This window comes from Anabrus simplex, chromosome 13, assembly GCF_040414725.1.
Source record: "Anabrus simplex isolate iqAnaSimp1 chromosome 13, ASM4041472v1, whole genome shotgun sequence".
Lineage (NCBI taxonomy): Eukaryota > Metazoa > Arthropoda > Insecta > Orthoptera > Tettigoniidae > Anabrus > Anabrus simplex.
In genome coordinates, this window is record NC_090277.1 from 53,450,058 (window position 1) to 54,603,490 (window position 1,153,433).

The window sequence follows — 1,153,433 nt, forward strand, 5'->3', positions numbered from 1 at the left end:
TCAGTCTCCAAGTGTTCTCGTTTATTTCACGACATTATTCATCACTCTGGTGAACTAAATGCAATGGCTTTCGCTGTTACATTATGATCTGAGGAGAAACTGAGGAACGGATACAGGTGAGACTCAATGAATGGAAGATGAAGTTCCAGGAATTCAATCTCTAGATAAGCGAACTCAAAACAGTAAACAGAGAGGGAGATATACGATCATCAGCAAATTCATCGTCTTGACAAATACGGCAATGCGGTTGTGATGCTGACTCAGTCATCATGCTCCTTACATTAATTAATGTTCCTGAAGTGATAATGGAAGGCACCTTTCCCCGCCAGCAAAGCTTTTCTAGTGCAACTCTTCACAGACTTTCGAATTTTATTTACAACAGATACAAGAGAGTTACATGTTAGCAACCTTTACTGTCCTTCACTGCAGTCACCAGCGTTGTGTATAACCCGTTGCCAGCGATGTGGAAGTCGTAGTATATCTTTAGCAAAGCCTGTTCTGTTGATTGTGCGAATGGAGCGGTCTACTGCCTGTCGAATCTCTGCAACAGTTCTGAGCTCACGAATCGTCTGGTTTCGATCACTGTTCAGTAACGCGGCAAGAGCATGCACTTCTTCACTCGTAGGACGACCTGCCCGATGAATGTCCGCCACAGTTTGCCGACCATCGTTGAGGGCTTTTACCCAACGTGCCACTGTTCTGTAAGGCAATGCAGATTCCCCGCAAGCCTCTTGAAGACCTTGATGACACTGTCGTGCTGTACGACCTCTGGCACATTCAATCCTGATCCAACTCCGTTGTTCCTGTTTCGCTAGCTCATAAGTGACTTTGTTTCTCTCGCTTGTGCGCACGCAGGTGATGTGGGAAGGGCTAGTCCATTTGCTCTGAGGTAATGTAGGTATGTAACCAACGTGTGCTAACAGCGACAATATTAGATTCCGTTGCATAGCTTTTCCACAGCAGTGTTGCCACTATTTAAGTTCAAACCCTCGTATTTATTTCCTTGATGAAACGTGGGTTAACGCAGGGCACACTATTACGAAAATTTGGAAAGGTGAAACTATAAAGTGTAGTAAGGCTGGATTTATTAGGCGATTATCGAGTGGATTGAAATCTCCCTTCGGCAAGGGTAAAAGGCTTATTGTTCTCCACGTAGGAAATGAAAACGGTTTGCTTAGGCGAAACCGTCTAGGGAACGAAAAAGAAATGTTATGGAACAGGTAGTGCTTTAGAATACACGTGCTTGCGATTGCTTTCTTTGACTCTCAAACATGGTGAGACAGACTGTAGTTAAGGAATGACATGGTTAGGAAGGAAGCTAGGGCTGAGACATCATTGTTAGATCAGGTCAGCATGTCCAGACTGAGGTGATTTTGGCATCTAATGAGGATGGAGCCAACAAGGACAGCTTATGTTATCTTGGAGAGACATGTAGTAGAAAAATGGACAGTGGGAAGACCAAGAACCCACCAGATAGACATCTTATAGTTGGACATTGCAGATCGGAGAAGGACACTGGAGGAAGTCATTAACAACAGAATGAATCTCAATAAGACAGAGTGGAAGAGTCTCGCCAACAGTACCCGGAAAACTGGAGCTGTAAAATGATGATGTTTCATCTTCTATTGTGCTTTTATATGATTGGCACATTTAAACAACGTCTTTAGTAACGTTTATAGTGCCCTTACAGGTGAGTTTAAATTGTAAGTGATGTAAAATAAACATGGTGTACTTAATTGCTGACATTGCTAGGTGTATTCTAAGTGTATTGATTTCCAATTATGTTAATCAAGACATCGTTTAAAGTGTGAAGATCAAAAGAGGTATTAGTCGTTGCCTCTAAAACAATGTTGTTTGGTGATACAGGTTTCCCAAAGGTAAGGAAAAATGCTGTTGATGTCAATGGAAATTTGTATAAGGGACGAGAAAGTTAGACAGTTCAGGAGGGTAACAAATAATTCTGATGTTTATTAAAGGATACCAGTAAAAAAAATCGAGAATTGTTATACCGGTTGATTTTTTTTTTTTGTAGTGGCAACTATTTGTTTTCTAGATACCGGTATTAAACATTTATATAAGGTTCTAGCTTTTACAGGCCTTCAATGTTGCCAACAGCGTTGCTTACAACGTGTTGACATCGTCACAGAAGCCTTCGGATACCGTTGGCACTTCCTAATTTCTGTATGGTGCGAAGAGAGCGATCGATTGCCTGCAGAACGTCTTCAACTGTTCGGAAGCGAATACCACGCAGTGGTTCCTTCATCATTCAGAGAATATAGGACGGGGCGTAGAGCACTTCCCAACCCCAGCAGTAGTATAAGTCAGGGATTCGGCCGCCTCCACCTCCACAGGCCCTTCGCAGAGACCTCCTCCACCACCTCCTCCACACGCTCTCGGGAGAGGTCTCCTCCTCACGCTGGCTAAAGCGCGACCCTAACCTCACATCCACCATCTTGGAGGAGCTTAACCTAACTTTTTATGCGTAAGAGTGCTAGCCTAACCTCATGGAAGGGCCTAACCTCAGTTTTACAGCCGGATGCCCTTCCTGACGCCTAAGAGCGCTACCCGAACCTCACATGCGCTGTTTTGGAGGGGCTTAACCTAACATTTTATGTGTAAGAGAGCTAGCCTAACCTCATGGAAGTGCCTAACCTCAGTTTTACGGCCGGGTGCCCTTCCTGACGCCTAAGAGAGTGAGCTTAACCTTACATCTGCTATCTTGGAGTGGCTTAACCTAACTTTTAACGCATAAGACAGCAAGCGTAACCTCATGGAAGGGCCTAACCTCAGTTTTACGGCCGGATGCCCTTCCCTACACCAATTACACAAGATGGCGGTTATACATGACTCCTTATGAGACGCCTTAAGGGTGCTTGCACAAGAACTTTTGACACGCAAGACAACAAGCCTAACCTCATAGAAGGACCTATCTCAGTTTTACGACCGGATGCCCTTCCCGACGCCAATTCACAAGATGGTTGCTATACATGACTCCTTATGAGACTCCTTAAGGGTGCTTACGCAAGATGATGGCTGCAAGATGGCTGCTATACATAGGCTCTTATGAGACTCCCTTGGTATGCTTGCGCAAGATGGCGGCTATCCATGGCTCCTTATGAGACGCCTTAAGGGTGTTTGCGCAAGATGGCGGCTGCTCTTTTGAGATGGCTTAAGGGTGCCTGCACAAGATGGCTGCTGCACTTATGAGACTCCCTTCGGATGCTTGCGCAAGATGCCGGCTACAAGATTGCGGCTATCCATGGCTCCTTATGAGACGCCTTAAGGGTGCTTGCACAAGATGGCGGCTGCTGTTATGACGCGGCTTAAGGCTGCCTGCACAAGATGGCTGCTGTTCTTATGAGACACCCTAAGGATGCTTGCGCAAGATGGCGGACACAAGATGGCGGCTATACACGGCTCCTTATGAGACTCCTTAAGGGTGCTTGCGCAAATGGCTGCTGCTCTTATCAAGAAAGCTAGATTAGAGGCTGAAGTGCCGTGCTGGTTCGATTCATTAAATTTGGGGCTTAAATGCAAAATGTTAAATATCTCGAAAACGGTGCGTCGTAGAGCAAAACAGACAAAAGTTTTCTGCCTAATACCGAAGTTCGCAGTATAAGGAACATGATAGCATAGGAAAAAATTAGTCTAAAATGAGATCAACGGTTTGGTTCCTACTTAGGCCCTTTGGCATTTAGTCAGTTTTAGCTTGTATTGAAGCAAGTTTTCGTAACTTGATTAGGTCTTGCTATGGTAGAGAGTATAACATGCCGTGCTGGTTCGATTCATTAAATTTGGGGCTTAAATGAAAAATGTTAAATATCTCGAAAACGGTGCGTCGTAGAGCAAAACGGACAAAATTTTTCTGCCTACTACCGAGGTTCACAGTATCAGGAACATGATAGCATAAGAAAAAGTAGTCTAATGATTAGATCAACGGTTCGGTTCATACTTAGGACCTTTGGCATTGGCAGCTATCTAATTCTACAAATGGCGGCTATACATAGCTTCTTAGCTTCTATAAAGCAGATACTGATTTCTGTTAGAAAAACGCAACTCATTGCTACTAATAGGTCGGGGATTTCATAAGGTAATTGTAATAAGACGTGACCCCTGGGTTCCATTCCCTGTTATGTGTGGCAAGAATTTCTTCGGTTCTGAACGTAAAACCATTTACCAGTAAAGAATAATTTGCTACACTTAACACAGTAGATGCGTTCTTGCTAATAACAATCGATGCGTGTGTTGCTGCTGTTAAAAATGTACCCACTTCAGCTAACTCCTTCTAGGAGGAGGAGGAGGGCGTAGTGAGGTAGTGGAGGAGCCCATTAGCCCTATAGCCCATTAGCCCTTTAGCCCATTAGCCCTTAGGCCCTACAAGGAATGTGCGGTAAGGAGGAGGAAGAGTCCCTTCATCCTTTTGCCCTTCTGATAAGATGTAACTCCTGGGTTCCATTCCCTATCATGTGTGTAGCACGATTATTTTTTCGGTTCAACATTTTACATAGTAACCCTCGCCTGCACAAGCTACATGCTTGTAACCCATGCCAACAGATTGTAATAATATGTTTCCGATCCGATATTTTATGTGGTAACTTGTTCAACTGCTAGGGACTTAAAGATAAGCACTAAGCGTTCTGTTTAATTTTACTTTCCGCATGAGCTACATGCTTGTAATCCATGCCAGCAGATTGAAACAATAGGTTTCCGAACCGATATTTCATGTTACACGTTTATGCGATAACTTGTTCGACTGCTTTTCGCACAAGACAAATGATATAAGCCAAATCATTTGAAGTTGTACTTTTGTTGTATTCATATTATCGTTTACCGAGCGAGTTGGCTACGCAGTATGTGCACTGCCTTATGCATAAGATCGCGTTGTATGTTCGATAGAGATATGCCTTAACCGAGCGGGAAGAGGAGGAGGACGTTATAAAAGCTGCTATCTTGGACAAGCTGTTCAGAATTCTAGTCTTATTTTTTTTCTGTTCGAATCTACCTTCTTCGAACAAAGGTATCCCCTAACATGTTCTGAACACATGTTGTATCGAGTACAGTGTTCGATTCTAGTTTTGATCACTTATTTAGTAATCTGAACGCATCAAACATTGTTCTGAACACATGTTGTATCGAGTACAGCGTTTGATTCTAGTCTTGTTATGTTTCAATCACTTCTTTTGTCATCTGGAAGTCTAAACATGCATAATGAATGATGTTATCGTTGCACACTCTTGCCTTCGCGAGGCAGTTTTAAACTTGTTCGATAGAGATATAAAGCTATGCCTTCACATAAGAGGAAGCCTTAACAGCTTATGTATAGCCGCTATTGTTTAAAAATGGCTGCTGTCAAAAAAGCACGTAGAATTTTTCAAATTACCCGCCACCACATTTCAAAGGTATGAGGTTTAGTGCTGTAAAGATACCAGCACGATGCTCTGTCGTTTAAAGATGAGAGCTGTCAAAAAAGCACGTGGAATTTTACAAAAAAGGGCACGTGGAATTTCAAATTGCCCTCCACCTCATGTATAACAGCAGCCGCCATCTTGCGCAGTAGCCTCTAAGCTAGCTTTTTTCATAAGAGCAGCCAATATCTTGTGCGAGCACCCCTAGGCCGTCTCATAAGGAGCTGTGTATAGTCACCATATTGTCGCTGCTATCTTACGCAAGCACCCCTAGGGTGTGTCATAAGAGCCTATGTATAGCAGCCATCTTGTACAAGCGCTCTTAAGCCGTCTCATAAGGAGCTATGTATAGCCACCATTTTGTGTCCGCCATCTTTCGCAAGCATCCCTAGGGTGTCTCATAAGGAGCCGTGTATAGCCGCCATGTTGTGTGCGCCATCTTGCGTAAGCATCCTTAGGGCGTCTCATAAGAACAGCAGCCATCTTGTGCAGGCACCCTTAAGCCGTCTCATAAGAGCAGCCGCCATCTTGCGCAAGCATCCCAAGGGCGTCTCATAAGAGCAGCCGCCATCTTGCGCAAGCACCCTCAAGGTGTTTCATAAGGAGCCATGGATAGCCGCCATCTTGCGCAAGCATCCCAAGGGAGTCTCATAAGAGCCTATGTATAGCAGCCATCTTGCAGCGCCATCTTGCGTAAGCACCCTTAAAGGGCCTCATAGTCATGTATATCCGCCATATTGTGCGATTGGCATCGAGAAGGGCATCCGGTTGTAAAACTGAGGTTAGGTCCTTCTATGAGGTTAGTCTTGTTGTCTTGTGTGTCAAAAGTTCTTGCGCAAGCACTCTTATGGCGTCTCATAAGGAGTCATGTATAGCAGCCATCTTGTGCAGTTGACGTCGGGAAGGGCATCCGGCCGTAAAACTGAGGTTAGGCCCTTCCATGAGGTTAGACTTGCCGTCTTGTGCGTTAAAAGTTAGGTTAATCCCCTCTAAGATAGCGGATGTGAGGTGAGTGGGTGTCTCATAAGGAGCCATGTATAGCCGCCATCTTGTGCAATTGGCATCGGGAAGGGCATCCGGCCGTAAAACTGAGGCTAGGCCCTCCCATGAGGTTAGGCTTGCTGTCTTGTCCGTCAAAAGTGAGGTTAAGCCCCTCCAAGTTAGCAGGTGTAAGGTTAAGCTCACTCTCTTAGGCGTCAGGAAATGCATCCGGCCGTAAAACTGAGGTTAGGCCCTTCCATGAGGTTAGGCTAGCTCTCTTACACATAAAAAGGTTAAGTCCCTCCAAGATAGCGCATGTGAGATTAGGGTCGCGCTCTTAGGCGTCAGGAAGGGCATCTGCTGTAAAACTGAGGTTAGGCTAGCTCTTTTACGCATAAAAGTTAGGTTAAGCCCCTCCAAGATGGCGGATGTGAGGTTAGGGTCGCGTTCTTAGCCAGCATGAGGAGGAGGCCACTCCCGAGAGCGTGTGGAGGAGGCCTCTGCGGAGAGCCTGTGGAGGCGGAGGCGGCCGAACCCCTGACTTATACTACTGCTGAATACGGTCTTGCATTATCGTGCAGAATGTTGGGTGTGTTGGGTGCAGCGAGCGTTTTGAAGACTTTGTGCGCGCTCTAGCGCCGTTGATTTAATACATTCAGCTGAATCACGGCCGACTTCATGCGTCGCTCTAGCGATAGATCCAGTTGGCCGTGGCTGAATTTACGCGGCGATTGCATCACTGGTAGGTATTCCTGTATTAGATATCACGAAGTATCTTTGAAATTCAATAATATACACGTAAAAGGACGTATAGAGTAAGTAGACTGTTGGAATAAGAACAATAATTTATTTTTATATAATGTTAGCTAACTTCCTCACCTAACGTCGCGCTCGCTAATGTGTTTTGTCCACTGCCAGCTCGATACGCATCCGATGACTGCTTATAAACAGTCATTTTAGGTGCAGATCGAGCAGGCAGTGGTTTCGTCACAGTCGGCAAAAACCGCTCTGTGTATCAATCACAGGCGGCGGCCGACGCGGCTGCCGACTCGGCAAAAAACGCTCCGTGTGTCATCAGCCTTAAAGTGTCCCTGCCTACGCTACAACCATGTTATACCTTTCTGCAAGACATAACCCTCTACGACTGGATCTACTTACATCACATTACTAATATACTGCCTATTTTTATTACTCGACAGTAGCAATATATGAAACAGATACAACATAGGTTACTTATTACGGTATCATGAACATGTGTGTGTAAAATGTTAATTACGTAATATCACTGTTCCTCGTTCACTTTATTTATTTAGCACAGGCTACAACAGAGCATTGATCCAATTACAGTAGACTAATTGAAAAAATACATTGAGTGAAAATTACAAAGAGACAAAATAAGAACATAAAAACGTAAATAAGAACATAATTCTAGAGACTGTCATATACACCAAATATATCATACAGTCATGTATAATGTTATAGTGACAAGTACAATCATTTATAGAGAACTATTAATTTAATATTCGTTAAGCAACATCTATATTGTCTTTAAAGCAATAGCCATATTGGTAACAAAGAACAACAATGGAAATATCTCTCTTAGAGAAAAGTTAATAAATGAAATGAATCTACAAATTGTGATATTCACACAGATGGGTGTGCGAATATTATTAGGTGTGCCGGCATATTGTTTATTTAACCATCAATCTTTATTACCTGAAAGTAGTCAAGTATCAGATAAGAAACCTACAAATGTTTCTTTGCTGTTGATGCTTTCACGGCCCCTACTTACAGACACGATATAGGCTTTTTGGGTTTATGCCGTGTCAAGAAAATAAGGTGAAAATTCTTTACGTTTTCCAGAGAACTTTGCTCTGCGTCTTCAGAAGGAAATCTCGACTGTTCATAAGGAAGACTTTGATGTTGCTTTATACATTACAATAGAAGTGGAAGTGGTACGTTCATTCGTCACCAGATGGCTCGCTGGGCGCGGTATACAGCGCTAGCGTTCGAAGCGGAAGCTGAAGGAACCATCAGAATCAGTCTGAGAGGGAATCACATAACATAATAGGTGTACACACATATGAAAGTATGGCATTTACACAAGTCTGGAATGAAACATCTGGTGATGAGGAACGTACGAATTTGGAAAACACCAAAACAAAATAACAACAGTGAAGGGAACTACCCACGTAAATCCTAATGAATGGCAACCACGTATTACTTAGTTGATGGTCAGTGTCCCTGTTGAAATTGTTAGGATTTCTACGTGTTTCCACAGTTTTCCGTATAATCCTGGACCTGTAATGTCTAGTGTGGGTAAGAGCTCGAGCATCTTGGAACACGACGATAGAGCGTGCTCAGCTATTGCTGATGTGTCTGGCTGGTTGAGACGAATATTTCGTTCATGTTTTTTGATGCGAGTACCAATGTATACCTTGCCGCAAGTACAGGGAATTACGTATACCCCAGGATGTAAAAGTGGGGGCAATTTGTCTTTGGTTTTACCCAGACTGTGAGCAATTTTAATGACGGTGCCAAAAACTGTTTTTATATTGTGTTTGCGGAGGACGTTGGCAGTTCGATCTGTGGTTTTGTGAATGTAAGGCAGGTAGGCAGTTCCATTCACTTCTTCCCTCTGTGAGCTTTACTTGGTCGTTTCTCTGGGATACAGGACTCTATGAATCTGCATATCCCTGTAACCATTACGCTTGAACCTGACTTCCAATGTGTCCATCTCCACCTGAATGTTTGATGGCTCACAAATTCGTCTCTTCCTCTTGGTGAGTATCGTGAGAATGCATTTTTTTTGGTGCTGGATGGTGGAAATTATGCAAATCTTACTTGGGATGTCGAAAATAAATACCAAAATTTCAAACAAGGTACAGAAAACGCATCCAGAAAATAACACCAGAAAACTAATAACACCAAGAACAAACCAAAATAAATCAAGAGAATGGAGAGTTTTGAAAGTTATCCAAGCACGATAATGGACATTCGTAATACATGACACGTCAGAAGCAAGAACGTCCAACTAGAAATTGAGATGTAAGATAAAACCACACAACACACACGAATGAAAATATAACTATAATACACAAAAAATAAAATAAGCTTAAGGCACACATAAGAGGCATACTTACAATTAATCCAAATGTACTTGGATAAACTCACCCGTGTTTGAGGCCTAATACTATAACGCTCACCCGAAAGAATCCAAATAAACTTACATACTTATATTATAGTAAAAACGCTACATTTTAAAAGGTATAATATACTTTATCGCACTTTGGCGAGGAATACACTTCCTCGTTATCCGATGCCGACGACCTCAGTCATTATTTTATGAGCCGGAAAGCCGTTAGACATGGCTACCAAACACCAGCGTCTACACATGGCGCGACACAGTCTAACCCTGCCACACGCTCTGGCGGAGACCGCCAAAACCCACACAGAAGTTGCTATCTACACACATAGATGGCGTAGAAGTCCATGTAGCTGTCCACCATACAATGATACCCTGTAGAGGCACTACCAAACAGAAAACTATGTAACGAAAGGTTCACTTCTCCTCTTTGGTATAGACAGAGTAGATGCCCAGTAGGCCAAGAGTTCAAGGTGCTAAGGCAGAATTTATCAGAGTCCACGAGATACGAAGTTTTTATTAATTCAACACTTCAAATATACACTGACTGACAGAGCAAATGCAACACCAAGAAGGAGTGGTTCGAAAGGGATGAAAGTTGGGGAAAAAACAGAGACGGCACGGACGAATAATTGATGTTTATTTCAAACCGATATGCAGGTTACACAATGCGCACGGCATCGACTCAGTAGGATGTAGGACCACCGCGAGCGGCGATGCACGCAGAAACACGTCGAGGTACAGAGTCAATAAGAGTGCGGATGGTGTCCTGAGGGATGGTTCTCCATTCTCTGTCAACCATTTGCCACAGTTGGTCGTCCGTACGAGGCTGGGGCAGAGTTTGCAAACGGCGTCCAATGAGATCCCACACGTGTTCGATTGGTGAGAGATCCGGAGAGTACGCTGGCCACGGAAGCATCTGTACACCTCGTAGAGCCTGTTGGGAGATGCGAGCAGTGTGTGGGCGGGCATTATCCTGCTGAAACAGAGCATTGGGCAGCCCCTGAAGGTACCGGTACGGGAGTGCCACCGGCCGCAGCACATGCTGCACGTAGCGGTGGGCATTTAACGTGCCTTGAATACGCACTAGAGGTGACGTGGAATCATACGCAATAGCGCCCCAAACCATGATGCCGCGTTGTCTAGCGGTAGGGCGCTCCACAGTTACTGCCGGATTTGACCTTTCTCCACGCCGACGCCACACTCGTCTGCGGTGACTATCACTGACAGAACAGAAGCGTGACTCATCGGAGAACACGACGTTCCGCCATTCCCTCATCCAAGTCGCTCTAGCCCGGCACCATGCCAGGCGTGCACGTCTATGCTGTGGAGTCAATGGTAGTCTTCTGAGCGGACGCCGGGAGTGCAGGCCTCCTTCAACCAATCGACGGGAAATTGTTCTGGTCGATATTGGAACAGCCAGGGTGTCTTGCACATGCTGAAGAATGGCGGTTGACGTGGCGTGCGTGGCTGCCACCGCTTGGCGGCGGATGCGCCGATCCTCGCGTGCTGACGTCACTCGGGCTGCGCCTGGACCCCTCGCACGTGCCACATGTCCCTGCGCCAACCATCTTCGCCACAGGCGCTGCACCGTGGACACATCCCTATGGGTATCGGCTGCGATTTGACGAAGCGACCAACCTGCCCTTCTCAGCCCGATCACCATACCCCTCGTAAAGTCGTCTGTCTGCTGGAAATGCCTCCGTTGACGGCGGCCTGGCATTCTTAGCTATACACGTGTCCTGTGGCACACGACAACACGTTCTACAATGACTGTCGGCTGAGAAATCACGGTACGAAGTGGGCCATTCGCCAACGCCGTGTCCCATTTATCGTTCGCTACGTGCGCAGCATAGCGGCGCATTTCACATCATGAGCATACCTCAGTGACGTCAGTCTACCCTGCAATTGGCATAAAGTTCTGACCACTCCTTCTTGGTGTTGCATTTGCTCTGTCAGTCAGTGTAGTAGAATTCCAGTCTCATATAATCGTGGTATATCACAGCTCCGTACAATAACTAGGCCGTGAACACAAGGTCCATAGTGGAATGAAATAATTCACCAAAATTACAAGTGCCGATGAGGGGGACAATTTAAATATATGTCGCATAGGCAGCTGATTGTCAAAGTATATGACATAACTAGCGTATTTTGTTAAATAACGCTTCAGTCACTAGCCGGACCTTAGCTACCCAGACCAGTGGTTTGGTCGCTAGCCTGACCTAACCCACCCAGACCAGTGGTTTGGTCGCTAGCCGGGCCTAACCTACCCAGACCAATTGTTAGTCGCTAGCCGGACCTAACCAATCCAGACGAATGGTTTGGTCTCTAACCGGACCTAATCAAGTTTTGTCGTTAGCCGGACCTAATGAACCCAGACCAATGGTTTGGTCTCTAACCGGACCTAATCAAATTTTGTCGTTAGCCTGACCTAATGAATCCAAACCAGTGGTTTGGTCACTAACCGGACCTAACCAATCCACACCAATGGTTTTTGTCGCTAGCCGAGCCTAACCTACCCAGACCAATGTGTTTGTCGCTAGCCGGACCTAACCAATGCAGACCAATGGTTTGGTCTCTGACCGGACCTAAATAAGTTTTGTCGTTAGCCGGACCTAATGCCACAAACCTGCTACGCTGGCGGAGCAGGGAGAGAGGTGATACTCCCACGTGGCGCGTCCCAGGTGGCGGATAGGGGGGTCCTAACCGGCTTGCCGGCGCACTTGAGGGAAATAAAATACCTCTCGCGGACCAAACACATACCCCCTGTGGGTGGGGGAGGCTGACGAAGAATTCACCGACGGTATCCCCTGCCTGTCGTAAGAGGCGACTAAAAGGGGCGACGAAGGGATGATCCAATTAGAACCATGAAACTACTTGTAATTAGTACCATCACGCAGGGAATACCATGGGTTGCATTTACTTGCGCGTAGTACCACTATGGTAGGTACGCAATAGGTTTGTGATTAGTAGCGACATTGTGTGAATCAGGATCTGGGTCCTACAGTACCTGTGATTCGTACACCTATATGAGCGACACCATGGGATTAGCGACGCCTAGGTTCTGGCTTACCTATGCTCAGTTCCCACTATATGAGGAATTCCACGGGTTAGTAGGAGTCCGTGTGGTTAGTCCACTTATGTGAGGAACGTTATAGGTTTGCATTGCCTTTATAGGTTTGCGTTGCCTGCAAATAGCGCCGCAATGTGCGAAACACTATAGGTCTGCATTACATGTGCGCATTGCACTACCTGTGAATGGTACCATAATGTGTGGAATACCGCGAGTCTCCGCTACTTTTGATTAGTACCGCAACATTTCACATAGCATGGTTCTACTTTCCTAGCGATAAATACCATTATGAGGGGCTGATGACCTGGATTTTGGACCCGTTTCGACTATACGCATAATCGATTCAGCATCGTGCTAAGAAGCAGTCCCTTGGTCAGTAATACTATTATTTTGTGTCAGCTTCTGTACATGTGAGGCACTGTGGGTCGGATCCACTGATCGTTTTAAATTCATATCTGTCCATCCATTCATTCTTCCTCATGCTTTGAATTCTGGTTAGTTGAGGATTTTGGAATTTTAAGTTGTCATTTCATTTCGTCTCATTTCGTACCATTAGGGGCCGATGACCTCGATGTTAGGCCTCTTTAAACAACAAACATCATCATCATCATCATCATTGGACCTAATGAATCCAGACCAACGGTTTGGTCACTAGCCGGTCCTAACCAATCCAGACCAATGGTTTTTAGCCAGTTAGTTCTAATCAATCCAGACCAATGGTTTTTAGCTAGCCGGACCTAACCAATCCAGACCAATGTTTTGGTTTCTAATCGGACCTAATCAAGTTATGTCGTTAGAGGACCTAATGAATCCAGACCAACGGTTTGGTCACTAGCCGGACCTAACCAATCCAGACCAATGGTTTGGTTTCTAATCGGACCTAATCAAGTTTTGTCGTTAGCGGACCTAATGAATCCAGACCAATGGTTTGGTCACTAGCCGGACCTAACCAATCCAGACCAATGGTTTTGTCGCTAGCCGGCCCTAACCAATCCAGACCAATGGTGTGGTCGCTAGCTAGTCCTAACCAATCCAGACCAATGGTTTTATCACTAGTCCGAATGATACGAAATAAAGTTGTAATTCATCCTTTTTTAGTGATGTTCTTAGTTCCTAACTAGACAGGTTGGTCTTCTTGTCGACCGCCAGACCACGTCCTTCGCGAGAAGGCGGTGCGTAAATGTTAGCGATGCAAGTGGTGACTCGTGGCACTAATGTTGGAGAACACGGGATATATTATATTACAACAGGTAGGGGATACCATGGATGTTATTCTATCACTCTCAACCACAATGGATTATCTGATGGACATACAGGGGGGGGGGCGGGCGCGCTATATTTAAGACTGAGAAGCTTATATTCCTTTGTAACTATATTTTCATTTATTCTCTTTTCCTGGCTACATCTTGTTCATCTGCGATTATTAGCTTTACTTCGACATTGCGCTGCCACCAGAAGAACCAAATTTGAATGTGGTACGTTACAGCGGTGTACAACCAATAATAGAAACTCCAGAGTATAGTTGTGGCCATGAGGAATAGTGACAGCGAAATCATACGGGATGGTAGGAAGTCAGAATACTCTGCGCTCGAATATTCGTCTCCCGTCGTCACACAAAGATATACAATCAAAAGACTAGCAACTCCGAGCATTATCAACATGATGATATCCGCTCGTAATCGTCGTATGTAAAAGTTTTCTAACCCTTGTCGCGTCGTAGGTGTTAGGAACCAAAGGCAGAGGCTGTCCATTAGACTATATGTGAGAGTCTTCTTCAGCGTGTATGGGTGACCGCAGAGTTCACAAGAATTTCGGCCGGACTCAGATAACCAACGCTCAAGGCAGGCAACGTGTACCAAGCCAATTGTTCCCTGGGAAACAAAAAAGACACATCAATTCAAAATGTTGTTGTTTGTGGCTTCAACCCATGTACTGTTTTGATTCAGTTCTCCGTGCCTACCTATCGTGTGCTAACCTTTTCATTTCTACTTAAGTACTACATCCTACAGTATATAAAATAAGAGTTTAGGGTTACGTGAACGATGGTGATCCACGAAATATCACTGTAATATTTGTCACAAACGAAAGGTAATCATTGATTAACTCAAATAAAGTCTCAAATCCCAGGTTGATTAAGAAATACCGTCGTTACTAGCAAGAAACATGTATACGTATTTACTGGCTGTAAATAACCGTCTTACTAATAAACGGTGTATAACTTTTATACAAGGTTTATACGCCGTTTATGTGAAATTCGTTACTAATAAACCGTGTATAAGCCTCCTGTGTATACATCTGTTATAGTTATTCATTGGATTGCTTATACAGACTAGGACCTTTGTATAAGCGTTGTATAGCAGCGAGTTTATTATACATTATCTGCCCCTACAAAGATCTTTCTCAAATTTGAGTACCTATAAAATGGGACATATTCCTCGAGATAAAAAATGGCATAACTTGAAAACCATAAGTAATATGATTTCCATACCTTGTAGTTGAATACCCTGAAATATGATGTATAAATGCCTAATATAAACTTTTTTGATCAAACCTTTCTTTTAAGCGCAAAACTGTTTTTCCTTTCTCCTAAGAAGTAAGGATTTTGGAATGTGTAACCTTTTCAACTCGCCGATTCAATTACAATTGCTTACGTTTTCCGTACTACCCCACGTAACCAGAGTTTAGTCTGTACATCGCTCAGAATTTAAAAAGGATGGTATTTCTATATTGGTCATGTCCATATTAATAAGGAAATGCACTTTTTAATTTTCCGAAATTTCTGTCTGTCTGTCTGTCTGTCTGTCTGTCTGTCTGTCTGTCTGTCTGTCTGTATATAAGCGCAACACGGGAAAACGGCAGAAGAGAATTTAATAAAACTTGGTATGTTAAGTCGGGGAGTAAGTGGCAACAATCTAGGAAATAAATAATTTATTCACGCTGAGTTATATGGTAGTTTAGGGGAAGGACTGAAATTTAATTCTCAAATATTTATGTTATTAGTGGTCCTATCGAAAAGTAGGCCTACTACATAAGTAAAGTTATATAGTATAAGATTTACGATCATTTATGTTTTATACATTTTTACTGTACCGGCTATGATAAGAGAGATATTGATGAATTTCTTGCTAAATGTATATCAGCGTCGAGTCATGAGAAAATGGGTAAACAGAATTTAATGATATTCGGTATGTAAGGACGGGGAATAAGGGACTACAGTCTACGCTATAAATAATTTTATAAGATGCCCTAATATCAGAGAGTCGGAAGAAAATTCAATGTGAAGGCCTACAATATCGAAAGCTCATAAAATTGATCAACAATAACATTACATTGACCATTGTTTGTTGTAATGTGTTTTGTGTCTTCTGCTGCCACTCATCTCCGATGTATGGGATTACTGCTGCGTACCGAGTATAACAGACTGCTTGTATATTGGTGAGAATTAGCTGGGTAGTTAGATCTCTCTCCACCGGGTGAGTTGGCCGTACGGTCAGGAGCGCGCGGCTGTGAGCTTGCATCCGGGAGGTAGTGTGACAGGAAAGGACTATGAGTAGGAAGGAAGCAGCTGTGGCCTTAATTGAGTTACAGCCCCAGCTTTTTCCTGGTGTAAAAATGGGAAACCACGGAAACCATCTTCAGGTCTGCCGACAGTGGGGTTCGAACCCACTATCTCCCAAATACTGGATATTGGCCGCACTTAAGCGACTGCAGATATCGCGCTCGGTTGGGAGACATTCAGTTAGGTGAAATGTATTAACACATGGAATGCCAAGGTCTGGGTCGTAAAACTTTCCCCGGGGCCAAATATATATTTTTAAGTGATTTGTATTATTTTGCGCATATGGATTGTTACCTTCAATTTTACTGTATTTTCATCTGCAACAGTTATACGGTTTTAGTTTCATGATTTTCACTGTCATGCACATATGAATGACGTGGCCTTGTGTTAATTTGGAGGCATTCTTTTACCAAATACAGTAGAGACAATACGCGACACTTACGGATTTCGCCTTGCTAAAATGGGAGACAATTCGACGATGGCGCTCCTAGTGACTTGACCTGAACAAATCGCGCTAAATTCAAATATCAATGGAAATGTATATACGAAAATGGATAAATAAATTACGTCTAGAAAGAAAGTGGTATTGAGATATTAACTTCGAAGTTGCTAAAGCAATTCTGGATAAATGAATGAAAAATTATTTAAAAGGTTATTATTCAAAGACTGAAATTAGACACATAAACAAGATATGAAATGGGCTGCTGTGAAATGGCTTGATCTTTCATTTATGGATTACTTTTCTAGCTTTAGCATCCCTGCCTTAGATTTTATGGTTGGATTTGTCTTTTTTCTCATTTAAAAAACATTGTATGATCACATTAAGACACTTGTCAATAAAAATATCGGCACATTCCTTACACACATGATGCAATGAATTAACATTTAAAAGCTGGACAATTTTCCTCTTAACATGAAGCCTGCTAACAGAAAGAAAATCTATAAAATTCCGGCTTTAATCTGAGAAGAGGGATTAAAGAAAGAAAAGTATGAAAATGTTGTCGATAGTGATGCTTTGAGGAATATTTACGTACAATTAGAGTAAAAATGTAACATACCCTTGGCTGTATAGTCGAGGAATTTTAAAGTCGCTGGTCTGGAAATTATCTGAACAGATCTTATAATTCTTATATAAGCGTAACGTCCCTTCTTTCTTGTACACCTTATCCAAATCACTTCTGTGACATTTCAAAACCCACATATCACACCTAAAACAACACATCAGTACCGGTATTGAAGGTTAACTGCTGCACTGTACAATAAAATATGCGTATTACATTTTAAGCCAGTTAAAATATGGGTCGAGCAGGTCAGAAGATTATGAAGTACTATAAAAATCTCTGTCACTGGAAGAATATATATGCAAACACAATATTACTTACATGTTCTTGTCACGAGGGAACCTGAAGAACGACCGCGCATTTTTCTGTACTTCGTAATTACTGCAGCCAAACACAGCACATAGGTACCTTTCCCCTCGTGTTGAGAGAATATATCAAGGAATGACACACGCTACTATTCAATTATGTCAACTCACTGAAAATGCAAAAATAACACCAAAAACTTCACACAAAAATACACGTGCTCTTATGAGAGAATCAGTACTGTTCAGGTCTATCCGCTAGAGTGAGCTCCAATAGCTGTCCCTCGATATCTCGCTCAGTGTCGCGTATTGTCTCTGCTGTATTTGCTTTTACATATGGTGGTCATGTCATTCATATATGCATTTCACTTTTTAATGTTCTTTTCTTTTTATCTTTTCAGAATTGATTAAAATTAGTTCAAAATGAGTAAGAGATGTTGCACAAAAAGGCTCTCTGAGGTAGGATTGAGGCGAGAACATTTGCAAAGATGGTTTTCACCTATTGCAAGACATATCCTGGCATGCCTCAACTGTGTCCAGACTGTTTCAATTTTTTGCACGAGTGATTTCTGTACTGCAAACTTTTTATTCAGGTTGTTTTAGATAACTAGACTTTTTTTAATTTTTGAGCAAGGCACAGGGCAAATTCAAATACTACAAACATGAAAATGAACCATTACCAGAGACAGTTCTAACTCAGCCTCCGTGCCCCCCAGTTTGAATAATATTTTTTTAAATTGTAACATTTGTAAATCTAGAGCCGACAAATTATAGGATATTTAGAACACGTTTAAAATACGAGGACAAGTGTGTTTGATAAAATATTTAGAATATCTAGAATAAATAACATATTTATTTGTGCATATTATGTTTAAATTCAGCATGGTATACCCAATTCCATTACAGGTACGGCCAAACCAAGCACACCAAACAGTAAACCCTGGGCCACACCTTAAGGCTACCATTTGATTTTACCGTAATGTTCGTATGCGAATTTCTAAGCCTGATACAGCTCATCTGCACGTCATTCATATATGGATGACACTGCAGTAGCGGGAATTGTCATTCATATATGGATGACGTGGCATTCAGTGTGTTAAGTAGTCTGGCTTATGTTGACTACTTGGTCTCAGTGGTTGATTGTGCCGAAAGCCTGCATATGGTATAAAAATTAACCTGTCCAAAACTGAATTGATTTCAGTAGGTAAGAAATCCAAGACAATTGAATGTGAGATTGGTAATACAAAGCTGGAACAGGTAGATAATTTCAAGTATTTAGGATATTTGTTCTCCAAGTAGTAAGTGAGATTGAATCAAGGGTTACGTGCCAGATGCGACCCGGCCATTATCGTACCAATAGCGACCGAGCGGAAAAGCATCGTGCCACATGCGACCCATCAATCACTTAAAATTGATCTGCATTAAGGGCTGTCACCAAGTGGCAGATTGCTTTTAAGTAGCTAACTTGGTCTTTTCTAAAATAAAGGTCTGACACCGTTGTTAGCAGGTTCGAGTGCCGTTGGTCGAAAGAAAAATATAACAATGTTGCTGGCTTTACGTCCTAGTAACTACTTTTATGGTTTAAGGAGACGCCGAGGTGCCGGAATTTAGTCCCGCATGTCTTATTTTACGTGCCTGTGAATCCACCGACACAAAGCTGACGTAGTTGAGCACGTTCACATACCACCGGACTGAGCCAGGATCGAACCTGCCAAGTTGGAGTCGGAAGACCAGAATCTCAACCGTCTGAGCCGACTGAGCCACTTAGCCTGGATGAAAAAAAAAATCACCTTCAGAATGTTGGCCGGCAGGGTAGGAAAGTTTGTCGTAGACAGTTTCTAATCACTAGATTGCATGCCAAAAGCCGGTGTTCAAATCCAAAACTTTTAGCAGTGTTCAAATGGAGTGAGGGGATATGATGCTGTTGATGGTGATTCGGCCGTCGGATGGCGACGTAAAGCATTGAGCAGACCCCTTGGTATTATTCGAGAGGAGTAGGCTACGTGCCGAAACCGGGTTTCATCTCTCCCTAGTTCATTATCATAATCCCACATCCAGACGCGCAGGCCGCCCAAGGGAGTCAGGTAGAAAGACCTGCACCAGGCAAGCCGAACACGTCCTCGGACACTCGTGGTACTAATAGGACACGATAAGTAAGTAGGCCTAAGTCGTAAATGATTTCAGAGAATTAGGATCTTTTTTTATTGCTAGTGGCATTACGTCGCGCCGACACAGACAGGTCTTAAGGCGACGATGGGATAGGAAAGGGCTAGGAATGGGAAGGAAGCGGCCCTGGTCTTAAAGTACAGCCCCAGCATTTGCCTGGTGTGAAAATGGGAAACCACGGAAAGCCATCTTAAGGGCTGCCAACAGTGGGATTCGAACCCACTATCTGCCGGATGCAAGCTCAGGGCCGCGCGCCTTCCGTCCCTTAACTAGGGTGGACGTAATAATTTCCCCTAGTCATAATGGCTAGACGGAGTGTCTCTCCAAACACAGCCATCTTGGGGACAATCAGAAGCCAAATCCGTGTTCACAGAGTAGGAGCACAAGTCAACGCACGTTGACAATTGACTCTATGCCCCGCGGAATCAAGGAATAAAAGCTGTAGAAATGACTCCACGTCGTTCAATTAAGGTATTAGATGTACCACAATTAACAAATCGCAGCCAATTGCTGTATAGCAGATCATGGGGCATTGTTAAATGATACATATCAAATTCCACACATACTAACAGTTATAGATGGCAGTAGTTACACCAGCCCCCTTTAAATTTTACCGCCATAATTTGTTTTGGGTTAAAGAAGAACTATATAGTGCATGTGTAAAATTTGAGCGGGCGTCATAAAAACGTGTACTGTCTTGCTTAGTTCTATTCTCAACTCTACAATGTGTTCTTTTGGAAAGTTCATGTCGACACTGCCTTCGTGATGTACAGGCCGTACTGTACCTCCGATGACGTCACACAAAGAGGCGAACTGTTTTCTCCGTCCGACCCGTTTAATGCAAGGACATGATGCGTCTGTACCTTTTGTAATTATGAAATATTTACAAATGTTGTATTAATATTACAGGTGAGATCACTAAAAACTGTAATCGCATCATAACTCGTAAGTCAGATCTATGTAATTTTAGGAGAAGTAAGTTTGAAATGCGATCTACGCGGTCAAAGATTCAGTGTTTAACTTGTCAATGTACCCAACAAATAATTATTATGCATTAATACAAATATGGAGACAACAAACGTGCAATAATAAACTTTACTTCCATACCTCTAGATGGCCATAAATACAGTAACTTTCTTGGCTTTCTTTGTTGTTGTTGTTGTTGTTGTTGTTGTTGTTGTTGACACTTCTGGCACTATCCTTCGAAGACTTTCTTGAGACTCTTTCTTCTATACAAACATTTGAATCATTTTTTGTTTAGCAATAGCCCATGTTTTCCCAAATATTAATGCATGTTACTGATCAGCCAGATCTATTAATTACTTTCAACATTCACGAAAACTGTCGAGGAATGTTTTTTCCTCGCATTAATTTTGGGGAGAAAAAACAGCGCGTACTCAACATTACGAACCCAAGAAATAACCATATGTAGGTTCCGTTGGTTACTGTCCACATTTAAACTTGTTCTGTATCAACAATAAAACGCTCTGCTGTAAATCTGCGCAACAAGAAAGTCAAAATAGAACTCATCATCAGCTCTGGAAAATGAGTGAAACATACACCTTTACTCTTCGTAACAGGCATTTTCTCGGTTGGGATTTTCGTTTCTCATAAAGGTAACCTACCCCCATACGAAGAAAATGAAAATATTAATGTCTGTTTACATGTATAGTTGTATTTTCGCCGTGGTACGCACAAGTTCTTAGCATTGTGGCAAATGCGAACTTTCACACACTGTATTTCAATTTGTAGCACATTATATTTTCACAAAAACGTGTTACACGATAACAATTAAATAAATTACACGAGAAGTATTATGTCCCTTGAATTTACATTACTTACCACGTGAAGACACCATGCCTAACCTAAACTATGAGGTCTCATTATCTTAATAACAGTTGTTTACGTAAATCATGATGTGATGAATTAAAAAAAACATTGCAATATAGTTAAATATAAATTGTCTCTCAGCGTCACAATTATCCTAAGAATGCCCCCAGTTCTTATGGATTACATTCACAAGTACAATTTGTAACATTCGTTTAGCTCGCCTCAATTGATCACCTGATTGGCTTGGCGCGCTTTCTACAGTACAGCCTGTATATTACGAAGGCAGTGATGTCCATCATTCTATCGATTAAATTCAGACTTCAGTTACGTTTAGTGGGCAGTACTATCTGCACCGTTGAAGCTCCTTCCTTGTCCTTCACCCCCGTAAAAGGCAGTGTCACTGAAAGTTGCGCGGATAGTAAGTAGGTACAGTTCATACAGAATGTACGGAAATATAATTTTCATGTCAAATTTTCGCATTTTAAAATGGAAATGCGCTATTTTCTTTGGCACGATTGTAAGATACCCCCAAAATTTAATTTAATTATGATCTTACAATTGTAGCAGTAGTGTCAATGGGTGATTGTCTTGAGACGAGATAAAACTTAGCAGCCCTTCTGCAGTGCTATCATCTAGTGTAGATGAGTGACAACAGAAGAGAAAGAACACACACCGTCTGTCAATATCATGTTACTGTTGACCAGTTGTAGAGGCTTAGGGCATTGTAGGCCATCTGCAGTAATTTTGTTTTCTTGTGGGTCGACGACATTAGATCAATCAAGACGTCGGGAGGCTTTCAGACCCCGAACCATCTATGATTCTTCCTTCCCCTCATTCTTCTATTTAACTCGTTTTGATCAGAGCTGTCCAAACAGCGCTCCGAATGGAAATGAAATGTGAACTGAATAGATAATATGATCGATCGATACGAATTTTCTAAACCTTTATTTTCTTAAACCAATAATTGTGTCACACACACATTATATAACATTTGTCGATGCGAATCTTGTTCCTAGATGGTTCCTAGCATGAATTGTTGCTGTGTAAACAACAACAGTACTAGTACGTAAAGTGTACGCCAGATGTCTCACGGCGATGCATAAGCGATTCATAGTTTGTGTTTCAAAGGTTGGCAATACGACTCTCGAAGATAACCGAGGTCTATCGATTCAGCACTAGGGAGCTCAGGTATCAAGAAAAGATTCGCGTACTGTAAGTCACCTTGGTAGTTATGAAGCAGGCTGGATTGAAATGAGTGGCAGAGTATTTTGGGGAACGTTATGAAAAATAAAGCCCTTGCTTTAGTCTTGTGCTAACCTTTGAAAGTGACATTAATAATTCAAGAGATGTGTGGTAGTGTGATGTCCTTCGACAACAATTATAAAGGAGTTAGTAAAAAATGATGGCCAATATTTTTATCAACAATTATACGATCTGAAATGAAAAGAAAATATCAAAAGAAATTGAAAAGAACTTCAAAAGCAGGGAACCAAGAGGAATTGTTGGATGTGTGAAGTGCTAGTTATAGTCAACCAGTATTTTGGTGAATGATGCATAATAGTATCCCATCATTTAACGTCACACTAACACATCAAATGATTTCGGCATGGAACGATGGGAAAGGGGTATGATTTGGAAGGAAGCGGTCCTGGCTTAATTAAGGTACAGACCTAGTAATTGACTGGTGTAAAAATGGATGGTAGTGGTGATTTTTGTTTTAAGAGGAAGTACAGCTAGGTAATCATCCTCTCTGAACAAATTAAGTGAAAAAAGAAATTTAAAATAAAGAAAATTATTTATTCATTCAACGAAGGAATTTGGATAGGAAGTACAAAATAAAACAAAACATTATTGAATTAAGCCGAAAATTACTAACTAATCAAAAGGGAACGTGCGTTCCCTGAGTTACAGTATACTTGTAATTTACATACCCTTGAATAATCCACTGTCGCACATAAAGCGGATGACGAGATCAGCAGTAGTCGCGTCATCGGCTAGTATATGGGTTCGAGTGTTTCCTGCAGGCCAGAGAGATCGACGCAGTCTGTGAGGATGTGGTGGTGGTGATTATTGTTTTAAGAGGAAGTACAAGTAGGCAACCATCCTCTATTTAACACTAATCAGAGAGAAAATGGAAGGGGTCCGACACTTCGAAAGATGAAGATATCGGCCAAAGAAAGACAAGGGCCACGAAGGGCGTGAAAATGAAAGACTCCCTAGCCCTCGCAACCCTAATAGCGTCGGGGTCGGAAAAAACAAGAGTTGACCAAGAGAGGTCGGATAGGATAGATGAAAGTGAGGAGCCTGACACAAGTGGAAGCAATGCCAGGACTCAGCTAAGGGCCCCGTGGTTGCCAACCCACGCTCCAAAGTTCAGAGCCCCTGGGGCCCTTTTAGTCGTCTCTTACGACAGGCAGGGGATACCGTGGGTGTTATTCTACCGCCCCCACCCACAGGGGGATGAGGATGTGGGCCACAGTGAAGTTGGCACCACAAGAACTCACTTGGGGTGAAGAGTGCGTAGGTCGTCCATGACCTATGCTCAGCGTACACAATGCTATGGCCTCTCTCCGTGAAGGCCGGAAAGCAGACCGCCACACGGTGGTTGTCTTCTTTATTGCTCTCAGCTTGTTGGGAGTTCGGATAGCTAGCCACTCCGATTCCCGGCACGCCACGATGGTTCGACGGGCAGGTACATTCATAAGTCTTGGAGGTAAACGTATCGCTTCCTTTGCAGCTTCATCTGCAAGTTCATTTCCTGCAATCCCAACGTGGCTTGAAAGCCACGCAAAAGTGATTCTGGTGCCAGCATCACTTTACCTGGCTAGAAGGTCATGAATCTGCTGCACCAGTGGGTGTTGCGAGAAACAGGTTTCAGGGAAACCACAGGAAACCATCTTCAATCTTTAGGGCTGCTGATGGTGGGATTCGAACCCCTTTCATCTTCCGAATGCAAGCTCACAGCTACCCAACTCTGACCGCGCGGCCTGCCCACTCGGTGTAATGCTTTTAAAATCCACGGCTGCTACCTTCCCAGTCCTAACCCTTTCCCACCCTTCCGTCGCCGAAAACCTTTGATGTTGTTAGTGCGACGTTAAATAAGAAGAAAATAGAGATCAAAACTAAAAATAAAAAATAAAACATAAAAAAAGAAAAATCTCCTGGATAAAGAGCACGTGAAAGTACTATTTTCCCAAGTGCTAAGTTTTTGAACACCTTCGAAAAACATTTTCACACTACAACATTCTCACGGCCTTTATTAGGTTATTCCTCGCCATGTCATCTTCGGCCCAGTACGGCAGCCATGTTTTTTCTGTATTGTTGTCTGAGTATTGTAGCTGGTCTTGTTCAAACCAAGTAGTAGTAGTAGTAGTAGTAGTAGTAGTAGTAGTAGTAGTAGTAGTAGTAGTAGTAGTAGTAGTAGTAGATAGCAACCGGTCTATTACTGTAGCCCAAACAATATGGCGTCAATGCGTGCCCATTTACTTCATTTTTCAAGTACTGTAATTGTTGATATAATATTACATTCTTGTACCATAAACAGTTATTAAAACTTTAAAGATGTTCATACTGTCGAAACACTAATTTATTATATCACATAAAGGTGCGTCCACACCAAGATGTTTTCGTTAACTTTGTTAATAAACGTTCTTAATGGGCAATGTTCATGAAAATTTCTGTCTGTTAATAAACAAAATAGCGTGTTCATTAACTTTTCGAGCATGTTGATAAACAAAATTTCTTCAACTTTTTGTGAATGAAACTTTTCATTAACATTTCGTGTTTTCGTTAACATTTCGGTTCGCACATGCGCAAAGACGCAATTAGAACACGCAAATTCGTAACGCGGAATACAATACTTTTATTTATTTTTCGAAATCGACCGTCGAATCGCAAGCAACTCATATACACCATACAAATACATAAGTGAAGTGTAGGAGTATTTCTCTTACACTCTTACATGATCATTGGTAGGAGTCACCAGTCGCTAGGAATCTTCAAGTTATACTTAGTCTAACATTAATGCAGATGACATTCCGATAAATTTGTATCATTTATTGCAATTTCAGACTCAATTACTGTCAACAAGAACTGAAAGTCTTGTGGGGACATTCTCAGAAAGTTTTGAAAGCCTGCTGCGTCATGAATTGGAAGTTCTGACATAGGCCTAAGTGTCCTCTCCAAACTTAATTCTAAACGCTTTTCCAATATTTTTCTTCGCCACACTTTGCGTCTGCATTTTTCTCTAATTGCACTCATTAAAATAATGAAAGCTGCAGCTGTATTTTCTTCTTCCTGACCCTATCCATTATAACCTCACAAACAGATATTTTGGTGTGGACACAATGTTAAAGAGGGTTGTTAACAAAAGTTTATTAACATCTTGAGAAATGTTTTCCTTAACATTGTTTATTAACTTTGGTGTGGACTATCCATAATACTAGGATATAACTGTAAAAAACACTAATAACAAAGAATTATTTTACAGATATGTTTTAGATCTATGATAGCTAACGCTTTGAGGGGACAATGTTATAATGTCTATGAAGAAGTACACAGTCTCTGTAAGAGAAGAAACAACCGACGCATTGACATTATTGCTTTTAAGCCATCATGTTTCATCATTGATCCAACAATTATTAGATTTGAGACAAACGAAAACCAGCCAGAAGAGTTCGATGCATAAAAAAGAAAAATTTATGAAGAAACGGTGGACTTCTATAAGCAAAAGTATTAGCTCTCATCCTTCTCTGTAATCGGATTGATGTTAGGTGCTCGAGGAACCATACCTACATTTTTTGTCGACTTCTGGAATATCTTTGGGCTGAATAGAGATTTCATCTATAACATGCCCATTACCACACTCAAGAAGACCATCATGATCTTCAAGAACCATGCTTGTGGACCTCACATAAATGTTTGATGAGCGTCACTCTTTTGCCTGCACTTAACCTCATACGATCTCATTATATACTGTATCTATATCCATTATTTGCCTGCTGCCACTTCTTGATGGATACAGTACTTTTGTATCCATCTCTTGGCACAGGCCAGAGTAAAGTGTAGCTTCCACCGAAGTCCCAGTCTCATCCATGGCTGTGACAATATGGAAGCTGCTGGGGTATGGGTGGTGCTGAGTAATGACATTCAGAGCACGACTAGTGCATCTGAGTGTTATGAAAGGTATTGCTCATAGGGTCAGTCGTGCTGCAATAGCACTTTCTGACCCAGTCAGGAAAGCAATGGCAAACTACCTAACTCCTCGTCTTGCCTAGTACGCCTCATTTTGGTGCTGCCATTGTTTTTTGTGGTTTCCTTATAACCGCAGAACCTTTGGTGGTGCTATTTGAGGATCCAACCAGCCTCTGGGCTGATGACCTAACAGACAGACATATCCATCATTGTTGTAAAGGTACACTTCGTCTTTGGACAACCTGCAGCTGTTGCCGGAAGATAGTATAATAATAAATGCGTTATAATATTAGGGTTCGATGGACTGAGAAGGTTAAAAAATTGTATTGAATGAGTCGATACTGAAAAATATGGCTTCCTTCTTACCAGCCAACGGCCGTAGCCGTGTTGAAACACCGGATCCCGTGAGATCTCCGAAGTTAAGCAACATTGGGCGTGGTCAAGATTTGGTTGGGTCGCCACGCGCTGTTGGCGGGAGTAAGGGAATGGAGGAGCGGAAAGGAACTGGACACTCTACCGTACGTAAACTCCGGCTCAGGCACACCTCTGCGGAGGTTCGGACCTGCCTTCGGGCAGAATACACCCTTACCCTTACCCTTCTTAACAAATGATGTGTAAAATTGCATAACCTCGAAACTCTGCGAGTTCATCTTTGGGGATATTAATGCACATGATATGTTGTGCGTGGAGCCTGTGGGAAACTGCTAGTAACCTCTTATTTTCAGTCGCGGCTTCCTTGATTAGTATGTTAACTGTTTCCAGCGAGGGTTAATATGGCGATAGCTATCGCTCTGCCGAAATAGCTTAGTGAAAACGCGTGACTTGCAAAAACGATTTAAAAACGTAGCCCGAAGTTATCAAACCAAGGATTTGTGAACTGCCCGAAACGTCAGGGGATAAATAAGTTAAATGAAATCAGAAATCCCAACGGTGTACTACCCAGTGTTCTGGGAAAGTCTGACATTATAAATAATGGGCACATTGGGCAAGACGCTTTATTTTAGATTGAGTAGCCTACACTATGTATCACCTATCCTAACCGCCACCTCCCCCCGCAACCCCCTTCCCCGCCTCAGACCAACCAAATTACACAAACAGACGGGACAGAGGCTGAACTATTCTCGAAATCAGCCCCTAACCCAGAACCCAGAACCCAAGCACACAGACTAGGAGTAGGCGTAAAAACCTTCCCCCAAGTCACAAACACGCCCAACTTAAAATACTAGTACAGTGACTCGACCCCGAACCCTAGCACGTCCCACCCTCGTCACACAAAGTTTCAATTGCCTGAAACTATATCACTCTGCAGCTAATTGCTCAGAACCCACCCGCTGCAGCAGATGCGTTGGTGCTCACCACCACTCGGTTTGTAAGGTACCTCGGGACTAGGTGATGTGTGCCAACTGTTAAGGCAGACATGAAGCTTCGTTCCCTGGCTACCCATATTTAAAACCGGCAAAAAAAGAGACATTACAGGCAACAACGACACCTCAAAATTTCGCCCCCTCGAACCCAGTCCCCCCTCCCAATCACACCCATCCTCAAACGCAAGATCCATACAGTTTGCTACAATTACTACTACTGAACCTCCTCACGGCCCAGAACAGATCACCCCCAACCACTACTGTATATTAATAAGACCGAAACAGATTCCCCCCCCCCCACCGTCCCATACCACCACCAAACATACCCACCAAGCTTACATAAAAGTTCTCACTTCCTAATAAAACCTGACCCTTCTAAAAGCACTAGAACTTCGGATACAGCCGAGGCGGAGTGCCACAAGCTGCAATTCACACAAATGCTGTTTTTTTCTAAATTGTAATAACCCCATACTCACATAAAATTGTAATTCTTAATTACAAATATGCGAGTCACTGCGCAATACCACCGGTTCAGTCCTGTTGCAACCCCAAAATGCAACATTGGGCGTGGTCAGTACCTTGATGACCGAGCTCGATAGCTGCAGTCGCTTAAGTGCGGCCAGTATCCAGTATTTGGGAGATAGTAGGTTCGAACCCCACTGCCGGCAGCCCTGAAAATGGTTTTCCGTGGTTTTCCATTTTTACACCAGGCAAATGCTGGGGCTGTACCTTGATTAAGGCCACGGCCGCTTCCTCCCCACTCCCAGCCCTTCCCTGTCCCATCGTCACCATAAGACCTATCTGTGTCGGCGCGACGTAAAGCAACTAGCAAAAAAAAAAAAAAAAAACCAACACATAGGTAATTACTGTGTCAAACAACCTAGCGCTCTTGAACCCTGGCCACATTCACACAAGCAGAACACAAATTCTTAATATACAGTACTACACAAAAATAAATCCCCACTCAACGGAAATTAATTCTTTTCATAATTCTCACAAATAAATTTCATAAAATTATTACAGACGGACAGAGGAGTGCGATAAGATGCACCGGTATCGGTACTTCACAAACCATTTGCCTCCCCGGAGATAGGTGGAACATAGAGATACCTCAGAGCTTTACATGCTGTATATGTATGTATCTCTGTATCATACAGAAGAGGAGCTAAATCCACTGGCCACATCTTGCGACATAATACCTTTCTTACCAATCTGCTGGAAGGGAAAATCACGGGGAAGAAATGCCGCGGACAACCGAGGAAAATATTCCTTCAAGACTTGGCATAGAGTTTTCATTATGGTTCCTATTATTAAATTAAACGAGGAGCTGAGGACAGAGAATATTGGTTGCATAGACAAGGCATTGTCTTTAGACATTGATGAGCCTGTATTATTTTATAACTATATTTTCATTTATTCTCTTTTACTGACTTTACATCTTGTTCATCTGGGAGTATTAACTTTACTTTGATATTGTGCTGCCACCAGAAGAACCAAACTCGAAAGTGGTACCTTACAGTGGTGTAGACCCAATAGTAGAAACTCCAAAGTACAATGATCGCCATGAAGAGTAGAGACATCGCAGTCATACGCGACGGTAGGAAGTTCCAATACTCGGGCGTCGAATATGCGTCTCCCGCCGTGACACAAAGGTATGTAATCATGAAACTAGAAGATCCGAACATTATCATCAGGATTATATCCGTTCGTAGTCGTCGTATGTAATAGTTCTCAAGACCTTGTCGCGTCTCCGGTGTTAGGAACCAAAGGCAGAGGCTGTACCTTAGACTATATGTGAGCGTCTTCTTCAGGGTGTATGGGTGACCGCAGAGTTCACAAGAATTTCGGCCGGACTCAGATAACCAACGCTCAAGGCAGGAAACGTGTACCAAGCCAACTGTTCCCTGGGAATCAAAGAAGAAACATCATTTCAAAATGTTGTTGTTTAGGTCAACAGTCCATAGACTGATTTGATGCATCTATCCTTGTCATCCTGATTTCATTTCTACGTAACTACTATATCGTGCATTTCACTCTAATCTGTTTTTCATATTCATGCCTTGGTCTGCCCCTAACTTTCTTACCTCCTACACACTCCTCAAGAACTAACTGGATAAGTACTGAGAGTAAGATGTGGCCTGTTATCTTCTGGTCTAATTTGGACAAATCGCTCTCCTCATACAAATTCGATTCGATATATCTTCATTCGTGATTCGATCTACCCATTTCACCTTCAGAATTATTCTGTAACATCACATTTCCAAAACTGTTACTCTCCTTCTTTTTATGAGCAAGTTAGTGTCCATGTTTCACTTCCATTCAGTTTCACGCTCCAGACGAAGGTCTTCAAGAACATCTTCCTAATTCCTAAGCGAATTTCTTTCCTTAAGAAAGGCCTTCTTTGCCTGTGCTACATCATCCATTTCACGCCAATATGTTTGTCATATTCATGCCTTGGTCTACCCCTAACGTTCTTACCTCCTACAAATCACTCCAAAACTAACTGAACAAGTGTTGGGAGTAAGATTGTTGCCTATCGTCGTCTTCTGGTCAAATTTCTACAAATTGCTCTCCTCTTATCAATTCGATTCTCTTCATTCGTGAGTCTGTCAACCCATCTCGCCTTCAACATTCACCTGTATCGCCATGTTTCCAAAACTGTTATCTTGTTTTATGAGCAAGTTTTTACCCATCTTTCACTTCCATTCAATGTCACGCTCCAGAAGTAAGTCTTCAAAAACATCTTCCTAACTCCTGTATCAGTGTTCGAAGTAAGCGAATTTATTTCCTTAAGAAAGACCTTCCTTGCCTGTACTAGTCTGCATTTTATGTTCTTAATTCTGGCATAGGATTTGGAAGGTGATAAGGAAGATAGCGAAGCCAAAATTTGCTACTGCTGTTGTACCACAACCGTATGTTACTAAGACAGCAATTGCTCATCCAGGCCTGCATTTGTAAGTTCGTAGGAACACTCGTAACATACTCAATTTAAGCGTAAGTATGATTAATGAGTGTGTACTTATTGTACTGCAATCTGATTATTTATTTATCGCATGTCTTTCATTGCTGGGAGTGTCCCAGGACACATAACGCTTCTTCCATGATTTCGTAAGTGTCTCTGGCTTTACTTCGTCCGATGATTCTGCTAACCAAGACTCTACGTCCCTCATAGTTAACTGTTTGAGGAACTTCGTGATGTTTTCCTTACGTTCTGTTGCTTCCGGGAGTTAATGTAGCAGGCGGTGCTGATACCTTTATTTTAGACATTCAAAAAACGCCTTGATCCATAGGTTGTATCAAACTCATTACGTTAGGGGGGAAAAATAAAGCATGAATTCCATCACATACTAGTTCCTGTTCATCTGGATGTGACTCTGCATTGTTTGGCAATAAAACTGCTTTAATTGGCAGGCCCTTATTTCTCAAAGACGTTTTAGTTTCAGGGCCTATAACAAACACGCGCGTGATCTCAGTAGAGGGTGGTGGTGTTAGTGATTTTTCTTTTAAAAGGAAGTACAACTAGGTAATCATCCTCTTCGAACAAATGAAGTGGAAAATAAATTGAAAATAAAACAAAATTAGTTATTCAACGAAAGAATTTAGAAACTAAATACAAAATAACACAAAAGAGTACTGTATTAAGCCGAAAAGTTCACTAAGGAAGCAACCAATATTCTCTCCGATTTTAGAACCATCCGTAAATATATGTCTCGCGACCGGATACTGGTGAACGAAGTCCTGGAAATACCTCCGATAAACGGATGAATCCATGTTCACCTTGGGTCCACGGAGCAGATCTAGGCGTATATCCGGCCGCGGAACTAGCCACGGAGGTACCTATCTATATTTAATCTATATTTATCTCTATTTAATTCACGACACACGCTATCAATTCGAAGCCCCACCGGCCGTGTGGTATGGGGTACTAAAGATGCATTGATAGCTTGGATGTAGCGGCATTTCATGAATTTTGGCAGCGTACGTGAGGAGTAACTGCTGCCTCCTTATTCGTAAAGATGGAATTCCCGCTTCAAAGAGTAGGCTGGGAATGGGGCTAGTACGGAAAGCTCCAGTTGCCAGCCTAACTCCACTATATTGAACAGTCTAGAGGGCTCAGCGTAGATTTTGATGCTGAACTATAAGGCGGACTACCATAGTCCATTCGGCAGAGGACCGTTGCCGTGTAGAAACGTAGCAGCACTGCACGATCAGCCCCCACGAATTGCCGCTGAGAAACTTAAGCATGTTAAGTCTGTTCATGCAGGCAACCTTTAACTCACGGATGTGGGGCTCCCACGTTAGTTTCTTATCAAAATGGAGACACCTTCAAGTGTATACTACTGGTAAGTCACTGTTTCGCAAGCGGAGCTGTGGTTCAGGATGCACAAGCCGACGTCGACAGAAGTGTACAACTGAGCTTTTCGCCGCTGAAAATCCAAAACCATGTTGTAGGGCCCATCTGTCGACTCGGTTAATAGCTTGCTGGGAGGCACAGCACGATAACATGGCCGGAATAAGCAGGGAATGAAATGCTGTAGAAAATTCATTTTAAATTTCCAGGTCATCACTAGCAAGCCAAGTAAATTAAACAATGGACTTCCTCAAGAATCAGTGCTTGCTCCACACTTGTTCAGCCTGTATATATCATTTTTACGCTCCGCAAAATTCAGGAAGATTGGATGCGCTGATGAACAAAAGAACAAAACAAATGCTGAAAAATGATCTCTCTGTTCTGGGAGACTACTTCCGAAAATGGAGACTTTAACCAAGTGCAACTAAGACCGAAGTTGCTTGTTTCCACCTGAACAATAAAATGGCAACAAGGGAACTTGCAGTTTACTTTAATAACGCCCTTTCATAACACCTTCCTTCGCCACAACAGACATCCCAAATATTTGGGTGTAACACTGGATGTAACACTCTCATTCAAATAACATCTACGAACGACTGCTGCCAAAGATGAAGACAAGAAACAACATCCTGCGAATATGCGGTACCACTTGGGGTGCCAGTGCAACTACTCTCCGTTGTTCAGCTTCGGGTTTAGTTTATTCTATCGCTGAGTATTGTGCTCCGGTGTGTATAAACAGATTAATAGATGTACAACTAAATAACACCATGCGCATGATAACAGGAACATTCATGTCAGCTCCCACACAATGGCTCCCTATTCTCAGTCACATCCCTCTACCTCTTTTGCGGCGATACAACATTCTGATAAGAGAATTTCAAAAGATCCAGACCAACAAAAAACTACCTATTCATGGTGATGTTGCCGATATACATGTGAAACGATTACGTTCAAGACATCCACTTATCTGCACAGCGGAGAACCTTGTAGCTAACGAATTCAATCTGGCTGAGAGATGGTCTCATGATTGGAAATTGTTTGCCCCTCCAGAGAGTTCAGAAATGCCCTGCATTACTGAGAAGGTACTAGGGTTCATTTCACCTAGAAAGATATGGTCGAAATTAAATAGAATCCGGACAAATCACGGTGTATGTCGGGATCTCCTGTACAAGTGAAGGAAAAGACTTCACCATGTTGTGATTGTGGCGCTATAAGACAGACTGTTAGGCACTTAGTTCAAGAACGCCCACAAACATCTTACAGTGGTGAATTAAGAGACTTCTTCCTAGGGACTCCACATGCACCTCAACACATTTGTAATCTTGATGTAGAATTATAAATAATTTTCATGTGTGCCATACGATAAATGAATAAATAAATCCCACCATCAGTCTGTAGGCGGGATCTTCGATACCTGAAGCTTACGGTCTTCGCTGAGATCTCTCCATCAAGTTGAATTGAGCCGTTGGTTGGGGTGGTTTCCACGTATTCGGTATTCTTTTCTTTCAGTCTAAGACCGTATTGTGAGAGACGGCTGTTCCAATCTTCAGCTTGACGCTGCAATCCACTTCTGGTGGTATCGGCAAGTGCGACATCATTTGCATGTAAGAGACTCCGAGGGACACATTCCTCTGCAGGTTCTGTGTGACAGTGTCCACTAGCCATAATCTTCATTATCTAAACTATATAATTACGTAATTTGTATGTTTCTCATCCTAAAGGAGATTGTGTACCGACGTATCATTTTATTAAAACACAGTGCACCATACTGTAGACACTTTCTATGCACATCCACATCACGTTGATGCTGCGGTGACTGAATCACAGTTTTCTAATATTGTTCTTAACGAAGACAATGGAATTTTCAACGAATCAGTGACCCGCTTCTGGTTTAAGATTAGTATTTCCGCAAGATTTACAATGTAACCGATAAGGAAAGCACTTTCCTTTTTTCCTCACTCCTAATTGCAGACAAGCTTCAACACACAGAACAGAATTAAAAGGCAGTCTTAGAACTGTATAGGTAAACCAGTAAGAGATGTTTCGTTATGGAAGCCATATTTTCCACTGTCAACTTAGTTAACGTACTTTACGTCTTTTCAGTCTGTTGAAAATACTATTTATAAGATTCCTGTAAAAAGAATCCTGTAAAAAATTCCCCCTTCTTCGTCATACATAATTAACATCTGGACAGCATTTACCATCCTTGCATTTAGCGCATAATGAATACCACAGAAGGAAATCTCTGACTTAAAAAATGTATCGAATGTGGGTTAGGGTACTCTTATCTGTAGTTCACTCAATGAGGCGATTTTTAAAGTTATTATTTATTACTAAAAATAATGGGTTACAAGATACCCTCTAATTCAGTTCCGTACTTGATTTAATCAAAATCATTAACTTGCATTTACGCCCTAATACGTAAAAAGACATAAGATGAAGAAGAAGCATAATTAACTATAAAGTTGATGACTCAAATATGTTGCAGTCAGTCACTTTCTATGCACAACAGAGACTAAGTCGTCCTAGAAATATCTTCTTTCTTTCAAAGGTTCATAAGAATTCTCCGATGAACAGAGCAATGAGACTTTACAATAATATTCATCTTTACGTTGTTACTTTTAATATGACAGAAGCTTCATTTATTTCGTCATGTAACACTGTACTTCTGAATATAACTTAATAGATTATGAGGACATAAAAAAATAGAAACTTAGTATAAATATTGTAAACCATATTATTATATTTATCAGATCCCAAGTGAAATACCCTGTACTAATAATTGTTTTAAGTATTACACTAAATCTTAATTAGTATTAATTATAACTGTATTGTAAAATTAACTGTATTGTAATATTAACTAATATTAGTAATATTATCCTTTGTTTTTCTTAATGTGACTTGTGATTCATTGGAATTAATCTCAAAATTATTCTAGCTATTTTTAAACAATTTTTAACATCTAAGTAACAATTGTCGTGAACGTTGTAATTGGAACTCATGACCTTTTGTGTTAACAATAAATAAATAAATAAATAAATAAATAAATAAATAAATAAATAAATAAATAAATAAATAAATAAATAAATAAATAAATAAATAAATAAATAAATAAATAAATAAATAAATAAATAAATAAATAAATAAATAAATAAATAAATAAATAAATAAATAAATAAATAAATAAATAAATAAATAAATAAATAAATAAATAAATAAATAAATAAATAAATAAATAAATAAATAAATAAATAAATAAATAAATAAATAAATAAATAAATAAATAAATAAATAAATAAATAAATAAATAAATAAATAAATAAATAAATAAATAAATAAATAAATAAATAAATAAATAAATAAATAAATAAATAAATAAATAAATAAATAAATAAATAAATAAATAAATAAATAAATAAATAAATAAATAAATAAATAAATAAATAAATAAATAAATAAATAAATAAATAAATAAATAAATAAATAAATAAATAAATAAATAAATCCCCACCTTTCCAATGGACAGAAGCATTGTCCACAACGCTCCCCGCACTCCTATACTTCCCCTCCCCCTCCGTGGGACAGACTTCAATGCCCACATAAATTTTGCACTGACCCCTCTCTGCTTGGCAACCACATGACCATAGTAAGGAAGGCAGCTTAGATAAGTACAGAAATATTTCTGTTAGTTAATAAGGTGGCGGTTGATTACTGATGCAATCATTATTTGTTATTACTTGTTCATAATATCACCAATTATCAATCATTGACAACTTTACGCAACGTAAACATTATGAATATGAGGGGTGATCAAAAATTTTCCGTTCGACGGCCGTACAGTCCTGAATCGGGGTGCCAATCAGACAAAATCGCCGTGAGCATTGAGGTAGTCATTCCACCAAAGCACCAGGTTGAAGATCCGCGTGTGGTAAAGCACCTTGTCCTGCTGCGTGAAGTCCGTAACTGCCCGCTGCACATCCTCGCCCGACAGGAAGCGTCGACACTCCAAGACCTTTTTGAGGGGAGCCGAGAGGGGAGAGGCCAGGACTACAGGGTGGGTGCACGAGTGTCTATCGATTTAGTTGGCGTACCTTCTGCGTGATGACCTTAAGGGTATGGGGACGGGCATTATCATGAAGCAGCAGGACACCTCGACGCAGTTTTCCCGGACGTTTCGCCTTAACTACCCACCGTAATTTCTTCAGTGTTGCGTAGTACCGTTCCCCAGTGATGGAGACACCAGGTTCCTTGAAATCAATCAGCAATGGGCCCCGGTAATCAAAGAACAGGGCGAGCGTCACCTTTTCCGACGACGGTTGGCTCTTGAACTTCTTGGGACGAGGGGACGATGGATGACGCCACTACATCATCGACGCTTTCGATTGCGGTTCCCAGTCGCCTGCAACAATGCGCTCCAGGATTGAAACGCATCAGATGCTGCAGGCAAAAAGCCATTCGGTGTACCTTTGTTCGGCATTCAACGCCCGGTAACCTAATTGCTGTCGGATAATGTGCTGCACGCTACCGAAGCTAATGTCGAGATTCATTGCTAGCGCAGGAATGGTTATACGCTGGTCCGTCCAAATCGCCTCATCCACCGCCCGCTTCTTGTCCGTAATGGATGAGGCTTGCTTCTCAGTTCGACCGGCGTGTTATGTCAAAACACGATCCGTACGGAACTTGGTGCACCATTTTACAACGGTGGTTTTCGATAGGCATTCTGCCCATACACAGTCATCATTCTCCGATTGATGTCCATCGGTGTTTGTCCTTCGGCAGCCAAGAACAGAATAACAGTACGTTGGTCCTGTTTGGACGCATTTGGTAATGAGGTCGCCATAGTTCACTTGCCGCATTTAACGCACACATCTCGGCACGACACCACTGCCACACTAATCCCTTTGTCTACATGTCCGTGGTTATATACCCGCATCGGAGTTGCGCTACGTTGCATGTCCGCTCCAGATACGCCCTCAAACGGAAACTTTGATCACGACTAATACATACGCATTATTTAAAGTGATTAGATAGAATCCGAGGATGTTCCTATAGAACGAAACATGCCATTCCTTGTTTAATAGTGTTTGTTCTTTTACAGGTACGTTACAGTGTTATATGTGTTATCATTCGTACTTCCGGTATATTAAAAACTTGAAGTTACGTTATGGGATGATACGAAAATGTTTCTTCTCTTATTTCCTTGTCTATGATTTCTGCAGTGGTATGTAACAACTTGTTTTCTAGAAATCCTATACTGGCTCCTCCTCGGCTCTACAATAATACTCCATCTGAAAACTCTGCAGACTCCTTTGGCGAGATTATGATAACCTGATTGCGAGGTGTAAATGTCAACGTACTCCACCTCACCTTTAGGTACAGGCAAAGTTTACGGTTTTCTTCGATACAACTGCGACGAGGGAGAATATTGTTTCCAATGCTTCTGAATCTTATTTCTAAAAATTTACCGTAGTATACTCCAAAGCGTCCTAAACGGGAAAGAAGAGAAATTCAGTAACTGCTGTCTAAGTTTCATAGCATTCTAATGGAGTTGATGAATACAAATCTTACGTGGAATACCTTGTAGCAGAGCGACGTGTTCACTGCGACCGCCAACCCCCAGAAATATATTTACTTTTATAACCTAATTTAATGTAGCACGCGCAATTCTTCATTGCTGAAGCACGCACTAGCATTTCAGTTGGCTGTGATATAATCGGAAGTGACGTCATTTCCAGCAAACAAGAAAAAATACCTTCCGCTACCAACCCGCACACAATAAATTCGCAACTAAATGTCACCCTGTAATCGCCATACGGTATGCTAGAGGCCCTAACCTGGGGGCTTACCAGACCCCCTTTAGTTGATCACAGTCCAATGGTTTTGTCGCTAACCAGACCTAACCACTCTGGACCCATGCTTTTGTCACTAGCTGGACCTAATTTATCGAGACCAATGGTTTATCTTTAACCGGACCTAACTTATCCAGACCAATGGTTTTGTCAGTAACTGGACCTAATCCATCGAGACCAATGGTTTTGCCACTAACTGGACCCAACCAATCCAGGCCAATGGTTTTGTCACCAGCCGGACCTAATCTATCCAGGCCAATAATGGTGTCAATAACTGGAACTAAACAATCCGGATCAATAGTTTTGTCACTAGCTGAACCTAACCATACCAGACCAATGGTTTTGTCACTAGCCCGACCTAACCAATCTGGACCAGTGGTTTTGTCACTAGCCCGACCTAACCAATCTTGACCAGTGGTTTTGCCACTAACCTGACCTAACCAGTCCAGACCAGTGCTTTTGTCACTAGTTTGACCTAACCAATCCAGACCAGTGCTTTTGTCACTAACTAGACCTAACCAGTCCAGACCAATTGTTTTGTAACTAGCCGGACCTAACCATACCAGACCAGTAGTTTTATCACTAGCCGGACCTTACCAATCGAGACCAGTGGTTTTGTCGCTAGCTGGACGTAACCAGTCCAGACCAATGGTTTGGTCACTAGCCTGACCTAACCAATTCAGACCAGTGTTTTTATCACTAACCGGCCTAACCAATCCAGACAAATGGTTTTGTCACTAGCCGGACCTAACCAATTCAGACCAGTGGTTTTATCACCAACCGGGCCTAACTAATCCAGACCAGTGGTTTTGTCACTAGCTGGACCGGAACAGTCCGGACCAATTGTTTTGTCACTAGCTCGACCTAACCAATCTTGACCAGTGGTTTTGCCACTATCCTGACTTAACCAGTCCAGACCAATGGTATTGTCACTAGCCGGACCTAACCTATCCAGACCAATGGTTTTGTCACTAGCCGGAACTGACCAATCCAGACCAATGGTTTTGTCACTTCCCGGACCAAACCTATCCAGACCAATGGTTTTGTAACTAGCCGGACCTAACCATACCAGACCAGTGGTTTTATCACTAGCCGGACCTAACCCACCTAGACAAGTGTTTTTGTCGCTAGCTTGACCTAACCAGTCCAGACCAGTGGTTTTGTCACTAGCTGGACCTGACCAGTCCAGACCAATGGTTTTGTCACTGGCCGGACCTAACCAACCCACGCCAGTTATTTCGTCACTAGCCCGACCTAACCAATCCAGGTCAATGGTTTTGTCACTTGCCGGACCTAACCAATCCAGACCAGTGGTTTTGTCACTAGCTGGACCTAACCAGTCCAGACCAATGGTTTTGTCACTTGCCGGACCTAACCAATCCAGACCAATGGTTTTGTCACCAGCTCGACCTAACCAATCCAGATTAATGGTTTTGTCACTAGCCGGACCTAACCAATCCAGACCAGTGGTTTTGTCACTAGGCCGACATAACCAATCCAGACCAGTGGATTTGTCACGAGCTTGACCTAACCAGTCCAGACAAATGGTTTTGTCACTAGCAGGATCTAACCTATCCAGACCAGTAGTTTTGTCATTAGCCGGACCTAACCAATCCACACCGATGGCTAGCACTGGCCGGTATGCTTTTAACTAGCAATGCACGACTAGTTCGTAAGTTCAAAATTTGGCAGCCTTGTGCAGCGCACGATCACATCGACCGCGAGAAAGAATCAAACGACAAGGAAAGCACGCCTAGATGGCTGCGCTGAAAGAGGCACGTACTGAACTTTCGCCTGACATCCTGTGGGAAATGTCCGGAGACTGTGCAGGAAGCGTGTGTAGCCCGGGACAGCGTAATGAACGGGAGCGTCTTATCGAGGTTTTATTGTAATTCTGAAATCCACTGTATTTCTGACTGGCTATCAGATAAAAAGCATTCCCGTGAGAAAAACCAATAAATTGGCAACACTGATTGTTTTTAGTTTCATTAAGCTCCGTCTCTACCACTGTCACTCATCTCTGTTAGATGGCAATACTGCTACAATTGTACATACACTCGCCCGTCAGTAACAGATAGTTAACGCATAGTTACCTTGCAATTACATGGATTTTTCAACGGTTCTTCGGCGTCGTTCTCTTGACAAATACGACACATGATTTCAGTAGAAGGAGATAACTCAGGTTCCCTAACAGGATCTTCTTGATCCATGATAGTTAAATTAAATTACTTTTTACAATGCTGAATACGATTAATTATTTTTTAAATCTAGTTTGTTTCTTGTCGATCAAATCTCATCTGAGAGTCGTTTTCATGACTTCAGCTTAGGAATATCCATGGCAATTACACAAATGTTTCAATTGTTCTTCTAAACATTTGTTATCCCGTGGCATGATGGCTTCACAATAATGTGACGAGTTATTATCTAGGGTGATAGTGGTGGTGATTATTGTTTTGAGAGGACTTACAACTAGGAAACCATCCTGTGTACTATAGGTTCTTTCCAACACAGTCCTTGTACCAGTACATGGTCCCTTTGTTCATGCACAATACGAAAAATCCTTTCCAACACAATCAAATTTGCGTTCCATGTATTCGTCCGTATACTACAGGCAAGCTTTCCAACTAACGCTTCGCATCGATCTCTAAAGTTATGTCTGCCCTCATACCTTTTCATATGGGCCTAGCGCATGCTTCATAGCGCATGGCCAAGACCAACTACAATACCTTAGACCTTAACCGACCTATCATAAAGGCGCGCAATAGCGGCAATTGGAGTGCTAGCACCTGTTTGTTTCGATTTGTGTAAGTCGTGTTGTTAACAAATATTTTCGGAGTTTTGAATGTTATTAATCGAAAAGTATACCTATTTTTAACATTAAAAAAGCTGTAGAACCTCTTTCACTGCCGGGACTATCCTTTTGTTGTTGAAAAGTGCACATATTCGAACAATTCCTGTGGTGATTAGGTGATTCTGTTCATGTTTTTCTCAGAACCGATTTTCTTTACATTTTCACTTATCTGTGCAGATTGTTTGTAGTTTTAACCAGATGGGTCATATGTGCTGTGTGCCTGGATGTAATTCCATTTAGCCTGTAGGGGCAGAGCAAAAGCTTCAGTGTTCATATTTCCGAAAGACCTAGTATTAAGGTAAATTGGTTAGGTTAATTCATAGGACAAAGTTCGAACAAAGTGACACTAGTGTTGTGTGAATTAATCATTTTTATATCAAATTTATTGTTAAGGAAGATATTATAGCCATAATAGGTGTTGATTCAATTCGGGTGCCACGCAAACTTCTGAAGTTATCTGATGATGCCTATCTTAGAATTTTCCCCAATTAGCCTACGTACCTAACTACAAAATTAAATCAGTCGCAGAAAGATCCGAAGAGTCGTAACTCAGTTGATGAGGATGATGTAACTGAATCATTTTCAGTGTTTTACAATGGATGCACGTAAATTAAATCTTCCCTATTTCTTCTGAGTTAAAATTTTATATAAATTACAAGAGATGATTTGCCATCAATTCCGATGAGTTTTAAGGTGACTAGTGCTTTAGATGTTCAAGAGTACCATACAAATATTATTCTACCTACTTATCAATTTAAGTGGGTTGTGGAGAGTTGAAATTTTGATCAAGAATGTATTTGCTGTTTTACTAAATGGGCTGTGGTTAATGATGTTACATGGCATTTCATGTAAGGTTAATAAAGTTATTCGTTGACATCTATTTATATAAGTTGCTGTCCGGAGTTTCATACGTGAAATATTTTATATCGTGTGTGTGTGTCTGTCTGAATCTGACGTTGATAAAATAATTCTAGCTTCGTTATTTTCCCACTGAAATTACAATTACGCGATAACGTAGCTTTTGGTGCATAATTATTCATATTTTGAGTTAATGAGTTGCATTTCACGACGTTTGACTTGTGATGCTTTCATTACGTGACTCGGAATGAACGTAGATAATCTTCCTGTATCCTCTCATGTCGCCCACCGATGTCCGGCATGTTATTTCTCTGTTACGGTCTGATGTAGTTTCTCGTGGCATAAGGCAAGTAACGCATGCGTTATTGCATCCGCTATTCGAGTTGAAAGTTGAAGAATTCTGTAGCGCACGTAGTACTGAACCAGTTCCAAAGCAGTTAGGGATTTTTTTGAGCAACTCGTGCGTCTCTTTTGCTATTTTCATTTTTTGTTCTTGATTGGTTAAATACGTCATCATGTCCTGTGAGAAAACTACTGAGAGCGAGAAAGCTACTTCGAGGTTTATTGGGGATTATAGAGAGAACTCTGCGTTGTTAACTCGAAGTTGTACACTAACAAGTCAGTCAGAATGGATGCGTTAAAGGAATTGGGAGAAAAATACAAGTTGTATATCACTGGGGTCAAGAATAAAATTAAAAGTTTGCGATCATATTTTTCGAAGGAATTTAACAAAGTCACCAAAAAGTCTGGTTCAGGAGCTGGTGATATTTACGTATCATAGTGGTTTGCATACTAGACTTTACTTTTCATTGTGGATTCAATAACACCTCGTGAATGCAAAGAAATCGAGGAAGACATCATGGAAACATGTATCGGCCTTGGTAATTTTGAGTCCAATTAGTCTCAATAATGACCGAGCTCGATAGCTGCAGTCGCTTAAGTGCGGCCAGTATCCAGTATTCGGGAGATAGTGGGTTCGAATACCACTGTCGGCAGCCCTGGAGATGGTTTTTCGTGGTTTCCCATTTTCACACCAGGCAAATGCTGGGGCTGTACCTTAATTAAGGCCACGGCCGCTTCCTTCCCAGTCCTAGCCCTTTCCTGTCCCATCGTCGCCATAAGACATATCTGTGTCGGTGCGACGTAAAGCCAATAGCAAAAAAAAAAGTCTCAATAATGTATCAAAGTTTACTTAAGACAGTCGGGTGAAGTTTTTAAACACGCCTTCATCTAAACGTAGTCTCTTTTCTTAAATAAATATTTAATCCATATTGATCCTTTTTCTTTTTTTCAATTTTTTAACAACAAAATAGCTGCACTGATAGTACGGAGCGAATACGCATCAATCCGATCCATTACGGGAACTGCCGATTAAGTGTGGACACAAAATGACTCTCCTTTAAGGTATGCATTAAGGCATGCAATTGAATGCACGTTGAAGTGAAAGAGGAAACGCAAGTTAAAAAGAGAGTCGAACGTGAAAGGGCACAAATGTAGACATAGCTTATCGGTCGGAAGTAGTCCGCGGTCGAAAGCATGTACTGAGCAGTACATTTCTGTGAATTACGCAGAAACACTGAATCATTGCCTTCTGATGTACGCTTATTTGTTCCTTGCGATACCTTATTGAAATGTTAGGTTATTGAGGTTATGTCGTAACTGACAACTTTTTATATCTTAGTCCTGTGAATATAAATAAAACCTGCTATTTTTCGTAAAAAGAAATGAAAATTATTTAGGTACCGGTAATTAATGTCTTATCTTTCTTTAGGCTAGGTCCAAAATCTACCACGTTAAACACTATATAATGCAATTGAAATATGATGCATTTTTCACAATAAATTCTCGTTCATTATGATGAAAATGGCATTTTCCAGCATTTCCACATTAGCCGCAAAATTGTTCAAGATATTGCGAATCGATTTTAAATAATTGAATTGAATTGAATTGAATTGAATTTATTGATCATAATTTACATGCCACTGAGGCTGAAAAGCCCCCTTATAATACAAAACAGGTTTATGAACAAAGTAACTACATTTTTATAATATTAAAGTATTAAACTAAACATGAAACTTAAAAAAAATGAAAATACAGATACCAAATCCAGTAAGATTAAGACATACATTATATAATAAGTGAGCAAGTAAATCATTAAGCCCTTCTGTTATTTTGGACTACATGGATCTAAAGAATATAAAGCTAAAGCAGAGAAACAATTTTCTTCGTAATATACATATTTCTTATTGTTAGACACAAGAATGCCTGATCTCAGCCTCTTGCGTACTCCTCCAGAAAGATAGATGTTAAGAACTGCTTTAGTTGGGTACAGTTAGTGTTATTTGCGAAACAGTGAAGATTAAAGACGTTAAAGATACGTGATGCAGTGCAAACAAAGGATTTGTTAAATTTAGTGGTACGATGAAGGGCAACTTAGGGGTAACTTAAAGAAAACTTGAAATATGAGGAATTCGGACAATTCTGAAACATATAGAGATGAAGTATTATACGGAACCTTTTCTTGAACCCGATTTTTACGGAGTGTGGAGTAAGGAGGGAGCGCTGCCGATTCCGGTTATACTCTCAACTGGAAGGAAATGAAATCTGAATTGAATCGATAATAATATGATCGATCGATATCAATTTTCTAAACATTTATTATCTTACGCCAACAACTGTGTCACACATACATTATTTAACATTATATAACATTTCTCGATGCGAATCTTGTTACTAGTATGAATTCTATAGTTTGGCTTTGCTGTGTAAACAACAACAGTACTAGTTCGTAAAGTGTACGCCAGATGTCGCACAGCGATGCATAAGCGATTCATAGTTTGTGTTTCAAAGGTTGCCAATATGGATGTCGAAGATAACCGAGGTCTACCGATTCAACACTAGGGAGCTCAGGGCTCAAGAAAAGGTTCGCGTATAGTATAGGTTAAATCGCTGAAAACGACAAAAGTTATAGGTCTCAATATCTACTTCGCGCTAATAGGTTCTACATTACAAAACTACATCTGTATAATTATAGACATTTTGCGTTGGTTAATATTTTAAAATGTAGTGTGTTCTTACCGGGGTATAATATCAAGGAAACTTTGTATACTTCTTTCTCCTCTCGTTCATATTTCAGCTTTCTTTGGACTGTTACGCCAATTCCATGGAGAAAGAAGGTATTCCTCCATGTCAGTTCATAACACGAACGAGAATTCATTGCAACACAATCCAATCGTGTATTACGAAGTCAGCGCTTGTATAAAGAGCGATACGTGAATGCGTCCATGTACCGTACTGGCAGCAAACTGCGTCTTATATAACGCTAATCAGAGAAAAAATGGAAGGGATCCGACACTTCGAAAAATGAAGGTATCAGCTAAGGAAATACAAGGATCACCAAGGGCGTGAAAATGAAAGACTCTCTAGGCCTACACACGTAATACCGTCGGGGTCGGAAAAGAACAAGAGTTGCCAAAAGGAGCTCGTATATGATAGATAAAAGTAAGGAGCCTGGTACAAGTAAGTGGAATCAGTTCCAGACTCAGAGAGAGGGTCGTGAACCCTTGCTCCAGAGTTCAGAACCCCTAACTGATCCCGGTATTCTGGTATCCTACCCGACTTCCCTTGGTCAATTCTTGTTCTTTTCCGACCTCGATGGTATTAGGTTTCGGGAGGGCTAGGCAGACTTTCATTTTCACGCCCTTCGTTTACCTTGTCTTTCTTTGGCCGATATCTTCATGTTCCGAAGTGCTAAATAGTCTGCGTACAGTGATGGAACAACTGCGGGCCTATGCCGCTGATCGCGATTGCGAACAGCTTGACACTCAGTACAGATCCTTCCCATTTTCGTGTACGTAATGCATTCCCTACACGGACTGGAAAGGGCCGGATAGGCGTGAAATTCTCAATAAACGCTCTTCATTTTCTCCAGAATCCTCACCGGTGTAGGGTAGAAATACTGTCAAAACCGTTTAATGCGACATCGCTTTTAACGACGTATCGGATATAACGGCGAAATCTAACGGTCTTATTTAAATCCTATTTAAACGCTATATTTAAAAATCGCTTAGTACGACATCGCTTTTAACGACGTATCGGATATAACGGCGAAATCTAACGGTCCTATATAAATCCTATTTAAACGCTATATTAAAAATCGCTTAGTACGGCATCGCTTTTAACGACGTATCGGATATAACGGCGAAATCTAACGGTCCTATATAAATCCTATTTAAACGCTATATTTAAAAATCGCTTAGTACGACATCGCTCTTAACGACGTATCGGATATAACGGCGAAATCTAACGGTCCTATATAAATCCTATTAAACGCTATATTTAAAAATCGCTTAGTACGACATCGCTTTTAACGACGTATCGTCTCCGAAGACCTCAAAAAGTAGTTAGTGGGACGTAAAACAAATAACATTATTATTAACGACGTATCGGATATAACGGCGAAATCTAACGGTCCTATATAAATCCTATTTAAACGGTATATTTAAAAATCGCTTAGTACGGCATCGCTTAATACGACATATCGTATAAAACAGCGTAATTTTGATCACATTTTCGGCGAAATGTATGGACTATAACGTGCAATGTTGATGTTTGTTACGCGTTTGGGGATTGCAGATAACAATATCGTATTAAGCGATGTCGTTGACCTAGACACGCCATTTGGTTAGCCAGGGCTCGAGGGTTCGCAGTGCTATTTGTAGTCTCTTTCGGGTGCATGCTAGCTGAGGGTGTTGTACTGTTATGACAGTGTCGTCCGCGTAGAGGTGCGTCGTAGTGAGTTCCGCTGTCGGCATGTCATTCGTAAATAGGATGAACAGGATTGGGCCTATTAGTGACCCCTGGGCTACGCCCGCCCTGACCGGTCGCGTGCTTGACAGTGTGTTGTGAACATCTACTTGGAACTCTCGGCCTTCCTGGTATGATTTAATTAATCTTATGTACCCTGGATGGAATTCGAGGTCTAATAATTTCGCTAGTAGCCCTTCGTGCCAGACGTTATCGAATGTCTTCTGGATATCAAGGAAAAACCGTGCCTGTGTCCTTCCGCTTATTTAATCCGATGGTCGCTTGTTCTATGACCCGGGTAAGCAGTTGCGGGGCGGAGTGGCATACAAACCTGATGTCTAGTTACTACAGAGTTGCCAGCTCTGTGTATGTTTAAGTTGAATAACACACCCCCTGTGAGTGGGGGACACAGACGAAGAATACACCCACGGTATCCCCTGCCTGTCGTAAAAGGTCACTAAAAGGGTGACCAAGGGATGATTGAATTAGAGCCATGAAAGTACTTGTTATTAGTACCATCACGCCACGGGTCGCCTTTACTTGCGAGTAATACCACTATGTTAGGTACACAATAGGTTTGTGATTGGTAGCAGCAGACAGTGGTTCACTGTGGGTTTACAGTGCCCGTGATTAGTACCACGATATGCGCAACACCACGGGCTTACGTTGCCTGGGATTAGTACCATTATGTGAGAAACACCATAGGTCTGCGTTACCTGTGCTACGTACATTACTAGTAAGTAGTACCATAATGTGTGGAACACCGTGAGTATACGTTACTTTTGATTAGTACCGCAACACGAGAAGTTTCATGTTTCTACTTTACTAGCGATAAGTACCATTATGAGGGGCCGTTGATCTGGATTTTGGACCCCTTTAGACAAGCATCATCGATTCCGGATTGTACTTTGGAAGCAGAGCTTGGTCAGTATATACTATTTTTAAGTTAGTTTCTGGAAATGTGGGGCAACGCGGGTCGGATCCACTGAGAGTTTTAAGTTCGTAACCATTGTTCTTTGTCGTCTTTATGAATTCTAGTCAGTGGATCGATTTTGGAATTATTTTTAACTTTCAGTATTGTGAGTTGGATCCGCTGATTATTTTAAATTCATATTGATCCACTCATTCTTCATCATCACGCTTTGAACTCTGGTCAGTGAATGGATTTGGGATTTATAAATTGTCATTACATTTTGTCTCATTTCGTACCATTAGGGGCCGATGACCTAGATGTTGATGATGATGCTTGTTGTTTAAAGGGGCCTAACATCGAGGTCATCGGCCCCTAATGGTACGAAATGAAATAACAAAATATTAAAATTCATCCACTGACCAAAATAAAATAAAAAATGTCATGAAGAATGAATGGATGGACATGAACCCTACAAAAAAACAAAAACAAACAAACAAACACAGTGGATCAGACTCAAAAAGAAGGTAATTAATTAGAGTATTACTGACCAAGGGACCATTTATAAAGCACAATGATGCTTGATGTCTGAAGGGGTGCTAAATTCACGTCTAAGACCCCACAGAATGGTACATGTCGCGAGTAAAGTAGAACCATGGTATTTGTCATTTTGGGGTACTGATCAAAAGTAGTGAAGACTCACGGTGGTCCACACAAGATGGTACTACTCACAAGTATTGCAATTCGTACAGGGAACGCAGACCTATTGTGTTGCTCACACAATGGCGCCACTCATAGCCAACGCAAACCGGTAAGGTTCCTCACCTAGGTGTACTAGTCACGGGCGCCGGTATTCCCGTGGTGTTCCTCACATAGTGGGTACCAATCACAGGCAACGCTGACCCACGGTGCCGCTCATATAGCGGTACAACTCACAGGCTACGCCCAGACCCGCGGTGTTGCCCACATGGGTACAACGCACGGGTACTGGAATCCACCAGGCCAGGCTTTTTACTGCAACTAATCAAACCTATTTCGTACCAATTTAGTGATACTACTCGCAAGTACATGCAACCCATTGTGTTCCCCGTATGATGGTACGAATCAAGAGTAGTTTCATGGTTCTAATTCAATCATCCCTTGGTCGCCCCTTGAAGTCGCCTCTTACGACAGGCAGAGGATACCGCGGGTGTATTCTACATGTGCGTCCCCCACCCGCAGGGGGTAGTGTGATTGGTCCGCGAGAGGTATTTTATTTCCCTCAAGTCCGCCGGCAAGCCGGTTAGGACCCCCCTATCCGCCACCTGGGACGCGCCACGTGGGAGTATCACCTCTCCCCTTGCTACGCCTGCGTAGTAGGTTCGTGGGACCTAGATGTTAGGCCCCTTTAAACAACAAGCATCATCATCATCATCAACATCATCATCAATGAATAACCCTTACACATTTCTACCCAAATGAATCCCTCCGTACTATTTATACCTTTCAGCAATGTTCTAACAGGACTGTATTTTGGAAAACACTATAGGGTATATTTTGGTAAAAACAGTTGATATATGTAGAAGTTAATGTTTCAAAGAAAGAATTTTTTTAAATATCTATGACAGAAACATAGAATTGTAAACATTATTGCGAATAATCGTCTTCCTCATCTCGTCGGTTGAAGAAAGCTTCTAGATCTTCGCTATCAATGCTATATCTACTCCTTGATGACCCAATGTTCCGCGTATTCTCTTGTGAATCAGCCGACCAGTCAATGTCTGTGAAGACGTTGATCAGGCTTTCCTCTCGAGTAGCGAAGGACTCGTTCACATCAAGGTAGAAGTCGTGCTCGTGAGATCGTGAACGACTTCTCATTTGATGAAGCGCAGTTTGAATGTGTTGTTTGTTTCCTATATTTCGTCCAGTATCATACTTCTTCGGCAACCCGCCCGGTGGTAGAATTCGAACAGTAACATTGTGCTGCCACCAATAATACCAGAGGGAACAGTGATAGGTAATAATACTTTTCGTCCAGTTGTATGAGGAATATACCAGTATACAGAGAGTAAAAATACCTACCACGGTGCCTATATGAATTGGAGTGAATTTTTTGTACTGGTCTTTGGTGTATAAGTCCATCATAACAGTGCAGATATAAAGGACACAGAAAATGAACGTGTTATATATAGAGATGATGATTAAGTCTTTGAAAATGCTCCTGTTTTGTATGAGTAGCATTCCTCGACGGGTGTTTGGGGTGAAAATCCAAATGGCAAGACCTTCCAAGACGCCGTAGAGGAGGGTCCTCTCCAGGTTGTACTGCTCACCACACAGCTCACAAGTGTCTCGCCCTGATTCGGCCAACCAGTCTTCAAGGCACTTCATGTGTACTCGAGCCAGGGTGCCCTGCAAACAGATTTTTAAAAGCTAATGAAACAGACGATATACCAACCCCTTATTATGCAGGGTGGAAGAGAACTTTACCGACAAACTTTTAGAGGTTTTGCAGAGATTTGAGCATTTTGATTGTGGGGACAGGGATTACAGGGCGGTCCATGGATCCTCCCGTTTGAAAGAAACTTTCGACCAAAAAATTATTACTAATATTCGATATTAATCACTAGCGTTCGGAAATTTCTGACATAAAGTACAAAATATACCTTAAAAAGTTAAAATGTGACTTACATTTTATTAAACACAATGTGTACATAGCTTGGGTTTGGCTTTCACCAGTGTTTTGTCACCATAAAAGATTGAGTTCTGTTTCCATATTTCTCCAAATGGTACTTGGGGCATAGTTTGCAGACGGAGTCCTTTCTGGATTCGTGGTATGATTCATTCTGGCATATTTTACCGTGGAAACCGTGGGCAGCGAATCCTCTGTAGAGGTGGCGGAGCTCGAAATTAGGTCCCTTCCAGGTTTCTGGTTTCATGACGTATGTGTCCATTATTTCTCTCTGTATCTCGCTGGCTTTGTTATGTCTCTCCTCGATGAAGGTTTTGTATGCTTTTTTTTCTGGTAGCCCGAAGCAACTTCTTATGCCTTCGATAATGTAGGATTCCTGCGCTATTATGTGCGTATAACTGTTCCTTGTGAACAGCTCTTTTTAGGAATCTTGCTTTAACGTTCTCTTTTTTCCTAAGGTTGTTCACCGTCAGGTAGGGCCATATTAGTTGGATTCCATACGTGGCGGTCGGCATAACTTTTAGCTTGAATAGCGCTACAGCGGGTGGCAGTGAAAGTTTTTGGAGTTTAGGGATGCCATATGCTGCTTTCGTTGTGGCCGTTGCTCTCTCTCTTGTATGGGCAGGGAGAAGGCGGTTCCGGTTATTTGACTTAAATATTTTAGGGATGCCTGTTTGTTAGGTCATCAGCCCAGAGGCTGGTTGGATCCTCAAAGCTTATGCGGTTATAACGAAACCACAAAACCAATGGTAGTACCAAAATGAGGCGTACTAGGCAAGACGAGGAGTGAGGTAGTTTGCCATTGCTTTCCTCACTTGGTCAGAAAGTGCTATTGCAGCACGACTGACCCTATGAGCAACACCTTTCATAACACTCAGATGCACTAGTCGTGCTCTGAATGTCATTACTCAGCACCACCCATCCCCCAGCAGCTTCCATATTGTCACAGCCATGGATGTTGACTGGGACTTCGGTGGAAGCTACACTTTGCTCTGGCCTGTGCAAAGAGATGGATACAAAAGTACTGCATCCATCAAGAAATGGCAGCAGGAAAATTTTAGGGATAAGAAGAAAGTATTACAGCATTACTAACATTAAACGTTCAAAAAAGGGAAAAGCAATAATGCATACATACATACATACATACATACATACATACATACATACATACATACATACATACATACATACATCGTTATAGATCGTTCTGCCTTTCAGCGTTCAGCCTGCAAGCCTCTGTAAATTTACTAAACGTCGCCAAAATCTTCTATTTGCAACTAGTGCTGTGGCCTCATATACTTCTATACTTCTTATCTTTAAATCGTTAGAAACTGAGTCTAACCACCCTCGTCTTGGTCTCCCCCTACTTCTCTTACCCTCCATAACAGAGTCAATTATTCTCCTAGGAACATATATTCCTCCATTCGCCTCACATGACCCCACCACTGAAACCGGTTTATGCGTACAACTTCATCCATCGAGTTCATTCTTTACTTAGCCTTTATCTCCTCACTCCGAGTACCCTCCTGCCCTTGTTCCCACCTGTTTGTACCAGTAATCATTCTCTCTACTTCCATGTATGTTACTTCTAACTTATGTATAAGATATCCTGAATCTTCCCTGCTTTTGCTCCCGTAAAACAAAGTTGGTCTGAAAACAGACCGATGTAAAGATATTTTCGTGTGGGATCTGACTTCCTTCTTACAGAATGCTGTTGATCGCAACTGTGAGCTCACTGCATTAGCTTTACTGCACCTTGATTCATTCTCACTTACTATATTACCATCCTGGGAGAACACACATCCTAAGTACTCAAAATTATCTACCTGTTCTAGTTTTGTATCGCCAACATTACATTCAGTTCTGTTGAATTTTTTACCTAATGACATCAGTTTAGACTTCGACAGACTAATTTTTATACCATACTCATTGCACCTATTTTCAGTTTACAAGACAGACTGCAGGCTTTCGGCGCAATCTGCCATTAAGAGCAAGTCGTCAGAATAGGCCAGACTGCTTACTATATTTCCACCTAACTGAATCCCTCCTTACCACTTTATACCTTTCAGCAGATGATCCATGTAAACTACGAACAACAAACGTGAAAGATTACAGACTTGTCTAAACCCTGTAAGTACCCTGAACCAAGAACTCATTATAACATCAATTGTAACTGCAGCCCAATTGTCAACATACACGCCTATGATTGATTTTAATAATCTACCCTTAATCCCATAGTCCCCCAGTATGGTGAACATCTTTTCCTTCAGTACCCTATCATATGCTATCTCTAGATCTACGAAACTGTGTATTCCTTTCGTAGCATTTTTCAATTACCTGGCGCATACTGAAAATCTGATCCTGACAGCCCCTCTGTGATCTGAAACTACTCTAGTTTTCATTCAACTTCCTCTCAATGACTGATCGCACTCTCCCTTCCAAGATTCCAGTGAATACCTTGCCTGGTATACTAATCAATGAGATACCTCAATAGATGTTGGAATCCTTCTTGTTCGCCTGCTTATATGTAGGCGCGATTTCGTCCAATCTGAAGGTATCTTACCAAAACCCCATGCTAATCATACTACTCTCTGAATCCATTTTATCCCTGCCTTCCCACTATACTTCACCATTTCAGGTCTCATTTCATCTATTCCTGCTGCTTTACGAAAATGGAGTTTATTTACCATTCTTTCCACTTCTTCAAACGTAATTTCACCAACATCATTTTCCTCCTCGCCATGAGCTCCGTTGTTCGCGACACCACCATTAAGATTTCCTTTTATGTTGAGAAGATTGTCAAAGTAGTCCCTCCACCTGTCCAGTGATTCCCTGGGATCTATTGTGAGTTCACCTGAATTACCCAAAACACTGTTCATTTCCTTTCTCCCTCCCTTCCGAAGATTTGTTATTACTGTCCAGAAAGATTTCCCTGCTGCTTGATCTAGCCTTTCCAGGTTATTACCAAAATCTTCCCACAACTTCTTTTTGGAATCAAGAATTATTTGTTTCACTGTTTCTTTCATCTATGCACAATTCCCTGTCGGCGTCAGCCCTTGTTTGGAGCAATTTCTGATAAGCCCTATTTTTAAGTTTACAAGCTGCTCTCACTTCATTGTTCCACCAAGATATTCGCTTTCCCCCCATTTTTACACACAGTTGTTCCTAGGCATTCCCTTGCTGTTTCCACCACAGCTTCCCTCTATGCCATCCATTCTCTTTGTAAGTTATATCCTGAACCTGCTTACTGTCCACTGCTCGGAACTTCTCACTAATCATATCCACGTACTTCTGTCTAATTCCCTCGTTCAGGAGATTTTCTACCCGTATTCGTTTGCAGACAGATTTCACTTTATCTATCCTAGGCCTAGAAATACTTAGTTCACTACAGATCAGATAGTGGTCTGTATCATCGGAAAATCCTCGAAAAACCTTCACATTCCTAACAGATTTCCTGAATTCGAAGTCGGTTAAAATATAGTCTATCATGGATCTGGTACCCCTACTCTCCTTGGAAACTACTTGGCGAACGAAATGGAATTCGATGGGGAGCAATCAGTATTAATGGGCCTTTTGGGAGAAACAAAGTAGAACTGGCTGAGAATCCAGTAGTCAGCGAAGATGCGATAACAAAGACAGCCTCTTTATCTAAACTCTCAATACTGAAGTTTTGACCCTGTTTATAACTCTCGGCAGTCAGTGTAGCCAAGTAGGCCTACAACGAACGGTTGAGTTGTAAATAGTAGTAAATTATTTGGTCCTAGGAACGAGATTATTTCTTAATATTGTGACGGTCAGCGTGTTTTGGTTACTATAATTGGAATATGAATTTCTTGTGTGTGTGTTCGTACCACATCAGTGTATTATTTCAATTCCTTCGGATTTGAAAACTAAATTATGTAATTATTATTATCTTCATTGCGTCGTTGTTCCTTATACCGGGCGAGTTGGCCGTGCGCGTAGAGGCGCGCGGTTGTGAGCTTGCATCCGGGAGATAGTAGGTTCGAATCCCACTATCGGCAGCCCTGAAAATGGTTTTCCGTGGTTTTCCATTTTCACACCAGGCAAATGCTGGGGCTGTACCTTAATTAAGGCCACGGCCGCTTCCTTCTAACTCCTAAGCCTTTCCTCTCCCATCGTCGCCATAAGACCTATCTGTGTCGGTGAGACGTAAAGCCCCTAGTTAAAAAATAAGTTGTTCTTTGTAATAATATACAACCCTGTACTACGAAATAAACGTGTAATTTTCCTTATCAGGAAATGAAGGGCCCATTTTCAATTATTGAGGGTAGGGGGTGGGGAGAGCTTCTTAACACCACTACTGTGGGTTGGTTTGCTCTCAGTCGCTTTTGTGATATTATTCGGAGTGGTGCTGTGTTAGCTGTGTTAGTTGTTGCTGGTTTATGTTTCCTAAATATTATTTTCGTTGTTAGTTTATTTATTTGCAAGTTAATTCGTGGCTAGTTGTACAGTTCTATTCTCTATTTTACATGTGCATTTGTTGAGCTTATTGTCAGTTTAGTGATCAGGAAATCTCATATTTATTGGCAATGACGTGTTCTGTCTTAAACGCTGGAATTATTAGCACGAGCTTAAAAACGGGTCAAAGTTGATTGAATTGGATTAGGACTACATAGTTGATTAAATATTCAGCCTGTTTGAAAGGGTGATGTTTCTCAGATTGAGGTCAGTATGACAAGGCAGAAACAGGTTCAAAGAAGGACATTCCAGGAATCATTAATGTACAAGGGGAGTGTGTATGCGAGGATCTTCAAAAGGCAGTCAGCAGTATGTAAAGATTGTTCGTTACAAGGATAATGTCCAGATATGGGAGGTGAATAATACTAAAGAAGTATTTAAATTTACCTATGATAACAATGACATTTACTGTAAGATACAAAAGTTGAAAACTAGAAAAGCGGCTAGAATTGATAAGATTACTGAGGATATACTAAAGGCAATGGGTTGGGATATAGTACCATATCTGAAATACTTATTTGATTAATGTTTGGTTGAAGGAGCTTTACCAAATGAATGGAGAGTCGCTATAGAACCCTCTGTGTATAAAGGAAAGGGGATAGACATAAATCTGAAAATTACAGGCCAGTCAGTTTGACATGTATTGCATGTAAGCTTTGGGTAAGCATTCTTTCTGATTATATTAGATATGTTTGCGAAATTAATAACTGCTTTGACAGAAGGCAGTTTGGGTTTAGGAAAGGTTATTCCACTGAAGCTCACCTTGTAGGATTTCAGCAAAATATAGCAGATATCCTGGATTCAGGAGGCCAATTGGACTGTATTGCGATTGACCTATCTAAGGCATTTGATAGGGTAGATCATGGAAGACTACTGGCAAAAATGAGTGCTATTGGACTAGAAAAATGAGTGACTGAATGGATGGCTATATTTCTAGAAAATAGAACTCAGAGAATTAGAGTAGGCGAAGCTTTATCTGACCCTTTAATAATAAAGAGGGGAATTCCTGAAGGCAATATTATTGGACCTTTATATTTTCTTATATATATCAATGATATGTGTAAAGAAGTGGTATCAGAGATAAGGCTGTTTGCATATGATGTTATTCTGTACAGAGTAATAAATAAGTTACAAGATTGTGAGCGGCTGCAGGGTGACCTCGATAGTGTTGTGAGATGGACGGTGGGCATTGGTATGATGATAAACGCAGTTAAGTCAGGTTGTGAGTTTCACACATAGGAAAAGTCCTCTCAGTTTTAATTACTGCGTTGATGGGGTGAAAGTTCCTTTTGGGGCTCATTTTAAGTACCTAGGTGTTAATATAAGAAAAGACCTTCATTGGGGTAATCACATAAATATGATTCTTAATAAAGGGTACAGATCTCTGCACATGGTTATGAGGGTATTAAGGGGTTGTAGTTAGGATGTAAAGGAGAGGGCATATACTGTATGTCTCTGGTAAGACCCCCAACTAGAGTATGGTTCCAGTGTATGGAACCTTCACCAGAATTACATGATTCAAGAACCGGAAAAAATCCAAAGAAAAGCAGCTCGATTTGTTCTGGGTGATTTCCGACAAAAGAGTAGCGTTACAAAAATGTTGCAAAGTTTGGACTGGGAAGAACTGGGAGAAAGGAGACGAGCTGCTCGACTAAGTGGTATGTTCCGAGCTGTTAGTGGAGAGATGGCGTGGAATGACATTAGTAGACGAATAAGTTTGAGTGGCGTATTTAAAAGTAAGAAAGATCACAGTATGAAGATCAAGTTGGATTTCAAGACGACAAATTGGGAAAAATATTCATTTATAGGAAGGGGAGTTAGGGATTGGAATAACTTACCAAGGGAAATGTTCAATAATTTTCCAATTTCTTTGCGATCATTTAAGAAAAGTCTAGGAAAACAACAGATAGGAATACTGCCACCTGGGTGACTGCCCTAAATGCAGATCAGTATTGATTGATTGATTGATTGATTGATTGATTGATTGATAATGCGTATATCAAAATAAAAGCAGACAAATGTAACATTAAATTGAGTGAGAACGAGAGAGTGTTTACTTTTTTAATTCCTCATTGTTGCATCTGGGAGATAGTGGGCTCGAATACCACCGTCGGCAGCTCTGAAGATGATTGTCCGTAGTTTCCCATTTTCGCAATATTAAACTGGGTGAGGGTGTTTACTTCCTTAATTGAGCCGATGACCTAGCTGTTAGGTCCATTTAATCAACAAACAAACAAACAAACAAACAAACAAACAAACAAACAAACAAACAAACAAACAAACAAACAAACAAAAACTTCCTTTATTCTTCATTGTTGCATCCGGGAGATTGTAGGTTTGAACCCCACTCTCGGTAGCCCTGAAGATGGTTTTCCGTAGTTTCCCATCTTCACACCAGGCCTTAATCAAGGCCGTGGCCGCTTCCTTCCCACTCGTAAGCCTTTCCTAATCCATCGTCGCCATAAGACCTATCTGTGTCGGCGCGACGTAAAGTAATTTGTAAAAATAAAAATCCTTATTGAGCTTGAAAACCGGCTTAACCTTCATCGGATTACGTGGCCTTACGTCACGTTCGCACGGGAATTTGACCGCCCATTATTTTCGATCATTTTCATTGATTTTTCTCCAATTCATCCTCATCATTGCAAAATAATCAGGACTGCAACTGCGACAATACTTCATAAGCACATTTTAAACCAAAAACCAGAATTCTTCAAAATTAAAAAAAAATCAATTCTCCTTATCTTATGATTACTAAAATGGTTACCATTTTTAGTCCTTCATTTTTATTTCACCCAAAAAGAAATAAATATTTATAGAAAAAGTAAAAAAGAGGTTAACATCACCATATTTGACTCTTTTTAATTTTTTCCAAGGAAATATAGTACTAATGTGTATGATACAAAATAACAGAATAACCTAACTTGGCAACTGTTATTTCTCCTTCTTCCTTCCCCATTTCTTAGAATTATTCGTAACATCAATCAGTCATTACTGATCTGCATTTAGGGCAGTCGCCCAGGTGGCAGATTCCCTATCTGTTGCTTTCCTAGCCTTTTCCTAAATGATTTCAAAGAAATTGGAAATTTATTGAACATCTCCCTTGGTAAGTTATTCCAATCCCTAACTCCCCTTCCTATAAATGAATATTTGCCCCAGTTTGTCCTCTTGAATTCCAACTTTATCTTCATACTGTGATCTTTCCTACTTTTATAAACGCCATTCAAACTTATTCGTCTACTAATGTCATTCCACGCCATCTCTCCCCTGACAGCTCGGAACATACCACTTAGTCGAGCAGCTCTTCTGCTTTCTCTCAATTCTTCCCAACCCAAACATTGCAACATTTTTGCAACGCTACTCTTTTGTCGGAAATCACCCAGAACAAATCGATGTCTTGAGGATCGCTTTATTGTTAGGGGAAGACCGGGCAAAGTGAAGAGCCCGGGCAAAGCGTATAAGTAAAATTTACGGAAAATTACGCTAGGTGTCGCTGAGTTGCTTCTACAGGAAGTTCTACTATCTGCTGGAGACATAAGAATCATTGGCACAAAGACTGCAGTGGTGAACAGAGTGAGACTGGAAGTGTTAGAAGATTTTTGCAACATTTCTTAAAATTTTATCAAGGTAAGAAACACACTGTTATTCATAGATATGTATAACTATTTTAAAAGTGATTACATTGTATTTTAGTGTTATTCCCAACCACTTATGGACACACTTTGCTTGCTTTTTGCTACATTACATTTGAACGTTTAGTCACGATTTCCTTAATGGAGCACAGCTGGGCAAAGTGAAGAGGGCAAAGCGGATATTTATTCACTTTGCCCGGGCAGGTTAATGTTGTTGAATACTTTGTCCATAATTACTTTAGAGTGAGTAATAGTTTATCTTTATAGAAATATCAAACTATTAATTTATTTATTTATTTATTTATTTATTTTATTTATTTTTATTTTTTATTTATTTTTTTATTTATTTTACCACGCAGACCAGTGTAAACTGATAGATCCAGGAGGATTGTAGCCTGTTCAAAACAGATTAATTTTAACCATTACTAAATAACATGAAAAAGTAACATATCAAGTGTATCAATAATAAACTAAATATTGTATTTTTGTTTGCAGATGGTTTACAATTACAAACGAACCAGTGATCAGGGCAGCTGATCCGAAGAGACAATGAAGAAAGCTCTGGAGGAATGTAGTACAAATCCTATTAACTCCGTTGCTACAAAATACGGTCTGCCCTTTTCTACGCAGTACCGGCACTGAAAATCCGGCTCTAGCAAGAAGCAGTTAGGCAGATTTAGGATAGTTTCCAGTGAGGAACAAGAACTCGAACTGGTTGACTGTTTGAGAAAAATGGACAGTCTTTTCTACGGACTTACAAGAAGGGAATTTATGAAATTGGCATATGATTTTGCCAATAGAAATAAAGTCCCTTGTCCTTCAAGATGGAAAAAAATGTTAGTGCTGGAGCTGACTGGCTGAAGGGGTTTCAAAGTCGACATCGCGATATTGAATTAGTTATTGTATTGTATTAGTTGGAAGGTTTTGCTGGTTTAATCGTCCTCAAGTAAATCGATTCTACAGTATTCTATCGGAACAAATAAACAAAATCAATATAACGGCAAGTACTCTGTTCAGTATGGACATTGTGATATAAAGTTTGGATTTCACTTAATGGAACGGAATAAGAATTATTAATTTTCAGTGTATTGAATGTGTCCTTATTTTCTCCCTTTTTTATCCTTAAATTAGCTATAACATGTAAACTGTGAACGCTATAAAAACTATTGAAAACAAATTTCTGAATTCTTTTTGTATGCAAATATCAAACATATCGGTTCTTAGTAATAACATTCTCACTTTTAAACAATTCATTTCGTTATCCACTTTGCCCGCATGTGAATATTCACTTTGCCCGGTTATGTGGGCAAAGTGAATAATTTGATATAATTACTTAATACCGAATTTTAACTATGAATAGTTTAACAATTGATTCTGGTTTTTATATCAATTAAATGGAAAGATAACAAGGAACAATTACAGTGAAGATCATGTCATTGTCGTTCGTAATTACAGAAATAAACTGTTATAAAGTTAGTTTATTCACTTTGCCCGGACTTCCCCTATGCCCTGAACGAAAGAGTTGTAACTGACCGTTGTAATTTTCTAGCAAAAGAAAAGAAAGTAATGTTTGAAAGAAAAAAAATTAACCCCGAAAATCCTGGGAGATATGGGTCGGCTGAAATCGAACGCCAACTAGCGACGAAATGACTAACTAAGGAATACTTCCTCCTCTCAGGTCTCTCTGAACTCTTTGACAGAATACAAGAATACGGCCAATCTGCCGTCCGCGCGAGCATGAAGGTCAATTATGTTCATTTACTGGCGTAAGGGAACCTCCAGTATTGTTGCTTACATTGAGGTTAGTTTGTTGATGGTTATATCTCGTGATTTCGATATGTAACTAGTCAAGTTGGCAGCAGTGATGAGCCTTCAAAGAAAAATAGAATATGGCGGCGATATTTGCTTTGTTAAGGCGTATAGCCTTAGTGTGACAAGTACTATTAACTGTGTAAATGTCTCAAAATGAGTGGTGTCGCAGAATAGTCATTGGTAACTGGGTTAACTTATTTTAAAAATACTATTACCATACTTTACCTTACATCTACAAGGAGAGATGATTAAGCCGCCATTTTCTTCTTGACAAATGCGGCAAACAAATTCGTCTCCTGACAACTCAGGTTTGTAGACTGTTTTTGTATAACGGGACACCGACCTGAGTGGTGATAGGCTAAAACCGAGGTAAGCAGCACTTTGAAAGGACATTATTTCTACTGTGGTACTGGCAGTGGAGAAAACTGTTGACTACGTATGTATAAAATTTTGAAAATGTGAAATCTGACATTGGATGACTGCAAGTTACGTTAAGATTTCGTCATGATAGACAGTCGGTGTAGTGATGTTTCTATGTAAACGGAAACTGTTGGTAACTTGACAATGAAAGGAAATACACGTAACTTATTCCCGGTTTTTTCAACTCTGTGTTAAATTTTACTTAACAAATGTTAACTAACAATTGTTATTAATTTAGCACTTAGGTTAAAAGTCCCTTATTTCACGAGGTTATTTCCAGTATTTGTTATGAAGACAAATTAACATATTTGCATTAGATTTCTGAAGGCGTCTGATACTGGTAAAAGTTTACCCCGAGCCATGCAAGCTACAGTATAAGGAAGTAAAAATGATGCATTTTTTTTCTATTTGCTTTACGTCGCACTGACACAGATAGGTCTTATGGCGACGATGGGATAGGAAAGGCCTAGGAGTTGGAAGGAAGCGGCCGTGGCCTTAATTATGGTACAGCCCCGGCATTTGCCTGGTGTGAAAATAGGAAACCACGGAAAACATCTTCAAGGCTGCTGACAGTGGGACTCGAACCCACTATCTCCCGATTACTGGATACTGGACGCACTTAAGCGACTGCAGCTATCGAGCTCGGTGATGCAAATCTTAAAACCGAACAAGTGGCTGTGCGGTTTGGTTCAAGTAGTTATCAGCTTGCATTCGGAAGATAATGGATTCGAATTCCACTGTCGGCAGCCATGAGTATGGTTTTCCGTGGTTTCCGCTTCCTTCCCACTCCCAGGCCTTTCCTATCCCATCGTCGTCGTAAGACCTGTGTGTGCCGGTGCGACGTAAAAACAAACTCTAAAAATACAAACAAACAAAAAGTAAAAATAAAAACAACTACTCTATAACACGTTAAATACGCCACAATTCATTTCTTGTATATTTATATATAGGAGTTAATTTCAGGCACGACCGAGCTCGATAGCTGCAGTCGCTTAAGTGCGGCCAGTATCCAGTATTCGGGAGATAGTAGGTTCGAACCCCACTGTCGGCAGCCCTGAAAATAGTTTTCCGTGGTTTTCCATTTTCACACAGGGAAATGCTGGGGCTGTACCTTAATTAAGGCCACGGCCGCTTCCTTCCCACTCCTAGCCCTTTCCTGTCCCATCGTCGCCGTAAGACCTATGTGTGTCGGTGCGACGTAAAACAACTAGCAAAAAAAAAAAAAAAATCAGGCACATTTATTTTCAATTGGATTCTAGATTGCGTGCCAGAAGTCTGGATTAAATTCCAAATCTCTCCGCAGTGCTCATGTGGAATGAGATTATATGACGCTATTGATGGTGATCCATTCGTCGGATGGGGACGCTAAACGTTGAGCAGACTCCTTGACAACTGTGTGTGCTCTCTGTGTGAGAAAACGTGAGACCGATATCACATCGTGAGGAATGTAATCAGGAATCACTCCCTGATATTATTGTAACAATTTTTCTCAAACCAATATTTAACATTCATGCACTAAATATTATAAATTACACTGGATTCATGAAGAATTTCCTAACAAAGTCTGTAAGTCGCGAAGTGCTAAAATTGTGATTCCCAAAATTTAGTATTTAACGTTTATTACTAAAACCATTATTTATCAAAATATGAAGTCAAAGATTTTGTCCCATAAGTGAGCTGTATCTGTTAATTCAGTTCAAATGTGATTAATTATGCATCCGCACCTAATAAAACCATACCGTTTAATAAGTCTTAACAATGCGATCTCCCCGTGTATTTTTTTTAAAAAAAACTTCTCCCTTGCGAAAATCAAATGATCATAAATACGAGGGGCGTATTATATTTATTTTTTGTACGTCCGATTATGGTTGACATTTCACTTTTGAAGGTGGTGACGTGTAACTTGTGTCTTGTTCCACCGTTTGGTAGCAGTACACGTACAGTGACCAACGAATGCACACGTCATAGCAATTTCATAACACCACTGTCGGCGTAGGAGCAGACAACATGGAAAGCAACAATCAGGGACAATGCCATACGACTTGCTTTTTTGTGGAAAGAAGGCGTGACCACTGCAGAAATTCATCGGCGCTTGGTGGCAGTTTGTGGAGAACATGCGCCGTCACGGAAAAAAGTTTATAAATGGGTGGAAGGTCGGAAAACGGGGCTCACATCGGTGGACAAGCGAACCAGTTCTGGAAGGAATGTGACAGTGTCAACACCAGCCAACATTGCACGGGTCGAACAGGCCATCCAAGGAAACAAATGCATCACATTTACGGAAATAGAGGCAGCCACGGAAATTAGCCGAAACACCCTGCAGTGGATCGTGCACGGCCAATTACAGTTGGGGAAGGTGTCATCCACGTGGGTACCTAAGACTCTTGTCTGCAGACAAAAAGTAGAGGCGTGTGGGCGTGTAAAGAGAACTTTTGCAACGCCATGATCAAGATCCAGCCGACTTCATGGCTAGGCTTGTGACTGGTGATGAGACATGGCTCCATTACCATGAGCCACAATCGAAACAACAGTCGACGCAATGGAAGTATAGGAGCAGTCCACCACCAAAGAAATGTCGAACAGTGCCATCAATTGGCAAGCGAATGGCGACAATGTTCTGGGACACATGAAGAAACCTCTGCGTGGTCGCCGTTTTGCGGATTTTGCAGAACTGGACACAGCTCTCAAGGTATGGGTATGCAGCACTCCGAAAGAATGGTTTCAGGAAGGTCTGGAGAAACTGACACATCGATGGCAATAGTGCATACAGTTACAAGGAGATTATGTTGAGAAGGTAGACGTAACAAGTGATGTGTAATGTACTGTACTTCATTTGGGTAGATCAGACCATCAGGCCATCCACAAATGGCTGATAATTTCAGATAATCACCAACCATAAGAGGCAGTCTGCACGGTTGCTAGGTAACATCGTCTATCCATTCCTTAGGGCCGTATTCACCAACGCGTGTGAAAGCTTTTATCTTGGTTTAAAGCTAAAAAGACCGAGAAAACAGTTACATTTGTATTCACCAACAACATTATCTCGGATAACGCGTGACGTGGAACGGATATTATGTCAGTTTAAAATTTCACCGGAGAAAGGTTGGCCGGTAAAATAGGAAATCTAAGATAATAATAGCCTTTCAAAATGTCAGCTCGTAGACGATTGGAATATTTAACTAAAATAGAAAATCACAAGGACGGTGAATATGACCAAGAATATGCAATAAAAATGTCCTACATGGATAAAATAATCCACTACATACTTTGAGGACTAGGATTACACTGTAAGACTTATCCATGATTGAACATTACCTGGAATTCCGAAAACAAAGATAGACCTAATAATTATGATTTCTCGATTATGGCTTATATCTTGTACAGTATACGATTTTGTATGATTTTTTAAACGAACAACTAAGGAATATTCCCTTCTTTGTTGAATGAAATATACAATCTTTAATCTATAATTTGTTTTCTCATTGTCTACTATATTATGTTAATGCTTTCTACCACCAAATTCAGTAAGTGCTCCAAAAGTGGGAATTCCGTAAAGAAATTCTACCTGGAGGAGTAGTGGTGGTGGTGGTGGTGGTGGTGGTGGTGGTGGTGGTGGTGGTGGTGGTGGTGGTGGTGGTGGTGGTGATTTTTGTTTTAAGATGAAGTACAAAGAGGTAATCATCCTCTCTGAGCAAATTAAGTGGAAAAGAAATTTAAAACAAAACAAAATTATTTATTCAACGAAGGGACAATGAGGACCATGTACGGTGACATAAAAAGAAGTACAAAATTCAAGTACCTAGGAGAGATTTTGACTCCAAACATGAATGAAAATGCAGCAATTCAGGAACGTGCAAGAAAGACTGAATCTGCATTTAGATTATGTCAAAACACCTATAAATCTGTCACTCTCCTACCAGGCCAAATTCAAGCACTACAGCACAATAGTCAAATCTGAATGCTTATATGCAACTGAGACAATAGCCTCGAAGGGACTCTCAGATTTGGAAAAAAAGAAAGGAGGTTCCTTAGAAAGATTCTTGGAGCCAGAAAATCATCAGACAAGTTTACGTTTCGCATGAAACCAAACCAAGAACTATACCAACAATTTGAAAACATCACAGCACAATGAAAAAGAGGAGATTGACGTTCTACGGATATATTAAAAGGATGGGATCAGAGAGACTCGCCAGCAGGATCCTCACCTTCCAGGAGAGCAGGAAGACACAAGCCCCATGGGTAAAAGAAGTCCACCGAGGTTTAGAAAAATGTGGGATCGCGGCAGAAGATACAACAAACAGAAAAATCTTCAGGCAGAGAGTTCCGGAGGTGAAGGACCTAGCTGATGAGAAAACGAGGAGGAATAGAGTATTCTCGGCAGAAGAACGAGCACGAGCAAGCAAACGGATGAAGGAATACTGGCGAAAGGGGAAGGAGAAAGAACTTGAGAAAGCAATGGAAGTTGCGTAAACGCAGCCCAACGATGCCTGAAATGAAAATAAGAAGAAGAAGGGATTTTGAAACGAGGTACAAAATAAAAAAGTTATTGAATTTAGCCGAAAAATACTAACGAACGGAAAGGTAACGTGAGTTGCCTGAGTAAGAGAACACTTGCAATTTACATACCCTTGCTTAATCCACTGTCGCACATGACGCGGATGAAGTTCGAGTGTTTTTTGCAGGCCAGAGATATCGGCACACTCTGGTGAGGATGTGGGCCACGGTGATGTCGGCCCCACGAGAACACACTGAGGGCGCGGGGGTTCTTCCCTCTTTAGTAGATAAGAGTGCGTAGATCTTCCGTGACCTATCCTCATACTACACAACACTATAGCCTCTCTCCGTGAAGACCGGAAAGAAGACCGCCACACGGTGGTTGTCTTCTTAATTGTTCTCAGCTTGTTGGGAGTTCGGATAACTAGCCACTCTGATTCCCAGGACGCCAAGATGGTTCGACGTAGCCAAGAACAAATATCGTTAGCAAGTACATTCTTAGATTTTGGATGTAAAGGTACCGCTTCCTTTGCAGCTTCATCCACAAGTTCATTTCACGCAATCCCAACATGGCTCCTGGCTAGAAGGTCATGAATCTGCTGCCCCAGTGGGTGTTGCGAGAAACAGGTTTCATAGACTGCAAAGAAATTAACGAGTCGGTACACATAACAAAATTATTTTATTCGATTATTTACAATAGCCTAATAGGACTATATGGCCATATGGCTGCATTACAGTTATCATATTAGGTTTCTTTCCTCCTTTCTGTTCAATAGCGGACATTGTCCATGGTAAATGATTTGAAAGCACCGAGTGTAATTTAAAACTTTTTTACGTTTCGATAATGGCGGCAGCATGCGGCCATTTGCTCCCGTGCGTCAGTGTGAAAAATGTAAGGTTCAAATTCAGATTGAAACACTTAGTTATGGTAAACCGAGATAATGAATTCTGTCGTGAATACATAAGTGAGCGTTATATGAGATAATAACATTATCAACGTTTTGGAAATCTAACACAACAGCAAAAGTAACTGACGTTGGAGAATACGCGCTTTACATCACTGCCTGCACGGTTGCTATGGTTACGCTTCCGTCACGCATTATGTCGCGTTACGTTACACAGATTTTTGGAAGAACCCCCAGCCATTAAGGCCCGGTTTAATCAACGTGGGTTAAATATACTCTAACCCTGGATTTGTTAACTTAGGGTTATTATTTTAACTCCTTCTTACGAGTCACGCGTTTCATCAAGCTGGGGTTAACTAACGCCGTATTAAACCTCGCCGGAAACAGCTGCCGTACCGATCAAGGAGGCAGTGACTAAACATCAGAGATTTTGAACACACTTCTTGCGTGGTATTTTGTTTTCTTCCTCATTTCCGTGGTAGATATTATTCTTCCCTGATCGTGATAGTCAGTGATCGAAAAATGGAAGAAGTTCAGAAGGAAAATAGGGGCACGAACTTTTCTGCTTTAGAAAAAAATTGCTTATTGAACTAGCCAACAAGTACCAAACCATTATAGAACGCAAGAAGACTGATGGTGTAAAGTTAAAAGAAAAGGAGGACACTTAACCTATCCACACAGACGCACACGAGATGTTGTCGGTTGGTACAATTAATTTTATTCACATATATTCACTAATTAACACACACAAAACCTTAATCACAGTATCAAAACACTTTACTTCGAGAATATCAACAAAGCCGCCTTTATTAAAAACAACTGCCAACACTTCAATATGGAGGTTACAACTTTGAAATACAGTTGAAAACAGTTGACTGCGTATTTCAATATGGACACTGCAAATATTGCATGTCAGCCCGGGATATATAGTTGCTACACCATAACTCTATTAAACAACGACTAATTTTTACCGACAAGATCGTCCCCTTATATATGTGCCTGGTCAGGCTTCTAGAAAGCTACATTACAAAAAAACTACCTTCGTAAAAATTCTGGAGTGCTTAATCTATAGATTGTAATGTACGGAATATTCTCCGTCGTTCTCGTCACCTATTACCATTCTGGAAGTTACAGAGTGTTTCACAATTATGGATTACAATTTATATACAGGTAAGAATAAATTATAATATTAATTTACAGGTATTTATATTAACGGAACTGATATCAATATCCATGTACAACACATGTTTCATGACATAACCTCACACACAATACGATCATTCGACTACGTAAATAATACTACTACTAATACTTTCATGACATAACCTCACACACAATACTATCATTCAACTACGTAACTAATAATAATACCAGTACTAAATGGATGTACATCACATCATAACTATACATACAAACAATAATAATAATAATATAATAATAATAATAATAATAATAATAATAATAATAATAATAATAATTAGAGCTCGATATCTGCATTAGGTACCCATGGGTGAGAGAATATTGTTTTCAAGTTATACCTATTCATCGCACTTGCGTCAACACATATCGGAGGTTAGAATCACTGATTACTTGAAAATTGACAGAAAGATAACCCTTGTTATCTCCGACCATTATGTGAAACTACTCTGGTATAAAACCTTAATGCAATCAATACTTGCAGTATAGGAGAGAGAGAGGGGCCTGTTTCGGTCAATTGTGTATTCTAACCTTTCGCAAATTTCATCGATGACAACTGACGACGGGTTTTTTTCAGAAATTGTTCCGCAGAAGGATTTTGAAAGTAGTTCCTTTTTATTATAGACCTATTTCTGTTAGGAACACCATTTAACAAATCTAAATAAAGCAACTCTGCATGATTTACGGCGGCCATTTTGCTTTAAACCTCGAGTTAACAGTTTAATCCAAAGGTTAACATAACTCCGGTTTTAACCTACAGTTAAAATTAACCCTCCTTGATGAAACAGAATAAATAGTCAAATTCAGAGTTAAAACTGAATAACTCAGGGTTAAGGTTTAATCCACGTTGATGAAACCGGCCTTAAGACATATTTATGTCAACAACGCCGAGCTGATTTTCAGAACAGCTTTTTCACAGCCTTGAGTACAACGTATGCTATTAATTGATTCAGCTTACACAACAATGAGTACCAGGGGGCCGTAAGTAGATTGGCGAGCTTAACTTCCATTCCAATGAGGGGTCTTTTATTCGCTTAGAATCTGTAATTCCTGAACTGTACTGTCTATTTATTAATCACATTTCCTTATACAATGGTTCAAGATACACACATTACTTTTAAATACTTCACCTTGAAACTGAAGCGTCTCTTGACTCTTATTACGACATTTCATACCAGAACACATTCAAATCACTGTAAGATTTGCTTCACTTTCTACTCTACGTGGTGTTGATATCGAAGTCTGGATATATAGTGTCTGTCGATGAACTTCTTATGCAGCGTGTATCTTCTTCTCGTCGGCGCAGCCATTCCTGTTGAACAAATCGGTCTCCCATGACATTTGGAAGTGTTCTTCTGCGAACCGTAGGAGCGACAACGTTCACATTTACTTGCGAAGACGTGGGCATTTCGACAATGCAGTTAAGTTCTTGCAAAGGACGGGCTGTCATGAATCTATCCCCAGCATACAATCCACGGTGATTTGGTCGTCTGCTGTTCATCGGGCGTGAAGCATTCAAACACTCCCAGTAAGACAATGGGATGTTCCGAATTGCGTGTTCTCTCCTAGTTCGTTCATTAGTTCGAGGTGTTCTTGTTGAAGATGCTTTACAGAACTTAAGTACTGAAGCACAGGCTCGCTTTATGAAACTACAGCGCTCATTCCCATGGATATTGTATTTTTGTCCACAAATTTCACACGAATCGCGTCCAGATTCAGCTAGCCAACGCTCCAGACAGGTCGCATGTACGCACCCCATGGAACCCTGAAAACAGAACGTAACTCACAGTATAAATGTTGAATTAAGGACAAGAAACAGAAAAAACTTAAAAGCAGCATTAATGAGTTAAAATATGTGAAATAAGAACGCAATCCTTAGGCTCAAAAGGTAAATGCACGGGAATTGAAATGCCAACACTATATATACCAGGTGTATGCATAAGATTTTGCCGGTTTTTGAGGTAAAGAAAATTTTCAAGGGAAATTCATTTTTTTGTTTATTCAAAATATTGACCATAACCCCATCTTTCAAGTAAGTTATGAATACCATGCCAGAAAAACTGCTTGTCTTTTACGACAAACCGTTCGCTGAGCCATTTTCCAACTTCTTCAAAATTGCTGAAGTGTTGCTCTGCGAGCGCGTGCCCCATTGATGCGAAGAGGTGACAGTCAGATGGCGCCAGGTCGGGGCAGTACGGCGGGTGCGGAAGGATGTCCCATCCAAGCGATTTTAAGGTGTCTTTCACTGGTTTTGCTGTGTGAGACGGCGGATTGTCGTGTTAAAAAAATCACTTTGCCATGTCTTCTGGCCTATTCTGGTCGTCTTTCGATCAATGCGTGATTTAAATTAATAAACATTGGCGACAGCGATGAGCATTAACGTTTTCGCCAGGCAATTGCTCGTCTTAGCTCTTTTGTGGTCTACCAGAGCGCGCTGTCTTTCACATTGATATCACCACGTTTAAATTGTCGAAACCATGTCTCACATGTTCTAATCGATGTAGCTTGTTCACCAATTGTTTCTGCTAGCAAACGATGACTTTCCTCAACTTTCTTCTTTTGATTAAACAAGAAAAGGAATGCTTGCCGCAAATGTTCTTTTTCAGGCACAAACGTCGACATGATCACTGAACGATAAAACACAGGCGCTAACGTTTGGCGGACTCAACTTGTGTGCTGGTAGGTTAATGTCGGACGAACAAACTGACGTATGTGTCAAATTCATAAGCTGCGTACTGTTCGCTGGCGCCATCTCTTAGTGAAACTGGAAAAGACTTATGCATACACCTGGCACTTTTCAAAAGACATCAGTTCATAAAACAGTGAATGGCCACAAGGGTCCTCAATTTTTAAAATTTAGGCGATGATAATCGAAATTATTAAAATTATTGTACAGAGAAGAAACACTAAATGATTTATCATTTAGAAGTAATATAAGTGATAATTAAAAATTGTCACCGAATCTTTTAAAATGTCCACTATAATTTTTTCCAAAGTCGTGTGGTGGATTCCAAGCTTTTTCAATATTACCCAAGATTACCCACGTAGAGGATCGAATTAAGAAGGACAAGCCCACGTACATGGCGTTCGTAGATCAAGAAAAGGCATTCGATAATGTTTGATTGGAGCAAGCTATTTAAGATTCTGAAGGTAATTGGAATTTGATACCGAGAACGAAGAATTATCTACAGTCTGTATAAAAATCAGTCTGCAGTGATAACAATAGACGGCTATGAAAAGGAAGCAGCAATCCAGAAAGGAGTGAGGCAAGGCTGCAGTCTATCTCCCCTCCTTTTCAATGTGTACATAGAACAGGCATTATAGGAAATCAAAGAGGAATTTGGAAATGGAATCACAATCCAAGGAGAGGAAAACAAAACATTGAGATTTGCCGATGATATTCTTATTTTACCTGAGACTGCAGAAGATCTCGAGAAGTTGCTCAATGGTATGGACGAAGTCTTCGGTAAGGAGTACAAGATGAAAATAAATAAGTCCAAAACAAAGGTAATGGAGTGGAGTTGATCGAAGGCAGGTGATGCAGGACATACTAGATTAGGAAATTAAGTCTTAAAGGAAGTAGATGAATATTGTTACTTGGGTAGTAAAATAATTAACGGTGGCAGAAGTCCCAGTGTCATCCATGGCTGTGACAATATGGAAGCTGCTGGGGTATGGGTGGTGCTGAGGAATGACATTCGCAGCCTGGGCGAGGTACTGGTCATCCTCTTCAGTTGTATCCAATGTCTCACGCTCCAGGACACTGCCCTTGAGGCGGTAGAGGTGGGATCCCTCGCTGAGTCCGAGGGAAAAACCAGCCCTGGAGGGTAAGCAGATTAAGAAAGATTGACAAGAAAACCGTCTCTCAAAAGTAAATTTAAAAAATGTGTTGGCGGAATTTTTGAGTGTGTTTTGCCGAACGGGAACGAGCCCAAAATCCACCCGTTATTTAATAATATTCTTTTGTGTAACATATTCCTTAAAATAAAATGCAGTATTTCCGTTTTAGTCTGCCTGTGTGGTGGTGTGGTTAGTGTGATTAGCTGCTACCCCCGGAGGCTCGGGTTCGATTCCCAGCTCTGCCACGAAATTTGAAAAGTGGTACGAGGGCTGGAACGGGGTCCACTCAGCCTCGGGAGGTCAGCTGAGTAGAGGTGGGTTCGATTCCCACCTCAGCCATCCTGGAAGTGGTTTTCCGTGGTTTTCCACTTCTCCTCCAGGCAAATGCCGGGATGGTACCTAACTTCAGGCCACGGCCGCTTCCTTCCCTCTTCCTTGTCTATACCTTCCAATCTTTCCATCCCCCCGCAAGGTCCCTGTCCAGCATAGCAGGTTAGGCCGCCTGGGCGAGGTACTGGTCATCCTCTCCAGTTGTATCTCCCGACCCAATGTCTCACGCTCCAGGACACTGCCCTTGAGGCGGTAGAGGTGGGATCCCTTGCTGAGTCCGAGGGAAAAACCAACCCTGGAGGGTAAGCAGATTAAGAAAGAAAGATTTCCGTTTTAGTAGAGAGGAAGGGAGAGAAACCATTAGCCAATGGAGACACAGAAGCTAGAAAATCCGATCAATAGAAAAACAGGCGAAGCAGATGTACCATTACGTAGCTGTATGTACACGCCCTGGGAGAGGGAATTATCACGTTCTATTAAAATTCCGGATAACTCAATTATATTTATAGAAAATATATCTCAGAGAATTAGAGTAGACGAAGCTTTATCTGACCCTGTAATAATTAAGAGGTGAATTCCTCAAGGCAGTATTATTGGAATTTATAGCCCGCCTGGTGGCCATGATCGTTAAGGCGCTGAAGTCTAAAAACGGTCTAACACCGAGGTTAGCCGGTTCGAGTCCCGTTGGTCGAAAAAATTTTCACCATCAGAATGTTGGCCGGCAGGGTAGGGGAGGTGGTGGTATACAATTTCTAATCACTAGATTGCGTGCCAAAAGCCTGGATTAAATTCCAAACCTCTCCGCAGTGCTCATATGGAGTGAGGGCATATGACGCTGTTGATGGTGATTCGTCCGTCGGATGGGGACGTTAAGCCTTGAGCAGACCCCTTGGTGCTATTCGACAGGAGTAGGCTATGTGCCGGCACCGGGTTTCACCCTCTCCCTACTATCATATATGACGTCATTCATTTCATCTCTCATTAACTCCTCTGATGAGGTTGACGTCAGGAAGGGCATCCGGTCATAAAAAAACCGCCACGACAAATTCATCTCACCTCATACCCGACCCCGTAGGGAAACGGGACAAGGGTTGGACAAACAAGTATTATTGGAATTTATGTTTCCTTATACAGCGTGATTCAACCGCCCCCCTCCAATGCAGTTTTATGTAACCCACAATATTCATTCCGTCCTGAAAACATCTGCCCTGCCGGTATTCTCAGACAACACAACCAGATAAACACAAAATTGTTGAAAGTGTAAGACGAAAGACATACGTGTGTCACTGTGAGCGTAACACCAAATGTACTTGTAAAGTGGTAAAGTACGCATACATAATATACTCCAAAAATGAAATATTTCTTAATTTGCCAGAGATTTTTCGCTTGATATGTGTAAAAGCAATTATTATGTTCCATTCGTGACAAATTTTATTGTGATATCTGGGTGATACCAATGCGCATCGTACCCGTGTACCCCATTCCAGCCTTCGTACCACTTTTCAAATTTCGTGGCAGAGCCGGGAATCGAATCCGAGCCTCCGGGGGTGGCAGCTAATCACACTAACCACTACGCCATAGAGGCGGACTATATGCATTTATACGTAATACAAATGACACCCATCAGTGGGACAATGGTTATTGGAATATTATTAGTGTTGTTAATATAGTAATATTACGGTGAACAACACAGTTTTTTATGGAATGAACCACAAATGATTTTCATCCTACCAATTTGTATATAACTCCTCAGCGCTGTCTCCGACATATTTTACCCTTGTTTTGTCTTTTAAACATGACAATCGAGTACACCAGTATCGATATACTCGTTTCGAACAATATATATATCTCTAGAACTCCATGTCTTTGACCTGTTACGCTGATTTCCATGGAAATGCAGTAGATCTGAAAGTGACGTCACAGTTTTGTTTGTTCTGGTGAACATGCGTAAACATATTGATATCACAATAATGATGTAAATGAAAACTAATCAGGATAATTAATCACTTTACCTTACATTTACATGGTGTAATGGTAGCTTCATTGATGTCATCTTGACAAATGCGACATGAATTTTCATCGTCACTCTTCCGCGATTTGCCCTTAGAAGTTGAAGGTTTGTTCCTTGAGTGTTTCTGTCCAGATTTCCCAGATGACATTTCTTTACTCTTACCAGCTATAGAAATGCCACAGGAATTTTAAAGGTTTTAGAGAACATATTTCCCACGTCATGTTGAAGTTTTGTAGTGTGTATTATGCATATTGGTTGCCAAGAGAGTTACAGTGTTGTTGTAACCATGCATACGAGGTATTCTTTCTTCTGACAATGGAAGCGTTTTTTCATGATTGATTGGTGTTTTTTCATTTTATACAGACTCATGTGCGGATGATTCAGGTAGTTTGACTGGACAGATGAAAGAACTGGATCTGGCAGAGGAAAGTGGAAGCACAGTGCGAGATAACGACGCATGAAGACCAAATTCAGAAGGACACAACCGGACGAAATGGTCGTGCGATTAGGGGCGCGCAGCTGAGAGCTTGCATCCAGAAGATAGTGTGCTCAAACCCCACTGTCGGCAGCTCTGAAGATGGTTTCTGTGGTTTTCCATTTTCGCACCAGACAAATGCTGAGGCTGTACCTTAATTAAGGCCACGGTCGCTTCCTTCCAACTCCTAGCCCTTTCCTATCCCATCGTCGCCATAAGACCTATCTGTGTCGGTGCGACGTACAGCAACTTGCAAAAAAAAAAAAACAAAAAAAATAGAATGGAAAAAAGGACAAGCCCACCCTATATAGACTTCGTAGATCTATAAAAGGCATTCGATAATATTGATTGGACCAAGCTATTTGAAATTCTGAAGGTGGTCAGAATCAGATACCTAGAACGCAAAAGATATCTACAGTCTGTATAATCAGTCTATGGTGGTGGTGATTATTGTTTTAAGAAGAAGTACAACTTGGCAACCGTCCTCTATATAACACTAATTATAGAGGAAAAATGGAAGGGGTTCGACACTTCGAAAAATGAAAGTATCGGCCAAAGGAAGACAAGGGCCACGAAGGGCATGAAAATGAGACTCCCTAGGCCTCCATACGTAATACCGTCGGGGTGTGAAAAGAACAAGAGTTGACCAAGGGAGGTCGGATAGGATAGATGAAATTGAGGAGCCTGGCACAAGTAAGTGGAAGCAATGCCAGGACTCAGCTGAGGGCCCCGTGGCCGCCAACCCACACTCCAAAGTTCAGTGCCCCTGAGGCCAATCAGTCTATGGGTCGGAATTTTGGCCTACAACTAAGAAGCATGAGCAGGTTCTACATGGTATGGAGATGAAAATGTTACGTTGGTTTTTGGGGTCTTACAGGACTGGACCAGATCAGAAATGAAGATATCTGCAGGCGATTGGGAGTGGCACCTATCCCAGAGAAGATGCGAGAAGCACGACTTAGATAGTATGGTCATGTCGTTCGAAGACCTGCAGACTCAATGATACATACAGCCCTCCAATTTTATCCTGGCGATTCCCAATCCCGAGGTCGTCCCAAGAAACGGACTCGACTGCATCAGTGAAAATAAGCGTCTTCTGGGCATCACTGAAGCTAACGCCCTTGATCGCAGGAATGGAGGATTGGATGTTTAAAAGCGGACCCTGCACCGATGCGGGACTAAACGCTAGGAAAGAAGAAGTGATAAGAATAGAGGGCTTTGAAAAGAAAGCAGCAATCCAGCAAGGAGTGAGGCAGTACTGAAGTTTGTCCTCCCTCCTTTTCAGTGTTTATATAGAAGAGGTGATAAAGAAAATCAAAGGGGAATTTTGAAACGGAATCAAGTTCAAAGAGAGGAAATCAAAACCCTGAGATTTGCCGAAGATATTGTTATTTTATCTGAGACTGCAGCAAAAGATCTGGAGAAATTGCTGAATGCTATGGACAGAATCTGTTGAAGGAGCACAAGATGAAAATGAGTCCAAAACAAAAGTAATGGAGTGCGATCGAAAGAAGTCAGGCGATGAAGGAAATATTAGATTAGGAACTTAAGTTTTAATGGGAGTAGATGAATATTGTTACTTGGGTAGTAAAATAATTAACAATGGCAGAAGTAAGGAGGACATAAAATGCAGACTAGCACAAGCAAGGAAGACCTTTCTTAAGGAAAGAAATTTGCTGATTTCGAACATTGATATAGGAACTAGAAATATGTTTTTGAAGACTTTCGCTTGGAGCGTGGCGCTGTATGGAAGTGAAACATGGACGATAACTAGCTCAGAAAGGAAGAGAGTAGAAGCTTTTCAAAATTGGTGTTGCAGAATGCTGAAAGTGAGATGAATGAAGAGATACTGAAACGAATTGGGGAGAGGAGATCGATTTGGATAAATTTGACGAGAGGAAGATATCGAATGATAGGACACATCTTAGGACTTGTTCAGTTTGTTTATGAGGAAAGTGTAAATGGTAAAAAAAAAAAAAAAAAAAAAAAAAAAAACGGTAGGGGTGGACGAAGGTATGAATATGACAAGCAGATATAAACATTTGTAGGATGTAGTAGTTACGTCGATTAGCACAGGATAGTGTGGCATGGAAGGCTGGATCATACCTGTCTATGGACAAATTATTCAAACAACAACGAAATTGACTGCTACATTACAGTTCTAAGTTCTAACAAAGTCTGTTCTCTAGAAGGTGCGTCTAAAATGTTCGATGAATGATACCATAACACAAGGAAAACAGAAGTTACAAACAAAATATCTTTGATCGCCTTCAAAGTACTTTTCCTTGGCCACCGTACACTTTTGGCAACGTACAGCTGCTGGAATCGATCGAAGCAATGATGCCACACGTCTTGGATGTGCTGTATGTCAGCATAATGCGTGCCTTTCAGGATTCCTCCCCCTGTGGGTGGGGGAGGTAGAATAACACCCACGGCATCCCTGCCTGTCGTATGAGACGACTAAAAGGGGCCCCAAGGGCTCTGAAGTTTGAAGCGTGGATTGGCGACCGCGGGACTCTTGGCTGAGTCCTGGCATTGTTTCCACTTACTTGTGCCAGGCTTCTCACTTTCAGCTATACTATCCGATTTCCCTTGTTCAACTCTTGTTCTTTTCCGACCCCGACGCTATTAGATTTCCTAGGGCTAGGGAGTCTTTCATTTTCATGCCCTTCGTGGCCCTTGTCTTTCTTTGGCCGATACCTTCATTTTTCGAAGTATCGGATCCCTTCCATTTTTTCTCTCTGATTGGTGTTATATAGAGGATGGTCCTAGTTGTAATTCCTCTTAAAACAGTATTCACCACCACCACTTTCGGTAATCCCTTGTCTGCCTCCGTAGCGTAACGGTTAGTGTTATTAGCTACCGTCCTCGAGGGCCCAGGTTCGATTCCCGGTACTGCCAGAAATTTAAAACTGGCAGGAGGGCTGGTATGTGGTAAAAATGAAATGGCGTATGGCTTTTAGTGCCGGGAGTGTCCGAGGACATGTTCGGCTCGCCAGGTGCAGGTCTTTTGATTTGACTCCCGTAGGCGACCTGCGCGTCGTGATGAGGATGAAATGATGATGAAGACAGCACATACACCCAGCCCCCGTGCCAGCGAAATTAACCAAGGATGGTTAAAATTCCCGACCCTGCCGGGAATCGAACCCGGGACCCTCTGAACCGAAGGCCAGTACGCTGACCATTCAGCCAACGAGTCGGACTGGTATGTGGTTGAAATGGCACATGCAGCTCACCTCAATTGGGGGTTTGCCTGTAAAGAGCTGCACCACCTCGGGATGAGGACACGAGTTTACTTACGACGCACAGGTCGCCTACGGGAGTCAAATCTACAGACCTGCACCAGGCCTCTCCGGAGGCCACATTATTACGATTTCCATGAGGTGGGGAAACAAAAAAGAAAGAAGAGTATAGGTGCCAGATCCGGAGAGTACGGTGGATGTTCACGACGTGGCGCTTCATCTAGAGTTCCTCGTCCATCTAGAAAGCGTTTTAACCATTCGTAAACACATTTTTCTGCGTACGGCTTCTGTTTCGTAAACTTGCACCAACATCGCAAGATTCTCCGTCCCAGTTTTCCCAGTTTGTAACAAAACTTGATGTTTATGCGTTGCTCCAGTGCACTATGGCACGAGTCTTCACACGCACTACTTTTAACTGGACGGGGCAGACTAACTTGCATATTGGGGTGTATACCATGAAGTTACGAGGGTTGTAAATGAAGTAGTTACCGAGCTCGATAGCTGCAGTCGCTTAAGTGCGGCCAGTACCCAGTATTCGGAAGATAGTGGGTTCAAACCCCACTGTCGGCAGCCCTGAGGATGGTTTTCCGTGGTTTCCCATTTTCTCACCAGGCAAATGCTGGGGCTGTACCTTAATTAAGGCCACGGACGCTTCCTTCCCACTCCTAGCCCTCTCCTGTCCCATCGTCGCCATAGGACCTATCTGTGTCGGTGCGACGTAAAGCAACTAGCAAAAAAAAAAAAAAAAAAAAAAAAAAAAAAATCAGGAAATCGGCGGCCTCGGAGGGGTTCCTTCAACTTCGGAAACAGGTCGAAGTCACAAGGACTCATGTCTGGTGAGTACGGAGGCTGTTCCAAGACCTCCCAGTACCACTATTGCAATAAGAGCGTGGCATTTATTGTTTGCCACATGACAACGTGTGTTGTCATGCCACACGATAGGGCGATCGTCTCTCAATAAAAGTGGACGTTTGTGGCGCATAGACGGACGCAGATGTCGCTCCAGAAATCGGCAGTAACAGTCACTGTTGACGATTTGTCCCTCAGGCACAGTATGCGTAGTCGTATGCCACAATCAGCATAAGCTTCACCCGACTGGGTTCCTGTCAACATTTCTGAAGACGTGGCGAACCTGGGCGACGCCATTCATTCGATTGACGCTTCTATTCAGGCTCACCGGGCAAGTTGGCCGTGCGGTTAGCGGCGCTCAGCTGTGAGCTTGCATCCGGGAGATAGTGGGTTCAAACCCCACTGTCACCGGCCCTGAAGATGGTTTTCCGTGGTTTCCCATTTTCACACCAGGCAAATGCTGGGGCTGTACCTTAATGAAGGCCACGACCGCTTCCTTGCCACTCCTATCCCTTTCCTATCCCATCGTCGCCATAAAACCTGTCTGTGTCGGTGCGACGTAAAACCACTCGTGTCCACGTCTCATCAACTGGGACAATACGCTGCAGAAATGCTTCTCCTTCGTTGCGGTTAGGGGCTCTGGGTTGGTGACCATGGGGCCCTTAGCTGAGTCCTGGCATTGCTTCCACTTACTTGTGCCAGGCTCCTCACTTTCATCTACCCTATCCGACCTCCCTTAATCAATCCGACCACCACCACCACCACCACCACCACTTAATTGGGGTAATCACATTAACGACGTTGTAAAGAAAGGTTTCAGATCTCTTCTCATAGCTAGGAGGGTATTTAGAGTTGTAGTAATGGTATAAAAGAGAGGGTGTATAAGTCTCTGGTAAGACCCCAATTGAATCGATTATTTCAGAAAGCAGTCAAGTGCCAAAATATGAAAAAATGAGTTAATTGCTAAATATGTTACTAGGAGGGTATACGCACATTTTGGTGCTGAAACCAGTCCAGAAACGTCCTTCTATAATGGTCAGGCATTACGTTGAATTTCGTACTTAGTTCAGAAACCAGTTAAGTGACACCACTTGGCTGGTTTCTGCAGTAAATGCTGGCACATTTTGTGATGTGCTGCACCTTGCCGGTTGGCGCTGCTGCTCTGAATCCAGAACAGCCAGCTATTCAGCTGTTTATATTGTCATTATTGTGTTTCTTGAATGGCATACTCGTAGTTTTCTGAACAACTGATTGAAAAAGTGTTTATTTTGTTTAGTGCAGTGTTTTTATAATAGTAGTGATATGTCTGAATGTTCAGAAGACGAACCTGTATCAAAAAGGAAACGAGGAGTGGTAGACACACAAACACAACGCGTAATATTATTCGAAATGCCAGGATAAAAGGAGAAGGTTATCTTTCTTACTCAGGCAAGGAAGTACCTGGTCTGAGCCCTACATTATTCTTTGTTATTGTTTGTTTTATGTGGCCATCAGTATCAAGAAGATATGTGACCTAAATGCCTTAAAACCTTACATGATAGGATATGAACAGTTCTAGGACAGCATTTTACAATGATCTACTACAGGGACAGAATATGGTGTGGAGTTTGTTTAGGAGAATTAATTACCTCCTGTCATAATAAGCAGGCATTGCTGATTTCATCTTCTTAGTAATTATATTTGTAGTCTAAACCTATTCAAATATTTTCTGTTTCCACAAATATGGATTTTATGACAAAATCCTTTCAAAATTCAAGAATTATCCCACAAAAATATGTTTGCAACACTCGTTTATTTCAGAAACCAGTTAAGTGGAAAATGTTTCGGATTTTTTTACAGCAAAGTTAATAAGCACAAAATAGTTTTCCTTAGATAGAAAGTATTCAGTGGTATAATACTTTCAAGCTAAAATATTAAAACCCCTACCATAACATTTTGTCTGTTGCTAAACAGTTTTTTTCATTTTCCCAAAAATGACAGACTTGGCGCTTGACTGGTTTCTGAAATAATCGATTCAATTACAGTATGGTTCCAGTGTATGGGACCCTCGGCAGGATTACTTGATACGAAATTGGAAAATATCCAAAGGAAAGCAGCATAATTTGTTCTTGATGATTTCAGACAAAAGAGTAGCGTTAAGAAAATGTTGAACACCTTGGGTTGGAAAGAATCAACATCAAATTGATGAATGCCACTCCAATTTTCACACTATTTATCTTAGGATAAAATAAGATTACATATTTTTTTAAATCTTAAAATTTCCCTATTGCACAGCTATCCTAGATCAAGAAAACATTTTTTCTTTGCATACACTGAATAAATTGTAATTTACCATTGACAGTGAATTACGTGAAACATCTAAAGAAATATATTTTAAAAACGAAACAGGAATACCAAAACAAAGGAAGAAAGCAACTGAAAATTTTATGACAGATCCTCGCGCACGGAAAATCAATCCAGTCACCTCCCAGCAACTGGCGGGTATGTGATACTTTTCTTCAAAGACAGGGTTCGTAGTGTCTCTTCTCTTCAGAATCAACTTCTTTGGCTTGCGAGCTTAGACATTATTGTTCGATCAATAACAAGGCCGAAGTTTCTCTTCCTGTCAATCGCGACAATGTCTGCACGTTTATTGGATCCATCGCTAGAGATATTAAAGAATGATGAATGATGAACTTTTTACATGTATTGTTACACATACTTTAACGTAATCCTACAATTACAACATCCATTGAATGACTCCAACGAATGAATTAATTAGTTACTTAAATTAATAATTAATAAAACAAATAAGAATAATCCTCTCTCCCAGTCACAGATAGCCACCAACTTGGGAGAGAGTTTCATTTATGACTTGATGAATGAATGAATGAATGAATGAATTAATGAATGAATTAGTTAGTTAATTTAATTAATCAATTAATCAATAAAACAATTAAGAACAAATCCCTTCTCCCAGTCACGGATAACCACCAACTTGGGAGAGAGTTTCATGAATGACTTCAATTGATTAATTAATTAATAAAGCAATTAAGAATAAATCATCTCTCCCAGTTACGGATAACCACCAACTTGCGAGAGAGTTTCATGAATAACTTGAATGATGAATGAATGAATGAATGAATGAATGAATCAATTAGTTACTTAATTTAATTAATCAGTTAATAAAACAACTAAAATTTCTCTCTCCCAGTCGCGGATAACCACCAACTTGGGAGTTTCATGAATGGCTTGAATGAAAGAATGAATGAATGAATGAATTAGTATTAATCAATGAAACAATTAAGAATAAATCCCCTCTCCCAGTCGCGGATAACCACCAACTTGGGAGTTTCATGAATGGCTTGAATGAATAAATGAATGAATGAATGAATGAATGAATTAGTATTAATCAATGAAACAATTAAGAATAAATCCCCTCTCCCAGTCGCGGATAACCACCAACTTGGGAGTTTCTAGAATGAATGAATGAATGAATGAATTAATTAATTAATTAGTATTAATCAATAAAACAATTAAGTATAAATCCTCTCTCCCAGTCACGGATAACCACCAACTTGAGAGTTTCTAGAATGAATGAATGAATGGATGAATGTGCTAGAGATATTGCAGATACGGTAGTTTCGAAACGGAACGGAACGGTTGGGACCACGCAGGTGGTCTGCGATTACTAAGCAGAGTCTTGGAGGGACGTGCCAATGAAACTGATGAGCCCAAATGGCACCTCTGGCTGAAAATTTTCAAACGCACACAGCCTAACCAGCCAAAAGCTGGTTCTATTCCTATGATTTTTAGATCTGCAGCCGTGAAAGCCATTTTTGGAACACACAGCCATGTTTGAAATACTAGGTTGTCACCGCTGTTAATCGCCTCTTATGACGGGCAGAATATATAATGGATATATTCTTTGCCCTCACCCTGAAGGATGATTTGGCAACACTACCAACGACACACCGGTCAGCTTGGGCTGGTAACAACGTATTCACACGGATCGTGAGAAGGTTCCTCCGTACATCAGTGAATACAAGATGCTTGTATCTATACGAAGAAACATTTTCAATTCTTCTGAAAGCAATAACAGTGAATCGCCAAGCTGTCCCCAGCGTGGTACCGATATATAATCAAAGCCTACTTACCTAGGGGAAGAACAAGATGAGATATGTGTTGATCAGGTAAGGAGTTGCTATTAATGACAAGAGACCATTATCTAACTAGTAATTTGACATGGTAAATTAATAACTACCTGTGCTCTGTTATTGATTCTAGAAAATTCATTACACCAACAGTTCAAATAGTAAAACCTAATAATTAACTAAACAGACCTTGTAGTAATTTCCGGTTTATAATTATAGTGGACAAGCGGGAGGTTGCGGTATTTAAACAATAAACAATCAATCGCGAAACACTTGCAGTTTTCAGGATCACTCACACAAAATTTGGCGGTCGCGAAAGATGAATTATCTTGTTTAAAATGGGATTAACATATTCCACAGGTGATGGATTCCAAGTATCACGTCTCATCATCATCATCATCATCATCATCATCTTCTTCTTCTTCTTCTTCTTCTAGCGCCTTTTCCATTACTGGACGTTAGCCACAATCACAGCGAAATCCACGCGATGTTCGGCTGTCTTCATTAGTCTTTTGGAATCACCGGGCGAGTTGGCCGTGCGTGTAGAGGCGCGCGGCTGTGAGCTTGCATCCGGGAGATAGTAGGTTCGAATCCCACTATCGGCAGCCCTGAAAATGGTTTTCCGTGGTTTCCCATTTTCACACCGGGAAAATGCTGGGGCTGTACCTTAATTAAGGCCACGGCCGCTTCCTTCCAACTCCTAGGCCTTTCCTATCCCATCGTCACCATAAGACCTATATGTGTCGGTGCGACGTAAAGCCCCTAGCAAAAAAAAAAAAATATCTTTTGGAATCTAGTCCCGTCCATCGTGTAAGTTCCTCAGCCAAGAATGTTTTCTTTAACCACCACCTCGAAGTCCATCCACAGTTTACGAATATCTTCGTGTTTCGAGAATGTATACAATTAAATATTTCCTTGCCTTTAAATTTGTATGCGGTTGAGGTTATTCCAAATTTTGCTATCAGATTTTCCCCGGCTCCATGGCTAAATGGTTAGCGTGCTGACCTTTTGTCCAGAGGGCCCCTGGTTCGATTCCCGGCCGGGTCGGGGATTTTAACCTTAATTGGTTCTAAAACGGTATCATTAGATAGTCTAAAGTCGTGTTTTAGGTATTTTTTAACTTCAAGTCCACCTCTGTAGCGTAGGCCTAGTGGTTAGTGTGATTAGCTGCCACTCCCGAAGGCCCGGGTTCGATTCTCAGCTCTACCACGAAATTTCAAAGTGTGGTGCGAGGATTGGAACAAGATTAATGGAGTAGGGTTCGATTCCCACCCTCGTAGTGGTTTCCCTCTTTTCCTGATACTTAGCTTAAGGCCATGGTCACTTCCTTCCCTCTTCCTTCCAATCTTCCTATACCCCAGAAGGCCCCTGTTCAGCGTAGCAGGTGTGGCCGCCTAGGCGAGGAACTCGTCTTCCTCCCCACTTATATCATGGACCAAATTTATCACGTTTCAGAACACTGCCTTTGGAGGGGTAAGAGTGGGATCCCTCCCTCAGTCCGGGAGGAAATTTACAGTTCTAGCCCTTCAGGCAAACAACTCACTGTTGAAAACATCCTAGGGATATGAGCTGCGAATTATAGGTAATAAAATATAATAAAGTATGAGAATATGTTGTTTATATTTATTCCTAAATTTACAATCGTTTTCTTAATCATCGTTATCTGGTCGATGAGATTAGCAGTTTGCCTCTTTCTACCACTACGAGCGCTAATGTGTGTCAGTGCATCGTTTCACTTAAGCACCACTACGAGCGCTCATGTGACTCAATGCAGAGTTTCACTTAAGCACCACTACGAGCGCTCATGTGACTCAATGCAGAGTTTCACTTAAGCACCACTACGAGCGCTAATGCGAGTCAGGGCATCGTTTCACTTAAGCACCACTATGAGCGCTCATGTGACTCAATGCAGAGTTTCACTTAAGCATTTATAAGTAGTCTACATTCGGTATAGGCATTTTTCAAAAAATCAAAAACCACCTGAGGGTATTGAACCAAGGAACACATTACAGTAATGATTAGGATTTGAATAAAACAGAAAACAAGCAAAGAAACAAGCGATTTTAGGCTGTTTTTTCGGAACTGCATTTAGGCCGGAAGTGATTTTCGAATAGTTTCTTGTTTGATAGAGCTATCCAAGACTTACAATTTGAAACCTTTTGGGACCCTTTAGCCCTTCAACTTTCGGCACAATTCAGAAAATTGCTTAATTTTACGTTTTTCGTAGTATGGAGACCCCTATTTTGTCTGCTAAGAAATGTTTTCAAACTTGAAACCAATCCTGGACGATAAATGGAATAATTTTTGTTTGGGAGGGGGGATATGCTAGCCCCCCCCCCCGACCGGTCTGTCCACCTACCTCTTCGGATAGCCAGTACGCCCCTAGTTTCAACTGTAAATCTTCATTGGGGTAATCACATAAATATGACTGTAAATAAAGGGTAAAGATCTCTGCACATGGTTATGAGGGTGTTTAGGGGTTGTAGTAAGGATGTAAAGGAGAGGGCATATAAGTCTCTGGTAAGACCCCAACTAGAGTATGGTTCCAGTGTATGGGACCCTCACCAGGATTACCTGATTCAAGAACTGGAAAACATCCAAAGAAAAGCAGCTCGATTTGTTCTGGGTGATTTCCGACAAAAGAGTAGCGTTATAATAATGTTGCGAAGTTTGGGTTGGGAAGAATTGAGAGAAAGAAGAAGAGCTGATCGACTAAGTGGTATGTTCCGAGTTGTCAGGGGAGAGATGGCGTGGAATGTAATTAGTAGACGAATAAGTTTGAATGGCGCTTATAAAAGTAGGAAAGATCACAATATGAAGATACAGTTGGAATTCAAGAGGACAAACTGGGACAAATATTAATTTATAGGAAGGGGAGTTAGGGATTGGAATAACTTACCAAGGAAGATGTTCAATAAATTTCCAATGTCTTTGAAATCATTTAGGAAAAGGCTAGGAAAACAACAGATAGGGACTCTGCCACCTGGGCGACTGCCCTAAATGCAGATCAGTATTGATTGATTTAAAATTAAATTCGATTCTCCTCCATTAAACGTGAAATATAAAACGTCCATTTCGTATGTTCCATTCGAAACCACTTATGTAGGTGTACCTAATTTACTTCGAAGCATTTCTGGCTTCATGCCATTTTGTTTAAGTGCAATGAGGAGAGGAGTGTTGCATGTTCAGTCTACATTACAATAATACGAACTAATGAGGACATTACTGCATGTAGCCTTTCTGCTCCCGTGACTTTCATTTTAAATGCAGTGGGCCATGGAACCGCTTCATCTAACAATAAGTTAGCATCTATTTAAAAAAGTCAAGGCTGACCAGGCGAGAGTGGGTATGGCTACAAATATAACGGGATCAGGAAGGTGAGGCAAATTGTAATTGATAGGGCGACACTTAGTGCGGGAACATGTCAGAACACTGACATTGACAAATGTGGACAGCTAAAATAAACTTCAAGTATTGTACCTGCTTGTGTGCTTGTGAAACTTCATAACATATTACCTGCTCATAGTTTACGCCTCACCGGGCGAGTTGGCCGTGCGCGTAGAGGCGCGCGGCTGTGAGCTTGCATCCGGGAGATAGTAGGTTCGAATCCCACTATCGGCAGCCCTGAAGATGTTTTTCCGTGCTTTCCCATTTTCACACCAGGCAAATGCTGGGGCTGTACCTTAATTAAGGCCACGGCCGCTTCCTTCCAACTCCTAGGCTTTTCCTATCCCATCGTCGCCATAAGACCTATCTGTGTCGGTGCGACGTAAAGCCCCTAGCAAAAAAATAAATAAATAATAATCACCACCACCACTTCACCCCGAAGTCTTCCCAGCTTCCAAGTGGAAGCACTGACAGACATAGGGCCCCAGTGGTCAACCACCAACAGAGTTCAGGGGTTTCCCTGCTTGTCGTAGGAGGCGACTGGAAAGAGAGCCAGGGGCTCTCAAATTGGGAACGTGGGTTGGTGACCACGGTCCCCCTAGCTGAGTTTGGAATTGCTTCTAGTTGCTTGTGTCAGGCTCCCTCGCATTCGCCATTCCTATCCGACCTCTCATGGCCAACGTTAGTTCTTTCCCGACTGCAACGGTATTACGTTTCGAGGCTTAGGGAGTCTTTCATTTTCACGCCCTTCGTGGCCCATATTTTTCTTTGGCTGATACCTTCATTTTTCGAAACGTCGGGCCTCTTCCACATTTCGTTCTTTCTTTCGTAATCTGTTTACCCTCCAGGGTTGATTTTTTCCTCAGATTCAGCGAGAAATCCCGCCTCTACCGCCTCAAGGGCAGTGTCCTGGAGTGTGAGATATTGGGTCGTGGATACAACTTGGGAGGAGAACCAGTACCTCACCCAGGCGACCTCACCTACTATGATGAACAGGGCCCTTGTCGGGGGGATGGGAAGATTGGAAGGGACAGACAAAGAAGAGCGAAGGAAGCGGCCGTGATCTTAAGTTAGTTACCATCCCGGCATTTATCTTGAGATGTGAGAAACCAAGGAAAGCCACTTCGAGGATGGCTGAGATGGGAATCGAACCCCCCTCTACTCAGTTGATCTTACGAGGCTGAGTGGGCCCCGTTACAGTTCTCGTACCACTTTTCAAATTTCGTGGCAGAGCCAGGAATCGAACCCGGGCCTCCGGGGGTGGCAGATTATCACACTAACCACTACACCACAGAGGCGGGCCTCTTCCTCTGATTAGTGCTTATAGAGGATGGTTGCGCAGTTGTACTTTCTCTTAAAACAATTATCATCACCGACTGACACAGGAGCTCCGTGGTCAACAACCCTTGTGGTTTCAGCTTTCAGTCGTCTTTTACTCTCAGCATACCATGGATATATTCTACCGCCCTCATCCACAGGGCCGAGCAAGTTGGCCGTGCGGTTAGGGTCGCATAGCTGGGAGCTTGTATTCGAGAGATAGTGGGTTCGAATCCCACCATTGTACCTTGATTAAGGCGATGGCTGTCACCTTCCCAATCCTTTCATTTTCACGCCCTTCGTGGCCCTTGTCTTTCCTGGGCCGATATCTTAATTTTTCGAAGTGTCGGATCTCTTCCATATTTTTTCTCTCTTATTAATGTTATTAGAGGATGGTTGTCCAGTTGTATTTCGTCTTAGAACAATAATGAGCACCAGCACCACATATGAAAAGAAGAGCTCACCACTGACCAACCAATCAGCCAAGGAGACAATTATTATTATTATTATTATTATTATTATTATTATTATTATTATTATTATTATTATTATTATTATTATTATTATTATTATTATTACCGAGATCGACAGCTGCAGTCGCTTAAGTGCGACCAGTATCCAGTGTTCGGGAGATAGTAGGTTCGAACCCCACTATCGGCAGCCCTGAAGATGGTTTTCCGTGGTTTCCCATTTTCACACCAGGCAAATGCTGGGGCTGTACCTTACTTAAGGCCACGGCCGCTTCCTTGCAACTCCTAGGCCTTTCCTATCCCATCGTCGCCATAAGACCTATCTGTGTCGGTGCGACGTAAAGCCCCTAGCAAAAAATCCCAGAGCCGGCCAGGAATCGAACCCGGGACCCTCTGAACCGAAGGCCTCAATGCTGAGCATTCAGTCAGGGAGTCGGGAGTTAGTGAGACGTTAACAAGTAGAGAAAACAAGAACAAACGAAACATTGGCAACACTGACAAGGGGTCAGTAAGGTTTGAGTTTTATCTTTCAAGCAATGAGGACTTCGAGAACATTGTCTTCGCTTCGTAAGCACTTCTCAGAATTTGATACTCGTTCATATAAATATCCTGTTCAGAAAGTGCTGGTGACTAATTTTAAGATGCTAAGATCGGTAAGGTCAAGCAGTGTGGTGAACATGTTTTTTATTGCGAGGGAAGCTGATTCGTCAGGTCTCTGTATGTGAAAGGCCACGGTTCATTCCGTTGTTACATAGAAAACCTACGGACAACATTCTCTGTCCGTAACTTTTGAGGTCATCAAAAATTTAGTTTCTACCTCTATAGAAGGGTAGGCTCCAGCATGTACTATCTCTCCTCAGGGATTATAGTGCGTCAAGCGGGGCCCTAACTAACAGGAAATAGTTATTTAGCCACAGCCACGGTAAGTTATCTTTTACGCTACGAGTGAGATCTTTATGGAATTTCCAAACGAGTAACGTAAACTTATCACTTTACTGGATGTTGCGTACAATTTTGTATTTATTTATTTATTTATTTATTTATTTATTTATTTATTTATTTATTTATTTATTTATTCCTGACTTACATTTGTGGTGAAGTTAGGGCTCACGGCCCTCTCTTACACTTAACCAGTTTAAACAATAAAATTCAAAAATGTAAACATAAAAGTAAGACATAGTAATTCTACAAAGAAATAATACTACGGACAGATATACTAAGTTACAAATCAGTACGGCAATTAATGTGACAATACTAATAATAATACTATAAAGAGGAAATGTAGTAATAATAAGAATAATGACTGAAGTGCATAATAGATGAAGAAAATCCATTCACACAACATACACACAATGACTCACATAACTCAATTATATGATCCCAGGAAAAACTTTTCGTAAGTCAGATTTGAATTTATGAGAGGAAGTAACGTGTCGAATGTCCATTAGGAGTGAATTCCAGAGTCTCGATGCAGTAACTAAAAAGGAATGATTGCAGGAATTCGTTCGATTTAGTGGAATTTCAAGTAGGGAACCAGAAACGGGTACTAATTTCATGGAATGAGGAAAGGAAACGAAAACTAGAAGATAGGTAAGTCGGAATGTTCATCGAGAGCACTTGGTAAACAAGTGTCATTAGGTGAAAATTCCTTCGTTCATTTATGCGGTGGCGGGGATTATTCGCGTAAATACGGCAAATTCCATATTGTGTACTGCTCAGTCACAATGGGCAGAATAACTGAGTAAAGATCACTGCTATACTTGGAGAATTTGGTCTGTGGTGGGACATATGAATTATGCACAGTAGAGTTTTCCACCTATTCAACACTAAGTTGTATTTACAATATTTACATTACATGGGACTAGTTTCAACCCTATCCGGGGTCATCATCAGCCATATTAAAACATACACAATATTTCCCGAAATCCTAAAACATGTTTTCTAGCAGTAATAATCTTATGAATACATAAATTTACAATATGAAGTGTGGTTGAAATGTTGCAAATGAAAATGAAATATTACGTGTGATGCAGGTGATTAATAATTAATACAAGTACGTTATACATACTGAGAAGTCTGGAATAAAAATACAAATAAGGTGCTCTGTGTTGTTAAAATTTATAGACTCATGGGATTCAGTAGGTCCTGGTAACGGTTGTGGACCGAGTGCTATGGCAATACGAATGAACACAATGTAAAATGACACATATACAACAAAAAAATATACAAGTATGTACAATGTCTGAGTAACAAAATGTGTATTTGCATTGTTGATTGTTGGAGTTGTGCAGGATGTGAACAGCCCATCAATACGGCTTGGTTACTTAATACACCAATTGCCAAATTCACTCGGACAGTCTTCGCGCAAGGATGTGGAGGCGTCAGGGATCTCGTGCCAGGGTGCAGAATGTCCAAGAAGTGCATGCGTTTCGCGGAAGGTCGGTCATGCTTTGGGCCGGGATCATGCTGGGACGGCGGACGTGGCTCGTCCCTATCAACGGTACAATGACTGAAAAGCGTTACATTTGTGAGGTGCTGCGTCCATTCCGTGAAGAAATTGGCGATGAATTCATTCTTGCGGACGACAATGCAAGACCACATCGAGCGGAGGCAGTACAAAACTTCCTCCAGGAGTCCGCCATTTCACGAATGGAATGGCCTCCGATGTCACCGGACATGACCTTTGTCGAACATGCCTGGGATATGCCGAAGCCTGCTATTGCTCAGCGTCCACGCCCTCCCATAACCCGACAAGAGATAATGGATGCTGCCGTCGAAGAGTGCGATCACCTGCCTCACGAGGATCTAGACAACTTGATCTGTGGTATGCCATAACGAGTGAGAGCTCTGCTGGACGTCGTGGTGGCCATGTTCCTTACTGAAATGTCACAGGATGGCACATGAGGACAAATGTCTTTCTGTACGTAGTTCGTAACTTTCTTTTCACACATGAATAAAGTCTGCAGGATATTTGTCAGAATGCAGCCTCTTTTGTAATAAGCTAGCCCACAGTCTCACATAAGCTCTGCATTATGGCAAACTAGTGTTACGTAAAACATTTTGTGATAAGTGTACCGGGCGGTACACCTCCACGCCGCTAATTCAAACTTTGCGCCAGTTGAAACTCCTCTGCTGGAGGAAGTCTGAACTTTATCTACTGTATTAATTTTCAAGTTTCTCAGAAGATGTCACTACTTGGAAATTTTGAAGTTTCTGAACTGGGTCGTTGTCGACGTATTTTTGTTTTGCCGGTAGTAAGAAGTGTGAACTTTCTCTTCTAGAGGACACTACTGAAGAACTACAATGGTGCACCCTAGTGCGAAGTGAAAGAACTGTTTTTTGGAGAAAATTTGAATTCATAAGTTTGTTGTTAAATTTCATGGTTTAAGTTGGCAATATTAACCCTTTCTTTCCTCTTGTTTTGAATTTAGCCAATCCCGAATTTCTTTAGTTAATTTATGACCAATCAGGTGTATCTTCCCCAAAGGGGATATATTGCTTAACCCTAGCCAATAAAGTTTTTGTGGGAGGGTGTTCTCATTCCTGAAACGCCTCGAACTTTCTGCGAGAGTATATAAACTGCTGATTTTCGGGTCTCCGGGCCACTTCAGTAACATCTTTCAGTGTGTAAAGTACGTAGCAGGGGGCGGGAAGCGCCTCTTTCTTCGGGCAGCAGTTCAACAACAAGGTAATGGCCGTTTAATAACTTCTTTTCTTGCTAGCTCAGCAGTTTAACTCTCGGGGCAGGTCCGATGCTTTTCCACCATGTAACCTTTCCTTAAAATGTAAAGACTCTTAGTATCTATTCTCTCTTAAGCTACATATTGGGATAGAGAGTGCTTAACCCTCTCGAGCTCCCACTCATATTGCATTGAGGTGAACTTACTTTTCACAACCGGTTCTTCCTTAACGTAATGTAAATTGTTTCATTCTAAAGTCACCTCTTTAGTATGGGATTAGCCCTTGCAGTAACGGCCTAGTGCCAAGTAGGTTTTAAACAAAATGTATTAGGAGTGCAGATCGCCTCCTCTCAAATTGGTATTTTAGAGGCCATGTAATTAACCTTTTCTCACTTAATAGGCCTCAGTAGGTTGGGTATTTTACCCCTGTATTTAGGTCCTTCGAGGACAGCTTGGAGGTGGAATTTGGTGTGGCCTTTGACAGGCTTAAATTTTGAGAGCGAGTTGCTCTTTCTTGAAAATTTGGTTTTCTGCGCGCCTCAAGGAGGCTTTACTGTGTAATTTGGAGCAAGTGCTCCTGGGCATGAATGGGGTTTTCTGCCCCTCTGTTGAAACTTGTTTTGGGGTAAAGCTGAGCTAATTGCTCAAGAATTGTGAGTTCGGGGCTCGAAGCCCAAACCCTGTAAATACTGTAATTGTACTTTTGTTGCCTTGCTACTCTGTACCTGCCATGCTTGTTATTTCTTGATATTGAAAAGAAAATATAACCTTGTTAAATTTTTAATTAACTTTAATTTCGTATTTTGAGGCCCGTTTACCCCCGCACCTTCTTTCACCTCTGCTGTTCCACAGATACCTCGGAACAATAAGTATATTAGGTCTTAACATTGAAAACTAGTTAAAGAAAACGAAACAGAAAATACAGGAAAATGTCCATGAAATTGTTCTGAACAGCTGTCCTCTAAATTGGCTGTTCTTCACATAAACTGGATTTGTTACATATTTTCTCATATCAGGAGCCGAAATCAGTTGTTCATAATCTGCAACCAATTGTGTATTTCTATCAGTGAGCATTTAACATTACGACGTCCAAGACGTCAGTTGTGCTATTGACACCAAATCTGTTTTGTCTTTATCCCACATCGCTATATCCCCCATTTCCCCTTCCCCTGAGGCTGTGAGAAAGCAGTGCAGAGCGCAGTGACGTCACACGTCCGAACTCGTCTTTATTGGGAGCATATACAGCTGATTGCTGTGACGTCACACCGGTGCTTCCTGTCCTCCACTGCTGTGGACGATTCATCGCGCTGATCACGCGTCACTTCCTAATTTGCAGGTCATCGGGAAGAGCAGCTGGCGGTTGGTAGGCCAAGGAACAACATGAATTCAGCGTCGAGGGATGGTAGGGGTGGGGTTGTTATTGTTATAATGGGAAGTACAACTGCACAACCATCCGCTCCTAAACACAAATCGCCGAGCAAGTTAGTCACGTAGCTGTTAGCTTGCATTCGGCAAGCGGTGGGCACGAAACCTACCGTCAGCAGCCCTGAAGATCTTCTTCCGTGGTTTCTCGTTTTTACACCAGGCAAATGCTGGGGTTCTACTTTAATTAAGGCCATGGTCGCTTCCTTCCCACTCCCAGTCCTTTCCTATCACATTGTCGCCGTAACACCTATCTGTGTTGGTGTGACGTAAAACAAATACGAAATAACTAACATAAATCAGTCATATCCTTCGAACTGGAATCCAAGTTAAGGTTTTTTTTGCGGATGATATAATAATATTTAATATTAAACACAAAGTGTACATACGATTTACAATAGGGAAATTCACTGTCAATACAAGGTTTCACCTTTGTGTGAAGTCGAACGCGTGGTACAGTAAGCACAAATACAGTCGCTGGATACCTGATGAAAAACCTTTCTTATCAGAAATACGGTGATGAAAGCCGTGAATTGCTCCTCTCGTATATAGGTGACGTAGCTCAAAGTTGGCTGATTTCCATTCAACTTTATTCATGGCGGGAGTATTAGAGAATTCTGGGTCTGTTTCTGAACATTTTAAAGTTTACAACAAATATTATAAAACAGGTGGAAATCTTTAGCTTTTGTTTCACATTATATTGTTCTTCAATACGGAATAATATGAAATTAATTCCTAAGATTATAAGTTGTCATCAAGTCTTCTATGAAAGAAGATTCCTGCTAGCTGGGGTACAAGTCGATTAGGTGAAGATGTTGAGATTCAGAGTGCTCTTTTTATGTATCTAGCTTTAGTTTTTTTTTCAAAGTTTTCAAATTTCTGTATGATAGGTATGCTATTTCAATTGCATACGATGCTACCGGCGCAACTTTCAGCTTGAAGAATGGCATTGCTGTTCTTAGTGAAAGGGATTCAAGATTGCGAATCTCCATTCCAGCCACTGTTCTATCTTCAATGTGCATTGTGAAAGCGAATCCAGTGACTTGTGGATGATGTTATAGAGTTATAAGTAAGTTACAAGATCATGAGCGACTATATCACGTCTTTGACGATGTTGTGAGATAGAAAGCAGACAGGGGTGAAAAGTCAGCAATGGTTAAGCAGTCCTCAAGTGTTCATTAGTAATTTTGGATCTGCCATCTGCAGCTGTAATTGAAGACCTTCGCGTAATAAGAATGTGACCTACAAATCACTAATTTTTCAGGAGAGAGCAACATTAATTTTGGGGATTAGCTCGTGGTATACGCCATCTGAACCAATTACATATACAAATGTACAAATGGGTTCATCTATTAAAAACAAATTTTATTGTTATAATAATAATCGTATGGCCTCAGATACCGTGTGCAGACATTTCAGTTTGACGCCATCTGGCTGTCTGCTCGTCAATTTCGACGTTCTGTTTTACTCTAGGTCTACTAGATGGCAGACCGAGTAAACCAAAACTCTTTTGGGCTTCTATGGCTGAGATTTAATGAATTTTGTCGGGCAAACACCAGATGTGTTACCAGAGATCTTTTACATGCCAACATCGTACGACATGGAGTGTCGAATGGACTTTTGCCGCCCTTCAAAAATCCAAATACTTCTACCAGTTGGGATCCGGAGGCCGACAATCTACCACTGATCCACAGAGGCAGCTTTTATTGTTTTAATTTAAGGTTTAAAAATATATGAATTGTAAGCGATACAATGGAAAATAATCTGCAAACATGTCTTACATTTGTATATAACAGAAGAGAAATCCTCTACTTGCACTTGGAACACAAATGATAGCCAATAATATTATTGTAGTGTAATAAAAAAAAACTAGGGAACCCGTGCGAGAAATCTCGCATGTTCATAAAATATGCGGTGGAGTAGCCCCCTAGTGAACTCAGGAATACAAAAATCAAATATTAGACAATCTTACTTACCACATTTATGGTATCCACTTGAACGGAGGCAAATGCAAGTGCATTATTATACTGACGAATGTTCCGGAAGTAATTTATGGTTTCACTATCATTCTTTTCTTAGCTGATAATTACAGCATATTATAGTGACATAAAACAGGCGTCCCAGAGGATAAAATGTGAAGTGGACAGCAATGATGGCGCGTATTTTCCTACAGCAACAGTATTTGCAAATCGCACACTTCGTACAGTTTTTTAAAACTCATTTTTTAAAGACATTATCGATATTTATGAAATGAGAGTGCATTTAGTCACTGATAATGTCCATTGTCTTTCTTTTGAATGCTCATTTGTCACGATCGGTTACTTGTGAGTGCAGCAAAAGGGATCCATACTACTGAAATAATATATAATTATGACAAAAGCCATAACAATAAAAATGGACGAAGTTCTGCCGCCTGTAAACCAGCTTGAAGTTCAAGTGTAAGACATAAGGTGACACCACAGCTTAGAGGCAAGATGATACACCCTATTGCCACTGAAATCTTGCTTTTCAAAAATTTGTTGATTGCATCCGGGGAGGTTTCAACTCTACCGCATCCAAGCTCCAAGTTCCTTTGGTACATCATTCTCTTCCAGAATGGAATGAAAATGATTTTTCCACAGTCCGAAAAAGTCGTCCAGTTTATTGAAATGCATGTATCGTTCATCAAATTCTCTCCTGAGTTAGTGCAAAAAATCTGAAAATTTTCGCAACAAACCTTCATTACAAGATAGCCCAAGGAAGTTTGGGTAAGTTAATTATTTCCTCCTGTAAGTTTTCAATAAAGAGATTTAAGTTATCTGTTGCTTGCTCCGCACACGAATTCAAAAATAACGCTAACTACTAACTGAAACAGGGGCTGAAAACCAGAGAAAAACCAAGTAAACACTCTCTGCCATATTTGGAGCAAATAGAAAACCTATTCACTGCCATATCTTCATAATACGGTACTGCCATCTTGGGAGTAGAAGACGTATAAATCATCCATAACTGGCTAAAATATTTTGATTGGTTTAATCGTAATCTGTTTTCCTTCTTTCTTCCTTATTCTTGACATCGTATAAACCGCGCAGTTCCGGGAAAAACGGCTTCGGGGTCCGGATCCGGGCTGGAGTCCGCCATTTGAAGACCCCTGACCTGTTGGATAAATTTGCTGCATGCATGCACCTTCATTATAGACTCTTATTGAATATCTTTGAGCATTCGGTCTGCCTCTGTGAATTTACTTACCGCCACCACAATCGTCTTCTTGTGACTAGTTCTTTGGCCTCCTTTATTTCTATATTTGTTATTTTTAAATCTTTAGAAACTGAGTCTAACCATCGTCGTCTTGGTCTCCCTCTTCTTCTCTTACCCTCCATAATAGAGTGCATTATTCTCCTAGGTAAACTATACGTCTCAATTCCCTCAGATGACCCCACCACCGAAGCCAGTCTATATGTACAGCTTCATCAGTAGTATAATGGGAGAGTTCGGCGGCCACCGCCACCTCCGGCTCCCAGTGGCCACCTCCACCTCCACCTCAGCCAGAGGCCTCCCAGTGGCCACCTCCACCTCAGCCAGAGGCCTCTTCCAGTGCTGCCAACTTAACCTAACTAGCGCGAAATTTGAATTTGTAAACAAAGCCACGTGCTTTTTGACAGCTGACATCGACAACAACGCATCGCTAACCTCAGTACTGCCATCTTGACGGGCCTAAACCTCAGTAGTGCCAACTTAACCTAACTAGCTCGAGATAAACAAAGCCACGTGTTTTTTGACAACCACGTGCTTTTTGACAGATTTGTAAACAAAGCCACGTGCTTTTTGACAGACAACAACGCATCGCTAACCTCAGTACTGCCATCTTGACGGGCCTAAACCTCAGTAGTGCCAACTTAACCTAACTAGCATGACGTAAACAAAGCCACGTGTTTTTTGACAGCCACGTGCTTTTTGACAGATTTGTAAACAAAGCCACGTGCTTTTTGACAGACAACAACGCATCGCTAACCTCAGTACTGCCATCTTGACGGGAATAAACCTCGGTGGTACCAACTTAACCTAACTAGCGAGAGGTAAACAAAGCCACGTGCTTTTTGACAGCTACATGCTTTTTGACAGCTGCCATCCGCCATCTTTGAGCACCGTGCTGCCCTCTTTCGTCACCTGTCATCGGCAGTGCTGCCATCTTGACGGGTCTAAACCTTAGTGCTACCAACTTAACCTAACTAGCGCGAGGTAAACAAAGCCACGTGTTTTTTGACAGCCGTCATCCGCCATCTTTAATCTATAGAGCACAGTGCTGCCCTCTTTAGCTACTTACCTTTGAAATGTGGTGGCGGATAATTTGAAAAATGCTTTTTGACAGCAGCCATATTGCATCGCAAACCTCAGTGCTGCCCTCTTTAGCTAGATACCTGTGGTAGCAGACAATTCCACGTGACAGCAGCCATCTTTAATCAAGAGAGCACCGTGCTGCCCTCTATGTGGTGGCGGCAAATTGAAAAATTCCACGTGCTCTTGTTTGGAAACAAACTCACGTGCTTTTTTGACAGCTACCATCCACCATCTTTAATCAACAGAGCACAGTGCTGTACTCTTTAGCTAGATACCTTTGAAATGTGGTGGCGGCAATTTGAAAAATTCTATGTGCTCTTGTTGGGGAACAAAGCTACGTGCTTTTTTTGACAGCTGTCATCCGCCATCTTTAATCAATAGAGCACTGTGCTGCTATCATGCGGGCAATTTCGTTAGCTGTCATCCGCCATCTTTAATCCAGAGAGAACAGTGCTGCCCTCTATGTGGTGGCGGCAAATTGAAAAATTCCACGTGCTCTTGTTTGAAAACATACTCACGTGCTTTTTTGACAGCTGTCATCCGCCATCTTTAATCCAGAGAGAACAGTGCTGCCCTCTATGTGGTGGCGGCAAATTGAAAAATTCCACGTGCTCTTGTTTGAAAACATACTCACGTGCTTTTTTGACAGCTGTCATCCGCCATCTTTAATCCAGAGAGAACAGTGCTGCACTCTATGTGGTGGCGGTAAATTCCATGTGCTTTACAAACCTATGTGCTTTTCTGACAGCTGTCATCCGCCATCTTTAATCTAGAGAGAACAGTGCTGCACTCTATGTGGTGGCGGTTAATTCGAACAAGTTTAATCACGCATCGGGTAAGCTAGAGTAAGCACGTGCTGCAGTGATGACGTTATCATGCATGTTTAAACCCGTTCGTTGACTAAAAGCTTTAGTCTTCGGGAAACAGTGATAGAGTGTGGAGTGCAAACATGACGAAAACATTAATAGTTGATGTGCAAGGCTTTAAAGTAAACGGAAACAAGTTTGTGTTTAAAGAGGTGGCTGTGTTAGATTGCTGTGTGTTGTGGGCACCAAAACTTGTTAGTTTAGTATTTAGTCCACCGTTCCCTTACTGTTTGCAAACAGATGAAGATAAAAAGCAGACTCAGTGGATTGAAAACAATTTAGGTTTGAAGTGGGAAGAAAAAGGAATACCTTATCGTTTTCTACCTTTAATGATGAATGCACATTTGTCAAGAGCAGATCTTGTTCTTTTAAAGGGTTGTGAAAAGAAAGAATGGTTGCGTGATTTTCTACCATCATCATGTGAAGTTATCGACATGCATGAATTGGGGTGCCCATCATTTAAAACTCTTCCGAAAGAGCATAGTAGAGAAACAACTAAACAGTCTTTACAACATGTATGCATGCTCTTTGATTGGTTTTGTCGCAGTGCATGTCGGGAAGTGAACAACATATGTAAAGTGCAGTGTCGAAATAACCGTAGTGTAAAAGAAACATTTGTAGAGTAAAGACATCATGTCATTTCTAACAGATACTAAGTGTAACGCAGTTGAAAAGGCGATCGTAAAGTTTTATGCATGCAAAAAGAAACTAAACACTTTTACTGAAGAAGAGTTAAATGCATTACCAAAGGCATTTTTGGTCAATGTAGCTGCGAATGCTGTAAAGAAGATTTGGGATAAGGTACCTCGTGAGTGGACTCAAGATCCTGTTTTGTCAGAGCTTCAAACGTGTAGTTTACATCATGAACACGTGAGTTTAGCTAGAAGACCTTCTGTGAGACAGTGCCGTACATGTCAACTAATTAAACTGTATCACGGACCTAAAACTAACGAGTTGTCTTCGCTTATAAACACTTATCATGGCTGTGGAGAGAGTAAACAAGGAAAAGGTGAAGAAACGTGCTGGGAGAAAGATGAGGAAGCATGTTGGGCGTGGACTCATCAATAGAGTGATTGATCTTCTTTTCTTCGTGCTTCATCTCCCCTGCGGCCCTAGAACACGTTCGCCTGATACGTAGTTACATGCTGCCTGCATAGAGTGTAGCTGTTAAAATCTGCTTCGTAAAGTTATGCTGTGTGTGTGTGTGTATGTGTTATTACCTAGTGCTTTAGCTGCTCAGAAGAATATAGCAGCACTTGTCGTTGTTGGTGCAATAAAACGAAAAACTGAGTGACAAAGACCGTAACATGAACAAAGGATAAAAATGTATGTATATAGTCTAAAATAAATATGAATTGTCAAAACATATTACAGGTGTTGTTTAATCCTACAGCATGTCCTAGTGACTTAGAAGAAAGGAAACGTAGAGGATTAAAAGAAAACACACATAAGATTTAAAGTACATCCTCTTTATTAATCCATGAATTAAAGCTGTTATTAAAACCAAGCCATTTAACATACAGTTTATTACCACGACGTCGAATAACACGTTCAACTAAATAGTGATCAGGATATTTTGTTTTCTGCAGTTCTTCGATGTAGAATCCTCCTTCAATAGGCTGTCCTCTGAGATCGCGAAGTAAATACGTAACTGGATTAGTAAGCTTGACACTTCTGATTTGAAAAATTTCAGTGCTCCAGTTAGGTGTGTATCCTTTTGCAAAGATAGACTTGTGTTTGCTGATGCGAACGAAATCACCTTCTTTAAAGCGATAGCGACGTGGATCAGCTGTTTTGATTACAAGATGAATAGCATCTAGACGAGGTGTATTCTTTGTAACAAGACGTGGCTTTGTTCCGATAGTGCGATGAGGTGTATCGTTGTAGGTAGATAAAAGTCTAGGTAGCAGATCAATCCAACGATATGAACCTTGCGCTGTAAATTCTCGCCACATCATTGTTTTGAGTGTACGATTAAAGCGTTCTACAACACTTGCCTTGAGATTACTGAACGTAGAGTAGTGTTGAATGCCAAGTAACTTGAGGTAAGAAGAAAAATCCTTGTTGTAAAACTCTTTACCTTGATCAGTTTGAAGAAGCCTTGGGCAGCGTTTCGATTCTTCAACAATATGTTTAAATGCTTCTTTAACTTGAGCTGCTGTTTTAGAACGCACGGGTTGTGCAAAAGCAAACTTTGAGTACACATCGATAACAGTAAGTAGATACTTATAGCCCTTATTACTAGAAGCATATGGAATCATTTCTACTAAGTCTGCTTGCCAGAGATCATCTTTTCCTCGTGTAATAACGCGTCTGCGACAGTAGGTGCGACGTGCTGGTTTATGTAACTCATGTGCGATGTTTACCTTTACAGGTGAGATCTTGTCTTGACGAGCCATTATAAAATAATACCGGCATAACGTAGTTCTCTTTCTATTTCTAGAATTTCTGATCCGTGACCAGTGTGACCAGCCTCTTGCGATGCTCTTAAAAGTTGTAATCGTTCAACGAGTAAGTTTGGGTCATTCCAGTATCTTACATCCACATACGGCAACAAAGGCTTGTAGATAACGTCTAGACTACGTGCAGTCGGAAACAGCTTAGAAATAAACTCACGATACTTGTAACTCTTATTCGCATTTACAGCTTCTGTTCTCTTGTAATTACGTCGTGTTGCATCGGTAGCAAAAAGTATTGCTTTATACTTTTTAAGATCATCTTGTAAAATTATATCCTTGTCAGGTATTCGTGAGAAAAGAAGTTCTAAGAGTCCTTTCGTAGGTTTATAGGTAACACCTTTTACAATGAGTTTGTTGCTATTAATCTTAACATTTGAATTTCCTATCCGGAAACAGTCATCTTCGTAGCGAATACCATAGGTAGTGTCAGTTTGTCCTGTAAAAAGTTTTTCTATATAAGGTGCAAAGAGAGATCCATAGGTATCTTGAATAAAAGTTCTAAACTGATTGCGATATTCTGGTGTAATCATAACCTCAGACAAAGATGGTAGATTTTGCGTCGATGTAGTAGGTGTTTCTGCAATAACATCTGTAGTTAAAAACTCAACACGCTTAGATGGTGATGCATCATTAAGTTCTTCTTCTTCTTCCTTATCTTCCTCTTCTTGATCTACATCCTGCTTCTTCTCTTCCGTATCTTCTTCATGCTTTTCTTCTTCATGCTTCTCTTTATGATATGATGTTTGCATAGAAGCAAAACTTGAAGTAGACTGCGGTAATGAAGTAGAATTAAAAATTTCTTTGAGTGGTGTACTTAGTTGTGTTTTTAAAAATAAATCCGTGTCTGCTTGAATACGTTTAAGCTCTTTAAATTTCCGTCGAATATTGTTTCGAGCTTGGATGATATGTTTTGTGATCTCCTTGCTAGATGTTAACATGATGGTGGTTTTTAATCAAGTAGTTACTGTAATTCTGTGTTAATGCATATAAAATGATCGAAACCCATGCGATATCGTCCATGCTGTACATCACTTTCTTTATCAATAACTAAAAAGCTGTAATGGTGTAATGACCAACATTTAGCACACATACGTTTAAAGTCATCGAATGTCATATCAGTGTTAACATGATCGTTATACACATGTCGCATGTTGCGCTCATCTTGCCGAAAAAGCACAATAACATTTGCGTTGTCGCGTATCAACTGCTTGGGCACACGAGAATAGGTTTGGCACAAATAGATGCAATCAACATATTTATGTCGACCCATACTAAAGAATGCACGAATAACGTTTTGCTGTTCTGTTGCGACATCATCAAAGATCATTAGAGAATTAGGAAGCACATCGTCTGGTGATGGTACTTGCTCATGTGAATTAAATTTAAAATATCTTATTCCATCTTTAACTAGATCGTGCATTACAGTTTGTAGAATAGTATATAGCGGCTGATAGAGTGACTTTGCGAAAACGTAAATATTCTCGAAGCGTATACCATTTACAGAAGTAATAAGTGTGAGTAAAAGATTTGTTTTACCGCATCCCGACGGACCTGATATAATACATCGCACAGTAAAAGGAAACAACGTTCCATGACGTTTTCTTGTAGTTGTACTAGAACTAGGTAAGAGATGTGGTACAATGTCGGTAACAGGTAGCGTGTCTTGCTGCTTTATAATCTTCATGATAACTGAATCATAAAGTACGTAATAGTAATATATATATATTAAACGAAACAAGAGGCAACGGTTAGTTTATGATTTGCTCTTGACTAGTAAAGTCGTGTCCAGCATGGTGAAACAACGATATCCAAACGACATGAAGAAGAAGAAGAAAGTAAAAACTGTTGGATGGAAAGATGTTATAAAGGCTGCGCAAAAAGCTATTCGAGGGGAATACAATCCTCGTGTAGCTATTACTAAGGCGTTACGCGCAGCAAGAGCGAGAATTTCTCCAAAGTGCAGAGCAATATTTAGTAAACGTGCGCGAATTATTCCTGTACCAAAACGAGGAGGATTTCTTCCTGCGCTGTTTGCTGGCTTAGCAGCTTTAGGGTCATTGCTAGGTGGTGCTAGTGCTGTAGCGAGAACTGTCAAAGCTGTAGAAGAAGCGAAACAACAGTTGAAAGAGAGTGAACGTCATAACAAGACGATGGAGGCAATTGCGTTACGAGGCAAAGGTGTGAACATGAAGCTAGCGCCATACAAGAAAGGGCTTGGTATCTACATTTCTCCAAAAAACGTCTACTGAATGCACTGCCATATCGAGCTCTAACGCATGATGAAGTTTTTACGTTTGCTAAACAACTAGGAATTCATTATTTTCGAGGAGTGTATATGCGTGATCAACTACCAGCACGTCCACGTGAACGTGAAAGTGCCGTAATTAACTTGGACGACAGTCGTGGACCTGGAACTCATTACGTTGCTTATGTAAAACGTAAATCTAAAGTATGGTATTTTGATAGCTATGGAGATTTACCTCCTCCTTTTGAGCTCATACGTTATTTCGGAAGCAGTGCAGACATTGTTTACAATAAAAACCGTGTGCAAAACTTTAATACACGCATGTGCGGACGATTATGTCTTATGTTCTTATATCAAACCCAGACAGTAGAGAAAGTGCATTAGTGTATGCGTGATGACGAACAGTGAAAGAACGTTTGCTGTACGTGGAGAAGGACCTGAAACAACCGTCTATTTTAATCCACCAATCGAACTTGGTTATCAGCCGCATAGTCTTGGACTAGTATCGTTTGAAAGCTACAATAAAATCTATAATGTGCGTGATGGTTTAAACAAGTTCTATTACGATGAGTATGTGCTAACACTACCCTCAGGTAGTTATACAGTAGATGATATTCACGACTATATTGAAAGTACGTTAATTGATCAGTTTGGGGAAGATAGTTTTAGTAATCATAATTACAAGTTCTCAATCACTATAAGCAACATTACGCACAAATGTGTTATTGAATCATCATTTAAGATTGACTTCAAATCACAACCTGATTCGATTGGACCACTGCTTGGATTTTCATCGAGGGAGCTCCTACCGAACGTACGTTACGAGTCTGATCAACCTATAAAACTCTTCGATGATTATAATGTGAACATTACTTGTAATATTATTACAGACTTGAATAGTAATCTACAACCTTCGCACGTCCTGCACGACTTTATTGTTACAGAGGAACGTGGATATACTATTTGTGAGAAACCAGCAGTAGTTCTTTATCATCCTGTGTCTGTAAAACACATTAGCAACATTACTCTTAGACTTGTAAATAAACATAATCAGCTTATTCATTTAGATCAGCACGCGTACGTAGCTTACAAACTACATCTTAAACCAGTATGAAAACCATCTATAAAACACGGTGTACATTCCGAAGGCATACTACATGTGTGCAGAGACTCATCGAGTTAACAGATACCCATAAGCAGATACTCCAAGATTTAGGATATACACTACTACAACAGAATGGGAGAAATGCTAGACATTACGAATACAGTAGAAAGTCGTGAAGGTGTAGTACGAAGTGAGCTTCATTCTTATCAACCTTTTACGTTTGGATTAAATAACAATGATGAAATTCATTTTATTATTAATCAACAAGATGTTTACACCTTACCACACGAAAGCTACCTCTATATTGAAGGATGATTAGAAAAGTCTGATGGAAGTGGACCAAGCACTTCACAACTAAACAACCATGCTCTAGCTTTTCTCTTTTCTGAAGCGCGATATGAAGTAAATAATGTTGAAATAGATCGAACGAAGAATGTTGGTATTACAAGCGCAATGAAACTCTACCCTTCTTTCTGTGATGAAGAAAGTAATCTTTTGCGGATGGCTGGATGGTGTCCAAAATCTACTAACAACTGGATGATTAATGAGGATGGAACTTTTACGGGTATGTTATCACTGAAACATATTTTTGGATTCGCAGAAGACTTTACACGTATTATAATCAACGTAAAACAAGAGCTTATTCTAATCCGTGATCGAAGTGATTACAATTCTCTTAAAGCAGTAGAAACACCTGTAGAATCGAAAATAACACTGCATCGTATACTGTGGCGGATCCCACATGTAACCTTATCTGATCGTGAAAAACTTCGATTGCTCAAGATTGTAGAAAATGATACACCATTACCTATACGTTTTAGAAGTTGGGAGCTGCATGAATATCCTGTGTTACCACCTACAAACAAGCATAGCTGGGCAGTTAAAACATCACGTTTTACTGAGAAGCCCTTGTACATTATTTTTGGATTTCAAACTAATCGTAAATTCAATCACGAAAAAGATAGCTCACTGTTTGATCACTGCAAATTAAGACACGTTAGACTATATCTCAATGGAATTACGTATCCCTACGAAAACATCGACATTAACTTTGAGAAAAATAAGTTTGGGATGCTCTATGACATGTTTTGTAAATTTCAATCATCGTATTATCAGAAAGAAGATCGTCCGCTATTTACACCTCAAGAATTTAAAAATAAAGCACCGATTGTAGTTATAGACTGCTCTTATCATGAAGAATCTATAAAAGAATCTCCAGTTGATATTCGTTTAGAATTTGAAACATCTGAAAACATTCCTGCTAACACAGCAGCCTATTGTCTTATTATTCATATGAGTGATGTTACTTACCATCCGCTAACGAATATTGTTACGAGACTATAAATAAGAATAGATCTTTATCATTTTCATTAGTGTGTGCTTCGACATCGTACGCTATGGAACAAAACTGTAAATGTGCATGCTGTTTGCATGCTCATACGCAACAACTTATTTATGTTTCACGAGTGAGTGAGGCTATTAAGATGTTCTATAAACGTAGATCATCGATGCCGAAACATCTTATTCAATACTTACCACCAGGATTTTTATATACGTACGCTGCCTCTTACGTACATAATTTTTGGGACATCCTTCCTCTACACAGTAAGATGTCAATCGAAGTAGCTTTATGCAGAACTTGTGAGCGACATTACAAGCATCGAGGAGAAAATGGTGATGATGATTGGGATGGACCAAATCCGAGGATTGAACACTGTACACAGTGTATGAATGAACTTTCTCTAGTACTTCATGATGATGATGATGATTCCGAAAAGGAATAACAGCAAGGTAAGAAGTACATGATCTTCTCTGTAAAGCATAACATACTTAGTATAATATATTTCTAAATGCTTTGTTTAATTTGAATGTTGCAGGAGGCATTTCGGAAGCATACGTTGTTAAGAAGCACACCAACCTTGTCAGCAGCAAAAACGAACACTGTTGTAGTACATTTGTAAATAAATATTTGATCGCATTCAAAAAATGTTGTACTTATTGCATTGCTTTACACCGACTTACTCTTAAGAAAAACGATCAGGTCTAAACATGCACAATGACGTCATCACAACAGCACTTGCTTACTCTAGCTTTCCCGATGCATGTTTAAACTCGTTCGAATTTACCGCTACCACATTCCTTTACATCGACTTACTCTTAAGAAAACGGACAAGTCTAAACATGTATGATGATGTCATCACAACAGCACGTGCTTACTCTAGCTTACCCGATGCGTGATTAAACTTGTTCGAATTAACCGCCATCACATAGAGTGCAGCAGCGAGGTAAGCGATGTAAGATGGTGGTAGCTAAAGATGGCAGCACGGTGCTCTGTTGATTAAAGATGGCTGCTTGTCAAAAAGATTTTTTCAAGTTATCCGCCACCACATAGAGTGCAGCACTGAGGTTTGCGATGCAATATGGCGGGTGACAGCTTGTCAAAGGTAAGTAGCTAAAGAGGGCAGCACTAAGGTTAGCAATGCAAGATGGTGGATGACAGCTGTGACGTAAAATATTACCCGCAAGATAGCACCACGATGCCCTTTTCATTAAAGATGGCAGCTAGAATTTTTCAAATTAACCGCCTCAAAGGTAAGTAGCTAAAGAGGGCAGCACTGTTCTCTCTGGATTAAAGATGGCAGCTTGTCGAAAAGAATTTTTCAAATTAACCGCCTCAAAGGTAAGTAGCTAAAGAGGGCAGCACTGTTCTCTCTGGATTAAAGATGGCTGCTTGTCGAAAAGAATTTTTTCAAATTATCCGCCACCACAAAGAGGGCAGCACGGGGCTCTCTTGATTAAAGATGGTAGATGACAGCTGAAGAGCGAGTAGAATTTGTTTCCAAATAAGAGCACGTAGAATTTGCCGCCACCACATAGAGTGCAGCACTGTTCTCTCTAGATTAAAGATGGTGGATGACAGAAAAGCGCATAGGTTTGTAAAGCACGTAGAATTTACCGCCACCGCATAGAGTGCAGCACTGTTCTCTCTAGATTAAAGACGGTGGATGACAGAAAAGCGCATAGGTTTGTAAAGCACGTGGAATTTGCCGCCACCACATAGAGTGCAGCACTGTTCTCTCTAGATTAAAGATGGCGGATGACAGCTGTCAGAAAAGCACATAGGTTTGTAAAGCACATGGAATTTACCGCCACCACATAGAGTGCAGCACTGTTCTCTCTGGATTAAAGATGGCGGATGACAGCTGTCAAAAAAGCACGTGAGTATGTTTTCAAACAAGAGCACGTGGAATTTTTCAATTTGCCGCCACCACATAGAGGGCAGCACTGTTCTCTCTGGATTAAAGATGGCGGATGACAGCTGTCAAAAAAGCACGTGAGTATGTTTTCAAACAAGAGCACGTGGAATTTTTCAATTTGCCGCCACCACATAGAGGGCAGCACTGTTCTCTCTGGATTAAAGATGGCGGATGACAGCTGTCAAAAAAGCACGTGAGTATGTTTTCAAACAAGAGCACGTGGAATTTTTCAATTTGCCGCCACCACATAGAGGGCAGCACTGTTCTCTCTGGATTAAAGATGGCGGATGACAGCTAACGAAATTGCCCGCATGATAGCAGCACAGTGCTCTATTGATTAAAGATGGCGGATGACAGCTGTCAAAAAAAGCACGTAGCTTTGTTCCCCAACAAGAGCACATAGAATTTTTCAAATTGCCGCCACCACATTTCAAAGGTATCTAGCTAAAGAGTACAGCACTGTGCTCTGTTGATTAAAGATGGTGGATGGTAGCTGTCAAAAAAAGCACGTGAGTTTGTTTCCAAACAAGAGCACGTGGAATTTTTCAATTTGCCGCCACCACATAGAGGGCAGCACGGTGCTCTCTTGATTAAAGATGGCTGCTGTCACGTGGAATTGTCTGCTACCACAGGTATCTAGCTAAAGAGGGCAGCACTGAGGTTTGCGATGCAATATGGCTGCTGTCAAAAAGCATTTTTCAAATTATCCGCCACCACATTTCAAAGGTAAGTAGCTAAAGAGGGCAGCACTGTGCTCTATAGATTAAAGATGGCGGATGACGGCTGTCAAAAAACACGTGGCTTTGTTTACCTCGCGCTAGTTAGGTTAAGTTGGTAGCACTAAGGTTTAGACCCGTCAAGATGGCAGCACTGCCGATGACAGGTGACGAAAGAGGGCAGCACGGTGCTCAAAGATGGCGGATGGCAGCTGTCAAAAAGCATGTAGCTGTCAAAAAGCACGTGGCTTTGTTTACCTCTCGCTAGTTAGGTTAAGTTGGTACCACCGAGGTTTATTCCCGTCAAGATGGCAGTACTGAGGTTAGCGATGCGTTGTTGTCTGTCAAAAAGCACGTGGCTTTGTTTACAAATCTGTCAAAAAGCACGTGGCTGTCAAAAAACACGTGGCTTTGTTTACGTCATGCTAGTTAGGTTAAGTTGGCACTACTGAGGTTTAGGCCCGTCAAGATGGCAGTACTGAGGTTAGCGATGCGTTGTTGTCTGTCAAAAAGCACGTGGCTTTGTTTACAAATCTGTCAAAAAGCACGTGGTTGTCAAAAAACACGTGGCTTTGTTTATCTCGAGCTAGTTAGGTTAAGTTGGCACTACTGAGGTTTAGGCCCGTCAAGATGGCAGTACTGAGGTTAGCGATGCGTTGTTGTCGATGTCAGCTGTCAAAAAGCACGTGGCTTTGTTTACAAATTCAAATTTCGCGCTAGTTAGGTTAAGTTGGCAGCACTGGAAGAGGCCTCTGGCTGAGGTGGAGGTGGCCACTGGGAGCCGGAGGTGGAGGTGGCCGCAGAATCCCTGTATTATACTACTTTCATCCATCGAGTTCATTCCTAACTTAGCCTTTATCTCCACACTCCGAGTACCCTGCGAACATTGTTCCCACCTATTTGTACCAGCAATCTTTCTCGCTACTTTCATGTCTAACTTATGAATAAGATATTCTGAGTCCACCCAGCTTTCACTCCCGTAAAGCAATGTTGGTCTGAAAACAGACCGATGTAAAGAAAGTTTCGTCTGGGAGCTGACTTCCTTCTTACAGAATACTGTTGATCGCAAATGCGAGCTCACTACATTAGCTTTGCTGTAACCCGATTCAATCTCACTTACTATACTACAATCCTGGGAGAACACACACCCTAAACACTTGAAATTATCTACCTGTTCCAGCTATCTATCCCCAGTCTGACATTCAGTTCTCATGGATCTCTTACATATTGACATCAATTTAGTCTTGCAAAGGTTAACTTTCATATCATACTCATTGCATCTGTTTTCAAGTTCCAAGATATTAGACCGCAGGCTTTCGGCACAATCTGACATTAAGACCCAGTCGTCAGTATAGGTCAGACTGCTTATTAAATGTGCACCTAACTGAATCCCTCCCAGCCACTTAATACCTTTCAACAGATGATCCATGTAAACTACGAACAACAAAGGTGAAATATTACAGCCTTGTCTAACCCCAGTAAGTACCGGTACCTTGAACCAAGAGCTCATTCTACCATCAACTCTCACTGCAGCCCAATTGTCAACATAAATGCCTTGGATTGATTTTAACAATCTACCCTTAATCCCAAAGTCCCCCAGTATGGCGAACATTTTTTCCCTCCGTACATAGTCATATGTCTTCTCTAGATCTTTTTCTGTCTTTCTTATTCCGTTTACCCTCCAGGGTTGTTTTCTCCCTCGGACTCTGCAAGGGATCCCACCTCTACCGTCTCAAGGGCGGTGTCTTGGAGAGTAAGACTTTGGGTTAGTGATACAACCTGGTAGGAGGACCAGTACTTCTCCCAGGTGGCTTCGCCTGCTATGCTGAAAAGGAGCCTTGTGGGAGATGGGAAGATTGGAAGGGATAAGCAAGGAAGAGTGAAGGAAGCGTCCGTTACGATAAGTTGGGTTTCATCCCGACATTAGCCTGGAAAAGAAGTGGGAAACCCCGGAAAACCACTTCCAGGAAGACTGAGGTGGCATTCGAACACCCTCTACTCAAGATGATCTCTCGAAGCTGAGTGGACCCCGTTCCAGCCCTCGTACTACCTTTTAAATTTCGTGACAGGGCCGCGAATCGAACACGGGCCCCCGGGGGTGGCAGCTCATCACACTCACCACTACTCCACAGAGGCCCGCCTTCTCTAGATCTACGAAATATGAACATAACTGTCTATTCCTCTTGTAGCATTTTTGAATTACGTGACGTATACTGAAGATCTCATCCTGACAGCCCCTCTCTTGTCTGAAACCACACTGGTTTTCATCCAATTTACTCTCATCCACTGATCGCACTCTCCCTTTCCAAATCCCAGCGTACAACTTGCCTTTGCAAATTCTCTGAAATAAAGCCTTTTCTTAAATAATAAACAGCTGATGGGGAATGTGCCACCTTGGCGACTGCCCTAAATGCAGATCAAGGGCGATTGATTAATAAACTATTTATATCTACAATACCGTCACATGGTATGTAATTTGCGTCAAATCTTGTGGTCATGGTGGCATCGATTTCTGATTTTGTTTAAAACGGGAGTTTGGTCATGGCAACATTAAGAATTTATTTGAGATCCTTTTGATACCGCCGCACATAGAAAACACGCTTAACATGACTTATTTAGTGAAGTTACATGTAAATTATGAGTGCCGCAAGCGAGGTCATTCTGGGGATAAACGCCCATTGGCCACGGTACGCCCATTGTACTTTTTTTTGTTAATAGCAGAGCCCGGCTGTAATTGGACACTGAATTGTTAACGCGGATGGCTGTAATTTGAGTAAAATGTCTTCATTTGTGAGTTCTACGCTAAGTGAAGACTTATTTACAGGATTAGTTACGGGCCCACACCATAAGAGCATTCCTGGACGCAACGTGAGGTAATGTTTTTGTTCATCAGTCTATACACTTGTTTGTTGGAGGTCTCCCTCTTCTGTTTTAATATTTCTACGTAACTACTACATATACTCTAATAGGTTTGTCTTATTCATAATTTGGTCTACCCCTGCCGTTCTTACCGCCTACATTTCCCTCAAAAACCAAATGAACAAGTCCTGGACGTCTTAAAATCCGTAATATAATTCTATCCCTGCTTCTGATCAAATTTCGCAAAGTCCGTCATCTCTCGCCAATTCGATTCAGTAGCTGTTCATTCGTGCTTCGATCTACCCATCTAACCTTCTGTAAGATCTAATTTCAAAAGATTCCATTATATTCCTTTCTAAGCTAGTTATGGTTCATGTTTCACTTTCACACAATGCCACGGTCTAGACGGAAGTCTTCAAAAACATCTTTCTAATCCCTATACCAATGTACGAAGTGAACAAATTTCTTAAGAAAGATCTTCCTTGCTTGTGCCAGTCTGCATTTTATGTCCTCCTTACTTCTGTCATCGTTACTTGTTCTGCTTCCCAAATAACAATACTGATCTACTTTCTTTAAAACTTCTTTTCATAATCTAATATTTCCTGAATCACCTGACTTCGTTCGACTGCACTTAAATATTTTTCTTTCTGATTTCTTGATTTTAATTTGTAGTCCTTCTACAGCCTGCGTCCATACAATTCAGCAATTTCTCCAGATCTTCTGCAGACTGAGATAAAATAACAATATCATTGGAAAACCTCACTCCTTGGATTGTGATCCCTGTTTTAAATTCCTCTTACCGCCTGTTATATATAAGCATTGAAGGTGAGTTAATACGGAAAATAAACGAGGTACTAGAGCAAAGAGAGTGAAGCTGATGTGGTAACGTTTCCTTTAAGGTTATTTATTTATTTATTTATTTATTTATTTATTTATTTATTTATTTATTTATTTATTTAACGGAATCAAGTGGTCACACTTGGGCTTACAGCTCTGGAATGGTTGAGATTCAGTTTGACTGGAAATGTGAGGTTGGCCTACAAGAAGATATGTGACACTCGATGGGTTTCAATTGAATAGACAGGGTGAAGGGGGCTTCAAAATTATGATATTGAAATATGTTATTATTTCGCCGTTTACGCTCCTTTTCCTTCACAACACCCCAAAGCGCATTGTCCGGTGTAGTGTGTGAGGTGCGGGCTTCCTGGGGTCCATGACAGTGGGACTAGAAGGCCTTCTGTTCCACGTCCGATCCAGCGGCTTGGAAGCAGTTCCTTCAGACGTTGAGGATACTCATAGCAACAGAAGTCTCGGCGCTAGGGCTTTGTTTCCAACTCAGGGTTGCCAGTATTTTTTGGCGCCAAATTCGAATTAGAGACCAATTTTTTGACTGACTTTTCAATCTTTTTTGCATAGTTATAGCAACGTTGCGTAGATGAATAAATTCTCACAAATAAAGATAAAAGTGCTCTATGTCACGGAGTTTTTTCCAGACTTTTGGGAGTGGTGGTAGATACCGAAAAAAATGTCAAATTTTCCTTTGGGGAAATCAGATGATCGTAAATATGCATTTCAATAAATCGAACTCAAATTGAGAACGATTAATTTATTTTCATCTAACGAATAGTTTTCGAGAAAGATTTATAAGGAATGGGGAGTGGACAAGCGTAGGATTCAGAACATCGAAAGGACCTATCAAACTACCACGAATGAAATAATCGGTTCTATAGAGAATAATGAGACGAAGCCTCTTCGATAAAAGAGCCTTCTCAGTCATGGCCATCCATCAGTCCTTCAGGCCTAACAGTTAGGTCATCGGCCTATATATTACACTTCACTGCTAAGGTAACATTGCGTCACACATCTCCTATCGCTAATTTCATGACCTAAATATTCAGACATATATAGGTAATGCCAAAATTTAAAAACACCGGGCGAGTTGGCCGTGCGTTTAGGAACGCGCAGCTGTGAGCTTGCATCCGGGAGATAGTGGGTTCGAACCCCACTGTCGGCAGCCCTGAAGATGGTTTTCCGTGGTTTCCCATTTTCACACTGTACCTTAATTAAGGCCACGACTGCTTCCTTCCAAAAGCTGACGTACCCGTGCTTCGCAACGGGATTCTCAGAAAGACTACCTTTGTGATTTTCCCAACTGAAGTCAACATGACGTCAGTAGGAATGTAGCGATTAAAAGCAATGCTATCATATGAAATATTCAATCAAATACAAAAACGCACATTTTCTCACTTTTAACGAACAATACTACGCTGCCGATCTAACAGTCAAAAGTTCTAGTGCTGCAATGCCCAGGCCACCGTGAACACTCCTCTGTCATTATTCCGTTAAATATGCACACTGCTCATTCCAATCAGTGCTGCAGAGTAGGGATTGAATAGCTCCAATGCTATGCTGAACCAGTGTGTTACGTACCAGTAGTATCAGAAAATGTATGAACCAGAGGAATGGCATGCTAAAGAGAAATTTATCTAACTCCCCAGATACTTCCCGCCAATATTCAGGCAGCCTGATTGGTATGGAGAGAGTCTCGTGTAAGGTAAGGTAAGGTAAGGTAAGGGTGTATTCTGCCCGAAGGCAGGTCCGAACCTCCGCAGAGGTGTTCCTGAGCCGGAGTTTACGTGCGGTAGCGTGGCCAGTTTATTTCCGCTCCTCCATTCCCTTACCCCCACCAACAGCGCGTGGCAACCCATCCAACTGCTGACCACGCCCAATGTTGCTTAACTTCGGAGATCGCTGATTGGTATGGAGAGAGTCTTGGGTAAGGTAAGGTAAGGGTGTATTCTGCCCGAAGGCAGGTCCGAACCTCCGCAGAGGTGTTCCTGAGCCGGAGTTTACGTGCGGTAGCGTGGCCAGTTCCTTTCCGCTCCTCCATTCCCTTACCCCCACCAACAGCGCGTGGCAACCCATCCAACTCCTGACCACGCCCAATGTTGCTTAACTTCGGAGATCTCACGGGATCCAGTGTTTCAACACGGCTACGGCCGTTTTGGGTAAGGAGTACAAGATAAAAATAAATAAGTCCAAAACAAAAGTAATGGAATGCATTCGAACGAAGTCAGGTGATGCAGGAAATATTAAATTAGGAAATGAAATCTTAAACGAAGTAGGGTTCAAATCCCAATCACTCCATTTGAGACAAACCGGAAGAGGGGCAGGATTTTCTACAGGTAGATGAATATTGTTACTTGGGTAGTGAAATGACTAACGATGGCAGAAGTAAGGAGTTCATAAAATGCAGACTAGTACAAGCAAAGAAGGCCTTTCGTAAGAAAAGACATTTGCTCACTTCGAACATTGCTATAGGAATTAGAAAGATGTTTTGAATACTTTCGTCTGGAGCGTGGGGTTGTATGGAAGTGAAACATGGACGATAACAAGCTCAGAAAGAAAGAGGATAGAAGCTTTTCAAATGTGGTGTTACAGAAGAATGCTGAAAGTGAGATGAATAGATCGAATCACGAATGAAGAGATACTGAGTCGAATTGGTGAGAAGAGATCGAGGTAGCTAAATTTGACGAAAAGAAGAGATGAAATGATGGGACACATCATAAGACACCCAGGACTTGTGCAGTTGGCTTTTGAAGGAAGTGTAGGCGGTAAGAACGGTAGGGGTAGACCAAGGTATGAATATGACAAGCAGATTAGAGCAGATGTAGGAAGCAGTAGTTACGTAGAAATGAAAAAGTTTACCACAGGATAGGGTGGCATGGAGGGCTGCATCAAACCATTCTATGCCCTGATGACGCAAACAACAACGACAACAATGTTAAACACTTCTACATCGTTAAAGTCGCATGTTTCAAAGCCGGTGGGTGATAGTGACAAATGGTTTGCATATTTTAAGTAAACATGTTTCAGTTGACTTAGAAGGCGTGTTGAATACCAAGATATCCTCCGAAAGTCACTTTTTGTAGATCAGTGTTACCTTAAAAATGTATACATAGTGTGTGTAAAATTTATTCACGTACTTTGTTTCGTCAAAATATTTCTGTTTCTTTTAATTGACACAAAATATTTAAAGACTTAAGACTCGGATTTTATCTTTATTTCTACAATATCTCTAATTTAAGCGTTGTATGTTTTATTATTGTTGTGCATAGACTAATATAATGCAATATTTTATTTATAATTACTTAATACAATAGTATTCTGTAAGAAGGAAGTCAGTCCGGACGAAACTGCCTTTACCATCAGTCTATTTTCAGACCAACTTTGCTTCAAGGGAGAGAAAGCTGGGTGGACTCAGGATATCTTATTCATAATTTAGAAGAAGCAGACATGAAAGTAGCAAACAGGATTGCTGGTACAGACAGGTGGGAACAATGGCAAGAGGGTAATCGGAATAAGGAGATAAAGGCTAAGTTAGGAATGAACTCGATGGATGAAGTTGTTCGAATAAACCGGCTTCAGTGGTGGGGTTATGTGAGGGGAATGGAGGAGAATAGGTTACCTAGGAGAATAATGGACTCCGTTATGGAGGGTAAGAGAAGTAGAGGGCGACCAAGACGACGATGGTTAGACTCAGTTTCTAACGATTTAAAGAACTAAATGAGGCCACAACACTAATTGCAAATAGAGGACTGTGGCGACGTTTAGTAAATTCACAGAGGCTTGCAGACTGAACGCTGAAAGGCATAACGGTGTATAATGATGTATGCGTGTATGTTACTTTTCTAGTTTTTAACGAGTGATCAGGCTCAGCTAGGGAACCCGTGGTTATCAACCACTCTCCCAAGTTGATCTCCTAGGGTAATTTTTAGTTCACTCGTGAGATAGGCAGGGGATACCGGAGATGTATTCTACCGCTTCCACCCACAGGACTGCTGGGAGACTGGTCAGGACACATAGAAGAAGATGACACCTCATCCCCATGAATCCATCATTGCCGAGGGTCCACCATATTCACTCAGTGCTACACGGTGTATTTCATCCTTGGCCAAGGACTCACGTGGACCAGGAAACAATGCCGCTCACGTCCCATAATCAGATAGTGGAACAGCCATATATGTTAATAATGTATGTACCGTGTCTAATGTGGGGAAAATCCCAACGCGTTCCGTTTTCTTTCAGTCTGAAGACCGAGTCAAGGATTTGCATTATCATAATAAAACAGAATGGTGTGAAAACTTAAGGAATATTAAAGACTAACACATGGTCTAGGGTTCCATTCCCACAATGTTAACCATCACAGAAACATGCGGTAGCGAATACATCCCTCCACACTGAGTGGAAGTTTCCACGTCAGAAAAAATTGGTATCGATAGAGGTGTACCACAAGGTTCTGTTCTGTCCCCACTTATTTTCAGTATATACTCAAAACTGACATCAAAGAAATTATCAATAACACCATTTATGCTGATGATACAGACCTTCTAGATTCAGACCTAGGACTACAGCTTATCGTTACCCTACTTAACGCAGCCAATACGGAATATGCTATGAGTACTTAAAAAAAACTAAAATTACATTTTTCAGGAAGAGTCATATGTTTTATTACCGACACAAACAAACAGTGAAATAATGAAGAGAGTAAACAAATTCAAGCACCTTGTTGCTGGATTTACCATCAACTAAATTTGCATATAGAAATTAAGACAAGGATTGATTTATGGGGAAGCAAGAAGGATCAAAGGGAGAGCTGATTCACAGCATTAAAATAAGTAAAACAGCATATCTTAGGCATGAAAGCTCATCATGGAAGCAAAGTAGAGGAAAAGGCGAGTGAAGGACTTCCTCGATAACGCAATACACTACAGTGGGCAGGTGTGAATATACAGTACAACAGATTATTAGAACAGTTCAGGACAAAAATGCATGTGCTAAACGACCACCAACCTCAGCTGAGGAGACAGCACTACAAGAATAAGAATTAAAAAACTTGGTACGTTAAGAATAAGGGGAGAAAGATGTATTGAAAGAGAGAGGTAAGTAGATATTATCATACAGTGAATTTATGGCCGAGTGCACCAATATCGATCAGGAAACCAGGTGATCGAGAATACCGTGAACACGGTAAAAAGAGCACACGTAAAGATGCAAACATGATAATAGAGCTATGAATATGTAAATTATCTTGATAATCTCTGATGAATGGGACGTGTCCAATTGCCAAGTGCGCTTCACTTTGCTCCAACAGTCTGTTTTCATGTATTATCATAACCTCTATTTCATGATCATTAAGACTACATAAATGGTAAGAAAAAATCCTGTAATTTTTTCAAGCACAAAGTTAGTGTTCTAGAATTGGTGGATTCTTCTTCCTCTTCCTCTTCCTCTTATAGAGAGTCGATCCTTAATGGACTGCGTAATAACAATCAAATTTATTTCACCGTCTACATCTTGTTCTTCTCCCGGCTTTGACATCCTTCCAGTTTATCTTGAACCCATCAGCCAGCGTTTCCTTATGCTCTTCGGGCAGAGGTCCTCTCCGTATTTCGGGTTTGGTTCCATCTTAAAAGCCTCGGTACCTCTTTACCTTCTGCCTGAATTTGACCCTGTCATTATTTTAACGTAGGTACTGGGATAGCGATCTATTTCAGATTATCCATCCATCCATCCATCCATCCATCCATCCATCCATCCATCCATCCATCCATCCATCCATCCATCCATCCATCCATCCATCCATCCATCCATCCATCCATCCATCCATCCATCCATCCATCCATCCATCCATCCATCCATCCATCCATCCATCCATCCATCCATCCATCCATCCATCCATCCATCCATCCATCCATCCATCCATCCATCCATCCATCCATCCATCCATCCATCCATCCATCCATCCATCCATCCATCCATCCATCCATCCATCCATCCATCCATCCATCCATCCATCCATCCATCCATCCATCCATCCATCCATCCATCCATCCATCCATCCATCCATCCATCCATCCATCCATCCATCCATCCATCCATCCATCCATCCATCCATCCATCCATCCATCCATCCATCCATCCATCCATCCATCCATCCATCCATCCATCCATCCATCCATCCATCCATCCATCCATCCATCCATCCATCCATCCATCCATCCATCCATCCATCCATCCATCCATCCATCCATCCATCCATCCATCCATCCATCCATCCATCCATCCATCCATCCATCCATCCATCCATCCATCCATCCATCCATCCATCCATCCATCCATCCATCCATCCATCCATCCATCCATCCATCCATCCATCCATCCATCCATCCATCCATCCATCCATCCATCCATCCATCCATCCATCCATCCATCCATCCATCCATCCATCCATCCATCCATCCATCCATCCATCCATCCATCCATCCATCCATCCATCCATCCATCCATCCATCCATCCATCCATCCATCCATCCATCCATCCATCCATCCATCCATCCATCCATCCATCCATCCATCCATCCATCCATCCATCCATCCATCCATCCATCCATCCATCCATCCATCCATCCATCCATCCATCCATCCATCCATCCATCCATCCATCCATCCATCCATCCATCCATCCATCCATCCATCCATCCATCCATCCATCCATCCATCCATCCATCCATCCATCCATCCATCCATCCATCCATCCATCCATCCATCCATCCATCCATCCATCCATCCATCCATCCATCCATCCATCCATCCATCCATCCATCCATCCATCCATCCATCCATCCATCCATCCATCCATCCATCCATCCATCCATCCATCCATCCATCCATCCATCCATCCATCCATCCATCCATCCATCCATCCATCCATCCATCCATCCATCCATCCATCCATCCATCCATCCATCCATCCATCCATCCATCCATCCATCCATCCATCCATCCATCCATCCATCCATCCATCCATCCATCCATCCATCCATCCATCCATCCATCCATCCATCCATCCATCCATCCATCCATCCATCCATCCATCCATCCATCCATCCATCCATCCATCCATCCATCCATCCATCCATCCATCCATCCATCCATCCATCCATCCATCCATCCATCCATCCATCCATCCATCCATCCATCCATCCATCCATCCATCCATCCATCCATCCATCCATCCATCCATCCATCCATCCATCCATCCATCCATCCATCCATCCATCCATCCATCCATCCATCCATCCATCCATCCATCCATCCATCCATCCATCCATCCATCCATCCATCCATCCATCCATCCATCCATCCATCCATCCATCCATCCATCCATCCATCCATCCATCCATCCATCCATCCATCCATCCATCCATCCATCCATCCATCCATCCATCCATCCATCCATCCATCCATCCATCCATCCATCCATCCATCCATCCATCCATCCATCCATCCATCCATCCATCCATCCATCCATCCATCCATCCATCCATCCATCCATCCATCCATCCATCCATCCATCCATCCATCCATCCATCCATCCATCCATCCATCCATCCATCCATCCATCCATCCATCCATCCATCCATCCATCCATCCATCCATCCATCCATCCATCCATCCATCCATCCATCCATCCATCCATCCATCCATCCATCCATCCATCCATCCATCCATCCATCCATCCATCCATCCATCCATCCATCCATCCATCCATCCATCCATCCATCCATCCATCCATCCATCCATCCATCCATCCATCCATCCATCCATCCATCCATCCATCCATCCATCCATCCATCCATCCATCCATCCATCCATCCATCCATCCATCCATCCATCCATCCATCCATCCATCCATCCATCCATCCATCCATCCATCCATCCATCCATCCATCCATCCATCCATCCATCCATCCATCCATCCATCCATCCATCAGACGCTGGCTTTCTGATCCCAACTTGGCATTGTTCGATCCTGGCTCAGTCCGCTGGTATTTGAAGATGCTCAAATACGTCATCCTTGTGTGGGTAGATTTACTGACACGTAAAAGAACTGATGCGGGACAAAATTCTGGCACCTCGGCGTCTCCGGAAGCCGTCAAACGAAGTTAGTAGGACGTAAAGCAAGTAACATATTATTATTATTATTATTATTATTATTATTATTATTATTACTTTTTCAAATAATTGCAAGGAATTTGGAAATATATTGAACAACTCCCTGGGTAAATTATTCCAATCCCTAACTCCTCTTCCTATAAACGAACTTTTGCCCCAATTTGTGCTCTTAAATTCGAGCTTTATCTTCATATTGCGATCTTTCCTACTTTTAAAAACACAACTCAGACTTATTCGTCTACTAATGTCATTATACGCCATTTCTCCAATGACAGCTCGGAACACACGATGTAGTCGAGCAGCTCGTCTCCTTTGTCCCAAGTTTTCCCAGCCCAAACTTTGCAACATTTTCGTAACGCTACTCTTTTGTCGGACATCACCCAGGACAAATCGAGCTGCTTTTCTTTGGATTTTTTCCAGTTCTCGAATCAAGTAATCCTGGTGAGGGTCCCATACGCTGGAACCATACACTAGTTGGGGTCTTACCAGAGACTTATACGCAGTCTCCTTTACATTCTTACTACAGCCCCAAAATACTCTCATAACCATGTGCATTTACAATCCTGTTAACGTGATTACTCCAATGAAGGTTTTCCTTATATTCACACCTAGTTAGTTACAGTGACCCCTTTCGCATTCCTGGAACTACCTCGGCCTTTTGACTTTGGTTTGATGAAGTTTCATATTCTTTTTCTTAATCGGTATCTGACATTCTGAATTTTTCTTCCGTAGAATAGCAGTCTTTTCTTGTTAAACGATGCTGTGATTGCTGTAAATTTCTTCATTAGATCTCTATCTAGTCTGCCCATCGACCCATCTGTTACCTAGATTCTTCCTTAATATCCTGCGTTCCTTTTTTTCCCCGTTAACTAACTTATCCCTGTCTATTTCATAGTTAAGTTTTCTATTGCATATAAGCCCTCCTCTTTAATAACTGTACTGTAGTGGTTGAACTTGGTTTGTATGCTCATTGCCCTTTGGTTATACGTGTTCTTACCGGGCGAGATGGCCGTGCGCGTAGAGGCGCGCGGCTTTGAGCTTGCATCCGGGAGATAGTAGGTTCGAATTCCACTATCGGCAGCCCTGAAAATGGTTTTCCGTGGTTTCCCATTTTCACACCAGGCAAATGCTGGGGCTGTACCTTAATTAAGGCCACGGCCGCTTCCTTCCAACTCCTAGGTCTTTCCTATCCCATCGTCGCCATAAGACCTATCTGTGTCAGCGCGACGTAAAGCCCCTAGCAAAAAAATACGTGTTCTTCGTGTATTATTATTATTATTATTATTATTATTATTATTATTATTATTATTATTATTATTATTATTGAAGCCTCCGTGGTTCGGGCGGCAGTGCGCCGATCTCTCACCGCTCGGTTCCGTGGATCAAATCCCGGTCATTCCATGTGAGATTTGTGCTGGACAAAGCGAACGAATTTGCAAGGAATTTTGTTTCACCCTCAGTAATCCTCCTGTGTGTTGGCGGAAGAATACATTCTCGGTCTCCATTACTTCTCATCTTTCATGTACCTCTCTTACTGTATTTACTTCGGTCGGTGGATCGAGACTCAGCTTCGGCGACGGTGGCACGGCCACAACTCTGTATTCGGGAGACAAGCAGGAGCTGATCCCCACCACCGTGGTTTTCCATTCTCCTGCACTAAGACGAATGCCGAGACAGTTCGTACTTTACAACACCACCGCATCCACCCTACCTTCTTCGCAAATTACATCATATATACAAATCTCCTTGGCCTGAGAGACGGCCTCTCCGTTTAACAAGCCCACCATACATGGAATGCCAACTTTAACCCCGCCCCCACCTTATGCAAACGTCTTTATTTTTATCAATCAATCAGTCAGTCAATACTGATCTGCATTTAGGGCAGTCGCCCAGGTGGCAGATTCCCTATCTGTTGTTTTCCTAGCATTTTCTTAAATGATTTCAAAGAAATTGGAAATTTATTGAACATCTCCCTTGGTAAGTTATTCCAATCCCTAACTCCCCTTCCTATAAACGAATATTTGCCCAATTTGTCCTCTTGAATTTCAACTTTTATCTTCATACTGTGATCTTTCCTACTTTTAAAGACACCACTCAAACTTATTCGTCTACTAATATCATTCCATGCCATCTCTCCACTGACAGCTCGGAACATACCACTTAATAATACCAATATAGTTGGTCCGTTACTGGATACTACAAATCTTCCAGCGCCTCACCCCAGTGCGCCAAGCTGGGCCCATCAGTTGACAAACAGCGCACCCACCAAGACGCATGGCTATGCATACCGTGGAGACCACCGCGCAGGCCACACGGAGCCACCGGTAGCGCCAACGGACCACGAGAGAGCCAGTCTTATTTTCAAAAATTGATTCCTGCTTGGCCATCAGATGATACGATGTTCATTCCCATAGGAAACTTGAAATCAATCAATTTTTGAAAATAAGACGAAGTCTCTCACAGTGCACCGGCACCGCTGGCGGCTCCAAGTAGCCCACTCAGTGCCCCCACGGCATGCACCAGCCATGCGTCCTGGTAGGTGTGCCATCCACCAACTGACGAGTCCAACCCAGCACATCGGAGCGAAACGCTTTTACCTGGATCTGAGGGCTGGTTCGAGGTTCACTCACCCTACGTGATTAGATTTGAGGAGCTATCTGACGGTGAGATAGCGGCCCCGGTCTAGAAAGCCAAGAATACATTTTTTCTTCTGTTTCTTTCTATACCGTACAGAGTAATAAATAAGTTACAAGATTGAGAGCAACTGCAAAATGACCTCAATAATGTTGTGATATGGACAGCAGCCAATGGTATGATGATATACGGGGTTAAAATTCAGATTGTGAGTTTCAATAACAGGAAAAGTCCTCTCGGTTTTAATTACTGCATTGATGGGGTGGAAGTTCTTTATGGAGGTCACTGTAGGTATCTAGGTCTTCATCTTCACCGCGGTAAAGGGTTATGAGATTATGAGGTTATGAGGGTATTTAGGGGTTGTAGTAAGGATGTGCCGGCCCCATGGTGTAGGGATAGCGTGCCTGCCTCTTACCCGGAGGCCCCTGGTTGTATTCCCGGCCAGGGCAGGGATTTTACCTGGATCTGAGGGCTGGTTCGTGGTCCACTCAGCCTACGTGATTAGAGTTGTGGAGCTATCTGACGGTGAGATAATGGCCCCGGTGTAGAAAGCCAAGAATAACGGCCGAAAGGATTCGTTGAGCTGACCACACGACACCTCCTAATCTGCAGGCCTTCGGGATGAGCAGCGGTCGCTTAGTAGGTCAAGGCATTTCAGGGCTGTTGTGCCGTGGGGTTAGGTTAGGTTACTAAGGATGTAAAGAAGAGAACATATAAGTCTCTGATAAGACTCCAACTAGAGTATCACCGAGCTCGATAGCTGCAGTCGCTTAAGTGCGGCCAGTATCCAGTAATCGGGAGATAGTGGGTTCGAGCCCCACTGTCGGCAGCCCTGAAGATGGTTTTCCGTGGTTTCCCATTTTCGCACCAGACAAATGTCGGGGCTATACCTTAATTAAGGCCACGGCCACTTCCTTCCACTTCCTAGGCCTTTCCTATCCCATCGTCGCCATAAGACCTATCTGTATCGGTACGACGTAAAACAAATAGCAGAAACAAAACCAACTAGAGTATGGTTCCAGTGTATGGGACCCTCACCAGGTTTGCTTGATTCGAAAACGGCGAAAAAATCCAAAGAAAAGCAGCTCGATTTGTTCTGGGTGGTTTCCGACAAAAGAGTAGCGTTACAAAAGTTTTGCAAAGTTTGGACTGGGAAGACTTGGGAGAAAGGAAACGAGCTGCTCAACTAAGTGGTATGTTCCGAGCTATCATGGAGAGAAGGCGTGAAATGACATACATAGACGAATAAGTTTGAGTGATGCTTTTAAAAGTAGGAAAGATCGGAATATGAAGATAATGTTGAAATTCAAGAGGACATATTGGGGCAAATATTAATTTATAGAAAGGGGAGTTAGGGATTGGAGTAATTTACCAAGGGAGATGTTCAATATATTTCCAAATTCTTTGAAATTAATTAATTAATTAATAATTATTAATTATTAATAATTAATAATTAATCTGCCAATTGAGAGACTGCCCTACATACAGATCGGTGGTGATCGATGAAATTTTGCAGGGTTGCATTGGAAACTTACACCTCCTAAACAAACTTAATATTCATTGCTTTCTCTTCGCCTTCAGTTCAAGCTCTTCCTTTTAAAAATGATTGCTTATAAGAGATGTTTAATTCATGGTTCCCACATCGGGAATCCTTGCCCTCCACAAGACTGGGAATTCCACTCTTCTTGTTGGAGGACACCCAAAGTAAACATGTGACCGCACCACTGAGCTGGCAGACCAGTAAAACTCCCTTGAGAACGTACAAATTCTAACATAGCTGAGTCACGTACGTTTTGTTCACATCACGCGTTATTTTTATGATTACTTTTGTTGCTCGTCGAGGTATTTCCGGTCTCTGGTCTTCACAGGCGTGGTGCTGGTCGAACTGCTGACTTTATACCGCTCTTAAGGGTGTAGTCATTCTACAGATGTGGGGGGCTTTGAAAACAGCCATGAATCATACCTTGGTATTGCGGCTAGTGTGTTAATGTTATTCCCTCTTAGTCACCAGATCATCTCCCTTTGTCCATTACTGGTGGAATGTTGGCCTCCAGATTAAAAGACTGTGGGTTCATACCAGAGGTAGCAGAATTTTTCAAGGTCAGAAACCTTCCCTTCTGCACATCATGGCGCACAAGGTAGGTACGTAGGTAGGTAGGTAGGTAGGTAGGTAGGTAGGTAGGTAGGTAGATAGATTTATCATCAACAGGTTATTTTCCCAATTAAATATGATTGTATAAAACATAATATACAACAAGTACCCCTTATAACACTAATTTCCTAAAATAATAACCAACTTCAATCTAAATCTAGAGAGCTTTATATATATACATATTTACAACAACTTAAATAAATAAATAAATAAATAAATAAATAAATAAATATCCTTAAATAATTGACATTATTAAACTACATCTAATAACATTTACACATTTACGAGTACATATTTTACAGATAGGGCCTTACATTCATGAGGCCATTAGGGGGGTGAGTGAGAAAAGTCCACTGATTCACCCACCTCATTCAATGATGTTAGTGCCCTCACAAGCCATGAGTTAGCCCGAGCCACAGTTCTCACTTTAGGCAGATGAAAAATATACCTCTCTGGTAATATTTGTGCCGTAGACCGCTCTTAATAATATAATCGATTTTAATGAATATTGAATTTTTACGACCGCATTATAATCGAAATAAATTTTCAACCTATTATGTCATGTTCCGTGCCAGTGGCATATACTGAGGGCTACCAAGGCTAACGGTGAAGCTCAAACGAGAACGATGGAAATTTAAAGCACAATATAATATAAGCATTTGACACATTGTTCCATTTATAAAACTTGAATGCAATGAGATAAAACGTCGCTCGTATTTCTGAGTGCAAGGCATCGGAGAAAAATATTGCATCCCAAGCACGGCGTCCCTCTCCCCTTGTCTCTCCTCGCACGGCTTGCTGCTGAATGTCCGGCGGGTGCGGGGACCGGGGGGATAAGTGTGCTAGGCTTCGGTCCGTCAGATCGCCACTGCAAACAAAGGAAAGATACAGTAGCTCAAAGACTCAAACTTATCCGGAAGTTTCCGAATTGACACATGCGTTCTTCATACTTCTGACTCAATTATACAGATAACAGAGTGCTGGTATTTCACTCCCTTTTGCTTCTACATCCTTGTAGGCTACTGTTATAAGAATAATATATTTTTCTTTTTATAGGTTGATCTGCTAAAATGAAATGCAGTCTTTCAGGTTTAGTGTACTCTTTGGTTGGTTGGAATCGAACCTGTGATCATGGGTCGGACACCACCACTGATCTCCCGAGAAAGCTAATAAATTAGTGAACGATGGGTACGACTGCTGGTAATTCTGTAAATTCAAAATTTAAATGTAATAATAATAATAATAATAATAATAATAATAATAATAATAATAATAATAATAATAATAATAATAATAATAATAATAATAATATACCACTGACCCAACCTGGACGATGAGGACCAAGTACGGTGATATCAAAAGAGCTACAAAATTCAAGTACCTAGGAGAGATATTGACTCCAAACATGAATGAAAAAGCAACAATTCAAGAACGTGCAAGAAAGATGGAAAATGCATTTAGATTTTGTCAGAACACCTATAAATCTAAGTCACTCTCCTACCAGGCCAAATTCAAGCACTACAGCAAGATAGTCAAACCTGAATGTTTATACGCAGCTGAGACAATAGCCACGAAGGGACTCTCAGATTTGGAAAAGAAAGTAGGTTCCTGAGAAAGATTCTTGGACCCAGAAAATCATCAGACAAGTTTACGTTTCGCATGAGACCAAACCAAGAACTATACCAACAATTTGAAAACATCACCACCACAATGTATAAAGAGGAGATTGATGTTCTGCGGACATATTAAAAGGATGGGATCAGAGAAACTCGCCGACAGGATCCTCACCTTCCAGGAGAACAGGAAGACAAAAGTCCCATGGGTAAAAGAAGTCCACCGAGATTTAGAAACATATGAGATCACGGCAGAAAATATAAGAAACAGAAAAATCTTCAGGCAGAGAGTTGCGGAGGTGAAGGACGTAGCTGATGAGAAAACGAGGGAGAATAGAGTATTCTCAGCAGAAGAATGAGCACGAGCAAGCCAACGGATGAAGGAATACTGGCGAAAGAGGAAGGAGAAAGAACTTGAGAAAGCAATGGAAGTTGCGTAATCGCAGCCAATAGATGGCTGAAACGAAAATAATAAAAATATAATGGTGCATGGCGTCTGTATAGGCTTGGTGGTGATCTAATGAGGATGAAATGAATGGCGAAGACGTGTTAAACACCCAGTCCCCAAGCCAGGAGAATTAAGAGAGTACGAGGGGTTGATTTTGAGAATTGAACTGGAGTCGTCGAACCAAATGTAAGCATTCTTTCCATTTCTCCACAAAGCCAGACTTTAATTTGCGAAACCCTAGGCTATTATCTCCACTGATCAGGTGCTGATTAATGACAGCAGCAGAGGTCAGGGCACTAGCTTGTGGAACAGCAATGACAATACAGCAGTCTGCTCCGTTGGCTATTGGCTTGACATTCACTAAACAAACTATCGAAAAGCGGTAACCTAAGTCTGGTGGTAGCCCACGTCTTGTTCCCTGCATACGCCACTGTTCCGTACATATAGTACGTGTTGAAGAGATGTTAAAAGAAACAACCGGACACCAGTGGGATCCAAACTCTCAAGATCCCGATTTCGTGGCGGTTGCTGTGGCAGTTGAGCTGTGGTGGCCTAGGTCATTTTTGTTTTTGTTGGAAAGGATCTAAGCCACAGATCTGGCACTACAACCATCACACTATACACACTTGGACCACAACGGGCGACTTGCACGCACTCTACATTAGTAGTAGTAGTGCCAAATCTGTAGTTCACATCCATTCCAACAACCAGGCACCCCTGGACACGCCCAAATGAGGACACGGTCTAAGTCACAACAGAATCTTGCTTCTCAAGACGATATGGCTCAGGACCAGCCAACCCTCGCCGATGTCCTCGCCGCTATTCAACAAATCCAGCAGCGCCAAGAGGAACTTCAAAGAGAAGTCACCCAACGTCGGCAGCCCGAAGATAATGTCTAGTCCAATCCCTCTGAAGACCAGCTCCAACCTCAACCTCCGATGGTCTACAATTGGCGCTCCTTGGCACCTGCGTCCTATGGTAAGTCCCTGCCCATGCCGGAGTTTCCCAACGTTGTTCGCTTCGCGGAGGTACTCAAAGCTCTGGTACCAGCGACGCCCGTGGATAGTGATCAACATGTGGCCCAGGCCATCCTGTGGGCCCTTAGTTTATGGCCTCACGGGAATCGCGCCCAGCGCGAGTTCTTCGTAACAAGGGCCTCGCTCTTACACTGCGCCTTAACCAAAGGCTGGGCTTATGCACAGCAGCTGGATTCGGTGGTTGGGGATGACGTCCTGCTCCTGCCGCCCGGATTCCAGTTCCTGCTAGTAAGATTAACGGCTGATGGTTATTGCTTTAAGATTGCTTTGGTAATCATCTTCTATTAACACTAATCAAAAGGACAATGGAAGAGGTCTGACAGTTTGTAAAATGAAAATATCGGCAAAAGGAAGGAAAAGACCTCGAAGAACGTGAAAATGAAAAACTTTCTAGGCCTCGAATGCTCTAATACCGTCGGGTCGGAAAAGAATAGGAGTTGACTAAGATTTCGGGTATGAAAGATAAGAGCGAGGAACCTGACACAAGTAAGTGGGCACAACGTCAGACTCAGCTGGCGGAACCGTGGTTGCCAATCCACACTCCCAAGTTGAGAGGCCCTGGTCTCCCTTCTAGTTACGAGAGGCAGGGGATAGCGTTGATGTTATTATATCATCCCCACTCACAGGAGGACGTAAGATTAAGTAGTAAAATGTGATGACGTAGTTTACATTGAACCATCTTTATTATTTTAGTGCCCATTTTTGTCATTAATAGCAACTCCTCAGACATATTTTCTACTACTGCTGGAGTGCGAAAAGGTTGCATTCTCTCCTCACTCCTATTTAATGTATACAGTGAGTACACTATGAGGGAGATTCTCGAGGATTAGAGTGACGGCATCACAGTTGGTGGCAGAAAAATTAATAATCTCAGATATGTGGATGACACTGTCATAATTTGCAACATATGATCATGAACTAGAAACCATCATGCGGAGGTTAGACGAGCAAAGCAGGGAATATGGTCTTGAAATCAACAATAAAAAGACCAAAGTGATGATTGTATATCTTTTTAATAACAACAGACCTGCCATAACAAGAATAGCTGATTGTGAGGTTGTCAAGTCGTTACGAGTATCTGGGATCGATTGCCACAAATACCGGAGACTGTGAACCTGAGATCCGGAAGCGCATTGCAATTGCGAGAAATTCAACAACAAAACTTACCCGCGTCTGGAAGGACACTTCCATCACATCCAAGGCAAAGCTCATCCTCATTCGAATTCTCATCTTCTCTATCTCGAACTATGCAGCAGAAACTTGGACGATGAAGATCGCGGATCGCCGCAGGATTGATGCTCTAGAAATGTGGTGCTATAGGAGATTACTGTGAATACCATGGACAGCACACCGTACTAATGAATCGATCCTGCAACAGCTCGGCATCAGAACAAGACTGTCGACCCTTATCAACCAAAAACAACTCAGATATTTCGTTCATATTGCCAGGAGACAGGAGGCAATGGAAATACATTTCATAGAGGGAAAAGTCGACGGCCAAAGACCTGGAGGACGTGCACCGTTACGATGGATGGACCAGATCAAGAGCTTCACCAGGATGAATTTACAGCAAGCAAGTCACCATGCCCAAAGAAGAGAATTCTGGAGGCAGATCACTAAAAGGATTGTCGCGTGATGCCACTACACCCTTCCGAATGGTTGGAAATGCCTATTTTAATTATTTTACTGCTTATTTCCTAAATTTTAAGTGCTTATTTGCCTGCCTATTTTAGTCAAAATAAATGCTTGAAGTTCCGGGCTCTACTTGTAATATTCCTTAATCATGAGGAATTTTGGGTGTCTAAGAGGGGGTGTGTTCACTCCTTGTAGGTCCTTAAGAGCAATACTTTTTTCTTTAACATGGAATGATCTATATTCTGGATGCCTGGTTCAGCGTTCAGTCCCAGAAATTCTGGAATGCTTCTCTCTGTAAACCCACATCTCGAGGCTCTCTATGTTCCTCTTATCCCTCTGATTGTCCAGGTCTCAGCTACGTAAGTGGCAAGGAGAGTCCGCCGAGTATCTAGCAATCGTAAGACAATTTTGTATAAAATACGCATATATTTTATGTTCTTCATTTTCTTTTCTAGCCAATTTCAATCCACTGCTGGATGTAGGCCTCTGCCATATACTTCCATAGTCTTCGGTCTTGAGCCACTTGGAACCAGCGTGTTCCAGCTAACAGCTTTGTCATCGAGCCTTCTCTTCTGGGGTTTTCCAATGCCTCTCTTGTGTTTTCATGGTCTCCAGTGAACAATCCTAGAGGCCCACGTGTTGTTGTCTTGTCGAACTATGTGTCCTATGTTTAGTGAACAGTAAATAATTTTTAAAACCAAACCAAACCCCTTGGTACAACAGCCCGGCAGGGCCATGGCCTACCAAGCGAAAGACTTGCAGATTACGATGTGTCGTGTGGTCAGCACGACGAATCCTCTCACCCGTTATTCTTGGCTTTCTAGACCGCTACCGCCAACTCGCCGTCAGATAACTCCTCAATTGTAATCGCTAAAGCCCGGATTTTCATACCGTAACAGGTTAGATTGCAAACTAAATTTGGTTCGTAGGAAGTGTCGGCAACCCACTCTTCCATAATGTAGCAAGAGTAACATAAATTATAGGAATTCTGATGGGCCGCACCCCTAATGTTTATGCAAACAACAAAGCATAATCGTTGTGAAGGTAGACTATACTTGTTGCCCGCTTCAGAAACTTTGCATTCTAACCTATTAATGCATAAAAATCCGGGCTCTAGTAATAACGTACGCCAGCCCTCATATCCAGGTAAACGTCCGTGACCTGTCCGGGAATCGAACCCGGGACTTCTAAGAAGCAGGCACGCTACTCCTACACAACGTGGCCGGCAATTTGTAAAACCACTGAGGACATTTGCTTTTGGCATTAGACTATTAACATTATTTCTTTAAAGAGGTTTGGATCGTTTCGACCCGTATAACAACAGGTACGTGACCCAGCGAGCTAGCCGTGCAGTTAGGGGTGCACAACTGTGAGTTTGAATCAATCAATCAATCAATCAATCAATCAATCAATCAATCAATCAATCAATCAATCAATCAATCAATCAATCAATCAATCAATCAATCAATCAATCAATCAATCAATCAATCAATCAATCAATCAATCAATCAATCAATCAATCAATCAATCAATCAATCAATCAATCCCTCCCTCCCTGCATTTAGGGCAGTCGTCCACGTGGCGGATTTCGTATCTGTTGTTTTCCTAGCCTTTTCTTAAATGATTACAAAGAAATTGGAAATTTATTGAACATCTCTCTCGGTAAGTTATTCGAATCCTTAAACGCCCTTCCTATAAACGAATATTTGCCCCAATTTTCCCTCTTGAATTCCAACTTTAACTTCATGTTGTGATCTTTCCTACTTTTAAAGACACCATTCAGACTTATTCGTCTACTAATGTCATTCCACGCCATCTCTCTATGACAGGTCGTAACATACCACTTAGTCGAGCAGCTCGTCTCCTTTCTCCCAAGTTTTCCCAATCCAAACTTTGCAACATTTTTGTAACGCTGCTCTTTTGTCGGAAGTCACCCAGAGCAAATTGAGTTGCTTTCTTTGAATCAAGCACTCCTGATGAGGGTCCCATACACTAGAACCATACTCTGGTTGGGGTCTTACCAGAGACTTATATGCCCTCTCCTTTACATCCTTTCTACAACCCCTAAACACTCTCATAACCATGTGTAGATATCTGTATCCTTTATTTACAATCCCATTTACGTTATTACCCCAATGAAGATCTTTCCGTATATTAACGCCTAGGTACTTAAATGATCCCACCCACCTAGTCACGTCATTAAAATCCATCATGAGGGATGAAATTACCGTCTCCGAAAACCTTCAGAGTGGTAAGTAATACGTAGAAAACAATGCCATTAAAATTGAAGTCCGTCATATCAGTCGCGGAATTGAATGGTTACCGTTTCCTAAGTTTCGGAATGTAGGTGAGATGTGTTTCCTAAATTCTTCACCTTGCGCGCTCTCTCCTTAATTTGCCTACATGGTGGTCATGCGGCCTTGTGTCCCGTGGACAGGGTTCAAGGCTGGGTGCGGTCCCGTTATTCGCGAGGAAGCAAGGACACGAGAGTGTTATTCCACAGCTATTGAATAAATCTATTATTTGTTTAAATAAAGACGCCTTAAGAACAGTCTATTTGAGAAACTGACAGGTGGTGGTGATATTCAATTCTTAGTAGAAGTATAACCGAGTCACAATCCTATTCTTTATATCATTAAAAGACAAATTGAAAGAGGTCCAACGCTTCAAGGATGAAGGTATCGTAGATCAGGAGAGGCCACAAAGGCGTGAAAAGGAAAGAATTGCTACGCTTCGAAATTCTAATATGTTTTGGTTCAAAAATGAATGAACGCCGACACAAATAGGTCTTATGGCGACGACTGGTAGAGCCCTCCGTGGATGCGGATATCCGCGTGGTTACTGTGTTGGCGGATGAAAACTGTATGGCAGTGCAGATAATTTTGCTGATAATTTCTAAATAATGAAGTTTGTTTATTTTCACGTAGGTATATTCTTATGTTTGCTTGTACCGAGCTCGATAGCTACAGTCGCTTAAGTGTGGCCAGTATCCATTAATCGGGAGTAGTGGGTTCGAGCCCTACTGTCGGCAGCCCTGAACAGGGTTTTCTGTGGTTTCCCATTTTCACACCAGGCAAATGCCGGGGCTGTACCATAATTAAGGCCACGGCCGCTTCCTTCCACTTCCTAGGCAATTCCTATCCAATCGTCGCCATAAGACATATCTGTGTCGGTGCGACGTAAAGCAAATAACAAAAAACAAAAAAAAATGTTTGCTTGTAGTTAGGCGGCCCTTGGCACTTATATGGGAGAATAGTGATATATAAAGAGCCTTGAGAACATAAAGTCGCAAATCTGACCTGAGCTTAAATGGCTCCTGCCCGCAATTAGTGGAAGGAAGCAAGAAAGGATCCGAAAGAGAACCGCTCCATATTTTCAGTAGTTGTAGCGAGAGCAAATCCCTCCTAAACCTGTGACCATAGCGGATCTGGTGTCAGGTGTCAGACCTATTGTATCATGTTAACAGATCTATCCGTGTCAATACCTTCGGTGTAATATAATTCAACGTTTACAATATCCACTGATAATCATTCGGGGATTCGAGTACCGAGCTCGATAGCTGCAGTCGCTTAAGTGCGGTCAGTATCCAGTATACGGGAAATAGTGAGTTCGAACCCCGCTGTCGGCAGCCCTGAAGATGGTTTTCCGTGGTTTCCCATTTTCACACCAGGCAAATGCTGGGGCTGTACCTTAATTAAGGCCACGGCCGCTTCCTTTCCACTCCTAGTCCTTTCCTGTCCCATCGTCGCCATAAGACCTGTCTGTGTCGGTGCGACGTAAAGCCAATAGCAAAAAAAAAAAAAAAAAAAAAAAAAAAAGGTATAAGTCACGGAAGACCCGTGTTAGGTGTCGCCTCACTCTAGGATGAAAATGCACCGGTACACCATCATAAGACTATAACACAACATGCTGGCAGGTTTAGCTAGGGACGTACACTGAAGAAAATGGAAATTGCAACACCCCAGAAAGAGTGGTGCTACATTGCTGCAATTGAACATGCAGGACGAGTGTTTGGTTGTGATTCGATTATTACACTTTCAGGTCCCTCTGACCGCAAATTTGGACAACAATCAATACAGGATGTGCCCACCACGACCTGCAATACATTGGTGAATTCGTCGAGGCATGGAGTCAATAAGGCCCTGATCGCTTCCTGAGGAATTGTGGCCCATGCTTGCTGCCCTGCACGGGTCAGTTGTTCCAGAGTTGTGGGTGGCTGAGGACGGTTGGCCAGTTGTTGACCCATCATGTCCCACACATGCTCAATAGGACTGAGGTACGGGGATCTGGCGGGCCATTCTAAGGTTGTGATGTCGTGGAGAGCTTCTCTGGAGATGCGTGCAGTGTGAACCCGGGGATTGTCCTGCTGAAATATCCCATTAGCAATGTTCGCCATCACAAGGACAACCACTGGATTGAGTACCCTGTCAACGTACTGTCGAGCAGTCATAGTGCTCTCAACAAGCACTAATTGTGATTGCACATTAAAACCAATAGTTCCCCAGACTATAATGCTTGGTGTTGGCCCTGTGTGCCTCTCGACAATAAGATCTGGGCGGCCCCTCTCCCCGGTACGTTGGCGCACACGATTCCGGAGATCACTGCGGGCAAGACAGAATCGCGATTCATCACTAAAGACGACCCTATGCCCTTCGTCGACCCACGTCGATCTTTCTCGACACCAGGGCAGCCTTACACGTCGCTGTTGTTGGGTCAATGGAACACCTTCTGTAGGGACACGGGCTCGCAAGCCAGCTGCACGCAGGCGTTTGCCAACTGTTTGTTGTGTAACATGGGGTGCCACAGCTGCTCGAATTTGCGCTGCTGTTGCATAGGGTTCCATCTGGGCCATTCGAATGATGCGGCGATCCTCTCTCGCAGTTGTCTGTCGCGCTGGGCTTGTGCCAGGTCTACGAGTGTGGTTACCTTCATTTGACCACTGCTGCCATACACGTTGTACCGTAGATGCCTGTCGGCCAACACGTGCAGCCGCCCACAGCCCAGTTATCCGAGCCCTCTCAAACGGCGACAGTTGTTGATAGCGTGCTCTTCTCTGTCGTCGAGGCATGTTTGACGGGGAATACTTCACTGCACAGACTGCAAGTCAACTACACTACACCAGAGTCCGTATACTGGAATTGATTCCTCCGCGGCCAGTCACGTGGGGAGACCTGTAGCAACAATCCAATGGGTGTGAAACTTTGATCGTTTACATACCTACATGACATCGTTCCATATCTTGAAAATCAACACAAACGACCAATGCCTTGATGGTGTTGCAATCTCCATTTTCTTAAGTGTATTTCCATCTTTTGTTGCATACGACCCTCTGTAAATTACTCTGATTTACAAGGGGTAGATATCTGACATGATGTTAACTGATTCTATTGCATTTTTTCATGCTGATGTAAAATCTGAAAACGGTTTTGCTCTATAACGCCAGGATTTGAAGATGTTGGACAAAGTTTTATTTATTTTTAATGAAAAAGCGTTCATCGACAATTGTTTTGATTGTTTTTAATTTTTTTATACAACGCTGAACATTTCCATTTGCTCTCTTTTTATTGTCAGTGACAGTGGACATTATGTGGTCGAGAAGTCGCATGAATTCACCAGATCTGTTTTGCTACGTGTACGGCTGTGTAACAAATCCAATGTGAGCCATGTCGTGCATTTGCACTAATCTTAAGGGGCCCATAGACGTGCAATATTATTGCGCAATATCGGGGTTTGTGCAGTATAATTGACAGTGTGTATTTAATATTGAAGGGTTGTGCAATATATTGTACGAAATCTAACAAGTTTGAAATATATTGCACAAATCACAAAATACTGTGCCGTGTGTTGGCAATATTGTGCAATATCACGTCCTCCCGCCATTTGGTATCAACAAGTGGGGGAGAACGTATCGTGATAGCAGATAAACAGGTGATGAAAAAGTTTATTTTGGAGTTTATCGAAGCCTTCCGGCTCTATGGTACATTAAGAGCAAAGATTATTGTAATCGCGTTAAAAACGGTGAACAGAACGAGGTGCTTATTGAGAAATATCGTAAAACATACCCGAACGCCGACAAGCGTTTCCGGAAGGAAGTGAAGCGACTTCGTGATACAGAAAAGAGTGTTCACCAAACAAAATACCGGCATGGACTGACTGTATATTGCCAAGTATATTGTACGCCTATGGCCGCTTTTGCACAATATATTGCACAACCGGCAATATTATCTCCACACGATTCTATTTATTGCACAAACCCGAATGTTGTGCAATAATATTGTATGTCTGTGGGTAGCTAACAATATATTGTACAATCCATTTTGCGCAATAATATTGTACGTCTATGGGCCCTTTTGGCTAAAGCCATGTTCATTAGTTCTCCATGCAGCAATCAATGCTTTAGTGAAACTTCTGTCTGCTAGTTGTTTTCCTTGATACAATGTTAAGCATACCGGTATGCAAATGGTTGATGTCCTTTATCTCAAAAAACGGTGGGTGATAAGGAAAAAATGGTTAGCCTATTTTGATTTCTTTGCTGATCAGTGTTACGAAAACACAGTGATCATTGATGGTTGTGATAGTAGACCATAACTCCCAAGATACTGAGTTTGCGACTAATGTTTATAGGACCTCTTTTCCTTCGTTTGTTACGTACTGCCTTCTTTGTAAATGTTGGAACTATTTTCAAGGACATTCTATCTAGATAGATAGGTGTTCTCACCAGTGGGATATATTTTTCGGTTAATTTCATCTTGTATTTTTACCTTGCAGATGATTCACTGTGACCTGGTCTGAAACCGAAGTGACTAACATGACCAACAGAGGAACCTTCTGAGAAATGAATTCGATGCACAGTAAGTAAGATTTTCGAATTATAAAACCGTATTTTTGTATAGTCTTTGAACTAACACAATAACAGATACACTGACTGACAGAGCAAATGCAACACCAAGAAGGAGTGGTCAGAACTTTATGCCAATTGCAGGGTAGACTGACGTCACTGAGGTATGCTCATGATGTGAAATGCGCCGCTGTGCTGCGCACGTAGCGAACGATAAATGGGACACGGCGTTGGCGAATGGCCCACTTCGTACCGTGATTTCTCAGCCGACAGTCATTGTAGAACGTGTTGTCGTGTGCCACAGGACACGTGTATAGCTAAGAATGCCAGGCCGCCGTCAACGGAGGCATTTCCAGCAGACAGACGACTTTACGAGGGGTATGGTGATCGGGCTGAGAAGGGCAGGTTGGTCGCTTCGTCAAATCGCAGCCGATACCCATAGGGATGTGTCCACGGTGCAGCGCTTGTGGCGAAGATGGTTGGCGCAGGGACATGTGGTATGTGCGAGGGGTCGAGGCGCAGCCCGAGTGACGTCAGCACGCGAGGATCGGCGCATCCGCCGTCAAGCGGTGGCAGCCCCGCACGCCACGTCAACCGCCATTCTTCAGCATGTGCAAGACACCCTGGTTGTTCCAATATCGACCAGAACAATTTCCCGTCGATTGGTTGAAGGAGGCCTGCACTCCCGGCGTCCGCTCAGGAGACTACCATTGACTCCACAGCATAGACGTGCACGCCTGGCATGGTGCCGGGCTAGAGCGACTTGGATGAGGGAATGGCGGAACGTCGTGTTCTCCGATGAGTCACGCTTCTGTTCTGTCAGTGATAGTCATCGCAGACGAGTGTAGCGTCGGCGTGGAGAAAGGTCAAATCCGGCAGTAACTGTGGAGCGCCCTACCGCTAGACAACGCGGCATCATGGTTTGGGGCGCTATTGCGTATGATTCCACGTCACCTCTAGTGCGTATTCAAGGCACGTTAAATGCCCACCGCTACGTGCAGCATGTGCTGCGGCCGGTGGCACTCCCGTACCTTCAGGGGCTGCCCAATGCTCTATTTCAGCAGGATAATGCCCGCCCACACACTGCTCACATCTCCCAACAGGCTCTACGAGGTGTACAGATGCTTCCGTGGCCAGCGTACTCTCCGGATCTCTCACCAATCGAACACGTGTGGGATCTCATTGGACGCCGTTTGCAAACTCTTCCCCAGCCTCGTACGGACGACCAACTGTGGCAAATGGTTGACAGAGAATGGAGAACCATCCCTCAGCACACCATCCGCACTCTTATTGACTCTGTACCTCGACGTGTTTCTGCGTGCATCGCCGCTCGCGGTGGTCGTACATCCTACTGAGTCGATGCCGTGCGCATTGTGTAACCTGCATATCGGTTTGAAATAAACATCAATTATTCGTCCGTGCCGTCTCTGTTTTTTCCCCAACTTTGATCCCTTTCGAACCACTCCTTCTTGGTGTTGCATTTGCTCTATCAGTCAGTGTATTTGTTTTTAAACCTCGTTGACACTTTAAAAGATTAGATAAGCCTATGGTTCTGATACTTTTACGGCATGAAGCCATAAAAGGCATGAAGTTTAAGAAAGGATCAACATCGTTTGGGGTACAAAAATATCATTTTTCAATTTCTTAACGTAGATTTACGTTCCAAAACAATGGGTACATGGAAAGAAAAATTTTTAAACGCTTTTAGTGTTTGGATAGAATGCATATATCATCGAGAGTATTAACCTTACGATTATGTTTAATGTCTCAATTGACAGATAATAGAGGAGACTACCTGTTTCAAAAAGAAATTTGAAACATATTTTTCATTAAATATAGCTTCAAAAATAAGGGGAAAATATGTGCTAAATATGTGACGTCATTCGCATATTCTGTTATAAGATGGCGCTGTGTTGAGTCGCGCACTAAGTTGAAGATTAGTTGTCACTGTGAATACATCGTGGTCAGTTGTAAAGAATAACAAATTTAATATTGGAAAAGAAAAACATTGAAACGAAAAGAGTGAATGATGAAGAAATAAAAGAAGTAAATAAAAAAGAGCGTAATAGGCGTTACTATGAGAAATTGAAACAGCGAAACAATTTAGAATAAATAACCCTCAAATTATATTTCATGTTTCTCAATTCACAGACTCATACTACACCGAGTTATTACCCATATTCCAAGTGTACTACTTTTTATTGCTTACAATTTATTATCCACTTAATATGTGTCTTTTATTTCTAAGAAGTAAGTTTAAGAACCCCTCAAATCCCTGCGGCTGTTAAAATAGTGACAGTCTATCGCCATTTTGTTTCATGTACTATGAAATATCCTTTTTGAATCAGTTTTGGAATTTCGTCGATATCTGTAATGTTTTCCGCCTTATGACCTAAAGAGTGCAACGACGTCACTCACTATAGCCGTATGAATTCTAGAAACTGTCCAATACTTGAATAAGTTTGTCGCTCTTTTTTTTTGTAAAACGTGTTTTTCAAACCTGTTTCCATGATAACTCCCGGAATTTTCAAGATACTCAGTTAAAAAATGTTGTACTCTTCTGAAGAGTGTAACGAAGAACAAGATGTAGTAGAACTAAAGCTGTGGCTTTTAAAGTTTAATTTTTAAAAATATATATTTTTGGTGGAAATAGAAAAAACAGGTTTGTACTTAAAAACAACTTGATAAAATGTATTAATACGTCTATTAATTCACTAATTATACTAAGGCTGGATACAATAATGATAAGCAGATTTAGAAAAAGAATAATTGAATTGTATTGTATTGTACAACAAAAGCTAAAAGGTTTCCACTTATTCAATACTATTTATTGTAACCTAAATACGTTACATATATTTGATGAAATTAGTTTCGGTCTTGCTAGAGAGCATGATCAGTCAAAATCATCAAAGTTAAACCCCTACAAGGATTTGACCTTCCAAGGCGACAGTGGAGAATCATCAATCGGATAGGAACTTGACAAGGCAGATGTAGTTATCTATTGTGCAAATGGAGTTGGACTAGCTGTGCAGATTGTGATTGTGGTGCCTCTTCTCAGTCGATCCACCACATTGTTGCTGACTGCCCAATTCGAGCTTTCAAAGGAAAGCTAACGGACATTCACCGCACATCGGATGAAGCCGTTGATTGGATCAAAATACTAGACCTAGAGTTGTAGTATTGTACGGACTTGTGACTACGCACATTTATCCTTAAACTACATATTGTAACCGTCCAGGCTTCTCCAGCCCTACTAATGTAATATTATATCATTTTACGCGATATCATTTGATATCAAGTTTATCCGCCATCGGCAATTATTCGTAATAACATATTTATTCAACGTCAATCATTTGTAATCAAGGCCTTTTGGAATCATATTGTGTATATGATAACATCGTTTTATTATTTAAATTATTATATTATGTAGGATAGGAATTCATTATGTTGTATATACGGTCAATATGTTGAGACATAGTTGTTTTTATTTCATCTCATATTTGTGTATACGGAAAGTTATTCTTAAAGCTGGGATTTTGTGTGACTCATGGGTTTGGCGAAGGCAGTAAACAGCGACCCGCGCGCGAGGCTTGCATACCAGCAGAGTACATCATCGCCACGCCTACTGGACTCGACGAGAAAGAAGAGAAGGGGAGATGATAATGCGATCTACGAATCAGATGTTTCGTTATATAGAGATATGAGAGTAAGCTGTTACCAAGAGTGGGGGAGCCCGGTGATATTATCAAGTGCGGAGCGAGATACTGACGAATACTCCATCACTACTACTTCTACTGTGAACATCTACTTTGAACGACGTGATTTGATTTTGAAACAGTGTGTGGTCGCTTCGTGACATAGTTATTTTTGTACAATGTGTTGTCGCTTCGATACAGTACTTACGTGCGGTAATGTTATCGGATCTACGTGAGAGGAAACAAGCTTACGGCTTGTGTTATATTCAGTAAATCTTCTGGACGAAGAACTATGTTTAGTTCAAGTCTACGGAATTTGGTACAAGTCTGTACCGTATAAATAGTATAGCTCAGTTGGATTGAGATTTCTACTAATATGGAAAAATTCATATTTCTGAATTTTCTCCTCATACGATCAACGCTGATCAGTTTTTACAAGTATAGGGACAATGTCTAATTTAAAGACTAGGCAAGTAGGGAGTGCTAGTCCAGATAGCCCATACCATATCAGAGAAGGAAGGAAGGATGTCCATGGAGCAAATTCTACATCGAGAAGAAGAGAACGAGTAACCACGGAAACCAGATGACTTCAACGGAAGCTGCAATTGGTGAGCTTCAATTAGAAAAAGCAAGCAATAGCAAATTCAGTTAAGTAAATTATAAATTCCTCCACGCTTTAAGGAACTTTTCCGATTCATCTCATTTTTTTGTATAATAAATTCATTTGTATTTTATATTGCGTTAATTTTCTTTCTTAAGCGATACTTAATGGTTAATTATTTAAAATCCTACCCCTGTGATTTAAGTGTAAGTCTCTATGCTAGTAAATATACATTAATAATTAAAGTTAAGGCAAGACATGAATTATAGATAGATAAAATTTATGAAGCAACTGTATGTTGTTGATTTCGGTGCAAGACAAGTAAAGATTTGAATGATATTTGTGAAACACTCATCACGATCACACATCTTGTATAATTTTTCAAAAATTTCTTCTAATTTGTATAACCCACTTCATAAAAGACCAGTATTTTGAGGGGTTCCAAATGCACCTCGAAGCCGGATTTTTAATTTTCACTTTCGTTGGTGAGTTATGAACGAAAAACCGTCGGAAACGTGTGTTGGGATATGAAAATCCAACTTGCTGTCATCAAGATTAAATGTATAGATTCACTGTCACTAGGCAACGTACATAATATAAGATAGGTAATGCAAGTCAAGGAGCCGTGGTGTAGGAAGCCATTTTCGGTCCCCAGTACGATGAGCCATATTCAGTCCGTAATATCCGGAAGTGTTTGTTTGTGTGCGATGCCCAGCCAAATCTACCACGCGCAGAGATCTGAAATTTTTAACATTGGCGTATTCTTAGATTTTTTTACAGGTAAAGATACGTTTTCACAACGACAGGACAAATATTGGATATCTGAAGGCAAAACAAAAGCTTATTTCCCCTGAATCTACCATAGACAGGATCTGAAGAAGTTCCTATGTACTAGAACATGGTCTTTTGGTCTATTGAGAAGGGAACAAGGTAAGAAAGATGCCTAAATAACGATAAATAAATAAATAAATATTATATTTACAAGTTGCTTTGCGTCGCACCGACACAGATCTTATGGCGACGATGGGATGGAAAAGAACTAGGAGTGGGAAGGAATCGGCCGTGACGTTAATTAACATACAGCCCGAACATTTGCCTGGTGTGAAAATGGGAAACGAGGGAAAGCCATCTTCAGGGCTGCCGACAGTGGAGTTCGAAGCCACTATCTCTCGAATACTGGATACTGGCTGCACTTAAGCGACTGCACCTATCGAGCTCGGTAATAAATACATACATACATACATACATACATACATACATACATACATACATACATAAATAAATAACGTGATTCGCATTGCATCGCATTAAAAGGACGTGTTAACAGATAACAGTAGAAGAGAAGACCAAGACATACACAGTGCAAAAACGGCCAAATAATAATAGTAATAATAATAATAATAATAATAATAATAATAATAATAATAATAATCGTCATCATCTAACAGCTGAATTAATAAACGCGGCGGGGTCGCGTTTAGTTGCTAGTTAATAATACGAACCTGCGGTCATCACCTTCAGCAACTGGTAGGAGCAGAAGCTCTTCCTTATCAGACGAATCCCTTTCAACTACTGTTTCCCGCTCCGGTGTGAAGACAAAGACGAATTTCGCAGCGACCGCGCGATTGATAGTTTCGCTGTTGCTCCCGCTTCCCGTGTCCCGCGTTGGTGTGAGCAGGGGCCTGTTCCACGAACAAACTTCGCAACTTTTCACTTTGCACTTCGCACTTTTCAGTTCAAATTTTGTTCCACCATCACTTTTCAGATTTAGCTTTCAAAGTGCAACGTGAAAAGTTAGGAATCTTTTCACTTTTCAAACCTGTTATGTTCCTCCATTGGTACAGAAATGCAAAGTGCAAAGAAATGAAGTGAAAAGTTTTCAGAAATCTTGCAAAGAGATGATTCCCTTTTCATCTGTTAATTAACAAGTATGTACACGAGTTTCTCGGCGTACAATATGGTTTAGTGATATAAACACGTTACGATGAGAGCTTTTGTTAGCATCAAGTGAGGACAGTGATGAAAAATCCAACAAGAGAACGTGCAAAGACAGGATTAATTTTCATAGCCTCACTTCGACGGAAATTCGCGAGTGATTTCGTATTGCCCCAATACGGGCTGACTGTATTCTTGAAATGATCGGTCATTTATTGAAACATGCAACAAAAGGAAGTCAGTCCCTTTCCAAAAAGAGAACAAATTCTTATATGCTTACATTGTTTAGTAAATGGTGCCCAGCTGCACGGTGTAGCAGCAATGCATGGGACATCAAAATCAATTATTTGCATAACTGTTACAGAAGTCGTAGATATTATAGTTAATATAATATTTCCTAACATAGTACGTGGGCATTATAATCCACTTTATATAGCGACGGGATTTCTAATGAAGGGTGAATTTCCCTCTGTGTGTAGATGTGTTGGCGGGACTCTCGTTAATATTGATCATTTGAGAGGTTATTTTTAAAGTTGCCAAAAAGGATGTCCCGTTTCACTTTGACAACTTTCAGCACAGCCAGCTTCTTGTAACAACTTTTCTTTCCCATGGTGAAACCTTTAAAACTAGTGGTACCAAAATTTTACCGTCAAGTTCGCCGCGAAAAATAAAGCATTAAAATTATGAGTATTAGGCCTATACAGTTTGCTCATGGAATAAACTTGATCGGATCACTCATTCGCAAAGACTTTTCACTTTGCGAAGAAATTGAAAAGTGCAACCTAGATCATGGTGGAACAGAAAGACTTTGCACTTTGCAAGAATTGAAAAGTGAAAAGTGCAAAGTTGAAAAGTTGAAAAGTTCGTTCGTGGAACAGGCCCCAGATCTTTAAGGATCTTTGGCGAGAGTGCAAACAGAACGGCAGGTAGTTTGTGTAAACGTGGCCCGCAGATGGCTGTATCGATGAATGAATGACTAATGCAGAATTAACGCCCAAACGTGGAGCAAATGCAAGTAGTAATAAAATCAAGGTATATCAATTGGCGCCTAATAAATTGGGGCTAATAAACTTAATCGTAGGATTGAGAATTTATTACTTTAAGTTTGAGTCCAGTCCGCCTCTGTGGTGTAGTGGTTAGTGTACTTAGCTGCCATCTCCGGAGGCCCGGGTTCGATTCCCAGCTCTGCCACGAAATTTGGAAAGTGGTACGAGGACTGTAACACGATCCACTCAGCCCGGGGGGGTCAACTAATTAGAGGTGGTTCGATTCCCACCTCAGCCATCCTCGAAGTGGATTTCCATGGTTTCCCACTTCTTCTTCAGGTAAATGCCGGGATGGTACCTAACTTTAAGACCACGACCACTTCCTTTCCTCCCCAACCGGGCTGAGTGGCTCAGACGGTTGAGGCGCTGGGCTTCTGACCACAACTTGTCAGGTTCGATCCTAGCTCAGTCCTGTGGTATTTGAAGGTGCCCAAATACGACAGCCTCGTATCGGTAGATTTAGTGGCACGTAAAAGAACTCCTGCGGGACTAAATTCCGGCACCTCGGCGTCTCCGAAAACCGTAAAAGTATTTAGTGGGACAAAGCACATAACATTATTATTATTATTATTATTATTATTATTATTTCCTCTCCTCTTCCTTGTCTATCCCTTCCAGTCTTCCAAATCTTCAGCATAGCAGATGAGGCCGCCTGGGCGAGTTACTGGTCTTCCTCCGCAGTTGTATCGCTGACCAAATATCTCACTCTCCAAAACACCGCCCTTTAGGCGATAGAATGGAATCCCTGGCTGAGCCCAAGAGAAAAGTCAACCCTGGAAGTTAAAAGGAATAAATGAATGAATAAATAAATAAATAAATAAATAAATAAATAAATAAATAAATAAATAAATAAATAAATAAATAAATAAATAAATAAATAAATAAATAAATAAATAAATTTGAGCCCATCCAAAATATTTCTCCCAAAACTGCCATTTCAGCAGCTAAGTCTTGTTTCTGAATAATTCCACTTCCTGGCGAGGAATCGATGCGGTTCCGAATGAACCTCTCACGTCTTTACCGCATTGACTACGGGCCCCTCAAAAATCAACGGGAGTGATGAAATATTACAGACCTGCTGACTATAAGGATATGAAATACGCTGTTACTTTCGGTCTAAAACACGCACGTGCTCGCCAAAGTAGCATTGTTCCACACCAGTACTGTAACATTAAAAATGTCTGCAGCTTTACAGATAAAATATGAGACACTATTACACTTTGTTGCTGCTAAAATAAATCACAAGTTAAGATTGTAATTTAACAGTAAATTATCATAATCCTCTTACGGCTGTGCACTTCATGACCTTCTCGAGTGAGTTTGCATGTAAGGTACTTAGTCTAGTACAGGGTGGGTTGTTTTACGAGAGCCAGCCTGGGAGGGATCGTTACTTCAGAGCATGGGTTCTTAACCTTGGGTGTCCGTGGAGTAAAAAAAAAAAAAAAAAAAATTTATTGACCATCATTTCAAAGTGAACAGCAGAAGGAAGCAGGCCGAGCGAGTGGTTGGGCAGTTTCCGTCACGTAGCTGTCAGCTTGCATTCGGGAGATAGGGGCTTCGAACCCCACTGTCGGAAGCCCTGAAGATTTTTTCGTGGTTTCACATTTTCACAGCAGGCAAGCTGGGGCTGTATCTCAAGTAAGGCCACGGATGCTTCCTTAAATCAGTTTAGGTGCGACGTAAATAAAAAAAATAATTTAAAAAAGAAGGATGCGTACCTTTTGTGAGCGGGGATTTTCGGCACTTGTATTTATCAAAACAAAAATTCTAAATTGTGAGGGCTGCCGAAGTCTATCGTACTCCTCCGGGTTAATGATTAATGACGGACAGATGAAGTGAAATGATATTGGAGTGTTGCTGGAATAAAAGATAATAGGGAAAACCAGAGTACCCGGAATAAAACCTGGCATGTCTCGACTTTGTCCAGCACAAATTTCATATGGAGTGATCGGGATTTGAATCACGGAACCCAGCGGTGAAAGACCGGCGCGTTGCCGCCTGTACCATGGAGGCTATATGCAGAAATACTCTGTAATTTTCATAGAGTGAAACATTTGACTCAGCCTGTGTGGTGTAGTGGTTAGCGTGATTAGCTGCCACTCCCGGAGGCCCGGGTTCGATTCTCGGCTCTGCTATGAAATTTGAAACGTGTAACGAGGGCTGGAACGGGGTCCACTCAGCCTCGGAAGGTCGACTGAGTAGAGGTGCGTTCTATTCCCACCTCAGCCATCCTCGATGTGGTTTTACGTGGTTTCCCACATCTCCTCCAGGCAAACAGCGGGATGGTACGTAACTTAAGTCCACGCCCGCTTAATTCCCTCCCCCTTATCTGTCCCTTACAATCTCCCCCCCCTCACAAGGCCCCTGTTTAGCATAGCTGGTGAGGCAGCCTGAGCGAGGTACTGGTCCTCCTCTCCAGTTGTATCCCTCGACCCAAAGTCTCACTATCCAGAACACTGCACTTGAGGCGGTAGAGGTAGGATCTCTCGCTGAGTTAAAGAGAAAAACCAACCCCGGAGGGTAAACAGATTTTAGAAAGAAAGAAAGACAAAATTTTGATAAAGAAGGAAGCGTACCTTTGTGAACGGGGATTTTACGCGCTTGTATTTATCAAAACAAAAATTCGAAATTGTGTGGCCTGCCAAGTCTATCGTTCTCTTCCGGGTTAATCATTAATGACGGATAGATGAAATGATATTGAAGTGTGTTGCTGAAATGAAAGATGGCGCGGAAAGCCGGAGTACAAGGAGAAAAACCTGTCCGGTGTCCACTTGTCCAGCACGAATCTCACATGGACTGACAGGGGTTTGAACCACGGAACCCAGCGGTGAGAGGTCAAGGCGCTGCCGCCTGAGCCACGGAGGCCATTTGTAAACAATACACTGTAATTTTCTTACAGTGAAAATTTCGAAGATGACTGCTGCTGTATTTGATCCTCCTACCAATAAGCTTTAGGGTGATCGTTACTAATAACTAGGGTCCGAATTTTAATGTAATATCCAAGTGCTAAATATGTACATAAAAATTTAGTAAATATCAGTAAAATATGTAATGGTATTAATGCATTAAATTTGCAAAAATGTTCGTATATTCCTTTTGTTATGACGTATGGTTATACATTTCTTTCTTTCTTCATCTGCTTACCCTTCAGGGTTGGATTTTCCCTCGGACTCAGTGAGGGATCCCACCTCTACCTCCTCAAGGGCAATGTCCTGGAGCGTGAGGCATTGGGTCGGGGGATACAACCGGGGAGGATGACCATTACCTCGCCCAGGCGGCCTCACCTGCTATGCTGAACAGGGGCCTTGTGGAGGGATGGGATGATTGGAAGGGATGGACAAAGACGAGGGAAGGAAGCGGCCGTGGCCTTAAGTTAGGTACCATTCCGACATTTGCCTGGATGAGAAGTGGTAAACCACGGAAAAAACACTTCCAGAATGGTTGAGGTGGGAATCGAACCTACCGCTACTCAGTTGACCTCCCGAGGCTGAGTGGACCCTGTTCGAGCCCTCGTACCACTTTTCAAATTTCGTGGCAGAGCCGGGAATAGAACCCGGGCCTCCGGGGATGGTAGCTAATCACACTAACCACTACACCACAGAGGCGGATTATGGTTATTATATGAGCCAATAACATTGTTTTTAATACCTCCATTCTTTTTAAGGCAAAGTCATCGTTGTTGCTTTAGATAATTTATACACGGTAGTCTACTGTTTTCTGATTTCGAAAGTTATTAAATAATCAAATTAATGGCATAATAAAATCACTTCAAATATTAATAATATTATGCACTGTAAATCCGTGAGGATATTACACAATGTATTGTTTAGATGATTTCCTGTTGCCCTCATGCCCTGAAAATGAAGCAAGTAAATGTTAGCAAATGAAGTTAATAGAGAATCTGTCTTTAAAACCCTATTAATTAACAAAAATAATACAGTAACTCTTTTTTATTGGGTTGCGCATTGTGTCATCAAGTACCTCTCCAGGTTTTCTATTGTGATGTTTAGGCGCTGATCCGATAAAGTTCTCTTGTAGGCCAAGAAGGATCGTTCAGGATTGTAGGAAGTCATCGGTATATATCTTAAAAGATAAAATTAGCTGGGTGAAATATCTTCTTGTTCACCACTAATGATCTTGCAAACAGATAAGGAGCTTGAATAACCTAGATTTAGTTTCAAGACTGCGCGGAGTTGGTTAGAAACTCTGACCAATGACAGGCACTTAGCCGTTCAACAATCTGAGAAAGGATTAGTGCTGTTGTATGCAGTGGAGGCACTCGGACAGTGGATTAAAAATCCCAGTATTAAACGAATTTTTAAGCCAAATTTAGAATATATGAGATTAATTATTTTACTATAGTGTGTTCATTATCGGAGCTGAAACAATTTTTATTTTTGAATAATTATCTATAGTTCATTCCATGTTAGGAAAACAGTATTGCTCTTATGAAAACAGGGTTGCCATATCGAACGTCTCTACTCAATACCATCATGGAAAAACGGCGCTACGCAAATCATCCATGTTTAACTCATGCAGTGAAGTGTTTTTTTTTTTTTTTTTTTTTTTTTTTTGCTAGTTGCTTTACGTCGCACCGACACAGATAGGTCTTATGGCGACGATGGGACAGGAAAGGGCTAGGGGTGGGAAGGAAGCGACCGTGGCCTTAATTAAGGTACAGCCCCAGCATTTGCCTGGTGTGAAAATGGGAAACCACGGAAAACCATTTTCAGGGCTGCCGACAGTGGGATTCGAACCTACTATCTCCCGAATACTGCATACTGCCCGCACTTAAGCGACTGCAGCTATCGAATTCGGTTGTGAAGTGTTTTATGTTTGTGTGTGTGTGTGTGTGTGTGTGTGTGTGTTACTGTGAAATATATGACACCAAAGGAGTTGGCCGCGCGGTTAGGGGCACGTAGCTGTGAGCTTACATTCGGGAGTTGGTGGGTTCTAATTACACCGTTAAGTGCGGCCAGTATCCAGTATTCGGGAGATAGCCGGTGCGAATCCCACTGACGGCAGCCCTGAAGATGGTTTTCCATGGTTTCCTAATTTCAAACCAGTTAAATGCTGGGGCTGTATCTTAATTAAGGCCACGGCCGCTTCCTTCCCCCTCCTAACCCTTTCCTGTCCCATCGTCGCCATAAGACCTACCTGTGTCGGTGCGACATAAAGCAATTGTAAAAAAAAAAAAAAAAAAAAATCCTCCCTCGCACAATGTGGTATTTTGGTAATGTAGTGGAAAAACTTCTATAAACTAAAATAACCCTTAATTTTGTTGTTTTAGGAGATTCTGGAATTATAAAATACAATTTTGAGCAAATATACGAGATTTATAGCATTTAAAGCATCAAACTGCATTTTCAGCTATGAAATGAAATGGCGTATGGATTTTAGTGCTGGGAGTGTCCGAGGATATGTTCGGCTCGCCAGGTACAGGTCTTTTGATTTGACTCCCGTAGGCGAACTGCGCGTCGTGATGAGGATGAAATGATGATGAAGACGACACATACACCCAGACCCCGTGCCAGCGAAATTAACCAATGATGGTTAAAATTCCCGACCCTGCCGGGAATCCAGCCCGGGACCCCTGTGACCAAAGACCAGCACGCTAACCATTTAGCCATGGATCTGGACTCAGCTATGAAAAAAAAAAAATCTGCAGATAGCGAATGAAAAATTTACAAACGGGATGTGTAGTACATTTACCTACATTTTTGGAAAAGAATACAATAGCAGTAATCAAAAAAGAAAATAATAATAAAGTCACACAATCAACTATGACTTCCGAGCCATAACTCAAAAAAGGGACCTTGCGAGAAATTGAGGACGCCATACCTGAAAACGGGGAAAGAAAAATTCGTGCACAACTTTGAGCAATACTTCTTTGTTTTGATTTGGGAATTGAAAGATATTGGCTTTAATATCTACAGTGTATAATTGCAACGTTAAATGAGGTTAAATACTAAACTTATGATGAAGAGCTTTACTCGCCATTTTCCATTGCTTTACTAGATTCTTGCATTCCTAATCGCCAACGTAAAGAGACATGTGATGTCATCAAATACAGTAGAGACAATACGCGACACTCAGCGAGATATCGAGGGAGAGCTATTAGAGCTCTCTCTAGCGGATTGACCTGAGAACTACTGATTCTGTCATAAGAGCACGTGTATTTGTGTGTGAAGTTTTTGGTGTTATTTATGTGTTTTCAGTGAGTTGACATAATTAAATAGTAGCGTGTGTCATTCCTTGATATCTCCTCTCAACATGAGGGGAAAGGTATGTGCTGTGTTTGGCTGCAGTAACTATGAAGAAGAGAAGAATGCGCGGTCTTTCTTCCGTTCCCCTCGTGACAAGAAAATGTAAGTAATATTGTGATTGCATATACATTCTTCCAGTGACAAAGAGATTTTTATAGTACTTCATAATCTTCTGACCTGCTCGACCCTGTCACTGACTGGAATACAGGTTTTAGGTTTTCTTTCTTAAAGTGTCTTCTGTTTCTCTGTACCACGTTTGTTTCATATTACGCTAAATCACTTGTATACGAAACGCCAACTACTAATTTTAGGGAGAGTGGCGATCTGAAAATCGGGATTAATCATGGCCTATACCCTGTAAAAATTTTCGGACTACAGACTTGAGTATCAGACACTCCCCAGTGCCATTAGCACGTCGGTGACTGTGCTCTATGATACTCCTCCGGTGAAGTGTTTGCACTGGCTCTCTGGTACCCATTTGAAGGTACAACACTTCAGATCACATCCTGAAGCCGTGTTTGGAACTCGTTTGTGGTTCCATAAATATTTACACATCCGGGTGGAGGAGCCTTCCAGTTTGTGTGTTCTGGTGTGACGTGTGAATGCATCATTGTCCTACAGAGCTAACTAAATGTAGTAAGGTCCAGAAGAGCAAATAACTTTCCCCTTGAGAATATGTTCCAAGACAAAAGAACAAGGGTAGAGACCTAGTAACATACACGGCTACCATTATCAATATATTATACCTAAATTAAGGGGGGTCATGACTGAAATATTGTGATTTTCAGTTTTAACCTTAAAAATCCTCCATTTCTTTCTCATTAAAATCCCGTCATGCCCTAACGCCATTTTTAAATTTCTAGGGCCGATTGCAGAAACGATAACAATTTTTAAGCCTTAGACAACGTCCTACCTAAACAGCGTCTAAGTTGCGGACGGTCTTCCATTGCATAAACAATGTTCAGTCGGTGTTTAACTAGACATTGTTTAAAGTATCAATATTGGTTCGTAAATGGAGATAGAAATATATTTCATGCAACACTTTGCTTGTCGCAACCAATGAAATTCGTCGGTGTGCGCGCCGAACGCTAGTAGCTGCTGTCTTCCTATTATACACATTACTCAAATATCGTTAAACATGAACATGACTTGCCCACAGATAAGAATATCGCTTTCGATGGGAATGAAATCTCATAATATTATCGACACTAAAGCGACACGCCATCGTACGAGGAAGTGTAGCTTTGATTATAGTGTTGGTACGGTGAATAACTGCCTGCTGTCATTTCTTGATGGATATAGTACTTTTGCATCCATCTCTTGGCACAGGCCAGAGTAAAGTGTAGCTTCCACCGAAGTCCCAGTCAACATCCATGGCTGTGACAATATGGAAGTTGCTGGGGTATGGGCAGTGCTGAGTAATGACGTTCAGAGCATGACTAGTGCATCTGAGTGTTATGAAAGGTACTGCTCATAGGGTCAGTTGTGCTGACCCAGTGAGGAAAGCAATGGCAAACTACCTCACTCCTCATCTTGCCTAGTACGCCTCATTTTAGTGCTGCCATTGGTTTTTGGGGTTTCCTCATAACCGCATAACCTTTGGTGGTGCTATTTGAGGATCCAACCAACCTCTGGGCTGATGACCTAACAGACAGACACGGTGAGTAAATAGATTCGGGGAAGGGAAGAGGAAACAATAGTGCTGTGTAACCGAATGTGTTGTACGGGCCGTATAGATATAGCTTTCATTCTGGAGTTCATAGGTTCGAAACGCATCATCGGCATCCCTGAAGATTGTTTTCCGTAGTTCCCTATTTTTACATCAGGCAAATATTAGGGCTGTTATTATGGCCTCGGCTCTTATTCCCCAGTCCTACTGTTTAAAAAAATAATCACCACCACTACCACTTGCCTTTTCCTATCTTGTAGTTACCGGAAACATATCTGAATTAGCGCGACGATCATTAAAAGAAGACATACAACCTACTTTTTAGTTGACATTGTTATGTGTACTGCCAATTCCATTGCACTACAGCCCTTGAAGGGCCTTGGTCTACCAAGTGACCGCTGCTCAGCCCGAAGGCCTGCAGATTACGAGGTATCGTGTGGTCAGCACGACGAATCCTCTCGGCCGTTATTCTTGCTTTCCAGACCGGGGCCGCTATCTCACCGTCAGATGGCTCCTCAATTCTAATCATGTAGGCTGAGTGGACCTCAAACCAGCCCTCATGTTCAGGTAAAAATCCCTGACCTGGCCGGGAATCGAACCTGGGGCCTCCGGGTAAGAGGCAGGCATGCTACCCCTACACCACGCGGCTACTTGGAAGTAAATATAATATAAGCTAAGTGAATCCCTCCCGGCTGATGTATGTGATAGCCCTCTTGACGATTGAGACAAGTAATTCTGACATGTATGTAGTGGAAGTGACTTATAATTCCATGGAAATTACCCCATGTATACAATAAAATATATTGATTGCCTAGAAGTGTAGTCAAGTTGATAGTTACCGGACTGTCCCTTTGTCAATCTCAAGAAACAAGTCTCTTGAATAGCGAAATCTATTTTAAGCTGTACCTCCCCGTACATTTCAAATGAACTGCTGCGATTTCGCAGGGGACGACCCACAGAGAGGCCGTCGGACTAATCTTTCTTCCCGGAATCGTCTCAGCATGATAATACAAATTACGAGTTTCATGGTACATAACCTCTGACTGAGATTCCCTCCTCACATCTGAGGTTAAACAGTGTTCTCAGCAGTGTTTAAACATCGGTTTTAGACAGTGTCTCAGTGATAAATAACGTCTCTGCAATGCGGCAGCCATACTTAGACACTGTTTAACCGTAGAGATCGTCTAAACACCGTTTCTGCAATCGCCTCCTAAATTCCGGATTTAAAAGGTAGCAGTAAAGCGTTTATAGAGTAAGCCCGCGGTCCTGTCCCTGATGCTATCTGTCACAAGCGAAATATGTAGTACAAGTGGAAAGTGTTTTTAAAGACGTTATTGGTGAAGTACTGTATAATGTTTATTTTTAATGACCTAACCTGTACTGTATAATATGGTAACATAGGCATTTGTAAATAGTAGAATTCTGTTCTATAGTTCCTGGAAAGATCCAGAAAGTTTCATAACTTTTGTACAGGGTGTGTTACTTTGTTTGTAATGTATTCTAGAAAATATTTCTGACTGTTCTGGAAATTCGACATTCGCGACCAGGCGTATTCTAGAATGTTAGTCAAAGTTCGCGATCAAAAGTAAGGTTGTGATTGGTGAGTCTAGGTGGCGATAGGGAACTCATGCACGCTGATTGGCTGCCTCCAAGGCCGGAATTTCCTATATATGGTGAGCGAGGCAGTGTTCGAATTAATTCTGTATCCTGAATTCTGTCGGTCTCGGTTTATCTGTCTGCGAGCAGCCTATCTGGTTGACGTCCCCCGGCTTCCGGGATGGCACACTCCTCGGGTAAGCACTCTTGAATTCCGTTCCTGCTAAACTTTCCGTAATGTTCCGATTTGCTTTTCATGCAGGAGTCTTCCCTAACCTCGCCTAGATTCACCAAATTAGTTACTTATGACGCCTGAGTTTTTCAGCTGGACTTACCTGTTCGTTTCCGAGGCATTCCCATTTCTTGTTTCACTAAAATATGTATATTGTAGTTTAACATTATTTCCCTTGGGGGTTGCCTCTGGTAGTTCTGTATCACTTGAGGTACGCTAGATTTAGGATAACCTGTAAATTGCATTGTACTACTGCATTGGTAACTAGATGTATAGTTGATTTGAAATTTGAATTTACACTGCTACTAAATAACCTATGTATATCACTGAACTTATAGCTCATAACTTGGAATGTATTTGTAAAATTATCTTGTAAATAATATTTTTAAAATCTAAGGATCACGGTGATTTATTTCGGAATCCACTATCTAAGTCATGTCCATGCCTTTGGTAGGTTCCCAGCCTTTACATCTTCCCGGTTTGTTGTTCACTAGTTGGCCCTACTGATATTTACGTACATGTTTTGTTGGAGATCCGAGTAATGCCAGCTACTGTTTTTCCGAGTGTGTAGTGATTTCTTATATTGTGTAGTTTGCTCTTACCTTCCCCTTTTAACTCTGTTTGTGCCTTGTTTTGTGTTACCCCTGTAGTCTGAGGTAGCACTATCAAACAAAATTAGCTAAAACTTATTTAGCTCATTGCCATGTATAAAGTGCTCCTTGCGACAGAAATCTTATCAGAAGAGCCCGGATTTCCATGCAAATGCATGTTCCTAAATAAGCTGATTACACTTCTGAATCTTTTATGACTAATCAATTCGAAGCAACCGTACTTTTTCCATGCATGTTTGCACGTTTTGGCCTTTTTGGGATAAAATTCATGCATAATGCATATTTTAAAAATTTTGGAATAATAGCGAATAATTGTATAATATACAAGGGATGAATGTTTGGTTCGCCGTGTCAATATATCAATATCGAATTTTATATATTGTTACATTCGTACATGTTTCGGGAGACCCAACCAAGACCGACTCCAATCCTCAGACCTTAATGCTACTCTCGATCGTTCAAAGATGGCGAATCGAGTAGCCGGAATTGTTGGAAATCTGGGTTTGTTTTGGTTTTTTGTTATCGTGTGTGGTATGTGTAATTTTATGAAAGTTGACCATAAATGTTAGTTTCTTTGTAGAATATGAGTGTGCGAGTGTATTTACGTGAGTCAGTGGACACATACGATCTGTAATTATACGCAGTAATGTGAGAATGTGCTCGTTTTGATCGTGTTTTTACCCATAACAAACATGAGTGCGCTAGATGGATCAGGTTTTAGTCTAACTCTGGCAATACCTCTCATACAACTATTCTTAAGGGAACTGGGAATTATGAAATGAGAGAAAAAAGTTACGATGTTTAGTTACATATCTCAGAAAGTAAAAGCGGTATTTCTTGAATGTTCTTTTGATACATTCAGAATACACTCATCATTATTTTGGTAGAATATGAAGCTTCTATGTTTAATATTTTGTGTTAGAAAGTACATTATAAAAATAATATTTTTATAAATGTTTTTAAAATTTCCCTTAACTGAGGTACCATTTTCTGAGAAAATACTCAAACCAGACCCAGGAAACGTTGTATGCATAATATTTAAACCTTTTTTGAGCTGCTGAAGTAAAATCATTGGCCTGTTGTTTACAGGAGTTGAGACATTATTAGTTTTGTATATCCTAGTTGAAAACTGAAATTTTATGTAAACTTTTCAGTGCCCTTCAAGCTGGCCTCCATGAACTAATCAAGATATCTAATTAAATTTACTTCCACAAGCAGATCTGTATAGTGTCTAAGAGACTACCAAGTTTCAAATAAATTTATGTAATAGTTTCTGAGAAGAAGGTACACGAAGTTTCAAAAAGTATGACCTGGGGAAAATCCAAAAACAATATTTGACTGATAACTGGCATCTAATGATATTCAGCATGCAGAGCAATATTTAAACCTAATTTTATTGCCTTAAATATAAATTCAGCACAATAATTGATTCACCAAATCCTTCAGGAAAAATATTTTTTTAAGCTCAAAAACGAACATTGACATTTTTGAGCCTATCACACTTCCCGGTTCCCTTAAGTTTCCTACGGAATAGAACATTAAGAAGGAAATGGATTAGGAATATACATCGTGATAATTTAAGTCCGTGACAAAACTGTAGCGTGCATACATCATTTTGAGAATAAGTCTGAGGTTAGGGAAGCCATTTCTCAACTTCCAAACTATTCGTGTTCCTCGAAAAATATGAATGTAGATGGAATATAATTGATATTGTGTTATTCCGTCAGTGTATATGTGCTTCAAGGTGTTGAGTGATTTAGATGCAAATTTATTTTACAATAATCTGTGCTTTGCCTGCGGAAATGTTTGGCTGGATCTTGGAGTATAACAAAACTTATAAGTGTGACAGTTGGAGCAATTTGTATACTGTTACACAGAAGAAATAGTGACTTAGAGGGATTAGCTGGGTTTGTAACGTAGGGTTTTACACTGCCAACACCTTCCGATTCGTCCTGTGGTTATCTGTTATCAAGCATACTGTGCCGAACTGAAGCTCGTGCATGTGGTTAAATATCAATGTTTAGTCAATAGAGTTTTTGCACTCATGTTCTTTAATGGGTAAAAACCTATTATATCTTTAGTGTCTGAACGTTTAATTACTAAGATTACTATCATTGTGTGAAGTTCTGTTATGCCATATGTCAACATTATGTTAACATTACCAGGCCGTTCATTGAGTTAACATAATCATTTCGGGTGTACTGGGGCTGAGTGACTGAGACGGTTAAGACCCCAAGTTGGCAGATTCGATCCTGGCTCAGTCCGGTGGTATTTGAAGGTGCTCAAATACGTCAGCCTCGAATCGGTAGATTTACTGGCATGTAAAAGAACTACTGCAGGACTAAGTTTCGGCACTTCGACGTCTCCGAAAACCGTAACAAGTGTAGTTAGTGGAACGTAAGGCCAATAACATTATTATTTCGGGTGTAGTTCCTATTCGTTGGGTGCTGAATTTAAGAAATAGTCCACCTCTTCAAAACTAAGGTAACAAATTGTGTTTTACAGTTCTCATGAGAGCGAATAAATCGAGTAATTTTGTAGCTTAATTTATTTTGAAACATTCATAGTGATGTTATAAATATCATTTTAACTGTTTTACAGTGAAATCTAAGAAAAAGCATTATTTGACGAATTGAAATTTCTAAATAATCAGCTTGTTGGTCTCTTTTCTAGAAGAATATATGTGGTTCTTGTTGGAGGAGCGTTTTCATATGTGTAAAAGTGATTTTCCCCGTGATATTACATTTATCAGGATAATTTAACGCCGTTTATATAATATGTACGTGACATTTTCGTGTTAGCCAATACCAGCAATCCGGCTACTTCGGCCGCCATGTTATTTTATATTACGGTCTAAGGATTGGAGTCGGTCTTGTTGAAATCAATGGTGCAACACCTAAATGACAATAACCATGGTAAGAGTTTTACCACTGTTTCCTAATGCCTAATGTTTACCGAGAATGGTGTACCCGGGCATCATTTCCCTAATCAATTGTGCTAACAAGTCAGATTCCTTTGAATGACCAGCGCTGAGAGGTTAGGAAGACATTTGGTATTAAATTATCGTACAGTGATTACTTCAGTACGATCAGAGCTGTGAAATTATAAATTGGTAATTCTGGGTGACTGAAGATAGGAACAGGTATAAACAAGAAAATGAAGATTATTTAAAATGGATGTGGTTAATATTTGTGTAGCTTTAATCTGACTCTGCGGTAAAATTTAAGGTTTCCCCATTATTAGCTCGTGATTGTAAATGTATTTTACCTGGTATTTACGAAGACTTGTCATTTTTCATTTATACACAGGTAGTCATTTGTATCAGAGCATCCCACTACAGTCAATGTCATGTCACTTAATGTATGTTTTCTGTCGAAGGAAAGAAGTGAACGGGACAAACTATTAAGATTGTCTGTCTTCTCTTAATCATAGCACTCAGTCCTTAATGGTCGCTAATAAGTGTTGTGTTACCACCCACTACTTCTCAGAACATAGAGAGGAAGGACTGGGAGAGGGGAATTCCCTCGCTGTCTAACTCTTTCCGTGGTTTAGAACTTGATTTATATAACTACGACAAAAATGACGCAGAGTAGCTTAAAAAATGTTATTTAAAATATTAAGAAATATGTTGTCCGCCTCTGTGGTGTAGTGGTTAATGTGATTAGCTGCCAACCCCGGAGGCCTGGGTTCGATTCCCGGCTCTACCACGAAATTTGAAACGTGGTACGAGGGCTGGAACGGGGTCCACAGAAACGTCTTGCACCCATCCTTGAAGGTCAGTTACCTGATGTTCAAGCTAGCTTCCGTCGAGGTCGTTTAAACTTGAAAAGGGTGTCCGTCAAGGCTGCATTCTTTCACCATTCCTTTTCAATCTGTACGCAGAAATAATTATGCGGAAGTTAAATTTAGAATAACTCGACATTGGTGTGAAGATTGGAGGAAGTACTATAAACAGTTTGAGATATGCTGATGATACAACCCTGCTGGCAGAAACAGGAGAATATCTAAAAATGGGCCTGGATCTCAATATTAAAAAGACCAAAGTTATGAATATGGATGAGTGTGTTACAGTTTGTCTATAGCTAAATGGGGAGGAGATAGAGAGTGTGGAGCCAAAATCTTTCAAAGTGGAGATTGTGGTCCCGATATGAAAAGACGGATTTCGCTTGGACGTATCGCTATGATGACTGTGTCCCCGATCTGGAAGAGCAGAGATATAAGTTTGGTTACCAAGTACGGATTGGTCCATGCGATAATGTTCCCACTGTTCATGGATGGGTGTGAGAGGTGGACGCCGAAACAGGGAGACAAGAGGAAGATCGACGCTTTTGAGCTCTGGTGTTGGCGAAGACTCTTACGAATACCATGGGCTGCAAAAATCACCAATAAGGCAGTTTTAAATCGCATCAAGCCCCGTAGTAATTGGTTGGTATGATTATGAAACTGAGACTACCATACTTTGGCCACATTATGGGATCACATTATTTGGAAAAAGCAATCCTGCTAGGAATGGTCAGCCGTACAAGAAGATCAGGTCGCCAGGGGATTCGTTGGTTAGACATCATGAAAACAGACACCACCCTCACCCTGGAACAGCTAAAGGAGGCAGTGTGGAACAGGACAACTTGGAGAGCGCTAATTCATAGAATCACCGATAGTTGGATTCAACTGAACGGATGACATCGTCAGTCATGATTTTTGCGAGATTATACCTTCAGATACGTACTGCCAATGCCGTATTGTGAAAATCACTAGTGTTACATATTTTCTTTCTCTGTAGGATGGCTTTTTTAAAATTTGCTTTACGTCTCACCGACACAGATAGGTCTTGTGGAGACGATGGGATAGGAAAAGGCTAGTAGCGGGAAGGAAGCGGTCGTGACCTTAATTAAAGTGACAGCCCCAGCATTTGCCTGGTGTGAAAATCGGAAACCACGGAAAACCTTCTTCAGGGCTCTGGACAGTGGGGTTCGAACTCAATCTCTCCCGAACTCACAGCTCCACCCCTAACCGCACGGCCAACTCGCTCGGAGATTGCATTTTTTTCTGTAACCAATGATTATAGACAGACGCAGCTAAGCAGGGCTTTATGCCATGATTTCGGATGGTGGAAGTTTTTACACTTCCAAGGTCTGTACTGTTGCTTTGTATTATTACATGTTAAAAACTAACGTTACATTATCCGATGTTCCCTGGCAAGAGTAAGGATAGCAGCTTTGATACATTGAGCTCCATGAGGCAGTCAATGTTACCCTATACGGCTTCCCATTATCATGCCTTCCACGTACACATCAGTCACTAATGCTCCTCTCTGAACATAGCAGTGGTTCTGATGGCTCTCGACGCTCCCACTTCCCACTTTTTTGTGTGTGGGAGTAATAATGGCAGACATTAATTCTGCGGCAGACCTGTAGTGGGCCTTAGGGGGTCAACCCGTGTGGCCAGGCCAGCTGGATTTATTACGATAGCCAAGCCTCCTTGGTGCCTACATGACCACCGCTTTCCACGTCCAATCTGGCGAATCACTCATTTTCTACAAACCATTGCTTAACCCATCGGTTCCCAACTAGTGGTACGCGTGCCCTCGGCGCTGAGTATTGTGGGCTGTTCAGAGGCACACAATAGATAATCAGTACTGGCTGAAAAATAAGTCAAGCAAACAGGGAACAAAACATTAGTTATGCAATAATATGCAGTGTTGGCGATTAGGGAGGGGTGGGTGAGAATGGGGGGGGGGGCAGTCGGCACCACTTCCACTCTGTGGAGAAGATATTATATGTTTATTCCATTTCAGCCACCTAAAACAAGGAAATCTATTATGTAATTATTTCCTTTGATTTCTTTCTCTTTTTCTTTCTTAATCTGCTTACCCTCCAGGGTTGGTTTTTCCCTCGGACTCAGCGAGGGATCCCACCTCTACCGTCTCAAGGGCAGTGTTCTGAAGCGTGAGACATTGGGTCGGGGGATACAACTGGGGAGAATGACCAATACCTCGTCCAGGTGGCCTCACGTGCTATGCTGAACAGGGGCCTAGGGGGGGGGGGGACGGGACTATTGGAAAGGATAGGCAAGGAAGAGGGAAGGAAGCGGCCGTGGCGTTAAGTTAGGTACCAACCCAGCATTTGCCTGGAGGAGAAGTGGGAAACCACTTCCAGGATGGCTGAGGTGGAAATCGAACCCATGTCTACTCAGTTGACCTCCCGAGGCTGAGTGGACCCCGTTCCAGCCCAAGTACCACTTCTCAAATTTCGTGGCAGAGCCGGGAATCATACCCGGGCCTTCGGGGGTGGCAGCTAATCGCACTAACCACTACACCACAGAGGCGGTCCTTTAATTTCTTTAAATATTAAGAGTACTGAGTGGAAACACGCACAAAATGTCTTCTGACGCAGCTGATTTGTACAGCGTCGCGGCAAGTACTGTAGACTCACGCAGCAACGTGTAAAGTGCAAATTTCGCCGCCTTATTCTTTTTTTAAATGGTTCTTCACTGCTGCCAACTTGACTGTTTATATATTGAAATCACGAGACATAACCATCAACAAACTAACCTCAATGTAATGATGGGAATATCGAATGTTTTAGACTATATGTAAACTACCGATTGAGAAGTGTGACTTGTTTGAATTCGGTTTGAAACTGATTAGAAATTAGTAAAATCCGTTTTTTTTTTACTGCGGTGCTCGACTTCTAGTAACCAGTAGTAATCAATTTACTAGTAACTACAAAAATCGAATGCTGAAATATGGATTGCTGTATTACACTGCCGGTTTGTATAACATGTTTGATTTTTTTGGTAATGATTTAAGCGGAAATGTAGAGAGTAGTAAAAAACACTGCACCATGTTCGAGTGAAATAATTGGAAACTGAAATATGTTGGTCTATAAAATAATATAAATGTTCCCGATTAAAAATTGTGATCATTATGTTTCATTTGAAATAAAATCCATTTTGTGTCCTTAACTACAAGTTAGAGAATGTATAATCGTCTGTTCATAATGTTACCGTGTTTTGGTGGATCAGCAGAGGTGAAAGAAGGTGCGGGCTGGAATGGGTCTAGCTACAAGTCCGAAAGATACATTAAAATTTCAATAAAGGTTATATTTTCAAAACTTAACAGTGGTGACATAGAATTTTTGAGCATACAACAAATAACAACCAGTTAAATCAGGTACACAATCAAGTCCAAGATTAGAGAACAACTTAATGATCTGGGCTTCAAGCCCCACCGTATACAACTCTGAGCTCTCAGCTCACAATCCCCAAATACCAAAGGGCAGAAAACCCTTAATTACCTGGAGCTCTTGCTCCCGCTTAATAATACCAGAAAGAGCGGACCTGCTCTCAATTTTACAAGCCTATGAAAGGCCACAACAAACTTCACTACTAACTGCCCTCAAGGCACCAAAAGAAACAGGGGTATTTAATACCCAACCTACAGGGCCTTCGCATGAAGAAAACTAGACATCAGGTTAAGTTACTGGCCCAAAGTACAGCAAGGACTGGAGGCGTAAACTTGCACTCCTAAATATACATTTTAAAACCCAAGCTAGGGAGGTGACCCGTATGAGAAAACTTTAATACATTAAAGAAGAGAAGAACGGTTATGAAAACGTAGTCACCTCCATTTCAAAATGAGAGGGAGCTCGATAGGGTAAAGCATTCTCTATCCCCGACTTAAATTTCAAGAAAACAGAAGCAAGAAAAAGGGTTTACATGTTTAGTTGTTTACATATTAAAGGTTTTGAACCCTCCCCGAGAGGTACACTGCTGAGCTAGCAAGAAATAAAGATGTTAAAAGGCCATTACCTTGTAGAAGAGCTGCTGCTTGAAGAAAGAGGCGCTTCCCGCCCCCTGCTACATATCCACATACTGAATTAGGTGTTATACTAGTGGCCCCGAGACACGAAAATCAGCAGCTTTTATACCCTCGTGGAAAATTCGAGACCTTTCAAGAATGAGTAGACACACCCCCTCAATTTTATTGGGTCGCTAAAAGTTATACATCAACATCTAAGAAGATAGACACTACTGGTCAAAAATTAATTAAAGAAATTCGGGATTGGCTGAGTTCAAAACTGGCGGACAGAAAGATTAATATTGCCAACCCAAAAGTTAAAAAAAAACAAAATTTAGTAAAGACAAAACTTCTTCTTCTTCTTCTCCTTCTTCTTTTCTAGCCTATTTCAATCCACTGCTGGATATAGGCCTCTTCCATGTGTTTCCATCGTCTTCGGTCTTGAGCCACTTGGAACCAGCGTGTTCCAGCCAACAGCTTTATGTCGTCGAGCCATCTCTTCAGGGGTCTTCCAATGCCTCTCTTGTGTCCCCATGGTCTCCAGTGAACAATCCTAGAGGTCCACCTGTTGTAGTCTTGTCGAGCTACGTGTCCTACCCATTGCCATTTTAGTTTTGCTACTATCTCTAGGATGTCTGTTACATTAGTTCTTCTCCTGATGTCCTCTGAACGGATCTTATCCCTAAGGCTGATCCCTAGCATCTGTCGCTCCATGGCTCGTTGTGTTCGCTGAAGCTTGCGAGCACTTTCCTTCGTCAGTCATCGTTTCCAGACCGTAAGTTGTAACTGGCAGCACGCACGTATTATAAACCTTGGTCTTCAGGTTAATTGGAACATCCTTGTTAGTGAGGATGAATCTTAGTTTTCGGAATGCAGTCCAACTCATACCTATTCTGCGAGGAATTTCTGCACGTTGGTTGTCTTTTCCAAGTTTTATCTTGTGTCCAAGATAGATGTACTCATCGACAGCTTCTATATATTGGTTTCCCGTTTTAAGTGGTCGACTCTCTGGGCTTAGTATTTTCGTTTTATTAATGTTCATTTCCAAACCAATCTTAGCAGAAGCAGTTTTTAATTCTTGGATCATGCTTTCTAGCTCATCTAGATTTTCACTTATGAGCACAATGTCATCGGCAAAACGCAGGTGGTTCAAATATACCCCGTTGATTTTTATTCCTTTATTATCCCAATGAAGGGTTTTGAATACATCTTCCAAGGCAAGGGTAAACAGCTTTGGAGAGATTGTGTCACCTTGTCGAACTCCTTTGCCAACTGGGATTTTATTGGTGATGAGGTCTTCGTCCACTCTGACTACCATTGTTGCTTGATCAAAAGACAAAACTTAAGAATACAAAATGTCTTCAAGAGAGTTCATTCCATTGCGCCAGAGTGTATTACCATAGTTTTTTTTGGTAGAGACATCTGTTAGAGAATGTTCACACTTCTTGATCAATGGAAAACAAAAGCAAATCAAAAACACTCAGTGACCTCTTCTGATAACTAGTAGAATTAGTTCAGTGGTTAAAGTTCCAGGTTTCTCCAGTAGAGAAGTTTCAAATGGCGCAAGATTTGAACTTGCGTCGCGTAGAGGTGTACCGCCCGGTACACATAAAATAACAAATGTTAGATAATTTCAGACGAAGGTTAGGTTTACACCTTATTGTAATGACTTCTTCTTCTTAATCTGCTTACCCTCCAGGGTTGGTTTTTCCCTCGGAATCAGCGAGGGATCCCACCTCTACCGCCTCAAGGGCAGTGTCCTGGAGCCTCAGACTCTGGGCCGGGGTATACAACTGGGGAGGATGACCAGTACCTCGTCCAGGCTGTCTCACCTGCTATGCTGAACAGGGGCCTTGCGGGGGATGGGAAGATTGGAAGGGATAGACAAGGAAGAGGCCGTGGCTTTAAGTTAGGTACCATCCCGGCATTTGCGTGGAGGACAAGTGGGACACCACGGAAAACCACTTCCAGTATGGATGAGGTGGGAATCGAACCCACCTCTACTCAATTGACTTCCCGAGGCTGAGTGGACCCCGTTCCAGCCCTCGTACCACATTTCAAATTTCATGGCAGAGCCGGGTATCGAACCCGGGGGTGACAACTAATCACACGAACCACTACACCACAGAGGCGGACTAATTCGAGTAATATGAATACAGCAAACTAAACTAAATTAAAATACTACATATTTTCCTAGGTACACGCAATAGGCCTACTGCATATATTAACATAAAAATCGTCCGGCCCCGCGTCCGTCTGTCACCTGGCAGCCCCGGGTTCGATTCCAGGTCGGTTAAGGAATTTTTAAAATGTAAATGATTAATATCCCTGGCCTGGGGACTGGGTGTTTGTATCGTCCTTAACGTTCCTTTTCTCATATTCAACACTTTACACTTCCGCCATTTACATAATATATGCAGGTTCCTCACATATGGTGTAAGTAGGTCGACACCCCGAACAAGTAGCATTTTAAAAAAACTTAAAAATCATTCGTTTCAATTAAGGTTATTTTTCAATCATTAGAGGTTCATGGTTAGTACACGGAGAGTATTTATAAAAACTATAACATGATTATCTATTGATAAGGTGCACGGTAATACAATTTCACTGATCGTTGTACAAATTTGAGTCAGAGTCTGCGAGGGGGGAAATAAATCCGAACATATTTTCACTTTATTAATTCATATTTACATCATAACTCGCCCCAGTCAAGAGGTCCATGCCAAAGAGTATAGTTTACTATCAATTCTGACTTTACTCCGTTGCGAAAGAGGTGGCCGATTTCAGCACTGACAAGTGTAAACAATTTGAATTTGTGACCCGAATGAAAAACAGAATGCAAACGGAAATAATCGGCTGTAACGGTAGTTGACGATAATCAAATAATTCGGTAGTTTTCATTAGTGATCTGACGAGTCGAATATTTCGTCAACTCGAGTCACTCGTATTCGAGTTGACGAGTCGGGCAGGGAGAGCGAGACAAGACGCCGAGGCCATCGTCATGTCTCGTAAAATAGGTGAGTGAGGGAACTCGAATGCTTTCTGTATGCGCAGAGTTTTTTTTTTTTTTTTGTTAGTTGCTTTACGTCGCGCCGACACAGATAGGTCTTATGGCGACGATGGGACAGGGAAGGGCTGGGAGTGGGAAGGAAGTGGCCGTGGCCTTAATTAAGGTACAGCCCCAGCATTTGCCTGGTGTGAAAATGGGAAACCACGGAAAACCATCTTCAGGGCTGCCGACAGTGGGGTTCGAACCTACTATCTCCCGAATACTGGATACTGGCCGCACTTAAGCGACTGCAGCTATCGAGCTCGGTGCGCAGAGTTTACACGAATCTATGTTATGACTGCGGGTTACACGTTTGAGGCATGAAAGAGAAGACAGTTGTATTCACAGTAATACAATAATGTATTTTCGACCAGAAATCACATACTTGTTAAATTAACACTGGCTGGCAGGTGAAGAAAACATTAATAAATAAACAAAAATACCGAGTTCTTCTCAAACGTAAACCAAATAATAGTCTCAATCCTTTGTAAAGAAAACTAATTCTGTAACACATTACACTTTTTTTTTTCTATTTGCTTTACGTCGCACCGACACAGATATGTCTTATGGCGACGATGGGACGGGAAAGGCCTAGGAAGTGGAAGGAAGCGGCCGTGGCCTTAATTAAGGTACAGCCCCGGCATTTGCCTGGTGTGAAAATGGGAAACCACGGAAAACCATCTTCAGGGCTGGCGACAGTGGGGCTCGAACCCACGATCTCCCGATTACTGGATACTGGCCGCACTTAAGCGACTGCAGCTATCGAGCTCGGTACACATTACACTAAAGCTAAAAGAAAAAGACTAAATAATTTATAAAAATAAAGTTAATACTGGTTTCTTGCGTAGGTTAATCTTTACCCTCATGTAGCAAATGACGGGTCGACTCACCTCGAGTTGGAGACCATCGCTATGTCTTGTGAATGATATGGGATGCAAAAGTAAACAACTATTATGCTTATAATTGAATGAATACTCGATGATTGAACTTGAGTTCTCTTCCTATCATTTATTAAAAATCGACCAATCAATGAACAGAAAGCACTCGATCTCACTTTGGATGATTCGGGCGAGTTCGTGTCTCTGACTCGGATGACTCGGGAGCGCATCAGCGAGTGAGGTCTTATCGCAGTCGGCCATGATTCATCTGGACATACGTCGATTTCTTTATTCGAGTTACAACAGAAAGTCACTCGACTTGACTAGAGTTAAACGAGTTGAAATATTCGACTCGTCACGTCACTAGTTTTCATTCGATAGTCCGGCCACTACAATAACAATAATGGAGTTTCCCTTACCCAAGTAAATAATCAATCAAGATATTCATAATTAAGTCGGTTTCCAAGCTTAATGAGGAATTAAGGAAAATAAACACTCTTTCTCACCCTCACTCAATTTAATGTTATATATTTTTGACTTTATTTTGATATACCATAGCATTGCTATAACCACATTCTTCCTTGTTTGCCTGATATAAATAATTCAGCTCCCTTTCTGAAATTTGCCATTACATGTTGGACTGTAGCGAAACTACGCTGTAATAATACACACAAGCTAATATACTACATGTACATATGCCGCAAGTCAATAAGAATACACAAAGGCTAAGTCTGCAAACCGTGCCAGAGTCGTGACACGACAAGATCAGGTTAGGTTGATGAAGAAATTTCCTTCCATTTCAACTGAATTGATCTTTATAGAGGAGCCAACGTTGCTTTCCTTTTGGGAGGAGATCTTGCATATTTTTCTTGCTTCTTATACATACTAAATGAATTATATGCATAGGAATTGGACGAAATAAGACCGTTTTAATAAAATTCACCGTTTGTTAACTTATTTAACACCAACAACGTTATTAAGTGCATTATACGAATATGCCACAATTCTACTTACCTGGTATCACCCAAACAGATTTACAACTCTACAGATATCCTGGAAATAGTGGGTTCGAACCCCACTGTCGACAGCCCTGAAGATGGTTTTCTGTGGTTTCCCCATGTTCACACCAGGCAAATGCTAGGGCTGTATCTCAAAACAAATCGTATAAAAGAAAATAAATTCGAATTTGTTAAAACAGCCATGCCTTTGCTGACGAGACCTAGTGTTTACATTGCACTATATCTTCTAGTATAGGCTAGAACAAAGTTGTTACTTTCATTGACCTGTCTCAGTCTCATCCTTGGCTTTGACAATATGAAAGTGACCGAGGTATGAGCGATGCTAGTAATGCCATTCCGTATGCAGCCAGTCCCTGTTATGAACGGTGTGGAAATGCTGCTCATACGATCGGCTGGTGCATGCATTTCAATGGGCTAGGCAGACTGATATGTAATAACAACTTGTGGCTCAATAAGGAAAGTAATGGGAAACTACCTCACTCCTTATTTCCCTCGTACGCCTCTTCAGTGATGCCTGGCATCTATGGCAGCTAATGGTAGAGCTGTTGAGGATCCGACCAGCCTTCGGGTTGAGTACTGAACATACATACTAAACATAGCTGTCCGCCTCTGTGTTGGGCCAATGACCTCAATGATAGGTCCCTTTAAACAACAAGCAAAAAGCCGCAGCTGTGGTGCAGTGGTTGCTGTGATTAGCTACCACCACCTCCTGTGGCTCTGGTTCGATTCCCTGCTCTGTCACGAAATTTGTAAAGTGGTACGAGGACTGGAACGGGGTCAACTTAGTCTCGGGAGATCAACTGAGTAGAGGGGGTTCGATTAGCAATTCAGTCATCCTCGAAGTGGTTTCCCCGTTTTTTCCCACCTCTTCTCCAGACAAATGCTGCGATGGCACCTAACTTAAGGCCACGACCGCTTTCTTCCCCCAATCTGCCCATCCCCCCACAAGGCCCCCATTCAGCATAGCAGGTGAGGCCGCCTGGGCGAAATACTGGTCGTCCACCCCAGTTGTATCTACGACCAAATATCTCACACTCCAAGATACTGTCCTTGAGGCGGTAGACGTAGGATCCCTCTCTGAATCCGGAGAAAATTCACTCTTGGAGGGTAAATGGGTATTTTAAAAATAAGATTTATCATCATCATCATCATCATCTGTTTACCCTCCAGGTTCGGCTTTTCCCTCGGACTCAGCGAGGGATCCCACCTCTACCGCCTCAAGGGCAGTGTCCCGGAGCTTCAGACTCTTGGTCGGGGGATACAACTGGGGAGAATGACCAGTACCTCGCCCAGGCGGCCTCACCTGCTATGCTGTACAGGGGCCTTCTGGAGGGATGGGAAGATTGGAAGGGATAGGCAAGGAAGAGGGTAGGAAACGGCCGTGGCCTTAAGTTAGGTACCATCCCGGCATTCGCCTGGAGGAGAAGTGGGAAACCACGGAAAACCACTTCCAGGATGGCTGAGGTGGGAATCGAACCCACCTCTACTCAGTTGACCTCCCGAGGCTGAGTGGACCCCGTTCCAGCCCTCGTACCACTTTTCAAATTTCGTGGCAGAGCCGGGAATCGAACCCGGACCTCCGGGGGTGGCAGCTAATCACGCTAACCACTACACCACAGAGGCGGACAAAAATAAGATTTAAAGAATCTTTATTCACGCGTTTTTATTAATAGTCATTTTAAAAAATATTTTATTGTGAGACATGGTGTGAGGAGCAATGAGCTGAGTCCGGCATTGTTGCCACTCCTCCACTGCCCTCTCTTTTACATCCTTACTACAACCCCTAAATACCCTCATAACCATATTAAGAGATTTGGAACCTTTATTTACAATCCCGTTAATGTAATTATCCCAATGAATATCTGTCCTCATATTAACACCTAGGTACTTCGAGTGATCGCCACGAGGAAATTTCACCTCATCACCGCAGTAGTTAAAACTGAGAGGAATTTTCCTCTTCGTAAAACTTACAACCTGACTTCTCATGTAGACCTGTATGGCCAGTCATACTGAAGGAACTTGGAATAAATTCTGATAACAGCTACTTTAATTATTGTCACAGGCCGTAGTGCACTGCAGTCAATCTAAGCCAGTCAATCCACTGCCAGCTGCCTCTGTGGATCAGTGGTAGAGTGTCGACCTCCGGATCCCAAGATAGCGCGTTCAAACCCGGCAGAGGTTGTCGGATTTTTGAAGGGCGGAAAAAAAGTCCATTCGTCACTCCATATCGTACGATGTCGGCATGTAAAAGATTTGGTGTTTACCCGACAAAATTAATTAAATCTCAGGCATAGGTGGTGGTGGTGGTGGTGGTGGTGATTATTGTTTTAAGAGGAAGTACAACTAGGCAACCATCCTCTATATAACACTAATCAGAGAGAAAAAATGAAAGGGATCCGACATTTCGAAAAATGAAGATATCGGCCAAAGGAAGACAAGGGCCACGAAAGGGCGTGAAAAAGAAAGACTCCCTAGCCCTCGCAAACCTAATAGCGTCGGGGTCGGAAAAGAACAAGAGTTGACCAAGGGAGGTCGGATAGGATAGATGAAAGTGAGGAGCCTGGCACAAGTAAGTGGAAGCAATCCCAGTACTCAGCAAAGGGCCCCGTGGTCGCCAACCCATGCTCCAAAGTTCAGAGCCCCTGGGGCCCCTTTTAGTCGCCTTTTACGACAGGCTGGGGATACCGTGGTTGTTATTCTACCGCCCCCACCCACAGGGGGAAATCTCAGCCATAGACGCCCAAGAGAGTTTCGGTTTACTCGGTCTGTCATCTAGTGGGCCTAGAGTAAAACGGAACATCGAAATTGACGAGTAGACAGCCAGATGGCGTCAAATTGAAATATCTGCACACGGTAGGTGAGGCCATACGATTATTATTATTATTATTATTATTATTATTATTATTATTATTAATCCACTGCCACTAAGGGCGCTGAACGCAGTTCTCACGTGTTATCAAAGCTGTCCTCTCTTGTTATAGCAATATCGTTGATAACACAACATTTAATTGTTTAAATGCAACATTCTTAGTTTCAAAAAGCTAAGTGCTGAACTTCGAGACTTTCATTTTGGCTTCATTGAGTAAATCACGTCACATTTATTCGTTCAACTGTTTCCTTGATGATGATGATGATGATCCTGCTTGTTGTTTAAAAGGGCCTAATATCTAAGTCATCGACCTCTAATGGTACGACATGAAACGCAATATAATAATAAAAGTTAAAATGTTAAAACTCATCCACTGAGTATAATTTTAAAAGTGATAATGATGAATGATTATTTTTTTAATTACCAGTAGATCTAATTCGCAATGCTTTGTTTCCTTATAAAATGATATAAAATAGATTGAATAGGACAAGACATTGTCTTTGAAGTAATATCATATATATCGTTTATATTACAAGTTTAAAAGATATTAAAGTACACAAAACTAATTAAATTAGAGTCAATAGCATAAAACGTAGTTAACAATAAAATAAAAATTAAAAACGAATAGAAAATACACTCTTAAACACGATAAAAACAGGCCTCTATCCCTCATTAAACGGATGTCGAGGTCTGCTGACTTCTCGTCTTCTCGTAGGATGAGGGAGATGGCACTCGGAAGTTTTAAACTACGGCACAGCTCACCCAAGTCCACGCACGCCGCAAATACACACCGTTGGGGAACGGTGGGGGGGAGGGGGGGGGTGTAGGCGTAAGGCTTCCATCTTCAGTAGATAGAAGTGCGTTGCTATACCGTGGCCGATCCGAAGACGGTATAGTACCACTGCTTCTCGCCGAGAAACACGAAGGGAACTCTTCCATACTTTAAAAGTTCGTTTTATTGTTCTCAACTTACTTGTGATAGGGGTGGCCTGCCACTCCATCTCCCAATGTCTCAGCTGAGAACAAATATCACTAGATGAGGCCGGCCCTGTCGTGTAGGGGTAGCGTGCCTGCGTCTTACGCGGAGGCCCCGGGTTCGATTACCGGCCAGGTCAGGGATTTTTACCTGGACCTGAGGGCTGGTTCGAGGTCCACTCAGCCTACGTGATTAGAATTGATGAGCTATCTAACGGTGAGATAGCGGCCCCGGTCTAGAAAGCCAAGAATAACGGCCGAGAGGATTCGTCGTGCTGACCACACGGCACCTCGTAATCTGCAAGCCCTTCAAGGGCTGTAGTGCCATGGGGTTTGGTTTTGGTTTTGGAATCTTGTAAGGCAACGGGGCAACGTGGCCACCTCCTTGCCAGCCCAATGTTTCCTTGATGCTATGTAAAATTTATGCTCCATATCCTGAGGCCGGTTTTCCGTGGTTTTCCATTTTCCTGCTCTAATGTGAATGCCGGGATAGATCCTACTACAAGTCACGGCCGCCAAACCCACTCACCTTCTCCGAATGTCAACGAATTAAATTTTTCTGGTCTCAGAGACGGTGTTGACATTTAGGAGGCCCGCCCTCCCCTTCAGGGACAGAATGAAAACTTCGTAGTAGTAGTAGTAGTAGTAGTAGTAGTAGTAGTAGTAGTCAGTGGTGTGCAGTGACCACGTTCATTACCTTAGCTGCAAAAAATTAAGCAATCGCAGTCCCACCACATTATCACTTCCAAACTGGTATCTACGACACCAGCAGCTACAGCAGTTTGTAAACTGTGTACTTACAGTTTCACCTGGTGTCACTTCGTAATGGCTTTCACAGTGATATACTGGAACTTACTTTTTCTTTTTAACTTAATAAACCTAACCTAAAGTGATTCAGTAAACGTTAGCAGGTATTTTACTGTAGCCTATGTTTTAGAGTTTCACTCGCTTACTTGTGTAGGTAGAACGACGACAGACGTGGGAAAATTTTCCCGATGACGAATGCCACACAAATCGCGAAAACTTCACCCAAAATACAGCAAAAATACAACGAAAATTCACAACCCCTACCATCATTACAGGCAAATCCACGAAGACACAGCAACAAAATATAAAATTATTGTATGTATTGTGATAGTACATATATCACACCCCCGAATTATATGTAGAAGTTAGAGATATTATTGTCAGTATTCGATTTATTATTATTATTATTATTATTATTATTATTATTATTATTATTATTATTATCAGTATTTCATTTGTATATTTTGCCATTTATATTGGTAAGCTGGAAGATATCCACATATGTAGGTATGAGTAATTTGTTTTGCACGAGTGGGAAAACATTGCTTTAATAACTCTGGTAATTTGGGTGAGTCATGTGGATACCCCAGTGTTTGTTGTGATGTACTTATGTCGGGATATTCAATGAGTCATGTATATATCCCAGCCTGATGAGATGAGCTTGTTGTTGTATTAGGGAAGTTCGTTGACTCATCCGAGGCAAACCCCAGAGTTTGTTTATCTCTTGGGAGCAAGGTCTTGACAAGAGGTTCACTCATGATTGGCTGGCAAGCACCAATCCAGACGTATCATCTGAGAGGAGGGGGATGTTGATGTCTATAAAGGTTGATCATACGGCGGCAACCGAGGTGATTGTAAGGGTAATTGTAAAGGAACGAGAAGGAAGATAACTACAACCAGTGACACTGTATAAGAGAACTACAACTGACGCACTGTACGGGAAGGAAGTGGTGCTGATACACGGTACTGGAGTGACACGGCTGCAATGGACTGGACTTCAAACGTTCGTGGAGTGTAGTCTTGTTATGTTCGTGGAAAGTGGCTGATTGTGGAGAGTACTTGCGCATTAAGTATTGTAGCACTTGTGGCGGCCTAGCATTGTATATTGGTGAAAGCTATCTCAGACTTTCCATAATTTATGTTGAGGATCGACAGACGTGTGTATGTATCTTTACAACAAGTGTTAAAATATGTGAACACAGTAGTACAAGGTACAGTATCTGTGTGATGTGATAACTGCCGATTATGAGAATCGGTAAGTCGAATTGATATAGAGACAGTGAAGGGTATTTATCTTCATACATGTACATTGTTCATCGGACTATCTACAAATGGTAGCTTAGTTCTCGCTTTCGTTTTCCCACGATTTTCATTATTGTTGTTGTTGTTGTTGTAAATATGGAGTCTTCCAGCTATATTTTATGTGTGTATTATATGTATAATGTTGTATGTTGATGAGGTGCTCATGCACGGAATTTGTTAAGAATATAGTTAGCTATTTTAGAATCAGTTATTGATGAACCTAGGTGCAGTTCCTACCTAATTAGTCGTTTTCAGGAGGTTAGGTAAGGCCTGCAGCAGATGTACCAGTACGCAGCGTTATGTACACGCCCTGGGATATACAGTTTATCATGTTCTTACCTAAATTCGAGTGATCCATTCTGGTGAACTCTGGCGCCCATACTACGGACATTTCGGTTAATTATGCTTATTAATTTTATTAAGTTTTTGAGTAATTTTATTTATATATATTTTTATTTATGATTTTATTTATTATTATAATCAAAAAGTTACAGTATGTCAGTTCTTACCTCTCTTCCTCAAATACTGTATTCCGTGAAATATTAACGGGCTTTTGGTTCACCCTGTAATTCGCGCTTGGCTCCGAATTCATGTTGGGAACCTAAAATATTTTTCCGTGTGTCAGTCAATGAATAGATCCTAAAATATTCGTGTATATGTCGAAAACAAAAATAAATAAAAAGGTCAAGAAATTTGATTCGATGAAGATGTTCTGAGAAGGTGAGGCAGGTTGACAGTCGTAGCCCCTAGGAATTACCCCGGCATGGATGAAAAACCACAAAAGACCATTCTCGGGATATGGAGCAACCATTATACATAGCACTACAGAAACATAATGAGGTGGTCATATTGCCCCTGTTGCCTTACAAGGTTCCAGCTAGTGATATTCGTTCTCACATGAAACGTTCTGTGGTGTACTAATTGGAGATGGAGTTGCAGGTCGCTCCTCTAGAAAAACATCTGTTGACAAACATAGCGGTAGCTGTTATCCGCGGTTCAATATTAATTTTAGGAAACCATGTATACAGTCAATAGCATCGTGTGCGTACTTCTTGGTTCTTAATTCCTTTTTGTACTGTATGTGAAAGACATTTCATATTCCATGCTCATATGATTTATTACATAGTATTTTTATAATCTGTAGGTTTTGCATTGAAAAATGAAGTATGCTTCGTCGTAGTGACAAAAATAAACAATATATTTTATAAAATGGCTGTATTTATATTAGTAAGACGACGTAGGTCCGCCTCTATGGTGTAGTGGTTAATGTGATTAGCTGCCACCCCTGGAGGCCCGGGTTCGATTCCCGGCTCTGCCACGACATTTTAAACATGGTGCGAGGGCTGGAACGGGGTTCACTCAGCCTCGGGGGTTCAATTGAGTAGAGGTGGGTTCGATTCCCACCTCAGCCATCCTGGAAGTGGTTTTCCATGGTTTCCCATTTCTCCTCCAGGCAAATGGTACCAACTTAAGGCCACGGCCACTGCCTTACCTCTTCCTTGTGTATCCCTTCCAATCTTCCCATCCCCTCACAAGACCCCTGTTCAGCATAGCAGGTGAGGCCGCCTGGGCGAGGTACTGGTCATCTTCCCCAGTTTCATCTCCCGACCCAGAGTCTGAAGCTCCAGGACACTCCCTTGAGGTGGTAGAGGTGGGATCCCTCGCTGTGTCCGAGGGAAAAACCGATCCTGAAGGGTAAACAGAAGAAGAAGAAGAAGAAGAAGAAGAAGAAGAAGAAGAAGAAGAAGAAGAAGGTGATGTAGCTTCTTGTGTGCGGTGCGACCCTATCTTACCCTAGCTAGCTGGTCTCTCGTCATAATACGCTGTGAATCTCCAGGTTGGCCCACACCCTGCCGCGCCAGGTCAACGTGGCAAGCGTCAACTCAGTAACTTTAATTCCTCTAGGGTAGCCCTCTTTCGCGCCTGCAAGAAAACCCAGCTCACTGAAGAGAGTTGGACTGTTGTAGAACTAGCGGATCGTCGAAATAGCTGTTCGCTTGATTAAGCTGTTTGCAGTTTTTTAATTTGATTGAAAATATTTTAAGGAATAATATCAAGATGTAAATGCAAAATTTTTTGCCCCAGCTGTGCTGAGGTAGATGGGGTTCAGCGCATGCCACTGATAGTAGTAGTAGTTCCTGTTACATGTTTCACAACGGTAACACTTGAGGCGTAGTTCAGCCGATAATGGCTACTCAACAATATCTAGCTTCAGTACCGATCGCAGGGTATAATCTTTAAAAGATGAGATTAACGCTGCCAACGAGCGTGTTGGCTTATGGAAATGAAGGTTTGTTCTTGAATACTATATCATTGTTTTGTCTTCATTTCGTGGTGTAGTTGTGTTCGATTCTCAGATCTGTCATTGTCGTCACAGTTCATTAGAAGTACCTGTCATTACGGTTTGTGTTTCGTTCATTGTGATTCTCCTGATTTAGGATTGATGCCGACAGCTGTCTGCCATCATTGTCTCCAGGAATCCGGCTCTGTTATTTAGTTTCTAGGTGAGCCATTCCTAGACTCTCGCAGCAGGGCAGAAGCGAAAACCCATCGTGAAATGATCGGCGCTGTGGGTGGGGGCGGTACAATAACACACACGGTGTCGCGTGCCTATCGTAAGAGGTGACTAAAAGAGTCCCTAGGGACTCTCAACTTGGGAGTGTGGGTTGGCGGCCATGGGGCCCTAAGATGAGTCCTGGAATTGCTTCCACTTATGCCAGGCTCCTCACTGTTATCTATCCTATCCGACTTCCCTTGGTCAACTCTTGTTCTTTTCCGACCCCGACGGTATTAGGTATCGAGGCCTAGAGAGTCTTTCATTTCCACGCCCTTCATGGCCCTCATCTTTCTATTGCCGATACTTTCATTTTTCGAAGTGTCGGATCCATTCCATTTTTTTCTCTCAGATTAGTGTTACGTAGAGGATGGTTGCCCAGTTGTACTTTTTCTTAAAACAATAACCACCACCACCACCACCACCACCACCGGGGCTCAGGAAAACTTTTAGTGTCCTAAGTGGTGACTTCCATGAATAGAGCCCGTAATTGGTAAGAATGCAAACTTTGCCGAACCGAGTAACAAGTTTTAGTCTATTTCGCACAACGGTTATGCTGTGAGTGTTGCATAAACAGTAGGGGCATGGCCCATCAGAACCCCTAGAAGTAATGTTACTCTCACTACATAGCACAAGAACGGGCTAGTCGACACTTCCTAATAACCAAATTACGTAGTTTGAATTGTAACCCTAGAACTGGCAACTACCGAATATTCGACACTCTGATCGACATATTCGTATTTTTTCTCGTAATTTCCTCATTTCTTCAACAGGTATTATGACAGTGTACTTCTTGTCGTTCTCGATGTCGACAACAGCCATGAGTTCAGTTTCATTCATATTTACAATCTCTTCGGGCGCAACTTCACAGAAATAAATGAGTGCAGTTTCTCGACCATCTGTTTCAACGCCGTTTCTGCAGTGTTTGTTAACAAACCTTCACTGGGGCCCGCCTCCCCCTTCAGGGAAGGAATGAAAATATTTTAGTGGTAGTAGTTATTTTATTCTGTATATATAGTATTATTTGATTGATTATATGCATTTTTGTGTACAGTGTGTGTCTAAATATGGCATCCTCACTTCATTACCGAAAATTAGAAATTAAGTTAAGTGGTGTAAAATTTGTTGGCAGATGAAAATGACGGGTCTCACTTTGAGGTTATTGAGAATGAACCGACAGATTCAAATTGTAAATGTTTATCGGCTATTTGTTTCGAATCAGATATCGGAAGGAGAAAGTAATGAATAATAATAATAATAATAATAATAATAATAATAATAATAATAATAATAATAATAATAATAATGTTATTTGCTTTACGTCCCACTAACTACTATTTCGGTCTTCGGAGACGCCGAGGTGCCGGAATTTAGTCCCGTGGGAGTTCTTTTACGTGCTAGTATATCTACCGACACGAGGCTGACGTATTTGAGCACCTTCAAATACCACCGGACTGAGCCAGGATCGAACCTGCCACGTTGGGGTCAGAAGGCCAGCGCCTTAACCGTCGGAGCCACTCAGCCCGGCGGGAAAGTAATGAGGAACTTCCCATAAGGCAACCTACCATAACAACGTGGTCTAAGGTCACACCTCCAAATGATTGCATAAGTAACCAAAAACTAACCCTATAGCACTGCATCCTTGAAGGGACTTGGCCTACCAAGCGACCGCTGCTCAGCCCGAAGGCCTGCAGATTACGAGGTGTCGTGTGGTCAGCACGACGAATCCTCTCGGCCGTTATTCTTGGCTTTCTAGACCGGGGCCGCCATCTCACAGTCAGATAGCTCCTTAATTCTAAACATGTAGGCTGAGTGGACCTCGAACCAGCCCTCAGATCCAGGTAAAAATCCATGACCTGGCCGGGAATCGAACCCGGGCCCTCCGGGTAAGAGGCAGGCACGCTACTCCTACACCACGGGGGCTACAAGTGATTGTATGAAAATACATTGTTCCTAACATTTTCAAGAACATACCTCTCAGAGTGATGAAACTTTTGCCAGTGAATTACAGATAAATGATTAACAATCTGCATATCTCAGTTTGTTTGTGACATGCCCCAGTTTAGTGTACATATGATCGATAATTTTATTATTATATTGAATTTATTAATTACACTTTTGAACAGACTGTTCACTTTTCTAGTCAAAACATTTATGTAATTTCGTGTCAACACGACAGTCTTCAGTGCATTAGCTTACGTAGATATATAAAACTTCGTAGAGATTTTTTTCGTATCTTGCAGATATTTTGTATTTTATTTAGACATATAAAGCTGCCAGTTCTAGAGCTAACCTATTACTGCCTCAAAATCCGGAGTCTATTCATGAGTAATAGTGTCGGACAGGAATGTGTCAGCTGTGGGTAACACCAGTAGCGAGAAGGCTGGCTTCAATTTCAGTTTTTATTTATTAGGCTGTGTGTAAGGAAAACAGAGAATATACTCGAGCATAATTTACATGAGTCCGCCTCTGTGGTGTAGTGGTTAGCGTGATTAGCTGCCACCCCCGGAGGCCCGGGTTCGATTCCCGGCTCTGCCACGAAATTTGAAAAGTGGTACGAGGGCTGGAACGGGATCCACTCAGCCTCGGGAGGTCAACTGAGTAGAGGTGGGTTCGATTCCCACCTCAGCCATCCTGGAAGTGGTTTTCCGTGGTTTCTCACTTCTCCTCCAGGTGAATGCCGGGATGGTACCTAACTTAAGGCCACGGCCGCTTCCTTCCCTTTTCCTTGCCTGTCCCTTCCAATCTTCCCATCCCTCCACAAGGCCCCTGTTCACCATAGCAGGTGAGGCCGCCTGGGCGAGGTACTGGTCATACTCCCCAGTTGTATCCCCCGACCAAGAGTCTGAAGCTCCAGGACACTGCCCTTGAGGTGGTAGAGGTGGGATCCCTCGCTAAGTCCGGGGGAAAAACCGAACCTGGAGGGTAAACAGATGATGATGATGATGATAATTTACACGATGCCAGTTGGACGGTAGGTGAATATTCAACTAGCGTCCAGCAGCTGGATAGACAGATTGACAGATTTTCTAGCGCCGTGTATAAGGTGCTAGCAACAGCGATGGCAGTCTAAGCTGGACAAGCTAGACGTCAGCTCAGAGGGCATATGAGTCTCTGGTAAGACCCCAACAAGAGTATGGTTCCAGTGTATGGGACCCTCACCAGGATTACTTGATTCAAGAACTGGAAAAAAATCCACAGAAAAGCAGCTCGATTTGTTCTGGGTGATTTCCGACAAAAGAGTAGCGTTACAAAAATGTTGCAAAGTTTGGGCTGGAAAGAACTGTGAGAAAGGAGACGAGCTGCTCGACTAAGTGGTATGTTCCGAGCTGTCAACAGAGAGATGGCGTGGAATGACATCAGTAGACGAATAAGTTTGAGTGTTGTCTTTAAAAGTAGGAAAGATCACAATATGAAGATAAAGGTGGAATTCAAGAGGACAAATTAGGGAAAATATTCATTTATAAGAAGGGGAGTTAGGGATTGGAATAACTTACCAAGGGAGATGTTAAATAAATTTCCAATGTCATTGAAATCATTTAAGAAAAGGCTAGGAAAACAACAGATAGGGAATCTGCCATCTGGGCGACTGCCCTAAATGCAGATCAGTATTTATTTATTTATTTATTTATTTATTTATTTATTTATTGATTGATTGATTGATTGATTGATTGATTGATTGATTGATTGATTGATTGATTGATTGATTGATTGATTGATTGATTGATTGATTGATTGATTGATTGATTGATTGATTGATTGATTGAACCTTGTCGAAACGTCCGAGGAGAGAAAAATTTAAATTTAAAAGACCGTAAAATCTTTTGCATTGGAGTTATGTGATGATTTAGGTACTGGAATCGTTGATCAAGTTCATAATCAATGATCTGCAGGACAGTCGCCCAAGTGGCAGATTTCCTATTCATTTTTTACCTAGCATGTTCTTAAATGTTTTCAAAGAATTTGGAAATTTATGGGACATTTACCTTGATAACTTATCCCAATCCTTTGCGCTTGGTTCTGTACATGAAAACTTTTCACAACTTGTCCTCGAATTCCAACTTTATCTTCATATTATGAAATTTCCTACTTTTAGAAGCTTCGCTCAAGCTTATTCCCCTGCTAATATCATTCCACGCCATCTCTCGTCAGACAGTTCGAAACATACTACTTAGACGAGCATCTCGTCTCCTTACTCCTAAGTCTTCCCACCCCTAAGTTTACAACATTTTCCTAACGCTACTCTTTTGTCGGAAATCACCAGATAAATCGATCTGCCTTTCTTTGGATTTTTCCATTTCTCGTGTTAAGCAATGCTGGTGTGGGTTACTGAAATCATACTCTCATTGTGGTCTTACCAGAGACTTATACACCCTCTCCTTTACATCCTTACTACAACCATTAAATTCCCTCATAACCGTGTGAAGAGATACGTAACCTTCCTTAACAACCTCGTTAATGCGATTACCCCATTGAAGGTCATTAAGAGATTAGTCCTATTTTCTGAGAAAATAATTACAGAAAACTTGAGATCTGTAGTAGAGGTGGTTTCAGAGAAAATGTACCCAAGTACTCCTTTCAAATCCCTAGGAAAAAAATGATTAAAGATATAAATTATCAAGATATAATTTCACAAATTAAGCTACTGTATGCCTCCGTAAATGTATTATTCGTGGTTAAACATTAATCCAAATCAACAGCACGATTCCATTCCAGAGATATTAATAGTGGTTTTGTCCATTGTCAGGAGTTCGCTGTAGTCGTTAGCACCTCCTTAATGTTTCAGGCACATTTTAAGTTTTGTGATGGTTTTTTTTCTGACTAAAGCAGACTAATATTTTATCCACATTTGACCAATCTCTCTTTTTTTGTTTTTTTTGTTTTTTGTTTTTTACAATTTGCTTTACGTCGCACCGGCGCAGATACTGTAGCAGTAACGGCGCTAAGAATCTATTTCCCTCCCCCCCCCCCGCAATAATTGAAAATGGGCCCCTCGGTTCCTGATAAGGAAAGTTACAAGTTTATTCCGTAGTGCATACATACATATCTTTATTACCCACCCTAGTGTACACCATCGGCTTACAGGTAATAAAGACAGAGCGAAACACAGAACAAACAAACCATAGGCACTACATCTCTCCTAAAACTACTTAACTAAATTATCTACCTCTACATCTACTCAGTGTCCTCCCATATGTACGCGGATAGCCAGCATACGTGCAGGAAACACCGCACTACAAACTACCCTATTAGTAGACTGGTCGCTGCGTCAGCCCTGGTATGGAATACATGCCCACCAACCCGCTGACCGCAGCCACCAGCCTCGCCACGTGACTGTGACTGTGGTGCAGTTAAACAGACTATCGACCATATCGTCACCGAATGCATTGGAAGGGCATTCGCTGGATCTAGCCAGGACTTTGTGGTGGCTTCTGCTGAGGCCATACAATGGCTAGAGAATTTAGATCTAAATCTTTGAACCCTTTTGCTTGCATGATTGTTTTCAATGTTATGTGTATATTTTATAATTATGTATATAATGGTTTGTGCTTACTGTTCATTTATATTTAATCTTTGTATTGTTTTGTGTACGTTACCATTCGCTAATAATAATAATAATAATAATAATAATAATAATAATAATAATAATAATAATAATAATAATAATAATCTCACCTACACTTTCTGACACTGTATTCTTATTCCGTAGTACAAGGTTGTATATTATTGCAGTGAACAGCAACGATAATAATAATAATAATAATAATAATAATAATAATAATAATAATAATAATAATAATATAACTAAGAATATAATATAACTAAGAATACTTACAACAAAAAGTGCTTGTCAAGAAAAAATAAAGCACTACAACACAGTAGTGAAACCAGAATGCCTTTATGCCAGTGAATGTTTAGCATTGAACTGCAAGCTTGATAAATTAGAAATATTAGAAAGAAGAAGAAAATATTAGGTCCTCTAAGAATTGCAGAGTTTTGGAAATTAAGAAGTAACAATGAAATTTACCAGAACGTAGAAAACATATCAGAAACCATAAGAAAAAGGAGATTGCTATTTCTTGGACACATTTACAGAATGGATGACAATAGACTAACTAAACGAATCTTCATGTACCTTTTGGGAAAAGAAATCAACTACCACCTGGATTCAAGAAGTCAAGAAAGACCTGGAAAGGAACAACATACGAGAAGAAGAATTATTGGAAAGAAAGATTTTTAGGAAGAAAGTCTTACAAATGGAAGGATTCCAAGGGAGGAAGGAAAAGAAAACAGGCACAAAGTGGACTGAAGACAGGAAAAAGAAACACAGTGAAACAATGAAAGAATAATAATAATAATAATAATAATAATAATAATAATAATAATAATAATAATAATAATAATAATAATAATAATAATAATAATAATAATAATAATAATAATAATAATAATAATAATAATAATAATAATAATAATAATAATAATAATAATAAGAAGAAGAAGAAGAAGAAGAAGAAGAAGAAGAAGAAGAAGAAGAAGAAGAAGAAGAAGTTGCACAATTTAGTTTCAAATCCGCAGGAATAAAAATAATACACGTATATGGTCCCAACACACACACATATTCAAATTATAGTAACGAAAACACGCTGACCGTCACAATGAATCCTCTTTTTCAGTCATTGACTGGGTCAGGGATGGAATGAATGAAACAGATATAGACTATTACTACGATGGAGTCGCCACTCCCAAAGTGATTTTTATTAATGACTGATAGATGCTATGAAATGAGAATGGAGAGTCTTACTGGAAAGAAAGATGACAGGGAAAACCGGAGTACCCGGAGAAAAACCTGTCCCGCCTCCGCTTTGTCCAGCACAAATCTCACATGGAGTGACCGGGATTTGAACCACGGTATCCAGCGGTGAGAGGCCGACGCGCTGCCATCTGAGCCACGGAGGCTCTCCTGACCGTCACAATATTAAGAAATAATCTTGTTCCTAGGACCAAGTAATTTACTACTATTTATTATTCAACCGTCCATCGTTGGCCTACTTAGCTACACTGACTGTGGAGAGTTATAAACAGGCTCGAAACTTAAGTATTCGGAGTTCAGGTAAGGAGAATGTCCTTGTTATCGCATCTTCGCTGAGTACTGGGTTCTCAAAACTTGCTAATTACTTCAAAAGCCTTGTTGATTGTTGTGAGTGGCAGCAAGGGATGGTTATTATTGGAACAGGTTGGGAAACCCACATTCTTTCAGAAATAACTATTGTACTCTTACTGACGAAAGAAGCTCTGCATTACGACGGCCTAAGTTTGTAATAACCCTCTGTAATACAAATAATTCTGTGTTGTGTGCTGCCCTTTATCAATATGTAAAATCACTCTTCAGTTACTGAATTAAGAAACAGTCATGGGCCCCTCAAGACCCGCGGGGTCTGCGGGGTCCTTATTGCCGCCACTGTACTGTAGGCCTTAGAGCGACGATGGGATAGGAAAGGCCTAGGAGTGTGAAGGAAGCGGATGTGGCCTTAATTAAGGTAAAGCCCAAGCATTTGCCTGGCGTGAAAATGGGAAACCACTGAACACCATCTTTAGGGCTGCTAACAGTGGGGTTCGAACCTACTAATCTTCCGGATGCAAACTCACAGCTGCGCTCCCCTAACCGCACGGCCAACTCGCTTCGGCCCAAACTTTTGGTAATTTGTGAGAATAATGCTCGTAAGCCTATACTTACTGCCAGTCCCAAGTCCTGAAAGGAGAAGGGGAATTTGATTACAATGACTCGCTGAAAATGTTCACTCTCTCAGGTAAGAGGAGACAATGAACATTTTCATATTACCGTCAAGACAGTTTACCTGTTGTATCCGTACAGTTGATTAGTTTGGACGTATCCTTTGTTCGAACATTGTAACCAGACTTAGTTTGCTCTGCAATATATAAATAAATGATATGTATAGTGTCTAAATGTATTCAGACCGGAGGTGCTTCTTGTGAAGTCTAATGTAAGACTTTGAATACGTAACTCAGTAGCAGTAATGATTGGATATTACTTTTGCAAATGTATGCGTCAGTCATGCTCAGCGCTGCCAAAACAGTTTTATTGTTGCTAATTAATTGGTATGAAGCTCGGCAGCGACATGTTTCATCTTTATGCCGGTCGTTAGTTATTCCCTGACAGAATAATTTCATGTGTCAAGCTGCAAGCGCTTTCGGCTGCATTCTAATTCACGGCTGTAACTTGAGCCAATTACGTCGTCAATGAAGCTCTTACACATAAAGAAAGGATTACTGAATCTTCTGGACGTACAAGGTTCGAAAGAATACGTTAGATACCAGCAAGTAAAAGGGGTTTACTATGAACACATAATTGCTGAACGTTGGAAGGAGGTCAGTGATGCTAGTGGTAAATACAGTTCCTCTTCCGTCGGCTATTCGCTTGTTTAGGAAAGATAAAATGCACACAAAGAATGTCATTAAATTCCTCTTTGTGAGAATGAAATGAAGCCGCAGGGGCTCTGAACTTTGGAGCGTGGGTTGGCGACCACGGGGCCCTTAGCTGAGTCCTGGCATTGCTTCCACTTACTTGTGCCAGGCTCCTCACTTTCATCTATCCTATCCGACCTCCCTTGGTCACTCTTGTTCTTTTCCGACCCCGAAGCTATTAAGTTTGCGAGGGCTGGGGAGTCTTTCATTTTCACGCCCTTCGTGGCCCTTGTCTTCCTTTGGCCGATAATTTCATTTTTCGAAATGTCGGAGCCCTTCCATTTTTTCTCTCTGATTAGTGTTATATAGAGGATGGTTGTCTAGTTGTACTTCCTCTTAAAACAATAATCACCACCACCACAAGAATGAAATGATGTTCTAAACATGTCTTTCAATAAAATGTGTGAAGCGATGTTACCTAGCAACCGTGCAGGCTGTGATGTGAAATGTTGATCGATGGCCATGACATACAGATCCACGGCCTATGCAGCTCTCAAGGTACTGTTGCTAGGTAACATGGCGTCACACATTTATTTACATGACACTATTTCATTACACAAATTTTCGCATGATCCCACCACTAAAACCAGTGACGGTTCGTGGATGAAGGGCTTTAGGGCGCCTCCCCACCGCCTTTTCAAAAACATTTCACGTTATTTCACTCTGTAACTGATTACGTAAAGGGATGTACAAATGCAGTGAATCGTACTTATTAAGTGTGATATTCAGTTATACACTGTTATCTTTATTATTTTCCACGAACCTGCTACGCTGGCGTAGCAGGGGGAGAGGTGATACTCCCACATGGCGCGTCCCAGGTGGCGGATAGGGGGGTCCTAACCGGCTTGCCGGCGGACTTGAGGGAAATAATATACCTCTCGCGGACCAAACACACTACCCCCTGCGGGTGGGGGACGCACATGTAGAATACACCCGCGCTATCCCCTGCCTGTCGTGAGAGGCGACTAAAAGAGGCGACCAAGGGATGACGGAATTAGAACCATGAAACTACTTTTGATTAGTACCATCACGCGGGGAAAACCATGGGTCGCCTTTTCTTGCGAGTAGTACCACTATGTTAGGTACACAATAGGTTTGTGCTTAGTAGCAGCAGCGAGAGGCTCACTGTGTGTTTCCAGTACCCGTGAGTCGTACCCATGTGAGCAACACCGCGGGTCTGGGCGTAGCCTGTGAGTGGTACCGCTATATGAGCGGCACCGTGGGTCAGCGTTGCCTGTGATTAGTACTCACTATGTGAGGAGCACCACGGGAATACCGGCGCCCGTGATTAGTACACCTTGGTGAGGAACCCCATCGGTTTGCGTTGGCTATGAGTGGCGCCATTGTGTGAGAACACCATAGGTCTGCGTTACCTGTACGGCGTACAATACTTGTGAGTTGTACCATCATGTGTGGAACACCGTGATTCTTCGCTACTTTTGATTAGTACCCCAACATGACAAATACCATGGTTCTACTTTACTCGCGACATGTACCATTCTGAGGGGCCTTAGATCTGGATTTTGGACCCCTATCGACATCAAGATTCCTCGATTCAGGATTGTGCTTTTTGAGTGGTCCCTTGGTCAGTCATACATTAATTATGATGTTTTTTGAGTTGGATCCACTGTTTTTTTGTTTGCTCGTTTTTTGTTGTTTTTTGTTTTTTGGTTCATGTCCATCCCTTCCTTTTTCACGACATTTTTTTAAATTTTATTTTGGTCAGTGGATGAATTTTATTTTTTATTCTTTTGTTATTTCATTTTGTACCATTACGGGCCGATGACCTCGATGTTAGGCCCCTTTAAACAACAAGCATCATCATCATCATCTTTATTATTTCGGCAGTAAACATTTTGCTTTGCATTTTTCAAGAAAATTGCAAAGGCTATCAGACCGTGGCTGCTTTCCAGCAAGCAGGATGTTTTCTCTTTAGTCTTGAGGTTCTCGGACTGTGGCAGCAGAGCCCTGAGTAGGTCCCTAGACTTAGCAAGTGAGCGGGGTGCGGGGAGAGCCTGGAAGGACAATGTGGGCTTGTCAGAGGAAGGAAGAGTGCAGGCGGGTGTATGGTCTGTCCGGCAGAACCCTCATCAGACCCGCGCAGCTGTGAGCTTGCATCCGGGAGATAGTGGGTTCAAACTCCTCTGTCGGCCGCCCTGAAGTTGGTTTTCCGTGGTTTTCCATTTTCACGCCAGGAAAATGCTGGGGCTGTACCTTAACTAAGGTCACGGCCACTTTCTTCCCATTCCTACCCCTTTCCTATCCCATCGTCACCATAACATCCATCTGTGTGGGTGCGACGTAAAGCAAGTTGTTAATAAAAAGAGGCCTTTATTTGACATATGGTGGTAGATCGAGCTTCCCTTTCATGCTGTAGTTCCTTTGAACCTGTTCAACGTTCCCGTCTGTGCACTCAACTATAGTAGATATCATTGTGTCATCAAATTTCCCAGCATTCTTTAGGTGTTTGGCAAGCTTCGCAACACCTTTCGCACAAAGTAAATGCGTGACGATATTTTGTCACCGGGTTTGAACATTTCTGGGAGGATTAGCTTTAGGCCACTTGGAAACTCCATTTTTCCCTAGAAAATAAGTACTGTCATTTTCTCCTGTTTCAACACTTCTGTCTCCATCTTGTTAATTGTCTATACTTTCCATTGTAGTTCTTAGAAAATATTCCTCCTCATCACTATACAATCACCTTCTTCATCACCGTCATCATCTTCAAGCAAACTCTGCACAATCCTTCTGTCTTCAAGGCGATCAAGGTTATATCTTCTCTTCTTTCCACTCATTTTCAGGCCTAAAAATGTGAAACACTTTGCGTTTTAGCAAGAAATCATACAATCTGAGACATTCTAAAGCAGGGCCTCTCAGGGTGCATGCACTGTGCACGGTGCAAAAGACGACTTCGCTTGGTTGCCCAGAGTGCAGACCCCCACTCCTCGATTTGGAGCAATAGCGCTGTCTCTCTTTTTGCCCACGCCTGTCTCGTTCGCTCCCCCTGTCTCCCTCGTCCTCACTTGCTCCGTAGCGCTCCAAATCCGAGCCGAGTTGAACCGAGCTTAGCCGAGTAACCCAGAGACGAAGCGTTGGTCCGAGCCGAGCCGAGTGAAACCGATGCACAGTGCACCAAGCTCTTGCGCCTCGATTTGCACGTGTGAGATTTTGGGCGTTTGAGAGGCCCTGTTCTAAATAATAATTAACCCCATGGCACTACAGCCCTTGAAGAGCCTTGGCCTACCAAGCGACCGCTGCTCAGCCCGAAGGCCTACAGATTACGAGGTGTCGTGGGGTCAGCACGATGAATCCTCTCGGCCGTTATTCTTGGCTTTCTAGACCGGCTAAATAATAATTGCTGCATAAATATCGAAGATAGTACTTCAAAACGAAAACTTACTTTGTAGCAGTGAAGTTCGCGTGGCGTCTATCAGACGCCGTTGACACTTGTGTTACAATAACTCACCACCACACGAGTTAGACTAACACAGGCGCACTGATGCTTTATTATGTTGGTTGTGAATAATTACTTGAAAGGTAGACGGAATTTGCAGTCAGTGGCCTTGATAATTTCCTTGCAATGACTGAAATAAACTAGTGTGGTGTCTCTCAGACGCCGCGTAACCACTCCAGGGTTAAGTACAGATCAAAAATGCCCCAACCGGATACCAGTGGGATCCGAACCCACAACCTCCCGATGTCAATGCGGTCGGAAAAATTCAATAATCAGAAAGAGTAAAACTACAATGAAATAACCTTTGGCTTTTAGTGCCGGGAGTGGCCGAGGACATGTTCGGCTCGCCAGGTGCAGGTCCTTTATTTTGACTCCCGTAGGCGACCTGCGCGTTGTGTTGAAGATGAAATGGTGACGAAGACGACACAGACACCCAGCCCCCGTGCCGGCGGAATTAACCAATGATGGTTAAAATTCCCAACCGTGCTGGGAATCGAGCCCGGGTTCCCTGTGACTAAAGGCCAGCACGCTAACCATTTAGCCACGCAGCTGGACAGAGTAAAACTGATACTTCACACAGGTTCATGATTATTTTGTATAAACAGAACATGGAGCCGTTCTAACTAATATCAATAGGCGCATTAAGGTCTGATAATGGAAACAGTCTTGGTTTGGGGTCAGGAATCTCTCCTACTTGTTGTTTCCTTAGAGAACAATAATGACCGTTCCAGTAATAGCGAAATATAACTGTTATATTCTTTTTTAAGTAACGGTGATCTTGAACGTTCCTGGAAAAGTGTTCTCCATCGTAGACCAGCAGGAACGCACTCTATGGTTAGGCAATTATTACTAGCGCTCGTGGTGATGGTAATGATAGTAATCCGTGCAGGCAGGCGAGCGTGCTATTGATTGTCAATAAGCAAGTAATTATATTGCAATGCGAAGAATAAGGTACTAAATTGTTAAGGAGAGGAACCTTGTAGCCACATTACTGACCAAATGAAGCGTGACTCCAAAAGTACTCTCTCGTAATCCACATAGTACTGTTGAAGGTTAGAGACACACAAAGGTTAACCAGATTCCTTTATGAACAAACCTATTAGATATTTAGATGAATGTGTATCGCAAAGATGGTCATAACCACTGACTCTACATTTCTATTTAACCCCGATCATTCAAGAAGAGTATTCATTTCGAAAAAATAGCTACGATGGAAAATCTGCTTCTTGATTTGCTCTTAGTAAAACTGACAATCGGTTTGTTCACATAAAATAAATATGTTTAAGCATTATAGTTTATATAAATTGTCGCTTCATGTAAAGAGTTTGGGACATCTTCATAATCAGCTCCATGTACTGTACATGTTGTTAGTAATAATATACCCCGATCCCTCTTCCTTGAAAGCAAGTATAGAATATATCCACGATATTCACTGTCGTCATAAGAGGTGACCACGGGGTAATTAACTAAGTCCTGGCATTGCTTACACTTACTTGTGCCAGGCTCCTCACTTTCATCTATCCCACGGGTCTCCAATTTATAAGGGTTCGAGGAACACATTTGAAACCTTAGGCATGATCGCATGCGGACTTTAAAAATAGACCAAATTTCTTAAAATTTCGCTAATAGAACAGATGTTCCAGTATGAAATAGTATGTATAGTTTAATTGAAATGAAGGTTTAATAATTTTTAATTGCTTAAAGCACTATTTTATAATTTCATAAAATAGTGAAATTAAAAGTAAACCCCATTATACACAGGACAATTGAATTTGGAAGAAGAGCACCCAACAATGTCAGTTCATTGGAATTATGTGGCAAATGACAGAACATTTTAAAATCTTAAAGGCAAGCTAAAAATAAAATTAAAGGACAATTTAGTGGGAATAGTGTGAAGGGAACAATCATATACTGTACAGCTGTAAGAGCCTAAATTACCAGCAGTGTACTTCCAGGAGTACTTCTCTGAACATTTCTCTAAGTATGCAGCACTGTGTACGAGCCAGTACTACCGATGAGGGAAGAACGAAGAATTGAAACCGCTTCTTACACCAATGGCAATTAAAGTATTTCTTGGTATTCATTGCACGTTATGTTACATAAAATATCTACAGTTACCTCATGAAGTTCAAAAATTCGTATGAATTCATAGCCATTTTTATAATGGTCAAGACCTAGCAGTGGTATTTGTTAGAGCTCGTTTTCCGCCGAAGTTTGGATTTTAATTATTTTAAATAAAAAATGATCGACTTAAAACAGGAAATAATATTAAAGGATGAATTAGTTCTCATTTAGGTCCATAAAAAACCAAACCCTATGGCACTAGAGCCCTTGAAGGGCCTTGGCCTACCAAGCGACCGCTGCTCAGTCCGAAGGCCTGCAGATTACGAGGTGTAGTGTGGTCAACACGACGAATCCTCTTGGCCGTTATTCTTGGCTTTCTAGACCGAGGCAGCTATCTGACCGTCAGATAGCTCCTCAATTCTAATCACGTAGGCTGAGCGGACCTCGAACCAGCCCTCAGTCCAGGTAAAATCCCTGACCTGACCGGGAATCGAACCCGGGGCCTCCGGGTAAGAGGCAGGCACGCTACCCCTAGACCACGGGGCCGACTCAGGTCTATAAAGGGTATACAAATTAATACAGTTCTGAACGAGCTATGAATTATGTTTTTCGAAATTTTCTTCACATTTCTTAAAATATATTTTAAAAGCACGCGGGCCGTCATTTGGAAACTCCTGATCTATCCGGCCTTCCTTGGCAAACTCTTGTTCTTTTCGACCTCGACAGTATTAGAGCATTCGAGGCCTAGTGACTCTTATTTTCAGCCCTTCGCGTCTCTTGTCTTTCTTTGGCCGATACCTTTACTTTCCAAAATGTCGGTTATACTTCCTCTTAAAACAATAATCACCACCATCACCACCTCCTGGGTTGGAGACTTCGGGGTAAACGAGTCTGGCATTGTTTCCATTTACTTACACAAGGCTTCTCAAATTTGTAATCCTTTCTGTTTGACTTCCCTTGCTTATACCTGGTTTTCTTCCGACTGCGATGGTATTAGGTTTCACTTTCACACCACATGTTATCCGCTTCCATAGCGTAACGGTATTAGCTGCCGTCCTCGGTAGCCTGGGCCTCGATTCCCGGTACTGGCAGAAATTTAAGATTGGCAAGAGGGCTGATGTGTGGTTGAAATGGTACATGCAGTTCACCTCGATTGGGGGTGTTCCTAAAAAGAGCTGCACCACTTCGGGATGAGGACACGAAATCATCCGGGATAGTTGGTTTTCTTCAAATTTCACCTGTGGGTGGGGGCGGTAGAATAACAGCCTTGCCTGTCTTACGAGACAACTGAAAGGAGTTCCAGAGGATCTAAACTTGGGATAATGATTTGGTAACCACGGCGTCCTTAGCAGGGTCCTGACATTGCTCCCACCTACTTTCATCTATTTTAAATGTAGTTATTAGTTATAGGCTTAATTTAGATGTAGGGGGTGTCCTAGCATGTGGGCTGGTCATCCGCCTATGTTGAAGGCAGCTTAGTAGATTTAGTTAGGGGTGGTGCCTTGCATGGTGTCTGGTATTCCGCCCGTGTGGGGGGGGCCACCAAGTTAGTTGTAAGATTAGAGGGTTGTAGGGTTGGCCCTTACATGTGGACTGGTCATCCGCCCGTGTAAGGGCCCGCTTAGTAATTTATTTGGTGTGTTTTTAGTTCTGTCTATAATTGTTCAGTTTCACTGGGTTTAATGGTTCTTTGTTTTATGTAATAGAATTGTGAACATATATCTGGGCTAAATGCCTGCAATGTTCGATAATATATAATTTCCATTTATTTTGGAAAGACCTGTATTTACAGGCTGCCGCTAAGAACAAGGTAAAACATATCAATTTTATGTACATGTGTATTAATAAAAGAACATTCAAAATTAGCTGTAGAGGTGGTGCCTTATGATCTTGACGGAGGCTCGGAGGACGAGGGTCGCGATTTCCGGGATGAGCTTCATTGGGAGTTGGAAGCGCTTCCATGTGGCGACGAAGTGACGAGGTATGGTACCGCGTGCTCCGACCATTATCCCTATTATTTCAATTTCCTGAAGGTGGTATTTGGATTTGTAGTAAGGGATAGTTGGTTTGTATTTGTTAATCTTTTCTAGATTAACCTCTTCTGGCTGACCGCTATGGTGCTCGAACCTGACCGTCGGATCTAATATGAATCCTTGAGAGCTGTTTTCTTTAAAGGCTATGATGTCAATTCTTTGCGAACTACCATTTACGGCCAGTCCGTGTACGTCCTCATGTACACTGAATCCCTTCTTTCTCAGTTCTGCGGCAATGAAGGATGTGATCTGGTGGTGCCGCGTGTTTCTAAGGAGCTCCCCGCGTGTGTAGAATCCCAGGACATGACCAAGAGTTTCTTTCTCTCCGTGGCAATGCCGACAGAGGTTGTTGTCCAGGGATCTGCCTGGCATCGAGCGCACCGCAGAAACATTAGCAGTCATCTTTATAGCCTCTCTCCACTCATTACAAGACAGTCCGGTATGATCTCGCACCCAAGAGTTTGCTGGTGTATACTCTTTGTAAAGTTGTACTCCGAGTCCCTTTTGCGGTAGTGAACACCAGGAGGTGAATTCATGTTCTCGTAGCTCTTGACGGATCTTCTTAGTATCGTACAGGCCGTTCTTGGCGGTTATTTTCTGGGTATCAGCGTTTGTTAGTTTTAGGCGTTCTATACATTCCTGACTCTCCGCGTGACAATCCCTCGAAGCGACACCAAGTGGATGTTTAGTCTTCAGCAAGATATTGCAGGCATTAATGCATTGTAGGTAAACTTCCCACGAGGTTTTAAACAGAGCGAGTCCTTTGTATTTCTTTCCGGTGTACATCATGCCATCTGGGGTATCCGTCGGCAACTGCAATATCTCCTTTGTTGCACTTTTAATCATTTTATCGCTATCGGATAAAAATTTCTGTGCAATTTTCTTGAAACTGCATGTCAGGAAAGGGTATATCAGGATGGGACAGATTGAGGAATTTAGTACTATGAGCTTTTGGTCTTCCTTAAGCAGTGGTGACGATGTTAGAAGTTGGAGCTTATTGTGAAGGTCTTTCATTACAGCAGTCTCGTCGAACACTAGAGTACCCCTGAAGGTAGTTCCAAGGTAACGAATTTGTTCGCCGTCTCCGATTAAGTCAATGCTACAGTCTTCTTCCACGGATAGCGACCCTTGCTTCAACTCACCTCGGATTACACATATCCCTGTACACTTCTGTGGATTGATATCAAGACCAATTTCTTCGAACCTCCTGCGGGCTAGTCGAGTAAGATCTAAGGTGGCTTCTTTGTTCTTCCCGATGATGACGGTGTCATCGGCAAAGCCCATTACGGTTATGGATGGTAGTTCGGGTGACAGAGATGCCCCGTAATGCCGCGAGAGACTACTTCGCTTAGCTCGTCTAAGATAAGATCTACGGCTAAGTTACAGAGGGCTGGTGATAATGGAGATCCCTGCATCACACCTCTCTTTATAGGGATAGGTTTTGTTCTACCCTTCTGCGTTTCGATTTGAGTGACGTTCCCGGTCTGAAGGTTGAAAATTATGTCTCTGAGTTTTGAAGGTATTCCTTCGGACTGTAGAGTTTTTAGAAGGTGGCTGTGACCGATACTGTCAAATGCCTTTCGAATGTCGAAGAAAATTACCGTGATGTATTCTTTCCTCTGTTTAGCAGATTTTAACAATGCGCCGAGAATGGAAGTATTTATAATGGTGCCTGGAGTTGAACAGAATCCTCGCTGGTGTTCATTATAGTGGATGTACTCACGTAGGCGACTGTCAAGTACTCTTTCTATTACCCTCCTAATGACTGAACAGATAGTGATGGGTCGCCAGTTCGATACGGCCTTCGGATCGCCTTTCTTATATAGCAAAATTGTTCGTGTCTTCCGCAGACATTCGGGAATTTCGCCAGTTTGTACCATTCTGGTTGCTATTTTTGCGATGATAGCCTGTACGTCGTGGTCTTTAAGGGCTCTCATCAAAACACGATCCGGGCCCGGTGCAGTATCCACTGCGATATGATGGACGGCAGCGGTAATTTCCTCCTTCTACACGGTGGGCACGAACGTTTCATTAATTTCCATACGCTCCGCTTCAGTGATTTTTGAAGGGTAAGTTTCCCTTTCGTGTAAATTTTCATTGGAAAATGTATCGGAAAAGGAGCTATGGATGTTTCCAAGGTCGATTTTACACACCTCGGACTTGTTTTCCAACACCCGCCTCACTGCCTTCCGTCTCTGATTGTAGAACTGGTATTGGGTCAGTTCGTAGTTATATTTGTTTCGCCTTTTTTCGCGGGCACGTTTGTCGGCACGCTGTGGATTTGACGAGTGACTGTGGTGTTTTTCGTTAAGAGCTAGACGGCGTTTCTTCCTAGCCTCATAAAATTTGATTGCTGGGTGTTTGGGGCCAGGCAGGAGGTTAATCGATGTGAAGAGGAATGTTGCGAAATCTTGAACCAATTTATTATAGCCATGATCGTCGTTGAATTGTTCAAATTTTGATTTCCAAACGCGAATTTCGTGTTTGTACTTTAGAGATGAATTATCTGATACACCCCCGTCGTCGTTAGGATTGGGATCTTCACTAGGGACTGGACCGGATGTATCTGTTTGAGATACTTTGGCTGTGTGATTCTGAAGCAATCTTTCGCGATGTCGGTCGGGATGAGAGCGACTAATATGGATGGATACGCCCCTCTCACCACGAAAATACTGGCTACAGTATTGACATTTGACTTCCCGAGGCTCTTGTGAATTGTTTTTGTTTTCGTACGAATTTGTGTTCCCGATTTCCTGGGTATCAAGGCGTTCATTAGGTGTTAATATCGAATGATCTTAGGTTGCGTAAGACACGATGTGCGTGCTTGATATCACGCTGTGATCGGGATGTGTGCACCTTAAATGTACAGACATGTCAGTCTTCATTTTCCCTTCATATGTATTATTTACGTCTCCGCGTTTATCCGGTTCTTGTAAATGGGGCGATGATAAAGATGAGTCGACATCTTCCAACCCTACATTTGGGTCAGGCGTAGGAGTCAAAGAGATCGTATTTACAAGTGAATCACGATATTCTTCTGGATGGGCTTTGATAATATGAATTTTAAGTCTTTTGTACTGTTTACCACAATATTGACAAGGAATTTTCTGATCTTTATAACTGTCACAAGTAATATCAGTCATATTGATGGTTATATATAACGGAAAACTCAGGATGAAATTAAAGGTCTGGGAACTAATGATGTGTTAACGAGCGTTGTGCGTAATGAGAGGTTATGTGTTGCTTTATGGTTAGTTGTCATTTCTATATCAAATATTCGTTCCTAAGCTCATTGGAGTTGATGCGAAATGAAGGAAGACCTAAAAAATGTTTATATAAATCCTGAAATCCTGTACTGATCTTATGTTGAATGTTACTTCCGTTCTAGCAGCTATTGAAGAAAAAGAATATAAAATACGTGTATAACTTCCGCGCCAGATATATTTCCGAGTCTTCCGTATCGATCTATACCTACCTGAGCTTTATCATTGCATGAAAAAATGGGATACGCAAAAATATATACAGGATAACAAAAAACTGTCGAATCGATGAATCTTCAATATAAAATATATATAAAATTATGTAAATTTCTGTTTCACGGTAAGAAAAATGTAGATAACACTCACGAACTTAATTACTTTCATCTATCGTATCCGGCCTCCCTTGGTCAACTCATGTTCTTTTCTAGTTGCGAGGCCTAGGGAGTCTTTCATTTTCACACTCTTGGTGGCCCTTGTCTTTCTTTAGCCGTTACTGTCATTTTTAGAAGTCTTGAACCCTTCAATTTTTTCTTTCTAATGTTAATAGAGGATGGTTGGCCAGTTGTACTTCCTCTTAAAACAATAATCACCACCACCACCACCTAAAAAAATCATTCCCACCACCACCACCAGAAAACGGAACAAGGGCTGGTCATACACTGGATTTCTCTGCTCTCCGCTGGATTTAAAAAAAATGAGACATTCGTAAAATAAAGATGGGAAGGTCGTTAAATACAAGCATATGCATGTTCGCAATAAAGCGTTGTTATATAACAGAAAATCGAGGTATGTACTTGTACTGAGGTGTTCATGTTAGAGAATAAATAAAAGTGTCGATAAACGTTAAATTCATAAGTAAATGGGCATTTGCTGGTCAAATAGGCAGTTATAGGCAATATAGAATTCACATATAATACACCTCATCCATCATCATCTACTAAACAATGCCTTGTAGCCACATCTGACGGATCTTTTGCTAGCCTCTTCATGTTACTGTGTGAACCACATGCCAGTTCACCGACGGAGTTCCTTACGTATGACACCCTTGGTTGTCCCCTAGATCTCTTTCCCAGTACTTTACCTGCAATGATGATTTGGATAAGAGAGTCATGTCTCAGTACATATCCAAGGAACTTTGTTTTCCTCTTCTTTATCCTATTTAATAAACATCGCTCCTCTTATACGATCTTTAAAACAAGGTCATTTGTTTTTTATTCATTCAACTTGTTTTTGTAATTCTTCTCCAAAACCACATTTCTGTAGCCTCAATGTTTTTTCTTCCTGTTTCCCTAATGTCCAGGTTTCGCATCCATACAATAGCACACTCCAAACAAAGGTTTTTCTTATTTCGGAAGGTTTGTTTTGCTACCATTATTCTTTCTTAATTTCTGAAAGGGATCTGTTATCAGAGGTAATTACCCTACCCATGCAGGAGAATTCTGTGTCTTATTCTATCGGTGTGTTGTTTAATTTTAAGTGTTTCCAGCCTGTATGCTTCTTTTTCTCTACTATCATGAATTTTATTTTCATTATATTTATTTCTATTTCTATTTTTTCTAAGGATTTGTTGAATTTTCTTAGCATCTTACTCATATCCCTTTCAGAATCAGCTACGGTAGCAATATCATCTGGAAAGCTGATACTGTGCACCTGAATACTATTAAAATTCACCCACTTTAGTATGTCCTTTCATAACACACCTGGTACCTCAAAATGAATCATTAATCTAGAAGACCGTGTTTTCAATTCAAGAAGTAAAATCTACAGTCTACTGATTACTCAACAGACACTGCAGACACCTAATGTTTCTATTAGCGTTCTTCAACATGTCAAAGATTTTTCTGACTTCAGAAAACATCGCCTTTGGCCGAAAACGAGGAATCGTGTGTTACAAAATGGAATCTCTTCCTCCCGGGCTGTATCATTCCATTTCTTCCCATATTCTCTTTCCTCTTAAATGGGCCTGTGACTTAAGTCATAGTGATCGTGAAGGCAGTGAAATTGCTTTCGCTTTTTAGTGTAGCAGGCTCTGGAAAGTGAAACGAATCTCGCTGGAGTAAGAAGATCGAGACAGCGATTGGTGTAATATCAAAGGTATCTCCTTCTGTCGAGAATAGCGTGTCGGACCATTCGAGATCGCTTGATCACGACGTGAATGCTGGAAGCCGTCAGTTCGTGACCTTGTCACTATTTGCATACAATGATCGTCTGCCCACACGCGCCAATGTCTTTATTACTTTCTCTAGCAGGTGTGTACAGTAGCTGTAAATATCAGAGGCGTGTGAAGAATATGTGCATTATGGTGAATAATTCTACCACGAGCTTAACTTAATACATTTTCCCTCTGTGGGTAAGTAAGGTGTATTCTGCCCGAAGGCAGGTCCGAACCTCCGCAGAGGTATGCCTGAGTCGGAGAGTGACCAGTTCCTTTCCGCTCCTCAGTTCCCTTACCCCCCACCAACAGCGCGTGGCAACCCATCCAAATCTTGGCCACGCTCAATGTTGCTTAACTTCAGAGATCTCACGGGATCCTGTGTTTCAACACGGCAACGGCCCTCTGTGGATGGGATCATGGAATATACCCACGGCCATTGCAAGAGGTCTCAGGAAGGGGTGTACCTTTGCTGGCGAGACCTAGTGGTAAAATAAGTCACTCGTAATTTTTTCTCCGCTACAACGGAAAGCATAGAATCATGGCTATGTTTTTGGGCTTAGGAGACGGGAGAGCGAGTACAGATTCTTTGGCTGTTCCCCTTTTAGTAGCCTCTTACGATATACAGGGGATACAGATAATGCAGCCTTTGACTCCACCCACAGGGGAGATAAAGAGTTTCGATAAATCGAAAGAAAAATGAGCGTATCCATGAAAGAATGGTAACGCTTATGAATTGGAGGAAAATGAAAGGCATTCTAAACCTTGTAAACACATTATTATTATTATTATTATTATTATTGATTCGTTATGCCCAACTAAGGAGCGCGTTTAAATTTTTAGCACTTTTTTGTTTCTTCTTCTTTTCCCAGTATATCTTGATCCTCTCACTGAGTTCCTATTTGCATTTTTCTGTCCATCCTGTATTCAGTCGGGTGAGCTTTACAGAAAATTTGTGTTCGTGAATTAAGGTTCTGAATTTTATTCCATCTTGAATGGTTACTTCATTAATGCAAATTTCATTTAGGCCTTGACTGATATCTTTTAGCCAGTTATTTTGACATTTAATTAATGAGGCTAAGTTTTAACTTTTCTTTGTAAGCCTGTTATTATCCATCCTATATACGTGGCCATAAAATCGCAATCGCCGTTTCTTGATTGTATGTGAGTTTTTTTTTTTTCCGTAACTTGATAGATTTCATGTGATTTCTTTTCATCCAAATTCCATTTTCGCATTTTGGTCCTAAGATTTTTCTGATGATTATTTCCCTAACTGTCATTAAAGGCGTCTGAAAGAGCCCCAGGTGCTCTTTATCTTGAGAGCATAGGATGGCGACCGCGGGGCCCTTAGTTGAGTCTTGGCATTGCTTCCACTTACTTGTGCCAGGCTCCTCACTTTCATCTATCCCATCCGACCTCCCTTGGTCAACTTGTGTTCTTTTCCGACGCGGACGGTATTAGGTATTGTCCCCTTCAAAATTGGCAAAATCATTTATTGGAAAGCATTTATTTCTACTGTGTGTTAAAATATTATTTTATGAACCAGGAAGGGAGTTTTATCACGTCGAGTTGACTGAGCGAGATACGCCAGGTGGTTGGGAATTCCACTCAAGGCCAGGCGAGGGGAGAACGCAGAGACAGCTAGCCAAATAACCTTGGAATCAGCCGTGAATGACACGTGACCAGGCTGAATGTGTGTCAAGTGTTCGATCGATAATTGTGAAGGTGCATGACGTCTGACTATGGCAGCCAATCAAGCGATTAATTTGGTGCTAAGTTAATAAATTAACCAATCGCTTATGAGGAAAAGACGCACCCCTGTCTTAAGACAGTGAATAATGGATTTTCCTAGGGAAAATTTACACAGAAATTTCTACCTCTGAACACGTCTTGTGGAGGACTACTCTAGCTTCAACAACGGACGGAAGAAGACGTATTTCGCTTACTGAGAAGAATTACTCGAGCTTCGACTACGGGCAGAAGAAGACGCACTTCGCTTGCCAGGGAACTTCGTCATTCAGAGCCTACAACTGGTTACAACTGCAGTTCAGATGTTTGCGGACTCCATCTATAATTCAGCAGACTCTAAAAGTTAAGTTTCCTTGTCATCTTATCAGACATCGGTGTGAGTATTGGACCTTGTCTTAGACGTGATTTTTAGTTTCAGCTTCACAAGATTTCCACTGAAGAGGTCACCGGTTCGAGTCCGAGTCAGGATGTCAGTCTTCTTTCTTCGTGAACGGTGTGATTTCCAGCGCGCCAGCATGTCTCCAATGCACGAGTAAAATGTAAGGCAGTCCAGACGGGCGTGACGAGGATCGATGGTGCGTAAGGTGATAATGCACTAGGTCATCAGCCCGAGTTCTACAGCCGACAGTCACCACCAAGTAATATTTAAACTTTGTTATTCTTTCTTTCCTTTTGTAAAGTAATTGTAATGACATAGCCTCTACTTATTTGTTTAGACATTTTCTATTAGTTAGAATTTTTCCATCTCTTCTTTTTTGGTGATGGTAGATTGAGGATGAGTGAGTATTTGAACCTATTAGTTTGTTTTGAGTGGATGTCTTCGAGAAGTGTTTCAACTGTCCCGAGTTCATTGTGGCAGGAGAAATAAGTGTAAATTGACCCCAACGTTAAACTTGGACTATTTGAATATTTTTTTGACTTTTAATGAGATCAAATGGGACAGAAATTCCGTGGATTCTATCATGTCAGAGTTCATTCTTCAATTATGCGACATATGGTTGAGTTTTGTGTGCAATAGAGTCATCTGAAATATTATTGTGTAGTAGCTTCCGCACGTATGATCTTGCGCGGCCAGTAATAATAATAATAATAATATTAAAAATAATTTAACTAAATTATCGCGTAAAAGAACACCTAAGGTCATGAGCATAATATTAGTTATTATTGAAAATGGTTGATGTGCGCTCATTATTGTAATTTAGGCCTGGGAAATGGCAGTATCTGACCGATACAATTTGTTATATATTTGCTGTGCTGTGATGATTAGTTGATTGATTGATGGATATTATTGAATTCAGCAGTCGAGCTGTGCGTCCATTAATGAGTCAATGATGGAATAAATATGTTACTTGATGTAATGTCTTCGTTATGAGTGCAGATTAATCGAGAATCACAATTATAGTGGAGAAGTAAAAATAAATGTCGTAGCTCATGAACCGCGTGCGCGGAATGTTTATTCTGGCCTATGTTCAAGCGATTTATCGATGATTTTTTGGATGATTTTGTGTTCGTAAATTTTCTCTAAACGTTGTCGTATAACTGTGTTCTATAATTAAGTGATAATCCTTGCTCTGTCACATTTCCCAGTTGATATGAGGAGGTCACCACGATAGTGTCATCGTGAGAATAATTTTCCTAACTTTGTCTAAACATAAAAATTAATAATCAAGGGCTAGCGTTCGTGTAAATATGTATATAATATTTCCGTGTATCTTTGTGTGAGTGTAGTATGTGTGATTTGACTGTGTTTTGCTTAATGTAAGTTTATAATCCATATTTGTGATGATGCTCTTCATTATTTTGTGGAATTTCGGCCTAATTTACGCCAACTTTAGTGGTTCACCATTTGAATGAATTCAAACCTTTAGTAAATTTTATTCGTTTTTAAGGAGGAATAGGATCTTATTTAACAAATACACATGAATAAGTATAGGCCATGTCAGTGGATTGAACTCACAAAGTCGAAAATTGTAAGAATAATTTAATTAATTGTTTCGAGTAACGGATAAATGTAAATTGACATGAGGTCAAGTTCCGAGCTATTATGTGAGAAGCAACTACTAAATAATTATAAAGTTGAGTTTATTAATTAATTTAAAGGTCAAGGAAGACGATTTAACTATAATTTTATAAGAGAAAATTTTTATTTAATTTTCAAAGAGAAATGAAAATGATCATTTTCAAATTTGTTTAAAATCAAATCCATGAAGGAAGGAAGTTTATTTCCAAATTATTAAATTATAAAAGAGAGAGATCATCTCAAATTAATTATTATTAATTATTTAATTAATTTTTCACTAAAAATATGAATATTATATTTGCAGATACAGGCATTTCCTGTTTCGTTTACCGATGAAGTATCTATGTGACTACAACATAAAAGAAGACAATCATATAAACAGAATACCTAGATTTTGTTAATTATTGTATAATTTATGAAGAGCAGTAGTTGTAATAAATATCTAAAACCTATTTAGCTTTCTCTCATTTGCCACTAGTTCATTATCTATCCCTGCACTTTAAAATTTTCGCACAGCCGATAAGCGAACGATCTACACCCTGGAGATCTTCGCTCACCGGCCGAGCTGAGCCCGGCATGACGGGTGCAGGTATAGATTTGGCGGCCAACGTGTTAAGGCCCGATTTATTGGCTGTACCAATAAAGAACTCGATCTTGTAGTCCAGAATTTGGATGCAAACAAGATGCAGTGGCAAATTAAAAATTTCAGGTTTATTTTGTGACATTTATTAGCCCAAATTTTTGTGGCGAACTACGCTCATGTTAAAGGTTAGGAAGGGCCTTGGTGCTATATTATAAACAAAATCTGGATGATATTTTCAAAATTTATCTTTTGCGGCAGATTTCCGCATAGTTTGGACGTAAATTATAAGATATTATTGTGTGCGATAATAATCTTCTTTTATGACTGTGAATTCAATCCACACGTGACTGTCGATCGGAACTCGGGTATTAGACCATCGAACCTGGTCCGTCCAATGTCTGAACTGCTAGTTGTCTCAAATTAGAATGGGTACTGTGACTATGGAGGACCTTCGTAGGCTCCTAGAGGTAGTAACTGCGGACTTGAAAGACAGTTTAAAACAAGAGTTAACTGAAAGCAGTAATTCATTAGAACAAAAGTTAAATGAAAACAGTAATTCATTGAAGCAGGAGCTAAAAGTTGAGTTAAATGAAAATAGTGACTTATTGAAACAGGAATTAAATGAAAACAATAACTTACTGAAACAGGAGTTAAAACGTGAGATTAGTGAGAACAGTGTACTGTTAAAACGTGAAATTAGTGAGAATGTGAATGCTCAACTAGAACGCAAATTAACCGAAAATAACACTCAGTTGGAACTTACACTAACAGGAAAATTGAATGCAGGACAGGACAAACTCAAACAAGATCTTAAGGGTGCCCTAGAGGAAATTCAAGCTAGGACGGATGAAAACTTAGGGAAACTGCACATGGACGTTAAATTATTTAACGGAAAACTAGCGTCAGTCCAGAGTGAATTGGTGTCCGTTAAGCAAAAATTTTCTAACCTGAAAGGGGAAATCCAGGCCGGAATCGATAGCTCCATGTCAGCTATGTCAAATGAGTTTAGCGAAAGGCTAGCCAAAGTACAGACAGGAATACTGCATGGACTAGATCAATACAAGGACGAAGTAAATGGAAATTTTAGGACCATTGAAGAGAAAATTAGTGACAATGCCGAGGACTTGTCTGCAACTAAAACCGCATGGAGCAGGAAGTTCACTGAAATCTATGAAACGGTAAAACAGGTGGAGAAGGGCGTAATAGCCGAGATTAAGGTAGCCCAAGTCACTAATTCGGAGCGACTCGAATACTTTTATGAGACAATCGAGGAAACCCAGCAGAGTCTTGAAACAATAAAAACATCCGTGGACAAGGAAATAAGTGAAGTTAGAGCCAGCTCGGAAGTCTACAAACAGGAATTACAGGGAGAAATACAGGAGCTTACCAAGGAGCTGAAGCTACTCAAGTTACAAGGAGAGAGTAATAATATTGTAGCTAATTCTCTAATAGAACGGCAGGGACAACTGGAGAAACGTGTATCTGGGGAAGTTCAATTTTCAACTCCCAAGACCGATGAAAGGGTAATTCTAAACGTTCCCGTAAACACCACCAACCCATTTTTAGAGCCTGTTAGAGGGGAAACAAGTCAACTGAACACTTCTGGTCAAACCCAAATCGTAAATATAATACGATTGCATGAGGACCACCCAAAGAAATTCAATAATGTAAAAGGAATAACCCCCAAGAGTTTTATTAACGAATTGCAGGAGTTCTTCCGAGACAATAAAATCCCTGTGGAACGTCAGCTACGAGTAACCGAGAGATACCTGGAAAACTCAGTGTTGACGTGGTTCACAGCCTTCCGATACTCGTTTGACGATTTTGAAGGCTTTAAAAGGGCATTTTTAGAGAAGTACTGGAACTCAGATATTCAGGACCAACTTAAGACAGAACTATACGCTAAGAAATATGCTCAGTCTACACCCACGCGCTTCTCAGAATTTTTTTCAAGTCAATTACGCAAATTGCGTGAGCTTGACGCACCACCTACAGAAACTGAACTAATAAAGGTCATCGTAAGACAACTGCCTGCGGATATCCAAAGAATTATGATAGCCTCGAACGTCCAGACGGCAATTCAGGCAGAGGCTATTCTCAGACAGTTAGATATGACATCTAGGGAACCGTCTCGGCGAAGTACAAACCCAGAGCAACAGGTGTTCCATGCAACTGTCAATCGATCAGACGACAGGAACCTTACCAGCCAAGGGAGAAACCGGAGTCGCGAAAGTGAAGAAAGACCGCCCAGGGATCGTTCTCCAAGACCAGGCTATAGGAATGAAAGAGAATGGAATTACTACCGGCGGAACAATCGGAGAAGGCCGTATGAAAATAATAGAGATCGCTGGAGAAGAGAACCCAACGACCGCAGACTCGAAACCCGGAAGAGGAACTGGAGGCAAGAAGAGCGGGAAAAATATCTCCGCGAGTTACAACAATCCAACCAAGAACGACGCAAATGGCACCGTGCTATCCACGACCAAGACGTCAATCCTGACATGGTCGGCGCCGAGAGCCTAGAATATCAGAGAGCTAAAGAAAAGGAGGAAAGGGAACGTCCTGAAAGAGAAGAACAGAGTCAGGGCGCTATTAAAAAAAAAAAACAATCCCTGAACTAACAGGAGATAGCCGGAATTCTAGCCCTTGTATTGACAATACGACACGAGAATGGATAATAGTGCAGATTGATTCTTGGATGACAAAGTCGGAGGATTTACTAGAAGAAAATATGGATTCAAGTAGAATTTGTACGAGGACATTGCCAATAATTTTAGCCCGAGTGTGTGGTGTTAGAGTAAAATGTTTGGTCGACACAGGGTCCACCATTAGTGTCATCTCCAATTCGTTTCTAAATGACTTGAACGAAAGATATAACATTCCGATTATTCCAGTGTCTCATGTAAAAATAAAGGGAATTATCCCGGATAAAACTGTAGCATGTAGACAACAAACTTTACTGGATGTTGAAATTGGGAATTCAAAATTTCAAAATATTTTCCTGGCCATGTCAAATATAAAATTCAATATCATCCTTGGGGTGGATTTCTTAACTACTTATCAGGCCAACATCGATCTTAATTTAAATCAGATACTATTCCGGTCAGATGAAACAATTGAAACAGTCATGGTTAACCCATCAGAAATAGCTGATCAGAGTGTGTTCCAAATTAGTAACGCCTATGCACCGTGGGAATCTGAAGACCAGGAGGCCACAGAAGAAGTTCACCAGGCCCTGGACAACGTAATAGAAGAGGGCGATAGTACAACACACCCGTACGATCTTATAAACTCCAAGGCTGAACAAGCATTAGGAACAGAGAAAGAGAGAGGCCAGCTCCGAGATCTTCTGATGAAATATAAATCGCTGTTCGATGACAAACCAGGCCAGATTCCTGATTTTAAATACTCACTGGTAGCTACAGATTGGACCCCATTTAAGAAGAAACCCTATCCGATCCCAGAGAAATTTCACTCTCGTGTGGCGAAGATTATCAAGGAGATGGAACGGGATGGAATTATTATGAAAGCTTGCACACCATTTCTTAGTGCTCTTGTAGTAGTAAATAAACCAGACGGGTCTCTGCGCATTTGCATCGACGCGCGCGATATAAATAAGAAGTTAGTACCAGAAAGAGACCAGGCACCGGCAATCAAAGACGTCCTGAGGAAATTCCATGGCATGAGATTGTTCTCATCAGTTGATTTTACAGCCTCCTATTATCACATACTGTTAGAAGAGAAGTCTAGGCTGTTAACTGGGTTTATGTTCGATCAGCAGACCTATGTTTTTAGAAAGCTTCCATTCGGCATATGTAACGCCGGAGCCGTTCTCGTCAGAGCCTTAGATAGATGCCTTACAGAAGAAGTTAAGAGCTTTACCACTAGGTATGTTGATGATCTGCTTCTGGCCAGTGAAACTTTTGAAGAACACCTAATTAAATTGGAGAAATTGTTAGATAACCTTTCTAAGTCTGGATTCCACATCAACTTAAAGAAATCCCATTTTTGCCAAGCTGAAATATTGTTTTTAGGCCATATAATTGATGGGGAAGGAATACGACCCAATCCTGTAAAAATAGAGGCCATCAGCAAGTTCCCAAGGCCGATCCGCGTGAAGCAAGTACGGCAGTTTTTAGGCATGGCCAACTTCTTCGCGAATCACTGTCCGAACTTCACAGAAACCGTCGCTCCATTGCAAGACTTATTGAAGAAAGGCAACAGGTGGAAGTGGAACAGAGAATGTGATTTAGCCTTCGCAAAGACCAAAGAGATGCTGTCAAATCATGTCAAACTAGGATATCCCAATTTCCAGAAACCTTTTATTCTACAAACAGATGCATCAGGAGTTGGAATTGGGGCCGTACTGTTTCAGGAAGACGAAAGGAATCCCGAGGACAAGATCTACCTAGCCTTCGTCAGTAGAAAACTGCGCAGCCACGAGAAACACTATTCAGTAACAGAGTTAGAGATGCTATCTATCGTCTATGCCTTAAAATACTGGCAGAAAATTATTTATGGGTTCGAGATAATTATTAGGACAGACCACAAAGCACTGATATTCATGCTAAAGGCCACAATGGCGTCTGAGCGCATTTTTAGATGGACCATGTTCGTACAACAATTTAACATCAAATTAGAGCACTGTTCAGGGAAGAGTAACATGTTAGCTGACTGCTTGGGCCGTAATCCCAACGAGGAAACTTTACAAGTCAACCAACTGGAATTAATTCCCGAAGATCACGAGTTTTTGAGAAAATTGAGATATATAAAACAAGCTCAAAAGCGAGATGGTAACCTGAGGCCTATTATTGACTTTCTAGAAAGCAAAACTAAACCTAAGGACCCTGGGTACAGAAAGATAAGAAGGAAAGCGTCTCGGTATCAATACTTAGATGGTACTTTATTTAAATTTGTGGACACAGCGAAATCGAAGCTGAGAGTACTAGTACCTTCTAAATTACGCGAGCCATTGATATGGCATGCTCACAGAATCACCGGCCATGGTGGCATTGACAAGACACTAGCCACGATACAAGAAAAGTTTACATGGGACGAACTCCGGTCAACTGTAAGAAACATAGTCCGAACTTGTGACGTTTGTCAAAGAGTGAAACCGAGCTCCCATCTGCTCCAACATAGTCCGATTCCGATCATTCCTTCTAGGCCAAAACAACTATACGCAATGGACCTATTTGGACCTGCTCCGACATCGAAGCGAGGCAACCGGCATATCATCGTCACCATCGACGTATTTTCAAAATACGTAACTTTGTACCCGATCCAGAAAGCGAACTCGAAATCAATAATTCGGCGCATCACTCGCAATCTGATTCCAGATATGGGCAAACCAGAGACATTACTCACTGACCATGGGTCCCAATTTACATCCACAGAATTCCGTGAAGCCATGGAACAGCTTGGAATTAAGCATATTCTGAATTCTATCCGCCATCCTTCAAGCAACCCGGCAGAGAGGGTGATGCAAGAGCTAGCTAAATTCTGTAGGATTTATTGTGGAAATACACATTGGTTATGGGTCGACGTTCTACCTATAATGATGGAGTGTTTAAACAATACTGTACATGAGGCCACGGCACAAATCCCTGTCAGTCTCCATTTCAATCGACCACCAACTCGACCTTGGGATAGCATCGTTCAATGCCCCGGTAACTTAAGGCCAACACTAGAGGAAAACATTCAAAAGGCTGCTATCTCATTAAGGGAGCAAGCTGATCGCAGACAACGGAGGGTAAGAGAAAAGAAATTCCGTCGACCCCTGAGATTGAATGAATATGTTCTTTTAAAGAAACCAGCCATTTCGGAACCTACCAGTAAATTCTACGCGAAATTCGCACCTCTTTTCGTTGGTCCCTATAAAATTATCCGAGTATATGGGAATAATGCCTATAAAATTCAAAGTCTTGATAAGAGCTATGAGGGAATTCATAATGCCTCAAATTTACGAAGTTACAACTGCCCTAGACCAATAAATGATGCCCAAGTCAACACTATAATGGAAGAAGAAACGTCATGGGATACAAGTGAGGATGCAGTGTACCACCATGCATCGACCCAAGTCAACCTGCAAGAAGAAACCTGTGAGGAATGTCAAGCAATGCAGAACACTATAATGAATCAACTTCGACTACTGGGCGCAGCACTAGAAGCGGACAACAGGAGGCTACGTGCCGGAACAAGAGCTGAAAATATGGCTTAGAAGTGTTACACATGTTTGCCATTCAAATTTTTCAGGGAACATGTTAAGGGTCTATTTCCAGCATTAATGATTTCATCTTCCGACTAAATCATTAACCAACCAAGGGAGATGATGTCCCCTTCAAAATTGGCAAAATCATTTATTGGAAAGCATTTATTTCTACTGTGTGTTAAAATATTATTTTATGAACCAGGAAGGGAGTTTTATCACGTCGAGTTGACTGAGCGAGATACGCCAGGTGGTTGGGAATTCCACTCAAGGCCAGGCGAGGGGAGAACGCAGAGACAGCTAGCCAAATAACCTTGGAATCAGCCGTGAATGACACGTGACCAGGCTGAATGTGTGTCAAGTGTTCGATCGATAATTGTGAAGGTGCATGACGTCTGACTATGGCAGCCAATCAAGCGATTAATTTGGTGCTAAGTTAATAAATTAACCAATCGCTTATGAGGAAAAGACGCACCCCTGTCTTAAGACAGTGAATAATGGATTTTCCTAGGGAAAATTTACACAGAAATTTCTACCTCTGAACACGTCTTGTGGAGGACTACTCTAGCTTCAACAACGGACGGAAGAAGACGTATTTCGCTTACTGAGAAGAATTACTCGAGCTTCGACTACGGGCAGAAGAAGACGCACTTCGCTTGCCAGGGAACTTCGTCATTCAGAGCCTACAACTGGTTACAACTGCAGTTCAGATGTTTGCGGACTCCATCTATAATTCAGCAGACTCTAAAAGTTAAGTTTCCTTGTCATCTTATCAGACATCGGTGTGAGTATTGGACCTTGTCTTAGACGTGATTTTTAGTTTCAGCTTCACAAGATTTCCACTGAAGAGGTCACCGGTTCGAGTCCGAGTCAGGATGTCAGTCTTCTTTCTTCGTGAACGGTGTGATTTCCAGCGCGCCAGCATGTCTCCAATGCACGAGTAAAATGTAAGGCAGTCCAGACGGGCGTGACGAGGATCGATGGTGCGTAAGGTGATAATGCACTAGGTCATCAGCCCGAGTTCTACAGCCGACAGTCACCACCAAGTAATATTTAAACTTTGTTATTCTTTCTTTCCTTTTGTAAAGTAATTGTAATGACATAGCCTCTACTTATTTGTTTAGACATTTTCTATTAGTTAGAATTTTTCCATCTCTTCTTTTTTGGTGATGGTAGATTGAGGATGAGTGAGTATTTGAACCTATTAGTTTGTTTTGAGTGGATGTCTTCGAGAAGTGTTTCAACTGTCCCGAGTTCATTGTGGCAGGAGAAATAAGTGTAAATTGACCCCAACGTTAAACTTGGACTATTTGAATATTTTTTTGACTTTTAATGAGATCAAATGGGACAGAAATTCCGTGGATTCTATCATGTCAGAGTTCATTCTTCAATTATGCGACATATGGTTGAGTTTTGTGTGCAATAGAGTCATCTGAAATATTATTGTGTAGTAGCTTCCGCACGTATGATCTTGCGCGGCCAGTAATAATAATAATAATAATATTAAAAATAATTTAACTAAATTATCGCGTAAAAGAACACCTAAGGTCATGAGCATAATATTAGTTATTATTGAAAATGGTTGATGTGCGCTCATTATTGTAATTTAGGCCTGGGAAATGGCAGTATCTGACCGATACAATTTGTTATATATTTGCTGTGCTGTGATGATTAGTTGATTGATTGATGGATATTATTGAATTCAGCAGTCGAGCTGTGCGTCCATTAATGAGTCAATGATGGAATAAATATGTTACTTGATGTAATGTCTTCGTTATGAGTGCAGATTAATCGAGAATCACAATTATAGTGGAGAAGTAAAAATAAATGTCGTAGCTCATGAACCGCGTGCGCGGAATGTTTATTCTGGCCTATGTTCAAGCGATTTATCGATGATTTTTTGGATGATTTTGTGTTCGTAAATTTTCTCTAAACGTTGTCGTATAACTGTGTTCTATAATTAAGTGATAATCCTTGCTCTGTCACATTTCCCAGTTGATATGAGGAGGTCACCACGATAGTGTCATCGTGAGAATAATTTTCCTAACTTTGTCTAAACATAAAAATTAATAATCAAGGGCTAGCGTTCGTGTAAATATGTATATAATATTTCCGTGTATCTTTGTGTGAGTGTAGTATGTGTGATTTGACTGTGTTTTGCTTAATGTAAGTTTATAATCCATATTTGTGATGATGCTCTTCATTATTTTGTGGAATTTCGGCCTAATTTACGCCAACTTTAGTGGTTCACCATTTGAATGAATTCAAACCTTTAGTAAATTTTATTCGTTTTTAAGGAGGAATAGGATCTTATTTAACAAATACACATGAATAAGTATAGGCCATGTCAGTGGATTGAACTCACAAAGTCGAAAATTGTAAGAATAATTTAATTAATTGTTTCGAGTAACGGATAAATGTAAATTGACATGAGGTCAAGTTCCGAGCTATTATGTGAGAAGCAACTACTAAATAATTATAAAGTTGAGTTTATTAATTAATTTAAAGGTCAAGGAAGACGATTTAACTATAATTTTATAAGAGAAAATTTTTATTTAATTTTCAAAGAGAAATGAAAATGATCATTTTCAAATTTGTTTAAAATCAAATCCATGAAGGAAGGAAGTTTATTTCCAAATTATTAAATTATAAAAGAGAGAGATCATCTCAAATTAATTATTATTAATTATTTAATTAATTTTTCACTAAAAATATGAATATTATATTTGCAGATACAGGCATTTCCTGTTTCGTTTACCGATGAAGTATCTATGTGACTACAACATAAAAGAAGACAATCATATAAACAGAATACCTAGATTTTGTTAATTATTGTATAATTTATGAAGAGCAGTAGTTGTAATAAATATCTAAAACCTATTTAGCTTTCTCTCATTTGCCACTAGTTCATTATCTATCCCTGCACTTTAAAATTTTCGCACAGCCGATAAGCGAACGATCTACACCCTGGAGATCTTCGCTCACCGGCCGAGCTGAGCCCGGCATGACGGGTGCAGTATTGAGGTCTAGGGAGACTTTCATTTTCACGCCCTTCGTGGCCCTTGTCTTTCCTGGGCCGATATCTTAATTTTTCGAAGTGTCGGATCTCTTCCATATTTTTTCTCTCTTATTAATGTTATTAGAGGATGGTTGTCCAGTTGTATTTCGTCCTAGAACAATAATGAGCACCAGCACCACATATGAAAAGAAGAGCTCACCACTGACCAACCAATCAGCCAAGGAGACTATTATTATTATTATTATTATTATTATTATTATTATTATTATTATTATTATTATTATTATTATTATTATTATTATTATTACTGCTGATGGCTTTACGTCGCACCGACACAGATAGGTCTTACGGCGACGCTGGGACAGGAAAGGGATAGGAGTTGGAAGGAAGCGGCCATGGCCTTAATTAAGGTACAGCCCCAGCATTTTCCTCGTGTGAAAGTGGGAATACCATGCGAGTTGGCCGTGCGGTTAGAGGCGCGCGGCTGTGAGCTTGCATCCGCGAGATAGTGGGTTCGAATCCCATTGTCGGCAGCCTTGAAGATGGTTGGTTTTCCGTGGTTTTCCATTTTCACACCAGGCAAATGCTGGGGCTGCACCTTAATTAAGGCCACGGCCGCTTCGTTCCCACTCCTAGGTCTTTCCTATCCCATCGTCGCCATAAGATCTATCTGTGTCGGTGCGACGTAAAGCCCCTAGAAAAAAGAAAATGGGAAACCACGGAAACCCATCTTCAGGGCTGCCGACAGTGGGATTCGAACCCACTATCTCCCGGATGCAAGCTCAACAGCTGCGCGCCCCTAACCGGACCGCTAACTCACGCGGTATTATTATTATTATTATTATTATTATTATTATTATTATTATTATTATTATTATAATACCGAGTGAGTTTGTCGTGCTGCTTGGGTCGTACAGATGTGAACGAGCATTCGGGGGATAGTGGATTCGAATCCCACCGTCAGGAGCCCTGAAGATGATGTTCCACGGTTTCCCATTTTAACTAAGTCCACAGTTGCTACTATCCCAATCCTATCACTTTCCTCACCCCCTCTGAGTGAGGGTGGTAGACTATCGCCCATGGTATCCCCTGTCTGTTATAAAACGCGACTAAAAGTGGCCAGAGGGGTTCTTACATTGGGAGTGTGGGTTGGCGATCACGGGGTTCTAGGCTGAGTCCTGGCATTGATTCCATTTACTCGTACCAAGCAAATTGGCAGAGGCGCGCAGCTGTGAATATGTATTCGGGAGATACTGGGTAACCCCACTGTCGGCAGCCCTGAAGATGGTTCTCAGTGGTTTTCCATTTTCACACCAGCGAATGCTGGGGCTGTACCTTACTTAAGGCCACGGCCGCTTCTTTCCCACTCCAAGCCCTTTCCTATCCTATCGTCGCTATAAGACCATAAGACTGCTCTGTGTCGGTGCGGCGTAAAGCCAATTGTAAAAAAGAAGAAGAAAAAACATTTTCAGACCCTTCGTGGCCCTTCTCTTTCTTTGATTGGTCCTTTCATTTTTCAAAGTGTTTGAACCCTCCCTTTTCCCTCCTTTCTTTAATGTTAATAGAGGATGGTTGGCGAATTGAAATTTATCTTAAATCAGTAATCACCACCACCACCGCTCTTAATTCGGGAGTGTGATTTGGCGACCAGTGGGTCCTTAGATGAGTCCTGGCACTTCTTCCACTTACTTGTGCCAGGTTCCTCACTTCTACCTATCCTATCCAACCTCCCTTGGTCAACTCTTGTTCTTTTCCGACCCCGACGGTATTAGGTTTCCGAAGCCGAGGGAGTCTTTCATTTTCCCTCCCTTTGTATCTCTTGAGTTTCTTTGGCCGATACCTTCATTTTTCAAAGTGTTGGATCCCTCCCAGTTTTTTTCTCCTCTGATTAGTGTTAATAGAAGATGTTTGCCTGGTTGTACTTCTTCCTGAAACAATAATCCCCACCACCACTTCACGACTCTGTGTAGGTTCGTTTACCTTTCAAGCTATGGAGACAGATTATGTAACATTCCAATACCCTTGGAGAGAATCGAACGGATAATCTCTTTGAATATTGACTACATATTTCTTCGTTCTCTTTTGGTTTTGTTGTTGAAGAAATCTTTCTTCCCTCTTTATTTTTCTTTAAAATCGGACTGTATCTATTTAGTTAGAAATTCTTTAATATCTGGCTGTTATTTTTTGCTAGCTCCTTCTTGCCCGAGGCCCTGGAGTGTTTACACTGTCTGGAGCACTGACCGAGGTACTTGCTTGCCACCTGCTGTTATGCTCACATCTTCTAGAATCAATGAACCTGCAGCGTCCTCGACAACAAACCTTTGAATATTCTTTCTCTTAAATACCCAATGCATCACTGTTCCACTATACGCTGAGCTGGGGGCTGGGAATTACTCCCTTCATAGTGTTATTAGTAGGATTTGGTGGGCATCAGTCATGTGTGCTAAAGAACACTTCTTAAATTGATCTGCATTTAGGTGGCAGATTACCCGTCAGTTCTATACCTAGCCTTTCTATAATAATAAAAGGAAGTGTTTGTCTGCCTGTCCTTGTGCGCGATGCCCAGCTAAATTTACTGCACGCAGAGATCTGAAATTTTGAACATAGGTAGCTGGAACGGGGTCCGAATGTACCTCGAAGCCGGATTTTTCATTTTCGCTTTCGTTGATGAGTTACGAACGAAAAACCGTCGGAAAATGCATGTTGGGATATGACAATCCAACGTCTGTCACCAAGATTAAATGTATAGATTCACTGTCGCTAGGCAACGTACATAAGGTATGAGGCTATTGGTATCAAAAGTAGCAATCTCCACTTTTCGTTGGAAATGAGTTACTGATACCGTTGTATTGTATTATTAGCTGTCTATAAAACTATGTTGTTTGTTTTTATCAAAAAGAACAAAATCCCATCGTTTCAAAGCACAAAATTACAGTGTGACTTTCAAACAGAACAATCTCCGCCATCTGTTGGTATCAAAAGTGACAATCTCCAAAACTACCAATCAGCTCTTTCTGCTCATGCCATGTGAGTGCTGCCATATAGGTTCAAGTGAATTATAAATTGAGACTGTCTTGCTTATGCATGCCTATTTTTTGGGTTTAGAGTTATACTGGAGGTATTTTCGGTGTTTTGAAAGTATATGAACATATTATATTACCAAAACAAACTGTAGCTTTCTTCAGTGTGTTCTGTAATGGACATGCTGCCGCAAAACGCGACACCTGTGTCACCCACAAAAGCGAGGAAATAGACTCACGATCATAGGAAATGGAAATCAGTCATTGCAAAAAAAGTGGCAATAACATTCAGTGAGTAAATATTATTTTACCAGGTAGAAATTCAATTGGGAAATGGACTTATACACTCTTCTATAGTCAATATGCATATGAACTGATCATAACCTCAGGGCACTTTATTATAACAGCTATCGTTAGTTTACAGACTTCTCTTCCTTCTTTTTACTGACTATCTCAAGGATAATGTTAATTTTTAAATTTTATTGTACCCTGTATTGAATGTATTGGTAATAAGATTGTTTGCAAATCTAAACTGATGTGTTTCGTGGTGGTGGTCTTCCATTTTTCAGCCTAGGTAATATGAAAAAAAAAAAAAAATGATATGGGGTATGCCTTTTAGTGCCGGGAGTGTCCGAGGACAAGTTCGGCTCGCCAGATGCAGGTCTTTTGATTTGACACCCGTAGGCGACCTGCGCGTCGTGATGAGGATGAAATGATGATGAAGACTACACATACACTCCGTCCCCGTGCCAGCGAAATTAACCAGTTACGGTTAAAATTCCCGACCCTGCCGGGAATCGAACCCGGGACTCCTGTGACCAAAGGCCAGCACGCTAACTATTTAGCCATGGAGCCGGACCTAGGTAATATTATTCATCACTTTTGTAACTGAAATAAATGTACAGTACATTATAGTGACATTCTTGACCTTTCAATCTAGTGTAAAGAAAAATAGTGTAGGTATCACAATTCTGTAAGTTATTAGCAAAAAGAGCAATATCCACGAAAATATGAAAGTTAGTATGAAAAGGGACAATCTCCGAAATACAATTTAAAATACCTAATTAACCATTAATTATATGGTAGGTTTTCTTTGATTACTCGCTCACAGCCTGTCTGTTGTGTATATAAGACAAAAGTCACCCAGATAGAGTGAATAGAAATGCATTAGATAAAAAAATCACCCCCACTGTAAAGTGCAGTAAGGTGGAGATTGCTCCTTTTGATACCAATAGATTACACAAGGCAAGGAGCCATTTTAAGTAGATAGTGTAGGAAGCCATTTTCGATCACAGGCAAAAAGAGCCACATTCAGTCCGTAATATCCGGAAGTGTTCGATTATGTGTATGTGTGCGATGCCCAGACAAATCTATGGCACGCTAAGATCTGAAATTTTTAACATAGGCGTATTGTTCGATGAATATGTATAGGTACAGGTAAAGACCTTTTTTCATTGTTTATATCAGTTTTAATCGTTTTAATTATTTATTTATTTATTTACTTACTTATTTCTTATTTACCCGATGTTCATTTCATTCACTAAGAGGATTTCACTATAGCAGCGTCCGGTTCTATGGCTAAATGGTTAGCGTGCTGACCTTTGATCACAGGGGTCCCGACTTCGATTCCCGAAAGGGTCGGGAATTTTAACCATAATTGGTTAATTCCGATGGCACTGGGGCTGGGTGTATGAGTTGTCTCATCATCATTTCATCCCCCATCACGGTGCGCAGGTCGCCTACGGGAATCAAATAAAAAAAAGACTTACACCTGGCAAGCCGAAGTCCTCGGACATATCCCGGCACTAAAAGCCATTCCATGACTATACCAGCAAAAAATCGTGAACCGTATTTTCTTTCAACTATAATACATAAGATAGATAAACAAGGAATAGTAAACCGAGAGAGCTGGCCGTGCGGTTAGGGGCGAGCATCTGTGAGCTTGCATTCGGGACATAGTGCGTTCGAACTCCACTGTCGGTAGCCCTGGAGATAGTTTTCCACGGTTTACCATTTTCACACCAGGAAAATGCTGGGGTTGTACTTTAATTAAAGCCACAACCGCTTCCTTCGAACTCCCAGCCCTTTCCTATCCCATCGTCGCCACAAGACCTACTTCTGTCGGTGCGACGTAAACCAATTTTATATATATAAAGGAATAGTAATACCTATACCAGTCAAGATGCCATTTTACGTCCATGCCATACGAAGCTACTTTCTTTCTGTCCGTGATATCCGGAATTGTTTGTTTGTGTGTACGGTGTGATGCCCAGCCAAGTCTACGGGACGTAGAGATCTGAAAATTTCAATATACGTGGGCACAGCATTACAACGATCACTCATGGCTGTGTGGAAGAGGTATTTTTGCTCCAAGAAATGAAGCTGTCAGAGTCATCAGCAAGCAACTTTGACGGTTTAACAATGTCTAACGGAGTTAAATTAATAAACGCGGGCGAAGCCGCGGGTACATGCTAGAACTTAAATAATATGAAAGGAATTATTGAACATCTCACTTGGTAAATTATACCAATACCTAACTCCTCTTGCTATAAACACAATAATTGCCCCCAGTTTGTCCTCTTGAATTCCAAATGTATCTTCATATTGTGATACTTTTAAAAACACTATTCAGTCTCATTCGTCTACTAATGCCAGTCCACAAGCCTTTTCTCCACTGACAGCTCGGAACATGCTGCTTAGTCGAGCGGCTAGTCTTCTTTTGTCGCCAGTCTTCCCAGTCCAGAGTAGAGCCCCGCGAGGATATGCAAACTGTTATCCGCACCCGCATCCACGAATGTTTGTAAATATTTAATTACAGTATATTACAAACGGATTGATCTGTTAAGATAATCCAATAGGCCTGGGACCTGGCACCAGAACCCATGCACTCACAGGTTTATGAGGGATTACCGACGTATTCACCTTTATTCTTTCCTTCCATTAATTGCGGGCGGAAGCCAGTTAGGCTTAGTTGAGATTTACGGCTTGATGGTCTCAAGGCTCTTTATATATCAGTATTTTCCCTTACTGATGTCAAGGGTCACCTAACCAGAAGCAAAAATAAGAGTATACGTAAGTGAAAAACAGTAAACTTCATTATTTAGAAATTATCAGCAAAATTATGGGCACTGACTTGCAGTTTTCATCCGCTAAGACGCTAACTTCAGAACAAATCGAACTTCTTTTTTCTAATCAAATATTCCTGCTGAGTGTCCCATACGCTGGAACCATACTCTAATCCAGGGCCTCTCAAACGACCAAAATCTCACGCGTGAAAACCAAGGCGCAGAGTTCCTGTGCACAGTATATCAGTCCCACTCGGCTCGGACCAAAGCTTCGTCTCGGGGCGACTCGGCTCGGATTTGGAGCGCTACGGAGCAAGTGAGGAAGAGGGAGACAGACGGAGCGAGCGAGACAGGGGTGGGGAAAGAACGAGACGGCGCTATTGCTCCAAATCGAGGAGTGGGGGTCTGCACTCTGGTCAACCAAGCGAAGTCGTCTTTTGCACCGTGCACAGTGCATGCAGCAGGTGCATGCACCCTGAGAGGTCCTGCTCTAATCCATACGCCCTATCCTTTACATCCTTACTACAACCTCTAAATTACCATCATAAGTAGGGCTCGGAAGTTGAAGACCTATAATTTCCCTAAAATAAGACCTAAAAACTGGCAAGAATGACGTAAAAGTGCGATCCAAATTCATTCATAATTTTAGTTTTAGTTACATAGTTAATGAAGGAATGTAATATGCAACTTACAGTGCTAAAATATATGAGTGAAATACTTCTTTTATATAGAACATCTTTTTGGAATAACATAATTTAAAAACAGAAATTCCGTGTTTGTTAAAAACAGCACTTGCAGAATTTAGAATGAACATTTTTTTCTACCTAGAATTAAGGTCACGGTCTCCTCCTTCGCACGCCTATCCCTTTCCTATCCCATCGTCGCCACAAGACCTATCTGTGTCGGAGCGACGTAAAGAAAATTGTAAAAAATATCTTTATTATTATTATTATTATTATTATTATTATTATTATTATTATTATTATTATTATTATTATTATTATTTCGGAACACAGGAAGCTTTATTTGATTCAAAATTTCTTCTGGGTAAATTTGTCCGTTCTTCATGTCCGCTTTTGTTTGTTGTGTCCAAGGGTTCAGTTCATCAACTCTTTCAAGGATTTGGTGGGTTAGTCTGGTTTTTGGAAGCCTCTTAACAAGTCCATAAAATTTAGCCTCCTTTTCCTGAGGTCTGTCGCAATATTCGATAATTTTTCTGTGGCTTTCCGGAATTGGAGGCGGTACCTTCCTTCCGTGTGTCTATCTAGGTCCTAAAATTTTCTTCATGATTTTTCGCTCGTCTTTTAGGATATTTTCGAGCTCGCCATTTTTATGAAGCTTTAGAGTTTATTATTATTATTATTATTATTATTATTATTATTATTATTATTATTATTATTATTATTATTATTATTATCTTACCAAATAGAGCTCATGGTTTCATCTTTCAAGATGTTCCACTCGTTATATTACCTTTGATAACCTGTTCCTTCCTTTTAGTCGTGCTGTACTTGGGGACGTAGCATTTTCGTCCAATCAGCTCTTTATGCCAAGAAATGTACCTTTTCCATAATTTTGTCCACCCTCTCACGGGTATTCCAAGTCACTTTCTTCAAAAGTACCAACCAATCAAACCCTACCATAGCGCAATCCAAATGAAGTGATGACCTTCCGTTCTTAAAAAGTAAGTACTTAGCTGTAATACCATCTTAATAAGAGGTAATTTTTATTAGCAATTCTAATGGTTACCACTGAAGTTATCGTGAATAATAAAGAATTTTAACAACAGCAAACAGCTATATTACCATGGAAGAGGCACTGGCTCCCAACAAGTTGCGTACTCGTGAATCTTTCAGCAGGTAGTACGGAGACTTCCTCTAGCATTAACTTATTGAGAAAGGCGTGCCTCATAAGTTGCACGTCAGAAATAATGTATGTTGTAGAACTACAAGGTACAGTGCCTGTCAAATGATCAGGTTCCGGACAAGATAATGAGTAGGTACGTCAGAACACGCGCGTACTTTCGACAGTTTTCTTATCTTTAATTTGAGAAAAACATGATTTTGGTTCGCCCACCTTTTTGGTAAATCCGGGTGCTACGTGAGGATGTAACGGAATATCTTATCTTGTACATTTTGTGTGACTGCTTTGTAAGTATTTTGGGGTGATTTTAATGGAAAACGTCATTGAGGGGGGAAATCACATACGAGTAGAATGTGCAAAGTTATCTAACTCCCCAGCTACTTTCCGCCAATATTCGGGATGGAGCAGTAATCCCATCTGACGGAGATAAGTGGCAGCCGAAGAGACTAATCACAACACAACAATGGTCAATGTAATATTATTGTCGATCAGTTTTTTGAGCTTTCGATTTTGTAGGCCTTCACAATTAATTTTCTTCTTACTCTGGGATATTAGAACACCTAATGTAAAGGCAGTCTTTACTTCTTCCATGTCCCTCTCTAGTCTTCAAACGATCGCTCCTTTATGAATATTTCTCGTTCATGTTTTTGGGTTACTGTAGTCACGTCCTAGTTCTTGAACCATGGGCAACGGCTGAGTGGCCTAGTAAGTGGTCCTGAGAGTCGGGATACCAGTTACTATGGAATGGGAGTAGGCATCTTGGACATATTCTGAGTCCTGGCCCTCCTTGTGCTCAGGCGGCTAGGATTATACAATTCACCGGTGGTCCATAACCCGTTAGAGGAGAGATCCTCACTTGGACTATGTGCAAGTAGTGTAGCATCCTGCTTCATGAATTTACCGAGCTCAGAACATTTTAAGCAAGCCTCGGACCTATGGGAGTAACGGAGTCCCACTCCAATTTGACAGGCGAGGGACTCCTTGGAAACAACTTGACGAACGAAATGGAATTCGATGGGGAGCTATCAATATTAATGGGGCTTATGGAAGAAAGAAAGTAGAACTGGCTGAGTCAGCAAAGAGGATGCATCTGGATGTGCTAGGAGTAAGTGATATTCGGGTAAAGGGAGATAACGAGGAAGAGATAGGAGATTATAAAGTGTACTTGACGGGTGTTAGAAAGGGAAAGGCAGAGTCTGGGGTAGGCCTCTTTATCAGGAATACCATTGCACGCAACATAGTTTCTGTTAGGCACGTAAATGAGCGAATGATGTGGGTAGATTTGTCAGCTGGAGGAATTAGGACTAGAATTGTGTCCGTGTATTCACCATGTGAGGGTGCAGATGAGGATGAAGTTGACAAGTTTTATGAAGCATTGAGTGACATCGTGGTCAGGGTGAACAGCAAGGATAGAATAGTGCTAATGGGCGATTTCAATGCGAGAGTTGGGAATAGAACTGAAGGATACGAAAGTGTGATTAGTAAATGTGGGGAGAATATGGAAGCTAATGTGAATGGGAAGAGTTTGCCGGACTTCTGTGCTAGTATGGGTTTAGCTGTTACGAATACATTCTTCAAGCATAAGGCTATTCACCGCTACACATGGGAGGCTAGGGGTACCAGATCCATAATAGACTATATCTTAACAGACTTCGAATTCAGGAAATCTTCTAGGAATGTACGGGTTTTCCGCGGATTTTTCGATGATACAGACCATTATCTGATCTGTAGTGAACTAAGTATCTCTAGGCTTAGGGTAGAGAAAGTGAAATCTGTCTGCAAACGAATAAGGGTATACAATCTCCAGGACGAGGAAATTAGACTGAAGTACATGGATATGATTAGTGAGAAGTTTCGCACAGTAGACAGTAAGCAGGTTCAGGATATAGAAAGTGAATGGGTGGCATACAGGGATGCTGTAGTAGAAACAGCAAGGGAATGCTTAGGAACAACTGTGTGTAAAGATGGGAAAAGGCGAACATCTTAGTGGAATGATGAAGTGAGAGCAGCTTGTAAACGTAAAAAGAAGACTTATCAGAAATGGCTCCAAACAAGGGCCGAGGCAGACAGGGATTTGTACGTAAATGAAAGAAACAGAGCGAAATAAATAGTTGTTGAATCCAAACAGAAGTCATGGGCAGATTTTGGTAACAACCTGGAAAAGCTAGGTCATGCAGCAGGGAAACCTTTCTGGACAGTAATAAAGAATCTTAAGAAGGGAGGGAAAAAGGAAATGAACAGTGTATTGAGTAATTCAGGTGATCTCATAATAGATCCCAGGGAATCGCTGGAGAGGTGGAGGGAATATTTTGAACATCTTCTCAATGTAAAAGGAAATCATCCTGGTAGTTTTGCGAACAGCCAAGCTCATGGGGAGGAGGAAGGTGATTTTGGTGAAGTATAGTGGGAAGGCAGGGATGAAATGGCTTCATAGAGTAGTAAAATTAGCATGGAGTGTTGGTAAGGTACCTTCAGATTGGACAAAAGCAGTAATTGCACCTGTCTATAAGCAAGGGAACAGGAAGGATTGCAACAACTATCGAGGTATCTCATTGATTAGTATACCAGGCAAAGTATTCACTGGCATCCTAGAAGGGAGGGTGCGATCAGTTGTTGAGAGGAAGTTGGATGAAAACCAGTGTGGCTTCAGACCACAGAGAGGATGACAGGATCAGATTTTCAGTATGCGCCAGGTAATTGAAAAATGCTACGAGAGGAATAGGCAGTTGTGCTTATGTTTCGTAGATCCAGAGAAAGCATATGGCAGGGTACCGAGGGAAAAGATGTGCACCATACTGGGGGAGTGTGGAATTAAAGGTAGATTATTAAAATCAATCAAAGGCATTTATGTTGACAATTGGGCTTCAGTGAGAATTGATGGTAGAATGAGTTCTTGGTTCAGGGTACTTACAGGGGTTAGACAAGGCTGTAATCTTTCACCTTTGCTGTTCATAGTTTACATGGATCATCTGCTGAAAGGTATAAAATGACAGGGAGGGATTCAGTTAGGTGGAAATGTAGTAAGCAGTCTGGCCTATGCTGACGACTTGGTCTTAATGACAGATTGTGCCGAAAGCCTGCAGTGTAATATCTTGGAACTTGAAAATAGGTGCAATGAGTATGGTATGAAAATTAGCCTCTCGAAGACTAAATCGATGTCGGTAGGTAAGAAATTCAACCGAATTGAATATCAGATTGGTGATACAAAGCTGGAACAGGTCGATAATTTCAAGTATTTAGGTTGTGTGTTCTCCCAGGATGGTACTACAGTAAGTGAGATTGAATCAAGGTATATTAAAGGTAATGCAGTGAGCTCGCAGTTGCGATCAACAGTATTCTGTAAGAAGGAAGTCAGCTCCCAGACGAAACTATCCTTACATCGGTCTGTTTTCAGACCAACTTTGCTTTACGGGAGTGAAAGCTGGGTGGACTCGGGATATCTTATTCATAAGTTAGAAGTAACAGACGTGAAAGTAACAAGAATGATTGCTGGTACAAACAGGTGGGAACAATGGCAGGCGAGTACTCCGAATGAGGAGATAGAGGCTAATTTAGGAATGAACTCGATAGATGAAGCTGTACGCATAAACCGGCTTCGGTGGTGGGTCATGCGAGGCGAATGGAGGAGGATAGGTCACCTAGGAGAATAATGGACTCTGCTATGGAGGGTAAGAGAAGTAGAGGTAGACCAAGACGACGATGGTTATACTTGGTTTCTAACGATTTAAAGATGAGAGGTATAGAACTAAATGAGGCCACAACACTAGTGCAAATCGAGGATTGTGGCGAGGTTTAGTAAATTCGCAGAGGCTTGCAGACTGAACGCTGAAAGGCATAACAGTCTATAATGATAATGTATGTATGTTAAATAATATTCTTCATAATTTTCCCTGTCAATACGGACCGCTGACCACGGAATTTTACATCTTAAGACAAAACCATCCTAAGTTAAAACAATATTTCCATGTTGGCAATGCTCGGCGTTGATACAGAGTATAGACTAAGCAACAAAAGACAAAATTAATTAATTATATTGTCATAGTCGGTATGGTAAAACTGTATAACACAGAAATAATTGGAACATTTTATTCTCTATAACTTTTGTTATGTGATACAGATAGACCTCCTTATACGCGATAGTTACGTTCCGCGGAATCGCCGCGCATACCGAATTTGCGAAAATTGAGAGTCATTTTATATGTAAAATTTAGGGCTAGATCTCCGTTTACTCACATGTTAAATTTAAAATAGCAGACCGGTTGAGTTGGTCGTGCGGTTAGGGGCGCGCAGCTGTGAGCTCGCATCCGGGAGATAGTGGGTGCAAACCCCACTGTCGGCAGCCCTGAAGATGGTTTTTCGTGGTTTCCCATTTTCACACCTCCCATCGCCGCCCTAAGACACATCTCTATCGGTGCGACGTTAAGCAAAAAAAAAAAGAGCACAGATTCTTAGTATTTTTACAAAAAAAACATTATCATGTTTCTGAAAGGCTGTTTAATGCAAAACTTTATACACTTAAAATTTAACACTGACACACACAATAATAAATTAAACTCTGCATACAATCTCTTGGCTTTAACTTGAATAGTAGCTCCAGAGAGAGGCCATGTGTTGTTGGTTGTAATGCTCAATCCAATCCATTCTTTCCATCGCTTCCGAGCGAGATTTGGTCACTCCGGTCACATTTAAGTTAGTAGAAGATTGAGCAGTTTTTCGAATTTATTCCGCATTGTCACGAATAGTCCTGACATTAGATTCACTAAGTCGCAAAGCATGCTGAATGTCAACAATACGCTCACCTTTCTCATAGCCATTCAAAACTTCTAACTTTGTTTCTAACGAATACGACTTCGGTACACGCTTCTTTCCTTCGACAGGCACACTTTCTTTCCATTTACCTGGTGTTTTAAATACGAAACCTGTCAAGTGCAACTTCACAGTTCTACTGACCGGACCTGACGATTCACATTTCGACAAACACGACAGAAGATGCGCGTAGATATGCGCTTGCCGCGTTTAACCTTGGCGCGTGACGTAGTGTACATTACAGAGTTCGGCACGCATGTCTGTACCAGCCTTAAGGCCACGGCCGACTTGATGCGTCGCTCTAGCTAGCTAGGAGCGTAGCGAGGGATCCAGTCGGCCGTGCTTAAGGAATTACAGCTTCTACGTATTGTTAACTGATGGCAGCAATAGACTTAAAAACCAAAATCGTGTATATGCGAAATCGCGCATAACGAATCCGCGTATCACGGGGTCTGCCTGTACTTTTCGATAGTGAGGCAAGGCTGCAGTTTGTCCCCTATCCTTTTCAATGTTTACATAGAATAGGCAATAAAGGAATTCAAAGAGGAATTTGGAATGGGTATCAAAGTTCAAGGACCGAGCTCGATAGCTGCAGTCGCTTAAGTGCGGCCAGTATCCAGTAATCGGGAGATCGTGGGTTCGAGCCCCACTGTCGGCAGCCCTGAAGATGGTTTTCCGTGGTTTCCCATTTTCACACCAGGCAAATGCCGGGGCTGTAACTTAATTAAGGCCACGGCCGCTTCCTTCCACTTCCTAGGCCTTTCCCATCCCATCGTCGCCATAAGACATATCTGTGTCGGTGCGACGTAAAGCAAATAGCAAAAAGCAAAGTTCAAGGAGAGGAAATCAAAACCCTGAGATTTACTGATAATATTATTATATCATCTGACTCTGAAAAAGATCTGGAACAATTGCTGAATGGTATTGACAGAGCTTGGGGAGGAAATACAAGATGAAAATAATTAAGTCCAAAACAAATGTAATGGAGTGTGGTCGAACAAAGTCAGGTGATGCAGGAAATATTAGATTAGGAAATGAAGACTTAAAGGAAGTAGATGAATATTGTTACTTGGGTAGCAAAATAACTAATGATGACAGAAGTAAGGAGGACATAAAATGCAGACTAGCACAAGCATTTCAAGGTCCTTTGGAGGATATTCATAACGCAACTGAGGAGGCCTTGAAATGGATCAATGGACTTGATTTGGAACTATAGGCTTCTGCTTGTATATATTGTGTATATATTGTATACTTATTTATATAATCTATCTGTGCACATCATACGATAAATAAATAACCTCGAATATTGATATAGGAATTAGACAGATGTTTTTGAAGGCTTTCGTCTGGAGCGTGGCATTGTATGGAAGTGAAGCATGGATGATAACTAGCTCAGAAAGAAAGAGAATAGAAGCTTTTGAAATGTGGTATTACAGAAGAATGCTGAAGGTGAGATAGGTAGATAGAATTACGAATGAAGAGATACTAATTCGAATTGGTGAGAGGAGATCGATTTGGCAAAATTTGACCAGAAGAAGAGATAGAATGCTAGGGCGCATCGTAAGACACCCAGGACTTGTGCAGTTGGTTTTTGAGAGAAGTGTAGATGGTAATAATGGTAAGGGTAGACCAAGGTACGAATATGACAAGCAGATTAGAGCAGATATAGGATGTAGTAGTTATGCAGAAATGAAAAGGTTAGCACAGGATAGGGTGGCATGGAGAGCTGTATCAAACCAGTCTATGGACTGATGACTCAAATTACAACAGGACCAATAAAATAGTATTGTTTTTGAAACATTAGGCAATTTCCCCTAAACTACCATTTAATCCAGTGTGAATAAACATAATTGATAGCCTAAAATGTAGTATTCTTCCTTATTCCCAGACTTTACATAAACCAAACCCCATGGCACTACAGCCCTTGAACGACCTTGGCCTACCAAGCGACCGCTGCTCAGACTGAAGGCCTGCAGATTACGAGGTGTCGTGTGGTCAGCACGACGAATCCTGTCGGCCGTTATTCTTGGCTTTCTAGACCGGGGCCGCTATCTAGCCGTCAGATAGCTCCTCAATTCTAATCACGTAGGCTGAGTGGACCTCCAACCAGCTCTCAGGTCCAGGTAAAAATCCCTGACCTGGCCGGGATTCGAACCCGGGGCCTCCGGGTAAGAGGCAGGCACGCTAGCCCTACACCACGGAGACTTTACATACCAATTTTCATTAAATTTTCATCAATTTTCTCGTGGTTCGGCGTTGATAATGGACTTGGCAACAAATATACAAATTAATAAATATATATCTCTGTTATCATAGCTGGTACAGTAAAAAATGTATGAAACATAAATGATCGGAAATTAAATTCTATATATATCTTTAATTACGTTGTATTTATTGACAGGACCAGGACCATTAATAACATAGATATTTGAGAATTACATTTTAGGCCTTCCCCTAAACTACCATTTCACTCAGTGTGAATAAAATTATTTACAACCTGATTTCCTAGCGCTTTTCTATCCCATCGTCGCTATAAGACCTACGTGTGTCGGTGCGACGTAAATCAAATTCTTATCTGAAAATAATATTTAATACGTGATCCCTGGCCTTCTATCCATAGGTAGTAATCTGTACGTTACTACTACTCCATGGCCTTGTATGCCGTATCAGAGATCTTATACACACTCGAAGGAGAGAAGATTCTAAGTACGAGTTCCGATCAAGGCAGCCTGTATGTAATGATCATTGGAGCAGAAACCCAAACTTGTTCGCGAGGCATTTCTCCACCCGCGCATTCGTTGGCTGCGAGCCAGACACTTGCTCCCAGTCTCACGACCTCAAGGAATTGCAGCAATAAACTCGACTGAGAAGTTAATTTATGCCTCGTTTATAATTACACCGCATACAATGAAGCAGGTATGTCCAAAATGTGGCCCACGAGAAGAATTTGGTCCGTCAACAACACTCAATTCCCACTTTTGTCCCGATTTCAGTTCAAGCCTCGTGACTATGTAGAGTACGTGCGTCTTCTGTCCAGGACAGAAATTCTGAGTCCCAGGTAGCATGAAATACAGTCTGTTCCAAAATATGTGGGAATAATCTATGGTCGAAGTTTGAGTTATATCTGCTTGTTATCAGCTGGAATAAAGAGTGTATTTCGTATTAATTTTGGAGTCAGGAATTCAGTCTTAAAGTATCTTATCACTGAATTTACCATCCAGTCATTGCGAATTCGATGTTGTCTATTCTTCCGTCTCTACCAAAGTAATATAATATTCTCTTATTGATAACATCATGCAGGATTCCTAACAACTCGAGAATACGCTTTTCAGTAATTGAACAGCCATCAGACTTGTGACACTGTTCGAGCACTTTTAATTCACAAACAGGAATACAGCTACTCGAAGTAGGATCATGATATCAACTGTCACTAGAAACTAAAATCTTGCCTACTACTTTCCCATTTTCTCGGAAACACTGTGTATATAGAGAAACTGAATTGTCCACAATTCTCCAAATCAAAATTGTGAAGTTAAGGGTGGAGTTAGTTAGTAAAAAATAGAGATATCTGCGCTCATCCGACAAAATACAGCCGTTTCTTCTTCGCTGAGACGAAAGAGAGGGCCAGTGACCTAGACAAAAGAGTGATTGAACGGTTGGCTAAATTTCTAGAAATAATTCAGGAAATTAGAGTAGATGAAACATCTGATCCAGTGATGATGAACGGTGGGGTCACTCAGTGTACTGTTATTGGACCTTCATGACTTCCTGTACCGGCTGGTTCACCAGCCCCTTATTTTTCGGAGATAGGCAACCCAAATAACGCATATAACCTAAATATCATTATAGTCTAATTTAATTTTATGAGCAACAAATAACCTGAAGTTTCTCCTTGTGGTGAATAAGGCTCTCTCCTGCACGTGTGTCATCGCTGTAAATTGATCCATGAACCTAGTAAAGGCAAAACTACTCTGTACAATTCCGTGCCAAATACTAAGGACCACCGAGCTCGATAGCTACAGTCGCTTAAGTGCGGCCAGTATCCAGTATTCGGGAGATAGTAGGTTCGTACCCCACTGTCGGCAGCCCTGAAAATGGTTTTCCGTGGTTTCCCATTTTCACACCAGGCAAATGGTGGGGCTGTACCTTAATTATGGCCACGGCCTCTTCCTTCTCATTCCTAGCCCTTCCCCGTCCCATCGTCGCCATAAGACCTATCTGTGTCGGTGCGACGTAAAGCAACTAGCAAAAAAAAAAAAAAAAAAATGAAAAAAAAATGAAAAAAAAATACTAAGGACCATTCTGCAAACGTGTTTTATTGCGCCTTGAAATAACACAGATACCCGTAATACGATCGAATTAGTAGGTAATGTCACGTGCTCTGTAATGTAAAAAAGTTAAATGAACACTGTAAATCACCACTGAAGACTTTGACACGGATACTTAAGGGGATGAAGCAGGTGAATTTTTAAAATGAGTATCTTCTTCTACCGCTTTTCACACACCTGTGGGGTTGCGGGTACTAACTGTGTCGCACATGTGGATTTGAACCTGTTTTACAGCTGGATGCCCTTCTTGACATAAACCCGTGTGTAGGAATGTAATTACTATTGCGTGTTCCTGTTGTGGTCGGTAATGTGGTGCGTTGATTAATGTGAAGAGGAGAGTGTTGGGACAAACACAAACAACCCGTCCCCGAGCCAGAAGAATTAATCACATGCGAGGTGGAACTTAAGGCCACGGCCGCTTCCTTCCCCCTTCCTTGTCTATCCCTTCCAAATTTCCCATCTTCCACAAGGCCCATGTTCAGCATATATCAGGTGAGGCCGCCTGGGCGAGGTACTGGTCATTATCTCCAGTTGTATCCCCAGACCAAGTGTCTCACGCTCCAGGACACTGCCCTTGAGGCGGTAGAGGTGGGATGCCTCGCTGAGTCCGAGGGAAAAGCCAACCCTGGAGGGTGAACAGATTAAGAAGAAGAAGAGGAAGAAGAAGAAGAAGAAGAAGAAGAAGAAGAAGAAATATTTGGGTGAATTAGAAGTGGAAGCTCTATAGAAAGAGGCAGATGCGTATAAACAGACAGAATACTGAGCCTCAATCGAACTCTGATAATTTGACGTATTTTAAATATGGTCCAATAACATCCTGCGTTGTTGAGCGGTCTTCTGCCTGTTACAAGTCAATGTTGCGTAAAAATAGAAGATCGTTCCTATCACAAAACTTTAAAATATATGTAATTTGCTATGGTAATTCTTTCTGATCACCCATCAAAATGTGGCATTTATTTCATTCTCTCCAGAGTTGAGATTTACCTTTGGAATGAGTAGGTAAGGGGGGTTATTCTGCCCGAAGGCAGGTCCGAACCTCCGCAGAGGTGTTCCTGAGCCGGAGTTTTTGTGCGGTAGGGTGGCCAGTTCCTTTCCGCTCCTCCATTCCCTTACCCCCCCCCCCACCCTCAACAGCGCGTGGCAACCCATCCAACTCCTGACCACGCCCAATGTTGCTTAACTTCGGAGATCTCACGGGATCCGGTGTTTCAACACGGCTACAGCCGTTGGCTCTGGAATGAGTAAACAAATAAATTCAAAATATGATAATAAAATTAATAATACCGAGCTCGATAGCTGCAGTCGCTTAAGTGCGGCCAGTATCCAGTATTCGGGAGATAGTGGGTTCGAACCCCACTGTCGGCAGCCCTGAAGATGGTTTTCCGTGGTTTCCCATTTCCACACCAGGCAAATGCTGGGGCTGTACCTTAATTAAGGCCACGGCCGCTTCCTTCCCATTCCTTGCCCTTTCTTGTCCCATCGTCGCCATAAGATCTATCTGTGTCGGTGCGCCGTAAAGCAAATAGCAAAAAAAAAAAAAAATTATTAAATTCATTATTATTGAATGTTCGAGATTTTAAAGGTATATTTTCATTATAATGTTAATTTAATGAACGGCAATATTTTGATGATTACAAAAATGTGACCGAAAAATTTTGAAGTCATATTTATTGTTATATCTTAATACATTTTTGTGTCATAAATGCTTACATATTTTTAACATGTTTAGGTCATAAAAATCCGGGCCATAGATATGAGGGTATTCAGGGTTTGAAATAAGGATATAATGGAGATAGCGTATAATTCTCTTAAGACCTCAAATAACGAACCAGGGTTACTTGATTCGAGAACTGGAAAGGATCCATAGAAAAGCAGCATTACTGGGCGAGTTGGCCGTGCGGTTAGGAACGCGCAGCTGTGAGCTCGCATCCGGGAGATAGTGGGTTCGAATCCCACTGTCGGCAGCCCTGAAGATGGTTTTCCGTGGTTTCCCATTTTCACACTAGGCACATGGTGGGGCTGTACCTTAATTAAGGCCACGGCCGCTTCCTTCCCATTCCTAGGCCTTTCCTGTTCCATCGTCGCTATGAGACCTATCTATGTCGGTGCGACGTAAAGCAACTAGCAAAAAAATGTACTGATAATAAGCAGCATTAGTGTCTCTCTCTCCAGTCGTTCCACTCATGACTGAGTATCGTGACCCAAGGACTTTGTTGTTTCTTTTGTAAGCTGATACCATTCTGTACGTACTTGCGTTTTCCGGATAGTAATTCTCCATGGTGCCTTTGCTGGCAGGACGTAGTGTTTACAGTGCACTATGTCTTCTGGTATAGGCTAGAGCAATATTGTTACTTTCATTGATCTGTCTCAGCTTTATCCTTGGCTTTGACAAGATGAAAGTGACTGAGGTATGAGTGATGCTAGTAATGCCATTCCTTATGCAGCCAGTCCCTGCTATGAATGGTGTGAAAATGTTGCTCATAGGGTCAGCTGGTGCATGCATTTCAGTGGGCTTGGCAGACTGATATGTAATAGCAACTTCTGGCTCGGTGAGGAAAGCAACGGGAAACTACCTCACTCCTCATTTCCCTAGTACGCCTCTTCAGTGATGCCTAGGCCATTTATGACAGCTGATGGCGGAGCTGTTGAGGATCCAACCAGCCTTCGGGCTGAGGACTAAACATACACATAATTCTCCATGATCTCTCTTACTTGGTCAACCCATCTTTCTGCGACCCGTCCTCGTGTCCTTGTGCCACAAACTTGTCCTTGGACAATTAATTTTTCCAGGTTGTCATCCTCTCTTCTCAAAATGTGACCAAAGAATTGCAGGATTCTCTGGTACACAACTTGGCATAAACTTTCTTGTATTCCAATTTCCCGGATGTCAGAATCATTTGTTCACCTGGCTGTCCACGGTATTGGCAACATCCTTCTCCAGCACCACATTTCAAAGGCGTTGATTCGGTTCCTGTCTTTAGCTTTTATGGTCCAAGTTTCGCATCCATACAGGAAGATCGAGAACACAAGCGAATGGACTATTTTTTTTTTCGTATTCATAACTCTATCTTGCCAGATCTTCTTTAATTTTGCCATAGCTGTACGTCCTAGAATGATGCGACGTTTGATTTCTTTTTCGCAGCTACTTTTATCCTCGATTATTGAACCAAGATAAGGAAAGTGACAGACTCTTTGGAGATTAAGGTGCTGTGGCAGCTGAATTTCTGCACCTTTGTTGACAATCATTAGTTTTGTCTTGTTCCAATTAATTTCCATGACAAGTTTGTTACTTGCCTGTTGTACACGATCCATTATCTCGACAAGCTCCTGTACACTGCTGGCTACAAGTGCGGTGTCGTCTGCAAAACGGAGGTTATTAATTCTCTTCCCACCAATCGAAAATCCTCCTTTCCAACTGTCGAGGGCATGGCTCATAATATATTCACCATAGATGTTAAACGATTGATGCATCCTTGTCTCACACCTTTGGAGACTTTGAAACTTGATGATAGATCACCATCAACTCTGACTTTGGCCAAGTTGTTATCGTATAAGCCTTTTATAAGTGAAATGGGATGAGATGGAATTCTCATTTCCTCTAGAACACACCACAACTTCGACCACAGAACACAATCGAAGGCCTTTTGGTAGTCAATGAAGCACAGAAACAAAGGAGTGTTGAATTCGTGTGCCTTTTCAACCAACTGACGTATATTTAGAATCTGTTCTCTAGAGCATTAGTGTAGTGTTACGAAAATATGTAAATTTTGGCTGGGAAGATTTCGGAGTAAGGAGATGAGCTTATCGACTAACTGTACATTAATCACCTCAAGTCGAATTCAAAGGCCAAAAACTTAAGTATAACCCATATTCAAAGTATCTGGGCGTCACAATGGATCGGACACTTTCATATAAGCAACATCTCTCAAACACTGCAGCCAAGATAAAAACAAGGAACAACATATTACACAAGCTCAGTGGAACAGGATGGGGAGCAAATGCGACAGTACTACGAACATCAGCTCTTGCCTTGATCTATCCAGTTGCAGAATACTGCTGCCCTGTGTGGCTTAACAGTGTATATACTTCAAAAGTTGATACACAACTGAATGATACCATGAGGACAATATCAGGCACCATCAAATCGACACCCCTAAAATGGTTACCCGTTTTATCCAACATCCATCCCCCTCACATACGAAGAGAACTAGCTCTAGTAAGAGAATGGCAGAAATGTCGCAGTAACCCTCAACTGCCCTTACATCAGGACTGCAACCCTCAGAAACCGAAGAGATTAAAGTCCAGAAACCCATCATGGAAGTTAGGCGAGAAGCTCCTGGAAACACATTTTGATGCTGATGAGATCTGGCGCGAAGAATGGACCTCTTCAAATCCTGACCACCTGGGTTTAATCCTCCATCCTTGTAGAGCTCCTCCTGGTTTCAACTTACCGAGAAGGGAATGGACATCTCTAAACAGAATCAGAACAAACCATGGAAGGTGTAAATTCTGGCTTCACAAGTGGGGAAAATCTGAAGACCCATTCTGTGACTGTGATAATGTGCCTCAGACCATCCATCATGTTGTTATGGACTGCCCAAAAAGAAGATTCAATGGATCCATTAAAGAACTACATAATGCCTCTACAGAAGCAGTGGACTGGCTGAAAAGTCTGGACATTAACTTTGAATGCTGACTTGTAATCACATACTTATTTAAGAAATATGTATTTATATGTACTTATAATGTATCCTTGTTTTGCCATACGAAATAATAATAATAATAACCTAATATCATTTCCACACACAATCGCTCGTTCCACTCGCATAGAAAATTTGCTGGAAGCACTTAATTCTCTGGTAAGACGTTATAAATCTACTTTCTGATACATCATCCTTGATGTGTTTGGGGAGAGGCGGTTGCAGCGAATGATTGATGGTATGTGGTTGCTTGATGGACAGGTATTTCTGGAAATGACACTGATTGAGTATTATGGTGATGTAAAGGACGAAGGTGACAGTAATTGCTGGAGAGATAAGCAGGAATGTCTTCTGAAAGCAACTGGTACGCAAGAGTCTGTCGTCTGATCGTACCCAATATAGTTGTTTGTAGTAGAGAGAAATTCGAGCGTCATACCGTAAATCCACAGCATACTTAAGGCAAGTATTTTGAGTGCGTTGTAGTTTCAAGCATAATACGTATCTTACGAATATTTATGGCCAATAAATTGTGTACTAAAAGTGGCCATTTTGTTGAACGTAGACCTTGATAGGGGGACACGACTTGAGAATGTTATGTGCTTGATCAGCTGCCATATTGTTGAACATAGATAGCCATGCTACATATTTCTTTCAATTTATCGGAACTCTCTATCTTCCCTGTGTACGAAGTGAAAGGATGCATTATCTTTACCACCGGAATACCATAAGAGGCTACTAAGAGGCCCCCATCTAGGGACACTATGACCTTGACTTCGTTGTGGGGAGCTTGTGTGTTTGTTGATCCCGACGGCTGTGCCAGCTCAGGGTCACCCATAGTTAGAAACATGATTTTTTTTTCTCATTAATTTCTGTTCGATTTCGCGAAAAGGGAACAATTTTTCGCGTTATTTCGCGAAATAGGACTAACCTCATCTCTTTAATTTCGCTTTAATCCTTTTCTGAAGTTATTCATAAATAACTTAAGTCGTGAGATTTGTGAATTATTTATGTGAAAGATAAATAAAGAGAAGCAATATTGATGATCATTCATTATTCCTAGCCGCCTCTGTGGCGTAGTGGTTAGTGTGGTTAGCTGCCACCCCCGGAGGCCCGAGTTCGATTCCCGGCTCTGTTACGAAATTTGAAAATTGGTATTAGGGTTGTAACAGGGTCCACTCAGCTTCGGGAGATCAACTGAGTAGAGGGAATTCGATTCCCACCTCATCCATCCTCGAAGTAGTTTTCCGTGGTTTCCCACTTCTCCTCCAGGCAAATGCCGCAAAGGTCCCTGTTCAGCATACCAGGTGAGGTCCCCTGAGCGAGGTACTGGTCCTCGTCCCAAGTTGTACCCCCCGACCCAATATCTCACGCTCCAGGAAACTGCCCTTGAGGCGGTAGAGGTGGGATCCCTCGCTGAGTCCGAGGGAAAAACCGACCCTGGAGGGTAAATAGATTAAGAAAGAGAGAATTATTTATTCCTTATGTAGTCTTCATTATAATTAAAATATAGTCCTAATCGTCCTATCAAGATTACGTAACAAATTACCGTTCCACCCCACATGGCCTTAGCTTTCACCCTATATGACCATTCTATGAAGGGATTTATTAGAATAATAATACGAAGAGCTACTTCTGTCAAAATGAGAAGTCCTTATTCTGTCTTCTGTTTCTCTTCACACACGTGATATTGCAATACAATTTCAAGATCGTTATTTTCAATGAATTTCGCTGCATTTTCGCACTTATAGCAAAAATAAGTAAATTTCATTTTAAACTGACCTTGTTGCCTTAATTCGCTGTAATTCGCGAAAATAAAATCACTAATTTCTTAACCAAACCATATGAAATGAAATGTATGGCTTTTAGTGCCGGGATATCGCAGGACGGGTTCGGCTCGCCAGGTGCAGGTCTTTCTATCTGATACCCGTAGACGACCTGCGCGTCGTGGTGAGGATGAAATGATGATGAAGACAACACATACACCCAGCCCCCGTGCCATTGGAATTAACCATTTAAGGTTAAAATCCCCGACCCGGCCGGGAATCGAACCCGGGACCCTCTGAACCGAAGACCAGTACGCTGACCGTTCAGCCAACGAGTCGGACACCAAATCATATGATTCGTTAAGATATTTCAAAATAGTTTCGAAATATTTTTTGTTTTGTCGTTAATGCTGGACTGGCCTCGGAGTGGAGGCAGAGTCACAAGGTGTCCCCCTACATCCCTTGGTCAACTCTTGTTCTTTTCTGACCCCGACGATATTAGAGCACTCGAGGCCTAGGGAATTTTTCAATTTCACGCCCTTCATGGCCCTTGTCTTTCTTTGGCCGTGACCTTCATTTTTCGAAGTGTCGGATCCCTTCCATTTTTTCCATCTGATTAGTGGTATATAGAGGATGGTTGCCTAGTTGTATTTCCTCGTAAAACAATAATCACCACCACCACCAGCCCCTGAGTTGCCTGAGAGGTGTCTGTGCTCTTTATTCTTCATTGCTATTTCTATCTTTACTATCGTAACCTTCTTAATTTTCATTTCTCTGACTGTCTAGCTAGCCTGTCTGTCTCAGGTAGATCCCTCTGTGGGTGTGGGCAAGGTATCTCCTCCTTGTCATAAGAGGCGACCTAAAGGGGCCCAGAGGCTCTAAACTTTGGAGCGTGGGTTGATGACCACGGGGCCCTTAGCTGAGTCCTGGCATTGCTTCCACTTACTTTTGCTAGGCTCCTCACTTTCATCTATGCTATCGGACCCCGCTTGGTCAACTCTTGTTCTTTTCCGACCCCGACGGTATTAGAGCACTCGAGGCCTAGGGAGTTCTATTTTCACACCCTTCGTGGCCCTTGTCTTTCTTTGGCCGATACCTTCATTTTTCGAAGTGTCAGACCCCTTTCATATTTTTTCCGACTGATTGGTACTAATAGAGGAGGATTGCCGAGATGCACTTCTCATTAAAACAATAATCACCACCACCACAACTTAAGCTGTCTGTGTGGGTGGAGTGTCGGCCTCCGGATCTCAAGACAGCGGGTTGAAACCCGGCAGAGGCGGTCGGATTTTTGAAGGGCGGAGAAAAGTCCATTCGACACTCCATGTCGTACGATATCGGCACGTAAAAGATCTCTGGTGACACATTTGGTGTTCACCCGACAAAATTCATTAACATCTCAGCCAAAGACGCCCAAGAGAAATTCGGTTTACTCTGTCTGCCATCTAGTGGGCCTAGAGTAAAACGGAACGTCGAAGTTGACGAGCAGACAACCAGATGGCGTCATATTAAAATGTCTGTACACGGGAGCTGAGGCCATATTATTATTACCGCAATTTAGATCTGGAAGAACAGGGGAATGACTAATAATGCAAATATCCGTCTTGTTGAAATCCTTGTATTCTGTGTTTTCTCATGTGGCTATTAGACTTGGACTGTAAAGGTTTTGGAAGGAAAAGGCATTTCTGCCGTTGAGATGAGGTGCTGGCGTAGAATGCTGCGTGTGCCTTGAACCGCAAGAAGAACCAATGCGTCCAGTCTTCGGGAGCTGAAGATTTATACATAATACTTCAGTTCTTTGGCCACATTGCGAAACGCTACTGAGAAACTGTACTGCCTGGTTGGAATCGCTCCCCCTGATATTCGGAGGGAAGTGGCGTCAAGATATGAGAGGAAAAAACAACAGGAATCACCCGCTATTTGGACCTTGACCACGTCCTAAAGATTAAAATCGAAAAAAAGAAAAAAAAGAGCTTCCTCAACCTAGGGTTGCCACCTGTCCCGTATTGTACGGGACTTCCCCTATTTGAGGCGAAAATTTTGCGTCCCGTATTATGAATTATTGTCCCGTAAAAACGAGTGTTTGTCTTTTTGTCTCCAAATATTTTCAAATCCGTATTTGATTTGAGCGCCATTCAAGTTAAAAGAAGCTCCATTATTTTTTTCTTTTTTCTTTTTGGAGCCTGAAAAAAAAAAGGAAATCTCGTGATGTCTCGCCATTTGCTGGTAAAGCTGAGCATACTGGGTTATATACCTCGTTTTCTGCCGCGTTTTTCCGTAGGTCTTCAATTCCAATTTCAAACGTAGTTGTTTATGCTGTTTGAGACTGTGCGCGGGAATTCCTATGTGAGCGAGTCGGCCGGTGATGAAATACAGGAAGTGTGGTGCGCTATTAGCGGCGAGCGAATAATAGGTCAATTTTTTCCCGGATGCTATCAATAGTGATAGTGTGCAAACCATTTTGCGGCCGGTTTTTTGGCTAATTAACAGAGAGTGAAAGAAGTTTTTTCTGCAAGACTCTGCGGCGGTACATACAGCCCACTTCTTGCAGGAAATCCACGCAGCGTTTGAAGATAGAGTAATCACTAACAACATATGGCCTCCTCGATCCCCCGATTTAACCGCGTGCGATTTTTATCTCTGGGGCATTGAAAGACAAAGTGTACAAAACAAATCCACACACTTTAGATGAACTTCGAAATAATGTTCGTCAAAAAATTGCTGTCATTCCTCAGAGGGAACTGCAGAGGGTAATGAACAATTTCCTAAGCAGGTGCCAGAAATGCTTGAACAACGAAAAGAGGCAGTTTCAACATCTCCCGGCCTGATATATGTGAGTACTTGTTTGTGTTGTTTGTTTGTTTGTTTGTTAGAAATAACTTACTCGACAATGTATGTACTGAGGACTTCGCGTCACGCACGCCCCTCCCGTGTGGAGGTTGTGCTGCCAGGCTGCAGGGCCGGTTCCGCTTTATGTTGCTCACCCTGTTTATGTATATATATGACCAGGATTTCATACTCTAATATTTTAGCTTCCATTAAAATGTGCTTTTAGGACCTGGAATTATGTTCGTATTGTCAAAATCTACTTCGAGCCTCCCAGTTATATTTTCATGGAGAAATAATTATCATTGAATTTATCATTCACGCAAGTGTCACTTGAAATCTGTCTGATTGAATCCATGGAGTCTCTTTCTTAGAGGTCATGTTACGTACAGTGTTTCTACTTGTCCAACAGCCTTCATGGCCTGTATGGAGATAGCTTTGCTTTCCTTTATCAGCCTCATGAACGTGCTATTAAGACATCGCACGGCACTTAACCCATATTATCACTTTGGCCCCCTTGTCTTGAAAGAGAACAGGAATGCAAAGACTACAAGTCTGATAATTAACCTTGGCAACTCTTAATTGATTAGTGATTTAGAGGAACGTGAATACTGAACAGTGCTTAATAAGTAAAAGGACCGATATGTACCTGTCCGTTAAAAAAATACATTTCAAGAAAATTCAACAACATATTATTCTAATTACAATTATATAGAGTTGGAGAGAAATCTTCATAACTTCTCTGTGAGGTGGGAAGGTTGTTCCTCTCAGTGGAACAGGCTGTGAGCTTGAATAACTGGATTAACTGGCGAAATCTCATAAACTAACAAGGAGTTAATCGTAAAGAACACTGACACTGGTACACGGAGAGGTGTGAAATTCCTGTCTCTCACCGTTACGGTAACCTCATGTAAAGATGGACACTATCGACTGAAAACAACTATCGATTAGTCGGGTGATAGGAACTTCGAACTGTCGACTGAGTGACTAGTCGAATGTCTTCACTATTGAGTATTCTTTGCATATCGCAAGTATGCTGAGGCCGTTGCCTACGTGATTAGTAATAAGGCCTCCGCATGGCAGTGCAGTCGAACGAAGGCAGGTGATGCAGGAAATATTAGATTAGGAAATGAAGTCTTAAAGGAAGTACATGAGTATTGTTAGTTGGGTAGTAAAATAATTAACGATGGCAGAAGTAAAGAGGACATAAAATGCTGACTAGCACAAGTAAGGAAGGCCTTAGGCCTTTCTTAAGAAAAAAAAATATTCACCTCGAACATTGGCATAGGAATTAGAAAGACGTTTTTGAAGACTTTCGTCTGGAGCGTGACATTGTATGGAAGTGAAACATGGACGATAACAAGCTCAGAAAGAAAGAGAATAGAAGCTTTTCAAATGTGGTGTTACAGAAGAATGCTGAAGGAGAGATGAGTAGAATCACGAATGAAGAGATACTGAATCGAATTGAGGAGAGGAGGTCGATTTGGATAAATTTGACCAGAAGAAGAGATTAAAAAGAGCTGAAGACAACCAGAACTTAGTCAGTTGGTTTTTGAGGCAAGTGTTGGTGGTAAGAACGGTAGGGGTAGACGAGGGTATGAATATGGCAAGCAGAGTAGAGCAGATGTGGGACGTAGTAGTTACATAGAAATGGAAAGGTTATCACAGGATAGGGTGGCATGAAGAGCTGCATCAAACATATCTATGGACTGATGAATCAACAAAAATCTGTTTTTTATTCTTTTGTACTATTCTCACGCCCGAAACTTCATAATGAAGCTAAGACGAGACTCTTGTGTAACAACAAATGGAATCATTTAAAAGGTGGGACACGTAGAGAATCTGCGATGTAGTCTGACCATTATCTCAACCTTGACTTGATGGTGGGTGTGGTTTTGGCTGGATATTGGAGCTGTCTGGTCAGTCAACTTAGTTCGAGCCTCGGGCAGTGAAATCAGTTCACCTTAGGATCTTCGCTATTATCATTACAACATTCCTAACATCCACATTCCACTTCTATCGCTGAATTGAGAGAAATTGCTAAGTGAGGTTATGTTCTCAAACTTGCTTCATTTACACAAGGAAGCATTTGTAACGACGTACACCGTGGATAGTATGGTCGTGACTTCCACGTTCCTTCGAAGAATTTCTTTGTTCACTGTGGGAGGCAAACCTTCACATGCCCTGATGAAGGCCAATGAAAAAATGTCGTATGGCTTTTAGTGCCGGGATATCCCAGGATGGGTTCGGCTCGCCAGGTGCAGGTCTTTCTATTTGACTCCCTTAGGCGACCTGCGCGTCGTGATGAGGATGAAATGATGATGAATACAACACATACAACCAGCCCCCGTGCCGTAGGAATTAACCAATTAAGGTTAAAATCCCCGACCCGGCCGGGAATCGAACTCGGGACCCTCTGAACCGAAGGCCAGTACGCTGACCGTTCAGCCAACGAGTCGGACAAGGCCAATGTAATTTGGTAGAAAGATCGGCTTTGCTGACTATATATAAGTGCCTTTAATCCAGTTCACATATTTAATATTATTATTATTTTTATTGAATATCCAGTTACAAACCCTATTTTCCAAGTAGTATAGTAGGGCTATAGATAGTGAGACTAAGTTAACACATGACAATTTCTTTTAAAATGGACAAGACTTATAAATGAGGTGGAGAAATTTAACAAACACTTTGTAACAGCATCTTCTCTGAAATACCATAGTGAGAGGTGCTTAGTATTCAATATGACACTTGTTTAAATGCATTAATAATTCATTTCTACTCCTGTCAAAAATTGGACACTCAAATTAAAGATGAGGAAGAGTTTGTGGCATTTCACAGGTGAAATATTGACTCTAAACCTCTCGAAGTACGATCCAAACTTTCCATGTCCTGTCAGAAACTGAGTTATAATATGTCATGTCGCAATAACCTACTTTGTAGTCTGTCATGCATATTTGGAAAGAACAAGTCCCTTGTTAACCGGCCGTTTGTGCTGGTGATCCATTGGTTGTTCCACATATCTTGCGTACACATGAGACATATGAGACATATCAACAAAGCGTCAGAAGAAGTAGCAGCTGCCTTGGCAAGCCCATCAACTCTCTCATTGCCTTATAATCCGTCATGACCTCGGATCCATTTCGTGCAGGTATGTTTATTATTATTATTATTGTTTCCGAATTTGGCCACCTATGGACCGCATTGAACTTAAGGCTTTCTCTTCTTCTTCTTCTCCCAGAACCTCTTCATTCTTTCACTTCTGATCTTCCTTTCTCTCTCAGATATGACCAGTTTGGGTCTACATTTTGGTGGTTTCTCCTGGAATGTTTTGATGCTGTCCACTCGACTTCTAAATTCTTTTCTGTTGTGAACCATATCCACTGTAAGTCCACTTTCTATTGCATCTCTTTTTACCTCTTCCACCCACTTCGTCGAAGCTTTTAGTCCAGTGATGTACTTGAATATTTTCTTAGTTAACCGTTTCTCACCCATTCTTTCTAGATACCCATAGAATTTTAGCCTTCGCTTTCGCATGGTGACAGTGATTTTTTTCGGTGTATTTATACAGGTCATCATTTTTTCTATTCCTCCACTCCCCATCAGCAATTTTCCTTAAGATTCTCTTCTTTTTTTTCGAGATCTTGAAGCTCACCCTTTTTATTCATTGTCAAGGTCTCTGAAGCGTACAGACCCTCTGGCTTTACCACTGAGCTGTAGTGTCTAAGTTTCGCCTTGTAAGATATTGCTCTTTTGTTGTATCTGTTCTGGGTTAACCTGTAAAACAATTCTAGTTTTCTAATTCTTGCCCTAATCGCCTCTTTATCCAATCCATTAGGTTCTATCCATTCCCCTAGATATTTAAATTTCTCAGTTCTTTTTACAGTCCCATGCTTCACTTCTAAGTGTCTCTCCCCTTGATGTCCATATTCCATGTACTCCGTATGTTTACTATTATTATTTGTAATTTCACTTTGTATCACAAAGAGTGCTGCTGTAATTGGGATAAAAATCCTGTAGCGAATAATACATTAAAATTAAAATCCCTAACATGTACAGTTTGAGAATACGTCAATGTGGTTCAAATTCTGCGAAAGAGTGGAGAGCATGAGGTAAAGATCACGTTGTCAACAGTCAAGTAAAACTGTGTGCTTGCTTTGCATGCGTGTCAAGAATTGGTATAAACAACGCCCTTTTAAAATCTGTTCCTTCCTACGCAATGGTTTTATATCCTTCAAATTTCAAACTTTATATTTCTGGGTTAGAACTTACGAAGAGAACTAACTTCTGGCCATGAACACCTGGACACTGGTATATTATTACAAAAGCAACTTCTTTGAAAGATAAATAAATTGAAACAAATGTTGGCTGAGAAATTTGCATAACCTGTCCAAGAATCGATCTTCGAACCGTAATGATCTCATACCTCGGGACATATCAGATTTCATCCATTACTAATTAAGCAACTGTATTTGCAACGTTATAATCCAAGGTTATTGCCTCTTGACATTTTGTGTGCACACACGTGAAATAAACCACCTAGCACGATGCTCGTTTAAAGTAAAGATGACTTTAGGAGTGAATTTAGTGAGGATAGTGGGTATTAGAATGTACTTTTACACACCTCAACAGCTATAATATGTTTGAGATGAAGCAGTGAGGCAGATCGAAATGGCATGATTTGTCGCAAGACAAGTCTACAGGAACATACTGTCTGTTTCCACTCTAAACTGAATTTATAATAGAAGTGTTTGTCTATTTCGAATCGCGGAAATTGGAAGAGGTGGTTAAATGTGAAACATGACGGCGTCAAACTTAGATGTGAAAGATTTTTCACTTTAATTTATCGGACGAAAATGATACACAGTCTAAATAAATAAAGTTATAGGGGGTCCGCTGTCTGGAATTCCGTTTGTTTTGCTAATTTTGCAGATATTTATCCGTTTTAGGTCAACTAAAGACAGTATCTATAGTTTTTAGCTTTCGTGTCTGTCCGTTTGTCTATTAGCTTTTTTTTTGCTATTTTGCTTAACGTCGCACCGACACAGACATGTCTTATGGCGACGATGGGATAGAAATGGTCTAGGAAGCGGAAGGAAGCGACCGTGGCCGTAATTAAGGTAAAGCCCCGGCATTTGCCTGTTGTGAAAATGGGAAACCACGGAAAACCATCTTCAGGGCTGCCGACAGTGGGGCTCGAACCCACTATCTCCCGATTACTTTATACTGGCCGCACTTAAGCGACTGCAGCTATCCAGATCGGTGTTTGTCTATTTGTTCCACCATTAAGGTGAAATGGTTGGATAGATCATATTTAGACTATACTCATCTAGGAGCAGGTGTAGATATGCATACGATTTAAAAATCACTGAATGGACTGGGGATGTATTGGAAAACCAAAACAGGTTTTCTTTTCTATTTTTCTTACAGTATTGCATTTCTGTAAAATCCGTAGATTATAATATGTGAAACTTCCCTTTATTTTTAAACAAATTTTGTTTTCTACGTAATTTCGCTTACTCTTCAAGTGACGGAGAAAAAATACTATTTTCTGCGGGTTTGATGCTCTGCATTTAATGACCGACACCAGCGCAGGCCGACAACGAACCTACTGGTTACCATGACAACGTCTCTGACTGCTTGCCAGCAGAGAAGTAACGTAATGCCACTTTCGTCATCATTCCTGTAAGCTCGTGGCTGTTCCTTGGGTAGAAGGTGAGAGAGACATCAAACTGCCATTCTGCGGGATATTTCCGGAATACCGTTGGAGGTTACAATCGTCTTCGAATAGCACTAAGGGCGGCTGTTAATATTTCAACAATACCGCGGGGTTTAGCTCATTGTTTCAGACCGTAACGTATTTTCTGGCATTTGCTATAATGTTTTACTGTTTTTCTCTTCTATTTTCGTTTACTGCTTTAATTTCTTGCCTCTGGCTTGCCTCTTTAGGCTTAAATAATAACACCGTAAGTCATCACCTTATCTGATTACCTAAGAATCCTTGCGAATAATTTCTTCTTTGTTACCCCTTTTCTTAAATCCCTAACTCATATTATCACAATTTAGTGAGAGACATTTCATATTTTTACTATCCGGCTGTCCTCAGTTATCCTATTTTCAATTAATGCAAACTTTATTAACTGTATTACTTTCTTCCTTAATTTATCCGTATGTATGCGAATGCTAATCCCAAAACCTGGACACTTTCTTCGAGCAAACATTCCAAGATATTCAAATGTATAACTTTTGTCCCGGAAAATATCGAAATATCGAAATATGGAGGCAATTTTAATGATGGTGCAGCCTTTCGTTCCGAGGTGAAATGATATGGCGTGTGGCTTTTAGTGCCGGAAGGTGTCCGAGGACTTCGGCTCGCCACGTGCAGGTCTTTTCATTTGATTCCCGCCTGTGACCTGCATGTATTGATGAGGATGAAATGATGATGAAGACGATGTATATGCCCAGCCTCCGAGCCAGCGAAATTAACCAATGATGGTTAAAATTCCCGACCCTGCCGGGAATCAAACCCGGGACCCCTGTGACCAAAGGCCAGCACGCTAACCATTTAGCCATGGAGCCGGATGTTTCGGGGTAATTCCTGGCTAAACGGTAAGTAATATCCCAAAAGTGATAACACAATCGCTGCTCTATTTGGAGAGACCTACAACTCCTTGGTCCTATGACGTTGTGTCTTATCTCGATTCCTTATACGTTAGATAGAGCTGCATTTCTAGATTATAATCAAATCTCTTCAGCTCGATTGGAAGTGGCATCAGAAAAATGGGCCTGTCTTTCAAACGAAAACTCCTCCTCTCTATTATGAATACAGTAGGTTAGTGTGCTTGCCGTTAAATTAGAAATTCTCGAACTCGATTGTGAATGGCAGTGGGAAACATGGCCTGCCATTATCATCAAAACTCCCCATCGCGCACCTTACATCGGAAACACCATATGGAGTCCTCCCTGTGGTGTTTCTCGGATGAGGCTAAGAGATATGCAATTTACACTGTATAAAAAAGAAAATGACGCACCAGGCAGGAATTGTCCGATGGCAATAAAAATAGGTGGATGTGAGGAATAGACTTAGAAAGACAAACGATCAAAAGCGCAGAATAATCGAATGATTTATTGCAGAGTCAGAGCGTTACAAAGTGAGAAAGTCAATAAGGGGTTGGTCCACCCCTGGCTTGGATGCAAGCTGTCACTCAACGTGGCATAGACTGGTAAAGGTCCCGGACGGTGTCCTGCGTAATTTCGTGCCAAATGGCCTCCAACTGTTAGGCTAAATCGGTAGCATTCCGGGATGTTTGCAATCGCCTTCCCATGACGTCCCAAATGTGCTCTATGGGAGAGAGATAAGGCGACCGAGCTGGCCAAGCAAGGATAGGGCAAGCTTGAAGACAGTTCATAGCAACACGTGCCGTGTGCGGCCGGGTATTATCCTGTTGGAAAGTAAGGCCTGGATGTCGGTGAAGGAACAGTAACACAACCGGCCGTAGAATGCCATCAACATACCGCTGTGCTGTCAGTGTGCCAAGAATGACTACCAGAGGGGTCCGGCTATCAAAGAAGATGGTACCCCAGACCATCATCCCCTGTTGTGGGGCTGTGTGGCGTGCGATAGTCAAGGCAGGGTCACCAAGCTGGCCTGGACGTCTCCAAACACGTCTGCGATTGTCGTCAGGGCACCGTTGGAAACGGGACTCGTCACTAAAGACTATACGTCCCCAGTCAGCGCAGTTCCACGTTGCTCGAGGGTGGCACCACTGTAATCTGGCTTAACGGTGAACAGGCGTGAGTGGTAAGCGGCGTAACGGGTGGCGCGAGCGCAAATTCCTCTTGCTCAGGCGTCTGTTGATGGTCATGGTGGATACATGTGCGCGGGTCACACGCTGGTTCGTTGATAACGACGACTCCGGTGCTGTGACAGCTGTTCTGACAATCGCTCTGTCTGCCCGTGCTGTTGTGGCCCTCGGTCGACCACTGCCGTCCTGACGCTGATGCCTGCCGGTGTTGACCCACGCTTGCCAGCATCGCCTGATTACCGCATCACTTCGACCCAAATGTCAAGCGACAGCTCTATTCAACGAACCAGCTTCTTTCAATCCGTACACACGACCTCTTTCAAACTCTGACATCTGCTCGTAATGAGCACGAATCCTTCGGCGTGGCATTCTTACAGCCGACGTTAAGATATCGCAGTCGAATGCAACAGCTACTTTGAGCATACGCTTCAGAATCGCGCCTTATATACACCTGATGCATGCGCAGTAGGGATGCGCGGGAGCTCCCTCTATCCATTCATTGGACACGAAAATTTAATCATTTGCATGTTCGGTCCGAATGTCTTTGCATACGTAATTTCCTTACAATCGGACAACGCCTTCGTGGTGCGTTTTTTTTTGTTATAGAGTGTAATATAATCTTACTTATTACGTGTACAGTAATTTACATGGAAATCCGTACACAAGGTAAAATACCTTAGGGAAGCACGGGCGCATTTGCTAATTGTCCTTTAGCGCTTACAAAAGTGCGTGAATTCCTCTAGAAAAAATAGTTTGGTTGCCTGTGCAACGGTACGCCAAGACTTTGATGCCGGAATGAAAGGAATCTGAGTCCAGTCCCTAAAGCCACGTCATAACGGCATGCTGAAGGGCCGCATGTTGTTGAATCGCTTACCACCCAGTTACGCTTTCAACGGCCCGAAGAGATGGGAGTCAATGGGTGCCTGGTCCAGGCTGTAGGGAGTATGGTCATCGCTCAGCCCAGCTCGACTAGGTTTGCCTTGCTGTAGGTGAGATAGAATTAATAACCTCACGGCACTTAACGCCCTTGAAAGGACTTTGGCCTCCCCAGCGACCGCTGCTCAGCCTGAAGGCCTGCAGATTACGAGGGGTCTGTGGTCAGCACGACGCATCCTCTCGGCCGTTATTCTGGGCTTTCAACACCGGTGCCGCCATCTCACCGTCAGATAGCTCCTCAATTCTAATCACGTAGGCTGAGTGGACCTCGAACCAGCCCTCAGGTCGAGAGAAAAATCCCAGACCTGGCCGGGAATCGAATCCGGGGCCTCCGGGTAAGAGGCAGGCACGCTGCCCCTACACCACGGAGCCGGCGATAGAATGAATAGTGCTGGGTTATTATATGTTCTTGTTTTGTGTTGGGGTGCCGTGAGGCTCCAACCCGCCTCACAGCCCGTGGTGACCTACCTGTTTGAACAAATGACCGACAAGCGAGTACTAACGCAGGAATCTAACCCAGTACAAGAGTACAGAATAACTGGAGGTGCAAAGGCTAGTCTTCTGCCAGCTATTTCCAACACCCCCTCCCCGTAAAGGAGAAGTTGTGGGAAACCTTCCTAAACACACCAAGCAATCCCATATCTCCTTTCGGCACTGGTTACCCTGTCGCGGTCGTACCAAGACATCCCCGGCGCTAGACCACTGCCACTCAAGCGCCACTGGCACCCCCAGTCCATGGGCGACTGCAAGGTCTTCAAGGTGGAAAGTTCGAAAAGCTACCATTAGGTAGGTGGCCAGTGAACAAAAATTTTGGCGCGCGGTCAAGAGAGAATTGATCGTAGAAGAGGTAGTCTTGCAAACGCCCATGCGGATGACCAGTCATGCAAAAGGTCTTCCCTATGGAGCTACTTCGCATACCTCCTTCAAAGTAGTATATTAATGCAGCCAACTCTTATAACATTAAGGACGGACCGCATAGAGAACGGGGTGCCGCACCATTCCTGTCACATAAGGCAAGTTAGGACAATAATAATAATAATAATAATGATAATAATAATAATAACAATATTAATAATAATAATAATAATAATAATAATAATAATAATAGTTCGAAGTAGACGCCAATACAACGGAAATTATTAAGCAGGCATTAACGGACACTCGTTCAAAATTAAAATTCATAGGAGAGATCTCGAAGGAGTTTGAAATCAAAACAGGGGTCAGACTGGGTGATGGGCTATCTCCGGTTCTTTTCGAATGTGTTTTGGAGAAGATAATCCGTGAAAGACATAAAGAACTGGACGAGAAAGGGCTGTTCAACCAATTAAATATTGGAGGATCAAAAGATGGCATCGAGATCAACTACCTTGCATTCTCAAATGACCTCGCGATCCCGTCTAGAGACACTAACACAGCTGTAGAGCAGTTAAATATACTGAAGCAGGAAGCAGATAAATCAGGACTCCAAATTTCTTTTGGGAAAATAAAAACAAATACATGACCAACATCAAAACTTCCCCTCATCAATTGAAGATAGAGCATGGTAAGGCAGAAAGAGTTGACAGCTTCAAATACCTCGGAGAAATCGTACAGCTGAAAACTAGCGAGAGGGATGCCAACTATAGATGGTTTACGTAGGACACGTGTTTTATACAAGAGGAAAGTCTCCTCAGGGCGACAAAACAGAGTGTCTATATGCTAGTGAATGACATGAATGTTGGGACTAAGAGAAGCCGAGAAATTTGAGAGGAAGATTCTCCGCAAGAAAATGGGTCCAAAAATCGTGGATGACCAGTATAGGTTACGAGGAAGGGGAGAAATATACCAAGAAAGTGAAAGATTGATTGAGTCAGTAAAGAAAGGAAGACTCATATTTTATGGGCATCTGTTTAGAATGTTTTAGAAGAGGCTGACAAAAGAGATTATTAAAACACTTGACAGCACAACTAAGTTTCCAACAAATCGTTCAGGGAGGTAAGAAAGGATGTTGAGCAGTCTGGATTAAATCGGAAAGACATCCTAAACCTAACAAAGTACTGATCAGTGATCGACAGCTTCAGAGGCTTCCATGACGAACAGAAACTGAATAAGGGATGGACATAGGAAAGACAGACTGCCAAATAAAGAACGCAAATATTTTGGGCTGGAAGGAAGGCTTCCAGTAATGTGTGATTGTTGCTTAATGTAGTCTAAAATGGTCGTAAACGATAATAATAATAATAATAATAATAATAATAATAATAATAATAATGGCGTGTGGCATCCGAGGAGGCACTAGTGGTTGAGTGTCTGTAAGCTGTGGAAGATGTAGGGATTGAAAGTGGCTGACTTCCTCATTGAATGTACTAAAATGAATGAGAATGTATTGGAAGGATCGGAGTGATATGTACTCTTTAATGCTGTGGTGTGTACTCCTTGCTTTCATATACCATCTATAATTCATCTGGTACGAATGTGGTGATCTTAGAACCATAACAGTTTGCCGTTTGAGTACATCTGTGAGCATCTTCTGTAATTCTTGAATATAAATCACATACGCACTAAAACATCTCCTAAACAATATCATTGAGGCAGTAATCCTAACCGGCAAAGAAGAAGGAAAATCAGTTTTCATACCAAGAATTCCTCTTATCTCAAATGATTTGTCATTTTCTTTCAAATCATTACAATTTACATCAGATTAACTTATGATATGATAATCAATAGGGCTCAGGGTCAGACGTTCCACTATTGCGGAGTTAATTTGAAGGGCTCACGCTTTCTCATGTGTCCAACAAGTAGAAAATCTGTTTTTGCATGCGCCAGAAAATAAGACACCAAATTCAGTGTATAATAATGTAATTTATGTAACCCGAAAACAGAATAAAAATAATGAATTGAAAAGTTGTGTTTTTAATGCACGTTTTCTATTTATATAGAGAAAACCGCATGGATGTACAAAAAAACCAGCGAAGCAGGTTGTCTTCAGCTAGTAATAAAATAAAACTTCACTGTTTTTCCTGGAAAATGTATTACTTATATCATCACCACGTATGTCAGCCATTTTGAAGTCACTGCCTACTTGATGACAATATGTCGTCAAGATTATTCTGGACGTTGGCACTTTTTGTAAAGAAAGCCGAAGGACAATGGTTATGTTTGTAAAACAGGGCAAATTTTGACACTCATTTATAATAGGAATGTGGATGGTTGTGAGAAATATCTGCATGTCAAACGGTGCATCATGTAACAAAGTACCGAGAGTTTTTTCAAATTTCTCATCACATTCTCCCGAGCTCAGTTAAAAAGTAAAAAATGGCAGCCCATCTCCCTGCCAGACTCCTGTTTATATTGAGAAATGTTTGGAGAATTCTCCACAGAACCTGACTTTAGATGAGGTGTTGATTAACGTACCTTGTGCATTATTTTTTCACCGTGGCAGTTTCTGTTAATGTATATTCATTATCACGTGCTTTAGTGAAGAGTTTCTTTTGTATGGTACGCGTTGTAGTAACGGCAACCCCCTAAGGTGTGAAGTACTTAAAACAGCCATCATACACCCCCTGTATAAGAAAGGACTTAAAACTGATCCATATAACTACAGGGGCATGTCACATGTGCTGGTGATATATAAAATTCTATCGATAGCACTACTGAATCGTGCAGAACTCCAACTAGACCCACAAACAGGGTGAACTTTGCAAAAAAAAAAAAAAAAAGATGCATTGAACCGATCTGGAATATAAAAGCTATTCTGCAAATGAGACAACTAAAAGTCAAAGACGCAAACGTTATTTTTTACAGACTTCAAGAAAGCATATGATTCCATTGATAGAGAATCCCTAATGAATGTGTTGAAAGAATTCAACTTAGATTAAAAAAACTACCCAAACATTATACAAGATACATTAACCCGTACCTCATCTAAAGTCAGATTCTTTGGAGAATTCTCCAAACATTTTGCAATAAAAACAGGAGTAAGGCAGAGAGAGAGGTAAGCTGTCATCTTTACTTTTTAACTGAGCTCTGGAGTAGGTGATAAGAAATTTGGAAAATCATACATGAAATGATTGTAAAATCAAAAAATGATAACATACGCATGGATTGCCTGGCTTTCGCGGATGACATTCCCTTGAATACGGATACACTGGAAAAATGTCAAAATCTAAATCGGGAACTTAATAGAGCAAGCAGGAAAAATATGTTTACAAATCTCCTTCCCAAAGACAGAATTTATAAGATACATGAAAAATTATCATATATTCAAATTAATATAAATCAAAACAAAATCGAAAAGGTCATCTCCTTTAAATATTTAGGTGAATGGATGCTGTAAAAAAACAGCGGAAAGCTTAGAGGTAAAAGCAAGAAAGAATTAACGTATTATTCGAGATAAATTGAAATGTATACAAAAAAAAAATCATTATCATGGGACACCAGAAAAGATGTTAGTGTTTTGGCCATTTGAACAGAATGAATAATGACAGACTGAGTCCGACTCCTTGGCTGAATGGTCAGAGTTGAGGCCTTCGTTTCAGAAAGTCCCGGTTTCGATTCCCGGCCTGGTCGGGGATTTTAATCGCCTTTGATTAATTCTTCTGACTCGGGGACTGGGTATTTGTATTTGTTCAAAAATTTCCTCTTCACATTCACACAACACACTACACTACCAACCACCACAGAAACACGCAATAGTGATTACATCCCTCCATATAGGGTTGGCGTCAGGAAGGGCATCGGGCCGTAAAACAGAGCCAAATCCACATGTGCGACACAGTTTTCACCCGCGACCCCACCGATGTGGAGAAAACAAAACAAATGTTTAATAAAATCATAAACCGTAAAGTACAACCAGCATGATTTACACAGACATTAAATGATCTCATAGAAGCAATCATTGACGTTAAGGACACATATAATAGAAAGTTATTTAGGGATAAAATTTTTAAAAAAGGATCTTGAGGAATTAAAAAGAAAGGAAAAGAAAGCAGCCAGATAACATAGAACAGCTTCGGAAACGGAGATCAGCATGGATGAAACAGATGTGGGCAGGGAGGAAGAAGGAAAACATGACAAGAATTGAAGTATTGATTTAAGGTGCTCTGGAGAAGTGCTATTCGATTAAATGAATACATAAATGTTTAGTTTACAGTACTTCTGATCTATGATTATTACAATATGCAAGCGTTAGGTATCGAATACTGGGTACAGGAATGAAATGCAATATTTATTGTTTGAAGGCGTGGTGTATTCAACAGTTGAATTTACAGCTCCATCGTGCTCATCTCCTTGTACTTGTCCCTCCCAATGGTTGTTTACACAACGTACGGCCATGCTGAGGTCACTTACACAGGACTGCTGGTGTTAGACCAGCAGTGTTTATACTTCCGACTGCGTGTAAACCGTTCATCATGGCGTAGAATAAAAGGTCAATGAGACGAGGCATTTGCATCTTCATGACCGCAACTTTTTGAGAATACGGAAATGCATAATCATCATCATCATTATCATCATCTGTTTACCCTCCAGGTTCGGTTTTTCCCTCGGACTTAGCGAGGGATCCCACCTCTACCGCCTCAAGGGCAGTGTCCTGGAGCTTCAGACTCTTGGTCGGGGATACAACTGGGGAGTATGACCAGTACCTCGCCCAGGCGGTCTCACCTGCTATGCCGAACAGGGGCCTTGTGGAGGGATGGGAAGATTGGAAGGGATAGGCAAGGAAGAGGGAAGGAAGCGGCCTTGGTCTTAAGGTAGGTACTTTCCCGGCATTCGCCTGGAGGAGAAGTGGGAAACCACGGAAAACCACTTCCAGGATGGCTGAGATGGGAATCGAACCCACCTCTACTCAGTTGACCTCCCGAGGCTGAGTGGACCCCGTTCCAGCCCTCGTACCACGTTTCAAATTTCGTGGCAGAGCCGGGAATCGAACCCGGGCCTCCGAGGGTGGCAGCCAATCACGCTAACCACTACACCACAGAGGCGGACGAAATGCATAATACTGAAGATTAATCTCTTTTTGTTTGTAAATGAGTTAATTAAATCGTTTTCCATCTTTAACGAATATCACATAATATCTAACACAAAGAGCCTCCGTGGCTCAGACGGCAGCGCATCGGCCTCTCACCGCTGGATACCGTGGTTCAAATCCCGGTCACTCCATGTGAGATTTGTGCTGGACAAAGCGGAGGCGGGACAAGTTTTTCTCCGGGTACTCCGGTTTTCCCTGTCATCTTTCATTCCAGCAACACTCTCCATTATCATTTCATAGCATTTATCACTCATTAATAAATCACCTTGGGAGTGGCGACCCCATTGTAATAACAGCCTATATATGTTTCATTCATTACATCCCTGACCCGGTCAATGACTGGAAAACAGGTTGTAGGTTTTCATCTAACACAAGTGTTGAATTTAGCTAAGGGCTTTAGCAAGTGATGCCAACCTGTTCGAATATACATGAACAAGAAACATTGAATTGCATGGCCATTATCTTCTGAAACTAGCTGAAGTACCCCTCGTTGAAGAGATGATTTCTTAGCATGTGCATGGGCTATGGGCCATTAAGTCTACTGTGGAGTGATGCGAACACAACAGCAGTAGTACTGCTCAAATACTAAGTGACTCTCAGGCTGCATTGAACACAATCACACAAGCACAGTATCAGTCCAAATAGCTGCTACTATAAGATCTAGAACACAGCAGTGCCTCCACGTCTGTCTTTCTTAGATGCAAGGACATAGCGATTCTGCTGGAAATGAAAAGGCAGATATTCTCGCAAAAACAGCCTCCTCATCCAATACAGAAATTATCTACAACAAATCACCCCCAAGCTATCCTATATCATCATCATCATCATCAGCAGCAGCAGCTATGCTAAAGCCCAAGTCAAAACACATCTCGGCAACCTCTGGACATCAAGTATAAAAGGGTCTGTCACAAGAGAATTACTTTATTTTTCTACCCGACATGTATAGCCGAGATGCCTCCATGACTCAGATGGCAGCGCGCCGGCCTCTCACCGCTGAGTTCCGTGGTTCAAATCCCGGTCACTCCATGTGAGATTTGTGCTGGACAGAGCGGAGGAGGCACAGGTTTTTCTCCGGGTACTCTGCTTTTCCCTGTCATCATTCATTCCAGAAATACTCTCCAATATAATTTCGTTTCATCCGTCAGTCATTAATCATTGCCCCAGAGGAGTGCGACAGGCTTCGGCAGCCGGCACAATTCCTATCCTCGCCGCTAGATGGAAGCTTCACTCATTACATTCCTGACCCGGTCAAATGACTGGAAACAGGCTGTGGATTTTTATTTTCATATGTAGCCGACTCCAGTGCCCGAATTCATTCTCACTCAGTTTCTCTCCAACCATGAAAATATAATGTGCTACTTTGAACGTTAAAATTAGCACTGCAGGCGATCTTTTGTGCTTTTGTGTATCTTTACAAACAGTGGATCATTTACTGTTCGACTGAACCATGTGTGGAAGGACAAGATTCGAACGTGACTGTCACCTAAACAGTTGTAATGTTGAACTTTCAAGGCCATTACACCGTCTGTTTAAGACATCTTGCTGCTACAAACAGTTCCATAAGTTCATTCACCACATCTTACATTATTCAGTTTCCTAATTTTGTGTCAAGATTCAGTAATTAATTAACTGATCAAAACTATAACCCTAATATACTCATGTGCAATACGGTACAATCTGTTTGGTTATTAAATAAATAAATAAATGAATGAATAAATAAATAAATAAATAAATAAATAAATAAATAAATAAATAAATAAAGAATGCCTATATGCAAGCGAATGTCTGGCATTAAACTATAATTTAGATAAACTAGAAATACTAGAAAGGCGAATCATGAGGAAAATATTAGACCCACAAAACTCAGCAGAAGGTTGGAAATTACGAAGTAATGCTGAAATATATAAAAGAAAAATAGAAAATATATCAGATGTAATGAGGAAAAGGAGACTTACGTTTTTTGGACATTTATATCGAATGCAAGATAGTAGATTAACCAGTAAGATTTTCATATATTTGTGGGGTAAGAAATCAACGGCAAGCTGGGTCAATGAAGTAAGAAAGGATTTAGAAAAAAACAATATAACAACAGAAGAAATAAATAATAGAGAAGGCTTTCGGGAAAAAGTATTGAAAATAGAAGGATTCCAAGGTAAAAAGAGACTGGTTCGAAGTGGTCTGAAGACAGAAAGAAGAAACATAGTGAACAGATGAAAGCGTACTGGAAGAAAAGGAAAGAACAAAGAAGAAGGAATTGAAATTGGCACGTAGTCCTCTGGTGGCCCATTCGAAAGAAGAAGAATGAATAAATGAATAAATAAATAAATAAATAAATAAATAGCATGTGCATGATTATATTTTTCAGTCCACCCTCATGTTGTTCCCCAGATTCTGAGGCGCATAAATGGACATGCCTCTCCCTGGCTGCGGCTTGTCGTGACGTACTTGCTTCCTTACTCTCTGTGGCCCTTTGCAGTTGAATATTGTTCTGTATTATTTCTGATCTTGATTTGATGCTTTCCTTCCGGTATAAAAGAAAGGCAAGTATCGAGTTCCGATATTGTAGGCCTTCACATCTAGTTTACTTTTGAGGTGATATTAAGACAGCCAATGTAAAGGGAGTCCTTCTTTCTCTTCCTTTCATTATCTTCCTTCACGACTTTGTCCCGTTTCGATAGTCATATTTACAATTCCTTGTCGATATGTGCCGATGAGCATGCTCTTTTTCACCTTAAAACAATTATAACAGAAGCGCCACCATAGCCAGTTACCACGGCTGAACAACGCTCAGCTTTAGAAATGTATAAACATATTTGTTTTTTTCTATGAAAATCCTTAAAAACTTGAATTTTGGAACCTATATTTCTGAAGTGCTCACTGGTGTCCGCTCTAGCATATCACCTAAATATTTTGGAGTGTGATTTCATAGAATATGATGATGTTCTTCCAAGAGCGAAACATGTCGTTCTATTTTTATTAACTTTTTTTCAATATCATTGAATCGATTATTTTTGAAACCCCTTAAGTCTTTCATTGCGTAATTATCATGTTATGTGGTAAAATTAAATCTGTAATTTAGATGCAACATTCTATGGAGAAATCCCGTTAGTCTGATGAATAGTGTGGATGTGAGGAGACTGGGAATTTTGGGTGTGGTTTCGAAACTCTGTAAATCATTGTTTTTCAGGGTTTATGAACGTAATTGTTGACTACAACTCCTGGAGACCCCGACTGTTCAAGAAGTCTGTCCTGTGCATTGAATCCTATGGGAAGGTAATGCCTCGGGATATGAAAGTGTCACAGGTGTCACAGTATAACTATTTCGTGCATTCTAGGGACCACTTTGGTATAGTTAATACTATCCATTACATTCATGGCCTTCTTAACATTACTTCCAGTGCTATTGTGATGCCAGGAGAAAAAAGAGCGTGCAAAAATAATGAAGGATTTGAAAAGAATTGGATGGATACATACCGAATGAAGGGGAAATTCAAAGATTCTGGGAAACCGTGTATGACTGAGACATTACTAACAGAGGAACTGGTTAAAAGAGGTTGTTGTTTTCAAAATAATTTCTACGGTGTGTACATTCATCAAAACTCAATTTTCTTGTATCTAGCGATGTTTTTACTAATTGACATGGACAATATTTTCTAGATGAATATTGTAATTCACCATATTATTGTAAGAAACATGTGCCATTTTATGATAAGAGGTTCTTTATTATATTTTGAAATCCCGTTAAACCAGTCTTGCAATTTTATGCAAGCAAAGTACATATCTCCATGGCACGGTGAAATAAGATTTAAATTTTAGAAGCAATAAAAGCATTTAAATGTTCTTTGCGTAATTAATTATTCAATTTTCCTTAACTTCCCATAAATGTACAATTATTGACTTACAAGGTTTTAAAAATAACCGATTCAATTCTGTTACTCTATGTTTTCATTTTCAGATAGTTTATAACCTAAATGGTTTTACTCAAACTTAGTTTCTGCAGACTGAAGAGTCTAACAGTTATAAATTGTCTGAGTCGAAACTGAAAATAGATGGCTTTAGATATCACAAAACGTGAAGGTCTTTCCTTATATTAACACCTAGGTACTGCGCCATTCCTGCATCCAGGTCAGGCCACGTAGAAATCCAGACTAGCTCATTCCGATTAAATTTCTATTTTTATTGCTTCTTGAGATCGTGGGTCCGGACAGATAATCAGTTAGCTGTGTTTGCCAGCTGAATTCCCTTCAACTAAAGCAATGGACGTCTCCATCTCACCGATCAATTATTTTGGCGTAGTAAAATTCGTAATCCTTAACCTAAGGTTGACTATAACTATCTACTTATCCTAATATAACGTAAAAATGCCAATAAGTTTGGCTATTATTATTTATTACAATTGAAAATCGTGAAAACAAAAGAAGAATGAAATATTATTGGAAATAAGTATTTCCCTTCATTTAAAATTCGTTAATCATTGGAGTAACTCATCAAAGATCTTTGATTAAAACAAAAATAATTTAAAATTATGTATCCAAAAGTAGAAAATAAATCTGAATTAATTCCTTGAAATCTGTGTCTGTAAATTAAAATCACATCTGTTGTTCAATTCCTTTGTGACTGAATGAGATTACAATCCCTACATTCGTTAATGTTATAAAATTTGCAGATCTATCTGGAAAATCATTGAGCATCATCCGTTGCCTTGACTTAAATATCCTAATTTTATGTATTCATGTCTTAACATATCCACAGTTAATTAATAATATTGAGGATATCAGTCATATCAGTTGCCTTATATGTGGATACGTCAGGAAAAAGATAAGCGATAAGTCATTGACTACACATGCACTCTTCAAAATGATTATCTGTCATCATTACTAATAGCTCATGTGGATATCATCCCTCTCATAATTTCTATGAATTAACTGCATCAATATATCACATACAACATATCAACATGTCATTACTAACTTAGAACACCTCATCCATCTCTATTTATGAAAATAAGTAACGTATATCATTTATCGATGGCCTAGAATGAAAACCTCGTATCTCACAAAGTTCTTCATATCCATTATTTCCCTTAAGACTGGTTAAGCCTCCCAGCCACACATGAATACGCAGTCCATCAGAACAATGTTCGTTGTGTTCTTTATTCCTATGCCGACGTGTGAAGCAAAATGTACCTTATCGTACCGTACTATAGGAAAGTATGTCTGCGTGACGTATTTAATAACTCGTACAGTATAATTTTATAAGGTTCATTTTCCTTTACGTATCAGCATAGGAAAATAAACCCAATGAACATTGTTCTGATGGATTGCATATTCATGTGTGGCTGGGAGGCGTGACCAGTCTTAAGGGAAATAATGGATAGGAAGAACTTTTTGAGATACGAGGTATTCAATCTAGGCCATCGTTATGAAGTCTCTAACAACTAATATTTTTAGCAATTATGTGTCAGTAACCTCACCAATAACATAATTGTGATAAATAAGTATGATATATTTCTATTTATCAAGCGAACATGACTGTGGTTGAAATCTGGATTAATATTGGTTAATATTCTACTCAACTTTCCTTATATAGATTTATCTAGATGACTTATATGTGCCTACCTCCTATATGTGAGCTATATAAATCATAATCAATGTTGGATATGAAATTCCTAAGAATTATTACTTGTCATGGAGCTAAATATATATTATTAACCTCAAATTTCGTCAATCCTCTCAATATAACCATCTTCTTTATCGACGAAATAATAACTATCACCATCATTATTCTTATTCATTTATTCTTCATATATATCACCTGTTTCATATCTCCTCATCATATTTCTTCTTTTATCTCAACAACCTTCATGCACACGTTGACTTGACGCAGATTATTCCATAATCATCATCTATTTGCTTGAATATTCCATTTCTTCTTAATTCACTTCTGTTTCATTTCATAATACCCATATGTCTTCACATAATCCAACTATAACCTACATATGGCACTGTATCATCTCCATTTTATAATATACTAACCAGAACTTATTCATTACATTAACCACCTTGTCGATATAACTCTTACAATTCACATATGCTGACCTCATCTCTATTTTAGACAACATTACGAACGCATTGACAGGTTACACATTAAAAGTTTTACATTCACATCCTAGCCAAAGAATTGCTATTTCGTTTGGATGACTACCTGTCATCCATTTACACTGCCACGTATATGATATCACACAAGAATCCACTATTCATGACCTAATTCGAAGATTACACTGCTTCACTATCGCTTTATTACACAAGGAAATAACATTTCATTTCAAAGGAATTTTATTACTTTACTTATTGCATAGCGTATATGACTTATTTTTTCCCTGTGCTCCAATGACGTTGGAAGTAGATGTACTGGGATATCTGCAATTCAGATCTGGCTGCTACATCCTCCTTGTCTCTGGGATGTTGTGGGACAGCCATGTTCCTTCTCCGTCATCTCAGGTAAGCCTTCCCCGGACGTCGGCTATGGTCTTCTTAGCTCATGTTGATGGGCATCTCTTGCGCGAATGTAACAAAACTGCATACAGACATAGACAGTTTCGTTATCATAGGATCTTCACTGCCTTCTAAAATCAATATAGGTAAAGCTTTTCTCTGAGTTTCAATTCCGTTTTTCTCTTCTAGATTACCAATATGTCTGCCTAAAATTCAACTATATACTTTGATTTATATTTTATATGTTGTTACTAATTGCCGTGACTTTAATATTTCTTGCTGTCGAGCTTTAAATGTTATCTGCTGCTGCTGTTTGGGATACGTGACGTAATGCTTTACGTAATCTTTTTCTCAATGTGCCACTCTAATTTCTTGCCGTTTATTTATGCGTTTCAACGCAATACTCTGTAATATTGATCTTTTTCTTCCAAATGTTATGATAAATCTTTTCAGATTTCGGTTAGCTGCTCGTAATATATTTTTATTATTCTCACGATCGGAACGTTGCTTCTTGTATCTTGCAGTATTTTATGAGAAGTAGTAATAATAATGCTATAACAACCTTAGGCTTTTCTTTATTTTTCTCACCGCCGCCTTGATATTTTTCGCCTCGGTCACGCTATATGTATTACTTTCTCGATATCGATGATTGAATTTATGTGCCGTATCTATTCTCCTCGTGGCAACTGCGTCCATTTTAGTTCCAACTGTCAATTTACGACAGTGAAATGGCACAGTTACCACAGCACTAGGTACTACACTACTTAAGGTTACCGACGACATTCGCAATGCGATGGACAAAAGACAAGTTACCATCCTAACTCTTCTTGACTTCTCTAAAGCTTTCGACTCAGTTGACATAGACATACTACTTTCCAAATTATTTAAACTCCAGTTCTCGACAAACAGTCTTCAGTGAATGAATTCATACCTCCGCGGTCGTCTGCAGTGTGTAAGAAATAACAGTAATGAATATTCTTCCTGGCGATCCATAGAAGTTGGTGTTCCACAGGGGTCTGTCCTAGGACCGCTTCTATTTTCTGTCTATATCAATGATATTACGTCGTCGCTAAACAGCTGTAGACACCACATGTACGCTGACGATATACAATTATATTTGCACTGTGAACCGGAAAGACTAACCGACGAAATTAAAAATTTCAACAGAGACTTACAAGAAATCTGTAACTGGACTGACATGCATGGACTTAGATTAAATAACGCACAATCTCAAGCTATATTAATTTCACATCCTCGGCTTTGTTCAAAAACCATAAGCAACCTCACTTTACCAAAACTCTACCTACAAAATTCACCCATTTATTTCAGTGAATCTGTCAAAGATCTCGGTGTTATTATAGACAAACATCTTTCCTGGAAGCAACAGGTTACCAGCATCTCCAGGAAAGTATTTGCGACACGTAACTCAGAAGATTCTGCAGCATATTTTCTCGAGTATTAAAAGAACGCCTCATTTTCATTCTTGTATTACATCATTTCGACTATTGTGACACCGTGTACAACGACCTGACTGCTACTCTTAACGACAAACTACAACGCGCGCAAAACGCCTGTATTCGCTACATATGTGACCTACGTTACTTTGAACATGTTACACCTGCCTACGATGAACTCAGTTGGCTAAAACTCAAACAGCGCCGTAATCTTCATGATTTATGCCTTCTTCATCGAATACTCTCCTCATGCTCACCTCCCTACTTGTACAGTAAATTTCATCACCTCTCATCCAATCACAGTTTCGGAACACGGTCAAAATCTGATACACTCTTATCTATTCCACCTCACCGCACTATACGATACACAAACTCATTTGTTATTTCTTCGGCACGACAGTGGAATACACTACCCGTCTCTGTTAGAGGAGCCTCACCTGCTAGTTTTAGGCAACTTTGTCACCGGTACCTAGTAAGTAATAGATGAAGTCCTATATTGTTATTTGTATGTTATGAAAATTTTGTAGATTTAGCCTTCCTCAAATTATAGACTTTATATAAATCTCACTGTTATTATCAAGGTTAATTGAAATTAGGTAATCATGTCATAATTGTGCAAATAATAATAATAATAATAATAATAATAATAATAATAATAATAATAATAATAATCATTTTCCTATTTTTAATTTTTTGCTTTTCATCATAATATTGCATTGTATAGTAGTTGCAAGATGTTTCAATTGTAGGCCTAAGTCTATTTATTTTAATTTGCACATGTAGATACTGTATTTTCTGGTTAGATGGAAGAGAGGGCCTAATGGCCTTAATCTTGCCAGACAAATTAAATGTATTGTATTGTATTGTACTTAGTGATCCCCCATGGGGTAGTCTCGCTCCAGCATGCCTTGATGTATCTGTGAACTACAGATTTTACACATTTCATGTTAGAAAGAGTTTCATGTGGTACGCTGCTTAGTTCTTTCCTGTGTAATTCCCGTGACTATTGTACAATAGTACAACAGTAGAAAATGTGTTCTAACTTGGAAATAAAACGTTTCCGGACCCGTGTTCATATAACATATTTTCTTCGTCTATGTGTGAGGAATGTCTCCTGATGGTTTGACCATAACTTATTGTTACACCCTCCAATAAGGATTGGACATCTATCTTCTGGCACTCAACAATTTTTTTATTGTTTTTAATTTTTTTTTTTTTTTTTTTTTTTTTAGAGTTATAACTTTACTCGCTCATCCATGGTCGCGGACGGCCAGAGTTCACATGATGTTCGCATGTTTGAATCAAGAGCTAACATTTCATCAGCTGTTAATTGCGTTCATTATCCAGAGGAGTTTCTTTGCTGATCTGCAAATCATATCGGTCGCGTGATGTTGATTATGTATTCTGCACACCACCCAAGTTCTACATCGACAGGTGCAGAACTTCAGTACCCTCAGGCTTAAGAGTATTACAAACTCTTAACAAAAAAGAGATGAGCTGTCTCTAGTTTCTTCACCATTGAGCCGTCATTGTTCGCAGTCTGTGCCAAGCTGAGTCATAATTGCATTGCGAGTTTATAAGCACTTGAGAAAAATATCATTTTAATAACGATAATCTACTGTAAAAACAGTGCGTTTTGTATCCTCCTAAGACCCAAAATATTTTCTTTTCGATCTAGCACTATGATAGTGAATTATTTGGAACAAATAGTGCACTGTTTTGCACGACAGAATAGAAAGAACCTGGTTGTCATGTCACTCAGAGATTCGATGCATTTTTAAGCTAAGACTGGTGGTGGTGATTACTGTTTCAAGATGAAGTACAACTAGGCAAATAATCGGAGCGAAAAAATAGAAGAGATCCGGAACTTCGAAAAATGAAGACTTCGGCCATCGGATAGATGAAAGGGAAGAGCCTGGCACAAGCAAGTGGAAGCAATGCCAGGACTCAGCTGAGGGCCCCGTGGTCGTCAACCGACGCTACCAAGTTAAGAGCCCCTGGGGCTCCTTTTAGACGCCTCTTACGACAGGCAGAGGTTACCATGGGTATTATTCTACCGCCCCCACCCACAGGGGGTTTTAAGCAGGGAGGTGAACTTCCAAACGAAAAAACAAGCTCTCCCTTAACGGTAAAGTAGCCTGCTAGGCGACTGCTGTTCAGCCTCAACATCTGATATTACGAGATTTTGCATCGCATTATTAATATTATTTACGACGATGCCTGCTTTCGGTCCGTCCTTCTTGTTGTTTACTATTCAGTTCCTTCCAGTATTCCTTCATCATCGCACTAGGCTATGCTTTATTCATCTCTCCTCAGACCACTTTGGACCGGGTTTCCTTTCCATTCTTCCTTGGAATCCTTCCATTCTAAAAAAAAAAAAATTTTTTTTTAACTCTCTCTTTCTGTAGTTTCCTCTTCTCTAATTTTATTTCTCTCTAAATCTTTCTTGTCCTCTTATATCCAGGTCGTTGTTGACTCTTTCTCCCAAACGTACGTGAATATGTGTTTTGTCAATCTGTTACGATCCATTCTAAAGATGTGTAAAAAAAAATAGCAATCTCTTTTCTGTTACTGTTTCTGTTATTTTTGTATGCGCCCCCCTCTGACAAACTAACGAATGTGCAAATTGTCAAAAAATTAGAAGAGCTGAAGGAAGTCGTAATTACTCATGTCAAATAAATTTTTATGTAATTTTAATGATTGGTTTTATGTCTTAGCTATACAGAACGAGCTGCAGATGTGAGACTATGTCAGAGGGTAGATATTATATAAATAATAAAATCTGGACCAAAACTTTAGAACTACAGGTTCCCTAGTTTGCCGTAATGGGGAGGATATATTCTGATATATAGCCGTATTACTTCTAAATTTTCATTGTTCTGATGTCTTTATTGGACCTAAATATTTTATCGTGATTCTTCTTGTTAGTATTTCAAGTTTATACAAACTACAGTAACAAAACTGGACATTCACTTGCGTAAAGACATTCTGGGCTTACCAGTATATTGTAGTGCCTTATTTTAAGATTTTTAGATAAGTATTTCTTGTTGTAAAATTGATTAGTGATGCCGTACGCTCTTTCCATCTTGTGTAACAGTTTTTCCACAGTGGATTTTTCTTAACCATTTTCTCAAATTATTTATCGCAGGTGCCGCCTCTGTGATGTAGTGCCGCCCTTGAGGCGGTAGAGGTGGGATCCCTCGCTGAGTCCGAGGGAAAAACCGACCCTGGAGGGTAAAGGATTAAGAAAGGAAAATAATTTATCCCAGGTATTTGAATTTCTTTACTTTCTCTATTCGACCAATATCTGTCGGCAAAAAAATTGGAACGTTTTTTATGTTTGTAATAACTTTTCCTATTATTTATTTATTTATTTATTTATTTATTTATTTATTTATTTATTTATTTATTTATTTATTTATTATTCGTTAATCGGCCAACTAGGGACCGCGATAAATTTCACTATACATAATGGCATTTTGTGCCTTTGCTGGTGAGATGTAGTGTTTACAGTGCACTATGTCTTCTGGTATGGGCTAGAATAAATTTGTTACTTTCATTGACCTGTCTCAGTCTTACCCTTGGCTTTGACAATATGAAAGTGGCTGTGGTATGAGCGATGCTAGTAATACCGTTCCTTATGCAGCCAGTTCCTGCTATGAATGGTGTGAAAATGTCGCTCATAGGGTCGGTTAGTGCACGCATTTCAGTGGGCTTGGCAGATTGATATGCAAGAGCAACTTCTGGCTCAGTGGGGAAAACAACGGGAAACTACCTCTCTCCTCATTTCCCTAGTACGCCTCTTCAGTGACACCTAGGCCATCTATGACAGCTAATAGTGGACCTGTTGAGGATCCAACCAGCCTTCGGGCTGAATACCCAACATACACAATGGCATTTATTTAATTTTCGTATGGTGGTGCTGGTTTTCATTAGCTCGCTGTGTCGAGCACAGCGTTTATCAGACCACTTTGTACCAGTTGTTCATTTCCCATCTCGAAACTCCCAAAAGTCACGATACTTATTATTATTATTATTATTATTATTATTATTATTATTATTATTATTATTATTATTATTATTATTATTATTATTATACATCGTTTCACTCAACATAATACCAGTAGACTATTATGCTCACTGTGCTAGTTCTTCATGTAAGAGTCCGGGTGCTTAAAGCGAACTCATACAATAAGTTAATGTGTAATTCATAACATAGTAATGAAACTCTATCGATATAACGATAAATTATGAATTAACTCTACGGTAACTTGACCATAATTATTATCGTCCGCACTAGATCACACAGCAGTCACTAAGAGACGTCATTAATTTGCATCTTAATAGTTGACCACGTCAGTCGTTTGTGGAAGACATTCTGTTAGCTCTAGTCTTCACGCCATTAATTCTAAATGTAGCTCTGTTAAAGTGACGTTACTATGCCCTACATCATAGTGCTAAAATTGTCAAATTCATGTCCCTTTGTTACTGATCTTTTTGCGACTACAAAGATGTGTAATATTTATTACAAAATTGATCATATTTGTGATTTTTAATTTAGTACAAAAGATCTCTACAAATACATGAGAAAAGTAAAATTTTAACATGTTCAAGATTCTTTAAAATGTTCTTGATCAGAACGTTGGCTGGCAGGGTAAGAGTGGTGGTGGTATTCAATTTCTAATCACTCCGCTGTGTTCATATGGAGTGAGGGCATAAGACGCTGTTAATGGAGATTCCGTCCGTCGGATGGAGACGTTAAGCCTTGATCAGATCCCTTGGTGTTCTTCGACAGGAGTAGCCTAAGTGCCGACACCACGTTTTACCCTCTCCGTAACTCAATAACATCATCATTCCTCCTATCTGTTGGGGGTTGGGGTGAGGGTCGTAGAATGTTTGTTTGTTTGTTTGTTTGTTTGTTTGTTTGTTTACAAGTTGCTTTACGTCGCACCGACACAGATAGGTCTTATGGCGTCAATGGGATAGGGTAGGCCTAGGAGTAGGAAGGATGCAGCCGTGGCCTTAATTAAGATACAGCCCCGCCTGGTTTGAAAATGGGAAACCACGGAAAACCATCTTCAGGGCTGCAGATAGTGGGGTTAAAACCCACTATCTCCCGAATACAAGCTGACAGCTTCACACCTCTAAGCGCACGGCCAACTCACCCGGTTGTATGTATGTGTGTGTGTGGGGGAGGGAGGGCGATATAATATATCCAAAGTAGGTATCCCCTTGGTGTTGTAAGAGGAGACTAAAAGTGGCTCCAGGGGCTTTCATATTGGGAGCTTGGTTTGGTGACCACGGGTCCCGTTGCTGGGTCTAGCAGTGCCTCCACTTCTTGCCTACATCATTCTTATCCGACCTCTCTTGGTCAACTCTTGTTCTTTTACAACCGCGAAGGTATTAGGTTGCTAGGTCTAACGAGTCTTTGACTTTCACGGCCTTCGTGGCCCTTCCTCTTTTTTTAGCCGATACCTTTATTTCTCGATGTGTCGGACCTCTTCAGTTCTCCTTCTGATTAATGTTAACAGAGGATGGTTGACTTGTTGTACATCCTCTTAAAACAATAATCACCACCATCATACACTCAACGGGGATCGATGCACTTTGCACAGGAACTCTGCACGCGTGAGATTTTGGGCGTTTGAGAGGCCCTGCTCTAGTGGAACAGCCGCAGCTGTAAGTAGTCTGAAATGTCTGTTTTTCTTTCAGTGTTTTATAATCATAATTTTATGTATTGATGTGGGTGAATCGCGTGAGTCTAGTAAAGCAATGTTCGTTTGCATTTCATACAAGTGTTAACTAGCATGAAAATAAGTATATACTTAAATGCATATTTCACCACATTTTGCAGCATAGTTGCATGCTTATATTGGTGATTTATACCCTTTCCTATCCTTGCATCACCGAAAACCTTCGATGTTTTAGTACAATTTTAAACCAGTAAAAAATTCTTCTACAAACAATAATCACTACCACCACCTCATAGAGTAAGCTAAGGCGACACTCGGGAGTTAAAAAAATATACATTTTTACCTACTGCATGAATTTTCACGAAACTTTGTGGGAATGTCACCTACATAAAAGTAGAGATATCACGAACATTTCTTTCGTATACAATTAATAGTTTATCCAAAATAACTTTTTCTTTTGACATTTTTAATTCCATTTTTTTCATGAAATTTAATTAACATGTTAATGTAAATTCGTAATTAGGTAGATAATACTTCTTTAAAAACACTTCGTATCGATTTTTCTGCACATAATTTATATAAGGAGATATATCTACTAAACTTTGCGTAATTTTAACGTTCTAAAATTTTGGACTTAAAAATCCCTCATCATCATCATCATCATTTCCCTTTATCCAGCTGTAGACGGGTAGCGGCAAATATGGTTCCTCTCCACTTTCTTCGGTCCTTCTACCACTCCTCCTCCAACACTGTGTCCCAGTCCAGGTTTCTTTCTATAATGCTGCGTTGGATGGTATCCTTCCATCTCAATCGTGGTCGTCCACGGCCTCACCTTCCTTGGATTTGCATTTCCATCACCTTTTTTGGCATTCTTTCGTCGCTCATTCGCTTTATGTGCCCAGACCATCTTAGTCAGCTCTTCTCTATTCTATCATTCATTTTTTGCACTCCATTTTCTTCCCGGATTTTCTCATTCCTTATTTTGCTCTTCTACTCTTCTGTATCATACTCCTCAAGAACTTCATTTCGGCTGCCTGTATTCGACTCTCATCCTTCTTTGTCATTGTCCAAGTTTCTGCTCCGTAAGTTGTTATGGGTACGTAATACATCTTGTACATAGTATCCTTTGCTTCCGTTGGCACATCTTTGTCCCATAACATGTTTCTTACACTATGATAGAAACAACTTCCAGCTTGAATCCTTTTACTAATCTCAGCATCCAGTCGAGCATTCTCCATTAATTCACTCCCCAGGTATTTAAACGTTTCCACTACTTCCAGGGGCTTGTCTGCAAGTCTAATCTGACCTTTCCCTTCTTTCTCCCCTCTAGTCATAACAAGAGTTTTACTCTTTTCTACTACTTGAAAAATTCTGCAATAAAAAATTCCATACGCAGGTTTCTTAATATAGCTGTGATACATATACTATACAAATTTTGTTAAATTTGGCAGAATATTGTGGGAGAAAAATGAAATTTAAATGGGAAATTACAATTGGCAAACAAATATTATTACAGTAATAAATTGTTCTAATTCAACGGAATAACTTCGTGGCAAGAAAAAAGAAACTCAATCCCTTTAATTTCAGTAAAAAATCACCAAAATAACCAAAATATCGATTTTTATCTCCTGTATGTCACCTCGATGTTTTAGGGAAGATTATTTTCCTCTGTGTAAAGGTTTATGGCTGGCTTTAACGAATCGGTAAACATTTTGATTATTGCTAAAGATAATCTATAATGATGACGTATGACCTCCGGAGAGCCAAGGAGTATGTTTTTTTCTAGCAGGCGGCCTATAGGCGACCTGTATATCTGCGAGGATGGGGTCCTATCTAAGGCCCCTATCTTTACTTTAGGACACTAATGGTGCCATCAATTGACGTGAGTGTTGTGTTGTATGGAGCTTATTGTATTAGGGACACTGGTGGCTCCACCAGAAACTCATGTCCGGCTGGTGGACGAGCACGGCAACTGTTCGGGGCACCAACGGTGTCTCAGGACAAGGGTCTCCAACCGTCACGCATGTTAAGGTAGCCTATTTTATAAATTTCCCACGCGGGACGTCATTTCTCCAGCAATTGTCTTGTTTTCTATCTGAATGCATTTTCGTGTTATTGTTATCGTCAAGAATTTTCACACCACGCAGCAGTCCTGCCATCCAGCTTCAATTAAAATGGAAATGTCGTATGGATTTTAGTGCCGGGAGTGTCCGAGGACAAGTTCGGCTCGCCAAATGCAGGTCTTTTAATTTGACACCCGAAGGCACCCAGTGCGTCGTGATGAGGATGAAATGATGATGAAGACGGCACATACACCCAGTCAGCGTGCCAGCGCAATTAACCAATATTATGGTTAAAATTCACGACCCTGCCGGGAATCGAAGCCGGGAACCCTGTGACCAAAGGCGAGCACGCTGAATATTTAGCCATGGAGCCGGACTCTAACTTCAACCAAACATAGCGTAACCATTGCCAACAGTACGAGCTTTGAAAGTGCAAAGGAGTAGGTTATAGTATACTTGGAGAAGTGTTCCGGATCAACTGAATGACAAATATATATATATTGGCTTGTGAAAGAAATGCTGATAAATACAGTTTCAAACAAGGTACTTTTTAAAAATTACTATTTGCTTTACGTCGCACCAACACAGACAGGTCTTATGGCGACGATGGGATAGGAAAGGAATAGGAGTGGGAAGGAAGCGGCCGTGGCCTTAATTAAGGTAGAACGCCAGCATTTGCCTGGTGTGAAAATGGGAAAACCACGGAAAACGACCTTCTGGGTTGCCAAACTGTGAGGTTCGAACCCAGTATCTGCCGGATACAAGCTCGGTCGGTCGAGCGAGATAAAGTATGCAATAGTTTTACTTATGTTGAGGTTTTCAGTGTTTATTTACTAAGTGGCTGTAACTAGTGGTTGACATTTAGAACAAGTGCTGATGCATGTTTGCTTGTTGTTTCAAATGACCTAACAATTTGCTCATCGGCCCAACAAGGGCTGTTCTAAAGTATTTCATGTAACTGATAAAACTAAGAAGTGCCACGAAATATGTCTTTTTTCGTCTATTTCGATTTTTTTAACTTATGATAACATTTAGACTATAAAATGTTCAATATTTATTTTATTGCTTCAGAATTAATTCGTTTTCTTTTAGACGAATGGTCTTCAACCCACAGACTGGAAAAGAAATTACACACTAACGATGTCAGAACGCATCATTCAGTATTACGACCATATATTCGAGCAATGCCCAGCGTGCGTACCAAGTAGGGTGACCAAATGTTGAAGGAAGGAATGACGGACAAGACAGTCAAAAAAGGGAGAATTCCACAATTTTGGGGGACACCTACATTATTAACTCTAATTTTAAAAAGCTTCAATAATTGCAGGCGAAGGCTTACACCAGCCCTCAAAACATCGTGTACTTAGCGGGTTGCACACAGTTAAGGAGCAATATCTATACACTACAGATGCGGACCTAATAGGATTAATCCTTGGCCAATTTTTACTATGAGTGGCTAAAGCTGATCTGTTCTTGGTCGGAACTAGTCCCACGCCATACTGTGATGTATAATTAAAGACAGAATCAATTATGTATTGATTAGGTGGAACCTTTCTCTTATATTGTTGTTGTAATTGTACCAATATGGACCGAAATGAAGGTAATATCATATGGCACATTCAGGGCTGTCAACAAGAGAGGGGTTCAAACCCACTGTCTCTCGGGAACCCAAACTCGCTTTAGTAAAATGTGGGACAATTTTCTACACCTTATTTCCACAACCTATCCTAAGAACAAGTACTCACTATTTCTGATTTGCTGTCCAGATGTCTGCGTCTTCGCGTTATTGTTAGCAAAAAACGAAAAAGCCTTCTGGACATGCTTTAATTTAGTCACGATTCTATGTGGAACGAAATTTATGTTGTTGACGAATCTTGTCAGTTCGATTTGCGGTTTCACAAGACAGTTCAGTCTTGTATCTATAAGATCGATACGCCTGGTTTGATGTGTGTTAATTTATGTTAAGACATTACCTAAAGCCGTACTACTTATAATCCGATACCTGAGTGTCGTGCGTGGAAAATCAGATATCGTTCACAAGTCCTTCTTATTATAATCTGAGAATATATAATTGATGACGATACATTGCCTTTATTAGCTGGAGATAATGACGGGTTTGTGTTAAAAGGAGGTGAATTAAGTCAACATGAGCTTAAGGCTAAGGAAATCTTAACAGGGGTGTACAAAGTTGTGAGTCACTACTGAGAATCGATCAGACATGATTTGTTTTTATTTATTTATTTATTTATTTATTTATTTATTTATTTATTTATTTATTTATTTATTTATTTATTTATTTATTTATTTATTTCCCCTTTGGAAAAATAAAAATGTTGTAAGCAGTTCGGCCTATGCTGACGTGCAGTCGAATATCTTGGAACTTGAAGATAGGTGCAATGAGTATGGTATGAAAATTAGCCTTTCTAAGACTAAACTGATGTCAGTAGGTAAGAAATCCAAGAGAATTGAATATCAGATTGGGCATACAGAGATGGAACAGGTAGATAATTTCAAGTATTTAGGATTAGGGCTCTCCAAGGATGGTAGTACAGTAAGAAAGATTGAATCAAGGTGCAGTAAAGCTAATACGGTGAGCTCGCAGTTACGATCAACAGTATTCTGTAAGAAGGAAGTCAGCTTGCGGACTAAGCTATCTTTACACCGGCCTGTTTTCAGACGAAATTTGCTTTACGGGAGCGAAAGCTGGGTGGACCCAAGATAATAAATGCATAAGTTAGAAGTAACAGACATGAAAGTAGCGAGAATGATTGCTGATACAAACAGGTGGGAACAAAGGATGGAGGGTACTCGAAATGACTTAGGAATGAACTCGATGGATGAAGCTGTACGCATAAACCGGCTTCGGTGGTGGGGTCATGGAAGGGGAATGGAAGAGGACAGGTTATGTAGAAGAATAATGGGCTCTGTTGTGGAGGGTAAGAGAAGTAGAGGGAGACCAATACGACGATGGTTAGATTCAAGTTCTAAAGACGTAAAGATAAGAGGTATAGAAATATTTTCTTTACATGAATTGCTTTGTTGTTTTAGTTGGTGTTGTAGGATAATTATGTTGTAACTTAACGGAATTATCACCCGTAATATTAAGCTAGTAGTAAGCTCAACCTATAGTATTGTAAGCCGTAGTGTTGAGCACTGGAAATGCTTAAATTTTGTGTGAATTATATGATGATGCTGGATTTAGAATGTTAGACTAGTAGTATTTCTTGTAATATTCTCTCTCCCTGGTTTTGCTTGTTGTAATCTTGTAGTTGTAGGCTAATTATGTATCGACATTACTGTAAGTGGCCAATACCATTGGAATATTCCTCAATTGCGATGTATTTCTTAATAATAATAATAATAATAATAATAATAATAATAATAATAATAATAATTGCTTTACGTCCCACTAACTACTTTTGCGGTTTTACGAGACGCCGAGGTGCCGGAATTTTGTCCCACAGGAGTTCTTTCACGTGCCAGTAAATCTGGGCCAGGATCGAACCTGCCAAATTGGGGTCAGAAGGCAAGTGCCTGAACCGTCTGAGCCACTCAGGCTGGCAGGTCGGTTTTTTCAGGTATGATTCTGTTATCATGTACTTTCTAAATTTTATTTATTTTTTATCTTATTTATTCGTAAATTAGTTTTGCTTTGTATGAGGAGCATATTATATAAGTTGCCTTTTCACTGTCACTATTTAAATGGACAAGTTGAGAAATAATAGGTGTGTCGAAAAACAACAATATACTCACGAAGTTAAAAAAAAAATCAATTGCGGTCATGACTTAGACAAATCGATGTCCTCTTCGAAGGACAGGTAGTGAGGAGGAGCGAACCCGGATCTTAGGCTCCTCAAACAATTGCCAGCTCTCTCTTTCTCTCTGAGTAGTCACGCACACTATTACATTCCTTCGTTACCGAACACAGTTGTAAGGAATGGTAATGAACCCGAGGCTGACTACAAAACGCAACGCTTAGCAATAACTCATTTAGCACGAGTTCACTATAAACTACTGTACCTACCTGTATTCTGTGAAACCTCCTGGCTGGCACACTTCACCAAGAAATGAGTGTGAATAATGCATACACTTTAATTACTTGTACGAGGAATATACTCACGGTATCTCCGGCCTGTCTTAAGAGGCGACTAAAAGGGGTGGCCAAGGGATGCTCAACTTTGAACTATGAGATTCCCTGTGATTTGTACCATCACGCGAGGAACACCACGAGTAGACTTTCCTTGCGATTAGTACAACTATTTAAGGAATACCACGGGTCTGTGGGTTTATAGTGCCCCTTTGTAGTATCCGCCACTATGACGGAGCCTCACCCTCTGTCCAGGCTCGGTTGGAACACCCCCAAGGAGGTAAAAAGAGGCTATCCTCACTGGGGGTGTTTCAGCATCTGTTTGTGGACATCATGGGTCTGCGTTTCGTGAAACACCACGGGTGTGGGAGTTGCCTGTGATTAGTACCACCTAGCGAGTTGACCGTGCGTTTAGGGGCGCGCAGCTGTGAGTTTGCATCCTGGAGATAGTGGGTTCGAGCCCCACTGTCGGCAGCCCTGAAGATGGTTTTCTATGGTTTCCTATTTTTACTGGACCTGTAACTTAATTAAGACAACGATCGCTTCCTTCCCAATCCTAGGCCTTTCCTGTCCCATCGTCGCCATAAGACATATGTGTGTCGGTGCGACGTAAAGCAACTAGCAACGAGCACAGACGCGAAGGTCTCCTACACAGCGTCGACTCGAAAGGCCTGCATCGGGCCTCTTAGGAGGCCACACGCCATTATCATCACGTTTTTTTTGACCATAGTAGAGCCTAAACAAATATGCTTCTGGCAATTCTTTTGGACAAGTGGGTGGTCTTCCCTCTTCAAGAACCCTGATTGAGCGATACTGACCAGTGTGCCCGTATTTGTACTGTACTTCAGAACCCTGGACTCTCCTTTGTCTAATTAAAGACTACACTTTCAGCCAGTTGACAATATCACCATTGCCATCTTTAGACCAATTTTTCAGTAGCTCGTTTTGTCATTTATCAAAGGTCAAAGAAATCAGAATTGGATAGACAAGGAAGAGGGAAGGAAATAGCCGTGGCCTTAAGTTAGGTACCATCCCGGCGTTTACCTGGAGAAGTGGGAAACCACGGAAAATCACTTCGAGGATGACTGAGGTGGGAATTGAATCCCCTCTACTCAGTTGACCTCCCGAGGCTAAGTGGACCCCGTTCTAACCCTCGTACCATTTTTTTAAATTTCGTGGCAGGGACGGGAATCGAACCCGGACCTCCGGGGGTGGCAGCTAAACACACTAACCACTACTTCACAGAGGCGGACTTTTTTGTTTCATTTATTTACTTCTGTCCATTGATGGTTACTACAGGAATCGTTTTGTTCAATGTATTTTGAAACATCATTGTCCTTTTCCGTCAATTAATGTCTTTTTTTTTCGTTTTTTATCCGTTTACACTCCAGGGTAGGAATTTTCCTCCGACTCAGCGAGGAATCCTACCTCTACCGCCTCAAGGGCATTATCCTGGAGAGTGAGACTTTGGATCGGGTGATACAACTGGGAAGAAGTACCAGTACCTCGCCCAGGTGACTTCACCTGCTACGGGGGATGGGATATTTTTTTGCTAGTTGCTTTACATCGCTCCGACACATATAGGTCTTATGGCGACGATGGGATAGGAAAGGGCTAGGAGTGGGAAGGAAGCGCCCGTGGTCTTACAACCCCAGCATTTTCCTGGTGTGAAAATAGGAAACCACGGAAAATCATCTTCAGGGCTGCCGACAGTGGGGTTCGAACCCACCATCTCCCGGATTCAAGCTCACAGCTGCGCGCTCCTAACCGCACGGCCAACTCGCCCGGTGGGAAAATTGGAAGGGGTAGACAAGGAAGAGGGAAGGAAGTGGCCGTGGCCTTAAGTTAAGTACCATCCCGGCATTTGCCTGGAGGAGAAGTGGGAAACCACGGAAAACCACTTCGATGACGGTTGAGATGGGAATAGATCTCTCCCTCCCCCCCCCCTCTACTCAGTTGATCTCCCGAGGCTCAGTAAACCCAGTTCCAGCCCTCGTACCACTTTTCAAATTTCTTGGCAGAGCCGGGAATCGAACCCGGGCCTTTGGGAGTGGCAGCTAAGCACACTAACCAATACACCACAATGGCCGCCTCTTCGTAAATTAATTATGAAACATCAGTTGTTCTACACTTATTGTACAGCAAAGGGACATCACTACTAGACGCGACGCATCGATTCATAATCAATTGCAAGCGCCACTTTTTGTAAAAATTATCCGTTATACGTGGTTTGTCGCAGGCTTATTGCCAACACGTGAAATCTTCAGTAATGTTAACGACGTTTTCTGCCCGAGGGACATTCCTACCCAGAAATGTAACTGTGGCAAACTTGCCTTCGCGCGATGCTCGTGCTGTCCGAAATTTATGTCTGGAATGTTTCTACGATCGGTATTATCCAAGGGAATGCACCGTACTTCCCTGAATTCTTAATATGTGAATAATATAACAAAAATTGTGATCCCTTAAAAATACCATAACACTTATTGTGAAACGCAGTCAACATAACGCCTTTGTGTACGCTAACTTGGTAAGAAACATTCGTGTAGTTATCGTGAACAATCATAAGTAGATAAACGAAACAAAATCCACAGTCCTAGCCCTTCAGGCAAACAACTCAATTTTTAAATATCCTAGGGACATGAGCTACGAATTTTAGGCGAATACAATAATAAAGTTTGAAATATATCGTCGCTGCCGGGACAAAACCTCCTATGTGAAATATTTTAGCTTAGAACTTTGACCGGTAAGGTTCTGACATGTAAGGTGCAATATTTTGTGAATATGGTCAAAGCATTATCGCACTTCATAATGTATGTGTTGCGGGTCAGTATATCTCCAAAAATATTAACACATAGGAGGTTTTGTCCCGGCAACGACGATATTCTTTATTTATTCCTAGAACTAGTATGTACCCGCAGCTTCACCCGGGTTTATTAATTCCACACCTAGACATTTTAAGCCATTTATTTAAAAACAATAGAAAATATTATTAACACACATCGTTTTTACATAAATTGCATTAATTTTTAAAATATTGTTACTTCCAACGCTTAAGATGTACCGGTTTCGTAGATGGTACAAGTAATATTAAAACAATATAATAGAAAAATACGAAAACAAATTGAAGATATAAAACTGCAAACTATAGAAGAAGACTTTAAGAAACACAATTCACGAAATTATTACAGACCTTTTAAACAGAAGTTCACCGAAAGTTTGCCACTATCACTCCATTTTGCCAACAAACATGGAGAATTCGCCTACACTAACAGTGCTAATTGTGAAATCCAGGCAAAAATCCCTGACCTGGCCGGGAATCGAACTCGGGGCCTCCGGGTAAGAGGCAGGCACGCTACCCCTACACCATGGGGCTAACAAGAACCGTTTACAGTAAATAGTGTCTTTCATGGAACAATAAGATTCGACAGTAGTTAAACCAGAAGCACTCTACGCTGCGGAAACTCTCAACCTAGAACAAAAGGGATTAAAGGAATAATCAAAAATTAAAGAGCGAAGAATTACAAGGGGGGGAACAAATATAAACGGGATTTTATTTTTTATTTAAATTAATTTATTAAAAAAACACAAGGCAATTACAATTTATTTTTCCACGTAGTTTTCTGCTTTGGAAATGTATTTGTCCCAGCGTATGGGCTGGTTTCTGATGCCCTCGTTGTAAACAGAACAGGGTCGTGTCACCAGCCAGTTGCACACACATTCTCGTCATCTTCAAATCGTTGCCCTCCTAGAGCTTCTTTAAGCAGGGTGATAAGTCCGGGCTGTAAGGAGGATGATAAAGTATAGTCCAGTGCATTTCCTGTAGCTTGGAGACAAAGCTGCAGTATGGGGCCGCACATTGTCGAATAGGTTGGTCTCGTGTTTTGCGGCAATATGCAATCCTCGCCTTCTTCAACAGCTCGCAGTAGTAAGCAGCATTGATTGTGCTCCACTGATACAAAAAAAAATGCCTCACCGATAGAAAAAAAGGTTGCAAGTACTTTTCCAGCTGACGGTCAAATCTTGGCTTTTCACTGGTGCTGTCTCCTCTTTCCTCCGCCACTCCTTACACACACGCGCCCTTGACAATGTTTGATCACCGAACTGTGCATTCAATCTCTCGCAAATATCCCGCCCTGTAACTCTTTCACGAGCAAGAAATTTTATAATTATGCGTTGCGTAGTGGAGGGGTGCACCTGTTGCTCCGACATCGTGAGCGTTACTAACGAAACGGTGGGAAGTATCTAACAGCACGCTCTCCCCACTCCTAACGGTCCCGCCCAAGCATAGGAGAATTGCGGGGATCAATTCTGCCAACTGTTGATGCTCAGGAACAAAAATACCGTTTATATTTGATCGACCTTCGTTTGAGAAAAATCTTAGGACGAAGAATCATAAACGGAACTCATTACCCTAAACCTAATGGTGAAATATACAAGCACATTTCCAAAATTACAGATGCAATTCGAATGTGACGAATCCAATTTGCAGGGCATTTGGAGCGAATGAACCCTAACGGACTTTCACATCAAGTTTACAAATTTCTACAAAATAAGGCCACTAGACCAAGGGGGTGCAAATTATTGGGGAAAGGCCTCACTGAATGACGATCGACAAATCTAAAAGATCGAATCATTTAAACACGGGGATTTGAGAAATAAGAAAGGAAACCCACACGATCGGCATGGTCGGAGGACCAGAGACGTGCGCAATGACTGAAGATGAAGAACTACTGGGCAAAAAAGAAGGCCGAAAAATGTTGATTCCGCGTGGTCCTAGGTGACCCATTCACAAAGAAGAAGATAAGAAGAAAAAGAAGAGCTATGGAATAAACTATATTAATTTTCCTTCCATTAGGATCTAACAAGGGAACATCGGCAATGGGTATGTCGCCGATCGCGATGAAACTTGGAAAACACATGGAGGTACACGTAAAAACGATGTCGGCATCAATTTTGGGTGCCAACATTCATTAGGGCGTTAACTACGGGGCCTAAAAGTTGCGACATTTCAAATCCCGTGCGATCAGCGATGAATACCTGCTGGCCAATGCTAAGCTGGCACACTGCGTACTTAGAAACACGCCTCTGCACCTCCTTCCCTCCACGCTCCAATTGGTTCGTTACTGCACGTTTCCCTTCTCCCCGCGCTTGCCGGCTGCGGTGGCGAACCAATTGGAGCGTGTAGGGGAGGAGTTTCAGAGGCGTGTCTCCAAGTACGCAGTGTGCGAGCTTAGCATTGGCCAGCAGGTATACAACGCTGATCGCGCGGAATTTGAAATGTCGCAACTTTTAGACCCCTTAGTTAACGCTCTAATGAATGTTGGCACCCAAAATTGATGCCGACATCATTTTTACGTGTACCTCAATGTGTTTTCCAAGTTTCATCGCGATCGGCGACTAACCCATTGCCGATGTTTCCTTGTAAGATGTATAGTGTGTTTGTGTTTCCAACCCACGTACAATTGACCATAGGAAAAGCACCGGTTCCGATGATCGATTCCTACAACTTTAAGCGATTACCCTTGGGCCTTGTTGATGCACATATCGAAACTCAAATAAATCTGGAAACTGCAGGTGTCTAAATTGAAACGGTAGGCCTATAGCCGAACGGATCATTTGAACCAGAGGAATGAATAATACCCCCGCGGCATGTCCAGTCATGATGGTGGCTTCAATAATATTCGACACCAGCTTCTTGACTGCGAGTCATATTCCAATGCACAGGGAAGGATTCATATTCCTGAGAAAAAAATCGGTGCCACAATCGTCCACTCCAGGATGTTCGAGGGCGTCCTTTTAATGCAATATAGTTGGCCGTGCGCGTAGAGGCGCGCGGCTGTGAGCTTGCATCCGGGAGAGAGTAGGTTCGAATCCCACCATCGGCAGCCCTGAAGATGGTTTTCTGTGGTTTCCCATTTTCACACCAGGCAAATGCTGGGGCTGTACCTTAATTAAGGCCACGGCCGCTTTCTTCCAACTCCTAGGCCTTTCCTATTCCATCGTCGCCATAAGACCTATCTGTGTCGGTGCGACGTAAAGCCCCTAGCAAAAAAAAAATGAATGCAATACATCGCGAATCGCCTTAATTATTTATTTGTTTATCATACCGTTACTATTCTGCCTGCTGTCATTTCTTGATGGATACAGTACTTTTGCATCCATCTCTTGGCACAGGCCAGAGTAAAGTGTAGCTTCCACCGAAGTCCCAGTCTCGTCCATGGCTGTGACAATATGGAAGTTGCTGGGGTATGGGTAGTGCTGAGTAATGACATTCAGAGCACGACTAGTGCATCTGAGAGTTATGAAAGGTGCTGCTCATAGGGTCAGTCGTGCTGCAATAGTACTTTCTGACCCAGTGAAGAAAGCAATGGCAAACTACCTCACTCCTCATCTTGCCTAGTACGCCTCATTTTGGTGCTGCCATTGGTTTTTTGGGGTTTTCTTATAACCGCATAACCTTTGGTGGTGCTATTTGAGGATCCAACCAGCCTTTGGGCTGACGACCTAACAGACAGACCGTTACTATTTATGCATTTCTCAAAGACCGTATTCCAGAACACAGCAACTTCTCCAGATCCTGTCTACGGTAGATTCTGAGAAAATAAGCGTTTGTTAAGCTATAGTTTTCATGTCGTTATGAAAACATATCTTTAGACCTCTGCGTTCCGTGGGTTTGGCCGCACATCGCACATATACTTGTGCACCTTGAATAGTTTATTCCTTAGATTAATTTAGACCAGCAATGTATATTTTAGGAGAAATTGAAATAATACGTTGAAACACACACTGAGCACTGTCCATAGTTCATAAGTATAGTATTAGGATCATACTTCAATTTTTATTGTAAATTATTTATAGCATTAGAAATAAGAAATGGAAATATTCTGTAAGTGGGCAGAAATGCCTGTTGAACAATAAATAAATAAATAAATAAATAAATAAATAAATAAATAAATAAATAAATAAATAAATAAATAAATAAATAAATAATGTCAGTCAGTCAGTCAGTCAGTCAGTCCGAATATCACGCACTGACTGAATGAGACTCTTCGTGTCTGGGACTGAAAATGGCTTCCTACACCATGGACTTAAAATGGCTCCTTGAGTTTTGTTCTCTACCTATGTTATGTGCGATGCCTAGCGACAGTGAATCTGTGCATTTAATCCTGTAGAGCACGTCGGATTGTCATATCCCAACACACGTCTTCCGACGATTTTTCGTTCGTAACTCACCAACGAAAGCGAAAATGAACAATCCGGCTTCGAGGTGCATTCGTAGCCCCTTCCTTCAATCTATGTTCAAAATTTCAGATCTCTGCGTGTCGTAGATTTGACTGGGCATCATACACACAAAGGCAAACACTTCCTTTTATTATCATAGATTACATTCCTTTTCTTAATCATTGTTATCTGGTCGATTAGATACGCAGTTTGCCTTTTTCTACCACTAAGGCCGCTAGTGTGAGTCAGGGCACTGTTTCACTTAAGCACCACTACGAGCACTAATGTGAGTCGAGGCATTGTTTCACTTAAGCACCACTACGAGCACTAGTGTGAGTCAGGGCACTGTTTCACTTAAGCACCACTACGAGCACTAATGTGAGTCAATGCATTGTTTCACTTAAGCACCACTACGAGCACTAATGTGAGTCAAGGCATTGTTTCACTTAAGCACCACTACGAGCACTAATGTGAGTCAAGGCATTGTTTCACTTAAGCACCACTACGAGCGCTAATGTGAGTCAAGGCATTGTTTCACTTAAGCACCACTACGAGCGCTAATGTGAGTCAAGGCATTGTTTCACTTAAGCACCACTACGAGCACTAATGTGAGTCAAGGCATTGTTTCACTTAAGCACCACTACGAGCACTAATGTGAGTCAAGGCATTGTTTCACTTAAGCACCACTACGAGCGCTAATGTGAGTCAAGGCATTGTTTCACTTAAGCACCACTACGAGCGCTAATGTGAGTCAAGGCATTGTTTCACTTAAGCACCACTACGAGCACTAGTGTGAGTCAGGGCACTGTTTCACTTAAGCACCACTACGAGCACTAATGTGAGTCAATGCATTGTTTCACTTAAGCACCACTACGAGCGCTAATGTGAGTCAAGGCATTGTTTCACTTAAGCACCACTACGAGCACTAATGTGAGTCAGGGCACTGTTTCACTTAAGCACCACTACGAGCACTAATGTGAGTCAGGGCACTGTTTCACTTAAGCACCACTACGAGCACTAGTGTGAGTCAGGGCACTGTTTCACTTAAGCACCACTACGAGCACTAGTGTGAGTCTGGGCATTGTTTCACTTAAGCACCACTACGAGCACTAGTGTGAGTCAGGGCACTGTTTCACTTAAGCACCACTACGAGCACTAATGTGAGTCAGGGCACTGTTTGACTTAAGCACCACTACGAGCACTAGTGTGAGTCTGGGCATTGTTTCACTTAAGCACCACTACGAGCACTAATGTGAGTCAGGGCACTGTTTGACTTAAGCACCACTACGAGCACTAATGTGAGTCAGGGCATTGTTTCACTTAAGCACGACTACGAGCATTAGTGTGAGTCAGGGCATTGTTTCACTTAAGCACCACTACGAGCGTTAATGTGGGTCAAAGCAGACTTTCACTTAAGTCCTTATAACTACATTTGGTGAGGACATTTAAAAAAAATCAAAAGAAGCCTGAGGGAATTGAACCGATTGAACATTTTAGAAACAATTAAGTAAATAAGTTAATTTGTTTAGAATTTGAAACAAACAAAAACCGAGTAAAGAAAGAAGTATTTAGGCCGGAAGTGATTTTCGAAATTTGTTTTTAGAGCTATCCAGGGCTCATAATTTGAAACTCTTCTGGCTTTTTAGCCCTTCAGTTTTCGGCACAATTGAGGAATAGCTTAATTTTACATTTTTTGTAGGATGAGAAACTCTACTTCGTTTTCAAAATTAGAACACATGGTCACTTTCCGCCCATAATAGGTATGAACATTTTAAAAAACATCCTACTTTCATGCGGCTAAAATGGAATAAAACGATCTTTTCCTCCATAAAGTGGGGGGAGGGGGGAGGGGGGACTGCCACTGTGCAGAAATATCCTTGCTTAGCTTCACTTTATGCGTTCCCTGTATTCTTCGGAATCACTGAATTTAAATGTGTTAAACGTGGAGAACTTAACTTTTTTTTTTCTGATGAATTCAAGTCTTTGTACATCTCAGGAACTCTTCCAAGAAATTCTGTAGCGCTTCATAATTCTATACCCAAGAAATGTTATTTGGCCATCGAACGCAGTTTCACGGTCTGAAGTGTTATTTTACAGATGGTGAATAGAAATTATCATCTTCATTCCTTACTGCAAATTGGCGTGCTACGGCAGACAAGAAGATCGCGCGTGATTTGCAATGGGTTCATGGAAACGGTTCTGTCTATGACGTGTCTTAAAGCTAAACATACGCATTTTCACCCATTCGAGTGTAAGGAATCGATTATTGTGAGCAATTGTCTGTGCTGGGAAGTCCAAAGGTGAGTAAACTATATTGTATGCAGAAATTCTTGACTTAGATTTTTATTATCGATTGAAGGAAAACAGGACTGACTAAGAAGTTGGTGTGAACTCTGAAATTCCTCGGCGAGGTGTGTATCCGCATTTTACATTGTCTAATGCCATATAAAGAAGAAGAGTTTGGAAGCGGAAGAAACTGGCCATGCCTCAACGATCAACAAGAGTTGGTCAGTGTTATTTTATTTCATGTAAATAAAATAATAATTTTGTCTGTACTCTTCAAATGGTAAAACTTCCGTGACCATTTGCGGAACAGAGGTTAGAGTCCAATATGGCGCGCCTTGTACGACGTCCTAAGTAATAAAGTATGGTTGTCAACGTCGGAGAATTAATAGTAGAGCAGAGAATTGGTCTGAACAAGACCAATGGTCTAGATAGGTTGGGATATGTTCTAGACAGGGTACGGTCTGAAGAGGACCATTAGTCTAGATAGGTTAGGATATGGCATGGACTGGACAAATGGTGTAGATAGGTTAGGGTGTGTTCTAGATATGTTACAATACGGTCTGGACAGGACCACTGGTCTATATGGGTTAGGATATGGTCTAGATAGGTTATGATATTGTATATATAGCTTAGGATATGGCCTGGACAGGGCAATTGGTCTAGATAGGTTAGAATAGGGTCTGGTCGGGACCATTAGTCTCGATAGGTTAAGATATGGTCTGAAGAAGACCATTGGTCTAAGTAGGTTAGGATATGGTCTAGATAGTTTAGGGCATTGTCTAGATAGATTAGGATATGATCTAAATAGGTTAGGATATTGTCCTGATAAGTTAAGATACTGCCTGGACAGGACAATTGGTCTAGATTGGTCTATATGTTAGAATACGGTCTGGCAAGACCATTAGTCTAGATAGGTTAGGATATATTCTAGATAGGTTATCTAGATAGGTTAGGATATAGCCTGGACTGGACAATTAGTCCAGATAGTTTAGGATATGTTCTAGATAGGTTATAATACGGTCTGGCAGGACAATTAGTCTAGATAGGCCTAGATAGATATGTCTAAATAAGGCTTGGACACAACAATTGGTCTAGATAGGTTAGGATATGTTATAGATATGTTAGAATACGGTCTGGACAAGACCACTGGTCTAGATAAATTAGGACCGAGCTCGATAGCTGCAGTCGCTTAAGTGCGGCCAGTATCCAGTATTCGGGAGATAGTAGGCTCGAACCCTACTGTCGGCAGCCCTGAAGATGGTTTTCTGTGGTTTCCCATTTTCACACCAGGCAAATGCCGGGGCTGTACCTTAATTAAGGCCACGGCCGCTTCCTTCCCGGTCCTAGCCCTTTCCTTCCCATCGTCGCCATAAGACATATCTGTGTCGGTGCGACGTAAATCAAATAGCAAAAAAAATTAGGATATGATCTGGACAAAACCATTGGTCTAGGTAGGTTGAGATATGGTCTGGACAAGACCATTGGTCTACACAAGTTGGGATATGGTCTGAACAAGACCATTGGTCTAGATAAATTAGGACATGGTCTGTACAAGACCATTGGTCTAGATAAATTAGGATATGGTCTGAACAAGACCATTGGTCTAGATACGTTCGGATATGGTCTGAACAAGACCATTGGTCTAGATAAATTAGGATATGGTCTGAACAAGACCATTGGTCTAGATAAATTAGGATATGGTCTGAACAAGACCATTGGTCTAGACAAATTGGGATATGGTCTGGACAAGACCATTGGTCTAGACAAGTTGGGATATGGTCTGGACAAGACCATTGGTCTAGATAAACTAGGATATCGTCTGATAAATACCATTGGTCTAGACAAGTCGGGATATGGTCTGAACAAGACCATTGGTCTAGATAAATTAGGATATGGTCTGAACAAGACCATTGGTCTAGACAAATTGGGATATGGTCTGGACAAGACCATTGGTCTAGACAAGTTGGGATATGGTCTGGACAAGACCATTGGTCTAGATAAACTAGGATATCGTCTGATAAATACCATTGGTCTAGACAAGTCGGGATATGGTCTGGACAAGACCATTGGTCTAGATAAACTAGGATATCGTCTGATCAAGACCGTTGGTCTAGATAAACTAGGATATCGTCTGAACAAGACCAGTGGTCTAGGAAAGTTATCTTCTTCCTCTCCTTCCTAAAATCTTTCCTTGCATTATTCCTTTTTGTACTCAGTTCTTGCGCAGAATGTCTCCGATGTAATTTCCTTTCCTTTTCCTTGTTGCGTTGGTGAAGGTTCGTTCCTCCTTCACTCTCGTCTGTACTTTGAATGGTTCACCTTATCGCTCCACCTGATTCGCAGCATCCTTCTCCACAGCCATATTTCAAAACTTTCTAGGTAGTTTCTCTCTTTCCTGTAAGTCACATTTCAGACCCATACAGAACCACACTGCGCACGAAATATTTAACGAAACATTTTTCATAATGTTAAGTTTACCTTTTTTCTTAAGTTAACAGCTCCTGTACTTTTCTAAACGCTTCCTCTCCGTACGTTATCCTTCATTTAATCTCCTCCTTTCAATTTCCGTTCCTGACGACTAAGCTTCCAAGGTATTTGAATAAATGCACCACTTCTGCTTTTTGACCCTCCAAATTAAACATTCCTTGTCTTTTACATCCTTACCTACTCTTCTTGATGTTTATTAACATGCCAAACTCTCTTCCAACTCTTACGATTTCTTCTAACATTCTCCGTAATTCTTTTTTCAGTCTCCGCAATGATCACCTAGCCATCTGTGTACTTCACAGTTTTTATACTTTCCTCCCCAACTGTTAAGCTGCCTATATTTTGTACCGGTTGCTTCATCATTATATCTACATACAAATTGAATAATGCTGGAGACAAACAATCACCGTGCCTTACTCCTCTGCCAATACGAATCTCCTCTGTTTCTCCATTCTCACTACTGTCCTCCGTTCTTTTTATAATTATCGGACACAGCGCCTGTCTCCAGTCTACTTCTGACTCTACATTATTATAATTTGTGTGGAAGAATATTGTACAAGTTAATTATTTTTTGAACATTCGAATTGAGCTTGTATGCATTGCGTGTTAACAGCCAAACTTTTTTCAGTGTCTGGTAGATCTTGTTCGTCTGCTGGCTTTCACGTCCTGCCCATATCTATTGAGCCCATTAGTCATCAGTTTCTTCAGCTCTTCTGGTAACGAAACTATGACGGCTTTTCACAATTCTCCTTAAATTATCCCGGTCATTGATTCTATCCTCTACAGTGCCTCTCTCTCGCAGATCTTTCCCACACTCTTGGAACCGTCGTAACTTGAATACCTTCGGATTCAGAAAACACCAGATTTTCTTCATGAGCTGCTCGTTATTCTACAAGGAAAATGTCCCCGCAGAGCAGAAGTTTTCTAATTGCTGTGTAGGTACTTCTTAGTTGGACCTTACTTGAACCTGCCTGTCAATCCATGTGTTGACCAAGATATTTCGTAAGAGCCTGCGTTCTCTTTCATGTAAATGGTCGATTTGTCCTTTCCGATGTATACACAGTTTCCGATTTATACAAACCTTTTGGCCTAACAACCGTGCTGTGATGTCTTAGTTTGACTCCTATACTCAGCAACTTATAATTATAGATGTTTTTAGACAGTTCTTATGCTCGCTCTAATTCCCAGATCCGGATACTGGTCGCTTCTTGTTCTAGATCATTCCTTTGGATTTCTTCACCCAGGTACTTAAAATTCTTGACTTTTCTCATCCTTCCACTTGTCAAAGGAGATTTATTTATTTATTTACTAAACGAGTGGATATTATTATTATTATTATTATTATTATTATTATTGTTGTTGTTGTTGTTGTTGTTGTTGTTGTTGTTGTTGTTTCGTATAGGCCAGCTAAAGACCACGACATTCAACTATTGCATTTTGGAATGGGCTTTGATGTTTGCCCAGTAGTTGCGCATCCTCAGGCTGTGTTGCTCCTTCCTCTCCTTTGTCCAAAGGGCGCCAGTCTTCTTTGTTGGTAGTCTGTCCTGGAACTTCTTATGTTTAAGCATCTTCCTGAGTGCTGTACGATCCTTTAAGATTCCTTCTGTTATTCCCAGTTCCTGTAGATCTTTATTCACTTCCATCAACCATGGTAACTTGGTCTTCCTATTTTGCGAGTAGCTGAGAATCCGGTTGGTCAACCTGGTAGGATGCATCCTATAGATGTGCCCATAGAATGCTAGGCGTCTCTTCCCTGCTACATTCGTTATTCCTTCACAGTACTTGTAGAGCTCTTGGTTAGGCCGTCTCTTATAACTGTCCCCTTCCTTGACTGGCCCCAGTATCTTCCTCATTATCTTTCTTTCCTGGATTTATTATTATTATTATTATTATTATTATTATTATTATTATTATTATTATTATTATTATTATTATTTATCCAAAAAGACCCTATCTTACACATAATATATTACGACTATAGACAACAAAATTAGATCAATACATAAAATAACAACTAAATATTTAAACTGGGATGTCTTGTAAATGCCGCCTCTGTGGTGTAGTGGTTAGTGTGATTAGCTGCCACCCCTGGAGGTCCGGGTTCGTATATGTATATGTTTTCAATTCTTTCTCGGCAAATGACATAGGGCACTTGTATATTAGGAGAGAGTCGGGAGTGGTTTCAGCTTCTTTGGCAAATTCATCAGCTCTCTTTTCTATGCTGACATTGTAGTCATAGATAGGAAATCCAACAATAGAAGTTATTATCGATCCACCAGCCAGATCTGAGCGAGTTGATAAGCAGACCAAAGAGATTGATACAGAAAAAAAATTGCCGCTATGAGCCTTGCTTTCGTGACTTGCGGCACAAGTATAAAATTAATAACTGAGAATTATTGGTAAGTTATGTTGTTTGGTGTGGGCGGAACAATCACAAATTTTTCTGTGAATATTTCCAAAAGGTTTCGCCTTCCTAATAATGTTCTACATGAAATGTCAACTGCGATTTTGAGAGATCCACTCCAAATAATACAACATCATCTGTATAACTAAAAGTTATTGGAATAAATTGAATCCATCGTGGGATAACTGCCCTAAAATAAATAATTATTGCAACATTTTAAAAATTTCAATGAAAATTAGCTATTTTCTTATTGTCCTTATGGATTAATCAGTGGGCTGAACCTTTGCGTTTTTCTAGAATTAGAGCAGCTATCCTAAGTGAATGACATGGCAGCCTGTAAAACAGTGCAGTAATGATATATACCCTTTTCATCCTGGTATTGAAAAGTTGCACATGACAAAAATGTTTTAGAGATTGATTTCCATTAATGTTGGTCATGTATATTGCGTGGGAAAGTAAAATTCACTGTTTCGTTCTTCCTGTAAACCACCTGTCCATTCAGGGGTTTAGGAATAATATTGGCCCAGAAACCTACCCAAGGACAGGTGAATCTATATATGAAGTTTGCTAGAAATATATCCAGTAGGTTTCCAGTCATAAGAACTCATACAAACAGACAAACCGACAGAGCCACCAAAGGTAAAAATATGCAGCTGGTCATTTTTACACCTGAAAAGGATAACTGTTCGAAAAATTCGCCAAAATTTTCAATGTACAGACACACGGTCGTTACGATTTTATTTATATAGATAAGGAATCTGCTCCACATACAACACCTTTTGGGCTACGTCTGCTGGACTTAGCCTGTAAGACAGTCCGTTGATGATATCTCCATACTCGTATCGAAAACGTGCAAATGAGAAAAAAGTTTTAGAAGGTTGGTAGATGTCCATTCAGGTTCGACTTGTATATTTTGCGGGAGAACAAAATCACTGTTTCGGTTTCCTGTAAACTCCCACTCCATTCCGTGAATTTGAAATGATGTAGACTTCAAAAAGTATCTTTGGACAGGTAAGTTTGGTTTGAAATATATCCAGTAGTTTTGCAGTTATAAGAAATATTCTTCACGCGCACCCGCTTTTAGGTTAAGTCCGCTGGGACGTAGACTGAAAAACGGTCCGTAGAAATATATCCAGTAGTTTGCAGTTATAAGAACTCAGGCAAACGGACAGACACCAGAACTAAAAAAATATGCAGATGGTAATTATTAAACTTGAAACGGATAACTGTAGACTACGAACATTTCGCCAATGTATTCAGCGTATATACACACGGTCGTTACTATTTTGTGTACATAGAGTTTCATTTATTTAAAGTCGGGCATTTCTCTCACGGTCGTTATGCTAGACCAGACCAGCAAACTTTGACTTGAAAGCCGGACAGTTGGCAATCCTTACTCAAACTGGTGATCGGAGAGCAAGGCTCTGCTGGTTCCAGAATTATGGCCTCCCACCGTAGAGGACAGGTAGAGCAATGGCGTCATAATTCTTGCCTAGTTAACATCTACTGCGAGAATTAACACAGCGTACATTTTATGGCCAATGAACGGAGAGTTACTGGCCAAATTCGATTGTAGTTTATGTACCGAGTCTCAAGACCCCGTGGGTAGTTTATCAGCGAATAAATTCTGATCTCCAGGATGGCTGACTCTTGTGTAAACAGTGGGATTTATGGAAACAACTTCTCCTGTTTACAATAGACGTTACTCAGGAGAGTGGTTATGTTACTTACCAGAAAGGAATCTTAGTCACAGCTTCTTATATTAAAATTGATTTTCTGTTTGTAAATTTTAGGTTCGTATAATGATCACTGATCAATGTCCAATGTAGTGGTTAGCGTGATTAGCTGCCACCCTCGGAGACCAGGGTTCGATTCCTGGTCCTGCAGCGAAATTTGAAAAGTGCTTCCAGGGCTGGAACGGGGTCCACTCAGCCTCGGGAGGTCAATTGAAGAGAGGGGGATTCGATTGCCACCTCAGCCATTCCGGAATTTATTTTCCTTGGCTTCCCAATTCTCCACGCAAATGCCGGGATTGTACCTAACTTAAGGCCACGGCCGCTTCTTTCCCTCTTCCTTGTCTATCCCTCCCAAGGTCCCTGTTCAGCATAGCAGGCGAGGAAGCCTGGTCGAGGTACTACTCCTTCTTCCCATTTGTATTCCCACAAAGTCTCACGATCCAGGACACTGCCATTGCGGCGGTAGAGGTGAGATCCCTCGCTGAACCCGAGGGAAAAACCAAATCTGGAGGGTAAATGGGTTAAGAAGAAAAGAAGAGAAGAAGATAATCATCAATTCCATTTACGGTTTCATTCTGGAGTAGAATAATTACAATACGTACCGTGACTCACTTCTTGGGGCAGTGTGACCGTAGGAAGGGAGAGGGTAAAACCCGGTGCCGGCACATAGCCTACTCCTGTCGAATAGCACCAAGAGGTCTGCTCAAGGTTTGACGTCTCCATCCGACGGATGAATCACCATTAACAGCGCCAGTGATTAGAACTTGTATAACCCTACCTCTCCTATGCTGCCGGCGAACATTCTGATGGTGACTTTTTTTCCAGCAACGGGACTCGAACAGGATAAACACAGTGTCAGGCCATTCATAGACTTCATGCCTTAATGATCATGGCCACTAGGCGGGCTACATTGTCTTCGTCACACAGACAGGTCTTATGACGACGAGGGAATAGGATAGCGCTAGGAGTGGGAAGGAAGCGGCGGTGGCCTTAAGGTACAGCCCCTGCATTTTCCTGGTGTGAAAATGGGAAACCACGGAAAACCATCTTCAGGGCTGCCGACAGTGGGATTCGAACCTACTATCTCCCGAATACTGGATACTGGCCGCACTTAAGCGACTGCAGCTATCGAGATCGCTTAACACCATACTAGTCTTCCTCAGAAATTTATTTAGAGGGCACAAACCAGGTTTTCTTCTTGTTTAAATTTTCTTCAGTTGTGTCACTTCAGCTTTTTGGCATCTATTATGGATAGCGGAATGATTTTTCTCATTAGTTTATGTTCGATTTCGCGAAAAGGAAACATTTTTTCGCGTTATTTCGCTAAATAGGGTTGATCCCATCGCTTTAATTTCGCTTTAATCATTTCCTAAAGTTATTCATAAACTGTTTAATTTATGAGATTTGTGAATTATTGATAATCATGTATTATTGCATAAAAAATTGCCCTTTTACCCTACATGGCCCTACCATTAAGGGATGTTATAGAATATTAATACGAAGAGATACTTATGTAGAATTAAGAAACCTGGCGAGTTGGCCGTGTGGTTAGGGGCGCGCGGCTGTGAGCTTGCACCCGGGAGATAGTGGGTTCGGATCCCACTGTCGGCAGCCCTGAACTGGGGCTGTACCTTAATTAAAGCCACGGCCGCTTCCTTCCAACTCTTAGGCCTTTCCTATCCCATCGTCGCCATAAGACCTATCTGTGTCGGTGCGACGTAAAGCCACTAGCAAAAAAAAAGAGAAATAAGAAATCCTTATTCTGTCTTCTGTTTCCCTTCACGCACGTGATATTGGATTACAATTTCAAGATCGTCATTTTCCATGAACTTCGCTGCAATAACTAAATTTCTCTTTAAACTGGCCTTGTCGCTTTAATTCGCTATAATTCGCGAATACAAAATCACTAATTTCCTAACTAGCATCATATGATTCGTTAGTAAATTTGAAAATAGCTTCAAAATATTTTTTGTCGTGTTTACCGTTAATGCGAAAAAATCATGCCTGTAATTATGGAATGGAGGTTTTCAGTTATAATACTTCCAAGGTATTTATACGTATCCCCCTGTTCAATAGGAAACACAACATGGGGAAATCTTACCACATGATTGTCGCTAACCTTCGGTAAGTATATGCCACAAGAAGAACGAGAAAAATAAGATGAATAGCACCTTTATTTGCTTCTAACTGATGACGTTTTGTCAGGAATTTAGTGAGTGCCTTGTATCATCCACAAAGAAGATTGAGTGATTCTTTATTTAAACAATGGCCTGCCCATGGTGATGTCATGCCCATATGTGAGGAGGTCAAGAAGTTACAGACCTCCACACACACACAAACACATAATGAACCTATGCCGGGGCTATAAAGATGTAACAACTCAATGAAATACTCAGACAGGCTTTATAGTCTAATGAACTGATACTTCACTACTACATTATTGAAGTCTTAAGACAGTTAATAATGTTAATTAAACGAAACGGAGGAATATTGATATTTGAGTAGCGGAATAACTAACAATGGAAGTGTGAAGTCATCAACCCTTAGGCTGGTTGCATCCTCAAATTTATCCATAAAATGTTCTGCTCTTACAGGGAACGGGATGGGCATCAATGTAAGTACCTAGGTGTTAATATAAGGAGAGATCTTCAGTGGGTTATTCACATAAACGTATTGTAAATAAACGGTACAGTCCTCTGCACTTGGTTATGAGGGTATTTAGGGGTTGAAATTAAATGAAATGGCGTATGGCCTCTTTTCTTTAGTGCCGGGAGTGTCCGAGGACATGTGCGACTCGTCAAGTGCAGGTCTTTTGAAATGACGGCCGTAGGTGACCTGCGCGTCGTGATGAGGATGAAATGCTGATGAAGACGGCACATACACCCAGCCCCCGTGCCAGCGAAATTAACCAATTATGGTTAAAATTCCCGACCCTGCCGGGAATCGAACCCATTTAGCCATGGAGCTGGACATTTAGGGGTTTTAGTATGGATGTAAAGGAGAGGGCATATAAGTCTCTGGTAAGTGTATGGCACCCTTACCGGGATTACTTGATTCGAGAACTGGAAAAATTCCAAATAAAAGCAACTCGATTTGTTCTGGATGATTTCCGACAAAATGTTTTAAAGTTTGGGTTGGGAAGATTTGAGAGAAAGGAGACGAGCTGTTCGACTAAGTGGAATGTTCCGAGCTGTCAGGGGAGGGATTGCGTGGAATGACATTAGTTGACGAACAAGTTTGGGTGTTGTTTTTTAAAAGTGTGAAAGATCACAGTATGAAGATAAAGTTGGAATTCAAGAGGACAAATTGGGGCAAATATTCGTCTATAGGAAGGAGAATTAGGGATTGGAATAATTTACCAAGGGGAATGTTCAATAAATTTCCAAATTATTTGCAATTATTTAAGAAAAGATTAGTTGAACAGACAGGGAATTTGCCACCTGGGCGACTGATCTAAATACAGATCATTGATTGATTGATTGATTGATTGTGTTACACCACCCTGCTTTATATTTAATCAAGTCCCTGTAAGGTGTAACTTATAAGGGCATTATTATCTAATAGGGATGACTAATAATGTCTCAAGTGAAATGTCGTATGGCTTTTAGTGCCGGGATATTCCAGGACGGGTTCGGCTCGCCAGGTGCAGTTCTTTCTATTTGACTCCGGTAGGCGACCTGCGCGTCATGATGGGGGATGAAATGATGATGAATACAACACATACACCCAGCCCCTGTGCCATTGGAATTAACCAATTAAGGTTAAAATCCCCGACCCGGCCTGGAATCGAGCCCGGGACCCTCTGAACCGAAGGCCAGTGCGCTGACCGTTCAGCCAACGAGTCGGATATGGCTCAAGTTAAGCCTGTTTACATTTTCTGATACGGTTGATGCGGTGAAGTTGACAATACATTGGTCTAAGACGCTCTGAACCATACGTGGACAGTGAGAGAGTCCCGCTCATGAGCTCGGGAAGAGCCGAGAGCAACTAATAGTTCGTGCTGTAAATACTAGATGGCGATATGCGGTGTCAAGGCGCAAGCAAAGCCACAGCAATGTACCTGGCTCAGTATGATACGTTTACGCAATACAATAGCAGGCCTACAGTTCGTTTGTCATTCACTGTTTGTGCTGGCACGCGTCTTAGGATCTTGCCCATTCGGCGAATGCCTACGAAACAGCAGACACCATCACATCTGGCTCTCTGGGGCTGACACGTACGTGGAAAAGAGTATCTCGTACATGAAAGAGGCCCATGGCCTCGAAGTTGACGGTGAAATAAGATGATTCGACAGGATCGCCTTCAAACCCGGCCGCAAAAAGGTTTCATTCTTCATCCAATAGTCAGATTTGAATCACATGCACAACAGTCCGCTGAAGTCGACGAAGGAAACGGAAGATATACAACCTGTGACAATAAGTTCGATGAATAGTTCTGTACTATCAACATAGATGAACAATGCACGACAATGACCTTACTGTCCTTCAAAATAGTCCTCTCCCATAACTATGGACTGCTGAGATCGGCGATACATTTCCTAGAAACTAAACAAGAAGGCTTCCTTTGGGATGGTGTTCAAAAGCCTCGTCACGTTTCGTTTAATGTCACGAATATCGTTAAATCTCTTTCCTTTTGATGCGTGACTTTACGGCTCTGACCTTTTTCCGACGAGGGCATCCGGAGAACGCCATTCCATGCGTTTCAGCGTCTTACCTGCGACACCAGGTTTCATCCTCAGTGACGATACAGTTCAAGAAATTTGGTGTCGCATCCGCCGTTTCGACAAAATCCTCGGAAGCCTCTAAACGTGCCTGCTGATCGTGTCAAGTGATGTGACACAAGACGAGAACACGTTTTCTATTTCTCTAACTTCTGGGTAACGATTTGTCGCACAACGTTGGGAGCAGGTGGTCAAAACCTGCTGCTACGCAGGTGCAACGTTGCGTGTCGCCAGTGTTGCCGGATCGACCGTTCTGACTTCATTCACCGAACTTTATTGTCACAGGTTGTATTAACCAATCATTCCCTATTACCTCAATAAGTGCAACCTTGAGGACATCGAGGTCATTGCGCTCATGCTGGGTGCAAGGGGCACCTTTCGTAAACTACTGGTCACCTACTTATGACGCTTCGGTGTGCTGGATGAGACCATTGTGAGTTGGGGTGTACAAACATTGAAAGCCTCGACATTGATCTTGAGACTTCACCTCTACGCTCCACCCGCTTAATTAAATCAATAACGTATTTATATGGTATTTTATCTCCTTCTTCATTCTCACTAAGGATTACTTTTTGTACATTATGATTTGAATTATTGCTTATCTTTTATTATGTATTGTAATTAGATAGCTATAAATATGTATAGTGTGATATTCCCTGTAGCTTTGGGAACCTCAGTCATTTGAGGAAGAATAAATAAACAAAGCCTTTATGTTGGCCTGTAGTATTTCTGTGAGTACAGGTAGTAGTCAGAGCAGTATTTAGTCATCATATGTTTATTTCTTCCCCATAATCTAATATACTGAATAGAACGGGACATCGAACAGTTTAAATCTGTTTAGATACGCGACCCTTCACTAATTGTAACTGAGAGCCGTGCAAGCAGCTGCTAGGCTGTTGTTATATAAATGATCGTTGAAGAGATGAACAGAATCTTTCAATGTATGCCCAACCCTTGTTCCGTTACTGTACGGGGTCGGGTATAACGTGAGATGAAACTTCCTACCACTTTTTTTTTTACGACCGGAAGCCCTACCTGACGTCATCCTCATCAGAGGAGTTAATGAGATAAAATTAATAACGTGATATTATATTATATTCATAGTTAGTAGAACTCAAAAATTGAGACGGGCACAACAAATTAGCTGGCCAAGTTGCAAGAAACAGTCTTTTTCGTATCGTTAAGCCAGAAGCAACATATGCAAGTGAAACATTATTTAAACTGGATACCCAATCAACGACAGACAAACTGCAGAAAGTTGATGGAAGAATTCTTTGGACAGTTATTAATAAAATAAAAAAAACACCGGATTGATGGCCAGTGGAGACTTTTGCCAAATTCAGTACTTAACAAGGAAAGTGAATCGATCATTGACACGATGCGAAAACCGAGGATTGCATTCTTTGGACACAAATACCGCTTACCAAATATTAGACTCCTGAAACAACTTCTTGATTTCTTTTGGAATAGCAAAACAAAACAAAAACACATGTTTTAAAGAAATACAAACGGATTTAGATGAATTGAAAAATACTAAAGATCAAATTGAAAACAGAGAATATTCTAAATAACAAGTACACAAAACTATCACTGAAAACATCGCAGCGTAAGCAGTATGTTATATCTGCAGAAAAACGGGCCGCAGGATAATCCAGAATGAAGAAGTTTTGGGAAAGGAAAACGTTGTCAAGTGTTAAAAGCTGACCATTTTCTTTGAAGACTTTGTTGTATAAGATTTGATTTTGATGATAAATAAATAAATAAATTAATTAATTAATTAATTAAAAAGTAAGGAGAGGGTGCTAGCTGGTGCCTGCACAGTCTGTTCTTCTTCAATAGCACCAAGGAGTCTGCTCAAGGCTTAACATCCCCATCCGACGGGTAAATCGCCGTCAATAGCGGCCGCATGAACAATAAAGAAAGGTTTGTAAATTAATCCTGGCTTTTGAAACGCAGTCTACTGATTAGAAATTAGAAAACTTGGGGAGGAAGTCAACCTCAAACCCATTAATGTAGACATAAGGGAAGAAAGTGGTGTTGGATAGGACACACATTAAGAAAACAGGACGGAGCAGTTGAAAAATCGGTCTTAGAATGGAACCCAATAGGAAAGAGTAAGCGTGGAAGACCTAGGAACATTTGGAGACGAACAGTTAGAGAGGAATTTATTTTAATTGGAAAAAATATGGGATGAAGTAAAAGACCTGACTACAGAACGTACCGAATGGAGAGCTTTCTGGATGCCTTATACTCCACAAGGAAAATTAGGAATTAGGTGATTTAAAAAAGAACAATCAATCAATCAATCAATCAATCAATCAATCAATTCAAATTTTACTAGGCAGGCTGCACAGTACTATTGGTCCAAATATACCAACCCTTTATGTGTGGTTGCAGCAACAACAATAACAATTTCTTGGCGTAGTTATTTTATACTCCCAGCGAATTGGCCATGCGGTTTGGGGCGCGCAACTGTGAGCTTGCATTTGGGAGATAGTGGGTTCGAACCCCGCTGTCGGCAGTCTTGAAGATGGTTTTCCATGGTTTCCCATTTTCACACGAGGCAAATGCTGGGGCTGTACCTTAATTAAGGCCGCGGCCGCTTCCTTCCCACTCCTGGCCCTCTGCAGTCCCATCGTCACCATAAGACCTATGTGTGTCGGTGCCACGTAAAGCCAATTGTAAAAAAAAAATCATTTTACAAGACGATCACCGCTATTCTCTTGTCAGATGACTCCTCCCTCTCCTCCTCACAGCCAAAGTCACACTTGGATTACGCAACAAAATCTCCTCACAAACCTTGCCGCGCCTCAACCCCTTCTAACTGCAGCAGACTTGGTTTGCACTGCTCCTCGAAGAGTTACTGAAAACCTAAGAACATTGTTTTTTTTAGATAAAAAATTAAGATAGTTAAGAATTTCTTCGCATAGGTTGTTTAAACATCTCCTCCACCACGTGCTAGACGGGTGCATCTTACTTCAATTACACCCTCTAATAAATTCACATTTCCTATCTGTAGCACGAGATAGAAGACTAACGTCTGGCACTTTTCCACTTCACTTTCTCCCGTGCGGCTGTCTCAGCACTTCGCCGGCTGTAAGGCACGTGCCTAGCTGGATGGCAGGAATTTTGGCACCGTACTGATAGACTCAGACCGCTACAGTGAATGTCTTTTGGAATTGGGCGGTTCCGGAACTTCTGGCTCGCCTGCCGTACAGTACATGGAAGTAAATTCACTTCCTACAGCACACAGATGGAAGTCGACGTCTGGAAATGAAACACTGAGGTTCTCAAAGTGTAAGGATGGAAATTAAGAAATTCCGTATTGGTTGACTCTCTCGGGAAGTATTCACGTACATGTATCGTCCAAAGACTTTAATATTACTCACAGAGCGCGCTGGTGCTATGCGGAAAATTGAATATCTTCGCCCATCGCCATGTTGTGGGCACTTCAGTTTTGAATGCATGGCTAACACTTGGTAATGTTTATAGTTTCTTATGTGTTTTTCATGGTGATTCCTATCGGTTAGCGGATCTGTGGCTGTGTTATGTGGTAAAGTGATACTTTATAGTACTGGCAACAATTTTTAGTGTTAAGTGAGAGCTACATTGATCGGCGATATTAAAGGAGAGTAGGCCTTCGTTAAACCGTAAGCAGGAAATTGCGGATTGGAGAAATATTGATGATGGTGACCTCTTGTGCAGCTTTCAATTGTACAAATCGGTATCAGAATGGATCTGGTATTTCTTTCTACAAGTGAGTAGAAATTGAAATCTTATAAAATTACCATAATCGACAATGGGCTATCGAGTGGTGGATTCAGGGATGTATGGACGTGGCATTTTCAATGTTTAGGCTGCTCTTCTTGGAGTTTTTAATTTCATTAGGGACAATTTTTAAGAACCAAACAGCTATTCTGAAAAAGCGCGCATTTTTTCTTACAGACTGTGTAGCCTATCCGTATTAAAATTTCGATAAACACGGACCTAGAATCCGGAAAATATGATTGTTAAAGCTTGGTAAACCCACCTATTTTTAGGTAAAAATATGACTTCAAATTATTAACAATTATCAGAAAAATGATTTATTGATATCATTATCCATGTTTTCATATCTCCTTTATTGTTAAATATGCTGTTCCAGATTAGTTTTACTTGGCTGACTCTTACTTTGCGCTAGAAAAGACTAATAAAACTACCTTCTTAACTGTTATATTCATATTCCGTATGCTTAATATTCAAGCTCCTTTATCTTCTTCCTTACGTGAATCATAATGCTGCTGTAATAGAAAAGTTAGAACACATTTTCAATTTTAATTTGTGCTCAGAAAATCTCCTTTCAGTTCGAGTTTATAAAATCAGTAGGCCTAATATTGGTATTTAAGATGAGAATAGTATGAGAGGAAATTTTATATCCTTAATGATATATTGTTCCTCTCTTAAACTTAATCAACTGCTAAACATATATTTAACTCAGAGAAACTCAAACTAAGCTAGGTGTTCTTTTAAATGTTCGATACATTTAGAATGATGAGGTAGAGTAGTACTAGTGTTTTGAATTTTTTCAGGAAGAATATTTTCAAAATGTAAAATAATGTAGTGGAATGTGAATGATTGCTGGCTCCACAACTCTGTTCTGAAATATATCACATGGGGTTCTAGTTATGAAGCAGATGAATATTATGTGATTGAAAATAAGTACAGAAGTTTTGGTTTGCGAACTGACCGGAATTTCCGTACGGATCTTCTGCTTTCTAATGCGGCACCTTCTTTATATTTTATTGTGGATGTATCTAATGAACATCTTTTCTTACCGTGTTATCCTGTGTCGCAGGAATAAAAATAACAGGTGTTTTCTTTCGTGCGTAATTGAAGTTAATGCATGAATTCCTTACTACGATCTCTTCGGCGAACTGTGCAGTGCCCGCAACATGGCGATACGCGCATGAACAGCTCTTCCCCAGTCACACGCTACTGCGCAGGCCCTGATATCGTCTGCAATGGCAGCTTGATGTAAACAAATGCAAGATCGTCTGCCTGCTGCAGAGGGCGAGGATACTAGAGTCATCTCTTCCTCATTCAGTGGTGATAAGTTATTCCGTAATTAACATGCTTTCGCTAATTAGCAAGGGTGGAACTGACGGTGTATAGGAGGCACATATATCTCGAGAACAAATGGTACATAAAATATCTGTTATATCTAGTATAGGTTGTTCGATGGAAACTGAAACCCGATGTAAACAAGTACACGTGGGAAGGTCGTGATCTGATTGGCTGCCGGTTCCGCAGCATTATTCAAACAATATTTGCTATGTTATTAAATTTATGGCATATTTTAACTTTACTAAGTGCATTACAGAATATTGTATTTCTATTGAAATGTGTGCCGCCTCTGTGGTGTAGTGGTTAGCGTGATTAGCTGTCACCTCCTGAGACCCACGTTCGATTCCCGGCTCTGCCACGAAATTTAAAAAAAGTCACGAGGGCTGGAACGGGGTCCACTCAGCCTCGAGTTCGATTCCCACTTCAGCCATCCTCGAAGTGGTTTTCCGTGCCTTCCCAATTCAATTCCAGGCAAATGCCGAGATGGTCCCCAACTTAAGACCACGGCCGCTTCCTTCCCTCTTCCCTGGCTATCCCTTCACAAGGCTCCTGTTCAGCATAGCAGATGAGGTCCCTGGGCGAGGTACTGATCCTTCTCCCCAGTTTTAACCCCGACCCAAAATCTCACGCTCCAGGACACTGCCCTCGAGGCGATAGAGGTGGGATCCCCCGCTGAGTCCGAGGAAAAACCAACCCTGGAGGATAAACGGATTAAGAAAGAAAGAAAGTATTAAAACATTAATGAGTAAATTTTATTGAGAGAGATTGTTTCGTACGGTAAATATTGCAACAAGTCTACCTCAGAGTACAGCCTTGTTTTATAACGAATAACGTCGTTGTGTAACTGTAGTGTATGTTGACAAACATCATTCTAGCAGCTCCTGAAAAGTGATGAAAATCAGTTGATTTTAAATGTGTTCCACAAATTTTGTGAAAAGAATCCTATGTTAGCGGTGAAAGAAATTGATTCGATGATGCAGATTATGCCAGAATGTCAGCAAGTTCAACGAACACAATACAGCTTTTCGGTTAATGAAGGACTTGCAGGCGTATATCGACCATGTGGTGAAGGAAGAGGGACAACTCTGGGAGTTAGACGGGATTACGGACTATGTGGTTGACCAGTTCGTAACACTGGAAATAAATCCACAGTTCTACCCCTTTAGGCAAGCAACTCAATGTTTAAAACATTTTAGGAATATATATAATATATAATAAAGTATGAGAATATATTCTTTATTTACTCCTAAAAATTGCAATCCTTTTCTTTAATCATCGTTATCTGGTCGATTAGATTAGCAGTTTGCCTTTTTCTACCACTACGAGCGCTAATGTGAGTCAGTACATTGGTTCATTTAAGCACCACTACGAGCGCTAATGTGAGTCAATGCATTGTTTCACTTAAGCACCACAGCGAGCGCTAATGTGAGTCAGTGCATTGTTTCACTTAAGCACCACAGCGAGCGCTAATGTGAGTCAGTGCATTGTTTCACTTAAGCACCACTACGGGCGCTAATGTGAGACAATGCATTGTTTCATTTAATCACCACTACGAGTGCGAATGTGAGTCAATGCATTGTTTCATTTAATCACCACTACGAGCGCTAATGAGAGTCAATGCATTGTTTCGTTTAATCACCACTACGAGCGCTAATGAGAGTCAATGCATTGTTTCATTTAAGTACCACTACGAGCGCTAGTGAGAGTCAATGCATTGTTTCATTTAAGTACCACTACGAGCGCTAGTGAGAGTCAATGCATTGTTTCATTTAATCACCACTACGAGCGCTAAAGAGAGTCAATGCATTGTTTCATTTAAGCACCACTACGAGCGCTAGTGAGAGTCAATGCATTGTTTCATTTAAGCACCGCTACGAGCGCTAGTGAGAGTCAATGGATTGTTTCACTTAAGCACCACTAAGAGCGGTAATGAGAGTCAATACATTGTTTCATATAAGCACCACTAAGAGCGCTAATGTGAGTCAATGCATTGTTTCACTTTATTAAGCCCTTATAGCTACATTCGGTGATGACATTTTTCAAAAGTAAATAAACGCATGTGGGTATTTAACCAAGGAATACATTACAGAAAGGATTTTAAGTTAACTTGCCTATATCGAATTTTAAAAAACGAGCAAAGGAACAAGCAATTTTAGGCTGTTTTTCCGAAACTGCTTTCAGGCCGGCAGTGACTTTCAATATTTGTTTTCTTAGTCTGATAGCACTTTCCAGAATCTGAAACCGTTCCAGCCCTTTAGCCCTTCAACCTTTGGCACAACTGAGGAACTTGCTTAATTTTACGTTTTTCATAGTATGTCTACTAAAAAAGTTTTCAATATTTAAAAAATCGCCGATGTTTGGATTTTTAAAACTGATTCTATGTATATTTGCGCTACTGATTCTAAAACTGCTGTCCATTTTGTTCTAGCAGCTTAGTTTTTTTTAGATATTGTTAATTTTTGATAATTTATTTCGCACCAACGACTGTTTCTACAAATTTTAGCACAATGCATGTGTAAATTACACGTTTCTGAATATGTTATTTCTTTGCAGATATATAAATGACTTCATCGCGAGGAAAATGTGTTAACAACCCTGATATTTGTTGTTACATTTGTGGGGAGTTCTCGTTCTGTCAGTGGAGACAAGTTATAACGGACTTTGTGAAAAGAACCAATTTTGCTTTACTTCAAACTTAAAGTGGGGGACCAAGATAAGTCATGGGGACCATATCTCATTTGTAAAATGTGTACAGAGCACCTGTGACATTGGACAGATGGGTAAAGGAAAAGCATGAAATTTATTATTCTGATGGTATGACGTGAACAGAGCAACCACACTGACCATTGTTATTTTTGTTTAATAAATACAAGAGGGACCAACGGGGAATACCGGAGTAAGTGCAAGTATCCCGAGTTAGCCTCAGCGAGACGCTCTGGTGCACGTTCAGAGAGATACGTTGTCCTTCCTAAAATTTGTGAAGCGACAAATAATCAACTAGTGAGACAGATGCTTGTGATGGGCAACATGATATTGATTTCTACTTCAAAAGCTTTCAGTCATACTGAACTGAATGGTCTCATTATGTGAACACGATATTAATAAAAACTAAATTAAAAATTAAGAAATTCTGTCCCAAAAGTGTTTGTTACCTGAATGGAGAACTGGTGGTTCTTTGTTTACTTTGTAGGCACAATTTAATAACCAAATATGACGCAAAAAATACTTGTTACCTTAAAAAGGTACTGTGTTTCTTTGTGTATGTTGTAGGCACAATTTAATAACCAAATATGCCGCAAAAAATACTTCTCTTAAAAAAGTACTGGTGTTTCTTTGTTTTTGTTGTAGACATAATTTAATATGTGCCATAACGTGAGAAGCAAAGATGATATGCAAAATTTAATATCATTTTCAGAATTTACGACCCATGAACTCCCTCAAAAAGGACTAATAACTTGGACACCAAAAATCGTGCCCCGCAGTGAATTAGTGTAAAAGTTTCATTGTTGTCAAGTGAAGGCGAATACTCCGACTCGGATATGGAGGGAATCGAACCACTGCCGGATGAGATTGCGTAAGTACAAAGTACTTTGAGTGTATTGTTAAGTTTTGAGTAGAGACATAAATTTTTCGCATTAACAATAAATGCGACAAACAATATTTTGAAGCGATTTTGAAATATCTTAACGAATCATATGATTCTGGTTAAGAAATTAGTGATTTTGTTTTCGCAAATTACAGCGATTTAAAGCGACAAGACCAGATTAAAGCAAAATTTGCTTTTTTTGCGATAAGTGCGAAAATGCAGTGAAATTCTTGGAAAATAGCGATCTTGAATTCGTATTCCAATATCACGTGTTTGAAGGGATACAGAAGACAGAAAAGGGATTTATCATTTCAACAGAAGTACCTCTTCGTATGAATATTTTATAAAATTCCTTAATGGTTCGCCATATAAGGTGAAAGGGTAATTTGCTATGTAATCTTGATTAGGGGTATGTTATAGTTCTAATCGCGATTACATAAGGAATAGTGAATGATTATCAATATTGCTTCTCTTTATTTATCTATCTTTCACAGAAATAAGTCACAAATCTCACGAATTAACTTTTTTATGAGTAATTTCAGGAAAGGTTTAAAGAGAAATTAAAGCGATTGGGTTAGTCTTATTTCGCAAAACAACGCGAAAATATGTTTCCTTTTAGCGAAATCGAACATAAATTAAAGCGAAAAAATCATGCCTCTAGTTACGAGTCATTTCTCTCTCTCTCTCTCTCTCTCTTTGCGTTTAGGCCATCTGTGGACCACGGTGCTTGTGTTCTAGCTGTGTTTTTGTCTTCGTCTGCCCCTTTTAGCATACTGGATTGTGTTCTGAGTGGCCTCTTGAACCTTCCTGTTGGCCCAGTATTCCTTCATTTTCTCGCTGAATTCTTTCCTGCGCTCCTCTGACCAATTCCCGGCTCCTTTGTGGCTAGCTGATGTAAGGGATGTTAGGAAAGGTTTAGTTTTGACCATTAAACGGTATGCATTTCTGTCAGTAATGGCGGCTTGATTAATATTGAGCTCTGCAAGATCTTTGTCCACTTGTTTGGTCCAGGGGAATCCAGTAGCTTTGCCTTTGTTAGCAACCTTGAAGATCTTATGGGATAATCTATTAGGATCCATTCTGTATAGGTGTCCACAGAAAGTCAGACGTTTTCTCCTGATGGCATCTACGAGGTTTTCTTGATGCTGTTAGAGCTCATTGTTGGGTTTGTACCATCGCCTTCCATCTGGTAGGATCCTTGGCCCTATTATTCTTCTCAGGAATTTCCGTTCTTGCACTTCCAGGGCTCTCAGTGGGTTTTTTTAGTTAGGGATAGGCATTCTGCTGCATAGAGGACTGATGGTCTAACTACTGCATTATAGTGTCTCAGTTTTACATTCTTTGATAAATGCTTTGAGGCATACAGTTTTCTGCAGGCATGGTAGGCCTTGTCTAATTTGATTCTCCTTTGTTCAAGAGCCATCGTTTCACTTAGGTCCTCCGATACCCACTCTCCGAGGTACTTCACATTTTTAGCTCTCTTGATGTGTTTTGTATCACTGACTCCCATTGTTGTAAGGGCATCTTTGATGTTGGTCATAAACTCGGTCTTTCCAATGTTGATCATGAGGCCCGCTTTAGCTGCAATAGAGTGCAGTGTTTGAAGCTGCATAGTGGCCTCATGCATGTCGTTTGCTAATAAAGTACGGTCATCAGCAAAGGCCAGGCATGGAATCCTCAGGTTGTCTGATTTAAACCCCGTTCTTAATCCGGTGTTCTCAGGTAATGACCTGGTCCATTCTCTTATGATCTTTTCCAGGACACAGTTAAATAATATGCATGAGATACCATCCCCTTGCCTCACCCCTGTTTTGATTGTGAAGCTCTCTGATAATTGACCTCTAAACTTAACTTTGGAAGTGGTGTTGTGCAGGGTGGCTTGCACCAACCTATTACTTTTTTCGTTTAGTCCCAGTTCTCTTAAGGTGTTGAAGAGTGTGATCCTATCCACGGAGTCGTATGCCTTCTGGAAGTCGACAAAGATAGCTACCCACTGTCGGCATCTTTTCTTGCTATATTGAAGGATGGTCTTCAGATTTTGTATTTGTTCAGCACAAGACCTTGCAGTTCTGAACCCTGCTTGATATTCTCCTAATTCTTTATCCAGTTGTCTTGTTATGTGCTGTTCCAGAATCTTGGAAAAGACTTTATGCGATACTGAAAGGAGTGATATTCCTCTGTAGTTGCTGGGATCTGTTTTGCTTCCTTTCTTGTGGATTGGATGGATAACAGCTGATGTCCAATCATCTGGGAGCCTTTCCTTAGCCCATACGTCCAGGATTACTTTGTGTATGTGCCTGAATGTTTGTTCACCAGCTTGTTTCAACATTTCTGCCACTATTCCGTCTTCTCCAGGAGCTTTGTTGTTCTTGAGAAGTTGAATGGTCTCTCTTACTTCTTCATTGGTGGGAGGAGGGATGTCTTTGGTGTCCGGGATAGCTGGTTCTCTAACTGGGAGGCGCTGCGCAGGTTCTTCAGCATTCAAAAGTCCTTGGAAATAATCAGCTAGGGTCTTGATGCAGTCATCATCATTGAGGCACAATGATCCGTTTGTTCTCTGGAAGTGTAAAGTTTGGGGTGTGAACTGGGTCGTCTGTTGTTTTAGACCTTTGTATAAGTCTCTGGAGTTGTTTTTTCCCAAATCCTCCTCGGCTTACTTAATCAGTTCTTTGTTGTATTTTCTTTTCGCCCCTCTTATGATGCTGGAGGTGTTCTTTCTTTGTGTAATAAAGGCTTGTAGGTTGGTTTCGTTTTTATGATGGTTCCATTTGAGCCATGCTAGTCGCCTGGATTCTATAGCCTCATCGCATTCGTTTGACCACCATGGGTGCTTGTTTCCTTTAGGTCTGTTGGGGATCGTCTTCTGAGCCGCGTCTGTTATAGCATCCCGAAGTGGGTCCCAATTTGTAGTGGTGTTAATCCTATTGATGTGTTGGTTCAGACTCTCTTGGTAACTTGCATTGTCTTCTTTAAGTTTGGTGATATCAAACCTAGGAATCTTCTTTTACTTCATAAGCATAGCCTTGGTCTTATACAGCGGTTTCAGATTCATCTTAACCATGGACAGGTAATGATCGGAGTCTATGTTAGCTCCTCGTAAAACCTTCACGTTCATAATGTCGCAGTGGTGCTTCTTATCTATTGCTACGTGGTCAATTTGGAACTCGCCCATCATGCTGTTTGGGCTGCGCCACGTCATGGCCTTCCTAGGTAGGCGTTTAAAAGCCGTAGACTTCAAGAGTAATCCATACTTGGTGCACAGACTGATTAGCCGTTCCCCATTCTTGTTGGTTCTCTTATGGGCGGGGTATCTTCCTACAATCTTCCGGTATTTCTGTTCTCTCCCAATCTGAGCGTTGAAATCTCCCAGCAGTATTGTCGTATGATGATGTGGGATGTGGTCTAGTGTTTCCTCAAGGGTGTCCCAATACTTATCTGTAGTCTCTGGGTTTTTCTTGTTAGAGTCATTGGTAGGAGCATGGAAGTTAACCAAAGAGTATCCCCTATTGCTAGACCTGAAGGATATTACTGAAGTTCTATCATTGGGCGAAGAGAAGCCAAGTATGTTAGCAACTAGTTTGTGGTGTACTGCGAACCCTGTCCCCAGGAAGGGTACATTCATCATGACTCTCTTACCAGGCTTTCCCGTATATATTCTATATTCTTGAGACTCCATGGCATCTTCATCTGGGAACCTTGTCTCTTGTAAGGCTGCAATGCTGATGTTCTTGTCTTTCAGGATTTCAAGGGTATGTTTAAGTTTCACGGTCTTGATCAGCGAGTTAATATTGATCGTAGCTAGGTATGTGATGTTCCTTTTTCTTTTAGTTCTGACTGGGTCACATGAAGGCATAGGTCCCCCAGAATCCGATGACCTATATGCCCCGTCATGAACGGGGGTGGATTGGTTACCACCTGGGGATTTATCATTATTGTTTTCGTACTTCATGTTTGATACAGTCTATCATACAAGTGTGTATAGTTGGTCACCCGAAAGTGACGAGTTGTTGACTATCAAGGTTGTAAGCCTTGAAGCCCCCAGCACTGATCAGTTCACTGACCCAGTTTCCCGCTGGGATTGGTTACCCAACCTTCCACTGGGTTGCTCAGCTTAACAGGGACACCTCTTGTAGGTTACGTGCTGGAGTTGGAGTGAAAGAGGCTAGTTGGATTGTCTTGCTGAATCCAATATTTTATGTTGCAGATACCCGGCAACGACGCATTTCACTCCCATTTGCCCGGAGCCACAAGGACTCCTCCCAGGTTAATTCCAGGGACCTCATTTCTCTCTATACTTGGATTAATTATTATTATTATTATTATTATTTTTTGCTAGGGGCTTTTACGTCGCACCGACACAGATAGGTCTTATGGCGACGATGGGATAGGAAAGGCCTAGGAGTTGGAAGGAAGCGGCCGTGGCCTTAATTAAGGTACAGCCCCAGCATTTGCCTGGTGTGAAAATGGGAAACCACGGAAAACCATATTCAGGGCTGCCGATAGTGGGATTCGAACCTACTATCTCCCGGATGCAAGCTCACAGCCGCGCGCCTCTACGCGCACGGCCAACTCGCCCGGTTATTTATTTTTATTTTTATTGATAAGTTTTGACATTTGGCTCCCTGCGGTTGGTTGCTCTTTACGAATGTAATATTGTAGGTTAGATCTCGACGTAATTGTCGCTTTTACAAAGTTAGTCTGTTTTCATTTTGCAAATATCGCCGAGTGAATGTCAGTTTTCACACACTCGCTAGGCTCTACTTGAGATAGCGAACTTGTAGTTGTTTAGAAGGCCTATTTTGGATTTAAATTCTTAGTTTTCCTTGATGGCACGTAAATGAGAGTCCCAGGGTGAAAACTATGTAATTTAACTCCTCTATTTCCGAGAATACCCGATGAGTCGGGAAATCTCTATTGCACTGGCCGAGAGGGCGTATTTATTTATTTATTTATTTATTTATTTATTTATTTATTTATAAAGTGGTGAACTTACGGCTCTTGGTGCTCTCTTACACTTAAGCACACACAATGTTTATTTTTTTTACAGCATTATTTTAAAATATCATGGTAATCAATAATAATTAATGAGATAAGACGAGTAAATCAAATAAGGACTAACAAAGTACAAGTAATTAACATAATAATACTAATAATAACGGCGTGTGGCCTCGGAAGAGACCTGGTGCAGATCATTCGAGTTGACACCTTATAGGCGACCTGCACGTCTATGAGGATATGGCCCCCTACCTATGAAGAATTTTGGTTATGAAGGCGGCACACACACACACTTAGCCCCTGAGCCATCGGAATTAACCAACGAAGGTTAAAATCACTGATCCGGCCGGGAGTCGAACCCGGCATCCCTAACTATTTAGCCATGGAGCCGGACAATTAATTAAGATTACTATTAATAAATAAAAAGTATAGGATAAATAGGGAGTAGAAAATAATAGAAGAATATAAAATGAAGAACCTCTAGTCAGAAGAGAAACCCTCTCGTTAATGAATTTAGTTTTAACATTTAGAGTCGGAGTAATTTAGAAAGGGAGGGAGAATTTCGCTTCGTAAGAAACGAATTTTTAGTTAGTTACTTAGTTAGTTAGTTTGTTAGTGAGTTAGTAAAAATGAAATGTCGTATGGCTTTTTTAGTGCCGGGATATCCCAGGACGGGTTCGGCTCGCCAGGTGCAGGTCTTTCTATTGGACACCCGTAGGCGACCTGCGCGTCGTAATGAGGATGAAGTGATGATGAAGACAACACATACACCCAGCCCCCGTGCCATTGGAATGAACCAATTAAGGTTAAAATCCCCGACCCGGCCGGGAATCGAACCCGGGACCCTCTGAACCAAAGGCCCATACGCTGACCGTTCAGCCAACCGGACAGTTAGTTAGTTGGTTAGTTAGTTAGTTAGTGACATTTTATTGTTCAATTTGGAAAAGGCCGAAAGATGTAGTTTTCTTGTCAAAACAGTTCATAAGTGAGCCAAAGGCCTCGATGTTTAAATCGTGTATTCGGCTTCTTGGTTCTTACGACCGGTTTTAGGAGTAGGATACCAGGCAGGGGCGTAAGTATAAATTATTTTCGGGAGGGGGGAGATATTAAATATTAAAATTTTAGGACTTCTGTGAGATAGTGTTGGGTGCGTATTGTGAAATTAAAACGTCCAAAATAACACAATTATTAAGACACAATTGTATTCATGTTGATATTTACAATAGCAGACATCTCCTGGGTTTTTTGGCCAGCTCATGGATTCTATTTTCTACGGTCACATGTTTTTTTTAAAATACAAAAATGCTGTGGTATAGTTGAATAATAATCACTGATGCTCATTGACACTCAGTAGAATCGAGCTGTGCGCATTATAACAGGAATGATTAGAACTATTCCCGCTTTCTGGTTACCTATTGGCACTCACATAGCTCCTCCATAAAGCATGCTTGTATAAGCATATATGTAACAACATCTCACTGTATATCCACGACGACATTCCTTGCCATCAGAAACAGGCTTCGTTCCCGTTACCGCCCACCCAGAAATACAAGTGAGCTCGTTGAATATAGATTTAATACGAACGACCGAAGACTTGAACAACTTAAAATGCCCTGCATCATGACCAAACTTCCAGGATGAATTAAATCGTAGAACCTGGTCTATTCTCCACACATTACAGAACAATGACATTGCGCTGACTCGCTGCATAAACGGAGCGGAAGATCTACTCCAAGTTGGATTCTTCTTCTTCTACCGCTTTTCCCATACCTATGGGGTCGCGGGTGCGAACTGTGTCACACATATGTGAATTTGGCCCTGTTTTACGGCTGAATGCCCTTCCTGACCCCAACCCTATATGGAGGGATGTAATTACTTCTGCGTGTTTCTGTGGTGGTTGGTAGTGTAGTGTAGTGTCTGAATATGAAGAGGAAAGTGTTGGAACAAACACAAACACCCAGCCCCCGAGCCAGAAGAATTAATCAAACACGATTAAAATGCCCGACCCGGCCGGGGATCGAACCCGGGACCCTCTATACCGAAGGCCATTCAGCCAATGAGTCGGACCCTCTCCAAGATGGATTGTGGAGCAGAAAATCAAACAGTAGTTGAAAATTGCCACCTCACCTGGTGACCCATCTGAGCTCCTGATGGCATGACAAGAGCAACTGGCTACATTGCAGATTCAGACATTAGTCTGTGACCACTTTTCTATCAGATGCGGATAAAATACTGAAGAGTGGAACTAAAGAATGATTACAACTACCAGCAGACGTTCCGGATCACATGATATACACCGAAAGGAAATATAAAGGCCTCGGTTTGTTTCGCGCCACTTGGGAAGCCAAACTACACCATATTAACATCTGTAATAAATTATCGCTTGCAAATAACGGCTACATTAATGCAACTAGGAACCTGGAACAAGAACGTACAATTTGTTTGCAAGATCTAGGCATAGAAATGAATGATCGTGTTATGTCCAAAAATAGCCATCTTCCCAATGTAAGGAACGTCCGACAGATATTACGAGACAGAGAATTTCAGTCATGGACGAAGTTGCCGCACAAAGGAAAGGGCGTTGGACTCTTCCAGGAATACACGCCAGGGAACAAATGGATAAGAGATCACCGAGGCTTATCCTGTGCGGAATGGAGAGAGGCCATCAAGATGACAGCGAATGTGTGCGTCGTTCGCTCCGTGCCAGGAAGGTCCCAGGACAACACCCTCTGTCGGCGTTGCCACAGAGAGCACGAAACTCTTGCCCATGTCCTGGGAGCCTGTCCTCACGGGGAGGTATTGAGAAATTCCCGCCATCAACAATACGACACATGATTGCGACCTCGCTGAGGGATCATGGTTTCACGGTGCACGAAGAGGTCTCTGGCCTAGCTTCCGACGGGAGTAACAGGCGTATTGACATGATAGCTTTTCAACCTGCTAGCAAGCAAGGACTAATCTTAGATCCCACAATACGCTTCGAGTCGCACGTTGGCCAGGCTGAAGAGGTGGACGCCGAAAAGAAGTCAGTTTACCAGCCAACTGTAAACTACTATAAAGATAAATATCACATAGACAATATTTCCGTCCATGGACTCATGATCGGAGCTCGAGGCACAATCCCTAAATTTCTTGTACAGCTATGGGATTCTCTCGGCCTCAGCCGGACACGACTTCACGACATCGCTATCGCCGCAATACGAGGTTCAGTGACCATACTCCGCAATCATCTATATAGCATTTGAACAACAATATTGCAAATTTATTCCTGAGCCTTGTGATTTTTCTACCTGGCACAATAGCAAAGTCAACAGTGACTTAGAAAACAAAATACCGTGCAGTCGACATACTTTGTCCTTGTGGCAGCCTCCGCATGGGGGAAGTTTGTAATAATAATAATAATAATAATAATAATAATAATAATAATAATAAAGAAATATAAAATACAGCTTCATTGTAAATCTCTGGTAATAGTTACGAAACATTTTCCTTTCTACGTTATCTATAGGCTAGTGTTAGTTAAGAAACTCATTTCTTTATTTCCTTTAGTTAATATTGAGTTTTACCGAGTAAGTGGCTGTGCGGTTTGGTATCAGCTTGAATTCGGCAGGTAGTGGGCTCGAACCCCACTGTCGGCAGCCTTGAAGACGGTTTTCCGTGATTTTTTATTATCACACCAGGTAAATGCTGGGGCTGTACCTTAATTTTTTTCCCGCTCCGACCCCTTTTCTATCCCATCATCGCCATAAGACCTACCGGTGCCGGTGCGACATAAAGCAGATTGAAAAACGAAAAACTGTCATCACTCGTTATACGCGTTCTCGCTATAACGGGATTTAAAAGATATAAATAATTATATAAAATATTTTAAAAACATACAAGTTAGATTGTGGATTCACAATCACCCTGAGGACGATTTCGCTACCGAGTGTGCGACGCTGCAAGGTGGCGTGTAATCAGCAGTTGATCCTGAACCCGAACTTACCAGTTCAGCACATGCGGTCGTTGATATGGCTAGATCTATTGGATTTGAGAACGTAGACGAGGCAAAAGTGGACGAATTCCCCCAGTCCCACTTTGCAGAACTCGTCATTGAAGACCTTCTTTAAATGGAGAAAGAAATGAATGGTGAAGAGGAAGAGGCTCAAATTTGCGAACCTATTAAATAGCATACAACAAGACATATGACTGACTTTTTAAATCACATTCATCATGCAATCAAAACATTTGAAGATAATGACACTAACGGGAACAGAAGTGCTCAATTTGCCACAGAGATTCACAATTCTGTAGCTTGCTAGAAATAACTGTAAAGGGAGAAGAAGAATGCTAGCCGCCAGCTGAGTCTCGACCACTTCATAAAAATAAAAAATAACAATCCTCAATTTGCTGTCCCAGGACCTTCAAGAGAACCAGAGTTGGATAATCCAGACTCACCAGATGCAGTCATTTCATCATCAGACTGAAGACTCTCAAAAATAAGAACGTACATAGAGTTTCACACTGTACTAATGACATGAATTAAAAAACTTGCACTTGTTTACGACACGCAGTCTTCTTTATCTTTTTCTTGTATTACCTATCTCCTAACTAACCCATATTTTAGTGCGTTCACATTATGCATTTTCGTATCACGCAATGATTACTCGGAACCAATTAATCGCGTAAAGCGAGGGATACCTGTATATAGGTAGTGTGCCTGCTTAATTGTTGTGATGTGATATTAAAGAGCCCGGATTTTTATGCATTAACCCATTCCAGTCTGGGCCTTAATATCCCTAACAAACGTTCTGGACTGGGCACTTTTAAGGATCTTTAAAATATTATATCTCTGTACCTGTAGGAGATATTGACATGTTTCTTTTTTCTTTGTGCTTGTTTGAGCATCTAATTTCCAAAAACGCTCTTTGTATCATGTCAACTATCACTCGACATTTTAAAATTGTTTATATATTATACCATGTTTTGCGAATGGAGGAAAGGTCTGACGGATAACAAAGCAAGTACATTTTTCTGAAATACAGTAATATTTACCCTATTTCGCTAATATAAAATGTGCATTGCAATTATAAAACAACAACGATAATAAGTACGATATAAAAATAATAATTTTTCAATAATAATAATAATAATAATAATAATAATAATAATAGTAATAATTACAATAATGAAAATGGGTGCTCTTACGAAATTTTATTTTAATTGATAATTTTTTTAAGTAACTCAAATGTAAAAATATTGTTCCATTTACCACAAAAGACTTCTGAGAAAGAGAAAATACAGTCTTCTAAACAGACATCTTTACGAATATGTAGACAATCTTACGTATTCACCCAAAATGAAACACGCGGGATCATGAGCTAGGCCGTAATACGAACTCCAATCATAATGAAATGCAAGAAGTTGTTTCGAATTCATATGTCAATAATATGTTCATTTGCACATAAACTTATAATATATCATAAAATATCGAAAATATCACTTTCGTCAAGCACATGTTTGCGGCGAGAAGCCATGTCTTAGAGCTTACTGAGTGACAACTTCTACTGATGCATGCTGTTCAAATATATCGTAAATGCTCTGAATTAGACATATAATACTGCCATCTGCTTAAATACTCTCGTAACTAATATATTAGGAAACACGGTGTAACCCCCAGAATGCGTGCATAGCTCGTTCTCGATTTTTAGCGAATTGTCAAACCTTACTACGGGCTATGCCCGCAGCGCGTCCTGAACGTAATTTCGGCCGCTGCGAGCATGCTCGCAGTTAGACCGGAAAGAGTTAATAGGTTAGAATGAAAAGTTTCTGAAGCGAGCAGCAAGTACAGTCTACCTTCATAACGATTATGCTATGGGGTTTGCATGAACATTAGGGGTACGGCCCATCAGAACTCCTATAATTTGTTACTTTTGCTACATTATGGATGCGCGGGTAGCCGACACTTCATATTAACCAAATTTAGTTTGCAATCTAACCTGTTACGGCATGAAAATCCAGGCTTTGGCCATATTATCCATACGCTAAATAAATAAATAAATACCGTATATTAAATGAATAACAGAACAATATTGAAAACACAACCTTATTAATGGTCGTTGAATGTAGAACATTTATGATTTGTCCTAAATAGATACTGATAAGGCTACAACCAGGTGTCACAGTGACCCGATTGACAGGCGCACGGAAGCTGTTTAGTATGTGAAGTACGTATTTCTAGTACGTGGCGCCATTGTACTTGAGTAACTCTCAGCTGGCACCGCTCCTGAAGGACAACAGTAGCTCCCTGTCGGGCCCTTACAGAAGTGTTATTCCGACGCATAATTTTTCGAGTGTTGTTCGTGGAAGGTATCAATTCAATGATGCATTAGGGTGAGCAGATGTACTACACTTGATGTTTTCTTGCTTTAGTTTTTTTAATGAACATTTATGTATTTCGAAAAAAAGACACATTCTAATTTCAAATTTGGTATTTCAAGGGAGTTGTGAAATGTTTTCCGAAAGTGTGAAAATTTTTTAGCGGTATTGTGAATTTCTGAAGATTGGAATTCGTTTATTTTCAGTACCAGGTCATAATGCAAATGAATAGAGGTTGTTTTCCTTATTTCTGCCTAATGGACTGATATTCGCAATAATTTAAACATCGAATCAGTGATACGTTTGTTATTTCTGAAGTACAATAATTTGAAACATTTTGTAAGCAGATAATTTTATACTTCTTTTATTTATTTATTTATTTATTTATTTATTTATTTATTTATTTATTTATTTATTTATGATTTTCTGTACATGGCGGGGCTCAGGCTATGAAGCCTGCTATAATGTCAAACCATACAATTATACACCTGCATAAACTGAGCATTATAACTACTTAAAATCAATCAATCAATCAATCAATCAATCAATCCTGATCTGCAATTAGGACAGTAGCCCTCGTGGCAGATTCCCTACCTGTTGTTTTCCTAGCCTTTTCTTAAATAACTGCAAAGAATTTTGAAAAGTTTTGAACATCTCCCTTGATAAATTATTCCAATCCCTAACTGCCCTTTCTAGAAATGATTATTTGCCCCGATTTGTCCGATTCCAACTTTATCTTCATATTGAGATTTTTCCTAATTTTAAACACACCACTCAAACTTACACGTCTACTAATGTCATTCCACGCCAGCTCTCCACTGACAGCTGCAAACATACCGCTTAGTCGAGCAGCTTGTCTCCTTTCTCCCATGTCCTCCCAGTCCAAACTTGGCAACATTTTCGTAACGCTACTCTTTGGTCGGGAATCAGCCAGAACTGATATTTTCAATTCTCGTATATTCATAAAAAATTATTTGATTCTGATTTTGATTTGATTTTAATTTTAATTTTGATTTTGATTTTAATTTTAATTTTGAGTTTGAGTTTGAGGTTGAGGTTGATTTGAGTTTGATAGCGTTCTGCTCCATCAAATAGTTCAATTTTTCCACGTTCTTTAGTCCAATTTTTGTGGAGTGGCTGTATTAATTATGTCCATACCTACAACATGACCACAGATATTCCAGTAATTATCATTCCAGTGCTCCTATAAAGAAAGGATGAAGAATCAGGCGAGTCATAACATTATGACAACACTGTACTTTCACTTAATTCCTCCACGAACCAGATTGTCGTGAGCAGAGAAAATTGCTTGTTAATTTGCAATCAGTACAGAAGTTAATTAATAGCTGTTATTCCGTTGTAGGTGCTCTACATTTTTGGTAATGTAATAATAAGTGTATTGGTCTTACTTCCCACTGACTACCCACACGAAGCTGGCGTATTTTAGTGCTTTGACAGTCCACAGAACTGAGCCGGGGTAAGCACTACAGTTTGAGCCACTCAGTCCGATGATTATAATAATAATTTTTATTATTATTATGATAGTTACTAACAGACCCCAGATTTGTATGCAGTAATAGGTTAGAATCCAAATGAATATGGTTATTAGAAAGTGTCGGTTAGCCCGTTCTTCTGTAATGTAGCGAGAGCAACATAAATTCTGGGGTTCTGATGGGCTGAACCCCTAATGTTTATGCAAAACTCATAGCGCGACCGTTGTGCAGTTTAGACTACACGTGTTACTCGCTTCAGCAAATCCGAGTTATAATTGATTAATATGTTGAATCCTCAGCCCGAAGCTGATTGGAGCCTAGTCTAAGTGTTGCTGAAGAGGAGTTCTACATAAATGTGGGTTGATGCAGTTTCCCGTTGGTTTCCTCACTGGATCAGCCGTTGCCTTTACATATCAGTCCAAAGCACAAACCAACCGACCCTACGGAAAACATCGTCACTCCATTCATAACAGGGTCTGGCTGCGTAAGGAATGGCATCATTAGTATCACTCATACTTTCATATCGCCAAGACCAAGAATAAGACTGAGACAGAAAAATCATAGTAACAAACTTGATCAAGCCGAAACCAGGAGAGACAGTACAATCTACACACTGTATCTCACTAGGGATGCATCTTGGCGGTTATAATCCAAAACAAACCCTATGGCGAAACAGACTCGAAGGGCCTTGGCCTATCAAGCGACCCCTGCTCAGCCCGAAGGCCTGCATATTACGATGTGTTGTGTGGTCAGCACGATGAATCCTCTTGAGCGTTATTGTTTGATTTCTAGACCGGGTCCACTATCTCAGCGACAGATAGCTTGTCAGTTTTAATCACTCAGGCTGAGTGGACCTCGAACTAGCCCTCAGATCCAGGTAAAAATCTCTGACCTGGCCGATAATCGAACCCGGGTCTTTCGTATGAGAGGCACGCACGCTACCACTACTACACCGCGGTACCGGCTGGCAGTAATAGTCTAATAATAATAATAATAATAATAATAATAATAATAATAATAATAATAATACGTGCAACAAAATATGCCTTTCCCAAAACACCAAGATACCGTATGTAACTATGAAATGGTTCTGAAGTCGGTAGTTAAGTGTGCAGCTGAAACCCTGTCCCTAAATGCCAATAAATGACACCTCGAAGAAGCGGAGAAAAAAGGCCGCAGAATCTTTAGAGGAATCATGGAATCCTAGTACAAGAATGACATCTACCATAAAAGATCCAACAAGGAAGTCTACAACAAAATATATATAAAATTACTCACACGATCCGCATAAGACGGGGAATATTTTACAGTCACGGAAACAGACTGACAAAAAAATTCTTTCATTTTTTTATTCCAAAGGCAAAACCACGTTTTCTTAGTTTAGAAACACCAAAGAAGACTTCCAAATCCCAGAAATCAAACCCGAAGACGTCTTTGACAGAGATCTTTTCCGAAAAATGATTGTAACGAACGGGCGAAAAGAAGACACGGTGTCTCTCGGACAGAGGAACGCAAGCAGTCTTACTCGCGAAGAACGAGGGAATTTTGAGCATAAACAAAAGCAAAGTTCACTACCAAATGTAGCAAGACTTGACGTGGTCCTCGATGGCCCTACCGAATAAATTATGAGAGGCAGGTAGTTTGTGGAACCGTAGCCCAGAGTTGGCTGAATTGATATAAATAAATAGCATAAATATATTAATAATAATAATAATAATAATAATAATAATAATAATAATAATAATATGTATGTAGGCCTATGTCTACATTTTAGTCGCATTTCCATATACGGGGTCGGAGATGAGGTGAGATTAAATTATATGGCAAGTTTTACGGCCGGATGCCCTTCCTGACATGTGAGGATGATATGAATGATCGCGAATAAAACTGGGCAAGGGGATTGAAGGAACTTCTTGTGGTTCCGGCATTTTCCTGGAAGTGAAAATGGGAAATCTTAGAAAATCATTCCCAGGACGATGAGTCCATTGTTCCACAGAGATGGGCAATGAATGATTAAGAAAACACACTTATTTAGCATTTTTCAGACTTGTAAATACTATCCGAACAGTTTCATGCATTTTTTTTAATCCACTGTGATTCATAATAATGTTCATGTTTCTCAAACATGTTTCATCACATTTTGAAATAACTTTTGATGTATAGTGAAAATGAAAACCTACAACCTGCTTTCCAGTCTTTGACCAGGTCAGCGATGTAATGAATGAATCAGATATAGGCTGTTATTACGATGGGGTCGCCACTCGCAAAGTGATTTACATTAATGAGTGATAGTTGCTATGAAGTGATAATGGAGAGTGTTGCTGGAATGGAAGCTGACAGGGAAAACCGGAGTACCCGAAGAAAACCTGTCCCGCCTCCGCTTTGTCCAGCACAAATTTCACACGGAGTGACCGGGATTTGAACCACGGTATCCAGCGGTGAGAGGCCGGCACGCTGCCGACTGAGCCACGGAGGCTCTGGATGTATAGCATTTATCCATAATTAAACATTGTCACATAAAGTTCCTTTAAATATGGTACACTTATTTTTCTTTCTAAAAACTGTTTCTCTGAACTGAAAAAAATACCCATGAAAATTCTCATTTCCGTTTTTATTATCTGACTGCATTAGCTTACTTATTTCGTCCTGTGTAATTTTTGATGTAGATAAGGGACTTGTGTGCAATAGAACGTCATCAGTCTTGCGTCTGTTTCTAACAATGTTTCTTTTATAGCCCACAAACCACGAAGTTTCCGAAGACGTTGAAGTGCCAGAATTTTGTCGAATAAGAGTTATTTTACGTACCTGCGAATTTATTGGCACGTGGTAAATAACACCTGACTGAGACGGGATCGAATCCTCTTACTTGTGCTCAAGAAGCTTGCGCTCAGCCAGCTCGACTAGGTTTGCCTCGTTCTAGGTGAGATGAAGTGATACTTTGTGAATAGCGCTGTGTTCTTGTTTTGTTTTGTGGTGTCGTCGGGCTCCAACCCCAACTCACAGTCCATGGTGACTTACCTGTTAACAATGTTTTCATTCCTCCCCTGAAGGGGGGAGGCGGGCCTCCTAGACGATGACGCCGTCTCTCAGATGAGAGATTTGTATCGGTGAAGGAGATGTGCGGATAAGGTGAGGGGGTTGGCGGCCGTGGCCTATATTAGGAACTGTCCCGGCATTCACCTTAATTCAGGAGAATGGAAAACCACGGAAAACCACGGAAAACCTTTCTCAACACAGCCGACGGTGGCGACCAAAGCCTCTCCGTCTCCCGAATACAGAGGCGTAGAGCTACGGTAGAGCTCGGTTGGCCGATGGGAGTGTAGAGCTGTCGGACCACGAACCAGCCGTGATCACTTGTGGGTCGAGACCCACGCTGTATCCACCGATGTACCTGTTTCATGAATGACCTACAAATGAATTACTAAAATAGGAACATAGCCCAGTACAAGAGTACAGGAATGACAAGTTTGAAATACTAGTCCTCTGCCATCTACTTCCAGCCCCTCTAAAAAGAAGGTATGGGAAACCTTCCTAAACGCACCGGGCAATCCCATATTCCCTTTCGGCACTGGTTACCCTGTTGCGGTCGTACCAAGACATCCGCGGTGCTAAACCCACTGCCGCTCAAGTGCCACTGTCACCTTCAGTCCATGGCCGCCTGCAAGGCTTTCAAGGTGGAAAATGCAAAACTTAATGGAACCATTGACATCATTAGGTATCCAATGAATAAAAATATTGACGCGCAGTCGAGAGAGAATTCATCTGGAGAAACGTAGTCTTCCAAATGTCCATTTGAATGGCCAGTCATGCAAACGCCCACTTTGCATACCCCCTTCAAAGAACTATATTATTGCAGCCACTTCTTATAACGTTAAGGACCGACCGCATTGTTAATGTTCCGGAACATTAGGAGCTTGAGGTGGAGTGTTTCGGTACAGTGTGCCGGCACACGGGACACGGGACTGTAATGCGCAGAGGAGAGACCTTCGTGAGGCAACATGACATGCTCCGCTTCAGCAGGAATGTGCTGTTGCACCGAACGTGCTGTGTGTAGTTACGGCCAGCGTAAAGCTGCACGGAACGTGAAGAAACAGTCGGAACACTGAAATTCGCGCTCAGTAATAACGTTTGAAGGCTGCTTCTAGGTGAAAATTTTTCGATCAATATGAAATACACATAACAAGGTTACAACGGCAGTACAGGTGTTTAAAAGTAACTAATCCAAGGATATTTTCACCAGTTGAATGTATCAGCCTATATTGTGAGTAATTAGGGCCACGACAAAACTTCACGGCACATGGGAAAGCAGTCGGAACTCTGAAATAGACACCAATAGAATCATGTCTAAATGTTGTTTTTAGGATAAGGATGTTTTCATTCATTCTGAAATACACCTGTCACAATTACACTGGCAGTAGGTGTGTTTACAAATGTCACAATGTTATTTTCACCAATTAAATATATACTAGCACAGTGAATAAACAATCGTCAGGTCTCTATTTACTTACACAATATAGAAGCAAAACACGAAGATAAAAATTAAGCACTATATAAAGCGGAACAGGAGATTAAAAATAAAAATAGGTCTATACAAGCAGAACACGAAAATAAAATTTTACAATGTTTAAGTTTCAAATGTCTCGTCATTGTGCCGGTTGAAGATCCCTTTGCAGAAAAATAGAAGAACATGTCACTCTGTCCGGTTTTATTCTAGTAGAAAAGTCGTAAACAGGACACCGGTGCGTCATTATTCAAAGTTTACCGTCTTTCGTACGGTATATATTACTAGGCTTCAATGAAAACACTCTTATAAAAGATAACGCATTAAGTTATCCGCATGTACCAAAGGCCAGTTGCCGGTGCAACGGAACTCACAGAACAAAGAGTATACGACAGGACACGGAACACTCCAGCACATGGCGGCACACCGCCGGTATCGACAGTCAGCTAGTAGGTGAAGGGCAGTGCATAGTAGCGCTTCTGACGGGACAGCGAGTCGCTGTCTCAGTCTCGCTTGAGAATGTTTCGGAACAACTGACGCTCCGTGTTCCGGAACAGCGGAGCATAACTATGCACCGGCACAGTGTGCCGGAACTGGGACATAGTTCACATTACGCACTTCCAAGTTTGACCATGTTCTCACCATCTTTCAACTGATATTGCGATGGTCTGACATAACATACGGTTTCTCTAACACCTATACGATAAAGCTGTGGTGTCCTGCTTCGGTCCTGGAGGAAAATTCGATTACGAGGAGGGAGCTCTTGTTAACTAAATTTTGGAAGCGCCTTCATATTAAAGACCTGTCCTTCACTGTCTACATTTCGTTTCGATTTTCCAAATTTGTATTTGGTTCACTCAAGGTGTCGTATATTCATAATTTATGTTACTTAATTATTTCCTAATTTGTTTACTTTTCTGCCTGCTGAATATCAGTTTTCGTGGCTTCCCATTTTAACACCAGGCAGACGCTGGAACTGTTCATTAATTAAAGCAATGGCCGCTTCCTTCCCGATTCTAGCACTTTCCTATCCTGGCTTCGACAAAAACCATCACTGCGAGTGCGACGTTAAAGAAGTAGAAAAAATATCTGCCTCCCCCTCCGTCAGCTGCTGGGGGAGGTAGAAAACATCCACAGTATCCCCCGACTCTCGCAAGAGGAGAGTCGTGTTTCGTGCCCTGTTATTGCTACAGTGCCAAGCGCCGTGAGTGCTTCATTTATCTTGTATGTAATCTTCTGTATATTAAAAGAGATCACTAAAAACAGCTTTGGCAAATCCGTCCGTCCCTTCTACTGGACCTATTTGTTTCATTTTTTCTTTTCTTGTCTCCGGAATCACCTGCCAGTGAATCATAAGACGCTGATAGGTCTCTAAGTTCAGCCAACTTTGAGTAATCATAAAATCAAATCATTAAATGATCACTCCAATAATTGCAGGCGAAGGCTTACCCTAACCCGCAATACATTGTCTACTTAGCAGGTTGCTAAGCGACTAACACTTGCATTAATATTTTGACACCATGTTTGATTACTACCTGCCAAGCCAGAGGGTATACACTTCCTCCGATCATGAAAGAATACTATTCCCTGCTAGATACTCTTTGATTCCCTAACCTTTCCCAGCTTCCAAATATATTCAACAGATGGCAGATCGTTCCTAATAACTTACTTTCCTCTAAAAGAAAAAAGTCTACGTACAAACGACCCCATGAGGACATACGACTTAGACGTTAAATGAGAACACCTATCGAAGGAGAAGCTAGCTACGCTAGAAAGAGTGAAGGCTATGTATCTTAAGAGTTCTCTGTCTGGCAAATAACGCTCATTAGAGACTAACCTATGACCTCACAAAACAACCGTTCTATATAGAATAACTTGGATTAAAAATAGCATTGCCTTCTACGACACAATACCAAGATTTACATCAAGAACTGCAGAATTAAAACAAATGGAATAAATCGATAGATTTTTACCAAACAGATGGGATGATCACGTCAGCATAGATGAATTCTGACTGCGAACTGGTGCTTCTTATTAGATTTTCATAAAACGATAGAAAAGGGCAAACAAAAGGGTAGGATTACGACACGCTCGTCATAAAGAATATTGGGGAGCAGTACAGGTCCAATAGTTTATTTTTCAGATCATGTAATGATGCACCAGGCCAAAAGCTAATAAATATACCGTATTTACGCGAATAATCCCCGCACCCTAACTTTAGGAAGGCTGATTTTGAAAAAATACCAACATTGACTCAAATAAAACCCGCACCCCAATTTCGTAACTCATTTTTTTAAAATATGCGGGTATTATTCGAGTATTTGTTTTTAAAATTCCAACCTTTCGTCATTGGTAGAACCAAGGAACTAGTAGCAGGCTATGGTTAGAAGAATGTGGTTAGTCCAGTTTTCCTTCAAAGGATGCGGAGCACACTCTTCGCGAAACTTCAAGATTTTCTGCGATTTGTGACTTTTAAGCGGCAAAAACCCAGAAGAGCCCTGTCTAGAAAGTTCTGTAGGTATGTCACTCGCTCAGAACAACACCACTTTGTGCTGAATTTGACTGTCAGAACTCCAGTGGCCTTGCTGTAGTCGCTGGAAGTGAAGCAGACTATGTAAGATTGCAAAACTCGTTTTGACAACCTGACTGGAACTTGATCCCTTTATATTAACTGTACACGATAGATACCGGAAAGAGTTCACGTCGTATGATGATGATGATGATGATGATGAAGGCGGCACATACACCCAGACCTCGTGCCAGGGGAATTAACCAGTTATGGTTAAAATTCTCGACCCTGCCGGGAATCGAACCCGGGACCCCCGTGACCAACTTTACCATGAAATTGGAGGTCGTGTGATGATGAGGGTGATTGTTGTTTGAAGGTCATCCACCCCTAATGGTACGAGTTGCAACGAAATGAAACGATAATTTAAACTTTTCAAAATCTATCCACTGACTAGAATCTAAAACAAATGACGATGAAAAAAAATTGACCATGAATCCAAAACAATCAGTAGGTTCACTTCACAATGCGTTGTTTTCTGACATGATGCTTGTCTAAAGGGGTACAAAATCCAGATTACCGACCCCTCATAAATAGTACTAACCACAGGTATCCTTGACTCATGGTGTCGCTCACATAGTGGTATTAATCATAGGCAAAATAAGCCCACGGTGTATCACATATTATGGCATCACCCACTGGCAACAGAGACTCGTGATGTTCCGCACATAATGGTACTAAAAATGCCGTATGGCTTTTAGTGCCGGGAGTGTCCGAGGATATGTTCGGCTGGCCAGGTGGAGGTCTTTTGATTTGACGCCCATAAGCGACCTGGACGTCATGATGAAATGAAATGAAATGAAATGAAATGAAATGAAATGTCGTATGGCTTTTAGTGCCGGGATATCCCAGGACGGGTTCGGCTCGCCAGGTACAGGTCTTTCTATTTGACTCCGATAGGCGACCTGCGTGTCGTGATGAGGATGGAATGATGATGAAGACAACACACACACCCAGCCCCCGTGCCATTGGAATTAACCAATTAAGGTTAAAATCCCCGACCCGGCCGGGAATCGAACCCGGGACCCTCTGAACCAAAGGTCAGTACGCTGACCGTTCAGCCAACGAGTCGCACAGGATGAGATGATGATGGACACGACACATACACCCAGCCTCCGTGCCAACGGAATTACCCAGTGATGGTTAAAATTCCCGACCCTGCTGGGAATCGAACCCGGGCCCCTTGTGGTCAAAGGCCACCCTGCTCGCCATTTAGCCACGGAGCCGGACATAGTGGTATTAATGACGAACAATGCGCAAATCCCTGGTGTTCCTCACATAGTGGTACTACTCATAAGTAACGCAGACGCATTCTGAACACAGTGGAACCAGCACATTCGAGCCCAACGCTCCGCACCTTCTCCCACTAGACACTCGTCTGTGCTCGTGAGCGCACCCTCCCCCGCCTCGGTGGAATGTACACAATGGTATTATTCGCAGGCAACGCCCAGGCCCGTGGTGTTCCTCACATAATGGTACTTATCACAAGTAGTCTTATGGTTCTAGGTCCATCATCCCTTGGTCACCCCATTTAGTCGCCTCTTACGACAGGCAGGGGATACCGTGGCTGTCGTCTGCTTCCCCCAACACACAGGGGGTCACATTGTATCATGTAGCAAGACATCGGTATTAGAGATTGGATTTGTCCTTTACTCTCAATGTTAGTCCACCCAAATGAACAATTTCATCAGACGATTGTCCGACTACATTACTGAGTTGTCAGTGTCTTTGCCTTCGATCCTTGGGGTCCCAACTTCGATTCCCGGCCGGATCGAGGGATTTTAATTTTGAACTTGCCTCAGAGCTGAGTATTTTATGCTGTCTGTCTTACAAAGGCTACACCTAGCTAGCAATAGCCATACGGAATTATTATTATTAAGATTATTATTATTGTTGTTAATGGTAGCGCTAAATTGGTAGTGTGCTAGCCTTTGGTCGCCGGGGTCCCGGGCGCGATTCCTGGCACGGTGGAAATTTTAACCATCATTGGTTAATTCCACTAGCACAGGGGCTGGGTGTATGTGTCGTCTTCATCAACATTTCATTCATCACGAAGCGCAGGTCGCCTAAGGGAGTCAAATCAAAAACCTGCACTGCCGAGCCGAACTTGTCCTCGGACACTCTCGGCACTAAAAACCATACGCCATTTCATTTCATTATTATTACTATTTCTGGTATCGCTGGAGCCACCCAGTCTCATTTTGATTTCGGCCGTGAGTTTAAGGACAGATGTCTTCGCTCACGGCACGTAAATTATGAGACAAAATTTCAACCCAGGATCAATCGGGATTTGAACCCCAGTCTTCGCGCTGGAAAGCCAGTAACTAAGCCATTAAGCTAATCACACCGAACATGTCCTCAGACACTCCTGGCAATAAAAGAGATACGATAATTTTATTTATTTTATTTGATACAGCCACCGCCGTCTCGTTCCTATAATGCAGGGCCTCTCAGGGTGCATGCGCGTGGTGCATGCACTGTGCACGGTGCAAAAGACGACTTGGCTTGGTTGACCAGAGTGCAGACTCCCCACCCCTCGATTTGGAGCAATAGCGCTTACTATCTCTTTCCTCACGCCTGTCTCGCTCGCTCCGCCTGTCTCCCTCTGCCCCACTTGCGCCGTAGTGCTCCAAATCCGGACTGACTTGAGCCGAGTAGAGGCGAGCTGAGCCGAGCTTAGCCGAGTAGCCCAGAGACGAAGCGTTGATCCGAGCCATGCCGAGCGGCAGCGATGCACAGTGCACGGAGCTCTTGCGCCTCTATCTGCACGCGTCAGATTTTGGGCGTTTGAGAGGCCCTGCTTAAGTTAGGGAGAGATGGCGCGTATTTTGTGATGATCGTGCAGCAAGTCTTCGCCAAGATCTCGACTAACTTATTTTTATGCTGGACGTCATCGCTTGTACCTCTCCTCACTGCCTTATGAAGAAAATAGTTTTAATGCAAATAGATTACTTAAATAGCTCCTTTGTTTGAAGGTGTGTCACTTGCGCCATCTCTTCCTTAGTGTCGGGGTGAGACGGTATTATGCACGTAATACGCTAAGGAGGAAAGTAATTTTGAAGTAAACTATGATTACGACTTTAATACATTTATTTACCTTATTTACAGTCACTTGTCTATTATTCATTGGTCATTAATGAAACAATTAATGATTTAAACTTAAAGATTTACCTCTCAGTCCTTTTTGGATATGTTCTGCCTTACACTCTGTCGTCCACAATCATTACACAAATTCTTATGTACTCAGCAAGATTCATGCAGCCACTTGTTGCAGTCGGTGCACTTAATCTAGTAGTCCTTCTGTTCCGTCAAATAATATTTCACCCTACGCTCCACACACTTGTTGCAATCATCAAATATTGCATTCGTTTTCCCATCTTGAATAATATTTTACCGGGCGAGTTGGCCGTGCGCGTAGAGGCGCGCGGCTGTGAGCTTGCATCCGGGAGATAGTAGGTTCGAATCCCACTATCGGCAGCCCTGAAGATGGTTTTCCGTGGTTTCCCATTTTCACACCAGGCAAATGCTGGGGCTGTACCTTAATTAAGGCCACGGCCGCTTCCTTCCAACTCCTAGGCCTTTCCTATCGCATCGTCGCCATAAGACCTATCTGTGTCGGTGCGACGTAAAGCCCCTAGCAAAAAAAAACCAGCTGAACAAGTCCTGGGTGACTCAAGATGTGTCCTATCATTCTATCTCTTCTTCTCGTCAAATTTAGCCAAATCGATCTCCTCTCACCAATTCGATTCAGTATCTCTTCATTCGTGATTCGATCTATCCATCTCACCTTCAGCATTCTTCTGTAACACCACATTTCAAAAGCTTCTATTCTCTTTCTTTCTGAGCTAGTTATCGTTCATATTTCACTTCCATACAATGCCACGCTCCACACGAAAGTCTTCAAAAACATCTTTCTAATTCCGATATCAATGTTTGAAGTGAGCAAATTTCTTTTCTTAAGAAAGCTCTTCCTTGCTTGAGCTAATCTGCATTTTATGTCCTCCTTACTTCTGCCATCGTTAGTTATTTTATTACCCAAGTAACAATATTCATCTACTTCCTTTAAGACTTCATTTCCTAATCTAATATTTCCTACATCACCTGCCTTCGTTCGACTGCACTCCATTACTTTTGTTTTGGACTTATTAATTTTCATCTTGTACTCCTTACCCAAGACTTCATCCATACCATGCAGCAACTTCTCGAGATCTTCTGCAGTCTCAGATAAAATAACAATATCATCGGCAAATCTCGAGGTTTTGATTTCCTCTCCTTGGACTCTGATTCCCTTTCCAAATTTCTCTTTGATTTCCTTTACTGCCTGTTCTATGTAAACATTGAAAAGGAGAGGGGACAAACTACAGCCTTGCCTCACTCCTTTCTGGATTGCTGCTTCTTTTTCAAAGCCCTCGATTCTTATCACTGCAGACTGATTTTTATACAGATTGCAGATGATTCTTCGTTTTCGGTATCTGATCCCTATCATCTTCAGAATCATAAATAGCTTGGTCCAATCAACATTATCGAATGCCTTTTCTAAATCTACGAATGCTATGTACGTGGGCTTGTCCTTCTTGATTCGATCCTCTAAGATGAGACGTAAAGTCAGGATTGCTTCACGTGTTCCTACATTTCTTCTGAAGCCAAATTGATCTTCTCCCAACTCAGCTTCAACTTGTTTTTCCATTCTTCTGTAGATAATACGTGTTAACATTTTGCAGGCATGAGATACTAAACTAATGGTGCGGTAGTTTCCACACTTGTCAGCATCGGCTTTTTTTGGGAATAGGTATAACAACATTCTGCCGAAAATCGGATGGGACTTCTCCTGTCTCATACATCTTACACAGTAAATGGAATAACCTTGCTATGCTGGATTCTCTTAAGGCAGTCAGTAATTCAGAGGGAATGTCATCAATTCCAGGTGCCTTGTTCCTATTTAGGTCACTCACAGCTCTGTCAAACTCTGACCTCAAAATTCGGTCACCCATTTCATCAGCATCAACAGCCTCTTCATGTTCCAGAACCAAATTATCTACATCTTTACCTTGATACAACTGTTGAATATGATTCTGCCATCTTTCTGCTTTGTCTTCTTTCCCTAGAAGTGGCTTTCCATCTGAGCTCTTAATATTCATACACCTAGATTTCCTTTCTCCAAAGGTTTCCTTGATTTTCCTGTATGCAGCATCTACCTTTCCCAGGACCATACAGCCTTCGACATCCTTGCACTTCTCCTTCAGCCATTCTTCCTTAGCTATCTTGCACTTTCTATCCACTTGATTCTTTAATCGCCTGTATTCTTTTCTGCCCTCTTCATTTCTAGCGTTCCTGTATTTTCGTCGTTCATCAATCAGGTATAGTATTTCCTGAGTTATCCACTGATTCTTAGTTGATCTTTTCTTCCTTCCTAACATTTCTTCAGCAGCCCTACTGACTTCATTTTTCATGACTCTCCACTCTTCTTCTATAGTATTTCCTTCGGCCTTTTCATTTAGTCCTTGTGCAACATGTTCCTTGAAACAATCCCTCACACTATTTTCTTTCAACTTGTCTAGATCCCATCTTTTTGCATTCTTTCCTTTCTTCAATTTCTTCAGATGGCATTTCATGACCAACAAGTTGTGGTCAGAGTCCACGTCTGCTCCTGGAAACGTTTTGCAATCCAACACCTGGTTTCTGAATCTCTGCCTAATCATGATGAAGTCTATTTGATACCTTCCAGTGTCTCCAGGTCTCGTCCACGTATACAGCCGTCGTTTGTGGTGTTTGAACCAAGTATTGGCAAGGACTAAATTATGATCAGTACAGAATTCAACCAGCCGACTTCCTCTTTCGTTCCTTTGTCCCAAACCAAGTTCTCCTACTATACTACCTTCTCTTCCTTGGCCTACCACTGCATTCCAGTCTCCCATCACAATTAGATTCTCGTCACCTTTTACATATTGCATTAAATCTTATATCTCCTCATATATTCTTTCGATTTCTTCTTCATCCGCTGAACTAGTAGGCATATAGACCTGCACTATTGTGGTGGGCATTGGTTTGGTGTCTATTTTGACGACAATAATTCTTTCACTATGCTGGTCGTAGTAGCTTACCCGCTGCCCTATTTTCTTATTCATTATGAAACCAACTCCTGCATTTCTCCTGTTTGATTTTGTGTTGATAATTCGGTAGTCGCCTGACTAAAAATCTTGTTCTTCCTGCCAACGTACTTCACTTATGCCAACTACATCTAACTTTAGCCTATCCATCTCCCTTTTCAGATTCTCTAACCTACCACAACGATTCAAACTTCTAACATTCCACGCTCCGACTCGCAGAATGTCAGTATCCATCTTCCTGATGATCGCCCCCTCTCGTGTAGTCCCCGCCCGGAGATCCGAATGGGGGACTAGTTTACCTCCAGAATATTTTACCCGGGAGGAAGCCATCATCAGTACATCATTCATATAGAGAGAGCTGCATGTCCTCGGGAGGTAGTTACGGCTGTAGATTCCCGTTGCTTTCAGCCGTGTAGCAGTATCAACACAGCTAAGCCATGTTGAGTATTATTACAAGGCCGTATCAGTCAATCATCTGGACTGCCGCCCTTGCAACTACCGAAAGGCTGCTAACCCCCTTTCGATGATAATATGAGTTATTATACAGGACAGCAAACTGTTAATTGTGTGATCAACAGAAAAACTGCCGCTCATAACCTCTAAAATCGCTAAACTTTACTCACCTTTCTCGCTTTTTCTTAGACTTTTTCCAAGTATCAGCCTGCCGCAACCTTTTTCTCCCTCTTCCCGGAGTTGCGTTAGCAACAAGAAAAGTTTCGTCATTCATTTTTCAACTCGCAGCGGCAAAAATTACGTTCAGGCCGCTCTGCGAGCATAGCTCGTAGTAAGGTTTGACAATTCGCTAAAAATCGAGAACGAACTTTGCACACATTCTGCCGACTATATCACGTTTCTTGATGTGTTACTTACGAGAGTATTTCAACAGATGGCAGTATTGTCTAAGTAAGAGAATTTACGATATAATTGACGAGTGTGCATTCGTAGGTGTTGTCACTCAATGTGCTCTAAAACATAGCATTTTACGGCAAGCAAGTGCTTGATAGAAGTTATATTTGTAATATTTTATGTAATCGTAATCCCTCACATCTAAAAAATAGAAAACTTTACTAATATATAGATATTCTTACGTATTCGCGCAGTTATGGAACGCGCGGGAACATACGGTAAACTGTAAAATGAATTCCAATCATAATGAAATGCAGTATGTTGTTTCGAATTCTTATTTGGATGTCAATATTTCCATTTGTGAATAAAATTGCAATTACATGCCTTCAATATCGTCTTGGCTAACATCACCTTCCGAGCCAGTATCGTCACATAATTATATATAAATAAAATTTCATAAGAGCTCCCATTTTCGTTTTATTACTGTTATTGTTATTGAACAGTTATTTTATATCATGTTCATTATTATTGTTGTTTTTTAATTGCAATGCAAATTTTCCATGATCAATCTAGGGAAAATATAACAGTATTTCGGAAAACTGTACTTACTTAATAACCCGTCAGACTTTTTTCATTCGCAAAATATGGTATAAAATACACTGACTGACAGAGCAAATGCAACACCAAGAAGGAGTGGTCAGAACTTTATGCCAATTGCAGGGTAGACTGACGTCACTGAGGTATGCTCATGATGTGAAATGCGCCGCTGTGCTGCGCACGTAGCGAACGATAAATGGGACACGGCGTTGGCGAATGGCCCACTTCGTACCGTGATTTCTCAGCCGACAGTCATTGTAGAACGTGTTGTCGTGTGCCACAGGACACGTGTATAGCTAAGAATGCCAGGCCGCCGTCAACGGAGGCATTTCCAGCAGACAGACGACTTTACGAGGGGTATGGTGATCGGGCTGAGAAGGGCAGGTTGGTCACTTCGTCAAATCGCAGCCGATACCCATAGGGATGTGTCCACGGTGCAGCGCCTGTGGCGAAGATGGTTGGCGCAGGGACATGTGGCACGTGCGAGGGGTCCAGGCGCAGCCCGAGTGACGTCAGCACGCGAGGATCGGCGCATCCGCCGCCAAGCGGTGGCAGCCCCGCACGCCACGTCAACCGCCATTCTTCAGCATGTGCAAGACACCCTGGCTGTTCCAATATCGACCAGAACAATTTCCCGTCGATTGGTTGAAGGAGGCCTGCACTCCCGGCGTCCGCTCAGAAGACTACCATTGACTCCACAGCATAGACGTGCACGCCTGGCATGGTGCCGGGCTAGAGCGACTTGGATGAGGGAATGGCGGAACGTCGTGTTCTCCGATGAGTCACGCTTCTGTTCTGTCAGTGATAGTCACCGCAGACGCGTGTGGCGTCGGCGTGGAGAAAGGTCAAATCCGGCCGTACTATGGAGCGCCCTACCGCTAGACAACGCGGCATCATGGTTTGGGGCGCTATTGCGTATGATTCCACGTCACCTCTAGTGCGTATTCAAGGCACGTTAAATGCCCACCACTACGTGCAACATGTGCTGCGGCCGGTGGCACTCCCGTACCTTCAGGGGCTGCCCAATGCTCTGTTTCAGCAGGATAATGCCCGCCCACACACTGCTCGCATCTCCCAATAGGCTCTACGAGGTGTACAGATGCTTCCGTGGCCAGCGTACTCTCCGGATCTCTCACCAATCGAACACGTGTGGGATCTCATTGGACGCCGTTTGCAAACTCTGCCCCAGCCTCGTACGGACGACCAACTGTGGCAAATGGTTGACAGAGAATGGAGAACCATCCCTCAGGACACCATCCGCACTCTTATTGACTCTGTACCTCGACGTGTTTCTGCGTGCACCGCCGCTCGAGGTGGTCCTACATCCTACTGAGTCGATGCCGTGCGCATTGTGTAACCTGCATGTCGGTTTGAAATAAACATCAATTATTCGTCCGTGCCGTCTCTGTTTTTTCCCCAACTTTCATCCCTTTCGAACCACTCCTTCTTGGTGTTGCATTTGCTCTGTCAGTCAGTGTATAAACAATTTTAAAATCTCAAGTGATAGCTGACGTGAAACAAATACCATTTTTTTAAACTAGACGCTAAAACAAGCACAAAGAAAAAGTAATCATGCAAATATCTCCTACAGGTACAGAGATATACTCTTTTCCAAATCCTTAGAAATGCCCAGTACAGAATGTTTGTTAGGGATATTCAGGCCCAGACCGGAATGGGTTAATAAATGATGGCAGGGAAATGGACAACGAATCACTTTCTCCTTAATGCACTAGGAAGCCATCTACTATCAGAGTAACTCATACTGCCAACATGTTGCTTTAGAACTCTCCTGTCCGAGGTAAAAGGAACGGAAAATTTGTCCTTTCTTCAGTAATAATATAATGTCGTATGGCTTTTAGTGCCGGGATATCCCAGGACGGGTTCGGCTCGCCAGTTACAGGTCTTTCTATTTGACACCGGTAGGCGAGCTGCGCGTCGTGATGAGAATGAAATGATGATGAAGACAACACATACACCCAGCCCCCGTGCCATTGGAATTAACCAATTAAGGTTAAAATCCCCTACCCGGCCGGGAATCGAATCCGGGACCCTCTGAACCGAAAGCCAGTACGCTGACCGTTCAGCCAACGAGTCGGACCTTTCTCCAGTGATTAAGCATTTTACTTTAATGAAAAGAAAACCTACAACCTGTTTTCCAGACAGTGACCGGATCAGAGATGAAATGAATGAAGCCCCCATCGTGCGGCGAGGATAGGAATTGTGCCGGCTGTTGAGGCCTGTCGCTCTCCTCTGGGGCAATGATTAATGACTGACAGATGAAATGAAATTGGAGAGTGTTGCTGGAATGAAAGATTTCAGGGAAAACCGGAGTACCCGGAGAAGAATCTGTCCCGCCTCCGCCTTGTCCAGCACAAATCTCACATGGAGTGACCGGGATTTGAACCACGGAACCCAGCGGTAAGAGGCTGGTCTCCAGTTTCCGAATAAAGTAATCCTGGTGAGGGTCCCATACACTGGAAACGTACTCTAGTTGTGGTCTTAGTAGACACTTGTATGCCATCTTCTTTCCATCCTTACTACAACATCTAAATACTCTCATAACCATATGCAAAGATCTGTACCCTTTATTTACAATCCCTTTTATGTGATTACCCCAATGGAAACCATTCCTTATAACAACACCTTGCTACTTACAATGGGAGCGTGGGTTGGGGACCACGGGGCTCCTAACCGAGTTCTGGTACTGCTTCTGCTTACTTGCGCCAGGCTCCTGAGTTTTCATCTGCGCGGTTTAAATCACGTAGCTGTCCGCTTGCATTCGAGAAACACTGGGTTGCGACCCCAATGTCGGCAACCTTGAAGATGGTTTTCCGTGCTTTCCCATTTTCAAACCAGACTTAACTACGGCCACACCTGATCTTTCCTCTCCGATCGTGTTTGTGCGACGTAAAGCATCTGTCTTTCCGACCTCTCTTGGTCAACACTTATTCTTTTCCTAGCCCTATGTTATTAGATTCACGTGGCCTAGGGAGTCTTTTATTTTCACGCCCTTCGTGGCCCGTGGCCTTCTTTAGCCGATACCTTCTTTTTCCCCTTTGCCTGCGCCATGGGGAACAAATCAAATAAATAAGTAAACAAATACGAGGGTCGAGTCATAAGTCATGGCAACTATTTTTTTTTTCTCGCGAACAGGAGACAATACGGAAAATCTAAGATATGCATTTGGAAATATAGGGTATGTACTTATGAATAGGGCCTGAAGACAAATTCTGACTCAAGAGATTCTCGTAGGAAAGTGACAGAACACAGGCCATTGGTAAATATTGTTTTATTATGGTATAGACAGAAAATACACAAGACTACGTACAAAAGACAGGTCTCCACTGGTAACAAATCTGCGAAATAATCACCCAAGGTTTCCACTGTGCGTTACCAGCTAACGTGTGACACCTCCCTCCGAAATGCTGTTACGATGTCCTCTTTGTTAGAAAACCGTTATCCACGTAATGGCTTCTTGAATTTGGGAATTAGATCATAGTCACAAAGGCTCAGATCGGGCGAATAAGGAGGGTGTGCCACCTCCAATCCCCACCGTTGTAAGCGACACTGAACGATGGCTGCTGTGTGAGCTGTCGCGTTATCGTGTAGGATTATGGCGTTGTCCAAAAGATCTGGACGTTTAGTTCGCACTCCGCGGCGCAGTTGGTACAGCAAAAAGGAATTGTAATAAACTGCATTGACGGTGTGTCCCTCACGCACTTGAACATCTTATGTCAGGATTACCATAACCTTATTGGGCGACTGTCCTTTAGGGCATGGCATGCACACCTAATGCTTCCCGCAGCTCTGCATGGCATTGGCGTGCATTTCTGCCACAGAGAACTGCTATTTTAATATACGATCGTTGCTCCTGCTTGTTGACTTCCATTTTGTGACGCTCTCACTCACACACTGAACTTGGGGGCATGCTGAGTCCCACACTGTTGTTTACATACACCATCTAGTGGCATCATACGCAAGTACATACCGTACGTTTCCAAATGCGTATCTTAGATTTTCCGTGTTGTCTCCTGTTCGCGAGAAAAAATAATGTCCGTGACGTATGACTCGGCCTACGTAGTTTGTAAGAACATTTAAGGTCTTACGGACGTTTCACTGCCTGCTGTCATTTCTTGATGGATACAGTACTTTTGCATCCATCTCTTGGCACAGGACAGAGTAAAGTGTAGCTTCCACCGAAATCCCAGTCAACACCCATGGCTGTGACAATATGGAAGCTACTGGGGTATGGGTAGTGCTGAGTACTGACATTCAGAGCATGATGAGTGCATCTTAGTGTTATGAAAGGTGTTGCTCATAGGGTCAGTTGTGCTGCAATAGTACTTTCTGACCCAGTGGGGAAAGCGGTGGCAAACTATCTCAATCCTCATCTTGCCTAGTACGCCTCATTTTGGTGCTACCATTGGTTTTTGGGGTTTCCTTATAACCGCATAACCCTTGATGGTGCTATTTGAGGATCCAACCAGCCTCTGGGCTGATGACCTAACAGACAGGCATAAGGACGTTTCAGTAATGAAATTACTAGCGTTTCGCCCCGGTGTAACAGTGGGCTCATCAGTTGGATTGATACACCTTTCCAAGACGCTGACGCCTGCCAACGGCCGTAGCCGTGTTGAAACACCGGATCCCGTGAGATCTCCGAAGTTAAGCAACATTGGGCGTGGTCAGGAGTTGGATGGGTTGCCACGCGCTGTTGGTGGGGCGTAAGGGAAAGGAGGAGCAGAAAAGAACTGGCCACCCTACCGCACGTAAACTTTGGCTCAGGAACACCTCTGCGGAGGTTCGGACCTGCCTTCGGGCAGAATAACCCTTACCTTAAAGAAAGGCCTTGCTTGCTTGTTCTAATCTGCATTTTATGTCCTCCTTACATCTACGATCATTAGTTTTTCTATATCCTACATCACCTGACTACATTTGGATTGGTTTATTTATTTATTTATTTATTTATTTATTTATTTATTTATTTATTTATTTATTTATTTATTTATTTATTTATTTTCTCTCGTATTCCTTCTCTTTCTACGTCACCCCGACACAGATAGGTTTTATCGCGACGGTGGGATAGGAGTGGAAAGGAAGTGGCCTTAATTAAGGTACAGCCGCCAGGTGTGAAAATGGGAATGCACTGATATTACCTTCAGGGATTCCGACATTGGGGTTCGAACCCACTATCTCCGTGACTGTGTCCATACCATTCAGGGATTTCTCCAGATCTTCTGCAGACTCTGATGAAATAACAATCTCACCTGAAAGTTTCAAAGTTTTGATTTCTTCTCCTTGGATTGGGATTCCATAATATAATAATTATGTATCTGTATTTAGGACAGTTGGCAGATTCCCTAACAGTTTTTCACCTAATCTATTCTTAAAATTATTTCAAACATCTTCCTTAACTCATCTTCCTATAAACGATAATTTGCCCCAATTTGTCCTCTTGAATTCCACCTTAATCTTCATTTTATGGTTTTCTACTGTTAAAAACTCGGTCCGCCTCTGTGGTGCAGTGGTTAGTGTGTTTAGCTGCCACCCACGGAGGACCAGGTTTGATTCCCGGCTCTGCCACGAAATTTGAAACGTGGTACGAGGACTGGAATTGGGTACGAGGACTGGAATGGGGTCCACTCAGCCTCGGGACGTCAACTGAGTAGAGGGGTTTCGATTGCTAACCCTGCCATACTCGAAGTGGTTTTCCGTGGTTTTCCATTTCTCCTTCAGGTTTATGCCGGGATGGCGCCTATCTTAGAGCCACGGCCACGTCCTTCCCACTTCCTTGCCTATCCCTTTCAATCTTTCTCCCCCTGTGGGTGGGGGTAGAATAACACAAACGGTATCCCCTGCCCGTCGTAAGAGGCGACTAAAAGACGTCCAAGGGACTCTCATCTTGGGAGCGTGGTTTGGCGACCACGGGGCGCTAAGCTAAGTCCTGGTATTGCTTACATTTACTTGTGCCAGGCTCCTCACCTTCATTTATCCTATCCGACCTCCTTTGGTCAACACTTTTTCTTTTCCAGCTACAAAGGCATTAGAGCAATCGCGCCTAGGGAGTCTTTCATTTTCATGCCCTTCGTGGCGTTCGTCTTTCTTTGGCCGATACCTTCATTTTCGAAGTGTCTTTTCCCTTCAATTTTTTTCTCTGATATAAAGAGTGGTTGCTTAATTGTACTTCATCTTAAAACAAGAACCACCACCACCACCACCACCACTACCACCACCACCACCACCACCACTTTCCAATCTTCCCATCCTCCCACAAGGCCTATGTTCAGCTTAGTAGGTGAAGCCGCCTAGGTGAGGTACTGGTCCTCCTTCCCAATTTCATTCCCCGACTCAAAGTCTCACGCTCCAGGATACTGCCCTTGAGGCGGTAGAGGTGGGATCCCTCGCTGAGTCCGAGGGAAAACCAATCCTGTACGGTAAATGGATTAAGAAAGAAAGAAAGAAAGAAAGAAAGAAAGAAAGAAAGAAAGAAAGAAAAACTCTAATTATTGAAGTGTTGAAGGAATGGGGAACCATTTCTAGTTTACAAGTGTTTGTTCCCACGTTGGAATGAACCACTTTTGATTTCTAATGGAAGTTCAGCAATGCGCAACTGTTGAAAGATTCAAAGATTCATAAATCCTGTGAGGGAGATTCTGGGAATCGAACCTGGACGGAGGAAAGCTACCGTGCTCAGAAGCAGTGATGATTTGACTTACGGTCCATTTGAATTACTGTTATCTCCCAGAAATCTCTTGTCAGTTGAGGAGGAGTTAATGGGATAGTGGTTGGTCGCTCGGTGCAGGTGTCGGGCAGTTTGTCGACCTGCTCTTGCATGGGCCAAGTCGAAGGAAGAGTGTCTGTCTGTCTATCGGGTGTGGTCAGGCGAACAGGCTGCTCGGTGCGCAGGTCAACACAGCCAGTAGTGTGGTAGTGTCCGTTGAGGTCGCATCGACTCGCAAACAGGTAGGACAAGGCTTCTTCACTCCCATTGATCAACCAACTACTACATGGCAATTAACATATCGTCAAAAGAATAAAAACTTTTATTAATATTGAAAATTAAAAGAAATCTCTTCGGAAGCAATTTAGAATATCTAAAGAATTTTGGAGACGAAGGCATTATGTAACAATGCCAATGCAAACTAAACCGATTCTGATTTATTTGTATTAATGATTATTTATTAAGTATTTTTGATGGTAAGTCGAATCCAATTAGACTACCTCGAAAGAAAGACAGTTTTCATTAATAAGCCAACATCGTTTCAGCGTACGTTTTGGTATCGCGATAACGTGACATTAAGATAATAATATAATGTTTTAGTAGCGACAGTAGACTAAAATATTCCTGGGTTCAGTTCCAGCTTAGCAGATTGTTTTAAATATTTTTTTTAAATATTGAAGTTATGATTTTTTTAATTAGCCTTCCATCTGACTAATAGTTTTCCTAAATGGTATCTAGTTCGAGCGTGGATTCAGTACTAATTTTGCGGGCCTCGTAAAGGCAATTAAGAGCTTTTCTTGTAAACAGGCTGTACCGTTTTCTCTGAAACACTTTAGTTGAACGGACAGTATTCCCGTCTTCGGACAGCGGGGTCTTGAGTACGATTGCGGACGTAAGTCGTAATTCAAACGTGTGTGATTAATTTCCGGAGTAAGGGAGGTGGATATTACTCGCTATACACTGCACTGACTTTCTATTACGTTTTTGACCAAAAATAATGTTGTTACATTTTAAGATATGTATTTATTTATTACTACATGTTTTACGTCACATCGATAAATACCGGTCTTATGCCCTTAATTAGCTACAGCCGTCCGAGCAGGATGTTTTGAAGAATTTTTTTAAAAATGTAGATAAACTGAAGTGTTGATTTTTTAAAATAATTAGTCTTCCATTTGGCTTCCTAAATGGTATTCAGTACTAATTTTTTTGGGTCTCGTAAAGGCAATTAAGGGCTTACGTTTTCTTTTTAACAGTGTGTACCCAGTTTTAACAACCTCTGAGATTCCAGATCATTTGCCTGGCGTGAAAGTGGGAAACAATGGGGGGAAAAATTAATGGCTGCCGACAGTGACCGATCTTAAGACTTCTTGGTCTTGGTGGTAGAATTAAGCTAAAGTTCTTAGTTCGATTCCGGTCTAAGCTAGTTGCTTTAAATTGGTAAAATTGTGGAAAATATTTAATAGTTCTCCTTGTTCGGTTTCTTTGCTGATTGGTCAGCTTAGTGGAGTTAGGTTTATAGGGTCCCGTGTTTGATTCCCGGTCGGGCCGAGGATTTTAACCGTACCTTAGTTAATTATTCCGGCTCGGACACGGGGTGTTAGTATTCGTTTTAATACGTCTCTCTTCATCTACTCACAGCACTTCCAACTATCACCGAAACACGAATTAGTGTATAGATCTATCCACACAGGATTGGCAGCCGGCTGTAAAACTAAAACCACTCAAGTGTCGGCTCGAAATAATTCGGAAAATGCTAGGAAGAAGAAGAGGATTTTGATGATGATGATTTAATAGTTCTCATATTTGCCTTACATTACTTCTTCTTCTACCACTTTCCCCACACCTTTGTGGTCGCGGTTGCGAACTGTGTTGTGGATTGGGGTCTTTTTTACGGCCGGATGTCCTTCCTGTCGCTAACCTTATATGACTATTGCGTTTTTCTGTGGTTGTTGGTAGTGTAGTGTGGTATATGAATATGAAGAAGAAATTGTTGGAACAAATACAAACACCCAGTCCCAGAGCCAGAAGAATTAATCAAACACGATTAAAATCCCCGACCCAGTCGGGAATCGAACCTGGGACCCTCTGAACCGAAAGTCTTAACGCTGAATATTCAGCCAATGAGTCGGACCCTTACATTACCCCTCCCTGGTCTAAATGTTAGCATTCCATACCGGTACTTCTTGTTTAATTTCGTTTGCCGGCTGTCATTTTGATACACATTTGTGAGGATAATTAGGGAATTAACTTTTAATTTCATGAAATGTATTTTAATTTTTTATGACCTGTAAACCCCTTTTTAATTCGTTTTCAAAAATGTGAATTTTAATCAAATTTTGAAATTTCTACTAAAATGCGAAACAAAAATTCATTCGTATTTTTTTAATATTCTTGGAACTTAGACTGCCCTATAAACCTGTCGGCTGTTAAGCTGAAATACTCATAATTTGCCCAAGCAGCTGTGCAAAGTATTTGGGGTTTCACCAAGGTTTCAGACGCTGAAGAATATTTCATCAGTACAATTTAATTCTAAGTGATAGGAGAACACAAATTGCACAGCAAAATATTGAGGAATGATCTGTGATTTCCTTCAACAGTGTCATTAATTGATCAACACGATATAAGTTAAGTATGTACATATCCTTTTAAATTATTTTGATTTTGCATCAATATAGATTTGTTCTTTATTTTCCTGGGTTGAGCTCCACCCTATATCAATTTTAAATAAATGCACAGTTTTATTTAACTTCATTCGCTCTTTATGAAAATGCGATTTTAATTTCATATTATCATCCATCCGCCTCTGTGGTGTAATGGTTAGTGTGATTACCTGCCACTCTCCGGGGAATTGGGTTCGATTCCCGGCTCTGTCACGAAAAGCGAAACTTGGTACGAGGGCTGGAACGGGATCCACTCAGCCTCGGGAGGTCAACTGAGTAGAGTGGGTTCGATTCTCACCTCAGCCATCCTCAAAGTGGTTTTCCGTGGATTCCCACTTGTTCTGCAGACGAATGCCGGGATGGCACCTAACTTAAGGCCACTGCCGCTTCCTTCCCTCTTCTTTGCGTATCCCTTCCGATCTTCCCATCACTCCACAAAGCTTCTGTTCAGCATAGCAGGTGAGGTAACCTGAGTGAGGTACTGGACCTCCTCCCCAGTTGTATTCCCAACCAAAAGTCACACGCTCCAGTACACTGCCCTTGAGGCGGTAGAGGTGGGATCTCTCACTGTGTCTGGGTGGAAAACCAACGCTACATGGATTAAATAAACGCATAATTAATATGAATAATATATTTCTTTTACGTGCCACTAACTACTTGTGGACGGTTTTCGGAGACGCCGAGGTGTCGGAATTTTGTCCAGTAAGAGATGTTTTACGTGCCTGAAAATCTACCAACACAAGGCTGACGTACTTAAGCACCTTCAAATACCTTCGGACTGGGTCAGGCTCGAACCTGCCAATTTGAGATCAGAAGGCCAGCGCTTCACCTGTCTGAGCCACTCAGCCCGGCACCTGAAATTGAAATACCGACGTTAGTAAGTTAACGTACATCGTTAGTATCAATCAATCAATCAATCAATCAATCAATCAATCAATCAATCAATCAATCAATCAATCAATCAATCAATCAGTCAGTCATTGACTGTCGGTTAAGTGGCAAATTCGCTATTAGTTTTTACCCAGTCTTTTCTTAAATGATTTCAAAGAAATTCGAAATTTATCGAACAGTTCCCTTAATAAATTAATCCAACACCTATTTCCTCCTCCTATAAATGAATAACTCGCCCAGTTTGTCCTCTTGAATTCCAACTGTGATCTTTCCTACCTTTAAAATTTCCCCTCAGGCTTCTTTGTTTACTAATGTCATTTCACGCCATCTCTCCACTGACAGCTTTGAACAGACCGCTTAGTCGAGCAGCTCGTATCCTTACTCCCAAGTCTTCCCAGCCCAAAGTTTACATTATTCTTTTAACACTATTATTCTCTCGGAAATCACACAGAACTAATTGTGTTTTTCCATAGGTAATTTTCCACGCCCCGATTAGAGGAATATTGTGTTTAGATATTGTCTTATGTAACAGTTGCAACATTGGCAATAATTGCACAAACACATGAAATTGGCGGTTCAACGTGTAATAATACATATGATAATAATAATAATAATACTAATAATAATAATAATAATAATAATAATCCCGATTCTTTAATTTTAAAAAAATATGTACAATTGCAAGAGAAGCTGCAGTTTAACATGACGGAGGGCAACTTGATTATAATATAAGTACGGGATTTTCAGTTTTACATGGAATTCCACAGAAAAAGACAAAACACTTAATTTTAAAAATTCCGCGTGTATTTGCTAGAAATAGAAACGTAGTACCTTAATGAGAAGGTAGTGACTATGCCCCTCAAATTTTACTGCAGTTTAATCACTTAAGTTCAAGAAACATAATATTTAGGCGCATTGAAATCAGAAATTTGACTTCTGGAATATTTATACAATGGTAATTAATTTTTAATAACGTTTTGATAAAAGAAGAATATAATTTAAGTAAACTCTAATAGATATGGCATTTGATAATATGAATTAAGCCGGGCTGAGTGGCTCAGACGGTTGAGGCGCTACCCTTCTCATATTAACTTGTCAGCCTCCTGTCGGTAGATCTCCTGCGGGACTAAATTCCGGCGCCTGGGCGTCTCCAAACACCGTAAAGGTAGTTAGTGAGACGTAAAGCCAATAACGTTATTACTATTATTACATTTTTGACTGTATATTCTTCTTCTTCTTATTGTTATTATTATTACTATTATTATTTTATTGCCTTTTACATTCCACTAACTACTTTGGATGGCTTTCGGATACCCCAGGATCCCAGAATTTTGTCCCGCATGAATTTCTTACGTGCTAAAAAAGGTACCGGCACGAGTCTGAGGTATTTGAGCAGCTCCGGACTGAGCCAGGTTCTAACTTGTGGATCTGGGCTCATAAGGCCAGCATTCACCGTCTGAGCTACTCAGTCCGATAGAAACATTGACAAATTTCGTATTATAGCCTAGTTTTCAGTTTCTGATAATGCCCAAGTGAAACTCCCACTTTTCACCCCATTCAGTTTGTATTAAGCCAACCCCGTAGTGTAGGGGTAAGTACCTGTTACTCCGATACTGCAGCTTCAATTCCTGTCGAGCCCAGGCATTTTAATTCTGAACTGAGGGCTGAAATGAGATTCACACAGCCTTGTTAGTCGAAATGAGGAGCTATTTGATACGAGAGGTACTGTACCGTTCACGAAAGCCACGCAACACTGCTGAAGATGCCTTCATGTTGACCACGTGGTTCATCGACCATCTGAGTGGGCAGGATCCATCGTGGTAGCCAAGATATTTTTTTTACCATTTTGCTTTACGTCGCACAGACCCAAATATCGACGATGGGATAGGAAAGAGCTAGGAGTGCCAAAGAAGTGACCGTGGCTTTAATTAGGATACAACTCCAACATTTGCTTGGTGTCAGAAGTGGGAAATCACGAAAAACCATCTTCAAGGCTGCCGGCAGTGGGGTGCGAACCCTCTATCTCCCGAATGCAAACTCACAGCTTCCCGACACTAACTAGCTCGGTACCAAGATTCTTAATGGGCTCTTGTATCGCGGCTTTGTTGGATTTCAGTTTGTATTTTCGAGTGGTCGATCAGCTCTTTATTTTCTGCTTAAATCCACAGTCATCACTCCCATTGTCACACCTTTCACCTTTATTACGAAATGGTAGTGTGACTAAGCCTGATGGGATCAATTCATTTAAATTGAGGAAACTTCACTCCTCAGATTTCTTCTAATGATAACAAGTGTACGATTCCTCGCGGGAGTTTTCTGTGATTTTGTAAACAGAATTATTCAAGATACGTAAAGATACAGTAAACACATGGAAGCAAGGTATCACAATTCTTGAGTCATTTTCCACAAAGCTGTTTCACAACCCACTGTTTGTGGTGGTGGAATATATCCATGAAATTTCCTACCTGTCGTACGTAAAATCATTCTTCTTATTATTATTACTATTATTATAGTGCTTTAACATCGCACTAACTTAAGTAGATTTTACCCGATGTGAAAATGAGAAACAACGGAAAACCATCCACAGGTCTGCCGATGGTAAGGTTCGAACCCACAATCTTTTGGGTGCTTACTCGCAGCTACGCATCTCGTACGACGCAGCAAAATCGCTCGGCATGCTGGCGGTTTAATACCGCCCTAGCTCAGATATAATTTTGGTGACAATGGGATAAGAAAGGGAAGCATGTATAACCCTAGAATTTGCCTGCGTTCTGGATTTCAATTGAGGTTTATAATCCGCCATCTACCGAATGCAGACTCACGTATGTGTATGGATGGCCGCAGTTTTAATAATTTTTTTTTTTTTGCTAGTTGCTTTACGTCGCACCGACACAGATAGGTCTTATGGCGACGATGGGACAGGAAAGGGCTAGGAGTGGGAAGGAAGCGGCCGTGGCCTTAATTAAGGTACAGCCCCAGCATTTGCCTGGTGTGAAAATGGGAAACCACGGAAAACCATTTTCAGGGCTGCCGACAGTGGGGTTCGAACCTACTATCTCCCGAATACTGGATACTGGCCGCACTTAAGCGACTGCAGCTATCGAGCTCGGTAGTTTTAATAATAATAATAATAATAATAATAATAATAATAATGTTTTTGTTTTTACGCCCCACTCCTTTTCTTACAAGTTGCTTTAGGTCGCAGCGCCACAGATAGGTCTGATGGCGACGATGGGACAGGAAAGGGGTAGGAGTTAGAAGGAAGCGGCCGTGGCCTTAATTAAGGTACAGCCCCAGCATTTGCCACGGAAAACCATATTCAGAGCTGGCGACAGTGGGGTTCGAACCCACTATCTCCCGGATGCAAGCTCACAACTGCGAGCCCCTAACCGCACGGCCAACTCGCCCGGTTCACCAACTAATTTTTGACGGTTTTCGAGGTGCCGGAATTTTGTCCCGCAGGACTTCTTGTACGTGCTAGTAAATCTACCAACACAGGGCTAACATATTTGAGCACCTTCAACTACCACCGGACTGAGCCAGGATCGAACCTGCCAAGTTGGGGTCAGAAGGCCAGCGCCTTAACCACCTGAGCCACTCAGCCCGGCCCGCAGTTTTGAATTCTGGCAGTATCATCCCAAAGGTTTAAATTCCACTTGAAGCTGTAGTGCGGCTTGTGATTTAAGACTAATACTTACCTGAAAATGAAACTCTACAGCCTTTTCATCCAGCCATTCGAATGAAATGAAATGAATGTGCCGGCTGCCGAAGCCTGTCGCACTCCTCTGGGGCAATGATTAATGTCTGACAGATGAAATTAAATGATATTGGAGAGTACTGCTGGAATGAAACCTGACGGGGAAACCTGGAGTACCTGGAGAGAAACCTGTCGCCCCTCCGCTTGGTCCAACACAAATCTCACGTGGAGTGACCGGGATTTGAAACACGGAATCCAGCTATTACAGGCCAGCGCGCTACCGCCTGAGCCACGGATGCTCACTAATACTTGCCTGCCTACCTAAAGCTCCAATCTTGCCGGCTTGCTTGTATTCGAATGAATTTCATTGAAGACTACTAATTACTTTTTGCCTCTGATTTCATTAGATGTCTCGGCCTTGAAAAGGAATGTTATGCCCTGTATATCATTAAGCAACAAAGACCTGGACAACATTAAAGGAACTAAACAGGACCAAACCTAACGGTTCTCTTAATACGAACTATGCTATTATATTTTTGTTTTTCTTGCTAATCCATCACTGTCCGCTGCTGAAGTTGCCGAATCACCGTACAATAATTACGATAGCGTGGTCAAGAACTACCGCTTGCTGGGGGAGCTCTAACTGATGAAAGTTTACGTGTGCTGAATTGTATGCGTGTGTGAGTGTTGCGCTGTCTTCAACGTTGGCATTCGCTCGCGTGGCTCTTGAGCCTGCCAGGGATAGCGGAGTGTATAGTCCTCGGCACGTAAGACTATACGTTAATAAGCAAATATCGCCGCACTGGTGGTTTTTTTTATGGCTCATCACTGCTGCCAACTTGATTATGACATATAAAAATAACGAGACATGACCTTCAACAAACTAACCTCTATATAAGTATTATTAATGGAGGTTCCCCTCTCCAAAATAAATGATTAATCAAGATATTCATAATTAAGTTGGTTTTGAAGCTCAGTGAAGGAGTGAAGGGCCTCTTACCGTTGGGTTCCGTAGTTCAAATCCCGGTCTTTCCGTGTGAGATTTGTGCTGGACAGAGCGGAGGCGGGACAAGTTTTCTCCGTGTATTCCGGTCATCCCTCTCACCTTTCATTCCAGCAACATCACTTCATTTAATCTCCCTTTCATTAAGGAGTGCGACGGACTTTGGCAGCCGGTACAACTCCTATCATCGCCGCTAGATGGGGCTTCATTCCATTCCCGACCCGGTGGAATAGCTGGAAACAGGCTGTGGACTTACATTTTCAATCTCAGTGAGGAATTAAGGAAATACTCTCTGTCACCCTCACTTACATTTAATATTTTACAGTAGCGGCTGGTGGTATATGAAGCTGGGCGTTGCACCAAAATTTTCACTGTCATATTTGTATATCTTACAGAAGTGTTAAGAAACTATTATCGTTAACTAATGAACTACATTCCTATTAAAACTGAAATCTATCTGGCAATTACAACCCAGGAAATAAGAGGCTAATTATTATTTTTTTTTTTTTGCTAGGGGCTTTACGTCGCCCTGACACAGATAGGTCTTATGGCGACGATGGGATAGGAAAGGCCTAGGAGTTGGAAGGAAGCGGCCGTGGCCTTAATTAAGGTACAGCCCCAGCATTTGCCTGGTGAGAAAATGGGAAACCACGGAAAACCATTTTCAGGGCTGCCGATAGTGGGATTCGAACCTACTATCTCCCGGATGCAAGCTCACAGCCGCGCGCCTCTACGCGCACGGCCAACTCGCCCGGTAGAGGCTAATTAGACAGTCTAACCACACTTACTCTTGATAATAATGTTATTGCCTTTACGTCCCACTAACGACTTTTTACTGTTTTCGGAGACGCCGAGGTGCCTGAATTTAATGCCGCAGGAGTTCTTTTACAGGCCAATAAATCTACTGACACGAGGCTGACGTATTTGAGCACCTTCAAATACCACCGTACTGAGCCAGGATCGAACCTGCCACATTGGGGTCAGAAGGCCAGCGCCTCAACGGTGTGAGCTACTCAGCCTGGCACAGTTACTTTTGCCTCACTTGAACTGAAAATTTGCCTTCCTGTTTTTCATCGAAGCAAGATGTTGGTAATATTGTGGGTGGTCTGGTATGGCGTGGGAAATAAATTACCCAGCAAGTTGGCCGCGCGGTTAGGGTCGCGTAGCTGTGAGCTCCAATCGGGGGATAGTGGGTTTGAACACCACTGTCGGAAGCCCTGAAGATGGTTTTCCGCTGATCCCCATTTTCACACTAGGCAAATGCTGTGGCTGTGCCCTTTCCTATCTCATCGCCGTAAATCTGTCTGCGTCGGTGCAACGTAAAGAAAAAATTGTAAATTAAAAAAGAAGTGGAAATGAAATTACCTTTGCTAGTCTCGTGCAACTCCCTGAGACCGATACTGGCGCGCATGCTCCCTGATGCTATACAGGCTTAGGCTCGTCCCTGCTGAGGTACACTGCGCCGCGCTGTCCGCTAGGGAGTTGCCGTAGGATAGCAAACCCCCTGAGTTTGATTCGAAGCCAGCAGCGTTTATTGGTCCGTTACGAAGCATTAGTGTAGCTAACGACCTAAGATTTTAACATGTTTTCGAACATATGTTAGCTTTATTAAATTAAACATTAGAAGAAAAGAAGACAAATGAAGTGCAAAATTATTGGGAGTTGCGCAACACTGCAACAATACCACACACCGCCCCCTGATATTTTATATATTTCTGCCTTTATTTTAACGTAGCATTACTATAACCGTATTCTTCTGTGTTTGCCTTGCGTAAATAATTCACCTCCCTTCTTGAAATTTGCTTTCACTTGTCGGACTGAAGTGTAACGACGCTATAATAATACACACAAGCAAATTTTACTACATGTACATATGGCGTAAGTCAAGAAGAATACACAAAGGCTAAGTTTGCAAACCGTACCAGAGTCGTCACAAGACAAGTTACATTGATAATGAAATTTCCTTCCATTTCAACTGAACTGAACTTTATCAAGGAGTAATGTTACTTTCCTTTTCAGAGGGGTTCTTGCAGATTTTTCTTGCTTCTTATACATCCTACTTGAATTCTATACGCAAGTATTGGACGAAATAAGACTATATTATTAAAATGCTACGTTCGTCGTTCAACACAAACTACGTTATTACAAGTAATGAACTTCATTCCGGTTCCGTATTCACTTCAAATATCTATGATAAAATTATAGAAGAATTTAATTGTATCAAGTCCACCTGTTCAATAATAATATTCTATTTGATAAATGGTCTACCTAATAAGCTATATAGGACATGATTCGACCTAGCCTTGAGGTCATCATCAGCTAAAATAATATAAATAAATAAAATACAATCAACACATGTAAAGGAAATCTGTGTTTAAATTATACATAGCTTCAATATTAAAATACAATCAACAAATGCGAAGGAAATCTGAGTTTAAATTATACATAGCTTCAGTCTTAAAATACAATCACTGGGCGAGTTGGCCATGCGCGTAGAGGCGCGCGGCTGTGAGCTTGCATCCGGGAGATAGTAGGTTCGAATTGCACTATCGGCAGCCCTGAAGATGGTTTTCCGTGGTTTCCCATTTTCACACCAGGCAAATGCTGGGGCTGTACCTTAATTAAGGCCACGGCCGCTTCCTTCCAACTCCTAGGCCTTTCCTATCCCATCGTCGCCATAAGACCTATCTGTGTCGGTGCGACGTAAAGCCCCTAGCAAAAAAAAAAAATACAATCAACAAATTCAATGCAAATCTGGGTGTTTTTCTTTCTCATACTCGGATTTTTGTTTTCACTTTTAGATCCTGCATATACTCATATTCTCCATGAAGAAATGTAACGGATTTTTCAAAACTTCACTCCGTTTCCAGAATCATGACAAAAAGAACAACATTTAACAGTCTTCACAATGTTTAAGTATTTCCTCCAGCCAACCAATAGTTGCATTAAATACAGTTGGACCCACACACTTACAACTAAATTCGTCCAAGTTTGAAGCTATGCACATTTTAAACACAGATTTCCATTGCACTCGTTGATTGTATTTTATCTCAAGCCTTTTATTATCACTTTTTTTGTATACGTCTTTCTTCTTTATGTTATTTTAGCTGATGATGACCTCTAGGCTAGGTCGAAACATATCCTTTATAGCTTTTGATATATATCATTTATCAAATGGCAAACGTGTATTGAACAGGTGGACTTGATACCATTAAATTCTTCTAGAATTTTACCTCAGGTACCAACTACGTTATTTAATGCAATATTTGAACATGCCAAAATTCTACTTAGCTGGTATTACCCAAACAGATCCTACAGAAAAGAAAACATGCTCTACTTATACCCGCAAATGTAACACCAGTGATTTTGGTAATACATAAATCTCACAAGTCACGAAATAAACAATAACTGTATAGTGCCAATGTGCCAGATTAACATTAACTGTCAGACGTCGTATCAGCAAGTAGGGTCTCTAAACTGTACGGTTAGTGACACTGAATCGAACCCAACAGTTAGAGATAACTATAAATCACTACTTTCAGTATTAACAGGGGGGAGAAAGAGTAAGGTTAGTGTATGCGCTTACACTGTAGGGACTATACAAAAGGGGACATGGACTACAGTAGAGCAATATAAAGCGATACTGAGATGGCCATGGAACTGGTCGTAACGTTAATCAAGAGGCCATGGACTTGAACGTTAGGACAGCATTAGAAGGCCATGGCTGGAGACAAAATAGCTCATAGCTTTTCATCCTGGAGAAATCGTATGCAGACGATTACACCGCACCTATTAATCTCTGATAACTTGGTAACATACAGTGTACTATCGTGATAGGATTTTGGGATTGGAGTTGAGGAGTGTCTGTCTTTAATTAGCGTAAGCAATTTAGTGTCGACAAAATACCGATGCCGTAACAAGGCAACCAGTGTATTAATTAATTAATTAATTTATTTATTTATAAAGTGGAGAAGTTAGGGTTGTTGTACCTCTCTTACACTTAACCATACACAATTTTTATGTTTGTGCAGCTTGATAATTAATTACAGTTAAGACGAGTAAGTCAGGTAAGGAGTAACAATAATACAATTAATTAAGATTACCATTGATGAAAAAAGCATAGGATAAATAGGGGGTAGACAACAACGGAAAAAATATAAAATGAATAACTAAAAGAATGTATCTACTAACTTGCTTATAGTAAAACTTATTCTAGTATGAGGTAAAAATAAATGAACTTAATATTACTACGGTACAATCTGAGTTAACTAAAAAACAGGTTACTATGTTATCTATTTCGAGAAACAGTACGTAGTCTTGAATGAGAAAAGTGAGAAGATAAATGGGACAGTCTGAGATACTTAAAATTTAATACATAATTCTTGGTTTCATTCACACACCATTCCCACTAACATTCATTCCAATCAACTGTATGTACTCTGGAGGAACTTACGGTAGACATGTGACAGCAACCGATTGATGCTTCGAAATCACTGTTTCTAGCATTTAATGTAATGGTAATTTTTCCTGTTCATTAACAAGAGTCAATTCCGCGTCAATCTTATAAATATTTTCGGGGCCAGTTTTGTTTTTCCTACCTTGTATATCGTAGCGGTCTTTATGCTCAAAAATGATTCCACACTAACTTGGGGTCTATCATTAACAGTTTAGGTAGCGTTAAGACAAGAGAGCACAGGGATGGCAATTTTTCTTGACGCCCTTCACTAAAATCGCCACCGTTCGGCTAACGTTTGGTCATGGATTAAGGTTTCATAAACCTAAATCTTCCTCGATAAATCTCCTATGCAACAGTGAAAACGGCATCAAAAACCGTTCTGTGGTTCTCAATATAAGCCCGCCCGCACGAACACTGATAGATCCAATAGGGATTTTGTTCTAAAGTAACCCCGGAATTTTACACAGTAGTGGGTTAGAAAGAAAACTAATTTGAATATTAGGAGATGTCGTCTATACAGCGCTTCCGTAATTTAGTGAAAGAAACATAAATTCTAGGGGTTCTATTGGACCGAGTCCCTAATATTTATGCAAATCTCATAGTATAACTGTTGTGCATATCAAACTGTACTTCTTACTAATTTCGGCAAGTTTGCATAAAAACCCGGGTTCTAAAATATATATAGAAGCAATGTAAACGGCAAGAACACTTGCTGTGTCCTGCGCAAGGATTCTCACATATATCGGACGAGATTTTAGCTTACAGTTCCCGCCTGAACCAGTCTTCAGGTGATTAGCGAGCTCTTGTTTCTCAAAGAAAAGAGCAAAAGAATTCTTTTTTAAAAAGTAAACCAGAGAACAGGTTTCTGGTACATACTTGGGCAGTTAATGCTACTGTGGAAGTTTCACTGTCGAAACTGACTTAAGGTTCTCTATCAGGCAACAGTGAGAACACCTTGGCATTGAGATCAGGTTACACACTTTGATCCAATAAAGGTCTTGACGGGGACACTCCAGTGGTCCAACGTGTTTCTTGTTGTGATGAATAAAAGTCCCTGGACGTTATAAATGATGACCGCTCAGAAGGTGACAAATAGTGAGACTTAGTTAGTTCTGCATACTTCTCCTATTCCGAGATTTACCAACTGCTAAATTATCGCAATATTTCGATTTATGGTCATCCGATCTATGCAGTTAAGCGACATTGAGCGTAGTCACTACTGTCACTACTTAGATGGGTGACCACTTGGAAGCACCCCGTTACAACATGAAATTGAGTTGAGAGTGTGAAATACGGTACACTTAGGCACGAGAAGCAAACGGAAATAATAATAATAATAATAATAATAATAATAATAATAATAATAATAATAATAATAATAATAATAATAATAATGATAAACTAGTAGCAGCCGGGGCTGTGAGCTTGCATCCGGGAGATAGTAGGTTCGAATCCCATTATCGGCAGCCCTGAAAATGGTTTTCCGTGGTTTCCCATTTTCACACCAGGCAAATGCTGGGGCTGTACCTTAATTAAGGCCACGGCCGCTTCCTTCCAACTCCTAGGCCTTTCCTATCCCATCGTCGCCATAAGACCTATCTGTGTCGGTGCGACGTAAAGCCCCTAGCAAAAAAAAAAAGAAACTAGTAGCAATCATGTAAGAAAACATCCAAAACAGGCAGATATTTAGATAAAAATTTGCTTTTAGGGAGTTGACGAAGAGGACAAGCCGTAGAACTCTACGGGAACAACTTGGACAAAACGGAACAAAGAAGCCCGAAGCAAAATACTGATATAAATATGGACGAAAAGCAAGCCAAATAGACGTCTCCTTCTTTCTGTCCGTTTTTACCTTCCTACCTCCTTCTGCTTTCTAACTTCTTCGTCTACTTCCTCCGCTGTCTTAACTTCTTTCTCCCCTTCGTCTTCCAGATTTCTTCTTCTTCTTCTTCTCTCTGACCTTCGTCAAATTTGATGGACTTTATACAATGAAATTCTTCTATAATTTTATCATAGATATTTAAAAATCAATACGGAACCGGAATGAAGTTCATTACTTGCAATAACGTAGTTTGTGTTGAACGACGAACGTACCATTTTAATAATACGGTCTCATTTCGTCCAATACTTACGTACAGAATTCAAGTAGGATGTATAAGAAGCAAGAAAAATCTGCAAGAACTCCTCCGAAAAGGAAAGCAACATTACTCCTTGATAAAGATCAGTTCAGTTGAAATTGAAGGAAATTTAGTTATCAACTTGGCGAATTAATTATTTGAATAAGGCGGATAGACGATTGGTGTTTGGGTAACCTGAGGACCACGGTCCTTGTGCTTTAGCTGAGTTGTTGGTGGTGTTGTCGATATTTGTCGCTTCTGGTGTTCCTGATGGTGGGTTTGACTGCTGCCTTCTTCTTGGTACCTTTATCTTTTCTGTTGGCCCAGTAAACCTTCAATTTTCTTGCTGAATTCTACTTTGCATTCCTCGGATCATTTCCTTGTCTCATTGTGGTTTGGAACGTTAAAAGCAGGGCCTCTCAGGGTGCATGCGCGTGGTGCATGCACTGTGCACGGTGCAAAAGACGACTTGGCTTGGTTGACCAGAGTGCAGACCCCCCACTCCTCGATTTGGAGCAATAGCGGTTACTCTCTCTTTCCTCACGCCTGTCTCGCTCGCTCCGCCTGTCTCCCTCTGCCCCACTTGCGCCGTAGCCACTGATCTCTATACCTGGATGGCTGGTAGCTTGGGTAGCAGTAAGCCGAATAGAAGATGACTGGCGCAGTAAGATGGCAGTGAGCGCACGGTGCAGTAGACCACGAGGAGCGCGCTTGCTTTGTTTATGCTTAGTTCAGTGACGCCAGGCCTCTTGATTGTAGTTCCACGAGTGGTCTGTGCTTTGTTATTGCAAAGTAAATAGTAGTGTATTTTACGAATTTAGGTTCGTTGCCTTATAGTATACTTGTGGATTACAAGATTCAATTTAAATATGTATGTGTTTATCTGAGTCCGCCTCTGTGGTGTAGTGGTTAGCGTGATTAGCTGCCACCCCCGGAGGCCCGGGTTCGATTCCCGGCTCTGCCACGAAATTTGAAAAGTGGTATGAGGGCTGGAACGGGGTCCACTCAGCCTCGGGAGGTCAACTGAGTAGAGGTGGGTTCGATTCCCACCTCAGCCATCCTGGAAGTGGTTTTCCGTGGTTTCCCACTTCTCCTCCAGGAGAATGCCGTGATGGTACCTAACTTAAGGCCACGGCCGCTTCCTTCCCTCTTCCTTGCCTATCCCTTCCAATCTTCCCATCCCTTCACAAGGCCCCTGTTCAGCATAGCAGGTGAGGCCGCCTGGTCATTCTCCCCAGGTGTATCCCCGATCAAGAGTCTGGAGCTCCAGGACACTGCCCTTGAGGCGGTAGAGGTGGGATCCCTCGCTGTGTCCTGTATAGAGATCAGTGGTCGTAGCGCTGCAAATCCGGGCCGAGTTTAGCCGAGTAGAGCCGAGCTTAGCCGAGTAGCCAAGAGACGAAGCGTTGATCCGAGCTATACCGAGCGGCACCGATGCACAGTGCACGGAGCTCTTGCGCCTCGCTCTGCACGCGTGAGATTTTGGGCGTTTGAGAGGCCCTGGTTAAAAGGGTCTGGTTTTGATAGTTGAACGGTAGTTGCTTCTGATAATTATTATGGCTTGATTAATATTAAGTTCTACTGGATCCACTGCAGTCCAGTGGCTTTGCCCTTTCTGGCTACTTTGAAGATCCTATAGGACAGCTTGTGGGAATCATTCAATGCAGGGGTCTCTAGAAAGTTAGCCGTTTTCTTCTCATGGAATCTGTGAGGGTTCTTGATATTGATAGCGTTCACGGTTCATCGCCTTCCATCTGATAGGATCCTTGGTCCTAGTATCTTCCTTTCTTGTATTTTGAGAGCTCTTAGTGGGGTCTTCTTCGTGAGAGATAGGCACTCTGCTGCGGAGACGACTGATGATCTGCGTTATAGTGTCTTAGTAAGTGTTTTGAGACATACAGTTTTCTGGAGGCATGGTATACCTTGTCCAGTTTGATTCTCCTCTGCTCGAGGTCTTCTGAAATCCACTCTCCAAGGTAATTCACAGTTTTTGCTCTCTTGATACTGACTCTCGTTGTTCTAGGGGCGTTAGGATAGTAGCGCTTACGTTCTTCTTCTGTTACACCTGTATAAATTCAGACAGAGCTCCGCGAGTATTCGAGCAGTTGGATAGACTCTTTAGCCGATAGATTGTACCAGTATTTCATTTTATGAACATTATCGCTTAGACGGAACACTGTCCAAATTATTTGGGTAGGTTGTTGAGTGGAAAAATGAAATGTTTCTTGCCTCCAATTTCCAATGATCAGACGTGCATTCAAGATCAGGGATTTCTTACAGTTCCTAGACAAGTGGTTAGCCTTGCGGTGAGAGTTAATAGGTGTCTGCCTAGTTCAATGTCGGCCACGCTAGACGATGTTGTGTCTACACTGACTAATCACGTTAATCTCCTGGCAAGTCTCCCACCCGGACTGGACTGTATACGGTAATTGATCACGTACTTGTACGTCAATTAATAAACTTTGTAAGAGCTCCCATCACAGGTGTTACCTTAAAGAAATCAATTGACCAAGTGATTTACTCACTAGCAAGGACCACCATGTAGGATGGTCATCTCGTAATTGCAGATGTTTAGTTAATGGTGAAGAAACTTTTAAATTGGATAAGATGTAAATATTTACGGGATAATTAAACATCAACTGGCAACGTAACTGGTATTATGGTGTGTCTCATACTCCAGAAATTTGCTATTAAATTATACATTGTTTTCTTATTTTTTCAATTCTTTATTGAAGTTAATTACTTGAAACATATGATTTCAAACATACCACACCAAACTTAGGAGAGAAAAAAAGTACAGAGTTCTAGCCTTTCAGGCAAGCAACTCCATGTTGGGTTTTTCGCTATGTGCTTTACGTCGCACCGACACAGACAGGTCTTATGGCGACGATGCGATAGGGAAGGCCTAGGAGTTGGAAGGAAGCGGCCGTGGCCTTAATTATGGTACAGCCCCAGCATTTGCCTGGTGTGAAAATGGGAAACCCCGGATAACCATCTTCAGGGCTGCCGATAGTGGGATTCGAACCTACTATCTCCCGGATGCAAGCTCACAGCCACGCGCCTCTACGCGCACGGCCAACTCAATGTTGAAAGCATCCTAGGGATATGAGCTACGAATTTTAGATGAATAAAATATAATAAAGTATGAGAATATGTACTTTATTTATTCCTAAAATTTACAATTCTTTTCTTTACCATTGTTATCCGGTCAATTAAATTAACAGCTTGCCTTTTTATACCATTACGAGCGCTAATGTGCGTCAATGCATTGTTTCACTTAAGCACCACTACGAGCGCTAATGTGCGTCTATGTATTGCTTCAATTAAGCACCACTACGAGCGCTGATGTGAGTCAATGAATTGTTTCACTTAAGCACCACTACGAGCGCTAATGTGAGTCAATGCATTGTTTCACTTAAGCACCACTACGAGCGCTAATGTGAGTCAATGCATTGTTTCACTTAAGCACCACTACGAGCGCTAATGTGTGTCAATGCATTGTTTCACTTAAGGACCACTACGAGCGCTAATGTGTGTTAATGCAGAGTTTCACTTAAGCACCACTACGAGCACTAACGTGAGTCGATGCATTGTTTCACTTAAGCACCACTACGAGCCCTAACGTGAGTCGATGCATTGTTTTACTTAAGCACCACTACGAGCGCTAACGTGAGTCGATGCATTGTTTCACTTAAGAACCACTACGAGCGCTAATGTGAGTCAATGAATTGTTTCACTTAAGCACCACTACGAGCGCTAATGTGCGTCAATGTATTGTTTCAATTAACCACCACTACGAGCGCTGATGTGAGTCAATGAATTGTTTCACTTAAGCACCACTACGAGCGGTAATGTGCGTCTATGTATTGTTTCAATTAAGCACCACTACGAGCGCTAATGTGAGTCAATGCACTGTTTCACGTAAGCACCACTACGAGCGCTAATGTGAGTCAATGCATTGTTTTACTTAAGCACCACTACGAGCGCTAATGTGTGTCAATGCGGAGTTTCACTTAAGCACCACTACGAGCGCTAATGTGAGTCAATGCATTGTTTCACTTAAGCACCGCCACGAGCGCTAATGTGTGTTAATGCATTGTTTCATTTAAGCACCACTACGAGCGCTAATGTGTGTCAATGCATTGTTTCACTTAAGCACCACTACGAGCGCCAATGTGTGTCAATGCAGAGTTTCACTTAAGCACCACTACGAGCGCTAATGTGTGTCAATGCAGAGTTGCACTTAAGCCTTTATAACTACATACGGTGTGAACATTTTTCAGAAATATTAGAAAAACGTCTGAGGGTTTTGAACCTAAGAACACATTAGATAAATAATTATGTAAAGAAGTTAATTTGGCTTGGATTTGAAAAAAAGAAAACGAGTAAAGAAACGAGCGATTTTAGGCTGTTTTTCCGGAACTGCATTTAGGCCGTAAGTGATTTTTGAATTTGTTTTTATGTTTATAGATCTATTCAAGACTCACAATTTGAAACTTTTCCGGGCCCTTTATTCCTTCAGCTTTCGGCACAATTGAGGAAATTGCTTAATTTTACGTTTTTCATAGTATGGGGACACCTACTTTGTCTGCTAGAAATGTTTTCAATATTAAAAAGAGACTACTTTTCCCTGTACGAAAATGAAATGCTCTTAAATATTTCTCTCGGTCATGGCCATCCATCAACGGCTGCTAATATCAGATGACTGCCTGACAAAAGACATAGCCTGCACAGTTGCTAGGTAACATTGTCTGACCATCCATGCCCGCCTGGCGGCCATGATCGTTAAGGCGCTGAAGTCTAAAAACGGTCTAACACCGAGGTTAGCCGGTTCGAGTCCCGTTGGTCGAAAAAATTTTCACCAGCAGAATGTTGGCCGGCAGGATGGGGGAGGTGGTGGTATACAATTTCTAATCACTAGATTGCGTGCCAAAAGCCTGGATTAAATTCCAAACCTCTCCGCAGTCCTCATATGGAGTGAGGGCATATGACGCTGTTGATGGTGATTCGTCCGTCGGATGGGGACGTTAAGCCTTGAGCAGACCCCTTGGTGCTATTCGACAGGAGTAGGCTATGTGCCGGCACCGGGTTTCACCCTCTCCCTACTATTATATATCACGTCATTCATTTCATCTCTCATTAACTCCTCTGATGAGGTTGACGTCAGGAAGAGCATCCGGTCATAAAAAAACCGCCACGACAAATTCATCTCACCTCATACCCGACCCCGTAGGGAAACGGGACAAGGGTTGGACAATGATTGTCCGACCATCCATCTATATCTAACATCACTGCCTTGGCGGTTACTATTGTTACACTTCCATCACACATTTTATCGCATTGCTTTACACATATTTTCGGATTACTCCCAGCCATAAGACATATTTCTGTCAAAATGCAAATCCAGAAGAAAATACCAAAATTCAACTCCGAAAAATAGGATCTTTGTATTGTAATCAAAAATATATGAACATAATTTTATGATTTCTTATCTGCTATTTCAGTCTCTTATAAATAATCTAGAATTAGAAAACGAAACAAAAAATCCTGGAAAACTCAAAGCATTTGATGTCTAAAATTCATGGTTATTAAACCATCTTCACCTGTTTCTATGTCTTCCTCTCCAGTATTATCATCCGCTTCCTGTTCTAATCACGTTCTATCTCGTAATCCCGATCAATATCACTGTCGTCTAAATGAAAATCCGCAGCCTGTTTCCAGTCATCTGACCGGTTCAGGAAAGGAATTAATCTAGCGGCGAGGATAGGAATTGCCGGCTGCCAAAGCCTGTCGCACTCCTCCTAGGTCAATGATTTATGACTGGTAGAGTGTTTCTGGAATGAAAGATTACACGGAAAACCCGATGAAACTCTGTACCACCTCCGCTTTGTCCAGCACAAATCTCAGATGGAGTGACCGGGATTTGAACCACGGACGCAGCGATGATGGTCGGCGCGCTGCAACTGTAAGCAAGGAGACTCCTCAGAATCTCTGAGTCATACCATGAAAATACAGCACACGTTGAATTATACGAGGGTTGGAACTGAAATAGTGGCAACACTGCTGTGGAGATGCTATGCAACGGAATCTAATATTGTCGCTGATAGCACACGTTGGTTATATACCTACATTACCTCAGAGCAAATGGACTCGCCCTTCCCACATCACTTGCGTGCGCACAAGCGAGAGAAACACCGTCACGTGTGAGCTACCGGTCTAACGTAATGTTGTCACTATGTTTTTCAAACAGGAACAACGGAGTTGGATCAGGACTGAATGTGCCAGAGGTCGTACAGCACGACAGTGTCATCAAGGTCTTCAAGAGGCTTGCGGGGAATCTGCATTGCCTTACAGAACAGTGGCACGTTGGGTAAAAGCCTTCAATTATGGTCGGCAAACTGTGGCGGACATTCATCGGGCAGGTCGACCTACGAGTGAAGAAGAATGCACCTGCCGCGTTACTGGATAGTGATCGAAACCAGACTATTAGTGAGCATTCGCTTCAGAACTGTTGCAGAGATTCGACAGGCAGTATACCGCTCCATTCGCACCATCTACAGAACAGGCTCTGCTAAAGGTATACAACGACTTCCACATCGCTGGCAACAGTTTATACAAAACGCTGGTGACTACATTGAAGGACAGTAAAGGTTGCTAACATGTAACCTTTAGTATCTGATGTAAATAAATAGTTCCAACCTTCGTAGAACAGTAACGTAAATTACTCATCTGACCATCGAGTGAGAGATACTGTACGTTCTAGATATTCCAAACATGTTCTCGGGGTTCACTGAAGGTAGGGACGAAGAGACTGCATAAGGTGAGGTACAGTGAAGTTGATTTTAACTGCCTGGGGAGAATAATTACCTCGGTTCGAGTAGGATCACACCAGTTAACTTGTCAGCTATTTGTGCATAATAGAGCAACTCGGACCAATCTGGATACAGAACTTAATACTAATGTTCAGAGTGCAGAGAACTGTTTTGGACATTAGTTTCAAACACATTCCCTCTCTTCTGACAGTATGTTGAATACTGAAAATATTTCTTAGCGCACAAAGTTGGGGTCGCGGTACTACGAAAAATGCAAAATTAACCAATTTCCTCAATTGTACTGAAAGTTGAAGGGCTAAGGGGCCCGGAAAGTTTTCAAATTTCAAATTTCGAAAATCACTTCCCGGCTAAATGCACTTCCGGAAAAACAGCCTCAAATTGATTGTTTCTTTACTCGTTTTAATTTTCATTCATATTCTAGCCAAATTTACTTATTTACATAATTCTTTCTGTAATGTACTCCTTGGTTCAATACCCTCAGGTGTTTTATGATTTTCTGAAAAATGTCCACACCGAAAGTAGTTATAACGGCGTAAGTGAAACTCTGCAAAGACTCACATTATCGCTCGAAGTGGTGCCTAACTGAAACAATGCATGGACTCACATCAGCGCTCGATCTGGCGCCTAAGCGAAACAATGCATGGACTCACATTAGCGCTCGATGTGGCGCCTAAGCGAAACAATGCATGGACTCACATTAGCGCCCGTAGTGGTGCTTAAGTAAGACAATGCATGGACTCACATTAGCGCTCGTAGTGATGCCTAAGTAAAACAATGCATGGACTCACATTAGCGCTCGTAGTAGTGCCTAAGTAAAACAATGCATGGACTCACATCAGCGCTCGAAGTGGTGCCTAAGTGAAACAATGCATGGACTCATATTAGCGCTCGTAGTGGTGCCTAAGTGAAACAGTGCATGGACTCGCATTAGCGCTTACCGAGCTCGATAGCTACAGTCGCTTAAGTGCGGCCAGTATCCAGTAATCGAGAGATAGTGGGTTCGAACCCCACTGTCGGCAGCCCTGAAGATTGTTTTCCGTGGTTTCCCATTTTCACACCATGCAAATGCTGGGGCTATACCTTAAGGCCACGGCCGCTTCCTTCCAACTCCTAGGCCTTTCCTATCCCATCGTTGCCATACGACATATCTGTGTCGGCGCGACGTAAAGCCACTAGCAAAAAACATTAGCGCTCGTAGTGGTGCCTAACTGAAACTCTGCGTGGACTCACATCAGCGCTCGTACTGGTAACTAAGTGAAACAATGCATGGACTCACATTAGCGCTCGTATTGGTAAAAAAAAAAAAGGGCAAACCGCTAATGTAATCGACCGGATAACAATGATTAAGAAGAGGATTGTAATTTTTAGGAATAACTGTAGAATACATTCTTATACTTTACCTAAAATTCGTAGCTCATATTTCTAGGATATTTTCAACATTGGGTTGCTTGCCTGAAGGGTTTGAACTATCGATTTTCTATGCTAATCTTCTTCTCAGATCTCAGAATTGACAGTGACAGTAACAACGCAGTTCAAAGACTCCTGGGGTAGTGACACCGTGACATTGGAGTTACCATAATAAGACAAGGCACAGGTTAAAACAGGGAGTCGGCTCATTAATTGTGTATTCAGGCTGTGGAGTACAAGTTGACAAGTCATCATACCTTGACAATGGCCTGCAGAACTGACAATGCTCCCGTCGTACAACAAACCCTCTTTAACGTTATATATAATCCCATTCAACAATTGAAAGCCGTGATTTGTTCCTGCCCGAGAATGCAGAACAACTGATGCATCAGCTAATACAGTTAGATTTATTTGAGTTTTAAATATATTTATTTCCCTCCTAGACACAGATGAATAGGAATAAATACCCTGTGATAACAAGGTTAATTCTATCTCTTATAGCAATGACACACTGACTCATACAAAGGGGTAATTTTTATTCATGAAGTCGAGTACAAAGCACCAGTGCTCTTACCAGATCACGCGACATATATAATAGTCATTATGTAATTATTCTTGTGACACTTATTGGTTGTGTAAACTGGAATTATTTAATTATTTTTCATTATTGCTATTATTACTATTACTAACAATATTATGATTATAGAAGCCTCCGTGGTTCAGGCGGCAGCGCGCCGGTCTCTCACTGCTGGATACCGTGGTTCAAATCACGGTCACTCGATGTGAGATTTGTGCTGGACAAAACGGAGGCGAGACAGGTTTTTCTCCGGGTACTCCGGTTTTCTCTCTTATCTTTCATTCCAGCAACACTCTCCATTAACATTTCATTTCATCTATCAGTCATTCATCATTGCCCCAGAGGAGTGCGACAGGCTTCGGCAGCCGGCACATTTCCTATCCTCGCCGCTAGATGGGGGCTTTATTAATTCCATTCCTGACCCGGTCGAATGTCTGGAAACAGGCTGTGGATTTTCATTATGATTGTAGGTTAAATTTCAACTTACAGGTAGGCCTCGTTATTCGCGATAGTTATGCTCCGCGGAAATGCCGCGCATACGAAATTCGCGTAAATCGAGAGTCATTTTATGTATAAAATATAGGGTTAGGTTTCCGTTTACTCACATAAGTTTAAAATATTCTTAGTATTTATACAAAAAATTAACCATTATCATGTTTCTGAAACGCATTTTAATGCAAAATTTATATTCTTAAAAGTTGAGCTCTGGAACAGAAATTAATAAACTAAATTCAGTCAATCACAATCAGTCACTACTGACCTGCATTTAGGGCAGTCGTCCAGGTGGCAGATTCCCTATCTGTTGTTTTCCTAGCCTTTTCTTAAATGATCGCAAAGAAATTGGAAAATTACTGAACCTGTACCCAACATAAGGCCACGGTCGACTTGATGCGTTGCTCTAGCTAGCTCAGGAGCGCAGCGAGGGATCCAGTCGGCGGTGTTAAGGCATTACAGCTTCTACGTACTGTTAAAAGATGACAGCACAAGAGCAAATTACGTATATGCAAAATCGCGGATAACAACTCCGCGTATAATGGGGTTTACCTGTATTTCTGTTGGTTATTTAATTGATATGTAAATAACTGCTTAGTGATATGTAAGTATTTATTTATATACAGGATTTAACCGAACTCAACCGACAAACTTTCGCAGGTTGTTCAGAGATACCTTCTGAGTATATTGGTATAACAAACCCGTGGTCATCCATGGCTCCTTACAGAGTAATCGCATTTGGTTTGGCCTGTTGCCGCCAATTAGCCTTGTACTTGTATTGCGCTGAATATAGTAAATGCTGGTTCTTGACAAACGTCGAGGTGTCGAAATTTTGTCCCAGTTAGGGGTTCTTTAAATTTAAAAGAGAGGATGAATCTGTATCTGTGTACTGTACGTCTAACCCCTTTTACCATTTCTCTACGGGTTCCACTATGAAGTAAGATGAATCTTTGTAGCAAGTTTTACGACCGGATGCCCTTCACAACTTCAGCCTCTTCAGGCTAATTAATGAGATGAAGTGAATGACGTGATATATGGTGTTAGAAAGGGAGAGGGTGAAACCCTGTGCGGTATATAGCCTACTTCTGTCGAGTTACGTCAAAGGATCTGCTCAAGGATTATAGATAGATTTATTTATCATCAACAGGTTATTTAACCAATTATAGATATTTCAGTAAGACATGATATTCAACAATTGTTGTTGTTGGTTTATCAGTCCATTTACTGGTTTGATGCAGCTCTCCATGCCACCCTATCCTGTGTTAACCTTTTCATTTCTACGTAACTACTGCATCTGCTCTAATCTGCTTGCCATATCCATACGTTGGTCTACCACTACCGTTTATACCACCTACATTTCCCTCAAAAAACCAACTAAACAAGTCCTGGGTGTCCTAAGATGTGTCCTGTCATTCTGTCTCTTCTTCTCGTCAAATTTAGCCAAATCGATCTCCTCTCACCAATTCGATTCAGTATCTCTTAATTTGTGACTTGATCTATCCACCTCACCTTCAGCATTCTTCTGTAACACCACATTTCAAAAGCTTCCATTCTATTTCTTTCTGAGCTACTTATCGTCCATTTTTCACTTCCATACAACGCCACGCTCCAGACGAAAATCTACAAAAACATCTTCCTAATTCCTATATCAGTGTTCGAAGTGAGCAAATTTCGTTTCTTAAGAAAGGCCTTGTCCGCCTCTGTGGTATAGTGATTAGTGTGATTAGCTGCCACCCCCGGAGGCTCGGGTTCGATTCCCGGCTCTGCCACGAAAGTTGAAAAGTGGCACGAGGGCTTGAACGTGGTCCACTCAGCCTCGGGAGGTCAACTGAGTAGAGATGGGTTCGATTCCCACCTCAGCCACCCTGGAAGTGGTTTTCCGTGGTTTCCCACTTCTCCTCCAGGCAAATGCCGGGATGGTACCTAACTTAAGGCCACGGCCGCTTCCTTCCCTCTTCCTTATCTATCCTTTCCAGTCTTCCCATCCCCCAGCAAGGCCCCTGTTCAGCACAGCAGGTGAGGCCGTCTGGGCGAGGCACTGGTCATCCTCCCCAGTTGTATCCACCGACCCAGAGTCTGAAGCTCCAGGACACTGCCCTTGAGGCAGTAGAGGTGGGATCCCTCGCTGAGTCCGAGGGAAAAGCCAACCCTGGAGGGTAAAACAGATTAAGAAAGAAAGAAAGAAAGAAGCAAGGACTTCCTTGCTTGTGCTAGTCTGCATTTTATACTTCTGTCATCGTAAGTTATTTTACTGCCGGGCTGAGTGGCTCAGACGGTTGAGGCACTGGCCTTCTGACCCCAACTTGGCAGGTTCGATCCTGGCTCAGTCCGGTGGTATTTGAAGGTGCTCAAATACGTCAGCCTCGTGTCGGTAGATTTACTGGCACGTAAAAGAACTCCTGCGGGACTAAATTCCGACACTTCGGTGTCTCCGAAGACCGAAAAAGTAGTTAGTGGAACGTAAAGCCAATAACATTATTATTATTATTATTATTATTATTATTATTATTATTATTATTATTTTACTACCCAAGTAACTATATTCATCTACTTCCTTTAAGACTTCATTTTCTAAAAATAAATAAAAGTAATTTTATAAATTAATCACCAAGTTTTAACTAAATCTAGAGACGTTTGTGTACACATATTTATAATCCACCCAAATTACCTTTACAATATAGAGAGCACGTCTAATTTTAGAGTGGGGTGAGTGGAAAAGGTCCACTGATTCACCCACCTCATTCAGTGATTTTAGCGCCGTCAGCAGCCATGAGTTTGTCCGAGCCACAGTTCTCACTTTAGGCAGATGGAAAATACAGCTTTGCCTACTGTCCGTCGGAAGAATCACCATCAACAGCTTCATTCACCCTCACTCGATTTCGATACTGCGGAGAGGTTGGGCATGGAATTACGGCTTTTGGCAGGCAATCTAGTGATTAGAGCCAACGGCCGTAGCCGTGTTTAAACACCGGATCCCGTGAGATCTCCGAAGCTAAGCAACATTGTGGGTGTTCAAGATTTGGATGGGTTGCCACGCGCTGTGCTTGGTGGGTAAGGGAATGGAGGAGCGAAAAGGAACTGGCCGCTCTACCGTACGTAAACTCCGGCTCAGGCACACCTCTGAGGAGATTTGGACCTGCCTTCGGGCAGAATAAACCCTTATCTTACCTCTCCTACCCTGTCGGCCAACATTCTGACAGTGGACTGTTTTTTCGACCAACGACAGTCCAACCACAGTGTCAGATCACACAGACTTGATGCTTTAGTGATCATGGCTACAAGCCGAGATTAAAACTCTCTTCAAATTATCCCAGCTATTTCTGAGGTTGCTGGAGCTTTCCAATATCATTTTGGTTTAGGACGGGTGTTTAAGACCGGACTCCGCATGACTCTTGAGTTGAAAATCTCGATCCAGAATCGACCTGGATTATAACCTCAGCCTTACGAGTGGGAAGCCAGCAGTGAAGCCAATGAGAAAATATCGCCTTCTTCGACGTATCTTTGCCTTCACAAAATAAATAAATAAATAAATAAATAAATAAATAAATAAATAAATAAATAAATAAATAAATAAATAAATAAATAAATAAATAAATAAATAAATAAATAAAAGAAGCGTTTGCATCATTATTTAGAGGGTGGGCAAAATAAAACAGGTACGTTAAATATTTATAAGTAGAGCACGGATTCTTATGCATTAATAGGGTAGCGTGCAAACTTACTGAAGCGAGTTGCAAGTATAGTCTACCTTCACAACCGTTGTGCTATGGGGATTGCATAGACATTAGGGGTAAGGTCCATCAAAACCCCTGTAATTTATGTTACTCTTACTACGCTATGGAAGAGCGGGTGGCCGACACTTCCTACTAACCAAATTAGTTTGCAATCTAACCTATTACTGCATAAAAATCCGGGCTTTATTTATAAGGCTGACACAACATTTACCCTTGTTAATGAACATGAGAACTGCCCATCACAGAAAATGCTGGAAACGGTGTTTTTGATGCACCAGTCGGTTGCTGTCACGTGTCTAAGCGTGCGCATGTCCCGAGTATGTCGCTGTGTCATTGCGTTTGAGTGAGTGAGAGGAACAGACCTGTTTAGTGACCAGTTGAATGCAACACAATATGGTGCTCACGATGAAACAGCACGTGTTCATTATCGAGTGTTATGCGAAGCACGATTCGGCGGAAAAGCTGTACGGAACTGTGTGCGCAACAGTTTAAGACTGGAAATGTCTTCGCAAAACCTTGAGCAAAGTTTGTAATGCAAAATTTTTTCGGCAAAATGGCATGGAACGGGCTCTGTAGCGAATAAAATCCGTAACTATCCGAAAAGAGTTCGGACACCAGAAAACATTGCTCGAATGAAGGAAAGGCCTGGACCGAAGTTGAACGCCATTTATCTGTGCAAGTGGGAAATAAGAGATCGTCGTGTCGAGACATTATTAAAAAGGGCCTGCTTCTGTATCCTTACAAATTTACTGCTGTGCGTGAGTTAAAGCGTCCAGATGAACCTTCGCGTGTTCCGTTCTGTCGGTGGTTTCTGAGTGAAGTGGTGTCAGAACGTTTGGATCCTCAGTTTTTCATTTCTCCAGATAAGCCAATGTCCCGCGTCTGTCCTATTGTAAATATTTTCCCAGCCAGTTTTAATATGCTCACCCGGTATCAGCGTGAACAGGATAGACATGAAGGTCAAGCCCTTGAAGATGCTCCTAATAATTTTATTTAATCCGACATCTTTTACGGGAAGCCTATAATTAAAGATCTCGTTTGATCTTAGATCGTGAAATACTTCGAGTGTAGAAACAAAGAAGGAATACGGAGAAAGAAATGGCACGATCAGTCCGGTTTACAAATGGGTGGGTGGAACGTTGCATTTCCATTGCATTCAGTACAAAGACTAAGTAGAGAATATTATCACGTGAAGTTTAAGTACTGAAAGTATCTCTTTACCAAAAAAAGGTGTCTGACGACTTAGGCGTTAGAAAGTGTTGCCTTTCTGGGTTAAAGGTGACGGATTCGATCTTAGCTAACCAGGCGACCCTCAGTCGTTTGGGCCAGTGATTTTTTTATTTTTTTACCTTTAGTATATTAATAAAACATGAGTTGCAATTCAGTCAGAAACGTGAAAGGACGCAATTTGGAAGTGCGAAGGCGAGTGAAACGTTGGAGTATCAACAGAATGCAGAATGAAATTGAAAGCAATGCAGACCGAAATCAATAACCATAAGATCATGCAGACGGTGTTAACATTAGTGGTGGTGATGGTGCTATTGGTGATCGGTGGTATTAAACTAAATCCAGGGCCTGGAAGATATGGAGAATCTCAAAGAGGTCTTGAAAGTGGATAAGAGCTGGGAAATGATAATGGAGTAAAGTATAAAATGTAAGGAATTGAGGACCGTCTTAGAAGGAGAACTCAATGATATCAAGGAGAGATGGCTGAAATGAAGAATTAAGTCCTGGAATTAGAAGAACGGATAAAAAAATTGAACTAAAGAACAGATTCGAGGGAAGGCAGAGAAGGGGAGAAATATTATAATCTATGGATTGCTAGAGACAGATAAAGAGAATCCAAAGGAATTATTAGATAGGGTACTTCCTTTAATCAGCAAGAAATTGGAAGTTGGATGTTATGACAGTGACATTGATTGTGTATTCGGATTAGGAGAAAAATACGGGAAGGAGACCGATCAAAGTATTTAGTAGAACACTCTATCCGCAGTGTTTCAAGAAAAGTATGAGCACATGGTATTGTCTAACCCCAGAGCAGGTGCGTGACTTTTTGTAACATATATAAATATAATTTGAAAATGGTCTAAGTAACAAAATATAAAATCAGAGAGAGGCAGAAAAACAAGTTTTATAACATGTTAATATTTTTTAAAAATAGCTCGCAAGCTTTTAGAAGCTGTATATTTCATTTTTGTTCCTTACTGAAGTGCAATTATAAGAAATAAATTGACAAGAGGATCCAACTTTTCAATACAATATATCAAGTAAATGATATTAGCCTACATCAGATTATGTGATAACTAAAACATATGCATACCAGGCAAAGATAATGTTGCAGGAATAATTATAACATTACATGCATATATAACAATAATTATGGTTATGATCTTCTCTTCATAATAGGATGTCTCCAGCAAGTCAGTGCTTGTTCTACATCAGACATTAGAGATTTACTTCTTTGCCTGAGGTCCTAAGTGAACTTAGATATCATATTATGCCAAGAAGATCATAACCATAATTTTTGTTAATATATGTATTTAATGATATAATTATTTCTGCAACATTGTCTTTGTCTGGTATACATATGTTTTAGTTATCATATAATCTGTTTAATTTTTATTTGGCTGAAGATGGCCAATAAGTGGCTGAAACTAGTCCCAATTTATTTCTTATTATACACGTTTTTAGATACATAGAAACACATTAAGCAAGAATAGTTACAAAAAGAATAATTCTGTACTCAACACATGAATGAAAACTGAAAGCTAAGAATGCTTCTGTGTACCACGTTCTTGTTCTTGTAACTCCGGATTTTCAGTGCTAATAGGTTAGAATGCAAACTAATTTGGTTTTTAGGAAGTGCTGTTCAGCGCATTCCTCAGTTATGTAGCGAGAGTAACATAAATTCTAGGGGTCCTGACGGGCGAAACCCTCATGTTTTTGCAAAACTCATAGCATAGCCATTGTGCAGGATAAACTATACTTGTTACAGCAAGTTTGCAGTCTAACCTATTACTGCATTAAAAAGAGGGCAACTGACCGCGTGGTTTGGATCATGTAGTCTCACCTTGCATTCGGAAGACAGTGGATTCGAACGCCACTGTCGGCAGCCAGAAATAAGGTTTTCCGTGGTTTCCCGTTTTCACACCAGCCAAATGCTGGGGCTGTATCTGAGTGCACTTGACGTGAAAATACTTGTTAAAAATAGAACATTATACAGGACGTGGTACTCCGTGTGACTTCGTTACTGTCTTGTCATCAAGGCAGCCGTCCAGCTCCATGGCTAGCGTACTGGCATTTTGTCCATGTGGTCCTGGGTTGGAAACCCAGCCGGGTCGGGGATTTTAACTTAAATTATTTACTTACTCTGACTCGGGGACTGTGTGTGTGCGTGCCCTCTTCAACATTATAATTCATCATAGGCAAAGTCTCTTCCTCACAGATACACAGGTTGCCTGTAGACGTCAATTGGAAAGACTATTATTATTATTATTATTATTATTATTATTATTATTATTATTATTATTATTATTATTATTATTATTATTATTATTATTGAATCGAGGGCTTTGAAAAAGAAGCAGCAATCCAGAAAGGAGTGAGGCAAGGCTGCAGTTTGTCCCCCTCCTTTTCACTGTCTGTGTGAAACAGGCGGGAAAGGAAATCAAAGAGGAATTTGGAAAGGGAAGGGAATCACAATCCAAGGAGAGGAAATCAAAACCCTGAGATTTGCCAATGATATTGTTATTTTATCTGAGACTGCAGATGATGTAAAGAAAATGCTGAATAGTATGGACAGAGTCTTGGGGAATGAATACAAGATGAAAAAAAAAGTGCAAAACAAAAGTAATGGAGTGCAGTTGAACCAAGTCAGGTGATGCAGGGAATATTAGAAGTCTGTAAAGAAGTAGATGAATAATAGTTGCTTGGGTAGTAAAATAACTAACAATGGCAGAAGTAAGGAGGTCATAAAATGCAGACTAACACAAGCTAGGAAGGCCTTTCTTAAGGAAATAAATTTGCTCACTTCGAACATTGATATAGGAATTAGTTTTTTCTTACAAGTTACTTTACGTCGCACTGACACAGATAGTTATTATGGCGACGATGGTAGAGGAAAAGGCTAGGAGTAGGAAGGAACGGGCCATGGCCTAAGTTAAGATACACCTCCAGCATTTGCGTGGCGTAAAAATGGGAAACCACGGTAAACCATCTTCAGGGCTGTCGACAGTGGGGTTCGAACCCACTATCTCCCGAATATTGGATACTGGCTGCACTTAAGTGAAGCTATCGAGCTCGGTTAGAAAATTGTATGCGAGTGAAACATGGACGACAACTAATTCAGAAAGAAAGAGAATAGAAGCTTTTGAAATGTGGTGTTACAGAAGAATTGTGAAGGTGAGATGGGTATCGAATCACGAATGAATGGATACTGAATCGAATTGGTGAGAGGAGATCGATTCGGCTAAATGTGACGAGAAGAAGAGATAGAATGATCTTAGGGCACCCAGGACTTGTTCAGATGATTTTTTAAGGAAGTGTTGGTGGTTAAGAAGGTAGGGGTAGACCAAAGTATGGATATGAGAAACAGATTAGAGGACATGCAGGATATACTAGGTACGTAGAAATGAAAATATTACCACAGGATAGCGTGGTATTCAAAGCTGCATCAGACCAGTATACGGACTGATGACTCAAACAACATTACCATTATTCACTTAGCACATGCGTAAACTTCTCAATAGTACATTCGTGTCGAAATGAGAGGCCTAGAAACGCGAGGTAGCTAAATTCGCCTCTGGCCTGTTGCTGGGATTACAATACTTCAAAATTAATAATTAATTAATTAATAATTAATAAGAAACAATTAGAGCCCGGATTTTTATGCAGTAATAGGTTAGGATGCAAACTTACTTATCGAGTAACTACTGTAGTCCATACTGCACAACAATGATGATATGAGGTTTGCATAAACTTTAGGGGTTCGGACCATCAAAATCCGTGCAACTTATTTTACTCTCATTACTTTACGGAAGAGCGGCCAAGATGACACATCCTAATAACCAAATTAGTTTGCATGCTAACCTGTAACTGCCTACAAATCTGGGACCTTCTAATAATCCTATCCACTCTGAAGTACGGTACGTTGACTGACATCTGTCCTCTTGGCTTGCTCAACTCAGCGCACATTCCAGTGTATTATTCTCTACAGCACGCTCCTCTTCACTTCTGCAGAAGCTGGCGTAACTCTACCACTTTTACTTTCATCGCTTACCTCTTCACTTTCATCAGACGACACACCTCGCCTTGACCAGCTGAGTAATCTCTTACTTGCTTCGTAACTCCACGTCTTCATCGATCCAGAGAAGGAGATTTATCTTAGTGTTTTGCTATCTATCGTAGCGTAATAATGTACGGTTTCATTCACTAGCAAATGTAGATTATTCTATTTTTGATGGGCCGAACCCCTAATGTTTATGCAAAACTCATAGCATCAGTGTTGTGCAGTATGGACTAAGTAGTTACTCGATCAGTAAGTTTGCATTCTAACCTATTACTGCATAAAATTCTTCCTGTAATATCTCCGCAAATATTTGAGGGATTTTCTTTAAATTTTTACCCCCTTTGTACATTGTCATCGAACGTGTGATTTGATGTGGAAAATAGTTATTTACACAACTGTCATTGGAAGTGACTTTTTATATTACGAGTGAAATGTTTACGGAATTTTGAAACTAGTAACGTAAACTTGTCTCCTTAGTGGCTTCAGTGTACAATATTTTATTTCATACTGTGGTGAATTTACTTATCAGACAAAGTAAGGGTCCTCATACTACAATAACGTAGAATTAAGCAATTTCCCCTATTGTGCTGAAAGCTGAAGGGATAAAGGGCCCGGAAATGTTTCAGATTATGAGTCATGGTTAGCTCTATCAAACTAAAATGAAATTCGAAAATCACTTCCGGCCTAAATGCATTTCCGGAAAAACTGTCTAAAATCGCTTGATTCTTTACTCGTTTTCATTTTTATTCAAATCCTAGACAAATTAACTTGTTTACATAATTCTTTTTGTAATGTGTTCCTTAGTTTAATATCCTCAGTTTTTTTTATTTTTTGACAAATATCCACGCCGAATGTAGTTATAAGGGCTTAAGTGAAACTCTGCATTGAATCGCATTAGGGCTTGTAGTGGTAGAAAAAGGCAAACTGCTAATTTCATCGACCGGATAAGGATGATTAAGTAAAGGATTGTAATTTTTAGGAATAAATAAAGAACATATTTCCATACTTCATTTATTTTATTCACCCAAAATTCGTAGCTCATATCCCTACAATGTTTTCAACATTGAGTTGCTTGCCTGAAGGGCTTCAACTGTGGATTTTTAAAGTTTTCGAAGACGCCGATGTGCTGGAATTTAGTCCCGCATCTACCGACACGAGGCTGACGTATTTGAGCACCTTAAAATACCACCGGACTGAGCCAGGATCGAACCTGTCAAGTTAGGTTCAGGAGGCCAGCACGTCATCCGTCTGAGCCACTCAGTCCGAGTATTTTAAATTAAATTAATTTAATTATAAATTATTTGTATTCGTCTTGACGCAAATCGTCCATGTTTGATCCATGCATGGACGTTTTCTTGTTTTGTTGTTCGTGGCTTTCTGTGAAACATACAAGATATATATATGGGGTTATGTAGTAATACAACATCAAAATTACCGTATTTACACGAATAATCCCCGCACCCTAACTTTAAGAAGGCTCATTTTGAAAAAGTTAAATGCCAACATTAAAGCAAATAAAACCCGCACCCAATTACATGCGTCAATTTTTTTTAAATACCATGCGGGGATTATTCGCGTAAATACGGTAATTTGCAAGCTTCCATGTTAACGTCTAACTGAACATTTAATATTAAATTTATATGACGTATTGTGAATGATTCCATGATACTGCATACAATCAGTTGTACCCGTTCTTCGCATCGGAATTTGCAATGGATTACATCCTTTCTTCATGAATGTAGGCTATGCGAAGTTACGTGCCTGCATTCAAACGTTTAATACGGCGTGTTAAACTGACATTTTTCTACGAAAGCACGTGGCAGTAACGTGAAGTACGATAAATATGAACAAAGTAGAGGCAGAATTCGGACGATTAGATGGTTTAATATACGGTACAGTTCCTGGTCCAAAGTTGTTGTTTTCTGCGACCACTGCAGTGGCACTGTGGCTGAAAAAATCATGAAACCCATCGTTGATGATAACCTTCCTTATTACCTGTTCTATCGAAAAAAAATGGCTTTCTAATTCTTCTTGTTAACCCACCTTGAAGTAACATGCACAAAGTATTCTACAGGACTTGGACTAAAAATCCCATTTTTCGAAAGCATCTCCGTTATTTACACTCGTACGATGAATACGTATACATAATAAAATAACGGAAGGAACATATACTTAAACTTTTGTTATATACTGTACAGTCTTAATATACATTAAGGTTGGTCATGTATATTTTGTACTAGTGTAAAATTACTGTTTCGATCCTCTTGTAAACCCGCAGTCTATTCGTGGCTTTAGAAATAAATGTGGCCCTAAAACCTACCCAAGGACAGGTAGATTCTAAATATGAAATTTGGTCCAAATATCCAGTAGTTTTCTGCTTCTAAGAACTCAGACATACAAACAAACCATCAAACTAAAAAAATGCAGATGAGCATTAGTAGACCTGAAACGGATAACTGTACAAACACTTCGCCAAAAATATCCACTTTACAGACACGCGGTCGTTACGATTTTATTTATATAGATAGATTATCATCTAGTTTTTATATTTGCATTTAATTTTCATTGTGAATGGGGTCTAAAGGCAGATCCTTTTGTATAGAATTGAATTGAATTTATTGATCATGATTTACATGCCACTGAGACTGAAAAGCCCCTTTATGCAGCGTCTTCTTATAATACAATGCAGATTTATGAAAACAGTAACTACATTTTTATAATATTAAAGTATTAAACTAAACAAGAAACTTAAAAAAAAATGAAAATACAGATACCACATCCAGTAAGGTTAAGACATACATTATATAATAAGTAAGAAAGTAAATCATTAAGCCCTTCTGTTATTCTGGACTACATGGGTTTAAAGAATATAAAGCTAAAGCAGAGAAACAATTTTCTTTGAAATATACATATTCCTGATTGTTCGACACAAGAATGCCTGATCTCAGCCTCTTGCGTACTCCTCCAGAAAGACAGATGTTAAGAACTGCTTTAGTTGGGTACAGTTAGTGTTACTTGCGAAACGGTGAAGATTAAAGACGTTGAAGATACGTGATGCAGTGCAGACAAAGGATTTGTTAAATTTAGTGGTACGATGAAGGGGAATTTGAAGGGTGGTTTTTGTAAATCTATTATCTCTGTTATGTACCGACTCCATAGGTTTAAATGCATTATAAAGGTAGGATGGTGTCTTCAGTTTGAGAATTTTCTGCGTAGCAACAGCTACTGAGATTTCCCGACGTTCATGGAGTTTCAACCATTGTAGCTGTATGTAATAGGGTGTTATGTGTTCATCACGCCTGGCATTTGTAACGTAACGAACACATGCGTTTTGTACCCTCTGTAGTTTTATGTTCAAAGTTTCAGATAAGTCGTTGTATACGACTGAACCATAGTCAATTATTGGAAATATAAGATAGACATAAGTTGACCGACTGCTTCATCGCTATGGCAGTGTAAGTTAACACAATGGTTCAATAATCAGATGGAGTTGAACAAATAACTGCTTATCCGCGACATCACGCTGAACAAGATATAATCTCTGACATGAGATGCCTCGGTAGCTATTCTAATCTAAAGCAACATGGAATTTCAATCAGATAAAGTGAGCTGCGAAATAATGAAAATCTTGTTATCTTATCATTCATCTGGTCAGTATAAAAATTACCATGCTATTGAATGTCTGATATTTTACAGAGTATGTTATCTACCCTGTGTTGGTATGCAGTGATAAAATATTCGCCATTATTTATTGATTTGAAGCTTCACTTCTTTCCAACCACAGTATTTAGGGCGTAAAATGGATAATTATTATGGAAATGACCGTCACGCTATGGACGCGCATGAAGGTAAGGGGCCAATCATAGGGCATAAATGGCAGGGAAGGAAATTATTTTACGCAAATTATTGGACTGGCGATAATGAAATGTCCGTCATATAGCTAACATGAGGTTGTTTCTCGCCGGTTCTCGTTGAGTGCAGGCTTGTATAATGAAATTAACCCAGCTTACTGTTCGCGTACAATCTTCGTTCTTGAGCTGTACGTCACGCGATCCGAGTTCCGAATAATTCCCGGCAGGTGGCATGCCTGTCTTCGTACAACCTTGAAAGAAATAAAGTCACTGCCCCTATCAGTCTGTGTACATACTGTGTACTGCCGTATTCGTTCAAATTCCGCGTTTGTTGTCTCAGCATTCAGTTATGACACAGAAAAGACGCCTGGTCGAATCCCTACGGTGGCGGATGGTTGGACGAATGAAAGCTGGACTGTCGCAGGCTTGATGTGCATCTGTCTGTTGTTTCTTGGATGTGTCATAATATTCTATAGTCCAAAAATATGGTTTCAAGACTAGGACAAGGACGACCAAGAGTGATATCCCGAAGATAGGACGAGTTGTTGGGCCACAATAGCGAGACGATACCACCGTGGGACTAAACAACAGCTAAACAGCGCTCACGCAAGTAAAGTTGACACTCAGCTAAGCAGCACAATTCGAATTATTAGTGGAACTATAAGAACAACACCAATTTCTGGTTACCAATCTTCAATCATATACCTTCCCCAGACCTTCGGGGGGAGAATGCTCTCCTTCGGGAGTGCAAGGAAATCTTAGACAACCTTCAACTTCCTATACATATTGCATGAAGAATCTACAAAGACACCGGCTAGTATCTAAGCATCCACCAATGATCACTGGTAGGGAATTAACTGTGACAGACTACGAACTTGTTAGTTCCCGGGAGCAAAGCTGGCAAGAAAACTGCCCTCCAAACTGTAAAATTCTACCTTGCATCACGAGGAAACCTCCTGCATTTGAACATCCTCGCAGAATTTGGTCTGCCTTTAATAGAATACGGACCAACCATGGCAGGGGTGCATATTCTCTCCATAAGTAGATAAATTACAATCTCCAAAATGTGAGTGTTGAGCTGTTAGGCAGACCATTACACAGGACTGCAAGACCAGGTCCTATAATGGAGACTTCACAGGATTCCTCATGGCAACTGATGATGTCATAAAATATGTCACCAATTTAGATAATTCAGTGTAATATCTATATATATATATAATGTTTAATTCTGTCCGTTTCATCAGCTGTAATTGCTACCAGTAATAGATTTGACAAGAAAAATACAATTAACCTCTCACAACCACGTGACTTTTTAAAAAAACATTGGTTTCTATCAGTGAAGTTATTGCCCAGTCGCCATGATGACGTAAGTACGTAGCTATAAATATCGGCAAGAGTTGGAACTACGTACACCCTGACTTCTGTTGCCTTCCAGCTGGTAGCAGAAATGGCTGATCATCGTACTATTTGTGAAAAATGCTCAATTTCAATTTAAAAACCTTTTGTTCCATTCTGGGGTATTAAAACACATTGTGACATCGATAAGTACAAAAACAAACAGCTTGTTTATAATGCGAAGAAAGTATTGTTAATTGTATACGCCTAATTGTAATGTGTAGCCATACTATAAAATAAATAAATACTACACAGCAGTTGGCATCTGACCTCACAGCAGTTACTGCTATATCTGTATCGAGGCAAAACGGTGTACAGAAGGTTTAGGTAGAGAGGCCTTTATGTGCGACAGATTCCAAGCGTTTGAAGTGTGGACGTACCGAAGGATGCTGAAGGTACCTTGGGCAGCTAAAATGACCAATACAGAGGTTTTGCACCTTATTAACAATGAACCAGAAATTCTCACTGCCATCAAGAGAAGGAAGCTAGAATACTTTGGTCATATGATGCGGAACAGTATGTAAGTACCACCTTCTACAAGTAATACTCCAAGGGAAAATTAATGTTAAACGTGATAGAACATCGTGGCTCGGCAACTTGAGCCAGTGGTTTGGGGTGACGATACTTACTCTGTTCAGAACAGCTATGAACAAACAACAGATCATGCTACTGATTGCCAACGTTTTGAGAGGACATGGCACGAAAATAAGAAGAAGGGAATTTACTGTCGGTGTCTGGCTGTGTGTGTATCTCTGTCGCGTGTGAACAGAAGATGATGTCTAGAGTGGAGTCAACAACATGCCACTTGGACAACCGAACATTGGATCAATGTTCTATTTGCGGACGAGTCCCGATTCGGTCTTCAGAATGATTCAGGACAGATTTGCAACTGGCGAGAACATGGAACACGGTTTCGGCCCTCAAATACTGCGGAAAGGAACCAGTATGGAGGTGGATCCATAATGACGTGGGGAGGCATTATTATAACCATTGTAACACCTCTCTGTGGTCCGCCTCCGTAGGGAAACGGTTAGTGTCATTAGCTGCCGTCCTCAGGGGCCCGGTTTCGATTCCCTGTACTACCATAAATTTAAAAATGTGCCTGAAATGGTACATGCAGCTCACCTCCATTGGGGGTGTTTTTGAAAATAGCTGCCTAACCATGGGATGAGGACAAAAGTTTACTTTACTTTACATCTCTATGAAGTTGTACGGGCAAGTCGATCAGGTTTCTGAAGGCAATCAGGTATCATGAAGAGATCTTAGTACCTCATGTTCGTTTGTTGCTGTGGGCTCACATTTTGCACTAAAGCACGCCCTCATAGAACATACCTGGTTGATATCTTCCTGAAAACTGAAGATGTTTCTCTCCCGACTTAAACACAATGTAGCACATATAGGATACTCTTGGGAGAGGAAGTGCTTCACATCCCACTCCACTAAGCACTTTCCTGGAGTTAAAAGCTGCTGTACGTGAAGAATGGGTGTTTATCCTGCAAAATGAGATTGAAGGCATCATTCACAACATTTCACGTCTTTGTCGGGCCTGTATTACTGCCAGAGGTGTTCATATGCCCTAATTGGAATAATAAACTACGTATTCTGGTGTTTGTGAAAGTGTATACGTTTTGTAGCAAGACAGACAAATGGTAGTTTGCGACCGTTCTTTCAATCAACAAGAAGTCAACAAATAATGTTGCAGATGTTACACTTTATATTTGACTATACCTGATTGTGTTTTGGGATAAATAATCAGTGAATTAAAGCATTTATATTTGTTGTTGTAATAATTTTGGTCCTCAGCACAATTTTGTAGACTAACAACATTACTCCAGGGCGAAATTCTGTATGACCCCAGTTTCACATCAGATCTGACCAGCTCCAGGTAGATATGGTGTGGTGACGTCGTGTGATTAAAACCCCAAAGCATTTGTAAATATCTCGAAAACGGTGCGTCGCAGCGCAAAATGGGCAAGATTCGTTTTCCTAAACCTTCTTTTATTTTCCCAGAATGAAACTAAAAAACCTAAGATGAGGATCCATGGAACATCAATTATTGCTTTTGGTACTTGGGTACGTGAATCGGTTACTGGACTGGACTGGTGGAGTGGTTTGAATAAACTCATTTTCAAATGAAACTGTAGCTAACCTCACACTGAGCAAAACCTGACATAATCTTTGCACTAAATGTAGCTATAGTATAAACCTAAGATGATCAGCTGTATCAAGAACAGGTGCGCTACTGACTACTTGTAAGTGAACATATCTTCAGAAACACGGAAGAGTTGTGGTCGCCAAAGCATATTCCTAAGTTGAGAGCCCTTGTTCTCTCTTTTAGTTGCCTATTACGACAGGCAGGGGATACCGCCGTCCTGCTCCATGGCTAAATGGTTAGCGTTCTGGCCTTTGGTCACAGGGGTCCCGGGTTCGATTCCAGGCACGGTCGGGAGTTTTAACCGTAATTGGTTAATTTCGCTGGCACGGGGGCTGGGTGTATACGTCTTCTTCATTATTATTTCATCCTCATCACGACGCGCAGGTCGCCTACCGACGTCCAATCGAAAGACCTGCATTCGGCGAGCGAAAACTTGTCCTTGGACACTCCCGGCACTAAAAGCCGTACGCCATTCCATGTTTTATTATACCGCCTCCACCCACAGGGGGAACCATGACAGGATTCAGACAGGTGCTCTACTGCTCCTAATAACGCTGTCCGTACGTCACTTCTGACTAGGCAGTTCTTCCAAAGAAACTATTCTACGCTAAAACCGTGGCAATGCTTCTGCATCTGTCAGCTACTTGGCAGTGGTATGGTGATAAGTTTCTGCAGTGACGTTGCCATTTGATAACTCAAGTTTTTTTTCATTTCACTTCATCACAGCCATTTCTCAGAAATACATGTATCAACACACTGAAAAATTAATTGTCAATTTGGAAATACCACCTTCTATTTTAATGACTTGTCTTCATTTCTCCCCGCCATTCTAACCACTAATAATTAAGTTATTTTTCAATTAGATTTAGAGTCAAGCTGCCTTAAACATGGAAAAAGCATTAAATGTTTTATCTTATGTGTTGTAAGAAATCGAATAAGAAAATAGTGGTACTTACCTCCTTATCAACAAAGTTTTGCTTTTCAAGAACAGGTTTCCTCATTTCAAAGCAATCTTAACTACTCGAAACCAGTCTCCCTTGAAAATTACCTGAACCGAAACTACTTCAGAAACGAAGCTACTCTAGTTCAATCCTCAGAGTTGGCATCTATTTCGTGGTGCATAATGAAGGTGTTGTGCTTTGGAGCTCTTGCGGTAACCGCTCATTCAAGTCTCCAGCACAAAAGTATGCACACTTGAGCAAAAAAATTATTTCTGTTGTTCTGTCTATATACAGACCTTGATGGAAAAGTTTACGTCGTCAGCATGGCAATTACTGTCCACACCAGAACCTTCGATCCTGTGTTGATTATATAGATGTAATATGCAGCGTTGAATGAAGTCTCTTTCTTTTACGAAAATCTCATTGATTATAGTTGTTTCATAAAGGTAGCTGATTGTCTCGAGTATTCTTAGTTATCACTTCCCCTCTTGAATAATTTAGAGACAATGGATTTCTGAGGGCCTACCTACCCGTGGGGGAGGGGGGCGTAAAGGCATGCTCGATTCGTTAGGAAAGACGAGGGCTCCCCAGGAACTTAAACAAATATAGAAACGAGATCTCCACTTACGGAGAGGCATATGGTCGTGAGTTCACGAAGGATGATTATCACGTTAATTCTTTGTTATAAAAGCGGATTGGTGTTGAGGTCACACTAACTCAGTACCAAAATTATGGATAGTGGAAGTATTTCTATTCCACTGCTACATGAGAACAAGGATATTGGATGGTCGGACATAGAAATTACGCTCCTTCCCGCATAGTGCCAAGTTTATGGACAGGGCTGGAACGAATGGCATGAACCTCCTGGTATGAAAGTTCGCGACAACATTCACACAACGTGTTTGCGATTTTAACAAGCTTCCAGTCTTCCGTGTTTCCATTTGATTTCATATCACTTCATCTTATCTCGATAGTTCCCTTTGTTGATCAGTGGTAGAGTGTCGGTCTCCGGACTCCAAAAGGTAACCAGATTTTTGATGAGCGGAATAAAGTCTGTTCTACACTGCATGTCGTACGATGTCGGCATGTAAAAGATATCTGGTGACACATTTGGTGTTTACCAGACAAAATTAATTTTAAAACTCACCCATAGATGGCGTCAACTTAAAATGCTTGCATATGGTAGCTGGGGCCATACGATTATAATTATATAATATTACCTCGATAGTGTTATGGAAGCCTTTCATCCCCAAAGATCGACGCGTTATTTCAGCAAATATTGTAAACTCCGATGTGAGACGAAGAAACAACTTCCTGGACATGAATCAGAAACAGGTGTTGGTAATAATATTCGAGGCCTGTTCAAGAACTGGCGGAAATTTGAAAATAACGCACAAATGTAAAATCTTCGCGGTTTCCGATAAGTGGCGCTGTATAGGATAGGGTCTCCTCATAAAAAGCTATTTACCGCGCATATCTGAAACATTTTGATTATCGCTCAGGAACTGTTGGTCTGCAAATGCGTGGAGTATGTGTTATGATTACAGCTCGGAATTTTATGCATTAATAGGTTAGAATGCAAACTTACTGAAGCGAGAAGCAAGTATAGTCTACCTTTACAACAATTATGCTATGGGGTTTGCATAAACATTAGGGGTACGGCCCATCAGAACCCCTATAGTTTATGTTACTTTTTCTACATTATGGAAGAGCGGGTAGCCGACATTTCCTACTAACCTATTACCGCATGGAAATCCGAGCTTTAGTTATGATTCTTGAGATGTGTATATATTACGAGCAGCGTATCAACATCTGGTTCTGATTCAATCTGGGGAAAACGTTTACGGAAACACAGAGCGGTGGGGAAATAATTCGCCTAAACCAAAGAAAGCGCAGCAGGTCAGGTCGGACGTGAAAGTGTTGTCGACACTGTTTCTTGACATCATCAGTGCACTTTGAATTCCTATTTGAGAATCAAGCGGTAAACCGCTGATATTACCTAGAAGCCTTGAATTTGTTCAGAAAAAAAAAAACTCCAGACTTGTGCAGAAATAACTCCTAAAGCCTCGACCATGACCATCACTGTTGATTCGTGAGGTTTTTTTACCATGATGAAGACAATTTTTTCCCCATCCACCCTACTCACCTGATCTAGCCCCGGCGGACATTTTTGTATTCTCCAAACTAAATCACACACACGATAGCAGTCAATTGAAGAGACTGAACTGAAACTACGCCCAAATTGGCTTCCAGGACTGTTTCCATACGTAGATGAAAATTTTGCATTAATAGACACGTGGATGGGATGGAGTGTAATACGAAAGAGACAAAGGAGGTGTGCTGTGTTCATTTCAATTCAAACTTGCGCCAGATCTGATTGAGAAAAAGAATAAGAGGAACGATTGCAAGGTAAGGACATGACTTGTGTTGAACTTGCTTATCTGAGGCGTGTCTCCTCCACACACGCTAGATGCTTCTGATGGCGCCCCGGTTATGTGTGATTGGCGCCGAGCCCCCACTGCTGCTACTTCTTCTTCCAAGTGCACAACTTGCTCCCGTTAGAACTCAAGGTCGCTCACTCGCATTGTTTCAGAAGCCTCAAGTTGGCAATTAGACAAGTCGATGCACAGATTGCGAGCAATGTTCGCGTGCCAAGAAGGATAACATCACGGAAAAAATCTCCTAATATGCAACGATTTGTTCGGATTCACTTACCGATTCCCAGAGTGTACTGTTTGAATTTCAATACTTGGTTTATTCAACTTTAGAGGAAGTGAAATGCATCTGTTACTGAGGTATAAAACGTTGAATGAAGGAGATGTTGATGGCTGTTGTTGTTTGAGCCACCAGTCTATACACTGGTTTGATGCAGCACTCCATGCCACCCTATCTTGTGATATTATTTTCATTCTTACGTAACTACTACATCCTACATTTGCTGTAATCTGATTGTCATATTCATACGTTGTTCTACCACTACCGTTCTTACTGCCTACACTTCCCTCAAAAAATAACTGAACAATCATTCTGTCATTCTACCCCTTCGTCTTGTCAAATTAAGCAAATGAATCTCCTCTCACCAATTCGATTCAGTATTTCTTCATTCGTGATTCTATCTGCCTATCTCACCTTTAGCATTCTTCCATAATACCACATTTCAAAATCTCCTACACTCTATATTCCGAGCTAGTTATCGTCCGTGTTTCAATTCCCTATAATGCCAAGCTCCAGACAAATGGCTCCAAAACATCTTTCTAATTCCAATACCAACATTCGAAGTGAGCAAATTTCTTTTCTTAAGAAAGTCTTTCCTTTCTTATGTTAGTCTTCATTTTATGTCCTCCTTACTTCTGCCATCATTAGTTATTTTACTACCCAAGTAACAATATTCATCTACTTCCTTTAAAACTTCGTTTCTTAAGCTAATATATCCTGTTATCACCTGACATCGTTCGACTGCACTCCATTACTTTTGTTTTGGACTTATTTAGAGTAGAGTAATAATTTATTGTATTTATTGCAATTCATATTATTCTGATACACGAATGCTTTTCTTATTGCATTTAAATTTATCTACTACTACCACCTTAAGCATTACACTTACCCCTGATTACTATTTCCACATAATCTCTAAATTGTAGTTAAAAAACTACCGTATTTATTTTTGTCCTAGACATTAACAGTGTTTATTGTTTAGGACAACATGTATCTTACCCTTAGTATTAATTGGCGCAAGTATTTGTTTTTATGAGCCCGAACAGATTTCTCCTCACCTTACAACAGACACTGTGAATTTTCGACCTACAGCTACGGAATTCCAGCTGCTGAGGAAGATCCAGTTCATCCATTGTAAGCTAAGCAGATTCACATGCAGTTTAACGCATTAACAGTGACAGCAACAATACAACCATGATTCGAAACGTTGAAATTGTTCTTGGTTTCTTTTCATGCTTTTGTTAGTGCTAATCTCTTTTCATTTCCTTTTGCCACATACTCCTTAAAATGCAAAATTAACTGTGTGTCCTGGCGCGATCCAGTGTTTGTCTGACAATTTAGAAATCCTATAGAATTCTTTCTCTTTCTATTTTTTATTTATATTCACCACCAAAATATTTAATTCTAAGTGCATCAGTTCCCCTACATATTCTTAATAGATGAGCCTCTTCCATTATTTCTCCACACAGTAAACAATGATTTTCATTATGTTTCTCTCTCAGCTCCTTATTTTTATACATCCCCATTAGCCACCACACCTCCTAGTTCTCTGTTTGGGAGCCTTTCTTTCCTTATTGACATATTTTGGATAATTTCACCAAATTCTGATAATGATCTTTTAGTTTCACATTCTGCCATAATCATTTGCTTCTCAGTGTCCTTCACTCTGATCATTACTTTCTTGATGACCCCCTCTGGGTGGGGGACGCAGACGAAGAATACACCCACGGTATCCCCTGCCTGTCGTAAGAGGCGACCAAAAGGGGCCCAAGGGGCTCTCAACTAGGGAGTGTGGATTGGTGACCACGGGGCCTTTAGCTGAGTCTTGGCATTGCTTCCTCTTACTTACGCCAGGGTCCTCACTTTCGTCTGTCCTGTCCGACCTCCCTTGACCAACTCTTGTTCTTTTCCGACCCCGACGGTATTAGAGCATTCGAGGCCTAGGAAATCTTCCATTTTCACGCCCTTCGTGGCACTTGCCTTTCTTCGTCCGTTACTTCATTTTTCGAAGTGACGGATCTCTTCTTTCTTCTTCTTTTTTCTCTCCACCCCCTGTGGGTGGGGGACGCGATGAAAAATACACCCACGGTATCCCCTGCCTGTCGTGAGAGGCGACTAAATGGTACGACCAAGAGATGATTGTCTTCGAACCATGAAAGTACTTTTGATTAGTACCATCACGCGGGGAACACCATGGGTCGCCTTTACTTACAAGCAGTACCACTACATTAGGTACGAAAGAGGTTTGTGATTGGTAGCAACAGAGAGTGGTTCCCCTGTAGGGGTTTCCAGTATCCGTGAGTCGTACCCATGTGAGCAACACCGCGGGTCTAGGCGTTGCCTGTGAGTTGTACCCACTATGTGAGGAACACCACGGGAATACCGGCACCCGTGACTAGTGTAGTGAGGAACCTCATCGGTGAGTGGCGCCATTGTGTAAGAAACACCATAGGTCTGCGTTACCTGTATGACGTACAATACTTGTGAGTAGTACCATAATGTTTGGAACACCGTGAGTTTACGCTACCTTTGATTAGTACCGCAACTTGAGAAATGCCATGGTTTTACTTTACTAGCGACATGTACCATTATGAGGGGCCGTTGACCTGGATTTTGGACCCCTTTAGAATAAAAGCATCATCATCATCATCATCATCAGGATTGTACTTTTGAGGTGGTCGCTTGGTCGGTAACGCTGTTTCTTTATTGTAGTTTTGGGTAGGATCCACTGATTGTTTTGGATTGACGTCCATCCATTCATTCTTCATGCCATTTTTTCTTTAGGTCAGTGGATGATTTAAAACTTTTGTTTTGTCATTTCATTTCGTACCATCAGGGGCCGATGACCTAGATGTTAGGCCCCTTAAAATGACAAGTATCATCATCACTTTCTTGATGAATCTCTTCTCTTTACTGTGCATCTCTTTATCCCTTGAACATATTTATATTCATCTTGTTCTCCTTCCCAAAGACTGTGTTAAATTGCCGTTCAGCAATTTCTCCAGATCTTCTGCAGGCTCAGACAAAATTACACGTGCGGTCACTCCATTCAGTATCTCTACATTTATACAGGGTGGTCGGAAACAACGTGAACTGGATATAAGTTCTTTAGAGAAATGGTCATACTGTTCAATAATTTGAACAAAATAATTCAGTATCTCTGCCATTGTCATTTTACCAGCTGCTCAAATGAGCTAATGATATCGCTTCGCGGGCTAATTCAAATGGGCTCTGCGAGGTGGTGTTGCTAAAACTGCACGTTGCTTAAGACCATCTTCAGAGCCATGCCGAGAAATCAGCATCAGATGCAAAAACACCTCGGGGTTTCAGCCGGTGTCAAAGGTTTCTTTGATTGTTGCTGTCAAGTCGGTCTTAAATCATGTGCAGAAATAGCAACACCGCCTTGCAAAGCCTATCTAATTCACCCGCTAAGAGATGTAGCTGGCTAAATTCAGCAGCTGATAAAATCACAACCGCGTGAAATATCGATTTCTTTTTTCAAATTATGTATTAATATCACCGACGCTCAGACGCTCATATGCCAAGTTCACGTTCAGTAGCGGCGATTAGGGGGGCAGAGAGGGGGACAGTCTCCCCCCCCCCCACTTTGTGGAGTAAACATTACATTTTAATTCCATTTTAGCCGGCTAAAACAAGGCATTATAGGAATTATTAAAGAAAAGCAATTTGTACAAGCCTTGTTCTCTATCAGCAAATTCTTCCCTTTATTTTCATTAATTATCAACAATATTATTAGCGACAATACGCACAAAATGTCGTTCGTCGCGGCTAATTAATTTGTACAGCGCAGCAAGTAGTTAGAGACTTTGCATGTCCTATGAGGAAGAGCAGCAGCGGTATACTTTTTTATTTTTTTGCCAAAGTCATGGACACTCGTCAGTCTGGCAGTCTCTTTAGTGTCTGTTAGTTTCTTAGCGTGTAGTAAAATACTAAATAATTTTTAATTGTATCACACCGTACTTCTATTAAATTGTAATAAATGTGTAATATTATTCCTTTGCTGAAAGTTTTATTGTATATTCTTCTTTTTTCTACCTTATTCCCCACAACTGTATGTCGCAGTTGCGAACTTTGGCACACATATCGATTTGGCCCTGTTTTACCGCCGGATGCCCTTCCTCACGCCAACCCTATATGGAAGGATTTAATCACTATTGCGTGTTTTGTGATGGTTGGTAGCGTGGTGTGTTGTTTGAATACGAAGAGGAAAGTGTTGGGGCAAACACAAACACCCAGTCCCCGGGCCAGAAGAATTAGTCAGAGGCAATTAAAATCCACGACCCGGCCAGGAATCGAACCCGGGACCGTCTTGAACCGAAGGCCACAATGCTGGCCATACAGGCAATGAGGCGAATAAAGTTTTATTGTATAGTATTGAATCAAAATCACAAAAATCTATTGTTATTGCACCGAAGTTTGTGAACTGTAAACTTTTACTTCTCTGTCGAAATTCGCTAAGAGAGCATCAAAAATGTCACCATTTTGTAGCTTTTTTCTCTTCAGTTTCCATGTACATACTCCACTCCCGCTATATCCCTACAAAACCCGGCTACGTTTTGGTTTCTGTATTTTATTTTATTTTGCCCCACTACTTCTAATTTCTAATCTCCGCTACTGTTCACGTGTTTCCCACCATGCTGTAGATATTGCTGTGAATAAGTGTTGAACGCATGTTAACTTAATATAGCATCTTACTTAGGTTGCAAGCTAATCCATGTGACTACTAATTTAATTTGGCTGTTCAAGAATGCCATCGTGTAAAATAAAGAATTAGAGGCGTGTATCTGAGAGGACAGGTACTACCTGAACATTAATTACCACGCTGTTGTCTTCAGGTCATACATCAAGGACGGCGCGCAACTGCTACAAAGGAACAGTTTGTTTTGCCTAACGTCACAGCAGTACACGGCCTGTCACTCATGCTTTGTGTTGGAGACTTCAATGAGCGGTTAAACGTGTAGCTTCAGCACACGTCATTTTCTTTAAGTCATTCCTACTTTGAAGCGTCTCATTGTTTAAAACTTCTAATCTCTCAACTGTCGCATCAATCTTCATGTGGTTTTCGCTTATTATGAGATCGTGCTAAGATGGAACACGCAGATATTAAGTTGATAAATTTGAGCAGGTGTTATAAAACAGCGCAGCCACTGTGGATGGATTCATATACATTAGAAACATACAGATTTGAATCGAAATATTATTCAGTAGTCTCCAGGTTCCATCTCCAGGCGAGTGCCTATATGCCTTCTTATTCTTCTCTTTGGCCAGGATGAGTGGCTCAGTCGGTTGAGGCGCTGGTCTTCTGATCCCAACTTTGCAGCTTCGATTCTGGGTGAGTCCGGTGGTATTTATAGGTGCTCAGATACGTCATCACCATGTCGGTAGATTTACTCTCACATAAAAGAACTCCTGCGGGACTAAATTCTGGCACCTCGGCGTTTCAGAAAATCGTAAAAGTAGTTAGTGGGGTATAAAACAAATAACATTATTACTTCTCTTTAAGAGTGCAAACTCTGTCGCAAATGTTGATTTGGCCCTCTTTTACGGCTGGATGCCCTCCATCCATGACAACTATATGCAGAGGCATGTATTCAGTATTGCGCGTTTCCGTGGTGAGTTGTATATGATGAGTATTGAAGCAAACAAAAACACCCATCCCCAAGCCAGAGGAATTAATCTGACACGTTTAATTTTCTTGACCCCGTCGGGAATCGAACCCGAGACATCTGAGTCCATCATTCAGCGAAGAAGCCGGGAATTGATGGGGCGAGGCGATTATAAGTGTTTAACCCTTGTCCAGTTTCTCTACAGTGTCGGGTATGGAATAAGATGAATATTCTTAGCGAGTTTTACGATCGGATGCCCTTCCTCATCAAGGGAGAGGGTGAAACCCAATGCTGGTATATAGCCTCCTCCAGACCAAGGGGTCTGCTCAAGGCTTAACATCCCCATCCCATGGACGTGTCATATGGCCTCACTCCATAAACACTGCGGAGACGTTTTGATTTAAATCCAGGCTTTTGACTCGCAAGCTAGTGATTAGAAATTGTATACAACCACCGCTCCTACTCTGCCGGTCAACAGTGGGTTCGAACCCCACTGTCGGCAGCCCTGAAGATGGTTTTCCATGGTTTCCCATTTTCACACCAGGCAATTGTACTTTAATTAAGTCCAAGACCGCTTCCTTCCCACTCCCACGTCTTTCCCATCCCATCGTAACCATAAAGACCTGTCTGTGATGTTGTGACAAATTGTACAAAGAAACATTCTGATGGCGACTTTGAACGTAGGCTTATGTTCCTCTACAACGCGTACATGGAAAGAAATAAGTCTCTTTAAGTATTTTGGGATATCACCAAGAGTATTTGACTTACAATTATGTTTAATGTCTCAATTGCCAGATAAAAGAGGAGGCTAACTGTTGAAAAAAATCTGAAACGTAAATTTCATGAAATTGCGGCTCAAATTAAGGCAAAATTTCTGCTAAATATGTGACGTCACATACATACTTTGTTAAGTGATGGTGAGAATTATTGTTTTAAGAGGAAATACAACTAGGCAACCATCCTGTATAAATAATCAGACGGGTAGGAATTATTGTTTTCAGAGGAAATACAACTAGGCAACCATCCTGTATAAATAATCAGACGGGTAGGAATTATTGTTTTCAGAGGAAATACAACTAGGCAACCATCCTGTATAAATATTCACACGGGTAGGAATTATTGTTTTAAGAGGAAGTACAACTAGGCAACCATCCTCTATAAATAATCAGACGGGTAGGAATTATTGTTTTCAGAGGAAGTACAACTAGGCAACCATCCTCTATAAATAATCAGACGGGTAGGAATTATTGTTTTCAGAGGAAGTACCACTAGGCAACCATCCTCTATATAACACTAATCAGACAGAAAAATAGAAGGGATCCGACACTTCAAAAAATGAAGGTATCAGCCAAACAAAGACAAGGGCCACTAAGGACGTGAAAATGAAAGACTCCCTTGGCTTAGGGATCGGAAAATAACAAGAGTTGACCAATGGAGGTCGGATAGGATATATGAAAGTGAGGAGCCTGGCACAAGTAAGTGGAAGCAATGCCAGGACTCAGGTAAGGGCCCTGTAGTCGCAAACCCACGCTCCCAAGTTAAGAGCTCCTGGCAGCCCTTTTTGTCGCATCTTACGACAGGCAGGGGATACCGCGGGTGTTATTCTACCGTCCCCACTCACATAGCGTGAACTCTACTCTGTTATAAGATGGCGCTGTGTTGACTCGCGCACTCTGTTGGAAGTTAGCTGTCGTTGTGATTACATCGTTACTTATTCCTAATAAGTAAATCTACGAAAGCCCCAAAACCATGCAGCGGTTTGTTTTTAGACCAACGGGATTCGAACCGGCTAACCACTGTCTCAGACCATATAGACCTGAATCAAGACCATCTATAATAATATCAGACATTAATACAAAACAAAATGGCCGACGCATCGGTTCAAAGTAAACACGCCTGCGATACATAAACATAACCTTTTGATTATCGTATTGAGTTGCTAAGCTGTCAATAATAACGAACAGAATACTTTACTTTGGCTAACAAACCAATACTATCTAGAAATATCCTATATTTAGATAAGCAGCATGTGGATAATTCAAAATATAAATATTTTCTATGAACTAGTATGGCAAAGGAAATAGGTAATATAGGATGGCATTCTAAAATAACAGTCCTGAGGGAATATTTGATGCGTTTCGATTCAGTTAATTAATGCATCACCAATGATCCGAATTTAGGGCTGTCGTCCAAGTGGCAGATTACATATTGCTAAATTATTCCAGACCGTAATTCTTCTTCCTATAAATCAGTACTTGTTTTAGAAATAAATTTATTTGAATGACCTTTGTATGCCATACGCTTTTAAATATAAATATAATAGCGTACCTCGTTTAAGAAATTTGTTAGAAATATAACCTGTTGCAAATTTCAATTCTCTCATAACAATGATTCTAATAATGGTCCACCAAACTGCTACATCGGTTTCACTTCAGATAATCAATAGGAGAATCAATTTGAAGTTTTCTTGTAGCATATGCATTGTCGTATAAATCACTTTAACACCCAAATCGTTGGCAACATAAATAGCCTACGTACTGTGACACTATATCAGTTGATACCTCTTCCTCTAATTTTAACAAAGAGAATATAATCTTCATTCACAGATAAAATGAATAGCTTTATCACTTTTTTTATAACCTCACTTTTAAAATCCTCAAAAGGTATAGTAATTGAGAAATGTACTATGATTGGTAACAACACAGAGTTTTGGCCCTATCCGAAAAAAAAACAGCACATCAAGTACACGGAACAGATCCTCTCTATTGACAAATTTATCATGGAATGTTTTAATGCACCCTAATATATTACTTGTAACTACGAAGTTGTCATGGTGCATTAAGTACACTTGATCTGAATGTAGGTGCATCTGCTGTAATACGAATTACATCCAGACATGCAATACGATCGACACGTCCTAATATAACAAAATACAAAATAATTTTAAAACCAAATTTCAATAAAAACATCACTACACTAACGTTTCCTAATCAAAGCAAACTAACAGAAAGAACTAAACAGATGCCTCGTACAAGCTCATGTTTACATTTGAACAAACCGATCGGGGCGCCATTTTAGCTAATATCGATAACTGCATTAAGGTATGATATATTTTAGTTGGTCTTGGCTGAAGCCGTAAAGATCGTGGTGGGTTGACAGGGCGAGGCGATTATTGCCTTAATTTTATTTTCTTACCTGGAATTATAAAACTGCACTAGACTTCCCATTCAGCAAATTCCTTAAGTTGTATTGTAGGAGTGTGCTGTTTTTTAATGGACTCCACGCAGCGGATTTATGTGATATAAATTGCCGTTGTAGTAGCTGCATGCACTGACGATAGACTTCAATGAGCGTGTAGACGAGGATCTTAAACTGAAATCAGAGCTCTTTTGTAATGGGTTCAGCGTACTGTTCACCTTGTTAAATGCTGCCAGAGATGGGGGAGAGAGATCTAGAAGGCTGTGGACCGTGACATTGCAGTGCACGATTTGTGAAGTCGACTGTAACCCTGGAGCATAACCCACACATTCATAAGAACATTGCATCAGGTCTTGATTGTCTTCTAATGACTTCAAAGATAAGAGGCACCTTTTGGGTTATCTTCAGAAACATATCTCTCTTATTAAACTAAATCAACAACATTCATAGCAGTGCGTGTTCAATAAGAAGAATTAGAAGTCAGAGATGAATGGCTTGATTCACCCCCGTGTATAAGTGGATATTGAATTTTAGTAATCTGGCTGAGTTCTGGTGATGATGATGATGATAATAATAATAATAATAATAATAATAATAATAATAATAATAATAAAGCCGGCCCTGTGGTGTAGGGGTAGCTTGCCTGCCTCTTACCCGGCGGCCCCGGGTTCAATTCCCGGCAAGGTCAGGGATTTTTACCTGGACCTGAGGGCTGGTTCGAGGTCCACGCAGCCTACGTAATTAGAATTGATTAGCTATCTGACGGTGAGACAGCGGTCTCGGTGAAGAACGCCAAGAATAACGGCCGAGAGGATTCGTCGTGCTGACCACACGATACCTCGTAATCTGCAGGCCTTCGGGCTGAGCAGTGGTCGCCTGGTAGGCCAAGGTCCTTCAAGGGCTGTAGTGCCATGGGGATTGGGGTTTTAATAATAATAATAATAATAATAATAATAATAATAACAATAATAATAATAATCCAAATATCAATGGTGCAAAAGCCCCGAAGAGCATTGGCCTACCAAGCGACCGCTGCTCAGCCCGAAGGCCTGCAGATTACGAGGTATCGTCTGGTCAGCACGACGAATCCTCTCGGCCGTTATTCTTTGCTCCCTAGACCGGCACCGCTATCTCACCGTCAGATTGCTTCTCAGTTGTAATCACGTAGGCTGAGTAGACCTCGAACCATAGTCAGACCCAGGTCAAAATCCATGGTTGGCCGGGAATCGAACCTGGTACCTCCGTGTAAGAGGCAGGCATGCTAACGACCGCTACACAACGGGACCGGCAATAATAATAATAATAATAATAATAATAATAATAATAATAATAATAATAATAATAATGTGGTGAAACCAGAATATCTTTACGCAAGTGAATGTCTAGTTTTGAACCACAGTTTACATAAACTGTAAGTACGAGAGAGAAGAATCATAAGAAATTTTTTTGGACAAATGAAAACGACAGAACAATGGAAAATAAGAAATGATAAGGAAATATACCAGAACGTAGAAAAAAATATATAACATGAACAATAAAGAAAAGGAGACTGCAATTTTTTGGACATATCCATAGAATGGATAACAGATTGACAAAGCATATATTTAAGTACATTTAGAAGAAAAAATCAACAATGAGCTGGGTAGAATAGTTCAAGAAAGATTTAGAAAGAAACAAAATAAGAATACAGGATACCGGTCGCACTTTAGTGCCTGCAGCTCTCGAGCTCCGTAAAGAAAGTTTTGAGAATGGAAGGATTTCAAGAAAGAATGTAAGGGAAACCGGGTCCAAGGTGGTCTGAGGAGAGAAGAATAAAGGATAGTGCAATGATAAAGGAACACTGGAGAGAACGGAAAAGAAAACAATAAGGAAGACTGTTTTGAATTTGACTCGTGGTTCCTAGCAGACCTCATCGTAAATAATAATAGTTAATAATACCTCGAATCTTTAGGTGCTAAAATTGTTATTATTTTGGGGCTTCAAATAGACTCTCAAATGTGAAAAATTAATTTCTAAAAATTTATTTTCGGCAGCTTCAGTTTTATGTATTTTAATAGGCATTGAAAAATTAAAATCCAATTTTTATTTTGCTGTAATATAAGACATATTTTACTCAGCCGTTTGCTGCAAACGTTGCAGAATATAATTAATAATAATATTATTGGTTTTCACGTCCCACTGACTACTGTTACGGTTTTTTTGATACGTCGAGGTGCCGGAATTTCATACCGCTGGAGATTTTTTACGTACCTTCAAATACCACGGGACTGAACCAGGGTCGACCTGCCAAGCTGGGCTCAAAAGGTCAGCACCTCAATCGTCTGATCCACTCAGTCCGGCATGTGCAGTTCTGGTATTTACCAAGAAAAAATGGATGTAGGCTGTCACTGTGGTAACCGTTACAAAGTTTTGAGGGCTTCGGAGACTTACTTATTAGAAATTAACGACAATCGTTTTCGCCGTTTCAATTTACCATAGTAACGCCTATTACGTTCTTGTCGTTTCATTTATTTTATTCCATCATTCACTTTGCTCGTTTCAACTCTATCTTTTACACATTTTTGTCGAATCCTAATCAAATCTTTCTTTTCCATTAATTTTTTTATTCTATACAACGATGCATTCACAAGACAGCTTATCTCCCAGTGAGCGCGCGACTCAACACAGCGCCATCTTGTAACTGAGTATGCGTGTGACGTCAATTGAGACATTAAACATAATCGTATGTTAAATATTCTTGGCGATATTTGCGTTCTGCCCAAACACTAAAAGCGTCTTGTTTTTCTTTCCATGTACCCATTGTCGCGGAACCTAAGTCTACGTTAAAAAAGAAAATAAAGAATACTTGTACCTACGTATCTTTTGAAATGGGAAGACGTATATTCCTGGAGCGGGCTAGCACAGTCTAATGCTTATACAGCAAACAGTTTGATCTGCGAAAGGGAGTTTAGCATCGCACATGGTGGCAAGGACGACTGTGTACAGAACATGAATACTGCAGGTAATTTTTCTAAAATGTCATGTCTTGTTCTTCAGAGCGTAAAGTATTTGAATTGCGTAATTTGATCATTTTCTAAGTTGAATCCTTGTGACGAAGTAATTGAATTGCGTAATTTGACCATTTTCTAAGTTAAATCCTTGTGACGAAGTATTTAATACAGTTATCACTGTAAAGATTGACGCTTTCTCGGCTTCTACCCCAGGGGCTAATGTTCAAGATGGCGGCCACGCGCAACTACTTAGTGGTATAGCCGCTATACATTGGTTATATGAGACTAACTTAGGAGAACTACCTTAGTGGCTCACGAGTTGTAACTTATAACCTGTTAGTCTTACTGGACTAACTTTCAGGAATTGAGCTAGGGGCTGCTAGACAAGACGACTACTATACTTAGTTCGTATAGACCTAACTAGAGAGCTACCTCAGAGCCTCACAACTTGTAACTTATGACCTATTAGTTTTACTGGCTTAACTTTCAGGAATTGAACTAAGGGCTGCTAGACAAGACGACTACTATACTTAGTTCGTATAGACCTAACTAGAGAGCTACCTCAGAGCCTCACAACTTGTAACTTATGACCTATTAGTTTTATCGGCCTAGATATCCCCGGACCTAACAACAACATGTAGCCTGTAATATGTAGGGAAAACCGGGCGAGTTGGCCGTGCGCGTAGAGGCGCGCGGCTGTGAGCTTGCATCCGGGAGATAGTAGGTTCGAATCCCACTATCGGCAGCCCTGAAAATGGTTTTCCGTGGTTTCCCATTTTCACACCAGGCAAATGCTGGGGCTGTACCTTAATTAAGGCCACGGCCGCTTCCTTCCAACTCCTAGGCCTTTCCTATCCCATCGTCGCCATAAGACCTATCTGTGTCGGTGCGACGTAAAGCCCCTAGCAAAAAAAAAATATGTAGGGAAATGAGGAGTGAGCTAGTTTCCCGTTGGTTTCCTCACCGAGCCGAAAGTTGCTATTATATATCACTGTACTGTACACATGATAATCTTTTGGGCTTTTGTCTTGTCAAAAAAGCAAGGTGGAATATTTTTTACGTTTCGTAGAGAACTTTGCTTGGCTTCTTCAGAAGAAAATCTCGACTGTTCACGTGGTAGACTTCTTCAAGGCTTACCCGCTTACCTACCGGTCATAATTTCTCATTTAATTGTATTCCACGATGCATTTCATACCTTATACTTCATCGTGAAGTGGTGAAATGGTGGAATTCAATTACGGCTCTATTTGATGCTTTCCAAAGAATATAATTTCGTTTAAGAGTAGAGGGCTGTGTGATTTACGAATTTATTACATTTATTACGATGTCAGTATGGGAAGTCCGTGCGGTTTGGACCTGCGTGTAATTTGGACCGATAATATTTTTGGTATTTACAAACTTAGTCAAATCCTGTCTGAGGCGATGTCCGCAAGACAGCCGATGATAGCTTTCTTCCTGGAAGTTGTTTTGCTAATGGACTTGAGGTTTAAGAGGGAATAAGGAAATAATTTTACTACTCACATTCCTTGTAAGCTTATACTGTGACAAGTAGCCTAAGTGTACTGTGAAGTAGTTATTACAGCCAAGAGGATGTTTAGCTTTTACAAATACAGTGAAACCCTTCACTTTTGACACCCCTACATACTGACACCCGTTTTGATTGGGCATATATGGAACGCACTGTTTAATTCCCAGTACATGAAAAAAACCACGGCACGTAACGCCCTTGAAAGGACCTTGGCCTGCCCAGCGACCGCTGCTCAGACCGAAGGCCTGCAGATTACGAGGGATCGTATGGTCAACACGACGCATCCTCTCGGCCGTTATTCTGGGCTTTCCAGACTGGGGCCGCCATCTCACCGTCGGATAGCTCCTCAATTCCAATGACGTAGGCCGAGTGGACCTCGAACCAGACCTCAAGTCGAGAGAACAATCCCTGACCTGGCCGTGAATCGAACCTGGGGCCTCCGGGCGAGAGGCAGGCACGCTACTCCTACACCACGGGGCCGAATCCCTATACATTTACATGTTAAAAATCCTCTGTACATTGGACACGCCTCAACTCTAGACATTGAACTGTTATTAAAGGGCAGTTCGGACAGGTTCTAAATTATTTTGTTTTGTGTTTTATAATAATAATAATAATTTCGTGTGGCTATTTCTAGCCGAGTGCAGCCCTTGTAAGGCAGACCCTCCGATGAGGATGGGCGGCATCTGCCATGTGTAGGTAACTGCGTGTTATTGTGGTGGAGGATAGTGTTATGTGTGGTGTGTGAGTTGCAGGAATGTTGGGGACAGCACAAACACCCAGTCCCCGGGCCATTGGAGTTAACCAATGAAGATTAAAATCCCCGACCCGGCCGGGAATCGAACCCGGGACCCTCTGAACCGAAGGCCAGTACGCTGACCTTTCAGCCAACGAGTCGGACTGTGTTTTATAATGATTTAGTGCAAGCAATTTTAACATTGTCATTGGCAATGCTTCCTGTCCAAGAGGGTTTAAAAAGAACATTGTTAAGACAGAAAGTCATTCTTTCTGTAATTTGGATAAGTGTAACAATGCAGTCGAATGTACACGGAGTGTGACGATTTTTGACGCAATTTGCTGCATCCATGGTGCTTGAATGGACGTGTATTAAGAAACAATACTCCGAAGACCTTAAAAAGTAGTTAGTGGGACGTAAAGCAAATAACATTTTTCTTTTCAATTTCGTATGGCTATTTCTAGCAGAGTGCAGCCCTTGTAAGGCAGACCCTCCGATGAGGGTGGGCGGCATCTGCGTGTTATTGTGGTGGAGGATAGTGTTATATGTGGTGTGTGAGTTGCAGGGATGTTGGGAACAGCACAAACACCCAGCCCCCGGGCCACTGGAATTAACCAATGACGGTTAAAATCCCCGACCCGGCCGGGGATCGAACCCGGGACGCTCTGAACCGAAGGCCAGTACGCTGACCATTCAGACAACGAGTCGAACATAACATTATTAAAAGAAACAATAGTGAAATGTGTTAACTGAGGAACTGAGATATCTCGCAGAAGTCCTTCTAAGTGAATTGCCCGACGTTTGTGTTTTTAGTGATTTTGATAATGTGTTGGAAGTCCACGATGATATTCGTGGAACAATTGACGAATTGATACAAAAAGTGATTTCTTCAGGAGAATGAGTGTCTTCAGAAGAAGCAGAAGAAACAGTTTCTGTCCCCAAGGAACCACCTACTCACCAAAAAGCTGTGCAATAACTTAATGAGTTGGAACTTGATGCGTTTGTGTATAACCAACGAGAAATGATTGAAACTCTATTTCGATTAAGTAAGAAAAATTGAATCAGAATGAGCACGTCTTGTGACTGATTTTTTCGTTAAGCAGTAAAGGGTGAGTGCTGAACATTGCAATATTCAACATAAAACATACATTCAAAGAACCACTGTACACACTAGTTCAGAGTGTTTCCTTTCCAGCGCTGTTAGTGTACTTTTGAAATACTGTACACCCTCACTGTAGACTGCACACCCCACTACATTGCACATATTTTAAGGAACTGTAGGCCACGAACCTGCTACGCAGGCGTAGCAGGGGGAGAGGTGATACTCCCACGTGGCGCGTCCCAGGTGGCGGATAGGGGGGTCCTAACCGGCTTGCCGGCGGACTTGAGGGAAATAAAATACCTCTCGCGGACCAAACACACTACCCCCTGTGGGTGGGGGACGCACATGTAGAATACACCGCGGTATCCCCTGCCTGTCGTAAGAGGCGACTAAAAGGGGCGACTAAGGGCTGACTGAATTAGAACCATGAAACTAATTTTGAATCGTACCATCACGCAGGGAACACCATAGGTTGCCTGTACTTGCGAGTAGTACCACTAAATTCGGTACGAAATAGGTTTGTGATTAGTAGCAGTAAAAGCCTGGCCTGGTGGATTCCAGTACCCGTGCGTCGTACCCATGTGTGCAACACCGCGGGTCTGGGCGTAGCCTGTGAGTTGTACCACTATATGAGCAGCACCGTGGGTCTGCGTTGCCTGTGATTAGTACCCACTATGTGAGGAACACCACGGGAATACCGGCGCCCGTGTTTAGTACACCTAGGTGGGGAACCTTCTCGGTTTGCGTTGACTCTTGAGTTGGGCCATTGTGTGAGACACACCATAGGTCTGCGTTACTTGTACGTATTGCAATACTTGTGAGTAGTACCATCTTTTGTGGAACACCGTGAGTCTTCGCTACTTCTGATTAATACCCCAACATGACACATACCATGGTTCTATTTTACTCGCGACATGTACCATTCTGTGGGGCCTTAGACGTGGATTTTGCACCCCCTTTAGACACCAAGCATCATTGTGCTTTATAAGTGGTTCCTTGGTCGGTAATAATGTTATTTTCGATCTGTATTGAGTCCGATCCACTGGTTTTTGTTTGTTTGTTTTGTGTTTTGTTCAGTTCCTGTCCATCCATTCATTCATGCCATATTTTATTTTTATTTTGGTCAGTGGATGCCTTTGCAATTTTTGTTCTTTCATTTCGTACCTCCGATGTTAGGCCCCTTAAAACAACAAGCATCATCATCATCATCAGGAACTGTAGGTGTTCAACTTACAGGGGTTTTACTGTAGTGATGAAATGAAGTTTTAACATGCTTTCATCCATAAATTTTTAATACTTTGCATATTATTCTCGATAGTACAGTCAATACCCAAGTTAGCTTGGCGATACGACAAGTGTTCTCACCCGCACACTCGTGTAAATGACCGACAGACGCGAGCTGATGTGCGTCCTGGGTAACGCCCGGAGGCAGTAGTACGTTCAAGTTGATGACGTCCCATGGCCGAGCATTGCTCCACAGTCTCAAGGACAAAGAACAAGGTGCGTGGGAAGTGAAGTATCAGTAGGGTCGGTCAAGGGTTTGATCTTTGGCGCGATGAAGGAGTCAGATAGGAAGTGAACCGTATGATTGGCTGATGGTGCCACTACCACAGATAAAAAGACGGACGAGGTGAATAAACTGAAGTTATTATCTTCATCGCCATCAACACAACGGAGTTTCCCGATTGAGACGCTCCAAAAATCTCTCCTCAAACATACAGTAATCTCCAGATAGTTGGAACGATACGTAACATGATATCGCTGAAGGCTATCTAAAGTCCTAACAAGGACATTAACTGAACTGATGTCCAGAAATAACATCCTTTAAAAGGTACTTGACACCAGGCATGATTTCTCAATAGGTACAGTGGTTCACTGAACCCCTGACACCAAGAAGTCATTTTCTTGACTTCTTCTTCTGAGCGAATGGGTCACTTAGGACCACGTGGAATCAATGACGAGTATGCCTGCCCTCACGTTCCCACTATCACCTCCGAATACCCATCAAAACTTGATATTGCATGATTCGACCAGCCGGCCAAATGACCTTCCGTGTGACACTCTCGCATGCGCTATCTTCTCAAGAGCAAACAGACGAAAACGAATACATTTTTCTTGGAATCTGAATCATATGAGATACGTTTCTGTTTCGAAATATTTGTTATAAGTGGAGATGCAGAATAACATAGATTCAAGAAAGGTTTTTTCTTAATAAAACCAAGAAGACAAGAATAAATATAAAATACAGGTACAATAATTTCAGAATCAAGTCCATATTTCAACTTTTTCACTAAAGTAGAATATAAAAGCACGTAATTTTCACCCTTATTGTATATGAGAATATGTATTACGTATCTTCTTCTTCTTTCGAATAACCCATTTGGAGGGTACGATGAATCAACTTTGGTTACTTTTCATCGTGTTCGATTTCCTTTGCTTCCAAATTTCCTTTATCCTTCAGAGTGTCGTTCCTTCTCTTCTTGAGTCCACTTTCTTCTAGTTGTTAGTTTTTCCGCTCCTGAAACGCTGCCTTTTGAACTGCTTCTCTAAAAAGTGTTCTATTTTTGATTGTAGCTGTTTTAATTCCAGAATTTTTCATGTCTCTTTCGATTCTGTAAAAATGTCCAAAAAATTGTAGTCTTCTTTTCCTCATTACGTCAGTTAGTTTTTCAATTTTGAAATATAGCGCTCTGTTTGGTTTAACCTGTATTCTGCATTATTATTTCGTCTAGCTCCCAGTATTTTTCTCAAAATTCTTCTTTCAACCTTCTGTAGTTTTTCGAGATCTCCAGGTCTTGTTAGTTTAAGTGTTTCTGCTGCATATAAATTTTCAGGTCTGACTACTGTTTGGTAGTGTCTCAATTTTGTGTTCCAGGATAAGGATTTTTTGTTGTATACATTTTTTTGGCATGTGAAACATCCATTCCATTTTGTGCATTCTATAGCTGTGTTTTTCTTTTGTGTCATTCGTTATCCACTCTCCTAAGTATTTAAAGCAATCTGTTTTATATATTGTGTTGTCATGAATTGTCATATTTTCTATATTATATAAAGTAACATTCTAAAACACTGTAATATTTTCCCTGTAATTAAGTATTCAGCAAAAGCTTTATACCTATTTTTCTGAAAACTGTATTCTTGTGACTTGATTCCCATGTGCTCTGAATGTGTATATTATACACTGTATGAAAACAAAACAGAAACACCTGAAATGAAAGGAGAAAACGAAATGGAACTTCACGTGTTTACAGGGTATGTGATGTTATTCAGTAATTACAACATCGAGTCATATTTACAAAGATATGGCAGTACAAGCCCACTTATAACGTTGCACCCCCTCTGTCCTAGATACCTGCACTGATTTCTATATCAAGACCCACATATACCGTATTTACGCGAATAATCTCTGCACCCTAACTTTAGGAAGGCTCATTCTAAAAAATGTTAAATGCCAACATCGAAGCAAATCAAACCCGCACCCAATTACTTGCGTAAGTTTTTTTAAAACACTATGCGGGGATTATTCGCGTTAATACGGTATGTTTAAATCAATGTAAGGGCAGCTAAAATTAGTAGAATAATCAGTATTTAAACCTCAGTTTCATGTCGCACTCATATCAATCAGTCAATCAGTCACCACTGATCTGCATTTAAGGCAGTCACCCAGGTGGCAGATTCTCTATCAGTTGTTTACCGAATCTTATCTTAAATAATTTCACAGAAGATGGGATTTTATCGAGCATTTCCCTTGATCATTTATTCCATTGCCTAATTCCTTTTCCTAGACGTTAATATTTGCCCCTATTTCCCCTCTTGAATTTCAAATTCATGTTTCCAACTTTTAAAATCTTCACACAAGAATATTCGTCTACTAATGTCATTCCACGCCATCTCACCAATGACAGCTCGAAACATACCGCTTAATCGAGCAGCTCGGTTTCTTACACACAAGTCTTCCCAGCCGAAAGTTTGTGACTTGTTCGTAACACTATGCTTTTGTCGAAAGTGCTGCTTTCCTTTGTATCTTTACCAGTTCTCGTATTAAATCCATACACTGGAACCGTATTCCCGTTGGCGTCTTACCAGATATTTATGCCCCCTCCCTTTTACATATTTAATACAATTCCTAAATACTCTCATAACCTTGTAAAGAGGTCTGTAGCCTTCATTTACAAACTCGTTAATGAATATATTTCGTTATACTAACACCTAAGTACTTACAGGGGTCCCCATGAGGAACTATCACCCCATCAACACAGTAATTAAAACTGAGAGGATTTTTCCTGTTGGCGAGACTTTGCAACCTGACTTTTCATCCCGTTTGCCTGATGTCCATCTTAAAACTATGTGCAGTTCTTTTTCCAGTCGCTGACAGTCTTGTAACTTATTTACTAACCTACACAGTATAAAACCATCCGCAAAAAGTTTTATCTACAATTCCACTTGTTTACTAATATAATTTATATATGTATATATAAGAAAATATAGGTCCAATAACAGTACCTTGCGGAACCCCTCCTTAATTATTACAAGATCGAATAATGCTTCTCCTACTCTAATTCTCCTGTGCCCTATTTTCTGGAAATTTAGCTACCCATTCAGCCACACTTTTGTGTTGTCCAATAGCTTTCATATGCTTCGGAAGGTGCACAGAATACATTTCACTTTTTACATATAGAGATTTATGAACTTACGCTAATACAATGGAAAGAGAACTAATTCTAACGATGTTTGTGCCCAGTCCTCCTGCTTAATTCTGTGTGAGATACCAAGGAGTGGTGTCTGGTCATACTTTGCTTGAAATACTTCTGGCTAATGATCTCACACTTCGGCATATAATGCGATTAGCCATCGGTCAGACTGGAATTGGTCTCCCTGTCATTGAGCTGGTTAACCTGGTCTGTAATCAAAACCCACTCACCGCACGGCTGGATAACCTTCACTGGGTTAGCGGTGGTCATCACTGCCTCAGAAAAAGTGGTCTCCCACTCTACATACCTCTTACTCTGTGCAGTTTTTTGCTCAGTCTCCACAGCACCCACAGGTAGAAAGCAGAACCTTGCTATTTGTTGACACTCCGAAGGGATTTTGACCTGGTGATTATCACCTGAGTAAAACGCGAAGCAATACTAACTTGGTAATAATGGCGTGTGGTCTCCTGAGAGACCTTTTGAAGGTGACTACCTATAGGCAACCTGCGCATCTGTGGGATAGGACCTTCTTTTTCTTAGAACGCTGTCTCCCCCACGAAGGATGATTATGATCGAAAGATTTTATTAGAATTTCGTCCATACAAGCGGCGCAGGTCTTTAAGCCAGGAATTCCTCCGTCTTCCCACAGATCGTTTCCCTTCAGTTTTCCCCTCGATGATGAGTTGGAGAAGTTCATATCGTTCACCTCTCATGATGTTCCTGAGCTTTTGTTCGCTTATGGTTGTTAGAATTTCTTCTTTCTTATTTAAGAAGTTGAGGACTTCTTCAATGGACTTCCTTTCTATCCAGGATATTCCTAGCATTCTTCTGTACAAGTACATTTTGAAAGCTTCAATCCGCCTCTCCAGGAAAGAGCTGAGCGTCCAGCCTTCTTCAAAACCATACAGAAAGACAGGAAAAACAGCACCACAACATCCGAACTCGGAGCTGAAGTTTGAGATCTCTGATGGTGTCTTACCCAAGATTCGTTCCAATGATAAAATAAACTAGTGTTCCCGTACTGAGACGGGGAAGCAAAAGTTATTTACAGACCCCGTATTTTTAGGCAGTGATAGATAAGACTGCAAACTAATTTAGTTAGTAGGAAGTGTCGTCTAGCCCGTTCTTCAGTTATGTAGCAAGAGTAACATAAATTCTAGGGGTTCTCAGAGACACCCTCTCGCACTTTTCATAATGTACAGTAGCAAGAGTAACATTATATTCTGAGGGTTCTGAGAGACGGCCCGCTCTTCCATAATGTAGCCAGAGTAACATAAATTCTAGGGATTCTTAAAGTCACCCACTTGCACTTTTCCATAATGAACAGTAGCAACATTAACATTCTATTCTAGGGGTTCTGAGAGACAGCCCGCTCTTCCATAATGTAGCAAGAGTAACATAAATTCTAGGGGTTCTCAGAGACACTCACTCGCACGTTTCCATAATGTTGGAAGAGTAACATGTAGTCTAGGGATTCTGAGAGATAACCCGCTCTTCCAAAATGTACAAAGAGTATCATAAATTCTAGGGGTTCTGATAGACCGTACCCCTAATGTCTATGAAATTCTCATAGTCCAACCGTTGTGCAGGATAGATTATACGTGTTACTTGCTTCAGTAAATTTGCATTATTGTCTAAACATCCTGGCTCTACTTGTTTAATACTAGTTGTGACACAGTTAGTTGCATTTCTATGAATTTAGCATTCAATCATTTGGCAACAATGCCCAGTGTCAAGGAAAAAAATGGAAAGTTTTCATTGTATCATATTTTGATGAAGAATTAATTCATCCTTCTGTACATGGGGCAAGGTCACGTGAAACATGTTTTGACAATCGTGCTTCGTGTATTGCTTCATGAATTTTTTAGGATAACGAGGCATCAATTGAAAGAGGAAGGTACAAAATATGTTTGAGCGAAAGTAAGAGCACCCGTAGAGTCTCGAAGTACAAGATGTCAAGTCTCACCATTTCTTTTCAAGCAGTTCATTCATAAATCCCAATTGGATTTGAAAGATAGTTACAAATTAATGTGATATATAGATGTTATTGAGAAGAGCAAGAAAGAGCAAATCCAAAGAGAGAGAGAGAGAGAGAGAGAGAGAGAGAGAGAGAACAGCGAACATATAGCCGCCTCTAATAGGGAATCTAACCGATAGGCCTTCTAAACAGTTCGCTTTCTTTATTTCTTTCTTTCTTTCTTTCTTTCTTTCTTTCTCTTTCTTTCTTTCTTTCTTTCTTTCTTTCTTTCTTCCTTAATCCGTTTACCCTCCAGGGTTGGTTTTTCCCTCAGACTCGGTGAGGGATCCCACCTCTACGGCCTCTAGCGCAGTGTCATGGAGCGTGAGACTTTGGATCGGGTATACAACTGGGAAGGAGGACAAGTATCTCGCCCAAGCGTCTTCACTTGTTATGCTGAACAGGAGCCTTATGGGGCGGGAACTTGGAAGGGATACACGAGGAAGAGGGAAGGAAGCGGCCGTGGTCTTAAGTTAGGTACCATCCCGGCATTTGTCTGGAGAAGTGGGAAACCACGGAAAACCACTTCTAGGATGTCTGAGGTGCGCATCGAACCACCTTCTACTCAGTTGACCTCCTGAGGCTGAGTGGACCCAGTTCCAGCCTTCGAATCACTTTTCAAATTTCGTGGCAGAGCCGGCAATCTAACCCGCGCCTCCGGAGGTGGCAGCTAATCACGCAAAGCACTACACCGCAGAGGCAGACCTAATCCGTTCACACAGAACAATATTCATGTCAATGCTAATATTCTAATATACACTTTTATCATTATTATTTCTTGTTCTTCTTATTCTTCTTCCAAATCTCTTCGTGAATTCTCTGCGGTGGTGTTTCCGTTCTTCTATCCTCTATTTTCCTATGGGTTTTTTTACTTTATTCCACGAATGTGTGATTTGCAATTCCAAAGGCTTTACGGTTTTTGTGGTATCGTCTATAACGTTTATTTCTTCTAAATCCTGCTTACATTCTTCCAATCAGTTTATCTTGACCTTCTTTGAATTGATTATAATTAATAGCTTTTTAGTAAATCTATTATTGTCCATACTACAGATGAGCATAGAATTTCAAGCGTATTATTATTATTATTATTAATCCTTTTTTCTTTCTTCCCGGTTCTTCCTCCAATGTTTTCCTTCACTTTATCACCTTCTTCGCCTTCCTTCCAGCTACTGCTCTTTCCTCCTTTCCCTCTACCACTTGTTTCACTTAATTGTACTCATCCTTCACTTCCCTCCCAACCCCCCCCCTCTTTTATTGCGTGTTCTTCCTGTTCCTGGCTCCATTTTCTTCCTTCTGCATCGTGTTTCCCTTTCTTTTCTTACTCTTCTTCATTTCAAAGCTTCGTCTTATTCTTCATTTTCTTCGTTCCTCAACCTCCTCTTCTTACTTGCTCTTCGCATCTTCCTCCTCCTCTTTTTCAGTTTTTTCTTGTCCTTCATCTTTCTTCACTTCTTTTACTCCTATTTTTCTTCTTTTCCCTTATCTACGTCTTACGTTCCTTCTTTCTTTCCCTTAAATATATTTCTTGTTTTTCTTCCTTTTTCCTAGCTTGTTTTTCGTCTTCGCATTCTTCTTCTTCCCCTGCTCTTCACCTTTTCTCTATTATTTTAACTTCTTTCTCCTCCTGTTCTCTTTTTCACTTCTGTTCTTCATCATTCTCTTCCAGACGTTTACTCCTTTTCTTCATCTGTTTCCTTACTTTTCCTTTTTTACTCCTCATGCTGTTGTTCTTTTCCGCATTCCGCTTCTCGTCCTCCTTGCCACTCCTCAATTTCCTTCTTCCTATCCCTGTGCTGGTAAAATGCTGTTACTTCTAAGAGAACCCCAGCTGCTGACTGTGGGATGGAACACACGCAGGTGAGAGCTATGACCGGATTATAATCGTCTCCTCAGCCTCATCAGCACACAATGGGAACTTTTATCTACAATGCATTCTGAATCATACAACAGAATAGAATTGCTCGCTCTGTAAAGGTAAATAGTATTGCATTAATGTTAGGTGTTATCAGAGTTGGAGTGGCTCGATAATAACTTAATACCACCCAGCACATTCAGTACAGCACCAGGCTTGTTAGGTACTGAGTGACTGTAGTTGACAAGTCAATACGAACGCACTTTTGCGATCACGATTGTATGTTATCCGTCCAACATTTGGATTTCTGAATTACAAGCGAGAGGGGAGGGTTCATCTTTATTTAATTCCTTCCGTAAATTGACTTTATCTTTTTCTTTTTTTTTTTCAAATGAAATTTGGAGTCCGGTTTGTGCCGCTATTGCACGAAGTTTTTCTATGAACTGATTGATTCTTGTCTATTGTTAGAAAGCATTGTAAGGACTTCTGCAAAAGTTAAGCAATCAAGATGAATTTTGTTTTGAGAAGTTTGCAAATATTTATTCCTTTAGTTTCATTTTTCCACTATTATTATTATTAATATTATTATTATTATTATTATTATTATTATTATTATTATTATTATTACCGGGTTTCTGTCGATCGCAGCGAGGTGAAAGAAGGTGCTTGTGGGAATGGGTCTATATTCTATATCAGAGATTAACTTAAAACTTTAAAAATGTACGTTATATTCCTTTTCAAACTACAAACTTAACAACAATGTATCAGGTACAAGGACAGTTTCGATATAAAAGTAGAAACCCCAGAATAGAAAATTTAACACGTTTGGGCTTCAATCCCCTAATTTACAACTTTACAATATCGCCAATTAGCGTTTACATAGACAAGGGGAGAAATCTCCCAAAACAGAGCACCTTACTCCAACCGATACAAATTTTACAGCCTTCCAGAGGCACCCCTCAACGTTACAGTAAAATTAGCAATCTCAGAAAAGAGCTTACATGCTCTCCAACTTTAACCAAGGAAACTGCGCTCCCGGTTTCTTACAGCCCACTCAAGGCAACATTACATAAAAATCTTGCAAATTTCTGGCCTCTCTAGGCCCAACCTACAATTTAGAATCTTTACACAGGGGTATCTATTACCCAAACTACTGGGCCTTCGTGGAAAGAAAAACAGGTTAAATTACTGGCCCGAACACACAACGTATGGAGGCGTACACTTGCCCTCCTTGAAAATTAAGTATAAATCCCTAATTGGGCTCGCGGCCTGATTATACAGAGGCTAATCCCAAGCTACTGACGTGACTAGAGTGAAAGGGTAAATTAATGCATTACAGGAAAAGAAATAGTTACAATATCGTAGTCACCTCAACATAAATGAAAGGGGAACTCGAGAGGGTAACGCACTCTCTATCCCCGATTTACAGTTTAAGTATTTATGAAATTTTACATGAGCCGAATGAATGTTTACATTTTAGAAAACAGGAGGTTACATAGTTAGAAATTAGAACCTTCCCCTCGTGTAAGTCTGCGGAGGTAGCTACACAAAAATAAGACTGGTGGCCATTACCTTGGCTGTTGAACTGCCTGTCGAAGAATGAGGCGCCCAGTCTCCTGTCTTAGCACACACACTCAGTAAGAGAACGATCAATAAGACAAGGTAGCTTGAACAAGCCGCAGTTTTTATACCCGAGAGAATGGTTCGAGAGGGTTCTGGACTAAATCCGGATACACCCTCTCATTTTATTGGCAATTTCAAAAGGTACAAGAAACCTATTACTGGCTGAAAATTTGTGATTGGCCAGATTCAAAGCTGGCGGAATGAGAAAGAAGTGTTGCAAACCTTGAAATAACAAAATAAATGAAAGTTGATTTAATTATTAAAACCTATAAACACAAAATTTCATTAAATCACTAAATCTTTCGTCTTACACCAGAGTGCATGACCTCAGTTTTTGTAATGACATCAATGAAGAAAAGTTCACAAATTTCTTGATGCAAACAAAAAAAAATACAGACAGACAGTTTAGGCAACTTCACAATAACATTATTACTCAATAATTCAATGGTGACATCTTCTGGTCATTGTCCCAACTTCATGCCGTAGCTGTTTCAAGATTTAAATGAGAGATAGCGTCCTTTAAGGCGCTTCTTTTAAATGTGCGGAGTTGAGGTGTACCTCCCGGTACAATTATTATTATTATTATTATTATTATTATTATTATTATTATTATTATTATTATTATTGTGTTACAGTACTGGCAATATGTTAATCTCACGAATCTGAATAGGAATCAATGTACAGTCCTCAAAACCCAGAATTTAAATTCTTGTACAAGCCAGGAACTGAATCCCGGACCCTTCGAGTAGGAAGCAACCACGTCATGTATTATTCTGTTTTCTATTTCTATTATATCTCTTCGACACAGACAGGTCTTAATACGACAATGGGATGGGCAGTGACCCTTACCTTAATTAAGGCACAACGTAGTGTGAAAATGGAAAACCACGGAAAACTATCTCTAGTGCTGTCGACAGTGGGATTTGAACCCACTCTCTCCTGAATGAAAGCCGACAGCTACGTGACTCATACCGCGTATCCAACCTAACCTAACGCTAACCTTAAGGCCACTTGTTCATTATCACCCTCTCTCCGCAGGGTCACAGTAGTTCTTCGACGAAACTCAGGCGGGAATCTGAACATCCATACGTTTGAAAGGCAATTGGCAGTCTGTACCAAAGACATCAGCTGGCGCCGCTTGCCAGGTGTCATGTCAAAGATGTGCGGGAGTGACAAGGTCCCTGTACCGCAGCCAACTTCTAATCTCATCTGCAATATCATCTTATACTGTCCCTAATCAACCGTAACGATACACAGGTCGAAACCCCGGAAATCCGGATTTAGTGGAGATTAACTTCAGATCTTTATCATCGCGGCATAATGTCTACGGCGAAGAATTAAATAATAATATTAATAATAATAATAATAATAATAATAATAATAATAATAATAATAATCAAAGCCCGGATTTTCATGCCGTAACAGGTTGGATTGCAAACTAAATGTGTTTAATAGGTAGTGTCGGCCACCCGCTCTTCCATAATGTAGCAAGAGTAACATAAATTATGGGAGTTCTGATGGGCCGTACCCCTAATATTTATGCAAACCCCATAGCATTATCATTGTGAAGGTAGACTATACTTGCTGCTCGCTTCAGAAACTTTGCATTCTAACCTATTAATACATAAAAATCCGGGCTCTAATAATAATAATAATAATAATAATAATAATAATAATCATAATAATAATAATAATAATAATAATAATAATAATAATTATAATAATAATAATAATAATAATCATATGCAGCAGAATATTTAACACTTCGAACGCATAGCCTAAGGAGGATTATCCGAAAAATTCTTGGGCCCAGTCTCAAAGATGGTGTTTACAAACTTCGGAGCAACGTAGAAGTATACACATACAATGAAAAGACATCAAGCGTAGTCCAGAAAAGGAGGATAACATTTTACGCACGCCTCAGATTTCCAGCTGAAAGAATCTGTAAACGTTTGTTATCCTACTTCAGAAGTCTCCTTACTTGGTGGAAATCGATAAAGATGTTTTAAAGTATGGAATCTCATAAACAGACATTCAACTACGAGCACCACTCAGACACAAACTTAGACAGGTTCATCAAGAAGAAGTCCCAACTCGACTGAAGCATGGCCATACTGATGCATGGAAGAAAGCACATTCCGAAAGAATGAAAGCCTGGTGGGCCGGCAAGAAGACAAACAGTTGAGATCTCGCGGTTCTTTGTGGCCCTAACGATGAATAATAATAATAGTAATAATGCCCGCTTCTGTGGTGTAGTGGTTAGCGTGATTACCTGCCATCCCTGGAGGTCCGGGTTCGATTCCCGGCTCTGCCACGAAATTTGAAAAGTCGTACGTGGGCTGGAACGAGGTCCACACAGCCTCGGGAGGTCAAATGAGTAGACGTGGGTTTGATTCTCATCTCAGCCATCCTCGAAGTGGTTTTCCGTGGTTTCTCACTTCTCCTCCAGGCAAATGCCGGAATGGCACCTAACTTAAGGCCACGGCCGCTTCTTTCCCACTTCCTTGTCTCTCCCCTCCAATCTTCCCATCCCCCACAAGGCCACTGTTCAGCATAGAAGGTGAGGCCGCTTGGGCTAGGTACTGATTCTCCTCCCTAATTGTATCCCCGACCCAAGGTCTCCCGCTCCAGGACACAACCCTTGAGGCGGTAGAGTTGGGATCCCTCGCTGTGTCCGAGGGAAAAACTAACCCTTGAGGGTAAACGGATTAAGAAAGAAATAATAATAATATCTGGACCCTAGATTCAAGATGGTATCTGGATGCGCAAAAGCTCAGAAGAACTGTATTCGCTGACTGTAATATTCACCTCACTAGCACTGAAAGGTCGTATGAAATTCTGCAGCACGATCATATAGCATGTATAAACGACTCTCGCTTGACCAAGAAAATCTTCCACATCATCAACGGAACCGGAAAATCCAAAATGCGCTGTTTGTTATACACCCAAAGTGAACTACACGGACAACATAAAGGGAGAAAATCAATATTCATACCGTCATACGCAAGAACCTAACAGGAAGGAATTTGAAACTCAAAAACGCATGGACGCAAGAAGGAAGACAGGCCCAAAGTGGGAGGATCAGGAAGTTTTGGGAAGATATGGACAAGAAGAACAATTAAACCAATGCTAAGTAATGGTTTTACGGGCTCCTTAGAGAGCGAAACGCATACGTTTAAATTCATGGGGGAAATCTCAGATCCGTTTGAAATCAAACGGGAGTAAGTCAAGGAGATGGACTCTCTTTAATCTTCAACTGCGTCCTTGAAAAAGTGATACAAGAATTGTGCAAACAGAAATTAGTCCTCAAAATTCACCAACCAATCACTTCAGGCAGAGAGAAAATAGTGATGGGTTGCCTAGCGTTTGCAGACGATCAAGCAATCTTAACTCGAGGCATTTCAACAGACCAAAATCAGATTGAACTCCTGAAGGAAGCTGCGGGAAAATTCGGTTTCTAGATATCTCGTGAAAATACAGAACTCATGACCTGCAACCAACAAGAACTAAAACTCATGGCGACAGAATATGGCAAAATGTAAATATCTTAGTGAAACAATTCAGAAAAATGGACTTGAAACAAAAACAAACGAAATTAGATGCCAAAAGATGAAAACTGCATATCGACTAACACAAAACACTTACAACAAAAATTGAATCTCCAAGTATTCTACACAAAACTAAGACATTACAATACATTCACCAAAACTAGAATGCCTTTATGGATCAGAAACGCTAGTTTTGAACAGGAAAGCAGACATAGAAAATATTGAGAAAAAAGGAACTCAAAATTTTACATTGCCGCTGCTGAGTTCATGTGTGGGAGAGCCGTGGGTGCATTTCTTAAATTACGTTCTTCTGCCGCTTTTCCCACACCTGGGAGGTCGTGGCTACGCTCATTGTAAAGGTCAGAGCAGCATTTGGTCATCATTATTATCGTTGGCCATCTCCCGTTGCCCGGGTATGGTGTACAACCCCCTTCCATCTTTGTCTGTCCATGAACTACTGTCATCTCATAATCTTCGCCCAGTCTTGTCCTCTCTCCTCGACATCTTTCTTCACCAGATCTGTCCATTTTCCTGTGAGTCTGCCCACTGGTCTTTTTCCTTTTACTTCTCTTTCATATTCCCTCCTTGCAGTCCTGCTTGCACTCATCCTTCTTACATGGCGAAACCATTTCAGTCTTGCTTTCTGAATCCTCTGTAGTAGGGAGTCTCCTATTCCCATTTCCTCTCGGACTTTTTCATTCCTGTCCTTTCTGATTTTCTGTAACATGGTGCGTAGGAACCTCATTTCTGCAGCATGGAGATTTCAGTTGTTTTGTCCCGCTAGCGTGGTAGTTTCCAAGCCATACGTGAAAATGGGTGTATAATGTGATATGTGTAATGTCATTTGGTCTCCTCATTAATATTGGCAAGAGCAAGCTGAATGTATTTTTGAAAACATCTAAGCAGATCTTCCTGCACATCAGCAAGTATCATTCTTGAAATAACTTGGGACAGTAGTGAACGAGTATTGTGATCCCAAGAATTAAATCTTATCCAGAACTGGGCAAGCCAAAAATTTGTTCAACAGTATGAGGGTCCTCTTCACCAGAAGAGATCTTAACCTTTAAGTCCAAGTTCGGATGTTGCGATGCTGTGCGTTTGTATGGTTTGGAAGGCTGGATGCTCAGCCCGTTGCTGGAGAGGCGGATTGAAGCTTCTGAAAGGTACTTGAAATAAATAAGAAACAACAGCTTCTAACAACATCGAGCACATTTCATTGAGGGACAACGATCTGCGTGTAGACGGAGAAATTCCTGGCTTAAAGTTTAAATGTTGAACATTGTCTTCCCACGTTATTTCAACTTTAATGGTCGTATTCAAGAATAATATTTTGAGGGGATAGACTTTGATAGGAAAGTATAACTTTGCTGGGTTTCATAGACGCTTTCACCAAAGTCGAGATGTTATGAACTATATTTGAAGTTGATTATGTCCATAAAAATAATAGAAAACAAGAGAAGAGCGGCTTCCGTCAAGGGTGTATTTTGTTCGAACCTCCGCAGAGGTGTGCCTGAGGCGGAGTTTACGTACGGTAGGGTGTCCAGTTCCTTTCCTTTCCTCCAATCCCTTACCCCTCCCCCCAACACCAACAGCACGTGGTAACCCATCCAAATCTTGACCGCGCCCAATGTTGCTTAACTTCGGAGATCTCACGGGATCCGGCGTTTCAACACGGCTAAGGCCGTTGCCTCAACCATGCAAGAAAATAAAAATACTTTCAGCTTGTGAAAACATGACAAACTGATGTCTTTCCCTACCGATCAGTACAGATACACTTCTAATTATTCTGCTGACTGTTGGTTGCCTTGCATTTAGCGGACACGAGCTGAAACTTTCCTACAACTAGAACATTGCGCTCATTTATTTAACATAACCGCACTCAGGTTACGCGTAAAAGCATTATTAGTACAATAAAACAATGTGTAGTAATGCACGTTTACCACTGGCATATCTTAAAACAATTAGCAGTTATTTTACGAATGGTTACTGGTAGTCATCTTTGGTTTTCCACCATTATGGTTAGTCCCCAACAAAATAAACAATTTTAACGAAACAAAGTTAATAAACTTTTGCAAACAAACTCCTTCATCATTGTGTCCACACTAAAATAGCTGTTTGTGAGGTTACAATTGATAGGGTCGGGAAGAAGAAAATACTTAGCTGCAGCTTTCATTATTATAGTGAGTACAATTAGAGAAAAGCTCAGACGCGAAGTGTGGCAAAGACAAATATTGGAAAGGCGAGCAGTATTAAGTTTGCAAAGAACACTTACGTCAGAACTTTTAATTCGTGATGCAACAAGCTTTAAAAATTTTCTTCAGAATGCCCCCACATGACTTTCAGTTCCTGTTGACAGTAATTAGGTCTGACATTGTAACTAATGATACAGATTATCGGAAAGCCGGCTATTTTTTATAAATAGGCTATAACTTTAAGATTCCTAGCAACTGATGATATTTCACTTATATACCTATTTGTCTAGCGCAGGGCCTCTCAAATGCCCAAAATCTCACGCGTGCAAATTGAGGCGCAGACTTCCTGTGCACAGTGCATAGGTTCCACTCGGCTCGGCTCGGACCAACGCTTCGTCTCTGGGCTACTCGGCTCAACTCGGATTTGGAAAGCTTACGGAGCAAGTGAGGAGGAGGGAGACAGGTGGAGCGAGCGAGACAGGCGTGGGGAAAGAGAGAGACAGCGCTATTGCTCCAAATCGAGGAGTGGGGGTCTGCACTCTGGTCAACGAAGCGAAGTCGTCTTTTGTATCGTGCGCAGTGCATGCACCCTGAGAGGCCCTATTCTAGAGTATCAAAACAAGTCATTTCAGTTATTGTGTCTGAGATGTTTGAAACTTTATACAACAATATCAAGGAATTGGAAAGGTACAAAATATAGAAAATCTTCATTTAACCTAATTACGATAACATTATTTTGATGATAAACAAGCGATTATTTTAACACAGGTAAAAGAATATCATACAGAATTAAAGGCAATCTATATTAGAACTTTCGCTTGCGATTTGATAGTCAATTTTTAGCAGAAATAAGAAATCATCGCATTCCGCGCTATGAATTTGCGTGCTCTAATTGCGCCCTTACGCATGTGCGATCCGAAATATTAACGAAAACACGAAAAGATAATGAAAAGATTCTTTCACAAATGATAAAGAAAGTTTGTTTATCAATATGCTCGTAAAGTTAATGAACACGCTATTTTGTTTACTAATATCCAAAAATGTTGATGAACATTGTTCATTAAAAGTGTTTATTAACAAAGTTAACGAAAACATCTTGGTGTGGACGCACTTTTAGTTCATATTCGAAGATCGAGAAAATGTCTAATACAGTTCGTTTATCAAAACTGTACCTAATTAGAATTCAGTCGGGTTTTGCGCATCTCGTATAACTCGGCAAGGAGTATGTGGGGCTTGGATAATCTCCTGGACATCTTCAAAATCTCCCACAAACTGTGTTGTGTTTAGAATGTCCGCCATTGTATTAGAATACCTCTACAGTCGACTTTGTGAAATCAAAGTACGAGCCATTGGCGGCTTTGAAGCAAAGTCTCAACTGTGAATGGGAAAATGGTGACTTTGGTGCATACAAAGTCGCTTTTGCCTCAAAGTGTTGTTCTTGAATACGACCCAAAAACTTCCACGTTTTTGTCACACACACCTGTCCGAATAATACCCCGGAACTGTATGTAGAGATAGATTATGAATTATGAACAAAATCCATTCGAAATTTTAAAATGAAATTAAGGTACTACCAAGATGTACATTAGGTATAGTACGCGAACCTTTTCTTGAGCCCTAGTTCCCATTCAGCACTATGGAGCTCAGGGCTCAAGAAAAGATTTGCGCACTATTTGTACTTCACGGATCCGTGCTATACGTCCACCAACATGGCCACTAACTGCAGCAGGCGTCACGCAGAGTATCCGGTTTACGTTGATATCACTTGTGGCCACCAGTGAGCAGTAGTGTATTGGCGATGCGCTGCACACCCCGAGCGGGCGACCGACTTGGACCGGCGCGTGGACAAACAGAAGACAAACGGGGAGCGTGTAGTCACGTGCTACGCCCAAGTCTCTCGCAACCTAACAGGCAGGTAAGCAGGTGGATGATGCTTACAAAATCAGCCGTGAGGCAGCACGTGGCACCATTAGTAAGTTACACAAATAAATCACTGCTACACTATTCACAAGTATTCTGTTAACATTCTCCGAAAGCAGACGCTGCATGCCAAGCAGGAAGCTTCTCGGTGTAGCATGGTAAAGTGTATTTAGATTTCTGCCTTACGACTTTCTCCTCTTGAAAGTAACTCAGCTCCTCCCCATCTGACAACAACTTTAATTCAGCCTCCAAAATAAAAGAATACGGTATTTCCATCCCAGTAACTACATAAATGTGCAGAGAAATTTAGCTTACTATTCTTTTTAATTTGCCTTACGACCCACCGACACAGATAGGTCTTACGGTGACGATGGGATAAAAAGTGCTAGGAGTGGGAAGGAAGTGGCCGTGGTCTTAATTAATAAGTTACAGCCGAAGCATTTGCCTGGTTGTGAAAATGGAAAACCACAGAAAATCATCTTCAAGGCTGCCGACAGTGGGGTTCGAACCAACTATTATTATTATTATTATTATTATTATTATTATTATTATTATTATTATTATTATTATTATTAGCGTATTCTCCCAATAATGGAAGACGTTAAGCAAACAACTCAATCAAGCTCTCTTTGGGTTCTTCTTGTTCTTCCAATAGGCTTTCATTCTCTCTGAGAAGGCTTGTTTACGTTCTTCCGACCATTTCGATCTGCACTGTTTTTGCTTTGGTTGCTCTGATGTAACTTCCCACTTGTTGACTTTGTGTCTGAAGGTGTCTCTTTCTAAAATGTCTGTTGCACATATGTTTGCGTTTTTGAAGTCCTTTCGAAGTTCGTCCAGCCAAGGTGTTGAATTCTTAAGTGAGCTAACATAATTTAATATTCTTTTTGACAGTCGATTTTCTGGCAATCTTGTGAGGTGTCCAAAGAATTTCATTCGTCTTTTCTTAATGTCAATTTCAATGTTTGAAACTTTTTCTGTTGTTTTGATTGATTGTAGCCTGTAACCATCTTGGGTATATCTTGCTCCTAGGATTTTCCTGATGATCTTCCTCTCTTGCTTTTTTATTTCTTCTAATTCTTGTTTACTGTTAAATGACAATGTTTCACTTGCGTAAAGGACTGTTGGTTTTATGACTGTGTATTATTATTATTATTATTATTATTATTATTATTATTATTATTATTATTATTATTATTATTATTATTATTATTATTATTATTATTATTATTATTATTATTGTAGCCTCCGTGGCTCAGGCGGCAACGCGCCGGCCTCTCACCGCTGGGTTCCGTGGTTCAAATCCCGATCACTCCATGTGAGATTTGTGCTGGACAAAGTGGAGGCGGGACAGGTTTTTCTCCCGGAACTCTGGTTTTCCCTCTCGTAATTCATTCCAGCAACACTGTCCAATATCATTTCATTTCATCTGTCATTCATTAATCATTGTCCCAGAGGAGTGCGACAGGCTTCGGCAGCCGGCACGTTTCCTATCCTCGCCGCTAGATGGGGGCTTCATTCATTCCATTGCTGACCCGTTCGAATGACTGGAAACAGGCTGTAGATTTTCATTAGTATTATTATTATTATTATTAGCCTACGTCCGTCTCCATGGCTAAATGGTTAGCGTGCTGGACGTTTGTGCAGGGGATTCCGGATTCGATTACCGGCCCGATCGGTGACTTAAACCTTCCTTGGTTAATTCAGATGGTTCAGGGGCCTGGGCGTGTGTGCCGCCTTCATCATTAGAATTTATCATAGGTAGGGCCCCATCCTCATAGATGCGTAAGTCGTCTGTACGGCGCCAAAAAAAGAAAATCCCTGCACGACCGGCGAGTTGGCCGTGCGGTTAGGGGCGCGCAGCTGTGAGCTTGCATCCAGGAGGTATTGGGTTCGAACCCCACTGTGGGCAGCCCTGAAGATAGTTTTCCGTTGTTTCCCATTTTCACACCAGGAAAATGCTGGGGCTGTACCTTAATTAAGGCCACGGCCGCTTCCTTCCCAGTCCTAGCCTTTCCCTATCCCATCGTCGCCATAAGACCTATCTGTGTCGGTGGGACGTAAAGCAACTAGTAAAAAAACCTACACGAGGCCTCTTCAGAGACCACACACCATTATTATTATTATTATTATTATTATTATTATTATTATTATTATTATTATTATTATTATTATTAATTTGCTAGTTCTTCTACGTCGCACCGACACGGATAGGCCTTATGGCGACGATGGGATACGAAAGGTCTAGGAGTGGGACGGAAGCAGCCGTGGCCTTAATTAAGGTACAGCCCTAGCATTTGCCTGGTGTGGAAATGGGAAACCACGAAAAACAATTTTCAGGGCTGCCGACAGTGGGGTTCGAATCCACTATCTCCCGGATGCAAGCTCAAAGCTGCGCGCCCCTAACCTCACGGCCAACTCGCCCGGTATTATTATTATTATTATTATTATTATTATTATTATTATTATTATTATTATTATTATTATTATTGTACCGGGAGATACACCTCTACGCCTCACATTTAAATCTTGCGCCTTAAAGAACTCCTCTACAGGAGAAACCGTGAACTTGGAACTGGACCGACTATAAATTTTCTCTGAAGATGGCACCACTAAAATTTGTTATTGTTAACTGTGTGAATTTCTATTTGTTTTTGTTTTCTATTCATCAAGAAATTGGAACATTCTCCCATAGATTTCACTTCTAAAAACTATGATCATGCACCCTGGTGCAAAGTGAAGGAACTTTTTTGAAGAAATTTTGTATTTATAAGTTTTTCTGTACTAAATTTCGTTCATTTATTTTTGGGCTGGCAATATTGATCTTTTCTTTCCGCCAGTTTTGAATTCAGCCAATCCCTAATTTCTGTAATTAATTTTCAGCCTATCACAGGCTTCTTCTTCGATTTGGTATGTAACTTAAATTTAACCAATAAAATTCTGTGGGTGTGTCTTGATTATCCATGAAAGGTCTCGAACCTTTCCGGAAGGTTTATAAACTGCGGGTTTTCGCGGCTCTTGACCATTTGATCAACATCTAACTTAGTGTGTGTGTCAAGCAGGAGGCGGGAAGTGCCTCTTTCTTCAGGCAGCAGGTCTTCAGCAAGGTAATGGCCAGTTAGCACCTTATTTCTTGCTAGCTCCGCAGCTTAACCTGAGGGAAAGTCCGAAACCTTAAATATGTAACCTACTTCTCTACAAATGTAATTCTCTGCCGGCTTATTTAAAAAGTTCATAAAATCTTTAACTGTAAATCGGGGATAAAGAGTGATGCACCCTCTCGAGCGCCCCTTCATTTAGGTTTGAGGTGACTAAGTTTTGTAACTGATTTTCTTCCTTTCCGTAATGTGTTAAATTTCTTTATTATACGAGTCACCTCCATAGTTTGGGAATAGCCCCTGTTTCATTGGCCTAGTGCCCTTTAGGTTCTAAAATTCGCATCTAGGAGTGCAAGTATTCGACTCCTTTCATTTTGTGTTCGGGCTATTTATTTAACTGTTATTTCTTGTACACGAAGGCCCAGTAGGTTGGGTACAATATACCCCTGTTTCATTTTTGTAAGTTATGCCTGGATGGCAAGTAATTGTAAGGTTCTGATATTGCCTTGAATAGGCTCGAAAAACTGAGAGCCTGTCACCTCTTTTCAAGTGTTGTAAAAGTGCCTCTGGGAGGCTTGATGTTAAAAATTGGGAGCAAGTGCTCCAAGTATTAGGGGATTTCTGCCCTGAAGTAAGGTTATGATCCTTGTAAGGTTGAGCGTGTAGCTCAGGAAGTGTAAAGTGAGGGCTTGAAGCCCAAGATCTGTTTATACCACCAATCTTGTCTTTCCTAGACTTGTTTATTGCTACTGGTACCTGTTATATTGTTACTTGTTTTTTTTAATAAAAGAGAAAAAATATAGCCATTGTTACAGTTTTAAATTAACTTTGATTTGGTAGTTAGACCAATTCACCCCGGCACCTTCTTTCACCTCTGCTGGTCCACGGGTAACCCCATAACAACTATTATTATTATTATTATTAATATTATTATTGTTGTTGTTGTTATTATTAATAGTAATAGTAGTAGTGATATTATGGTGTTTAAACGGTATTTGTCTTTGTAATTTTTTGCTGGACACTTCATGAGATATAGCTGGGGAAGAACAGAGGTGCCTGGTAGACGCAGTGATATATATACTGGGTTTGATTCCCCATCAGTAAGTCAAGAATTTAGAATCGAGTTTTCAACATTGGAGAACATGAGGTTTACTGAGCCCACACAAACATTATTACAGGTTAATTTTCTTTAGAATGACGGAAGGCTGCGATAGTGGTACTAAGTACTAAGTCTCTCTTAAAATAGTGCTCAGGTTACGAACACTGGAAGCTTCTGGCTTCTGCTCCTCCAGGAGCTTCAATAATCTGTAGAAATATGGCTTCTTTATTTAGAAGAGAAACGTCGAGATGTACGAATGTAGCAATTTCAAAATAGCCGCTAAAATTATCTTGGATCTGATTAGGTTCAGTTCTTTCTGAAGTTGTTAATGAAGTCTCCTCGGACGATCAGTATTAAACAATAAATCTATCGGTAAGCGGAATACATGACACGCTGACAAAAATATTGTATAATTTTTAATGATAAATTATAACTGCCGGCTCTGTTAATCGAGTTAAATACATATTGATAATAAAGGAGTTAGTATCGAGCCTTGCGGTAACCCTCCTTTGATAAAGATCTATCTAATGCACATATCGTTATTTATGTTCCGCACTTGAATGAGGTATGATGGCACAGTTTCTAGTAGACACTGAAAAGCATTCATTTTATCTTTCCTCTGCTTGCTATTCTCACTTGTAAATGCTGGATGCAGGAAGATAAATTGCCTCACATGCGGCGTGTCCCGCTGCGCCAGGCTGGTCGGTCCAGTTACTATATATAGAGGGGTGCTTGGAATTGTCACACGTACACTGGGAACGCAAGACTACATATCTGGTCGACGAAACGGGACTGGAATATATTACCGACCTTGAGACGGAATATAGTGCGACCTTCAAGACCGCATTGTTATATCTGATGGCGCTGCTGATATGAATTTAAGTACGAAAATATTTTCCTGCCATATGTACAGTAAGATCCCGGCAGCTAGCTATTCACTTGCCCATTCCACTCCTCCTGAATACTACCTGAGCGCAAAACATTTACCATGATACGAGGCATTAGCGCAGAAATGTCCGGTTATAATAATGGTATATCCTCAGCCTCCTTGTGCAGGCATTTAAATTTGACGCCATTTAGGTTAGTGATATCAACGTAAACCGGATACCCTGCGTAACGCTGCTCTACCTATAAACCATATCTGTATTGGGCGAACTACGCCTGAATATTAATTCATTTTGTCCAGTAAAAATCAAAAATGTGTCCAGAGAGTTTTAACATGCCGAAATTGTACGACATGGAGTGGCTTGGGCATTTTCCGGCCTTCAAAATTCGGACTAACTCTACCGGGTTAGAACCCTTGATCTTAGAATAGGGAGGCCGACACTCTACCAGGAATGGGAAGGAAATTACCATACCTCTTATCTTTAAACCATTAGAAACTGAGTATAACCATCGTGGTCACGGTCTCCCTCCACTTCTCTTACCCTTCATTGTACCAATTTTCACGTCTGTATTGTATTCAGTTTTTGAGATATGAGCATCCCAATTAAAGGATTCAACCATTTTTTTCAGCCCTTTTCACTCGCCCCCCTCCCTCCCATAAATTTTTTGAAAACAAAAATTACGTGTTTCTTTACTTTTAAGGGATATTCCAAATACGCATGTTAAGTGTATAATTTTTTTGTTATACCCAATTTTAAAAATTCACCCATTTTCACTTCTTTTAAACCCCTTAAGTGGGTTTTTCGAAATAAAAAATACGTGTTTTGTTATTGTTAAAGGAGGTTCCACATACCAGTTGTTTTTACGTTGGTAACATATTAAGGTTTGGAGATACACTCATTATAAGAATTCACACAATTTTTAACTTCTTTCACCCCCTTAGGTAGTTTTCTGAAAACAAATAATACGTGTTTCTTTATTTTTACAGGAGATCGCATGTACCAATCTGCCCACGTGGCAGATTCCCTATCTGTTCTTTTTCTAGCTTTTTCTTAAAGGATTGCAAGGAAATTGGAAATTTATTGAACATCTCCCTTGGTAAGTTATTCCAATTCCTAACTCCCCTTCCTAGAAACGAATATTTGCCCCACTTTGTCCTCTTGCATTCCAGTTTTACCTTCATATTGTGATCTTTCCTACTTTTAAAGACACCACTCAAACTTATTCGTCTACTGATGTCAGTCCACGCCATCTCTCCACTGACAGGCCGGAACATACCACTTAATCGAGCAGCTCGTCTCCTTTCTCCCAATTCTTTCCAGCCCAAACTTTGCAACGTTCTTGTAACGCTACTCTTTTGTCGGAAATCACCCACAACAAATCGAGCTGCTTTTCTTTGGATATTTTCCAGTTCTTAAATAAAGTAATCCTGGTGAGGGTCCCATACGCTGGAACCATACTCTATTTGGGGTCTTACCAGAGAGTTATATGCCCTCTCCTTTACATCCTTCCTACAACCCCTAAGTACCCTCATAACCATGTGCAGAGATCTGTACTCTTTATTTACAATCATATTTATATGTTTACCCGAATGAAAATATTTCCTTATATTAACACCGAGATGCTTAAAATGATCCCCAAAAGGAACTTTCACCCCATCAACGCAGTAATTAAAACTGAGAGGACTTTTCCTATTTGTGAAACTCACAACCTGACTTTTAACCTCGTTTATGATCATACCATTGCCTACTGTCCATCTCACAACATTATCGAGGTCATTTTGCAGTTGCTCACAATTGAAACATTTTTTGATGATAATAAATAATATCATGAATAAAAATATATATATAAATAAAATTACTCAAAAAACTTAATAAAATTAATAAGCATAATTAACCGAAATGTCCGTAGTATGGGCGCCAGAGTTCACCAGAATGGATCCCTCGAATTTAGATAAGAGCATGATTAACTTTATATCCCAGGGCGTGTACATAATGCTGCGTACTGGTACATCTGCTGCAGGCCTTACCTAACCTCCTGAAAACGACTAATTAGGTAGGAACTGCACCTAGGTTCATCAATAACACTGATTCTAAAATAGCTAACTATATTCTTAACAAATTCCGTGCATGAGCACCTCATCAACATACAACATTATACATATAATACACACATAAAATATTGCTGGAAGACTCCATATTTACAACAACAACAATAATAATGAAAATCGTGGGAAAACGAAAGCGAGAACTAAGCTACCATTTGTAGATAGTCCGATGAACAATGTACATGTATGAAGATAAATACCCTTCACTGTCTCTATATCAATTCGACTTACCGATTCTCATAATCGGCAGTTATCACATCACACAGATACTGTACCTTGTACTACTGTGTTCACATATTTTAACACTTGTTGTAAAGATATATACACACGTCTGTCGATCCTCAACATAAATTTATGGAAAGTCTGAGATAGCTTTCACCAACATATAATGCTAGGCCGCCACAAGTGCTACAATACTTAATGCGCAAGCACTCTCCACAATCAGCCATTTTCCACAAACATAACAAGACTACGCTCCACGAACGTTTGAAGTCCAGTCCATTGCAGCCGTGTCACTCCAGTACCGTGTATCAGCACTACTTCCTTCCCGTACAGTGCGTCAGTTGCAGTTGTAGTTATCTTCCTTCTCGTTCCTTTACAATCACCTCTACAATCATCCTTACAATGTTCCTTACAATCTCCCTGGTTGCCGCCGTATGATCAACCTTTATAGACATCAACATCCCCCTCCTCTCAGATTATACGTCTTGATTGGTGCTTGCCAGCCAATCATGAGTGAACCTCTTCTTTCTCCCAAGTTATAAACAAACACTCGGGAGTTTTACATGAATCATCAAATTTCCCTGGTACAACAACAAGCTCATCTCATCAGGCTGGGATATATACATGACTCATGAATTTCCCGACACAAGTACATCACAACAAACACTGAGGTAGCCAGATGACTCATTCAAATTACCAGAGTTATTAAAGCAATGTTTTCCCACTCGTGCAAAACAAATTACTCATACCTACATATGTGGATATCTTCCAGCTTACCAATATAAATGGCAAAATATATAAATGAAATACTAATAATAATAATAATAATAATAATAATAATAATAATAATAATAATAATAATAATAATAATAATAATAAATCGAATACTGACAATAATATCTCTAACTTCTACATATAATTTGGGGGTGTGATATATGTACTATCACACAATCTTGTGACTTATTTATTGCTCTGTACAGAATAACATCATCTGCAATCGCGGCACAGTCCATTTGACCTCCTGAATCCAGGATATCTGCCATATCTTCGTGGAACCCTACAAGGTGAGCTTCAGTGGAATAGTCGTTCCTAAACCCACACTGCCTTCTACCTTCCAATTTTCACGTCTTTATACTGTTAAGATTTTGAGATATAGATATACTTATCTTAGAAATTCGCCCCCTTTTCACCCCCTTAGGAACGGATTATCCTAAAATCTTTCTTTAGTGAGAACCTACACTGTAATGTCAATGTATCCCCAAAATTTCATTTGTTTATGTCCAGTAGTTTTGACTCGTCGATGATCAGTCAGTCAGTCAGACCATGTTATTTTACATAGAGGGAGATTATTATTATTATTATTATTATTATTATTACACCCACTTATTACACAGGCTCGTGCCGGTAACATAATGAGATGACTCAGCCTAAGCAAGGAGTCGCCCTCTTGATTATGAAACTATATATATAAAGATACCTACAAATATTTACAACAGAAATAATTACAGCATACATATATACAAAAAATGCACAAATGACGTCCTTAAACACTTTTACATCTATCCTATTTTGGAATTTTGTCCTTCGGTATCACCGGAACTGCGGCGTGGATTATTATTATTATTATTATACATGAGTCCACCTCCATCGAATCGATAAGAAGTTAATGATGACTATTTCATATTTATTTTTCTGTATTAGAATTCAGAGAAGGAACAGTAAAATTCTTCTGTCTAATCATTTGATCCGAGGAGGAATTGACAACAAATGACTTCTTATCTGATTCTCTCTGTTATTCCATTTTGTAGCTCAAGAAGCCGGCAGACAAATCGTTCACTGCCCGATACGTGTCTCTGAAAACAGATTGCTGGTAATAATGTGAGATGTCATTGCGAGATAGAGTAATAACGGGGCTCTTCTCTTGAGAATTGCCTGGACGCCCACGGCGTTCCTGCTCTGATGGGATCAGCTGCTTTGATTTAGTGCCTGCTCCAATGAGCAGCACGCCTGCATTGTGTGTTTTGTTACTGATCTAATAACACGTTATTCTACACACATCTGCAATAAGTCAGACAATCAGAAGAAAAACAACCAGTAAGAAGACTGATTTGTGTGAGTGCGGAGACGATCTGCTGCTGTTCCAGCTCTGGCGAAGAGATATCCACGTTCGAAATGGACTGCCGTACTTTGATTTTCTCACCACTAGGGGTGTATGTTGATGACCTAAAAAAGGGATTGGTTTTTTTCCCACCTCTACCGCGTCAAGTGCAGTGTCCTGGAGCGTGTGACATTTAGATTTGGGTGGATACAACTGGGGAAAAGGAGCAGTACCACGCTCAGGCGGCCTCACTTGTTATGCTGAACAGGGGACTTGTGGGGGATGGGAAGATAGGAAGGGATAGGCAAGAAACGGGGAAGAAAGCGGCCGGCGCCAAGAGTTAGGCACAATTCCGGAATTTGCATGTAGGAAAAGTGGGAAACCACGGCAAACCACTTCGAAGGTGGCTGAGAAGGGTATCGAACCCCTTCTATTCAGTTGGCCTCCCGAGGCTGAATGGATCCGCTTCCAGCCCTCGTACCTTTTTTCTCTTTCTTTATTAATCCGTTTACCTTCCAGGGTTGGAGTTTTCCCTCGGACTCTTCGAGGGCAGTGTTCTTGAGCATGAGACATTTGGTCTGTGGATACAACTGGAGAGGAGGACCAGTACCTCGCCCAGGCAGCCTCACCTGCTATGCTGAACAGGGGCCTTGTGGGGGATGGGAAGATTGTAAGGGATAGGCAAGAAAGAGGGACGGAAGCGGCCGTGGGCTTAAGTGATGTACCATCCGGGTATTTGTCTGGAGAAGAAGTGGGAAGCTGAGGAACTCAAAAAGACCCCTCCCCCCACCCAACCCCAACCCCTCTACTCTGTTGACCTCCTAAGGCTGAGTGGAGCCCCTTCCAGCCCTCGTACCACTTTTCAAATTTCGTGGCAGAACCGGGAATCGAAGCCGGGCCTCGGCTAATCACACTAACCACTACACCACACCATCGGACAGCATAGGATTTACAAGAAATATATCCTTGTTCTAAGCGCACTTCTTGTTTTTACAGAAAATTATTATCTGCTAATTTACTGCAACGTTTACGATATAAAACTCACCCACCTATCGTAAACACGTATTTCCCCCATTCATTCAATAGCTGATTTAAAATACACTTTCTTGTGACTTCACTTTTGGTATTTGTCTTGCACAGAACTATAGAAATAATGCATAATATATTATATAAAAAGTGTTGAATAGATGAACCTCTTCGCTTGACATTTGGATACTCTGTCAACATGGATTTTGGAATAAGATGAAATTCATCACTTGTAGAATTCACAAATTGTACAAAAATTATGAAAACTCATGTTTTTTTTATTTTAAACATTGAAGCATTAATATGTAGCGTTTCTTAATAATTGGAGTTTGCAGAAATGACTCACGGATGCTAAGTGTTTGTTTCATCCATTGGTAATGGCTGTGGTTTGTAGTTCAAATCTGAGTGTATTCAAGCACTGACTCCAAGAACCAGTTCGTAATGGGTTTTTGGTTAAATAAAGTAAAACGCGTTGTTTGTTTGTGTGATTCTCACTGCAATTTCTCCGTAGTAGTTAAGAGTAGTGTAGTGAATAATGAATGGGGTTAGCTGGAGAGCAGCAAGACGAGAAAGCGCGTTCCGAAACGTAAAAGACCAAAAATATTTTGAAAACAGACGTGTTGCGAATATACTGAACGAGCGAGCACGCAATTAACAGTTAAGACAAATTTATTAGAATGGTTTCCTTTTTACATCCGACAATGTTGAGGAATACTGTTATTTATAACATTATTTCACACTGGTGGTTATGAATGTTGTGTATGATATTGACGGAAAGACTATGGGTATGAGGTGTAATTCGGCATAAAGAGAACGGTGTTCTTTGGCTGATTGCGTTAGATCTGCTTATAACTAGAATAGGTCATTCCCAAAAGACCCTTTGTCCCATAAAGTTAGTTTTGAGAAAATCAAAAAATGCTTTTAACTAATGCTATTTAACGTGGAGCAATGAATTCTCGTTTGGGTATAAATACACTCAAAACTGGTTTTAATGACTCCGAAGGGACCATCAATTAACGGTCGTTATAGGCAATATTCGCACAAACCGGTTATAACGACTCCGAAGGACCGCCAATTAACGGCCATTATAGGCAATAGTCATACGAACCGGTTATAACGACTCCGAAGGGACCGCCAATTAACGGTCGCTATAGGCAATAGTCGCACAAACCCGTTATAACGACTCTGAAGGACCGCCAGTTAACGGTCGTTATAGGTCGATAGTCGTACAAACCGGTTATAACGACTCCGAAGTGACCGCCAATTAACGGTCGTTATAGGCGATAGTCGCACAAACCGGCTATAACGACTCGGAAGTGATCACCAATTAACGGTCGTTATAGGCAATAGTCGCACAAACCGGTTATAACGACTCCGAAGGGACCGCCAATTAACGGTCGTTATAGGCGATAGTCGCACAAACCGGCTATAACGACTCCGAAGTGACCACCAATTAACGGTCGTTATAGGCGTAGTCACACAAACCGGTTATAACGACTCCGAAGGGACCGTCAATTAACGGTCGTTATTGGTGATAGTCGCACAAACCGATTATAACGACTCCGAAGGGACCGCCAATTAACGGTCGTTATAGGCGATGGTCGCACAAACCGGTTATAACGACTCTGAAGGGACCGCCAATTAACGGTCGTTATAGGCGTAGTCACACAAACCGGTTATAATGACTCCGAAGGGACCGCCAATTAACGGTCGTTATAGGCAATAGTCGCACAAACCGGTTATAACGACTCCGAAGGGATCGCCAATTAACGGTCTTTATAGACGATAATTGCACAAACCGGTTATAAGGAATCCGAAGGGACCACCAATTAACGGTCGTTATAGGCGATAGTCACACAAACCGGTTATAATGACTCCGAAGGAACCGCCAATTAACGGACGTTATAGGCGATAATCGCACTAACCGGGACTGTTTTATTTGTTGCTAAAAATGTCACGTCTGTAATTTTGACTGCAGACTTACATGGTTATTTATTTAGCTTATGGTACAAGTTAAACCGCGCACAAATTGAGTAACATGTGAAAGCAACAAATAATTTAGAAAATAGAATAAATATAAAAAGCCAAGGTAAAACGTAAAGTAGAAATCGAGAGATAGATAACAATACAGAAAAATATAAAGTAAAGTACAAAAATACAATAATGAAGTAAAATATAAGTGAATACATAAATTAACAAATGAAAACTAAACTAGGATGTCCAGTTGTTGCAGCCATGGAATAGCCGTTGTTGAAGCTGTTAGGAGGTCGTCGATACTTCCGCGGAAGTCTTTGCGTGTGTAAAGAAGGTGATGTATTGAATTGTCTGGAATTCTTCACCACAGTCACAGCCTGGAGAGGGTCGTTGGCCCCAAGAATGCATCGCAGAGCCACTTCTTCCATGCCCAGTGCGCACTCTGTTTAGTGGGGACCCATACACTCCGCGGAAGATGAAACCCGGGCGGAAGATGGGTAGCGTCAAAGATCGATCTCAATTCGTCGGAGGCCTTAGCAGTCCATTCTTCATTCCAAGTTCGTAGTCCACAGTGGTTTTCGTTCATCAGTTTTTGAGCCAGCTGCAGGGGAGGGTGTCATGATTTCAATCGGATTGAAGCGATTCTTTGGATGCCTTGATGAATTGGAAGCGATTTATTGGCCTGTATTTTACTTGCTTCTCGGATGAGATTGTTCATGCGGCGTAGAACTGAAGGAAGGATATTGCTGAGGACTGGAAGCCAGTGCAGTGGAGTTGTTTGGATGACACCGCTGATACTCCGCATTGTCTGATTCAGGACGGCGTCAATTTTCTTGGCGTGGGCTCTATTCAGCCAGTTGGAAGAGCAGTATTCAGCTATTGTATAGCGCAGGACCTCTCAGGGTGCATGCGCCTGGTGCATGCACTGTGTACGGTGCAAAAGACGACTTCACTTGGTTAACCAGAGTGCAGACTCCCACTCCTAGATTTGAAGAAATAGCGCTCTCTCTTTCCCCGCGCTTGTTACGCTCGCTCCCCCTGTCTCCCTCTTCCTCACTTGCTCTGTAGCGCTCCAAATCCGAGCCGAGTTGAGCCGAGCTTATCCGAGTAGCCCAGAGACGAAGCGTTGGTCCGAGCCGAGCCGAGTGGAACCGATGCACAGTGCACGGAGCTCTTGCACGCGTGAGATATTGGGCGTTTGAGAGGCCCTGGTATATACTATACTTAATGCAGAGGTACATGAAGTTGCCACTGTGCTGCCAGATAGCTTACATGAGATGTTGTTTCTTGTACTTAGTTTGGCTGCAAGGTTGGAGAGATGTTTACTGTACGACAGTGTCCGGTCCAGTGTTACATCGAGATATTTTGGGTTTGGGTTGTACGGTAAAATGCTCTCATGGAGAGTCACTTTCAAGGTGGTATTAGCCAATATGTTACTCAGATGGTAGCAAAATGTTTCTGTTTTGGTTGTGCTAGGTGTCAGGCGCCACTTTTGAAAGAAATTTGTCAGTAAGCAGATATCTTTCGTTAGCGTGTCCTTACATGGTTAATCTATACTAATATACATAGTTTCTTAAATTTTACAACTTGCTGACGGAGAATCGAACCCACGTCCTTCCACGCCTTTACTAGCTCGGACAGGCAGCCCTTTTTGAGGTCGTTAAAGCATGTTTTGTTTTGAAGGGTGGTGAGTGAAAATGGTCGAGAGAGTTTCATCTTGGGAGCGAGGTTTGGCGACCATGGTCCCCTAACTAGGTCTGGCGTGTCAGACTCCTCTCCCTCTTTTGTTCAACCCTTGTTCTTTTCCGACCCCGACGATATTTGATTTGCAAGATCTAGGGAGTCTTCAATTTTCACGCTCTTCGTGGCCGTTCCCCTTCTCCTTTTACAGATTCCTTCATTCTTCGAGCCAACGGCCGTAACCGTGTTGAAACACCGGATCCCATGAGATCTCCGAAGTTAAGCTACATTGGGCGGTGTCAAGATTTGGATGGGTTGCCACGCGCTGTTGGTGGGGGTAAGGGAATGGAGGAGTGGAAAGGAACTGGCCACGCTACCGTAAGTAAACTACGGCTCAGGCACACCTCTGCGGAGGGTTGGAGCTGCCTTCGGGCACAATACACCCTTACGTTTCATTCTTCGAAGTGTTGGGCTTTTTCGATTTTCCCTTCTCTTAATGTTAGTAGAGGATAGCTGCGCAGTTGTGCTTGCTATTAAAACAGTAATCACCGGGTGAGTTGGCCGTGCTGTTAGGATCGCGCAGCTGTAAGCTTGCATCCGGGAGATAGTGTGTTCGAACCCCACTGTCGGCAGCCCTGAAGATGGTTTTCCGTGGTTTCCAATTTTCAGACCAGGCTGTACCTTAATTAAGGCCACGGCCGCTTCCTTCCTACTCCTAGGCCTTCCCTATCTCATCGTCACTACAAAACCTATCTGTGTCTGTTTGACGTAGAGCAAATAGCAAAAAAAGTCAGTAATCACCACCACTACCCCCAGACGTGCAGTTCACCCATGGGTGAATAGGTAAACCTTCACAGGCCAGCCGAGCACGTCTTCGGACATCAAATAAAATAAACTTTCTATAAAAGAAACCGGTTGATGGACGAAGAATGCTATTCTTTAATTTAGTTTCTGACAGCTCTAATGGAAGGGTACAATTTTCGCGGCATCTTAGAGAAGGTTGATCGTTTTAAATTTCGCCGTGGGCCGTGCCAACACCCCCACGACGAGGCTAGCTGCCCGAGGTCACGGACTGGTCTAGCAAGGTAATTCATCTTCTCAAAGGTCAGGGAAGAAGAGTCTGACTGCATTGTTCACTGTCTGATGACCCTGCTTAGCCACGGGCTTGATCGGGTGAATTCACTTGCATGTGCTGGTCTGTTATATCAGTTAACAGTATCTTAAACAGAGAATACCGTAATTTTTGTAACTTAATTTATCCACAACTTGTTTAAGAATACGCTCTCTCACTGCCATCCTATCGTACAAGAAGAGCCACGAGAAATGCTAGGGAAATGGTGTTCCACAAGGGTGGGTATTGGCCCCACTGTTGCACAATATTTACCCCAATCACCAACCAACCTGAATACGTGTTTTGCGGAGGATATACTTGGTCAAAAGCGATACAGAGATGTGTTACCAGCAGCCATATAGCGCATGGCTGTACGTCGCCGTGGTCATAGTTAACATTGTTAAGTAGAACTTAAGAATGTGAAAAGTAAACCTGTTTATACATTAATACGGATATGTTTTTGAGCTGGGGGCTCTGTCTGGAGTTAACGTCATCAATTTCTTGACGACATTGTAACCATGGTATCCAGTGTTCGTCATCTACTTATACTAGGTCAGTAGCGTCTTCTATACGTTGCTATAAGAACGCAAGCTTCGTGAAACCGACTACTATTTACTACCTATCGTACTTGGGGATTATTTGAACATCTGGCTATACGTTTCTCTCCTTCATGCGTTATTCGAACACCCTCGAATTAATGAACGACCCAGCCACTTCCACTAGGAGAAGTAGTATTTACACCGGTGCTGTGTTCAGTCTCTACGTAAACCACTTAACAACCTAACAGTACGTTTTGTATTTTTCCTATCACCGTCCATACCTGAGTACAACTAATTTACTGAAACATATGTCTGTACAGTCATTCATTGTGTACCAGCCATGGGGCTGATTTGTCCCTCTTATAACAAGTTCTCCAGTTCTCACGACAGTGGACGTTCTCTTATAATAGACAAAAAGTGCGATTTCTCACTTCTTGTTCAGGTCAATAAAAGTGTGCCGTGACCTTCCTCTTCCAATCAGTCAATCACTACTGATCTGCATTTAGGACAGTCCCCCAGTTGGCATATTCCCTATCTCTTGTTTTCCTAGCCTTTTCTTAAATGATCGCAAAGAAATTGGAAATTTATTGATCTTCTCCCTTGGTAAGTTATTCCAATCCCTAACTAGCCTCGCTTTAAATGAATATTTGCCCCAATTTGTCCTCTTGAATTCAAAATTTGTCTGCATCTTTCGTACTTTTAAGGACACCACTCAAACTTATTCGTCTACTAATGTCACTCCACGCTATCTCTCCACTGACAGCTCGGAACATACCACTTAGTCGAGCAGCTCGTCTCCTTTCTCCCAAGTCTTCCCAGCTCAAACTTTGCAACATTTTTGTAACGCTACTGTTGTCGGAAATCGCCCAGAACAAATCGAGCTGCTTTTCTTACTCATCTTCGTTACAGTAGCCAACCTCAGATATTATTTTTCCCAAGGAAGATACCGGTTCGAGTGCCACAGTATGTATGGAAATGTAGTGATCTTTCCTTGATTTACTTACCGATATAACATTGGTCTAGATTTTCATCCCATATTTATGCCTAGTATCATCCTTTTGAGGGTTCTACAGCTACATGCTAGTATTGCTTGATCATCTGAAACAATCGGTGTGCACACAAGTCTACATGCAACTTTCTAGGTCTTCACTGAGGATTGCGTCAGCAAAACCATTAAAGAGATCTGGTGGGAGTACGTATCCCTGGGGAACTCCCTTGCATATCCGTCTGTACATTAATGTGTGAATGTGTTTTTCATTTGTTTCATTCCTTCAGTATTGTATTTCTCTTCGCGAAGAATCCTTATTAGATCCTCTACACTCCTGAAAGCATAGAATTGTGGATATGAACTCGAACCTTGTCTTCTAAGCCCAAAAACATGTCCATGATGCTATACTTCAAAATGCCTTCCCTTAACATTGATACGTGTTCCTACAGTACTACAGAGTCTTCTCTTATCTTAAGTGTTTAAAAATCACATCAACACTGACAAAATTTCAATTGGTACGGAGGGCATTTTGAACTAGAGGTGTAACAAACGGTTATTATTGTGTAACTGCTGCATTTGTCACTGCTACATTAAAGTAACTGAGAAAAGTAACAGTTAAAAATAATGTCCAACGTTACTCACCTTTTATTGGTCATAGTCTAGTCACGGCTTCAAGCTTGTCTCTTTACAGCTGTGTTGCGAAGTCCCATTCATCCACTCGCACATGCGTGCACGCATCACTACACTGTTGAAAGTCGGTGCAGCAAAACACGCATTCCTATTTGCTATAAAGGTAACAAAAGGCAGGCAACGGATGAAATGAGAAGATAATATAGTGTCTTTTTTTTAAATCTACAGGAGTGAGTTTGACAATGCTCCGATCAAAGACAGAGAAGACAAGAAAACAAGATGATCTGTCTGCCAAACCTCGACACAAACCGGTACAAGAGGATCGATGAAGTAAAATGAAGTAATGTTATGTTATCTATAATATCAATATGGAAAGTTAGCATACTAATTTATTTATGGTACAAGAAAAATTATGCGGGTGAAACTTACAATAGTATTATAATGTAGGTTGCCCTGCACGATGTCTTGAGTCAACGATTACCAGATGACAGCAGCAACTTAAAACAAATACACTATAGAGTATATTATACACTATAACGTACTTGACTTAAAGCAATCTCCTACAAAAGCGGTCACACTTGGAAGACATGCATTCTATCTGAACTCCGAAGGTCACATTCTGTGTCTGTAAGCTGCTACTAGTGACAGTTCCCACTTCCCAGTTACCATTTTCACTAGTACGTTATTCTGTTGTCGTTACTCGGTAACTTGTTATTTTTTGTCCTCGTTACATTTGTAACAGTGACAGGCATGTAACTGTGACAAAGTAACTGCTACGTTATTTTCCAGCTATCTCTATTTTGAACATTTAATGTAAGGCAGAGTTTCTTGTGGTATGCTGCTACGTTCTGTTCCTGTATGTGCCACGAACCTGCTACGCTGGCGTAGCAGGGGGAGAGGTGATACTCCCACGTGGCGCGTCCCAGGTGGCGGATAGGGGGGTCCTAACCGGCTTGCGGGCGGACTTGAGGGAAATAAAATACCTCTCGCGGACCAAACACACTACCCCCTGCGGGTGGGGGACGCACATGTAGAATACACCCGCGGTATCCCCTGCCTGTCGTAAGAGGCGACTAAAAGGGGCGACCAAGGGCTGACTGAATTAGAACCATGAAACTAATTTTGAATCGTTCCATCACGCGGGGAACACCATAGGTTGCCTGTACTTGCGAGTAGTACCACTAAATTTGGTACGAAATAGGTTTGTGATTAGTAGCAGTAAAAGCCTGGCCTGGTGGATTCCAGTACCCGTGCGTCGTACCCATGTGAGCAACACCGCGGGTCTGGGCGTAGCCTGTGAGTTGTACCACTATATGAGCAGCACCGTGGGTCTGCGTTGCCTGTGATTAGTACCCACTATGTGAGGAACACCACGGGAATACAGGCGCCCGTGTTTAGTACACCTAGGTGGGGAACCTTCTCGGTTTGCGTTGACTATGAGTTGCACCATTGTGTGAGACACACCATAGGTCTGCGTTACTTGTACGTATTGCAATACTTGTGAGTAGTACCATCTTTTGTGGAACACCGTGAGTCTTCGCTACTTCTGATTAATACCCCAACATGACACATACCATGGTTCTATTTTACTCGCGACATGTACCATTCTGTGGGGCCTTAGACGTGGATTTTGCACCCCCTTTAGACACCAAGCATCATTGTGCTTTATAAGTGGCTCCTTGGTCGGTAATAATGTTATTTTCGATCTGTATTGAGTCCGATCCACTGGTTTTTGTTTGTTTGTTTTGTGTTTTGTTGAGTTCCTGTCCATCAATTCATTCTTCATGCCATATTTTATTTTTATTTTGGTCAGTGGATGCCTTTGCAATTTTTGTTCTTTCATTTCGTACCATTAGGGGCCGATGACCTTCGATATTAGGCCCCTTAAAACAACAAGCATCATCATCATCATCATCATCATCATCATGTTCCTGTGTGTTTCCCATGATTAATAATAATAATAATGTTATTTGCTTTACGTCCCACTAACTACTTTTTAAGGTCTTCGGAGACGCCGAGGTGCCGGAATTTAGTCCCGCAGGAGTTCTTTAACGTGCCAGTAAATCTACCGACACGGAGCTGTCGTATTTGAGCACCTTCAAATACCACCGAACTGAGCCAGGATCGAACCTGCCAAGTTGGGGTTAGAAAGCCAGCGCCTTAACCGTCTGAGCCACTCAGCCCGGCTTTCCCATGATTAATATACTAAGTAGAATTGTAGAAAATAATTTCTAACATGGAAACAAAGCGTTTCCGGATCCTTGTCCACATAACATATTTTCTTCTTCTATGTGCGAGATTACCAGATGACAGCAGCAACTTAAAACAAATACACTATAACGTACTTGACTTAAAGCAATCTCCTAAAAGTTTGGTCGTACCATATTTCAGTCATCAATGATTTGCTTTTAAGGCTGTCGCGCAGGTGGCAGATTCCCTATCAGTTTTTAAACGTTTTCAAAGAACTTGGGAATGTATGGTACAAATCTCTAGATACTTTAGTCCAATTCCTTGCTCCTCGTCCTATAAACTAATATTTGCAGCAATTTGTCCTCTTGATTTCCAACTTTATATTATCCTGCTTTTAAAAGCTTCACTCAAGCTTGTTCGTCAACAAATGTAACTCAGTGAAACCACATGGTCGAGCATCTCATCTCCTTACTCCCAAGTCTTCCCAGCCCAAACTTCGCAACATTTTCGGAACTTTTGTCAGAGATCACCGAGAACAAATAGTGCTGATTTCCTTTGGATCTTTTTACAGTTCTTGTATTCTGTAGTCCTGGTGTAGGTCCCATACACTGGAATCATACTCTAATTGAGGTCTTACCAGAGACTTATACGCCTTCTCCTTTACATCCTTACTACAACTCCTAAATTCTCCCGTAACAATGTCAAGAAATATGTAACCTTTCTTAATAACCTCGCTAATATGATTACGAGCGGACGACTTGGCCATGCGCAGCTGTGAGCTTGCATCCGGGAGATAGTGGGTTCGAACCCCACTGTCGGCAGCCCTGAAGATTGTTTTCAGTGTTTTCCTATTTTCACACCAGGTAAATTCTGGAGCTGTACCATAAGGCCATGGCCGCTTCTTTCCCTCTCCTAGGCCTTTCCTAGTCCATCGTCGCCATAAGACCTATCAGTGACGGTGCGACGTAAAGCAATTAATAAATTGGACTTTACCTCTTGGAGAAACTTACAGCCAGAATTTCTATCCCGTTTACCATCATACCACTGTCCTCTGTCAATCTTACAACATTGTCTAGGTCCCCCTGTAGTCGCTCATAACTAGAGTCCGGACTTTCATGCATTAATAGGTTAGAACGCAAAATTACTGAAGCGAGCAGCAAGGGTAGTCCACCTTCACAACGATTATGCGATGGGGATTGCATAAACATTAGGGGTACGGCCCATCAGAACCACTATAATTTATGTTACCCTTGCTACATTATGAAAGAGCGGGTGGCCGACACTTACTACTAACCAAGTTACTTTGCAATCTGACCTGTTACAGCATAAAAATCCGGGCTGTACTCATAACCCTGCAACTCATTTTATATTCTATATACTATAACATCAACAGCAAATAGCTTCATCTGTGCTATCAGTTCTTCACTCATATCAATTAAATATACGAGTATAAAAAGACATAAAGGTCAAATACATTTACCCTGCGGGGATCGGTTGTGAAGTTATCGGAAAGGCTAAACTGTTAATCTAAGACTCTCTATAAAATGAGGCAAGAAGAAGACGACGGATATAATTAAAACAAATCACCTATTTAATCTTTAAATTATTAATTCGTTGATTAATGAATTAATTATCGTCGAGCTTGCCTTGCTGGCACGTTTGCCTGGCTTAAGCTGCGTGAATATTTTACGATGTTATTTCTCAAAGACTTGTAAGTAAAATTAATGCCTGTGTGGGAGGAGTCAGCTGTTATGTCAGATCAACATCCACCTGCTGCACCTTCAGGGCAATGACTCTGTAAGTCAAAACTACCTCAGGCCATTCTCGGCTCTGTTAGTGGCTAAGGTTCCACAATGTAAGAATTATTTGCCATCCAGAGAGTATCTCTGAAACCCTTACTGGCGGTCAACATTTTCAAAATACAATGCTTTAAAAACACATTATTGTTTAATGCGTTTTTTATCTTGCTATATGTCTGTAAGTACATTATAAATTACGAAGAGCATAGTCGCGTACAATAATAGTAAAAATTATGTACTGAGCAGGTGGCTGCACGGTTAGAGTCACGTAGCTTCTTCTTCTTCTTCTTCTTCTTCTTCTTCTCCTTCTTCTCCTTCTTAAATTCAGTCTAATAACTGGCTTGCCGCTGTGATGAGTCCTCTCCAACTCGGTCGATGCTGTCGAGTACGTTTTCGTCTGCATAGTCCCGTAGCTATCAGCTTGTTTTCGGGAGATTGTGGGTTGGAATCTTACAATCGGCAGCCCAGAAGATGGTGTTCCGTGGTTTCTTATTTTCACACCAGGTAAATGTACCGTAATTAAAGCCAAGATCAATTCCTTCTCTCTCTTAGCCTTTTCCTAACCCGTCGTCGCCATAAGATCTATTTGTGTCGGTGCGATGTAATGCAGAATGTAAAAAAAAAAAAAAAAAAAAAAAAAAAAAAAAAATCCACAGTGCTTCAGACAAGCAACTCAATGTTGAAAACATCCTAGGGATATCAGTTACAAATTTTAGGTAAATGAAGTATAATAAAATATGAGAACACTTTATTTATTCCTAAAAATTTCAATCCTTTTGTTAATCATCGTTATCCGGTCGATTAGATTAGCAGTTTGCCTTTTTCTACCACTACGAGTGCTAATGTGAGTCAATTCATTGTTTTACTTAAGCACCACTACGAGCGCTAATGTGAGTCAATGCATTGTTTCACTTAAGCACCCCTACGAGCGCTAATGTGAGTCAATGCATTGTTTCACTTAAGCACCCCTACGAGCGCTAATGTGAGTTAATGCATTGTTTCACTTGAGCACCACTACGAGCGCTAATGTGAGTCAATGCATTGTTTCACATGAGCACCACTACGAGCGCTAATGTGAGTTAATGCATTGTTTCACTTAAGCACCACTACGAGCGCTAATGTGAGTCAATGCATTGTTTCACTTAAGCACCACTACGAGCCCTAATGTGAGTCAATGCATTGTTTTACTTAAGCACCACTACGAGCGCTAATGTGAGTCAATGCATTGTTTCACTTGAGCACCACTACGAGCGCTAATGTGAGTCAATGCATTGTTTCACATGAGCACCACTACGAGCGCTAATGTGAGTCAATGCATTGTTTCACTTAAGCACCATTACGAGCGCTAATGTGAGTCAATGCATTGTTTCACTTAAGCACCACTACGAGCGCTAATGTGAGTCAATGCATTGTTTTTCAAGAAACTAAAAAAATGCCTGGGGATATTGAGCCGAGGAGCATATTACAAAAATAATTATATAAATGAGTTAATTTCGCTAGGATTTGAATAAAAAGAAAACTAGTAAAGAAACAAGCGATTTTAGGCTGTTTTTCCGGAAATACATTTTAGCCGGAAGTGATTTTCAATTTTTCTTGTTTGATAGAGCTATCCAAGACTCACAATTTGAAACTTTTCCGGGCCCTTTTAGCCCTTTAACTTTGAGCACAATTGAGAAAATTGCTTAATTTTACGTTTTTCGTAGTATGGGGACCCCTAGTTTGTCTACTGAGAAATATTTTCAATGTTAAAATCTTCTGTCATCGTTGGTTACTCTGCTACCCAAGAAACAATATTCATCTACTTCTATCGGGCGAGTTGGCCGTGCGGTTAGGGGCGCGCAGCTGTGAGCTAGTGGGTTCGAACCCCAATGTCTGCAGCCCTGAAGATGGTTTTTCGGTGGTTTCCCACTTTCACACCAGGCAAATGCTTGGGCTGTATCTTAATTAAGGCCACGGCTGCTTACTTCCCATCCCTAGCCCTTTCCTTTCCCATCACCGCCATAAGACCTATCTGTATCGGTGCGACGTGAAACGGATTGTAAAAAAAAAAAAAAAAAGAGAGAGAACTATCTGCCACATATGTCCATCGAAAAAAGACGAGAATGACAACAATGCTTTTGTGCTGTTTGTTGTAAAGCATTTTGCAAAGGACACCGAACGCAAGTGTGCTCTGTGTTCGAAATAAATGTTCTCATTGTTGTCAAAACTACTGTTTGTATGTCTTTAGATAGTGCCCTGCGTTGTTTCGTAGTGATAATATACAATAAAAAGTGTCACCTAATGGTCCTTATTTTTATCATGTCGTAAAAATAACGAACGTTTGTGAATTAAGATAATTGAAGAAGGTTTGTGCTCCAGGATTAAAGCAGGGCGGCCGCGCGCGACAAAAGTTCGGCGGAGGCAGCTGCCATCGCCCAGAGTACAAACACTGTGCGTTCGGTCTTAATTTATATGAGAGACCCAAGGGCGCCCATACCCGGGGGCAAGGTGGGGCCGCGGCCCCCCTCTAGCTCTCAGGGAAGGCAAAAATCTAGTTTAGTCTGGTGTTTTCCTTTCAAGAAAATGATTTAAAAGTCAGTATTACGTAAAAGTGGTAGTACCGTCCCCCACCAACAGGCAGGGAATACCGTGGGTTATTCTACGGCAGAATACAAATCGCCATTTATCTTCCAAAATATTAAAATTACTGCGTACCCCCAGGTCTGGACCCCCCTCTAGAAACAGTCATATGGGCGCCCATGGAGAGACCCTGTGCGTGTCGAAGTATTATTGTAATTATTTGTGTTATACATTTACGTTTGTATGAATGCGATGGTTTGGTTGGGTGTAGAAATGGTCAAAAAATTTGTATTGTACGAGTGTACGCAATGTGTTAATAAACAACGGGACCAGAGTAATATAATCCTTTTACAAACAATGTACTTATGGCCGGTACTGTAATTTACGTTTTTTATTGTGTACGCTCATTATCTTGATTTGCAAAACATGCCAGACTAAAAAGGGTGTCAAGCGTTTAAGTAGTTATTTAATTAATTGCACACTTTTCTTGAGTTCCCTCGTAATTGCACAATAATTAGCGTCCGTTTAATTACATCTTAGCTACGGCCAGACGAACGATCTTCTCTCCAGCCACTAAGAACTCAAGGATACCAGGTGCTTATTTGATCATTTCTGCTGTATTTACTTTTACATTTGTAAAGCTTCACGCAAGTTAACGAGTCGTGAATATACCGTGAAAAGTATTTCTTTTTAAAAACAAAAAAGGAATAAGGTAGGGAGATCTGATGTGTCATTATCATAAAATTGTAGTTAACCTCTACTGTGGAGCGAGTATTAGTCTGTACCTCAAGTGACCTTGACAGACAGTCACGAGTACCCACGTAATTTTCGTTTAAGCAGTAGTTAATTGCTTTTATGTGTGTTGGAGATTAGTTTTGTTTAAAATGCTGTGTAATCGCTCATGCCTTTGTACTGCTTACTTCATTTTCACACATTTTATAACATTGTTAACCGCCTTGGCCTCTAGGAGTCTCGAGTTCACAGTTTTCATGAATGCTGCAATATTTGCACTATTTAGGAACCCAATATGACATTTTCAAGAAGAAAACAATTCTGTAGTTTCGTGTACTCGAAAGGGTACGTTTCACATTTGATACATTGGGTCTCTACCAAGACGAACCACACAAAAGAATACACAGTTTACTGTGAGACTACAAATACACGAGTTTTCATGTTACAAAACGAGTTTCAATTTTCATGGAAGTATTTTAGTCGCGTTTTTATAACGTTTTAGTAGAATTAACAGGTATTTGTTAATCTAGCATCATCATCTTCACCTTAATCATCTAGAGGAAGTGTTGGTGTTTGAATATCTGCTTTATTGTTGTAATTACCAGCCTCCAAATCGGAATTGCAAGGGTCCCAAACATCCAACAATTCAGATACTTCATGCACTTTCAATATCAATACTGAAAGGCCGGCTCCATGGATAAATGGTTAGTGTGCTAGCCTTTGGTCACAGGGATCCCGGGTTCGAAATTCCAGCGCCTGGCCGAGGCGTTAAAGGCGTGCTCGTTTCGCCTGGAAGGACGTAGGTTCGATTCCCCGTCAGGAAGTTGAAAATTTTGAGAAATGAGGTTCCCACTTTTGGAGGTGCACAGGGCGCTGAGTTTCTCAGCCTACACCAAAAATGAGTACTAGGTTAGGCCTAAGTCCTGGAGGCAAAGGCGGCCGGACGTAAAGCTAATCTTCTACCCCTCCAATAGCCTCCATGATCTGTATGGAGATCACTTTGCTTTTATAAAGGCCTTTCCGGAGGCCGCACGCCATTATTATTATTATTATTATTATTATTATTATTATTATTATTATTATTATTATTATTATTATTATTATTATTATTAATCTGGTGTTCCCCAGGGTCGGCTTTTCCCTCGGACTTGGCAAGGGATCCCACCTCTACCGCCTCAAGGGCAGTGTCCTGGAGCTTCAGACTCTGGGTCGGGGGATACAACTGGGGAGGATGACCAGTACCTCGCCCAGGCGGCCTCACCTGCTATACTTAACAGGGGCCTTGTGGGGGGATGGAAAGATTGGAAGGGATTGACAAGAAAGGGAGAAGGAAGCAGCCGTGACCTTGAATTAGGTACCATCCTGGGATTTGCCTGGAGGAAAAGTGGGAAACCACTGAAAAGCTTTTTCTGGATGGCTGATGTGGGAATCGAACCCACTTCTACTGAGTTGACCTCCCGAGGCTGAGTGCAGCCCGTTCCAGCCCTCGTACCACTTTTCGAATTTCGTGGCAGAGCCGGGAATCGAACCCGGGCCTCCGGGGAGTGGCAGCTAATCACACTAACCACTACACCACAGAGGCGGCATTTGTCTGAAATCACTCAGAATAAATCGTTATGCTTTCCTTTGAATATTTTTTTTTTTTTGCAGTTCTCTTATCGAGTGGTCCTGGTGTGGGTCCCATACATTGGAGCCATACTCTAACTGTGGTCTTACCAGAGACTTATACGTCCTCGGGTTCGATTCCCGGCCGGGTCAGGGTTTTTTTATTGTACAGAATTAATATCCCTGGCCTGTGGATTGGGTGTTAGTGTCGCCCTTAATGTTCCTTTCCTCATATTCAACCGTTTACACTTTCGCAATTTCCAAATACATGCAGGTTCATAACATATGGTGCAAAGTAGCGGCAAAAGATCTTTTTAGGTCGACGCCCCGAATATATAGCATTTAAAAAAAAAACTAAATACTCTCATAACCATGTGAAGAGATCTGCAATGCGGTCGTGAATTCTAAATATTCAATACAGCGGCTTTGTTTACAGCAGGCCTCAAACTACTTCAAACAGTCCATAATTACATGGATAATAATATATAGTAACTTACCTACAGCTGCGCGTTGCTTACCTTATAATAATAATAATAATAATAATAATAATAATAATAATAATAATAATAATAATAATAATAATAATAATAATAATAATAATAATAATAATAATAATAATAATCGTATGGCCTCAGCTACCGTGTGCAGACATTTCGATTTGACGCCATCTGGCTGTATGCTCGTCAATTTCGACGTTCCGTTTTACTCTAGGTCCGCTAGATGGCAGACAGAGTAAACCGGATCTCTCTTGGGCGTCTATGGCTGAGATTTAATTAATTTTGTCGGGTAAATACCAAATGTATCACCAGAGATCTTTTACATGCCGACATCGTACGACATGGAGTGTCGAATGGACTTTTTTCCGCCCTTCAAAAATCCGACTACCTCTGCCGGGTTTGAACCCGTTATCTTGGGATTCGGAGGCCGACACTCTACCACGGATACACAGAGGCAGCTAATAATCAGGTAATACACGCGCGTGAAAAACAATGTTCTAACATGATCTATCAGATGTCATCATCATCATCATCTGTTTACCCTCCAGGTTCGGTTTTTCCCTCGGACTTTGCGAGGGATCCCACCTCTACCGCCTCAAGGGCAGTGTCCTGGAGCTTCAGACTCTTGGTCGGGGATACAACTGGGGAGTATGACCAGTACCTCGCCCAGGCGGCCTCACTTGCTATGGTGAACAGGGGCCTTGTGGAGGGATGGGAAGATTGGAAGGGATAGGCAAGGAAGAGGGAAGGAAGCGGCCGTGGCCTTAAGTTAGGTACCATCCCGGCATTCGCCTGGAGGAGAAGTGAGAAACCACGGAAAACCACTTCCAGGATGGCTGAGGTGGGAATCGAACCCACCTCTACTCAGTTGACCTCCCGAGACTGAGTGGACCCCGTTCCAGCCCTCGTACCACTTTTCAAATTTCGTGGCAGAGCCGGGAATCGAACCCGGGCCTCCGAGGGTGGCAGCTAATCACGCTAACCACTACACCACAGAGGCGGACATCTATCAGATGTACTGCGTCTTATTGGACAACTAGAGTCCTCATTACGAATGGTTTCCTGTTTAGTACCTAGTACCTTACCTTGCATTCCTCCAAAGATATGCATGGCCTGAACGAAAATAGGTTTGGAAATATGTCTCTCGGTCATGGCTATCTATCAAAAGTTGCTCATTTCAGATGACCACCAACCATAAGACATATTTATGTCCTTAACTGTCAGTATCAGATAGATTTTTCGAAATTGTAAAGCCGAAGTCATACTCCTTTGCCATATCTGTACTCACGCATTCCTCGCCTCTTTATTTTGAGGCGGCCATGATCCGTATTATGCACGTTATAATTTGCCACCAAGGGGGCTGTTACTTCAAGGCTCCTGAGGGATATGTCGGCTGTTTTAAATACTCAAGCTCACGACATCAAGTTGTAACACCAGATCTCCTTGTCTAGCGCAGAGTAATGACAGCTTTTAGTCCTTATCTCATCACCAAGGCTCCACCATGTAGTCCGGGCGACCTTCAGCACACCCACGCCTGGATTCAGGGCTTGGTTCCCCGGAAATGTGTCAAGCAAACACCTTAAAATAGCATTCTTTGTTTCGCACGTCTGTATTCTTAAACAAAGCAGTACTTCTCAGTGTAGACAGACATGAAAAGTAGACAATGGACTACAAGATTTGAATGGCAAATGTTGGTCTTGCAACAAATTTTAACAGAACATATTATTTCTCCTCCTCTTTCTTTTTCTTTATTTCGACGTGGGCCATTGTGAAGTACGGATTAGCAACTTCACCATATTGGTTACACACATTCATCTTCTTCCTCCATTGACTCAGATATTCCGTTAGTATTTCTTCGCTCAGGTGCTTATTTCTTTTCTTTGTTCTTCCAAAACGACCCTTTGGAGGTTTCCTTCCATCTCCCTCTCTCAAATCATTGAAATCTGATCATCTGTTAACTAAAGATCCTCTTCCTTACTTCCGTCTCCTTGTTACCTGCTCTTTTTGGTACTTCATTCTCTGGAGTAACTTCCCACTTGCCAATTTTCTTTCTATATATAATTCGATTCAAAATTTCTTCAGGTTGAATTTGTGCGTTCTCATGTCCACTTTTGTTTGTTGTATCCAGGGGAAATTCTTCAGTTCTTCAACTTCTTCAAGAACATGGTGAGTTAGTCTGGTTTCTGGAAGCCTCCTAACATATCCATCAAATTTTAGCCTTCTTTTCTTGAGGTCTGCCGCAAAATTAGATTTTTTCTGTGGATATCAGGGTTTGGAGGCGGTACCCTTCTTCCGTGTGTCTTGGTCCTAAAATTTTTCCTCATGATTGTTTGCTCTTCTTTTAGGATATTTTCCTGCTCACCCTTTTTATGAAGCGTTAGAGTTTCCCCAGCATATAAAGCCTGAGTTTTGATTACAGTATTGTAATTATTATTATTATTATTATTATTATTATTATTATTATTATTATTATTATTATTATTATTATTATTATTATTGGAAGTAGTGTTAGACTCAACGAGGGATCTAATGTTTAAACGGATAAAGCTGCCATATTGAATATTTTATTACTGTGTATTGCTATTGTATACCATGTCACGTACGTATATAAATTCGTTATGCCTTATGTAGTGTGTGTTTGAATGTGGAATTCAATGCAAGTTGTTCATTGAATCGCCTTTATTTTTTCAGAAACTCTCCGACTGCGCCCATCTACTAGAAGACTGTATATACAAGTACCGGTAAGTCTTTTCATTATGCTGTTATTGGAGAAAAGATAATATCAGTCCAGTAACGTGGAAATATGCAGGTTTAGAAAATACAACTCAGAGAATTAGAGTAAGCGAAGCATTATCTGATCCTGTAATGATAAAGAGACGGGGTCCCACAGGGCACTGTTGTTGGTCCTTTATGTTTCCCTATGTATATAAATGATATGAGTAAAAGACTGGAATCACAGATAAGGCTATTTGCGGATGATGTTATGCTGTAGCGAGTAGTAAATGAGTTGGACAATGATGTGAGATGGACAGCAGACAGTGGTATAATGGTAAACGGGGAGAAAAAGTTAGGTTGTCCGTTTCACCAAGAGGAAAAGTCCTCTTAGTTTTAATTATTGTGTTGACGGTGTGATAGCAACTCATGGGCAACACTGCCAGTACCTAGGTGTTAATATGAGGAATGGTATTCATTGCTGTGAAAGATACACATCTCTTCACATGGTTATGAGGGTATCTAGGGGTTGTAGTAAGGATGTAAAGGATAGTACGTATAAGTCTTTGATAAGACCCAAATTAGAGCATGGTTCCAGTGTATGGGACCCACACCAAGACTACTTGATATGAGAACTGGACAAATTTCAAAGTAAAGCAAAGGAAAGAAATGCAGCACGGTTTGTTCTCGGCGGTTTCCGACAAACAAGTAGAGTTACGCAAATGTTGCAGACATTGTGCTGGGAAGACTAGGGAGTAAGGAGACGAGATGGTCGATTACAAAGTGGTATGTTCGAGCTGTCAGTGGAGACATAGCGTGGAATGACATTAATAGATGAATAAGTCTGAGAGAAGCTTTTAAAGGAAGGAGAGATTATAATATGAAGATAAAGTTGGAGGACGAATTCGGGCAAATATTATTTTATAGGACGATGAGTATGGAACTGGAAACGTTCGATACATTTCAAAGTTCTTTAAAACCGTTTAAGAAAATGCTAGGTAAACAATTGATGGCGAATCTGCTACCTGAGCGACAGTCCTAAATGTAGATGATTGATTTGATTTGATTTGATTTGATTTGATTTTGATTTTGATTTTGATTTTGATTTGATTTGATTTGATTTGATTTGATTTGATTTGATTTGATTTGATTTGATTTGATTTGATTTGATTTGATTTGATTTGATTTGATTTGATTTGATTTGATTTGATTGAAAGAGGGGGTAGATAAGGGAATATTTTTCTGTCTCAGATGTATGGTTGTATCACAGACGCGAATCTATTTTGAAAAAGGACCGAGCTCGATAGCTGCAGTCACTTAAGTGCGGCCAGTATCCAGTATTCGGAAGATAGTGGGTTAAAACCCCACTGTCTGCAGCCCGGAAGATGGTTTTCTTTGTTTCCCATTTTCACACCAGGCAAATGCTGGGGCTGTACTTATTAAAACCATGGCCGCATCCCTCCCATCTTTAAGACCCTTCCTATGCCATCGTCGCCATAAGACCTATCTGAGTCGGTGCGACATGAAACAACTTGTATAAAAAAGTTTTAAAAATTGACACAGTGCCACCTGTTGAGAGTTGTTCGTATAGTGTACCGTTTAAATGTAATAATAATACAATTTTATTTACATCGCACCGACATAGATAGGTCTCATGGCGAGGATAGTTTAGAAAAAGGGCTAGGAATGGAAGGGAAGCGGCCGTGGCCTTACCTTAAGTTAGGTACCATTCCGGCATTTACCTGGAGGAGAAGTGGGAAACCACGGAAAACCATTTCGAGGACGGCTGAGGTGGGAATCGAGCCACCTTACTCATATGACCTCCCGACGCTGAGTATACCCTGTTTCAGTCCCCACACCACTTTTCAAATTTCGTGGCAGAGCCGGGAATCGAATACGGGCCTCCGGGGGTGGCAGCTAATCTCACTAACCACTACACCACAGAGGCGGATGACATTTGTTTATACAATATAAATAATTAAGTGAGCAATGGTAACATTATCTTAACAAAACACAATATCATATAGATCTACTATAAAATAACTTATTCTACTTCATCTGTTTACCCTCCAGGGTCGGTTTTTCCCTCGGACTCAGCAAGGAGCCCCACCCCTACCGCCTCAAGGGCAGTGTCCTGGAGCTTCAGACTCTGGGTCTGTGGATACAACTGGGGAGAATGACCAGTACCTCGCCCAGGCGCCCTCACTTGCTATGCTGAACAGGGGCCTGGGAAGATTGGAAGGGACAGGCAACGAAGAGGGAAGGAAGTGGTCGTGGCCTTAAAGTAGTACCATCCTAGCATTTTCTTGGAGGAGAAGTGTGAAACCACGGAAAACCACGTCAATGATGAGTGAGGAAAGCAACGGGAAACTACCTCACTCCTCATTTCCCTAGTATGCCTTTTCAGTGACAGGTAGGCTATCTATGATAGCTGTTGGTGGAGCTGTAGAGGCTCAAACCAGCCTTCGGGCTGAATACCCAACACAAGGATGGCTGAGGTGGGATTTGAGCCCACCTCTACTCTGTTGACCTCCCGAAGCTGAGTGGACCCCGTTCCAGCCCTCGTATTGCACCCATAAGGCTGAAGGGCACAGTACCACTTTTCAAATTTCGTGCCAGAGCCGGGAATTGAACCCGGGCCTCCGGGGGTGGCAGCTAATCCCGCTAACGACTACACCACAGAAGCGGACATAAAATAACTTAACTCCTTGTTTAACAAATACCGAGCAAGTGGCTGCCAGCTTGCATTCTGGAGAAAGTGGGTTCCGTGGTTTACCATTTTCACGCCAAGCAAATGCCGGGGCCATACCTTAATTAAGGCCTATCTGTGTCGGTGCGACGTAAAGCAAATTGTAAAAAATAAAAATTGAATCATGACTTGTTAAAATAACCTAATTTAAGAGACAAACAAACCTGATTTATCAGCCGGTAAATGTTTTTCTTGAAAACTGCACTATTCTCATGATTCACACAGCAACATGTAGGGTATAAGTTCTTTAATTTTAATGCAATTTTACATACAGATTAAGGTGTTTAAAAAGTAGAAGTCTCCGTGGCTCCGGTGGTACCGCGCCGGACTCGCACCGCTGGGTTTCGTGGTTCAAATCACGGTCACTCCATGTGATACTAGTGCTGGAAAAGCGGAGGTGGGACAGGTTTTTCTCCGTGTACTCTGATACTTATGCTGGAAAAGCGGAGGTGGGATAGGTTTCTCTCCGTGTACTCTGATACTTATGCTGGAAAAGCGGAGGTGGGACAGGTTTTTCTCCGTGTACTCTGATACTTATGCTGGAAAAGCGGAGGTGGGACAGGTTTTTCCCGTGTACTCTGATACTTATGCTGGAAAAGCGGAGGTGGGACAGGTTTTTCCCCGTGTACTCTGATACTTGTGCTGGAAAAGCGGAGGTGGGATAGGTTTTTCTCCGTGTACTCTGATACTTATGCTGGAAAAGCGGAGGTGGGATAGGTTTTTCCCCGTGTACTCTGATACTTATGCTGGAAAAGCGGAGGTGGGATAGGTTTTTCCCCGTGTACTCTGATACTTATGCTGGAAAAGCGGAGGTGGGATAGGTTTTTCCCCGTGTACTCTGATACTTATGCTGGAAAAGCGGAGGTGGGACAGGTTTTTCCCCGTGTACTCTGATACTTATGCTGGAAGAGCGGAGGTGGGATAGGTTTTTCCCCGTGTACTCTGATACTTGTGCTGGAAAAGCGGAGGTGGGATAGGTTTTTCTCCGTGTACTCTGATACTTATGCTGGAAAAGCGGAGGTGGGACAGGTTTTTCCCCGTGTACTCTGATACTTGTGCTGGAAAAGCGGAGGTGGGATAGGTTTTTCCCCGTGTACTCTGATACTTATGCTGGAAAAGCGGAGGTGGGATAGGTTTTTCTCCGTGTACTCTGATACTTATGCTGGAAAAGCGGAGGTGGGATAGGTTTTTCCCCGTGTACTCTGATACTTGTGCTGGAAAAGCGGAGGTGGGACAGGTTTTTCTCCGTGTACTCTGATACTTGTGCTGGAAAAGCGGAGGTGGGACAGGTTTTCCTCCGTGTACACTGATACTTATGCTGGAAAAGCGGAGGTGGGATAGGTTTTTTCCCCGTGTACTCTGATAATTGTGCTGGAAAAGTGGACGTGGGATAGTTTTTTCTCCGTGTACGCTGGTTTTCCCTGTCATCATTCATTCCAGCAACACTCTCCAATATCATTTCATTTCATCTGTCAGTCATGAATCATTGCCCGAGAGGAGTGTTACAGGCTTCAACAGCTGGCACAATTCTTATCCTCGCCGCTAGATAGGGGCTTCATTCATTCCATTCCTGACCCGATCATTGACTGGAAAACAGACCGTGGTTTTTCATTAAGGTGTTTGAAGTCCATGGACTTAAGTCCTTTTAAAAATTCATTCTTGAATATTGTTAGTATATGACATAGTTTGAAACTGTACACATATAAATGGTTTTATTGCGCCTGTTCTTTAGTATTGCCAATTGCAAGGTATTAAGACATCAAAGGCTAACTACTTGAGAAGTGATGAGCGTGACAGTATTATTTCATTAATCGTCGTCATTAACATCACCCCTCAAAAAGTAGAGCAAAGTCATCTCTGTACAGGCCATGAACGCCCTTGGAGGAGTGGAAGGTGAAGGCTTCCACTATCCGTAACCTCGGCACGTGATGGGGTAGAGTGGTTAGCTCTACGCCCGGCCGTCTTTGCCCCCAGGAATTAACCTGGTACTCATTTCTGGTGTAGGCTGAGTGAACCTCAGGGCCATGTGCACCTTCGGGAGTGGAAATCTCGTTTCTTAAATTTTACGACTTCCTGACGGGGATTCGAACCCACTTCCTTCCGGGTGAACCGAGTACGTCTTTACCGCCTCGGCCAGGCAGACCCTAACATCACCCCTCCCCTGTCTTCATTTTTCCGCCGCAGAATCTCCTGGTAAAATGCGTCTTCTTCTGCACCACAAGGAATGCACAGTAGCACCTGTTGAATATCAGCTAGTTTGTTTGTGTTGATGGAAACACTACCCTGTAGGTATGCTAAAGTCTTTGGATGAACTATTGCCTCTACTCCTGGCTGTGCAAGTCTGAAAGTATGACAAACAGGACTGATGATGTCTGGAGAAGTAACTACCTAACCTTTCATATTTGAACTCCATGTACTCTGCAGGTTTGAAGCTTATCTTCTCAGAATGTGGGACAGAACGTTTCATGGTTTCCAGTTATATTGTTGTTTTCTTAAATCCTATTAACACTTCATCTCAGAAAATCATCTTCACTATTATGCCGCAGGATTGCAGGACTAAAGCTGTTTTAACATAACATTGTCTATTGAGGCCTGTAGACCTTGTATTGATACTTAACTCAAAATCGCTAAAAACTGAACTTAAGCCCTTTTAACGAGTCATCTATATATTTTTTAAAAAATATGAAAACTAAAGTCAGTCAGTCCGGCCATTCTATCTGGTCAATTCCCTTCATTTTTTATCTGAAAGGTATTCATGCACAGATTTGTCATCAGGTACTATAAATCACTTAACTTCCGCCTTCCTCAAATTGTTTATTTTTTTCAATTTTTTGTCTCTTTTAAGCAATCCTGTCTTTGGTTCTAATTGAGATACGCAGTTCGTTTTGGTCTACAAACACTCAGTGGATCAAGCGCTTTCTTTTGAGTTAATAACTACTTAAATTGGTAGTTTCTGAGAAAAGTTATGAGTACATTTGTCTCCATGACGAAGATCTTTAAAGGACTTTATAACATTTCGGCGCATAGTGTTGTTCCAAGGAACGTTTAATTCAATTTCTTTGTGTGATGTATTTTCAAGTGTTTTGTTGACATAATATTACATTCTATTACCACAGCAGATCATGTGCTTTATTTCGTTAACTCGAAACTTTGCCAATACATCCGTGAGGATAGTAACGAACAACATCATACTTTGTACATTGCGGGCGGAGCCAGCGGGAAACTGCTAGTTATTCAATTAACGAACACACTGTACACTATAACTGTCTGAAAAAAGCCTCCTTCGACTGCGATGCTATCCCTCGTATCATCTATTACGAATTCTAACGTCCCACAGTATTTGGTTGCCCAAATTCATTCTCTTCACATGTCCATTCGTGCGCACTGCAAAAACTTGAGTAGCAGCTGGGCTTCAAGTCAATTTTACCGGCGACCACCTTCTATCAGTTCCCACTTTGGCTGGTGTCCAGCTACTAGTAGTGATAGTGTGGGCGTCAGACGACAACATTCTAGATCTTAACACACAAATGTCACAGTGGTCAAACCAGAAATGCCCCTTGAGGAACCCTGACATTAAAAAAAAAGAAATAAATTCAGTACTCAGCAGTGCAACACTGAAGATCTGATCAGTGAAGCAAGAATACTCTACTGACTCCTGAAAAAATCAAATTTATACAGAAGAGTCATGGGCGATGACCTAAATGCTTTTAGCAACAAGAAACAAGAAGGCATTTCTGGACAGACAACGATAACGAAGTTTCGTTCACACCAGCCTACCCGGCACGCTGGAGGGATTCTGCGACGATGATGATGATGATGATGATAATGGATACAAATCAATATATATTTGGGATTTCCCTGGACGAGAATTATTTTCGAGATTTTAGCGCTTCAGTTTTGAAACATCAATCATAAGCCATCATATAAGCCAGTATTCAGAAAAGAGTTCTCATAGCATACGGGCCAGGATACTGGCTCCGTAATCTAAGGTGCCAAGGTTCGACTCTCAATTATGTATTTTTTATTAAAATTTAAAATAAGTTCATTCCCTGAAATTATTTTAAACTGTAAATATTTGTTTGTCTGCCTTTGTGGCGTAGTGGATAGGTGAATAGCTGCCACCCCCGGAGGCCGGCGTTCGATTCCCGACTCTGCCACGAAATTTGAAAAAGTGGTACGAGGACTGGTACGGGGTCCACTCAACCTCGGGAGGTCAACTGAGTAGACGGGGTTCGATTCCCACCTCAGCCATCCTCAAGGTGGTTTTCCGCGATTTCCCACTTCTCCAGGCAAATGCCGGGATGGTGCCTAACTTAAGGTCACGGCCGCTTCCTTCCCTCTTTCTTGTCTATCCCTTGTAGGTTTTCCACCCCTCCACAAGGCCACCTGGGCGAGGTACTCGTCGTCCTCTCCAGTTGTATCCCCGACCAAAAGTCTCACGCTCCAGGACACTGCCCTTGAAGCTGTAGAGGTGGGATCCCTCGCTAAGTCCGGGAAAAAAGCAACCCTAGAGGTTAACGAAAATATTTGTATACGCCCTTTCTAATAATAATAATAATATTTAATCCGGATCCTCCGTGGCTCAGGCAGCAGCGCACCAGCTTCTCAACGCTGTGTACCGTGGTTCAAATCACGGTCACCCCATGTGAGATTTGTGCTGGACAAAGCGGAGCGGGACAGGTTTTTCATCAGGTACTCCGGTTTTCCCTGTCATATTTCATTCCAGCAACACTCTCCAATATCATATATCATTTCATTTCATCTGACATTCATTAATCATTGCCCCAGAGGAGTGCGACAGGCTTCGGCAGCCGGCACAGTTCTTATCCTCGCCGTTAGATGGAGGCTTCATTCATTTCATTCCTGTGGATTTTCATTTTTTAATTTTCAATAATTAAGCCGTTTACGCTCGAGGGTTGGTTTTTCCCAAGGACTCAGCGAGGGATCATACCTCTACCGCCTCAAATGCAGTGCCCTAGAGCATGAGACATTTGGCAGTGGATACAACTGGAGAGGAGGGCCGTACCTCACCCAGGCGGCCTCACCCGCTTTTCTGAACAGAGGCCTTGTGGGGAGGATGGAAAGATTGGAAGGGATAGACAAGGAAGAAGGAAGAATGCGGCCGTAGCCTTAAGTTAAATGCCACCCCGGCATTTTCCTGGAGAAGCAGTGGGAAACCACTTCGAGGATGGCTGAGGTGCACTCTAACACCACTCTTTGATAATACAATATGTCTCTCAGCCATCGCCATCCATCAACACTTCACATCACAGCCTGCACGATTGCTAGCTAACATCGCGTCGCACATTTATATCGCTAATTTCAGACGAACCCCAGCCTTACGGCATATTTATGTAAAATGATGAAACCAATTAAGCAAAACACTTCGATTCTTCGTTGCAAGCAGGACATGAGGAAATTTTACAATAAACCGCATATTGCAGCATTAATCCGAAGCGTACAACAGAAATGGTTTGAGCGAAGAATGGTCTAATGCATCAAGGTAGGCAGCCAGATATATACGGACCTTTGGGAAAATACCAGTTGTAGACAGAGGCCATGCTGCTCGACGTGATGATGATATTTTCTATCTATGTTTTAACGGGAAGTAGAAATGGGCAACCATAAGGTCTGATCCTTCAAAGAATGAAGGTACAAGCTAAACAAAGGGAAAGGCCACTCAGGGGTAGAGGTGAGACAATCTGTTATTTTTGTGTAACTGCTACATCTGTCACTGATACAATAAAGTAACTGTGAAAAGTAACAGTTAAAAATAACGTCCAACGTTACTCACCTTCTATTGGTCACAGCCTGGTCACGGCTTTAAGCTTGTCTCCTTACAGCTGTGTTGCGAAGTCCCATTCATTCACTCGCACATGCGCGCACGCATCACTACACTGTTGAAAGTCGGCGCAGCAAAACACACATTCCTATTTGCTATAAAGTTAACGAGAGGCAGACAACGGATGAAATTAGAAGACAACATAGCGTCTTTTCTGAGTGAGTTTGACAATGCCCCGATCAAGGAAAGAAGGCAAGGAAACACGATGTTCTGTCTGCCAAACCTCGACACAAATCGGTACAAGAGGATCGATTAAGTAAAATGAAGTAATGTCATGTTATCTATAATATCAATATGGAAAGTTAGCATACTAATTTATTTACGGTACAAGAAAAATTATACGTCTGTAACTTACAATAATATTATAATATAGGTAGCTCTGCGCGATGTCTGAACAGTTGAATGTGTCGTAACAATTTACACTTTAGTTACCAGATGACAGCAGCAACTAATAATAATCTCGTGTGGCTATTTCTAGCCGGGTGCAGCCCTTGTAAGGCAGACCCTCCGATGAGGGTGGGCGGTATCTGCCATGTGCAGGTAACTGCGTGTTATTGTGGTGGAGGATAGTGTTATGTGTGGTGTGTGAGTTGCAGGGATGTTGGGGACAGCACAAACACCCAGCCCCCGAGCCATTGGAATTAACCAATGAAGGTTAAAATCCCCGACCCGGCCGGGAATCGAACCCGGGACCCTGTGAACCGAAGGCCAGTACGCTGACCATTCAACCAAAGAGTCGGACAGCAGCAACTTAAACAAATACACTATAGAGTATATAATATGTATTTGAATTAAAGCATTCTCCTACGAAAGCGCTCTCACTTGGAAGACATGCCTACTATCTGAACTCTGAAGGTCACATTCTGTGTCTGTAAGCTGTTACTAGTGACAGTTCGCCCTTCCCAGTTACTGTTTTTCACTAGTACGTTATTCTGTTGTAGTTACTCGGTAATCTGTTATTTTTTGTCCTCGTTACATTTGTAACAGTGACAGGCATGTAACTGTGACAAAGTAACTGCTACGTTATTTTTCAGCCATCTCTAACTCAGGGCATGAAAATGAAAGACTCCCTACGCCTCGCAAAAAAAAAAAAAAAAAAAAAAAAAAAAACCAACAAGAGTTGACCAGGAAAGAATTGAGGAGTCTTGCACAAGTGGGAGCAATGCTAGATTCAGCTACAGTCTCAAGTCGAGAGCCCCTTGGATCCCCTTTTAGTCACCTACTACTACTAAATGTGTTCATTCCTCCCCTGAAGGGGGAGGCAGGCCTCCTAGACAGCGACGCTCTCTCTCAGGCTAGGAGATCCGTATCGGAGAAGGTGAGAGGGTTAGCGGCCGTGGCCTATACTAGGAACTGCCCCGGCATTCGCCTTAGTGTAGGAGGATGGAAAACCACGGAAAACAATTCTAAGGATAGCAGACGCTGAGGACTAACCTCTCTCCGTCTCCCGAGTGCAGAGACGTAGAGCCGTGGCCACTTGTGTGCCGACACCCACTCTGGATCTGCCGACCTTAGTCATTTCTTTCAACAGGCAGGAGATACCGCCACCACCTACTAGAGGTCACTGTCATTCACCATATCAAAATAATAATGGATTTTTCCATTTGACGTAAGTGATTTTGTCGAGTTTTCTTTTTGAGTATAAGGGAAGAAGCAGGTTCTCATGAAGACTTGTTCGATTCCAGGTGCAGTCATTTGCTACAATTTGTTGCTCGCGTCTGTCGTGTCAGTAAATCAGCCGGGTGCAGCGGACCGTAGCTATCGCAATCTCTTAACTGAAGCTGGAACGTCTGAATATGACAAGCAGTGGGAGTCGCATAATAAATCAAAATACAGATTGGGACTGTGATATCCACCTACAGGAATGACTGTACTGTGAACACAAGTACACCAATAAATTTGCCCAACAGTGCTATGTTCGTGAATAAACCCCGTATAGTTTCCTTTTTGAGAAATAAATCGTTATATATATCTCCGTTATGAATAATCACATCAAAAATGGTAAGGTAAGGGTTATTCTGCCCGAAGGCAGGTCCGAACCTCCGCAGAGGTGTTCCTGAGCCGGAGCCAGTTCCTTTCCGCTCCTCCGTTCCCTTACCCCCCACCAACAGCGCGTGGCAACCCATCCAACTCCTGACCACGCCCAATGTTGCTTAACTTCGGAGATCTCACGGGGTCCGGTGTTTCAACACGGCTACGGCCGTTGGCTCAAAAATGGTAGTATATAGTTTTAACAAGATCCTTACTAACATTTAAGAATATGAAAAATGATGATGATGATGATGATGATGATGATGATGATGATGATGATGATGCTTGTTGTTTAAAGGGGCCTAACATCCAAGGTCATCCGCCCCAAATGTGAAAATTGAACATCGATATAACCTTATTGACTCAAACAATATTGATTGCCAAAAGTTCGAGGTATTTATTATCTGGCTCCATGACTAAGATGCCAGTGTTTTGCCCAGGCGCGGGTCATCCCTTGGGTCACACGGTCACATGCCCTACCGTCTTCGAAACATTTAAAAGCACAAGTATTTATGAAGTTATTTTTCTTTATTTTTTTATGCGATAAGCTCCTTTCTCGTATGTTGAAAGACATTTGGCAACATAGCGATGGTCACAATGTAGTTTTGGATTTCCTGTCTCATTCGAAAGCACTATGCCCTCAAGGGAGGAAGGGAGGTTACTATCAATGACCTATATTATACTACATAGTGTACCTTTCCCTGTCCCCTAATATTTTTCTAGATCAGCGGAGAAGCTGCGTGGGGCGTTCGGGTGAAATAAATGGGTCGCAGTCTACCTAAAATTAACTTAAATCAATAGAACAGGTTCTAGAATACATATTTCTCAAATGAGAAGTCGTAGAAATATTGGGTGGAACAAATTTATTTACAAAATAGTTTTGCAGAAAAATTCGTCGTCACAAATTGTTAATCGAAACACGGATCTCGAACCCAAATTATAAATATCGTGTGTGAACTTACGGTGGTATCATCGTATTTTACGGAGGGATTAGTTGAGTTAAATTTGCTGGTGGCACGAAGTCTCGATCTGAATCGTCTCTGTGCATGACATATAATTATAGACTCGCACATCTCGGCCTGGTTAAACAAATCCGATCTAGTCGGTGAATAAATAATAAAACAATGACTTGGGACTGACACATATACCCCCAAAAGAACACTGAATTTAATATCACGGGAAACGCCCGGATAAGCTGAAGAGGGGTGGATCACAAGCAAAAATGGAGCTCGCGCTGTAACCTATTTACACAACGCTGCACACAATAACAATGAACAATAAATATACAAAACTAATGTACAAGGTGCAATAAGACATTTCCAGAAAAAGAAAATAAGTAAATACAATTGATATCGTCGTCTGAGATCCTGGTCTCAAACACGAGACCTCTATGGCTCTGGATGTCACCAGCTGTATTTCGCGCGCAGTACAGGTATTTGACGTCTAGAATATGCAAAATCAGCTGAGCTATGGGGAGAAAGTAACCAGGAGATATAACTTTAAATGTGAACAGACACTCTTTGGTCCGGTCAGAAATAACGGGGTTGTGAGTACGCTCTCATTCATTCACAACGGCTCGAGCAGAGGACATAGAAAGTCTCTAACTACCTGCGTTCCTTAACAGACCTTTCTCCACTTGGCTTACGGAGTGAGATTCAACCACCTTCGCATTTACAAAGAAAGCGGCACAATAATCTCCCTTTGTATTCCAGTCTAACACACAAACAAAACTGCGTCACATAATATGCCGCACTCAGGGTTCACATTAACCCGTACTTCACACATACCTCGCATCTCTCGTGAGGATGGGCTACGCTTATTAGGGCTCCTCGCGCCTCGCATCTAGAATATACAGGTTCGAATCTTGGCTCGTTCTCGACCTATTATCTAAGCCTTCTCACAGCTACTTCCACTAATATCTTATGGCAGTAATACACACATATCTGGGCTCTTTCTGGCCTCGCATCTACCCTCACTGGGTTCTACTCTCACACTCGGCTTCGGGCCACAACTATAAATCATGCTTAAATTGCAGTTTAACTCATCTGATACCCTCCGTCATTGCCTCAGCATACCATCCGGGGCTACATTGTAGAGTCAGTACATCCTACAGGTGCGGACGTTGAATGTGGAAGCCTGACACTCGACTCCTGGGAACGCCATTACTGTTGCCGTCTTATTCTTTCTTGCTCCACTGCAAGTCCTGGAAACTGGACGCTGCAATCAAATATTCCTCTTCACTGCCTTGTATATTTGTATACGTTGAGAAACAACGTATACAAAAAGCAAGTGGTACCTTTGTTCGGCTCTATCCGGTATGGAAGAATAACAAAATATCTATCAGGACCAAACTCCGCATTTTCCGAAGTAATGTCAAGGCTGTTCTACTGTATGGGTCCGAGATTTGGAAAGTGACTAAGGTGGTTACCTCCAAGTTGCAGACCTTTGTTAACCGCTGTTTAAGGAAGATTTTAAACATCTACTGGCCGGAAGTAACCTCCAATCATGAACTATGGAGGGAGACGGGTGAAACCGAGATGGCCATACAGATAAAGCGGCGGAAATGGAAATGGATAGGGCATACGTTGAGGAAAGGGAATGAAGCCATTGAGAGAGAGGCACTGGACTGGAACCCGCAGGGTAAAAGGAGGAGAGGAAGGCCCAAACAAACGTGGCGAAGACCTGTACACATGGAGGCAATGGAAGAAGGCAAGACCTGGAGAGAGGTGAAGAGGTTGGCTGGCAACAGGATCAGATGGAGATGCTTTGTTGATGCCCTATGTTCCACAAGGAACAACAGGAATTAAGTAAGTAAATAAACTGCCTTGTATATATACGCGCACAATGCCGCGACCTAGGGGAGATTGTTGAGGTAAATCTCCTACTTATGATGTGAGTTTTATCACGAGTAGAGCCTATTAGGGATATGAAAACCCGGTCACAACAAGTTTATTAGGCAACCAACTTTCCGCGAACGGCACTAAATTGACGAACTTGATGTCGTTCGGATCTCATCTACTCACAATTCACGCTCGGGCAAACTAGTCTATTTCCTTTCTAACACGTTGCAATTGCTTTGTTTAAGGCACTATGTTATAGGCACATTGTGTCGAGGTTCGTTACGAGCGACACGCACTCCGCGCCGGTCTTTCAGTCACCAACCTCTAGCTTCTATGGCTGGCTACCCTTTGTAGTATACGCTCGTGTCCACTAGGGGCGGTACATACCCGGCCTCCATACAGACTATCTTTTTGTACCGGCCGCGTGCCCCCAACGGCCGTTTGAAATTGAGTTAGGAAACCATTAAGTTGCTTGCTTGTCAACGCAATGGTGCAAATAGTTCTCCATAAATTAAATCAATGTATGTTAGTGTTCAACAAATGATGGAACTGGCACTTGTATAGAAATAACTTGATCTAATAGCTTGCTACCATGACTGAAGTGCTCATATTTGGCTTCGTGTGGTAGGCACTACGCGCTTCACGTGACAAATTCAAACCTCTCTGTCACCCTCTCGCGATCTCCTGTCTCTTATTCTCCCTGGCGTGGTAACGCTGTCTACGGGGTCTTCACGAGTAAGTTTGAATTAAAGCTTGCTTCCCTTTGGGGTCTCCACAAGTAATCGCAAGGACTGGAGCTTGCGCTAGGGGGCCGCCTACTTCCAAAGCACGGAGTTCGGGCTCTGCATGGTGCTATATTCGAATATTCTGATTATATAAAATGATGCTATTTGGACCGTGATCTATTGATACGGTATAATAGACTGGCTGGGAGCCTCATACACACCGGGCGAGATGGCCGTGTGGTTAGGGGTGCGCAGCTCTGAGCTTGCATGCGAGAGATTATGGGTTCGAACCGCACTGTCGGCAGTCCTGGAGATGGTTCTCCGTGATTTCTCATTTCCTCACCAGGCAAATGCTCGGGCTGTGCCTTAATTAAGAGCACGGCCTCTTCCTTCCACTGCTAGCCCTTTCTTATCACATCGTCACCATAACACCTATCTGTGTCGGTGCAACTTGTAAAAATAATTGTGGAAATATACTGATAGATTTAATTGAGGTTATTTATCACCATATATATATGGGAACTGAAATATTTTTTGCAACAAAATCTCTGTTGCCTTTTGAGCTACAGCGAATGTAATAATTGCGGAATTGTTATTTGTCATAAGTAACTGATCATTGCGCTGTCTATTCTTGCATCTCCTACATAGAGTTGCTTCACTTTATACGTTTATATTATAAACAGATTTGTTTCCCTTTAGCTTGGTTCATTAGCTGAATTGTCAGCCGCCAGGCCTTGGGTTCAGACAGCCTCGGTTGCGATTTACGATCGGGTCAGGAATTTTAACCGCGTATAATCGCAGACCACTTCAGAAACACGTAATTATGAATTCATCCCACCTCAGTAGGATTGGTGTCAGGAAGGGCAGCGGGCCGTAAAACTGTCCTCATGTAAGCCTCTTTTTTACTTAAAAGCAGTGAGACACAAATACTTGGGTGATATCAGACGTCCTCGAGGGTAGCAATACACAGATGAGCTATTGAATTAGAGCTACCTGGCTAGTTGCGTGTAGCACCTCTTATTGCTCTAATGGCGTCAGTGATGCGCGTGGAATGGACACTATAAGACACCGCAACAGATCCCTGACCGCTGGACAGCCTCCCATAACGCACGGCGATTGGTCGGAACAGGGTCTCGACAGCATCCCAGGTGCGTTCAACAGGATTTAGATCGGGTGACCTTGGAGGCCAGTCATGTATCCTGGAGTATTAAACGAACCAGTCGGCCAAAATTTGGGTCTTACTGCAGGTACAGGTCTTCTTCGGAGTGCAGGGGCTGAACAAATGGGTGGATATGATCTGACAGCATTTTCCTGCATCACTGGCCGTCTAGGGGCGTTGACGAATGTACCAGGTATCCTGTTTCATGCCAAGTGAATGAAGTCCATACTATTTCAAATCATAAGGCCTGCCACAGTGTTATTTAACCAAAAAAACAGCTATCTGTAATAATTGTTCATCGGTATATGCATTTCACTTAATTTGGAAATCTTAATCACTCTCCCTTCCCTTGGCAATTTAATTTCAGAGAATCAATTTCTCTCAGAATCAAAATGTCTAATTTGAGGACATTTATATTATCCATGTTAGGAAAAAGCATAGTTTTATATTTTTAACTCTGGCCCTCTCTAACTGACATTAGAGAAAGGGAAAAGCATAGTTTTATATTTTTAACTCTGGCCCTCTCTAACTGACATTAGAGAAAGGGAAAAGCATAGTTTTATATTTTTAACTCTGGTCCTCTCTGACTGACATTAGAGAAAGGGAAAAGCATAGTTTTATATTTTTAACTCTGGCCCTCTCTAACTGACATTAGAGAAAGGGAAAAGCATAGTTTTATATTTTTAACTCTGGCCCTCTCTAACTGACATTAAAGAAAGGGAAAAGCATAGTTTTATATTTTTAACTCTGGTCCTCTCTGACTGACATTAGAGAAAGGGAAAAGCATAGTTTTATATTTTTAACTCTGGCCCTCTCTAACTGACATTAGAGAAAGGGAAAAGCATAGTTTTATATATTTTTAACTCTGGTCCCCTCTGACTGACATTAGAGAAAGGGAAAAGCATAGTTTTATATATTTTTAACTCTGGCCCTCTCTGACTGACATTAGAGAAAGGGAAAAGCATAGTTTTATATATTTTTAACTCTGGCCCTCTCTAACTGACATTAGAGAAAGGGAAAAGCATAGTTTTATATTTTTAACTCTGGCCCTCTCTAACTGACATTAGAGAAAGGGAAAAGCATAGTTTTATATTTTTAACTCTGGCCCTCTCTGACTGACATTAGAGAAAGGGAAAAGCATAGTTTTATATTTTTAACTCTGGCCCTCTCTGACTGACATTAGAGAAAATTGCGACAAGCATGTTTAATTCAATAAAATATAGTGTAACAGAGGGACGCTGGGGAAACGGTTCTATTTGGGAGGTCTTAATCGTCTTGACTGTTAAGAGCCGGCGCCTAGTATTCATGAATGTATAAAATATGGCCCGTAAGGTCGGTGGTTAGCCTTAACCAGTAACCTACTGTATTCCTGTCGCCAAGCTGCAAAGAACCGGCCATGAGATGTCAGCGCATAAAAAATGAAGCACGTTCTCGGCCTCCTGGTACATTGTAACTCGCGGGTGTTATAAAGTGTTCAGTCCTGTCAACTCAGCTTTAGTCCGCCTCCATGGCTAAATTGTTAGCCTGCTGGGCTTTGGTCACAGGGGTCCCGGGTTCGATTCCCGGCAGGGTCGGGGAATTTTAACCATGATTGTTTAATTTCGCTGGCACGGGGGCTGGGTGTATGCGTCGCCTTCACCATCATTTTATCCTCATCATGACGCGCAGGTCGCCTACGGGAGTCAAATCAAAAGACCTGCACCTGGCGAGCAAAACTTGTTCTCGGACACTGCCGGCACTAAAAACCATACGGCATTTCATTTCATTTCATTTAATTTCATTTCATTTCATTTCATTTCATTTCATTTCAACTCAGCTTTACTGATACTGCAGAGGGTAGCAGGCAGTGGCCATGCTGTTGGACATATAGCATTAGGTGGTTGTAACTATCCACTAACTTACATTTAGTATAGGTAAATTTGGATAGCGTCCGCCTCTGTGGTGTAGTGGTTAGTGTGATTAGCTGCCACCATGGGAGGCCCGGTTCGATTCCCGGCTCTGCTACGAAATTTGAAAAGTGGTACGAGGGCTGGAACGGGGTCCACTCAGCCTCGGAAGGTCAACTGAGTAGAGAGGTGGGTTCGATTCCCACCTCAGCCATCCTGGAAGTGGTTTCCCGTGGTTTCCCACATCTCCTCCAGGCAAATGCCGTGATGGTACCTAACTTAACGCCACGGTCGCTTCCTTCCCTCTTCCTTGTCTGTCCCTTCCAGTCTTCCTATCCCCCGCAAGGACCCTGTTCAGCATAGCAGGTGTGGCCACCTGGGCGAGGCACTGGTCATCCTCCACAGTTGTATCCCCCCGACCCAGAGTCTGAAGCTCCAGGACACTGCCCTTGTGGTGGTAGAGGTGGGATCCCTCGCTGAGTCCGAGGGAAAAACCAACCCTGGAGGGTAAACAGATTAAGAAAGAAAGAAAGAAAGAAAGAAAGAAATGTGTATAGCTATAAAACTACAAATGCTATTTAAACAACATTTTGCATTCTTAACATTCATTGTTTACCATTCATTATATAATGTTTAGATCTTTAAAGAGCCTAGTAATTATCTGTACCGGGCGAGTTGGCCGTGCGGTTAGGGGCGCGCAGTTGTGAGCTTGCATCCGGGAGATAGTGAGTTCGAGCCCCACTGTCGGGAACCCTGAAGATGGTTTTCCGTGGTTTCCCATTTTCATGCCAGGCAAATGCTGGGGTTGTACCTTAATTAAGGCCACGGCCGATTCCTTCCCACCCCTAGGCTTTTCCTATTCCACGGTGCGACGTAAGTGTGTTAACAACCTACTAAGTACAGAATATATTGCGGGTTAGGGTAAGCCTTCGCCCGCAATTACTGGAGTCATAATTTAATGATTTTATTTTATGATTACTCAAAGTTGGCTGAACTTAGAGACCTGTCAATGTCTCATGATTCACCGGCAGGCAATTCCGGAGGGAATAAAACAGAAATGAAGCAAATAGGTCCAGTAGAACGAACAGACGGATTTGCCAAAACTGTTTTCAGTAAACTTTTAAAATATAAAGATACTAAGTTTTTTTTACACAAATACAGACTTTATATATTAGTTTTACCGGGCTGAGTGGCTCAGACGGTTAAGGCGCTGGCTTTCTAACCCCCAACTTGGCAGGTTCGATCCTGGCTCAGTCCGGTGGTATTTGAAGGTGCTCAAATACGACAGCCCCGTGTCGGTAGATTTACTGGCACGTAAACGAAGTCCTGCGAGACTAAATTCCGGCACCTCGGCGTTTCTGAAGACCGTAAAAGTAGTTAGTGGGACGTAAAGCAAATAGCATTATTATTTTATTATAGTTTTACAAACTAAAGTGCATATCAAAGTCAAACATAAAATAAGACATATATTTGAAACCCGCTGGAATATTAGACGTCAACACAGCTACAGACAAATGACAATCGGGTAGCGGATATTAGTTAAGGGATGGAACTGTACAATTCATTCATCCCGGGTAAAAACCAGATAAGTCCATTTTTCTGGGCTTTTTTCTTTTGCAGTAAGCTACTAATGCCAATGCTGTCGGATTCCGGAAAAGTGCGAACACATTATTAAAGCCGAAATACGCGCACACTAGGGATTATTGCTACCTGACTAGGATTTCCCAGGCCTTGGTAAATATTTCGTTGCCGGAAATATGCGAAGACTATCCTGAGAATCCCATCTACACTGAATTAGCTTTCCGATTTTAACATCGACATTGTATTCGCAATCTCCCATATCAAGTCACAAACATCTACCAGGTAATTTTGTAACTAATGCAAACAATAGTGGAGATTTCCGCTGCGGCCGGTTCGGGGCGCATACCCCTACTTTCGATCACTTTACTTTTAACCTTCATAGCGTTAGCAATATTAAGTATGGAAATTGTTACCACAATCAGGGGTTTCATTATAATGGTTACGCGTACCGTAATTATAGAGAAACAAAAGCAAGTCTTGTTACGTATGTATAAATGACGAAGCCTATAAAAGCCGATTTTAAACGACAAATGTATGAAAAAGTGACGAAGCCTATGAAGGCTTATTTTTAAAACTCCAACATAGTAAGATGATAACCGGGCGAGTTGGCCGTGCGCGTAGAGGCGCGCAGCTGTGAGCTTGCATCCGGGAGATAGTAGGTTCGAATCCCACTATCGGCAGCCCTGAAGATGGTTTTCCGTGGTTTCCCATTTTCACACCAGGCAAATGCTGGGGCTGTACCTTAATTAAGGCCACGGCCGCTTCCTTCCAACTCCTAGGTCTTTCCTATCCCATCGTCGCCATAAGACCTATCTGTGTCGGTGCGACGTAAAGCCCCTAGCAAAAAAAAAAAAAAGTAAGATGATAATTATCATTTTGACGGTTCAAAGCCTGTGTAGAGTGTGATGGAAATCAGTTTCAATAAGTTGTACGGATTAAAGATTATCTTATTTACAGGGTTAGCTTAGATTACATATCTTGTTTCTTATTTTCGAAGATAGCGTTCCCAAATTTCCGGCAACGAAATATTTACCAAGAACTGAGAAACCCTAGTCAGATAGTAATAATCCCTAGTGCGCGCGAATTTCCGCTTTAATGATGTGTTCGCAAATTTCCGTGTTCGCACTTTTCCGCACACCATGCTGTCTATCCTTTGATGCTAACAAGATAAGTAATTTCGTCACAATATTGAAGAAACAGCCCAACTTTACTTCCATATTATTCAAGAATACAAAACTGTCCGCGGTAAGAATCAGATACGTTGAGTTATCTTGTTAAAATTCTGAATATTGTTAATGAAATTGGCTGTAACCGGATAAGTCAGTTTGTCTTGTGTATAGTACATTTTTTGTGGTTGTGCTGAACGTGGACATTATTTTGTAAGAGAATTTACAGAACTGTTAAATATCACTACCTAACAATACACAAATGTGACTTACACGCTTGGGTGTTCACTGGTCCACATAAGAAAATTATGCCTGGTCAGTAAAGGACAAGTCAGTTTCATTCACAATCCAAAGCAGATACTTCATTCATTTTTTGAATTAAACAAAATCCAACCAAAACCATTATTAAAAAAGCTGTTTCATATTAAAACGCAGAATGGTTTGACAACATTTGGTGAATCAGTGATTTCGTGTTGTTTAAGAGACGAAAACAAAATTATTCCCTTGAGAACATTTTATTTAGTTTCCTTGTTATTCCCTGGGACGAGTGATTTTAATAATCAGAAAATGTTTAGGAAGAAGCTCGTTTATGCACGTTTCTTTGTTAGTTTTGACATACGTTTGTATTGCTATCATTTCTAGGGAATGTAATCTGGAGCCCTTAGTTTTAATGTCAATAATTTTGAGATTCTGGCCTCGAATGAAGAAATGATTGTTTGTCATTAGATGTTTGAAGAACTGCGACACTGTGTGCTTGCGTAATTTCCGTGATCTAATACGTCCTTCCGCCCTGATATTAAAGTTTCCTCCTGAACAGAGTTGAAGTCACCCCACTGTAATTTATATACACCACTTTAATTTTGCTTACTGATGGTATCGTTCGTTTTTTTCTATAATTTAGAGAAAAATAACTGAATTTAAACCCTGCAGAATAACGCTGTCTTTGTAGCAGAGTTCCTAGTTTTTCAGAAACTGGACCGTAGTGTGGTAGAACTGCCCACTATTTATTTTCTTGATGGAGTTAGGAGTACACTGAAATCGTATTTCATTTCTCTCGTTTTCATGTTACTAATTTGTCAATGAGGCTCATCTTGTAGCCGTCAGTAACAATATTGGCTTTAATAAGCTGAAGTCCTTTACTAAGATCTGACTGATTTTGTGGTATTGGTAGCGATAGCTTGAATTATATGGAATTGATAAATCCATAGAAGTGGGATTCCTGCAGGTCCTAAAGGTGTGGATATTTTGAAAGCGGTCAGTAGTTAAATCTAGAAAAATCTAATGTGAATTGCTTTCAATTTCAAGAGAGAATTTCATGAAATAATTACAGGAACTGAAGTAGTTTCTCAAGTTGGCGGTTGGTACATTTATACAAGCCCATTATATCATTAACGTAACAAAACCAATAAACAATATCCTTAATGAGATGGTCTGCTGAGGAAAGAAGATCTCTATCAAAATTGTTCATAAACATCTCTGCTACAGCCATTAAATATTTAATTAATCATTAGACATTTAAATAAAAACTTGATTTAGTATATTACGGACTGAGAAAGGGTACATAAACTAATTATAAGATAATTTACAAGTAGTTAATCTGGAGTATTACTAATATTATAGAGATTCAGATGAGTTAACTTGTTTGCAATAAAGAATTATATTGATTATGGACGAGGAGGAGGACTTAGATCTTCTGGATGTAATTCCTAAATTTTATACCTTTGTATGCGTCCATTCTTCTTAAATTCTGTTTGCCGTTGTCCTTATTTCTACTTAATCTCAAGATTCACTTCCCGAGTGAAGGAGAGGGCATATAAGTCCCTGGTAAGAACCCAAATATAATATGGTTACAGTGTACAGGATTACTTGATTCAAGAACTGGAAAAATTCCAAAGAAAAGCAGATCGATTTGTTCTGGGTGATTTCCGACAAAAGAGTAGTGTTACAAAAATGTTGCAAAGTTTGGGCAGGGACGACTTGGGAGAAAGGAGACGAGCTTCTCCGAGCTGCCAGTGAAGAGATGGCGTGGAATAACATCAGTAGACGAATAAGTACGAGTGATTTCTTTAGAAGTAGGAAATATCACAATATGAAGATAAAGCTGGAATTCAAGAGGACAAATTGGAGCAAATATTCGTTATTAGGAAGGGGAGTTAAGGATTGGAATAACTTATCAAGGGATATGTTCAATAAAATTTCCAATTTCTTTGCAATCATTTAAGAAAAAGCTAGAAAAATAACAGATAGGGAATCTGACATCTGGGTGACCGCCATAAATGCAGATAAGGATTGATTGATTGATTGATTGATTGATTGATTGATTGATTGATTGATTGATTGATTGATTGATTGATTGATTGATTGATTGATTGATTGATTGATTGATTGATTGATTGATTGATTGATTGATTGATTGATTGATTGATTGATTGATTGATTGATTGATTGATTGATTGATTGATTGATTGATTGATTGATTGATTGATTGATTGATTGATTGATTGATTGATTGATTGATTGATTGATTGATTGATTGATTGATTGATTGATTGATAGATACTGTTTCTATTCACTCCATAAAATAGATTATGATGTGTTTTGTTAACTACACAACGTTTCAATGCAATGGAAATGCAGATCCAGAATAGATTTACAAGAGTTAAATGGATAATAATAAAGTTTATAAAGATAAAAACTAGCGAATAATTCGGATAGCCTCACTTCAGAGAAAGATTTTTGGCATGCATTAAGACGTAAAAACGCTCTAGCAATCATCGAATGAGTTGCCTTTGTGGGACGAGTCGTATGGCTGAAAGGAAATTATAAATTTGAACCCCACCCTCTATAGTCCTGAAGATGGCTTCTCTTTTAACGGGAGAAAATATCGGGACTGTCACCTTAATGAAGTCCACCATCGCTACATAGTCCATTTGTCAACGTCGCCAAAACGACGTTAACTGAAGATTGGTCAGTAGAATGTTGGACGTTCTGTGCGAACGTTCTCTCAGTTGTGTCTAGGAAGCGTATTAGGGAATTTCTTATGCATTAGCCTTCGCAATGCCCATTACGCTGATTGCTGCAAAGAATGAAGCAGAGGGTTTCAAACATGTATATGTCATGATGTCGCATTATGTAAAAATAAATTCTGATTTGAATCGTAGCCCGAAAACTATACAGGCAAAGTCGTGGGTAATAATCAGGTTTATTTTTAATAATAAATATGAGATGATGGATAGCTAAGCACGATATTCATTAGTAATGAACACGCGTTAAGAAAAACGAAGCGAATCACGTCACAATTCACACCGCAGGGGGCCTTGAACCTGTACTCTACATTAAATGGTTTTGTCACGCTCTTACCAAGGTGGTCATTTGGTGTTGCCCAGCCTCCGCTTGCTTCAGGAGACCTTGAAAAAACGAGTCCAGTTTGGGAGGCCATGACCAGGCGCATACAAGATGCGATGAGCTACCAACGACAGCTGTCGCGTCATCAACCACACTTTTCACTTTCAAACGCCTCGCACTTCTTCAGTGTTCCCAAACGGCTCTCTAAACCACTTTTTTTTTGTTCGCACATCCTCAAAACTCTACCTAATCTTCGTTCCGTTGATGCATTATTAAATTTAGTGGGGACGAAAGAACTCTTCATAAAGGAGAACTGCACATCACAGGAAATGTTAGAAACCGTGATTTCTATGCACCACTCGGTTGATGTCAAATGTATGAGCGTGCGCATCTCCCGAGTACGTCGCTGTGTCATTACGTGTGAGTGATTGAGCGGAGCAGACGTGTGTAGTGACTAGTTGAATGCAACACAAAATGGTGCTCACGATAAAACAGCGCGTGTTCATTGTCGAGTGTTATGCGAAGCACGATTCGTGGAAAATCTGTGTGGAACTGTTTGCGCAAGAGTTTATGCGAAGCGCGATTCGTGAGAAACCTGTGCGGAACTGTTTGCGCAAGAGTTTATGCGAATCACGATTCGTAGGAAACCTGTGCGGAACTGTTTGCGCAAGAGTTTATGCGAATCACGATTCGTAGGAAACCTGTGCGGAACTGTTTGCGCAAGAGTTTATGCGAATCACGATTCGTGGGAAACCTGTGCGGAACTTTTTGCGCAAGAGTTTATGCGAATCACGATTCGTAGGAAACCTGTGCGGAACTGTTTGCGCAAGAGTTTATGCGAAGCGCGATTCGTGGGAAACCTGTGCGGAACTGTTTGCGCAAGAGTTTATGCGAAGCGCGATTCGTGGAAAACCTGTGCGGAACTGTTTGCGCAAGAGTTTAAGACTGCAGTATTATGGCAGAATTTCCAGCAAAGTCTGCAATGCGAAACTTAGTGGTGAAACAGGTACTGCAGCGAATAAAAACTGTACCGGTCCAAAAAGTGTGCGAACACCAGAAAATATTGTTCGAGTGAAGGAAAGTCTGGAACGAAGTCCGACGAAATCTCAGCGCCGTTTATCAGTGGATCACAAAGAACCTTTCTCTGCATCCTTATACATTTACTGCTGTGGGTAGGTTAAAGCGTCGAAACAAAATTTGCGTGCTCTACTTGCGCAGACATACGCCAGCCATCGATTGGTGCATCGAAATCATGGTTTCCAGCAATGTGCGATGGGCAGTTCCGCGTAAGTCTAAGAAATATTTTTCGGGCCAATTTTATTTTACCCACCCGGTACAAAAGAATTATTTTATATGAAACGCACATGTCAATGATTTGAATTCCACAGTGACAAAGATAACAGTTTTTTTTTCTAGTTGCTTTACGTCGCACCGACACAGATAGGTCTTATGGCGACGATGGGATATGAAAGGCCTGGGAGTTGGAAGGAAGTGGCCATGGCCTTAATTAAGGTACGGACCCACCATTTGCCTGGTGTGAAAATGGGAAACCACGGAAAACCATCTTCAGGACTGCCGACAGTGGGATTCGAACCCACTATCTCCCGAATTCAAGGCCACAGCCACGTGCCCCTGACCGCACGGCCAACTCCCCCAGTGATTACAGTATCAACAAGCTCGATTTTGTTCATATAAACCTACTAACATTACAAGGACAAATGCAGTAACAACTTGGATTGCAAGCAGTAGTGTAACGAATGTAATACAGGTTCGCCTGCCAAAAATAAAAATCTGATCCCCCTTAAATAAAATATAAAACCTATGAATAACTAATATAAATGTAATAACAACAGGTAAAAAATATTGTAACGTAACATATTGTCAAATTACATAAACAAAAGGCTTTTTCGTTACTGTAAGATTATTACAAATGTAGTTTAATAGGTTTAATTTGACTGCCTCAGTGGTTTAAGCCTCTGAACTGCGAACTATACACCACTGGCAATTATTCCTCTACGTACAAACTATTTCGACTGATTTTTCAAACTGCCGTGACCATTTCCGTGCAGAGGGATATTAGGCACTGGGGGCGCAAACGTTCCGCCCCTGATTACGGGCGACTGTTTTGTAAGATGAGTAAAAATTTTACCGAGTAGGTGACCGCATGGTTTGGGTCTCGTAGCTATCAGCTTGCATTCGGGAGGTAGTGGATTCGAACCCTGCCGGCAGCCCTGAATATGGTTTTACGTGGTTTCCCATGTCCGACTCATTGGATTAATGGACAGTGTACTGGACTTCGGTTCAGAGCGTCCCGGGTTCGATTCCCGGCCGGGTCGGGGGTTTTAACCATCATTGGTTAATTCTAATGGCTGGGTGATTGTGCTGTCCCCAACATCCGTGCAACTCACATACCACACATAACACTATCCTCCTCGACAATAAAATGTAGTTACCTACACATGGCAGATGCCACCCACCATCATCGGAGGGTCTGCCTTACAAGGGCTGCACTCGGGTAGTAATAGCTACACGAAATTATTATTGCTATGGTTTCCAATTTTCACACCAGCTGGGGTAGCGTCATCTTCTCACTGTGCTCTTTCTTCCCGTAACAGGGAGCTTGAGAAAATTTCGTATCAAGTGAACCACGCTCTGCTACACAGGCCAGAATTAAAATCCTTGAACTGGCACCCCCTTTGGGACGCAGATGAATAATACACCCACGGTGTCCCCTGCCTGTCGTAAGACGCGACAACTGAAAGGAGCGATCAAGGGATGATGGATCTTGAACCATGTAATTACCTGCGATTAGTACCATCACGCAAGAAACACCATGGGTCGGTTTTACTTGCGATTATGGTCACTGTGCGATGAACACCCTGGGTCTATGATTAGTATCATCGTGGGTCGATCACTTGGATTTTCAGTGCCCATGATTAGTACAACTCGATTCGGAGCACGCTGGAATTACGTTGCCCAAGATTAGTCCAACTAAGTGAGAAACACTACGGGTCTGCATTGCTTCTGAATAGTACCCTTGTGTAAGGAACACCATGGGTATGTGTTACCCGTGAGTGGTGCCATTATGTGTGACATACCATAGGTCTTGATTACCTGTGATTAGTACCACCATGCATGGAACACCATGAGTCTACGTTACTTGCGTTTATTACTACTATAGGAGGAACAACATACTTCTGTTTTACCAGTGATTAGTCCATTATGAGGGGCCGATGACCTGGATTTTGGACCCCTTAGGGCAATAAATATATCTAAGGGAATACGGCATTGTAAATTGTATCCACTGATTGTTCTGGATTCATAGTCATTTTTCTTCATCATTCGTTTTACATTCTAGTCAGAGGATACTTTTTGAAGTTTTAATTGTCGTTTCATTTCGTTGCACCTCGTATCATTAGGGGCCGATGACCTTGCTGCTAGACACTTTTTAAAGAAAAAATCATCATCACATTCGAACTGGCCGGAAAACGAACCCAGGTCCTTGGAATAAGAAACACGCACGCTTCCTCGCCCCCACAGGGCTGGCTAATAATAACAATCATAATAATATTTACGAGGTCTGGAATGTCTTTCTTCTTCTTCTTCTTCTTCTTGCGTTAGGGCCTACTAGGGACCACATTACAATTGAAATTCTTCATCCTTTGTTATTGTTCCTTCCTTTTCTTCCAATATTCCTTCATTGTTTCACTATGTTTCTTTTTTCTTTCTTCAGACCACTTTCTGCCGGTTTTGTATGCCTCCCTTCCTTAGAATCCTTCCATCTTTAAAACTTTCTTCCTGAAAATTTCTCTTTCCATTACTTCTTCTTCTTCTTCTTCTTCTTCTTCTCTGATGTTTCTTTCCAAGTCTTTTTTGATCTCTTGAATCCAGGTGGTTGTTGACTTTTTCTTCCAAAGGTACGTGAAGATCTTTTTGGTTAGTCTATTGCCGTCCATTTTGTAAATATGTCTAAAAAATAGCAGCCTCATCTTCCGAACTGTTATAGATATGTTTTCTGTGTTCTAATAAATTTCTTTATTACTTCTTAATTTCCAAAATTCTGTAGTTTTAGAGGGCCTAATACTTTTCTTATAATTCTTCTTTCTAGTACTTCCAATCTTTCAAGTTTATAATTGAGTACTAAGCATTCACTGGCATATATAAGCATTCTGGTTTCACGACTGTGTTGTAGTACTTAATTTTAAGATTTTTATATAAACATTTTTGTTGTATGTAAATTTTGTTATAAACCCCTGCGGGTGGGGGACGCAATGTAGAATACACCCGCGGTATCCCCTGCCTGTCGTGAGAGGCGACTAAAAGGGGCGACCAAGGGCGGACTGAATTAGAACCATGAAACTAATTTTGAATCGTACCATCACGCGGGGAACACCATAGGTTGCCTGTACTTGCGAGTAGTACCACTAAATTTGGTACGAAATAGGTTTGTGATTAGTAGCAGTAAAAGCCTGGCCTGGTGGATTCCAGTACCCGTGCGTCGTACCCATGTGAGCAACACCGCGGGTCTGGGCGTAGCCTGTGAGTTGTACCACTATATGAGCAGCACCGTGGGTCAGCGTTGCCTGTGATTGGTACCCACTATGTGAGGAACACCACGGGAATACCGGCGCCCGTGTTTAGTACACCTACGTGGGGAACCTTCTCGGTTTGCGTTGGCTATGAGTTGCGCCATTGTGTGAGACACACCATAGGTCTGCGTTACTTGTACGTATTGCAATACTTGTGAGTAGTACCATCTTTTGTGGAACACCGTGAGTCTTCGCTACTTCTGATTAATACCCCCAACATGACACATACCATGGTTCTATTTTACTCGCGACATGTACCATTCTGTGGGGCATTAGACGTGGATTTTGCACCCCCTTTAGACACCAAGCATCATTGTGCTTTATAAGTGGTTCCTTGGTCGGTAATAATGTTATTTTCGATCTGTTTTGAGTCCGATCCACTGGTTTTTGTTTGTTTGTTTTGTGTTTTGTTGGGTTCCTGTCCATCCATTCATTCTTCATGATATATTTTATTTTTATTTTGGTCAGTGGATGCCTTTGAAATTTTTGTTCTTTCATTTCGTACCATTAGGGGCCGATGACCTTCGATGTTAGGCCCCTTAAAACAACAAGCATCATCATCATCATCATCAATTTTGTTATATCCTTACCTCAGTAGCAGATTTTTCCAAATATCTCTCATTTTTCTTTGCAATTCATTAGTCGAACAATTATTTTGTGGATACATTTATTTTTCTTTTGATTTGTCGGAACTCTTTATCTCCCCAGTGGGTGGAGTCAAGGGATCCATTATTTGTACCCCCTGCAGTTTGTAACAGGCTACTAAAAGGGGAACAATCAAAGAATCTCTACTCGCTCTTTCGTCTTCTAAGCACAAAAACATATCCATGATTCTATGCTTTTCGTTGTAGTGGAGGAGATGTAGGAGTGGGAATTTTATTTCGTAATGTCTTTTATAGTATCCAGGGCTGTTTCCTTTCTTCATCCTGGAACAACTATCCACATCTCTGGGTTTCGTGCGTACGAAATTACAGCCAACTGATCATGGGGCAAGGTTTTCTACATCAGCAAATTATTATTGACTCATGAAAGCAAGGTTAACTTGTTTCTATAACGCAGTGCAGTTGTTGTTGTTACTATTTAAAGTCTTTCATTAAATTTTGCGCTAAAAATAATAGCTTCGATGTCTGGAGTAAATAAAATGAAAAAAGACAACAAGCTTTGGCAATAAAACTGATCCAATAACGGGCGACGGCTTGTTCAAATTCATTGCTGCTGATGTCTTCCATTTGAATCGTTTCGTGAATAGATCTAGAGAACGCTTTCGTAATCTCCGTGTCATGATTCTTAAAATGCTTGCATTTATAATAGTGGTTGCACCTCGATGACGTCACTCCGAGTGCAATACTTTTAGTTCTAAGCGATAACCATCTCATACTGAATTATTAACTCAGGGTGTTTAGGCTTGTATAGGTTAGAATTCAAAGTGACTGAAGCGAATAACATGTATACTAGCCCGGACAACAGTTGCGCTTTGAGATTTGCATAAACATTAGGGGCTCTGTCTATTAGAACCCCTAGAATTTATGTTATTCTCGCTACATAACTGAAGAAGAGGGCTGGACGACACTTAATAACAAAATTGGTTTTGCATTCTAACCTATTATTGTCTAAAAGTCCGGTCTCTACTCATTGCTAAAATGCGTAGATATCACAGACAGTAGCGTTGATTAGGAGGGGGCTAGCGGGTGCAGTCGGACCCCCCCCCCCCCCAATTTCTGGAGAAAACATATTTTTATTCCATTTTATCCGGCTGAAACTAGGAATTATAGGAATTGTTAAAATAAGAAATTTGTTGTCTTGTCAGCTAATTCTTTCCTTTATTTTCATCAATTATTAATAACATTATTAGCGAAAATACGCACAAAATGTCGTTCGTCGCGGCTAACCGATTTATATAGCGTCACAGCGAGTAGTGGAGACTTTACATGTTCTGTGAGGAAGGGTAGCAGGGGTATTGATTGATTGATTGATTGATTGATTTATTTATTTATTTATTTATTTATTTATTTATTTATTTATTTATTTATTTATTTATTTATTTATTTATTTATTTATTTATTTATTTATTTATTTATTTATTTATTTATTTATTTATTTATTTATTTATTTATTTATTTATTTATTTATTTATTTATTTATTTATTTATTTATTTATTTATTTATTTATTTATTTATTTATTTATTTATTTATTTATTTATTTATTTATTTATTTATTTATTTATTTATTTATTTATTTATTTATTTATTTATTTATTTATTTATTTATTTATTTATTTATTTATTTATTTATTTATTTATTTATTTATTTATTTATTTATTTATTTATTTATTTATTTATTTATTTATTTATTTATTTATTTATTTATTTATTTATTTATTTATTTATTTATTTATTTATTTATTTATTTATTTATTTATTTATTTATTTATTTATTTATTTATTTATTTATTTATTTATTTATTTATTTATTTATTTATTTATTTATTTATTTATTTATTTATTTATTTATTTATTTATTTATTTATTTATTTATTTATTTATTTATTTATTTATTTATTTATTTATTTATTTATTTATTTATTTATTTATTTATTTATTTATTTATTTATTTATTTATTTATTTATTTATTTATTTATTTATTTATTTATTTATTTATTTATTTATTTATTTATTTATTTATTTATTTATTTATTTATTTATTTATTTATTTATTTATTTATTTATTCGAATGTCATGGACACTGAGGTATAATTCACCCACTTGTTAGTTTCCGAGTGTGTAATGCATGTATACTATTCTTCCTTTGGAGAAAGTTTTATTGTATAGTATTGAATCATATTATCAAAATATATTATTACCGCACTTACCTTGGTTCCTCTCTGTCAAAATTCTCTCAGAGAGCATAAAAAACTTATCATTTTGTAGCTTTTCTTTTCAATTTTAATGTATGTACCCTTCTCCCCTCCCCACTTGAATTCTCAGTCGCCGCTACTGATCATAGATCTACAAATTTGATATTTATTCTGAACCTGTTCCTTCGATCAAAATTCTCAGACTGACACGATGTCTTCTATCGACGAGACATGCATTTGTGGGTTTGAAAGGAATTATGGAGATTTAAAAAATATGCACAATTTTAGCAAAAAGATAAAGTACACTTCAGTTGGTGCAGTACTCTATGATTGATCTTCCACGATTTATATATTCAAAATAATAATAATAATAATAATAATAATAATTGAGGGATATTGACCTGAGTGCTTGTATGCAGCGGAAACATTGAACATTATTGGGAAAGGTGGTCTTGAAGATATCCGGAAGAGAGAAAGACAAGTACTAAGAAAAATTCGGGGCTCAAATGTAAAAAAGGGGGAGAGAGGAGATTCGAATGTAACAAAAGAATTGTATCAAAGAACAGAAGGAGTGGTTGAACTGATGAGAAAGAGAATGTTACAGTTCTATGGATACTTGATGAGGATGGAAAATAATAGAATGTCTCTGTCTGTTAGGTCATCAGCCCAAAGGCTGGTTGGATCCTCAAATAGCACCACTAAAGGCTATGCAGTTATAGGTAAACCGCAAAAACCAATGGCAGAGCCCAAATGAGGCGTACTAGGCAACATGAGGAGTAAGGTAGTTTGCCATTGCTTTCCTCACTGGACCAGAAGGTGCTATTGCAGCACGACTGACCCTATGAGCAACACATTCCATAACACTCAGACACACTGGCCGTGCTCTGAATGCCATTACTCAGCACCACTCATACCTCAGCAGCTTCCTCCATGTTGTCACAGCTATGGATGAGACTGGAACTTCGGTGGAAGCTACACTTTGCTCTGGCCTGTGCCACGAAATAATAAACTAACGAAGATAATCTTCAAATTCTTCATGAAGAGGAAGACAGCTGAAATGGTTGCGAGAAGTGAGGTTTGGCTTAACGAAGATAGGGTCTCCGGAAGATTATATCATAGATAGAAATCAATTTAGACAACTCATCGAAAAATTCCAGAACTAGGAACATATTAAGTTCCAAGTGCTGCTTGCCATGTATGCGTTGCACTTCAAAGTAATATCCTGCAACCCATTCATGTTTTCCCCGGCTATCACCTTTAAATTTTCTTATTATGATGATTGTTATCAGATTCCCCCTGAATTAATTTTCAACAGGAACTGATGACGACTGCAAGGGAGTCGAAACCGGTCTTCTTATAATTTTAATGTATTTTACAATGTGTTGACTAGTGGAACATCCCTCAAACTTTGTCTTATAATTTTACGGTTTTCGGACACGCAGAGGTGCCGGAATTTAGACCCGCAGGAGTTCTTTTACGTGCCAGTAAATCTACCGACAAGAGGCTGACGTATTTGTGCACCTTCAAATACTGAACTAACGGACTGATCCAGGATCGAACCTGTCAAGTTGGGGTCAGTAGGCCCGCGCCTCAACTGTCTGAGCCACTCGGGCCAGCTATTATTATTATTATTATTATTATTATTATTATTATTATTATTATTATTATTATTATTATTTTACAATTGACTTTCATCGCACCGACACAGATAGGTCTTAGGGCGACGAAGCGATAGGAAAGGCCTAGGAGTGCGAAGAATATGGTCGTGCCCTTAATTAAGGTACAGCCCCAGCATTTGCCTTGTGTGAAAATGGGAAACTACGGAAAACCACTTGCAGGACTGCTGGCAGTGGAGTTCGAATCCACTATCTCTCGGATGCATTAGTAGTAGTAGTAGTAGTAGTAGTAGTAGTAGTAGTAGTAGTATTTATCTAGTTGTTGTTGTGTAATTTGCTTTACGGCACAGACAGGTCTTAAGGCGACGATGGGATTGGAAAGGCCTAGGAGTGGGAAGAATGTGGCTGTGGCGTTAATTAAGATACAGCCTGGTGTAATAAAGGGAAACCACGGAAAACTATCTTCAGGGCGTCGACAGTGGAGTTCGAACCCACTATCTCCCGGATACAAACTCACAGCTGAGCGCCCCTAACCAAACAGCCAAATCGCCCGGTGCCATTTGTAACGCGGAGTCCAAATAAATAAAGGTATCAAGTTAAATCAAGATACTAAATAAGCTGAACGGCCGTGTTAGTAAGTTATTACGGGATTTAAAAGATCAAATGAACATATGAAGATCGCTTTTTTTTTTTCTGGCATCGGATTCTAATTAATCCCCTTGTAGTTAGAAAGAAGACTTGTTTGCATATCTCGGGTTTAATAAGTGGCTGGTCATTCCAAGTGACCTTGGATATTCGCTGTTACTATGGTGGGCAGTCGCGTGATTTGTATACGCTGTACATATCGAGTGTCAGAGTGCTTTGTAACCTGCCCCATACTGACGTACCCAATAACTTTCTTTTATTAGTTAGATAAATCGGCAACTGGTGATGGTATTGTAGGTAAGAGAATGCTTTAGTGAATGAAAATAATCGGAGATTCATCACATTCATATTCAGTGTTTAGACTATTAAGTACGTTTTAATATCTACAACTTACAAAAATTCAAAGTTTTAACCATACAGTTCCGTGTGAATTAATACATATGTCTTATGTCTGGGAGGGGGGCGTCATTCGAAAATTTGTGTAGCGTAACACGACAGAAAGTGTGACGGCATTGTAACCATAGCTGTAATGTAAGGTATGGATGGATGGTCAGACAATTATACCTAGCAACAGTGCAGGCTGTGATGTAAGGTATGGATGGATGGTCAGACTATGTTACCTAGCAACCGTGCAGGCTGTGATGTAAGGTGTGGATGGATGGTCAGACAATGTACCTGGCAACCGTGCAGGCTGTGATGTAAGGTATGGATGGATGGTCAGACTATGTTACCTAGCAGCCGTGCAGGCTGTGATGTAAGGTGTGGATGGATGGTCAGACAATGTACCTGGCAACCGTGCAGGCTGTGATGTAAGGTGTGGATGGGTGGTCAGACAATGTACCTGGCAACCGTGCAGGCTGTGATGTAAGGTATGGATGGATGGTCAGACTATGTTACCTAGCAACTGTGCAGACAGTGATATAAAGTATGGATGGATGGTCAGACTATGTCACCTAGCAACCATGCAGGCTGTGATTTAAGTTGTGGATGGATGGTCAGACAATGATACCTAGCAACGGTGCAGGCTGGGATGATACATATAGATGGATGATCAGACGATATTACCTAGCAACCGTGCAGGCTGTGATGTAAGGTGTGGATGGATGGTCAGACTATGTTACCTAGCAACTGTGCAGACAGTGATATAAAGTATGGATGGATGGTCAGACTATGTCACCTAGCAACCATGCAGGCTGTGATTTAAGTTGTGGATGGATGGTCAGACAATGTACCTGGCAACCGTGCAGGCTGGGATGTAAGGTGTGGATGGATGGTCAGACAATGTTACCCAACAACCGTACAGGCTGCGATGTAAGGTATAGATGGATGGTCAGACTATGTTACCTAGCAACTGTGCAGACAGTGATATAAGGTATGGATGGATGGTCAGACTATGTTACCTAGCAACCGTGCAGGCTGAGGTATAAGGTATGGCTGGATGGTCAGACTATGTTACCTAGCAACTGTGCAGGCTGTGATGTAACGTATGGATGGATGGTCAGACAATTATACCTAGCAACCGTGCAGGCTGGGATGTAACATATAGATGGATGATCAGACGATATTACCTAGCAACCGTGTAGGCTATGATGTAAGATATGGTTGGATGGTCAGACGATGTTACCTAGCAACCATGCAGGCTGTCATGTAAGGTATGGATGGATGGTCAGACAATGTTACCTAGCAACCGAACTATGTCTTATGGCTGGTTGCCATCTGAAATTAGCAGTCGTTGACGGAGGGCCATGACAGAGAGACATATTTATGACTTTCGCAAAGGGAAAAGTAGTTTCTTTTATTTTGTAATTTTACCAGTGGTTGGTGGTGGTAGTAATTATTGTTTCAAGTGGAAACACAACTAGGCAACCACTCTCTATTAACAAACAGATGGGAGGAAAATGGAAGGGATCCAACACTTCGAAAAGTACATTTTTTAGAATTTTGCATTAGGTCGCGCCGACACAGATAGGTCTTATGGCGACGATGGGGTAGGATAAGCCTAGGAGCGGGAAGGAAGCAGCCTTAGTTAAGGCCTGGTGTGAAAATGGGGAACCACAAAAAAAACATTTTCTGGGTTACCGACAGTGGGGTTCGAACACGCTCCCAAGTTAAGAGCCCCTGGAGCCTCTTTTAGTCACCTCTTACGACATGTAGGGGATAAGATGGATGTTATTCTACCGCCACCCCCAACACACACATCGTTTATTCATAGATCCCGCACTCCTTTTCCATTTATTGCACTGTCATTCATTGGTAGTTAATCTGGATGACGATTGTTTTAGGCTCGTGTGTCACATTTGAGGAATTTGTAGGTTTCCTTGTGCTGTTAGTAATACTAAAGGATACGACTCTCGAGAAGCGTAGTGTGACTGTAGCATTATTTCAAAATACTTCCTTGACACAAAGAGAGATAGATTCTAAATTAGGTGTCGGTGCAGGCACTCGAAATAAAATCATTCAGCGGCTCAAAGTTTTTCCGATTGAAAAGGGAAACTGTGGCAGGATAAAGAAAATTTGCAAACTGGTGAACATTTTTTAATCCTCAGAAGAAGCAAATTAAACCCCAGGGGTTTGTATGGCATAAGTAGCCGAGATACGCAAAATGCCTTAAAATAAAAATGTATGTGACTAAAAGGGCCGTCTGATGGCGCAATCCGTTTGTCGACACGACGTACCGTTTCGCCACAATAATTTTCCAAATGACCACTTCTGATCTAGAGTAATTGGGGGTTTGAGGTCGGAGCACTCAACGAGAAAAAGCGAGTTATATATACATTTGGACGTGCTCCAATGGCAACAAATAAATTACTGACAGCCGCTCTTCTAAACTTATAGCATTTCTCAAATGGGTATTTTACTTCACCGCTAATTGAGTTACTTCCTCAACTAACTTCTAAACTGTGGCTATATCCATTCTAATGTATCTCCGGTATGCTTCCGGGTCCTCACTTTTCAAATTCATTCATTATTGTATTCACAATTCCCAGTTAGCTTCTCCTCGCAATCCATGATGTCACCCAAAATTTCCGACTTTTTTTAATGATAGTCCTATAACTATTACTGCACTTGCACTTGCAACTAGAACGGGAGCCTGCTCTGAATCCATTTTTGTTTACACAGCCTTCTCGGAAAGAAGACTGCGGAGTCTCTCCAAGATATTTGATGTAATGCAACAGCATACCTTTGATTACAACATGGCGTCAAACGTTGATCAAATTATTTGATCAAATTTGTTAAACAATTTCTTTGATAGTGTAATACCGGCCTAAGAAAGGCCTTCCTTGCTTGTACCTTACTTCCGCCATCGTTAGTTATTATATTACCGAAGTAACAATATCCATCTACTTCCATTCAGACTTCATTTACTAATCTAATATTTCCTACATCACCTGACTCCGTTCGACTGTACTTCATTATTTTTGTTTCGCATTTGGGTGTCACATTGAAATACCTCTAATACCACAGACATCAGCGAACCCGTTATCTACGGAACAGAAATAAAACGTCTAACGGACAGCACCGTCTTTATCGTAAAACAGTACAGTGCTAATGAATAAAAATCCACAGCCTGTTTCCAGTCATTTGACCGGGTCAGGAATGGAATGAAGCCCCATCTAGCGGTGAGGATAGGAAATGTGCCGGCTGCCGAAGCCTGTCGCTCTCCTCTGGGGCAATGATAAATGGCTAACAGATGAAATGAAATTTTAATGGAGAGTGTTGCTGGAATAAAAGATGACAGGAAAAACCGGAGTGCCCGGAGAAAAACCTGCCCCGCCTCCGCTTTGTACAGCACAAATATCACATGGAGTGACCGGGATTTGAACCACGGTATCCAGCGGTGAGAGGCCAGCGCACTGCCATCTGAGCCACGGAGGCTTTTAGTACAATGCTAATATACATCCAAATACACTAAAATTCAATATAATGCGTGCAGTAACAGCAAGTAGCCATAATACCAAATAGGAATAGGCCCCACTTAACTGAAACGTATTACTAGAAGTAAAAAAAACGCAACATGTACACTTTGCCCTTTCTTCATATGATGAATTAGGGCGCAGCCGCTTCCTATACTGTCCATACTCTCTCACGACTGCCTGTGCTTTTGTTTCCTTTTGGGTGTTTTATCAGAAAGTTTTAATTTTTTTGGTTGTCGAAGGACCTACTTTATTTTTAGAATCAGAAGTTAACCGCATCTCTGTACTTATTTAACACTCAAAATAAACGCCAAATAAAATAATATATAATTAATACATAGTAAGCTAACCAACAAGAAATTGAAAGTGTGACGCAAAAGAATTTGTAAGTATATCACAATTTTGTTTATTTATTTATTATGATCATTATTTCCCTCCAGATCTATTGTGTTTCCTACCTTAGTGATCCTTAATGGAGATAAATAACATTACCCAACCCAGGCGAACATCTTCAACTATACTCTATATAAAAATAATAATGGAATAGTGGTCCCTGCCAAAAGTGATCACAGCGTAAGGGGTCGTGGTATTCACCCGCTTTTCGACTATTAGCAGAAATTCACGAGGCTGCTCACGAATATGGTAGGGGATTGAAATAGAGAGGTAATTACTCCCCCTGCAGTGCAAACTGCTGGCTGGAGCCTGAAGAATTGCCAAAAATTCGCGAGGTGTTAGAAATTTGGTATAAAGGGCTAATTGCTACCCCCCGGCAATGCTGTCTGCTGGGTGAGACTTGAAGATTGACAAAAGGATAGCTGTAGAATGGTTAGTAGGACCTCCCCGCCTTGATCACTGCGCGGTGGAGACTGGTATATCACAATAGTATTCATAAGTTTGACGAAATCACATTATCCAGAAGATTTACAACTAGACGCTGCACTGCTATATGTTTTATGTTACACCACACTTCACACTGGTTAAGAAACGATTGATGGAGTTCGGTGTAGGCTTATTCAAAAGTGTGACTGTGAACAAATATACGACTACGGTATCCACAGCTGATAAAGGTTGAAGTAGGGTAATCCCCGCCGCAGGCTGAGGCAGAAAAATCCCACGTATCAGACTCCTCAGGCACTTCAATGCTTGATCTGAAACCAGTTCAAAGCTTGGGAGTCCTCTGGAGATCACGTCATGCATGCCCAGGAAATGAGGTACGGTACGTTCAAACAGGAGAAAAAGTAATTTTGTATGCAAAATCTGAACATTCCCAATAATAATAAAATGCTCAGTTCGAAATTTCGCAGACTTTTGAACCGTACAGCATACGTAGAGATTTGAAAACCGTAAATGTCCGGTTCAAACCGTACGGTTAGCAACGCTGGTTCTTGCTCCTAAGAGATATTTGAACCAAACATTGCCACGTTCCAGCTTGGGGATTTGTTTTGCTCTATCCTTCTGCTATCCATTCAAGCAACTTTGACCTTTTTCACCCTCAACTAAATACTGAGTTTCCTATCTTGGTTAACACTACTTCCATGCCTCTACATGGTAGGTAAGGATCCTTTCTCTATCTACGATTCGCTTCTTTATATCTCCTACACTCTCATCCATTCTGTCTCTTTATTGACCTTTCGCTTAATTCTAACATAAATACGAACACCTGGGATCGTTATCTCTAATTTATTATGTTCTACGGACGACCTCTGCTGTTCTCACCGTGTCTGATATATGACCGACAAACTCAAAAAGCTACTCCTCCATCTTGTTGTAATACGATAATGCCTGTAACTTCAGACAAATTTCTAGATATTCAGTGGAAATTGAGGATCGATTTACAAGTTTTAACTCATGTCAACACATTCAGGTTTCGGTTAAAGATGAAGAATGATGATAAGCATGCTTTTAGTTAGGTTCTCTGAGCGGTCCGCCCTCATACGTCTCTGTCGATGGCCGCTAGAGTGCCCGTACATCACTCGTCAACATTCCAAATAGGTAATGTAGGTAGCTCCTCGCTACACGACCACCTGCAGTTACATCTCATTCTCTGTTTGAACTGATGTACAAAATATTACATCAGGTTCTTACATCCATTATGTTACACCTGTTTTGTACAGCCTGTCCATAGACAGGTTTGAAGTAACTCTCCGCACCTCCCTAAGCTGAGTTAAATTCTCTATTTCTACAAGACAATTCCAAAGTATATAAGCTCTAACCTGTTCCTCATAACTTACTCATTTCTTGCCTCTCTCTCTACTGTTCTTACCCTCTAGAACCATGTGAACTATAAGGTGCGTCTAAAAAAATTATGTGAATGATACGATAACACAAATAAAACAAAATACGCTTAGTCATCTTAATACAGGCGAGTTTCCTTAATATTATCGACACTTTCCTACTGTTATATCTAATAATTCGAAGTTGTTATCAAGGTAAGCAAGGTGTTAATGTGGGAGGAAAGAGAACTGAATGCATCGTCAGATTTGTTGACGACATGCTGGACCTAGAAGAAATTGAGAAAATGATTAACATCATGCTAGAAGAATTGAGCAGATCGTGCGTGAAAACTGAAAACTTTGGTATGAAAATTAACATAAAGAAGACTAAGCCAATGATCATGAGCAAAGTCCGAATTTTGATGCCGTAAAAGGTTAGATTGCAAACTAAATTTGGTCGATAGGAAGTGTCGGCCACCCGCTCTTCTATAATGTAGCAAGAGTAACATAAATTATAGGAGTTCTGATGGGCCATACCTCTAATGTTTATGCAAACCCCGTAGCATAATTGTTGTGAAGGTAGACTATACTTGCTACCCGCTTCAGAAACTTTGCATTCTTACCTACAAATGCATCAAAATCCGGGCTCTGAGCATGAGTAAGAAGAAGGATGTAACAGCAAAGATAGTTCTCTCAGGTGAAGAAACAGAACAAGTATATGCATTCAGATATTTAGGAAGCAGAATCAGAAGTGTACTACATTGTTTGGATGAGGTGAAGAGAAGGATCACTGTGGCCGAGGAAGCATACATGAAGCAAAGGCTACTGATAAGTGGGCGACTGAATGTGGACCTTAAGAAGAGGTTAGTGAAGTACTTTGTATTGAGCGTTGCTCTTTACGGTTCTGACACTGGACGTTGAGAAGGGAGGAAGAAAGAAGATTGAAATATTTTGAAATGTGGGTATGGAGAAGATCAACTGGAAAGAAAAATTAAGGAATGAAGTAGTATTGGAAATAGTAGGTGAGTAAAGGACGACATTACTACAAAACATTCAAAAGAGAAAGAATTGGTTAGGTCACTGTTTACGAAGGAAATGTTTATAAACACATGCACTGGAAGGAAAAATTGCAGAGAGAAGGCTGAGAGGAAGAAAGAGGTACCGGACAGTGTGAAAAATGCATTCGGATACCTGCTGATAAGCAACCGACCTATCGATATTCGATATTTCAGTATCGATAATTGTTTCCATATATATTTGTGGAACCAATATTATGTTATGACATCCTTATCGAAAAGATCGTTTGGAAAAATTAAGAAACAGTGGTATTAATCGAATACTGCGTTAAAAAAATTATAATTAAGACCCAACGTCATCCAACATCATGAGTGTAGTAATAATAACAATAATAATAATAATAATAATAATAATAATAATAATAATAGACTGTTACGGTTAGGGCCGCGCAGCTGTGAGCTTGCATCCGGGAGATCGTGGATTCGAACCCCACTCTCGTCACCCCTGAAGATGGTTTTCCGTGGTTTCCCATTTTCACCTGAATTAAGGCCACGGCCACTTCCTTCCCACTTCTAGACCTTTCCTCTTCCATAATCGGTCACCATAAGACCTACGTGTGTCGATGCGACGTAAAACAAATTCTAAAAATATAAATATCGAATGAAGATTAAAAGTTAAAATTAATCAATCATTTTGAGAACCTGTAAAAATACCCCCACTTCGTTATAAAGGTCAAATAATGTGTCTTGATGTGAAATTGCTCCATGTGTTGCCCGAGTAATTTTTATTGTTGTAAACATTTCTTAGCAAACAAAGTAGGTGTCCCCACACTATGAAAAACGTAAAATTAAACGATATCCTCAATTGTGCCGAAAGTTGAAGGACTAAATGGCCCGGAAAAGTTTCAAATTGTGAGTCTTGGATAGCTCTATCAAACTAAAAAGCAAATTTTACTCGTGTTCTTTTTTATTCAAATTCTAGCCAAATTAATTTACATAATACTTTCTGTAATGTGTTTCTTGGTTCAATACCCTCAGGCGTTTTTTTTAATTTTTGAAAAATGTCCACACAGGGTGTAGTTATAAGGGCTTAAGTGAAACTCTGCCTTGACTCACATCAGCGCTCGTAGTGGTGCTTAGGTGAAACAATGCATTGACTCACATTAACGCTCGTAGTGGTAGAAAAAGGTAAACTGCTAATCTAATCGACGGGATAACTATGATTTTAAAAGGATTGCATTTTTTAGGATTAAATAAAGAATATGTTCTCATACTTTATTACATTTTATTTACCTAAAATTCGTAGCTCATATCCCTAGGATGTTTTCAATATTGAACTTCTTGCCTGAAGGGTAGACCTCTGCACTTTTGAATGTTTAGTTTTAGTGTCTGTATTACCACAGTGTCACAGTTCATCTCAGCAACCCCGAAAAATGTGGATTCTAACTAATATGGGTAGTTTTCAATTACATTTTTCTTTTCACTCCCTCCCAACCGCCAACCGTAGGGATGCTTTACTCCCACAGTGTTTTTCTACAGATATTAGTAAGTCGTATATGTACCTAGTTTGGTTGAAAGATATACAGAATCATACATACATTCATAATCACTGTCATTGTGAGCATTTTGTCACCCCTTTCCACCCCCAATGCCGTTGGAGAACTGAACTGCATCCGGAGCGTCACTATTCATTTCAGCTACCCCAGAAAATATGGATCCAACATCAGTATAGGTCTTCCATTATTTCTACTTGCCACTCCCGCCCCATTACACCCCTTAGGGTATGTTTTACCACTACAGTATTTCTCTCCAGGTAGTATTAAATCACATGTGTACAAAGTTTGATTGAATTTGCTGAGCATAGTCATTTAGTGATTTGATTTTAGGATCACTCAAAGATGGCTGAACGCAGAGGCCTATCAATTTCTGATGATTCACTGGCAGGTAATTCTGGAAAGAATAAAGTAGAATGAATCAAATCGGTCCAGTAAAACGGCCGAACGGACTGGACAAAGCTGTTTTAGTAAACTTTTTAAATATATTGTTACGTACTCAAGCGACTGTCAGCCTTGTCGCAGCCCCTTCGGTATTACCTGAAAGGTAACTTCCCAGCCCGCCGGAGGACATGCCACGGCCCTTCCTCTGTTTTTCCCTTCATCTAGTTTCTCCATGCGATTTCTGGAAATAAGACAGGAAGGTTCGATCTCCAGCCAAACCCTGAATATTCTAGTGGCCCAACATGGAGGTATAAATACAAGGCCCCTGCGAGCGAGCTATTGTTGTGGTGTCGGAGAGACCTGTGTATAGGTGGAGACGACAGAACTGCCTGAGAGTACTGTGTGCTTGTGTACTTTTTGGGGACTGGGGATCGCCGTGAGCCAGAGAGGAAAGCCGTTATCGCGAGTGTGAAGGTAAATGGACCTGTGTTAATGTTCGCTGTTGTGAGTATCGTCCTGCTGTTGAATACTGTTTAGTTGTTCACTGCATGCGACTGTGTGAATTAGTGAACTATCTATGGAGTCGAACCGACGAACAGTCGCCGAGTGGCCCGTAGTCCTGTATTCAGATCCAGCGGTCTCCACGCAGCTGCTGTATGGGGTGACTGGACTAGGGGAAGTGAAAGTAAGGATTTTAGCCGCCCCTAGGTATATAATTCCAACCGGCCGGGACTCCCTGGTGTGTGTACAGAAGAGAGATTCGTAAATAGACAGTAAACAGTAAGTGTGGCTATTCACAGCTGGTTAGAATTGTGTGTGTTTAAATATGTGTTTGTGTGTGTGCATTTATTAGGTCATACTGAAATAAATTAGAGTAATGAAACAGATAGAGTTTTATTCGTAACAATATAGACTGGACGACCCGTGCTGCTCCGTGGTAGTAAAAAGCGACCTGCTAATCTAATGAACCGTATAACCGTGATTAACAAAAGGATTGTAATTTTTTAAAATTAATACAGCATATCGTCGTTGCCGGGGCAAAATCTGCTATGTGATAATATTTTTATTTATTATAATTATTATTTCCCTCCCGATCTACAGTATTTCCTACCTTAGTGACCCTTAATGGAGAGAAATAACATTGCCCATCCTAGGCGAGCATCTTGAACTATACTCTAAATAAAGTAATGGAATAGTGGGCCCCACTGCGCTGAGGGTCGTGGTATTCACCCACTATTCGCGAATATGGTAGGGGTTTAGTAAAGAAAGGTAATTTCTCCCCTTGCAGTGCAAACTGATGGCTGGAGCCTGAAGATTTGCCAAAGGTTCGTGAGGCTACTCACGAAGGTAGAAGAAAATTGGTATAAAGGGATAATTGCACCCCCGGTAGTGCTGACTGCTGGCTGGGGCCTGAAGATTGACAAAAGGAAAGCTATAGAATGACTAGTAGGACCTCCCCGCCGTGATCACTGTGCGGTGCCATGGAATCGCGAGGCTGCCTATGTGAGAATATTTTTTGGAGGTATACTGTCCCGCAGCACATACATTATGAAGAGCGAGAATGCGTTGACGATATGCACACAATATTGCACCTTAGCTGGCAGAACCTCACCGGCCAAAGTTCTAAGCTAAAGAATTCCACATAGGAGGTTTTGTCCCGGCAGCAACGATATATTCTCATATTTTATTATATTTACTCCAAATCCCTAGGATGTTTTCAACATTGAGTTGCTTGCCTGAAGGGCTAATATTTTTTTTTTCTAAAATCCGGATCAAGCACTAATGGAGGTTCCCAGTTTTATTTGGTTACAGGTATCCTAGTGCTGGATTGTGAACGAGAAATCTCCACTCCTCGTATCCGAGTATAGCACTGACATGCCCCCACACAATGTGTGTGCTCTTAATGGAGAACAAGATGTAATATTATGATCCTGATCGTGCCGGATGTGGCCATGTAATAACCACATTTTACTTGACCGTGACATTAAGACTGGCTGCTTTGAGATAACGTCTAGCACCAGCGCAGCTTCATGTCTAATACTCTTTAATAAGTTGATCATCCAGTTATTAATTGTACTGTTTACGTCACGGTACAATCAGTTCTGGAGAAAATAGAAATACACGACACAACGATAAGTAAGCGTGCGATTCATTGCACGTACAAATGGCTTAAAGTTTAAGAAAGGAAATTCAGCGGTAACTATATTTTACCAGTGTAATGGACTGTGTTTTATAATAAAGTTGATAAAGAGGTGAATCAGATCTACCACGTTCTTCATATTCAGAGGTCATGGTGTAGGCCCCTATTCAGTAAGAACCAACAGAGTACCTACGTGGTTTGAGCTACGTCGTTGTCTAGCTGTCAGCTTACATTCGGAAGATAGTGGGTTCGAACTCCACTATCGGCGGCGCTGATGATGGCTTTCCGTGGTTTCCTATTTTGACACCGGGATAAAAATTAAGGTGAATACTGGGGCTGTATCTTAATTAAGGCCACGGCTGATTCCTTCCCACTCCTAGACCTTTCCTAACCCATCGTCGCCATAAAACCTATCTGTGTCGGTGCGACATACAGCAACTTGTAAAAATAATTTATTTATGTATTTACTAGCAAACGTACCCGTGCGTCGCTACGGTGTTCCACATTGTATGCGGATTTCTACATAAATGTCCGGCTCCGTGGCTAAATGGTTAGCGTGCTGACCTTTGGTCGCAGGGGTCCCGGCTTCGATTCGCGGCAGGGTCGGGAATTTTAACCGTCATTGGTTAATTTCTCTAACACGGGGGGTGGGTGCATGTGTCGTATTCATCATCATTTCATCCTCATCACGACGTGCAGGTCGCCTAAGAGCGTCAAATAGAAAGACCTGCATCTGGCGATCCGAACTTGTTCTCGGACACTCCCGGCACTAAAAGCCATAAACGCCATTTCATTTTTCTACGTAAATTACCGTACACGCAGTTAGCAAAATTATATTAAATTGCATATCTCTTAGCGTTATACGAGAACGCCAAGTAATAACACCGTTAGTCATCTTCTTATTTAAGAAACTCTGCGCCTAAATTTATCCTCTATTAACGCTTTCTTCAATCTGTAACTCATATCATTCCCGCCGTAGGAGCCCCAATTTAGTGAGGAGCATTACATTTTACCAATACATTCACACTCTTTTTAGCTTTAGATAGAGCTGGATTTCTCGATTATAATCAAAACCCGCCAACTCGATTTTGACTGCCATTAGGAAAAGTGACCTGTCTTTGTAATGAAAACTCCACACCTCGATATTTAATGTCAGCAGGCAAGTAAGCCTACTGTTATAGTAGAAACTCCAAAACTCGATTGGGAATTGCGGTAGGAAGCGTGGTTTGCCATTTTCATGAAACCTGCTACATACAGACAGAATTCTTTGGAGAAGTCCCTATACCGAAGTGGTGAAGCATATCTTACAAAAGCTCTTGCAGACATTGTGTAATACAATCTCTATTGCGTACAGAAAAAGAGATAAATAATATTAACATGCAGTAGTGGTGACTAGGAATTAGAAGTGGGGGCAGGGGATAGATTAAGACAACAAAATGTACTAGGGTGTATTAATGAAGAAAATAAAGGAACGAATTAGCTGATAAAACAACAGGGTGGGCCGATGACCTTAGATGTTAGGCCCCTTTAAACAACATGCATCAGTCAATCAAGACAACAGGGCTTGCACAAATTGCTTATTTTTAGTGGTAGGTAGGCGGTAAGATTTATTAAAAAATAAATCACCCGTCCTTCAGTGAGGGTTACCATAAAGGTCCGGAATACATAACTTACAGATGTAATTACTAATTATAATAATGAAATAATAGATTTTCTGGAAAATTCATAGTAAGGAGATTACGGTCTCAAGTATAAATGCAACTGTATAATTTGCAGAAAATCTCTTATGATCTGTAATGATATTTTCTCTATGACGCGAAAAGATTTTTTAAAATTTTGAAGCGCAGTGGCTGTTTTCCTCGGCAGGGTACCTCTGGATCCAGACAGGAGGCCATTGACAACACATTGACGAAGAGGAATGTTATATTTCGCTGATAAATATGGCAGACATGGTGTACATATAGCTTGCTTTTCCTGGTTAACATTCTGAGCTTGTTGCAGGTACCTTTCGAAGCGAATGGTAGGATCTAACACCATCACTTTATTCTATTTCTTACTGACTAGGGGACCCGTGCGAGAAATCTCGCATGTTCATAAAGCATATGGTGAAGTATCCCCCTGGTGAACTAAGGAAAACACAAATCAGTACAATATTAGACAGTCTTACTTACCACTTAATGTAGTCTTTGGTTTTATAACATTTATGGTATTCTCTTGAACGGAAGGAAAAAAAGAGTGCACTATCATTATATTCTTAATTGATAATTACAGCATATATTAATGACTTAAAACAGGTATTTGCAAATCGCACACTTCGTACAATGATTTAAACTCATTTTTTAAACATATTATCGATATTTATGAAATGAGAGTGCAATTTGTCACTGCTAATGCCTATTCTCTTTCTTTTGAATGCTCTTTTTTCACGATCGGTTACTTGTGAGCGCCGCAAAATGGATCTATACTATTGAAATAATATATATGATGGCTATGATGTCCAGTCTTCTGGTTGAGTTGTCGGTAGAGAACTTCGTCGTGCACCTCTCAACCACGCTGCCTCAGGCCTTGAGTAATTGATGTCTTTACTCGATGTTGACCATTGTTACACAGTAATTCCTAGATTCAGACGTCCAAAATGGAATAAAAATGAAATGTTTTCTTCACAAAGTGGCCCTCTAATCGTCGCCACTGTAAACTCAGATATGTTTTTGCGCTCGGGATCAACGTGGATTTATCATCAGTTTCCTGACATCATTGTAACCATGGCAACCAGTATTTGTCTATGTACACTACTTCAGTAGCGTCATCTTCTCACTGTGTGCTTTCTTCCTGTAATTAAGAGCTTGAGAACATCACTTATCAAGCGAACACTGTTCTACTCCTCAATCCAGAATTTAAATTCGTGAAATGGCCTGAACACGAACCTAAAGTATGGTCTTCGAATAAGAGACGGGCACACTACCTCTACACCAGAGGTCCTCAAACTATTATGAGACTGTACCCCTGACTCATTCTAAAAGTTCAATGTACCCCCATGAAAAAATCCCTAAATGATAGATTTAAAAAATATGAGTAGCTGGTAGTTATTAATGAATATCTAAATTATTATAAACCATTCATCATAAGACGATATTGTGACACTAAATACGTTCTTATAACACATCACAAGAAATTTAAGAGTTTGTGTCTGTATCAAATATAATGCAATGCTAACAAAGTTACTTCGCTTTACGTCGCACCCACACAGACACGTCTTATGGAGACGGTGGGATAAGAAAGGCGTAGGAGTGGGAAGGAAGCGGCCGTGGGGTTAATTAAGGTACAGCCCCAGCATTTGTCTTGTGTGAAAGCGGGAAACTACGGAAAACCATCTTAAGGGCTGGCGACAATGGGGTTCGAACCCACTATCTCCCATATGCAAGCTCATAGCTGCGTTCCTAACCGCACAGCCACCTCACCCGGTGTTATTATTATTATTATTATTATTATTATTATTACGAGTATTATTATACCGCTCCTCTTTGAACTGTGTCGCACAGGTTAATTTGACCCTGTTTTACGGCCGGATGCCCTTCCTAACGCCAACTTTATATAGAAGGATATAATCACCATTGCGTTTTTCTGTGGTGGTTGGTAGTGTATTGGGTTGTCTGAATATGAAGAGGAAAGTGTTGATATAAACACAAACACCCAGTCTCCAAGCCAGAAGAATCAAACACGATTAAAATCCCCGACCCGGCCGGGAATCGAACCCGGGACCCTCTCAACCGAAGGTCTCAACGCTTAACATTATTATTTCTAAATTATTGAAGACGTTGCTCTAAGAAATGATACACTTACGAACAAAATATCAATTAAAACATGTGAAACTATGGATCATAGAAAATGAAATTGCTATTTAAATGGAAAATTTACTATAAAGAAATTTCCTTATATTGAACTATACATTCAGGAACTCGTTTAGAAAAAAGCTGATCTATGAAGTGACCATAAATTATTATAAAGATAAATTGGATTAAAGGACATTAAAGTGATAGCATTAATGGCAGGCTCTTGGGACTATGCCTCGATTCATCGTGAATTTCTGGAAACAGTTTAATTTAGACGTTCCGGAACTGCAAACTATTTCTTTGTTAGCTTTACGAGATTCCATTTCACTGTTAATAAATCATTGCTACTTGCTATAATCTTTGTAGTTTAAAGACATTATGAGAATAATGTAAAGTACAAAAATATTGTGAAGCAAAATTGTAATTTCATTTGTCTCGTTATCCTTTGTCCATTGTGTAAACCTTCTACTGAGGGAAGTATTGTAAAAAAGTAAAAAAAACGCAGGAAGAAAAGACCGTAAATAACATATTATTGATAATGTAAGTGAAGAAACTTTAAAAAGATTGAATATAAGGAGAATGTGACTACTGTATGTATAAAAATAAGCAACAATTTACCGGCAGATAAGTAACATACATGTTTTGAAAGTGTAAATAATTGCAAAGATTGTGTATGTTTGCAGTTTCGAAGCACAAGGAGTATGATAACCTTATCAATGAATGGTTGTGGCTGATTCACTGGTTTTAAAATTATGTTCCAGTGCACTAGTTTCCTACTTAGTATTCAATAGAAGTGTTCGTCCTTCATGGAGTCCATTTATTGAGGGGGAGTTGTACCTAGACGTAGATCGTAATCTGTGCCCATAATGGTGAGCTGGCAGTATAATCAAAGTTCAGCCAAATTACACGTTCAGGTAAGTGCTCCCAGCTAGCAGACAACGCCTCGAATTCGGTTACTTACCTCATTATATAACCGAGGATGTTAAGTGAAATCATAACGGGAAGAAAATTCGTACTTTTGAAGTAATAATGTTGATGTACAAGATAAACCAGAGGTTCCCAGCTGGCGGCCCGCGGGCTGTGTGAAGCCCGCGAGGCCACGTTTTGCCGCCCAAAAAATATTAAGAAATATACAGAAATTTTACGAAAAATATTTCATAGCGCGTTGAAAAATGTACTGTATTATTCTTTAATGTTCTCTACTGTCAATAATAATGTTATTGGCTTTACGTCCCACTACTACTTTTACGGTTTTCGGAGACGCCGAGGTGCCCGAATTTAGTCCCGCAGGATTTCTTTTACGTGGCAGTAAATCTATCGACACGAGGCTGACGTATTTGAACCACGTTCAAATACGACCGAACTGAGCCAAGGTCGAACCTCCCAAGTGGGGGTCAGAAGGCCAGCGCCTTAACTGTCAGAACCATTCAGCCCGGCATTGTCTACTGTTTTTATGTATTCACTTGTTCTAAATGATAAATGATTTATTTTTAAAATTAAAACCAGAATTTGGTGGAAAATTAGCCCTCACAAATGTCAGCGTTACAGTAGGTCCTAACCTTTATAAAAATGGCTATCGGGTGCATTCCAAATCTTGAACGGCATGCCAACCTCAGCCGCTGAAATTTGATGATGATGATGATGATGATGATGATGATGATTGTTGTTTGAACGGGCCTAACATCTAGGTCATTGGCCCTTAATGGTACGAGATGGAAAGAAATGTAATAATAATTAAAATTTTTAAATGTAGTCCATCCACTATCTAGAACTTAAAACAAATTACGGTGAAAAATTATTTTTCATTTAAAATAATCATTGGATCTAATTCGCAATGCGTTATTTTCTTGTATGATGATATAGAAGATATACTGTATTAAGGCAGAATGAGGCATTGCCTGGAAGTCCAGAAATATCTATCATTCAAGTTGAAAGTTTAAAAAAACCGAGCTCGATAGCTGCAGTCGCTTAATTGCGGCCAGTATCCAGTATTCGGGAGATAGTAGGTTCGAACCCCACTATCGGCAGCCCTGAAAATGGTTTTCCGTGGTTTCCCATTTTCACACCAGGCAAATGCTGGGGCTGTACCTTAATTAAGGCCACGGCCGATTTCTTCCCACTCCTAGCCCTATCCTGTCCCATCGTCGCCATAAGACCTATCTGAGTCGTGCGACGTAAAGCAACTAGCAAAAAAAAGTTAAAAAACACTATAAAGTACACAAAAATGAAATATAACAGAGTCAGTGGAATAACACGTAGTTAAGAATAAAATAAAAATTAAAAGCAGAGAGAAAACTCACTTTTACACACGATGAAACAGGCCTCAATCCCTCATAAAAACAGATGACGAGGTCTGATGACTGCCCGTCATCTCGTGGGATGAGGGAGATGGTACTCAGACGTTTGGAAATTTTATGCAAGCAAGCCTACAGTGAATACAAAAAAAATACTTCCATGTGCTTTGGTGTAGGAGCCGGTTTCAGTTCTTCATTTTTCTCTTGCTGGTAGTATTGGCTGGTACACAGCGTTGGACTTTCGATTAATTTTTCACGGAAGTATTCTTGTAAGTACATTGGTTGGATTTTAGGCTCTTGCAATGGAATATCAACGTTGTCTGCACAAGGAAGAACTTTGGATTAGGACCAGACGAGGAAAGGGATCAACAATTTTTTTAAACTGCTACCCAACGATAAATGTATGTATGTATGTTCAGTCAGTCAGCGCTAACGTTGGTGGGATCCTCAACAGCTCTGCCATCAGCTGTCATATATGGCCTAGGCATCACTGAAGAGGCGTACTAGGGAAATGAGGAGTGACGTAGTTTCCCGTTGCTTTCCTCACCAGCGATAAATACCCAAACTTAAAACAATTTAGACTAAAAGTTAAAGGAGTTTTCTTTTCTTTTCTTTTCTTTTCTTTTCTTTTCTTTCTTTCTTTCTATGAAATTCATTCAAAAATCAATTCAGAAATAGACTTTCAGATTCTTTTCCTTGCTCCACCTTATGAGATTAGCAACAACAGAGCTAAAGGTGGACATTCATTCAATCATTGGTAGATCTAGCTGATCGAACCTAGTTCTACCATTAAATTCTTCTTTTCGATTGTTTTGAGTGCATAATTAATTTTAGCTTATATTTAGGGTTCCTTTTTTTTCTTTTTGACATTTGTCGAATGGAAATTAAAATAAACGACCATTGTCGAGTGCCTATCTTCAAAATTCAGTTGTTCGGGTTATAATGGTTTTGTTAATTTTTAATTTCTCTCTTTAATGCAATTGTAAAATTATGCTTTGAGCAATTAAAATGATTAAACCTTCGTTTACTGAGCTCGATAGTTGCAATCGCTTAAGTGCAGCCAGTATCCAGTATTTGGTAGATAGTGGGGTCGAACCTCACTGTCGGCATTCCTGAAGATGGTTTTCCGTGGTTTCCCATTCTCAAACCAATCTTAATTAAGGCCGCGGCTGCTTCCTTCCCACTCCTAGCCGCTTCCTGTCCTATCGTCGCCAAAGACTTATCTGTGTCGATGCGACGTAAAGCAACTTGTTAAAAAAAAAAACTTCGTTTCAATTGAACTGTGCAATTTATTTCCTACTGGTACCCCTGTTCTATTCGGAATATTACAAAAATTGGCCTGTTGTTGAAGTGTGGTCCGCGATTATGCGTAAGATTTCCAATGTAGCCCTCGAGCACTTACAAGTTGAAAATCTCTGAATTAAAACCATAGTTCCCTACCTAATTACTGCGAGGAGAAGGGGCGAGAAAACTAGTCATACTGATCATTGTCTCTACGAGTTGAAGTAATAAATTAATATTTTGTCACATCTCCCTTGAATATACTAGCCAGTAACGTGCAGTTGATTGTTGCCTTACCGAAAAAAAATCAGGGGTGTTCTTCGTGTTACATTACGAACGATGGTGCGCAATCGGAATTGCGGAGAAAATTTTTCTATCGGGAAAATGAGGCTTCTTTTTTACTTCCGGGCGCGCGATTCAAATTGACGAACTTGCCGTGTTTGTTATGCCAGACAGACAGCCACTGCCCGTTGCTGTGCATCAGAGGAGAGAAGGGAAGGGAGGGGAAGTGGGAAGTGGGAGACAGAGGTGATGCTCGGTGCGAATGTACAAGTTTCTCGTTCGGTTTGCAAAGTCGCTTCCCTGCCCCAGTAGGCAGTGTACAGTCTGTTCAGAACACATTGCCTACTTTGCGATCCCCGTAGAAAGAGAAGATGAACAACTTTCCAGGTCGTTCGCGACACACCAGACATCCTGGACAGTGTCCAAAGGTCGCTACTACACCGTTATGAGCTGTGCATCGAAGTAATCAAGCCATTGGGCGTATTGTATCCTTCACTTATAATCATGTGAGTGAAGGAATACACACTCGAGGGGAGGCAACGTCGCAACTTGGAGCGTGTTAAATAATAAATAACGTTACTGCGACTAACTGACGAGAGGAGAAACGATCTGGTGCATTCCTTGACTGACAAGTTGGTCTTTAATCACAGTGTGTTTAATAAAGGAACTGTGGATATTGCCTGTAAGAGGCCAGGACAATCCTGTGCGAGTCAATGAGGTAACTTGTGCGTATGCACGGAGCATTATCTCTGTCTCCACCTTACACCCCCACTTCCCCTCCCTGCCCTTCTCCTCCCTGAAGCACAACAGCATAGCAAATACGGCGAGTTCGTCAATTTGAATCGCTGATTTGTTTTGTCTGTATAGTTCTGATACACCCTGTATACCGACGGTTATGCTCAATAGTAAAGCTGCTACAGCTCAAGAAAGTGGATTATCCAGCAGATGTGTCTGCAAAATGAAAGTTTGCTTTCAAAACATTTAAACATATTTATTTTATAGGTAAATTCATAAAACTAGCTGTTTTCCACGCTCATAGTTATTAATTGAATTGTGTAGCTATTGAATTACAATCGAGATATTTATTTCTAGTTCATCAATGTCTTCTTGTAAATCATCATTCGTCGACTTAACACTTGTAAGACTTTTACCATGACTACGTAGCTCATGGCTCCATATAATAATAATAATAATAATAATAATAATAATAATAATAATAATAATAATAATAATAATAATAATAATAATAATAATTGTACCAAGTGGTACACCCCAACGCCGCGCATTTAAATCTAGCGCCTAAAAGAACTCCTATTGGCAAAGCAGTGAAACTGTAACTATACCTGCTTAGAACTTTACTCTAAAGATGTCACCACTAAAATCTGGTATAATTTTGTTATTGTGAAGTTTCCTGAACTGTGCGAATTTCTACTTGTTTTGTTTTCCATTCGTCAAGAAGTTTGGACATTCCCTCATAGATGACACTACCAAAAAACTATGATAATTCACCCTGGTGGGTGGTATAAGAATTTATAATTCAAAGAAGTTTTGTATTCATAAGTTTTTCTCTGATTGATGCTCATTTATTTTTGGGTTGGCAATATTTCCCTTTTATTTCCGCCAGTTTTGAATCTAGCCAATACCTAATTTCTGTAATTAATTTTCTACCAATCACTGTCTTCTTCTTCTTCTTCTTCTTCTTCTTCGATTTTGAGTGTAACTTTTAAAGTGGCCAATAAAAGTGAGAAGGTGTGGCTAGTTTAATCTTGAATGGTCTCGAACTTTCCCCGAAGGTTTATAAACTGCGGACTTTCACGTCTCTTGGCCAATTGATCGTCATCTTACCGAGTGTGTATGTCAAGCAGGAGGCGGGCGGCCTCTTCTTCAGCTGCTAGAACTTCTACAAGGTAATGGCCACGTAACATCTTTATTTCTTGCTAGCTCCGCAGTTTAACCCGGAAAGGTCCGAATCATTAACTATGTAACCTACCTTCCTAAAGATGTAACTCTCTGCCGGCTAATGTAAAAACTTCATAAAACATTTAACTGTAAATCGGGGATAGAGAGTGAAGTACCCTCTCGAGCTACCCTTCATTTTGGTCTGAGGTGCCCCGTTTTTGTAATCTTTCGTTTCTGCAATTTATTAAAGTTATTTCCATCCGAGCAACCTCAGTAGTTTTGGAATAGCCACGGTTTCGCCGGCCAAGCGCCCTGGTTTAAAGTGGGGCTTTTTTGGAGCTCAGTCTTCGACTCCATTCAAATTGTACTCGGGCCATTTATTTAACCTGTTCTTTTTTTTTTCACTAAGGCCCTGTACGTTGGGTACTAGATACCTCTGCGTAATGAGATTTATATTTGTAAACAGTGCCTTGCAAGGCCAGAGATTATTATATTTTCATGCAATGTTGCCTTGAGTAGGCTTGGAAAACTGAGAGCCGGTTAGCTCTTTTTCAAAGTTGGATTACTGTATGCCTCTTGAAGGCTAGATGTTGTAATTTTAGTAGCAAGTGCTCTTTGAATTAGGGGGATTGCTTCCCTTGTATAAATTTGTGCTCTTTTGTAAACTTGAGCTAGGACCTCAGGAAAAGTAAAGCGAGGTCTTGAAGCCCATGATCTGTTAAAACCAATAATCTAGGATTTTTCCCAATCTTGTTTAATGTTTGCTACTTGTACCTTTAAAAGTTGTTAAATATTGTGTTCTAAAAATATAACCTTCAATTTAAGTTTTTAATTAATTTTGACATTACAGTTAGACCCATTCATCCCGGCACCTTCTTTCACCTCTGCGATCCACAGATACCCCGGAAATAATAATAATAATAATAATAATAAGATGACTTCATGCTAATCAATTGAAGGTTTTGGGGTATCAACCAAAATCGAACTCAAAATTACAACTAAGGTTTTAAGCGCTAGAGGTTGCCTCAAGAGGTATTCTGGCTGTTGTTTGGTTTCTCTCAGTAATTTTACGACCGGATGCCCTTCCTGACGTCATCCCTCCTCCTTTATCCGGGCTTGGGGCCGGCAACAACAGTTAATGAGCTACTCAATCCAGCCATTAACTTCTGCTGATCTAAGTGAAATGGGCATTAATGAAGGAACCATTCAAGATAGAATAACATTCAGAATCTTAATTCACAAACACAACATTTCTGTAAAGCCCACCCGACTAAATACAGGATGGACTGAACAATGTAAATAGGAATGCAGTGAGAGGATGAAGAGAGATTGGGAAGAGAAGAAAAACCAAAAAAGCGCTTATAAGTTCAGACGCGCTTCTTAGTAGGGCGCGATAGCTGCAGTGGCTTAAGTGCGGCCAGTATGCAGTAATCGGGAGATAGTGGGTTTGAATCCCACTGTCGGCAGCCCTGAAGATGGTTTTCCGTGGTTTCCCATTTTTACACCAGGCAAATGCTGGGGTTGTTCCTTAATTGAGGCCACGGCCGCTTCCTTCCCATACCTAGGCCTTTCGTATCCCATCGTCGCCATAAGACCTATCCGTGTCGGTGCGACGTAAAGCAAATAGCTTAGTTGGGCATAATGAATCAAGAAGAAGAATATGGCTTCAGCTACCGTGTGTAGACATATTAATTTGACGCAATCTGGCTGCCTGCTCGTCAATTTCTACGTTCCGCTTCACTCTATTCCTACTAGATACAGAGTAAACCGAATCTTTCCTGGGTGTCTAAGGCTGAGTTTTAATAACTTTTGTCAGGTAAACACCAAATGTGTCACCAGAGATCAATCACGTGCCGTCATCATAAGACATGGAGTGTGGAATAGAGTTTCTCCCCGCCATTCAAAAATCCGACTACCTCTGACGGGGTTTGAACCGCTATATCTAGATCCGAAGGCCGACACTCTTCTGTGTTCTTACCACTGCTGAGCCCTTACAACAGCTTTATCTCGCAAAGCTCTTCATCTCAGCGTGTGGTATCTAATAGCTCCCAATGTTCCAGTGACGGTCAAGGTTGAACGAGTTATCTAATTCCTTATTTGCCGCGTCCTTGGCTTCAAAAGAATGTTAGTCCCGCCATGGACAATGTTGTTCGGGAGTGAAGTTACCAGGAGGATGACAAACGCGAGAGAGAGTTGAGTATTTATATGTGCAGACAAGATGTCATGTAAAACTCAGTTTGAGAATAAATTTTCACTACAGTAGTTTGGCAGAATTATGTCGCTAATGTATAGATAAATTGATTGGATTTATTTATTTATTTATTTATTTATTTATTTATTTATTTATTTATTTATTTATTTATTTATTTATTTATTTATTTATTTATTTATTTATTTATTTATTTATTTATTTATTTATTTATTTATTTATTTATTTATTTATTTATTTATTTATTTATTTATTTATTTATTTATTTATTTATTTATTTATTTATTTATTTATTTATTTATTTATTTATTTATTTATTTATTTATTTATTTATTTATTTATTTATTTATTTATTTATTTATTTATTTATTTATTTATTTATTTATTTATTTATTTATTTATTTATTTATTTATTTATTTATTTATTTATTTATTTTATTTATTTATTTATTTATTTATTTATTTATTTATTTTATTTATTTATTTATTTATTTATTTATTTATTTATTTATTTATTTATTTATTTATTTATTTATTTATTTATTTATTTATTTATTTATTTATTTATTTATTTATTTATTTATTTATTTATTTATTTATTTATTTATTTATTTATTTATTTATTTATTTTATTTATTTATTTATTTATTTATTTATTTATTTATTTATTTATTTATTTATTTATTTATTTATTTATTTATTTATTTATTTATTTATTTATTTATTTATTTATTTATTTATTTATTTATTTATTTATTTATTTATTTATTTATTTATTTATTTATTTATTTATTTATTTATATTTATTTATTTATTTATTTATTTATTTATTTATTTATTTATTTATTTATTTATTTATTTATTTATTTATTTATTTATTTATTTATTTATTTATTTATTTATTTATTTATTTATTTTATTTATTTATTTTATTTATTTATTTATTTATTTATTTATTTATTTATTTATTTATTTATTTATTTATAGCTGGGGGTCATCTGGAAATTTATCAAACGAAATATTGTCATACAACAAAACATGTGATGCGATAATACCTAGCAACAGAACCTTGAGAGCTGCACAGGCCGTGAATCTGTATATCATAGCCATCCATCAATGTTTCACATCACAACCTGCACGGTTGCTAGGTAACATCACGTCACATATTTTATTGAAAGACATACTTATGATCATTTGATTTTCCAAAAGGGGAAGAAATCATGGGAACAACTTGTTAGCTCGAAAATTACTTAAAACGTTCCGATAGCTAGACAGAATGCGTGATGTATTTGATAAATATACACATAGATTACATTATAATAACTTATTTTTCGTGTAGCATTCATCACGATGTGCAGTCATATTGATTCTTCAACCATGTCCCAGATTGGAACCATCCCATGTTGAATACACCAGTCCTTGTCCGATCACCGCAGTTAAGCAACATTGGGCATGGTCAGTACTTGGATGGAGCAGAGTCCCAGATAAGAGCTTCAAAAATCTTCGGCATAGCTAACCTAGAGAATATTCCTCCTGACTGTATATACACGGAAGTCGTAGTACGCCTTTTCAACTCAACATGGGGATAAGTGTTCTATCTGCCGCATATATTTAAACCGCCTATTTATCTGGCCATTTTCCCGTGATGTAGACAGGGAACTAGATAAAAATGAATCTGCCCTTGAATTTGTCTATCTTTCTTTCTTAATCCATACACTATGCAGAGGTGGTTTTTCCCCCGGACTAAGCTAGGGATCCCACCTCTACCGCCTCAAGGGCAGTGTCCTGGAGCTTCAGACTCTGGGTCGGGGTTACAACTGCAGAGGAGGACCAGTACCAGTTGGCTTCAACTGTTATGCTGAGCAGGTGCGTTTTGGGGGGATGGTAAAATCGGAAGAGATAGACAAGGAAGAGGGAAGGAAGCGGCTGTGGCATTAAGTTAGGTACCATCCCGGCATTTGCCTGGAGGAGAATCGGGAAACCCCGGAAAACCACTTCGAATATCGCTGAGGTGGCAATCGAACCTGGGCTTCCAGGGGTGGCAGCTACTCATACTAACCATTAAACCTGAGAGGTGTACATTTGTCTACCTAATACGAAGTATTTGGTAAAAAAATTACTGAAGGTGTAAAGATAAAATTATTATTTTGTTCATATAGATAATGTGATGTAAGTATCCAAAAGCGTATTTTAACTTAACATAGTAATATTACGCCCCAGTAGATAATTTAAATATTCGTGCCTAGTTCACTGACTTTGAAGTGTCCGTTGTTATTAATGGCCGTCGTGTAGCCGGAGAGGTTTGATCATGGCCACCTAAGCATGCGACCATCATTCATGTATAGACAAAGGTTGGAATTAATTTAGCTGTTATAACAGGCACTTGTGGCCATGCATAATCCTGGCACGAAATACCAGGAAACAATTAACGATTAAACACTTTACTAAATGCATACACGCTAAGGAGAAGTACTGTCTGTTTTTATAAAATAGTGTAACAATTTGTGATTATGCAATGAAATCCATAATATGATGATCATAATAATAAAATTGTTGATAATTGTTGTTGTTGTTGTTGTTGTTATTTGCGAGTGGTTCATTTATGACAGTAATTACGAATGGAATATTATCAAAAATAAATTAACAAGCTAATACAAAGGGTGTATTAAAGTCCAACGGCAGAATTTCAGGAATTAATTATACAGGGTGCCCACAGTAAAAATGACCTGGAAAATATTTATAAGACAGTCGTTGAAACAACCCTTGTTAATGACCAGCAGAACGGTCCATCACAGGAAATGCTGGAAACCGTGATTTCGATGCTCCAATCAGGTGCTGTCAAATGTCTGCGCTTGCGCATCTCCCGAGTATGTCGCTGTATCATTACGTGTGAGTGAGTGAGAGGAGCGGACGTGTTTAGTGACCAGTTGAATGATGCTCACGATAAAACAGCGTGTTTTCACTGTCGAGTGTTGTGGGAAGCACGATTCGTGCAAAACCTGTGCGGAACTGTTTGAGCAAGTGTTTAGGGCTGGAAATGTTTTGGTAAAACCGCCAGCAAAGTCTACAATGCAAATACTTAGTGGCAAAATGACGTAAACCGGGCTCTGTAGCGAATAAAAACTGTAACTATTCGACAAGAGTTTGAACAGTAGAAAACATTGCTCGAGTGAAGGAAAGCCGGGAACGAAGTCAGACGAAATATCAACGCCGTTTATCTGTGCAAGTGGGAATTACGGGATCGTCGATTCGAAACATTATCTAAAAGGATATACATCTATATTTTTACAAATGTACACTTGTGCATGCGTTAAAGCGAACCTTCGCATGTTGAGTTCTGACTGAAGTGGAGTCAGGAACTTTGGACCCTCAGTTTTCATTTCTTCAGATGAGACTAGTTTCAGCATCTTCTGTGATGTTTATTATCAAGGGTTAATCCCGCGTCAGTCCTATTATACATTTTTTCCGGTCTAGTTTTATTTTTCCCGCCCGGTAATACTCATACATTACTTCATAATAACTTACTTTTTCTTATATCATGCACATGCAGATTGGTCAAATTGTCTTAAGATGTGCAGCCGGCCAGATTCTTTTAGCCGAGTCTCAGATAAGTGCTTCAACTGCCGCCGTATCGTCGGCTTAGCTAAACTAGAGAATATTCCTCCAGATTGCATGTAAACGTCCGGATAAACGTGCAATCTGCCGCATAAATTTAAACCTCGCGTTTATTTCGCTGTCGTAGTACAGACCCTTAGACGAGCAGCTCGTCTCCTTACTCCCAAGTCTTCCCAGCTCAAACTTGTGCAAGATTTTCCATAACACTACTGTGATGTCGGATATCACCCAGAACACAAATCATACTGCTTTTCTTTGGGTCTTTTGTAGTTCTCGTATTAAGCAATCCTGGTGAGAGGTGCCATACACTAAAGTAAATTATATTCCACATTATCATCAACCGAGCAAGTGGCTGCGTAGTTTGGGTCACGTAGCTGCCAGCTTGTATTCGGGAGATAATAGGTTCGAACCACACTCTGTTCTTTCCAATTTTCCAATTGTCATACCTCCCTAGATTACGGTCGCTCCCTTCCCGTCCCTAGCCTTTCATACCCCATCAGCGCCGTAAGATCTGTGTCGGTGAGACGTTAGGAAAATTGTAAAAAAAAATATAGGTTAGATTCCATCGCGTTGAAGGCGTCTTCAACCCCACGCGTAAGTTCACAGTCAGTAGGAAAAGTTGCATAAATATTAGGGGTTTTAAAAGGCCATGCTCCTAATATTTATGCAACACTTTTAACAGGGACGCTTTGCGGCCTTTAAGAAAGGAGAAAGTTGCATAAATATTACAGGTTTGAAAGGACCGTGCTCCTAATATTTATCCAAATCTTTAAACAGGAACGTCGTGCAACCATGAAGAAACAGAAAAGTTGCATAAATATTACCGGTTTTGAAGGACCGTGCCCCTAATGTTTCTGCAACTCTTTAAACAGGAACGTTGTGTGGCATTGAAGAAACTTTCTACTCTTAGTAATCCAACCTATTATTACTTACAAATACGCTCTCTAATCATCAGCTGACTGCTCCGAGACTTGTAGCTATTTATCAATAATTGATTATAAGACTGGCGTTGATTTTAAAACAAAATGATTCCCAAGAAATTAAGCCTGCGTTAATTGATATTTCCCCAAGTGCCTTTGAAATATGTCATATCTTTCCAAAATGTTATTTTTTTATTGATGGCTCCTGCACTGTGATAAAATCATATGATCTTTAGACACCGAATTTTTAAGTTAGCAATAGGTTAGAATGCAAACTTAATATACAATTTAACAAAATGACCGTATCATCAAGAATGTTTAACACTAAAAAATTGTTGATACGTTTGTTAAATTAACATGACACCAGCCCAGTGTTAAACCTCTTAAGAGATGATAAAATTTCAAAATGGCAACATCTAGAAGACGTAAACTTGAAGCTATACTGCTGTATGAAGACTGTCTATAAACTGAAGAAGGCAAAAGGTGACTCCAAGGTTTCTACAATTACATCTAATTACGAAGGCCATAATGAACAAGATACTAAAACACAATGGAAAATAGGTTAGAAATTTCCACATTTTGAAACTTATTAATGTTTTCAGTGTAGCAGTAGCTTATAGTGCTTAGATATTATACCTCAAATTCTTTTCACGTAATTTTAGGCGGCTGTGTTCATGAGTGCAAGACAAGTGTTTAGATTTGTGGAAAGATTGTCCATGCGTTGGCAAGACATTACATTACTTTTCCGGCAGTAAACGAATTATTGGAGATGTATATGAATTATCACATGTTTTCGGTGTTGTAGGAGCCCTAAATTGCACTCATATGAGACTATATTGAAAGATGTGATGTAACCATCCGTTCTCTTATTTCTCAAGCACACTCGCATACTTTCAAATTAAATCTATTATCACGTTGGTCTCATATTCATTATAATTAGTATAATAAGCGGGTTCGGCGGCCGCCGCCGCCGCACGCCTCCTCCTCCGCCGCCTCCTCCGCCTCCGCCGCCCGCGGGAAATTTGAATTTTGGCGGGAAATTTGAATTTTGGCGCGAGATTTGAATTTGTAAACAAAGCCACGTGCTTTTTGACAGCTGTCATCGACAACAACGCAACGCTAACCTCACTGCTGCCATCTTGACGGGCCTAAACCTCACTAGTACCAACTTAACCTAACTAGCGTGAGGTAAACAAACCCACGTGCTTTTTGACAGCCACATGCTTTTTGACAGACAACAACGCATCGCTAACCTCAGTACTGCCATCTTGACGGGCCTAAACCTCAGTAGTGCCAACTTAACCTCACTAGCGCGAGGTAAACAAAGCCACGTGCTTTTTGACAGCCACGTGCTTTTTGACAGATTTGTAAACAAAGCCACGTGCTTTTTGACAGACAACAACGCATCGCTAACCTCAGTACTGCCATCTTGACGGTCCTAAACCTTAGTGGTACCAACTTAACCTAACTAGCATGAGGTAAACAAAGCCACGTGTTTTTTGACAGCCACGTGCTTTTTGACAGATTTGTAAACAAAGCCACGTGCTTTTTGACAGCTGTCATCGACAACAACGCATCGCTAACCTCAGTACTGCCATCTTGACGGGCCTAAACCTCAGTAGTACCAACTTAACCTAACTAGCGCGAGATAAACAAAGCCACGTGCTTTTTGACAGCCACGTGCTTTTTGACAGCTGTCATCCGCCATCTTTAAACTACAGAGCACCGTGCTGCCCTCTTTCGTCACCTGTCATCGGCAGTGCTGCCATCTTGACGGGCCTAAACCTTAGTGCCACCAACTTAACCTCACTAACTCGAGATAAACAAAGCCACGTGCTTTTTTGATAGCTGTCATCCGCCATCTTTGAGCACCGTGCTGCCCTCTTTAGCTACTTACCTTTGAAATGTGGTGGCGGATAATTTGAAAAATGCTTTTCGACAAGCAGCCATCTTTAATCCAGAGAGAACAGTGCTGCCCTCTATGTGGTGGTGGCAAATTGAAAAATTCCACGTGCTCTTGTTTGAAAACAAACTCACGTGCTTTTTTGACAGCTGTCATCTGCCATCTTTAATCTATAGAGCACAGTGCTGCCCTCTTTAGTTTGAAATGTGGTGGTGGTAAATTCCACGTGCTCTTGTTTGGAAACAAAGCCATGTGCTTTTTTGACAGCTGTCATCCGCCATCTTTAATCAACAGAGCACTGTGCTACTATCATGCGGGCAATTTCATCACCTGTCATCCGCCATCTTTAATCCACAGAACACCGTGCTGCCCTCTTTATGGCTACTACCTTAAGCACATAGTAGCGGGCAATTTGAAAAGTTCTGTTAGCTATCATCCGCCATCTTTAATCAAGAGAGCACCGTGCTGCCATCTTTAGCTAGATACCTTTGAAATGTGGTGGCGGCAAATTGAAAAATTCCACGTGCTCTTGTTTGGAAACAAACTCACGTGCTTTTTCGACAGCTACCATCCGCCATCTTTAATCAACAGAGCATAGTGCTGCCCTCTTTAGTTTGAAATGTGATGGCGGCAAATTCTACGTGCTCTTGTTTGGTAAACATAGCCATGTGCTTTTTTGACAGCTGACATCCGCCATCTTTAATACAGAGAGCACCGTTCTGCCCTCTTTATCGTAGTAGATGTAAATTCGTCACCTGTCATCCGCAGTGCTGCCATCTTTAGCTAGATACCTTTGAAAAGTGGTGGCGGATAATTTAAAAAGAAAAATTCTACAGCAGCCTTCTCTCGACGCTAATTGCATAAGATGGCGGCTATACATGACTCCTTAAGGGTGCTTACGCAAGATGGCTGCTATACACCGGTTCTTATGAGACGCCCTTGGGATGCTTGCGCAAGATGGCAGTTATACATGGCTCCTTATGAGATACCCTAGGGATGCTTGCGCAAGATAGCGGCTGCTCTTATGGGACGGCTTAAGGGTCCTTGCACAAGATGGCTTGAGACGCCCTAAGGATGCTTGCGCAAGATGGCGGACACAAGATGGCGGCTATACATAACTCCTTATGAGACGGCCTAGGGGTGCTCGCACAAGATGGCGGCTACTCTTATGAAGAAAGCTAGCTTAGAGGCTACTGCGCAAGATAACAGCTGCTGTTATGCATGTAGTGGAGGGCAATTTGAAATTCTATGTGCTTAATCAACAGAGCACCCTGCTGCCCTCTTTAGCTGAAATGTGGTGGTGGATAATTTGAAAAATTCTTTTGACAGCTATCATCTTTAAAAACAATGGCGACTATACATAGGCTGTTAAGGCCTTATCATTCTCCTCCTCCTCCTCCTCCTCCTCCTCCTCCTCCCCCTCCTCCTCCTCCTTCTCTACCTCCTCCTCCGCCTCTTATGTCAAGGCATAGCTTTATATCGAACAAGTTTAAACCTGCATCGCGAAGGCAAGCGTCAAAGTAAGTGATCAAGACTAGAATCGAACAATGTACTCAATACATCATGTGTTTAGAATATGTCAGGGGATACGCTTGTTCGAAGAAGATCAGATTGAAACATAACAAGACTAGAATAGAACACTGTAATCGATGTTGTTAACTTCAACATGTGATCAGAACATTGATTGATGTGTTCAGAACACAAAATAAGTGATCATGACTAGAATCGAACACTGTACTCGATACAACATGTGATCAGAACATTGATCGATGTGTTCAGAACACGAAATAAGTGATCAAGACTAGAATCGAACACTGTACTCAATACAACATGTGTTTAGAACATGTTAGGGGGTACCCTTGTTCTAAGAAGATCAGAATGAAACATAACAAGACTAGAATCGAACACTGTAATCGATGTTGTTAACCTCAACATATGATCAGAACATTGTTTGATGTGTTCAGAGCAAAAGTACAATTTTGATGATTTGCTTAGTGTAAAATCAAAAACTATGGAAACACACTGTGCACATATCGCGTAGCTAACTCGCTCAGTAAGCAATATTGCAAAACTACAACTTCAATGATTTGCATAGTGCAAAAATCAAAAACACACTGTACCCATACTGCGCAGCTAACTCGCTCGGTAAACGATATAGCCAAAGTATAACTTCAAATTATTTACCTTCCATCATTCGTCTTGTGTGTAAAAATCAGTCGAACAAGTTATCGCATAAACATGGCTGAAAAAAAATCGTGATAGGGTATGGAACCCAGGGGTTACATCTTATCAGAAGGGTAAAAAGGATGAAAGGACTCTTCCTCCTCCTTACCGCACATTCCTTGTAGGGCTAATTGGCTGAAGGGCTAATGGGCAAAAGGGCTAAAGGGCTAATGGGCTAAAGGGCTAATGGGCTAAAGGGCTAAAGGTGCAACAACCTCGTCGATCGCTATCAGCAAGAACGCTTGTACTTTGTTAAGTGTGGAAAATTAATCTTTATTTGTAAATGGTTTCATGTTCAGAACAAGGAATGGAACCTAGGGGTTACGTCTTACGTAATAAAATCCCCGAGGTGCGATGAGTTACGTTTTTCGAACTAGTGTTTGGAACACTGAACTTTTCAAGATGATAGCAGAGAGTTTAGCAATGTTCTGTTGTTGGATTATAAATTCCGCGCTACAACATGCATAAGGTGGTAGCCTTGAGGTTTACCGCCGTAAAGATGGCAAGAGTGAGGTTAACAATGTTCTGTTGTTGGATTTTAAATTCCGCGCTATAACATGCATAAGGTGGCAGCCTTGAGGTTTACCACCGTAAAGATGGCAGCAGTGAGGTTAGCGACGCTCTATTGTCCTTCAAAGTGAGGTTAGGGTTCGTCAAGAAGACAGCTGTCAAAAAAGCACGTGGCTATGTTTACCAAACAAGAGCACGTGGTCGTGACGTCACGGTCAGGTAGTATGTTGCCTCAGCATGTAAAGTTCAATGTGTACACCTACGTAGTTAACACTCTGCTATGTTCACAAGATTTTTTTACACATAACTATTCTTTATGCTTTAAGTTCATGCACATAGGCTATGCTAAGATAGCAGTACAAACACATGCGAACTTTGTACATTCTAATGGAATAAGTTTAGTACTGTGTGCGTCATGGATACATGATGCGTGCACGGATTTAATCTTGACTATACGTAATGCTGCTGCTTTGTTTACAAGATTTTTATACATTGCTATTCTTTATGCTTTAAGTTCGTGCACGCACAAGCGATACTCGTACGCTCTAGCAGGAGAAGTTTAGTACGATATTCGATACATGCATTATCGATAGGTGATGTGTACACGCTTTAGAACATAGCTCATCTTTATGCTTTAAGTTCGTGCACATGGGTTAGGGATACACAAAAGCGATTGCTACATGCTCTAGCGGAAGAAGTCTAGTACGATAGTCGATGCATGTAAAATCGATAGGTTATGCTAAGATAGCAGCACACTTACATGATTTTAGCACAATCTAGTGGACAAAGTTTAGCATGATAGTCGTTTCGTGCAAAATCATTAGGTAATGTGTAAACGCTTTGAAACAAGGCTATTCTTTGTACTTTAAGTTCATGCGTACAGGTTGTGCTAAGATAGCAGCACAATCTAGCGCAAGAAGTTTAGTACGAGACATGCAAAATCGATAGGTGACGTGTACACGCTTTGAAGCATGGCTATTCTTTGTACTTTAAGTTCATGCGTATAGGCTAGACTAAGATAGCAGCACAATCTAGCGGAAGAAGTTTAGTACGAGATTCGATGCATGCAAAATCGATAGGTGATGTGTACACACTTTGAAACATAGCTATTCTTTGTACTTTAAGTTCATGTGTATGAGTTATGCTAAGATAGCAGCACAACCTAGCGGAAGAAGTTTTGTACGAGAGTCGATACATGCAAAGTTGATAGGTAATGTGTACACGCTTTGAAACATGGCTATTCTTTGTACCTTAAAGTCATGCGTATAGGTTATGCTAAGATAGCAGCACTATCTAGCGGAAGAAGTTTAGTACGATATTCGATACATACATTATCGATAGGTAATGTGTACACGCATTGAAACAAGGCTATTCTTTGTACTTTAAGTTCATGCGTCTTAGTTATGCTTGCGATAGTCGATGCATGTAAAATCGATAGGTTATGCTAAGATAGCAGCACACTTACACGATTTTAGCACAATCTAGTGGAAGAAGTTTAGTACGAGAGTCGATGCTTGCAAAATCATTAGGTAATGTGTACACGCTTTGAAACAAGGCTATTCTTTGTACCTTAAGTTCATGCGTCTTAGTTGTGCTAAGATAGCAGCACAATCTACTTGAAGAAGTTTTGCACGAGAGTCGATACATGCAAAATCGATAGTTGATGCGTACACGCTTTGAAACATGACTATCCATTGTACTTTAAGTTCATGGGTATAGGTTATGCTAAGATAGCAGCACAATCTAGCGGAAGAAATTTAGTACGGGATTCGATGAATGCAAAATCAATAAGTAATGTGTACACGCTTTGAAACATGGCTATTCTTCGTACTTTAAGTTCATGTGTATAAGTTATGCTAAGATAGCAGCACAACCTAGCGGAAGAAGTTTAGTACGATATTTGTTGCATGCAAAGTCGATAGGTAATGTGCACACGCTTTGAAACATGGCTATTCTTTGTACCTTAAGGTCATGCGTATAGGTTACGCTAAGATAGCAGCACAATCTAGCGGAAGAAGTTTAGTACGAGAGTCGATGCTTGCAAAATCGATAGGTAATGTGTACACGTTTTGAGACATAGCTATTCTTTGTTCTTTAAGTTCATGCGTCTTAGTTATGCTGAGATAGCAGCACAATCTACCTGCAGAAGTTTAGTACGAGAGTCGATACATGCAAATTCGATAGTTGATGTGTACACGCTTTGAAACATGACTATTCATTGTACTTTAAGTTCATGGGTATAGGTTATGCTAAGATAGCAGCACAATCTAGCGGAAGAAATTTAGTACGATATTTGATGCATGCAAAATCAATAAGTAATGTGTACACGCTTTGAAACATGGCTATTCTTTGTACTTTAAGTTCATGTGTATAAGTTATACTAAGATGGCAGCACAACCTAGCGGAAGAAGTTTAGTACGATATTTGTTGCATGCAAAGTCGATAGGTAATGTGTACACGCTTTGAAACATGGCTTATCTTTGTACCTTAAGGTCACGCGTATAGGTTATGCTAAGATAGCAGCACAATCTAGCGGAAGAAGTTTAGTACGAGAGTCGATGTGTGCAAAATCGATAGGTGATGTGTACACGCTTTGAAACATGGCTATTCATTGTACTTTAATTTTATGGGTATAGGTTATGCTAAGATAGCAGCACGATCTAGCGGATGAAGTTTAGTTCGATGGTCGATGCATGTAAAATCGATAGGTCATGTGTACACGCTCTGAAACATAGCAATTCATACTGCTGCTCTGTTCCCAAGACTTTTACGCATAGCTAACCCTAATACTGCTCTTAACGACGTCGAGCTAAGGATTGATTACGTGACCGTGACGTCACAGCCACGTGCTCTTGTTTGGTAAACATAGCCACGTGCTTTTTTGACAGCTGTCTTCTTGACGAACCCTAACCTCACTTTGAAGGACAATAGAGCGTCGCTAACCTCACTGCTGCCATCTTTACGGCGGTAAACCTCAAGGCTGCCACCTTATGCATGTTATAGCGCGGAATTTAAAATCCAACAACAGAACATTGTTAACCTCACTCTTGCCATCTTTACGGCGGTAAACCTCAAGGCTACCACCATATGCATGTTGTAGCGCGGAATTTATAATCCAACAACAGAACATTGCTAAACTCTCTGCTATCATCTTGAAAAGTTCAGTGTTCCAAACACTAGTTCGAAAAACGTAACTCATCGCACCTCGGGGATTTTATTACGTAAGACGTAACCCCTAGGTTCCATTCCTTGTTCTGAACATGAAACCATTTACAAATAAAGATTAATTTTCCACACTTAACAAAGTACAAGCGTTCTTGCTGATAGCGATCGACGAGGTTGTTGCACCTTTAGCCCTTTAGCCCATTAGCCCTTTAGCCCATTAGCCCTTTAGCCCATTAGCCCTTTAGCCCTTTTGCCCATTAGCCCTTCAGCCAATTAGCCCTACAAGGAATGTGCGGTAAGGAGGAGGAAGAGTCCTTTCATCCTTTTTACCCTTCTGATAAGATGTAACCCCTGGGTTCCATACCCTATCACGATTTTTTTTCAGCCATGTTTATGCGATAACTTGTTCGACTGATTTTTACACACAAGACGAATGATGGAAGGTAAATAATTTGAAGTTATACTTTGGCTATATCGTTTACCGAGCGAGTTAGCTGCGCAGTATGGGTACAGTGTGTTTTTGATTTTTACACTATGCAAATCATTGAAGTTGTAGTTTTGCAATATTGCTTACTGAGCGAGTTAGCTACGCGATATGTGCACAGTGTGTTTCCATAGTTTTTGATTTTACACTAAGCAAATCATCAAAATTGTACTTTTGCTCTGAACACATCAAACAATGTTCTGATCATATGTTGAGGTTAACAACATCGATTACAGTGTTCGATTCTAGTCTTGTTATGTTTCATTCTGATCTTCTTAGAACAAGGGTACCCCCTAACATGTTCTAAACACATGTTGTATTGAGTACAGTGTTCGATTCTAGTCTTGATCACTTATTTCGTGTTCTGAACACATCGATCAATGTTCTGATCACATGTTGTATCGAGTACAGTGTTCGATTCTAGTCATGATCACTTATTTTGTGTTCTGAACACATCAATCAATGTTCTGATCACATGTTGAAGTTAACAACATCGATTACAGTGTTCTATTCTAGTCTTGTTATGTTTCAATCTGATCTTCGAACAAGCGTATCCCCTGACATATTCTAAACACATGATGTATTGAGTACATTGTTCGATTCTAGTCTTGATCACTTACTTTGACGCTTGCCTTCGCGATGCAGGTTTAAACTTGTTCGATATAAAGCTATGCCTTGACATAAGAGGCGGAGGAGGAGGTAGAGAAGGAGGAGGAGGAGGGGGAGGAGGAGGAGGAGGAGGAGGAGGAGAATGATAAGGCCTTAACAGCCTATGTATAGTCGCCATTGTTTTTAAAGATGATAGCTGTCAAAAGAATTTTTCAAATTATCCACCACCACATTTCAGCTAAAGAGGGCAGCAGGGTGCTCTGTTGATTAAGCACATAGAATTTCAAATTGCCCTCCACTACATGCATAACAGCAGCTGTTATCTTGCGCAGTAGCCTCTAAGCTAGCTTTCTTCATAAGAGTAGCCGCCATCTTGTGCGAGCACCCCTAGGCCGTCTCATAAGGAGCTATGTATAGTCACCATTTTGTGTCTGCCATCTTGCGTAAGCATCCCTAGGACGTCTCAAGGCATCTTGTTTCCCCATAAGAGCAGCCACCATCTTGTAGAAATAGATAGCTGCGAATGCCAAAGGGCTTAAGTAGGAATCGAACCGTTGATCTCATCATTAGACTATGTTTTTTCTTGTTCCTGATACTACGAACCTACGTATTAGGCGGAAAAATTTTGTCCGTTTTGCTCTACGATGCATCGTTTTCGAGATATTTAACATTTTGCATTTAAGCCTCCAAATTTAATGAATCGAACCTGCACGGTACGTTATACTCTCTACCATAGCTAGACCTGATCATGTTACGAAGACTCGCTTCAATACAAGCTAAAACAGAGCAAATGCCAAAGGGCCTAAGTAGGAACCGAACCGTCGATCCCATCATTAGACTATGATTTTCTTGTTCCTCATACTGCGAACCTAGGTATTAGGCAGAAAAAGTTTGTCCGTTTTGCTCTACGGTGCACCGTTTTCGATATATTTAACATTTTGCATTTAAGCCCTAAATTTAATGAATCGAACTATCACGACACGTTAGCCTCTAAGCTAAGAGCAGCAACCATCTTGCGCAAGCACCCTTAAAGCGTCTCATAAGGAGTTATGTATAGCCGCCATCTTGTGTCCGCCATCTTGCGCAAGCATCCTTAGGGCGTCTCAAGCCATCTTGTGCAAGGACCCTTAAGCCGTCCCATAAGAGCAGCCGCTATCTTGCGCAAGCATCCCTAGGGTATCTCATAAGGAGCCATGTATAACTGCCATCTTGCGCAAGCATCCCAAGGGCGTCTCATAAGAACCGGTGTATAGCAGCCATCTTGCGTAAGCACCCTTAAGGAGTCATGTATAGCCGCCATCTTATGCAATTAGCGTCGAGAGAAGGCTGCTGTAGAATTTTTCTTTTTAAATTATCCGCCACCACTTTTCAAAGGTATCTAGCTAAAGATGGCAGCACTGCGGATGACAGGTGACGAATTTACATCTACTACGATAAAGAGGGCAGAACGGTGCTCTCTGTATTAAAGATGGCGGATGTCAGCTGTCAAAAAAGCACATGGCTATGTTTACCAAACAAGAGCACGTAGAATTTGCCGCCATCACATTTCAAACTAAAGAGGGCAGCACTATGCTCTGTTGATTAAAGGTGGCGGATGGTAGCTGTCGAAAAAGCACGTGAGTTTGTTTCCAAACAAGAGCACGTGGAATTTTTCAATTTGCCGCCACCACATTTCAAAGGTATCTAGCTAAAGATGGCAGCACGGTGCTCTCTTGATTAAAGATGGCGGATGATAGCTAACAGAACTTTTCAAATTGCCCGCTACTATGTGCTTAAGGTAGTAGCCACAAAGAGGGCAGCACGGTGTTCTGTGGATTAAAGATGGCGGATGACAGGTGATGAAATTGCCCGCATGATAGTAGCACAGTGCTCTGTTGATTAAAGATGGCGGATGACAGCTGTCAAAAAAGCACATGGCTTTGTTTCCAAACAAGAGCACGTGGAATTTACCACCACCACATTTCAAACTAAAGAGGGCAGCACTGTGCTCTATAGATTAAAGATGGCAGATGACAGCTGTCAAAAAAGCACGTGAGTTTGTTTTCAAACAAGAGCACGTGGAATTTTTCAATTTGCCACCAACACATAGAGGGCAGCACTGTTCTCTCTGGATTAAAGATGGCTGCTTGTCGAAAAGCATTTTTCAAATTATCCGCCACCACATTTCAAAGGTAAGTAGCTAAAGAGGGCAGCACGGTGCTCAAAGATGGCGGATGACAGCTATCAAAAAAGCACGTGGCTTTGTTTATCTCGAGTTAGTGAGGTTAAGTTGGTGGCACTAAGGTTTAGGCCCGTCAAGATGGCAGCACTGCCGATGACAGGTGACGAAAGAGGGCAGCACGGTGCTCTGTAGTTTAAAGATGGCGGATGACAGCTGTCAAAAAAGCACGTGGCTGTCAAAAAGCACGTGGCTTTGTTTATCTCGCGCTAGTTAGGTTAAGTTGGTACTACTGAGGTTTAGGCCCGTCAAGATGGCAGTACTGAGGTTAGCGATGCGTTGTTGTCGATGACAGCTGTCAAAAAGCACGTGGCTTTGTTTACAAATCTGTCAAAAAGCACGTGGCTGTCAAAAAACACGTGGCTTTGTTTACCTCATGCTAGTTAGGTTAAGTTGGTACCACTAAGGTTTAGGACCGTCAAGATGGCAGTACTGAGGTTAGCGATGCGTTGTTGTCTGTCAAAAAGCACGTGGCTTTGTTTACAAATCTGTCAAAAAGCACGTGGCTGTCAAAAAGCACGTGGCTTTGTTTACCTCGCGCTAGTGAGGTTAAGTTGGCACTACTGAGGTTTAGGCCCGTCAAGATGGCAGTACTGAGGTTAGCGATGCGTTGTTGTCTGTCAAAAACCATGTGGCTGTCAAAAAGCACGTGGGTTTGTTTACCTCACGCTAGTTAGGTTAAGTTGGTACTAGTGAGGTTTAGGCCCGTCAAGATGGCAGCAGTGAGGTTAGCGTTGCGTTGTTGTCGATGACAGCTGTCAAAAAGCACGTGGCTTTGTTTACAAATTCAAATCTCGCGCCAAAATTCAAATTTCCCGCCAAAATTCAAATTTCCCGCGGGAGGCGGAGGCGGAGGAGGCGGCGGAGGAGGAGGCGTGCGGCGGCGGCGGCGGCCGCCGAACCCGCTTATTATACTACTTGTGTTCATGAGTGCAAGACAAGTGTTTAGATTTGTGGAAAGATTGTCCATGCGTTGGCAAGACATTACATTACTTTTCCGGCAGTAAACGAATTAGTGGAGATGTATATGAATTATCACATGTTTTCGGTGTTGTAGGAGCCCTAAATTGCACTCATATGAGACTATATTGAAAGATGTGATGTAACCATCCGTTCTCTTATTTCTCAAGCACACTCGCATACTTTCAAATTAAATCTATTATCACGTTGGTCTCATATTCATTATAATCACGCTTCTGTTGCCTCTTACTGCACATGTTTACGTCTTCCAAGTCTCCGCTAACCATAACTTATAATAATGTCAACCATGTGTGACAAAATACTATTCTAGCACACCGCTCTGAGCGCTTTATGTAAAGAAACAAAAGACGCTCACTGCCAAACGGGCTGGGTAATCTCACGGAGAAGTCTTTATTTAATTGCCTCGTAACTAAGTGAAATGCAAGATATTTAACCGAAGTGTTAAATTAATAACAATTGTTAGCTAACATCAGGGGCGTTACGAATGGAATATGGACTCGCCTACTAAAGTAAAAATATGCGTCCCCTAAAATATAATGTAAACCTATGAATAACTTGATATAAATTTATTTACAGCAGCTAGAAGTAATGCAATGTATTGTCACATTATATATTCGCTATTGTAAGATTATTAAAATTATTAATACGTTTCATTTGACTGCCTCCGTGGTTAAAGGTTAATTATAAGCTACTGAATAATTGTTCGCACTTAATTAGTTTCATTTGTCAGTAACTACAGAACTACACACTGTAACTGATACCGAAGTCTCGATTAGGTATAGTAATTTATTCCATTGAAACACAGAAAGTCCGTCTGTGTGGTGTAGTGGTTAGCGTGATTAGCTGCCATCCCCAGAGACCCGGGTTCGATTCCCACCCTAGCTATCCTCGAAATGGTTTTTCGTGGTTTCCCACTTCTCCTCCAGGCAAATGCCGGGATGGTACCTAACTTAAGGCCACGGTTGCTTCCTTCCCTCTTCCTTGTCTATCCTTTCCAATCTTCCCATGCCCATCCACCCCCACACAAGGCTCATGTTCGGCATAGCAGGTGAGGTCCTCCTCCCCAGTTGTATCCCCCTACCCAATGTCTTACTCTCCAGTACACTGCCCTTGAGGCGGTAGAGGCGGGATCCCTCGCTAAGGCTGAGGGAAAACCAACCCTGGAAGGTAAACAGATTAAAAGGCAGAAAAAGGAAACACAATATATATACGAACAAAACTAAATTAAAAACTGTTCAAATGAAGTCAGTAAGATATCAAACCGCACAACTTATAAGCCTATCATTAACTTCGTGCAAAGAGAACTCGTTCGAAACTTGAGTTGACTGATTGTTACTACAATTTCTTATTGGCATTTTACAATGTTGTTGAATAAATGTGTGACAAATGTGAGTGCTATCTTAGGTGCACTTCACACAAAGAAAGTGTAATTTCCTAACTGAAATATGATATTTTGGTGTCAGTTTCTATTTCTGTAATTATTTTTATGCTCGACGATGCCGAAACATAAATATTATATGTCAGAAAACTGAATCTTAATGAGGCTCATATAGTTTAAGTTTAATTATGATACAGGTTCTCCACCAATCAGAGTTCAGATTTTCATTATGATACATCTGTTTGACCAGTTAGGTAAGGATAGCATCGCATCTGCGCTCAACGCACTAGCTTCGCACTCGTTTCCAAAATCAAACATGTCGGACACACATACTAACATCAATTCACATTCTGCTCCCAATATTTCACAACCACACGGCACATTCCCGCAATTTCACTTCACCAACTGTACAATAAACAATGTGTACTTTAAATAAAGCTAGGTTATGATAACCTTCTATCAAAGCTTTGATAATATGACATTGTCAAGTTCTCTGATCCACTCACGGAAAATCAATAACCCAGCGCATGTGCTCTGCGCTCTGTTCAGTTAACTCAACTCGCAAGCGACATCACGACAGAAAATTCCGACTCGTTGGCTGAACGGTCAGCGTACTGGCCTTCGGTTCAGAGGGTCCCGGGTTCGATTCCCGGCCGGGTCGGGGATTTTAACCTTAATTGGTTAATTCCATTGGCACGGGGGCTGGGTGTATGTGTTGTCTTCATCATCATTCCATCCTCATCACGACGCGCAGGTCGCCTATGGGAGTCAAATAGAAAGATCTGCACCTGGCCAGCCGAACCCGTCCTGGGATATCCCGGCACTAAAAGCCATACGACATTTCATTTACAACAGAAAATGTATGAATATTTAAAAAATAGAGTAATAATTAACGTCGAGCATAAACAGTCGTATGCAACTCGCCCATAATGGTAATTAAGACACTCTTATGGAAATACTCGTGTCTTAATTATTGCCATTATACGCTTGTTGACATAATGTACTATTAAATAATTTGGTGCAAGCCTTTTCTGAAGAACGTGTTGCGGCAAGAGCAAGTAATGTTTTGCAGCTGTGCTGTGTTACACTCGACACAACAAACTGCTGCTAAATGCAACCAAGTGGCAATTCGTCAACGAACACATCGTAAAAAAAAACCTATTTCGACTCGTTTTACAAAATGACCCAGATCATTTCCGTCAAGAGTGACATTAAACTAGAGTACCTATATTATTTTTATTTGGAGTCTGCGGGGCCGCTTTAAAACCAGTGCCCACCTGCATTGTACGCCATACAGCCCATAACGTCCCCTTCCCCTGGTTAACATTTGTTATGTAAAATATAACACAGAGTTAACCCATTCCAGTCCGGGCCTTAATATCCCTAACAAACGTTCTGGACTGGGCATTTTTAAGGATCTTTAAAATATTATATCTCTGTACCTGTAGGAGATATTGACATGTTTCTTTTTTTTGTGCTTGTTTGAGCATCTAATTTCCAAAAACGCTCTTTGTATCATGTCAACTATCACTCGAGATTTTAAAATTGTTTATATATTATACCATGTTTTGCGAATGGAGAAAAGGTCTGATGGATAACAAAGCAAGTACATTTTTCTGAAATACAGTAATATTTACCCTATTTCGCTTATATAAAATGTGCATTGCAATTACAAAACAACAACGATAATAAGTACGATATAAAAATAATAATTAATAATAATAATAATAATAATAATAATAATAATAATAATAATAATAATAATAATAATAATAGTAATAATTACAATAATGAAAATGGGTGCTCTTACGAAATTTTATTTTAATTGATAATTTTTTTAAGTAACTCAAATGTAAAAATATTGTTCCATTTACCACAAAAGACTTCTGAGAAAGAGAAAATACAGTCTTCTAAACAGACAACTTTACGAATATGTAGACAATCTTACGTATTCACCCAAATATGAAACACGCGGGAACATGAGCTAGGCCGTAATACGAACTCCAATCATAATGAAATGCAAGAAGTTGTTTCGAATTCATATGTCAATAATATGTTCATTTGCACATAAACTTATAATATATCATAAAATATCGAAAATATCACTTTCGTCAAGCACATGTTTGCGGCGAGAAGCCATGTCTTAGAGCTTACTGAGTGACAACATCTACTGATGCACGCTGTTCAAATATATCGTAAATTCTCTGAATTAGACATATAATACTGCCATCTGCGTAAATACTCTCGTAACTAATATATTAGGAAACACGGTGTAACCACCAGAATGCGTGCATAGCTCGTTCTCGATTTTTAGCGAATTGTCAAACCTTACTACGGGGTATGCCCGCAGCGCGTCCTGAACGTAATTTCGGCCGCTGCGAGCGCGCTCGCAGTTAGACCGGAAAGGGTTAAAGAAACCGGGCATAGGCGTTCTGACTGGCCGTACCCCTAATGTTTATGCAAAGCTCATAGCATAACCCTTGTGCAGGATAGCCTATACTTGTTCCCCGCTTCGGTAAGTTTGCATTCTAACCTATTACTGCATGAAAATACGGGCTCTAAATTGATCACCGTACGTAACAGGTGAAGGAAAAAAGGATATGCGACGGCTTGGAAGGAGCAGCAATAATCCGTGTAGGAAGAGCGGCAGAAAAAGAAGAAGATTAATTCATTTCTTCTGAGTTGTTACGTATATAACATTCAACCTGTGAAACCGGTAACACTCTACACCTGTCAGAAGCATGGTAATTAGAATAAGTTGCTCAGTCGTGCAACGGGCAGAAAATACTCAAACCAAATAAAAGGACAGAGAACTTGCCTGAATTCTTCATTACTCATTAATTCTGTTCCAGTCTTTCTAAAAAGAAAAGACAATAACCAGCCTACTAACCATAATTGTAATGTCGTCTGCGTCACGTACAATGTAATTATCTAATTAAAATAGGGTAAGGACGAAGCGTCTAAGTCTCATCTATCCCAGTAATAACAACTAACTTAATAATTTAATAATATCAAATATTTTAATTTCATAATATTATTGTCAATGGAGTCTCGGTGATCAGGCAGCAGCTCGCCGGCCTCTAACCGCTGGGTTCCGTGGCTCAAATCCTGGTCACTCTATGTGAGATTTGTGCTGAATATTGCGGAGGCGGGACAGATTTTCCTCCGGGTACTCCGGTTTTCCCTGTCATCTTTCATTCCAGCAACACTCTCCAATATCATTTCATTTCATCTGTCAGTCTTTAATCATTGTGTCCCAGAGAAGTGCGACAGGCTTCTGCAGCTGGTACAATTCCTATCTTTGCCGCAAGATGGGGCTTCATTCATTCCATTCCTGAATCGATCGAATGACTGGAATTTTATTTTCAAAATTGTCATTCATTCGTTCATTGAATAAATTGGTATGCTGCGTCTTACGTAGGAGCAAGCACCTTCATTTTGTGAATAAAAGCTTCCTTCGTTATATTCGTTTATTTATTTAGTTATTAATTTATTTAATTTAGTTAGTTGTCCGATTCCTTGGTTGCACGGCCAGCGTCGAGACTTTGGTTCAGAGAGTCCCGCGTTCGATTCCAAGCCGGGTCGTGGTGTTTTAATCGAGTCTAATTAATTCCTCTAGTTCGGGGACTGGGTGTTTGTGTTTGTCCCAACACTCTACTCTTCATGTTCAGACAACCCGCCACATATCAGCCACCACAGAAACAAGCAATTGGAAGGGCATCCGGCCGTAAAACACGGCCAAACCCACACGTGCGCCGCAGTTCGTGCCCGCCAACCCACAGCCGTGAGAAAAGCAATAGTAGATTTATTTATTTATTTATTTATTTATTTATTTATTTATTTATTTATTTATTTATTTATTTATTTATTTATTTATTTATTTATTTATTTATTTATTTATTTATTTATTTATTTATTTATTTATTTATTTATTTATTTATTTATTTATTTTTATTTATTTATTTATTTATTTATTTATTTATTTATTTATTTGGAGTAGCTCGAGTTGTAGAGTGCTGCCTTTTAACCCCAACTTGGAAGGTTCGATCCTGGCTCAGTCCGGTGGCTTTTAGAGGTTGAAGGTGCTCAAATTGCTTAGCCTCGTGTCGGGAGATTTATTGGAGCGTAAAGGAACTCTTGTGGGACAAAATTCCGGCACCTCGACATTTCCGAAAACCATAAAATTCTAGGTAGTTGGACGCAAAACTATATTGGGGAGGTAGCGACCTGATGTACCGTGAAAGGAGAATGATGTGCAAACACATGGGGCCGCTACTAGCGCCACGCTAATGCGATTTGGGGGAAATTTGAATCAATGCCATCTTTCAGATGTATAATCACGCCTACCAACGTTTGTTAATCTAGCACAACCCTTTCGTGGTGTTTTGATATTTTTCCGCCAGTGAATAGTCTATTATTAATAATACAGTAATTTAATAATATCAGATATTTTAATTTCATGATATTGTCATTGGAGCCTCCGTGGCTCAGACAGCAGCCCGCCGGCCTCTCACCGGCGGGTTCCATGGTTCAAATCCCGGTCGCTCCATGTAATGGTTAAGGGGTCATTGGTCCATGTGCCATGTGCCATTGGTCATGTGATTAGAAAATAATCATGTTGAGTCGAAAAACATGATGAAAATACGATGGGAGATAATACTTAAGTGCCGTTCACTGGACTAAATCCATTCTACGCCAAATTGATGACGCAAATTCCAGATATACCCCGAGCCCAAAAACATATCAATGTTAATAAATAAATAAATAAATAAATAAATAAATAAATAAATAAATAAATAAATAAATAATCCGCCTCTGTGGTGTAGTGGTTAGCGTGATTAGCTGCCACCCCTGCAGGCCCGGATTCGATTCCCCGCTCTGCCACGAAATTTGAAAAGTAGTATGAGGGCTGGAACGGGGTCCACTCATCCTCGGGAGGTCAGCTGAGTAGAGGTGGGTTTAATTCCCACCTCAGCCATGATTGAAGTGGTTTTCCGTGGTTTCCCACTTCTCCACCAGGCAAATATCGGGATGGTACCTACCTTAAGGCCACGGCCGCTTCCTTGTCTATCCCTTCCAATCCCCCCCCCCCAACAGAGGCCCCTGTTCAGCATAGCACGTGAGTCCACCTGGGCGAGGTACTGGCCCTCCTCCCCAGTTGTATCCTCCGATCCAATCCCCCTGTGGATGGGGGCGGTAGAATAACTTCCACAGTTATCCACTGCCTGTCGTAAGAGGCGACCAAATGGGGCCCCAAGGGCTCTGAACTTTGGAGTGAGGGTTGGCAACCACGGGGCCCTTAGCTGAGTCTTGGCATTGCCTCCACTTACTTGTGATAGGCTTCTTACTTTCATCTATCCTGTGTGTCCTCCCTTGGTCAACTCTTGTTCTTTTCCGATCCTGGCGGTATTAGAGCACTCGAGGCCTAGCATTTCTTTCATTTTCACGCCCTTCCTGGCCCTTGTCTTTCTATGGAAAATATCTTCATTTTTCGAGGTGTCGGATCCCTCCAATATTTTATCTCTCATTAGTGTTATATAGAGGATGGTTGGGTAGTTGCATAACAATAATCACCACCACCAATCCTCCGATCCAACGTCTCACGCTCCAGGACACTCCCCTTGAGGCGGTAGAGGTGGGATCCCTCGCTGAGTCCGAGGGAAAAACCAGCCTTGGAGGATAAAGGAAAGTCACCTCCGTACAGGAGGAGTGGAAGGTAAAGGCTTCCGCCATTGTTAACCTCGGCACGTGATACGGTAGAGTGGTTAGCTCTACGCCCGGCCGCCTTTGCCCCCAGGAATTTCCCTGGTACTCATTTTTGGTGTAGGCTGAGTGAACCTCGGGGCCATATGCACCTCCGACTTCCTGACGGGGATTCGAATCCACGTCCTTTCGGGCGAACCGGGCACGCCTTTACCGCCTCGGCCAGGCAGCCCCTGGAGGGTGAACAGATAAATAAATAAATAAATAAATAAATAAATAAATAAATAAATAAATAAATAAATAAATAAATTGCAATATACTTTCATGCTGAATATTGCACTCCAAAACAGCAGCGAAACTTGAGTTCAGTTACAATACTAACGATTTACCAGACGGACCCAGTCTGCCAGCTAGTCTGCGTTGTGGTGCCACTTTGAATTTATCCTTTTTATTTACAACCACAAGGTGGGAACAGAGACAACTAATCGTACCTCCTGAAGATTATTCACGCCTTGGCAAAGAAATTCTCGTAACTACGCTAGCCAATTTAGTAGTAAAGTGTTGAGGTAGGGACAATAGCAAGCTAATTACGCTGCGTGGTCACTGAAGGCTGCACGCTTGTTGTTCCAGGGAGGTCGGTAGCAGGCTTTGTAGTTCCACCCACAAGTCACGACACAACACAAGGCTAGCGGCTAACTCATAGCAGGCAATTGTTTTTTTGGAAGGTGCCTGCCAGTTTCGTAAATTGATGGCTAACCTATTGTCGGTCGGCTTTATCTACAAAGCACTATGCTGATGCCTACAGTACTAAGATATACTTTGTGAGATACTACAGTTTCATAAGCAGTAACTTCTTGTGCCTGCAAATACGTACTTCTTTTTCTGTTCTAAGGAGGGATAACACTGAGTTTTGGAATTTCTGCTGTTTTGATTCTCTCATTGGCATTCTCATACGTTATGTTAGGACACTCACTAGTGTAAATCATAACCACCCTCAATAGTAATGGCAGTAGCTAGATTATGCAGATCCCATAATGTTATTCACTGAATTATTATTATTATTATTATTATTATTATTATTATTATTATTATTATTATTATTATTATTATTATTATTATTATTATTATTATTATTATTATATAATTCGCTGGGGTCATCAAGGACCACGTTAAGTCTTGTTGCATTTGACACTGAAATTGGCCTTCTTTAGAGCCCAAATTTCCCTCATTCTTTGTGAGTGGGCCTGCTTACGCTCCTCTGTCCAAGGGACACCGTGTCTTCTCTTCGGTTGCTCGTCTCGGTTTAGCCCGTTCGTCAATATTTTCTTGTGGAAGAGATCTCTGTTAAGCGCGTCTTCAGCTGAGATATGTAGCATTTGCAGGTCTTCTTTGGTATTTCTAAACCAGGGAATTGTGGTTTTGGGGTTTGAATCAAAAAAGTGAAATATTTCTTAAGTTAACTTTCCCCCGTCCATTCTTTTCAGATGTCCGTAAAATCGTGCCCGTCTTTTTCTGATCGTGTCTTCCCAAAATCTTGTTATCGTCTATGAATGCTCCTCTGTCCACCTTTTCCCAAGTTGTGGCGATATTCTTGACTTAAATTTTACATTTGTGATTTTATTTCGGCACTCGGTACGGTCCTCGAGATTCGCTATGTTGATCTGTTGTAGCTCCCTTTGAACCACTTTTACCCATTCCGTACCTCATTTACTCTTTGTTACGATGTTGAGTAGTTTCTTTGCCGTTCTGGAGTTGTCCATCCTGTAAATGTGTGTGTGTAAAACTTTGCTCGGCGTTTATTGATTTCATTCGTAATGGTGTTAATCTTGTCATATTATTATTATTATTATTATTATTATTATTATTATTATTATTATTATTATTATTATTGTCTGGCTGCATGGCTAAATGTTAAGCGTGCTGGCGTTTGGTCACAGGGGTCCCGCGTTCGATTCCCGGCAGGATCGGGAATTTTAACCATCATTGGTTAATTCTACTGGCACGGAAGCTGTGTGTGCGACATACGTGTCGTGTGATCATTCCGTTACACTTCCGTCACTAAAAGTCATACGCCATTTAATTTTATTATTATTAGTACATTGTTGTTATGGAAATATCGTGGAACAGAGAGGTGTAAGAAGGTACCGGAGTGAACGGGCAGACAAGGCAATGACCAGAGCATAAGTTGAAGAACTAAATTTTGAAATTTTATCTCTTTCCTTCTTTTTTTTCTTTTTCTTTTCAAATTTGGTAGGTAGAAAATCTGAACAAGCAACAAAAAATAACAGTTAAATGGAATAACAATACGCTCTTCATTGCTGATAACAGCAGCAGTCCAAAAGTCAGGTACAAACTTGAGAAAGTTCTCGACAGGATATTCTTAAAGGGATGAGCAATATAGCTCTAAGCAGGTACACTTATACAAGAGCATGTTTGCTACACTCATTTACATTCTAGGAGACTTGGCTCCGAAAGGTTACTCTAGTCCAGCCTCTAAGAATAATGCCTTACAGCTTTCAAAAGCTGTGTGTACAATCACTTCTGGTCAACAGTCTGTTACACACTCGTTTATCAATAAGTACACTTTAAACCGAGGCAATGACTGCCCATACTAAATGGCCTTAAAGTAAAATTAAAAGGTTTAACACGATTGGCCACGAACAAAGCCTAGGAGGGGAAACATTTGCACTCCCTTTAGAAAAACTCCTAAAACCCTAAATGGGCTGATGGCTGAGGGTTGACTAAACGAGAAAAATTAAATGCCAAAATTGAGTTAAGAATTTACAGGTTTAGAAAATTGTAGTCACCCCATACCGATTTGAACGGGAATCAACAGAGAGTGAACACTCTTTGTTCCCTTAATTTACATGTTTCCTAGCAGGCATTTGAACAGAGTCCTCAAACTTGCCGAAAATCTACATTTAAACTATTGAATACAACTTTACATAGTAAAATGAAAGAGATTTGAGACCTTCCCCTCAAGCTATCTGCCGGAGCTATCACATGTTAAGAAATTTCTGCCATTACCTTTAGTAGTCGGGCCTTCCCAACAACGGTAGGCAACCCTGCCTTCTAATAACACGCCGCACTCGCTAGAGCGGAGTGATGAAAATGACAATATGGCCCTAAAGCGCCCATGTTTTATAGCATTTCCGAGGGGAAGTTTCCAGAACTCTTTTCGGATAGGCAGGATGCCTGTACAGACCCCCAATTTCAATTGGCTAGAGAAATATACACAAAATTCCTGGTTGGTTAATAACTAAGAAGGAAGCAGGAGGAGTGTTGACAACTTTTATACATAAAGAAAACCAATCTACAAAAGCTTAAGATTTGCCACCTTCAAAAATTGAAAATCCGGAAAAATTGAAATTCCGCAACAGGGGGCACATTGGGCGATGGTAGAGACATCTAGTCGTTTAATGTCCAAGTACCTCGTATTACATTCGTTCAAGATTCATAGTACAGATGGCCTTCTAGAAGGCGCGCAGTTTAAAGGGACGGAGAAGGTGTACCCCGGTACAATTATTATTACGATTATTATGATTATTATTATATCCTGTCTCTGTGGTGTAGTGGTTAATGTGTTTAGCCGCCGTACCTCCCTCACTTACGTCCGGGTTCGATTCCCGGTTCTGTCACGGAACTTGTAAAGTGGTACGGAGACAGGAACTCGGTCCACTCACCCTCGGGAGGTCAGTTGAGTAGGGGTTGCGGGGGATGGGGTGTTGAATTTCCACCTCAGCTATCCTCGAAGTGGTTTTCCGTAGTTTCCCTCTTCGACTCCAGGCAAATGTCGGGATGGTACCTAACTTAAGCATAGGGCCGCTTCCTTCCCACTCCTAGCCCTTTCCTGTCCCATCGTTGCCATAAGACCTATCTGTGTCGGTGCGACGTAAAGCCAATTGTAAAAAAATGCTTTCTTCCCTCTTCCTTGCCTATCCTTCCGATCATCCCTCCACCCACAAGGCCCCTTTTCAGCATAACAAGTGAGGCTGCCTGGGTGAGGTATTAGTCCTCCTCTACAGTTGTATCCCCCGAACGAATGTCTCACGCTCCAGAACACTGCCCTTAGTCGGTAGATATGGGACCCGTCGCTGAGTCAGGGAGGACCAAACCTGGACGGTAAAATGACTACATTATTATTATGATTATTATGATGATTATTATTATTATTATTATTATTATTATTATTGTCTCCATGGCTCAGACGGCAGCGCGTCGGCCTCTCACCGCTGGGCTCCGTGGTTCAAATCCCGGTCACTCCATGTGCGATTTGTGCTAGACAAAGCGGAGGCGGGACAGGTTTTTCTCCGGGTACTCCGGTTCATCCTGTCAACTTCCATTCCAGCAACACTCTCCATTATCATTTCATTTCATCTGTCACTCATTAACCATTGCCCCAGAGGAGTGCGAACGGCTTCGGCAGCTGGCACGATTCCTATCCTCGCCGCAAGATGGGGGCTCCATTTATCGCATCCCTAACCCGGTCAATGACTGGAAAAGAGGTTGTAGATTTTCATTATTATTATTATTATTATTATTATTATTAGTAGTAGTAGTAGTAGTAGTAGTAGTAGTAGTAGTAGTAGTAGTAGTAGTAGTATGCAATGTGCACCTCCATAGTGTATTGATTAGCTTCCGTCCCTAGCGACCCGGTTTCGGTTTCTTTTACTGCCGGACAGATTTTTAAGAATGGCGGGCAGGAGAGTGTAGATATGTGGTTAAAATGGTACATGCAGCTCACCTCCAATGGGGGTGTGCCTGAAAAGAACTTCACCACCTCGGAATGAGGATACGAGTTTACTTTAACGTCTGGCTTCATGGTTAAATAGTATGCTGGCGTTTCGTCCTCAGTGTCGCGGGTTCGATTCCTTGGTTTTTGTGCTTTCTTTAACATTATAATTAAAATTAGGTAGTGCCCTATCCTCACAGACGCACAGGTCTTCTAAAGGCGTCCACCCTAAAGACCTGCACCAGGCCTTTTCGGAGGCCAGGCGTCATTATCAAATTATTTCTATAATTGCTCCCATTGTCCATATAACATATCGTGCACGCAGATTTAAAAAATATGTTTCCAAGGTTATCTTGTGGCATTCCTCATTACTTGATTTGTATCAGCTCTTGACATTTAGATCGTGCGTACTCTTACGATCTGATACGATACGATATGTGGGTGGAGTGAATTAGGTTACTTTGGGTTCAGAAGGGGACCTTCTTTATATGTATGTCTTTGTAACTTATATACAGCGAACATAATTCGTTCTTGCGAGACTGCAGAGTGGTATGTTATTATCAAAACTGACATCTGTCACCACATGGCCAACACAAACCAGTAACCAAGGCCTCCTATCACGCTTGCCTCCAACGGGAGCACCAAAAGGTGACTACGTGTTCTCAAATAACAATCTGCCGTAACCGTCTCTTAGAGAATATGTTAGCTTCCTGTGCACATTAGTGATAGAGCCCGGATTTTTATGCATTAATAGGTTAAAATGCAACGTTTCTGAAGCGAGCAGCAAGTATAGTCTACCTTCACAACGATTATGCTACGGGGTTTGCATAAACAGTAGGGGTACGGCCCATCAGAACTCCTATAATTTATGTTACTCTTACTACATTATGGAAGAGTGGGTGGCCGACACTTCCTATTAACCAAATTTAGCTTGCAATCTAACCTGTTACGGCATGAAAATCCGGGCTTTGGGCCCTGATAAATTATCGGCCTGTGGATCCAAAGGTCGTGGCATTAAACGCGGAAGATGTAATACATTCGCTACTACATGATGTACGATGGCGATTTGTTAAGCGTTTCTCGTGACACATTCCATGTTTATCCCAGAAAGTTTCTGTTCATTCATTTGTCATGACAGCAATCTACAGGCTACGTTTACATAATCTACCTGTTCTTCTGACCATCAGACAGCGTTTGAACTAGAAATGGGGAGATTCTGAATGAGTAATTCATAATTGCACTGAACTATTGAATCATGATTCAGTGAACGAAATGAATCGACTCGTTTGTGAATCGAAAGGTGAATCGAGAGAAGGCAGTCGCAACTCGTTACTTGGTTCCTCGTTCGTTCTTAATCATATCGCCAAATCGGGTATCCACCATTTTTGAATCAATGACAACTTGTGAAGAACGACTCTGTAATTTTTTATTTAACCTGAACTAAAAGTCCGGTTCACAAGTCAAGTACTCATAACCTAACCTTACAGAAAAAAGTTTTCTTTTGTTTTAATAAGAAATTATCGCGTCGTTTCAACTCGCACACTTCACGGAACTGTTATTCACACTCAACTTCCAGCTCGTTACGAAATGTTAGATTAAGTTTACTTCAAGGTTCCCGTTCCCGTTCCCGTTCTCGTGAACTACTCTGAACTAACGTGTGGAACATGCCCACAGAAATGTTCATATCTACTATAAATTTCAAATTCGATCGTCGTATAAATTCGAATGGTAGCTACTTTAATTTGGAAAGAATTAGTCGGAGAGTTGCGTAGCATTTTTCGACTGTAACCTCTAAAAAGGATACTACTCTTGTTAAAATGGTATCAGTTACCTTGAATATTTAACTTCTTGTAACTTGTGAACCTGTAAAGTGGTAGCAGTTATAAAGAACATAACGGAATGGTTCATCTGAGTCCATGGCTTCGCTTTTGGCTCTCCGTCACGTGGTAATCGAATGAACGAATCAAATGAACGAATCAAGTGAATGAATCATTTTAGTGAATCGTTTCAAATGAATCGGTTCTTCGAAATGAATCAGATTCCCCATCTCTAGTTTGAACCCCATGTGAGGGGCTGCTGAGGACAATATCAAAAAAAATAACCCAAATTAAATGTTGCCATTGCGTGTGTTCATTCATGCGCGCCTCTGAGTACTTTGCGTAATCCTAATGGGCTTATTCGCATATACGTATATGTTTCCTTTCCTTCTTTCTTAATCTGTTTTCCGTCGACGGTTAGTTTTTCCCTCGGACCCAGCGAGGGAACCCACCTCTACCGCCTCAAAGACAGTGTCCTATAGCTCATTCCATGTTAAGAAAACAGTATTGCTCTTATGACAACAGGGTTGCCATATCGAACGGCTCTGCTCAACACCATCACGGGAAAACGGCGGCACATAAATTTGTGAAATTCAGTATTTAAGTTCAAGACAAAAGCGGAAGAAATTAAGCTACAAATGATTTTTATGAACTAAAGAGGACGGGGGATTTACAGAGGCTATTTTTGGTTTGTACAGAATCGGAGGTAAACTACGGCACATAAAAACCTGAGCATGTTTATTGGCTCTAGCGTTGAGGGATGCATTTAATAGCATTTAATAAATTTCTCCAGGCAATAAAGGTTAGAAAACCGACGCAACAAATAAATACTGTACCTGACTCTGAGTCCAATAGAAAAACTAACCCTGGCTCACTGGTTAGTATTGGCTGTTCCGAATTGCCCAGACCTCATCAATGTCGTTCAAACCTTGGCTGAACCTTTGGGTTCCCCCAAGTGAATAAAGTCGCACCATAATGGGGAATTATTATTATTAATATTATTATTTATTTTCTTTCTTTCTTTCTTTCTTTCTTTCTTTCTTTCTTTCTTTCTTTCTTTCTTTCTTTCTTAATCTATTTACCCTACAGAGCCATATGCACCTCCGGAAGTGGAAATGAAAAAACAAAATCCACAGCCTGTTTCCAGTTATTCGAAGGGGTCAGGAATGGAATGAAAGAAACCCCTGTCTATCGGCGAGGATAGGAATTGTGCCGGCTGCCGAAGCCTGTCGCACTTCTTTAGAGCGATGATTAATGACTGATAAATGAAATGAAATGATATTGGAGAGTGTTTCTGGAATGAAAGATGACAGGGGAAACAGGAGTACACGGAGAAAAACCTGCCCGCCTCCGCTTTGTCCAGCACAAATCGCACATGGAGTGACCGGAATATGAACCATGGAACCAGTGATGAGAGGCCGGTGAGCTTCCGCCTGAGCCACGGATCGATTCTCAAATTTTCCAATTTCCTGAACGGGGAATCGAACCCAGGTCCTTTCCGGTGAACCAAGCACACCTTTGCCGCCTTGGCCAGGCAGACCCTCTTTACACTCATCCGCTCTTTGAATATTCTTAAAGGCATGATGTTCGCCTCCTGCCTATTCCAGTGCAACCTACAATTTTCCCTTTCATCATCACTTGTAAAATAGTGTATCTTTCCCCACGTAATACATGTCGTAAGTTTGCAAATGTTCTGCATATCATGGTAGTCAACAGTTCTCATTTGACCCGGCAAGGTATTGAACAGGCAGGAGGAAGAAAAAGGAAGGAAAGAAGGAGCACATTAATAATACTCATAATAATAACGAGCGAGTTTGTTGCGCGGTTTGGATCACATAGCTGAGAGCTTGCATTCTGGAGATAGTGGGTTCAAGCCCCACTCTCGGCACCCCTATACATGGTTTTCTGTGGTTTCCCATTTTCACATCAGGTAAATGATAGGGCTGTACCAGTTTAATTCCTGGGGCCAAAAGCGGCTGGGAGTAGAGCTAACCACTCTACCCCATCAAGTGCCGAGGTTACGGATACTGGAAGCCTTTACCTTCCACCCCTCCAAGGGCCTTCCCCCTGTGGGGGGGGCGGTAGAATAACACCCACGGTATCCTCTGCCCGTCGTAAGAGGCGACTAAAATAGGCCCCAGGGGCTCTGAACTTTGGAGAGTGGGTTGGCGACCACGGGGCCTTTAGCTGAGTCCTGGCATTGCTTCCACTTACTTGTGCTAGACTCCTCACTTTCATCTATCCTATCCGGCCTCTCTTGGTCAACTCTTGTTCTTTTCCGACCCCGACGCTATTAGGTTTGCGAGGGCTAGGGAGTCTTTCATTTTCACGCCCTTCGTGGCCCTTGTCTTCCTTTGGCCGATATATTCATTTTTCGAAGTGTTGGACCCCTTCCATATTTTCCCTCTGATTAGTGTTATATAGAGGATGGTTGCCTAGTTGTACTTCCTCTTAAAACAATCACTACCATCTCCAAGGGCCTTCATGGCCTGTACGGAGATGACTTTGCTTTTCTTTGCTTTGCTCAAGATCAAGGAGCATTCTCCATATTGATCAAGTTCAGCAGCAGCAACAGCAGAAGAATAAGAAGGTTCTCTTTTTTTCACGGCCTATAATTACTGAGCGACATATTTTGTAAACCCTGGACATTTGAATGATTGAAAGAGAAAGTTAACTGTCAAAAACGATGTTAATGATAAGACTATATAGGTACCATATAATCATCTCCAAGTTTCAGCAAGTGGACTTCATTGTGTATTCCAGCATAGTTAGCACTAAGTATGGTAATCCAATGCGATTCAAGCTACGTCAAGCTAGATAGTCATCTCTGGGATGAAAGTGCGATGCGTTTATCTGAAAGAGTTCTAAGAACGAGAGACATTTTCGTTTTGTCATTCCTTCGGTGCGTGCAAATGAATGTGTATCTTTCTTCCTCAGTGCTTGGCGATTAACAGAAACCTGTGATCCGCATGTCTGATACGGAGTGTAGGTGGCCATGTTTCAAGTTCTCGGTTGATCTCTATGCATGCGCTGCATTGCCAGGACAGTTGAGCAACGAACTCCGCTAGAGTATGTTGCATTCTGAGTACTTCGAGAAGACACTTGTGCACTTGCCAACGTCGAATCTTGTAGACCAGTGGCCCGCAAAGCGGGGGTTACGTCTGTTTCCTCTTATTTTGTTTCCAATACTTCTTTATCCTTTCCCTGTATTTCTTCTTTCTCTCCTCAAGACCACTTTGTACCACTTTCCCCTTTGCCTTGGAATTCTTCCATATTTAAATTTTACAAGTTGCTTTACGTCGCACCGATACAGATAGGTCTTATGGTGACGATGGGATAAGAAAGGGCTAGGAGTGGGAAGGAAGCGTCAGTGGCCTTAATTAAGGTACAGCCTCAGCATTTGCCTGGTATGACAATGGGAAAACAGGGAAAAACATCTTCAGGTCTACCGACAGTAAGGTTCGAACTCACTAAGGGGGCTGTCACACAGGCTCGATCGAACGACTGCGATCAACCGACTAAGAAAACAAACCTACAGAGGGCAGTGGCACCAGTCACACAGCATCGATCGTCAGCGATCAACTACGAGCGATGAAGATCGACTGGTTTGTAAAAACAAACGTGTCCGTTTTTCAGTCGCAGTCGTTCGATAATGGCGGATGCAACATAGTCATCTGTTGATGAAATCGAAACATTAATTTGCTTAGTGTATGAAAACAAAGTGGTGTATAATCTTAGACTCCCTGGATATAGTAATAGGGAGACCGTGAATTTTGTATGGCATTCTATAGCGTGGAGAATTGGCACAAAAACTGGTAAGTAATTATTAGATTTATTATGATTATCGTATGAATAGTGTTATCTTAGATTATTTATTGATAAAATATATTATACGGAATAGATTGGTAAAAAGAGTTACACTAGGAGAAGTAGTAATTATCATTCTTGTAACTTAATTGAAGAAATGTTTGGAAAACATAAGCAGTGCTTTCCTAACCTCCATCTCGTACCTAATGAAATGAATAGGCCTACCATTGTTTGCTTTAATGACAAATAAGTGTAGGCCTATGCCATAAGTAGGCCTACTACATGTATATTTTCTTTGTCACAATATTCTGATTCATTGTTTCAGGAAAAAGTTGTGCCAAAACATGGCAAATTCTGAGGGCTGGATATCGAACTTGGAGAGATAACATCCTCCCTCTCTTCCCAGGTTCTGCTGTACAGAAAACATAAAATGGGTCTACTTCAATGCCCTCAACTTTCTGGAACTCTTCATTGCTGGAAGAAGTTACAATTCTGTAATATTTATTTTTAAAAGTAGGCTTACACTACAGACCAGTGTTCTGGTTGTGAAAGAGTGAGGGGAAGATTCAGTCTGTAGGCCATAAGTTCCACCCATCTGTTCATTAATTTATCAGATATAACTGAAAGTAATATAATATAATCTAACCTAACAATCATCTTACTAAAATAATTATTGAAAGTAACAATTTCTTAAACAGAAGGCTTGTGTCCAGAGTAAAATGTAGCTCCAATTTAGAAGAATTGCATTAATATGTTGTTCATTTTTTCAGTTCTATAACAAACACATCTATGGATGTGGCACCTGGTGTATGAGAGCCTTTTCACCAAGCTGAAATAGAGGAGGAGGAAGCAGAAATAATTTGTGTTGGAGGGGTCTAACTCCTATAGTTCAGAAATTACTGAAGGGACTTCAACTTCCAGTCCAGTGGCTTCTGCTTCTACAAACAGCTCTGCCAGCAGTTAAAAATAAAAGAAACAGAAATGTGAAAGTGACAGTGATGTGTTAAGTGAATATTTAGAAAAGATACTGAAAACTGAAAAGAAAATGTAATCAATGTTATTTTTAGTGTCTTCATGATGACATGGAAAGAATGAGTGTACTAGGTCGAAGGTTTTTCAAAGTTAAAATTCAGGAACTGTTGTATACAGTGTTTGACCAAGAAAGAATCTAATAAAATTTATGTTCTTGAGAAATGTTCTACTTTTTAAATTAAATCAGTTTTTGTTATACTTATCTATCAATATTTATTGGAATCCTCAGTGAGTTATGTGTATTAGCACCTGATGGGAAAGAACCCTAACTCCAATTTTTATTAATTATTAGCATTATTACAACATCTTAGTTTGTATATTTTATGTGGTAGAACATGTATGGTTTACAAGGAAAGGAGTATTTTGAAATACATGTAGTAGGTCCTTTCTGTGTGTATATAGTAAGCAGTTGTACAGCACAGGTGGTCTGAAACCAGACCAGCATATTGATAGTTCTGTCCAAGAGCTGACTTCCTTCTTACGGTATACAGTTGATCGCAACTGCAAACTCATTGCATTGGGTTTACTGCATCTATATTCAATGTTGCTTACTATACTGCCATCCTGGGAGAATACACATCCTAAATACCTATTTAAAATTAATTATCTACCTGTTCCAGTTTTGTATTCTCAACCTGACATTCAGTTCTATTTTAGGTGTCTTCCCTACTGCCATCACTTTAGTCTTGAAATGACTAATTTTCATGTCATATTCATTGCATCCTTTTTGAAGTTGCAAGATATTAGATTGCACAGTTTCAATAGACTAAGTTGTTTGCATAGGACAAAATTCTTACTACAGTTATACCTGACAGCTTCCCTCCCTGCCACCTTATACCTTTGTAACTTAGGTAGCCTTTATTTCCTCATTCCAAGTACTGTCATATGAATATATTTTTTTATAAATACCTGTCTGCACCAGCAATCACTACTTTCATGTCTGTTACCGTACTTATAATTTATTAATAACATGTAGGCCTACAGAGGGCATCAAGGTAGACTGATTATTTTGTTTCTTGTGCTGTAGATCCATATAAACAATGAAAAACAAAGATGAAAAGTTCATTTGTAACTATTTTGACAGGTGTTTCTACCAAAGTTTTGTAGATTTTAATCTACAACATAAAAAACTGTATTTTGTGTGATGTGATATTAAGAGGATATGATGGCAGAACATGTACATTATTTATAAAAAATATATTCATATGACAGTTACATGCTGGTAATAAAAGGTTGAGTAGATTAATTACCCTGTAAGTCAATCCAAGATCTTACAAGATCCATACACCCTACTCTGTCAAACATTAATTTATATAATCGGTATTTACAAACAGCTTTGACAGGCAATGTAAGATATAGCAAAATTAAATCATTTACCACCTGAGCAACAGGCCTAAATAACATTTTACTGTAGATGGCAATAGTATTTAGTTGTTAGAAAGGCATACTCTTCACTTCTAAAAATAGAAGGCAAGGTGCTTGTTATCAGCACCTATTATTGTTTGCAGTGTTTGGTTCTCATTTTTGGTGAAATTGAAGGCAAAGTTTTCATTTTCCTTTAACTGATTCATAAGGAAAGTATTTCAGGATGGATAGATAGGCTTGGTCGTGTTCATATCAGTAAAGAAGTTACATATGAACAATACATAGAAAGGCAAAATCAACATTGAGGTAAGAAAGAGAGTCCTACCAGACCTTTGCAGAAAAAGTTGTTACTCTGTACCAAGGAGTTTACCAGAAACTTGGATGGAAGTGCAGGATTTATATTAATTGGTTTATTATTGCCAAGTGAGCAATTAGATCAGCTTGCCAGTGCAAAGTTTGGGGAGACAGTACTTTATGCTTAGTGATGAGGGTAATAAACAAGACCTTGTGTGTAATTTACATGTAGTTGTGACAAGTATCAGTCTATTACACTGCCAACTTACTTATTAGAACAATATTCCAGAAACTTTTCCTATAGTTATTAAGCTAGTGGACAGAGCACTAGCCTCACCTGAACTCCTCAAGAAATGTACACATATGTGAATACACAGAGCCCTAAAGAGACAACCTTTCTTCACAGCCATTTGGTAAAATTAGCTGCTTTTGAAGCTGCTGTAGTCTTCAATGATATAAATTAAGACAGGATTGTCATTCTTGCAAAGTTTGGATATGGACCCTGGATTCTTTGCACAAAACACAGTAGGCCTACAGAAATTCAGCAACATGCTTGTCATGAAAACAATATGATACTATTCTGAACATGGCACAATAACAAAGAGGAGAGGCAACAAGAGATTTGCAGAGGATCATGAGGGAGAGAAACAGTGTAAGGAACTACATTGCTTTTATCATTTTCACAATATTCAGAGCATATGTGCATTTTTCTTTCTTTCAAAATTATCAGGATTGTAATGAAACTTGACACACTATTTCTAGCATTTCTTGATATGTGTATTATTTTGGTAGGTGGGATCTCACCAAGAGGTATGAAAAAAAAAAAAAAAAAAAAAAGCTGTTAACCTCCATCTAATAAACACCTCAAAATATCATTTGAAAAGACTGTAATTATGCCCCAAGATCCAGCATCATTAAAACGAATAAGCATAAATGGTATTAGTCTTATATTTGAAGTACAATGAGCCACTGTTGTGAGGCTTTTGTTGGAATTTTCACCCTGTCAAGAATTCTGGCTGTAGTGTTCTATGAATGGCATCACATATAATAGGAACAAATCCACTGATGTATTGTGAGCAATCCTAAATCTGTATGAGTCACCAATGTCCAGAAACCTATAGGCCTAAATAAATATATTTCCACTGTTGATTGTAGCACCTTCAAATTATGAATTCAAATTGATGTACATAACAGTTTTCAGTCCTTTTTATCAATACTTTATTATAATCCTGTAGAATGCAAAGAAATGTACCTGCCACTAATCTTTTATTTGATATATTTTGCCACGGACATACAGTAGTTGTTTCGGAGGTGAACATCACTTCTAACTTTAAACCTAAAAAAATCGTTGTGAATATTGAATTTAACGATAGTGTCAGCCTTTCCTCAGAACTTATACTTTTCCTGTAATTTGTTTGCATGATGTTTATTATTGACTCCATTTTTTCCTCTAATTCCTTATACCGTAATTATTGATGGGCATTCGGTACTAGTTCCTGAATTTTTCTTCGTCATTCCACAACGAAGGCACACTTTGGTGGAATCTCCATGGCTCTTTACCTTGTCCACTGCGATCGTCTGGTTCTCTCCTTTCTCCTAATATATTCATAGGTTAGAATCATATATCCACCCGAATTATCGCTTTCATAACACATTCTTTTTCTCTCGTGAATATGAATACATCCGTAGCCTGTACGGTACTGGGCGGGAGTATCAGCTGTTTCCGTGCAGTCGATCCCTCTCGATCGATGAGCAGTGTGACAAGGTAAATAAATTTAGTCGTTAGTACTCGATGTCAGTTGGTCGCTCTTGATCGTTCGATGCCCTGTGTGACAGCGGGCTAACACCCGAATACTGGATAATGGCCGCACTGAAGCGACTGCAGCTATCGAGCTCGGTACCAGATGTTTCATTCCAGGCTTCTGTCTATGTCATATGTTACGAACATATGTTATGTGAACCTCTTAGACTGATTCTGATGGTTCGGTCAGCTTCCGCTTCGAACGCTAGAGCTGTGCCACGTCCGGGGAGCCATCTGTTGGCGAATGAACGTATCGTTTCCACTTCTATTATAACGTCTGAATTTAAAAAGTCATTGTTTAAGAAGCCTTTCTCGTGGACAGTCGAGATTTTCTTCTGATGACGCAGAGCACAGTTTTCTGCGAAACGTAAAGAATTTCACCTTATTTTCTTGATACGGCATAAGCCCAAAAGCCTATACAGTATCATGTCTATAATTTATTTATTTATTTATTTATTTATTTATTTATTTATTTATTTATTTGTTTGTTTGTTTGTTTGTTTGTTTGTTTGTTTGTTTGTTTGTTTGTTTGTTTGTTTGTTTATTTAGTAGCCAACTAGCGACCACGATTAGTTCCATTGTACATTCTGGCGTTTATTCCATTTTCGATTGATCCAGTAGGTGTTCATTAGATCGCTGTGTTGAGCACGGCGTTCATCCGACCACTTTGCACCAGTTGTCCAATTCTCATCTCGGAAAGACCCAAAATTCAGGATACTTGTTCTGAAAAGTTCTCGTTTTTCCTTTTCCTTTCCTTTTCTTTTTCTTTTTTGCGTGTCATCGTCTTGTAGGCGCATTTCTTCGAGATCTTTCTTGACGTTTAAGTACCAGGGAATTGTGATTCTATTTCCTCTTCTTCTTCTTCTTCTTCTTCTTCTTCTTCTTCTTCTTCTTCTTACTGCTTCGATTTCGGTCTACTTTGGACCACGGTGAATAATTGACTTGCTGGTTACTCCTTTTTTTCTACTCCCAGAACTTTATCATCACTTCGCTGTGGTTCCTCTTCATCTCCTCTGACGGCATGTTCTTGAACTTATCACTGTGTTTTTCCTGGAACCCCTTGAATTTATCAATTTTAGGTCGAAACGTATCTCTATTGAAGATTTATTTTGAATTTTTACTAACTTCCTCCATGTCCTTTCTTGTTTCTTCTACTCATTTAGTAGTTAGTTTTAATTTGATGTTGTAGTTAAAGATTTTCTTAGTTAGTCGACCCTCGTTCATTCTTGTGAGGTGCCCATAAAATTTCAGTCTCCTCTTACGTATGGTGTCTGCGATCTTCTCTGTCTGTCTGTATAGATCTTCATTTCTCCTATTCCACCATGTACCAACCTTTCTTTATTTCGCGTCCTAAATTATTTCTCAAGATTTTTCTTTTTCTTCTCTGGCTCATCCATTTTCCCTTTCTTATTCAGTATCAGGCATGTCCCTCTGGCTTGATAACCATGGTATATTGTCTGATCTTTGCTCTGTAAGACATCGTTCTTTTATTGTATTTATTCTGTACTAATTTGTAGGCTAATTTCATCTTTATGGCCCTTCCCTTATTTGCTTCTATATAAAAGCCATTCGGCTGGATCCATTCACCAAGATATTTAAATTTATCTGACCTCTTGACTTTCCCACACTTTGTTTCCAGATGCTTTTCTTTATTATGCTTGTATTCAATGTACTCTGTCTTTTCGTATGAGATCCGGTGTCCTGCCTTCTCTGCGATTTCATGTAATTTTTCAAGCATTATTTGGGCTTCTTCTTTATCTCCTGCTAGCAATGTCATGTCATCAGCGAATTATTATTATTATTATTATTATTATTATTATTATTATTATTATTATTATTATTATTATTATTATTATTATTATTATTATTATTATTATTATTATTATTATTATTATTATTACAGGTTTAAGGTCATAGCATCAATGATGTCTTAAACCACCATATTTATAAAAGTTAAAATAATAAATACGTCTTGAATATTACAAACAAAAGTGGTAGGGGTAACATAAGTTCGGTCTAGTTGGAAAAAATATAGTTTCTTCCATGCAAGGTTTACAATCACAATAATAAAGGAAGTAGAGGAACGGTCGATTGAAGCTTTGACTATTCGTAACATAGACACTACGTCGGATGGAGTGGTTAGCTCTATGCCTGGCCGCCTCTCTCACCAGGACTTAACCTGGTATTCATTCCTGGTGTTGGCTGCAGACATCCTGTAGTTCTTAAACCAACTTTTGTGAATTTCCCCTAATCTTGGCTTAAAATAATATCACGGTGTTCCTTGGAATCAAAACAGGTTTTTATCTTCTCAAAAACGATAATAATGAGCTTATTTGGGTAGTTTTGTTAGATTATTGTACATTATAAGAGAACATTGGCTGAGAATAGATTGCGCCTCAACGTCCAGACAAGACCTTTTCTCCCCCAAAAATTATCTTAGGAGGGCGGAGGGCCATTTTTCTCCCCTCCCCACCCCCCACCCCCCATAAAATTCTTCTCGTAGATGTTAAATTCTCCTAAAACATGAAGTTTGGTAGTCTTCGGAGCTGGTTTTCCGTGGTTTACCATTTTCACACCAGGCAAATGCCGGGGCTGTACCTTAATTAAGGCCATGGCCGCTTCCTTCCACTTCTTAGGCCTTTCCTATCCCATCGTCGCCATAAGACATCTGTATCGGTGCGACATAAAGCAAGTATCAAAAAAAAGTCTTCGAAGCCCCAAGTCGAGAAGATTTAACAAGGAAGTCCCAAGTTTGGATCTCTCAGGCCAGCTGCGGCGTAGCTGAGCAGTGTGTCACAGACACCAGTGTCGAGACGATGGCCACACGTCTCGGAGGTTATAGGGGAATTCGGGTTTCCGAGACCAGCAGTGTCGAGGGTGGATCTTCAATATCGCAGAGAGAATGTTACTTCCCGCGTGAACCGCCGCACGGAAATACCACAGGTATTTAACGAACGGACATCACTTCACCTCCGCAGAACCACACTGGGTGCTCGACGGGCTACTGTGAGTAAGATCATCGCCCATTTAAATGTTGTCAGTCAGGAAGCCATTTCTACCAGGAGTGTAAGGAGGCAACTGCACCCCATAGGCTTCACCAACGGACGACCAACTTGTGTCCCTTTGCTGACACCTCGACATAGAGTTCAACGACGTGCATGAGCCCGCGAACGTCGGCAATGGACCATGGAACAGTGCGGGCGTGTGGTATGGTCGGATGAATCCTGGTTCCAGTTGTATCGAGCTGATTGGCGCCTGAGAGTGGGGCGTATGCCCCTTGAAGCTATGGGTCCTGCGCAACAACAAGGTTGTGTCCAGGCGGAAGGTGGCTGAATCCTGGTCTGGGGAGCGTTCTCATGGTCGCAATTAGGCTCCATTGTCCAGCTGTAGGGAACGCTGACAGGTGCACATTATCTGGACATTCTTTCAGACCATCTGCATCCCTTTCTGGTCCTTGAGTACCCTGATGGAGATGCCGTGTTTCAACAGGACAATACGCCATGCCACCGCTCTTTGGTGGAGGAGCACTCCAGTGAAGTTACGACTATGGATTGGCCCTCCAGATCCCCTGACCTTAATCCAGTCAAACATTTATAGAATTCTGTCGACGCTGGTGTACACTCCAAGAACCCAGCTACACAAGACCAATTATTGTGGGTAGCAGTGCAAAATGCGTGGGTCCAGATTCCTCCAGAATGATTCCAACACCTTGTAGAGACAATGCCTCGCCGTATTGCTACCGTTTTGAGGGTTCGCGGAGGAGCAGGTCGTTATTAACATAACATTTAGTGTCTTCCAATGACTTTTGGCCACACAGTGTATAAATATTACACCAAACATACCTGTAAAAAGCAGATTATCAAACAAGGAATAAATATGCACACTATTAAACAAAGAATGACACGTTTCGTCCTTGAAAGAACATCGTCAGATTCTATCAAGTCACACTCAAATATTTAGAATATTTACAATAATACTGAGACATTTACTGGAGACAAAGGAGAACATCTTTAAGATAGGTTCCAGATTTAAATTTCCTAAGTATTAAACAGAAATAAACAGAAATATTTGAGTGAGACTTGACAGAATCTGAGGATGTACTTTCAAGAACGAAACGTCTCATTCTTTGCTTAATAGTGTATATTTTTATTCCTTTGTTTAATAATGTTTTACAGGTATTTCATAGTGTAATATTTATACTGAATTTGTGTGTTTGAGAGACGGGAAAGCCTTGAGTTACAATCGACAAAGATTCGGCGCTGCTCCAATTGTGGACAAACTAATATTGTAGCTCGTCGCCGCTGATACGGTCATGTAATATGAAGGCAGGACTACTCAGTTGTAAAAACAGCTCCACAATTTGACACGGGTAGAATACGACCATGTGGAAAACCATTAAAGCAATTGACCGATAATATCCAGGCTGACATGCGTGACGCTGGCTTAAAACCTGAAGATATCAGCAAGAGACCGAAATAGAGGAGATACAGCAAAACAGCGGACCCCGTACGTGGTGATAAACGCTGGAAAAGAGAAATAAGCAGTCTTGCCAACTTATATTATCAAGATCCGCTAAATACTACTAAAAATTCGCTAAAATTACGCCAAGAAATCCGATATCAAATAATGAGCAATAAAATGAGTAATAATAATAATAATAATAATAATAATAATAATAATAATAATAATAATAATAAAGTAAATATCTGCAGTCACCTAATCTGTGAGTTTCACTGGGATTAACCCCCTGCCTGGGAGCCGGCGAGCTAAACCTTGTAGGCGTTTTAGTGCCGGGTGCAAACTAGGTGAATCCATTACCTCGAGGGCCCCGCACAAAACAGGCCAGTTCATTAAACGGTCTTCCTTCATAGCGTAAATATAAATGCTGCTCTCTCACAGTTTCATCATCTGTCGTCATTCGTCAACTAAGAGATAAGTAACCTTTCCCCACGCATTAGAAATTTATGACCGAGCTCGATAGCTGCAGTCGCTTAAGTGCGGCTAGTATCCAGTATTCGGGAGATAGTAGGTTCGAACCCCACTGTCGGCAGCCCTGAATATGGTTTTCCGTGGTTTCCCATTTTCACACCAGGCAAATGCTGGGGCTGTACCTTAATTCACGGCCGCTTCCTTCCCACTCCTAGCCCTTCCCTGTCCCATCGTCGCCATAAGACCTATCTATGTCGGAGCGACGTAAAGCAACTAGCAAAAAAGAAATTTATGAAACCATGAAATACGGAATAGCTCGGAGACAGACTGGAGTACACATTTAAAAAGAAAACTGATAAAACAATAAATTCCGCTATAATAAATCGAGAATTCCGCCCAAAATTCCGCTGTCCGCTAAATTATATATTTCTCCGCCGACAGTCTTCAAGTCCGCTAAGTTGGCAACACTGGAAATAAGAGAACATTGACTGTTGTAATCGTCCACGGAATATGGCTCCTATGGATTCCGAATATTGTAACACCTTTGCTGACAGTTATTTCAAAACGTTTCGTACCTGAAGTATTTCACAGAGATTCTCCGTTCCTTGTGATCTGAACACCAATATTACAACCTTTATATAGCACTTTATGTAAGCACTGACTAGGTACAAATGAGTGCGTTCATTCGCCTTAGATGTAGCTTATAATTCTGCATGGCCCTTCATTAGCAAGCACATCACCAACCTTGTGTTCCAAGCCATTAACCAGGCCACTTTTCCTCGCAGAGAGCGATGTACCCCGACCTTGGCCACTAGACCACTTGTTTATCGGCCTTGATTTTGGGCGCGGTTAATGGTTAGAAGAAGCTACTTAATTGATTACCTAAATCTTCTTAATTACTGGAAGTTCACTTAAAAATTGATTCTTAATCGGTGGTGTGCGCTGCATAACCAATGAAGAGATAAAGGTCGGGTTATATTTACTCTCGATTATCGTAGTTACAGGGGTTACACAAGGTCCAAACTTAGAACCGTTGCTTTTATTACTTTACATTGATATATAGCAAGGAGGTATTCAATTCGATGGAAAATTTTGTGCGGAGTCTGACCTCTGCCGATGACTTGGTCTTAATGGGCAGACTGTGCTAAAAGGTATGTTAGCTGAGGGGATGTTGGATGTGTGTTTCGAACGTTCAATGGAGAGGTAGCGTACAATGATGTTAGTAGACCAATAAACTTGAGTGGAGTTTTTGAAAGTAAGAAATATCATAATATGAAGATGTAGTTGGAAATAAAGGGGACCAACTAGAGCAAGAATACTCTTTTATGGGAAGAGGAATTTAGCGATTGGAAAATTTACCAAGGGAGATATTGAATAAATTTCCAACTTCTTTGAAATCGTTTAAAGAATGATTAGGTGAAAAATTGGTTGGTTTGGTTTGGTTTGGTTTGGTTTGGTTTGGTTTGGTTTGGTTTGGTTTGGTTTGGTTTACAAGATAATGCACATATAAAAGAAATATACTATTCTATTTCAAAAATAATAGACAACTAAGCTAAATCACAAATTTGGATAACGTATAATGGATAAAGAAAGCTATATTCAACAAATAAAAGAAATGTGGAGCTTAAAAGTAAGAGGAAAGAGAAAAAAGCATAATGAAAAACAAGTAAAATACAGTAAACCGTGCTCAGAGTGGAACTGTATAAAGCGGAACCTTGTCTACTGCGGAGTATTTTCTTGGTCCCAGCGAAGCTTATGGAGTTATAATGTTTCTTTTGTTTAATGCGGAAACTCCTCAACGCGGAAACGAAAAATGAAAGAATTCTTTAATATCTACTTGTACAATGAGGAAAATATTAGGAACGTATGTAGTCCTACGCACAATATTTGTGCATTTCTGGTGTTCGTGTGAACAATGTCATTGTTTGTACAAACTAACGCACGTGTTTGAAGAGATTGAGAATAAGGATAGTGGAACGAATGAAGTACTTGAAAACGCATCGTCAATATCCAACTTGTGTCAAGCAAGAAACATTCCCTGCGAGGCAGAGACCCCTCGACCTACTGCATGCTAACCCAAAACTCTATCCACTGCACCAACTGTACAGCACGACTAATGTGTGCTGACAGAGGTAGTTACCCTATATGTGGTTACAGTGTTGCCAGATTGACACTTTTCAACGTCCTTTTTTTTCTGCCGGATATACTCGCAGGACGAACTTTTGTGACAGATATTTTTTTTATTGCTGGCATGTGAGGAGTCGCGCTGCGACGCCCGAGTGCGCGAATTTCGGTTCACTCTGTATCGGCTTAGCCTATGTGTCAGATAGTGTACATTAGGATTGGTATTGTTCTAAGAACATTAAAGTACGAGGCAGGTTATTGAATTCGATCTTTAGGTAAATTTGAGACGGCACCTTGTTCTTAAGACCAATGGAAGTTGAAGAGGCTTTGAAGATAAACATTCTTGAGCGCCTCCAAGAAAACACTACGGTACCCTCTTAGCACACAATTAGAATAGCTGCGTGACATCACTGCGTGGCCTCCTTCAGAGAACGTGAGGAAGACAATAGACAATGAGTGGAAGGTATTCTCTTGTTTGCATAATGAATTAATGAAGGGTTCTCTCTCAAGATCTTGATATCGCTAATGTCTTTATGATCAGACTGTTAATGAACCATACACTAAGCGAGTTGGCTGTGCAGTTAGAGTGGCGTAACTGTGAGTTTGTATTCGGGACATAGTGGGTTTGAACCCGACCGTCGCCAGCACTGAAGATGGTTTTCCGTGGTTTCTAATTTTCACACCGGGAAATGTTGTAGCTATACCTTAATTAAGGCCACGGTCATTTCCTTCCCACACCGAGCCCTTACACAATCCATCGTAGCATAAGGCCCATCTGTGTCGGGGCGAGGTAAAACAATAATTTTTTAAAAATATTGCTTCAGCCGTGTAGTCCTCATTTATTTATTTATTTATTTATTTATTTATTTATTTATTTATTTATTTATTTATTTATTTATTTATTTATTTATTTATCTTTTCTCTTTTAGTTTCCGTTATCAATGCTTTCTTTCTTTCTTCGTTTCTTTCTTTCATTGTTTATTTTCTCTGCGTCTTCCTTTCGGAATTTTATTCCTTCCTGTCTTTCCCTTTTTCTTTCATACTTTTTCTTTCTTTCTTTCATCTTTCTTCCTTTCGTTCTTTCTTTCATTACGTCTTTCCTTCACAGTTTTCTTTCCTTCCATTTTTCTATCACAGTTTACGTTAATTCTTTCAATCATAGTTTCTTTCTTTCTCAATTTTCGCTCATTCCTTCTACCCGTCTTTCTTCCATGGTTTTCTGTCTTTCTGAATTTATTTCATAGTTTCCTTTCTTTCCGACTTTCTTTAATTGTATCTCCTTTCTCCTTTTTTCTTTCTTTCTTTCTTTCTTTCTTTCTTTCTTTTTTCTTTTTTTCACAGTTCTTTTTTACAATTTATTTTACATCACATCGACACAGATAGGTCTTATAGCGACGATGATATGGGGACAGGCCTAGGAGTAGGAAGGAAACGAAAATAATAATGTTATTTGTTTTACGTCCCACTAACTACTCCTTTACGGTTTTCGGAGACGCAGAGGTGCCGGAATTTATTCCCGCAGGAGTTCTTTTACGTGCCAGTAAATCTACCGACACGAGGCTGACGTATTTGAGCACCTTCAAATACCACCGGACTGAGCCAGGATCGAACCTACCAAGTTGGGGTCAGAAGGCCAGCGCCTTAACCGTCTGAGCCACTCAGCCCGGCAGGAAGAAACGACCGTGGCCTTCATTAAGGTACAACCCCAACATTTGCCTGGTGTGAAAATGGGAAACCACGGAAAAACATATTCTGAACTGTTCATTGTCTTTCCTCTCTTTTTATTTCATTCTTTCCCTCTCAACAAGCGAGTTGAATACGTGGCATGCATCATGTAACTGTGAACTTGCATTCCGAAAGACAATGGGTTCGGACTCCATTTTCGACAATCCTGAAAATGGTTTTCCATGGTTCCCCATTTTAACACCAGGCAAATTCTGGGGTTATATCTTAATAAATATGGTCATAGTTGGTTCCTCACCGGACGAGTTGGCCGTGCGGTTAAGAGCGCGCAGCTGTGGGCTCGCATCCGGGAGATAGTGGGTTCGAATCCCACTGTCGGCAGCCCCGAAGATGGTTTTCCGTGGTTTCCCATTTTCGCTCCAGGCAAATGCTCGGGCTGTACCTTAACTAAGGCCACGGCCGCTTCCTTCCCATTCCTATGCCTTTCCCGTCCTCTCGTCGCCATAAGACCTATTGTGTCGGTGCGACGTAAAACAAAATAGCAACAAAAAAGTAGTTGGTTCCTTCCCACTCTTAACCCTTTCCTACAGCATCTTCGCCATAAGACCTCTCTCTGTCAGTGCAACATAAAAAATTTAGCAAAAATAACTCTTTCTTTCTTTCTTTCTTTCTTTCTTTCTTTCTTTCTTTCTTTCAATGTTTCAGTTAAGGAAAATATTTTCAGTGCCTGGATAAAAATGAAAATGTTTCCAATCATTCGTCTGGGTCAGGGATGGAATGAATGGAAACCCCGTCTAGCGGCGAGGATAGAAATTGCGTCGTTTGTCGAAGCTTGTGGCACTCCTCTGCGGCAGTGATTAATGGCCAGATGAAATGATACTGGAGAATGCTGCTGGAGTGAAAGATGATAGGATAAACCGGACTAACCGAATAAAAACCTGCCCCGCCTTCGCTTTGTCCAGCACAAATCTCACATGGAGTGACCGGAATTTGAACCAGGAAAGCCACCGGTGAGAGGCTGGAGCACTGCCGCCTGAGCCACGGAAGCTTCCTTGCAGTATCTAGATAATTGTCCTTATTTTTCTTGTTTCTTCTTCCTACTTCCCGTTTTCTCTTCTTCATTCCTTTCGTCTAAGATACAAGCACGTTTGATGTACAGCACCTGGAGACTAGTCAACCGTTCCCCGAAGTACTAGAAGTTGAACGCCTCCACGTAAACATTGTCACTCTTTAAACAGTGACAAGGCTACTTCTTATGCGGGGAGGCTACTGACCTCCGTAAATAGAGGAACAGATGGGAACCGGACTTCGCACTAACATGATTAAAATATTACCTGTAGAAAAGCTACTATTTCTCGTTGGTTCGCGCGTTTTACTGATCATCATCAATAAACCCTGAACTTTTATGCAGTAATACGTTAGAATGCAAACTAATTTGTTTATTAGGAAGTGTCGACTAGCCCGTTCTTCCGTTATGTAGCAAGAATAATATAAATTCTAGGCGTTCTGGTGGGCCGTGCCCCTAATGTTTATGCAAAACACGTAGCATAACCGTTGTGCAGGATAAACTATATTTGTTACCCGCTACAGTAAGTTTACATTCCAACCTGTTACTGCATAAAATTCTGAGCTCTAATCATCAATCGTCGCTAGCTCTGTTTTCGGGTGACAGTTGGTTTGGCCGACCACTCTGCGGCGGTTCACTTAAGTGGTACTTTGTGGCAGAAACCATTCCCAAGCAGAATTCTCTGGTAAGATACCTACTAGACTACGGAACCCTTTGTAACCGTACAGGAATCGAACCCCGATCTCAAAGACGATATCAGATATTTTAATTAAAATATAACTAATGAATATGTGAATCAAATAGTTATAGGACAGCACTGATAATGTATTCAGTGGGGAATTATTAATATACAGTGTGTGCCACTCCCAGCGGGGCTGGGAGACAACACGCATATTCCGAGCGGAATATTCATAACCTCCCGCGTATTCTATTACCAATATTATTACATGTATTGTCCGGCTCCATGGCTAAATGGTTAGCGTGCTGGCCTTCGGTCACAGGAGTCCAGGGTTCGATACCCGGCAGGGTCGGGAATTTTAACCATCATTGGTTAATTCCGCTTGCACAGGGGCTAGGTGTATGTGTCGTCTTCATCATCATTTCTTCCTCATTACGACGCGCAGGTCACCTACGGGAGTCAAATCAAAAGACCTGCATCTGGCGAGCCGAACATGTCCTCGGACACTCCCGGCACTAAAAGTCATACGCCATTTCATTTTTGACTACATGTATTGCTTATTTACGCACTCATTAGCCTTTGTCATGAGTAGTAATCTTTCTTACAGGCGGTATTGAAGGTGGCGTCCTGCAGCATTCAAACATTCCTGGCATCTTCTAATGAAATTGCTACTCACACGCCCAAGTTCCTGATGCGTAATTGTCGTAACTACTGTTGTTATATTGTTTTTAATTTCATCTATGGTGTAAAAATTATTTCTGTAAAATTTATATTTTAGGGTTCCCCACAAATATCTCTCACACACACAGGAAGTAGCCCTATGTACTGAAGATTTTGAGATACTGACTTGTTGTTCAACACGTCATAAAGACTTAGTGGGACATCGTACGAATGATGTGTGAACGTCGTCGTCGACTTTTTCTTCCAATGGAACACTTCGTTTCGGTTTAGGAATTGCAGCTGGAAGTGATCCCCTTGTTATTAATTTATTCACGAAACATCCAGCTGTTTCTCCACCTGGAACTCGAACCCCGAGAAACCTCTCTACATAACTCGGTTGTTATAAGTGTCATACATATAAATTCTTTGTTCGAGCGTGAATTGCACTTGCATTTCAACAGTGTAATAGTGTAATTAAAATAATTAATTCTACTGTAATTCATCAACACGTGCCCTTGCAACAAACGTATAGATTCACGGCTTCCCACGACACACACACACTCGAGTAACCGACCGCCGCGTGGCTATGCAGTAAGTCAGCATGAGGTTATGAATACACCGCTCGGAGCGTGCATGTGCATGTCGACTGCCGGCCTCGCTAGGAGCGGGACACACTGCATTATTCCTCACAATCCGAGGATATAACAAGGAAACACCGACATCTTATTTATAATTTGCATTACGTTACGCCGACACAGTTCTTACGGCGCCGATCGGATAGGAAAGGGCTAGGAGTGAGAAGGAAGCGGCCGAGCACTTGCATGGTATGAAAATGGGAAACCACGGAAAACCACATTTAGGGCTTCCGACAGTGGGGTTCCAACACGCTATTTCCCGAATGCAAGCTAATAGCTACATGACCCAAACAGCGTAGTCACATGTTCGGTGGTACCATTATTATAAACTATATGAGTCCGATATTAACATGGACATGTTTTTGGGATGGAGGGGTATCTGGAATTATTGTCATAAATTTCCCCGACACCATTGTAACCATGGCAACTAGTATTCATCTATGTATAATTGGTCAGTAGCGTTGTCTTCTCACTGTGCGCTTTTTTCCCAAGTGAACCACGCTCTGCTACACAGGCCAGAATTAAAATCCTTGAACTGACGGAAAACGAACCCAGGGCATTGGAATAAGAGAGAGACATGCTACCTCTACACCATCGAGCTGTCTAATTATTATTATTATTATTATTATTATTATTATTATTATTATTATTATTATTATTACCGGTATTATTATTATTATTATATTTACTAAGACAAGAATATCTTTCTAACAATTCATGAGCCTTATCGTTATCTTATGGATACTCTCACTTTTCATTCGATTTATTGAAAATCTCGATCTCCCCTATGGGTGCACCTCGTAAGAGGCTACTAAGACGGGAAGAGCCAGGGAATATGTACGTGCTCTCTCGTCCTTTAAGCCCCAAAACTGTAGAAGTACGAAGGTTTAAATGCTGGAAAAGAATGACAATACAAGAGAAATATAAACAAATAACACACCGAGTGAGTTAGGAGCGCGCAGTTGTGAGCTTGCATCCAGGAGATATTTGGTTCAAACCCCACTGTCGGCAGCCCGGAAGATGGTTTTCCGTGGTTTCCCATTTTCACACCGGGCAAATTCCGGGCCTGTATCTTAATTCAGGCCACGGCCACTTCCTAGGCCTTTCCTATCCCATCGTCGCCATAAGACCTATCTGTGTCGGTGCGACGTAAAACAAATAGCAAAAGAATATCCTCAGGCGTTTTTTGATTTTTTTTTAAATATCCGCACCGATTGTAGTTACATGGACGTAAGTGAAACTCTGCATTGACTCATATTAGCACTCGTGGGGTGGAAGATAAAGGCTTCCACTGTCCATAACCTCGGCACATGATGGGGTAGAGTGGTTAGCTCTACGCCCGGCCGCCTTTCTCCCAGGAATTAACCTGGTACTCATTCTTGGTTTAGGCTGAGTGAACATCAGATTTCCGGAAGTGGAAATCTCGTTTCTTAAATTTTACGAGTTCCTCACGGGGATTCCAACCTACGTCCTTCCGGGCGAACCGAGCACGCCTTTACCGCCTCGGCCAGGCAGCCCCTAATGTATTCCCATACCTTATTACATTTTATTTACCTAAAATTCGTAGCTCATATCCCTAGAATGTTTTCAACATTGAATTGCTTGCCTGAACTGTGGATGTTTTACTTCCATTGGTGCTCTCAAGCTGGTCTTAAGCCAGGTGCCATTTTAGCAACACCGGCTCGCAAAGCCCATTTGAATTCACCCTGTGGAGGTATACACTGCTGCATACCTGGGAGCTACAGTATATTACATAAAACCTGTCGTTGGCCATTGGCCTTAGATACATGCAACTGGTCTTACAGACGCGTCCCGCGGGTTAGCATTCTCTGTTTCACACGGGCTGAGCTATTCCAACACCTGTCGCGGTTAGTAGACAATTGAACATTCTTTGTAGAAGACAAAGTCATTCCATTTAAAATGACCAGCATTCCTCTCACATTTCAAATGCTTGTCTTGTGTTTCGTGACTGAAAAATAAGGAACGCTAAAAAATTACTTATTCATTTTCTTCCCTTCCGTGGATTTCTCTGCGTTCCGTATATCTTTGGAATAAATCAAATTCTTGAAGTGGTATGCACAAGAAGAGAGAACTGGTCACTAAATAATTCGAGAATACAGTAAGGTCTGAAAACATTATCGTAATAAATAATAATAATAATAATAATAATAATAATAATAATAATAATAATAATAATATTGTCCGCTTCCGTAGCGTAACAGTTAGTGCTATTAGCTGCCGTACTCGGGGACCCAGGTTTGATTCCCTGTACTGTCAGAAATTTAAGATTGGCAGGAGAGCCGTTATGCGGATAAATAGGCACATGCAGCTCTCCTCTAAAAGAGCTGCACCAACTCGGGATGAGGACAGGAATTTACTTGATAATAATAATAATAATAATAATAATAATAATAATAATAATAATAATAATAATAATAATAGTATTTTATTCCCTCCCGTGTATTTCTATGCGTTCCTTGAGCCTGTGGAACAAACGAAAATATTATTTACGAAATTCTTGAAGTGATGTACTTTTTATTTTATGAAATACTTCCTCTCATGCAGAGGCTGCCTTGCGACAAAGTATACTTTACATTTATTTTTAGAAGAGAAATAGATATACTGTACTTGAGAAATGTTGAAGGTAACCTAATTGTAACAGTGATTTCTTAGAATTATCAGTGAGCCCCTTAAGGCTATGATGGTAATCTCCCGTAACGTTGTAACTGGCAGAGACATCTATTTCCAGAAATTAGCGGCAAAAACGGGAATCGTTCCCCTTGGTCCAATCATGAGACCTACTATGTCGATTTCCTCTACCTGGTATTTCTCCCAGTAGTAAGGAATTGTTGGTAAGTAAATGTACGGGGTAAGGCACTTGAAAAACACAATACATCACTTAATCACCTTGTAGACTGCGCCTGGAGCAAGGAAGAAGAAAATCGACAGGTTTAAGTTCCTTGGAGAACAGATGGAATTCAACAAGTTAAAACTGGCATATGCAACTGACCAATAAAACCTACAATAAAAAGTGTGTCTCCCTTAGCACTAAAATGAAGAACTACCAGACAGTCATCTGCCCTCTGAAGTCTTATGCACTTCAGAATGTCTAATATTCAACAGGGAAGGACTCAGGACAAGCTCGAAAACCAGGAGAGAAAACTACTGAAGAAGATCTTAGGACCAGTCGAGGAAGGGAATGACTACAAAAGGTAACCCAACCAACGTGAAAAAAATCACGGACGTGGCCAGGAAGAACTACAGGACACAACTACAGGATGCATCATGCCAGGTTGACTAACCAGCTTCTCGTTAACTGCTCGAAGGTAGGTCCGAACCTCCGCAGAGGTGTGCCTGAGCCGGAGTTTACGTACGGTAGTGTGACCAGTTCCTTTCCGCTCCCCCATCCAAATCTTGACCATGCCCAATGTTGCTTAACTTCTAACGGCTCCGGCCGTTGGCAAGAGAAGAAGAGCAATGTATCATGGTTCACGGAGGTAATCAAAGATCTTCAGGAACTGGGAGTGACAGAAAGAGACTCTGGAGGATGCTTAAACAAATGAGGTTCCAGGACAAATCACCAACAAAGAAGACCTCTGGACAAACGAGAGTAAGGACAACACAGCGAGAGAATGCACAACACTGAGCAAACATCAAAACCCACCCCAAACGCAATAGTTGAATATCGTGGCCCTTCGTCGGCCTATACGAAACAGGAAAGAAGAAGAAAAACAGGAGGAGAAGATAACGGATACATCAAGAAAATAAGGCTAACTTTCTTCGACCACGTGCTCTTTTTTTATGGTTAGCAACAGGCTGATAGAATGGATTCTGACATAAGTTCAGGATCTCAAAGGCAGAACGAACTGTCTGAAGATTTGACGGTGAGTGGGATAATAGATCTAGATATAAGGTAGGGGGCCAAATTCCGCCCCCTCTCCTAGGGATTTCCAGTTTGCACGCTTGGTATCTAATGTTTAGCCGCGAGCACACGCGTAGCCTCAGCCCGTTGTCTTGTTGTGAGAGTTGGTTGTGTGCATTATATTTAGATTCCGTGTACAAGAAGGAGTTATTTTTCATGCTGAGCTGAGTTAGTGCAGTCTTCAAATTAAGAGCCTGTTATTCTTAGAGTGAGCACTAATATCTATAAATACTGCACTGCATTTCAGTCGTGTGGTGTAGTTCCCGGCGTTTAATCGCTACAGTCAGGTGGTTGGCGTGAGTTACTATAGCGGCCATCATAATAAATCAGGGAATGTTCGTAATTTCGTTCCCCTTCATTTTATTTGTTATTTGTGAAGTTTATTATTATTTTCAGATGGTAAAACTCAAGCAGTGGGATAAGAAGGCTATGAAAAAGGCTATTAAGGCAGTGAGGGACAAGGCAATGGGTTACAAACATGCAAATAACGCGTTCAACATCCCACGAGTAACACTGAAAGACTGTGTTAAAAAGAATACCAAGAAAACCTGTTTCATTAATGGCTTTCAAGTAATTCATTATTGGGAAAGTGATTGGTAAGGTTAGGAAGGACGAAATATTAAAATTAATTGTACTTTTCATAAATTTAATGGGGGACGAAATTACGAACACGCTTTTGGTAGTTTATTTTTATGTCAAATATCGACTACATTACAACAGTTTCACTGTAACTTGCCGTAAATGGAGGACATATTTAGTAACATACACTGACTGACAGAGCAAATGCAACACCAAGAAGGAGTGGTCAGAACTTTATGCCAATTGCAGGGTAGACTGACGTCACTGAGGTATGCTCATGATGTGAAATGCGCCGCTGTGCTGCGCACGTAGCGAACGATAAATGGGACACAGCCTTGGCGAATGGCCCACTTCGTACCGTGATTTCTCAGACGACAGTCATTGTAGAACGTGTTGTCGTGTGCCACAGGACACGTGTATAGCTAAGAATGCCAGGCCGCCGTCAACGGAGGCATTTCCAGCAGACAGACGACTTTACGAGGGGTATGGTGATCGGGCTGAGAAGGGCAGGTTGGTCGCTTCGTCAAATCGCAGCCGATACCCATAGGGATGTGTCCACGGTGCAGCGCCTGTGGCGAAGATGGTTGGCGCAGGGACATGTGGCACCTGCGAGGGTGCGAGGGGTCCAGGCGCAGCCCGAGTGACGTCAGCACGCGAGGATCGGCGCATCCGCCGCCAAGCGGTGGCAGCCCCGCACGCCACGTCAACCGCCATTCTTCAGCATGTGCAAGACACCCTGACTGTTCCAATATCGACCAGAACAATTTCCCGTCGATTGGTTGAAGGAGGCCTGCACTCCCGGCGTCCGCTCAGAAGACTACCATTGACTCCACAGCATAGACGTGCACGCCTGGCATGGTGCCGGGCTAGAGCGACTTGGATGAGGGAATGGCGGAACGTCGTGTTCTCCGATGAGTCACGCTTCTATTCTGTCAGTGATAGTCACCGCAGACGAGTGTGGCGTCGGCGTGGAGAAAGGTCAAATCCGGCAGTAACTGTGGAGCGCCCTACCGCTAGACAACGCGGCATCATGGTTTGGGGCGCTATTGCGTATGATTCCACGTCACCTCTAGTGCGTATTCAAGGCACGTTAAATGCCCACCGCTACGTGCAGCATGTGCTGCGGCCGGTGGCACTCCCGTACCTTCAGGGGCTGCCCAATGCTCTGTTTCAGCAGGATAATGCCCGCCCACACACTGCTCGCATCTCCCAACAGGCTCTACGAGGTGTACAGATGCTTCCGTGGCCAGCGTACTCTCCGGATCTCTCACCAATCGAACACGTGTGGGATCTCATTGGACGCCGTTTGCAAACTCTGCCCCAGCCTCGTACGGACGACCAACTGTGGCAAATGGTTGACAGAGAATGGAGAACCATCCCTCAGGACACCATCCGCACTCTTATTGACTCTGTACCTCGACGTGTTTCTGCGTGCATCGCCGCTCGCGGTGGTCCTACATCCTACTGAGTCGATGCCGTGCGCATTGTGTAACCTGCATATCGGTTTGAAATAAACATCAATTATTCGTCCGTGCCGTCTCTGTTTTTTCCCCAATTTTCATCCCTTTCGAACCACTCCTTCTTGGTGTTGCATTTGCTCTGTCAGTCAGTGTATATACCTACCGATTTCTAGCCTTGTCAATAGTAATCATAAATTTCTACAAGTCAAAATAATAGACCCCTACATTAGTGGACAGAAACATTTTTAACAGGAACCCAAGAATTCCCTCAAGCCTGTGAAACGACAACCATGGTCGGAGGAAAAAAATAAACCCTCACGCCAAGGGAATGAATGACATATGGGCAAAGATACCTACTGCAGATGTGGTTGGAAACCCAAAAAAGACGTGCTTCAAAGAGGCCAAAACGATAGTTTTAAAAATATATTGTCCTGTTTTGTAAATTCCCCGTCAGTTCATTGTCTATGGGTGGACGAGTCACGTTGTCGGATTGCATTACTGTGCAATTCATGGACATCCAGTCTGGAACCTGTGAGACAGGATTAGTTTGCGAAATATGACTCTGCTGTCTGAAGCGAGCAGTCACGCTGCAGGCTGTAGAAACATAGAATCCTCACAGTCCATCGCACCTGTAACCGTATCAGAGTGAACCAACATTCCTCTGAAGAAACAAAGTCAGAAAATTAAAACATAAATATAAAACGAGATTTCTACATCTTGAGAGGTGCATACTGTAGTTCTGCGGTGCACTCAAGCCTCCATCAGAAATGATGACCAGTTAAATTCATAGGTGGGGGGCGGGGGGATCTGCTGGGAATATAGCTTAACACTATATACCTCACTTAGTGCTGAGTTTATGGCTAGTGGAAGAGTTTACCTTCCATTTCCTTACGAGGACAAATGTGGCGAAGTTAAGAGTTAAGCTCTGTACCTCATTTACTGACCTTCTGTTCCTCCATGGACGTTCATTGTCTGTAATGGAAATCACATTGTATTTCCAAATTTTCTATCAGGCCTTTCTTGTCCATAGCAAGGCATTCAGCTTTATACAAAGCCCCTGGTCTTATGACAGTGCAATAATATCTGAGTTTTTCGTTCAAGGATATGGACTTTTTGCTGTAAACGGCTTTGGTCAGTTGATAAGCGATATCAAATTTATTCATGCGAGAAGCGAAAGCTTCTTTTTCAGAGATTTTTGGTTCTATCCACTCACCAACTTATGCGTCCGTTTAATTGCCCCCTGGTTTACTTTCGATTTATCGGAATATTTCATCTCCCCTGCGAGGGGCGTCAAAAGATGTGTTACTTGCACGCCCCTGCATGTCATAAGAAGCTACTAAGAAGGAAACTACCAAATAATCTGTATTCGCTCTTTCGTCTCCTAACAAGGAGAGGCCAGACCCTTTGTCCGACCGATTTCAACGAGTTTCAGTGTAACTGGTGCATAAAGGTTTAGGTCAATACGCTTCCGTTTTAGAAAAAAATATAGGATAAATGTCATGACACAGGATCCGCTTCGGACAATGTAGAGGTGATAGAACACTAAAAGGCGAACTCATTTTGCCGAGTGATCACTGCACTTGTCTATGAACCTCGACAACGTGAGTTCGAGTCTCGTCGTAGCTACATTGTTTTGTACGAAATAAATGGAGTTTCTTTGAGGGAACGTGAAGATAAAAATGCGAATAAATATATTAGGTAAACTGCAGGGAACTTGATTTTCTACCTCAAATAAATATATAGCCGCCTTTGTGGTGTAGTGATTAGCGTAATTATCTGCCACCTCCGGAGGCCCGGGTTCGATTCCCGGCTCTGTTACGAAATTTGAAAAACTGTACGAGAACTGGGACGGGATCTACGCCACCTCGAGAGGTCAACTGAGTAGAGGTGGGTTCGATTCCCACCTCAGCCATCCTTGAAGTCCTTTTCCGTGGTTTCCCACTTCTCCTCCAGGCAAATGCCGGGATTGTACCTAACTTAAGGCCACGACCGCTTCCTTCCCTCTTCCTTGTCTATCCTTTCCAATCTTCCCATCCGCCACAAGGCCCCTACTTAGCATAGCAGATGAGGCCGCCTGGGCGAGGTACTGGCCCTACTCCCCAGTTGTATCCCCGACCCAAGGTGTCACGCTCCAGGACGTTTCCCTTGAAGTGGTAGAGGTAGGATCCCTCGCTGAGTCCGAGCGAAAAACTGATCCTCGAGGGTAAACAGATTAAGAAAGAAGAAAGAAAATAAAGTGTACAGTTTGCGTAATATTTTTGTTCCCACTTTACATCCTCACGTTCCCTCAAATATTAATTTATTTTGTACAAGAAATGTAGCTGCGACGGGACTCGAACTCACGTCTTCGAGGTTCGCAGACAAGTACGGTGACCACTAGGCCACCATCCCGGTTGACTGCGATGTAACTCTCCAAGTATACATGCGTTGCATTGGAATCGAGAATTCATCAATTTTTCGGAACTTATTAGTTTGCAGACGTAACACGTTAATGTAAAATGTGTTATTGTTCTATCACCTCTACTTTGTCTGAAGCGGATCCTGCGTCATGGTATTTGTCTCTTTTGCAGCTCGTCGAAATCGGTTGGCCGCAGGGTCTGGCTTCCCCTTGTAAGCCCAAGAAAGATACCCATGAGTCTGTGCTTTTGCGTGTAGCGAAAAAAATGTACGACTGTGAAATTGTTTAATTATACGTTAACATTAATATTATTTGTCCTAAATAGCTTCCAGGCTTTTTGTTTTCAATAACCCCGTGGGAACTGCAATGTTATTAATTGTAGTGCTGTTATGCAAGGCCTTAGATGGAGGAATGTTGACGGCCAAGGTGTTGCCATGACAATGGTTGACACTGACATTTAGTGACGTCACAGACCTTGGTGCGGGTTTACAGGAGGCCCAGACGGATATTAGCACGAGCAGCAGCGCCTCAGGGGGTCGAGATATTGCAAATTAATTGAAGCTGTTCCGTTTGCGAAGGGCGGTGGCGGGAATGGCACCTCAAGGTCCTGCCAGACCACACGTGTGTTCCACTAGACTACTCTCGTGTATTGATTAATTATTAGAATATGGCCTACAAGGTTATCAGTTCCCTGAGAAAAAAAATCATTACAAATTATTAGAGCTCGGATTTTTATGCATTAACAGGTTAGAATGCAAAGTTTCTGAAGCGAATAGCAAGTATAGTCTACCTTCACAACGAATATGCTATGGGGTTTGCATGAACATTAGGGGTACGGCCCATCATAACTCCTAAAATTTATGTTACTCTTGCTACATTATGCAACAGCGTGTGGCCGACACTTCCTATTAACCAAATTTAGTTTGCAATCTAACCTGTTGCGGCATGAAATTCCGGGCTTTGCAAATTGCTGTTTTTTTTTGTGAAAATTTTCTTCGTTCAATTGAGGGTTGGTACACTGGGATAGGCCACAGAGAGAAATAGAAACGCAAACTAGCACTTCAAGAAATAGATTCGCCATGAAATTGGCAATTCTGTTCCAAAACGGCGAGGATTTTCAATCCGTCGAATCTGTCATTCTGCCCTTGTTTACTGTCATCTTCTTCAGCATGTTGTTTCCATGCCACCTTATCCTGTACTAACCTTTTCATTTCTACATAACTCCTACATCGTGTATCTGCTCTAATTTTGGTCTATCCATACTGTTCTTACCGCCTACATTTCCCTCAAAAACCAACTGAAGAAGTCCTGGATGTCTTAAGATGTGTGTTCTCCTCTCACCAATTCGATTCACTGCCTCTTCATTCGTGATTCGTTCTGTCTATCTCACCTTCAGCATTCTTCTGTAACTCCAAATTTCAAAATATTCTATTATCTCTCTTTCTGAGCTAGTTATCGTCCATGTTTCACTTCCATACAATGCAATGCTCCAGATGAAAGTCTTCAGAAACATCTTTCTGTTTTATATATCATTGCTCGAAGTGAGCAAATCTCTTTTCTTCAGAAAGTGATAAGTCTCCTCCTTACTTCTGCCATCTTTAGTTATTTTAATACCTAAGTAACAATATCCATCTTCTTCTTTCTTAATCTGCTCACTCTCCAGGGTTGGTTTCTCCCTTGGACTCGGCTAGGGATCCCACCTCTACCGCCTCATGGGCAGTATCCTGGAGCGTGAGACATTGGGTCCGGGAATACAACTGGGGACGAGGACCAGTACCTCGTCAAGGCAGCCTCACCTGCTATGCTGAACAGGGGTCTTGTGATGTATGGGAAGTTTGGAAGGGATACACAAGGAAGAGGGAAGGAAGTGGCCGTGGCTTTAAGTCGGGTACCATCCCGGCTTTGCCTGGAGGAGAAATGGGAAATCACGGAAAACCACTTGGAGGATGGTAAAGGAGGGAATCGTACCCCCCCCCCTTCTACTCAATTGACCTCCGAGGCTGAGTGGACCCCGTTCCAGCAGTTTTCAAATTTCGTGGCAGGGCTGGGAATCGAACCCGAGCCTCCAAGGGTGGCAGCTAATCACACTAACCAGTACAACATAGAGGCGGACAACAATATATATCTACTTATTTTAATAAAGTTCCTAATCGTCCGCATCTGTGGTGTAGTGGTTAGTGTGATTAGCTGCCAACCCCGGAGGCCCGGGTTCGATTCCCGGCTCTGCCACGAAATTTGAAAAGTGGTACGAGGGCTAAAACGGGGTCCACTCAGCCTCTGGAGATGAACTGAGTAGAGGTGGGTTCGATTTCCACCTCAGCCATCCTGGAAATGATTTTACGTGGTTTCCCACTTCTCCTCCAGGCAAATGCCGTGATGGTACCTAACTTACGGCCACGGCCGCTTCCTTTCCTCTTCGTTGTGTATCCCTTCCAATCTTCGCATCCCTCGGCAAGGTCCCTGTTCAGCATAGCAGGTGAGGCCGCCTGGGCGAGGTGCTAGTCATCCTCCCCAGTTGTATCCCCCGACCCAGAGTCTGAAGCTCCAGGACACTGCCCTTGAGGCGGTAGAGTTGGGATTCCTGGCTGAGTCGGAAGGAAAAACCGACCCTGCAGGGTAAATATATAAAGAAGAAGAAGAATTTCCTCTTCTAATATTACCTGCATCAACTGACTTCACCCGACTGCAATCCATTATTTTTATTTCGGATTTATTTGTTTCGATATCTCACTCCTTCTCCAAGGCTTGGTTCATACGACTCATCAATAACTCAAGAAGTTCTGCAGACTCAGATACGTTCTTCAGCTAATCCCAGGTATGTCTGGTCGCTCGAGCCACCCAGGCTAATTTTGGCTTTGGCCGGGGGTTTAAGACCGGATGCCCTTCCTGACGCCACGTCATTCTTGAGATGAAAATCACGACCCAGCATTGACCGGGATTGGAACGTCAGTCGTCTGGGTGGGAAGCCAGCAGCTAAGCCAATGATCTAACCACGCCCCCCACTCAGGTACAATAACAATATCATCGGGAAATCTTAGGGTATTCATTCCCTCTCCTTACATTATGATTCCCTTTCCAAATTCCTTTATCACCTGTTCTATATAAACAACGAAAAGGAGGGAGAGGACAAAATTCAGCCTTGCCGCACTCCTTTCTGGATTGCTACTTCTTTTTCATATCCCTCAACGGTGTGCGTCCGATTCGAAATCGGAAACATCAACGCCCAAAGCCAACGCGCTAGTTACTACACCACGGAGACTAGTCGGAATTATCTGTGGCAACAAGAACACAAAAGTTTGAGGATAGATTTTAAACTTTAAATTATGAACAAAAGAAGGACCATTAGCTAAAACGCTCGAACAGGGCTAAAATATTTCTTAAATGAATGACAAATCCTCAAAATTTGAACACTTTCCTAGAAAACCTGATGGTTGTTAGTGCAGGAGAATGCAAAAAACTGAACGAGATGGTCGTGCAGTTAGGGGCGCGCAGCTATCAGCTTGCATTCGGGAGATAGTGGGTTCGAACCCCACTGTCGTCAGCCCTGAAGACGATTTTCGTGGTTTCCCATTTTCACACCAGGCAAATGCTGGGACTGTATCTTAATTAAGGCCACGACCGCTTCCTTCCGACTCCTAGCCCTTTCTTAACCCATCGTTGCCATAAGACCTATCTGTGTCGCTGCGACTTAAAACCAATTGTAAAATGAAGAGAGAATGGAAAACAACGGAAAACGATTCTCAGGATAGCCGACGGCGGGGAGTGCAGAGCTGTCTAAGGACGGACCAGTCGTGACCACTCGTGGGCTGAAGCCTACACTGCAACCGCCGCAATTTTTATATAAAAGCCAAAGGCTTTTCTTGGAATCTGGAGGACGACCCTGTGGTGTTATTCAACAATCACACACTTGCTGTCATTCTTCTGTGCCATTTTTAGAGCCAGAGTATCTGATGAACGAAACTTGAGCAACAATCGGATACTAGGTAAGTTAAACCTTTGTCTATTATCTACTCGCAGGAAATTAGCCGACCTTCGATTCCTATATAACGCTGTTAACTGTTTATTTCGTTATTCTGAACCTACATCTTTATTTTTCCTACATGTACCAACTCGCAAAACCAGGATAAATCCACTCCTTCATATTCCGTATTCTCGCCTCTCTCTTGTTTAAAGAACGTTATTTATCTGCATTCCAACCCTGCTTAACTCTCTATCTTCTGACAGGAACGTGGACGTTTTTCTTCGTATGCCTCCTTCAATCGAATCTTCCTGAATTTAACCTAGCTCCTTTCCTTCATATTCTTTTTTTCCTCTTCTCGTTGCTGTTCTCTTTATTTTACATAATATAATATTTATTTTTTACTGTACTACACCGTTACTTATGTGTCATATCTGTATTTATCTCACTGTGCCTAGCTGTAAGTTCTTCCCTTCGTTTTACTTTCAATCTTCAATTTCTTCGTTTTTCATTTCCCTTTATGTTTTATTGTTAATTCCCTACAGTTATCTTGTTAGTTTTTAATTTTCTCCATTACTTTTGTCATTAGATGTTTTCTCGTCGGTGCATTTTCATTTATTTTTATTTTTATTGTAAATATATTTCTCATTACGCAACTCTGTAATTCGGCATGTCACTGTTTTGGTTTCCCAAATAAATAAATACAAAATAATTCAACTTAAATTCAGAAACTAGAAACATTAGACAAGCTACTCTAACAAACACCTCGCCGGGCTGAGTGGCTTAGACGGTTAAGGCGCTGGCCTTCTAACCCCAACTTGGCAGGTTCGATCCTGGCTCAGTCCGGTGGTATTTGAAGGTGCTCAAATACGACAGCCTCGTGTCGGTAGATTTACTGGCACGTAAAAGAAATCCTGCGGAACTAAATTCCGGCACCTCAGCGTCTCCGAAGACCGTAAAAGTAGTTACTGGGACGTAAAACAAATAACATTTAAAAAAATATTAACAAACATCTCATCAAAAGTCCTATTCTGTGGCTAATTCTCCAAAACTTCTGCAATAAAAACAGGAGTCAGGCAGGAAGACGAGTTGTCACTTCTACTTTTAAACTGTGCTCTGGAGAAGTTGATTAGAGAGTGGAGGAAATCAGACACGATAGGCATTAACTTTGGATATCACAAAGATAGCATATATATATTGCTTGGCTTTCGTGGATGGCATTGCCTTCATTACGGACACACCAGAGAACGCGAAAACACAAATCGAAAAACTTAATACAGCAAGCAGGAAACATAAGTTTGCAAATCTCCTTCTTAAAGACAGAATTTATAACAAGCGTTAAAAATTGGCTTGATAAAATAATCATAAATCAAAAAATCAAAAGATTTATCTCCTTTAAATATTTAGGTGAATGGATAAACCTGAACAACGAAAAGCACCGTTTGGAGGTAAGAACAAAGGAGATGAACGAAGGATTCCATATCATTAGAAATGTATACAGAAAAAAAAGGCGTTGTCATGGGACTCGAAAATTAAACACTACAATACAGTGATGAGGTCTGAGACTCTCTATGGGGCCTAAACACTAAAACTAATGCGGAGAGGTGAAATAAACAAATGTATCAACTATTTAGAAGCATGTTGTCATTAATGCTTTCTCGGCCCATACTTATAGATATGATACTGTATAGGCTTATGGGCTTATGCCGTGTCAAGAAAATAAGGTGAAATTCTTAACATATGACCCGACGATAGAACGTGGCATGTTCCAAAATGCTCGAGCTCTTACACACACTAGACACTACAGTTCCAGGATTATACGGGAAGCTGTGGAAATACGTAGAAATCCAAACAATTTCCACAGGGACACCGGCTATCAATTAAGTAATACCTGGTTGCCAGCCATAAAGAATTTACGTAGGTAGTTCCCTTCCCTGTCCCTTCACTATTGTTATTTCGTCTCTGTGTTTTCCAAATTCGTACGTTCCTCGACGCCAGATGTTTCATTCCAGGCTTGTGGCTATATCATACACCTGTGTATGCCATATGTTACGCAAACACGTTATGTGAACTGCATAGTCTGATTGTGATGGTTCGGTCAGCTTCCGCTTCGAACGCTAGCGTTTTGCCACGTCCTGGGGGCCATATGGTGGCGAATGAACATACCATTTCCACTTTTATTATAACGTCCGAATTTCAAAGTGTCATTCTTTAAGAACCCTTTCTCGTGGTCAGTCGAGAGTTCTTCTGAGGACGCAGAGCACAGTTTTCTGCGAAACGTTAAGAATTTCACCTTATTTTCTTGACACAGCATAAGCCCAAAAGCCTATACAGTATCATGTCTATTTAGAAGCATTCTTGGCCCAAGAACAACAGAAGCAGAATATAACAGGCCACAATCTAATAAAGAAGTCTATGTACATGTGGAGAATATAGTACATACCATGTGTAAAAGAAGATTGTCGGGGTATTTTTTAACATTTGAAGATAATGAATAGTGACAGACTTACAAAACAATTTTTTAATAAAACCATAAAGCTTAAAGTACAACCAGCATGGTTTACATAGACATTAAATTATCTCAAAAAAGCGAGCATTTACATTAAGGATACACATAATAGGAAGTTTAGGGACAAAATTCAAAATGTGATCTTCAAGGATGAACAAGAAAGAAAAAAAGCCAGCCACATAACGTAGAACACCTCCGGAAACAGAGATAAGAAGGAATGGATCAGATGTGGGCGAAGAGGAAGAAGGAACATAGCGATGGCTTACTTCTAAAATCTCGTATGTCCCAATGCGCTTCCTGTTTATTATTCTCCTTAAGATTGGTCACGCCCACCAGCCACACATTTATATGTAGTCCATAAGAAAATTTTCGTTGTGTTCATTTTCGTATGCTAATGTGTAATGGCAAATGGACCTCACCATACCGTATTGTAGGTATGATGCTTGGCTGGCGAATTTACGCACTCCTATAGTACATTGCAGTTAAAGATCATTAGCATAAGAAAATGAACCCAACGAAAATTGTTGTGATGGGATGCATATCCATGTGTGGTTAGTACACACGACCAGTCTTAATGGAAATAATGGACAGGAAGAGCATTGGGAGATACGAGGTTTTATAAGTAAGCCATCGATAGCAAGAATTAAATTATTGATTTACGTGCTCTGTCAAAATGCTATTCGATTAATTAAATAAATAAATCCCACGGAAAATTACTTTCCAAAGGTTTGGTTCCAACAGAGTAGACCTCGACGTTCGAACATTAGCCATGAATTATGGGAGGGAGACTTGAAGGAAGGTTACATTCAACCTGGTCCGTGCCAATCCAAAAAATACTGCACCCATCAAGAAGTACGAGAATGGGTCCAATAAAAAGTTCTCTGTGATTTACAGCCCATCTCATTGGTAGCCATTAAAACAAGTCAGCGGTACACAATTAGAGTTTTTTAACAGCCTGATTGTACTCCTTAACAACTCCTTGCTTTTATCGCGCTCCAATCTGGAGGTTATTCTCCTGGAGTGGTCACGGGCCAACTTAACAATTGCTTTCTGTCCCCCCGGGGCCGTGCAAAAGCAAATTGACTATGAATGAATGAAGTCGGCTTCTTGAATAAAAGATGTTCATTAGCATAACTTGCGCATGCGCTAAATAACCATCCATGTTGGAGAGGCTGTGTTGGTCTTCACGGTCTGACGCTGCATAAAAGAGGATTGTTGAGTTCTAGGTAATAATTTATAGTAAGAGTTTACAGCGTGTCCATAAAGTAACTGTCAAGTAGGAACTTGACACGTTATGAAATAATAAATACTGTTACTAATCATAATTGTTATTAATTTATATTCCACAGCGCACTTCAGAGTTTATACTCTATCGTCAAGTAGTGAAACTGTGACATACAATTGTTGCTCCATTTGATACAGATTTTTTTTTAAATATTATTAGAGACCAGAATTTTAGGCAGTAGAATGTAAATTACTGAAGCGGGAAACAAGTATAGTCTACCCTACACAATGGTTATGCTGTGAGTTCTGCATAACCTGAGGGGTACGACGCACCATAACCGCCTATAATTTATGTTACTCTTGCTACATAACGGAACAATGGGCTAGACTACACTTCCCAAATTAGTTGGCATTCTGACCTATTACTCAGTCTTCCATCACGGCTATAAGAAACAAATATAACCTACACCCACTGGTCTCCATAAAACCTAACCGCATGGATCTACAGCCCTTAAAGGGCCTTGGCCTACCAAGCGACCGCCAGCGAAGGCCTGCAGATTACGAGGTGTCATGTGGTCAGCACGATGAATCCTCTCGGCCGTTATTCTTGGCTTTGTAGACTGGGGCCGCTATCTCACCGTCAGATAGCTCCTCAATTCTAAACACGTAGGCTGGTTGGACCTCGAACCAGCCCTCTGGTCCAGGTAAAAATCCCTGACCTGGCCGGGAATCGAATCCTGGGCCTCCGGGTAAGAGGCAGGCACGTTACCCCTACACCACGGCGCCGGCATAAAAGGGAATTGAGCCAACGGCACGTGGTGCTCCCAAGCGGTCATCCACCCAAGTACTGACCACGCCCAATGTTGCTTAACTGCACTGATCGGTCGAGAACCGGTGTATTCAACATGGTATGGCCGTTGGCACCCACTGGTCTCAAACGTTAGGGATTTAATCTTATCCATCAACTTGCATATCTGTTTTAGTTGGGTAATAGGTCATGCTGGAACTCTTGGAAATGAGAGGGCGGACATGTTATCTAGATTCTCAGCTCGATGGGATACAGATTTCAGCTTCTCCACGTGTCGCGTATCTCATGTGAAGAAGATATTTAGCAGTGGAAGAGAGTTGGAACTCTGTATGGACAAATAGCATGAAGGGACATGTCACGCTGGAGTTGTTCTTTCCAACCTTTCATCAACGTTTAACTTCAGAATTATTCGAACCCAATTTTATGCTTGCACAGTTTATTACTGGACATTGAGAATTTAGAAGTTATGTTTAACGGTTTAAAATCAAATCATTAGAGAGATACCTTTTGTAAGTACCAGACAGTAGCTCATTTAATTTTCTGTTGTCCACTACATGCTATCAACAGGATCACCTTGTTAGGACACGTGAGTTAACGGAATGTAAACTTTTCGACGCCTGTTTCAACCTTTACCCGTTCCTTAGGAAATGTTTTAACTCATTGTAACTTTCTTTGCAGTATTTCGTTTACTAGGTAATTGTGCTAGGTATTGTGCTAGGTATTGCACTAGGTAATTGTGCTAGGTTTTGTGCTAGTATTGTGCTAGATAATTGTGCTAGGTATTTGTGCTAGTAATGTGCTAGGTAATTGTGCTAGTATTGTGCTAGATAATTGTGCTAGGTATTGTGCTAGGAATTGTGCTAGTATTGTGCTATATATTGTGCTAGGTGATTGTGCTAGTATTGTTCTAGGAATTGTGCTAGGTAATTGTGCTAGTATTGTGCTATATATTGTGCTAGGTAATTGTGCTAGTTTTGTGCTAGGTATTGTGCTACTATTGTGCTAGGTATTGTGCTAATATTTTGCTAGTATTGTGCTAGGTATTATGCTATATATTGTGCTAGGTATTGTGTTAGATATTGTGCTGGGTATTGTGCTAGGTAATTGTGCTAGTATTGTATTAGATATTGTGCTGGGTATTGTGCTAGGTAATTGTGCCAGTATTGCTAGTTGCCTTTTGTCGCACTGACACAGATAGGTTTTATAACCTTAACATAGTTTTAGGTAAACTAAGGCTATCTTCCTTGGAGAATAAATAATAATAATAATAATAATAATAATAATAATAATAATAATAATAATCTATAATTGACTAAAAATCCGGGCTCTAAATATTATGTCCGCCTGTGTGGTGTAGTGGTTAGTGTAATTAGCTGCCATCCCCGGATACCCGAGTTTGATTCCCGGCTCTGCCACGAAATTTGAAAATTGGTACGGGGTCCACTCAGGCTCTGGAGGTCAAATGAGTAGAGGTGGGTTCGATTTCCGCCTTAGCAATCCTGGAGGTGGTTTTCCATGGTTTCCCACTTCTCCTCCAGGCAAATGCCGGGATGGTACCTAGCTTAACGCCACGGCCGCTTCCTTTCCTCTTCCTTGTCTATCCCTTCCAATATCCCCCCCCCGTAAGGCCCATGTTCAGCATAGCAGGTGAGGCCGGCTGTCCGAGGTACTGGTCCTCCTCCCCAGTTGTATGCCCCGACTCAGAGTCTGAAACTCCAGGACACTGCCCCTTGAGGCGGTAGAGGTGGGATCCCTCGCTGAGTCCGCGGGAAAAACCAACCCTGGAGGGTAAGCAGATTAAGAAAGAAAGAAAGAAAGAAAGGGGCTACGTACATTATGAACTTACTTAACTAAAATATTCGTATTTCGTACGAGCAAAGATTAAAGTGGTGTTTGCAAAATGAAATATGAATCTTAAACCTACATAATATTAAAAAGATAGAAACACAGAATATAAATATAATACAATGACGATGATAATGAAACTGGCTGAACAAATAAACCACAGCCCACAGCAGTTTTCAAATATGGATTAGCACGCTTAGTACTCTGAACAGTAGAACTGTATCCTCCAAACGCTTTCCGCAGAATGGCGCGCTTATTCTTCAATTGTCCTGTTAACGAACGAACGAGTTTACCCGAATGATGACGAACATGACTTCACGTGACCCCTACTTGCTCGCGAAATGAGTAGCGCATTCATTAGTGAAGGCGACCACAGCCCAAAACACAAAAGTGTTGAATTTTCTCGAAAACCTTTCGAGTTACAAAGAAAATACATATGGCGTTTCTTATAGAAAGTTGAATTTCAGGGCCACTTGTTGCACTTCACTTTCTGATAGGGCCAACCGCTTACCTGTTATTCTACTTGATGTAGGGTAAAAATTACCGAAATTTGAGACATACCCCTGTAAAATCCCCCACTAGTTCGAAACGGTAAAATTTATCAAAATCAAAAATATCTCTGAATTGACTGGGGATTTCGAGGTAGATCAATACCAAATTTCACCTCAATCGGTCTAGCAGTTTTTAATTCTATCCGTAACAAACAGTCTCATTTTTATTAATACTACAGATTACATCTGTGTTGGGTAAACTATTGGTGTGTGTCGTCTCAGGAATATACAGTAGAAGATAAAGCTTAATGCTGATTTTAAATATTTCTCTTCGATTTTACCATTCAGCACGTAAAGGAGGATCTATTAATTGATGCCTGTAAATTCCTAGAGTTTCTAAAATGTTCAGTTTTATCCCTTTTGGATTTGTGTATAAACCAGCATGTTGTATATTTGATACTTCATGGACTGTGTCATGTAGATGTGCTGCAACTGCTGATTTTTCTTGATGTTTGATCTTGAAATCTGATGTCAAATCTTCCAGTTGCTCCAGTGTAAAAGAATTGGCAGCGTTTACAGGTGATTGTATATACACCAGTCTGTATAGATTGAGCGTGCTAGAATCTGACCCATTGAACCCCGTTCTACTATTCGGTCCGCCAAGCAAGTGGTTGTGCGATTTGAGTCAGGAGATAGTCGGTTCGAACCCTACTGCTGACAGCCCTGAAGATGGTTTTCCGTGGTTTCCCATTTTCTCGCCAGCCTTAATTAAAGCTACGATCGCTTCCTTCCCACTCCAGGGTTTTTCCTATCCCATCGTCGCCATGAGATCTATCTGTGTCGGTGCCATGTGAAGCAAATTGTAAAAATTAAAAACTCCTCAATCCAGAATTGAACTCTATGAAGTGGCCGGAAAACGAACCCAAGGCCTTGGAATAAGAGACAGGCACGCTACGTCTACACCACAGGGACGGATAATAAAATAATAAATAACAAAACAAACAAAAAGGATCAAACATTAAGGTAGCAAGGAAGAAATAAAATCTATTAAAATAGAAACAAAACAAAATAACTATGCAAATAATTAAAAAACACAAAGTCGCAACTCTATTATTATTATTATTATTATTATTATTATTATTATTATTATTATTATTATTATTGTTATTATTATTATTGTTATTATTATTATGAGATTAGTACGGTATTATATTTACGAGCAGCCTCCGTGGCTCAGGCGGCAGCGCGCTGGCCTCTCACCGCTGGGTTCGGTGGTTCAAATCCCGGTCACTCCATGCGAGATTTGTGCTGGACAAAGCGGAGGCGGGACAGGTTTTCCTCCGGGTACTCCGCTTTTCCCTTTCGTCTTTCATTGCAGCAACACTCTCCACTATCATTTCATTTCATCTGTCAGTCATTAATCATTGCTCCAGAGGAGTGCAACAGGCTTCGGCGGCCGGCACAATTCCTATCCTCGCCGCTAGATGGAGGCTTCATTCATTCCATTTCTGACCCCGTCGAATGACTGGAAACAGGCTGTGGATTTTCATTATACTCACGAGTTCTAGAATGTCTTACATTTTCTCACAATTCATGAGCCGTAACATTCTTTTGTGGATACAATTATTTATCTTCCACCGTGAGAGTTGGCCGTGCGGTTAGGGAGATAGTGGGTTCTAATCCCACTGTCGGCAGCCCTGAGGATGGTTTTCCGTGGTTTCCCATTTTCACACCAGGCAAATGCTGGGGCTGTACCTTAATTAAGGCCACGGCCGCTTCCTTCCAACTCCTAACCCTTTCCTATCCCACCGTCGCCATAAGACATATCTGTGACGATACGACGTAAGGCCACTAGCAAAAAAATATTTTTTTTCTTCCGATTTATCAGAACTCCTTTATCTCCCCTGTGGGTAGAGTCAAAGGAAGGATTTATTTATTTATTTATTTATTTATTTATTTATTTATTTATTTATTTATTTATTTATTTATTTATTTATTTATTTATTTATTTATTTATTCCTGTTTAACGTCGCACTAACACATCGAAGGTTTTCGGCTACGGAGGGATGGGAAAGGGATAAGACAGAAGGTACCGGCCGTGGCCTTATTAAGGTACAGCCCCAGAATTTGCCTCCAAAATTAGGGGATAGGATAATTCTATTATATTATATTCTATTCTACGTCGCACTTCAACGTGCATGGACGCGTGGTAACTGCCAGTAAGAAATATATTTCTGAAGATATTTCTATTACATGCTTTCCTTGTGACTCCTCCTGTAGTTAAACTTGACCTCTGAGGTATCCTGATGTCCAAGGAGAGTAGGAACATTTCTGGTTCCTCCTACGAATTAATTTCAACAGTGCCGCCAGGCTCAGCCGTATCAAAATCTCCAAGTACCTAATGAGATGCAGGCAGGCAGTTCTAACACACGCAAACACCTCATATACACGTAACTTACTATATGATCTAACCTATGTATTCTATCTTGTCCTGGGTCAAGAGGTCTTTCCAAGACTGACCTTCGGCTCTGCAATTTACTGGTGGTCAGGCCAATAAAGTCGACATGTGAATGTGTGAGTGGTCGTAATTAAAGCTACACAATATTGTTGTTGTTTATCACCCGGCAGGCAGTGAACAGCGATCGCTGTCTAAATGAGTGATTTGTAACCTGAGACCGCATTACGGCGTGTTGCGGCCTCTTTCATTATTCTTTCACACTAAAAATAACTTGTAAAATATAAACAACTTTTGAGATCTTCCGTATACCTTATACGTAATATAATAACAATCATAATAATAATAATAATAATAATAATAATAATAATAATGCACCGAACAGGTTAACTCACTGAGGCCAGTTATGGCTGTTAGCTTTCTACTCGGGAGACAGATGGTGGGTTCGAATCCCCAGTCGGTCATCCTCGAAATAATTGTTGGTAGTTTCTCATTTCCAGGTGCAGGAAAATGTTATGATTGTACCTTTCTCAACACGACCGCAGCTTCCTTCCCATTCCTAGCTCGTACAGTTACACCTACAGGCAACTCCCTCACACAGCGGTACATGTAGCTCATCCCCATAGGATGTACCGGGAAAAGTACCTACGAAACTGGCGAGAAGAACATGTCCTCGGACCCTCCCGGCACTAGAAAGCCATACGCTATTATTATTCGCCATACTGGGCGACTATGGAATTAAAGGTAGATTATTAAAATCGATCGAAGGCATTTATGTTGATAACTGGGCTTCAGTGGGAATCGGTGGTAGAACGAGTTCTTGGTTCAGGGTACTTACAGGGGTTAGACAAGGCTGTAATCTTTCACCTTTGCTGTTCGTAGTTTACATGGATCATCCGCTGAAAGGTATAAAATGGCCGGGAGGGATTTAGTTAGGTGGAAATGTAGTAAGCAGTCTGGCCTATGCTGACGACTTGGTCTTAATGGCAGATTGTCGCGAAAGCCTGCAGTCTAATATCTTGGAGCTTGAAAATAGGTGCAATGAGTATGGTATGAAAATTAGCCTTTCGAAGACCAAATTGGTGTCAGTAGGTAAGAAATTCAACAGAATTGAATGTCAGATTGGTGATACAAAGCTAGAGCATGTCGATAATTTCAAGTATTTAGGTTGTGTGTTCTCCCAGGATGGTAATACACACTAGTAAGGGAGAGTGAATCAAGGTGTAGTAAAGCTAATGCAGTGAGCTCGCAGTTGCGATCAACAGTATTCAGTAAGAAGGAAGTCAGCTCCCAGACAAAACTATCTTTACATCGGTCTGTTTTCTGTTTACGGGAGCGAAAGCTGGGTGGGTTCAGGATATCTTATTCATAAGTTAGAAGTAACAGACATGAAAATGATTGCTGGTACAAACAGGTGGGAACAATGGCAGGAGGGTACTCGGAATGAGGATATAAATGCTAAGTTAGGAATGAACTCGATGGATAAAGCTGTAAGCATAAACCAGCTTCGGTGGTGGGATCATGTGAGGCGGATGGAGGAGGATAAGTTACCTAGGAGAATAATGCACTCTGTTATGGAGGGTAAGAGAAGTATAGGGAGACTAAGACGACGATGGTTAGACTCAGTTTCTAACGATTTAAAGATAAGAGGTATAGAACTAAATGAGACTACATCACTAGTTGCAAATAGAGGATTGTGGCGACGTTTAGTAAATTCACAGAGGCTTGCAGACTAAACGCAGAAAGGCAAAAAAAGACAAAGTCACCTCCGTACAGGCCGTGAAGGCCCTTGGAGGAGTGGAAGGTAAAGGGTTCCACCATTGTTAACCGCGGCACGTGATGGGGTAAAGTGGTTAGCTCTACGCCCGGCCGCCTTTGCCCCCAGGAATTAACCTGGTACTCATTTTTGTGTAGGCTGAGTGAACCTCAGGGCCATATGCACCTCCGGAAGTGGAAATCTCGTTTGTTAAATTTTACGACTTCCTGACGGTGATTCGAGCCCACGTCCTTCCGGGCGAACCGACCACGCCTTTACCGCCTCGGCCAGGCAGCCTCTGAAAGGCATAACAGTTTTTAATGAAAATGTAATGTATTATTATTATTATTATTATTATTTCTTCCTTCGTTTCGGCCGTCTATGGACCACGTTTGCCCATATTTGTGGTAGTTTAGCCTTCTCTGCCTTCACTCTTTGTATATTTACATTATTTCTCCTACTTCCTTCTTTCCTCCTGTATAAGACTTCACTTTCCTCACTAGTCTTTCCCCAGTCTTCTGAAAAAAAAACCGCGGAAGTTTTTGATGAGTTATCTAAATCGATTTCTGACCATGATATAATCTTCGGGAAACCCCATCTTCGTCCACTCCAACCTCACTTCTCTGTTGCTGCCATCCTCAACAAGTGTTCATAGAACTGTAACCTCTTCATCACCAGTTCAACCACTCCTTCTGTTCTTTGTTAGACTTGAGTCTCCTCATTATGTTTTTACATTAGGACCTAGAATCCTTAGCATTTTTCTTTCTCTTCTCCGGATATCTCCGAGACCAGTTTATATTATTATTATTATTATTATTATTATTATTATTATTATTATTATTATTATTATTATTATTTCTCCCACTCCTTCTCTGCCACTAGCCATCTGTTCCAGTGCCATGTTATGTACAATTCAATGAACATTAGTGAATCAATAATTTTCGGAGAAGTGAGATGCAGCATCTCTGTTAGCGCCGCGCCGTGACCTCATCCGGGAATTGGCCATTAACTCCGCGCCTATGACATCACTCCTGCTATGCGGCTTCTCTCCGGAGGTCAGCCAATTATAATAATATTATACGGTTCCTAAGGTCCGGAAAATTACTATTTACCTCGCACCTCGTCCATCCAGCGAGATGACACTCATATAATTACGTTTATAAACACTAATATTGTCTACAATTCAGCTCCTCGCTTGGCATAATGTTGAGATCACGTTGCGAGCAATAGAGTCGTCTCACTATCGGGATGTTCTTGCACGAGCGTCCACCACGATAGCATAACAGCTCGCCTGAGCGGTTGACCCAGGTTCGAGGCCCAATTCGGATGAAATAACCAGGGACACTTCAAATTACTGTATTCTTCTCCTTCTTGCGTTAGGGCCTACTAGGGACCACGTTCCAATTTCAATTCTTCATCCTTTGTTGTTGTTTCTTCCTTTTCTTCCAATATTCCTTCATTGTTTCACTATGTTTCTTTTTTCTTTCTTCAGACCACTTTGTGCCGGTTTTCTTTGCCTCTCTCCCTTGGAATCCTTCCATCTTTAAAACTTTCTTCCGGAAAATGTATCTTTCTATTATTTTTTCTTCTCTGATATTGTTTCTTTCCAAATCTTTTTTGATCCCTTGAATCCAGCTGGTTGTTGACTTTTTCTTCCTATTTTTTCTTTCTTCCTTTCTTAATCTGCTTACCCTCCAGGGTTGGTCCTTCCCTCGGACTCAGCGAGGGATCCCACCTCTACCGCCTCAAGGGCAGAGTCCTGGAGCGGGAGACATTAGGTCGGGCTATACAACGGGGAAGAATGACCAGTACCCCGCCCAGGCGGCCTCACCTGCTATGCTGAACAGGGGCCTTGTGGGGGATGGGAAGATTGCAAGGGTCAGACAAGGAAGTGGGAAGGAAGTGGCCATGGCCTTAAGTTAGGTACCATCCCGGCAAATGCCTGAAGGAGAAGTGGGAAACCACGGAAAACCACTTTCAGGATGGCTGAGGTGGGAATCGAACCCACCTCTACTCAGTTGAACTCACGAGCCTGAGTGGACCCCGTTCGAGCCCTCGTACCACTCTTAAAATTTCGTGGCAGAGCCGGGAATCGAACCCGGGCCTTCGGTGGTGGCAGCTAATCACACTAACCACTACACCACAGAGGCGGACATTATTATTATTATTATTATTATTATTATTATTATTATTATTATTATTATTATTATTATTATTATTATCTTCCCATCTTCCAGCTGTAGCCTGCTAGGGACCACGAGACAATTACAATTCCTCAGTCTTGCATGTTTTCTGTTCCTTTCTTTCGAACACTCCTTCGTCCTTTCGCTGTGTATCTACCTTCTGTCCTCTGATCACTTTGTGCCAGTTTTCTTTCCCTATTTGTCTTGGAATCCTTCCATATTTAACACTTTATTTCTTTGATTTCTTCTTCTCTTGGTATCATTACATTCCAAATCTTTCTTGACCTCACAGATAAATTTGGTCGTGCGGTTAGGGTCGCGCAGCTGTGAGCTTGTATTCGGAAGACAATGTAGTTGGTTCGAACCCCACTGTTAATATCCCTGAAGATGGCTTACCGTGGCTTCCCATGTTTATCATCGGGCAAATTCTGGTGATGTGCCTTAATTAAGGCCATAGTTGCTTCCCGCCCACTCCGAGCCCTTTCCTATCCCATTGTCGCCATAAGACCTATCTGCGTCGGTGCGACGTGAAGCAACTTGTTAAAAAAGCATCGAATTATGCGACGGCTGTTTTTTCAACCTCCGATGGGCTATAAAAAAGATACATTGACATAACAAAATTATTTTATTTGTCACTAAAAGTTTAGTGGCTTCATACTTATCTTTCCACATAATCGCCAAAACGGTTTATAGATTTGTCGTATCTATAGATCTCCCTGATTTGGATGTCTTCTTGTGCGATTCTGAACAATTTCAGGTCGTCTTTTATTTTTCCGGTATATTTCGTAGTGCCTTTTTTTGCTTCATGCGAAGGATTTTTTCAATCTCCGATTGGCTATTAATAATACACATTGAAACAACAAAATGGTTTTATCACTAAAAGTTTAGTACTTTCATACTTATTTTTTCACATAATCGCCAAAACGATTTAGAGATTTGTCGTATCATGACACCAGCTTTCGGATGCTCTCTACACTGAAGTCTGCCACCAGAGAGATAGCGTTCGTTTGGACAGCCTCCTGCTCCATCAGCAAGCCATGTTTATGATCCCAAAAAACGGTAGTCATTGTTTTCCTGTTGTTCTGTCAGTTTAAACTTTTTTAGCTCGTTTGGAAAAGAAGGATGCATCCACTGCTTAGATTGTTCTTTGGTTCCTGGAGCGTCATACAGGACTCAAGTGTCATCGCCAGTAACGGTACACTTTTAAAACTCCTCCCCCTCAGTGTGGCAACGCTTGAGAAACATTACGGCTGACTCCATTCGCTGAATTGTATGATCGTCAGTCAAAATTGTTGGGACCCAACGTGAACAAAGTTTCCAGTATCCTAAGTGTTGAATCACAATTGTGTACAGAAAAGACCTTGAAAGGTCCGGGATTGCTGGAGAATGTTCACTGATCATAAACCTCCATTTGTGGTGGACAAACGAAGAACTTCAAGAGGCTGTTCAGAAGCACATTACCTCACTGGCGACAGACTTATTTGCAGAGGGCACCGGAAAGCTGGTGTCACGATACGACAAATCTCTAAACCGTTTTGGCGATTATGTGAAAAAATAAGTATGAAAGTACTAAACTTTCAGTGATAAAATAATTTTGTTGTTACGATGTGTATTTTTATAGCCAATCGGAGATTGAAAACATCCTTCGTATGAAGAAAAAAAAGGCACTACGAAATGTATCGGAAAAATAAAAGATGACCTTAAATTGTCCAGAATCGCACATGGAGGTCTTTAGATCGAAAACTGATAAATGGCTAGTTGATGAAGAGTACAAAGGCAGGGCAACGACTGGATCAGCCTATATACCAAAAAGAATAATGAAATAAATTTTGTCACAAAGAAAGCCGATAAACGCTTCTAATTACTTTCCAGAGTCCAAAATGGACTGATTCGTAAAATATCAAAAGAATAAAGTATAAATTACCAAATAATAAATGGCATTCAAATCATCAAGATTTCGGTTAAGGCCATTTTTAGCCCCGAAAATTTCAAATTTCTAATCAGATATGACATTTCATGCCTCCTTTAAATTTCTTGAACAGAAAATTTGTGTATTTTCATTTAATCTTTTTTCCTGACCTGTGTATAAAAGTGAAGTCCCTTACTCACTCGCTCGCTCATCACTAATTCTCACAACGCCTAAAATTATTTGCAAGTGTTTCTTATGAGCTAATTACGAAAAGAAATGTTCTTTTTCCGATATTCTGTATTACTAGGGTGAAATATGGTTAACTCCCCTAATTACAATACGTAATTCTCTCACTTCGCACAACATTTAAAAAACTGCAATTTGGCGTGCATGTTCCACATAAGCCATTTAGGAAATCTAACTTTGTTTTATTCTGACGTTTTGTGCATAGTGATGTTTGAAATTAACGGTATAATTAATTCCCAGAATTTCCACGGAACTATAGGGCTAAATGTGGTACAGAATTTTCTTATAAGGTGATTTGGAAAAGGAAAGATGTTCCAATGTGATATTTTGTTTCTAAAAGGGTAAAATTGGGGTAACGAGTCTAATCACAATGTCACCAATTTGCACACTTTCATCGAAGCTAGATTGATGGCATTTACCTCAGCTATCCCACAGAAGTAAATTAGGAAAAATAAAAATGTAAACTTCGTAACTTAAACAACATGTGGAAGAACATACAACGTCGTTTACAGAGAGGTTGTTACAAACGAAACGAATACCGTTCAACCGTGTTGTTCTTATGTATAACTTAAATGTTGAGTTACAACTACCCCAGGACTAATAATTTCGTCCTGCAATAGGCAAGGGGGTCTGCCGAAAGTAAGACTTCCCAGGCAGTGGATAAAGGGACCTACCAAAAATAATATTCCCCAGGCCATAGGCAAGAGGTCCTACCAAAAATAAAACTCTCCAATCAGTAGGAAACAGGACCTAACAATAATAAACTCCCCTTGAGAAATGATACATATTCACCTCCTCCTGGTGTTTCTCAAGTAGCGCTATAGCATGCTATTAACTTTGAAACAAAACTTGCTCATTTTCGTCCAACAATAACAAATCCACAGTTCTAGGCCTTCGAGCAAGCAACTCAATGTTGAAAACATCCTAGGGACATGAGGTACGAATTTTAAGTAAATCACCTTATAAGAAAATTCTGTACCACATTTAGTCCTATAGTTCCGTGGAAATTCTGGGAATTAATTATACCGTTAATTTCAAACATCACTATGCACAAAACGTCAGAATAAAACAAAGTTAGATTTCCTAAATGGCTTATGTGGAACATGCACGCCAAATTGCAGTTTTTTAAATGTTGTCATTTTCGTCGACTTTACAAAGGCGTATGACTCGGTAGACAGACCTACTCTTATGAAGATTTTGCAGGAACTAGGACTTGATGAGAAGACCCATAACCTAATCAAACAGACTTTAAGCAACACCAGGTCACGAGTAAAGTTCAGAGGAGTCATATCAGAAAGTTTTGAAATTAAATCAGGAGTGAGACAGGGAGATGGTCTGTCCCCTCTCCTCTTTAACTGTGCCTTGGAGAAAGTAATAAGAGAGTGGCGAAAGGAGTTAGCTAGAATGGAGATTCCAAGTGGCATTTATTTGGGACATAAGCGCAATGAGCTCAATGTTGACTGTCTGGCGTATGCCGATGATCTGGCCCTGATATCTAATTCAATAGAAACTTCAGTGAAACAACTAAATGTTCTCAGACAACAAGCAGCAAAGGTTGGGCTACATGTGTCTCTCGAAAAAACACAATTCATCACGAACATCGGTGAATCTCCTTGTACGTTGCATCTGGAACAGGGAGAGATCAGGAAAACCAATAGGTTTAAGTACTTGGGAGAATGGTTGGAATCCAATCTCTCTGAAGGAACAGCTTTGTCAACTCGAGTTAACAGGCTTGAAATGGCCTACCAACTGACCAAGAATACGTATAATAAAAAGTGTCTCTCTCGTAATACTAAGATGAAGCACAACCGGACAGTCATCCGCCCTGAAGCCTTATATGCTTCAGAATGTCTAACATTCAACAGGAAGGGACTCATGGAAAAACTTGAAATCCAGGAAAGAAAGATAATGAGGAAGATACTGGGGCCAGTCAAGGAAGGGGACAGTTATAAAAGACGGCCTAACCAAGAGCTCTACAAGTACTGTGAAAGAATAACGAATGTAGCAAGGAAGAGACGCCTAGCATTCTATGGGCACGTCTACAGGATGCATCCTACCAGGTTGACCAACCGGATTCTCAGCTACTGGCAAAATAGGAAGACCAAGTCACCATGGTTGATGGAAGTGAATAAAGATCTACAGGAACTGGGAATAACAGAAGGAATCTTAAAGGATCGTACAGCACTCAGGAAGATGCTTAAACATAAGAAGTTCCAGGACAGATTATCAACAAAGAAGACTGGCGCCCTTTGGACAAAGGAGAGGAAGGAGCAACACAGCCTGAGGATGCGCAACTACTGGGCAAACATCAAAGCCCATTCCAAAATGCAATAGTTGAATGTCGTGGTCCTTAGCTGGCCTATACGAAACAAGAAGAAGAAATGTGAGAATATATTCCTTATTTATGCCTAAAATTTGCAATCCTTTTCTTCATCATCGTTATACTACGAGCGCTAATTTCAGTCAATGCAGAGTTTCACTTGAGCCCTTATAATCACATTCGGTATGGACATTTTTCAAAAAATCAAAAAATGCCTGAGGGTATTGAACCAAGGAACACATTACAGAAAAAATTATATAAGTAATTTGGCTAGGATTTGAATCAGAAACAAAACGAGTAAAGAAATATGCAATTTTAGGCCTTTTTCCGGAACTGCATTTAGGCCTAAAGTGATTATCAAATATTTGTTTTAGTTTGATAGTGCTATCCAAGACTCACAATTTGAAACCTTTCCGGGCCATTTAGCCCTTCAACATTCGGCACAATTGAGGAAAATGCTTAATTTTACGTTTTTCGTAGTGTGGGAACCCGCACTTTGCCTGCTAATGAATGTTTCCAACATTAAAAATAACGCAATATCCCGTGTGCGAATAAAAGATTAGTACTTAACACAATAAACCACAGAATGCTGTTGCTATAGGCAACCCTGCACTGCACGTTTAGAGAGGCTCCTTATACAGTCCCGCAGCACAAACTGCCTTGCATTTCTCCCACGCTACCAGTAGCAGCAGGTGTTACCAGATAAATCACTCCACCCAAATTGAATTACATTAACATACCGTCATAAATAATGTCTGCAATTATCATGACAGGTGTCTTCGTGCGACATCTAGGTACACTTTAAAGAATAGCCCTTCAACTGTTTTGTCCGGCGCAGTTTGTATTTTAGCTTGACACGAACATTTACATAATAAGGAGTCTTGTGAAAATGGCATTCTTGGACAGCATTGAGTTGTAACGTGCCATGAAGAAGTAAAGGCTACAGCTATATACAAAAGTATGAGAATTATTATGTAGAGATCAAAACGCTGCAGAGTTCTCTCGAGTTCTGGTAAACCTACCGACATGAGGCTAGTGTATTTTAACACCTTCAAATTGCAGAGATGAATTACACTAACGACAACCTTCTTTTAATGTTACCGGGCGAGTTGGCCATGCGGTTATAGGCGCGCGGCTGTGAGCTTGCATCCGGGAGATAGTAGGTTCGAACCCCACTGTCGGCAGCCCTGAAGATGGTTTTCCGTAGTTTCCCCTTTTCACACCAGGCAAATTCTGTGGGTGTACCTTACTTAAGGCCACGGCCGCTTCCTTCCAACTCCTAGGCCTTTCCTATTCCACCGTCGCCATAAGACCTATCTGTGTCGGTGCGACGTAAAGCCATTAGCAAAAAAAATCTTTTAGTGTTATTGTACTTTTGTGGTTTTCGGTGACGCCGAGGTACCAGAATTTAATCCCGCAGGAGTTCTTTTATGTGCCGATAAATCTACCCACACGAGGCTGACGTATTCGTGCACCTTCAAATACCACCGGACTGAGCCAGGATCGAACCTGCCACGTTGAAGTCAGAAGGCCAGCGCCTCAACCGTCTGAGCCACCTGGCTTCATAGTAATTATATCAGTGAAAGGAAGCAATGTGAAAGATTCGAGAGAACTCTGCAGGTTGGAAAAGGAAGACAACATAGAATTTATTTATTTACTTTATGCCCTTGTGTGTGGCGAAGTTAGGGCCCACGGCCCTCTCTTACACTTAGCCACAGCATACAGTACATAGTGACAAAATTTGAAAGTTAATAAGACTGTATACAGTATCTAGATACTATCTAAATTAATGGAAAAAAATAGTACTAGTGCACCAGTGTTGCTCAGCGGCATTCCTTATAAACAGGTCAGATAACTCGTCTTGATATGCTTGTCGCAGTTACATTGCTTTGCCTGCCCTTTTCAATAGTTTTAGGAACATTTAATACCGATACATGATAATTGATGCATTCTTAATTTATTTTACACATCTTTCCATACAATATACTCTGTTCTTTGACCATTCGGCCGTTTCTGGATCTTAACATTTTCAAACGATCTTGCCCGAGGTAGTTCAACATACAATTGGCGGTGACTGAATACTGCTTCGGTTAGTAGACACCCCACTTTTTCAAGCGTTTGTCCTTGCGTTTTCTTAATAGTCATACAGAAGGCTCGTCAACTTGATACCTTCCCGTCTGTACGTACGCAGACTGATTTCTCATCGCAGCATGTAAGCGATTAGGACTGTTCTGCCGCCTGTTGAGTATATTGAGAAGCTGGGGAAGGTCAGAGAATCAAATAGTATTTAGCAGAGAGTATTATTCTTCCATCATCAGAGGAAGTGTAAGTGTTAGTTGCTTAGCAACCTACTACAGAATGTATTTCAGGTTACGGTAAGCCTTCGCCTACAATTATTAGGTTGATTTTCCAAGATATGCAAGATTTTTCCTGTACTGGTGACTTGTTCCACTATCTTGTCAGTAAACTTTATGTTGGTGTGAATTCTTTCAGAGTGTTTATTCACAACGAATATCTTGGTCTTCTTGACATTGAAGTCTAATCTGACAATGCTGTTCACAATACATTCAGCTCCTTAAACAACTCTTCCTCGGAGTTTGCTACATTTTCTATGTCATCTTCAAATCGAATGCATTGCGTATGACGTCCATTTTCATTTACTTCTTTGGTATTTGCCTTAAACTTATTCATGGCTTCTTCAATGAAAGGTACTGAGAGAGACAGCAACGCTGCCTTACACCTTTCCTGACTTTTTCTGTCTGGATACTTCCTCCGATATAAACCATCGTGATCTGTCGCATTATCAGCCTCCTGTCTTTTTAGTCCAAACCTGTAGCTTTAAGAATGTTAAACAGTTTGTCCCAACTCAAGTTATCGAAAGCCTTTTCAATATCTAGAAACGCTACATAGGTGTTATTTTGTTAATGGTTAATATTATCTATCTACATTACCTGACAATAGCTCTAAATCATATTGGCTCTCATTCACTGTAACGGTGGATTGACTTGATAGCTATATCACCGGGCTCAAGGAAAGGCTTCATAATAGACCCCACAATCAGAACCGAAGCATCATCCACTCAACCGTATGATGTACGGTGATATGTGATATATATGAACCCACAATTTCATACTATGCCGAGAAATATCATCTGGACTCCATAGAAGTTTTAGGATTGATGATAGAAGCAAGAGGCACTATTACACCCACACTTCACAACTTTTGTAAGAAATTTAATTTGCATAACCAATTCATTAAGAACACTGGGTTAGCAGCACGGAAAGGATCGTTAGCAATAGTAAAAAATCGTTTATACTCTTAGTTATATCTTTGTCCTATAAGGAATTTCTCGTGGATTTCAAAACTATTGACTGATACAATGTTTCATTATTTAGGATTTTCTGTAGTATACCTATCATTTATAGACAGGTTTTAAACGGCCCTTGTAATTATTAATCAAATTTTTATGCAAGTTTTGTCTTTTGGGCAACCTCCAAATGGAGGAAGTAGAAATAAATGCATTTGTAAATAAAATAAACATACATACAAGCTTTAAGAAGAAATATCGACAGGACCGTTTAAATGATACCTTTGAAGTGATATTACGTATACGCACAGGGAGAGTGTTCTATAGCCTTACTCCAGACACCTAGAAGGAGCGGCTGTGTACATAACAGTGATTAAAGGGTATCAGAAGGGTAGAAATTGGTTTGGTATGATGTCCATAAAGAAGAGGATGTTAAAATTTGAGGATAAGTGTTCTGATGTAGATTCGTTCAGAATTCGAAATATTATTGTATCAGTATGTAGGTTTCTTAGTGTATCAGTTACCCTGCTGTGGATGTGAGACGCAGACATAGAATACACCCACGGTATCCCTTGCCTGTCATAAGAGACGACTAAAAGGGGCGACCAAGTGATGATATCAAAACCATGTGATTACTTGTGATGAGTACCATTATGTGAGGAACACCATCGGTCTACATTGCCTATGATTAGTAGCACTATGTGAGCACCGTCATGAGTATACGTGGCCTGTGATTAGTTCCACTAAGTGAGGAACTCCACGGGAATACTGGCGCCCGTGATTAGTCCCACTACTTGAGAAATATCATGGTTCTTCGTTGCTTGTGACTAGTGCCCTTATGTGCGAAACACCATAGGTTTGTGTTACCTGTGAGTGGTGCCATTGTGTGTGACATACGATGGGTCTACATTACCTTCGATTAGTACCACAATGAACCTACGTTACCTGTGATGAGTACCACTATAGTAGGAACACCATGATTCTGCTTACTAGTTATTAATAGCATTATGAGGGGGCGGTGACCTGGATTTTGGACTCCTTTAGGTAAGTATCATCCCAGTACTTAGGGCATTTTGAATGTGATCCACTGATTGTTTTCTTTTCACGGTTATTTTTTCATCGTCATTAGCTTTTCTTTAGACTCTAGTCATTCGATACATTTTGAAGTTTTCATTTCGTTCACTTGGTACCATGAGGGGTCGATGATCTAGCTGTTAGGCCTCTTTAAACAACAAACATCCTTATCATTAGAGCCCGGATTTTTATGCATTAATAGGTTAGAATGCAAAGTTTCTGAAGCGAGCAGTAAGTATAGGCTACCTTCACAACGATTATGCTATGGAGTTTGCATAAACATTAGGAGTACGGCACTTCAGAACTCCTATAATTTATGTTATTCTTGTTACATTATGGAAGAGCGGGTGGCCGACACTTCCTATTAACCCTGGCCCTAGCATATATTCAGCCAAGATAGCATCCCATAATAAGAGAAGATGTGTGTCCGAAAATTTAAAGAAAATATAAATGTGGAAGAGTTCATGGTCTTTTGAAGTTTCATTGTTTCTTCTACAGTTGCATCGTTAGTACGACGTCACAAAAATGAGTGTTTGCCTAAGTATTATTTTCATACATTATGGAAGAATGGATTGTTTAACTGATATAAGTAAACATGTTCACGTAATAGTGTACTCATACCAACAACCCTTGAGTTCTATAGATGCTGTGAACGCCCAGATTACAGTATGTCCTTTTTTTTTATTAAACAGTGTACTATTGTTGGAACACCCTGTCCTATAGAAGTGTTCCAAGGTCTCATGGACCTGCTGAAGTACTCTGGAATGTGCCGCCCTAGCATTGGTACTGGGCCAACATGCACCAAATGTCAAGGTCCTCGCTGGGACCTCCTCGGGCAATTGTTTACAGATCCTCGAGGATAGGAACATGGACCGCAATGCAGGAGAGTCACACAGACCGAAGGCAGTGTTATGGTAAAGATTTAAACAATGAATTAATAAATATATATGGAGTAAGAGAGAGAAAATCTACAAGAAATAGCTGCTCTAGAACAATGAGTACTGTGCGATAACATCAAATAGATAGTAATTTCTTCACTATTTATCTTACAATATAATTAGCTTAATTATTGTTTTAAATTTGAAATTCCTGTATTGTACAGATGTCAGGAAAACTTTATTTTTCTTTACATTGTAATTTACCATTGACACTGAATTACTGTACATAAAACATATAAAAAATAATATATTTTATAAACGAAACAGGAATACCAAAACGTAGAAAGAAATAAACTGAAAATTTTGTGACAGATCCTCGCAAACCGAAGAGCAACCCAATCACCTCCCAGCAACTGGCGGCATGTGATGTTTTCCTTCAAAGTACATAATACTGGATTCGTAGTGTCCCTTCTTTTCAGAATCACCTTATTTGGCCTGTGAACTCTTACTCTCAAACCTCATTTTTGGATCAGTAACAAGGCCGATTTTTCTCTTTCTGTTAATCGCGACAATGGATTGCTGAAGTAAATCCGGTCATTTTGAGTTGAAACCAATGGTATATCCTTCCTGGTCTGTAGTATCATCACTGGTTTGTCATCAAGGCTACCACATATGGAATCCCAATCAATGTACGTCCGATATTTTAAAATGAAAAAATCACGCTGTAATGTTGCATATATTCTAAATAAATGTGGAGATCCCGTGGCTTTGATGCCGATATCAACAGTCGAGAAAAACTATAATCTCCCCGGTCTCTCTGATGCCCTGTAATTTTAGGAGAAATTTTTCATTGGACCAGAGCGTGGTAACAAGGCGGACACTTGGCCTAAAATCCCAACCTGTATATTCCTTAGACAGCTAATGAACGTTGCCGTCAAAGTGGTTGCAACGAGAGCGAAACGTTAATACATCTACTGTGGTTCTGCAGGTGCACCGAACTGCTAATCGTCTCTATCGAGTAAGGACAAGAAGAACCGGGCGAGTTGGCCGTGCGGTTATGACCGCGCGACTGTGAGCTTGCATTCGGGGTTCTAATCCCACTGTCGGCAGCCCTGAAGATGTTTTTCCGTGAGTTCCCATTTTCACACCAGCCAAATGCTGGGGCTGTACCTTAATTAAGGCCACGGTCGCTTCCTTCCAACCCCTAGCCCTTTCCTATCCCATCGTCGCCATAAGACCTATCTGTATTGGTGCGACGTAAAGCCACTAGCAAAATAAACAACAAGAAGAGTGGACGTCGTAGTCACCAATAAGAAAGAGAACAAGGCGATGGTATTAGATCCTGCCATTCCCTTCGAAAGGCACCTTTAACAGGCTCAGGATGTTAATTTCGGAAATAATAATAATAATAATAATAATAATAATAATAATAATAATAATAATAATAATAATAATAATAATAATAATAATAATAATAATAATAATCGTATGGCCTCAGCTACCGTGTGCAGACATTTCAATTTGACGCCATCTGGCTGTCTGCTCGTCAATTTTGACGTTCCGTTTTACTCTAGGCCCCCACTAGATGGCAGACCGAGTAAACCGAAACTCTCTTGGGCGTCTATGGCTGAGATTTAATGAATTTTGTCGGGTAAACACCAAATGTGTCACCAGAGATCTTTAACATGCCGACATCGTACGACATGGAGTGTCGAATGGACTTTTTTCCGCCCTTCAAAAATCCGACTACCTCTGCCGGGTTTGAACCCGCTATCTTGGGATTCGGAGGCCGACACTCTACCGCTGATCCACAGAGGCTATGTATACGCCATATCTGCCATATCTGTTGGCCAAGTATTATATTCCTCGTGTTCAATGGGTTTTCAGACGTCTCCTGTTTGCATCCAGAGGTACCCTGCCAAATAACACAGCCACTACCCACAAAAACTTTAAAATTTCGTCTTATGAAGTGAAAAATCTTGTTACAAATCGTAAGAGATTCCGTACAATTACACAATTGTATTTATACGTAATATCGTAATCTCTAGCTAACTTTACTTCTTCTTCTGCTTCGTCTCGAATGACTCACTTAGGACCACGCGGAATCAGCATTTGTTGGCTTTTCCTTTTAGTCCAGTATTCCTTCACGCGAAGTGAATGGGTGTATTTTTCTTGCAGGCACCATACATTCCGATTAGTCTTTATCTCATCATCCTCAAAACCCTGTATGAGGGTGATTTTGCTGATTTAATCTCGGTCCAGTAGATCCTAATTCCTTCAGGTCTTTCTCTGTCTGCTTGTACCAATTTGATCTAGTAGTTTTATTCTTTAAGAATGTGTAAATTCTGTGAGTCGGTCTGTTTCAGTGTCCCATGAATTGGCTATCTATGACTTTTCCAGCAACAATTATTATTATTATTACAAGTTGTTTTTCGTCACACCGACACACATAGGTTTTGTGGCGGCGATAGCACGGGAAAGGGCTAGGAGTGGGACGGAAGTAGCCATGGGCTTAATGAGGTAAACTCCCAGCATTTTCATGGTGTGAATATGGGGAACCGCTGAAAACCACCTTCAGGGCTGTCGACAGTGGAGTTCGAACCCACTGTCTCCCTAATACTAGATACTGGCCGCACTTAAGCGACTGCAGCTATCAAATATCGTTCCTTGGGCATTGAAGAACGATACAATTCCTGGTCCGAAGTTGTGCGTAATTCTATTCTAATTCACTTCTATTCCGTAAAAACAGGGAGTGGAATTCAAAAGATGTTAATTGTGATAAGAAAGTCGAACACTGTAAACAAACTTCATGGATACATTTTATTAATATCCACGTAATGACGTCATAAGAAGAGTGTTGGGAGTTTGGAAGTGAAAGTAATTACCTCGTCACGGTCATGGCCTAAGGCTCGTGATGTGTTCCAAAGGTCAAGGTGACAAATGAGTGCCTGTTCGAGCCCAACCGCGACCATTGCATTATGTCTAGACGTCGGTCTCACTTAAAACAACCGCCGTTATAATGAAAGTGATTACTTCCCTACAGATTTTAAACAAAGTCGCTATAAGACCTATCTATGTCGGTGCGAAGTAAAGCACATGGCAGACATACAAACAGATCCTTGCAGATAGTCACTTTGCTAAGCATTCTTGTCTTTCCACGTGTTCTACTTTTGAGAAGAGATGTTACAGACTAATTGGTGACCTTATCCTCGTTCTTCTAATACCAAGATATTGGATTCAAGCTGATCTTTTTTTTTGCTAGGGGCTTTACGTCGCACCGACACAGATAGGTCTTATGGCGACGATGGGATAGGAAAGGCCTAGGAGTTGGAAGGAAGCGGCCGTGGCCTTAATTAAGGTACAGCCCCAGCATTTGCCTGGTGTGCGACGGTTCCGTGTCTTTGTTTTTACAACATTCGAATAGAACACAATTCTGACACCGAGATAGCTCTTAACCTTGTCGTTACTCTTCCTATGTATGTTTATTTTAGGAATAGATCGTGTCACTGCAAACATTTAAACTTTTAGCAACTCTGGGGTGAAATATCGTCTATTAAAAAAACAGTTTATGGTCTTTGAAATAGATCCTCCTGTCAAGACGAATAGATTGCGACACTTCTTCCAACCGCACACTCAGAAGGTAGTAGCAGGCACAAGAACAATCCAAAGAAGGCCACTTCTTCTCCAGAGCCATTTCAATGAATCTAGGACTCCATCCCGTGCTCTAGAGGTGCTTGACCCACAGTAAATTTTCCAGATAGTAAGTTTAGTCGAGTGCTATGCTGGAGCATAGACGCATACTTCCATAATCTCGGTCGTTTCGGACATTTTCTTTCTCAACCCTTTTCACCCTTAAGATAATGGGAGTTGAACTTTGACTTCAACATCATCCGGAGTATCACTACTCATCTCAACGACCCCGAAAACTATGGATTCAACACTTTTCAATTATTTTTATACTTTACCCGCTCCCCACCACACCCTTAGGCGTGCTGAGGGTGTCTTACCCCCCACATTGCAGTGCTTTTATAAAGATAGTAAGTTATATGTGTATCAAGTTTGGTTGAAATTGCTTCAGTGGTTCAGGAGGAGATGGGAAACATACATACATATATACATGTAAATTGGGAGTTTAAGTTACTCAACTCCGAGAGAGATGAACTTTGTAGCAGTATTATAAACTCACTGGGCCGCTGACTGGTAGAGAAACACAAAATCGTGGACAAACACCTGAAGACATTTTCTAAATTTGCAAACAAAATCAATTATGACATCTTACAACGAACAAACAGTTAGTGATTGTTAAAAAACATATGTCATTAATTATATATATATGGGTATTAATTAGTTACGATATTATGTACATATAAGCATGTAGTATTACTTTCCGTAATGTAACACGTTGTTATTTTTTATCTATATTTATAGCAAAATGAGATATATTGTGTTAAAATAGTAATTATCAACACTGAATGAACTCTTTTCACCAAAACTGATTAAGGACTTGAACTCAAAATCGATACAAGAAAGCAATATGCAATATTAGTTTCCACGACAAAATTGAAGAAATACTGTTGTTCAACAATTTTAATTCCTTTTATCTCATACATCTTGTTTCTTTAAGCGAGAGGATATTAATTGCTAATGACTTCGTTACAGCACTTTCTTGATTCCACTGTTGAATAGTGAAGGATATAGTGCCAGATACTTTGTAATTATGAATTTTCTGGAACAAAATTGCACATAGGTATTAATCCTTGATTATAGAATTATACTCCAGTCCTGGACTGCAAACCAGATGGTGTTAACAAAAATTCATAAATAAAAATTGAACCAAAGTCCTTTCTGCAGTCATCAATTCATAGATCTATTGGTCAAATATTTTTTGTCTATCAACAACAGCTCTGAGAGAATAGCAGCTAGTCATTGAGAATCTTAGCCAACATACGCTGTTGGTCTTTGCATCGCACAAAGGGAAGGGGGAGAAATCAAGCAGGTGAATCAATTCTGCATGTCACGCAACGGTCGGTTGCTCCTTCTGATTTATCTCTTGATATTTATTTCATCAGCTGGTCCATGTAACAGCAGGTAGGGAACTATAATTAAAGTCAGTAGTGTTCCATTAGCTGGCAGGTAATAGATGAGTTCACTAATGAGCCACTTAATACATCGAGTCTGAACAAGCCGTGCCGCCAGTTCTGCAGAATACCAGACTCAACAATTACATTGTTAGCCGTTGCTCACAATATTAGTCGGAATTCCCGAGCGAAGGAAGTGTTCAATTGAAAGCTCAGAAGGAAACGTGAAGAGATTGGAAGTAGTTTGCAGTATAGTCTCTTGGGAGACTGCTAGCAGAAATGAGTGCTGTGGGACTAGACAAAAGAGTGACCGAATGCGTGGCTATATTTCTAGAAAATAGAACTCAGAGAATTAGAGTGGGCGAAGCTTTATCTGACCCTGAAATAATAAAGAGGAGAATTCTTCAAGGCAGTATTATTGGACCTTTATGTTTTCTTATATATATATCATACGAGTAAAGAATTGGAATCAGAGTTGAAGCTTTTTGCGGATGATGTTATTCTGTACAGAGTAATAAATGTTACAAGGTTGTGAGCAACTGCAAAATGACCTCGATAATGTTGTGAGATGGAGAGCAGGCAATGGTATGATGATAAACGGGGTTAAAAGTCAGGTTGTGAGTTTCACAAATAGGAAAAGTCATCTCAGTTTTAATTACTGCGTTGATAGGGCGAAAGTTCCTTTTGGGGATGATTGTAAGTACCTGATCTACATTGGTGTATTCACATAAAAAGGATTGTAATTAAAGAGTACAGATTTCTCCACATGGTTATGACGATATGTAAGGGTTGTATTAAGGATGTAAAGGAGAGGGCATATAAGTCTCTTGTAAGACCCCAACTAGAGTATGGTTCCAGTGTATGGGACCCTCCCCAGGATTACTTGATTCAAGAACTGGAAAAAAAATCCAAAGAAAAGCAGCTCGATTTGTTCTGGGTAATTTCCGACGAAAGAGTAGCGTTACAAAAATGTTGCAAAGTTTAGACTGGGGAGACTTGGCAGAAAGAAGACGAGCTGCTCGACTAAGTGGTATGTTCCGAGCTCTCAGTGGAGAGAAGGCGTGGAGTAACATTAGTAGACGTGTAAGTTTGAGTGGCGTCTTTAAAAATAGGAAAGATCACAATATGAAGATAAAGCTGGAATTCAAGAGGATTGAGGCAAATATTCGTTTATAGAAAGGGGAGTTAGTGATTGAAATAGCTTACCAGGGGATACGTTCAGTAAATTTTCAATTTTTTTACAATAATTTAATAAAAAGCTAGGAAAACAACAGATAGGGAATCTGCCACCTGGGTGACTGCCCTAAATGCAGATCAGTATTGATTGATTGATTGATTGATTGATTGATTGATTGATTGATTGATTGATTGATTGATTGATTGATTGATTGATTGATTGATTGATTGATTGATTGATTGATTGATTGATTGATTGATTGATTGATTGATTGATTGATTGATTGATTGATTGATTGATTGATTGATTGATTGATTGATTGATTGATTGCGAGGTCTGCTGTTACGTTAAGCTCTAAATTCACTTGCTTCACGAGATAGCTTCCTGTGTTCCCCACTTCCACACCAGACCAGATACTGAGGCTAATACCTTCCCTTTCCTATCATTGTGTCACCAAAGACCTGTGTGTGTTACCATGTCGATAATTACGTGTCCAGATAACATTTTGAAGAAACAACGGAGGGAATTCTTTGAATTCAATTACCGGTACATATTTCTTCAACTGGCCTTCGGTTCAGAGGGTCCCGGGTTCGATTCCCGGTCGAGTCGGGGATTTTAACCATCATTGGTTAATTCCATTGGCTCGAGAGTTGGGTGTTTGTGCTGTCCCCAACATCCCTGAAACTCGCACTCGGCACATAACACTATCCTCCACCACAATAATACGCAGTTACCTACACATGGCAGATGCCGCCCACCCTCATCGGAGGATCTGCCTTACAAGGGCTGCACTCGACTAAAAATACCCACACGAAATTATTACTATTTCTTCAACTATGCTGTGATTCATTTGGGTCATTGGGGCCATTGCTGTCATAACTATTAAAAATATAGGTTAGGGGAAGTTGGACAGATATACAACTTCGTCATGAAAATCATTCGATCTTACATAAATCTCGCAGAATATTTATTTATTTATTTATTTATTTATTTATTTATTTATTTATTTATTTATTTATTTATTTATTTATTTATTTATTTATTTATTTATTTATTTATTTCCTGTTTGATTTCTTTTCTGATTTTTTTCAGCATTACATGATGTGTGATGAACTTCATTTTGATAAAGTAAATGAAAGACCACGTCTACATCAGACGATTTTCCATCTCTAAGGAAGATACACATTATGGATTTTTAAAACAGCATGGTATTTATTTTGCCTCAATCAACATTTTTATAACACAATGATGTCTTCTTTCAGGATTAAAGAATGGCGTCGCCCGAGTGCTTACGCCGTAGTCAGTTCCTAGGAGTTTGGCTTCTTATAATTCAGGTAAGGATCCTTAAATACGTACATTCGTAAGCAGGACCAATAGTGATGTGACTAAAAATTATGTTCAAAGTCCTGTGATACACTGATATAAATTTACTGCGGCAATACTTAAATATTTCCATCGCCACCCACGGACATTGCTTATTTTTTTCCTGTACTACTTATCCAAGGCTGTGTCCATAATAATCAGAAACTTCTACAGATCCTGATTCCCTCCCATTCATCTGTAATTTCTTCTCCGAATGACTGTTTGATTTATTTTACCACTTGATTTGCAAACAAAATGAAATTACGGGGAACTGCTACACTACGCCGTTCCTTTCTGAATGATGATAATAATAATAGTAATATCCGCCTCTGTGGTGTAGTGGTTAGCGTAATTAGCTGTCACACCCGAGGTCCGGGTTCGATTCCCGGCTCTGCCACGAAATTTGAAAAGTGGTACGAGGGCTGAAACGCGGTCCACTCAGCCTCGGGAGGTCAACTGAGTAGAGATGTGTTCGATTCCCACCTCAGCCATCCTGGAAGTGGTTTTCCGTGTTTCCCACTTCTCCTCCAGGCAAATACCGGGATGGTACCTAACTTAAGGCCACGGCCGCTTCCTTCCCTCTTCCTTGCCTGTCCCATCCAATCTCCCCATCCCTCCACAAGGCCCCTGTTCAGCATAGCAGGTGAGGCCGCCTGGGTGAGGTACTGGTCATTCTCCCCAGTTCTATCCCCGACCCAAAAGTCTGAATCTCCAGGACACTGCCCTTGAGGCGGTAGAGGTGGAATCTCTCGCTAAGTCCGAGGGAAAAACCGACCCTGGAGGGTAAACAGATTACGAATGAACGAATAATAATAATAATAATAATAATAATAATAATAATAATAATAATAATAATAATAATAAACAACAAGCAACAATAATATGGCTGTCATGGTTAAAATGGTGTTGTGAAATCGATGTCACTATTTACAGATAAACCTTCTTAAATATTTTAAATACTGTAGCCTCCGTGGCTCAGGCAGCAGCACGCCGGCCGCTCACTGCTAAGTTCTGTGGTTCAAATCCTGGTCACTCCAATTATTTATTTACTGTTTGCTTTCATTTTTCTGATTTTTTTCAACATCACGTGATGAGGGATAAACTTAATTTCTTCTTCTTCTTCTTCTTCTTTATCCGTTTTGACTCCAGGGTCAGTTTTTCCCTCGGACTCAGCGAGGGATCCCACCTCTACCGCCTCAAGAGCAGTATCCTGGAGCTTCAGACTCTGGGTCAGCGACACAACTGGAGAGGATGACCAGTGCCTCGCCCAAGCGGCCTCACCTGCTATGCTGAACAGGGGCCTTGCGGAGGGATGGGACGATTGGAAGGGATAGACAAGGAAGAGGGAAGGAAGTGGCCGTGGTTTTAAGTTAGGTACCATCCAGGCATTTGCCTGAAGGAGAAGTGTGAAACCACGGAAAACCACTTCCAGGATGGCTGAGGTGGTAATCGAACCCACCTCTATTCAGTTGACCTCCCGAGGCTGAGTGGACCCCGTTCCAGCCCTCGTACCACTTTTCAAATTTCGTGGCAGAGCCGGGAATCGAACCCGGGCCTCCGGGGATGGCAGCTAATCACACTAACCACTACACCACAGAGACGGCGAACTTAATTTATTGCTGGACAAAATGGAGGTGGGACAGGTTTTTCTTCGGGTACCCCGGTGTTCCCTGTCATCTTTCAGTCCAGCAATGCTCTCCAGTATCATTTCATTACACCAGGGGAGTGCGACAGGCTTCGGCAGCCGGCACAATTCCTATCCTCGCCGCTAGATGGATCCATTCCTAACCTGGATGAAACTGAAAACAGGCGGTGGATTTTCATTTTCATTTGAAATATTGGGGAGATTTCTACCTACTTAGATTCCCTCTAAAAAGACCTAAAGTTTGAAATACTCCGTGAAATCTAACGAGGGGAGAAAATTAGGATTCAGTCATGGTTAAAAGCCGCACCGTCAAAACAGTGAGTCTGCCCGGTGTGTATCACTGGCTCCTACCCATGTATCCACAACACTGCACCTGTGCGTGTTCCAACAGAATGCCTAATGCTACAGGCGATCCCGTCTTAGAGCTGTCTGCCCGTCATGCTAGCTTGATGAAAGGTTTGCCTATCCCCAGGCGCTCAACGGTTTGATAATTCCATCTGAGACGCAGACAGTGCCCCGAAGCGAAGTTCAGTTTTAATTGCAATGTTTAACACGTTGTGGCTAGCGTGGCGTTGGACTTCAAACGATGCATATTTAACTACATATGAACACACGATCAGCATATTGTTGGACAAGTTCTCTAATAAACCTTAATTTATAACATCCGCCACCTTGAAATGCCACACAGCGAGTGTGCGTTGGACGGGAAGTGAAAGGAATAATTACATTAGCCAGATAGACTTAACGTATAGACATACAGTAAATCCGCTGTTATTGCATTTAAGAGATCATAATACTTTACTTCATCCAGCTTTCAAATTCCCTGCAGAAAGGGTTGTAGGCAAATAATAGATGTCTAATTTTAGAGTACGTTATGCTAGCATTACACGCCACAGCTTCGACCCCGATTGTTTTAAAAGTAAAGGCTATGGATTGTATTTAATAACGATTTACTCATCGATGGCAGGAATTAATCATAGCTTAGTGTCGTATAAATAAAAGCTAATTTGGTATTCAAACATTGCACAAATTTAGTGTCGACAACAATAAATTGATAAGAATAAGTCGAAATTCAAAAAAATGCAGAAATTGTGTTTTAGGCATTTATAAGCAGGTGTTGTATTTTATTTCTTGCCAGAGAAAATCGAAACAGGATATAAATTTCGAATATACTGTTATCCAACCCTTTGCACCCCCTTGTAAGTCTAATTTCGAAAAAATCAGAAATTGTATGTTAGGTATTTATACGAAGAATGTTTTAGTTCAAAAACGAAGTTGTATTTTATTTCCTGTAAATTACCTGTTCAACTATTCGCACCCCTTGCAAGTCGAATTAGAAAAAATGCCAAAATTTATTTTAGGAGTTTATATGAATAATGCTTTGGTGCAAGAACGGATTTGTGAGATAATAAAAAAGTTAAATTGCGAATATACCCTCATTTTAACACTTAAAAAATGTGATAAAACCCTTCCTTAGCACTCCCTTACACACGTATATGGGCATATCCGAAAACGTTCATAACGCCATCTGTAATGGTATCGGCTGGGCATTTCTGAGTCACTCGGTCAGGACAATTTTTTTTATACAACATAACTTTTAAATGCAGTATGTACCGTGTTTCTGTGCATATAGTACGTAATGTCCGTACTTAAAGGTAGAATCTGGGGGGAAATACAGATGATTATTTTCATTAAATATACAGGATTATGAATGGGCACAAGAAATTCTTAAATATGTTGTAAGTAAAAGCAAATCTGTTACTGTAGAATAGTGTGAAGAATACTTGAATGACCCTATGTGTTGAAGGAACTTCTGGATCAATCAGTAATGTTCTCTCTTCGAGAGCTGCTTCTTCAACTTTGTCTTAAAATCTTATTCATTTTCTTCTTTCTTCTTCTCTAGGACATGGCTCATATATTTCTTATTCTTTACTTATTCTTCTTAACATATTATTAAGTTGTTTTTCGTCGCACCGACAGAGATAGGTCGTATGGTGACGATGGGATAGGTAAGAGCTATGAGTGGGAAGGAAGCGGCCTTGCACTTGATTAAAGAACAGTCCCAGCATTTGCCTGGTGTAACAATGGGAAACTACGAAAAACCATCTTCAGGGCTGCCGAAAGTAGGGTTCAAACCCACGATCTCCGGAATGCTATTTCACAGCTGCGCACCTCTAAGGTATTATTATTATTATTATTATTATTATTATTATTATTATTATTATTATTATTATTATTATTATTATTATTATTATTATTTATTGCGTTCCTTTCCTTTTTCTTGACTTCATCTCCTTGTTTTTCTTCATCTAGTTGAGAACTTACTCTTCGTCTTCTTTTTATCCTTCTCCTGGACATCTTCATCTCCAACTTCTCCTTTACGTCTTATTTCTTCGTACACTTCATCTTCTTACTTCTGCTGCTTTATTAACTGGTATGTTTCACGCTGTCGGTAGACATTAGCAGACGAATGTCCGGCTCCATGGCTAAGTGGTTAGCGTGCTGGTCTTTGGTCACAGGAGTCCCGGGTTCGATTCCCGGCAGGGTCGGGAATTTTAACCTTCATTGGTTAATTTCGCTGGCACGGGGGCTGGGTGTATGTGTCGTCATCATCATCATTTCATCCTCATCACGACGCGCAGGTCACCTACGGGTGTCAAATCAAGAGACCTGCATCTGGCAAGCCGAACATGTCCTCGGACAATTCCGGCACTAAAAGCCATACGCCATTTCATTTTCAGCAGACGAATAAGCTTGAACTGAGTTTTAAGTAGGAAGGAACATAATATGAAGATAAAGTTGGAATTGTGGCCAAACGTAGTTTATAAGAAGAGAAAAATATTAGAATGATTTATCACGGGATATATTCGATAGATTTCCAACTCCTTTGAAATTATTTCAGAAAAGTTTAGAGCAAATATCTGATAGGGAATCTGCCACCGGGATGGCATCCCTAAATGTAGATCAGTGATAACTGACTGGGTAATTCATTAAATAGTCTACTTTTCGTTATCTTGTTAATTGAGGCTGACTGTAAAAAATCAAGTGTCCCAAGAGAGTCTTAAACTCGTCACTCAGCTGGAATCGAACTCAGAACTAATGGACCACAAGCGTCGCGGACGTATTCGGATTCAAGCTTGTGCATTAACCCTCTGCTATCAAAGAAATAATTTCTCGTCATTCCTGTGAGTCAGTGAAGCGTGTAGAAAAACATCCATTCCCACTCCTTTATGAGTTACGATGCGCTGCTGGACCTGTCATAAACAACACACGCCATGGCTACAACTAGCTCCGCTTGTCTTGCTACACAAGTAACGAATTTCAGTTGAGAGATTACAGGTACAGATACAATCGGAAAATAATGGTCGAACTTTGGAGAAGCTACATTTACCTGACCCACGATGATAGTGGAACACCAATGACACAACATAATATATTAAGCTACTTTAATTTTGTGGTGTCGATGGTAGGTTATCAGCCTGTATGCCAACGACTGAAAGAATAAAACGAAGCAATCATGAAGATTAATGTAACTATTTTTATGGTAGACAGAGACATGAGACCTCTAAGACTGTGAGTTTGCATTTCAGTTGCCCCTCGTGAATTGGCCGAGATTCGAACTATTACGCCGCACGTCCTTCTATTCTACACATTGTTCCTCTAACTTGGACTCACCATCACGATCTGGACATCTACGTGGTCTCTCATATAAACTAAGACCGAACGCACAGTGTTTGTACTGTGCGCTACGACAGCTGCCTCAGCCGAACTTATTTCGCACGCGGCCGCCCTGCTTTAAGCGTGTATACTGATCTCATGAAAGATGGTGGAAGTGTCGTCCGTCCTGCCTTATACAGGCACTGTATCTGGTAACCACATTCTGGATGGCACGAGCGAGTTGTGCCACTGTAATGTTTCTGATTTCATTCATTCTTTCAGTTTACCCCGCAGGTAAAAATTACACACTCTTAGATCTGGAGAACGAGGGGGAAATCGACCAGCAACGATCACTCTGTCTACAAACACTTTAGAGATTATAAGAAGGAAATCTTCTGCTGTATAAGTAGGGGCTGAATCTTGTTGAAACCATCCACGCGATTTTTCTTCTTCCATTAACCGACGGAAGAACGGTGTCAAAATGTCTATCAATCAATACTGATCTGCATTTAGGGCAGTCGCCCAGGTGGCACATTCCCTATCTGTTGCTTTCCTAGCCTTTTCCGAAATGATTTCAAAGAAATTGGAAATTTATTGAACATCTCCCTTGGTAAGTTATTCCAATCCCTAACTCCCCTTCCTATAAATGAATATTTGCCCCAGTTTGTCCTCTTGAATTCCAACTTTATCTTCATATTGTGATCTTTCCTACTTTTATAGACGCCATTCAAACCTATTCGTCTACTAATGTCAATCCACGCCATCTCTCCGCTGACAGCTCGGAACATACCACTTAGTCGAGCAGTTCTTCTTCTTTCTCTCAATTCTTCCCAACCCAAACATTGCAACATTTTAGTAACGCTACTCTTTTGTCGGAAATCACCCAGAACAAATCGAGCTGCTTTTCTTTGGATTTTTCCAGTTCTTGAATCAGGTAATCCTGGTGAGGGTCCCATACACTGGAACCATACTCTAGTTGGGGTCTTACCAGAGACTTACATGCACTCTCCTTTACATCCTTACTACAACCCCTAAACACCCTCATAACCATGTGCAGAGATCGGTACCCTTTATTTACAATCCCATTTATGTGATTACCCTAATGAAGATCTTTCCTTATATTAACACCTAGATACTTACAATGATCCCCAAAAGGAACTTTCACCCCATCAACGCAGTAATTAAAACTGAGAGGACTTTTCCTATTTGTGAAACTCACAACCTGACTTTTAGCCCCGTTTATCAACATCTGCTGTCATCTTGGTACCCCTCTGCATTTACTGTCGTTTCAAAGATAATAGACGCAATTAATCGTCTTGCACTAACAACACACCAAACACCAATCTTCCTGCCATAATGAGGGATTTCATAAACACCATTAGGATTTTCTGCATACCAATAGCGAGAGTTATGACTGTTCACACGACCATTAAGATGAAACCACAACTTTTATACACAAAAATTCGGTGTTGCCATGATAACTGTCTCAACATGTTAACAGCTGAGATTCAGACTGGCGACTGATGCTTGCAAGGTCAAGAACTATGCGCGCGCCTCTCATACTGCAGCTTACGTCTCGGAGAGTAAAAACACCACTTCAGTCTTACTTTATATGAAAGACTATGTATCTTCTACTTCTTATTCCAGACCTGTTTGGACTGTTCTAATTTTTTTCTATTCTCTTGATGGGCCTAAAAGTACTTCAGTCATTATGTTTGAATTCTTAGCATCTCTTTCTTCTGATCTTTCTTTTCTGGTCTTTCCTGTTATACTACACAGGAACTTCATATTCGTTGGTTTGCAATCTGCTCTTGTTTTTATACAGTAATTAATGTTAAATTTTTAATGAATTCTTTCATACCTTCTTTTCCTTAGTGTTCATTCCGCTTCATTGCTGGGTCCGGTTCTTTCCGCTTCACTCTCCCCATCTCCTGTTCCTTCGCGTTGTTTGGAGTTACGCCAACCAAGAACATGTCCTCCTTCAGAGTATCGAGCCATCGTGTCTTTGGCCACACTCATGGTCGACTGTCCCGGTCCTCACTGTTTTAGCAATCGAGGCGAGTTTTCCAGCGTTTAATTGACCGCGCAAGTCTTGCCCAGTTTCGCTGGCAGCCATGATATCATCGGCATAAACCAGTGTCCAACAGTGTGGAGTCTGCAGTTCAGCAGCTATGGGGTCTAGACACAGGATAAACAGAAGCGGACACAAAGCCGATCCTTGAGGAATACCAACGTGGATATTAAACGTCGCGGAGTTTCTTGCAGCGCATCGGACCTGGCTGAAAACATTGGGGTATAGAATATGACTCCATCGAACCTTAACTTCTGGTAATCCTACGCGTATATCAGGTTGTGTGGCACTCTTTCGGACGCCTTTTCAAGTTCCAGATGATAAGATAAAATTAATTATTTCCTTGAGTACTGATGAAAAATTTTCCGTTCGAAGACCATACAGTCCTGAATCGGGATGCCAATCAGGCAAAATCGCTGTCAGCATTGAGGAACTCATCCCACCGACGCACCAGGTTAAAGATCCCCTTGTAGTAAATTTTTTGCTAGTTGCTTTACGTCGCACCGACACAGATAGGTCTTACGGCGACGATGGGACAGGAAAGGGCTAGGAGTGGAAAGAAAGCGGCCGTGGCCTTAAATAAGGTACAGCCCCAGCATTTGACTGGTGTGAAAATGGAAAACCACGGAAAACCATTTTCAGGGCTGCCGACAGTGCCCTTGTGGTAAAACACTGTGTCCTGCTGCGTAAAGAAGTTCGTAACCACCTGTTGCACATCCTCGCCCAACAGGAAGCGTCGACCCTTCAAGGCCTTTTTGAGGGGACCGAAGCCGTGTTAATTGCATGGGGAGAGAATAGTTGTCCACCAGTCTACCCTTATCGTCTCATCCACCGCCCACTTGTTGTTGTCCGTAATGGATGAGGCTGGCCCCGAAGATCGAACAGTGTCTTGTGTCGAACCGTGATCCGCACGGAACTTGGTGCACCATTCCACAACGTTGGTTTTTGACAGACATGCTGCCCCATACACAGTCTTCATTCTCCTATGGATGTCCACCGGTATTTGACCTTCGGCAGCCAAGAAAAGAATAACAGCGCGTTGGTCCTGTTTGGACGTATTTGATAATAAAGTCGCCATAGTTAATGTGGCCGCATTTAGCGCACGCACCCCGGCACGACACAACTGCCACACTAATCCCTTTTCCTACATATCCGAGCTTATATACCCGCATCGCAGTTGCGCTACCTTGCATGTCCGCAGCAGCAACGCCCTCAAATGGAAACTTTTTGATCACGCCTCATATTTTGTGAATAAACAGGTTTATATCAGCTTACATATTTGTTGTTGTTCATAATTTCCCTTTTTATTTTATTTGTTCCATTAGTTAGTTTGCTGAATTTAAACCTGGAAAATTCCAGCATTTGATACATTCATATTTTAACATCCATTTCTCCATTTGTAAATATCACTTCTATCTCAAAACGCTGCGTTGATTGAGTAATGAGTCTATGAACAGGATAGCATGCAGAGCTGCATTAAACCAATGTGCTAACCTTTTCATTTCTACGTAAATACTTCATCCTACAACTACTCTTATCTGCTTAACATACATACCTTAGTAATAATAATAATAATAATAATAATAATAATAATAATAATAATAATAATAATAATAATAATACAGTCGCTTAAGTGCGGCCAGTATCCAGTATTCGGGAGATAGTAGGTTCGAACCCCACTGTCGGCAGCCCTCAAAATGGTTTTCCGTGATTTCCCATTTTCACACCAGGCAAATGCTGGGGCTGTACCTTAATTAAGGCCACGGCCGCTTCCTTCCCACTCCTAGCCCTTTCCTGTTCCATCGTCGCCATAAGACCTATCTGCGTCGGTGCGACGTGAAGCAACTAGCAAATAATAATAATAATAATAATAATAATAATAATAATAATAATAATAATAATAATAATAATAATAATAATAATAATATTTGGGAGAAATTATCCAGCCCTCTGGTTTAAACCGCGAAGCAATTAAAGAAAGAATTTCCAAATTACAGAAAGCATACAGGATCACTTGGAACAGGTATAATAAAAATTCAATATCCCGGAATGCAAAACTTAGACACTATAATACACTGATCAAACCTGAAGCATTATATGCCTCAGAAACCTTAATCATTGGTGGCGGATCTTTAACCAAAGACATTGAGAAACAAGAAAGGAAAATTTTACGAAAATTTTTTGGCCCAGTTTGTATAGGTGGAATATGGAGAAAAAAAATCATCCCAGGAGATATGTCATTGTGAAAAAATTTCTCACACTTTTCGGAAAAGACGATTGAAATTTTATGGACACATTATCAGAATGAACACTATCAGGCTAACTAAAAGAATTCTCAACCTGGCCCTTTCATTAAGAACCAAGAACAGCTGGCTTCTTGAAATTGAAACAAATCTCCAGGAAATCAACACCTCAGAAGACATTGTACAGGACAGATGTAAATTCAGAACAAAAATGGACAATCACCGCTTTGAAGACAAACTCAACACCAGAGCTACTATAACCTGGACAGAAGAACGAAGGAAGAAGCTCAGCGAGAGGATGAAGAGATTTGGGGAGGAAAAGAAGGCCAACACATCAGTTAAGCAAGTTCAACCGTGCTCCTGAGTAGGGCATAACGATGTAAAAAAAAAAAATGTTATTTGCTTTACGTAGCACTAACTACGTTTACGGTTTTTGGCAACGCCGAGTTGCGGGAATTTAGTCCCGCAGGAGTTCTTTAACGTGTCTTTAAATCTACCGACACGAGACTGCCATATTTGAGAACCTTCAAATGCCACCTGACTGAGCCAGGATCGAACCTGCCAAGTTGTGGCCAGAAGGCCAGCGCCTCAACTGTCTGAGCCACTCAGGCCGGCTCATGCTTTACTCTACCACTTCCGTTCTTACTGTCTACACTTCCCTCAAAAATCAAGTCTTGGGTGTCTTAGGATTTTTCTCTCCACGAACCTACTACGCTGGCGTAGCAGGAGGAGAGGTGATACTCCCACGTGGCGCGTCCCAGGTGGCGGATAGGAGGGTCCTAACCGGCTTGCCGGCGGACTTGAGGGAAATAAAATACCTCTCGCGGACCAAACACACAACCCCCTGTGGGTGGGGGACGCAGATGAATACACCCACGGTATCCTCTCCCTGTCGTAAGAGGCGACTAAAAGGGGCGACCAAGGGATGATTGGATTAGAACCATGAAACTACTCGTGATTAGTACCACCATGCGGGGAACATCATGGGTCGCTATTACTTGCGCGTAGTACCACTATGTTAGGTACCAAATAGGTTTGTGATTAGTAGCACGCAGGAGCACCGCGCGGTCAGGCTTTTACGGTACCTGTGATTAGTAGCACTATATGAGCGACACCAGGGTTCTGGCTTGCCTATGATTAATACCCACTGGAACACCACGGGATAGTACGAGTCCCTGTGGTTAGTACACTTATGTGATGAAAACCATAGGTTTACATTGCCTGTAAATGGCGCCGCTATGTGCGGAACACCATAGGTCTGTATTATATGTGCGAATTTCATAACCTGTCAGTAGTACCATAATGTGTGTAATACCGCGAGTCTACGATACTTTTGATTAGTACCACACCATGACAGATACCATGGTTCTACTTTCCAAGCTATAAGTACCATTATGAGAGGCCGATAATCTATATTTTGGACCCCTTTAGCTTGCAAGCCTCACCGATTCAGTATTGAGCTATAGAAGCAGTCCCTTGGTCAGTATTACTCTTGTTTTCCGTCAGTTTCTGAGACTGAGGCATTGCGGGTCGTCTCCACTGATTGTGTTAACTTTATATCCATCCGTTCATTTTTTGTCCTCACGCTTTGAATTCTTGTCAGTGGAGGATTTTGGATTTTTTTTCATTGCATTTCGTCTCATTTCGTACCATCAAGGGCCGATGACCTAGATGTTAGGCCCCTTAAAACAACAAGCATCATCATCATCATCATCAGGATTTATCTCATTATTCTATCTTCTTCTCGTCAAATTTAGCCAAATTGGTCTCTTCCCACCAAAACGATTCAGTGTCTCCTCATTCGTGATTCGATATACCCATGTCACCTTCAGCATTCTTCTGTAACACCACATTTCCAAAGCTTCCGTTCTCCTTTCTGTTGTTCATGTTTCACTTCCATACACAGCCACACGACACAAGAAATCCTTCTAAACATCTTTCTAATTCCTCTATCACTGTTTGAAATGAGGAACTTTCTTTTCTGAGAAAAAAAGATCTTAGTTCCATTTATGCGTTCCTTACTTCCGCCATCGTTAGTTATTTTACAACCCAATTAACAATATTCATCTACTTTCTTTAAAAACTTTGTCTTAACTAATATTTCCTGCATCACCCTGACTTCGTGTCCTCGGGAGTTAGTTACGGCTGTAGTTACCCATTGCTTTCAGTCGTGTAGCAGTATCAACACATCTAAGCCATGTCATGTATTATTACAAAGCCATATCAATCATCCAGAATGCCACCCTTGCAACTTCTGAAAGGCTGCTACCCCACTTCCGATCAAACCATTCCTTAGTCTGGTCTCTCGATAGATCCCCATTCGATATGGTTGCACCTACGGCTCGGCTATGTGCTTCACTGGGACGACCGGCTGTTCAATATGCATCCGATAGTTGCTTCTTTTGCTAGTTCTTTTACGTCGCACCGACACAGGGGAGGTCTTGCGGCGACGATGGGACAGGAAAGGGCTGGGAGTGGGAAGGAAGCGGCCGTGGCCATAATTAAGGTATAGCCCCAGCATTTGCCTGGTGTGAAAATGGGAGACCACGGAAAACCATTTTCAGGGCTGCCAACAGTGGGGTTCGAACCTACTATCTCCCGAATACTGGATACTGGCCGCACTTAAGCGACTGCAGCTATCGGTGATAGTTCCTTATCCTTACTCAAACGCACAACACGACTTGCGAAGAATACGCTGCTAGATGGCAGCACCAACAAGCTCTAGATTTCGCAGGAATCCAGGTACCGTACACGCACCTTTTAGCGATACATGGACACCCAAGTGCTGAATAGGTCGACATCGGGTATCTTCGAGATTCGTATTGGCAACCTTTGAAACACAAGCTATGAATCGCTTATGCATCGCTGTGCGACATCTGGCGTACACTTTACGTACTAGTACTGTTACTGTTTCCACAGCAAAGCCAGACTATAGAATTCATGCTGGGAACAAGATTCGCATCGAGAAATGTTACATAATGTGTGTATGACACAGTTGTTGGCTTTAGATAATAAAGGTTTAGAAAATTCATATCGATCGATCATATTATCGATTCAATTCAGATTTCATTTCCATTCAGTTGTCAGTATTACCGGAACCGGGAGAGCTCCCTCCTTACTCCTCCTACCCGTGCAAAGAAATATCGCTGAAAGGTGCGCAGACTATAGATAAGCACATAAGTGAACCAAACATGACTTTAATTCTCCATCACCAAATTTCTTTAACATCGAAGTATTTGTTCTACTCTTGTCCGTCACATGACGAATAACATATAATTCAGCCTTCAAAACTTGCTGGGGCCGATGACCTTCAATGTTAGGCCCCTTAAAACAATAATTATCATCATCATCATCAACACTTGCTGAACCAGGAGAAAAAGCTCATTTCCTTGCAATACCTTCACCATGAAGTAGGCAGACGGAATCGTAAATTTCTTCGTCAATTCATGAATTATTAAGCACAAGAATTTATTGGCGACTTGAGAGTTTATTCCTATTTCTTCTGTATAGACTTCCTCTGTTTCGATATGTCCATAGAATCTGTCCTCTTCTTTATTGCAGAGCAGCCGCAATTTAACTGCCATTTCGTCGCAAATAAGAGAGAGAACTTTCTTCAGATCATTCAAATTAATGACTTCTGCTTGCAATCCTTCCTCTATTAGCAGTGTCTGTTCCAGACTTCATCGTTCTTGGATACCTATCCAATATATTACGTGAAGGTGACTGTATGAATTTTGATCTCGGCCCATATTCGTAATGTTTGGGAGAAGCACTCCGCCAACAAATACAGTGCCCTTTATTACACCATTTTCACTGAAAAGAAGTACAGTTTGTACCCTGTTTTCCGTTATTTCATTCCGGCACGACTATTTGGAGCTGCCACCTACCGTGGGTATTTGTAAACGCAGTCTTTCATTTATTGCCATGTCAGAATGTTGTAATGAGCAGGCAGTAAAAACTGCCCACAGCCGTCTCAAGATTGAGACGGCGGTGAAACAGCCATAGGATGTATATCGAGTAGGCGGTGACTGGCTCGCAGAAGCCTCCCCACCGCGGCAACGTCACATCAAAATCAAATCAAAATCTCTTTATTTGCAAATGAGGTGTCTACCTCGGTGGCAAATGGTACACTAAAATACATTATTGTCAAGCACTAAATTTTAAATTAACAAGAGAATTTTTTTTTCTAGAATACAATAATATACAATTTATGCTAACAATTGTTTTCTATTAAACAAACAGATCATCCTTAATAAATTTATATTGTTTACAAAATTCTACTTATAATATCTCCTATACTTACAAACATAGTCAACTCATACACAGTGTGTGGAATTACTTCAAATAATACTATGCAACTGGTATAAGATTAAAATTTACATTGCATTTATTTACTTTTTTTTTTACCCATTTTGGAACCTAAGTAGCATAACGACCTGCTGCGTCTTAACCAGAGCCCCCTTTTGCCACCACTTTTCAGAGTTCCTGAAGGGCCTTCACAACTACCGTAGCGGTCCCAGGGCCCTCGAAGTCCCCACTGTACTTCACCCCTACAGACAGTCCCCTACTTTGGCTGTCCAAACTCCACGGACCAGGGGATGGAATTAATTTTTTTTAACACACATATTTTATTTACAATAACCTGCACTGGTCGAATGCCCTCTAACATGTCATTTTTTCCCTGTTGTTGTTTATTCTCTTCTTGAATACCTGTACAGATTTTGGAAAAGGACCAAACACTACACCTGGTAAACTGTTCCACTCCTTCACGCCCTTCCCAATGAATGAAAATTTACCCCAGTCGCTTCTGCTAAAATTCCTTCTAATTTTATACTTGTGGTCAGTTCTGCCAATATAATTATTTTCCAACTGAAGCCTCTCACGGATTTCTCCCCATGCTTCTTCTCCTGTATAGGCTCTATATAATCCTATAAGTCTAGTTTTCTCCCTTCTCGTACTTAAAGTTTCCCACCCAAGTTCCTCTAACATTTCTGATACACTACTGTTTCTCCTGAAATCCCCTGTTACAAATCTTGCTGCTTTCCTCTGCACACTATCTAGTCCTTTTATTAGGTATTCTTGGTGGGGATCCCAAACACTGTTTGCATATTCCAATAATGGACGAACCATACTTAAGTAACTTTTTTCTTTTAATTCTTTGTTGCATCCTTTAAGTAGCCTCATTATGACATGTAACGATCTGTATGCTTTCCCAATAATGTCATCAACATGATTCGCAAGAGAGGCTTAAAACGCTACAAACTACTAAACACTAAATTTAACTTTTAAAACCTAAATTCTTAGTTTTAAAATGCTAAAATCTGCTCTACCGTCTCTAACACCCACAGTCAGTGGACCAGTCAATTCCTAAAAACAACCTCTCATAGCCCGTGTCTGAGAGGTCAGTGTTTATGTGCAGGTGAGGTCATTGACATAGGATGAGTTGTGCTAACACTACCCTGACCATGCCCTGTGGTATGCAGTGCCCACATCGCTCGGACAGGGCGTGGTCCAAGGACGTCAGGAATCCACTAAAACACGTGTCTTCAGAATGGAATTGGATCACACTCGGAGAAGCTACACCAATGTTTGCTAAAAAAGATTTGGTTGCTATGCCTAATACGAATCGAGCTGTTAATGAGAGGAAACTGCCACACAGAAGAAATTTTAAATTTCTGTGTTTCTTTCATAAAAAGTATAATAAACATTAGAATTAGTGATGGTAAAATTAGGTAGAGTATTATTATTATTATTATTATTATTATTATTATTATTATTATTATTATTATTATTATTATTATTATTTCGAATGGGCCACCAGAGGACCACGTGCCAATTTAAATTCATTCTTCTTTGTTCTTTCCTTTTCTTCCAGTACGCTTTCATCTGTTCACTGTGTTTCTTCTTTTTGTCTTCAGACCACTTTGAACCAGTCTTTTTTACTTTCCTACCTTGGAATCCTTCTATTTTCAATACTTTTCCCGAAAGCCTTCTCTATTATTTATTTCTTCTGTTGTTATATTGTTTTTTTCTAAACCCTTTCTTACTTCATTGACCCAGCTTGTCGTTGATTTCTTACCCCACAAATATCTGAAAATCTTACTGGTTAATCTACTCTCTTGCATTCGATATAAATGTCCAAGAAACATAAGTCTCCTTTTCCTCATTACATCTGATATATTTTCTATTTTTTTTATATATTTCAGCATTACTTCGTAATTTTCAACCTTCTGCTGTGTTTTGTGGGCCTAATATTTTCCTCATGATTCGCCTTTCTAGTATTTCTAGTTTATCTAAATTATATTATTATTATTATTATTATTATTATTATTATTATTATTATTATTATTATTATTATTATTGTTGTTGTTGTTGTACTATGAGTAAGGCCTCGCCGTCAAGTAAAATTAGCGCATTTTCCTACTGTGCACTCATTTCTAGTAAAAACTGAGAACTTTGTGAAATTATAGAAGTTTTTCCTCCGAGGACCGGATGTGTCTGATATCTATGTTTTAGAGCAATCGTGGGTTCAGATTCCAATACCTGTCATGGGGAATGTTTGTATTTGGATGTTGAAAAAATTGTTGACGTTCTATTGTTTTATTTTAATTATCCGAAGTTATCAAAACTGTCATTAAATTAATCCGTACCGGGCGAGTTGGCCGTGCAGTTAGGGGCGCGCAACTGTGAGTTTGCATCCGGGAGATAGTGGATTCGAACCCCATTGCCAGCAGCCCTGAAGATAGTTTTCCGTGGTTTCTCATTTTCACACCAGGCAAATTCTGGGGCTGTACTTTAATTAAGGCCACGGCCGTTTTCTTCCCACTTCTAGGCTTTTGCTATCCCATCGTCGCCATAAGACCTATCTGTGTCGCGACGTAAAGCCAGTTGTATAAAAAAAAGGTAATCCGTCTATCAAATGGCTTAATATGAAGTTGATTTTCCTATCCCTTGGGCCAATAAAAAGGGGTTTTACTAGAAACATCTAGCTTATTCGGCCGAACCCCTATGTAAAGGTGAATCGATAGTGCGGCAGCGTTATTCTGTGTTCCACCTGACGGGGGAGAGAGGAGATCTCTTTCAGGAGATGCTAATAATAATGTTATTTGCTTTACGTCCCACTAACTACTCTTTTACGGTTTTTGGAGACGCCGAGGTGCCGGAATTTAGTACCGCAGGAGTTCTTTTAAGTCCCAGTAAATCTACCGACACAAGGCTGACGTATTTGAGCACCTTCAAATACCACCGGACAGAGCCAGGATCGAACCTGCCAATTTGGGGTTAGAATCTAAGTGAAAGTACTGCGTGTGAAGCTATAGTTGGACCCACGAGTGTTGGAGTCAGATATTGGAGCGGCGAAAGCAGCAACTACAAAGTACACTCCGTTGCCATAGTTACCTCCACGTAAGTGTTAAATAAAACATGTAGGCCTAATTCAATTCAATAAATGTTCACACGTTCCTAAGCTCGTGCTAATAATTCCAACATTTAAAACAGAAAACGTCATTGCAGGTAAATATTAGATTTCATAATCACCAATAAAATCAGCAGTTTCTGACTATAACCTCAACAAATGCACATGTTAAATACAGAATAAAAATGTACAGATAACCACTAATTAACTTACAAAACATTAAACTAACAATTAAAATAATATTCAGACAACAAACACGAAAATACATAAAGCAGCACAGTTCATACCACTCTGAATAATATCACAAAAGTGACCGAGAGCAAGCCAATCCACGTGGCGATAGCTTCCTTAAATGTGGCATCGCTGTTATCGTTGCCATAGCAACAGACCATTTTCGAGCAGCGTTAGTCAACTTTTTCTCGCCGTTGGCGCTAAACGTCAGACTCGAACTCTCGTGGGCCTCAGTATAGGACAGATTTCTACGTTCCCCTTAGTATGTAATTACTAGGTCGACGGCTTTATCCTCAAACAAAATGTAGGTTTTCTCGTTTCTAAATGAAATATAACTTTCCTTTCAATCTTCGAACTTTCATATATTATTATCCTTATGGGAAATAGTTGAAATGTAAGGGAGCAAGAGTGGTTTCCCTCGTAAACCTTCCTCTGTGTTAATGTGGAGTGTCTAAGTTTTCTAACCGTCTAAACTTTACTACGCGCCTTTCCGCTTTAAATGTTTCTCTTGCTTAGTTTCCCGGTAGCATGGGCTTAGCCTCTGCTTCAAAATAACTTTGGAGTGCTCGAATTTACACCTCCATTTCATTTTTTTTTTTTTTTTTTACTTTCGGCCTTGTAAATGTAACCTTCCTTCTCTTTTTATGGCCGCCTCTGAAAATTTATATTCATTCCGAGGGTAGCATAGGTAATTAGGTAGTGATAAATGTGCACAGCTTCAAGAATGGTCCCTGTTGATGTGGTCACGTGTGAAAATTCATAGCCCACAAGGGGCACCTTGTAAACTAATATAAATTTAACTCCAGGATTCGAAATCCAGTGTCTTGTAAAACTTACTGGAATCCAAGGTTCTTTCTCTAAATATGTAAATTTCCGGATGTGTTAAGTTTAACCTCCTCTTGTAAAATTCTGAAGACCTGTGGGTCAAAGGTTTTAACTGTTCCAGTACAAAAAGTGAGTTTTATTCAACTAGTATTGTAGATTTCTGAGTTTACAAGCTCCTGATGTATACTTTCCTGAATTGACATACGTAAATTCTCAAGCTTGTCAGCTCCTTGGTAAAGAGTTTAAGGTATTTTGCTGATTGTATTTATGTTCAAAACACTTTAATACTAGAAATAAAATTCAGCTTTGATGTTTGTTAGCAATACTTAAATTTTGGTTAGTCCTTTGACCAGCCGTTTACCACTCACGCTTCTTTATCCTCTCTGCTCCGCGGAAATAATAATAATAATAATAATAATAATAATAATAACAGGCGCATGGATCCACCTGCACGAATAATGATAGTAATTTAAGTATTATTATTATTATTATTATTATTATTATTATTATTATTATTATTATTATTATTATTTATTGATTCACAGTATTTCTTGTGTATAATAGCAAGAAATGAAAGAACAAGTCGTCTTCTTCCCTTGATATCTTTTGTACAGGAACTCGATTTTCTTATTCTTTTCCAGGCTCTCCGACAGGCCGGTGTAGAAGGCCACGCCAGGCTTATGGATCCACCTGCACGAAACAGCATGTGGAGGCTGGGGTTTCCTAATCCAGTGGACTACGACGATAACGAGTTGTTCTGCGGGGGATACGCAGGTCAGTAAAGAAATACATCATTTATAAGCATTTGAAGCAATGGGATATATGTTATGAAACGGCAGTCGGTGACGTAACTTCCGCATGAGCAATACTCCACTCAGGGAATATTGTGATTCTTTATGATGGCTGAGGTGAGGATGTCATATAGACAGTCGTCTTCTTCCTTTGCAGGATTTACTCGTTTTACCGTGCTAATATGATGAAAGCCTACAACCTGTTTTCCAGTCAACGACCGGATCAGGAATGGGATGAATGAAGCCCCCAACTTGCGGCGAGGATAGGAATTGTGCCGGCTGCCGAGGCCTGTCGTACTCCGCTGGGGCAAGGAGTAATGACTGACGAATGAAATGATAGTGGAGAGTGTTGCTGGAATTTTACCGTGCTAACATATAGCTAGCAAACAAAGCAACATTGACGTGCTGACAGTGTTAGATGGGTTGTGTAACTTCAAGAATTGTTTCTGTTTTTTGTTGTTGTTTTTTGCAAGTTGCTTTACGTCGCACCGACACAGATATGTCTCATGGCGACGATGGGACAGGAAAGGGCTAGGAGTGGGAAGGAAGCCGGCGTGGCCTTACGTAAGGTACAGCCCCAGCATTTACCTGGTGTGAAAGTGGGAAACCACGGAAAACCATCTTCAGGGCTGCCAACAGAAGGGTTCGAACCCACTAAATCCCGAATACCGGATACTGACCGCAATTAAGCGACTGCAGCTATCGAGCTAGGTTCAAGAATTGTACGGGGCTGCTGGAACACTCTTTATAAAAAGAGAGATTCTTACCTAACGAATGTTTTTACAATGATTAAATGGATACCCGCACAGTAAAGTGAATAATATATAGCGAATAAAATACTCAAGCTATTGGTTGGTTGGTTGGTTGGTTGGTTGGTTGGTTGGTTGGTTGGTTGGTTGGTTGGTTGGTTGGTTGGTTGGTTGGTTGGTTGGTTGGTTGGTTGGTTGGTTGGTTGGTTGGTTGGTTGGTTGGTTGGTTGGTTGGTTGGTTGGTTGGTTGGTTGGTTGGTTGGTTGGTTGGTTGGTTGGTTGGTTGGTTGGTTGGTTGGTTGGTTGGTTGGTTGGTTGGTTGGTTGGTTGGTTGGTTGGTTGGTTGGTTGGTTGGTTGGTTGGTTGGTTGGTTGGTTGGTTGGTTGGTTGGTTGGTTGGTTGGTTGGTTGGTTGGTTGGTTGGTTGGTTGGTTGGTTGGTTGGTTGGTTGGTTGGTTGGTTGGTTGGTTGGTTGGTTGGTTGGTTGGTTGGTTGGTTGGTTGGTTGGTTGGTTGGTTGGTTGGTTGGTTGGTTGGTTGGTTGGTTGGTTGGTTGGTTGGTTGGTTGGTTGGTTGGTTGGTTGGTTGGTTGGTTGGTTGGTTGGTTGGTTGGTTGGTTGGTTGGTTGGTTGGTTGGTTGGTTGGTTGGTTGGTTGGTTGGTTGGTTGGTTGGTTGGTTGGTTGGTTGGTTGGTTGGTTGGTTGGTTGGTTGGTTGGTTGGTTGGTTGGTTGGTTGGTTGGTTGGTTGGTTGGTTGGTTGGTTGGTTGGTTGGTTGGTTGGTTGGTTGGTTGGTTGGTTGGTTGGTTGGTTGGTTGGTTGGTTGGTTGGTTGGTTGGTTGGTTGGTTGGTTGGTTGGTTGGTTGGTTGGTTGGTTGGTTGGTTGGTTGGTTGGTTGGTTGGTTGGTTGGTTGGTTGGTTGGTTGGTTGGTTGGTTGGTTGGTTGGTTGGTTGGTTGGTTGGTTGGTTGGTTGGTTGGTTGGTTGGTTGGTTGGTTGGTTGGTTGGTTGGTTGGTTGGTTGGTTGGTTGGTTGGTTGGTTGGTTGGTTGGTTGGTTGGTTGGTTGGTTGGTTGGTTGGTTGGTTGGTTGGTTGGTTGGTTGGTTGGTTGGTTGGTTGGTTGGTTGGTTGGTTGGTTGGTTGGTTGGTTGGTTGGTTGGTTGGTTGGTTGGTTGGTTGGTTGGTTGGTTGGTTGGTTGGTTGGTTGGTTGGTTGGTTGGTTGGTTGGTTGGTTGGTTGGTTGGTTGGTTGGTTGGTTGGTTGGTTGGTTGGTTGGTTGGTTGGTTGGTTGGTTGGTTGGTTGGTTGGTTGGTTGGTTGGTTGGTTGGTTGGTTGGTTGGTTGGTTGGTTGGTTGGTTGGTTGGTTGGTTGGTTGGTTGGTTGGTTGGTTGGTTGGTTGGTTGGTTGGTTGGTTGGTTGGTTGGTTGGTTGGTTCAATACAGTACCTTCTTAAAACGCAAATACTTGTAACACATACGGTGTTACATATGAATACAAATATAAAAGCAATTAAACTGAACACAAGATAGGAGAAGAATGAAAAGAAGAAAATAGGTATACATACAGCGAAAATAACGATGTAAAGTACATAAAGGATTTGTCGATACAATGAAAATATAGGAATTAACACAAAGATATAACTAAAGTAATAAGCGATCAAAAGACTACAATAATAAATAACTTTAGGAGCACTAATTAAAAATACATAAATAAATAAATAATATATTATTATTATTATTATTATTATTATTATTCCATACAGCCATCTATGGGCTATGAAGATGCAACAACATTCAATGCTTCTGAAAGGAAAAGAAGAAAGATAGTACATACGTACAGATATAATTCAATAAATTAACGAGGTAAATACAGTATATTGTAAAAACTCCAAATTTGGCCTTTTAATTATGGTCGAACACAAATAGTCGTAAGTATCTTGTCTGCAGCGGTAACTGACGACAGGCAGGGGATACCGTGGATATATTCTACCACCGCCACCTCCCCCTCACATACATACATACAAACATACAGAATTTCGACGCCAATTAAAAAGTTAAAGCTATAAAGTGTACCAGAAAACTGAATCTGGGCTGCTGAAGTATTAGAGATGTAGTTGGGCATCAGAAAGACATGAATAAATTTAAAATGTCGAAATGTTTTTTGATATAAGTACTTAGTACGTTTACATGCAGGATTTAGATCGATCTGAGTACACTTTCCGTACTGAAAACGCCATGTTAACGGGGACTCAGTTCGGATTGAGTATAAAGGTCGATACGGTAAAATCTGGGATCGTATCGTACTCAGTTCGAATTAAGTTCCATGCAAGACCAACTACAATATATCAGACCTTAACCGACCTATCGAAACTGTCCATAATGGTGGCAGCTGGAGTGCTAGCATGCGTTTGTTTTGATTTGTGTAAGCCGTGTTGTTACCAAATATTTACGGAAATTTGAATATTATTAATCGTATATTATATTTATTTATAGTCTTAAGAAGGTTACAGATCCTCTTTCAGTGCCGTAAGAAGCTATTTGTTCTCAAAGAGCTTATTTATTCCAACAATATCGGTGGTAATAAGGTTAATGTTGATTCTCGTGTTCTTGTCTGAAAGTTCATTTTTCCTTCATTTTTAATTACCTATGCAATATGTTTATAGTTTAATGTGCTGTGTGCCTGGATGTAAGTAAAAGCTTAAGTGTTCCCGTTTCCAAAAGACCTAGTATTAAAACACAATTGGGTTAAGAGCATTCGTAAGTACAACTTCGAACCGAATAATAGGACTAATAATGTTGTGTGGATTAATCATTTTATCATTTTTGAAATCAAATGTATTGTTAGGGAAGACATTATATACCCATAGAAGATGGTGATTTAATTCGAGTGCCGCGCAAACTTCCGAAGTTTAAACTAATGATGCCTATCCTAGCATTTTCCTTATCAGCCAACGTACCTTACTACAAAGAACATTAAATCAGTCCCAGAAATCATGACTAAAATTTATGATTTAGAGACTAAATTAATCTTAAACGGTGGCGCAAGAATTTTCAACGCGTTACAATGAACATGCGTAAACTAAACCTAACCCCCTTTCCCGTAGAGTGAACATGAGGATTGTGTTCTTTTATATAAAATACAATTATGCCATCAATTCTGGTGAGTTTTAAGCTGACGAGTGCTTTAGATGGTCAAGTATATCATACAAATATCGCTTGTACCTACTCAACAATACAGGTGAATTTTGGAGGGTTGAAATTTTGTTGGAGAAATTTGTTTGCGTGTTTTACACAATAGACTGTGGTTAATGGTGGTGTGAAATCTATATATCGTATTTGCTGACCGGAGATTCATATGTGAAATCATTTTATACTCTTTGTCTGTTTCAACCTGACGATGATACAATAATTCTCCCTTCGTTATTTTCCCCTCTGAAATTTCATTTAGACTTACAATACGCTATAACGCTACTTTTGGTGTTTAATTATTCATATTTTGAGTTAGTCAGTTGCATTTCATGACGTTCGACTTGTGATATTTTCTTTAGGTGACTCGAAATAAACATGCATAACCTTTCCCTCAATCTCTCATATCGCACGCCGATGTCCGCCATGTTTATTCTGGATTACGGTCTGATGTAATTGTAGTTGGTCTTGTTCCATGTAAACACGGATCGTACTGAGATCGTATTGAAAACGAATGCGCACACACTCCATGTTTGTTCTGACAAAATCAACATCATCAAAGTTCTGTCGAAATAACAGATATAATAAGCCAGGAAATGTATTTACCTGTATAAATAACCCGCAACTGCAATCATATTATAAGATTGCGATTAACAAAATCACGATAACCTTCTGTTGGGGGGTAAAATTGTAATTGTGCGCACCATCTATTGCACCAATTACATTTGGAATACCACACATACTTTCAAAACTGAAAGTTATCTCCTGGGCTTCTACTGCATTTGGCGTTTTTAAATTTTAAGAGCTGATATCGATTTTACTACAATTCTGCATCGTTCGTATACGTCGATGTTGCTGGCGGATTCAATACGATAAGTGTACTCAAATCGATCTCAATCCCCATGTAAACGTACTGAATAATTTCTTGTCTCAAATAGCATGAAAATATTACAGTAGAGCTTATGTAGGATTCTGTCATAAATGACAAATATCAAGATTTCTTGTCACAAAATAGCACTAAAATATTACAAGTTATAGGATTCAGTAGTAAATTTAAAATATGGAGTTTTTTTGTTAACATGAAATACACATTTCTTGTGACAAATGGGACGAAAATATCATAGTTCATAGGATTCAGAATTAAATTTAAAATATCGAGTTTTTTGTTGAGATCGAATACGAAAATTTTGCCACAAATAACACGAAAGTATTACAAGTTATAAGATTAAGTAGTAAATTTAAAATATCGAGATTTTGTTGATATGAAACACAAATTTGTTGCCATAAATAGCACGAAAATATTGCAGTTTATAGGATTCCGTAACAAATACACTAAACGAGAGTTTGACATTGTTGCACGATAGGGTGTGTTATTTCGTAGAGCATTTTGTGGGGATCAAACTTTTAACTTGTGTTTGTCTGTTGCAGTGCAGCACCAGCAGAATCAAGGCCGCTGCGGTCTTTGTGGTGATCCTTGGAACGAGCGGGAGCCTAGGAAACATGAGGCGGGTGGAATGTACGGAAAAGGGATCATCGGCCGAAGATACGCCGTGGGGCAGGTGAGTTATCTCCTGAAGGAAAAGCGGCCAGACATAATTGAAAGGTAGAAAAGAGCGAAATTAACGTTATTTATATTCAGTCAGTCCACAGGCTGGTTTCATGCCAATCTTACTACCACCCTATCCTGTACCAACCTGTTTATCCTAAACTAGTATGTAAGCCTGTCTTCAACAACCGAAATTACCGGGCGAGTTGGCCGTGCGCGTAGAGGCGCGCGGCTGTGAGCTTACATCCGGGAGATAGTAGGTTCGAATCCCACTATCGGCAGCCCTGAAAATGGTTTTCCGTGGTTTCCCATTTTCACACCAGGCAAATGCTGGGGCTGTACCTTAATTAAGGCCACGGCCGCTTCCTTCCAACTCCTAGGCCTTTCCTATCCCATCGTCGCCATAAGACCTATCTGTGTCGGTGCGACGTAAAGCCTCTAGCAAAAAAAAAAGCAACAACCGAAATTATTATGTAAAAAGCACCTCACTGAATGAGAGACATTTTACTCAGAAAGAACCAAATGCCCGAATAATTGACTAAATATGGAATAGCAGACTATCATGGAAATACCTACAGCGAAATATCCAGGATCAACATTTGTTAGATGTCTCTCCACATACTGAGTGGCAAATGTTCTGTCTCGTGAATATAGAAGAAGTTAATGTCGTTCCACACGTCATAATGGATAACATGGATATGATATAGATGTTGATTCCCATAGGGAATCTGGAATATTTGTCCCGAATGAGTAAATTTATAATACCAATATAATGAAAATGAAAACCTACAACCTGTTTTCCAGTCTTAGACCGGGTCAGGAATGTAATGAATGAAACATATCGTCGTTGCCGGTACAAAACCTCCTATGTGAAATATTTTAGCTTAGAACTTTGGCCTGTAAGGTTCTGTCATCTAAGGTGCAATATCGTGTGAATATTGTCAAGGCATTCTCACTCTTCATAATGCATGTGCTGCGGGTCAGTATATCTCCAAAAATATTATCACATAGGTGGTTTCGTCCCGGCAACGACGATATATAGGCTAGAATTACAATGGGGTCGCCACTCCCAAAGTGATGTATATTAATGACTGATAGATGCAATGAAATGATATTGGAGAGTGTTGCTGGAATGAAAGATGACAGGGAAAACCGGAGTACCCGGAAAAAAACCTGTCCCGCCTCCGCTTTGTCCAGCACAAATCTCACATGGAGTGACCGGGATTTGAAACACGGTATCCAGCGGTGAGAGGCCGACGCGCTGCCGTTTGAGCCACGGAGGCTCTAATACCAATATAAATGGTCTGTTATTGGACATTATAAATTTTCCAGGAATGAGTTAGCTGAAAAAAATTATAATGTCCAATAACGGACCATTTAACTTATATTGGTATTATAACATGGATATGTTTTTGGAATTAGCGTAGACAGAAAACAGACAGCGTGGTTACTAAGCAACACGTGTTCGTCATCTGTCTATACTAAGTGTTCGTCATCTTCTTCCTGACGTTATTATTGTTGGGAGATCAGAAGAATACACATGCCCGGTGAGGCACGGGGCAAAAGGGTTCTTACCAGCAGAGTTAGTGGCGCAATGGTTACCATAGCAACTCCCCTACTACCCAGGCGACTTTATACTATCTTCTACTGGCAGCTCTTCGCTCTTGTCAGTTGTAATCCAGCAAAAGTGCAAAGTATGAGTGAATGTTTTCGTGTAGCAGATAAGACCAGATAAGAGCCGATCTGTCTGGCCAGAGCAGGAATTTCGTGCTTGCAGCCCACATTCCTCATTCTTGCATTCTTCTCATCTCTACACAGTACCTCGTGCCAGAACTCTGCCTTCTGTAGCCTGTACAGTAGATACAAATGGCGCCGTGTTCTAAACGAGTTTCCACTGTCTTCGACTGGCGTTTCGTCTGGGTCACAGCAAAGCCCCTTACAACTGGTAACAGCGCAGAATTTTTCTCATAACACGTATCTTGCGAATACAGAATTTATGACTGTAAAATTGTGTGCTGGATCAGCCGCCATATTGTTGGATATAGATTATGATGTTGCCATTAATGCTTTCACGGCCCGTACTTATAGACATGATAGTGTATATGCTTTTGGGCTTATGCCGTGTCAAGAAAATAAGGTGAAAATCTAAACGTTTCGCAGTAAACTGTGCTCTACGTCCTCAGAAGAAATCTCGAGTCCACGAGAAGGTTTCTTAAACAATGACACTTCGAATTTCGGAACGTTACAATAGAAGTGGAAACGGTACATTCATTCGCCACCAGATGGCCCCCAGGACGTGGCACAACGCTAGCGTTCGAAGCGGATGCTGATCGAAGCATCACAATAGATTATAGATTATGATGCTACATTTTTTCTTTCGATGTATCTGAACTCTTTATCTCCCCTGTGAGTGCAGTCAAAAGATGCATTATCTATACCCTCTGCATGTCGTAAGAGGCTACTAAGAGGGGGACCTGTACTCGCTCCCGTCTTCTAAGCTCAAAAACATATCCATTATTCGACGCTTTCCCGTGTAGCGAAGAAATGTACATATATCTTGTTCATTAAACCACTCAAATATGATGGATTTTTCTCGTAACCTATATCCAGTGCCAATACAAAGGGCAGTAGGAAAGTTTTTCAATACGCCAAAACGATTGGCTGGACACCCCTGTTATGGTGAGGGATGAAAAGAGGGGTGAAAACCGGTCTAGAAGACAGCAAGGCGCGACCTTCACACCAGTTGTTACCAAGCAGTGGGACTGAAAGCAAGTTAAGATGTCAGTGTGGTCCAAAGGTGAATATCGCGCAGTTATCTCCTAGAATTTTGCTCGTGGATTAACTGTTGACCAGTACCTGGAGGAAATGACTCCTGTGCTGGGGAAAGACTGTCCACATCGGACAACAATTTTCCACTGGTACAACGAGTTCCAGAGGGGAAATTTTGGGGTTGAAGACGATCCTCGTTCTGGGCGACCGTCTGAATCAGTGACTGAGGAAAACATTGAAGCTGTGAGGAAAATGTTGCAGCAAGAGAGGCGGTTGACATATCGGCAGGAAGAAGAGACCCGCCACATCCCTGCACCAGCTATTCATTCAATTCTACACAACCATCTCCATGTTAGAAAGGTTTGTTCCCTTTGGGTGCCCCATTCACTTTCAGAGGAACAAAGGGCACATCGAGTGAAATGGTGCCGAAAAATGCTAGAACAGTTTGAAAATAGGACTTCGCGTAACGTCAATAGCATCGTTACAGGTGACGAAACTTGGGTTAATTATTACGATGTCCCAACAAAATCCCAGAACAAGGTGTGGCTGTTTGAAGATGAGGGTACTCCTGTGACTGTGCGAAAGTCAAGGTCAGTGAAGAAAGGATGATTGCAGTATTCCTCACTAAACGGGGCATTCTGACTCGGGTTGTGCTAGAAATCCAAAGGACAGTTACTGCGAAGTGGTACAGTAAGACTTGGCTGCCTCATGTCATCCAGGCTCTCAAGCAGCTCCGTCCAAGGTCACGGCTCAACGCTTGGCTCTTGCATCACGACAATGCTCCAGCACATCGTGCTAATGTAACAATGGATTTTCTTGCCAGATCAGGGTTGACTGTACTTGATCACCCTCCATACAGTCCTGATCTTGCCCCATGTGACTTCGCACTCTTTCCGGAAGTGAAGATGAAGCTTAAAGGGCGGCGTTTTGCATCCGACGAGGAGCTTCTGGCAGCATGGGATCAAGAGTGTGAAAATGTAACCGAAGAAAAGTGGCAAAGTTGGTTCAGTGACTGGTGTCGACGTATGGAGAAGTGTATTGAGTGTGGTGGAAATTATTTTGAGTAAGTCTAAAGCGTTCACTCACATTGCAAAACTTTCCTAGTGCCCTTTGTATAAGCACGGTGCGAAATCGCGGGGGGAAGGGAGGATTTCGCCCCAACCGATTATTTTATCTCAAAGATCCCCCCCACACACACACACACTAAAATTGCCCAGGAGGGATTCTTTTATGATAAAATGAGGAAAATGTAACACATATATTACTGAAATCAATAATACACATAAGATAGAAATAATAGGATGCCTGCCAGACCTTGAACAATAAAACAACGTAGCACATGCAGCCTATTGTTCATGTTTTACTCTGGCAAGTACATCTGAAACCTGGGAATAATTTTCCATTGAACATCACTCTTGTTATAACAACAGAATTCAAACAAAAACATTTTAAACGTACATTTTTGAGGGGCAGGGAATAATTTACTTACAAGGGAATTATATACCCCCTCCCCGGCCGGGTAGCTTGAAATAAATACTAGTAGTTAAGCCCTATGATCATTCTCCCCACACCCCCACCATCTTTTTCCAATTTCGCACACTGAATATAAGCCTTCGAAATGATTTCGTTTCCCGAAAGCTCACCGTAATCTATAGGTAGAGACTCGTAGTTCAAATTCGATATTATCTCACAGCCGTGTCATTTCATCAGCTGGTCAAGTCAGCCAATCAGATCGCGAGGCGGTGTTGCGTCAATCGAAGAAACAAAATCTTTGCCTAGGGAGGATTTTAAACACGGACATCCGAGTTGAAAGGATCGCGTCATAGCAAGTACACTACGCTGAAATCCAGGTTTTTTTTGTATTTGTTGCCAATTTCTCGGAATGACCCTCAAGCTGGCCTTAAGCCACGTACAGATTTAGGAACACCGCCTCGCAAAGCCCATTTGAATTCGCCCGTGAGGTGAACTTATAAAATGACAATGGCGCGAGATATCGAATTACTTTTTTCAAATTATGTATCAGTATGACCAACCCTCCAACGCTGATATACCCAGTTCACGTTATTTTCCACCACCCTGTGTACATATATATACCGTGGATCTACGTCCGACTCGTTGGCTGAATGGTCAGCGTACTGGCCTTCGGTTCAAAGGGTTCGATTCCCGGCCGGGTCGGGGATTTTAATCGCTTCTGATTAATTCTTCTGACTCGGGGACTGGGTGTCTGTGTCCGTCCCAACACTCTCCTCTTCATATCCACACAACACACTATACGTAGTGTGTCCGGAAAATACGTATAAATCCGTCGGGGTGACGTATCACGTATCGTGGAGGCACCGCCAGGTGGCACTGCTGTTGTCGCCAATCTTCTCCACGCTCAGTTCGAGTCGGAGAGCTCTGCGTGCAGTAGCAGTGTGCGGCTGCTTGTTGAAAGTTACCCGTTTTAACCTGCCGTCGGTATGGAGCTCTCTCTGATTGATGAACAGCGCATCAACATAAAGTCTCAGAGCTCGTGTGGCCCGAGTTCGACCGGATTTGGCACAAGGGGGCAGGTGGATCCTTCATCACGACAATGCGCCCGCTCACACGTTGCTCGTTGTGCGTGAGTTTTTGGCCCGAAGCTCAATCACCGTGACAGACCACCCGCCTTATTCACCCGATTTAGTCCCTTGTGACTTCTTCCTGTTCCCGAAATGCAAAATGGTGCTTCGGGGGCGGCACTTGGGTGATGTGGAAGCCATCAAGGGAGAAACGACACGGCAACTGAACAGCATCACAACTGAAGACTTTCAACAATGTTATCAACAGTGGAAACGGCATTGGCAGAAGTGCATCTTGTCTCAGGGAGAGTACTTTGAAGGAGACCATATTGTAATACCTGAATAATTGTCAAATAAAGTTATTATTCAACTTTTATACTTATTTTCCGGACATACTACGTACTACCAACCACCACAAATGCACACAATAGTGATTACATCCCTCCATACAGGGTTGGCAGCAGGAAGGGCATCCGGCCGTAAAAAAGGGCCAAATCCACATGTGCGACGCAGTTTGCACCCGCGACCCCACAGCTGTGGGAAAGGCGGTAGGAAGAAGAAGAAGAAGAAGACCGTGGATCTACGCCTCTGTAATTCGGGAGACGGAGAAGGGCTGATTCCCACCGTTGGCTGTCCTGAGAATGGTTTTCCGTGGTTTTCCATTCTCCTGCACTACGGCGAATGACGGGACAGTTCGTAGTATATGCCACGGCCGCCAACCCCGTCACCACCGAGCTCGATAGCTGCAGTCGCTTAAGTGCAATCAGTATCCAGTATCCGGGAGATAGTAACTTCGAACCCCACTGCCGGCAGCCGTGAAGATGGTTTTCCGTGGTTTCCCATTTTCACACCAGGCAAATGCTGGGGTTTTACCTTAGATAAGGCCACTACCACTTCCTTCCCAAACCTAGTCCTTTTCTTTCCCATCGTCGCTAAAGAGCTATCGGTGTCTGTGCGACGTAAAGCCAATTGTAAAAAAAAAAAACTCTCACCTTCTGCGCACATCTCCATCTCCGATACAAATCTCCTGTTCTGAGAGACGGCGTCACCGTCAAGGAAGCCTACTTGCCCCTTCAAGGGAGGAATGAAGACAATGTAGTAGTATCAAGCCATTGTAGTGTCAACAATTAAGTACCCACATGACACAGACAATTATACTAAATATTTTACAGAAAATAATATGTGCCTTTTAAGTTATTCTAACTTTTTAATTAATTATAATTACAGTTTTTTTCAAATTCATATCCTTTTCTGTTCCTCATAGGACATCGCCGTAGAAGTGGACCTCACAGCGAACCATCAGGGCCACTTCGAAGCCTATATCTGTCCTAACAACAATCCCAAGTACGAGGCGACACAGAGCTGTCTCGACAGGTGAGTGCCACATTATTTATTTATTTATTTATTTATTTATTTATTTATTTATTTATTTATTTATTTATTTATTTATTTATTTATTTATTTATTTATTTATTTATTTATTTATTTATTTATTTATTTATTTATTTATTTATTTATTTATTTATTTATTTATTTATTTATTTATTTATTTATTTATTTATTTATTTATTTATGTATTTATTTATTTATTTATTTATTTATTTATTTATTTATTTATTTATTTATTTATTTATTTATTTATTTATTTATTTATTTATTTATTTATTTATTTATTTATTTATTTATTTATTTATTTATTTATTTATTTATTTATTTATTTATTTATTTATTTATTTATTTATTTATTTATTTATTTATTTATTTATTTATTTATTTATTTATTTATTTATTTATTTATTTATTTATTTATTTATTTATTTATTTATTTATTTATTTATTTATTTATTTATTTATTTATTTATTTATTTATTTATTTATTTATTTATTTATTTATTTATTTATTTATTTATTTATTTATTTATTTATTTATTTATTTATTTATTTATTTATTTATTTATTTATTTATTTATTTATTTATTTATTTATTTATTTATTTATTTATTTATTTATTTATTTATTTATTTATTTATTTATTTATTTATTTATTTATTTATTTATTTATTTATTTATTTATTTATTTATTTATTTATTTATTTATTTATTTATTTATTTATTTATTTATTTATTTATTTATTTATTTATTTATTTATTTATTTATTTATTTATTTATTTATTTATTTATTTATTTATTTATTTATTTATTTATTTATTTATTTAATCCCCTGCATTGAAGGCCTCAATGCTGACCATTTCGTCAAAGAATCTGGAATATTTAAATAAATATAGTTATTTAGAAATATTACGTTAACAGTGCCCAGTGTTGTTTTAATGTAAATAATTTTGCTGTAGTTTTTTTAGGTATATTTTGACTGTGACAAGATGAACATGTATAATTCCTTTTTTTTTCAATTTGCTTTACGTCGTAACGACACAGATAGGAATGGGATAGGAAATGACTAGGAGTGGGAAGGAAGCGTCCATGGCCTTAATTAAGGTACAAGCCACGAGGAGCCAATGAAAACCATATTTAGGGCTGCCGACAGTGGGGTTTGAACCCTATACCTCCCTAATGCAAGCTGATAACTACATGACCCAAACCACCCGTCTACTTGCCCCGTTGCATAATTCTATTTTTATTTCAAACGTTAGATGAATTCCACGGGCCGCCTTTGGCCACAACATGGGATAATTAACGAAGTACTTGTTCGAACTGATGACCTTGTTGGTTAACTCATACCTGGCCCGTCGGATGCAAACAATTAATCCTTCTGGAAGGTGGATTCTGAACTCCCATTGGACGGCGAAATCACCAGCTCTTCAGCTCACACGTACTTCCTCTTAAAACAGTAATTGCCAGGCTGAGTGACTCAGACGGTTGAGTCGCTGGCCTTCTGACCCCAACGTGACAGCTTCGATCCTGACTCAGTCCGGATGTATTTGAAGGTGCTCAAATACCTCAGCCTCGAGTCAGTAGATTTACTGGCATGCGAAAGAACTTCTGCGGGACTAAATTCCGGCACCATGGCGTATTCGAAAACCGTAAAAGTAGTTAGTGGGACGTAAAGCAAATATTATTAATAATATTATTATTATTATTATTATTATTATTATTATTATTATTATTATTATTATTATCTGTTTACCCTCCAGGTTCGGCTTTTCCCTCGGACACAGCGAGGGATCCCACCTCTACCGCCTCAAGGGCAGTGTCCTGGAACTTCAGACTCTGGGTCGGGGATACAACTGGGGAGAATGACCAGTACCTCGCCCAGGCGGCCTCACCTGCTATGCTGAACAGGGGCCTTGTGGAGGGATGGGAAGATTGGAAGAGATAGGCAAGGAAGAGGCCGTGGCCTTATGTTAGGTACCATCCCGGCATTCGCCTGGAGGAGAAGTGGGAAACCACGGAAAACCACTTCCAGGACGGCTGAGGTGGAAATCGAACTCACCTCTACTCAGTTGACCTCCCGAGGCTGAGTGAACCCCGTTCCAGCCCTCGTACCACTTTTCAAATTTCGTGGCAGAGCCGGGAATCGAACCCGGACCTCCGGGGGTGGCAGCTAATCACACTAACCACTACACCACAGAGGCGGACTATTATTATTATTATTATTATTATTATTATTATTATTATTATTATTATTATTATTATTATTATTACAGTAGTCATTACCACCATCTTCAGCGCATTTTCCACGGGGCCACTTGGACGAGGCTTTTCTGGTGTTTGTAAACCTTACTAAAGGTGAATCAACCTTTGTTTAACCCATGCATACAAGTTCTGTATAGTTATGTATCTTATCCGTCACCGGGGAGTTGGTCATGCGGTTAGAGGCGCGCAGATGTGAGCTTGCATCTGGGGGATAGTGGGTTCAAATCCCACTGTCGGCAGCCCTGAAGGTGGTTTTCCGTTGTTTCCCATTTCCACACCAGGCAATTAAGGCCACGGCCGCTTCCTCCCATCGTCACCAAAAATCTTATCTGTGTCGGTTCGACGTAAAGCAAATTGAAGTTCTTATCCCTCCGTGCCAGATCACTTGGCAGGACCTTTTAACCTCATCATGTGACAGATCGATTCATTATTTAATTACTTAATGCATACATGTTTTTGTAACAGTCTTGATTTATGAAACGGCCTGTTGCTAGAAACTAATGTGCTCAGCAAGAATAATAAGCGTATTGCATTGTGTAGATTTCTCAAGGGTATACTTTTCTCAGACACAATTGAACCTATAGATACACTGGCGGAAAATGAAATCCCAACAACGAAATTCAAGAGGCGTGTTTACACATCTGAAAGTGGTCGCTTGTTCAAATTTGCGCGCTAGTTGAACACTATGACCTTACAAAGCAAGTTTGCTTTAAATGCGTGTAGTACACTCTGTGAGCGTTAGTCATGGTCCGGTGTTGACGTTGTGAGTCAAACATGTCTTTAAGAATACGAAGAAGGCAGCATCAGCAGTTTACTGAGTTTGGACGATGCCGTGCTTTTGAGCTACGAGAAGCTGGATGTACTTTCCGCGATATTGTAGAAAGACTTGGCAAGGTTGTATCCGCAGTGCATCAGTGTTAACAACAATGCTCTCAGGAAGGCACTTTCTCAAGAAGTCTGGGGTCCAGCAGCACACAGGCCACTACGGAAAAAGAAGACCGCTGTATTCGCCGCATAAGTTTGATGGGTTGTACTGCAACTGCAGCAGCCATTATTGCGACATTTGGCACCAGAGTGATGCAGCTAACCGGAACAAGTCGATTACTTGAGGGACAGCTCCGAGAGCCAGACGTCCTGTAGCGTTCATGCCACTAACTCCGAATCACTGCCATCTGTGACTTCAGTATTATCAAGCTAACACTCACTGGAGAATGGAGTGGATATCTGTAGTATTCTCAGATGAGATCCCTTTCTGTCTTGGTTCGTAAGAAGGCCAGGTGAACGCTTGGAAACACGTTGTCTGTGGCATCGACACACTGAATCTACACCAGAAGTTATGGTCTGGGGAACGATGCCCTTTCACACCAGAAGCACTCTCGTCGTTATTGCAATAAAATTGACAGCGGATTTGTACGTCAGACCGGAGACTGAACCGGTTGTGCTGCCACTCAACGTACTCTACAGAGTGTCGACCAGTTGCATTGGCCTGCGAGATCACCAGAACTTTTAGACATTGAGCACGTATGGGATATAATGGGACGACAAATCCAGCGTCATCCAGTGCAAGCATTAACAGTTGTTGATTTGACTGATAAAGTGCAACAGGCATGGAACTCCATCCCACAAAATGGCATACGGCACCTCTACGACACAATGCATTCATGCATGCTTGCTTGCATTTAAAATCGTAGCAACTACAGCGGTTAATAATGTGTCGCCAAGCCACATGTCTCCTGGTGCATGCTTGAACCTGTAACCTGGAAACTTTAATCGAATAAATATGTTACCTAGACAGTTGCTTAGCCTAAATTGTATTTTTTTAAAGTAATGTCTTCTTGGTGTTGGGATTTCATTTTCCGCCAGTGTACCGAGTGGTACAGCTGCACCTATTCACTCAGTTTTATGCAACCCGCAGATTATAATCTAACCTAAAAACATTGACTTCGGTTACTCACAGCGATGTATGATCTTACTACGCTTTCAATCATTCTTTTAATCGTGTCAACGAAATCAACATTAATGATAAAATACCGAATGATGGTAAAGAATCGTGAACATTCTGTATCACTTGATCCACAGAGAATAAGACTACAAGTAGTGTTGATATAACGCTGGCAGACGATGGCTCGTGATAGCCGAGCTCGTCCGGATCCGTGGCTAGATGGTTAGCGTGCTGGCCTTTGGTTCAAGGGGCCCCCGATTCGATTCCCGGCCGGATCCGGGATTTTAACCTTAATTGGTCATTTCCACAGATAGATGCAACCATTCCCTACGCGTAGAGTATGTACCTATTACTTGGTTAAATGAGTCCAGCATAATGTTTCAGGTGGTATTCCAATGAATTTGTCCGTAGTCGGTGCTTATATGGCGATAATCATTATGTCTGTCTATTATAATTTCCTTAGAAGAATATCTGAGGCTTGTCAAGTCTTCGTAAAGGATGCCTAGAAGGTAAGAAATGATAATTTTATAAAGGCATGACTCAATAAAGTTTCTAGACCTCACTCCTCCATGTAGCTTGTCCGGATTCTTGTAACACGCCTAATTCTGCGCAGCTACTTCCTGCATGAACGTCCAGCTCTTACAACTATGTATTCACGAGAAAAGTGAAAGTTCTCGCTTCGTAAAATTACTGATGTGTTGCAGCCTTATGGTCTAGTTTTATGATATTATTGAATGCTGTAACGGTAGTAATTACATAGCATAAGCTATGACATCTGTTGAACAACATTTACGTGCCATACATTATAAAATACTGTGAAAAAACGCGTTTCTGTCAATTTCGATGTGATGAAACTATACAAAATGGCGGTGAATTGACATGTCTGTAATTGGTCCTAACCTATCACGTTTTCTATGATTCCGTGACCACTCTTTTCTATCAAAATAAAATTACCGCTTGAACCAGTCAGGTGCGCAATTCCCTACCGACAGCTAAAGGAGTGGCTGTGGTTTGTACAGTACAGTAACATTTCGTAAAAATGGCTGGAGTATTGGACTCCGCTCTACATAAAATGGTAAGCGTTTTTGAGATGGGCCTCACTTACTGCCTCTTGAACAGTTTTTGCATTGTACGGGTAAGTTTATATCGGACTAACTGCACATAAAATTACTGTAAGACGTTGCGCAAGATAGGACTAAGAAACATTTAATTCCTAGTTGGTTGCATATGTTCGGAAAAAATAGAGGCAGCTGTACCACCCGGTATAATGTTTGTTGTTGATATACCCAGGGGTTGTATCTACGTCGGAGGTGAATTATGCTTTCATAATTAAAATAAGTCTAATAAAACCTTTAAAATGAGGAACGTATAATACGATGCTTTCGTTATATCAGTCAATCACTACAGATCAGCATTTTGGGCAGTCGCCCAGGTGGCAGATTCCTATCTGTTGTTTTCCTAGCCTTTTCTTAAATGATCGCAAAGACATTGGAAATTCATTGAACATCTCCCTTGGTAATATATTCCAATCCCTAACTCCCCTTCCTATAAACGAATATTTGCCCCAATTTGTCCTCCTGAATTCCAGCTTTATCTTCATATTGTGATCTTTCCTACATATGAAGACACCACTCAAACATATTCGTCTACTGATGTCATTCCACGCCATCTCTCCGCAGACAGCTCGGAACATACCACTTAGTCGAGCAGCTCGTCTACTTTCTCCCAAGTCTTCCCAGCCCAAACTTTGGATTTTTTCCAGTTCTTGAATCAAGCAATCCTGGTGAGGGTCCCATGCACTGGAACCATACTCTAGTTGGGGTCTTATCAGAGACTTATATGCCCTCTCCTTTACATCCTTACTACAACCTCTAAATACCCTCATAACCATGTGCAGAGATCTGTACCCTTTATTAACAATCATATTTATATAATTACCCCAATGAAAGTCTTTCCTTTTATTAACACCTACAGGTAGGTACATACAATGATCCCCAAAAGAAACTTTCACCCCATCAACGCAGTAATTAAAACTGAGAGGACTTTCCCTATTTGTGAAACTCACAACCTGATTTTTAACCCAGTTTATCATCATACCATTGCCTACTGTCCATCTCACATCATCATCGACGTCATTTTAGAGTTGCTCACAATCTTGTAACTTATTTATTACTCTGTATAGAACAACATCATCTGCAAACAGCCTTATCTCTGATTCTACTTCTTTACACATATCAATGATATATATAAGAAAATATAAAGGTCCAATAATACTGCCTTGAGGAATTCCCCTCTTAATTATGACAGGGACAGATTAAGCTTCGCCTATTCTAATTCTCTGAGTTCTATTTTCTATAAATACAGCCACCCATTCAGTCACTAAAAATAAGAGGAAGGAAACGTGCCTTGTGTAGTCAAAACTTTGGCGTATTGACATGGTATCACATCGGAATAGAATAAAATATTGAAGGTATTGTCTGTTCCAGGTTTCCCCTCTACGTATCGGGGACCAGCGATGTACGATACGTAATCCCGGCCGATACAGAGAAGAAGGCTATCCTGAGGTACACCGTCCGTTTGCCACCCTACCTCACATGTACGCAGTGCGTTATCCAGTGGAGCTATTTTACAGGTGAGTTGATGGGCATCTTCATCTTTTTATTTTTCGTCTTCTAGCCAACGGCCGTAGCCGTGTTGAAACACCGGATCCCGTGAGTTATCCGAAGTTAAGCAACATTGGGCGTGGTCAAGATTTGGATGGGTTTCCACGCGCTGTTGGTGGGGGTAAGGGAATTGAGGAGCGGAAAGGAACTGGCCACCCTACCGCACGTAAACTCCATCTCAGACACACTTCCGCGGAGGTTCGGACCTGCCTTCGGACAGAATACACCCTTACCTTACCTTCTTTACGATGAGGCCCTCTTGACGTTCGACCACATGTCAGTTTCAATTCATCCTTCCTTGTTTCCTCTCCAGTATTCTTATTCTTCTCTCCTCAGACCACTTTGGACTGGGTTTCCTTTCCATTCTTCCTTTAAATCCTTCTATACTTACAACTTTCTATTACCTCTTCTCTTGTTTTGTTTCTTTCTAAATCTTCCTTGACCTCTTGCATCCAGCTCGCTGTTGACTTTTCTCCCAAAGGTTCTTGATTTATCCATTTCGTCAATCTGTTATCCATTCTATAGATATGTCCAAAAAATAGCAATTTAGTTTTTCTTATTGTTCCTGTTGTTCTGGTATATTTCCTTATTACTTCTTAATTTCCATTGCTCTGTTGTTTTCATTGGACCTAAGAATGTTCTCATTAGTATTAGTATTTGTATTAGTATTTATTTAACCGGGCGAGTTGGTCGTGCGCGTAGAGGCGCACGGCTGTGAGCTTGCATCCGGGAGATAGTAGGTTCGAATCCTACTATCGGCAGCCCTGAAGATGGTTTTCCGTGGTTTCCCATTTTCACACCAGGCAAATGCTGGGGCTGTACCTTAATTAAGGCCACGGCCGCTTCCTTCCAACTCCTAGGCCTTTCCTATCCCATCGTCGCCATAAGACCTATCTGTGTCGGTGCGACGTAAAGTCCCTAGCAAAAAAAAAGTATTTATTTATGAACAAACAGGCTTTCCGCCCCAATACATGTTCACAAAGCAATAAGACTATTGAAACATAATAGTAATAATTATAATAACAATAATAATAATAAAAATAATAATATAATAATAATAACAATAATAATAAAAATAATAATATAAATAATATCAATAATAATAATAATGATATTTAAATAAATAATAATATAATAATAATAGTGATGATAGGAATAAATAATAACAAAAATGATAACAATTATCTGTAGCAGTCGTCGGCTCGAGGATCCAGCAAACTCATCACTTGTCCTTATGCGTACAGCAACTTTCGTCACATTCATTGTTCCCTGACCTACTCCCGATCAACACCAAAACATCGACAGTCAGCACTTAAACACAAACGAAAGTCCTTACCTTTATGAAATCACATATCATTTACCCAACTCCACCCACTTAACTATGTACTCAACACCAATACTCTCCTTCCTATTAAATTTTATCATACTAACTCCATCCATTGCATAATATCCGATTATTAAACACGCTTCCCATAGATATACATCCCTATTCCAAACACATACCCCCTTGTCCACCCTCTAACTCACCTTCCTTCATTCTGCTCTCACAGGACTTTTTTATCGCACATAAATACCTGTTCAACTCGCCCCCACTTTCCCACTGCTTAATAATGCATCTTCAAATAGATTGCCCATCCCCTCTTCCTAATAGTTTCCTATGTTCGGCACTCAGTAATCTACGTCTTAGAATGTTCTCATGATTCTTCTTTTTAGGACTTCCAGCTTTCCAAAACGAGAAATTCACTTGCGTTAAACTCATTCTCGTTTCACTACTGTATTTTAGTGCCTTATTTTAAGATTTTCAAATAAGCATTTCTTGTTGTTGCCTTACGCTCTTTCCATCTTGTGTGAACTTTTCTTCTACAGCAGTTCCTCTCAATATTGTTGTGAGGTGGACAGTAGGCAATAATATGTTGATAAATGGGGTTAACATTCAGGTTGTGAGTTTCACAAATAAGAAAAGTCCTCTCACTTTTAATTACTGCATTGATGGGGTGAAAGTTCCTTTTGGGGATCATTGTTAAGTAAAGGAAGGATCTTCACTGAGGTAATCACATAAATAAGATTGTAAATAAAGGGTATAGATCTCTGCACGTAGTTATGAGGGTATTTAGGAATTGTAGTAAGGATGTAAAGGAGAGGGCATATAAGTCTCTGGTAAGACTCCAACTAGAGTATGGTTCAAGCGTATTAAACCCTCACCAGGAATACTTGATTCAAGAACTGGAAAAAATCCCAAGAAAAGCAGCTCGATTTATTCTGGGTGATTTCCGACAAAAGAGTAGTGTTATAAAAATGTTGCAAAGTTTGGGCTGGGAAGACTTGGGAGAAAGGAGACGAGCTGCTCGACTAAGTGGTATGTTCCGAGCTGACAGTGGAGAGATGACGTGAAATTACATCAGTAGACGAATAAGTTTGAGTGGTATCTTTAAAAGTAGGAAAGATCACAATATGATGATAAAGCTGGAGGACAAATTGGGGCAAATATTCGTTTATAGGAAGGGGAGTTAGGGATTGGAATAACTTACCGAGGGAGATGTTCAATAAACTTCCAATATGTTTGCGATCATTTAAGAAAAGGCTAAGAAAACAACAGATAGGGAATCTGTCACCTGGGCGACTATCCTAAGTGCAAATCAGTACTGATTGATTGAGTGATTGATTGATAAACCATTTTCTTGAATTATTTCTTTACTTTCTCTACCCGATCAATATATGCTGTCAACAATTTTGGAGCGTTTTATATTTTTGTAATAAATTTGTCCTTTTTCTACAGAGATTATCAAACCTGTTTTGTTCACTATTTCTTCCAGGAGATTGATTGTGGTGTTGCAACTTTCAAGCTCTCTGATAGTATAGCAAAATCGTCTGCAAATGCCAGGCAATTAATTTCTACACCTTTGATTTTTCCTCCCCAAAGTTATTGTCGAAATTTTATTTTTTATCGTTTTTCATTCCAATTTTTACAGTTTTCTCTAGGATAAATTTGAACAGAATTGGCGATAAGCCGTCACCTTGCCGTACACTTGTGTTTATCTTCACAGGTTTTGATATTTCGCCCATAGCCTACTTTTGGAACTGTGTCTGTGTTTCCCGTATTAAGTGTGCTAATTTAGATTTCACTCCAAATTCCCGTATTGTTTTATCAACAGAAACAAAGGCCTAAAATTCCCAGATGTCACTACAATATCCTTGGAGTTCGTTATTCTATGACGAATTGGAAATCCACAGCCTGTTTCCAGTCATTCGACCTGGTCAGGGATGGAATGAATGAAGCCCCATCTAGCAGCGAGGATAGGAAACGTGCCGGCTGCCGAAGGCTGTCGCACTCCTCTAAGGCAATGATGAATGTTTGATAGATGAAATGAATTGTTAATGAAATATGACAGGAAGAACCGGAGTACCTGGAGAAAAACCTGTCCCGCCTCCGCTTTGTCCAGCACAAATCTCACGTGGAGTGACCGGGATTTGAACTACGGTATCCAGCAGTGAGAAGCCGGCGCGCATCCGCCTGAGCCACGGTGGCTTCTATGACGAATTATTGAGTATTGTTTGTACTCTGTTAAGCAAGATTTTTCAGAATACCTTGTAAGCGATTTGCAGCAGGGATACTTTCCTACAGGGTACAATCCTAGTGAAGATACTCCACTTATTACACACGCAGACTCAGCGCAGGGTGATGCTCTTTTATTTCTGTTCTCTGCTTAGTTCACGGGTTTGCCGATAAGACCGTCTTTACGAGCTGTGGATTGTTACCAATTGTTACGAAAGTTATACGGGCCTGGCTTTGCAAAGATAGGTTACATCCACTAACAGAGCCTTTTCTTGTGACGGAAGCTGGGAGTTACAAATTCTGGGAATGACGTTATGTCGGCCAATGACAGTGCTAGTAGCTGGTCGGGTAATGGACAATGGCGCGTGAAAGGTTTCATTAGGTTATAAAAGTAAATGAACCTTTTTGGGTAGGCCCGGCGGGTGCCTGGCATTCACAATGAACACATCTCCATTCTAAAACATTCAAACATCCTAAAAAATCCATATACAGGGAGTATAATTTAAGACTTCTTAGTGGAGTACCGAGGAACTGGAGCACAGAGAAGCTGTAAAAGCGAGCGCAGTGCCCACAATGGTGAACGAACGTAGTCGTCTCAAAGAAGTGTAGTAATAAAGATTAAAATAGTAATAAAGTTCTGATCCACGATACTGTTGTGAACACTATTCATTACCTAGCCAATTGCAAAATTGTATTCTTGCAATGAAATCTATAGGCAGTATGTTATGGACTGAATGAGACCAGTAAAATCGTAAATGTAATCATTTTCTGACGAATGTGAAAAAGCAGTTTCCTGGGCTACTCTCCGAAGCGGCTGTAGGGGACTGACTTGCAGTCTTGGCCGTATATCTTCTAACCTCTCCTGTGTGGGAGCCGTTCTCCTTCGCTGTTTTTCTTATTAGTTACGAAACCAGCATTGTGCCACTAGGAACGAGATGTTGCACGTAATTTTTTATGGTTCTGACAAACCTGGAAAGTGCGGAATTTTCGAAGGCACATTTTAACGGGTTTCTTCTTCTTGTGCAAATAAAACTCGACGAAAAATATTCTCTGCGCTGTAATGTACTTGACCAACGCGAATATAACCTTACAACACACCTTAAAATCCCAATGGTTACTAGCGAACTGAGCGAGAGAGCTAAGTGTCCACTACGACAGCTGCCAACACTTCTTATCAGGCCAAGATTGACAGAAGCGATATGCCGCTGGCTTAGGGATTCCCGAAGCCTATGAGAGAAGTGCGAAGTCTTAAATCATACACTCTGTATGTTTCCTCGCGAACTTATGTGTTATATGCTGGAGTGCCTACACTACTGTAGATTTGTACCCCCTATAGTTATGAACATCCAACGGCCATACCCTGCTGAATACACCGGTTCTCGCCCGATCACCGCAGTTAAGCAACATTGGGCGTGGTCAGTATTTGGATGGGTGACCGCTTGAGATCACCATGTGCCGTTGGCTCAATTCCCTTTTGCCGGCCTCGCGGTGTAGGGGCAGCGTGCTTGTCTTTTACCCGGGGGCTCCGGGTTTGATTCCAGTCAGGTCAGGGATTTTACCTGGACCTGATGGCTGGTTGGAGGTCCACTCAGCCTACGTGATTACAATTGAGGAATTATCTGACGGTGAGATAGCGGCCTCGGTCTAGAAAGACAAGAATAGCAGCCGAGAGGATTCGTCGTGCTGACCGCACGACACCTCGTAATCTGCAGGCCTTCAGGCTGCGCAGCGGTCGCTTGGTAGGCCAAGGCCCTTCAAGGTCTGTAGTGCCATGGGTTTTGGTTTGGTTTGGTTTATAGTTACCAACACCGGACGAGTTGGCTGAGCGGTTAGGGGCACGCAGTTGTGAACTTGCATCCGGGAAATGGTGGGTCCCAACCCCATTGTCGGCAGCCCTGAAGATGGTTTTCCACGGTTTGCCATTTTTATATCAGGCAAATGCTGGACCTTAATTAAAGCCATTGCCGCTTCCTTCCAACTCCTAGGCCTTTTCTATCCCACCGCCGCCCTAAGACCTATCTGTGTCGGTGCGACGTAAAGAACGTTGTAAATAAATAAATAAATAAACTGTTGTCAACATTTTACTTATCACCTTTCTTTATGTTTTTTTTTAAATTGTCGGAAAAGACTGCTGTTAAGACCCACGGATTAACATTATTGCAAACAAAGCAGCTGTTATCTACTTGAATTTGAAATGCTTGTTCCCAGGTAATATGTGGGGTATCTGTCCTAACGGTACTGGTGCTAACGGCTGCGGTACCCCGGAGGTCTTCAGGAACTGCGCAGATGTGTCTGTAGTCACGAGTACGTCGGGACTTCCCCCGCCGTTCGCGACAGCGCCAGAGAATCCCTTCCTGCTATACTATAGGGACCTGCGTGCTCCTGGAGCTGTGGCACCTCTCATCATCAGGTAAGATATCGCCGAACAGAGCGAGTTGGCTACGAGGTTTATCCCACGTAACTGTGAGCTATAGGTCATTTCACATGAAGAAAATAGTATTGCTCTTCTGACAACAAGGTTGACATCTTGAACTGCTATGCTCAGCAGCACCACGGGAAAATGGCGGCACATATATTGGTTAAACTCTGCATTTAATATCAAGATAAAAAGGGGGAAGAAACTAAGCTGAAAATTAATTTTAGGAATTCAAGGGGACGGGGGTTTAGAGGGGAGCTTATTTTCGGTTTCACAGCAATACAGGAAAACGGATTTGTGAAAATCACTACTTAACTTGAAGAGAAAAGGAGAAAGAAATGAAGCTCCAAATTATTTTTATGAAATATAGGGTACAGGGATTGGAGAAAGACTTACTTTTTCTTAGCAACAAAAGCAAACTACTACAGACACAAAAACTCAGTGTTGAAGTTCAAGGAAAACGAGAAGAGAAAATAGACAGCAGATATTTTTTATAGTTTCGTGGAATGGGGGATGCAGTTAATTGCATTTAATTTGCACAGGCAATGCTGGTTACTACTGTGCCGTCGTATCTCCCCACGAAAAGACTGATAAACAAAAACCACAGTTCTAGCCCTTCAGGCCAAGCAACTCAATGTTGAAAACATCCTAGGGATATGAGCCACGAATTTTAGGTAAATAAAATGTAATACACTACGAAAATATATTCTTTATTAATTCCTACCAATTATATTCCTTTTTTTAATCATCGTTATCCGGTCGATTAGATTAGCAGTTAGCCTTTTTCTCCCACTACGAGCGCTAATGTAAGTCAGTGCAGAGTTTCACTTAAGCTCTTATAACCACATTCGGTGCGATTTTTTTAAACCAAAAAACGCAGGAGGGTATTGAATCAACGAACACATTACAGAAATAATTATGTAAAATTAATTTCGCTAGGATTTGAATAAAAAAGAAAACGAGTAAAGAAACAAGTAATTTTAGGCTGTTATTCCGGAAATGCATTTAGGCCGGAAGTGATTTTTGAAATTTGTTTTTTAGTTTGATAGATATGTCCAGGACTCATAATTTGAAACCTTTCTGGGCCGTTAATCCCTGCAACATTCGGCACAATTGAGGAAACTGCTTAATTTTACGTCTACTTTGTCTGCTAAAAAAAAAAACATGAGCTATGAGAAAGAGAAGACTTATCCTCTACGGTCACAGAGTCAGAATGGACAAGCAAGAATCTTCAACACCATTTCTAGAGGGGAGGGGACAATCGCTTAATGGACGAAACTGGTTCGAAAAGACCTAGAAATTTTAAACTTGATCCCAAGGATATACGGAAGGAGGATAAATTTAGAATACTGATAGGAACATCCGACACCCTCCAGTCACTGACAGCTAAAACACTGCGTCCTGGAGTGGGAGTGAAGTGGAAAGGAAAGCAATACACAGCGCAAAGATGAGGGAATATTGAGCTAAGAAGAAAGCTCACCAGATTTAACAATTATATGGTCCATGGGGCCTCAATGAAACAAAAAGATGACGACGCACAGTGATTGCTATGGTTACCGTGGTTTCGGAAAACTGTCAACGCGAAACTGCCCATGCTAATACTAATAGACCCCTCCCAAAAAAACTTACCCTTGCTAAAATATGTACAATACATTTCCATAATGTGCAATGTGAGTCAATGGCTGACACACGAAACATAACGCCCGGTATGAATATTTGAAATATGTTTTTAATTTTTTCAGGGCCCAAGTTTGCCTTCCCACTCCGTTCTATAGAAGTCTACCCGGCATGAGGGAATGGTGTCAGACCAACTGTCTCCGCTACCCACCAAACTGCTCACCCATGCTGTGCTACTGTCCGTAAGTATCTTGAACATCTCTTATTTTGCGGAAGTCATCAACCAACGTTATCTTAATAATCTAATAAAAACTTAAGATAAATGAAATAGGAATGGTACAAAATTCAGGTTTGAGATTGATTGATTGATTGATTGATTGATTGATTGATTGATTGATTGATTGATTGATTGATTGATTGATTGATTGATTGATTGATTGATTGATTGATTGATTGATTGATTGATTGATTGATTGATTGATTGATTGATTGATTGATTGATTGATTGATTGATTGATTGATTGATTGATTGATTGATTGATTGATTGATTGATTGATTGATTGATTGATTGATTGATTGATTGATTGATTGATTGATTGATTGATTGATTGATTGATTGATTGATTGATTGATTGATTGATTGATTGATTGATTGATTGATTGATTGATTGATTGATTGATTGATTGATTGATTGATTGATTGATTGATTGATTGATTGATTGATTGATTGATTGATTGATTGATTGATTGATTGATTGATTGATTGATTGATTGATTGATTGATTGATTGATTGATTGATTGATTGATTGATTGATTGATTGATTGATTGATTGATTGATTGATTGATTGATTGATTGATTGATTGATTGATTGATTGATTGATTGATTGATTGATTGATTGATTGATTGATTGATTGATTGATTGATTGATTGATTGATTGATTGATTGATTGATTGATTGATTGATTGATTGATTGATTGATTGATTGATTGATTGATTGATTGATTGATTGATTGATTGATTGATTGATTGATTGATTGATTGATTGATTGATTGATTGATTGATTGATTGATTGATTGATTGATTGATTGATTGATTGATTTCAAAGTTAGGTCTCGTGGCCCAACCTTACACTCAACCGCGTAAATTGCAGGATAATACATATATAAAAGAAATATACTAATCTGTTAAAATAATTAAGGATAACTAAGCTAAATAACAGATTTGATGAATAAAGAAAGCAACGTTTAACAAATAGGTAACGGTGTATTCTGCCCGAAGACAGGTCCGAACTTCCACAGAGGTGTGCCTGAGCCGGAGTTTACGTACGATAGGGTGGCCAGTTCCTTTCCGCTCCTCCATTCCCTTACCCCCACCAACAGCGCGTGGCAACCCATCCAAATCTTGACCACGCCCGATGTTGCTGAACTGCGGAGATGCCACGGGATCCGGTGTTTCAACACGACGACGGCCGTTCACTTTAACAAATAAAAGGAAATTAATCCGGAGCATAAAAGTAAGACGAAAGAAAAAGAATCATAATTAAAAACAAGTAAAATACAGTCAAACGTGATCAAAGCGGAACTTGTGTAACGCGGAAAATTGTCCACTGCGGAGTATTTTCTCGGTTCCGGCGAAGCTTGCGGATTTATAATTTTCTTAATTTTATAAAATGTGGAATCTCCTCGACGAGGAAAGGAAACGAAAAGTGAAAGAATTCTTTAAAATCTGTTTGTATAATGTGGAAAATATTAGGAACGTATGTAGTCCTACGCACAATATTTGTGCATTTCTGGTGCTAGTTTGAACAAGGTCATTGTTTGGACAAACTGATGAACGTGGTTGTAGAGAGTGAGAATATGGATGGTGGAACGAATGAAGTGCTTGAAAACGCATCGGCAATATCCAACTTGTGTCAGGCAAGAAACGTTCCCTGCGAGGCAGAGAACTTCATTCGGAGTGATGAACAGCTACAATACACTACATTTTCGCATCAGCTACAGCCCGAGAATGAGGAAAAGACAGAAGAAGGAGACGAGCAAGAAGATGAAGATCACAACAAGATCCGAATCCAGGAACAGATTCACGGTGTTTTTGGGACGTAAAGCAATTTGCCATTACATCTAAACGCTTACACTCGTCTTGAACTAATGTACTTCTTTTAGAACACCTTTATTAATCCGCTTTTTTTACATTCTCCAAGCATCTTTACATAAAAAAGCATATGAATACACAAACATTAAATATGTACAAAAATCATTACAAATATAAACTGAAAATAAGACAGCAAAATCTACTGTTTGAAAGATAAAAATTTGTGGTATATAAACATAAGTTATATCATTACCGTACAAAGCAAATGTGAGAGTAGACACAAAAATAAAATAAAACAAGTTCATGATTATTCCACAACCACAACGATTACAAGTTTGCATTAAGGCCACGGCCGCTTCCTTCCAATTCCTAGGCCTTTTCTGTCCCATCGTCGCCTGTCGGTGCGACGTAAAGCAAAATAGCAAAAAAAACTAGTTTGCATCTGAAGAAATAAAAATAAATAATTAATACAGAAGAACATCAAGTTGTTACGTATTTGAACTGAAAAATAACTTTTTTTTTCCTTTTCACACTATGGGCAGCGAATGTATGTCTGTCATCTTCTTTATCATAATCATTTAACAGTACACAGTTATACTCAACGCAAAATACTCTTCACATTAAAAGAAAATTTGACATATGTTACACACAACACATAATAGGAAGGTACTTCAGAATTTGAAAAGATGGTTTCCAAAGGCTTCTTGAAGACATTGCTGCCTGACCATCTTCCAGCGTTCTTTCCTGAGATGATCCAGAAACCCCGTTAGCGTCACACTTGTATGCTGAGTGTACGCCTTGACGTTGTAATGAATAGCTTCAGCTGTTATCCATATGCAAGCGTTTTCGCTCTCGTTCTGCCCGTGATTTAGTTCCAGATTCAGCATATCCCTCACTCTGTCACTGGTTGTTGTTGTCCCTGATATCCAGTAGATAGCGTTTAGTGTCTGTCTCCAAACTAATGCCGCATCGCCGCATGTCGTAACTCGATGCACGAGATTGTCCGTCTGAAGACATACCAGTCATTTGTCATCAGATACTTGTCCATATCTGTTCATTTTCTCACCCGTCGGGATGATTTCATCTGTGTATATGTAGAGCGATACCCTCCATTCAATTGAGATCCATTTGAATCGTTTGTTTCAGAAACGACACTTCTCCAACGTACCAAATTGTTCAGAAAACAGGAAAAACTGCCTGTAGTGTGTAATGTCATTTCTATCCTTCCGATATTTATTATGCTTATTCTACTGTTGAAATGGCTATGACAGATAGGTTGCTTATATGAATTAATCCAATACATTCCTTTACAGACTTTGTTGAAAATAGTGGAGACGTGCTGTTTCTGCAACAAACACCATTAATGAGAATATAAGGAAATGTAACATTGATTTTAACGTCATTTCAATTTCAAAAGGAACTTTATTTGTACTGAGGACAGTGTTTAAACCCATTATTTAATAGTTATTTGTAAGACTTACTTATTTGCACATATTATGATTGGACCACATTGTATAGAAAAATAAACAGAAGAATACTCCTTTTTATGTCCCTTTCCAAAGTTCAAAGTATATATAAAACAGAACAACACAATATTTTACAAGTAACAAGTCTCTTATCTTTGAACAATGCCTCTCACTTCTATTGCGCTGATGTTGTCCATGCAAAGAGTTTATTATAAAACTCATGGGGTTCTTCTGGTATGTAAGATTCCAACTTCATTATGTCTGCTAATTTCTTTTCATTTAATGGAACACAGCCTTGTAGATAAGCAAGTCTAGTTGGTAACACAGGAAGACGGGTTGCAGAAATAAGCAACTTGAAAGTATGAACGCACAGTCCATCAATACAGTGTTTTCCTAAGACATGATTTGCCTCATACTGAAACTCCATAAATTGATTTATATGAAATGCGACTTTTGCATCTCTTTTCACACCTCTTCCTAGCGACTCAACTGAAAGAACTGACACTACTACTTTGTGAAGCGGGCTGGTTTGAAGTAAAAACAATACCTCTCCAGGATAAGTGTTCTTTCTGCACAAAACGGAAACTTTCATTCGCGACTGACAGGCAGAGATATATGGTAGAAGTGTTTTTTCTGCACAAAATGGTAGCCCTTCGTGCATTAATCATGGCAGTATTAATAACTCATATAGTGTCAAAAAGTGAAGAAGTGCTGTTTCTGCAACAAACGATTCATTTGTTCCATATATATTTTCCAGATCTGCTTCCAGTCGCGATGTGGGTATTTATGTTGTATTGTCGGAATAAATGTATATTACTTCAATCTGAAGTTGTATAAATTCTTAGCTTTGTCCAAATTTCGACCTATAATTTCTGTTTCCGGAAGTTGTTGTAGAATGGAGAAAGCGTTTCAAAGTACTCAGCTCAGGCCTGCATACAGAAAGGCACAATTAGAATGAAGAGGAAACAAGTTTCTTTGTTTGATCTGTTGAAAAAAAGCTTAATGTTGTGAAATAGTGTATAGAGTTTTATGTTTGAAATAAGTTTAAGAAGCGTATATCCAGTGTTCAGAAACAGTATAATACTGCGCCTTCTGTGTGTCATTCTGAATGTAATAATAAAGCGCAATAATAATAATAATGTTGTTGTTTGAGTCATCAGTCCATAGACTGGTTTGATGCAGCTCTCTATGCCGCCGTATCCTGTGCTAACATTTTCATTTCTACGTAGCTATTGCATTCTACATCTGCTCTAATCTGCTTGTCATATTCATACCTTGGTCTACCCCTACCGTTCTTACCACCTACACTTCCTTCAAAAACCAACTGAACAAGTCCTGGGTGTCTTAAGATGTGTCCTATCATTCTATCTCTTCTTCTCGTCTAATTTAGCCAAATCGATCTCCTCTCATCAATTCGAATCAGTATCTCTTCATTCGTGATTCGATCTATCCATCTCACCTTCAGCATTCTTCTGTAACACCACATTTCAAAAGCTTCTATTCTCTTTCTTTCTGAACTGGTTATCGTCCATGTTTCACTTCCATACAATGCCACGCTCCACACGAAAGTCTTCAAAAACATCTTCTAATTTCGATATCAATGTTTGAAGTGAGCAAATTTCTTTTCTTAAGAAAGCTCTTCCTTGCTTGTGCTAGTCTGCATTTTATGTCCTCCTTACTTCTGCCATCGTTAGTTATTTTACTACCCAAGTAACAATATTCATCTACTTCCTTTAAGACTTCATTTCCTAATCCAATATTTTCTACATCACCTGCCTTCGTTCGACTGCACTTCATTGCTTTTGTTTTGGACTTACTTATTTTCATCTTGTACTCCTTACCCAAGACTTCATCCATACCATTCAGCAGCTTCTCGAGATCTTCTGCAGACTCAGATAAAATAACAATATCATCGGCAAATCTCAAGGTTTTGATTTCCTCTCCTTGGACTGTGATTCCCTTTCCAAATTTCCCTTTGATTTCCTTTACTGCCTGTTCTATGTAAACATTGAAAAGGAGGGGGACAAACTGCAGCCTTGCCTCACTCCTTTCAGGATTTCTGCTTCTTTTTTAAAGCCCTCGATTCTTATCACTGCAGACTGATTTTTATACAGATTGTAGATAATTCTTCGTTCTCGGTATTTGATCCCTATCATCTTCAGAATCCTAAATAGCTTGGTCCAATCAACATTATCGAATGCCTTTTCTAGATCTACGAATGCCATGTACGTGGGCTTGTCCTTCTTGATTCGATCCTCTAAGATCAGACGTAAAGTCAGGATTGCTTCACGTGTTCCTACATTTCTTCTGAAGCCAAATTGATCTTCTCCCAACTCAGCTTCAACTTGTTTTTCCATTCTTCTATAAATAACACGTGTTAAAATTTTGCAGGCATGAGATACTAAACTAATGGTGCGGTGGTTTTCACACCTGTCAGCTCCGGCTTTCTTGGGAATAGGTATAACAACATTCTGCCGTAAATCGGATGGGACTTCTTCTGTCTCATACATCTTGCACACTAAATGAAATAACCTTGCCATGCAGGTTTCTCCTAAGGCAGTCAGTAATTCAGAGGGAATGTCATCAATTCGAGGTACCTTGTTCCTATTTAGGTCATTCACAGCTCTGTCAAACTCTGACCTCAAAATTGGGTCTCCCACTTCATCAGCATCAACAGCCTCTTCATGTTCCAGAACCAAATTATCTACATCTTTACCTTGATACAACTGTTGGATATGCTCCTGCCATCTTTCTGCTTTGTCTTCTTTCCCTAGAAGTGGCTTTCCATCTGAGCTCTTAATATTCATACACCTAGATTTCCTTTCTCCAAAGGTTTCCTTCATTTTCCTGTATGCAGCATCTACCTTTCCCAGGACCATACAGCCTTCAACATCCGTGCACTTCTCCTTCAGCCATTCTTCCTTAGCTACCTTGCACTTTCTATTCACTTGGTTCTTTAATCGAATAATAATAATAATAATAATAATAATAATAATAATAATAATAATAATAATAATAATAATAAACAAATCAGTGTGCTGCAGTACTACATACATCAATCTGGATAACTGAGCGTTATGCATAGACAGATACCGTACAGGTAAGCTCTACGTAATATTTAAAGTCACTGTTTAGACTTCTGTTTTAAGGCAAAACCTCTGATGTATTGTGTAATGTGGAAACTTGTCTAATTCGTTGTTTTTTTAGAGGGGTCCCTTGTGTTTCCGCTTTGAGAAAGTTTTGCTGTATAAACTAAAAAATATAATCCAATGCGTAAACAGAACACAATGCATAATAAAGTAATGGATAAAACAAGTATGGCAATAAACAATGATCTATGTACTTTTGCACTATAACAATAAAAATAATATTAATTAAAAGAAACAACAGTGGTCTTCAATTGTACAGTAAAAATGCTATGTTACTAGCCTACATACCACACAATTAAATAACCAGTTACATGAAACTATCAGCGGTATTCAGCAGGTAATCTCTCCATGCAGTCTGAAATTTTGATATTGTCTTATTAGGCTTGTATTACACTATCAAAATAATTAGTCAAAGATCTTTAATAACATATGTTTTATCAAATAAATGACAATGTAATGGAGCAAAATGTTATAGAATGTCCTTTTATGTAATTTCCTTGATAAAACGTATGAGCATCGTGCTATCATTTGAAAGAGATTTGACTTGTTACATCCAAAATGGCGGATCGTAAGTTCAGTTAGAATGTTGCTACAACAAAACTGCTTATTTCCGAGTATGAAATGAATGAAAGAAACCAGGAGTATAAAAACATATAAATTTAAGACAGTAAGTGTATTTAAACATAGCAGAGGTGATAAATACTAAGCAGTAAGGATGCACAGGTATGGACATGAAAAAGAAATTAAATGGATTACGTATCCAGTATTTGGCTGAAAAACTGAAATTGAATATGATGTTTACATTATCAATTTATTTTTACGTCGCCATAAGACCTATCTGTGTCGGTGCGACGTAAAGACGCTAGCAAAAAAAAAATTATTTTTAGTCCAGCCCGGGAGCCACTCACGCGTAGCGACTGTCGTTTGTTTCCTCGCTCGCGGCCTACTCGGATAGGATGTTCTCTAGCAGTGCTCGTGCTGCCAACCTCTGTATTTAGGAACTATGCTTGCTTCGCTAGCTGGTGGTGGTGATTATTAGATTGGTCTGGACGGTTAGGATTCTTGCCGTGGACAAGACGAAGGCCATTGGTCTTGGACGGTTAAAAGCCGCGAAGCGGCGTTAGGCCCCTAGTTTCGTGAGGAAAGACGATTGGTCTGGACGGAAGACAATTGGTCTGGACGGGTAGGATTCTTGCCGTGGAGAAAACCATTGGTCTGGATAGTTAGGATTCTTGCCGTGGACAAGACCATTGGTCTGGACGGTTAGAAGCCGCGAAGCAGCGTTAGGCCCCTAGTTTCGTGAGAAAAGACGATTGGTCTGGACGGTTAGGATTCTTGCTGTCGACAAGACCATTGGTCTGGATAGTTGGGATTCTTGCCGTGGACAAGACCATTGGTCTGGACGGTTAGAAGCCGCGAAGCGGCCCTAGGCTTCTAGTTTCGTGAGTGCGGCCACTTGCGCTTTTATTGTGTTGTGGTTGGTAACGCATTATGATAACTAAGTTCCTTCACGGGACGGAGATCACGTGCCACTTTACATTGGCCAATAGGATTATAAGAAGCTACTCGAGAAATGAATATGGCGTGTAATAATCTTAGTTAGGTTACAAAAGTAAATGTACTTCTTGGGGCGGGATGGTGGATCCCTGGACATCGCAATGAACACATCTCTCCTCTCAGACGCTCTCGAAGTAAGATTGCATTAATTTCCACTTACTTATAACATTACAAATGTAGTGGCCCCCGGGCTGGATTAATACCAGCCACGTGGGTTTTAAACTTGTAGCACCGGTATGAACAAGCAGACAGACGTAGAACTTTTGGTGTAGCCTACTCTCCTGTAATGGTTTAATTTGAAACATACCAGTATATTTTATGAGAGTTTTTCTCACTAACAGTGCAAGTAAACTTTAACTTGAGTTATGATGCTCACATAACCCCTAGCTACACTGCTCTTTCCTGGCTGTGAAACCCAAGAGGCGACGGAAGTTCCACATATACTTACGTTGATATGTCGAGCTCTGAAGAAAAATCTAACCCAATACATTTTATCGAAACTCCATTATTATCCTCATGTCATAACTGTAACACTAGATCTGGCACTTCCCTCGCTATTCCCGTCAACCACTCTTCAATGAATAATAGATCCTTCGTTGTGGCTGGGTCACGACTTTGCAATTCACTTCCAACTGCTTTCAGGAACTCGAAATCAGTATCAAAATTTAAGACAGATTACCTGTTCATTACCGCTATTAAAACTCCAGTCGTGTTCACGCAACATTAGTACCATGCTTACCACTTGCATCGCCAATATCTACGCTCGGTATGACTGTCCTATGTTTATTTCTCGCAGATGACTCGCCGACGACGTGATCGAGCAAAGCACAACGCTGCCAACCATTCTACTTAGCAACTAGACCATCAGTGAGCAAAGGGGATCTGGGGGCGTAAGCCCCAGTTTAGAGCCGCGGACCAGTGGCATGAGGACAAGCAAAGGGGATCTGGAAGCGTAAGCCTCCAGGTTAGAACCACGAAGTGACCTTAGGCCTGTAGTTACCTGAGGAAACACTATTGGCCTGTGCTTGTTAGGGTAGGGCCTGGACAAGACCCTTGGTCTGGATAGGGTAGGGTAGGGTCTGGACAAAACAAGTGATATGAGGACAAGCAAATTGGGTCTAGGGGCATAAGCCCCCAAGTTAGAGCCGCAAAGCGGCATTAGGCCTCTACTTAACTGAGGAAATACCATTGGTCTGATCTGGTTAGGGTATGGCCTGGACAAGACCATTGGTCTGGATTGGTTAGGGTAGGGTTAGGGTCTGGACAAGACCATTGGTCTGGATAGGTTAGGGTAGGGCCTAGACAAGAAGGTTAGGGTAGGGTCTGGACAAGACCATTGGTCTGGATTGGTTAGCGTAGGTCTGGACAAGACCATTGGTCTGGATAGGTTAGGGTAGGGTCTGGACAAGACCAGTGATATGGGGACAAGCAAATTGGATCTGGGGGCATAAGCCCCCAGGTTAGAGCCGCAACGTGGCCTTAAGCCTCTACTTAACTGAGGAAAGACCATTGGTCTGATCTGGTTAGGGTAGGGCCTGGACAAGAAGATTGGTCTGGATTGATTATGGCAGGGTCTGGACAACACCGTTGGTCTGGAGTGGTTACGGTAGGGCGTGTCAAGACCATTGGTCTAGATAGGTTAGGGTAGGGTCTGGACAAAACCATAGGCTAGACATGTTAGGGTAGTGAGCCCTCGACCGTAATTACTTTTTCCTCACCTTACAGCACCAGCCCATTCATCATTTACAAACATTCTTATCTTTCTTGATTAATACAGTACATTGGAATTACATTTTTTCTTCATCTGCTGATGTAACTTTGATTGACGTGAGAGATCCAGGATCTAGTTCGGTCGCCTATTTGTGTAGACTATCAACCGTCCTGCATAAGGAGTCCGTTGCCCAGGGTACACCACGAGGAGGTTATCTATACGTCCCACCCCTTACTTAGGTCCTTATTGACCTACCTCCTTCTCGTCTTAAATCAAGGAACCCAATATGGCATGACATAACTGGCTTCAATATCCAGAAAAAATGGAGTCAAAGCTGGAGCTCTGCACGTGTAAAACACCAGCAGGGCCTCTCAAACACTCAAAATCTCACGCGTGCATATTGAGGTGCAGAGACTCCGTGCACTGTGCATCGTTCCGACTCGACTCAACTCGGCTTGGCTCGGATGGTGTAGTGCGCTGAGAGCGACTAAGCGTTAGGTGATAGACGGTTTGTTTATCAGTGAAATAGATAAGCGCAAGACAACAACATAATAATGGAGCAACCTGGACTTCCGAAAGTCCATTTCAATCGAACTAGGAACTTCCGTATTTCTTTGTCAGTCGTGAAGATAAAGCCAAATGCTTAATCCGTGGGACAATAATTATGTGATAAGTTAATCAAAAATATCTATTTTCCAATACAAAGGCTTTGCTCAAATTCTACGATAATTTTGCGAAGGAGGATTTTCCTAAGCTGCATCGAGAAGCAGCTAAGATTATTTCTATGTTTGGTTTCACATGCATATGTGAAAGGTATTTTTTCCTGCTTTGACTGGTACGAAAACTAGATTGCGTGCGAGTAGGCCTATTCCTGATTGTAATTTAAAGAAGGCTCTCAAATTGCTGTCAGCCGGTCCCTTGTTGCAGGCATAACTGGTATCATTGCAAAGATAAAGGAAGAGCTAGAGAAGATAAATTGTCTGCTCAAACCAAATTGAAAGAAGAGTGTTTTAACACCGGTAACGTTGTCCCATACAACAGTGTCACCGCTCACCGCACATAAACATTTCGCAGTGAGGGGAGATCAGCGGGGAAGGTGGAGAAGGCGAAGACAGGCCGAACGGGTGAGACAGGTGTAGGGGAAATGGAGTGGGGGTTTGCACTCTGGTCAACCTAGTGAAGTCGTCTCCTGCACCTTGCGCCCGTGCACTGCACGGCGCATGCACCCTGAGAGGCCCCAAGCCATCCAAGACCACACAACTGGACTCCCCGGATTTCACCTGAAAAGACATCGATGGTCTAAACTCAACCGTTGAAGAACAGGCCACGCTATATGTAATGCCATGCTGCATAAGTGGGGACTTCGAGAATCCCCTGCCTGTGATTGCGGAGCCACTTTCCAGTCAGTGCAGCACATTATTGAGGAGTGCCCTCTGAGGAAGTATGGTGGACCAGCCCAAGATGTCATCAGTGCTACACCCCCCTTCTTAGAATGACTACAGCAACTGGACATTGATTTGTAAATGTGAACGCTACCAACTTTCTTGTCCTTGTATATAGTGTAAAGTTTCTTTTACTTTTGTATACTTGCCATACGATAAGTAAATAAATAAATTTAAATAAGTAAATAAAATAACATTTTTTCCATTAATTCGTTTTAATACATAAATAACAGCATAAAATATCCACAACAACTTAAAAAAGGCAACAAAATGGCATTCATCTAGGCTACGGAAGCTATAACAGGCACACACAAAAAAGGCAAAATAATAACTGGTCCTACCTTTCCCAATCGTGCGGGAACAGGTTTGTCTCTATGTGACACTTCGATATATTATCCACCCAGATCAAAGAAAGACTTTTTGCCTAACTACCGGGTTCTAGTTGTAATCTTTTATAAAAGTTAACTTGCACAATATATTTTATAAAACATCTTTGACAAATGTTTTGATAAAGTTCCTGACAGCAGCCGGAAGTGAATTCCAAAGTTGCTTTTAATAAAGTAATGATCGTATTTTCTTGAAGTTGAAGAGGATGTACTGTCGTGGTAGTTATTTTCATAGGCCGATGACCTTAGATGTTAGGCCCCTTTAAACAAGGAGCATCATCAAGCAACAAGCAAGTTATTTACATACTGTATGTTGGCATTATACCAGTGTCGAAAATAACCTCGGTCAGCTCGTATGCATTCATTACTTATCTACAAGAGTGGTGGATCTATTTTGCAATTATCCTGGTATTCATGTATTCGTTTCATTAGTATTGTTATGTTTATTTCCCAGGTCTCAATGCGATGCTATCGGTGAACTGGAAGGCCGCGAAGGAGCTGATGTCTATTGCCAGGACCTCTGTGTTGTCAACAATCCCAAGTGCCCCACGGACAAATGCCGCTGTTACTGACCTGGAGAGTGACTGTATGGAAGAGTGGACATTGTCAGTGGCGCCCTGCTGGACCCGAGGCCTTCTGTCATTGCTTACTCAAACTTAATATTAAGTGATAATTATTATTATTTTTTACAAATAAAAATTTATACCTTTTCGTACCTTGCTAATTCAGTCAGTGTGATCCCAAATCATTTTCTACCACTTCCTTAGTGATCTCCTTTAATACAAGCGAAATACTACTACTACTACTACTACTACTACTACTACTACTACTACTACTACTAAATGTTTTATTCCTACCCTGAAGGGGAAGGCGGGCCTCCTAGACGGTGACGCCGTCTCTCAGGCAAGGAGATTTGTATCGGAGAAGGTGAGTGTGTTGGCGGCCGTGGCCTACACTAGGAGCTGTTGCAGTATTCGCCTTAATGCAGGAGAGTAGAAAAACACGGAAAACCATTCTCAGGACAGCCGACGGTGCGGACCAGCCCCTCTCCGTCTCCCGAACACAGAGGCGTAAGCCACAGCAGGACCGTGGCCACCCCACCCCTCCACTGCTCGGTTGGTTGGTCGATGTGCAGAGCAGCCGGACACAGACCAACCGTGGCCACTTGCGGACCGAGACCCACTCTGCATTTGCCAACGGTGAAATACCACTACTACAGTATATTAGGCAGTGTTGCCAACTTAGCGGATTTTCCGCTAAATTTGGCGGAATTAGAAGACTGTCGGCAGAGAAATATATCATTTAGCGGACAGCGGATTTTTTTGGCGGAATTCTAGATTTATTATAGCGGAATTTAGTGGGTTTTTTGTTCAATTTGTACTCCAGTCTGTCTCCGAGCTATACCGTATTTCTTGTCAGGAGCTAGCAGTCACATGAGGAAAACATATTTAGATTTGATGTTACGAGAGCATGGTATCATAAATTTGTAATGCGTGGGGAAAGGGTACTTATCTCTTAGTTGACGAATGAATACACATAGGCCTAATGAAACTGTGAGAGAGTAGCATTATTTATGCTATGAAGGAAGGCCTTTTAATGAACTGGCCTGTTCTGTGTGTGGCCCTTGAAGTACGGGATTCGGAATTCACCTAGTTTGCACCCGGCAGTAAAACGCCAACAAGTTTTACCTCGCCGGCTCGCAGGCAAGGGGGTTAATCCCAGTGAAACTCACAGATCAGGTGAGTGCAGACATTTACTTATTATTATTATTATTATTATTATTATTATTATTATTATTATTATTATTATTATTATTATTATTGCTCTTTTTATTGCTCATTATTTGAGATCGGATTTCTTGGCGGAATTTTAGCGGATTTTAGTAGTATTTAGCGGATCTTGAAAATATAAGTTGGCAACACTAATATCACTCGCCGCCTAAGGCTATACATTAAAAGGCAAATATCGCCACCCTATTCTCCTTTTCTTTTTCAATGGCTCATCACTGTTGCCAACTTGACTAGTAATATTTAGCTGGAGGCGGGGAAGGGGGCGACATAAAAATTGGAAGAAAGAAAGCTACAAAATGCTAAGTATTTGTAATGCTGTCTGAACGAATTTCTACGACGACGTAAAGTTTGAGTTTACCAAATTTAGTGTGGTATTAAGAGCACTATACCGGGCGAGTTGGCCGTGCGTGTAGAGGCGCGCGGCTGTGAGATTGCATCCTGGAGATAGTAGGTTCGAATCCCACTATCGGCAGCCCTGAAAATGGTTTTCCGTGGTTTCCCATTTTCACACCAGGCAAATGCTGGGGCTGTACCTTAATTAAGGCCACGGCCGTTTCCTTCCAACTCCTAGGCCTTTCCTATCCCCTCGTCGCCATAAGACCTATCTGTGTCGGTGCGACGTAAAGCCCCTAGCAAAAAAAAATAAGAGTACTATACAATAAAATTTTCACTAAAGGGGCAATAATTACATATGTATTACAATTAAATAGAAATTCGGCGTGAATATACAATTAAAATGTCATTCAGTATTTGACTAGGCCCCTACATACTAACAAAGTAACAGACACTAGGTAGAACTACACAGACACATTTACCGAGTGAACTGCCAGAATGACCAATGCGCGCGGCAAGCGGGTGAATTATACCCCAGTGCCCATAACCTTGACAAAAATCAGGGGCGTATATAAGGGGGGGCCCCAGGGGGCCTGCCCCCCCCCCGAAAAAATGTATAAGCCTTGAAGAACCGGACCAAAATGATGGGAATTTTCGATCGTTGTTGAGATACCGAGCCAACAGTTAGCAGTTTATGTACCATACCTGGACGATTTTTGTAACTCACTAAAAGAACGCTTTGAATCTCACAAGGAAATAGTTGCATCCTTACAAAACATCCTTCCACAATTGTGTATCGTAACAGATTTCGGTTCACTGCAGGCTGCTTTTAGTTTATACGAAGGAGATCTGTCACATAAAGAGATTGTGCAAAGTGAGTTTATGCTGTGGAAAGAAAAGTGGAGTCAGGAAAATCCTTCAAATCTTCCCAAAATGGCTGTAAGTTCTCCAGAAAAATGTGACAAAACTTTCTTCCCCAACATTTATACCCTTCTCAAATTACTCGCCGTTCTTCCTGTTTCTATCGCAACCGTAGAAAGAACTTTCTCTAGCCTAAGGAGACTGAAGACTTACTTAAGGAACAGCACATCTGAAAGTAGGCTTAACGGGCTTGCTTTACTCTCTATCCACAGAGACATTATAGTTAGTGATGAAGAAGTTCTTGATAAGTTTGCAAGTGTACCAAGAAACCTGGACTTCGTTTTGTAACCATTGGTGTTGTATGTATGTATGTATGTATGTATGTATGTATGTATGTATGTATGTATGTATCAGCCCAAATCAATGTTTCCTTTTTCCTTTCTAAAGTGTTTGAAATCGTCTGACCTCTTAAAATTACTTAACCTAACCTTACATCAATCTTGACCCCCCCAAAACAATATATATTATATTCGCCACTGCAAAAAAATATACCCCTGCTACCCTTCCTCACAACACATACTACATGCTATTGCACTGTATGAATCGGTTAGCCGCAACGAACGACATTTTTTGCGCATTTCCGCTAAGTATTTCTCTTAATAATTAAAGAAAGGAATCAGCTGAAAAACAATAGGGATTGTACAAATTGCTTTTTTTATATAATTTCTAGTTTCAGGCGATTGTTAGTATCTGTTAGGTTCTTCAGTCTGTCAAAACTTTAAAAAAAAAGTCAGGTGGCTAAAATGTAATAATAATGTATTTTTCTCCACAAAGCGGGGGGAGGGCGACTGTAACCCCCCCCCCCCCATCGCCGCTACTGTTTTCCGGTATCTGCACATCATACAGCATCTCTTTTCTCGGAATTATGATAGTATTGCTAAACCTACTGTACGCGCACTTTTTATTGATATATTTTTGTACTCGATGAGGAGTAAAAAAGGAGCACTGCCGGTTCCCGTAATACTGCCAACTGAATGGAAATGAAATCTGAATTGAATCGATAATATGATCGATCGATATGAAGTTTCTAAACCTTTATTATCATAACGCCAACAACTGTGTCACACACACAATATATAATACGATATAATATTTCCCGATGCGAAACGTGTTCCTAGCATGAATTCTATAGTTTGGCTTTGCTGTGTAAACAACAACAGTACGAGTACGTAAAGTGTACGCCAGATGTCGCACAGCGATGATAAGCGATTCTTAGTTTGTGTTTCATAGGTTGCCAATACGAATCTCGAAGATAACCGAAGTCGACCGATTCAGCACTAGAGTGTAAATCTATCGCTAAAAAGTGCGCAGATGTATATGTTTCGGGAAAAGAAATAAAAATACATCTACTACAGTATTTTTAAAACCTGTGTTTGAAACTCGACGCAGATAAAATATACATTGTTTAAAACGGCGCCTCGGTTTAAACAAAAGTGATCAAAATATAACCAAATATGACTTTACAGTATATCACTAAAATAAGCAAACTATGATCAAAACCATAAAAATGGCCGAAATATTAATTTATATGCAATATCAATTTGGTGCTGTAAACGGTGACAGGGAGCCATCATTCACAGCTATTTTTCAGATTACGCGTAAAATGATCTCAGGAATGAAATGTGATGTTTCCTTAAACATCCAAACTTAGTCATAAGCAACAGTAAAGATTTTTTTCAAAAATCGCACACTTAAAAGACTCAAAAAATTACCCTTGTTGTAGAGGGGTGCTATGGTAGTTATTTTTATGCCACTTCGTATCTCTTTCTCTGTAGGTGACAGACAAAAAAAACCTGCGACCAATGGACAAATCTACTATAGTTCATTCCATGTTAAGAAAACAGTATTGCTCTTATGACAACAGGGCTGCCATATCAAACGCCTCTGCTGAACACCATCACGGGTAAAGGGCGGCATATAAATTTGTGAAACTCAGTATTTACGTTCAAGACAAAAAGCGGAAGAAACTAAGCTACAAATTAATTTTATGAACTGAAGGGGCCGGGGTTTTTAAGGGACTATTTTTGTTTGAACAGAATCAGAGGTAAACTACGGCACACAAAGAAACAAAAAATGGGAGAGAAAAAGACAAATCATTTGTATGGGCTCGACGGGTAAGGAATGCATTTAATTGCATGTAATAAATTTCTCCAGGCATTAACGGCTAGAAAACAGACACAACAAATAGATACTGTAGATGATTCTACGAAAGATAAAAATGATACACGAGGCTTGTACAAGAGCAATTCTGAAGAAGGAAAATGAAGGACGGCAACGAAGCGATGGCTGTTACCACCATTGTGCTTCCTCCCTACATGTGTATTTATGAAAAATAAAATGTTATGTACTTATTAAAATAACTCAAGGGCAAACATGCCTCACCCTTTTTACCTGTCTTTCAGAATACATAACAAAGTACAGTATAATATCCCTTAATCACGAGGAATTAAGAGGGTCTCAGAGGGGGGTGTTAACTCCTTGTAGGCCCATAAGAGCAATACTGTTTTCTTTACATGGAATGAACTACAGTACCTCTATTTATGGCATGTTTTAACATTTATATACTCGTATACATTTTTGGATTGGGGTCTATCTGGAATTAGCGTAATCAATTTCCTGACACTACTGTAACCGTGGCAACCACTGTTCGTCTATATACACTCGGTCAGTAGCGTCATCTTCTCACTGTGCGCTTTCTTCTTGTAACTAAGAGCTTGAAGTGAATCTCGTTATACTCCTCAGTCCATAATTAAAATCCTTGAACTGGCCGGAAAACAAACCCAGGACCTTAGAATAAAAACAGCAACACTACCTTTACACCACATAGCTGAATAATAATAATAATAATAATAATAATAATAATAATAATAATAATAATTCATGATTGCCGAAAGACGTTAAAAGAAACAAACTTTTACAGCCCCCTAAGGACTTGGACAAAGGAAAACGGAGTGGAAATAGATTGCTTAGCGTTCGCTGACGATATAGCCCTAATGACAGAAAATTTCGAAAGTGCAAAAGAACAGATCAATGTGTTGAAGGAAGTGGCAGAGCGAACAGGTTTAAACATTTCCTTTCAAAAGACAGAAGTAATGTCGAACATCAAAAATGATACGGCACAACTAAACACCAAATATGGAACGATAAAATGTGTTAATAAATTTAAATACCTTGGGGAATGGATACAGCAAAATTGACTTCACAAAGAGGCCATAGCAGCAAGAATCAAGAAAATGGAAGTCACTTTTCAAACCACCCGCAACATATACAACAAAAAGTGCTCTTCCCTGAAAAAAAAAGTCACTACAACACGGTCATCAAAACGGTATTGCTATATGCATCTGAATGCCTTATCCTATCCGAGAAATGTATGCTCGCGGATTTAGAGAGGAAAGAAAGAAAGATAGATCCTATACACCATACTTGTCCCAAACTACAAAAATGGCATCTACATTAGAAAATCCAGGCAAGAAGTATACTCTAAGATAGAGAAGATGACGGACATAATGCGTAAACGCTAAATTCGCTTCTACGATCATATACGACGGATGATCGACTCTCGATGGACGAAACGTATCTTCAGTACGGTATAATTGACTCAAAACCAAAAACGGCAATGCCATGGGCAGGAAAGATCTTGAAGAACGGGTACAAGCAGAAGATGCACAAGACCGAAATCTTTTCAGAACAGCCATCAAGACTGTTGGGACATTCCGGGACGAAGAACGGGCAAATGGTGTGAAATGGACAGAAAAACATCGTGCCAAACACAGTGGGCTAATGAAGACGATGTGGATCAAGCGAAAAATGAACAAATGCCAGAATGTAACGTGAGGCTTATCGTGGTCCCTAGTGGGCCGATTAACGAAGTTGAATGAATGAATAATAAGAAGAAGAATAATAAAACACAGGAAAAGATTAAGACCCCTACAAAAATAAGAAACTGAAAAAAATGTCAACGATCAGGAAGAGGAGAGTTAAGTTATTTGGTCACATAATGAGGATGGATAATGCCAGACTCACGAAACACATTTCTAATCATGTTTACAGTATAAGAATAAGAATGTCAATCAGTGGATACAAAGTATAAAAAGAGATATGACAGAGATGGGAATAATAGCAGATATAATACAGAACACAACAACTTATAGGAGATTTATCAAAATGTCAAGGGTTTGCAGGATAAAAAACGAAGGAACAGAATAACATCTGGACAGAAGAGGGAGGAAAAACACAGTGAAATAAAGAACTATTGGAAAATAAGAAAGGAAGCAGGAAAAAACTGAAACGAATGCAGAGGGTTCTTTTTCGTCGTCCTAAAATTGTCACAATCGATATAATAATAATAAGAAGAAGAAGAAGAATCCTCTGTGACTCAGGTGGCAGAGCGCTGGCCTCTCACAACTGGATTTCTCAAGGGTTTCCAGGAGAAAGAAAAGAAGGAACAGAATAATATCTGGACAGAAGAGAGGAGGAAAAACACAGTGAAATAATGAAGAACTATTGGAAAACAAGAAAGGAAGCAGGAAAGAAACTGAAACGAATGCAGTGGGTTATGTTTCGTCGTCCTAAAATTGTCACAATCGATATAATAATAATAATAATAATAATAATAATAATAATAATAATAACCCTCTGTGGCTCAGGTGGCAGAGCGCTGCCCTCTCACTACCGGTTTTCGTAGTCAGTCCATCCCTGTCACTCCATGTGAGATTTGTGCTGGACAAAGCGGAGACGGGACAGGTATTTCTCCGGTATTTCTTTCATTCCAACAACTAAAACCAAACCGCATGGCACTACAGCCATTGAAGGCCTTCGCCTACCAAGCGACCGCTGCTCAGCTCGAAGGCCTGCAGATTACGAGGTGTCATGTGGTCAACACGACGAATCCTCCCGGCCGTTATTCTTGGCTTTCTAGAGCGGGACCGCTATCTCACCGTCAGATATCTCCTCGATTCTAATCACGTAGGCTGAGTGAACCTCGAACCAGCCCTCAGGTCCAGGTAAAAATCCCTGACAAGGCCGGGAATCGAACCCGGTGCGTTTGAGTAAGAGGCAGGCACGCTACCCCTACACCACGGGGCCGGCTTCATTCCAAAAACACTCTCCGATATCATTTCATCTGTCAGTGATTAATCATTGCCCCAGAGGAGTACGACAGGCTCCGGCAGCCGGCACAATTCCTGTCCTTGCTGCTAGATGGGGCTTCATTCATTCCATTCTTGACCCAGTCAAATGACTGGAATCAAGCTGTGGATTTTATAATAATATATTTACGAGGTCTAGAATGTTTTTCATTGTTTTCATAATTCATGAGCCTTACAATTCGTTTGTGGACACAATCATTTTTTCTCCCTGTGGGTGGAGTCAAAGAATGCATTATCTGTAAAAGACTACTAAGATGAAACAACCAAAGAATCTGTACTCGCTTGCTCGTCTTTTAAGCCCAAGGGCATATTCATTATTTTATGTTTATGCCGTGTAGCGGAGAAAATATACTTGCGCGATGTTTTACACCCGGATGCCCTTCCAGACGCCAACCTCTGTTAAGGAGCTAATGATGATAAAATGAATAATGGTGAATGAAAGTGGGGTAAGGAGATGTAAGGAATTGACTGTGGCCTATGAATAGAAACTGCCTGGAAGTGAAAATGAGAAACCACAGAAACACCCCCGACGCAATGGTGGGTTCGAACTCACGGTACCCCAAATGCAAAGCTTGGCCATATAGCCATAGTGTACTGACAAGCTTTATCACTCTGCTCGGTGCTGGTAACCAGTAATTCTACAAATAGACCGGTTATTTTATTCAACGTCGTAACCTAAAATATTGAATAATTAACTGCACAAGCCCACTACATAAGATGATTCACATACTCCACTAACACGAGAAACACCGTTTTTTAACACAAATTTTCATAATTTTAGGTTCCTATTTACACCGGAATTTTGTGATTCAACTTAAAGCACCGCTGCATTTGCAATATCAACTTCTTTCGTATCCCTACTACATCTGCATTGTGATAGCGGAAAATGTTATTTTCGTGTAACGGTTACCTCAGTTACAAAAAAAAGATTATAAATAACAGTTTAAAAATAACGTTTCACCATTCATTATACACTTCTTAGAATGGTATGAGTTATATAACGAACGTTTGTTACAAGTCAATCAATCAATGATCTGCATTTAGGGCCGTCACCCTAGTGGTAGATTCCCTATGAGTTATTTACATACCGACAAAGTTGACCGTGCGGTTAGGGTCACGCAGCTGTGAGCTTGCATTCGGTAGACAGTGGGTTCGAACGTGGCGCTGCTACGTTTTTACACGGCTGCGACCCTTTCCCGTATTGACTATGGCAGTGCGGTGTATGGTTCCGCATGAAGATTTACGCTGAAGCTTTTAGATAGTATTCACCATAGCAGAGTTAAGCAGGCTACCGAGGCTTTCCATACTAGCCCCATTCCCAGCATGCCAACGAATCGAATAAGACGCCAGAAGATAATCCTCACGCACGCTGCCAAAATTCATGAAATGTCGCAACATCCAGGTTATCAATGCATCTTTAGTACCCGATACCACCAGGCGTTCCAAAAACGGTCGAATGCCACACAGCCGGTTGGGATTCAAATTGATAGCTTCTGTCGTGAGTTAGATGTGGCTATCGGCAGTTGTCTTGAGCGGACCCATAGCGAAGTAACCTCCGTGGCTATAGTTGGGCCTACGAGAGTTTGAGTCTGACGTTTAGCGCCACCGGCGAGAAAAAGTTGACTAACGCTGCTCGAAAATGGTCTGTTGCCGTGGCAACGATAACAGAGATGCCACTTTTAAGGAAGCTATTGCCACGTGGGTTTGCTTGCTCTCGGTCGCTTTTGTGATATTGTTCGGATTGGTACTGTGTTAGCTGTTGCTGGTTTATGCACTTAATATATTATTTACGTGTTTTTTTTCCTGAATATTATTTTCGTTGTTAGTTTATTTTTGTGAGTTAATCAGTGGCTAGTTGTACAGTTCTTTTCTCTATTTAACATGTGAATCTTTTTAGGTTATTGTCAGGTTAGTGATTATGAAATCTCATATTTATCGGCAATGACGTGATCTGTCTTAAATGCTGGAATTATTAGGGCGAGCTTAGGAACGGGTCGAAGTTTATCGAATTGCATTAGGCCTACATATTTAGTTAAATATTCAGCCTGTATGTAAGGGTGATATGCCACAGATGGAGGTGACCATGACAATGCAGCGCACTTCGTAGTTATTGCTTTCGTCGCTCAAATGTCAGACTCCAAGTCTCGTGGGCCCACCTATAGTTCCGCAGCTGGATATACGATGAAATCTATTCCGCGGATCTAAGGTGAATACGGACGCCTCTGTTCATCGGATGTATTTACAGGACTTCGTTCACCAGTATCCCAGCCGCGCGATATGTCTTTACGGATGGTTCCTAGATCGGAGAAAATGTAGGATGCTTATTCGTCTCCGATGATGTTCGCACGAAGATCTCGCTTCCCAATGTCTGTAGCGTGTATACCGCGGAGCTTTTCACTATCGTAGAAGCTCTGCAGTTTGCACTGGCTGGCGAAAGAGACCAGTTTCCCGTATTTACCAACTCGTTAAGTTTTATGCAGTCTATTGTCATCTGTTCCCACAACACCCACTGGTGCAGCGGATTCATGACCTTCTAGCCAGGTTGTATGATGCTGGCACTAGAATCACTTTCTCGTGGCTCCCAAGACATGTTGGGATTGCGGGAAATGAACGCCCTGATGAAGCTGCAAAAAAGCTGCCCTTTTACCACCTACAACTATGAATGTACCTGCTACGGATATTTGTTCTCAGCTACGCCCAGAAGCGGATCCAGGGACGAGCTAAGGGGGGCTTTATCCCCCCTCCCTCCCTCCCTCCCTCCTTATTTAATTTAGAAGTTTACAAAGTTTTTTTCGTTTAATGAAATTATAACTAAAAATTTTGTTCCTGCATTAAAAGCACAGGCTGTGTCACTAAGGTTCGCTAGGGATGAATAGTAGCATAGCGACTATAGAATAGTAAGTATGGAACTCGAACTCGTCCTAGCAGTGACCGGAGGACTGGCAACACTAGGCTCCATGTTGGCAGCGACCGTCGAATCCAAGGCTTCGCAAGTAACGACGAGCTTGAGGATGCGATGCATTAATGTTAGCAGAAATATTGAAATATTAGCTTACAGAATACTATTTTCTATGCAATGAATAGCAAAAGTACATTTCCTAGTGTTTCAGTTTTATCGTCCTTTGAAAAGACAAAAAATGAAGCAGAAAATAACACATTTCACAATTTTGTAGATAAGGGCTTCTTCTAGCGGCGTTGACATGATTACAATTGTTAACAAAGTGACCCCTTCAGAAGGGCTTATTCCCAGTCATTTTTCTAGGTAGACGAAATTATTAAAGCAGCACAAATGTAAGATGCAGATCGCACGGCAACAAATGCTGAAAGAGCGAAAATATCACTATGGAGAGATAATTGGACAACGTTTCGTCCAGAAGAAAATAGAAGTCCAAAAAGTTGTATATATTAGTTCTTTCCCAATATATAGGTTATTGCTACAAATGTTTACCACTCTGCCGGTCACAACAGTCTACACAAAAAGAAGTTTCCCGCCTCTACGTAAGCGCTAAAAGCGTACAAGTACAATGGGAGAGAACCAGCTAAATGAATTTGTAAATTTATAACAGGTCAAATGTTGATTGATGTGAACAGCTAACACGTAACTGAACACAGTAAAGTTGATGTATCAGTAATACTTTAAGCAATATGTATTGGAATTTTGTGGTGAAATAAATATCAATTTACCTTAACTAGCGTTTACTATATTATAACAACTTCCTTAAAATAAATTTGGAAAAATTAATCACTACGAAAGTAAAATATCCCAATAATTACTCTTTGTTTTTGTTTCGTGGGAATTTTTTAAAGTTAGCCTCTCCCTTTAGGGAATCCTAGATCCAGCTTTGGCTACGCCGAACCATCTTGGTGTCCTGGGAATAGGTGTGGTTAGCTATCTGAACTCCCAACAAGTTGAGAGCAATTAGGAAGACAACTGCCGTGCGGTGGTCATCTTTCCGGCCTTCTCGGAGAGAAGCCGTAGTTTTGTGTAGGCTGAGGATAGGCCATGGAAGATCTACGCACTCTTACCTCCTTAAGAGGGAAGACACTCCAGTGTGTTTCTGTGGTGCCGACTTCCCCGTGGCCCACATCCTCACACAATGCGCCGATCCCTCTGGCCTAAGAAGAAACCTCGGTCTGCAAGAGACACTCGAACTCATACAGGCCGACGATCGGAATGCTACTGATCTCGTCATTAGCTTTTCTGTGTGAGAGTGAATTAATCACGGGTTTCTAAATTTTAAGTTTTCAGTATCCTTTCCGGCTAATGACTTAATAAAATTTATTTTCGTCCTTTTTTAAGATCATCTTCTAATTTCTCTGTTTAATAAATAGTTTTAAATTTAGGCCTATTTTCATTATTTTTCTACTTAATTTGTTCAAAGAGGATGGTTACCTAGTTCTACTTCCTCTTGAAACAGTCATCACCTGTTTCTGCTTTCATAGTTTTTTTTTTTTTTCAAAATATTGCTACTTTGCCCTGCTTTGAGAATGAAAATTATTTTCTGTGAAAATTTGGTGACATAGAAACCCAAATCATCATCATCATTGGCTTGACAGTCTTTTGTGAGCCTTGGAATTCCCTCAAAAAGTTTCTGTCATTCTTTCATGTTCAGTGTCATGCTCCTGCAGTTCTTAATTCCTAAGATTCTGATGTTCTGACAGACCACAGCTTTGGTCTTCCAACTTTTCGGGATCCTTCCGGCAACGTATTAAATATCTTCTTCATCACGCTGTTGTCATTGGTACGAAGTACAGGTCCAGTCCACTCTAGCCTCTTGATCCTGATGACTTTATCCAAAATAAGTCTGTGTGTCTTCAGCTACCCCTAGAAATATCTAGGATAAGCTGAAGGAACTACTGGAAACTACTACTACGAATATTAAAACTACTGCTTTATTATTACTATTTTATTAATTTCATGTTAACTCAATAATAATAATAATAATAATAATAATAATAATAATAATAATAATAATTTTCAACTTGCCCAGTCGATGAAATACTGTAGTTGTATGTTGCAGATTAAAATTCGTCGCTTTTATTGTGAGCCTAATGCAATACACATTTTCTTCTCTTGTAGGGAAGGAATTCTAAATGTTACGAGACTGGGATATCTTTAATCGGAGGGCAAAAGGTCACCCTAGTTTAGTTTATTGGAAATATGCCTATTGAAGCAAATGGCAATCGACGTATTTCCTCGTCAACACATCCTACTATTCTTTACACTGAACAAGAAGTTCTTCGTTTATATAAAGGGATCAGGTCCAATTGTACAGTACAAAATAATTGTTGCTATAATAGGACTCGAACTCTGGCCAGTACAGTTAGCGCTATCGATTATGCTACCGAGAACAAACCACACCCGCTAAGCAATTTCACGTCATCCACGGTGGATTCATACTATCAAAATATGACATCACAGTCTGGTAAGCAATATTGTTCTGTTTTCTTATAGATGACGTCCTGAAGAATATTTCTCAACTTAAAGAGTACATCGACTTGCGATACCAGCGCTCTCTGTAGATATTTTTCTGAAGTGTATTAGCATCCAATCTGCGCTATCTGCGTGTTTACGAACGGCAAGAATGCGGTTTTTGACGCTCTTTTGTTTCGTCTTTACTCCCTGTGTTTACCCACCAAAGCTCAAAAAGTTAAAGATGGCGACCATCGTGTTGAATTCTTGTCTTTGGTAGTTGTTCTAGTTGTTGAATGCTGTGTTGAATGTTGTACGTTATTAGACGTGTTAAGTTAGAGTTGTGGCTGTCAAGAAACGGTCATTAGTTTTTCTGTTTGAAAGTTGTTATATAAAGATAATTTCATGGTGTATTTACAATCGTATCTGACAAAAATGTCATCACATCACGGTTCGCCGTATTCGTCTGCGTACGTTCACGACGAATACGATTTTGATGATGACAACAACGATGATGATTTGGATGACGATAGAGACAATGACGAACCGGACGAAAGTGATGAAGGTACGTACCTAACCTTAAGAACCATCACTCTAACATAGCTAAATACTTTACAAGCAATGGGTGGGTTGGCGACCATGGGGCTCTTAGCTGGGTGCTGGCACGTTTTAACCTTTTTTATGGTACGGTATAGAAAAACAGTAAAGCAGTCAGAATTTAAGGTATTATTTCGCCCCGTCAACATCATATTTCTTTTGTTATAAGTAATTGAAGCAATTAAAAGACTTTTCGTGTGTGTTTCATTTCCAAAACCCTCCTGTCACTTTCAGGATTACCAATACTTGCAAATATTTTAACCCAAAATGAAAATAGGCCCAGCTGCTGATCTGCTTATGAAACGAAACTGAAAATGACTACTTTTACAACTGTTTTGGTACAACCTAGAAGCATTTCAGTTGGAAGAACTTCCATCCTTAGTACGGTTAAATTCTGACTGCTTTGCTGTTTTTTCTATACTGAACCAAAAAAAAAAAATGTTTCACACAGATTGTGTAGGCTACCATTCATCAGAAAAGATAGGCTATGCAACTCAGGTAGGCCTACTCAATCAGCTAACCTTGTGCTTGTTTATATATGATAAAAAAGCATGGAGGGGGTCCAACACTTCAAAAAATGAAGCTATCGGGCATAGAAAGACAAAGGCCATGATGGGTGTGAAAATGAAAGACTCCCTTCGCCTTACGACCTAATACCATCGGGGTCTGAAAACAAGAGTTGACCAAGGGAGGTCAGATGGGATAGATGAAAGTGAGGAGCCTGGCATAAGTAAGTTGAAGAACTTCCATCCTTAGTACGCTTAAATTCATCATTACTTCAGCCCGGTCGACAAGACTTTCACACACATGTAACGACTGTCCTTTGTTGACACGCTCGTGGCCTTCTCGGGAAGGATGTTGTCAAGTGGTGCTAAGAGCTGCCAGCCTTAGGAACTAAGTGAGTGGGCTGGTGGTGGTGATTATTGTTACATGGTTGGTGAGGAGTTGATCTTGCCATGCGGGCGTTAAGATACGACCTGGACAAGACTAGTGATATAGGGACAAGCAAAGGGGGTCTGGGGGTTTAAGCCCCCAGGTTAGAAGCGGCCCTAGGCCTCTAGTTTCATGTGGAAACATGATTGGTCTGGACTGGTTCTTGCTGTGTGGATGGTTAGGTTAGGAGCTGGACAAAACCATTGGTCTGGACTGGTTCTTGCCATATGGACGGTTAGGATAGGACCTGGACAAGGCCACTGGTCTGGACTGGTTCTTGCTGTGCGGACGGTTAGGATAGGATCTGGACAAGATCAGCGATATATATTGTGCTGGGTTTGGTAATGGATTATGATTAACATTATCGACGGGAATGACATCAAGTGCCACTTTACATTGGCCAATAGGAATGCAAGTAGTCACTTCAGAAATGAAAATTGCGTGTAATACTCTTCATTAGGTTATAAAAGTAAATGTGCTTCTGGGGGTGGTTAGGTGGGTTCCTGGACAGCGCAATGAACATATCTTGGCAAACATTCAGAAAAACTTACACTTTCCAGCGCACGCATCTAGGCGTGATTGCACTGTTATTTGTTTCTCGCTCGCGTCTTGCGAAGGGCTTGATCGTGCGGTACAGAGCTGCCAGCCGTTCATATAAAGAACTAGTCCTAGTGCAGCGGCGCTACTTTTGAATTTACGAATCTCGTGACAAAGACCACTAGTATCCTGCGTGACACAGCCATTGGTCTGGATTGGTTAGGGTGAGTTGGTGACGAAGCCATTGGTTTAGATTGGTTAGACCATTGGTCTGGATCAAGCAAAGGGGGTTTGGGGGCTTAAGCTCCCAGGTTAGAAGCCGCGAAGCAGCCCTAGGCCTCTAGTATCCCGCATGACACCTCCATTGGTCTGGGCAGTTGTGTATTTCTGTAAAGACTTACATTACTTTTCTAGTATGATAAGGATGTAATATGTTGGAAATCTTTAGTGGAATACCTTGTAGAGAAGAGATGTGTTCACTGCGACAGTTAAGAACCCACCCGCTGTCCCTCAGAACTAATTTTGCTTTTATAACCTAATAGAATTTATCACGCGCCATTAAATTTTCTAACATATTACATCCTTATCATTCTATAAAAGTAATGTAAGTCTTACTGAATTTCTACCGCGTTGAGATACAAATGGATAAAATGACTTGAAGCAGACCCGCAGTCACTTTCACATTGGTAAGTCACATGATTTTTCTCATTAATGTAAAGTTAAAGCTTTTCACTCTTTCAAAAACACTAAATGCTTTTAACACTGTAACATACCTGCAAACACACACACACACATACACACTAATAAACAAAGAATGATCTGTTTCATTCTAAAGCAACATGCTCCTATTTAATCATCCCCCTGTGAGTGGGAGCGGTAGAATAACACCCATGGTATCCCCTGTCTGTCATAAGAGGTGACTAAACTTTGGAGTGTGGGTTGGCGACCACAGGACCCTTAGCTGAGTCCTGGCATTGCTCCACTTACTTGTGCCAAGCTCCTCACTTTCATCTATCCTATCCAACCTCTCTTGGTCAACTCTGGTTTTTTCCCGACCCCAATGCTATTAGGTTTGCGAGGGCTAGGGAATCTTTCATTTTCTGGCCCTTCGTGGCCCTTGTCTTCTTATGGCCGATATCTTCATTTTTCGAAGTGTTGGATCCCTTCTGTTTTTTCCCTCTGATTTGTGTTATATAGAGGATGGTTGCCTAGTTGTACTTCCTCTTAAAACAATAATCACCACCACCACTCCTATTTAATCATGCATATATATGTACAATATTGTTTGCTTTGCATAAACTTGTCAATGATTGTGAATTGGTGATATGAACATGTGGGACAAATTATGATTGTAGTATCGTCCACTGTCACCTTCGGATCGTATTCAAGAACAAAACTTTGAGCGAATACTTTACAAAGTCTACTTTGATAAGGGTGCCTAACTTTGCTGTACGTCTGTTTCGTAGACGCTACTTTCTCCAAAGTTGACTTTGGCTGTAGTAGACTTCGCAAAGTAGAAATTTTATGAACTGTATTTGAGTTTGGCAATGATAATGTGTGTAGTAAAAAAAAAAAGGAAAGGAAAGAAATGAGGCTTCCACCAAGCATTTTTAGTAACCACAGCTGATTCGGCCTACTGTATTGTAATTTTTCACAGTATTTTGTACAGATTTAGAAGACAAGAAAATGCAACCGATGACTAATTTTGAGAAGGAAGTTTTGTTAGAACTTTTGAAAAAATTCAGACATTATTGAAGGCAAGAAAACCGACGTGAGCTTGAAAGGAGAAGAAGAAACAAAGCTTGGGCAGAAATCAGCAAGGAATTTAGTGGAACTGTAAATGCTAGGAAAAGAAGTGCTATCTGTTTTTAAAAATACTGAAATTTGAAAACAGCAGAGAGGAAGGAAAGAGAAAAGGAAAGACTGACTGTAGATGGAGGGCCATCTCTGAAAGACCTCAAGGTTGCTGGTTTTCTGTCATCAGTTGATAGCATCATGTCTCATCTCAACCTACAGGTTAAAAGTAATTTTAACAACCATGGTTTTTGACCTGACAAAAACACAGAATTTGAAGGTAAGAAAGCTAATATTGTCACAAATTTAGCAGTTTGTTATTACTAGAAGATGCCTGAGGCCCGGTTTATTCAGTCTTAGTTAAAAGAACACTAACACACTGTTAACATAATGTTAAAAATTTAGCAGCATGTTAAGTTTCTTGCATTCATCCAAACATTTCCTGGGAACTGTTAGCTAACACAGTGTTAACTCTCCCAAGTGTCACGATCATTGAAAATCAGTGACAAAACTATACAGTTTGTGAGCGTGCTTTGTTTAAATACAGCTGTAAACCAAGGTGCGTGTGAAGTCAACATTTATTCATATTTTTTGTCTTGACTGTGAATTTCATGTTAATTTATAGTATGAAAAAAAAGCCACGAAGAGAATGCGTGGTACAAATTCTCTTATTTTGGAAATTATTTCCACATATATACAAAGTGTTCTCCCTAAGGCTTTTTTAATAAGCGTACCACCCTGCCATTTTTACACACCGCCTGGCTAACATAATCCAGATATGTGTTAGTTTCATAACATTAATACATATTTGAGTCAAATGAAGATGCAAATAATGCAAAACTGTTTTGTTTATTCAAATGATAACTATTATTGTAATCATAATTGCATCAGTTACATCCGAGTTCAAATGTTCAGCTTGACTATCGCAGAGTATCGTGCATGAGCAGTGTCCGGATTAGCATGTGAGCACTAGATTGCACATGGCACTCTACAGCAACCGAGTGGTAAGTCCTGGTTTTACGTGATGATGAATGAGCAACAGACAGTGAGAAGTTCAAAATACCGTACTCTTATGTCTTGTTCATAATAACACTAAAATAGTTCAATTTTGCAATTAATGTTTACCTGTCTGATATTTATTGTTAATGCTCCGAGGGGAATAAAATAAAATTTGATCATATTAATTGTTTACGTAGTATTTCCCGCCCAGCTACTCATTCCTATCACCGGCTGGCGAAAATTTCTGGAGAAAACACTGAATTACCTGTTATACAAACTAATGGATCCGTGCTCAAAGCTCAAAGTGACGCTCGGCAGAAAATTCCTAGTGAATTCAATCTATGTACTGATATCAGTCAACCTACAATCAAGCAACTGAAATAACTGTATGAAAATCATCTCTTCCCTTTGTAACTCTTCCTGGAAAAGGCCTATCATATTCCAAATATTCAAGATACAGAAGTTCTGCATCTAATGCAACTGCCATATTTTGAGCTAACAGAATTTAACTGCTTAAACCTGGACAGTTAATTTAACTGAGAATTTAACAGATTGTTAGTCTTAACCAATGTTGATTAAATGCTAATTTGGTTAAGTTCACTGTTAAATTATATTAACAGGCAGTTAAATGTTAGGCCTAACTGAGGTTGAATAAACAGGGCCCGAGTCTGTTCTAAACCTACAGATATTCAGTTGTGTGTCAGCCTTGTCGGAGGTCGACCTGCAAATTTGTGTTGTGTGTGTCCTCCGCGCCTACAAGCTCCGCACCCCGCCGAACATGGACGTTTCCAGAGACCACGAGACAGACTGCAGTGCGCTGACGTGATCGTCGGTGATGTCAGCCAGCGCTATAAAAGGAGCAACGTTTCTCGCCTCTCCAGGACTACCACAGTGTCTAACGACCAGACTATACACCGCAGACACTACAGACACGGAGGTACCCTCTTAAAAATGTGTTCTGAACAGGTGGACTGATTACTGGCCGTGAGGTTTCACCTCTGGACATTGCCTCATTCATCCTGCATCCTGTAGCCATGTTGAGCACCCATACAAGCATTCTGCTATTCACTCAAGTCCCCTACAGTGCTCCGACTCCAATCATAGCATTCTGCTATATATGAACATTAGACACAAGTTCCTTGCAAGTTATATGCCTCCTGTTAGCATTCTGCTAATACGAACTCTCTCTACAAGTTCCACTTGTTGTTATACATGACCGATAGTTTGCGACTATCAAGAACATAGTCATTTAGTCTCATTTGAACAGACTGTCTCATCAAGACAAGGTTGAATGTATATAGGAATCTCAATTTGTACAAGTGTAAATATTATTCAGGCCCTCAGCCTACTACCTTATATTAACATTAAACGTGTGCAACTCAACAAGCTTCAAGAAAAGTTTCGTTCTATTTCATGTACATATTGTATAAATGTGTTGAAGCAATAAACTTTTATGTTGTGCCTTGTATACCAAGTTCCTTGTATACAACAATTTGTATTATTATTTAATATTATAATCTTTTACTTGAGCCTCCGTGGCTCAAGCGGCAGTGCACCGGCCTCTCACCACTGGGTTCCGTGGTTCAAATCCCAGTCACTCCATGTGAGATTTGTGCTGGACAAAGCGGAGGCGGGACAGGTTTTTCTCCGGGTACTCTGGTTTTCGCTGTCATATTTCATTCCAGCAACACACTCCAATATCATTTCATCTGTCATTCATTAATCATTGCCCCAGAGGAGTGCGGCAAGCTTCAGCAGCCTGCACAATTCCTATCCTCGCCGCTAGATGGGGCTTCATTCATTCCATTCCTGACCCTGTCGTATGACTGGAAACAGGCTGCGGATTTTAATTTTCAATCTTTCACTTATACACACGATATAATAATCTGAACTCTGGTGACTGAATTGGTATGCAGATGGGATTAGAATAGAGATTATGCATTTGGAGCAATACAGCGTGAAGTTATGTTGGAGGGAAGGGAGAGGTATTCAGACTTGTCCTCGAGTATCAGCTGCCACGGACAATAAGCCTTGAAGCCTGATTAGTCGTGGACAGTCAACAGCCTAGGCTGAGTGTCAACAATTCTCCACATACCCATAATTAGGGTTGCAACTTATTTCCTAACCGGGTGAGTTGACCATACGGTTAGGCGCACACAGCTGTGAGCTTGCATTCAGGAGAGTGTGGTGAACCCCACTGTCGGCAACTCTGGAGATGGTTTCCCATTTTCACACCAGGCTATATCTTAATTAAAGCCATGGCCACTTCCTTCCTACTCCTATGCCTTTCCTGTCCCGTCGTCGCCATAAGACCTATCTGTATCGGTTCTACGTGAAAGAAACAGAAAAAATCCTGTCTTTCTTTTGAACTGAACCATTCTATTCTTTTAAGTCATTTTTAAACAAAGCCTATGAGGCTTCCCTGTACCTCCAATATTACAGCTTCTTATTTGCCTAAGATTTTATGCCACAGAATGTTTTCAGGTACGTTTCATGTTATGTTATAAAGAAGACAGAACCACTCTAATAATTTTCTATTGATAAAGACCCCATGTTTACTGTTAACAACGTAGGTGGGTGATGAGAGAGACTGCTCCCTGAGCTAACGGCATGAGTGCAGAAAGAGCCGAGTGCAGCCAACATGTTATCATTTGTGCTGTAATGACCAGATGGTGTTATGCTGAGTAAAGGCGAAAAAAAGCCACAGCAATGTACCTGGCTGATTATGTTATGTTATTCAATGTTATAAATTTCATTATTGGTTCGGTATTGAATTAAGATTACATGTAAAATAAATACAAGGTTTAATCCACCTACTCAATACTTTACATAAATTGCGATGTTTACAAAAACATTACAACAAGTTACGAGGTACTAGTTTCGGCCCTGTATGGGCCATCATCAGCCTAGCCAAGATACATATGTATATGCCAAAGTCTTAAAACAGAATTACACGGTGGAATGAAATATAAAAGAATGAATTGAGTATGTGATGGAATGATGCACATAAAATGGTGAATCTGTGAACTGTTACAGATGTAACAATGTAATGTTTATCAGTGACAAATAAAATGTTGGGAATTATGTCACGTATAATTAAACTATATGAATATTTATCATACAATTATTGTAAAACTGAATAAAAATGAGCTCTGTTGACGAATATTCTAAAATTGCACATTTAAAATTGTAATATGCCTGTTTTGAAGTGAAATCTAAATGCTTCTATTGAGTTCTAGAAGGTATAAAGTTCAACATTGGCGCAGAGGTTGTCCTCCTCCCTCCCTACTCTACGCCACTCTCATTCTGTCAGTTGCACTCCATCGGTAAGGTTGTTTTACATTGCGAGCAAGGTTCTATTGGTTCTTACTTGAATTGGGAGTATTCCTTACAGCATAGCAAGATTTTATTATACGTGTTACAAGAATGTCGAACAGTTCTATCAACATTCAACCTCTGTTGTGGATTTATTGGACATCATACAAGAAAGATTGCCTCTGCAGCACTGAGTGACATTGTAGTTAGGATTAAGAGCAAGGATAGGATAGTGCTTATGGGAGATTTCAATGCAAGAAATGGAGGCTAATAGAGTGATAAAATTGTTTATAGCTTAGACTGTAGTTTCTTATTCCCCAACTTTATGTACCTACCGATTTTCATTAAAACCTTTTAACCAATTTTCTCGTGGCTCGGTGTTGATATGGACTTAGCAACAAAAAATACAAAGTCATGAATATCTTTGTTATCATAACCAGTATGGTACACATGTATAAGACATAAATGATCGGAAATTTAATTCTATATAACTTAGTTATGTAGTATTTATTGATAGGACCACTAATAATATAAAAATTTGAGAATTAAATTTTAGGCCTTCCCCTAAACTACCATTTCACTCAGCGTGAATAAAATGATTTATAGCCTAGATTGTAGTGGCTCACCCCCCGACTTTACATACCAGTTTTCATTAAATTCATTTCAGCCGTTTTCCCGTGATGCGTGTACATACAGACAGGCAGAAATTACGGAAAAGTAAAAAGTGCATTTACTTGTTACTGTGGACATGACCGATACAGAAATACCATTATTTTCAAATTTTGAGCAATGTACAGACAAAACTCTTATTTTATATATATATAGATTGAATGAATGAGTTAGCCTGAAAATGTATAATGTCTAATAATGGACCCATTATATTGGTATTCAGTGTTCTCCCTAGGACTGTTTTAGAGGGCGCACCGCCCTGCCGTTTTTACAGACCACCCAGTTAACATAACCTAGATACCGTTATGTAATATTATTAAATATTTGAGTCATTGCGTGCTCCATATTAAAATGTAAATACTGGTAAACTGTTTATTTAAATGATAGATCTTCATTGTCAGCATAATTATGCATCAATTACTAAATGTTTAGCTTGACTATAACATAGTGCCGTCCGGCTCCATGGCTAAATGGTTAGCGTGCTGGCCTTTGGTCAGAGGGGACCCGGGTTCGATTCCCGGCAGGGTCGGGAATTTTAACCTTAATTGGTTAATTTCGCTGGCACGGGGGCTGGGTGTATGTGTCGTCTTCATCATCATTTCATCCTCATCACGACGCGCAGGTCACCTACGGGTGTCAAATCGAAAGACCTGCATCTAGCGAGCCGAACTTGTCCTCGGACACTCCCGGCACTAAAAGCCACACGCCATTTCATTTCATAACATGTGTAAGCGGTGTCTGGATTAGCGGGGAATCGCACAAGAGCACTCGATTCCTCTCGACATCACAAACCCATATGGCACTCCTCAGCAACCAAGTGTTAAGCGCCGTTTTATTGTGAACAAGCAGTAGAACACTAGAAGTTCATAATACTGTTACATCTTGTTCATGAGAATAACACAAAAATAGTTCAATTTTGCAGTTAATGTTTACCTGTCTGATATTACTATTAATGCCCTCTGTGGATCAGTGGTAGTGTGTCTGCCTCTGGATCCCAAGGTAGCGGGTTCAAACCCGGCAGAGGCAGTCGGATTTTTGAAGGGTGGAAAAAGTCCATTTGATACTTCAAGTGTATGATACGATGTCAGTAAGTAAAAGATCTGTGGTGACACATTTTCTGTTTCATTGAGTGTCCTTCCTGGTTGTAATGAATTTTTGGTATATTTCAAGTGTGGTTTCACTTCCTTACAGACACTGAAGAAGCCAGCGAGACGGACATGGGAAAATCGGAGGAGTACACAGAGATCAAAGAGCAGTAAGTTGAATTTTACTTTGGTTGTGAAATCAGAGCTAATCAAGTAGTCAAATAATCAAAAACTCTCGCCGGCTCCATTAACCTTGACCCGTTTCGCAGCCTTTCGCTCAGTCCGCAGAGTTGTTAATCTTGTCCCTCCATTTGTCCATATCACTTCATACCAATCCGGTTACTACGCCCGCACCGCACGTCTCTGGAATGAGCTACCACGTAAAATAAAAGCCTTGTCTCTAACTCAGTTTACAAACGATGCAAAAAGATGTAAATCCTTGTGTGTACATGGACGGGAGTGAAAGGGAGTGTAAGTGGGGTCGAGTGAATGGGTTATTGTACGAGTGTAAATATGTGAACAATTATTGTAAATAATCTTTGAAGCAAATCTATATGATTTGTGGTAAATAATAATAATAGTTGGAAATGTAGTAGAAATAGCTGATTTCACAAGCATTGGAATGTATAGTGGTGTGGGAAGGAGGGTATTAGGTATTGTAATATTCAAGATATCAGTGTTTAAGTTTTGAGACCCAGGCTTCAAGTTTTGTCACAATGCCACAAACACAACACAACATCGGTTATCACATTCAAAGTACAGTACATTTTTTCCATGTAAAATATGACCAAAGTAATAAAAATGGTAAAATATTCCTTTATTCTTTTTATTTTATCCGTTTACCCTCCACAGTTGGTCTCTCCCCCTCCCCGGACTCAGTGTGGGATCCCACCTCTACCGCCTCAAGGGCCTGAAACCCTTATATTTATTTATTTATTTATTTATTAGCAGTGTCGTGGAGGGTGAGACATTTGGTTGGGGATGAAACTGGGTGGAGGACCAGTACATCGCCCTAGCGGCCTCACCTTCTATGCTGAACAGGGACCTTGTGGGGCGGATGGAAGATTGGAAGGGATAGGCAAGGAAAAGGGGAGGAAACAGTTATGGACTTAAGGTAGGTACCATCGCGCCATTTGCCTGGAGAAGAACTGGAAAACCACTTCAAGGATGGCTGAGGTAGGAATCAAACACACACACACACACTCCCCTCCTTCTACTCAGTTGACCTCCAGAGGCTGAGTGGACCCTATTCCAGTCCTCATATCATGTTTCAAATTTTGTGGCAGAGCCGGAAATCAAACCCAGTCCCCCGGGAGTAGCAGCTAATCACATTAACTATTACACCACAGAGGTGGGCTGGTAAAATATTCATTCATAAGCTCTATAAAATAAGGCTAAAAATGCTCAGAAACATCCACTTCGTGCTTAATTCGAACAGGTAGTCAAAATGGAAGACAGGGAAAATATGACATTTCCTGAATATCCAAACCCTAATAATAATAATAATGATGATGATGTAAATTGTCTCATTTCAAAGCTTAGTTATAGAGTACATTTTATATTGAATTATTTTCGTTTTATTTATTTTTCAAGAAATATTTAATACACGATTCCAAAATATGAAGGTGGTGTTATTTAGTAGTACTTTTTGTGATTTCCTTTTTGTTACAGAATGTACCAAGATAAACTGGCTAATTTGAAAAAGCAGTTGCAGCAACTGAAAGATGGGACCCATCCTGAGTACAACAAAAAACTGAAGAAACTTGATATAGCATATAAGGAGAGGTGAGATAAATTTTGCATTGTTGATAATTAGATCAGATTTTAGAAGTTACAGGGTTGTTTAAAATGTAATGTCAGATTTCTGGAGTGTTTTTCATATTTATAACACCAGCAGATTGTGCCAATGTATCGGGTGCTGCGTTTGAAATATCTGTGTATGGGCACTTGGAATTACTTGATTTCCAGTTTGCACTTCTCCACTCTCCTGCAGCGTAAGCATTCCATTTTGAAAAGCATAATAACATAATGAGATGCTATACAGAAATTGTCGCCTCTCTGAAGAGCAATGATGGTGGTGGTGTGATTATTTTTTTAAGAAGAAGTACAACTAGGCAACTGTCTCCTATTAACACTAATCAGAGGGGAAAGATAAGGGCCACGAAGGACGTGAAAATGAAAGACACCCTAGGATTTGCAAACCTAATACTGTTGGGGTTGGAAAAGAACAAGAGTTTACCAGGGGAGGTCAGTTAGCTATTTTTTTTTTTCTATTTGCTTTACATCGCACCGACACAGATATATCTTACGGCTACGATAGGATAGGAAAGGCCTAGGAGTTGGAAGGAAGCGGCCGTGGCCTTAAGTAAGGTACAGCCCCGGCATTTGCCTGGTGTGAAAATGGGAAACCACGGAAAACCATCTTCAGGGCTGCCGACAGTGGGGCTCGAACTCACAATCTCCCAATTACTGGATACTGGCCGCACTTAAGCGACTGCAGCTATCGAGCTCGGTGAGGTCAGTTAGGACATATGAAAGTGGAGCATGGTACAAGTAAGTGAAAGCAATGCCAGGACTTAGCTAAGAGCCCCATGGTCGCCAAACCACGGCCCCAAGTTAGCCCCTGGGGCTCTGTTTTTAGTTGCCTCGAACGATAGGCAGGAGTTACCAAGGGTGTTATTCTACCCCCCTCCCACATGGGGAAGGAGCAATGAGGCTCATTTTTTTCCTTTATTCCTAGCAGTTGAAATGTAGTTGATCAACAATCCTACACTAGTGTTAAAAATGTTAACTAAAATTCAGTCATAAATCGCCCAGCAGATATTCGACTCTCTGCTGTCCAGTAGAGTAAAACAAAACGTCGAAATGGTGTGAAATCAAAATGCCTGCACACTGTAACTGAGGCCATGTTGTTGTTGTTGTTGTTGTTATTATTATTGTACAAGTAATTTTTTATATTATTCTCAATTGACATTTTGGTGTTGTCTGGAAGCGTAGGCTTGTGATTGATCCCAAGTTACCATTCATATCAATTTGTATTGATAGGGTGCGATCTCAAAACCTGGTTGCCTACCCTCTTGGTTATATTCACTACATGGTTCCTATGTGTGTGGTTTGATGAAACAAGGCTGTCGTGGAGAGAAAGGAAAGTGATCTCAATCCGTAAAAGACTAATATTAACAATGAAAAAGTTACAGTAATGATTACCACACTCTATCCTGATTTCAAACTCGAATGTCTCCGAAACCAAGTGACAGTGGATCATCCTATAATGGTGTTCAAGTCTTTAGATTGCTGAAGATGGTGACATTGGATGATCTACTAAGGATTTCTATAAGTAGACTCACTGTCCTTGGACTGAATAGTAGTAGTAGTAGTAGTAGTAGTAGTAGTAGTAGTAGTAGTAGTAGTAGTAGTAGTAGTAGTAGTAGTAGAATATAATAACGCCATTTCTAAGTAAATATGAAATATTTCTTTTTCTCTCTCTAGACCGTAATAGTCCCATATTCTCTCTCTTAATTCTGTCCGAGGTCTGTTTAAAAAAACTGAAATTGGAAATAACTCTTTAGGCAGTCTTAACTACAGCCTCCCCCCCTTTGGGTGGCGGTGGTAAAATAACACCCACGGTATTCTCTGCCCTTTGTAAGAGGCGACTAAAAGGAGCCCCAGCGGCTCTTAACTTGGGAACATAGGTTGGCGGCCATGGGGCCTTTAGCTGAGTCTTGGCATTGCTTCCACTTACTTGTACCAGGCTCTTCACTGACATCTATCCTATCCGACCTCCCTTGGTCAACTCTTTGTTCTTATCCAACTCCAGCGGTATTAGGTTGCGAAACCTAAGGAGTCTTTCATGGTCCTTGTCTTCCTTTGGCTGATACCTTCATTTTTTGAAGTTGGATCCCTTCCATTTTTTCTCTCAGATTTGCATTAGGCCTAAATAGAGGACGGCTGCTTAATTGACTTACTCTTAAAAAAGTAATCACCGCCGTCACCACCTCTTAATTCCAAGTACACAAGAACCTCGTTTATCCGACCCTCATTAATCCGGATCTCCGGTTTATCTGGATTGAAAATAATAAAAAGTTATATTTGCTTGTACGGTATTCCTTTTACGGGATCGAATTCTTCTTGAATATCTTTTCCGCCAAGGATAGTTGAGGACAGGAATTGGAAGTAAATCGGCCGCGGTCTATCAAAGATACCGTCCCGGCATTCACCTGGAATTGAGAATGGGAAACCAAGGATTCTTCTGAGTTCCTTGACACATTTGCACGCATTCCCGGATGCTTGGACATAGATGTGAACGACATAAATGACTGGTTGAAAAATTACTGTAATTCAGGCTACGGTATAATGACAGATAAATAAAATTATTGCCTCTCATTCCTCGGGAGGTGAAACCGCCTCTCCGTCAGAAGAAACAATGACCCATGGAGATGCAACAATGCAGCTGGACAAATTGATGGCCTATTTAGAATCCCAGACTGAAACCACACAGGCAGAACTGATGTCGGTAAAACGTCTTCGTGATCTTGCTGCGCGCAGAGGCTATACAAATGTAAAACAGAAAAGGTTCACATATTGTTTTAGTGCAAAAACGGAGTCGTAAATGTAAGAAAAGTGTTCTTTTATATATATATATACAGGGTGATTAATTTGAAAGTGCAGAGCAGAGTGCCGAGAATTAGGCGCGCTGGGAAGTGGAGACAGCAAGTGCAGTGCCCGCCATGACAAGCAGCCATAGTCGGCTCAAAGAAGCAGCATAATTATGCCTATAGAAACTAAACGAAACTGAACTCACCGGCTACATAGATGCTCTGGACAAATAAGTAAATGAATAAACAAATAAATAAATCAACTAGGAATTTAAACTGAACTCGCCAGTAATAAATAAATGTATAAACAAATAAATAAATAAATCAACTAGGAAATTGAACTGAATTCACCAGTATTTACAGACGATGCTGAAAGTGATCTCCTTCAGCTGCAATGCAAGCTTCACATCTTGTAATGAGATTTCGAAACACACTTTCTAGTTCATGGACACCGATAGAATGCACAATGTTCCTAATTTCAGTTTTTAATTCTTCTGCAGTTCGAGGATTATTCCTATAAACTTTTCCTTTAAGATTTCCCCATAGATAAAAATCACACGTGCTTAAATCTGGCGAACGAGGGGGCCATAAGCCTTTACTGATGATCTGATCATCATCAAACATTTCCCGTAACCGTCGCATAGAGCTACGCTCCATATGAGCCGTTGCACTAATCCTGCTGGAAATAGCCGTACCTTTTCTCTTCTTCAGTCAGTTCAGCAAAAAATGGTTCCAGAATGTTGTGAATATAACGGTCAGAAGTAATCGAGTCCTGAAAAAATATCGGACCGATAATTCGTCTGGCAATGATAGCGCACCACACACCCACTTTCACATCGTGCAGAGGTCTCGGCTGTAAAATGTACGGGTTGTCTGTATCCCAGATTCTATTGTTCTGTGAATTGACATATCCACTCAAATGAAACCAGGCTTCGTCGCTCATAAAAAGAAAATTCGGATCCACAATACCGTTGTGGACACTATTTATTGGCCAATTGCAAAATCGTATTCTTGCATTGAAATCTGTAAGCAGTATGTTATGGACTGAATGAGCCCGATAAAATCGTAAACGTAACAATTTTGTTGCATTACGTGCTGAAGAAGGTGAAATACCACTTTCCTGAGCTACTGTCCGAAGCGACTTATGTGGACTGACCTGAAGTCTTGCCTGTATATCTTCTAACCTCTCCCGTGTGAGAGCTGTTCTCCTTCACTTCTTTTTCTTCTTGCTTACGGAACCAGTACTACGCCACTTGTAAACGAGCTGATGCACGTAACGTTTTTATGGTACTGTCACACCGGGAAACTGTTTACGTAATTTTCGAAGGCACATTTTAACTGGTTTCTTCTTCTTTTGCAAATAACACTCGACCAAAAATATTCTTTGCTCTATAGTGTATTTGACCATCATGATTTTTATTTATTTGGCGTATGGTGAATAATGACAACCTATAAACTATTTACACAACCAGTGAAAGATGAGTACAAAGTCATCATCATCATCATCCTAAGCCATCTCCAGTTTCCCGGGTGTGGTATATGAGCCTCCTCCATCTCATCCTGTCCTTGTACCATTCTTCCTCCACCAACTTGTCCCAATCATGACCTCTCAGCAGTACATCGCTCTATCCATTTCCTTCGTGGCCTTCCCACGGGTCGTCTTCCTTCTACCTTTCTGTCAAATTCCTTCCTTGCAGTTCTGTTTATTGGCATCCTCTTCATGTGACCAAACCACTTCAGTCTTGATATCTGAATCTTATTGAGGAGAGAAGCATCTATTCCTACTCCTCTAATTTTCTCATTTCTAATCTTGTCTTTCCTGGTTTTCTGGATAATAGTGCGCAGGAATTTCATTTCAGATAAGTACAAAGTAAATACAAATTATCATATCTATACAGTCAAAGAAAGCTCTGACAGTTCATATATACACACTGAGTGCGAGTGATGTACATGTCACTAAATGTGAATGTCCAAACCTGCCACCCACTTCACTGCTTCGGGTGTTGCTGAGTTGAGGTCTTCCATGGTGCCAGTGAAAGCACGGAGTGGACATTCCTGCACTACATGTTTCATTGTTTGTCGAACCTCCCCACAATCACAGTATGGAGAAACTGACCAGCCCCAGGTGTGTAAAGTAGATGCTGTTCTACCTACTCCACATCTCATGCGGTTTAGTCTACTCCAGGTGCAACGTGGCAGATCAAAGCCTGCCAGCTTTGTGGATGGGTTATTAATATCCACTATTGCCCGAGGTGGGGATAAAGACCACTCTGTTAACCATTTAGAGGTGGGGTTGAATTCGCTAGATGTTATCTTCACGGCTGTCTTCCAAGCAGGCTGGCGAGACTTCAGGCGTGTGCATTTCTGTCTGATATCCTCATGAACAGGTAGACGTTCATTCTTTAGCATTCTGGTCCATAGCTGAAAAAGGGCCTTCTGTCTCCTGATATGTGGAGGTAGTACATTGCTGAGAACCGGTAACCACTGGGTCGGTGTAGCACGAAGTGTACCAGTTATGATTTGCATGGTTTGACGAAGTTGTGAATCTACTAGCTGTGTGTGAGCACTGTTAAGCCAGACACCAGAGCAGTATTCTGCTGCAGAATAGACTAAGGCCAGAGATGTTGTCCTTAATGTGTTTCCATCCACTCCCCAGGAAGTTCCAGCCAATCGTTGGAGAATGTTATAACGACTTTTTAGTTTGTTCGCGGTTTTCTGCAGGTGATTTTTGTACGTAAGAGACCTGTCCAATGTTACTCCTAAGTAACTGGGATTGGCACAATATTGTAGTTCATGGCCCTTGAAGAATACCCTTGGATGGTGGTTTGCTTCTGCGTTGTTCAGATGGAATGTAGATGTCACTGTTTTCTGTGGATTGGGATGAAGGTACCATCTTTGAAAGTAGTCATCCAACAGTTCAAGGTCTCGGTTAAGAACTATTTCAGCTTCTGCGAAGTTGGGTCGTTGAATTTTAAGGCAAATATCGTCCGCATATATGAACTTTCAGGACACTGTTTCAGGCAGGTCGTGGATGTATAAGTTGAAGAGAGTAGGAGATAGAACCGACCCTTGAGGCAGACCATTGTTGACTTTGTGGAATTTGCTTCTGTTGTGTTCTGAGTGAACTTGAAATAGTTGGTTGCTTAACATTCTGTCAATTAGTGTAGTAATTTTTAAGCAAGGAACAACTTTAATCAGTTTAAGCATAAGACCTTCCCTCCAGACTGTGTCATATGCAGCTGTAAGATCTAAGAAGACAGAGACGCTTTTCAATTTCTTCTCAAAACCAACCTCCAGATATGTGGTCAAGGACAGTACTTGGTCACTGCAGTCACGTCTGGGTCGAAATCCTGCTTGTTCAACTGGAAGGAATGCTTCGATGGCTGGTGCTATTCGGTTTAGTATCAGTCTTTCTAATAACTTGTAGGTGACGCAGAGTAGAGCTATAGGTCGATAGCTTTGTGGGAGAGTTGGATCCTTTTCTGGTTTCAGAAGGGCAATAATGTTTGACTTCTTGAAGATTGGGGGAAGTCTTCCTGACTGAAGTATGGAGCTGAAGAATGCAGCAAGCCATCTTCTTGTAGCTGGACCACAGTTTTTTAGTAGTTCTGGGTAGATTCCATCTAGTCCTGCAGCTTTGCCATTTCGGAGTGATTTTAATCCCTCATCGACCTCTTGTGATGTGAAAGGTTGTGAATAGGTTGCTTTCGGTTGTGTTTCTCGTTTTGCCTGTTTAAGCTCAGTTTTAACCCATTTCGTGGTCAGTTTATTCCTTGTTGTTTTAGAGGTGGAAACGAGGTGATTTGCTATTGCTTCTACCTTGATTGGGGAATGTTGCTTTGGTGGTATGGATGTGGAATCTAATTTCCGAATAAGTGACCATGCTTTTCTGCTGGAATGGGTGAAATTCATGTCTTTTACAGTCTTTACCCACTTCTCTTTTCTAGCAAGATCAAGTGATTGTAGTAAATCTGTTGCTTTCTCGTGACTGCTATTTTCTTCGAATTCCTTACTCAGTCTGCTGGACTCTTCACTCCATCCCGGTATATAGTCTTTACGGAATCCTCTAGGAATATAGGTTTTTGCTGCTGATTTTATTAAGCCAACAAACCTCATGTAGTTTTCTGGGACAGGTTTAATCCATCTGATGTTGGCATCAGTAGACTTGGCATAAGCAACCCAGTCTGCTTTCTGAAAGTTCCAGCGAGGTCTGGGTGTAGATTGTATAACTGGGATCTGAATTCCTATTTGGTAGATTATGGGTCTGTGCTAGCTGTGCGCGAAGTTATTGAGCACTTGTCTCCTAACACGGCAAGATGGTGAAATAAAATTGTGCGAGACAAAGCAAAGGTCTGGTGTGTAGTCACATTTCCAACGGCCAGAGTGAAACGTTCCCTTATCTTTGGGGTCATATATCAGTGCAAGGTTGTTTACTTCAGCCCATTCTGAGACCTTAGTTCCATTTTCATCATCTCACTTATAGCCCCAAGATGTATGGTGGCTGTTGAAATCTCGAAGGATGATGTTATTATGAGAGGGTATTATGGGAATGGGATCAGGCCATATTTCATTGGGTGGCTTGTAAATATTCGTTACCATGATGTCTTCTATTTGTACTGAGGTGGAGAAATAGGTTGGATGATCGCTTACTGGTAGGGTACTGTAGTTGCAAATGTTGTTTCTAATATAAGTAGCAATTCCGTATTTAGCATGGTCGTGAGCTGCTATCATTTTAAATCCTGGTATCCTTCCCCTTGCCAATAACTGTTCAGTGTTCTCTGTATGTGTTTCCTGTAGTACAACAATGTCAACTGAGTGCTTCTGTAAAATGCTTGATAAATACTCACTCTTGGCTCTACTAATGCCTTCGATGTTAAACTGGCAGATGTTGATCTGTGGGCCGATCTTCCGTGTTTGAAATTCATAGTCCTTAGAAGGACTGTTCGACGAATATAGGTTATCATGACCGAGAGGTCGTTTATGGCAGTTCGGTCTCATCTTGATCGTAGTTGCTCGCTTAGCACCACCCGGGGGACACATGCAGGGTAATGGTAGGTAATACCTGCGGACGTGAGCAACTGTTGCTCACCATCATGATAACCTCACAACACATCTTAAAAGCCCAATATTACCGGGCGAGTTGGCCGTGCGCGTAGAGGCGCGCGGCTGTGAGCTTGCATCCGGGAGATAGTAGGTTCGAATCCCACTATCGGCAGCCCTGAAGATAGTTTTCCGTGGTTTCCCATTTTCACACCAGGCAAATGCTGGGGCTGTACCTTAATTAAGGCCACGGCCGCTTCCTTCCAACTCCTAGGCCTTCCCTATCCCATCGTCGCCATAAGACCTATCTGTGTCGGTGGAACGTAAAGCCCCTAGCAAAAAAAAAAAAAAGCCCAATATTTTCTAACTGAGGGACAGAGTGCTAAACAGATGCGCGCTGCAGTGAACACTTCTTATCTCGCCGTGTTGACAGAAGCCATATGGCGCTCACCTGGGACTTCCCACGGCATGCGAGAAGAAGTCTGAACACTTAAATTATTCTCCCTGTACTAGCTGATGTACCCGTGCTTTGCTACGGGATTCTCAGAAAGACTGACTTGGTGGTTTTCCTAACTGAATTCAACATAGGTCATTACAAAAACGTCAGTGTAAGTGATAGGAAAATTAATAACTTCTTACATAACTACACTAACTTACGACATAACTAAAGTTATGTTAGTTATGTAGTATTTATCGATACGGCCACTAATAACATAAGTAACTTATTTGAGAATTACATTTCAGGCCTTCCCTTAAACTACCATTTCAGTCAGTGTGAATAAAATTATTGATGGCCTAGATTATAGCGACTTATTACCCGACTTTGCATACCAATTTTTGTGAAGATACGACCACTAATATAATAAATAGTTGAGAATTACATTTTAGGCCTTCCCCTAAACTACCATTTTTCTCAGCGTGAATACAATTACGTATAGCCTATATTGTAGCGACTTATTTCCCATCCTTGTCTAACGATTTCCATTAAGATACGACCACTAATAACATAAATATTTGAAAATTAAATTTTAGGCATTCCCCTAAACTGCCATTTCACTCAGCGTGAATACAATTATTTATGGCCTAGATTGTAGCAACTTATTACACCGACTTTGCATACCTATTTTCATTAAGACACGACCACTAATGACATAAATATTTGAGAATTAAATTTCAGGCCTTCCCCTAAACTACCATTTCACTCAGCGTGAATAAAATAATTTATAGCCTAGATTGTAGTGGTTCATCACCCGACTTTACATATCGATTTTCATTAAATTCTCTTCAGCCGTTTTCTCGTGATGCATGTACATACATACAGACAGACAGAAATTACGGAAAAGTAAAAAATACATTTCCTTGTTACTGTGGACATGACCGATACAGAAATACCATTCTTTTCAAATTCTGAGCAATGTACAGACAAAACTCTTATTTTATATATATAGAGATTTTTTTTTTTGTACAACTGAAAAAGGTATTACTGTATAACTTATGTTAATCTATATATATAAAGTAAGAGTTTTGTCTGTACATTGCTCAGAATTTGAAAAGAATGGTATTTCTGTATCGGTCATGTCCACAGTAACAAGGAAATGCACTTTTTATTTTTCCGTAATTTCTGTCTGTATGTACTGTAACCGTAAAAGTTTGTTTCGATGGCTAGCTGAACACAAGACTCGGCACAGGGGTGTCCGGTCCTTATCTGACTTGTTACAGAGGAGAGGGAAGTAAAATAAGTATAATGGAACGCTAATTTTCACTCAAAGTTTATTCATAAAATAAAATCAGTATTTAACATCACCTCAGCACAACAGTTACAATGAGTACTTCTCCTGGGGTCGAACTGGTCCTGGTACATTGCGGGGTCGCAATGTTTGCTCATGGTGCCACCATCTTCCGAGCTGGTCTCGAATATCTAGGAGGTCTGGATGATCTAGGAGCACTCATGGTCTTGGTCGTAACACTGCACTGGGATACGAAATGGATTCAAAGTAATTGATCTGCACAAATGAGATTATTGTTAGTAGCGATCTTTAACGAGTCACAAGCTGCACTCAGTTGTCTTCACAGTGGGATTTCACTAATTAATTAGAAGAACACAGTCATTACTGATGGATTAAATTGAACTCAAAATTAAACTGGTGATGTATCAATCACATAAAATAAATGTCACCTTATTAAAGTTAAGTGTGAGAACATTGTCTGAATAACGACGTTGAAAACAAGGTATTCCGTTTTAATGCTTTACACAACATCAAAGAAAAAAGAATAAGTTCCGTGAATTTAGTCCCGTTCACTATTGAAAATGGCAAAAAAGAAAACACTGTCCTTTCTGGAACAGTCCTGGGTTCAACACAAGTCTTATCGGGATAATTAAGGAATGTTTATTGCACCAGATCGTTTAAATACAGTACTGAGTTTATGCTCACTTAAGAGTCTGGTCACTCGTAAAATAAAATCTAAGTTTGACGACACTGTTAAATTCAATGTCATTCGTAACACAGATGTACAGTTTGAAAAAATGTTCCAACACCTTTGGTAGAATAACTATGCACCGTGATGCTTCACTACCGTAAATTCAATAACCTGAACAGTCTGAAAATATTGGATTATGTTTCACTACTAGCACAGTTTATCATTTGTCAAGATTAAATATAAAATCACGGATAGTTTTGACGTTTCTCTAACGATAACGTTTCAACACTTTCAGTATTCAATGTTAAATAACTCTGTGAAGTTAATCACAGTCGTTCAAATATGAACATCAAATTATATGAGCGTAAAATCGTATTGGTAAAGAAATGTAAGTTTCAATCACACTGTTCTCGTAAATGATAAAACTCCTCAACTGTTCACACTTCAACTTAGGCGCAGTTTCTATCACCACACGCACGACACTGAAAATATTCTTAAGTCTTGTAGTGCGTCGTAATACGCGGACTTAAACTTTTGCAGAAGGTCGAACTGACGACTTACATTATGACAGCGGAATACCCAACAGCCGGCTGTCCGATCTCGGCTGTGGTACAAAGTGAACTGGCTTGACAAGCGAAATGCCTGCCTTTTTATTCGGTGTCCCCCGGAAATTGTAACTGCTAATATATTCCGTCATTTTCAACAGATCTCTTTGAAACTTGGGAGTCAAGATTATAAAAATATTAGGCTATACGGTGATGTAGTTCATTTCTCCATATCTTAATTCACTCAGAAGAAATTAATGATAGAAAGGAATCGAACGTTCCATCGGCTGACATAATATAGCCTTGACCAAGTTCCCCAGTTTGTAACATCACACTTCCCAGCTGCTCTCGGCTGACATACTTGCAGGGCAAGCGTGCTCGGCAGGTAACATAACTCCACACATCGGGAACTTTAACTTAGAACCGTGTTAAGGGTATAGTATGTAAGTATGTATGTATGTATTGTACCAGGAAAAGTTGTGGGCAAAGGGCATGAGTAGGACCTCAGGGAGTGGAACTGGGTTTTGGAGCCGATACAGAGAAGGATAGTCTCGCAGAGCGAATAATAGATGGTAAATAATTTTTTTTCAAAACAATTTATTAATTTCTCACCCTGCGGTATGATTGTTGACTCAAAATTTATATTGAAATTAAATGTTGAAAATAATCTTCTTGAAAAAAAAAATGGCATAAAGATCATTGGTTTCAAAGTCTTTCATATGTGTGAATTTCCACCTAAAGTCTTTTTAAACCTAAGCACACTTTTATAATGGTAAATGGATATGAGAAATTATTAAAAGTTTTCAGTTCTCAGTTTGTCAATCTCGTTATACAGCACACTTGAAATCCTACAGTCTTTCTACGAGAAATGAAATTGAAATTAAATTTATCACTTTTGAGAAATTATGGAAATTGTTCACACGCGACACTGAAGTTTCACTGTTCAAAATAAATGAAAAAGTTTAGTCAGTTTGTTACTCACTTATGACAAGAACTGTTGTTACCAAATGTCGAAAGATGGACATCTGGAATGTTCCATGTAGAATCAGGATCGGCGATGTTGACGTTCCCGATGAGGTGATGACAGCTGGAACTGTTGAGTTTCGCACACGAAAATTCATTTAGTGCGACTGGTTATCACTTACACTGTTGAACACTATTTATGGCGTATGAAGAATCACAGTCCTTTCTGTACTAAATACTATTTACAGTCGTTATTGAAACGTTCTTAATCACACAGTTCACACTTGAAGAAAAAAAAAAAAAAAAAAAGCAAGTCGATAAGCACAGTCTGTGAACACAGTCATTAAGTTAGATTTTCTGCTAATCCTGTTATATTAACTCAGAAAAGTTCTTACTTTTTCATTCAAAATATTGATGTGACGTGAATAAAGAAATATAATGCAATACTCGAGAAAAAAAAATAAGTTCTGGTGATTCTTAAGTATTAGGCTCTGTAGAAGTTTAATGTTACTTGACGTTGCCTAAGTCCACACGTAATGAAATAGTTAATATTTGTACTCCAATAAGTTCACTCGTGTTACAGTCTTAAATGTCTTTTTAGGATTATTTTGTAATCGCGACGCGACATACTAACTGCAGTGCGACGTCCTTTATCGGCGATAGAATTTCGCGTTCTGGAGATACGACGAAAGTACTTCTACCGTGACTGCGCGAACATACTGTACGCGGGCCGGTTTCTTCACTATCTCACTCACACAGTTGTCTGCTTGTCCTTGTACAGTACTGTACTGTACTGCACTGGTTTGCGGGCTATCTGGCCTTGACATATATAGATACCAGCGCAGGGAGGGGTGGCAGCTCTCTCTCGGCCATGTGACCGTAATTACGTAATTTCGTTGAGACTTTAAATTGTTATAACTCAACAATCGTTTGATGAATTAATTTGAAATTTACAGGGATTAACTTTTATGATGTTTGCTATAATTCAGCGTTTGTCCCGTTGAAATTGGTTAAGGTGTTAAAAAGCTGTTAAAAGAAAAATTCTTTCGAGAAATATCTCTAGGGGAGGTGAGCTTCGAGCGACAGGTGACGTCACTTGACTCCGCCTAGCGTACTCGTAGGGTCTGGCACATACTGGAACATTCTTTACATGGATGTTCGTACGTCGGTCGGATCTTTAATGCTGGAAATAACATTTCTTTCAATTAATATGGACCAGGACCTAGGCCTTCCTGGTACATCTTCCCCTTGGTTGGACGAAAAGAAAATACGCAGGATTTTCTTTTCCAGGCTTTACTCTTCCTGTGGTACATATTGTCATTTTATGAATTAAGTTACGAACTTCTTCTCGATATTTCTCGGGTACGGGATATGGTTTCTTCTGATAAGGAGACAAGTCATTTACATCAAGATGATATTCATAGTCAGCTATCTCTCCAGGCTTATCATCGAATACACATGCAAATTTCTGTAGAACGTCATTTTTAGCCTCCTCCAATTTTAATTTAATTTCCGGGTCTTCAACCACACTGGCTATTGACATTATATAATCCGGACCTATAATGGAGTTCTCATTGAATATGGACTCTGCATCGTCCTCACTTTGGTCACCCTTTCTACTTTCTGCTACGGCTGGCGCAACCTCGCTCACAGCGGGCTTAATAATGTCACCACCGGCTGCTTCAAAACGGGCTCCCTTCTCTTGAACTTCCAGGTCACCTCGTCCTACCAGCTGTAGTTCTACGGAATTATTCTGTAATCTTACGAGGTTGGCATCATAGTCAATGGTTCCTTTGTATTTGATCATAAAATCTGATCCAAGTATTAAGTTGAAGTTAAGACGTGATACTACCAAAAATATGTGTTCGAACATCTGACTGTTAATTTCAAACTCTAAAAATGCCTGGGATTTACATTTAACAATCTTATCAGGAACTATCCCTCTTACTTTAATTTGAGCTGCAGGTAATAACAAAACATTGTTCTGATCTTTAAGCGAGTCTACAAGCTTATCAGAAATTAAAGAAGCTTGCGCTCCAGAATCGATGAGCGTAATCACCTGCAGGTTGCCTGTGCGTACTGTTATGACAGGTAATGAACGTGTAATAATTGGCCTTAGTGTTTGTGCGTCTTCGAATAGTAATTCGGAATCGTCAATATGCCAGTAATTGATAACAGCAGTACAATAATTTGACGTTTCGACCTCATCGTGTTCGGTAGTCAATCTCCCTATTGCGAGATCGGCGTTTTTTTTTTTATAGCGCCTGTTGGGTCAGGATCAGGTGATCTTTGTTCTCTTGGTCCGAATTGACGTTGATATTCCAGGGATGTAGCTCCAGGCTCATCAGGATTACGGTTTCTCTCCCTGATGTATTCCCGTGTGTCCTTCCATCTACTTTCGAGTTCTCGTCGTCTGGCCTCACGGTTTCCTTCAGGAGTGCTTTCGCGCTGTCTCCATGTATTCCTAGGTTGGTAAGGGTGTCTATCCTGATTCCTCTGACGTCTAAAATTCCGGAATCTGGTTGGGTTAGTAGGGCTTAATCTGCCTTCTTCACGTGTCCTGGGTTCCTCTCTCTCCGGCGGTTTTATTTCCGCAGAATTCGTATTTACTTCTCGACTCCTGTTAGTTTTCGGACTAGATTGGGTATTAGCCGTATCTAACCTACGCAAAGTAGCGTCAAAATGCTCCAATGTTCTAATGTTGGCAGCGACTAGTATTTCTTGCACATGAGGTGGATATTGAAGTGTCAGGATCTGAATAAGTTCAATATCTGGCAAAGGTGGATCTAAAAACTGGAGCTTCTTTAATTGCATTAGGCAGTAGTCTGAATATCGGGAAGTATTGACTGAAGTATTGTATTTGCTAGAGTAGAGTTGCATTTTTACAAGGTGCTGTCTTTCTGAATCCCAAAAGCGTTTAAGAAGTGCCTGTTTAAAGTCGTCATAGTTTTTGAAGTTGCTCTTAAAAGCTATGAACCATGATAAGGCTCGTCCTTCTAGAAGTTTGGATACTACTCGAAGTTTCCTATCGTCCTCTACCCTATTTTCCTCCAGGTAATCGTCGACATTTAACAAAAATTCTCGAGCAGTGTATTCATCACGTCCTGAAAATTTGACTGGTTTGTCATCTGGTACTTTAATAAGGGTTGTTGTATTGTGTATTTCCCTCGACGAACCAGGAATTGTGACGTCAGTTGTCTGTTCTTTAAGTTTAATTTGATTCATTTCTTCGGACAAATTTTTAATTTTAGAATTAATTGAGGTGTCTAAACTTTTTATTTCATTTCTCAAGTCAGTTTTAATGACTTGTACGTCTTTACAGAAAGCAGCTATCTGGGTATGCGTGCTATCTAGCTGTCCTGTAATACGCTTGTCGAGTTCTCCTTGCGTGCTCTTAATTAATCCTATCTCGCTTCGTAATTTACCCACGTCGCTCTTTAATGCATCTCGCAAGGTTTCCTGCACCTGAGCTAACTTTGCTTGAGTTTGTGAGATGTTACCATGGGATTCTTGAAATTCAGTTCGTAAATCTTTGAGTTCAGTAGAAAATGCTTGAACGGAAGGAAGAACATTTCTAAGATCTTTGTCTAAAGACTTGACGACCTCTGTCTTTATTTCTTCCTTAATAGACTCTAAGTTTTCAACAAACTGATCCCGCATGTTTTTCAATGTAGCTTCGACTTGTGCACTAGAATCAGTGAGTTTCTTTTCGAGGCGAGTTCCAGCTTCACGGAATCGTTGCTCGATAAGGGCACTAGATTCAGTGAGTCTTTTGTTAATGACTTTATCCGCTTCAGCAAACTTAGTATCCAAGGTCTTGTCAACCTTACTATTTGACTCAGTTAACTGCGCCTGTAATTGAGTATTTTGTGCCTGCATTTGTTGTTGAAGTTGAGCCTGTAATTGGTTATTAGACTCTACCATTTGAGCCTGCAATTGGTTATTAGACTCTACCATTTGCGCCTGTATTTGAGCTATCTGGTTATTAGACCTATCAATCTTAGCATTCTGATCATTAATGCTAAGCCTGAGAGCTTCGATAGCTGCAAGTAAGTTATCCATGTTTCCGGAATATTCGAATAAGTCAAATACAACAAGTTCTTTGCAGTCGAATCCTGTGCTCAAGATATAATGACTTGAATCGAACCCTGAATGTTGCGATTATTGCAAGTGCATCATTTATTATTATAGCACGGCTTCAAAATTGAGTCCTTGAAGTTGCGATGTCATCTATTATTATAGTATGGCTCCAAAATCGTGCCCCACGTTGGGCGCCATCTATTATTATACTATCCTCTCTGTACCAGGAAAAGTTGTGGGCAAAGGGCATGAGTAGGACCTCAGGGAGTGGAACTGGGTTTTGGAGCCGATACAGAGAAGGATAGTCTCGCAGAGCGAATAATAGATGGTAAATAATTTTTTTTCAAAACAATTTATTAATTTCTCACCCTGCGGTATGATTGTTGACTCAAAATTTATATTGAAATTAAATGTTGAAAATAATCTTCTTGAAAAAAAAAATGGCATAAAGATCATTGGTTTCAAAGTCTTTCATATGTGTGAATTTCCACCTAAAGTCTTTTTAAACCTAAGCACACTTTTATAATGGTAAATGGATATGAGAAATTATTAAAAGTTTTCAGTTCTCAGTTCGTCAATCTCGTTATACAGCACACTTGAAATCCTACAGTCTTTCTACGAGAAATGAAATTGAAATTAAATTTATCACTTTTGAGAAATTATGGAAATTGTTCACACGCGACACTGAAGTTTCACTGTTCAAAATAAATGAAAAAGTTTAGTCAGTTTGTTACTCACTTATGACAAGAACTGTTGTTACCAAATGTCGAAAGATGGACATCTGGAATGTTCCATGTAGAATCAGGATCGGCGATGTTGACGTTCCCGATGAGGTGATGACAGCTGGAACTGTTGAGTTTCGCACACGAAAATTCATTTAGTGCGACTGGTTATCACTTACACTGTTGAACACTATTTATGGCGTATGAAGAATCACAGTCCTTTCTGTACTAAATACTATTTACAGTCGTTATTGAAACGTTCTTAATCACACAGTTCACACTTGAAGAAAAAAAAAAAAAAAAAAGCAAGTCGATAAGCACAGTCTGTGAACACAGTCATTAAGTTAGATTTTCTGCTAATCCTGTTATATTAACTCAGAAAAGTTCTTACTTTTTCATTCAAAATATTGATGTGACGTGAATAAAGAAATATAATGCAATACTCGAGAAAAAAAAATAAGTTCTGGTGATTCTTAAGTATTAGGCTCTGTAGAAGTTTAATGTTACTTGACGTTGCCTAAGTCCACACGTAATGAAATAGTTAATATTTGTACTCCAATAAGTTCACTCGTGTTACAGTCTTAAATGTCTTTTTAGGATTATTTTGTAATCGCGACGCGACATACTAACTGCAGTGCGACGTCCTTTATCGGCGATAGAATTTCGCGTTCTGGAGATACGACGAAAGTACTTCTACCGTGACTGCGCGAACATACTGTACGCGGGCCGGTTTCTTCACTATCTCACTCACACAGTTGTCTGCTTGTCCTTGTACGGTACTGTACTGTACTGCACTGGTTTGCGGGCTATCTGGCCTTGACATATATAGATACCAGCGCAGGGAGGGGTGGCAGCTCTCTCTCGGCCATGTGACCGTAATTACGTAATTTCGTTGAGACTTTAAATTGTTATAACTCAACAATCGTTTGATGAATTAATTTGAAATTTACAGGGATTAACTTTTATGATGTTTGCTATAATTCAGCGTTTGTCCCGTTGAAATTGGTTAAGGTGTTAAAAAGCTGTTAAAAGAAAAATTCTTTCGAGAAATATCTCTAGGGGAGGTGAGCTTCGAGCGACAGGTGACGTCACTTGACTCCGCCTAGCGTACTCGTAGGGTCTGGCACATACTGGAACATTCTTTACATGGATGTTCGTACGTCGGTCGGATCTTTAATGCTGGAAATAACATTTCTTTCAATTAATATGGACCAGGACCTAGGCCTTCCTGGTACATCATGTATGTATGTATGTATGTATGTATGTACACGCATCATGAGAAAATGGCTAAAGGGACTTTAATGAAAATCGGTATGTAAGGTCGGGGGATGAACCACTCAATCTAGGCTATAAATTATTTTGTTCACGCTGAGTGAAATGGTAGTTTAAGGGAAGGCCTGAAATTTAACTCAAATATTTATATTATTAGTGTTCCTGTTGATAAATATTACATAACTTAAGTTATATAAAAGTGAATTTCCGATCATTTATGTCTTATACATTTTTACCGTTCCGACTATGATAACAGAAATATTCGTGAATTTGTATTTTTGATGGTAAGTCCATGGGAACAGAATTTAATGCAATCGGTATATAGAGTTTGGAAATAAGAAACTACAGTACAGTCTGAGCCATAAACAATTTTATTCACCCTGGATGAAATTGTAGTTTGGTTCGAACCCCACTGTCGGCAGCCCTGAAGATGGTTTTCCGTGGTTTCCCATTTTCACACCAGGCAAATGCTGGCTGGGGCTGTACCTTAATTAAAGTCACGGCCGCTTCCTTCACACTCCTAGCCCTTCCCTGTCCCATCATCGCCATAAGACCTAACTGTGTCGGTGCGACGTAAAGCAACTAGCAAAAAAAAAATAGTAATTTAGGGGAAGGCATCAAATATTTAATTCTTAAGTACCTACGTTATTGGTCCTATCGAAAAGTACTACATAACATAAGTTAAAAGAGAATACAATTTCCGATCATTTTGTTTTATTCAGTTTTACCGTACCGACTATGATAAGAGTGGTATTTCAGAGTAGGAAGAAAACTAAATGTGAAGGCCTACAATATCGAAAGCTCTTAAAATTGATCAACAATTGATGTTCTTTGTCTCTTATGCTGCCACTGGACTCCGATAGATGGTATTACTGCTGCGTACCGAGTATAACAGCCTGACTGAATATTGGCAGGAAATAGCTGGGGAGTTAGAAAACTTTCTTCTTTAGCATGCCATTCCTCTGGTTCATACATTTCCTGATACTGCTGGTACGTAACACACTGGTTCATCATAGTATTCAAACTATTCAATCCCTACTCTGATGCGCTGTTTTGAATGAGCAGTGTGCACACGTAAGGGAGAGGCTCACTTATGACCTGGTCTAGAATTACAATATAGGCCTATTCCAAATTATAGCACCATAATTCACTAAATAACTTAAAATTCAACCCTGAAAAGAGCTGTTTCTTAAGAAAAGCTTCTTCCTCTTCACTTTTATTAAATTCTACATTCATTTTATTTCAAATTAGCAGTGAAGAGGGAGTTTTTCCTCTGGCTTGGAGGAAGAATTTGCCTCCAAGTCAGATAGTTCTTTCCGCCGCCAGTGTAGTGCATTGAGATTTTCCGATTCATCGGGTACTCCTAGGAAACAGATTAACAAATGAGCATAGTTTTTTGGCCTGGGACTCTCCACTATTCAAGCCTCTCCCTCGCTGCCGAAAAATGACAAAGAGTTTTCACAGATCACGGCTGTCTGCAGCTTGGTCATTCCAGCTCTGGAACTTTGGACTGTTAGATCACCAGCATAGTACTGTTCGTTAAAAGTGAGAAAATGTGTGGTTTTTCATTTGATCGAGTAGTTCATATGAAAGTATTGCTTTTAATCGTGCCATTCCTACTGATGTCATTGTAATGACCTATGTTCATTTCAGTTGGGAAAACTACTAAGATAGTCTTTCCGAGGATGTAAAAAGGCAGGTGGAGATTGAGAGCCTACAAATTATAATGAAAACTCCCCAACTGGATTGTGATTGACAGTAGACAAGCGGGCCTACCGTTACAATGAAAATTTCCTAACCCAGTCTTCATATGAGAAGAGACGTTTGGTGACTTCCCCGTCGCGTTGCTTGGGTAACGTTAAGAGCTGTGCAGTTTAATACATTCTTGCTCACAACGTGAACACTACCTAACCTAGAATTCTGTATACAGTGTAGAATTCCGTAACGAAGCACGGGTACATCAGCTAGTATATTATATAACATGTACTGTATTTGTTTTTTAGTTTTTCCGGATCATCCAGATTTTCGCTAATCCGGATCGGTTCCAGTCCCAGTTAATCTGGATAAACAAGGTTCTTGTGTACAGTACAACCTTGCATTACAAGTAGCTTGGTCTTCAAGGTTTTGCAGGACGAGCATAAATGTTTAATCCTTTTAGAGTCAGGTTTTTGAAGCACTCATGTACCCCACATTTTAGGTTTTTCCACACTCATAAATAAACCACATTATAAAATACAGTAGAAGTCCATTATAGCGAGAATTCACAACGGCAGAAAATTTACTCGCTATAGCGAATTGTCGTTATATCTGATTTTTGTATAAAAGTTGGAAAACCCTCGATGCACATTAAGATCAGTATGAAACGGCAATCAGTTTGTTCAAAACTTGCGTTTCCGTGGATGATATCCATACTAAGAAACAATGTTAAGTTTTGGTCCACCCAATCAATACACATTACTTTACAAGTGAACTGAAAATGAAAACCTACAACCTGTTTTCCAGTCATTGACCGGGTCAGGGATGTAATGAATGAAGCAGATATAGGCTGTTAGTACGATGGGGTCACCACTCCCAAAGTGACTTATTAATGAATGATAGATGCAATGAAATGAGAATGGAGAGTGTTGCTGGAATGAAAGATGACAGGGAAAACCGGAGTACCCGGAGAAAAACCTGTCCCGCCTCCGCTTTGTTCAGCACAAATTTCACATGGAGTGACCGGGATTTGAACCACGGTATCCAGCGGTGAGAGGCCGACGCGCTGCCGTCTGAGCCACGGAGGCTCCCTTACAATTTAAAGATAAAAATTTCATTGTTCCGTATTGAAATTATTGATGTTAAAAATTAAATAATTGAAAAGGAGGTTCAACCTATTCAATACTTAAAAGAAAGAAATGTAGTAATTACATTCTTATTTAAATGGGACCGGTTTCGACCTTAGTCCAGGTCATCATCAGCCGTAAAAACATGTACAATGTTTATGAATATTGGAGGTCAGTTTCACACTCTGATAGGCACAAAGACACGACACCACATTCTGTCATGCACAAAGTCACAACACTATCAACTAATATACGAAGATCAAAAATAAATTGAAGTCGCAGACGAATAGATTTGTAGTAGAAAGCCGACAGCTCCTGGTGATCACCGCGGCACATTCAAGGTCATGCGCTGCGGTCGAGTAGAGTGAAGAATGTTTTGAAGGTCCAGAATTTGTCACGGTTCTGGACCTTCAAAACATTCTCCACTCTACTCGACCGCAGCGCATGACCTTGAATGTGCCGCGGTGATCACCAGGAGCTGTCGGCTTTCTACTACAAATCTATTCGTCTGGGACTTCAATTTATTTTTGATCTTCGTATATTAGTTGATAGTGTTGTGACTTTGTGCATGACAGAATGTGGTGTCGTGTCTTTGTGCCTATCAGAGTGTGAAACTGACCTCCAATTTTCATAAACATTGTACATGTTTTTACGGCTGATGATGACCTGGACTAAGGTCGAAACCGGTCCCATTTACATAAGAATGTAATTACTACATTTCTTTCTTTTAAGTATTGAATAGGTTGAACCTCCTTTTCAATTATTTAATTTTTAGCTCCCTTACAAGTGAACTATTTAATTAAAAACATATTTAAATATTTAAGGACATGTTTTGTCTATTTGAGACACTCCATTTTTTTTACACTCTTACGATATTGTCTACATGTATCCTAGCATTAATACCAAAAAATTATTTCCCATTATTGAAAGAAATTTAAACACATATAGTTGCCTAAGTAAACTTGAGATTCTTGGTTTTATGGCTGTCTTAAAATTAGTAGTCAATAACAATTTTTTCACATTCAACAATATAATATATATCAACTAGATGGCTTGGCAGTGGGATCACTGGCTCGGGAATCTTAGCAGAGATATACCTAGATTTTTTGGAACACACTGTAATTGATAACGACAATTTTAAGAATATACCATTTTGGGCAACATACGTAGATGGCGCCTTGGTAATTCTAGATGATAGAATTGTTAATGCTTCCTCCACTCTGAATGCATAAGTGTGCCTCTTACAACAGTATGGTTGACCACGCTTTCAAAATACCGTTGTCCAAAGATAACTTAAATAAGGAACTTATTATCATCTGCTCCATCGCTAATTAAATGGTTATAGCAGATTTTTTATTGAATGAATATCAATAAATTTAAACACAGACCAAATACAACTCTATTAACTTCAATTGAAAATTGTTGCATTTTTACATGTATCCTGTAGTTCTTATCCATTAATTCAACATCATTATATGTGATTTCAGCACTCACAGCAAGAGTGTACAAGACTATCACGTTGCTTGTGAACTTCATTTGAATATTTCATCTTCATGAAAGTGTTACATATTTTGTGTTATGTGTGTTGATAATTGTATATCTTTTGCCTTGCTCTTTCAATCAGCTGATGATGGCACCAAATATGTGTCGAAACCAGTCCCAGGTTAAACATGTTATAACATAAGTTTGTGCAACTTTATATCAGTGTATTGAATAGCTCTCTTTTTAACATTGTGATTCTCAGTTCAATATGGAACAATTATGAAGTGTTGACATTGATGCTTTCACGGCCCGTACTTATAGACATGATATAGGCTTTTGGGCTTATGCTGTGTCAAGAAAATAAGGTGAAATTCTGCTAATCGTACCACGGTAGTTGCCAATGGTATTCATTACTCTTAGGCCGCGAATGCAAAACAACCCTTGATTTTTCGCACGAGATTCTAAGGTAAAAACATCGTCTTGGATTCGGAGAAATACGGTATGTATCACTCCAGAGTTTTCTTCTTCAAATGGCGTCACCTAACCTAACTGTAGGCCTATATGTGTCATGGAAATATATTTGAAATGCATGTAGAGAAATTAATTATCCTCGCTAAAAATTTACATGTGAATTGCCTCTCCTAAATTGAACTAGACGCGAGAAAATATGAACTATCCTCTGAAATCAGTGATGTACTCTGCCATATCTCGAGGTGTATCACATTCTTACTTAATTTCAGTGTATAACATTAAAATTAAGAGATAGTTTACTTCAGCCGTTATTTTTAATGAGTTAACAACTGCTATCGGCCACATTATTTACGCATTTATTACGAAAACTTATCCTCTTGCATTGTGAATTTTCTTTAGAGAACAGCTGTCGTTGGGAATTACTAATCAACTCCAACATCGCCTTCGAATGTCGACGAGAGAACTAGCTGGTGGACGTAGCGAGGAAACGATACCGAAGATAATCGCTGGGGTGCATGCATATCGGTAACGGAAAAAAATCGTGCACGCTTTATCACTCGTAATAACGGATGCATCAGTGATAGGGCTCTCGCTGTAACCGAAGGATAATCCACAGTTTAATATAGGAATTTTGAAGGGACAGCAAAACATTGTCGGTATAATGGGGTTCTCGTTATATGCCGTACTCGCTATAGCGGACTTCTACTGTATATGTAACTCCTTACGAGTACATAAGTTGATATTTTGAAGTACTTTCTAAATCTGGAATGTGGTGAGAGCTCGATGTTTCCAACCAGTTGTTTGTGATCCCAATTTGTTTCATCAACAACCAGCTGCACCAACTCCACTAGCACAAAAGTTTTTAAAGATCAATAATTTTGGCGCTATCAAACACTACTTGTCTCCCAGAGTCTGTCAAAGTTACTTGAAAGTCTGGTGGAGAAAAGTCATCCAATTGCCACGAAAATAGTGATGAAATAACTTTTAAACTTGTCGTGTTTTTCTTCTTTCGTTTAGATGGAGGCTTTTTTTCTTTCTCACTTACAATATTTTCATCTCTCTCTGTAACACTCGCTTTCAAAATCTCTTAACAATTCATTAAAAACATCTTCTTCATCATCACTTTCCGCTGTGGTTAATACTTGAAAGATTCCTTGATTTGAAATAGCATCGCTCCGAGAGCAACTAGCTTGTTGTTCTGCTATGCTTGTTTACATCACAGATGAACTCCACAGACGTCTGCAAAAGCCTCTGTAAGTTACTTCCCGATGCTATGAGCCATGATTAATTAGTTCTTAATGCCCAGCAGATTGCAGAACATGCCAGAGATCGAATCTGCACTCGAGAATGAACCAGGAAACTGAAAAAGGAATTAAAGTTCTCGTGTACCGTCTATAGACGGGCGTAGCAGTGCTGGACCGGCCATGTCAGCCTGTCCATAGGTGGGCGTAGCACTTTTTGGGTTAAACATCCTAAGACTTTGAAAAGTAGTACCAGCAGTTCACTGTTTGATCCTCAGAACGAATTCATAAATTCACAGCACACAAATCTATTGATGACAATAATTACCGTCAACTGCAGATTCGTATTCAATCTAACCTGCTGCTCTTTCTTCAGTCTTGGCTAACGTTTTCCACACACTGTGAATATTGCAGTTTCGTTTCAGTATCATATCTATAAGACCATATTTCTCTTTATGAAGTTTTCATTGTAATTAGCATGATCCTCAAGTTTGACTTTTGGAAATTTGTAAGTCCCTCTGGTCTTCATTGGGAGTCGTAGAACAAGCTTTGCAACTTTCCGATGCATTTCTCATTTTTCCTTTGTAATTTCATGATGTGAACCTATTGAGATGTTACATTCTTCTGCGACTTTCTGAACTGTCGAGCAACAATTACAATGCGCAAGTTGTGCGACATGAATGTCATCACATGACGTTGAGAACCTGTCCTCCTATGTTGGCTCTTAGCTTGGGAGCTTGGGTTAGAGAGCACGGGGTCGTTAGCTGAGTCATGACATTACTTCCACTTGTGCCAAGTCTCTCATCACTTTCATCTGTCCTATCCAACCTCCGTGGGGTCAATTCTTGTTCTTTTTCGAATCCAACAGTATTTATTAGGCTGTGAGGCCTAGGGAGTCTTTTCATTTTCATGCCCTTCATGGCCCTTATCTTTCTTCATTTTTCGAAGTGTCGGACCCCTTCAATTTTTTCTCTCTGAATGGTGTTTATAGAGGATGGTTGCTGAAACCTCTCATAACATTGTGTGACCATAAAACTGTCTTCATTCTCTGATACGTCTCCTTTAACATTTTCCTCAGTTTGAACCAGAGGCAAATGTTGATTTGCTGCTTGTAATATTCAAACATCTAGACAGTCGCTACTCATACTCAACACACTCTCAGACTAACAGCTGCTGAGTGATGCAGTAGGTGATTGTTCCAGTAATGTGCAGCAAATGGTATACAGCACCTCTTACCAGAAACCACTATTAATTTGCATTTTCAAAGCTCAGTTATTTTTTTTAATAGGCTTTGTACCCAAATAATTAGTCGGATACCACCCACAAAGATTCTCAGAGCATATGACCAAAAGGCCCATTGTTTCCTCATTAACCCGTAACTACAAAGGTCGATCAAATATAAACAGGATTTATGTTCCTGAATGTCAACACTTGGTAGGACTGGACCCGTGCTTCTGCTATGCTTAGACGGCACCATTAGGAGTGGGGAGAGCGTCCTGTTAGATATTTCTCGACGTTTTGTCAGTAACGCTCCATTGTCGGAGCAACAGGTGCTCCCCTCCGCTGCGCAACGCATAATTATGAAATTTCTTGCTCGTGAAGGAGTTACAGCGGCAGAAATTTGCCAGAGATTGACTGCACAGTTCGGTGATCAAACATTGTCAAGGACACGTGTGTTTGCCTGGCATAAAAAAGTTCAAGAAAGGACGAAAATGTGTGGAAAATCAGCAACACGATTGCCGTCCTCGGATCAGGATTACAGATGAAAACATCCGTGCGGTTAAAGACATTATTGACTGTGATCGATGGGCGAGAGTACCAGAAATTGCAGAACAAGTCGGAATCAGTTATGGGAGCTGTCGAGCAATCATCTCAAACGACCTACAGTTCCGTAAAGTGTGTTCCAGATGGGTCCTTCTACTGTAGCTCTGTCTCCAAGATACAGGAAATGCACTGGACTACACTTGATCATCCTCCTTACAGCCCGTACTTATCGCCCTGTGATTTCCATTTGAACCATTTAAAAAAGCTCGAGGAGGGCAACGATTTGAAGATGACAAGAGTGTGGAAGACTGTGCGCAACTGGGTGATGACATGACCCTGACCTTTTTACGATGAGGGCATCAAAAAGCTGCCCATACGCTGGGGCAAATGCATTTCCAAAGCAGGAAACTATGTGGAAAAATAAATTTTAATGGCCTTGTGTTTTTCAATAAATGAATTTAAATAAAAATAAAATTCCATTTATATTTGATTCCCCCTTATACCACACATGGGTCCAGAAGACCCGAGACAAATTGTTTTCCATTTCCTGTCTCAGCATTTTGTAGCCTGGCCCTGGGGATACTATGTATGCTCCTACACTTTGGTTAGCTTTGAGGTGCCATTGTGTTCAGTTCATTATCGTACTCGGTCTGCTATAAATAAGTCGCCGGGTCCTCTGAACCCGTGTGTGTCTTAAATGTAACACTTTTTGTTAAATGTGCTTAGTTAGTTTTGTAATTTATGGCAAGCAGTCTCAATGATGAACAAATCCTAGAACATTAGACATCCAGTAATACTGAAGATATAAGTGCATCAGAAAGTGAATATGAATTAAATTTCCCTTTCAGAGACAGACCGAAAGTCGTGTAGAGAGTGTGCCAAGTGCAAGACATTGCTGTGTGGTATACATGGCCATGTAGTGTCCAAAATGCTACAGAGAATAGGCTAGTTTGAATATTAGTAGATAATAGAGATTCTCTGCCACCTTGAAGACCAAATTAAGTAGTAGAAATTAGCAAACCGTGTTATTGGTAATTATTGTGTGATACCCTTCCATCTACATCAGATCATATTTATCTGCTAAAAGAAGGCTGTAGTTTTTTTAGTTTTTCATTTAGGGCCTAATGTGACAGGTGAATTTTCAGCTTCATACATATTATTACTTTAAAGAACCAAGCTATTTTAAGGTAACACAAACATGTTTACGAGTAGCAATTTGTTTAGAAAGAGTGATTTATTGGTGTATCCATTTTAAAAACATCTGTTCGAAATCCTAACTATTAATATTTTTAAATCATTTTATGTTAAATTACTAATAAATCCTTCTGCTGTCAGTGGCAAATTTTCGAAAGTGGGTCCCATGTGTGTCTTAAGTGTAATATTTTTCATGTGTGGTGGTAGTTACGGGTTAAATAACCATCAACAGAACAAGGGTTTTGATCGTAGCCTTTGTGAGTTTCCAGGTTACGACTGAATGTGATCATGAGGGATTACACGATGGAGTGTGTAGAGAGGGACTATATCCTGGAACAGAAGGCAGCAGCCAAGGAGTTTGAGGAGAAGAAGATCGAACTGCGGGAGACTCTGATCTCGGACATGGAAGAGAAAAGGAAACTGATAGAGTCGGAGAGGCACACCATGGAGCTGACTGGTGATTCCATGGAGGTAACGCACCAGTCCCTGCTTGCTGAAAGTAATCAGTTGTTGGTGTTGTGTTTGTTTTCATCTTAAATGACCCCCACCATCATAGCAGTGCCCGTTTGATTGAATGCCACGAGTTGTCTTGCAAGCCTAATGTTGGTTTTAGGATCAGGATCTCATTGACTTCATGCAGTCTTAATGTCATTTCTTTTTAGTAATTTCATTACAATTACAGTAATGTTGATATTTTGGTGATTAAATTTGCTGTCCTCTAAGAGTTATTGTCCGGAACAAAGCTTTGTTAAAGAGTTCTAGTTCATTGCTGCTGCCTCGTGTAAGGAAGTTGGCTATGCAGTTAGGGTCATTCAGGAGATAATGGGTTTGAATTCCACATTCATTCATTCATTCACCGAGCTCGATAGCTGCAATCACTTAAGTGCGGCCAGTATTCAGGAGATAGTAGGTTCGAACCCCACTATCGGCAGCCCTGAAGATGGTTTTCCGTGGTTTCCCATTTTCACACCAGGCAAATGCTGGGGCTATACCTTAATTAAGGCCACGGCCACTTCCTTTCCACTCCTAGCCCTTTCCTGTCCCATCGTCGCCATAAGACTTATCTGTGTCGGTGCGACGTAAAGCAACTAGTGAATCCCACATTCAGCAGCCCTAAAGATGGTTTTCCATGGTTTCACATTTTCACACCAGGCAAATGCTGGGGCTGTCCTTTAATTAAGCCCTTTCCCATCCTTCTATCGCCAAAAACCTTTGATGTGTTAGTGTGACATTAAACAAGTAGCAAAAAAATTATCTGACCAATTGCACAGAAAGAAGCCCAAAGTCGACAATGGAAATTTTACAGCAGAGCTAAACAAAACTGTCTAGGGTTTAAAAATTGCATTTCTATCTTTTAACTTCTTGTGCTATCTATAGGGGCTACCTGGCCAAGGCGGACATGGGACATGCCCAGAAGGACATGGGTTTGACTCCTTGTCAGGAAGCAAAAAAAATAAATTAAGAAACCAGATTTCCACTTCCAGAGATGCACATGGCCCTGAGGTTCACTCAGCCTACACCATTAATGAGTACCAGATTAATTCCCGGCGGCAAAGGCGGCCAGGCATAGAGCTAACCACTCTACCCTCACCAACTGGAGAGGTTATGGATAATGGAAGCCTTTACCTTCTACCCCTCCCAGGGCCTTCTTTTCCTGTATGGAGATGACTTTGCTTTTCTTGTGCTATCAATGGGTCATCTTAACAAACTAAGTTACAAAACAGTTTGATTCTTTGCCACTAGATGTTAGGAAAATTTTGTACATTTAGTAAGAATAATAAATGAAAAATGTAATTGCGTTTTTCTCAACATATGTTTTCTTAATGGTAACTTCAATAATAATTAATATCTTCTGAAGTATTGCACCTAGAAGCATTAACTTTTGTCTTAAATGTTCCGTATCTTATGCCAATTTTAGAACCACAAGAATCTCAAAACTGAAAAATCCTACTTTAGTTCCCTTTCTGCACAACTGGTTACATATAGAAAGTAACAGGACATGGTGGAAAGAGGAGGAAAAAGAAAGAAAACACAAAAGGACAGGGACAGTCTCCTCATCCTCATACATAGCGAGATTGGCTTTCTCCTCATCAATTCCAATTTTTCTCAGTCTTTGACGAGTTCATTTATGCTTCGCAGCTTTAGAGGGAGAGCAGGCAACAACACTCGGTTAGAAACCATCCTGGCAGATCCTCAGCTTGGATGTGGAAAATGTAGATTTAGAAGAAATCTGGATAAACATAATAAAAGAGAAGTGACAAAAAGTTAAAGATGAGCTTTGGTGGTGACAGACTTTAAAAACAGTAGAAAAGGCACCTTTCCAAGTAATATTCCACTGCTTAAGAGGAGCTCCCTATCACAGGGATAGAAATAAAGGCAGCATTGAGAACTAAGCCTGAAGGAAAATCACCTGGAGCAGACGAAAGGAATGCCGTGCCAACAGCATCAAAGCAGAAGAGTACAACATCTGCAATGGCTATGCAGAATGTGGAAGGATAACAAGGCATCTTCAGATTGGAGCAAGGGTGTTACCATTTCTCTGCTCAAGAAAGTGAATAAGTAAATTTCACACTGCACATTTTCTTCACTACTTGGAAAACCCTAGAAACATGAATATGTTTCTGGGCTTAGGAAATCAGAGAGCGAGTACAGATTCTTTGGTTGTCCCCTCTTAGCAGCCTGTTTTGACATTAAGGGGGTACAGATAATGCATCCTTTGACATCACCCACAGGGGGATAAAGAGTTCCAATAAATCTAAAGAAAAATGCCTGTATCTACAAAAGAATGTTAAGGCTCATGAATTGTACGAAAATGAAAAACATTCTAGACTCGTAAATATAATACTAATCTGATTGGTGTCGTTAGCCAGCCCTGTGGTGTATAGGCAGTGTGCCTGTCTCTTATTCCAAGGTTCTGGGTTCGTTTACCACAGTTCAAGGATTCTCATTCTGGACTGAGGAGTAGAACAGAATTCACTTGAAATAAGATTTTCTCAAGTTCGTAGTTACAGGAAGAAAACACACAGTGAGAAGATGGCGCTATTGACCTAGTATACATACGATATAGACATTGATTCCCATAGGGAACATGAAATATTTGTCCTGAATGAGTAAATTTATAATAACATAATGGTCCGTTATTGGACATTATAAATTTTCCAGCTAACTCATTCTTGGTTGCCTGCGTTTCACCCTCGTGTGCTAAGTTGGGCTCATCAGTTGGTACTTAGCACACCTACCAAGACGCAAGGCTAGTGCATACCGTGGAGGCGACTGCCTAAGCTACTTGAAGCCACCAGCAGTGCCAATGCACTATGAGAGACTTTGTCTTGCTTCCAAAAATTGATGCCTGTCTGGCCATCAGATGATATAGATGTTGATTCCCATAGGGAACATGAAATATTTGTCCTGAATGAGTAAATTTATAATACCAACATAATGGTCCGTTATTGGACATTATAAATTTTCCAGCTAACTCATTCTTGGTTGCCTGCGTTTTGCCCTCGTGTGCTAAGTTGGGCTCATCAGTTGGTATTTCTCCTTTCTCCTCTACTCAGCACCATTGTCTTACTATATTCCATACTGATTTTCATTCCATAATTTTGAGTCATCTCGCTCAATATGTTGCACTTCCTCTATGTTTGCCCCCCACATCACAATATCATTTGCAAACTGCATTATCTTCAGCTCCCTGTCCCTGAATTTATACCTTTGTCTCCTTCCAGATTTCATCAACAGTAAAACATCGATGCATCGTTTTTCAAGGGGGAGGAGGGAAAAATGACGATGGATGCGGGAAAACGTTAAATGCGGGTGACATAATATAGGGGGAAAGCAAAATAATAAAATATGGGTACTGTATTTGGGCATTTTTCGTCATGTAAATATATTAATAATATAACGATGCTGGCATGTGGCCTCCAAAGCCAGGTGCAAATATGTCGAGTTGTCGTGTGATAGGCGATCTTTGCGCTTATGAAAATGCGGCTCTACCTAAGATGAATCCTAATGCGTAAGTCGGCACACTCGCGCGCACACAGCCCCCGAACTGTTGGAATTAACCAACAAAAGTTAAAATCCCCGACCTGATCGTGACCCCTCGAACTGAAAGCCAACACATGCTAACCGTTTGGCCATGGAGCCGGACATGCTCACACTATACATAACAGTACCAAAATATTGCAATCATGATATACACGATGAAAATAAAAAGCTTGACTTTTACGCTGCTTCATTTCACTTTTCCTTACATTTCGTAGTAATTAGAAAGCCTTCAAGGTCAGTTCTCTTATTGCAAATCAATTATATATGTGGATATTACGGCGATAACCTGTATTTTGGTAAAGATTCCGTAGACCCTTCGCAAACGATAGGTTAGAGATCCCACATGCCACAGCTCGCATGATGTCACTGAGGTTAGAAATTCAACATGGTGCGTCTCGGATGATGTCACAGTGGGCTAAGCGATGCTGCCAACTTAGGAAGTAGTTTCAAGACCAGGCTAGTGAAACGATCATTGTTCTGGCGTGGTTAGATCCGGCTTGTAAAAAAAAAAGGCAACTGGTCAGGGGGCAACAAAGAGGTCAATAGGCCTCTAGCATCCCACACACATCACAAGGTACGAAGTGATTAATAACCCTGTGATTAATTAAAACGTACCCGGTGCACACTGAAACTGTTTTAAACTGCGCGATTTTCTCATTTTCAACGAAGCTGGCAGCCCTAGCCAGCCAATAGCAACACAGAAAATGGTGAAAAATTTGAGTTTTACAGTGCCTCCGTTTTAATTCTTGTAAATAAGAATACTTCTAAGGGCCGGTTAGTGGGTCGATAAGAAGCGTTGGCGTCAGGAGGCTCATAGTGAGGTTGCGCATGAATAACCTGCGCACAGCACTCCAGCCTACAAAATCCTTGCTCAAGACTAGCAACTCGTAATCGCTCGTACATTCTCGCGTAACAGGATGCCGCTATAATATGCTAGAGTATTCAGCTGTTACTTTAAATTCAAAAAACTTTTGCGTATATTCTTATTAATGTACAATCAATCCATGCGGGAAAATTGTGACCAAGGACAAATTTTTTTGGCAATCAGTGCGATAAAACGATAGTTTGAGGAATGATAGATGCAGGGAACTTTAACATTGGTTTATATGGAACATTTTTGGGACCGAATAAATTGAACGATTGATACGGGAAAACGACAGTTCCGGGAATGATGCATCGAGGTTCTACTGTATAACCATCATGAACAACAGCGGTGACAGCACACTTCCTTGTCGTAGTCCAGTTTCATTCTAAAACCACTCTGTTCTCCCCACATGTGTCTGGACACTGCTGCAACAATTTTGTGCATTGCTTGCACATATTGTGTCATTTTTGTTTTCTAAATCCTTTCTGTTGCATTACTCTCCAAACCTTTGCTAAATCAAGGAATGTCGTCAGCATATCTCTTCAATATTCCCAATGTTTTTCCATTAACTGCCTCATACTGAAGATAGGGTTTAGTGTTGATCTTCCATTTAGAAAGGCATATTGCCCTTTTTTTTGTACCCTTTCAAATATTTTTTCTACCTGAGATATGAGTGTGATTCCTCGACAATTATTACATATCTTCTTGTCCCCCTTCTTAAATATCAGTATTATTACTCCTTTAGTGCCGGGCTGAATGGTTCAGATGGTTGAGGCGCTGCTGGCCTTTTGACTCCAACTTGGCAGGTTCAATCCTGGCTCAGTCTGGTGGTATTTGAAGGTGCTGAAATACGTCAGCCTCGTGTCGATAGATTTACTGGCACGTAAAAGAACTCCTGCAGGACAAAATTCCAGCACCTCGGTGCCTCCGAAAACCTTCAGAAGTAGTTAGTGGGATGTATAAACAATATAATTATTATTCCTTTAGTCCAGTCATTTGATTTTTTTCCCCTCAAAATATATCCAAATAGCCTATGATAGGTCCTGCTGCTTTTATCATTTCCACATACATTTCAACCAATCCTGCTGCTTGACCTATGGTATCGAAACATGCATCCTGCTGAAGAGAGACTCGTCAAGGCTGCAGGCATTATAGACAAAGTTTCATATGACCAAGAAGGACAAGTTAAGAAATTAGGAGGTTACGCTAGAAGTGGGATTCAGTTTAAGACATCTCACTAGACAAAGTCAGCACATTCAGATTACGGTGGTTTAGACACATAATGAAGATTGAGTCTATGACAACAGCCCAAGTACATTTGGAAAGTGAGAGAAGGAAAATACCTGATTGGAAGATCTAAAACCTGCTGGGTGGATATGATCAAGACTCACACTGCAGATGGGGGAAGGCCACTGAATGATGACACAAATAACAAGACATTCATAAATAGAAGAGAATGAAAGAGAACAGTACCTGAGAAACTGTAAACTGATGATGATGATGGTGGTGGTGATGATTTTGTTGTTCAGAAGAGTTGTAGTTCCTTCTGAAGAAGCAAAACAAAGATATATGCAAAAAGTCAAGCATCCCAAGCAGTTTGAATCATTTCATATAATAAATACAATAAACTTCCCTTCCTTTTTTTTCTCTTTCATCTTAGGGAGTGATAATAGCTCAATGACCCATCGCTGGCTTCTCGTATAAGTGGTTACAATTCAGTTCCAGTCAGCATTTGTGTTTTCTTGATTGAAAAATACGTTTTAGTTTTTCGTATTCCTCATCTTACTCTTCACACGTGTTTGTTGATTCCATGTCCCCATCAACTTTCATTTTAACTTCATCATTTGTTTAGCTGTTGTAGCGAGTTTGTTTCATTTTACCCATGTGTTTGTAGAATAGTTTTTGTAGTTTCTTGCAGTAGTTCTCGTGGTAGTTTGGGCCTGTTTTATTTACTTTCTTTCTGAATGTTCAGTGACTTTTGCAATCCCTGCAACATAGTCTTCTTGCCAGGTGAAGCCAGTGATGACCCGCAAGCTTCGACGACGTCCAAACGACCCCGTGCCTGTACCTGAGAAGCGACGGAAGCCACCTCCCGCTCAGCTGAACTACCTGCTTGATGAGAAAGAAATTGAAGCTGATCTAAAGAACATAAGCCGTGGCAAGATTCTCGGTCCTGTTAGGAAGCCAGGTAGGAACCTTACTCTGTTATTTAACTGGTGGCTTTGGTCTGTGTGATGTGAATCAAATACATACCTCATTGCCTTTTTCTTTAAAATTACTGTATTTGTGATCATTTTGTGCACCTTTTTTGAGAAAATGTCATCATAAAAACTGGTGTACATATACAATATTTAATGGTGTATTATATTCACTCTCAGACTCAAACAACCCTGTGTATGGAGGCTGTAAAGAAGTTCAAATACTTTGGATGATATATCAGAAGACAGAAGGATTAGCCATGAGATCAGTAGCAGAATGCAGTTAGCGGGAGGGATCTTTTAGAGCATAAGAGAACTGGTGTGAAATAATTATGTGCCATGGTGATGCAAAGAAACCCTTTATGAAAGCTATCTTGTACCATTCCTGACATATTGAATGGATGGCCACCAAGGCCCAGGAAATCAGAATAATAATAATAGTAATATAAATTAATATATAATAATAACTAGCAAATGTACCCGTGCTTCGCTACGCTATTCTACATTATATACGGATTTCTCCGTAAATTACTGTAAATACATTGTGTAAGATTATATTCAATTGCATGTCTCTTAGCGCTATCCGAAAAACAAAACAGGGAGGACGACATACATTGTTTTGACAATAATGCCATCACAATCAAGTTCGGGAGTTTCTACTGTAACGGCAGGCTCACTTTGTAACCGCCATTCACAGTAGAGATGGAGTTTTCATTATAAAGAGGCCCCTTTTCGTAGTGCGAGTCACAGTCGAGTTGGAGATATTTGATTATCGAGAAATGCAGTGCTATCGAACGTATCAACAATCGAAAGACGACAATAAATCATAGGACCCTAGCTGTAGATCTCTCCAAATTGAACTTCAGTTGTGCTGTCAGTTCTTTAATAGGGCTTACCATTTAAAAAATACTACCCTGAAATGAAAGTCTGTACCGTCATTAAAATGCATCCATATTTCAATATTTTCCTGGGCCAAAAGTTATACACTTGAACAGCTTGGAATTTTGCCTCAAAGAACAGTGTGTCCAGGTTTTGGGATTAGCAATTGCATAGATACGGATAAATTAAGGAAGAAAGTAATTCAGTTAAGAAAGTTGAAATTAATAGGAAATGGGATTATAACCGAGGACAGTCGGATAGAAACAAATATATAAATAGCAAGTGGATGTATTAGAAAATAATATACCCCTCAATAAATTGTTATGGTATGAGTTACGGATATAAGAAGGCGGCAACAGAGGAGAAATTTAGGTGCATGAATTCTTAGATAAACAGATAAGAGGATGACTTGAGCCTAAAGAGGCAAGGCAGAGGCAAGAAATGAAAGCGGAAAATAGAAGTAGAATAGAAATACAGTATGATAGCAAACACCAGAAAACACCTTACGGTGTGAAATAATTGGCTACACTCCGCACTACTGTTCAAATATTAATGCCCCTTAGTGCTATTCGAGGACAATTGTAACCTCCATCGGTATTCCGTCAATATCCCGTAAAATGACCGATTAACGTCTCTCTTGCTTTCTACCTAAGAAACAACAACGAGTTTACAGGAATGATGATGAAAATAGCAATATGTTACTTCCCTGCTGGCAAGCAGTCAGACGTTATCATGGTAACCCGTAGATTCGTTGTCAGTCTATCGGGCACTCAATGCAGGGCGTGAGACCCGCGGAAAATAGTATGTTTCTCCGTCATTTGAAGAGTAAGCAAAATTATGTACATAACAAAAGTTGTTTATAATGAAGGGGCTTTTCACATATAGTCCACAGATTTTACAGAAAATTGGTCGTGTAAGAGAAAATGGAAGAAAATTGTTCAGACATTTTTAAGTCATATGCAACAAAATTAACATTATATAAACAGTATGTCATACCAATTGTAACCTATGGACTAGAAACGCTGGTAACTAATAAGAGACAAGATAGTAAGATCCAAGCAGTAGAAATGACATTTTTAAGAACATCAGGTAAAAAGACAAGAAGGGATAGAATTTAAAATATTAAAATCAGAGAAGAGCTAAATATAGAACTGTTAGTACAGAAGATACAGAAAGCAAGACTGAGATAGTTCGGACATGTAAAAAGAATGGGAAAGGAATGGGTAGCAAGAAGGGAATTGGAAAGAGAAGTTAAGGAAAAGAGACCAGTTGGAAGACCGAGAAGAAGGTGGATGGATCAGATTTGGAAGGACATTAGAGAAGCTGCATTGGATATGGAGGATATAATGGAGCAGGAAAAGTGGAAGGACAGAAAGGAGTGGAGGAGGCTTGTTAACCACACCCGGGCGACTGAAGTGGGACATTGATGATGATGATGATGATGATGATGATGATGATGCATATTAAAACCTTCCTCGGGATGAGTATACTCTAAATATGAAGTTTGGTTGAGATGTACCCAGCTGACTTGCCACGATGGTGGAACAAACAAACGGACACGAAAAATAAAAACCACTGATACGGTCTTGAGTTGACCTAAAACGTATAAATATCTGAAAAATTGGCAAACAAACAAAATTACAGGCAGCGGACCCCCTACAACTTTATTTATATAGATAATAATAATAATAATAATATTGTATTTACATGCCTGTAACACCCTATTTTCACCCCGCCACCACCATTTTCAGCTTCAAAAATAGGAGAGAGTATAATAGGTGAAAATTTCACATAAAGAAGAAAAAGGAACCCCTAGCATTTTTAAATCAACACTCAAAATAGTTATTTATATCTATACTTTATGTAATTACGTTCAGAAAGGATGAAACAGTATTGGGCTGACAAAGAAGAAAAATCTCCATAAACCTGACTAAGTAGTCCTATGTTGGCTAAAAAATGAAATAAATACTTCATGTAAAATATTATATTAGTGGGCCAATTGCAGAAACGATGATTAGTTTTAAGCCTTAGACAGTGTCTACCTAAACAATGTCTAAGTTGATCATGATCTTCCATTGCATAAACAATGTTCAGCCAGTTATTAGCTAGACATCGTTTAAAATTTCAGTACTGATTTGAAAATGGAAATAGAAGTATCTTCCATGCAACTCGTTGCTTGTCGCAACCAATGAAATTTGTCAGTGAAGCATTAGCATGACTTGCCCACAGATAAGAATATCTCTTTCAGTGGAAATAAAATCTCATAATATTATCAACACTAAAGCGACACGCCACTGTACGAGGAAGTGTAGCTTTGATTATAGTGTTGTTACGGTGAGTGTTAATCTAAATAGCTTTTGTGAAGGGAAGATTATTATTATTATTTCGTATGGCAAAACAAGGATACATTATAGGTACATATAAATACATATTTCTTAAATAAGTATGTGATTACAAGTCAGCATTCAAAACTTAATGTCCAGACTTTTCAGCCAGTCCACTGCTTCTGTAGAGGCACTATGTAGTTCTTTCATGGATCCATTGAATCTTCTTTTTGGGCAGTCCATAACAACATGATGGATGGTCTGAGGCACATTATCACAGTCACAGAATGGGTCTTCAGATTTTCCCCACTTGTGAAGCCAGAATTTACACCTTCCATGGTTTGTTCTGATTCTGTTTAGAGATGTCCATTCCCTTCTCGGTAAGTTGAAACCAGGAGGAGCTCTACAAGGATGGAGGATTAAACCCAGGTGGTCAGGATTTGAAGAGGTCCATTCTTCGCGCCAGATCTCATCAGCATCAAAATGTGTTTCCAGGAGCTTCTCGCCTAACTTCCATGATGGGTTTCTGGACTTTAATCTCTTCGGGTTTCTGGACTTTAATCTCTTCGGTTTCTGAGGGTTGCAGTCCTGATGTAAGGGCAGTTGAGGGTTACTGCGACATTTCTGCCATTCTCTTACTAGAGCCAGTTCTCTTCGTATGTGAGGGGGATGGATGTTGGATAAAACGGGTAACCATTTTAGGGGTGTCGATTTGATGGTGCCTGATATTGTCCTCATGGTATCATTCAGTTGTGTATCAACTTTTGAAGTATATACACTGTTAAGCCACACAGGGCAGCAGTATTCGGCAACTGGATAGATCAAGGCAAGAGCTGATGTTCGTAGTACTGTCGCATTTGCTCCCCATCCTGTTCCACTGAGCTTGTGTAATATGTTGTTCCTTGTTTTTATCTTGGCTGCAGTGTTAGAGAGATGTTGCTTATATGAAAGTGTCCGATCCATTGTGACGCCCAGATACTTTGAATATGGGTTATACTTAAGTTTTTGGCCTTTGAATTCGACTTGAGGTACATAGTTGGCATTTTGGTTGTCTAGGTGGAAGCAGCTTACTTCAGTTTTGTTCAAGTTAGGTTTGAGTCGCCAAGTACTGAAATATTTGTTCAGGTTATGGAGATCCTTTGTGAGTGTAATTTCTGCTGTTTTGAAGTCACTCGATTGGGCAGCCAGAGCTATGTCATCTGCATATATGAATTTCCTGGAAGTAGTTTCTGGAAGATCTGCAGTATAGATGCTGAATAGTAGAGGAGCAAGAACTGATCCCTGGGGTAAACCATCGTTTAGTATATAGGGCTTACTCTTATTGCCGTTTAAATGTATTTCGAACGCTCTATTGCATAGCATGTTGTTCAGCAGTGTTGCAAGTTTCTTACAGGGAATGATCTTCAAGAATTTCAAAATCATCCCTTGTCGCCATACGGTGTCATAAGCTGATGTCAAGTCCACAAAAACAGCGATTGTCTTCTTGTCTTGAAATCCATTCTCAATGTGGCTGGTGAGTGCCAAGACCTGGTCACAGCAGCTTCGGTTAGGTCGGAATCCTGCTTGTTCGGTTGGTATGCGTTGGAAGGCTGTGGTTGAGATTCTGTTGTAAATCATTCTCTCCATTAACTTGTAGCAAATACTTAAGAGTGCTATTGGTCTATAATCTTCAGGACTATCTCCACTTTTTCCGGGCTTTAGAATGGCAACTATTTTAGTTCTCTTAAGCAAAGATGGAAGCCTACCATTTCTTAAGATGTCATTAAAGAACATAAGTAACCAGTGTAGGGTTCTAGGTCCACAATGTTTCAGGAATTCTGGATATATCCCGTCCACTCCTGCTGCTTTGCCTGGTTTTATTTCTTTTAGAGCTGTTGAGATTTCTGAAGTTGTGAATTCCCCTGAGAACTGGGGGGTTGATTCAGTCGAGGATAGCCTAGTTTTTAGCTCTTTCTTGAGTTTTTTTGATTCATCTTTATTGACATTTTCTGGTATTTTGGACAGTTTGATGATTCTTTTAGCTACATCTACTGGAGATACCTCTGAACTCTTATTAATATATTTGGGAGTACAACTACCAAGTTTTCTAAGAAGAGTCCATGCTTTTCTGCTTGAGTGTTGGAAATTCATGCTTGCTGTCAATGAGTTCCATTTATCTTTTCTGGCAGAATCTAGGCTTTGCAATAGTTCATCAGCGACTTCTGTTCTGTTGCTGATTTGGTATTCTTTGTACAGCTCATCACATCTTCTATTCCATCTGGGGATATATTCTTTTCTAAATCCTCTGGGAATGTGTTTCTTTGCTATGGAGCATGTTAAACTAACAAATCGCTTATAGTTGTCCAGTTTGGGTGGAATCCACTGGATATTGTGATCCAACTCCTTAGTAAACGCTTCCCAGTTTGCTCTTTCAAAATTCCAGCGAGGTACAGGTGTTGATCTTATTATTGGGACTTCAATGCCAATTTTTAGAAGAATTGGTCTATGCTGACTTCGGGGAAAATTGTTCAGTACTTTCCTGCTGCATTGTAAAGGTCTTCCGTGCTCGTCCCTTGAAACAAAACAGAGGTCTGGGTTGGTGTCCTTCTTCCATCTTCCTGAGTGAAAGGAGCCTCTCTCTTTTGCATCGTACACAAGGAAAACATCTTCTGTTTCAGACCATTCTAACACACCAAGACCATCTGAATTAGTATCTCCATACCCCCAGAAAGTATTCCTACTGTTGAAATCTCCCATAATGACTGCCGGATGATTTACATTCTTGATGGCTTCATTACACCAAGGTTGAGATGGTGGTTTGTAAATGTTTACTATTTCCAAGTCTGCAACTTTAATCCTGGTGGTGAAAATGTTATCGGAGCTGATGTCAAGAATTTTTACTTGCTCAATATTATTTCGAATGTGCGTAGAGATGCCATAGGTTTTGTGGAAGGTAGCTGCAACAAGATTGAATCCTGGTAGTTTACATCTGGAGTGAAGTTGGTACTCATTCTCGCAATGTGTTTCTTGAAGTAGTACAACATCTACATGGTTGTCGTTAAGCAGTTTTAAGAGGTAGTCACTTTTGGATCGGCTTATACCCTCAACATTCAGTTGTAGGACCTTCAAAGCGGGCCCTATGAAACTGTGTTACTGTGATAACCGAATGAGTTGTATGGTCATATAAATGTGGTTTGCGTTCTGGAGATCATACGTTCAAAACGCATCATCGGCAGCCCTGAAGAGTGTTTTCCATAGTTTTCCCATTTTTACGTCAGGCAAATACTGGGGCTGTTATTATGGCCACAGCTCTTCCTTCCCAGTCCTTGTCTTTCCCTACCTCCGAGTTGCCGAAAACTTACCTGAATTAGTGTGACAAATATCTGCAAAGAGAAAACGCACACGCACAACCAACATTTTAGTGTCGCTATTATTTGTGCTTACTCGGCAGCAAATATAATGTCTGAATCCCTCATGGTTGATGTATGTGACAGCCCTCTGATGATTGGAACCAGTTATTCTGATATGGATGTAATGCAAGTGTCATATAATTCCAGGGAAATTATTCCAAATAAAATATATCGGTTGCCAAGAATTGTAGTCAAGTTGGCAGTCACTGGACTGACTCTTTTGCCTTTCATGGTACATAATCTCTGATTGCGATTCACTCCTAAAATTTGATATTAAACAGTGTTCTCGGCGGTGTTTAAATTTGGCCGGTTGAACACCGGTTTCAGACAGTGTCTAAGTGATAAATAGAGCCTGGAAGTTCAGGCATTTATTTTGGCTAAAATAGGCAAGCAAATAAACACTTAAATTTAGGAAATAGGCAGTAAAATAATTAAAATAGACATTTATAATGACAAAAATGGGTGCTAAAATAATAAAGATGGTTTAATGTAAGTTAATAAATTCACATCTGCATCCCATTTTACTACTTAATCTTATGTCCCCCTGTGGGTGGGGGTATCCCCTGTGGGACTAAATTCCAGACCTCGCCGTCTCCGTAAAAGTAGTTAATGGGACGTAAAGACAATAACAATATTATTATTATGGTATCCCCTGCCAGTCATAAGAGGGGACTAAAAGGGGGGAAGAGGGGCTCTAAACCTGGGAGTGTAAGTTAGCGACCACGGTTTCCCTAACTGAGTCTAGTGTTGCTTCCATTTATTTGTATCAGGTTCCTCGCTCTTATCTTTTATACCCGAACTCACTTGGTCAACTCTTGTTCTTTTCCGACCCGACAATATTAGGTTTTCGGACCTTAGGGAGTTTAATTTCACACCGTTCGTGGTCCTTTCCTTTCTCTTTCCAATAACTTAATTGTTTGAAGTGTTACACCTCTTCCATTTTGCTTCTGATTAGTGTTAATAGAAGATGGTTACCAAATTGTTCTTTCCCTTAAAACAATAATCACCACCATCACTTACGTAGCAGGAATGGGACCTGGCAACCCTCTTGACCATTTGGCTTGTTGAGTGAGTTTTCAGTAGAGATTTGTGTAATATTAAAATTAAAGGAATTTTTTATCTATGAAGGTAGAGTGAAATTGTCTTCTTTATTATTAAAACAGTACGTTGGAATCATATTTTCTTTTCATTGTTTAATTGTAATATATAAATAATAGCATAAAATATCCAGAACAATTCAAAAGAGGAAAAAAAAAGGGCGCTGAATTATCATATAGCAGGGTGGCCCCCCGTATGGAAAACCGGGGAAACCGGGAAATGTCAGGGAATTCGAAAAATGACTGGAAAACCGGGAAATGTCAGTGAATTCCGAAAAAAATCTGGAAATTCGTTCTGCCATATAAAATTGACATACCATATTTATCCTTTAATAGAAGCACATTTTTCAGTTTTTATAACATTAATCTAGGGCATGTCTTTTATGCCAGGAATAAATTGTAAAGAAAACTGAACAAACATTTAAAAAATCAAGTGTGATCTCGAACGTGAAGTAACCAGTAGCATCAGTAGCTGTATGGATAGGCTATAGCAAGCAGTAGCGACTATGATAGATCGATTGATCGATCGAATTTTCAATGTTATGATCTGCTTACTATTGAATATGCTGTGTTGTTGGGAAATGGCGAGCATGTTGAATTAGGCCTATATTGCGTTCTCAGTTTTTCTAATCGCTTAAATACATGGCTTCCACAACAAAATATGCATATAGACAAAATTACACAACCCAACGGATGACTGTTTAGTGTGTAATGACGTGTGCCATAGTCACTACCTCGTAAAGTATAAAAGCAAGACAACAAACACTGACTGAATGCAGGAAAGTGCGAAATTCACTTAAACTTAATACTCATTGAGTGTTCATGATTATTATTATTATGATGAAATGCGCTGATGTAGGTAACACCGTGGGCCGCGCCATGTTGAGTTTCTAACCTAACTTTCGTGAGAGGGGTATATTTGTATTTATTCGTTCTTGATCCAGTCAATCCCAAACCACCATTCATATCGATTTATATCGGTTGAGCGCAATCTTGAAACCTGTCTGCCAACTGTATTGCCTACATCACCACGTGGTTAAGTTACCTAACTCGGCGTGTGTGGTATATAGGTTTAATAGTGTTCAATGTAGTTGTAATTTTATTTACATCCGTGTGTTGGTTACCATATAGTTCATCTGTGTACCATACCCCTGTATAGTTCGTGCAAGACAAGCGGCAAGAATTTTTACACTTTATAATAATGTACCTATTCTTGTTTTAGTGTATGATATTGGTAGGAAGTTTTGTGAATTTGTTTTCACTTGTGTTTTTTGTGTGATTTTCATAGTAGGGTATTACATTTTACGAGTGCATCAACTGTTATTGAAGCAATAGAGTGCTGGCAGCATAGGTAAGGCAGTGCTCACTTGTTTTGCGAACTGTCAGTTTACAAGAAAGTCGTGCGGAGTATAGGACTATTTAATTTTTTTCTTTTTACAATATACTTACTTTTCTCAGCTAACAATGTCTTCATCAAAGCCAAGGAAAACTTCGTTTAATGAAAGGTGGCTGCTTGATGATACTTTCAGAACATGGTTGAAACCCATGCCTCAGGACAAATTTTCAGCATATTGCATAATATGTAAAACATCATTTTCTCTTAGCAACATGGGGAGGCAGGCATTAAAAAGTCACATGGTAGGAAAGAAGCATGCCAGTAGTGTCAACTTCAGCCAGTTCTCATCATCCCTTTCAAGTTATTTTAAAAAAGAACATTCGAATAGTGAAGTAAAAAATGACTTAAACGCAGTAGATAATACCCTGGCCGCAAACACAAATTTTCCTCTGCCTGCCACAGCTACCACAACGAACTCTATCACACATGACTCCACTGCTGCTGTTTCTCCTGCTTCTTCTTTTTCCATTAAAGAAGGTTCACCAGAGACGAGATGTCTACAGAATTATCTTTCAAGAAAGCAAGTAACCAAAGCTGAGATTATATGGTGCATGCATACGGTCATGCAACACCATTCTTTACGTTCTAGTGAAGCTAGTGTACGTTTGTTCACAGTAATGTTTCCAGACTCTGAAATAGCTTCGAAAGTTCAACTGCACAGAACAAAAATTGCATATACAATCACTCATGGTTTGGCCCCCTATTTTCATAAGCAAGTTCTTGAGATGTGTCATAAGTGCACACATTTTACCGTTGGTTTTGACGAGTCACTGAATAAAGTTTCTCAGATGGGCCAAATGGATCTTGTAGTTCGTAGTTTCAATCCTGATACCAATGAAGTATGCACTTCTTATTTTGATTCCGTGTTTCTTGGTCACTCTACCTCCTCAGATTTGTTAAACGGTTTTGTGCGAGCACTGCAGGGACTCAATCTAAAAAAACTCTTACAAATTTCAATGGATGGTCCAAATGTTAATAAAAAGTTCCTTCAGGATATTGGTAATTTATTAAGTGATGATCCAGATGCTCCTATTTTGGTGAACATTGGATCTTGTGGCTTGCATACTGTGCACAATTCATATAAAATAGCAGTAAAAGAAACCCAGTGGAATATTGCCGAGTTTCTTCGTGCTCTTCACTTCTTGTTTTGCTACGTTCCTGCAAGACGTGCTGATTATACACATTATTCAGGTTCAAACGTATTTCCTTTGAAATATTGTGCTATAAGATGGCTTGAAAATTCGAAAGTCATTGAACGTGCTATAGATATTCTACCTAATGTTGACAAATATGTGGAAGGAACAAACACAGACAAGAAAATCCCAAACTGTAACAGCTTCAAAATAGTATCAACTTCAGTTAAAGATCAGCTACTTAAGGCCAAGTTGTCATTTTTATTATCTCTTGTTGGAGATTTGGAACCATTCCTAAAACAGTTTCAGACAGATCTTCCATTTGCACCACTCCTGTATGAATCTCTCATTGCAACAATGAAAAATGTCATGACAAGGTTTGTTAAGTCTGAGTCACCGCAGTCTTCAGGAAATGTCCTCAAAATTAATTTAGACAGTAAAGAAAATCTTCTGCCTGCATCTAAAATTGACATAGGTTATGCTGCTAGAGCAGCACTTCGTGGCACTCCTGGATTAAACGATAGAGATATATTAGTGTTTCGCACAGATTGTCTAAGAGGAATGGTAGCTTTGTGCAAGAAGATACTGGAACGGTCGCCACTGGCATATAAACTGACTAAAGGAATTTCTTGTTTTGATCCAAGTGTAGCCAAGCAACCTCTAAGCAGCAAACAGCTAAGGGTAGCTTTAAATGTCTTTGTTGAAAACAAATGGATCTCGGGTAATGAAGCTGATCACATACAAAGGGAGTTCACTTCTGTGTGTGAGAATGATACTTTCAAAGAAGTAATGAATTCTTTGTCTTCTAGAAACGAGAGATTAGATCACTTTTGGCTCCGTACTGTCTTGCTAACAGTAAATTTGAACACCGAAAAGTTAGCTTCAAAGAAGAGTATATGATGCTATCTCAAACCTTGGTGGAATTGAAAAGGTCTCCATTAATAAGAACATGCTCCATGCTGCAAGGAATGCTCATGCCCTGTATATTCAAAATCTAAAGGAGAAACGTGAAGCATTGGAAGCAGAAGATTCTTTGCAAAAAAATAAGAGAAAGGCCACTTTGTTGCTGAAAGAATTAGAAGAAAAGAAGCGGAGGGTGATGGCAGAAGCTCGACAGTCGTTGCTCGCTATAGATGTAGAAATTTCTTCACTGAAACAGTAATGGTAATAACTTTTTAAAATCTTAAAGTGAATTAAATTGGACTAAATTAAACTTGCAAGTTTTGAAATTTAATATGTACATTAATTACTCATTTATTTTTTGCATGTTAAGGTTTTAAAATGTATTTTAATATTACGGCCATACCTGGAAACCTATTAAAATTTAATTTTTTTGTCATTGTGTGTCAGGGAAAAAATTGTTTTTATGTCTGGAAAACAGGGAAATGTCAGGGAATTTCAAAATCTGGATTTGGTGGACACCCTGTATAGACACAAGAAACTAAAATAGGCAACAAAAAAAAAACTGATCCTACCGTTCCCAAACGTACGGAAATAAAGACATGATATAGGCTTTTGGGTTTATGCCATGTCAAGAAAATAAGGTGAAATTCTTTATGTTTCGCAGAGAACTATACTCTGCGTCATCAGAAAAAATCTTGACTGTCCTCCACCATCTGGTGACGAATGAACATACCATTTCCACTTCTATTGGGTAACGCCTAAATTCGAAGCTCATTGTTTTAGAAGCCCTTCTCGGGCTCTACTGATAAATAATGTGTCTTTGCAATGTGGCAGCCATACATTGTTTAACCGTAAACATCATCTTAATACCGTTTCTGCAATCGGCTCAGTATTTTTAAACGGTTTTGTACCAGTCCCCTCCTGCATTACCACAGCTGACTGGTCACTTGAATAAATGCTGCGCCCGTGCCACAAAACCATGCAGAGTTCTAAGCTGTACAGCGTTGCAGTTGCAACAAAGCAGTGAAATTTAAGCACTTTGTCAGTATAATGTGATGGAAGCTGCTGGCACAGGGATGTCATCCCCCACAAACTTAGTCCATTTCAGCGCATAAAGAGTTCTGACCAACCTCTACTTGCTTGATCTACATCTAAATGAAACCCTTCCTCTTCATGCTGACAATGCATGCCCCAACAGGCTAAACTGCTTCTCCAGAATTTCACCACTTGCCTCAGCCATGACAATGGTTCCTGAGTTCAACCTCCCCTGCAAAATGTGAGTAAGAGTTACTCTTGTTAGAACCAATTCTGCAGTATATGCAGACTCTTGGTTCAGGTGGAACAAGTTACCCTCTCCACAGTGTGATTGTGGTGCCAGTAGACAGGCAATGAAGCATATTACCCAGGAATGTGCCGCTCTAGTCTACAGTGGAAACAAGTCAAATTTTATTGCTCCAACTCCTGTATTGGTGGACTATATATCAGGTTTGGACATTCAATTATAAATTCATAATGTGTTTTTGTGCCATATGCTTAATAATAACTGTCCAGGAACAAGGAAAATAGTGAACGCCCAAGAGCACTGCTTTGTGAGACACTGAAGGTGTCTGGTTGCCATGAGAAATAATGTATATGATGAGAACACTTCAGTACTAAAATGTTGATTAGCATTTTTAAGACATTCTCTTAAAATTTCCAAGTACTAATGTCTTAGGACAAGTGATAACGCCAAACCAAAGCAAACCCTGTGGCATAATAACCCCGGAAGACCATGGCCAACCAAGTGACTGCGTGTCAGCCAAAAGGCCTGCAGGTTACAAGGTGTTGTGTGGTTGACATGACGAATTTGTCATTCTTGGTTATCTAGACTGGGGCTGCTATCTCACCATCAGATATGTCATCAATTGTAATCACGTAGGCGGAGTAGACCTTGAACCAGCACTCGGGTAAAAATCCCTGGCCTGGTCAGGGATCAAACCTGGTGTCTCCAGCTGAGAGGCAGGCACGCTTATCGCTATACCGTGAGACCAATTCGGTTATCACTCCATGGAAAGAAAATAACCTTACTGTAAAGCTCAACAATATTTCTGTTGGTAGAATTTTAAATGCTTCTCTCAGTTTCATGCCAATCCAGTCTCATACTAAATCTCTTAAAAGGATCTTTCTACCGGGCGAGTTGGCCCTGCAGGTAGGGGCATGCAGCTGTGAACATGCATCTGGCAGTTAGCGGGTTCGAACTCCACTGTCGGTAGCCCTGAAGATGGTTTTCCGTTGTTTCTAATTTTCACACCGGGCTGTACCTTAATTGAGGCCATGGCCGCTTCCTTCCCACTCTTAGGCCTTTCCTATCCCATCGTCGCCACAAGACCTATCTGATCTGTGCGATGTAAAGCAAATTGTAAAAAAATAAAAAATAAAAGAGGGGGACTTTCTCTCCTGTACAAGCACAATTGACAGAATATGTTTTGACTTCAGTTCTTCTATTGTTGCAGCACCTGTACCAGCTGCAGGGACAGCAGTTCCACAATCTCCTACTGAAAATAGTCCTCCGGATACTCGCATTGAGGATGGTAAACTCCTGTACGAACGTAGATGGTAAGTTGCAGAGCTCAGACAGTTTTCTATTAAGGGTGTAGACAAATTTGTTGAAATAATTTTTTCTGTAATTTTCAAGGAGCTTGTGAAAAAAAAAAAGGGTAAACAATGTGTGTTAAGGCTGGTCTCCACTGATTAATATTTAACAACAACATGTTAAATGTTAACTGGTGACACCATCAACATGTTCAATGTTAAATGTTGAATACTGTTTCATTTAACATTGTGTCCACACTTAATAAACATGTTAAACTTGACTTTCTTTTTTTATATATAGGCCCTAAGTAGTTCATCATATCAATTTGTGGTAATACATTCAAGTGATGTCTACTATTTTCAAATAAGGACAATAGACTCAGATGAAGAGGATTTGGCCCTTTGTTATTGCCACTGTTGCTTCTTGTTATGACTTAGAAATGTGCAGTTTTATTACACACATTTCCTCCCCTTATCCTACTCATTGCTTCAAAAGCAAACCACTTCGAAGTATAAACTTCGTCCGCTCCCGCACCCGACTTCTGATTTTTTTTTCAATACTCGACTGTACTGGGAGCGGAGGGATGCTAGGTTTTTTTTTTTTCAATGCACTCACGGGAACAATTATAGATAATTTAGAGTTCCTGGAAACTGTCGGCTTTCTTCGCTTTATCTCTATTCCTTTGATGAGGCATCCCACAAACAAGGCCTTTCTGTTATATCATTAACTAAGTCCAAAGTAATCTTGCTCCACTCCATTTCTGACTATAAATTTTAGTATAGTGCAGAGAGAATGACACACGTGTGCCTACCGGTACCAGTACTGTATTTGTAGCTTATAACAAAGAGAATGAGTGTTGCACAGTGTTGTAACTATAATCCTACTTCACGAGAGAAGTACGTCATTTGCGTCGTTTGGCTATCTGTTGACGTGGAAACGGCAAGGAAGTTGCCGAAGCTGTGCCAACATCTCACGAGCAACGAGTTGACATGTTTTCCACTTGGAGCGGAAAACACGCCAACATGTTAAAAGTGTTAACCTCAGCATTCTGAGTTAACATGTAAAGTCAATTGGAAGACACAGTCACAATATACTTCGTACATGTCAATTGTAACATGTTAAATTTAACATGCTGGTGTTAAATGTTCATCAGTGGAGACTGGCCTTTAGACATAGGAAAGTGTTGGCAATATTATTCATAATGCAAATATTTGCTCTTAAAGTAGTCTCCAAGAACAATACAATTATTGTTAATAGAATATTGATATCATTACCATTTATAGCAGAATAGAGCATGACATAAACAAGATTTGAGTGTGGAACTCATTTGCAATTACTGTGACTGGTTAAACTGGTGATATCAAGAGAAAATCCATCTCCTTTTGTTTTGTGCAGCATAATGTGATATGAACTGATCTAGATTTCAATTTTGTATTTCGGCTGTGAAAGGCCATTATCAATCTTAGCCACTGAGTATTTACATGCATAAATTCCCCATTTCCTCTCTCTTACTTTGAAATCAGAGGTAATAATCAAGGCAGAGAGGTTGGGTAACAACTACAAAATTTAGGAGTATGATGATTATAAATAACATCAAACAAATCTGCTAGTAGCCGTTGCCTGACCTTGAACTTGAATGGGGTGATGTAACTATGTACATCGCGGCTGCATGTGCGCTGTTTAACCAGACAGTACAGCGTGGACCGCCCATCAGTAAACTCTGTTTTCCCTCACATACAACAAATTGAACAAGAAACAGGTGTCCATGTTATTTTCATGCAAGATGGGGCGCCACCACATTTCAAAGTAATTGTATGCCACGCACAGAATGTTCGGTTTCCAATTGGTTGGATTGGTTGAAGCGGCTGCCTGTAAGCCCCGATCTCACTCCGGTGGATTTCTTCCTGTGGGGATACATTAAGAACATGGTTTTGGTGAGTATATACGCAACGTCTGCAGCGGTGGCAGTTACTCGTTTCCAAGTTTACAGATTTCCTGGCTAATAGCTCACTTCAGTTCATAGCAGTTTGTGTTTAAACTTCAAGTGACTGTACAGGCCAGTTCTTGCGTAGAACATACGTCCACACATCGCGCAGCTGAGGGACGAAGGAGATCTTTGCTGGGTTTGGCGAAGTTTGCGTTCCTCTCGCTTAATATCTGTATGTCTGCGGCGTTCTTGCTCGAAGTGTTGAACTTAGGCACAGACACTTTGCCACCAAAGTAAATGGTCCTTCGCAAGTGTTTCCCAGGTTTGTGACTTAGAATATCTCAGAGAAAGGATCACTGCTGATATCGCAACTGTCATTTCAAACATGCTCCAGCGTACAAGGCAAGAAACCTATTCTGCCGCCCTAAGCCTAAAGGGCGTATCTCAGTTTGTTTTAGTTTTCCGTTTCTTTTCACTATAGTAATGTTTAAGGGTCACTCTACCCATTTCCTGAGTAAAATAGCTGTATCTCATTTAGAAAGTGATGAAAAACACTCATAAATTATGCTGTATCTCAAGTTTTAATTTAAATCTTTTGCAAATTAGCTGTGTCAGGTTTTCCTTAACATTGTAGTCTTAACTCTCAGATATAGCTAAGAAAGTGCAATTGGTTTCAATACATAACATGAAAACAGTAAGTTTTTATTTAAATGAGATGCAATTTGTAATTTACAAAATTGGTCATTTGCCAAACATTTGAAGTTCTTTAGATAGGCCCTTTTGGTTTAGGACGGCAGAATTATCGATTGTATGTCTGTCATGCCGCTAATGGGGCAAGTATAGGAATTTATTAAGGTATGTAAAAAAAAATCTCCCATCTTTCCTCATCAATTTAAGACCATAATCACCTCAGTGTGTTTATTCTACCTGAAGCTGCAATTTTTAAAAATATGGGTATTCTTTTTGGATGACCTTGTGTGCGTGTTTTTTTATTTTTGCCCTCAGCATACCTTTCCAACTGCCTAGTTAGCAAATAAGAATTGATAATCTGCTAGGGAGAAATGATCATGAATCCTTAACTGATATTGTACCACCACGATGGGAAGTCCTTGTTTTTAAATAATGGAGAATAATTTCTCCTCTAGCAGGTTAGCATTCCTTATTTGCTAATGAGACAGGACCGTGTAGACTGTCTGTAACTGCTACGTAGTTGTAGTGAAAGCGTTTTTTGTGATTTTTTTATTTATGGCCACAAAAGCCTTAACTGGAATGTAAGTGCTGGTTTTTTGCACACTCTGGTGGCAATGCAGGTGCGAGCTGTGTCATTCATGTGAATTTAGCCCAGTTTTACACCAACCCTGTATGGAGGGATTTGATATTACATGTGTCTGTGATGGTTGGTAGTGTTGTGTGTATAATTATGAAGAGCAGTGCTTTACGACCAACACATTCTCCGAGTCAGAGGAATTAATCAGATGGGAAACAAACCTGGAAATCTCTGAATTAAAGGCCTGACCGTTCAGCCAAGGAACTAAACAATGTAGGTACTTATGCTTCAAACAACTTGACTTCTAAATTGACAGTTCCTGAACCATGTGACTAATTGTCACTGCTCTGTTGCTAGGAGAACAGCTGATGCAGAATATTTGTAGCTTTTATTGTTTGTGACATGTAATATCCAGAAAAGCTGACAAATTATAAATACTTTGTAAATGAATGCACAGATACTGAAAACGCATTGTATGCACTTACTAAGAACAGGTGGCATTAAAACAAAAAAAAACAAAAAAAGTAAATTAATCAGAGATAAAATGAACAAATGCAGGCATACAGAAAAGATTATGGCTTACAAATACAAAAGCAACACTCTACTAATCCTCTGTTGATGTATCACTATCACTGATGCGATCTCCTAAGAAGGTCTTATGGCGACGATGGGATATGACAGGACTAGGATTGGGAAGGAAGCAACCATGACCTTACCGAGCAAGTGGCTGTGCTGTTTGGGTCATGTAGCTATCAGCTTGCATTCGGGAGATAGTGAGTTCGAGCCCCACCGTCAGCAGGTCTGAAGAGGGTTTTCCGTGGTTTCCCATTTTCACACCACGCAAATGCTGAGGCTATACCTTAATTAAGGTCATGGTCGCTTCCTATCCACTCCTGGCCTTTTCCTATTCCATCATTGCCATAAGACCTATCCGTGACTGTGCAACGAAAAGCAGATTGTAAAAAAATAATAATAATATTAATAATAATATGACCTTCACTAACCCTTGAAGCGGTAGTTATATCTTTAACCAGTCGGTGTGGACCAAACATTTGCACTATCTGTTACATGTCACTCTGACATATGTATTATTCACAGTATATACAGATGTAATGCACCAAAACGTTCATAATGAACCAACATTTTAACAAATTGTTTTCAGATACCCTTGATTTAATCATTTTTTAAATACATCCCTTTTAAATGAACAGTGTGGGTTGTTTAATGATATTGTATTTACACATCAAGGAAGAAGTAAATATCAGTTTTTCTGAAATTTCTGAAAATATATATTTTATCGGGAAATTAACTTAGATAATATTCATGCAAATTTTAAGTGGATAGTGATTACTTTACTAATTGTGCGTTAAAACGTCGAATAACAGCATGGCTAACATGCTTGTATTGTATCCAACAGTAGTGCAGTCTTACTCTGGGCCTAGTTTGTTACATCTATCACTCCATCCAAAACAAATACCCTTCAGATCAGACTCGTCACTTGAATTTACAGCAACGCGCTGGTGGCTGTTGTCATTAATGTATCCTATTTAATCTTATCCACTCTTCCCCCCTGTGAGTGAGGGCAATATAATAATATCCACAGTATCCCCTACCTGTCGTAAGAGATGACGAAAAGGAGCCCCAGGGGCTCTCGACTTGGGAGCATAGGTTGGTGATCACAGAACCCTTAGCTAGGTCCTGTCATTGCTTCCACTTACTTGTGCCATCTATCCTATCCGACTTCTCTTGCTCAGCTCTTATTCATTTCTGACCTGAATGCTATTAGAGCATTCGAGGGCTAGGGAGAATTTCATATTCACTTCCTTCATGTCCCTTGTCTTTTTGCAGCTAATATCTTCATTTTTTGAAGTGCCTGATCCTTTCCATTTTTTCTCTCTGATAAGTGTTATATAGAGGATCATTACCCAATTGTATGTCCTCTTAAAACAATAATCACCACCACCTGCCTATCATAAAGAGGCGATTAAAAGGGGCCCCAAGGGCTCTTAACTTGGGAGCATGGATTGGCGACTATGGGAGCATTAGCTGAGTCTGGCATTGCTTCCACTTATTTGTGCCAGGCTCCTGATTTTCATATATCTTATTTGACCCCCTCCCCCAGTCAAGTCTTGCTCTTTTCCGACCCCGATGCTGTTAGGTTCCAAGGAGTAGGGAGTCTGTCATTTTCACGCAATTCGTGGCTCTTGTCTTTCCTAGGCCGATATCTTCATTTTTTTGTAGTGTTGGACCCATTCCATTTTTTCGTCTGATTAGTGTTAAAAAGGGATGGTTGCCCAGTTGTGTTTCCTCTTAAAACAGTAATCACCACCACCACCACCACCTCTAGATCTGTTAAGATGATCCATAATTTGGAGTATCTGCCTGCCCTTATGATGCGGCTGATAAGAAGTGGGATTGGTGAGGAGAGAGCCCAGCTGGCACCATGGTCTAGGGGTAGCGTGCCTGCCTCTTACCTGTAGGCCCCAGGTTCAATTCCAAACCAGGTCAGGGATTTTGATCTGGATCGGGGTCGTGGTCCATTTAACCTACATGAGAAGAATTACAGGGCTGTCATGAGCTGACTGTGCTTCACCTCCTAATCTGCAGGCCTTGGGGATGAGTAGTGATCGCTTGGTCGGCCAAGGCCCATCAAGGCTGTAGCGTCATGGCATTTGTTTTGGTTTGAGGGGAGAGCCCATCTATTTGAAGATATTGAGATTATCATAGTTTGTGTTTTTATATTTGTTCTTGCTTCTTCCCTCTGTTACTCCCTCATGCCACACTGAACAGTTATTGTGTTTACCTTATTATGCACTTAATTCTCTGTTCCTTTTTTCCTATATATGACTTTAATTGCTAGTTCCTTACAATCTCTGAATTGTTAGAAATACAGTCGAACTTCAATATTTTAAACCTCTGTTACTCGAATTTTCAGTACCTCGAAATAATTTTGATTTCCTTGCCGCCCATTCTATTATTCACGCGTATATATTTCTCTATTACTCAAAATTCGATTACAAGAATTTCTTGTAATTAATTGTAATGAATTGAATAGGTGGTTGTAAATAAAATTTTATAATTTATTACACAAATTTCTCCATTTCTTGAAGAAAACTTTTCCTCCATAGAAGCTAAAACTGTTCTATAACTTGAATTTTTTTACATTGACTGTGTGATACAACATTTGGGGTTTGTGTGTTCTAGTTCCTTAACATAATACAGTATATCTTCCCATCAGATTTCAGTATGTTTACATAGTGGCTTGTTTGTCCACCCGTGGTGCTTTAACCATAGGCAGTTGGAGCTGTTTGAACCCTCTCCAGCATCGTCATTAGACCAGGCATTAAGTGCACAGACTATTCTTCAATCGCTCATACATGAATATTAATGTTTTTACAGCACTAACTGTTACTGAAATCTATGTAGAGGAAAAGAAACTTTAGGATTAAAAAAGAAGAAGAAGAAACCAACGGATTTTTCCCAAGATGTTAATGGAACTATGTTTCATGTTCCTACTGTGTCTTCAACGACTTGCTATAATAGGTGTTGTAGTTAAAATATCAAAATACTTCGAGTGTGTTTTTATATGGTTAAATAACACTTATGACAGTATCAAGCCATAATTCCACGTGATTTGATAGTGCAATCATCAAAGGCGGGAATTCTCCATATTTCAAAATTTTGATAACTCAAAATAAAATTCAGCTCCTGCAGTTATTCGAGGTATTGAGGTTCAAGTGTTTGATACTGTATTGTAATAACTGAAATTGTAGCATCTATAAATGTTGGTTTTTCAATTTCTGTTATGTGATTAACCCTCTCCCACTCATATTTAACACATTGGAGACGGCCATATTTGAATGTGCTACCCTCCAGAAATTGCCGGATTTTTAATGGTTTTTGAAATTTTTTCATGGCTAGGGTAAGCCATGATAATAACAACTTTTGGAATAATTAGAAAGATCACACTTTCTTCTACATAAAAATAAGTTTTAATTATCATAATAATGCAGCAATTTTTAAATATAAATGTATGAAGATAATCTTTACAACGGAAAAAAAATCGGACACAGCTATGGACGCCAGTTTGGATAATATTTTGAAATCTGTCAAATATTGTAGACACATTACTAAAACACACTAATACAGATTCTAATCTGATTGGTCAGGTGGCACCGGTATCCTTGTTTACGACCAGTAATTTGCTTTCCCACTGTTTGTTGTTTGACAGCAGGGTTGCATCGAGTTGCTGCTGGTTGTCATCTATTAGGAAGCGGTATAAAATAGTATTACAGAACCCACTTCACGAAGCAATATAAAACTATGTTACACTTCACACCAATTTCAAATTAGCTCATTATCTACATTTACTTGCCTGAAGTTTACTTAGTACGTAATTGTTATCGTCATCCTCATTTTCAGAACATGTGTCTTCTATAAGAACATCCATTATGGATTTGTTGTTGAAATTTCGTACACTTGAATTAGACAAGCTAAATATTCACAAGAATTACACAAACGAGCCTGCCTCTCGAACACACACTCTTTCTGTTCACATGTACCGTACATACTTTCTCGCCCATTTCACAGCTGAAAGTTAACGATGACGCAACCCCAATTTATGTAGGAATGTGGCCATGTTATCAATGTCTTGAAAGAAGAGCTCTCAACTTATGCTCATAATTAGTACATTTTATGCTTATAGAAGCATTCACCAGTATCCTAGTGAAGTCAGAGCTCGCTGAAACAGCAGCTATTATTTTTAAGCTACAGTGAAATCATGCCCATAGATTCTCCAAGCTCCGTCAGCAGCAATGAAATAGTGCAACCATAGTTTCTACGAGCGGCATCTCCAATGTGTTAAATGGATGTTATCCCCAGAATGAATTTTTTTTAGCCACAATCCTGAAAATGCAGACATTTATAAAAAATTATGTTGGCAATTACTACAAAAATTTGTTGTTCAAATATAAGGGAGAAGTAGTAAAATACTGTACTACCCATAGAACCCACAGCGAGAGAATGGTGAGGTCCTACGTGTTCATTTTTATCCTCAGATTTGACATAAGACAGTTTGTCCATTGAAACTTAGACTTACAACATATGTCATCACGCATGTATACGTTGTTATTTCCTCTAATGTTATCAATTTCATTTTCGCTCTACACTTTACTATTGCACCCAAGCTACAACTAACATTTTGGCAGTCAGAATTATTGTTCACCAAATGTTCAGTCTCATTATCACGTAACATATTCCGCATGAATTAACTGTAGACATGTTTGCTTACATATGTCACTGCCTTCTGTATTTTGTATTAAGAACTGTACACGTTTTAAAATAAAGAAACTTGACATCTTTGGTCTGTAGATAGATAGATAGATAGATAGATAGATAGGTAGATAGATAGATAGATAGATAGATAGAAGTTAAGTGGCTTACGAATGCGACTGGAAGTACAAGTACACTTTATTGCACTATGGGCTAGAGGCGCCTACCTTCCGCGGTACGTATTACTACTCTATGGGTGGGAGAGGGTTAAAACTGCTCTTGATAAGTTTAAACTTAATCCTACCAAGTATAACCACTGAAGCTCAGTTTTTTTAAGTACCCGTATATTTTTTTTGTTTTCTTCATTAACTGTACAAGGAAGGTCTGACAATATCATTGTTTCGTCTCACGAAAACATCAATTCAATCGCCCAATTATGAAATGAAATGGCGTATGGCTTTTAGTGCCGGGAGTGTCCGAGGACACGTTTGGCTCGCCAGGTGCAGATCTTTTTATTTGACGCTCATAGGCAACCTGCGCGTTGTAATGAGGATGAAATGATGATGAAGACGCATACACCCAGCCCCCGTGCCAGAGAAATTAACCAATGATGGTTAAAATTCCCGACCCTGCCGGGAATCGAACCCAGGACCCCTTTGACCAGAGGCCAGCATGCTAACCATTTAGCCATGGAGCCGGACACCCAATTATAACAGTGTAGTAAATCAAAGTGTGTCACATAGCTGTGTCTAACCAATAGGTATGTGAATTCTTTTACTACCTGCGTTTATACATTTAAGGAGGATTTTTATTGTTATGCTGATGCCATATATACTGCAATTTAGTTGAGTATCTTTCAAGAACCTGTGAGTGAGACGACCACACAATATGGATCGTGTAGCTGTAAGCCTGTGTTTAGGAGATGGTGGATTGAAACCCCACTGTCTCCCGTCCTGAAGATGGTTTTCTGTGGTTTCCTACTTTCATACCTGGTAAATACCAGGGTTGTACCTTGACCCAACAACGCAGAGTGCCGTACTAGGTATGCCAAGCCCTAAACTTTGGCAGATGTGGAGTGCCTTAATTAAACACTATCTGTCATATAGATGTGAACTAACTCAAACTTTCTTTTACATGAGGCAGTGTATTGTTTCCTCTTCCTTTTGGTGGACATGTCGACTCTCTCTACCGACAATTTCCTTTCCTTTGAACTACTTGAAAATCGTCAATTTAATTAGACAAGATAATGTAGCTTTTGGACTTTTTCCGGGTCAAGAAAATGAGGAGAAGTTCTTCACTTATTTTGTGAAGATTTTACTCCATGTCTTCAAAAGAAAAATATTTCTGTCCCTGAAGAGGACAAATTCGGACTGTTATTATTAGAGAACCTTGCGGACAGATGAGTTTTTCTGAAGACACAGAACGAAGTCTCCACGAAACATAAAGAATTTCCCCTCGTTTTCTTGACATGGCAAAAGTCCAAAAGCTACATTATCTTGTCTGTTAATACAGACCATGAAAGCATCAATCTAAGTATGAACTTCATTGAACATAACAAATGATTAACCAGTGAAATACTGTTGCACAGTCTTCGGGAAAACTCTCTCCCTGTACAAGATAGTGCACTGTTATGTACTGAAAGAACCTCGCCACTAGTTCTACATTACTCTGTGCGAGAATACATCTGTTTTGTTTGGTATTGATCAAAACATACTTGACAGCTTGACATTACCCGAAATGAAACAGCTAAACTTTTTCACCAGATGCTGGAGAGGGACGTGCCCCCCAAAAAAAAGTTATTTACACAACTGGCATGAAAAGTGATCATTTGCATTAAAATTGAGATTTGTACGGAATTTCGAGATGAGTAATCTAAACTTATCATTGCATAAAATGAATTTCATTGCAAAGCCCATATTGTTGATAGTATACTTTTTAAGGTACAGTCAGAGGTTCCACCTTTACAATACTAATTCTTTTTTGTTTAATTAGCAATTAACAAGTTTCAGGACATGTTTCGTCCTTTTTGGACATCATTGGTTGAAAATACTTGTAAGATAGACAAGGTCACAAATACACATTAAAATACGATTCAGGTTACTGAATACGTCAAGTTAAAATGCGTGATAAAATTCATAGAATGTTCTTCATTCTTAGAGCTTCGGGGCCCAGTTTGCGTGGTCAGCTCACTCAGTGATTCTTGAGGGACATTCAATAATAATAATAATAATAATAATAATAATAATAATATCCAAAAAGAGCGGGCGAGTTGGCCGTCCGGTTAGGGTCGTGGACCTGTGAGCTTGCATGTGGGAGATAGTGGGTTCAAACCCCACTGTTGGCAACCCTTAAGATGGTTTTCCATGGTTTCTCATTTTCACACCAGGCAAATGCTGGAGCTGTACCTTAATCAAGGCCACGGCTGCTCCCTTCCCAGTCCTAGGTTTTTCCTATATCATCGTCACCATAAGACCTATCTGTGTCCATGCGACTTAAAAGCAAAGCATCAATGTCCAAAAAGGAGGACAAAACATGTCTCAACACTTGTTAATTGCTAATTAAATAACAACAAAATTTTGCTGACATTGCTGACCGGATGCTGCTCAATCTGCCCATCCCCTGTGTTGGGCATTTCCTGAGCAACATATTGTGAAAGTGCATGCATAAAATCAACTAACCTTGTACTGATTGTGATAACATTTACTGGAAACCTTCTGAAGGAGTCCTAATAATGTTTTTTGGTGTCATAAGTTGTGTAGCAATGACCTCGGTGAAGCGGCCTACAGCAACTTATACAGATTTCACATTGTTTTGAAGGGTGCTTATCTCCACCATCACTACTCACACTTTTACCAGGGGAGCTCAGGTTCTTCAACGTTACTTGGGCATTCTGAATAATTATCTACATACAGTTCATTAAATATTTCGTCTTGATCTAAACATGCAGTCAGTCTGGGAAGCCCCATCTTACCCACCACATGGCTCTTTGAACGACTTAAACATTACGTCAGAAAACTAAGAAATTGAAGCATAAATCAGAAGAAGAATGAAAAGTAAAGGTAGCATGGAATAAACAAAACCTTCAATAACGAGATTCTATAAACGAAGACCGCTAGCTAGTTTCAGAAGTTCCAACAGATTTCACCAAATGTTCAGGACCCATCAGCAACATTTGTCCAGCCAAACATGAGTAAACTCGGCTCCCAGCTGCAATGTGTTAATTCGTACTGTGGTGAATTTACTAATTTTAAATGAATTTAATTTAATTGTAAATAATTTTGATTCATCCTGATGCAAATCGTTCACGTTTGATCCATGCATTGATATTTTCTTGTTATGCTGTTCGTGTCTTCCTGTGAAAGATATGTGTGTACATGGAGTTGGGTTGTAATAAAACATTAAAATAATGTTATTTGATGCAGTGAACAGTCCACTGAGCTACCAGAGTCGTAAACATGGTCCTCCGGTCCTGGATTAGTACGAACTTTGACATTCTGTGGATATATACAATATTTATCTTTTAAGTGTATTAACCTATACGTTAGTATTCTTATGGCAGATTACTCGAGCTGCAAATAAAGAAACACCCTTTTTTGTTGTGTGGATGAGTGTGGAACCACAGTACTGCAATCAGACGAAGAAACAATTCAACAAGGATAAGTTTATTGTCCTTGATTCATGATTTCTCTACCGAGCTCGATAGCTGCAGTCGCTTAAGTGCGGCCAGAATTCAGTACGTATATAGACAAGAAAGATCAATATCAATAAATTAGTATTGATAGGTGGAAAATCTTTCTTGTCCATATACGTGCATCCAATGAATGCGGAAATGAAACTTATAAATAATGACAGTATCCAGTAATCGGGAGATAGTGGCTTCAAGCCCCACTGTCGGCAGACCTGAAGATGGTTTTCCGTGGTTTCCCATTTTCACACCAGGCAAATGCCGGAACTGTACTTTAATTTAGGCCATGGCCGCTTCCTTCCACTTCCTAGGCCTTTCCTATCCCACCGTCACCAAAAGACCTATCTGTGACGGTGCGACGTAAAACAAAATAGCATGATCGCTCTATCTGTGTTTTCGTTACTATGAAGTGGAGTTCAACCAGAGACAATTTGTAATCAAACAGAACGGAAAGTAATTACAGTACGGTAAAGTGTCATTTAGGCATAAAAATTCAAGGATAATTTAATAAAACCACCTATTCAATACTTTCCATGTTTAATGTGATTTGAATCTACATGATTTTATATAGACTTACCAGGTACATGTTTCACCCATTATTTGGGCATCTTCAGCCTGTAGACAACATTTAAGTCAAGGTTTGGGACCTTTTTAACCATATATAGGGTAATATATGAACGTTAATGATCTCTTAAGACTAACATGCCAGGATAATAATTTTAAAAATGTGAACAAAACATAAATGTGAGTAACATAAATTAATGGTGTTTTTACACAATTAAAACTTGTCGGTCCTATTCTGTCTAAGTTAAAAATATGTCCAAAACTAAAATGGATCTTCCTCCTCTAACATAAGTCTTGGGTAAAGAGGATATTCATACCGGGGTTCATTTGACCCCCACCTATATCATTTTCATGTTCTTGATATAACTAATGCTGGAATGTGTTGTCAATCACAAGTGGACATTTAAAACTGATTGTTATATGTAGGCTGGTCGAGATTGTTGTGAATGAAAATGTAAATTTAAATTAGCGGTGTTTTTACACAGTTAAAACTGGTCAGTCCTACTCTATCTAACTTAAAAATATGTCCAAAACTAAAATGGATCTTCTTCCTCTAACATAAGTCCTTTTTAACCATATATAGTGTAATATATGAACGTTAATAATCTCTTAAGACTGACATGCCAGGATAATAATTTTAAAAATATGAATAAAACATAAATGTAACATAATTTAATGGTGTTTTAACACAATTAAAACTTGTAGTCCTATTCTGTCTAATTTAAAAATATGTCCAACACTAAAATGGATCTTCTTCCTCTAACATAAATCTTGGGTAAAGAAAACAGAAATGGATATTATCAATACAGTAGCTGAGATCGAGGCTAACATTTCAAATCTCCCCTTGGAGACACAAAATGATACCAGATTTGAGGAAAAAAATAAACTACCAAAATTAGCGGAGGAAATAAATGCAAATTTTTATTTCAACCACAAAAAATTAATCCAGAACGTGAAAACTAAAATAGATGACAATAACATTATTGTGACAAATGCGGACAAAGAGGATCCACAGTTCTCCTAGATAAACACACATACATTCAAGAAACAGAAGAATTTTTTTAAGGACAAAATTTATACAATAGTCAACAAAGATCCAACCACCAATGATTCAGAGAAATCTAAAGAAATAATAAGAAGTTCTAACTTTCTTTTCAATAAACAGGAACAACAAAAACTTTTTAATATGAACCTTAGTATTCCGACAGCCAGAGCCTTACCCAAAATTCATAAGAACAATCTAATACGCCCTATCATAAATTGTAGAAACAGCCCCACCTATAAAGTATCAAAATTCATTCAGGGCTTCCTAATAAATCATTACGTTTTCAATAATAAACATCCTTTAAATAATTCAGTTAATTTTTGCGAAATTCTAAACAAAATTGATTATTTTCACCATGTTGGTCCGTATTGACTTATATTCAAATTTCTGTAAAATATTTTCACCGCCTTGTTAATACTTATACATTTTATTTTATTTAATTACCGTACATGTTTCGAGAGCCACTGCTCTCGTCTTCGGCGGTGCCAAACATTAATTGATCCTTGGACTATGGTACAATGGTATAATATAACAAGTATCTATGAATTTTGAAAATTATTACAACAATTTCTCTTAGTTTCACCTTTCATATTTACTATGTCATATGTTGCAGATTTTACTGGAAATTTCCTAACTAATGTAATCTATTAAATTAATCTCTATATGTTAATTGATGTCCTTATTTACATCTGAAAGAATAATTATTTCTTCTTGTCTAAATTTAACATTTACTTGTCATTTAGTGGAAATCCTTAAATAAATCAATTTGTAAAATAATAGATAACATCTATAAATAGTCTTTATCCTAAAATCGTAAAATCATAAATAATAAATATCAATTCGTAAAATAATAAATAAATAACATTTATAAAATTAGTTATCCTTTAAAATGTTTCTGCCCTCTTCTTTCTTCTTAAAGTCTGCTATAATTTTCTAGACCTCTCATATCAGAATATCTTCTCTTAATCTTGTCCAATTCCTTAAATAAATAAACCAAACAAACTAACTTTAGAGACCTTTTGCAAAAAAGATGGTTACTTAGATGTCTGGAGAAATTATTTAGGCCTACTTACTTCATTCCATCTAATTTATCCAAAAATTAAAATGATGTGATATTGGTCTGACCCCAAACAATATGTCCTCCTTCCTTCCTTGTTGTCAATCTGCTACTCTGCTACTGGTCACGCGATGACCATGCTGGTCGCTTTCTAACCGTCGAACTCCTTTAAATAATAATAAACCAAAATACTAATCTTCAGTGATGTGTTTATAAAAGAACGATATCTCAGATATTTAGAGAAATTTGTATTTACTTACTTCAGCTCGACTGGTTGCCAAAATTTAACCTTGACCGAAGTATTCTTGTGCTAGTTTGAATAAACAGACGTGTTCTGCTCACTGCTGTCAATGACCTTGTTAGGCTCGCTGCTACCTGTCGTGCTGCCGGTTTGTAATGTAGGGGATGGAGGGGGCGCGTACTTGTGACCGGAACTATTTCTTTCGCTCCTTCTTTCTCTCTCTTCTTATATGATTGTATGCCAATTGGTACATTGCATTTTCTTCGTTCAGTGGTTCGTTTAAGTTATTTTCATTATCGTTTCTCTGGTCAATATGTATATTTATTTTCTCTAAAGCGTCCATTAATTTTTCTTTCATTGTCGTGTGCAATATTTCCATATCTTTGTCTATTTCCATAAAATTATGTTTGTGTTCTTCCATGTGTTCTCCCATTGCTGAGAATCTCCTGTGTCTCACCGCATTCACGTGCTCCTTGTATCTCGTCTCTAAACTCCTCCCGGATTGTCCAATGTATTTTTTCCCACAATTTTGGCATTTGATACAATATACTCCTGATTTATTAAACCTGTCGGATCTATTAACCTTATGCGAATTAAATAAAATTCTCTTATTATTATTGTTCGTCTTAAACTCTAATTCTCTATTCTTTCTCGTTACTTTGACGTCCAAGTAGTTCAGTGAACCTCCTTCCTCTGACTCCATTGTGAATTTTATATCTTTGTCTATTTCATTCACCCTTCTTAATACTTCTATCGGGCTTAATTCTTTCTCATCTATGATAATGAACACATCGTCCACAAATCTCAACCATTTAATTAATCCTTTAATTTTCTCAATTATTTTATTTGTTTCTACATAATCCATGTAAATATTCGCTAGAATACCTGACGCCGGGGAACCCATAGCCAATCGATTTTCCTGTTTGTATATTTTGTTGTTGAATCCGAAATAGTTGTTCTCTAATACGTATTCTAACAATTTTATAAATTCTTCGATCTCTATTTTACTTAAACCGCTATGCTCTGTTAAGTTCCTTCTGACAATATTTATTGTTTTAGATATGGGAATGTTGGAATACATGTCTTTAACATCGAGACTATGTATTGTGTAATTTTCTTTCATTTCAATATACCTTGTTCTATTACAAAAATCGCTTGTATTACTGATTAATGCCTCCGATGTGAATTTCCCGTCAAGTTAGTTTACAGTTTCATTCCAGAATGACAACATTGTTTACTACGTACATCCACGTCTACATGAGGCATTTTCTGGTTACACGAAATTGTCGTCCAACCTACCTTCTTTTAATTGAATATTTTTAGCAGCATTTACGGCAAATTCTTCGATGTTTTTTAGCACTTCACGACATACTATGATTTTTATCCAACTTTCCAAGACATCTTAATCTATACCGCCTCCAATTCGACTACATATTTTCATCCTTATTTTAAATTTTGGGCCTCAAACATGAGTAAATACTGTCTCTTTTAACCGTCTTGTTCTTGTCCAGTGACACCTTATTTTTTTATATTCTGTTTTCTAAATGTAATATATATTGTTCAAGCTTTTTATCAAAAAGATCCATTTCAGTGTCAGATTTAGATTATTTTTTAAAAACAATGTGTGACAATTACTTTTAGACAAATGTTTCAATTTTTCAAAGTGATTTTAGCATAAGTTCTGTGTTATTCAATATTTTTGTACTGTAAACATTTTGCATCCACAGTATTAACACTTGTAAATATTCTTCAATGCGTTTTATGTAAATTATTATGACTCCTTAGACCATGTGTGTTTTAAGATTGATTGAGGCTGATGATGCCCAATAAACAGTGGGCAAAACATGTACCCTTCAAATTTCTGATAATTTCCATGTGTATTTAACCACGCAATAGTGGAATAAATTGTATTGAATAGGTGGTATTAAAATTACTCCCTGTATAAACTTTGTGATTAGCTATTCTTCAATACGGAATAATGATTTGTAATAAGTGGTATGTTCCGAGCTGTCAGTGGAGAGATGGCTTGGAAGGACATCAGTAGACGAATAAGTTTGGGCAATGTCTTTAAAAGTAGGAAAGATCACAATATGAAGACAAAGTTGGAATTCAAGAGGTCGGATTGGGGCAAATATTCGTTTATTTGAAGGGGAGTTAGGGATTGGAATAACTTACCAAGGGAGATGTTCAGTAAATTTCCAATTTCTTTGCAATCATTTAAGAAAAGGCTAGGAAAACAACAGATAGGGAATCTGCCACCTGGGCGACTGCCCTAAATGCAGATCAGTGATTGATTGATTGATTGATTGATTGATTGATTGATTGATTGATTGATTGATTGATTGATTGATTGATTGATTGATTGATTGATTGATTGATTGATTGATGATCCATTTTAGTTTTGGACATATTTTTAAGTTGGATAGAATAGGACTGACAAGTTTTAACTGTGTAAAAACATTGCTAATTTAAGTTTATATTTTCATTCACAACAATCTCGACCAGCCTGCATATAACAATCAGTTCTAAATCTCCACTTGTGGTTGACAACATATTCCGACATTAGTTACGTCAAGAACATGAAAATGATATAGGTGGGGGTCAAATGAACCCCCATATGAATATCTTCTTTACCCAAGACTTACGTTACAGGAAGAAGATCCATTTTAGTTTTGGACATATTTTTGAGTTAGAATAGGAGGGACAAGTTTTAATTGTGTAAAAACACCAGTATATTATGTTACCCACATTTATGTTTTTATTATCCTGGCATGTTAGTCTTAAGAGATTATTAACGTTCATATATTACACTATATATGGTTAAAAAGGTCCCAAACCTTGACCTAAGGGTTGTCTACAGGCTGAAGATGCCCAAATAATGGGTGAAACGTGTACCTGATAAGTCTACATAAATTCATGTAGATTCAAACCACATTAAACATGGAAAGTATTGAATAGGTGGTTTTATTAAATTATCCTTGAGATTTTATGCCTAACGTCATTTTCAATACAGAACAATAATGAGAATTGTTACTTGTAAAGTGTCATTTTCCGTACTCTGTTGAGTGCAGGAAGAAGGCAGTTACATCATAGTATGAAATAAAATACTCCACTGCGAAAGTGCTACTCTCAAAGGTTAAATATAACCAGTGACCAGTTTGGTCTATGATATAGATGTTGATTCCCATAGGGAACCTGAAATATTCGTCCCGAATGGGTAAATTTATAATACCGATATAAATGTCCGTCATTGGACATTATAAATTTTCCAACTAACTCATTTCTGGCTGCCAGCGTTTTGCCCCAGTGTGCTAAGTTGGGCTCATCAGTTATTTCAGGCTCCCTATGGGAATCAACATCTATATCATCTGATGGCCAGGCAGGCATCAATTTTTTTAATGAGACAAAGTCTCTCATGGTGCATTGGCACTGCCGGTGACTCCAGTTAGCCTACACACTGGTCTCCACGGTATGCGCAGTCTTGGTGGGTGTGCTATTTACCAACTACTCCAAGCATTTCAAAGAAGAGTTGCATTTCGGAACATATAAGCTACCTTCGTTTTTGGAATTACGAGATTTGAACAACCCTTCATAACCGTTTTGGACAATTTTTTTAAGTGATATCATACCAAGATGTGCAGGAATTTTTAATGCATTTCCAGTGTTTTATCTTAAATATTTTAAAAATCTTTTTATTTGTTTTTTACTGTTAAATTTAGATGTTTCTACTCAAATTGGACAGCCCCCTGGAGTTATTGTATTCAGTGTAGTCATACAGGGTGAAGTTGAACTCCACCAATAAAACTTTCAGTGGTTGTTGAGGGACACCTTCCGATTTTTTAATTATTTTTTTTATAAGGGACCCATGGTCTCCGGTGGCTTGTTACAGAGCAATTACAATTTATTTGGTTTGTTACCCCAATCATCCTTGTTTCTTTGAAAATATCTTCATATCAGTGAAAAAGTCTGTAATATGCAATTAACGAAACATACAACACAAGACACAAACCCTCAAACGACGTATATTTTTGTTACAGTGTGTTCAAATACTGCGCATGTTGGCAGTGCTGTTAGGGGCGCACTGCTGTGAGCTTGCATCCAGGAGATAGTGGATTCAAACCCCACTGTCGGCAGCCCTGGTTTTCCGTGGTTCCCCATTTTCACACCAGGCAAATGCTGGGGATGTGCCGTAATTAAGGCCACGGCCGCTTCCTTCCTACTCCTAGGCCTTTCCTATCCCATCGTTGCCTTAAAACCTATCTGCATTGGTGCGACGTAAAACAAATTTTAAAAAAGAAAGTGTGTTCAATCTGTTCTGTCCGTATACTGTACAGTACAGTACATAACAAATGCAGAATTGTTCCCTTCCTTGTATTGTTCAAAATGTTTACCACCATGATCATGGCATCGTTAGCTTCCAGCACGTTAAAGAACTCCTGCAGGACAAAATTCCAACATCCTTCCATTTGCACAGTGTGGATTTAATTCCATATTGACGGTTTTTCAATTACATCAATTTAAATGTAAAATATCCTCCTATTCGATACATCATAATATATTACATCTATTAAGATGACATACCTATATTATCCAAACATGTTTCGACCCATTGCAGAGTATATTTGTGGTTAGCATTTTTATGGTATTCGCTCATACTACAATAGAACAAGTTCTGACAAACTTACATCCAGAACAAAAGGGTCCACTACTTAGTATTCCAGAAATTATCCACATAAACATCGACCAATACAAGAAACCAGCTTTTAATTTAAATAAAATTAGCAAAAAAGGAAACATACTATTAGAAACATTTATTCTGGTTATTTTTGAACTACACCAAAATAATCCCTGCCCCAAACATACAAGACCAACACCTCCTTCCAACACAGCTCTCCTCCAGCATCTTCTCCCCATCAACTTCCTCAGCTTCCTGCCTCTCGTCATGACATCACTCCCCTCTACTGCTACTAGTAACAATATCTCACCCGTCAGAACACGACTAATGGTGAAAAGACTTTTGAACAAGCAAGTTACAAACGGATAGGTGGAAGATGTAAGTTTGTTATTCATTTTCTCTCATGACTTACTTGACTCATTTCCTGTTGCTCCCTCTGGAGCATAGGACCATGGCAAAATTTCTCCACACAGTACGGTTCCTGGCCATTTTCTTAACTTCACTCCCGGGTCTTGTTCACCTTTAATTTTTGTTATCCTCTTTATGCCAAAGGTCATCATCAGGATATCCATCCGATTTTGTAATTTCGCTTCAGTTTCTATAATCAGATTATATAAGAAGAGCGATTGATTAACCCACTGCTTCCAAGTGCCTTAATGGGGCTGCCATCTAAAGCCTGAGTCACCAAGCTGATTTTCTATCGGGGTTTCTTTCCTTTGCCTTTGAAGTTCCCACTTCTGCTGCATGGCAGCAGTTCCTGTTCTGCTTACCTAGAATAGGAAGGGTGCCCCTTCCACCAGTTTCACCATTCCAACGTCCCTCTTCTCCGCCTTCACTGCCATTGAGTTCTTCACCCTAACCCTGACAAGGAACCCTTACGTGGGACTACCAGCCAGGTCAGCTGGACCAACTAACATATAGTATACCCGTTTGGCGGCACCTTAGCTGATACCAATACCACACATATATATGTAACACTTACCTCCCTAATACAGTATATCAGTAATAACAATAACATCAAGTTTATGATGGAAGTTAACTAACAAATGGATTCATTTTAATGTACACATCAAGTTTTTTATGTATAGAAGACAAGAGATTACATCTCAAGAACAGTGATTTTAATTGTGTGTCAGTAATATATTACCAGGACACTATTGCAAGATTTTAATAAGCTACATGTTAGTTTATTTAGAAATACTGAAGATGACTCTCAAATGAGTCGAAACATGTTTGAATAATGTAGATAGATAATCTTTATACTGGAGAACCTCAATAATTCAAAATCCCACCTGATTCGAAAAAACTCTCGTTCCCGGAAACATGAACTACGGTTTTGCATGTTATTTAAATTGTTTAAGTTGAAGTATGGATAATTCATAATTCGAAGAACAATCTCAGTCCCATTACCAAAATTCAGACTTTTAATTCAAAACTGCCGTTACATTTTTAAAAAATAGTGTTTTACAGAGTAATTTAAATTCAAAATTTCTCCATGTCATAAAAGAAAGCGTCTTCTGGAACATGCAGGGATAGCTTTCCGCACTGTTGTTCACTTTGGTGTGTCTAATGTGCGTCACATTTTCTAAGAGTGAAATCGTAATTCTTTTCTGTTCAGCATTTTAACGAACTCCACAATATCACATAGCAGGCAGTGTGGGGAGAAGCCGAATCCGCTAACACTGGCGATGCCGACAATTAACGAAAAAGCGTGACAACTGAATTTTTTTAATTCTTTTTTTTTAATGATCAGTCCAAATGGACTTACGATGTTAAAGGAGAGAAGTGCCAGCTGGGAAATCATACAAGGGTGGGTCATTAGACTGTGTTGCAATGCACACGGAAGTGAGAGACTTCCTTCCCTTGACATAGGAAAGTTCGATAAGCCACGATGTTTTAAGGGCATTGTGTACTTTCCGTACAAGTACAAGGCATCTAAAAATGCAAACGATACAGTAATCCAAAAAAATAAAGCATTTACACAGGAGAGCGAGCATAATTTGTTCTCGTCTTTGAATCGTGGTGGGTTTTTTTTCCCTTGCGTGAGGTTATGTTTGCCAGTGATTTATCCAAGTGGATTATTTGAATAATGTAAATGAACTTTGTTGGATACATTTCAGAAACTGTTTCTTCCATAGCTTTTGAAAGGTTTAAACTGGTTTGTCTTATTGTTGGCCTTTTATGTTGGACAACCTTGAATTTGCTAGCCATAGTGTAGTTATATTTTGTGTTAGAAAGTGATCGGTTTAGGACCTTCCATGGTAATTGTAACAATTTAAAACAAGAAATGAAGACCCTGTCTGGTTTTCCCATGTTAATTTTGACTTTTATGTATCCATGTGCATTATTTACAATAATTCAGTGTGGTTCTTTTACAAAAGAGAGACTATCTCAGCAATGAAGAGGTTAAACAGTCACTAAATGTCTCTGAAAATAATTTAAAACTTTCTGTATTTAAACAGCAGCTTTTCAACACTAGGAGTGTGATACTGAAGTGATAGTCACTGTCTTCGTATCAAGACGGATGCAGTTCAAATCCCTGCCAATGCCTGTGGGATTTTTTGAAGCAAGGATATGCATTCCTGGGGTTTAGATTGCATGTAAAATGTTGAGCTTATTTGTTGCTTCTCAACACTGGCACTACAGAACAAGAAAGACAGTTGAAAATTAATGGCTCTTTCTTCTTGTTGAGTTAATAATGAATACAACAGAACAGACACGGCATTACCAGACTTCACACTAGGGTATTAGAGGTCCAGCTGCAAAATCAAAAGCTGGCTCCGTGGTGTAGGGGTAGAGTGCCTACCTCTCACCCGGAGGCCCCGGGTTCGATTCCTGGCCAGGTCAGGGATTTTTCTCTCAACCTGAGGGCTGGTTCGAGGTCCACTCAGCCTACGTGATTAGAATTGAGGAGCTATCTGGCGGTGAGATGGCGGCCCCGTTCTCGAAAGACCAGAATAACGGCCAAGAGGATGTGTCATGCTGACCACACGGACCCTCGTAATCTACAGGGCTTCGGGCTAAGCCGCGGTCTCTGGGCAGGCCAGAACCCTTTCAAAGGCGTTAAGTGCCATGGGGTTTCGGTTTGGTTTTTCTGCAAAATCCTTTCCTTTATTTAATGGTTAGTATTTTATCTTCATGAACAGTTTTTTTGAAAATATATACAGTAAAACCTTGTTTATCTAGGCTAACAGGTACCAAAGGTAATCCGAATCAAAAATGTGGATAATTTGGTTCCTATATGGCTAATAAGGAAACAAAATTCTTAAATAAGCAGACTTAGAGTTTATGATGATAAAATAGTATGTTTTGTAAAAAAAAATGTACATAGTATATTTTTACAAGACATTAAAAAACATAAAAATCAGTCACATAAAAACACAACATTTCTTAACAAAGAATTGGTCCACTGTCTTTTATTTCAAACACGTGTAACATTTGAATGAAGCACGGTCACGCAAATGCTTTATTGTTTATGGTACAGCTGGAGTGGTGTTGGGCTGATGTTCTAAGTACGCCATGATGTTTGTCAGCTGGTAAAGATCATCTGAATGTGGTATTTGCTGTTGCAGTGTAGTCACTCCCTCCTCTTCCATATCATTCTTCTTTCTCACTGTCTACTGTAGGTGTACATCCCGCTACAATTTATTCTTCCATCGTAAGGCCATAGCCACCACCATAGCACGTTAACGCCCTGTGGCACACTGGTAAATGTTTTGCGAACTCAACAAAAAGCATTTTACAGTACAGTACTGTACATTGAGTCAAACTAAAAAGCGAATATTTGGCGTATTTATAGTTACGTTCTTGCTATCATAATTAAAAATTATCTAATGTGAACATTAAATTTTTAAAATGTATACAAATCTGATCTGGATTAACAAGGTTTTACTGTGTGTATGTATATATAAAATCCCTATTCTGTCAGTCATTCACACTGATATTGATAAAACACAACATTTCAGCAGCTGAAATTGACACTAGATGTAGACTGTTATCTCTCCTTTACTAGAACAGTACAATGAAACTCTCACAACCATGAATTTTGTACTTCTTAATGAAAATTAACTTTCTTTGAGTGAAGTGATAGTGCCATATTCACCATATTGACGCGCACATCTTCACCTGTTGGCATGAGCTTGAACAATGTCCATCCACAATTGATGTTACATGTAAGGTACGTGGCTTTCTCTTTGGTGCTCGTGAAACTTCGTTTAGGTGGACAAAAAGAGATGGCGACACGCGCTGCAATAAATTCACTCTCTGAAGTCACGTTTTGTGTCCGTCAGCACATCAGCAAAACCATCAGTGCCAGCCAACGGAAACAGAATAAGATATAACACATTACCAATGTGCTGCAAGAGTTGAAGCAAATGGACACGCGTGGCCGCCATATTGGTTGAGCTGAAACAGCAATTTGCTCTCTATTATTGATCAGTTTAAGACATTTAAAGCAAATGCAAGAATTCCGTATTAACATCAGAGTTTATTGAGATGTTGAAAAGAGTTGCAACAAAAAGGAGGGAATACAGTTAGGAAAGAAAATCAGAAATGTAGGTTCATATAAACGTCAGGAAATTGATAACAACTATCAAATTAGCTGGAGATGTTTTGAACCACTGCAAACTTACTGAAGCGGGTAACACGTATAGTGTATCCTGCACACTGGTTATGCAATGAGATTTGCATAAACATTAGGGGTATGGCTTATCAGAACCCTTAGAATTTATGTTACTCTCCCTATATTATGGAGGAATGGGCTAGACCAAATTAGTTTGCATTCTAACTTGTTACTGCCTAAAATTCTGGGGTCTAGTGATAAAATAACGTGAGTGCATGGAATTGTATAACTGCCTCGCAGGTCCACTTTTCTCAGAAACAATTGAACCTATGTTTGTTGTACGTGTCCACAGGGTTTCTATCTACGTGAGAGGTGAATCATATTTTTATAACAATTAAAATTATGTCTGACGAAATATTAAATGCGAGGAATATTCAATGCCATACGCTCACTCTTCTTTGTACAGGTTGGATAGAGGGGGACGAATATACATTTGAATTCATTCCATAGAATATGATGGTGTTTATGTAGTAGTACCTTATCCTAGTGAATTTCTGAACTTTCTTCATAATTCAGGAATGTCACGTCACAAAATAGACATACAAGTTGGATGTGTCATAACATTCTTCTTCACAATCTCAATACCGATGCTGGTTCGTGCAACAAAATGAGATTGATGTAAAGTCAGACAAACCTATTTTTCATGCAGAAATTCTGATGGAAGAACGTGTTTTACTCCAAGAATAGGTTTGGAAAGTGTTACGTGGATGGATATTTCTTTTGTCTTCCGGATCCTGTGGTCATCTGCAAGTGTTGTCGGACGTCTCTGTTTGAGAAATATATATGTATGTAACATGGGAAGTGTTACTTTTTTGTAAGATACAAACATTAACATCTAGTTCTTCTTCCTGGTTGAACCATGTTGTTGTTTTCTGTACATTCTGTACAGTTTGCCAACATTTCAAATACATTACAGTATTCTTTGTCAAGACAAACTGAAATACCCCTCCTTGATCCGAGGTAATCAGTCTCCTGGGTTCTAATCGACTATGAGTTACTTATTGTGCTGGCCTTTAAATAAGCTCTATGGCTAACATAAGTCCCTTCACGACCTCTTGAGAATTCTGGAACGTATGTGTCACAGCCAGTTAGCCACCAGTGCTGTTATGTAACTTGAGGTTTGTCCTGTATGTTCTTTTTGTGACCTGCATATTTTAATCTGTGTATAATAGTCATCCAAGAATTTACGATTTTTGTATCCTTCCTATAAATTCATATTGTTTGGGTGTTTCTTAATTTCAATAGCCTCTTGGATTTTTCTTTTGAAATTCCAGGGTATAGTTGCTAAGAAATTTGATTTGACAGAACCAAGATCTTGGCAACTATTCTCTGGAATCTCAAAAGAAAAATCCAGGAGGCTATCAAAATTAAGAAACATCCAGACAATATGAATTTAGAGGAAGGATACGAAATCAACAATTCTTAGATGCTTATTATACATAGATTAATAATGTTACTGGCCTCACGACCCACTACGACTTGTATGGTTTTCAGAGACGCCAAGGTGCCGTAATTTAGTCCCACAGGCATTCTTTAACTTGCCGGTAAAGCTACCGACACAAGGCTGTCGTATTTGAGCACCTCCAAATACCACTGGACTGAGCCAGGATTGAACCTGCCAAGTTGGGGTCAGAAGGCCAGTGCCTCAACCTTCTGAGCCACTCATCCCGGTGTATACATAGATTAAAATAGCCTAGTTGCAAATGTTGGAGGTCACAACATGAACATACAGGATGAACCTCAAAATACATATTAGCACCAGCAATCCCCAGCTACCTGGCTGTGACACGTACATTCCAGAATTTTCAAGAGGTCGTGTGGACACTTATATCAGTCAGAGAGAAAAGGCCAGCACATTAACTCGCTCATAGTCGATTATGTATAAGCAATGAACTTCATCTTTAGTGTCCGTATTGATGGATATGACTTATTTTCTTATTAAAAGGAATCCACCTAATCAATACATTGACATAAATTGATTGTCATTAATTCATTTAGGACTAGTTTTAACTGCTGAACCGGTCATCTTCAGCTACTTTTTGATAAGATAGAACCTAAGAAGGACATAGCAGTCTTGAAGTTGAAATAAAACGTCTTATTAAAAGGTCAACTAGGACCATGAATCTTTAAAAAGTTATAAACTCACTTACTCGAAAGGAACACATATACAGTTAGTGTTACTAACGCAGTTGCTGAACCGCGCACTCCTGCTGGAACTTCAAGGGATATCCTTTACATCATCCACATAGATTTATATGACTTAAATTCTTTGCTTGAACACCCTTGGTTTAATGCAACAGCATTGTACTTCCATAATTTTATGGTAGTGTACACTTCATATTTTATATTTGTTTACTGGACTAAGGAAGAGATAATGTTATTAAATTATTCTCCTCAACAAGATATCTTTTAAGATCCTCAAATATCCCTTAATTTTAACATTGCAGGATAATGTTTTTCTTGGAGGACCGTATCTATAAGTATCATCAATTTCATGTGTATTTCCATACTTTATATACGGACCAGTAAAGTGATCGTGTTGATTTTCATATTAATAATCGTTCATCAAAATTGAAGATCCATATACAGACTAGACATAGTACTGAATGATTCCACTGTATATATGTTCCTTTTGACTAAGCGTGTTTATAACTTCTGAAGATTCATGGTCCTAGTTGCCCTTTTAATAAGACATTTTATTTCAACTTCAAGATTGCTATGTTCTTCTTAGATTCTACCTTGTTAAAAAGTAGCTGAAGATGACCAGTTCAGCAGTCAAGACTAATACTAAATTAATTCATGACAATCAATTTATGTCAGTGTATTAATAAATGCAGATAATAAATCCTTTTAATAAGAAAATAAGTCATAGTCAGTTAGCGCCTGGAAGACCGATTACCTCGGACCAAGTAGGGGTATCTCACTTTGCAAATAGAAAAGTCTTTTTATGTTGCCTTTCCTTTCAATATAAGAAATGTCCACCTGTGTTAGATGGAACAATGTCTAGACATGTTTTGGCTTATCTAAAAGCCATCTTCAGTAGAAGCTAAAATGTTACATATAAAGTATATACAAATAAAACACTGAGAAAATTCTGTGGAATTAAAAAAGCAATGATCATGGTTAACACATTAAAAACACATGTTGATGTTGAGGTACATATAAATCCTCTCATTTAAAACTCCTCTGGTTAAAATAAAAACCACCGAGCTCGATAGCTGCAGTCGCTTAAGTGCGGCCAGTATCCAGTATTCGGGAGATAGTAGGTTCGAACCCCACTGTCGGCAGCCCTGAAAATGGTTTTCCGTGGTTTCCCATTTTCACACCAGGCAAATGCTGGGGCTGTACCTTATTAAAGGCCACGGCCACTTCCTTCCCATTCCTAGCCCTTCCTTGTCCCATCGTCGCCGTAAGACCTATCTGTGTCGGTGCGACGTAAAGCAACTAGCAAAAAAAAATTTTTTAAAAATAAAAACCTTTGTAGTACTTTTTAAAATGGAAATCTGTCTTTAAAGGTGCCGATATTCTGTTAATGGGGCAGCTGGATTCATTTGGTCATGCGATATCTGAGGGTTTTGCAATTGTGTTGCTTGAAGTAGTGAAACTGTCAGTAAGGGGTTATGAGGATGTGCCATTAGGTGACTGTCCTCTTGAATGGTACGACCTTGTCAGTCTTATGTTCCTATTGACACTGGATGTGTGTGTTGTCCTACAACAAGGTTCAACCCGGAAGAAGAACTAAGGAACTCTACCATGGAAGCTTCACAGCTAAGAAACAGCACATTTTAGTGTCAACAGAAACATTAGACTGACAGGGTCATGCCATTCAAGAGGACAGCCACCTAATGAATTACACGTATTCATATACCCTTATTGACAATTTCACTGCTTCAAACAACACAATTGTGAAACCCTCAGATATCGCACGACCAATTGAATCCAGCTGCCTCATTAACATAAGATCGGCACCTTTGAAGACAGATTTCCATTTTAAAAAGGACTAGAAAAGTTCTTATTTTAACCAGACAAGTTTAGATGAGAGGACCTTTTTATACCTTAACTTCAACGCGTGTTTTTAATTGTGTTAATCATGATCATTATTTTTTTAATTACACACAGTTTTCTCAGTGTTTTATTTGTTTGTGTATATATATATATATATATAAAACATTTTAGCTTCTACTGAAGATGGCTTTTAGATAGCCGAAACATGTCTAGACATTGTCCCATCTAACACAAGTGGACATTTCTTGTATTGAAAAGGAGGACAACATAAAGACTTCTCTATTTGTAAAGTGATAGCCCTCAATACGGAATGAGATTTATAACATGCAATAGGGCTATTTCAATCGTCTTGACAAAGAATACTATATTGTACTTGAAACATTGGCAAACTGTATGAAATGTACAGAAAACAACAACACGGTGCAACCCGGAAGAGGAACTAAGTAACACTACATATCGTGGAAGCTTCACAGCTAATAAACATTAACATGTTCATTACAATTTTCTAATTACATTTTACATGCTAATTTTGACTGATGAAGACAGGCTTACGTACTGTACTAGAACTTTATGTATTTTTTGCTTGGTTTTTTTTCTGTTATTTTTATTCTCGCCCTAGCCGTAGTCATTCCTTGCGAGTATGTTGCTACTTCCTCGACCTGACTGCTTGAAGTGGTTGAACAGATTAGCTGAGGAAAGGCACTGCAGAGAGCATAGTGTGCTTGTCAAAGAAAGTCGAGCATTTATCGTTTTCCTATCCCAATGTCTTACTGCTTGTTATCCAGGTATCACCGTGGCCAGCCTGTATACGTTGAAGGCAAAGATCTGCCTCGTTTTCCTGCCATCATCTCGGCCATCGGCACTGAGGCGGTGAGTGTTCCTGGGCCCTATCGGTGGTTTCAATTGCATTTTTATTCTTTTTTTCTCTCTCTTTTTTTTTCAAAATGTAAATGAACTGTTGCCTTGCTTATCGATGTTTAGGTGTACTACTTCTTATATTCTAAATTCTCAGGAATTCCTTCTCTCGGTAGTTAGCTGACATTTGTTCTAAAGATGCTTTGTAGAGTAGCATACTCCTATTTTATTTTTATTTTTCTGGAAGTTTACAGAATGCATGTAAGTTAATACATTTTCACTTATATTTTAGGCAGGAAAGCTAGTGCAGTCTGATGTATGAAAATTGGTCATAAAAATATGTCTTCTTAGGATAGGCTAACAGTAAAATTTATTTTTAATTTTGAGTTTGAATCATGTTTTTTCCCTCCCCATTCTCCAAAGTTTAAAATATAAAATATTTTTTCCCTCCCTACAACCCACACTTAATTTCCAAAATTATTCTTTGAAACAATTCCTCTGAATTTGAGAGTGGGGAAAAATTCTAATTACAGTAAAACCTCGTTATGCCATTTCTGTGGGGGACAAGGAAAAAGAACGTGTTAAGTGAGAAAACATACTGCTGAATACATGAATAAAAACTATCCAACAGTTACACGGAAACACTAGATACGATTTTTTCGAACATGAGGGCATTTTGTGTTGTATGTCTGTGGATACAATGAAAACTATACCTACCATTTCTAAAGATGAGAGAAGAGTATTAAAAAGTGTGGAAAACACAAGACCCCAAACCCCATGGCGCAACAGCCCCGAAGCAACCGCTGCTCAGCCGGAAGGTCTGCAGATTATGAGGTGTCGTGTAGTCAGCACGACAAATCCTCTCGGCCGTTATTTTTGGCTTCCTTGACTGGGAAAACACTAGAGAACACATATGAAAACCTTTTTCACTGGGCTTGTAAAATAACAACAGTGGAAGAGCATTATCAATGTCACTCTTACTACTCTCCACATTGACTTTTTCGCGTATTACGGCAATTACTTTGTCCAACATCTCATTAAAATTTTCCGTCTCCGAATCAGGCAGTCCATATATAATTATATTTCTATCTTCCCTTTCTCACGTCAGTTCCTTCATCTCAAGCTTCCTTACCCTTACCTCTAAGTCCAGAACTTCATTTTTAATTTCCTCCAACTCAAAGTTATTTTGCACCAAACACTCCTTGATCTCACTTAGTTGCGTTTTTAAATCATTCTTCATGTCTTGCAGTTCCTCGTTCCTTGTCCATCAATAGATCCTTCATAACTTCCTCAGCTTCTCATTATCCTCCCAAGACAGTCCAGGGCCCAGATTCAACTCCACACTTCCAATCACCAATCATACCATCATAACAAATGCTATTAACACAAATTGTATAAAGTTACAAGGACTATTGACATTGTGAATGGATATCACTTTCATCCTACAATACCACCTCCTTCTAGCACACCTGTATTATTCGGTCAACATTCCCATTCTTCCACATACATACTCTTGTTACACACTCGGCACCACACGCCAGTTTTGAAATAACAGTGCACTAAAAGGTGTGAAAAACACCAGACAACAAATATGACAACATTCACACAGGGGCCAAATATCAAAGTGTTATTGCAGATCACCCTCTTTCTAAAACAAATGTTAGTAGAAGACTGCGAGAGAATGATTTTGACCGGTAATTTTAATCCGACAAAACTTCGACCAACTTGAGCAATTGAGTCAAAACTCAAAGGTGCAAGCTTCAATATTTGTGCTGCCTTTGGGCGCTTAAAGATGCGGATGCCAGTCCACTTTCTGACAGATTTTGTCCGTATCCATAACTAGGCTATTACAAGACAAATATGCACCATGCTTGTCAGTTTCACACGATTATGTTCCTAAACCAGATATAGGCTTCCATATCACGCGACAAATATTCGCTACACTTCACTGTACCACTCAACACAAAATAATTTCTAACTTCTGAATGGAATGTGAAATACAAGCATAAATAGGCTCACTGTGTTATTCAGCAGTCTTGCTGCTAACCAGCAAGCAAAACTGAACATTCCTGAGGCAAACAGCTTGCTCTCCGAAGGTGCAACTTATTCTGTAAAGTTCAGGAATTCAAGAACTTTTCCCGTAATCATGGAACTGTGGTGATGGCTCTTACCCAAGTTGGAAATGACGTTTCTTTCACAATGGATGACAAATAACATTTTCAGGGCTAGGAAAAATGTGATTGGTACTAAGGGGTAATAGTGAAACTTTGTGATGTGATGGGTGAGTCATTTTTATATAGGTATAATACGATGAGGACTTCAAATTTACGATGTGCTAAGCAGGAAAACTTGTAAATGTGGAACGCACTAATGGGGTTTCACTGTATTCTCCTGTGTTCACTGTATTCTAGCCACAAGAAAAATTCAGAATTTTTCCTGGGCACTAGTTTGATTATAACACAAGTATAGGATCTGTATGTAGGAATCAAAACCAGAATCATCATTGCAAGAAATGTGCTCCTGAAATTAAAGCATCTAATGTGTGTTTTGAAGTCCTGTGTGCTACTAATGCTGCTTTCGGTGTCAAGGGATGAACACTGAAGACTTCATTTGTGAATCATCTGCAGACCTTTGGATGAAGATGTATCACAGAACACTCAAAGTCTCATGAATACACCATACAACAAGTAGACAGATACTCTTGTCATGCTAGAAAATCACCAGAAATCTTAACTCCTGCAAAATGCAGGAAAGCAGCCTGTTTCGGTCACATCTTCCAAAATGTCGGATACAGCTGATCATAGAAAATTGGATATGGGCACAGAACCTCCAACAGTGATTCAGCATTGACAATTCAGCAACTCCAATTCAGAAAATACAAAATTGGAAAAATTATTTCAGGAGATGGCAGCAGAAAAAAATAATTTTTACTATGTTAGGTCATATCAACATTTGTCTGACTGCTCATATCCTTATATCTGCGCCCTAGGATCACCGATTGATATGGTTTGTCATGGTTCACCATGTTTCTTGATTGCAGTGGAAGAAAAAACTGAACACCGAACACCTTAAAGAAGGAAACTAAAACAAAAGTGCAAAATACTTTTGATGAAATGACATTAAACAGCACTGGTCAGTCTTTAAATCACCAATATTCTCAGCTTATAAGACTCATCAGAACTGGTTTGAATTCAAAGCCTGTTTGAGCAAAGAGCAAAGAAGATGGCCTATATGTAAATTTCTCCACTGCATGGAAAAGTATAGAATCTTGGATTTGTTTTGAGCTTAGAAGATGATAGAGCAAGTACAGATTCTTTGATTGTTCGCCTCTTAGTAGCCTCTTACAACATGCAGGGGATACTTTCATTCCACCCACAGAGGAGATAGAGAATTCTTATAAATCAAAGGAAATATATAGCATCACGATCTACATCCAACAATATGGCAGCTGATCCAGCACATAACTTTCCCATGTCACGTCATAAGATAGCCCCACCTATCAGTATCTATATGTGACAAAATGGTCACTGATTTAGCACACAATTTTATGGCTATAAACTTTCGCAAGGTACCCTACGTGTTGTGAGAAAAATTCTGCTCCCTTCGATGACATTACATTGTGTAAGGGGCTTTGCTGTGACGTAGACAAAATGCCAGTCAAAGACAATGGAAACTCATTGAACCCTCAGTTGTTTGTGTGTCGGTCCTTTCGCCGCCGATTTTCCTTCACCCAGTGATAACACTGGTTAAAGTCTCCTACAGTGTAGTTTCCCATTGTAGTTTCTGTTCCATTTTTAAACTATAAATTATGGTCAGTATTATTTATATTTGTTGCTTTGTTCTTGAGTGAAGTGTTGATAAACATAGGGTCAGTTGTTTAGACCATGTAAGGAAGGTGAGATTTTTGTAGCGATTGAGTGTTTTCATTACGTAATTCCAAGTTATACATCATTGTACATTTGCTTTATGGTTGGCGGACTTCCTCAATATTAAGAACCCTTAACGAGAGATCCTTGATAAGGACGATATTAGTGGATATGAGGCAGAAGAAGAAGATATTTTGCAAGAATGTGATCATAACACGGACACCAAGAATGCATTTTCTGATGAGGACGCCAATGTGGGAGTGATTTATCAGGTACCGATGGTAATTTCATTTTAGGAAACGATAATAGGACAATCTGAACAAATTTACCACATTTTTTTGTCATCAACCTGTTTTAGTTTACTACGCACACAGGTGAAGGGGACGATAACAATCTTAAGAGAAAGTTGGGACATTGTTTGAAACAGTTTGTACTTCATTCTCTCAACCTCTTTATGACTTATTAACATGGTATTAACCATGTATACGATGTAGCCAGCAATTTTGACACAATAATCGAGGACGGCGGAACGACCGGCATGCAACTCCTAGTGCTACAGAATTAAGTGTGCCTCATTACGGGTTAAAACGGCAGCATTTGTACCTTCTTTATTTAGAAAGTGAGTTCTGGCACACAGTAATAACGTGAAGAAGATGTCAAAGACTTAGCATAGATAGATGACAAACACTGGTTGCCTCGTTACCATGGTGTTGGTTTTCTGTCCATGCAAAATTGATGACGCTGATTCCAGGTTGACCCCAGCCCAAAACATTCAGTGCTTGCCTAAACTGTCCCAGATAAACTGTGGAAAATCTGCAGTACCAGGAATCCACAGCTGAAGAACTCTGACCTTGAAGAACCAGTGGTGGACAGTAGAATTACTCGAAATGTAGAATCTATCCAAAAGCAGCAATACTTGGACTGATCTTCAGTGCCAACAAAGGTATGGCCCATCAACTCAAGGACTTGGCCATGCGCGTAGAGGCGCACGGCTGTGAGCTTGCATCCGGGAGATAGTAGGTTCGAATCCCACTATCGGCAGCCCTGAAGATGGTTTTCCGTGGTTTCCCATTTTCACACCAGGCAAATGCTGGGGCTGTACCTTAATTAAGGCCACGGCTGATTCCTTCCAACTCCTAGGCCTTTCCTATCTCATCGTCGCCATAAGACCTATCTGTGTCGGTGCGACGTAAAGCCGCTAGCAAAAAAAAAAAAGCAACTCGAGGACTAAACCCTCTGCAATCTAAAGATGTCACTCTGCTTCTCAAAGACAACTCTCGCATTAGCTCCCATAGTAGAGAACACTTTGCACAACTGTTAAACAGGAATTTGCACCATGGTGAAGAATATCTTTACTGCAGTTCCTCAGAGACCTCTGCAAAACCATTTAGGTGAACCTTCTTCTCTCCAAGGGGTCGAAGTAGACATTCGATAGCTCAAGAAGAACAAACCTCCTGGCTCAGACGGAACCCTTGATGAATGTTTCGAGGAAGGAGACTACGTAGTAACTGAACTGCTAATTGCCAAAATTTGAAACACTAAAACTGTTCATGCTGACCTACAGAATCAACTTCTTCAAATAGGAAGACAAGATTCTAACAGCAACAGTCAAGGGATGCCACTACTTTTATGTTTCTGTTTCAGCAAAAGTACTATATAACCATCTGCTTCCACTGCCAGATGAGTTCCTGCCAGAAACCAAATGATGTTTTAAATTAATTGGGGCATAATTGATATAGCCCAGACAAATTAGCAGACTTCAGACTTCAGTATCCTCAACCTCAGTTATTTGAACTCCAGTATGTAGACAGTAGAATGTAACATTAACCAAACACAAGTTCTTTACCAACCAGCACCAAACTCCAACAAGGCGGCTCCTTCCGTCACAGTCAGTGTCAAACACTTTCGTTACCTTGGAAACCACTTACACTCCACGCGGCTCTACTTCTAAATTGACGGTTAGGCCGATGTTGGCTCTGTCTGGTGGTTGTGCACTGAAGCATAGACATCCAACCAATCCCAACCTGCCATTTATATCGATTTATATCGACAGATAGATCGAATCATGAATGAAGAGATACTGAATCGAATTGGTGAGAGGAGATCGATTTGGCTAAATTTGACGAGAAGAAGAGATAGAATGATAGGACACATCTTAAGACACCCAGGACTTGTTCAGTTGGTTTTTGAAGGAAGTGTAGGTGGTAAGAACGGTAGGGGTAGACCAAGGTATGAATATGACAAGCAGATTAGAGCAGATGTAGGATGCAATAGTTACGTAGAAATGAAAAGGTTAGCATGGGATAGAGTGGCATGGAGAGCTGCATCAAACCAGTCTATGGACTGATGACTCAAACAACAACATCGACAGAGCACGATCTCGAAACCTAGTTGCCAAGTCTGATACTTACATTCACCACGTGGTTAACCTATCTCGCTCAGCATGTAAGGTATTCGGTACGGTTCGTGATCATTTGCATTTTCCTCCAGTAATTAGTGTTTTTTCATATAAGTTTTATCTCTCTAGTATAGTACAGTATAGGTTTAATTATTAAATAGCTGTAATTTTATTTACGTCCGTGTATCAGTGTTCTTAGTTCGTCGTGTTTACCATGTCTCAGTGCAGTTCGGGAAAGACAAGTGGCAAGAAATCGAGAGGTGTGGGACAAGGCATGCCCTTGAGAAGCCACGCCCGTGAAATTGTGTCCAACGTGCGTGAGTACTTTGAGAAAGAAAAGGAGAACAGTGCTACATTGCTTCCTTTAGCACAAGCTGTACAGAGAACTGCCGACACTACCAAAGTAGTAAATACACAGTAGTGGCTGTTGGAAAGGAGAAATACCACGCTGAGGAATAATCTCCTGGATCCACTAAGTTTGAAACGCCGGGTAAGGAAAGGAATCGGGCCAAACCAGTGACGAACTTGGACAGTTTCCAGAAAGATGCCATTCGTTGTCTTTTTTTTGCTAGTTGCTTTACGTCGCACCGACACAGATAGGTCTTATGGCGACGATGGGACAGGAAGGACTAGGAATGGGAAGGAAGCGGCCGTGGCCTTAATTAAGGTACAGCCCCAGCATTTGCCTGGTGTGAAAATGGGAAACCACGGAAAACCATTTTCAGAGCTGCCGACAGTGGGGTTCGAACCTACTATCTCCCGAATACTGGATACTGGCCGCACTTAAGCGACTGCAGCTATCGAGCTCGGTCGTTGTCATATTTATGACTACTACCACAGAAAAGACACCCCCCCCCTACTCTTGCGAAGCTACGTGAGTCTCTGAAGGAAAGCGAACTATTTAATGGAAGCAAGACTTCACTGAATGTTGTGGTAAAGGAACTGGGATTCCGTTACAAGAAGTTGAAACGGTCAGCGAGTGTTAATGGAGAGAAGTGATATTGTGATGTGGCGCTGCCGGTTTTTAAGGGACGTTATGAAGGAAAATTTTGATTCGATTGTGTGGTTAGGTGGAACATGGATTTTTTTTTTTGCTAGGGGCTTTACGTCGCACCGACACAGATAGGTCTTATGGCGACGATGGGAAGGGAAAGGCCTGAGAGTTGGAAGGAAGCGGCCATGGCCTTAATTAAGGTCCAGCCCCAGCATTTGCCTGGTGTGAAAATGGGAAACCACGGAAAACCATCTTCAGGGCTGCCGATAGTGGGATTCGAACCTACTATCTCCCGGATGCAAGCTCACAGCCGCGCGCCTCTACGCGCAGGAACATGGATTAATGCAAACCATACCGTAGGAAAAGACTGGACAGATGATTCTGTGGAAGGTACAGTGGCAGTGCCCATTGGAAAGGGGGGAAGAATTATTGTGCTACATGCCGGTACCACAAACGGATTTGTACCTATCTCTTTATATGTTCTGAGGTCTAAGAAGACTGGCGATTACCAGGAGGAGATGAATAGTGTCAATTTTCAGACTGGTTTGAATACACACTAATGAATAACCTGTCTGAAAATTGTACAATAATAATGGACAATGCCCCCTACCATTCCGTAATTCAAGACAAAGCTCCAACAATGGCAGCAAAGAGTGGTTAAGGAGGCACAACATTCCTGTGCGGGACGACATGAAGAAAGGTAAACTGTTGCAGCTTGTGAAAGAAAACAAGCCACAATTTCCAGTGTATGTCGTGGACGAAATTGCAAGACGTCATGGACATAAAGTTATTCGACTTCCACCTTATTATTGCCATTTCATTGCAATAGAGAAGATTTGGATTCAGATTAAGGGTTATGTTGCAACCAAAAATAAGCCTTTTACTCTACCCGAGGTGGAAAACCTGTTAGCCGAAGCTGTGGCGAATGTCAGTGCCGATGACTGGAGGAAAGTTGTGCACAGTACACAAAGATTAATTTGTGAGGCGTGGAAAAATGAAGATGTACTGGAGAACTCCGTCGAAAGTTTAATAATATCTTTGGGAGCTGGTGACAGTGACAATGATTCATAGTCGGAGGGTTCCAGTGACTCTGAGATCAGTGGAGTGTTCCCTTTGTAGGCCATAACCTCCTTCCTGTGCCAGCCATTGGCGGTGAGTGATATGTTATTTCCTCATTCTCTTTTATTCTGAATAATACCCCTATGTATATTCTCTTATTAGTGTCGGATGTTATTAGTAAGTGTAGATTTTATGAATTTGTTTTCAATCCATATTTATTCGTTTTTCTGAGTATGGTATTACATTTTACTATATAGGGCTGTTTACCGCGGTCGTATTGCATCAACTGTTCCCGCGGGCATAGCGCGCTGGCAACAGAGGAAAGGCGCTGCTCATTTGTTTTGCGAAACTTCAATTTAGAAGAAAGGCCATGCGGAGTATAAAAAAAAGCAATGTAAATTGCAAAAGGTCCACCTTTTCAATACAAAATAATTATGTTGTTCAGTTTGAATTACAATATTTTAATTTGGTTACTCAGTACCGGTTTCGACGTTGCTAGTCGTCATCATCAACCGATCTTAGAATACAGCAAATATATAAGAAATATTCACAATATAAAATACAATACATAACCCTTTACAATTAATAGATCACTAATTTGATAAAATACAAGAAATGATTGTGCTTGAAAGCAAACACCCTCTATTTATAACAAAATGAAATTTTGATAGTGTAAAACAATGAAAACACTTAAATATTGATTTTTGATTAATTCTCTGCCATGTTTTAAAACTTGAGGTCACGTGTTATGTTACTAGTCACAATGTCCAATTGTATAAATTGTTTAAAGCTTGAATACACTTTTTTTTTTAAGTTCCTCTTTGGAAAGATGAGTTAATTGTGGAAAAACACAGCCGTGAGTAACAACATGTTGAATCGAATCTTCTAGATCTATAGTGTATTGTAATTGAGCAGGTGGAGCATGTTACAAGTGAGGTCGTTAAAGATATTGTGTGACCAGAGTTTCCTATTTAAAGATAAAAATTTCATTGTTCCGTATTGAAAAGTATCACAGTTAAATTGAAATAATAAATATGGTAGTTCAACCTATTCAATACAAGTAAATAAGAGATGTAGAGATTACATTCTTATTTAATTAAAAGTGGAAATGGTACCGGTTTCGACCCCAGTCTGGGTCATCATCAGCCGATTATAACTCGAAAAACAATGCATAAGTAAGAAAGAAGGTAACGGTCAAGTCCACACAATATCAGTTGAAGAGGCGATATGAAAATGACGGGGGTAGGCACTGTAAAATTCAGACGAAGTGGAATGTAAGTCACTTAAAAGAAGTAATGCGTAATCTTCCGAGCATCAGCACAGCACACGCGATGTTTGGCACTGCCTCACAATGTTCACGAAAAGCAGAGAACAGTTAAATGAACCAGACTGCATACATCGTCAGGCACAAAGTCACAACACAATCCAAATATGAAGATTTAAAGTCATGAAGAAGCCGAAGACGAGCAGCTCAACCAAAGTAACTTGCAAGCTCCAGAAGATCGGCGCAGTGTTCACAACGTCAAGTGCTGTAGTTTCATACGCTGACGGAGATGGAAGGATAGATTAATGATCAAGTATTTGCTTAGTTCACGAAAATGTACCTATATACAGGGGTAGAAGAAAATAGAAATAATTCAGTAGCCAGCCCCTTTTCATCAGGAGCCAGCACATTTTTCACAAATATACATTATGAACACCACAGGTTAGACTAGGATAAAGCTACGTATTATTTTTGAAATGTGGCCGTAAGTAGTATAGTCTCATTTCATATAAGAATGTAAATTTATATTTTAAGATATACTAACCCAAGTAATCATAATCTGCACACTATATCGACCAAACCGTAAAACATTGGCCCGTGGGGGGATCGAACTCACGACCTTCGCGTTATTAGCACGACCACCAGTCACCTTCAAGGGCAGCATCTTTTAAAATTACACTACATGTGCCTGTTTGATTTCCCACCAGTAACATTCAACATGCTTAACAATGCAAACAAACCTTCAAAATCAGTGTAGGGTCTGTTTTTTTCTTGACGCACCTCGCTAAAAGTGCACATTCAGGATTTTTCATGAAACTTTCAGCCTCCTGCCGGCCCCGCGGTGTAGTGGTAGCTTGCCTGCCTCTTACCCGGAGGCCCCGGGTTCGATTTCCGGCCAGGTTACGGATTTTGACCTGGATCTGAGGGCTGGTTCGAGGTCCACTCAGCCTACATGATTACAGTTGAGGAGCTATCTGACGGTGAGATGGCGACCCCGGTCAAGAAAAGCAAGGATAACGGCCGAGAGGATTCGTCGTGCTGACCGCACGACACCTCATAATCTCCAGGCCTCCGGGTTGAGCAGCGGTCGCTTGGTAGGCCAAGGCACTTTGGGGCTGTTACGCCATTTTTTCAGCCTCCTAACACTTCGAGTGAGGATAGAATTTTTCGTTTGTTTTAAACATTTCCAGTTTAAATGGTCCTGAAAATCCGGATACACCTTTAAAATGTTTGTCGGCAATACTACGAAAGTTAATGCATAATTTACACTTCGCAATTCCTTCTTCATAGCACAGCCACGGTAGTCATTCAAGCTACGATTCTCTGCATTGTGTATCATTCTCATACTTCTCTGAATCAGTAACATTCAGCTTGCTTAACAATGTAACCAAACCTTCAATATCAGTGTAGGGTCTGTTATTTTTTGCAATATAATAAGATGCCATGAACAATGCATTCATATGCTGTAACATTAGCATTCATTTTCTTTACGCACTTCGCTGAAAGTGCTGAAATTTCCGTTTGCCTGAAAATTGAAATTTCGACGTATTTTTTATGTTTGACCTATCATTGTCTTGAACACCATAAATTTCACGCCGGTCATTGTCGTCCTGAACTCTACAGTCGGCACTTCCATCAAGTGTTCCCTCACATTCACGCCCTTTTGTATCACTTTGTGTTACATTTACGGGCCCTACTTACGAAGAAATCTGAAAGAAGACACTGTTACTCACATCAGTCAATTTGTGCGGTTTTGTTCGTTTCATTTTGCCGATTTTCTCAAGTATAGCACAGAAACGTAAAATACACCACCGTTAAATGGCTTCCGGCTTCGCGAGCTTCGACGTCTGATGCTACGTTGCAAATTTTCCGTAAACGCACAGGAATAAACACAACCGTATTTATAAAGTGCAAACCGTTCAATACCAAGATGTTGTAATTAAATTAAAAGTATAAATATTGTTCGGTGAAAATACAAGAATTGATAAACACGTCATTCCGTATGTTCTAAATGCAAAGAATGAATTCCACGGGAATTTATCAGCACTGCTTAGGCGGCAATAGTTGAGGAACGGCTAGTCACGGGAAGGATGGCTGTAATGTAGTGTTTGTGGAATTATTTCACTTAGTAGTTCTCTGCATTTCTCCACAACTCTGGTCTGATCTTTGTACTCGGCTACCGATGGCTGATCATCTGTAATAGAACTGGATGTGTCACGATATGTCCATATGAAAGGATACCTGTTTGACGGGTTACAACGATGTCTCCCATGACCGCTAGGCAGCTCCCACGCAGAACTGAAACGTCCAGTTTCAAGGTACGAAGAGCAATTACGGAATTCAAGACTGCCAGAAGCCCAGAAAATGTTTATTGCACATATTAGAATATATGAGCTACAGAAAACAACGTGAAACACCACACGCCTTGTTACTTTGTAAAGTGATGGGAACGTACATGTAAGGGAACTCCGGATTTCAAAAAATAAATTTTCAAAACCGAATTTGAAAATTTAGGCGCCAGGTAAAAATTTTCAGGCGCCATGGCGACTGGGCGCCCGGTATTTTTCGACCCCTGCCTATATATATATATATATATATATATATATATATATATATATATATATATATACATATAATATGATTCAATATAATTGAATACGTAATTATGATCTTGAAGATTTTTAGAACAGTTGATGTGAAAAAACTATTGTTTTTTCATAATTATGTATTATATATATAGAGGTACATTTTCATGAACTAAGCAAATACTTGATCATTAATCTATCCTTCAATCTCTGTCAGCGTATGAAACTACAGCACTTGACGTTGTAAACACCGCGCCGATCTTCTGGAGCTTGCAAGTTACTTCGGTTGAGCTGCTCGTCTTCGGCTTCTTCATGACTTTAGATCTTCATATTTGGATTGTGTTGTGACTTTGTGCCTGACGGTGTATGCAGTCTGGCTCATTTAACTTTCTCTGCTTTTCGTGAACGTTGTGAGACAGTGCCAAACATCGCGTGTGCCGTGCTGATGCTCGGAAGATTACGCACTACTTCTTTTAAGTGACTTACATTCCACTTCGTCTGAATTTTACAGTGCCTACCCCCATCACTTTTATATCGCCTCTTCAACTGATATTGTGTGGACTTGACCGTTAACTTCTTTCTTACTTATGCATTGTTTTTCGAGTTATAATCGGCTGATGATGACCCAGACTGGGGTAGAAACTGGTACCATTTCCACTTTTAATTAAATAAGAATCTAATCTCTACATCTCTTATTTACTTGTATTGAATAGGTTGAACTACCATATTTATTATTTCAGAGTTTCCTAGTCCAATGCGAGACCTCGTTCGGCTTTCTGTAAGGCGCGGAGTGTGAAGAGGAACCACTTCTCGACAAATGCTTAGACATGCTGAAATGTGGTATAGCCTCATATGCTAGTGCAGTTGTCATCTCAAGATGATCTTGAACAGTCATGCCCTCTGTGTTCCAAACCAAGGTGCATGTTTACAACACTTATTTATCGATGCAAAAGTTAGAATACTTACAGCCACCTGAATATGGCCCTATGTGTTAATAGGTACAGCCATAAAAATATACAGCAAGCATTTCATCCCAGACATCCAACAACCAGGGAGAAAGAAAACAAGCAGCCAGCAGTTAACGCCTGTCTGCCTTACATTGCGAAGATAACTGATAGAATGGGGAGGCTACTAGAGTTCCATGGGGGTAAAAACCATATATAGGCCAACGAAGAATTCCAGAAATTGCTAAAGTCTGCTAAAGACAAGCGCCATCCTCTCTCTACAGCAGGTGTCTTCAAGATCCCGCCCAACTGCGGCTAGGTGTACGTAGGATCTGCAAAATGCAGCGTCGCCACCCGACTAAGGGAGCACGACGAGTGCAGCCGGCTGAGACAAGCAGAAAGGTCATCAGTCGCTGAACACTCGCTGTTAGCAGGCCACGACATACAGTACAGCAACACCGAAGTACTGTCAACTACTGTGTCTTATAACACCCAGCTACAAAGGGAAGCCATTGAAATCCTGAAGCACACCAACAGCTTCAATCGTAAGGAGAAATCTGAACGAATCAACAAAGCCTGGTTTCCAGTACTTAAAACAGAGGAGACTATGGACCAACGCCGGGCTCTAAATTGCTTCAATCATTGGCCAAGAAACAGCCAATCAGTAACCGCCCTCCACCATAGCAGACAACAGCCTGCACTATATATTGAGGTGGAATAGCAATACCACTCCATTTCACTGAGAACTTCGTAGCCATCAAAGTTATTTGGAACCAATGAAAATGCCGAACACAGTTTTCAGTGAAACGTCGTTACCATCATATGCTACTGGATGATGGCCTACAAGCCTGGAAAATACAGAAATTGTTCTTACAGAAATACCACTAGCATTGTCTTTGAATAGTTGTTAGAGTTAAATGGCAGAGCAATTGATCAGACATCAGTGTCTTGGAAGAGGCCATTATCAGGAACATTGAGACAATGATTATCAAACATCAGTTTCTGTGGGCCTGAATGCCTAACATATGCCTTTCAAAGCAGGTAAAGTACCGTATTTCCCGGCATAATTGTCACACTTTTTATACCAAAATTTTCGAAAAAATAGTAGGGTGCGACCATTATACGAAGAATTTTTAATACCGGTATTTGTATTACCCAAAAAATTTATTTATAACTAAATTGTATTTGATACAAATTTAAGATGCACGTAATACTCGCGTTTATACATCAAAATATTTAAAATAGTCTAAAACAAAATTCATAATTATTCGCAACAATTCGGCGAACGTTTTTCCAACCTGAAAATAAACATGAACGTATTAAGTTAATTGTCATTAATTTGAGTATTAAAGTTAAAATATTACATTTGTAAAAAATTATTGCGTTGTTGTGAAATATGGACTTACCGGTACACAATTTATTCCAAATCTTCTGTGTCGCTATCGCAGGTTTCGGTATCTGATGCGCCATCCTCGCCGCTGTTAATACCAGTATCATATTCTTCGTCTCTGCCACACTGCGTCATCTTCGGATCCGTCTAGTTCATTCGAAATCCCAGTCCTTTTGAAGCTCTTGGAGACTAGTTCAGGTGGTATAAGATCCCAACTCTTCATCACCCACGAGCATAACAAGTACAAGGGTGGACGCCTGATATTTTCAGCGGGCGTCAATTGCTGATCGCCGCTCATCATCCACTCATAAAATCGGCGTAAGTGGTCTTTAAAGGTTTTAGTAATACATACATCTAGTGGCTGCAAAGCAGATGTTAGGCCACCAGGAATGACTATCTGTCGTGTCTTATTTTTACTGAGAAGTTGCTTCACTTCATTCACGAGGTGACTTCGGAAACTATCTAAAAAAAGCAGAGCTTGTTGTTTTAGTAGTGCACCGGGTCTTCTATCCCACACAGTTTTAACCCAGTCCAGCATGAGTTCTACGTCCATCCAACCCTTTGGTTGCACTTGTGCATGAATTCCACGGGGAAACTGTATATTCTTAGGCATCGTTTTCCTCTTGAAAATGATCTAAGGCAGCAACTTTCTTCCATCAGCTGTAATGGCTAACATTGCCGTGCATCGCAACTTCTCACTACCGCTGGTTTTCATTAATACACTCCGTGATCCTTTTAGCGCAATAATGCTGTTGCGAGGCATATTAAAAAAGATTGGAGTCTGATCGGCATTACTGATTTGAGAAAGCAAGTATGAAGTTTCCTTGCGCAAACGTATGACAAATCTGTGAAAATATACAATCTTGTCCGTGTAATCAGCAGGCAACTTTTGGCTTAGTGTTGTTCTCCTTCACACTGACTGATTGTGTCGTCGCATGAACCCCTTAATCCACCCCACGACTCGTCTTAAACTGAGTTATGTTGTGTTTGCGCGCTGCCTCCCGTCCCTTAATTTGTAACATTTCATATGATACACTCTTGCCTTTGCTGCGTATTTCATTGATGTACATAAACACTTCTTCGTCAGTTATAGGAAACTTCCCTGTTTTAGGACCTGTAAACGCGCGTCTAGAAGGGTTTGTGCTTTTTAGCTTGTTTTTTAATGTCCACCAGTCACGCACTAACTTTTCACTCACTGAAAATTTTCTTTCTGCAGGTCTGTTCCCGTGCTGTTCAGCGAAGGCAATTACGCTTAGCTTGAAGCCCGCAGAATAGTTTCTAATCGCTTATAACTGCTTCACACGTTAATGTTTTGCAATATAAACAGGGTGTCCACCCATATGGAAAACCTGGAAAACAGGGAAATGTCAGGGAATTCGATAATTAACGGGAAAACCTGGAAATGTCAGGGAATTCAGGAAAAAATCTGGAAATTCATTCTTCTGCCAGATAAAATTGACATACTGTCTTTATCCGTCTAATACAAACACATTTTTCAGTTTTTATAACATTAATCTAGGGCATGTCTTTTATGCCAGGAATAAATTTTAATGAAAAGTTAGTGTGATCTCGAATGGGAAGTAATCAATAATATCAATAGCTGTATGGTTGATTGATCGAATTTTCAGTGTTTTGATCTGCTTACTACTTACTGTGTTGTTGGAGAATGGTGAGCTCTAATGAATTAGACCTACATTGCGTTCTCAGTTTTTTCCAGTAATGTTTCCAGACTCTGAAACAGCTTCGAAAGTTCAACTGCACAGAACAAAAGTTGCATATACAATCACTCATGGTTTAGCTCTCTATTTCCATAAACAAGTTCTTGAGATGGGTAGTAAGTGCACACATTTCACCGTTGGGTTTGACAAGTCACTGAATAAAGTTTCTCAGATAGGCCAAATGGATCTTGTAGTTCATTGTTTCAATCCTGATACTAATGAAGTATGCACTTCTTATTTTGATTCCATGTTTCTTGGTCACTCTACCTCCTCAGATTTGTTAAATGGCTTTTTGCAAGCACAGCAAGGACCCTATCTAAAAAAAAATTACAAATTTCAGTGGATGGTCCAAATGTTAATAAAAAGTTCCTTCAGGATTTTGGTAATTTATTAGATGATCTAGATGTTCCTGTTTTGTTGAACATTGGATCTTGTAGCTTGCATAGTGTGCACAATTCATATAAAATGGCAGTAAAAGAAACCCAGTGGAATATTGCAGAATTTCTTCGTGCTCTTCACTTCTTGTTTTGCTATGCTCCTGCAAGTCGTGCTGATTATATACATTATTCAGGTTCAAACGTATTTCCTTCAAAATATTGTGCTATAAGATGGCTTGAAAATTTTCAAGTCATTGAATATGGTATAGATATCCTACCTAATGTCAAAAAATATGTGGAAGGAACAATCAGAGACAAGAAAATCCCAAGCTGTAACAGCTTCAAAATAGTATCAACTTCACTTAAAGATAAGGTTCTTAAGGCCAAGTTGTCATTTAATAAAAATGGTTGGAGATTTGGAACCATTCCTAAAAGTTTCAGGCTGATCTCCCATTTGCATCACTCCTTTATGAATCTTTCATTGATGATAAATATCGTGACAAGGTTTGTTAAGTCTGAGTTACTGCAGTCTTCAGAAGATCTCCTAAAACGTATTTAGACAGTAAAGAAAATCTTCTACCTGCATCTAAAATTGACATAGGTTATGCTGCTAAAGCAGCACTTCGTGGCAATCCTCGATTAAATGATAGAGATATATTAGTGTTTTGCACAGACTGTCTAAGAGGAATGGTAGCTTTGTGCAAATAGTTACTGGAAAGGTCACCGCTGGCATATCGTCGTCATCATCTGCAGTTTCCAGCTGTTGGCCACATCTGCTCACCGCTAGCATATAAACTGACTAAATTAATTTCTTGTTTCGATTCAAGTGTAGCCAAGTAGCCTCTAAGCAGCAGACTGCTAAGGATAGCTTTAAATGCCTTTATTGAAAACAAATGGATCTCGGGTAATGAAGCCATTCATGTACAAGGGTAGTTCACTTCTGTTTGTGAGAATGAAAGAAGTGAATTCTTTGTATTCTAAAGACGAGAGGTTAATCACTTTTGGCTTCGCACTGTTCTTCCATTAATAAATTTGAAAACAGAAAAGTTAGCTTCATTTCTCAAACTGATACTAATATTGTTTCATGGAAATGCTTCACTTGAATGTGGTTTTCCTGTTAATAAAGAAATTATAGTAGAGAACATGCTACAAGTATCCCTTGTAGCACAAAGAATAATATATGATTCTATCCCAAACCCTGGTGGAATTGAAAAGGTCTCCATTAACACGTTCAGTACCTGCTTCTGAGCGGGACATTTGAATGCCTGGACTAGCCATTTTCATGCCCGGCCCTCTTAACGTACATTACTTAATACAATTTACCATTACTCCTGAACTATAAATGTTAGAAACATGATACTTTGTGCTAACCTCTAGTAAATATTAAGGGTGTGATATCTGGTGTCACAGGTTCCAAAATACGTCTAATTTTATACAGCCTATCTGTAATATTGGCATAATGATTACTGTCACTGTAGTGAAGAAAGGAAAGAATATGAAGGAAGCGTATTCGGAACATTGTATTAGAAAATATCGGGGTATGAAAAACAGGGTCTTCGGTCCAGTATATTTTTATATCAGGATTTTGGAATAATCGGTTTCCACGATTGCATGAACGAATTCTTCGTGAAAGGCCGGGGCGCCGCGCCTATCACTTGACTCGCCTATAGATTGGTCTGCTCACACACATACTGATAAAATTCGTCATTCATGAAAATACTCACCTAACTCAAAATATCCTGCTCATTTTCTGTTTGAATGTTTATACCTGAATTTTCTCTAAACGATGGAACAGGTGGACAATAACTAGGATGATATGTATCAGGCACTTCACTTTCTTTTATAGGCCTATTTGTTTTGGGAATCGGAAATTCCTCGTCACTCTCACTTTCACTATCTGAGTCTATTTCAGGAATACGTTCATCACCAGAATAATCATTGTGAACAATATATAATAATTAATCTTCCGTAATAAACTTTCTTTTATAAGCCATTATACTACACTCGGTAAGGACGACACGCACTCCATTGGTATCTCAAGTACCGCCTTGACACGCGAGGAAGTGCTGAGATATTCCCGCTAAAACAGCTAAGATAAACATGAGCCCACTCAACGCGGGGGTTATCTCAAAAATGTCATCCAACTTCTTGCTACAACCAGTAACGCTGACTAAGGTGTGAGAATGCATAGATGACGAATATAAACAGCATTGCTTCGCGCGGAACATTAAACGTCTTACGCCTTCCACGGCCCACAGCATAGGAGCAAGCTTAAACGTCTTACGCTGTCCACGGTCCGCAATGAGTTAATAACATGCTCCGTGCTGCAAGGAGTGCTCATGCTTTGTACGTTCAAAATCTAAAGGAGAAACGTGAAATATTGGAAGTAGAAGATTCTTTGCAAAAAATAAGAGAAAGGCCGCTTTGTTGCTGAAAGAATTAGAAGAAAAGAAGCGGAGGGTGATGGCAGAAGCTCGAGTCGTTGGTGGCTACAAAGAAGTTTCTTCGCTGAAGCAGTAATGATAATACATGTAAGAAAAACTTAAAGTGAATTTAATCAGACTAAATTAAACTTCCAAGTTTTAATATGCACATTAATTGCTCATTTATTTTTTTGGATGTTAAGTTTTAAAAATGTATTTTAATATTACTGACACTTCCTTTATAATTATGTTTTTTTGTCATCATATATCAGGGAAAAAACTGGTTTTTATGTCTGGAAAACAGGGAAATGTCAGGGAATTTTAAAATCTGCATTTGGTGGACACCCTGATAAATGACTTTCCGTAATTGTTCGCTATTAAAACAAATTATTTCTACAAACACTCCAAACACAAATTAAAAACTTAAATTCTCACGCACACATGTCTACAGTAATCACGTCAGTCACAAACAAATAAATGCATCTGTGATCTGTCCATTCCAGAGCAGCCAATACTGTTAGGCAGCAAGGAAGCATGCAGCAATTTGTTATCAGTTGAGCTCGTTGGTTGCGACACACTAGTGCGCTTGAGCAAAGCTTGCAAACCGGAGCACGGATGCCTTCATACATCGCTCTAGCTAGCGCGGTGTAGATCTACTGTAGTTGACCGTGTTCCGAGATGTCAGTAACAAACATTAATTTTTTCAATTTCTTTTAAACATACGGTAATTAGGTTAATATTTCTTCCCAGTTATTGATGATTTTACATTACATTACTGATGAGTTTATAAAATAAAACTTTAATACCATTGGATAATAATTATCTTGACTGCTTGAGTAAAAGTTTTCATCCCATGCCCGGACACTTATGACGTAGTAGTATGATAAGAGTCTAGCGATGACAACTGAGACATCGTAAATAATTCGGCTGACCGTGAGTTGAATAATTCCATGGAAATCTGCATTATTGTGTTGGATTTCACTGCAATAATGCAGGAGCTGGCCCCATGATGTAGGGGTAGCATGCCTGCCTCTTACACGGAGGCCCCGGGTCAATTCACGGCCGGGTCAGGGAATTTTACCTGTATCTGAGGGCTGGTTCAAGGTCCACTCAACCTACGTGATTACAATTGAGGAGCTATCTGACGGTGAGATGGCGGCCCCTTTCTAGAGAGCCAAGAATAACGTCCATGAGGATTCATCGTGCTGACCATACGACACCTGTTAATCTGCAGGGCTTCGGGCTGAGCAGCGGTCGCTTGCTAGGCCAAGGTCCTTCGCGACTGTTGCGCCGGGGGGGTGGGTGGTTGTAATAATGCAGAATTCTATCAGACCTCTTGTTTACTAGAAGACAAGTGTGTGTTGGTACTGGTATTTCCTGGCGATGTTGCCGATAAGCAATAACTTACAGCCTTACATATTTCAAATGAGAACTCATAATATGTAGGTGGTGAATAAATTGTACACTGTCTCGCGACCACGTTGTCAAACTGCAGATAGCCTACCGGTAAGCCATGCGTCGTACATATACCGGTATTATTTATTTATACGTTGTGCAACATCTCGCAAATGTGACTGTGTTGCCAAATTGCCCATAAATCATACACGTATTTAAATTGCGCATTCATGTGTAACTTACATTGCAGTTCCATTTACCTTTTAACCAGATTGGTGAACAAAATTTGGACGTGCGACGATTATGCGATTAAATGTTTAAAGTCCGAGTTTTGTATTGAAAATAAAGGATACGACGATTATGCCGGGAAGTACGGTATTCTCATTTAAAGACTAAAGAAGATGGAAGATGTTACCATACAGGTGAAAATGCATGAAAGATGCTTAACTCTTGCTGTGCCATTAAATATGTAATATTTATAGTTCAGAGAGTTTTTTTCAAAATTTTAAGAATTATTTAATACTCTAAAATTTCATGTAATATGTGCATAGAGTACTGTTTTAAAAGTTTTGACACATCTTTCTCATACCTAGCACCGATAATAAGGAACCTTGAAGTTTCGCTTGGTATGGTATGTCTCAAAATATGGAATAGGACACATTGCAGGTTTTTCTGGACAATCCTTGGTGAGAATTATCACTTAACATATCAATAACGCTTTCATTAATATACACAGACATTTCCAAGTCAGAATTTGTCACTAACAGCTAATATTTATGATCTTCATCCTTATAGTAACATCATTGCATGCCGCCGTGTTTGTTTACTACCTGTCAAACCAGAAGATGTATTACACTTCCTCTGATCACTGGAGAATTCTACCCTCTGACCTTTCCCAGCTTCTAAATGTACTCGACAGATAATAGACAGATAATAACTTCCATGTTGCTAAGAGAAAAAAGGTCAACGTACGCAGTCCGCAGCGAACAACATATCGCCGCGAGTCGTCTTAAGTTGACTGCTGTACGAAAGAGTTAAGATGGTACAACCCTGTTCTGAGAGCAGTGACTGGTACCGGTGCTTGCTGTGCCTATAACTTCACCTCAAGAGCAAGAAGATAAAGACACTAATATATTTACATTTATTCTGCGAATAAACGCTTCCCCACCATAAGGAGCTTGCCCGTGAGGACAGAGTATACTAAATGCATTTATGTATATATAAATGATTTCACAGGATTGATAATGAACCTTTCAAGGCTTCCAGGACCACATTCTTCATCAACGACTCTGGTAGTTGTAATGTTGAACAGAATTCTTCGAAGAACTGTAGGATTGCCAGGCTTGAGCTGAACATTGCATTTGATCACATAAAATGGCGTTGACCCATCTGAAGAACAGACCCTGCACTTGCAGGAAAGTACTTAGACGAAGATATCAGGGAGGGCAACGAAAGTTATGTAAGGACGTTCTAAAATCTAAAATTAAGATGTGCCAAATTAATATCAACATCTGGGAAGATGCAGCCTCTGATCAACCGACTTAATGACGATCGTCAAAGATGATCCACAACATTTTGAACAGCAGTGACAAAGGCATGAGTTTGATGAAAGAGATTGTGGAAGAGTCATGAAAGTGAGAGAACTGACTGCTAGGTTCTGCAACAACTAGGAACTTTGGAACATTTGATGTGCCAGCTTTTGGTTTTACAATTGGTCTCTTTAGTCTTCTACAAACTCTCAATCAGCTTGCTTGGAAGATATCATTATATTCGTTTGGGGGTGAACACATGAGGATGTTGATGAAATGTCTTACACCAAGTGAGCTAGCTACACAGTACAGGTTCAAGAAGTGGTGGTTTTGAACTGCTAATGGATAACCTAATAACAAAAGTGGCAAGGAAAATTGGAAAAGGAAAAATCAAAGTGATGATGTTTACAGATGACTTGTTAGTCTGGGGAGAAAAGGAAGAGGATATCCAGGAACAGATAGATGCATGGGAGGATGAGGTGGAATGATATGGAATGAAATTTAATGCCAAAAAGAGCGATGTGGTGTTCACAGCTAGAAAGAAGGGGAGCCCTGCGAGAGGGTAATGCTTGGAGGGGAAAAGGTTAGGTAGATAGAGAGTTTCATATACCTGGAAAGTATCATAGAGGAAAGTGGAAGAAGTGAGAAGGAAATAATCGAGCGTGGAAGACAAGCAGGAGCGTTCCTGAAAAGTGTCAGAAGCCTGGTTTGGAGCAAGGATGTCCCTCGGAGAAGAAAGAGTGATATACAGGACATACTATGTACCTATTCTGACGTATGCAGCAGAAACTTGGGTAAGAGAGCCTTGACTAGGATACGGGCAAGCGAAATGAAAATTCTGAGAAGCAGGATAGGAATGACAAGAATGGATGAGATGAAAAATGAGAAGGTTAGAGATATAGTAAAAGAAGAGCCACTACAGAACAACAGAGGCGCATATAGACTTGGATGGTATGGACACATGAAGAGAATGACAGGAAACAATGCCGAGGAGGATGCACGAAATAGAGATAACAGGGAAACAGCCGAGAGGAAGACCAAGAGACTGGTGGATAAAAGGAGTGGAAGAGTGTGTACAGAGAAGAGGAGAGGACTGGGCAAGTGTGAAGAGGGAGAAGTGGTGGGGAGACAAGAAGAGATGGAGAGGCTTATGTTCCAAACAGACCTGACCAACAGCTGGAAACTGTATATGATGATTATGATGATGATCTGTAGCCCTGAACATAATTTTCCATTTTTTTTTTTTTTTTAATCTTCACAGCAGGCTGTATCTTAAGACATCGACTGTTGCCATCCAGTTCCAGTCCTCTAATGTCCCATTATCATCCAGAATATAGCCTTTATCTTTCTTAATCAGATGCAGCTGGGTTCAGGCAAATACAGTTCCTCTCCTTTTTTACTCTCTGTATCTATTATCCATAACTTGGAGATTTTTCCAGGCTTTCAAAATTCATACTGGATTAATAAAGTTAGAAAATACATGAAGAAGAAAACAGATTCTACCAGAGCGTAAGGAACCTTGTCTGGAATAAGGAAGTACCAAGGAAACGTAAAGAGATAATGTACAAAGTATATTATGCACCCATATCGGCTTGTGCGGCTGAGACCTGGACGGTGGCTTGTAGGAAGGAGAGTAGAATTCAGGCCAGCGAAATGAAATAGCTAAGAAGTACGATAGGAAAGACAGAATGAGAGGGGAACTCAGAATAGAAAACCTAAATGAGAGAATTGATTTATTGTTTTATTTATTTGTTTGTTTGGTAAACCAAAACAGCGAGAAGCCGAATTACAAAGTTCCGCAATGAAAAATATATTTACAATGGAGTAGCACAATGCAAACATTTATAAAAATAAGTGAAAGAACAATGAGGAAAAATCATTTAATGATAAAAATAGCGGAAGAAAATTAAAAACTAACAAAATAACTGTAGACACACACAATAATTAACAACAAAACATTAAGGCAAGAGAAAAGAATCAAGAAAATTGAAGACTGAAAGTAAAATGAAGAGAAGAACTTACAGTTAAGCACAGTAAGATAAATATAGATAAGACACACAAGTGACGGTATAGTGCAGTAAAAAAGAAATATTACATTATGTACAGTAGAGGGGATAGCAGTGGGAAAAGAAAAAAGGAATATGAAGAAAATGAACTAGGTTAAGTTAATGAAGATTAAAGGAGGCATACGAAGGAAAAGTTCCTGTCAGGAGATAGAGTTAAGGAGGGTTGGAATGCGGATAAATTTGTTTGAAGAAGAGAGAGGCTGGAATATGGAATATGAAGGGGTGGATTTATCCTGGTTTTTGCGAGTTGGGACATGGAGGGAAAAGGCGGATGCAGGTTCAGGAGAACGAAATAAACTATTAACAGCGTTGTATAGGAATCTAAGGTTGGCTACTTTCCTGCGAGTACATAATGGGTGAAGGAATAAAGTAAGATGTTTTGGACATGTAGAGAGGATGGAGGAGAAAAGAATACGAAAACAGATAATGGAGATAAAGGTTGGGGGAAATAGAGCGAAAGGGAGGCCTAGGACAAAGTGGATCGATTCAATAAAGAGGGGAGCAAGAAGAAGAAACCTGGACTGGGACAAAATGAAGGAACAGGAATGGCAGAAGAAGAGAGGAAGGTGGAGAAGTTCCATAAATGCCCCAGCAGGAGTTGGATGAAAAGGAGAAAGAATGATGATGATGGTGGTGGTGGTACACTGGAGAAGGATAATATTTAGTTAAAAGCTGAATTACATATTTCTTTCTTGAAAGAATATCATCAGATTCTATCAGATCACAATTTTTTCATCTATTTTTCTCTTGAACTTTTTTTTTGTATAATTTCTAACTTTATCCACCCTTATCTTCAGTAACATACTTCTCAGAAATGTCACTTTTATTACCTGTATCGAATTCTCATCCTTCTTTATCTCTGACCAGGTGTCAGCTGCATGTTGTGATAGGTATGTAGTATGTCTTGCATATTATTTTCTTAGTTTTAATTAGTATAACTTTGTTCCATAGTACGTTCTGTATTCTCTGATTGAAAACTGTCTCAAATGATATTCTCGTGCTGATTTCCATATCCACTCTTGAATAATTCTCCAGTTCTTAAATAATTCAAGTTCCCTGCAATTTCAAGATCTTTATCTCTTGAGTGTAATTGGTCTCCATGCTCTCTCACACTATTGTCTTGCCTTTTTACACCTGTATTTCAATTTCCCATTATTTACCAGTCTGAATGGTTCAGATGGGAGTTTTCTGGTTTTCTGAGCCCAAGGTGATGAATTTTTATCCTACTCAGACCACTAATATTTGAAGCTGTTCAGATATGCCAGCATCTTGTCGGTAGATTTACAGGCAAATAAAACAACTCGTTATTTCAGAGACATGCCTGTCTGGGCAGTCAGCTCATTCACTGAACACATTGAGGATGGGCCCCGGACAGAGGCTGCTACCCCGTATGGACCGTATAGTTCAAGCCTCCAAGAAAGAAATTACACTACTGCACTCAAAACACTACTGTAACTTGAAAAGTATTCAAGCTAACAACCTCAGTCTTGGAACACATACTCACTGGGTTGTTTAGTAATCTGTACGGTGTGATATCTTTCAAAGCAGCACCGTTTGTGGCTCCATTTAATAGTATTATTTAAGCACATTGTAGTAGGAATGCCCTGTTTATGCCTTTCGTGTACTTATTGTATGCAAGGATTTTTCTTTACAGTTACTCCCCGTTTAGTGTCGGCCATTAATCATTAGAAATATCCAACTCACTGTCATGCGGTACCTATGATAATCAGTCTTCATATAATTAACCACAAATATCGGTATCCCTCAGCAACTGAATGCACCGCGCCATGTTGACATCTGCGCTGGAGCTCCAGGGAATAGCTCTACATATCTGATATTATTTTGTTAAATACAGGAAGATTTTAAGAAAGAAAGATGCACCGATAACGATAGTTTATATCGCATGGCTACACTATTTGAACTTATAATCTCGTCCAGAATTGTATCAATAATCAGGGAAATATGGTGCATAAAAGCAAGAATTCTCATAGCCTGTCACCTACTGTTAGCTGAGAAACTACGAGAATTCTCAGAGCTTGTGACCCATGTGACACATCAGATAATGAATCTGCATGAAATACTATGTCGTTACACAAGGCACGTTATCATAGGAAATTGCCTCTAGGCACGCGCATAAGATCACCCATGTATATAGGTTGTTTTCATGGTTACAGTTATTGTAAAATTAGAAAAAAATATTGGCACTAACATCATTGATCCTACTACTCCATGATATGATGGCAAATAGTTCAAACTCTTGCTGCTAATAGGCAGCGCAACAAGCTGAAAACTAAGCCAGTATGTAAAAACGGAGATTTCCAGGGTCCGTTCACAACTACCAGCCACAGTAATACGGAGATCTCTGGGGCCGGTCTTCAGTGTGTGTAGCATTCACATCTCAGTTCCTTCCATCATGCATAGGTTATTGAACTTACCTCAGATGAACATAATCAACTCCCTTCCATTGGATTCCAACACATTCTTTCTTGTAGTGGTTTGAATTCTACATAAAACATAGTCGTATGTCAGTGATTATGATAGAAACAGCCACATAAAATTTCAAACTTGCTTGTTTACAATGTCATCTCCATGGTGATTTTTCTCATACCCTTTGATTTTTCACTAAAATTCTTATGACTACCAATGTTATATTTGCCATCCTTAGCTGACTTCTTTGCTAAATTCAATTTCCTAGTAAGTTCCTTCAATCTCTCCTTACTTTCACAACCAATCCTAACTCTTTCCTTTCCCACCTGTACCTCCTCCTTAATCTCCCTATTTCTCTGCTATAATATACAGTAGCAGCAATTGGGAACTAGAAGTGGGGAGGGGGCAAAAAAATTGTACGGACAATAGAAAGTACCCGGATTTGTGAGATTGGGGGGTGGGGGTGGTAGTATATACACCAGAACTAAAAAAGAAAAGTTATGCTAAAAAAAAATTATGCTCTCTGAGCAAATTTCAACACAGAGGTAAAGGTTGACAGTTTACCAACTTAGTCCAGTAATCATAGTTTTTTGTGATTCAATACTATACAAACCGAGTGAGTTGGCCATGCGGTTAGGCGCGCACGGCTGTGAGCTTGCATCCGGGAGATAGTGGGTTCGAACCCCACTGTCGGCAGCCCTGAAGATGGTTTTCCGTGGTTTCCCATTTTCACACCAGGCAAATGCTGGGGCTGTACCTTAATTAAGGCCATGGCCACTTCCTTCCAACTCCTAGCCCCTTCCTATCCTAAGGTCGCCATAAGACCTATCTGTGTCGATGGAACGTAAAGCAACTAGCAAAAAAAAAAAATACTATACAATAAAACTTTCACCAAAGGAACAATATTACACATATATTGAAATTAAATAGAAGTGTGGCGTTGATTATACAATTAAAAAATAATTTAGTATTTGACTACAAGAGCCTCACTGGCTGAGGTGCGCGCCAGCCTCTCACCGCTGGGTTCTGTGGTTCAAATCCCTGTCATTCCATGTGAGATTTGTGCTGGACAAAGCGGAGGTGGGACAGGTTTTTCTGTGGGTACTCTGGTTTTCCCTGTCATATTTTATTCCAGCAACATTCTCCAATATCATTTCATTTCATCTTTCATTAATCATCACCCCAGAGGAGTGCGACAGGCTTCAGCAGCCGGCACAATTCCTATCCTCGCCGCTAGAAGGTGGCTTCATTCCATTCCTAACCCGGTCGAATGACTGGAAACAGGCTGTGGATTTTCATTTTCATTTGACTACACGCTAAGAAACTAACAGACAGAAAAGAGACTGCCAGACTGACGAATGCACACAGCAAGCGGGTGAACCCTACCTCAATTTCCATGACCTCAGCAAAAATATATATCCTCGCTACCCTTCCTTACAGCACATGCAAAGTGTCCACTACTTGCAATGATGCTGTACAAATCGACTAGCTGCGACAAACGTCGTCTCTTTTTTTTCTTATTATTATTACTTGAAGAAAATAATTAGCTGGTAAAACAACAGGGCTTGTACAAATTGCTGATTTTAATCATTCCTAGTTTCAGCTGGCTAAAATGGAATAAAATTAAATAAAAATGTAACATTTTCTCCACAAAGTGGGGACCTCCCCCCCAATCGCCGCTACTGATTTCTTTTTTTTTTTCTATTGGCTTTACGTCGCACCGACACAGATAGGTCTGGCAAAGATATCAAGATATCAAGGATAACAGATAGGTCTTATGGCGACGATGGGACAGGAAAGGGCTAGGACTGGGAAGGAAATTGCCGTGGCCTTAATTAAGGTACAGCCCCAGCATTTGCCTGGTGTGAAAATGGGAAACCACGGAAAACCATCTTCGGGGATGCCGACAGTGGGGTTCGAACCCTCTATCTCCCGAATACTGGATACTGACCGCACTTAAGCGACTGCAGCTATCGAGCTCAGTTACTGATAATATAGTGGTCTTTATGATTTCTTACCACCTTTAACAGTACATACCTCTTTTCACACCCCCAACAATTCCTTTAAACCCATTCCATAGGCTGTTTACATTTTTATTTATCATTTCCCACTGATCATAAATGCTTTTTAAAAACTTCCTTATACCTGTCTTATCAACCATATGAACCATATGGTACTATTATCTATTGCTTTTACAAGACCTTCCTTTCTATCGCACTTATTTTTAACTACCAGAAAAAAACAATTTAATGATCACTTATACCACCTATCATGTCAATTTATGTACCTAATAGAGCTCATCTGGTTTTATCAGTACCATGTCTAGAATATTCTTCCCTCTAGGTTGTTCTATCACTTTCAGCTGTCCTTCCCAGATTAACTTATTTACCATTTGTTGATCATGCTTTCTAGCATTCGTTTTACCTTCCCACGTATTATTTTTATAAGTTCAGATCTGGTTTTCTGTGGTTTCCCATTTTCACACCAGGCAAATGCTGGGGCTGTACCTTAATTATGGCCACGGCCGCATCCTTCCCACTCCTAGCCCTTCCCTGTCCCATCGTCGCCATAAGACCTATCTGTGTCGGTGCGACGTAAAGCAACTAGCAAAAAGAAAAAAGAAAAGGTTCAGATCACCCGCTACAATAAAGATCCTTTGTGTGTCATTCCCCACATAGCTGATATAATTCTGCATAAATGTCACCTCCTTCCAGGTTTTTACATGTACAATTTTATAGCTTACAAATTCTGTTCACCAATGTGAATACTTGCCCTCCTGTCTGTATGATAAAAACTCCAATTCCAGGGGAAAATCTCCACATCCATAACATCATTCTTAGCCGTGATTCATCTCCTAACACAATATCTAATAAGTATACACAGTATCTATTTAATTACTTAATTAGTCCACCTGGTGGCCATGATCTTTAAAGGCGTGGAGTCTATATGGTCTGACACCGTGGTTAGCTGGTTCAAGTTCCGTTGGTCATAAAAATTTCACCATCAGAATGTTGGCCAACAGGGTCGGTAGGGGAGGTAGTGGTATACAATTTCTAATCACTAGGTGTCCGGCTCCATGGCTAAATGGTTAGCATGCTGGCCTTTGGTCACAGGGGTTCTGGGTTTGATTCCCACAATGTTTTGTAAGATTTAGAAATGATTGTTTAAATTTTCATTTATCCAGGAGGGTAATGATATTAAAGTCTTATGTTAGAGGTTACACTGAGGTGGTAATATTTCAGAAGACAAACAAAATTTATTATTTGTCTGTACTGCTTCATATTATTATTAAACTCTCCATCAGTGACAAGTTCATGCAACGTAAACAATACTGTACGCGTGCTCGGTTTGCACGGAAGGACATGGATTAGAATCCCCGTCAAGAAGTCGTAAAATTTAAGAAACAAGATTTCCACTTCTGGAGATGCATATGGCCCTGAGGTTCACTCAGCCTACACCAAAAATGAGTACCAGGTTAATTCCTGGGGGCAAAGGCGGCCGGGCGTAGAGCTAACCACTCTACCCCATCACGTGCCGAGGTTAACAATGGTGGAAGCCTTTACCTTCCACTCTTCCAAGGGCCTTCATGGCCTGTACGGAGGTGACTTTGCTTTTTTAAACAATACTGTACATATATAAGCATGTTTTAAGTGATTTGGTAGAATCTGAGGATGTTCTTGTAGAACGAAACATGCCATTCTCTGTATAATAGTGTGTATTTTCACAGATATGTTTATAGTGTTATAATTTATATTGAAATTGCTATGTTTGACAGACTGAAAATTTTTTGTTACATCTAACTAAAGTTGACACTGAAAATTATGGCTTCATTCTTAACAAATCTTGGCTGAATGGTTGGCGTAGATGTTTTATTCCCAGCATGTCGGGAAATTTCCTGCATCTAGTGAATTCCCTCTACCTCAGTGGCCGGCGTTTGTATTCGTCTTAACACATTGGTGACAGACTCTGTATGGAGGCTGCTACCTAAAACAGGAAGAAAGCACAGGGTTAGCTCTGCTCTCCCAGGGCACATTGTAACTGAAGAAGATGGAAACGGGGTAAGCGTAATGAGAGCTCAGTGTCCTAGTTACAGAATAGGCCAATTACGCACAAGAAGATAGCCTCTTCTAGCCAAGACAGACCTCTAGGTTACTCGTGCTATCGCTGTTACAACAAATAGAGGGCAACATCAAAACCACAGGAGACATTGCACACTTTCATGAAAGCTAAAAGTGTGTTATCTCACGAGGATAGAAATGGGCCTGGCTTCGATTCTTGTTAAGGCCTGATTGGATAAAGGAAGTCGTTCCATGCTCATCACGTTAGGAGTCGCTATTATGTATGCATTCAGGAGATAGTGGGTTCAAACCCCACTCTCAGCAGCCCTGAAGGTGATTTTTCGTGGTTTCCCATTTTCACACCAGTCGAATGCCGGGGCTGTACCTTAATTAAGGCCGTGGCCGCTTCCTTCCCAGTCCTTGCCCTCTCCTATCCCATCGTCGTCATAAGACCTATCTGGGTCGGTGCAACGTAATGCAAATTCTATTAAGTAGTATCCAAGATGGAGCAGGGAGGCATCTACTGCTAGTCGCTTGAGGTGCCAGCTTATAAATAGAGCTGGTATCTCAGACAAAGTAGTAGCACACAACACCTTAACTTCCACTGTCGCTAGTATCCTCATAGCCAGCCTACCACAACCATCATAGATGGCGACGTGAGGGCTTAACTGATCATTACTAGAATGAGCCTAACTGTGGGGGTACTAGCAAGTACACGATTGGCTGGAGGGCTAGCTGCCCCTGTCCATGGATAGGCGTCAATTGCTTCTAACAACAGAACGAAGCCTCGGAAGAGTACGATCCCAATCAGCAGTGTACCCAATGTGGAAAACCTATACTCGCACATCAGGTTACGTAGTAGTTCTATATGGTGTGATACTTTTCAGAGCAGTACTCTTTGTGAAGAGTGGCCTTCGATTACGTCTTCATCAATTGTTAATGGTTATGAATTTCATGTTTTTGGTCCGTATTGAACTGAGAATAATATATAAGTAATAATAATAACAATGTAAACGTTTCCACCTTTTCAATACTAAAATATATTCATAAAATTATAAATTACACGGTACTAGTTTCGACCCATCTAGGGGTCATCATCAGCCGTATTGGAGCAAAGATCACTTTTGGCGAAATCTTAAGAAAATGTTATTTTAAAGAATAACAAGTGAAATGAGATGTTATTATGGTAATAGTTAATAATACAAGGAATATACATACTAAGAGGTTTTTAACAAAGAATAAAGTATAAATGGGGTGTTGTAAAAATTATAATCATGGAAATCAGTAAGTTCTTGTATTTTTTTTATTTTTTTATTTTTTTTTTTTTTTTTGTGGTTTCCAGTTTTCGCACTAGGTAAATTAAGGTACAGCAGGACATTGGGATTAAGCTCAGCATTGTGACTCGATGCTTTTTCCTATGTTAACCCTCTATCTTGAGATTTTTTTTTTTTTACAATTATGCTGTATGTTGCACTGACACAGACAGGTCTTATGGCGATGATGCAATGTACCTTAATTAAGGCCGCAGCCATTTCCTTCCCACTCCTAGCCCTTTTCTATCGCATCGTCTCCACAGATGGTGCGACATAAAGCAAAATTGTAAAAAAAAAAAAAAAAAAAATGTAAGAAAAGAAGAAAATATCTCCACATAGAGGGTTAACATTGGAAAAACCATCGAGTTATAGTGCTGGGCTTAATCCCAATGTACTACTGGCCCTACCTGGGTAGAAGTTAAGAAAAGAAGAAGAAAATGGCAGAGGGGGCTAATTTTTTACTCCCATTATTTGTGGAGTTTATTATTATTATTATTATTATTATTATTATTATTATTATTATTATTATTATTATTATTATTATTATTATTATTATTATTATTATTATTACTACCAGTGCCATACACTGTGTCTGTAAAGTCATGGTATGGTTTCACAGCTGTATAACTTCTGAACTAGGCATTACACAACTATGCAACTCACACCATATTGAAGAGAATCTCTTCAAGTTTATGTACCCCTGTTTAATGTAGTGGAGCGGGTTGAGGAAGGGAAGAGAAAACAGAAATGGGCGCGTGTAACAGTAGTGAAGGTAGCCACTCCATGCCAGTCGAGATGTGGCCTGTGCAAAGAAAAGTTCAGTGTGTTTTGTAGCTGGTGAAATTTGAGTCTGTGACATGTTCGTTGTGAGTATTGTATGGTTAGTGAAAATCCACCTCATAAAAACAACATTAACCATTGGGATCGTCAGCTGAAGGAAACGGGTATATTCCAACAGGCCATCAGTTAGTGATGAGACATTTGAAACAATATGAATGATCTACGTATGAAGCCAAAAAATATATATATATATTGCATGTCTGTGCTCAACAGTTAGAATTTATTAAGAGAACCATCCATAAAGTTTTTAGGAAATCTCTCCATTTTACAGGTTATGAACTGCAGTTGTTGCACTTACTGAAGCCAGCTGACAATTCAGAATGAGCGGCGTTTGCTGCTGGGGTGCTTAATGCAGCTGATGGTGATGGAACGCTTTTGTCAACCACAAAACTCACTGAACCGTTCTTTGCACAGGCCACATTTTGACTGGCGTGGCATCCTATTTTCACTAACTGTTGTGCAAGCACATTTCCGTTCCCTCCTACTGCTCTACTGCATTAAACAGATATACGTAAACTTGATGAGAGTCTCTTCGATATGGTGTGGATTGCATTGTTGTGTTGTGCTTAGTTATATGGCTCTGAAACCATACCATGACTATGGACTGTATAATTATTATTATTATTATTATTATTATTATTATTATTTTTGGTGAAGAAGAGAAAGTGGGAAAAAAAAGAAAGGAAAATAATTAGCAAAATTTTGGGACCCCAAAAGAATAAATATTTGGATTGAGACAATATAGAGAAAATTACAGACGCAATTAACCTTTTAAGTGCTGAGTTTCAGGTACCTCATCGCTGAGTTTTTTCATTCGTATGTAAAAAAAATTATAGAAACCTTAATTTTTAACTTATCAGTGGTGTGATTAGCTTAGAATGTACCGAGCTCGATAGCTGCAGATGCTTAAGTGCGGCCAGTATCCAGTAATTGGGAGATAGTGGATTCGAACCCCACTGTCAGCAGTCCTGAAGATGGTTTTCCGTGGTTTCCCATTTTCACATCAGGCAAATGCTGGGGCTGTACCTTAATCAAGGCCACGGCCACTTCCTTCTCATTCCTAGGCCGTTCTTATCCCATCGTTGCCATAAGACACATCTGTGTCGATGCGACGTAAAGCAAATAGCAAAAAAAAAAAGCTTTGAATGTTTACAAATGTTGATTCTTTATAAATCTAAATGCAAATGGAAAATCCTACACTTATGTTCAATAGTATTTTGAGAGAAAACAAAATCACACTTTTTGTGCCCACACATGCATCATCTTTATACAAAATAAAGAACACAAAATAAAATTATTCCCTAAAATCTCAGACAACTAATACATGTAACTCCTTACAAGTACATAAGTTGATATTTTAAAATACTTTCTAAACCTCCTTCCTTAATATCAACAAGAACGAGCCTCTCATACTAGCCGGTGATATGAGCTGCAGGATAGATTGTGAGTCCACACAGACAAAACTCGTACTGGATTTTCTGGAAGCAGAGGGCTTATCCCTTCTCAATGATTCAGACAAACACACATACTTCTCACATAATGGGAGCAGTACAATAGATCTTATCTTTTCAAACTTGAAGCGACTTCACTTCATGACACAGATAGTACTTCAAGATGTAATTATCAGAAAGCACTTACCAGTCGAGACGAGAGACAAATCCCAGGGCGATTGATAATGACCGTCTAGTAGAGGAAGTAGCAAAAGCACCGGATCTACTAAACATGATACGACATGGAGGTTTGAACGAAGTAATACGTACAATGGAAAACTTGTTACAAAATTCAAAGGAATTAGTAAGATCACATAAACGCAGAGCTAAACCATGGTTTAATGCTGCTTGCTATGAGGCAAGAAGAAATGACATTGATGCTCTTCACGCAGTGACTCGTACAAAAACTGACACAAACATATAGAAGTATTCGACATTAAGGAGATTTTACAAGAAGATAGTTAAGGAAGCTAAGGAAGCGTATCAGCGTCAAATGGAAATCCAATTGGTAGAAATGGCAAAAGAAAACCCATATAAGGCTCTGCAACCGAGGCAACCAAAACTTCCTAGGCACATGGCAATGGAAACATGGACATCACATTTTGGCAAGGTACTGCAAGCAAGGGACTCCCAACCGATTAAGAAAAATACTAATGAAACAGGTTTAAATATCCAGTTGTTCACAGAGGACGAAGTATAAGCGGCCATTCTGCAGAATAAAGATGGAAAGGCTTGTGGTCCAGATAGCATCTTCAATGAACATCTTTAACAAAGCTTAACGGTGTTCAAAGCAGTTTGGAGAGCCATTATGAATCAGTGCCTCATACGAGGAACCATTCATGACAGATGGAGGTAAGCCACTCTAAAAATGTTTTACAAAGGGAAAGGAAATACTGGCGACCCCGATGCTTATCGGGGTATCGTTTTAGAATGCATTCCGTTCAAGATACTGGCAAAGCTTATCGCAAATAGATTGACTGACCTCGTGGACTGTAAAATACCTAAGGAGCAATTTGGGTTGCGCAAGGGAAGATCTACTCTACAAGCAGTTAAGTGTCTACAAGATGACATACAGGAAACGAGAAACCCAAAAGGAAAATTACATGGAGCTTTCATAGACTTTTCAAAGGCCTTTGACTCAATCAACAGAATATTACTGTTGGAAAGACTGGAGCATGTCTTTGAAAGTGATACACCTCTCTTAGTTCTGATACGAAACATTCTCACAGAAAACTACGTGCAGATTGATGACAATCTGACAAAATCTATCCCAATAGAGCAAACGACTGGAGTGCTTCAGGGGGACCCATTGAATCCCATCCTGTTTAACATAGCGACCATGGACGCATTAACAACAGTAAATTCCAGGAATGTAAAAATATATGTTTACGCAGATGAAATGGCGATTGCGTCATCATCTCATGCAGATCTGCAAGCAGCCTTCAATAGATTAGTGGAATGGGCCGGCAGAAACGACCTACAGCTGAATGCAAATAAGACAGTAGTTATGACATTCAGACGAGGGGGAAGAATTGCATCACATGATACAATTTATTATGAGAATGAAAGATTAACGACGGTCGCATCCTTTAAATACCTCGGAATGACACTACAGCCTGCAGGAACCACATTCACACTTCACATCAAGGACAAGGTTGCAACTGCGATAATAGCAATGCACAACATCTTACACGTAAGGAACCTCTCAGTGGATACAGCGATAAAGCTATTCAGAGTGAAGATCTCACCTATTGTGAGTTACGGATTACATCTAATATGGGACCATCTTACTAAGAGCAATCTTCTGGAATTAGAAAAGATCAAGGCAATTTATCTAAAAAGAGTTCTCAGCGTATCCAAATTTACCCCCTCACGGTTGGTATATGAGCTGGCGAGAGAAGTTCTTTATAGAGGATCTTCAAGAATGGATGCTATTACATTCTACACCTGTGTATCAGAGTGCGTTAAAAGAACTACGCAACAAGAAGAAAGAAATATGGAGCACGTTTTACACCACGGATGCTATGATGACTCAAGATTGGCAACGTCCAAATTACGACCTGCGACATATCATGACACGATTCGCAGTGCATGGATTCCATCACAAAATATGCGACAAGACAAGACAAGACATCACGACCCTACTAATGACTGTACTTGCAAATTGTGCCAGAAACAATGTGATCGGTACCATCTTCAAGAGTGTACAGAAAGAAAACGTCGTTGACTTCATTTTGTAGTGAAGGAGCAATGTACAATATTGTATTTATTTCTTGGTCATTGGCTGCATTAATTTCTATTATTAAACCTGGAATGTGGTGACAGCTCAATGTTTTCCACCAGTTGTTTGTGATACCGATTTGTTTCATCAACAAGGAGCTGCACCTCCTCCACTGGCAGAATAGTTTTAATAAAATAAATGATTTTGGGCTTGTCATCAAAGATTACTTGTCTCCCAGAGTCTGTCACAGTTACTTGAACGTCTGATGGAGAAAAGTCATTTATTCACCACGAAAATAGTGATGAAATAGCTTTTGAACTCACTGCATTTTTCTTCTTTAATTTAGAAGGAGGCTCTGTTTCTTTCTCACAATATTTTTATCGCTCTCTATATCACTCTTACTTTCAAAATCGCTTAACAATTCATTAAAATCATCATCTCTGTCATCACTTTCCCCTGTGGTTAATAACTGAAAGATTCTTTGATCCGAAATAACATTGCTGAAAGAGCAGCTAGCTCGTTGTTCCGCCATGCTTATTTACATCACAAATGAGCTCCACAGACATCTACAAAAAGCTCTGTAAGTTACTTCCCAAAGCTATGAGCTGTGATCAATTAGTTCTACATATGCCCAACAGATGGTAGAACATGCCAGAGATCGAATCAGCACTCTAGAGTGAACAGGGAAACTCAAAAAAATTAAAGTTCTCATGCATCGTCTATGGACAGGCGTAGCACTCATTGGGTTAAAAGATGAACACTACAATTTTAGTATCTTCACAGAATGGATGACGACAGGCTAGGAAGATGTTTTATTTTATCTCCAAATTGAAACACACCACTGGTTGGATAGAAGAGATACAATGGTATCTACAAAGACTGAAGATCACAGATGACATCTTGACTAACACGGTGGGCTTCCAGTGACAGGTCACTTCTGCATATATTTTACTTTTGCAACTTCAGCGTCAACCTTGGAGAGTGTTACTGGAGGAGCAAAAGCAGGCGATCAGCCGACATATGAAAAAGTTCTGGGAAGAAAATTTTTAAAAAATACTGTGCCATAGTCTTAGGTTCCAAGCTGTCTATAATTGGCCAAATTTTTTAATAAAAAATTATTGTTGTAGCCTATATTTATTTTAGACTCCACTTCCCTCTCTCTATCTGCTGTTGATAGATAAAGGTTCTCTATATGTATGAATTCTCTTACTTTGTCTCTCTATAAACTTGTCTTATGATATCTTTCTTTTCAGATATGGGTGAAGAAGACTTCAGATGCAAGTAAAGTTCGAATCTACATCTCCCAGCTGAGCAGAGGAAAGGTTTCCATCAAACGCAGAGCTTCGTAACGATCGCTGAGTAGAAGCGAATTGTACTTGTTTGTGCTTGTCTTCTTCACATTCACAACTTAGGACATACAATGCTCCGTCTTGATACAGATTATATTATAGATTAGTCCTTTTTATATAATGTACAAAAGATGAATTTAATTGCTCTGGGCAAATAAAAGAATATTTGTGTTTGTTTATTTAATTAAAAGTTTTGATTGTGAGTAAATTATTTCAACAGATAACTCCTTCACATAATGTAGATGCCATCAACTTGTCTAATACAAACCCTGAGTTTCACTGAAAAGTCCTTTTGGGGAAATGATGTGAAGTAATTTTTATGGTTTGGGGTAATTTTCTGTTGCTTCCTTCACCGAGTCATAAGGTGATGCACAAAACCATATTTACTCTAATAATCCATGCACTCTTTTATCTAAAAATGTACATTAAAAATCAGGCTGTGCAACAAATTATTTCTCTACAACAAACAAATCTCCCGTTCATGATCCCGAATACATGTTCTCATTCTTTCTTGGTCGGTCAGAGAATAAATTTTCTTAATTGGTTTTGGCGTTTGCAGTTTGCAAGTGATTATCTGTGTGACAAAAAGAATCCTGTGTTCATACACCGAGTGAAAAATTTAAAATAATTGAAGCTGAAATACAAGGTAGGAAATGCAAAGTTAGCAAAGGCTGCATTTGTGACCGACAAAGTAAGAAAGCTCTTTTCATTGGAAACCACCGCTGACTGCAGAGCTTTCCACGGCCAAGAAGTGGGAGAAAAATTCAGTGAGTACACCAATGAGAAACTGCAATTTGGATGTGCGGTTTCCACAGCTATAGCTGAGAAAATAAAAATTAAGAACTTAAAAGGTAGTCAAGGTTGGCTGACTGAATGCTTGGAAAGAAATTCGTTTTCATTAAGCAGAACAAATGGCTGCCTGAAGATTACAAAGAAAACATTCTTATTTGCGTTTGGGAGATGGTGGTTTCAAACCCCACTGTCATCAGCCCTGAAAATGGTTTCCTGTTTTTTACACCGGGCAAATGTTGGAACTGAACCTTAATTAAGGTCACTGTCACGTCCTTCCCATTCCTCTCCCATCGTCGCCATAAAACCGATCTGTGTTGGTGCTATATAGAGAAAATTGTAAAATAAATTTTAAAAATAAATTTCCATCATTACATCATCAATTTCCAGTGGCAGCGTAATTATCAACTTAAAGTGGCAATGCAGATCAGATTCCAGTTCATTTTGAATACTGTTGGTCACAGCAGTTAGCAAAAAAGTAGAAATGTATATCTGTGTAACGACGCGCAACTGAGTGTTATGTCGTGCTTCACAGCTGATGGGAGAAAAATGTTGCCAAAAATCAGTGTGCCTGGCTTAACGGTCGTGACCCAAGAAAAGGGCTGGATGGGCAGAAACTTTGTGCTCAATTGGGTAAAACGTGTATATGGAAAAATCAACTGGGGGTATTGGACAGTGATAAGCGATTACATGGAGTTCTTTTGGTGATTGCGATATGGTCATGCATTTTGTCTTCGAGGTGTTTATCTTCATTCACTACCTTCCCACAGAGGGTGCAGTTCCAGAAATCATTTATGTAATGAAAATGCACTACCTGCTAGTAAAGCCTGGTCATCTACAAATTTTATTATCCTGGCCAATGTTCCATTTACATTTGTACCCACATTTGATCCTTCTAGTGCTTCTCCAAAAGTATTGAATAGTACTGGTGAGAGCGGACATCCCTGACTTACATCATTTTTTATGGGTACGGGGTTAAAATGGCCATTCCTTTGGGATACCAGAGTCTTTTCACCACGGAACAAATTCCGAATGTAAGAGATGAGCTGGTCGCCCACGCCCATCTTGTGGAGTTGAGAGAACAGTTTATGCCAGGAATGAAAACAGACCCCCGTGGTTTCCCATTTTCACACCAGGCAAATGCTGGGGCTGTACCTTAATTAAGGCCACGGCCGCTTCCTTTCAACTCCTAGGCCTTTCCTGTCCCATCGTCGCCGTAAGACCTATCTGTGTCGGTGCGACGTAAAGCCCCTAGCAAAAAAAAAAATGAAAACAGACCTGTGTAAAGATTATTTTATCCTGGAGCTGACTTCGTTCTTACAGAATACTGGTGATCGCAACTGCAGGCCCTGCATTGCCTCTGCTGCATCTTGATTTAATCTCACTATACTACCATCCCAAGATAATACACATCCCATATGCTTGAATTGATCTACGTGTTCTACTTGTGTATTCCCAACGTTTCTTAGGTTTCTTACCTACTGACATCACTTTAGTCTTGAAATGGCTAATTTTCATATCATGCTGGATCTATTTTCAAGTTCCAAGACATTAGATTGCAGGCTTGCAGCACAGTCTGCCATTAAGACCAAGTTTGTCAGCATAGGCTAAGCTGCTTACTACATTTCCACCTAATTGAATCCCTCACTGCCACTATACAAATAGATGGATATATAAAAAGTTTTTAAAAACACCAACTGTAGTGTCTGTCTTAACCTTTAGAATGCCAGACGACATATCGTTGTTTGGTACTTATGCGTGAAGTGCCAGCAAGAATGTATCGCCGTTTGAACAGAATGCCTTACTGTATGCATTTAGCATGATTATGAGCATCAGATGGCAATATCTTACATTTTGTTCCCTAGAGTAAAGAACATAGTTTCTGAATTTCATGTGTTTCTCTGGTCGTGTGACGTTTGGCAGTTACGTAACGGTAATTACCTATTAAACTACTGAACAGATACGTTCCAAATTTTCTGTATTTATTCACTTGGATGGCTGCAATGCAGAGGAATTACCATAATTTGTTCTTAATTTTGAATGGTTCTTTTTGTTGTTGTTGTTGTTGTTGTTGCTATTTTTGAAGTTTGACTTTTCTTTTGTTTCAAACTGTTCAGATTTTTTTTAAATATATTTTTAAACTTAACGGTATTGTAATCATTGTTGGTAGTAAGTATGTACCATCCTCAACATTTCCTGCACGTTTAAAGTCAAAATATGTGACGCTTCTTATATAGGGATTTGCAAAATGTTACTTATCAGTAGAGCCCGGATTTCCATGCAAATGCATGTTCCTAAATAAGCTGGTTACACTTCTGAAACTTAATAAATATTCATTTTATGACTAGTCAGTTCCAAATAAATGTACTTTTTCTGTGCATGTTCTATTTCCGAATGGAAATTCTAAGTTCCCATGGAGGGAATTAGATATTTTTTCACCAATAGCATATCAAATAGAGCAAACGCCTGAAAAGCCATACATCTAATTTTTGATCTGATCTAAGTGAATTTTCTGTAAGTCGCGTCAGTGATTGTGCAGAAGGGAAAGAAGAATAAAATTAGGCTGCGAATAATAAGGATAAAACCTATTTTAGAGTATACTATGGAAGAAACATAAATAAATGATCACCTGAGCATTCATGAAAAGGAGCTAGACACAAAAGTATAAGAAGTTTGCATGAAATGTTATATATGCTTTACACTGCCATAATTTTTGGCAAGCCGGGCTGAGTGGCTCAGACGGTTAAGGCGCTGGTCTTCTGACCCCAACTTGGCAGGTTCGATCCTGGCTCAGTCCGGTGGTATTTGAAGGTGCTCACATACGTCAGCGTCGTGTCGGTAGATTTACTGGCATGTAAAAGAACTCCTGCGGGACTAAATTCCGGCACCTCGGCGTCTCTGAAAACCGTAAAAAGAGTAGTTAGTGGAATGTAAAGCAGATAACATTTGTAAAAATTAAAATTTTTGGCAAAATGATGTAAGTTACCTTGTTTAACTGTCTCACTCTGTCAGTCACATGTATTTATTCCTAAATATTAGTGGTATAATGATATTTTATAAAGGATCCTTTTCAAAAATTAATTAAAACTTACAATCAGTGAAAAGATTCTACCATTCTCTACTAGGAGTGAAAGTAAGGATAATAGATGTACGCTTTGATTGTACGAAATATTTGCCTTTTTTACCCATAATAGATGAATTAAGAACCAATACAAGCAATTATAAGTTAGTTGTTTGATTACGTGTGGCTATGTGTAACTAAGATACATTAGCGGTCTCCGAGACATCACCTCACAATGTACGTTTCAGGAATAGCACCTCACAAGTTGAGGGTTAACATTCTTTCCCCGCTAACCCTGGAAAAACAAAGATAATAACAGCATTAACAGTCAAATTTCCACTTTTTTATGTTTTAAACTCCACTGAATTTTTTACCTGATTGTATTCCGGATCTGAATGGTTACCCTCTTTGGAGGACGGACGATTTATTTCTTTAATAAATATCTCTCATATAACAAAATGTGTGACGTGATATTACCTAGCAACAGTACCTTGAGAGCTGCACAGACCATGGATCTGTATCTCATGGCCATCCATAAATACTTCACATCACAGCCTGCACGGTTGCTAGGTAACTGCATTATACATTTTATTGAAACACATGGTTGTGTGATCATTTGATTTTCCCAAAAGAGAATTTAAATATTTTTCTTTACATTACTAATAACTGAAATTACTACATATTGTTGTCTCTATTCTACCCATTATTGAACAGTAGCTGTGGTTACACGAGTTCATTTAATATGTAGTTTTAATTTTTACACTTAATATATTTGTATACAGTTTATATACATATTGATACTATTGTATCCAGTTCCTTATATTCTATTCCTTCTCTATAAGCTTAGTTTTTATTTAGACACTAAAGAAGAAGGATAATAGCATGGATGATTTTTATGATTCTTTTGCTCTCCACTTTATCCCAGAACAGCACGGTACCAATTGCTGCTCACAGCGCAATCCATGCTTCTTACAGCGGCCACTTCCTAAGGTACCCAGTCACAAAAAGGGATTTTGCAGATTGTGTCATGACGACAGGGTTCCTGATGACTTTGTGGCTGCATGTGATTGTGAGGTTTGTATTTCCATCATCATCATTATTATGAAGGGAGTTCAGTATATAATGCAACACTTATTTTCTAAAAGGAGGTTGGTTTTATTGAGGATTCAAATACAACATGTTATTCCCCAATCCTTTGGATACAATACCCTTTTTCTCAACATAATCTCTGTTAAATGCTATGGCCTTTGCCAACGGAATGTGAGGATCTGTATGCTTGCATGGTACCACTTGACTGGTTGATGTCACAGCCAACGTCGTGCTGCATCGAAAACTTATCCATCATCCACGTAGTGCTTTTCATGGAGTGCATCCTTCATTGGGCCAAACAAATGGAAGTCAGAAGGCTCGAGATCCGAGCTGTAGGATGGATGAGGAAGAACAGTCCAGATCAGACAGATTTGCTCGACCTTGTTGTGAAGATGAAACACGCCTCGCCCAACAATTCACTGTGTTTTTGTCCACTGCCAGGTCTCCATAGACATTCTGCAAGCGCCTGTCAATATCTGTAATGCGCTGATTTTCCATCAAAAGAAACTCAATAACTGCTCTCTGTTTGGTATGCACCTCCGTTATATTATCATTTCCCCTTATCCAGCTCCTGCCGCATCGGGGTATTTATGGCACTTCTCCATCTTCCTCTTTCCTTCCACCATTCCTCTTGCACGATCTTGTCCCAGTCTAAATTTCGTCTTCTTACACAGCTCTTCACTGATTCAATCCACCTTGTTCTAGTCTTCCTCTTGCTCTCTTGCCCTCGCACTTCGCCTCCAGCATCTGTCTTGGAATTCTATTCTCCTCCATCCTCTTTACATGTCCAAACCACCTTAGTTTATTCTTTTCAACTCTCTTATTTAGCTTTCCTACCCTAACTTCCTTCCTAAGATCTTCATTTCTCACTCTGTCTTTCCTTGTCTTTCCTATCATACTTCTTAGGAATTTCATCTCACTGGCTTAAATTCTACTCTCTTGCTGCTAGTCAAAGTCCAAGTCTCGGCTGCATAAGTCAGTATAGGTACATAGTACACTTTGTACATTAACTCTTTACTTTTGCTTGGTACTTCTTTGCTCCAAACAAGTTTTCTTATAGTTTGGTAGAATGCATTACTCCGCTGTACCCTCCTGCTAGTCTCTACGTCCACCCTAACATTTTGCATTAATTCGCTTCCTAAGTATTTAAAGCTGTCCACAATTTCCAGACTCTGACTTCCAATTTTCATAGTGCCCTTTCCTTGCCTTTCCCCTCTCGACATCACTATAGTCCTGCTTTTCTCTGTACTGTTGCCATACTTCTCAATTTTTTCGTTCAGTACATCTATGGTAGTTGTTGTTGCACTTCTTTGCTGTTCTTTCCCCAGATCACATCGTCTGCAAATAACAGTATCTTTATCTCCATAAACTTCCTTTGTTTCCTTTACAATTTCATCCATGACCATACTAAACAGAAGAGGTGGCATCACACTCCCCTGTGTTAGTCCAGTCTTATTCCTAAACCATTCTGTCTTTCCAACTGGGGTCGCTACTCCGCTAACACAGTTGTTGTACATTGCTTGCACCATTTCTAAAATTTCTCTTCCAAGTTTAACCATGGTTTCCCAAACCTTCTCTCTGGCGACACTATCATATGCCTTTTCTATATCTATGAAAGTCATGACCGTTCTTTTCCGTGTTCTTTTCCATCAGCTGTCTTATGCTAAAGATTGGGTCCACTGTAGATCTTTCACTCCTGAAGCCATATTGTTCCTCTTGTAACTCTCCTTCAATCTTTCTTCTCATTCTTCTTTCTAATATCCCTTCCAGTATTTTAACTACCTGCGATATAAGTGTGATTCCTCTATAGTTACCACAAACTTTCTTGTCCCCTTTCTTAAACACTGGTATTATTATCCCCTTTTTCCAGTCTTCTGGTACACATTTGTGTTTCCGCATACACTTTAGTAGTCGGTACAACCATTGCATACCAACAGGTCCAGCAGCCTTTATCATTTCCGCACTGATTTCATCCATTCCTGCTGCTTTTCCCATCTTTAAATTTTGTACTGCTAACTCCACCTCCCGTATTGTTATATCATCCTCTGTTGTCGAGTCCTCAGACTGTATTGCTTCTATCCCCCCTGTACAGTTGTTCACATTCAATAGCTTATCAAAATACCTCTTCCATCTTCTCTTTATCTCTTCTGGGTGTGTTAACAATTCCCCATCTTCCTTTTTCACTAGCTTTGTGTTAACTCTTTCTGTCCTCTTACTTCTTGTAAGTCCATACAGCATCATTTTACTGCCACTTATCCCCTTCCATTTCCTGTGTAAATTCTTCCCAACTCTTCTTCTTTTCTTCTCCTACCACCTTCTTACATCCCCATTTGCTATCGAGATACTTCCTTTTGCTTTCTTCTGTTTGATCTCGGTTCCATTCTCACCAGGCTGTCTTCTTTTCTTTCACCACTATCCTCACTTCCTCATTCCACCATGGTGTCTCCTTTTCTTTCACTTTTGTAGATGTCCTGTCATAAGCACTCTCTGCTGCACTAACAAATGCCTTTTTAAAATTGGCCCACTCCTCTTCTACATTTTCCACTTCAGTAACTGGGAACTGGGATTTGTATGGGTATGCACCTCCATTACAGACACAATTTTGAAGACTAGTTATAGCACTGCCACCTATCAGAAATTAATTAAACTATACAAGACGAAGCAGGAATATTCAAAGTTGTCCGAAACAAAATTCCAATTTTTTTAAAACTGAAATTGACCGAGAAATAAAACATGTTACTTTATTAGACCTGCAATTTTAAAGCAAATGCCTATTTTGTTCCTTAAGAAAGAACGTGAAAATTTAAAAATATGTTGACATTTCATGATGAATCCCTTACATTCAAAGAGTTTTATAGTGATCTAAAATGCCTATTGCTGGGCTGAGTGGCTCAGACGGTTGATCACTGGCCTTCTGACCCCAACTTGGCAGGTTCGATCCTGGCTCAGTCTGATGGTATTTGAAGGGGCTCAAATACGTCAGCCTCATGCTGGTAGATTTACTGGCACGTAAAAGAACTCCTGAGGAACTAAATTCCGGCACCTCAGCATCTCTGAAAACCGTAAAAGTAGTTAGTGAGACATAAAGCAAATAACATTATTATTATTAAAATGCCTATTCGGACCGTTAGAGCCTATTTTACTATTTTAGTGCTTAAAATGCCTATTTTGTACATTTAAAATAAAATTCAACATCTGTAACTGTTGCAGTCATATAATGTACATCCCTGAATGAAAAGCAGAACAACAGACGTTGGGCTTTAGGGGATATAATAAGAGCAAGTGGGCTAGTCTACCGTGGAAGAATCCAGGTTATTCAGTGCTAAAATGGGTACATGAGGTAATGGATGGGCAAAAGGTAGACCTACGTAGTGAAACTGAACTGAAAAATGTAAGTAAAATTTCCTGTGCGCCTCTAACATCTGTGAGTGTGCAGCATTCTTTTTCTGCTTTCAAAATAATTTTTACAGACAAAAGATACAGCCTGACTGGAAAATTAGGAGACATTGTTATGTACTGTAAAGAAAACTACGAATGAGGGTGCTGTAGGAATGTTCCTCACAAATAAATATACACATACTCCTTTCGTGTTTACACCATTATGGGATGCCTGCAGTGCTGTAATTGTGATCAGTTTTTTTAGTATTAAGGTTTTAGTTCAGTAGTGATTGCTTATTTATTTATTTATTTATTTATTTATTTATTTATTTATTTATTTATTTATTTATTTATTTATTTATTTATTTATTTATTTATTTATTTTATTTATTTATTCAGGATCAGCAACAGCATAATGCCGAATTACAATCTTTAAGTGTTTTTGATAAATGTCTTTTTAATTCTGTCTTAATTTTGTAGTTATTTTTGTTAAGAATAGGTATATCATGTTTCTTAAAGTAAAAGAAAGATCACTTTACAGTTTAAGTGTATATTGTAATATTTTAGTCTATTTTGTGTCTACACATTTTTAAAGCATATTTTAAGTGCCTATTTTCTCTTTTAAAAGCTTAATTACTTGTTTTAAAAGCCTACTTTAGGTGCCTAAAACGAATTTCTGTGAGCCTCAAATCCCAGGTCTATGCATCATATGTATAGAATGTCCCTCGTATTATTACTATGAATATTCTCCCAATATGGTAGAATACAATAAAAAGAATATATCTACAGACGCAAAGATTAGACATTACAACGCAACGGTGAGAAATGCTGTATTATATGCTGCTGAGACAATAGCACTAGGAAGAAATGGTGCGGAACAACTAGAGAAAGAGGAGAGAAAAATATTGAGGAAAATACTAGGCCCTAAGAGAGGAGGTGAGAGATGGATGAGGAGACCCAAGGAAGAACTATACCGGAACATGAGGACAATCTCAGAAGAAATCAGACTGAAAAGAGCAAGGTTTGCAGGACATGTAATCAGGATGAATATGGATAGAATGACGAAAAGAATAAGGGAAACAACAGCGAGAACACGAGGAAAGACAGGAACCAAGTGGGTAGTTGAACTCCGGAAAGATTGGTCGGAATTGGGGATCAAGGTGGAAGAAAAGGAAAATTGGAGAAGCAAGTACATACCGACTAATATGCCAGAGATCAATGATAGGGATGGATACAGGAAAAGGAATGAGAGTCACCAGTGGAGTAGACAAGAGAAGAGGATACTGAATATCTCGGAAGAAGAGCGGGAGAGAAGAAGAGAAAGGATGAAGAGGTTCTGGGAGGAGAAGAAGAAAATGCAATCCATGAAGGAGCTGTCTGTGGTCCTACAGAGGCCGTAATGCAAGAAGAAGAAGAAGTTAACCCTTTGTTAACCAAGCCAAACCCCACGGCAATTAACACCCTTGAAAGAGCCTTAGCCTGCCCAGCGACCGCTGCTCAGCCCGAAGGCCTGCAGATTACGAGGGGTCATGAGGTCAGCATGACGCATCCTCTCGGCCGTTATTCTGGGCTTTCGAGACCGGGGCCGCCATCTCACCATCAGATAGCTCCTCAATTCTAATCACGTAGGCTGAGTAAACCTCGAACCAAACCTCAGGTCGAGAGAAAAATCCCTGACCTAGCCGGGAATCGAACCCAGGGCCTCCGGGCGAGAGGCAGGCATGCTACCCCTACATCACGGGGCCGGCTAACCCTTTGTTAGGCGCACGGATGACACCTGTCATCATTCAATCAGTCACTACTGATCTGCATTTAGGGCAGTCGCCCAGATGGCAGATTCCCTATCTATAATTTACCTAGTCTTTTCTTCAATAATTGCAAAGAATTTGGAAATTTATTGAACATCTACCTTGGTAAATTATTCCAGTCCCTAACTCCTCTTCCTATAAACAAATATTTGCCCCAATTTGTCCTCTTGAATTCCAACTTCATCTTCATATTGTGATCCTTTCTACTTTTAAAAACACCACTCAAACTTATTCGTCTACTAATGTCATTCCATGCCAGAACATACCACTTATTGCATATTATAAACTTCATTTCGGATCCGTATTGACAGAGCCTTCTTCTTCCTTTTATTTTTCTTCTTCTTTTTCTTCCATTCCCTTTCCAGATTCTATCTTGGTAGGGTAGTGTACCAAAGCCCTCCACCTTACTCCATCTTTCCACCACTCCTCTTCTAGTACTTTACTGTTCTCAACTCCTCTATTTGCAATACAGTCCACAACAGAGCTCCTCCATCTCATTTTAGGCCATTCCCTAGGCCTCTTTGCAGTTTGGGCCAAGTAGTGGTGCTGGTGGTGGTAGGAGTAGTTGTAGTAAAAAATCATCTCAATAGTACAGAAAAAATCTTGCATTTCTTGAAAAGCCACAGAAATATATTAATAATAATAATAATAATAATAATAATAATCCATCGTGCAGTCATCAGGATTAAATGCATAGATTCACTGTCGCTAGGTAGGCAACGTACCTAAGATAGGCAATACAAATCAAGGAGCCGTTTTAAGTCCATTGCGTAGGAAGCCATTTTCGGTCCCCAACACGAGGAGCCATATTCCGTAGGTTATATCCAGAACTGTTTGTCTGTGTGTACGTGTGCGATGCTCAGCAAGCAGAGATTTGAAATTGTTATTAGAGACTGTTGTTGCATGAAGGGCTCTTGGGCGCTGCCCCGCCGCCTTTTCAAAAAGACTTAATATAATTTCAGTCTGTAACTGATTAAAGAGATGTATAAATGTAGTGATGTCGATCTTTTGGTTCTGTGCCTTCATTAATTATTGTATTACTTTTTATAAATTTTTATTATTTATTTTATGGGTAAAGCTCAATATTTACCTGATTTTCATTTCATTCACTTAAAATTTTCAAGCATGGCTGTGTCAAAGAGCAGTTCTTGCTCTGAGAAATGAAGCTGTGATCGTCATCGACAGGCGACTTTTACAAGAATTACTCGGTGTTCTGCAAATATACACGTCTATTGACATGATATGTAATACAGATAGCCGGGCTGAGTGGCTCAGACGGTTAAGGCACTGGCCTTCTAACCCCAACTTGGCAGGTTCGATCCTGGTTCAGTCCGGTGGTATTTGAAGGTGCTCAAATATGACAGCCCCGTGTCGGTAAATTTATTGGCACGTAAAAAAACTCCTGCGGGACTAAATTCCGGCACCTCAGCGTCTCCGAAGACCGTAAAAGTAGTTAGTGGGACGTAAAGCAAATAACTTTATTAATAACATTATTATTATTATTAAAACAAATAACATTATTATTATGTAATACAGATAAGGCTGTCAACTATACAACAGAGCTTTTGAACAACTGGAGTACCCTCGAATGTCTTGGAGCTGAAGATTGTGGCCCTGATTATCCTTCTCAGGAATGTGAATCCTCCTTCTCTTTGCAGCGGAACACGACTCTCGGTCAAGATGCTGAATATTACTGAAGACACCATCATGACCGGACATGCCATGAGCGATGTAGTATTCATTCCTGAAATTCAAATCATCACTTCGGATGTACCGTTTCAATTTAGACGTCTGAAGTTCCCCATTTCTGTGATTTTCGCTATATGCATCAAAAAGGCACAAGAACAGTCACTCAAAGTTTTAGAACTCAATCTTTGGAAACGGTGCTTCTCCCATGGTCAACTGTGCGTGGGTTGTTCAAGAGTTGGAAATGGAAAGGCACACACAATATACATCTCAGCTACAAATGGAAGGACATTTAATATAGTTTATCCGGAAGCTCTATAAGGAAAAATTTGTTTGTTTTTATACAATATGGTCTTTTATATTGTTTTAATATTATTTGTACCATCCACCAACCTGCTATCTTAAGTATTGAAAGTAACAATATCATTAAAATTACCGGTACTCTAATTCATGCAATTTATGTAAAAAATGATGTGTGTTAATATATATAGGCCTAATGCTCTTTCGCTTTTAAATAAATAGTTTAAAAATCTAATAGTTTATGACAATTTTTTAGAAATCCTCCCACTTGATTTCCAGGGTCGATTATTTCCTGATGCTTTCTTCTACTTTCCTCTATGCACTTGAGACTCTTTACCTTCCTAAGCTGTTCCTCTCCAAGCATTATCCCTCTCGTAGGTCTCTCCTTCTGTCTAGTTTTGATCACTATCTTGCTCTTTTTTGGCATTAAATTTCATTCCATATTGTTCCACCCTCATCCTCCTATGCACCTAACTGTTCCTGGATATCCTCTTTCTTTTCTCCCCAGACTAACAAGTCACCTAAAAATATCATCACTTTCAATGTTACCATTGATGGCACCAGGGGCTCTGAACTTTGGAGCGTGGGTTGGCGACCATGGGGCCCTTAGCTGAGTCCTGGCATTGTTTTCACTTACTGGTTCCAGGCTCCTCACTTTCATCTATACTATCCGACCTCTCTTGGTCAAGTCTTGTTCTTTTCCGACCCCGACTCTATTAGGTTTGCGAGGGCTAGGGAGTCTTTCCTTTTCACGCCCTTCGTGCCCCTTGTCTTCCTTTGGCCGATATCTACATTTTTCGAAGTGTCGGATCCCTTCCATTTTTCCCTCTGATTAGTGCTATGTAGAGGATGGTTGCCTAGTTGTACTTCCTCTTAAAACAATAATCACCACCACCATCTTACCATTGATGCTTTCACAACCTGTACATATTGACATGATATAGGCTTTTGGGCTTATGCCGTGTCAAGAAAATAAGGTGAAATTCTTGGAGAAGTCTTCCTCGTGAACAGTCAAGAATTTCTTCTGAGGACGTACAGCAAATTTCTCTGCGAAATGTAATGAGTTTCACCTTATTTTCTTGACATGGCATAAGCCCAAAAGTCTATATCATATCTATCATCACTTTCATTTTTTCTTCTCCAATTTTCCTTGCCACTTTTGTCATTAGCAATAAGAATTATAAAACAAGTTGCATTTTGTCTGTGAGCAGGGTGGGCTGGCAGGATGCATGGGCGCTTGCGTCTGTGGGAAACTGGGAGCAGCATTATTCACTAGTAATCCTGACAGCTGGTTAAGAGGACATCCACTATATTAATAAAAGTGAAGATAAAGTTGGAAGTGAAGATAAAGTGAAGATAAAGTTGGAATTAAAGAGGACAAATTGGGAAAAATATTCAATGATTAGGGATTCGAATATAATTTACCAAGGGAGGTGCTCAATAAATTTCCAAATTCTTTGCAGTTATTTAAGAAAAGACTAGGTAAGCAACAGGTAGGGGATCTGCCACCTGCGCAACTGCCCTAAATACAGATCAGGGATGACTGATTTATTGATGAATGTTTGTTGATAAGATTAATTTTGTTGTTGATTTTCATGTTTCAGGGTGTTACTGGTGTCCTTCACGTGAGATGCCTCAAGGAGTTGATAAAAGAACATGGCGTTGACGCTTGCGATATATGCGGTCAGAAATATGACGTCAAAAAGAATCTCAGATACACTCTTTACCAGTCACTTGTCAAGTGGTGCTGCACTCTCAGTGCCCGCCAAGATTGGGGAAGTGTTGAAATGGATCATTTCCTTTCAGATTTTATTTGCTACATTTTTAGCATTACCTTATTGATTACTATTACCCACGGATGTGTAACATTTATAACCTATTTTACTCAGGATGAATTCTGCACATTTATACCAGCTGTGATGGCAGTTACTTTTCTCATCCTCATAGCTGGATTTCTATACTATTGGACTTACTCCTGGATATCAACTTCACTAGCTAATCAGTATAGAGCATGGTACTTTTGGTGGCAACATGATGTTGACATTAGGATTCTGGCAAGTCCTATCTCTAAGACTGAACTACAGGCTCAGATCTTTTCTCATACTCATCCAAGGAGGATACATCGTGTAAGCAGGAGACCGCGGCTTAGCTCTATACAGAGCGTTGCAGACTCTGATTTGGAGATCGTAGAACAAACTCATTCAACAATTTCGTAAAACACATCTAAAATCTGTCCCTGATAAAAACAAAGAGCTGCCTTAGAAGACATTTCTGTAGCTTGCAGTTACAGTAGGTGTAGAAATAAAAATTAGGAGAGAAATTTAACACAATGTTCTATTTATATTTAGTTCAAAATGTTTCAATGCAACTACTACCATCTGATGTCATTGGTCACCCTGCTCCCTCTGTGGGGATGTGATAGAGCAGAGTTACTCAGCTGGGTGCCTGTTGAGGCTAGCCCAGTGTACCCAGTCTCGCTTGTCTGAAATGCTTTTATGCCAAGTGTACAGCACAGTCAAGTGAGAGTGTGAACACATTCGGCATGGGTCACGAAGAGCGTCATTCAATTGTGACTACAAAGCTCTTCTCGCATCACTCAATGAAATGTTGATTAAGTGCAGTGTTTTAAAATAGTTACGAATTTTAGCATATCCCTCTGTAGCTATTTGTGTCATTTGCAGGTTTTCCTTGCTTTTGAATGGGAATTAGGGCAAAATCATTTCACTCTACCGTATATTACCATTATATACGATATGATTAAGACTTCTTCTTCATCGATTCCCTTTTCCAGATTCTCTCTGCGTAGGGTGGAGTACCAAAGCCCTCCACCTTACTCCATCTTTCCACCATTCCTCTTCTAGTACTTTATTGCTATCAACTCCTCTATTTGCGATACAGTCCACAACAGAGCTCTTCCATCTCATTCTAGGCCACCCCCTAGGCCTCTTTCCAGTCTCTGTATCCATGAATGTTCTCTTTGGTATTCTCTGTCCTGGGATTCTCATCATGTGTCCAGACCATTTTAGCTTTGCTATATCAATCTCTTCTTGAAGTTTACACACTCCCACACTTCTCCTTATTTTCTCATTTCATATTCTATCTTATCTTGTCTTTCCCTGTATGCTCCTCAAGAAGCTCATTTCAGCTGCTTATATCTTACTTTGGTTCCACTTAGTCAACGTCCAGGCTGCTGAAACATAGGTCAGTATAGAGTTATAATAGGATGAGTATAAAACCTTCTTGCACTTCATTGGCACGTCTTTGTTCCATACAATGTCTCTCACACACTGGAAGAAACTTGCAGACTCTGTATTCTTAAATCAATTTCTCCATCCAAATTTCCACCTTGTGACATCACGCTGCCCAAATGTTTAAAAATTTTCACTACTTCAAGAGGTTCATTTCCTATTTTTATCACTCCCCTGGATTTTCTGTTACCTCTCGTCATGATCAAAGTCTTGCTTTTTGCAGTACTAATCTTCATTCCAAAATTTCTTATCTCCTCATTCCATAAATCAACTTGTGTCTGTACTTCCTCTTCATTACCTCCCCAAACTATAATGTCATCAGCAAAGAGCATAGGCTTTACTTGCTCGCCCATCATCTTCTCCTTGATATTATATAGAATTCTATCCATGATGATAATGAAGAGTAAGGGAGACAATACATTTCCCTGTCTTAAGCTTGTCTCAACTCTGAACCATTCAGTTTGACCCACTTTGGTTCTAACACAGCTTTTGCCATTTTGATAGAATGCTATTACCATCTGCATTGTTTCATTCCCAATCTGTGCCTCTGTTAATGTTTTCCGTACTAAATGTTGTATACAAGGAACTTGGTATACAAGACAAAATATAAAAGTTTATTGCTTCAACACATTTATACAATATGTACATGAAATAGAACGAAACTTTTCTTGAAGCTTGTTGAATTGCACATGTTTAATGTTAATATACGGTAGTAGGCTGAGGGCCTGAATAATATTTACATGCGTAAGAATTGAGATTCCTATATACATTCAATCTTGTCTTGATGAGACAGTCTGTTCAAATGAGAGAATGTTCTTGATAGTCGAAAACTATCGGTCATGTATAATAACAAGTGGAACTTGTAGAGAGAGTTCGGATTAGCAGAATGCTAACCGGAGGCGTATAACTTGCAAGGAACTTGCGTCTAATGTTCGTATATAGCAGAATGTTATGATTGGAGTCGGAGCACTGTATGGGACTTGAGTGAGTAGTAGAATGCTTAGATGGATGCTCGACGTAGCTACAGGATGCAGGATGAGTAAGGCAATGTCCAGAGGTGAAACCTCACGGCCAGGAATCAGTCCACCTATTCAGAACACATTTTTAAGAGGGTACCTCCGTGTCTGACTTGCGGTGTAGTCTGGTCGTTGGACACTGTGAAGTCCTGGAGAGGCAAGAAACGTTGCTCCTTTTATAGCACTGGCTGACGTCACCGACGATCACGTCAGCGCACTGCCGTCTGCCTCGTGGTCTCTGGAAACATCCATGTGTCGGGCGGGCTGCGGAGATTGTAGGCGTGGAGGACACACACAACACTAAATTCCTTGGGACACTGTCATATGCCTTTTCAATATCTAGAAACGTTACTACCATGTCCTTTCCATATTCCCAATACCTTTCCATCATTTGCCGCAATGTAAATATTGGCTCAAATGTGGACCTGCCTCTTCTGAATCCATAGTGGTGCTCTGCTAATTTTCCCTCTACTCTGTCTCTTATTTGTTTGTCCAAAATTCTTTCAATGATCTTAGCTGTATGAGGTATCAGTATCACTCCTCTGTAATTTTCACTTTGCTTCCTGTCTCCTTTCTTGAAAATTGATATAATGACTCCTTTCGTCCACTCTTTTGGAACATTCTTTTCTCTCCATATCACTCTAAAGGGTCTATACAACCACCGTAGACCAACTGCTCCTGCTGCTATTATCATTTCTATGGTGACCTCGTAAATTCCAGCTGCCTTGCCAACTTCGCAGAAGCTGAAATAGTTCTTAACCGAGACCTTGAACTGCTGGATGACTACTTTCAAAGATGGTACCTTCATCCCAATCCACAGAAAACAGTGACATCTACATTCCATCTGAACAACGCAGAAGCAAACCACCATCCAAGGGTATTCTTCAAGGGCCATGAACTACAATATTGTGCCAATCCCACTTACTTAGGAGTAACATTGGACAGGTCTCTTACGTACAAAAATCATCTGCAGAAAACCGCCAACAAACTAAAAAGTCGTAATAACATTCTCCAACGATTGGCTGGAACTTCCTGGGGAGCGGATGGAAACACATTAAGGACAACATCTCTGGCCTTAGTCTATTCTGCAGCAGAATACTGCTCTGGTGTTTGGCTTAACAGTGCTCACACACAGCTAGTAGATTCACAACTTCGTCAAACATTGCGAATCATAACTGGTACACTTCGTGCTACACCGACCCAATGGTTACCGGTTCTCAGCAATATACTACCTCCACATATCAGGAGACAGAAGGCCCTTTTTCAGCTATGGACCAGAATGCTAAAGAATGAACGTCTACCTGTTCATGAGGATATCAGACAGAAATGCACACGCCTGAAGTCTCGCCAGCCTGCTTGGAAGACAGCCGTGAAGATAACATCTAGTGAATTCAACCCCACCTCTAAATGGTTAACAGAGTGGTCTTTATCCCCAGCTCGGGCAATAGTGGATATTAATAACCCATCCACAAAGCTGGCAGGCTTTGATCTGCCACGTTGCACCTGGAGTAGACTAAACCGCATGAGATGTGGAGTAGGTAGAACAGCATCTACTTTACACACCTGGGGCTGGTCAGTTTCTCCATACTGTGATTGTGGGGAGGTTCGACAAACAATGAAACATGTAGTGCAGGAATGTCCACTCCGTGCTTTCACTGGCACCATGGAAGACCTCAACACAGCAACACCCGAAGCAGTGAAGTGGGTGGCGGGTTTGGACATTCACATTTAGTGACATGTACATCACTCGCACTCAGTGTGTATATATGAACTGTCAGAGTTGATAGGTGGATAGCGATGTAAATATATTGTGTTTTCTTCTTGTACTTTCAAACTTTGTAAATTGCTTTCTTTGACTGTATAGATATGATAATTTGTATTTACTTTGTACTCATCTTTCACTGGTTGTGTAAATAGTTTATGGGTTGTCATTATTCATCATACGCTAAATAAATAAATAATTCTTTTAGTGGCCCACTCAGTCTCTGCCATGGACACCTCGTTTTCCTTATCTTCCATCTGCACTAAATTTGGTTGTTCGATTTCTTCTTGTACCAAGGTATTTTGCATGTTGTAAAGCTTTCAAAGTATTTTCCCCACCTCCACAATACATCCTGCTTCTGTGTCATCACTTCCTCCTGTTCATTTTTAACTAAGTTAGCACCTTCACCGGGGTTTTTCTTCTTTTTAACCCACTGGAATAAGATCATTTTTCTTCTTGCAGAAATTCAGTGAAATTTTGCCAGCATTTCTTTTTCTCTTCTTGAACCACCTTGGAGCATTCCTAGCACTCCTTCTTGCAGTGCCTGTATTCTGTTTTGCATTCTGTTGTTCTGTTTCTCAGCCATCTTTCCTAAGCTAGTTTCTTGCTTTTAACTATATCTTTTACCCTGTCATTTTACCAGGGCGTTTCTTGATCTTTCTTCCTTCATTATACTCTTCCACAGGTCTTTTCTGCAGACCCCACCATGACTGTTTTGATGTGTGTCAGGAACTCTTCATTTATTCCCTTCTCCTGCAATTTCCACACCGTTAGCTTTCTCTGCCTAATCTCAGTCATCTTCTATATCTTTCCCATCTTTAACTTAGCTATCACAACTCTGTGATTTCTTTTGAAAGATTCACTTGGGAGGGCTCTTACATCTACCAACATTTTCCTGTTACCTTTCTCGAACAAATTGTAATCTATCAGAGTTTTGATTTTGTTATCCCAACTATATCTTGTTATCTTCTGACTGTTTTTTCTTTCTTTCTTTCTGAAACCATGTGTTATCAGTTATCAGCTCATTTCTTTTACAAAAGTCTTCCAAAATATCTCCAGCCTTGTTTCTCTTTCCACATCCAAATGGACCTATAATATCTTTATCTCCTTTTCTTTCCTGACCTACTTGGGCATTCATGTCTCCTATAATCACAGCTTGTTTGTCCTGTATATGGCCTTCCAGATATTCAAGGTATTCCTCTAGATCCATATCTGGATTTCCTGTTTGTGGAGCATACCCTTGAATTATATCTGTAACACCAGTTTCAAGTTTCAATCTGACCTTAATCAACCTGTCATTTATGTTTTCCACCAAATCTAAGTATTCCTTTAGGTCTTTTCTAAATATGAAACCTACACCATTTTTGGCTTCTCTTCCTCCACTGTAGTATAAGGAATATCCTTTCTTTAGTTTCCTCTCACCTTTTCCTTTCCATTTGGTCTCACTGATTCCCAGCAATGCTATATCTTTGTCAACCATAAAATCTACAATTTCTTCCACTTTCCCTGCTAGTAACGGCCGTAGCCGTGTTGAAACACCGGATCCCGTGAGATCTCCGAAGTTAAGCAACATTGGGCGTGGTCAGGAGTTGGATGGGTTGCCACGCGCTGTTGGTGGGGGGTAAGGGAATGGAGGAGCGGAAAGGAACTTGCCACCCTACCGCACGTAAACTCCGACTCAGGAACACCTCTGTGGAGGTTCGGACCTGCTTTCGGGCAGAACAACCCTTACCTTACCTTCCCTGCTAGTGTCACCACACTGCTGGTCGCTATCTTGATGTATTTGGTTGCTAGTCACCCATTTCTCACATTTCTCCCAGCATCACAAGAATTGCACATCGCTTGTGGGGAACGCCCTAGCATTTTCCAAGGCTTCAGTACACTTGTCATCATATAGGTTTTTATTACGATGGATTCGCCACTCCCGAAGGCATTTTAGAGCTACTGCCAGCTGAAACTTGTAGGTCGCTCCGAACATGGAGAACAGGCGCCTTTTATAGCCACTCCTCTGGAGTAAAAACGCTACAGTTAATACGGGGTTTCAGGGGCATTTCCTCCACTGAGGGCCCATTTCTCTTCTATTAGGACTCCTCCGCCCTTAGCCGTTGGTCCTTATTTACCGCCGCCCAACACTCGGCATGGAGACATTAGCTGTATGGTTTACTCCATTACCATAGCAGACTAACTGGCCAGACTCTGTAATGTTATTTGTTTCCCTTCATAGGGTAATTATTGAAGCACTTTATATGAGATGTTGTCCATACCTGGGGAAGTGCTTTTCTTTTTATTCAAGGCATTTTCTAGTTCATGTTGCGTTAAAATGTGGAATAGTATATTGTATTGTCCCCCATAAGTCCAATCCCACGTCCATGTCGTGGGGGACGGGCAACGTTATGAAATAGGGGTTAGCCTGTAAGGGCAAAGTACAGTGGGGACCTTGTGTGCCCCAGGGCCGCTATGGTAGCTGTGAAGGTCTTACAGGAACCCTGAAAAGTAATGGCTAACGGAGCTCTGGTGAAGTCCTTAACAGCAGCTGTGGCTGTCTTCAAAGGAGACCTTTGGTACAACAAAGTTGGCGGAGGAGGCAACCCTCCCTCTTGGGATTATATTGTAAATGAAGAGGGAAACCACTTCCTTGTGGTGAAGAGGGATCTTCATGGGGAGACAACCCCAACAGAAAACAGCATGCCTGGAGGCTTTAGGTGGCAGCCCCACCACCAGGCTCGGGTGCTGTGGGCCAATAACTCGCACAACCTTAAATTAAACCATTACAGAAACATCAACAAAGAGAAACCAGACTGATCCAAAGATGACAACTTTTGGCTTGAAAAAGGCAACAAAAATTGGATTTGGGAATGTGAGAACTCTGCGGGAAAGTGAAAGACTACGACAGGCAGTGGCATGCGTGAAGAGTCATGGCCTGAACATCTTAGGATTAAGTGATGTAAGATGGAGCGAGTTTGGGGAATTGACCACCCATGATGGAGCTACATATAAACATTCTGGAAGACCTGAGGGCGATGGAGTGAGTTGTGAAGGTGTGGGTACAGTATATTGATGGACAAGGAGACTAAGAGGAACCTTATGAAGTGGTATTCACTGTCGGCAAGGATAATTGTGGGACGTTTCAAGACTAATATCAGAAATGTTGTGATGATAGTGTGCTATGCACCCACTGAGATAGCAAAGGAAGAAGACAGAGAGGCATTTTATATGCATCTAAATAGCACAATTTAGAAACAGAAGAGGAAGGATATTATTATAGTTGGAGGAGATTTGAATGCAAAAGTGGGCCAGGATAATGAAGGACTTGAGCACAACATGGGAAAGTATGGCCTAGGACAGGGATGGCGAACCTTTTCCAACTAGTGTGCCATTTTAAGTCTGGTTTATTATTCTGAACTGTCTACTGTGCCACTTGTTATTTTCGTTTGTAGTGGCTAACCACCCCCCTCCCCCTCCCTCTCTACGCATTCCATCCCTGATTCCAAATTATGTTTCACAATATATTATTACATATACATTGTAAAATAAAACTTTTGATTGCATGTTTCGTGGTTGTATTTTGCCAATACCGCAAAAATACTTAGTAGCCATGTTATTTATATTAGTTTCGTAACTTGTCTTCAATAACACACGAGAAGCATTTAGTTCTGATCCAAGACGGTTTCTAACGTTCATTGTGGAAAACAGCTGCTCGCAGGCGTATGATGACCCACACAAAGAAACTAGCGTTATAGCAAGTTTCTTTATGGCCGAAAACATTTATGGAAGGCTGTTTCACTGTTCAAGTATTAAGTTCTTCGGCTCCTGGAGAGACTATTCACCATGAACAGCACACTCGATTTTCACCAAAGCTTCACCAAGTTGTACGAATTTGTTCACCCATGTACTGCTTTCTTGAAATTCAGTCAACTCTATTTCTAAACTGTCAATATCTAACCACTCAAAAAATTATCTTAATGTCACTCATTTGTGCAATATGAGATTTTGAAATAAAGTGCGATAGTTTCTTCAAATCTCTTCACAACTATTCGTCTTACAAAATTCAAAACAATAAACAGTTACTCACTAAGAATAATTACGCGATGCTGGCAACCACACACAAGCCAAACTTCACTAATTGACTGATGAGGGTGAGCGAATGGCTCATCGGCCGCATCTGATATTTATCTAACTTGACTTCGGACCTATCCAAAAACTATTGTACTAAATGCTTTAAATGAAATGGAAGAGGGGGGGGGGGTTGGGGGTAAGGAGATTTATGTGAATGATACTTAAATTACAGTATCGTTTACAATTGTGTTTAAAAACTTAAATGATGAAAAACATATTTAAAATATTTAAAAGCGTCTATGGTAAAATTCCGGAATATTCCACGAACAATCAGACCATGTCACACCGCTATCACACTAGGTCGTGCACGAAGGCAGTTCTCTGAGGCAACGCGGATTAAACATTTGCCAGATAAGGTAAGTCAAGGCCACGCAATCTCGAATACAAATATCTTCCCGCTATCTATTTAGAATTCGGAGCTTTTTACTTTTATCATATGTCATATTTTAATATATTACGATCTCCTGCTGGTTACAGATCGCGAGGCAAGCTGCCCGAATCAGATCGCCATTTTATATAACAGAAGCCACCACAGGGTTTTAGCAAGTTAAACGACTAACACAATTTCTTTTATCACATTCCGAAGAGCAATTCTCGGAAGTTAAACAGTCGACACGGCCTTTTAACCACAAGAATATCACTCAAGGAAGTTATTAAATATAAACAATAAATACATGAAGACTGGTGCATATGACATAAACTTTCATTCAAGCACAAGTGTTTTTGAATAAGTGCCTTACCATAGACACTTTAGAATATTTTAAAGTATGTTTATTAAAAACAAAGTGTTTTAACATCACCACAGACGCGAATTTTAATTAAGTTATTATTTTTCTCACAAATGCCTGAAGATTATTACAAACACGAACTTTTTATTCACGCCACCTAATGTTATCAAAAAGAATTTTACCATAGACGCTTTTAAATATTTTAAATATGTTTTTCATCATTTAAGTTTTTAAACACAATTGTAAACGATACTGTAATTTAAGTATCATTCACATAAATCCCCTTACTCCCCCCCCCCCCCCCGATCTTCCATTTCATTTAAAGCATTTAGTACAATAGTTTTTGGATTCCCATGGGATATAGTTTTAAGATCCAATGTGCTTGCTTTTAAATGTTATCATCTAAGATTTTTTTATATACAGCTGAAGATGACCACTAAGTGGTCGAAACATGTACTGTGTTTGTTAATGTATTTTTAAGTTTGCCAAAGGCAAAAGAAATAAAGTATCGATTAGGTGGCTTTTTAGATTAATTTGTTGATTATACTCATCGATACGGCCATGAAGTGGACAGTTTGCAATTCTATTAGAAGCCATGAAGACTTATATGGACACCACTGCCAATATATTGCAGCCTCTATTCAAGAAGGTATGGGTTACTGGAGAAATGCCGGGAAATGTGGGGGATACATGTAATTGTAACAACTGGAGGGGCATTACACTTCTCTCAATCCCTAGCAAAGTCTTCACCAGGATTCTGCTGAACAGAATTAAAGAGTTTCTCAACTTAAGGCTCCGACGAGAACAGGCAGGCTTTCATCCGAATTGCTCATGCATCGGCCAAATAAACACCTTGAGGATAATTCTGGAGCAGTGTGCTGAATGGTCATCTCACCTCTACGCAGTGTTCGTTGACTTTGAGAAAGCTTTGACTCGATCAACAGAGAAACCATGTGGAAGGAAGTGAAGCGTTACGGAGTGCCAGCACAAATTGTCAATCTCATTTAGGAAACATACCGCGATTACACATGTAGAATCATTCATGGGGGCTGTTTATCTAAGCCTATATCAGTACGTTCAGGAGTTCGTGAAGGGTGTATCCTGCTGCCAACTATGTTCTTGGTTGCGATCGACGCGGTAATGCGGAACATGACTCAAAATGTGAAACGTGATATCCAGTGGAGATTAGTCAATAGGCTTGAAGATCTGGAATTTGCTGACAGTTTGTGTCTCCTGCCTGAGGCACATGGGGAAATGCAAGCAAAGCTCGAAGATTTGGTAGAGGAAGGAAAAAAGGTGGGACTAATGATCAACTCATAGAAGACCAAGGCCTTAAGGATTAACACCAACAAATCAGACTCATTTGTCTTCAATGGTGAATCTATCGAGGATGTGGATAGTTTCACTTACTTGAGCAGTGAAGTTGCCTAAGATGGGGGAGCTGCACAAGATGTCTCGCAGCGCATTCAAAATGAAAATGGTGCCTTGTTCGGCTATATCCGGTGTGGAAGAACAAGAGAATATCTATCAGGACCAAACTCCGCATCTTCTGAAGTAATGTCAAGTCTGTTCTATTATATGGGTCCGAGACTTGGAAGGTGACTGAAGTAATTACATCCAAGTTGCAGACCTTTGTTAACCGCTGTTAGCGAAGGATTCTTAACATCTACTGGCCGGAAGTAATCTCCAACCATGAACTCTGCAGTAGGACAGGAGAGAATGAGATGACCGTATAGATAAAGCAGTGGAAATGGAGATGGATCGGGCGTATACTGAGGAAGGGGAATGAAGCAATTGAGAGAGAGGCACTGAACTGGAACCTGCAGGGTAAAAGGAAGAGAGGGAGACCCAAGCAAATGTGGCGAAGATCTGTTCACATGGAAGCAATAGTAGAAGGCTAGATCTGAAGTGAGATATAGAGGCTGGCTGTCAACAGGACCAGATGGAGATGCTTTGTTGATGCCGTACGTCCCACAAGAAACAACAGGAATTAAGTCAAGTAACTCATATCATATTGGCTACTATTTGGCACAGTATATGTAGGCCAATATATATAGTCCGGTGATTATATATATAAAAGAACATGCCCTGACTGACTGACTGACTGACTGACTGACTGACTGACTGACTCATTCATCATCGCCAAGCCAAAACTACAGGACATAAAGAAAGTAAATTTTGAGGATACATCTATTTTGGATATTCCATCGTTAAGGGAGTGAAAAGGGGAGTGAATTTTTAAAATAAGTGTATCTATATCTCAAAACTTTAAAAGTTTACAGATGTAAAAATTGGTATTTAGAATCTCCTTTAAAAATAAAAAACCCATATTTTTTTGTTTTTGGAAAATCCACTAGGAGGGGTGAAAAAGAGGTTGAATGCCTTTAATGAGGATACTTATATCTCAGAAACTGAAGATATTACAGACCTGAAAATTGGTATTTGGAATTTCCTTTAAAAATAAAGAAACTTTTTTTTTTTTTTTGGAAAATCTTAAATGGGGGTTAAACAGGAGTGACAAATGGGGTGAATTTTTAGAAATTTTTAAAATGAGTGTATCTATATCTCAAAACTTTAAAAGTTTACAGATGCAAAAATTGGTATTTAGAATCTGCTATAAAAATAGACTTTTTTTTTTTTTTGGAAAATCCCATTAGGAGGGATGAAAAAGAGGTTAAATGCCTTTAATGAGGATACTTATATCTAGTGATGGGCAACACTCTCACTCGAGACTCTCGAGACTGACGTCACAGATCTCGAGAATCTCGAGACCGACTCTCCTGTATTGCAAGCTGTGCTACCTCCCAGTAACTACGAGTGTAAACTTATAGTATATCATCAGCAGTTATTGCATGAAATAACGTTCTCATATGGAAATGTGTAAGCCAATAAATTTTGTCAAAAGCCTGGAAAAGTACTACCATTAACGAAAGTGAAACAGAATGTCAGTATCTTAAACAGTTCATGACTTATTTGGGGTGAACATCTTAACTGACTAACCCTGCATAATTTGTAAATAACTGTAGATAGGACGTATACCTACTTGGACACTAGAGGCGTGCATTGTTCGTACTTTAGACTGAGAAAAATGTGGTTTGCTACATATGCAATCACCATTACACATGAGTGGAACGTGTAATCTAAAATGCCCGACTTTGCTCCAATTTTTTCATCAGCAGTTCTCATATGGAAACGTATGTGATGATAATTTTTTTCAAAAGCCTAGGAAAGCACTACATGTTGAACTATGAACTCCTTAATACCATTAACAAAAGTGAAGACAGAATGCCAGTATCTTAAACTGTTCACGAGTTACTTCAGATGGACTTCTTAGCTGAATAACCCGTGTAATTAGTTAATAACTGTTATTAAGATGTTCACCTACCTAGGCCAGTATCCAGTAATCAGGAGATAGTGGGTTCGAGCCCCACTGTCGGCAGCCCTGAAGATGGTTTTCCGTGGTTTCCCATTTTCACACCAGGCAAATGTCGGGGCTGTACCTTAATTAAGGCCACGGCCGCTTCCTTCCACTTCCTAGGCCTTTCCTCTCCCATCATCGCCATAAGACATATCTGTGTCGGTGCGACGTAAAACAAAATAGCACCTACCTAGATGCCTCACAATCGTTGTTAGCAGGGTAGCTTCTTGTGATTCAGACTGGACTACAGGTGTTCTGTGACTATTCCTCTTCATTTGTACTATGTGTTTTTAAGTGTCGGATAATCCCAGAAGTATTTCTGCCAACGTATTTTACTTCTTTTGAATAAACAACACAGCGGGCTGTGCTATGTGGCATCTATTCAAAATAACTGACATCCACGACTTACGTTGTGTTTCGGACATCGTCTTCAAGTTGTCGCGTACACAATTATACATTGCACTGTCATACCGAAGTAACTAATTATTATTATTATTATTATTAAAAAATACATCGCAAATGGGAAATATCCCGGTGGCAATGGTCACTTACAGTAGTGTAATAATAACCAGTATACTGACGTGGGCAAGTTTTCCTTCGTAAACAGGACCATAAGGAATCGGAATAAATTACCTGCAGCAGTCTTTGATAGATTCTCTTCTGGTATCAAATCGTTTAAGAAGATAATTAGTGCTAGTGTAAAGTAAAAAGTAAAAGCTGTAAACAATGGACACTGAATTTGTGATTTTCTGCTGGATTTAGAATGTTAAACTAGTAGTACTTCTTGTAATATTTCCTTTCCATGGAATTGCTTGTTGTGCTCTTGTTGTTGGGTAATTATGTTAACCTATGACGCCAATGCTCTATAACATTGTAAGGAATAATTTCCTTCGTCACCAAAATATCGGTAAACATAAGCATTTGGGAACGATGTACACCTCCTTGTTGAAAGAATTGGAGCAAACTCAAGCATCTTAGATTACACATTCCACTCATCCGTAATGGTGGTTGCATATGCAGCAGGGCGCATCTTGCCTCGTCTCATGTTTGAATAATGCACGCCTCTAGTATCCAAGAATATGGGGTTATATGAAGAAGAAAGAGGAATCAAAATAGCTGGGTTAAATATAAACAACCTGAGATATGCAGATGATACTATCCTGATGGCAGAAAATGAAGAAGACTTGAAAACCCTCTTACTGAAAGTGAAAGAAGAAAGTTCAAAGGCTGGACTAATGTTGAATGTCAAGAAAACAAAAATTATGACAACTACACTTGTCAATTCAATCATAGGAGGAGAAAAAATGGAGGTAGTCTCCATTTTCAACTATTTTGGCTCACAGATTTCTGCTGATGGTGACTTTAGCCATGAAATCAAAAGACGATTGGTACTTGGTAGAAAGGTAATGACCAATCTTGACAATATCTTAAGGAGTAGAGACATAACATCAACAACAAAGATTTGTATAGTAAGGGCTATGGATTTTCCAGTTGTGATGTATGGATGTAAGACCTGGACCATAAGAAAAGCAGAACACCGTAGAATAGACTCCTTTGAATTGTGGTGTTGGGGAAAAATCCTTAGAGTCCCATGGACTGCAAAGAGAACAAATATGTCCGTTTTACAGCAAATAAAACAAGATTGTTCCTTGGATGGCCTAATCCTGAAACAAAAACTAAGCTACTTTGGACACATCATGAGAAGACACAATTCATTAGAAAAGACCTTAATGCTGGGGAAGATAGAAGGCACAAGGAGAAGAGGATGGCAGAGAATGAGATGGATTGATGGCATCACAGAAATACTAAATTCCAGCTTGGAAAATCCTTGGGAGGCAGTGCAGGACAGAAGAAATTGGCGTATTTTAGTTCATGGGGTCACGGAGAGTCGGAATCGACTAAAATAGAGAGAGAGAGTATCCAGGTAGGTGTACCTACAGTAGCCGTCAGTTTCTGCAAATAGCCTATTCATTCGTGAACTTACCACTGCATACAATGCCAGAATGCATATCATCCTTTATAATTATGTTATACTGCATCGAAATAGACCTCGTTAGAAATGAAAGACATGATGCCCTAGTCGCTTGTTGACACATATTTACGGAATGGAGAAGGTGCGTGGTTTGCTATTCATGTACTCGACGCAAACAACATTCAGCTCCATCAACCTGTAGGCCTATGACACACTGCTCGCCATACAATGCAGGGACAATGCTCTCGAAATTTCTCGCGAGAAATAGTGCCTGCGCTAGTCTTGAGAAATCTTGAGAAATCTCTAGATCTCGTCTCAGACTGCCCATCACTACTTATATCTCAGAAACTGAAGATATTACAGACCTGAAAATTGGTATTTGGAATCTCCTTTAAAAATAAAGAAATGCGTTTTTTTTTGTTTTTTTTTTAAATCCAATTAATCGGGTTAAACAGGAGTGACAAATGGGTTGAATTTTTAGAAAGACTATAAAGACTTCGTCTACAGAATATCTCAGAAACATAAAATGTTACAGACGTGAAAATTGGTATTCGGAATCTCCTTTAAAAATAAAGAAATGCGTATTGTTTGTTTTTGGAAATCCACTTAAGGGGGGGGGGGGGAGGGAGAATAGAAAAATTAGTTGAATTATTTGTATGAAGATACTATTATCTCAAAAACAAAAGATGTTGCAGACTTGAAAATTGGTATTTGGAATCTGCTTTAAAAGTAAAGAAACACATATTCCTTTGATTTTGGAAAATCCAATGAAGGACGGTGAAAGAATTAAAATTAATTGCATGAGGATACTTACATCTAATAAAAACTAAAGTTGTTACAGACGTGAAAATAGGTATTTGGATCTTCTTTTAAAAAAAAAAGAAACGAAAAACCCTGCGTTTTGAGGGGAAAATCACCTTGGGAGTAGGGGGTGAAAAGGAGTTGAATTTCTTTTATGAGAACACACATCTCAAAATCTGGAGATGTTACAGTCATGATAATTGGTATTTAGAAGATCCTTTACTAATAAAGAAACAAGTATCTTTTTCCAGAAAATTCACTTGAGGGTCGGAGTGTGAAAGGAAATGGAAAAAAGTGAATTCTTTTTTGGGGGATACTTATATCTCAAAACTGAAGGTAACAGACATGGACACTGGTATTTCGAATGTCCTTTTTTGGTGGGGGGAGGGGTGTGAAAACGGAGTTGAGACCAATTGATTTTACTGCTCATAATGTACTTGATTCTGATCATAAACCCATCATTTTTAATCTTTCCTGGGTTCGTTTTCAAGAGCCATCTTTTCCTTCGGAGAACTTAAAGTTAGATTATAGTAGATTCTTGTGGCATATAAATAAAAACTTAAAACACATTTGAAATAAACAATAGGAATGTTATTGACCATGCAATCGTTCACCTCTATAATAAGCTCAATAATGCACGCAAGTATATAATTCGTATCACCAGAAATCCCGCGCACTTGCCTACACGCGACAAGGGTGCTGGTCACATTGTCAGCAACAACAATGGCGCAGATGTAATTTACCGCCAAGTAGCGGTCTTGCATCTTGTTGCGGGGTCCAAGCATCAATAATAATAATAATAATACTAACCTAAATTCAACTAATATCACCCACCCTAATAATAATAATAATAATACTGGTCTGGACCGTCGTCAAAATGTGCGGACCGCACTTGAAATGGACCCTGGCCGGGTAATGACTACGAAGGCAGTCCGGCCGCGGGTTCAGTACCTCCAAGGCACCCAAGACAACACCATGCTGGATCTCCTCAAGGATTTGATCCATATTAAAAATGCTTAAACGAAAAGATGGCAAAGATTTAGGGACCCAACTGACCAGGCAGAATACCTGGAGCTAGCCCGGGAAGTACGAAATCGATTGCTGGAAAGAAAGATTGAAAAATGGCAGGAACTTTGCCGTAATCTCTCAGAAAATGAGTAAGATCACGAATATTGGCGGATTCTCTCAGAAAATGAGTTAGATCGCGAATTTTGGTGGATTATACATAAAACGTTATGCATTCAATTATAAATTTCAGTGTAATACGTAGTGAAGCACGGGTATCTTGCTAGTTTATTGTAAAAATTGTTTAAGGTTTTGTTATCCAACATGATGTTTTTCTCAATAGGCTATTTAATGGTGCATTGCATGAGTTTCGAATAACTGCTCAAATTCCTTTAATAAAGGTTTCTCTATTTAGTGGTGATGTGTACGATATACCCTCCATGACATACGCCATTTTTCATTAAATAGTTTTAGATTTTCTAACTTGATTTTTATATCGAAGATTGGCTTTGATTATTCCTTTCGCTTTTCTTTCTAAATCTGTTTACCCCCCCGGGGTTGGTTTTTCCCTCGGACTGAGCGAGGGATCCCATCCCTACCACCTCAAGGGCAATGTCCTTGAGCGTGAGACATTGGGTCAAGGATAAAACTGGGGAGGATGACCAGTACCTTGCCCAGGCAGCCTCACCTGCTATGCTGAACAGGGGCCTTGGTTGGGGATGGGGAGATTGGAAGACAAGGAGGAGGGAAGGAAGCGGCGATGGCCTTAAGGCAAGGCATCTGTGAAAATTCGGATGAAAATGATGAAATTATTGATTTTATGATTTTCTTGTTTTTATCATGCTTACACTTTATGCTATCAGAATTCACTATGATTTTTTTTATCTTTCAAGCCTTTTAATGCTGTGACGTCATCATTTAAGTGGCCGAGCACACGTGACTTGCCATTCTTTTAAGTTACATTTGTCATCCACTTCATGCTCTCACCTCTTCTTCATTTATTCCATCCACAATTATTTACACCTAGGACATTTCACTTTAGAGGGGATATTTTCTTCTGTAGAACTCTGTAGGTTGGCAGCTTTGTCACTGGCTGTTATATTTTCCTCATTTGGAGGCATTTTTGAGGCTAGTTTACGTTCAATGTTTTACATCTGAATTTGTACATGTGTTGAAGTTCTTAGTAGCAAAATAGTGTGATTTTAGTCTTTGTTAGCCTGTTATAATAAGAGAATATATAACTCTGATAGTGTTATTATGTATTTAGATGTTTATTAGTATATAGTTCCATGATTTATGTTCAGTGTAAGCTCTGATGTAATTGGGCTATCATAACCTCGTGGTGATGTTGACATTTTTCTTGTGTACATTAATAGGCCTAAAATTTTAGGAGTAAGTTAGTCTGAACTATGAATGGAATTAGTGATGCTCATTGTAATAAAAGGAAACTGTTCAAAGAAAGTTAATAATGCTAGGAATCTCGTGCAGAATCAGTGGAAACGTAATGCAGAGGGTGTGGGATCAGAGAAGGTGAGTAAATTGCCTCTATCTACTGAAACTGTTGATGCATAGAAATCAGTAGAGGATGTCAATGTATCTATATCAATTGCATCCTCAGCTAGTGTAAAGAAACTAGAGCTGTTTGGTAGTAACAATTTAGAAGAGACATCCACTCCAAGCTCATGTGTATCAGGTAACGAGGCAGAATACAAAGGGCACTAGGGAAGTTTTGCAATGTGAGTGAACGCTTTAGACTTTTTCAAAATAATTTCCACCACACTCAATAAACTTCTCCATACGTCGAAACCAGTCACTGAACCAACTCTGCCACTTTTCTTCGGTTACATTTTCACACTCTTGATCCCATGCTGCCAGAAGCTCCTCATCGGATGCAAAACGCCGCCCTTTCAGCTTCAGCTTCAGCTTCACTTCTGGGAAGAGTGCGAAGTCACATGGAGCAAGATCAGGACTGTATGGAGGGTGATCAAGCACAGTCAACCCTGATCTGGCAAGAAAATTCATTGTTACATTAGCACGATGTGTTGGAGCATTGTCGTGACAAGAGCCAAGTGTTGAGCCGTGACCTTGGACGAAGCTGCTTGAGAGCCTGGATGACCTGAGGCAGACAAGTCTCACTGTACCACTTCACAGTAACTGTCCTTTGCATTTCTAGCACAACCTGAGTCAGGATGCCCTGTTTAGTGAAGAATACTGCAATCATCCTTTTCTTCACTGACCTTGACTTTTGCACAGTCACAGGAGTACCCTCATCTTCAAACAGCCACACCTTGTTCTGGGATTTTGTTGGGACATCGTAATTATAAAGCCAAGTTTAGTCACCTGTAACGATGCTATTGACGTTACGCGAAGTTCCATTTTCAAACTGTTTAAGCATTTCTCGGCACCATTTCACTCAATGTGCCCTTTGTTCCTCTGAAAGTGAATGGGACACCCAAAGGGAACAAACCTTTGTAACATGGAGATAGTCATGTAGAATTGAATGAATAGCTGGTGCAGGGATGTGGAGGGTCTCTTCTACCTGCCGATATGTCAACCGCCTCTCTTGTTGCAACATTTTCCTCACAGCTTTAATGTTTTCCTCAGTCACTGATACAGACGGTCGCCCAGAATGAAGATCGTCTTCAACCCCAAAATTTCCTCTCTGGAACTCTTTGTACCAGCGAAAAATTGTTTTCCGATGTGGACAGTCTTTCCCCAGCACAGGAGTCATTTCCTCCAGGCACTGGTCAACAGTTAATCCACGAGTTTAATTCTAGGGGATAATTGCGTGATATTCACCTTTAGACCACACCGACATCTTAACTTGCTTTCAATCCGACTGCTTGGTAACAGCTGGTGTGAAGGTCGCGCCTTACTCTCTTTTAGACCGGTTTTCACCCCACTTTTCATCCCTCACCATAACAGGGGTGTCCAGCCAACCGTTTTTGCTTATTGCAAAACTTTCCTGGTGCCCTATGATTGTTCATCACAGTGTATGGCAAGAATTATTTCAAAATGTAACTTGCTTTGTTTGTAATGCTCACAGTATAGTTGTAAACATTGCTAAATCTATTGGCTTTGCATCACCAATTGTTTGTAGTGCTTGTGGCCAGTGCTATGCAGATATGTTTACTGGTCCTAGAGTGAAAAGCAACTCATCATCTTGACCCCCATTTGATGTCAATCGTAGAATGGTTGTGTCATTTTTAGACTTAGGGGAAGGGCATGCAGCACTAGAGAAATATTCTGTGGTAATGGGTATGAACTGTATTAGTGCTTCACCCTATTTCAACCATTTGAAAGAACTTGCTAAGGGATGTAATTTGGTCAAGTAGCAGGTCCTTGACAGAGCACATAAAACCATCCGCCAAGCTCATGAAGAGGCAGATCCATTACTTGTCGGTAAGAATGTGATTGATATAGCTATGTCATATGATGGGACCTGGCATAAAAGAGGCCACACATCCAACTATGGTATAGGAATTGCTATAGACATTCTTACAGGGTTGGTAGTAGATTTCACCATTCTTTCCAAGTATTGTGGGACCTGCATGTCAAAATTAAAGAGTACAGGGGATCTGGAATTTCAGGAATGGTTAAAAAAAAAATTCATAAAGAAAGTGGTGAGTGTGAGTGTAATTTTGGTGCTTCATCTAATGCACGTGCAGTTAGGAGCGCACAGCTGTGAGCTCGCAACTGGGAGATAGTGGGTTCGAACCCCACTGTCGGCAGCCCTGAAGATGGTTTTCCGTGGTTTCCCATTTTCACACCCAGCAAATGCTGGGGCTGTACCTTAATTAAGACTACGACCGCTTCCTTCCCATTCCTAGGTCTTTCCCTGTCCCATTGACGCCATAAGACCTATCTGTGTCGGTGCGACATTAAGCAACTAGCAAAAAAAAAAAAAAAAAAAAGCATCTAATGCAGTGGAGGTATCTGCGGATATACTGTGGAGAAGGTCAGTGGAACTGTGTGATATGCGGTACACAACTATTCTTTGTGACAGTGATGCAAAAACATTCCTCCACCTACAGAAAATGTGTGTTGATGGTCCTGAAGTAAATATAGTCAAGGATGAATGTTTAAACCACATTTCCAAGAGGCTTGGGACAGGTTTAAGAAATACTGTTAAAGAATGGAGAGTAAAGGGTGTAAGTCTTTGGGGGGGGGGGGACCTGGAAACCTGAAAGAAGAGACTATCATCAAACTCAACAATTATTATAGGAATGCAATCAAGAATAATGGGCCTGATATTCAGGAAATGAAATCAGCAATATTTGCCACCTTGTATCATTGCATGTCCACTGATGGCAACCCACAGCACAAGAAATGCCCTAATGGGGAGTCATCATGGTGCTTTTACAATCGTGCTTTGTCCAAGGGAGAGAATGCTCCCAAACATGATAAAACTACCATGAAAACAGTGTTGTCTCCACCTGTAGTTGTGAAGATGATGCCAATGTACTTTACCGGTAAAAGATAGCCTGACTCAATTGATAATTTAAAGAGCAAGGAAAATAAAGTTCTCAGGACAAATCCTAGGTAAAATTAGCTAGGACTTGGTACAGAAGGAAAGGTCCTATCTACAAGAAATGAAATTTTCTTGGTAAGGAAAGTTTATTCAATCTTACGGCATGTTGAAATTTATATAACCTTAGTGCTGTGAATTGTCGTCTCCTGAATCACCTTCTAGAGTGGTTCTCACAGGCAACCTCGAACTCCCGGGTCCTCTCATCACTATGGAATCAAACTCGTTCGCCAGGATCCTATCATAACCAGCTCACTTAGATTTCCCAGTCCGTTCACCAGCGTGGAGTCGAACCCATATCCCGAACCTGAAGATCTGGAAGCTCTTGAAGTTCTACGACGTTCTGGATGCAGGGTATAACTCGCGATTTAACTTAAATGAGTGTCCACATTTACACAGTCCCCCGACACATTCAGAATCACTTGGCCTCAAAGGTTGATTTTAATGTAGATGCACAACACGAAGTTTGGAGTATGCCAAAATTTCACTTGACACTTGTATATAGAAAATATTAAATGCTACTTTAGAAGTTGAAAATGCGGATAGCATTGATTTAAGAAATGAAAGAATAGATCACTGTTCATGGTCATTTGCCACTGAAAATAATGAAATTAAATGTCGTTCACTCGTAGCACAATACGTGATTACTTTCCACAACAAATAAGATTGTCGCATTTGACACAAAAGAAATGGCTATTCAAGAGTTTATCCATAGGACACTGCTAATAGCAATGAAACAATAAGTTGTAAGTCACTCTTAGCACAGAGTGTCCTTGGAAATAAAGTTAGAAATAATTATGTACAAGTATGAACTCGAATCCAACTTGAATAGATTATCGCTCTTTAACAACGTGGTCGGCACAGTTTATTGAATACAAAATTAATCACTTGAGTGTTGACTTGCATAATAGGCCAACACTAATTATTATTATTATTATTATTATTATTATTATTATTATTATTATTATTACGGTGAAAAATTAAACATTTTCAAAGATCACCTTTGCATAGAAATGAAATACGTTAAGCTTCACTGGGTTTCTAACCGAAGTAATACACAGTTTATGAAATAATGTTTAGCGTCACTTGTAAATAATTAACACTCTACGACACTGGATGGTGTAGACTCTAAGTTCTACTATTCGTAAAAATATTTTAAAGATCCAACAATTTTCTGTGTCCTGTTTGCACTTGAGATTCTAAGTTCAACTTCCTCGTCGAACCTAAGTTCCCTCGAACCGTATACGTGGTAGACTTTTGATAACACTTCGTTCAGACACACAGCGTTATGTGGCGAGCCTGACAAGTCAGAAATCCCAACGATGACTGTGTATCACTGCCTTGTTACCTCGCCTTTTATATGTTTGAGGCTTATACGTCATCGGACAGCGTGATTCCTTAGAAGTGGAATTACACGAAAATCCCTCAGTGGATTTCCTTGAAATTTGGTAGAGGAGACGTTCTTGTAATTCTCTACAAGATGACATATCTCCCAAGGCGATACAACCATTATTACGGAAGTTTGTAAAAATTACGAATCGAAGGTTTGAGAATGTTCGACATTGTTCCAGTGCTGTAGCTCTCGTCGCGTGGCGAGTTCATGAGTTGGGCAGGCAGTCTACCTCATTCCTGTGCCTGCGTCATGCTCAGCTGTTTGTGGTTGCGCTGACTCGCTTGTAAACATACCGAGCTTGCAGTTTTGAGCGCGCGTCACAATTAAATGATATTACTCTTTAAAAAATACTGCATGTACCGTGCATTCCTGGTACAGTACTAAAGGCTTGCATCTAATGAGATTCTGGGTACCAGGGAAAAGACTCGGAATGCCAATGAAAGTTTACACAGTGTAATATGGAGTAAATATCCCAAAGAAACTTTCATTTCTAAGAAAAAATTGGAAATTGCACTGATCTCAGAGGTGAGTGAGTTTAATATGGGGTGTTCTGTGTCAATAAAATTGAAAGAAACAATAAAAGGACAAACAATTTATGACTCAGAAAAAAAAGTGTGCTGTTAGGAACAGATGTCATGTGCACCGCAGTGTAGAATTATTGTTGAGGGCAAAATAGATGAATTCATTAATTTACTTGAATTTGCCCTCAACAATAAATACTTTAGATTCCATGATACTTTCTATAAACAGCAAGGCCTCCCCATGGGTTCACCAGCTTCAGAAATAATAGCTGAGATCTATATAGACCACTTAGAGCACTCAGAAATTAGCAAAATTAACAATATATCATTTTGGTGTAGATTTGTAGGTGATATATTTGTTGTTTTAGATTGCAAATTTACAAATGAAAACAACATACTTGAACAGTTAAACAGAATGGGGGCCGATGACCTTCGCTGTTAGGCCCCTTTAAACAACAAGCATCATCATCATCATCATCATAAACAGAATGGATCCACATATCAAATTTACGACGGAAACTGAAAAAGATCACACTCTGAATTATCTTAACATATCTGTCACTAAAACTTAAGACCACTTAACATACAATATCTATAGAAAACCTACACAAACCCCCATTACAATAAAAATAGATTCCACTCACCCCAACACACACAAAAAAGCAGCATACTACAAAGATTTCAATATAGCCCCTATCTCAGGAAGAACTAAACAAAGAACTCAACCTAATTCATGAAATAGTGAAGCAAAATTGATACAATAGAAACATGATAAATAAAATCATTCACAAAATAAAACTTCAACTGAAATCCAAACTATGTAGAAACAGCAAACTTAAGAAAGACTACGCACTTTTTACTTTTAACAACACCCACATCCACCTCATTTCTAATATTTTCAAAAGACACAATCTAAGAATAGCTTACAAAACCACACATAATAATGCTTCCATTTTACATAATACTAAATCCATTAATGAAAACAATAAATACAGCCACTCAAAAGTATACTGCATAAAATGCAACAATTGTGAAGCCAGCTACATTGGGTGCACCTTTAGAAGTTTTTCTCTTCGCTACAACAAACATATCAGTGCCATAAAACATAATAATTTTTCATCCATGGGGCACCATGTCGAGGATTACAAGCATAAATTCACTAATATTGAAAATGACATGGAAATATTAAATATAAACCCCACAGGCCCATTGCTCAATATAATGGAAGATTTCTACATCAGTATGGACCGGTCCGCTAATCCTAACTTCAGTCTAAACGAAATCACAGATAAAGCAAACATTCTTTTCAACACAGCCATTCCTATTCTAAAAGATATATATCGAAAAAGAATTAGCAAACACAAATCCACACACACCCCAAAAGACACACCCCACTCCACCCCACCCCTTCCACAAGCTGCTTCCCCCACCCCACTACCCCTCCATCTTAATGCTATAACAGCCACACGACTTACACGGAACAGTGTACAGCACGCTCCCGACCATGCTCAATGACGTATCAAGTTCGCACGTAAGTAACACATACATGGTAGTTTACAACATATTCAACAGGCACTCTCTATTAGTTGATCTAATTTCTACCTTCCTTTTCTTCTTTCATAGATCATGTGTTTTTACCCAAGTGGAACACAAGTATGAAGAGGGGAGCACTCACACTTTTATTGATATCAATACTTCATATGCAGCAACTTATATCTCAACAAGAAGTCTTAGTAAAAACAAACATGTTTATCAGCAGAATAATGGACTGAGGATGAGCATAAGTGCCTATTAAACAAGAACAGAACTCTATATACTACTGAACATAACGTTCCTCCGCATATTTGTGGCCCAACAATGCACTTTTGAATTTACCTTGTACAACCGTTGGATATAATGTTGGCATTACAGCACAAGATATTTAAACTTTACAAAAGGATGACAGAGACTCTTCAGACTTTAAGAACTGTACCCTGATGTTAACATTATAGCATAATATTTTTATGGAATGTGTGGCATTCACGTGACACGAAGATGTCAAAGCCTTTTTAGACTTCAAGAACTGTACCCTGTTGTATATATTTTAACATTTTAGCATTATATTTTTTTTTGGAATATGTGGCATTCATGTTTAGTATAAGTAATGTTTTACATTGTACAATCGTTGTTGAATAAGCAGGTTCATCAGCAGCTGACGATGACCTAATTAACAGGTTGAATCCCATACTGTGTTTTAGTGTGATTGAAATATTTCAGCCACTTTATATAATAAAGTATTGATTAGTCAAAAAACTCTCATTCTTTATACTTGTGTGTAGAATCTAGTAAAATATTTTAAAAAATAGCAAGAAAAAAGCAAAGACTGACCAAAATCACCCAGGAAGGAAGAAAGCTCATATCTAAAGGCCCAACATATGCAGCAGGAAGCTTCTGAAGTGGTAACAGGCTGAAAAATGATCTTTTGGGATGTACAATACTTTAGGCTGCATTTACTCAGAAAAATTGTTTTAGTTGCTTGGAAATTTTTAAATTACTCTACACGATGCAGTAGTTAGCTTCATATTTTTTTCCCAGATGTAAAAATATATAAAGAAAATAGTGACATATGATTTTTATTTAAATCTTGATAGTTTTTAAAATATTTTCAATTGAAGTTTATTTCTGCATTACATTTTAAGAAAAAATGAGTTCTTTTTCAAAACTTAATTCAAAGTCATCTACTTGTTCAATTTAAAAATGCATTGTGTGGATCTCTTAACTCATTATAGTAAGAGCATACTATAAAAATTTTAATTAAAAATTAAAATTTGCATCATGTGGAGCAATTTTAATTAAATGCCATTATAAAACTTAAATTGTTGATACCGGTATCTTCGGAAGGGCTAATGTTAAAAATCTGAAAATTTGTATGCTGGTGTTTGTGGGTGGAATATGCATGTGTTCAAAATTTCAGTTTCCTAGTATGAAAACTGTAGGATTTTCAAATTTCGCAGATGCATTGCCGTAAGTTAGGAACCATCCTGGCATTTGCCTGGAGGAGAAGGGAGAAACCATGGAAAATCACTTTGAGGACGGCTGAGGTGGGAATTGAACCCACCTCTACTCAGTTGACCTCCCGAGGCTGAGTGGGCTCTGTTGCCCTCGTACCACTTTTCAAATTTCGTCGCAGAGCCGGCAATCGAACCCGGGCCTCCGGGGGTGGCAGCTAATCACACGAACCACTACACCACAGAGGTGGAACCTTTTGCTTTTAATTTCTTAAATGCTATTTTTTTTTCTATCCTACCAGCGGATTGTATGTGTTTTTCTTCATAATATTTTACTTTATCTTTTTCTTGTTAGTGGTTGGAGTCTGCTGGTTAAGGAAAAATAGGACTTTGCAGAATCCGTTAAATTTCTTGTTCCGCCGCTGCTGCTACGCGTTCCGGGATTCCACCCACGCACATGAAGTGAAAGAATGGCGGAGACCAGAGCCTCCGCTACGTTAACAACGCTGGTATCAACTGTTCCATTTCCGTATTATAATTTAACTTATACATATACCCTCCTCTCAATGAGCGGGGGTATTCCAAAAATTCTATTATTTACATAGCGTCCGTTGCGTCACACGTTACTGAATCCTTAAGTTATATCAACAACATCAACTGCATGCTACATTCGCGTTGTTCAGTAATAATGTCATGATAATGATGGGAAATACTTAGCAACAAGATGTATATAACTGAAATGAAAAAATGATATTCATGAAACAATATTAATAAAGTTGCCGTAAATGATCAAGCGTAGTGGGCTATAATTTTTAAAAACTAATACACGCATCCACACTGTTCAGTTCGTTATACGCCATGACCGAAAATTTCCTTATGCGATTTCATTTTCATTGATCATTTGATACAGAATTTTCACGTGTGGTTTTGTGGTGAGGGAATTTCTTTTTGAAAAGCATAATTTTTATATGACGGTTTTCCTCATAGAGGAAATCAAGAATTGAAGGTTGACGAATGTTAAAATGTGACCATTTTTACGACTGCCATGCCATCTAGTGGACTATGCTTGAATTTGCTGCGACATGCACGGCACGAGCTGAGCGAAGGATCGAATTGGCCGTGGACAATGAAACTACCCGCTTGATGCTTGTGGCTATATCTATATCGTTGCCTACGTTATAATACAAGGCCTGGAAATAGAGCCCGTAAAACGCTATGGAAATGGTCACACTGAAGTTCAATGCCTGACCGCTAGGATCGCTTTCTTGCCCCCCCCCGTCTACCAGGTTCGCGCCTATAAACCTGTTTATTAACTGAGTTGTTTGTGAATGTATTATGTATTCGTCTGATGTTAAGCATTCGCAATTCCAGTCATGGTGTATTCACGAGAAATTAAATTAAAGGTAGTGGAATTTCGTTTCACAAGTTTCCAATGATTGTTCAATGTTCGAAACATTATACAGAGGAAGAATTACGCATGAGATACGACTTCAAGCTGATGAAATTAGGCTTCTGTTCCTAAGTTTTGATCCGAGTTACCGGCACGTCATAAGAATCGGGCGATCCCAAAATTTATCATTGGACTTTTTTTATAAACAATGCTACCGTGACCGGCGATCATTTGAGAGGCCTCTTCAAACTCAGAAATCTTAAGTTAGGAATCCAACCAGAAAAATAATTCGCCCAACAAATTTTAGAGTATTTTCCCCTGAAACAGTCTCTGGTTTGAAAAGTATGAAGGTGGTTGGTCCCGATAGCATTAAACACAGTTATGGAGCATTTTATGAAATTCTTTGATGCGCATGACGTCTGCAACACCTCACATGAGGCATATTCCAGAAATGAGAACAAACGAGCATCTTTTAGTACTAAAGATGAACGCCTCAGTTGGTTAATGAATGATTTCCTGTCATATATTAAGAAAATTCAAATGCATTCAGAGAAAGTAAAAAAGATTCATGGGGGAAATGTATCAGGCATAGATCTTGACTACCCAATCCACTGTGGCCTGCGTAAAATACCTCAGAAGTATACATTTGCATAATGCATTGACGAGGAACCTAACAAGGATGAAATCGAGCCCTTCTTCAGCTACCTAAGACGCCAAACGGAAAAATATAATTATGGTTAGTGTGGCAAAAGAACAAACAGACTGTAAAGGCTGTTTAGAACATATCCCTTCTTCAGCTACTCCAATTCTAACATTGTGTCTTATGTCCGACTCGTTGGCTGAGTGGTCAGCGTACTGGCCTTCGGTTCAGAGGGTCACGGGTTCGATTCCTGGCCGGGTCGGGGATTTTAACCTCCATTGGTTAATTCCACTGGCCCGGGGGCTGCATGTTTGTGCTGTCCCACATAACACTGTCATCCACCACAACAACACGCAGTTACCTGCAAATGGCAGATGCCACCCACCCTCATCGGAGGGTCTGCCTTACAAGGGCTGCACTCGACTCGAAATAGCCCTCAGATACCGAAAATCATTGTCTGCGGCACTTCTGCAGTGAACGACGGAATTTTTCACCTCGGCTACGCAGTACTTGCCCCGAAGAGAGTTACCGGTACTAAAAGGTGATTTTTTTCCAAGAGCATGTTCAACAGTGAAATTAAGCGTAGTAAGTGTAAAGACGAGAAACCACCTCTTTTTCTACTATGAAAATTTGTGAGACCTCTATTAGACAACATTGCTTCAAGCCACTCAAGTAGAAGACAGAAAGTTTTGAAACTTGATAAGAAGCCTCTCAAAAGGAAAGTTTTGAAACTTCAATCACATATCCAAGCCAATGCAGCACCGCTCTATAAATAAAAAACTGCCAATACTCGCAAAAACATTCAGTTCTTTTTATTTAGGATGTAATTTACTTATTGACATATACGGCCATGCGAATACATGGGGGCAAGAACGCGATCCTAGCGGCTGAATGGTGAACTAGGATGTCACACGTTTCCATGAGTGCATTTCAAGGCCTTGTATTATAGCGTAGGCAACGATCTATATTGACACCGCAAGGCCAAGCCAAGCCAAAGGAGGTTATTTCAATCAAATACAGTAGAGACAATACGCGACACTCAGCGAGATATCGAGGGACAGCGATTAGAGCTCTCTCTAGCGGGTAGACCTGAGAACTACTGATCTGTCATAAGAGCACGTGTATTTGTGTGTGAAGTTTTTGGTGTTATTTATGCGTTTTCAGTGAGTTGACATAATTAAATAGCGTGTGTCATTCCTTGATATCTCCTCTCAACTTGAGGGGAAAGGTTGTGCTGTGTTTGACTGCAGTAACTATGAAGTAGAGAAGAATGCGCGGTCTTTCTTTCGCTATCCTCGTGACAAGAAAATGTAAGTAATATTGTGTTTGTATATATATTCTTCCAGTGACAAAGAGAATTTTATAGTGCTTCATAATTTTCTGACCTGCTCGACCCATATTTTAACTGGCTTAAAATATAATACGCATATTTTATGTGTAGTACAGCAGTTAACCTTCAATACCGATCTGTTGTTGTAGGTGTGATCTGTGGGTTTTCAAATGTCATAGAAGTCATTTGGATAAAGTGTACAAGAAAGAAGGGACGTTACGCTTATATAAGAATTATAAGATCTGTTCGGATCATTACCAGACCAGCGACTTTAGAAATCCTCGACTATACAGGCAAGGGTATGTTACATTTTTACTCTAATTGTACGTAAATATTCCTCAAACCATCACTATCGACAATATTTTCATACTTTTCTTTCTTTTATCCCTCTTCTCAGATTAATGCCGGGATTTTATAGATTTTCTTTCTGTTAGTAGGCTTCATGTTAAGAAGAAAATTGTCCACCTTTTAAATGTTAATTCATTGCATCATGTGTGTAAGAAACGTGCCGATATTTTTATTGACAAGTGTCTTAATGTGAAGATACAATGTTTTTTAAATGAGAAAAAAGACAACTCTAACCGTAAAAGTTCAGGCAGGAATGCTAAAGCAAAAAAAGTAATGCATAAATGAAAGATCAAGCCATTTCACAGCAGTCCATTTCACATCTTGTTTATATGTCTAATTTCAGTCTTTAAATAATAACCTTCATTCTTCATTCATTTATCCAGAATTGCTTTATCAACTTCGAAGTTAATATTTCAATAATACTTTCTTTCTAGACGTAATTTATTTATCCATTTTCGTATATGCATTTCCATTGATATTTGAATTTAGCGCGACTTTTCAGGTCAAGGCACTAGGAGCGCCACCGTCGAATTGTCTCCCATTTTAACAAGGCTAAATATGTAAGTGTCGCGTATTGTCTCTACTGTGTTTGTTTCAATTCTTACCCCAATTGGGGAAAGCGGGCCTTCAGCTAAACGAAGTAGCTCTTAGGCCGTAGAATTTGATTAAGTACACGTGAAAGGAAATAAAAGAGGGGAGGACGTGTGTCGTACACACCAGGAGAGGGAAGGAGAATCTTAAACCACAAGGAGCACCCCAGGAGGGAGACCCACACCCCACCCCGGATAGTCGACCCCCACTAGACCCCGTTTATTGTTAGAAAAACAAGATACAGAAATAAATGCAATATATACAGACGGGAAGATAATAATATTTGACATAGCGCTTGTGGCGCCATTGTCGGAGAGTGGCAGATATACGCGTGACCGTAGCCGCGAGCAATGAACTCCTATTGAGCTTAAGAGGACAGCCTGTTACGATATAGGTCGCGGCGGGGAGAGGGAATGGAAATTAACGTGGACCGGGAGGAAAGAGGTATGCATTCTACGTACCTTCGAAAGAGATGAGCAGTGTGATGGGGTTCGAGTGTTATGTAACAGGGAAGTAGCAAGAGGAGACAAAGTAAGTGCTTCTTTAATGATAGGATGATTATGTTGGTGACCGGTGGTGAAATATTTAAGACGTAAGGACCGATGGGTACGAATATGTGGAAAATCACAATAAGGCAGGAAGTGAGCAGAGGGGGTATCGAAGGGAAGACGATAGGCAATTCGTATGGCGTGTCGGACGATTCGGGAAAGTCTAGCACAGTCGATGGGATGGGCGGTGATCCAGGTCAGGGAGGCATAAGTGAATAAGGGGCGGATGAAAGATTTGTAGAGGGTAATGATATGATGAGGTTTCAATCCCCAGGTGGACCCAGTTAGGGAACAGAGGGCTCTGAAGCGATATAAGGCTTTACGGTGGATCGAGGCTAAATAATGTGTCCATTTACAATATTTTGAACTTGTATTCCGAGGTAAGTCAGTAGTTTAGTCTCTACAAGAGGAGTATTATACATAGTTATGCGGAGTCGATTACTAAGAGGACGAAGACGGGATTTTTTACGGAAGGTCAGAAATTGAGTGTTAGTGGTGTTAACTGAAAGGTGCCAAGAATTCAGCCACATTTCAAGGGTGTTAAGTCTCAGGCAGTATGGAAATGTTAGGAGTGATATGTGAGTGAAATATAAGTAAATCCGAGTGCAAGTGTAAGGTTTGGACGACTCACGCGATACAATCAAGTGTTCTGGGTGTGAAGAGGTGTTAGCAAGCAAAACTGAGTGGTTTAAATAAGGTAAGATTCATAATATTGGATACACGTGAGACAAAGCCAACTGCGAGGTTAAGCACGACGATCTGCAAATCGACCACCTAAACATAGATCCTTCCGATGGCAAACAATTCGCTTATGTGATATCAGTAAATGTCTTTCAGCACTTATTACAACTGTGGATTTTCTCTCCAGTGTGAACGTCTGCTCGTTAATATTGCAGCTGTGGCTCTCCTTCCCAAAGTGAACCAGACCGTGCAATAGCAGTGAATGTCTTTTTGCACTTATTGCAATTGCAGATTATCTCCTCTGTGTGAATCAGTTTGTGTGGTGGCGCGTGTTAGATTTGTCCCAAAGGCAAAAAGGCATTCTCAAGCAAAAGAAAATGCCGCTACAGAGAAATATCAATACCGCCGGCGACCGACAAACAGGAGACGGAAGTCACCAGTGCCCGAAGTGCAGCAAAGATATAGGGCAGGAGTCCCAGGCCGTAAAGTGCGACGGCCCATGTGATCTACGGCTACACAGGGAATGCGCAGGAGTGAGTATGGGGGAATACAACATATTCAACTCCAAGAAATGTTCACTGCTATGGTTATGCCCCGACTGCAGAAACGAGTACCAGAAGATAAAGAAGGATGTGCCAAGAGAAGAAGATAAAATTAGGGATTTGAAAGAATGAGTGGAAAGGAAAGATGCATGAACAAGCAGGCCTACAGAGAGACACGCTTGAGCCCACCATGATAAAGGACATAATTAAAACGCTGCAAGATAAAATCATGGAAAATAGCTCGAAGGATATACCCCAACGAGAAAATCATATAGGCGGCAGCGGGAACAGCGCGGATACCTAGACAGAAATCCCGGTACGCTATGCAACCGTAGTAGATCTGGGAGGTCCCGGTCCACAGCAATAACCACTACATCATAGCGAGCGCTCCCCTGCCATAAGACGACCAGTAGACGGAGGGGCAGGAGATTAAGACCAAGTTCATTTCACGCCCCGTGCACAAAGGAGGATACAAAAGGGTACATCAACGGCACCCGCCGGAAAACTACGTGCCGCAAACAAGACTGCATGGCTGTATATAGGACGCGTGAATCCGGATGTAACCGCAAGCGATGTCGTAGACTACATAAAAGACAAGGGAATCGAAACCGGTATAAAATGTGAGGAGCTCGTCGCCAGAGGTGAGAATAAAGCCTTTAAAGTTGGGATTTCCTTCGAGAGGAAGGAGGATGATTACGACCCAAACTTTTGGCCAGCGGATGTGATCTACCGGCCTTTTCGTTTTTGACCATGAAATCTCGCGAGATGCAAGCAATCAGGAAGTGAAGTTACTTCTGTGGAATATTGAAGGCCTGATAAACGCCACGAACTCAACGCCAGAAAACATTCTTGACCCATATGATGTCGTAATACTGGTTGAAACCTTCCTAACTTCAGATTGGAATGCGAGAAATCACTACACAGTGAACAATTTGGCAGAGCAAGGTATGGTGGGGAGGCCGAAAGGAGGAATCACCTACCTTTTAAAGGCTCACTTCACACCATTCAAAGTCATGTATAAAAACAACAATGTTCTTGTAGTGAAGGCTAAACTGTGCGTGTTAATATGTGTGTATTTTCGGCCAACTTTCACATCTTATCAGATCATTGATGAAATAGGCACCGCTCTGAGTATAACGGAACGGAAAGATAACATCATCCTAGCAGGAGACCTAAATTGCCGCACTGACATTCCATCACAGAAGACAATAGAGGCTACTTAGAAGAGGAAGGGATATCTCTGGTAAACAAAAAAGACCAGAAGATGTATGTCTGTTATAACGGCACCAGCACCATAGATCTCGTCATTTCGAATCAAGGTAAAATAAAGCCAATAAAACAAGACATGATCCCGACCCCCTACCGGAAACACCAACTAGTAGAAACGACTTTCCTACTCAGTCATGGCAACAAACAGGATAAGCCAAAAACATTGAAATTTTCAAGGAAGACTCTACACCAGTTCATATGTGAGACCGACAACCAGGCAATCTCGGAAAAGGCCCGGAAAGGAGATCTTGACGAAGCTGCAAACATGCTCGAACATCTTTTACAGGGCGAAGTCATACCAGAGGCCGCCATAACACGAAAATCAAAACCATGGTTTGACGAAGCCTGTTACAGACTTGGCAGGACCACATTGGATGCCCTACACACAGCTCTCAAAGATCCAACTGACGATCATCTAAGGGAATATTCTAATCATAGGAAGACATACAAGACCCTCATAAAAGAAACAAAGGAACGGTATCAGGAGCAAGAGGAGCGGAGGTTATTAGCGGCAGCAAATCAGTGCCCATACAAAGCATTGAACCCAAGGCAACCAAGACACTGCAGAAGCATCCCTGTGGAGACACGGGTGACTCACCTTATCAATGTACTGCACTACAAGGATACTCGACCAACGGATACCCCCGAGATCGATGGGGACTCTGATTTCGACATGGAGATATTCACAATTGAGGAAGTAGAGTCTGCTATCCTCTGTTCAAAAAATAATAAAGCTTGTGGCCCAGACGATATATGCAATAAGCACCTTAAAATCGCTCTCCCAGTGTTGAAGGAATTAATAGACTTCTCCAAGGTTTTCGACACGCTCAATAGGAGAAGTTAGAGAATAGAGAAGTTAGGAAAACAAATGAGAAGAAACAGCTATACAAAATGGCTTATCGCGAACATCCTGGCCTCAAATTACATAGAGATAAGCGATGGAATCACAACATCAATCCCAATTGAACAAACAACCGGTGTATTGCAAGGGGGCCCTCTAAGTCCACTCCTGTTCATCATCGCGATGGCAGATATCACACAGGTAGTCTCGAAGGAAGTAATTCTACATATGTTGAAGCAATAACTTCCCTCCTAAATGAATGTCTCAGGCTAGGAAATATTCCCCATAGCTGGAGAAGGTCCATAGTAAAACTGTTGTATAAAGGAAGGGGAAGCACCGAGGACTCAAACTCATATCGAGGCATCGCCCTAGAATGCGCGCTATTCAAAATTCTAACAAAACTCTTATGTCAATGCCTCAACAGAGAAATCGACCCCAAGCTCCCGGAGGAGCAATTTGGCTTCAGAAAAGGAAGATCTACAACACAGGCCATCTAATGCCTTCTAAGTGATATCGAGACAGCCCTGACAGTCCCAAATTTCGACACGCTCAATAGGAGAAGTTAGAGAATAGAGAAGTTAGGAAAACAAATGAGAAGAAACAGCTATACAAAACGGCTTATCGCGAACATCCTGGCCTCAAATTACATAGAGATAAGCGATGGAATCACAACATCAATCCCAATTGAACAAACAACCGGTGTATTGCAAGGGGGCCCTCTAAGTCCACTCCTGTTCATCATCGCGATGGCAGATATCACACAGGTAGTCTCGAAGGAAGTAATTCTACATATGTACGCTGATGATATTTTGTTGGCCTCGAGTTCGGAAAAGAAGCTACAATCTGCATTTGATCTGCTACTGGAATGGGCGGAAGAAAACGAGCTCACCCTAAACGAAGACCAGACTGTGTCAATGACTTTCCGAAAAGGAGGTAAACCAGCAGTTTTTCACACACACACACACACACACACACACACACACACGCACACACACACACACACACACACACACACACACACACAGAAAATCCCTGGAGAACGTCTCTAACTTCAAGTACTTGGGCGTGACACTCCAGACAACTGGCAACGCCTTTACGCTCCACGTTGACGTTAGGATCGGCGCGGCTACGAGGGCCATGAATGACATCAGAGAGCTGAGAAAACTCTCCGTCAAAACAGCATTGGAACTCTTTCATCTCAAAGTTACACCTGTCGTAATCTGGACTCACCTCAAGCTGAAACACCTGGAAAAGCTAAAAAAACTAAAGGCGACTTTCTTGAAGAAGGTTCTGTGTGTGTCAAAATACACGCCATCAAGACTAGTTTACGAACTAACACGTGAATTAGATAACGTAGAAGAGCTCCGCCTTCACCTGCCGCTACAGTCGACACCAGCATACGTGCAACTCATGCAGAACCTGCAAGCAAAGAAGAGAAACATCTGGTGGGATTTTTACATCACTGACGCAATGACCTGCAACGATTGGAAACGGGGAGATTACGAACTAAGAGACACGGTCACACGCTTCGCCGAACATGGCTTCCATCATAAGCTGTGCAGGTAGAAAAAGTTTCACCAACCAGACGCAGAATGTGTATGCGAACGCTGCGGCAAATTTTGTGAAAGGTATCATGCGACGCACTGCACACATAGACCTGAAACCTTGACGTCTTTGTGTTGTAACGACTAGCTTGCTAGCACTTATAATGTATTCCATATTCGTTTTTACCTTCTCTGTATCATTCTCTCTTTTGGCTATTAGCTGCAATAAATATTTATAATAATTTTGAAGTTTACGAGAAAGGGAAGTAAAGGTAGGCGCAAAAGCAAGGATAACAAGGGTATCAGCGTATTGGTATAGTCTAAGTGGAGGGTCAGGGTGAGGGATACCGTAGGTATAGAGTATATATAGCCGGGCTGAGTGGCTCAGCCGGTTGAGGACCGAGCTCGATAGCTGCAGTCGCTTAAGTGCGGCCAGTATCCAGTATTCGGGAGATTGTGAGTTCGAACCCGACTGTCGGCAGCCCTGAAAATGGTTTCCCATTTTCACACCAGGCAAATGCCGCGGCTGTACCTTAATTAAGGCCACGGTCGCTTCCTTCCCACTCCTAGCCTTTTCCTGTCCCATCGTCGCCATAAGACCTATCTATGTCGGTGCGACGTAAAGCAAATAGAAAAAAACGGTTGAAGCGCTGGCCTTCTGACCCCAACTTGGCAGGTTCGATCCTGGCTCCGTCCGGTGGTATTTAAAGGTGCTTTAATACGACAGCCTCGTGTCGGTAGATTTACTGGCAGGTAAAAGAACTCCTGAGGGACTAAATTCCGGCACCCCGGCGTCTCCGAAAACCGTAAAAAGTAGTTAGTGAGACGTAAAGCCGATAACATTAATTAATTAGAGTACATATAAGAGAGGGGACAGCGAGGAACCTTGAGCCACACCGGAAATAATAGGAAAGGTATAGGAATAAGTACCACGGATATATATTTTAGCAGTTCTACGTTTAAGATAGTTAAATAACAGTCGTAATAAAGTAGTGGGCAGATGCAAATGGGAAAGTTTGTAGAAAAGACCTTCGTGCCAAACGGTATCGAAGGCCTTATCGACAGATTAAGGCAGCGGGACGATGGGTTCGGAGATAAGTGTCCAGAGAGGAAGTGGTGTGGAAAAGGTGATCATGAGTGGAGAAATGGTCTCAGAAGCCGGCCTGAGAATCAGGAAGGAGATGAAGGGAGTACAAATAATGAGATAATCTCTGACATAAAATACCTTCGAAAATCTTGGAAAGAACGGAAAGAAGGGAGAAAGGGCGATAAGAGCGGAGGTCGGAAAGAGGTTTATTCGGTTTGGGAAAGAGGAGTATAACGTCTTGACCCCAATGGTCAGGGAACAAACCGGTATAAAGTATTGTATTATAAATGGTACAGAGATGATGAATGAGAATTATAGGAGCTTCACGAATATGACTATAGGTAATGCGATCGGAGCTTGGAGCGGTATTACATTTATGACGAATATAAGTGAGGATTTCTTGGGGTGTGGTGTAGGGGTAACGTGCCTGCCTCTTACCCGGAGGCCCCGGGTTCGATTCCCGGCCAGGTCAGGGGTTTTTACCTGGATCTGAGGGCTGGTTCGAAGTCCACTCAGCCTACGTGATTAGAATTGAGGAGCTATCTGACGGTGAGATGGCGGCCCCGGTCCAGAAAGCCAAGAATAACGGCCGAGAGGATTCGTCGTGCTGACCACACGACACCTCGTAATCTGCAGGCCTTCGGGCTGAGCAGCGGTCGCTTGGTAGGCCAAGGCACGTCAAGTGCCATGGGGTTTGGTTTGGTTATGGGAGTATTTAGTGGATGTGAGTAGTCAATATCGCGGAAATGGGAGAAGGAATGTTGAAGATGGGGAAGAGTAGGATCATTGTATTGAAGTATAGTGGGTTCGTCAGGATGGTGATATCGAGGTAGATGAGATGGTGAGAATAAGGTAGAAAAATAATCCACAAAAACATCTGCTTTTTTCTTTGGGCGTAGTAGGTGGGGTAGGAGCAGTAAGAGTGGGCTAAGTAGGGGAAGAGGTACCAGTTTTAGTCAGTGTACGAAAAGTTGTCCAAAATTTATGTGAGTTGTGCATGTCAGAAAGATTATTACAAGTGGTAGTCCAGTGTTTCTTCTTAATAGCCTTAATATACGAACGAGCATGTCGAAGTGTTCGTCGGTGTGCAAGAGGAGTTGTTGCGTCACGAGTTCGAACATAAGATTGGTAATAGTCATGGGCGAGTTGAAGGATAGATAGAGCTTTAGGAGGTATAGGAGGCTTGGTAGGATGATAGGAGTGACGGGGCATATGAAGAGTGTCTGCGGTTTGGAGAGCATGTTCTGCCTGGGCTATGAGTGCTAAGAGGGCAGGAATGGAGGTGGGGGGAGGGGAGTCCTGCAGGAGGTTGGTGATCGTGGTACGATAATTAGTCCAGTTCGTTTGTGAAAATCTACGAGTAGGTGGGGGACGATAGGGTTGGGTACGGGTTGTGTATATAACAGAAGGAATAGGAAGAAGAGCAGGGAGATGATCGGAGTCGACCAGTAGAAGTTTATCAATAGTAAGTTGGATGGAAAGGGAGGGAGGAAAATATTAAGGCATCAGGTGTGGTATTGGAAATTCGACGAGTAGGGAAAGGGAAAGGAATCTGCACGGCCCGAATGTCTGTAAATAATTGGGTAAAATTATGAGATTGAGTAACGTTATATGAGCAATCAAAATATAAGTGGAAAATTTAGAATCAAGATATTTGATGAAGTAAATAGGGGAGGAGTTCGAGGTGGTAAATAGAGAGTTGCAATCGTGAGAGAAGAGCCATTAGGAAGAAAAGTTTCAATAATAAGATATTCAAAAGGAGTAGTAGTAAAGTTATAAGAGTGCATTTTACTGGTAATATGACGCTTAAGGCCGATAGCCACGCCTCCACGAGCTTCACCAATGCGGTCTGCACGATAAAAGCGATACTTAGAAAAGCGTGGCCGGTGAAAAGGCGTTAAGAATGTTTCTTTTAGAACAAAGACATCCGGGTCATACAGATCTAAGGAGAGGTTCAGAAGATACCGGTGGTCAGGTAGAGAACAGATATTATTATAGTACAACGGCAACGTTTAACTAATCAAGGGGACGGCATTTAGGGGAAAAAACGCAAAGTGCATTTTATTCCCCGAATCTGCTACGTCGAGATGAGTATTAAAAACCAACCAGGAAGTTAACTGAACCTGGTGGATGATGTGAGGACGGTTAAAGGGAAGGGTATGTTGGAGAACCATGGTCAGAAAACGAATAACGTTTTCTGAGCATGGGGCGGGCAGGGAAGTGGAGGGGGCGGACGTAGGGAGGTCTTGGGAGATCACAGGGATAACGGTTTCAGGTTGATTAGGTTCAGGTGCAGGACGAGATTCATATTTATACGAAAAAGAAGGATGAGCCTGGGAACAATTAACACATTTTGGAGTAGACTTATTGGGACAACTATTAGTGAAGTGCTCCTGGCTACAGGTGGCGCATACCTGAGCTTGTTGACATGGTGCTCCAGGAGGGTGGTCGTAACGCTGAAACCGCTCAAATCGGATCTTCTGTGGGGGTGCCGAGCGAGATGTCTCAACACGGTGACGAGTCCCATAGATGACCGCGCCATCATGCAGGAGGGCGTCCAGGGTGGCCACGTCACGGGAGAGAATCCTGATGAGTGAAGTGGGACCTTCCATATTGCGAATACCGACCACCTTGAAAATCTGGTGGCCCTCCAGCTGCAGTTGGGTAGCCACCTCGTCGTCTGTCCAGCTCCTGTTACCCGGTAAGCCACCACAGAATGGATGGGCGCCGGGCGAGATGGGGGAGCGGGTTTCTGTGCGGGCGTTTGCTGGGTGATGTTAACCGCCCTGGCATGCTTGCCAAAATGCTCCAGTCCGATGGTGGCAGTTAAATAGGTGTAGTAGGGTTGAACCCTCTTGAGGTGGAAATAGCCGTCTCTGGTGCGTTGAATCTCCAGTTGATATTCGGAGTAGTTCCGTGTAAATCTGTTAAGAATCTGGTACAGGGCACGAGGATTCGCCTTATCTGGATCGACGTGCATTAGTTTCGTTACGTAGAATGGAGTAGGTAGGAGCGGCGTCGGATGAACCACACTACGCTGGCGGATGGAAGGTGCCAGAGCCGGGTTTTTCGCAGCCTGAGCGTAGCTGCGAACGTTGGTGGGCATATATGGCGCAGGTGTAAACGGTAATTGTGGTGGTAGATGGAAAGGTGCCACCACATTCCTGTCATCCAGGTAGTTCAAGGATTGGATACCAGAAACCTGAGTACGGATAGAACTTGGCGAGGTGTAAGTGGAGCCAATCGAGGTAGAGCCAGCCGCTTCTCCACAGAGCTTTTTACGTTCAGTCCCAGGTTCCGGAGAAATTGGTCGAGCTTGTTTGCTTTGCTCAGTATCCATGTTGGGCGAGCCGGGTGGTCAAGGTTCAGCAGCCATCGAAACGTCGCGAAGGAAGCAGGTGCCAATGGCATCAGTAGAGTGTAGTCTCGAACCTTCTAAGCGTGTAGACGGAGAAGCCACTCGAAGCTGCTCGAAAGACCTAGAAGTACCAGAAAATGACTGCGAAGACATCCACGGACCGACAATATATAGGTGACAACGCAAGGATTTTGTTTAGGGTTAAAAATAACACCTATAGTTACCTACGGAATACAACACATTTGTGACTATCTTAGCAAACATGACTTAAAAGAGCTGGAGAAGGTACAAGCGATCTACCTAAAAAGATTTCTAAGTGTATCAAAATTCACCCCATCTCGTTTAGAATGTATACTAAATAGAAAGCACACAATGTACATGATACATATTAATGTAATTCTACTATGACTCACTACAAAGTTACCTTATTGAGATAGTCCTTTTATTACACACTACGCCGGGCTGAGTGGCTCAGGCGCTGGCCTTCTAACCCCCAACTTGGCAGGTTCGATCCTGGCTCAATCCGGTGGTATTTGAAGGTGCTCAAATACGACAGCCCCGTGTCGGTAGATTTACTAGCACGTACAAGAACTCCTGCGGGACTAAATTCCGGCACCTCGGCGTCTCAAAAGACATTAAAAAGTAGTTAGTGGGACGTAAAGCAAGTAACATTATTATTATTATTATTATTATTATTATTATTATTATTATTATTATTATTATTATTATTATTATTATTATTATTATTATTATTATTATTATTATTATTATTACACACTAGAGCGTGATGTCTGTCACACTGTCCCCCACGCCATTTACATTTGCAATCTGAGGTTGGGTCGTGGAATTTTATATTTGTTCACAGCTTGAAGTGAAATCCACATATCGCAAAACGGGTAATCGTATTCCTCAATTCATAGTTAGTGCTTTTCCATTCATTAGATGTCATAGCTTCTGTGGTGTAGAATTCTATAGGAATATTCATCTTCTTTTCATACAGAGTCTTTCATAGTGCGAAGCTTTGCTGTGTACACGACGACGTCATTTCATATCTCAATTCCTCGATGAAGAACGGTTCCCTTGCCTCCTATATAGTGTCGGTGCGATTGGACGGATCTACGTTCTACGGGCTACTCTTCTACCAGTTTCGAGAACCTTCCAGAGGAAGCTAGTCTACAAGTTCTTTCTGACGCCATGAGTCTTCCACCATTACCTCGGTCACGTTCGCCTCTCACGCCGCCATGTATGGACGACGAATCTTTTAAGCAGGCAAGGAAACTTACACCGGAGTCTGAACGGGATAGAAAGAAGAGGTGTGCTACTGAAGCCGAATCTCCGGGTTCGGTTCTTACATCCCCTGGTTCGATCCTTCGTCAGCAGGCTGCAGGTACTTTTGCCCAGAATGTTCTACGCATTTCTAACATCTATAATCTGGACGAGGCCAGCCTTGCGGCTTCTTTCCGAGCGCCTCCTCGTACATCTTCTTCTGCCATGCCTTATATGACGGCTAACGTCCGCAGCTATGCAGCCGCTGCGCAAAATCCAGCTTTACCACCTTACATCCCCCAGAGGAGTGTTGTGTACCACACTTCACTTCCCCCTGCACCCTTCTATGTGACTAAACTTCTACATATCGACCGGTACAAGGCAAATTCCAGATCTATATATCAGATTATCACTCGCTTCTTCCCTAATTACTCTGACTTCAACATTGAAATACAACGTACGAGAGATGGCTACGGTTTTTCAATATCAAAACCAGCCGACCAGTCTATACTATTCTCACTACCAACATCGGCCTGGCTCATTTTGGTTCTAAAACACAAGCTGTGAACATCACCCAACAGGCCCCAATTCGACGACCGTCTCCCCAGTCCCGCTCAGTACCGATACACTCTGTGGTGGCCTACAGAGTTGATAGGGACTGGACCGATGACGAAATTGCCGCCCAGCTCCAGGTCCAAGGTCATCAGATGTTCAAGGAGGTACGGATCCGTAACGCCCAAGGTCCCACTTCCCTCATCCGCAACCTGTCGAGGGATGTCACCACTTTGGATGGCCTGCTACGTGACGGAGTGGTCATCTACGAACAACGCCATCGAGTGGAAGCTTCACGTTCGGCGCCGTCCCAGAAGACTAGGTGTGAGCGGTGCCAGCGTTTCGATCACGTTCCCGGAGGCCCTGTGTTCACCCTCAGGTATGTGGCATCTGTAGCCAAGAACATCTTACTTCTAATTGCACTAACAAAGCTCAGCCTAAATGTGTTAATTGTGACCAGCCTCATCCTTCTTTTTCTTATAAGTGTCGTGCCCGCCCTGCTCCAGAACCTTCCAAACCTGAGCTTGTGGTCCCTGTAATCTCTCAAGACCTTCCTACCCCTCCCCTTCCTCCTGTCATCCCACTCACTGTTCTGAGAACATCATACGTTTTATGACTATGGTTCTCCAGAACGTCCTCCCCTTTCACCGCCCCCACATCCTCTCCCAAGTCCAAATGCGGCTCGACTGGTATTCAATACGCACATGGACGTGGCCCATTCGGGGAATCGAATGCATTTTGCGTTCTTTCCCCTGAATGCAGTCCCAATTTATAGTTAATGTTACAAGTGTATTATGTTAATATTCAATCTCTGAATACCGGTCGTGTGCTCCTGGACCTTTTCCTTAACCTGTATGCCCCGGACACTTTTATCTTGAACGAAACGTTTCTCACTGCTAATCAAGAGCCCTCTTTTCCGTCTTATGCCCTCTTTGGAGCTGATCGTCTTGATGCGGCTCGTGGTGGGGTTGCTATAGGTATTTAAAAAAACCTATTCCCACTCGACAGCACTTTTATAATTTTCCTAATAACATCTCTGAATACTTAATTATTGAAACCTTTTTTTCCAGATTACTCCTCTCTCATCTTTGCTACTCTCTCTTTGCCTCCTCGCACTCCTCCCCTTACTGATTTTCTTCAATATTTAGATGCCGCCTTTACCAACTATATTTTTGTTGCTGACATTAATACTTATTCTTATAATGTTTCCACTTCTGATACTTTTACTACCTCACTTTCACATATCAGGGGCATACAAATTCCCTTCCCTTTCCCCACCCGCCCTATTTCCAATACTACCCATAATTCCCTCGTTGTCTCCCCCTCTTTTTACAATCTTAAACTTGACCCCCTCCTTACCCTTGATTCTGACCATGCCTCTGCTCTTCTCACTATACCTCATCTATCTTATTTTTCCCGTATTTCCACACCTCGTCCCCCTCCTACACGATGTTTCTCTCATACTAACTGGTCTAATTACCACGCTACCATCACTAATATTTTGCGTGACTCCCCACCCCCGACCTCCCTCATATCTCTCGTTGAACTCGCTCTCACTACAGCTGATCGCCTTCACACTCCTCGTCACTCTTATCATCCCTCTAAGCCACCCATCCCCCTAAAGCCTTATCTCTCCTTCAGCTGGCCTACGATTATTTCAATTCTTATACTCGAACCCGGGACCCTGCGACACTTCGTTAACACCGCCGACTTATGCGACATGCTCGCTCTTATATTAAAACAATGAACAAACGTCACTGGACGACAGCTTGCGCTAATCTTAATAACATGCACGAATCACGTAAATTCTGGACCACTTTTCGACGACTTACTGAAACTCACAAATCTCTCCCTACTTACCCTTTCACTACTGGCTCTGCCTCTCCTCTTTCGGACAAAGACAAAGCTGACATTTTCGCCGACTACTACTCTAAACCTTCATCTCCCTCTCTCCACTCTCGTTACTCTCATCCTGCTGAAATTATTTTACAACACAGTAATCCTATTCAATCTCATTTACAACCTTCCTTCCTTAATTTTGCGTGACGTCGATTTCACTCACCCTCTTAACGCCCCTATTACTCCTTCCGAAATTCTTTCTTTTCTACGTCATAAACGTAATACTGCTCCTGGCCATGACCGCATTACCTCTCATCATATTTGAGAAGCGCTCTTGACCTCGATCCATACCCTATGTACTATCTATAATACTATGTTGTACACTGGCATGTACCCCGACCATTGGGTTCATGCCATTATTCTCCTATTCTTAAAGCCTAAAAAACTCCCTTCGGATATTCACTCTTTCAGGCCCATTTCTCTTTTATCTGTTCTTTCCAAGATCTTTGAAGGAATCCTTTGTAACAAACTTTTCCGGTATTTACAGTCCTTGAACCTCCTGCCCTCTTCCCAAGCTGGTTTTCGCCCCCACTTTTCCACTCAAGATCTTCTTTTCCACATCACTGCTTCTTTCACTACCTACCTTAAATCTCACCGTCGCGCTGCTTTAATATGTCTAGATGTAGATAAAGCTTTTGATTCGGTTTGGCACCCTGGTCTTTATTATAAATTAAGTCACTTACCTCTCACCACTACCATTCTTCGCATTCTGTTTAACTACCTCAAAACCCGGAAAGCCACGATTTCCATCCATAGTACTCCCTCCTACATTTTTCCCACCGAGCTCGATAGCTGCAGTCGCTTAAGTGCTGCCAGTATCCAGTATTCAGGAGATAGTAGGTTCGAACCCCACTGTCGGCAGCCCTGAAGACGGTTTTCCGTGGTTTCCCATTTTCACACCAGGAAAATGCTGGCGCTGTATCTTAATTAAGGCCACGGCCGCTTCCTTCCCACTCCTAGCCCTTCCCTGTCCCATCGTCGCCATAAGACCTATCTGTGTCGGTGCGACGTAAAGCAACTAGCAAAAAAAAAACAAAAAAACACTTTCCCATCACTTCTAGTTTAGCTCAAGGCTCCCCATTGTCCCCTTCTGTATATATTGTACACCTATGATATCCCGCATCCGGATCCTCCTCTTCGCCTGTATCAATACGCCGATGACCTTGCGCCCCTCGCCCTTGGTCGTTCCTACACCTTTATTCAAAGCAAAGTCCAACGTTATTTCACCTCACTTGAATCATGGCTTAATTCCTGGCATATTTCCGTTAATCCCTCCAAAACTCAATTCATCGTCTTCCGGAAAAAATCCCGCATCTGTCCCCCACGTAATAAAATCCTACTAACTATGTACTATACGTGAACCTTTTCTTGAGCCCGATTTTTACTGGGTGAGGAGTAAGGAGGGGGCGTTGTCGGTTCCGGTTATATTGCCAACTGGATGGAAATGAAATCTTAATTGAATCGATAATATGATCGATCGATATGAATTTTCTAAACATTTATTATCTTACGTCAACAACTGTGTCACACATACATTATTTAACATTATATAACATTTCTCGATGCGAATCTTGTTACTAGCATGAATTATATAGTTTGGCTTTACTGTGTAAACAACAACAGTACTAGTTCGTAAAGTGTATGCCAGATGCCGCACAGCGATGAAGAAGCGATTCATAGTTTGTGTTTCAAAGGTTGCCAATATGGATGTCGAAGATAACCAAGGATTACCGATTCAGGACTAGGGAGCTCAGGGCTCAAGAAAAGGCTCGTGTATAGTCGTTGCCTACGCTATAATAGAAGGCCTGGACAAGCCGACACATTTCTGGGCGAACAAAGTAGTTCAGGCAATGACCGCTTGGATCGTGTTTATGTTCTGTTGTTCTCATGTTCTGTCTATATCCTTATACTGAAGATTCATACAGTAACACGACATAATACATTTTTATTATCATTATGCCCGGTGTGAATCAGATATAAATATATAAAACAACTTAGAACACACTGCACTTCATAGATTTCTCTCATTTTTCACTTGTTTATCACACAAGAATAAAGAATAGGGAAATAGGCCTAAATACAAGTACTCACCCGATTTTTCCCTATTTCTATAATTTCAACACTTTTCTGCTCAGAGGCTTGCTGTTGAATTTGTTTAATTAATCACAGTCATTAGTCACTTTCTTTGCATTATTATCAAGAACAGCCCTGAACATTTTTGTGAGTATAACGTATGTGATGTGTGCTTGATCACAGTCGCGGCACTGAAACGTCTCTTTAAACTTTGGAGCGGTGAGGAATTTCAGCTTTCGGACAAGGTTACATTTTCCGAGATATCCTAACGCCCGCGTTGTAAATATTAATACATTTTTAAGAAGAAGACGAATTTGCGTCGGCACTTTGTCGGGGAGCAGAATTCCCCTCACAGTACTTACACTGTAATCTGATTCGACAAAGTGCAGCAAGGAACATATTCTGGAGTTATCATTATAAGCCCAAAGAGATCCTTTTCTGCTGCCCTGTCGAGAAATAGCAACCATCCATTTCTCGCGTAAACTCGGATCTTTAGGAAAAAGATGAACATTTATATTTGTGTATATTTCTTCGCTGTGTCAGATGTGCAGTTAGGCACGCAACAATAAACCATCTTAACATACAGAATGGAAAGTTAAACTTGACGGTAATTGGCCCCAGAGGCTCTGAACTTTGGAGCGTGGTTGGCGACCACGGGGCCCTTAGCTGAGTCCTGGCATTTCTTCCACTTACTTATGCCAGGCTCCTCACTTTCATCTATCCTATCCGACCTTCCTTGGTCAACTCCACTTCTTTTCCCACCACGACGCTATTAGGTTGGCGAGGGTTAGGGAGTCTCTCATTTTGACGCCCTTCGTGGCTCTTGTCTTCCTTTGGCCGACACTTTCATTTTTCGAAGTGTCGTGTCCCTTCCACTTTTTCTCTCTGATTAGTGTTATATAGAGGATGGTTGTCTAGTTGTGCTTCCTCTTAAAACAATAACCACCACCACCACCACCTTGACGGTAATTTGGATGCACATAATAAATGTTAAATGCATCTCAGCAACCATCCATATATTGCAAATCGCGAGACCAAATAAATTAAAAAACGAAAAACTCTTCATATTTCATGTTAGATAAGGCCTTACTTTATAAAATTAAGTTTAATATGTTATTTCTTCTCATAAAACATGTTGCAGTAACAGACGTAATCATAGAATTCACGCCAAACAACAGAACATAAACGCGAACCTAGCCGTGGAAAAGAGAAAAGCTATTACCCCGCTTTTAATGCAAGAAATTGGCTTTCTGTCCGGGCCTTCTAGTATCTAGTAGGCTTTGGTATAGTACAGGCGCGGTTCTGCCTTTAGGTCAGATGATAACGTGCCCCCCCACCGATTAAAACTATTATAAAAATCAGAACAACATTATGCACGATTACTGTCACGACCACCTTCAGTGTGTTCAAGAGGCTATGATTCACTATGGTTGTTCTTGTTCTAGCAGCCCTGGACTAAACTAGGCAACATAGTAAAGGTCTAATCCTGGATGGGACCGACTCGTTCTTATACCTGAACATCATCCCATCATTCTGCGAGCTGTGAGGGGAGAAGGGGGTTATGGCAAATTCCATTGACCCGGTCACAGTATTTCTACGACGGGACACTTCAGCGCAAGTTCGCATTTCGAACTTACCTCTCCTACAGAATACTAGATAGCACCCAGCTACACTTTCTTGTCGGCATATACAGGGTTGTTCACCCAACATGTTACACAGAAATAACTTCTAAACCTTTAAAGATATCAGCATTCTGTTTTCATATTCGTAAATGGTACGCAGGGTCTTCTAAAATAACGTCCTACTTAGTCTCATGGGGTGATTAACAACCGAGATATTGATACTAACTCCATATTTTTAAATGGAACGGCAACAATTCATACTGCTGATTTAAAAGTTCATCTACGCACAAGTTCAAATATGTAAGTATTTTCAAAATCGGACAATTACGTTTTGAGATATAAATAAGAACAGCATGCGCGGTTTTGCGTGCCGCATCAGACGGCGTGAAGTCAGGCAAGGGCATATTGAGCCGCAATTGCTTCGTGGCCTTGATTCCAGCCACAGAACGGATACCAGGCATGTAAGCACTTCGTGCACATGTGATGGGTTTACAAAGTGTGTATGACAGGCGAACACATGACAGGACAGAAAGGGCCGATGTGTTTAAAAGGAATAAATAAGTACTTTGCCTTCAAAGGAACATAACGAAAGCTATAATTGTCACTGGTTTTAGTGTACAGTTCATACTACTCTATGAGTTGAGAAATAAATATAACACAAAACACCGGAAGAGCTCCTTCTAGAAAAGCAAATGTTCAGAGCTGACCGTGGTGAGATGGCAGCAACACTATTATTTAGGTTTTATTTTACACGCATTAATCTTCGCAGAGCTCCAGCGCGATTGTAGTAGCGTGCACTCGGGAGAGCGTAGGTTCGAGTCTTGCCTCGCCCAACCTGAAAGTGATTTTGATGGTGTCCCATGTTCAACACCATGCAAATACCGGATAGGTACCTTTGTGATAGGCCACGGCCGACTTCTTTCCAAATCCTTCCCATTCCCATCCGTGAGAAAAAACGCTAAACTGAGCACAACCTATTACCTGTCAAAACAAAACAATATAACTGTAATCTGCCTTCTCCGTTGTGTGTTCGCCAGTCATACAATAACGTTGCATACCCAGGGTATGTTACGGTACATCACATTTTGTTCACAGTACATGCCTGGTATCCGTTCTGTGGGTGGAATCGAGGCCAGGAAGTAGCTTGCGCCTCAATATGTCCTTGCCCGACTTCACGCCGTCTGATGCGGCATGCAAAACCGCGCATGCTGTTCTTATTTATATCTCATAAAGTAATTATCCGATTTTGAAAATACTTACATATTTGAACTTGTACGCAGTTGATCTTTTAGACCAGATGTATGAATGTGTGCCGTTCCATTTAAAAATATAGAGTTAGTATCAACATTTCAGTTTTTAATCAACCCATGAGACTAAGTAGCACGTTATTTTACAAGACCCTGGGTACCATTTACGAATATGAAAACAGAATGCCGATATCTTCAATGGTTTAGAAGTTATTTATGTGTAACATGTTAGGTGAATAAACTTGTACATTATTAACGCGCGCAAAAGTAGTGTTTGTAGCAAACCTGTGCTTACCTTGTACGTCTGTTAGATTAATCGTGTCCATCAATGTCGATGTTCATTGTAAGTCTGAAAAGTGTGTGAAGATTAGTGTGATGTATCTGAGTGTATTCCTGTGCGTGTATAAGTGTTTTTAAAATGAATCAAGTGAGCTGCTTACAAACAAAATATCTTAATTACGAAAACAGATTATTAGCTAAAGAAATTGGCCGACCAAGACCAGAGCTTAGCATAAATCAAGTGTTCAACGAGAAAAATAGAACCTACAATCGCAGTTTTAATAAGAACGTGTACGAAAAGTGAGAATAGATGTGTGGTCGTCCAATAAGTGATTCGCTGTTTTGCTTCCCGTGTATATTATTCGGCGGAGTAGAAATATGGACAAAAACGGGAGTGAAAGACTTAAAAAATCTACCAGAAAAGAGCAAGAAACATTGTTGTCGAAAACTCATTTAGATAACGAAATGAGTTTTGTCGTATTGGGGAAGTCTGACATCAGGTTTCAACTCGATGATGGATATAGGGTGTCTATCCGAAAGCACAACGAGCTTGTAGACGAAAATAGATATATTTTATCACGTATCATTGATGCGATTAAATACTGTGGGGAATTTGAGTTTGCCTTGCGTGGTCATGACGAGAAAGAGGATTCAGATAACCCTGGTGTTTTTAAAGGACTGATTAATTACACCGCTGCTCTTGACAATGTTTTGAAGAACCACTTAGAAAATTCACGTGTGTTTAAGGGAACATCCAAGGCCGTTCAAAATGAACTTTTAAAAGCAATGTTGGCTGTTTGTAGGAAACATATGGTACCGGTATCAGAAATAGGAGATGTAGACTTTTTATCCACCCAGGCTGATGAAACTACAGACAATTCATGCAGAACACTTTTATCAATAATTTTGAGGTACCAGATCGAAGGGAAATTGTTTGAAAGGTTAAAGGGTTATTTTGGGATCAGTGATAGAAGTGCCGGTGGTGTAGCAGCGACAATTCTTGAACAGTTGCGTGAAATTGGAGTAGAAAACTTCCCTGAAAAATTAGTCTGTCAAACATATGATGGAGCATCAGTTATGAGCGGTCAAAAGGGCGGGATCCAGTGTTTTGTCAAAGAAAAATATCCCAACGCAAATTATATTCACTGCTACGCTCATCAAGGCAATCTTATTTTTCAGAAAGCGACATCTTCATTCTCGCACAACAGAATATTTTTTCAGGACTTTCAAGTTATAGGGACTTTCTTTTCAAGATCTCCGAAAATAATGGATTACCTGATCGAGTCAGTTCATAAGAAGTTTGGCGTGTTCCACCTACACGAAGGTATTTTCAACATCGCACTGTGATCACTGTTTATGAACATCGTGATAATTTGCTAAAACGTTTTGAAGATATCAGAGACCACGAAACAAGTGACAGGAAATCTTCCACTGAAGCTACGGGGTTTGTTCGAACCCTGAATGATGCTCAGTTCACCTACTGGCTTAATTTCTATCACAAGATTATGCCACATGTTGCAATATTCTTTGATTGCATTCAGAAAAGAGACATTGATGCTGTGAAGATGAGATATTTTGTCACAAATTTGTTAATGCGATAGCCAATGTTCACCAACTCTACGAAACGGAAGAAAGCCTTTAAACAGAGCCACTGAGGAAACGACAATGCGTTGATTATGCAAACAGTTCAATCAATAGGCTGGCAGCCGTGGAAGTTTGTGATGTTATTATAAGTAGCATCAATGATAGATTTCAGTTCACTGATCATCTGAGTGCATCTAAGCTTTTTATCATAGATAAATTTCCTCAGTACTGCTATTCATTCCCTGAGCATGACTTCCAGACGATCCTGAAGCTGTATCCTGCGATAAACGGTCCAAAATTGCGAACCGAATTAGAAGTGTTGTACAGTCGCGAAGATCTTCGCTGTGCATTCGGTGCTTTGCGTCTTTTTCAATTTTTATATGAAAATAGAATGACACGAACATTTTCCGAGTGTATGATTGTTTTAAAAATAATTCTCACCATGCCAATGACGACTGTTGAATCTGAACTGTCATTCTCCACTCTGAAAAGAATAAAGACATTTTTGCGAAGTTCCATGGGAAATGCGAGTTTGACTGAACTGGCGATGTTATCGATCGAGAAGAAGATGGTACATTCCATACCGGACTTCAATAATCGAGTAGCTGAAAAATTTGCTACAGGAGAACCGAGCTGATATACAAGAAATAAAAAGGTAAGATTAATTTAATTGATTTTATTGATTCATAGTGTTCCTAATATGTTGAATATGCCCCACCCATTTTTATCATCACGAGCCGCCACTGGTGGTTAGTGTGATTAGCTGTCACCCCCGGAGGACCGGGTTCGATTCCCGGCCCTGCCACGAAATTTAAAAAGTGGTACGAGCGCTGGAACGTGGTCCACTCAGCCTCGGGAGGTCAGCTGAGTGGAGGTGGATTCGATTCCCACCTCAGCAATCCTAAAAGTGGTTTTCCATGGTTTCCCACTTCTCCCCCATCCTTATGCCGGGATGGTACCTAACTTAAGGCCACGGCTGCTTCCTTCCCTGTTCCCTGCCTGTCCTTTCCAATCTTCCCATCCCTCCACAAGGCCCCTGTTCAGCATAGCAGTGAGCCTGCCTAGACGAGGTACTGGTCATCCACCCCAGTTTCAGCCCCGACCCAGAGTCTGGCGCTCCAGAACACTGCCCTTGAGGCGGTAGAGGTGGGATCCCTCGCTGAGTCTGAGGGAAAAACCAACCCTGGAGGGTAAACTGATGAAGAAAGAAGAAGAACATGAAATTTGTTCTAACAGGAAGAAAGCTCCTTAAATGACCAATTTTAGCATTCTTTTCAATTTGATTTGTTTTTTGGTCAAGTTCAGATACCTTAAAACTTTTTTTCCGATTTCATTACCCGTATCCTACTTCTCAATTTACAGATTTTTTTCTGTAATCTGGTACTTAATTTTCTCATCTGTATATTTTTAGATTTAACAGAGATACTCATAGCCTTTCCTCGATATAGAAACAAGACTTGTACTCCTTTTCCGTTTGTGGCTGACGTATGAAGATATGGTATGTTCATCGTTATCTGAATCAGAACTTTTACTAAATTTTGATGACAATACATCTTTCCTGGAAGCTGGACGCTTCCTGCGTTTGACAGTTTCCTGTTTGTGAACAGGATCACTGCCTTCGTGATGTCCAAGCCGTACTGTAGGGAGCGCGGGAAAGCAATCAGCTGATAGTTAGGGGGGAAGTTAAGCACGTGAGTTAGTTGGGTTACATGTGAATTCTTCGCTGTTTTATTGAAACTTTTAACGTTGGCCGCATGTTTGCTCAGACATATATCAGAATGAGTCGTTATCGACCGCATTATTAAATGAAAAGTCCTCAGTTAGTGAAGAAAACTTAGTGTGAGCGTGTGTTCTTGTGAGGCTGTAGGTTAAGAATATCGCTCTGCCGTGTTTTAATTTTGTATTTTATTTGTGTAATGTTATATCCCTAGTGTAAAATTAATTGGGTTCATGCATTCAGCCTTTTATTATCAACGACGATGTGTATAAAGTTGAATTAAGATTATCAGTGAGAGAAATCACTATGCTAAGAGTTGCTGTGTGCCTGGCTGCAAAGCAAATTATAAACGAGGAGAGCACACTCCAGTATTTGTGTTTCCTTCTGATGAAGAAAGAGTTAGGATATGAACAAGGCTATTCCTAGGGAGAAATGAATCGCTAATCACCACACAGTTGTGTGTATCAACCAATTTTCTGAACACTAAATGCTGAGGGAAATAAAAGAGTATCGTCCAGTTGGTGAGTTAAAATTTCTTATTATGTCAAAAACATTGGTAACATTAGATATATTTTTATGTTGTAAGACTCGGATTATTTGAATTCGGTGTACCGGTATATGAAAATTCAAGTCCAATTTATGCATTGTACCATTCTAGGTGGAAATGTATTGTGAAATAACACTGCTGGGATTTTTCCATCAAATTTCATATCATAGGCAATGAAACCGGGTTATTCCATGAAAATGTAATATGAAAATAATTGTATAGGCATTATTTGCTGTTCAAAAAATCTACATTTTTAAACAAGAACTGAATTTCATGACAGTGACAGTAAATGTTTTATTATTGTTGGAGGTTAGCTTACTTGTAATCTTTCTTGTAGGTACTGAATCGGTGGTACAGAAATAATGTACATTTGTAGTATATTGTATTGGTAATCTGTTGCTTGTTTTCTATCGGTTTGTATGATGTGAATGTTCCAGTTGACTAGAAAATGGATAGAAACCGCAAAAATATGTCTCAAAGTGTTAGCCTGCACTCGAGGAAACGGACGGATATACGCGAGAACTAGAACGTTACGGGGAAGGATATACATTGTATATCAGAACTAACAAATATTTATGAATGGTTTTTGGTTTTATAAGGTGTTAACAGATTCTTAAGTAATTTAAACGAGTGTGTTATTCAAGTGGAGCGGATGCGTATCGCCTCCAAGTCTCACCCAAAGCGTGACGTCATCAGAGTTGCAGTACGGCCTGGACATCACGAGGGCAGTGACAGGATACACAATGAAAACAGAAGGCACTTTGATTGATGTGCTTACACAGAATTCTGTTCTATGAGAAGAATTGCTATGTACCTAAAGAGATTCTACTAATACCACCTTGCCTAGCTTGCTTCCATTTCTCTCTTAAGCCGCACTCGGAAGGGAAATTATGGAACGCCAATTTTCATGCTTTCTTAGTATCATCCGAAATACATAGAGGTACACAACAGTGCTTCTCAAACTTACAGACACACACCGACAGAAACATTATTCACAATAAATTGCACAAAATCAACACAGAATCAAAATTACTGCGCATATCACAATGTTAAAGTCCGCCAAAACCCACAGAACACCACCAAGAGCAGAACGGAAACCTGACATCTAGCGGCCAAATCGTGAACACGGTCGGGCAGCTTTTTCAGCGACAAATTAGTAGCTATGTCCCGGTCTTGTATATTTTGTAGGCAACGGCAGTATCGTTGCCTACGCTATAATAGAAGGCCTGGACAAGCCGACACATTTCTGGGCGAACAAAGTAGTTCAGGCAATGGCCGCTTGGATCGCGTTATGTTCTGTTGTTCTCATGTTCTGTCTATACCCTTATATTGAAGATTCATACATGGGCATAATATCTCATTTACCACTCATTACAAATATATTGTGATAATATTTAACCAAAGGCTTACTTGGCAACGGCATCTTACATCTTTAAATCAAAAAGCTAATAGATACCTTCAAGTTTTACAAACTGTTATACGGCGCCACTGGGGAGCTGATCCCATTACTGCCCTCTCATTATATAAATCGACTATTCGCTCATATTTTGACTACTGTTCTCATATCATAGATACAGCATCACCTACAACCCTTAAGATACTTGATATCATCCAATTTTCTGCTTTACGACTTTTTATTGGAGCTCTCAGGACTACCCCTACCAATGCATTATTAGTAGAGACAGGCGAATTTCCCCTAATACTTAGACGGCATAAACTTGCTCAGAAATAATTGCTAAAACGCGTTGCCTGTTCATCCTCTCCATTACTTCCGAAGCTACCGCTCTTATATGAATATTATCAAACACGCCCTCCCCGTAATGGACGATTTCCTGCTATATACACAGCTTATATTTCCTTGAATCAATTTCGACCTTCGCTTCTTAAACTATCTACGCCCCCTATGTATTCTTTCCCCTTTAATCTTTTTCACTATATGCCTACGGACATTTATTGTAATAAGACTTCATTCTTTGTATCCACGACCAAATCCAGTCTCCCTTGTCCCTCCTTGAAAAAAACCGCGCCTAACCCCTTTCGTAGGTGGTGTAAACATTTATACTGATGGTTCTAAACATTTCCATGGCGTTGGTACTACTTTGTACATTCCTCATTCCCACACAATAGAACTTTTTCATCTCCCAGCAACATTTTCCATTTTCTCGGTCGAATTATTTGCCATCCAACAAGCCTTACTTTATGCCCAACAACATTTCTTTCCCAAAGTCACAATTTATACTGATGCTCAAAGTGTTTTACATGCTCTAACAAATTTTTCCCCCTTTCTCAATTGGTATGTATACCATGTTAAATCTTTACTTCTCCAACTTGAGCGTGATGGCGTATATTTAACTCTTCTTTGGATCCCAGCGCATTCTCACATCGCAGATAATGAAAACGCCGATTCAGCTGCTAAAGAAGCCAGTCGACTTTGTACCGCTCCCCTCTCAGTAGATATACCACCCCTAGATTACTTCCCGTTTTTACAGGAGACTGCCTATCGGGATTGGCAAAATCAATGGAGTCAATCAGCACGTTCCAAAGGTCATTACTCTTATCAGCTTCAACCATCCATCCCCTCACAACTTTGGTTTTATAAGGGAACATATTCATGACGGCATATCACTAATATTATACGCCTCCGGTTCAATCATGCTCTTACCCCTCAATATAAATATCGTTTAAGGCTCGTTACTTTCCCTTATTGCGTGTGTGGTGATTCTGATGGTGACGCCAATCATATTTTTTTCGAATGTCCTGTCTTATTTACATCCTCGCCGTAAATTTCTCCATACTCTCATACGGATGAAAATTCCTTTTCCTACAAGTATTCCTTATCAGACGTTTCCCCTGGCACGATGCAGGTTCTTAATCAATTTCTTGATGACGCTCATTTGACTTTGTGAATTTCATTCTCGCTCCTGCTTCCATTTGAGCTGTGTATACGATCTGTGCTCTAAGTGATTTCTGTATCTCATAGTAATACTGCTCATAATAGTTTTTCTGTTTTTACGTGAGAATCAGCTTTATGACATGTCTCACTTTATGGAATTGTATATTTTCTCGTGTTGGTTTTTTTCTTGCAATATTAAATGTGTAGTGGCTGGGTTAAAAGTATCAAGAGCCCATAAGCATCAAGAAGAAGAAGAAGATTCATACAATAACGCAAAGTAATAAATTTTTATTATCATTATGCCCGGTGTGAATCAGATATAAATACATTAAACAGCTTAGAACACACTACACTTCATAGATATCTTTCATTTTGCACTTATTTATCACACACGAGTAAAGAATATGGAAATAGGCTTAAATAGAAATACTCATCCGATTTTTCCCTATTTGTATAATTTCAATACTTTTCTGCTCAGAGGCTTGCTCTTGAATTTGTTTAATAAATCTCTGTCATTAGTCACTTTCTTTGCATTATTATCAAGAACAGGCCTGAAAAATTTTGTAAGTATAACGTATGTGATGTGTGCTGGGAAACAGTTGCGGCACTGAAACGTCTCTTTAAACTTTGGAGCGGTAAGGATGTTCAGCTTTCGTCAAAGGTTACATTTTCCGAGATATCCTACGCCCGCGCTGTAAATATTAATATATTTTTAAGAAGAAGACGAATTTGTGTCTGCACTTTGTCGGGGAGCAGAATTCCCCGCACAGTACTTACAGCATAATCTGATTCGAATCTGATTCTGGAGTTATCATTAGGAGCCCAAAGAGATCCTTTTCTGTTGCCCTGTCGAGAAATAGCAAGCCCCCATTTCTCCCGTAAACTCGGACCTTTAGGAAAAAGGTGAAAATTTAATTTGTGTATATTTTTTCGCTGTGTCAGATGTACAGTTAGGCACGCAAAAATAAACCATTTTAACCTACAGAATGGAAAGTTAAACTTGACGGTAATTGGCCCTAGACGCTCTGAAATTTTGAGCGTGGTTTGGCGACCACGGGTCCTTAGCTGAGTCCCGGCATTTCTTCCACTTACTTGTGTCAGGCTCCTCACTTTCATCTATCCCATCCGACCTTCCTTGGTCAACTCTAGTTCTTTGCCGACCCCGATACTAGGGCTCTCTAAAGACTAGGTATGCTCGCCCGCCATTATGGTTCATTCCTGCATTGCGTTGGTAAGGCAGTTGACCACCCCAGCCTTGTATATCCCTCTTTTTTTACTGTTCCCCACGCTAGAAAGTAATACTAAACTAACATATTGTAAAAATACTCATTCTCAGTATTACTCAAACGGTTACTCAACATAAATATTAGTATATTTCGTGGATTATTGTGTAATTTTTATTTGTACGGTGATTGTAAAAGCAAGGTCGTTGATAATTTGCCTTTTAATAAACAAACAAACGAGGCATGTATTCTTACTGGAGAAATATTAGAAAAATAGATTACTAATAAATCGGTTTTTGTTATTATTATATTATCGATAAGTAGGATAAGCTGTTCGTAAGCTATGCGCTGCGGTACCGTCAAATGAAATGAGGTACACCGTGGTATTGATATAGGCTACTGCCATTCTTAAATCGTGGAATCTGACGTGGTAATTGGTCAGTGTCGAAGATATATAAATTGTGATATGAGATTTTGATACCATGTGATCGGTATTTCATACTTGCGTGAAATTGATACAGTGCTATTTTCAATGTTATCGAAATAATAAGAAAAATATTCTTCGGACAAAAATAACGCTGAAATGTGATGTACGAAGACGAACACACCCAAGTAACTGGGATTCAATCAATCAATCAATCAATCAATCAATCAATCAATCAATCAATCAATCAATCAATACTGATCTGCATTTTGGGCAGTCGCTCAGGTAACAGATTCCCCATCTGTTGTTTTCCTAGCCTTTTCTTAAACGATTGCAAAGAAATTGTAAATTTATTGAACATCTTCCTTGGTAAGTTTTTCCAATCCCTAACTCCCCTTCCTATAAACGACCTTTTATTACAGTATTTACAAAACAATAATATTCCATTACGTACATTCTTATTAAAGTCCACAACAGCATAGGATCGAATTTTTCTTTTCAATTACAGCACGTTGGAGAACATGTACTGGTACGTTTATCATTCACAATTATTTCCTGTACAAGATTAGCACCACTTTGCATTATATAATGCTCATAGTCCCTATAAAGAGCTCATAGTTGCAAATTAATTTCATAACTTCACAATTGGGTTTCTTTAGACCAGCCAAATAAAAAATACGATTGTTTCGGAGCTTGAGTCAGAAAGCTCATAGTTCTGTCTGCATTACTTATAGGCCTACCACAGATCTTGGTTTTCGATAATGCATGTGCTGTAATGCCACCCACGTTAAACAAATTATTTCTATCATATAAAGTTAGTTTTGACAAATATTGTAACTGTGGTGTTTGAATGTTGAACTCCTGTTGCCGGACTTTGGGGGCAGAACTGAATATTGAATGATCAATGTGACTGAATTAAGGGCTGTAGTCTATAATATCAGCGGGAACTGGATGCAGGTTTAAGTCAACAGTTGAAGTAGAAGGTGTAGCAGAGGCAGTGGAGACATAATGCAGACCAGAAAGGAATCTAAACAACCTGTCCCGAGTACAGATATTACTGCAATTAGGTGCAGAACAACCCACCATTATGTAATAAATATCCACTCAGATATAGCAGTATTCTGTCCCTGCACGTGGTGATTAAAGCAATACGTTCGATGTGACGAAGCGAGCGCTCGTAGGAGAAACCAGAGTTTGATCACATGGCCCATTGCACATGTATGAACCAAAATGGCGGCTAAGCTCTTATAGAGCCTTACCCGATACTATAAGGTTTCCAAGGGCTAGGGAGTCTTTCATTTTCACACCCTTCGTGGCCCTTGTCCTCCTCTGGCCGATACTTTCATTTTTCGAAGTGTCGTCTCCCTTCCACTTTTTCTCTCTGATTAGTGTTATATAGAGGATGGTTGCCTAGTTGCACTTCCTCTTAAAACAATAATCACCACCACCACCTTGACGGTAATTTTGAAGCACATAACTAAACAAATGTTAAATGCATCTCAGCAACCATCCATACATTGCAAATTGTGAGACCAAATAAATTAAAACACGACAAAACTCTTCATATTTCATGTTAGATAAGGCCTTACCTTATAAAATGAAGTTTAATATGTTATTTCTTCTCATAAAACATGTTGCAGTAACACGCTTTATCATAGAATTCATGCCAAACAACAGAACACAAACGCGAACCTAGCGTTGGAAAAGAGAAAAGCTATTACCCCACATAACCGTAAACTTAACGACGTAACGTAATCGTAAAATTAACGTAAATTTTGTGGTATTCACAATGGAGGAACGTAACATTAACGTAAAAGGTACACAGCAGCCAATCAAAACACTGCCATGTTATTTAGTACGGAAGTCCGGTTTTGGGCTATCTCGCAGTTTTATATTTCAATACTTCGATGGAATCAAACAACGTGGTAGCGGAATTCATATTACTTCAAACATCTATTGCTTTGCTCCTGGGAGCTGTGTAGGCCTACGGTACCTGAAAAAGCAATCTAAACAACGGTGCAGAAAATGGGTTCATCTCATGAATCAAAGAGGGTTATCTCAGGGCGATTTCGGTCATCTACTGTAAGAAATGACCCTCATCATTTCGTTTTGGCCATGCGGATGAAACTTGAACTGTTTGCCTTTCTTACGATTTGCTTCCCCTTTTGTAATAAAAAGAAATGTAAGGTCTCCTTTACCGACATCTATGACCCTATCTATCACACCCCGATAAGATATTTGGATCTATTTGTTTGGATGATATCGTTTTCGTAAACTAGTAGTCCGTCATAATGTTAAGGAATATACAGGGACACTGTTTTATTTATGACAAGGATTGTCTCTCGTCCGTTTGCCAGCTCTGCGAGCTTGTCCCCCGCCATTTATTGTCAGATTTCATTACTACAGGATATTAATTTCCACCTATTATTGTTCGGTACAGCGTATTTGTAATTCTTTTTCCTTCTATCATACATAGCCTATACACAAAGACTATTTTGAAAGGGAATTACAAGTGTTTCGTCGAAAGAAGTCATTATATCGTGCACAACACACAATGTTTACCTCTGCTCTGATGAGGCTTAAAAGTCGTAAATTAATTTCCAAAGAATTAATGCCAGTTCGCACTTTACATTCATATTGTTGTATTGTTGGTCACATTGAAATGTCATAACATGGTGTCCAAGATGTCGCTTGCGGATACTGTGGTTAGGAAAACATTTATGAATTTTGAGTCATTTTTGCAGAAGGTGAGGTTGTTGATGCATAAAAACCCATCAGTACCAACATGTGCTATAGATTTATCGCTACTGAATTGCGTGTTTTTGCCTATTATGATCAGTAGTGCGTTTTTAATGTGTATAACCTTTGTTCATGAATGCCATTATACTGAAAAACAATTATTTTATATCCGTTGTAAGGCACTTATAGTTATTTTTTTGGGATTAATTTCATATTTGTTTTATTCACGTTTTATATAGGGTTATTATTCGTGTTTGGGTGATCAAGTACAGTAGATTGTTTATACATATTCAGTAGAAATAATTGTGTTGTTTAGGGGTTCTTTGCCTTAATATTTGCAGTATGATATAACCATCGGGTATGCACTCGGACAGTGTGCCCCAGCAGTGTTGAAAACCAATTTGATTTGTATAAATCAACAAGGATTTGGCCAAAAGCTGTAACTTAAGCCACAGTGGTACAGTTATGCATGCAATTCAAGAATAGTTTTTTTGTTTATTTTTTATTTTCTTGGTGTTAGATTTTTACTCTTGGTAGAAATTAATGCTCGTTAGTGTTTACGACCTTTTGCGAGATCTATTTCTTTTGCTGTTAGGAACATTGATGACAGTCATTTGATTTTTTGAGGATATTTTTTAGTGTTTCACAATAAAGTACCTAAGTTCTACTGTAGGGATATAAGTTATCCCATATAAACGTTATTAAGGTAAGCAAATGAGGATGTCTGTAACATTTACATGTGGAAGTTATTGAAATAAAATTTTTAATTCTAAGAATGTTCTGGCAGTGTTTATTATTTAAAGTGTCTGAAATAAATGTTTCTGAATTGTTATTTCAGTACATAAGTTTATATGGTAGCCAAAGTGAAAGAAATACTACAGGCCTACTTATTAGTTGTGTATTTTCATAATGTGATGGATCACCACATTTTGTTTTATTTTCACGACAGCTTATATATTCAAACTTCTGAGGCATGTATTCAGTTGCTGGATGCTAGAGTGATGTCATGTTACTTGCCATATGAAACAGTAGGCCTGTTCTAAATTTTGAGACTAAGAAATTAAGAACACATTTCTGTAGGCATCTGAGAAAAAAATATAGAACTTAACCTTTAGGTATTTAACACGACACGAAACAACATGTGAACAATATAAAGTGGAGAATTGTATCAAGGTTCACATCATTTATTCATCTGGGCCATGAATAAAAGACTGATTTCGATGCTGCTTTCATTTCAAGCTCTTCGAACATATAAAGAATAGATTTGTTCCTGCTTCTACCAGATTTGTTCAGGAACTGTCAGGAGTCTGTGCAATACTTAACCAACTCGTGCATGAATTATTTTTCATTTGCGTTTGGTGACCAAAATGTCTGTGCCATACTTGACCATCTCGTGCATGAATTATTTTTCATTTTAAGCTTCAGAGTTTAAATTGTGTTCAGTGTCATAAGATTTACGTACAATTCTTAACTGGAGCTAATACCTTAACACTTGCATGTATATACGATTTTTTGCAATTACTACGTTATGCTGTTAACTTTGGAAGACTGATCATTACTGCCATGTATGTGTTTTGCAAGGCATAAGTATACTTGCCCGACCGTAGGTTGATAAAGTCTTTGAGGTTGAAGCAGAGGTACTCTTGAATCCTGTGGTAACTGGATGGTTGGTACACATGGATGTTGATGGGCTGGAAGGAGTATCTTTGGTTGTAGTGTTGTTTTGCCGTCTGTTATAGGTTATAGGGAAATAGTAGTAAAATAAGAAATAATTCATAAAAAATCATGGGAACTACAACAACCTGACATGAGGTCTTCATCCATGAGAGGGTTAATTAACATTCCGATAGACCATATGCTTGTACTGTAGAGACCATGTTTCAGTCAGAGGCATAAAGTTGCGGGCCCGGACCATTAAGGGGTGGAAATGGTCTGGGCAGTTTTGTCTAAATGTTTTTCTCGTAGAAGAATTGCCATATGGTTGCGTCTAGCAGCAATTATAACCATGTAGAGTGTAACACGGCACAGCTGTAAACAATGCTTGCCCCTGCCGTCTCTCACAACACAGCGACACGCACCTCACAAAAGACCTGCACCAAATTATTTCACAATAATTACAGCAACAAAATTGGTACCAAAATATATTTTGGTTAGAAAATAATGCTTTTTTGTTGTATAGTGCTCCTGAGATAGTTTTGTGCACAATTTTTGCTGAACATTTAACTTTTATCACTCATCACATATTTATTCAACAACAAATAAGAAATAGGTGTAGTAACACTCAGTCTCGAATGAACTCTCTTTGCACAAAGGCTTATCAGTTATGCTGTTTAATATTTTTCAAGCTTTATATGAACAGTTTTTAATTTAATTTTGTATATTTTCCTGTGTTGTAATTGAATAAATTATTATAACTGAGACTGGTATTGGTTACAGAGTATAGTACCGTAGTTGCTGTAAAATGAAACCAGTTTTAAGTACAAACAACTTAGCCGTTAAACCATGGAGGCAGGCAAATAAAACATATTAAAATTATATTTTAATAATCTTACAGTAGTGAATAATCCCTTTGTTTATATACAGTAATTTGACAATATATTGCATATTATATATCTGCTGTAATTAAATTTATATTAGTTATCTGTAGGTTTTCCATTAGGGTATATTTAAGGGGCCATGATTTTTATTTTTATTTATTTGCCTGCCTCCACCTGTACTGCGGGACGGAGACAAGCTGACAGCGGCGGCTCAGTTATGCTCTGGGGAACACTACTACCATCCATGGGTCCAGTGGAGCTCCTGCAAGGCACCATGATGGCCAATAAGTATTGTACACTGGTTGTAGACCACGTACATCCCTTCAGGACAATCTTGTTTCCCAGTGGCAGTGGCATTTTTCAGAGGGATAATGTGCCATGTCACAAGGCCAGTAGTGTGATGGAGTGGTTCGAGGAACACAGTGGTGAGTTCCAATTAATGTGCTGGCCCCCCAACTCGCCAGATCTTAACCCGATCGAACACATCTGGGATGTGATTGAACATGGCGTCGGAGCTCATCGCCCCCCTTCCCGGAATTTATGGGAATTAGGTGACTTGTTTGTGGAGATGTGGTGCCAACTCCCTCCAGTGACCTACCAAGGCCTTATTGCTTCCATGCCAAGGCGCGTCGCCGCTGTTATCCGTGCCAAAAGTGGACATACCGGATATTAGGTAGGTGGTCATAATGTTCGGCTGATCATTGTGTGTATAAAAGGAGGAAAATGTTAGGGCCAAGAGTTAAAACCTAATTGTGAAGTATATAAACATGTTTCCAAAATCACAAATTTACAGGGCATTTAGAAATAATTGACTCTACCAGACTCTCCCATAAAATGTACAAATTTCCGCAAAACAATGCCTATAGACCAAAGTGGCGTAAACTAATAGAGAAAGACCTTATTGAACTAGGATCAAATCTACTGGATCGGAATGAAATCGGTATTACCTATAATCCAAACACTGGGATTTGAGGAAGAAGAGCAGGAATCTATGGGAGGTAAATGGTTAGAGGAATAGAAACTGTAAAGTCACCGAGTGAGATGGTCGTGTTGTTAGGGTCGCGCAGCTGCAAGCTTGCCTTCAGGAGATAATGGGTTCAATCCCCACTCTTGACAGCCCTGAAGATGGTTTTCCATATTTTCCCCATTTTCACACCAGGCTGTACCTTAATTAAGGCCATGGCTGTTTCCTTCCCATTCCTAGGCCTTTCCTATCCCATCGTCGCCATACGAGCTATCTGTGTTGGTGCGATGTAAAACCACTGTAAAATTAAAATACCTGGGTGGGAGTGGCATGAATGAAGCCCCCATCTAGCGGCAAGGAAACGAATTGTGCCAGCTGCCGAAGCCTGTCGCACTCCTGTGGGGCAATGATGAATGATTGAGAGATGAAATGAAATTATATTGGAGTGTATTACTGGAATGAAAGATGATGGGGAAACCAAAATATATGGAGAAAAGCCCGTCCCACCTCAGTCTTGTCCAGTACAAATCTCGTATGGAGTGACCAGGATTTGACTCACGGAACCCAGCAGTGAGTGTCTGGCATGGTGCCGCCTGAGCCACGGAGGTTCCCCAGTGTGTGTGTGAATTGGATGCATGAATGAAAGTGAAATTGGTTGGTTATTGTCATGTATTATAGAAAGTAGTCATGGGAATTTATTTATTTGTTAGGTTCTAATAAGTTTAAACATAATATCCTCCAGTCTATGCTGAGTTTTGCAGGAAATTAGTAGTGTTACATTAAAATCTACAGCAATACAGCATTTTTATATTTAGTAGTTACACAGCCCTTTGGTTGTCAGCAATGGTGTACTTCCTTTGTTCAAATGTTATGAGTTTGAATCGTTCGTGTTTATTCCTTAGAATCCTCTTCTCTGCCTTCAATTCACACACATTATTAAACAAAGAATGACATGTTTTGTTCTTAAAAGAACATCCCTCTACCAAGTCACATTCAATATTTGGAAATATTTATGTTTATTTCTGTCCAGACACTTATGAATTTGAAATTTAACACGTTCACTGCTTATTGGTAGCCCATGACATACCCAACAACCTGAACAAAATATTGGCGTGAAACTCTTTAAAATTTGTGATAATTGGAGTTTTGAATGTTAGTAGGACAATTTCTATCGAACTTGTGGACTTATCCCACTCACGCACCTGGTGCGTCATCCACACGGTGGTTGAAATCAAGAGGTGATATTGTTCATCAGGTGGATCACATGCCAGGCTTGTGAGATGATTACTGTGCATTATTTACTGCAGATAACAACAAAATGCATAAAGACACTAATGCACTCATATTTACACTTCTCTATTATTGAATTTTATGTCACAATGTCTTTATCTTTGCAAAACTTCTGAAGTGGTGTTTCTTCTGTCGAAGCACACTTTTTTGTTGGTTGGGCCTCGTGATGTTGAAGTAAGTGCATTGTCGGCCATCTGAACAAAATATAAATTAAATGATAACGTACGCATCATGACACGGTCAAATGATTACAAGTGCTTTAATGTTACTCGTAAATAGGATGCAAGAATAAATGACAGTTACAAGTTTAGTACTTTCACTGAACTTATTGCAGTAGTGGCATTTATTTCAACAGCAGAATCACTCGTAATTCTCTTGATGTAATAATAAACAGAAAATTCAGTGTCTTACCTCGCATTGAAGTTGTCTTGCTGCTCAAATATCCCAAAAAGAATGATGATGTGTGATGGAAACTGTGGAGTGGAAATAAGCGGGAAATGGAATACACATGCGCAAATCTTGCTACGGATGAGCCTGCTAGCACGATGGCAAGTCAATAACTATCTGCAATCAATTTTTTAAAAATAATTTATTACAAAAACAATATACAGATCATTTGTAAACAGTCCGGCTCCATGGCTAAATGGTTAGCGTGCTGGCTTTTTGTCACAGGGTCCCGGGTTCGATTCCCAGCGGGGTCGGGAATTTTAACCATCATTGGTTAATTTCGCTGGCACGGGGGCTGGGTGTATGTGTCGTCTTCATCATAATTTCATCCTTATCACGATGCGCAGGTCGCCTGCGGTGTCAAATCAAAAGACCTGCACCTGGCGAGCCGAACTTGGCGTCAGACACTCCCAGCACTAAAAGTCGTACGCTCATTCATTTAATTTTTAAACATAGTCGCCCTGCTTTTCAGTGCACGTTTACTGTTTTCCCTTTTCCTGGTGATGGTCCAGGATTGGCCCTTGAGAGTCCCAAAACACTGTGAGGATCACTTTTCCTGCAGAATGTTGACTCTTGAATTTCTTTTTTGACTGGGGATCCTGTTTTTTTCCATTCCATGCTCTGATGTTTGTTCTCTGGTTCGAAGTGGTACAGTAGGTGGCGACAGATTCTCACACAGTTGCGCCTCTGCTCTTCATTGAGTTGTCTTGGAACCCGTCTTGAACAGACTTTGTGAAAGTTAAGCCTGTTATCACAATTAAAATTGAAATAACAAATAACGTAGTTCAACCTATTCAATACAAATAAATAAGAAATGTAGTGTTAATTTCTGTTTAATTATAAGCGGTACTGGTTTCAACCCCAATCTGGGTCGTATAGGCAAGAAATGTGTTTTTCCACCAGTCAATACACAATTTATTGTAAATAGATTACACTAGTACTGGTTTTGGCTCTTAACGGCCATCATCAGCTAGTACATGATTAATTTGTAGCCATTAGACAAAATCACAAGTTGTTATTATGTTAGGCAATCGGATGTCTAATGGGGGATGGAAATGCAGTATACAGTAGCATGAAGTTAAAATATCTGTGGTCAAAGGTAAAAAGTTACAATAAGTTAGAACATGAGTATATAGAACACATTAAAACATATGGGCCACAATATAAAACACTTAAAAAGTTTTTAACACATTAAAATTTGGTATATATAGGGTAGACACTTATTAAAATTTTAGTTCACGTTGCTTAGATTCCATTCTTCTATCTTCTGTGTGGTCCCTTTGCTTCTGTGTCATGTTGATTTTAGCTGTGTGAGGTAATCTTCGAGAATGTTCTGAGGCTGATATGCGTCATATTGATATGGACCTTTGTCATGAAGAAATTTTATTGTGTTATATAATCCAACTGTGATGTACTCTAGTAAATTTTGATATATAGTAAACTGCAGGTCTTGAGTTTGAATTTAGAAGCAATTGGTGGCAACACCTCTCTCGTCTATGTTCGTTTGTGGTTGTTGTAGTTGTTGTTGTGGAGGTCTTGTACCAATATATCTGAAGGCTTGCTGTGTTCTACTACGAGTGCGTTTATGTTGTGGCTTTGCGCCTGATAATATATGCATGCTGGCTCACTTAACTGTTCACCTCTTCTCGTAAACATTTTGAGGCTGTGCCAAACTTTGCGTGTGTTGTGTTACTATTCAGAAGATCGCGCCTTACTTCATATAAGTGACTGACCTTCTACTTCTTCTATATTTTACAATTTAAAATCGCACAGTGTCAATCCCCATTATCTTATTTTGCCTCTTCAACGGTTTTTGTGAAAGGCTCGTTCTTTAATTTCTTATTTACCTATGCATTGTTTTTGCATTTTATTCGACTGATGATGACCCAGATTGGGGTCGAAACTGGTACCGCTTCCGCTTATAATTAAATAGAACTGTAACACTACATTTCTTATTTATTTGTATTGAATAGGTTGAACTATGTTATTTGTTATTTCAATTTAATTGTGATACAGTTCAATATGGAACATCATGAAATTTTTATCTTTAAGCCTGTTATGCATGACATAACCGTGGCTAATGTGCATATTATTTGCCACTTCACCAGCAGTCACTCTTCTGTTATTCATGATCATATCACGCATTTGTTCAATATTGGCATCAGTTACAGCTGCAGATGGACACCTGGATCTTTCCTCATCCTTCATGTAAAGTTAGAAACTTCATAATTGTTCCGTATTGAACTGAGAATCACAATATAATTATTAAATGTAGTAATGGTCCACCATTCAATACTATAATATGTAATATTCTAAATTACATTAATTAATTAGGGACTAGTTTCGGCCGGGGCTGGCCATCTTCAGCCTAGTTTATTTTCAAATTTAATCATAATTTCATCCCAGTTTTTTAATGTCAATTTGTATATATTTGTTTCATTTGTTTTATGTCAATTGTGAGCATGTACATTTGTTAAGTTATTAGATGTTTTACATTAAGGCCGAAGATGGCCAGCCCCGGCCGAAACTAGTCCCTAATTAATTAATGTAATTTTGAATATTACATATTATAGTATTGAAAGGTGGACCATTACTACATTTAATAATTATATTGTACTTACAATTCAATATGGATCAGAACCATGAAGTTTGTAACCTATGAGAATCACAATGTTTAAAAGAGAGTTAAGATGTTCCACCTGTTCAGTACAGTGATATACAGTTGCACAAATTATGTTACAATATGTTTAATTCAGGACCGGATTCGACACACATTTGGTACCATCAGCCAATTGAAAGAACAGGGCAAAAGGTATATACAGTTATCAACACACATAACACAAAATATATGACTAAAGGATATATGTAAAAATGTAACACTTTCAAAGAAGATGAAAATTTTCAATTGAAGTTCATGAGCAACATGACAGTCTTGTACACTCCTAGGTGTCTGGGCAGAAATGTATGTATGTTCAGTCATCAGCCCTAAGGCTGGTTGGATCCTCAACAGCTCCGCCATCAGCTGTCATAGATGGCCTAGGCATCACTGAAGAGGCGTACTAGGGAAATGAGGAGTGAGGTAGTTTCCCGTTGCTTTCCTTACTGAGCCAGAAGTTGCTTTTACATATCAGTCTGCCAAGCCCACTGAAATGCATGCACCAACTGTCCCTATGAGCAACATTTTCACACCATTCATAGCAGGGACTGGCTGCATAAGGAATGAAATTACCAGCATCGCTCATACCTCAGTCACTTTCATATTGTCAAAGCCAAGAATAAGACAGAGACAGATCAATGAAAGTAACAAAATTGCTCTAGCCTATACCAAAAGACTTAGTGCACCGTAAACTTTAGGTCCTGCCAGCAAAGTCACTGGGCAGAAATAAATATGAAAATGTCCAAATATTGAATGCGACTTGGTAGAATCTGATGATGTTCTTTTTAAGAACAAAACATGTCATTCTTTGTTTAATTGTGTGTAATTTTTATTCCTTGTTTAAAAATGATTTTTTTTTTTTTTACAGGTTTGTTATAGTGTAATATTTTTAACTTGTAATGTTCATCAGACTGAAAAGCTTTTAAGTTACAGTTCAAGGCCTTAAAAAGATACCGTAAGACGAATTTTCATCTTCAATCTTCATTTCACAGGTTGCCAGGCTGGATGTCTTTGAGGTCCTGGTCTTCAACTACAAAATAAAGATGGGCTTAATGGATCCTCTGGTGGTACACTTCTTATCCATGGTGACAGAACTGGCACATCAACTTGAAGTAAGTTTCTTTATACTTTTATGACCTATTTTAATCTTAATTTTTTACCAAGCTCGATAGCTGCAGTTGCTTAATTGTGGTCAGTATCCAGTATTCGGGAGATAGTGGGTTCAAACCCCACTGTTGGCTGCTCTTTCTTGTCCTATCGTCACCATGAGACCTATCTGTGTCAGTGCAACGTAAAGCAACCTGTATTTTAAAAAAATAAAAAACTTCTTTTAGTCTCTTTCCTTTCCCAGTGTTTATCCTGCCTTCTTATCCTACACTTCACACATCAAGACTGAATATCTTTCAAGGTGGCTCCTTGGTGAGTGTCAATGTCTGCCCTCCTGATGAAGCTGGTGTAATTTTTACGACAAAATTAACCCTTCAGGCCGGTATTAAAAGTTGGCCAAATTTTACTCTACAGCGGTGATAAATATTAGAAAAATATCACAATTTTACATGCTGTCACAAACATTATTATAACTTCTAAATGACTTGTATGATTTTGTTCAGAGTCAGTATGCAGTTCATACCATGCAGAGGCTGTATCTACATACAAAAAGGTGGCATGCAAAGTAAATAAATGCCTAATTACCTTCTTGTCGGATTAAAATTCGAATCAACAGGTGTCCATGACCACTCGGAAGAGCATTCACTTGTATTACTATCATTGTGTACATCAGACGTAATTTCCTGCTGTGCACAATCGTCATCACTAACACTTTCATTATCACTCAGATTATTCTCATCACTACTTTCACCAAATATGCATTCGAGAGTTGCATTAGATAAATACAGACCATGCGAGGATGACGCCATGTTGTTTACAACGATCGACAACAATCAACAAATTCGTTTTACGCCAACACAATGCCACATTACGGTAGAAGATCCTCCCCCGCATAGAATGAGACCCTGTGGTACGAGCCATGCTAAAAGTTCACGTTGACAACCAACAGATGGCACAGAGATGTGCATTTAAACATCGCTAGCCTAGTCCGTACAGGTATACATCAAACCACTCCTGGCTTATGTTTTGCTGGTCCGTACACGAACATGTCAAACCGGCTTGAGCGGTTAAAATACTAAATCTAGGCAATAAAATAAAATATTAATTTGAAATATAAATAACTTGGGCACCACCTGCAAAATATTTACAGGAATAATTGACTCTGTAGAGCATGAATGAACTCCATCTCCCAAGGCGATGGTCATTAATTTGCTTCATTACCTCCAACAGCAACATCTTCAAGCATCTCTTGGTCAACGCAAGCTCGTTCGAAATCAGAGCTTTGAGATTGGTTTCTGAGCTGCCTATCCGCAAATATCAATCTTGCACGTTTATCCACATAGATGAATTACCATCTTCAGCATACACATCCTGGCCTTAGCTTGGGTTTCTGAACCACTCGTTGCAAAACTTTTAACCGAATTCAACCGTCTATACCAATACAATCACTGTTTTCCTTGTTGCACAATCTTCACTGCTAGGCCATGTGCACAGACTCTTACCCAAGCAGAAATTTATACAAAACTAGAGGACCCGTGATGCTCTGCAGCATTCATTATAAATAGGTAAGATAACTCGTCCTAGTCATGTTGTTTTGTCTGCCTTTTTCAGTGCTTTTATGAACCTTTAATAAGAAGCACGTTATAGTACGCCGAGTTTGTAGTAAAAATTTATCCAATCTGACGTCATCATCCCGTCTATTTAGTTTATATTTGCTTGTTTATCCTGCAGTTCTTGACATAAAGCTTGGTGTTGTGTCATAGAAGGCAATGGTATTATTAACCCTGGAGTGGTCGCATAGATTTTGTCAATATTAATGGTCGCACCGGGTCTCTCAGACCCATTTTTTCTCAGTGTTTTATAATTAGATTTTATCCTTTATTTCCAATTACAGTAATATATGACATTATTTAGTTTATTTTAATGCAGTTTACATGACTACAATATTTAACTATCCCATTTTATAACAAAATTATATATTTTTATAATTACACTGAAAAACTGATTTTTTTCTGTTAACTTGTGAAAGGTATAACATGGTAACGCTAAAATGTATTTTACATCATTTTTTTAACTTTTTCCTGCATCTACATGCAAAAAGCAATTTAATCCATTTTCTACACAGTCTTAATAAAACAATATATTTTTGAGAATTTCACACTTGAACTATTGGTACAAAAATATGGATTTTTTTAAGGTATGTGTGAATCATGTGTCATAATTCATAAAATCAAAATCAAATTAGTTTTAGAAACACATCCAAGTACAGGGAAACATCACTTTATTCTTTTGCTATGCACATTCTGCAGACAAGTTGTCCATGTTCTCCGCAAATGAAATTTTGGCACTAGGGGCAGATGAAGGATGTCTTCCTGTCTTTGTTTGTTGGGCAGAAATGAACAAGAGCTTCTTCATCTTCAGATTCCTCCAATATGGAACGAATCCAGGCAGAATTACCTTCATCCATTGTTACACAGAAGAACAAGTGTACTAAACTAACAATGCGAAGTTTGACAACAAAGACCAACGTTAACAGTCGCACTGGGTCTGCGAGACCCTGAACAGCCCGTACACGCAAAGTTTCCAAAGCAACTGAGAGCAGGCTACTGTGTTCGCTTGATGGTCGGGAGCCAAGAAGCTACCAGGGATGGGAAAGCGCTTGGTGCATTCCAAACAACAGGAACACCAATAAGTATGTCCACCCGCGTCTCGTAGACCCATCGCGACCACTCCAGGGTTAATCACATTTCTTCTACATAGAACAGTTGTCATATGTTAGTCTTGAAGGAGCGTTTCTTGCCAGGCAGAGAACTTTTTAAGATACATGGCCTTAACTCTTTCTAGTGTAGCTAGGTTATCCTTCAATAGGTGTTCCCAGATAATATGTAAGGCATATGACATTGTGGGGTCTGTTTGTAACGTAGGCATGGCATGTCAGTTATTAGGAACTCTTTGCCATCTGTTGAATACATTTGGAAGCTAAGAAAGGTTAGAGAATCAAATAATACCTAGCAGCGAACAGTATTTTTTCCATGATCAGAGGAAGTGTATACTCTGTGGCTTGACAAGTGGTAATCAGACGTGGCTGAATGCAATGACATTACTTAGGATGAAAATCACATATATCAAAATATTAATGAAAGCATCAGTCGCTTAGCAACCTGCTAAGCACAGACTGTATTGCGGGTAGGGTAAGCCTCCGCCTACAATTATTGGAGTGATCATTTAGTGATGTGATTTTATGATTACTCAAAGTTGGCTGAACTTAGAGACCTATCAATGTCTCACAAATCAGTGGCAGGTAATTCTACAGAGAATAAAACAAAAATGAAGCAAATCGGTCCAGTAGAACCAAAGCTGTTTTTAGTAAGCTATTTTAATATACTGGGTGAAGCGTAATTCGCGCACTCGGGCGTCGCAGCGCGACTCCTTACATGCCAGCAATAAAAAAATGTCTCTTACAAAATTTCGTCTGACGAGTATATCCGGCAGAAAAACGATGTTGAAGAGTAGCAATCTGGCAACACTGTAACCACATGTAGGGTAACTACCTCTGTCAGCAGAAGTTAGTCGTACTGTACAGTTGATGCAGTGGATACGGTTTTGTGTTAGCATGCAGGAGGTCGAGTGGTCGATCCTGGGTTGAGGCGTATGTTTTTTATTTCGTAAATGTAGTCCAGGTGGTATGGTATCTGGCATCTTAATCGTCAACAGCGATTGCAGTGGGTTCTCTAGAAACCATTTGCACTTACATACTACGATCCTAGAAATGGACGAACAATCGTTTTCATTGGTCAGCTTTGAAAGGCGCCCTTTCCACGTCGTGGGCGTGAATTTATTCGCACCACTTCATCTCCTAGATGTGAAACCTGTTTTCTTTTTACCCTTCTTTGTACCCTCCTCCAATGGTCCCATAGATTAGTACCAACTATTATTCTTGCCTCGTTCAGGTCCATTACATTTCGTTAGGGCCTTACATTACATTACGTTGTTTCAGCGTTACAAAATGTTGTAAATGTAGGATACATGTGACTTCAGAAACGGTGTCTTACTGTATTACAGTAGGTAATGTCAGATGGAAATTAGCAAATAAAAAATTCGCCTCAACCCAAGATTGAACCATGGACCTCCTGCATGCCAACAAAAAACTCTACCCACTGCACCAACTGTACAGCACGACGAGAACGTGCTGACAGCGGTAGTTACCCTATATATGGTTACAATGTTGCCAGATTGCTACTCTTCAACGTCCGTTTTCTACCGGATATACTCGCAAGACGAAAATTTGTGAGAGATATTTTTTTATTGCTGGCATGTGAGGAGTCGCGCTGCGACGCCTGAGTGCGCGAATTACGCTTCACCCTGTATAGATATAATGATGCACATATGCAATATTCCCTAAGTGGAAATTCTTCTTACAATGTTATGTTCTTACATCTTAATTTAACAAACTCGCATGATATTTACTACTTTATATTACAAATTATTTTACAAACATTTTCTAACCTAAAATTGGGGATCGTACTTTTGTACGGTTACACTGGGAAGCAGAAATGAGCTCATCTGGGGCTGAAAACAGATGGATATAGAAGAACTGGCTTTGATGAGGGGAGAGTTCATCTTTTTGAAGATGGCAGTGTACAAAGTTGTGAAGATTATCCTTGTCCTTTTGGTTTTCATATTTATCCTGCTCTTTCTGTTGCTCCCTCTTCTCACTTTCACCTGTCTTTCTATTTATACTGTATTAGCCGGTATACCCATGCTTTGAATGTATGTTTGCATAACTATGTTATGCACTCCTACAGTTTAATGTATTTAACGTTCATTTTCCTGTACACATTAGCGTAGGAAAATGAACACAACACAGTGAAAATTGTTCTGATGGACTGCATATCAATATGTGGCAGGGAAACCTGACCATTCTTTAGGAAAATAATGGGTAGGAAGAGCATTCTCACATAGGTAGTGTTGTCTTCAATGACGATATGTCTTGGTATACCAGTCTCGTTTTTACTAAGTTTCCTAGGGGAATAATGGACTTGGTTATGGAGGATAAAGGAAGCAGAGGAAGACCATAACGACGATGGTTAGATGAAGATTTTAACTGTTTAAAGATAAAAAGTGTCAAATTAATTGAGGTCACAGAGTTAGTAGCAAATAGAGGGACATTATAAATTTTCCAGCTAACTCATTCCTGGTTGCCAGCGTTTCACCCCCATGAGCTAGGCTGGCCTCATCAGATGGTACCTAGCACACCTACCAAGACGTATGGCCAGTGCGTACCATGGAGGCCACTGCGTAGGCTAATTGTAGCCACAGGCAGTGCCAATGCACTATGAGAGACTTTGTCCCATTACCAAACATTGATGCCTGCTTGGCCATCAGATGATACAGATGTTGATTCCCGTAGGGAATCTGAAATATTTGTTCCGAATGAGTAAATTTATAATACCAATATAAATGGTCCGTTATTGGACATTATAAATTTTCCAGCTAACTCATTCCTGGTTGCCAGCGTTTCGCCCTCGTGTGATAGGCTGGGCTCATCAGTTGGTACCTAGCCTACCTACCAAAACGCATACTCAACACCTGTATCAGCAAATAGAGTGTGTAAAGGTGCTTAGTTATTACACTAAGGGTTGGAGACTGAATGCTGAAAGGCATAACAATCTACAATGATGTTGTATTTATGTACAGCAAGTTTCTCATCATTTCCTCCTCTGCTGCATAGCAACCAATGTGGCAATTCCCTCACTTTCTGAGTTGTGTCAATGTTTAGAACATTTAACAAGTGTCGATCCTTTAGTTCAGGGTGGTTGCTGTTTGGGTCATTAGTCTATAGACTTGTTTGATGCAGCACTCCATGCCACCCTATCCTGTGCTAACTATTTCATTGCTATGTAACTATTCCATCCTACATCTACTCTAATCTGCTTGTCATAATCATAATATTCATACTTTGGTCTACCCCTACCGTTTTTACTGCCTACAGTTCCCATCAAAACTAACTGAACAAGTCCTGGGTGTCTTAAGATGTGTCCTGTCATTCTGTCTCTTCTCATCGAATTTTGCCAAATCGTTCCCCTCTCACCAATTCAGTTCAGTATCCCTTCATTCGTGATTCACTCTACCCATCTCACCATCAGCATTCTTCTGTAACACCACATTCCAAAAGCTTCTATTCTCTTTCTTTCTGAGCTACTTATCGTCCATGTTTCACTTTCATACAGTGCCATGCTCCAAATGAAAGTCTTCAAAAACATCTTTCTAATTCCTATATCAATGTTTGGAGCGAGTACATTTCTTTTCTTAAGATAGGTCTTCCTTGCTTGTGCTAGTCCGCATTTTATGTCCTCCTTACTTCTGCCATTGTTAGTTGTTCTGTTACCCATCTGACAGTATTCATGTACTTCCTTTAAGACTTAATTTCCTAATGTAATATTTCCTTCATCACCTGACTTTGTTCGTCCGCACTCCATTACTTTTGTTTCGAATTTATTTATTTTCATATTGCACTCCTTACCCAAGACCATGCAGCAATTTCTCAAGGTCTTCTGCAGACTCAGATAAAATAACAATATAATCAGCATATCTCAGAGTTTTGATTTCCTCTCCTTGGACGCTGATTCCGTTTCCAAATTCCTCTTTGATTTATTTTACCGCCATTGAAAAGGATAAGGCGGTGTGCCAAGAGACACCGTATGGTTAATGTCGGGGGTTGTAATAGTGGTGTTGTGTGTGAACACTTGTATGTCGTCTGTGATTACATCTGGGATAGAAAGATGGAATTACAAGCCAGTGTGAAATTTTGCATTAAAGTGGGCAAATCGGCCACAGGAACAATCTAGAAGATCGGTGACGAGTCTTGAGTCTGCAGGTACAACCCTGAGATAAACTTTCATGAAACATGCTTGCCAAACAAAGCATGTTCAATGTGTCTGTGGTGGATTTTGCCCAGTTTAATGCAAAATTGCACATAACCTGTTGTTTCACCTTTCTGTTGGCATAGATGCAGTAATGTAGTTAAATATAGTAATACCACTAAAAGAGCCTCCATGGCTCTGGCGGCAGCATACCGGCCTCTCACCGCTGGGTTCCACGGTTCAAATCTCACTCACTTCATGTGAGATTTGTGCTGGACAAAGCAGAGGCGGGACAGGTTTTTCTCCAGGTACTCCGGTTTTCCCTGTCATATTTCAATCCAGCAACACACTCCAATATCATTTCATTTCATCTGTCATTAATTAGTCATTGCCCCAGACGAGTGCGACAGGCTTCGGCAGCTGGCACAATTCCTATCCTTGCCGCTAGATGGGGGCTTCATTCATTCCATTCCTGACCCGGTCGAATGACTGGAAACAGGCTGTGGATTTTCATTTTTCAATGCCACTACAATCATTAACTGCACATATAAAAACAATTCTCTCAACACAATTACAATAACGCTTGAAATATATACTATGACTGATCTACGATGTCTCATTACATTACCAACTGACTTGCATCTCTGTAACCTTCTTCCGTATCTGGTCCTCCAGACGTTGGCGATCACCCTGGAGAAAGCACCTCTTTCTTTAGGTAACTGACAGTTGTTCGGTGTTGTTGATGCAAGGTCCACTCTTTGATGTTTTGGAGCCATGACATCGGTGGTCTACCAGCTCCTCTTTCCTTGTATTATTAGGTGTAGAAGCCCGTACTTTCCACCTCGTAGAACGTGGTCTAAATAAGCTGTTTTCCTGGCTTTGATGATGTTTGCCAGCTCATGCTGAGCTCTAGCTCTCATTAACACTTCATTATTGGTTACCAAATCCATACCTGCCAACTCTTCCAATTTACCCGGAAACTTTCCATTTTTTAACTCGTCTTCTGATTTTCCGATTTATTTTTACTTCTTCCTATTTTTGACCAATATAACCTCGGTACGGTCAATAGTCTTCCCTTAGGGTAAATTATTGTGTGCTTGTGTAATTTACGCAACCTCATTTTCATGTGCATTTATTTGGCAAGTGTATCATCCGTTGCCTTTGTGTATCATGTTTCCCACTCACTACATCATCGTATGTGTTTTACGGCTGGGAATTCGGGATAGCAATCGTCGTGCAAGCGAGAGAGGCTAGCGACTCCAATAATCGGGACGAAAGATTGAGTTTCTTGTTCACGCTGTTAACATCGTTTCTATGCGTAGGTTCGTTGGGGTTGTAGGCCACGTGATTTTTCTTGCCGTTCTGTACTTTCCCCCCCTGTCAAAGTCGTATGTTAATAATGTACGGGAGACATTGATCTGTTTTGAACGTGGTAGTTTCGCATATTTCAGTGCATTTGTGTTCATACTTAGTTCATAATTTGAATGAGTCGAATGTATTTCAGAGAGCTGTGTCAGTGACAGTTTCTGATATTTTCTCTTCACATTATGACCACACAACATAACAAATGTTATCTCCAAGTGTTGTAAGATACCTATAAAATTGAATTTCAGTTTGTGTTACAGTGTAATAAAGGAAACTATTATGCATTTTGTTCTGTGTTTGTTACATTTTCTTGTAACCATTGGTATGTTTTCTTAGTTTAAGATTTTAAATTTATTGGTCATTCACCTTGTTACTTTAGGCCTTTATTCATTGAGACCGTGGCGCAATATACGCGATAAAACCCAAGAATTTAAAAAAAATTCCTAATTTTTATTTCTAAAAGTTGGCAGGTATGCAAATTTGTCCAGGCTATTCTGAGCATTCTCCTATGTAACCACATTTCAAAGGCCTCTGAATCTGTTCATGGAGGAAGCTTTGACTGTCCAGGTGTCTACTCCATACAGCAGTGTTGATCAGGTGTGACACCTGAGCTTTTGCCTAAGTTTGAGGTTTACCCAGCTCGATAGCTGCAGTCGCTTAAGTGCGGCCAGTATCCAGTAATCGGGAGATAGTGGGTTTGAACCCCACTGTCGGCAGCCCTGAAGATGGTTTACCATGGTTTCCCATTTTCACACCAGGCAAATGCTGCGGCTGTACCTTAATTAAGGCCACAAACGCTTCCTTCCCATTTGTAGGCATTTTCTATCCCATCGTCACCAAAACACATATCTGTGTCGGTGCGATGTAAAACAACTAGCAAAAAAAAAAAGTTTGAGGTTTAGATTATCATTACCTCATCCTTTGGAAAGATTTGGAAATCTCAACCTGTAGCCTATAATACATGAATAATTGTTTCAGTTATACACATGACCTAATTTACCTCACTCTCCCTGATCACGAACTATCACATGTTTCAAAAACACCACTATAACAACTCCCTGTCTTAACACAGCGATGCTTCCTGACACACTGCCTTGAAAGTTACTATAGTTGCTAGTGCAACCCTTTGCTGCCATCTGTTGGCACACTGCAGAGCTTGTCCGGGAATTATTTGATTTGACCTTTTATGTGTGCGATTTCATGTGTTCTCACCTTTATCATCATCCATGCAATACGAGAAATTGTCACATTGTAGCATTAGGACTATCAACCAGTCACTCATCAATGATCTGCATTTAGAGCAATCGCCTGGTTGGCAGGTTCCCTATCAGTTGTTTACCTAGCTTTTTATGAAACGTTTTCAAAGAACTTGGAAATTTTTAGAACATTATCCTTGATAATGTACTCCAATCCCTTATTCTTCGTCTTATAAATGAATAATTGCCACAATTTGTCCTCTTGAATTCCAACCTTATCTTCATATTTTTAAAAGCTCCGCCTCAAGCTCATTAGGCTACTAATGACATTCCAAGCCATCTCTCCGCTGACAGCTCGAAACATACAACATAGTACAAATATAATTGGTCTGTTATTGGACATTATAAATATTCCAGCTAACTCATTCCTGGTTGCCAGCGTTTCACCCCAGTGTGCTAAGTTGGGCTCATCAGTTGGTAAATAGCACATCTACCAAGACGCATAGCTAGTACATACTGTGTAGGCCACTGCATAGGCTACTTGGAGCCACCGGCAGTGCCAATGCGCTATGAGAGCCTTTGTCTCATTTTCAAAAATTGATGCCTGCCTGGCCATTATATGATGTTGATTCCCATAGGAAACCTGAAATACTACATACAACATAGTCAAGCATCTCATCTCCTTGCTCCCAAGCCTTCCCTGCCCAGAGTTTGCAAATTTTCGTAATAAATAAAATTAGTCATAAATCACCCAGAACAAATCATGCTGTTTACCAATGAATCTTTTCCATTTTTCGTATCAAGTACTCCTGGTGTGAGTCCCATACACTGGAACCCTACTCTAATTGGGGTCTTACCAGAGACTGATAGACCGAGCGAGTTGGCCATGCGGTTAGGGGTGCGCAGCTTGCATCCGGGAGATAGTGGGTTCGAACCCCACTGTTGGCAGCCCTGAAGATGGTTTTCTGTGGTTTCCCATTTTCACACCAGGCAAATGCAAAGGCTGTACCTTAATTAAGGCCACGGCCACTTCCTTCCCACTCCTAGCCCTTTCCTATCCCATCGTTGCCATAAGACCTATCTGTGTTGGTGCGACGTAAAGCCAACCAATAAAAAAAAAAAAAAAAAAAAAAAAAAAAAGAGACTGATAACCTCTCTCCTGTACATCCTTAGTACAACCCCTAAATATTCTCATAACCATGTGTAGAGATCTGTAATCTTCCTAAACAACCTCGTTAGTATGATTTCCCCAATGAAGATCATTTCTTATATTAACACCTTGGTACTTACAGTGTTCCCCATGAGGTACTATCACTCAATGTACACAGTAATTAAAACTGATGGGACTTTTCCTCTTGTTGAAACTTACAACTTAACTGCATCCAATTTACCACCATAGCATTATCCGCTGTCCATTCTGCAACATTGTGTAAGTCCCCCTGCAGTCGCTCATAATCCTGCAACTCATTTTCTACTGTACAGTGAAACATCAACTGCAAATATCCTTACCTGTGATTCCAGTTCTTTCCTCATATCATTTTTTTAAATATTAATTTTACACCCACATTGGAACACTGAAATCAATCTACATACAGTCAAGTCTTATGAATATTGGTTACAAATTTGGTTGATGTTTCTTCTTTTGTTCCCAGGAATGTTTTATTCTCTCTGACCTGGCTGCCCATTCTTCGTCTGTTATGTCTACTGTTTGCGTGTATAGGTCTTCAGTTTAAGTCTCACGTCGTTATTTTACAGGTTCCTCTTCTCTTCTATCTCTTCTATGTTTTCAATTTGTTGAATTGCCAAGCCTAATTCATTTAAATCTTCTTGGACTTCTTTGAACCAGTGATTTTTAGTTTTACTTTTCCAAAAGTAGTTGAATAAATGTTTGAGTATCCTAGTCTCTGGTAGTCGTAATATGTGACAGAAGAAAGCAACTCTTCTTTTCCGCATTGTATCTATTAAAGACTCAGTCTCCTGGTATACAACTTCATTAGGTAGTAATCGCCATTGTCCACCTACTTGGTGTTTTTTGTTTAGAATTGTTCTAATGATTCGTCTCTCTATTTTCTGTAATTTATCTGTAGTTGATTTCGTATTCAAATTGAATAAGGTTTCACTAGCATAGGTTGCTTCAGGCTTAATAACGGAGTTGTAGTGTTTAAATTTTGCATTTATCGAGAGAGATTTCTTCTTGTAGGTTGGCCAAGTAATGTGTTGTGCTTGTTTTAATTTGGTAATTCTATTTTCAACTGATATTTTCTCTTTTAAGTTCCATGTTATAATCTCTCCAAGATATTTAAATTTATTACATATAAGAAAACCCCCTCTTAATCATTACAGTATCAAATAACACTTCACCTACACTAATTTCTATTGGATTCAAAGGTGTAATAGAATGCTTCGTTATTATGACTTTCTGTTCATTGTTTACTTTCAGATTTTAGCTCAGGGTTGCAACGATTCCAAGGATATTCTGCCCGAGATCCCAGTCTCTGTTCCTCAAGACATCAGCCTCATAGATGAAGGTGCAAACCTTGCCAATAACATACCCCTCGAGAAGCTCGAAGGAGCAGAAGTAATTTGCCCTCTTCTGCCTTCAGTACCTGCCCTCTGCAAGGATGAGAGTTCTGACAAGTCCCACCTGGAGAAGATTGAAAAGGATGATATCAGTGTTGATTACGTGGAAGATAAAAGTGATAGTGACAGTAAGAAGGCTGATGACCTTGATAGGACAGATAGAAGAGTGAAAAAGGATGCCAGAGTTTGTCATAAATGTGACCTGTGTAATAGGTGAGTATTTTAAAAAAAATGTATAGTATATATTTTTATTCAGCCATGAAACAGAAGAATAGTTTGATTTATTTGAAAGTGGTATGGAAGTGACTGATCATATCAGCTACAAAAGGAACTTTCAGCATGACAAGAATCAGCCAATCAAGAGCTTGCTCCACCTCTTCCCCTCCCTCCAGTGTTGAACGCCAGTATTTATTTACTCGAGTCAGAAGCATACAATAGAACTTTTTTTAAATTTGGTTTTACATTACAATTTAGTAACAATATAACAGAAGGAATTTTACACACATATATGCCAAAATGGTATTAAATAGTCTTTGCCCAGAAGCGAGCAACTGCGACTGCATTTCCTTGTGCCTTGAGCAAATCATCCTCACTGCAAGAATCAGGACAACACGAGCACTGACACAGATGCTTGATAGTCTGCACCTCTCCGCATTCACATAGTGGAGATACATCGAAATATCCCCATTTCACTAGGTTGTCTTTAGACTTTCTAACACCTGTTCAGGGATCTCCATGTGATCCAGTCCAAGTTGTGTCCGGTTGGTAAGCATTCAGCTGGTTTTGTCCAGGTATGAAGATGACTTGTTCTGGCTGCCCACAATTTTTCTCTGGCTTTCTTTGGTGGTGTATTTAGTGGAGATGTTGACTGTAGGAAGCTCCTCCTAGATTTCAATCTGGGCTTTGGTGGAGTATGTCTGTGTAGTGGATGAAGCTCATTTGCGGCAACTTCCCGGCGTATAGCAGGAGGAGCAATTCCTGCCATACAATACAGTTTGTCAACTGGAGTTGGCTTCAAACATCCAGTAATTAGTCTCGCAGTTTCATTAAGTGCCACATCTACTTGCTTTGCATGGACGGATTTATACCACACTGGGCAGGCACATTCACTGGCGGAGAAGCAAAGTGCCATGGCAGAAGTACGGACGACCAGAGGTTCAGCACCCCAATTACTACCAACAAGTTTCTGAATGATGTTGTTACGGGCTGACACCTTGTGTTTGATGTTTAGGCAATGCCGTCGGTAGGTGAGGGACCTGTCTAAGGTAATTCCAAGGTATTTGGGTGTAAAACAGTGCTTCAATTCAGTGCCTTCCCAAGTCACTTTCAGTTTTCTTCCTGCCTGTCTGTTTCGAAGATGGAAAGCACTGACCTGAGTCTTTTGTGGGTTTGGTTTTAGGTGGTTCTTGTTGTAGTAGTCAGAAAAGGTTTCTAGAACGCCTGTAAGCATCTGTTCTGCTTCTTCAAAATCACTTGTCTGTACCGTTAAAGCGAGGTCGTCGGCATATATGAAACTTTTGGTTGCATGAGGTCTGGGCTGATCATTTGTATAAATGTTGAGTATTGGTGACAATACACTCCCTTGGGGTAAACCATTCCTTTGGGTCCTCCAACGGCTCTGACTTCCTTGAAATTCAACGTAGAATCTTCGGTTATGCAATAAGTTGGCAATTATTCTCGTGAAACCAAAGTCCATGGTCAAGCTGTAGATCTTGTGAAGCATTATGCGGTGTTGGACTGTATCATAAGCTGATGAGAGATCAATAAATGGAATTGTCCCTGGTGTATTGGAAATGTTTGACCAACTGCATGCTGAAGATCCAACGTGTAAAGCATCCCCTTCATCATTGTCTTAATTTACATCATTCATATTGTAATCATCACTAGAATCACTTTCACTAGAACTATCAACATCACTGTAAGAATGATCACTGTCTTCCAAGTAACTAACCTCATTTTTTAATCCGTATTGAAAGTCTGTTTAATTACAACAAACAATGTTTTATTATAAACCACCTATTCGATACATCAAAATGTCATTACGTTTAGAGTTTCCTCATTAATATGAAGTTATATGCGGGACGTGTTTCGCGCCTTTATAGAGCATCATCAGCCAATCCAGAATCTCAAAGATTGGTTTATGTTCGTAACTAATGACTTAAAAACTATTTGTACATTTTAGGCACTGTTCAACATTGTCACCTGATGGAGCAGCTGATGATAGATCTGTCGTGGACTATACTTTACGCAGATGATGTTTTTGTTGATGAGTCATGTCGGGAAGTTGAGGCAGTCTTGGAACGATTGCAAATAATACTAGAGGCAAGAAGACAGAGTACTGAGCGAGTGGCCATGTGGTTTGGGTTATGGAGCTGTCAGCTTGCATTTGGAAGATAGTGGGTTTGAATCCCACTGGCCTGAAGATGGTTTTCCATGGTTTCCCATTTTTACACCAGGCAAATGCTGGGGCTGTACCTTAATTAAGGCCATGACCACTCCCTTCCCGCTCGTAGCCCTTTCCTATCTCATTGTCGCCATAAGAGTGCGGAATGTATGGTCCATGTCAGGTCTGTCATCAGCTGCTCTGTCGGAGCTACATAAAGCAAAATTTTAAAAAAGGGGGGGGAAAAGGAGAAGACATCTTCAACTTTGTGCGGCCAGGGCAAGCAGGCCTACACAACACAGTCTCCCTTGCTGGAGAACCACTGATGATGACCAACAAGTTCAAATATCTTGGATCACTCATCACAAATAATAGTAATATCGACGTAGATGTAAAGCACTGCATCAGTGTTGGTTGGATGAAATGGCAGTCACTTACTGGTGTTCTGTGTGAATAAGTAGATGGCAGTCAAATTGAAGAGCAAAGTGTATAAAACTACTGTCCGGCCTGCCCTCATGAAGGGCTCGAAATGTTTGTTGGGCAAGACAGAAGAAACATGACCAGCGAATGCATGTCACAGAGATGCAGATGCTGCAATGGTCGCTGGGCATCACTCTGCAACTTTGAAAAGTTGTGCCCATCAGCGACAAGATGGAGGCAAAACAGCTCCGATGATATAGTCACGTGAGGAACACCATTTAGCACAGAAAGCTCTTGCCGTCAAAGAGAGGAAGATGGCGTACTAAGGCAACATGGAAACGAACAGCTGAGGCTGCCTTATGCCTAGTTTGCACGATGCCAGTTGATGAGACAATTGTTGGCGATAGTTGCCTCTAATTATTGCTGGAACATCTCTGGTCAGTCGAGTTGAACAAGAACCCATTCACACGAGGAAGCTGTTGCCACGCCAGTAGATGACGAGAAATGGCAGATTGCACAGTGTCTGTAGTATCCCGTGAGGAATTAAATTAATTTTTTTAATTATATGTGCCAGGAGTTGATTGCTGAGTCATGCAAAGTTTGGACCTCAGTCACACAGAATCCTTGAATGTTAATTTTATCAGTATCGGTAATCTCAAAAAGTACCACTTGTCGAGCATTTTTGTCTTTGTACAGGTCTTCGTGCTGGTCCCACAAACATCATCGTTCCCTGTACAACCCAACGAATTTTATGTTAGTATCATCACTCTACTTTGGAGCCATAATTATGTGAACAGATTACAAATAATTTAAATTATAAAGACCATGCGATGCCAACTTTTAAAGTTGATTTACCAGTTATTCAGCTGAACAGTAATAAAGAGATTAAAATTGTTCAGAAATTCAAATATCTTGGGGAAATAATAACATGGAACACAAATGAAAAAGAAGCAATAGAACACAGAACAACTAAATTTAAACAAGCACAAAGACTTACCTGGCCAACCTATAAAAAAAAATCTCTTTCGATAAACGCTAAGCTGAAACACTATAATTCCATAGTTAAACCAGAGGCAACCTATGCTAGTGAAACTTTATTCAAATTAAATGTAAAATCTACAACAGACAAATTACAGAAAACTGAGAGAAGAATTCTTAGAACAATTATTAATAAAAAACACCAAGTTGATGGACAGTGGAGATTGTTGCCTAACAACATTGTCTATCGTGAATGTGAATCAATAATATCTACAATGCGTAAAAGAAGAATTTCCTTTTTCTGTCACATATCAAGATTAGCAGACACCAGGATATTGAAACAACTATTCGATTACTTTTTGAAGAATAAAATCAATAATAATTGGTTCAAAGAAGTTCAGGACGATTTGGAAGAATTGGGTATAACTCGGCAACAAATCAAAGACAGAAAAGAGAAGAGGATTTTGAAGAACAAAAGCATAAGTCTCAAACTAAAAGCAGTTGAACGGAAACAATATACTATATCGGACACACAAAGGGCTTCCAGGTCGGAGAGGATGAAAAAGTTCTGGGAGAAGAAGAAGAAGAAATTATCTCAAATGTATTGATTTCAGTGCTCCAATGTGGGCGTAAAATATGTAAATAAATAAAATAAAGACCATGCAGATGGCTGCACCTCTCGGTTGACACAAGTGAACTGGCACAAAATAAAGCTACTGGTCTGTCACATTCGCACACCGCCAGCTGTCCCGGCAATACTGAGGTGTGGGTGGTGGGGGTTGCAGCTATGCTCATTTAGTTGTCCTCAGTCTAACTTCTGGAGACAACGGATTGCCTGAACACCCCAGCGTCAGTGGGTAGGGTCTGACACATCCCACTCTGAAGAGTCTAGTGTCAGACCTAAGACGAAACGCTGGTTAATAGAGCAAACGCCGGAAAAGCCATACATCTAATTTTTGATCTGATTTGTGAGGGCAATTGTCTAGACAACCGGACCAAAGTGTTCACACGTAGCCAATAATTGTAAACCAGTCAACTGTCTTCTGACAATTGTCTCATCAACTGGCATCGTGCAAACTAGGCATTAAGGAAAAGTGAAGTGCCATTACATCTCGCACAAGGACGTCGGACACACTCTCTCCGAGTCAGACAAGCCGACCCTGAGTGCACGTTTTATGGGTACATATACGGCCAGGAAAGAAGAAGATGTATAAAAGCTGATTGCCACTCATTTGGAATAGTTTGTGATTGATTCCCGTATGTCATGAAAGGGTTCCTCCATTATTTTGGCACAAAAATTGGGACTAGCCATTTTCAGAAGTTTGACAACTGTGCAATCTTTGCCTGATGCCTTACTGTTGGGCAGAGACGTCCAAGGACGACCTCTTGTGTGAATTGAAGGATGGACCAGAAATTGTAATCTGTGACTCTGGAGAAGGAATCAGAATATTACGCTAATTGTTCAGAATTAGATTGCTGTTTTTGTCCTAGAAGTACGTACTAAATTTAAATTAAAACTTAGCTATCATCCATCTATGGATAAGTGTGTTGGCCTCACAATCGCAGGTTGAAACATTAAAAGAAGTAGCTGAAGCCGTAGGTCTATGGATTTTCTGGGTTGGGATGCAAAAGGCCGCATTTCTTGAAACTGGGGAAGTTATTCATACTCAGTACTATGTCCAAACGCTTCACAAATGCTGTCTTGAACTGCTCGATAAACACCATAGGAAGATGGCGATATGTCAACACGATAATGTGTGGCATCACTCTGCTCTTGTTCACTAGGGAGGAAATTGTTTCTCAACAATTTTTTTTTCTTTTTCTCTTCTTCAGGGTGACTTACAGAACTTTTCTGTTAGAGTTACCATTTTTTAGCTAAGGTAGCCCCATTTTCGGGTGACATAATTGGCTATTGTGGAACTGTACTTGTATGTATGTCCAACACTTGTCCCATTTCTGTACGAGTTTGGGCATCAAGTGAGATGAATCTTCGTAGCAAGTTTTTTATGACTGGATGCCATTCCTGACGGCCACCTCATTAGAGGTGTTAATGAGATGAAATGAATGACGTTATATATGGTAGGAGGGAGAGGGCGAAACCCGGTGCTGGCACAAAGTCTATTTCTGTCGAATAAAACCAAGGGGTCTGCTCAAGGCTTAAAGTCTCCATCCAATGGATGAATCACCAGTCAAACCACAATGGTTAAGTTAATAAACTCGGATGAATCACCATCAACAGCGTCGTATGCCCTCACTCCGTATGAACACAGCAGAGAGGTTGGAATTGAATCACCATGCAAGAAACACCCTGAGTCTACGTTACCTGTGATTAGTACCACTATAGGAGGAACACCATGGTTCTGCTGTACCAGTGATTAATAGCATTATGAGGGGCCAGTGACCTGGATTTTGGACCCCTTTAGATAATAAGCATTATCCCAGTAATTAAGGCATTGTGAATTGGATCCACTGATTGTTTTTGTTTCTCGATCATTTTTCATCATCATTCGTTTTAGTTTCTAGTCAGTGGAGAGGATTTTTAACATCTACTGACCGGAAGTAATCTTCAACCATGTACTCTGGAGTAGGACGGGAGAGAATGAGATGGCCATACAGATAAAGTGGCGGAAATGGAAATGGATCGGGCATACACTGAGAAAGGGGAACGAAGCAATTGATAGAGAGGCGCTGGACTGGAACCCGCAGGGTAAAAGGAAGAGAGGGAGACCCAAACAAACGTAATGGAGATCTGTTCACATGGAAGCGATAGAAGAAGGCAAGACCTGGAGTGAGGTAAAGAGGCTGGCTGTCAACAGGACCAGATGGAGATGCTTTGTTGATGCCCTATGTTCCACGAGGAACGACAGGAATTATGTGAAGTAAGTCTAGTCAGTGGATGCGTTTTGAATTTTTGATTTTAATTCCGTTCACCTCCTACCATTATGGGCCGGTGACCTAGCTGTTGGACCCCTTTAATCGACAAACATCAGCATCATCATAATCATGGAATTTAATCCAGGCTTTTGGCACACACCTCTCCTACCCTGCCAACCAACATTCTGATCGTGACTTTTTTTTTCGATGAACGGGACTTGAACTGACGTCAGACCATATAGACTTGATGCCTTAACGATCATGGCCATCAGGCGGGAATAATAATAATTTTGACATCCAGGTAATGTTTCTTTTTTTTATTTTTATTAGGGTAATATTCTGTGTGATAGATGAGCTCATTCTGATATTCTTTGCTTATTTAAAGTGTTGTACTTTCCTCATTTACAGAAAGTTCCCAAGTCGCACAAAACTTATTCTCCACGTGGCAAGATGTCCCATGACAAAAGACAAAATCAAATTAGAGGGACTCTTCTGTGAGGACTGTGATCTTTCATTTACATCCCAACAATTGCTGGATTCTCACATTAACAAGGTAAGGTAACGTTAGGAGATAATTTACTAAAATAAAGTAGATCCTTTACCATAATTGGGAGAGCCTGTGAATAATTCTGACCTTTGTGAGCAAGGAGCAAGTTGTAGTCCATTGAGGGAATAGCTCCATCTGACACCTCCCTTGAAGTAACTGCGAATGTGGAGCGTTGGAAGGCTTCGCACCTCCTTGGCTTATCCTCTCCATAGACTACACCTGCCATCAACTTGGCTTAAGTCTGGCAGTAGTTTCGTGCACTCTTCGTCACTTTTAGTTGCAGATCCAAAGAAAATCAAAGTTGATCTTCTTCTTAGAACGCTGTTTCTCTACAAATGTTGGTGACCAAACTGATTATGATTATTTTAGGGAAAAAAAATTAACTGCCTAATCAATGCACAATAACTCGTGGATTAGACCCCCTTGCGTATTAGACGCCTGCCTGGCTTTTCGAGGCAAAGAAAATTAAAAAAATAAACCTTGCATACAAGACCCCCCAACGTAATTCATCAGAGATGAACGATTCTGCTTCGAAGCGGGCACAAGTCTTATTGCAGCTCTGATGACATCGCACAAATTTGTTAATAGTTTCATCCGTACGACCCACGCAATGAAAACAAGCGTCAAAGTGATCTTTGTAGTATAGTTAAGAATGTCCGCCAGCGTAATGGTTAGCACAATTAGCTGCCATTCGTGGGAGTCTTGAGTTCAATTGGTGGCACCATACTGTCAGAGATTTAAGAATGGCAGGAAGGTTGATATGCGGTAAAAATGGTACATGTAACTTCCCTCAACTGGGGGCGTGTCTGAAAAAAGCTGCACCACCGCGGGATGAAGAAGAGAGTTTACTTTCATTAAGAAATATTCACAGTTGTTGCTATTAATATAGCGGGCGAGATCATTAACAAAGTGATCTTTTAATATCTCGTAACTTGGGCGAATATAGGTATTTTTTGGAGAGAAGTAAGTTTAAAACGTGATAAAAACTACCCAATCATAACGATTGTTTTACTCGCCAATGTACCTAACAAATAATAATAATAATAATGATGCGCACAAACGAGACTTTTTCAGAAAAAGCCTTGGGACTTTCTGGGATGTGAAGTGGTCGGATGAATGTCGTGCTCAACACAGTGAGGTAATGAAAACCCAGTGGATCTATAGAACACTGAGTAAATGCCAGAATGTATAATGAAACTTATCGAGGTCCCTAGTTGGCCGATTAGCGAATAATAAATAAATAAATAAATAATTTTATGTTTCCGCTTACTTTTAACGATTTTCGGAGACGCCAAACAAAACATACTAGGGTACGGATTAATAAAAAATGGAGACACCGAACTTGCAAAATTAAACATCAGGATGATAAAGTGCATTACCGCCACACCTGTAGATATCCATAAATGCGGCAAACTTTCCCATTATTTATTTTTATTGGTATTTGGAATCGCCTTTAAAAATAAACATGTATTCTGTTGTTTTTGGAAAATCCAATTAATAGAGGTTAAACAGGCTAACAAATGGGGTAATTTTTTAAAAAGACTATATCTGCAGTATATATCAGAAGCATAAAATGTTACAGATGTAAAAATTGGTATTTAGAAGATCCTTCACTAATAAAGAAACAAGTAATTTCTTCTGGAAAATTCACTTAAGGGGTGGGGGAGGGAGTGTGAAAGGAAGTGAAAAAGAGTGAATTCTTTTTTTGGGGATACTTATATCTCAAAACTGAAGGTAACAGATGTGAACAGTGGTGATTGGAATCTCCTTTAAACATAAAGAAATGCATTTGTGTTTTTTTTGGGGGGGAGGGGAGAGTGGGAATCAACTTAACGGTGGTGAGGTGAAAAGGGAGTTGAGACCAATTGATTTTACTGTTCATAATGTAAATGATTCTGATCATAAACCAATCATTTTTAATCTTTCCTGGGTTTGTCTTCAACAGCCATCTTTTCCTTTGGAGAACTTAAAGTTAGATTACAGTAGATTTTCCAAGCATATTAAATAAAAATTTAAACACATTTGAAATAAACAGTAGGAATGGTATTGACCGTGCAGTTATTCACCTCTATAATAGTTCAATAATGCACGGAAATGTATCATTCGTATCACCAGAAATCCTGTGCACATGCCTATTCGCGACAATGCTGCTGGTCACATTTTCAGCAATGACAGTGGCAGCAGATTTCATTTACCGCTAAGTAGCGGTCTTGCATCTTGCATCGGGGTCCAGAATATCAATAATAATAATAACCTAAATTCAACTAATATCACCCAACCTAATAATAATGTTCTGGACCGTCATCAAAATGTGCGGACCGTGCTGGAAACGGGTCCTGGCCAGGTAATGACTATGAACGCAGTCTGGGCGCGGGTCCAGTACTGCCAAGGCACCCAAGACGACACCACGCCAGATCTCCTCAAGGATTTGATCCATATTAAAAATGCTTATAGGAAAAGATGGCAAAGATTTAGGGACCCATCACCCAGGCGGAATACCTGGAGCTAGCCTGGGAAGTACAAAATCGATTGCTGGAAAGAAAGATTGAAAAATGGGCGGAACTTTGCTGTCAGGTAGTGAATTTTGGCGGATTATATATAAAATGTTAAGCATTCAGTTATAAATTTCAGTATAATACCGTAGCGAAGCACGGGTATCTTGCTAGTCATTTAATAAACGTGTTGTATTGGAACTTTAATATACAACAATCTCTTGATCTGGAACTAGCCTGCACTAACTCCATAAAGGGCACCAAATTTTAGACTGACACATTGCAAATGCTCACATACTTCCTTTCACATTACCAGATTGCCCTTCGCATCATCTCGCACAATCACAAACACATGAAGCAGTTCCTTTAACTCTTGGCAGTTGAATAAGTGCGACTGGTTACACAACTTTACTCTTTTTTTTTTTCCTGGAAAAGTATGAGTATAGTGTTACCTATTCTTAAGCAAACAATTGTTCAAATTGAAATAAAATTCTTTACATGATTACAAATATGCTGAAAATACAGGATTTGTAGGTGTGTTCCTCTTATTTTCACTGGGCTGAGTGGCTCAGACGGTTCAGGTGCTGACGGTCTGACCCCAACTTGATGGCTCAGTCTGGTGGTATTTGAAAGTGTTCAAGTACTGTGTCGGTAGATTTACTGGCATGTAAAAGAACTCCTGCGGGACTAAATTCTGGCACATCGGCGTCTCCAAAAACCGTAAAAGTAGTTAGTGGGATGTAAAGCAAATATAATTAAAATAACATTCTCTTATTTTCTTGCCTTTTCTGTATCTACTTCTTTAAGTGCCATGTCCTCCAAGAATGTTGAAGTTTGTTTGTAGCCATCTACAACGGTGAGTCTGTACTGAACTGGAACCACTGCTGGAAATTCACAAGCCAAGATGTTCTAGGATAACTTGAAGAGAAACAATATTATCTTCAGAGGCAAATTACCTTAACATCAATCTTATTCTTTTATTGAACAGGCAAATATCTCATCAAAATCTGAAGTTTGTAAAAGGAAGGTGCCGTAACATTGTAGCAAACTCAGCCTGTTTATAGCTAAATCATACCTTGTTATGCTTTATTTTTCTTTGATAATGAAGCATTCAGAATACATTCTGCAGGAGAAACTCAGATGAAATAGAGTCACAGCCATATACACGTTACTAGGTTGGTAAAATAAATTATTAAGTAATGTTCCACTTGTCATGTCTCCTTATTTCGTGAATAAATAAATTTTATTCTAAAATTTGCTATGTGTATGTGTAGGGGTTATTTGTGAAATTTTTTTTCTGCATTCACTAAAATAAATATGATGTAACATGTCACTGACTTTATGGTATAATTTCATCGAAATGTTCAAAACAATTGTCCGATTTTTTTCTGATTCTAGATCTAGTTACCCTAGTATACTTGCTTTCTTGCCTTTATTATGTGACCTAATTATAGTTCAAGAAAATGTGTTTTTGTGGTCAATCTTTTCCATATTTCTGGTATGTAGACAGGTAAATCGTACTTAAGTTCTTGACTTATGCATATAATCGTGGGTCTCCTGTAATGTGCTGTTATAGAACCATAAACCACCTAGCACCATACCTGATGAGATAAGCGGCAGTAACGGTGCTGACGAGAGCTGTCCAAGCCTTGATGATCTCCCAGACAACCTTCCATTCTTCTGTTGCAAGAAATGTTACACGGTGTACAGATCTTCTGCAGAGTTTCAGTACCACTCGTGTAAAGATGGTGGACGGAACGTGACACCCTCGGCCAAGATGGTGAGTTGATGATTGATGTGGCTGTGTCTCGATTTAGATAAATGTTCATAGCCCATTATATCTGTTAGTAGCCTCTGCAACAGCATAGCTCTCACTAGCACAGCATAGCCAATATTACACTTACCTCTCTTAAGAAATTTGTGCATATAATATGTCGGGCTGAGTGGTTCAGACTGTTGAAGCCATGGCTTTCTGATCGCAACTTGGCAGGCTCGATCCTGGCTCGGTACAGTGGTATTTGAAGGTGCTCAGATACGTCAGCCTTTTGTCAGTAGATTTACTGGCACGTAAAAGAACTCCTGCAGGACAAAATTCTGGCACCTTGGCATCTCTGAAAACAGTCAAAAAGTAGTTAGTGGGACATAAAAGAAATTACATTATTATTTTTTTATTTGCGAATTGACCACTGAGGATCACGCTACAATTTCATTTTTTCTTTGTCTGAAGTTTCCTCTTCCTCCAGTACTCCTTCATATGGGCGCTAGGGTATTTCTTCTGTTCATCTGTCCAGACTCTTCCCGTCTTTGCAGTTCTTTTAACTTGAAACCCTTCCAAATTTTGAATTATGTTTCAAAATGTTTTGCTGTCCAACATCTAAACTTCCTGGATGTCGACTTCTCTAGATATTTACGAACTTCCTTAATCCATGCCGTCATCTTCTTGTTCCACAGGTAGTCAAATAACTTTTTAGATTAGTGTGGTTTTGTCCATTCTGTACAAATGTCCATGAAAATAATAACCTTCTCTTTTTCATGGTGTCCGAAATTTTCTCCACATTTTTGTAGAATTCATTGTTCTGAAGTTTCCAGCCGGTTTTCGTCTGTATTGGACCCTAGATTTTCTGCATTCTTCTTTCTAGGATTTCCAGTTCCTCCAATTTGTAGTTAATCGAGAGGCATTTGCTAGCATACTCTGCCCGTTTAAGCCACGACTAACCTATTAGGGGCACAAGACCCCCTCAGGGGTGCTCAGTAAGGGATTGACATGTTGCATAAGAGAAATGGTGTGGATCAAGGAGATGGGCAGATATCCGTAAATAATGAACCATCGCAATACAAATTAATGGTGGATGATTTATTCCAAAATAATTCCATCCTTCTAAGAATCATGATTATGTGAGATGATCACTAAAAAATTTAATTTTACGTTAACTCTTGCTGTACATCCAAAAATGAAAGCAAATGGGATGGTACATGTTAATGAATTCTTATTAATTCTGACAAAATTGTTTTCATACGAGTCACATTTTATCGAATATTATTTTGAATATTATATTTGATTTTGCTAGAGAATGATGCTCGCATGCATGTCAAATCATGCCGGAAAATCTGGAACAAGATTTTAAATGCTTAAGTTATATGACTGATCAAAAGATGAAAATACAACAAATTAATAAATTACTTTCGTCACTTAATTGCACTTTTTAATTATTTTTCCCATTTAAATTGACCTTTCAGTGATTATCTGTTCAGCATAACAGAGTACACGTGACATTACGTAATAAAAGAAAGCACGAAATAGGAATGAAAAAAAAAATTAATTTAAATTAAATCTTCAACCATGTGTCATGACCTTAACACAACGCCGAAACTCAGAACAACAATGGTAACACACACATCATTACTGCACAATAAAATCACTCAACCTGTGGAAATAACAACATAAAAATGCGCATAATAAGTCTCCCGTTACCATCATCCACCAAAGAAAGAATTGTAACCAACTACAACTAAGGATACTATTTACAAATATACACACACGTCCACACATTATCCGTTAATTTCATGGGAATGGCAGACTCCCATAAATAATGATTTGCACCTATAAGTAATCCATCTGGTACAAATAATCTGGGTAATGATGACTAATAATACCGTCAATATTTGCATCGAACTCAGGACGTTACCAACATTTAGCATATATCGAGGAAGTGAGTAATATTATACAGCTTCGATTTAATATTATTGCGATGACGCTCATCCAGTGTGACAAAAAGGCTCTAATCATCTCATACACTCAATTTTATTTTGTAGGAAGACATGTGGTTTGATAATAATAATTTAATAATAATAATAATAATATTTTATGAAGACACTATCGCCTATAACTCTCATGAAAACAACAACTCGCAAATACATCAAAATGAGGATAAATTATTCCTAAATATCCATTCATCATTGCACGCAACATCGCAGAAAATAGATTACATGTGCTTCTGTTCATAGAGATGCGAAGATTCGCCCCCAAATAGCACATAAAATCACCATAATCCATGCCACATTTCACCACATGGCACAATGTGAGTGGTACAATAGCGAAAATAATTTGCAACAACCGTCCAAAATATCACGGGAAAATTCTCATAAATGACTGGAACCACATATGAATATAATAATCAGACAATGTCCTCCCTTAAAAGTATGAAATCGGATCCAAAAGAAAGCTATCCGTATCATTAGCGTAGCGTTAATATGTCAGATGAGCCTGCTGCCTTGTGCAAAATATAGCAAACACTTTTGGCAAAATACAAGAGAAATACATTCCGAAGAATGAAAATATCGTGCGTACACAATCCTCAATATCATAGTAATCAAATGGAAACGTAAAATTCCTTAAAGGTTAGCTGCTGGCTGATATTTAAATCAGATACTTGTCTGATGACATGACATATAGAAACCCGCGTGGTCGATAATGTTGACATACTGTCATCGCGCACCTTAAAATCACATAGTAAGAGAAACTGCAAATCCAGCATCGTATGACACAAGAAAATAACATGGTAAAGATACAAGAAATCTACTCAAACTACTGTTTAACCAATAATCCCTTCAAGAAGAAAGTTAACTACATATTACAGCTACATAGAACAGATAATACCCAGTATAAATGAAATGTTGACTTAACTTGGATGTCTTGATGACCATGGTTGTCTTCTAGGCAGGATTCAAGGCATTAGGACGCTGTTGGCCTTAGTTCTCGCTTTTAGTACTGCGTACTTTCATCCCAGACACTATTGACGCCTGTCATGATTTTTAGATGGTCTGTTAAACTGCAAAGAAATGACACTGCTCTCCTTGTGGTGCGAGTAACAGCTGTCCCTGTCTATAGAAGACTTCCTTGCGCAGTAAGTTCCCGAGCAACAGGCACAGCCAACAGAAAAACGAGAATGAGAAAGAATATTCTAGTACAGGTTCGCCACCTATATTCTGAGCTCTGACGTCATACCTCGTGATTGAATTGACGTCCTGAATTCCTCGACGTTGTAATTAACATGTCCCGTAATTTCTTGTTAATTAATTATATAATTAATTCCATAATTAATTTAATTTCCAAATATTATTATTCATGCCTTCCCGAAGTGTGATATCACGGCTTTTATGCACACTCATTGGAGAATGTTTATTAAGACGTCGAATCTGAAGTTGTAATATGACAAAAGATTTTGAATGTAATACTTGTCGTGGGTGAAGAGTTCAGCCGTATTAAAATTCTTCCCGTCTTCTCTTGCGGTGATAACATTGTCTCTCACCCCTCAACAGGTTATACAAAAGATAACAAAAAGTCATCCCTTTGAGTTCCCCTGCCGACACTCCGCGCGGAACACCTGGGGTACAGTCCGGTCTTATAAAATTCACTGCCAATTACAATAGACCTAAAATATCACAATACAAACATTCTGTTTTTACTGCAGTGCTGTAATGCCTTATTTTGGACTTCCATGAGATGCGTTTCTTGTTGTAGATGTTTTTAATCAGTCTATACTGTAAGCTCTCTCCATTTTTGAGATACTATCGTCTACAGCACCTTTCTCTATTCTGTTCTCTTGTATGATTTCACCAAGGTATGTGAACTTTTTAACCCTCTGAATCAGTCTAATCTCTTTTTCAAGGAATTGTGGTTCATGTTTGTTAGCCATCACGAACTTGGTCTTCTCTTTCGAGATCCTAAGTCCCGTCTTGCTAGCGATCTTTTCTAGGAAGTTGATCTGTATGGCCGCTTCTTCTAGGTTTTCTGAAAGAAGTTTTATTATTATTATTATTATTATTATTATTATTATTATTATTAATTATTATTATTATTTTATGCCCACATTGGAGGGCTTTAATCAATCCATATACATTTAAGTTTTACGAGAATTAACTACAAATTTGGCTTATGTTTCTTCTTCTGCTCCCAGAACTTCTTCATTCTTTCTGACCTGGCTGCCCTTTCTTTGCCAGTTATGGTTTACCGTTTGCGTGTAAATGTTTTTAGTTTAAATCTGAAGTCTCTGTTTCTCAGGATCCTCTTCTCTTCTTGGTCTTCAATTTGCTGCATTTTCAAGCCTAATTCATCTAAATCGTCTTGGACTTCTTTGAACCAATTATTCTTGTGGTTTAACTTTTCCAAAAGTAATTGAAAAGATGTTTCAGTGCCCTGGTTTCTGGTAGTCTTGGTATGTGGCAGAAAAATGCAACCCTCCTTTTCTGATTGTGTCTATTATTGACTCAGTTTCCCGCTATACAACTTCATTAGATAATAATCACCATTGTCCATCTACTTGGTGTGTTTTGTTTATGATTGTTCTAAGGATTCTTCTTTCTGTCTTCTGTAATTTATCTGTTGTTGATTTGGTGTTCAAATTGAATAGTGTTTCACTAACATAGGTAGCTTCAGGTTTAATAACGGAGTTGTACTGTTTGAATTTTCCATTTATCGAGAGACATTTCTTCTTGTCGGTTGACCAAGTGATATGTTTCAATTTAGTTGCTATATTTTCTACTGCTACTTTCTCATTTAAGTTCCAAGTAATAATCTCCCCAAGATACTTGAATTTATTTACAATCTTAATTTGTTTGTTGTTATCCAATGTGATGGTGTTACAACCTTGAAGGATGGCATCATTTCCATCTTTTCAGATGAGATTTGTAGTCCAAATTTTGCTCCTATTTTTTTGGGTTCTTCAAGATGTAAAAATCATATGTTAAAGTGAGTAAAGAAGATGCCTTTAGGGAGACAATTGGGAAGGAAAGCTTGCATGATGAGCCAAATGATAATGGAGAGAGGCTAATTTATTTTGCCATGGGAAATTCGATGGTGGTGAAGAGTACATGGTTTCAGAGAAAGAATATACGGAAAGCCACATGGTGTTCACCAGATGGTGTCACCTTTAATCTGATAAACCCTGTAGTAATCGATAGGAGACATGCATCTGATATACTACAAGTTGACAGTTGTAGGGGAATTGATTGTGATTTGGACCATTACTTGGTACGGATAAAATACAGGCAACGTGTTGCAACCTACAGAACTGCGAAGAAAGGGAAAGCTCCAAGGAGATCTATGGTCTCAAAATTGAAAGATAAAGAAACTGCGCAGCTATATGAATCCAGGATGGAGTAGAAATTGGAGGCTAAACAACAAAGCTGGGCAGTGGAAAACATCAAAGGAAAATGGACTTCATTGAGGGATGCATTGCAGGAAACTGCGGGTGAAGTACTAGAAGTGGAAGTAAAGACTGCAAGGATGGTTTGATGATGATTGCAGAAGAGCAATTGAAGAGAGAAATGGAGCAAGGAAGAAAATGTTAAGTAGGGAAACAAGAATATATGTAGAAGAATTTAGGAAGAAGAGGAAAGAGGCAGACAAAATTTGTAGAAGAAAGAAGAGAGGGGCAGAGAGGAAATGGATTACAGATTTGGAGGAACAATATATGTTGTGAAGAGACTTTTAATTTTTATAAATTTATTTCATTAATTGAAGTTGGCACTTTCCAAGCCTATTTCCGAATGGTCAGATGATTTTGTATTGTTGAAAATGGTTACGCATGCAACAGTCATGTCCGTCATCAAGTTGTGATATCGCATCATTAAGACGTATCAAATTCAATAAAGTATTGAAGTTCCTTTACTTCAAGATCAAAAACAAACATTGCCGCCCAACAGCACGGCTCTCAATAACCTGAGATGTTCAATACAAGCAAGACCATGAAAAGTGGAATGCAGAGGTGAAGACAATGCATCGCAATTGAGGTTAAGCAGCAGAGTAAAAATACAGCACATCTCGAATTCGTGGAATCATTCACGGATATTCCATTCTCGTTCATAACGAAAATCAGACCGCTGAGGCCAACAACTTCAACGGAGTGCAGCATAAATCGGTAATTAGGCAAGTACGATTCAATATTACGTACATACAAAGAAGTAAAGACAAGATTTCAAGTTTTGCTTTCTTCTCACCGCTCAATGCAAGAATCTCCATAAGAGCGCGAGTCTCTTTGACATATACACCATTCTTGCTATACATACGGTACTCTTAGATTCTAGTCTCTTTCTCTTAGTGCACGTTTTCGTAACATAAACATGCACTGATCAACATAATAATAATAATTGAAGTTCATTGATCCTCCTGTTGTCATAAATATAAAAGATCCAATTTCCATTGTCATATCACCTCAATTCAGCAACACGATTCCTTTGAACTTATACATGACCTTCACGCAGTCCCTTCGAACTTTCACAGCATAACCTTAATTTCAATATGTTGCAACTAACGAAATTGAAACAATCGCGTGGTCGAGTAAAAGGCACGTTGACAAGAATAAACTATAACATTTTTGTATTGAAAAGGTGGACCCTTTTAAGTTTTCCTATCTTCCAAGAATAATAAAGTCGATTACAGCTGACATGTCAAAATTAGAGGCGAAGGTTAGAATTTAAAAATGTGAAGAGCTATGGAATTCTTTTGAAGAAGTACAAATAAAAATAGAGGAAACGGAGATCACTGATGAAATAGCTGCACTACAGTTTGAAGAGGAATGAGAGGGAGAGCGAGAGCTATTTGAATCTATTTATTTCAGCGCAGTTTCACAACTGCAAACGATAATAGATGAAGCAGAGGATGTTCAAAATAATTTGCTAGCTCAGATGAACACGGCAATAAACAACACCAATCATCAACAGCAAGTTCCACAAAATCATAACAGAAGAATACAGAAATTACCAGAATTCAACGGCGAATTCACAAAATGGTTGCTTTTTAAGAACAGTTTTGAGTCAACAATTCATAATGATACTCAACTAACAAATATTCAAAAATATCAGTATCTCTTGGTCTTCTGCAGGGCAAGGCACGCAAAGTCATTCAAGGTTTTACCATTTCAGAAGAAAACTACACAAGTGCTGGGAACTTGCTTGTAGATACATATGATAATCAAATGGTGATAATCGAGACACATCTAGATGAACTTTTCAAGTTTCCTACAGTTTTTAAAGAGAACAAATCTGAATCACTCAGGCAATTACAATTTCATATTCAAACTCACATGGCTTCATTAAAAGCAGTGAAGCAACCAGTACAATATTGGGATTTCATTGAGCAAAGAGACTGGCAGGAAAGGGTGAAAGGCAACACTCTAGAGAAGATGCCAACGTTGGATGATTTCTTAAAATTTTTAACCGAGCGTTCCCAATCATATATGCTATTAAATCACAACAAAACTAAGGCATTGAACACAAAGGCAAATCCGAACGACAAACAACCTAGCAAGAAAGTTATGACGATGACTCAGGCAAGCTGTAATCTGTGTAGTGTAAGTCACCCCATTTTTACATGTGAAGTATTAATTAAGCGATCAATTCAAGACCGAAGAAAAATGCTCCAAGAAAAAGGACATTGTCATAACTGTTTGAAACCAGGATATATTGCAAAAAATTTCGGAGGATCAAAATGCAAGAAATGTGGACTTCTACACAACACTCTTTTACATGCTGAGGAAGATGACAAACAGAAACAAAATGTTAAAGAGAATCAAGTGCCCATAAACCTGTGTGTCGAATCTCAGCATTCACGTGCTTCACTCAATGTGAGTTTGGTGAAAGGAATATCATCACAAATACTTTTGTCAACAGCTTTAATTGATGTGAAAGATGTTCCCGGAAGAAGAATGACATGCCAAGCCTTATTGGATCCGGGATCTCAATCAAATCTAATAAAGGAAGGTCTGTATAAGAAACTTGGTTAACCGAATGTCAAGACAAACACACAGATCATTGGAGTAGATTATTCCAAAGTGGAAACAAAAAGGATTACGAGAGTACACCTCTCTTCAAGGAATGACGGATTTGAGGTGGAAGCAGAATTTCTAGTTTTGCCAACTGTAACAGGACGATTGCCACAGTTGGAGATCAAGAAGGACAAGATTATTATTCCAAAGGACATTCGCTTGGCAGATCCCACATTCAACAAGCCTGGAGACATAGACATGTTAATTGGCGCAGGACTTTATTAGAAAATAGTCATAGGTCCACCTAAGAATGAAGCTGAAGGACAACCAGCAAAACACCCAATTAGGCTGGATTATAGGCGGTGAAGTTTTTGAGAACAAACAAGGATCAACAACAACATGCATGAAAATTAGCAATCAACAATTATCAGATCAGATGGAAAAATTTTGGAAACAAGAAGCAATTCCGGAGATTCAACATTACACATCAGAAGAAAGAATATGTGAAAGACAGTTCACGGATACCGTTTCGAGAGATACAGCAGGTAGATTCATCGTAAGGCTCCCTATTAAGCCAGATGTCATCCTCTGAGAATCAAGAATACATGCACTAAACAGACTAGAATCATTAGTCAAGAGATTAAGCAGACACACCGAACTCAAGACAGCTTATGCAGATTTCATGGATGAATATGAAAAACTAGGGCGTATGAGCTTAATTGAAACAAACCAAAATCAAGATGTACCAAATTCATACTTCATACCCCATCAACCAGTTGTACATCCAGATAGTGACACCACAAAGGTCAGAGTGGTATTTGATGCCTCGGCAAAAACATCACTCGGGACATCACTCAATGTCAGGCTCATGACAGGACCTAATTTACAGCGAGATCTTTTTCACATTGTACTTAGATTTCGCAGCCATAAGTACGTCATGACGGCAGATGTGGAAAAGATGTTTCTGCAAATCCTCATCCATTCTGAAGATTGAGCATTACAGCAGATTTTGTGGAAAGAGGAATCTTCAACCCCTGTGAGGATTTATCAGTTGAATACAGTAACATATGGAACAGCAACGGCACCTTACCATGCCATGAGATGCCTAAATGAATTGGCTACTCTTCATGAAAATGAATTTCCAGCAGCAGCAAAGACTATTCGCAATGATTTTTATATGGATGACTGCTTAAGTTTAGAAGATATTCTAGAAGACGTGATCGGGCTACGGCGGCAAATACAAAATATACTCAAGAGTGGTGGAATGCATTTGAGGAAATGGAGGTCCAACAGCAAAGAGCTCTTGCAGGATTTGGAGAGCAAAAGCGACGAAGGGACTTTACTGGTTTTAGACAAAGGTGAAGCTAGTAAGACTCTTGGACTCCTCTGGGACTCAGCACAAGATTGCCTTCAGTTTCGAGTTGAGCTGGCAAAGCAGTCACCAAGATCCAAAAGAGAAATCGCCTCCAAAATCGCACAGATTTTTTATCCTCTAGGACTCGTGGGTCCAGTACTAATCAAAGGGAAGTTGTTGATGCAACACTTATGGGTAGATGGATTTGAATGGGATCAGCCATTGTCCCAAGAGCACCTTCAGATTTGGAACGAGTACTATACATCATTAGAAAGACTGAACAACATCAGAATTATGAGAAACATAAATCCTGGGAATTTCTCTGGCTCTTTTGATTTGTTTGGATTTAGTGATGCTTCAGAGAAGGCTTTTGGAGCATGCATTTATGCAGTTTGTCAAACGCAAAGTGGTTACATTTCCAATTTACTTTGTGCGAAGACGAAAGTAACTCCTTTAAAAACCATTTCATTGCCAGGACTCGAATTGGAGGCAGCCCTTCTTCTTGCACAACTTGTCAAAACAACAATGAGTGCTTTGAAAGGAAAAAATTGGACAGATCAGATTATGGAGTGACAGTACAATTGTTTTGGGATGGATCAGCACTGAGCCAAGGTTGCTGAAGACATTTGTGGCAAACAGGATTGCAAAGATTCAAGAAGCCACTGATGCAACCACCTATAAGCATGTTCCTTCGACTGAAAATCCAGCTAATCTTCTCTCAAGAGGAATTACTTCAGCAGAACTCGAAGATAAAAAGCTTTGGTGGAGTGGACCTTCTTGGCTTCGCGCACAACGTCAACAACCAGAGCATTCAGAAGAATTTGAAACAGAACTACCAGAGCTGAAGGTCACAGCAGTTATGTTGACAGCAACATCAACCAGCATTCTACTGAATAAATTCTTGTCATTTTCGAAATTATGCCATATAGTAGCATATTGTCAAAGATTCATTTATAATTGCAAACTCAAACCGCCAGAAAGGAAAAAAGGTTCACTAGAAATACGAGAGCCGGGCTGAGTGGTTCAGACGGTTAAGGCGCTAACCTTCTAACCCCAACTTAGCAGATTCGATCCTGGCTCAGTCCGGTGGTATTTGAAGGTGCTCAAATACGACAGCCCCGTGTCGGTAGATTCACTGGCACGTAAAAGAACTCCGGCAGGACTAAATTCCGGCACCTCGGCGTCTCCAAAGACCTTAAAAAAGTAGTTAGTGGGACGCAAAACAAATAACATTATTATTATTATTATTATTATTATTATTATTATTATTATTATTATTATTATTATTATTATTATTATTATTATTATTATTAGAAATACAAGAAACTTATAAAGCAGAGAACAGGTAGTCAGATGGACACAATTAGAAGCATTCCCGCGAGTACTACATTGCTTAATTAATAATCAAGACCTCCCAAAGAATTCTCTAAAGTCACTCAGTCCGTTTCTGGATAGTGACGGATTGATTAGGGTTGGAGGAAGGCTTTGTTTTTCGGAGCTAACATCAGAACAGAGAAATCCTGTGCTTCTATCAGCAAATCATCACATCACCAGAATGATCGTGGAAAATGAACATCGTCGTCTGAAGCATTGTCCGCCAGAGCAACTGCTGCATGCAAGTCGACAACGATATTGGCCTATTAGCAGCAGAAGAGAAGCGAAAAAGATTGTCAAAAGGTGTCTGAAAGTGCTTTTGTTACCATCCTACAGTTCCGGAGGTTCGCATGACAGATTTACCAAAAGAAAGGGTTAGGTTAGTTGTTCGACCCTTTGTTACCACAGGAGTGGACTATGCAGGTCCAATATCTGTAAGAGAAAGCCACAGAAGAGGCCGTATTCATACTTACAAGGGTTACTTAGCTGTATTTACATGCTTCAGTACCAAGGCAGTGCATTTGGAGTTGGTGTCGGAGCTAACGACCGAAGCTTTCTTAGCTGCAGTGCAACGCTTTATGGCGAGAAGAGGTTTGTGCAAGCAGCTTTTCTCTGATAATGGGAAGAATTTCATTGGAGCAGCCAATGCACTACAAGATATCCAGTCCCTTTTGGAAAAGGGGTCAACGACCGTTACCTTCTCACTCACTCAGCAGCAGATACAGTGGAGTTTTATTCCTCCCTGGTCATCCCACTTTGGGGGATTGTGGGAAGCAGCTGTAAAGATGATGAAGAGACATTTGTTGACTGAAACACAGGGACACATGCTAACTTTCGAAGAAACCTACACTATTCTTTGTGATATAGGGGCTGTATTAAATTCAAGTCCCGTTACTCCCTTACCAAATGATCCAAAAGTCTCAACACCAGCATATTTTCCTCTAAGTGACTCGATCGTGCAACCTGTGCAAATGGATTTGTTGAGAAAACCCGATAACCACTTGTCACGTTGGCAGCAATTGCAGAAAATTCGGCAGCAGTTTTGGCAGAGATGGCAGCGAGAATACTTCCAGGAATTGCAAAAATGTGTCAAGTGGCATAATACCAATCGACGTATTGATGTTGATTCTTTGGTGCTCTTAATTGAGGACCACATCCCTCCTCTAGAATGGCCTAGGGGTAGGATAATTCAAGTTCACCCTGGACAAGATGGTGAGGTGAGGGTTGTCACTGTTCGGACAGCTAGTGGAACTTTCACCCGAAGCATCAAAAAGATATGCCCTCTTCCCATTGAAGGGGATGACAAGGAGAACTGAATTAAAGATTTCCTGTGATATCTCTCACTTTGTGTTATTTTTCATCAAAGATAAAATTTCAGCATTATTTTCTTTTAATCATAAAAAATATGTATGTATAGAGTTTTGTATTAATGCATATGTTAAGAATAAGTATTTTTACAGTAGGTATAAGATTACAATAGTGAGTTGAAAGAACTGCTTTCAAAGGAGCAAAATGTTATGAAGAGACTTTTAATTTTTATAAATTTATTTCATTAATTGAAGTTGGCACTTTCCAAGCCTATTTCCGATTGGTCAGATGATTTTGTATTGTTGAAAATGGTTACGCATGCAACAGTCATGTCCGTCATCAAGTTGTGATATCGCATCATTAAGACATATCAAATTCAATAAAGTATTGAAGGCACCAAGTTCCTTTACTTCAAGATCAAAAACAAACATAATATGCAAGAAGTATGGAAGTTCTATGGGAAAATAAAGGACTTACAGAAAGCTTTTCAACCACATGCTGCATTCATTTTCATTTTTTCACCTACAATAGCTATGGCACTTACCAGGTCCTACGTTGTTTACTATGCGAGCATCACATCCTGGGCATAGGAACACCATTGATCAGCTGTCACCTCATGAAATGCTGTGTCAAGATGTTTACACAAATCACAAAGTGGTGAGAAGGCTGGCAACATAATGTTTGATCTGGCTCCACATCACCTCTATTGGTTTAATTCATGTTAATATGGGGGCTGTCAGATTACAGTGTGGTGGGCTTGTTTGGCTAAGTCACCTATTACACATTCCTCAAACCAAGACCAGCGAGTCTTCACCCGTTCCAACAATTCGGTTTTAACAAGTCCTTTATCGCATGTTACTTTTTTACTTCTCAGCCAGGAAATTACTTCAACTTTCTTCCAGGATATGTTTGGGATATGTTCTAACTTCTCACAATGATAAGGAGCATTGTCTAACACAACACCACCACCACCAGGTATCAGTTTTGGTAATATTTTATCAAATCATGATTTAATACGTCGCCAGTCATTTCTTCCTGATAGACTCCATTTTTTATTTATTTTTTTATTTATTTATTTATTTATTTATTTATTTATTTATTTATTTATTTATTTATTTATTTATTTATTTATTTATTTATTTATTTTTCTAGTATTTGGTAAGTGGTGTATGTGTCCAAAGAATGCAATCCTCCGTTTTCACATCGTTGCATATATTGCCTCTGGCTTAATGACGGAGTAATAATGTCATAATTTAGCATTAACCGAAAGAGACCGTTTCTTGTAACTCGGCCAGATAATTTGTTGTGCTCATCTAAATTTTTGAGTTCTACTATCTATAGATGCTTTTTTATTAGCATTCCAACTTATAATCTCACCAAGATATTTAAATTTGTCTACAACCTTTACGTTCTGAGTATTATTTAACATAATATGTGAAGTGTCAACTTGAAAAGATGGCATCATTTGTTTTCTCAAAATAAATTTTCAACCCAACCTTCGCTTCTAATTGTTCCAATCAATTCATTCATTCCTTCATTTATTTATTTACAATTTGCTTTACGTTGCATTGCACGGACATAGGTAGGTCTTATGGCAACGAATTGGATTTTTTTTTTTTTAGCCCTTTACTTAAATCCGAAAGAAATTCCTTAATTCACATCTCGTCCAAATACTATTTCTGTCCCTGTTGTCTAAATTCTGTTACTTTGCGGAGATAATGCCTGTGCCAAAAAATATCACCACCTCTGTCCACTACTACACTTTTGATTTCTCCAGATGAACTCGAAACTTAATTCAGTAGCTTGTGAAGGAAGGATTTTTTTTTTAAACCTAGGAGTTCAGAATCAGAATTTACAGCTGATAACACTTTGTTAATCGTAGGGATTCATTGCTTTAAAATAATATGAGCACTTCCCTCTGGATAGCAGAACAAACAAATTCATTGCACTCCACAACCAAAACACTTCTGAGACACAGCCTCTTTTTACCTGGTGTGGTAACCGTTAGTAGGAAATTATTTCTGCATACTGTAAACACTCGAAACAGACACACTTGTGAATTCGGATGTTCATTTCATGATATCGTCCATTGAACTGTCAGGATATGTTTCCATAAACTTATTAAATACTTTTTAGAGGTTTCCTTTGTTTACGCTTTACAACACCAGCCACTGAAGTGAACTGACTCAAGGTCATGTAATTGTGTGTTACGTTCCTTGCGGCTGACAGCTACTAGATAAATACAGTTTTCTGCAAGGAGACATCGGAGGTTTAAGATATTGACCATAAGCTTAGAACAATAATATACTTTTCAATTGATAAAATGCCTTCGCATTCAATACTTTAAACTTCAATCTTTCAGAAACAACCCATATTTTAAAATTTAGAAATGGAGTATTTATTGGGCAGTCGAAGGAAGAAAGAAGTTTGAAACATTTGAAGTCGCGTGGTTTGTTTACGCTTAATTTTTTTCTCTAGTTGGAAATAGTTTAAAACTTCTGTGAATTTTTTTTTTTTTTTTTTTTGTGTTTGCTTATTTGTGTGCTATTATTTATTATTACAGTAGTCTATATAGAACATTTTGAACAGAGTGGTATGTTCCCAAACTCCCCATGTCTTTGACTGGATATTTGTTCCCTTTCCACCACATACAAGTAATGGTTGTAACTGAGTTCTAGGTGGACTGAAGTTGTGATTGTATACATTCAGTAGAAGTAGTTTTGTTTCAGAGTGACCGGGAACATCTGTCAGGGAAGAATTTGATAACCAGTGTGGAACGACTGAAGCTCCTACGGAAGTACCGTTGTAGCATATGTCGAGAAGAGTACCGGAGTATGAATCGCATCTTGTACCACCTGCCACGTTGTACTTATGGTCCCTATAAGTGTGAGGTCTGCTCTTCGGAATACTCCACAAGGAAGGATTTGAATCTTCACAAGAAGAAAGCTCACAGGTAAATATGTTTGTTCTTCATATCCTTCTGTGCATTCTATATATGGTAAGGTTACCAGGCATGGGAGCAGATTTCAGTGTTCAGTATTAGTATAATGTCATGGGAAAAAAGTATAGCCATCCGAATTAATACATTAATAAAAAGTTTGTCCTTTGTTGCACATAGAACAAGCTGCATCGAAATTTAGGTTATTTTATTTTACCTTTAATTATGTGGAGTAGATATTTTTATCATGCCCAGTTAAAATTTTAACACAGATTGACAAAAAAATGTGCCATTGTTTTTTTCCATTTCCAGTGGAGCGCTCACTTAGAAAATTCATAACTTTAAAAATATTGATCTGATCATTACCAAAGGAACTTATTGTTGATCTGTATATCAAGTTTTAATTTAATCTGATATTTTTGAAAAAGGTTCTTGTAAATTTTGTAAAACTACCTTTTCTCATTACTGGGTGATAATAGCTGTAAAAAATTTGGCTTGTTATGAAACCCATGAGAATGTCAGGCTAAAATTAAAACTGCCTTTTGCCTACAGGCAATTGTTAATTTTATATTGATTTTATTTAATTTATACCGTATTTACGCAAATAATCCCCGCATGAAAAAAAATGTTGACGCATGAAATTGGGGTGCGAGTTTTATTTGCGTCAAGGTTGCCAACACGCTCCTGGCTCACCTAGTTTTCAATGCTGTGTGTACAGTTATGCTTTGTGCAATGATAGATGGAAGAAAAATGTCCCCATATGTCATATTTAAACGGAAAACAATTCAGACTTTTAGTTCTAAACTGACTTTACATTTTTTTAAATAGTACCGTATTTTACAGAGTAATTTAAATTCAAAATTTCTCCGTGTTGCGATAGAACGCGCCTTCCAAAACGTGCAGGGGTAGCTTTCCGCACTTTTGCTCACTTTGGTGTGTCTCTAGTGTGTTTCATAGTTAAAAATAGTGAAATCGTAATTCTTTTGTATATAGCATTTTAAGGAACGCCACAATATCACATAGCAGGCAGTACTCTGAAAAGCAGAATCCATGTAAACTGGCGAGGGTTGGCATTTCTGAATTACAAGATGGCTGTTAATTCAAAATCACGTAATTGGAAGTCCGAATTATCGAGGTTTTACTGTATCGCAAAACTAACATCAGATTTCACCGATGTGTCTATTTCAAGTGTTTACATTGCATGAAAAGAATTATCCACCACCGGTCGTGTTACTGCCCAGTAGAAAGAGACCACGTGTGAGAAGTGTTTTAGACGTGGAGTGTGACGAACTTGTCAGGCGGTTTCCTATATTCGACTGCGCAGAGAGAGACAGAAGTATGAAGTGCGATGGTACCAATTTGGCTGCTCATAACAGCACAAAATAGAAAATATTTTTTCATTGAGTTATATCTTTAATTCCAAAGCGATGACCTATATTTTTCGTGGGCTTAAAAGTTTCCTGAAAGTCCAAACTAAGTTTTAACATCAAACCCCGAGAAAGTGTTGAGGGAAATTTTCGAGATATTAAAGAAGGTAAATGGAAGTTGAGAGAAATGAAAGGCGAAGTGCAGAGAGCATAAGAGCACAAAAGTGTAAACATTTTTTCATTGAGTTATATCTTTAATTCCAAAGCGATGACCTATATTTTTCATGGACTTAAATGTTTCCTGAAAGTCCAAATTAATTTTTAACATCAAAGCCCAAGAAAGTGTTGAGGGAAATTTTTCGAGATATCAAGGAAGGTAAATGGGCGGGCCAGTTTCAATGTCGTAGGATATTCGCCATTTTGATATATATCAAATATTGTTGTACGCAGAACATTTTTATTGAAATCATCGAGGTCCATCACTGGCTTCTTCCTTTAGGGTTCTCCCCTGGCGACCTGAACACTGCATTATTTTTATTTCCGTATCTTGTTTTATCCTCTGTACTGTTCACAGGCCGATATCACGCATGAGTGCTGTCTTTTGAGGCGTGGCAACATCGCGTTCCTCACCTTCCCTGCCACTGAACGCCTGCTACTGCATGCTTACAAAACACAAATACTCTCTAAATACTATTTCCCTCCCCTGTCGATGCAATACTTGTCTTTTTGCTCTTCCTGGATCCATCGTACACATGCAAATAATTCCCTAAATTCATTGATTATGATATTTACAAATAAAACTCGAAACATTCACTCGTGACCCGCAAAAACAGACACCTCTTGCTGAAATGATATTATTGGCTCAGCGGAAAACGCATCATACTACAAAGCGTGCGAATGTTACTGCGCAACCCTCTTCAAACCGCCTTCCCAGCTGCGTTCTACTCTAGTGATGCAAGAGACAACGAATCTTCCCATCTACAGGGAATCGAGCCTATTGCAAGTTCAGACTAATGAAATACCTGTCACATAAGTAGGCTTACTTGCTCATTTTCATGGAAAATATATTTCATAGCAGTGATATTTGCGTAAATACCACGTGGACCTTGCGGAGTGATACAAAATATTTGTTTATGCCTAAGTTACTCTTTCGATAGAGTCTGGTTCCATGGCTAAATGGTTAGCTTGCAGGCCTTTGGTTACAGGGGTCCCGGGTTCAATTCCCGGCAGGGTCGGGATTTTTAACCATCGTTGGTTAATTTTGCTGGCATGCAGGCTGGGTGTATGTGTCGTCTTCATTGTCATTTCATCCTCATCATGATGCGCAGGTCGCCTACGGGAGTCAAATCAAAAGACCTGCACATGGCGAGCTGAACATGTCCTCGGACACTCCCGGCACTAAAAGCCATAGGCCATTTCATTTCTTTTGATGGAAGGAATTTTAGTTCATTTCATTTATTTATTTTTTCAAAATGAGCATTCCTAAAATGAGGATGCGGGCATTATTCAACAGCGGGGATTATTCGGGTAAATACGGTATTTAATCTCTCTCTCTAGTTGTTACACTCACGACTGAGTATCTTGACCCAATGACTTTGTCACTTCTTGACTTTTTGCCATGGACCATTAAGTTTTTCCAGGTTGTCATCCTTTCCCATAATGTGAGCAGAGAATTCGAGGACTCTCTGGTACACAACTCGGCAACTCTTGTATTCCAACTTCCTGGATAACAGAATAATTTGTTTGCCTAGCTGTCCATTGTATTCACAAAGTAGTGTAGTTCTACTTGAACACTAACATTCTATGACTTTCTAACTCCTTATCTTTGTTTATAAAAAAGAATACACATGTAGAATTTATCGTTTCCCTTCAGTGTGCTCTCTGGTTGCGATTCTACATCGTGTAACTTCCACTCAGTTTGTAACAGTTTGTGGAGTCTGTAAGCATAGGGTACACTTGCATGTTGGTGAATGTTATTAGAAAAGTTTATACTGCTGGAAAATTTATAATTGAAAAACAAAACAAAGTATTCAATAAATAATTTGATGTTGAAGGAGTTTCCTCTTGCTGCATCAAACATATGGTTAGGTGCGCTCAGCTGTGAGCTTGCATCCAGGAGATAGTGAGTTTGAACCCCTTAAGATGGTTTTCTGTGGTTTTCCAGTTTCACACCAGGTAAATACTGGGGCTGTACTTTAATTAAGGCCGTGGCCACTTCCTTCCTACTCCTAGGCCTTTCCTATCCCATTGTTGCCATAAGGCCTATCTGAGTTGTGAAGGTAGCAACTTGGAGTATGTAGATAAGTAGTATGTAAGTACATACATACATACATATATACATACATTATCATTATAGACTGTTATGGCTTTCAGCGTTCAGTCTGCAAGCCTCTGAGAATTTACTAAACGTCGCCACAATCCTCGATTTGCAACTAGTGTTGTGGCCTTGTTTAGTTCTATACCTCGTATCTTTAAATCGTTAGAAACAGAGTCTAATCATCGTCGTCATGGTCTCCCTCTACTTCTCTTACCCTCCATAGCAGAGTCCATTATTCTCCTAGGTAACCTATCCTCCTCCATTCGCCTCACATGACCCCACCACCGAAGCCGGTTTATGCGTACAGCTTCATCCATGGAGTTCATTCTTAAATTAGCCTTTATCTCCTCATTCTGAGTACCCTCCTGCCATTGTTCCCACCTGTTTGTACCAGCAATCATTCTTGCTATTTTTATGTCTGTTACTTCTAACTTATGAATAAGATATCCTGAGTCCACCCAGCTTTCGCTCCCGTAAAGCAAAGTTGGTCTGAAAACAGACCTATGTAAAGATAGTTTCGTCTGGAAGCTGACTTCTTACAGAATACTGTTGATCGCAACTGGGAGCTCACTGCATTAGCTTTACGACACCTTGATTCAATCTCACTGATAGAATTTTTTAGTAAATAGAATGAGTATTTTCATCCTTCAAAATGTATAGCCTACTGAACAATGTAACGGAAAAGGGAAACTAGCATACAACACAATGCAAAAGTAGTTTTTACTTTTGTTTATATCTGTTGCAGGAAATTGTGAAAATAATCTGCTTACCTTAGTATCTGGCCCCTGTAAGGTTATCATACAAAGGCAGTGTTTCTGAAATACGGGGTGACCCGAAAGTCCGTTGACATTTGATGAGGCAATACTTGATGAAATATTGGAGGTAGAGAGGTAATAATTGACACACATGATTGGCTTGACATGGAGTTTTATTGACACCAAAATAAAGTACACAAAATGACCAAGAGATGGCACTTCGTATGATACACAAACAATAATAAACGTAGCGATTGAGGTTTAGCAAAGACGATGTTCTTTATAACACAAGTTCAACATGTCAGCCGTCATTCATCAACAATACCTGTAGTCAAGGGACAGTGTTGTGAACAGTACTGAACAGCATATCCATAGGTATGGTTAGAAATTGCTGTTGGATGTTGTCTTTCAGCATCCCTAATAAGGTTAGATGATCGCGGTAGACTTGCGACTTCAGATAACTCTACAGCCAATAATCACACGTAGCTGCAGTCGCTTAAGTGCGGCCATTATCCAGTAATCGAGAGATAGTGGGATTCAACCCCACTGTCGGCAGCCCTGAAGATGGTTTTCCGTGTTTTCCAATTTTCACACCAGGCAAATGCCGGGGCTGTACCTTAATTAAGTCCACGGCCGCTTCCTTCCACTTCCTAGGCCTTTCCTCTCTCATCGTCGCTAAAGACCTTTCTGTGTTGGTGCGACGTGAAACAAATAGCAAAAAAAAAATAATAATAATAATAATAATAATCACACGAGTTCGGGTGGGGGTGTAGCGGGGAAGCCAAGCATGACATGCCGCGATTGCAGGCGCATATGACGCCCTCTCTCACAACAGCTGCTTTTAAACTGTACACGGGTGTCGTGCGGCATTATTGACGTGTTGCTGTCCAGCGCCATCTGTTGGCCTGTTTGTGCACTCATTGTTGGAGTCAATAAAACCCCATGTCATGTCAAGCATGTGTGGCCAATTGCACCTGACGTGTTGCTGTCCAGCACCATCTGTTGGTAATTTTGTGTACTTTATTTTGGTGTCAATAAAACCCCATGTCATGCCAGTCATTATTACCTCTGTACCTTCAATATTCTGTGAAGTCTTGCCTCGTCAAATGTTAACGGAATTTTGGGTCACCACGTATACAGAAGCTGGGAAAGGAAGGAGGAAGAAAGAAAAGCATCATGGTCTATACAGGATGATCGGAAATAACATGAATTGAGTCCCTACCAGACTCTTGGTTGTAAACCAGCTCCAACCCTTTCCAACTGGCATGCGGCTGGTACAGTTCTTATATAACATCTGGGCTTTCCTTACAAGTCCTGTAGACATCTTCTCCTTTCTCAGACACTGCTAGAGCTCTCTTCATGCAACACTGTTTTATGACTTGACAATATCCAGGGATACCATGAAAGGTATTATTTAAACATTTCAGCATTATCTGAGTAGTCCTGTATTCTTCTAAAACGATGTAAAGCAAGGTCTTTGAAGAACATAAAGTTTTTCAAACTGTTTTGTCTAATTTCGCACATCAACCAAAATGGCCATCATGTCTTAGTATTCCAGGTTGTAAACACATAAAGCAAACAAAGTTTGTTATATGTTGTTCTAGTTGTATAGTTCAGTTATGACACAGTTAATATGCTTGTGTTTCATTTTAAATTGCACAGAGATACCAACAGTTTCTTCTGTGACGAGTGTGGTCTTGCATTCAAGTTAAGGACATCCCTCCAGAAACACAAAGTCAGTCGTCACGAGCGTCACCAGGGATCGTTCACTTGCGATGTATGCCAGAAGACTTTCCTCAAACGGATTCAGCTGACTCATCACAAGATCAGGTTGCACCGGCTGGAACGCAAGTACCTTTGCCAGGTTGGTAACATTTTTAAATATATTCACCAAGGTGAATGAAAACGAGTTATTAGAGAAGTGTGGATCATTGATAGAATGTGAGCCTCTGAGTTGTTTGAAAGGTGGAAAAAATTCCATTCAGCGATTCACTTCATACAATGTAAATAATCTCCCCAACATAAATAATTGAAACTCTGAAATAAATTGCCCAATAGAGTTTTGATATCTCCACTGCCTAGCAGAGTAAAGCAGAACATAGGAATGAACTGCCTAAATAGTCTTAAATCAAAATACCTACTCGCAGTAGACAAGGCCAGAAAGGAGTGAGGCAAGGCTGCAGTTTGTTCACCTCTCCTTTTCAGTGTTTATAGAATAAGTGGTGAAGGAAATCAAAGAAGACTTCGGAAAGGCAACCACAATCTGATGAGAGGAAAGCAAAACTCTAAGATTTACCAATGATATTGTTATTCTGAGCATGTCTGCAGAAGATCTGGAGAAATTTCTGTATGGTTTGGACAGTTTTGGGGAAGGAACACAAGATGAAAAAAAAAAAAAAAAAAAATACAGTGAAACTCTGTTAAGAAGTTTTTCAAGGGACTGCAAAAAAAAACTTCTTAAGCAGGAAACTTCTTAAAAGGGGTAATGCCCAAAAACTTATTCTGTACTTTGAAATACATGTGAAAAACACAGCCAACAGATTTCCTTGTTTGTGAACAATACCAAAATAGGCCGATATATAAGAGCTGCTAACAGAAAGCCACAATATAAAATTCGATTATCATGACATTATTTTTAGAGATAAAGTAAAATAATTGAACATACCGTATTATAAATATATTTGATAAGAGAAGGGAACATATTAAGTTATATAAAAAGGTTGCAAGGTTTGCTTATTTTAGCAGGCAGAACCATTTCCTTCCACGCTTTCCTTTCCTCCGTACTTACAGTCTCTGCTTTGCAACAAATTGTTTTGTAAACGATGCCGGCTCAATTTTTAAAGCGGTCCAGCCACCCATTTGACGCGGTAAAAGGTACCCTTAATTTGCGTGCGGCTTTCTCCTGCACAATAGTCCCACTGAAAGGTATGTTTAAACTTCGCTGCTGTTTAAACCACATTAGCGGAGCTTGTTCTATTTCATCGTACTTTTCAGATTTAACTTCCTTACAATTTGCTGGAGTATTCCCTGCAGAAGTAGAGATATCTTCTTTCTTCGCTATAATACCTTTCAAAGTAGACGGCGGCATCCCCAGCTCCTTTGCCAAAGCAACACGGGAAAGTGTAGATGACTCCACTTTCCTTATAATCTCCACTTTGTCTCTTATTGTTAGTGCCATTCGCTTGATCTCTTCCTCTGAGTTCCGCTCATTTTCACTTACAAAGTTTGTACGTTGATATTACAAGTACAACTAACTTCACTGACTCCTATTCATACTAATTACGACGCTACACTATGCTTGGCAATCCGTAGCTTGGGCTTACAAGACGCAAAGACAAGACGTGTACTACAGTCTGTTAGCATGTGCTTTCTATCTTCCTCACACCCCTGACACCTGCTTCAAGGATAACGGCAGCAAATGGGAAATCTAGCAACTTATTCTTAGAGATCTTAGAACCTAGGCCTAAATCGCCCCTGCATTCCTACTGGTTGTCACGGCAACGGGCGTAGTTTCTGGCGGTTTCACAAGTACCGCATGGCCAAGCCAGTATTGAGTTTATTTTCCCGCTTCAATCCTCTTCATGCTATAGGTAATGAAGAAAAGAAACACAGGTTCGAAGTTGCAGAAATGAGTGCATGGAAAAGTATCTGGGGTATTATGTGGGAGTGATAAAGGCGCAATAGCAATGCTAGCACATCTAAACATAAACAGTTTCTTTCCCCGCGAGAATTTTATTTCATGTCTCCTCATCCTTGTGCCACATTCTAATAATGCGATGTAATAATTACGAGTGACACGATAATACAATGTTTAGCTCGTATAAAGGTAAAATTAAAAATAACTTTCAATTTTATGCCAACACGTGGTATCGCAATGCGTCTGTGTGCCTCCCACCAACACCCAGTTGGCTATCAACATTCGTTCAACTTCGTAAACGATCGGGATCTTTCGGCCGGCTGTGGCGGCATGTGTATCAGCTGGCTGCTGGCAACTCGGCTGTTTCCTGCATAGAGTCGGGAAGTTGTTTTTATTCACCTCACTAATGATGGACACGGAAATTCTTATCAGTTTAGTTAAAAAACGTAATTTCCTCAACGGCAAGACCCATAAGTATTATTGCAACAACAGCGTAAGTTAGAATGCCTGGAAGGAAATAAGCAAGGGAATGAAAAATCAAACATATTAGAATATTCAATTTTGTAGTAGATTAACAGTAATGTTGTGGACAAATACACTTTACGGTTTTTAATTAATGTTTAGGCCACCTCGATTAATGACTTCACCCTGTTGCGGCTCGCAAATTACTGCATTAAAGTTTTATCAAACCATCCATTGCGTGCTTTATGTTTCCCACGCAGAATCCCATTCGATTCTATTCTGCTAGCTGGAACGGTGGAGTGGAAATTTCGACTGATGGGTTCTATTCAATTCCACAAGGTGAGAGTGAGCATCTGCTGTCTGTGTTGTCATAGCGTGACGTCATATGGCCTTGGCAGGCCTGCACATGTTCCATGACACCAGACACACACCGCGAGCTCGCGAACAGTCTAACACAGGGTGCAACTTGCGCGGAGACTGGAGGATTCTAACCATGGGCTCCTTTGAGCGGACGTTTTCTATCTCAAGGGGCTTTAAAATCTGAACTGTCTAACCGGGAAATATATTTACAACAGAACACTTTTAACGGGAAAAATATACATATATCTTAATGCAACTGATCGAGGGACCAAGAATATCACACTTCTTAGGCGGGAAAACTTCTTATGTGGGAACTTCTTAACCGAGTTTCACTGTAAGTTCAAAACGAAAGTAATGGAGTGCAGTTAAATTGTCAGGTGATGCAGGAAATATTAGATCAGGAAATTAAGTCTTAAAGGAAGTAGATGAATGTTGTTACTTGGGTAGTAAAGGAACTAATGACGGCAGCAGTAAGGAGGATGTAAAATGCAGACTAGCACAAGCAAGGAAGGCCTTTTTTAAGAAAAGAAATTTACTCTCTTCAAACTTTGGTACAGGATTACAAAGATGTTTTTTAAGACTTTTATCTGGAGCATAGCTTTATATGGAAGTGAAACATGGATGATAACTAGTTCAGAAAGAATAGAAGCTCTTGAAATGTTGTGTTACAGTGGTGGTGGTGGTGGTGATAATTGTTTAAAGAAGAAATACAACTAATCAACCACCCTGTATGTAACACTAATCAGTGAGAAAAAATAGCAGGGGTCTGACACTTCAAAAAATGAGCGTATTAGCCAAAGAACGACGAGGGCCACAAAGGGCATGAAAATGAAACACTCCCTAGGCCTCGAATGTTCTGATACTACCGGGGTGGGAAAAGAACAAAAGTTGACCAAGGGAGGTCGGATAGGATAGATGAAAGTGAGGAGCCTGGCACAAGTAAGTGAAAACAATGCCAGGACTCAGCTAAGGACCCCATGGTCGCCAACCCACACTCCCAAGTTAAGAGGAACTAGGAGCTGTGTGCCAGCATGGGGGGCAGGGGCTTGTGGTTCTAAAATTGGTGTCTTCCAGTAATCAGCGACCATGATGCACATTCAAAGACGACGTTATACTCACCTGTGAGTGTATGCCTATGATGATGATGATGATTCTCAAGAAATAGGTTAAGTTTTCAGACAATCATAAGTGAACATGAATATTTACAAACAGTTGGTGTCCATGGATGGCCAAGGTCAGATTTTTCTGTAAATTTTGCAATTTATGTCCTGTGTATTTTGTACAGGTTTTTCTTTCTATAATATTTATGTAAAATATTATCTTTATTAGAAATTTTCTTCCCTTGCAGGTATGTGGAAACAAGTTCTGTACACATGGAAGTCTGCAGACTCACCTGGACTCCCACACGGAACTTCGCAGATTTGCCTGTGCCTACTGTAATAAAAAGTTCAGACAGAAAGAGAAGCTCAAGTTCCATACCAGAATTCATACAGGTGAAGTTCGACTTGTTGTGTGATCATATTCTTTATCATCATAATCATTTTCCCTTATCCAGATATAGCCAGCTGGGAGCAAATATAGTCCCTCTGCAGTTTACTCTTATTATTTTCACACATTCTCGATATCATGGCCGTAATACAACTTAATATTAGAATTGCTTCGGTTTGAAGAAGACTAAATTTCGGTAAAACTTGCTTCTTTGTTCTTTTCCAAATGTAAAGCGTAGTTTTTGAAATGGGTTTTACTTTAGACCAGAAGTGCTCAGCTGGGTGCCCGTTGAGGCTAGCCCAGTGTGGCCGGGCTGACACGACGTAAATGCGAGCAACGTACGTAGCAAGCATACGTCACAGTCAAGTGAGAGAGGGAACAGGGACGTACGATTGTCATTATGAAGCTCTCCTCCAGTACTCAGTGAAATGCTGAATGGGGTACAGTCTTTAAGAAACGACCCACTATAATCGCAAGAAAATCAACCTTTTCAAGATATTCCGGTTTGATTTATACTGCACTTGATATAAACAGTCACTTTTATTTTCTTATATTAATACATTCAAAGAAAACTTAACACGTTATAATTTTTGTTGTTAGAATTTACAAAGGTTTAAATGTGCAAGCTACAATTCATTAGTGCGTGTGTAAATAGAATTTGTGTAATAATTTGTAAATAAGACATGATACTGTATAGGCTTTTGGGCTTATGCCGTGTCAAGAAAATAAGGTGAAATTCTTAACGTTTCGCAGAGAACTGTGCTCTGCGTCCTCAGAAGAAATCTTGACTGTCCACGAGAAAGGCTTCCTGAACAATGACTCTTTGAATTTAGACGTTGTAATAGAAGTGGAATTGGTACGTTCATTCACCACCAGATGGCCCCTAGGACGTGGCACAACGCTAGCGGTCGAAGCTGAAGCTGACTGAACCATAACAATCGGACTAAGCGGTTCACATAACGTGTTTACGTAACATATGACATTGACAGGTGTACGATATAGACACAAGCCTGGAATGAACGTACCATTTCTACTTCTATTATAACGTCTAAATTTAAAATGTCATTGTTTAGGAAGGCTTTCTTGTAGACAGTTGAGATTTCTTCTGAGGATGCAGAGTACAGTTCTCTGCGAAACGTCAAGAATTTCACCTTATTTTCTTGACACGGCATAAGCCCAATAGCCATGTCTATAAGTACGGACCGTGAAAGCATTAATGGCAACAATTTGTAAATAAACTAGTGTACGTAACTGACAGCATTTTGTCTGCATCTTTGTGAATACATCAAAATAAATAACCTAACAGATGTTATTTAATATCTGATTTAATACCTCATACTGTTCCCGTTATAAATAACGTTCCTTACCACAATGCTTGCCCTCTTCAACTACATCGCTCTTCCCCGCTGTGCTCTTCCTCTCTCGCGCACGTGAGGGTTTTCATCAATTAGCATGAGCTTTACTTACTTGATACACTTTTATCGTATTATCTGGTTTTGGGGCGAGCCTGCCAATTTACATCATGAAGAGCACAAGAAATAACTTCATGCTTAATCTATTTCCAAAGTTCCATTTATTATTATATGAGATGCATATTACATGTCCTGAGAAATCTTTTCATTTCTATGTAACTATTGCATCCTATATCTGCTTAATCTGCTTGTCATATTCATACCTTGGTCTACCCCTACCGTTCTTACTGCCTGCACTTCCCTAAAAAACCAGCTAAACAAGTCCTGGGTATCTTAAGATTTATCCTATTAGTTTATCTCTTCTGATCAAATTCAGCCAAATCGATCTACTGTCTCCAGTTCATTTCAGTATCTCTTCATTTGTGATTCAATCTATCCATCTCACCTTCAGCATTCTTCTGTAATACCATATTTTAGAAACTTCTATTCTCTTTCTTTCTGAGCTAGATATCGTCCATGTTTCACTTCCATACAATGCCACGCTCTTGACGAAAATCTTCAAAAACTTCTTTCTAACTCCTATATCAATGTACGAAATGAGCAATTTTTTGTTTTTGTTCTTAAGAAAGGCTTTCCTTGCTTGTGCTTGTCTGCATTTTATGTCCTCCTTACTTCTGCCATCATTAGTTATTTTACAGCCCAGGTAACAGTATTCATCTACTTCCTGTAAGACTTCATTTCCTAATCTAATATTTCCTGCATCACCTGACTTTGTTCAACTGCACTCCATTACTTTTGTATTAGACGTATATTTTCATCTTGTGTTCCTTCCCCAAAACTGTCCAAACCATACAGAAATTTCTCCAGATCTTCTGCAGACACGCACAGAATAACAATATCATCATACCATTCAACAATTTCTCCAAATCTTCTGTATGCTAAGTAAATATATTTTTGGCAAACCGCAAGGTTTTGATTTCCTCTCCTTGAAATGTGATTCCCTTTCCAAATTCCTCTTTGATTTCCTTTATCGCCTGTTCTGTATAAACTTCAGAAAAGAGGGGGACAAACTGCAACCTTGTCTAATTGGATTGCTGCTTCTTTTTCAAAGCCCTCGATTCTTATCACTGCAGGATGATTTTTGTACAGATTGTAGACAATTATTCTTTCTCTGTATCTAATACGGAATCCCAATATCTTCAGAATCTCAAATACCTTGGTTCAATCAACATTATCGAATGGCTCTAGATCTAGGAACGTCATGTTTGTGGGTTTGTCCTCCTTAATTCGCTCCTCTAAGACCAGACATACAGTCAGGATTGCTTCACGTATTCCTACATTTCTTCTGAAACCAAAATCTTCTCCCAACTCAGTTTCAATTTGTCTTTCAATTCTTCTGTGAATAATACACATTAATATTTTGCAGGCATGAGATATTAAACTGTATGAGTTGTAAAACACGTTTTCGTGGATTTGTAGTTTAAAGGACTGCCGAGCTGAGTGGCTCAGACGGTTGAGACGCTGGCCTTCTGACCCCAGCTTGGCAGGTTCAGTCGTGGCTCAGTCCAGTGGTATTTGAAGGTACTCAAATATGTCGGCCTCATGTAGGTAGACTTTCTGGCACGTAATGGAACTCCTGCAGGACTAAATTCTGGCACCTCTGCATCTCCGAAAGCCGTAAAAGTACAAAAATATGTAAATTAAAAGTCCACCTTAGTCGGTACACAAATGTTAATTAGGAAAGTAATTATTGATGCATGTTTCAGTCCTTTCGTGCCTTCTTCATTCTTGAAAATAATATAAAGTTTGTAGAAAAGAATCTAGAGAAAACACCACATTAAAGGTATATAAAAAAGAAATGATCTTGAAGGGTCACACTGTGTCGTATCATAAGAAACGAAATATAACCAAAAACATAAATAAGTATACAGTGAAACCTCGTTAGTGTGTTCCTCGTTTACAAGTATTCCCGCTTAGCACATTGTAAATTTGAAGTCCCGATTCTCATCGTATTAAATCTATATATAAATAACTCATCTATCGCGTCTTGATGTTTTGCTATTACCGCTTTGTACGATCACGGTTTTGCCTAGCCCTGGAAATGTTATTTGTCATCCCTTGTGAAAGAAACGTGATTTCCAACTTGGGTAAGAGCCATCACCACAGTTGCATGATTACAGGAAAAGGCCTTGAATTCCTGAACTTTACAGGATAAATTGCATCTTCGGGGAGCAAGCTGTTTGCCTCAGGAATATTCAGTTTTGCTTGCCGGTTAGCAGCGAGATTGTTAGATAACACAGTGAGCCTATTTATGCTTGTATTTTACATTCCATTCAGAAGTTAGAAATTTATTTTGTGTTGAGTGGTACAGTGAAGTGTATTGAATATTTGTCGTGCGATACGGTAGCTTGTATCTGGGTTAAAAACATAATCATGTGAAACTGACTAGCGTGGTGCACATGTCTTGTGATAGCCTAGTTATGGATACGGACAAAATCCATCAGAAAGTGGACTATATATGGAAAAGAAAGCATTCCACCTGATCAATACAATTTATTATACTAGTAGTTCTGCAGTACCGGTTTCGGCCTATTTGGCCATCATCAGCTGGCTAATGTTGATGTTTTGCATAAGGTACATTACAATATCTGAAGAAGGTTCACATCTCTGATTGGCATATCCGGATATGTCAAAAACATTTCAGATGTAAGGCTTTTCAGGCGTTTGCTCTATTAACCAGTGTTTTGTCTTAGGTCTGACACTAGACTCATCTGAGTGGGATGTGTCAGACCCTACCCACTGACGCTGGGGTGTATGCAGGTGAAAGAACGAACGAATGAAGTTATTTCATTCCTGTCCTTTGACAGCTAAACAAGTAGCTCTTAGGCCTTTTATTGATGATTTGATTCTAATGGGATTGTATGTGTTGTACATACGTTTTAATTGTTGTTGACTCTGACGCAGAGACCGCCGGACCACCAAGGGGAACCATCCCAGGAAGAGGACCCGCACCGCACCCGGCAATAGTTTCCCCCTGCTATCACCCGTTTATTGAATTCTTTGTTTTGTACATATTTACATTTACATGAATTATTTACAATTTTTTAAAATTATTTTGTTGTTTGTTGAGCCTCTTCTTTGGCTAGAGTCTTGTAAGTCCATTCTTTATGCAGGTGAACTTATCAGAAGCCCTTATAAGAGGCACAGTCTGATAACTGCATACGGGAGATAAATCTCCACAATGGAATTATTGCCCGCCTAGCAATTCCAAACGGAAAATTCTAAATTCCTATGGAGGAAATTAGATATTTTTCACCAATAGAGATTGTCAAAAACATATCAGATGTAAGGATTTTCAGGCGTTTGCTCTATTAACCAGCGTTTTGTCTTAGGTCTGACACTAGACTCATCCGATTGGGATGTGTGTCAGACCCTACCCACTGACGCTGGGGTGTATGCAGGTGAACTTATCAGAAGCCCTTATAAGAGGCACAGTCTAGCCCGCCTAGCAATTCCAAGGATTCCTTATAATTCCATTGTGGAGATTTATCTCCCCGTATGCAGTTATCAGACTGTGCCTCTTATAAAGGCTTCTGATAAGTTCACTTGCATACACCCCAGCGTCAGTGGGTAGGGTCTGACACATCCCACTCTGATGAGTCTAGTGTCAGACCTAAGACAAAACGCTGGTTAATAGAGCAAACGCCTGAAAAGCCTTACATATGATATGTTTTTGACATTTTTGACATGCTCTATTGGTGAAAAATATCTAATTCCCTCCTTGGGAATTTAGAATTTTCCATATCCGGATATGTCTAATGGGACATATAAGTTAAGATTTATCGTTTGTGTTGCGGTACATAAATATGCCGCCTGCATCTTTAAGTGCGCAGAAGTCATGAATGTTGAACTCGCACCTTTGAGTTTTGTCTCAATTATTCGAGTTGGTCGAAGTTTTGTCGACTTCAAAATGGTGGCCAAAGTCACTCCTACCTGTCGCACATGATCGAGTGTAACTTCCAATTCAACGTGTACGAGTTTGACCATAAAATAATGCTTAGAAACCCACTGCTTCGAAACAAAAGGCTTTTACTAACATTGTTTTAGAAAACGTGTGATCTGCAATAATACTTCCAATGTTTTTATTGGCCCCGGTGCGTATGTTTTCATGTGTGTTTTCTGGTGTTTATTACACCTTTCAGTATGTGTATGTATGTTGGGTATTCAGTCCGAAGGCTGATTTGATCCTCTGCAACTCCGCCAACAGCTGTCATAAATAGCCTAGGCATCACTGAAGAGGCGTACTAGGGAAATGAGGAGTGAGATAGTTTCCCGTTGCTTTCCTCACCGAGCCAGCTGCTACTATTACAAATCAGTCTGCCAAGCCCACTGAAATGCTCGCACCAACCGACCCTACGAGCGATATTTTCACACCATTCATAACAGGGACTGGCTGCATAAGGAATGGTATTACTAGGATCACTCATACCTCAAGTCACTTTCATATTGTCAAAGCCAAGGATGAGATTGAGACAGGTCAATGAAAGTAACAAATTATATATAGCCCATACCAGAAGACATAGTGCACTGTAAACACTACATCTCTCCAGCAAAGGCATACACCTTTCAGTACACTTATGTTATAAGCCCCAGCAGAAAAGGTTTTCATATTTGTTCTCTCGTGTTTTTCACAACTTTTAATATTCTCTCATCTTTAGAAATTGTAGATATAATTTTCACTGTACATGCAGATACACAACGTAAAATGCCCTGTTGGAAAAAATCATATCTACCTAATGTTTCCATACCCCTGGTGGATAGTTATTACCGTATTTCCCGGCATAATCGTTGCCACTGTGTAATTGTTGCATCCTTTTATTTTCGATACAAAAATCGGACTTTAAACATTTAATTGCATAATCGTCGCACGTCCAAATTTTGTTCACCAGTCTGGTTAAAAGGTAAATGGTACTGCAATGTAAGTTGCACATGAATTCGCATTTTAAATACGTGTACGGTTTATGGGCAATTTGGCAATACAGTCACATTTGCGAGATGTTGCCCAACGTATAAATAAATAATACCGGTATATACTTATGTCCGACGCATGGCTTACCGGTAGGCTATCGGCAGTTTGACAGTGTGGTCACAAGACAGTGTACAATTTATTCATGACCTACATATTACGAGTTCTCATTTGAAATACGTAAGGTTGTAAGTTATCGCTTATCGGCAACGTCGCCAGGAAATACCGGTACCAACACACACACTTGTCTTCTAGTAGACAGGTTTTCAGGTTGGAAAAACGTTCACCGAATTGTTGCGAAATCACATGTCACAATGTCACAGAGGTTAGAAATTCAACATGGCGCGCGTTGGACGATGTCACAGCTAGCTAAGCGATGCTGCCAACTTAGGAGTTTGTTTCAAGACCAGGCTAGCGAAAAGATTGTTGGTCTGGCTTGGTGAGGGGCAGGGGGCAACAAAGGCCTCTAGCATCCCACACACATCACAAGGTACGACGCGATTAATAACCCTGTGACTAACTAAAATGTACCCGGCGCACGCCGTAACTATTTTAAACCATGCGTTTTTCTCATTTTCAATGAAACTGCCATGCTCATACTAGTGTTTAAGAACCTTGGTACATAACTGTATCGAAATATTGCGATCATGATATACACGATGAAAATAAAAAGCGCGACTTATAGGCCGTTTCGTTTCACTCTTCCTTACATCTCGTAGTAATTGGAAAACCTTCAAGGTCAGTTCTCTTATTGCAAATGAATGATATACGTGAATATTATGGCAATAACCTTTATTTTGGTAAAAATTCCGTAGACACTTCGCGAACGGTAGGTTAGAGATCCCACATGGCGCGGCTCGGCGAATAATTATGAATTTTGTTTTAGACTATTTTAATTATTTTGATGTATAAACGCGAGTATTACGTGCATCTTAAATTTGTATCAAACACAATTGAGTTATAAATAAATTTTTTGAGTAATACAAATACTGGTATTAAAAATTCTTCGTATAGTGCTCGCAACCTACTATTTTTTCGAAAATTTTGGTATATAAAGTGCGACGATTATGCCGGGAAATATGGTATTCGTTTTCTTGCTTAACACGTTCCTTCTTTTTCTTTCCCCTGTAGAAACGTCTTAACAAGGTTTAACTGTATATAAAATACTTGCTCTTGAAGTCTTGTAGAAATATCAATTGTATCAGGATATTGAGTTGCATAAAAGTAAAGAATTTGACAATTTAAGAAAATTAAAAGAAGTATGTAGTCAGTATGGAAAAAAAAAAAAGAAACATAGCATAAAACATGAAACTGGTAGACTGCCAAGTAGGTCAGCTGTTGATCACAGGAAGGAAGGGGGAAGAGGAAATTGTGGGAGGGAGAACTTATATGAAATGATGGGAAGAGTTGTGACTTTGTTTTATCAAAAAATGTTAGTTTGTTCAGTAATTCCGTTAAAATTGAAAATGGGGTTAAACGTTTGATCCAATTAACATTTGTGTATTGACTAAAGTGGACTTTTAATTTACATATTTATGTAGGTAAGGTAAGGGGTGTGTTCTGCCCGAAGGCAGGTCCGAACCTCCACAGAGGTGTGCCTGAGCTGGAGTTTATGTACGGTAAGGTGGCCAGTTCCTTTCAGCTCCTCCATTCCCTTATCCCACACCAACAGCGCATGGCAACCCATCCACTTCTTGACCACGCCCAATGTTGCTTAACTTCGGAGATCTCACGGGATCCGGTGTTTCAACACGGCTACGGCCGTTGGCACATATTTATGTGCTGTAAAGTTAATACAGATCAATTTTATTCTTAAATTGCAACTGTAAACGTAGTTAGTGGGACGTAAAAGCAATAATATTAAATAACTTTATTAGTTTAAAGAACTGATATATTTCGTTGTATTTGTGGATTGTGGAACATATATACTGTATTTGTTGATCACTGATATCTTGAAATGTTGATTTTTCACTCTTAGTCGGTTTGGAATTACTGCACTTCAATTGTGGCTAATTTTTTCATAGTGTTTTTCATTTCAGGGGAAAGACCATACTTGTGCCAGACATGTGGCAAAGGCTTCATCCGCAAGTCGAAGTTAGACGACCACATGAGGCGGCACAGAGGAGAAAAACGTTACGAGTGTCAGCTGTGTGATAAGAACTATGCGAATAACTGGGATCTCAAGATTCATATGAAGTAAGAAGAACCTTATTTCAGTTTTATGTGCTGGAATATAAATTAAAAATAGAAAGTTAATTCCAGGTTACCTCACACCTTACGAGTGTAGAGTGGCAATCACGGGTACACTGAGTCTTGTATTTATTTTATTTATTCTTGACTTTCATCTTCCCTATGCAACGTACTTTCATCTACTGCTTGTTCTCTGCTGGCCCTGACAATAGTAGGTTTCAGACGGCTAGAGACACACTCACACCCTTTCATCGTCAAGGCCATAATCGTCTCTTGCTGCCTTTATGGTGTCATCCGTCACCATTACGAACGGTAAAGGTGACAGTACACTCCCTTATTTTAGCCGATTGTCAATTCCAAACCATGTTGACCATGTTGTTCTACCCATTGTTGTCTTCACACAGCTGCAACAGTTATTATATATTGCTTTCGTCATTGTTATTACCATATTTCCCCAAATCCAAAACAACGTTTTTAAGTCAGAATCTCATGTGAAAAATCAAGGGTCATCTTGCATTTGGGACGTAACAGGAAAAAAAAAAAAAAAAAAAAAAAAAAAAAAAAAAAAAAAAAAAGCAGTCAGCTACAACGGTAATCACGCTGCTTCCCTTCACCCCTCCCCCCCCCCCCCGCCCGTGTGCGCATAAAGCTCAACCTTCAGCATCTGTGTAACGTCACTAGTTCTCGGGAAATAGAGACAGACTCGCAGCGCAGGCAACTGGAGAGCAACGATCCTCTGAATAGATTAAGAAAGTCCCTGTATTAGCCTCTGAAAAAACATTTCGCAAATCCGCAGAATGGCATCAGAACATGCTAGCCTTCAAATTCTTGGAAAGGCCATGGCTACTCAGTGGCAGAGTTATAAGGCGTCTACTGTACCTGACACTTAGTAAATTTAACAGTTTTACAAACAGCAGGAATATTTTCATGATGGATCATCGTATTGTAAAGACATGTGCAACAGGTATTGCCGGCAAAGTTTCAGAGGACTCTCGTCAATATTATGATGCCAATTTTAAGTTAATGGTTATTAAACACGCAGAAATGAAGAATAATTGTGTATCCGCAAGAAAATATGGTATAAGCCAATGTTCTTTGTTAGCGTGAAGACAAAAGTAGCTTAAAAATGCGTAATGTAAAAAAAAAATGCATTCAGTGGTCCACAACAAGGGCACTTTAAAGAAGTTGATGAAATTGTGAGGTATTTGCATGAAAAACGCAAGGGCAGAATGGCCGTATCATAGCGCAATAAAGCTGTTGACCTCCAATGTCTGCATCTTCATTACACATCGCTAGCCACTGAAGTTGGACGAAGCTGGCAAGCGAGACGTGTGTTGTCTAGTGGCAGCCGGTTGTCATAACTACAAAGACGCACACAGGAGATGCTGTCAATTGTGTACACTGTTTTATTTACAAATTATATACACATTATACACACACACTAATGAACTGCTATCTTGAACAAATGCGAAAAAGAAGAAGAAGAAGACTGCCACATTAGCATGTCAACCAACTACCAGCACAGCAAAATCACAACGAGTTCACACACTTGACTTACGATTTTCACTAACAACTCTCGCTAACAACTCAACTTCACTACCCTCGACTGTCTCATTATATACCCAATAATAATAATAATAATAATAATAGGGGTCTAGCTCTGAACTGAGTAGGAGTTAGGCATAACTCTATGTAAGACACTGGGGTGGGGGCCCTCAACCCCGACACGGCGCGTCCCAATGGCTGATAGGGAAAGTTCCTGTAGATATGCAGCACAGGTGCGAATAAGGCATAGCCAAATAAGCACCCGCGGATCAACTGAGGGAACAAGGAAAATGGTCAACGGCCTCGACGGCATAAGAGGATTCATCCCGATGGCGGAGAGGGCGGAAGAACTGACTGAAATCCACTTCGCGTCTGACTTGCAGCAAGCGGCAAAGTGGTCAGCGTCTGTTCACCAGAGGTGCGGCTGGAAATGTATGTTCTGGAACTATCCACTCCAGTCCTATGAAACTGGACTACGGTCCAATACTTGGATAATCAAGTACCATGAGGCGTGGCAGAAAACAAATTTGTACCCCAGGTGGTAACCAATCCACTGCTGACATTAGCAGCACAACCAGACTATTGGATTCTGGGGAGTCTGGCTGGACACGCAAACAGAGGGAGTCGGAGACCTCTGGCCAACTTCGCCCAAACAGCAAAACATTTTTCGGAACACTGAACATAAATTCTCTCTTGCGGGCAGGGAAGTTGTACGAACTAGAGCAAACCCTAAATGATCAAAAAACAGAAATACTGGCACTCCAAGAAACGAGGCTGACTGACGAACACGCAATGGATTTCGGGAACCACAGACTCTTCAAAAGTAAAACAGACAAACGGATTCTCAAAAACACACCCCATTTAGGAGTTGCATTTGCAGTCAAGAAGAGCATACTTAACTCAGTAATAGGTGTGAAATGTGTAAACAATAGGCTAATGACAATCACCCTAAAGTGTGCAAACAAATCATACACACTGATCAATGCACATATGCCAGTCAATGAAGACAATAAAACAGATCGCGAGAAGGTAGACAAATCCTGGGAAATACTAGAAGAAACAGCATCAAAAATTCCTCAAAACCACGTCAAAATTCTGTTAGGAGATTTCAACGCTCAGCTAGGCAAGGAAAGGAAATACAGGAAAACAGTTGGAAAATTCCCAGCACATAAATGGACGAACCAAAATGGACGGAGATTAGTCGAATTCTGCAGGGCATTCAACCTTAAAGTCATGTCGACTCACTTCAGGAAGAAACCTTCTAAACAAATGACATGGAGATCACCCAACTCCCTCTTGGGCGAGTTTCAAATTGACCACGTGGCAATTTCGTACCCAAACCACAGAGAAATTATGAATGTCCAAGTAAGGAAGGGTGCAAACATAGACTCAGACCACTATCTGACAAGAGTCAAACTACAGTTGATACCCCAAAGGTTCAGAAGAAGGAAGCAAATAATTCCGAAATTTGATACCAGTCGGATCCAGCCATCTCTCACCGAAGAATTAGAGAAAAAGCAGTCCAACAATTGGCAGCAACTCAAGACCAAACTAATTGAAACAGCACAAACACTGATTCCTCTGCAGAAAAGAAAAAAACACCCTTGGTGGAACGCAGACTGTGAACAAGCCATCCAATCCCGGCAGAATGCATACAATAAGTGGAACAGCAAAAAGACCGATAAGAATCACAAAATGTTTTTGGCAGTCAGGAAAGAGGCGGCGAAATTAATCCGACAGACCAAAAGGAAATTCGAGAAAGATCAACTACTGGAAATTGAAAAGGACTTCGAAAAAAACCACACACGAAATTTCTACAAGAACTTCAAAACAAAGCTAACAGGGTATCAGCCACAAAACCTTTGCTTTAAGAAAGTAAATGGGCAATTTGCACTGAACAATCAAGAAAACTGCACCGAACTTGCAAGGTATTTTGAAGAACTGCTTAACTGCCCAGAGCCAACACAAAGATTTCCACCGCAGGAACCTGACTTCACAAACCCAAATTCAGTACCACCGGATGAAGAAGAAATTACCAGACAGATAAAACGACTTAAAATGAATAAAGCTGCAGGTGAGGATGGGATCATAGCAGAAATTCTCAAATCAGCAGGCCCAAATACTATAAAAGAATTCACCGGTATCATCCAAGAGATTTGGGAAACAGAACAAATTCCAGAAGATTGGAAAAGTGCACTAATTCATCCTTTACATAAGAAAGGAGACAGAACAGATGTAAATAACTACAGAGGAATCTCATTGGTATCTGTTGCCTACAAAATTTTATCTCAGTGCCTTCTCGATAGAGCCCAACAGCAACTAGAACCAAAAATTGGAGAATATCAAGCAGGTTTCAGACCAGGCCGTTCATGTCCAGAGCAAATTTTGAACCTAAAGTTAATCCTAAGGCATCAGAGAATTTGTAGCAAAAATGTAGTTTGTACTTTTGTTGATTTCAAAAAGGCCTATGATTCAGTTGATCGTCAATCACTGTTTCAGATATTAAAAGAACAGGGTCTAGACCGGAAAACACTCGCAATTGTAAAAGAGACATTGACAGATACAAAATCTAAGGTTAAATTCATGGGAGAAATCTCAGACCCTTTTCCGATCAAAACAGGAGTAAGACAGGGAGATGGGCTCTCTCCACTACTCTTCAACTGCGTCCTTGAAAAGGTAATACAGGAATGGCGCAAACAGAAGTCTGCCCTCAAGATTGACCAACCAATCACTCTTGGTAGGGGCAAATTAGCAGTAGACTGCCTGGCATTTGCGGACGATCTGGCAATCTTAACTCGTGACGTTTCAACAGCCATAAACCAGATCGAACTCCTGAAAGAAACAGCGGAAAAAGTCGGCCTCCAAATATCGTTTGAAAAAACTGAATACTTGACCTGCAGCAAAGAAGCCCCTAAATTCATGGAGACAAAATATGGCAAAATAAAACGGGTCCAGCAATTCAAATATCTCGGTGAAATAATTCAGGAGAATGGAATGGAAACAAAAGCCAATGAAGTTAGATGCCAAAAAATGGAAACTGCGTATAGACTCACCCAAAATATCTATAACAAAAAGTGTCTCTCCAAGCATGCTAAACTAAGACACTATAATACAGTTATAAAACCAGAATGCCTCTATGGATCAGAGACACTAATTTTGAACAGGAAAACTGATCTAGAAAATATTCAGAAAAAGGAACGCAAGATCATTAGAAAAATTTTAGGCCCAAAACTCGTAGATGAACAGTACCGCCTTAGAGGGAAACAGGAAATCAAACAATTTTCTAACATTCACAGCGACATCAGAAAACGCAGATTAAGATTCTTTGGACATATAAAAAGGATGAACCCAGATAGACTTACCAAGCAAATAGTTGAATTTTATGAAAACCGAAGTAAAGCTAAAACGGACACAATAAAATGGATTGGCGAAATTAAAACAGATCTCAAACTGGCAGGAATTACACCTGAAGACATCCAAAGCCGGGTTATCTTCAGAACCAAAGTTCATAAGTGGCAAGTTGACCAAGAGGAAAAACCAAAGAAGAAGACCGGAACAACATGGTCTCAAGAGAGAAAAGAAGCACACAGCAAACGAATGAAGGAAGTGTGGGCACAAAGAAAGGCAAATGCCTGTCTCTAAGTACTTGCGTAGTCCTAATGGGCTCATTCGCAATATATATATATAATAATAATAGAAGACGTAAACAACTTCCTAGACACACCTCACAAGTCATAATAATAATAATGATAATAATCTCACAGGTCATAATAATATCACCACCTACTAATCGAGCTCGATATTTTCATTATTTACCCATGGGTTTAGAGAATTGTTTACAAATTATACTAGTCATTTACACTTGCATCACATGGAATAGGTATCGCCGGCAAATTTTCAACAGGTTCTCTTCGATATTATGATCCCAATATTAAGTTAATGGTTATTAAACTAACGGAAATAAAGAGTAATTGTGCAGCTGCAAGAAAATACAGCATAACTAAAGCCAGTGTTCGGCGTTGGCATGAAGACAAAGATAATCTAAAAATGCATATTGTACAAGAAAGGCATTCATATGATTTCACAAAGCACTTTTTTAAGCCTGATTTATTTATTAATTTTTAATTTGAATGAAAAAGTGGGGGACATCTTGCATTCAGGGTCGTCTTAGATTCAGAGAAATATGGTAGTTAGTTGCCAATGCCCCTGTATGTCAGGCTTTCCCATACTTCTGTTGTGGGGATGCTATCATAATACACATGAAAGATGAATACAGTGACATGTCAGTGTGGGGAGATCTAGAAAAGAGAGACAAGAGCAGAAAAATTAACACAACACAATTCCGTCCTCCTTCGTAGTTTCTTTATTTTATTGTTGAAAAATGATCTGAAATAACTATCTATTTCTCTTTTGTTCTTTGATATAGGAAGAAAGATTGTTTAATAAATAAATGACATCAAGCCTTTCTCTGTACACAGAAAATTGCATGGAGGAGAAGCTGAACCTGCAACACAAGCTGCTTCATCAAATGTGGAAAGTGAATCTTCTGCTGAAACATCAGCCGCTCCCCGCCTACCAGTAGCTCCTGAGGAAAACTTGCTCGTAATGCCAAGTGCCGTGCCGGATGTGGACTCGATAGGACAGATGGAAGTGCCTCAGATGGTGCAACCCCCTCCTCCTAGCAATGACATGGTGGTCCATAGCAGCAGTAACCCATCGGAAAGCGGTATCTTATTACAGTTGAATACTATCCAGCCTACCAGTAACCAGCTTGTGGCTGCTACTGGTGATGTTCCTCCTACAGATGGGAGTAATAATAGAATCCTGGTCCAGGTGGATCCCTCACAGCTACAGAACCAGATTATGTCTGGCGAGAACACCAGCTCTCCTATTTTGGTCCATCTGAACCAGGTAAGAAAGAATTCTACATTATGATTTGTTGTACAAATGAGAGACTAGTTTTGACCTGCTTAATTAATCTTTACTTTCAAGGCTAGGAAATTTAGGAAGATGGTAGCAATGAATAGTGTGGGTGATTTATGCTTTCTAAGGGTGGTAGTAGTGGTGATAATTAGTTTTAGGCGAATTGAGGAGGAACAACATAGATTTAGACCTCATTTTTGCCACCAGAAGGCTCTGTGAGAAGTATTGGGAGAAAGGGTAAGACGCTTCTAACTGTTTTTCTGGCCATCGACAAAGCATATGACTCAGCTGCGAGGACTTGGAAAGGTGCCATATACTGCGCTGAAATGTGTCTGTTCCCCTGTGTTCAGAAAGGGTCTGCGTTATCTATGAGTAGTACCACTATATGAAGACCACCACAGGTCTACACTGCCTCTGATTAGTACCACTATGTGAGGAACACCATGGGTCCGCATTGCTTGAGAGTAGTACCACTGGGCCGATGGCGTTAGATGTTAGGCCCCTTTAAACAACAAGCATCGTCATCATCATCATCATCATCATTAGTAGTACTACTGTGTGAGGAACACCATGGGTCTGCATTGCCTGAGAATAGTACCATTATGTGAGGAACACCATGGGTCTGTGTTGCCTGTGGGTGGTACCATAATTTGTGATAGGCTGGGAGTTTGCATTGCCTATGATTAGTACCATCATAATTCATTTTATACAGTGAAACCTTGTTAGTGCGTTCCTTATTAATACGTTTCCCCACTTTGCACGTCGTCAATTCAAGTCCCGATTCTCATCATATTAAATGTATATAAAAAATACCTCACTTATCACGTCACAAATTTTTGCTATTACCGCTTAATATGATCACATTTTTTCTAGCCCTGAAAATTTTATTTGTCATCCCTTGTGAAACAAACGTGATTTCTAACTCTGGTAAAAGCAGTCGCCACAGTTGCGTGGTTAGGAGAAAGGCCTTAAATTTCTGAACTTCACAGGATAAGTTGCACACGTTTGGGGAGCAAGCTGTTAGCCTCAGGAATGTTCAGTTTTGCTTGCCGGTTAGCAGCAAGATTGCTGAATAACACAGTGAGTTTATTTGTGCTTGTATTTCGCATTTCATTCAGAAGTTAGAAATATGTTTTGTGTTGAGTGGTACAGTGAACTGTAGCGAATGTTTGCCGCATGATACGGTAGCGTATATCAGGATTAGGAACATATAAACATACATATCGCATCACGAATTTTTGCTATTACTGCTTACTACGACAACGAACACATTTTCCCTAGCCCTGAAAATGTTATTTGTTATCCTTTGTGAAAGAAACATGATTTACAACTCGGGTAAGAGCTGTTGCCTCAGTTGCATGATTACGGAAAAAGTGAGCCTATTTGTGCTTGTGTTCCATTCAGAAGTTAGAAATTTATTTCATGTTGAGAGGTACAGTGAAGTTTTTTCGCATGATACTGTAGCCTATATCTGGCTTAGGAATATAATCGTGTGAAATTGACTAGCGTGGTGCTTATTTGTTTTGTGATAGCCTGGGTATGGATACAGAAGAAGCAAAATTCCTTTCTAATGAAGACAACATTACAATCTTTCAGAAAGTGGACTGGCATCAGCATCTCTAAGCGTGCAGAGGTCACGAATGTTGAACTCGCACATTCGAGTTTTGACTTGGTCGAATTTTTTCAAAATGGTGACCAAAGTCATTCTGTTCTGTCACAGTCGCACATGGCTGAATATAACCTCCAATTCATTGTCTAAGAGTGTGATCAGAAAATACGGTAATGTTTTATAAACCACTGCTCCAAAATAAAAGGTTTCTACTAACATTTGGATTAGAAAGAGTGTGATCTGCAATAATACGTGGATATTTTTATTGGTCCCTGTGTGTTATTTTCATATTTGTTGTTTGGTGTTTTTCACTCCGTTCAGTGTTATTTTATAAGCCCCAGCAGAAAAGGTTTTTTATATTTGTTCTCTCGTGTTTTTCACACCTTTTAATACTTTCCTCACATCATGAGAAATAGGAGATATAGATTTCACTGTACCCGCAGATACACAATGTTAAATGCCTTCACGTCGGAAAAAATTGTATCTAGTGTTTTCATATCCCTGTTGGATAGTTTTTATTTGAATATTCAGTAGTACGTTTTCTTGCTTAACACGTTCATTTTTGTTGTCCTCTGCAGAAACATCTTAACGAGGTTTTACTGTATTGAATCAGTGGATACAATTTGAAGTTTTTATCGCTTCATTTTGTTGCAACTCGTACCTTTGGGGGCTGATGACGAAGCTGTTAGGCCCCTTGAAACAACAATCATCATCATCTGTGATAGGTTTTGCCTGGAAGACTATTGCTGTCAAATTTAATTTAACCCGCCATCGGTATCGTTGTTAGGTAGCCCCTAACAAAAACATTCCTTATTAAGAAAAGTTTTTTGGTTTGAATCATCGCGTAACGAAGGAAAACATGTGACTCATAAACTCATTTGAGAATACCTGGAGTTTGAAAAGTTTGAGTCTTAAACCAAAAAACTTTTCTTAATAAGGAATGTTTTTGTTAGGGGCTACCTAACGATACCGATGGTGGGTTAATTAATTACACCCAATACTTTTTTCTCTTTCTTTAGTTCTTTGAACACCAATACATCATGACAATGTTATCTTCACTTGACGAGCTCATTATTGGAACCAAATGGAAATTTTTTCTTATAGCAGGAATCGAATCGCTTAGATATGCAGCAAAGTTATCTTAAGATAATTATTAGGTAACATATGAGCCTCCATGGCTCAGACGGCAGTGTGTCGGCCTCTTACCGCTGGATACCGTGGTTCAAATCCCGGTCACTCCGTGTGAGATTTGTGCTGGACAAAGCGGAAGTGGGACAGGTTTTTCTCCGGGTACTCCGGTTTTCCCTGTCATCTTTCATTCCAGCAACACTCTCCATTATCATTTCATAGCATTTATCAGTCATTAATAAATCACTTTGGAAGTTGCGACCCCATTGTAATAATAGCCTATATATGGTTCATTCATTACATCCCTGACCTGGTCAAAGACTGGAAAACAGGTTGTAGATTTTCATTTTTTCATTTTCAAGTATCAGGTAACACGACTTAAAATATTGTTTTGATTTGGCCCGGTCTTATTTATCAGATGATCCTATTTTATCCATAACTTTGGTATTCCTTCAGATATTGATAAAACTCTTGACAAAACATATTCCTGTGTCTGATGAGAAGTCACGGAAGCTTGTGGGTATGGCACGAGTAACAGATACTCCTAGCTAACATTAGTCATGACAGACAATGCGAGCTGTCTGAATCAATGCATATTCCTTATTAACCCCTTGACGCTGGCCTCCGTACGTCGTATGGGCCTTCTTTTCTTCACACTCTTCCTATCTCAATGCATGGTATAGACCCTTGCAGGCCTAAATTCATTTTCTTCTAGCTTGTAAAGTTTAAAAGTTGTTAAGATGGAAATTGTATATTGCATTCTCTTTGTGCTCATATCTGAATCACCTCCGTCTGCTGGGTAAAGCAGCACTCAGATGTTCCCTGTCGCTGAGCGGTTAAATTGTTCATTATGTAGTACCTTAATTAACAAGGAAATGTGTAACTAAAGCACGATAATTGTATTACCACTTAGAAACTTCACAACACCACCTCACTTTGCAAGCGTCTCCGCAGATGGGACTAATGTCTATTGTCAGGCCTTGAGACTTGAGATAGGCGCATGTGCGGCAGCCATGCTTACCCTTCGCACCTCTTACCGTATCCACGCGACTTCTCATCACATGACTATAGTATCTTGCAAACTTTAACTGAAGTATTAATCTAAAGATCCTTTGTTTAGTACCAAAACATAAGTATACACACTACCTTCAGCTTCAAAATCATCACATCCCTTTCGGAAACAACAGTAAATCTTTTGAGGTTTGCCAGTGAACTTGCATTTTTGTTTTGATAATTCTGTTTCCAAACGTAACCAAATACAGTAACCCAATGATTGCCTACTCAACTGTATATACCACCTACCATGATTCAACAAAGAAAAGCAAAATGTAATGTGCAAGGGATGAGATTGCTTTAGATTATTTTATACCACATTGACCAATCAGTCACTATCAATATTGTATGCATATTGATTTTATTGATGATCGCCATTAATGCTCTAAGGCACGGTTTCCCAAACTTTTAGTGCATGAAGCTCCCTCAGCATATCGCATACATGTCCAAGGACATAATATTTAATTCATTAAAACAGAAGACAGAATTTTGTAATGTTATCATGGTTAATTTTATTCGTGTACTGTGGAGAACCAACAAAGAGCTTAAAATATGCAGATGATGTGGAGTTATTAGTGGAATCAGAAAAAGGTCTGCAAGTCATGTTGGAAAATATTGAGAAAGTATTAGAAATTATTAGTTTTATTTATGTAATCAGTTTTATCCATAATAACGGTAGTTCATTATGTCGCCTATTCAATACATTAGAAATTTTAAACATTTTGGAATTTATCATTATTTCCATAAGAGACATGTATCACCCTTCATAGTACTTCCTCAAGGCATAAATCAGGTACGTGAATTGTAAATACTAAGATATACCGTATTTACGCGAATAATACCCGCACATTTTATTTTATTTATTTTTGAAATTTTGGGGCTTGAAATTGGGTTGCGGGTTTTATTTGCATCAATGTTGGCATTTTTTTTTCAAAATCAGCCTAAATTTAGTTCGGGATTATTCGGTGGTGGATTATTAGCGTAAATACCCATATTTACGCGAATAAAACCTGCACATTTTTTTAAAAAATTTGGGGCACGAAATTGGGATGCGTTTTTTTTTGCGTCAAAGTTGGCATTTCTTTTTTTCAAAATAAGCCTACCTAAAGTTAGGGTGCGGGGATTATTCGCGTAAATACGGTAATATTGAAACAGTGTTCATTGAGAAAACAGTGCAAGTCACTTATCTTTCCCTTAAACTGCCCCAAGTTAATATGTTAAGTCATCCTTTGTAGGACATACCCTAACATTTTTAAGCTGTTATTCTTCACAAATGATAATTCACAGCCAACGGCTGATATATTGTTATCTATATCATCATTGAACATTGTTTTTCTCTTGACTTTCCCACTGTAATATGTCAATATTATATCTTAGTATTTACAATTCAATTACAAATCTGGTACCTGATTTATGCCTTGAGGTAGTACTATGACTGATGATGCCCTCAAAGAAGGGCGAGACATGTCTCATATGGAAATAATGATAAATTCCTAAATGTTTAAAATTTCAAATGTATTGAATAGGTGACATAATAAACTATTTAGCATCCTACATATAATATTTTCAATACGAATCAATAATGATATTTATCACTTGCAATACAAACAAAAATTACGAAAAAAGTGTTGTAAGTGAATGAAATGTAAAGAAATATGCTTTTTTGGTTGCAAGTTTGTGGTAACCTTTAAGATAAAAATTTGTATAATAATTTTTAGCTTTGTAAAATAGGATTTGTCTCTTTGCACATCCTTGTTTCTATTCCACTTGTTTCCTTCAGCAGGGAGGAGATGTTTCTCGTATTTTGCTGCACCTGGACCCGTCTCAGACCCAAGCTACCAGCCAGGCACTTCTACCAGGGCAACCTCTTCCTCCAAACACCATCATGGCAATGGCGGACACCATCCATCTGGCGCCAATGATAGATGACGTGAACAACTTGAACCTGGGCGGTGTTCCAACCCAGTACATACACCTGGCCGCTCCTGCCCCACAAGGAGGCACAGGTCCAGCCGCTACGACGACAGGTGCTGCTGGCAGCATCCCCATGCACATCCAACTACCTCTGTCTGCCATAACGCAACAAGGTTCTGCGTCAACCACTTACGGACTTCAGTCGGTGCCTGTTCAAGTGTTCACCACTCCTGCAGGATTTGATGTTAATAGTATTACCTATTGAGACTCCTGCTGGCAGTAGAGCTTCCCTTCTGTGATGATCGACATTCCTTTCCTTTGAACCTTAGTTTTAAATATTCCAGAACTGTAAACCCATCAGGCAGTCGGACATTAGGTGATTAGTAGGAAAAGTTCACCCTTGTATGGTTACTGTCCACACTGTCAAAGATATGTAAAGTCCGGTTTGTTGCTAAAAGGTGCTTTACAGCTAATGATAACCCTGTTCAGTGAACTGTGATTTAAGAATTAAATGAATTGTCTTTTTTAAAATAAGAAATCATATCTTTTCCGTCATGAAAAACTGAACATATTGCGTTCCTGAATGCATAGAGTTGTTTGCAATTTTATCTTGAATAAGCACATAGCAACAGTTAGCTTATTTAAATAAAATGTTTTAGTTCAAGTTCACTTCTTGCAAAATTCGTCTTGAGTCAGACAATTTAATTTTTGTATGAATACAGTAGAACCCCTATTGAACGTTTTTACAGGGACCTGATTTTTTAACCTTAAATGGGGTTTTACCTTAAATTGAGGTTTCAGTAGAAAGTACACCTTTTCCAGATATCTCTGCCTGTATTAACATAAATTGTACCATAATACATTATTTACACAGTGGCAGTAATAAAACAAGGAGATATCTACCCTACACACTGTACTGTAAAGTAGTTATGGTTTGCGTTTCATTTTGACACATTTTTATCCGTGAATGCAAAACCGCTTCGGTTTAAGGTTCTTCTTATAACGTTATACATGATTCTCCATTAAAGTCAGGAAAGATACCAAACTCGCACAAAATCACATTAAAATCAGTGTGAAACAGCATTCGGTTTGTTTAAACATTTTCGCGGATGCTTTCCAAGCAGCGGCTTACTCATTAGCGCTTATTTCCTAATTCCAATAGTCTGAAAATGCCTATTCGGTTTCATTCTTAAAAGCTGTAATAGCATCACTCTAGAGTGTTGTGGCAAACATTTCCATTTCCTTACTTCAAATGGCGTCACCTAACCTAGGTTTACCACCATGCACATATTATGGAAACATATTTCAAGCTCTCTGTAGAATAATGATAACATTTTCATTATAAATTTACATGGGAACAGCCTTTCTGAAATTTAACAAGACCTCTGAAATTAGGTATGCACACCGCTTTATCTTGAGAACGAGAAGTATCACATTCTTATTTTATTTCAGTACACAGTATTAAAATTCAGCAATTGTTTCCTTCAGCCTTTTTTTTTTCTAAAGACTTAACAACTGCTGTCATTGCACTTATTGCGAAAACATGTTCTCCCAATGTTTGTTTACACCAGTCGGAGTTGTGAGGAGACCTCAGGTTCCCTCAAGATCAACTTGCTCGCGCATAGCGAGGAATCGATACGGAAGATGATCGATCGCATTTAGTACAAACGCTGGAGTCGAGTGTATGAATATTGATAACGGATAAAAGCTAACATGCCCAAATTTGCCTGTAATAACGGATGAATCAGTAAAACGGTTCTCATTGTAACCGAAGGATATTGCATACCTACCAAGTATTCCGGTTTTTCCGTAAAATGTATGGATTTTGAGTGAGTTTTACGGTTGTACGGATAAACAATGTTATTGTACGGATTTTGAATATCCACGCTTAGTTTCGCTTTCTGCGGTCAAATCAAATTTGTTTAACTTTCAATAGTAGCTGGTAATATGAGATGCAGTGTTTGAAATTTGACCGGTAAATGTATCGATAATCACATTATCGATTATCACCGTGCTTTGTCACCTGTTCGACCTCAACTGCTACTTCATTCACTGAGATGTTCCCACACAAGTAGCAGGCTGTGATTTTGAAGAAAATAAATCCGTGAAAAGTAGCAGGCTGTGAATTTATATATAACAACTTTAGTAACTACGTCGTGCTTCGTAGCGGCTGTGAAAGGCTTTGTTTGTGTGTGGGTGCGAGTAACATTGGCGGTAGTTCTGAAACTCGTGGAATTGTGTGGTGAATTTGTAAGCGATTTGGTATTTTTAGTGGTGTTCGTAATGAGTTCAACTAAGAAACCGTATCAGTCTTTTAAGGAGGCATATTCTGCTTAATTTCCTTGTTTTATACGATCACGTAAAGTGTTCCCAGTGTTAAGTGAAAACAGATGAGCACTCATCAAGATGTAACTTTGTGTAAGTATTTAATTTCAGCGGTGATCATAACATATATTTGACTTGTATTAGTATTGTTTATAATCTCCCCCCTTGCCGTCCTTTTTCATTATGTCTCAAGACTTTGTGGCGCATGCGTGTGTTCTTAAAAATTTTCCGCTTCCGGATTTCTCTTTTTGACAGTTAGCAGATATGATATTGCACAGATCAATATAGGAATTTACGAAGGTTATAATAACACTGTCATTAAAACGGGGGTTTTCTACTAGAGCGTCCGCAGCCGGATGTGTATCAGAATCCGAGATCTCACTTTAGCCTAAATTCCTCTAAATTCCTCCTCTGCCTTGAATTATGCTTAGCAAGCTTATGACATTTTTTTCATAGGTTCTTAATTAATGTCCCATAATCAAAACTAATAGAAATAAATATTTGAGAATTTTAACATTTCCTTAACGCTAAATGCAGGTTTTGTCCTATTGTGAATTACATTAAATCGAGGTTAAAATTGCTCTTATGGAATAATTTTTGGGGCTGGAAATTTCTTCCGTTAGATGCGGGTTTACGCTAAATCAAAGTCATGCAAAATCAGGGTTATACTGTATTTATTGTCTGTTGTTTCCTGTTTGTAAGTAACGGAAAGGAACAAATGAGTGATAAATTGACATGTAGAATAACAAGAATGTGAAAAGGAAGATATCATCGGTGAGCCTGCAAAAACTGCTGTGTAAAATATTTCAACTTAGACAATAAGATTCTGTCATATAAGATTCAATATTGTGTGAATATATTCAAAGAAGTCTTGTTCTTTTGACGTGTGCTGCGGGTCAGTATGTACGCTCAATATTATCACATAGCGTTTTTTTTTTTTTTCAGGTGCAATGACTATACGTTAGGTCAGAACTAGGACAGTGGCTACTATTTATTTACTATGGTGGTTGTTTCCGATCTCTGGAAACGAAATTTATAAGGGCTTTACCATAAGAAAAGCCACGCCTCCATAATTGGTTGTGCTCTCTCTGATGTCCCTTCATCTATATATATAAAATAAGAGTTTTGTCTGTACATTGCTCAGAATTTGAAAATTATGGTATTTCTGTATCGGTCGTGTCCATAGTAACAAGAAAATGCACTTTTTACCTTTCCGTAATTTCTGTCTGTCTGTCTACGCATCACGAGAAAACGGTTGAAGAGAATTTAATGAAAATCGGTATGTGAAGTCGGGGGATGAGCCTCTACAATCTAGGCTATAAATCATTTTACTCACGCTGAGTGAAATGGTAGTTTAGGGGAAGGCCTAAAATTGAATTCTCAACTATTTATGTTATTAGTGGTCAAATGAAAATCGGTATGTGAAGTCGGGGGATGATGCTCTACAATCTAGGCTATAAATCTTTTTACTCACGCTGAGTGAAATGGTAGTTTAGGGGAAGGCCTAAAATTGAATTCTCAACTATTTATGTTATTAGAGGTCGTATTTTAAATAAAATGGATATGCAAAGTTGGGGAATAAATTGCTACAATCTAGGCTGTCAATAATTGTATTCACGTTGAGAAAAATGATAGTTTAGGGGAAGGCCTAAAAATTAATTCTCAAATATTGTTGTTATTACTAGTCTTATCTTGATGAAAATCGGTATGCAAAGTCAGGAAATAAGTCGCTATAGTCTAGGCTGTAAATTATTTAATTCACGCTGAGTGAAATGGTAGTTTAGGGGAAGGCCTAAAATGTAATTCTCAAATATAAATATTAGAGGTGTAGTCGATGAATGCTACATAACTAAGGTTATATAGTATTGAATTTCCTATTATTCATGTCTCATACATTGTTACCGTACTGGCTATGATCACAAAGATATTCATGAATTTGGATTTTTGTTACTAAGTCCATATCAGCGCCGAGTAACGAGAAAATGGGTAAAGAGTATTAATGAAAATCAGTATGTAAAGTCGGAGAATAAGAAACTACAGTTTACGGTATAAAATATTTTACAAATCACAGAATCGAAAGAAAACTAAATGTGTAGGCCTACAATATAGAAAGCTCATAACATTGATCAACAATAACATTACATTGACCATTGTTTGTCGTGATGTGCTTTGTGTCTTCTGTTGTCCCTCATCTCCAGTGGATAGGATTACTGCTGCGTACAGAGTATTTTTTATTTCATTTACGTCGCACCGACATAGATAGGTTTTATGGCGACGATGGGATATGAAAGGGCTAGGAGTGCCTTAGGCCTTAATTAAGGTACAGGCCCAGCATTTGACTGGTATGAAAGTGGGAAACCACGGAATACTATCTTCAGTGCTGCCGACAATGGGGTTCGAATCCACTATCTCTCGGATGCAAGCTCACCGCTAACCACACGGTCAACTCGCCCAGTCGTACAGAGTGTAACAGCCTGCCTGAATATTGATGGGAAGTAGCTGGGGAGTTAGATAACTTTCTTCTTTAGCATGCCATTCCCCTGGTTTATAAATTTTCTGATACTACTGGTATGTAAGACACTGGATCATCATAACATTTGGGCTATTCAGTCCCTACTCTGAGGCACTGATTGGAATGAACAGTGTGCATATTTAGCGGAATAATGGCAGATGAGTGTTCATGGCAATCTGCGGCCTGGTCATCTCTGCTCTGGAACTTTGGACTATTAGATTGGCACCGCAATCTAACCGCAACACTGTTCGTTAAAAGTGATAAGACATGCGGCTTTCCATTTGATCGAGTATTTTATATGAGAGCATTTCTTTTAATCGCTACATTCATACTTACATTTTTGTAATGACCTATGTTGATTTCAGTTAGGAAAACCACAAAGTCAGTCTTTCTAAGAATCCCGTAGCGAAGCACGGGTACATCAGCTAGTATGAACTATAGCTCTGCACCTCAATTTCCACTGATGAAGACTTTTACTTAACACAGCCATGTTCATGTTCCAATCCTCCTCACAAGCTTTCCATAAGCCTTCCACAACACAAGGACGCCTGTTTCCCAATGCATTTTTCAGAAGTCCAAATACACAAAAGAAGCATCATGTTACTTCACTGGGATATCAGTAAAGACTATAGCATGTATTCTTGTTTGTTCTCTCTAAGAATACGAGGGTTGAACCAGAAGTATGACTGGACACTTTATCTTGATGCACCCACACCTCCTCTGAGTCTGTGCCATACAGAGCTTGGATCTCAGTTTGGTAAATTGGGATCAGGACTTCATTTTGATAATAAACCGAGACCGAACGCACTGTGTTTGAACTCTGGGCTACGGCAGCTGCAGTATGGGAGAGGTGCGCATAGTTCTTGACCTTGCAAGCACAAGTCGCATGTCTGAATCTCAGCTGTTAACATGGTGAGACAGATACCATTGCAACACGTATTTTCGTATGTAAAAGTTCTGGTTTCATCTTAATGTTCATGTGAACAGTCGTGCAGAAAATCCTAATGATATTTATGAAGTCCCTCATTATGATAGGAAGATTGGTGTTGGGCGTGCTGTTAGTGCAAGACGACAGTAAAAGCAGAGAGGTACCAAGATGATATTTTGACGCCGTTCTTCCATGAGTTAACGGAAGAAGAAAAATTGCATGGGTGGTTTCAACGAGATTCTTTGTTTTTTTTGCTATTTGTTTTACGTCACACCGACACAGATAGTCTTATGGCGACAAAGGAATAGGAAATGCCTAGGAGTGGGAAGGAAGAGGCCATGGCCTTAATTAAGGTACAGCCCCAGCATGTGCCTGGTGTGAAAATGGGAAACCACAGAAAACCATTTTCAGGGCTGCCGACAGTGGGGTTCGAACCCACTATCTCCCAAATACTGGACACTAAGCCGCACTTAAGCGACTGCAGCTATCGAGCTCCTGCTCATAAAGCAGAAGATCCCCTTCTTACAATCTTGGAAGTGTTTGCAGACAGAGTGATCAGTGCTGGTCTATTTCCCCCTCGTTCTTCAGATCTAACAGTGAGTGATTTTTACTTGTGGGGTAAACTGAAAGATAAAGTGTATCGAACAAATCCTCACACATTACAGTGGCAGAACTCATTTGCATCAGCCAGAATGTGGTTTCCAGATACAATGCCTGTATAACCCATGAAGGACGACACTTCCAGCATCTTTTGTAAGGTAAGTTTTTATATAAGAACGTATACACGCTTAAAGCAAGGCAGCCATGTGTGATGTAAGTTCAGCTGACGCAGCTGCTGTAGCACAGACTACAAACATCGTGCGCTCGGTCTGATTTTATAAGAGAGACGCTGTATAGCGAGTTAACTTTTGCGTTTTTAGAAACGCTGCAGATTTTTAACTTCCCATTATAGCAGTACCTAGCGTTAACCATAAATCCCCTGGAGAAAGTTTTTTTTTTTATTTCCGAACTTGGGCAGATATGTTACGGTAGTTGAGTTAAACAGGGGGTGGGGAGATTATATGCAAAAAAAAACGAGCAAGGGAAATACCTACGCAATGGAGTTAAATATTTGAGTAAATATGGTAATTACTGCACACTGTCATTCCCTTTAAACATATGGTAAGGAAAATATTACTATGCTTCACGGCAAGAGTACGACATTGTGTTCAGCACAACCGAATGTGCAGCCATTGATCTCCGTTTATCAGTTTTATTGCGTACAACAATCCATCCATTTTCTAAGAGGAGTGTAACTTCAAGCTTACCACATTAGCAAAAACCACGAAACATAGAGGAACAATAGCGAGTCAAACTACATCACAGATATTGGCCCAGTTTTCAAGATCTCTGAGAAATTAAGAAGGTTGTAAATAAAGGTACCAGATATCTTCATATGGTTATGAAGCTATTTTAAGGGTTGCAATAAGGATCTAAAGACAGGGTGTGTAAGTCTCTGGTAAAACCCCAATTAGAATATGGTTCCAGAATTGGTTTCCCATTTTCACACCAGGCAAATGCTGGGGCTGTACCTTAATTAAGGCCATGGCCGCTTCCTTCCAACTCCTAGGCCTTTCCTATCCCATCGTCGCCATAAAACCTATCTGTGTCGGTGCGATGTAAAGCCGCTAGCAAAAAAAATGGTTACAGAATTACATGAGTCAGGAACTGGAAAAGATCCAAACGAAAGCAGCACAATTTGTTCTAGATGATGTCTGACAAAAGTGTAGTGTAACAAAAATGTTGCAACTTTGGGCTGAAAAGACTTGGGAATATGGAGACGAGCTGTTTGAGCTGTCAGTGGAGAGGTGATCTAGACAGATAAGCAGGAAGATCATAATACAGAAGGCGCTTGCTAATCGGACGTTCAATAGTCCCACATTTCCAGTAATCGGACGTTTTGAACGCTTTTCATGTGGGAGGGGTCAGCTCTATAGTCGGACGGTTTTGATGGGTGACCGCTCGGTAATCGGACAAAAGCAATTGCACTCCACCCCTACTACTCCTGTTGCTTGGCACCACTACAGATACGTTATTATTAGGCAGTGTCAGTCAGTCTTAGCGAAGTGTAGCATCATAATCTTAACACGTGTACTTAACTGTTAAGTGACTGTAAGTGTTACAGTTTAGTTCAGTGTGTTTAGTGTTAACGGGAGTTTACATAGCTAAAAGTGCAATATACTGTACAGTTAAAGTAGATTTTTGTGAAACGGAAACATGAGACGCTTAACACTGAGTGTTAAAATGGAGATTTTAAGAAAGTTGGACCGAGCTCGATAGCTGCAGTCGCTTAAGTGCGGCCAGTATCCAGTATTCGGGAGATAGTAGGTTTGAACCCCACTGTCGGCAGCCCTGAAAATGGTTTACCGTGGTTTCCCATTTTCACACCAGGCAAATGCTAGGGCTGTAACTTAATTAAGGCCACGGCCGCTTCCTTCCCACTCCTAGGCCTTTCCTGTCCCATGGTCGCCATAAGACCTATCTGTGTCAGTGTGACGTAAAGCAACTAGCAAAAAAATAAAAAGTTGGACAAGGAAGAGAAGGTTGCTAACATAGCTCGAACATGTAATATTCCGTGCACTACCATCCACTTGATCAAGAATAGTAGAGACAGACGTGCCAAGTCTCCCGATTTGATCGGGAGACTCCCGATTTTTCATCGTTCCTCCCGATCTCCCGATTTTCAGACCAATATCCGTAGTTTTCGTATTATTTTAAACTCCCGCGGATTTCCTCATTCTATCGATATATGGCTGTGTATGGCTGGTCGATAGTACTTCTAATAATGATACCAGATGGCAGTACGCGGCACAGTGGCCAGTCATGGGTTGCTCTTTGGTCTATAATACAGTCATTCTCTTTGCAAGCGAGTAATATTCTCTTTGGAGTAGCCTAACCTCAGAAACATAGTCGTTCTACCCACTTATTCTCTTTGGTTCTACCCGGGGCAAGACCTGCAGAAGTGCTCGTGTTGTGCCTTAATATTTGTTTTGGCCAAAAAAAAAAAAAAAAAAAAGATGCAGTGTTTAAAAGTGCTTATAGGGAAGAGCACCGCAGTCTCAATCTCTATATACTGCCTGCTCTGTGCTGCAAGAATTGCGTTTACAGCGACGTTGGAGATGGCAGCAGTTACTGCTCCCACAGCACATGTTGGTTAAATGAGAGTTGATCCGTAACACCAGTATAAAATTAAAAATAATCTTTAACAAATTACTAATTGAGAAGATAATGCACATTTAGAAACTAACATTTTACACTTGAGCTTGGCTTAAGTTATAGAAAAGTAAAATATATAAAATCTTACCAGTTACAGTAGATATATTAGGATCATCCCATGCTGCATGGTACATACAAATTTCAGAATTTTCTCGACACAAGCAACGGAGCACCTCTTCAGTCCTTTTCTTAATGTTTTTACCAGCAGTGGCCGCAAAAATATTTCTAACACTATTTCGCTGACCAGTTCGTGACCAATTTTCAGGATACGTTTTATAGCACATAATGCAATGCGTGCGTTCGTCATGTCACTAAATCCACCATCCAACCTCACTGAACTAAATAGAGCTTCTATTGCGTCTCCAGAAAATCATCTAGTGAGAACATAAAATAACCGATTTTGTAACAGATAAGACACGCATTACACTATAGATTTATAGACAAGAAAAGTGTTCCACCGATCAATACTTATTTATTGTGAATGAATTATTGCACTAGTACCGGTTTCGGCCTATTATGGCCATCATCAGCTAGTACATCACATTTATAGTCATTAGACAAAATTACAAAGATGTTGCATTAGATCATCCGGATGTCTAATGAAGAATAAAAGTAAAACATATTGCAGTATTGTTATGTTAAAATATTTGTGATTAAAGGTGGTGGTGGTGATGGTTACAATAAACTAAAACCTATTTAGTGTATATGGATATAAGTACATTAAACACATTAAAACATATAGGCCACAGTATAAAACAATTAAAAAATTATAACACATTAAAACATAGTATATATTTTAAAACGTCTATTAAATTTGAGTTCATGTTGTGTAGCACTCATTCTTCAATCTTCTTGTGGTTGTTGTGCTAATTTAGTTGTATTAGGTGATCGTCGAGAATGTTCTATGGCTGATGTGTTGTAAGAACTCTTGTCATTAAAATTTTTTCTTGAAAATTGAGTACTGTACAATTCAACTATTGATGTGCTCCAGTAAGTTTTATATATACTGCAAGATAGGGTTTGGTTTTAGAGCAGTTGGTAGCGGCACCTCTCTTGTCTATGCACGTTATGTGGTTGTTATCTGTAAAGATAAGTTAATGTAAGTATAGTGTTCGTATGAAGGAATGCCTGGTGTATGTATGAAATGAAAAGAGTACTTACTATTGTTATTGTGGAGGTTGTGTATCGGTATGTTTGGAGACTTGCTGTGTTCTACTACGAGTACGTCTGGGGCTCATTATGGTCATTATGGATAAGAATGAATACATAACAAAGACTAAAGAATGTTTCCAAGACAACACTTTTTTCAATAAAACGCCGAGATCCAACCAATAACATACAAAGGAATTTAAAAAATCTACTCAAGAACACACACTTTCTTCTCACCGAAACAGAATCGGCTAAACTTATAACTATGAACCCCCAATTACCATCCGCAAAAGCCTACCCTAAAATACACAAAGAAAATGTACCCATGAGACCGATTATAAACTATAGAGCCAGTCCAGCCTATTAATTATCACAAATCATACAAAAATTTTTGAAAAAGCATTATTCCTTTTTAGCAAACAAAACAATACAAAACTCAATAGATTTTTGCAACAGAACCAAAGAACTAAAGATCAAACAACATCATACTCTTGCTTCATTTGATATAGTAAACATGTACCCTAACATTCCTGTCAAACAAACAATCAAAATAATAGAATCTAACCTAAAAAACCATAGCAACTTGAGCACCTTAGAAATAGAAGAATTCATGAATCTACTCAAATTCGCCATAAATAATAACTACTTCAGATTTCATGATACCATATATCAGCAACAAGGCCTACCTATGGGATCTCCTGCTTCCAGAATATTAGCAGAAATATATATAGACTACCTAGAACACACATCAATCAATAAAATAGATAATATATATTTTTGGTGCAGATTTGTCGACGATATCTTCATAATTATAGATAATAGATCCACCGATGCAGATACTATACTAAACAAACTTAACACTTTAGACCCCCAAATTAAATTCACTAAAGAAACCGAAAATAACCGTACCTTAAATTACTTGGACTCGACAATAACCAGACATGACAACCACTTATCTTACAAGATCTACAGGAAACCCACACACACTTTAAATACCATAAAAAATGACTCCATTCATCCTAACACACACAAAAGAGCAGCCTATTATAGCATGATATATAGAGCTTTTAATATCCCAATGACAATAGAAGATCAAAATAATGAATTAAAATTAATCCACGATATAGCCAAACATAACGGATATAGCAAAGAAATGGTCAACAAAACCATTCACAAAATAAAATCCCAACCTAAAACTAAATTAATTAAAACAACCAAACCCAAAAAAGATTATGTCCTATTTACCTTCAACAACTCCAACATATATACTATAACTAATATTTTTAAGAAGCACAACCTGAAAATAGCATTCAAGACCACACACAACAGCACCAACATTATACACAACACCAAAACAGTCAATAATAATAATAATAATAATAATAATAATAAATACAACCAATCAGGTGTCTACCGTATCAAATGTAACAACTGTGACACAAGTTATATTGGACGTACCGGCAGAAACTTCACCATCCGCTACAATGAACACATAAATGCAGTAAAACACAACCATTTTTCATCAATAGGTCAACATGTAGAAGAATCTAAGCATAGTTTCACAGACATCGGTAATGACATGACGATATTAAACATAAACTCTAAGGGCCCCCTGCTCAACATAACCAAAGATTTCTATATTTCTCTGGACCAATACGCCAACCCCAATCATAACATTAACGACATTACAGAGAAAACCAGCATCATTTTTGATAAAGCCATTCCTGCAATAAAGAATGACTATCTCAAAATAGTAAACACACGTCCTAACAAACCGACGAATCACAATCCTAACCCCGCACCTACCTCCACAATAGCCACTCCTCCTTCCCCTCCACCTACATCCCTACCCACAGCTAGTATGAGCCCCAGACGTACTCGTAGTAGAACACAGCAAGTCTCCAAACATACCGGTTCACAACCTCCACAATAACAAGTACTCTTTTCATTTCATACATACACCAGGCATTCCTTCATACGAACACTATACTTACATTAACTTATCTTTACAGATAACAACCACATAACGTGCATAGACAAGAGAGGTGCCGCCACCAACTGCTCTAAAACCAAACCCTATCTTGCAGTATATATAAAACTTACTGGAGCACATCAATAGTTGAATTGTACAGTACTCAATTTTCAAGAAAAAATTTTAATGACAAGAGTTCTTACAACACATCAGCCATAGAACATTCTCAACGATCACCTAATACAACTAAATTAGCACAACCACCACAAGAAGATTGAAGAATGAGTGCTACACAACATGAACTCAAATTTTAATAGACGTTTTAAAATATATACTATGTTTTAATGTGTTATAATTTTTTAATTGTTTTATACTGTGGCCTATATGTTTTAATGTGTTTAATGTACTTATATCCATGTACACTAAATAGGTTTTAGTTTATTGTACTGTCGGCAGCCCTGAAAATGGTTTTCTGTGGTTTCCCATTTTCACACCAGGCAAATGCTGGGGCTATACCTTAATTAAGGCCACGGCCGCTTCCTTCCCACTCCTAGCCCTTCCCTGTCCCATCGTCGCCACAAGACCTATCTGTGTCGGTGCGACGTAAAGCAACTAGCAAAAAAAAAAAGTTTATTGTAACCATCACCACCACCACCTTTAATCACAAATATTTTAACATAACAATACTGCAATATGTTTTACTTCTATTCTTCATTAGACATCTGGATGATCTAACGCAACATCTTTGTAATTTTGTCTAATGACTATAAATGTGATGTACTAGCTGATGATGGCCATGATAGGCCGAAACCGGTACTAGTGCAATAATTCATTCACAATAAATAAGTATTGATCGGTGGAACACTTTTCTTGTCTATAAATTGAATCCAATCAATACGGAATATGAAGCTTATAAATAATAATTACACTATAGATTTCACAGTTAGCGAGACAGCACCTGCCGTCTCATTAGTCAGACACTTCCGTCTTTCACATTTTGATTCCAACCGAATTATTTTAACGTTACTCAATGAAATCATCATTCAACAATTGTAGGTACTTTATCTGCTGGTGGATAGAAATGTACACAATCTGGATTGTTTTGCCGAAAGGTATTACAGTAATCATTTCTGAACTAAAAGGGATAGATCGGAGACTTCTGAGCCTTTAATGAGGAAGTAGGCAGCAGGACTAAAGAACTTCTTTGAAAGTCGGATTACAAGGAAACACAACAATTTATTCGCGAGAGCAGGAGATTTTACAATCTGTGCCGCATACACCTTCAACATTGACCACACAAACGAACTTGTCACTGGTTCGGTCATAGAGGAGCCGTACCTAATTAGCCATTTAATTGGTGATCAATGTTACACTCCCCTGAGAGTTTTACATTCAGCTCTAAGTCTTTCCTTCACTAATTGGGAAATCCCGACAAACACTAGCAACATTTTCCATTTAGACTACCTGTCCAGAGTACTTTGTGACGGAGCTGACACTAGACCAGGAGTCCTGCCATATTCGTAACCGTTTGGGATACTATTTCCCGTGCCACATAGTACCGCGTGATTTGTTCTAACTGCCCGTATTTTGTCTTGCAAAAATTATGGATTTGATTTTTAAAACGGTCGTTTATTCTTTATGGGTATGTGATTGCTTTCTTTATTTTATTCAGGCGATCAGTTTCTGAGTTGTCTTCAAATTGTCTCTGTAGTCTTTTAACTTCATTATGGTTAGTCATCAGCGGTTATCACAGTCTCAGAATTCTTGATTGGAGCCTCTAATGTCTGATTTTCTGATCACTGCTGTAATTCTTACTCAATGGAATATTGAATTGGATTGAGACATCATTGTTCAAATGAATTTCGTACTCGCCATCCAATGTATTTCCCGCGGTTGAAGAGCTTGTTTCATCACAGATTTCTTTCAAAGAAATATCTTGTCGCTGTCTGGTCTTTCGTGGAGCTATTTTGCTGGTTTGAAGGTAATGGGGATAATTCGAAGACCGACTAGGCACGCTTTGCCTTCAATATCTTTTTATTTTAGTTTTATATTTTATCTCTGTCTCTAAAATTCAGGCTACAAACACGAGAATAATCGGATGGAATATTGATTACCCTTAGTTGATCCTTGCCTTGATATAGCGCTATGCCAATTTCCCCAAAGTTCTTTACTTGGGGGGATAACAGGAATCCTCACACCTGAAAAATTTTGGATTTCCTGCTTTGATATACAGAGAGGAACACAACAATTAATAATTTTACAACCAGAGACACACAAATAAATGCTCGATGCGAACGCACTGGAACACAATAACGTAGGTACGGAGTAAGTTGGGTGCGTTAGCTGGTGCCCCTGGCGGAGGTTCGTGACACTAAGAGCTCACGCAGGGAAGCATGTTAACCGCATAGCATAGAGCAGGCAGTATATAGGATTGAGATGGCGGTGGGGAAGAGTTCCTGTGTTTGAGTGAATCCAGAAAGGGACCAACGTTAACATTCTGTACTATATGTAGGTGTGATTTTTCAGTCGCACATGGCGGTAAATGCGATATACTCAAGCACATGCAAACGAAAAAACATAAGGAGAGTGTTCAGTGTGTAGAAAGAAACCAGAAACTGAACTTGTCATGTAAAAACCAAGATGTAAATCCTGTGACGAATGCCGAGGCGTTATTTACGTCATTTATAGTAGAACATAACCTGCCTGTAAATTGTGCCGATCACGCGCGACCTTTGTCTCGCAAAATGTTTCCAGATTCAGAAATCGCTAAACGATATGGGTGTGCTAGAACGAAAACAGCGGCTATCATTACAGAAATATGCATGGAAGAAAGGGCGAAAATTGTATCACTTTTGCAGGTGAATGCATTTTCTGTTGCTACTGATGGTAGCAATAAAAGCGACTTGAAGATATATCTCATTGTTGTAACATTTTGAGGCCTGAACTCAATGAAATTCAGAGTTGTCTACTCTCTGTGCCTAATTTTGAAGGGGATGCTACTGGAGCTAACATTGCCAATCTTTTGCTCTCAACTTTTCTTGAATTCTGCATTCCATTAAAAAACTGCCTCGCTCTTGGTGCTGATAATGCTCCAGTAATGGTAGAATTAAAGAATGGTGTGGCAGGATGTTTGAAGCGGGAAAATAGTAACATAATCATCGTAGGCTGCTCTTGTCACCTAATTAATCTTGCTGCCGAGAAGGGTGCGGCGTGCTTGCCCTTAAATGTAGATGAAAGTATAATTGATATATTTTATCTGGGAAGGAGTGCAAAGAGGAAAGAAATGTTCAGAGAATTTCAGACTTTACACAACACAGTGATCAGGAAAATTCTGAAGTATGTGCCTACTCGATGGTTATCACTAAGGTGTTTAGATAGGATTTTGCTTCAGTGGGACCCTTTGGTTACATCATTCAGGAGCGAAATTGTGAGTAAGGATTCTGAGATGGGAACTTTGAAGACTTACAAAATTCCTAAGCACAGTTTAAGTGCAGATCTGTCTTGTTTGTCTGAAAACGTTAAGGATTGTCATAACATTTCACCTCACTCCTGAGTTAAAAGGAAAACCCAGTCATGAGTTTTACTATTTAAAAAAATGAAACTACTTATGACACTAAGAGCCATGCATTGTCATGTGAAGAATGACTTTTCATGTTCCTTTCATCAAATTTACATAAATCTTTTTTTCCTTTTTCTCTCAAGTTCTATGGATATCTTTGAGAATCCAAACGTAGCTCTTCAGTCAAGTATGTTGTACATCCACATATTGAGGTCAGTTTTGGAGGAACTATTGAAGAATGTGATGGCAAGTTTTGTGAAACCAGATGTTATTAAACGATCCTCCTCTCTCCTTGATGTAGATTATCATACTCCAGCAAATTAAAAGGATGATTGTGATCTGATGATAGGGAACTCTGCGTTTGTTTTAGTGAACACCTTGAAGGCTGAGGAAAAGTGCATATTCTTTAAGTCTGTTAGAAAGTGTTTCTCTTCATCGTGTGACTACATGGTACACCAATTTCCATCCAAAGATGAAGTTTTAATTAATGCAGAAGTTGCAGATATTTCTGCTATAAGTAAGGCATCATTTTCTAGCCTTAGATTTTTCATAAACAAGAGTCCATTTTTTAGCCTTATATTTTTCATAAACAAGAGTCCGAACATTTTGACTAGTGAAACGGAACATTTGGATAAAGAAACTGATATTCTGCACTCCCAGTTCTGTAACTTTCAGCTCGAAGAAACAGACCTGGCAAAAGGAAGAATTGATGTTCAATGGGCATTGGTAGGTCAGATGAAATCAGCTGATGGTGTACTTAAATATGACAGACTCTCTAAGGTGATGCTTGCTATTTTATCAATTCCACATAGCAATGCAGAATGTGTGAGGATTTTTGGCAGAGTCACAAAGACAAAAACACAGTTCAGATCCTTGCTGTCTAAACAAACTTTTAACCTTGAAATCAGTTCAACAAGGCAAGTGCTTTGAGCAAAAATTTAGTTCCGAGTTTCTGAAGAAGGCTAAGTCAGCTACTGGTGTGTTGAACAACAATTAGTCGTAATGTGATCACCATGTTGAAGGATGAGAAGTCACATGTTCCTACAGTTCAGGAATGTCCAGTATTTAGTATTCACATGTAAATGATGGAAAATATATATATATGGGCAAATAGAATTGTTAATGTATTGAATTATAATGAATTTGTACATGTTCTGCCATCCGTGATGTGTCATAATACGTCGCAATTTGCTGCAAAATTTCTCCTGATTTTTCACTTTTGAAAGTTGGCATGTCTGCAGAGAGAAAATTGAGAAGTTTGTAAAAGATGCTGAAGGTGGTTCTTCTTTATGGCAAACTGTGAAAGCAGGTGAATTTTCTAAGATGGAAGAAGCACTTTACTCTTGGTTTATAAAAGAACGTGCTCGCCACACCCCCATTGATGCTGAATTGTTAAAAGAAAAATTGCTAATTTTTTATAACAAAATGTATGGAAAAGATTATTTTAAAGCAAGTGATGGTTGGTTTTTCAAAATTTAAAGTGCGGTATCGTATTCGTCTGTTGACTGAGACCGGCATTTATTAAACTTTTTCTAGAGCCTGTAGATGAACTAAGTCTTACAGGTGACCAGGTTTACAATGCAGAAGAAAGTGGATTGTTTTGGAAATTATTGCCATGAAAAAGTTATGTTCATCAAAATGAAGTTTGTGCATCTGGTTTCAAAGTTCCAAAAGACCGAATAACCATTTTACCCTGTTCAAATGCCATTGGAACACACAAATTGAAACTTTTGGTTCTTGGTAAGGTAATTTAAAAATGTAAGTTTGCCTGTCACTTATAAAGGTCAAAATAAGGCATGGATGACAAAAGAAGTATGCTCGTTTCTAAAAAAAAAAAAACCTGAAAAGGCGCTACTCGTCCTTGATAATGCACCAGGACATGGACCAAATGACGTGTTAATGTCAAAAAAACTGAAGCATTAAGGCTCTTTTCATGCCTCCAAACTCCACTCCCCTGTTACAACCAATGGACCAAAACATAATTGAAATGGTGAAAAAGAGGTACAAAAAAAGATTTTTCTTGAGGCTATTAGCTGTAATGATGACATCACTGTGACTTTGAAATCAATCAACTTGAAAGACGCAGTATTTGTGGTTGCAGCAGCCTGGGATACTGTACCTCAATCAGCAATAAGATCGCCATGGAAGAAGTTATGGCCTTCACTGGACTCAGCTGAAGAAGGGCAAGATTCTTTTGATCCAGAAGATTTAATGCCATTAGCAGACCTGATAGTCAGCAGTAAAGTAGGCCCAAGACACTGAGTTTCAATGAGTCGACATTCAAGATTGGTATGACGAAAATATTGACTTTCAAGAGGCAATAACTGATGATGAAATTATAGCAGAGCTAGATTCATCAAACCAAGAAGAAGGTGAAGACTCATTCGAGGTGTTACCAAAGACAACTGTAAAAACTGCCATCGAAACCTGTATCAAATGAGGAGAAGAAAACTCCTCAGCAGCCAGCACTTTAATTGCATTACAAAAGTTGAAGAGTGATGTACTTGTAAAAATGTATAAAGGGAAGAAACAATCTACAATATATAAGTTTTTCCATTTACAGTAAAATTAAAACATGTGAGAACAGTACATACAAATATACATATTATTCTTTTACTTAATTTTAAAGTATAGTTTTTCAATAAATGTACCCTACTTTATATTAAACTCTATAGCCTGATCAAATTTTTGTTTCTAAATGCCAGACTCCGATATTTTGGATTACTTCCAATAATACCACCAACGGCCGCAGCCGTGTTGAAACACCGGATCCCGTGAGATCTCCAAAGTTAAGCAACATTGGGTGTGGTCAAGATTTGGATGGGTTGCCATGCGCTGTTCGTGGGGGTAAGGGAATGGAGGAGCGGAAAGGAATTGGCCACCCTACCGCATGCAAACTCCGGCTCAGGCACACCTCTGCAGAGGTTCGGACCTGCCTTCGGGCAGAATACACCCTTACCTTACCTCCAATAATACCAATATAGTTGGTCCGTTATTGGACATTATAAATTTTCCAGCTATTTCCTGGTTGCCAGCGTTTTGCCCCAGTGTGCTACAGTAAGTTGGGCTCAACAGTTGGTAATTAGCACACGTACCAAGACGCATGGCTAGTGCATACCGTGGAGGCCACTGCGTAGGCTCCATGGTATGCGAAACACTGGCAACCAGGAAGGAGTTAGCTGGTAAATTTACAATGTCCAATAACGAACCAACTATATTGGTATTATAAATTTACTCATTCAGAACAAATATTTTAGGGCCCCTACAGGAATCAACATCTTTATCATTACTTCCAATAGACGGACACTTCCAGTAATCAGATAACTTAATGGTCTAAGACATGTCCGATTAGCAAGCGCCTACTGTATGAAGATAAAGGTGGGTTTCAAGAGGACAAACTGAGGTAAATATTTGTTTATAGAATAGCAATTTGAATAATTTATAGATGGAAATGTTTGATAAATTTCCAACTTTTTTGAAAAATTAGACAATAGATACGGATTCTGCCACCCAGGCATCAGCCCTAAATGCAATTCAGAAGTGATTGAGATTGTGATTGAACGTCATGGGATAGATTCAGCCCAGGATACAAACTTTAACTTCTCACCGCAGTAAACCGTACAAGGGTCTACGAGCGTCTCGCTTTCCTTAACGTGGCAGTCCTTAGAGGGGTATGCAAGGTGCAGTACTGCTCATATGCATCATCTATTGGGATATAATCAAAGCTTCTTACATCACTGTGTTCTATAAGCTGTGTTTTTACAAACTGTGTCAATTCGTAACAAATGAACATTGCCTATCAATAAGTATGCTATGCCGAAGTAGTTGCGAACTATGGCTCTTGCCATCTACTGAGGATAATTTGAAACCTATGGGTTCTGAATGCCATCTGTAGGAAGAATTTAAAATTAATGTAAGGGATTCTGAATTCCTTGTTCTTCTCTGCCATCTGTAGGAAGAAATTTTAACTTTCTTGTAGAAGTTATTGAAGATCAAGATGAATATTATGTTTGTTAGTGGGAGTACTGTGATATATAGCTGGCCTGTCATGTCAGTTGTCAAGTAGTGAAATTGAAAGTTACCTGTGGCCATTAATCACTATGGAGAGACAAAACACACCTCTGGTAATTTACCCTGAACATTTCAAAGCACTAACCTTTATAGTTTTAGAAATACACAGCTCAAAAAAATTAGGGGAACATGTTTTGTAACATTTGGCATGTGAACGTTAATTTGGTAGATGGGGTTCCAATGTTCGTACAACATACCTTGAGACCTTACTCAGGGTATATCAAATCGAAGTTATACTCCAACTGTAGGCGTAGCCGTGCATTAAACTGTCAGGTGACCCCTCAAAACGAAGTGAAGAGCGGTACGTGCATGTGTCGTCGTGAGGTACATAGACTACTGCGGTCATTTGAGCATGTTGTACGTAAACCAGCACATCCCACGAGACATTTTAACGAGGTCAAGTTGCAAGGGCCGTCACTGATCCACGAAGGATGGACTTTTCGTCGAGTTGCTGTGGACCTCAATGTTTCTCCGTCAGTTATTCAACGCTTGTAGAATCGCTACAGTGAGACAGGCTGTTTCACAAGGAGGGTTGGACAAGGTGGTGGACACATGATAACCGATATCCGACCATCTGTGCGTTACGGCGCCATTCAGCAACTGCCAGAGAACTGCAACAAGACCTCAGGAGGGTCACTGAAGTCATAGTGTTTGACCAGACAGTAAGGAACAGGTTAAGAGAAGTGTCCTTACGGTCCAGACATCGTGTTCAATTCCACCGTTTAACGCAGCAACATCGCGCAGCTCGCCTTCTGTTTGCCCGTACCCACGTTCAACTGGCATCTTCACCAATGAAGACCTGTGTTGTTCACAGATGAGTCCAGATTTCCCCTGACATAGTGTGATGGACGTCAACGTGTATGGAGACATCGTGGCGAGCAGCACGCCAAATGTTGTCCAGGAAGGCGACCGATTCAGACAAGGTTCTGTGATGGTGTGGGGTGGCATCAGTATTGATGGCTGTATGGTGTGTGTTATTTTCTGATGATGCACAAAGTTCGTGCAATGTCAAGTCAATCGTAAAAAAAAAAATTCAAGACCATGCCTTCCAAATCATTTTCCACCACTGGAAAAATATATACTACTGTATATTCTTGATGCCTTCGATTTTACTCAACACTTATTGGTCCTCGTCTGCTTAGAAGACAAAGGATACAAACAGAAGCATTCATTGAACACCTCTCCTTCCCCTACCTGGTGACCAAGATGTACCCAATGACAAGGGTGACAGAGAAGGTATCGTCACCATAATATCTATCTGTGTCTGTGCGATGTAAAGCAAAGTTGAAAAAAAGAAAGACAGAGAAGATCTGCCTATTCTGAACAAGAGGTGGTGTTTTGTTCGGAGATTAGTAGGGTGGGTCTCTCACCTTGCCGTGCAGAGCTCCAGCTGTTCAACTTCAGAAAGAAATAATAATAATAATAATAAAGGAAGAAATTATTTTAGAATGCAGTATACTGTATAACATCAGTTTCTTTAAATTTTTGTGTTCACTATAACCACTATAAGCAAAACGTTTAGTATGTATTATAATGTACTGTACGTGAATTGGGATCAGACTGTTTTTAAGTTCACTATAGCCGAATACCACTATAATAGAGTTCAATAAATATATAACCAACGAGACATTTATTACGAGATATTAATAATGTTTACAAGTTGTTAATAGCATCATTACCAGCACTTCCTTATGCATTCTTCAGTACTATAGCAGCAGTTACTGAACAGGAAATGAATTGATAAGTTCTACCATCGGCATCAAGGCCACGATGGATATCTTGTTGTTGCTTGTTGTTTAAAGGGGCCTAACATCTAAAGGTCATCGGCCCATGGATATCACAAAGGGACATTTAGTAATCATTACTACAACAAGATAGTTTCTCGTACATCTTTAACCAAACACGCTCTCCATTCCCTATCAGTAGAGGCCTGCGCAGATATACAAAACATTTTCTGCATCTGCACTTCCTACATCCATGGATATTCTACGAGGAGCGTACTGTATTGTTTTACACTTTATTTTTTGTGCATACAGATATGGTTCACATTTCACTTTTGAAGGTGGTGACTTGTAACTAGTGTCTTGTTCCACCGTTTGGTAGCAGCACACGCACAGGGGTCAACTAATGCACTTGTCATAGCCATTTCATAACAACACTGTCAGCGTAGGAGCAGACAACATGGAAAGCAACCGTCAGGGACAGCGCTATACAACTTGGTTCCTATGGAAAGAAGGCGTGACCCCTGCAGAAATTCATCGGCGCTTGGTGGCAGTTTGTGGATAACATGCGCTGTCACAAAAAACAGTTTAAACTGGGTGCACATCGGTGGACAAGGGAACCAGTTCTCGAAGGAATGTGACAGTGTCATCACCAACCAACAATGCCCAGGTCGATCAGGCCATCGAAGGAAACAAATGCATCATATTTACGGAAATGGAGGCAGCCATGGGAATTAGCCGAAACACCCTGCAGCGGATCATGCACGGCCACTTACAGTTGGGGAAGGTGTCTTGTCTGCAGACGAAAAGCAGAGGCGTGTGGACGTGTGCAGAGAAATTTTGCAATGCCATGATCAAGATCCAGCCGACTTCATGGCTAGGCTTGTGACTGGTAATGAGACATGGCTCCATTACTATGAGCCACAAACGAAATAACAATTGATGCAATGGAAGCATAGGGGCAGTCCACCGCCAAAGAAATGTCTAACAGTACCATCAGTTGGCAAGCGAATGGAGACCGTGTTCTGCAACACAAAGGGAATCGTACTCATTCACTGGCTGGAATCTGGGGCCACGATTAACAGTGCAGCATATGTGGCAACCCTTAAGCTCTTGCATAGTGCCATTCAAACTAAGCGGCCAGGAGAATGGGCTAAAGGTGTACTTCTGCAACATGACAATGCCCGGCCCCACACTAGCTGAGTGACCACCGCTGCCATTGATCAAATGGGATTCATGGTGCTGCCACACCCTCCATACTCTCCCAACTTGGCACCAAGTGATTATCACCTGTTCAGTTACACGAAGAAACCTCTGCGTTGTTGCCGCTTAGCGGATTTTGCAGAACTGGACACAGCTGTCAAGGCATGGGTATTCAGCACTCCGAAAGAATGGTTTCAGGAAGGTCTGGAGAGACTGACACATCGATGACAAAAGTGCATACAGTTACAAGGAGATGTTTATGTTGAAAAGGTGGACGTAACAACTCCTGTGTAATGTACTTCATTTAGGTAGGAAAAAATAAAGTGTAAAATAATATAGTATGCCCTTTGTAATTATTTAACTAACTTCTAGTAATCTTTACTAGAACAAGATAGTTTCTCTTGTATATAACAAAGGATGTAAAAAAAAATTGCTGGATTTGAAAAAAATAAAATGGTGCAGCTAGATCTTAAATGTTGTTGTTTTTTTTTGTAAATTTAATTGGTTTGGACTTACTAAACTAATTAAAGAATGCCCATAGTATTACTAAGAGTTTTTATTGACAAAGTATCATTACATAATTATGATAACATTCTTTGCTCTTAAATGCACAGCACAGGATTGTTTTTATGCTTTGGAAAATAACACTTACCAGCAGTAAAACACATGGATGAATATAGAGTATGTAACACTGAAATTAACTCAGTTTTGGAGGAGGTGGAGGAACAGGCATATTGGTGAGTTTGGGTGGCGGAGGTGGGACAGGATTGAACATTGGAGGGGGTGGTGGGATGCCAGGAGGCATGAGAGGTTTTGGAGGTGGAGGAGGTTGCATCACAGCTGCTGGTGGCATTGGGGGAGGGGGCATATTGGTGGGAGGTCCTGGTGGTCTAAGAGGAGGAGTCGGTGGGGGAGGTGGTTTTGCTGTGAGTGTTATCACTTTAGGGTCATTCTTAAATGCAAACTGGAGGAAGAACTGCTTTGTGTCCTTATTCCAGTGAGTCCAAAATTTGCCTTCGGTCTTCTCAACTTCTCGACTGGGTACCTGGAACGAATGAATCATTAATATTTCATACAAGAAGAAATGAATGGAGCTGAGAAAAACAGACAAAAGGAAGAATTTATTATAAACCAAGTAGTAATAATCATATGGCCTCAGCTGCCATGTGCAGGCATTTGAATTTGACTGTCTGGCTGCCTGCTCAATTTCAGTACGTTTTATTTTTATTCCAGGCCTGATAGATGGCAAAGTAAATCAAATTTCTCTTGGGCATCTAAGGCTGAATTTTAACTACTGTAGTAGCTGGTGTACCCATGCTTTGCTATGGAATTCTACATTGTATAACTTAAAGAATTCTAGATGAAGTCATGTACACGCTGCAAATAAAGAGTATTAATAATGATTTCAATCATATCACAGGTAACGATAGGCTGTCCCTAAAGTCTGATTGCACTTGATAATTATTATATAATGTCACTGAAGTTGAAGTTTATACAGTGAATACTACAAAGTCGAGTTGAATATAAAATTAAACTGAACTCGTAATGTTAATTGGGATTGAATCTGTGATGTATCAGCCACTTAAGAAAGAAATAGTCAAATATTAATAATGTTGGCTGAGAAATAACGTAGAAAATAAAGTATTTCACTTGTTATTATTTTCAAGTTCACACAGTTCTATTTCGAATCAATCACTTGAAATAAACTGTAACTAAAGAAATCTTGTGAATTTAGTCCAGTTCACAATTAATAATGTTGAAATGAAAACACAGTTTGTTCTAGAACTGTCCTGAGTTCGATACAAGTCCTATCCTAATAAGTAAGAAGTGTCTTTCGCACGTTACCTACACCAGTTCATTTAACCACAGATTCGAGACCAAGTCCTACCAAGAATCTAATCACTTGGGAAAAAAAAATCTAAGTTTGTTGGCACTCTTTAACTCAGCTATGTCAATCACTTGGTAAAGTAAATGTACAGTTCGAAGAAATATTCTATCACCTTGGTAAAGTAGACATACACCTTGACGTTTTACTATCATAAAATTCTATCACCTGTTAAATTTAAACACTGAATTATGTACAGTTTGATATTTCACTGTCAGAAAAGTTCCATCACCTTTAGAGTTCAAAAACTGGGTTATGTTAAATCACTTTGTAAAGAAAATATACAGTTGGACATTTCACTGTCATACAAATTCTATCACCTTTTAAATTCAGGCACTGAATTATGTTCAATTACTTGGTAAAGTGGAACTGTACTCGTGAGTGAAAAATATAAGTTCGAACCACACTGGTCACAGAAATAGTTAATCACTTGAAATGTATACGTCTTGTAGTGGAACTTCTATTATCACATGCAAAACGATGCTGAAATTTTGTAAGTCTGATCGAAGCGTTGCAGAGTTAGAGTTTTGTCACGTGGACTTAAATTCTCGTCGAGGATCGAACTGGTGACTTGCATCACGGGGCGGAGAAAAACCATCAGCCGACTGACCGGCCTCGACTGTGGCACAACGTAGACTGATTTTACAAGTAAAATGCCTGCCTTTTTATATAGGATCTTGGGGAATTGAAGCTATTTTATCTCATTAAATATCTCCCTTAATCTTTGACATATTTCTTCCAAACTCGGGAATAATGATCACAAAAAAATTGGGCTACACAATGACGTAGTTCATTTTCCCGTACGTTAATCCAATTGAAAGTTATTGATGATGGAATATTTGGAATGTTCTATCGGCTGACGTAACTTGGCCTTGACCGTGATCTGCAGGTCGTGACGTCACAAGCTCCACGTCGCTCGCAGCTGGCTTGCTTGCAGGTTGCCAGACGTGATCGCTTGGCACGGAATATGACTTTATACATCAGGGACTATCTCGGACCGGCATTCCTGGTACAATATATAGATATAAGCAAATACTCTGCATTTCTTTCTGGAATTTAGTAAAGAAAAACTTGGGTGCGCATGTTATAAGAAATACAATTGGACAGCTTTGCCTCAAAAATGGATCCCTTATACTATAGCATTGTCTGGCCTACGTCTGTATGGCGTTAGTACCACCATTAGAAGTGAGGTGTGAACCACTTAAGTATGGCTACAAGTTCTTGTAATTTCTCATCCACAGCTAAAGATAAGCTTGGGGGTATTGAAGATGCAGAGAACCTTGGAAATCAAGCAGCAAGAAGAATGTAGACTGTTGGAGGAAGTTGTACTTTTGACAGGCAAAAAACAAACACCAATCGCCTCGCATTTTGCACAACACATTCATGTACAACTAATACCAGACAGCATACTCATCACAAAACAGTCAAAACTAGCAGATTACAAATATCAGGGAAAGATAAGGAAACCACATGACAATTGTGATCAGTGGGTTGCCTACCCAAAAGCATTATGTGAGGATTACGATGCGATTCTTAAAACATATTTTACTGTATTCACTTTTGGAGTACTTCATTACATAGGACTAATTCCTTGTAAATAAAACAAATAAAAGCTAATATTCACATAAATATTCTCCTAAAATTAGGGTATGTGGGTTGTTTGATAATTTTGTAGGGTGTACTCAAATGTGTCACCAGGGATCTTTTACATGCTGACGTATTACAGGCGATGACATATGATTCTTCCGCTAGTGAAGACGATGAAAATTATTATGAACAGAAGCATGGGGCATTAAATTGACTGTTTTAACTTTACAGCACACATTAACATTAAATTGATAAAAATTATGTCACTTTTTTTTTGCTACTGTAGGTAGAACCCCATATGCTCTGCAACAGCATGTGAAGATTATAACGCGTTTCTTAAAACAAATTTATATTTTATTCCGTTTTGGGAGGACATAATTAGGTGGGACTAATTTCTTGTAAATAAAACAAAAACTGAAGTCATTAAAAAAAATTATCTCCTAAAATCAGGGTGTGTGGGGTATTAGCGAATATACTGTACAGTATTAGGCTTATATCAGTCGAATACAGAAAGACAGGAACACAATTCTCCTGCTCTTCTGATGAAGCTGGGAAGCTTGTCAAGGACTAAAAAGAAATGTAGATAATTGACGAGGAGAGAGCCTATGTGAAGACTTCCATGTATGAATATGTAGAGATTGTTCTTGTTCTTTTGTGTTTTCTAACTGTTACCACACCTGTCACTGTATTTATCTTACCATGCCTCTTAGCTTAACACCAGAAATGGCTTTCTGCAATTGTAATTTGATTCTGAGCAGTGTGTATTTTGCAGACAAGTTAGTGTCAATGCAGTTACTTGCTGTGGATTAAGTAGTACTGCTGTACAGACATAAAATAAAGACCACATACAAGTAATTTGAGGCTGATAATTGCTACTAGATCAGACTCCTTGACTGAATGGTCAGCATAGAAGGCTCTAGTTCAGAGAACCCTGGGTTCAATTCCACTAGCTTCGGAGGTAGGTGTTCATGTTTGTTTTATGACTTGTTTTCATTTACATACAACATATGACACTGCAAACCATTACAGAAATATGCAATAGTGAATACATCCCTCAAGATAGGGTTGGAGTCAAGAAAAGCATCCAGGTGTACAGCTGGGCTTAATACATAAATAATGTCAACCCCAAATAATTGGAAGACAGCCACTTGATCAGCTCCAAGACCATCACTGGGAAAAAAAAAAAAAAAAACCAGGAAGTCTTTAGTGACTACAATTTGCAAGGGTAAATCTGTTGTGTGCAGAAGATCAGTGTTGCTGAGCTGACGTAGGTTGTGTGAAAGCAAAGTCGTCTCCATACAGGCCATGGAGACCCTGGGAGGGATGGAAGGTAATGGCTTCTACTATCCATAACTTCGGCACTTTGTGGGGTAGTTGTTAACTCTACGCCTGGCCGCCTTTGTCCTCCAGGAATTAACCTGGTAATCATTTTTTGCTATAGACCGAATGAACCTCACGGCCGTGTGCACCTCCGAATGTGGAAATCTTGTTCCTTAAATTTTTCGACTGATAGGGAGTCGAACCCACCCACGTTCTTCTAGGTGGACCGAGTACGCTTTTACAGCCTCGGGCAGGCAGCCCGTGACTTACGTTTGTATGCAACATAGAATATGACAAACTAGTTTCAGTTCTCAAGAAATAACTGGTACCGGTAGGCCTTAAAAGTGCCCAATAATTTTGTATTTTATATTCTGTATATTGTATACACTGGTCTTGTATTTACTCTTTTCTTTCTTTTTTTTTTTTTAATAATTGCTCTGACGACTGTGCTTCTGAAAAGATTAAACTGTGGTGGTGTATAGCAGTATAGTATCATGGCGTCAGACGCACAGGGTGACAGCGTCCGTTTATTTTGTACAGCCTACTTGTGAATTAAATCACGTTATTAATTTATTTGTGAGTTATCAGGGAGACGTACGGATACAATTTCCTACCCTTCAGGAAACTGAGACTAATGCTGTTGGTAATATTACCCAGAAGTAGTTGAATGGAAATAACATTTAGCACAGTGGGCAAGTTATCTGTTCCTTTACCAGCAGCCCTAAAGGTATTCTGCCGTTATAAAAACTTACTGTAGATAGGTTTGCATATGCCATTAAATTCTTGAACAATAAACTTAGAGTAAGGTATGACGTTTTGAAGTTATGACTGACACGTCAGTCAGTAAAATGTTGATTCCACGTGGTTCTAAGTCACCAACTCACGCAGAAGAAGAGTAAGATATGATAAACTGTAAACAAAAGAACTTGCCTTCTTCAAACAGAAAGATAAAATACCAGTAGTTCAAAGACTTTTGTGAAAACTGGAACTATATATTGAAGACCTCCTTTATAATATTACCTTGAATGCTATGGTCTCATAGGGCTCGGCAGCAAATAATAAATACTGCCACTTCCTATCAGGGGGCTCCACCTTCTGTTCATATGCAGACATGAAGCGATGTCGAGGATAGATCCCTTCAGCAATCTCTGCAAGAATAACATTATAATTAGGTTACAATTCATTTGGGATAATCCACATCTTTTCTAGTACACTGCAAGGAGATTTACCCGGATAATCAATCTGGAAGAGAAGACTCTGTTGTCCACTTTCAGGTTCTCGTTGCTTTGTCACACGATAACCAGGTCGACCAATTTTCACAAACTTTTTGGGCTCAACTCGAGGTTTCTCTGGAGCAGGCTGATAAAAGCAAAATTATTAGGAACACGTAATTAAAATTATGGAGGGTAAAACTTCTATATATGATATCCAACATGTGAGTTAGGTTTGATGATGATGATGCTTGTTGTTTAGGTCTAATAACAGACCAATAATACATACACAATATTAGCAGTATTACTTACCCTAGAAAACTTGGATACCTCATATGGAAGTTCTAACGTATGGAATATCACAGTCAAGTTCCTATCAAATTACACTAAAATATACCTACTTGCTGAGGAGATTCCTTCGCTTCTTTAGCTGCACGACGAGCCAAATTAGCCTGATGTTTTTTGCCTTGGGTGTGGGCAAGGTAGCTACCTTCATTGTTGTGAAGGGTCAAACATAGTTTACATTCATATGAACCTGAAGAAAAAGAAAGATAGGTAGGTACTACCAAATTGTCAGGCCAGGGATGATCCCACTAATACACGGTATGTTTATCAACTACAGAATATTTCAGGAAATACTGTAGGAGAAACTTTGTAGCATAGAGAATGGCACTCTTACCAAGATGGTTTTTCATAAAATAAGGATCCTTATTCAGATCAATGGTCTCGAGGGCCAATTGACGAAGACGTTCTCTTCGGTCACGATTGCTTTCTGACCATGATGCTTGCCCTCCACCACCAGTTTTGCCACCAGGACGATTCTGGAAATCCATGCTGACTGTTTACTGTAACAAAGAATGAAAGTTCCAAATATACAACAAATCCTTTTACAAATATGTATTTAAAAAACTATAATATATAACCTTTCAAACTTGGTATCTGAGATGGTAATTTCTTCTAAGACTGCAGGGAAGAGTAAGAGAGTATATGTATTTTGCAGTCTACTCCAGCTAACTTTGCAGAATAAGGTTTCTTTATGAAATTATGTGTACGTTCGAACCCACTATCGGCAGCCCTGAATATGGCTTTCCGTGTTTTCTTGGTTATATTTTATGTTAAGGGAAAAGAGGCAGGATATAAGAACATTAATAAATTCATCCTGAAGATAAATTTAGTTTCTTTCCTTTAATTCCGTGCTACAAACATTTAATAGAGCTTGTTTGAGAAACTGCACGATAACGAGTTTGGTACTTACAGTTCTCGGTCGGAATACTGTGTGTGATCACAGACTTTCACCAAATTCGCAGTGTCTCACATCTGTAGAACACACCATGTAAATTACACACACATCACAAAAGTTACAAATGAAATGGTACGACGAAACACGACATAATATTATCAAACTATTGCAACCATTTAAAAAAAAATTCGCATCGTAAATCGTAATATTGCCATTGCCAACTTAAGCAAACCAAAACATCGCTGAAGGGGAATCACAAATTATTTCTATAACAAATATAAACATCACATGCTTTATTTCATAACTATTCAAACACCCTTAAATAATATGGGTCTGGTTGTTTTAGTTTTCATAATATTCTCCCACAATAAGGATATTAAAAATTTTATGTGTATGACAATAGAGGGCGCTGAAAGGAAAAGTCTCGCACTTCACTTGCTTTGTGTCTAACCCACAGTCTAATATACTGTGTCTAACCTCTTTGCTCTGATCTCTGTTCAAGGATTTTTAGACTCTTTGGCGTCTCTGATAGTCGTCATCAGTGGTGAACATGGTGAGTTTTGTTGGGAAAATTATACAGAATACTTGAATCGTTTATTTCTTCATGTAATCAGCTAATTTTCTGCCTTTAACTTTGATTTAATTGCAACTATGTTCTATAAAAATGATGCGATTATGAGTATTTTTATGACATATTTCTGTTTTATGATATAAACATCACCCGTAGTTGAACATTCACATTGGGTGAGGTGAAACTTATTAATAGTTTAAGTTGTCTTTTATATGCAGCAGTATTTATTCATTCGATGATATTTTTCATTTCCACATTTGCTTACATTTCAGTCTACCCACAAGAAAAAGACCAGGAAGCTTCGAGGCCATGTGAGCCACGGACACGGCAGAATTGGTAAGTTGCTTTTCCATGTGTATGCTGAAATATTGAATGCTAATGCCATTTAGCATATTTAAATACGTTACTTTGTGTGTATGTTTGTTACCTCTGAATGGGATCATTGCTATAGTTGCTATTGAAGTTTATAGGTTATGTTGGTCTTAAGTGAGCAGCTGTGTTTTTATTATTAGAAAAGCGCACGAATGCGAATGCTCTTCGAAGTGAAGCTTCCTCGGTGTGTAAAGTTACTTAGTTCTTCTTCCTGGTTGAACCATTTTGTTTTTATTTGCTGTCAAATGGGTGCTAGTTGAAATCAAATTGCAGGCATTATGAAAGAGCTAAGAGATGCTATTAGAAGATCTTAAAGGATTTTTTAATTTTTTTGCAGCGAGTTTTATCTTTTGGAATTGTTTGGGTCAACGGTGCATGTCAGATCGAGCAGAAACCCTCATGTCTTGGCAACTGGTGCATGTTGTCTGCATTATACTGGCGCATAGTACATTTCATGTTTACTTATTACTTATATGAATATAAGCGATCTGATTGAACACAGAACATTCTCTACAGTACTGGAAACTTTTTAGTGGTACCTGGTTTTGTGGGGGTGAGGAGAAAGAAGGGAGCTCTCCTGATTCCGGTAATACTGCCAACTGAATGGAAATGAAATCTGAATTGAATCGATATTATGATCGATCGATATGAATTTTCTAAATCTTTATCTTCAGCAAACAACTGTCACACACACATTATATAACATTTCTCGATTCGAATCTTGTTCCTAGCATGAATTCTATATTTTGGCTTTGTTGTGTAAACAACAACAGTACTAGTACGTAAAGTGTACGCCAGATATCTCACGGCGATGCATAATAGTTTCAAAGTTTGCCCATACGATTCTCGAAGATAACCAAGGTCTACCAATTCAGCACTAGGGACCCCAGGTATAACTAAAAGTTTTGCATATTCTTTTGCTATGCTCTATTGGTGGGAAAATATCTATTTCCCTCCATGGGAACTTAGAATTTTCATTTTAGTTTGTATGGCGAAACATAAACATTAATACTGGGTAAAACGTTCGTAAGCGGGCCGGGCATAGCGCGCCTCGCACTCCGCTCGCTGTACGCACGGAGGTTTGGCGGCGGGTGATGCTGTCACCAACTGTTGAGAAAATGTGACTATAGGTAACCACTAAATTAACTTTTTTTCTTGCCGTGCAGGCAGTATGCGCCGCGGCGATAGTTGAGAGCCTTTCGAAGGGAGTGTGGCCCCCTAGGGGGCCACTGTTCTCATGACATCTTGGCCTGGATTTAAAAAGATAGGTTACAGCTACTAAATTACATTTTTTTTTCCTTGGCAATCGAGTGTTTTTATTTTGCGCGGGTTGGTGTGCCGCACCTCAGCTGATGCAAGAGAAGTTACACGAACAACATGGCGCAGGTCGCACAAGGCTGCCAATCTACAAATATCTTTTAGAAACCGGCAAATTCAATTTAAAGACCATACGTCTGGATTGCAAATTCAATTTAAAGACCATTCGTCTGGATTTGTTAGGTTAGGGTAGGGTAATGACAAAACATAGCATGATCCCCGGACCAATAAATATATTACTTGTTTGTTGAAAGGACCAATAACCCTAGTTACGTGTGGAAACACGATTGGTCTGGACTGGTTAAAATATATCATTTAATGAATGGGTTAGGGCATAAAATGAATGAGCAACATGAAGAAAACGAACAAAATTTCAATTTATGTACATGTACACACACTTTTCGTGACAAGAATCGAATGATAAAAACTTACGTTTTTTACGGCAGGGGATACAACGTGCTCGCCGCGAGAAGAAAGTGATGGACACGTTCTTCGCGGGGGTGGCAGTATTTGAACAAATGTTCTGCCAGGTACCCTATGAAATGGTCCTTTCTGCGCCCTGAGGTAGGTAGGGATTCATGAACAGTCCTCCACTTTCTTTCAATAGTGTTCGTGTGAATGGCGAGATCTTCTCCAGCGAGGCGTTCTTGGTTCACTTCGTGGACGAGTCCGCTCCTATCTGTGTCCAGATATTGGATGGAGTGATTGTCCTTCAGGTGGAGAAAACCCTCTTCCTGAAGGCAGTCATAAGCCCGCCAACAGTCTGATACAATCGTTGTCCCGGGTAATGTATGCTCCCTTATGACTTGTAATGAGGTTGCACTGCTGCGGGATTCCACGGGCACGAGAAAGAATTTCTGGTTGTTTTCCCTCTCAACACCACCGAACACCCACTGGCCCTCCACTCTACGATCATGGTTATGCTTTCTTTTCCCGAATTTCGCCTCATCAATCTCAACCACAATGCCTATACCTCCAATTCGTGTTGAATTACGTGTGGCCCAATCTTCACATACTTCTCGGCAATAACTTGACCAGTCACACACTGTCTCCGAACTGCATTCGAGCTCGTGCTCAGTGTATGGGTAATGTGGCCTGTTTGTTATTAGCCAGTACCCAACGAATCGTACAATTTTTACGTGCTAAAGGGGAGCCTCCAAAAATGTACCTGTTTTAGCAGAACTTAAACGAGCACTCGCTTTTCCTGCATCTGAACAACAACTTTGTTTTATAACCTTTGACGTTCAATGTTTTCGCACAAACGCCACAAGGAACGGAACCTTTGATTAGCCCGTGACTGATTAGAAGGTCGTTCAGTTTAACTTAGTCAACACTCAAAAGACTAATTTTATGATTACTTAAATTGCATCCACCACAAGCCATTGCTACATAAAAAATGCGCGAGTTTCTTATTTTCACCGAATGTGGTAACCCTGTGGCGACTGATCATGCGTCCTCTAGCGGGGAAAAAGTTACATAGGCTTCTTCACAGTTGATCGGAGCTAGCCAATGGGAGTAAAGATAATGGTGGCAATTTCTTCTTTCATGCTGTCTTGCTTTCAGTTTTCCTATAAAAGAAAGAATACTTTTTGGGGCGGGATGGTGGGATTATAGCAAGCGTAGAGGAAGGATCTCTCCTCTGTGGTACTCCAGGTATTGTAAAACGTTCCTATTCAATCTTTACTAATGATTACCAATGCCGGCCCGCTTGCGGAAGCGCCACCTAATACTGTTCTGAAAAAAAGTTAGTCTTAGCAATACTGAGATACTGGGTGGACATAACTATTCACACAGTCACTTATGTTGCACTGTTTGATTTAGTTGCATACTTCTAGCAGCGCATATGCATCCCTTCACTAGCATTCACGATAAAAATAGCATGATCCCTGGACCAATAAATATTTTTTTGTCTGTCCTCCATTGATTGTACTAGCTTTCTTGTTACTGCTTCGTCAATATTCCCACAATCTTGAACAGTGACTTCCTTCAGCTGGGTTTTACTGAAAATGTGCTTTGTGATTCTTCTAACTCGTCCCTCTTTGGGGACTGAAGTGGTGTTTGTAGGATGTATGGGGTATTATACAGAATCCAAACTACGTACATTGTATGCTTTGGATCATTGTCCTGTTGGAATTAGTAGTCTGTATTCAAACAGAATTTTTGGCACCGACTTTCATATTTTTCTTTAAAATGTCCAGATACATATAAAAATCTATATTTATCAAATGCCAGTCATCCCATATCTGAAGGAGCCATGTACCCCCAGACCATGACACCACCACCATGTTTCACAGTACTTGCCATATTAGCGGATTCCAGCTGTGTATTTTGTCTTAACACTAAAATACATCTATCGTTATGAGAAAAGGTTGAACTTTCTGTCATCAGTAAAAATTATTGGTAAAAATATAGAAAGGGGAACTCAAGGATTATTACATCAAATGTTCGCCGAAATACCGTCATTATTAGAGAAATATGAATACATACTTAAGGCCTGTATACAGGAACCCTTTGTCATATTTCACTGCTGGTGCCGTCTTTTGTTAATTTCTTGAGGTCCAGGGCTAGCACCGAGAAATGGGAGTGCTGTGTCCGTGGAATCTCTTTATCTATGCCCATATGACTAGAGCGGCCACTTGAAACAGCAAAATGGAGGTCAATAGCATTCACGATAAGAAAAATAGCATGATCCCTGGATCAATAAATATTTTTTTGTTCGAACGAAAATTGCATGATCCCTGGACCAATAAATCACTACCCCACAGAATTCTTATGTACATTGGCCGTACCTTTTTGTCGCCTATTAAATCTTGCATATCGCGATACAATTCAGGCAATGATGTCATTGACACCTGAAGCAATAAAACGAAAGCAAAGAACTTAAGTGAACACAGACATCACACACGAAATTGTTGAAAGTGTAAGACAAACAAAAGACGTACGTGTGTTAGTGTGAGCGTAGCACCAAAGGCACTTGTAAAGCAGGTGTACATAATATTCACCAAAAATAAAATATTTCTTAATTTACCGCAGATTTTAGACTTCAAGTGTGTAAAAGCAATTATTATGTTCCATTTGTGACAAATTTTACAGTGACATTTCGTAGATAGGAATGCGCGACGTAACCCACTTGTGTATGGCCATAAGCTCAGAGCATTTGTAATTGTTCTGTTCTTCCAAATTTCAACTGTTGTTCATATGGAAGTATCAGTAGTGCATCAGGAGGTTATTACACTCTTTGGTAGTCTGTTATTTTCTTCCAGTCATTTATGGAGCATTAAGTTCGGGATAGGAATGGGTATGGGATTGATGACATATCTGAGACAAAAATGTTAAAATAAATTAACCATCGACATCATTAATATATCCCATGTACACCAACAGTGTCACGGGGGCTCCGGTAAAGAAGGGACTGTAAATAATAATAATATTGCATTGAAAATTACTCGCATGTGTTGCAGCACTCAAGTTTGAATAATTTTAGGTCTCAAAATATAGCATTTTTAGTGATTTTTTGGGTAATATTGGTAATAATTACTCATAATGAAGTAGGAGGATGTATTTATGATAGCCATATTTGTTTCCAGAGGTGTTAATGGGATAGACTGGTCACTGACTTTACAGCAAAGCATGGAACTTACAGTAGGTGAGGAAAGCATGGATGTTACAAGTTTTGTTTGTTATTGATATAGGGCAGTATATTTCAATAGGTTACGGTATGGTGTTGAGAAGAACATTGGTCTGGGGACAAGCAAGGGGAGGAGGTCCGGGGGCATAAGCCCCCAGGTTAGAGCCGCGAAGCAGCGTTAGTTTGCACTGCAAGCACCATTGGTCTGGACAGGTTAGGGTAGAGCCTGGATAAGGCCATTGGTCTGGGCTCGTTAGGATAAGGTCTGAATAGAGCAGGCAAAGGGGGTCTGGGCTCATAAGCCCCCAGGTTATAGCCACGAAGTGGCTTTAGGCCTCTAGTTTTCACTGCAAGCACAATTGAATGGATGAAAACCATAACGGTATAAGTAGCATTTTGGTCATACAGAGAAAAAGGCATTTAAACATCTTGACACTCATATAAAGCATGCTATTTGTAGTTATACCACCTATCACTAGAGCGCGGAATATTACTGCTATCACTTGTATCTCTTTGCTGGTAAAAGGATACATCTTCCGGAGTTATCATCTTGCACTTAACTTATTTTTTTTAAATGTCACTTATACCGTTATGGTTTTCATCCATTCAATTGTTCTGGACAAGAGCATTGGTCCAGGTTGGTTAGGATAGGATCTGGACGAGAGCATTGGTCTGGATAAACCAGTCGTGTGCGAACAAGGAAAGGGGGGCCTGGGGGCATTAGAGCCGCAATGCGGCTTTAGGTCTCTAGTCTGCAGTGCAAGCAACGTTGGTCTGGACTGGTTAGGGTAGGGACTGGACTGGACAATTGGTCTGGATACACCACTCATATGGGGACAAGCAAAGGGGAACTGGTGGCTTGCCAGGTTAGTGCCATGAAGTGGCCTTAGGCCTCTAGATTGCACTGCAAGCACCATTGGTCTGGACGGTTAGGGTAGGGCCAGGACTTGACCATAAGTCTGGACTGGTTAGGGTAGGATTTGGGCAAGAGCATTTGTCTGGGTTGGTTAGGATAGGATCTGGACAAGAGCATTGGTCTGTATAGACCAGTCATATGGGGACAAGCAAAGGGGATCTGGGGGCATAAGCCCCCAAGTTTAGAGCTGCGAAGCGACCTTAGGCCTCTAGATGGCTCTGCAAACACCATTGGTCTGGACTGGTTAGGGTAGGGCCCCTGGACTAGACCATTGGTCTGGACTGGTTAGGATAGGGGCTGGGCAAGAGCATAGGTCTGGATAGACCCGTCATATGGGGACAAGCATTCGAAACTGAGTCCTAAGGCTGCTTCGCGACTCTAACCTGGGGGCTTAGCACTTTGATTGTCTCCAAATCATTGCTCTTCTCAACACCATACCATAACCTATGATAATACATTCTCATATCAGTAACATAAACAACACTTGTAATTTCCATGCCTTCCTAATCTACTGTAAGTTCCATGCTTTGCTCTAAAGTGAAAGTGACCACTCTATCCCATAAATCTCTGGAATCAAAGATGGCTCTGATAAATACATCCTCCTACTTAATTATGAGTAATTATTACCAATATTACCCATAAAATCGCTAAAAATCCTACATTTCAGGACCTGAAAATATTCAAAATGGACTGCTGAACATATGCAAGTAATTTTCAATGCCGAAGATTGCCAACCTGTCTAGTTAGGAACTAAGATAAGCAATAATTCACTAGTGGTGAAGAGGTGAATTACACCTCTTTTCTTGCCGTGCGGACAGTATGATCCACAGCCTCATGACATGCATTGCCTAAGGGCACTGGTAATACATTCTCTATGTGGCCAGTGCTGAAGAGCAGAATATAGCTTTTTCTTGCTATGCGGACAGTATGCACCATTGTCATAGATATAAGCCTATTGAAGGGAGTGTGGCCCCTAAGGGTTCACTGTTCTCATGACAGATTGGCTTAGGATGATAGCTTATTCTTCTGTTGATTGCAGGGTTTGTGTGTGTCTCTCTCTCTGTTAAAACATTGGTGTATCCCCACCCTTGTTCCTCACTGCTGCGTGCATTTTGGTGTAACTACATTTTGGCCAAGCTCTTCCTTAGCCTGTTAGCTGTAAGCTGCTGCACGCTAGCAGTAGTGTTGCCAAACAAAATAAGGGACGTGTCAGAGAAAATACAGGGCATTTTATGGAAGTAATGGACTCTCCTGGTTTGAGAGCAGGATTAAATTTCTTCTAAATGTATTTTCTGCCTTGATAAAATGAAGACCTCGGGGGTAAATAGTGATAAGCCTCATTTTGTAAGTTCTGAGATAAAATGGGCCGATTGCAGAAACGGTATTTAGACAATGTCTACGGTTAAACAGTGCCTAAGCATGGCTGCCACATTGCAGAGACGTTATTTATCACTTAAGACACTGTCTAAAACCGATGTTCAACCGGTCATGTTTAAACACTGCCGAGAGCACTGTTTAACCTCAAATGAGAGGAGTGAATCACAATCGTGTAAGGTCTCTCAACGAATTGTACGCTACTTTGGACATATAATGCGCCGAGATGGTAGTCCACAAAAGCTGATTGTTGAGGGCAAAGTCCAGGGAACCAGACAACGAGGACGAATACCAACGCGATGGATTGACATGGTGAACGGCCCCCTACAGTGTTCTCTCAGAGTAACCACATTGAAAGCTTTAGATAGGGAAGAATGGCGGAGTATGGTTCATCGGCTAGAGGGCTGAATATTATGATAGTCACAACGCCTCAGTCATGAGGCAAAATGAAGAAGAAGAAGAACCATAAAATATGTAATTTGTATGATCATGTTGAAACAGCTCCGGAAAGAAAGATTAGTCCGGCCTCTCTGTGGGTCACCCGCTGCTATATCGCAGCAATTCGTTTGACATGCACGGGGAGATAACAATAAAATAAGGTTTCCCTTTACGAGAGACTTGTTTCTTGAGACTGACAAAGTGACAGTCCGGTAACTGTCAGCTTGAATACAATTCTTGGCAACCAATATATTTTATTATGTACATGAGGTAATTTCCATGGAATTATAGGTCACTTTGACTACATACATATCAGAATTGCGTGTCCCGATCGTTTGAGGGCTGTCACATATATCAATCAGGAGGGATTCACTTATATTTTACTGCCAAGTAAACACACATAATAGTGAAAACTAAAAAGTAGGTTGTATGGGATTTATATATATATATATCATCGGCAACTATCAGATAGGAAAAGGCAAGTAGTTGTGATTATCGTTTAAAGAGGACTGAGGAAGAAGAGCCGTGGCCATAATAACAGCCCTGGTATTTGCCTGGTGTAAAAATAGGGAAACTACGGAAAACAATCTTCACGGCTGCCAATGATACGTTTCGAACCTACGATCTCCAGAATGCAAGCTACATCTATGTGGCCCGTACAACACACTCGGTTACCGTACACATTACTATTGCTTCATCTTCCCTTCGTCGAAGCTACCGTATTTATGAATAGATTACACTCACTGTAACAACGCTATAATGAAAGCTACACTTCCCCGTACGGTGCCGTGTCGCTTTAGTGTCGATATTATGAGATTTAATTTCTACCGAAAGCGATACTCTTATCTGTGGGCAAGTCATGCTCAGCCATATTTGAGTAATGTGTAGGAAGACAAACAGCTGACTGGCATTCGGCGCACGCACCGGCGAATTTCATTGGTTGCGACAAGCAAAGAGTTGCATGAAAGATACTTCTGTATCCATTTTCAAACCAAAATTGAAACTTTAAGGGATGTCTAGTTAAACATCGACTGAACATTGTTTATGCAATGGAAGATCGTGAACGATTTAGGCATTGGTTAGGTAGACGATGTCTAAGGCTTAAAACTAGTCAGTCATCGTTTCTGCAATCGGCCCAATGAAATCAGTTTTCAAAAAATATTTACTGCTAACATTTTTTATCCTTGAAACATATTACTCATGACAGTGGTACTTGTAGTCCTTTATAAAATCCTGGAGAATTTTTTTTTAAAAAGCCGTATTATAGGGAGTTAGAGTATATTAAACACTGCATGTGCCTACCAATTTGAGGGTTATAATTATTTACATGCAATGTGGATAAAGTAGTGAACATTTGGCAATACAAGAAAACATCTCTATGAAATATACAAAATAGGTAGAAAAAGAAACAAGTCGGCAACACAATTATAATAATAAAATGCTTTGATTAATTCCGGTTAAGTAGTGTCTCACTCTCAACTGGACTTATTTAACTCTCATCATCCTCCTCATCTATGAACATTTCTGCACTGTTTGTACCATTGCACTTCAGATTAGCATAAAATTCAGAATATACTGGTGGTACCCACTGAAGTGCTTTCCTCACTGCCCTAGGAAAGGAAGAAAAATACTGAATGTACACTTATGTTTAAAAAAATGAACTAAGTAAAATCAAATACAGTAGAGATAATACGCGACACTGACCGAGATATCGAGGGACAGCTACTTGTGCTCACTCTAGCAGATAGACCTGAACGGTACTGATTCTCTCATTCCTTGATATCTCCTCTCAACATGAGGGGAAAGGTATGTGCTGTGTTTGGCTGCAGTAATTACGAAGTAGAGAAAAATATGCGGTCGTTCTTCAGATTCCCTCATGACAAGAACATGCAAGTAATATTGTGTTTGCATATATATTCTTCCAGTGATGGAGATTTTTATAGTACTTCATAATCTTCTGACCTGCTCGACCCATATTTTAACTGGCATAAAATGTAATACGCATATTTAATTCTATAGTGCAGCAGTTAACCTTCAATACCGATGTGTTGTTGTAGGTGTGATCTGTGGGTTTTGAAATGTCACAGAAGCGATTTGGACAAAGTGTACAAGAAAGAAGGGACGTTACGCTTATATAAGAATTATAAGATCTGTTCAGATCATTTCCAGGCCAGCGACTTTAGAAATCCTCGACAATACAGCCAAGGGTATGTTACATTTTTGCTCTAATTGTACGTAACTATTCCTTAAAGCATCACTATCGACAACATTTTCATACTTTTCTTTCTTTATCCCTCTTCTCAAATTAAAGCCGGGATTTTATAGATTCTTTCTGTTAGTAGGCTTCATATTAGGAGGAAAATTGTCCAGCTATTGAATGTTAATTCGCCAGGCTGACCCCAACTTGGCAGGTTCAATCCTGGCTCAGTCCGATGGTATTTGAAGGTGCTCAAATACGTCAGCCTCGTGTCGGTAGATTTATTGGCACGTAAAAGAACTCCTGCAGGACTAAATTCCGGACCTCGGCGTCTCCGAAAACCGTAAAAGAGTAGTTAGTGGGACGTAAAACAAAAAAACATTATTATTATTATTATTATTATTATTATTATTATTATTATTATTAAATGTTAATACATTGCATCATATGTGTAAGGAATATCTTTCTCTTAGTAGGCTTCATGTTAAGAGGAAAAATGTCCAGCTATTAAATGTTAATTCATTGCATCATATGTGTAAGGAATGTGCCGATATTTTTATTGACAAGTGTCTTAATGTGATGATACAATGTTTTTAAATGAGAAAAAAGACAAATCCAACCTTAAGAGTTCAGGCAGGAATGCTAAAGCTAAAAAAGTAATGCATAAATGAAAGATCAAGCCATTTCACACCAGTCCATTTCACTTATTTATATGTCTAATTTCAGTCTTTGAATAATAACCTTTTAAAAAATTCTTCATTCATTTGTCCAGAATTGCTTTAGCAACTTCGAAGTTAATATGTCAATAACACTTTCTTTGTAGACGTAATTTATTTATCCATTTCCGTATATACATTTCCATCGATATTTGAATTTAGCGCTATTTGTTCCGGTCAAGTCACTAGGATCGCCACCTTCGAATTGTCTCCCATTTTAGCAAGGTGAAATCCGTGTCGCGTATTATCTCTACTGTATTTGGTTAAATATAAATAATTTAATATGTTATTGCTTTTTACAAATCACTAACCACTTTTACGGATTTCGGTTATGCCGAGGTGCTGAAATTTTGTTCCGCAGGAGTTCTTTAACATGCCAGTAAACCAACACGAAGCTGACGTATCTGAGCACCTTCAGATCCCACTGCACTGAGCCTAGATTGAACCCGCTAACTTGAGGTCAGAAAGCTAGCGCTCCACTGCCTAAGCTACCCACCCCGGCATGTTCAAGGGAGTTCCATATGTTTTTAAAAATTTTACACAATGCATGTACCCAATTATTTTAATGAAAATAACAGGTAAACTAATTATTGTAACTTGCTTAGTACCGGTACATCAACAAGTGTAAAAAGTTATAACCCACATAGTCCCATCAAGAACGTGTAAAGAGCAGTTAAGTTTATAAAATTTCAGTATAATGACAATAGTATGGGTTAGCATGATTTGATAATTAATACTAATGCTAATACTTTTGCAAAAGGTATTTTATATCACAGCATGTAAATACACATTACAACCAACATTCAAAACCACATGGTAAACAAAGCTGCTAGTCATCTGGAAAAATGTACTTGTTCACTGCTTCCAGATGAACTTTTATCATATTCCTGGGTTTCAACATAATCTGGATCCTTTAAACTGTCATCTCCATCCATAAACTCCTCAACTTCATTGTTTTCTGCATCATAAATTACATTTTCTTTGGCAGAAAGCACATCTTCAGGAACATGATCCACCATCTTGCAGAGACATGGCTTGTTATAGAAATGAAGCTGAATTGTGCTGCCATCTCTCATTAAATCGACTAGCTTCTTGATATATATATATATATATATATATATTTTAAAGAAACTTCATGTTGGATAGAACTGTTTACTACAAAAACTGAAAAATTTAAAATTTGAGGGTTATCACTGTTCCCCCCCCCCCCCCCCAGGTCTTCAAATCTTCAGATTTTATCATAGTATGCCATTCTTGACATGACATTTTATATTTTGAAAGTTCACTCTACATCTATTTCTGATATCATTCTGCTTGTCATTAAGGGGAATGTATGTTCAACAAATGCATTTCAACAGTGAACACTTTAAGCATAAGTTCCTTGCCTGTTGTCCCACTTCAGTAGCCATTCATTTAATATTGATGCCGTCATCTATGCCTTGGAATTTGAATAACTGGAAACTAGACGCCTTTCAAGCATTATTATTTGATTTTGCCAATTACTGACAACCATTTACTTTTTCACCTGACATATTTAACACAGCTCAAGAATTTCGATCTTTCTTTAGATTTTTTACAAACTTTAGCATTTTTAGTTACTGTACATACAAATAAGTGTGCCCAGACAAGGCATGAAAATACAGTCTGGTTTCATCTGCATTGTACAGATTGACAGGAAATTTTGAGTTAATTTTTAGCCATTCCTCTTCTAGCCACCTATCAGCAGCGACAAAATCAGCATTGTTCCAGCTTCACTCCAATGCTACCCTCCGTAATTAGTTGTGCTAATTGAAACTGTGCAGCACAAATTATTGTGAGTTGTAGGTAGGGATTGTGAACTATGTCAAACTTTCTGAGTTGGAAAGTCATCACTTTAAGCGCGGTGGCAACCGATCATGGTGGGAAGTTGTAAACTGCGGCTGTTGAATGAGAGTATTTCTTAGTTTTTAATCAATAGGTACAACTCGGGAGATAGTTATCTTAATTCCAATGATAGTTCATTCTTAAAATTATGTTGCCATGGTGGAGAAGAATGTAGGAATTGGAGGCGATAGCGAGGAGCATGATTACGGTGGGGAGAAAGGAGAGCAATCTTGACTTCAGCATGTTTCACATTTCAAATTAAAATAACCAAATTACTGTCTTTCATCAGTTTCTAGATCAGCCTGTGTGTGAAAATTCATCAGACATTTGTAATTTGGTTAAAATCAAATTTACACCATTCCATCTCCTTTTCCAAGCTATTCTTGTCATTAATGGAGGTATTTAATGTATAAAGAGCACACAAATCAGGAAGTGCAATTAACTAAGCCAAAGAACGCATGGCCTACAAATGATTTCAAATGAACAGACTTCACACAGATTTGTCTGAACTCGCAGTTTGCAACTGTTTTGGGGTATTATACAACAGCTGCAGCATAATATTAAGAGTGGTGTGGTTGAGATTGTTGTGCTGGAACCTGAAATCATTCTGGAGTTTGATTTGTTTGGAACTGATAGTCATATTTGTTTTCAAAATTGTAATATGTGTTTTCTGATCCTTAATGTAGTCTATAACATGAAGCTATCCTATTCTGGCAGCATTCATACATTCCCTTCCCCTATAACACTACCAGGTTCTTCGATGAATTCTTGCCGTATAGGCAAACAGGCCTGTGTGTCTTGGAAGAGGCCAATCCCATGGGCATTGGCTATCAAGCATCAACTTTGATGGTTTGGCCATGTCACTTTGAACACACCTTCCAAAGCAGGTCACATGTTCTCTGTCGATACAAGGACATTCTAAAGTCTGATGTGAGGAAGTTCCTAACTGATATCGACAACTGGTATATAGCACCTGATTGGCCAGTGTCTGAGGGGCCACATTTTAAACAGCAATGAAGGTACAAATCCATTGAAATATTCTTCCGAAAAGACTGGGAATTTCACAGAAGAAATGACCATCAGGTTCTGCAGCAAGGAACTTCAGTTTCACTGTGCCAGTATTGTGGCAAAGCTTGTGCTTCCAGGATTGGTTTCTTTGGTTATCCTTGATGCATTTGAAAGACATTGTTAAATTCGCCAGAAAGTGAATGCCTTTGATGGTGTGCCAACTTAACGTAATATATGTCTCTGTGAACTAGGGGCAAAAGTAATTGCTTGACTAGATATATCATAACAGGTAGGTGGGTTGGTCCCTACCGAGCTCGATAGCTGCATTCGCTTAAGTGCGGCCAGTATCCTTTATATCTATGCCCAGTATCCAGTAATCGGTACATAGCGGGTTCGAGCCCCACTGCCGGCAGCCCTGAAGATGGTTTTCCGTGGTTTCCCATTTTCACGCCAGGCACATGCCGGGTCTGTACCTTAATTAAGGCCACGGCTGCTTCCTTCGACTTCCTAGGCCTTTCCTGCCCCATCGTCACCATAAGACCTATCTGTGTCGGTGCGACGTAAAGCAAATAGGTTGGTCCCTAAACTTTTCTCTCCTAACTATCCTATGACTCCGCTCAGGTATGAATCTTTGATATTTAACACTTCATAATTAGAACTCTGAATCTGTTCTACAGATGCCTTTTATGTATACATCTCCCAGGTTTTTTTATGCAAGGTACTGTATTTCTATTGCTAGCCTCCATTGGTGGTGGCTTTAAGCAGCTGTACCATTGCTAGATTACAGAAACGGCTCTGAACCATTGGGAAGCTCTCTGCCATGGGCTTAACATACTGATATGAGTCGAACAAAGTTGCTGTTGTACTAATTGTATGACCCCATCGATTTGTATTCCACTGCAGTCCAGTATTAAAGAATATTCTGAACACTTTTAGGCATTTGTTATTTTCCTTTTTCCAGGCAAGCATAGGAAGCATCCTGGTGGTCGTGGTAATGCTGGTGGTATGCACCACCACCGAATTAACTTCGACAAGTACCATCCTGGGTATTTCGGAAAGGTAAGTCTAGAGTTCTGACATTGAAATTTAATGAAAATAGCAGTTTCTCATTGAAGCCTGAAATTTAATGAAAATAGCAGCTTCTCATTGAAGCCCAGAGTATGTGTGCACTTGTTTATTCTAAAACTTTTCTTGGCTTTGATCTTCTGTGATATTGTCAATGGACTCCCTTCCCCTAATGAAGTAATTTATAGACAGGAAATTCTCTGCAGTAACACTATGAGTTACGTAAGGGTTATGCACATGTTGATGGCAGAGCTTTAAATGTGCTCTCCATGATACCAACCTTCTCTTGCAAGTCCTTATCCTGTTGCTCTGTATAGTAGAACTGCAGAGTTAACATATTTGTGCGCCTTAATACAAATGGCCGTGTGCCATAAGCTTCCTTGCCCTCAAGTAGTTCTCAGAATTTTCATTCATTTTTGTGAGTTGCAAAAGTTTACGTAACTTGGTGTGTTATTATATTCTTGGTATTCGTTTCAAGTTTAGTTCTCTTGAACATAATCATTTTCTTCTTTTACTAAGTGGATTTTATTGTTATCTTGTGAGAAAGCTGCTATTTTCCTCCTCAGTATCTATGCCCTTTGAGAGCTAATCTTTGGAGTGATGAGAAACCGGCGACCTGACAGTTTACACCATGTAGACCTTATTTTATTCTGACCAAAGATGGGCTAATGGCTTAAGATTGTGATGTATTTTAGATTGGAAGTTATTTACCTATCCATGTTTATCTTTGTGGGAACATTGTAAATCCAGGTACACATTTGAAAACTTGTTACACCACTAAATGTCACTGAAAAAATTGTGTTGGTGTACTTTGGTGGCTTGTTAACCCTTTCACTCCAGTAGACTGCTGTAACAGTCGTAGTGCGGGAGACTTTCCTCATAGCCGGTCGACTGCTGTAGAAGTTTGAGCTTGGTTGTCTTATCATGGCTGTCTCTGAAGTCAATAGTTATGGCTAATGATCACCAGATGACAGGAGTAACCGGTTTGAAGACGAAAGCAGTGTGTCCACATTGCTACTCACTCTGCGCCTAGTTGCTCCCATGTGCTGACGTGCTTGTGCTTCTTGACTTAGCTTTCAATCGCTTTGAAATTGTGGAAGGCCTGATGACGGAGGAAAGATATACTGCGGAGGAAGCTCTTGCTCTCATATTGGGTAGTGACTTTGAAGATGATAACTGTGATAGTGATTTGTCATCTGATTCTGGTGATGGAACGACTTCAATCACGCCTACTTCAGTTATACTGCTTCATCATCTGAAAGGTTGGCCTACTTCAATGATTGGACTGAGATAGTGAGGATGAGGATCAGGCGCCTGAACCGCCGAGCAGAAAACTGAATTGGAAAAAGGAGAATCTGAATCGGAAGAAACATAACTCTGCCTGTCCTCTCCTCACATCACGAGCCGACTGCGAACTGGAGAACAGAGCAAGACAAGTATCCTGTACAGCAGGCTCTGTAAAAAAAAAAAGCTGCTTGCGTTCAGAGCGTCACGCAAAGGTGCTAGATGTTAGCTAAATCGAACTGTTGGGACGTTCAAACATAGCAGTGGGCGTCAAGTGCCTGCTTACTCGAGGTATCTGTGACCATTATTGACAAGTGTTAACAGAAGACAGGTTGTGGACTGTGGAGGAATTATCTACACATACAAGTATTTCTATGTAGACTGTGTCAATTTTGAAACAGACCTTGCAGAAGCCTAAGTTCTGTGGCTCAGTGTTCATTTTGTCAATGATAAAATAATATCTGTTTACATCTTTAGATTGCACGGTTAGCAGACCTAATTTAGTGCTAGCATTGAGAAGCACATTCTAGTGGCCTTCAGATGAATCAAGTGGCTTATTGCTTTTGCTATATCAGAAGATATGACAGTTGCCATGGGTATGGTATGACCCTTGTATTTATAACATTTCTATGTATTTCAGTGCACAAATAATAATTTTATCCCTTATAACAACCACTGTTGTTCAAAATAATTCTCTTTTGAGAGGTTCAAGATAGTGTTGACTCTCCTTTCAAAGCGTACTTTTTAGTTGTTAAAAGCCGTCTCTCTCTTTCCTGTTCCGACTTTCGCCTAACACGGTTGAGTTTTTCGGCCGGGTTAAACTGCTGTAGCCTTTAATATTCCCCTGCTTCATCTCCGAGGCAGCAAATTGAGCACTGAAATACCTCGTTCACGAACTGTGCCGTTCTGAGGGTTTCTTTTTCTTCTGAATCTGATGTGAAGTACTTCACCATAACCCTGGCAGTGGTTCTAGACAAGAATTTTCAGACTGATGTTACTACTCTATCTCCCACACTTTGTCCTAGCTTGTGACAGTCTGCCCTGTCGTGACTAGTACATCCAAAACATCAGCTTTGTTGGTGTTCTTAAAATGTATTATTTCATTATATATAATTGTAAACACTTGTTTCTTTGTTTTTACGTTCAAACCTAACCTTAAACGGCGTAATTTTTTTTTTTTTTGCGCGTTTTTTTCAGTCCTCACAAAAATGTCCTAACCAGTTTTGACTGTGCTATAGTTAAATACTTTCAATATCCGCAGATAACCATTCGGGCATGAAGGAAATTCGGAGCGGGATCAGATCATATTTGGTATGTACGCGCAGGGCGTAAATCTACCGTCACGAGGCTGTCATATTTCAGCACCTCCAAATACCACCGGACTGAGCCTGGATCGAACCTGCCCAGTTGTGAAGATGGTCGACAACTGTCTGAGTCGCTCAGCCTGGTAGGGGAGTTCATTTTCAAACCTCTCTGCAGTGCTCATATGGAGTGAGGAGTGGTGATTAAATCTGTGAGATGGACTTGTTAAGCCTTGAGCTGCCCTCCTCCCCCTCCTCGTGTTCTTTGACAGAAGTAGATTATGCACGGGTGCTGAGTCTCTCTCTCTCTCTCTCTCTCTCTCTCTCTCTCTCTCTCTCTCTCTCTCTCTCTCTCTCTCTCTCTACCTCACCCCCACACAATACACAACATGGAGTCATCACACTGAACACAGAAACCCATGCACCAGTGGCAGCGCATGATCCTTATCAGAGTGTTAGCACACTAGTTTGTAGAACCATCGATTAAATAAAATAGAAACATGTATTTTTAAACTTGCACAACTCTGTCTGGCGATTTTTGGCAGGAAAAATGTCTATAACAGAATTAAGGGACGTCGTATTCTTCCTACAGCTAAATGACATTTCTTGTGCTTGCATACTTCTTATTTTAAATAAGCTTGTATCTGCTTCTTTAGCAAAAAAACATCGTTTGATGGAGGTGCTAGTAGCTGAAATAATCAAAATTAAAGAACACAGTTTTGTTATTTCAAGTAAAGTCACATTTAATCATGAACATGTTAAGTATTTATAATAATAATAATAATAATCGTATGGCCTCAGCTACCGTGTGCAGACATTTCAATTTGACGCCATCTGGCTGTCTGCTCGTCAATTTCGACGTTCCGTTTTACTCTAGGCCCCCACTAGATGGCAGACCGAGTAAACCGAAACTCTTGGGCGTCTATGGCTGAGATTTAATGAATTTTGTCGGGTAAACCCCAAATGTGTCACCAGAGATCATTTACATGCCGACATCGTACGACATGCAGGATATCTTAAATTCTGTTAATGCGAAGATGGTCGACAACTCGGATTTGAGTTCTAGGATGTTGAACTAGCTACCCTATGATTTAACCAGGGACTCGCATGGCTGAGCAGGAAAAGTCCATGTATGTTTCAAACAAGTCAAAATCCAAAGGAGGAATATTCCAGCTCAATCGGTTTGGAAAGAAACGGTATGTTATATGTCGAACCATTGTATCAAGTACTTCGCAATAGTCTACAGTATGTCAATTTCCACATCGCCAGATCGCTGCCTTTTAACTCTTAACTTCTGACGAATGTTCATCTGTCCACTGCTTCCAAAACAAATTAACTTTATCAGGTTTGTCATTCAAATATCTCTCGAATTCAGCGATCAGTGTGTAAAATAACGAAGCACAATAGAAAGCTGAAATTTAAGTCCATGGCCTCATCTTATATTACAGCTACAAATGGTGCTTCTTTGATCTCTTATTTAAAAAGCATCTGAGACTAAATTGATTAACTTGTTCTGGATATCATGGGAAGTACCAAGAAAAGCTGCATATGTCTTCAAAGTGGTTCCATAATTTTTCATTATAAGTAGAGTTTGTGATTTTTAGCATTTGCGATAAATGCGAAATATGCCGAAACTTTGTCAGTGTATGTGCCTTCATCTTATATGACCCGTACGTGTGGTTTTTAGCGATTTCGAATTTGCGATAAAATGCGAAATTATACAATTTATGCGAAACTCATCAGTTTTATAGGAAATAAACATATATTTTTTTAAACTATGCATTTTTCTTAAAAATAAGATATAAATGTTATTTATTTCAGGAGAAATAATTATTACGGCGCCCAGTGCGATTGTAAAACGGTAACATGCTTTGACGGACACTTCCGTCTTGGTGCACGGAACATCTATAAGTTCATTATCGCAGTTAGCTGGTCGGAGAGATTTATTCTCTTTGTTTTTCAGCCTAAACGATTGATGTCAGATGATACCTGAAGCTATTTTCTCTGTGTAAATAGTAACTCAGGGCTGAAATACGGATAATAAAAAGCACCTCATTTTGCCGCAGGTTGTAAACAATCATGGCGGCATCCAAGCGCGGCATGGATGAGTTTATTCGTAACTGGATGAAAATAGTGATGTTGAAAGTGGAAAAGATTCTCTGGAGAGTGAAAATGCTTCTTCTTCAGTTGACAGTGATGAAAGTGATTCCGGTGGGGTTCGAACCCACTATCTCCTGGATGCGAGCTCACAGCTGCGCGCTCCTAACCACACGGCCAACTCGCTCGTTGAGAAGTCTAGTAAAATGATACTTGGAATTATGGTCTTGTTGACAATAAGCCTCTTTCTGTAACATGTAAACCAGTTTTTGAAATTCACTCTGTAGTGAGGAGGGGGTTGGGTAATAATCCGAAAGAAATGGACTTGGGGAATGAATTTCTAACTTCACAGTTCTGGGATCACGTCACTAAGGAAACCAGTACCTATGCCTCTACATTTCTTGCTAATTTATCTGCTTCCCTGGAAACCAGTAATACTTACGAACAAAAACATTGGTTTCCTGTTACTTTAGACGAGCTAAAAGCTCACTTTGCTTTGTGTATTCTTATGTAGCCTATGTGATTAATCAAATTTATGTTAAAGTGACGAAAAAATAAATAGTAAGTAAGAGAATATTTCCTTTCACAAGTAATGGCAGCCCAAAGGGTTAAATCATTCAATGTGTGGAATTTCTTTCACTGGCTAAAGGGCACTGCAAAGACCAGTCAATCAAACAGCAAATACACTTTCAAGCACCACGTTCATTCTCTTTGTGTGTTGACCCTTGATCATAGTCGGTTATTCTTGACATTGGTGTTGAGTAGTAGTTCTGTTTAAAAGTACGGTAGCGATTTATTTTATTCTCTGTTAGCTATGGGTAGAAGCGAAGTGACGATCAAACAGCATGTCGAAAGTCACAAATCGGGACATTTTTATGTAAGCGATACAGATGGCCTATATTGATGTGCCGACTCTGCAGTCAGAAACTTGAAGAAGAAAAAAAATGTTTTGCAGGCTTTCCTTTGCCTTGGCAGCACTTCTGTGCATTTGGGCCTCTACGAACAGTGTCGATGTAGAGTTCTTTTTAGCAAGTACAACATAATTGTAACTGATAGGCGGTCTCAAATGAAGGACACCTTTTAAACAATTGGCATGTTGTACTTAAATCATCATTGAATTTCCTCTTCCTTGTAGGTGTGTTGTACTGTGATAAATACGTTCAGAATAGTATTTTTCACTTTGAAATTGTGTTTGTAAATTTGAAAATAAGCATATTCCTGAGTGTTCGTTAATACTTCTTGCAGTCTTATGTTGATGTTTGTCTTTTTTTCCATAGTGAATTCAAAACTGCATGACGAGCAATGTGTGATTAAGCAGTGTAATTTTACTCCCTATTTTTAACCAATTTGCTACAAAATGCTAAATTTGAGAAGTTTAGATGCTACAAAACGCTAAATTTGAAAATCAAAACGCTAAATCACTGATTTTTAAATGCTATAAACCACGAACTCTAATTATAAGTGATTCTATAATGGGACGATTGAACAAAATTTCCTCTTGAGTCGTGGTTTTCAGTATGACTCCAGTGTCAACGATTTGTATCAAAGCAGCAAGAGTTCGGCTACCAAATAAATGTGTTATTAAGTCCTCAATAACACAGCTGTATTTGTCGTCCATTATAACTGAATCAACCTTTAACAAGAAGAAAGTCACAGCAAGCATACTGTGGAACACTGCAAGCAATTACTGTTAAATTAGCCTCTCGGCTGCAGCAAACACACCAGCCAGCATGGTCAGCTCTGTGCTGTTCGACCAAGTACATCGAATGCGCAAGCATGCGCCGTCTGAATTCAAGCTCCTCATCTTCATCATTCGACAGGTGTGAAGCTTATGGCCCTTGAAGTGGTATTTATGCGGAAGAAAATTAGGTTTTATGGTGGTTATGGTGTACGGTAAACTGTTGGGTTCGATTCAGTGTCCCTAACCATACGGCTTAGGGATGCTACTTGCCGATGCGACATCTTACAGTTAACACTTACGTTAGCACTATACAGTCGTTCATTTTGTGATTTACTAGAATTACGTATTGCCACTTGCTGCATTGTTAAAATCACTAGTGTTACCTTTGCAGGTATATTTAAAGCATACTTATCTTTTTCTCTGGGATTGTAAATCTGTTTGGGTAATACTGAGTAAGTAGAATTATGGCATGTTGAATAATGCATTAAACAGCGTAGTTGGTGTGAAATGACAAACGGAGCATTTTATTAATTACGGTCTTATTTCGTCCAATACTTAGGTATAGAATTCAATTAGGATACTAAGAAGCAACAAAAATCTGTAAGAACTACCCACTCTGTAAGATCATTTCAATTCAAATGGAAGGAAATTTAGTTATCAATGTAACTTCAAACAAGACTTGGGCTTCTTTAACTTTGTCTTTTAACAGCTTTCGTTTAGTTTGCAGACTTCGCCTTTGTGTATTCTTATTGACTTACGGCATGTGCACATGTAATATATTGCTTGTGTGTATTATTACAGCGTGGTTTCTCTTCAGTCTGACAAATGATAGCAAATTTCAAGGAGGGAGCTGAATGGTTTACTCAAGGCAAACGCCAAAGAATAGCTATAGTAATGCATATATCAGATTAAAAACTGAAGTATATAACGTTAAATTGAGTGAGGGTGCAAGAGAGTGTGCATATATCCTTAATTTCTCATTAGGCTTGAAAACGAACTTAATTATATCTTGATCGATCCTGTATCATAATTTACTTGAGTAAAGGAACCTCCATTATTGATACATTGAGGTTAGTTTTATGGTTATGTCTTGTGATTTCAGTACTTAACTAGTCAAGTCGGCAGCAGTGATGAGCCATCAAAAAAGAGAGAATAGGGCAATGATATTTGCCTTTTAGTGTGTAGCCTTATATGTGACGAATAATACTCTCATTTTTAAAAAAGTATGTTCACTTAAAATGTCACATCTTATGTGCTTGGAACTTCTGTCATTAATAATATGCTATGTTTCAACTAAACCATTCATTGACCTTGCGTTTCCAATTGCTAAAGTAGTAAATTTTGTCTTCCAGTTGGGTATGAGGAATTACCACTTGCGTCGTAACACGAAATGGTGTCCCACAATCAACCTGGACAAACTTTGGACTCTCGTCAGTGAGCAAGCAAGAGTTAAATACAAGAACCATCCTGAAAACAAGGCCCCAGTAATCGATGTTGTCAAGGCAGTAAGTGTTTTAATTTTCTTGTGCTTCTTTTAAATAAATGTATGTTGCAAGGTACATTTCTTGCTGGCCTCTATTTCTGGTGGTGTTAGCTGCTGTACCATTGCTATATGAAAATAATGGTTCTGAACCATTGGGAAGCTCTGTACCATGGGCTTTACATACTGATATGAACCAAACAAAATTGTTATTGTGAATGTGTGAGTAATTTTATGTTAGCCATAATGTTTTTAAACACTTTTCTCCTTTTTCTGTCATTTCCTCTTCTCTCACAGCCATTGTTTTTCTGTTGTGGATTCCTGTACATCCCATTGTACATGTGACTTGAATTGTGGTTTAGTGTAGGTATTCCGCACCATCAGTAATCGGAAATCTATACTGAGAGAAACATGTAAATTTGAAGTTTGCTAAGTTCTTGCAAGTCATGAATGAAATTATACCTCTGTGTTTTGGGAAAATTCTGATCTCGAGATGTTAGGGTGTAGTGAATACCGTACAGTTCGGAAATCCAAGGCTCCGTTAAAAACCAAGCGTTATATGAATTTTTCTTTTCACAAGTTTAAAATGACTTTTCTAAAGCATTTCATTCCTTGCTTGTTCCCACCATATCGTTGTACTGTGACTCCCCTCTACTGAGATCACCTGTGTGTTGGTTGTTGTGCCTGAAACTTGAGAAAGAAGGGTCTACCCATTAAAGCAGTTTTATTGCTAGACAACGCAGGGTCCCATTCAGATGTACAGGAACTAGTATGTGATGTAATTTGTGCTTTATTTTCGCTCCTACTGTAACGAGTTTGATACTACAACCTATGGATCAGCGCGTTTTAGAATGTCTGAACAAAAGTATCGGCACTGCCTGCTACATCAACTCCTGGCGGCGGCAGCAGCAGAGCGTGAGGAAAACATCATAAACTTCCTCAAACAGATAACCGTGAATGACGTAGTGTATTGGTTAGCAGAATCCTGTCTACTGACAGTAACTCCAGTGACACAGATGACATACCAAACTTCTAATCTCACTGATACCCCGGATCTAAAGATGCTAGTGAAATCAGTTACGAAATGGGTGAAGAGTGATGAACCGTATCAACTTCGATGCATCAATCATTGAAATGTTGAATTAACTGGCAGATGATACTGAGGAAATATGTCTCATAGCGATGGTCTCACTGCGTTGGAGGCGGCACTAAGCTACGTAGAACCACCCGAAGCAATTCCTGCAGACACCCTACTCTTCAAGCGATGGCATAACATTAGTGCACAGAAACGATGCAACATTCTGAAACAGAAGTCGATTAAGGACCTTTTTTTAAAAAAAAAGGAAGCGACCTTAATCCATGCCATAACACTGTAAGATATTAAAATAGAGAACCTAAGCTTCATTCATTGCTGATTTCTTTTAAATTGTTTGTTTCATGATTTTCCCTGTGTTTTGTGTAATCAGAGTTATTCCAAATTTGAGGTTCCTTCTCCCCAGTTACCTTGGATTATCGAGACTACTGTATTGTGTTTACTAATAGGGGGGCATTAAACCAAACATATATCATCAACCCTTGCCACTCCTCTGTCAGGCGAGGCCAAACATTACGATATTCCCTTACCGGTCGCGTCGGGCCATGACATTGTCCCGCCCACCGCTCGTCTGCCATCTCTTAACCAGCATAATTCACGATGCTATACTTTTGGTTCAGCGTGGAAACTCTGTAAAATCCAGATACTATCTGACAGTCAAAAATCTATTATTTAGATAGCTGTGTCCAGTCCACTCATGCACGTGAAGGGTCGAGCGATAGTAAACAAATATGATCGCCATGTGCTTTCCTAGTCAAATACAGTGTACTTTCAATGCTGTATATGCCGGGTAATTGTGCAAAACCCCAGTGTTTTTGCACCTCTACTCCTTCTACCCTAAAGTATATATCTAATAACATTTGACGCTGTCTACAAGTGAACTGGCGATGGTCGGCGTGTGTACCATAACCCAACATGTAGCTGACGGCTGGCACAATTATAAACAAACATATCCCAATTTCAAGAAATCGTAGTTTATAGCGATTTCAGGCTGCAAACCACAGCGAGGTATGAAACCAGGGACTGAATTAGTTAATTTATTCAGTGAACTTAACTAACGAAACCAGTCTGTGTGTGATAACAATAGTAATAATATAAAATAATTTGCCTTAAATTGCACATATTGCTTTTATTTGCTCCACTATAGCTTGCTGTAAACGTTTATAGCCTAAATACATCATTTAAGAGCAAGGGCTATCTCCAAAATCATGAAAGAATAATACAGGTCGTCATTATTTCCCCTTATCCAGCTCCTGCTGGGTCGGGGTATTTGTAGCACTTTTCTATCTTCCTCTTTCCTTCCACCATTCCTCTTCCACGATCTTGTCCCAGTCTAAATTTAGTCTTATGCCGCTCTTCAGTGATTCAATCCACCTTGTTCTAGGTCTTCCTCTTGCTCTTTGCCTCCAGAAGCTGTCTTGGAATTATATTCTCCTCCATCCTCTTACCTGAACAAACCACCTTAGTTTATTCTTTTCAACTCTCTTATTTAGCTTTCCTATACCAACTTCCTATCATCTTCATTTCTCACTCCGTCTTTCCTATCATCATACTTCTTAGGAATTCCTTTGCTGGTGAGATTTAGTGTTTACAGTGCACCATGTCTCCAGGTATGGGCTAAAATAAATGTTACTTTCATTGATCTGTCTCATCCTTGGCTTTCACAATATGAACGTGTCTGAGGTATGAGCGATGCTAGTAATGCCATTCCTTATGCAGCCAGTCCCTGTTATGAATGGCATGAAAATACCGTTCATAGGGTCAGTTGGTGCCTGCATTTCAGTGGGCTTGGCAGATTGATATGTAATAGCCACTTCTGACTCGGTGAGGAAAGCAGCAGGAAACTACCTCACTCCTCATTTCCCTAGTACGCCTCTTCAGTGACGCCTAGGCTATTTATGACAGCTGTTGGCAGAGCTGAGGAGGATCAAACCAGCCTTCGGGCTGAATACCCAGAAGTCAGTATGGGTACATAGTACATTTTGTACATTATCTTTACTTTTCCTTGGTACTTCTTTGCTCCAAACAAGTTTTCTTACACTTTGTTAGAGTGCATTACCCTGCTGTACCCTCCTGCTAATCTCCATGCCCAGCCTAGCATTTTGCATTAATTCAGGTATTAGGTATTTAAAGCTGTCGACAATTTCCAGACTTTTGACTTCCAATTTTCACAGTGCCCTTTCCTTGCCATTCTCCTCTTAACATCACCATAGTCTTGCTTTTTTCTGTACTGATTTTCATGCCATACTTCTTTTTTTTTTTTTTTTTTTTGTTCAGTACATCTGGTTGCTGTTGCACTTCTTTGTTGTTCTTTCCCCAGATCACATCCTCTGCAAATAGCAGTATTTTCATCTCTTTATCTCCATAGTCTTCCTTTGTTTCCTTTACAATTTTGTCCATGACCATAATAAACCAAAGAGGTGACATTGCACTCCCTTGTCTTAATCCAGTCTTATTCCTAAACTATAAAGCCTTCTCTCTGGGGACACTTTCATATACCTTTTCTGTATCTATGAAAGAACATCATGACCAGATCCTTTCCATATTCCCAGTTCTTTTCCATCAGCTGTCTCATGTTTAAAGATTGGGTCCACTGTAGATCTTCCACTCCTGAAGCCATATTATTCCTCTTGTAACTCTCCTTCAATCTTTCTTCTCGTTCCTCTTTCTAATATCCTTTCCAGTATTTTAACTACCTGCGATATAAGTGTGATTTCCTCTCTAGGTACCACAAACTTTCTTGCCCCCTTTCTTAAACACTGGTGTTATTGTCGCTAATACAGGTCATATAAGATAGAAACTCCCATTGAAGATAAGAGTAGTAGAGACAATTCAAGGGGTAAGGGTTAACATTCACTTCATGGGCAAGTATATCATCTTCCAGTACATCAGGTCACAGCATAACAAATGTCTAGAACAGAGCAAAAAATTGCCAACTGGACATGGTGGGGCCCAAACTCTCATCTGCTTTCATCGTCGATGCTCTGAGCCAAACTTGTAGCTACGATTGCCAACGGAGTTAATGTCCTACCACTGTTTAATCATTTTTTCCTGAACTTCCCTCAAGTGGGCCTATGTGTTGTATGTTCTCAGCACTGCCTAATGCAGTCGTCTCTAGTCTGTAACATTTACAATTATCATGATTGCTAGTTGTTTTACATCGCACCGACACAGATAGGTCTTATGGCGACGATGGGACAGGAAAGGGCTAGGAGTGGGAAGGAAGCGGCCGTGGCCTTAATTAAGGTACAGCCCCAGCATTTGCCTGGTGTGAAAATGGGAAACCACGGAAAACCATTTTCAGGGCTGCCGACAGTGGGGTTCGAACCTACTATCTCCCGAATACTGGATACTGGCCGCACTTAAGCGACTGCAGCTATCGAGCTCGGTGTATCATGATTGAAGGTCAATTTCTGTCGAGGGGAAACTTAGTAATATAATATTGTGTACTCTTCTGCTATTTGTAGTACCTGACTTTCCTTCCTTGTCAAATGAAAATTATTATTGTAAGGTGCATATCTGGTGGTGTATTATAGTTTGTGTGGCTGACCAGAAATCAAGTAAATGCCTTGTTTCAAAATGTTTTAAATTCTTATTCTTGTCGTTGGTGTGAATTTTTATTGTAACTTTGTTTTTGTGTATAGGGTTACTACAAGGTCCTGGGCAAAGGCAGACTTCCTAGGCAGCCAGTCATTGTTAGGGCGAAGTTCTTCTCCAAACAGGCAGAAGAAAAGATCAAGCAAGTTGGTGGTGCCTGTGTCCTTCAAGCGTGATTGTTTATTGTAAAAAGAAGTGAGGTGTATTTAAAATAAAAAAGTTTTCCTACAAACAAATTTATTTATGAACTTAATATTAAAATTCTGTCAGTTTTTCCTCCTTCGGTGTAACTAAGTAAAAGGTTAATATAAAAAATCATTCAATTTCCAAACACACATTTTCTACAGTTAATAAACATACCACAGTAAAATACCAGTACAACAAAGTTTTGGGGACCTCAGAATTGAATTTTTTACAGTGAAATGTCAATTTTTAAGAACTCCCCCATTGCTAAACCTGTTGAAGAATCTGCATTATTTCAACGTGAATTTATACATAAAGAAACCTTAATACTGTATTTATTAAATGAGAGGAAAATTAGGTTATTTATATATACATGAAGTAATGATATAAAGTACAGGATCTTGCAAAGAAGTTTTCAGCATCTCAAATGTTACCCTGTGCCGGTACATTATATCCTCGACTTTATATTTTGAAAAAATCTAATTTTCTTCTGAACACACCCAGACACAAACGAATATTCAAGGTGGTCAGCAACCACCGCACTTCAATTTAACAGAGAGTCTGGCACATTAGTTTGTGACAGAAAAAAATCCCGAATACTACGTGCCATGTTTGTTTTGATTGCACAAGAGTCAAACTCTGTTGAACACTTCGAGGCACATCTTCCTCTTCCTCCTTATCACACAGATTCCTATCACTTATAATATCTTTTGTTTTAGAAATCGGTATGTTGGAATGCATGCGTTTTGTTACTTATATGGTACTTTGTGTTATACTTTCCTCTAATTCAAAATCCTTGGTTCTGTTGCAAAATTCAATTATGTTGTTGAGTACTGCTGTCAAAGTAAACCTAAAATGTTTCTTTTTAAAAAAAAAAATCTTTATAAACTTTGCCATCATATACGAGGCATGTTTTTTAAGTAAGTACCGTTTTGATATCCGCCGATGCAGCGCTGCGGTCGGCATTCTGTGCATGCGCGCTGTGTGCCTGCATTATTGGCAAGGCTGAAACACCATTACGGCGATAGTCGCCCTTGTGTGCGTTTGTTGGCAAGCATTTGAAATGGCCTCGCCGATCGAGAGTCCCGCCGACTGTGAAGTCCAGTCTGTTAATCATTTTCTGGGTGCAAAAGTTTTCAAAGCTATCGATATTCGTGAGATCTGTGCAGTTTATGGACCAAACATTATGAACGATGCAATGGTTAGAAAATGGGTTCAAGCATTTAAAGGTGGCCACAAAGATGTGCACGATCAAGAACGGAGTGGGCGATCTTCAGTCATTAGTGAGGATTTGGTGCAGGCAGTTGACCGCGCAGTGAGAGAAAACAAGACGCTTTACGGTTATGTCATTATCTGACGTGTTTCCTCAAGTTTCAGAACAAAAGGCGCGGCATGCTCAGTAAGGGCGTCGTTTTGTTTCATGACAGTGCATGCCCACATGCGGCTCATCGAACCCAAGACCTCATCACATCATTTCGCTCGATCGCCCTCCATACAGTCCCAATCTTGTGCCCAGTGATTGCCACTTGTTCCTTCATTTGATGAAACATATGGCCGGCAAACGCGACGACGATGGTGTCAAGGTGGTCGTGTTGCAGTGGCTGACAAATCAGGCGGCCAACTACTGTGAGGATGGTATGCAAAAGCTCGTACGATAAGACAAATGCCTCAATATTGGTGGGAATTATGTTGGAAAGTAAGAGTAATGTACAGGCTTTCATATAAAAATATAATTGTTAAAAAATCTGTTTTTCATTTATTTCAAAACTGTACTTACTTTAAAAAACATGCCTCGTATATCATTAATTTGCAATAAGAGAACTGACCTTGAAGCTTTTCCAATTACTACGAGATGTAAGGAAAGGTGAAATGAAACAGCATAAAAGTAGGGCTTACCGAGCTCGATAGCTGCAGTCGCTTAAGTGCGGCCAGTATCCAGTAAGCGGGAGATAGTGGGTTCGAGCCCCACTGTCGGCAGCCCTGAAGATGGTTTTCCGTGGTTTCCCATTTAAACACCAGGCAAATGCCAAGGTTGTACCTTAATTAAGGCCACGGCCGCCTCCTTCCAGTTCCTAAGCCTTTCCTATCCCATCGTTGCCATAGGACCTGTGTCGGTGCGACGTGAAGCAAATAGCAAAAAAATAAAAAAGTAGGGCTTTTTATTTTTATCGCGTATATCATGATTGCAATATTTTGATACCGTTATGTATAGTATGACCCTGTCCGGCTCAATCACTAAATGGTTAGCATGTGTTCACCTTTGGTACAAGGGGTCATGATCGGGTTCTAAAAGTGTAACCATCAGAACAGGTGGTAAAGAAAAGCAAAGATGCACGGTAATGTTCTACGTATTAGCGGATGGAACCAAACTCGTGTGGTTCTGAAAAGGAAAACACTTCCGAAAGGTAACTTGCCACCTGGTGTTATTGTTAGAACACGAGTCTGGCTGGATGGGCTGTGCGTTAGTCGAGGGCTGGGTGAAGTGCATTTGGTAACGTCGCCCTGGAGCTTTGTTACGAAAACGAAACATGGCTTGTGCTGGACAGTTACAGAGGACATAGGGCTTTGTTACAAAAACAAAACATGCTTGTGCTGGACAGTTACAGAGGACATACAACTGACGCCGTAAAAGATATGATGAGGACAGGAAAAAAACGATCTTGCAATAATTCACGGAGGACTCGCTTCTCTTCTACAGTCGTTGAACCAGCCTTTCAAAACTGCAATGAAACAGTTGGACACCGAATGTATGTCTCATGGTGATCACGCGTTAACACCAACCGGACGAGTGAAGAGGCCTGAAGTGGGACTAATATGCAGCTGGTTCAAGACCGTATGGGCGCGCATTCCCAACGATCTAGTGTCCAAAAGCTTTAATACTTGTGGAATTTCAAATTCAGTGGACGGTAGTGATGATTATTTGTGGAAAAATGCCAGGGACGAAAGTTCCTATGGTGAAACTAAAGATGGCAACAGTGAATTGTGAATAATCTGAGTATTGGACAGATTTTATTTACGATTTTTGTGATTTTTTTTTTAATTGTAAGCTGTTTGAATTTATATTTGAAGAAAATTAAATAGATATGCAAGTTATTTTATTTATTTTTTCCGTGTTTTGCCGTCTCAAATTTAGGGCGCGGGTGGTATTCGGCATTATACGGTATTTGCTTCAATGTTTCTGAAGCCGTCCATGTAGCCGCCATCACATCTACTAAGCTGTTCCTGTTGGCTGCTCTGCATGGTACACTAGTACTGAAAGTTATATTACTTGACTTTTCAGTAAAAATGCTCCTCCACCTTAATGGGGTTCGAACTCCATTCAGCATCTATACTCCAGTGCGTTACCTCAAGACCACTCATCCTTGTCAGAAGTTTGTCACCGAGATGCTGGGTAATGAAGTTCTGAAGGGAGCTAAGAAAGTCCATTCCTCAAGTGTACCATGAATTTGTAGGCAAAATGTAGAAAAATAATACCGTAGTTAACATATCGGTCCGCCTCTGTGGCTAGTGTGATCAGCTGTCCCCCAGGCCCGGGTTCCATTCCAAACTCTACCAGGATATTTTGAAAAGTGGTACGAAAGCTGGAACGGGGTCCACTCAGCCTCGGGTGGTCAGCTGAGTAGAGGGGGATTCAATTCCCTTCTCTCAGCCATCAGTTTTTTTTCCCGTGATTTCTAACTTAAGGCCTCAAGCCGCTTCGTTCCCTCTTCCTTATCTTTATCTTCCAATTTTCCTATCCTGCCACAAGGCTCCTGTTGAGCATAGCAGGTGAGACAGCCTGGGTGAGGTACTGGTCCTCCTCCCCAGTTTTATCTCAGTCTCGTGCTCCAGAACACTGCCCTTTAGACGGTAGAGGTGGGATCCCTCTCGCTGTCCGAGGCGAAAAACCTACCCTGGACGGTAAACGGATTAAGAAAGAAATTAGGCCAACTGTCGATTTTATTACTATATTTAAATTTAAACCTTTCTATCTTATCTAGGTTACTTACAGTATATTTGTTATAGTAGGGTACATGCTAAACAAAATTCACGATAATTTTACTTGAAGTGGATTTTATTAAGCCCGTTGGTGCCCGCAAGGGAGCCCCCCCCCCCCCATGGAATTCTAACAAGGTTGATGTTCAATTGTTTAATATCATACCAGATCGTTGTCATTAATGCTTTCACGGCCCGTAATTATAGACATGATATTGTATGTGCTTTCACCTTATTTTCTTGACACGGCATAAGCCCAAAATCCTGTACAATATCATGTCTTATCATACCAGATTATTTCATAAACTGAATTTACTGACAGTCATCTTAACATCTGTTATAACTGGAAATTTCTGTAATCAATTTAATGTTGCTGACATTGGTTTTTATATTCAAGAAAAATGTTCTAATAATGTCATACAATAGACTACTAATGGAAACATTGCTTCAGCTTCCAATATGGTTATGCCTACCCTAGTTTTAGGTATAATATGTTTCCATTACACTAATCATAATCACGAGTAGTGACTACCTACTTTTTCCACCCCTCGTACGGTACCTTAGGAATTTGCCCTCGGCAGTGACCATTAGGGAAAGCATGTTCTGGAGACATTTTTTTACATTATCACACCTCTAGCAAAGCCCAACCCCTGAACTAAGGTAGTGTTTGCTGACTTGTAAGACATTGGTCCCGTAAGGTCGTGCTTACAAAGTGGATTATTTATTGTGCTGTCGCCTAATTTTACACGGTTTTATCTTAACGCAATCTTTGTTCGTGCTGCGAAATTCTGTATATTATTTTTAAGGCATGCAATAATTCGGCGTCTAATTACTTGTGAACAAAGTGACGATTGCTATAATAGAACAGCAGCCTGCCATTGTTGTACTGTAGGTTCTTAATCTTTAGTATTAAATCATCTACAATCGAATCATTGTATAACATAGTTCATTGATTCTGGGGTGGTTGTGTTGTTATCAAAGCAGGTATTATAGTGAGAAGTGATTTAGTAATTTTTATCTATTTAACTTAGCGATTATAAATTATTGCTAATAAAATATACGAATTAGCGACTTTAATGCATTAGGAATGGATATAAGACGGTTTTTCAAAAAGGCTAAACTTAGCAACTTAAGTGAAGTGGCTGGAAGTTCTGAGGAAATAAGTGCGTCAAGTGACAGTGTTGAACAGAACAAGGAGTGCAGTGTTCGCCTTGATACGTCCGTATAACTGTTTATCTTTTCTAACTCCTCTTAACATACTTGCACAATTTTCAACCACACCGCACTTACACACGTACAAAACAGTTTTCGATTCCAAGTCGATACACCTAAGAAACCAATAATCTACAGCACACAGTCTTCTCCCAGTTCTTTCCATCTTATTAATCTTAAGCCAGAGCGCACACTTCTTGGACATGGAACAGGGGACACGACTGAAGTAACGTGTCGTGTCCCACGGGCCACGTACATGCACATCTGTGGGTTATTAGTTAAGATGTCCTCTAGTGATGTGGAATCCTTGTTGTTGCTTCGGAAATTATGAAGAAAACTGGTGACTAGAAGAAAAAGGAGATTTTGGGTCAACCCATATAATGTCAAGATAATGGTGCTTTCATGTTGGCTAAGAAACTTAATGAAGATCCTTCACAATTTCATACATTTTATAGAATGAGCTGGGAGACATTTCAAGAGTTACTGCATATGACAAAACCGCTAACTGAAAAAAATATACCAAATTCAGGGATCCTATTCTACCAGCTGAAAGATTATCGATAACACTCAGGTAAGGTTAACACGGATTGATTTTGGTTGTGCATGAATACATTAAAAAGATCTATACACGTTTGTTCAACATAAGTAGGTATAGTATGTTCTGCTTGCGGTAAAGTGGAAATGAATAGGACACTGGTAAATATTACATTTTTAGGCAAACCACATTTCCGATCACTTATTCCTATTCTTCCACACAATGCACGCTTGTTCAGGTTGAGAAGTAGTTCTGTCATCTCAATTCGGTGATACTATTATCACATTTGGAGATGTCTGTAAAATCCATATTTCGCTCAGTGAATTTAAAACTGAACTTCTGAACAACAATTTACCATTGGTAAAAGTGATTTAAAAAACAGCAAGTCGGGATCCGAATCGTCTGCCTGGAGTTTAGTCCTCTTTTCGTTAAAGTAATCGGCAAAGGCTTTTTCGCTTGCTTTTTCTTCTGATGATGAGTATTTACCCTTCATTTTTTTATTTCCGGTATTACATAAAATCACCGACTGCTTTCTGCTACTAGATGATACGTCTTCATCGATGGTAGTATTGTAACTACATTCTCCCTAAGACCACTTGGATCCGGATGCTCCTGTGTTACACCCTCCTCCTGGCATTTATTCATATTTCCTGATTGCCTAGAATCACAGATTTATTTGACTTACTTGAAAATTCCGTAGTGTATGCAAAATGTAAAGTCAATCAACACTTGAGTTATTTACAGAATGTGGGCTGTTTACACTCGACAACAGTTACCCCTGGATCTGGTTAGGCCCATCCAAGGTAACCGCTGTAAGGTTAGACTTGCTCTCTTAGGCGACGAGAAGGACAACTAGAGGTTAAGCCCCTCAAAATAGTGCCAATTGGCATTGTACACCTACTATACTAGGGGTCAATGACCTTGGGTCAGAACTCGCATAGCCACACTACTAGACCTCGTGTGCTGACTCAGCAAAAGAATGTTGACCCTTGGTTGTTGAATCCCCACTGCTCCACTACTGATTCAAATGCATGCATCACTACTAGCTTCCAGTGCAGTAATTGTCTGGGAGAGCACCAGACTGGAACACCAAAAACAGCAAGAAATCAAAAAGAAAATGGCGTTAGAAGATAAATCCTATTGGGAAGTTACAGTACCTTCTTCACCACTCCCTTAACTAATGGGTTCCAGCTACTGATGGCTCCCCATTTTTTTCCTCCTTTGCCCAGTACCACAAGCCAGAGATCTACAGATCCCCCTAGAAAACGTAAGTTTACCTCATCTTCTCCTAACGTTGACCGTGTCTCAGGGTTTGATGTCAGTGGCTACAAAGAACTTCGATGTAGGCCTATCTCTAACATAAGGTCCTGGTTTGAGGAAACAGTTAAACACCGTGGAGAAAAGATATTAATTCACTCTTTAATACGTAACTTATCCAAGTAATGATAATATTACAATGGAATGCTCATAGTATCCTCAACAAGAGGCACGAGTTATTATTGCTTCTTAATTCGCATAAACCCCACGTCATCTTTCTTAGTTAAACTTGGCTATATCCATCCATGTACCTGATTATTATTGTATCCGCCATAATGACTACAGTCATGATGGTGTCACAATTTTTATCTCGACTCCCTTTTACTTTAATACAAAGTATAGAATTCCGGGAACCCAAGCGGTAGCTGTTAAGATTGTGAAGGACTATACTCTTCGTATCTACCTATTGTCCTCCCAAAGTTCAGGGTTCTTTTGCCAGTTTGGATACATTTTTATCTCAATTCCCCATCCCTTTTATAGTTTATTTATTATTAAAACGGCTTTATTGTGGCAGTTACGGCTCCCGGCCCTTTCTTATACTTAACCACTTCATGTATATAAACGAGTACTAATTTACGATACAATTTTTTCAGTTTTACATTGTAAGAATTTCAACAATTTTCATTTTAATATATGGTAACAGTATAAAAAGTGAAATGACCTAATTTAATCATATTAAATCTTTACAACCAAAAGTATAACCTAAACTAAGTAAAGTATAAACTGGAACACATTACATTAAACAACCATATTCACTCGCATTCATGCATACCATTCACATTCAGTAAGACTGGAAGTGCTTGTAATATGACGCTGGCAAAGGATTTAAAACTTTGTCTTAGATTTAGCTTCCCTGATGTCATTGGGGAGTTCATTCCAACAGCTCGTGGCGGTGATCGTGAACGATGTGTTGTAGGTTGTGGTTCGATGTACAGGAATTTCTAGCGTACAGCCTGACTGCGTATTGAACAGGTGTAGTGATCTTAGGTATTGAAATCTGGTAGAGAGGTAAGGAGGAGTGTTTTCAGAAAGCACTTGATACACCAAAGTAGTTGTACGGAGTCTAGGTCTGTCATTCAGTCGTAACCAAGACAACTGTCTATAGTATGGGGATACGTGGGCATATGGTCATATGCCGAATGCATACCATTATTGGTATCAATAAAAACTGTATCTGGCCGTGCGCGTAGAGGCGCGCGGCTGTGAGCTTGCATCCGGAAGATAGTAGGTTCGAATCCCACTATCGGCAGCCCTGAAAATGGTTTTCCGTGGTTTCCCATTTTCACACCAGGCAAATGCTGGGGCTATACCTTAAGGCCACGGCCGCTTCCTTCCAACTCCTAGGCCTTTCCTATCCCATCGTCGCCATAAGACCTATCTGTGTCGGCGCGACGTAAAGCCTCTAGCAAAAAGCAGCAAAAACTGTATCACAGTATTCGAGAATAGGAAACAAAAGTGAGCTTTATTTTCAGGGACCAAGGAAATCTATTTTTAAACCGCTTCAGGGAATGCAGGCTTTGATATGTTCAGGCACACTTTCACCACATGTTGTGACCAGGGCAATGTTTCATTTATATAGCCACACCCAGATTCATAACTATTTCACAATATGGAATAATGGTACAGTTTAGTTAGTACTACAGGAGGAATTTCGTATTGTTTTAAGTTTTTCGAAGGGCCATTGATTATTGCTTGCGTTTTAAGTCAATTAATTTTGAGATTGTTACTCAATGCAAAATGACTTATGAGACTTAAATCCCCGTTAACTTTTCGTACAGCACTCTTAATTTTATCAATTCTTGAGTGGTAGTAGATCTGCAGATCATCAGCTTAAAGATGATACTTGCAGTGTATAATCGATTTGGCAACATCATGTATGTAAACTGCAAACAGCAATGGCCCAAGTACAGACCCTTGGGGGACGTTTGTTAAGCCACTCAGATCTGTTATTATTTACTGTGACACACTGACGGCGATTTTTGAGGTACGAACTGAAGGCGTTTATTGCCGTCTTGCTGAAATGTAATGAATCCAATTTCGAACGTAGCAGTTGAAGAACAATCGTATCAAAAGCACTAGAAAAATTAAGTAGAACCAGTACAGTCACTTGTCGAGTGTCCATTGCGTGTCGGATATCATCAGTTACTTTCAGTAACACAGTCGTTGTTCTGTGTCCTTTCTTCAAACCAGATTGGTGAGGGTCAAGCAGTGAGTAGTTAGTCATGTAAGTAAGGACTTGTTCGTGTACCAAGCGTTCTAGGAATTTTGAAAGGGGTGGGAAAATGGATATAGGATCTAAGAGTAAACCAGGAGAATTCTTCTCAGGAATGTGAATGACGATACCATACTTTCACGCAGTTGGGAATACACCCTGTACGAGGCAATGATTAAATATATGCGTCATCACGCTGCGCAAGGCGAGTTCGCCTCATTTCCCTTGTCTTTTTTGTCTATGTACATTTGTATCACGCCTAATTTGGCTTTCAGTCTTTTCATCAGGACTCTACGTTTCCATATCGAACTGGGAATCATAACGTGGGTTCAGTTTAATAAGATCTTCACATGACCACATTCGGAACCACCTGAGTTAAGCCTGTTAATTACCACAGATCAAGAGAACAAAATTTATTCTTCCCTCAATAATACATGTTACCTCATGATCTATGCGCCTCAAGCTGGGCTATTCTCTTGAGTATCAAGACTTAACAACTGGGTTACCTCTTCAGATTTTATACTTTATGGTCAAACGCAGCATGCTCTCATCATTTTAACTTGTTACACTTAACATTGTAAGTGCTGTCGTGTTTTATAAGATACACCTTATGATCTATACACCTCAAGGTGGTCTATTTTCTCGTGTATCAAGACTTAACAACTGGGTTACCCTCTCAGATTTTATAGATTTTTACTTTACGGTTTGATGCACCTTTATCGAACAGAGAGTAATAATAGTTGAAGACGCTTGGGAGGTAAAAAGTGATAACCCTCATATTTTGGGCTTTTCAATTCTTTGTTTAAACACTTATATCCAACATTAAGTTCCTTTTTGTTCTTCCTTATCTAGGGCGGTAAACAAAGAACTTCAGGAACAGATGTTTTCTTGCATTGTCAGTTCACTACGTTTATCAATATTGCATGTAAACAATTACAACCCTCAAATTGATATGCATATTCAGTGTTGAGTATACTCTAATTACCTATATAATACTGGTTCTGTATGCAATTTTCTCAGGATGTTATATAAAGAAGGGTTGCATACGCCATTGTACTGAGTAAGATGTTTCAAAGATTCAACATTTTAGCAGTAAATATTTTGTGAACATTCGTTCCTTCATATATCTGGACTTACAAAATGCAGGTTGTCATTATTAACCCCCAAAGTCTTCAATTATGTTTTAAAGAAATAGAGAAGATATATGTCAGAGTACCGATAGGATAGTAACATTTTCATTAGCTGGAATTCGAACCCCGGTCGCCTCGATGACAAGTCAGTGGCTATGCACTCTGTTATACGCCCGTGTACACACACTTAAGTCGTATACAGAATGAACCCAGAAGTGGAAGTAGCATTTCTAGATTTATTTATTTATTTATTTATTTATTTATTTATTTATTTATTTATTTATTTATTTATTTATTTGCGAGTGTGATATGATGAGCATGATATTTAGGTAGGGGGAGAAGATGAAGAACCCAGTAACACCAAGGGGTCTGCTCAAGGCTTAACGTCTCCAACCGACAGACGAATAACCATCAAACCATCAAAAGCGTCATATTCATAGTAGGGGGAAAGGAGAAATGAGTGATGTTTTAGGAAAATCATTGTTTACTCATTGTAGATCAGAGGTGCGCTTCGGCCCGCGGGTGAGCACACACCATGTAAGTGGGCGGGCGAGCGATCAGTGTGTGCGCTTCAGCGACAGCAACGTTGTGGTTACGTCACAGGCCGTGCAGGTCAGTGATCGCACTATTATCTTTTTTTAATTTCTAGTGGACAGAAATCCAGGTCACTTTCAAACTTACGTTGAAAGAAATTAGTTACTCTTACTCTGTTTACGTATACTGAACGGATGCAACAAAGACCTTACGCGCACTTTAAAATATTCTGGTAGCCTACGCAATGATTTACGATGTTCACTATTATATTTTAAGAGGTATATACTTTACTAACATTCCTAACATTCCTAAGCAGTAAACCGAATAAACTGTGGGTGTTGTTGATTGAGTTTAAATGCCCTAATAAATTCATCAACAATCCAGTCATGTATACCGGGAATAACATGACTTAAATGATTTATTAGAAGACATAAGTACTGTATATCTACTTGCTGTCCGACTCATGGGTTGAATGGTCAGCGTTGAGGCTTTCGGTTCGGAGGGTTCCGGGTTCGATCCTCGGCCGGATTGGGATTTTAATCTCCTTTGATTGATTTTTCTGGCCCGGGGACTGGGTGTTTGTGTTTGCTCCGAAACTTTTCTCCTCATATTCAGACAACACACTACACTAGCAACCGACAAAAGAACACGCAATCGTGATTACATCTCTCCATATAGGAAATAGGAAATCAAGAAAGAGATCAAAGGATGTGAACTGGACCGGGTCCTAGGTTTATAGTCTGTGCAAACTGAGATCATGATCGAGAAATCGGTTTCTCGTTAAAATTAGTTAATTACTTAAGCCAAATGCGGCAACAATTCGGGTCAGTAAGCAGCGCTCCGGCTCAAGAGTATGCGCTCTCACGTAAGGTACAACCTAGCAGCTACTTGCACGGCTCACAGTTACGACTAGTGAAGAGGCGCGTATCTAAACAGATTTGACTGTTAAGTTGTTTTTTTTTTTTTTTTTTCCCCCCCTAATGTCTCGTAGAGTAGCGTTACAAAAATGTTGCAAAGTTTGGGAGACGAGCTGCTCGATTAAATGGTATGTTCCGAGCTGTCAGTGGAGAGATGGTGTGGGAGGACATCAGTAGAGGAATAAGTTTGAGTGGTGTCTTTAAAAGTAGGAAAGATCACAATATGAAGATAAAGTTGGAATTCAAGAGGACAAATTGGGGCAAATATTCGTTTATAGGAAGGGAAGTTAGGGATTGGAATAACTTACCAAGGGATATGTTCAATAATTTCCCATTTTCTTTGCGATCATTTAAGAAAAGGCTAGGAAAACAACCGATAGGGAATCTGCCACCTGGGCGACTGCCCTAAATGCAGATCAGTAGTGATTGATTGACCTATTTTAACCATTCCGTACCGCATTTACCATTTGTTACGATGTTGAGTAGTTTCTTTGCCGTTCTGGAGTTGTCCATTCTGTAAATGTGTGTGTAAAACTGCTCGGCGTTTTCTGATTTCATCCGTAATGGTGTTTATCTTTTCATAGAGATCGTTCTGCGATCTCTTCATCCAGATGTCATTTATCTTGACTGCCCCATAAATTTATCGAAGAATTTTTCGTTCCTGTTTTTCTATGCCCTTAATTTTAGAATGACCGTCAATCACCATTGTTTCGGCTGCATAGGTTGCTTCTGGAAGAATTACTTTTTTATACTGCCGTAATTTTGCATCTATCGAAATGCTTTTCTTGTTGTAGTGAACTCACGTTAGCTTGTAGGCCTTCTGTAGGTTGATGATTCTTTGTTCATTGGCAAACCGGTTTAGTCCTGAGGACTGTGTTTCACCAAGGTATTTAAAATGACTTACCGGTACTTGTGCAATTATACCGTATTGTGTGATTAGAGGGGATTTATTTTCTGGTAGTCTTTCCACAGACTGGGTTTTCTCATCAGAGACTTGTACTCCGGTTTTATGCGAAATTTCACGCAGATTTTCCGCTGCGTGTATTGCTTTAGTTCTGTTGTCTGTAATAATGGCAATGTCTTTCGCGAAAGCGAGACGCTTGACTATAATTCGGTTCTCTTTTTTGATACCTTGTTGGATGCCCTTTACATGAGGTTCCCTTTCTCTAATGATCTTTTCTAGGGCAGTATTGAAAAGCATATGGGATAGTCCCTCCCCCTGCCGGACTCCAGTTTTTATTTCAAAGGGCTCCGATATTTGGCCCATGACTTTCATTTTGGACACTGTTCCTGTAAAGACGTGTCTGTTCAATGATATTGCGAGTCTTTCTGTCAATCCCAAATTCTTTCATGATTTTGAAGAGGGTTTCACGATCTACTGAGTCATATGCCTTTCTGAAGTCGATAAATGTAATTACTGTATTTCTGCATTTCCTCATTTGTAGTATCGTCTTCAAGTTCGAGATCTATAAATGTGTTATTGCTCACAAATGTGCATGGAAAAAATTCTTATGAGCAGTCGTCTGTACAGAATTTTGTTAAGGATTCTATTCCCAGTTTACACTTAAGTACGTGATAGCGTTCACAAAGTTCGCCGCATCTTTTGCACCTGCAGTCCGGACTTGGCTCATGAAAGCTCGCTTTAATATACAGGCGTTGGTGAAACCCATGGACTGAGAGTCTGGTCACAACGTGTCTCAACTCATAGCCTCCCCGAGTCCAGTTGCGGTTGATCATCGCATCACACTGGTAAAAGTCCCACCATATGCTGTCTCTCTTTTGTTGAAGCTCTTGTAGGAGTTCCTTATACACTGGGGTGGCCGGGAGTAGTAGTTTCAAACGCAGCTCTTCCACAATGAATAATTCCCTCGACAGTTGGCATACGAGGCGTGATGGAGTGTACTTTGACAGGCAAAGTACTTTCTTTAAATAGAATGCTTTCACCTTCTCTATACTATGTAGTTGCCTCTTTCCAAGATAGTATATCTGTTCAGCAAATGATCGCCCTTTTCTGAATCCGGCTTAGTAGTCGCCAATTAGTGGATTCGCTTGCGGTTCTGTCCTGTTTAAAAGTGCTTTGGAGAGGATTTTGTAAGCAACCAGGAGCAAGGAGATTCCTTTGTAATTGTTGATGTCCGTCTTATCACTCTTTTTGTGTAAGGGGTAAATCACAGCACAGTTCCAGTCTTCTGGTATAAGCTCTGCAGTCCACATGTCTTAAATTATGTTATGAAGTTTCTGCGTTCGTGTAGGATCGTTTAGTTCCAAAATTCAGCAATGATCCCAGCTTCTCCTGGTGCTTTGCTGTTTTTAAGCTGCTTGATGATCTCTTCAATTTCTTCGAGGTCGGGGGCTTTTGAGTTCGGGTGTGTGAACACCGGAGGGATGAAGACAAGTTTTTCTTGGGGTGGTTCGCAGTTAAGAAGGGAGTTGAAGTATTGGGCTAAGATTTTGCAGTTATTTTTTGTGTTGGTTTCCAATGACCCGTTGGGTTTTTTGAAGCACGGGCTGTGCAATTGATATCCCTGTAGATTCTCTCTAAACGTCTTGTAGAAAGATCTTGTTCTATTTTTTGTGAAATCCTGCTGAATTTCGCGGAGTCGGTGGTTATTCTAATAATAATAATAATAATAATAATAATAATAATAATGGTAATAATAATAATAATAATAATAGTAATTTTCGAACCGAGCTCGATAGCTGCAGTCGCTTAAGTGCGGCCAGTATCCAGTATTCGGGAGATAGTAGGTTTGAACCCCACTGTCGGCAGCCCTGAAAATGGTTTTCCGTGGTTTCCCATTTTCACACCAGGCAAATGCTGGGGCTGTACCTTAATTAAGGCCACGGCCGCTTCCTTCCCACTCCTAGCCCTTTCCTTTCCATCGTCGCCATAAGACCTATCTGTGTCGGTGCGACGTAAAGCAACTAGCAAAACAAAACAAAAAAACAAAAAAAGTAATTTTCGAGACCACAATAAGCAATATTTACACATTTTTATAAGCTTTATTTGCAGCCTAGTGTCGTTGTATTCTCTCTCTGGCAGCCTGTCTCCTTTCCACCCGCTGTTCTTCTTCACGGAAGCCCTTGCTTATAATTTGTATTCTTGTAATATATTATTATTATTATTATTATTATTATTATTATTATTATTATTATTATTATTATTATTATTATTATTGCTTTACGTCGCACCGACACAGATAGGTCATATGACGACGATGGAATAGGAAAGGCCTAGGAATGGGAAGGCAGCGGCCGTAGCCTTAATTAAGGCACAGCCCCACCATTTGCCTGTTGTGAAAATGGGAAACCACGGAAAACCATATTCAGGGCCGCCGACAGGGGGTTTGAACCCACTATCTCCCGGATGCAAGTCACAGCTGCGCGCCCGTAACTGCATGGCCAACTCGCCCGATGTTATTATTATTATTATTATTATTATTATTATTATTATTATTATTATTATTATTATTATTATTATTATTATTATTATTATACACTTATAATCATTTATGAAATTAGAAGTCATATCGATCTTACAAGAAAGTTTATTAATTAACACATATTTTGTAGAAATTCAATCCTAATTATTAATATGGGTATACATAAAACTATTTCCTCCTTACATTTCTAACGCGTAATCATGGGAGCGGTGAATGGGATCTGTCACGACGAAGGGAGGAGAAAGTTCGCGCATGCGTCCTTCAGTTTGGTGTAAGGATTGGACTATCTCTATACCGTATCCTCTTTGCTCTAGATGCTCTGCATTGGATCACAGCGCTGTCGCAGTCTCACTCGGCAAGTTCTAGGTGTGTGTTCACGCCGTATCCGTTACAAGACGTGACAGGTAAGGCTATTAGCTCATATGAACAATATTTTTCAGTCTTCTGGTAATTGATTGAATATAATCCAACGTTAGCTGTTGACTTGTTAATCGTATACTTAAGAGTTGAGCTAAAATATTGCTTAGTTATAAATTATAGCTTAGTCACGAGGATGAAAGCAGGAATAGTGCTACGTATCTGTCAAATGGTAGCAGCAAGCATTGAAACTTAAACGTTTTCCTTAGTTCTAATTAGCTGTGAATTAGGTAGTGTTATATTTACAGAAGTAAAGTACTGTACGTATTTGCATCCAGTGTTCGGCAAGTGTCTATATTATACTCTGTCATTCTTCCCTATTCTAACTGCCGGGGATATAACTAAGGACAGTGGGTTGGGAGATAGTAGGCCTGCCATATCTGAAAAATTTGCCTATTGTTTGCATAAAGGAACTATTCCAAATTAATGGAGAGTTGCTATAGTAGCCCCTGTGTATAAAGAATACACACAAAGCTGAAAATTACAGGCCAGCAAGTTTGACATGCGTTGCATCTAAGCTTCGGGAAAGCATTATTTCTGATTACATTAGACATGTTTGCGAAACTGGTTCGATAGAAGGCAGTTCAGGTTTAGGAAAGGTTATAGGGTACCACTGAAGCTTAACTTGTACGATTCCAGCAAAGTTATAGCGGGTAACTTGGATACATAAGGTCAAATGGACTGCATCGCGGTTGACCTATCAAAGGGTAAATAATGGGAGACTATTGTGGCAAACATGAGGGCTATTGGACTAAGCAAAAGAGTGACTGAATGGGTGACTATATTTCTAGATAATATCTCAGAATTAGAGTAGGTGAAACTTTTTCTGATCCTATAAGAGGGGAATTCCTCAAGGCAGTGTTATTGGACCTTTGTTTTCTTTTATAAGTTATGAGTAAAGAACTGGAATCGGAGGCTTTTTGCGGATGTTTTACTGTATACAGTAATAAATAAGTTACGCGATTGTGAGCAACTGCAAAAAGACTTAGCCAGTGTTGAGACAGCAGGCAACGGTATTATGATAACTGAGGTTAAGTCAGGTTGAGTTTCACTAATAGGAAAAACCCAATTTTAATTACCGCGTTGATGGGGTGGAAGTTTCTTCTGGAAATCAAGTACCTAGGTGTTAATATAATGAAAAGTCTTCGTTGGGGTAATTACATAAACGGTGTTGTAAATAAAGGCTACAGATCTCTGCACACGATTGAGGGTCTGTAGGAGTAAGGATGTAAAGGGCATACGTCTCGGGTTCCAGTGTATGGTACCCTCACCAGGATTACCTGATTCGAGAATTGAAGGGGGGGAAAATCCAAAGAAAAGCAGCTCGATTTGTTCTGGGTGATTTCCGACAAGAGATGTAGCGTTACGAAAATGTTGCAGAGTTTGGGCTGGGAAGACTTTGGAGTAGACGAATAAGTTTGGTGTTTTATAAATTAGGAAATATCGCAATACGAAGATAAAGCTGGAATTCAAGAGAGAAAAATGGGGCAAATACTAGTTTATAGGTAGGGGAGTTAGGGATTGGAATAATTTACCAAGGGAGATGTTAAATTTCCTAATTCTTCGCAGTAAATTTAAGAAAATGCTACCGTAGGAAAACAGATAGGGAATCTGCCACCTGAGCGACTATCCTAAATGGAGATTAATGTTGATTGATTGAACTTCATTAAAAGCAATCGTACGGCACGTTCCATAGAGTAATATTGCGACGTACCGGTAATATACGTTAAGGTGGGATTCCCCGGAGGCAACATTTGGGCGACATAGAGCATGGGACATTGACGCATGCTGCAGTACTTATTCTCTTTGCTGCAGTCGACTTTCAATTGAGGAAACACGGCGCGACATGTAGCGTGCGGTTGTGTGGCATTAGACATGTTGCGGTCTGTCAAACACTCCCTGGTGCCGCATGCCTCAAATGTGCTTGTCGAACAGTGTCGCCCCGGGATCCCGACACTGTGGATCGGTGCTACAGTTTCCGTGCGGCAAGATGAAGTGGGCTATTGAAAACGCTGAATTTGAGGATTGCCACAATGCTCCGGAATTGTGGAATGTAACTTCGAGTGATTATAACAATAACATTAACAAAGGACAAGTTGAAACGGCTCTCAGAAAAATGACTGCAGTATCCAGGAACGGAGGGAAATTAAAAATATGCACTCAAGCTTTCCACCGAGAGCATAAAAATTCAGAAAATGAAATCTATTAGGGCTTCTCCATTGAGAGGAAAAATGTGCTTGGGTTGTAATCTACCGGTACTTACCTTCTTGACATCGATGCCCCGAGGAAAACTACTTGAACGTCAGGTGAGAATGAGGAACGTGAGGTGAATTGATTTTAAGCCACTGGTTTCCTTTAATAAATAGAATAAGTTAACCGCTTATGAACTTTTGTAAGTAAGATTGATTTATTCAATGCCTGCCGGGCTGTTTGGCTCAGACGGTTGAGACGCTAGCCTTCTGACCCCAACTTGGCAGGTTCGATCCTGGCTCAGTCCGGTGGTATTTCAAGGTGCTCAAATAAGTCATCCTCGTCTCGGTAGATATACTGGAACGTAAAAGAACTACTTCGGGACTAAACTCCGGCACCTAGGCTTCTCCGAAAACCTTAAAATTAACTTAGTGGGACGTCCGGCTCCATGGTTAGCGTGCTGGCCTTTGGTCACAGGGTCCCGAGCTCGATTCCCAGCAGGGTCGGGAATTTTATCCATAATTGGTTAATTTCGCTGACACGGGGGCTGGGTGTACTGTGTGTCTTCATTTCCCCCATCACGACGCGCAGGTCGCCTACGGGAGTCATAGATCTGCATCTAGTGAGCTGAACTTGTCCTCGGACACTCCCGGCACTAAAAACCATACGCCATTTCATTTCTTAGTGGGTCATAAAGCCAATAACATTATTATTATTATTATTATTATTATTAATAATCAATGCCTGGTTTTCTCTTTATTAGTACTGGCAATCGTTTGCACTAGGCATAAATAAATAAATTACAGATAACAATGAAAATAGAATTTAATGACATAGTACTAACTACAACAGTAATAAACTTGGCAGGTTCGATCCTGTTCAATCCGGTGGTATTTGAAGGTGCTCAAGTACGTCAGCCTCGTGTCGGTAGATTTAATGGCACTTAAAAGAACTTCTGAAGGAATACATTTCTGCACCTCGGTGGCTCAGAAAACCAGAATAGTAGTAATGGGACGTAAAGCTAATAACATAATTGTACAATAATACATTGTACGTGTCGGTATCGCATGACATTTTCATGCCTGTGGATTTCTCGTAAATACTGGTACGTCGTTTAACAGCACAACAAGCTTCTTGTTTCTACACTGTTAACGCACAATCTACTTTTTATTTTAAAAACCATTCGCTGCTACTCTAATTGCGCAAAGTCTTCTGTACCGGTACTGTAAACGGTCTTTCAACATTGTTTCATCAGTCTTTTTCTTCCTCACTGTCTGCTTGTCATAGTTGCCATGCGTTATATTTCATTCTCCTGGTATAAATTTATTAGAAGTGTGAGCTGTAAGGGGGTAAAATAATCAGAATGTGGGTGGGGTATCATACTTAAAACTAATACATTTTAAATTTAAAAATGATTAAATTCCAGTGTACAAGAAGTTTCTAAAACTTGGTGTATCTCTAAGCATACCAATCCTGCTGTGGTACACGGCCTTCATCTGACAAAGTACTCATAAACTCTTCCCTTAAATTGGCCTTTCACGAAAATAAGGGCTATTTTTCAGAATCAGTCGAAATAGTTTTCTTTCTTTTCCCTTAAAATTTGTGCTTAGAGGAATCTCCACTTGATTGCCTCTAGCAGCAGTTTTTTGTGTTGAGTGTAAAACAGCACAGCTATAAACATCTCTCGCAGCACTGCGATATGTTCGACAGTAAAGACCTGCACCAAATTATTTAAAAATAATTACAGCAATAAAAATTGATATCAGAATATAATTTTCTTTACAAAATGATACTTTCTTGCTGTGTAGTGCACCTGGGATTGTATTACCCACAAATTTTGCAGAACATTTAACTGTTGTCACTAATTTATTCGACAACGAATGTATGACGATAAGAAGTTCGTGTAGTTAGTCCACCAAGTTTTGAAGGAGCTCTTAGCCTGAGGTTAACAATAAAAATTGTATGGTTTGATATTTTTCAAACTTCATTTGAACAGTTTTTAACTTTAATTTTGTTTGTATGTTTGTGTTGCAATCAAATTGTTATAACAGACTTTGGCATCAGTCGTAGTTCTGTATAGTAGTTTCTGAAAAAAGAAGCAATTGAAGTTAAGGATGAACATCTAAGTGGTTCATGGTTGGTAGTTCAGGAGCTTAGCCGTAAAAACACGGAGGCAGTCAAATAAAACCTAATAAACATTTAATTATATTATGATAATGAATAGTTCCTTTGTTCATATAACTTGACCGAGCTTGATAGCTGCAGTCGCTTAAGTGTGGCCAGTATCCACTAATTGGGAGATGGTGGGTTTGAGCCCCATTGTCGGCAGCCCTGAAGATGGTTTTCCGTGCTTTCCCATTTTCACACCAGGCAAATGCCAGGGCTGTACCTTAAGGCCACGGCTGCTTCCTTCCAGTTCCTAGTACTTTCCTACCTCACCTTTGTCATAAGACCTATCTGTGTCGGTGCGACTTAAAGGAAAAAAAAAACTAGACAGTATAATGTATTACTTATACCTGCTGTAATTATATTGATATTAAATTATTCATGTTACTTTATTTGAGGGGACCTGAATTGCATTCTTTACTTCCCTTTTGTAGCTATTGGACTGGTTTCATAATTTGTGTGGAAACTTGCATGCACTTTCCTCTTAGGATTTAACACACATTTCCATACTAGCTCTTATTATGAGGTGCTGTAAATTAATGTAGAATGTACCTTGTATATCCTAAATTAATCTATTGGCAAATGCAATAAAATTTTGGGGCTGTTGCTACAGAAAATGTCTTATTGTCCAACTCCCACTCACATTCTGCATGATTCCATACTGTGAAAATGTGAAAAAGAAAACTAGTTGAAAAGTACTATACTTATTTGTATTCACTGTTCAGTAAATTGTATTAATTTTTTTACTTTCTTCTTCCCCATTTAAACTTCAGTAAAAGGACCCAAACGTTCTCTTGTGAGAAAAATTGGGATGTGAGAAGTTACAGTAGAAAGGGTCTGGTATGAAGAGAGATCTTTGTAGGAAGTTTTTACGACTGGAAGCTCTTCTTGGGATGAAATGGATTTAGTGATAATATACAGTATGATAGTAGGGAGAGGGTGAAACCCGGTGTTGGCACATTGATTCCTGTTGAATAGCACAAAGGAGGTCGTATGCCCTCGCTCCATATGAACACTGCGGTGATGTTCGGAATTTAATCCAGGCTTTTGGCCCACAATCTAGTGATAAAATGTACACCACCACTTCTATCCTGCTGGCCAAAATACTGATAGTGAAAATTTTTCCAACCAACAGGACTTGAACTAGTTAACCGCTATGGTGTTCCTATTTGTATTTGTAACTTTCTACACAGCTTAAAAAAATTCTACTTCATAGCCCCCAAAGAAAGAACTGTTTTTAATGGGAATGATGTTGTCTGGGTCATCATCCATATTCTGGTTTGATGGAGCCCTTCCATTTTATTTCTGTAAAACTTCTACATCCTATATCTACTCAAGTTTGTTATATTCATATCTTGGTCTACCTGTACTGTTCTTACTTATTATTTAATGTATGAATACAATATTATATACAATATATATAACAACCATCTCAAGTTCATAACTTAAGTTCCATATCAAAAGATGAAAGTCAGAAGAGCTTCGCTTGAGACAGCAAGTCCTCTACAGAGCCTCTATAAGCACGCAAAGGACTCTCAAATGCAATGTGTCCACTGTCTGCTCCTCTTCTCTGCAGTCACGTTGCGGTGATGTCTTCCATGCCCATTTGAAGAGTGGCTCCACATCTACCTTGGCTGGTCCTAATTACGTTTAGCATCTTCCACTGCCGTTTGAGAAGGAAAAATCCACCTGGGCACTTGCAGGGGTTCTTAATGATGTGATAATGTGGCAACGAGGATTGCTGTTGCCATTCTTCTTTCCAGGCGTCCAATACATTAAAGGTGGTGTCCTGTAGATTCATTGCAGTACGCCAAGAAGGGTGTCTGGATTTGTCATTTAGCTGGAGAAGCTGGTCAGAATTAATAGGGAGGTGAAGATTGTTTTCTATTCTTCCCTAAGTTAAACAGTGATTGTGATCTTAGGGATGTAGGTGGTATGTGGCTTAGGGTGGGAAGCCAGTGTGTTAGTTGGTCGGATGCACCCTGTAATAATACACATTGCTTGGTTCAGCTGGGTGTGTACTAGTCCAAGTAGAACAGCAATATTCAGTGACAGAATAAAGTGCAAGAGCAGTTGATCTCAGGATTTGAGCATTAGCACCCCAGGATGTGCTCGCCAGCTTTTGAAGGTTATTCCTGGTCTTGATCTTGGCTGACACATTGAGGTGATTCTTGTAGGTCAAGGACATGTCCAGGGTGACTCCCAGGTATTTTGGGTTCCTACAGTACTGCGTATACTTCTTTCTTTAAGATGTATCCTCTCTCTTCTGGCGAAATCCTGCCATATTGTTCTTTCATTGATAATTGATAATTTAAGTTAAAGAATTATCTTATGTAGAAAAAAATATATTTAAATTTTGAACTGTTATATTTTCCTTCCTGTATACTTAGTAGTTTGTTTGCTTGTTTACTCTTACAGCATATCATTATGAAACAATTCAATTATATAAAACAAAACATACATATTTGATATATTGATATTTTATGGTACTAATGTAAGTTGTGATATGTAATACTTAGATCTGTTCATGTAACCAAAATTAACTAATTTGATGTAACAGGAGTGTATTAATTTACTTTATGAATACTCTGTAGGCATATTAGAATGTACTGCACCACAGTGAGCTTTAGCTCAGGTGCCTCGGCTAATAAATAAAAATTCATTATCTTTTCATTAGGGATTTGATCTACCAATCTTGCCTTCAGTGTTCTATGACATCACATTTCAAAAGCTTAAATTTCCTCTACGAACCTACTACGCTGGCGTAGCAGGGGGAGATGTGACACTCCCACGTGGTGCGTCCCAGGTGGTGGATAGGGGGGTCCTAACCAGCTTGCCGGCGGACTTGAGGGAAATAAAATACCTCTCGCGGACCACACTACCCCCTGTGGATGGGGGATGCAGACGAAAAATACACCCACGGTATCCCCTGCCTGTCGTGAGAAGAGACTAAAAGGGGCGACCAAGGGATGATTGTCTTAGAAGTATGAAACTACTTTTGATTAGTACCATCACGCAGGGAACACCATGGGTTGCCTTTACTTGCGAGTAGTACCACTATATGAAGTACGAAATAGGTTTGTGCTTAGTAGCAGCAGAGAGAGGGTCACTGTGGGTTTCCAGGACCCACGAGTCGTACCCATGTGAGAAACACCACGGGTCTCGGTGTTGCCTGTGATTAGTAGCACTATGAGCAACACTGTTGGTCTTCATTGCCTGTGATTAGTACCCATTATGTGACGAACACCACGGGAATACCGGCGCCCGTGATTAGTATACCTAGGTGAGGAACCCCATCGGTTTGCGTTGGCTATGAGTGGCGCCATTGTGAGAACACCATGGGTCTGCGTTACCTGTGCGACGTACAATACTTGTGAGTAGTACCATCATGTGTGGAACACCGTGAGTCTTTGCTACTTTTGATTAGTACCCAAACATGACAAATTCCATGGTTCTACTTTACTAGTGATAAGTACCATTCTGAGGGTCCTTTGATCTGGATTTTGGACCCCTTTTGACATCAAGCATCCTAGATTCAAGATTGTGCTTTATGAGTGGTCCCTTGGTCAGTAACACTATTATTTAGATCTTTTTTTTACTTGTCCACTGTTTTTTTGGGTTCATGTCCATCTATTCTTTCATTCATTTTCTATTTTGGTCAGTGGATGATTTTGAACTTTTTGTCATTTCATTTCGTACCATTAGGGGCCAATGACGTCGATGTTAGGCCACTTTAAACAAGGATCATAATCATCTTAAATTTCCTTACTTTCGGAGTTACAGTTGGTTTCACTTTCACACAAGTCTTCAAAAACATCTTATTCCTGTATCAAGGTTTGAAGTGAGCAAATTTCTGGTCTTCCTTGCTTGTGCTAGTCTGTTGACCTTGATACTGCAATAGTTTATTCTACTGCCCAAGTAATAAGATTCATCTACTGTTCTTACTTTGACTTCATTTCCTAATCTAATATTTCCTGCATCATTGTGACTGCATTCCAGTACTTTTTTTCTGAATTTTTCATCTGTACTCCTTCTCAGACTGTCCATTCAGAGAGAGTTGGCCATGCGGTCAGGAGGTGCACAGCTATGAGCTTGCATTTGGGAGATATTGGGTTCGAACCCCACTGTTGGCAGCCTTAAAGATGGTTTTCAGTGGTTCCCCATTTTCACACAAAGCAAATGCTGCAACTGTACCTTAATTGAGGCGGATTCCTTCCCACTCCTAGCCCTTTCCTACCCCATAGTCGCTGTGAGACATATCTGTGATGGTGGGACGTAAAACAGCTTGATGAAAAAATGTCCATACCATTCGGCAATTTATCCAGATCTTGCAGACTTGGATAAAATATTGAGTAATCTGTTTGAATTACCTTTCCTTGGATTGGCTTCTTTTCCAAATAATTCTTAAATTTCCTGTACTGTCTGTTCTATATAAACATTGTAAAGGAGAGGAAGCAAACTTCAGCCTTGCCTCACTCCTTTCTGGATGCTTTTTCATAGCCCATTATTCTTAGCACTGCATGCCGACTTTTGTACAGTTCAGTGGCGGCTCGTAACAATTTTTAGGGGGTTCACAACATTTTTGTTCATGTCTCAAACCAGCAAGCAAGTAACATAGGTACATAAATCATTTCACTAGAAGCTCCTTGTCCGGTTCCTTTTTCGCAAATATGGCAGAACCCCTGTAACCGAGGATAAATTTTATACTAGACTATTCTGTTAGTGTAGAACAAAAGTAAAATTGATAATAACTTTACTACACTGTGAATATTGAAGGATGCGAGCACTTTTCTTGGTTTTTAAATAGTTCACCTGGGTATGACGAAGCATAGAAATAATTTGTACTGCATTGACCAGTCTATTTTCTTAAAAATAGTTTCCGAATTGACCCCAATAGTCTCCACATTATCTCAGTTAATCAGGATTCTACTGTATCACATGTTAACTATTCTCATCTTGGAAATTATGGACAACACTAGCATAGAGAATTCAGTACTCATGTCTATGTGCATGAGAATTTTCGTGTTTATTTATTTTTGCACTCAAATGAGCAAGGTCTTTGCACCCAGCTGAATTCCATACACTTCTTTCTTTGCTCTACAATACAAACAAAAAAACACATTCCTAGATCTACATCTACAGAGCCACATACGGGTTTCGTACACTTCTCTCTTAAACTTATGCCTATACTCGCGTTTGTCAGTTTTTGTAACTTTTTTCGATAATCAAATCTAGTCTGGTCCAAGGGTTTTAATTTCTCATGTATCCTGATATGTTAATATTTTGCTGTTTAAAATTACCTGAACTGAATTCATTTCCTCTTACACAAAGAATACCATGGTTACAAACCAAACAGAAGCAAAACACAACTCAAATTAATTTCACTTGAAAAGATTTTTCAGTCACAAGATAAAGCAAACTTCTTCCTGCAGTTACGAACACCTGTTCACAAAGAGCCAGAAAATGCCTATTCAGAATTACTAGCGAAATCTGCCGGTAATGTAAATGCAGTAGTAGCTCCTGGGAGGCTGTGGCTAACCGTAATGGGGGAGGTGGTGGACCCTTGTGGTCAACTGTAATACTGCCAGTGGTTTGAGGGTGGCTCTAGACGGCAAGGTACATACCTTACCGTGCTCCTCGCTTATGGGTATATAAGTGCATAAACCATGACGTCATCTGCTTTGTGCATGCGTATAGTCTTCAGCACAATAGCGCATTATCCAGTGTGCTCGCTGCACTGTCAGTCAAAACGAACAACTGTCGGTGTAACAGAGCTTTGATATGTCGAATGCTTTAGATTGATTGTTGAAATCAGGTCAAAAGAAAGTTTTTAATTGTCCATGAATGCGTAAAGATGTATTAAAAACTGGGTGTTCACGTGCTCATGTGCTCCTCAGAGCCCACCGCCACTGGTACAGTTCGTAGATAATTCTTCCTGGGTATCTGATCCCAATCACCTTCAGAATCTCAAATAGCTTGGTCCAATTAAAGTTGATACAGATCCCGATTCCTATAGGGAACCTGCAATATTTGTCCCAAGTGAGTAAATTTATAATACCAATATGGTTGGTCCATTATTGGACATAATAAATTTTTCATTTTCAGGTTCCCTATGGAAATCTGCATCATCTGATGGTCAGGCAGGCATCAGTTTTTGAAAATGAGATACACTCATAGTGCATTGGCACTGCTGGTGGCTCCAAGTAGCCTACGCAGTGGCCTCCACGGTATGCACTAGCCATGCGTCTTGGTAGGCGTGCTATTTACCAACTGATGAGCCCAACTTAGCACACTGGGGTGAAACACTGGAAACCAGGAATGAGTTCGCTGGAAAATTTATAATGTCCAATAACGGACCAGCTATATTGGTATTACCCATCAAAGTTATCAATTGCATTTTCTAGATCTATGAATGCCATGTATGTGGGCTTGTCCTTAATTCGATCCGTAAGATAAGACGTAAAGCCAGGATTGCTTCATGTGTTCCTATATTTTTTTCTGAAGCCAAACTGATCTCCCAACTCAGCTTAAAAATTCTTTACATTCTTCTGTAAATGATAGGTCTAGATTTTGGAATTTTGTAGAGGTGAGACACTAAACTAATGTGGTACATTTTCACACTTGTCAGCACCTGCTTTCTTGGGAATAACATTCTTTTTAAAATTGGATGTTGTTTGAATCCCAATATCAGCAGCCCTGAAGATGGTTTTCCATGGTTTCCTGTTTTCACACCAGGCAAATGCTGGGATTGTACCTTAATGCCACAGCTGCTTCCTTCCCACTCCTGGGCCTTTCCTATCTCATCACCATAAGACCTAACTGTGCCGGTATGACATAAAGCAAATTGTAAAAATAAAAACCAATTTTTAAAAATTGGATGCACCTCCCCTGTGTCATAGATATTACACCAATGGAATCAACTAGCCATGCTGATTTCTCCTAGGGCAGTTGAGAGGTGAGGTGCGATGTGCAGAGTTGCAGAACCACAGAATGAAAGATATACAGTGATTAGCGATCCCATTCTTCATACTGTGTTATCGAGCGAAGGATGGGTACCAAATTCACTTACTGGTGATCTGGTAACCTTGCTTGGATCTGGGTGCGACAGCATTTTAGTACAAATGTTTGGGAGCAAACTTAACCACCTATCGGAGTAAACTGTAGTTAGCCGCCCATAATATTCTGTGTGGTGTGCACACCTTGCCAGCATAGCTGGCCTGTTTGTGTGTATTGGAGGAACCATTTTCCTGAGATGTCCCAATTCCTGGAATTGACTTTATCCTCGTGCAGAATCACTCTCTCCTCTCTTGGTCTATCACCCTTTTAGGGATGACCTTGTCTTGTTGTTCCTCTGTTGGTGGGGGCAGCAAAATAACATCCACAGTATCCCCTGCCTGTTGTGAGAGGTGACTAAAAGGGCTTGAGGAGCTTTCAACTTGGGAATGTGAGTTGGTTACCACGGGGCCCAGAGCTGATTTCTGGCATTGCTTCCACATACTTGTGCCAGTCTCTTCACTTTCATCTATCCTGTCTGACCTCCCTTGGTCAACTCTTATTCTTTTCAGACCCTGACGGTATTAGGTAATGAGGCCTAGGGAGTCTTTAACTTTCACACCCTTCGTGGCCCTTGTCTGTCTTTGGCCACTACATTCATTTTTTGAAGTGTTGCATCTCCTCAGCTTTGTCTCTCTGATTAGCATTTTATAGAGGATGGTTGCCTAGTTGTCTCTTAAAACAGTCACAACCACCACTTTGTTTTGTTGAATATGAAAGGAGAGAAAGGTGTTTAAGCCTAGCTTGATTTGTGTTGGTCATTGCTGTGTTGGCATCTTGCTATTAGATCCGTGCTGTGGCGAAGAATTATTATAAGTTTTAAACACATTCTTTCTTCAAAGGTTTTGATAGGTGGTCTTTCATTATTTGTAATACAGCTGGAAAGATGAAGCAAGCCATAAAAGTAATTGTCAATACCTGAGTGAACATTAAAGTAATGATGTTCCTCTGTAGTGGTAGAGATGAAGGTGAATTCTTCAAAGATGGTTGTGAAAATTAAAATAGGAATATTAGCATCAGGTGATTATTTCCTGTTCAGAAAGCTGGTTCTGCAAGTTGCATACATATCTTGGAACTTCTTTAAATGAGTGATAGTAGATCAACATTATTTTTGTTAAGGGGAAAGAAATATTTAATTTTTGTAACTTTTTAACAGGTTTTTTTTGGAAAAGTGTATGTATATTGTTGAAGTTGCTCAATCAGGAAGTCTTACAAATTGAACTGTATGCTTACCAGTACCTGTTTTTTCTGTGCTGTAACTGCTTAACTGCTTGGTTATGCAAATAACATAATAATAGTTTCATGAACACAGTAAACACAGTAAAATATAAAAAATATAAAACATAACAGGTTGGGAAACATTACAGCTACAGACTGGATGTGGAAAACAGCATGGACCCTGTGAAGTAATGGAACATAGCCTTTCAAGAAAGGAAATGTAGATAGTTATTGCCCTTGGATAACACATTGCTTTTAAAAAGGCAACAAAGCAAAACTTGAAAGAACAAAATAAAACTCAAAGATATTTATGAAGTAAATTTAAGTGTTAACTACACCTGCTGACATGTGCAATGCACAAAAGAAATTTTAATCACAACTTTAAAAGGAAGTATCCGATACATGACGATTTAGATAGATAATAATTTATTGCGCACAATGTGCATAGAGGATCACAAAATGAGGGCTAATCCCAATCTACACAAGCTAGAAAAAAGTCCTAACATAGAGGCACAGGAAACTTGCATCACTACCTAAAACTCTTCCAGTAATGAGCATAGATTTTGAGCGAATATTAGGTGATACAGAATTATGGGAGGAAAACCTGACACATAAGTTAATTATATTAGTTACAAGGTTTAAAAAAAAAAGATTGCCCCTTAAACAAAATGTATGAGGTCTTAACTGAAAAGTTGTCATCTCGACAAATTTAGCGGTGAATGTGAATCTCGAGGATAAGCTCTTGCGCAAGCAAAGAAATTGTTACATTTAAATGAAGTTCATAACTGAAAAGAAGAAACGGTGCTTACCCTGAGACCAGGTATCCCGTGACAGGACCGATAGGGTGTCCACTCTCTAGGATGGTCAAAAATCAGACTCGAGACTACCTTGCTTCCACTGAAGGAGCAGGTAAGATTGAGAAACAGGAAATTGTGCAACCACCAAAGAGAATCAATCAGAAAACAGGCTTTACCTTTGACTTTCACATTCACCAATTGCATGAACTCTTTATTTTCTCCAATCAAGTCTCTTCTTTCTTGCTGATAATAAATGTTCCAGAAGTTTTTTATGCAATAGGAAATGTGCTTCTAAAACTGCATGTGTACGAACACTCCATCTCACAAGTTTTGATAACAAATGAAAATATTGAAATTCACATATAAATTATAATTTTGACACAACACACAAGTTTCTAAAACAAGATAATGTTGTACAACACCAAAAAAATTTTGAAACAATAAATTAAAGAAATGTCTATTGGATTCCCCCTACTATCTTATCACTGCCACATTTTTTGGAACACAAGTGAAGGAGATAAATTATATTTCCATGGGGTTGGAGGATGGTTGCACAAGAGCTCAATTGGCACTTCCTCTATGTAATACTAATTTAGCTTTGTCTGTTACATTTACTGCAGTGGGCTGGGCATCACAGTGCAGAACCATCAGCATTAATCACAAGCTGCTACATACTAAGAGACTGGTGCAGCTCAAGGATTTGCTGAACTCTTATGGATTTGACAGTTCCCAGTATTGTAGAATGAAATGGAGTGCACTGTTTAGATAGCATACTTATCTGAGGATTGTGGTTTCCTAGTCTTTCTTTGGAATAACCTTTTCCCATACTTTATTAGTTTTCTTTCTAGATGTCTTCTTTTGAGAGGAGTTTTTCTTGTTTCTGTATGCCATGTATTTGTCAGCTTTATAGGTATGAATGGTTGTCTAAATTTTTTCTTGTATTTTCCAGGTAAACTCAACATATCCAGAATTGAAAACAATGCATTGAAGGTGGAATCAGCTCTGTCCATTTCTGGTAGAACAAGCAGCTCGGAGAAGACTGGAAGAGGCCCTGGCATGAACAGTTTCCATCCGTACAGCAGACTCGACAAGCACATTCAACGTAGTCTCAACGTCATTTATACTGTTCACATGTTACCTGGGAAATCATTTCTCCGTACAGAAACAGGTCTGTTACTGCATTTTGACTTATGGTTTAATAGTTTTTAACATAAATATGCCTTATTGGTGGGATCATCCGAAAATTTGTATAATGTAATGAAAATGAAACGGCGTATGGCTTTTAGTGGTGGGAGTGTCAGAGGACAAGTTAGGCTTGCCAGATGCAGGTCTTTCAATTTGACACCCGTAGGTGACCTGCGTGTCGTGATGAGGATGAAATGGAGACGATGCATACATCCAGCCCCTATGCCAGCGAAATTAACCAATGAAGGTTAAAATACCCGACCCTGCCGGAAATCTAACCTGGGACCCCTGGTACCAAAGGCCAGCACGCTAACCATTTAGCCATGGAGCCGGACGTATAATGTAATGAAACAAAATGAGTAATGTGTAACCTACCAACCATTCAGAGAGTGTCTTATGGTTGGTGGTCAGCTGAAATTAGTAGCCATGACTGGGAGACATATTTGATCATTTGGTTTTTGCAAAGTGGTTTCTTTTAGAAGTAGCTCTTTCCTTTTTAATACCTTCAAGATTCCTTGTTTTTAATATATTATGCATAAAGAAACGCTGGCTCCGTGGTGTAGGGGTAGCTTGCCTGCCTCTTACCCGGAGGCCCCAGGTTTGATTCCTGGCCAGGTCGGGGATTTTTACCTGGACCTGAGAGCTGGTTCGAGGTTCACTCAGCCTACGTGATTAGAATTGAGGAGCTATCTGACGGTAAGATGGCGGCCCCGGTCTAGAAAGCCAAGAATAATGGTCGAGAGGATTCGTCGTGCTGACCACACTACACCTCGTAATCTGCAGGCCTTCGGGCTGAGCAGTGGTCGCTTGGTAGGCCAAGGCCCTTCAAGGACTAGTGCCATGGGGGGAGGGCATAAAGAAACAGTTCTGTTCTTGTTTTTTATGAGAGAATGGAGTGGTGGTGGGGGGGTGTAAGATTAAATTCTCCCATTGATGTATAAATATCTTTCTGTTGAAATACTTTGAATTTAAAATGAATTTGTTCCATGTGAATTGGGGAAATGCATACCTTAGTAGGTTGCTTGTGTTTAAGTGTGTAGCCTGTAATTGCTTTACTTGGTCGAGGTGTGTGTTCCAGTATGTGGTAGTTATTTTGAACTGAATGAAAGTCAAAGTTGATCACTTTTTTTTTACAATGTACATTTTCTGACGCAAAGTGATTGGCTCAAAGTTTGAGCATATTATCAGAGATATCTTGGACCGAGCAAGTTGGTTGTGCTGTGGGGGGCATGCAGCTGTGAGTTTGCATTCGGGAGATAGCGGGTTCGAAGCGCTCTGTCGGCAGCCCTGAAGATGGTTTTGTTTTTTCCCCATTTTTACACCAGGCAAATGCTGGGACTGTACCTTAATTAAATCCACGGCTGCTTCCGTCCCACTTGTAGCCCTTTCCTATCCTATCGCTGCCATAAATCCCATCTGTATCGGTGCAATATAAAGCAGATTGTTAAAGTAACATTTCTTGGCTAGATAAAACTTCATCTTTATTTGCCAATAAAATGGAGTATATCCCTGCTTTAGAAACAGGTATAAATACTACTTGCTACAAATGGCCAAGTGTTGTGGACAAAAGTATGAGAAAGGGAAAACAAAAAAACCACTTCATTATGGAAAACCACAGCATGAGATGAGATACTGGTATGACATGTGATGTAGATTTTTCTGTAGAGGCCTGCACAAATTTTAGTCAATAATAATAATAATAATAATAATAATAATAATACAATTTGGAAGTGTGCGATCAGGGATGTGATTTTTTTTCACATATATACAGTATGTATAATATAACTATTTATAATAGTTTTATTATACATTCAGACCAGTCAATACAGACCGAACACAATATTAACCTATCATGGTTAAGTTTATTAACATATATACAGTATTCGTTCATCATTGGCGGCTGTAACTCTTTAAGAGTTTAACTTCTTCCTGCATAAAGTGAGCAATTCAACTCGGTTTATGGATGTTTGCAATGACTGGAGGCACCTCTTTTTCGTGAAATTTTTGCGAAACTATTTACCTTTAAGCAAAATGGCAAAATAGTTGATGAAATGAAGTGGAATTGGTTTTCGACTCTAGAAGCATAATGAAATATAATTTAAAAAAGGATAAAGGAAATTCCCATCCTATGAGAACTTTCAGCGTCAAAATACCTTGAACCATACACAGTGCGTAGGGATCTAATTGGTAGTTCATGTAAAGCAGTTAAAGATATTGATGTGATTGCCAGTCTTCTTTCTGCAATGGAGGCTTCATGGATCCCAGTCAATATTTGATAGAGAGAGGTCATTTTCAATGTATTGTTAGATAATGACTCCCAGTAATATGGCACTCATGGTATATATGTATTTTTCAGACTGATTAACTTATGTACATAGGCTAGGTCTTCCTTGTTAAAGTGTCAGGATAATTTGTTTTTATATATGTAATGTTTTCATCAGAACTCATGTTTCTTGTACATAGGTAAAAATAAAATTTTTTACTGGAAATTATTAGCTATCTTTTGGTTTAGGTTTTATTGCTTAAAATTGGACAAAAAATTTAATGAAATTATTGATGAAATAAAATAAAAATAATGAAAAAATACAAAACATACTTTTTAAAATGACTAAACAGACCAATCTTGGCTTAAAACATATGCCCACACAAATCACACTCAATGGATGCAGGAAGGTAGGGTTATAATTGACAGGTTTCTTGCTTGTTGCTTGGCCTCTTGATATTTATGCTGTGTTCTTTTACAAACAAGTTCACAGCAGTGGATGTAGTGTTCTGCCACAGTGAACGGTCCACAGCACATTCTTCCCATGTCTGTATATTTATAGTTGCAGCTGGTCCTTAAAGTGCTTAAAAGGGGCTCCATGAGGTCTACTGCCAGAGCCAAGTTCCCAATAATTAGGCAGGGAAGCCTGGTATCACTCATGCGGTGAACATTGCCCAACAATCTGATTAACGAGGATTGTTGCCTCAGTGCTGTTAAGCTGTGCTTTGTAGAGAACTGCTGTGTTGGCCACATAATCCTCCCACTTATTATTCAAGACTTGTATAATTTTTTGTTGGAAGCGCTAGTTTTTGATATCATGGCGACAGTGTCAGTTTCACATCCATACAGGAGCATGGAAATAACAGCTTTGTACAGTTTGGTATGCAGTTTGTTGTTGTTCATGAAGATTCTGTATTAAGTCTGAATGCTGGATGAGTAGCCCCAATCCTTTTATCAACATCTTGTTTGGAGGTACACTGTTTAGGTAAGATGCTTCCAAAATATGAAGTGATCAACCTGCTCCATTGTGTCCAAGATCGAGATACTGAACACCTGGGGCAGGTTGTGCAAGTACCTTTTTTTTTATGCATTGATGGCAAGACCAAAGTGATCACATGCAGTTTTAAAGCAGTTGACTGGCTGTTTAAACATTCAGTATTGGTAATGATAAATGAAATAGCATATGGCTTTTAGTGCCGGAGTGTCAAGACATGTTTAGCTTGCCAGGTGCAGGTCTTTTGATTTGATGCCTGTAGGTGACCTGCGCATCGTAATGAGCATGAAATGATGGAAACGCACACGCAGCCCCGTGCCAGTGAAATTAACCATTGATAGTTTTAATTCCTGACCCTGCCAGGAATAGAACCTGGGAACCCTGTGACCAAAGGCCAGCACGCTAACCATTTAGCAATAGAGCTAACACTAGTTAGAAGTGTTAGGAATGAAAGCTTCAGTTTTTTGAAGAAACTTCTAACCTCTTAGTCTGGTAATGTTTGTACTTCAAGTAGACCAAAGGTGGGCACAGTTCGGCGCTCTAGCTCAGGCCAGTAAAGGAACAGTTACAGCCTAGCAGCTGCTGGCATAGCGCTAACTAGTGAAAGGGTGTATATCTAGAGAGATTTAAGTTTTATTGTGCTTAATATCTCGTTCTATTCGCTGCTTTATATTATGGTAAGGACAGTTATTTTGTATACAAATGCCTTGTGCAAAGCAAATGTTCAATAAATTTAAGAAAAGGCAGGGTGAATAATTGGTAGGGAATGTGCCAGCTGGGTGGTAGCCTTAAATGCATATTGTAGATTCATATCCACTGCTAGAATGCAAATAGGTCTAGTTTCCCTATTTTTAATCAAACCTTTTTCAGTTTTCTCCTGCTGCGTAAGGATTTGGTCTAGGAGCTTAAATTACCTCATTAACTATGAATATGTTGAACTTTCTGGAATCTTTGGTCAAGAAAAGCAATGAACAAAGGGTGTACTATAATGTTTTATCCTTTCTACCCAAATGAAGTACATTACAAAACAGTTGTTACATCCACCTTCTGAATATAATCTCCTTGTAACTGTATGCACTTTTGTCACCAGTGTGTGTCTCTCCAGACCTTGACAGCTGTGTCCAGTTCTGCAGAATCTGCAAAATGGCAACCACTGAGAGGTTTCTTCATGTTCAACATTTCTTTGAACTGCCCCTAGACTTCCATTGCATCAATTGTTTCGTTTGTGGCTCATGGTAATGGAGCCGTATCTCATCACCAGTCACAAGACTAGCCATGAAGTCGGCTGGATCTTGATCATGGCGGTGCAAAAGTTCTCTGCACACGTCCACATGCCTCTGCTTTTTGTCTGCAGACAGGTCTAGACACGGGCATAGATGGCACCTTCCCTAACTTTACGTGCAGTGTGTTTTGGCTAATTCCTGTGGCTGCCTCCATTTCTGTAAATGATTCATTGGTTTCCTTGGATGGCCTGTATCACCCGGGCAATGTTGGCTGGTATTAACGGTCACATTCCTTTCAGAACTGGTTCCCTTGTTTCCCTTGTCCACCGATGTGCACCCTGTTTTCCAACCTTCCACACGGTTGTAAACAGTTTTTCTTGACTGCATTTTCTGCATAGACTGCCACCAAGCGCCGATGAATTTCTGCAGTGGTCATGCCTTCTTTCCATAGGAACCACGTTGTATAGCGCTGTCCCTGACGGTTGCTTTCCATGTTGTCTGCACCTTCGCTGACAGTGTTATGAAATGGTTATGACGAGTGCATTCGTTGGCCCCTGTGAGTGTCCTGCTCCCAAATGGTGGAACAAGACACTAGTTACACATCACCACCTCCAAAAGTAAAATGTGAACCATACCTGGACATACAAAAAATCAAGTGTAAAACAATATAGTATGCCCCTTGTAACTTTTTTTCAGTTATGAGGAAGACAGTCTGATGGATGGTGCAGATATTTTACTGACAAGGAAAGTTGTTTGCAACTGGGATTTTCTTCTTGAAACTATTTTGGCTCAAAGTGGTATTTAAGGCTGTTTTTGAACACCAAAGTCTGGAACGGTCTGTCCCCTGCCACTACAGTGAGTGTGGCTTCCTGGTTTGGAAAACTTAAACAAATTTGATTGCTCCGTTAAAGTCAAAGCAGTTGCTATTCCTTTCATTGCTCTACACATTTATCATCTAGGCGTTAAGCTTGATAATTTTTATGATTGAACCCTACTGTCAGCAGCCCTGAAAATTTTCTGTGGTTTCCAATTTTCACACACCAGGCAAATGCTGGGGCTGTACCTTAATGCCACACCCCTTCCTTCCCACCCCTAGGCCTTTCCAATCCCATAATCGCCATAAGACCTATGTGTCAGTACAACTTACAATATTCTAAAAAATTCTATGATTTTTATTTCAAATATTTCTTCATAATTGTGCCAGATTCAGTATATTCTTTCAGTTTTAATCCTAATATTTTCTAAGTATTGCATTTCATTGCATTGCATTTCCCAGAACTGTCATGTCTGTCTTAGCTGGCTTCATTATCTGCTTCCATTTTCTGTTCTTAATTCCACCATTTAGTTTTCAGTAATCCTCATTTCTAACACAGTTAAATGTACTTTTTTCTCTGGCAATATGGCTGATTTAGTATTAAAAACTTCATTTTTTGTCTGTATTGACTCAAGATTTTACAATGCTTGGTAAAGCTAAAGGTTCCACCTATTCAAGTCTAATGAAAAGGAGGTTTGATGGTTGTGCAAGGGTTTTTTTAAGTTTGATTCTAACATGTTGGTGACAGACCTGTTCGTGGGTCTCATGATGCATTGTACATAATGGACCTTCTCACATCGTTCACAGATTATGCTTTTGAATCTTAGTTTTTCTGTACAGAAGGCAAATAAAATTCTTGAGACATGTAAGGGATACATAGAAGATAGGATAATAAATTATTCGGTATTCATATTTCATGACTAAGCCTTTTATGGAAAAATAGAAGCGGTACAAGAAATGCTTTGACTAGTAGTTATATATTAGAATACCTAACTAGCTACAAGAAAGTTCCACAACTTGGTCAGAATAAACTTGGAAAAGTTAATGGCCCCTGAGCCAATTACTTTTCAAGAAACACTCCGAAGCACTGGGCCACCTGACGTGCAGGAAAACTGTGACATGGCTTGGAATAGAATTGAAGAATGGATCACAGATGCAGCGCGCAAGGTCCCAAAGATGAACACCGTAGTGAAGTGACAACACTGGATGACTGACGAAACTTTTGTACTGGTTGAAATGAGACTCAACATCTGGCTCAGTTACAAATCCAGAACAAGGACTAATGAAAAAAATGAGCAATGATATTGAACACGCTTGTAGAAGAGACAAGAATGAACACATAAAGAAACTGTGTGCAGAACTAGAGGCACATGCGACCGAAAATCACAGCGCAGAACTGAACGACAAGGTGAAATACTTGGCACGAGAGTTTATGCCTAAGACTCGGATTATTAAAGATGACCAAGGGAATATCATCACAAATGCAGCGGGCATCGCCAAAGTACGGAGAGAATACTGCATCAAGCTGTTCACTGATAACCCACAACAAATGCCAGGTCACCAGAACCCAACAGAAACGGAACGTGCAATAAAACAACTCCAGAACTGGAAAGCACCAGGCCAAGATGGAATTGCTGCTGAAATCCTAAAGAACATGGGTGACCTAGGTGTTGACATCCTCCACATGTTGTCTGAAGATAGATGTTGGAAATTGGCTGGGCCAGTGATGCCACTCAATTTTTGTACCACTGTTCAAGAAAGGTTCTCCACTTGACTGTGCAAACTATCGAACGTTAGCCCTCCTCTCCCATGCCAGTAAAATCATGCTCACGGTGCTGAACGAAAGGCCGAAGACTTTCTTACTTCCACAAATCTGAGGAACAAGCCGGATTTGTTCCAGGCAAAGGAACTTGTGAGCAGATCCTAAACATCAGACAGCTCATAGAGAAGACAAAATATCAAGATGTTCCTGTGCTTCATGGACTAAAAGAAAGCCTTTCACAAGGTGAAATGGTCAAAGCTGTGGGATATACTCATTGAGATGGCAATGCTGAGACAGTGTACCTGATTCAACAATATTGTACTCTTTGAACATTGTGGCAGAGTTAATGGAAACTTTTCAGACCTCTTTTCTACTAGTCTGGAGTGCGACAAGGTTCAATTCTCTCCCCCCTCCTATTTAATGTATACAGTGAGTACATTGAGGGGGATTCTCGAGGATTGGAGTGACAGAATCACAGTTGGTGGCAGGAAAATTAACAATCTCAGATATGCGGATGACACTGTAATAATTACAACAGATGATCATGAACTAGAAGCCGTCATGCAGAGGTTAGACGAGCGAAGCAGAGAATATGGTCTTGAAATCAACAAGACCAAAGTGATGATTGAAGACAGTTTTAATACATACCTGCCATAACATGAATTGCTGATTATGAGGTTGTCAGTCACTTCGAGTATCTAGGATCCATTGTCAGAAATACCAGAGACTGTGAACCTGAGATCCGTAAGTGCATTGTGATTGCGAGAAATTCAACAGCAAAACTTACTCGTATCTGGAAGGACACCTCCATCACTTCCAAGACACAGCTCACCCTCATTCGAACTCTGATCTTCTTTTGCGACCTATGTAGCAGAAATTTGGACGGTGAAGACGGCGGATTGCTGCAGGATTGATGCTGTAGAAATGTGGTGCTATAGGAGATTACTGTGAATACCATGGACAGCACACCATACTAACGAATTGATCCTGAAACAACTCTGCATCAGAACAAGACTGTCGACCCTTATCAACCAAAAACAACTCGGATATTTGTCATATTGCCAAAAGACAGGAGGCAATGGAAATACTTATCACAGAGAAAAGTCGACTGCCAAAGACCTAGAGGACATGCATAGTTACGATGGATTGACCCGATCAAGAGCTTGACCAGGATGAGCTTACAGCAAACGAGTCACCATGCCCAAAGCAGACTCCTGGAGGATCACCAAAAGGATTGTCACATTATACCACTACACCCTTACAAAGGGTTGGACTAAGAGATCTAAAACATGCAGTGCAGTGATTTTGAATGAGGGATTCCTGGACTAAAAATCACTGCTAACATTTAACAAACCCTCTGTGGGTGGGGGACACAGATGAATACTCAAGGTATCCCCTGCCTGCCATAAGAGGCGACCAAGGAATGATTGTATTAGAACCATGAAACTACTTGTGATCAGTACCACCACGCGTCGCTTTTACTTGCGCGTAGTACCACTATGTCAGGTATCAAATAGGTTTATGATTAGTGGCACACTGGAGCACCATACGGTCAGCCCCCCCACTTAGAGTGCACTGTCAGCTTTTACAGTACCCATGATTAGTACCACTATGAGCAACACCATGGTTCTGGCTTGCCTATGATTAGTACCCACTATATGAGGAACACCACGGGATAGAGTTCCTGTGGTTAGTTGCGCAGCTGTGAACTTGCATCCTGGAGATAGTGGGTTCGAACCCCACTGTCGGCAGCCCTGAAGATGGTTTTCCGTGGTTTCTAATTTTCACATCAGGCAAATGCTGGGGCTGTACCTTAAGGCCACGCCCGCTTCGTTCTCACTCCTAGGCATTTCCTATCCCATCGTCACCATAAGACCTATCTGTCGATGCTACGTAAAGCAAATAGCAAAAGAAAAATGGTGTTGCAATGTGCGAAACACTATAGGTCTGTATTACATGTGCGAATTTCATTGCCTGTTAGTAGTATCATAATGTGTGGAATACCGCGAGTCTATGCTACTTTTGATTAGTACCGCACCATGACAAATACCATGGTTCTATTTTCCTAGGGATAAGTATCATTATGAGGGGCAGATGACTTTGATTTTGTACCCCTTTAGACTGCAAGCATGATTTGATTCGGTATTGTGCTTTAGAAGCAGTCCCTTGATCAGTAATACTGTTTTGTTAGTTTCTGTGAATGTGATGAACTGCGGGTTGGATCCACTGATTGTTTTAAATTCATATCCATCCATTCATTCTTCGTCCTCACGTTTTGAATTCTGGTCAGTGGAGGATTTTGGATTTAATTTGTCAATACATTGTCTCATTTTGTACCAGTAGGGGCTGATGACCTAGATGCTAGGCCCCTTTAAACAAGCATCATCAACATTTAACAAAGTTTATTAACCATTTAGCATATTATCTAATATCTTATAATAGAGCCATATTTGTGTTTGCATAAGGACAATGAAACTTGGTTCTTTTGTTACCAAATTAAAATACTGAAGTGATCTGGTATTAATCTAGTGGTCTGATAACACTGACATGCAAATGTATACTTTATGAAATGCTGTATACTACCATAATGCAGGTAGCCAAGTGTACCAGTTCTAATATTGAACTACACCTTACGGTTAAAGAAAAATGGAACAGTATGCAGAGGTGAGTAGCAATCTCTGTTGCTGCCAAATATTGAGCACATTGTAGGTGATGTTTGTAGAGAACTGTCTCGTGCTTGGCTCCAGTATTATAAAGCCAGAAAGAGGTGAGAACTTCAATTTCTTGCTTAAATTGAGAGTGGCTGGAAAGTATGAATGCACGTGCTGGTACTACGGTGTGCATTGTTTCTGGAATGGTTCTCTGTGGTTGCCTATCGTTAGTCACAGCTCACAATTTCCCTAACCAAGAAAGCTCAAGCTTGTGAGCCTGCTGTGGACTGTGGCGGCTGAGTTATGAATGGACTCGGAGCCCAGTGAGCCTGACCAACCTCTGTTTGCTCAGATAAACTGACTCAAGCATGTTGGATGATCGAACAAACTGAGCTTCGAATTAGAGCCAAGTTGGAACAAGAATAAAGTTTGACACCAAGCTGAAAATTATTAGCTAGTGCACTCTTGCAAACTGCTTTTTAGTTATAGAAAAATTGGAATTCTTTGAAAAATTCATTGGACGACGGCACCAAAAATGTTTCTGTTGCTCCTTGAAAATCCATGTAAGTGCATTAAGTGAAATACTTAATCTGACAACACTGTTCATTTGGGCTTGGTCCAAAAGATCCATGAGCCTTAACTCATTTTGCTTAGTGTGTCAGTGTTGCCCAGAGGCCAGAGTAATGAGTTACGATACGAAAAGCTACCTACAATCGGAGTTGAGACATACAATGCAGGCTTGACTAGAAGCAAGTCTGATTTAGAGGAATTAAGAATAAAGTGTTGGACTTAGAAGAAAGGGTTGAGAGACTTGAAGGATAAGTCTGGGAGGGTATGAAGAGAAATGTAGTAATACATGGACTAGGAGACTCCAGTAAGGAAAATTTCAAGTAACCTTGCCGATCAGAGAAAGTGGATTGTAGTGAGGGTGACATTGCCAAGGTTTTTAGAACAGGAAAGAATATGGGAAGACCTGTAAAAGACAGTTTCAAAAAATGCTGTGAACTTAAAAGGGACTAAAATGTGGATCAGAAAGAAACTAATTTGGAACGAGATGAAATACCTAAGAAAGCTACGCTTTCACTTAGGTAAATCACGTGACCTGGGTCTCAAAGAATTTATTGGGGGAAACTGACTAAAGGCAGTAGCAGATTCTTGGAAAGGCAAGCAGCTACAGGAAATGGAAGAAAGCTGTGTCAGCAACAAGTGGGAAGGCTAGTTTTGTGGTAGGCAGGCAAGAGAGTGATGACAGAGTAGGAGACGGAACAATGAAGCGTGTGGAGAGACTATCTCGCAACATCCATAGTCCAAAACTGTGGAAGCAGAGGAAAAAGCAGTTTACTGAACACATGACTGCACAGCAAGGGAAGGATACAAATGCAAGATACCAAAAAATTTAAAGGTAACAAGGGAATGAGAAGTAAAAAATTAGACATGGATACAGTGGAAGACATAATTTGCTCCCCAAATGGATCACACAGTAAAACTAGGAAAAGCAAGACGCAAGTATTGCAGATATTCAGACAGGTAAATACGAAGAGTGTTTTGTAAGCAAGGTCAGTTTTGTTGTAGACACTAGTAGTTTGCGCACATATCGCAACGAGTGCATGAGTAGTGTACCGGCATGCCTCGGGAACAACTGTGCTCAGTTTCAGCTCTGTAGCTAATCTGTACGGTTCTGTTCTGTGCTTTCATAATGTTTAAGACTCAACTTGCCTGCCGCGTGTGAGGTTCGGTCAGTGATACGGTTTTTGTCAGCAAGGAACCTGTCTGCTGCAGAAATTAATCAACAGATTTGCGAAGTGTACGGTGATACTGTTATGAGTGAAAGCAAAGTGCGTAAGTGGGTACGACAATTCAAAGGTGGCCATGACTACGTCCATGATGACCGCTCCGGTCGCCCTTCTTTGATTACGGACAATTTGGTGGCTTCTGTTTAAGCAAAGATTCATGAGAACAGGCGCTTCACAATAACAGGTATCTCAAACGAATTTCCTGACGTGTCGATCAGTGCTTTACAACATTGTTTCTGAACACCTAAAGTTTAGGAAACTGTGCTCCCGCTGGGTCCTGAAACTCCAGAGGATCACAAAAACCAAAGATTTGAGTGCGATGAAGTTCTTGACTCGTTATGACAAAGGTGACGGCTTCTTGAGTCAGATCATAACTGGAGACTAAACATGGGTTTTGCATATCACGTCTGAATTGAAGCAACAGAGCATGGAATGGAGACAACACACACTCGCCTGTAAAGGTGAAGGCCAAACAGACTCTGTCCCAGTGCAAAATCATGGCGTCGGTGTTTTGGGATAGGCATGGTGTTTTGTTGGTCGACTTCATGCAACGAGGAACCACTATCAATGCAGAAGCATACTGCCAAACCCTAAGAAAGCTATGCCGAGCGATTCGAAACAAGACGCGGCATGCTGACAAAGGGAATTGTCCTTCTCCATGACGATGCAAGACCTCACACTGCAGGTCAGACCTGCGATTTATCGGACAGTTTTGGCTGGGAAGTTTTAGACCACCCACCCTACAGTCCTGATCTTGCGCAGAGTGATTACCATCTGTTCCTCCACCTCAAACATCACCTCAGTGGCAACCATTACAATGACGTGAAAATGGCAGTGAACTCTTAGTTATTGGAGCAGGTGGCAAGTTTCTATGAAGAGGGTATTTAAAAATTGGTTACGAGGTATAAGTATTTGAACAAACTTGGCAACTATGCTATTTTGAAATAACCTTTTGTTGTGTACTTATTTTCAAACGGACCTTACTTAAAAAACAAGCCTCGTACAATAAAACCTCAAGACAATTCTGCAGGAGACAAGGAAAGAGAAAGTGGTGAGAAAACATACTATTGAATACTTGAGTAAAAACTATCCAACAAGGATATGGAAACTCTAAGCAAGATTTTTGCGACACTAGTGCATTTTAAGTCGTGTAGGCGTGTGTACGGCAATAGCTATATATTTTTCTACAGAGGCTTGTAAAATAAGTGCATTGAAAGGTGTCATAAACACCAAACAACAAATATGTATTTATTTGGGATCAGCAACAGCATAGTGCCAAATTAAAAATCCAAGATATGTACAAAATTTATGAATCTAAAATTTAAAATATGCAAACATTTTCAAAGGACACAAATGTACACTGTACAATCCTATATTTTAGTTACATAAAAGACATACACAAAAATACACTTAAATACAAGAGGAGACAGGAAAGAACAGGAAGGAAAATTTAAGTTACTTGGGAAATATCAAGATGGAAGGATAAGATGCAAAGATATCAAGGTTCTTGTTGATAAATAAGGTATTAAACATGGCTGGAATACGTATAGAAAAGGTCCTTTTTGTAAGAGAAAACGAATAGTAAGGGATATGCAAGAGGAACTACGGGATGGGACGTGGAATAAGGGAACTAATTCTGGTGACCTAAATAAACCATTAGCTTCTTTAGGTCGGCTTCTTTCCTCTGAGCAGGGAGAGTTTTGAAGTTTAGTTTTTGCTCAAGTTGCAACAGGCAGGGACCCTGGCTTTGATAGCTCAGAAGACAGTACACAGTCAAGGTGGCTGAGATTTGAAGCAGAAATGGACCAGTCTGGGGAGGTGTATTAAACAATTGGTAAGATACCAGGGAATGTAGAATGCTCTAAGAGCATTTAAATCTGATGTTCATAAACCTGTAAACTGATGAGCGACGTAGATGTGACCCTGTTTGTGTGACACAGTGAAAACCTTTGCACTGAGACTCGTGCAGTTTACACTTTCTAAAACAGCCCGCCTGGTGGCCATGATATGATGCAACACCATTGTTACCCGGTTAAATCCTGTTGGTTGAAAGTTTTTCACCATCAGAATGTTGGCAGGGTAGGAGATGTGGTGGCATAGAATTTCTATACATTAGATTGTGTGCCAAAAAGCCTGAATTAAATTCCAAACATCTGCAGTGTTCAGGTGGCCCAAGGCCATGAGACTTTGTCCATCGGATTGACTGAAAGCCTTGAGCAGACCCCTTAGTGCTATTTGACAGGAGTAGGTTGTGGCGGCGCAGAGTTTCACCTCCAGGAACATTGGCGACACAACGCTGCACCCGCGTAGCAGCAGGTTTTGACCACCTGCTCCCAATGTTCAGTTGATCATTGTGTGTGCCATGTAAGACCTATTCGACACAGTGCATGTTTAGTGTGTTGGTTCTGAACTGCGAACAGGAACATGAACAACCAAGAGATCAATGTACAGTTTTAAGCTTGGCAAGACACTGAAAGAAACTCATGCGATGCTGGTACGTATTTATGAAAATCAAGCACTGTCTTTGAAGTGTGTGTACGAGTGGTTCGCCAGTTTTTGACGAGGCCGGGAAAGTGTTTCTGACAACCCCCATAGTGGAAGACCGGCGACCGCAGTCAGTGACGAAAACATTGAGAAGGTGAGGACATTAATCACGAACAATCGGCAATTAACTGTGCGCATGATAGCGGATGAACTTCAGGTTAACCGTGAATCCGTGCAACAAATCGTTATCCAAAAGTTAGGAAAGAGGAAAACGTGTTGTCTTGTGCCACATCACTTGACTGATCAGCAGGCACATTGTCTTCACAGGATTTTGTCGAAACGGAATTTCTTGAACTGTATTGTCAGGGAGTTTGAAACTGGTGTCTAAGGTACAAGCCTGAAAGAAAACGGCAAAGCATGGAATGGCGTTCACCGGGATTCCCTCATCGGAAAGAGGTCAGAGCCAAAAAGTCGCGCATCAAAATGGTGCTCATCACCTTTTTCGATAGTCAAGGCATTATCCACAAGAAATTTCTACCTGAGGGAACTATGTTGAATGCTGCACGGTATGCTGAAATTTTGACCAGTTTCATGAAAAGTCTATGCAGAGTATGACCCCAGTAGGCACAAGATTCATAGTTTTTTTTGTCCATGACAATGCTCGCCCCCACACAGCCAATATCGTTGAACAGTTCATGGCAAAAATGGGGTAGTGCAACTTGAACATCCCCCATACTTGCCACATCTCAATCCTGTAGACTTCTTCCTATTCCCACGACTCACTCGCTTAGATAGGAAAGAGATTCGACGATAATCCTGACATCCAACGAAATGTGACGAGGCTTTTGAACACCATCCCAAATGAAGCCTTCCTGTAAAGTTTCCATGACATGGGAGGGGACTATTTCAAAGGACAGTAAGGTCACTGTCATGCATTGTTCATCTATGTTGATAGTACAGGACTATTCACTGAACTTTGTCACAAGTTGGCCATCACGTTATTTATTTGATCTCATTAACTCCTGAGGTTGTTAGGAAAGGCATCTGGTCTTAAAAACTTGCTACAAAGATTCATCTTGCTTACTACTGAACCCTATAGAGAAACGGGACAAGGGTTGGACGTGCATACTAAACAGATTCAAGAAAAATCTTCTGTGCAATTTATTGGCATTATTTCCAAACAAAATGATCATCAAATTCATTCCTTCTTTATCCACATAGCAAAAGAATTCAGCCAATGGCCATCTCCTTAGCGATTCGAGAAGTTGAATAAGATGCTGACATTAGATCTACTGTGTTGACTCCTCCATTAATCACATTTTAGTCAAGGTTCACGACTGTCTTCTTGGCTCCAAATTCATTGCAGCTGTGCATCGTTGACAAAAATCCCTGTGTAGGTTTTATCATTGACTTACAGTTGTTGTACTGGGACCCAAACATACAAAACTTCAAAGCTCTTGTTTTGCTTGGGTGGTATTTCTCTTTTGTTCTTTTTAAAAGTACCAAAAAATGCAGATACATTTCCAACTCATAACTGGAGTAATGGTTATCTGTTTTGGCTCACATTTTGTATTGAAATGGTCAATCTTAAGATGTCAAATGCTTTATTGGAAGTCATTAAAACAACCTGCTTTCTGAATTCTGCAATACAGCTCAAAAGTAGATGTGTAACATTTTGCTGTTGCACAGTATGTATAATTTTAAGTAATATTTGGCTGGTTTGTCATACTGTAGGAAACCACAGCACCTTCAAAATCCTACGAGCATTTATCTACTCTTTACAAAATAATTCCGTTGACATTAGTGAGGAAGCTTAGTCATAGTAAAAAGTATTTCTACACTTAATACTGAAACAGAAACTTTACTTAGTACACTCATTGTCATGTACGTTGTATAACATAAATAGGTTAGCTTTCTGTACACTAAAGATATACACATCATAAAACATACAATTGATGTCTTATTAATACATAAATAAATGAAAATACCATTTCATACTCATACTGTATTTGTACAGTCCGGTTTTACTTTCATTCCCCACTGATTTTTGTGCACATTTAGTATTTTGTTGGCAATCCTTTTGATTTTAATTGCCTCAAGCTGCGTAGGCACTGAATGAACTATCTTGGAGGTGAAGGTGGACTCAGTCTTATCCCATTATTCCAAAAGAGCCATTCTCAAAACTGGCTTTGAAATATTTCTTCGGCTCACTCTCTTTAAGATAAGCCCACACATGTTCAGTCGGATTCAGATGTGGGGATGGGGTGTTACCATATATTTCGGTATGTTGTATAAAATCCACAATCGTGTATCAAGGGCCGATAATTACCGAGAAGTCCAAATTTATTTTTTTTCTTTTTCTTTTTTTTTTGGCATTGGATGCTAGACGTTTCTTCAAAACTTCAGTATATTATTTACGGTCCATCTTTCCATCTATGAATTCTAAGAAACCTACTCCAGCTGAGCTCATGCACCCCCAAACCATTAAACAACCTCTACCGTGCTTCACTGAAGGAAGCAGATTGTTTTCTTTGAGTTCTGTGTTCGTTTTCCTCCGCACCTTTTTGCCATATTATCGAAAAACTGTCAATTTACTTTCATCCGTAAATATTACTCGATCCCAGAATTCTAGAGAAGCATGTTTATAGTCTGTAGCATATTGTAGTCTTTTCTTCCTATTTTCTGGGGTGATGCCAAGTTTTTGCTGGGCATTTCTACAATGATACCCATTTGTATATAAAAACTTCTGAATTGTGGAAGCACAGATATTAAGTTTTAAATCATTTGCTAGTTCAGACGTCAGTTTTGCAGCACCGATTCTAGGATTTTTCTTAACTTTCCTGAGGATTAGTCTTTTAGTTCGATCATCTAGATTGCATGGTCGTCCATATCTACGTGCATTTTTGATAGATTTTCTCTCCCCATACCTGTCAGTAATTCCGTGAATTATAGATCTTGGTCTCTTCACAAGTTCAGATATTTTCGAGAGCAATTTACAGGAATTAGGAGTCCGGATTACAATTCTTCGCTCTTCTGTTTTTCATTTTGCAGCCCATCTGAACGACTGAAGCACAACTGACTTGGTACAAGACGTGACCTTTACTGTGTACCTGCATTGCAAGGGATGTTATCAAGAACCTTGATGTGAGATAAACCATCTGTACGAATACTTTTATGCATCTATATTTCAAACTTATTGGATGACATGTTTGTTAAAACAAACATTTCTAAAGTACTATTGTTATTTCCGGTACGTAGTCATATTCATGTTTCGTGAAATACCGAAATATAGAAAAGTAGTGAAATTTCTAGCAGCGTATGGGCAATGCGTGAACTACAAACGACAACATTGCTTAACGTTTAGGGTGTACATATACTTTTCCCCATGACTGTATATGCAATTCCCTCATAGCAGCTAACTTACCACATTGCTCTTAGTGGAATCTTTTGTGAATTTTGGAAAGAGCTAGGTAAGCCTTATGCTGGGAATAAGACATTTAACACCATTCTTGATGGAAAGAATTGTAACATTTTGGCAAGAAGGAATAAATTCCCAAGTATAAAAGGGACAGAAAATATTACAAATTGTAATAGAGGACATATTTACCAAACTTTCTACTGGTATACTGGAAAAACTCGTAAAATGGGTGGAGGATTACTAGAGTTTTGGTGTACCAGTCTTGACTTAGGAATGAGAACTTCAGACAGTATAATTTGCCATGAAAACAATAAGGTACTTAAAGTAAAAAAGTGATAAATTACATATTACAGCCATAGATTTAGTTTGTTTCTGTCGGAAGGCAGTTGGTGCAAAGTTGGCAAGAATAGTGGTGTCTATCAAAATTAATACCATTAGAAAACTGCATTCTTAGGTTAAATGGAAGATAAAAGTGAAAAACTACTTAGTGCCAGGAGAGATCTATTAAAATATTGGGCTAAAGCCTTGGTGCAAATTATCACCTACATTTTTTCTTTCTCGTGTAGGGCCATTAGAGACCCTGTCAAGTAACTAAGGGGTTTCTGGATTTCAGGCCAAAAGTGTTGCATTCTTTCTGTGGCTGCCTGTCTTCTCTATTCAGTCCAACTGCAGTCCTGCTTTTGCTCATCATGAAAGTTGTTGATCACTGATATGTATTTTCATCGGTTAGAGATGTTCTGATTCAGTCCCATGCTTCCTTCCTTACTTCCTTGAACCATTTGAGACATTAGGTCTGTTGTCCAACACATTAAAAATCTGTTTTGTTAGTTCAGTTGCATCCATCCTTTTATTTTTTATAAATTATATTTTGGAAAATGAGGGAATGAGAGAGAACATGACTAGCCCATGTCTTAACATTAAAGAAATTCCTGGTATGGTCTTCATATCATGCTATCTTTATCATTAGTTGGTATGCAGAAAAACATTGCAAGAACTGCTTAATATTGTACAAAATGGAATTTAAAAATTAACATTTAGAGGGGGGGGCTAAAGAAAAGTGGATGTAAGGTGTAGAATTCCAGGTAGTGAATAAAATCCAACATTTAGGAATTATACTAGCATCTAATGGGAAGTGGAAAGAACAAATAAGATGGGGAAAAATGAAAGGACAGTGAACATTTCATAGCAAGAGATGTTTTATAATTTTCCTTAAACTGTACATCTACAATTTAGGGGTGGTAGATGGAAAAAAGGGCGAGCACCACATATGCAGAAATGCTTCCATCACCACACGTATGTGTACATCAACTCTACTGAATATTTACATATATGTAGACAATTTAAAATTTACATATATATATATATATATATTCCAAAACACTGTAGTCTTAGAATAATAATGCTGATTTATTCTATACATATTAGAGTAAGAAGACCCAGCCATTTATACCCTCACTCGTACCCCTGTATACATACTCATTCACAACCACTCCCACACGTGCACACATTCAGCTCTACTTGCACACATCTTTCTTGCAATTCTAATATATACAAGTTATATACATCACACATGAGTTTCTACTTGCATATACATTGAGGAAGAGGAAGCAGTTTTACCTCGGGTAATGTCCAGCTCCATGGCTAAATGGTTAGCGTGCTGGCCTTGGTCACAGGGGTCCCGGGTTCGATTCCTGGCAGGGTCGGCAATTTTAATCATTCGTTAATTTCGCTGGCACTGGGGCTGGGTGTATGTGTAGTCTTCATCATTTCATCCTCATCACGATGCACAGGTCGCCTACGGGCGTCAAATCAAAAGACCTGCACCTGGCGAGCTGAACATGTCCTCCGACACTCCCGGCACTAAAAGGCACAGTATGCACTAGCCATGCATCTTCGTAGGTGTGCTAGGTACAAACTGACAAGCCCAACCTAGCATACAGGCAACCAGGAATGAGTCGGCTGGAAAATTTATAATGTCCAGTAACGGACCATTTATATTGGTACTAAAAGCCATACGCAATTTCATTTTCATTTACCTCAGGTGATAGATGATTCCAGATACGAGCAGACTTTGCGTAAAATCCATTTAAATGAGGTTGTTCTGGCGAGGGGAGGGACAAGAGTAAATCCTTGGCTTCTCTTAACAGAGCGGTAATTAAGCTGCCAGCGGTGGAAAGGGGAGAGACGTATGTTGTCTGTCCGGGATTTAAGGAAGGCTATGTATATTTGTTTACATAACAAGTTCACTGGTGGCAATGACCTGCCTGTGTTTGGAGGGGAAAATACCAAATATGAAAAACTGCAGAAAAATGAAATTTGCAGCTAAAATCCAGAGCAGTTCCAGTTTCCTGGGTACTGTTCGTGAGCCTGTTCCATTCTGTCTTATTGAAATATGTTCTGTTAAAGTCCTCCAGTGTCCTTCCCTGATCTGTCTATCCAGTGGGTTCTTGGTCTTCTCACCATTAGTTTTCAGTGGCGGCTCATGGCTGTAAAGTATGGTGAAAACCTATTACCAGTTCGGTTTCGAGAGACAGATTTAGGAATTTCTTTCTTTCTTAATCTGCTTACCCTCCAGGATTGGTTTTTCCCTTGGACTCAGCGAGGGATTCCACCTCTACCGCCTCAAGGACAGTGTCCTGGAGCTTCAGACTGTGGGTTGGGGGATACAACTGGGGAGGATGTACCTCACCTGCTATGCTGAACAGGGTCTTGGTGGGGGATGGGCAGATTGGAAGAGGTAAGGAAGCAGCTGTGGCCTCAAGGCATTTGCCTGGAGGAGAAGTGGGAAACCATGGAAAACCACTTCCAGGATGGCTGAGGTGGGAATCGAGCCCACCTCTACTCAGTTGATCTCCCGAGGCTGAGTGGACCCCGTTCCAGCCCTCGTACCACTTTTCAAATTTCGTGGCATAGCCGGGAATCGAACCCGGGCCTCCGGGGTGGCAGCTAAACACAATAACCACTACACCAGAGGACAAGATTTAGGAACTACGTGTTTTTGGTTTTGTACTTGTACCTTGTACCTGTGACTGCCAGAGGGTCCAGCACGTGACCACAATTTATTGAATTTAATGTTTCGTCATGACCATGAAAAGTTAGTTCTTGCTTACTTAAATAGAGCACTGCATCAATTACCAACTGAAGGTAAAGCCTATTTAAATGTACATTTTCACTGAACTGTACAATTACAATATAGTCTGGCATTTTCCTTCAGGACATCAGAGATCATATTTTGGTTTGTTTCCAATGTCTTGAAATCTAGCTGCTGTATTTCATGTTCTGCATAGTCTGAGTGCTTATGTAAAGAACATACAGTATTATGTTCAAAGGGGCTGAAAATCCTTTATTCCAAATGTTATTTTTATTGATAAAAGGCAAGCAGGCCCAACAAAACAACTTCTGTAGAGCTGGAGAGGAGCACAACCATGGAAATTCCTTAAACCACGGTCATTTGAAACTAAGATTGTACGATTTACTGGAATGTTTCACTTTTGTAGCACAAATTTGCAGTGATTCAGTAGGGCGATCAAAACGTAGAACTTCATTCTGATCTTCGTTTCTCAAACGTGAAAATGGTGTTTATAATAAAATGCACACTGTCATAAATAAGATACATATTTAAATAAAACAGCAACACTACAAATGAACCTCGATGCGTAAGTACTTGTACTTCACAAAGGATGACGCAGGGAAAACGAAACATTCCGATCTTCCGATAACTTCACTAGAACATTCCGCTATGTGGAAAGTACGCTGGTGACATCACGGTTGTCATGGCAACCGCCAAGGCCAAGCGCTAGGAGGGAGCACTTGGGAGGTAGAGGCAGCTGCGGAATCTCTCGTCTTCAGTCTCACGCGCCATACTATGGTCGACAACCGGCGCTTTCAAGAGTTCCCCTGGTTCTCATCAGGTGATGAGGTGCTCCAAATGCCGTACAATAAAACATTTTCTTTCCGTAAAACCAACAAATGTCATAAGAAAAATAAATTTAAGTAATTCATTATGGTAAAAATAAGTGGTGAAGTGCCACTTCGCCTACTTCACCTGAAAAGCTGCCCCTGTTAGTTTTCCTGCCATGTCTCTCTCAAAGTTAACATAAGCTGTCCTTGGTGGCTCCATCCTCATTACATGCCCAAACCACCTCAATCTGGACATGCTGACCCAATCTAACAGTGTCTCGTTCCCAGCTACCTTTTTAACCATGTCATTCCTTAAGTTGTCCAGTTTTCTTTTTTGCATTGTGGATCTCAGAAACAATCTCAGATGTTTGCAACCTTGGTGAGTCCTTAGTTGAGGGTGTAATTTAGATACCAAAGGTTAAGTAGGTATGAAGTACTAATTGATCATCACTAGCTTTGATTCCAGAAGAATGTTTGTATGAGGGAAATTCAATATATAATAAAACACATTTTGTTTCTTGGCCAATTTTGGTTTTAAAAAATTGGAGTATTGTTTGGGACATCTTTGAATACTCCTGCTTTGTCTTGTAGTTTCATTAATTTCAGAGAGTTGGCAGTGCTATAACTAGCCTACAAAATGGCATCTGTAATGGAGTTGTACACCAAACAGAGCAGTTATTGAGTTTCTTTTGGTGGAAAACCAGGGTGCTTGCAGAATGTGTAAGAGACCTGGCAGTGGACAAAAGCGCTGAGTCATTGGGCGAGGTGTGTTTACTCATGACAACAACGTTGAGCAAACCTCTCTGATCTGAGTGCAGGCTGGTCACACACAGCTGTAACGCCTGCAAAATTGGAATGTGCGGACACCCTTATTTGAGGTGATCGAAGGATCAAACACCTTGCTGCTGAACTTGACGTCTATGTGGGTAATGCTGACATACTTATTCACTAGTCAAGAGTATTCAAAGCTTTGTTCCCGCTGCATTCCTCGACTGGAAGACCATAAAGAGCAAAGAAGAAATGTCACAGGTGATGAAACATGGATTAACACGTTGAGTGCCAGACCGATTTTCATAGGCTTGCCGTCTAGTGCCGTGAGCTAATAACATCGAGTTACTCCCTGGTGCCAAAACGTTCACAGGCTTAACCAAGTAGATGATCGCTGATATGAGGATGTATTTATGATATATTAGGTTAACTTATTATATATATTAGGTGAAATATTGCGACCCCATATGGGGTCGTATTGGTCATTACGAACTGTACACGTACACGCGCCCCCATATGGGGTCGTACTTATACAGTAGTTACTGTCTCGACGCTCGGTCATACTTACATTTTCCTTTGTGGGGACGCATTATATGCTGTTGATTATGATATGTTATCTTGTTCATACTGGAACCGTTAAAAAGTACGATCTCCGATTTAAGGTCAGGAAATGTTTGTAAATGACGATCTTCCGATTTTAGGTTAGGAAATTTTCGTATAGAATATAGTTATATAAAGTAGTGAAAATCATGTGAATTTGGTAAATTAGGATGTACAGAATAATATTATAAGAAAAATTAGTAGTTACGGAATATTGAATAAGTATACAATTTTTTTGTATAACTTTCAATTTGAGTAAGAGAAGCTGGCAGCGCTGGTTGTGCACACGGGAAACCAGTGACTATATCGTTGAAGACGGTCATAATTGTTGCAACAGCTGACTTGGAAACCTGGAGTACAGTGGGGAAGTGTGTGCTGAAGACTGTAATTCATGAATGTGGTTGAACGTGCGAGATCGATATTTGCTGTATACTGGGTTCAAAATCACTGTAACTATATACTTCGTCTACATCATCATTGTCTGACTTGTTCGACATATCGTCCAGACAGTCTGAACTAGGTCTTTTACTGCTCGATTTACTCGTAACGACTTAAAAAAGAAAAGGAAACTCACAGCACTGCACACTTACATAAACAATCCGTGCGTGAGATAGACAATGACTTTGTCACCCTACAAAGCACTCTTGACGTACACATATGGGGTCGCGCCAAAACAGGAATTGAGAAATGGAAGGTGGACTATGCACATACTTTAAATAGACGACCAGCAGATGACAGGAAGAGACTTTATACATCTTCGAAAGACATACTTACTGCGCACCCAAATGGGTTCGCACAATTCTCGATTTAGAACGAACGTACGACCCCATATGGGGACGTGTAGTTCAAAAACTTGGCTACTCTCACGTACCCATATGGGGTCGTATGGCACTCAACGTGTTAATCTCTTTGAACCAGAAATGGCAATCCATGGAGTGGTGCCACAACTCTCCCGCAAAGAAAAAGTTAAAAACAGTACCCTGAGCTGGTGAAGTCATGGCTACGGTCTTCTGGGTCTCTCAAGGGGTTATTCTGTTGAAATGGCGTCTGGCTTTTAGTGCCAGGAGTGTCGGAGGACATGTTTGGTTCACCAGATGCAGGTCTTGATGTGATGCCCATGTTGTGATAAGGATGAAATGAAGACATACCCCCAGCCCTCATGCCAGCAAAATTAACCAATGATCGTTAAAATTCCTGACCCTGTCGGGAATCTAACCTGGGACACCTGGCACCAAAGGACAGCACGCTAACCATTTAGCTGTGGAGCTGGACAGTTATTCTGTTGATCAAAAGTATAAAGATTGGACTTTCCACCTAATCAATACTATTTATCAATAATAATCATTTATGGATTATGGGGTTATTCTGTTCGATGTCCTCCCTCGTGGTGAAATAATCAACTCAGGAGCAGGTTGTGCTACTCTAAGGAAACCGAAGAAAGTAATTCAGCATGTTTGTAGCGACAAAAATGCAAACCAACTTCTCCACGACAATGCAAGACCTCAAGTCTGTGCACCCAACAGGAGCTAACAAAACTTCTGTGGACTGTTCTTCCTTATCCACCCTACAGCCTGGATCTTATGCCTTCTGACTTCCATCTGTTTGACCCAATGAAGGATGCACTCATGGATGATGGGGAAGTTATCGATGCAGCACGACATTGCCTCCAACATCGATCAGTTGAGTGGTACCATGCAGGCATACGGGCCCTCACATTAGTGGCGTAAGGCCATAATATTGGAGATTATGCTGAAAAATAGGGTATTGTAGTAAAAGGATAGGGGAATAACATGTAGTTGAATCCTCAATAAAACCAACCTGCTTTTAGAAAAAGTGTTGCATTATACATTGATAATAGTGCAGAAGAGCTCTCACTTTTTGCCACCTCCTTTGTACCTAGTGTACCTTGAGATATTACATTGTAGACAGAAATATGGGGTACTGAAGAAGTAAAGAACTAGAGGTAATAGATAGGTAACAGGTTCTGCAGAATAATGGAGGTACCAGAATATAGTTAGAATTGTATGTGAAGATACAAGCTGATGGTTAAAAAGGTAACAATATTGGTTAACATTCAAAAGGGGAAATGAGAGGGAAATATTGGATTTAGCCTGCAAACATCAGATGTAACCTAAGGTGAAAAGTAGGCTGTATAGACTGAATGGGAGACTACTGTGCTAGATACAGAACAAAGAAAGGTTGAGTAAGAAAGTGTCTATTTGAGTAAAAGATACTCAGAAGCAGAGTTTCTGAATGTAAAAGCAAAATTGTTTTAATTCTGTGAAATTAGCAAAATGTTGTTTGAAAAATAAAATTGGGTACCTACCTATGAGGGCCAGAGAGAAACAGAATTATGTGGAGAAATAAAGGAAGTGGCATGTCTGTAGAATATGTAAGGAGACAAACCCACTTAGTGTTGAATATCTGGATAGATTTCAAAGTAAAATAGAACTTCATACAATTAAAAATGTAATATTGGATTATCCTGGGTAGGACAGCAAAAGAAAATATAAAGTAAGCAAGCACTAATTTAGCTAATGTGTAGGATACCTTTGTCTCAGATTATATGGAGTATCAGAAAATGTCACAGAAAATTTGTTGGCATAATAAATCCAATAATATAAGAATCAGTCCTTTTCATTTTCCCTTAAACTGTTTAATTGCCAGGGGTAACTGGTTCATATCTCTTACATCCTGTGACATAGTATACTGAATTCACAACACATTAGCAGTGAAGTGTGTTAATATTAGCATATAAAATTCCCAAAGTAAATGCATGGCGCACACAGAAATGATCAGAATCTCGACTAGTGAACGGAGTACAGACATGGGTGCGTGACTGAGGGCCACATGGCATTGGCTGTTTAAGTGTGCTGTGCAGTTGGCAAGCAATACAGTGGAGTGCATTACTTAACTCAACACATGTAGGGGAGTGGAGTGGACATTGAGAAAGAGAAATTGAAAGAATAACTTCCTGTACTTCTCACATTTGTGCCTGTGCTGGTGAAACAAATTTTTTTTATTTTTATAATATGTCCATGATTAAGGCATTTAAGTCTAAAAGGTCTGACACTGTAGTTAGCCAGTTAGTCCTGTTGGTTGAAAAAATTTTCTCCATATAAATGTTGGCTGGCAGGGTACGGGAAGTGGTGGTATACTGTTCCTAATCACCCTTGCGGGTGGGGGACGCACATGTAGAATACACCTGTGTTATCCCCTACGTCTTGTAAGGGGTGACCTAGGTGTGGACATGGATTGTGGTTTGGTACAATTTGTTGGAGCCCCTGTGGATAGATCAGCTTCAATCTCCCTTCCTCTTATTGGGTGACTAGCTGATGTACCTGTGCTTTGCTATGGAATTCTACATTGTATACAGAATTCTAGGTTAGGTAGTGTACACCTTGTGGGCAAGATTGTATTATATTGCATAGCCCTTAACGTTACCCTAGAAATGTGACAGGGAAGTCTCCAAACATCTTTCCTCATATGAAGACTGGGTTAGGGAATTTTCATTGTAATGGTAGGCCTGCTTACCTAGTCACAATCAGGCTGGGGAGTTTTCATTATAATGGCAGACACTCTCCACCTGTTTTACCTCCTCAAAAAAACTGTCTTAGTGGTTTTCCCATCTGAAATTAACATAGGTCATTACAATGCCAGTAGGAATGGTGCGATTAAAAGCAATATGAAACTCTATCAAATGAAAAACCACGCATTTTCACTTAACGAGAAGTACTACGCTGCTGATCTAATGGTCCAAATTTCCAGAGCTGGAATGACCAAGCTGCAGACAGCCGTGATCAGTAAACACTCTTCGTCCTTTTTTTGGTGCGGGGGCTCAAATAGTGGAGTCCCAGGGAAAATCTATGGCCTTTTACTAATCTGTTTCGTAGGAGTACCCGATGAGTCGGAAAATCTCATTTCACTACACTGGTGGTGGCAAAATATATCTGATAGGAGGCAAATTTTTCCTCCAAGACAGAGGAGAAAACCCCTCTTCGCTGCTAATTTGGAATGAAATGAATGTTGAATTTAATCAAAGTGAAGAGGAAGTTTTTCTTAAGAAACGGCTCTTTTCAGGGTTGCATTTTGAATTATTTAGTGAATTGTAGTGCTGTAATTTGGAATAGGCCTAAATTGTAATTCACCGGGCGAGTTGGCCGTGCGCGTAGAGGCGTGCGGCTGTGAGCTTGCATCCGGGAGATAGTAGGTTCGAACCCCACTATCGGCAGCCCTGAAAATATTTTGTGGTTTCCCATTTTAACACCAGGCAAATGCTGGGGCTGTACCTTAATTAAGGCCGTGGCTGCTTCCAACTCCTAGGCCTTTCCTATCCCATCGTCGCCATAAGACCTATCTGTGTTGGTGTGACGTAAAGCCCCTAGCAAAACAAAATTGTAATTCTAGACCAGGTCATACTACTATTACTAAGTGAACCTCTGCTGAATGTGCACACTGCTCATTCAAAACAGCGCGTCAGTGTAGGGATCGAATGGCTGGAGTACTATGATGTACCAGTGTGTTATGTAACACCAGTATCAGAGAAATGGCATGCTAAGGAAATAAGTATTTTTAACTCCCCAGCTATTTCCTGCCAATATTCAGTCAGTCTGTTATAATTGGTATGCAACAGTAAACCCATCTGTCAAGGACATCACAACGAACAATGGTCAATGTAATGTTATTGTTGATCAGTGTTCTGTGCTTTTGATATTGTAGGCCTTCAAAGTTTTCTTCTGACTCTGAAATACTACTCTTATAGTTGGTATGGTAAAACTGAATAAAACCTAAACTGGAAATTGTATTATCTATAACTTTTGTTATGTAGTACTTTTCTATAGGACCAATAACATAGGTATTTAAAAATCAAATTTTAGGTACTTATGCTTAAACTAACATTTCATCCAGGGTCAGTAAAATTGTTTAAAGCTTAGACTATAGTTTCTTTTCCCAGACTCTATATAACTATTTTCATTAAATTCTGTTCACCCATTTTCTCGTGGCTTGGCGTTGATATGGACTTACCAGATATTCACGAATTTAGATTTTTCTTGCTGTCATAGCTGGTATGGAAAAAATGTAAGACATAAATGATTGGAAATATAATTCTATGTAACTTTAGTTATGTAGTATTTATCTATAGGAGCACTAATAATATAACTACTTGAGAATTGAATTTAAGGCCTTCCCCTAAACTAACATTTCACCATGTGAATAAAATTATTTATAGCCTAGATTGTAGTGGCTCATCCCCTAACTTTACATACTGATTTTCATTACATTCTTTTCAGCTGTTTTCTTGTGATGTGTGTACATAGACAGAAATTACAGAAAAGTAAAAAGTGCATTTCCTTGTTACTGTGGACACGACTGATATAGAAATACCACTTTTTTCAAATTCTGAGCAATGTACAGACAACTCTTATTATATATATATATATATTAATGCCCATCACCTCATATGGGGCTTTGAAGCTCCTTGCCCCAGGGGAAGAGAGTTGGAAACATTAGTAACAGAGTTGGATTTATGTATTTTGAACACATGTGAACCAACTCATTTCAGTGTGTGTTATGGCACATACTTTACATGTAACAAGCTTCAACAGCTTCATTTCTAATAATCCTGTATTGACTATATATCAAATGGAGAATATTTAATATAAACTTACATATTACAACAGAGGTCTGCCTATTCAATACAATTTATAATTATATTTAGTACATGTTTTGTCCCCTAAGTTGGCAAGACACATTAAAAAACCTTCATGTATGGTATGACATTTGAAATACAATCTTAGCAAATGTTGTTAGAATTGTCATATGATTGATAAAAACAGTTGAATTGTCCATTTAACTCTTCATAATGTACTTGGGAATAACAGTTGTGCTTGTAAAATATTAAGTGATCACTGTTGTGAATAGCAGTCTTAAACAAGTAATTACTGGTTTTGAATCAGATACATACTTACCTCAGTAGAAGCAAGTCCTTCTCTGCACATTGGGGCCAATAAGGAACAAAATAATATTCATTACTACAAAGTGCTTTATCACTATGGCCCTGAGTTGACTTAAAATTCTGAATCATTTAATATATATACCACAGGTGGCCATGAACCTTAATTTTGGGAGCTGCAAATTTATGAGCAAATTTAGGAGAAAAAATTGGAAGCATGTTTACAAAATGGTTTATAAAATGAAGACACATTTTTCATTTTAAACAAATGAAAGAAAATTTATTTTCTACACCACACAGAACATTATTGTTCAGGTACACATCAAGGAATGGGATTTTACTTTTGAGAAGTGCTTTTTTGAGTGTTCATTTTTGCTGTTAGTGTTTTTGAAATCTGGTTGATAATTGGTAAGCACAGTTCTTACAATTACACTTAATTGTTCATCAGTTAGTTCAGATCGATATTTATATTTAATGAATTTAAGCTGCACATTGCTGGTGCTGACTGCTGCTGACTGCGAGATGATAGTTTCCATTAATTATATCAATTTTACTCTTAAGCTTGGTGTCAAGAGCCGCACAAGACTGACTTCGCGAGCCGCATGCGGCTCGCGAGTCTCGTTGTGCCCAGCCCGGATATATACTATTTAAGAAATGCATATCTAAAGAACAAACAATATTTCAAGAAATAATTTAAAATTTAACAAGTGTCCAATGATATTAGCTAGCCTCTAAATGGAGATTAGTTTAATCATGAGTGAGGACATAGATATTTTCCATCCAAGATTAAAGTATATCACCAGTGTAAATATATTTACCAGATACATGTACAGTATGCCTTCAAATAAATAACCTCACTAATTTTATTCCCAGTAAGCATGACTGGATTGTTGGTGAGTTTATCAGATAATTTAAACCCAAATAACCACAAGACACAGCTTATCCACCTTAACTCTGTATTATATTAGAACTATTTCTAAAGCACCTCTTAAAATGTAATAGTGAAAACTAATTCATTATGTACATTATAACAATATTTGAGGTTGTAGGCCTTTTATTGTATGTGATCAAAATACATAAACGGCAATGAACATAAATAACTTATTTCTTACAATGTAAATTGAAAGCATGGATTTCTGCCCTAGTTCTTTAATTTTCTGCCTCTATTTCAAACTCTTGGTATTGCTGCAGTGACTGGGAAAACTTTGCCCAACCTTCACAGCCTGTGATGTGGCCACGTCACTGGTTGAACAGCATTATGCTCTGCCTGCCAGCCTGCCCGCTTCCAATGCTTGGGCACCTGTGGGACGGAATGTCCAGTGTGAGAACCTCTGTGTCAGAATGACAGTGATGGTCACCTAAAGCTATCCATTGAAGGAAATTTACTTCACAATTTTGGTGAGTGTATGTTTTCTATAGCTGGTCAGTACCTTTATGAGAAATATGTGAAGTGAAAGGGGCAGCAGATATTTACCATTCAGCAATGTGGGTTGTAATGAACTTGTGGTATCCAGAACAGTGGATTGAGTAATATCTTAATGATTATAATTATAGGCTTGCTTTATAAGAACTGAATATAACACTTTGAAGATAAGTGCCGATGGTAATATTCTGTGGAGGACGAGCAACGTATGGCGTTCAGATCTAGTGCTTATATATGCGCTTCGATGTACTACAGATGTTAGCTGAGTGCTGGAACACATTATGCAGTGCTTATAGTTCATTAAAGGAATACCAGATAGCAGCACATGATTATAACCTAGTTCTATTGTGATACTAAGTTGGTACAACAGAGGCAGGTTCAAAGCCACATAGTGTGATGACTAGGGCCAATTTCCACAATTAATGTACTATATTTTTCAGTTTTCAATGATTGGTAGGTATGTTGTGTTTCAAAAATGTGTTCTGGTGTGTGAATATGTAACTGCATTTTGGAAATAAAAAAATAGGAAGTAGGAAATTTAAACAAAAAAAAATAAGTTATTGGTTTTGTTCCAATTTTGAAAATAAATGTATGCATGTGTTGCTCTAATGTTGCTGAATTGAAAATAGGTTTGTGACTAAGGTTATTTTTGTATAAAAATGCACTAAAATGCTCAGTCCACAGTGTAAGGTCTAATTTCACCTGCTCAGAAAGAAGTAATTTTCTCTTGGGGTTCTGTATTTTTTTTAAATTTGCTTTATGTATTGCTGACAGAAAAATTTTGTGCTGATGGTTGGATAGGAAAGGGTTAGGAGGGGGAAGGAAGTAGCTGTGGCCTTAAGGTACAGCCCCAGCATTTGCCTAGTGTGAAACCATGGAAAAACATCTTAAGGGCTGCTAGTATTAGTGGTTTGAACCCACTAGCTCCTGAATGCAAGCTGACAGCTGTCCAACTGTAAATGCATGGCCAACTTGTTTTGTATTATTGTAATGGAGTAAATACATTTAATAAGGGTAAAGGGTAATGTAGTGAATATGCTTATTTACTGTTTTTGGTAAATAATATTCCTGCATATTTTTGGCACTTAATAGGTTGTCAAAATCTGGACCCTGCATGTGAATAATTCTGATGGATCTCATTGAAGGTACCACTTGTCTAAATGAATCTTGATAGGTTTGTTTTTAATTGGTGCAATTTTTTGGTTGTATACTGAATTATTATACTGGGTGTAAAAGTGCAAATTGAAACAGCTGGAAGTATACTAGAAGCAAAAGTCTTAGTAAACAGGTCCAGAAATGAGCTGCTTCTGAGATAATTTGGAATTTGTGTTAACCAGCCATCACTGACTTGTGTGCACATGTCATCCCAGTTAGAAAAAGGTACCAATACAACATTAAGAATTTACTTTGGTACAAGAAAAGTAAATGCTTACTTTAAAAGTACTGTACAGTCCTTGTAATATACTAAGACTTTCCTTGTTCATTAAAAATATCTGCACTTCTACCAAAGTATATAACTTTTCTTAATGTTGTGCTGGTACCTTTTCCTAATAAGGCTGATGTTTACACACTTGTCAGAGCTGGTAACCATAAATTCTAAATTCTTTCAAACAGCTCTTTTGCAGATCCATGTTTACTAAGACTTTTTTTTGCTTTGTGTATTGTGTACTTAGAGCTGTTTCAGTATGTACTATTGATACATCCTGAATTCCAAGTAATATTACAGTTTATGGGATTGATTTTCAGTTGTTTTTTTTGTGATTTACAGCAAAGTTGTAGAAATATTTTCTTTTTTGTTTGCAGTTTGGTGAGAGCTGTATTTTCCTGTATTCCTGGGAGGAGTTGGAGATTTGCTACTATGGCAGTTAACAAGTTACAGCAACCAAGATCAGAAAATACCTAGTGGCTTAATTTTGAATTTTGCACAGGAACTTAATTTTTTTATTGAAGTGAATCATTTCAAGTTGGATGTTACTGACACTTATATGCATTTCCTTCATAATACTTTCTAATCAAATAATGAAGTACATTGGTAAAAATAGCAGGGTGAAGAAAATCAAATTTGAGTTTTAATTGAATATAATTAAATTCAAATATATGGTGGAACTTTCTGTAATAGACTATCTAAAATCTCTTTGATTTTCCTAATAACTTTTTAAGAAACTGGTTTCTTGAACTGCAACATGAGAGAATTTAAAAGAACTTTTCAAAGTGACTTATCTATCATTTACAGTAACTTCATTTTTTATTGAAATAAAATATAATTCGAAGAAATTCACTAATACTTTCATTTCAGTAAAGGAAATACTGCATTAACTGCATAATTGAATTTATGTGGGGGTTGAGTCAGCTATTTTTATTAAATGTTTTAAGAGTTCTTATGGGCATGTTATAAAATGTTTTTTATGGCTCATATATTCTAAAATAATATCCATGTCCAAAATGGCTGTCTGAACTTGGTTTTGAGTTGGCTACCTTATTGCAATTAAATAGGAATCTATGTTCATCTTAAAAGTTAATATATATGTAAGCCATGTTTAAAAAAAACTTTAGGTACTGGTACTTGTATGTACAAATATGGTGCTATATAGATATAATTGAAAATTAATCAATTACATATTAGGCATTTCATATTAAAATTTCAATTTAGAAAAATAAAGATTTTGGACATTTGAAAAGTGATCCAAATTTATAGCATATACAAGTTTATGAAAGTGTTTATATTTATAATGCTGGTGTTGCAAATAGGACATTTGTCTGGTATTAGTTTAGTTTAATATTGTGGCCTGTTAAGAGGAAGCAGTTATCAACTTTCAATTAACTGCTAAATGTGCTAGGTTTTTGATATTTTGTCACATTTGTTTTATGACTAGAGATTAACAAAGGATAATAATGTGAATGCTTATATTATAATGTAATGCTGAGAAAATTATGTAATAAAGGATGAAAATAGAGGACTTGTTTTTATATATTATATATATTCCTTGAACTTTCCATTTAACAAAATGCACATGGATTTTCAAACATTTCACTTTTCCATACTACATAAAAACTACAAAAGTTTGGACTTAGTTTTTTTTTTTGTTTATTTGCTCATAATTGCATTAAAAATACAAATTCTACAAAATAATTTCAGAAAATTGGACTTTTTTTTTGCTATGTGTGAAAATTTTCAAAAACTAACTAAAAATATTAATAAAATAAAGCTTAAAAAGCAAAAAAAACTTAAAATATTGAAAAATTCATTGGAAATTTCATATTTTGAGCAGAAAAACAGCTTTAAAATATACCCTAAGTCCAACACCTCATTTCAAGTGTCCAGGTTCAGCGTCGAAACTTTTATAAATCACGAACTTTCCTGTTCAAGAAAACAAATATACAGAAAAATTAATATTAGTAGGTACACCTAATACAGTACTACTATTGCACAAGAGGGGAGCATTTTTACTCCCCTGCTTGTGCAATAGCAGTACTTAACACACATCATCGAAGCACCTGCAAAAAAACAAAAAAGAAAAACCACTGTGTGATATCAAAATTCTTCGAGGAGACACTTGCTACATTGAACCTTAGAGATTCTGGCCAATAAGGTTTTCTTATGCATTAGAACGTTTCACACAGGGTTATCCGCAGGTGCAACGATAACCTGTTACCATTTTAAAACATTAAACACGGAAGTACTGTCAACAATTGGAAGTGCGTATGTAAACAAACAATTACCTACTACCGACAAAATACAGTAATTTTTCAAGATATTTGTCAACCACCCTAATTTTGTTGGCATAATACAGGGTCTTATAAACCCAGACTGAATCCACAGTGTTTGTACTCTAGGCTATGGCAGCTGCAGTATGGGAGGCGCAAGCAAGTGCCAGTCTGAATCCTGGCTGTTAACATGGTGAGACAGTTGTCACTGCAACACCGTATTTTCATATGTAAAAGTTCTGGTTTCATCTTAATGGTCATGTGAACAGTCATAACTCTTGCTATCTGTGTGCAGAAAATCCTAATGGTATTTATGAAGTTTAGGAAGATTGGTGTTTGATGTGCGGTTCCCTTCTTAGAATTTCGGAAGCATTTACAGAGTGATCAGTGCTCGTCTATTTCCACCTTGTTCTCCAGATCTAACAGTGTGTGATTTTTACATGTGGGGTAAACTTTTAAAGTCATGAATTTCATATTTGGTCCGTATTGAATAGAGATTACGAAACAATAAGTTAGATTGTACAACATCTACCTTTTCAATACAAGATATGTTGTTGATTAAAATTACAACATTATTTATTAAATGGTACAAGTTTCAACATCCATGGACGTCATCATCAGCCAAATAGGGTCATACACAAAGATACACATTAAAGTTAAAACATATAAAATTGACCCTCATAATTAAAATTATCTATAACAAGTAAAAATATAAAGCATATTTATGCTAAATGTCCAGGTCAACGTATTTAACATTACTGCATCACGCCTAGCATATATTTCTCTACATACGTTGACGCCAATGCCATACAAAGCATCCAAATTTAACAAAATTTAAAACTGTTAATGACCTCTAACTTATTTCTACGAAGCTTACGAACTTTAGTTTTTTATTTCATTAGTGACTAACAAGTTGTCAATCTGGTACTAATTATATATTCAAACCTGGATATTTAGCATAGATACGCTTTATATTTTAACTTGTTATAGATAATTTTAATTATGGGTCAATTTTATATGTTTTAACTTTAATGTGTATCTTTGTGTATGACCCTATTTGGCTGATGACGTCCATGGATGTTGAAACCGGTACCATTTAATAAATATTTATTTATTTATCGTGTCAGAAGTACAAAGTAAACGAGACAAAAATTAAACAGGAAATTTTAAACATTGGTTGACCAAGAATTGTAATTTTAATCCACAACATATCTTGTATTAAAAACGTGGATCTTGTACAATCTAACTTATTGTTTTGTGGGGTAAATTGAAAGAAAAAGTGTATCGAAAAAATCCTCACACATTGGAGGAACTGAAAGAAAACTTTACAGGGGCAGAACTCACTCGCATCAGCCAGAATTTGGTTATCAGATATAATGCTTATGTAATCCAGGAAGGAAGACGCTTCCAGCATCTTTTATAAGGTAAGATTTCATAAAGGATTGTATACATGCTTAAAGCAGCGGGGCCATAGCGCAGAGTACAAACACCATGGGTTTATAAGAGAGATTCCATATTGAAAGGGCATGTGTTTAACATCCCTTCATCTATTATCAGTCGTAAGAGACTTGCTGCACTATTAAATCACGCTTTTTGGGACGTCCAAAGACTAGTACACTGGCAGAAAATGAAATCCTAACACCAGCAAGGAGTTGTGCTAGACAAACAAAATTTGGGATGCGTGCTTGCACATCTGAAAGATGATGCCTATCTAAATTTGCACACCAGTTGAGGAAGGGTGGTGCTAGTAGCACCACTATGACCTTGCAAAGCAAGTTTCCTTTAAACTCGTGCTGTAGGCCTACACTTTGTGAGTATTAATCATCTGGTCTTGACATTATGACGTAGGTGTGAGTCAAACATGCCTTTAAAGGGACAAAGAAGGCAGCTTACGAGGCTAAGCTACAAGAAGGTGGATGTTCTTCCTACGATACTACAGAAAGCCTCCACAGTGCAACAACAGTCACAGGGAAGCACTTTCTCAAGAAGACTGAGGTCACTACGGAGAGGGAAGACAGTCTTATTCGCTGAATGACTGTGGTGGATCGCACTGCGTCTGCAGCGGCCATCAGAGCTTCAGTCGGCACAGGAGTGACACAAGAACTGTTACAAATCGATTACTTGAGAGACAACTCTGAGCCAGATGTCCTGTAGCGTTCATGCCACTGAGTATGAATCACTGCCACCGGCGATTTCAGTGGTGTCAAGCTAGGCTCATTGGAGGGTAGAGTGCAGATGTATCAAGTTCTCAGATGAGAGCCGTTTCTATCTTGGTGCCAGTAACTGCCGTAATTTAGTAAGGAGGAGGCGAGGTGATCACTTGGAACCAAGATGTCTGCAGGGTCAGCACACTGGACCTACACCGGGAGTTACGGTCTGAGGAGCGGATTTGTACGTCACACTGGTGACCGACCCAGTTGTGCTGTCGTTCATTCGCAGTATTCAAGGGGATGTTTTCCAACAGGATAAGGCTCGTCATCATACTGCTGCCGTCACCCAACGTTCTCTACAGTACGTCCATGTTGCCTTGGTCTGCGAGATCACCAGAGAGAGCTTTTGCCCATTGAGCATGTATGGGACGACAAATCCGCAGTCATCCAACACCAACAGTAATATTGTTGCTGACGTGACTGACCAAGTTCAACACGCGTGGAATTCCACGTGCTTTAGTGTATGCACATTTGCACGCTTGCATTAAAAAATGTGACGAGTACAGCAGTACCATGTCACATAATGTCTCGCGTCTACCTGAACCTGTGACCAGGATACGTAGACAGCTGCTTAGCCATAATTGCAATCCTTCCAACTTATGTCTTCTTGGTGTTGGGATTTCATGTTTTGCTAGTGCAATTGGTTTCATCAATATTATTAGTTTAAAGATTTTATAATAATTTCTCAAAAATTGAAGCAAGATTGGCAAGTTGTTAAGCTGAACTTAAGATTCAGATTATCGGTACCATTTACAACAAGCACTTCCAAGATTTGACAGAACTACTAACCATTTCTGACAAGTATGGACAACTTTCTGATCATTTACTTGCACAACTTAAATTGGTAGGCCCCTGTATTATACTCAGATTTTCATTTTGGTTTTTCTACCCTAAGAGTCCAACTAACTACAGTGAAAGTCCAGCGATAAATAGCTTTTCTTTAACAGAACCTTCGAAAATTGAATCCTGACCCTGAAGTTTTAACAGGGAATGTACAGTAAAGTAGACTCCTTCTAGTTCGGCCGGCACCTGTCCTTGAATTAAGAGGGGAAATGAGTCACACTGAGAGAAGTGCAGCTTTACAAACGGCAGTGACTTATATCAAGCAGCAGATTATTTCATTTCATTCGATTATTGTTTTCCATTAGATTACTTCAACTGAATAGTGAATGCTTTTCGAATTAAAAGTAATCTTAATGTTGTCATCAACATTCATCACAAGGAAATTACAATTACCTATCTTCATTCCCTTACAGGAAGTGTGTGAGTAGGACAAACGGTCTCCGATAAGCCTTACAAAAATAATAAGAACTCATGCTCCACTTGTATGAATGAGTCATGCATTCAGATGCTATACTGCATCACATGCACACATTTGAAAAAGGCCGTTTTTCTATTTTTCGCAAGAGTTTATCTACACGTTATAATTCTCATGTTAGGCCCGTATTGAAATGTACGTAAATACAAAGTATGTTACAAGTGTTTTTTCAATATCCACCTATTCAATACAAAGAGATCTTTTTATAAATTAATAAATTAAATGTTGTTATAAAATGTTAAGAGACATGTTTCAAGATCCTGATTGTTCTTACAAGTCATAAAAAGAGGATATCAATGTAGGTGTTTGTCTGAACATAAACATTATTAGAATGCCCTTGGTTAAAATCGTAGTATCAAGTTGCATGTCATAAGTTCACACAATTATACTTTCCGGAGCGTTGAGTCAATGCGCCCAAAAACCTGTTGGGGTAGAGCAATAAACAGCTCAATCTTTATAATGAAACAGAAATGTGTTTCCTTGAATACTCCTGTTAGAGGATAAGAAAAAGTAAAGCTGATAGAATGTTAAAGATGTTAATTTCGTATGTTATGATAAGACAACAGTCTTCTTAAGTGGCTGTTCAGCTGCCTATAGTCTTATTTAACTGGCTGAAGGAGTGAAAGTCGAATGCGTCACAATAACAGTCTTCTTTAAGTAATTGTGGGAGCAAGGAAAAAATATTCGGTTGTCTATAGACGTATTTATATTGCTTGAAGGAGCGAAAGTCGAAGGTATATTGACGCTGATAGAGCTTTTTGGTGTGAAGTCCTTTCGTCTGTAAAGATGTAAATCAGTTATCCTGATTTTTCACCGTACAGGTATGAGTTTGAGGCTGATGATGCCCTTAATATGGGCGAAACATGTCCGTTAACATTTTATAATAATATTTAATTTCTAAAAAAGATCTCTTTGTATTGAATAGGTGGATATTAAAAAAAATAACACTTGCAATATACTTTGTATTTAGAGTTTATCTATTTGCTTATTTCAATCGATTATCCATTCGACACACTTAAACCGTAAACTTTATTCATGACACATCCGATTATTCCATGCAATACAACTGAATAATATTTGAAAATCAATCGGTTCTCTTAATCAATTATTTATTCAAATATTTAAATAATCGGATGGAGGTTATTCGAACATTAAAAGGTATTCAATAATGCCATAACTCCAACTGAATGATATTTGAAAATCATTTGATTATTGGCTAAATCTAAATGGTTAGTGCGCTGGCCTTTGGCCACAGGGGTCTCAGGTTCGATTCACGACAGGGTTGGGAATTTTAACCATAATTGGTTAATTCCCCTGGCACGGGGACTGGGTGTATGTGTCGTCTTCGTCATCACTTCATCCTCATCATGACGCACAGGTCACCTACGGGTGTCAAATCAAAAGACCCGCACCTGGCAAGCCAAAGTCCTCGGACACATCCCGGCACGAAAAGACATACGGCATTTCATTTCATTCGATTATTCATTTGAATATTTAAATAATTTGATGGAGGTTATTAGATCATTAAAAGTATTTGATTATTCCATCACTAGCATGGACTCTGACCTTGACTGCCCCCCTCCCTTCTCTATTGTGAATAAAGTTTGTTTTTGGCTCTTTCTTTAGTTCCACTGTTCAGTGTGTAAGTTATGACAAAGGGGATGAGTAACAGAATGCGCGGACTCCAACCTTGAGTGCCTCATCCCCTTCACTGTCGCCAACTCAATTTGTGATGTGATGAACCAAAGCCTTCTAACGTCCTGCTCATGAAACGGTGGTGAGACATAGCGGCTAGAAAATGAAAAACCAAAAGAAAGCAGAAGACTTTTCAAAAAAATAGTGCAATATGCACAGTATAAGTATAATATGCACTATGGAACATGGTTGTTTTAAACATGTACAGTAGTTTGGGCTTATTAAAATGCTTCGTTAGCATTGTTCATTTACTTTAATCTACAACGTCAAAAATAATTCTTATAACATTGTAAATATGATCTGAAATTTTCATTATCCAAAATCACCTTTTCCCCCCTGTGTCGCAATTAATAGAGGACCTACTGTAAATATGAATACTCTATGTCTATGGACTGCTTTGGTACAAAAATACATCTTCAGTTTAAGAACATGTTTAAAATTCTATATCCACACACAAGAAGGTTGTCCATACTTGTTCTACAATGCTAAATTCTCTTGAGTACCTTCATTACAATGTAGGAACAAGAGAAAATTTTAAACATACCATTATAATGAACAAATAAATCAAGAGAACTTGATGGGCTGGAAGAAAAACTGAAACCAGTCACCATAAAGCACAGAAAGAGATTTCTCTTTCCTTCCAACCAGATTTTAACTACAGAAAATCAATTTAAAATTGTCCAAAAAAAAAAAAAGAGCACATTATTCTGTTTCCAAATCATATTTTCTTATTATTTGCAGGGCTATCAGCAAAACTGAGGATGAAATGACAAAACAATACCCAATACCTTAAACATTAATTTTATTCTTTACTACAAGGAATAAAACTAGTATGTCTTTGATCCAAGAACATATCAGGAGTCTAGAAATAGCCCTTTTTGTTTCAAAATTATGATTTGGACAAATAACAGAGCAGACCTGTGAAACCTTAAAACAGTGCTTTCATTACCATTTGTAACATGAGACTCATCCTATCAAGTTGTACTATACTGAGGCCCACGAGAGCTGGAGTCGATGACGTCTAGCACACCGGTGAGAAAACGTTGACTAACGCTGCTTGAAAATGGTCTGGTGCTATGGAAACAATAACAGCGATGCCACATTTAAGGAAGCTATCGGCACGCGGACTGGCTTGCTCAGAGTGGTACTGTGTTAGTTGTTGCTGCTTCAGGTATGTACGTGTTTATTTTCTGAATATTATTTTAGTTGTTAGTTCAATTTTTTTGTAAGTTAATCAGTGCCTAGTTGTTCACTTCTATTCTGTATTCAACACGTGCATTTCTTGAGGTTATTGTCAAAAACTGGACAGTGTCACAGAATTTAAGTACTTGGGTAGTATAATGTCCAAGGATAACTTAGCTAAATATGAAGTAAACAGTCGAATCAGCAAAGTAATACATTTTTACCTCCAAGTAAGACAGCTACTATGGGATAAACAAAAACCACTCAAAACCAAGATGACACTGTATACAGTCTGGAAACCGCTACATTAACAAGAAAGGACAACTCGAAACTCCAAGCAGCAGAAATAAAGTTCCTACGCACAATGATCCAGAAGACCAGGAGGGATAAAATCAGGAAAGAAAAAGTCGGAAGACGTAGGACTAGAAGACTCCTTACTCCAGAAGATCCAAAAGGCAAGACTGAAGTGGTCATGTGAAAAGAATGAGTGCCAACAGGTCTGCAAGAAAGGAGTATGAAAGAGAAATCAGGGGAAAGAGACCAGTGGGCAGACCTAGAGAAAAATGGATAGACTTAGTGAAGATGGATGTAGAGGAGAGAGGTCAGGATTGGGAGTGGATTGTGAACGAAGAATGGTTCATGGACAGAACAAAATGGAAGGGGCTCGTATACCACACCTGGGAAACTGGAGCTGGTCAACGATGATGATGATTATGAAATCTCATATTTATCGGCAATTACATGTTGTCTTAAATGCTGGAATTATTAGCACGAGCTTAGGAACGGCTCAAAGTTTACTGAATTGCATTAGGCGTACACATTTCATTAAATTTCACCTTTTCCCTCCTGTGTCGCAATTAATAGAGGACCTACTGTAAATATGAATACTCTATGTCTATGGACTGCTTTGGTACAAAAATACATCTTCAGTTTAAGAACATGTAACCACGACAATGCAGCATTCTTCGTAGTTACTGCTTTCCCTGCTCAAATGTCAGACTCCAATTCTTGTGGGCCCAACTATACATCACTGTATGAGAAAAAGATCATCATTTGGCTTCCCAAAATTGGCCTGCAAATCAGTCACTTCAAAATATTTCTACAGAAATCTATCTGCCATTTACTGTATATCTTCAGTTAAAACATCAAAACCTAATCAAAAGAGTTTTTTTTTTGCTAGTTGCTTTACGTCGCACCGACACAGATAGGTCTTATGGCGACGATGGGACAGGGAAGGGCTAGGAGTGGGAAGGAAGCGGCTGTGGCCTTAATTAATGTACAGGAAAATGGGAAACCACGGAAAACCATCTTCAGGGCTGCCGACAGTGGGGTTCGAACCTACTATGTCCCGAATACTGGATACTGGCCGCACTTAAGCGACTGCAGCTATCGAGCTTGGTCAAAAGAGTCTTGACCTCCGCAGGCATTCCAGCTATTTTGGGACCGACAGGAAAAGAATGGAAAATGTGGGATGCAACTTGCACGGATACTGTTGCAGTTAAACCCTAAAAATAGCTGGGTCAGCAGGGGCAGAAATTCTTTTAAAGAAAAATAAATATCAGTCCATTGTCAATAATTAAATTTTTAGTTGCGTTAGTTATTGAAATGTTTGGACCTTGGTGTTCTGAAGCATAAGAACCTCGTCTCTGAAATCATGAAAATGCTACAGGACTGATTCCTGAGTTACTGAGTGCCTCCGGCAGCGCATCAGCATTTCTATCCAGAGAAGGAATGCTGTAAGTGTCATGGTAATGTTCGATTCTTCTCCTTCCTTGGATGGAATATGCTATTGTTAATTCTTGTACTGATAATTAATTTAGAATCATTGCATATTTTTTCAAAAAATCAAGTTAATCATCATTCCCAAGGTGATATTTCATACAGTCACAATGTCATCCAACTTGAATTGATCTATAAAACAGATTGTGCGCAACTGCAAAAAGACCTCAATAACATTGTGAGATGGACAACGGGCAATGGCATGATGATAAAACAGGGTTAAAAGTCAGGCTGTGAGTTTCACTAATAGGAAAACTTCTCTCAGTCTTAATTACTGCATTGATGGGATGAAAGATCCTTATGGGGATCACTGTAAGTACCTAGATATTAAGATAAGGAAAGACCTTCCTTGGGGTAATCACATAAATGGGATTGTAAATAAAGGTAATGTGATTGTAAATAAAGAGTACAGATCTATGCATATGGTTATGAGGATATTTAGGGAATTGTAGTAGAGAAGTAAAAGAGAGGGCATATAAGTCTCTGGTAAGATCCCAACTAGGGCATGGTTCCAGTGTATGGGACCCTCATCGGGATTAATTGATCCGAGAACTGAAAAAAAAATCCAAAGGAAAGCAGCTTAATTTGTTCTGGATGATTTCCGACAAAAGAGTAGCGTTATCAAAATGTTGTAAATTTTGGGCTGGGAAGACTTGGGAGAAAAGAGACAAGCTGTTTGACTAAATAAGTTTGAGGGGCATTTTTAAGGGTGGGAAGAATCATAATATGAAGATAAAGTTGGAATTTAAAAGGACAAATTGGGGTAAATATTTGTTTATAGGAAGGAGTTAGGGATTGGAATAATTTACCAAGAGAGACGTTCAATAAATTTCCAAATTCTTTTAAGTTATTTAAGAAAAGACTAGATAAATAACAGATAGGGAATCTGCCCTAACTGCAGATCAGTGGTGAATGGCTATAGTTTTATCAGTGTCTCAAATATCTGCCTCACACTTCGTTTGTACATTCTGAAGATGGCAATAATCAACCTCACGTCGCTGACAGGAAAGTCAGAAGATGAGTCTATAGCTATGATGGTATTGGGTGAGGTTAAGTGGAGAAGGAAAAAAAGGAGAAGTTGACAAAGAGATACACTCTCAATTGGACTGGAGGACATAAGGTAAAGAATGTAGTAGGGATAATAACCAACATCATCTTAGTAGACAAAGTGGATTACATAAGTGATGGAAAAATGAAAATACAGAAAATGGAGTAATGGACATCATCATAGTGTTTGCACCCCAGACTGGATGCAAAGAAGATATGGACAAATTCCTGCAGACACTGGAGAGAGAAATAGAAAATTCTACTTCCAATCTTTCATATCTGATACATTTCGTCATCATCCTCTCCTTGGGATGCCATCTCCCTATGAAAATTGGCGATCCAGTTAATTATGATAACTTGTGAAACAGTGGTTCAAAAGATTTCAATGGAAGTTTGTCCATACCACCTGCGCAGGTCTTTTAAGCCAGGAATTTCTCTGTATCCCCACAGATCGTTTTCCTTCAATTTTCTCTTTGATGAGGAGCTGGAGAAGTTCATATCGTTCACCTGTCATGATATACCTGAGCCTTCATTCCTTTTTTTTCTTATTTAACAAGTTGAGGACTTTCTCATTGGTCTTCTTTTCTACCTCGAATATTCATTTCAAACTCTTCAGTCCGCCTCTCCAGCATTTCAGATGAAAACATTAGTGCGGTTAAAGATATTACTGACGATGATCGACTGGCGAGAGAATCAGTTATGGGAGCTATCAAGCAATCATCACAAGCGAACTACAGTTCCGTAAAGTGTGTTCCAGATGGGTCCATCGCCTTTTGACCAAAAACTGTCTCCAAGTTACAGGAAATGAACTGAACTACACTTTGTTTCTGAACATCAACAATTGGTACGACTGGCCCCACGCTTCTGCTATGCTTAGGCGGGACCATTAGGAGTGGGGAGAGCGTGCTGTTAGGTATTTCCCACCATTTCAACAGTAATGCTCACGATGTCGTAGCAACAGGTGCACCCCTCCGTTGCGCAACGCATAATTATAAAATGTCTTGTTCGTGGAGTTACAGCAGCGGACTGACTGCACAGTTCGGTGATCAAACACTATCAAGGCCGCGTGTGTTTGCCTGGCACAATAAATTCAAGGAAGGACGAGAACATGTGGAAAATCAGCAATGTCCTCTGACCAGCATTACAGACGAAAACATTAGTGCGGTAAGATATTATTGATGACGATCGACGGGCGAGAGAATCATAAATTGCAGAACAAGTCGGAATCAGTTATGGGAGCTGTCAAGCAATCATCACAAACGAACTACAGTTCCGTAAAGTGTGTTCCAGATGAGTCCATCGCCTCTTGACCGAAAACTGTCTCCAAGCTACAGGAAATGAACTGGACTACACTTGATCATCCTCCTTACAACCCGGACTTATCGCCCTGCGATTTCCAGTGTTCGGACCGCTTAAAGAAGCTCTAGGAGGGCAATGATTTGAAGATGATGTGGAAGACTTCGTGCGCAACTGACTGGTGACACGACCCTGTTCCTTTTATGATGAGGGCATCATAAAACTGCCTATACGCTGGGACCAATGCATTTCCAAAGCAGGAAACTATGTGGAAAAATAAATTGTAATTGCCTTGTTTTTTCAATAAATGAATTTAAATAAAAATAAAATCCTGTTTCTATTTGATCCCTCTCAATATGTCAAAACATGCACCATAAACGGGAAAATATGCACTATCAAAAGTCAATTCCTTGTGAAACATCGCACAACAACTAATTTCTCCAAATTGTCTTGAGATGAGCTCATCGGTTTATCTGACAGGTGCACACAGACATTTGGGACAAAATGAGGTCAAACTGTACATCTTTCGCATTTTCACTGCAAAATGTCTTTTATAAGCTTGACGAATTCAAAATCAAGATCTGAACGGATCACTTTGTTCAATCTACTTCCAGCTGCCGCAACTACTTCTCCGTGTGACGATTGCAGACGCATTTGAATGTCCTAAATAATCGGTAATGACTACCTGCTTTGGTAACAAAAACATGTGATGGGTGAGAGTTCCAAGTGTGAAATTCCAGGATAGCAATGAAAGAAAGTTTGGTGCAAAACCGGGCTTTGTAAACTGCTATATCAGTAACGCGGCATCACAGAAGTATGATAGTTTTTTTTTTTCGTCTAACATGAGCCGTCAGTGAGTAATGCACAATATACGGTTAGTTCATAGCAACTGGGACACCTTATTCCTAAGAACCAGATATCGACGTGGGGCCTTCCGGCTTACGTCAATGTTTACTCAGCAACAGGTATGAAAATGCTTGATTAATTGGATCACAGGACCTCTATCATATGTACTAACTTTTGTTGTCAGACAGGATGCCAGCAACACTTTCTCTCCATCTCCCAGTAATAGACATACTGTATAATGCGGAAAAACTGTCCCAAACTTTGCAAACCAACATTCATAAAAGGCACTATAATGCAAGTTAACATTATATATGCACCAAAGTCAGAAGAAATGTCATATTATGCAATATAAACATACAAATATTCACTATTAAATCCAAAATCTTCAAAATATGCATCATGCATGAATTTTCTCCTCATCATCATCATCATCGTTGACCAACTCCAGTTTCCTAGGTGTGGTATACGATATTTCGATATTATCCTCGAGTTCCTCATCAAAATAAATTGCTTGACCTCCTCCAGTATTTTATATGGATTACAATAACCTTGTCAGGACATTATTTGCATGAATGGTTCAGAAGTTATGACCATTTTAGTCTGTAGTGGTAATACGTGTCAGCAGGACGGGCGAGTGCTGTCTCATGTCACATGACGTCACACAGAAAGCGATGCGGGAAGAGACCCCCCTGATTAGCGTCTATAAAACAGGCTTAGAGCAAAGTTTCACTTTCCTATCAAAGTAGACTTTGTAAAATATCTGCTCAAATCTTGTTCTTAAATACGACCCTAAGTGAAGAAGATCCACTCTTTCACTGTTGTACACTCACTCGTATAGAGTAAGTTGGCCGTGCTGTTAGGGTCGCATTTCAGTGAGCTTGCATTCGGGACATGGTGGGTACAAATCCCACTGAAAATGGTTTTCCGTGGTTTCCCATTTTCACACCAGACCGTATCGTAATTAAGGCCACAGTCACTACCTTTCCAATCCTAGCCCTTTCTCATCTTTCTGTCATCGAACACCAGTGATGTGTTAGTGCAAAGTTTAACTAGTAGGAAGAAAAACAGCAAACCAAGAAATGCATACATACACACTGGTCTGAACTACAGCACAAGGGCTGGTTCTACAGTGCTAGCGAAAATTTTGTGACAGTATTTGTGGCTAGAGTAGGTACAGTATTGTACAGTCAAAACGTTTTTGTGGGAACCGAAAAAAATGTCATAAAGAGGGAACGTACTAAAAAATGAAAAACAATTTTGCTGTTAAATTTAAGGTTAGGTTTGAATGTCAAAATAATTACGATGAAAACACAAAAACAAATGTTTACAACTATAATTAATGAAATAAATAAATAAATAATAGATTTTAAGAAAACTAACATAATAAAACATCACGGAAAAACATTCTTAGAAACGCAAACTATACACGTCGCTTACAATTATGTTTAAAGTTGTCGCAGGAAAGTCCAACATCTGGACGATTTGCACACGTTTCATGTGTGGTTTAGAATTCACTTTCTCAATAAACTTCAATTTTTTATCATCTATAAATTGTCTAGCTTTCTTCTTCTCCATAACTGAATATCCTGCAAACCCACAGACATTTATAGTCTGTATGCAAACCACTATGAGTAAGTACAGTAGGCCTAATTTATGTTCGTTGTTACACAATTCACTCATGAACGTAAAATTAACCACCAACATGTCAACCGTATACATAAGTACAGTAGGCCTAATTTGCATACATTGTTACTCAAGTCACCCACGCCTCTTTCAGACAGTGCGGGAGCAAAATGCACCCACTTCCACTTTGTAAAATATATTAAAAAATGAACAATTTTGCTGTTAAATTTAAGGTTAGGTTTGAACGTCAAAATTACGATGAAAACACAACACCCGCTTCCACTGACTTTTACACACACAGCGGGTTGAGTGGTGCAAAACTGCCCGCGCTTTCCAGTGGAACCTTTTCAACACTCTTTCCAGTATGGGTAATAAATATGGACCACCATAGTCTTCGTTTACCTTCTACACTTAAGAACATACAAAAATACATGCTGTGTCCTTCACATTTTGTTAGAAAAGGAGATGAGTACAATTTTGAGGATACTTTCTCAATAATGGGTCTATATGATATCATAAATAAATAAATAAATAAATAAATAAATAAATAAATAAATAAATAAATAAATAAATAAATAAATAAATAAATTAGCCGTATGAATCCCCTAAGGGCTATGGCCTCCTGCAACGCAGGGACAGTGCTCAGTTTAGCTCATCAGGTGAGCAGGTCCTGAAGAGCATTATTATATTGGTTAATCTCTAGTTTGTTTCATGATAACGTATTACCGCATATTGCTATTTTCTTTACGTCGCACTGACACGGATAGGTCTTTCGGCAATGACCGCATATTGTACACTTGTGTAGTCTCACCGTGGAGCGAATGCAAGGGTGTTTTTCTGGATCAACAATTCGTGAAAACGCACTGTTGCATTAATGACACGTGTACACTTTTTTCCCAAGGAGGATTCAGGTTGCTTCTAGGTGAAAGCGTAAACTTGCACTCTTCGTTCTTGCATAGCTTCTTCTCAGAATGTTGTAGACGTTTCTTGTAATTTCTTGAACTTATCCTCCGTTGAAATTCTCTTGACATACATTACAAGTGCGTATCCTCCTTCCACTATGTGTTCCGTGATGAGTTATTATATAACTACTTCATGCAAACGTCTGTCTGACATTCGTCTTGCTATTCTCCCCGAGTGCTCAGAAGATGACCATCACGGTATCCTCTTCGTCGAAGCGTACGATTGTAAGTTGTACTCTTCGCCCCTGTCCTGAGAGCGTACTTCAACATATTTTACACTCGCACGGCTTCTTTCCGCAGTGTACGCAAGGATGATAATTTTGTATTCACCATTTTATAAAAACCTCTTTTTATCAATTTTACTGTATTATGCCGTGGTGATCAGAGAGGTGACCTTCAGGTCTCTTTGCGGAAGCGCACTGTTGCATATTTCACTGCTGCACAATATCTATAATATGTGTCTTGATCGACCTATGTTATCACAGGGCTTGAACAAAGGTGTATCCCGTAAGGTCAGTGATCTCTGCACACATTATTATATTATATTATTATATTATTATCTTGTAGGTCCATCAATTTTGCTCCAGTCTCGCTACGTGTCCTTCCCATTTCCACTTTAGCTGATCGGCTGTCGTCAGAGCGTCTTTCATGTCGGTTCTCCTTCGTATATCTTCGTTCCGTATTCTGTCTCTCAATGAGACCTGGAGTATTTTTCTTTCCATTTTGCGCTGGCATATCTGGATCATTTTCCTTTGTTTTTGTGTTAGCGCCCAGGTTTGGCATCCATATAGTAGGACTGGTATCACACATTTTTCTAGGACTTCAGCTTTAAGGGTGAGTTTTTGAGTCTTGTCCTATTCGCCGTTTGACCTCTTTTTCTGAACAGTTTGAGAATGATATGTTCTGGCCAAGGTATACACATTCCTCTACCTATTCCAGTATTTCTCCGTTTACGCTAACGGGAGTTTCCAGTGCATTAGTCATCAATTTTGTTTCTCTTGGATTCATTGTCAGGCCCGCTTCTTTGCTGATGTTGTCTAATTCTATTATAATTTGTTCTAGCTCCGTTGCCGACTCTGCCACCAATACGATGTCGTCTGCAAATCGCAAGTGCGTTAGTCTTGCTCCATCTATTTGGTTGCCGTATTTGTTTTCCCAATCTAGTTTTCTGAACTGATTTTCCAGTAAGCACGTGATTAATTTTGGTGAGAGAGGGTCCCCTTGCTTAACTCCTCTTTCTATCTTGATGTTCTTTCCTTCTCTTTCTGTTTTTATTCTGGCCTCGCTGCCTTCGTAGAGTTTATCCAGGAGTCTGATGTATTTGTTCTGGATACCTTGTTTGCTCAGTGATTCTAAAACATATTCCCGTTCCACGGAGTCGAATGCTCTATTGTAGTGTCCACAAATGCTATATAGACATCCAGATTGAATTCTTGGGTTTTCTCGACCAGTTGATTCACTGCTTGTAGGTGGTCTGATGTACTGTAATTTGTTCTAAATCCTGCTTGTGTCACTGGTTGTTGTTCATCTAGTGCCTTCGCCATTCTCTTAGTTAGGATCTTCATGAAGAGTTTGTAAAGATTTACAATTAGGTTGATAGGTCTGTAGTTATTTATATCTTCTTTGGCTCCTTTTTTGTGCAGAAGTATGATAAAGCTTTGTTTCCACTCCCTTGGTATGTCTTCTGATTCGAGTATTTTGTTAAATAACGTAGTGATGAATGGGGTTATGTCTTCTTCACCCCATTTCAGGAATTCATTGTAGATTCCATCTTCCCCTGGGGATTTTGCATTCTTTGCTTCCCTTATGGCTGCTCTTACTTCACTGGGAAGAATGTGTGGTATTTCTACCTCAATGTCCTCTTTTGGCGTCTTATGACACTGTGTGCCATTTTGGGAATTACTTGTATATGATTTCCTGTAGAATTCTGTTGCTTGTGTCACTATTTGTTCTCTCTTGGCTTGTCTTTTACCATTATTGTCTTTCACTCCCAGTATCCAATGTTTGCCCGGTGTTAATTCCTTTCGAATCTTCTTCATTGATTTTGTATTTTCCATGATTTCTTTGACTACTTCCATGTTGTGGTCTCTGATGTCTTTTCGGATTTCCCTTTTCGTTTATTTATTGACTTTTGTATATTCCAGCTTTGTGCGTTCATTTTCTTTGGCTTGTGGTTTCAGACGTTCTCTTTCTTCGATCAGTCTTTTAGTACTATCCTTTAGTTTTAATCTATTTCTTCTCCTGTTTCCCAGTGTCGAGGATTGCTTAACTGAGAGGGATATGCAGTTTACGAGCTCTGTATAATATTGATGTGCCTTCAGGTCTGTTTGTTGACTGAACTCTTGGAGGTTGTGTTGTAGTGCTTTTGTGTATTCTGTTCGATCTGTACTTTCGGGGTTTGGGGCCGTCTTGTTGAACTAGTGCCTCTTTTCCTTTATTCTCATTTTCAGTCAGACCATTCTGTGGTCTGTATCGAATTTTAGACCATTGTTTACTTGGATGTCTTTTACGACTTCTAGGCTATCAGCTAGGATGTAGTCTATTTCATTTTTGGTTTTTCCATTCGGAGCGATCCACGTTCATTTACTTTCCGGGTGTTTACAATTTTTAATCTTTGTTCTAGTGCAAACTGTATGAGTCTGTCTCCCCTTTCATTTCTTGTTCCATATCTATATAGTCCCATGGGTTCTTCGTCTTCGTATTCCTTTTTCCCTACTTTGCTGTTGAAGTCACCAATTACGAATGTTCTGTGTGCTTTGTAGTCTGTTAGAGTGTCTTCTAGAAGCATGTAGAATTCTTCGATCTCTTCTTCTGTGCTTGCCTCTGTGGGTGCGTATACCTGGATTATTGTGATTTTGATGTTTGCTATTTTTAGGGATAATACCATGATCCTCTCCGAGATTCCTCTTACTTCCTGTATATTCTGTTTTAAATGGCTTTTAATTATGAAACCTACACCTTTTTGTCCTCTTGTTTCCCCTCATCATCATCATCATCATCATCATCATCATCATCATCATCATCATCATCATCATCATCATCATCATCATTTCCCTTTATCCAACTGTAGCCGGGTAGGGGCAAATATGGTTCCTCTCCACTTTCTTCGGTCTTTCCACCACTCCTCCTCCAACACTGTGTCCCAGGCCAGGTTTCTTTCTATAATGCTGCGTTGGATGGTATCCTTCCATCTCAATCGTGGTCGTCCACGGCCTCTCCTTCCTTGGATTTGCATTTCCATCATCTTTTTTAGCATTCTTTCCTCGCTCATTCGCTTTATGTGCCCAAACCATCTTAGTCGGCTGTTCTCTATTCTATCATTCATTTTTTCCACTCCAATTTCTTCCCGGATTTTCTCATTCCTTATTTTGTCTCTTCTACTCTTCTGTATCATACTCCTCAAGAATTTCATTTCGGCTGCCTGTATTCGACTCTCATCCTTCTTTGTCATTGGCCAAGTTTCTGCTCTGTAAGTTGTTATGGGTACGTAATACATCTTGTACATAGTATCCTTAGCTTCCATTGGCACATCTTTGTCCCATAACATATTTCTTACACTATGATAGAAACAACTTCCAGCTTGAATCCTTTTACTAATCTCAGCATCCAGTCGAGCATTCTCCATTAATTCACTCCCCAGGTATTTAAACATTTCCACTACTTCCAGGGGCTTGTCTGCAAGTCTAATCTGACCTTTCCCTTCTTTCTCCCCTCTAGTCATAACAAGAGTTTTACTCTTTTCTACACTTATTTTCAATCCACATTCTTCAATCTTCCCATTCACCACATTCAACTGTTCTTGAACCTTCCTGTCGTCTTCTCCCCAAATCACAATATCATCTGCAAATAACATCATGTTCATTTCTCTTCCTCCATATGCTGCTTTTGCTGTTCTCATGATGTCATCCATTACTATTGTAAACCGGATTGGTGATAGAACACTTCCCTGTCTCAGCCCACTAGTTATTTTGAACCAACTTGTCCTGCCAACTTGTGTTTGCACGCAACTACAACATTCCTTATACAATACTACAATGCCATGATCATTTTTATTAATCCCTGTCCAATTCCTTTTTGCACCACACTGTCCCAAACTTTCGTCCTAGGGACCACTGTCATATGCCTTTTCAATATCAATGAATGTCATCACCATATCATTCCCGTACTCCCAATGCTTTTCCATTAGTTGTCTCATAATGAAAATGGGTTCTATTGTTGACCTTCCACCTCTGAAACCAAACTGATTTTCCTGTATCTGCTTCTCAACCCTCAACCTTATTCTACTTTCCAGTATCCTTTCCATTATCTTAGCAACATGGGATATTAGAGTAATTCCCCTGTAGTTCTTCAAAACTTTCTTATCACCTTTCTTGAAAATTGGGATGATTATTCCTTTCTGCCAATCCTCAGGGTCCTCCTTATTCTCCCAGACATTCCTGAGAACCCGATATGTCCACTGCAGGCCTACAGCTCCAGCTGCCTTTGTCATCTCCACTGAAATTTCATCTATTCCAGCAGTTTTTCCATTCTTCATCTTTCTTACTGCCATTTCAATTTCATTCATTGTAATTTCTTTATCCATTTCTTCATCAACTAATTGCCTTTCCTGGTCGTCCATTGAATGACTGTCATCCGTTCTTATGTTCAGCAGCTTCTGAAAATACTCTCTCCATCTATTTCTTATTTCTTCTGGCTTTGTTAAAATTATGCCACCTTCATCCTTCACAAATCTGGTGTTTACTTGATCTCTCTTTTTGTTTCTTAAGATACCATACAGTAATTTCTTGCTGCCTTGCGTATCATCTCTCAATTTCTGTGTGAATAAGGCCCAGCTTTTCCTCTTTTCTTCCTCCACTACTTTCTTGGCCAAATTCTTTGCCTCCACATATTTTCTTCTACTTTCTTCAGTCTTAGATGTTTTCCATGCTTTCCATGCCATTTTCTTTTCCTTCACTTTAATCTTTACCCTATCATTCCACCAGTGTGTTTCTTTGTCTTTCACATTTCCTGATGTTCTACCACACACCTTTTCTGCACATCCAACCAGTGCTTCCTTAAATCTTTTCCATTCCTCTTCAACATTCCCCACCTCTGTCCTGGGTACCAAGGGTATTATTTCCCTTTGAAATTCTTCTTGTATGCTTTTCTCCTTCAACTTCCATACTTTAATTCTTTTCTCTCTTCTTAATTGGGGTTTTTCAATCTTTCCAACTTTCACTTTTCCTATCACAACTCTATGATCTCCACCAAAGGCTTCTTCAGGCATGGCTGTTACATCTACAAGGTTCTTCCGGTGTTCTTTCTCTATGATTATATAATCAATCATGGTCTTTGTTCGTCTGTCTCCCCAGCCGTACCTTGTAATCTTCTGACTGTTCTTCTTCCTAAACCAGGTGTTTCCAACAATCATTTGATTCCTCATGCAAAAATCCACCAACAACTCGCCTTCTGGATTTACATTTACATTTCCATATCCAAAGGGCCCTACAACATCTTCCTTTCCTTGTCTTTCCATTCCAACTAGTGCATTTAGATCTCCCATCAATAGTACTTCCTTATCTTCTATCTGTCTCTCCACTTCCTCTAAGAAGTCCTCTAGATGTTCATCTATGCAACCAGTTTGTGGGGCATACAACTGAAATAGATCTTTCACGCCATTTTCAAATTGGAGTCTCATCATCATCATCCTATCACTGATGTACTTTGTATATTCCAGATATTCTTGGATTTCTCTTCTAAGTATGATGGCCACTCCATTTTTTGCTTCAGGTCCTCCGCTGTAATACAGCCTGTATCCTTCTCTCAGAGGGATCTCCCCTGTACCCCTCTTCTTGGTCTCGCACAGTCCAAGTATGGCTATGGCTATATGGCTATAAGATATAGCCTTGTTTCCCCTATGTACCTAAAAATGTTGCCATTTTCTTTTTCTATTATATCTTTGCCGTATTGTCTGACGATATAGATGTTGAATCCCATAGGGAACTTAAAATATTTGTCCTGAATGATTAAATTTATAATACCAATATAATGGTCCATTATTGGACATTATAAATTTTCCAGCTAACTCATTCTTGGTTGCCTGCGTTTCGCCCTCGTGTGCTAAGTTGGGCTCGTCAGTTGGGACTTAGCACACCTCCCAAGACGCAAGGCTAGTGCATACCGTGGAGGCCACTGCATAGGCTACATGAAGCCACCGTCTCACTTCGCCGAGGCCCAGTATATCGAATTTTATGTTCTTGAGTGCATTTTGGAGTTCCAGTTCCTTGTTTTCAGTTCTTAGGGTTCTAATATTCAAAGTAACTAGTATTAATTCGTCCTGGTTGTGTGTTGACTGTTTGTGCTCTGAGTTTTGCAATTTTACTTTCCGTTTTTTTTTGTTCATGTCATTTCAGTGTATCCATTGGCCGTTCAGCATTATTTTCTGGTAACCCACCCTCACATCATTGTTACCCTTGTCCCTTTCTTCCTTAGCTTTCTGTCCGAGTGATGCTTGGATTGCTCTCTCATTCCTGGTGAGGTCATCATCTATGTGGATATCTTGTCCCCTTAGCCTGTGTTTGTTTCCGACAATTTTTAATTTTACAAATTTTTAATTTGTCAGAAAAATGTTCAAAACTGACTTTCACTATCCCTCTATTGTTTTTGTCCTTGCCTACGTAGGTTGTATTACTTGCTGTCACTCCTGCTTCTACTCTGTCTATTATTTTATTGATTTTGTCCTTCAGTTCGTCTTTTCTGCCTTCTTCACAAGATAGTTCTTTGCTTTTGATCACTATATTGTTTCTCTTTTCTCTTTTTGCCCCCTGTTCTTCTTGTTCTTCTAGAATATTTATTCTTTCGGTTAGTGTGTTTATCTTTTCTTGTGTTTTGTTGTTTGCATTGGTGATTTTCTGTTTTTAGTTGCAGGCTGTGTTTTGGGCGGCATGTTGTCTTGTTTGTGTTTTAGGTATTTTGTGAGATGATCTTGTTATCCTTTTTGTCTTCTCGTGGGGCTTTGGTGTATGTTTAAAGTTATCCTTTTAGGCGTGATAGTTTTCCTATTCCTTGGTGAGATCCTCAGTTCTTGTTGGTAACAAGTTTTCACGGATGTGGTGTTCTAGTCTAAGTGTGTGGTCTGCAATTGGTCTCCCTTCGCTGTCTTACTTTTGACTTGACTTCACCTCTACCGCAGCAACGTGTTTTCTCTGACTTATGAAAATCCTTTATGTTTATTTTGGGATTATCTGACTTCTTTGCAGTTTTTCTCGGACACCCTGTCTGTAGGTACTAACTGTATCGTAACTGCCGGCGCCGAACAACAGTCCACATTCGCAGACTAGCCACTAATACTTATATCACTTGTATCACTTACGGGATATTCAACAATAATTACCACTGTAAATTTTACCTGGAGTCGAAGTCTGGGTAGCGCATATTGGCATTTAGATATCGCAATCAGTTTATCTTGATCTCACACCACGTGATGTCAGTACATTTAGCACCATTTAAATCCATTTCAGTTCTAAGGGAGTTGGATTTTAGGCACGTTGTGCATCGTTGCTCATATACGTTAAATATCGTGTAAATAAAGCTGAACGTCCCTACACACAATACCTAACGACTTCCATTTAATCTTCTTTTGTGTTGACGATGTACAGTTCCCCGTCAAAGTATGCGATAAGCTGCAGGCTTTGTCTAACCTCACTGATGGGATTCTACCATACCTCAGCATAACTCTGCATAGATTAGGTAGTTATTTACTTCATTCTCCAGTCGCCGCCAATTGTACATCAGATTTTTACCACATGGCACCTTGACATCAGTAACTACGTCCAATCCACTGGTCTTACTTGAAGAAATCACCAATTTTCCAAAGCAGCACTTTCACACGTTCATTACCGCCATCATGATATCACACTTTCCCAAATACGAGACCACTGGTATTTCCGACATTAAAGTTAGTATGTTCTCAATGTCTATTTCAGGTTTCATAACAACTGCTGTATGTCAAACATGAAAAGAAAAAGCACACAAATAATTTTTAAATTGAAAATATGAAATAAATATGTCAAACGGGTGAGAGTGGGCCTACTTTTGTTTATTGTCTAAATCCATTCCTACTTTCTTATAGGTACACTGTAGGGTTCTGATACAGGTCGCAGTACTGATGTTGCGGACACGGTCGATCCGCTGTGTATGATGACATGCGTAACAACTGATGTTCAGTAACAAGTAACTGTGGGTGTGGAACCGCAACTCACCACGGACTGCCTGCTCAAACATTTCTCCCGTGCCATTACTCTCCGTCTCTGCATCATCTGAAAGATTCTATTTGAACAGTCAGTTCTGAGTTTAGGCCTAGATGGACCGGCAGCTAAGCGCGGAAGCGGGATGAACCCGCGCAGTCGGAAAGAGGCCTCACAAACGTAAAATTAAGCACCACCACGTCAGATGCAAAGAGAATAAGATTGGCTTGGGACTGACACTTCCTGCAGCTGTAGGTCGACATGCAATTGCCCTCGGGGGCCGTTAAATTCTCTACCAAATCGTGAGTGCAACATGGCCGGGAACGCTAATTTAAATTTATTATGGTGGGAGTTACGAATGTACTAAAGAGTGCTGTAAATGTGCTATCCAGGTTTCTTCCTGGGACTTCGGAATAATGGCGCAATAACCAGGGAAACGTGCTAGAGAGGGACATCTTAACCAGTTTTGAGTGTGTATATATATATATTCATTTATTTATTGGAAAACATACATTTCCAATAATACTGCCCTGTGGGACTTCCCTCCTTACCATTACAGAATTAGATAATTCTTCACTTACTCCAATTCTCTGAGATCTGTTTTCTATCAACCATTCTTCCGTCTAGTACAATAACACTTTTCTTCATCAGTAGTTTCCCATAATCTACCCTATCAAAAGCCTTGAATAAGTCAATATCGATGTAGTCCGTTTGACCTCCTAAATCTAGTATCTGCTATATCTTACTGGAATCCTCCAAGATGAGCCTCACTGGAATACCTTTCCGAAACCCAAAGTGCCCTCTATCAAACCAGTTAGTAGTTTCACAAACTTGTCTAAAATAATCAGAAGGAATGCTTTTCCAGAGCTTATATGCAACACAATATGTCAATTAATTACTACCCAGTGGCGGCCGGTCAGTACGTGCTACCGGGCTCCAGCACGTAGCTTGGAACTGTAAGGAATATTATTTATGTACAGTACAATTATCCTGGTGCCTTTTCGTTGTTTTGAGTACGATATGAATTTGTGTTTTCTGAAAATCAGGACGAGATCTGTCGAACACCTAGCGCCGTTCTCCCGGGGAACAAGGCTCGTGCTCATGTGAAGTGAGCCCTTGCTTGTAGCCTGAAGGAAGCAATAGGCAGGCGCAGCCAAGCTTGCAACACTCCCCCTAGCCGGCGGAGTATACCGTAAACCGGGATCAACTTTCACTGATCCCGTTTATAGTTACTTCCTCTCCCGCAAGGGGGTAGAATTACTCGATGTCTCCCGCTACCCGGAGCGCAGCGAGGGATCCAGTCGGCCGTGCTTATGTTGAACGTGGTACGCGAATCTGCCACTAGAGAGTAGCATCGTCTGGGTTCGAAAGTAAAGCGTAAGTGGAGGCAATCTATCTCACACATGCTTATTAAAATATCCATCTTCCTTTTGTGTCAAAAATAAGGAATTGGTAGGTGAGTCAAAGAATCTTTGACTGACCCTAAATGTTATCCCGCATTACAATGTAATTTACTCTGGTGAAATGAAATAGCGTATGGCTTTTAGTGCCGGAAGTATCCGAGGACATGTTCGACTCGCCAGATGCAGATCTTTTGATTTGACTCCCGTAGGCCACCTGCGAGTCGTGATGAGGATGAAATGATGATGACGACAACACGTACACCCAATGATGGTTAAAATTCCAGACCCTGCCGGGAATCGAACCCGGGATCCCTGTGACCAAAGACCAGCGCGCTAACCATTTAGCCATGGAGCCGGACATTTACTCTGGTAATAGGGGAGGTCTCAATGAATCGGTTGGCAGCTCTTTCAGTTGCTTTGTGCGGTTTTTAATCTCGCGGTTATATTACTGGTGCGTGTTTTTTCTGTCATTGTGTTAGTGCTAAAGTTTATACGAAGATTTATCAAATTATTTATCCACTGCAGTGTATATAAAGTGAAATTAAATTAGTGTTCTTAGTGGGGATCTATATTCCCACGATTCTATTTGCACTGATGTAAGTTGCGCCATTAAGTTAGTAAAAACAATATTTCTCGAATGAATTATTTATCTCGTAGGCAGTTGTCGAAGAATTCATCTGCTTCCAAATTAATGTTGTTTTTGTTTGTTCTGAGTTATAAATTGTGAGAAAAGTTGTATTGTTATTTTTATTATTATTATTATTATTGTTAGTAGTAGTAGTAGTAGTAGTAGTAGTAGTATTACCAAGTTTGAAGTATGCGTTGTTCATCATGGCAATATGCAGATTTAAAACAGCGTATTTAGCTTGTTTTTTTGTAGCACGTAGGACGATTTTTTCACGAGCCGCCACTGTTATTACCTTGATGTTTATCACCTTTTCCTTTGTACACTGGGGCTAGTATAGGAACTCTCCGTTCAACTGGTATAGCTCCTTTGCTAAGTGTTTCCGATACAGTACCATATGCCAACCCATTTCCTTCAATATCCCCAGAAATCTTATCAATTCCAGCTGCCTTCTCAGTTTTCAACTTTCATATCTTTTTGTAAATATCAAAAAGAGCCACAAAAAAAAAAAAAAAAAAAAAGGGTAAATGTGAAAAAACTAAATGACAAACTAGAACAACAGATTGAGATGGTTTGGACATGTCAATGGATGAGAGAAGAAAAAAAAGCCAAGACAAGCACTGGACAGACAGATGACAGGGAAGAGAGAATGAGGAAAACCAAGATTACAATGGATGGACTTAGTGAAGAACAGCATAGGACAATGGAACCTGGACTGGAACAAAGTGCTAGGTGAGGAATGGTAGAGAAACAGGACGAAGTGGAGAGAAACCATATTTACCCCCACCCGGTAACAGCTGGAAATATCCTTGTTATCATATGTAAATCAGTTGTAACTTCTTCTACGTCGATATTATCCTCACATCAAATTATCTTTACATACTGATGACTAAATATTTCTGCTTTCTGTCCTTTGCAGATCAACTTAGTTACCATTTGTTGGTCATGTTTTCCATCATTCACATTACCTTCCCAGTTAACATTTGGTATATTGGGATCATCTGCGACAATCACTTGTCCTTCTGTGTCATTCCCCACATAGCTGATTATTTAATCAAATAATTCTGCATCAGTATCATCTCTTCCAGATCTGATTCTTCTTTCACCAGTATGCATACTCCCCCTCCTATCAAATCTCTCCTGTCTCTACGATAAACACTCCAGTTCTGGGAGAAATTTTTTCGCATCACAGGGCTGGTTCGGTGACGATGACCTTACATTAAAGAACCAGTTTTCACAGAACACCTGCCTCCAAGCTATGTTTGTGACATAAATAGTCAACATAATTCCTGACCAGGTGCAAACATCAATAAAAAAACAATCACTGTTTATATGCAAACAATAGTTTCCTCAACACTGTTATAAGAATCACAGGTCATTAACAGGAAATTTGATGAAAACAAGTACTCACCATGATTTGAAAACTTCACCAATCTGGAGATTCCAAGTCCATTCCGTTGGCAAGTGAGAGAAGACTGGCTGACATCATCAGGATTTTCCAGCTCCAGTTTTCCAAGTGCGGGGAGTGGCTGATCTATAACAAAAAATTAGGCTTATCAAATATGATTTTTTTAAATCCACTCAAGCGTGTTTCACACTATATTTGAGGTGTGAGTACTTCTATTTCTAGGAATGTCTTAAGTGCTGCCCTCTACTTTATTAGTGTTGAGCAAGTTAGCTGCCATGCAGCATTTGGTGACCCCACTAACCAGGTGTATGCATAAGTTTTTGCTGGTTTTTGTGGTAAAGAAAACACGTAATTTTCAAGAGAAATTCATTTTTTGGTTTATTCAAAATATTGGCCATTGGCTTCTACACAATTTGGCCATCTTTCAGGTCAGTTATGAATACCATACCAGAAAAACTGTTTGTCTTTTGCAGCAAACCATTCGCCAAGCCATTTTCAAACTTCCTCTTAATTGCTGAAGTGCTGCTCTGCGAGCGCGTGCCCCATTGATCGAAGAGGTGATAGATGGTGCCAGGTCAGTGCAGTACAGCAGGTACAGAAGGACGACCCATCCAAGCGATTTCAAGGTGTCTCTCAATGGTTCTGCTGTGTGAGATGGCGCATTGTCGTGTAACAAAATCACTTTGCCATGTCTTCTGGCCCATTCCGGTCGTCTTTTGATCAATGCGTGATTTAAATTAATCATATGTTGGTGACAGCGTTGTGCATTAACGGTTTTGCCAGGCTTCAAGAGTTCATAATACACAATACCGCTCTGGTCCCACCAGACACAAAGCATGGTCTTCTTGCCAAAGCGATTTGGCCTTGGTGTTGAAGGACCGGCTTTGCTAAGTGATAGCCATGATTTTCTCCGCTTTCAGGTTTTCAAGATAAATCAATTTTTCATCACCCATCACAATTCGGTACAGAAATGATTTTCTTTTGTGGCGTTGAAGCTGCATTTCACAAACTTACTTTGCAATTTTCCATTTGCTGTTCATTCAAATAGTGTGGGACCCATTTACTGAGTTTAATGATCTTCCCCATTGCTCGTAAACGTCTGCTGATTGTTTCTTGTGACATATTTGTTTCTTGTAATAATTGCTGTTGAGTTTGAGTTTTGTCATCATCCAGTAATGCCTGCAACTGCTCGTCTTCACACTTTTGTGGTCTACTAGAGCGCACATTGTCTTTCACATTGAAATCACCACGTTTAGGTTGTCGAAACCATGCCTCACATGTTCTAATCAATGGAGTGTGTTCACCATATGTTTCTACCAGCAAATGATGATGTTCCACAGCCTTTTTCTTTTGATTAATAAGAAAAGCAATGCATGCCACAAATGTTCTTTTTCAGACACAAGCGTTGACATGATCATTGAACGATACAATACAGACGCTAGTGTTTGGCGGACTCAACTTGTGTGTATTGGTAAGTTAACGTCAGATGAACAGAGGTGCTAACCTTTGAAGGGGGCTATCAGTAATCCCATTTTTAACTTGCGCACCCCTATGGAATGGCTAAAGAAGACAATTCACTATTAATAACAGAGAAAATTCCCTCACCTGTATTGTCAGTACTCTCTAACAATGACAATAGAAGAGTTGATATTTGGCCTCTCTTAGCATTAAAGAAAGAGACAACTATAGGATAAAGTTTAACTGCATTTGAATCCGTACTACCATCAGTAGCAAGAGAAAAAGCCGTTATTTGCAAAAGCTCACTTATTTCCTTATTTGCCTCAGATGACGTGTATTGAACTAGTTCTTGCACAACCATATTTCTGAGATATTTTAGAGTCGGGGAACATTGATCTAAACAAATTTTCAGCGTGATCTGAAACTGATAACGGAATATTATGCTCCAAAAGAAATGATGTGAACAGCAATTCAGCATTTGTCACCACAGTTTCATTTCCTTTTACGAAGAACGATGAAACAGACTGGTTTCGTAATTTTGATTCACCGTATGTGTGATGTTTCATGGATTCTATGTGTCATCTGCAACCATCACGTCCACCGTGAGCCACAGAGAAATCACACAAACACACACTGCAGAACACGTGGTTCAATCAATCAATCAATCAATCAATCAATCAATCAATCAATCAATCAATCAATCAATACTGATCTGCATTTAGGGCAGTCACCCAGGTGGCAGATTCCCTATCTGTTGTTTTCCTAACCTTTTCCTAAATGATTTCAAAGAAATTGGAAATTTATTGAACGTCTCCCTTGGTAAGTTATTCCAATCCCTAATTCCCCTTCCTATAAATGAATATTTGCCCCAGTTTGTCCTCTTGAATTCCAACTTTATCTTCATATTGTGATCTTTCCTACTTTTATAAACGCCACTCAAACTTGAGGGAGATAATTAGGATTCTCTCAGAGGACAGGAAGGAAAGTAGGCCTCCAAACAATGTACAGGATACAGTAGGTGCAATAGAGGGATTGGAAGGAAAGGGGGGAATTGTGGAAGACGGATGATCTAATGTTTTAAGGGGAAGGAGATTGCAGGCTAAGGGCTCCATTCAGGATCAAAATTCAGGACAGGTGTCGGTGAGAAATCTGTACCAGTCACTGCAGGTAGAACAACCGAGGGAAGATGAGGAACAGGGAACTGTTGCCGAGAAGTTTGGAAAGCAGGAGAAAGGGAAGAGGTAGGAAAGGGAAATGCGGAGTAGTGGATAGGAAAAGACAGGTGGAACAGGGTCATGGGATGGAGAAAAGGGAGGAGGAAGTAGCTTCTGCAGCTGTCAGGAAAGATAGGACTGACCAGGAGGGGAGGGCATCAAATGAGGTGGGTAGGGTTGAGGCTCTGGTCATGGGGGATTCTATCGTTAGACATGTCACGAAAGTGTGTGGAGGAAAGGGTACCAGAGTAGAGTGTTATCCAGGAATTAGGTTAAGGCAGATGTTGAGGAAAGTAGAAGAGAAGGAGGAGGGAAAGGAGAAGGTGGTAGTGTTTCACGTTGGTACTAACAACGTAAGACAAGCAGGTATAAGTACCAACATAGTTGGGGATGTGTGGGATCTGGTAAATGCAGCAAGGATGAAATTTAAGAAAGCAGAGATTGTTATCAGTGGAATTCTGTGTAGGAGGGATACTGACTGGAGGGTATGAGACTATGGAGTGGGTATGTGGGAAACTGGGAGTGAAATTTCTAGATCCTAATGGGTGGGTAAAGTAAACTCGTGTCCTCATCCCGAGGTGGTACAGCCCTTTTCAGGCACACCCCCATTGGAGGTGAGCTGCACGTACCATTTCAACGACATACCAGCCCTCCTGCCATTCTTAAATTTCTGGCAGTACCGGGAATCGAACCCGGGCACCCAAGGACGGCAGCTAATAACACTAACCGTTACGCTACGGAGGCGGACAATGGGTGGATAGGAGATAGGGATCTGCTCAGGTGGCCTTCACTTAAACCGCAGTGGTACATATAAGTTAGGAAATTTGTTTAGAAGGGTATAGGGAGGTACATTCAGGGAAACAGAGTGGCCTAGGGAGTGGTGTTAAAGGAACAGGGAACTGGAAATCAAGTAGGGATGACATAAAACTGTTAGTGCTCAACTGTAGAAGTATTGTAGAGAAAGGAATAGAATTAAGTAATTTAATAGATATATACTTACCAGATATTGTAATAGGAGTTGAACCATGGCTGAGAAATGATATAATGGATGCAGAGATAGGATAGGAACAGTAGGAGGGGCAGTATTCATTCTTGTGAAAGAAGAATTTGTAAGCTACGAAAAAGTAACAGATGACGAGCACGAAATTCTAGGGGTAAGGCTCATTTCTAAAAATAATAGGCAACTTGATGTCTTTGGAGTGTACAGACCGGGAAAGGGTAGCGCAGATGCTGATTCAGAATTACTTGATAAGATAATCAGCTATGTGGGAAATGATAAGGAAAGGAACGTGATTGTAGTGGGTGATCTCAATTTACCAAATGTCAATTGGGAAGGTATTGCGAACGACAGGAAGCATGACCAACAAATGGCAAATAAGTTAATATGGGAAGGGCACCTGAATGTGTCTTAACCAATTTAACTCAAGAAGAAACACCAAATGTTCATTCCTGATCTAATTTTCTCCAATAGGAACATATGTTTTATACATATTGTATTCTTCAAATCTACTTGGTGGTTAACACGACAATAATATTGACTTTCACCAAAAAGTTAAAAGAAGAGGATCCATTTCAATTCCAGACGAATGCCGATTACAAAACGTCTCACCAATATAAATATATATTTTTTAGACAATATTGTAAAATTGTACTACAATAGTTTTAACTTGTGTTTGTAACATTCACGTTAAGCTTTTTAATCATGATATTGATAATAACTTTTAACATCACAACGTCTCATTCCAATTTTATATGACCAATAATTGTAAACAGTCTTAATTGTAATTATTTGTTTTAAGGTTATCCATTGTGCTGATGATGCCCATTAAGAAGGGCGAAACACGTTCACGATCTTTCTATTTTTTATAACAATTTAACCACAAAATGTGGTATTGTAAGTATTGACTAGGTTAACTTTAAACGAATATTTTGTAAATTGTATGTAATAAGTGGTATGTTCCAAGCTGTCTGTGGAGAGATGGCGTGGGAGGACATCAGTAGATGAATAAGTTTGGATGGTGTCTTTAAAAGTAGGAAAGATCACAATATGAAGATAAAGTTGGAATTCAAGAGGACAAATTGGGGCAAATATTCGTTTATAGGAAGGGAAGTTAGGGATTGGAATAACTTACCAAGGGAGATGTTCAATAAATTTCCAATTTCTTTGCAATCATTTAAGAAAAGGCTAGGAAATCAACGGTATGGAATCTGCCACCTGGGCGACTGCCCTAAATGCAGATCAGTAGTGAATGATTGATTGATTCCATGCCATCTCTCCGCTGACAGCTCGGAACATACCACTTACACGTTATATTTCTCATGTTAGGTCCGTATTGAAATGTACGTAAATATAAAGTATGTTACAAGTGTTATTATTTTTTTATATCCACCTATTCAATACAAAGAGATCTTTTTATAAATTAAATATTATTATAAAATGTTAAGGGACATGTTTTGCCCATATTAAGGGCATCATCAGCCTCAAACTCAAACCTGTATGATGAAAAATCAGGATCCTGATTGCTCTTACAAGTCATAAAAAGAGAATATCATTGTAGGTGTCTGTCCAAACACACAAATTATTAGAATGTCCTTGGCTAAAATTGCAGTATCAAGCTGCATGTCAAAAGTTCACACGATTATACTTTCCGGAGCGTTGAAAAACTTGTTGGGGGTAGAGCAATAAACAGCTCAGTCTTTATAATGAAACAGAAATGTGCCCCCTTGAATACTCCTGTTAGAGGATAAGGAAAAGCAAAGCTGATAGACTGTTACAGATGCCAATTTCGTATGTTGTGATAAGACAACAGCCCTCTTAAGTGGCTGTTCAGCTGCCTATAGTTTTCCTTAAGTAATTGTGGGAGGAAGGAAAAAGCATTCCGTTGTCTATAGATTATCTTGTTTGAAGAAGCGAAAGTCAAAGGTTTATCAACGCTGATAGAGCTCTTTGGTGTGAAGTCTGTAACAAGAGGAGAGTGAATGTTTAGGGAGGTATTTTTGAAGAGAATGTGGGTTTAAAAAAAGTAAAACATGGAAAATATGTAAAACCCTTACCCTTTCGTCTGTAAAGATGTAAATCAGTTATGGAACGAAAGGGTGTTTTATACATTTTCCATGTTTTACTTTTTTTAAACCCACATTCTCTTCAAAAATACCTTGCTAAGCATTAACTCTCCTCTTGTTACAGACTTCACACCAAAGAGCTCTATCAGCGTCGATAAACCTTTGACTTTTGCTCTTTCAAACAAGATAAATACATCTATAGACAACCGAATGCTTTTTCCTTGCTCCCACAATTACTTAAGGAAGACTGTTATCTTATCATAATGCATGCGACTTTCACTCCTTCAGCCAGTTAAATAGACTGTAAGCAGCTGAACAGCCACTTAAGTGGGCTGTTGTCTTATCACAACATACGAAATTGGCATCTGTAACAGTCTATCAGCTTTGCTATTTCTTATCTTCTAACAGGAGTATTTAAGGAGGAACATTTCTGTTTCATTATAAAGACTGAGCTGTTTATTGCTCTACCCCCAACAAGTTTTTCAACGCTCCGGAGAGTATAACTGTGTGAACTTTTGACATGCAGCTTGATACTGCAATTTTAGCCAAGGACATTCTAATAATTTGTGTGTTTGAACAGACACTTACAATGATATCCTCTTTTTATGACTTGTAAGAGCAATCAGGATCCTGATTTTTTGTCATACAGGTTTGAGTTTGAGGCTGATGATGCCCTTAATATGGGCGAAACATGTCCCTTAACATTTTATAATAATATTTAATTTATAAAAAGATCTCTTCGTAATGAAAAGGTGGATATAAAAAAATAATAACACTTGTAACATACTTTGTATTTACATACCACTTAGTCGAGCAGCTCTTCTTCTTTCTCTCAATTCTTCCCAACCCAAACTTTGCAACATTTTTGTAACGCTACTCTATTGTCGGAAATCACCCAGAACAAATCAAGCTGCTTTTCTTTGGATTTTTTCCAGTTCTTGAATCAGGTAATCCTGGTGAGGGTCCCATACACTGGAACCATACTCTAGTTGGGGTCTTACCAGAGACTTATATGCCCTCTCCTTTACATCCTTTTTACAACCCCTAAACACACTCATAACCGTGTGCAGAGATCTGTACCCTTTATTTACAATCCCATTTATGTGATTACCCCCATGAAGATCTTTCCTTATATTAACACCTAGATACTTACAATGATCCCCAAAAGGAACTTTCACCCCATTAACACAGTAATTAAAACTGAGAGGACTTTTCCTATTTGTGAAACTCACAGCCTGACTTTTAACCCCATTTATCAACATACCATTGCCTGCTGTCCATCTCACAACATTTTTGAGGTCACGCTGCAGTTGCTCACAATCTTGTAACTTACTTATCACTCTATAGAGAATAACATTATCCGCAAAAAGCCTTCCCTCCGATTCCACTCCTTTACTCATATCATTTATATATATAAGAAAACATAAAGGTCCGATAATACTGCCTTGAGAATTCCCCTCTTAATTATTACAGGGTCAGATAAAGCTTCACCTACTCTCATTCTCTGACATCTATTTTCTAGAAATACAGCAACCCATTCAGTCACTCTTTTGTCTAGTCCAATTGCACTCATTTTTGCTAGTAGTCTCCCATGATCCACCCTATCAAATGCTTTAGAAAGGTCAATCGTGATACAGTCCATTTGACCTCCTGAATCCAAGATATCTGCTATATCTTGCTGGAATCCTACAAGTTGAGCTTCAGTGGAATAACCTTTCCTAAAACCAAACTGCCTTCTATTGAACCAGTTATTAATTTCACAAACGTGTCTAATATAATCAGAAAGAATGCCTTCCCAAAGCTTACATACATTGCATGTCAAACTTACTGGCCTGTAATTTTCAGCTTTATGTCTATCACCCTTTCCTTTATACACAGGGGCTACAATAGCAACTCTCCATTCATCTGGTATAGCTCCTCCGACCAAACAATAATCAAATAAGTACTTCAGATATGGTACTATATCCCAACCCATTGTCTTTAGTATATCCCCAGAAATCTGATCAATTCCAGCTGCTTTTCTAGTTTTCAACTTTTGTATCTTATTGTAAATGTCATTGTTATCATATGTAATTTTAATGCTTCTTTGGCCTTAGTCTCCCCCTCTATCTCGACATTATCCTTGTAACCAACAATCTTTACATACTGCTGACTGAATAGTTCTGCCTTTTGAAGATCCTCACATACACACTCCCCTTGTTCATGAATTATTCCTGGAATGTCCTTCTTGGAACCTGTTTCTGATTTAAAATACCTATACATACCCTTCCATTTTTCACTAAAATATGTATGACTCCCAATTATGCTTGCCATCATGTTCTACTTAGCTGCCTTCTTTGCTAGATTCAATTTTCTAGTAAGTTCCTTCAATTTCTCCTTACTTCCACAGCCATTTCTAAAACTATTTCTTTCCAGTCTGCACCTCCTTCTTAGTCTCTTTATTTCTCTATTATAATAAGGTGGGTCGTTACCATTCCTTACCACCCTTAGGGCCGTTTTCCCCAAATGAGTTTAAACTAGGTTTATTTTAATCTGGTTTAAGTCTGAGTTTAAACTAACATTCATTTTCCCCATATTGGTTTAAACTTTGTATCAAGTTTAAGCCTGGCTCAGAGTTAAACCTTCTATATTGTTGGTTTAAACTGATGTTTATATTCAACCTTCTTGACATTTTATTAACGTATCTGTGATTTTCCTAATAGAAGGGTTAGTTTTGACTACCAGTACTGCAGCTCTTTAATGAAAAACGTACTAAAATTATAACCTAGTATTAGCATTAGAAAAATGGGAGAATTGATTGAAGTCTTTGGTTAAATACGAAATAATTTTGATGTGCAAGAGAGGTTAAGAAGCCGCGTTCCAACAAAAGTTTACAATCTTGGAAAATCGGATGTAACTGAGTTCTTTGATGGATTTATAATTCATAAGCGAACAGCAAGGATTGTCTAGTATCGAAGAAGGATTCATTTAAAACGTCAACTGCACGAAATAATGCTATTTCGCTAGAAGCAATGATTCTGGTTGCTGATATGATGCAGCAGGCATTTTTTTCATTAACAACGGGGACCACAGACCTTAAACTGCAGTCTCCTTATAATATCATATACTGTAAAATACTGTTGGTGGTATGAATACTGTAATGTGAAACAAAAATATTCCTACATAAATCGTGTAATACGTCCGCGCTTCATGTGGTACCTGGTGGCTGTGGTCGCTAAAGCGTTAAGTCAGCATCGTCCGAATGCGTGACAAAATGGTTCGAATCATATTTGTCGAAAATATTTTTACCATCAGAATGTTGACCGGCACGGTAGGAGAGGCGGTGGTATACAATTCCTTAAGTGTAAGAAAGGGCCAAGAGCCCTAACTTCGCCACAGAAAATAAAGGCTTTATCTATCTATCTATCTATCTATCTATCTATCTATATTTATAGGATCAGAAAAACAATAAAGTGTTTCATGCTTGCTAGTAAATTTGTAATAGAATAAATTATAGTTAAGAATGTTTCATCGTATCTATTGCCAGCATACCAGCAATAGAAATATTAATGCTATAGGGAGAAGAGTATTATGCATACTGTACGACATATCGCGAACTTGGTTATGTTATAAACGAATATGGAATCAAGTAATACATCTCCAAATAATACATCCTCAGTGGTCTGTCTGCTGGATCCAAGGTTTGTGAGATTGATCCCGGCCGAGGGTGATGGATTTTGATAGGAGATAGATCCCGAGCATGCTTGGAATTTGTTTACTTGAAATTCACATAAATGTTGATTTTCTGAGGAAAGGAATACCGTAGGCCTATTGCTGAAAGACCAGGATTTTAATATTTCAACGTTCCCGTGTGTTCCGTAAGACAATACAGACATCAAAAGACACGTATTAGGCCCACGGTACTTTTTTATGGTAAAGCATGACAGAAAAATAAGAAATAAAAGTACGTTCCAAGAAATTGTAGACAGCAATAGGTAAAATTATATGACAACACTTCGCACAAATGTAAACAATTTATTTATCAGTAAAGCTAATATCCCGCCGAATTTGTTCATTATTCACTACGTACGATAGCATTAATTCGCCACAAACAGCTGATATTATTACAAAAATGTCGGTCATTGAATTACTTGGCTCTGATTGGCCAATTCCAATCGACCATGCCTTCGACTATTCCTTCAGTGCAGCCAACGTTAGGGCCAACGACAGCTCGCCCGTTTAAACTAAACGAGTGTCAGAAATTGGTGGAGAAAATGGACGCAACTTTAAACTAGGTACTAAAGTTAAACGGGTTTAATTTATACCAGGTTTAACTCGATTTGGAGAAAATGGCCCTTAAAGGCACAAACCTGTTTTCGCATTCCTCAAACAATTTCTTTAAACCCATCCCAGAGTCTGTTTACAAGGTTTTTTTTACCGTTTTCCACGATCATAGTCACTTTTTAGAAACTGCCTCATGCCTGCTTTATCAGCCATATGGTACTGCCAAATAGTCCTACTTTTAAGACCTTCCTTCCTATCACATTTTTTTAAAACTATGACAAAAACAGCTTCATGATCACTAATACCATCTATTACTTCAGTTTCCCTATACAGCTCATCTGGTTTTATCAGCACCACATCCAGGATATTTTTCCCTCAGGTTGGTTCCATCACTTTCTGAATCAGGTGCCCTTCACATATTAACTTATTTACCATTTGTTGGTCATGCTTCCTCTCGTTCGCATTTCCTTCCCAATTGACATCTGGCAAATTCAGATCTCCCGCTACAATCACATTTCTTTCCATGTCATTTCCCACATAGCCGACTATCCTATCAAATAATTCCAAATCTGCGTCAGTGCTACCCTTTCCCGGTCTGTACACTCCAAATATACCAAGTTGCCTATTATCTTTCTTTTTTGCTAGGGGCTTTACGTCGCACCGACACAGATATGTCTTATGGCGACGATGGGATAGGATAGGCCTAGGAGTTGGAAGGAAGCGGCCGTGGCCTTAATTAAGGTACAGCCCCAGCATTTGCCTGGTGTGAAAATGGGAAACCACGGAAAACCATCTTCAGGGCTGCCGATAGTGGGATTCGAACCTACTATCTCCCGGATGCAAGCTCACAGCCGCGCGCCCTATTATCTTTAGAAATGAGCCTTACACCTAGAATTTCATCTGTCTCATCTTTAACTTTTTCGTAGCTTACAAATTCTTCTTTCACCAGAATGAATACTCCCCCTCCCACCATTCCTATCCTATCTCTACGATGCACACTCCAGTGCCGTGAGAAAATTTCTGCATCCATTATATCATTTCTCAGCCATGATTCAACTCCTATTACAATATCTGGTAAATATATATCTATTAAATTACTTAATTCTATTCCTTTCTTTACAATACTTACAATAAACGGGGTTAAAAGTCAGGTTGAGTTTCACAAATAGGAAAAGTCCTCTCAGTTTTAATTACTGCGTTGATGGGGTGAAAGTTCCTTTTGGGGATCATTGTAAGTACCTAGGTGTTAATATAAGGAAAGATCTTCATTGGGGTAATCACATAAATGGGATTGTAAATAAAGGGTACAGATCTCTGCACATGGTTATGAGGGTGTTTAGGGATTGTAGTAAGGATGTAAAGGAGAGGGCATATAAGTCTCTGGTAAGACCCCAACTAGAGTATGGTTCCTGTGTATGGGACCCTCACCAGGATTACCTGATTCAAGAACTGGAAAAAATCCAAAGAAAAGCAGCTCGATTTGTTCTGGGTGATTTCCGACAAAAGAGTAGCGTTACAAAAATGTTGCAATGTTTGGGTTGGGAAGAATTGAGAGAAAGAATAAGAGCTGCTCGACTAAGTGGTATGTTCCGAGCTGTCAGCGGAGAGATGGCGTGGAATGACATTAGTAGACGAATAAGTTTGAGTGGCGTTTATAAAAGTAGGAAAGATCACAATATGAAGATAAAGTTGGAATTCAAGAGGACAAACTGGGGCAAATATTCATTTATAGGAAGGGGAGTTAGGGATTGGAATAACTTACCAAGGGAGACGTTCAATAAATTTCCAATTTCTTTGAAATCGTTTAGGAAAAGGCTAGGAAAGCAACAGATAGGGAATCTGCCACCTGGGCGACTGCCCTAAATGCAGATCAGTATTGATTAATTGATTGATACAGTTCAATCCTAACAATTTTATGTCATCCCTACTTGATTTCCAGTTCCCTGTTTCCTTATCAGCGCTCCCTCGGCCACCCCGTTTCCCTGAATGTACCCCACTATTACCTTCCGAAACAAATTTCCTAACATATACGTACCACTGCGGTTTTGACTAATACGAGAAGCAAGTAGGCATGGCCATTCCTTTGTGTAACCGTCTCAATATTTCTGTAACACTGCTGTCTTCTTAGAAGAAGATGCAATTTGACAATTGCTCCGCTTCATTTTAAAGAAACAATCATTTTGTTTTGAAATGAGGAGAGTTGACCAGTAATGCTCTAAGGGATTGAACAATTTTTTACTTCTTTCCTTTTTTTCGTGGAGATTAATTTTTATCGTGACAATGTTGCTTTTCCATAATAATTTCACCTTCGACCGTAAGAGGGAACAAACTGACGTTTGTGTCAAATTCATACGCTGCGTACCGTTAGTTGGCGCTATCTCTTAGTGAAACCGAAAAAGACTTATGCATACACCTGGTAAGTGCCATTTTGAATGAAACGTGGTTTCTTCCTATTTCCTATCTTATTGTGCACATGTATTGATAATAAACCATAAACAAGGCAAAAATGTTAATATTCAGGGGCTCACAACAGCAGCCCTAATCGGTTCGGCACATTTATTTCTGGTCATTACAAGTACTGTCCGGCTTCATGGCTAAATGGTTAGTATGCTGGCCTTTGGTCACAAGGGTCCTGGGTTTGATTTCCGGCAGGGTCCCGAATTTTAACCATAATTGGTTAATTCGTTTGGCACGGGGTCTGGGTGTATGTCATCTTCAAGCTCATCACGACGTATAGGTCGCCTATGGGCGTCAATTCAAAAGATCTACACCTGGCAAGCCGAACGTGTCCTCGAACACTCCCGGCACTAAAAGATATATGCCATCTCATTTCACTACAAACACTTAAAATAAAACTGCCGACCTGATCGGGCAGTGGCCATTGTTTAGCCTTTCGCGGGAGATTTGGCGCAAGAACTTCAAGCCACGTTGTTCGCTTACTTTCACAACATCGAAGTCTACTGCATGTTAGTATCTATGAAAATGAGTGCTTAATTAGATGCAACCAAAGAGCTCGCCGACTTGAGATCTGAAACCAAACGTCATAGCCTGCTGCCAACTAAAATTTCTTAGGTTGCCAAACACAGGCTCTCACCCAGCTGGTAAGCCTTCCACAGGGAACGGGTCCCTTTCCCACCCATTGTCACATCTCCCTGCCAAAATACATTGTAATATCAAAGAATTCATTCTAATTCTCAATTTCATCTTTGTCATTGCTATGTAGAATCATATGCCGACCCGATCAGTAACATCACGTATTGCGTCATTTTGTAAGTGTTCTAGGCTGTGTAGCAGACTGAATTGGGTGACTGTTACATCATCAATGCACATACTACACCGAGAATGAATCACTTGGACGTGTTAGGATTCTGTGATAGAGGAATATTATTACGTAATTCACGCCATCACATGTTGGCAATAGTATTTAAATACTTTATTATTAAGGTCCACCTTTTCAATACAAACTGTAAAATGTTTTATATTACATTTACGTTCAGTGACTAGTTTCGACCTAACTGTAGGTCATCATCAGCCTTAAAACAAATCAACACAAATACATCGAAAAAAATAAACAATGTATAAACCACTTTGAAAAAAGAAAAACCCAATGTTACTGTATATTCTACCTTCACGTTCAATGAAGAAACTTATAAAGTCACTAACGTTTTTAAAAAACATCATGTTAAAATAGCCTATCAATTATAACGTAACAATCTTACACAACTCTACTTCTATTAATAAGACTAATATTTTTTTCAAAATCAGGAGTATATGGGATAAAATGCAACAGCTGTAATTTTTCTTATGTTGGACAAAACTGGAAGGAGCTTTAACATCAGATACTTGGAACATGTCAATGCCCTAAAATACAATAAATTTTCAGCAGTAGGATAACACATGCACGATTACAATCACAAGTTCACTGACATTAAGCAGGATATGGAAATCCTCAAAGTTATGAATAAAGGACCCCTCCTTAGCATAGCAGAAAACTGTTTTATACATTTACAGTACTTAGGCAATCGCCTGTATTCCAGAATCCCTCAGCCCCGCCTTGACCGCTCCCTATCTTTCCTCTTCACTTCCTTCCCACACCTCCTTCTCAAGGCTTCGTTAAAACCTCACTCACTCCCCTCTTCATCCACGCTTCATTTCCAGCTTCACTTGTTGCAACATGAGGTGATTTCCATACGACATGTCATTTAAGTATATTCTTCCCCCAACATACTTCTTACCGAGCTCAATAGCTGCAGTCGCTTAAGTGCGGCCAGTATCCAGTATTTGGGAGAACACTGTCGGCAGCCCTGAAGATGGTTTTCCGTGGTTTTCCATTTTCATACCACGCAAATGCTGGGGATGTACCTTAATTAAGGCCATGAACGCTTCTTTCCCAGTCCTAGCCCTTTCCTGTCCCATCGTCGCCATAAGACCTATCTGTGTCAGTGCGACGTAAAAAAAAAAAAAAAAAAACACCACCATAACTCTTTCTATCTTAGCTGTTATTTACCCAGGTCAACTGTACAGTCCGTACTGAACTGCAAAATCCAACCACCTTTAATTATTATTATGTATTTAGACCTCCATGCACAACAATCATCATCTTTCAAGATTCTTAAAAGCAGAAAAGCCTTTCTAACATCATGCATCACATTCATGTATACTGAATATATGAATATCTTGTGAGGACAGCGAGACTTCGGCTCAGTTGAACTTAGAATAGAAAGCAGTATATTTAAGGAGCCAGCCTTTATTGAAATTCTACGCATCATCCTTGACCAGCAATTTTAAGGATCTCTATCGTAAACAACTTTTTAACGTAGTGCAGCGCACCGGATTTCTATAAATCTGTATCAAAGAGCAACTTTTTAACTTAGTGCAGTGCATCTCTTGTACCTTACCTTAGTTTCTTACATGGTATGTATATTTCATTTTTATGTCATTGACACTGCACTGTGTCTTAAATTGCTTGAACTTTCAATGGAATTTTATTTTATGTAACAAATCTTAATTTCAATTCTATGAGTTGCACAGACAGTTTTTAAGACCGTTGTATCTATATATTGCTTATTTTCTTCGATCTATTTGTGTTTGTCACAGGTGTAAAATATATTGGAAGTTGAAAGTGTTTATAGAAGATTTTATTTGTAAACCTTGTTAAGTAGTACTTACTGTATGATCTGAAGTGTGGTGATAAAATATTTTATTTGTATTCCATGTAACTACTTAACCTGTACAGTGTAAATAGTTTGGTAACATATGGTATTTGTAACGACTAGATTTCATTTCTATATTTACTGAAACAATCCATAAAGTTGTAACTTGAATTTTTGAACAGGGTGTATTGGCCTTTGTTAGTTATGTATTCTAGAAAGTATGTTCTGACTGTTCTGGAAATGGAAGATTCACGAACGTGCATATTCAAGAAAAATATTTAAACTTCGCGACTGAAGTAAGAGTTGTGATTGCTGAATCTGGGTGGCAATAGGCGGGCTCCTGCGTTATGACTGGCTACTCCAAGGCCAGGGTTTCCCTTTTAAAGAGAGCGAGGCAGCATTTTGTGGTCGGTCTGTCTGTCCGAAGTTTTGATGTCGTCTCGCTATCGGGATGGGCCACCTTGGGGTAAGCACTCTCGATTTCTGTTCCACCTTAAATTTCACTTAATGTTCACTTGCTTTTATCATATAGGAGTTTGGTTTAACCTCATCCAGACTTGCCACTCAATTATTTCGGATGCCTTAGCTTTTCAGCTGGGCTTGCCTGTTTGTTTCCGAGGCATTCCCCTTTCCTTGTTTCACTAAACATGTAAATTGTAGTTTTATGTATTTACCTTGGGGGTTTTGCCTCTAGTAGTTCCATGTCCCTTGACGTGTTCAATTATGTTGTTCAGATATTTTGAAAGGTACGTTTAACTTCACTCTAAACTGTATTGTGCGACTGGGGTTGTAATTAGATGTATGGTATTTGCTTGACTCTTTGAACTTATAGAAGCTATTGTCAAGGAACGTCCACTTTGTGTGTCTCAAGGAACATGTAATTTGTAGTTCACAAGTTCGGTATGACTGAAAATGTTCGGAATTCGTTTGTAAAGTCCTTTGTAAATAATATTTTGGTAAATAATATATTCTGAAAATCAAGGATCAGGGTTGATTTTCCAAAATCTGCAACCTAAGCCATCTCCATGCCCTTGGTAGGTTCCCAGCTCCTTTCACGTTCCTGGGTTTTTATCGTCAAGTTGCCCCTACTGATATTTACCAGTGTTGTTATCGACGGAGTTCCGCGTAGTTCATCAGCTGTTTTCTTGTGTGTGTAGTGTCTTAGGTACCGTGCAATTGCACTTACTTTCCTCCCTTTTCTGTATTTGTTGTAGCCGCTGAAGTAACGGTTACAGTGATGATTTGTTTTAAAGCTGATGATGACCTACAGTTACGTCGAAACTAGTTCCTGAACGTAAATGTAATGTAAAACATTGTACAGTTTGTACTGAAAAGGCGGACCTTAATAATAAAATATTTAAATACTATTGTAATCACAGTTCAATACGGATCTATCATAATGAAATTTATATCTTTTAATCATATGGTGGGGTCTAAGATCGCTAATGCTTTGCAACACAAAGGGTGGGAAGTGCACGAAGAAATCCCATGCATTTCCTCAGATAGGTCTACTAGAAGAGTTGATATTATTGCATATTCTAACACCTATAGGCACGGCATAATTATTGAACCTTCCGTCCGATTTGAGGTTGGTTTTCAACAAGTTGAAGAGGTGGATAAACAAAAGAAAGCTACCTATGAACCTACCGTTAATTATTTCAAAGACAGATATAAGCTCAAATGCGTTGGTGTAATAGGTCTACTGATAGGAGGTGCTATCACTCTTTTTTTTAAAAAATAGGATTTTAAAAAAAAAATCACATTCCAACTTCCGTATGATGTGAGATAGTCAAAGACAAAAGACAAAGACACCTCCGTACAGGCCATGAAGGCCCTTGGAGGAGTGGAAGGTAAAGGCTTCCACCATTGTTAACTGCGGCACGTGATGGGGTAGAGTGGTTAGCTCTACGCCCAACCGCCTTTACCCCCAGGAATTAACCTGGTACTCATTTTTGGTGTAGGCTGAGTGAACCTCAGGGCCATATGCACCTCCGGAAGTGCAAATCTCATTTCTTAAATTTTACGACTTCCTGAGGGGGATTCGAACCCACGTCCTTCCGGGCGAACCGAGCACGCCTTTACTGCCTCGGCCAGGCAGCCCCTGTGAGATAGTCACCATACTAATAAAGAAGAGCTGTCAATTTCTGAATCACCATCTTAATCCACACCTCTAGGTGCTTTTTGAAATTTATATCATATTATTATATTTTAATATTGTAATTATGATTTTAACATTAATTATTATTGTCATGGTGGGTATATTGAGTCCTTTGGGGCTATCTCCACTGGGAGGCAGTTTTGTAAAAAATATATATATATTAAAAAAATAATAGCAACCAGCTGTTGTGGCTCCAGTGTAGGTATTAATAAATACCTATACTGCCGGTCCGATTGGACCCTCATGGCAGCTAACATGTTAATAAAAATCCATTTTACAAGTAAGTCACTCACCTAAAAATTGAAACACCAATCTGGAGGTTACAAGTCCATTCTGCTGGTGGCATCTGCGAGAAGACTCACTGACCTATAATAAACCAAAAAATATTAAATATGATTAAAAATCCACATAAGGGATCTTTACACCATTAATCAGATGTCTGTTCTATTTCTAGGAATGTCAAAGTACAGCCCACTACAGAAGGTTCTTAATACAGGTAAACCCCGTTATACGCGATTTAAGTTTTAAGTCTAGTGCTGCCATCTGTTAACAATACGTGGACGCTGTAATGCCTTAAGGCGGGTACAGACATGTGTGGCGAACACTGTAATGTACACTATGTCGCACGCCAAGGTCAAGCGGGGCAAGCGCATCTCTGTGCGCCTCTTTTGACGTGTTTGTCGAGGCGTGAATTGTCAGTTCCGGTCAGTAGAGGTGTGAAGTTACAATTGACAGGTTTCGTATTTAAAATGCCGGGTAACCTGTCAAAGGAAAGAAGCATGTATGAAAGTTGTTAAAAACGAAGTTACAAGTTTTGGATTGTTATGAGAAAGGTGAGCGTATTGTTGACATTCAGTGTGCTTTGGGACTTGGTAAATCTACTGTGAGAACTATTCATGACAATGCGGAATCAATTTGAAAACTGCTCAATTTTCTCCTAACTTAAAAGTGACTAGAGTGACCAAATCTCGCTCAGAAGCAGTGAAAAGAATGGAAAAAATGCTGAGCAGTGACTGAGGAGCAAGGATTGAGCATCATAACCAACAGATGCCTCTCTCTGGAGCTGCTATTCAAGCTAAAGTTAACAAAGGAAGAGGACAATCCAGCACCTTTCTGGGTGAGCTTAGGTTGGTTTGATCGCTTCAAGCACCGTTTTGGCTTTCACAATATTAAAACGACAGGAGAGGCTGCTGCGGCAGATGAAGCTGGAGCAGAGGAATTTGAAAAGAGGTTTAAAGAAAATGTGACAGAAAAAGCTATAATGTGAAGCAGATTTTCAACCCTCATGAAATGGGCTTATTTTGGAAATGCATGCCTAGCTGCACATTCATTTCTATTGAAGAAAAAAACAGCACCAGGATTTAAAGCTACCAAGGACCGATGCACCCTTCTTTTCGGAGGAAATGCTGCAGGGGATTGGAAATTAAACCCCTTATGATCTTCACTCTCAAAATCCTAGGGCAATAAAAGGTTATGACAAAAGCAGGCTGGGAGTTCATTGAGATGGAATAACAAAGGTTGATGACTTCTGCTATTTTCAGTGACTGTTTTGTGCAGCATATTAATTTGTTTTCACTTTGCAAGTGAACGTAGTTATTTCCCGCCTTGGGAGCCAAGGTATGCTAAGTTCAATATACGACCACTAGGTTTCAACTCAACTGACCGCTTATCTGCCTCTTATCAGTCGTCTATGGGCTGTGGAAGTTGACAGCTACCAGACGCCGTACTTAGTGAAGCGTGCGCCCTCTCCTGTAACAGTTTCTTTCGCACTTGGTGTAGGACATGTTCGCTGCATGTGTGCTTGTTTTATTGTTTATGCAGATCAAACGTTGTGATGTAAGTATTGTTCGGATAACTCTTCTGCTGTGAACATTTGAATATCATTTTTCACATGAGCAAATATGTTTCAGATAGATTTCATTCCCGTAACACAGGAGATTCCTTTTGTTTTGTTCGTGAATTGTTTCTTGTTCTAAACAAATGTTCAAAAGATTACTTATCTATTTATTTTGAAAGGGCTGAAAGATTGGCAACTATGGAGGACATCTGTTAAGTCCTTCTAGTACTTTCCGATGACCTAGATCTTCAACTTGAATTCTGCATGGACAAGGACGGAGACGACGATGACGACCACAGACATGTAGTTGTGATGGAGGAGGAAGGAGAAGATAGTGATACGGTTCAGCAAGTGGATTTGGAAGCATGTGAACCTGACAACAACAGAGATGATTTCAGATTTTGTTTGGTAAAGACTGAAGACACAATCTGGTGTAGCAGACCGGTTATTGAACCAGGCAAAACTAGGCAGACAAATATAATAAAAAATTTCCTGGTCTAAAACCAGTTACCAGGGATACTAGAATTGAACTTGATGCGTTTCTAAAATTCTTTGATTTTGATATCATTGACAATATTGTTTCATAAACTTATGTTTTTATTGACAAATTGTGCTCCACCACTGAAGTGTGTGTGTGTGTATGAGAGAGAGAGAGAGAGAGAGAGAGAGAGACTGCAATGATAAAACGAGAATAGAAATAATGGCTCTCCTGGGGTTTCAATCCATACTGGAGTGGAAAAAAGGAAAATACGCTGAAGAACTATGGAAAGTAGACAGCACTGGTATGCCTATCCTAAGAGCTGTATTCAGTCTCAAGCATTTCTTTTTTGGTGCGACAACTTCAATTTGATAATGTCCAATAACGGACCAAATATACTGATAATGTGCACACTCATCAATAATGATAAAAATGTGATAAGGGAATAGCATACAAGCTTCCTGAAAAATTACTGACAACTGAATAATTTGCATAGTGAGTTTATCACCGTAGACGAAATGCTCGTAGCATTTCGAGTGCACTGGGGTTTCATGCAGTACCTTCGCTTATGCGACATTCCGTGTTATCCGACACTGGTAGGCTTAATTTGAACTTTAGGTGGAGGCGATTTTGGGACAACCGGTGTGGAGGGTGCGAGCGTGGGACAAGCACTGGCAGTCATGCGGTAGAACTGGGTTTTTCTCAAGAATAGGTGCGGTGAGTTTTCAGTCATTGTTCAGCGTGGTATTGGTGGGTGTCGATGTTATAGTTTTCATACCCTCTGTGAGTATGGCGAGTAAACGGAAGAAAATGGTTGTTTCTGTGGAAGACAAGTAGAGTGGGTCAAAGAGACTGGACAACGGAGAAACATTTCAAAAAGTGGCTCAAGATTATGGTGTTGGACGTGTTACAGTGGGAGACTGGAAACATAAGAGGGAAGAAATTCAAAAGTGGTGGTGCTCTACCAGAGCAACAAGTGACACGCTGAAAATTAGAAAAACAATGAAAAATATGAGTACGAAAAAGTAAGTGAAGCATTATATCTTTGGTTCACTGAAAACCAGGAAAAAGGCCTGTCAATATCTGGCCCCATTTTGCAATAAATGGCGGTGTATTTCCGGAAGGAGATTAATAAAGGGGACCCTAATTTTACTGCCAGTGCTGGGTGGCTTGATCGATGGAAAAAAATGGTACGGCATTAGGCAGCTTAATATCTGTGGAGAAAAACTGTCAGCTAAATCCGATGAGGTGAAATTTAAAAGGGAATTTCAAGAAATAATTCTTGCTGAAGGATTAACCGGTGATCAGATTTTAAATTGTGACAAGACAGGGCTGAATTTCAAGATGCTGCCATCAAAACTCTCGCAGCCCAAGCCGGGACGTCTGCATCGGGCTACAAGCGTAGTAAGGAAAGAGTTACTGCTCTTGCCTGTAGTAACATTACTGGGAACTTAAGAGCAAAATTGCTTATGATCGGTAAAGCAAAGAAGCCTAGGACATTTTAAAACATTACTGTTGATGTCCCTGTTCATGTCCATGTTCCTCCCTCCTAACGTGACGTCATTATGCCGCCAATGGACCAAGGTGTGCTGGAAAGATTGAAGAGGAAATATCGGCAGAAACTCCTTTCACCCCTGATAGAGAAAATGGACAATGACAATGACACGATAGAAACTTTAAAATGAAACAACATGAACGACGTGCCATACTGGATAGTGCAGTCTTGGGAAGAAGTTGAAACAACGACATTAGAAAGTCTTAGAACATATTGTTGAGTGAGGTTGAACATCGAGAGGAGGTGTTACAAGAAGACATGGAAAACATTGTTCAATTACTGAATTACATTCCTGTCTGTGAGGATGCTACGACTCAAGATGTAAGTAGTGTGCACAAAAAATCAGCTGTTCGAATTTACTGACCCTGATATTCTTGGTTTTGTGAATGCTAATGAAAATGAGGATGATGATGAAGAAGAAGAACAAAAGGAGAAAACAATGATTCACAATGAAGGATTGTCGTCGATGGCGGTATCTCACACCAAGAAAACGTCTATCAGCAGGCAAACGGACATTGTTGATAAGTTTCTTTTCGTAAGACATTTGGAAGGTTTTTGTTCAATACTGCATCTACTGTACAATTGAATTGGTAATACAGTATAGCCTTCCTGTTTGTTTTAGTTCATCTTCAAAGATATTCTGTATTATCCGACATTTTTGGTGATCCGACGTACTCCAGGTCCCGTTTAGGTCGGATAATCGAGACTCTACTGTATATGCCAAACAAACCGGCCAGATAAATATACGCCTAATGTGACAGCAAAATATATTATATATCTAATTTTGAGCTGTATTGTGGAATTCAGAAACCAGGTCCATTTGTGACGTCCAATAAACTATTCTTCAGGGCTGCCAACAGTGGGATTTGAACCCACTATATCCCGGATGTAAGCCCACAGCTGCGCGCCCCTAACCGCACAGCCAACTCGCCCCGTTAATAAACTATTTGACAGTGTAAAAAGAATTACTGTTTCAATACAAAATTTGAACTGAATCGTTACCACCAACAACTACTGATGATGAAGATTGTTGTTTAAAGGGACCTAACATCCAGGTCATTGCCCCTCCCCCCCCCCCCGACAATTATTACTCCAGTTATGAGTTGGCAACGCATCTTCGTGAAAACGGCCTACCTATTCACATTTTCTCCAAAAATGTGCATTTCAGTGATATTTTGTAGCAGCCGCACTTCTTAAGGCAGAATTGAAGGCCTACTGTGAGAAAGAAAGAAAAAATTCCTTTCAAAATTCTCCTCCTCATCGATAATGTTCCCAGCCACTCACTTTCCATAATTGATTCAAATAAGAACATTGAAACCCTATTGCCTCTGCATATAAAAATAATATTTGATATGCAGGCGGCTAACGAATGAAGGGACCGATTATCTCCCGGTATAAGGAGATCCCCTATACCAAGTGCCAACAGTCGCATTGAGAGTGGATGAGCGGGTATGGGTAAGGGCACTCTATTGTCCTGGGGACAAGAAATTGTCTCCAAAGGTGGAGGAACCAGTTTGGTCAACGGTATTAGGATGCAGAAGGCAAGGGGAAACCACTGCATTAAAGATTCTGAGAGATATTCCAATAAATGGCATGGCATGGCTGCAACGTCAAGATCAGAGCTAGCCGTGTGGATCACCAACCTCCGTTTGGAGACAACATCTTAAGAAGAAGAAGAAGAAGTCCTATTTCCACCACCGAACACTACATCTATCCTACAACCCATGGACCAGGGAGTTATTTCTACATTCAAGGCATACTATCTGCAAAAAACTTTTTCCCATCTCATAGAAGAATGTGATATGAATTACGAACTTACCATCAAGATTTTTCTGGCTACAGTTTATTACTGGCGAACTCCTCTTCTGTGGACACCGTCGGTTCCGTGGCAAAATGTCCGTTACGAGAGGTATCTGCTAAAACAAGGTTGTAAAAATTAATCGATCATTTTAATGGCAAAGAACATGCGCCTTAAAAATATAAGTATACATGTTTATTTTGATTATTCTAAATAATGTCTAACTAAATATTTTCCTGGGAGATATTTCAAGTGATTTTACAGGATTTGCATTCATTACAGCTTTGGAAAGTATTCATTTTTCTGGGTGTACTCATTTACACATTTTTCTTTACTACTACCCGGAGTGACACACAAATTGTTTATGCAATTAACCTCAACTTTCAAGTTATTTGCAAATTCTAGTGCTTTTTTCTTGCGACATTGGCCCACTCACTCTCAGTTTGTTTGTTCGAACACATTTGAACCACTCACATAGCACAATGTTCACTTCTGTGAAAACTGACTCCCTCTTTCATTTCATTCCCTGATTCCTATTTTCCTCCCACTCACTTCAAATGTTGCTTTTATTCTTCACAATTGTGCTTTCCCACAGTTTAATTTTTAAGGGAGCCTTTTTCACTGAAAGTCCTTTTGCAGTACTTTTTCTTGTCTAGAGATCTAAACATGCACGTCATTCCTACTTTACTGGGTGAATTAAATGCTATGGTATTCCTGCCTCAACAATCAGCACATGAAAGTCTCTTCCTTGTCATGTTTAACTGAACTATCTGACCTCGACCTTATCATCGAAAATCTGAGTTATGATTGAAATGATGCAAGGTATGCTGGAAAATCCCTTGGTAACTTGTGAGTAAGCAGTCACTGGTAGCATTCCCAGGCAACTAGAATTCTCAGAATGTACGCTAATTAAAACACCAGATGACCCTAATGAAAGGTTTGGAAAGAGCCCTGTACAGAACAATTAACTTCACGGCTACTTCAGCTTTCCTATGTACATTTCATCTCTCTCTCTTCCTTGGATTCGAAACAGTACAAACATTGAAAAGGAATTCACGTATGTCTGCAGAATGGTATTAAGAGAAAAAAATGGCACAGCTTTGTCTAAAGAAAGTGTCCTGGAACGCGTAACTTGTCAGCTTAAGACAAGTGAACGAGGCTAGTGGTGAAGTCCACTGTCCGTACTTCGAAGTGTCCGCTTAAATGAGGCTTATTTAACACATATCTTAAGTAAAATAATATCGGTTCTGGGAAAAAAATGCCCATATAGAGAGGTGTCCGCTGAATAAAGGTGTCCATTAGGGCAGGTTCGCCTGTATTAAGATGGCGATTGATATTATTAGACACATGGACTGACATTACTCCAAAATGTATGAATGGTGTATGGAGGAATCTGTGGCCCGAGGCTGTGTCAGTGCTAGATGACGAAGTGATCAGTGACGTCACCGGTGCACGGTAGATTGGATTCACTGATATTGATGAAGAGAATGTATGAGACCTCCTAAACTCTCATTCCGAAGATCTAAGCAACCAAGATTTGATCATTTTTAGTGAGAACAGTGACTTACTTGACTTAATTCCTGTTGTTCCTTGTGGAACATAGGGCATCAACAAAGCATCTCCATCTGATCCTGTTGTCAGCCAACCTCTTCACCTCTCTCCAGGTTTTGCCTTCTTCCATTGCCTCCATGTGTACAGATCTTCGCCACGTTTGTTTGGGCCTTCTGAGTGAGAATAGTAATAAATAAGAAACAGAAGTCAAGGGAGTTCAGCCTCTTAGAAAGCTGACAACGAAGAAAATGATCGATGCTGCAATGGCAATTTTTGAAGAAGTAAGGAGTGCAATAGCGAAGAGAAAAGTTGAACATTGTCTTAAATGTTACAAGGAGCTGTATAATCAACTGGCAAAGAAGACTACGCAGTCAACAATTAAACATTTCTTTGCAAAACAATGCGGCACTTCAAACGAATGTCAAACGCCTAGCAAGAACACTTCAGCCACAAAGTATTTTCACAAAAGGAAATTTGCAACAGAAACTGAACTGACTACAGCATTGTCAAATTCTTCCAATGTAGATGATCCAGAGCCTATTTAGGGTATGTAGATAGATTTAATGAAACGTTTTAGTTTATTATTGTATGGTTCAATGTTAAATTTTTAAGTGTATAAATTTTGCATTAAAATCCGCTTCATAAGCACGATGATGGTTATTTTTTTTAAAAAAATACTAAGAAATGCTGCTATTTTAAACTTAATATGTGAGTAAACGGAAACGGCAATTCCGCGGGACATAACAAAGGCGTATAATGAAGTGTACCTGTGTGTGTGTGTATGTATGCCACATTTCCTAAACCACTGAAGCAATTTTAATCAAACGTGGTACACATATGAATTACTTCTTCTTTTTCTTCTTCTTTTGAGACCACATTGGATCCCTTTAATCAACCCCTTGCTTTGTCGATTTCTTAGTAGGAACTGTCCAAGCCTTGCGGTCCTCCCAGTACCTCTTCATACGTGTTGATATTCTTGCTCTTTCTTGTGTAGAGAATATTCTAGTTGGGATTTTCTTCTTTGTGAGTGTAAAGAGGAAAGTCATATTTTTAAGTGTTTTATTTATTTTCTCTTATCCATAGTGTCATCGGGTGTAAGGTGTAAGGCCAATTTCTTTCAAATCCTGATTTGTTTTATCCATCTGCATCCAGTTGTAGTATTTTTTGAAGCAAGCTTGTACTGCACTAGCTGTTTCAGAAGTAACGAATCTGGCATTTTCAGGATGTGGCCAAAGTACCCTAGTCTTTTCTTGCGCATGGCATCAGTAATGGGTACTATTCACCATAGCCCATCTTTTTAATAGCTTTTATTGATACAAGTTCTTCCAATTCGTCTTTCAGTCTTCTGTAATCTGTCAGTTTTGGATTGCTCATTTAGATAGAATAATGTTTCTGCGACATATGTGGCTTATATGAGTTACTACTGGAAAAAAAAAAAAGACACTTTTTGAGAAGGAAAGGTAAAACTATAATACCAATATAATGGTCTGTTATTGGACATTACAAATTTTCCAGCTAACTCATTCCTGGTTGCCTGCGTTTCGCCCTCGTGTGCTAAGTTAGGCTCGTCAGTTGGGACTTAGCACACCACCCAAGACGCAAGGCTAGTGCATACCGTGGAGGCCACTGCATAGGCTATTTGAAGCTACCAGCAGTGCCAATGCACTATGAGAGCTATGTCTCATTTCCAAAATAGATGCCTGTCTGGCCATCAAATGATGTAGATGTTGATTCCCATAGGGAACCTAAAATATTTGTCCTGAATGAGTAAATTTATAATACCAATATAATAAATTAATTAAATCTCAGCCATAGACGCCCAAGAGAGATCCGGTTTACTCTGTCTGCCATCTAGCGGACCTAGAGTAAAACGGAACGTCGAAATTGACGAGCAGACAGCCAGATGGCATCAAATCGAAATGTCTGCACACGGTAGCTGAGGCCATACGATTATTATTATTATTATTATTTTTACCAATATAATGGTCCGTTATTGGACATTACAAATTTTCCAGCTAACTCATTGGAAGTGGCCTCTACGGTATGCACTAGCCTTGCGTCTTGGGTGGTGTGCTAAGTCCCAACTGACGAGCCCAACTTAGCACACGAGGGCGAAACGCAGGCAACCAGGAATGAGTTAGCTGGAAAATTTGTAATGTCCAATAACGGACCATTATATTGGTATTATAAATTTACTCATTCAGGACAAATATTTTAGGTTCCCTATGGGAATCAACATCTACATCATCATCAAGGTAAAACTAACCGAAAATGACTAATATAAGTGTTGAATCTACAGTTTTCGGAGTCTGTGAAATGAATTGTGATACTCCGGATGCCATATTAGACAAAGTTCAGCCCCCATCAATATTAGGGGTGAGAAGGAGTGAAAAAAAAAGAAAACATTCAAAATGTTTGAGATGATGGATGAATGTATGTGTGTTCCAGCATAACTCTGAACCGAACTTGGTACACATTTGAATTACTATGTGAAAAAATACTGTGGGGGTAAGACACCCCTAAGACCACTAGGGGAGAGGGAGACATGTAAAAATTATCAACATCGGTGTAGAATCCACGGTTTCCAGGGTTGCTGAGATCAACTGTGATACTCTCGCTGCTGTTTAAGTCAAAGTTCAGCCTCCATCAGCATGGGAATTGAGAAGGGGTGAAAAAGAAAATGTCCAAAATGCCCAAAATTAGCATTGAATCCATAGTTTTCAGGGTCACTAGGCTGAATTAAAACAGTGACAGCTGGAATTATGTACATCACATCTATAGCACGAAACGTAAATTCAGACAGTTAACTTATAACCAAATATTATTATTTTATTAATTAAATTCATTTTTAATTAATTTTATTATTTATTTGAAACGGTCTGTCTGCAAACAAATAAGGGTAGAAAATATCCAGGATGAGGAAGTTAAGACACACGTAGTGTACATGATTAGTGAGAAGTTTCGAACAGTCGACAGTAAGCAGATTCAGGATATAGAAAGAGAATGGGTGGCATACAGGGATGCTGTAGTAGAAACAGCAAGGGAATGCCTAGGAACAACTGTGTGTAAAGATGGCAAAAAGCAAACATCTTGGTGGAATGATGAAGTGAAAGCAGCTTGTAAACGTAAAAAGAAGGCTTATCAGAAATGGCTCCAAACAAGGGCTGATGCAGACAGGGAATTGTACATAGATGAAAGAAACAGAGCGAAACAAACAGTTGTTGAATCCAAAAAGAAGTTGTGGGAAGATTTTGGTAATAATCTGGAAAGGCTGAAAGGCTAAATCAAGCAACAGGGAAACCTTTCTGGACAGTAATAAAGAATCTTAGGAAGGGAAGGAAAAAGGAAATGAACAGTGTTTTGGGTAATTCAGGTTAACTCGTAATAGATCCCAGGGAATCACTAGAGAGGTGGAGGGAATATTTGGATCATCATATCAACGTAAAAGGAAATCTTCCTGGTGGTGTTGCGAACTGCCAAGTTCATGGGGAGGAGGAAAATTATGTTGGTGAAATTACGCTTCAGGAAGTGGAAAAGATGGTAAATAAACTCCATTGTCATAAAGCAGCAGGAATAGATGAAATTAGACCTGAAATGGTGAAGTATTGTGGGAAGGCAGAGATGAAATGGCTTCAAAGAGTAGTAAGATTAGCATGGAGTATTGGTAAGGTACCTTCAGATTGGACAAAAGCACTAATTATACCTATCTATAAGCAAGGGAACAGGAAGGATTGCAACAACTATCGAGGTATCTCATTGATTAGTATAACAGGCAAAGTATTCACTGGCAGCTTGGAAGGGAGGGTGCGATCAGTCGTTGAGAAGAAGTTGGATGAAAACCACTGTGGTTTCAGACCACAGAGAGGCTGTCAGGATCAGATTTTCAGTATGTGCCAGGTAATTGAAAAATGTTACGAGAGGAATAGGCAGTTGTGTTTATGTTTCGTAGATCTAGAGAAAGCATGTGTACTAAGGTAAAAGATGTTCACCATATTGGGGGACTATGGAATTAAGGGTAGATTATTAAAATCAATCAATCAAAGGCATCTATGTTGACAATTGGGTTTCAGTGAGAATTGATGACAGAATGAGTTCTTGGTTCAGGATACTTACAGGGGTTAGACAAGGCTGTAATCTTTCATCTTTACTGTCCGTAGTTTACATGGATCATCTGCTGAGAGGAATAAAGTGGCAGGGGGGATTCAGTTAGGTGGAAATGTAGTAAGCAGTCTGGCCTATGCTGAGGACTCGGTCTTCATGGCAGATTGTGTCAAAAGCCTGCAGTCTAATATCTTGGGACTTGAAAATAGGTGCAATGAGTATGGTATGAAAATGAGCCTTTCGAAGACTAAATTGATGTCAGTAGGTAAGAAATTCAACAGAACTGAATGTCAGATTGGTGATACAAAGCTGGAATAGGTATATAAATTCAAGTATTTAGATTGTGTGTTCTCCCAGGATGGTAATTTAGTGAGATTGAATCAAGGTGTAGTAAAGCTAATCCAGTGAGTTCACAGTTGCGATAAACAGTATTCTGTAAGAAGGAAGTCAGCTCCCAGACATAACTATCTTTACATCGGTCTGTTTTCAGACGAAAGCTGGGTGGACTCAGGATATCTTATTCATAAGTTAGAAGTAACAGACGTGAAAGTAGCGAGAATGATTGATGGTACAAACAGGTGGGAACAATGGAAGGAGGGTACTCAGAATGAGGAGATAAAGGCTAAGTTAGGAATGAACTCATTGGATGAAGCTGTACGCATAAACCGCATTCAGTGGTGGGGTCATGTGAGGCGAATGGAGGAGGATAGGTTAGCTAGGAGAATCATGGACTCTGTTATGGAGGGTAAGAGAAGTAGAGGGAGACCAAGATGATGATGATGATTAGACTCAATTTCTTTAAAGATAAAAGGTATAGAGCTAAATGAGGCCACAACACTAGTTGCAAATAGAGGATTGTGGTGACGTTAAGTAAATTCACAGAGGCTTGCAGACTGAATGCTGAAAGGCATAACGGTCTATAATGATAATGTATGTATGAATGTATGTATGTATGTATGTATGTATGTATGTATGTATGTATGTATGTATGTATGTATGTACGTAAGGGTCAACTACTTAGCCCAGACAATCTGGGCTGACACAAGGACAAAGATTTATGTGAAACTAAATAATCTCAACAAAAAAAAAGGTGTAGCATTCCAACTGATGAGCCCACTGCTACAATGGGGCAAAACGCTGGTAATTTCACGAATGAAAACGCCTAAAGACTTAAAGAGCTTAAAAAAACTAAAACCTGAAAAACGCAATAATAAATCTACAAAAGAGTTTGCAAAATATCAATCAATGTCACAATACAGAAATCTACAAAAATTTATCTGAAACAGATAATCTTCAGAATCGTTGTAGAGTTCCAGTTTCCCGGGTACTGTTAATGAGATAATACAATAATACAAATCCTAAAATTAAACATTCAAAATCATTATTTTATAACTGTTAGGTTTTCAGTCTGCCAAAACTTATTTATGAATAAATACATTTATGAACTACCTGAAAAAGAAACATACAGTACATACATACATCTTCATTATAGACCGTTACGCCTTTCAGCGTTCAGTCTGCAAGCCTCTGTGAATTTACTAAATGCCACCACAATCCTCTATTCGTAACTAGTCCTGTTGCCTCGATTAGTTTTATACCTCTTATCTTTAAATCATTAGAAACTGAGTCTAACCAACGTCATCTTGGTCTCCCTCCACTCCTCTTACCCTCCATACCAGAGCTCGGTATTCTCCTAGGTAACCTATCCTCCTCTATTAGTTTCACATGATCCCCACTACCGAAGCTACATGGCAACACCAGGTTTCACCCTCTTCCTACCTCATTAACCGCTCAAGCCGGTTCGCGGTGTATGACCTACAAAACAAAAGCCAGGAGTGGTATGACGTACGGAGTAGGCTAGCAATGTTTCTAGATGTACATCTGCATGCCATCTGTTGGTTGTCACCGTGAACTTCTGGCACAGCTCTCAGCACAGGGTATCATTCTATGCAGGGGAGTATCATTTACCGTAATGTGACATTCTGTTGGCGTAAAAAAGAATTTGTTTCATCAACGTCGATCGTTGTAAACAACATGGCGGCGTACTCGCATGGTCTGTATTTATCTAATGCAGCTCTCGAACACATATTAGGTGAAAGGAGAGATGAGAATAATCTGAGTGATAATAAAAGTGTTAGTGATGATGATAATGCACAGCAGGAAATTAAATGTGATGTACACAATGATAGTAATATAAGTGAGTGGTCAAGCGAATGATCGTGGACACTTGTTGATTCAAATTCTTTCCAACAAGAAGGTAATTAGGCATTTTTTTCTTTTTTACTTTGTATGATGATACAATTCCTGCACGATATGAACTCTGTATCCACTTATTTTGAACAAAATCAGACAAGTCGTTAGAAGTTATAGCAATGTTTGTGACACCATGTACAATTGTGAAATTTTTATCAAATTTATTACCGCTGTAGGGTAAAACTCGGCCAACTTTTAATACCGGCTTGAAAGGTTAACATCATCATTCCACATCCATTGGCGTCAACTAGAAATACCTGCACCAGCCTGGGATACTCCCAACACCAAAAGCCACATGGTAAGTAAGACTTGGAAAAGCTAACTTTCATATACTCATCACCATCATCATTTAACCGTCTCCAGTTTCCTGGGTGTGGTGCAAGAGCGCTCTCCACTTATTCAACTTTACACAATTCAACTTTCATCTTTCATTTGAGAGATCCTGTTCTTGGTCTGCCGGTAGGTTGCGTTCCCACCAGATCTTTGTCAAACCATTTTAGTGCTACTCTCTTCAGATGCATCCTCTTCAAGTGACCAAATCATCTCAATCTTGATGATGCTAAAATTTTGTTGACTGGTTTCACTTGGAGGTTTTCGCGGTCCTTTTCATTCCGGATCTTATCTCGTGTTGTTTTCTGCAGCAATGACCTCACGAATTTCATTTCCACAGCCTGGAGTCTGCTGTTATCCCTTCTGTTGTTGGTGCAAGTTTCCACTCCGTATGTTGTTATTTCATAATTTACTCATTACACCTATTTTCAAGTTCAAAGATATTAGACTGCAGGCTTTCAGCACAATCTGCAATTCAGATCAAGTTGTTGGCATAGGCCAAACTGCTTACTACATCTAAGCAAATTTCTCTATGTCACTTTATACCTTTCAGTTGATGATCTATGTAAAATATGAACAACAAAGTTGAAAAATAACAGCCTTGTCTAAACCCTGTAACAATCTTAAACCAAAAACTAATTTTACCATCAAATCTAACTGCACCCCAATATAAATTCCTCTCATTGCTTTCAATATTCTGGCCTTAATCCCTTAGTACCCCAGTATGGTGAACATCTTTTCCCTCAGTACTCTGTCATATGCCTTCTCTAGATTTATGAAACATAAGCATAACTGTCTATTCCTCTCATAGCACTTTACAATTATCTGATGCAGACTGAAAATCTGATCCTGGCAGCCCCTCTTTGGTCTGAAACCACACTGGTTTTCATCCAACTTACTCTCGACCACTGATTGCACCCTCCATTTCACAATGCCAGTGAACACCTTGCCTGGTATAAACTGATTAATGAAATACCTTGATAGCTGTTGCGATCTTTCCTGTTCCCTTACTTAAAGATATGTGTAATTACTGCTTTCGTCCAATCACAAGGTAAAAGCAAAGCAAAGAGCAAAGTCATCTCCGTGCAGGCCATGAAGGCCCCTGGAGGGGTGGAAGGTAAATGCTTCCACTATCTGTAACCTCGGCACTTGGTGGAGTAGTGGTTAGCTCTACGCCCGGCCACATTTGCCCCCAGGAATGAACCTGGTACTCATTTTTTGTGTAGGCTGAGTAAACCGTACGGCCATGTGAATCTTCGGAAGTGGAAATCTCGTTTCTTACATTTTACGACTTCCTGATGGGGATTCACAATTAAGTATTTATTTATTTTCCACCTAGTCGATACAATGATTGCTTAAGGCAATTTTTAATGGTCAAAAGTGGTACATGTTTCGTATATTATCAACATCTTCAGCCACATAACACTGTTTAGATGAAAAATATATAAAAATTGACAAAGTAATGCTTTAGAGGAAGTGTCCTTAAAATTAACATAAGATTGACAAGATTAAAACAAACAAATAACTCAAGAGAAAATCTATAAGTTATTTCTACAATGGAAAGCAGTCGTCAAGGAAACACTTGTACATTATTCCATAGAGAAATTGTCCTAATAAATATTCTTTTCTTAATAATTCATGAAAAAAGATCAATTTATAAATTAAAAATTATACAATTTATAAGTAATTATCGAAATGAAGAAATCCTGATATCACAGTACGGCTCTTATTATTAATGTAGATGAAAATATAACTAATTCCTAGTTGTCAAATCTTATTAAGCCTGCTTTCCTTTGGAACAGTAACTCCTGTCATTCTTTCACAGTTTTGCGCCGGGTGTAATATTGATGATGCGTTCTTCCTTGCTCTTGCACCTGAGGAGGTGGAGGAGCGGGGGATATAGGTGTGTCAAGAACTTCCTTGACGACTGCTTTCTATTGTAGAAATAATTTATAGATTTTCTCTTGAGTTATTTGTTTGTTTTAATCTTGTCAATCTTATGTTAATTTTAAGGACACTTCCTCTAAAGCATTACTTTGTCAATTTTTATATATTTTTCATCTAAACAGTGTTATGTGGCTGAAGATGTTGATAATATACGAAACATGTACCACTTTTGACCATTAAAAATTGCCTTAAGCAATCATTGTATCGACTAGGTGGAAAATAAATAAATACTTAATTGTGAATCTATTGAAGTGCGATACGGACCATGAAGCTGATTTTATGTAATTCCTGATGGGGAATCGAACCCACGTCCTTCCACGTGAACCGAACATGCATTTACCGCCTCGGCCAAGCAGCCCCTCAATCACAGGTTACCTTCCTAAAATTCCATGCCAATTTTATTACCCTGTGAACCCATTTCATTCCTGCCTTTCCACTTTATCCACCCTTTCAGGTCTAATTTATCTATTCCTGTTGCTTTGTGATAAAATAATTTATTTACCATCCTTTCCAATTCCTCGAGCTTAATTTCACCTAGGCTACATCATTGCCCTCCTCCCCACGAGCTCAGTTGGTAGCAAAATTAGCAGAAATATTTCTTTTTAAGTTGAGAAGATTTTCAACACATTACTTCCACCTCTCCAGTGATTCCCTGCATCTATTATGAGTTCACATGATTTACCTAAAAAAAACTATTCATTTTCTTTTTCCCTCCCTTCCTAAGATTATTATTGTCCAGAAAGGTTTACCTGCCGGTTGACCTAGCCTTTCCAGTTCATTGCATAAAATGAATTTCATTTTAATGTGTTTTTGTCCTTGTCCTTCGTTCTTAATTTTAAAACTTTTCAGCTAATGATGTCTACAAGATAGATGAAACATGTTCCGTTATTTTTTAAATGTTATTTAAATAATAAAATAAAATAAAATTTTAGTATTGTAAAGGTGGAACATTTTACCATACCTTAAAGTTTCTAGTTTATTACCGGAATCTTCCCAAGACATCTTCTTCAATTCAACAATTACTTGTTTTGTTCTGTTGAGAACTTCACGTCCCTCAGAAGCCTATGGAGTGAGTGTTCAGTTTCTTTCATCTATGTACAATTCCCTGTCTACATCAGTCCTTGTTTGAAGCCATTTCTGATACGCCTTCTTTTCTATGTTTACAAGCTGTTCTCCCTTCATCATTCCACCAAGATATTCGCTTTTTCCCATCTTTACACACGGTTGTTCCTAGGAATTTTCTTGCTGTTTCTTCAGGGTCTTTATTTATGCTTGGCAGGGACTTTATCACTCGAACTAGGCTGGCGATGACAGGCCGTACCGGCTGCTGGCGCGCGTGCGGTTTCCGGCACTTTTGCAGTTGCTGAGAGCTGAGCTCCGAGGTAGTAGGGTGTTCAATGAAATTCACTTTTTCCCATCTTTACACACGGTTGTCCCTAGGCATTTTCTTGCTGTTGCTTCAGGGTCTTTATTTATGCTTGGCAGGGACTTTATCGCTCGAACTAGGCCGGCAATGACAGGCCGTACCGGCTGCTGGCGCGCGTGCGGTTTCCGGCACTTCTGCAGTTGCTGAGAGCTGAGCTCCGAGGTAGTAGAGTGTTCAATGAAGCTACTGCGTACTGCATGTCATATTGTATAGTGTTTTATTGTGATTGTGTATAGTGCTGTAATGTATGTGAAATATTCATTATGTGAACGTGTATATCTGCACAATACTTACATTAAGTGCAGAAAATTGTGCGCTAGGACAAGACAAAAGTTTCGAGCAAAATTTTCAGGGATACCCATTCCTATCATTCGGACAATAAAACAACTGGCCAAGAGATTCAAACCTACAGGTTCAGTAAACAATAAAAATAGACGTAAAGGTCGTTATCTCCTTACTGAAGCATGTTTGGTATGTGGATCATAAGAAGTAAAAATCTGTGGCCCCCTCGTAGCCCATATTTAACGGCATGTGATTTTTATTTGTGGGGAATGTTAAAAAATTTAGTTTATGGGAACAACCCTCACACACTAGATGAACTTAAAAACAATGTAAGAGTTGCAATTGTATCCATCAGTGCTGAAGAACTTGGTAGAGTAACCGAAAACTTCATTAGGAGATGCTGATTATTTTGGCAGCACATGGGGAACATATTCAGCATAAACTGTAAAAATGGTGCATAAAATGCATGATAAATGCATGATAATGATTTTTGAGCATAAACTGTAAACATGGAGAGTAAAATGCATGATAATGATTTTGAGCACCGTATTCTGCCGTACATACGCACGCGCTGTAGCCGGCAACTGAACCGTCACTGGCGACCAAGGTCGAGCAAGAAAGTCCCTGCCAAGCATAAATAAAGTCCCTGTACTACAGCATCACTGTATGACACCCATTCTTCTCCTGTATCCTGACCTGCTTAATGCCTATTGTTTGGAACTTTTCACTAATCATATCCATGTATTGTACTTCTGTCTAATTTCCTCATTCTGGAGCGTTTCTACCCTTACTCATCTGCAGACAGATTTCAACTTTTCTGTCCTAGGCTTAGAGATACTTAGTTCACAACATATCAAATACTGGTCTGCATCATCAAAAAATTCCCTGAATACCCACACATTCCTAAGAGATTTCCTGAATCCAATAGAGAATATTTAAGATAAACTTAAATATTATAAACAAGTGGTCCGCCTATTCAATACAATTTATAATTTATTTTCGTCCCCTAAGGGACATCATCAGCTATAATAAATTAACATTAATATATCATAATACAAAATAGATAGGCCTATTATTAAAAGTGGTAAGACACATTAAAAAACATTGATGTGTGGTACGACATTTAAAATATAATTGAATTGTTCGTAGTTGAAAGTCACTAAATCTACATTTTTGACAAATTTGTTTTACAGCGATTTTGCGTTCTAAGAAGCAAGATGCATGTTTTGGTGTTGAAAGGAACCATTTCCTGGCAGCGCTTGTGCCATTACCACAGCCGTCAGGTTAGTTATTCCGTGTTGAAAGGAACTTAGTTCTGCAGTTAGTGCGTTTCAACACGGAATGTCTACCAGCGCCAACCAACCTATGCAGAGAGCGCTGCTGTGTCTCGGATGTCAAGATTGGCGCGCTTGTTTCATTTGTTTACATAGGTGTTGAGTGTTGTCATTGACAATATATCCTACGTGGTTGTTGTGCTCTGCATATTATTAATCTTCTTCTTGCTGTGTTCTTAAAGATGTTTTCATCATTGACAACAAAGTTATGGCATGAAAGAAACGTAAACACAACAAAGAAAATTATGCCAGGAATAAAGTAAAGCGATGAAGGGTAAAGGGGCATATACAAGCTATGCAGGAAAGGCAGTTCCTCAGAAAAGTATTGGACCTCCCTGCAGGTATGATGGAAATTATCATTTTTACCTAGATAGTATCTGTTCAACCATTTCACTTCCATAAAAGGGATTCGAACGATTATTGATACTGAAGTTATGATTACTTAATGGATGTCGGACAAAGAATTTACCTAGGTAACTTGTTTGTTTTAGGTGCAAGCGTCACTGCTTCAATATATTGCAAGAAAAAGAGAGGCTGCAGATATTTAGTGCTTTTTACGGTTATGAAACCAAAAATGAACCAGGATATCCACTTACAGAGACTGATTGAATGGCATCCCATTAAACGGCAAAGACCTAGGGCTGTTAATCAAAATGGAGAACGATCAAAAGTGGAACGTGAATCAGCATATACATATTTTGTTCTTAGAAATCAGGAGTGTCTGCAGGTCTGTAGGAATGCATTCATTAGTTTACATGGAGTAACACAGAAGTGTGTATTCAGGATTGCTAAGCTGTTGGCAAAAGGCGAAAGCCCAGTGGACAAGAGAGGATTCAATAAGAAGACGCATGCTACATTACGTGAAATATGCACTAAAATTCGGGACCACAGTCTCAAGTTTCCAGTCAACACTTCTCATTATGGGGGTAACGAAATAAACTATTTGGATGCAAAAATGCATGATTTATTTTGTGAGGAACATCCTAATCTTGAAGTAAAATACAAATTTTATGTTGATTATTTCAATAAGAACTTTGGCTACAGATTCGGTAGACCCCAAATAGATGTGTGCAGTATCTGCGAAGAACTTCAAGTCAAAACGAAGTCTCCGCACTTATCACAAAATGTTAAATTAGCAGCAGCAAGTGAGCTAAATATTCACAAGCGCAGATGTCACAAATTTTATTCTTCTATGAAATCATGCTCAGAATCCTGCCAGTCTGATGATACCGTACAACCTGTGTTGCCTTTGACTACATGCAAAATTTACCTGTAGGCTACTTCATATACCTCTTCAGGAAATATTCTACCTAAGACAGCTATGGGTACATGTATTTACAATACACAACCTCCAAGACAATAGTTCCAAAGTATACATATATCACGAGGAGCAGGCCAAGAAAGGGGCCAATGAAGTGTGCGCATTCATATTGGGCTATCTCACCAATGAGATTAAACCAGGCACGAAGAAACTTCACTTGTACTCGGATGCGTGTCCAGGCCAAAATAGGAATCATTCATTTATTCGTTTCTGCATGGGCTTGGTCGAAGATAAACAATTCGAGGAAATTATTCACCGCTTCCCTATTAGAGGTCATTCCTTCCTGCCTTGGGATAGGGATTTTGGTGTTTTCAAGAAACAAATTAAGCGCTGCGACAGAATCTACACTTCAAAAGAATACTGTACAATCATTGCTAATGCAAAAAGGGATGTTACAATAAGAATGGTCGGAGGAACTGACATCACTGATGTGTATGCGTGGTGGCCTAAGCATTACAGGAAAATAACTCTAAGTGATGAATCAACAGGAAAGGACGTTCCTAGAAGTGCGAAGGTGGTGTTTGCTCCTGCATCATTTTCCAAGTTCCAGTATTCTGCAGATCATCCTGGCCGAGTGATTGCTCGTCCCTTCATTGGGAGCATAGTCCATCACACATTCCATTTATCTCAGCCTGGGCCAAGAAATGGTCCTCTTATGAATCAGTTGATGGAGGCCTATGAGAAAGGATGAGTACCAATCAAATCAACGAAAAAGGATGATCTCAAGAAGGTTCGTCATTATGTAACGACTTCTGAGGCGAATAAAGCATTCTTTGATGAATTACTAGAATGGCCATGTCAGTGAAAAAGGTTTACCTGTCTTTTCTAACAGTATTATTTATTTTGCTAATATGCTTTTGTTCCTCAATATCTGTGACTTCAGGGCAGCTGTTTTATTAATAATGGGTTTATATAAACATACCGCATAACAAAATAATAACCAATTCCGTGCATTGTTTGAAGAAAATAACAGTTATTCCATTTAAGTTAAGGTTACCTTTTATTTTCATGCTTGCATACACATATATTCATTTAGAAATAAAGGAAATAAACCAACAACATAAATGTTATTGCTTGTTTACAGGTTCTGTTCGTTCCATGTTGAAAGGAACTAAGTCCAGTTACGTATTTTGTCAGTAAAAGTGTTAGTAGCATACGGAACAATACAATTTTTACTCTATTATAACGGCGTGTATGTGCACTTTACATTGTACAAACAATTATGTCTCATATTACAATACAAGAGCGGAAAAATAGTTTTTTGTGTTTATCTCAAATCTTTAAAAATTGGACATAGTGCCTTTCAACAACGAGCTATTCAATTTTAGTAAATTTTGTTAAAATTATAAGTCATATTTTGATAAAAACAGTTGAATTGTTCGTTAAACTCTTGAAAATGTTCTTGGGAATAACAGTTGTGCTTTATAAATTCTTAAATGATCACTGTTGTGAATAGCACTCTTGATTTAAAGTATGTCGTACCATACATCAATGTTTTTTAATGTGTCTTGGCAATTTTAATAATATCTATTTTGTATTCTGATATATTAATGTTAATTTATTATAGCTGATGATGTCCCTTAGGGGACGAAAATAAATTATAAATTGTATTGAATAGGCGGACCACTTGTTTATAACATGTAGGCCTAAGTTTATCCTAAATATTCTCTATTAGATACATAATCAATACGGGATTATTATTATTAGAAATGAAGCTGTTAAAGCTTGTTACATGTAATAAAGATTTCCTGAATTCAAAACCAGTTAAGATAGAGTCTGTTATGGATCTCGTGCCCCTACCCTCTGAAATCAATCAATCAATCAATCAATCAATCAATCAATCAATCAATCAATCAATCAATCAATCAATCAATCCTGATCTGCATTTAGGGCAGTTGCCCAGGTGGCAGATTCCCTATCTGTTGTTTTCCGAGCCTTTTCTTAAAGGATTGTAAAGAAATTGGAAATTTATTGAACATCTCCCTTGGTAAGTTACAGTATTCCAATCCCTAACTCCTCTTCCTATAAACCAATATTTGCCCCAATTTGTCCTTTTGAAGTCCAACTTTATCTTCATATTGTGATCTTTCCTACTTTTAAAGACACCATTCAAACTTATTCGTCTACTGATGTCCTCCAACGCCATATCTTCACTGGCAGCTCGGAACAATACAATACAATACTCAGTTGAGTAGCTCGTCTCCTGTCTCCCAAGTCTTCCCAGCCCAAACTTTGCAACATTTTTGTAACGCTACTCTTTTGTCGGAAATCGCCCAGAACAAATCGAGCTACTTTTCTTTGGATTTTTTCCAGTTCCTGAATCAAGTAATCCTGGTAAGGGTCCCATACACTGGAACCATACTCTAGTTGGTGTCTCACCAGAGACAAATATGCTCTCTCCTTTACATCCTTACTACAACCCCTAAATACCCTCATAACCATGTGCAGAGATCTGTACCCTTTATTTACAATCATATTTATGAGATTACCCCAATGAAGATCTTTCCTTATATTAATACCTAGGTACTTACAATGATCCCCAAAAGGAACTTTCACCCCATCAATGCAGTAATTAAAACTGAGAGGACTTTTCCTATTTGTGGAAAACACAACCTGACTTTTATCCCCGTTTATCATCATACCATTGCCTACTGTCCATCTCACAACATTATCGAGTCATTTTGCAGTTGCTCACAATCTTGTAATTATTTATTACTCTGTACAGAATAACATCATCTGCGAAAAGCCTTATCTCTGATTCCACTTCTTCACACATATCATTGATATGAAAACATAAAGGTCCAATAATACGAGGTTTGTCCGGAAAATACGTATAAATCCGTCAGGGTGATGTATCACGTATCGTGGAGGCACCGCCAGGTGGCACTGCTGTTGTCGCCAATCTTCTCAACGCTCAGTTCGAGTCGTAGAGCTCTGCGTGTCAGTAGCAGTGTGCGGCTGCTTGTTGAAAGTTACCCGTTTTCACCTGCCGTCGGTATGGAGCTCTCTCTGATTGAGGAACAGCGCATCAACATCAAGTCTCAGAGCTCGTGTGGCCCGAGTTCGACCGGATTTGGCACAAGGGGGCAGGTGGATCCTTCATCACGACAATGCGCCCGCTCACACATCGCTCGTTGTGCGTGAGTTTTTGGCCCGAAGCTCAATCACCGTGACAGACCACCCGCCTTATTCACCTGATTTAGCCCCTTGTGACTTCTTCCTGTTCCCGAAATGCAAAATGGTGCTTTGGGGGCGGCACTTGGGTGATGTGGAAGCCATCAAGGGAGAAACGACACGGCAACTGAACAGCATCACAACTGAAGACTTTCAACAATGTTATCAACAGTGGAAACGGCTTTGGCAGAAGTGCATCTTGTCTCAGGGAGAGTACTTTGAAGGAGACCATATTGTAATACCTGAATAATTGTCAAATAAAGTTATTCAACTTTTATACGTATTTTCCGGACAAACCTCGTACTGCCTTGAGGTATTCCCCTCTTAATTATTTCAGGGACAATAGCCTCATGCCTGAAGAATGTATTCTTAACTGCTAGTCCCATACTAGCACAGAAGTCCAGTAAACACTTCCCATTCCTATTAACGTCCATACCTTCTCCACATTTACTCATCACCTCATATCCTTCAGATCTATTTTCAAGTTTCACATTGAAATCGCGCATTGGCTCTATCCATCCTATCCTTGCTGTGACCCTGACTATGATGTCATTCAGTGCATCATAAAACTTGTCAACTTCTTCCTTATCTGCACCCTCACATGGTGAATAAAGAGACAATTCTCGTCCTACATATAATTCCTCCAAATGCCAAAACTAACCACATCCTTCACTCATTTACGTACTTAACAAAACTATGTTGCGTGTTGTTCCCTTTTCAACTCCTGCCAAGGACACTTTATAATGTTCTATTTCTTCCCCGTTATCTCCCCTCACCCAAACATCATTAACTCCTAACACATTCAGTCGCATCCTTCTTGCTAACACAATCAGTTAACTACTTTCTTCCTCCCATAAGCCCCATTTATACCGATAGCCTCCCTCCCCCATCGAATTTCATTTGTTTGCCAAGTTGTTTCGATGGAGTCCCTCGACCGTCAAATGGAAGTGGGATTTTGTTACTCCCATAGTTCCGAGGCTTCCTTAAAAGTTTCTGAGCCCAGTAAATTCTGTGAAGCAGGATGCCACCTGACTTACACGTAGTCCCAGTGAGGATCTCTCCTCTAATGAGCTAAGGACCAAAATGGATTGTATAGCCCTAGCCACTTGAGCACAAGGCGGGCCACAACTCAGAATATGTCCGGGATGCCCACTCGTATTCTATAGCAACTGGTATCCTGATTCTCGTGACCAATTACTAGGCTACTCAGCCGTTGCCCTTGGTTTACAAACTAGGGCATGAGAACAGTAGCCCACATGTTTTATCTGTATTTGTATAATAATTCATTTGATTATATTTTTTCCTGTCAAAAGTGATAAGTGTGTCAGCCATATTGCCTGACTGGTTTAGGACTTTTTATTGTGCCGCAATGGCAGAGTCTACTGGTAACAGCCATAATTATTATGTTATTCATACTGGTGAGAGCCTTGTAAAATTTTACCCTGCTCTCTCATAAGCAACCCTTTCTCTCACATACTGTATTTAGATACTAGGCCTATGTTAAAACTCTTAAACAGTCGGTGCCATTGTAGCGCTCCTGTACCCGCAAGTTTTACCGGAGACCCTGTCATTCACTGGAAACTACCCATCTCGACCAATGGTGAAATGTAAATGTATGCTTCAATATAAACCGTAATGAAGTCTAACCTCAAAGGCTATACATAACCTATAATTAGACCAATTCTTATAGCTACCTCAACAGAGGCCGCTGTAAAATAAATCGTATGCGATCTTTAATACTGTATCTTTATATCTAAAGCAGCTTTCCTTCACCATTAAGCATACCAGGATGCCACCTGACTTACACGTAGTCCCAGTGAGGATCTCTCCTCTAATGGGCTAAGGAGAATAATAAATAACGATTGTTAATGATGCGCGCTTCAAGATAATGCATGATTATTCAAGATAAAAATATATCGTAACACAAATCGTAACATAGTACTTACAGCAGGAATTATTATTCAGTGCAAGAAAGTACGGCCAAATCCATAGCGGATGCTTGATACTTCTTGAATGAACAAAGTTATATTTAATCATTCAAACAGGAGTATTTCGGCTTAAGAATTATACACACATTCATTACTGAATAATCACACCAACGGTAATGACACTTTTTTCCTAAATAAATCTACTGTAAAACACGTGTGTAAACAGATAACAAATTTAAAGTACCGCTAGGACGGAACAAAGAGAATGTAAATATTAGTGTCTAAGGGCCCAACTCACGGAGAATCCCAACGCCCGTAGGTTTTTTGAGTTACTAAATAATACACGAGAGGTAGCATTGGCGCTGCAGTCGCGTACGAAGTTGAACGAGCGCGCTGTTTGGCAAAAGCTGGATTGTTTGGCACTGTCACTACTGGAGCTTACCGATAAATTGAAGTATATACTTCTTTGAAGGAAAATGCCGGTCTCCTGTGCAGCTTATGGCTGCACAGAGAGTTTCATAAAGGGCAGTGGCGTATCATTTCACAGGTACGTTTCCTTGAAATTCATTTCCGTACGTATAAAATAATACTTTGCGTGACGCTTATTGTCATGTGAATTGGCCACTTGGGCTAACTTCGCGACTGATTCCCCTGTCGGCGTGAATGACATTCTTTGGATCTTTCCTTGAAGACTGAAATTAATGTTTTAGGCAATGTAAGGGATGAGATTTTCCTTTCACTAAACGCGAATATCCAGAAAAATAATGTGCATGATACCGAGAGAATGGCTGAAGGCTTTAGGTCACATGGCTGTCAGCTTTCATTCAGGAGACAGTGGGTTTGAACCCCAATATCGGGAGCCCTGAAGATGGAATTCCAATTTTTACCAAGACAAATGCTGGGGCTGTACCCTGATTAAGGCCACACTCGGTTTCTTTCCACGCCTAGCCCTTTCCTGTCCCATAGTCGCTGTAAGACCTATGTGTGTCGTTGCGACTTAAAGCAAATTGGTACAAAAAGAAAATTAAGAAAAGATGTGCATCATACCCTCGAATTGTGCTCCGTTTTTCACGTTCTGTGTGCACCGTATTTATAGCATTGAAAGCTATTGCATATATTGTCTGTATATACAGTTGTTGCTTTCCCTTCGTACAATACGTGTTGCAGTGCCCATTCATACCTTACCAGATGTTAAAATTTAGAGACTAGGGACCGATTGCAGAAACGGTATTTAGACTATGTTTACGGTTAAACAATGCCTAAGTACGGCTGCCGCATTGCAGAGACGTTATTTATCACTTAGACACAGTCTAAAAGCGATGTTCAACCGGTCATGTTTAAACACTGCCGAGAGCACTGTTTAACCTCAAATGAGAGGAGTGAATCACAATAAGAGGTTATGTACCACAAAATATGTAATTTGTATTATCATGTTGAGACGATTCCGGGAAGAAAGGTTAGTCCGACGGCCTCTCTGTGGGTCGCCCGCTGCTAAATCGCAGCAGTTCGTTTGACATGTATGGGGAGATAGATCTTAAAATAAGGTTTCGCTTTTCGAGATTTGTTTCTTGAGACTGACAAAGTGACAGTCCGGTAACTGTCGACTTGAATACAATTCTTGGCAACCGATATCTTTTATTATATACATGGGGTAATTTCCACGGAATTATAGGTTATTTCGACTACATACGGAACATATCAGAATTACGTGTCCCGATCGTCGGAGGACTGTCACATACATCAACCGGGAGGGATTCACTTATATTTACTGCTAAGTAAACACACATAATAGTGAAAACTAACAAGTAGGTTGTATGGGTCTTTTATATATATGATCGTATAAGTTTTCGGCAACTATCAGATAGGAAAAGGCAAGTGGTGGTGATTATTGTTTAAAGAGGAAGACTGGGGAAGAAGAGCCGTGGCAATAACAACAGGCCTAGTATTTGCCTGGTGTAAAAATAGGGAAACTAGGAAAACAATTTTCACGGCTGCCGATGATGCGCTTCGAACCTACGATCTCCAGAATGCAAGGTACATCTATATGGCCCGTACAATACACTCGGTTATACATTACTGTTGCTTCATCTTCCTTTCGTCGAAGCTACCCTATTTATAAGTAGATTACACTCAACTGTAACAACGCTATAATCAAAGCTACACTTCCCCGTACGCTGGAGTGTCGCTTTAGTGTCGATGATATTGTGAGATTGAATTTCCACCGAAAGCGATACTCTTATCTGTGGGCAAGTCATGCTCAGCCATATTTGAGTAATGTGTAGGAAGATAAACAGCTGAGTGGCGTTCGGCGCGCGCACCGACGAATTTCATTGGTTGCGACAAGCTAAGAGTTGCATGAAAGATACTTCTGTCTCCATTTTCAAACCAAAAATGAAACTTTAAGCGATGTCTAATTAAACATCGACTGAACAATGTTTATGCAATGGAAGATGATGCTTCATTTAGACGTTGTTTAGGTAGATGATGTATAAGGCTTAAAACTAGTCATCGTTTCTGCAATCGGCCCTAGATGTCCTGCACCGTCTCAACAGCTGAGTCCTTTACTTTCGTCAACATTATTCTCTGAAATATCATATAGAGGTACAAGCATAGTAAATTATTGACCAAGCGAGTTTTCCGTGCTGTGGGGGCCACGCAGCTGTTAGCTTGCTTTCGGGAAATAGTAAGTTCAAACTCCACTGTCGGCAGCCTCAAAGATGGTTTTCCGTGGTTTCCCATTTTCACACCAGGTAAATGTACCTTAAGTAAGCCCAGGGGCACTTCCTTCCCACTTCTAGTCTTTTCCTATCCCATCGTCGCCATAATGCCTATCTGTGTCGGTGCGTTGTAAAACAAATTGTAAAAATTATTATAAGTAGGTATTTTTAGTTCTCTTCAATCATAATATAATTTACCACTCTCCTTTTTCATTAACGGAAATAATTTTATAAGTTAAAATCTCAAAGCAGTTCATACTGTACCAGGAATGCCTAGGTCCTGGCACATATAAATTAAAAACTTTATTTCAGCATACAATTCCCGTCCGACATGTGAACAGCTGAGTGAAGGAACATTCCAGTACCTACCAGACTTCACGAGCAAGCCAGGCAAGGTCAAGTGACGTCACCTGCCGCTTGTAACTTGCCTCCCACAGAGACGTTTCTCAAAGTTTTTTCTTTCATGAACTTTTTAACGCCTTGACCGGTAAATTGTAGCTAACATCATAAAAGTAAAACCCTGCAAATTTCAAATCAATCTGTCCAGTAGTTTTTGAATTATTACAATTTAAAGTTTGAGAAGAATGTGCACTCTCAGCCAAATGATTCATAACGCCACCCCTCCTGGCGGGGATATATATGCCACTATGTCAAGGCCGGCAAGTAGTGAGTAAGACAGAGGGAGAGAGAGCAGTCTGACCCTCGTACAGTCTGTCAGTGCAGTCTCGAAGAAAGTCTATTCTGTCGCGTTTCGTGAATACGAAATTATGGCCATAATCGATCGTCGTTGGACTTGTAAAGACGTCGCACCGTACCGGTACTTATTCTATCGTGCCGAGACTACGATAAAATTCTAGACATTTCGGAATAAGATATTTGTGAAATTATTGGTAGCGAAATGTCAAGTATTTGATATTCACAGACTAGTATATGACATGTGGACTGTGTTAATTTCGCATAATAGTGAGCTACGACAAATATTTCAAATTATCGTGTGTGATAAACAGGAACCATCATTTACGGTAACTTTAATTATTTTGGGACTCATTTCTTTTAAAACAGTACATTCTTAAACTGTGTGTGCAACTTTATTTTCTCAGTGCTCGTACCATATCAGGACACATCTTTCTCCATTAATTAACTTGGTGAACATTACAAACATTTTATGAGATAATTCATGCTAATATAATATTATCACGACCAGAAAATCAGCTTTATCTGCTTACGATAGTGGTTCAGAGACTGTGATCAAAATTATTACACGTTGCATTTTCAAGTGTCTAAACTGTGTTTTGATAAATGTTATAAGTGACGATTTTAAATAGTGTCTTATGCAACAAGGACTGTAATTATTCACTTAGAATCATAAAATTAGAATACGAACTGAACTGTGTTTTACGACAGTGAATGATAATATCTGTGATTACTAATCGCGCCAATTGAACTTTCTGTGTACGAATATCACCTCCCAGAGCAGTGGAAGTTTTGGTGAAATACTACAAGATCCAGTTACATCAGACATCATTTCATCTATGGTACCCATCGAGGGACGTCAACGTGATCTCTTCATGGAACATCGCCGAGTTCGAGTCTCCGTCCGCACTCCGCGAAATGTTCCAGACTCCCATTCTCCACTTCAACATTTGTAAGCAAAATTATCTTTTCTAAGTGAGTAGTCACAAACTGACTGATTTTTTTATTAAGCTTGAACAGTGATATTTTCAGTGCTGTGAAGTTCATCTTTAGTGATAAGTTTATTTTTCAAATTTAATATTCACATTACGTGGAAGAACTTTAGGGTTTTCAAATGTTCTATGATCCTTAATTTCAATGCTAACAAACTGAGAAACTTTCAACAAGAATTTAAATCCTTATTTCAATTTTCAATAATAAGTGTGTGTTCATTTTATGAGTTAATACTTAGAAAGACTCTAGGTGAAAAACTGATACTTCGTGTTTTCATAAAAGTTAAAAAGACTATAGGATCAGTGATATTTTTTTTTCTCGAACTGAATTCAAGATGATCTCCATTTAAATCTTTGATTTTGATGAAAGATTTGAGTCCTATATTAATATTGCAGGGTGATGAATTTTTGAATATTATTAATAAATTGTTTGGAAAAAGTATAACCATCTATTATTCGCCCTGCGATTCGATCCTGCTCTGTATAGGCTCCAAATCACCGTACACTACCTGAGGTCCTTCTTATGCCCTATAACCACGAACTTTTCCTGGTACAATACATTTCAGGAAAAGCTAAATAAAAGCTCCATAATATGCTGAAATCACAACCGAGTGTCATATTTCCAATTGTAATCGATAATAATAATAATAATAATAATAATAATAATAATAATAATAATAATAATAATAATAAGAATAAGAATAGAAGAAGAACGAGAAGAAGAAGAAAAATGAAAGCATACTGGGCCAAAAAAAAGCAGAAGACCTTAGCCAAGAGTTAAGACAAGCACCCTGGTCCCTACTTAGCCAATAAGAATAACAATAATAATAATAATAATAATAATAATAATAATAATAATAATGGTGCATGGCGTCTGTATAAACTTGGTGGTGACCTAGTGAGGATAAAATGAATGGCGAAGACGTCATAAACACCAGGCCCCAAGCCAGGGGAATTAACAGAATGAGGGGGTTGATTCTAAGCATTGAACCCGGGCCATTGGACCAACGGCAAGCATTCTATCCATTTAGCCTCAAAGCTGGCCTACAACTTCCTAAACCTTAGGTTACCATCTCGACTGATCAGGTGTTGAGAATTGGCAGTGGCAGAGGCCAGGGCAGTAGCTTGTGAAGCAGCATTGACAGCACACCAGGCTTCTCCGTTGGCTATTGCCTGGAGCTCAAAACGCTTAAAGCTTGACGTTCACTAAACCAACTATCGAAAAGGGGTAACCTAATCCAGTGGTAGCCCGCGTCTTGATCCCAGCATACACCACTGCAAGATTGCACTGCAAACACCATTGGTCTGGACTGGTTAGGGTAAGGCCAGGACAAGAGCATTGGTCTGGACTGGTTAGGATAGGATCTGGACAAGAGCATTGGTCTGGAGAAGCCAGTACTGTGGGAACAAGCAAGGGGGGTCTGAGGGTGTAAGTCCCCAGCTTAGAGCCGCGAAGAGGCTTTAGGCTTCTAGTTTGCTTTGCAAGCACCATTAGTCTGGACAGGTTAGGGTAGGGCCTGGTTTAGACCATTGGTCGGGACAGGTTAGGATAGGATCTGGACAAGAGCATTGGTCTCTAGTGGTTAGAGTAGGATCTGGGCAAGAGCATTGGTCTGGACTGGTTAAGATAGGACATGGACAAGAGCATTAGGCTGGATAGACCAGTTATATGGGGACAAGGAAAAGTGGTCTGGGGGCGTAAGTTCCCAGGTTAGAGCCGCGAAGGGGCCTCAGGGCTCTAGGTTGCACTGCAAACACCATTGGTCTGGACTGGTTAGGGTAGGACCTGGACTAGACCATTGGACTGGACTGGTTAGGATAGGGACTGGGCAAGGGCATTGGTCTGGATAGACCCGTCATATGGGGACAAGCATTCGAAAGTCGAGGCCTAAAGGCCGGTCTCCACTGATTCACATTTAACAACATGTTAAATGTTAAAAGTGCTAAATGTTAACTGGCGACACCATCAACATGTTCAATGTTAAATGTTGAATACTGTTTCATTTAACATTGTGTCCACACTTAATAAACGTGTTAAACTTTACTTTATTTGTTTATGTATAGGCCCTAAGTAGTTCATCATATCAATTTGTGGTAATACATTTAGTTGATGTCTATTATTTTCAAATAAGGACAATGGACTCAGATGAAGAGGATTTCGCCCTTTGTTATTGCCACCTTTGCTTCTTGTTATGACTTAGAAATGCAGTTTTATTAGGCATATTTCCTCCCCTCATCCTGCTCATTGCTTCAAGAGCAAACCACTTTGAAGTATAAATTTCGTCCGCTCCCGCACCCAACTTCTGATTTTTTTGCAGTACTCGACTGTACTGGAAACGGAGGGACGCTAGATTGTTTTTCAATGCACTCGCGGGAACAATTATAGATAATTTAGAGATCCTGAAAACTGTCGGCTTTCTTCGCTTTATCTCTGTATTCCTTTGATGAGGCTTCCCACAAACAAGGCATTTCTATTATATCATTAATTAAATCCAAAGTAATCTTCCTCCACTCCATTTCTGACTATAAATTTTAGTATAGTGCAGAGAGAACGACACACGTGCGCGTACCGGTACTGTATTTGTAGCTTATAATAAAGAGAATGAGTGTTGCAGAGTGTTGTAATTATAATCCTACTTCATGAGAAGCACATCGTTTGCGTCCTTTGGCTATCTGTTGACATGGAAACAGCAAATAATTTGCCGAAGCTGTGCCAACATCTCACGAACAACGAATTGACTTGACATGTTTTCCACTTGGAGCGGAAAACACGCCAACATGTTAAAAGTGTTAACCTCAACATTCTGAGTTAACATGCAAAGTCAATTGGAAGCAAAATCACAATATACATGTCAATTGTAACATGTTAAATTTGACATGTTGGTGTTAAATGTTAATCAGTGGCGACCGGCCTTTACTCTCATCGTTTTAACATGTTACAATTTAACATTTGTCATTGTATGTGCTGTCATATGTTTTAACTTGTCATAATTTAGCATTTATATTTGTAGGTGCTATCATGTGTTTTATATTGTTTTTTGATAAGTTGTGTTTTGCTCAGTTGATTCTTTGGCTGATAATGACGCGCAATGAGCGTCGAAACTAGGACCAGTCTTCTTTAAACAACATGTAATCTAAACTCACATCAATAAATATTCATTGTATTGAAAAGGTAGACCCTTAACATTTTCATTTTACTGTAATCCCACTTAAATACGGAACAGAATGAAGTTTCTAACTTTTAATTATTAACAAAGAATTCAACAAACATGAATTCAGGTTGATAGGGAATCTTAGGATCTGAGGCCCATAACTATTTTACTTGTTTTAAGTCACTACGGCAGTATATAGCGCAACTGCCCCCTTCACTATTTAAACGATCTAGGCGATGTAACGTCATGTTAGTCAGTTTAACGAGATCGTATACCAATAACTGCTGAATCCATGTCTCTGTTACGCAAATACAATGCAAGTTACTGTTTCCAAATAACGCCTGTATTTCGTCAAAGTGACAAACAAGCGACTGTGCACTGATGTGACAATACTGAAAATATTTTTGGTGGGAACAGAACCTTTCCTTAATAATGTCTTCTGCCTGAGCTGGTGAGGGGTAAGGTAGGAGAGAAGGCGGTCGACAGTGAAGAGGGACAGGGTCAATGACATCACGGACATGCTGTTTGGTATAAATAACTAACTCATTTGCGTTAGCCATAGTCAACAGCAAAATCAAACTATTCACCCTCGTTATTTAGTTTATTTTTCGCGTTGAACCGTGTTATTGTTTTCTGTACATTACGTACAGGTGGCCGACGTTTCGAATACATTGCAGTATTCTTTGTCAGTCAGTCTGAGACTCTCTCGGATCGAGTAGGTGTATTTCAGCCACCTTGACAAAGAATACTGCAATGTTTCGAAACGTCGACAAACTGTACGTAATGTACAGAAAACAACAACACGGTTCAACCCCCCCAAAAAAACTGAATAATTGTACACGCCGTCGAAGCTTCACCTCTAATATACTCACCCTAGTTGTTTCATAAGCACCTTCAGAAATATTTACACTATCACTTCCACATAGGTACACAAACAACATTGCACGCTATTATGTGACTCATTGTTACTTTCCCAGTCATCTTTTGCTCGCTCGCACAAGGCTTATTAATTGTGCCATGCTGCTAACAAAAACTTTCTATCCATTGTCCTTCAAAACAACAATGTGGCAATCCTGTGTCCACACCCATCGGAGCCCGAAGTGATAACGCGCCCTGTTTAAAATAGTTTTTCTGATACCTGTCAGGGATTCTGTATCATGCCCTAAAGGAAATAAAATAGTTAAATTAGTGGACCAATTAAATGTACACATTTTAAAAGATGGATCCCAACGCGTGTGTCCTCACCCCTACAAAACGAAAGCGCCGTAGACATAACGCTATGTTCCAGTTCAATTGCATACATCCCGTCATGGGAAGGCCTGAGTGATGCCAATTCCAGCGATCACATCCCGATCATCATTACACTGTTAAACAGTAGTCCTGCAACACAAACTTTCACACTTCTCCCGTAGATAGATATTAACATGTTTACTTGTACCGTTGGGACCAAATGAAATATTAGGCCTATGCACATATAGTTTAGTTCTGACATAACTACATCGTGACCGGGCGAGTTGGCCGCGCGCGTAGAGGCACGCGGCTGTGAGCTTGCATCCGGGAGATCATGGGTTCGAATCCCACTGTCGGCAGCCCTGGAGATGGTTTTCCGTGGTTTCCCATTTTCACACAGGCAAATGCTGGGGCTGTTTCTTAATTAAGGCCACGGTCGCTTCCTTCCAACTCCTAGAGCCATTCCTATCCCATCGTCGCCATAAGACCTATCTGTGTCAGTGCGACGTAAAGCCCGTAGCAAAAAAATCTACATCGTGGACTTATCATACTTTGAACTTTTTGACATACTCGTTTTTCCTGATAGCCTAAATTTATTTCTGGACCTCACAGCACAGCCGTAAGTCGCGCACTATGACTACGCGGCTGGATGTCCGCAGATAGAAAGTTCGAATCCCGGTGCTGACTGGTTATCCTTAGAGTAGTGGTTTTCCCGAGTTTTTCAATACTACTTCCAGGAAAACGCCGGAATTGTACCTTCTTTAAAGCCCACCAAACCTACCTGAATCTTAGATCTTAGAACCTAGTTACACACACTAGGTTATTAGACAAATTCAACAAACACCTAAGTATAAGGGGACGATGGCCAGTATGTCCCAAGACACTGAAATGAATCAACATCATCATTCATTTAATGTAAGATATAAATGTCGGGGGAGGGGGTTAACAACGGGTTATTGTGGGATACATTGCTGGATATCACCCTCTAAGCATAACTGATTATGTCATTCACTTATTTTAGTTTCCCTTCAGACCCCGAATTGCTGAAGAAATGGGTCATGAATATGAAGAGATAGGGTTTTCAGCCATCAAAATTTAGTAAACTTTGTTCAAAGCATTTTGAATGTAGCTGCTTCGACAAAGAGAGGTTTGGCCATACATTTATTCTGAAAGGATCAGTTCCGACTGTGTTTGAATTTCCAGAACACCTGAACAAAATATCCAGGCATCGTAAGCCACCTAAAAGTCGAAACACCCCTTGCACTTCATCTTCACTTCCAGTAACTGAAAGTAATGATTAAACTGAGCAGCAGACTCCATCCACCGAAAACATACCCCGTACTAGCTCTAACATTCCAGGCAAGTCTAGAAGAAGAAAGCATTACATTGGTGATTTTGAAGAAAGTGACATGAATTCCCCCCAAAAGGCAAAGAGATGTCTCTTCAGTGCACGCAGCACAATTTGTTCTCAAAGGAAAAGACTGAAAAACCTACTGAAACAAACTACAAGAATTAAGAAAAAATTAATTCTTTAAATTCATTGGTGGCTCATTTACAGAAGGAACTAATGATAAATGAAAATGCTGCAGCAATGTTAAAGGTCAGGAAAACTTTTTTTATTCTCACTATATTTGTTGGTTGAAGAGAAATTTGTGATCTTAAAAACTTGATTGATTATTGTCGTATAACCAACGACCAGGTTCTCTCATGTTAGGAACTTTTTCTAGCCATGCATAAGTTATTTCTTCCTACTTACAATCTTTTTTACCCTCACAAGCTTCCTTCTCAGGTCCTGCTGAAGAACTGTTCCAGAAAATGTTGGGGGAACAAACAACGACAGTATTCTGAATGGTTGAGATACTTTGCCCTTGCATTGCACTTTTACTCATGTAAGACTTACGTAAGAAAGTTGTTCAATGTATGCTTGCCTCATCCACGCACTCTTAGGAAATGGTACCAACATGCTGATGGCCCTCCTGGCTTCACAAAGAAGCTCTAACAGCTCTAAAGCTTAAAGCGGAAGAGGGTAATGCCACAGGTAAACCTGTCCTTTGTAGCCTCATCATTGATTAAATGTCCATCAGGAACAAGATAGAAAGGGATGGAAAAGTTACATGTGGTTATGTGGACATGGGGACTGATGTTGATGGTGATTCACTCCCAGAAGCAAAGAAGGCCCCTGTATTTCTGGTAAATGCCATCAATGACCATTGGAAGGTTCCCGTAGCTTATTTTTTAATTGATAGTTTGTCAGAAGAAGATAAGGCAAAGTAACCACTGCTCTGACCATATTGCATGACACTGGTATTCATGCAGTCAGTTTAACGTTTGATGGGGCAGCTAGCAACTTGTCAATGGTACCATTTCTGGACCTGGATATTCACCAAGCCAATGAAAAAACCACATTTGAGCACCCAGTGACAAAAGAGTATTTATCTAGATGTGTGCCACATGCTGAAATTAGTGAGGCATTCTTTGGTTTCTTTGGACACAATTTTTAATAGTGAAGGTAATGCCATAAAATGGACACATGTAAAAAACTAGTGGAAATATAACTAGAAGAGGGATTAACGCTTGCTACTAAGATTCGTAAGCGTCATATTAATTGGGAATCGGAAAAGATGAAAGTCAAATTAGCAGCCCGAACTTTGAGTAACAGTGTGGCTCAAGCACTGAACTATTTGAAAAATTCAGGGTAAGATTTATTTTAATACTGTGAAGCTACAGCTGAATTTGTAGAAATTTTTAATAACATGTTTGACATTTTGAAAAGCAGGAATATATTACAAAAGGGATTTAAGTGTGCATTCTCTCCCAAAACCAGGGGCGAAGCGTCGGGGGAGACTGGGTAGACAGCGTGTACCCTTAAAATTTTGTGAACGAGAAATTGTCTAGTAAATTCAATTATTTTTATAGAACATTAATTATTTCGAAATACAAGACATTACTGTGTTCCCCACTTTACTTATTTTCGACTCACTGCGGCAACGCTCGGGCTCGCGTCAGTTAAATGAAGTACGTAGACAAAAGTAGACGCTGTCCATTCTGTGTATTTTCCCTTTGATTTTCAAAGCTTTCAGATAGAGCAGCACTAACAGTATCTGTAGGTGCTGACTGTGGAACTATTACTTTCCTATAGCGAGATTACTCCGCCCACTAGACAGTCTTACCAGCGTCTCTTCTTGCTCCCATTGGCTAGTATTTGGACCTCAATTATAAAGATGCTCTTATGGCTACCAACTCAGGCATGCTTTAAGTGTATTTAATTTGAATTTACTTTATTATAAGACGTCCGGCTCCATGGCTAAATGGTTAGCGCGCTGGCCTTTGGCCACAGGGGTCCCGGGTTCGATTCCCGGCAGGGTCGGGAATTTTAACCTTAATTGGTTAATTTCGCTGACACGGAGGCTCGATGTATGTGTCGTCTTCATCATCATTTCATCCTCATCATGACGCGCAGGTCGCCTATGGGAGTCAAATCAAAAGACCTGCATCTGGCGAGCCGAACTTGTCCTCGGACACTCCCGGCACTAAAAGCCATACGCCACTTCTTTATTATAAGACACGTCTAAAAATAAAACAATGATATTCAAATACGAAATATAGCAAGCATACACCTAATAAATGAATGATAGCACCAAAGCCCTTCAGGTACATGCATTTTCTTGCCCGCCAATATTAGTTACGGTACGGCAATATAACGGAAACGAACAGTTACAGTTTCAAAGTTACGAATGTGGTGTGAGACGTGAGAGCAAGACGGCTAATAGGGTATACGTGTGCTAGCTTCTTATAATAAAGTGATAGGCCTAAGTGTTAATTTTTCATTATAAAGGAATAGTGAATAGTTACTGGTGATGAAATGTAAAGTGCAGTTCTTGTTTTCTCGTGTGGCAATTTGTGTTTATTGATGATAGGCCTATCATGGCTTATGAATTTAACAGTTTTGACTTCGATTCAGTTGTGTACTTATTTAACAATCGTATTTCCCCCTTGTCGTTAGAACAAAAGATAACGATAAAAGCTTTACAGAAACGGCCTGACCTAACATTATCACAACAGGACGAAAAATTTGTTCGAAAATTTCTGAAAAGCTGGTGTGATAAATATCAGTGGATGTGTGGAACTGGTAAAGGTCGTGAACAAAAGTTATTTTGTTTTTTGCTTGATGTTTGGCGTTGACGGGGAAGATTCTTGGCAGAGAACGAGTGTAAACACCATAAAAAATTTCGAGAAAAAAGCTGAAAAGTACGCGGCATCTGAGAATCATATAAAGTGCGCCGAGAAATTTCACATGTTGGGGCGGTGCCGAACCGATTATGCCGTTTCAGAGGGGCAGAGACAACAGGCCATTGAACACAATGGAATGGTTTCAAAAATATGAAATTTATCAGCAGATTAGTAGACGTTGTTTGCCACTTAATTATTCAGGAATTGCCGCTCAGGGGTCATCGAGAAAGTCAATGTTCTTCTTTATGTTCATTTAATAAAGGGAATTACTTGGCTACTCTTGACTTACTGGCTTCGGAGGAATCTTACATGAAAGACCATTTAGTATCAGACAATGTCTTCAAAGGTACTTCTAGTGACATAAAAATGATTTGATTAAAGCTGTCACTGTTGCCGTTCAGGAACGTATTCGGAAAGAGATGGGGCCTAGAATTAGCTGAATTAGTTTCTGTCCAAGCCAACGAACCTACAGATGTTTCTGTTAAATCACAATTAAGTATTATTGTGAGGTATTATGTTAATGGTAAAGTCGAAGAGCGGTTTCTAGGCTATTATGACGTGTCTGCTGATAAGACTGCTAGGGGTTTAGCTGATGTCATAATCTCAATTCTGAAAGAATGGAACATTGATGATACTAGACTCGTATGTCAGACGTGTAACGGAGCTACAGCAATGACTGGTCATAAAGGAAGTGTCCAGGCAATTGTCAGACAGTCTTATCTTCATGCCATCTTCGTACATTGTCACGCCCATCAACTCAGTTTGGTTCTTCTTCATGCTACGAAAACTATAAAAGAGGTGAAATTGTTCATATGCAATTTATCTGTCTTCCACACATTCTTCTCTCGTTCTTCACGTCGTGCAGAATTGCTGAGAGAGCAAGGTTTTCTGCTTCCTCATCCTTCCCCTACCCGATGGAATTATCATTCTCTGGCTGTTATGGCCGTGAAAAAATATTATTCCGAGTTGAAAAAAGCAGTGGATCATATCATAAATTCTGACAACTGGGACCCAGAATCAATCCAGACAGCAATAGGAATAGACAATATATTGAACAATCCCAAATTTTTGCTCCTCCTCTGTCTCTTGTCTAGAATTTTTGTCTGCACAGACTTCTTGTTTAGCATTCTGCATTCGAAAACATCTTCTGATTTAAATTTGTTTATTAAAGAGGTGAAGGTTGCTACTACTAACATTAGATCTCTCAGAAGTGATAAAGTAATTAACGTAATTGAAGAAGAATGTTCTGCTTTTTGTTCAAATGTCGTGAATACTAACCAGGGTCAAAGAAGAGTTGCCTACGAGGTTCTTGATTCAGCGTTGCTTCAATTAGAAACACGTTTCGGTAATTACGAAAGCCTTCGTTTCGCAGAACTACTTGATAAAACTAGGCTAAATTTAATATTTATCATCCACAATTTCCCCAACAGAATTTAAACGAACTCATGGCCATGTACCCTAAGGCTTTCCATGTAGATCAATTTAAGAATGAACTTATCAACATTTACTCTGATCCCGATAAATATATTCGACCCCAGCAACTATTGGCGTACATTCTTAATAATGAACTCCAGAGTGTGCATACGGAAACAACAAAATTCCTTAACTATTGGCGTACATTCTTAATAATGAACTCCAGAGTGTGCATACGGAAACAACAAAATTCCTTAACTTGATGCTACAGTATCTATTACGTTAACGTCAATTTCTAGCGAACGCGCTATGAGTGCCTTGAAACGAATTAAAACCGATTTAAGGAATTCGATGACCAACCAGAGACTGTCCAACTTGGGAACTCTAGCTATAGAGAAGGAACTGCTGTGGCATCTTAGCAAGACGCCTGACTTCAAGACGAGAGTAATAGACATATTTGCTGAAATGAAGGACAGGGGGATTGAACTCATTTACAAGAAACGAAAATATATTATTAACCCCTCATTAAATTTACACAATGAATTATATTGCTATTTTTAATTCTAAAAGTATGTTGTTATTTGACAGTTCCCGCAGCCTATGTATGTATGTATGTATGTATGTATGTATGTATGTATGTATGTATGTATGTATGTATGTATGTATGTATGTATGTATGTATGTATGTATTTATTTATTTATTTATTTATTTATTTATTTATTTATTTAATTTATTTATTTATTTATTTATTTATTTATTTATTTATTTATTTATTTATTTATTTATTTATTTATTTATTTATTTATTTATTTATTTATTTATTATCGTTCTGTTTTCTATGGCGTGGCTCAGGCTATAGAGCCTGCTATTATGCCCAACTATAATTCACTATAATCCAACCATCCCTTTCTTTCTTGAGTCGTATAACCTTAAAAAAATTACGGTGACTGGACTTTTCTTTGGCACGAGGGGAACAATTCCCAAATCTTTCGTCACATGGCGACAAAAATATAAACTAGCGAGAAGCCTAAAAGATGAGATAGTCGTCTCACTCATCAAGTACACCGTTTCGATTTTTCGTCACCATTTATATGGAGTTCATGCCATTTAACATGGTTAATTGTAACCTATCATTTTTTAAACATTAATCTTTTTATCTTCCCTCAAAATTGTTATTGTGTATTATTCTGTGTCTTATGGCAAATCTAGGGTGTCCTGGATCAGACTAAATAAATAAATAAATTTATGTTAAGTTCTCCAACATACTCTGTCAATCAATGGCGTATGGCCTATTAGACGACCTGCATGTCTGTGAAGATGAGGGCCCTACCTAGGATGATTTCTAATGCTGAATACGCCACACAGACCCAGCCCCAGAGCCATTGGAATTGAACAATTAAGGTTAAAATCCCCGACCCGGCCGGGAATCGAACCCGGGACCCTCTGAATAGAAGGCCAAATAAAATAAGCACGCCTATTTCTAATAAGATATTACTCGTATACTACTGTACAGTACACTACAATAATTTTAAACTACGTTCAGACGTATCCTAATTACAATACTAGTACCGTATGTCACTACTAAACACAAACAGAAATTGAAATTGCAAGTTTGAAATTTGCACGAACTACTGTACTCAAAGATTACCAACAAAGCTAAATGCTTAGGCATATTATTATTAGTACTATGCTCAAATAGATACATACGCGAAGATACACACGAATATAGCCTAGCAGGTAAGATACTGTACTATCTAAATATACCGTATCTGCACTACAATTCTAAACTGAAATGTGGTTATATGAATTTTACCGCTGGTGGATTACTATTATTTTCCCTACTATGCGGGATGGAGAATATGTGTCCTTAAATGCCGAAAAATAAGAGGTTGTCTACAATAATTTCTGTCAAAATTACGCCTGGGGCTTCAACTGCAACATTATTACGATAGGCCCTATAGGAATTTAATTATTAACTTTTAATAGATGTATGAACGAAGGTGCAAAGTACAGTACAAAGTATGCCGCGACCTTAGGCTACAAATTATCGGAATAAGTTATCGGCTGATTTTGTATTTGTTTACACAACTGCCATGTGCGTGTAGGCCGTACTCTTTGATCTCGTAGGAATGTACGGTATCAACAATCGGTAAGCAAGATAAGGTAGGGGAAGATACATGTTGTCCTAGACTATATAATATTGATAACGTCTAGGACAAAATAAATTATATTCAGTATAGAAATAGTCAATAATTGTGAGAGGGAAATGTAATGTCATGTATCAAATTTAATGAATTGTAATAAACGAATGCTCTCTCCCCAGCTTCAGGTGATCCTGAACTGGGAGACGGGAGTATTCTATTCTAGTTAAGCCTAATGAGATGTAACATTCAAACATATTTCCTTAAAAATGTACAAAACATAATTTAGGGCCTACAATATGATGAAAGACTGGAAGCCATGTAGGCTATAACTCACCAAAACAACTGCAGCCAATCAATACACAAATGTATGATAGAACGCAGGGAACAAATATTTACATGTAAGTTATTCAACATCCTTCTCCAGGCTGAAGATCAGGAATGTTTTGAAAACCAGAGAACTGCATGTCTTCACAATACTGTCCTAAATCACTGATGATTGAACAATATGTACTTGTTCAATACACTTCTTTCTTTCTGTCTCTTTTCTCCTCTTCTTCAGCACATTCATGTCGCATTCTGGAATTGACGTAACACTTCACAATGAACTTAACCAAGTCCATTTCATGGCTCTGCGCAAATTCTTGCTCAAGTAAATGATCCCTCATACAATAAAACAAGGTTCCATTCACTGACCTCAACACCCTACAGAGGAACTTCTTTGCTCCTTAGTACATTCTTACTTCTGAGCGCACTTTCAGTCAACTTACACAACACTATCACATCTTTGGAGGGCACGATTAATCCCTCACCTCCAGAGTACATCTTCTCCTTGATTAAAGCATAATCTGCGTATAATTCTCTCTGGCACTTCTCAGAGCACTCAAGCATACTGCACATTTGATAAGGCATTCCACCTTCCTCACCAAAAATCCAGCAATATGTGCCACAACATCACTCACATATGGGGACAACTGTTCAAATGCTGGATGAGTACAGTAGTCATGATCAAATCTGGAATGAGTGGGATATCTGCAACCCTATCCTGTGATTCCGCGAGAATTACATGACACTGTAAAGCTGAACTGGGCTCGGAGCTAGATACACTTTATATATTAATTTGATCCAAAGCAATGCAGTTGCTTGAATCTGCTCTTTTTACCTCATGGTGAAGCAGCAATCTTTTATATGTAGCTTTAAACAGAACAGCAGTAGGGTTATTGTTATCACCACCTCTTCTTCTAATGGCAGAGAACAATACCTCCAAGTGGACCTGACTGAATTTGTACAATAACAAGTATTTCAGTTTCGGCTGCCCACTGAGGTCTAAATACTTATGGAGGCCAGGGCAACTTCTTATGAACATAAAAAATCCAAGAAATCCAGTCTTTTTTCTTGAGTGAAGAACAGAAGAGTCTGATGAAATTGATGTTGATTGCCGCATGATGTATGATTCTGCCTTGCTGTGGAAATCCTTTATAAAAACCTCTGTTTTAGGCAGTGGCAATGCGTGAGCTAAATAATGGAGTGGACAGATATTTTTAATGCTATTTAATCATATTTTCAATATTGTATTAATGACTCTGAAACTAAGACAAGTCCTACAACAACCAACTGTAGAACCCTACGTGCACTCCTTTTATTTCTGTATCAGTTATTCATAGTGTTCTGCGGGGCAAAATACCGGTTTACTTGAGAGATGACCTTCAGTACCTGAAAATGAAAACCTACAACCTGTTTTCCAGTCATTGACCGGGTCAGGGATGTAATGAGTGAATCATATACAGGCTATTAGTCGCCACCCCCAAAGTGATTATTAATGACTGATAGATGCTATCAAATGAGAATGGAGAGTGTTGCTGGAATTAAAGATGACAGGGAAAACCGGAGTACCCGGAGAAAAACATGTCCCACTTCCGCTTTGTCCAGCACAAATCTCATATGGAGTGATCGGGATTTGAACCACGGTATCCAGCGGTGAGGGGCCGACGCGATGCCATCTGAGCCACGGAGGCTCCCACCTTCAGTACCTATCATCCAGAAGTACCGGTAATCACCAAACAAGGTCATTAACTAACTCCTTGCTAAGTTTTCCTACCCATCACACTACTAGTTACAGTGATTCTTTCATGCCCGCTACTATCCACCTGTGGACTTCCCTGCCGCCTGAAATTAGAGACATTCCTAGTATTCAGCTGTTCAAAAGAAGGTATTGCAAACGTTACTTATATACCAGAACATAATGTATAGAATATATCTAAGATAATGTACTTTCTTCCTGTAAATATTAACCGTAGGATCTATGCCATGAGTTTTATCAGTCTATAAGTTGCACAGTTAGAGTTTCCGACTCGTTGGCTGAATGGTCAGCGTACTGGCATCTCTTTTTTCCGTAAATAATGACTAAAGATTGCAAGTGTAGGAACTGTGGGTGTGGCGAGGCATTGAGGGGTATGAGGAAGGAGTTGGAGAGTTTGAGGGAGATACTTAGGATTCTCACATAAGACAGGAAAGAAGATAGGACTTCCTCAAACAATGTACAGGTCACAGTAGGTGTACAAGAGGGTGGAAGGAAAGGGGGAGGGGCGGACTGCGGTGGTCTAATGTTCTAAGAAGGAGATTGCAGGCTAAGGGCTCTATTCAGGATCAGAACTCAGGACAGGTGTCTGTGAGAAAACGGTACGAACCACTCCAGGTAGAGCAACAGAGGGAAGATGAGGAACAGGAAACTGTTGCTGAGATGTGTGGAAGTAGGAGGAAGGGAAAATGTAGGAAAGGAAAATGCAGAGTAGAGGATAGGAAAAGACATGTGGAACAGGGTCATGGGAGGGAGAAAAGGGAGGAGAAAGTAGCTTCTGCAGCTAACAGGAAAGATAGGGCCGACCAGGAGGGGAGGGGATCAAAGGAGGTGGGTAGGGTTGAGGCTCTGGTCATGAGGGATTCCATCGTTAGACAAGTGGGGAAAGTGTGTGGAGGAAAGGGAACCAGGGTGCATGGAAATCTTTCATTTCATCCTTGAATATAAAGTCCCCCAATACAACTATGTGGAGGGCTATTTCCCAAGTATCTCATCACTTCCTGCATGATCCTAGTCCTCACGTGGTAATATACAGGCAATCAGCCAGTTCGTTTGGAATTTGACGCCTGATTGGTTTCTCCCCTTCTATCATTTTATTACTCTTCCCATCTTCAATAAATTCGCCTCTCTTATCACACCAACTGATGTGAACGAATTAGTTGGTCTACGTTGTATGCACTGTATTATAAACTACGTAATATTTATTTAGCAGTATTGAACTTTTAAACATATAAACATTAGGCCTAACATTCTGGGTCTCGGAATCACATCGGGCTCGCCCATATCGTTGCCTTCGTGATTAATAAGGCCTCCGCGTGGGAGCTTACACAGTGCGAAATACATTCTAGTTCCAGATTCGCCGCTAGACTTCGTGTTAGCCCTCCACTGTTTAACACTGACGTATATTATGGTAATTGTGAAGCAAAGAGTTAAGTTAGTGAATTTTTAGGTGAGGTAGGCCTTTAAAGAAAGAGTGGAGGCAGTGGTGGCGATTATTGTTTTAAGAGGAAGTACAACTAGGCAACCATCTTCTATATGACGCTGATCAGAGAGAAAAATGGAACGGATTCGACACTTCGAAAAATGAAGGTATCGGTCAAAGAAATACAACTGTCACAAGGGCGAGAAAATTAAAGACACCCTAGGCCTCGAATACTCTAATACAGTCGAGGTGCGAAAAAACAGGAGTTGACCAAAGGAGGTCGGATAGGATAGATGAAAGTGAGGAGCCTGGCACAAGTGACTGGAAACAATGCCAGGACTCAGCTAAGATACTCGTGGTCGCTAATCCACGCTCTGAAGTTTGGAGCCACTGGGGCTCCTTTTAGTCACCTTTTAGGACGGGCAGGGGCTACAGTGGCCATTATTCCGCCGCCTCCACACACAAGGGGTACTACCCGAGGCAGAGAGGTTGGCTAGACAGCAACAAGAATGAAATTTAAGAAGGTGAGAAAACAATGTAGATACATACATGAAGAAAAAAAGGGCACAGACACTACTAGTACTAAAACGTTTTAATTCCTCCCCTGAAGGGGTGGCGGGTAACGGCGTCTCTCAGGCCGGGAGATTTGTTACGGTGAATAGCTGGCCATACATGGAAAGGAATTGTGACAGACGAGGCCTTTTGTGACGCGTTCCGACAGGCTAGGACTGCTCGTTAGTGAGCGAGATGAGTTCGAGGCGTTATCTGCTATAGGCGAGACCGTCGGACCAGCCCGAGCCCCCTCTGCAACCGCCGACGCCGCAGACACCTCTCAGTCAGGTCCTGCTTTGCGGTGGCAATTATACGATCTGACACGTATGAGCTCTTCTTGAATTACTGCGTGGTACACTTTTTTCTTTATTTAACGTCATAGAAATACCACTTTTCTTGTCAAAACGCAATGTTTTATTTTTGTAATGTGCTGTTGTGGACAAGTTATTCTCGTAATGCCAATTTGAATCGTGCTGAGGAATCATCTGGCGGCGCTATTTGATCTGTTGCTACACTGTCAGTTTAGTACTTGAAAAGACCACGCATGCAAGAGGCCTTTACTCATCTCGTAAGCCATGCCCATATAATAACGATGTTTACGGCTGAATATGGCCGTCGTCGCAAAGGATTGTGGTAGCGTGTCGAGACCTTCCTAGAATGACTATGATAATGCCGTTGCCTACGTTATAATACAAGGCTTGAAATAGAGCCCGTAAAACGCTATCGAAGTGGTCACATTGAAGTACAATACCGGGCCGCTAGGGTCGCTTTCTTGCCCCCTGCTAGCAGGTTCGCGCCTTGAAACGTATTTAAGTGAGTTGGTTGTGAATGTATGTACTCGTCTGATGTTAAGCACTTGCAATTCCAGTCATGGTTTATTCACGATAAATTAAAGGTAGTGGAATTTCGTTTCACAAGATTGTCGTGGATGCTCACTTGCCGAAACATAATGCAGAGGAAGCATTACGCATGAGATGCGACTTCCAGCTGATAACACTAGGCCCCTCTTCCTAAGTTTGGATCCCAGTTACGTCATAAAATTGTACGATCCCAAATTTGTCAGTGGACTTTCTTAAAAATCAATGCTACCGTAACCAGCGATCGTTTGAAAGGCCTCTTCACATAAATCTTCAGTTATTGAACCGGTAAGAAAACTAATCTGACAAGTAATTTGCCCAACAAATTTGGAGAAAGTGAATGTAGCAAGAGCGAAAAATGTAGTGTTTTCTCCTGAAACAATCTCTGTTTTGAGAAGTGTGGAGCTGATTTGTCAGGAGAGCATCAAAGGCAGAGACAGTTTAAAATAAACCATTTGTTTTATAGAGCATTTTATGAAATGGTTCGTTGCGCATGACGTCTGCAGCACCTCACATGCTACATATTCCAGGAATGAGAACAAACTAGCATTTTTAGCACTGAAGATGAAAGCCTCACTTCGTTAATAAACTATGTCATGTCATTTAATAAGAAAATTCAAATGCATTCAGAGGAAGTGAAAAGATTCACGAGGAAAATTATCAGGCATTGATCTTAACTACCCGATCCACTGTGGCCTGCGTAAAATACCTCATAAGTGTACATTTGCATTATGTATTGACAAGGAATCTACCGAGCTATGACATCGAGCTCTTCTTCAGCTACTTAAGACGCAAAGCGGAATACGATGACACTATGGGCGCAAGGTCATGCCTTAACGCAATCGAAACAACGCTCCATACTAGGGTTATTGCGGCATCAAAACATCGCAATGTTGAGCTGAGGGATTAGGAGAAAACCCACACTGTACGAACCAGTTTACTACGATCAAAGTCCCAAATGGATGAAAACGATAGAACGCATGAAATTCGCGAATAAGAGCAAATTCCACAGCTTCCTGAGCACATAATGTCTATCATTACAAAACCCTTTCACGGTAAATTTTACCAAATCTGCTTGAACAATACTTGTTTGTGGAGATTTGGCTACTGTTATATAAACATGATTAATCTGTTTCAAGATCAGCCGCTAAAATGCCTGGTATTTCTATAGCTATGGTAGCATTATACATAGTGCGTGAGGTAGAAGAACAAAGAGGACTATGAAAGCTGTTTATAACAAATCTATTGTCAAGCTACTCAAATTCCAACAATGTGTCTTATTCGTTTTCAAGATCGAGGAGCCCTCGGATACCCGAAATCTTCGTCTGTGGCACTTCTGCAGTGCACGAAGGAATTCGTCACGTCTGCTGTGCGGTATTTGCCCCGAAAGGAGTCGCTAAATCTGTACGTTTTTTCCGAAAGACATGTGCATTAGTGAAATTAAGTGTAGTAAGTATATGTTGTATGTTGGGTATTCAGCCCGGAAGCTGGTTTGATCCTCTGCAGCTCCGCCAACAGCTGTAATAAATAGCCTAGGCGTCACTGAAGAGGCGTACTAGGGAAAC

The 1,153,433-nt window shown here is 40.2% G+C and overlaps 5 protein-coding genes, 1 long non-coding RNA gene and 2 pseudogenes across 12 annotated transcripts; 6 read left to right on the top strand and 2 right to left on the bottom strand.

Annotated features, from left to right (window-relative positions):
• Positions 1-299,898: 299,898 nt before the first annotated feature.
• On the top strand, positions 299,899-648,344 carry LOC136884695 (uncharacterized). Of its 2 annotated transcripts, none has more exons than XM_068230002.1 (10): positions 299,899-300,038; positions 440,999-441,048; positions 590,239-590,310; positions 609,066-609,198; positions 614,573-614,703; positions 621,264-621,373; positions 628,080-628,225; positions 634,018-634,219; positions 635,968-636,084; positions 648,107-648,344. In XM_068230002.1, exons 3-10 carry the CDS (start codon positions 590,248-590,250, stop codon positions 648,222-648,224), a joined length of 1,020 nt encoding a protein of 339 aa, XP_068086103.1. In that variant the 5' UTR covers positions 299,899-300,038; positions 440,999-441,048; positions 590,239-590,247; the 3' UTR covers positions 648,225-648,344. The 2 variants fall into 2 exon arrangements, with proteins under 2 accessions (XP_068086103.1, XP_067013072.1); XM_067156971.2 differs by lacking the exon at positions 299,899-300,038 and adding an exon at positions 334,399-334,475.
• Positions 564,253-564,371, bottom strand: LOC136885149 (5S ribosomal RNA; annotated as a pseudogene).
• On the top strand, positions 633,155-633,273 carry LOC136885145 (5S ribosomal RNA; annotated as a pseudogene).
• Positions 648,345-661,468: 13,124 nt separating the features above from the next.
• On the top strand, positions 661,469-787,697 carry LOC136885069 (sin3 histone deacetylase corepressor complex component SDS3). 3 transcript variants are annotated; one of them, XM_067157473.2, is made up of 8 exons: positions 661,469-661,821; positions 671,292-671,355; positions 672,857-672,970; positions 700,064-700,265; positions 706,702-706,891; positions 720,515-720,617; positions 749,738-749,822; positions 787,418-787,697. In XM_067157473.2, exons 1-8 carry the CDS (start codon positions 661,662-661,664, stop codon positions 787,511-787,513), a joined length of 1,014 nt encoding a protein of 337 aa, XP_067013574.1. In that variant the 5' UTR covers positions 661,469-661,661; the 3' UTR covers positions 787,514-787,697. The 3 variants fall into 3 exon arrangements, with proteins under 3 accessions (XP_067013574.1, XP_067013576.1, XP_067013575.1); XM_067157474.2 differs by having other exon boundaries at positions 661,474-661,821; positions 706,714-706,891; XM_067157475.2 differs by lacking the exon at positions 749,738-749,822 and having other exon boundaries at positions 661,470-661,821.
• A 73,595-nt stretch (positions 787,698-861,292) lies between these two features.
• On the top strand, positions 861,293-940,792 carry LOC136885076 (PR domain zinc finger protein 5). Of its 4 annotated transcripts, none has more exons than XM_067157490.2 (11): positions 861,293-861,361; positions 870,240-870,359; positions 882,219-882,571; positions 889,422-889,566; positions 893,629-893,832; positions 908,582-908,805; positions 914,892-915,093; positions 919,037-919,181; positions 927,639-927,810; positions 933,828-934,260; positions 939,843-940,792. In XM_067157490.2, the coding sequence occupies exons 1-11, from the start codon at positions 861,299-861,301 to the stop codon at positions 940,239-940,241; spliced, it is 2,460 nt and encodes an 819-aa protein (XP_067013591.2). In that variant the 5' UTR covers positions 861,293-861,298; the 3' UTR covers positions 940,242-940,792. The 4 variants fall into 4 exon arrangements, with proteins under 4 accessions (XP_067013591.2, XP_067013593.2, XP_067013594.2 ...); XM_067157492.2 differs by having other exon boundaries at positions 939,846-940,792; XM_067157493.2 differs by having other exon boundaries at positions 927,654-927,810.
• A 22,417-nt stretch (positions 940,793-963,209) lies between these two features.
• On the bottom strand, positions 963,210-970,090 carry LOC136885075 (splicing factor 3A subunit 2). The gene is made up of 6 exons (XM_067157489.2): positions 969,930-970,090; positions 969,354-969,519; positions 969,076-969,209; positions 968,693-968,822; positions 968,484-968,611; positions 963,210-963,716 (listed from the first exon to the last, which is right to left on the bottom strand). Exons 2-6 carry the CDS (start codon positions 969,505-969,507, stop codon positions 963,369-963,371), a joined length of 894 nt encoding a protein of 297 aa, XP_067013590.1. The 5' UTR covers positions 969,508-969,519; positions 969,930-970,090; the 3' UTR covers positions 963,210-963,368.
• A 291-nt stretch (positions 970,091-970,381) lies between these two features.
• RpL27A (ribosomal protein L27A) lies at positions 970,382-998,148 on the top strand. Its single transcript, XM_067157424.2, has 5 exons — positions 970,382-970,467; positions 970,758-970,821; positions 985,276-985,373; positions 993,095-993,247; positions 997,960-998,148. The coding sequence occupies exons 1-5, from the start codon at positions 970,465-970,467 to the stop codon at positions 998,086-998,088; spliced, it is 447 nt and encodes a 148-aa protein (XP_067013525.1). The 5' UTR covers positions 970,382-970,464; the 3' UTR covers positions 998,089-998,148.
• A 29,939-nt stretch (positions 998,149-1,028,087) lies between these two features.
• Positions 1,028,088-1,061,377, top strand: LOC136884745 (uncharacterized). The gene is made up of 3 exons (XR_011018886.1): positions 1,028,088-1,028,379; positions 1,058,211-1,058,417; positions 1,060,246-1,061,377. It is a non-coding gene; the product is annotated as an uncharacterized lncRNA (long non-coding RNA).
• Positions 1,061,378-1,153,433: the final 92,056 nt, after the last annotated feature.

Excerpts from the sequence above, each read along its gene's own strand:
- LOC136884695 (XM_068230002.1), top strand. The coding sequence starts at position 590,248 with ATGGCGTCGCCCGAGTGCTTACGCCGTAGTCAGTTCCTAGGAGTTTGG. Across the intron at positions 590,311-609,065 it reads TTTGGCTTCTTATAATTCAG|GCTCTCCGACAGGCCGGTGT; the intron begins GTAAGGATCCTT and ends ATTCTTTTCCAG. Across the intron at positions 621,374-628,079 it reads ACACAGAGCTGTCTCGACAG|GTTTCCCCTCTACGTATCGG; the intron begins GTGAGTGCCACA and ends TGTCTGTTCCAG.
- LOC136885069 (XM_067157473.2), top strand. The coding sequence starts at position 661,662 with ATGGTGTATTTACAATCGTATCTGACAAAAATGTCATCACATCACGGT. Across the intron at positions 661,822-671,291 it reads ACCGGACGAAAGTGATGAAG|ACACTGAAGAAGCCAGCGAG; the intron begins GTACGTACCTAA and ends ACTTCCTTACAG. Across the intron at positions 706,892-720,514 it reads CGGTCCTGTTAGGAAGCCAG|CACCTGTACCAGCTGCAGGG; the intron begins GTAGGAACCTTA and ends CTATTGTTGCAG.
- LOC136885076 (XM_067157490.2), top strand. The coding sequence starts at position 861,299 with ATGTCGCTTGCGGATACTGTGGTTAGGAAAACATTTATGAATTTTGAG. Across the intron at positions 908,806-914,891 it reads CACAAGAAGAAAGCTCACAG|AGATACCAACAGTTTCTTCT; the intron begins GTAAATATGTTT and ends TAAATTGCACAG. Across the intron at positions 919,182-927,638 it reads CCATACCAGAATTCATACAG|TGTTTTTCATTTCAGGGGAA; the intron begins GTGAAGTTCGAC and ends ATTTTTTCATAG.
- LOC136885075 (XM_067157489.2), bottom strand. The coding sequence starts at position 969,507 with ATGGATTTCCAGAATCGTCCTGGTGGCAAAACTGGTGGTGGAGGGCAA. Across the intron at positions 969,210-969,353 it reads TTTTATGAAAAACCATCTTG|GTTCATATGAATGTAAACTA; the intron begins GTAAGAGTGCCA and ends CTTTTTCTTCAG. Across the intron at positions 968,612-968,692 it reads CTTCCAGATTGATTATCCGG|AGATTGCTGAAGGGATCTAT; the intron begins GTAAATCTCCTT and ends TTATTCTTGCAG.
- RpL27A (XM_067157424.2), top strand. Across the intron at positions 970,822-985,275 it reads CCACGGACACGGCAGAATTG|GCAAGCATAGGAAGCATCCT; the intron begins GTAAGTTGCTTT and ends TCCTTTTTCCAG. Across the intron at positions 993,248-997,959 it reads TAATCGATGTTGTCAAGGCA|GGTTACTACAAGGTCCTGGG; the intron begins GTAAGTGTTTTA and ends TTTTGTGTATAG.